The sequence below is a fragment of the Cynocephalus volans genome, chromosome 3 (assembly GCF_027409185.1).
Source record: "Cynocephalus volans isolate mCynVol1 chromosome 3, mCynVol1.pri, whole genome shotgun sequence".
In the NCBI taxonomy this organism is placed as follows: domain Eukaryota; kingdom Metazoa; phylum Chordata; class Mammalia; order Dermoptera; family Cynocephalidae; genus Cynocephalus; species Cynocephalus volans.
The window spans coordinates 16,750,054-17,766,749 of record NC_084462.1 but is presented as its reverse complement, the minus strand read 5'-3'; the positions used below and the strand labels follow the sequence as shown (position 1 = coordinate 17,766,749).

Below are 1,016,696 nucleotides of genomic sequence, written 5' to 3'. Positions count from 1 at the left end.
GCACCAAAGGCTCTTCTGCTGCATGCTCAGTGTCCCTCTATCTTCCAAAGCACTTATGACTCCTCATCCTAAACTCTAGCTCCTGACTTGAGGCAGCCACACAGATCATCACGATCCAGAGCAAGCCGCATCTTCCCTTGGGCTTCTAATTTCTCACCTGGAACATTCTTCCCCATCGTATACCCTTGAGCTCGCTCCCTTGCCCTGTTCACCTCCTGGGAGGCCACCCCTGACCCCAGCCCACCCCACCCCCTGAAGCCGAATTCTGTTTCTGTGGGTTTGTGCTCATCACTGCCCCTCCCACTGGACCAAACATCCACGCAGCCACTTGGTGTGTCTTCACAGCGACGTCTGTTCCTGGCACCCAAAACAGTGCCTGGAAAATAGTAGATGTCCAATAAATATACGCTGAGTGGAAAACACATGAAACCATCAAATAAATGTACATAACCTCTTACAGCTCTTTCACTAATGTCCAGCTGAGGTCATTCATTCCCTTAAACATTCACCAGCAGGATGGGGAGAGGGATGAAGAAGGCTCAGTGCCATCCTCCCAGATGCCATCGGGACCTTCAAGGCCAGCGTCACTGATTCAGCTCCGTCACCCTGGGGAGGAGGGGGTGTAGAGCAGCCACAGCCTGTGTTTTGGGGCCACATTGATCCCCAGTTTCACCCAACCCTCAGCTTCTCTAAGGCCACCTGCCCTGGACACGTTCGTCTGGGGAGGCCCAAGGGAGCCCCAGAGCAGCCAGGCAAGTGCCACCCCAAAGGGGGGTTGGCCAGGTCTCTGGCAGTAAGTCACCTGTCCCCTCCTGGGGCTCCAGCCCAGCCCCTCAACAGGGAGGGCCTGGACCCCTGGCACCGAAACCTCAGCACTCGCATGGGCAGGACCAAGAGCTCACCACCCCAGTCTGGAGTCCTGGGAGTCTCACCATGCTTGTTTACAGGGTTGGGCTCCAAGCTCAGATTAATAAAATGGGGGATTGTTGCCACTTAGCAAATGTGCTGTCCAGTACCGGATCTCAGAGGCAGAACCGCCAAAGCAAGAAAATAAATCAGAAGCCCACGCGGTGCAAAGTCTGAGACCCGTCATGGTTCCACTGTCACCAGTGAGGGGAGGCAGGAGGGCACCTGCGGTGGACACGTGCCCCTTCCCCACAGCCCCACCAGGTGGGCCCTGCGTGCCCTGCCCAGCCTTCGCCTAATCAGCCAGGCTTGCGGGAAGGACCAAGTAGCTGTGGAACAAGTAGCCATGGAGGGGCAGGCCGGCACCATGGCGACCTAGAGAGAAGGCGCGTCAAGGGCCAGCATCGTGAAGCCCCAGGCAGGATGGGGACTTGGCACTTGGAGGGTTTCGGACTTCCTAGGGTAAAGCGGTCCTATAGAGCAGGGCCAAGTCCCAAGAGGAAGGGGTGAGGGGCGCTGGCTGGTAGGAGGGTGCAGGCCCCAGACAGCCGCGGCTCTGGCAGTGGGAGGCAGGGTGTATAGCACAGGCAATGGAGAGCATGGGGTGGGGGGAGGCAGACGTGAAGACCACGCTGGGGTGGGGGCGCAGGGCTGGAGTCTGAGCTGGGGCGAGGGTTCATCCAACCTACACAGCAAACCCACAGCCCCAAGTGCAGGAGAATGCGCACCCCACTTTCCAGAGTGGCCCCTGGCACAGGAGCGCTTCTGCACTTGGGCCTTCAGACCCCCACTCCCACCCTGGACTCGCAAGGACCTTGCTGCAGGTGGGGCCAAGGAAGGGAGTGTAAGTCCTGGAACAGACTCTCTTCCACGTGGTCACTGTGGGGCCTCCGCACAGCTGGGGAAGGACCCCAGGGACAACACTGGCATGGTTCCCACAGGGCAAGGCCAGAAGTACCCGAGGGTACCCTCCTAGGGTCAGATTTCCCAGGGACCTGAGGGCCTCCAGAGGGTCCAGGCTTACCCGAAGCCCAGGCCACAGCAAGCCTGGTGCCCTGGGTCCTTTCCTGCCCTTTCAGCTGCAAATACCATAAGCCCAATTCCAGCATCAGTAAGCAAAAGAGAGCTACTGACAGGAAAGGCCAGTGGTCAGCCGGCCCCAGAGCTATCAGGCCATGTGCAAGACGGCATGCCCACTCGTGCACAGTGACCCTGGATGACCAGCAGGTGGGCCAGGCCCCTGGGAGCCCCCCAGCTCCACCGTCACTGAATGATAAGCCTGATGCAGTCTCGCCCTTGGTTTCCTCCCCTCCTGGTTGGGTGACACAGATGGCCATTAATTCAGGCAGCAACTAGTCCACACTCTGGGCCAGGCCCCACATTAGGAGCAAGAAGATGTCATGAACAGGTGGGGGTGGGGGGTGGGAACAAGCACCCACTCCATTCCCAAGGTCATCTGGGTGGTCAGGAAGAACCTGTGGGGACCTGTCTAGCCCACTCTTGACCCTCTCCAGTTGGGTCAGGGGTCCATCTCCCAGGGGAAGCTTCCCCCATGTGCTCCCTGTCCTGGCTGGGAGCTGGATTTGGGGAGGTGGAGTCCCTCTCTGATGGATGCTGCCAGCTAACAGGAGGTCTCTCTGTCATCCCCCTCCGCGCCCCCATCTAAGGTCAGGCAGGCTGGAGGCGCTGAGTTCTCAGGACTCACACTTAAGTGAGGACCACTTCCCCGTAATCACGGCTGGTCAGCAGCTTCCCGTTGGTCCCCACAGCCAGAGCCCATGAAGACGGGCATCCTGCTCTGCTCAGGGCCAGCTGCCAGCTGCCCCTGAGGTGGAAAGGACTCCAAGTGCAGGGAGGACGCCTATGCCCAGCCCTCACCATGAAGGCTGGCATTATCGCTCCGGTTAGAATCCAAGGACCTTTTCCCCAGCTGCCCTTTTTCTCTTTGAAACCTTTAGGATGAGAGCTTCCTTCAGGCTGTGGACTAACAGCCTCCCAGGGCCTCTGCAGGCCACCCAGCCCCTCTGCCTCATTCTGCAGAAATGCCCCCATGTCCTCGGCAGCACCCCCACAGATGGCTGAGGGATTTGTCACCCCCAACATTGCAAAGGGATTTTTCTAAAGCCTTAAGAAACGATGACACAACAATAGATATCCATTGTGGAAAATTCTGAAAGATAAAGAAAAACAGAAAGAAGATCTTATAACCGCTGTCAAGGGGTAACCTCTCTTAACTTCTTGTCAAACATCCTTCTGACGTTTTTTCTTCACGTCAGAATACATTTTCTAGGGATTCCATCCACGTATTCTGTTCTGCTTGAGGCTTTTGACTCTTAACACCCTTCCCTGTCGATAGACAAAGTCAGCGTCCTCACTGTGATGGTCTGCACTGTGTTTGTTTAATGGAATGGATTACCTGGTTTGGGATATTTTGGTTTTTCCCAATTTCTCATTATTACGTATATCACTGTGACAAACAATCTCATTTCCACAAATTTTTGCACGGGTATCTGATTTCCCCCCCCCCCCAGGGATAAATTCCTACAAGTAGATTCTGGGTCAAAATGCTACACTTTTGACATGTGAGGCTGTGAGAATTTACCAGTTTATTTCTGTTGGGGACAGAAAACGCAGAACCTGAGAAAAAAGCTCTGACCTAAAACTGATTATTGCAAAGAAGTTGTGGAATATCTGCCTCCCCCCGCCCCTTCCCTGTTGCAGCTGGGGAGAGACAGGAGCAGCCGGAATAGTAATTATGTGTCAGGCCTGGGGTGACATCTCCTCCTTTGGCTGCCTTGTTAGCAGGTGAAATTGGAACTCTAAATGAGCAAGTCCCCTCCTAGTGCCCTGGTTAACTGAAACGTTCCTCGCCCCAAAGTGGGTGGTGCCCAGTGCCGGGGCCCGCAGAACACAGAGGCAGCTGCTGGTGGCCTGGCCCAGCCCTGCACACAGGGCACAGCAGACTCCTCACCAGCTGGACTCCAGACATCTCTGGTTGAAGCTACCTTGTGAGAGTCTATTCTAGAAATGGACAGTGATATGGGGAACCTTGTCCTTTCAGCCAGATGGACAAAGAGTGCAGCTCCTCATCCTCATCACCATCGTCTGACCTGGGCAGACCTGGGGTTAAAAGAGAGCTGTGTGGCCCACAGAAGCTACTTCACCTTGATGTGCCTCAGTTTCCCCATAGTGGGTCGAATAGTGACCCCCAAAATATGTGCCCACTTGCACCCTCAGAAGGGGACCTTATTTGGAATAAGGGTCTTTGCAGATATAATTAAAGTAAGCATCTCAAGATGAGATCATCTTGGGTTAGGGTGGGCCCTAAATCCAATGAGACACAGGGGAGGAGGCCACATGAAGATGGAGGCAGAGGTTGGAGCGATGCAGCCACAAACCAAGAAATGCCCAGAGCCACCAGAAGCTGGAAGAGACAAGGAGGGATCCTCCCCTAGATCCCTGGAGGGCACGTGGCCCTGCTGACACCTGCCAGAGACGCTGGAGGGGAGACGGGGCAACGTGAGTGCTGAGAGCTGGGGGCAGTCAAGGGGGCTTGGAATAAAGGCAGGGGGTCCAAGCAGGGACTTCCACAGCCTCGTATGGAGGTCACCTGGGAGCAACAGGAGCAGGTAGAAGGGGGAAGCCGGGGTATGGCTGGGATGTTCAGGTGGGAGGCGCTGGGGGCTGAGCCACAGTCCAGGCAGGAGGATGCGGAGCAGGATACCAGCACTGGTCTTCAGGACTTGGGGTCTGCTTGAATGCCTCCCTGCGCTTACCTCAGTTTCCCCAGGCCTCCCTGCCCCACCAGCCTGAATAGCTGCCCCTGGAGCTGTTGTTGGGCTGTGGGGATGCAGAGTGAGGCTGAGGACCCTCCCATCTGCCTGATACGTCCCAGGCAGCCATTTTTCAAGGGACCATTTTCTGAGGGCCCTCCCAGTGTCAACCCATGTGGGGCACCAGGTACCCCAATCCCTGGAGCTCCAGCCCCACACTCCCTGTCCTGGAGTAGTTGAGGGCCCTCTCTGGCCTGAGGGGAGAACAGAAGCCCCAGGGCATGAGGAGCACCTTGCTGAGGGCGAGGGATCTCAGCTGGCGCTGGCCCTGCACAGCCTCCTGCACCCAGCCTGTGCGGCTGCCCTTTGAGCCATGGGATTAGTATTCACTCCAGGTCCCCCAGCTCTGAAAGCTCTTGTTCCCTCCAATGGAGAACAGCCAAGATGCTGGGGCTGGGGGTGGTGCTCAGTGCAAAGTTACCCTCCCAATCTACACACACTGAGGACCCTCACGCTGCTGTCCCTCCTGGCAGCGCCCCAGTCCCTCCCACCCCCACTGCCCAGGCTCCCTACAGGCTCAGCCAAAGCTGGGGGAGGAGTGTGGAGGGGTCTAGGCCTCCAGGAGGGGTTGTCTGTCCATCTCTCTTTGTCTGCCTGTCTCTTTGTGCCTATGTCTCTGTATCTCTCTGTCTCCCTTTCTGAGGGTGTGTCTCTCTGTCTATCTGTCTCTCTGTTGAGGTCTCTCTCTCTCTGTCACTGTCTCCCTCCCCAATTCCCACAGGTTGCCTCTCAAACAGAAAAAGGAAAATCATGCCAGGCATGTGGGAGATATTTGCTAGAACAAATGCGCTGTCCCTGGGCAGAGGCCCCATGCCCGGCCCCCGCACCCTGCAACATCTGTCCCTGTCAGGTCCATCTTGACTCTGAGCTGCCTGTAGACGTTCCCACAGCCCCTGAATTTGGACCCCAACAACAACAACAGAGCTCTGTCATTGGTGCTCAGAGCAGGGCACTCACTGGCCGGTGGGGCAGGTGGTGATGGGCAGACTTGGGGTCTTCAGGCCTGAGCTGCACCTGCGCAGCCACTGACTCCAGATAGACGGGCTGCCTCCCCTCTCGAGCCCGCATCTCCTCCACTCTAAAACACGGTTATAAGATTGATGGTACTAGCCATGAGGAGGGCACCCAGGGGCAGGAATGCAAACAGTCAGTGCTCGGCGCCCTTGAAGATATCTGACTGCGCAGCAGTCCTGCCCAGCACATGCCAATCAGCTCATCTTCGGTGGACATGGGGCTCGAAGGCCAGAGACACACTACCCTTCCTCCATCCTGGTCCCAGGCTCCAATGAGGGAGACCCAGGGAGGCCTGGAGTCCATCAGGAATGTGCACTGGGGGCAGACCCTCTGCTGGCCTGTGAGGAGGGGAGCCCCTGCCCACGCGGAGCCCTGCCTGAGGGTCCCAGTTTCGTGGTCAGCAATGAGGCATCAGAACCCCCTGGGGTGGTCTTGCCCTCGGGACTGGGAGTGCAGGAGAGGTCTATAGTGGCTGTGGTCTTCCAGAAGAGCCGGCTGCGTGGGCCGCCACCCTGCCTGGCCTGGAAGGGCTGGGGGAGCCCGTGGGAGCTGCAGAAGCCTGTGGGGGCTGGAGATTCAGGCAGCTCCCCAGAGAGCACCGTGGCTGGTGTCGGAGCTCCGGAACTGGCTGCCCTCGGGGCCACGAGCACCCCGCTTTCAGTGAACTCCAACCTCAGCATTTCCCATCTCAGGAAACCGCATCATCCTGGCCCCTCCCTCTTCCTCCTCCATGTGCCCACTGTCACCAAGGAGCATTTAGTCAGCCTCCAAAATATCTCTTGTCTGTCCCCAGCCCCAGCCAGCTGCCTGGCCTCACCTGGTGACCATTCCAGCCTTCCTATAGCCCCTTCCAAGACATGTACCCCAACAGTGAGCCTTTCAAAGACTCCCCTTGCTTTTAGGGTAAAGTCCAAACTTCTCACTGGTGCCCACAATGCCCACTTTCACCAGCCATTAGTCACGTCCCCTTTGCTCTATCAGTCCCTTTCCCACTTCTGGGATCCCTCTGCCTACAAGGCACTCCTCCTCTCCTGGCACCCCAGGGTTTTCTAAATTGGGATGAAGTCCCGACCTCGTCCAGGGCCACGGGAGCTCTGGCCGCCATCCCCCGCTGCCCTCCCGCCTGCCGGGCCTTTCCTTTCCTCTCCGGACTCCAGGCCTTCGCCCGGGCTGTGCCTTCCTCCTGGAGCACCCGTCCTCCTCCTTTTGCCTGGATGACTCCTGTTCTACATTTAGGCTTTGGGCCAACAGTTGCCTCTTCCCAGAAGCCCTCCTATCATGCACCTTCATTGACACTTACAATTACCTGGTCAGTGGCTGTCCTCAGCTGGGAACCACACACTGGGTGGTGGGGGCATCGGCACCTCTGTCCGTCCCCATCGGCTCCCAGTGCAATGCCCAGCCCGTAGTGAGCACTCACCCGAGGCGACTGTGTTGCCACCCGTCACAGCATCACTAGCGTGTTCCCGTCTCTGCACACACCCAGCACCGTGCCTGCGCAGCCATCACACTCTGAGCACACGCATGCAGACACAGCTCCCTCTGGTCACACTCACACACGCACATGCACCCACACGTAGGGGCACACACGCAGAGGCACTCACACTTGGACTGGCTCCCACCTACACTGCACGCCTGTGCCCATGCGCCCGCCCGTGCACACCACCCTGAGCCCTCACTCCGCACACACGTGTCACACACAGAGCCAGGCAGACTTGCTCACGCCGTCCCAGAGACGTCACTCCAACAGGCGCCGGGAGCACGATAACGTGAGCTGCTGTTGGCCGCCTCTGCCTGCCAGTGTTTGCCAAGCAGTTTCCATAGCAACACATCTTGGCTCTGACAGGAACCGAGGAGTGTGGGGAAGAGGGTCCCCACAGAGGGGTGAGACAGGAGGTCTCTGCGTCCTCAGGCTCCCAGCAGGCACAGAGGACTTCCACAGTGGAAACAGCCCCCAAACTAGGCTTACACCCTGAAGGAGAGGCTCTGGGACTGTCTCTCTGGGCTGCCTGGCATAGAAGCTAACTTAGATCATTCAGTCATTCAACAAACCTTCTGGGAGAGCCACTCCATGCTGGCGGCTGGGGCTACAACACTATCTAAGATGTGGGTTCACAAAGTCCCGAGGCTGAACTATTGTCTCCACCACCCCACTGATGGCCCCATCCTAGGAAGGTCAGTGAGTGGCTCACTGAGCACCAAGGTCCAACCACCCACCTTCTCAGAGGTTGAACCTATGAAGCGAGGAAACTGGGCTCCCCCTCTGTTGTAGACCAATTGCAAAAGTGACCCCAATTCTCCACCCCTCCCTGAATTGTCATGCCCTTTTCCATGTGACTCTGTCCCATCTTCTATCAAGAGGTGGAGTCTATTTCCTCATCCTTCAGTCTGAGCCTGTCTTATGACTTGCTTATGCCAATAAAAAGTGAGGGATTGTGTGAATCCTAAGCTTAGGCCTCAAGGGACATGCATGTTTCTGCCTGCTCTCTCTTGGACTCCTGCTCTAGCATGAGAGCAACCTGGGCTGGTCTGCTGGAAAGTGAGAGAGCATACGGAGCCTGGGCTGTCCTACCTTAGACCATCCGAGACCAGCCAGCTCCTAGCCAATCCACCAGCTGACTACAGATGCGTGAGTGAACACAGTCAAGATTAGTTCAGCCTAGCCCAGAGCAGCCATACTGCCTGGCTGGCCCATAGACCCTTTAGAAATAATAAAATGTTGTTGTTTTAAGCCATCTGTTTAGGGTTATTTGTTACAAAGCACTAGCTAACTGATACATCCTCTTTCTAGGGCCCTGGTCAGCAATCACCCAATTTCATACAGTAGGCACATGCTGAATGCCATAAAAGCTCCCTAAGGATGTAGAGAACCAGGCCAGAGTGAGGGCTGGAGTTTGCCACCAGTGCCATGACCTAGACCAGAGAGGCCTGAGGGGTAGAGTGTATGGGAGGGGGTTTCACGTCCATAGCAGGAGCTACTAAAGTGAAAACTCAAATCTCCACTGGCTTGCTATGCCTCAGTTTCTCCACCTGTAAAATGGGCCCATAGGTCTGTCCTGCCTCCCAGGGCCAACTAGTAAGATAATGTCTATGTTAGCTGTACACAGATCTACTATGTGCCAGCCTATGCTGGAACCCAGACATGGAGATGCAACATATAAGGGCCATCGCTGCCTTCTAGGAGCCCACAACACCGAGAGGGTGACATTACATGTCCCAGCTTAGAGACAGGAAATTGGCACAAGAGGATCAGTGACTTGCCTAAGGCCCAGGACACACAGGAGCAGGTGGGTGTGGCCACCAGTACCAGGCTGGATCTGAGCTTTTCATTCTTTTAATGTGTTTCTCACCATGGACACCCATTTGGAAATATTTTACTTCCTGAGCTAACTACACTTGCTGGGTAATAACTGGTGTGAGTGTTCAGTCTATTCACGGAGGACCATGGTTCGTGTTCCTGCCTAGCGGGGCATCTGATAAGCAGAGCCCCCTCCCTCTGAGCTCCCAGGCCCTCTGCAAGAGCCTTGTATCTGAACCATTCAATCTTCTCCCAGAACTTGGCCTAATAGTTACCCACTGTCTTGTCAGCTCTTTGGTGTTCCTAAGGTGCTGTTTTTAAATGCTTTATTCAGCATTTGTCATTGCTTGCGGTGAGATGGCTGGTCCAGACAGGCCAGCCTGCTTTCACTGGAGAGGAAAGACTGCATGGCAACAGTGCTGACATTCAGCTGCTGCACTTTGGTTGGGAGCACCAGCCAATGTCCATTCTGACTGGCTGGTGCTCTTTTTCCCAATACCAGCAAACTTGGGCTTTTGTTTGATGGCGTTGTGTGGAAAGGGGGACAGGACTCAGAGCCAGTCCCACCAAAAGTGGGGAGCATTAGAGAAGAACCCTCCCTACCGCAAGCTGAAAACCTAAAGGGTTATACACTCTTAGGGTGAGAAGGAATCAGAATTAACCCTGCTCCCTCCGTTCTATTCTGAACCTCAGGGAACTATGAGGAAGGTGGACTTGGTGCTGAGAGAAGCAAATTCAAAATAAAGGGAAAAAAGTTCCTGAGAAGTTTGACCTACAGATCTGCTCTTGCACAGATCTGAGATCCAGGGATCTAAGGTGGCCTCCAACTGGCAATGCCCCAACTTAACTCCCCCCAAATAGAGTTCACTGTCACCTGAGGCCTCATAGAATCCCCACATAGAGCTTTTCAAAGCCAACAAGCAGCACACAGTTAAAGATAACCAGAGCAAAAGGAAGCCATGCACCATGAATGAACCTGCATTGGCTTCAGATACTGGAATTATTGTATGTTGTGACACTGGCCAGTTAGTCCTGTGGACACATTCCCAGGCACTCAGACTAACTACAGTTTCCAGAATCTTTTGTAGTTAGGCAGGGCCACACAACTGAAGTCTGGACAATGGAATGTAGATAATAATGACATGTGCAACCTCTGGGCCTAGCCTGTAATGACCTCTCACATATGATCCTCCATGTTCTTTCATTTCTGCATGGCTGGCATGGACCCAAGCCCTCGGGAAATCTTAAGAACCATAGGTTGACAGTGATAAGGCACAAGAATGAAGGGGCTGTGTCCCCATTTCACCACTTGGAGGAAAGCTGCTCAACAAAGAAACACCTGTTGTGTAACTACTCATGGGTAATAAATAAACTTGTACTAGTTTAAGCCATGAAATGTTAGGGTTCATTTGATAAGGAGCTAGTATTTTATAATGAATACAGACTAAAACAACCAAGCTTACTATGTTTAAAGAAGTAAAAGACAAGCTTGAAAATACTGACATAGAGCAGGAAGCTATATAAAGTGACATTGCATATTTTTTAAAATTTCAAATAGAATGTAGCATAGAGAGACCAAAAGATGGAAAACACTGAAGAGAGATGAAAAGAGGTGGGGGAAAATGTGAGATCTCACATATTTATTGGAGTTCTAGGAGAGAAGAGAGAAAAGAGAGAGAGAGAGAATTTGAAAGGATAGTGGCTGAGAATTTTCCAGAGCTGATGAAAACAACTAATCCACAGATTCAAGAATCTCAGTGAATTTTGAGCAGAATGAATAAAAAGAAACTCTCACCAACACATGATAGTATAATTGCAGAAAACCAAAGACGATGAGGGAAAAAAATGTGAAAAGCAGTTAGAGGAAAAAAGGTTACCTTCAAAGATTAGAAGTTATACTGACAGCTGATCTCTTCAGTGAGTGATGGAAGTCAGCCGACAATGGGACATGCTGAATGGACCTCATTGCACTGAAAGAAACTAACTGCCAAAGCAGAATTTATACTTGGTATAAATATATTCCAAGGATGACAGTGAAATAAAGACATTTTAAACAAACCAAAACAGATATGTTTATTGCCAGGCTCTCCTGTGGCACTTGTTAAAAATGAAGGCTCACAGGCCCCAGTGCAGACCTCCTGCTTCCAAAGTCAGGTAAAGGGCCCAGAAATCTAACCATGGCCAAGTGACTCTGACATAGCCTCATGTTTGTGATTTTCCAGGATATAAAATAACTGAGGGCTTTTCAAGAGATCTCTCAAGAGAGGTTGGCAGGGGCCTGTTCTGAAGAGCAGTGTGCACCAGCCTGCCAGTGATGGGGAGCCATGGAAGGTTCTAGGCAGGGAAGTGACCATGACCAGATTTAGACCGATCCCTTCAGCAGCTAAAGAGGGGAACAGATTGGAGGGAAGGAGACTGGTGGAAGTAGGCCAGTGAAGAGGTGGTTGCAAGAATCCAGGGGAGAGAGGAAGTGGATGCAGCTGGGTTTGGGGTCAACAGGACTTGCAAATAATGTCACATGGGGAGTGTCCTTCTGCTGTCCCAGTGTAGCTGACCAGGTGACAGTGAACATGCAGGTCCAGGGCCCAGAAGGGAAACTGGCCAAGACATTGAGATCTGGGAGTGCTGAGCAGGGCAGCGTGAGGGTGGTGTTTGAAGGCAGGGGAATAGATTCAATCACACAGAAGAAGCAGGCAGAGTGGGAAGAGAACATAGTCGTGCAACACAACCTTGGGGATACAGTCAAGGAAGAGGAAGGGGCAAAGAAGGACACTGGCCACCTTCTGTGTGAAGGACACAGTGCCAGCAGCCTGCTCACCACATCTCAGTCCCTGCCCTCAGTGGCTTGCTGAGGTCTGCCACCTTTTACAGACAAGGAAACCAAGGCTTGGCAGAGTTAGATGAGCTGCCCAAGGCCACAACAGGCTATATGTGGTAGAGCTGGTGTTTGACCACGGGTCCCTCTGATGCATCAGTCGGCCTCAGTGAAGGAGTGGCCGAGGCCGTCCCTGAGCCCAGTCAGAGGCCCAGCTGCTCTCCCTCTATGCCAGGTTGGGCCCACAAGTTCCCGGGCATCAGAGTCCACCTCTCCAGGTCCCTTTCAACTGTTCATACGCATTTCTCTCCCTCCAGGAAGTTTCTCTGATGTATAGAAAGGGTTTTCCAGAGGCTGTGGGGCTTCACCTCTCTAAGCCTCATCTGAAAACTGCAGATAATGATCCATTTTGGGTACTACTTTCCTTCCTCCCCTGAACTGTAACTGTCATCTAGATTCAATTTGACACTTTCTTTAGTATTATCTCCTGTGCTTCTCATGGTGTTTCACATTTGTATATTTTTTTCTACAGTCCTAAGAACGCAAGTTCCCCAAGACCTCTCCATTTGTTTATTTGGTGTTCAAGTCACTGCTGTGCTTGACATCTGCTGTGGATTGAATTATATACCCCAAAGTCCATGTATTAGAAACTTAAGTCCCACTGTGACAGTGTTAAGAGGGCAGGAAATCCTATTGTGGTAATTGAAAGGTGGGGCCTTGGAAAGGTGATTTAGATTGTGAGGACCATTCACTAGTAAATGGATTAATAGGTTGGTGGTTTAATGGTGGTCATGGGCATGGTTCTGAGGGCTTTAAAAGGAGAGTTCATGAGGAGTTTGCTCTCTCTCTCTGCTTCTGCCATCTGTCGTGTGACACTCTGCTTTGCTGAAGGATCACTACCCACCAAGGCTGTCACCAGATGTGTTCCCTGGACTTTGAACTTCCCAGCCTCCAAAACTGTAAGCAATAAATATTCTATCTTTTAATAAATTGCCCAGTTCCGGGTATTTTGTGATAAACAACAGAGACAGGCTAATACAACACCTAACAGTCAAGTAATAGAGAATGAGGAAACTCGAATGAGTTAAAGGGTCTAGGCCACATTAACTCTGTCCCCCAAGTGGCTGAGGGCCCGCAGCACCAGCCCTGGCCCCTCTCCCACTTCCTCGGGGGCCTCTTGCCCACTGCTCCTGCCATGGCCACGCTCACCTCCAGTGTCTGCCTCACACACGGCTCCTCCCTCAGCAAGGCCGCTGCACACACCACATCCTTCCACCTGGAAGGCGCTCACTTCTCATAGCTGGTGACTTACCTTTCTGGGTTCAGCCTGAAAGTCCCCTCAGTCTTCTGTGACCCCTGTCCCCTACCCAGTTGTTCTCTCTCCCAGACTCTATTCCACGGCTCCACCACCACCTGTAATAACACGTGTTCTTGGCTGTTCACCATCCATCTCCCACCCTGCTGCCTGGTGAGTACCGTGATGACACGCAAGAGCCACTGGGCCACAGCTGTCCTCCCAGAATCCAGCAGGGCCTGTCAGAGAGGGTCTCTCCAGCACTGGCTGCTGTCTGACTGGCTGACTAGAATGGGTAAACTGGTCAGGGGCTGTAGCTGCTGAAGAAGGGGTGCTGTCTGCCCTCCATGTGCCAGGCCCAGGACGGCCCCACTCCATGTGGAGCAGAACCTGTGCGGGCAGGGCCTCTTGCCAGCTCAGGGCATCTGCCTGCCTGGCCCCTCATGAATCCTGGTCTCTGCACCCTGATAATGCACCACATTTGACAGGAGGGCACCTCCACAGGGCCATGCATGAGGTCTGGGTACAGGTTGGGCTGCACACCCGCAGGCTTGGTGCTCAAGTGAGGCGGAGGAAGCTGGTGGCCCCTTGGGCAGCAGGCACTGAACGGCAGACAGGTGAACTGCAGCACTCTGACCCCAGCGCTAGCCCCACCCGCCATCTGGAGGTCTCCGCTAAAACACAGCTGAAGCTACCCTGTTTCCGTGAATGGGATCTCACAGATCCCTCCACCCCCAACACTTCCCTTCACCCACAGCATGATCAGAGCCTACAGAACAGGCACAGAGCTTGTGCCTAACACCACAGTTCCTTAGCAGATGGAGGGGCAGGAAATGACACTTGAACACTTTCTTTTGGAAGGCAAATGGCCAACTCCGCATTTACAGATGAGGAAACAGGTTCTGAGAGGAGGTGTAGTGGATTGTAGTGGATTATGTCCCCCCAAAACTCACTGAAGCTTGAATTGTGTCCCCCAAGTTTTATGTATTAGAAACAGCCCCCAGTGTGACTGTTAAGAGGGTGGGAAATCCTATGATGGTAATCGAAAGGTGGAGCCTTGAAGAGGTGATTGGGTTGTAGGACCCTGCACAGTAGTGAATGGATTAAAATGGTGGTCAGGGGTGTGGTTCTGAGGGCTTTAAAAGAGGAGAGTCTGTCTTTCTCTCATCTTGCAATGTGAGACCCCTGAATCACCCTCACCACCACCAGACGGACTTTGGACTTCCCAGCCTCAGAAACTGTAAGCAATAAACATCATTTTTCTTTATAAATCACTCAGTTCCAGGTATTTTGTTCTAAGCAACGTAAACAGACTAATACAGGAGGTGACTCATGCAAGGTCACGTAGCCTGGAAACCACAGAGCTGGGCTTGCACCTGTTTGCTCCACTGCAGACCTGTCCGGGTCTTGACCTCTCCTGATGGTACCTCCAGTCGGCTCCACCTGCCTGGTCCAGAGACAGCAGACTTTGAACCACTGCAAGTTCAAGGTAATCCTGGAGGTCAAAAGTTGGAAGTCTGGACTCAGATGGGCTGACACCTGGGGGTCACTGTTGTGAGGGCCAGTCTCGGTCAGACATTCTCCAGCCAGTGCCATCTGCTCTCTGACCCTGGGCAACACAGGGCACCTGAGGGTCCCTGCAGAGACCCCCCACATGCCCAGGAAGCACATGGCACTGTCCTGCAGAGGGATCCCTCCCCAGACATGTCTCCAAACCCGCCTCAGGCCTGGGGTCTGCCCCTGCTCAGTCTTAGAACAAAGTGCTGACTCAGTGGCACTGTCAAGCGCCATCTCTTTTTTTTTTTTAAATTTTAGAATATTTAACTGACAAATGAAGATTGAATATATTTAAGATGTATAATGTGGTGATTTGATATATGAGTACATTGTACAATGATTACCATAATCAAATTAACACATCTATCACCACCCATGCTATACATTAGATCCCCAGAACTTTTTCATCTTATAACTGAAAGTTTGTACCTTTGACCAATATCTCCCCACTCCCCCCACTCCACCCTAGCCCCTGGCAACCACTGTTTTACTCTTTGCTTCTATGAGTTCCACTTTTTCAGATTCCACATGTAAGTGAGATCATGCAGTATTCTTTCTGTGCCCGGCTTATTTCACATAGCACAATGTCTTCCAGGTTCATTCACGTTATTGCAAATGGCAAGATCTCTTTATGGCTGAGTAACATCCCATTATTATATATGCACAATTTCTTTATCCATTCATCTATGGGTGGACATTTAGGTTGTTTCCATATCCTGACTGTTGTGAATAATGCTGCAATAAACATGGAAGTACAGGTATCTCTACAACATACTGATTTCATTTCCTTTGGATGTATACCCAGAAGCAGGATTGCTGGGTCATATGGTAGTTCTATTTTTAATTTGTTGGGGAACTTCCATACTGTTTTCTGTAATGGCTTTACTAATTTACATTCCCACCAACAGTGTGCATGGGTCCCTTTTTCTCCACATCCTTGCCAACACTTGTCATCTTCTGTCATTTTATTAATAGCCATCCTAACAGTTGTGAGGTGATACCTCATTGTGGTTTTGATTTGCATCTCCCTGATGATTAGTGATGTGAAGCATCTTTTCATATACCTGTTACCCATTTGCATGTCTTCTTAAAAATGTCTATTCAGGTCCTTCATCCATTTTTAAATCAAGTTATTTGCTTTTATTTTGCTATTGAGTTGTGTGAGTTCCTTATTATTTTGAATATTAACCCATATATATGTGTGTGTGTGTGTGTGTATATTTTTTGCAAATATTCTCACTCCATAGGTTGCCTTTTCATTTTGATCATTTCCTTAGTTGTGCAGAAACTTTTTAGTTGGATGTAGTCCCACTTGTTTTTGTTTGCCTTTACTGCCTCTGTTTTTGGTGTGATATCCAGAAAATCAATGCCAAGACCAATGTCAAGGAGATTTTCCCCTGTTTTCTTCTAGGAGTTTCATGGTTCCAAACCCATTTTATGCCAGCATTGCCTTCATCCCAAAGTCAGATAAGAATGCTAAAAAAAGAAAATTATAGGCCATCATCCCTGGTGAACATAGAGGCAAAACTCTTCAACAAAATACTAGCAAACTGAAAATAAATAAATAAATAAAATACGAGCAAACCAAATTCAAGAGCACATTAAGAGGATCATACACCATGATCAAGTGGGATTTATCCCCTGGGAGGCAACGACGGCTCAATGTAGGCAAATCAATAAATGTGATATGCCACATTAATAGAATGAAGGATTAAAGTCATATGATCATCTCAATAGATGCAGAAAAAGCACTTGACAAAATTCAATATCCCTTCATGATAAAAACACCCAACAAACAAGTATAGAAGGAATGTACTTCAACATAATAAAGGCCATATAGGACAAACCCACAGCTAACATCATACTCAACAGTGAAAAGCTGAAAGATTTTCCTCTAAGATCAGGAACAGACAAGGATGCTCATTTATCACTTCTATTCAACACAGTACTGCAAGTCCTAGCCACAGCAATTAGGCAAGAAAAAGAAATAAAAGGCATCCAAATCAGAAAGGAAGAAATGAAATTGTCTCTGATTACAGATGACATCTTATACAGAGAAAACCCTAAAGAGTCCACCAAAAAACTGTTATAATAAATGACTTCTGTAAAGTTACAGGATGCAAAATCAACATACAAAAATCAGTTGCATTTCTATATGCTATCAATGAATCACCAGAAAAAGAAATTAAGAAAGTGAGTCCACTTACAATAGCATCAAAAAGAATAAAATACTTGGAATAAATTTAACCAAGGAGATTAAAGACTTGTACACAGAAAACTATAACACGCTGATGAAAGAAACAGAAGAAAACACAAAGAAATGAAAAGATATCTTGCATTCATGAATCAGAAAAATTAATATTGTTAAAATGCCCATACTACCCAAAGTGATCTACCGATTCAATGCAATCCCTATCAAAATTCCAAAGGCATTTTTCACAGAAAAAAAAAAAATCCTAAAATTCATATGAATCACAAAAGACCTCAAATAGCCAAAGTAGTTTTGAGAAAAAAGGACAAAGCTGGAGGCAACATACTACCTGATTTCAAATTATACTACAAAGCTATAGTAACCAAAACAGTATGGTACTGGCATAAAAACAGACACACAAATGGAACAGAAGAGAGAGACCAGAAATAAATCCTCACATATACGGTTAACTAGTCTTTAACAAGGATGCCAAGAACACACAATAGGTAAAGGACAGTCTCCTCAATAAATGGTGCTGGGAAAACTGGACATCCACATACAAATGAATGAAATTGAACCCTTGTCTTATACCATAAATTAACTCAAAATGGATTAAAGACTTCAATGCCATTTATTTTGAGTGGAAAATAAGCAACTTCTTTAATAATACATCAAAATGTGGGATTTCTTTTATCTTGCTGCTCTTCCCTTGGGTGCTGCCAGGCATGGCTCCTTCAGTAACAGTCGGCCTCATTCTCCTCCAGGACATGCACTGTGGCCAGCATGTCCTGCAGGAGGGACTGGGGGCTCCTCTCCATGTGGTCACTGCTTTCGGCCAACATGCCCTGAAGGCCTTCCAGGTCTATTGACCCCAGGATGGCCAGCACTGCTTCGGGCTCCAGGTCCCCCAGGGGCTGGCCCTGCTCACCTGCCCGCCACCTCTGCAGGGTGGCCTCCATGGAGGCCGAGTCAGGGCTGCCCCCAGCTTCCTGTGGGTGACTACATGGAGCAGTTTTGTCCCTCAGGAAGAGGAGGAGGTCACAGGACTTTTGGGCCACGGGTCGGTCACAGTCAAACAAGGCACGGAAGGCAAACTCAAAGAGCCGCACCCGGCAGAGAGTCCACAGCACCTCGGTGAGCAGGCCAGGCGGGGCTGCCTTGGGTAGGGCCACAGCGTAGGGACAATGGGGGTCTGGCTGGCCCAGGATCTGGGCCAAGAATACCAGTGCCAGCTCCAGGCCCTGGGCCCGGACCTCCCAGTCCAGGTCCTGGCTCACCACCTGGAGCACTGTGGCCACAAACTGCTCAGTGTCATGGGCCACATCAGCATGACTGTCCCTCAGCCACTCGGTGAAGACCTGCATGACAGCCCTCCGAGGGAAGCCCTCTGAGTCTTCAGAGAGGATGTGCAGGAACTTGGAGAGCAGGCCCTGGAGGACATAGAGTGTGAGGAAGGTTGGTGGGGACTGGGGAAGGGGGTGCTCACCTGACAGGGACACAGGCACAACAGAGGGACTGGGCCACCCAATCAGTATCAGGCTAAATACTGTGCTGGCTCCTTCCAGCGACATGCCCTTGAGCACACTGCCCTTCAGACCTCCACTGATCATCTGTCAAGTGGAGGTAACCACATCTAAGTGGCAGGAGTGCCAGAAGATTGAAGCTGCAGGATGCAAGTCCCACGCCCAACAGAGTCACGGGCTCTTCATCAGTCACTCCTGCCAACACTGCCCACAGCTGCCCACAGCGGCAGCTGCTCATAGCCTGCACGGCCAGCCATTCACCCATTGGGTGTCCAGACAGCTACAAACGGCTGCCTGCTGTGGGCTGCTGGCTGAGAACACACCGCCCCTACCTGCTGGGCCTCTGGGTGCTCAGGGCTGGTGGGGGAGGCATGCAGGCCCCGGCTAGAGAGCTGCCCCATGGCGGTCACTGCACTTGCTCGGACGTAACCCTCAGGATCTTGGAGGAGCTGCCAGGCCAGTTTGGGCACCTCTGAACCGAGGAGGGCATGTCTGAAGTCGGCCTGCCCTGGGGGTCAAAGCAGCCACATGCAGTTGTGACCTGGGGCTGAACCCCACAGCCTCGACCCCTCGCTCCCCAGGGCAGCCCAGGTGGTCTGGTCTGGGTTCCTGGCAAGAGGTTACAACGCACCAAGGCTAGGTGGGCACTCCCACAGGCGGAACCCCCCTCCCTGCCAAGCACTCACCTCCCCAGTTTCTGCTCAGATGAGTCAGGAACTCGAGGGCGGAGTCCCTCACCTCCCAGCAGGGGCTGCACAAGCGTTTCTGCAGCACAGGAAACAGCTCTGGAGCCAGGGAGGGACAGATCAGAGTGGCCTGGGGTCACAGTCACCCCACCCACAAGGCCACTCAAGCCTCACCACCTGAGCCTTCCCGCCCAGCCCCCAGCTGCCTCCACCGCTGCAAGGAGCTGGGGTTACCTCTGAGGACCAGAACAGTGTGGGGGCTGAGGTCAGAGCAGCCAGCGGTCTTGGCTGAGCTCAGGAGCCACCGGAGCGTGGCCTGGAAGGCCTTCTTCAGAACCTGGAGTGAGCAAGGCGGGGCAGCAGGGCTACAAGGGGTGAACAGCAGGACATCTGCCTGCCTGCCCCCCCATCCACCTTCACCTGTGCTGCCCCTGCCCCAGGGACAGGATGGGGATGTAGGGGGAAGGGAGCACTGAGCTTCTTTTTTATAAAGCAGAAGCATCTGTAAATGGTAGATCTAGCTTCTCAGACTTGAGAGAGAAAGGAGGAGGAGACAGCCCTTGTCAGGAGCCTCCACTTTTGGGGTAACGGGATTTCTGTGTCAAGACATTATCCAGGGCACCTTTTCCTTAAAACCCCAAGAATCCTCCAGACCTTCCTCCAAATCTTCCTGCTGCCTGCTCAGCGGCACGTGGCCTTAAGTCTGTATCGACCAGAGTCTGACTCAGCCATGGGGCTACGGAATGGGCACATTTATTAGCAACGTTTATAAGAATTTGGACCCAAGCATAGCCCATCCTGGCTCCAATTCACTTCCTCATCAAGAACTCCCTGTAGGAAGACTGGACCCTGTCCCCGCTCTCCATGTGCCAGCACGCTGCCTGCACTTAAACTTCACCAACACCAGGTCCTGGGCCCGGACCCTGCACACTGTAAGCAGCAACTCTGTGGTCCCATTTAAAGGCCCCATTCTGCAAGGCCTACATGGGGGTGGGGGTCCCACCGCCTCTGCCTCCCTCCCCTCCTCACACCCCATCCCTATACCGTTGGGCTGGAGTCAGGGCTCTTGAGGTACTCCATGAGGACAGCAAACACCTGAGTCACCAACTCTTGGGGGCCTGAGACAGATGTAAATGGAAGAATCATGTCCACGTCCCCACACTCTCCTGGGACACTCCCCCGCAGGACCTCCCCATTGCAGAAGGAAGGTGTAAATCCAAGCCCCAGGAAAGCAGAGGCAGGTTCTGACTCACAGACCTCATCAGCTGGTGGCGTCCCCCCCTCCCCCAGGAGGAAAGCGAGGGTTCAGGGCTCACCCAACACCAAAGTTACACAAGAGGAAACATTCTCACTCACTTGTCCCCTGAGACAGCATCCCCAGGAAGTCGAGGGCTGCTCGCTGGACCCGGACACAGCCTGCCAGGGTCCCACAGAGGTGGTTCCCCATGCTGGATGCAGGGACTGCCGAGCCATCACAGAATCGCAATATTGTCACTGCAGCTCCAAGCAGGGGTGCCTGGGGCCAGGGCAAGGGGCGCTGGGGCTGAGGGACAGGAGGGGAGGATCAGTGGAGGCTGCAAGTTCCACTGCCAGTCTGGACACCACCACTGGTCTGGACACGGGCCGGGCCACACCTACCAGCGGCTGCAGCTCCTCCAGGTGAGCCAGGGTCCGGCATAGGAGGCCCACGCAGGCTGACTTGGAGGACAGGAGTGTGTCCTCCATCATGGAGTCACCTGCAGCCCCATCCAGCAAGCCTGGAGGCCAAACCAGGAACAACTCCCTTACAGTGGGCACCTCAGCCTCGCTGGTGGTCACCAGCTCCCCACAGTCACTGCCCTACGGCAGAGGCCAGGACCCGGGTTCAGAGAGGTGGCTCGTCCAGGGATAGCCCATGGCCTGGCCATCTTCACTCTTACTGGGAAGCCTGGATAAGATCAAAGTGGGGGCAGCAAGCCAGATTCCCCCTGCCCACCCTCCTCCCCCACCTCAGGAACCCAGCCAGAGTCCTAGGCCCCACCCTCCCTATGCCTGCCTCCCCTTTCCGAGCAGTGTACCTGGAAGTCCAGGGGCCTGAGCCATGGCTTTCAGGACACAGTCCAGGGGCTGGAGGAGGACCCCAAAGGCCTGGGCCCTCAATTCCTGTGGGCTGGGGACACAGGGCACACGGTGAGCATCACTCCCCCAGCCCTGGGGCAAGCTGGCTATATTCCAAACATCTCCAACAAGTCAGCAGCAAATCAGCCAGGACTGGGGATAGGGACATCCCCTGGAGAAAGGGCTTCTCTTCAAGCCACTGGCTGGGGTACTCCATGGGACAGAGAGCAGGAGGGGAGAGAGGATAAGCCTGACCAAGGCCTGCAGAAGTCAGCCCTCACATCCTCAGGAGTAGCCACTGGAGGGGTTCCAGGGGCCTGGGAAGGCCTGGTCACACCCACCCAGAGGGGAAGTGCTTGCCCAGGGCAGTGGGGACGATAGCTGTGCCCAAGTGTGTCTCATCCTCTTCTCAGTCGGGAGGTCCCTTCTTACATTCTGTAAGATGGAGCTGCCCTCACGTTTGGGCCCTGAGGTGGAGGAGGCTGTGCTAGCGCAGGGTGTTGCTTCCAGGGCCAAGTGCCTGGTCCTTCATTCCCGCTGTGGTCCACTCTCTCCTGAACATCTGGAGACCCTGGCACCCGGAGCCGGGCTCTCAGTGCACTCCCAGCCCCTCTGGCAAGTCTGGAGGCCACCTCCACCCTCCATGTAGGCTGAAAGGACCAGCTCTCGCTCACCCGGGACCCTGGCAGGCCTTCCTCATCCTTCCCGCCTCTCCAGCCCCTGCTCTGCAGTTCCACAGCCTCTAGATGCATCCTGTGGTGTGGACACCACGGAGCTCCAGGACCCTCGAGCTTAGGCCACCAGAGATAGGGTCCGAGGGCAGCAGAGAGTGTGGGTCCTGGGTACGGACTCATCCCACTCTAGGCTGAGTAGCTCCGCGAATCTGTTTTATCTATGGGGATCCCACAAAGCTTGTGTTTGAAACAACTACTGTCACTAAAGAAAGAGCAGAAACTGTCTGAAGCACCACCTCACCATAATCGTGCCGTGTCCGGTGACACCCCTGCGTGGCGCCTCTGCTTGCTCTCCGGTGTTGGGAGCTGCTGTCTGAGGTTCCCTGACCCTGTGCACACAATCTCTCTGCCTGCCCCTGCTCCCAGCACCCCTCCTAGGCACCAAATGATCCCCAATCCATACCAGTGCTGGAGTTTCAGGATCCCTACAGCCAGAGGTCCTGCTTGTGTGGGGCTCAGGCAGCTCAGAGTCCGTGCCACTGTCTCCCACAGGCCGCAGTCTGAAGAACTGAACACAGGGGCACTGCAGAGGAGGACCCCAGAAAGAGAATTATTCCTCTGCTCCCCTAAAAGCCCATTCAATGCCAGGCTGGGACTGTCACGGCCCGTGGGCTGTAGGTGCCCAGCCTGAGACAGAAGGGCTTTGCCAGGGGTGAGGGATTCAGAGCCTATTCAGTTTTCTTTCACAATGGGCAGCTTTCTTGGGGGAGCTGTCTTTGTCTCTGGCTGCCAATGAGATATACCCAGGAAAATAATTGCCCCACCCTGGTCCCCCACCAGCTGCGTCTGGGGACCTGACCGGACCACGCTGAGCAGGAAATCCACAAGCGAGTGTGCAGCTGGGATGGGGTCTCTCTCAAGCAGACAGGCCACAAGAGGATTGAGCCGTGTCCAGAGGGCTTCTGTCCAAGGGTTATGGCAGCGCCCAAATGTGGTGGTCAGGACGTTCAGGGCCTGAGTGACCTGTGGGGTGGTTGCGGAGTGCAAGGACTCCTCAATGTGACCCACGATCTTCTGGGCACATGCGGGCCAGTCACCACCCACTGGACCAGAATGCCCCTTGGCTCTACTGCACATTGACAAGGCCAGAATGTGCACCAGGAGCTGACTGGCAGCCGAGGCCACAAACAGGCTGGAATCTCCCTGCAGGGAGAAGATGGTGTCAACAGCACCTGAGGAGGGGACAAGGAAAGGACAGGGAAAAGGGGGTCAGCTGAAATAGGGTTTGGGGGAAGGCAGAGAACAGCTTTAATCTCAGGACTTCAGAGCCTCAGGGAAAGAGATTGAATGCTGCACACAACAGAGAGTACCACTGAGCCCCAAACTCCCCTCTGCTCAAAAGCAAAAGTGGGGAACTGGGCCTGAAGATGCCAGGCAGAGGGGCCACCACCTCCTGCCAGGGCTTCAAACCCATGGAAGCTTTTGATTCTGAGTAGCTTCAAAGACTGCCTCCTCACAGCTGACCTGTAAGTGACCTGTTGAGCCACCCCAGCTCCCAGGGTCTGACCTACAAGTCAAAAACACCAAGACCCCTACCAGTTCCACGTGTTCATTGCAACAACCCTGTGACATTACGACTTTTTAGAGATGAGAAGACCAGGCTCAGCAAGGTGCAGTGACTCCCCTGGGGTCAAACAGCATGGGGCATGCCAAGGCCCTGCGGATGGGACGGGGCAGGGGCGTGCTCACCATGGTCAGCCAGGAAGTGCAGGGCGCTGGGGTGCTGTGCCAAGGAACACAGGCCCTGGATCCAGCCGCTGCGTACAGTGGGGACAGCCCAGGCTGCTCGGCTGAGGGGTCCTGCCTCTCCAAACAGTCCTGGCAGCAACTCCCCCTGCTGGGAAGCAAAGAAAGAGGTAGGGACCTGGGCAGGTTTCTGGGGATACGGGCAGATCAGAGAGGGGTTTTCTGTTTCAGGTCTGGTCAAGGCATTTTGGGGAGGCACTTTCACACCAACTACCAATACAGAAGAAAGAGCCCCTGGTAGCTATTTCTGGAAGGTGGCAGATGGCTTCCAAATGCCGGTGAGTGGGGCCAAAGCTATTTGTTCTGCCTTCTAGGAGTGAGAACTTCAGGGGAAGGAAGATCTGGATTTTAAATAAAGTCTATCACTCCTGTTACAGTCCACTTGAGGAATCCTACCCCAAAACGGCACCACCAGCTTCATCTTCAAAGGTCCACCCCTGACCATGGTCTTCTGGGCTCAAGAACCCCCAGCACTTCTATAGTGGATTAAATGTCCCCCCTAAATTCAATGAAGCTTGAATTGTGTCCCCCAAGTTTTATGTATTAGAAACTTGACACACTGTTGACTGTTAAGAGGGTGGGGAAATCCTATTACAGTAATTGAAAGGTGGAGCCTTGAAGAGGCGATTGGATTGTAGGACCATGCAGTAGTGAATGGATTAAAAACAGTGGTCAGGGACATGGTTCTGAGGGCTTTAAAAGAAGAGGAAAGTCTCTCTGTCTCTCTCTGCTTCCACCATCTTGCAATGTGAGACCCCTGAGTCACTGTCACCACCACCAGATGGACTTTGGACTTCCCAGCCTCAGAAACTGTAAGCAATAAATTTCATTTTCTTTATAAATTACCCAGTTCTAAGTATTGTTATAAGCAATGGAAACGGACTAATACAGCTTCTCTGCAGCCTCCGGAACTTCTGAGCTGCATTTGCCATCTGCCAGGGCACCCGTCCTCCTTTTCCAGGTGTCACCCATTCCACTTTTAGACCTCCCAGACGCCCCTCGGCCCTCAGCATCAGCCACCTCTGCACCTGCTCATACCCTGTACCACCTAGCTCCTGACCCACCGCTCCCAGGAAGCTGAGCCTGAGTGGCAGTGACTGCAGCCAGCAGAATCCCCACCCCACCCCACACCCCAGCCCTGTTTAGGGATCTCCACAATCACAGGCCCTGTCATATCTCCTGCCCACGTGCATAAGATTCATGTTCACCTCTAGATTTCACAGGGCATGTGGAAAACCCCGATTCTGGCTCTTACTACTGGAGACCCCCCCGGCATGATTACTCCGAGCCTTGCTTGCCTCAACTATAGGAATGGTGGTCAGCTGCTGCCTACCCCCAAGGGAAATAACCCTTCACTCATCACAGTCTCCTGGAGAAGGGACCACAGGGGCCTCAGAGACTCTGCTTCTAAATCTACAGCAGCACGGGGCCTGCCTGACTTTCCCTCTTGGTACTTTTCTCTATATTAGACTCAGGCATGTTGCCTGGCTCCCCTCCATGCAGCCACATCCATGCCTGGACCCCACTTCAGGACAGAGGTGCCCACTCCCAGCTGAGGCTCACAACCTCAAAGTTACACCCCCTTCCTGGACACAGCTCATGGCCAATGCAGGATGCAAAGGCTCAGCTCCCTTCCTCAAGCAGATTGTCTCATGTCCCTTTCCCAGATGCTGTCCACTGAAGACAGGGCCAGTGATGAGCAGCAGGCTAATGAGACTACGAGAAGTGTGTGAAAGGGGCATGTGAAAAGGGAACTGGAGGCCAGCCCAGTGCTGCAGGCCTGTGTCCCTCATCCCTGCATGCAGGGACCAACTACCAGGGACAGGAGGGCAGTCAGCAGCCTTTCAAGCCTCAAAGCCACAGTCGGCCTTGGGAAGGAGAAAGAATAAGGAGGAGATGGAGAAGTACCCAGGAAGTATCCCAGGAAATTAATGAGCTTGGGAAAAGCCATTTACTTGTGACTGAAAATTCACTTTTGGAAAAAAAGGTGGTGTAACAGATCACTGGAATACTCAGACTACATAAGATCTAGTGTGGATTCTGGGAATTCAGTTCTGGGGATTCTTTCCTTACCTAGAAAATAGAGATGGAGACTCCTGACCTGCTTATTGGCCAGGGCTCCTAAGATAACAGGAGAGTGATTTTACAAACTCACGTGCTTGATGAGCTGCAAAGTCCCATACAAGTGGAGGCATGATTATGTGTGAGGACAGCAAGCACAGGTCATGCCCTCAAATACATTTCACAGTAGCAAAGGTGCCCAGGAACATCTTGGAAAGACTCAGCAAGATGGCACTTGGCTGGGCTCCTAGAGTCTGCAGTTGCTGAATTAGGGGGCACCCATGAATGGCAGCATAGTGGTACTGGGGGGAACATGTCCCTCCCCACTGCTGTCCAAGGGACTCTGGCACAAGGGATCAGAGGATACGGCTGTGTCTTCATGCAACCTGGAGGTCTGTGAGGTACCAAGAGAAGCCATTGCCCTGGACTGGCAAGGGCCAGGCAAGCTCTCATCAAGCATCCCCTAACAAACCCAGCTGTGCCCATTTGGGGGTGGTCAAAGCTGTAAGACACACAGCTCTGGGGAGCTCTCCGAGTTGTCATGCCTTATTGCTATGTAGAAATTCTTGCCAGTTATTCATTCATTTACAGGACCGAGTGCCTGCAGACACAGGACTTGTGGTCTCACATAATACTCATGACAACCCTATGAGACAGTTACAGTTCTTATCTCTGTTATAGGAAGAAACTGAGGCTCAGGAACTTAGGCAAGATCACACAGTGGGTCAGAGCTGAGTCAGGGCTGAGTCAGGGCCAGTTAGCTCAGTTGGTTAGAGCGTGCTGTTGCAACACCGAGGGCCAGGGGTTTGGATCCCTGTACCAGCCAGCCACCAAAAAGAAAAAAGTAGAGTCAATCCCAGTTCTGTCTTACTCCAAAAAAATTCACTCCTTAGCCTCAACATCATTCCTTTTCAAAGGGGGATTACACTTGGGAGTAACTGGCAATACTAGTCAAGACACCGGGACAAGTCAAGTTTCTGAGACTTGGGGATCTCAATGGCTACAAATGCTTTACATATCTGAGGGATGAGAAAACTGCCCACCTCTCAGTGGGAAACACAGGTGGGAGAACCCAGGCTTACCTGTAGATACTGGAAGCAGTTTTCCTGGGCTGCAAATATCCCTGCAAGGCGGAGTGAAAAGGAGAGGACCCTGGAACTCACGTCCTGGAGTTTCAGCACATGGGAAAGCAGCTCAACCAGGCAGGGATTCTCCTGTAGCAGCAAGAGACTGGACTCTGCAGAGACAGGCCCAGCCAAGGACAGTTGGAACCAGGGATACTAAGTGTGTCCCTAGAGAACCGTTCTTCTTCCAGCAATTCCCAGACCCCTCTCTGTCAAGGTGCTAGATTTAGTGGTCCAACTGGGAAAAAATATTTGCCACAAATACAACAAATGACTCCTAACTTTAATTCCATAAGTGGAGACAAACTAGAAAGCCAACACCTCAACAACAAGTAAAGACATGGACAAGAAATACACATGGCCAACAACCCTAAAAAAATGTTCTATCTTGCTGATTATGAAAAAGAAATGCAAATTAAAGCAAAAGACTGTTTTTAACGTCTCAAATGGATACAGTACTTTTTTCTTTTCTTTTTTTTTTTTTTTTTTGTCTTTTTCGTGACCGGCACTCAGCCAGTGAGTGCACCGGCCACTCCTATATAGGATCCGAACCCGCAGCGGGAGCGTTGCCGCGCTCCCAGCGCCGCACTCTCCCGAGTGCGCCACGGGCCTGGCCCAGTACTTTTTTCTTAAATGGAAAGTGCTCCATGTAAGGAAGTACATGGAATAGGCACTCTTTTCCAGACTCGGCAGCCTGGATTTCTATACCCAGCTAGACTACTGATGGGAGGAAAAGCCATCTGGAGGCAAGGGCTGGAGAGTTCCCCAGTGAGAAGCCCTTGTGGAAGAACTCCCAAAGAACATGTAAGAAGCTTTCAGTGAGCGGAGAGAGGAGGAAGGAGAAAGAAGAAATGAACCAATAATCATGTGGGCAAATCTAAAAAGCACTGGGTTCAAAGATTAAAAATAAATCATTGTTGAAGGGTTCTGAAACAAGACAGAATTAAAATACTAGAAAACAACAACACAGGAGGTCGTGGTAGCGTGAGGTTAAAGTGCTCTGAGATCCTTAAGTTGTTTGGAGAGAGGACAGAGATTCTAATTAACTTCAGACTTTAAAAAAAATCCAGTTTGTTAAAAATGTTAAAAATGTGGGGCCGGCTCGTGGCTCACTCGGGAGAATGTGGTGCTGATAACTCCAAGGCCGTGGGTTCGGATCCCACATAGGGATGGCCGGTTAGCTCATTGGATGAGCATGGTGCTGACAACACCAAGTCAAGGGTTAAGATCCCCTTACGGGTCATCTTTTAAAAAAAAAAAAAATGTTAAAAATGTAAGAGTAACCACTAAAGAACATAATCGGAAATGTGTGATTTCAAAACCAGAAGAAAAAGATTAAAAATTTTTTAAAAAGTTTTATCAATCTGATGGAGGGCAGAAAAAGAGGAGCAAAGACCAAAGACGGGAAATTAAAAAAATACAAAAGAATGTTTGAAAGTTCACATCTAATACTAACTTCAACAAATGAAGCAGATTAAATCTGTTAAAAGAAAGAGTTGCTTAGAATGAATTAAACAGTAAAAACTAGTGATGTATTGTTTATATAAGAAGCAAGAAGCATGACGACCAGAACGGCTGGAAGTAAGGGGAGAAAAAGATGCAGTAAGCAAATTCTAATTTTAAAAAAGTTAGTGTAGGAACAGTAATATTAGACAAAAATGGTCTGTAAAGCAAAAAGCACTATTAGTGCAAAAGAAAGTTTCTATTCACTGATTAGAAACAAATTTTAGGAAGTCCTAAGTTTGGGAGGACCTGACCTAACTTCAAAATATGAAAAGCAAAAAAAAAAAAGACAGCATTTTAAAGAAAAATTGTTGAATCCACAATCTTAGTGTGAGATTTTTACACACCTCTCAGAAACAATTAAGCAAACAAATTAGCAAGACCATAGCAGGTTTGAACAATGCAATGTTCTTTCATACTGAGAAAGTATGAAAACTATGTTCTTTCCATCACTTACATGCAAGCAGAACACTTAGAGAAATTGAGTAGAGGCTGGGAAGGAGGAGGGAATAGGGATTGATAGCTAATGGGTACCCAGTTTCTTTTGAGGGGAGGAAAACACTCTAAAATTAGATTGTGCTGATGGTTGCACACCCCTGTAAATTTACTAAAAACCACTGCACTTATACACTTGTGTGGGTAAATTACACAGCATGTAAATTATATCTCAATAAAGTAGCTTAAAAATACTTTTAAAAATTTGATTACAAGCTAGGCCACAACTGAAGACTTACAAACACCAAAAAACTCAATATCATATAGTGAAATCTAGAAAACATTTACAAAAAATTGTCTGTGGATGTTCTTGGAGGACATTATGTTAAATGAAATAAGCCATGCACAGAAAGACAAATACCACATGATCTCACTCATATGTGGAATCTGGGGGGAAAAAAAGTTGGTATTACAGAGGCAGAAAGTAGAACAGTAGCTACAATGTGTCAATTAAAATAAATAAATTTTTTAAATAACAAAATAAAATAAATTGCCTGTGAGCTGTGCCTCAATAAGCTGAACAGCTATCAAAGAATCAAAATACAGATTATATTTTCTAATTTCAATTAAATAAATTAGAAATCAATAATAATAAATAATAAAAAGTGGGAAAAACCATATTTTAAAACTAAAGGATATTCTTTTAAATATATTTGTGGGTGAAGAAAAAATTATAATGAAAAGCATGAAGTGTTTGGAACTAAATTACAACAAAAGTACCGCATAGTAAAACTTGGAGGATGCAGCTAAAAGGATACTTTTGGATAAATGTGTAGCTTAAATACATATATTTAAAAAAAAAAATCTAGATATTCAACTCAAAAGAGAATAAAGAACAGGGTAAACCAAAAGAAGGAAGTACTGTAATGAAGAGCAGAAATTAATGACAAGGAATCTATCTGAAGGCAATTATCAGCCATGAGAGCAGACATTCACATGCAAGAATATTTATGTACAAGGAAAACCATTATTGCTCTATCTATAATAATGAAACATTAGAAACATGAACATCTAACAACAGTGAAGTGATTAAATAAATTATGGTCCATTCATAGATCAAATAACATGTAGTCAATAAAATTAATGTGTTCCATGTGAAAAGCACTCACTCTAATGGAAAGAGAGAAAAAGCAAGACACTACATTGTATTTATGGTATGACCTCATTTTTATGAAAAAAAAAAATACAGCCCATGATATGTTATTTAAAAAAAGGCTAAATGTTAAAAAAAAAAAAGCGAAAATGTTGATGGTGGTTTAACTTTCCTCTTTTCTCCTTTGTGTTTTCAAGTTTTCAAGAATATGTACTACTTTCATAATCAGAAAGAAAACTGATTTCTTAAACAAACAAGGTGCAATGAAAACAACAACAAAATAAGTTTGTCCATGCCCTCTGCAACCACCTGGCATGAACTGAACAACGGGATGCCTGAATCCTGGCAGGAATTGGCTAAGAATTTCAAGCTGAAACTCTCCCGATTATTCCCTCAGGCTTCAGCTTTACTTGTCCGCAGTCAGCCACAGAGAATCTTTAGGAAGTGAAGGAAATATATCAGATGGACAGTCCCTGCCCTTCCTCCAGGGCGAGGCCTGGACGTCTTGTCCCATGCTCTACAAGCATCCTCTGGCCCCTGGCAAACAGTAAACAGCAGCACTGGCACCCTTACCTGCTTCAGTTACCGTTTTAAACCAGTCCAGCAGCTTCTCCAGACAGGTGTCATCCACCACAGGTTGCCTGGGATCTGCCAGAACGGCACAGAGAGCCGGGAGTAGCCGAGAGCACTCGGGGTCCATGATGAGGCCCCGGGTTCCTGCAAAGGAAATGTAAGGGCCAGACCTCAGTGCCCGGCTCCAGACCCCACTTGCCCTAGTCACAGGCGGTCTGTGATGCCCTCTCAGGCCTGGGAAGAGGCTCTGGAACTTTCACCTCAGACCAGAGCTCTGAGATGCCGGGGAAAGATGCAAAACCTCAGTTGGGGTAGGGCCCAGGTGGTCAAAAGCAGGCAGGACCCTGAGTCCTGGTGGCCAGCCTGGAAAGAAGAGATGAAAGTCTGGCCTAAACCACAAGGGCCTTCGGAGCTCAGAGCCCGTTAACCTTGGACTTTGGTGGGGTGTGGGGAATTGCACAGTGCTGACCTAAACTGCAGGTAGGCCAGAGTCAGGGGCGTCTGTGGGTTCTGGGGTCAGCCATGTGTGCGGGGGAATGTCTATCCATGCACCCTGTCCCAGGGTCGGTCCCAGCTGGAAAGCGTCTGTCTGTCCCTCCTAGAGCCTTTGACAATCCAGCAGCCAGCAGTAGGGTGCGGAGAAAGTGCGGCTGTCCGTGGGTCCGTCCCTCCCAGTACCGGGATGTACATCTATGTGCCCGGCCTGGCAGACGACCAGGGGTGTCTGTCGGACAGGTGTCAGTACTTCCGTCTCGGCTGGGGCATCCGCCTATTAATCTCCAGGGAATCTACGTCCAGGTGAGGGAAGCCCTCCTCGCAATTCGTTGTCACTTTTGGTTCCGAGGCCAGCCCCCGCGCGCCTGCCGGCACTCCACCGCGGGCGCCAGGCCCGAGGGTCCAGAGGGGGCAAGCCCCATCCAGGGCTGCTCCCCGGTCCGCCCACCCCCTTGGCTCGAGCTCTGAACCCTACCGGGACCCCCGACCACCGCCCGTAACACGCGCCTCACCAGCTCGCCTCCGTCGGTCTGCCTCAAGCCCCGCCCCACCGCCGCAGGCTCCGCCCCCGGACTGTGCCACCTGCCCGGGTCCAAAGGGGAACAGCGGACGGGACGGCCGAAATGGGGAACCGTGATGGCTACCCTGAAGGCCGCTCTGGGAGCCTAGAGGACCCAGACTTGGGGGAAGGAGCTCAAGCTGAGAGATATTGGGGACAGACCAGCGCCAAACCCATCTCTCCGACATATCACCCCCACCAGGAGGCTTAGTGGTATGTGCCCAAGCATCAGGCGGGCAGAGCGTCGCGGGGGCGGGGATCTTGGAGGAAGGGGCGGGGCTGTGTTCTGAAGGGGCGGGGCCTCGTGTATGGGCCGAAGGGAGAGAGGGAAGCACTTGTCAAAAGGGTGTGTCTGAGTCAATGAGACAAAGTCTGTAGTCATTTGGCCTCAGAGTCTCAAAACTGGCTTCTCTTCTGTGTGTCAGAGGATCTCAAAGCCAAGGGATGTTTATCGTGTTCCAGAGCGTTGGTTTTATAGCAAGATGTTGGGGCAAACACCAGACATATATTAGGAAATAGAATGCAGAATTCCTATGGATATTAAAATAAAAATGAAACTTTAAAAACATTGACTTTGATGGAGGAGCCACTTTGGACAACTGCCTTCCCGGACCCTTGCGCCTTTCCCCTCTCTTGGAACTATTTGAGTGAAAAGGTTTGAAATGCACTTATCTTCTCTGAACTTGAATTCCTCATTGTGAAGTGGGATACTAATAGTGTACTAATAGTCACCTGATTGAGTAGTTGTGGGAAAAATAAAACTTCTTACAATAGCACTGTGCTAAGTGCTTTGATTAATATAAACTCGTGATGCTACAGCAACTCTAAGAGGGTGAGTACTAGTAACATCCTCTCAGATGAGGAAACTAAGGCACAGAGAGGCTAACTCCTAAGGTCTCACAGCTAGTAGGTCGGCACAGCTTGAATTTGAACCCAGGCATTCTGGTCCAGATATGAATATTACACAGGTCTGCAATTCCTTATCTGAAATTTGGGGGATAAGCATTTTTCAGAATTCAAAATTTTTCAGATTGTAGAAATGTTACATGGTACATATTATGGATTGAATTGTGTCCCCCCCAAAGTTTAATGTGTTGGAGGCTTGGTCGCCACTGTGACAGTGTGAAGAGGATGAGAAGTCCTACTATGGTAATTGAAAGGTGGGGCCTTGAAGAGGTGATTAGATTGTAGGACCATGACATAATGAATGTATTAATAATGGTGGTCAGGGGTGTGGTCCTGAGGGTTTTAAAAGGAAAGCACATGAGAGTCTCTCTCTGCTCCGTGTTTTCTGCCATGTAAGACCCCTGCATTGCTGTAAAGCCACCACCAAAGAAAACCCTCACCAGATGTGTTCCCTGGACTTTGGACTTCCCAGCCTCTGAAACTGTAAGCAATAAATTTAATTTTCTTATAAATTATCCAGTTCCAGGTATTTTGTTATAAGCAACAGAAACAGTACATAAACAATGAGTATGAGATTACAATCCCAGCTGGGCCTGATGCAGCTCCCCATAATCAAATACATTGATAATTCTGCAGTGAAAATCATTAACATAAACTCCAGGTGGAATAAACACTATGAATTGCCTCAGCTCAGAGTTTGCCTGCAAAAGAGTTGAGGTTAGGACCAGTTCATCAGATGAAAGGTTTTCAGAAGTTTTTGGAATTCAGAATCACAGATTAAAGGTTGTAGATATGCACTCTTTATAATTAAATAAGAGAAGGGAGGGAGTTTGCAAAGCCCCAAGGTGCACTTAGGGTAGCAGAGATAGTAAAAGCCCTGGTATATCATATGGGCAATACCCTGGAAGCAAATGCAAGTTTTTTTTTTTTTTTTTTTTCCTTTCACTATTTGTTTTTTTTTTTTTTTTTTAATTTTATTTTGTCGATATACATTGTAGGCAAATGCAAGTTTTTAAGCAGGTGAGTGGCCTAATAAGATTTGTCTTTTGTATACATACAACTCTGGAGGCAACTCTGAGTGCGGGGTTTCTTTCCTCCTCGGATGCATCAGAAACGATCCAGATAGGGAACCAGAATTTGGGGTGCAACCTCTATCTGACACCACTCAGCAAACAGGACTTCCCCAGCAGAAGAGGAGCACCAGTGAGTGAGATGGACAGTTTCACAACAAATACAATTTTATTATTTTAAATGCCATTCAAGTAATCAAACTAGCTGCAAAGTGTTGCCTGCTAGCTTCCATTGTTTGAGGCACTTACTATGTGTCAGGCACTGTGCTGAATTTTATTTGTTTTCTCCTTTGATGCCAAAAAAAGCCCTAAACTATCTCCATTTTGCAGACAAGGAGACAACAATGAGACTACAAAGCCTGAGCTCTTAACCACTAACCAGTTCGGTCTTCCCTGCTCCTAGGGAGACAGCCTTGAAACCACAGGGCAGCTCATCACCTTTGTTGCACGGAGGAAACAGAAAAAAAAGGGCCATGAACTCACAGTAGGTGGTTGTAGTCAAAACTATAACACTAATGACCTGCCAGTCATTCTTTCCACTACACCACATTCCTTTGATGTGAAGATCCCTCCATCCATTCATCACATAATAATACCAAATTGTCACACTGCACTCACTCTGGAACAGGCATCGCACTTTACAGATATTGATTCATTCGAGCTTCACAACAACTCTTTTCTCCACTTTACTTTTTTCCCCCAACTCTCATTTATGAGATCCACTTTTACATTTGAGGAGACAGAGGCACAGAGAAGTTACAGGGCTCTCTGGACGTCAAATACTTATTTATTGAGCGCCTGCTATGTGCAGACACTGTTCCAGGCAATGAAGATGCAACCGTGAACAAAACAAAGCCTCTGTCCTCAGAAAGCTTCCACTCTAGACGTAGAATGTTCTTATTGTCCATAGGTGACAATGCAGCTGTTTTAGACAAGACAGATCGTCTCGGAGGCCTGTGCGGTGAGAGCAAATCATACTTGCTAATAATAATTTAAATAAACATTGGAGCCAAATGCGCCTAAAGACCTTCATATTGAGTGCAGTACAAACTCTTCATTTTTTTTTTTTTTATCGTCTTGTGGCTAGCTCCGAACCCAAGAGCCTAAGATACAAGATTAAGGACGATAATTTTCTAAATGGCAGGCGTTCAGAAATAATTGCCTGTGCTGTTGGACAACCATTTCTCTCTTCCAGCATCAACTAATAAATATTTATTTTGCCTGCTGTTTATTAATCCCATAGGGTGACAGCTCACAGGCTTATCGAGAAGCTTATATGAGATAAGGGCGGTAGATGCACTTTACAAACTGTTAAGGGGAGCCCTTTTTACAGTGTTTGCCCTTTTTTTCCGTTCAGCCTCGCGCTCTGCCTGGACAACTTCTGGAGCGCTTCCGGTCGGTCCCGAAGCGTCCACGGCCTCCGCGCAGGCGCATGGTCGCCCCGAGCTCGCGAGGCGCAGGCCACATCCGGGGCTCGGCGGGTCGGGCGGCGCGGTTGCCATGGAAGCGGGGTCGCGCGCCGTCGCGCGGGCAGGCCCAGAGGCTGCTGGCAGCCTGGGAGGCCCGCGGAGCCCAGGACTCAGACGGCTGTTCCCGAGGCACTGAGGGGCGGCCGGGCAGAGCCGCCACTATGTCCCTGGGCACCGGGGAGCAGGCCTCAGAGACGGTAAGGACCGGCCGGCGGGCTCCCTCGCTGCCCCCTGCACTCGCCGGTGCACGCTCGACGGGCCGGCCGCGGGGCTAGGGGCGCAGAGCTGGCGGGCGGGCGGCCGAGGGGGCGGCCCCGGGATTGTGGGTCCGGGCGGCCGCGAGACCTCCTCACGTCCCCGCCGCCCCCCGAGCTCCGGGGCCTCGCGCGATGGCCTGGCCCGGGGTGGGAGGACGGAGGGCGCAAGCCGGCGGCCGCCGAGTAACAGCTGCCATTATTGTTACCGCATAAGAGCGGATTTCAGGCCCCCGCCCCGCGTGGGGCCCGGCCGGACGGCTGCCGCTGCCTCCCCCGCGCCCCCAGCCGCTTCCAGATCCCGCCCGTCCTTGCAGAGGCCGCCGCTTCCAGGAAGCCCTCCTGGACGCTGCGCCCTCGCTGCACAGCGCCTTTGAGTGTGCGGCCGTGGCCCACCGGGTGTCGGGAGTTCACTGTGTAAGTGCCTCGGGGCGGCTCCGCTGGAGACACCCCGGAGCCCGGGCCGAATCGAGGCCGGGGGCCACGCACCGGCCAGCTGGCCCCAAACAATTGGGGTGTGAAAGAGGAAGCCCCAGGCTCTGGGAACCCAGCCTGCTCAGAGGTTTTCTGGAGGAGTGATGCCCAAGTTGAGCCCCTAGGGTAAGAGTAAATGGGTTGTCGGTTTGTTCGTCCTTCGTCCTTCGGTTTGTTTCTTGGCCAAGTACACGCCTGCTTTGTGATGGATATAAATGTGAATAAGCAGCATTCCAGTGGGGGAAGAACAAGGCAATAAACAGATAATTAAGATCATTTAAAAATGTGAAAGTGAAAAGTACCATGCATAAATAAAACAGGCCCATGTAACGGAAGTGGGGTTTGGAGAGGGCTGCTTTAGATCGGATGCTGGGAACAGTCTCTCTGAGATGTTGACAATTGCCCTGGATCTCAAGACAAGGAGGCAACCTGGTAAAGATCGAGAGCAGAGGGAGCAGCACGTGCAAAGGTCCTGAGGTGGGAAAGTGTGGTGTTTTCAAGGGACTGAAAGAAAGCCGTTGGGATCACGTTGGGGGAAAGGAGAGTGGATGGAAGGAGAGCATGGGCCTCGTGATGGAGAGCCTTGCAGGCCATGCAAGGAATTTGGATTTTACTGAGGGTGTAGGGAAGCCTTTGGAAGGTTTCACACCAAGAGAACTGTGCTCACTGCTTTTTTCTCACTGAAACTGCAGAGCTCAGCAGGGCTGCACCAAGCTTACCCAGAGTAGGGGCTCGGTGCTGCTGGCCAACTTGGAGCAGCTGAAGTTTCCTACTTGTCCGTCAAGGCACCGAGTCCTGCCCCATCTGGAGGACTTGCCTGTCTACACTGGCCCTAGGTTACTCCTCCCTCATCTTTGAGAAAAATACTGCTTGTGTTGTGATTATAAAAATAATTCATGCCCATTATAGAAAATTTGGGAAATTACAATAATCTGGCCACCTACAGAAAACCACAGTTAACATTTGGTGTATTCCTTTTTAATATTTTTCCAATGCATCTTTTTTTCCATACACTTTTTAAAATTGAGATCATGTTATATTGTTTTGCAACCTTTGCCATTTACTTTGTTGTTAGCATTTCCCATACCCGCACATTTTCAAGAACATAATTTTTAAAATTCTAACCCTGTTTTATTCATTTTCCTGCTTTTACTCTTTTAGGCTTTCACTTTTTTGCTATTAGAAACAATGTTACTATGAACATTCTTGCATATAATAAAGATTTATTAAGCACCTTACACATGTCAAGCCCTGTACTAGACTCTGAGGACACGAAAACAAGTAAAGATCTGGTACCTTGGTCTCAAGGAATTCAGTCTTGTGGGAGAGACTCGTGCAAAGCTCTCTTGGCATTTAGGAAACTCTCAGCCCGTAGCCCAAGCCACCTAACTTGTGGTTTTTCTGCTGAGCTTCTATTTATGCTCCTAAATCAGACAAGAACCTCTTGAGGGCAGGGACTCTGTCCAGTTCATCCATTTCACCAAGTCCCTAAGAATAGAATTCCTCTGGGCTTGTTCAGTAACCTTTAAGAGCACCTACTATGTGCCAGGGAGCTCACCAGCCATGGCTATAAGCAGGCCCAGCTGACCACAGTGAAGACCCACAGGGGTGAAGTGAAAACTAGGCATGGTCACCAATGAGTTAGGAGCCAACTTTTGTAAAGGGGTTCTCAGTTGCTAGAAAAGATAAGAAGAGCATTAAGAGCTTACTGTCTGTAAGGTTGTGTGTCATGTGCTTTACTACTCAAGACCTCTTGCTCACAACCACTGTGCTATCCTCCTCTCATCTCTTCTCCAATCTCACAACAACGCTGCAAGGGAGGCCTTGTTCCAATTGCAGTTTGCAAAACGAGATGCAAGCCCCAGAGAAGGGAGACTGGAGAAACTCATGTAACCATTTAGAGTTGAGGTCAGATCTTTGGACTCCAAATTCAGGCCTACCCACCCGCCTTTATTTTAAACATCATCAGATGTCTGTATTTTCTCTTCCATAAAACTCCAACAAATAGAATTCTCAGAACTCGAGGAATGAAACTGAGGAGATGTACTAAGGGACTAAGTAGGCAGACATGCTGGGTTTTGCCCTCCTATGAAACCCTGTAGCTGCTTTAAGGAATTCCTTCTGAAAACTAAAAAGTATATGAGGCATTTATCCCTCTTCCATCTAAATAAAATCAAGATTTTCAAATTCACGCACATTTTTGTCAGTCTTCTGTTTCATCCACAAGTTTGTCTGATTGGATCTGGTTGCTAGGAATGTCCAGAGTCAGAGAAAGAATAGGTTATGTCAGTGCTGGCTCATTCTAGGTAGCTAGACACCTGTATCTTGTTTAACTTTTCAGGGTTTCTTTTAACATATAAACCTTTAATCCATTTAAAGTTATTTTGGTATAAAGTAAAAAGGAAGCGTTCAACATTTTTTTTCCCAAATGGCCAGCCAGTTGTCCTAACTCCAAGTGGATTAACTCATTCTTTTTTCAAAAAAATCTTTATTAAAATATAATTCATATACCATAAAATTCGCTCATTTAAAGTGTACAATTTAGTAGTTTTGGTGTATTCATACAGCATCTTTTCATGTGCTAATTGCCCATTTGTTTATCTTTGAAGAAATATATATTTAGATCCTTTGCCCGTTTAAAAATGCGGTTGTGTAAGATGGCGGAATAGACGGTCCCCAGTGTCACTCTCTCCCACAAATCAACCAATTTACAACTATAAAAAAGCAACGACAGCCAAGCTGGGGCCGCTAGAGCTCAGGGGAAGAGGAGGAGAGATCTGCAGAGTGCACGAATGCGGGGGAAGCCACGATGAGAGAAAGAAAAAACTGCTCCGACCATTTGTTGCCACATCCACTTTTTTTTTTTTTTTTTTTTAAAAAGATGACCCGTAAGGGGATCTCAACCCTTGGCTTGGTGTTGTCAGCACCACGCTCAGCCAGTGAGCAAAACGGCCATCCCTATATAGGATCCGAACCCGTGGCCTTGGTGTTATCAGCACCGCACTCTACCCAGTGAGCCACGCGCCGGCCCTGCCACATCCACTTTAAGGCTGGAGCTGATGTGCACACGGAGCAAGAGCCGACAAAAGCTGCAGCTTTTTCGAATGGAGTTGCTTGGAGGCAGCAGGGAAAAAGAGGGCCTTGGTGGCCCCCAGGCCAGCAAGACCACTAATAGGGATCCTGTGGACCTACATAGGAGCAAGCAGCCACAACAACTAAAAAGAGGGAGCCACTCAGAGGCCAGTGAGTCATCACAAGGGACCAGCGCACGGCCCATCCCATGGGAAGTGTTTGCAGCACAGGTGGTGGGGGAAACCAGCCCACCAGAGGAACACTGGGACACAGCAAGGACAGCTGATCAGCCTCCCAATCAGCATAGGACCACTGAGAGGAGACTGGTCAGGAATATAGAATTGCATGGGGTGCAGTTTGATGAAAAGATTCAGTCCCAGATCAGAGTTTCTACACAACCCAGGTGCACTAGGTCTCTGGAAAGCCAGAAGTACCTATAAAGTCAACCATTATAACCTGAGCTGCACAAAAAACCTTCCCTAGGGAAACAGCAGCAAAGCAATAATTTAGCTCAACCACAGAGCTCAAGTACTGTTCCCAACAGGAAGTTCCCCCACTTTAGAAGTAAGCAGAGGACAGAAAGTTAGTTTCTGCCCAGGCACACTGCCAGCACCTCAGGGCCTGCCTGGGGACCTGAGGCTGGAGCCAGGCACTGGAACCCCTTCCCACAACCAGGCACACTGTCAGCGCCTTGGGGCCTGCCCAGGAGCCCGAGGCATGCAGACAGGGACTGGACCCCCCCCCCCCCCACAACCAGGCACACTACCAGCACCAAGGAGCATGCCAAAAACATCACCTCCATGTGGATGGCCCACCACAGCCACCATAACAACCATGGCTGCTGCAAAGGCAGCTAGATGCCAAAACCACCACATAGATGGTCCGCCAGCCACTGGAGTGCGTTGACACAAGGAGAGTCACCAGCAGAGACCAAAGAAAAGAAGAGGGTGTCTCTCTTCACAAAGCCCATTCCAGAGTGACCGAAGAAGCATCTGCTCTATGATAATATTGGGGGACCTGAACACACCTCTCAGCATTGGACAGATATCTAGGCAACAGATCAACAGAGTAACCATTACTCTTTCAGAAGGAGAGAAGAAATCTAGGGTAATTAGAGGGGGTAGCGGGGAGGGAGAGAGGGATAGGGAGAGATTGGGCAAGGGTCGTAAGGAATAGGTATGATTTGTAACAATATATATACTAGTAATATTGATTTGATCAACATATCTCAACATTGAACCCCCAAAATATGTATAATCAATTATGATTCAATAAAAATTTTTTAAAAAGAAAGAGAATTCCTCAAACCAAAAAAAAGAAATAAATTTTTAAAATAAAAATGGGGTTGTGTTTTTATTATTATAAGAGTTATTTATGTATATGATTTGCAAATAATTTCTCCCATTCTGTGGGTTGTCTTTATTTTCTTGCTTTTTATTTCCTCATTTGTTAGTTCTTTTTGGGGGGGGAGGGGATAATAAATTTTAGCTAGATTTTATTGACAGTGTAAGCCTCTGAGCCTGAAGCTTGCTCTCTCTGTTAAGAAGGGAGTTTACTTGGTGTCTTCACAGGGTCCATAGAGCCATCTCTCATGCAGTTCTTGTGCTTTACCACAGCCTTTAAGGGAGCATTTGCAGGGTTTACTGTGCCAGGGACTGTTGTGTACTCACAGTTCTGGTGGCTGGGAAGTCAAAAGTCCAGGGAACACATTTGGTGAAGGCTTTGGTGGTGGCGACGGTGACCCAGGGGTCTCACAAGGCAGAAAATGGCAGAGCAGAGAGAGCTATTTTCCCCTTTTTTTCTTTCATCACTTGTACTTTTAGAGTCACATCTGAGAAGCTATTGCGTGATCCAAAGTCACAGAGATTTATATGTTTTCTTCTAAGAGTTTTATAGTTTTATCTCTTACATTTAGGTCTATGGTCCATTTTGAGTTATTTGAGTTATTTTTTATGTATGCTGTAAGGGAGGAGTCCAACTTCATTCTTTTGCATGTGGATATCTAGTTGTCCCAGCACTATTTATTGAAAAAACTGTTCTTTCCCTGTTAGTCTTTGTACCCTTTTCAAAAATTGTTTGACCATAAATGTAAGAGTTTTGTTTCTAGACTCTCAGTTTTATTCCATTGATCTGTATGTCTGTCCTTATGCCAGTACCCACACTGTCTTGATTATTATAACGTTGTAATAAGCTTGAAATTAGGAAGTGTGAGTCCTGCAACTTTTCTTTTTTGAGATTCTTTTGGCTGTTCTGGGTCGCTTGAGTTGCCATGTGAATTTTATGAGCTGCTTGTCAATTTCTGGGGGGGGAACCCTGGAATTTGATAGGGATAATGATGAATCTGTAGATCAATTTAGGGAGTATTGCAGGCCGAGCCCGTGGCACACTCGGGAGAGTGCGGTGCTGGGAGCGCAGCCACGCTCCCGCCGCGGGTTCGGATCCTATATAGGAATGGCCGGTGCACTCACTGGCTGAGTGCCGGTCACGAAAAAGACAAAAAAAAAAAAAAAAATTTAGGGAGTATTGCCATCTTTACAAAATATTAAGTCTTCTAGTCCATGAACATTGGATATCTTTCCATTTGTGTAGATCTTTAATTTCTTTCAACAATGTTTTGTATTTTTCATTGTACAAAGCCTGCACTTCTTTTATTAAATTTATTCCTAAGTATTTAATTCTTTTTTATGTTATCGTAAATGGAATTTTCTTTATTTCATTTAAGATTGTTTATTGCTAGTATATACAACTACAATTGATATTTTATACAAATCTCATATCCCACAAACTTGCTGAACTGGTTTATTAATTTTAACAGTTTTTAAGTAGATTAATTAGGGTTTCCTGTATAGAAGATCATGTTGTCTGTGAACAGAGACAGTTAAATTCTTCCTTTCCAATCTGGATGTCTTTTGTTTATTTTTCTTGTGTTAATGTCCTAGCTAGAACCTCCAGTATAATTTTAATTGAAGTGATGAGAAAGGATATCCTTGTCTTGTTTCTCATATTAGGAAGAAAATATTCAATCTTTGTCCAGTAAGTATGTGTTGCTCTGGATTTTTGTAGATGCCATTTATTAGGTTGAGGAAATTCTTTTTATAGTTTGTTGAGTATTTTATCATGAATGGGTATTGGATTTTGTCAAGTGCTTTTCTACATCTTTTGAGATAATCATATGATTTTTGCCATTTATTCTATTAACATGGTGTGTTACGTTGACTTATTTTTATATGTTAAACCAACTTTTGATTTTTTTTTTAATAACCATGTTTATTTATTTATTTATTTATTTATTTTGTCGTTTTTTTCGTGACCAGCACTCAGCCAGTGAGTGCACCAGTCAGTCCTATATAGGATCCGAACCCGCGGCGGAAGCGTCACCGCGCTGCCAGCGCAGCACTCTACCAAGTGCGCCACGGGCTCGGCCCCAACTTTTGATTTTTGATATAGATCCTACTTGGTTGTGCTGTGATTTTTTTTTTTTTTTTTGGTATAATCCTTTCTGTATGATGCCAGATTTAGTTTGCTAGTATTTTGTTGAGGATTTTTACATATGTATTAACAAGGAATATTGGCGTATAGTTTTCTTTTCTTGTGATATCTCTTTGGTTTTGGTATCAGGATAATACTGGCCTCATAGAATGAATTGGGAGGTATTACCTCCTTTTCTATTTTTTGGAAGAATTTATGAAGGATTGGTGTTATCTTTAAATGTTTGGTAGAATTCACCGGTGAGACCATGTGATCCTGGGCTTTTCTCTGTTTCTATAAGGTCAGTAGTGGTGTTCCTTTTAATTTCTTATTTTGGTAATTTAGTGTCTTCAGGTTTTTTTTTTCTTGGTCAGTCTGGCTAAAGTTTGTCAATTCTGTTGATCTTTTCAAAGAACCAACTTTTGGTTTCATTGATTTTCCTATTGTTTTTCTATTTTCTATTTCATTTCTTTACACTCTAATCTTTATTGTTTTCCTCTTTCTACTTGTTTTGGGTTTAGTTTTCTTAGAAGGGGGAATTTAGATTATTGACTTGAGATCTTTTTTATTATAGGAATTCAGAGCTACAAATTGTCCTCTAAACATTGCTTTTGTTTCTTAAGGTGCATGTTTAGGTTATTGATTTGACATGACCTTTTTCAACATAGACATAGCTGTGTGTTTCCCTTTCAGCCTTGCTTTAGACATATCTCATAAACTTTGATTTTTTTTAAATACTCATTCATCTGAGATATTGTCTAATTTCCCTTGTGATTTCTTCTTTGACCCATTGGTTGTTTAGGAATGTGCTGTGTAATTTCCACACATTTGGGAATTTACGAACTTTTTCTTTTGTTGATTTCTAATTTCCATTGTGTTTAGAGAACATACTTTGTATGATTTCTGTCTCTTAATTTATTGAGCCTTGTTTCAACAGCCTATCATATGGTTTATGTTTAATGTGCACTTCTGTTATTGGGCGGAGTGTTCTATAAATGTCTGTTGGGTTTATAATATTGTTCAAGTCTTAATTCTTTGTTTATCCTTTTCCTTTCTTTCTTTTTTTTTTTTTTTACCATACCCTGTCCAGTCCAAACCTTGCTACTTTGCCAATTCTGCCTAGTTGTTCTATCCATTAGGAGCCTGGTCCTCCCAACATCTTGATTTTGGACTTCTAGCCTCCAGAACTGTGAGACAATTAATTTCAGTTTTAAGCCACCCAGTTTGTGGTACTTTGTTATGGCAACTCTAGAAAACTAACACATGCCGCTTTCTCTCTCTTCTCTCCTTCTGGTACCTGGTACATGTATGTTTGTGCATGTGATAGTGTCCCACATTTCTCTGAGACTCCATTTTTCTTCATTCTTCTTTCTGTTCTTCAGATTGCACAATCTCTAGTGCTCTGTCTTCATGTTTGCTTATTTTACCTTTTGTCAACTCAAATCTGCTGGTAAGCTGACCTCTCATGAATTTTTCATTGTAGTTATTATACTTTTCAACTCCAGAATTTCCATTTGGTTCTCTTTATAATTTCTATCTCTGTTAATAGTCTATATATGCAGACACCTTGTCATCAGACCTTCCTTTAAATCCTTGGACATGGTCTTCTTTAGTTGTTTGAACATCTTTATAATGGCTGCTTTGAATGTCTTTGTTGGCTAAGTCCAACATCTTGGGCCCCTTGTTCTTATTGCCCACTTTTTTCCCCCCTCAGTAACACTTTCCTGTTTCTTTGTATGTCTCATAATTTTCCTGTTGAAAACTAGACATTTAGATACTGTATTGCAGCAACTTTGGATATTGTTCTCTCCTCCAGGAGCTTGATGTTGTTTGCTTGGTTGTTCATTTATTTGATTAGTGAGTTGGCTGAACTAACTGTGAAGTCTGTTTCCCCCACATTGTATAGCCTCTGATTCCTTGCCCATTTTTTTCCATGTCTTTATCTCTTAGCTTCGCTACCTACGGGTTACCCTTGGCTCACATAAGCCACTAGTTGGTCAAAGGTTGTGTTCAAGCCCCTTGGCCAGTTAGATTTTTTACCCTTTACCATTGGACATGTGTGTGGCTTAGAGGCTACTATCACAATTCAGAAGTTTATGTTTTTGCCCTTTGTTCAGCCAGGGACTAGGAGCTTGGGTTTTACCTGTCTGGTCTCTCCTGAAAGGGCATCACTGGACATTCACACAGTTTCTCAAGCTTCCAGGGATGTGTGTAATTATATTTTTAAGTCTAGCTTTCTAGGAGTTGCTCTTGGGTCAGAGTAGTTGATTGTCCAGCCAGTTTTTGGTCAGAGATTGTGCTGAAGCTCCTCGTACCAGAGGGGGTTTCTACCTTTTGTTGATCTCTGTGTGGCATGGGGAATGTTTCCAAGTCCACCCCATGTTCTGTTCTTAAGTGGCTTCCTACAGGCAGCCTCCCTGCTCCTTGAGGTTGGCTTTGACCCGAGGAAGGCTCTTTTGGGCTTTGTTAAATATTGATTGCTCTGCCTGCTGCTTTCTGCTACTATGGAGCAGTCATGGCTCATATGCTGCTTATTCTCACAGTTCTTACCCAGATTTTGTAGATTTTCTTGAATTAATCTTTCTTCATCACTCTACGCCTTTAGGTCAATTTCCAGAAACTTCAAATTAATTATTGGTTATAATTTTCTCTGTTAAATAGTTGTTTGTTGAGGATACGGTCCTCCAAGCTCCTCACCCCACCATTCTGGAAAACACCCTCCTAGATTAATTCATTCCTTCACACTTTTATCATATATGAATTCCCATGTTTCTGGATCTCTTTTTGGATACTCTATGTCTTTTTTTCTCAGTGTTTTAATTAGTGTGTGTATATATGTATATATGTATGCACACACACACGTGCATATATACACACACTTTTTTTTTTTAATGCTTTTAAAAGTGAGGAAGGAGAATGTGTTTTCCTTGGATAGATGCAGAAGCTGAGACTCAGAGGGTGTGACCAACATCACACAGCTGGTGTGGAGCCAAGTTGCTAATCCAGGTCTTCTTGGATTCTCCCACAGCTGACTGCTGGTCAGCCAATGCCCCACAGATTCCTGACACAGGATAAATGAATTTAATTTAGCGTAGAAATATGTGGCCGCCTTGGATAGTACTTGAAGAAGGTAGAATGAATTGGCCATTAATGTGGTTTTTTGCTTGTTTGTTTGAAAATTGTGCATGGTCGCATGCTGCTGACTAAAGGGGTGGATCCTTGGGCTGTTCTGTGATTTCAGATATTTACTGTATTTTACTTCTTCTGTCCCTTATAACTGGCAGGCTGGAGAGTAGCAAAGTTTGAAGGGGACTGATTGGGGGAGAAAACAGTAGTGAGGATAAGATCACTTTATTTTGTTCACTACACATAAAATCTCATTCCTTAGTTGAAATATCAAGTCATTGAGAAAGTTTTCAAGACTTTATTCAGAGCATGTAATAATGAAAAGTATTTACAAAAAACGTTGCTACTTTTCTCAGCAGTTTTCAGCAGGTTCTCATTGGTTATTGGTAGTTACATCCTTTATGATGCCTAAAACGCAGGCTATCGACTTGGCTTTTCTGATATTCCACTTAATATGTATATCTAATTTCTCGTCTTCCTTCTTAAATTTTGTATGTCATTTTAATATACTTCGTTAAATGAAAACTTCTCTCTATAATTCTCATATGCTGTTTATACCTTAAAATATCACCTGTTTAATGGCATCAAAAATCTAATAAGTCAGTGGCTGATTTTTTAAACAATTCTGTTTATTTGTGGGGTTTTTTTTGTTTGTTTGTTTGTTTGTTTGTCTTTTTTGTGACCAGCCGCACCATGCTCAGCCAGTGAGCGCACCGGCCATCCCTATATAGGATCCAAACCCGCGGCGGGAGCGCTGCTGCGCTCCCAGCGCTGCACTCTCCCGAGTGTGCCATGGGGTCGGCCCATCAATTCTGTTTATTTGGAATGCAGTATCTTCCCTTTGCCCCCCAAATCAAGTCACACTGCACTTTTAATCTAGGCTCTCCATGTTTAAGAGGAATGCAGTTTAAGAGTACCAAATAATTACAGTTGCACCATATCCATGTTATAGGGGGGCCATATATTTCTAATAAAATTTCAAACTGCTAGCAAAATTGTTGCTTAATGTACTGTTAACCTTGTAGAAAATATGTCTGCTTTTCAGAATGCAGGGAAGTCTCATTATGATACTATGTGGATTCAACTATACCAGGGACAGATTGCTGAAATGTAATTACTTTCACCACTCAGGTATAGCATTATTGGTTCATAATAGGGACATTCTGTCCTAACTTCCAGTATCAACATTAAAAATCACCTGTACAATATTCTGAAAAGAGTTTTAAACATTTTCTGCTTTCTCTCTTTTTTAGGATTCAAACCTGAGTGAGTTAACACAGAAAGTTCTCTTTTCTCCTTGGCATCCTAGTACTGAGATTAGATGGTGCAACTTTTATTTCACTTCCTAGGCCAGGGCAAAGTAACTGGAATAAGAAGGCAGGAACCTTAATAAGCCCAAATGTCTTTTCAACTCATGAAGCATGTATTAATAAGTATGTTTTTTAAAAAATGACTTTGACTTGTTCTTACCAGGAAACAGTTGCAGATTCATTGTGCTTTGATGCAAAGATGAGTAAGAGGTAGAACATTTAAACAATGTGAAAAATGAAATATTTTTATCAAGAACTGTTTCTCTATCAAAAGTACATGGCAATTCTGTGGAAAATAGTGTTGCCAGATTTGCAGACATGGAGTGTCCCTGGCAGGTGGGGTTTTTGTTTTGTTTCCTTACACCCTCTCCTTCCAGTGAGACTGAGCAAACTGGCTGCTGCCCGACTGAAATGTCCCAAGTTTACTTTGAATTGGATTCATTGGGTTTCTGTTTCAGCAGCTTTGGATGGGCTACTTTCACGTGGTATATCTGACTATTGGAAACCAAGCAGGTGCCTTAAAGTTACAATGTTTGCATCTCTTCTTCCAGGGAGATGACAGTCTATCTGCAGTTACCTTTGACTCTGACTTTGAGACGGTGAGTGTAATTAGGAGGCAGCAGTTTATTCTGGTGCTGGTTATTTTGCCCTTACAGATGTTACTTATACATGTAAAATAGGTCATTCTCCACAAGTGTGTTTAGAGATGGAAGACAAATTCTAAATGCTGCTTGGTGTTTGAAAAGTTTCAATCCCTAAGTTGGAGTTAAATAATTGTGATTACCATTTTAAAACTTACATCCATAAATTAAACCTGAGCAGGGTTCACTTGAAGCAGATTGCTAGTTTCTGTCCTGCATGTGGTTTTGGCTTGCACCCTCCAGCCCCCCAATCCTACACACGAGGGAGGAAGAGGAGCTCTGGGTGATGCAGTCCTGTGGCAGCTGCACTGCAGAGCTGAGTGATAGCCTGGCCTGACAGCCAGTCTCTGGAGCATGGGGAGCCAGCCTGGAAGGGAGTGCGGGCAGCAACAGTGGTTAGGTCCAGTGGCACACTGTGGCCCCCAACCTGGTCTCTCTGGGTTTGTTTGACAAGCTGTGCTGGGTAGAAAATGAAGCCTGCTAATTGCTCTTATAGTGGATAAGCAAAAGAAGTATGTCTTACCACACACAATTCTAGCAAAACCACAGCACACCAGCAAATCTCTATTCTACTTTAGCTCTATGGATGCAAGGGGGAGCTTCATGGGTCCATTGTCAAATTAAAGATTTTCCCTCCACATCACTGAGGACATTGGCCCAAGATACTCCCTGGAGGAGTAGGAATCTAAAATCAAACCCCCAGATAAAATTCAGCCTGCACAGAATGTAGAATTCATTGTTTCAGCTAGAGAGGAAGTAAGAGAATTGGCCATAATACGATTACCTTCTTGGTCTAGTGCAAAGCAGATGAGGAATATAAGGTTTGGAAGGGTTGTGTCATTTTCCCAGGCCACAGAACTAGTAAGTAGTAGAACCAAGTTTGTACCCAGCTCTGCATTTGGCATCTTGCTTGTCGTGGGACATAGTCTTTCAGACAGGGTCGTTCCCTCACTGGACTTTAATTCCTTAATGGGATTTGCAGTTGACTTACTTACAAGGGTTTCATCTTGCTAACTCTACCTGAGTGGAGCACCCGTGCTCCAGAGATGGCTATGACAGTTTGGGTGGGAGAAGGTATGCCATTTGCCATGGGATCTTCAATCTGAATGTTAACACCCGGCCCTTTGGTTTTCTGTGATTAGAACTCGTGCCGGGAGGGCTCCATGGTGTCCGAGCTCAGCCTCGAGCACTAAACGGATTGCAGTGTCCTGGGGTCAGCCACCTGGGCCCTGCATTTCTTCCTCTGCTCCAACTCTGCTTATGTCTCAGCTGTGTTCATTTCCTGTCTCGCTCTTACACTATTGCTGACGCATTCTGAACCTGTCTGTGTTTCACGATTGGGACCACTTTGCTAGCTCAAGAAAGCCCATCATTCTTTACATTGTTTCTTCTTTCTTTCAGAAAGCAAAAAGGAAAAGTTTCCACAAACCCCCACCCACATCACCAAGTAAGTATGACCAGGCCTCTCTTTCCCTCTCATTTCCACATTTTAACTCTGAACTGTTTTTTAAAAGCTGCCCTTCCCTGGTGTCCTGGGAGAAAGATGAAGGATGTTTTCTTCTTTGTATTGTTAAGATAGTTGAGACACAGCACTTCAGCCGGTTTGGCCCTGTTTATATTGGGCTCTCAGGAGCATGCAGTCCTGCAATCCCGCCTGTCCTAGAGCTACAAGCCCGTCTTTGGGGCTGAGGCTCCCGAGAAGGCCCCAGCCACCGTCCCACAGAGCCTTCTACAAGACACAGTGCTTTCTGGCCTTTTGTTTTCTCTTTCTGTTGCTTTCTCCCAAATTGCTTAACTATTCAGAACGCTGCCAGAGTCAGAGGATTTTTTTAACCTCGGATTTGTTCCTTAAGAGTCAAAGCTGCTCATGTGGGTCCTGTACTGAGAAAGTATAAACGTTTCAAGACAGATGGAAAGTTTGCTTTTTTTTCCTTTTGGAATTACCCAGGCTTATTTTGCTGCCAGGATTATTCCCTTCCTCATCCTCAGCAGGAAGAGGGCAGCTTTGTCCACCTTCCTTGGCAGTGGCCGAGGAGGCAGCTGCCTGTCCGGGAGGACATTGTAGAGATGGGGTTAGTACAGATGGCTGTGAGGCCTCTCATTTTGTCTCTGTCGTTCTAACATCGCTCTAGTGCACAGTGATCCATATGCCTATCTTACGTTTACAAATGTGTTTATGACAAACTGTAAATCCTAGACTGACTGCTTTTTGCTACCCAAAAACCTGTGGCCTTCCTTGACTTATCATCTGTATATGTGTGTGTATATTTTTATATACATTTATCATATATTTCAAATATATTGAGTTATATATATGACACACTCAAAGAATACAAATGAACTTTCCTATTAGCCTAAGGAAAATGTAATTAGAAAGGTAAATTCCTGTAATGAAAAGAATGCATGTTATATATTACAAATAAATATGAACATTAGAAATACATCGTCTACTAGTTTGGATTTTTGATGTCCTCACTCTCCTTCTATGGAGAAATTGAGAATTGATATAAAGCAAAAGTGTGGATGGTTGTGCTTTAAACCTTTTCATTTTAGAACCATTTTGTCCATATCCTTTTTAGTTTGAAGGCAACTAAGGTAAATATTTACTCATCTTTCATTTACTGAAAGTCATGAATTTCAAGTGCTGAAAATAGTAATCCAACACTTGAAAATAGTAATCCAGTTATGTTTATCTTGATTTCTGTAGATGTCAGAATTGTTTTCCTGGCACGTAGAGTGGCCAGAGCCTGAGCCTGGCAGATCGGCTGCCTGCCTTCACCCTGCAGCCATGCCGCCTTCTGGGGCCCTCCAGATCCAGTGCTCTCATGCTGTTCCTCAGAGCCTTGCTCTCAGCCTGGCCATATTCCTTCCTCTCCCTTTGCATGAAGCTCACTTAGCCCTCTCACGCTGTTCCCCAGATCTCAGCTCCAGTCTTGCTTCCTCAGGGACACAGGCCTGGCTCCTAGACCAGGGCTAGCCCTGTCACCTGCTTCCCACGTCCTCATAACACTCACTCAGGACCTCTTTTTTTGTCTGCATTTCAAATGCTATGAGAGTAGGGACCGTGTCCATCCTGTTCACTTAATAAATGTTTTTCTTGGGTGCCTAGTCAATTTGCATATAGGTTTGTAGTTTCCAAAGTGTTCTGAGGTTTGTCATCCTCCTAGCCGCTCAGCGAGGAAGAGGAGGCAGGCGATGAGGTTTCCAGTCTTTCAGAGCTGGTGATTTTCCAGGCAGTTTCAAACACCACCATATTTCCACCATCCTATTCTCATTTTTTTTCTTCTTCCTTCGCAGCTTTTGCCCATCTGCACACACGTTTTCCTGAGGAATCCTTACTGTTCGTGATAAATCCACATATATTCAGGAGGGAAATGTAGTTTGTGGTGCTTTTTTTTTAAATCATGAATTTATAAATGACAGCGTAAATGAATATTTAAAGTTTGGAAGGCCTTCAGAGTATCTCGGAGGTGGGATGAGTGAAAATGCAAGGTCTTGTGTGTCTTTGTTCCCTTGTTCTCAATTATAATGGGAGATTTTCCATAAATGTGAAGCCATGGAAAAAACTTAGAAATTTAAACAATTTAAATATATTAGACTTAAGTGTTCAGGACCTTCTACAGATATAAATTTTGTTAAGATATATAAGAATGTTTTATGAGTGCCTTAGTTTTTGCATAAATTTGTCATATTTTACATAATTAAAGAGGCGAAATCCCAGATAAAAACGAATTTTAAAATGTTTCTTTGGTTTCTATAACAAAATAAAAAGTGCCCTGGAAATTTATAATTTTTATTTCTTCTAGATATTTTATATATTAAATTCTAAACATTGCTATGTCATTATGTACCAACATGAAAAAACATTTACAATGTTAAATATATAAGATACAAAATTATATGTTCACTGTGATTGGGACTATGTAAAAATATATACCTATCTGAAAAAATTGGATGGGAAATGAAATATTATAACATTGGCAGAATTATTCATATTTTGATTTAAAATTTCCCATTATGTTATTTCTTTATAATAAAAATTTACAAAGAAACGTATGTGTGTGTGCCTGTGTATAAAATAACTGTATTTTTTAAAATTTTTGCCAGAATGTTTTTATCCAGAGTCATCATACCCTTGTGAATATTTTAGTTTACTATTTTTGTCTTTCCAAAGCACATATGTTGAGGGGCATTGATATTTTGGGACTCTGAAACCATGTGTTGGCTTTTTAGAGTCACCTTATCACTCCAAGCCGAGAAAAGTAGCATCCTGGAGATCTCTCAGGACAGCAGGGGGCATGCCTCTGGGTAGCAGAACGTCCTTAACCCCACAGAAGCTGTGGCTGGGAACTTCTAAACAAGGTATGTGGTTGCTCCAATGAGGCCTTGCTTGCTTGAGAGGAGTTTTAGAAATTGCAAAGGATGATTTGAGACTAGAGTTTTTAATATTACTTGTTTGAATTACATTATTTTTAATCTTCTCAAAGACGTTGAGTATGCGCATCATGGTTTTTGCATCAGGTATAATTGTGTTTTCCGTGGTTTCACAAAAGTGATGCTTTAGCTTCTTTTGCTCTCATGATGCCAGCAGTGGTGTGTTAGACCCAGCTCCTACTGGCTTGCAAGAGCCAACTCTTACATTTTGGGGAGTTTTGTGAGCTGGTCAGTGTCATACTGGCAGCTTGAAATTGGATGTGGTGGGAATATTTTTATGGTGGAAATGGGCAAATGCTACAAATCAGGGCTTTATCAATTTGTTTTTTGAGAGCTGGTTGTTAAATATTTATCAGCACAGCAGTGACTGCTGGGTATCTGCTGGGTGACTTTAGCTTTCTTCAACCCAGGAAGGATGATTATTAGAAACACAACCCTCGACTGTGTTTACTTGTACCTTTTTAAATCAATAAATCATATTAAATCCATGCACATTCAAACCAGGAAGTCTGACCCAACCCCTGAAATCAAACTTCACCCTGGAGCATGCATGGACCAACCCCCCAAGCAGCACTCCCGACTACCTGACAGAAGCTTTAAGAATGAAGAGGTCAAATCTCAGGCGTTCTGCCAGCAATGGTGAGCATGTTGATGCTGACAAGGTCATGACTGAGGAAACACAGAAAGGAAAATCTTTTGGATTTGAGGTGTCCTTTGTCACAGTGAGATTTTTGGCTTCATGTACAAGCTCCATCAGTAGGACATTTTGGAATATCGTGAGGACAGTGACTTGTGAAAGTCCATTCTGCCCTCTTAGAAAGTAGCTTTTATAGTGTATATAGTAACATCTTGCCAGGCTTCAATTGTGCCTACCTCCTTAAATTTAGGGTCTTATTTAAATTTATTATATAAACAATATTAGAAACAGAAAATAAATTGCAAATAATAATAAAAAGTCTGAATCTCAACAAAAACAATCTGTTTGTTTTAATTTTTCTGTATTCCTCTCTAGCCTTTATCCGTGTGTTTTTTATGTAGCCTCTTCTTGCAGACCTCCATAAGGAAAAACAGCTTCCACCTTCTCACTGTACCCCAAGAGTTGATTACCTTCCTGCTTTTACTGGTTAGAGTTTATATTTAGTCTTAAATATTTTAGATTCCTAATATATTATGTATCATATTAAAACCAAAGTAAAACTTTACTGCTTTTCATTGGAATAGGTATTGAGATGCTGTGTGCATTTTTTGTCTCTGGTTTGGGTTCTGTTTGCTATTTAAAATCTAAACGTATCACTTCTCCTTTTGCAACTTCCTTCTTTAATTCTTTTACTATGCAGTCATGCATTGTTTAACAATGGATACGTTCTGAGAAATGCATCATCAGGCAATTTTGTCATTGTGTGAACATCATAGAGTATACTTACACACACCTAGATGGTATAGCCTATGTACACACCTCGGCTATATGGTATAGCCATTACAGTCTTATGGGACCACTGCTGTACATGTGGTTTATCGTTGACCAAAAGGTCCTTATATGGTGCATGACTGTACTTAAACTCTGTGTTTACATCTTTATTTTTCTTTTGCTTCATCTTTCTATATCACTACCATTTTTGGTTTCCTTGCTTTTTGGGAAAGTGTTATTACGATCAAGCTGAAAACATTGAAATTCTTTGCTCTTTTTTTTATTTTCTCTCATTTTTTAAAAGATAATTTTATTAACTTCCAGGTTTTCCTTAAGGTGTAGCCAAGAATCCATTCTACTGTTCAGATAACCTTTTAAGAGATTTCTGTATCGTTCTCTAGGTCATGTCCCTGGGATTCTTGTCTACAGAGAGAAAGAAGATATGTATGACGAGATTATTGAGTTGAAGAAGGTAGTGTTTCTATCTGTTCTTTATTGGTTTTAAATAGTAAAAGCCTTCTATAACAATGGATTAAAAAATGAGCATCTGTGCTGGGATGTATCCATATAGAAAGAACATGAGCTTTAGGGCCACACCTGAGTTTGAACCCTGGCCTGGTGCCTTAGGAGCTGGGTAACCCTGGTTACATAAAGGCCTGTAGCACCAGCTACATAAAAGGCAACGTGGTTTTATGTAACATCAGTATATAAAATAAGAAAAGTTTATATTCTGTCTTGCACTACTCCTCTAGCATATTGGAGAAGACTGAGTAAGGACTGGATTAACTTCAGAGTCCCTTTGCATCCTGAAATTTGATATTATGATAAGGTCATTTAGCATTGTCAGTAACCTTCCATTCTTGAAATACTTTAGTGTTATCAAGACATTTCACATGCCTTTCTCAGTTGATCTCTACAGAAGCTCTGTGAGATAGGCAGGGCCAGTTGTTACAGCTATTATCTAGTGATGCATTTCAGGCTCAGAGAGATTGGTCATCTCTCCAGTATTAACCAGTAGCAGAATCAGGATTCAGTCACCTGCCTCCCAAAGTCATGACTCTTCTTATTACCCCATTCTCTCTTCCATTCACTAAGGTGTAAATTGCACTGAAATATATCATCATGCTGACCACCACCACTATTATCACACTGGTTTTTAATATCCATAAATATTTTTGTGCCCCTGGAGAAATTATCTGGGTTCATTTTCTTCTGTAATTTTAGTCTGTTTATAGACCTAGTATCCCTGCCAGTTGAGCTGCATCTGAAGGACTGTGTTCAGTCAGGCCACCAGAGGTTAAGCAGGACATTTGGCAGCTGTCATGCCCAGAACATGGTGAGGAGTCTGGAAGCTGTCTCACTGGAGGAGCACAGGAAGACACTAGGACAAACTGGTGTAGGCCATTATGTAAAAGGCAGAGTCCTCTTTTGGTCCGGAGGGAACATTCGGATTTTAAGTCACATGAGAAGAATGCTCTAACCACAAGAGCTTTCTAACAGTGAAAGTGCTGCCTGAGGAATAAGTATACTCCCTGTCCTTAGAGATTTTAAGCAAAGGTCAGACAACTACCTGTCAGGGATATTATAGAGAGAATTCTCATTTTGGTTGGAAGACTGTACTAAATGAACTCTGGGAGTCCCTGAAACTCTGAATAATTGTCACAGTAGTGCTCTTGGAAGGAATCTTCTTGGGGCTAGAAATGGGTCTCTGGGTAAAATGATGCTGACTCTTTTCAACTTACCATTATGGATTTCTGGATAAAGTCAGCCCAGACTTCCAAATTCAGAAAGAAGAGAATTTTGTTTTTAGTACTCTGTTGCTGTGGGATCTTGAGCATCAGTGTAGGGTTTTTTGTTTGTTTGTTTAATTTATTTTTTTATGGTAGGCAATGCCTCAGTTTCCTATTAAAAAATGGGGATAATAACAGTACCAATTTTATTATATGGATTTAATAAAATAATCCATAAAAGTTCTTCAGTGCAGTGCCTGATATATAGTAAGGAATCAATAAGCATAGACCATTTTTTAAAAAACTTATTTGAAATAATTAGATTACCAGGAAGATGCAAAGATAGTATAGAAATGTCCCTTGTACCCTTCACCCAGTCTTCCCCCAATGGTTATGTCTTACATTACTGTAGCACAGTATCAAAGCCAGAAAATTGTCATTGGTACAGTGTGTGTGTGGTTCTATGTCATGTCACAGGTATAGATTCATATACACACCACTGCTATCGAGATGCAGAACTGTCCCATCACCACAGAGATGTCCCTTGTGCTGCCCTTTCTAGTCACGTGCACTCCCCTCTCTTCTCACCATCCTAACGCCTCACAACCATTAATCTTTTCTCCATCTCTATAATTTTGGTATTTTGGTAATGTTGTATAAATGGAATCACATGTGTAACCTTCTGAGGTTGGCTTTTTCACTCAAGGTAGCCCTTGAGATCCTTCCAAGTTGTTGCGTGCGTCAGTAGTTCTTTCTACTCAGCACTGCTTTAGCTAAGTCCTATAAATTTCAACATGCTGTGAATTTTTTTCATGTTGTATTTTCACTTTCATTTAGTTCAATATATTTTTTGTTTGTTTAAAACTCTTTGAGACATGATTACTTGGAATTGTATTGTTTTGCCTCCAAATGTTTGGAAAATTTTCCTGTTGTTTTTCTGTTACAACTTCTAGTCTGATTGCATTGTGGCTATAGAACACTCTCTGTATCATTTCAATTCTTTTAAATTTATAGAGATTTGCTCTGTGGCCCAGAGTGTGGTCCATCTTGGAATATGTTCTGTAGGCATTTGAAAAGAATGTGTACCCTGTTGTTGTTGAGGAGAGCATTCTGTGAATGTCAGTTAGATACTGTTCAATGGTGTTGTTAGCTCTTATATATTCTTGCTGATTTTCTGTCTAGCTGTTTTATCAGTTGTTGAGAAGGTATTGAACTATCCCACTATAAGTGTGGATTTGTCTTTTTCTCCTTTCAGTTCTATCAGTTTTTGCCTCACATATTTTATAGCTCTGTTGTTTAGTGCATACATGTTTAGGACTGTTATGTCTTCTTGGTGGATTGACCTTTTAAATCATTATATAATGTCCCTCTCTGTTCTGGTAATTTTCTTTTTTCTGAAGTACACTTTATGTGATATTAATATAGCCATTCCTGCTTTCTTTTCATTAATGTTTACATGGTATCTCTGTTTACTTTCAACATACCTGTATCATTATGTTTGAAATGAGTTTTTTGTAAACAGCATATGGTTGGATCATGTTTTTTAAACCACTTTGCCAGTCTCTGTCTTTCAATTGGTTTGTGTAGGTTGTTTACATTTAATGTAATTAGTGATAGGTTAGGGTTGTGTCTCCCATTTTATTTTTTGTTTTCTGTTCTCTTGCTTTACATTTCTCTGTTTTCTTTTTCCTGTGTTACTGTAGCTTACTTGAACATTTTTAGAATTCCATTTTGATTTATCTATAGTGTTTTTGAGTATATCTATTTGTGTAGCTTATTTAGTAGTTGAACTAGGTATTGTATTACATATACATAACTTATCACAGTCTACTGATACTGACATTTTATCGGTTTGAGTAAAGAATAGAAACCTTACCTCCCTTTATGTCCCTTTACCCTCCTGTATTTATGTAAAATTGTCTTAAATTTTTCCTTTATATACCTTGAGAACCACAGTTTTATAATTTTTGCTGCAACCGTCAAATGTAATTTAGAAAACTCAAGAAGAGAAGGAAAATATGTTTACTTTTTCTGTTGTTCTTTCTTTCTTCCTGACATTCCAACCTTCCTTCTTTTATCATTTCCATTCTGTTTAGAGAACTTTTTAGCCGTTCTTTCAGAGTAGATCTGCTGGTGAAAAATTCTTTTCATTTTTCTACATCTGATAATATCTTCTCAGAAGACATTTCCCCTTCATTGTTGAAGGATATTCTCACTGACTGACAGTTCTTTTCTTTCATCCCTTGAAAAATTTTTTACTTTCTTCTGGCCTGCATGGTTTTGGGTGAGAAATTTGCTGTCATTTGAATTGTTTTTCCCTATAGGTGAGGTGTTGTTTTTCTCTCACTGCTTTCAATATTTTTTCTTTGTCTTTAGTTTTAGAAGTTTAGGGCCAGCCCGTGGCTCACTTGGGAGAGTGTGGTGCTGACAACACCAAGTCAACGGTCATCTTTAAAAAAAAAAAAGAGAGAGAGAGAGAAGTTTGACTACAGTGTGTCTTGATGTGGATTTCTTTGGGTTTATCTTATATGGGGTTTTCTCAGCTTCTTGAATATGTAAGTTCATTTTTTTTGTCAAATTTGGGAAATTTTCAGTCATTATTTCTTCAAATACTTCTTCAGCCCCACCAATTTTTATTACAGTTGCCCAAGTCTCTGAAGCTTTGTTCATTTTTTTCCTATCTATTTTCTCTCATTCATACTGGGTAACTTCCTTCGCTCTACAAGTTTACTTATTCTTTCTTTTGTCCTCTCTACTCTGCTATTGAGCCCATCACTGAGTTTTTAATTTTAGTTATTATATTTTTCAGTTCTATAATTTCCATTTGGCTCTTTATATCTTCTCTTTCTTTGCTGAGACTATTTTTTCATTAGTTTCAAGTGTCTTCCATAATTGGTTATTGAAGCATTTTTATAATGGCTGCTTTACGTCTTTGTCAGATTATTCTAACATCTGTGCCATCTTGGTGTTTAACATCTCTTAATTGTTTTTTCTCATGCAGATTAAGATTTTTCTGGCTTTTGATATAAAAAGTGATTTTGGTTGAAAGCTGGAAATTATGGGTGTTATGTCATCAGTCTCCAGCTCTTACTTATATCTTATGATTTAGCAGGCCTCTTCTGACAGTGCTCTGGTGGGTGAAGTGGGGACACCACCTCTTTACTGTCAAGTGGGGGCAGAAGTCCAGTTTCCCACTCAGCCATTATTGACACTCACATGGGGAGGGCTTCTCATTACTACTGGATAGGGTAGAAGTTCAGGCTCCTCAGTAGGTCTTTACCGATACCACCCTGGTTGGGTGGGGAGGACCACCTTATGCTGCTCTGCACATGGCCTGCACTGATGCAGGGGTGGCCTCCTTACCTCTGGGTGATGAAAGTCCTAACTCCCCACTAGGTCTGCTCTGGAGCCACCCCAGCAAGGAAGGGGAGGGGCACCTTGATGTAGCCTGGCAAGGGTAGACTCAGCCTTTGCTGGTAGGATGGGCCACTGTGTTTTCTGTTGGTTTCATTGGGGGTAGAGCAGTTATTCTATAAGTTTTCTGCCTTGTTAGGCTGCCCCTTTCCTGACTTTTTGGCTAGAGAGAAGAGGCTTTACTTGGGGCTCTTATTGTTTGTGCCCACTGGCTTTTGCAGGCTGTTGGCTTCTCCAGCACCCAGTCAGGATAAGGCAAAAAGAAAACTGAAAGAACTCCCTGCTGTGTCAGTCCTTGGGTTCGCTGCTCCCCAGCCTGTCGACCTTCTTCTCTCCACCTTTCACAATGTTCTTATGTTTGTTTTACATACATGGCCAGTTTTTAGTTAACAGGAGGAATAGGGAAAGTGAGTCTATTCCATATTTCTGGGAGTAGAACTTCCATTTTTAGGTTTCTTATCTTTTTTTCATGTTAACTCATTTATTCAGTAAACACTCATTGAGAGCCAATTATCTATCATGCTTCTTTAGTCTGTGGGTTTGTCTCTAGTGATAATGGCAGTCTGGCCAACTGTGGACGTGTGGCTGATGTGCCAAGCTGTCCCTCAGTGGAATGTATGCTTTGAATTGTCTTTCTGGGGGTGGCAGTGGTTTTTTGCTCAGACATTCGGTCTTTCTTCAGAGCCACCAGTCCGTTGGAAGGAGAAGCCCATTTGCACAAGATAACAGGCTAGTTCAGAGAAAGGCTGATGCTGGAAGCCAGTTAACTGGGGCATAACCCAACCTAGGCTTTTAACCTCCTGTTTTTTAGGCTTTTGAGTTTCACAGACTAGTAAAAAGTGAATGAGAACATTAAAAACAAAAATTAAGACTACCTTACTATCATCATTTCATAAAAGGACTATATAAGTCCAAAATAGTAAGAAGGGTATAATTTTAATATACAGGATAGTCATAGAAATTGAATAAACTTAGTTTAGTGAAAAATTGACTACATGGTCTTTTTTTCCCCTTCAATTCACCACAGATTGGTGAATAATCCATCCACAAATAAACATTGAGAACCACTGCTCTCCAACTGAGACTTAGTTAAGAATAACCATTTAAAATTAATATTAGTCTTTGATGAGCTTTAGTAATATGTAGTGTAAGAAAGATGGGCTTTCTCTTACGGACATGGAAGAAAACATGTGACATTAGTACCTCCCAGGACCAGTGTTTACAGTGTTGATGGTGCATTCCGTAGAACAGTGTTCCTCAGTGGGGGTGTCATTGGCATTTTGGGTAGGAGAGTTCTTAGTTGCATGTGATTTTCCTGCACATACAGAGTATTTAGCCTCCCCTGGCCCCCACCCACTAAATGCCACAAGTGCCCTTCAGTGCCCTTTGCTGTGACATCCAGATCTCCCTTACTCCTCTCCCCACAACACACAGTGCCCTGAGTGGGAACCAGGCAGCTTTTAAAATTCTTCTCCAACTCAGTTTTTCACCTGGGTGTTTGTGTATGCGTTATGTGTGTATGCACGGGTGTGTGTGTGCATGGTCCTTTTTTTCTTCAGTCATTACACACACAGAAAAGTGATGTGGATCTGATGAGAACAAAGCTTCGGCGATTAGAAGAGGAAAATAACAGAAAGGATCGGCAGATAGAACAGCTTTTGGATCCAAGTCAAGTAAGTTCCTGGCCCTTCATGGTGGGCTCCTGCCTATAGGCATCGACAGACAAGGAAGGGAGAGCCTAAACTGGTTGCATGTTGTCTTCATGTCTCAATCTGCTTACCACAGGGCCCAGATTTTGTTCGGACTCTGGCAGAGAAAAGATCTGATACTGGTTGGGTGAGTATAGTTTCCAGCACGACAGAGAGCCTTCCACCAAGATCTAAGTTAGGGACATCCACACAGTTGAGAGATGACTTTTCCCTAAAGCACTCATACAAGAAGAGTGACATGTAGAGGGCAGGGCAAGGGCTCAGAGCTTTCTAAAACCGTTCTCCACAGAGCTATTGGAATAACAAGAAGGTGCTTCAGGAGTTGTCAGGGGGAGTGAGAGGGAAGCTCACAGGCCTACCACAGAGGCCAAAAAATACAGAAAAAAAATAGTCACAGTCGGCGACTTCCCACTGCATACCCCCCCAAAATATATTATGCTTAACAGGTGACACTGATTTAAAACAGAAAAACAAAGCAGAAATAGAATAAAGTCCTTGATATAGATACAATACCTCTCATATACCATGCAATCATACATAACAAACTGAATGAAACAAAATGGTGGTAAATGGAGCGCTGCATGGTGAATGCTATGGCAATAAACTGTAGCAGTTGGAGAAAATGTATCACAGAAAACTTCATAGGAATCAAGGAAGTACATGTTTTAAAAAGTGAAATGCTAAAAGAAAACTGAAAGGGATACAATTTTGAAACTATTGAATACAAAAAATAAAATAACACTAATGATGGGATTAATGGATTTGATAACATAAAATTAAAATTTATGTGTGGGACATCCACACAATTGAGAGCACACATGCACACCCGTGCATACACACATAATGCCTAAATTTATGTCCCTAAGATGGAAACAGAATCACTATAATGGGAGAGAGGGAAGAATATCACTGATCAACACAAGGTTTTCTGTCCAGAATATACAAAAAATCTGTATAAATCTCTAAAAAAAAAAAAAACAGCCTGCTCTTAAACATATATATATAGAGAGAGAGAGAGAGAGATGGTACACATATATAGTATACAGGGGTACTTAAAAAAGTTCATGGAAAAATGGAATTAAAAGATAATACAAATCTTTCCATGAACTTTTTGAAGACCTCTCATATAAATATCATATATTTAATATAAATGATTAAAGCCTAGTTCTGTGCTTAGTACAGCACAAAGTAAGTACTTAAAACGTTTGTGAATGCATCAGTGGGTTTCCACAAGAAGATATTGTTTAGACAATAACAAATCGTAAACGTTGAATAGTTGTTCAGTTTGCACATGTACATGATCTTATTTGATTTTTTGTGATAAGGATTTCAATCCCCATTTTTAAAATCAGGAAACTGAGGTTAAGAGATTTACCCAAATTGGGTTCATAGTTAATGACTATAAACTCTGTGAAGGCAGAGGTGGTATCTATCTGAGTCCCCAGCATTTCACCAGCAGTACATACTTGAATGAAGAAATTATTTCAAATTAGTGTATGTAAAACTTCACACCTTAAAATAGCAAAATTACCACAAATGATCAAAACCAATATTGGCAGGGCTGAGAAAAAAACAAAACAAAACAGGTATACTGAGAACTTAGGCATTGCATTTTAAAGTTGGTCTGACCATGCAAAAACAATAATCTGTAAAACTGTACCTACCTTTTAATACTTCTCTTTTCAGACTGTGTCTTGAGAAAATAATCCAATACAAAAAGCACAGGTTATTTGTAGCTGCCCAATTTGGGAGGAAAATTGAGGAGAAGCAATTCAAGCTATCTCAAAACATTTTTGCAAAAAAAAAATTTTTAAGAGTATAAAACAGTATAGCTATTTACAGAAATATCTACCCAATTTAAATGAAGATGTAGACTTCTGTAAATAATGGATACTTTTATAGAGAAAAGGTTCTGTATTTTTGTCATTCTGATGCTGTGTGTGTGTGTATACTAAAGATAATTAAAAGTAGAATTCCTAGATCATAAGATATGTACAGTAGTCATTTTAATACCTGTGGCCAAATTGTCTTTCAAAACAGCTGTGCCCTGTGATTGAACATTTCTATTTTACATTATCTACTCTCAAAAAGCATTGGCAGGTGTTCACAAGGAGGCCTGGCCAAGGATTTCTATTGAAGAATTGATTATAAATAGCAAAAAAATGGTTACAGCTAAAATATCTATCAAAGGAGAATGAATAAGTATATGTGGTATGTTCACACTATGGAAGAATAATGTAGATATTTAGTAACTAGTAGGGATAGATCACCAAGAGGGTTTGTTGAGTGAAAAAAACAAGTTGCGGAATGATATGTATGGCAGCATCCCGTTCCTGTAAAAACAGCAAAGTGCCATAATTCCAGTGGGGTATAGACATGCATCTAGTAAGTTGTAGAAGGGTGCACAGCACGTTGCTGATAGGATTTAGTTGAGTGAGGAGGAGAATGGCAAGGTCCAAGAGATTTTAGCTCATATATAATGTCTTAATTCTTTTTACAAAAAAATGTATTCATATAATACAAGTGTAATTTAAAGTTACTTTATATTTCAGTTAAAAGGTTATTTGTCTATTCTAAAGGAAAGGATGTTCTTTAAGGAATATATAATATAACATCCCAAAATGAGATATTAACAGAAAAAGAAGTAATGAGACCAGTGGAGCAGTTCTTCCTTCCCCAGACGGAAGCACAGTGTCTCTTCGAGACCTTTCCAGGGCTCTGTCTCCATCAGCCCTGCTCACTCGCACGTGAAGACCATGAACTGACTTGTCATGGGGTGGGTTAGGATTAGTGGTTTTGACATCTAGTGGTGGTGGTGGCTTCGTTTACTTAAAGTAACCAAGGTGCATCCTGCCCATTATCCCAAGTGTGCAGTGTGTTGGAGAGGAGACTCTGCCTTGCAGTGTGCAGTGGCCACCTGCTGCCAATGAGCTCCAACAGGGTGTCTTTCTCCACTTGTTCACTCACTCAGCTTTACACAGTGAGTGAGCAAGCCAGAGGGTCCCCTTCTCTCTTCCTTGAGCCTATAGTCTCCAGGAGAAGACACGATGAAGTAAGGAGGACAGTTATATGTGAAAGTGCTCTGGGAGGGAGCAAGTGCAGAGTGCTGTGGCATCAGCCAGCGGAGGACAGCCACCCCCGCCCAGGGACCAGTACAGCTGAGTCTTCAGAGGGAGAGTGGGAGGCTGCGGACCGTGGAAGTGGTCAAACTTGATGTGGTGGCGTTCTATTGGCAGGTCATTAATGGGCTGAAACAGAGGATTCTCAAGCTGGAACAGCAGTGCAAGGAGAAGGACAATACTATCAAGTACGGAGCTGTCGTTGGGCTGGGACTGCTGGCTGGAGGGGGCTACAGGGGTACTTGGGCCTGGCCCACCCCAAGCCAGCTGGAACTGGCACCCTCACTCCTGTCTTTCACTTCCATGTTAGCACTTGCTGTGCTTTCTCAGACCACAGCTTTAGTTCCCACACACCAACCCCTGTCCTGTGTTCCTATTCCCACCCCAAAAAAGAAGGTAAATATTAGCTGCCTCTTTTTCTTTTTTTTTGTATTATTTGCTTTGCCTCCAAATTTCATTAAGAAACAATGTTTTCCTTCCACTTATTATATTTAAGAAATGCTTTCTCCTCTTAGTGTTCTGTGAATCACTTTGTATTTCCAATATGAATTTTTTAGGTCTTGATACAAGCTCTTCCTACTTGGACGTCTCCCATAGCTACTTCTCAGTTGTGCACTGTCCTTGTGCTATATTGTTGCTTTAGCTACACACATTTCTCTACTTGTTTTTCTTCTCTACCTGTCTTTTTAGTGTGAAGGTATAGTCTTTCTTGGCTGTTTATTTAAGGAAAACTGAGGTTCTACTGTCTATCGCCTCGTGTCTCCTATTCCTACAACAGTTCTCCCCCTTGTTTCTTGCTGAGTCTTGTCAACTTGAAATAAATTTGATTATTTACTGATTTCTTCTGTGTTTCAGAGTGCTGAATTCTGTGACTTTACTTTCATTTCTCTGTTAGTGCCTTTTATCTCAAGTCCATTATATGTTGAGAACAAGGTGACAGCATGACAATATAAGGGGATAAAATGATTCTCTTTTCTTTACAAAACTAGTATTCTCCCACCTACCCGCAAAGATTGTTTGTCCTCTAAACTCTGAGGTCTTTCTTCACCATTAATCCTATTTTTTAAAGACAACAACTTGTTTAGAGAAGATTGTCTTGAGAGAGTCTGTGTACTCACCTTGGGAAGTGGCTGGTCTAACAAGGGACACTTTCTTGTGTAAGGAATTCTCCTGTCAATCCTGGAACAAGTCATTTGTTTCAAGACCACAGGCCATCTGAGGGCCAACTAGGTTTTTTCTTTCCCATCCCACTTCCCTTCCAAAGCCATTCCTTATCTGGATGATCTGGGAAACCCTCTTCCTCTTGCCATGTCCCCTGGGAATGCTGGCATTGCCATATTAACTCTGAGCTTGGGTTTTCAGCAAACTCCAGACTGATATAAAGACCACCAACTTGGAAGAGATGAGGATTGCCATGGAGATGTACTACGAGGAGGTGCGTGCCATCCTGAGCCATGTCGAAGGGGAAGGGTGGTCATCGGGTGTGAAGGGAGAGTTCACTGCTGACCTGGGTGAGGACTGAGCCCAGGCAGTGACCCGGGGCTCTACTCCTGGGAGCCTGCTCTCCTGTTTCAGCTTGACTTTAAATGAATCCCAGCAGCTTAGTTTTTACTTCCTGCCACTAGGCGGTGATCAGGAATCTGATTAGGGTTTTTTCAGGTCGACTTCGTGCTTATTTTGTATTTTTAATGCATTTTAATTTGGCATTTACAGATTCATCGTCTCCAGTCTCTCTTGCCAAGTTCTGAAGCTACAGGAAAGAAGTATGATAATCTGTTTGAGAGCCATGTTTCATGTTGCCTTCATGTTACTGAAAATACCCTGAAAGCAGTGTAGTCGTTACATGGAAAAGGCATATACATCCCTTAACTTGTAGCAGTGCCAGCACCTATACCTGTTTTGCTAATGGTTAGATTTGATATGTATCCCTTTGGGCTCTATACAGATGTGCCCTTATAATTACTGCTTGTCGACAGCTGATACATGCTCAGAGCTCCATGTATTAATATATATATATATATTACATAGCAGCTTCTAGCTTAGAATTAGAAAATGCTATTTTTCAAAGCATATCTATCTTATTAGGAAGACATTTAATGCATGTATGAGTTAATTTTGCCACTTAAAAAAGTTTTTCAAATAAGTTTATTAGGAGAGACACCATGGTTCTCCTCATCTTGTATATTTCTCCTATCCCTTTATCAAATGATGTGATATCAAGTCTTTAATGGATTAAGGAGGGATGATCCCTTATCATAGATTTGGTCATATCACTGCCCTCTGCAGTAAACTACCACCATCTAGGGAGTGCTTACACTGTGCCGGGCATGGTCTTCCCTTCTTTCTTTTACCCCTAGTGGCTTAAAACAGTGGTTGGAAAGCTTTTTCTGTAAAGGGCTAGATAATAAATGCAGTCAGTTCTCGTTATTTGCTGTAGTTATATCTGTAAAGTCTCCGTGAACACTAAATTAACAAATACTAAGCTGTTGCCATTGCTCCCAGGGGGAGTACAGGGTTAGGTTCCCTCAAGCCTCGGCTCATAACATTTTTTCAACCAGTCAATATATAACCTCGTTCATTTGTGGTCTGTGTAAGGACACCCTATTTAATATATACTGTTGATTCTTTAACGTTGAACTCACAGCCAACAGCTGTATAATTTATGCCTGGACAAAGATTATGTAACACACATTTTCTCCATAAGGCACATCATAACCTTCCTGGTCTTAAAAACACCAGAGAGCACTTCAGCACTGTACTCGGGGGCCATTCTAAACAGCAAAATCACCAACAAAGAGCATAAAAATGTGGAAATTGTGGCACTCAGTAGACTGCAAAAAGGTTTACAATATGAGAACTAAAACAGGGAGGCAGAGTATAACCTGATATTAATCACTGGTTACAATTAAATACAACATTTTATTATACAGGTTTACTAACGATAAGAATGGAATACTGTTTCAGGGGTTAACATTTTGCTTATTTGAGGTTCAAAATTAGTATTCCCTATTCGACTGCAAATACTCACCTGCAAAAACAACTCTGAGCTAACAGACCAGACAGAAACAGACTGTGATGTGCCTACCCCTCGTTTAAAACATTTATTAAGCTAGTTTAGAAGTCCAAACCTCAGCCTCTTGGTTTGGTTGTTCCTAGGACTCCGGGGGAGAAGAAGATGGGCGTTAAAAGGCAGAAAAAAATGAGCAGTACTCTCCTGAACTTGTCTCAGAGTGTTCAGGAGCTTACAGAAGAGAACCAGAGCTTGAAAGAAGACCTGGACCGTGTGCTAAGCAACTCCCCTACCATCTCCAAAATAAAGGGTATCTTCCTGAAAACCATTCAAAGAGGGAAACACAAGGACAGAGGTCATGTCTCTTGTTCTATAAGGGAAGATGCAGGGCAGCTTCCAGGGGGAGCCCTAGCCTGATAAAAGATGTCAATGGCCCTTCCTCCATTCAACCATGAAGACCCTACTTCAGGAGCCACAGATGCAAATGTGTACTGTTAGGCAGTCTATTCCAGAATGTAATGAGCACCTACTGCATACCGAGCAGCATTCTAGGCCCTAGAGATATAGTGAACCAAAGCAGAGAGGGGTCAACAGTCACACACATGGCAGGTGGTGATGAGTGCTATGGAGAGAAATAAAGGAGGGAAGACAGCAAGCCCTGGGGTGGGACGGGCAGTGGTGTGCAGCCTCACCTAGGGTCATCAGAAGGCTTCATTGAGACAGAGACAGCTGAGCATGACCTGAAAGGTGAGGGCCAGCTGTGCAGAGAGCTTGGGGAGCAGTAAGTGCAGAGGACCTGAAAGAAGGCCGGCATGGCAGCCTGGGGAAGCAGTGGGAGAAGAGTTGGTGGTGAAGACATAGAGCTTAGCCCCGAGTGCAGTGCACACATGGCAGGGTTGAGCAGAGCACTGAGGAGTCTGCGTTGTTTCCCGAGGACCCCTGGCTTTTGTGTGGAGAATGGACTGTGTGTAGAAAAGGAAGGTTTCAGCACTTGTCTTAGTAAGGATGCGGTGGCTGGGGTGGGGTAGCATCAGAAGTGGTGAGAGGTGGTCAGGTTCTGGTGCATTTTGAAAGTGGAGCTTACAGGAAGTGCAGAGAGTAGGTAAAGCCTACAAGAGAGGGAGTCAGGTTGTGAGGTTTTTGGCAGGCAAATAAAAGAACAGAGATGCCATTTCCTGAAATGGGGAAGACAGAGTGGGGCAGGTTTGCGGGGAAAGGGACATGTGAGGTCTGAGGTTCGTGGAGTGGAGGCTGGGCAGTGGGACGTGTCAGTGGAGCTCAGGGCAGAGCCAGGGCTGGAGCACTGACATGCTGGCCATCAGCACACAGATGAAACTGAGAGAGCTAACCTGGCCGGTGAGTGTTAGTGGAGGAGAGGAGCAGGGACTGAGACCTGAACTCGGGTGGCATTTAGAAGGTGGGGAGGTGAGGGTGGGCCAGCAAAGCTTGTGAGACGAGTGGCTGGGGAGGGAGCTGGGAAAGCCTGGCGTATGGGGCAGCCTGAAAGCAAGTGAAGGAAGGAGGGCAGGCAGATGTGCAGGGGGACCTGGGAAGGTGAGGACTGAGCTTCGGATTTGGCAAAGTGAAAATCATTGGTGACCTTGATAAGAACCATCTTAATGGACTGGTAAGGTCAAACAAAGCCTGATTGGGGTAGAATCAGGAAAGAATGTCCTACTAAGACACTTGGAGACTGTTAGTATTGATAACTCTTTACAGTCAAGGGAACAGAAAAATCTTCCAGTGATGAGGAAAGCCCTTGGATGGCATGACTGTGCCCGATGTGGGCCTTGTGGCTTTGCTGGTAGCTCCACAAGCTCCTCCGTCCTGAAAGGGAAAGCTATCAGGCTGTACCTGAGAAGGGTGGTCTGGGCTAAAGGGTGCCATTGGGATGGTCTTTCTGAAAACCCATTGCTTCCATTAGGTTACACAGAGTGGAGCAAGCCCAGGCTGCTGAGACGCATTGCAGAGCTGGAGAAGGTGAGTGGGTGGCACAGCATCAGCCCGTTATTCAGAACCTCCCTGTGCCCAAAGAGCAGCTGGGGCTCTTACACCTTGGGGGACGCAGACTTAGGGAGTGAGAGGCCACACTGAACATGTAAAGAGAGCTCTCCAGCAGACAGCACAAGTTCAAACCGGAGAGCATAGACACGACCTGAGGGTGTGCCCTTCCTGGCCTCGTTTGGCAGATGCAAAGCCGTGGTCACGCAGCACACATCTTTGGATCCGTGATCCTAGAGCCTTCAGCATTGCAGCCTGAACAGACGTTATGGGCTCTTCGTGGCCAATCGTGTATCAGACTGCTTTTTTCACCACTTGTGTAATATTTGAATTTGCTGAAAATCTATGTTCATTCGCATGTTGCCAGCCAGAAAATTTGGGAAATTATCATTTTCTCATATCCCCCATGTGAATTTGCAAACTAGGAATCGATCTGATTCTACTGGAATTGGTCATAAGTATCAATACCGTTATATTTTAAATATCAAGTTAGAGTTGTCTCTGTTGTTTGGCTAAGCAGAGTAAACCTAGAGGGGAAAGCATATTAAAAAAATAATTTCACGTATTTACAAAGTAGAAAATTTACGAAGTCTTTATAAATTGTGGATTTTTTAAAATAAAGCTTGTTAGGAAATAAGGAGCCCAGAGATGGTTCAGAGTACGGAGGGGAAGCACTTCTATAGGCTAAGGGAGATGGTGCCAGGCGTGGAAAGCCTAGAAGTGCTCAGCATCAGTTTGCTGCAGAACTGGGATATAATTTACAATTGAAAGCATAATGGTTGAAAATTTCAGAAATTCTAGGGAAATAATAGGGCAAATGAGCACAGTGGAAAGTAGTTTCTGAATTTGCCTCCCCCTTGTGCCCTCTTTCTCTATCGATGGCTTTTTTGCCCCTGCCCCAGCTGGGGCCCGCGCTCTCCCCACTTCTGATTAAAGGGAATTTTAAGTAGATTAATTTAATTCTTTTCCAGTAGAATTGTGCCCAATCAGCGTCTCCCAGATAACTCAGGTCACCCAGTAGAGCTTCTCCCCCACCCCTGCTGGAGACCAGTTTCCCTTTGGTTCATTGTCTCTTTTCTGGGTTTCATAAATGGAAAGTAAAAATAAGAAATAACCTCTAACAAATGCCTGTGTTACTTCCAGAAAATAAGTTCAATGGAGAGCTCAAAATCACAGGCTTCAGAACTGGTCGAACCAATTCCCCTGGCTCATTCTGCATCCGACTCCACAGTGCACAAACAGCCACAATCGGAGGACCACGAGCGTCTCCAGGGGGCGGTGAGAAACCTGAAGGGAGAGCGGAAGGCCCTGCAGACTCAGCTGCTGGAGAAAGAGTAGGTGCTCTTTTTTTTTTTTTTTTTAAAGATGACCGGTAAGGGGATCTTAACCCTTGACTTGGTGTTGTCAGCACCACGCTCAGCCAGTGAGCGAACCGGCCATCCGTATATGAGATCCGAACCCGGGGCCTTGGTGTTCTCAGCACCACACTCTCCCGAGTGAGCCACGGGCCGGCCCGAGAGTAGGTGCTCCTGATACCCATCAGCCTCCTCCAGTGAGGGAGTTCTCTCTTGCCATGGAAATACATCGTTTCTAGGGTTAAGCTGCTGTAAACTTGGGAAAATGCTCAGCACATAGCAGTTACTGCATAAATATTTTTATGTAATTCTAAAACTTCTTATATTTTGGTTGTGAAATAAAGGCATCTGTAGTCGTAAAAAGAAGACACTACCGGACCATATTGTATCATGAAAAGAATGGGGGAGGATTGAAGAGTGCCATTTAAATCCCTTTACACTGAGTCCAGAGGGATTTCCAAATTTTTTACTAGAGAAAAGTTTACTTTCATTGCTTTGTGTGAAATCAATTAGATCTTATACAGAGTGGTTTTAAAATCCAATAATATGTTTATGGCATCTGATCTATATATCATAAGACATAAATGCTGTAAAATATTCAGTGTAACCCTAAGAGTTGGAAAGGCAATGCCTCACAGTCTCTTCTGTGGTTTCATGACCTGTAGGCCATTTAAAAGGCAGCCAGGCTCCTATCTCCCTGCTGGTTGCTTGTGGCATCCCTAAGCCCAGCTCTGTCATGAGTGCACTAACTCCATGCATCATCTGAGATGATGTTTATCTCTCTAGTTTGCAAGAACTGTAGTATCTTTGCTATTCAGAGTGGTCTGTGGAGCCAGTAGCGCCAGCATCGTGGGGGCTGGTTAGAAATGCAGGATCTCAGCCCCTGGTTCACCTGGGAGCTGGTCAGAAATGCAGGACCTCAGGACCTGGTTCAACTGGGACCTGATTAGAAATGCAGGATCTCAAGCCCTAGCATACCTGGGAGCTGATTAGAAACACAAGATCTCAGTCCTGCCCTACACCCTCTGAATTGTACTCTGTATCTAATGAGATCTCCAAGTGATCTGTGTGTTCATTAGGGTCTAAGAAGAACTCTACTAGATGTCTTCCAGCCTAATAAGTTCTCTGTCACCTTCCTTCATACTCCACTGTCCTTTCACCTCCAATGAAAGTCTCATAGTGCATTTTTATGAATGATAGGCTCATTGTAAAAAAATTAGTATTTCCTTAAAAGCTTTTAAATTAAGCTAGTCATTTTAAAAGGTAAATAATCTCTGGGATTAGATTTTAAGCTATCTGACATGATAATAGCTACCATTTATTGACCCCTCAGTATGTTACAGGCACTCTGCTACACACTCAAGCAGTTTTATCTTATTTAATGTGGAGATTAATAGGGACTTTGAAAAGTTAGGTAACACAGACAGTAAGCAGTCCATCTGTGGTTCATACAGAGGTCTTGTTCTAAAGCCAAGGTCTTGTTTGTGGCCACTTTGCCACACATGGGACACAAGAAAACCCATCTGGGAGCAGTTCAGCTGTGTATGCCTGGGTCACCCTCCTTGTCCTCAGTCCCAGCACAGTCAGCGCCACAGTCCAGAGCAGGCTCCTTCCCTGTGCCAGACCCTACATCTGCCTTCAGCACACTCATGGCAGGTACAGGAACATGCTGAAATGTGTGACCATTGGATTGATGCCTCTGCCATTAGACTGTGAGGCCAGACATGACAGGACCTTGTCTGGTGTTATGTTGATCCCCAGCACGTGACAGTCCCTTGCACACTGTAGGTGCTCAATACATGTCTGAGTGACTGAGGGACTGGCTGATGGGGAGTCAGGACCCCAGGTCTGTTCTTTGTCTGTGTGATTAGAAATAAGGGTCTTTCTTGACCCTTCTTCCCTGTGGTCCATTGTCCTAAGGTAGGAAGTGGAACCACAATTTTTCTGAAACGTTTTCCTGCTCTGTAACAATCTTTCATCTTAACGAATACTGAAATGTCTCTGATTCTGTGTATTCAGTTTGGAAGTACAGCAGCTACTGCAGACAAAAGCTGATTTGGAGAAGGAGCTGGAGAATGTGAGGGAAGGTGAGAAGGAGAGAAGACAGCGAGAGGAGGCTTTGAAGTAAGTGAACTGAGAGTTAGAGCTTTTAAAGAGAATCTACCCAATTCCAACTCTTCTTGCTTCTACATGCTACCCCCCACCCCCATCAGTTCTCAACACAGCTCCTCTTCCTAAAATCTGTCAGTTACCCTCAGAGTAAAAACTCCCACTCTGGAGAAGGCTCTTCGTGATCCGGCCAGTGTTTGCCTCTTTGGCATTATGGCCAACTCCCCTACGTGCATCCTCCGCTCCGGTTATGCCCCCCGTGTGCAGCTTCAGAGTGCACCGTGATTTCATGCCCTGTGCTTGTCTCTGGTCAGGACGACCAAGGTGTCAGTTACCTCCTCAGGAAGGTGCCTCTATGCTCCTTCCTAACAGCACTACTCACAAGAGCCAGGTAGTGGAAATGACCCAAGTGTCCCTCAGCTGATGAGTGGATGAACAAACTGAGGTCTCTGCAGACAAAGGAATGAAAAGGAAGGGAGCACTGACACATGTGACAACGTGGATGGACCTCAAAGACATGCCCAGTGACAGAAGCCAGTCACAAAGGACCCCATATTGTAGGATTCTGTTTATATGAAATGTCTGGAATAGGCAAAATCCGTAGAGACAGAAAGTAGATGAGAGGTTACCAAGGGCTGGCGGAGTGGGGTAGACAGTGACTGCCAAAGGTGTGGGGTTTCCTTTTGAGGTGGTGGAAATGTTCTGGGATTAGATAGTGGTGATCATTGCACAACAGTGTGAATATACTAAAAAACACTTGATTGTACACTTTAAAATAGTGAGCTTTATGTTATGAATTTTATCTCAATTTTTTAAAATGCAGGAAAAAACTAGAAATATGAGCAGAAATATTTAGCACTCAGAATAATTAGTAAGACAAAGATTACTGGAATAAATTAAACATTTTATTTTCAGGAAAAATGTGACTAAATTTTGACAAGCCTAAAATGAAACTAAATCAGAAAGTGCAAGTATGGGGAAATGAATTACTTTTACTTTGCCTTTCGTGTCTGTAGTAAGGACATAAGTTGTCATTTCTTCCATTCATTGTTTATTAAAAGCCCAAATGATACCTACCTGTTACACTTTCCTCTGTGTAACCGAGATGGAAAAAAGAGAAAGAAAGAATTCATTCAAAGTACCATCAATGAGGCCTGGAGGGACTGCCGCCCATCAGGGAAGCAGCAGCCTCTGGAGGGACTGATGCCCATCAGGGGAGCAGCCCTGATTCAAAATCACCCTTTCTTTTTATTGACAAGACAAGGAAGTCTCACAAGAAAAATCAGTTGATTCAATCATTAAAGAAGGACATAAAAACAGGCAGTTTAAAACTTGTAACAGGGTCGACCCCGTGGCGCACTTGGGAGAGTGCGGCGTTGGGAGCGCGGCGACGCTCCCGCCGTGGGTTCGGATCCTATATAGAGATGGCCGGTTTGCTCGCTGGCTGAGCGTGGTGTGGCCGGTCACAAAAAGACAAAAAATAAAATAAAATAAAATAAAACTTGTAACAGCAGTAAATTAACAATGTGACATTCCAGAATGTAATTTGTAAAAAGTTACATCAATTCACCAACAAACTGCTTGTCCTTAGGAAACATTTTCTTTTCTACATACTTCCTATAGCAATTTCCTTAGCATATTTAAACAGCATTCACGCAGTTTCCTTAACATATCTTAAGAACAATCAGTAGGTTAAATAGTCAATAGTCATTCAAGCCAGAATCAAACCAGCAACCTAAAACAGTCAAAGTACACAACAATCCCATCCCTAAACAGTGATTAGAATTGATTAGATGGCTTTTGCCAAACTTATCTGTGGACTCTTGTCCCCTACTCAAGACCTTTGGCTCATTCATGCATTACCTAAAAATCCTATTCTAAGATCAAAGGAGAATCAAGATTTCTAACCCACTTCACCCACCTATTCATCATGCATACGACGAATATTTTTTGGAGTTCTTACAATGTTTCAGGAGTGGTGCTGGGCCCTGGCGCCCCTCAGCCCCACTGTGGTGGAGCTTCCAGATCAGAGCAGGAGACACAGTAGAAAGCACCATCCTGCAGAGAGGTCTCTGGTGCAGCTGGGTTGTAGCTCAGCGAGAGGTAGCTTTGCATGCTCTCTGCAGGCTGTCCAGCATATTTCTCTCTAAACATGGACTGCCTATCCTACCGCACAATGGCCATTCATCCATGGTGAAAAGTAAGGTGTCTTTTTCCTTTCCACTTTAGAGAGGAAATTCAAATACTTACCAGCAAGTGTCAAGAACTGGAAGAAATTAAGAAAGAAGAGAAGGATGATCCCATGGAAATTACTCGTGAGGTACAGCATGGTTGTTGTATTTTTTTTAATCTCCTGTTTAGGCGTGGTGGGACTTTCAGCTAATACAGGATTATTTTCATACTCAGAGTTTTCCCTGACTATAACATTGACAATCCAGTTTTCTTTTATAACTTAAATCATATATATACAAGTCTAGACTTCTGGATTCCTTGATTGTCAGTGGGTTGGCTTCTCACATTAGTATTCAAGTCTTAGATAGTTGAGCTGGTGAATGAAGATCTTCCCCAATCCTAAAATATGCAGAAAGTTTAGTCATGCAACAGTGCTTGTCTACTGAGAAGGGGAGGAGTTTGCAAAGGCCCTGGAGGGGAAGAAATGCATACTTAATGAGGCTCTCCTGCACCCAGCCCGGCGGCGGTACATTTTCTCCAGAATATGAAACTGATGATGAACGGTTTGAAGGGCACTGCTCTCTGGGCAGGGGCAGGTCCTCTCCTGCAGCCTGCCTGCCTGTCACTGAACTTCGCAGTGTTTAGTGTTCAGTGACTGGTGAGGACCTCAAAGGCAGGGCAGAGGTAACACTCAGCAGACACACCTTCCTTGTCCCCTCCACTCCCTCCATTTGTGTGGATGCCACAAAGAGGCAGCTGCAGCAGAGGCAGGGTCTTTTTGGCTGTGAGGGTCCCCTGGCTCTTCCCTGTGTCCCTGGAGGGGTGAAGGAAGCAGCCCCCTGGTTCCCATTTGCCCAGTGCTACCTGCACTTGCACTGCTATTGGCTAGAAAGCACCTCCTCACTAGTTCTTTTTTTTCTAATAAATAGATTCTTCAGATGGTAGGTGTAATCTGATATCCATTCAAACAAAGAATAAGTAACTTAGGTGTTAAAACCCTGTGGCTGCAGTTTGCTCCAAGAGGAGACTGTCATGTCAATGTATAATAGATGAAACCTATTTAGTCTGGGAAAGTCCAAAACAGAGCACATGTTAGAGATGGGTAGAGAGCTTATCACAGTAGCCTCTTTGCAATCCCTTTATGACCTGAGTTGTACCTTGGGAATCTATTACAGTGCTAGATCTTTACCTTGGCAACAGTTTAGCCATGAAGCTCGGTTGTTTCAGAAACGACTTACTGTTTCAGTAACAGGTTATCTAATGGGGATTATCATTGGCCTCAAAGAAAATGGGGCTTAGCAAGGCTGCAGGACTGAGTTATCTGCTAATAATTGAAAATAAAAGTTTTTGTTTGTTTGTTTGCTTGTTTTGTTTTAAATATGGACTGGACTTCCTCTTCTAAGGCTAGTTTCGTTTCCTTAGCTGGCTTCTTAATTTTAAGGCCTCTTCTTTTAGCACATGAGGCTATGTGTACTTCAACTCTAGCACAAGAAAAAGAAGAAAACTAAAAGGGAATTTGGAAAAGCTGATTAGCACATTTTTAGTTGCAAATTGAGACAAACCACAGCACTGCCAGTTAAGCAAAAAAAAAAAAAAAAACTATGGGTTTTCACAGTGCATGCTAACTGGGTCCCGCACAGGTCGCACAGGGACCTTGATCCTGACACACCCTGCTGACCAGCGTGCGGGTTGAACAGTGTGAGTCCATCTCAATCCCTTTTTGCTCAGTAAAGTATATTTTTTGTGCTATCTCTGTGGGCATGTTTCTGTGGTAGTTTTTCCAGCGCTATGGATAATGTTCTAAGTGACACAGAATCACTGTTCCAACGTCCAGGGAATTAGCCACTCTCCATGTGACCATCACTTTTCACAAGGCCACATGCATGCCTACCTGAATGTCCACACTGTCTGCCCAGATAGATACAACCCCAGGCTGAGTGTCTTCCAGCTGTGGCATTTTGTGTGACAGAGTTGGGCTTGAGTGTCTTCTCTGGGCTCCACATCATTTTCAGGGCCTTTATTAAAGTTTTTTTTTTTCCAATTTGGGTGCTCATTGAATCCACAGGGCTTACTGATGTGTGACTTGTCTACTTCTGGTAACCCTGACTCCTGCGAGGCACTCAAAACAGTAAATAAATATAGATGTTGCTGTGTATTTTTAGAACTTTCCACGCAAAGTCATATATCCATTAGGGAAAAAAATATTTTCCCATACAGCAGAATTGGAAAGAATGACTTTGTTCATGGAGTTTATCTGGTTGTTGAAGACCCTTCTCTCTTTGGCCTGCTCAGGTTTTGTACAGGTCCTCAAAATGATAGAAAAACAAGTTTGTCCTATTGTCTTATTAACAGGTTGATTTGAAGACAGAAAAGATCATCTTCACACCGATTTCCCCCTGTGCACTAATTGTACACAAATCAAGTCAGGAAAAATGACTGTTGGTGTAGATTCCTCGTCCCTCTGGACTGTCACGTGCTGACCGCCTGGGAAGGGCCTAGCTCAGATGCTGCTGGGCCGCTCCTTTCCTGGGAGGATCTTTACTGTGGGGTTTGCTGCATTCTCTTTGTTAACTTCAGTAATTTGGGATATAAATCCTCCACTAACGCAATTCAAGGCAGAGTTGCCATGTCAGTGGGGACTCCTGATAACAGTTCCTTAAGGAAAACCTCAAGGAATTAGACCCTTAATCAGTTATTCCCCTTCTCCTGACAGAGGCTTTAGGAGATTTTGCTTAGTGTCAAAATTACACTCGCTGTTTTTTATTTTGGTATCTTATAATATGACCTTGAGATTTTGTGTTCCTATAAAAATCAGGAACAAACTGAGGGTCCCAGTTTTCCTTCCCATTATTCTCTCAAAGAATGGGGCCAAAGACAGTAACCCGCACCCTCTGAAAGATATCAGTACTCGGATGCTCACCGCAGTCGTGTTCACAATGGCGAAAACATACAGCAAACTGAAGAGCCATAAATGTGAAATTTATTATTAAATAGTGATGCACTTAGTCAGTGGAATAGACTTATACATCCATTATAAAGGATAAGATGGCTCTTTACTGACATGGAGAGATGCCTGTGACCTATTGTTTGATAGAAATTATTCTCCTCCCACCAAAAAAAAGTACATAGCATTGATCCCTTTTCATTAAAAAAAAATTATACTTAGAAAAACGTCTGGAAAGACTGACAAAATATAGCTTTTTCTGCTTGGTGGGACTATAAGCACTTTTTTACTTTCTTTTAGTATTGTCTGAATTTTTTATAATAAACATGTATTAGCTTTGCTTTTTTTCTGCTTAAAAAAAATTTCCATTTTAAAGAAAAAGAAGAATGGGATTAATAGGGAGTAGTCAATGTTCTAAATTATAAACAGGGGAATCTCTTTCAGCATTTGTATGTGAATGATTAATTATAGGTTTAAATGGAGAGATGGGAGTCAGTATTTTAACGCTTGCCTCAAGGAATTTGTATGCATACAAAATTTAGATTTTTTTTAGCTATCTGCCCAGACTTAATTAAGTAAATGTTCTTTATCTTCTGTGTAACCGGTTTTAACTTTTTGTTCACATTGGCACAGTCCACACGTTGACAGATTCTTATCTCACTTTAGTGGAACGAAGGTCTGAAAATGTGTTAGAATTGAGGGAAGGAGATGAGGCTCTTCTTAGGGTAACAAAATCAGAATATTGAAGCTGAGTGTCGGGGATGTTGGCACAGAGTGACTTGGTGAGCACACCTAAAGAGATCCGGTAACAGCTGACTGGGTTAAAATGTGCCTGGATTTGTCTTAATCTGGGATGGTAGGAAACACAAAGAAATGACTGGCATGAAGGAAGAAGTTTATACTCACAGGTCCTTCCAAACAGGAGGCAGGGCCGCCATGCAGGGCCACACAGGGCAGCACCGGCTCAGTCAGGAGGCAGGGGAATGGAGGGCAAGCGTGGCCCAGAGGCTTTATTGTGAGAAGGAACAGGTGAGGCAGGTGAGCAGCTGAGCAGGCTTGGGATTGGCTGGTTTGAATAACTCTGGTGGGCTCTGGGCCGTAGGGGTGGTCTGTAGTTGTCTAGTGTCTGACCCTGGGTGATTTAGGGCAGGAAGCATATTGGCGCGGTGTGTGAGAGTTAGAGAAAGGAGGTGGTTGGAGTGTGGGTAATTGATTGGCTGCATATGAAAGTCGTGCTTGAAAGCAAGTCATTTACTCTCTCAGAATCATTGGGCCCTGGGAGGGGCAGTCTCCAGGGTCACCATGGCCCCAAGATGTTAAAGCATCATAAAATACAGAAAATAAAAAAACTTGGTTAATACACTAATCCATTGAGTGCGTTTTGTCCAAGTCATTTGGCAGGCCATCTGCACCAGGCATTTTACCTGGGTGTGGACTCTAGCAGTTTCGTGTCTCTCTCATGGTGAGGGCCTTCTGCAAAAACGTGCGTCTCCACTGAGCTTGCATTTTTGATGTGAGAACAACAATCCAATATTTTTATTTTTATTGAGAAGTGTCCTTTTGGATAATAAATTTGGACCCATAAGTGGTGGAAATTAGTGTTATTTCAGTGGTCAAAATAGCGATTCCTGCATTTTCAATCTTAAAAAATCAAGCTAGAAATATATTGCTTTTAATCCCAGAAATCCCATTTTTGTGATGCAGTATTAAACTTAAATGAAAGGATCAAAGAAAGGACCCCAGAAAAACAGATAATTTTTGCAATAATGGAATGCGACTGAGATTAGAAAGTGTATTACCATGAATAAGCTGTCTTTTAGATTCTACAGGTGATATCATCCTGTCTTCCTCCCAGGAGATTGCTACCAGACAGAGTTTAGGGAGTTTAATGAAAAACAAGTCTAAATCCATTTACTAGCTAGCATGTACATTGTTTCTCCAGAGATGTTTGTCATATGGCATGGTGAATGATGTAGGGACAGATTTTTCCTCTAAATTAATGTCTCATCTGATAAGCATGGCTTGCCATCATGCAGAGTAATATCCTGTCCCTTCACCTGATACTGATCTTCCCTGCCCAGCTTTATCATCCTTTTACACCTTCAATTTCCACAGACCCAAGAACTCCCAGCTTCCTCTGCCAGCAGCAGGCACTCTCAGCAAGACTCTGAACCAGATTTAAGTGAGGAGAGGTTCTCTCAGTCCTCCTCCCCCTGCTCTGATGGGAGAAGAGACGCTGCTGCCAGGATCCTACAGGCCCGGTGGAAGGTATACAAACACAAGGTGAGGTTTCCTGGGAAGACCCAGGGCACATGCTGAGTCGGTTTGTCAAACTGTGGAAACCATTTTGTTGTTCATGTATGCATTCAACCAACATGTACCTTTGATGTGCTGGGCTGCATGCTAGGTGCTGTTGACATGGAGGACAATGTAGGGAAGACATTATGAAAATAATGCAATGTGATCAATGCTGGGGTAGGGGAACGGAATCCCAGTGGTGGGAATACTGCATCCTGCTGGCAAGGAAAGGGCAAAGGGGGGCTATCCAGGAAGGGTTACCTTTCAGCTAGTCCTTGAAGGATGAGCAGGGTTCCACTTGCCAGATGGAAACAAGCTAGTGGCTTGTCCCAGAAATCCTCTGTTAGTTCACCTACTCTGTCACACACAGTGGCAGGTGGCTCAAGAGGCCGGGTAAGTCACAAGAGAGACTGGCACAGGAACAACCGCCAACTATATTCTGGAACCACTCCCATCAGCCCTGAGCACAGAACTGGAGACCTTAGGAACACCTAGTCAGGTTGACTGCTAACAACTGTGGAAAATTTAACTCCCCACTGCCAGCCCCTTTTCTGAGGCTCCCTGAGAGGAAGCAGCTCAGAGGAGTTGCCCGTTTTATTAGGAATATGAAAACTCTGCCTTAATAGGCTGCTCCTTAGCAGACACCAGCAGGACAGGAAGCCTCCCCCTCTAAGCTAAGCACATATTCCTCAGACTCTGGGGGAATCTGAGGAGCTGTGAATCTGCACTGGGGTAAACTGGGGTGACATATGAGGAGCCCAGGACACCAGGTAAAGTGGGGGAGATGGAGGAGTGGGGTTCCCTTCCTGAGTTCCTGGGGTGGCTCTGTAGGCATGTATGCCACTGAGATTTTAGTCCTTAGAGGACTCCTTGGATGAGCTAAATGCTCTGAAAGATCTACCCAGTGTTACAAAAACTTCACTGCCTTTTTTCTTCCAGTTGGACAAACAAAAACTGTGAAGTTCTCTACTTGCCTGAATAGTATAAGATCCTAGCTCCAGCAGGTTGCCATTGGAGTTTTTTTTATCATTGTTTCTTCTCAGCTTTTATTATGAAAAATTTTAAAACTTACAGAGGAGTTGAAAGACTTCAGTGTATTCAACTGCATACTAATTCTTGCTACCACCTCGATTCAACAGTAGTAACATTTAGCCATAATTTTTTCTATGTATATTTTTTTTCCCAGAACCATTTGAAAGTAAGTTTTTGACATGAAACATGAGCACATATATCTTCTAAAAAAAAGGGACATTCTCCTACTTAACCACAATATCATTATTGTACCTAGGAATTTAACAATAATTTTATGATATCATCTAATAGCCTCTTCATATTCACATTTCTCTAAATATCCCAAGATGCTGTTTATAGCTGTTTCAAGTCAGTATTCAGTCAAGGATTGTGATCCATGGATTGGATTGTGATCCACATTCAGTCAAAGGCTTATATTTGGTTGTTTAAATCTCCTTACTGTGATTTATAACAGTCACCTGCCTTTTTTTCTTTTTTTTTAAATGTCTAATTATACATTTTATATAGCCTAACTCAGAAGTCTTTGAGTTCGAAAATGCTTTCTTCTGCTTGCTCCAGCCTGTTGCTTAAGCTCTCAGTTGTATTTTTTTTTTTTTTTCATTGAATGAATTCTTCAGTTCCAACAGCTCTGCTTGGTTCTTTTCTAAGATATCTCTTTGTCAAATTTCCCCTTCAGATCCTGAATTGTTTTTCTCCTTTCATTGTGTTATCTATCTGAATTTTCTTGCATCTCATTGAATTTCCCTAAGATTATTATTTAGAATTCCTTTTCAAGCATTTCATAGGTTTCCTATTGTTTGGGTTCTGGTGCAAGGGAATTATTATATACCTTTGGGGGTGTCATATTTTCTTGTTTTTTCATATTTCTAGTATCCCTACATTTATGCCTAGGCATCTGGTGGAGCAGTTGCTTCTCCTAATGCTTGAACAGCTTTTGAGGAGAAAGATTCACTCCCTCTTGAACATGCAGGGCTCTAACCACGAACCCAGCAACCTCACCCAGAGTGGCCCACCTCAACATTGAAACTGCAGAGTACCCCAGCATCTCTCTTGGAGGCATAGGGTTCTACCCACAGCTGCAATGACCTTGCCTAGTGTTGCCCACTTCAGCTGCACAGCTCCCCAGTGCCTCCTTTGGGGGTACAGGGCCCAGCCCAAAGCCCCAGTAACTACACTGAGTCACTCACTCTAGCTGAGGAGCTGCTGAGCACCTCACTATCTCCTTCAAAGTCCAAGGTCCTAATCTCAACCCCCAGAAATCCCACCCAGGGTTACCTGTTTAAGCTGAGGAGCTTCAGAGCACCCCAGTGCATCTAACAGAGTCACAGGATCCTGGCTTGGGTGCCAGCGAGCCTGCCTAGGGTCACCCACTTCAGCCAAAGATCAACAGGGCACCCAGCATTTCTCTCAAGAGCTCAAAACCCTGATGGCCTAGCCCAGTATCACTCACTTCAGCAAGGAACTGCTGAGCACTCCAGTGCCTAGGCCACAGAGGCACTCACAGACAGCCCTGACATTGAATACAGTCAAAGTACCACACAGACTACACTACTGCATCTACCCATAACCAAACCTAAAACATCCCACCCAACTGTCACTATAGAGGACATTCTCTTTTTGAAGAGAGCAGGTTAGTGTCTTATAGAATGTTCCACATCCTGGATGTGATTGTTTCCTCGTGGTGTCATTTAACTTGTTCCCCTGTCCCCTTTATTTCCTATAAATGAGGAATTAGGTCTACAGGCTTGATTTGATTCAGGTTAAACATCTTTGGCAAAAATATCTCGTGGGTAAAGCTGTGTATATCACATCACCTCAAGATACAGATGAGACCAGCTAGTCCCTTGTTTGTGTTTCTAACTTTGATCGTTTGCTTAAGGTCATGGCTGCTAGTTTTTGCCATTTTAAAGAAGCATTTTGACCTTGGTAATTAACCACTAATCTGCAGAGTGAAGATTTGGCCCCCAGTAAGTGTCCTGTCCCTCCCACCTGTCACCTAATGGCTTTAGCATCTGTTATAAATCCTTACCTCAATCAGTTGTTTCAGGTGGTTGCAGAAGGGTGGCTTTTTTCCAGTTCCATCCTTCTACTTAATGCTCGTTAGCTGGTTCTCTTCTGTAAAGCAGAATTTTCCTTATTGTTGGGCATAAACTCCAAGTCCTCCTAAGCAGGCAGGGTTAATGCTTAGTTATTTCCCTTCAGGTACTAAGTGAGCACTGGTTTCAGAGTAAGGTATTGTTCTAATAGTCATCTCTTGTGGAGGCAAGTAAGTCTCTCTCTTTCTCTGAGGGGTGGAGGAGTATTACTATGGACTCAAATTCTTTTGTTTATTCAGTCTTTTTAAATTAATTGCAGTCACTATTCTTGTTTTAATGTTCATTTGGTTCTGGGAGCCCCTTTGATCTGGCTCCTGTGGCTTTCATCCTGCCGAGCACATCCTTGCTTTCACATAAGAAGATGCCCAAGCAGCCTGTGTGTTCCTCTCTGCAGACCTGGAATTGGCCATTGCTGAGGCACTGGGTTCTTGAAAGCAACTTACCTGTATGTGCGTTTCTTTTTCCTCTCACCTTTCTCTGGTCAGTTGACTCTTTGCTTAATTAAAGCTCAGATGTAAGACAGGTGCTGTGAGAGCACTGCCCTTGCTCGCTGCTCACCAGGCCGTCCTGCTCCTCGCCTCAGACCCTCAGCACATCCGTGTAGACCTCGCTGGTCTCCATTCTCTCCCCCCTGTGCAGGAGCTCAAGCAGGGCTGACTTCTTGACTCAGGCGAAGTGAGTCTTTTCTATTTTCATTTCAAGATGCTGCTCTAAAAGGACTCAAAAAATTCAAATATGTATACATCTAGGAAGATGTCTGAGAGTAAAGCATTTGATAGGCCGCTTGATTAGAACTCAGGATGCTTGGACTTAAGTCCTAGTCCCCACTCCCCTCCTCTCACCTCTCGGATTCACAGCGGGCTGAGCTCCTCCCAGGAAGACTGTGAACTCCACTTGGGTTTTCAGTCTGTTGGTATGGTCCACACCACAGCTGAAACAAGGTGAACTGCAAGCCACTTTTGACATCACCTGCCTCAGTAAGCTCGGGTCCAGCACACATTGATTCAGGAAGTCAGTTTCTGGAAGGGGCACAATGGCTGCTTCTCCATCTTTCTCAAGGCATGCTACCTTTCTGTTCTTCAACTTTGATGCTCTTCATGCTCAATATTTAGATTTTCTCATTCTCCAGTCCACCCCAGATCCTGGCCATTATCTGTCCTTTTCTGGTGTTTGACACTATCTTTGCCAGAGTCTTTATGTTACTTTTATTAAACATATATTTCTTTGCTTCTTTTTTACATCTTGCTATTATTTGTAATCAGTTTTTTCTTAATCTCTCAAGGGACAGATCCTTTTACTGCAACAAATGTGGGCCATATACTCTGATTAATATTGAAAATCAGCTGGCTAATGTATGTGTCATGTAGTTGTGGTCATTAAATGCACATTTATAATCTGAGCAGTTGCACATTGGAAAGACATCAGCTTCATTTACATTTATAAAAATACTTACTGTTAGGGCCCATCTCTGATGATTGTGATTCAGCATATCCCAGCTGCATCCTGAGGAACTTTTTTCTTAAATCCCTGGGTGATTTTGATAACTGGTCAAATTGGGGGCCAGTGATCCAGACCTCCGAATGGGAGTCCCCTGTGCAACGTCACCAGCAGGCAGCGTCCAGCCTTTGAATTCTGGGACGCACTCAGAGAGGACATCTCACATCAGGATAGCTCTTGCAGTGGGAAAGGACTTTCTCATGCCAAGCCCTAGTTACCTCTTAGCTGCACAGTCTGGGCCTGGTCTAGTCACTGTGACTGGAGCCTGCAGCACGGAGCAGCAGCCGACACTGGCGTCCCTTCCTGTGTAACTTGGAGTACCTGTGTGATTCTCCTGACAAATTCTGCCATCCTTTACTTATGTTTTCTTGCATTCATCATCATTACCAGTGAGTTTGGTTCCTCAGCACAACCAGCTAGGACAGAGGGAGGTGGTCAGTGTGTGTGCAGCCTCACAGAGCACGGCCGGGGACTGGCTGCCATCGGCTCTGTGCATCCTGATTGCTTTTCCATCCCTTGTTGACTTGCAGCCAGGGCAAGATCAGCAATGAAAACTGTACTGTGAAAAATTCATCCTTCTCACGTTAATTCATAATTTATTTCTTTATTTCAGAAAAAAAAGGCTGTTCTGGATGAGGTAAGCAAGGTTTATTTTACCAATTTCAAAATACATATTTTTACTTTGCAGTACAATAACTGAGGGGATATTTAAAGATGAATCATTAGTCCTTAATTTCGTGAAATCAAGGCAGAACCCAACATTAAGATTAAAATACATAAGTAATAGAAACATCAAATAAATATTTGGATAATTTCACACTTTCACAATTCATTTATTCATTCTTTCAACACCCTTTCATTGATCATTAGTTCTGTGTCGAGCAGTCTGATAGGCCTTAGGGACACAGAGACATTCAGACACACAGGCAAACAAGTCAGCACAACTCTTGGGCACGTGGTATAGGGCTGCATTTGTGGTGCTGTGGGGGGTGCCGTTCCTGCATGTGAAGGCCAGGAGGTCCCTGCAAGGGGTGACATGAAAGCTGGGCCTCACAGGATAGGGAAGAAGTCACTGGACTGAGGGGTGAGAGAAAGGGCATCCCAGGCAGGAGAGCAGCATGAAAAAGGAGGAGTAGGTCTGTGTGGCCAGAACACAGAGTGCTGGGAGACTGGATGGAAGTTAGAGCAGACAGCAGATTTGGATGTTTTATGAACAGCTGCGAATGAATGGAATTTTGAAAGTAGAGCCACGACCCCTTTTTTAGTGAGGAGCTAAACAATAAAATCTTAATTTTGTTAGAGCCTTGGAGGCTCTTGGCCTTTCCCCTCTTCCGTCGGGCTGCTACTGGGGGCAGCAGTGTATTTCCATTTGGACCACAAGGGAAAGGCCACAGTCACAAGTGAACCGTGGGTTGCAGGGCTTCTCACTCTGATTTCTTCCTCCCCTGGGACCCCCTCTTAGTCTCAGGGCAGACCAATTCATTTAGAATCTCTGGGGTCAGGGCCTCAGCATCCGTGTATTTCCAAGCTCCCCGAGTGCTTCTGATGTGCAGCCGGGGTTGAGAGCACTGCCCAGCGGCCAAGCTTGCGTTTCTCCTGCGCCATTCACTGGCCCTTTAACCTTGGGCACGTTTTCATTCATCCACAAGTATTTGCTGGGTTCCTGCGATGTGCCAGGCCTGCTTGTGACACAGTCCCAGACTTCATGGAATTCATACTCTGCAATAAACAGACAGTGAACAAGTATGGTCAACTTGCTGCAGGCCTCAGAAGCCTGTGGTTTCATGAAGGGATATTAACATTTCATGTCCCAGTTATAATGGCAAGAGCTCCCTGCATTAGCAGGTGGCTGGACTGTCAGACTGGCCCACCATGCCACCCTTAGGAAAGGTCCCTGCTTGCCACTGCCTCATCCTCAGCCTCGGGTCCCTCAGCACCACCTCAGTACCTCAACACCTAGCCTGCCGGCCCCTGGCTTGCTTTCTTCAGATGGTCTCGCCCTCGCCCCACCAATGGCAATTTCAGATCTCTCTCTCTCTGCCCTTCCCTCCCATCTTCCAGTTTCTTCCATTGTGCCTGCACACTAACAGTTCTAAGCCCCCTCCCTTGACCCAAGATTGCTAAGGCACTGGCCCTCCCTCCTTTCCCATCCCCCATTCCCTGCTCATGTCCCTTACCTCCCTCTTTACCACCTGCATCCCATGGTCCAGGGTCATCATTCCTGCCCCTCACCCCATCATGCTTCTCTGGCAAAACTCCTTCTCCAGTGAAATCCTCCTCCTGCTTTCTGTGCACCTGCCCCACCAAATGTGACTGGAGAAAGGGTGGGTGACCACGGGCGACAGGGCCTTCAGCACTGCCTGTGGCCCTCTTGTCAGTTCTCCCCCAACTCCCTGAAACAACCATGTTATTCTTGACTTCCTCAAATCTCTAACTCCCCACGCCCCCAACTCTCAGCTGATCACCCTGCTGCTTATTTCACTGAGAAACGGAAGCAGTCAAAAGAGACCTTCCAACTGCAGTGAGACACCACTTCATACCCGCTAGGACAGCCATGATCAAAACACTGGACAATAACCATTGGTGAGGATGTGGAGAAACTGGAACCTCTGTGTGTTGCTGGTAGGAACATGAAATGGTGCAGCCACTGTGAAAACAGTTGTCAGTGTCTCAAAAAGTTACACGTAGAGTTACCATATGATCAGAAATTTCACTACTAGACATATACCCAGAGGAATCAAAAACAGTTGTTCAAAAAAAATTTTTTTAAGTGTACACGAATGTTTACAGCAGCACTATTCGTAACAGCCAAAAGGTGGAAACAACCCAAATGTCCATGAACTAATAAGCAAAGTGTGGTATGTTCATACAATAGGATATTCATCCATAAAAAGGAATGAATGTGCATGAGCCCTGAAGACATCATGCTGAGTGAAAGAAGCCAGACACAAAAGGCCACACATTGTGTGATTCCATTGACATGAAATATCCAGAACAGGCAAATTTATAGAGACAGAAAGTGGATTAGTGGTCGCCAGGGTCCAGGGGTAGGGGAATGAGGGTTGATGGCTGATGGGGACAGGGCATCTGGGATGATTCAAAAGATCTGGAACTCTAGATAGTAGTGATGACCACAGAACATCTTGGGTGTACTTATTGCTGCCAAATTGTACACTTTAAAATAGTTAGAATGATAAATTTGATGTGTATTTTACCACAAATTTTAAAACTTCAAAAAAAAGGGAGAGAGAGGCCTTCCTCATTCTCTTTCTGCTCATTCTCATTCTCCTCTTCTCACCTTCTCCACTACCAAATCCACTATTCCTCTCGTACAACGAGCCCTCCACGCTCTTACCTAAAACCAGCATCTCCCCAGGGTGCTGGAGCCCACTCTGGCTTACTTGGGGGCTTTGTTCCTCTGGTGATCCCTACCCTCATGTGCCATCAGCTTGCTTTTCTGCAAGATGTGCTACGGCAACCCCCATTTTAGGGAAATGAAGAGCTCCCTTGCCCCACACTCCCTCCAGCTGTTGCCCCATTTCTCTGCCTCTCCAGACTCCTGCTCTGCAATTCCTCACATTCCTTCTCTGAGCCTGCCTGTCGAGCCCAAGTCATCCCTGACAGTGTCATCTGCTGCCATACCCAGTAGCCATTTTCTGGTCCTCACCTCTCTAGACCTCTCAGCAGCCTGAGATACCTGACCCCCCTCCCTGAAACACCTTCTGTCCTTGGGTTTCTTTTTGGCTGTGCTTCTCATCTCAGTGTCTGTGATGTCTCTGCCTTCCTTGCGAAGTGTCATGCTGCTGCAGGATGAGTCCCAGGACCCTCTTTCCAGTGGCACCACAAGAGGAGCACATGGTGCAAGCAGTCCCCCCAACCCCTGTGCCGGCAGTAAGAGTGTGCGTTGCCTCTGGAAGATGAAAACAGTGATGAAATGGACTACAAGTCCAGCTCCTTTCCACGTACAGCAGCTCCACTTGTGTCCATGATGGAATCCTCCCGCCCACTGGGCAGACGTCCCCCCCCCACCCCCATCTCAGTCCACTGCAGCCTCTCCTTGTCTCTACTCACTCCCTAAGTGACCTCAGCTAGTCCTCTGTGGTAATGACTCCAGCCTCCTGCCCTTAACTCTCTCCAGACTTATATGTCCAACTACCTGAGCACCATCATATTTAGTTATGTAAAATCATCTTGGACTGAACCTGTCCAGAGTGGAAATCTTACTTTTTACCCCCATACCTACTCTTCTGGTGTTCCTCATAAGAAGTGATGCCACCATTTATCCGCTCACCCAGGACAAAAGCACTGAAATCCTTGTCTCCTCTCTCTGACACTCCAGCAAAGCCTGTGAGCTCTGCCTTTCAAACATACGTGGAATCCAGCCCCTCTTCCAGTATCTCTTGTCCCCACCACAGCCTGAGCACCTCACTTCCTGTCTACACATTGCAGTCATCTCTCTGGTCCCTCACCTCTGCTTTTGCCCTCCTACAGCTGGTTCCCCATGCAGCTAGCAGGATAACATTCTAAAGTGTTAAGTAATATGACTCCATGATGACTTCCCATCACACTTAGAACAAATCCAGAATTGTTGCCTGAGACCCTGTGTGCTGTGCTCTCCAGGTACCCTGCAGCCCTGCTCATTCTTCCCCAGCCAACATGGAGGCTTCTCAGCATTCCTTGAAAATACCAAGCATATTCCTGCCATGGGGCCTTTGCACTTGTTGCTCCCTCTGCCTAGAAAGCTATCTCTCTGGATGTCTTGCTCCCTCACTCTATTCAGGTCTCTACTGAAATGTTACCTCCTCAGAGAGCCCTTTCCTGAATACCCTATATTACCCCCATCACTCTCCAGCCCCATGCCCTGATTTATTTTTCTTCATAGCATTTATCCCTATCCGATATTTTACTTTATTATTATTATTGCTTATGTCTCCTATTAGAATGCAAATTCTGTGGAGGCAGTGACCATCTCTGTCTTTTTGACACTCTATGCCTACTTCCTAGAATAGAGCCTGGCATTCAATAAATATTTTTTAATGAATGAGTGAATGAATGAATTTGGGACTACTCAGTGAACTGTATAACATGTATAAACCAGATAGCGTGAGCTAGCTATCATAATTTGCTTTTTCTCTTGGAATATCCCCTCCCTAAGCCTCAGTTTCCTCATCTCTAAAGTAAGGTGATAATAAGACTTACTTTATAGGGCTGTTGTGAGAATTAAATTTGGAGGTGTGTGGCATGAAGGGTATTTACTCCCCTTTCTGTCATGTTTTAGTTGGTATAATTTCAGCAACCATTACCTCTTCAGCTGGTGCCAAAATTCACCCTGTAACTAGCAGTAGCTTTAGTAAACCTGGATTAGTCTAAATAATCATTGTACTTTTAGTGGGTTATTTGTCCTTAACAATTGATGTTTTCTCAACTTCCTGTATTGTACTTGTTTCTTAAGCCTGTGTTTATGATATTTTCTTTACCTTGCCTTCAAGGAAAAACAAAGGTGCTTTCTTTTTTTGACAGCTATTATGGAAGCATCTAGACCTCTAAACTCTTGTTGTATCAGGGCTTAGTGTACTTGCTTGTCATTCTCCTACAGTGTTTCGAGAGCAACGAGAGTCTTCTGTCAAGCTGTGATAGTTTCAACCAGGTCTAGAGGCAGGATCGTTTGATGGAGTGTTTCCTCTAAAATAGAGCATTGATTTTAGAACTTATGGAGCATCCATGCACTTTTTTTTTTTTTTTTTTTTTTTTTTGTCCTTTTTTATGACTGCGCTCAGCCAGTGAGTGAACCGGCCATCCCTATATAGGATCCGAACCCGCGGCGGGAGCGCTGCTGCGCTCCCAGCGCCGCACTCTCCCGAGTGAGCCACTGGGTCGGCCCCATCCATGCACATTTAAGGAAGTTATTTGAGATTAAGGTCAGAGGATAAAAAATTCCCTTATGAACATTGTAGAGATCTTGCTCTGCCCTGCTTGATTTTAGAAGATGTGTATGGAAAGTAGATGAAACAGAATAAACTATCCCAATGTGAAAACTCTGTAAAAGATGGACTAATATTAGCAGTTAAATATAATTGTATTTAACAGCTGATTCATTTATATTCCATGATTCAGTTTACTGTGGAATTAGGCATCTGTGCCTTTTTCTCCCTGCAGGATTGGTATATTTCTCACTGTAGGAGATTTGGGGTGAGTGAGAGAGAGAAGGTTCTTTTAGATTCTCCTGTGATTATGCAGTGGTAAGAGAAGTAATTGTCTCTGCTCTTACAGCTTTTCCTCTTGGAATCTCCCTTAGTCTGTACCCACCATCTAGGGAATCCACATCCATTTTTCTCTCTCTCCTCCTTTCCCTGCCAGGCGGCCATTGTGCTTCAGGCAGCTTTCAAGGGACATCTAGCGCGGGCGAAGCTGTTATCAAGCAAAGAATGTGGCTCAGAATCTCCCAGCATGCCAGGCTTTCCAAATCAGGTAACCATCAAGGCGGCTGGACGCAGACCCAGTAGTTCTCTCTGCATTGCTTCTCCTCTTATACCCCATCAAACAAGAACAGCACAGGGCTCGTTTCAACCTTCAAGTCTTCTCTTGCTCAGTAGGTGTGCCTTGCGCTCCATCACAGGCCCATGCAAGCCAAGCGGTGACTCCTCAGGTGCAGGCCCCGGGTGGATTTAGCTATAGAGGCCAGGTTGATTTTGAAGAATCAAGTGGCATGTCTCTCACAGTGAAGACATAAGCTTTTCTTTTTTTGGTGGCTGGTCAGTATGGGGATTTGAACCCATGACCTTGGTGTTATAAGGTACTCCAACCAACTGAGCTAAGCTGCCAGCCTAAGAAACTATTTTTGGTTGGGAGGGGGGCAGCTATGGCTGGCAGTACAGGGATCTGAACCTTTGACCTTGGTGTTACATGGCTGTGTTCTAACCAACTGAGCTAACCAGCCAGCCCTAACATAAGCTTAAAAACTAATAAAGATGTACACTTTATATGTCAGCCCCCTCCTCTGCAAAAAAATGCAAGATGTTTATTTTAAGAATCTCTAGAGTTTAAAAATAAAGAACCTGCAATCAGGAGGTTGCTAATTAAACAGCAATATTGGGGCAGGGGTGGGGGAGGTGGAGCACCTGAAAAGGAAACTTCTTGGTTCCCTGATGCCCAGGGTGCCACACTCAAAGCTGGCAGAGGGTTGCCAAATGGTTCTCTTCCCTGTTGTCTGCTGCAGAGCTCTTCCCTGCCCTGGGTCCCAAGCTCCATCGCCCAGGCCGAGGGCAGCCCAAGGCAAGAGGAAGCCATCATCTTTGTCCAGTCTGTCCTCCGGGCACACATGGCCCGGGCCAGGTACAGGTGAGTCAGGGTCACAGGCACACCTCTGTTTTGTGCCACAGGGGAGTGCTGGCCACAGACACTTCTTCGAGCCAGGACCTTGGCTATAGCCATAGCCAAAGTTACACCTTTTGAAAAACTTCTACTGCACTGTGCATGCAGAGTGGGCCACAAGCTCCGGTCCTTAGGACCAGGCCTTTCTAGAGTTGTTTTCATACTGGGAGGAAACAAATAGAATGGGTTTAGATACCGTAGAGTTCAGGTAACCATCAGTTTGTGGACTGGCTGTTGGCTTGTGCTAATTGTCCCTTTTTAAAGAAAAATGTGACATGATCCTGGTGTTCAGCAAGACGTAGGTGTCATCAGAAGCCTTCTTAGAGCAACACATGCTAGTTCTAAATTGCACCATTCCTGCAGACCTCCCAGTGTATTAGTTAGGACTCTCTTGATTGCAAAAATCAGAACCCCACTTAAGTCAACCCAGGCAAAGGGTGGAATTTATAGTCGGGACAAGCCTGTCTTGCAGGTACCAGGCAGCAATGCTGCTGAGCTTGGGTGGGCCAGGCAGGATTGGGAAGTGCAGGCTCACTCTCTCGGCATCTCCCTGCTCTGCTTCACTCCACGTGTCAGACACTTTCTCCCTCCTGCACAACTGCTCTGTTTTCAGTTGCATGGCAAAAAATGGCAGCCACCCATTGCTTTTGAGTCAGCAATTTCTCTCTGCAAAAGGAGGGCCAGGCCATGTCTGAATCTCATGCCCTTGATACCATATGACCTGGGACATGCCAGGGACCCAGGTTAGGTTGGGGACCCACCCCTGGTGCAATCAGCCATGACCAAGAGGTGGAAAGCTGCGTGGCTGTCACCACATCCACAGGGAATGGGCACTGGCCCTACCCAGAGACAAGAGGGGCAAAGGAAGACATCTAAGGCCAGCTTACAAAATTCCCACTGGCCTGGTCTCAGCATGTGCCACAAAGAGATGAACAGAGGACACATCAGAGGCTCTTCATGGCCAGCCTGTTTCAGGACCAGGGCCCGTCGTGGACAGGGCTGGCTTTGGTGTATGGGGCAGGCTGTGGAGTTCGCTTTTACTGGGATAGTTGCCTTCAGGCAATTAGAGAGCCCTACTGTAGGCTTTAGAGCGGTTTACATTCTTTAAAGTCAGAATCAGCTAGAGTTTTTCTCTTTTTTCCAGTGCTGCCAATAAAAGAACAACCATCGCAGCGTCTACAAAAAGGAGATCTGCTTCAGCCACACGCAAAGAAACCTCCTCTTCAGTCTTCCTTGCAGCTTCTGGTAATTTCATTCATTTTGGTTTCTGATGCTAGGGGCAGCTACAGCGGCCACCTTCCAGGAAGCTTGGGGCCCTATAAAGGACAAACCTCCCTGTAGCCACCTCCAAACTAAGCAACACCTTAAGCTGGGAAGACCCTCAACCAAGCTCCCTTTTCTCAGCTTCGTTCCTTGTCCCTGGGATTGTAGAGAAGAGAGAAGAGCCCCAAGGGACTCCTTGAGCTCAACAGCTGGAGACAGTTCCTGTGTCAGTGATGAGGGCTGGGTTCCCCACAGTCTCAGCATCACAGCTTTTGTGTCTATTTTTGTTCTCAGCTCCAACTGGAGCTAGGTGATTCCCTCCCTTGGGCCAGTGTTTTCCCTCTTTGTCTGTCTGTTTCTTAGGTAAAACTTTGCTCATATTTCCTTTATGGCTTTATTAAAACCCCAAAACACGCAGTGAAAAAATCCCTGGAACTGGCAGGATGTCACACCCTAGGTGGGAGGCCTCGTCCCTGCTCACCCCGCTACTGATATGTCATTCCCCAGCAGGTTCCTGCCTGTCTCTGGGCTTCAGTCTCCTTGTGTGCAAGCTGGAAAATGGGGCTAGACAGCCTGAAAGTTGCTTTCGGCCCCCAAATATCTATGATTCTACGAATGTACTTCAGATCCTTTCTACCTTACTCTGCAATTAGAAAACCCTCATCAACTGCTGCTTGTTTTGACTATTATTGTAAAACTAAATACAAGTTAAAAAGCACTGTTTTGAGATTTGGGACTGTTATTAAACAGAGAAATTTAGTCTTGAGATTTTATTTACACATACGGCATGCAGGGGTGCTGTGGTATCAAACTGACCTTGCATGGGAAAGTTTTGAGCAAAGGACTTTTCTGTACTGAGTCCTTAGGTCTCAAAGATGGGATCAGGGAAAGAAGATGAGGGGAGAGAATAGCACTTCCTGTCGAGGAAGAACTACACCAGGAAGCTGTTTTTCTGAACCAAAAAGTGCGAGGGTGAGACAGACAGATGGGAGAAGGGTGACAGGCCCTGTCCATTATGGAGGCCACCTTTGTGCAGAACAGATACTTCACTGCATGTCCCTGCAGGGAAGGAGGACAGTGACGCCAGCAGCAGGGAGGCTGTGGAGGAGGAGGACAAGGACGAGCCAGGGGAGGAGCCCACAGCCCCACAGCCCCGCTTCGGTAAGTGGGGGCCAATGGTGGGCAGAGGGTGCGCTTTCCCAAGGGGTCACTCTCAATCTCTGATGACAGGAGGGCCACAGAGTAAGGAGCAGAGCCACAAATCTGAGCCTGCGTGAGACCTGGCAACTGGGCCCTCAGCCTGGCGATCTCTGTCTATGTTGGGTGCTATCCTTCCTTTCCCAAGAGATCCAGTTAGGGGCTGTCTTTTGGAGAATCTCCTACGTGAGCTGAGAATGTTGCACCATGATTGACCTGGAAATCATCACATATGAAATCACATTTTATCTATTTTGGTCATTTTTTTCTAGCTTTGTCAGAGCTAGAAAACTTTGAACTTTGATATTTTCTCCAAAACCTTGAGTAAAGCTCAATGAACGAAGATTAGCAGCCCTGGAATTTAAAGGAAGGATGTGCAGACTGACGAAGGCTGAAAAGCCATTGGGCCGTCCTGTAACTCTCAGGCTCCCCAGAAGGCTTTAAATTAGTTTCCGAAAACCCGATTCATGCTGATTTCACCAGACCCTGCATTTGGTGACCTTTAAGATCCTTTGATAAGGACTAAAGTGTTTATTTATGCTGCCCTTTTATCCTCTTGTTAAATGTAAGTAACTTTAAAGTGGCAGATTCATCCTCCTCTCTAAAAGTATTATCGCAGAATGCATCAAGGTATTCAGCTTTTATTGACTGAAGGAAATGTGTCTGTGTGGAAAGCGTGAATCAAGCCCTCATTTGAGCTGATTGTGTTTTTAAAGGAAAAAATGAAGATAATCTTGAAAAATGATGTTTTTGATTTTATAAGGTTCCACTTTAATATTAATTTTCTTGAAAAATTGCAGAAAACTGACACAGTTACAGTATCTGCAGTATGGTTAAATCTTAATTTCCTTCCCTTTTTTCAAACCTCAAATCAGTGATTGATTACTTTTTACTGTCATTTTTTTAAGCAGAGTAAGGCTCTTTTCCGAGGAACCATGGGGCTCCTGGTGTGGTGGAAACTGGCCTCTTCCTCAATATGTTGCCCCCAGTGCAAGGTGGCCAGTTGGGGTCACCCATTCCCTTCCCATCTGTAGGTGGCGTCTTATTCTAGTGGAGATTAAAGATTGTGAAAAGTTTAGATGTGTGTGAAAAAAGTAGTGTAAATAGGGGAATAGCCAAACAGTTTGAAAGCTACCAGCGAGCACGGGGTATTGCCTCTCCTGTCCTGCATGCGGTCGGAAGCCAGCATGTCTAACCAGGAAGCTGGCTCTTTGGCACACAGGTGGTTGCCAGCCTCATCTGCACACAAGTGCCAGCCACCCACCCAAGGCTCAGACTCCCGGGATGATGCTGTGAGAATGGCTTTCAGGGAGTTCCTCCAGCCCAGACCGAGCTGCTTCGGGGCTGGCAGATCTTCACCTCTTGCAGGTGTTTTGATTTGGGGAAATGCCAAAATATTCAGAGCCAAGTGTGAAGGCTAGGAAGTCATAGAGGGCTTTCTGGCATAATGTGCAAATTGACTCTGAAGGTCTGTCCTGTGGCTTGCTACTTCTGCATGTGTCCTCAGTCTTGCCACCACGGAAGAGCTGATAATGCAGATGTGTCCATGACAGGCAGCCCTGGGAGTGCTCCCACCCCGTGCAGCCGGTGCGGCTGACCTCCCTCTCTCTGGTTCATTTCAGCAGAGTCCTCTCCCTCGGGGCTGCAGCCCATGGTGCCTCGTCCTGTGGATGACATCAACTCTGACGACTCCGATGATATTGTCATTCCTCCATATCTGCCCACGAAGAAAATCTCCTCCCCGTTCTAGGTCCCTCATCATTGTCTACAACTGGTGGTGGCTGTCAGGGATAGGTTAGGGTTAAAAGGAGAGGACATAATAGCTAAAATTGGAGAGATAATTTATCTTGTTAGGAAAAGAACAATAGCTACTTAACACCTCAACATCTTCATCGGTTTTCTTTGCTTGTTTGTTTGTTTAAGGAATCTCAGATACCTTTATTTTATATTCTCTGGGGAAGGCCAAGTGGGTAGCATCACTCCATCTCAGGCTGCAGTTCAGATGGTGGCTTTTTATTGCCAACGGACACATCTACCCTAAATTGGGGGGGGGGGAGGGTGGGGCAGCCAGGGAGCCCTGCAAAGACACACTGTCTCATAGCAACTTATAGCCTGCCTTTGACCCTGACCTGGGAGAAGCTGCCATCTCAGGAGCCAGTGCTGCTAGTGACAACCAGAATTTGCTCCTGCCTTGGTCCAGGAAGCTAAGCAGAGAGGCCCTGCTGTACCTCTGGGAAGAGTAAGAGATGAGACAGGCTTCTCCCCATCCCCACAATAAAATGCAGCCGTTTCAAAAGCTAATGAGAAGCTGAAGATACCAGAGTCCCAAAATCAGTTCTTACTCCATGAGCTTCTCCCCCCTCCCCCACCTCACTGCACAGTCCTTTCTTCCTTAATCCTCCCTATCCCCTGGTGTGCTGCCCCCAAGGGCTGCCCTTCCTAGGAAGGAGTCTGGGTGGGATTTTGTCACTGGGTAGACTAAGAGTTAAAGAAAATACCAAATGGTATTCACAGAAGCAGCATCACACTTGGTTTTGAACAAAGCATCAGAGAAAAGTCTAGCCCAGTGGCAGGTACATTAGCCTCTGTGGGGTCACTCCAAGGGGGAGAAGGGCGAGGAGGCAGTCCTCTCATTCCAGGAGAGGACAAAGTCTCATGGGGGTGGCAAGTTTCATTTTGTGTCTGGGACTTGCCCATCACCCTTGATGTGTGGAGGCTCTGAGCAGGCCACAAGCTCCACAGCTGGGCATGCTGATCCCTTCAGAGGCCCAGCAGCTTGACAGTTCCTTTTAGAAGCTCCCAGTTCTAGTCTCTTGGTTGTTTGTGAGATTAGCCCTCGTTGAAGGGTAAAAATGGAGAGCCTCGGCCTTGGGCAGGCTCTCAAGGGCATCTAGATCCCTGCATAGCCCAGGTCTGGTGTCTGAGTCTCCTCTGCAGAATCCCTATCTCCTAGGACAGGTCTTCCATCTTGGGAGAGATCCATGTTACAAAACTCTTTCTTAGACTGAACTGATGGGTCCTCCCAGGGGTTTATCCCACTAGAGATAATTTAATACCTTGTGTGCCCCACTTCCCCAACAGATCACCTGATCCTCTTTGCACGGTAGCCTTCTGATATTACCCTCAGAGGCGGAAGTCAGGCTGAGCTAGGGATCTCCTCCATGGTGGTCAGGAAGCTGCTGGCTCCAACATGGTGAGGGGTCTCCCCAGTTCAGCCCTGTCCTCCAGAGTCACTCTGGGATGGGGCCAAGCAAAGTGAAAGGACCTGCATTGCCGTACAGTCCACTGCCCGGCCCCTTTCTCCACTAGGCCCTGTTTGTATAGTGGGTAGGGGAAAAATCCAGCCAAGGGCCTGGCTTATTTAATTTTTTTCTTTATTTGGTCCGTGGACTGCCAAATCAATTTTCTTCTTTTTTTTTTTTTTTTAAACTCACTGAACTGGTTGGTAACTTGATGGAATTTATAGCTGACATGAGCCTTCTGTAGACCTTTGCCTCCACTTCATCCACTTGGGACTGTTGCCTGGGGCTCTGTCCCATCCTTCCCTGGTTGCTGGGTTCAAAACTATAGCTGTGTAGGAGCCAGTATACCCACTAAAGCACGCAGAGTGCCAAAGATAGCCCCTGCCGTACCTGCACATTCGCTAGCAGGGAGGGATCCCAATTCTGTTTTGTGGCTGCTTCTCCCTCTCCCTCAATTAAAAAAAGGCATTTCTGCATTAGGTATTTACTCTCAGGAACTCATGACATAGAGTTCTAGGTTGGGGGTGTTGAGGGAAGATTGATTCACCACTGGGGACATCTCTGCTTCAGGAGACGGGGCAGGAGGGGACTCAGGCACCCGGGCAGGCTCTGCGTGGTGTCCAAGGGCCATCCTGTGCACACAACCTGTAGGGGCCTTGTCAGGGAGCAGAACTGAGGAGACGGTCAAGATCAGCCCGTGGATTTGAGTTTCCCAAGAAGATGCTCCTAAGAATTGTAAATATGTAAATTTTCCTGTCGGCCCTCCTTTGATGCAGCATTGTGATCTATTAAAAGCAACATTTCACTTTGAAGCTACCTCAGTAAATGACAATACCTCAAATCTGTGTCTTCAGTTGATCTTGAGTGTCCAGTGCTGGCCACCCCATCCCCTTTGCTGGGGAGAGCCTGCCCGGCTGTTCTGTGGTCCCTCGGGCACTACGTGAGCAGTTTTGTTCCATGGCGAAAGCATCAGGTACGAGCTTGCAGGGTGCCCCAGGGCCTGGGGCCAGGGGTTCTAGCACTGTAGGGACTGGGAGCCACTGCTGGCTTCGACTGGAGGGGAAGAGGAGCCAGAGAGCTGGGGCCCATTGCAGAAGCTGGCCTTGAACTTTGCCCTCCAGTGATGGTGCTGCCCTGCAAGACAGGCACCTCGTCCCTGAGGTTGCTCACAGTGGTCCACGTCCCACACTTGACCAGCCTGCTGGGGCCATGGGCAGGGCTGATCACAGGTGGGGCCAACCTGTGGGCGGGGCTGAGCCATGAGCTGGGGGCCCTGGAAGGTAACAAGACAAACTTCCCTGGCAGAGACTGAAAGAGGAGAGTGAGTCCAGGAGAAAGGGACTTCGACTTCAGCGGTAGATGCCAAAGACCCAGGTGTGTGCCCCTCTGGGTGAAGGTTGAGCAGCACGTGTTGCTCATTCTGCCCTGATTTTCACTGCAACACCTCCACATCACCTTGAACTTAACTTGACCTGCTGGGAGAGGCTAGGTAGGTAGTCCAACTAAAAGAATATATCCTTTCTCCATTCCCTCCCACTTCAACAAGCGGTAACAGACAATGTGAAAATCTCCTAGACCTGGCTCCACTGCGTTGGCAGCAGGCACACCTCTTGACTGGACATTGCTGAGTTGGCCTCTGTGAAGCAGAGCTGGGGAGCTGAGGGTGCCTCACCAGATGTGCGCCCTTCCCCTAGAGGTGTCTTCCCCACCGCCCCGCTCAACTAGAGGCACTGTCCCTGCCGCTCGCTCCTCCAGCAGTGGCACTGTCCCCACCGCTCACTGTTCCTCCATGGAGCCACTATGTGGAGGTCTTCAGGGGTATCTCCAGAGATGCAGGGGAGGCTGGTCTGGCCTGGGGCCCAGCCCTCGCAGGGCTTTTGTAGGACGCTGCTCCTCTCACCCAGGATGGGAGAGAGAGGATGCCCCAGACACAGAAGCCAGGTGCAGACTGTCCTGTTGCTTCTCTGAAGATACCAGGTGATTATAAATATGTACCCAGGCAGTGCCGTGGCCCTCTACGTTTCTTGTTTCACATCACCCACCAGACACAGCTGAGGAGAAAGTGCGGGGAAGGGCTTAGGACCAGCCAGTCCACCCAGAAACTGGCAGAAATGAGGCAGAAGTGAGGTGCTTGTGCATGGGGCACAAATAGAGCAGCAGGTGGATTTCGGTGGTGTTCTGCAGCCAGTTTCTATGTGGAGTGTGATTCCAGAGAGAGGCCTGCAGCATCAGGCTTGGGTGGTCCCCACCAAGGAGGGGGGTGGAGGGGCCAGGGAAGACCGCCAGGACAACAGCTCCCCCAGGTCCCCTGAGGGGTGAACTGACTGTGAGACTGGTGGGCAGAGCCAACCAAAGCTAAATTCTGGTCCAGGGCCCAGTATTTGGACAAAGTAGCTTCACGTATTAGGGGCTTCTTTTTGTTTCCTGTTTGTCTATGTACTAAGGAGGGACTCATTAAAGTAGTCACATGACCCTGAGTGCACATGCTGGCCGTATTCTGTTTTTGTCTCCTGACAACGGAAGTGAGGACTTATGCACTTGATCCCTCAGATGGACGAGCAACCTTCTTCCCTGCAAAAAGACGAACTGAATTAGGAAAAGATAGGCCAACCTAGCTCAGATCTACCAAGATAAGTACAGCAGAGCTTTGCTTTGTTTTTGAGAAATAAATATCTTTTGCAGAAAGCACTAAAAACTTTCAAGATCTGAATAAAAATTCCATTATAACCTGTCTAAACTAATTACAAAATGGTTCCTTTGGTTTTGGAAGAAGTTTTTGCTCTCATGTGGCTCAGAGATTCTCTGAGGACCGCAGAGTTGACACAGAAACCCTGCCATGGGTCCAAGCCAGCATTTCTCAAGGCTCCCACTTTGCTGAGTCCCCAAGGGCCTGCCGGCAGCAACGACACTAGGCCAGCTACCTGCTCTGGTGCAGACCACGGCTGGGTTAGCATCCTTAAAAGCGAGAGAAATTACGTCTGGAAGCTGAAATGTGAAACTATCATGATGGCTCAGGAGAGGAAGGAGTGTATCCTCTCATCTTGGCATTTTTTATTTAGAATGATAATAATCTTAGACATAATTTGTATGTGACTCTTTTGGAAGGGATATGGTTTTCATTCTCATGCTACTCACTATCAGCCTTTGTAAATAAAAGTTGCTTTGCAGGGTATTCGTCTTGATTGCCCTGTAAATCCTTCATTTTTAATTTCCTCCAGGTGTGCTCTTGCCATGGCTCATGCCGCACAAAAGCTGCACTCCACCTGCTTCAGAAACCCCATTTCTCTGGCCTTCTGGCATTTTGCTTTGGCTGTAGCACAGGCTTGGAACTGAGAGCCAGCTGGAGAGAAGGAGTCCCACTGCCAGCTCCCTGCCATGCATGAATCTGAGGCATCTGTTGACACCCGGTCCCTCTTTGAATTTCTCTTCCTTGGACATGAGGACTTGAGCATCGAGAAACAAAAATGTGTGTGAATGAAGGAGTATTTCTCCAAATTCTATTTAGTTTTTGTTTAGGAACAGTGAAGGAATAATTTACTTTACTTAGGAATCAAACACAGATGGCAGTGACCAAAAAAAAAAAAAAAAAGAATTGATATCTGGGTTTTGTTTTCCAATATTTTGTTGCACAGAACAAGGTGCATCCTGTGGCTTTGTTTCCAGGGGCTGCCTGCCCAGGACCTTAAATCCTGGGTTGAGTTTTCGTAATGCTGCTACAGTTACTTGTACGTTGGCTCTGGCATTTGTCTGAGCCCATCTTTGTACCCCAATCACCTGTGTGCCTTGCTGGCAAATTGTTATTCATTTGGAAATTTCTGCTTTGCAGAGGAGCTGGTAGGGCTTTAAGGAGCCTCTGACAATGGAGAGCATGGGGCATCAGACACTTCACCCTGCTGCCACTGTGGCCACCAGCTGTGATCTCCCCGTGAGGCTCAGGTCTAGGAGCAGAGAGGAGGCAGCTATGGGGGCTTCTCACTAGAGCTGGCTAGAGGAGCAGAGAGAAGTAAGGTCCAACCTCAGGCCTGCACGCCGCCTTGGGTGGGGGTATAAAGTAACATGTAAATATGTAAATATACATATCCATACATATATGCACGGACACAGATAGAATCCCCCGTCCCCATTCCTGCCGCTGGTTTTCAGTGCTCTCAGAAATTCTCTCAGTTTTGGGCCGACCCCATGGCTCGCTTGCAAGAGTGCGGCCCTGGGAGCGCAGCGGCGCTGGGAGCACTGAGGCCATGGGTTCGGATCCTATAGAGGGATGGCCGGTGCGGACGACACCACTGGCTGGGCACGGTGCGGACGACACCAAGCCAAGGGTTACAATCCCCTTTCCGGTCACGAAAAAAAAAAAAAGAAAGAAATTCTCTCGGTTTAAAAGTAGACCCAGCTCAGTCTGAAAAGGAGCACATGGGCCTCCTCAAAGACTGGGTGAGACTTACCCCCGACTTTAGGTATGCGATTCCTCCAAGGTCCCTAGGGGACATAGAAGAAAAAAAGAAGAATCTGAATCCCTAGCTCCTTTCAGCACTGCCGTGGGGTTCAGAACATAAGCCGTGCGCATGAGGAATGAGTTGGTCTGTCTGTGTGGGCGCCAGCTAATGGCCTCTGGCCAGCACCTTCCCATTGGCTCCTGGGAGCCCAGGCCTCAGCCCTGAGGGATGGCCCCTACCTACAAAAATCTGGGGGAAGTTTCCATGGTGCTGTGTCCTTTTCTGAATAAGAGTAGGGAGTGCTTCTGAGCTATTGGTTAATTAGGCCCCAGCATGGTCTGGGTTTCAAAGGAGCAGGTCCAGAGTGTGCCAGGCTCCTGCGGCTGCCATTCATGGCAGCCCAGTCTGGTGGCTTGCTTCCTCCCAGCCCTTCCCTTCCCAGGCCCAGCTTCCAAAGGAATGAAAGCGAACAAGGGCGGGAGTGGGTGGGGTGGAGGCACAGCTCATATTATATATCAAAAGGGCTGGTCCCTGCTAGTAGCACCCTCGCCCACCCTCGCCCACCCGTTCCCTTCTCAGACTGGCTTCCGCCCCCAACACACGTGCTGACTGCTCTTGGGCTCTCTGCAGCACCTACGCAGTGAATCCACCCTCCCCACCTTGTCACTCACCTGCCCACATTTAGGGTTTTTCTCCTACCCCTCTGGCATTCAGCCCCTTCCTCTGCCTGTCTGTTAAATGTGGGTGTCTCCTCGGGTCCGTCCCCAATGCCCTGACCTGCCTCCCTCTAAATACCTACGGGGACATCAAAACATACATATCTCAGATGCCTCCGATTCAGCTTGTCCCAGCTTTACTTTATTTTTACCCCTGCCCCTGCTCCCACCCAGTGAATGACATCACAAACCACACGGCTGTCCCTGCCAGAAACCTGAAGATCATCCCCGTCTCCCTCCACCTCTTCAGACCTCCAACAGCCACCAGGTCCCAGGGTGCTACCTCCTCAGCAGCCCTCAGCTGCTGGCACATCTGCAAGACTGGGTGACCCAACTTCTGCACATGATGTACTGCCACACGTACACACACACACGCACACAAAAACACAACATGCCAAGATACAAACACCATGCACAAACGTGTACATGTACACAAATGCACACGCATTTGCTTGGCTACAAACACATGCACACATACACATAAAGCACATGCAAACATACATACAAACACATGCACAAATGTGCACACATACACACAAACATGCAAATGTGTGGATAAACACATGTACACACACAAAACGCATGCAAAGACACACATGCACAAATGTACACACATGCACAAATGTACACACATACACACATGCACACACATTTTAAACTCAAGCCAGTTTGAGGTTCTTCCATTTTTCCAAAGACAAGATTGCAAAAAATAAAATGGCCAACTTGGAAATACGAACTTTTTATAGATGTGAATGAAATTGTCAAAGGCCAACTTGTTAATAATTAATCTGTTAATTTGGTCATACATCATACATATTTAAAATCACATCTAAAATAAGACATTCTTCTAGAAATACTCCACTCATGGAGTCTCTGGCAGCTGTATCAGCACTTTCACTGCCACATTTTGAATCAGCTGATCCAGTTTCAACACATTATCTTGACTTCCACCTAAATTGTTTGAGATTCATACAGCAATTTAAAAATCTGTATAGTATATGCTGTCATCGGAACATCCCTTCCCCAGTCACGAGTGCCAGTGTGCACAACTTTAGGGTTGTTTGTTGAGGTGTTAGTGGTTTTATGTTCATATTTCCACAGTGTAACCACTGGCTGTGTTTTTCGAAGGCTGATTCCCAGTGACACACAATACTTGCAAATGTGAAATAATTTTACAACAGTGTGAATAGAGACAGATACTTGAAGGAATTTCTGAACTGCTGAGCTCACACTGGTTTTAAATCTCTGAGGAGTCCTGCATTATTGTATTCATGTTCTATAACATGAATTTATTAAGTTCTGTAGAATTACAGCTAAACTTGTGCCGAGATTTCTCCCATCCTTTTGATAATGTTTTCTGACACTCTGAGTTATCTTGTCTGTCCTTCCTAAGCTGTGTATCTGTCTCATTTATAGTGTTTTCACATTGCTTATGCTCCATACGGGCTGCTCTTTCTCTTATTTACTCTGCTGCAAGGTGAGTTCGACTCCACCCCTTATCCAACCCCTGCCTGGGCTTCAATCTAGCTGCAGTTTAGGGCCGAAGGCTGCCTGTGGACACTGTTTCCGTAGCCTAAAGAATGGGGGTTAGGTAGGGATTTCGTGGGAAGAGGGACAGCTCGGTGGGCTACTGGGTGCATCCCAAGCTCTTTCTCTGCTGAGAGTCACTCTGAGGGCTTCAGATTGTCCCCCAACAGGGCACATAGCTGCCTTGATTCTGGGTCACCCCCTTTTGTCTGTCCTCTGCACTGTTGCTGTGGGACTTTGGTTAAGAATCAGTATGAGCACACGTCTTATCCTTGTTCAGCAGACTTCCTTAAGTTCCATGTGGCATGCTGTATTCCATCAGCACCCCAGCTTAGCATGTCCCACCTGCCCTGCTCTGGCCTCCCCTCCATCCCTGCACAGCCTGACCACAGGTCTTTCCAGAAAACACTAGGCCCTTCCCCACCTCCAGTTTGCCCCCTCCCATATACTGTTTCTGCCACCAGGAATGACCTTGCCATCGAGCCACCACAAATGACTCTCTGCTGAGAAGCTTTTTGGGATAAGCCCCACCTCTCTCTGTGTTCTCACAAAATCTAGTTCATTTTGTCTGTTTTAATATTTATTGCACGTTTGCAGTGTACCAGGCACTGTGTGAGGAAGGCACTTCATACACACTATCGAGGTTTATTTTATCTGTTTGCAACTAGACTGAGCTCTGTGAGGACTGCATCTTCAGGGCCAGGGAAGGCATTTATTTACTCATCAAATATCCACTGGTCTCAGTGTCAGGGACCTAGGGGGGCAGTGGGAACCCAGGCAGGAAAGACTCAAGAGCTCAAAGTGAAGATAGGGAGCAGCCATGGGGGTTAAGGACAGGCTGTCCCCTCTCAGAAAAGGGAGTCAGGGGCTAGCGGTAAGCGGCTGGGGAGGGGAAGGTCTTCCAGGCCCAGGGAACCAACAGCCTTGGTCCAGAAGGAAGAGGGAGTGAGGCCCCCACCCTTGGAGGTGGAATGGGCCCCAAGGTGGCTGGACACAATGGGCCAGATGCAGTGGGGGCAGCAGGGCTTGGGGAGAAGCAGAGGCTGAGTGTGGGGGGGACCTGGCACCTTCTGATGAGGAGGTTGGACTAGTCCTGAGAGCCGTGAGAACAGGCGAGGGCTGTTGGCAGGAGAATGACAGGGTCGGATTTGCATTTTAGAAGGTGGAAGCTGGGAGCAGGAGGGGAACAATGGCTCATGGGTTGATGCGGAGGCTGTGAATGCTGATCACCCCCCCAAGTGCCCACTCGAGCCCCCGAGGGTGGGGACAGACTGGGCTACTGTCCAAGAGAGGCGGAAGGGGGAGGAAGCCTGACCAGGCGGGAAGCAGCCTCAGAGAGGGAGTACATCCCAGCTAGAGCTGCTCAGGCTTCTCCTGCCACCAGCCTCTCTGCACTCACAGGGGCCCTGGAGGAGCAGAAAGGGTGTGGTGGGATCTGCATAGGCTGGAGTGGGCCCCAGAGCTGGGCCTCCACCCTGGGCAGACTGAAAGTGAGCCCACTGGGGCCTCCTGCACCTCAGCCTATGCTGCAGAGCCAGATGGAAAGTCTGGGGAAGAGAAGGGTCCTTGGGCCTGCAGGCAGGAGAATCCAGGCCGGTGTCCCAGCCAGCTCATTCTGAGGCAAGCCTCAGTTTCCCCGTCTATACACAACGGTGTGCTGCCCATGTCTCTGGGTGGCTGTGAGCCAGTGGCAGTGGAGGGCCGGTTCCAGCCAACAGAGCAAGATGACATCGTCCCAGAAACACACACTTATCACCTATCCCGGGCCCGGCCCTTACAACATCATCATCATGGCTTTGCTTCTAGAAGCTTCCTCTCCTGACCCCTGCCTTCCCTGCACCCTCCCAGGGGGGATGCTCTGGAAGGGGCAAGCAGGGGAACAGCATGGCCAGATGCTCAGCCCTTCCTGCCCAGCGCTCCTGGGGGACTTTGACCCTGAGTTCCCTGGGGGACTTTGAACGAGGCACTTCCTCTTTGAGACCATGTTGGGATACTTCCCTCCAGAGCTGAGGTCAGCCTTAAACAAGATAAGCCAAGTGAGTACCCAGGCTGGATCTTGGCTCAGAGGGAGCTGGGGAGCTCTTTCCTCCCCAGGCTGGTGTTGGGGGCCCCAGAAGAGAGGTTCTTGCCTCGGTGGTGGATGGTGGTGCCTCTGAGGGTTTTCCCCAGGTGGGCTCCAGAGGTTTCTGTGGAGGAAGGGCCCTTACCTCCTGTGTCTGGAGCTTTCCCTGGGTGAGATGAGCCCCCTCCCAGCAAGAATGCCACCCCTAGAGTAGCTTCCAGAACCTTCCCTACTTGTCTAGGAGGTAGGCTGGGCAGGGAGGAGATGGGTTCGGTGAGGGGTGGGGCTTGCAGAGAGGCTGGCCTGCTCACCACCTCCAAGCCCCTTCTCCCAAGCTGAGCCGGAGTCTCCAAGGTGTCAGCATTCTGGAGAAGGCCCTTTAGGGTGCTGGGGAGGCCTGCACTCCTTCCTGGGTCCCCTGCATTGGAAACAGCAGAGCAGGCAACAGAACACAGCCTGGTGGGAGCCAAGAGGGAACAGGAGGTCTAGAGGATTCCCAGACAAGGCAGCCCAGTCTGGAGAGGGAGATCCCGGGTTACCCTGGCTCTCTGGACCCCACCCTGACCAGGAAAACAATCAGGGAAGTTGAGTCAGGCTTCCCTCCATGTGCATGGGAAAATGAGGTTGGTTCGATCCAGGCTTTCAACCTAGAGAATGCAGCCCCTCCTCCAACCCCCTACCCTCCACCCAGGCAAGACAGACACACAGTGGCTGCAGGGTCGGGGACAGGGCCCCCCTGAGGGGACTTGGGGCGAGCATGCAGAGGACAAGTGGTGGTGGGGCATGGCTTTGAACACCCCTTTTCCAGCATAATCACAGCACCCATCCATGCAGGGAAATGTGACTGTCCTTTTACAGCTGGGGAAACCAAGACTTGAAGAATCGCCTCGTGGTCTTCACTCTACGGAGGAGAACAGTGTCACCAGGGCAGTGCAAGCCTGTGAAGGCCTGCAGGGCCTGTGAAAGCAGCTGGCAGGGCTTGGTGGAAGGAAGTGAAAATCTGTCCCCACCAACCCCATGCCCCAAGTGCTAGGCAGGGGCTCTGGCTTCCCTCCCCACCCACTGCTGGCACCTTCTTTCACCAATCTCAGGGGCAATGGGGCCGGAAGTCCATCCTTCCAACAGCCACTCAGTCAGCCTTTCTCACCAATACCAATTCCGGCCCATGGAATGGCCAGATAACCCCTCCTGCTGCTCCTGCAGGTGGGCTCTTGAGGCTGCCCAGAAGAGACGATATGCACTGCGGCCTTCATGAACATCCTCTCCTGCTGCTCAGACCCAGCCCCTTCCTCCACCCACCAGAGAGGAAGGAAATTCACCGGCTGACAAAGAACATCCCTTGAAAGCACCAGAATATTAAGAAATCTTTTGCCATTTTGGAAGTCCTCTGAATTAAGATCATCACAGCCATGGCCCCCAACGAGCCTCACAGCCCTGTGTCCATGTCTTGTGTGGTCCCTTCCCATTGTCTCTGGGCTTGGCCGTGTGGCTGGCTTTGACCAATGGAGCATGAGGAAATGTGCCACAAACAAAAGTATTCCTGCTTCAGTTCTTGTGCTCTCCTGCTGCCCTGAGACCCCAGGTGACAAAGCCCAAGCTAGGCTGCTGCAGCCACATGGCCCAGCTGACAGTACCAGCCACCAGCTGTGAATGAGGCCACCCTAGACCATCCAGCCTCAGCTGCCACATGACTGCCGGTACATGAGTGACTCTGGGAGATTGTAGCAGAAGAACCACCCAGCAGAGCCCAAACTGCTGACATCCAAAGGCATGAACAAACACAGTGGTCATTGTTTAAAAACACGAAGTTCTGGGGTGGTTCACTATGCAGCAATAGATAGCTGATACACAAACCTTTTAAAAAATACATCACTCAGGGGGTTGCACTGGAGAGAGAACTGGACCAGGAATGAAAAAACAAAAGAGTTTTCATTTTGTCTCTGTACCTAATTCCCTGAGCCTTTGTTTCCTTCTCTGTAAAATGGGATAGTGGCCATCAGTCCTGCGTGAGAATTAAGTGAAACTCTGAGCATGAAAGTGCACTGTGTCCTGGCCTTCATGGCTACCTACAGTTAATCAAAAGTCTGAGGACACAGTCCCCAAGACTGCCTCACTTCTGACACCAAGTGCAAGTTACAAGGGGTCCCCAAGATCACTCTCAGGTTCGATAATTCTCTAGAACAGACCAAAGAACTCCTTGAAAATTTGTACTCATTGTTATGGTTTATTACAGGGAAAGGAAACAGATTAAAATCAGCCAAGGGAACAGACACAGGGAAGAGGCTGTGAGGGAGGGTTCCAGATGAGGAGCTTTGACATCCTCAGGATGTGTTACCCTGCTGGCATTGATGTGTGACAACAGAAAGGAGTACTGCCAACCAGGGAAGCTCCCCTGAGCTTCAGTGTCTGGAGTCTTTACTGGGGCTTCATTCCACAGGCAGATTAATTGGCCATATGATTACCAGGTTGGTGGATGCTGCGTGATCCAAAGCCCCCATCCTAAATCATGTGGCTGGTCTTTCTAGTGCAGTCAGCCCCTGCCCTAAACAAAGACACACCTATCAGGTGACATAGATGTGACATAGATGACCTCCCTGAAGCCGATGGCACGGGTCAGACCTTGATTTGGGCCAGGCCAACTTCTTTGCTACACAGTGGCCATGGTGCCTGCTGTGGAGGGTAACACTGTCTCCACCTTCCTGGCTTTGGGGCACTGGGCAAGCTGCTTCACCCTCTGGACTTTGGTTTCCTCATCTACAAAATGAGGATAGTAATGTTTTTCTCCTGGGACTTCAAGGATCAAGCATCTGATCCAGAATCTAGTGTGTGGAAGCAAACGTTTGTGCTAATGCACAGTCACTCTGTCTCCTTTAGTAAGAAAAGCTATGAATGTGTTTTCCTGTTTTCTTAATGAATCAGGGTTGTGGTTTGGGGGTAAGCCTCTTCCCTTCTTGGAGACTGTTTTCCCATCAGTAAAACAGGAAAACTAGACTCAGTGCACACTAAATCCCTTGCAGGTGACATGGGTTCCCAAAGAGGTCATAGTGGGTAGGCAAAGTCTGACATAAATCTCAGGTCTCGTGGCTCTTGGCACAACACTCATCACAGCAAAACCCCTAGCTGCTAGGCTGGGTGGGGTGGACAGGCAGGCAGGGATGAGGGGCCGTGGAGTAATCGCCTTGCCCAGAGAGAGGGGAGGGTATCACTGTGATTCCTTTTTGTGGTGGTGCCAGTCTCCTTTCTGGCTGTCACTTTTCATACCAACCCTGTGTCAACCTCCCTCAGGGTGCTAATTTTGATTTGCATTGGGCTTGGGACCCAGAGACCCTGCCTTATTAGCAGTAGTGTCTAGGAAGAGTACAGAGGCTCAGACCAAGCCACTCACTTGACTGCTGGGACTTGGGACGGTATTCCTGGCAGCTCTGAGGCTATCCCTGTGGATTTCCTGATCCCCAGGGGTTTTCTGGAGTAGGTGAGGCTGCTGGCTAGGTGACCCCAGTAAGTGAGAGGTGCTCACAGTGTACCCTGGCTGAGGCTGTGTTTGGTGACCTCTGTGGCCCTCTCGGGGACCGTGCTGGCTGGCACCTCTCCCAGCCTCCAGAGCTACATGGCTGATTTCCTCATGTCTGGATTGGAAAGAGCGATCCTGTGGCCAAGATCCATCAGCCAAGTGTCTGTGGTGAGCCAGGCACTGGGCTGGCTGTGCGGCCAGAGTGTCACTCAGCCACATCACAGCAGGCGCCAAGGAAACCCAGGCCTCCAGTTTTCTCTTCTCCCTGCCAGTTCTCGTGCGCTCCATCTCCACAGAAAATGTGAACCTCTTTGGATGGGATCCAAACACAGGGAATTCCATTGTTCTGGCTCCTGCCTCAGCATCTGGAGACCTGGCCCAGGGCTGGCCATGCTCAGCTTGGGCCTGGCCTTTCTCCCAGAGCCTACAGGTCTTGGGACAACCATTCAGGAGCCTCAACCCAGCCACCTTCCTGGCCTGGGACACAGAGCCTGGAAAACTCCTGGCCTGGCTTGTCCCCTCGCTCTGCTCCAGATGCGCCCAAACAGCTCAGCCCTCAGTGTCTCTCCTAGCAGACTTTCTCACCCCTGGTTCCCTGACTGGGTGGTGATTCTCATGGGCTCCCGAGCAATGGCAGAACCTGGGCCTCAGTTGTTCCATCCATAGAGTGGGGCTAAAGTCCAGCCTCCAGCCACAGCTGTCCCAGGATGTGCAGGAAGAACCATCACAGGTCTGGCTAGTGAGTGCCAGGGAAAGCAGGGCAGGTTGGGGGAGGCCTTCTTTCATGCCCTGTCCCCTGCTGGGGACTCTACCTGGCATTCTCTTTTAACCTTCGTCCTCCTGAGAGCTGGGCTATTCAGTTCCACTGGGACTTTCTCTCCAACACCCAGACCCCAAGCAGCATTAGGTTCGGAGGGCTCAGCCTCTACCAGTAGAGACTGGCTGTGGTTTTCCAGAACCGTATATTGTGGGTCCCTTTTTCTCTGCCCTGGACTCCCTTTATCACTCTCCCTCCAAAGACTTCCATAGGGAAAAGTTTCACCAACCAAACACATAGCAAGTATTAATCAACAATTAACTCCTTTTCATTTCGTACCAATCAGAGGCACAGAATGCCTGCCAGCCGGAAGCTCTGAGCAAACTGATGTATTAGTTGCCTAGAGCTGCCATGACAAAGTACTACAAACCGGGTGGCTTTTGATAATAGAAATTTATTGTCTCTCAGTTCCGGAGGCTGAAAGTTCGAGATCAGGGTTGGTTCCCTTAGGAGGCTCTGAGGGAGGAGCTGTCCCATGCTTCTCTCCCAGCTTCTGGTGGCTCCAGCAATCCTTGGCATTCCTTGGCTTGTAGACACACTGCTCCATCTCTGCCATGTATTCACTTGGCCTTCTTGCCTCTGTGCCTCTGTATCTCTGAGTCTGAGTCTATGTCCAAATTTCTCTTTTCTTATAAGGACACTACCCTAACCCAGTATGACATCTTAACTTGATTACATTTTGACCCCATGCCTCCATGTGTGGATCCTGATAGGGCTCCCAGACTGATGCTGTGGGCATTGGAGTCCAACAAAGCAGGGGGCCTGTGGTCATGGGAACTTCCCCAACAGGGAAGAGAAACTATCCGCATCCATGAAGGCAGTTTCTGCTGCTGACAAAACAGTCCTATTCATCCTTGGAGTCCTGTACTGGCGAACCTCGAGGTCAGAGTGAGCCAGGGGAGGGGGCAGTGCAGGGCTGACACCCTCATTGTGCAGATGAGGAGACAGGCTAGCTGTGGAAGCAGTGTCAGGCTAGGAGTGGGCGTCCTGCTTTCCCCACCTGTTCACAGCAAGCAGTCACCTTGTGCCAGGGAAGAGGATTTACCTAACCAGATACCAACCCACCCCTGGAGGTGGCCTTGGTCTTAGGGGTGTTGGGGGGCCCTTCATTCTGCGCAGAGCTCCCAGCATCCTTGGCTCCACTGGAGAAAGAGGAACCTGAACCAGAATTCCCCCTGAGTTCCTGGCTTTGTGAACTTTAGGGATGGAGAATGTGACCGCCCTCCTCTTGAGCCACCGTTATTTCCTAATTGGGCAATGTCTCTTAAGTTATCCAGAGTGGAAACCACAGCTCTGCCCCAGGCCTTATCAAAGGAAAATAAGCGAGTCAGGGCAGTCAGATGAGCCGAAGGACAGGCCTTCTGGGAAGCCACCACCCAGAGCTGTCCTGCCTGCAAAGAACCCAGCCCAGCCTGCCAGGAACCCAGCCCTGTCTGCCCACAGAGCTAGCCAAGCAGGGCACAGCAGATGATACAGCCCAGGTGTGGAAACCTGTTTCTCCGAATACAGGAGGTCCAGAAATAAGGCCCCAAGGTGGTGATGAGACTCAGCCAGGAGGATGCACTCATTGACCCTGGACTGAGGAGGGAGGGACGAGCCCTGGCCCAAGTACTTACTATGTGTCCTTCCTCCTCCATTCGGGCAGCTCCCACCTCCACTTTAACAGAGGAGGAGACATAGGCACAAGCACCCTCCCCACAAGCATGGCTGTGTGGCTCCGAAGTCCACGATTAGCCCTCCTTGGCAGTTGCCTGAATTTTCAGGCTTCGAAACACCAGGACACAGCACCGTCTTTGTCTTAGCTCTTGACAAAAGATGCAAAGGCCTGATGGGGATTGAATCTCCCCAGCAAACTCTTTACACACACGCCTTTGTGGCTTATGTGCCGGGACCTGCTCTGAGCACTTTACACTATTGTACCTCTATTATCCTCTTCTACAGATGAGAACGTTGATGCACGGAGAGGTTAAGTAACTTGCCCAAGATCACACAGCTCCAGGTGACGGAGTCAGGCTCTGAATACAGATCATGCCCATCTTACAGACAGGCCAATCGGTCCCTTGCAGGGCGCTGCGGACTGCGGGCTGCGTTCGGCGGGGAGACCAGCCCAGCCCCTCCTGGCCGGACTCCCACAGCAAACGTGCAATATAAACGTGCAATGGTCGAACCAGAGTGAACGCTTGGAATGAAGCACGGCTACATATGCAGCCAGGATTCCAGACTCCATCTCCACACGGAGAGACTGACACAATAGCCCTCAGCCCAGGGTCCTCCCCGGCCTTCCGGGTCAGGAGCCCCTCGACTAGCGTGAGGGGGTGGGCAGAGCCTCAGCCGGGGGCCAATAACAGCACAGGGGCGGGGCCTTCAGGCGGAGGGGCCGAGGGTCAGGAGGGCGCGGGGAGCGGGGCCCTGGGCAATGGGCTGGCGGGCGAACAGAGGGGAGGGACCAGCGGAAGAAAAGACCAATGGAGGCGCAGGGGCGGGCTGGCGGGCGGTTGCACGCGGGGGGCGGGGCCATGTGGCAAAGGACCAATAGAGGCTCGGGAACGGGGTCTGTGGGCGGGGCGTACGGGGGGCCGAGCCGGCAGGCTGTGGGCCAATGGCGGCGCGGCGGGGGCCTGGCAGGCGGGCGGGGGCGCGGAGGGGGCGGTGGCGGCGGCGAACAAAGAGGCGGCGGGCGCGGGCGGCCGAGCGGAGCCGAGCGCAGCCGAGCCGGGCCGAGCCGGGCCGGGCCAGGCCCAGGAGCGCGGCGGCGATGCGGACGGCCGGGCTGAGGTCGGCGGGTCCCTGAACCGCGCGCGCCGGGCCAGCGAGGGAGCCCCGCGCAGCGGCAGCGCAGCCGCGGGCGGCGAGGCACCGCCATGGCCGGGGTCAGCTACGCGGCGCCCTGGTGGGTGAGCCTTCTGCACCGGCTGCCCCACTTCGACCTGCGGTGGGAGACCACCAGCAGCCAGTTCCGGCCCGAGGACACCGACTATCAGCAGGTGACACAGGGCCCCTCTGGGTCGCGGGGTCAGGGTCACGGGCCCCCTCCTCTGCCAGGGTCACGGCCCCCCTCCTCGAGGTTTTCAAGACTCCCCTCTCCTCCATCCTGGGGTCACGACCTCCCTCCTACTCGTGAATCTCAGCTCCCTTATTCTCGAGGGTCTCATCTGTATCATGGGCCCCCTCCTCGAGGGTCTTGGCGCCCTCGTCAAGGATCTAAATACTCTCCAACCCCCGTCGAGGGTCCACAGCCCCCCCTCCAGATTCTAGCCTTCTCCTCCAGTGTCACTAAGGCCCCCCTTTTCTGGGGTTAAGTGGAGCCGCCTCCCTTCCTCCATGGACCCCCCCTTGGCCAGCTGTCCTTTCCTGCCCCAGCTCCTCTCCATCACTGTGGTCTGGTGCTGTTTCCCAGCAGAGTCCCCTACCCAGAGGACCTCAGGGCTCTGAGATCAGAGATGATGTCTGAACATGTTGGGTACAAACAGGGGGATTCCTCACCCCCTCATCCCTGGTTGGGGAATCCCACTGCCAGGCTTTGGGTGGGTGAGTGGCCTGGGCAGAAGCCAGCCCTCCGTGGCTGGTAATGACCCCCTGCTCGCTGGTCAGGCTGTGGGATGTACACCCAGTGCTGTGGGTGGCTGTGAGACCAGGTTGCTAGTAGCCCCCCTGGGGGAAGGAGGAAGGCCTGGCTGAAGGGACACAAGATGGGCCTCAATCTGGGAGGCTGGAAGGGGCTAAGCCTGGGCAGAATGGGGGCGGCAGGGGCCCCATCAGACCTCTCCCTGTGGAGCCCTAGGCCTGGCATCATACCAAGCTTAGCGCCACCCCCACTGCTGAGCCACTGTCATTTGAGTGCAGAGCAGGGGACCAGGCTGTAGGCAGTCTCTTCCTGCCCAGTGATCCAGATTCCAGAAGCCTGTGACCAGGTGCCTGGTCACCCAGAGCACCTCTGGGTTTCTCTCTGGGAGATCCTGGCAGAGCCCCATGATGGGGTGGGAATGGCTTTATCAAGATGGCTTGGGGGCTGACCCCGTGGCGCACTCGGGAGAGTGCGGTGCTGGGAGCACAGCAGTGCTCCCGCCGCGGGTTTGGATCCTATATAAGGATGGCCGGTGCGCTCACTGGCTGAGCGCGGTGCGGCCGGTCACGAAAAAGACAAAAAAAAAAAAAGAAAGAAAGAAAGATGGCTTGGGAATCTGGTATTTCTTGGACCACGTAACACCTCACTTATTCGGAACTCTGTTCTCTGTGCCCTCCCTTATCCAGGGGAGAGAACCGGAAGTAGAGGATGAGGGCGCCATGGGGCCGCCAGCTCTGGCTCTGCCGGGAGGGTGGCCTTAGTGCTTACCTGAGGCTCAGGTCCACCAGCCCTGCTGATCGCATTTCTAAGCAGATTGGAAAGGGGGCCAGGGATTGGCCCAGGCATGCCCAGAGACAGCAGGGAGGAGAGAGGCAGGAGGGTTCGCATATAAAGACACCCATGTTCTAAAAGCCCAGCCCTGGGGACCATGCAGTGTGGGGGCAACACGCACTTCTCTGTGCTCCCCGGGAACTTCGATGTGTGGTGGCTTTGTAACTCTGGTCCTTGGAGGAATCTGTTTAAGCAGCAAGGAGGGTGTGCTTTACTTTGGAAAGTTCTCTTCCCTGAGGGTTTGGTGCACTGTCAGTTCTGAAGCTCCAGGGCAGCCATTGGGGCACCCGGGATGGCTGTTTCCTGCTGGCCTGTGGGCTGCCACTTGCCCATGTTGCCAGCCACAGGGGGACTTGCTGCCATCCCTCCAGCCCTCCGGGGTACCTGAATTCCAGGAAGTATTGTGGGGAGTGAGTGAGGGGTGGATGCCTGCAGCCCATGGGGGCCTCAGGGCGAGGGTCAGGCCCCTCAGCTCAGCCTGGCCTACAGCAGGGCCCCTTGGCCCTGGAAGGCTTCTGGTCTCTGCCCCTTCCCTGCCCTGTTCCCTGCCCTGCCGTGGGAGGGGTCTGACTCATTCTCTCTCCTGCCTCCTCTCTAAGGAGCAGAATTAGCCACTGAATAATTCACGGTGTGGAAACCAGACTGTCTCAATCCCCCGCTGCCTCCATTCCTGGCAAGGGGCTGTGGAGCAAGCCAGACCTGGACGTGCGTCCCACCCCTGCTGTCTATGCGCTGGTGCTTTGGGGCAAACGCTCGACCTCTCTGGGCCTTCATCACCTGGGATAGTCTTCTTTGCAGGGTTGCCCAGGTGCGAGGGCCAGGAACTCCCTTCCTGGGTGGGTTGGCATGGGCTGTGGCGTGGGGGTCCCTTCCTGCCTCCCATGGTGCAGCATTGCTATCTGTGGTGAGGTGGCTCCCCCCATCCTTGGTTACCCATTCAGACCTAGGGCACCCTTGTAGCCATCTGTGTCCTGCCCCCACCCCTCCCCCACCCTGGTCTGTGCCCTGCTGGGGAGGAAGGCTTCTGCCTACAGGCCTGTCTAGGGGAAAAATGGGGCCTGGTGCCAGGATTTGGGGGTGTGGTTTGGGGAGATCAGCCTTCATCCTTCTTTTCTATTTCCTGCCCCCACAGCTCACTGTTGGAAACCCTGGTGAGACCCACTGGAAGACCCCCCCCTCCCAGGCCAGGCCCTATTTCAGGGCCCTTGGGCGGGGTTGTCTATCACCAGCCCCTTTTCACATAGCCTTAGGAGGTGGGGATAATTGTTTCGTTGTTCAGATCAGTAAACTGAGGCTCAGGGAAGGAAATAGCCCAGAATGACTTAGTGAATAAGTGGTAGAGCCAGAATCCTGCTATAACCTCTTGCGCCGCTCCTCTAGGAGCCAAAGTCAGCCCTGGGGACAGGGCTTCCCAGGCCCCCATGGCCACCCTGCTGCAGGGGGTGTGACTGTGGAATTAGGAGCTAATGGGGGCTGTTCTGAGGGCCCCCAGTGCCCCAGCCAGTCCCTCAATAAGGGCTTCAGAGTGAGGATTGGATTCCACATCTGCCAGGTTTAAGATTTCTCTTGGAACTTAGGGTCTCAGGCTACCATATTCCCAAGGCTTCCATCCTGGGTTCCCTGGTTCTCCAGTTCTCTGGTTCTCTGGTTCTCCGGCCACTGCACCTGTCTTTTGGAGGCCCATGGCATTTGCTGAGAGAATGGACCACAGGAGTCTGCTCGTGTGGGTTCTGTGGGGGCTGATATTATCTGTGGGAGGATGGGGCGTGGAAGGGCCTTCTGGGGTCTGCTCTGTGCTGCTCCCCAACCTGTGCCTGCCACAAAGGGCTGCTGGGCTGGGTTCCCTGAGGCTGGGCCATCTCCAGCACACCCACAGCTCCCACGCTGCCTCTGTTGGCACTGCCCAGAGTCTCCCCCACAGAACATCTGAGTGGGTGGAGGCTCTCTTTTTATAGGGGAGTAATTGGATGCCCAGAGGAGGCATGAGACCCCCTGGTGGCCCCACAGCTGAGCTGGCAGGGCTAGGCCAGGATGCCTGGGGACCTGACATGGCCTGGGGCCAGTCTGTCCTTTCCATTGATTTTACAGTTGGTTGGGCCTGTTGTATCTGCAGGCAGGGGTCCCTGAGAGTTGGGCAGCAGTTCCTTCTCTTGGCTGGAGTTTGGGTGCCTAGGGTGGAGAGTGCAGGGCCTGGGTCCTAGCTCTGTTACTTCCTACTGCATGACCTTGGGTGGTCCATCCACCTCTCTGGGCTTCATTTGGGTGAAGAGTCTGCCCACTCAACTCCTACCAGCCTTTCACAACCTGGCAGGAGTCTGTGTCCTCAGGCAGGGATCAAGTTTACACTTTCTGCCCTCAGTCTCTTTCTCTCTGGTTCACTGTCCCCACCAGTTCAGGACAGGCCAGAAGCTGCCAGTTGATGGAGAACAGTTATGGTCTGTGATGAAGTCAGTATTATAACTGTGGGAGCCCAGCAGTCAAGGAAGGCTTCCTGGAGGAGGCGTTACCTGGCCTGCCATGGAGGCTATGAGCCAGGCCACTACTGCCCAGAGGGCTGGGACTTGCCTGCTTCCTTTCTGATCCTCCCATGTGCCAGCCTGGACTCTAACTCGCAGTGGGTTCACTGGCATACCTGCCTTCCAGATTAGATGGTAGCACTTGCCTCCAGTTTGCCCAGTGTGTGGGTCCTGTTTTCTGTTAGATCCCTGACTGCGAGTGTTTCCATCGAGACCCTAATGATAAGACTGAGGTGGCCATGTAGAGACCTTGAGGAAGAGGGTTCCAAGAAGCAGGAACAGCATGTGCAAAGGCCCTGAGGCAGAGAGAATCCCAAGCCTCAAGGAGGCAGCCTTAGTCCCAAGTAAGCAGAGTCCATCTGGTCTGAACATGCACAGGGGAGTGTACTGTCTCAGGAGGTGGTGACCTCTTGGTGCCCAGAGGTGTGCCAGCCCAGACTCACTGGCCACTCAGAGGGATTTGAACTCTGGGTTGTATGACCCTCAGGGCCAGTGGTGTCCTAGCAGAGCTTGGGGCCCAGCTCATAAGAGCACAGCACCTTGGTTTAATGCTGTGACTCATGCAAGTTCAGCTGCATCAGGCTGGTGGCAGAGTGTCATCCTCTGGGCAGGGCTGGCCCTCTTGTCATACTCCCCACTGATCAGAAGGAAATTATCTCTGGTTAAAAAGACATTGTCACCTGTCTTCTAGTTTATAAAAACAATACATGTTCAGGGAACATTTAGGGAAGAGGGAAGAGCATGAAGTCAGAAAAGTCACTCTGGCTGCATTTTGTCCATGCATATATATATTTGTAGGTGGATGTCCCTTAAAACTAGAATGGTACTGTGTAGCCTTCTTTGCCTTCTTTTTGAACATTGTGTATTTTGTACTGTGTCCATGGTCCTTGCTCCCAGCTGCTGCCCAGTATCCCACAGTGCTGGTCAGGATTCTGAAGTTGCTAGTGACAGCAGTGTACAACACAAAGCGCCCCCTGGGAGCTGGGTGGAAGCTTCTAGAGCAAGCCCTGTGTGGACAGGGGCTGAGGAGCTAGACCCTAGTTTAGAGGGTGAGCAGGGAAACCCCTGCTGGGCCCAGCTGGCTCTGGATGTTTTCATCTTGGCTAATATCTGAGTCCCAGGGGACTCAGATTGGCTGAGCTCGTCGTGTGCCTGCCTTTTGGCCAGGCGAGGGTGAGGCTTTTGGACCCCAGGCCCACAAGTCCACACCCACTGGGGGTAGCCCAGCCAGCCACCTAGCATCTTGGTGGTGCTGTGTCTGTTTCACTAGACCCCGTTGTTGGGCATTTTGGTGGCTCCTGGTTTGCATGATTCCCAGGGTCCAGCCCTGTGCCCAGGAGTCTTTGCAGGTCTCTGATCATTTCCTTTAGGTGCAGTCCTGGACCCTCGAGAAGTCATGGAGAAAGGAGGTCTTCAAGGCTTTTGCCGAGTGAGTGTGGGTGTGTGTGAGGGTAGTTCTTCTCGGGTGCTCGTTACCTCATCTCCCTGACTCCAGCCAGTGCCAGGGGCCTGTCCAGGCTGGATCTGCAGGAGCCCCCGTCTGCCCCTGCAGTACACCTTGGACTTCTGGGCTCAGCCCTAGGGCCCTCTTCTGGGAATCCTCCATGGAGACCTTCCCTCCTCCCCTGACTCCCAGCCCAGTGTTGTCCTGTGCTGCCTAGGGGACAGGTGTGGAAGGGAGGTCAGCTGTTCAGGCCAGAGGCTCTTGGTCAGGTTCTGGGGAGTGGGGGTGCTCTGTGGCTCTGACCCCAGGCCACAGCCCCTCTGCCAAGAGGCTTGTGCTGATTGTTGCTAAAGCACTTCTCTGGGGCAGCCACGCAGTGGCCCTGGGAGTGGACACTTGCCCATATACAAGTAGAAGCTGAGGCCAGCCAGCAGCTGTGGGCTCCTGCTCCAGCCTGGCCACTTCTCTCCCAGGAACACAGCTTCAGCGCAGCTTCTGAGCCCAAGGGTGGGGGGTCCCTAGGTTTCTCCTCCCAGCAGGTGGTGGTTCACAAAAGCTTGGGGGGTCCGGACTGCCCCTTTTCCCCACAGTCTGTTCTGCTGACACCTTGGCTAGAGAAAAGCCAGGGGACAGGGGTTGAGGATGTGGGAAGTGCCTTACACGGCCTCTGAGGAATGGGGGATGTGTCCATGGCCGGTGGTGCTTGTGGCAGGACCATGGCAGGGCCTGGCCATACCTGTGCCTACCTCCTGGGATCTGCAGGGAGCCCTGCCCTGGTCCTGTGCCTGGCCCTCGGGGAACTGCTGCTCAGCACAGTGAAGCTCTGATGGGGGCACACTGGGCACTATGTCATGCAGGCCAGGGAACCACTCACACTGCTAGAGGCAGGGGACAGGAGTCACTTTCCAGAGAATATCCCTGAGCGAAGGTCCCAAGGAGGTCTTGAGTCTGCCATCTGCCCTGGCACTCTTAGGCTTCCGAGGGGTCCGTGGCACAGTGGCCACCTGCTAAGGCCATGGATAGGGATGTGAGGTCTATGGTGGGCCTTGGTCAAGGCCAGGGGCAGGACAGGGCCACATTTGGTGTGAGCTGACCACAGATTGCTTTTTTTTTCAAAGCCTACAGCACCTAGTATTCCCAGGCAGTCTTGTATCCAAATACTAACCAAGCCAGACCCGGCTTAGCTTCTGAGATCACACAAGATCGTGTGCTTCAGGATGGTATGGCCATAGATTGCTTTTGTTCTTGTCCAGAGCCAGAAGGCGTGGGGTGCTGGGGTGTACTGTCAGAAAACAGGCCAAGGTCTGCAGAAGGGCTGCTGGGAGAGGGGCTGTGTAGGGCCCCTCTACCCAAGGCCTGGGCTTTGTATGTCCCCAGATGTGCACAAGTGCACACCGTGTATCTGCACACACACCTGGAATCAAAGTTCTTGCATCACACGCAGACCTGCACACATTGGCCACCCTCAGCCCCCAGTTAGCATGTCCCTCTCTCCCCTAGAGGAGACCGGCTGAGGCCTGGGTCCCCATGAGGTGTTGATGTGCCATGGGGCAGAGCCACTGTGGCTGGGCCAGGCCTGTGCAGGCTGAGGGTGTGGGAGGAGGCCGGGCTGCCAGGAACCCGAGCGGTCATTCCATTTGCTGCTGAGGAGGGGGCCAGCCACAGTGCCCCCCGCCCAGCCCTGCCTGCTCTGGCCCCAAGCACTCTGGGCTGGGTTCCTGGCCATCATGGAGGGGTACTCCAGAATTCTCAGGGTGCATTCCAGCTCTGACCCCCAAGTTGGGTTGGGTTGTATCCTCCTGGCCACCTCTCCCCAGTAGGGGGGCCAAACCTGGGGACTAGGCTCCAGTCTGGCCCGATAGGCAGCCAGACCCGTCTGGTGGTCACTCCTGGCTGGGACCCCAGGGTGGCCAGTGGAGAGGCACTTGCAGATAGGCTTGGGGAAGGGCAGAGGAATCTTCTGGGTGTTCACACCAGGAGACGTGTTTGAGCGCAGGGACCAAAATAGACATGCTTGCTGTTCCCTCTGTGAGGCGGAGGGCGCAGCGTGGGCAGCAGGAGGTCTGGGGCTGTGGGCTTCTTCCACACCTCCCCTCCTCCCTAGGCTGCAGGGCGTAGGGCAGGGACTCGGCCTGTGTTTAGGGAAACTGGTGGGTGCTTCTCTCTGAAGGCCTCAGCCCAAGTCCTGCCTTGCTGGGCCTCCTTCCAGGAGATTCCTAGAGGGCAAGGGCCGGCATGGCATGTGTAGCCTAGGCACATGTTCATGTGATCGCATAGACCTTGGACCTTGGGGGTGGGGTAGACGGGGACACAAAGTCAGGCCCCCTCTCCCTGGCTCCTGCATGGCCTCCACTGGATGTGCTTTCTTCAGGCACGGCCACGAGCTCACCGTCATGGAATTCATGAAACCCAATCCTGGCCTGGTGGAAAATCTGTTTTTAATTTCTGGGCAGCATCACTGGGAGCCTCTGCACAGTGTGTGTGTTGAGGGGGGAGGCAGGGGGCTGTAGCCGTGCAGCCGGCTCGGCGCCCAGTCAGCCCGGCCCAGGGAGAGCTGAGGCCTTTCCAGAGGCCTGGGGACCCCAGGCTCCCCACTTGTCCGTGTGTGACACCCGCTTGCCCCTAGCCCCGGGCTCCTAGTCTGTATAGTGGGTGCCAGCCCCACCCCAGGTTGTCTAGGGACCCACAAGACATCATGTGACACCAAGTAAGCACACAGTGGGTGCACAGGCCAAGGGCTGACCCTAGAGGAGCCCCTTCCCAGTGGGTGACCCCAGACATGGGAGAGCTGTGGCAGTGGCTTGCACATGCTGAGCCAATCTGTGGACTCCCCATGCGTGGGCCCGGCCCTGATGTGCCCTCCCCTTTCCTCACCCTGGCCTAGGACACTATTGGTTTCTAGATGGTTTTGTGGGACCAGAGTCCCTCAGCCGGCCTTGGGATGTGGGACTCTGGCCAGCCTCTCAGATACCCCCAAACCTGTCTCTTCCTCTGGAGAAGGGACTTGGCAGATCCAGGGCTGGGATGAGAGCCCCCCCCATAGAGGCAAGTGGGAGGCCCACCCCTCTTCCCTCGCCTACACCTCCTGTCTGTCCCCCACCCTATCCTCCCTGGCACTACAGATCAGGCCTAACCCCCACCCCTACCCCCAGTCCCAGCTGCCGGTGGACCTTCACACACAGAGACATTTGTGGCCTGGACCTGTGCCAGGCCTCTTCTCATGCTGTCCTTCCAAGGATGCTTTCTACACCTGTCACGGTGCCTGGCTGGCACCCACCAACCCCACCATGGCAGTTTAGGTGACATGCCTTATTCTTCAACCTGGTTCCCTTAGCCTTAAAGCTTCCCAGGCTTGTACTGTTGGGGTCTTGGGAGCGTCCTTCCCCTCAGCACCCCAGCCCCCACAGTCAGCCAGACAATCTCTGTCTGTTGTGTCAATCTGGGCCCCACAGCTACAGCTCCAGAACTGGTGCTGAGAAAGGACACCACCACGAAGGCTGACGTTCCTCAGTTTCCCCAGAGCCTGACCCAGGAATGAAGGCCCTTTGTGTGGTGACTCATTCCCCAACTCCAGTGAGGCGGGCTGGACTGTGTGTGACGACTCAGCCCCCGCTCCAGTGAGGCGGATGGGACCATCACCCTGTTTGTACCTGAGCGTGTGGAGGCACAGACTGATGATGTTCCAGGTCCGCAGTGGGATTTGTACTTGGCCTCCTCTGGAGCTTTGCCCTTCACCACCTGCCCGGGCTGCCTTTTGGGGCAGGGATGGCCTGAGGAGGGGCATGGCCTAGCCGAGGTAGGACAGGCCTGCATCTGGCCACTTTTTCTCGGGCACTGCTCCTGCCACCAGCCCCCACTGTGTTGCACGTTCCGTCTCCCACCTTTGGGGGCTCACTGGCCCTCACTGGTCCCTCTCAGTACCATGGACAATGGTGGGTCCTCCAGCTGTGGTCATATCACCTGGAATGCTGCTTCCACCCCAGCAGCCACATGACGTTGGGTAGGTCCCCTGACCACTCTGAGCCTAGCGGAGTTGCTCCAAGACTGCTGAATGCCTGCACCTGGCTGACCCTCCCAGAGGGCCGGCCAACAGGGAAGCAGCTGTGGGCTGGGACAGCAGGGTGGCCACTAGGGCTTGGGTTAGGGGACAGCTGTAAGCCCATGTTTTCCATCAGTGTCCCTGTGAGGGCCCTCAGTGGAGGAGGGGGCTCCACAGTCTGGCCATGGGCCACAGTGGCCTGCAGAGGAGTTGAGTGGGTTGAGCAGCTCTCAGGGTTAGGTGCTAAGGGCACAGGGGAGCAGTGCTCTAGCCCGGGTGTGTGTGTGTTTGAGCAGCAGCCTGGGGGGTGGGAGCACGTGTGCAGCAGGCAATTGTCTGTGGTTTGGTATGTGCTCCGCGTGTGGCTTGCTCTCTTGCAGGCTGCCATGCCCAGCTGGGGCTCCCCGTGCGGGTGGCAGATGGTGACCCTGCTCTATGGTCATGTGTGGCCCTCCCGCCATCTGACCATTTCGCTGTGGCTTGTGCTGGCACAGAGTGCATGGTGTGTGGAGGTGCACATGTGTGGCTGAGGGGCACCTCGCAGGTTGGGCCGGAGGTGGAGCAGGCGTGAGCAGGAGGCAGGTGGTGGGCCTGGAGGCTACAGGCTCCACAGCCACTGACTCACAGCCCCCTCTATGCCATGGTCTCCGACTGTGGAATGAAGGCCCCTGCTGCCCAGGCTTCGCACAGGATTCACTGGCATGCTGTGGGCCCTACCCTCATAGAGCTGGGCTGGCTTGGGGCCACCCACCTGTGTAGGGAGCCAGGTTGGGGGTCAGGAAGCCTCACCTTACAGATGAGGAGCCGAGGCTCACACAGGACAGGCCACAGAGTGGGATTTGGGCTCAGGTCTCTGACATCCTGGGGACACCCTGGAGGAGGTGGCTTGTGCCAAGTGCTGGGGGACAGTGGGGGTTCTCTAAAGAGGAGAAGCATATGCTCAGGTCTAGAGGCCAGAGAGCCCCCACACCCCAGCCCAGTCCTACCCCCTCCTTGTCTGCCACTGCTCTGGGGCTCCCCCACCAAGGGACTGGTAGGACTTGGGTCCCCTGACAGGCCTGACAGCCTCAGAACAAGGCCTGGGTCTGACCTGGGATGGGGTGGGGCTTCTGACCTTGAGCTCTGTGGCTCACTGGGTGTTTCCAGAGTAGGTGGGGGGTTGGGGGGCCACAGGGCACTGGGGGAGAGTCTGGGTACAGGCCAGGGAGGCGGGCATCTTCAGTGGATACAGTCCATGGCTTTTGGGCTTTGAAAAGTATGGGGTGGTCCAGGGCTTAGAAACAAGATCTCTAGATTAGGGGGCAGTGACTGAGACCTCAGGAAGGGGTCAGCCTATGGCCCCTGGGTACATGTGTGGCCAGTTGAGCCCTCACTGTGTGCACTCTGCAGAGCCAACGTGGTTCCCGGCAGCCACACTGCGGCCAGTGGCTCAGGATACAGCTGAGCATCTCGCCTTGCCTAACCAAGCCCTTACATCACTTCCACTACAGACGGAAAATTCCATTTGGTCAGAGCCCAGATGCTGATCAGACATTTCCCATTCTCTTTCTGAATGGGCCCAGGGAGAAGCAGAGGAGACGCCAGCCCTGTGGAAAGAGGTGGCTGGGCCACGACGGGAATGCTGCTGGCCTGCTGCCCCCTCGGAAGGCTGTCCTCTGGGAATCTAGTCTCGGGAGATGGGGACAGAGGTCCTGCTGTCCACAATACTTTCCTCCCAAACAGCCTGACTCAGGCTGGAGCACTGGGTGCCTGGACCCCCAGGCAGGAGGAAGCAGCTGCCCACTTTGCTGGGTACCTCAGTGCCTGGCCTCATGCACCCCAGACAGGGACAGGCTCTGCTTGTTCACAGTGGTGGACTGTGACCCTGGGTGTCTCGTGCCAACTTCTCTCAGTGTAAAAGGGACAGTGCCATCATCTTGCTCGCTTCATGGGCACTGAGGGAGGCTGTCCCAATACAGACCCCGCAGCTGCCCTCTGGCCCCAGGAGCTGACCAGTGAGGCTCAGTTAGCAGCTGGCCCTGTTCAGGGAGGAACACACCCTGACAGAGAGAAAGCTGCCCCATTCTTTCAGAGTTTGGGGATGGGGTAGGGCCATCATGTTTCTTGAGTGCCTACTGTGTACAGGCTCAGCACAGCAGTCCTGGGAGGTAAACAAGAAGAAGGCAGAGACTCAGAGGGTGTCCCTCTCCCCAGACTTCATTGCCAGATGTGGCAGTGCCCCTGCTCCATTGATAAGCTTGGCAGAGCCTATCAAGCACCCCCTCGGGAGAGGTGCAGGCAGACCCCAGGGCACAGAGGGTGGAAATAGGGTCCCTGTCCTTGCAGTCAGGGGGCACTTCCTGGAGCTGGGCCAGGCAGACTAGGAGGGGTGGGGTGGAAGGACACTGTGCCTAGACACCTGGCTGCCTTGAGTGCAGGAGGTGGGAGTGATGGGCACCAGGACCTCCACCTGTTGCTACCTCCAGGGCTTAAGTGACTCTTGAATCCTTGGGTGACACCCCCCACACCCAACAGCCCCAGAACATGTTCTCACCTTCAAGGACTTGGCCCTGGGGTTACTTGGTGCTGGTCCTACCCTTGCCTCGCCCCCTCGACTTAAATAGGAGTAGCACTCTCTTGGGTTGTGGTCAAACCTGTGTGCCAGGCTGTCCTGACTGGCCCATCACCTCTGGCAAGTGTCCCAATGCCCGGGGTCTTGGGGAGCCCTCTGGGAGCATTAGATCCTGGGAGCTCATGGGGCCAAACCTTCACGTTCCTGTGTGTGTGGGCGTGACATGCATGTGTGTGGGTGTGAACATGTGCTTGCACTTTGTCCCTGAGTAGCACTGGGCCCTTCCCCTTCCCCAGCTCACATGGCTGCACAGCTGGACCTGGAAGGGTCCTCTCACTTCTGCATCATTACACCATTGGCTCATTTCATCCCCTCAGTACCTTGCTAGAAAATGATGTCACTGTCTCCATTTTATACATGGGGGAAACTGAGGCACTGATCCAAGCTCATGTTTGAGAACCAAGTGGAGCAGCATTTGGACCTTGCCCTCTGGTTCCCCAGCGAGCCAGGCTGCTCCTCTAGGGCCTGAGTTTTAGGGATGGCTGGGGGTCCTGCCTCCTTCCGTGGCTCCCTCTTCTGCCCTGTGCCTCTGCCCAGCAGCAGGTAGTGTCAGCCTCTGGGAATGAGACCAGGGCGTTCCTACCCTCCATCTCAGCTCCTGGTGGACCAGGGCACCAGCAGGGACTGTCCACAAGCACTGTAAACCGAGCGGCACTCAAATTCTAGTTTCCCATCGCCTCCTCCCGGTGGCCCTCATGGCTTCCTGGGCCCTTCTGTCATGGGACAGCCCTGGAGGTGGGTTGGAAAAGTGGTCACAGCCATTTTACAGATAAGGAACAAGGTGCAGAGAGTAGCAGGGCCTGACTGGAGGCGTGAAACCCAGAAACCCAGAATTGGCAAAGCCGGGGCAAAGACCCCAGGCAAACCAGCTTCTGGGGCCTCCCACACCCGGGCTGAGAGAAGCTCTAACAAGTTCCTGTTTTGTGTTTTAGTTATAAAGGAAGTACACGTTCACGGTTTTTTAAAAAAATGAAAGCTACAGAAGACGGATGGAAGTTCAGTGCGCCCTCCACTCCCCCCTGCCCAGGCGACTGCAGCACCTTCAAGAAGCACGTGGCCCGAGGCTCAGTGCGGCCAGCCCCTTGGCCTCCCTGCGCATGTGCTGACTGCTTGCTAAATACCCTTCCTTCCACCCAGAATGTTCTTTTCTTCCCTGACCTCTCCTGGACTCAGATGTGTTCCCCTCAAGGAGGCGGTCCTGGCCGCTGTTTAAACTTGCAGATTTGCCTGGCACTCCCACCCCATTCTACTTTCTCTGTGTTCTCACGGCCCCCTCCCCTTCCAGCGGCCCCAGGGCTTAGGAAGATGTGATGATGTTTAGTTGCCCCACCACCCTGGGTGGTTCTGAGGGTGCGCAGTGCTGCCTGTGGGCCCCTGAGTGTGCCTGGCACTAGCAGTGATGAGTCTGGCTGTGTCCCCACCCCCCACTGGCTGCAGGCACCTCCACTGGCTGCCACCCGAGGGATGGGCTGGCCTCCAGATCCACATCCTGTTTGGCCAGGGATGCTTATCTTGCCCTGCCTCAGTTTTCTCATCTGGCAAGTGGGAATGGGTTGTCCTGGCGCCACGGAGGAGATGATCTGGGCCTGTGAGCTTTTTGATGTGTCCTGATGTGTCTTTGATGTGTCTTTGATGTATCTGAGTGCTGGCTGAACTGGCCAGGTTGGGCTCCCTGCCTGTGGGCAGGTGCGGGGGCGGGCCCAAGAGGCTGGGTGGCCACCTGAGCCAAAGCTTAGGTGCCTGTTTAGGTTCTGCCTGCTGTGTGCCTGGGATCGACACCTTTGTCTCACTCCAGGGAGGATCTCCCTGAGAGGACATGCGTTGTGGATGTAGGATGGAGCCCAAACAGGCCTTCCCAGAGTTGTGCCCTACAGTGAGCAGGGATAGGGCGGGCGGGGTACAGGGGAGTGAAAGTGACTCCAGCCAGGGCCTGGAGAGCTCTCTGAGTGAGAGCAGGGGGAGGGCTCCCCAGAGGGGCTGGCCTGTGTAGGGCCGAGATGGGGCTGGCTGATGTGGCCCCCAGAACTGTAGGGATGTCCAGGGTGGCCCTGTTTGTGGGAGTGCAGTTGTCCATGAGCACAGGTGCCTTGGAGCTGTGTCAGCTGCCCTCATAGGTCTGCTCTGCCCTTTGCCCCTGACCTATGAGGATGGGATGGGCAGGGCCTGCAGTAACCAGCTGGTGGGTTGGCACCTTTGCTCTGTGCCCAGCCCCACACAAGTGAGGGCAGATCCAGGGAGCCTGAGAGAGGTGGCCATGCTGCTTAATATTTACCGAAGACCGACTGTGAAGTCGGGGCCTGGGCTCAGTGGGGGTGGTGCTGAGCTGCAGGGTCCGTTAAGGTGACACCTCCCCATGTGACTGGCCCCTGGCCCTCAAGTAGGTGCTTGATTCCCTCCTGGAGACTCTTGCTGTGGCCTGGCCTGTCTCCACCTCCCTGTGTGAACTTGGGCAAGCCCTCCTGGGCCTTGGAGGCCCCTCTCTGACATGAGCACCCTGGGACCTCAAGGGAGACCTGGGCTGATGAAGTGGTTCTGGTGCCAACCCCTGCTAGACTGTTCCCCTCCCCCACCCAGCCAGCCAGCAGGGCACTCAGGGCCTTCCCTGCAAGGGTCCTCCCCACTGTGCCTTGGACAGGGGCAGAGGCCCAATCTCCAAACAGCACATCAGCCCCCAGAGCGCCAGCATGGATTTGGACCATGGTGGTTTGGTTCCGGCCCACGTTGGCTGGATGTGCAGGCCCAGATCATCACCTCCCTGGCCAGGTGGAACGGGGAGAGAGAGACCCACCTCCAGGTATGGGGATCACCAGGCTTCCAGGAGAGCAGGGAGCACCATCCTCCTACTGCCTAGCAATCATCTCCTGGGAGACAGCCCACTGGGCACCAGGGCCACCAATCCAGTGGCCCCTGCCAATCCGTGGCTGATTCTTTCACCCCGAGGGGGGCTAGGCAGGGTACATTCTGCCCAACAGCTCCCCAGGCTCAGGCCCCAGGGAGGGCCTCAATTCCTGAAGAGTTCAGACCTGGGAAGGAGAATGTTTTTCTGCAGCAGTTCAAGCACGGGCAGCTGAGAGTACCCAGTGGTCACTCCACAACACTGATGGCCCCGTTGTTGACATCCACCCCTCTGTGGGCACCTCCGACTTGGGTACTTCAGCCCCCACAATGAAGTGCTGCCCATGTCAGCTACCACCCCCCACCCTGGTACAGGAAGTGTGCTGAGGTTCTGGAGGGGCTGTGCCGTGGGCAAGGCCTCGTGGCCAGTAAGTGGCTGCATTTGAACCTGGGATTACAGGGTCATGGAGCCTGAGTCCTTTTTTTGTACATTTTCTGAAGCTTCTCTGAAGCCTGGTTTCTTTATCAGGAAAGTGGGTGTGAAAGCACATGTCCAGGGAGGAAGGGCTGGCGCCTCTCCCAACAATGGACAGCTCTGGGCTGTGTCCCTATCACCCCCTTCCCACAGCGAGTGCTCAGGAAATGTCATTGCTGAGTCAAGTAAACCGCTTCCTTTAGGAGATGCCCAGCCTCAGGACAGAAGGGCTCTGCTGTCCCTTCTCTGTTCAGTCTTTTGTCCTGAGCCCAAGGAACGCAGCACCAGAAGGTTGTTCTAGGAGCAAGGCCCCCTGCCCGGCAGAGCTGTTATATGGGAGCAGCCCATGCAGCCTGTAGGGGTGATGTCCCTGGGACAGTCCCCATCTCATCCAACACAGTGGGACTCCACCAGGCAGTGCACACGCCAGTCCTAAATGCAGCTCCTCAGAGAGCACAAGGCAGGGGAATGGCCCCTCCCTCTCACGGCCCCCAAGATGGGCATGAGCGCCTGATGGTACTTCAACATTGCTCACCCCCCCAAACTCTTTCATTTCAACACGGGGGAGTTCAGCCCCCAGGGAGCTCCCCATTTTCCTAACAGCTCCTAAAACCTCACCACTAAAATTGGGAGAGAATCCCTCCTAGGACTGAGGTGGGAGAGTTCTGGGCCTGGGAGGGGCACAGACCCTCGGACTCTAGGACCCTCGTGTCCCAGGAGCAGTCTTGGGCTGGTGATGGGATAGGGAGGCCATGCGCACAGCACCTGGCCCTACAGCAGCTGGCTGAAACTTCACCTCTTCAGGAGAGGCGGCATCACCCCTTTCCACAGAAGAACGAACAGGCTCAGGGAGGTCAAGGCACTTCTCAGCCACGTGATCAGTCAGCAGTGAGCTCCCTCTTTGTCACCCCTGTTCTTTGGAGCCTGGTTGGGTACCCTTGTTCAAGCATGTCCTGGGTACCCACCCTAGACTGTGGGACCCAGGAGGTGACAGGCCGCTGTGGGGAGGAGGCACGGCCTGAGAGGGGCACGGAGGCCTTAAGCCAGCCCACCTGGCCCCCAAGTGGGGCTTGGGATCAAGTCCTGATGTCATAGTGCAGAGTTGAGGATGGGGACTCTGGAGTCCCAGGTGTGCAATCCAAGCCTGGTGACCACAGCATGTCACTTGGGTGTTGGGAGCCTCCATCCCTCACCTGTAAGTTGGGGACAGGGCCCACCTCCCAGGGCTGTGGAGAGGAATGAATGAGAAGTATATGAGCCAGGGCCCTTGGTCCAGGACAGGGTGGAGTTTGCTGTTACTGGTGCCAGGGCAGAGGGTCCCCCCCCCCCCCCCCCCCCCGCCCTCTAGCACTGCTTCCTCACGTCCCGCAGGCGCTGCTGCTGCTGGGGGCCACCGCTCTGGCCTGCCTCGCCCTGGACCTTCTCTTCCTGCTCTTCTATTCCTTCTGGCTGTGTTGCCGGCGGCACAAGACCGAGGAGCACCTGGACGCCGACTGCTGCTGCACAGCCTGGTGCGTCATCATCGCCACGCTGGTGTGCAGGTGAGCACGCAGGAGGGAGGCAGGGGCGGCCCACGTGTGGGGCGGGGCCGGAGGGGAGGGGCCTAGGCGAGAGGGACAGGGGCCATGCCCTCATCAGCCTGGCCCTCCCCAGCGCTGGCATCGCCGTGGGATTCTACGGCAACGGGGAGACCAGTGATGGCATCCATCGGGCCACCTACTCGCTCCGCCACGCCAACCGCACGGTGGCCGGTGTCCAGGACCGTGTGAGTGTCCGCAGAGTTGGGGGGCTGGAGAGCGCCCCTCCTGCACCCGAACCCTGTGCCTGAGCGTGTGGGAGGAGGCGATGGGTGGGGGCAGTTGCGTGCAGGAAGGGCCCCAGCGTGTGGGGAGTGGGGGGGCATGTTCCTGGCCTCACGCTCCCGGTGGGTCTCCGCCGCAGGTGTGGGACACGGCAGTGGCCCTGAACCGCACGGCGGACCCCAACCTGCAAAGTCTGGAGCGGCAGCTGGCCGGGCGGCCGGAGTCCCTGCGGGCCGTCCAGAGGTTGCAGGGCCTGCTCAATATGCTGCTGGGCTACACAGCTGCCATCCCCTTTTGGAGGAACCCCACCGTGTCAATGGAGGTGCTGGCCGAGCAGGTCGATGTCTACGACTGGTACAGGTGCAGTGAGCCCTCTTTCCTGCCTGCCCTGCCTGAGCCTACTGCACCTGGGTTAGCATCACCCTTCCTGGGCCAGTTTTGCTCTCAGCACCTAGTACCTGTGGTCTTATGGGTGGGTAGCAGGGTCAATGGAGGTCTCTGGCAGTGGCGGGAATCCCTCAAGTGGAAGTGTTTCTCAGAATCAACACCAGTCCCCATGTCCCAGAACTGCCTGTGGATGCCCCTCCAGGGTACCAGGCTGTTTGCCCCAGCTCTGCCTACACTGGCGCAGCTGCCCCCACACACCACCTCCTCTCACACGCCCAGCACTCCCTCGTCCCTTCACACTCCCTCTCACTGGCCCCACACGCCCCTCACCCTGGCCCACACCCACCATGTGCCTGCAGGTGGCTGGGCTACTTGGGCCTGCTGCTGCTCGACGTTATCATCTGCCTCCTGGTGCTGGTCGGCCTCATCCGAAGCTCCAAGGGCATCCTGGTCGGGTGAGTCTGGGTGGGAGCATGGGGCGGAGGGACAGGGTGAAGCATCTGTAGCTTCATCCCCCCACCATCAGTGGATCCCAACCACAGGGTATGCAGTGAGACCCCAGCAAGACCCTCGCTGGCTGGTCTGCCTGAGCGCGGGCTCCTTGTGGAGAAGGTCTGCTCTGAGCCGCACTCTCAGCACTCAAGGCCTGTGCCCCTGTGGCCAGCGTCTCCCAACCCAGTCTTGGTTTCCTGCTGTGCCCCTCCCCGCTCCTCCTGTGAGAGGCTGCATGTGGGGCACTTGTAGCCTAGAGATCTGAAGGGACCTGCACAGGTCCCCAAGTGCTTGGGGACACCAGGTGAGCAAGCTGGGGCCCCTTCCTCTATCTGCTCCTTCCTTGGCTCTGGAAGCCATCTGGGTTCTAGCCCTGTCTCTGCCACTAACGAGGCTGGTAACCTTGGCAGGTGGCTCATTAGTGCTGAGCCTAAAGACAGAGTGACAGCTGTCCATAAGGTAGCTGTGAGGTATTATTACTGTCCTTCGCTGCACAATCACATAGCTGTGCCCTGGCTCCTACCTGGGCTGGGCGATGGGAAAGACCAGAGAACATTCCAGCCCTGCCCACGCAGCACTCACAGGCTGTGGAGGGATGAAGGAGTAAAACTGTGTGCCAGAGGTGACAGCGCCCTAGAGAGATATAAAGCTGGTGGGGGGGGGGGGTGCAGGTGGGCAGGGCAGTGTGCTGTGTGCAGGCTCCACCTAAGGAGACTGAGGGAGGGACAGTGGAGCAGAGGCTCAAGGGGGCAAGGGACGCACCAGGAAGGACGTTTAACCTCCAGCGCGCAGGCCTGCAGTGGGGTACACGCAGAGCCTCAGGGAGCCTGGGGAGGTAGGTGAAGTCAGGCCTCAGGTGGCAAAGGGGTTTGAGCACAGGAAGGCTTGGTCTGGCCAAGGTTAGGTGGCTATGTGGATAGCCCGTGAGGGCTGCAGTGAAAATGGAGATTGTTATCTGCTGAGAAGAGGGGCCTGGGGAGGGGCTGGGGAACAAGAGTGGTGGGACCCACCTGGCCTTCTAGCCGAGCTGAGGCCCGCCCTCCCTGCTCCCAGCTCTGAGCTCTCTGAGCCCCACCCCAGCTGGGAGGGGGAGCCATCTGGGCCCTGGGCCTTGGGCAGCTCTGGCTGAGGCCAGGCCATGGGAGGAGCCACAGCCCCTGGGTGGGCTGGACCCCCAGGTATGCCCTGGGACCTGGCCCTCCAGCCTGCAGCCCAGCAGGTGGCACACCCCCCACCCCCAGCCGGGGGGCTGCTGACTGGCTTTCTTTTCCCCAAGGGTCTGCCTGCTGGGGGTCCTAGCCCTGGTCATCAGCTGGGGTGCACTGGGCTTGGAGCTGGCTGTGTCTGTGGTGAGTGGCAGAGGGATCAGTGATCCTGTCTGCTGGGTCTAGGTGTGGGAGAGAGGTGGGGAGAGCCATACTCTTCCCCGCCCACTGGCCATCTTCCCCTGGGACACTGGGTCTCAAGAGGAGTGGGTCCTGCCCATGGGCACACAGCATGTCTGCGCCCCCCATGATTCACAGTCCACCCTCCTGAGCTGAAAGCAGATCCTGGAGTCAGTTCTACCCCTGAGGGTAGAGGACAGCTTCACTTTGAGGCCCAGCTTAGTCACCCCCTCTTCTATGCCCATGCCCACCTCAGGGCTCCAGCGACTTCTGTGTGGACCCCGACACCTACGTGACCAAGATGGTGGAGGAGCACTCGGTGCTGAGTGGGGGTGAGTCTGAGGCCTCATCGGAGCTGGTGCCCCAGGGCTGGATGGGCCTGGGAGAGCGAGGTGCCCGTGCCCTTGTGGGCCCCGGTCTCGGGGAGGCAGATCCCGGGCCAGGTAGCCAGTGAGAACAGGATCACCTTCCCCAGTTGGAAGTCTCTGCAGAGGACGGGGACAAGTGCCATGTGAGGCCAGTGACACAGCTGCTGCAGAGCGGGCGGGCAGGGGAAGCCTGCCAGGCAGGCTGTGGAAGTGGAGCCGGAGGAGGCTGCATCTCATGCAAAGGCCCCGAGGCAGAGACGCTTGAGGTGTTTCAGGGCTGCGCCACAGTCAGGAGTTTGGGTTTTATTCTAGGGGGTAAGCCATTGAAGGGTGGAAGCCAGGGAGAGACGTGGTCCATGATTGAGTGCTTTTTCTAAAAGCTCCTTTGGGCCACTGGAATGACAAGAAGGTGGGGGGTCGGACGGGGGGGTGAAATGTTGAATTCCCTCAGGCAGAAGACAGTGGAGACAGCCTTGGCTTGAACAAATTGGGCAGAAAATGGGAGGGGATGTGCTTTGAAGGCGGAGCCAACAGGACTTTCCAATAAGTTGGATGTAGGTGGAAAGGGGTTAAGAAGTCCACATCCCTGGTCCTTGTGGGAGTGTGAACTGAGCTGGGGGCTAGGGAATCGGAAGTTTTGGCCGGCTTTACAGTGCATGTTGGACACTGCAGGGCAGGTGGACGTAGGAGTCTTGGCATCGGGTGCAGTCAGGGCTGGAGGCTGCTACCCGGTTATGAAAGTATTGCAGGTTCCTAAATAGAAAATAGAGGAAGTGTCCTTTTGGGGGTGGGGGGTGGGGGAGGTGGAATGGCCTTAAAATGCTTGTCCCTGTCAGGGACCATCCTGCCACCCTTTGTCCACCAAAGCCACAGTATTAGCATGTGAGCTAGATTTTTACACTTGATCTTAGCCAAAAGGCCGAGAAGCGATGTGAACTAGATTTTTAGATCATCTTTTTGAGGGGAACCAGTTCTGTTGAAGCCTGAGGAGTTCCCAGGAGGTGATGGGGGTGGGGGGCAGGCATGCTTTTCTGGGGGCTGGCAGGACTGGTGACTGCTGTCCCTACCACTGTCCTTGGCCTCGGTGTCATCAGCCTGGCCTCTCCAGGCCCCCACTGCTCAGGACTCTTGGGACCTCAGCAAGCACGAGCTGCCCCAGCCACATGCAAGTGTGGGCTCCAGCCTGCAGGCCACAGACAGCTCTCACAGGAGGCCCGTGAGGCTAACTATTGGCTCCCTTTTACAGGTGGCTAAACTGAAGCCTGGAGCTTTCCTATGTTTTTAAATACTTTTATTATTCTTCCAACTTGTAAAACAACTTTTTTTCAACACGCTTTTTTGATTGGAAGAACTAAACTGGTAGAGAGTTTAGAAGGAGGGACCCAAGCAATGGGCAGGTGTGCAGGGCCCCCGGGCTCACTGAGGCTTGATGGGAGCCCAGACTCCGGCACCCACACCCATGGACAAACCTTGCTGCCCCAGGCCGCGGGCCAGCCTGCGCCCAAACCCTTGCTGCCCCTTCGCCTTCTGCTCTGTTGCCCCTGACAAGGGAGCTTTCTAGAGCTCCAGTGCCAGCGTCACTGTAAAGGAAAGGGCCCTAACCCCTCCCATGGGCCCACTGAGCGGGCAGGCAACCGGGAGCAGGCAGATGGGGCCCAGGGCCGCCTCCCTTGACTCTGGCCAGGCTTGGATCTTCTAGGTTTTTCAAGACGCTGGAACATCAGAATTATAAGTAAATCCCCCATATTGAAACTTTGGATGCTGAATTAATAAATATTTTAGGGTGGATTAGACAGACAGGCCACCTGTGTCCTGGGCTCTCCAGGCTGCAACCTGTAGGCTATGTCCTCTCTTCTTTGGGGTGACACTCTAGCCTGAGTACTGTTGTTCTGCCCAAGTGACCTGTGAAGGAATGGGCCCAGAGGGGTTTGATGCTTGCCCAGCGTGGAGTTTTCTGCCTCCTTCCTCACCCCACTGCTCTGTCCACTGTTTTAGAATGAGGAGGGGTCCAAGGCTTGCTCCCCAAAGATGGTGCACACTGCAGGGAAACAACTCAGAATAGAAGAGTATGGGCCCTGGCCCTGGTCTCCCTGAAGGCCACAGCTCACTCATAAACGTGCACGTGTACTCACACTCATACACAAGTGAACACACACGTAGCTACACACATGCACACACGTTTGCAGCACATACATACACAGACATGCTCGTATGCACACACACTGACACATAAGCGCACACATGCAGACATACACAGGCACACACATGCAGTCACACACATGTGGAGGGCTGTTATGCTCAGCCCATTCTGACCTCTCTCTGCAGACATCCTGCAGTACTACCTGACCTGTTCACCCTACACCGCCAACCCCTTCCAGCAGGTGAGAGTCTGGCCTGGTCCTGAGAGGCCAGGGTCAGGGGCTGGGGTGGGGGGAAGGAAGGAGGGAGGGAAGGACCTTGCGTCTGTGTGGGGAAAGCCAAATAGGCCCTGTGCCTGGCCTTCACAGCCCAGACGTCTGCAGCATACTGGGATCACAGGAGCAGTTGGTACAGCTGGGCAGAGACTCTATTGATATCACTAACTGCCCCTTGGGTTACCACCCGGCCACTGTGGTGCAAGCCTTTTGGGGTGACCTGCTTAATGCCCCACATCCCTGGTCCTCCTTTCACTCCTTGTGTTGCCCCTGGAAACCCCTGGGGGCAAAGCTCATCTGGGGCAGGTGTGGGAGGAGCCCCCTCTGTAGAAGAACATCTAGGCCTCCTGGTGGTAGAATTTGAAGGGGCCAGCAGCATCAACAGGTCAAACCCTTTACCCACTGCCTGGTATTCCACCAGGACTGAGGGCCCTCTGGGTTAAAAATGCCATGCTTTGCTTTCTGGGGAGGGTGCGTGGCTCACTGCTGCCACCCCAGTGGTGTATTGTCTCTGGGTGTGTGGGTGGCCTGGGAGGAGCACGGGAGGGGCACCCTGTGTGGGGTGGCGAGGCCTGGTACATCCAGCCCACCTGGGAACCTTGATGGCCTCTCGGGCTGGGTGCCTCTTGGGCTGCTCTGCAGTGCAGGGGGAGGGGGGGAGGTGATCCTGGGGGGAGGAAGAGGTGGACTGGCTTCCGCCCCACCACCCCACCGGAATCAGCTGCCTCTCTGTGGAGCAGAAGCTGTCGGGCAGCCACAAGGCACTGGTGGAGATGCAGGACGTCGTGGCTGAGCTCCTGAGGAGTGTTCCCCGGGAGCACCCAGCCAGCAAGGTAAGTGGGATCCCCTTTTCTCAGCTTGAAAGGAATTCATGGTGCAAACACGGCTCAGGGCACATTTGGAAAAGGCACCAGAATGGCCTGATGGGAACCTAGTGGGGGTCGTTCCTGTCCCCACCCCCCCATATAGAGCCACTTTCTTTTTTCTCCCCTCCCTCTCCCTTCATTTCTTTTCCCTGGGGATTTTTGGTAAGTTTCTAAAAATAATTTTGTTCTTTATTTAAAAAGTAATACAAACTCTTTGTATTTTTAAAAAATGAGGAAAGGGGAAACAGAGGAAGGAATAAAATAAATCTGTTCTCAGGGTGAGGCGCACCCCCTCGGGGGCGTTCTGGAAATTTGAGAGGATTATTGTTTTTCCCTGTAGTGTTCTGGGCCCTGGAAATTTACACATTAAAACAGATGTTACTATCTCCTGACAAAAACCCACATCTCCTTGGAGGTGTTTGGTTTACCTGTGGGGATGCCTGCGTCTTTGTGCACCGCCCCAGATTTGGGGACAGAGAAGAGAGTGTCTTGTGGACACAGCTGTGGCTCTCAAATTCCATTTGGGGTAGCGAGTCCTTTTCTAAGAAACACAGAATTTAAAAAAAAACATATACACACACATTACTTTAAAGTTACTTTCTTTTATTTCTGCTACAGTTAGAACACCCTTTTGATTTTTTTGCAATCGAGAGAGTAGGTAGGTGTATTAATTTGCTCGGGCCGCCGTAACAAAGCACCCCAGACAAGGCGGCTTAAACGACAGACATTTATGTCCTCACAGTGCTGGAGGCTGGACATCTGAGATCAAGGTGCAGCAGGGCCGGTTTCTCCTGAGGCCAGTCTCCTTGGCTTGGAGATGGCTCTCTTCTCCCTGTGTCTGCACATGGTCATCCTTCTGTGCATGTCTGTGTCCTGATCTCTTCTTATAAGGACACCAGTCATGTTAGATTAAGGCCTCCCTAGTGACCTCATTTAACTTACTCACCTCTTTACAGGCCCTGTCTCCAAATACATTCTGAGGGACTTGGGCTAGGGCTTCAACATAGAATATTGGGGGATACAATTGAGCCCGTAACAGTAGGTTCTATTCTCCTGAAGTCCATTTCAAGATTGTAGAAAGTACTTAGAAAATGACCTGGATCCCCCCTCCCAAATGAGCCATTGACCTTGAGTGATACATACCCCCCAGGACCCCCTGCTCCGAGTCCAGGAGGTGCTGAATGGTACAGAAGTGAACCTGCAGCACCTCACTGCCCTGGTGGACTGCCGCAGCCTGCATCTGGTGAGAGGCAGCGCCCATTGCGGAGTTGTCACAGCTCGGGGGGCGGGGGACAGACTGGCAGAGGGGAGCTGCTGGAGAGGAACAAGGGGAACAGCTCGGTGGGTGGGAGACAGTGGGGAGCTGCTTGGGGGGCACTGGTGGTGAATGGGGACTCATGAATAGCTGGTGGGTTCTCAGTCCAACCTCCTGGTGGTGGGTGGTCCAGGCTGCTGTGGCTGGGCCAAGGGCCCACGTGTCCCATCTCACACTGCCTGTCTTGCCTCTCCCCTGTCTCTGTGGGTCTGCCGTCTCACCCTGTGCCGGCTCAGGACTACGTGCAGGCGCTGACAGGCTTCTGCTACGATGGCGTCGAGGGCCTTATCTACCTGGCCCTCTTCTCCTTCATCACAGCCCTCATGTTCAGTTCTATCGTCTGCAGCGTCCCACACACCTGGCAGCAGAAGAGGTGAGGGGCTCACAGAGGGCCTTGGGTTTGTCCCAGGCCACACAGCATATGTAGGACATTTTAGGGACATGCCCTTCTGGACACCCATGTCCCAGTCCCCAGAGGTGGGGGACAAATGCTACCTCACCTCGTAACACCCTCTAGGCCTGTGCAGCACCTTTGAGGCCACTGGCTCCCAGGTGAGCATCCCCATTTCACAGAAGCAAAATGCTCATTCTAGAATCACATGAGTCCAGAGCAGGCAGGGAGGAGAACTGGGGTCTTCTGCCCCCTAGGGCTGGCTGTGTACCCCATACCCCGACGGTTGGACTAAGAATGTCTCATCCGTGTCCCCTCGCAGGCAGTCAGTCCCCACCTCAGGGTGCAGGTGTGCAGAGCTGTGGGTGGAGAGGCTAGCTGTCCAGCTGTGTGGATAGTCCAGTCTGCAGGGGACAGTTCAGGTGGCCATGGACTCCAGTGGGTTGACCAAGATGGAAGTCAGCTCCCATGGAGCTGCTGTGTCCTTCCTTATCTTTGAATGGGGGGGTCTGGTGGCCCCTGACTCAATCTCCCATCAGCACTGGTTGAGTGGTGTATAGCGGTGCCAGACTCCTTCCCTTGCTGGGGCCCCCATGGCCCATCTCCCAGACCCTTCACCTCCCCCCCTATTTGGGCTATGACTGCTTAATGGCCCATCTTGGGTGAAAAGTAGCTCAGCTCCGATTTCTCCCCTTTGCCTGGATTTCTATTCTATTATTCTCTCTTGTAATGCCAATGGTGGAGATGATGGTGATGGTGTTGGATGTCATGTTTGTGATGGTGCTGATAGTGATGATGGTGGTGGTGGTGATGGTGAAGGTGATGATGGTGGGGGGGTGATGGTGGTGATAGTGAATGGCAATGTTAATAAAGATGGCAGCTGTTGGGGAATGGCTAAGAACACAGCCCTGGAGCCATGTGGCTAGATTAAGATCTTGACGCTACCCTTATATTGTGTGACTGGACAGGTAACTTAACCACCCCAGGCTTCAATTTCCCTGAGTGCAAACTGGGGGTTATAAGAGGACACAGGTCAGGTGAGCGCTAAATGAGCCACTATGTGTGAAGGCCCCTCCCTGGGCTTGGCTGGTGGTCACCGCCCTGCTGACAGCTACCACTGTCCTGCTTCTGCAGTGCTCACTACCAGGAGCAAGGCGAGGAGGCCCTCTGTGCAAGGCCACCAGGTTGATGGTAACTCCCCACCAGGCCGTCCACCACTCCCTTGCCTCAACCTGCAGCAGTTAGCGCAGAGTGGAGGACAGAAAGCCAGAGGGCAGCAGGGCCGGGAAAACCTGGCTCAGGCCACCCAAGGATACAGACAGGCCCTGTAGAGCCAAAAGAGCTCAGACTCCAGGCACCCAGCCTTCTGTGCTCCCCTAGGAGGGGCCCTGTGCTCTTCTGATAACCACAGTCTGTGCTGCCATGTGCAGGCCGTGGTGCAGAGCCTGGCACTCTTAGCATCCCCTCCCCTGCAAGGGGAGAGAGCTGAGGTGTGGAGCCAGGTGACTTGTCCACAGTCCTGGCATGCCAGAACTGCAGCCAGGTGTCTCAGCACCAGAGCTGGCCCTCCGCAGGTCTTGTAGCTACATCCCTCCTGCCAGGGCCTGAGCCTGTGCTGGGTGTCCCTCCCTGCAGAGGCCCTGATGAGGATGGAGAGGAGGAGACTGCCCCAGGGCCGCGGCAGGCGCATGATAGCCTCTACCGTGTCCACATGCCCAGCTTGTACAGCTGCGGCAGCAGCTATGGCAGTGAGACCAGCATCCCAGCCGCGGCACACACCGTCAGCAATGCCCCGGTCACCGAGTACATGTGAGTCATGGGGAGCCCCTGGGGTCACAGGCACATCAGCTGCGGCTTAGAGTGGAGTCCAGCCAGGGGCTAGCTACCCAAAGGACAGGAGGAGTATCCTCTTCTGTGACAGCAGAGAGGGGGGTAGCCAGGAGGAGAAGGGGCTGCAGGTGGGGTCGGCCTGGCATTCAGTGATCCCTGCTCCCAGATAAAGCCAGTCAAGGGGCCGTAGGGAGGCCACATGGTCAGACGGAGGCTCTGTGTCTAGGGCCCAAGGACGCTGTGGCCAAGGGCCCCGCAGCCCAGCTATGTGGTGGACATGAAGCCAGACAGGAGGTGGGCTCTGGCCAGGCCAAGGTGGGCAGGCGGGCAACCTGTGGGCCCACTCTGAATCCTTTGTTCCTGTGCTGGGTTCATGGGACTGCCAGTGAGAAAGGATGTGCCCACCCCTGTGGAAGTCAGGATCAAAGACTGGGGTGCTGGGCAGAGCTGGGTGGGCACAGGATTTGCCTGGCTCTAAGATGGATTCTCTCAAACAAAAGCTGGGACTGCCGTCTCAGGTCACTCACAGCCTGTCTCTCCCCTCACACCTCAGGAGCCAGAATGCCAATTTCCAGAATCCCCGCTGTGAGAACACCCCACTCATTGGGCGCGAGTCCCCACCACCCTCAGTAAGTATTGGGACAGGAGGGTGGGTGGGGAGACCCTTGGCCTCAGAGGAGGGCCACCACTCTGCCGCCTTGGTGGTCTGGTGCAGCTCTCGTGGGCAGTATGGGCTCCGGGGGCATCTGTGAGCCTCCCGTGGTGGGGGCCCAGTGTGGCTCTCCATAGCCTGGCCTCTCCACAGGGCACCTGGCCTCAATAGATGGGGCTGAGTGGGTTGGCCTTGAGGCGCCCGGAGCCAGAGTGGGGAGCCTGGAGGGCCAGTTGCCTGATGGGTCAGCTCTGGGGCCCTTTCTTGGGGAAGGCAGGCAGGTGGACCCGAATGTGCTCTTCCAGCTCAACTGGGTGGGGCCCTGGGGCAGGGCTGACACCTCTCTCTTCCCACCCTCCCCTTGGGCCTCCTGGACCTGTGGTGGGGGCCACCCCCCCCAGTTCCCAGGAACCCCAGCCTTGCTTCCTTTTTTCCTTTCTTGATTATTTTCCTGAGTGTTCACCTGGGTCTCAGCCTATGGCTGTTCCAGCCTGGACCTGGTGTTCCCTCTGACCTTGGGAGGAGACACAGATGGGAGGGGACAGGGTGGTTTTGGTGCACCAGGAAGGAGCTTGTGGAGAGACCAAGGGCCTGTTGGGCTTCCTGGAGGGCTGGGCCACCAGGATAGGGCCAGAGAGGCTGAAGGCCATCTCGCTTTAGAAATACCCAACCACGTGGCACAGAGCTGGGCCTGGGGTGCCTGGGACCTATGCCCAGTCCAGGGGCTGAGAGGCTCGGAGGCTGTCCCATGCTGTGGCTCCTCAGTCACACACTGCTGTCTCATCATCATCCCCACACAGCCCCGCGGCCTGCTCGGGCCGGTCCCGCACCCTGGGGTTGAGGCCGCCCTCTCTCTCTCTCTCTCTCCTGCACCCCTCCCACTCTGGGCCCTCCTAGCGCTATCTGGCTGCCCTGGACTCTGGCAGCCACGCGGGCTGGCAGTTTAAGCCCATGGACAGTGCCCGAACGCTGTGGTAGCTGCCCTCAGAGTGACAGGTACTGACCCACCCGAGTCCCCGCCCCGCACGGCCACAGCCTGTACCTCCATGCCTCGCCCCCACTCCTGCTCTCTGCCCCTTTCCACCAGTGCTGACCTCAGGCCCCAACCATCCTGGCCTGCTCAGCACCTGTCCGGCCAGCTCTGGGCAGCACAGCACAGCTACAGAGACCTCTAATGCCGGCCCTGGGCCCACCAGCCTCACTGTGGGGGTAGCAAGCCCCCTTCTGGGCTTAACCTGCCCCCCAGTCCAGCCACCTGGCCTCTGGGGACTCTGCTAGCAGCTGCAAATGGCCCCAGCCCCTCTTATCACCTCTCAGCAAGGAAACCACCCACGCAGACCCTGTGTGGCCTGTGCCTCGGGGTGTGTGGCTATCAGGTCCAGCTGTCAAGGCATAGCCCCGCATGCCAGGCAGTGCACACAGGTGTGTGCGATGAGCGTGCACGCTTCTCCTGCTGTCCCCACCCAGTCATGTGGGTGCTTGCTTGGGCTCCTTCAGGGGCCCAGGCTGCTGCCCACCACCCCATCCCATCATGTGCCCCCCCACCCCCACCCTGCTGCATGTCCATGGAATGATGTGCCTCCCTGGTGCCGCTACTCCTCCCCCCTGCCCCCTTTCCACAGCCACCTGACAGGCTGCTCACAACTTTCTAGTGTTCTAGGAGGGCTCCCAGAGACCCAGGAAGCATTGTTCCTCTGGATCTGGGGACTGTGAGGGCCAGCCTGGGGTCCCTGGGGCTGCTGGGGCCCACCTAGGCATGGGTGCAGCCAGCCTGCCAGGCCTCTTAACCACTGACGACCCATGGCATGAGCCATGCCCCCCATGGGCAGGTGAGCCTGCGCATAGCCTGGCCTCAGACATGCCTTGTCTGTGTGTTCCTCTGCAAGCACACACATGCACTCACACATGCATGTGCACTATTGAGGCCTTCACACTTCCAGTTGGATGAGGGTGGCCAAGATGCACAGGCCGTGTGCAGAGGCGGGCAGGCTGGGGGCTCCCCCTCCAGCCTCCTCTGTTCCTGAATCTCAGACCTGGGAGCCACAGTGGGCAGCAGCATCACTCCATCCTGGAGGGTCTGGGGGGCTTTTGGGGTCCTCCTTCCCCAGGGGTGAGGGGGTAGAGCGGCTGTGTGGCTGAGTGACCCAGGGGATGCCCTCAGGCTGGGGCCTCCTTACTCCTGTAGGCTCCTGGCTGTGGCCTGGCTTCAGAAGCCCCTGCCCAGAGGAGGCCTCGTCCTGGCCCCAGGGTTCTGGACAGGGCCCTGAGGCAGAGGCCCAGGGTCTCAGCCCAGCAGTGGCAGGCAGCCTGCATGTGGCCTTCAGGTCCTGGGTGTACAGGGCATACTTAGAGCCTTTAAGCTCTGGCTCTTGGGCGGTGGCACAGCTCTTCCTGGCCGAGGCCCAAATGCCAGTGATGTGGGTATGGGGGTGACATGCTCATGTAACTGGGAGAGGAGACTCATCCCCTGGCCCTGAGCCTGGGAGTCAGGGCAGACCTGTGCTCCCTGGGGGCCATGACCTCCCTCAGCCCCAGCCAGCCCCTCCCTGAGCCCCTTGCCCATGGGGCTCTGTCAGCCACACCACTGTGCTGTCGCATTCTGCCCCCCAGGGGTTGGCTTCTGGCCCACCAACCAAGGATTGTGCTGGGGAGGCTGCCGGCTGCCCCCAGCTATGTCTCCAGGGCCCTGCTGACCACCTTCCCCCCTTGTCTTCCTCCAGTACACCTCCAGCATGAGAGCCAAATACCTCGCCACGAGCCAGCCTCGCCCTGACTCCAGCGGCAGCGGCCACTAGACCGCACACCGGCCAGCCACCCGCCCCACGTGCCAACTGCCCCCACCCCTCCCTGTGCCAGCACTGCCACTTACACCCCATGGCTGCCCGCCGGACCCTCTGCATGCCATGCCAGACCAGCCTTGGGTGCATCTGCAGGCCACTAGCTCCCTCCTCTCCCCTCCCCGCAGGGGGCACAGATGCCCAGCACAAGCTCCAAGCAGGGTTGAGAAGCAGAGGCTCTGGGCCTGCACCCTAACTTGGTCACACACCTGGACCGACATGTGGGAACACTGCCACCAACACCCTGGCCCTGCTCAGGCCCTGCTCCCCACATCCCTCTACCCTCTGGGATTCACTGGGCCCTGCTCGGTCTGGGCCAGGTGCTCTGCCCCCAACATGCTTCCTCTGCAGATGGCTGTTGACCTGCTGGTCCTCTGACCAGCTCACTGCACGCTCCTCTCCAGCCCTGCTTCCCACCTGCTGTCTCCTGCTTCCCTCAGAGCCTCTCTCTGCCCATCCTCGCCTTCAATGCTCCTGTGGATCGCTCCTCAGTTCATAGGCATGGCAGGAGTCCCCTGTGCCAGGCATCTGCTGGCCACTGAGCGAGGGGTACACACTCAAATGCTCAGCTCTGCACACCTGGACCCTCCCGCGGCCCCTGCACACCATCTCTCTGCAGTGTCTGTAGCGCTGTCTCTCACCCATGCTGCCTACTTGACCACAGGCTTGCTCCTCCTGCCAGCTGCCAGAAGCCTCCAGGGAGGCCCCCTTTCTCTTCCTCCTGCCCGGCATCGCTCTCTCCCTCAGTGCCTGCCCTGCCTGAGGCACCCAGCCCTCCACGACAGCAGGCGCCATGTGGAGCCCAGGCTGCACACCCGGCCCCCCAGTGCTGGCCGCCTTCTTGGTGCCAAACCCCCTCCCCACCCCACCCCCAGAGACTTGGCAGCTTCGTCTGGTTCGTTTTTTTGCACTAACCACATTTGTCATCTCTAGGGCAGGCTGGGGCTGTGGGTCAAGCCCCTTCCTCCCCTCTTGGTTCCATTTCCATGCAGGACAGGCGCAGTGTCCCCAGAGCCTAGCCTCGGAGGCTGGACTCAAGCTGGCTGTGAATGTGCCCTTAGCCCCTGCTGCGCCTCTTGGGACTAACCACTAACCTCACTCTCAGCCTCCATGGGTGCTCCTGGCTGACCCAGAGCCAGTGAGTGGACCCGCAGTCCAGGCTGGAGCCAAGGCCCAGGACAGCTGGCTGGGAGCTGGGGCTGGAGTCACCGTTTCTTTGTGGGGTGCTGCTGGGGAGGGGCCAAGACCAACAGGCAGCCCAAAGGGCCTGGAGACCCCTCCCTGGGCAGGTGCTGCCCCAGGAGGACCATGTCCTCAAGAACAAATATCACATGGGCTTTGGGCTGAGGTCCTTTGTGGCTTCAGTCTCCCTACCTGTGAAGTGGGAACAGGCTTCCCTAAGGTGCTTTTGGCTTTAGTGTACAATGTTTGCTGTGCTTCCTGTCACGGAGGGTGGAGCCACCCCCCCAAATCAGGACCGGGAAGTTCTGCCCATTCTAGCCCCAGCCCTGGCCCAGCCAGCCAAGACAACGAGGCTCAATACATGCTCTGGCCTGTGTGCCAAAGTCAGGGGCAGCCAGAGGGCCTCTGGACAGCCACAAATAGGGGCCATGGCTGGGCCCCTCAGGGGAGGTGGCCCCAGCAGTTTACAGACATATGGTTCTTCCTCCTAGAGCAGCAGGGCAGCTACCTGTACCAGAAATGTCCTCAGCCCTTCCCTGGGGCAAGGCTCCACCCTGCCCTTTTCCATGACCACCCTTTCTTTGTGCTGGTGTCTGGGACCAAAGGAGGGTGGGGTAGGGAGTCTGATGGGGAGGGGAGTCAATGGGCCTGGGGTCTGAGCCCCCCGGGCACAACCAAACCTTCGTGGAGGGAAGTCTGCTCCAGACCCCACGTGGCCATCAGTCTGAGCCCCCACAGGGCCACGGAGTCCCAGCCACAGCCGACCTGCCCAGTCTTCCCACTGGGATTGACCCCACCGTGGGAGCTTTCCTGGCTGCAGCTCAGGAGGGAAGCACTGGCACCTCTGCCCAGGTGCCTGCCGTGCGCTCTGCAACTGCTCAGAAGCACAAACGCAGCCTGTGGCCCGCAAGGCTGCCGCAAGGTGAATGTACATAGCATGAGAGGTGGGCGCTGCCCGGACGTGGCTGTGAACCCTGTGCTGTCTTGGGAATCCTGACCGTCGTGTGCGTGCGTGCGTGCCCCGTCTGTGACTTTTTACTCACCGAGGTTGAAGAAAGGAAAAGGGTGGAAAACCAAAAGGGGTCCAAACCCTAACCTCAGTAGACGGAGGGAGCGGCTCCTGCAATTGGTTCTTTTTATTTTGAGTTTTCAGTGCCGCTTTCCTGAGTACCCCCATCCCAGCGACCTCTTCACACCTACTGGGGGTGGCAGGCCAGGGCCAGCTGCCTGTGTCCCGCCCCCACTCCCACCCTGCACCTTTGGGCCCTGCAGCATCCCAAGGGAGTGTAGTCTTGACCATGTTTGGGGCAGGGAGGCCATGGTGATGGGAGGGAGGAGCCCTTGGGGCTGCAACGCCCCACAGGGCTGGGCCACCAGCCAGCCCCCACCCATCCCTGACAGGCCACACCAGCAGGAGGGGGGTCTACCTGGGACTGAGAGCTGATGGGCTCCTCTGCAGGTGGCACTCACCATGGGCTCCCCTCGTGTGGTGTGGCAAGGTTTGGGGAGTGGAAGGGCCTGGTTGGGAGCAGCCCGACCTTTTCCCTGCTGTGCCCACCCTCCCCATCTCACTATGCAATTCCAGCCCCAAGCACCATCTCTCTCCACACCTAGGTCCCAGCTCTGCCCAGCCCTGGGGTGGGGGGTTAGTTGGCAGCCCCTGGGCCCCAGTCAGGGGTAGGCAGGGGACCAGGACCTTTTGTGTGGGATCTTTTTTTGTGTTGAACTATGATGGTTGTGTACCATACCACTTTATATTTGTTATATATAGTATATATATAAAATTTTGTCAAGACTTGACTTCCTGGTTCATTTCCCCTCCTGGCCCTTGAATCTTACCTTCTCCCCCTGGCCCCTGTGTGATTTCACATCTGAGCAGGGAACTGAGGTCTGAACCATTTTTGCATTTTCCCCTCCAACCTCTGTAGGGCCATGCTGTATGTACCGTCGCTGTGTTTTTGGTTTTGTTTTTTAAAACTGGGTTTGGGGTTTGATTTTTATTTCTTTGGGGGCTTTATTTTTCTTGGCAAATATTAAAAATTTTTTCCATGTAATTTCTGTGGTTTCTATTCAGCTTGGGTTTCATGTTTTAAAATAAACAAATTTTAAAAAGCAGCCCCCTCTTTTCCTGAGTTGTTTTGGCTCCCTCCTGAGTCGGGCAATTCTGAGGTCCATGGCTCTAGGTAGGCCCTGGGCACACGGGGAACACTGGGGTGAGGGGGATGGGAGCAGACCAGTAGGAGTCCAGGGTGGAGGGTGTGGGCAGGGAACAACATCAGATGGAGGATGGGATCCCTCCCGGAGGCTGGGGAAGAGTCCGCTCCTGCCCAGCTTCTAGAGTCCACCCACATCCCTTGCCCAGGGCCTCCTTCCTCCATCTTCAAAGCCAGCAGCGCAGCACCTACAGATCCCTCGCTCTGACCCTCCTTCCTCTCTCCTATAAGGACCCTTATGATTACATTGGGCTCATCTAGAGAATCCATTTGAGGAATTTAAATAGTAAAAGCAGAAAATAGTGAGATAGGGCTTGTCAGTTAGCTCAGTTTGTTAGAGCATGGTGTTTTAACAGCAGGGTTCAGATCCCTGTACCAGCCAACACACACACACACAAAAAAAAAAATAGCAAGAGAGGGATGTGGACCAGAGAAGTGGTGCTCATGTGCATGTGCTCATGTGTTTTTAGATGCAGAAATACAGCATCCAGGTAAGGCTAGCGGGACTGATGTGGTAGAGAGAAGAAAATGGGGCGAAGGGAGGAGATTTAATTGGTGGAGCAAGGCTCTTGAGTCGGGCGGCTGGTTGTAGGCAGGAGTGTGGCCCAGCCTGCCAGCCTTAACTAGAGCAGATGAGCAGGTGAGCATGTGCAGGTGCATGGGCGATGGCAAAAGGGCTCATGAGATAGGAAGCCCTCAGCAGAGCGTGAGGCTGGGCAGGAGGGGGTGGGGGTTGGGGAAGGAGAAGACGGATGAGCAGGGACGGTGGATTGTCTAAAGGCCCCTGAGGACCAGGATCTGGAATTCAAAGTGGACTAGCCACGGGGTGAAATGGTTTTTCTCCACCTGGCTTCAGTGCCTGGTGTAAGTGCAGTGTAGGCAGAAGGCTGGGTGGAACCAGGTCCCGGTTACAGGCTTGGCCCAGAGATGTTGAAGCAGGAGAGGCCACAGGAGTTGAAGGTGAGATCAAGCTCAGGATGCTTGACCCTGAGATTTCAGCAAGGTGAGGGCAAGCTCCAGGAAGGGGGAAGTCTGCCAGGGTGGAACAATGTCAGGGGGGGTGAGCTGCACAGACCTGCGGGGGAAGCAGAGCAGATGCGAGTCAGGGATGGCAGGGCCACGCCGTGGTCCAGGGAGGGCCTGAAGCCTGGAGAGTGACCAAGTGGGGCCCAAGGGCGGGTGTTTGGAGGACTGGAAGCGTGTGGGAAGGATCATGGACACCAAGGTCACCAAGAATGGACGCAGGAGCCATGGAGGAGAGTGGCCATGAGCCGGAGCTGAATTCTCTCTGGAATGAGGGGCCCTGTGGATACCCAGTGTGTGCGGGGGCGGCGGGAGGGCAGCAGCAGGTGATGCGCCCCTGGGACTGGAGACAACACAGACTGCGCGTGAGGCGTGTGGGCGGCCAGTGCCCAGCAGGGGGTGCTGAGTCCTCAGAGGAGGCGAGATGGGCAGATGGCACTCTGTAGTTCCTGCCTGGCTGGTGCCCAAGAATCTGCATTTCCTGTGAGTGTCCAGAGGCCACTGGTGTGGGGCTCAGCTGTGACGTGACCATGTCAGTGCAGCAGGGGAGCGGCCACTCAGCTGAGGTCGCTGGCACCCTGCAGCGGAGGAGCCACGTGCCAGAACTGGGGCGCCGATGGCCAAAGGAGGGGTTCCTGGGGCTTCCCGTGGCCTCCTGTGGCCATTGATTCAAGCTTGACTCTTGCCACGACCCATATTGCATGGGTCAGATATTGGTAATGATGTCAAATTTCATGCCGTGAACTTTGAAGAGGAAGCACACGGCTGCTCCCCTCCCCTGCCACTACATCCTGGTAAGTGTTCAGGAAAGGTAGGATTTGGACTGGGAGAGAAACCACCAACTGTCGCCGCCAGCCGGCGCCCAAGGACTGTGGTGGGCTGTATGAAGAGGTGAGTCCCAGAGGCCTGGGCAGGGGCGGTAGGGGGCGCATGGGGGAGCAGCCACAGCTCTGAGCCCCCAAACTCCATGGTGACATCATTTCGGCAACCTTCAGGGGCCAAGACAAGGCAGGTCCCTGGGTCCCTCCTAGGATGTACCAAGTGCCTTCTTATGTGTCCAGACCTAGGCTCAGAAAGTGCGGCTGGGGTGGGCAGATGGGCCTGGGAGCAGCAGGGCTGCCCAACTGGTCTGACAGACAAAAAGGCAGGTCTGGCCCTGGTGCCCCCCACCCCCCTCCACCTCCCCTCCAACCCCAGGACTGGAGAAAGCAGGACTGGCTGAAACCACCCAGCAGGGTCTGGCCTCTGGCACCTCAGAGCCTTGTGGAAACCCTGTTTGCCTGCTTGTGGTTGGGTGGGGGGTGGGGGGTCCATCTCCCAACCCACCTCCCAGCTTTACAGGCCTCCTGACTGGTCCCACCTCTGAACCTTTGCCTTGGCTGTGTGTCAAGACCTGGAATGCCCCTTCTCTCCCCACTCCATCTCTTGCCAACCAAATCCCTAGGGGCTGGGTGTAACCCCCCCCCACCTCCACCTCCACTCAGGTGGGTCAGGGGCCCCACTCCTATTTTAGTCTGGAGGGTCCCGTCAACCATCCAGATGCCCCACTTCATCTTTACAAAGCCTTCCAGTTCCAGCTCAGAGGTGCCTCTTCCAGGAAGTCAGCCCTGATGACCCCCAGTCAAGGGGAAGTTTGTCTAAACCGAGCAGGGAGGGGCCCCGCCCTGGCAGCACTCAGCCTGGCTGGCTACCCAGGCACCCGCCTGGCAGAACGGAAGCCAGGGCGGGAGCTAAGTTCTGCCCCCCTCGCAGAGCACCCAGCAGCCCTGGTGGTTGTGGTTTTACTTTTGACTTCTGAAAGCCCCACGAATGACGAGCAGTTTGGTCAGGGGGGTGCCTGGCTGGGCCAGGCTGGGAAATGTGAAGCCCCTGGGGCCAGCCAGGACCCTTTCTGAGTAGCCCCTCGCCCTGTCTGTGGGCTGGGGGAGATGATGCCACCAGTGGGCAGGGCACAGCCATCCCCAGAATGTACCTGGGGGAGAAATGAGTTCACCTCTCCTGCCTGGGGGACTCACATTCCTCACACCTCTGAAGGTGGCAGGTGAAAGAAATCAGGCTGCCCACCCATTCCACTGAGACTCCTGCTGGACTTACTTCCCCTTTTGAGGAGGCAGAAACTTCCCTCCCTCGCCTTCCTTGGAAAAGGAGGGGGCCACGATGCTGCTGGCCTGTGCTTCCCACATGACCCCTCCCATGCCCAGGGCATCAGAGACTGGGCTGCATTTATGTTTATCTCCATTTCTCAGATGGAGAGGCTGAGGCTCTAGAAGGGGCAGAGCTTCTCCCCACCCCGCTCCTTGCTCCTCTGCTCTGGCCTCCCTGCACAGCAACCCCCACCACCCCCTGGCCCCCGACTGGAAATTTCGGACCAGCTATGATCTCTGATGGTTCCGACACTGACGGGGACTCCACCTGCCCCAGGTGGGGCAGCACAGTTGTGCATCTACATCCACGGGGCTGCCCAAGCACTGGCACCAGCCACACCTCTGTCCCCTATCCCTGCCAGCTCTGTGGAGGCCAGCTGCAGGAGGTGGTGATGAGGGCCAGGACAGAAGGCACCGAGCCTCTGACTCACCCGGGCAGGAAGGAGGCCCATGGTCCCCACCTGCAGCCTGGTCCGCTGTGACTGGCCCCCCCACCCCCTCCCCCCACCACCAAGTTTCAGCTTCCTTGTCCAGAGGATGGTGGGTCCTGCACCACCCCATGAGAAAGTGGCCACCACCTCCATCCGGCCCGGCACACGGTGGGTGCCAAGTGTGGGGCTGTCCCCCAGACAGGGATCAGGCCATGTGACAGAGAGGGGTCCTCTTTGCCTCCCATGGTCCCAGTCACTGCCCACACCCCCTGGGGCAGCTGTTCCCAGGCCCCTGGAAATCACGCTCTGACTCAGGATCGTCCAAAGCCAAAATGGGGTCAGGGCCTGCCAGTCGCCCCCCAGGCCAGGGCAGCCACCAGCAAGGGCTGTGAGGAAGGGGGCCCTCCCCAGGCTCCTGTTTGCGGGCACTGAGCACGTGAGTGTGTGCCTGGCAGGGTAGAGGCTACATGGAGCAGAGTGAGGGGTGCAAAGGCAGTGGGAAGGGGAAACCTGGAGCCCCAGGTGGGGGAAGGGGCAGGCCAGAGCAGGTACCTGCAGGGGGCAGAGACAGCCCTGCCTTGCAAGCCCCGAGGAGGTGCTGGGGGCTGGGTATGAAGAAGAGGAAGCGAGGGCTGCCCCAAGCCCGCCAGGATGGGTGATGGGGAGGGAATTCCCCGGCTGGAGGCTGGAGTGGCCCCTCCCCTACTCAGTCTACCCTCAAAGGCTTGATTTGAGGAAGAAAAAACACGGCAGAGCTGCTCTCTTTAGAAAACAAGAAGTGTCTGAATCCTCACCCAGGCTCCTGGGACCTGTTGGGGGGGGGGTGGCAGTTGTCACAGACCTTGCTGGGGCAGCAGTCACCTAGGGTATGCTTGTTCTCTTGCAGACTCCTCCCACCTCCCCACGAGGTCAAGCAGAACGTGGAGCCATTCCACAGATGAGAGGTTACCAGCAAATGGGGAGGCTGGGACCCAGCTGCCCAACCTTGGGCACCACCCACTCTGAGCCTCAGTTTCCCCATCTGCAATATGAGACAGGGATGTTGACTCTGTGGGCTGTGAAGCTGGGTCCCAGACCCAGGCATAGTAGTCACTGTCCCTCCTATAGGGAGGATGGGCACCCTGGCTGGGGCTCCAGAGCCTTAGTCTGGAGCCCAGGCTGGGACCTGTAGCCCCCAACAGCCCTGACATTTCTTCCAGGAAGCACAGTGCCCACCCACCAGGGACCACCCTGACCCTGGGTTGCCCATGCCCCTCAGGCACCAGCAAGTAACTATTTTGATCCCAAGTTTCTTTCTGAAATAGTTGGCTTGGAAGGTTTGCTACCCATCTACCCCACATGGCGCAAGCTAAGCCAAGCCTCTCCCTCCCCTGCATGCCCCCAGCCCCACCCTGGAGCCACCTCACATGGACCTGGGGCTCAGGCCCAGCTCCAGCCAGGACCAGGACACTCCAGGTTGCCGCAAAGAGCACCTTTATTCACAGCAAAAGGATGTCACCATAGCAACAACACTTCAATTCCCTGAGAATTTCTCCCTTATCATTTGCTTTCCTAGCTATGTCTTTGCAAAGAGAAAAACAGAACACAAAACACACCCCCACGGGAGAGGTGAGCCAGGCTGGGACCTGACTGCCAGGTAGGGGGAGGGCAGGGATGGGAGATTCCAGATACTGGAATGCATAAATACATGGAGTGTCAGACATTCCCGTTTGAGCTTTTACAACAGAGATGATCCCAAGTTTGGCTTCTGCTTTTTCTGGTCCACAGAAAAGATAAAATAAGAACTCCCCCCTCCCCCCCAAAACAAAAAACAAAAACACCCTTACTTTTACCCACCCTCTTTCAAAAAACAGCACAGTAAAAAAATACTGTCACAATATTTACAGGCACGCCCACTGTGGGCGACTTTCTCTCTACTTTGGAGAGGAGATAAAACGCTCAGCTCTGACTCACCCGATCATGGAGAGACAAAGGGAAGATCTCTGAGGGGGCCCAGAAGACCCCTCACCCAGGAGGGCTGGGAGGGAAGCCACTGTTCCACCAGCTGATGGCCACTGGGGGGTTCCATGGGGCCCCTGGAACTGGGCAGTGGCTGCGTTACTCTAAGCCACGGCACCCACCCAGGCTAGAGCTCAGGAGGATGAGGGGGCTTGGGCCACTCCCCCACAAACCAGCTTCCGCCTGCACTGAGCATGGCTCCCTTGTACGGGGGACTCCAAGGCAGAGACCCCCAGCACAGAGCCTGTACTCAGCAGGAAGAGAAAGGCACCTACACATCCCTGCAGAGCAGCCCTGAGTCCCGTGCTGCAAAGAGATCCAAAAGTGATAACAGAACTGCCCTCAGAGTGACTTCTGACATACAAATCCCTCTGTGGCAAGGGCCCTGAAGCCCAGTGACCCCCCAGAGCATGGAAAAGCAGACCAGGGGCACTTTTGCCCACTTTGCACAGCAGAACTGCCCAGCAGTCTGCTACATGGGTGAGCACACAGTACACACACACGCACAGCCCTGGGAGCCTCGAATGCCGAGGCCAGGGCAGCATAACAGGTGTCCCTGGGCCCTTTGGATACCAGGGACGCCCAGGGACGGGGTCTCAGCCTTGGCTGCTAGAAGATGGCAGTGCGGGGACACCAGGGTGTGTCCGGGTACAGGTGGCAGTGGATGGAGCGGAACCTGTAGGGACAGAGGGGACGGGCTGGTCTATGTGGGGTGGGGTTGCTAAACACCCACTTGCAGACCCGCAGCACCAGTGGGGGGCCTACCTCACCCCAAGAAAGTGGGACTCTGGGGGCCATCTCTGGATGATAATGCTGGTTAGAGATACCCACCCAGCTCCAGTTCTTCCAAACCCCCTGTGCAAGCCCCTGTCCGGGCCTCAGTTTCCTCACCTAGATGGGTCAGCCTCCACTGAGAAGGGCCCCTTCACGTGGACGGCATTCCGCTTGTTTTCAAACATGCCATAGCTCAGGGTCACCTGTGAGGAGAGGGACAGAGTGATGCAAGCACCTCCTTATTTAAAACAGTGACTCCCCGCCCCCACCCCACCACACTTCACCCCTCTCTTCGATCTGTCCCTTCCCTCCTCTCTGCTAGTCTGAGTCTTGGCCGGGCCCCTGGGGATGGTGCACCTGCTCGTGGAGCTCGGAAGTGGGCACCTGCTGGAGGTTCTCCAGGTGGGAGTGGAAGAGGCCGCTGCGAATGAGGGGCACACCCAGCAGGGCCTCCACAATGTAGCCAATGGTGCAGTCATCTGGCAGCCGGATCCGCTCGGCTGTGCTCATGAAGTGGCCCCCGCTGTGAGAAGGAAGGGCCCAGACAGGGTGAGCAGAGGCGAGAGCCACCTGCTGGGAGCTGGCAGGAGCCCCCCAACCCCAGGCAGCATGTCCTATAGAGCAAAGCAGCTGGGCTCAGAGACGAGGGGGGACATGTCCCTGAGGAGCAGGTTGCAGACCATGCCTGCAGCTCCCTCCCTCGCTCTTCTACACCAGCTCCCATGCTTGATGGTTCTCTGTGAGTGGGGGGTTTCTGGGTACAGGAAGGGGTCCTGTCCAATGGTGCCTGGGGTACTAACCAAGCTGATGCTTGCTCTTAGCAGGTCAGACTTGGGAGGAGTTGCTACAAACACAGCTGCCTTCTGAAACCCAGAGGGAAGGGAAAAGAAAGGCAAGCAGGAGGTGGGCAGTGCTGGCAGACACCAGAGGCAGGCACCAGAGGCCGGGGACACCCCGCTGCTGAGAAGATGAACCAAGCCAGCCCCGTCGGGGAGGGAAGGCACCTGGGGTGACCTGGCTGGTTGGGCCTCAGAAGCACTCACCTGGCCCATGGGCTCATCTTCAGGGCCAGTCCACGGCTGATGCAGAAGCCAGCCCCACCAGTGGCAAACCAGAAGTGGACAGGACGCTGGGGGAGATGAGAATGACGTGAGACCCGAACCCTCCATGTCCCCGCTGCAGGGACGCCTTCAGCCCCTCCCCCCCTCTGGGCATGTGTAACACGGGCGAGCACTCACCACCTTGTTCTCGCTGACCCGCTCGGTGGCCTGGATGGGCCGGTCCAGGCTGGGCTTGCCTATGTAAACGTCCCGTGTGTGCGGGTAGCTGGCCAGCAGCCGCAGCAAAGCCCGCAGGTTCACGTAGTTATCATCGTCCACATGGCAGAACCACCTGAGGGCAAGGCAGGGCCATCAGGGAGGGACTGCTGGGGAGGGGACTGCTGGGGCATGAGCATGGATGGTGGTAGTTCCCTGGGGACCCCAGCCCAAGGCCAACACTCACTTCCTCCCAGATTCGATGAAGTGGTCGTACTCCACAGCCATCTTGCAGGACAGAGCCTGGCGGCTGTGGGCGGCCGAGCAGTTAGTGTTGACCACATTGCCTGCGGGCAGGGGAGGTGCTGTAAGGGAGTCTGAGCTGGCTCAGAGAGAGGCCTGGCCTGGGGGACACAGCGTGCCCTGCAGCGGCCGCCCCCACCCCTCACGCAGGGCCGGAGCCTGCAGACCCTCCCCCCCAGCCCGCCCCTTGCGCAGGGCGGCCCCGCCCCTGCTCATTCAGGCAGCTTTTTCCCAGCACCCGCCACCTGTTGCCGCTTGCTTGGCTCAAAGGGACCCAGGGGCTGAAAGGGCCTCATTTGCATAAGAATTGGGGAGCCCCCGAGTGGTGGGGCGGACATTGAGCAAACCCGTTGAGTAAACTGCCCTCCCAGCCCTGCCAGCCCGTGACCTCTCTGCCCCAAGCAGGGTGGAGGGGGGAGAGGGGAGGGGAGGGCTTTGCTCCAGATCAAGGCCTGTGTCTCCCTCTCTCCCCAAGTCTGGGGCTCACCCGTGTGCCAGGCCAGGGCTTCGTCCTCCCCATCGGTGAAGATAAATGTCTGGAAAGAGAAACACAGCCTTGAGCAGCCAGCTTTGTGCCCCCCACCCCAGGCCATCTGGAGGGGGGCACTGTGCACCCTGGAGTTGCCGCAGCTATAGCGCAGTCATCTACTCCCCACCCTTCTCCAGGTCTCAGTTTCCCTATGTGCTAAGGGCTCAAGTGCCCAGTCTGAGAGGCAGTTGAGCTGTGGGATCATGCAGAGACACGCCCTCAGGAGGGGGGGGCCTCATTCCCCAACCTCAACAGCTGGGCCCAAGGTCACTCAGGCAGCTGTGAGGCACGAGCCAGATGGGATGCCCCACCCTCCCGCCAGGTAACTGGCTTGCCCGCCCACCCGCCCTGTGCACCTGGTGGGGCGCACACCTTTGTTGACACAGCGCCCAGTCTGCTTCGAGGCTGCAGGAGGGGGTAGGGGACAGGTTGGGGGACAGGCAGAGGAGGTCGGCTTTGGGAAGCCAAGTCTCAGTCACTCGGGTCGGGGACAAAGGCTTATGCTGGGAGGCTGCCAAGCCCTGGCGGACAAAGGGCCCGGAGGGAGGATGAATCACTAGGCATTGTCCGCCAGCTTTGTCCTGGGCCATGCAGCGAGGGGCGCCAGGCCCGGCCTTAACTCGGCCGAGTTAAGCAGGAGTGGCCGAGCTACCCATTACCATACAGCTGGCCTGGTTAACTGGGCCAGGCTGGGCAAGAGGTCCCGCAGGCAGGGGTGTGGCCACCAGCACTGCAGCCCTCCAGACTGTGACCAGCCGGGTAGGTTACCCTGAGCCAACGCAGCCACCATGGTTCTGTGAAGTCGCTGATGGTCAGCAGAGGTGTGGTCCCCAGCCCCATGGATCAGGACCCCCGGCACCCATGCAGCCCAGCACCCCTCCTGCTGCTCAGGCAAGGAAACCCAGGCTCACAGACGGCTTCGCCCAAGGCCACAGCAAGGCTCCACCTGTGCCAGCAGAGGGCCACCCCCCGCCAGGATCGCTCTGCGGAAGAAGAGGGGGCCAACAGGGCGGGGCCAGGAGCTGCCGGCGCCCGCCTGGGCCCGTCGGCACACGGGGAGGAATGTTCCTTCCTCTGCTCAGCCCGCCCAGCGCGTGCCGCCCGGCACACCCTGGCATGGCTGAGCGCAAAGCCTGGGGCAGGTGGGGGATGCTCTAAGCAAAGCAGTAGGACCCCCCTACACACACCACATGCCCACCAGGCGTCAGTTTCCTTCCGTGAACAAATAGGTCCGAAGGAGGCTACAGCGTGTGTAGTCCTGGAGCACAGGACATACCCCGGGACCTGGGAAACCCAATCCCACACCAGGAAAGGTGCCCACCCTCACCTGGGCAGCCCCAGCTCCTTGCCCAGCCTGACCCCAGACCTGGCCACATGGGCTCGGATCACAGGCCCAGAGCTAAGGTATGTGGCAAGCTTAATTGACACCTCCACACATGCACTCCTCCTTCTTGAGTCCAGGAGACACCCCAGGGCGCCCGCACGCACAGACTCGCACCCAGCCCCCCAGCATCTCAGCCCAGGAATGCTGTGGGAGGCTGAGGGCTGGCCTGTGCAGACACTCTGCTGCAGCCATTGGATTAAACAGAAAATGCTTTCTTAATGAGATCAAGGGAGACCTGTTCTCCCGCGCTTTGGTGGTGCCCTAAAAACCCAGCCCAAGGCTACAGAGATTAAAGTCACCTTTGTTCAGCTCAGGAGCAGGGAGGCTTCCAGGAGAAGAGCACTTGAGAAGGCGGGGCCGTGGGGTGTGGGGGTGCCAGGCCTCCTGTCTCCCCACAACAGAGCAACCAGGAGAAGAGGGGAAAGTGGCTGCCTGGCCATGGGCCTCACCCACTGCTCAGAGCCTCAGTTTGCTCCTCTGTAAAATGGGCATTAACAAGAGTTCACTTGTGTGGAGAACAAAGTTTCAGAAACTGATTCTCTTCTTTCATCTCTCCAACGGCCCTGGGAGGTGGGCACCATTACCACCCAAGTGTACAAGTGGGGAAACTGAGGCCCAGAGAGGTACAGGCAGCAGCAGGTCATACCCTGGGGCAGAGATGGTGCTAGATCAACCGAGCCCATCTCCCAGGGACCCAGGCTCCCTAGCACCCCCCAACTTCCCCAACAGTGGGGCTGGAGGAAAAAGAGAAGAGTGGCAGGACAGTGGGGCTGGACCAGGCAGGCAGGGGACACCCACAGGAAGCGGCATTGTTCCTGGAGCCGTGATTCAAAGAAACACAGGATGCCAAGTTCTCCCCCAACAATTGTGGCCGCTGTGGTGGCAGCCACTGCAGCCTGGCCCACTCCTGAGAGGGGTGGGGGAGGAGCATGTGGGCCGAAAGCCAGGCTCTTCATCCTGGACTTCAAGGCCCGTCACGGTGTGGCCCCTGCTGACCAGCCCTCCCCCCAGCTGCTACTCCAATTGCTGGAAGTTTCTTGCACAACCCCCATGCTTGTGCTCACGATGCCCAGATTGCCCTTTCTGGGCATTTTCTTACCTCTCAGTCTAGCTCAAATGGCACCTCTTCCAGGAAGTCTTCCCTCCCACCCATATGTGGGTCAGATGCCCACTCTTGGCTCACATAGCCTCTCTGGGTTTCTCCCAACACAGCCCTGACCTCCCCATGTCTCCCCCATCAGACTGGGTCTGAGTCACCCTGCACAGGGCTGGGAAAGCAGGCCTTCTGCTGTGAGTTTCAAGGACCCCTGCCCACAACACACCACAAGAGGGGGTCTTGCTCGCTTTATATACTTGAACTGATGCTGGGGGCAGCCAGCCTCTCCTGGGTGGGGTGAGCTGGAAAATAAAACAATTCATGATCCTTCAACAGGGGCCTCAGGGCCCAGTGGAGTAATGGCCTCCTCTCCAACTCTGAGCGCCTGCTGGGTTCACCCCTATGCCTCTAGGTTTTGCCAGTCCTCTTTCACAACACACTACTGGAAGGGCGATGATTCTCCATTTCAGAGATGAGAAGACTGAGAGTCAGAGAGACCCTAAGTCTTGCCCAAGAACACCCATCTCAGCTGGGACTGGTACCTGAGACCCTCTGACTACATCCCCTGTGCTAGAAAAAGTCCCAAAATTGCAAAATGAGAGGGGCTCGGAGCTGGTGGCAGCCCAGATGGGGCTGAGCACTGCCCTAGGTCACACAGCAGGAAGGCCGAGTACTGGAAGGGGGGTGCCTGGCTCAGGGATGGTGTCCCACAAGAGCTGTCAGTCAGGGACGGGGGGGCATAGGTCCCCTCATCACCAGGCAACCTGAGTGGCCAGCGCGCCAGTGGCGGTTCCCATGGAGCGCATAGCTGCACACAAGAGACCCGACGCCTTTCTCGGCTGGAGAAAGGGGCTTTGTTACCTTGCCCAAGGGGCTGGCGTGAGAGCCGCCCAGTGCTGGGAATCCTAACGGCCCAGCCGCCAAACAAAACCCATGGCCCCCGCAGCCCCCTCCTACTGGCCCGCTGAGCCCCTGGGAAAGGGACGCCGCGTTCCCAGGAGGCTGCCATGGGGCTCCCAGGGCCCCCTACCCACGCCAGGACCAGATAGGACCCTGCCACCCTGGCCCCCACCATGACCTCACTAGGACCCTGTCCCTCAACCCCCGCACTGCCCCTGAACAGGGCTCAATGAAACCAGAAGGCCCTGGGTCTCCAGAATTTGCACAAGGTGGAAGGGGTGTGGGATCTACCCTAAGCCCCACCCTCACACCAAGTACCCCCGAACCTCCCAGCCTGGGAATGTCCCCCCACTCCCCTTTCAGAGCCTACAGTCTGCCCTCGTCTGCCCTCGTCTCACCCCAACCCAACTGCCCAGATGTAGCTTCGAGGAAGATTTTTGAAATGGGGTGGGTCTTTATTATGTGTGCATAAGAAGTTGATGCTTAACTGGGGTTGACTAAGAACAAGGTTCCAGGCCTTAGAGGCTCCTGTGCTGTGGGGAGAGGGTCTCTGCACAGACCTCAAAATCCAGCGCTCTCTTTCTTTTGAGAAGTACTTTCCCAAGGCTCACCAACCAGCAGTGACTTGTCCCCAATACCTTAGCAAACTGGGAAGAGGAAGGGGACCAGCCCTGTGCCCAGGGGTCCTAACCCCTCACCTCACCTCTTAGGGGAAGAGCTTCCTCCCCAGGGAGGGGTCTGAGCCCAGGGTGGATGCCCCACAATGGGCCCACGCAGAATCTTCTTGGGGAAGTTTGGGGACAACGACGCCCTACTAACGCACTCCAATGTTTGGGGGGCAAGAAGCATCGCGCGGCACCAACCCCAAGCATTGGATATTGTTGTAGGGTCAGTGGAGCCATCCAGGGCTCTGGACCTTGGCAGGGGATGAGGTCCCCCTCAGGGACTTACACATCTGTATGGGGAGAGTTGTCCCCAGCAGGCAAACTGGGCTTGAAGGGGATGGACTGGTGTCACCGCCCCCCCAGATAGTCCCAGTGGCTGGACAGGGATGCAGCCTGACCCCCATTAGATACTGTCACCAGCTGGACAAGACGGTGCGTCCCTACCCCATCAGCCCGCCCAGGACGCGGGGGCTCACCATCTCCTTGTGGCGCGAGATCCAGGTCTCGAGCAGCAGGTCAAGGCGCGCACGGTGAAACTTTTTGGTGGTCTTGACTGCGATGAAGACGTCTCGGGGCGCAAGCGGCTCGGCCGGAGGCCGCGGGTGGCCGTCGGCGGGGCGGGAGGCGCCCCCAGGCGGCGGGTCCGCGTCTCTACGCGCGCGGGTCAGCAGGCTGAAGTACTCGGACAGACTGTGCACCTCACGGGCCAGCGCTCCGGGAGCCGCCGGCGCCGCCCCCAGCCCGGGCGCCGGGGCCGCCCCCGAGGGACCAGCCAGGCTGCGCAGCGCGCGCCGGCCGCGCTCGGCGGGTACCTGGGGCGGCGGCGGGTCGGAGGTGAGCACCAGCAGGCAGGCGAGCAGCGCGCCCGCCAGCGCCAGCAGCAGGCGCCGGCCGCAGCGTTTCAGCATGGTGGGGTGGCGGCCGCGCGCTGCGCCCTGCCCGGTGCGCCCTGCCCCGTCCACCCGCGCAGAGGATCCCGAGGTCGGGCAGCACAGTCCAGCAGCGCATCGCCCGCGCCCGGCGCTCTTAAACCTCCCCGCCCCGGCCCCGCCCCCGCGCGCTCACTGGCTCCGGGCCCTGGGGCGGGGCCTCGAGCGGGTCGCCCCTTAAGGCCCGCAGCGCCCACGTGGGGCCGCAGCGGGGGGCTGGGAACGGCCTGCCCGGCGCCGACGCCCTCCGCCCCCGTCCCCAGTCCGCACGTGCACGCCCCGCAACCCCCCTCGGTCGCCCTTCGCGGGCCGGCGGGGGGCATGGGGCTTTGGGTCTGGCCGGCGGCCGTCGCCCTTTAGGGGAAACCCATGCTGGCCAGCGCTGGCCAGAGCTACAACCGGTCGTCCGCACGCGGAGGGGCGCGCCCTCTGCGCCGTGGCCCAGTTGCTGGGACCCGCGCTCAGGACTCCGACGCGCCACAGGGGGCGTCCTCACTTCCTTGCTGTGCCCTTCCCCTCCCCGAGGCCGGCTTCCTCCCCTCGGGATGGTGAAGGCCCAGCAAACTAGGGCGGCGCCTGGGTCGGCCCGAGCGCTTAGTTCAGCTCGGACGTTATAAATATCGAGTAGTTTAGCCACCTGTGCCACAGGTGCGGACAGGAGGTTCCAACGAGAAAGCACCTGTACCAACTTCCACCCCTCTCCTCCGAGTTAATTTACTCGAGTCCCGGTCCTACGTCGGGTGGGGGGGTTGGTTCCCTGAGATCCCCCAGCGCCCCGTGGCGAGGAGAAACTAAGGCCGCCCCTTCTCTCCTGGGATGAAAGCCTGCCTTCTGTCCCATTTGGTCCCTCCGCGCTCCGGGGCCAGATGTGGCCCAGCTGTGCACCCTCCGCGCCCCGCCTCTCCGGCACACGGCCCCCAGCCCCAGCCCCAGCCCTTCCCACGGGCCGGGCCAGTCCCCCGCACGAGCGGGGGCGGCAGGAATGCGCCCAAGGTCCGAGACCCCTGCCCGCAGCATCTTCCGGAAGCGCAGCAGGGGGCGGCTCTCCACTTCGCTGCGCCTCCTCCCCCTCCCGTCTCGTCTCCCACGGCCCCTCCCAAGGAGGCCCTCTGCGGCCACTACGACCACCGTAGCTAAGCTGGTTCCCCCTTGGCGCTCATTCTGCCCACTGGCCAGTTATCATCACAGCGCTAGCATTCTGCCTGAAATGGCATTTTTAGTTACTTACGTATCACTTTATGGCCCCTCTCCCTCTACCTGAGTGTCAACCGCAGGGCAAGGCAGAAGCGACCTCATGTAATTCTGACCTGGAACAGGTCCTAGAACATAGTAGATACTCTATAAAAATTCATTGAGCAAATGTCCGGCCCCTTTGCCAGACCCCCGTCAAGGGGGCTGTGGCCCATTTGTTCTTAGGGCCCTAGGGGCCCTTAGTCCCTCTGTGATGGGGCCGGTGGGGGTTGGGGGTTCCCAGGACTCTTCCTTACCCCAGGTAATTAGCAGGCACCACCTCGGGCAGGCAGATGCCTGAGCAGATGGTGCTGGCTGTGCCCAAGTGACAAATCTCCCATGGCGTCACCTCCTGCCATAAACCCCTCCCCCATCAGCCAGAACCCAGCCCCAGACCCTCCAGACAGCTGGAGAGGGTTGGGGGTGGGCCCCAGACAAAAAGACCCGATGTCTGGGACGCCTGCCCCCAAACAGGCAACTGAGCCACGGCCTCAGGTCTAAAGCGTCTCTGTGCCCCCGTGTCCTTCACTCCCCCCACTAACTCCTGTCTACCCCATTTCTGAACTACTTGGAAACCGAGCCTCCTCCACCCCCATCATCTTTCCCCTGGACCACTTGGGCAGCCTCCACCCTGGTTTCCCTGTCTGCAGCCTACCTGCTCTAATTATTCTCCATGCAGCAAGCAGACAACTCTGATCATACCCCCCACTCCCATTCAAAGATCAAAATCCTCCATGGCTCCCCATTGCCTATGAGTTCAAGTTCTAGCCTAGTGTCCTCACACCTAGTGACTTAGTCTTGCCGCTTTCTGCAATCCCTCTTCAGTCCAACAGCTGCCAACTTTTTGCATGGGCTGTGCCCTGTACCTGGAATTCATTAGTTAGTGGGTACTAAGTGCTGAGGATGTGCAAAAGGCAGGGAGAAGGCAGTGGATAGCCATGCTATCCATACCCCACCTGACAAGGTCCTGTGAGTCAGTCTTTCTGTAGCCCCCAGCGCAGGGCATGGGACTCCCTACCGCAAGCCCCCGAAGCCCTTGAGCTCCCCTGCTTTCCTGACTCAGCCTTCATGCTACCCGCCTCACCCTGGCTGCTGTGCCTTTGCCACTCCAGGCAGTGAGAGCAGTGTGCCCATTGCACAGAAAGCAAGCTGAGGCACAGAGAGGGACTGCTGTATGGTATCAAGGGAGCGACTGTACAGAGGAGCTGCCCAGCCTGCAAGGGGCAAGCGTGTAGAACTGGGCAAGGGCTTCTTGTGCTCCTCTGCAGCCAGGCTTGCTGAGAGTACGGGGAACCCGATTGTGGCTGCCTGTCTGGGAACAGCAGGACGAAGCCTTACAGCATTCTTGTGGGGGCCGCAGGCTTTGGCAAGAATGAATCAATTTCTTTGCTGTCAGGAGAATGGAATTTCGTGGTGACTCCTTGAGGTCTGAAAACTGTAGGGGGGTGGCCAGCATAGCTGCCCCTGCTCCCTTCCCCTTCCCCAGGCTCAGCTCCAGCCTGAGGCACTACCCCCTGCATGACCCCCACCACCACCCCAAAGGCTGTCTCCAGGGACTCACTGGGCCAAACAGCTCCCGTGGAGGGTGGGGTGGGCAGAAGCACTCAGCCCAGGACAGGAAATGTGGAGCTAGGGAGGGGGCTAGAGCGGGCAGACCAGGTTGCCCAGGAAGCCCCTTGGGGCCTTAGGGTCCTCTGGAAGGGGGTTGGGGAGTGGAGGCTGTACCAGGGCCCAGCCTCAGGCAGGAGCACATGGACCCAGACAGACTGCTGCCTTCTCAGGCAGGAGCACATGGACCCAGACAGACTGCTGCCTTCCAGTCCCAGAGGGGCAACTTCTCAGCTTTAAGAACTTGGGCCTGTGATGTTACTCCTGTGAGCCTCAGTTTCTCCACCCATAACAGGATGACATTATGCTCCATTTTATAAGGTGATCATGGATAGTAGGGCAGACAGAACCGGCAGCCTGGGCCCCTGGCCCCAGGATATAGATTTATGTGCTTCCAGAGCCACTTCCTCTCAGCATGGCCCCTCCGCCAGCCCTGCTTTGGGGCTCCTGGGCAGCTGATGCCTGAATCGGCTTGAAGGACCTGCTTTCAAGGCTGCGTGGAAGGCCAAGGGGCAGGGGACTCACATGACTGGGGAGGCCACGCTGGGCCAGTGGCTGCCCTTAGGGCCCAGCCTGCCTCCCCGACCCTGCATCAGGCTTAGAGGCAGCGTGGGGTCCCCATGTGAGTTTAGGTCTCCTTTCTCTCTGCTCAGCCCAGGGGACTCCTGCTGAGTCAGTCCCACCAGGTCCTGGAAGCTAGTGGTAGGGTCTGCCCTTGCCCCACCAGGCCTTCAGGGGGCCTTGGAGCTGGCTTTAAAGCCATCTCCTGCCTGCTTTCTCTGGGTTGTTTCTCAGGGCTACTGCAGGGCTGCCCTCCTGCAGGTCCTGGGAAGACCTGTGGAGACATAATGGGTGACCCATTAATTCATCAGGAAGTCATCCGGGGCAGACCCGGCCCATCGCTCTGTGTCCAGCGGCCCTGCTCGATGTCCCAGGAACCAGCCTCCTCCATCCGGTCCCAGAGCCCAGAGAGGGAAGGCAGTGTCCCCTGACTTCACAGCAAGGTGGTGGCAGGAAGGTGGGGCCAGGTGGTGAGGCCAACTTGGGCCTGTCTGTCCTTCTCTGACACACAGAGAGTCTGTCCCCAGGCTGCTGCGAGGCATTGGGAAAGGACCAGCAGTGCCAGAGCCCCAGATGCCAGGGTAAGGGGCAGTGAAATGGCCAAGGTGGTCCAGTGAGGGTCCTGGCCCAGAAGCTCAGTGAGCAGTCACTGGTGGCAGGAGGGGAGGCCACAGAGGGGGTTGGCTGAGAAGATCGCACAGCTGGCTCCCAAGGTAGGAGGGAGGGGTACAGCAGGGCAGCAGCTGATTCCCATTACTGCAGCTGTGGCGGGCGCTGCCCCTTGAGAGGACTAGGCAACCTCCAGCTGTGCGTAGGGCCCCCACCACCCTAGCCCCGCCCACCTGCCTGCTCTGCCCACACACTGTGTGGTCTTGGGCCAGTTCCCTTCTCTCTGTTGGCCCTGAGATTTTACTCGATCCTGTAACAGAGATATGGCTGGTGCCTTACCCTCCCTGCCCACCCTGGCTGGCATGGGGTTGGTGCTCCGCAGCCATAAAGCAACAACATTTCCACTGACAGCCTGGTCCTTTTGCTTGAACTCTGGGGCCCAGCATGGACAGAGTAGCTAGGCCTGTTAGAGCTCAGCCAACTTGGCCTAGGTGATTGAGCACTCAGGGGGCACTGTGGCCTGGGACACCCTGCAAGGCCAGCCAAGTGCTACCCCTCCCAGGAAGTCCTCTCCCAACCCCCGTGTTACCCATCACCATCCTGGTACTGACCATATGAGGCTGTCACTGCCCGTTTACCTGCCTGCCTCCCTGAGGGCAAGGGGTGCTTCTCATTTCTTGTCAGTATCTGGCACAACGTAGCTGCTCAGTAAACACTGGTTGGACAGATGAGTAGGGGCGATGAACAGGCAGATGGACAGATGGACGGACAAATGGATGAATGGACAGACAGACAGAGAGAGGCAGGTGGCTGAGAAGGTGCCAGACGTCAGCTACATAAGAGCAGAAACACTGTGCTGTTCTTAGCTGTGCCCCAGTGCCTAGAACAGTGCCTGGCATATATTAGGTGCTTGATAAACATGTTGGATGGAAGGATGGATGGATGGATGGATGAGATGGATGGATATGCAGACATACAGGTGGCTCAAGGGAGCACTCCCCTGCCTCCGTAGCCCACACACCCAGCCCTGGGGAATGTGGGTCTCAGGATAGGAAGACCTGGCAGGGCTGCCCACTAACCTCTGAGCTGGCACAAGGCTGGGCCTGAGGGAGGCTTGTGATGGGTGGAAGTTCTCCATGATCATGTGCTATGTGCCCACCCACACGGGGATCATTTCCAAACACCCCCTCGAGAAGGCCTCATAGGGTCTCACTCAAGCTGTTGGTCTTAGAGATGTGTACAGGAGCTCAGAGAGGAGAAGACGCACACCCTTGACCCCACAGCCAAAAGCGGGGGAGTCTCTTGCCCTTGAGTTCGGGGTTTGTCCACACCAGAAGGACAGTGGCCTGCAGCTGCGCTTCTTCCTGGAGACTCTGCCCCGGGGCTAGATGGGCCCTGGGGCTGACCTGGGCTAATCTGATTTGCAGCTCCCAGAAGCAGAGCCCAGTCACCAGGATCCACTTATGGACGTCCTGCAGAGGCCAGACACCCACCAGGGAAACACCAGAGCCACCCTGCTCCAGCCGGCCTTTGTCTTGCCAAGAATGGCTAGCTTGTGTGGCAGTCATGGGCGGGCAGGGGGTGGGCTGTGGCCGTGCTGGTGGACCCAGGCATGGCCCCCCGCCCCAGTCATGACCTCGTGCTACGTCAATGGGACCCCATCCCAGGAGCAGTGGAAGGAGGCTCTCCGGGCTGGATGGAGGTAGCAGGTCTCAGTCTTGGCTCAAAGGGGGCCCTGCTTACTCTGTGATCCTGGGCTTGTCTCTGTATCTCCATTACCTCAAGCTCTTCCTCTGTAACATGGGCTGATGTTGTTTCCTTCCCCTTCACAAGGGTGCGGGTAGATATGGCATCCATGGATATTCCAGGCTGCTCTGGAGGTGTGGGGTGGGAGGTTTCATGCCCAGGAACAGCAATCACACCTACAGAGAGACGAGCCACCACCATAGGACCTGAGAGTTAGTGTGGGGCTCAGACCTCCGCCCACCTTCACCCATCCAACAGCATCCCTGAGCATTTTCTCCACGCCCAGCGGTGCTTGGCACTGGGGGAATTTAGGAGATGACTCAGTGCTGAATTAGCTAATACAATTCCTGTGAAGCCTTTGATTGGAAATAGAAAGATGAAGCCTAAAAGCCCAGCCTCTGGCCCCAAGGAGCTCATAGTCTCATGTGGAGGATTCAACAGGCACCCAGATGTCTCCAAGACAGGCAGAGGGAGGTAGGGGATGGAAGATGGGTAAAGGCCAAAGGTGCCCAGGGCCTGGACAAAGGAAAATCCATTGCATGACAGGGTTGGGGGAGGGGACTTCTGCAAAGGCTTCTAGAAAAAAAAATGGTGATGTTTGCCCTGGGGCTTGAAGGTTTGGGCAGGTCGATGGGAGGCAGTGGGAACCACAGAAGGTTTGTGAGCGAGAGGGAAGTGGTCGGAGTTGAAGCAGCTCTGAGGTCTGCTTTAGACAATGCGCGTGCACCCTGAGCTTCCCTGTCTGTCTGTCCCTCTGGGCCTTGTGCCCTTGCGTCCAGGGAGGGAGGAAGCAGAGAGATATCTGGGAGCCACCTCGGCCTTTGTTCTCTCTCCCCCCTTCCTTGGGAGGCTCTGCCAATATTGAAGCTCAGTCTGAGAAGGGCCACGTTGCTCAGAGGTCAGGCCCTGGTGGGAGAGGATGGAGGGGATAAGGGGTGTAGGACAGGGTCTCAGAGCTGCAGAGACTGGGCTGAGGCCAGCATCAGAGAGAGGCCCAGGCCTCTCCCCTCTCTCTGTAGCCCCAGTTTCTTTGTACATCTGCTGTCTGCGGGGACTACCCCAGCGGGTCTCAACCAGGAGTGATTTTGGACCCCAGAGGACATTTGGCAATAAATTCCTGGAGATATCTTCGGTTGTCACAATGGGGGTGGTGCCGAGCAATGCAGTTAGTGGCATCTAATCATTAGAAGCCAAGGATACTGCTAAACAAGCCCACAGAGCACAGGACACATGACAAAGAATGTTCCAACCCGCAGTGTCAGGGAGCCAAGGTGGAGAAGCCACGCGTGAGATGTGGGGCTCCCCCAGGCACAAGCTTCGGCAGGGCTCTTGGGGATGGCTCTCCTGCCATGCCTGGTGTCTGCACAAGATGGGCATATGCCTGGCAGTGAGGCCTGAGGAGCAGCTTGCTCCCTGCCTTCCTGCAGGAGGTCACACAAAGGCAGAGGACGCAGTAGGCAGGGCCCTCCAGGACAGCAGGGCCATCCGGGACAGCACGGCCGCCCTGGAGCGGAAGGATGGCATGGGGAGCTTCCGGTGGTGGCTGCAGCAGGGGTCAGGAGGGCGCTGGGGCAGGGGCCGGGCTGTCTGGGCTGCGGTCCAAGACTTGGCTAGTTTGGGGGCGGCAGAGCTGGGCCCACCCCCACCCCCGCCACCTCCTACAGCCCCCAGGTGGTCCCAGCCTCAGGACAGAGCCAGGGATGGGGGGGTGGAGGGAGGGGCCTCCTTGAAAGCTGTTTGCTCAGGCAAGGTTTAATCTCCAAAACAGGAAGGCGCATATTGACAGAAGCAACAGACGGAACTGCCTGCGCCTGCCAGGTTAAGCTCCCCAGGCCCCCCCCTCCTGCCCCTCGCTGGGAGCTCCCTACAGACCCTGCCCTCAAATACGGGAGCTCCTGTCCCCTCCCACAGCCCCCTAGGCTGTGCCTCAGAGAGGTGGTACCCCAGCCTGCTCTGCCAACTGCAGGGAGGGCTGGAGCCAGAGGGCATGGGGGGCAGGAAGGTGGAGGGAGGGGTTCCAGGGTCATGGGCCCAGCAAGGCGTGTCTCCCGGCATCATTTTGCAAATGAGGAAGCTGAGGCTCAGAGAGGGAAGTGAGCCGGCCTGGGGCACGCAGGGTGGGTGGGGATGGTCTGCCCCCTGCTGCCCTCACCCTAGTTCTAAACACGCTTGGAGGTGGTTGCTTACCACCACCGTGTGACAAGCAGAGTCAGCTTCCAGAGTGCCCGCCTGTCAGGGTGCTGTATGTCGCCATCATAAATCCACCCACTGCCAGGGGAAGCCGTGGAAATGGGCAAGGTGGCATGCCAGGTTGGCCTAGGCAACCTCTGGGGTCATTCTGGGTGGCCACATTGCCTGACAGTGATGTCAGGCCCAGCAAGAGCCCAGGGGTCCCTCATCTCCCCCCACAGAGGCTGACTCAGTGGCACCAAGGCTCACCAGGCAGGCTGAAGCCCGCCCACCCTTCTGGGCCACCGTGGGCAGTACATGTGCCTCTCCGGGCCACAGTTTCCCTAGATCACAAGCCCATGCCAAGCCCATGCCATGGGAGCTGGCAGTGTAGATTTGGCTGAACACTAGGCCTGACCCCTGAATCCTAGAGATGGAGTTCTGGTCTGACATGGCTCTCTACTGCCCACTCAAGGGCTGCTCTGCCCCTGGCAATCGCTGGCCACCACAATTGGGCCCCTGCCAACCTGCCAACCTCCTTTGCCTGCTAAACTTCCCGGGCTCAGTCAGACCAGCACGCCTCATGCCTTCCCGGCCCACATCTTTGCTCTGCCTGAAGGCTCAGCATCTCCATCCTGCCCTCCCTGCTTGGTTGCCACCTCCTTTGGGAAGTCTTCCAGGCTCATTCCCTCTTCCTGTCCACATCCCCTTTGTCCCTGGGTCCCCCTCTAGCCCACAGCACACAGCCCGGCACCCAGAAAGTCTTCAACAATGGTGGCCACCCAAATGAAGTGAAGAGCTTGATGGACTTGGCCCTTGCTAGAAAAGCTAGAAAAGCTAGAAAAGCTAGAAGAAGGGGCCTTAATGAACTGCTGGGTCAAAGTCTCGTTTCACAGATGGGAAGACTGAGGCCCGAGAGTGCAGACCCCTGAGTAGGACACACAGTAATGTGTGCATCTCCAGCACCCTTGGGAGTGACCATTGTCAGCCCACACCCACACCCCACACCCCAGGAAATCCCGCAGTTCCGAGGGGCCAAGGCTCCAGGACTCCTCCCGTGCAGGGTCTGCAGGGGCAGGGTGCAGCACTTGATCCAGAGGCAGGGTGCTGATGGAGGACCCTGAAGGAGCTCCTGACCAGGGCTGCTTCTCCCTGCTTCCGTTTGGAAAGTTCTCGGCCAGGAGACTGAGCAAGAGAAGGACATGCCCAGTCTGAGGAGTGGGCGGCTGGTTGGACTGCTCCGGGAGGGCTGGGGGCAAGGAGCCCTGAGTGGTCCCCAGGCCTGTCCCTGCTGCCCCAGCCTGCAGCAGGGCCTGTGTCATCTCTCTGGGTGGGGGAGGGAGGGTCCCAGTCTTGGTTGTGTCTCCAGCCTCAGGTGGGCTCTTAGACAGGCTGTTTTTCTCTGGTCTCAGCCAGCAGATCCCACTCCAAACCAGCAGTCACCTGAGCTCTCCTCATGGGCTCTAAGGCCACCCCTGGGGCAGATCTTCTTCGAGCCTGGTGCATCCTCAGAGGCTAGGCTGTGCCAGGGTCAGGGGTGCTCCCTCCTGTCTCGTCCCTGCCTGCTGTTGCTGTCACTCTATCCCAGCGACCCAGTTTCCCTCCTTGTCTGTGCCAGTGGGGGAGGGACTTCAGGGGGACAGTGTCCCCTTTGAGGTGGGGCCGTGGTGGATCAGGTGTCCCGGGTGGGGCAGGCAGGCGCGTCTGCTGGCTTGGGGCAGGGGCCATGGCTTTCAGGTCTTCAATAGCCGACGATTAGGTTCCGTCCCTGGGGGCTCCTATTGTGTGGCCATTGTGATAGCCTGGGAACCAGACAGAGATGCGCCTCCCTGCCCACGACTGCCTGGCCTGGGCGCTAGGGTCCCAGCACCCTCCAGGCTATTTGGGCACCCTTCAGGGTAGGAGCACACAAAGACACATGTATGTGTGCTCACATAGCCACAGTCGGCACAGGGGTTTGGGGAAGTATGGACCCCATCACAGCTCGACAAGCAGCGTGTGGGCTGGATTTCAGAAGTGTGCCCTTGGTCAGTGCACGACTTGCATAGTGGCCCTGACATTGCCCCCCAGGACTTCCCCGACCCCCGAGGCTTTCTTCAACCTCTTCTGCTCCTCTTGGCAATGTCGTCCCCCAGCTCTCTGCTCAGCTTGCAAGGCTCACTCCAAAACCACAGCCCTGTCCCCCCTGGTAGTGATAGGGAAGCAGCCGAGGATGGGTTGACAATTTCATGTTCTAACCACGAGGCCTTGTGTTTCCTCCCCTGAAGAATCAAGTGTGGGAATGAGTAAGATCCCTCTTGATCACCCTGGGCCTGAGCACCCTCTTCTCACTGTCACCCTCCCCCAGCTGCAGTCCTGAAGATGTGTTCTTTGGGGCCCTTTTGTCCAGCTAGGCTTCTGCCTCCTGATGCCCTGGACAAAGGTGACCACATATTTTTATGTCTAGACTGGGACACTTTTGAGAGTGTGAGGGAGTGCGGGAAAGTGGGTATGTCACGGACAGAGACAAAGACTCTCTGGTAGGATGCATACCTGCAGGCACACAACTTAGTGCGCAAGAGAGGGCGTGTGGTCATGGGGCAGCACTTGTGTGCATGTGTGTGTCCACACACGCGTGAGGATGTACAGGCGAGCCTGGTGGGGAGCGGGGCATGGCACACTGCCAGTCTGCATGTGTGGACTGGCTTTGGGGGGGGGGGGACATGTGTGTCCTGTCCTCGTGTGCACACACCCAGAGCCAATCTTGGCAGCCCTGATACAGCTCCTTCCCCTGGCTCAGCTGGAGACTCCGGAAGGAGGAGGTGGGACAGCCTGGCCTCATCCTTGGTCCCCGGAGAGGTGGCCAGGCCAAGGTGGGAGGCTGAGGCCAGGCCTTGCTCTGGGTCAGGGCTGGGGCTGGGGCGTAGCCCTGACACATGCTTCCTGCCCAGCACAGTGGCGGCAACTTGGATGGAAGGCTGGCCTCTATCAGGAAGGCACTGCCCGAAGAAGTGGGGCTTCTGGGGCTGAGTCAGCTTCCCCAGAGATTGTCCTAACTCTACCACCTCTTCCTCCAGGAAGCCTTCCATGACCTCTGCTGTCGCCCCAGCTGCCTCCATCCACAGAGCAAGTGGGCTAAGGAACCTCCTTCTGTCTGCTCCCTGGGCCTGAGTATGGTACTTCAGGGGCAGAATGAGGCTTGGCCCCCCTGCCTCCCCCCTGGGCTGAATGACTGCATCCCTGAGAACCCTGGGTCTTCAGTGGACATATTCTCCAAGTTCGCATTGCAATAAGGAATGATCAGGGACCCTGAGATGAACAGGGTTTACTTAGGGGTATACTGCCAGCTCTGGCAGGAGAGGGCTGGACCCCACGGAGCCCACCTCCCAAGTCAGGGCACTTGTGACTGTGGCAGCCACGGAGCCCTCCTTCGGACTGGGTGGCTGCTCTCAGCCCCACTGGGCTTGGCCTTGGGAGGGAAGCACCTTTGGGACTAGGTATGTCCTCTGAGGCCCAGGCCTGGTGACCCCTCTGGGTATAGGGGGATAGGTTGAGGGCTGAGGGGCAGCCCATGCTGAGGCCTTCAGCAGGTGCCTTCAGGTTGGTATTGGGCAGACCACTGGGCGGCTCATGCAAGAGAGTCCCCAATGTCACCTTGGCCAGTCCTGAATAGTCACCAAACCCTTTTCTTCCTGGAGCTGGAAATATCATTGAGATGTCAGGCCACATGTTGGACACTAGAGATGGAACATGAGCAAAACAGACCCAGCCCTGCCCTCTAGAGCTCACAGTGTCCTGGGGGCCAGCAGAGAGTGTGCAGACAGAGCACTCTGTGGGGAGCAGCATGATAAAATAAAAGATGGGGCAGAGATGAGTCAACAAGCCTGGGAAACCAAGGAGGGAATGGATGAGCTGATGTGGAGGCTGAGACATGGAGGGGACATCCCTGCAGTGTAGGAAAGGGCAGATGCAAAGGCCCTGGGGTCCACTGAGCCTCCCCAGCCACCCGCTCACTCCCTCGGGAGTATTTGTGCGGCACCTGCTGTAAGCCAGAGCTGCTGGTGAGCACAGGCCAGACTTTGGAGGGAAGTCAGGGGCTCCTAGGTCTGAGGTGGATGGGGGCAAGGGCCTGGCCAGGCTGGGATGGGGATGTCCTTCCTCGAGGAGCTGAAACTTGAGGAGAGAGAAGAGAAGAAAAGCCTCCCCTGGCAGGGAGACCAGATTGTGGGAAGGTGGGTGACGGGAAGGATCCCGTGGCCAGGCTGCAGGATTGCCAGACCTGAGTCTGTTCTGGTCCTTTGGAAAGGAGAGGGGTCCCCATTAGCCCTGGGCCCAGGAGACCTGGCTACTGTGAGCCCACCCCACAGCCCACGTAGGCCAATGAGCTGAAACCCACGTTGGGGCTCAGGGAGTCTATGGAGTAGCCCCTCATGTCTGTGGAAGGTGCCAGGGGGAGGACTTGTCCACGTGGTCCCCCGGCCAGCTGCTCTCCCAGACCCTTGCTCCTCCCAGGTTCAGACCCTCCCCTCACTGCCCTGAATTAGTTTCCTAGGGCTGCTGTAACAAACTACCACCAACTTGGCTTAAAACAACAGATGTTGTCTCATAGTTCTGGAGGCCGGAAGTCTGAGATCAAGGTGTCAGCAAGAGGGGTTCCCTCTGGGGGCTGGGAGAGAGAATCTGTTCCGTCCCCTCCCTTGGCTTCTGGTGGTTACTGGCAACCCCTGGTGTTCCTTGGCTTGTAGAAGCTTCACTCCTGTCTCTGCCTCAGGCTTCGCATGGTCTCCTCTCATGGTCTCTGTGTCCTCTCTTCATATGACACCAGTTATTGCATTAGGGCCCACCCTAAATCCAGGATGCTCTCATCTCAAGATTCTTATCTTATTACATCTGCAAAGACACTTTCTCTAAATAAGGCCCCCTTCATGGGTTCTGGGGCTTAGGACTTGGACATACCTTTTTGAGGGGGCCACTGTTCAACCCACTACACCCCCGAATGCCAGGGATCTGGGAGGCTGGATCTTCCCTCGTTGTTAACGCAGCTCCCCTGCACTTCATCAAGGTAGGCTTGGGGGCCATAGGGCCACCCCTTGGCATGTGTGAGTCGGGGGGACAGAGAGCCCAGCCTGATGGTGCAGGTGGGGGTGGTGCCCTGGAGAGCAGGCAGCGCCAGGCCCACCCACCAGGAATGCGGTCTGTGGTCCTCGCCCCTGTGCAGGATGGATGGACAGACAGGCGCCCTGCTCCTGTGCTCCCCCGGAGCTGGTTTTGGGGGCCTCAGGCACCTGCCTGGCACAAGAGATAGAGGGGCCCACACAGACGGCCAACAACCCCTAAACTCCCAAGCCCACCACAGAGCCTGGGCGGGGCTCTCTCACTGGCAGGATGTTTCTCTCTTGGGCCTCAGGTCTGGGCATGAGCAGTGGGCAAGTGGCCACCAGGCTCTGGGCCAGTGAGGCCAGGATTCCAGTGCTTGCCCACTGTGATTGCCCCATCAGCCGGAAGGCGCCTTCAGCCCCATAATCACCCATGCAAGGCATAGGCTCAGTTGATCTTCTGAAGCACCTTTTACAAGATGTGGAAACTAAGGCTCAGAGGTCACCCAGCCAGGAGGCGGAGCCAGGATTTGGGGCTGGGTCTGCTGGTCCTGAGCAGTGGCCCAGCAGCCGCAGAGCTGGGAGATCCATGGTGTCACTCATGAGCCCTGGTTGGGGCCTCAGCTCCCCCACCTGTGAAACAGGGTAATGGTGCTGATGCCTGCCTTGCTCCCAAGGCCGGGGAGGGAGGAACAGTGTCTCTAGTCACAGATAAAGAAACTAAGGACAGGAGGTACCTGGCCAAGTCTCCCCTGCCCAGCAGATGCAGGTCAGGGCAGGCCCAGGCCCAGCTGGCTTACCACCTGCTGACCTCTTCCTCCTGGGCCTTCTGGGGGAAGCGGTGGGAACAAGTCTAGTCTCTGCCTCTCAGCCCCCAGGTGGCTGCCCCCTGGGAGGCCTGGTCAGCAGGCTCAAGTGTCCCGCACAGCCGGTTCCTCTGCCTCTTCCCATCCTCTTCTCTGTGGAGCCAGAGGGAAGTCACTCCCCAGGGGCCGTGGGGAGCTCTGGCCCCTCTGATGAGGACCGTGGGCAGGTGGGGTGGCCGTCTGGACGTGGGCGGGCTGGGCAGGCTCTGATGCCATCTCCCGCATCCCCTGGGAGGTTGGGCTCCCCAGCTTTGTCCATAGGGATGTCCCCTGTGGCCCCTTCCCACGACCCCTATGACCCTGTGCCCACCCACCATGGCATCCATGCCTGCGGCTGTCTCTGCAGCCCGCAGCCCACTCTGGTCAGGGGTGCAGGTCCATCCAAGGCCCCTGGGCTCAGGCAAAGCTGGAATGGGCTGCAGCTGGCCAGATTTTCCAGGCAAGTGCCAGATGAGAGGGCTGCCTCTTCAGCAGCCCAGTCCTTCTTGGATGTGGGGGTGTCAGATACTGAAAGGGAGGCTCATTGTGGTGGGGGCCCCACAGCCCCCAAGCTGTCCAAGCTGACTCCCTACCTACCACTTCCTATTGACTGCACCAGTGGTGCCTCAGCGGGAAACCAAGGCTGAGAGGGGTAGATGCTTTGCTCCAGGACATTCCTCTGGCTTATCAGCCTCTGGGAGCCACATTACCAAGGTTTAAATCTTGGCTCTCCTGGTTATTAGCTGGGTGACCTCAGGTGAGTCACACGACCTCTCTGTGCCTCCATTTCTTCAACTGTAAAATGGAAATAATTAGAAGGCCTGCTTCAAAGGATGTTGTCAGGATGACATGAGCTAATCCACAGAAGGCCTGGTACACGGTAAGGGTGCAATAATAGGCCATCTTATTATTATTGCCATTATCTTCATTATCACTGTCTGGCCTTCTCTGCTGCACTACGAACTTCAAAGTGCCAGGACCTCATCTGTCTTGTTCGCTGCTGAATCCCGGGTCCAAGGGCATGGCTCTGCACAGGGACTACTTTTAAAATAGGAGCAGGAGCTTGAGCCGAACTCTGTCTCACTCCACTCTCTGTTGTTCCCCACTGAGACCCCCTATGCCAAGCCTCTGCTCTTCATGGGGTTTCTGAGTCCCCACAGTCACTCCCTAAGGGGGTTGCTTTTATCTGCATTGCTGCAGGTTGGGAAACTGGGGCTCAGAGAGGGCTAACCCTCTGAACAAAGGCCAAGGAGTTGGTGGGTGGGTTGGGCAGAGGGGCTGATGCTGGGAGCTGGGGGTGGATGGAGGAAGGCAGAGCTGGGGACCTCCAGCCCCTGCAGGCGCCAAGCTGGGTCCCTTCCCAGATGGGTGGGCCTGCTCCAACATGCCGTCTGGCACTGCTCCAGGCTGGGGGCGCCCACACAACGGCAGATCCATGTGCCCCCAGCCTCCATGAGCAGCTGCCCAGCTCCACCACTGCAAGAGAGGTGGCTGTGGGCAGGGGCTTGGGGAGAGAAGGGCCATTGAAACTAGTGTTTGCTGCTCCAGTGCAGCCGCCTGGGAAGCAGAGAGGCCTGCCGAGGCCCCTGCCTCTCCCCAGGGCTCTCCTTCTCCAAGGAGTCAGCCCATGGCACTCACACAGCACCGCACTGGAACGTTCATTCATTCACTCACTTATTCATTCTGCAGTCTCCGGTTCTTGCTGTGTGGCCGTGGGTAAGTCTCTGGTCCTCTGTGGGCTGTGATGTCTCCCATTTGACAGGGGATCCCAACCCTTACAACTCGTCAGCAGAGGGTCTGATGGGGGGTGTGGACAGGAAGTATAGGATTGGGGTAGTTGCTGGCAGCTGCGAGGTTGGATCTTCCGTGGTCTCCCCAGAGAGTTCTGGAATCTCGCTCTCATCCACACACTGCAGGGAGAAGCTCCCCTGCCTGTCCTGCCCCTTCCTCCTCTCTTCATTCTCTCTAGGGCCCCTGACAATCCCTTCCTGCACTGGGGTGCATGAGGGGCTCTTGCTGCTCTATATGCTGAGAAGCCCTACGAGGGGGGCCCTGTGAGGAAACTGAGGCTGGCAGGGGCTTCCCCCACCCTGCCCAGAGGCTTTTGAGGCCTCCACAGCCTTCCCTGCCCCAGCTGGCCTCTCTCTCTGCAGCCTCTCGCCCCAACTGACCATGTCCCCCTTCCTAGGCACCTCCCCAGCCAGCACCCTCTCCCCATCTTGGCACTTGCGGTCCCCTCACCCCAGCACAGTTCAGGCCCCCTCCACATGGCTCTCACCTTTGGGGCTGCCCACCCCCCAGCCCCCACCAGGTGGGCCTCAGGACAGGAATCTGGATGGCGCCAGGACCCACAGGAGTCCACTCCCACATGGTCCACTGGGGCCCAGAAAGCTGTCATGAGGTGGGAGGCCACCCAGGAGAAGCAGTGGATCTTGGGGCTATCTCCCCTTTGCCAGATAGCCTGGGGGAAGGCCTCAGGGGCAGAAGTCAGGCTCTGCCTCCCACCAGGAGGCTCCAGTTCTTTCCTCCTAGGATTCTTGTTTTCTCAGCTGTAAAATGGGGCCATTTCCTGTCCTTCCTGCCTCCAAAATAGCCCCAAGACGTCCAAGAGTGATGACGGCTGTGGAGAGCATCAGTAGGTTCCTGGCTATAGGGAGGAGAGACAGACCAGGTCTCTCCACGCTCCACTTTCTAGGGACGCTCCGGGTACAGTGGGCCTGGGCCCTTGCTGACAGCCAGGGGGCCGAGAGCTGAGAGGGAGCAGTTGCCCACTGCCCACAAGGCCAGGAGCCACTGACAGGGGCAAAGTCCATTTGAGTGGCACGTGCTTGCCATCTGAGCCTGAGCCCAGAAAAGCAAGGAGACACTTTCTCCCTGTCTGAGCTGCCCAGGTGGTAAGCTCCCCACCCCCCACCCTCCAACCAAGAGCTCCCCATTGTTTCATGCAGAACTCCTACCATCCGCCACGGGCCAGCCACCTCCTTGGTGCTGGAGTCCCTGCCTTTGCAGGGGTGGCATTCTAAGGGGGCAGGCAGACAGCAGACAACACCTATGGTGTGTGAGAAGGGACAATGCCACGGGGAGTCGAGAGTGGCAGGGCCTGTGCCTCTTGGGGAAGGTGGTATTCAGGTGCAGACTTGCAGGAGGGGTAAGTGGGGACATCTGGGGGAGATAGACCAGCTGGAGCAAAGGTCCTGAGGCAGGAGCTCTTGGCACATTCTGGGAACAGCAGGGAGGCCACAGCTGGAGTGGAGGGGGACAACGTGGGAGAATGACGGAAGATGAGGTCACAGAGGCGAATGCGGATGGACGAGCAGAGGAGAGGGCGGGGCCAGGCCTGGGGATCCTCCGCTCCACAAGGAAAGGAGCTGACCACCTGGCAAAGGCCTCTTCCCGCCACTGGAGTTCCCAGAAAAGAAGGGTTGGGGATGTGGGGACAATGCCGGGGACATGGGGACAATACCAGGGACAAAGGGCTGGGGCCAGGGGGCTGGGGGCCTCGGGAGCTGGATTTACGGCCTCCCCTGACCCGGGCAGAGAAATCTGCCTTGTTGAGCACGGCCAAGTCAACAGCGACCAGCCTGGGGGTGGGACAGCCAGGATGAAAGGCCCAGAGAAAGGATTAGCTGCGGCCCAAAAGGCCACGCAGGGCACCATGGCAACCGTGAGACCAGGGAGCTCAGGGAGAATGGGGTCTGTGTTAACACCCCCCCACCAGGCCTCCCCAATGAGGCTGGGGGCTTGTTAACCAGCTTACCAGGCAGCCAGGCCAGGCCCATTGACATGGAAATCCAAACCCTAAAAGGGCCCATCGGACCCTGTAAGAAGGCAGCCGGGAGGAGGGGCCTGCTGGGTGCAGGGTGGGCAGTGGGCAGGTGCCAGGCCAGGGCAAGAATGAGCCCACCTTCCTCCCCACATTCCCCTGCAGCAGCACCGAACTGAGACTCCAGCTCCCCACTCCCACTGCCTGTATCTGTGTCCTTGAGGCCCACATGTCTGAGGTCCTGGCAGGGACACCCAGACTTGAGAGGGGCTGAGCGTTACTCAGCTTGGCACCCACTAAACAGGGCTCTGATGCAGCCACTGGGGTAAGGGTCAGACGTGCAGATGGGCGTGTTCTGACTACGGGCCACAGTGGGGCTGGGGGAGGTCACCTGGACAAAGCAGTAGGGGTCAGGCATGGGCAGTGCCAGCATCTGAGGCCTGAGGCCAACCCCTCATTCCCAGCTGCTTCCAGCTCAGACTTCAAATCCAAGCTCCCGGCCCTCTAAGCCCCTGGCTCCAGAAGTGACCTATGTCCGCGACAGGAGACTGTCCCAGAACTGGCCTCTGCCACTCCAGGCACTGTGCCGTCTGCCACCCTGGTCATGGTCCTGGTCCATTCCACAGGGCTCTGGCCTCCAGGCTCTGCCCCCTCTGTTCTCCAGCTCCCCAACCTCCACCCGGCCCGGCCACCATGGAGGTTGGCCCTGGGACCCTCTGCCTCAGCAGAGACCCCTTCCCCAGCCCCTCTGCCATCCCTCCTCTGTAGCTCAGGCACTAGGTGGGGGCCTCTAGCTTCCCTTAGCCTCCCCCACCCTGCCCCATCGTGGCTGCTACAAACACTGTGAGGTCTCCAGCACCAGCATGTCCCGAAAATGTACTCTTGTGACTTGTGATGGCGCCCCACCCATTCCGAGGACAGGGGCGGGGACAGCAACAGGTCTGGCCTTTGAGAACTGTGTGTTAAATCAGACTGTGCTTGGGATGGGGTGGGGGTGGGAAGACAGCACCCCACCCCAAAGTAGGAGGCCCACACTCTGCCCAATGGAGAAAGTCCCTCGCAAGCCGAGATGTGTCGGAATGCTGGGGCAGGCCTGAGGGGGTGATGAGGAACTGAGCAGGTGTCTAAGCCCCTGTTGACACAGGATTACAGCCATCTGGCAGCCCCCTCCCTGCATGGCCCCTTCCCTCCAGACTCTGGGCAGGAGCCAGGGAGCTAAGGCAGGGGCGGCTCTGGGCAGCTCTGGGCAGGGCTTCCATCTCCCCATCTAGAGAGTGGGGAGCATTCAAGGATGTGCAGAGCTCCAGAGCAGGGACTGGGGGCTGGGGTGGCAGGCTCTGCAGTGACCTCCAGGTGGGCTTGGCCCTGTCCCCCTGGAGAGGTGGTGAGGCTCCTACAGGAGAAAGAGCTTGGCCAGCTGGGAGGTGTGATCACAGTCCTCTACTGGAGGCCGGGGCCCTTCTGGGGAAACTGAGGCTCTTGGTGTTGCTGGAGCCTGGGCAACTTTTTGCTCCTGCCCTCACCCAGGTACGCTACATTCCAACCTGGCCTCTACCTCCCCAGCCCCAGGAACCTGTCCTTCTTCAGGAGCTCGCACACGTGCACATGCACACACGTGTGAGGAGCCATGTGCAGCTTGGAACTCATGAGGGGCTGCAGGGCTCATAGCATGGGCCGGGCCATCCCTACAGGAAGCCATGTCTACACTGTGCCCTCCAGTCTTTTCTGGGGTGATGTCACCTGCTGGGGCCTGAGCCCCTGGGACAAGTGTCATGGCAGGGTGCAAACGCCCCTGAGGCCCTGGCAAGGGAAGTCGTGTGGAAACAAAGGGTCAGGGAGCCAGTGGGGACCTGGGGGGAGGGCCCATCCCAGTGTTGGGTTTTCTCAGTGAGTCCCCAGCTGCACACAGCTGGCAGAGGTTGGGGGAACTTGAGAAGGCTCTGTCCCCCGCAGCTTCCGACGAGGGGCTCCAGGTGCCCATCAGAGCCTGGAACAGGAGCTGGCTGGCCTCCCCCTCTGTCCTCAGCCCCCCAGCCTACCATCTGCTTTTGTCTATCTATGGAAAGGAGGAGGAGCCAGCCCACATTCCTCTACATACAGCCCCTCCCTACATCTGGCCTTGGGGCTCCCTCCCCACCCTGTACCTGCTTGGGAGGTCACACAGGCAACCACACCTCCCCAGGCAGTATCTGAGGGTCCCTGTTGAAGTGCAGAGAGAGGCAGCCACCTCCCTGTGCCCACCCTGCCTCCTAATGGGTCGGTGAGCACATCATCCCTTTGTCCCACAGTGCGTGACCCCTCAGGTCTTTGACAAACTTCCCCAAGGCTTCATGTGTGCCTGGTGGCCCCAGGCCCCACCTGGGCACACAGAGCAGAGTCTCACTTGCTCTGGCTACAGCTCCTCTGTGCCCTGACACCCACCTTGTGTCTGACTCAGCAGGGTGACCGTCCCCTCCCCACACCCTGGACCTGGGGAGACCCGAAGGAAGAAGGCACATTCGGGCGGTGGGGCAGGGGTACCAGGACAAGGGCTGGGCCAGGTAGGCAGCCCTGCCCCCGTCCTGCACTCTGGTTGGCATGGAGACCTTCCAAGTGGAGGCAGGACTGACAGGGTCTTCTCCCTGTGTGTGGTCACAGTAGAACAAGAGGGTTGGCCTGGGTGAGAGGTGGAGACCATGGGCCAGAGACAAGGGCAGAGTAGGTCCCAGAGGAAAGTGCAGACACCTCAGGTGAGGGCCAGGCTGCAGTGCTCGTACTCAGTGGTCTTCAGAGCCACTCTGGGCATCCTGCAGAAGCAGGTACTGGAAACCAGGCCACAGCAGGATGCATAGGAGTCCACCGGGCAGAGAAGGGCATGTCTGCTGCAAGTCTTATTGTCATTTTCTAAACTGTGTGGGCCTGACACTTGGGCTCAGCTCCCCTTGGCAGGCACTTCATCAACTCAGCCAGCATTTACTGAGCACCTGCTATGTACTAGGCCCCATGCTGGGCGCGGGGACAGAGGGTGATCTACACAGGACTGCCCCACCCTCACCCAGAGAGAGCCTTCTGGCTGCTTGCTGTGAAGCCCAGGGATAACAGGAGAGTGAGATGAAAGCCTGACCTTGCCAGGGCAAGGCTCTTGAAGAAGAAACTTGCCAGGCATGGGGGGGGGGGGCGTGGCATGTGCAAAGGCCCTGTGGCAAGAGGACTTGTGTCTGAGAACTGGACAAGTGGCCAGCATGGAACCAAGGGTAGCACACCAGTCTGGGGAGGCCTAGGGGCCACATCACACCCCTGTGTTAACACCCCCCCAGGGAGCTCTTACCCTTCTGTGTGCACCTCCCCCCACAACCACGATCCAGCCATGAGAACACAGAGCTGGGAGTTGACTTAGGGTGGGCTGGCTTGTGATTATGACTAAGGAGGGTGGGGGGGCAGACATGGAAGGTCTGAGGGTCATGTTTGAGCACGAAACAGAGGTGGGCATGCAGGGACCCGGGGATACACAATTACATACAAAGACCCACGTTTAGAGACACACAGAGACAGGGAACTTGGCAGAAACACAGACATAAGCAGGCTGTTTCCCCACGTTCCCCCCTCCCCTGTTCCCCTCCCTCCCCCCACCACATATAACAGCCGCCAGGCGGGTCCCCTTACTCTCGGGTCCCCTTTCTCTGGCTCTTCAGCAAAGCAGTTGCTCGAGACTAATTGAATTTTCCGCCTGGGAAGGGCTTGGGGAGTTAAGGGCGGGGCGCGGCTGGGAAGAGCTTGTTAACAGGTCTGGCCCTCCCTCCCCACCCTGCTCTAGTGCCCCTGCCTCCGCCCCAGCCCGCCTCCTCTCTGCAGTGGGGGTGGGGTGGTCAGGGGCCCTGGTGGCTGTAGGAACAATGGACTGACAGACAGGACGCAGCCCCCACCCCAACAGGGCTTGGGTGGTTGAGAGGGAGGCCTAGGCTGCACTCCAGTCCTGCTGGCCCTAGGACCTCAATTTGACCCTCTGGCCTCAATTTCCCCTCCTGCCCCAAAGAGGACTGGGATTGGGGTGGGAGGCCTGACAAGCCGGTGTGGGGGGCCACCCTTTGAGATTTGGGAGCCCAACCCACTGCCCAGACTCCAAGACTGAGGGCCAGGCAGGCACAAGGACTGGTGCTTATGGGGGTGGGGGGGCTGGGTGAGGGGCACCACCGCCCCAGTGTGCTGCTCCCAGCCCACTGCTGGTATTTACATTGGATGCCAAATAGCTTCTGTGTGAGGCCAGCACCGCTGGGGCACACACATGTGTACGCTTGGGCATGTGTGTGCATGATGGGGGGCACCGATCAAGGAGCAGCTGGGGACAGAGGAGGGGGCCTGCACCCACTTGTCAGAATCCTGTCTCCACCCACCAGCCTCTCTCATTTTCTCATTTTCTGGATCCCAGCCCCCCCACCCCCACCCGTCCCCACTTGGACAATAGCTTAAATGCTAAGACATGACCCAGCCCCACCCGGTTCACAGCCCTGTGGTCCACCAGCCCCATAGGTGCAGTGGCAGGGGCAGCTTTAGGATCCAAAGCGAGATCAGGGAGGCCCAGTCTGCTTCCCTGGGCGCTGCGGGGACGCTGGGGCAGGGGCCCAGACCTGGGTCAGCTAAGTCACTCCCCTTTCTTGTGGAAGTGGCCTCTCCAGGGCTCCTGGCCCCACTAGAGGGGTCTCAGGAGACTGCCTCAGTAATGCATCTGAACTAAAGCCAGGGCTGAGGTGACAATGAAGGGACACCTGAGACCATGGTGGGGGGGTAGGAAGTGGGGGGCTGGGATGGTCAGTCTTCCCAGAGCCAGTGACACATCCACGCGTGTGCAGGGAGGGCTCAGTCTGGCCCGGAGCCATGCTAATCACGGGGTGGGAGGGACGGAGAGGCCTGAGTTGTCCTGAAGGCAGTGCAGCTGCTGTACCCATGCTGCAGATGAGGACGACAAAGCCCACGGCCATGCAGACAGGGGCTCACAGTTAGGGTCAGGTCCTGACTCTATGTGTGTCCCAAGGCCTGGCTCCATCCCCTGTTGGGTGTGAGGAGAGTCATCTATAGAGTAGTGGGTAAGGGTCCCCGAAGCAAACACATGGGGGTTTTGACCAGTGTAGACCCGGCTGAGTCCCAGATGCAGGGACTGGGGTTCCAGGGGTCTGGGAGTCCAGTGGGATGATGAGGAGCTCTGGAGCTGTTGTCCATCCTACCCGTCCCCGCCTCCTGGTTGACCCCTGGGGTACCCACTGGCACAGCCCACCTCCCTTCCTGCCCCCACCTCTTCCTCGGCTGGCCCACGAGGCGGGCACACCCGTTCCTGCCTGCCGCTCTGGAGGGCGCGTGCCAGGAGCCTGCACAGCCCCTCTGGCCTGTGCTGGAGGTCATGTGGAGAATGCGGCAGGGGGTGGGGCAGGCACAGAGTCGGCCAGTGGGTTTGGGGAGCGCTTTAGGCATGGATGACAGCCACTGCCCTGCAGGGACTGGGGTGGGACTGAAACTGTCTTCTTCCATCTCTGTTGTCTCAGTCCATCCGCCTTCCCACCCACCCGGTGTTCTTTCCTGAGCGCCTGCCACAGATCCTGGCAACACTGGGTCACAGGCCCTGAATACACCTGTGTCCTGTTCCAGGACCCCAGACTGGCCACGTTTCAAAGTCCCAGGTCCTAAGGGTGAGGGTGGGGTGGCTGCAGGGACAATGATCACTCCTAGTAGTGACTAAGAAGCCTTCCCGGGGAGGAGGTCCCTTGGTGGGCCCTGAGGCTGGGGGTGCTGGGAGCTGGTCCTGGGTTGTCAGACCACAGGCCCCTGTGCAGAGGGAGGCCCAGAGAGAGCACTGGAGGGAGGAAAGAGGGTGGTGGAGAGAGGGAAGGAGAGACAATTGAAGAGAAAGCGTGCAGAGATGGAATAGTGACAGACAGAGCCAGGGTCAGAGAGACAGGGACACAGGCACAGTGGGACACAGAGACACTGGGAGACAGAGACATGAAGGGTTAGAGACACAGTGATGCATAGAGACAGGGAGGGACAGAGAGAGACACAGAGACAGTGAGACAGAGAAAGTGGGACACAGGCAATGGGAGACAGAGACAGAGACAGCAAGAGACAGAGACAGTGAGACGTAGAGGCAACAAGACACAGACACAGTGAGACACAGAGACAGTGAGAGACAGAGACAATGGGAGACAGACAGTGGGAGACAGAGACAGTGAGAGACAGAGGCAGTGGCAAACAGACAATGAGACAGAGACAGTGGGAGACAAAGACAGTGGGAGACAGAACAGGGAGTGGGAGGTGGACCTCCCCTCTGGTTCAGGGCCAACAAGGGGCCAGAGGAACACAGCCCCGTGGCTCGTCCCAGCGGGGATAAAGAGGACGAGGCTGTGATAAGCTTGGGTTGACTTGGCATTCCAGACATGATACTCCTCTTGGGGGCATTTTTTCCCCATCGAATCATCCTGGGCTCAGTCCAGGGCCCTCTCCTCAAGCCCTCAGTGACAAACACTCCCCCACAAGACACCCTGTGGCCCGAGAGGGGTCTGCAAGGAGCCTTTCCCACAGCCTCTCCCGGAACGCAGGGCCAGAGCCTGCGCTGAGCTCAGAAGGGGGACAGGGCGCTGGCGGAGTCGGTGTGGCCCACTCAGCCATGCCTCGCTCCTTCCATCCAGGCGCGAGTCCCCTCTGTGGCCTCCTGCCCCGTGCTGTCCTGGGGCTGTGCCTGAAACAGGCAGGCACCCCGAGGTTCTGGGTCCACTCCACAAACACCCGCCAGCTCCTCAGGGGCCTTCCCAGAGAAGGGAAGGGCCAGCTATGGCCTCTGTCCTCCAGAGCGCCCTCTCCAGGCAGCGTGGGTACTGCAGAGGAAGCCGTTCATCTGTGGGGCTGTGGCAATGATGGATGTTTCCAGGAAGAAGCTGTGGGGCAGGGGAAGACTAAACTAGAGGGATTGGGGCTCCGCCCTACCCTGTCTCCCCACCACATCCTCCGTGATTCTCTGATCCTCCTCCCCAGCATCCAGCCCCATATGGACAGACAGACAGACAGATGTGAGTAGATGGATAGACGGACAGAGGGGTAAGTGGATGGGTGAAGGGACAGATGGACGAATAGAGGACGGAGAGGAAAGATGGAAGTTAGGACTGATGGATGGAGAGATGGGTCGTGGGTGGGTGGATAGAACAAATGGACCAATAGACGGATGGAAAGGTGGATAGAAAGACAGATGGATAAATGCCTGGCTGGATGGACAGATGGATAATAATGTAGAGGTGAATAGATGGTCATCAGGATGGATGGATGAGCAGATGAACGGATCATGGAGGAGGGAAGATGGTGTGGTAGACGGAGCAGTGCGCTTACCCCCAAAGAGGTTCACTCCCCATCCCTGGAACCTGTGAGTATGTTACCTTATGTGGCAAAAGAGACTTTGCAGGTGTGATTAAGTTAGGAATCTTGGGATGAGGAGATTATCCTGTACTATCAAAGTGGGCCCAATATGATCACACAGGTGAGAAGTGAAAAAGGGAGACAGGAGAGTCCGAGAAAAATATGTGATGATGGAAGCTGAGGTCCGAGTGATGCTGTTGCTGGCTTTGAAGACGCAGGAAGGGGCCACAAACCAAGACACGCAAGAGGCCTCTAGAAGTTCAAAAAAGCAAGAGAACAGGTTCTCGTCTAGAGCTTCCAGAAGGAACCAGCCCTGCTGACACCTTGATTGTAGCCTGTAAGGCCCATTCCTGACCCACAGAAGTGTAAGATAATACATTTGTGTTGTTTTAAGCCACGACATTTGTGGTAGTTTGTTACAACAGCAGCAGGAAACTAATACAGATGAATAAAACATATGGATAAATACATAGATGGGTAGTAGGTTGGATGGTTGAATAGGTGGATGGGTGGACGGTCAGAGGACAGATGGGTGGATGGATGAATGGGTGGATGAATGGATAATCAGGAGGATAAATGCACAGAAGGATAAAGGATGAGTGGATAACTGGAAGGATAGGTGGATGGATGAGTGGATGGATGGGTGGGTGGATGAATGGTCAGAAAGATAGATGCGTGGAAGGATGACCCCTAGGCTCATTCTTTGTATTTACACTCAGACGAGCACTGGTGCTGTAGGCTGGGTGGTAAGACCCCTGGCAATGGCTAAGCAAAGGTCAGGGTTTAGACACTCCAAACTTCCATGTATACACAATATCTAGTACCAGTCAGATTACATGACCCAGAACATGAGCATCAGAGCTTACTGAGATGGACATAGAAATGGAAACACCAGAAAACAGTCTATGGTGGGATCTCAACCAGGCCCAAGGAGACCCATGGCCCTTGTTTGGAGAGTGGCTGGGGTTTAAAAGCACGAGCAGAAAGGGAGATCCTCAGCCCCCATCTCCTTTCTCCTTGTGGTGGCCCGAGTCCAGCCGGCACCTCTGCACCTGGGGGAGGTGGCCTGGTGGGGAAGTCAGGCCTGGCGACCTCCAGCTGAGAAGAAGTGCAAACCCTGTGAGCTTCCTCTCCCCGCACCTACCCCAGCATTTGCTCGCTCGCCTTGCCTCTTGCACACACAGGCACACATGCGCGTGAGCTCACGCCTCGGCACGCTCTCGCACAGACACCATGTGCCAGCAGAGGGAGGGGGCTCTACCCTGCCTCTGACCTGTGACCTTGGCCACGTCGCTGCCCACTTCCTGGGTCTCCATCTCCCTATGGTGGGATGAGGGGCTCGGGCCCTTCAAGAGCCAAGGATGAAGGGACCAGGCTCCGCAGGGCAGTGGGGCAGGGCGGCCGAGGCTGAGCGTGGGCGGTGGCCTCGGAGCAGCCGTCCTGGCCCTCACTCATGTTTCTGACCACCAGGCTTCCTCCCCCGCACCCCTCTGGGGAGGGACCATAATTAACGTCTTCCTGTTCAGATCAGGAGTCCGTTTCCAAAAACATTTTCGAAGGATTATTTTGCAAAGGAAATGTTTTTGAAAGAATCTCATGTCCCGTCCCAGCCCAGGGAAGTGAGAGCAGCAGTCGGATCGGGGACAGCAGGGTGGGGTGGAGGTGGCCCCTGGTGGCCCTGGTGGCCAGAGTGAGCAGGTACACTGGACTCCAAGCCCTGGGCACCCTCTCTGGGGCTGCTGTGTCCCCCAGAATGCAGGGTCCTAGGGCAGTGAGTGGGGAGGCGAGGCCAAGTGAACAGGAGGAAGGAGGAGGTGAGGACGGAGGGGAGAAGGGTCTCCACTTGCTCGCCGCCCACTCATGCCGTTGTCCTCCAAGGGCCTCTCTTTGCCACACCCAGGAGTCCCCTCTCAGGCCTTTCGCCTGGAGCTCTTATGCCATTTTGCTGGGGAGATCAGCCCCCCTGGAACTCTTCTGTCTGCTGCCCGCTTGGCACACACACCCACCTTCCTCCCACCTCTCCACTGGGACCTCTCCTGTCCCCTGAAAGTGCCCCTGGGCCCTGTCCTGGGCCTAGTATCCTGCCCACCCTGGCCGTCCTCTCACTCACCGGGATGGGTGTCCTCAAGCACCATGGGTGCCCGCCCCATGTCCACCTGCCCCTGTCCCCTGTGCAGCTGCCCCCTAGGACACCTCACGCCTACTCTCTTTTCTCCTTGAACTTGGCCTTCCTGGTCCCATAGAAGTCTCCCCATCCTCTACTTGGCTTATACTCACATGTGGTTTTCTTTGCTTTTATTTTCTAACCTGGGAAACGCTGCAAAATTTCCAGTGTCACAAAGCAAAAAGCCCTGATGTGTGGGGAGCAGCCAACTAGGGTCATTTAACAGATATTCCTGGTTTGGGGAAGGAAGAACCGCTCTTCTCTCTGAGAGGCATGGGCTGGGGGCACGTAAAACTCCGCGGACACAGCCACGACACCGACCCACGCAGAGTACAGGCCTCAGCCCCTGCAGCAGGTGCAGCCCTCTGCCCACCCGAAGCCCTCAGACTGCCCACCTCCCCCGCTGCCCAGATGGGCCCCTCCACAGCCAGGCGGCCTCAGCCTGGCCCCATCCCTCTGGGCTTTAGACTTTCATCTGGATTTTCCACCTTGTCCACTGTGGCCCCCCAGCTCCCTGTGCACAGTGAGTGTTTAACGAATGTTTGTTGAATGATAAATGAATGACTGGGTCATGTGGACCTGGACAGAGGGTCTCGCAGCAAAGACCCTTTAATCTCAAAAGACCACCCCTCAGTTCCTGCTTCCCAGATTCCCTGGCTCCTCTGGGCCAGGCCCTGTAGGCAGGGGAGCCAGGGTCCCCAGGTGCCTTTTTTCTGCCTCGGTTTCCCCACCCTCCCCCAACTTTGTAATTGCCAGCCCACCACGGCTCTCCCCTGCCCTCTGGCCACTTTGGGCTCAGGACATTCCACAAGTTCTGCCTCGTGTTGGCCATGCTGCTCAGAGGACATTTCTCAACTCCCTAGGGACCTGAGAAGTTGCTGTTTAGCTGGGTAAGTGGTGGCCAAGTGTGAAGGTCGCAGGGGAAAAGTGCCCAGGCAGGTCATGTGCTGTGGTTCCTCAGGCAAGTTCTACGACCTCTCTGAGCTTCAGTTTCCCCCTCTAGGAAAACAGGAGGGTTAGGATATAGGTCCCCCACGAGGCCCAATCTGGTCATATGGGATTCCTGGGATCCCGGTCACTGTGGGGGCCCTGGGGGCCCAGTCACTATGGGGGCCCATCCCTGCCACTGATCATCCATTTAACCCCCACCCAGCCAGACCCCAACTCAAGGGTGCTTCCTCCCCTCCCTCTGGAGGATGACCTGGCCTGGGGGTGTCTGGAGGGAGGCTCCCTTCTAAGGGGGGCTGGGGGCTGCCCAGCCTGGGACATGCACTTGTTTGGGGTCTCTCCCCCACCTTCTCTCTCTGCCTCTGCTCCTTTCCCTGACTCCGTTTTTCCAGAATGTCTTTACCTGTCTCCAAGCATCTCTCATTCTTTCTAGCCATCACCTCTTCTGTGTGTCCCTCTGTCTCCGTCCCTGCCCCTCCCCTCCGTGTCCCCATTTCCAGTCCCATACTGCATGGGGCTCAGTGGTGCTCCTGGCTCTGGGTTTCAGCTCCTCCGCCCCTCCGCAGATGTCCTGGAACTGGTGCGAGGTTATTTTGGGAGCTGGCAGCTCCCCTGGGTCTTTCCCAACAGCCTTGGCGGGAGAGTTCGAAGCCAGCCAGGGTTGGCCTGAGCAGGCGGGAAGCATGTGGTGGCTGGCCCAGGCAGGGCTGCAGGGAGCGTGGTGTGGGGACCCAGCAATGACTTCCCGGTGTCAGAGGTGGGGGCAGGGGCCAGAGCCTGCCCCGTGAGGATTCTAGGGTGGGGGCAGACCCAGACCAGCTCCGTCCCCACACTGTTCCCCCCAAGCCTGGGCACATGGGCACACGTGTGTGTGCTTTTGGGGGACACTGGGGGCTCTTCACATGCCCAGCCCATCACGGCCTCTGACCCACCTCCATGACCTCACCTCGCACTGTCCACCCCTCACTCCCACGCTCTGGCCACACTGATCCCCTTCCTGTTCATTAAATACCCCAAACTTGCTCCCACCTCGATGCCTTTGTATCTGCCATCCCCCGTGCCTGGGGGACTCCTCCCAGTCTCCTGTGCTGGGCCCTCTCGCTCAACAGCCCCCCATCCTGCTGTGGCTGAAATAGCTCCCTCCCCTGCCCCCCACATCTTCATCCTGCACCGTCTAATAGGAACATAACACAGGGCATAAATGCAACTTTAAATTTCTAGTGGCCACATTAAAAATTTTTTTCAAGCAAGGGGAATAAATCTTAACAATTTATTTTATTTAACCCCATATGTCAAAGCCATTATCGTTTTAACATGTGACCAATATAAAAATTATTAATGAGATATTTTACTTTTTTTTGTACTAAGTCTTCAAAATCCAGGGTGTTTCTTACACTCATCTCTCAAGTCAGCCATTCCAGGTGCCTGACATTGCGTGCTCAGCAGCTGTGGGACAGGACTGCACAGCTCTACATGGCTGTCCTAGCTGACTTTCTACCTAACACGTATCACTACCTAGAAGAGTCTACGTATTTGTTGGGCTATTTATTATCTGTCTCTCCCACCACAATATCAGGTGTGTGAGTGCAGAGAGCCTGTCTTACTCACTGCTACACGCCAGGACCCCCAACTACCACGCAATGGGAGCTCTGTAAATGTTTGTGGAGGGATTGAAGGCTGCAGGGTCTGGTTCCCCTCCCCCCATCCCACCCCAAGGGGGGTCACGGCCCCGTGTCACAGTGCAGCACACCAAGGTTCGGACTGGGGAGGTCTATAGAGAGTGGGGGATTGAACCTATGCCTGGTTGGCCTGTGTGACCCCTGACCCTCCCTGGCTCTGGGACTGGTGCTGAAGGAGGGGACTCCTAATGTCTTCCAGGCTTCAGCACTCCGTCTTCAGATCAGCTCCAGGATCCCCTAGCCACTTTCTCATCTAATTGTATTCCCAGCTCTTCCTTCCTCAAATCCGGTCTGCTGCTATGTCTGTTTATAACCTGGCGCAGCCTGCCTCTCTGGAGCCTACAGCCCATCTGCAGAAATCATCACAGTCCCCCTCCAGGCCAGATGTCAGCCAGGCTGCTCTGCCCCACCCTATCCCACACTGCTCAGCTGGCGCCCAGCCCCTGCCCTGCCACGGAGGCCTCCCATTGGCTGCTGTGCCTGGCCAACAGCCACAAGGCCCAGATGGCCTTTCTGATTGGCCTGTCTGGTATAGTTGAGCTTCCTCAAAGATGGCTGCCATCTTGGGTTCATTTTTTTTGCTGGAATTGGGTCAAGGGCCAAGGGGTTCTCACGGCCCAGCCAGGTCCCCAACTCTCATGCATACTAGACCCCAATCCCACCACTCTACTCCCATTCAGGACCATTAGGGAGCCTTCCACCTCAGCCCCAGCCTCAACCACCCCCTACCCAAGCAGCGCAACAATCAAGAGCTTTTGGAGGCTCTCAGGCACAGCTTTTTGATCAAGTTCTCTACGGACCCCTCCAGGTTGTTCACATCGATAACTCCCCAGGCAAACACACACTGCCCGACAGTGGCCTCAGTGTCTTCATCAGTCACATGGGAACAACAACTCTCTGGCCCAGCAGGGATGTGAACAGATGTGAACTTGCTTTGGAGACTGCAAAGTGCGGGGCCATTGTGAACAAACCCTGAACCAAGGAGCGTAGCTGTGGGACCCGGAAAAATGTGGGAGGCAGATAGGGAGGCTCTGTCCTGCCCTCCCCCCAAATCCCGGCCCCACCTCTGCAGGGTAGCAGTTAAGAACGCCAGCCCTGCCAGCGACTGGCTGTGTGAACCTGTGCAGCTCTGTCTTCCCCGTGAGCCTCTGTTACCACATCTATAAAATGGGAGGTAAAATAAAATGAAGGCAAAGGGCTTGGTGTGGCGTGGGCACTTGCAGACATGGGTTCTGCCTCCCCCTGGAGAACCCGTCTGGGAGGAGCCTCCATCTGCTGCACCAGGCTGCAGGCCGTCCACAGAGGAGGTGCCTGACCCCTCACCTGGCAGCGGGGCAGCTCAGTGGCCTCAATGGCCTAAGTCCCACCCTTCGTGCCCCTCCTTGGAGCCAAGGTCAGCCTTGCTTCCATTCCCAGCCTCAGCAGAGCACATGGGCAGTGTTCATTATCCTGCTTGGCTCCCTCAGGTGGGGAAACTGAGGCTCAGAGAGGAGCAAGGACTCTCTCAAGGCCCCTCACCTGTCAGAGGCAGATGGGCCTGCTTTGATTTTGGGGATATGTGGGGGGGAAGGTGTGGAGCAAGAGGGGTGGCAATTTTAAATTTGGAAGTGGGCCTGGTGGGGCTCTCCATCTGCAGGATGATGGCTCTCCAAGACGGAGGTCAGGCTGGTGTCAAATGTCCCCAATGCCAGGGAGAGGGGATGCGTCAGAACTGACAGCCCCAGCTTGGCGTTCACTCCAGTAAAACCTAATCAGCCTACAAAATGCCCCTAAGTGAACAGATTTTCAGAGCAGTGAGAGACTCAAGGGCAGGAAGCATGAGACATGGACAACGGCTGGGCACTGGGTGGGCAGCTTGTCCAGGAGCAATGCTGGGGCACTGAGGGTTAACCAGGAGGGGGAGGTGCCTGGCAGAGAAGGCCAGGAAGGGCTAGACCCCAGCCAAGCAGAAGTGGCAGGAGTGGGGACATGTCTTCCCCATCCCCATCCTGGCCCCTCATTGTCCCTGCCTCTCCCCTCCCCAGGGCCTTTGCATATGCTGTTCCCTTTGCCAGGAACACTCCTCCCCCTCTTCATGTGGCTAGACACTCTCTCCTCCGGGTTCAGCACGATGTTACCTCCTCCAGGAGTAACTGGAGTCTTCCCTGACTGCCCGTATCAAGGCCAGGTCCCCCCAGCATACACGATTGTCATTCCCCATATTTTCCCTTCAGAGCTTTTATTATAATAGTAATTAAATAATGTGAGGCTGGATTTTGCCATTTAGCATCTGTCCCCCTCTGCCAGACACCGGAAACTCCATGAGGGCAAGAACTGTGTCCATCTGTCTATCTGTCGTGTTCACCACAACGCAGGGCTTGTCATCTAGTAGGGGCTCAAAAAATATTTGCTGAATAAATGAAGAGACAGCTGGTTGCTTTTCCCCATCAGTGACGTGGGGACAGTAGCCTACCTCACAGAGGAGTGACGGATGTACTCCCAGCACAGCCCCAAGGACACAGGAGAGGCTCAACTGGTGAGTGACAGCTGCTACGGCCAAGATGAGCAGGGTTCCCTGGGTTCATTCTAGCATCGCTCCTCCCTGTGCCTGGGGGCCTCCATCTGCCCTGAATTGGGGGTGGCAGGATCATTGCATCCCCTGAGCACCTACTGTGTGCCAGGATCTGCTCGGATGCTGGTGGGAAGAGGGGGTAGCGGAGGGTCCACCGTGTATCGGGCACAGCCCTTCTCCTGTCCTACAGGTCTCTGAGGGTCCCAGGCAGCTCCTGGCACACAGTAGGGCCTCAATTAATGGCTTGGGTTGAAAATGCCTTCTGTCCTGTGCAAAGGATGAGATTCAGAAGAGGGAGAGACCCAGGAAGGTTCTGAGGGATTGAGCTTGGAAAGAATGGGACTTGGGACAAGTAAGTGTTGATGGGATAGGCAGTGGCTAGGGACAGATTTGCAAGGGACAGGTGAGGGAACACTAGGGAGCCAAGAACCCTGCTGTCGCCTCCTTGGAGCCCTGGGGAGCCTGGGGTCTTGGTCAGCCCGGGATCAGCTCTCCCCAGCCACAGTCAATTCCAGCCTTTAACAGGACTCATGGCCAAAGTCCTACAGGGGCCTCAAAGCAGGGGCAGAGGCTGGACCTCTGATGCCTGTCCTGCTACTATGGGTACTGGTTCCTGCCAAGCCCTTTGCCTCCTGGGTAGGCCTCGGTTTCCCCGTCTGTGTAAGGGTGGCATGGTACTTTCCAACTGCCCTCTTTCTCCATGCTGGGCTCACTTCTTGTCATGGCCCGACAGAGAGAAGAGGGGGCCACTGTGTGCCTTGGCCCCCTAGCACCCAGCCAGGGCAGAGATCGGTGTACTTGGGTCAGTGCTTGCCTCTGCCCGGCGCAAGTTACCCAGTACCTCCTTGCCAAGCGGGTGCTGAGAATTTCCACGCTGACCTCACCATCCGGATGAGCAGTTCCAGATGTGGGTTGGGGGCGGGGAGGGGGGTCCTGGGAGGGTTTTGGAACCAGAGGAGGACTCTAAGGCTGAGAAGGCAGCCCAGCCTGGCCTGAGACCACTGAGAGCCAGGGCCCAGCGCCTAGAATCGCCCACTGTTGGGCCAGGCTGGGTGCTCAGCCCTGGAGTGGGGTGTAGGGCACAAGAGGGTGGCAGGACAGCAGGGCTGGGCTGGCAGAAGCCCTGCACTGGGAGTCCAGAGGCTGCATTCACATCCCACCTCTGCCATTCCCTTATTGTGTGGCCATGGGGCCGTTCTTCTATTTGAGCCTCAGTTTCCTCATCACTCAAATGGGCACAATGATGCCTTGACACCAGGAATTCCACAGAAGCTCTGCCAAGCTCCCAGAAAGATGCCTCGTCTTGTGGATCCTTGTCAAGTTGTCCCTGGGAGACTCATACCAGGTGCCTCTGGGGACACAAGTGAGTTAGACCCCGCCTGATGTCGATGCCTGCCCAGCGTGGCCAGTGACACATTCCTGGGCCGGGTCACCTGCTCTCACTCCAGCTGTTCCCTCTCTGGAGCACCCGTCCCCACTACCTTCTAACTCCTACTCATTCTTCAAGACCCACCTTAGGTGCCTTCTTCTCCAGGAAGCCAGGCCTGATCGTCCTCCCCGCCCCAGCCTGGTGAGGAGGTCTGTCTCCGGGGCGAAGCCTGGCATAGTGTTTAGAAACTTGGGCTCTGGGCCAGACTGCTGGGTGCAAATCTTGGCTTTGTTACTCTCTAGCTGCGGGACGATGGGCAAGTCGCTTAACTTCTCTGGGCCTTTATCCTTCTCTAAAACTGGGATAGCAGAGCCACCTGCATGTGTTGTCGGGTGCAGTAAGTGTGGTAATGCGTGTAAAGATCTCAGCCTGGCGCCTGATACGGAGTAATCACACAACAGACAATTGTATTATGTTCTGGGGCAGGATTTATCCACCAGCAGTCCTGAGTTCAGCCCCATGTAGGGCATCGCCTGGCCATGGAGGCCCCAGAGCTTGCTGCTGAGCCCAGGCTCCCACCCTGGTGAAGATCCCCAGCCGAGCTGGGTGGGGATGCTGCTCCTTCCTCGGAAGCCTGTGAAAGTCAACAGCCCAGGGCAAAACCGCATCCGGGTGGGTGTGCAGCGGACAGGAGGGCTGGTGCCCAGACGGCAGGTCTGTTTGCTCCCGGGCCCCAAGCCATAGCACCCGGCAGCCAGCACCCGGGGCCACCGGTCAGCCACTAAGGGCAGAGCACTGCCTGCTGCCCAGTCGTGACCTGGGAGGCTGGGCTGGGGAGGAGGTGGCCGGGTCGGATCTGACTCCATGGCATCCAGGCAGAGGACAGGGCTGGACCACCACATGGGGCTTTTGCGTCTCTCCCTCTCTGTCCCCCAGGAGGTTCTGGCTTCTGGGCCCTTGGCGAGAGCTTTGGCGACTCCTGGCTTCCACTCCTCGTGGGAGAGGCTCCGAAGCCACAGTCAGACAGGGTGAGATCACAGGTCTACTCATGCCAGGTATATGTGTAACCATGGGGTGGAGGCTCAGATGAGGGTCCACAGGCTGCTTCGTCCTGGGGTGGGGGAGCACCCAGCTTTCTGAGAGCTGTATAGACCCAGGCTGGGTGTGAGCAGGCCGGGCTCACACCCCTGCTGGCCTCGGGGCCCATGGGGCTTCCTGTCACACAGGCCCCATTGCCCAGATGGGGAGACTGAGGCTGAGAGAGATGGGCTTGCCCAAAGCAGGGCTCACAGGCCTCCTCAGCCTCCTGCCCAGCAAGTCTGGGGGCCATGCTACAGACCCCCTGATGCCCAGCAGGGACCCTAGGCAGAGGCTCCTGAGCCCTGAGACCTTCTACCAGCACGTCTGCTTGGCCCCAAAGAGGGGAGACAGAGACCAAGTAGACAATGAGCCGAGTTCCTGAGTCCAGGGCTGCAGCTGCCCCAGGCCACCCTCCCCTGCCCAAGGACAGGCATGGAGGGCAGAGGTCAGCATTGTGAGCCCAGAGTGCAGCTGGGAAGGCGGAGGCCCAGAGGACACCAGCTCAACGTTGCCAGACGGTTGGAAGTCTGTTCTGGACCCCTGGCTCTGTGCTCTGTCCCTGCCCTGGGCCCTGGGACTGGCCAGCACTGTGCTCGAGCCCAGGCTCCACGTCTTCACCAGGGACCTGAAGCCAGTACTGCCCGGTCCCAGCCCCCCAGGACAAGGGACAGGACAAGAAGGTGGGGAGGCAGGACAGTGCTTCACCACCCTGCCGGGCTGCTGTGGCCAGGGCTCCCTCTCTGTGCTCCTCTGGTAGGAGGCAGGTATGAGGGTTCTGCAGCCTGTGGGCCCAGGGCTGCCAGACAGGATGGAGTGGTGGATGAGGCAGGGACAGGCTGGGCGGGCTCGTCCTGGGCACCTCAGCTGCTCAGGGCTGCCCCCTTCAGGACTGCAGCTAGCCTTGCCCAGTGCTGGGCAAAAGAAATGAGCCCCAAGGGGCTGAGGCTCCGCACTGCCCTGCACGGCCCAATGGGCAGGGGGACAGTCAGGGCCACATCTATGTCCCCTCCTGGCCTCAGCATCCCCACCACTGCCAAAACTGACCAGCACATGCCTGGGCAGCAGCACGGGGAGAGAGGCAGGACAGGATCAGCCCTGCCAGGTGCCTGGAGTAAAGAGTGGGCGAGAGTGGACACATGGGGATGGGAGAGGGGACCAGAGGGGATAAGATGGAATGGGCCAGGGGATCACATGGGGGACCAGGAGGGGATACATGGGGATGGGGGACACATGGGACCAGGGACAGGTGGGGGGGGTGCTGGAGGATACACACAGGAACTGGGTGGAAGTGGATACATGGGGATGGGGAAGCTTGGAGGGAGTGTTCCTGGCAGTCTCCTGAAGACACACTGGGCACAGAAACAGCAAGCGGGCACCTCCCTGTCACCCAGAGCCACGCTTGCACTCACGTTCCACACTGGGCACGTTCATGAGCTTATGTGTATATGTCATGGTGAACACAGGCACACTCTCACACACTCACCACACACTCACACACTCACCTGCCCACTCACACTCACTGAACACTCACATTCACTGCACACTCACACACTCACTGCACACTCACACTCACTGCACACTCACACACTCACCTGCCCACTCACACTCACTGCACACTCACGCACTCACCTGCCCACTCACACTCACTGCACACTCACGCACTCACCTGCCCACTCACACTCACTGAACACTCACATTCACTGCACACTCACACACTCACTGCACACTCACACTCACTGCACACTCACACACTCACCTGCCCACTCACACTCACTGCACACTCACACACTCACCTGCCCACTCACACTCACTGCACACTCACGCACTCACCTGCCCACTCACACTCACTGAACACTCACATTCACTGCACACTCACACACTCACTGCACACTCACACTCACTGCACACTCACACACTCACCTGCCCACTCACACTCACTGCACACTCACACACTCACCTGCCCACTCACACTCACTGCATACTCACGCACTCACCTGCCCACTCACACTCACTGCACACTCACGCACTCACCTGCCCACTCACACTCACTGCACACTCACACACTACTGCACACTCACACACTGACTGCACACTCACACACTCACCTGCCCACTCACACTGCACACTCACACACTCGCTGCACACTCACTGTACACTCACACACTCACTGCCCACTCACACTCACTGCACACTCACACACTCACTGCACACTCACATTCACTGCACACTCACACACTCACTGCACACTCACACTCACTGCACACTCACACACTCACGTACTCACCTGCCCACTCACACTCACTGCACACTCACACACTCACTGCACACTCACACACTCACCTACCCACTCACACACTCACTGCACAATCACACTCTCACCCACATGCTCACTGCACACTCACTGTCCATTCACACTCACACACTCACTGCACACTCACACACTCACCTACCCACTCACACACTCACTGCACACTCACACTCTCACCCACATGCTCACTGCACACTCACTGTCCATTCACATTCACACACTCACTGCACACAGCTGCACACAGCACATGCTCACCTGCCGTGCACAGCAGCCCCAGGGCTCCGTGCCACTCTGGGTCCACTGTGGGCAGCTCCCCTCCTTGGAGAGTCCAGCAGGGAGGCCCCCCCCAGCTGCCTGTGGCTTTCTCTGCCCGTCTCCCCTCCATGCTGCCTTGAGGGCCCGGGCCCTGGCCCAGCCCCCTCTCCTCGCTCAGCCTGAGCAGGGCCAAGGCACCAGGCCAGGAGGGACATCGGGGTGTGGGAAAAGCCCTCCCCCAGCTCATCCGCCAGAGCCCTGGAATGCGCTGACCAGCAGCCCAGCCTAATCCCACTCTGTGCCCCATGGGGCCGCTGAGCCGACTGGAGTGGGGCAGTAGGGGGCTGGGGTGGGAAGCCGGCATGGGCTGGGGGAGACAGGCTGTGGTACCAGGCTGTCAGACCACACCCCAGAAGGCCAGGGCAGGGGACGGAGGGCATTCCTCACTGCCCCTCCCAGCCCTCAATTGGCCAGATGGGAGGGTTTGGGTCACTGCAGTGGCTTGTGACCCTGGAGGAAGAGCCTGGGCTGAGGGGCCCCAGGGGAGGGGCTCCTGTGCACCCCGCCCCCAGCCCACCCTGCCTATATCCCAGGCCCGCTCCACCCTCCTACAGTGGCTGGGAGCAGATGGCACTGCAGGTGGGTGAGACCCAGGGTCCAGGGCCGGCAGCCAACCCTGGACTGGTCAGAGAAGGGAGCGGGGCCCGGGGGGGCCCCCACACCTCCAGTATTCCTTCCACACAGAGCTGGGGGTGCTGGTTCTGCCCTGTCATGAGACCCCAAGGCTGGGGGGCATGGGGCTGAGAGTCCCCCCACAGTCGGCCTGCTGGACAGCTGTGTTTCCCCCTCCCCAACGTGAAGGAAACAGGGACCTGGCGAAGATCACACATTGGAGGTGGGAGGCAGGCTAGCGGGGGGGCCCTCCTGGACAAGCAGGGTGCACAGAGGGGAGAGAGCAGCCACAGCCCTGTGGACCTCTGTCTCCAGACCCCCCCACCCCATCTTTTACACTCAGTTTGAAGCCTTCTGTGCAGGGGGCCTGGCCCCAGGCTGGAGCCTGCTGGTCCAGGGACAGTCTGATTCTGGAGAAGACAAGTAAGGGACACTGCCCTCCCCGTGCATCCCCTCCCTGGGCCTTGGGTGGGGCTGCTACCCAGCTATTTGCTGCTCTCATGACCCACACAATGGCGCCCCCCAGGTTTGAGATCAACTTTTTGTCGGAGGCAGGGGACATCGCCTTCCACGTCAAGCCCCGATTCTCCAGTGCCACCATGGTGGGCAACACCTTCCAAGGTGGCCGCTGGGGCGAGGAGGAGGTGTCGAGTGTCTTCCCTTTGGCTCTGGGGGAGCCCTTTGAGGTGACAAGGGGCTGGGGACCTGGGTGGGGCCCGCGAGGAGGGGGCTTGTCGTGGGTGGTTACAGGTCTTGCTGCAGGGTCTGGGAGGGCCTCCCTCTTCCTCAGGCTGCCCATCTGTGCAATGGGGTGCCCACCGCCCGGCTGCCAGAGAAAACAGGACGGCTCCCAGCTGGGGGCCGGCTTGCGAGGGGCAGGGGGGCTGTGTGGAAGGACCCTGCTCTGCTTCCCCGACTCGGCCGGCACATCCCGATAAGACACAGGACCAGACCCTGGCTCCGTGGGCTGGGGCTGAGGGTCACTGGCTCCCGCCTGCCAGATGGAGATCAGCTCGGACGCGGATCACTTCCACGTCTACGCCCAGGAGCACAAGGTGCTGCAGTTCTCACACCGCCAGAGGCCGCTGGCCGACATCACCAGGGTGCGGGTGCTGAGTGACCACCGCCTGGCCCAGGTGGAGCTGGCCAAGAGGGGCCTGAGCTGGGGGTAAGATTCCTGTGCCCCTGACCCCCATAGTCCCGCCCAGCCCTGCCCCATACTGCCCATCTCGGGACCCCCGGGACCCTCTTTGGCTTGATTGTCCTGCCCTGCTCCTCTCTGAGCCGGCTTGCACATCCGGCCACAGGAGCCAGGCAACAGGCCACGTCCCACCCCCTGAGTCTGCATGGATGGGGCAGAAGCTAAGACACGTGTCTTGGATGCTTGCAGGGACAGGGGCTACTGAGCCGCACCTGTAGCCCCAGGAGTGAGTCTCGGCCCATCCTGTGTCCAGGGTGCCTGAAGCCCCACCCTGGGGAAGTTGGGGGTGGGGGTGGCGTCTGTGGGTTCTATGTGTCCCCCAGCTCTACATTCAATAAAATCTGAGCAGGCTGCAGGTGCTTGGCTGCTGTGGTGGGGGGCAGTTTGGGGTCGGGGTAATGCTGTGAGACTCTAGATGGCCCCACCAGGGCTGGGGGCTGGGGATCCCTGAGACCTATGCCCCAGCATGGTCTGACTCTCTCATCTTGTCCCCAGGACATTGAGAGTCTGGGGTAGGTCCAGGATGGACACGGGAGAGGAGTGTCAGATGACATTGATGTGGGGAGGGCTCCTGGCCATGGGCTAGAAGGTCCTGGCAGGACCCGGGGGTCAGAAAAGCAGGGTCCTGGCTTGGGCCCAGGCCAGTCCTCACCCAGGCCATGGGGCTCATGACCCTCTGGGCTCCGCCCTCATGGGGGGTTCAGCCCTAAGGGCTGTGTCCTGTCCAGTCCAAGATGTCTTGGAGGCTGCAAAGCTTCCTCTTCCTCCTACTTCCTGTTGGGGCCCTTCCTGTTTCTCCTCATCCCACCTGGAAGTGAGACGTGCTCCTGCACCAGCCGCCTGCCTCCTGCGTGTGTGGTGGGGGGAGAGCCGAGGTGGGGCTGGAGGGAGGGAGGGAGGGAACACTCTGGAGGGCAATGTGGGAGATGCGTGCAGTGGGGACATCACCAGGTCTGTCCCTCACTGGCTGTGTGACCTTTAACAAACCTCTCCCTCTCTGAGCCTCAGTTTCTCATCTAGACAATGAGAGTAATAGCCCTGCCTTGGGTCTGTGAAGGGATCAGCCTTTAGATGACAAAGCCCAAAAACCTCAAAGCGGGGAGGCAAGGTGACTTCAGTGGTCACATAGTGACAGATTTCCTGGTAGTTTTCATAATTGCGTGTTTATTTTATTTTATTTGATCTTTTTGGCAGCTGGCTGGTAAGGGATCTAAATCCTCGACCTTGGTATTATCAACACCACGCTCTAACCAACTGAGCAACCAGCCAGCCTGTGTGTTAATTTTAATATGACTTACCATCCCTGGTCATCTACTCGAACCTGTGTATCTGCATTTATCTATCATCCATGCACGTATGTGCGTATGGATCTGTCTACCGTCTCTCTATTATCATCATCAACTGTGCATCTATCAATCATCCGTTATGTACCTAGCATCTGTCTACACCGGTGATGTCATAGCTTAGGATGAGAGTCAGCAGGTATTTAACCTTTACAAGTGAACTATTTAAAGAAAAGTATTGGTCAGTGATCACACAGACAGAAGAGCAGAGGGGTCAAGGCCCTGGACTTTGGAACTGCCTGGGTTTGGGTCCCAGCTCCGCCACTCTCTGTGTGTGTCCCTGGGCAGGTCCTCTGAACTGCTGGCTCCTCTGTGAAACGGGTGACACGTAGAGCCCGCAGCTCATAGGGTGTTATGCCGCTCAGATGATTTCATGCAGGTGAAACACTTGGCGCACTGGCTGCCACTAGTCATGATGTCACTACTGTGTAAATCCCAAACGTTTTGCCCTCTGAGGTTTTAAAGATGGAGAAACTGAGGCTGGGGTGGGTGCAGGAAGTCAGCAGCAGGGTGGGGCCTGGAGAGGGGAGGGCCCAGCAACTCTATATGCCTCCCCAGCAGGGCAGAGGGGGTCGTCGGGCCCTCTCCGCTCCAGCCCCCCCGCAGGTGAGACAGTGTGGCCCAGACTCCAGCTGTGTAGCTTCCTTCCTGTCTCCACTCACTTCCTCGTCTGCATCCACAGCCCAGCTGGCCAGGAGCCCCTTCCTGCCACCCCTGCAGGAGGCCTGGCCTTGTGTCAACTAGGAGGGGCTGAGGGCAGGCGGGCAGATGTGCACTGACCAAATCTTGGCCATGGGAGGGACTTGGGCGGTGGGAAAATGTTTAACCCACACCGGCAGCCTATGAGGCCTGGATCTGTGATGGTCTTGGCTTCTCCTGCTCCTGCAGACTCCAAGCCCCATGGTGGTGGTGGTGGGGGGGGTGTCTCTGCTCAATGTTCTGGGTCCTTGCCTCATGACCTGAGCTGGCCGCGCACCCTCCCTGGGCCTCGGTCTTCCCACCCATGAAGCTCTGCCTCCCCAAAAGCAACATAAGGTGAGAATGTAGTAAAGTGTGAGAATATGCTAGGCTCTTTTCTTGTTGGGGGATGGCTGAGCCCAGGGACAACTTGGGGACGGGCCCACACCATCTCCCAAGAACTCAACAAGGTAAGAACTGTAACGCTTATTTTATGGATGTGGAAACAGGCTCAGAGAGATTAAGTGACTTGCCCAGTGTTGCTCAGCAAGTGAGAGATGGAGTTGGCCAAAAAATCCAGGTCTGACATATTTTCACACACATGTGCACACATGCCCACATGTCCAGTCCATCCCTCAACCCCTGGCCCTGAGCTGAGTCACCTGGGAATCAGCCCTTCTATTCACTTCAGGTTGCAAGCTGCCCTCGGGCAAATCAGATTGGAGGGGCCCATAACCCTAAGATATCCTTGGTTCTCAGTGTTCCCACCTAGAAAATGGGTGCAGGGAGCTGTGATCTCAAAGCATCCTCCTGTAGGAACTGCCCGTGCTTGCTATCACCCTCTCCACGGCTCCCATTGCCCTCAGCCCACAGCATGGGTTCCTGTCTGATCTGGCCCCAGCCAACCTCATCCATCAAGCCTGTAGCCATGCCCCAGGCCAGCACCATGGACCCAATGGACAGATTCACTGGCTCTTCTCTAAGCAGCTCATTCCTCTACATGCCACCTCAGCTCAGATGACACCTCCTCCTCCAGGAAGCCTTCTCTGACCCCCAGCTGGGCTCTTGCTGCTCTCCTTCCCTCTAGGCCCCGCCGCCACATCATGCTGCCTCTTCTGGAGGTCGGGAACCAGGTCTTACCTCCACCCTCAGCCCAGGCTGGCCCAAAGCTCATCCCAATTGAACCTTTTTAGTGACAGGCAGTACATCTGGCAGTCCATCTGCCTGCTGACTGAGGGCAGATTCCAGAGTTGACTTAAATTTGCTCCTCCCCTCATGCATTCCCTATTCCTCTCTTGTGCCATAACAGAAGCCCCTTAGAAGGAGCCCACACAGTCCTTGACATCCTTCAGAGACCAAAGGCATCAGCAGGGTGTTGTGCTCCAGCTTATGATGCTGCAAGAAGTCAACTAGGGCAGCCCCCTGCTCCTGGCAAGCTGAGCTATATCTCTCAGAAGACTTATCTTCCTCTCATTTCTCTTTCTGGTGTTGTGTGGGGGAAAGCCATTGGGATGGGCCCATCTGGGGAAACACAGCCGCCTTTGCAAGGAGGCTGCAGTCCTTGGAGGGTTAGGTCCACAGGATTTCCAGTACCATCAACTGGACAAAGGTGCCAGACTCTCTGGGTGGTCAGGGAGGGGGTTCAAATGCCCACAAGGCCCGGAGGGCAAATGTGACTAAATGAGGCAGATGAGTGCAGGGCAATAGGGATTGGTGGGGCCTGTGGCTAACAGAAATGCACATACTCCATCCTCTTCAGTTTCTTCCAACTATGCACAGGGAAATGTGGGCCCAGAGTGGGTATATATTTTTATTTTTAGGAATCTGAAGTTCAATTGTTGTCTGATATCTCTGTTTTTAAACACTCACCAGTGTGACAAGACCTAAAGAAGATATCGATCTGTAGTCAAGTTTGAGATCTCTGCTTTAAAATCAACTTCTGCCCTGATTTGTCCTCCACTCTGTCCTCCCTTCTCCACCAGGCCTCTGCTCTGTCCACCCCTCTCCACTAGGACAGAGGTATTGGTGGTCCCAGGGTGGGGGATGCCCTGCTGTGTCCCCTTCCCATATACCAGCCCTTTCCTGAGGCCTCTCAAGCCCCATGAGACACAGACCGACCAGCAGAGGGCGCTCCAGACACTGCCTTGCTCAACCCCAACTCTATGTTGCAAAGACCCACTTCCAATACTGGGGCAGGGTGGGATCTGCATTCCTGCGCCCAAGGTTTTTGTTCCCACAAAATGATAGCCTGGGCCCAAGGCCAGAGGCTGACGGGGAACCAGGGAGGGGAGCCAAAGGCTGACAATTTGTAAGTATTGCCTGGTCCAACTGGTTTCATTTGCTGCAGAACCCAGGGCCTGACACCAAGTTGAAGATGGAATGAATAATTGCCACATGGACTTGAGTAAATCACAGCTTCCCTGAGCCTCGGTTTCCTCTACAGTAAAATGGGGTGGTTGTGAGGAGGGGAGCTACAGTGTCCAGCAAGTGCAGCAGGATACAGACCACATGCTCCCCCTGCCTCCCTCCCCACCAAGACGGTGAGAGGTCAGGCCAGAGCCACTCCATGCCAGGCCCGGGGGGTGTCTCCAGCCTGGCCTGGCACAGCTGAGAGCTCTCCACACACCCCCACCCCTGGCCACAGCCAGGATTTCTGTGCCTCGGCTTACCTGTCTCCTGCTGTTCAGTAACAGCTGCCCTGGTTTACTTTACGACCATCCTTCATGAAGAGGCAGTGAGAATTTTCCTGCAGCATAGCCAGCCTGGACTCCCGAGGGGTCTCAGCGTGACCCAGGCAATATGCTTGGGGGGACTACCATGCAGTCCACAGTGTGATTCCTCTCTGCTTAGAGCAGAGAGTAGGCTTGTGTGGCAAACACCAACCACCACCCTGGACCTCCAGGACAGCTCCTATGGGGAAGAAAGTGACTTCTAAGTCCCAATTGGGTGGGTGCCACCTGTCATCAGGGGGCCTTGTGGATGTCTGTGGTCAGAGGTCCCATGAGGGGAATTGCCTACAGAGTGGAGGTCCCACAGGATCACTCACTCACTGTAGCAGGGCAGGCAGCAGCCAAGGCCTGAAACAACCTGGGTGTCCATCAATAGGGGATCTGCTAAATGACAGATCCTACAGACATTTGGAAACAAGACTGATCACCAAAGAGATGCTGCCAAGTGAAAAGGCCAGGACAGAACACTACCTAACCTACCTGGCAGCATGGCCTGCTACATTGGTGGAATAAAAAGAAAAGATATGTAGACACTTGACTGTCGACTGATCATCTCTGGAAGGATTTGGAAAACCTGGCTGCAGGGGCTATGGTAGGCCATAGTGTCCTTTTTAAATCTTCGTTTTAAATTTTCCCCCAACATTTTATTACAAAAAATTTCAAATGTACATACAAGTTGAAATAATTTTCAGCCAACACTCACATACTCACTACCTGGATTCAACAAGAGCATTTTCTCTGTCCACTTAATCCCGTATTTATCCACCTTGGCTTTGGATGCATTTCAAAGTGGCTAATATTCATATACATCAATCTGGATATGACAGCATGCACATTGTTAACTAAAGTCCAATAATTGTTTATAGCTCTTCTTTCTTGAAAGTACAATGAAATGTACACATCTTAAACATACCATTTGATGAGTTCTGACATATTTGCCCACCTGGGTAACTTCAACCTGTCTCAAGGTACAGAACATCACCAGCACGCCATAAAGCTCTGTTGGGCCCTGCTATGGACTGAATTGCGTCCCTTCCAAGTTCATATGCTGAAGCTCTAAGCCCTCAATGTGACTGTATATGGAAATGGGGTCTTTAGGAGTTAATTAAGGTTAAGTGAGTTTATAAGGGTGGGACCCTAAATCCAATAGAATTGTGGCCTTATAAGAAGAGGGGGAGAGAAAGATCCCTCTCTCTCATTGTAAGAAGGTGGCTGTTTGCAAGCGAGGAAAAGAGCCTTCACCTCTTGGACCTCCCAGCCTCCAGATCTACAATAAAATAAATGTTGCTTAGGCACAGTCTATGGTATTCTGTTTGACAGCCCGAGCTGACTAAGACAGACCCCTTCCCAGTCGACCCCCCTCTACTCAACCCTGGAACTGCTATTCTTATTTTTTTACACTATCTATTAGGTTTGTCTATTTTAGAACTTCCTATAAATGCAATCCTCCCTGTATCTTTTTTTTCTTTTACTAATTGAATTAGCAGAAAATATACTCTTTACATTTTCCATATGTACATATAACATTTTTGAAACTTTGTTACATTCTTATTACTTAAGAAATTATTAGAGTTTCTGTTTGGAATGATAAAAAAATTTTTAGAAATAGTCCTCGTGGTGGCCCAACACGGTGAATGCAGTTAATGCCACCGCTGAACTATACACTTAAAATGGTGACAATAGCAAATTGTGCGTTATGCGTATTTTACCACAATTTTTAAAATTAGTAATGCAACATACCAAAACACTATTCAATTGTACTTTAAATGGCTGAATTGTATGGTATGTGAATTATATCTCCAAAAAAGCCATTTTTTAAAAAAGATCCTCATGGATAGAGTTGCCAGAGGCTGGGGAAAGAGGAGAGGTTGATTACAAGGGGTTGTGCAGAGAGTGGCCAGGAAGACAAAACCACTCTGTGCGGGGCCCTGGTGGATGCGTGACCCCCTGCATTTGCCAAAACCCATTGAACTACACACCACGAAGAGCAAACTTCACTGTATGCAAAAATTTAAAAAGTTAGCCCCGATGCCAGGGGAACCCAGGATGGAATGCAGTCTGTAAGAACTGGTTCTAATTGAATTACAAATGTGTGACATCCCTCAGTGCAAGAGGAAGGGGGAAAGAGGATGATCTGAGTCATGTTGAACAACACTGTCCTGTCTGGATTCTATAAGGCTAAAGACAAAAACGACTGTCTATAAACACTCAACACTGGTTGGTAGATTGGTTTTTCACGAGGGTATGGCTTAGCAATCCTGAAACTACACATATTAGAACTGAACAAGTAAATAAGTGGTAGAGGACGGGGCCGGGCTCCTCACTGCCAGAGCAAGAAGTGAAAATCAGTGCAGGTGAGCAGTGATGTTGGAAGACTGCATCTCCCCACACAGAAGAATAAAGTCAGAATCCTACACTATAAGTGAAAATTAACTCAACATGGATCAGAGAGCCAAATGTGAGAGCTAGAACTGTACAACTCAGAAGAAACAGAGGGGAAAATCTTCATGGCATTAGATTTGGGAATGACGTCTTGGATATGACACCAACAGCACAGGCAACAAAAGAAAAAAATAGAGAAATTGGACTGCATCAAAGTTAAAAACTTTTGTGTATTAAAGGGCACGGTCAGTGGAGTGAAAAGGCAACCCACTGAATGGGAGAAAATATTTGAAAGTCATATCTCCGATATGAGACTAATATACAGAATCTATGAAGAACACTCACAACTCAACAACAACAAAAAACAAACAACCTGCCCTACCGGCCAGCCACCAAAAACAAAACCAACAACCTGATTTTTAAATGGGCAAAAGGCTTTGAATCAATGTTTTTACATTTTTTATATTTTATGGTCCTTTGTTATCTTGGGGCCTTGTGGACTGGGGAGGGACTGTGCCTTCCAGGGTTAGCTAATCCCTAGAGGCCCCAAATGACTTACCTGTGAGCACACCTTTGCTATGCAAATCAACCAGTCCCAAGTTCATACCCCCATCCTTCTCCAATTTGGGGTACCATCCTCCTACCCCAAATCACCCCAGGGCCAGGAGCCAGACAACTAGAAACCACTCCAGGAGCCCAGAGCCCACTGAAATGATTCAAACTTCCAACCTAGTCCTGCTGGGCTGCTCACTCAGCCTCACCCATTCTCTCCTGCAAAAACCACAGAAAAGGATTTTGCCCACAGACCTGGTGATTGCACATGTGGCCCTGCATGTCATGCCCTACCCTGTCCTCTTGGGAACTGTAAGTGACAACCTATCTTTTCAATGGTGGACATTTCCTGATCTGTCGGCCTCACCATACCCGAATAAAAACAAAATCCCAGGTACATTTTAAAACAGTGTCGAATATCCATATGCCTCACCATACCCGAATAAAAACAAAATCCCAGGTACATTTTAAAACAGTGTCGAATATCCATTTATCCAAAGAAGATACACAAATGGCAAATAAGCACATGAAAATCTGCTCAACATCACTGATCATTAGGGAAATTCAAATCAAAACCACAAACCCATTAGGACAGCTACTATTAAAAAAAAACAGAAAATAGCAAGTGTTGGTGAGGATGTGGGGAAATTGGAATCCTTGTGCTGTGCTGGTGGAAATTTAACATGGTGCAGCCTGCGGAAAACAGTGTGGCAGATCCTAAAAAAATTAAACATAGAATTACCATATGGTCCAGCAATACCACTTCTGGAGATATGCCCCAAAGAATTGAAAGCAGGGACTCAAAAGAGATATTTGTGCACCCATGTTCACAGCAGCACTATTCACAGGAGCCAAAAGGTAGAAGGAACCCAAGGGATGAATAAATAAAGCGTGGTCCATCCATACAACGGAGTATTACTCCACCTTAAAAAGGAAGGAAATTCTGACACGCTGCAACAGGACATTATGCTAAGTGCAATAGGCTAGTCACAAAAGGTCAACATTGTATGATTCCAAGGGTGGTTGTCAGGGGCTGAGGGGAGGGGAAACGGGAACTATTTAAACTATGTTTTAAAAAATCATTGAGAAATCAGATTGTCACAGAGAGGCAGAGGCCACCTGCTTGGCCCCATGTCCAGGCCCATCCATTTTTGACTACAGATGAAGCCCCCCTGGGAGCCAAGGGGGCAGGCACTCCTTCTACACAGGGAATGTGGCCCCTTTGGAGCCTCAGTTTCCTCATCTGCGAAATGGAGTAACAACTGTGGGAGGCGGAGGGCTGCTGCGGGGGAGGACTTTCTGCACTGGACACCTGGGCTCGGGCGAGGTGTGACCAGTGGTCAGGGGCAAGGCCGGCGCCACCCCTGCGCACCGTACTCTGACCCCTGCTCCCGCTCCCTGCCTGGCCCGCGGCGCCCCTCACCCACTTGGTCATTTCTGGTCATTTCCGCGTCGTCTTCTTCCTCCCTTCTGGGACACCCGCCGGCCGGAGCTGTCTTTTCAGCACCAAGTGGCGCCTCCTCTCAAGCCGCTCGGCGAAGGGACCTCAGCCCCCGTTCGCGGAGGCCGCGGAGACTCCGGGTCACGAGGAGAGGAGGGATCCTCCGGGTTGGGGCCCCAGGGGACAGGAGACGGCACACTGGGGACCATGGGTACCTGTGGGCAGGAAGGACCCGCTGGAACCAGGGTTTGGGCGGGGTTGTGGCCTCCACACTGAGCCTGGGGCAGGGACCAGAGTGGGACAAGCTGGCGCCCATGGGGATGGGGAAGCGCTCCTGGAGGTTCATTCTCGTCTTGGGGGTACTCGCAGAGGGTCATGAGGTCTCTGGGATTGGAAAGTGGGGATCCTTTTCCCTTGGCATCACCCCACTTGGGTGAGACCTGACAGCCTCCCCTCTTTATCTGCCGTCCCCCCAGTCCCATGACGCCAGGAAGGGGTGGGGGTAAGAAGGAGGCTCTGCAACTCCTGCTTGCACCCCTTCCCTGCCAGGCGCCCCAGGTTCCCGCAGCAGCCTCGGCAAGCTATGGTCATTGCTGGAGGGAGCCCAGCGCTCGTTTCTCAGCAAGCTGGGTGGGGGTGCAGCCCCCATCGTGCCCCCCTTGCAGGTCCTCTTCTCCCAGGACGTCGTCCTGCTGGTTCAGACGTATGATCCTGGGCTGGTCCACTCAGCCTGGTGCGTCCTGGGGGCATGGCTGGCCCGGTGAGAAGGTTCTCCTCCTCCTGTGAAGGGCAGGGACCCCTAGGGAGGTGAGCTGGGCATGGCCTTCTCTCTGGGCTGTGGTCTTGGTTTTGTATTGGGGGAGGGGGCGGTGCCTCTGCCTTGCTGATGGGGGTAGGATGGGGTCCAGCTGGCCTCCCTGTGTTTCAGCCCCCCTCCATATTTTAGGTCTCCATGAGTGGGGAGGAAAAGTCCCCTCCCCAGACCCTCCTGGCCCCTCCAGCAGGGCCCGAGTCTCAGTCTCCTCTCCCCCAACAAGGGCAGAGCAGCCCAGAGCACCTGGGGCACCTGGGGTGGGGGGCACTAAATAGGCTCCAAGTAGGAGGGGATGGCTGAGAGGGGATAAAATGGGAAAGGGAAAAGGCACCACCCTCCCCCTCTCGCCACCTGAGGCCCTTGCCCACTTCTAAACTCCCTCTTGAGGCCCGTCCAGTGGGGACATTCCCAACTTGGGGGTGGTGGCAATTCCGACAGTTGTGTCCTGTACCCTGGGGAGTGGCAGCCCTCCTGCAGTCTGAGCCACCCCTCAACATCCCCTTCCTGCTCTGCTCACACTCACTCCCCACTTGCGGCCTTAGTGAGGATGTCAGAGGCTAAAGGAAGCCCAGGTCTGGGAGCAGCCCTGGCCAAGAAGAGGCCAGTCAGGGTAACTCATGGAATATGAAAGAACTGCGAAGGCTGGGGCTTGGGGCCGGGCCCTTGGAGCCTCAGCAAGCAGATGGCTTATTGCAAACCCTCGGGGATCTTCACAAAAGCCCCCTGAGGTTTGCTGTCCCATTGCTGATTTTTATAGATGAGGGTATTCAGACACTGAGAAGCGAAGACATCCTCCCAAGGTCACACAGCATGGCTGTGGCAGGGCTATGACTTGAACCGAGGCAATCTGATTCCAGGGTCTTCTAGATATTTGAGTGCCTTTGGTTGGAAATATACATATATATATTCAGCGCTATTTTTATTGCTTTTTTTCTTGCTTTTTTTAAAAATGAGGTCATGAATTTGCAAACATGGGTTTTGCAAACATGATGTTTGGGGGACTCTGATCCCCACTGCTGGGGAGGGGTCGGTGACTCTGGGCTCTGGCAGAGGCCCCACACTCATGCCAGGTTCCTGCCAGTCTGGGGTGGGGAATTGGGACAGGCAGGGGTGGGAAGCGGGTACAGCCAGCAGCCGGATGGAGCCGAAATCAGGCTGTGAGAGAGCCCAGGGGGAGCCTGCAGGGACCTGCCGTGCTCTGGCCAATTGCCTGGAACATCCCGGAACTTGGAGGTGGGAGACGCCTCCTTCTGGGAGCACTCCAGACCCTGTCCTTCTACAGGGGGCAGCATGGAGGCTGGGGGCATCAGGGGATAGAGATGCTCCTTACGCCGCTGCTGGGAAGGTACTTCCAACAGGCATGGTGACTCAAGCCAAACATGGCTGTGATTTCAGGACCCTGGAAACAGTTCCACTGCCCCCACCTCAACCCCAAACCCTCTCTTCATCCAGGAGCCCCCTTCCTTTGCGGTAAGCACTGCCCTCCCTAACAGTCAGCTATTCAGAGCCTGTTAGCATGGGCCCAGTTCCAGCCATGGGACAAAGCCGTAACCAGGGCCACGGGCCCAGCTGACCCCGGATGGGCAGTTGGCTCTGCTGCATGGAGCCCTCACCATGGCTACTGCCCACCCACGGCTCTGCTCAGAGGTGGGCATTGTTTGGCCACCAGAGTGTGGCGAGCGCCCAAGAGCCCGGGCTGGCACAATCGCTTCGGCTGCCTTTGGCCCTGGATGTGGAGCTGAGCCCTTTCCCACACTCCAGCTTTTCAGCTGCCCTGGGAAGGTGAGCGGGCCATGACTGTGGCCTTGGGGAAACTGAGACCTGGAGAAGGAGTGTGTCAGGAAGTCAGGTCAGTGGAAATCAGACAAAGGGTGGGAATGCCCAGCCCTTGTCGTTCTCCATAAGGAATCATTGGCCAAAGGATGATGAGTGATGCTATGAGTTGGGTCATTAATTGGTCCAAGCCACTGAGCCCAACATGGGGCATTTCACCAACCCCCTCCTCACCCTCATGCTGCTCGGACATCTTCTGGGCACCAAGCCATTCCTCCCAATGACTGCTCCACCCAAATGTCCTTCCCTCACTTCAATTCTTGTGCACAAATTTCCCCATAAATTGTCACCTCTTCCCAGATGCCGTCCTTAGCTCCTTCCCATTCAGCGGGAAGGGCCATAGGTCCTGTTTCACTTGCCCCTTTCCCAACACACCCCAACTTCTCTTTGGAGATTTGCTCCCCTCCTGTGTAATATGCTATCAGGGTGCAGAATGTCCTGGGATCTGTCCTTCCATTGCAGAGACCAAAGGGTACATGGGTAGTGTCTGGCTGGATCCTTCTTTTCATTGCCCAAATCAGCCGAGCACAGGCTGTTTGGCATTGTTGGCTGGGACTTGAGTCTTGAATGAAGGATGCAAGTACAGGTCTATTGCTTGCACCTGCTGACCCATGGCCACCATCAGGACTGGACGGGGTGTGGGTGGCTCCTCCTTGGAGCCCCCCAGGCCAAGCAGGGCCAGGTCCAAGGCTCAGATGGACTAATGGGTAATTTTTCAGAGGAGTAGGCTTGGGTTCCATCTTGCCTCTACTTCCTTCTGGCTATACAATCTTAATCTGTACCTTAAACTGAACCTCGGTTTACTCATCTATAAAATGGGGGTATAAATGAATTAGTCAGGACCTGTGTGCTGTAAGCAATAAAAACTCAGTAGGAATTGGCTTGGGTGACAAGGGCTTATCCACTGGCTGGTATAACAGGTGCACAAGTGGGGAGTCTGTGACAGGCAGGCTCAGCTCATCCCTGGTAGCAGGGGAGAAAGCAGAGCACAGGGCTCAAGACAAGTGGAGGGAGGATGTGGTGAGGGCTTGTGGCAGGTCTCTCCTGGTTGCTGCAGTGTTTCCAGTGAAATTAGAAGTGAGGTAATCAGGTGGGAATGAGGACGGGAAGGAAAAAGTCACACAGAAGTACACCTAGCTCACTGCTGACTTGTGCACCAATTACTAGAGAAGATTCCTTCAGGTGGGGCTGCCATATATAGGAAAACAAAAGCAAAAACAGGATGCAAAGTTAAATTTGAATTTCAGATAGTAATGATTAGCTTATTTAGTATAAGTATATCCCATGGAATATTTGGAATATGCTTATACTAACAATTATTTGTTGTTTATCTGAAATTCAAACTTAACTGGTGTCCTGTATTTTATCTGGCAACCCTTCCTCCAGGAAAGTGGACTGAAAAAAGCTGCCTGTCTTGAGCAGATGGATCACAAACAGATGCCCCCACCTCCCCAGGCTGATGCAGACCCTCACGGCACAAAGCTTGGACACTGGGGCATTCGTCAGATTCCAGCCCTCTGTTAATTATGTATTACTGCAGAAGAAATCATCCCCCAGGACTTAGCAGTTTGAAAAGGGAAATATTGAGGTGAGATTTCAAACTACTGCTGAGTGAAGAGATTGGCAAATCCTTTCTGCAAAGCAACTCTAAAGCTGGAAAAAAATGTCACAGACCAACCATCTGGGCACTCTAGAAAGTGACCAAAGGCAAATAGTAATCTGAGAAGAATTTATGCTTGAACCATGGGAGACCTTTGCATATGAACAGTGGGAATCTGTAGTGTTCTTGTGTGGGCTGCTCCCAACCATCCATTCCCCTCCAGCTCAGTTGCTGTGAAACATCCACCAGGGCAGGATAGGCTGTGAGAACCACGGGTTCACTGATCTGGTCAAGGGGGGATCACTGATTTGGAAGGGGTGATGTTCTCACCCAGTGGCATTGTCAGTAAAAGTGATGGTGTTGGCCGTGGGTGAGTGGAAAGGGCCAGTGGCTCTACCTGCCTGGGGCTGCAGTCAGGGTGGGTGAGCACATTCCTGGTGGAGGTGATAGGACCCAAACTCTCTCTCTACACACTGTTGGCCAACCTGCGGCTGCATGTGTGCACAGAGCAGACACAGTAAGTCCCGGTGGAGTGTAAAAGCTGGAAAAGGATGTTAAATGGCCTGAACTTTGAAGGTGTCCCCCTTCCCACACACAGATCCATCAGAAGAGGACAGAGCCTTACTGGATTGAAGTGTTTGAGCACAACTTCCAATCAACTATTGGGTGGTAACCAACCTATGCAGACACAGGGCTGATCTCTAGGGAGCCAGGCTTAAAAATAACACAGAAATTTGAAAAACATGAGCAGAGACACCAGCAGCTGCACACCGTAGAGGAGACAGAGTTCACAAATTGAGCAGAGACAAGTTACAAACCATCAGAAAAATAGCAACAACAAGCATCAAGGGAGAAAAATTTAAGTTCAAAGTTGCTATCAAGTATTATCTAAAATGTCTGGATTTTTACAAAAAAAATTATAAGACATATAAAGAAACTGGAAAGTGTGACCCATATTCAGAAAAAAAGCAGTCAATAGAAGCTGTCTCTGTGTGTCCTCAGATGTTACATTTTCAGACAAAGACTTCAAAGCAACTAATATAAATATGTTTCAATATGTTCAAAGAATTAAAGAAAACTATGGCTAAAGAATTAAAAGAAAGTATATCAACAATGAGTTAGGAAATAGAGATTCTCAATAAAGACAGAAAATTATAATGAAGAACCAAATGGACATTCTGGAGTTGAAAAGTACAATAACTGAAATGGAAAGAAAAATCACTAGAGTGGCTCAACAGAAGATTTGACATGACAGAAGAAGGAACCAATGAACTTGACCATAGATCAATAGAAATTATCCAATCTGAAGAACAGACAAAACATTACTGAAAAATAAGTAGAACCTCAGAGACCTGTGAGTAAAATCAATTGTACCAACATACATATATTGGCAGTCTCAGAAAGAGAGAGAAAGTGGCAAAAAAGTATCTGAAGATATAAATAACCAAATGTTTCCCAAATTTGATTAAAACAACCTCAATGTACAAATTCAAAAAGCACAATGAACCCAAGTAGGATAACTACAAAGAGATCAAAGAGATCTAAAACTAGACACATTATAATCAAAGACAAAGAGAAAATTATGAAAGCAGCAAGAGAAAGACAACTCTCACATTTAGCAAAACAACGATATGATTAATAGCTGACTTCTTATCAGAAACTAGGAAAGGCAGTGGAATGAGGAATTTAAAGCACAAAAAGAAGAAAAAAAGTCTGCACATAATCCTATACCCAGCAAAAGTATCACTCAAAAATGAAGGCATAAAAATATTCCCGGATTTTAAAACTCTAAGAGAATTTGTTGATAGCAAGCTTACAATAAATACTAAAATACTTCAGGCTGAAAAGAAATGACATCAGGTGATAACTCAAAACCACAGAAAGAAGTGTAAAGAAGAGGGAGTGGAAAATATGCGCATTAACATAAAATACCACAAAAATACTTTTTTTTATTATTTGAAAAGAATTTGATTGCTTCTTTTCTTAACTTATTTAAAAGCTGTAAGATTATATAAATAAATGTAACACTGTATACATATTTATTTATACAATAAATAATTTTAACACTGTATGTATGACACATATAATGTAATATAGGTGACAATAATAGAGCAAAGGAGCAGGGAGGTGCAGAGTCATAAGGAGAACATTTTCTATATTTTATTGGAATTAGGCCAGTATTAATTAGAAGGAGACTGTGATAAGATGCATATTGTAATCTGTAGAGCAACCACTAAGAAAATAACTCAAAAATATAATTTACAAAAATCAACAGAGAAATTAAAATGGTACACTAAGAAATATTTATTTAACATGAAAGAAACCAGTAAAGCAGGAAGAGAGGAAGAAAAAAAGACAGGAGACATATAGAAATAAATACAAGATGGAAAATATAAAGCTAATTGTGGTTTAATAAAAGCTAAATATTTGGTCTCTGTGCCAGTTCCAGAGGAGCCAACGACACAAATAGAGGGTGGGAACTTTCAGACAAAGACTTCAAAGCAGCTAATATAAATATATACAAGGAACTAAAGAAAACTATGTCTAAAGAATTAAAGGAAAGTATATCAACAATGAATCAGCAAATAGAGACTCTTGACAAAGAGAGAGGTGAGCTGGAGATTGAGATCAATCACCAATGACCAGTGATTTAACCAGCCATGCCTACATAAAGAAAAGCTACATAAAAACCCTGAATGATAGGGGTCGGGGTCAGAGTAGCTTCCAGGTTGGTGAACACATCAATGTGCTAGGAGCGCTGGAGAGGACATAATTCTGTGCCCCTCCCACCCACATCCCAACCCTGCCCTATGCATCTCTTCCATTTGGCTGCTCCTGAGTTGTATTCTTTATAATAAAATTGTAATCATAAGAATAGCACTTCCTGAGTCTGTGAGTTGTTCTATTATAGCAAGTTATCAAACCTGATTTGGAGCGTCACGGGAATCCCTGTATGTGTAGCCAAGTCAGACAGAAATGCAGGTAGCCTGAGGACCTGAGACTTGAGACTGGCATCTGAAGTAGGAACTGAGCTCTTAACCTGTCGGGTCTGTGCTAACTCTGGGTAGTTAGTGTCAGAATTGAATCAAACTGTAGGACACCTAGCTGGTGTCGCAGAATCAGAAAATTAGCTTGATAGACACTAACTATGTCAGTATTTTCATTAAATGTGACTTGGGGTCTAAACATCTCACTCAAAAGGCAGAGGTTTTCAGACTATTTCAAAATATTTAAAAAATCAATATCCAACTCTATGCTGTCTGAAGATACATGCCTTAGACTCAAAGACAGAGATTGAAAGTAATGCAATGGAAAAATGCAGTCACCGTAAGAGAGCTGGGGTGGCTACGTTATTACCAAACAAAATAGATCTCAAGACAAGAAATCCTACTAGAGACAAATAGGGACATTTCATAATGATATAATAATTACAAGTGCATGTACCTTTAACATCAGAGGCTCAGAATACATGAAGCAAAAATGGACAGAATTGAAAGAAAAAAGTTAAACAATATTAGTTGGAGATTTTAATGCTCTATTCTCAATAACTGATAAAACAGCTAGTCAAAAAATCAGCACAAATGTAGAAGACTTGATCAACTCCACCTGATTACACTTCCGACCCACTAGAGCTAACAGACTCCACCCGACACCAGCAGATCATACATTCTTCTCAAGTTCACAGGGAACATTCTCAGGGTAGTCTATAAAACAAGCCTCAATAGATTTAAAAGGACTGAAATTATGCAAAGTATGTTTCATGACCACAATGGAATTAAGTAGAAATCAACAACTGAAAATAATCTAGGAAATTCTCAAATATTTGGAAAATAAACCATAAATTTCTAAAAAAAACACACAAGTCAAAGAAGGAGCCACAAGGGGAAATAGAAAATATTTTGAAGTGAATGAAAATGCAAGCACGACGTGAACATCGAAACTAAAACAGTGCTTAGAAAGAAATTATAGCTTTAAACACCCAAATCAGAAAAGAAGCAGTCTCAGATTGGTAAGTTTCTATTATAAAAACTAGAAAAAGAAGAGTAAATTAAGCTCAAAGCAAGCATAAGAAAGGCAATAATACAAACTAGAGAAGAAATCAACTATAGCAAACAGCAAAACAAGAGAAAAAAAAATCAATGAAATCAAAATTTGGTTCTCTGAAAACATCAACAAAAACAATAAACTTTCAGCTAGACTGACCAAGAAAAAGAGAGAGAATGTACAAATTATCAAATTCAGGAATTAAAGAGGAGATATCACTAGCCCTACCGAAACTAAAAGGCTTATATGAAAATGTTATGAACAACTTAATGCTGACAAAGTAAAAAACTTAGGTGAAATAGACAAATGTCTGTAAACACACAATTTTTAAAAGGCGAATTAAAAAGAAATTGAAAATTGGAAAAGATCTGTAACAAGTAAAGAAATTTAATTAGTAATTTAAAAATTTCCCACAAATTAAAGTCTAGCCAAGATAGTTTTACTGGCAAATTCTATCAAATATTTAAAGAAGAAAGAATACCAAATGAGAGCATTTCCCAACTCATTCTATCAGCCAGTGTTACCCATATACGAAAGCCAGACAAAGACATCACAAGAAAAGTACAGACCACTATCCTCATGAACACAGAGGCAAAATCTTTAACAAAATATTACAGACTGAACCAGCAACATACAGAAACGATCACATACCATGGCCAAGTGGAATTAATTCCAGGAATGCAAAGTTGGTTTTACATTCAAAAGTCAATGTAATACATCACATTGATAAAATAAAAGACGAAAACCACATGACTATCTCAAAACATACAGAAAAAGCATTTGACAAAATCTAATATCCATTTATGATAAAAAATGCACAACAGACTAGAAATAGAAGGGAATTTTCTCAAACTGATAAAGGCATCTATGGAAAACAACTAGTACATGTAATGATGAATGACTGAATCTTTTCCCTCTAACAGTGGGAACGAAGTCAGGATTTCTCCTTTTGCCGCTGTTATTGAGCATTATACTGTAGACTCTACCAGTGCAATAAGGCAAAACCAAAATAAAATAAAACAACAGAAGGATAGCAAAGGCATCCAGATTGGAAAGGAAGAAGTAATACTATCTTTATTCACAGATGACATCGTCCTGTATGTTGAAAATCCTAAGAAATCCTCTCAAAAGCTATTAGAACTAATAAACGTAGTAGTCGAACATAAGATCAATATATAGGCTGTGACAGTGGGGGCTGTAGGGAGGACACAGGGACACTTGGAAGCCAGGAAATGGACTTGATAGCCTTTGAGGAGGTGGCTGTCAACTTCCCCTTGGAGGAGGGGGCTATGTCCCAGAAAAAACTCTACAGAGATGTCATGGGGGAAATCTTTACAAACTTGGCTTCTGTAAGAGAGAAGAGAGATCATAACATTGAGCATCAGGGCAAAACCCCCAGCAGAAATCTAAGCAATCACATTATAGAGAAAGTTAGTGAAATTAAAAGAAGTCCTCACGGTGGAGAAGCCTTCAGCCAGATTCCAGATCTTAATCTGAACAAGAACATTTCTCCTGGAATAAAACCATGTGAATGTAGCTTGTATGAAAAAGTTTTCAGGTGTCAATCATCCCTTCGTAGGCAAATCCCGTCTCACACTAGACACAAACCACAGGAAAGCCAGGAATATGGAGGGTAGCCGTATAAACACAAGCACCGTGTGAAAGCCTTCGGCTGTCTCCTCTCCTTTCGAATTCACACTGACGAGAAACCCTATGAAGGTAAGGAGTGTGGGAAAGCCTTCATTTCTTCTGGGAGCACTCAAAGACATGACACTCCATACTGGAGATAGACTTTCCAAATGTGTGGGATGTGAGAAAGCCTTTGACTGTCCCAGTTTGTTTTGAATACATGAAAGAAGTCACACTGGAGAGAGATTCTATGAATGTAAGCAAAGTGGTAAAGCTTTTGCTTGTTCTACTTCCTCTCAAAAGCATAAAAAAACTCATACTGGACAAAAATGATAAATGTAAGGTTATGGAAAAGCCTTCAGTTGGACCCATAGACGGACAGAAACATGTACAAATGACACTGGATTGAAACCTCATTAGTTTTCAAAATACAGGAAAGTTTAAAATTTTAACAAGGACTTTAAATGTCATGCAAAAACTCACCATACAGTGAAATCCCATAAATGTCTGTGATATGGAATGACCATTAATTCATGTATAATGAGCTACAAGATTTACAACATGAAGGAAATGTAGTAAAAGTAATAAATACGTTATGTTTATCAGAAAAAAAGATCAATGTGTAAAAATAAATTGTATTTCTGTATACTAGCAACAAACGTTCTGAAAATAAAATTAAGAAAATGCCTCTCATGATATCATAAGGATTAACAAAATGCTTAGGGACAGATGTAACAGAAGCAGCACACAGTTCATGCACAGAAAATGACCAAACATCATCAAGACAAATTAAAGGATGTGTAAGGAAATGGAGAGACATTCCATGTTCAAGGATTGATGGGCAATTATCCCCAAATTGATCTATACGTTCAGTACAATCCCTACAAAATCCCTACAAAATGCCAGTCGGCTGTTTTGGGGAGGAATTGATGAGCTGATCACAAAAATTTATATTTTAGTGAAGTATAAATTTTAGTGAAAATTTATATTTTAGTGAAATTTTAGTAAAATTTATAGATTTGCAAAGGACCGAAAATAGTCAAAACAATTTTGAAAGAGAAGAACGAAGTTGGAAGACTTATACTATCCAATTTCAAAATTTACTGTAAGGCCACAGGAGTCAAGACAGTATTGTCACGACACAAGGATAGGCATGTAGATCAATGGAACAGAATTGGGAATCCAGAAATTCACCCTTGTGTATAAGTCAATTGATTCTCAATGAAAGAGCCAAGACAACTGAATGGAGAAAGGACAGTCTTTTCAACAAAAGGGGCTGGGATAATGGACACTGCAAAAACAAGCAAACAATAAAACCTCGCACTATACACTAAAATTAACTCAAAATGCATCAAAGAACATGTAAGAGCTAAAAGAATAAAACTTCTGTAAGAAAACGTAGCAGCAAATCTCTGTAATTTGGGGTTAGACTTGATACCAAAAGCATAACCCATAAGAGAAAAATGGATAAATTGGACCTTATCATAAATAAAAACTTCTCTTCAAAAGACACCATTAAGAAAATGACAAGACAAATCCTAGGCTAGGAAAAAATATTTATAGAGCATACATTTGATAAAGAATATGTAACACAATTCAAGAAGACAACCTAATTTTTAAAAGGGGCAAAAGACCTGAATAGACAGCTCATCAAATAAGACAAATGAATTGAAAATAAACACATAAAAAGATATTCAATGTCATTAGTCATTAGGGTAATACAAATTAAAACCATAATGAGATCCCATTGCACACCTACTAGGACAGCTATCATCAAAAAAGTCAAGTGTAGATGAGGGTGTGGGGAAATTGGAATCCTCATACACTGCTGATAGGGAAATAAAATGATAAGACACTTTGTAAGACACTCTGGCAATTTTAAAAGTTAAACATAAAGTTACCCTACGACCCAGATATTCTACAGTCAGGAATCTACCTAAGAGAAAGAAAACACACATCCATGCACGGAGACATGTACAATACTCATAAGCAGTATCTACATAATAGCCCCAAAGTGGAAACAATCTAAAATGCCCATCAACTGATGAATGGATAAACAAAATGTGGTCTGGCCACACGATGGAACATTATTCAGCAATAAAAAGGATGAACGATTGATACATGCGATCACATGGGTAAACCTCAAAAACATTAAGCTAAGTAAAGCTTAAATGAGTGTTCAGAAAAGGCAGGTTAATAGGGACAAAGCGAATCCGTGGTTGCCTGGGGCTAGGGGTGGAAATCGCAAATGGCTGGAGGGCACTTTTGGCATAATGGAAATGCTCTAAAACTGGATTGTGGTGATGGCTGCACAACTCTGTAAATTTACTAAAAATCACTTACAAAGGGCAATTTTTATATTATGTTATGTTTACCTGGATAAAGCCATTTTAAAGAAACAAACATTCATCATTTTTTGGGTCTTTATTTGTTGCATTTTATTACTGTATTAAAAATGTAATACCATTGACAATAGCTAAAAAAAAAAATGAAACAGATGTAAGTTCAACAAAAACATCTACAAGACTTGTATGCTGAAAACTACAAAAAGTTGAAGAAATCAAATAAGATCTAAATAAAGGGAGAGACATTCCATGTTCATTGACTGAAGGCTCAACATAGCAAAGATGTCAGTTCTGCCCACACTGATATACGGGTTTATACAACTCCTACAAAATCCCAGCAAGACTTTTTTGTAGATATAGACAAGACTGTGCTAAATCTTATGTGGGAAGGCAAAGGAACTAGAATAGTGAAAACAATTCTGAAGAATAAAGTGGGAGGAATTGCTCTTTCCAATTTCAAGCCTTGTTGGATAGCTGCAGTCGTCACTGCTGTGTGGTACTGGCAGAGGGACAAACACACAGATCAGTGGAACAGAACAGAGAACTCCAAAAAAGCCCACACAAGCATGGCCAGCTGACTTTGACAAGAAGTGCAGTACAATTTGATGGAGGAATGATAGCTTTCCAACAAACAATGCCGGAGCAATTACCATCCCTAGGCAAAAAAGTAAACTCAATCCAAACATCACCCTTCATAAAAAATCAACTTAAAATGGATCATGCACTTCAATATAAAATATAAAACCTTTAGAAGATAACATAGGAGAACATCTTTGGGAACGAGGGCTTGGTGAAGGGTTCTTAGAATTAACACCAAAAGTATGATCTATAAAAGAAAAACCAATACTTCAAAATTAAATTTTAATCAGAAAAATTGTAATTAAACTTTTGTAAACCATGTATCTGACAAAGGACTTATATTTAGAATATGTAAAGAACTCTCAAAAGTCAACATTAAAAAAATCCAGTTAGAAAATGGGCAAAAGACATGAAGAGATATTTCATTGAAGTGGATATATGAATGGCAAATAAATGTGGAATAAAGGATTCAACATCACTAGCTATTAAGACAAATTAGGACCAGTACAGTATATTATTACACACCTGTTAGAACAACCAAAGTTAAAATACTGGCAATTCCAAATGCTGGTGAGGATGTGCAGAAACTGGATCTCTCACATATTCCTTGTGAAATGCAAAATGGTACAGCCACTCTGGAAAATAGTTTAGTTTCTTGACAAACTAAACACAGTTAACCATACAACCCAGAGATTGTACCCCTGGCCGTTCATCCCAGAAAAAGGAAAATTATGTCCTTTCAAACCTGTATACAAATGTTTATATTAGTTTTACTTGTAATAGCCCCAAACTGGAAATAACCAAAAATGTCCCTAGGTAGGTCATTTAAGCAAACTGTGGTGCATCCATATGGTGGAATACTAACTACTAAGCAATAAAAAAGGCATCAACTATAGATACTCACAACAACTTAGATGGATCTCATGAGCGTTACATCGAGTGAAAAAAATGAATCTCAAAAGACCCCAAACTGTATAATTCCATTTACATCACATTCTTGAAATGACAAAATTATAAAGATGGAGAACAAATTAGTGGTTGCTAGGGATTAGGGATGGTGGGAGCTGGGGTGTGACTATAAAGTGGCAGCAGGAGGAAGATCCTTGCGGTGATGGATCAGTTCTGTGTCCTGATTACGGTGGACACAAATCTACACGTGTGATAAAATGACATAGAACTATACACACACATTGTACCAATGTGATTTTCTGGTTTTGTTATACTTTAATTATATAAGAGGTAACCACTGGGGGAAACACGGGACCTCTCTCTGTGTACAATCTTTGCAAGTTCCTGTGAATTTGTAATTATTCCAAAATAAAAAATTAACAACAACAACAAACATTTATTTTATTATGGTTCCTGTGGGTCAGGAACTGGAGAGTGGCAAGATGCCAGCTGAAGCTGCATGATCTGAAGGTTCGACTGCAGCTGGAGGACCCGCCTCCAGGGTGGCTCCCTTCATGTGCCTGGCAAGCTGGTGGGAGGGGGTGTCTCAGCTCCTCACCAAGTGGCCTCTCCTTAGGCTCCTTGAGCACCTTCATGACGTGGCAGCTGGCTTCCCCTTGGAAAGAGTGATCCAAGAGAGAGCAAGGAGGCAGCTTTAATGCCTTTTACAACAGTCTCAGAGAGACATGCTGTCATTTCCAGAATGTTCCATCATTGGATGCCAGTCGCTAAGACTGGCCTGCACTTAAGGAGAGGGGAATTAGGCTCACCCACTTGAGGGAAGGGCTGTTAAAGAATGTGAGGACATATTTAAAAACCACCACAAGGCCTAGCTCTTCCCCTGGCTGGAGCTCCTGTGTCAGCAGTGGCCGTGATGGCTACAGGAGTGGAAGCCTAGGGGGTGGCCCTGCAGCACCAAACGCCCCCCCAGGCTCAGGGGCTTGTGTGAGGAATGAGGCAGTCTGTGTGGGGGGAGTGACTGTTGGGGAGGCAGAGAGGTGATCTAGCCACATGGTTGCAGTCAAGGGAGTTGAGGGTGACCATAGGGAGTGAAGGTCATGGCTAAGGTGGAATTTAACCCAGGCGGGGTGAGAAGAGAAGAGATGGCGGGGATAGTTGGGGTCTGGATACTGGAGGGAGTGGCCTGGAAGGTGGGGGTCCCCTGGAGGGGCTGCTGTTGCTGGCGATGACACCGGGCAGCTCAGGGCGCTGGAGGCCTCGTGCCTTCTCCCCGTACCCTCTCTGTTGCTGCCGTCCTTCCCAGCTCCGGTTCCACGTCCTGCAGCTTCTCCTCCATGCTGGGTCCTGTCCAGAGAGGAGCCTGGAGGGTCAGTTTCCAGGGCCCGGCACAGCGCGTCCCCAGCCCTTCCGTTCTTCTCTGGAGGGCCGCATACCTCACATGGTGTGATGTGATCTTTGATCTCTGTGGAAATTGATGACAGGTCTGGGAGGTCTGCCTTTCCTGAACAACCTCCATTTCCTCCTTATCTTCCTACCGGAGGCTGTCCTCAGGGGTCTGGAAATTCTCCCTTGCCTGGGGCTGGGAGGCCGCCCGGACGCTCTGACACGTGAAGGGGCTTGAGCACTGAGCCGGGCAGGACCCCTGCCTGGGACTAGGACCCAGCATTCCACCCTCCCAGAGCCGGGCTGGGGGCAGGCCTAGAGCGGGCTGGGGGCAGTTAGGATCCGATTGTCTCTTGAATCCTACCCCTCCTCCTGCTTTCAGCCCCACCCCACGCCCTGGTACCACCGTCTCAGGCCCTCAGAAGATTCTGGAGCACAGGTCAGGCTGGTCCCAGCTCCCCCTCAGCCATTAGGATTCAGTTTTCTCAGCAGGACTGTGTCAATTCCCCGGCAGTATCTACTTCCAGCTTGTAACATTTGGTTGCTGTCACATTCTCCTGTTCTCTTTGTACCTATAGATTTATGTACACCCAAGGACGTTCCTTGAGAGGAACCAGTGCATCCACACTGGAACTGTGGTTCCGAAATGTGGGGGGCCCTGTCCCAAGAATGCTGGGGGAGGCCTTTGTTCCCCAACGAAAGGACCCTTTCCCTTACCAAAGGGCTTCCCTGAAAGGGTCTTCTAGCAGCCAGCCCCATGGGACATGAAAATGGGATTTTGGGGTCAGAGGCCCAGGCAGAGCTGGTGACTCGTGGGAAGAGACACCAGTGTCCCTCCCCTTGGGGCCACCATGGTCACAGTGGACAAGTGTGTGCTGTGGGGTGGGCAGGGGCTGGGACTGCCACACCCTGCAGCATCATACACATGTACCTCCAGGATGACCTGGGCCATGTGCACAGAAGAGGTTCAAAGGACAGCCACATGGTCCTGGAGCATGTTTGTGGGGCTTCAGGGCCTGGGGGAGCCTGAGACACCCTTCTTCTGGAGTTTCCCAAGAGGGGCCCAGAGCAGTGACCCCAGCAGCAGGTAAGTGATGGAGCTGGGTGTGAACACAGGCCTGGGTGAGTGAGCTGGGGCAGCCCCCTCAAGGACAACATTTGGCCGGGGAGGACAGCTCTGGGAGCTGTGGGACCCAGGGGGGTGGGGTACGGCTGTGAAGATGAGGAATCTGAGGGCATCAGAGGCCTGAGTGATCAGGCCCCAGCTCTGCCATGAGGCCCCCAGAACACTGAGTGCCGTCCTGGCCGAGCTGTCCAGAGGTGTGAATAGCCACTTCCTGTGCCCACTGGGCCATGTCCAGGACCTGTAGGTTTGAGGTGTGGCACCCATTTCACACCCCAACAGAGACAACTAGGAAGGTGCTTTTAGGACTAGATGCTTGCCCCGGGTGGTATCAGAGTTCTCAGACCCATCAAATGACCCAGTGCACATGCACTTTGACCGATCACCTGTGCAGGCTGGTGTGAGGGGTGGGTTCCTGTGTGCCAACGTTCTTAGAGGAGGGCACACCATCAGGCCGTGTTCCTGAGCCAAGGCTGCCCCCTGGTGGAAGGTGCCGGGACCCTGCATGGCTCCTCCGAGGAACCCGGCTGCCTGGGCTGTGGCTGAGATTCAGAGAGCTTGGACCCACCCCAGAGGGAGCCAAAATCTCTTTAGTGGCCCTGTTCACACCCTCCTCGTGCACACAGTAGCTGAGGCTACAGGGCCCCACTGGTCATTGGGAAAGGGGACATCAGCCTCTGTGCCCCGCCCCTAGGGTGGGGAAAGTGCTGGGGGCCACTCCCGGGGCTGCAGGGCCCTGAATCAAAACCCCCTGCCCAGGATAGAGAGCCGGGCCCCTGGAGCGGGTGCTGGGTGGTAGCCACATGAGGCATGTGGCCTTTGGCAAACCACAATCTCTCTGAGCCTCAGTTTCTTCATCTATTAAACTGGAATAGCGATGGAACCCAGTCCTCAGAGTTATGCCGCCCAATCTGGTGGCCACAGGCCACACGTACTTTCGAGCTCTTGAAACGTGTCTGAATTAGAAGGTGCTATAAGTGTAAACAAAATACACACAAGATTTCAAAGTCCTTAGTACAGAAAAACAAAAAGCCAGAATGTAGAATTTCTCACTAATAATTTTCAGAGTTCTGTTGCTCAGACTCTTGGGAGCTGATGCCAGCGGGGAGGGGAATTTGGCCACACAGTGGGCAGAGCCGATCGGCCCGACAAGATGTGGCACTGGGAGTTTCCTCTCCCAGGCAGAGTTAGAGCCACAGTCCCTCCAATTTTAGTATATGTGCTGCCGAAGCGAGCACCACAGTCCCTCCACGCACGCCCATGCCCTCCTCCATACTGCTAGGTGTTTGGGCCGCGGGATTGTCACCAACTCATGTGTGAAGAACTGAGGCTTGCAGGCCTCCTCCTTGAGAGCTCCAAACCTGTTAGCAGCTACGCCAGGGCTAGTGAAGGAGCCTCGGACTCTGGCTCCAGTGCTCGTTGCCCAAACCTGCCGGGCAGATGCATCATCACACAAAGGAAGTGTGAGCAGCCAGGCCTGGTGGCAACCTGCTGGAGAATGTGACAGCGGGGACCTGCCAGGCTGCAGTGCCAGCAGAAAGACAGCTCCAGTTACCAGGGCACAGGCCTGCACGGACAAAGCCCCCCGCCATGGCACCCAATCCACTTCTCGCCAGCAGCGCTCACTCCATGGTGGCAGAGATGTGGCCCAACAACATGTCAAAGGGGAGCTTGGTGCTGTCACCTCAAGAGACCAAGAGTGAACCTCCTGTCTGAACTCCTGAGGGGCTGAGCTGCCGGCCCTATGGAGGGCCAAGGGGGGCCAGGCCAGGTGGGCGCTGGACTCAGGAGTGTGGATCCCATGATTCTGGGACAGGGCAGGGTGGGCTGGGACACAGCCAGCTTGGACGCAAGCCACAGGCATGCATGCAGCCAAGGCAGAGACTGGCTGTGGGACCTCGGCCTGTCCTTTGTCAGGTGGAGCAGGCTGGACTGGAAGCTCTGTGCCAAATTCTGGCCCTCACCTGGTCCTGCATCTGGAGACTGTTGTCGAGGGGATAGGGGTCCAGTGAGGGGGCTGTCAGGGTAGGAGGTCTCTAGAAGGATCCATGTTGAGTGAGAGAAGCAAGACACCAGGTGGTTAGGGTGGTAGAGAATCAAAGAGCAGGTGGGGCCAGCTGTGCCAACACAACGGGGCTGCGTCAGGCTCAGGGTCCAGAAAGCCCCCCTCGCTGGGCCCCTCTGCTCCTGTGTAGTAGGTCATCTCAGAGTGGAGTTTTGAGAGGGCAGCGCCTGGACACAAGGCAGGTAGGGCCATAAATTAGCTGGGTGAGGGACACTGTGGCTAGGTGGAAGTCACCCTGCTAGGAGCCCTGACCGCTGCAGCCAGCGTCTTCTGGTTCCTTCCAGGAAGAGCTGGGAATCTGGATTTCTGTGTAAAATTTCCTGACATTTAAAACATTGTAAAAGCCAAGCAAAATCCATCTGTGGCCCAGATCTGACCTGGATCCCTGCCTTGGGATGCCCACACGGAGGACCCCAGGGAAAGCCAAAGGGGCCATCCATGCTCGGCACAGAAGCCTTGTAAGTGTGCAGAGGGGACCAAGAGCCAAACCCACTCCCCCAGCAGCTTCATGGAGAGCCAGGCCGGAGGTCCCTGCATAGGCCGAGCCTGCAGAGTTTGTCCCCAGGAAGAGGCCTTCCAGAGAAGAAGAGAAAGGGCAAGCCCAGCCCAGCCTTTCCAGATCTGAGGAAGTGGGAGGAGAGAGAGCAGGGGTCTGAGTCCATGTCCCACTATAGGCAGGGGTCTAAGGTCCTCGTCCCACTACAGGCAGGGATGTGAGGTCCCTGTCCTGCTTTCTCTCTCGTGGGGTGGGGAGAGGGCAAACATCTAGTCTCATGGGGGAGCCCCAGAACTTCAGTGGAAGGCCAGGGGGACACTGTCCCAACAGGACTTCTTGTGTGTGGGGGTCTCCTGCCACATCCTGCCTGGCACAGAAGAAGGCACACTTCTGGACTGGGGCAGAGGCAGTGACCAGACTGATGAGACAGAATCCAGAGTTCCCTGAGGCCTCGTAGGAGCCAAGGAGGTGCTTGGGGACCAGAACATTGGCCAATGCTGGACAGAGAGACCATCGTGTGCGGGGACTTCGTACCAGAGGAGGTAGCTGCTGGGTGCCAGCACGTGGCGGCCAAGGCCAGATGGGACCAGCACCTGCCCACACCAGGCTGGACATACTGCGTGCACCCAAGAGCCCTCCTCCCATCATTGTGCTGTCAGCAGCTCTCCTGCCCATGTGGACACCCTTTGGAGAGGCACAGGAGGAGGGCAAAGCCCTGAGCAGTCACTGGACAAGACGAGATCAGTCCGTGAAGAAATGGTCGTCCACTGGCGAGGGTAAAACTATTTTTTAATTCCTGTTTTCCAGAGGGGCGGGGGCTGGTGAGGAAATTGGGGTCAATTACTGGACATGAAGAAGCTATGCTTTCCCTGCATGTCCACATGGGCATGTGTCTGTCTGTGCCCGCACAGCACAGTATCTCCCACCAGCAGGAGCCAGAGCCTCCCTCGGCAAGGATACCACAGCACAGGGGCCAGAGCTCTTCCCAACCTGCCTTGAAGTCACCCCAACCAAAACGCATCTAGTGGCTGTTCAGAGACATCTCCCTCCCTCGAGACCTCCTGACCTCTGCCATTGCCTCTCCCCAAGTAGTTCTATGAGTGGGGCTCATGTTAAACAGAAAATCAGAAAAGCAGGCAGCTCAGCTTTAGGAAGAGAATGCTTTAGGCTTCTATAGGGCAATGATCCCAGAGGTGTCCTCTGCACCCTGATTGGGGTGAGGGTGGGCAGGACAGGGGACTTGGGTGTCCACTTGCATGGACTGCACCCCATCCGCTTGCTCGTTTCCTGCTTCCCAGGTCACAGCCAGGAGCCAGCAGGAGGCAGCAGCTGCCATCTGGGGGCACCTTTACCTGCACCAGTGGTTGGTCCCCTGACGCCCCCTCCTGTAAGGAAATGACACACACGTACATGCTCACACCTGAGTTCCATGGCCAGTCTGCACACTCAGAGACCCAGTCGCTGTGTCTCTCACCCTGCTGGGCACAGCGCTCAGGGAAAAGCTGGGAAGTGTGAATGCTGCCAGCAGCCAATTCCGTATGACACATGCGCTGTTTGGACAAGACAGAACACATTTCCGTGAAAGACGTGACCTGTCTGCTAAGCGGAGCAGATTTTGTTATCTTCCCTTGGTGAGACTCGGAATTGCTGGAAACCCCTATGGAAAGGCTACAGCACCTTTTATCTGCCAAGCTCAACATGACATCTCACAAGCCACCATCCCAACACTGAGGGTGTGGCAGCTGATGTCCCCCATGTCCGACTCCTTTACCATACAAGTTGAAAATGTGTTTATTAATTCTATAAGAGGATTCAGATGGGGCGGGGGGACTATACCAAGAAGTGACCCCTGAAGATAGTACTGCCAAATAACCCCTGGGCTTCCCCACATTGACCCCCCATCCTCCATATGGGGAAACACAGAGGGTCCCGTGGGAGCACTGAACAGGACGTGGGTTGGTGTAAGAAGGAGGAGTTTTGGAGGAAGTCCATGCTGGACTCGTGTGCTTTTGTGGTCTGAAGGGGTTTATCCTTGGGAGAAGGATGGATTAAGTGAACAAGGGAGAGACCCACGAGGACACTGCCATCCTGGTCCGGTGTGAGAGCTGTGGCTGGGTGGTCAGCCTTGGCTGTAGGTAGGGGTTGGACTGTCGGGCGTAGTACGGAGGGAGGGATGGGGTGGCCAGGGTCGGGGAGCTGTCCACCTTCTCCTACCTTGGCTCCAAGCCCTCTGCACCTGGAAGAAAACTGGTAGATGGGCCAGCCAAGCAGGAAGCGGGTCCTGCCAGGAGAGCAGGGGCTGGGGCACGAGAGCTGGTGCAGTGGCTGCGGGCACTTGGTTAGCTCCAATTTCCCACCAGGATATAAGGATGAGAGGGACGTGGCTATGACACCCACCACCTCACTGGGCTGATCTTGTACCAGCATTTCCTTTTTGATTATATCATTGAGCTCTGTCTCTTGGGGGGATTACTGGGTCAAGATGCTAGAAATGACATCTGTAAGGTGCTCAGGACACTAGGAGAGGCTCATAGGTTGTAGCTAGAGCAGGGAGGGCCTTGGACATCATCATCATCTTGGCAGATAAGGAACTGGAAGCCCAGACACAGGCACACCCAGGTCTCCCTGGACACCGCCCAATAGGCATGAGCCCCGCTGGACAGGAAGTGGCTCGTAATTCATGGACACGTTTCAGGCAAAGCCCTCTTGCTGTCCAGGGTGGGGCTGCTTCCCCTGGGCTGTGATGGGGTTAATGCCCGGCCACTTCCCGGGCTGGAGATGTTTTTCCTAAGAGCCTGGGTTTTTCCTCTCTCCTCCCCTCTGCTGTGGCCTCGCTGCCAATCTGGCCAACACATCGAGTCGCCCACATCGCTCCCGCTCCCCAGGACACGCGGTTGGCTCTCAGCTATTTGCCCGCTCTGTCAGCTCCTCGCTTTTCCATCATCAGGAGCCCGAGGTCCAAGGCAGCCCCAAGCCAGCCCTGCTCTCTTCCTCCCAGCCATGGTCTAGTCGCCATGGGTGGGTCAGCACACCAAAGACATGGCTGTGCAGACATGGACAGGGAGCACATTGCCGGGTCAGTTGCCTCCATGGTGGGCAGCACTCCTACGCAGTGCCCTTAAAAGGTTTGGGGAAGGTGGGGGTTAGGATTGGAACGCCTGGGTTCTTAGCAACAGTGTGGCCTCAGTTGGTCATCACAGCTGGGTCTCAATTTCCCCATCCTGAAAGTGGGACCAATAATCTGTACCATTCCTTCTGGTTCAGCCCATGACTGCAACAGAACCTTCCATAAAACCCCAGAGTTTCCTCAATATGCCTTTTCCCAAAGGAGGTGTCCTTTCTTGAGAAGTCCTGGATCTCATACCAAGTCCGCTTTCTCTTTGAAGGCCGATGCCAGTGGACAGGGACCCAGTGGCCCCAGGCATGCAGGCTGAGGCCAAGATGAAAGGGGGCCATAGGAAAGGAGGGACAGGAGCCTCCTCACCAAGAGACAAGCACCCTTTTTCAGAACGCCCTGCGTGGGGATGGCTAGAGGAGAAATGCCCCACAGGAACTGGCCTCTGAAGACACAGGCATGTCCACCCAGAGCCAGACATAAGCAGGTCTTGCCCAGCCCGTTCAGCAGCCTCCACTGAGGACTAAGCAAACACACCCTTCCAGGCGAGGACAGCCCTGCTCACCCTGGGTCCACCCACCAGGGGCCCTGCCCCAGCCTCCTTCCCAAAGCACCGCCAAGCTCTGGGCTCTGGGAGACGTTTCTGGAACGTTTTAGAACCAAAACCGTTTTCAACCAAACCTTTCAGAAATCCAGACCACTTTCAAAGCCAACCTACTTTGAAATCCAACACTTTAAAAATCACTTTGCACATCTGTGTCCCAAAGTTTTGAAACCAAAATATTCTGGAAACCTACTGGAAGCAAGATGCTTTGGAAGAAAACCAATCAAAATGGCAAAACGGTTTCATCCAGATTGTATTTTAAGCTCTCAGTTTTTGTAAACTGCTTTGAAATAAAAGCAGTTTTATCAAGGCCAGAGTTTCCACTAGAATTTTCCTGGGAAGAAACTCAGATGATTGAAATGGGCCCACAGAAGTCCCTGCCTGGGCACATGTCGAACTGGAGAAGAGTCTGGGAGGAGTTGGGTTTTTCACTTATATGCTTCTCTTACAAACTCTCCACCCAGCAATCTTTTCCCAGTACTGTTGTCCTTTAAAGACTGCAAGAAGAGGGCCGGCACACGGCTCACTTGGGAGTGTGCGGTGCTGATAACACCAGGGCCACAGGTTCGGATCCCTATACGGGGATGGCCGGTTAGCTCACTTGGGAGAGCGTGGTGCTGACAACACCAAGTCAAGGGTTAAGATCCCCTTACCGGTCATCTTTTAAGGAAAAAAAAGAAAGAAAAGACTGCAAGAAGAAAAGCCCATGAAGAAACCATGCATCAGAATCTTGACTAGATCCACAGTTTTCTGAGCCTAATAGTTTTTCTCTGGGTTCGGAGTGGGCCGTAATTAGCCTCAGTGCCGGCTGAAGGGGCAACAGAGAAAGACCCTGGTGGGCCCAGGAACAAGGTGAATAAGGAGAGGACAGGTCAGAGATTAGTACTTTAAGATCCCATCTCCCCACGCTTGGATTTGCCCCGTTTTGATTTCTCATCTTTCACATTTTCATTCCTCCAACAAGGCCCACTGAGCACCACTGTATACTGGGTCTGGGGGACTGTGTTGACCATTCTCTCCCACTACCTGCCCTGGCCCTGGTGCAGAGGCAGACGAAGTGCGAAGATGCTTGAGGAACAAAGAAATCGCTGGGGCCACGTGGAAGCTCCGGGCTGGGGAAGTTAGCGGGTGTGGATCAAGGTTCGTCACCACGCTGGGTTCTGCAGGACATTGCTTTTCTGACAGATTTTACATGGCAAGGACAGAGATGCTTGCTCCTCTTTGCCCAGTGCCTTGTTTACTCTGAGAGCAGAGTGACTGCCCCTTTTGTCGGGGGACCACCGAGGTGCCGGTTGCCCCCAGCCAGGTTTCCAGGTGCCAGCCATCACACAGGATAGGTCTCCCAAGCCCACATCTGCTCAGGAGTGGCTCTTCCCCAACTAGGGAGCAAAGGTGCCTTGTCCTTTAGGGGAGACACACAAGCCATGATTTGATGGGTAAGAGATGAGACTGCCCTGGTCTGGGATTTGAGAATGGTGTTTCTCTCACCACACCTGGCCTACCTGCCTGCCAAGGACAGGGACAACACGGGGGCCACCAGTCACAACCAACAGAAGGGCGGCAGCAGCAGCAGCAGCTCTGCTCAATAATAAGAATTAAAATTCAGTTCCTCAAAAAGTTAAACATACAACTACCATATGATCTAGCAATCCTATTTCTGGGTATATACCCCCCAAAATTGAAAGCAAAGTCTTAAAGAGATATTTGCACACCTATGTTCATAGCAGCACTATACACAAGAGCCAAAAGATTTCAGCAACCAAGTGTCCATTGACAGATGAGTGGATAAACAGCATGTGGTCCATCCATACACTGGAATATTACTCAGCCTTAAAAAGGAAGGGAATTCTGACACACGCTACCACATGGATAAACTTCAAGGACATTACACTAAGCAAAATAAGCCAGTCACAAAGGTATCAATAATGTGTGATTGAACTAATATGAGGTCCCCAGAGGAGTCAGATTCACAGAGACAGAAAGTAGAATGGTGGGTGCCAGGGGCTGGGGGGAGGGGACTATGGGGAGTTGTTTAATGGGGACAGAGTTTCAGTTTTGTAAAATGAAAAAGTTGTGGGGCCGGCCCATGGCTCACTTGGGAGAGCGTGGTGCTGACAACACCGAGTCAAGGATTAAGATCCCCTTACCAGTCATCTTTAAAAAGAAAAGAAAAGAAAAAGTTGTGGAAATGGATGCTCATGATAGATGCACAACAGTGTGAATGTACTTAATGCCACTGTACCCTGAAACATTGTTAAGATGGTAAGTTGTATTTTATGTATATCTTACCACCATCTTTAAAAGAATTGAAATTAACACCAATTGAAAACCATCACCACTGCCCCAACTCATCCAAAGAAACATACTTACAAGCTCAACTGTTTTTTCTTGTGAGAAACCCATTCTCCTGAACAGGATGGCAAGCCATCTACTAATAAAATACAACAGCTTTATTCTTATTATTATTTTACTGGGTGAAAAAAAGCATTTTCAAGATTCCAACTCCAAATTTGCTTAAAGGATGAGCTCCAGGCTGGAGGCAGGAGACCTGGGTCTGGAAGTCCGTGCTGGTCCCAGCCCACTCCCTAGACGTTGGCTCACTGGGTCCCGCGGGAATAGGAGCCAAGCTGGAGCTGCACGCCGGGGTGAGCTGCTGAAAAGTGGCGCTGCTCCTGCCTGCACATCGGGGAGCCTGGACGCCACCCCGGCATTGCACACTAAATAAGGCTCTGTACGCTCTTTCCCTCGAGGCCTGCAGGAATTCTTGAGACAAGCCGGACTGGCCTCTGCTGACCCAGTTCAGGGTACTCACTGAGCGTGGGGTCTCCGTGCTTGGGACCTCTGGAAACATTATATGCAGAACATTGCCCCAGAACCCAGAGAGGCACAACCGTGTCCCTGCTAAGCAATGCCAATTTCTTGGATGGTGCCTAGAAAAGAACAAAAGATCATGCCTAACGCTTTTTATCCAAGGATTTCAAAGTGCATTTGACATACTGACTTATTACTCCTCATGAGGAGGTAATTTCACACAGCTGCAGAAATGATGGCACAAAAAATACTGTCAGCTCCCCCACACCAAGAAAAGTCCAGAACAAGATGCGGAATTGTGTCACAATTTCCAGGCCTTTGTTCAGATGGCTTATGCTATCAGGTGCACCTGGGCAGTAATGTACTTCTTTTGAGTTTTGAGTGTACAAAAACCTTTCTCTCAGTGTGAAGTTGTACTCCCATCAAGGGGGTCGGTTAGCTCAGCTGGTTAGAGTGTGGTGCTGATGATATCAGGGTTCAATCCCTGCACTGGCCAGCCACCAAAAAAAAAAAAGAGAAGGTAACTACAAGTATGAAAAGTCAACTCACAACCAGCTCACAGTTCCCTTCACTCTGGACACCTCTGACTGACTGTCCTGGGCCGGCACCATCTGAGGACATTTCTTCTCTTCAAAGTCCGACACAGTTCCCCTTCAAGCCTGAGCTTAGCCTGAGTGTGCCCTGTCCCCAAAGAACCAGGAACATTTTGGATTCTCAGGCTCTGAGTTCAGGTCAAACGCTGTCCCAAAGACCTGAGCTATAATTTGCAAACCCTCCTCTCCAAACACACATACTTACAGACCTGCCAGCTTCCACCCAGTGCTTCAAACCCCAAAACTAAAAATAAGTAACATGCAAAAGGCAACAAGCTGGGCTGTGTTCATTTATCACTGTCAGAGTCAACAACAGATCTTCGACAGACAAGCTTGTCGGTGCCATTGTGGTGAACAAATGCTCTCCAGATGGCAACCAGGAGCCAAGCTGGATCACGCCAGGCAGGCCTGAGTTACGGCACTCATCACCCAGGGACAGGTGTGGAGATGAGCTCAAGCCAGGTGGCATTTCCCCATCAGCTTCCCTCCCAGTGATGCGCTAAGAACTAATTCCCAAGGGAGAAAAGAAATCCCACACGCTCCAATTAATCTATCTGCTGGCTTGAACTGACATCCTAGTAGGGGATCTTTGCCCCTATCACTGGTCTTGGCAGCATAAGAAAATGTTTTTAAAACTTCACAAATCCTAATAAATTACTGGTGCCTACACGAACAATAACCTTCCCCTTAGCATCTCTCTTCATTAATGGAACTTCTTCAACCCGAGTTTGTCCAAGGCCAGTGTATTAAATCCATAGTGTATGCATCAGGACCCTGTGTGTTAAATGCCAGAAATTCGGGCCGAGCCCGTGGCGCACTCGGGAGAGTGCAGCGCTGGGAGCACAGCAGTGCTCCCACCGCGAGTTCGGATCCTATATAAGGACGGCCGGTGCACTCACTGGCTGGGTGCGGTACGGCCGGTCACAAAAAGACAAAAAAAAAAAAAAAAAAAGCCAGAAATTCAATTTAAACTAGCTGAAGCAAGAGGAACTGTCTCAGTCCCCACACCTGAAAAGTGCAGGAGGATCCAGCTTCAGGTACTCTCATTGTCCTGTGCCCCTCCATCTCGTGGTCCTGCCTCTCCCGCCAGTCAATCTTGGCCTCAGGTCAGCTCTGCTAGGTGGGGCGGACCTAGTTGTAGCACTCTGGACTTCCATCCCATCAGCTTGGCATCAGCAAGGGGCACTGGGTCTGATGGGTCCGGATTGGGTCATGAGCCCAGCCCTGTATCAGCCATAGTGAGCTGCTGCTCAGGTACACCTTCCTGGGGGTCTGGGGGTGGGGGTGGCCCTGCTCAGCTCTCCCAGGCTAAGAGGGAGGGAGGGAGAGATGGGCATTTTGACCAGAAGGAGGAATGTGTGTAGACAAAAAAAAAAACAGACTACTCAGAGTAGTCATTCCAAATATCCCCTTTAACATTTAAGCATTTTTAGATCAATTATGTCCATGCTAGCCAAGTTTTACCTTTTTATATTTTTAGGTTTTGGAGTGTGGAATAGGCAGGAAGGGCTGCACAGTCTATAAATAAGTGAGCAATCAGTATTCCTGGATCATTTGCTGGGGAGCAGCCCTGGCCTGGTGATGATGTCCTCACCAGTGGGATCGGCCCCACGGTCTCTGTAATATTTGGGAGCCTGTTATTTATTCTTCAGGGTGGGGCCGCTGATGAGAACAGACTGTCTCAAGCTCTCTGCCGACAGTGTCACGCCACTCCTCTAAGCTGCCCTCCCATCCAAATGCAGTGAGGACACGGAGGTGAGACAGCCCCACCAGGAAACCCAGTCTCCTTCCAGAGAAACTGAAGGAGAAAGTTTGGGCATGTCAGTGTGTCCCCAAACAGGGAAACCACTCAGAGCCACCTTGAATCCAGAGGGCTGGCACCATGGGTCCAGAGCAAGGTCCCCCTCAAAGGTGTAACCAAGGCAACCCTGTTCCCAAAGTACCAGGAAATTTTGGATCCTCAGGCTCTGAGTTCAGGGCCCTTTGGGAAGACAGAGTCTGCACCAGGAAGTGGACCAGCACATTCACAAAATGCAATTTTGCTTGGATCCACTTAAGAAGAATGTCCACAAGCTTCCAGGTCAGATGCTGTTCCATCCATGTAGTGGACTGAATTATGTCCCCCCAAACCTCAGTGAAGCTTGAATTGTATCTCCCAATTTCATGTATTAGAAACTTAGCCCCCACTATGACAGTTAAGAGGGTGGGAAGTCCTATTATGGTAATTGGAAGGTGGAGTCTTCAGGATTGTAGGACCCTGCAGTAGTGAATGGATTAATAATGGTGGTCATGGGCGTGGTTCTGAGGGCTTTAAAAGAAGAGGAGTCTCTCCCTCTCCCTCTCCTTCTCCCTCCTCCTCCCCTCCCCCTCCCCCTCTCCCCCTCTCTCTCTCCTTCCACAATCTTGCAATGTGAGACCTGTGGGTCACTGTCACCAGTCACCACCACCAGATGGACTTTGGACTTCCCAGCCTCAGAAACTGTAAGCAATAAATTTTGTTTTCTTTATAAATTTCCCAGTTCCGGGTATTTTGTTATAAGCAATGGAAAACAGACTAATACAATCCACGTCGTCCATCTTCCCACGGGGACCAGGGCTTGGTGACACAGCCAGGGCCAGACCACCCCACGTTCACCCCTCTCCTGCCTCCAGCCCCTCGCAGCCTCTTGACTGGCTGCAGGAGACAGGACAGGGGAGAGAGAGGTGTGGCTCGCCCAGCTCTGGATGAATGCAGGCTTCCCTCCTTAGAGGGTTTGCAAGAGGCATATGTGGAATACAATTCCCACTCCCTCTGGGAGAAGGAAAGGAGGAAATGTATCCTTTGAAGAAGGAGAGAGAATACAGGAAAGAAAATAAAAGCCACACTATTATCACCTCTCTGAAACAGAGGCAACAATTTCCCCAGGAATAATGGAGGTTGCCATCAGAAGCACCACAGCTTGGTGCTTAGAAAGTGCTGGACATCAGAGCCCCAGGACCTCAGGGCCAGTCACTGCACCTCCCCGATCCCTGGCCACCTTAGTAAACATCTGGGAGAACGACGGCAGCCCTCCCAGCTCACAGGGCTGGAACGAGGCTCAGATGGCATCGTTTATTCATTCATTCATTTGTAAACAGTTACCAAATGCCCACTGTGAGCCAGGTACAGCTCTAGGCACTAGACGAATGGAAAGAGACTCATAACATGCCTGCGAAACAGGAGGTCTCGTCTACATTTGAGAGGATCGAGATGCTGCTATAAAAAACCCATGGGAACTGCAGTCTTCATAGCCTAGGATGGGCCACATGCTTCACAGGGTCAGGCAGGTTAGACAGCCACAGTTCTCGCCGCTCTGCCTTCCCCTGTTTTTAAGATGCCCTCCTTCCCCACCTTCTTATCCTTAAAGAGTGGAGCTGGATTAAAGCCCCGCTCTCACCAAACCATCGAGCTCAACGCACACATGCACACTAACCTCACTGGGAAGAGAAAATGAAATCCTAGCCCTTGTCCTCTATCAAGACACAGGGCCCAAAACAAACTTCAAATAGTTGAAATACCTTCCAAATAAATGGTGAAAGCAATGCAGCAGAATGTCATAGTGGGTGCACTGTGTCAGTGCACAACGATGTACGAGACAACTAAAGAGGAAAGGGGAACGAAGATGTCACACATGCACACACACACACACACACATACACCCCTGTGTTAAATTCCTGGGCAAGGTGGGAAATACACAGCACCCACAGCCGGGAGGTGAAGCCCAACAGCAGGCTCAGGCCCTCCCGGCACACGGTCCCTTTCCCCCCCTGTAAATGGGCACAGCACCCTCGTGGCAAAGCTGGAGCTCGATGACAGCACACAAGAGAGGATTCTGTGTTGATATGGGTTGAATGTTTGTCCCCCCAAAGCTCATGTGGAGGACTGATCCCCAAGGCAGCTGTGTTGAAAGGTGGAACCTTTAGAAGGTGGTTGGACTGTGAGGCCCCCAACGGGTTGATGAACTAATGGGTTATCAGGGGCGTGGAGTGATGGCTTTATAAGGTGAGCAAGTGAGCACATTAAAGCACTCTTGCCCCTCTTGCCATGTGCTTTCCCGCATCACCATGGGACTCTGTAGAGAGCTCCCACCAAGAGGGTCCTCACCAGATGTGCTCCCTGGACCTTGGACGTCCCAGCCTCCAAAACTATAAGAAACAAACCTGTTTTCTTTATGCATTACCCCGTCTCAAGTATTCTGTTACAAGCAACAGAAAACAGACTAATACATGTACCACGACACAACACAGAAACCAAGGTGTATCATGACTGTGGGTAAACGCATTGACATGGGTTAGACAGAGGCAGACAGAGTTGAGAATTCTAAGTCTGTGGGGTTGTATGGCAAACATCTAATTGTGTGATACCAATTCTTAAAAGTTTACAGTCTGCTTTGTCTTAGCAGGAAAAAAAAGCAAGCCAAATTTCTCTACAAGATATGTACTGTGGGTCAGGGAAATGGCAAAGAATTAGAGGAAGTTAGTTCTCCTCTTGGGCACACACCCCACAGTGGGGCTGAGACTGTCCCCTGGCCCAGGAGGGCCTTGTTCACCATCACATCCTGAGTCATCCCTCGGCCCTGGCAGCAGCCCCGACCCTGGCATGGGGATCTGGGTGGTGTGTGGACGTGGCTGGTGTCTGCTCCAACAACCCCTCTGCATCCTTGCAAACACCCCAGACACTCAGAAAAACTACGCTACAGTGGAACTACGCCAGTAACTAGGAATGCAGAAATGAAGGAGATGTGGGCCCTCCCTTAATAAGCAAACAACCCAGTGAGTTCTGACATTTGTCTAAACGCCCTCTAAATGACCACGTTTCAGTGAGATAACTCCAGCAGAAGCAGATGCCAAAGGCCATGCTGATCAAGGTGGCTGAAGTGGTACTCCAGAATCATCACATTCTAGACTTTAAACGTCATAGTTTGCTTTGAATAATATTGGTTATTCAAAATTTTAGCCCATGATTAAAATTCGCAATGTATTTAATACATGGTAAAGGAGATTTGAAACTAATATCTCATTTTCCCAAGACATTCTCTCAACTGACCCTAACTCTGTGACATTAGTTGCAATACAAAGGTTGAGTAGGTTGGGCCTACTGAACACATTCTGTGTGTTTCCCCATACTGACTCAGTTTATAAAAAGTCACCAGGTCAGATACGACCGAGCAATTCCACTTCTGGGTAGAAACCCAAAAGAATTGAAAGCAGGGACTCAAAGAGATATTTGTACACCCATGTTCATAGCAGCATTACTTACAATAGCTGAAAGGTAGAAGCAGCCCAAATGTCCATTGACTGATACAGATAAACAAATTCTGGTATGTCTATGCAATGGAATATTATTCAGCCCTAAAAAGAAAGGAAGTTGTGGCACGTGCTACAGCATGGGTGAACCTGAGGACATTATGCTAAGAGAAATAGGCCAGTCACAAAAGGACAAATACTGTATGACTCCGCTCATCGGAAGCACCTACCGTTGTCAGATTCATAGAGACAGAATATAGAACAGCGGGTGCCGAGGCTGGGAGGAGGGGAAGTGGGAGGTAGCGTGTACTGGACAGAGTTTCAGTCTGGGAAGATGAAGAAGTTCTGGAGGTGGGTGGTGCTGATGGCTGCACACAGTGGGAATGTGCTCAATGCCAATGAAATATACACTAAATACGGTTAAGACGGTAAATTTTATGGGGTGTGTATTTTATCACAATAAAAAAATTGGTGGAAAAGTTACTAGGTGAGAAGAAAGATCTTTGTTCTACTCTCTTGATTTCTTCCTACTTCTGCTTTTCTCACACGGGAGCAATAGGTATAAACCTACCCTGCAGGGGCATCTGAAGAACCTCTAATGTGACCACCTGATTGACTTCACCCCCCAGGAAAATGTAATGCAATGAATGACTGGAACGTCTCCAGCTCTGTTCCTCATATCAAAATAAGACCAAAAGTAAAAGGCAGCTTTCTTTAACAGACTCTCCTTTCATCCAGTCAGTGGGGCTTGAGTTCCAGTGTGACCTTGGGCTTCACCTCCCACCTCTCCTTCACCCTGTCCAGCCAACGGCCACTCGTGGGTGTGGCCCCTCTTCTTTGGGCAGCTGCAATCGCCTCCTGGCTGGCCTCCCCGGTCCCTTCACTCCATAAGCAGATACCAGATTGACCTTCCCAATGTACCCAAATTCCTCAGTCCAAAACGTCGACAGGACACTGCTGCCTGCCAAATAAAATCTCAACTCCTGGGCCTGATGGTCAAAGCTGCCAGACCCCACACCTGACTCCCCAACCCTCTTAGAACCTAGACCCCGTCTGTATCCACGTGGAGTGGTGGTTGAGCACACAGGCTCTGGAGTCGGACCTGAATTCCAATCTTAGCTCCACCTAATCTCTCTACTCAGTTTCCTCACTGGAGAAAGGGTACTAATAACATGCAGGTTCCAGCGTGGAGATGAAAGGACACACCAAACACACAGGGCAATAATGCCAGCAGTTATTCTCTGCTGCTCTCCAGACAGTCCCCATGTTTTGCACTCTACCCCCAGCGTCAAAAGCTCCCCCTCTGTCAGGTCGAGCTCAAAGTCCACCCTCCCTGGGAAGCCTCCTCTGAACTCAGTCCTTGAAGGCGTTGGCCCCCAGTGGCTTGGGATCGGAGGTTTCCTGCCCTGTCTCACAACCTGACACCACAAAGCTCCTCAGAGTCACACAGCCACTTTGTCAACTTGGTGACCAGCAGACCAGGTACCAGAGACAACTTCTGAATGAAAACGGGACCAGCAGATGTCAAAGTGATGATGGCTCTGTGGAAAATTGTTTTAACACTGGATCTCTCGTGTGCATCTTTGCTGCTGACTATTTAAAAAGAAAGGCAGCTTCAAAGAGGAAGGTGGGTGGTCTCTAACACGGTGGAGGCCCAAGGTGGACAAGCACCCAGAGGCCACAGAGCCACACAAGCCTCAGCCCCGTCTGGAGCCTGGGAAAAGCAAGGACACCGCACAGAAGGAGATGCCTCGTAAGTGAGCACTGCCTGCTCTTCGGGAACTGGGCAGTGGTGACCAAATACTACAGGCATGAAGACAAGGCCACGCGTGACGCTGGACACAGCAGAACAATCGCACGCACCCCGTCAGTTATGGGTTAAAAGCTGAAACTGCAAAGGATTTTAAACCAGATGTTCAAAGAGCCTCTTTGGCGCCTCTCGGACTAGCACAGACATTTTCCCCAAGAGGGCCTCAAACCCAAGGATTCAAGGTTAGCCGTGTCCATGAGGATGAATGACACGAGCTAAACCAAACAAGCAGTCCGCAAGGACAGTCGCACCTGAGCCTCTCCTTGCTGGTGTTGGACATCATTGTCCAACGTATCCTTGTGATGAACTCCAATCCACGTCAGTCCTGCTAACTGCAAATCTTAACAGCTAGAATTTAAACTAGAAATTAAAGAGAACAGCTGGAGTTAGAAATCCCGCTTCTGTAACTCTGACTTCGAAGTATGGTTTATCTTTGATTTGATCTCAAATAGAAAGATTTAACTTAAGATTTAACTTCACCTTTCAAACACAACACTTAAAAAAAAGCTTTCACTTTTGAAGGATTTGTCTGCTACCGTTTTAAGAATACCGTCATGCACCGCCTAACCACGTTTCAGTCAACCACGGACCGCGTATGTGATGGTGGTCCCATAAGACTGCGATGGCTATGCCACACAGCCTAGGTGTGTAAATAGGATACACCATCTAGGTGTGTGTAAGTGCCCTCTATGATGTTCCCACAACAACAAAATCACCTAATGATGCATTTCTCAGAACAGAACCCCGTCGTTAAGTGCCGCACAGCTGCACAGGTAGGGCCTGATGTCTAACTTAGTTTCCTCCTTCCCACCAAAGAAAACTTTGAAACTCCTTCCTTTAATGGGGTTTCTGAGGCCTAGAGTCTGCCATAAACCACTTGGCATCTCCCTGTGTGCATCTGTGCTTGACCAGAATAACCACGAGGGCAGGCAGAAAGCGCAGATGAGACACTTTACTCCAGCACGTCCTTCCACTTTTCATATTAAATATCTGAAATATATTAATCTTAAAAAAACAATATTAACACAGTGCTCAATGGATATAGGCAGCGGAGTCAACAGTAAGTCCAGATTGCAAAATCGTAGGGTACTTAAAAAACAGGAGCACGTGGACTGCCACGATGTGGCAAAGGGGGAAGGAAAGGAAACCTGAGGCTTTCAGTCTCTGAGGAGGTTCTCGGGCTTGGGGTAGCCAAAGAGAACAAAGTCCGCTTCGTAGAGTTTGTAGAGCTGCTGCCTCCAGGCCAGGGGGATTTTGGCGAACCAGCCCTCCTCCCAGCTGCTGGCAGTTCTGTTGCGGTAGCTCGGGGGGAAGTGCAGACGCCGGTCCACCTGGAGAAGCCTCAGCAGCTGGGCGGCGTCCTCGTCCAGCGTCTCCAGCTTGCCCACGAAGTCGTAGTCTATCTGGCACGGGTGGCAGAGGCGGTACACCTGGCGCCAGTGCTCGTTGAAGGGCGCCAGCTTCTCGGTGCGCGGGTCCAGCAGGTACTGGATGAAGTTGGCGAAGGACAGCTTGAGGCCGGCGCGGAAGGCCTCGGCCACCGAGGCGGGCGGGCTGCTGTGGTTGGCGTACAGCTTCAGCATGGGGACGGCGAACTTGCGGTAGAACTCGTCGTTCTCCAGCTCGAACTTGCTGCGGAAGGCGGAGATGAGCCGCACGAAGGGGTCGCGCACGAAGAGGAACTTGGTGTACTTCTTCAGCTTGACCTTCATGAGGTGGCGGGAGAACTTCCCGTAGCGGCGCCAGAACTTGTTGAAGGTCAGGTGGGTGCTGGAGTTGTGCACGCGCTCGCGGGGGATGTCCAGGGGGTCGCGGAAGGGCGCGCCGCGGTCCAGGAGGCTCTCGCTCAGCACGATCATCACGCGCTTCCAGTTGGTGCAGGCCACCTTGGGCACGTAGCAGTACACGACCCCGTGGCGGTCGTCCACGATGAGGTGGTTCAGCTCGTAGTTGGGGATGTCGTCAAACGAGCGCTCCTTGGTGGGGAAGGCCAGGCTGGCGTTGGCACAGAAGGCCCGCAGCACGCGCAGCCGCTCGGCCTGCTGCCGGCCCTGGTCCGGGCTCCGCCGGGCGCCGTGCGGGGACCAGTCGTAGCCCCTGACGCTCTCCTCCAGGGTGCCCTGCGCCGGCTGGCTCGAGGCGGGCGCGGGCGGCTGCTCGGTCTTCTTTCTGGAAAGGTCACCCTGCTTCGCGCCGGAACCGAGGAGCTTATCCAGAAACTCGTCGACGTCTGACGCGAATTCCTTCTCCTGGCGCTGCCCGGGGCTGGGGAGCGGCTGCAGGGGGCGCGGCCGGGGCAAGGAGGTGTGCAGGTAGAAGTGGGCGGTGCCCACGCTGTCCCAGTACACGATGATGAGCAGGACCATGAACGCGGAGCCCAGCACCAGCCACAGCCGCAGGAGCCGGGTCTTGGTCATCCTGCCCCGGGGCCGCGCGGGCCCTCCACCTGGACCCTGTCACTTCAGCTTCACGTGGAGCCGGACATCGTGTTTGGAGCAACCTGGAAAGGCAGAAACACACACATTAAAGACCGACACCTGGCTCGTGTTGTCTCTCCCCGCGTCTATTTGCTGACCTGGCGGGACGCCGAGGGCCCCAGGAGTGCCATAAACCACTTGGCATCTGCGGCTGGCCCGAGTCGCAGACCTCTCCACTTCGCTGGCCATCAGCCCACTGCCCGCCCTCCCACCTCCGCTCTCCGCATGTTGGGGTCTGTTAGGGGCCTGACTGGCAGCTCCCACTTCTTTGCGTAACATGACCAATGCCGCTGAGAAGGGCCTGGAAGCACAAGCGTGGCCGATGAGGTGTATGGAGATCCTGGCACCACTGTGCTGGAAAACAGGGGAGGGTCTAACAGAAACCAGTGGCTGCGGGGTTGCAGACCCTGGTGCAGAGGAGGCGTTGAGGAGGAAAGGAGAGAGGATCGATGGGTAAATAAAAAAGTGGTACCAAGGAGGTTAATGCTGAAATCTTTAAAAATGCTAGAGATGCCCCTCTAAAAATGCCTTTTGCTGTGCACATTTAAACCAAACAAACACGAAGAGACAGACCCCTGCAATCAGCTGACAATGCAGCATGGAGTGTTACCCAAGAAGGCGGAACAAGCTGCCCCCCACTTTGTCTGCTCTGCTATGTGGAAAGGGCAGAACACACACAGTAGTGGAGGTGCACCTGCCTGACAGTGGGCCCGGTGGATGCATTCCAGGTTCCAAGAACCCCGTCAGGGGTCCCTGAGGAGGAACCAGACAACAGTAGCCGTCCCACGACTGGAGATGGACAAAGGCCGCCTGATCACCAACAGAAAGGGGGGTGGGAGAACAAAGGGAGGAAAGTTCCAAGCCATGGCTCCTAACAGCAGGTGTGTAGTCTCCACCTTACGCAGGGTTAGGCGGCAGACCTGGTCAGTTCATGGGGCCAGGGAAGGTGATTCCTGTGCCTGGAGAAATGTAGGCCAGAACAACAGATTTGCAGCTCAATTACAACTTCCAATACTGACCAACAATCAGTGTCGATACTAAAAGTGCCAGAAAACTCCAGCCTTGTCCTGGCCCTGTTCAACACATATTCTGAGCATTAGTTCTATGCCAGGTACTTTGCTAAATGCTAGGAACATCATGGGGAACAAGATATAGTCTTTGATCAATAATATAGATAGCAATTGCTAATTAAGTAGTAGATAACCCCAGGCTGGGAATGCCAGCTCAGAGATGAGATGACAGTTTGGTACCCATAGTGCCTTACCTGGTTATACTTCTGGTCTCACCAAGAGGGAACAGCCCTACTCCTCCCTCTTACATCTCAAAAACTCTGGATGTAACACAACAAAGAAGCACAGAAAAGCACTGAAAGATAGAAAAAAGAAGGTGGGCAGTCTGGAACCTGGGCATTTGAGTAATAACAAGAAGGTGAGTTTCCTGGGTGCCTTATTTTCTCCTACATACAGGCCAGGGTGCTGCAGAAGCCTCCAACCCCAAACCTGCAACAGGCATGGACAAATAAAACTCCAAGGAGAGCCTGCTTCCCCCAGCCAAAGGACAGAGGAAGAGTAAGTGTGTAGTAAAGATGCTGACTTGCCCAAAGAGAGGTCTGGCTTGGCCCTAGGTTCCTGAGGGGCAATCTCTAATCTAAGCCCTTGAATGCTCTGCCTCACAGGAGTGTCTTTATTTACCTGGGGGCTCTGGGCCACACCAAAAAGTATAACAATGTGATTTAGGGGGACTTTGGGCCATGCAGTATCAGCTCAACCTCTGGAGGGGATAGAGACTGAGGTCAGCTGCACAGACAGTCAACATATCTACATGATGAGTTCCAATAGAGACTCTGGAAACCAAGGCTCAGGGAGCTTCCCTGGCTGACAATGCTGCATAAACATTGTCACACACTGTTGCTGGGAAAGTAACACTGTCCATGACTGGATTGGAAGAGGACAACTGGAAAGTGCACATTTGAAGCCCTCCTGGACTCTGCCACTACATCTCTTCCCTTGGCTCACTTTAATCATTTAATCTGTCTCCTTTCTCTATAATAAACCATAACCATGAGTGCAATAGCTTTCAGTGACTTCTGTGATCTTTCTAGCAAATCACCAAACCTGAAGGTGGTCTTGGGGATGCCTGCACTTGATATTGGTGTCAGAAGTGAGGGGGATCTTGGGACCTGTTTCTTAAACTTCACAGTTTCCCCCTTCTCTTCCCTGGGGATGAAAAACATTAGTCATGCAAACATCAATTTTTTAAAAGTGGGAGTGGCTATATTGATATCAGAGGAAGTACACTTCAGAAGGAAAAAAAAATACTAGAGACAAAGAGGGACATCACATAATGTTTAAAAAGTTTAATCTACCAGGACTACATAATAATCCTCAATGTGTATGTACCAAACAATAAAGCCTCAAAATACATAAAGCAAAAATTGATAGAGTTAAAGGATAAATAGACAAATCCACAATTATAGTTGTAGACTTCAACACTTCACTCTTGATAATTGACAGAACTACTAGACAGAAAATCAGCAAGGATACAGAAGAACTCAACACCAGCAACCGACAAGATCTAACTGACATGCAGAACACTCCACCTAACAACAACACAACACACATTTTTTCCAAAGCATCCACAAAATATTCACCATGGTAGACCAAATCTCAACAAATTAAAAATAATTGAAATCATACAGTTTTCTGGCCATTATGGAATACAACTAGAAATCAACAAACGAAAAGGCAATAAGAAAATCTCCAAACACTTTGAAATTAAATGACATACTTCTAGATAATCCATGGATTGAATATGTCTCAAAGAAAATTTTAAAAATACATAGAACTGAGTGAAAATGAAAATACAACATATCAAAAATATATGGGATGCAGTTAAAGTAGTGCTGAGAGTATTAGAAAACAGGAGAGATCTCAAATCAACAAGTTGTTCCTACCTCAAGAGACTGGAAAAAGAAGAGCAAGATAAACCAAGAGCGAACAGAAGGAAGAAAGTAATAAAGAAGAAATCAATGAAATTAAAAACAGGTAAACAATAGAAAAATCAATGAAACAAAAAGTTAGTACTTCAGAAAAAATCAATAAAATTGATAAACCTCTAATAAGACTGACAAAGATAAAAAGAGAGAAGACACAAATCACCTTTATCAGGAATAAAACAGGAAATAACATAGATCCTCTAGCCACTAAAAGAATAATAAGAGACTCCAATGAACAACTTTATGCTCACAAATTTAGCAACTTCGAGGAAAAGGACCAATTTCTTGAAAACCACAAACTACCAAAATGAATAATACTATACTATTAAAGAAACTGAATTTGTAATTTAAAAGCTCTGAAAAAGAGAGCTAGTCTGTTAGCTCACTTGGCTGGAGCGTGGTGCTACAACACCAAGGTCAAAGGTTCAGATTTCCTTACCTGCCAGCCACACACACACACACACAAAGAAGAAGAAGAAAGAAATTTCCAGGCCCAGATGGTTTCACTGAAGAATTCTATCAAATATTTAAAGAATAAAAGTATCAATTTTATGTAATCTCTTACAGAAAAGAAAAGAGGGAACATTTCCCATTCATCGCCCTGATACCCAAACCGGACAAAAACAGTTACAAAACAGAGAAAACTACAGGCCAATATTGCTTATGAACTTAGATGCAAAAACCCTCAAACTATTAGCAAGTCAAATCCAGCAATGTATAAAAAGAATTATACCATGACCAAGTGGGATTTATTCTAGGCATGCAAGGATGGTTCAACACTCAAAAGTCAGTCATATAATCTATCATATCAACGGGCTAAAGAATCAACTCATACAGAAAAAGCATTTGACAAAACCCAACATCCATTTATTATAAAAACTCTCAGTAAACTAGGAAAATAGAACTTCCTCAACTAGATATAAAAGCATCTAAAAAAAAACCCTACAGATAACATCACACTCAATAGTGAAAGACTGAATGCTTTACCATTAAGATTATGAATAAGGCAAGGAAGTCCCTGCAACCCTCGCCAACCCCACCTCCTGCCATCATTAATAGACAACTACTCACCCTACCACTGTCAACTGAGTGATGACTCCCTCAGCAAAGCCTTTCCCAAGTGGGTCAAATCCCCAGATTATGCACTCTTCATTCATCACATCTGTAGTTGTGTACGTGTGTGTGTGTGTGTGTGTGTGTGTGTGTGGTTTTAAATCACTCCGTCTCTCCTTCACATAGCCCCAGAAAGATGGGCTCCACCTGGTTCTGCTCACCATGTACTGGGCACATGGTAGGGGTACAGTAAACACTGGTTTAATGGAAGGCTCAGAAGCTCTGCATCACATCAGCCTTGCTCTGGCAGGTACCTTCGTGATCAAGTCCCTTACGCTCATGACAAGTTCTTTACTGGTCCATCCCTGGGCTGTGTCCTGCTTTGGCTTCTAGCTAAGGACACTGGTTCTTTTACAGAAATGAGTTCCTGCCCCTGACACTCATTCACATGGTTAGCTGCCCTCTTCCTGCTGCCAGCCTCTTCTGGTGATGCCCACCTGCTTGCACAGGCTGTCATGCCCGTCCTGGACTAGACAATCCTGAGGTCCCCTGCCAGACCACCCAGCCACTCTCTCCCTCAGCTTACCTACTGTCTTCTGTGGGACCCTTTCCCCCAAGCCACTGGCACATCTGGCCCACCCCACCATCAACTGAGTCCAGGTTCTTCCAGAATCTGGATTCAGAAAGATGAACAGCTTGGAAAGATAAAAAATAAAGCTGAAAAAGACAGAAATTTAAATTGGGATAAATGTTAAGTACTCCACCTAGATTTTTTAAATGATCACCTATACAGGATGGAGAGGACATCTCCAAGTCGATATAAGGCAAAATGGAAAAAAGTTGACCAAAAAAAAAAGTGAATATGATGCTATTTTGTGTTAACACACAAAAAGCTGCAGGTGTGGACTCACTGCACCTGCCGCATGTGGGGACCCGTACAGGAGACTCGCCACCTGTGCTCCTGACAGTCCTAAGGACACGGCCACACCCAGAAACAGTGGTGGCCATGGCACATGGGTGCCCAGAGGCACTCATCTCTTCCAGTGGTCAGGTTTATCTCTCTTTCCAAGATTTTTGACAGGGTCTATCTTATAGCCTCTTTCAGGGGTGGAGGGTAAAAGATTAACATGCCCGTGCTTAGCAGGTATGATCTGATAGCTGGGATTTCTGGAAAAGCCTGACAATCCGCACTCCTATCTCTGACACTCGCCCCTCTGTCTGTCCTGCAGTTCTGTGGTGTGTCTTCACCCACCTGTGGAAGCTAAGTGGGGTGCTCAACGGGCTGGGTCCCGGCATCTCCTCAGCTTCCCTGACCATGGCACCTTGATTACATAAGCTCCTGACGGGTCTTGGTCTCTTTTGCCCCCACACCCCCCTGTGAAAGAGGAGAAACTGCAGGCACTGGGGCTGTTCAGGCCAGAGGAGAGATTTCTGTGGGGGCTTCAAATATCTGAAGGCTGTCACAGAGAAGGGGAGCAGGCTTATCCTGCACAACTTCAGAAGACAATACTCAGAAACCAAATTCAGCCCAGTGAAAGAATAAATACACTGATGGTTGTTAGCAGCCAAAACCCAGAACGAGAGCTCTGTGACTGAGGGTATCCCAACCCAAACAGATCACCCTTGGGGGTAATCTCAGGGAGAGTCTCGCACTGGGCACCCTCTGGCATGCCCTCTGGCACCTCTCCCCATATGAGCTTCTCTCAGTCTATATTTCTCTTATGCATTTGACTATACTTTAAAAGCTACTGTACTTGGCACTTCACAGATTTTCATGAAATGAGCCTAAAGGTTCATTAGACTGAAATTTGGATGCAGTGTTTATCCACCTTTGCAGCTTGTGTGTCTCCTAATTCACTTGTTCAATGGAGAAAGTAATGCATCCTCTTAGTAAAAAGGTCAGCATACAAAGGGCAATGGCTTTTACATGAAAAGCACTGAAGCAATCATCTGATAGAAAAGAACACTCTCTGGCCATTGTCACCTTCGCTTAGTGTTTCTGGCCCCCAGAGCTCTCAACACACTACCAAGAGAAAGGAAACCCAACCGAGGTGCAGGGAAACACAACCAAGGTGCCGAGAAACCTGGCACCTGGACCCCTCACCTGGAGGGTGGCAGATTGACATCTGCTGCCTATCGTGTGCCGGTGTTATACACAGTTAATATATGTATTAAATATGATAATACGGGTAATAACCTCACTACAGAAGTCATGAAAAACTGTAAGGATTAAAGGTGAAATATTCTGCAGTCTCTCATACAGATGCTGCTAGCATTTCAGCTTCTTGCATTTGAGTGTTCGTGGGTGTGAATGGAATAAGAACAAGCAACACTGTATCAGCTTTTAATACACTTTTAATGGTTATGATCATACCATTTTACAGCCTATTTTTATAATCAGATCATAAGTACCCATGTTATTTAAGTTTTCAAGACCATCCCTTTCAAGGATGTATAATGATGAACAGTTGCTTGAGATGAAGGTGAAACCACATCAAAAAAAAAAAAAAAAAAAACAGGGGGTGCTGAAGGCTGAGAAAGTAGCAAAGGGGAAAAGTAACTTAAAAAGTCAAATGACTTGAGAGGCAGTTTCTAATTTAAGATCAAGACTGACAAGTAGAGTGCAGATTAAGTAGCTTCACAGTCACATCCTGGACACAGGCCTATGCCATAAATCAAGGATCCTGCCATCAGCCCCACATTCAGTGTGCTCAAAACTAGGTAAGAAAATTACTGAGCCTAACAACCTAAGTACTTTTGCTTATTTTTCAGCCAAGAAGCATTATATGCACACTAACAAATGACAGTGACTACAACATTTTATTAAAAAACTATGACTCTTTTTATTGATCATTTAGTTAAGACTTCAGTTTTATTACAAGGAAAACACATAGTGAAAATATATTCAGGATAATAACAATGTACATATCAGTAATGTCTTTTCAATAGCAGCTACCATTTAGTGAGCTCCTACTATGAATCACGCACTGAGATGAGCATTTCACATAGGTATATTACTTTATGTCCTCTACATGGTGACCTTAAGGGGGGCAACATTATCCCCTCTTACAGCTGAGGAAACTGAGGCTCGGAGAGGCAAAATCAGTGCCTAACTCCAATAGCTCAAGCTTGATGCACTCCCTCCACTTTCTTACTGTTGGAAGCATTCTTTCTGTTAAACAGCTTTATTGAGGTCCAACTGCCCATATGTACAGTGTACAATTCAGAACATGTTGACATATGTATGCACCCACAAGCTGTCAAGATGGGGAAGGTCTCCATCACCCCCAAAAGTTCACTCCCACCTCTTCTAATCTTTCTCCTCCCCTCCAGCAAGCACTGATCTTTCTTCTTCTTTATTTATTATTTATTTATTTACTTATTTATGGCCACAAAACAAGTCTTAATACATTTTAAAAGACTGAGATCACAGGGCCGAGCCCATGGCGCACTCGGGAGAGTGCGGCGCTGGGAGCGCGGCAACGCTCCCGCCCGCGGGTTCGGATCCTATATAGGAATGGCCGGTGCACTCACAATGGCTGAGTGCCGGTCACGAAAAAGACAAAAAAAAAAAAAAAAAGAAAAAAGACTGAGATAACAGAAAATGTTCTCTGGCCACAATAACAGAAGGAAATTTAGAAAGTTCATAAATTTGTGGAAATTAAACAACGCTCTCCTAAATAAACAATGGGTAAAAAGAAAAATCACGAGGAAATTAGACAGTACTTTGAGATAAAAATCAAAGCACACCATATCAAAATGTATAGGACACAGGGCTCATGCAGTGCTCAGAGGAAAATTTATACTTGTCAACACCTATATTAAAAACAAGAAAAACCTCAAATCAGTAATCTAAACTTCTACTTTAAGAAAACAGAAAAAGAAAAGCAAATTAAACCAAAAGCAAATATACGTAGGAAATAACAAAGATTATAACAGAAATATATGAAATAGGGAATTTAAAAAAATAGAGAAAATCAACAAAACCAAAGTTGATTCTTTAAAAAAATCAACAAGATTTGCAAACCTTTATCTAGACTGACCAAGAAAAAAAGAGAGAAGACTGAAATTACTAAAATCAGAAATAAAGCAGGGGCATTATTACATCAACATTATGGTTTTTGTGGTGGTAAGATTTAGTTTTTTTCTTACTCTCATTTGCATTTTTTTCTACCTATGGATTTCGTTCTTTCTTGTGTATTCGTGGTAGCAATTATTGTTTTTCAGACTCCAGATGCAGAACTCCCTTGAGGATTTCTGATAGGGCTCGTCATGTCATGGTGAACTCCCGCAGTTTTTGTTTGTCTGGAAAATACACTATTTTCCCCTCATTTCTGAAGGATAGCCTTGCTGGGTATAGTATTCTTGGCTAGCAGCTTTTTTCTTTTAGTATTTTGAATATATTATCCTATTTTCTTCTGGCCTGCAGAGTTTCTGTTGAGAAGTCTGCTGGTAGTCTGATAGGGGCTCCCTTATAGGTGACTTGATGCTTTTCTCTTGCTTCTTTTAAGATTCTTTCTTTGAGGGGCTGGCCTTGGCTCACTTGGGAGAGTGTGATGCTGACAACACCAAGTCAAGGGTTAAGATTCGCTCACTGGTCATCTTTTTAAAAAAATTTTAAAAGATTCTCTCTTTGTCTTTGAGCTTTGCCAGTTTGACTATAATGTACCTTGGAGAGGATCTTTTCCAGTTGAATCTGCTTGGGGATCTTTGAGCTTCCTGGATCTGAAGGTCCATGTCTCTCCCTATATACGGGAAGTTTTTCATTATTATTTCATTGAGTAGGTTTTCCGTGCCTTTTCCTTTCTCCTCCCCTTCTGGAACACCCATGATTCAAATGTTTGTGTGCTTAAGGTTGTCTGCTAGCTCTCTTAGATTTTCTTCATTTTTAAAAATTCCTTTTTCCAGGCCGGCCTGTGGCTCACTCGGTAGAGTGTGGTGCTGATAACACCAAGGCCACGGGTTCGGATCCTATATAGGGATGGCCGGTTTGCTCACTGGCTGAGTGTGGTGCTGACAACACCAAGCCAAGGGTTGAGATCCCCTTACCGGTCATCTTTAAAAAAAAAAAAAAAGAAAGAAAAATTCCTTTTTCCAGTTGGGTTTTTTATTTTATTGAGTGAATCTTTCAGTTCCATGAGTTCTGCTACATTCTTTTTTTTTTTTTTTTTTAAAGATGAACAGTAAGAGGATCTTAACCCTTGACCTGGTGTCTCAGCACCACACTCAGCCAGTGAGCAAACCACCAACCCGTGGCCTTGGTGTTATCAGCACCGCACTCTCCCGAGTGATGGCCGGCCCTGCTACATTCTTTTCTAAGGTATTGATCTCTTTGTAAATTTCCTCCTTCATATCCTGGATTTTTTTCTCACTTCATTATGTTGTCTGAGTCTTCTCATATCTCAGTGAGTTTCCTTAAGATTGTTGCTCAGGATTCCTTTTCAATCATTTCAAGGGCTTCCTGCTCTATAGGGTCTGGTATGTGAGAATTACTGTATTCTTCTGGTGGTGTCATATTTTCTTGGAATTTCATATTTCTAGTATCTCTACATTGATGTCTGGTCATCTGGTAGAGCAGGTGCTTCTTCTATTACTTTGGAGTGGTCTTTGAGGACAGAGACTTCCTCTTTTTCTGGTCTCCTCTAGTGGCTCTCCTTGTATCATTGCAGTCAAGTGTCTAGCAGGCCATCTGCATGGCAGTTTTGGCTACTGCTGTGGCATCGAGCCATTTTTGCGGCAGCCATGGCAATGGCAGTAGCCCTGGTGGGCCACCCAGGTGGAAGTGGTGTTTTCAGCATGCTCCTTGCCTGCTTGCAGGGAGGGTATGCTGCCCTTGGCTCCTGCCCAGGACCCTGGGTGTGCTCTGCTTCTTGCCTGGTTCTGGGCAGAGGGGGGTGGCCCTTGGCTCCTGCCTAGGACCCCAGGCGTACTCTGTTTCCTGCCTGCTTCCAGGTGGAAGGGTAGGCTCTTGGCTTCTTGATTTGTTTTCTTTCACTCTAAATTAGTTTACATTTTCTAGAGTTTTACATAAATAGAATCATACAATACCTACTTTTTTCTGTCTTCTCTCACTCAGCATAATTACTTTAAGATCTATCATATGGTTGTACATATCAATAGTTCCTTCTTTTCTGTTGCTAGTGGTATTTCATTGTAAAAAGTATTTAGGCATTAATCATAGTAGTTGCTGTGGATTGATTGAATTGGGTCCCCAAAGTTCATATATTAGAAGCTTAATTCCCACTATAACTGTTGAGCGTGGGAAATCCTGTTATGGTAATTGAAAGGTGGGGCCTTGAAGGGGTGATTAGAGTGTAAGACCATGCGGTAGTGAATGGATTAAAAATAGTGGTCATAGGCATGGTTCTGAGGACTTTAAAAAAAGAGCACATGAGAGGTTAGTCTCTCTCTGCTCCGCCATTTCTTCCATGTGAGACTCCTGGGTCACTGACATCACCACCAAAGTCTTCATGAAATGTGTTCCCTGGACTTTGGATTTCCCAGCCTCAGAAACTGTAAGCTACAAATTTCATTTTCTTTATAAATTACCCAGTTCCAGGTATTTTGTTATAAGCAACAGAAACTGACTGATACTGTAGCATATTTACTACTTACACAAAGTGCATACTCACACAAATGCATATACACACATTTATACACACACGTTTCCCAGCTCTCCCCAGGGACTAAAGTCAAGTGCAAGTTTCTTCTTTTTTTTTTTTTTTTTTTTTTTTTTTTTTTCAAAGATGACCGGTAAGGTGATCTCAACCCTTGACTTGGTGTTGTCAGCACCACGCTCAGCCAGTGAGCAAACCGGCCATCCCTATATAGGATCCGAACCCGTGGCCTTGGTGTTATCAGCACCGCACTCTACCGAGTGAGCCACGGGCCGGCCCTAAGTGCAAGTTTCTTCTAATTGTAAGTTAAATCTGGTCAAAGATCACGTTTCCTTGAAGTTCAGACCCTGACTTTTGTGTGTCTGCCCCAAATGGGCAAGAAAACGACATTGTTGGGTTTCCTTGCTTTTTACAGATACAAAAGGACTGGCCTGTGACCGAAGAACAACTAACACAGCAACAGTCACAACTGAAAGGAGTGTGTACTCAGCATTTAAATCAGACTGAAACTTCCGTCATCAGCTCTCCTGCAGCAATCCAATCAGCTCGTGCTGTGCGCTGGCAGTGGTGGAACTGACCCATTTCACATTTGTTTGTTAAAGGTCCTGAGCAGGATTCTCAAGTTTAAAGAAAACACGTCTTCTTTTAACAAAAGACACTTAGTTAAAATTACCCTAATTTCTTCCTCATTTGGTATATTAGCACTAAAATGCGATAATTAATCTGTATCTCTACCTATCTATATCTAACTATCTAGATATACATTTACATATATCTAGATAGATGGATTTGTTTGTTTTTGTGGCTGACCACAGGGATCAAACACTGGGCCTTGGTGTTATCAGCACCACACTCTGACCAAGTGAGCTAACTGACCAGCTAATTTTTTAGTCTATAATACATTCCATGTTACAGTTTGACTCTTGGTCTACAACATACTGTTAGGAGGACTGGGCACTGCCAAGCACCCCAGATGAAGTCTCAGTATCCACTTCTAGTCCCACGTTCACCACCCACACTGGTACAGACAGGCTGGCCAGTGTCCTCTCAGGTTCTTTCCTCATCAGTGCAGTGGATCCGCAGCGTATTTATTTTTTAAATTGCTAGCCGATTAATTAATTTATAAGGAGACATAATATATCATGCAGACTAGCTATTCAGCATGAAGTGGGAGCAAGTGTATCAAAAATGTAGAACAGAAAGGAGGCCAGGGTGGGATGTAGCAAGCAAAGTGGAGAGTGCAGGAGATGGGACAGGAGGGCCCAGATCCTATAGGGTCTTGTAAGCAGTCTTGTAAGCAGTTAATAAAAAAAGCATGAAGGGAGCTTAGCTGAATTTAATTGAACACATTCAGCCACTAAATGGGGATGAAGGAGAGAGAAAGAATCTCACTGGGGCAGGCTGTCACTGCAGACCATGAGCCCAAGTCCAGTGACCAGGGCAGATGACTCTGCCATTCCCAACGCCTCACAGAGCACCAGGCATCAGCTGAAAAGGCTCTCCCTTTGCCCACTGGAAGAAAGGCTGGCTAGGTCCTAACTTCCAGGAATAGAGCTGCACAGTAGTAATGATGGGAGAATTAAGAGATTTTCAAAGGAAGTTTACCCATTGCCAATTTCAATTTTATACACCAAAAGATTCATTCAGCTTACTACAAAGTGAAGGGTTTCATGTAGATTTCCCTGAGGTTGCATTTAGCAGTGGTCATCAAAATTTACTTAGGGAGCACTGAATCAATTTCCATTGTTAAGTACTTATCAACCATGGTGTTGCTGTTCTTCATAATGGTTACATAAAATTAAGGCCTTACCTGGGGTCCCATCCTCCCACGACACTTATAAGAGTTAGGGAACCCCGAGTATATAGGGAATGGAAAGAAACTTGGAGAAGGACAGTATACGGCACATTAGACTTTCTGCCAAAACCAGCACATGAGGGCATTTTGAGGACCAACTGGAATACACCAGTTGCCCCCCAAACTGTGTTAAGGACACCCCAGCAACAGATGCATAAGACTGTATGTGACTGCATGTCTATTTGTGAAAATGTATAGTTAGATGTCTGGGAGAATATTCACCAAGATAGCAGCAGTAAATACCCACTGGGTGGTGGGTATTCAGGTGATTCTCATTTACGTCTTTATGGTTTTCTGTATTTAAATTTTTCACTTATATTAAACATTTATTGTTTTTTACTATCAAAAAACAATTTTTGTTTTTACAAAGAAATACAACAAAAAAACTTAAACATGATAACAAAAGAAAAACAAACAAATTGGACTTCATGAAAAGTTTAAAATTTTTGTATAGCAGAAGATACTATCAACAGAGTTAAAAGGCACAATGGGAGAAAATAGCTGCAAATCATACAAGTATATCTGATAAGGGATTAATATCCAGAATATATGGAGAACTCCTAAAACTCAATTTAAAAAACCCTGTTCAAAAATGGGCAAAGGACTTGCATAGACATTTCTCCAAAGAAGATATATAAATGGCCAATAGCACGTGGAATGGTGCTCAGCATCACTAATCATTAGGGAAATTCATATCAAAACCCACAGGATACCACCTACACCCATTAGTATGGCAACTATCAAAAAATAAATAAAAAAACAACAACAGAATACAAGTATTGGACAGGATGTAGAGAAGTGGGAACCCTTGTACACTGTTGGTGGGAATGTAAAATGGTACACCCACTATGGAATTACCATATAAAATTACCATATGACCCAGCAATTCCACTTCTGGGTACACACCCAAAAAACCTGAAAACAGGGTCTCAGAGAGATACTTGCACACCCATGTTCATGGCAGTATTATTCACAAGTACCAAAAGGTAAAAGCAACCCAAGTGTCCATTGAAGGATGAATGAATAAACAAAATGTGGTATATCTGTACAATGGGATATTATTCAGTCTTAAAAAGTAAGTTCTGACTGCTACAACACGGATGAATCTTGAAGACACTACACAAGTGAAATAAGCCAGACACAAAAGGCCACGTATTGCAAGATTCCATTTATATGAGGTTCCTAGAGTAGACAAATTCATAGAGACAGAAAGTAGAATGGTGGCTGCCAAGGGTTGGGGGAGAGTCCTTGTTTAATGGGTACAGAACTCTTGTTTTGCAAGATGAAGACAGTTCTGGAGAAGCACGGTAGTGATGGTTACATAACAATGTGAACGGACTTAATACCACTGAACCGCACAATTAATGGCAAATGTTATATGTATTTTGTCACAATAAAAAACAATTGGAAAGAAAAAAACTGGATTAATTACAGCTATAACAGTGAACCTGGAGGTACAGTTGAATGAATAATGCAAAATGCAGGGCAATCTGTTAAAAAAAGAAAAATGAAGGAGTTACACTATAGAATTACGTGACGAAGCTAAACTTAGAGCCTCTGTTGATGCCACAGCTTACCCTCACTCTTTTACCTGAAATTTATTTATTAAACAAACATTAAATTTAAAAGAACTTATAATGGGGAGGGCATGAAAACAAGATAGAAAACAAGCTCTCAAGATTCCCTTTAGATTTTTGGCTTTTGTTTTTGGTAGCTGGCGGATACAGGGATCTGAACCCTTGACTTTGGTATTATAGCACCGCACTGTAACCAACTGAGCTAACTGGCCAGCCCATAAGATTCCCTTTAGGACAGCCAAAATCCTGTGTGTCTGCTCATTCAACTCTGCAACTGGTCCCAAGAGCCTTGTCATGCTCCAGAGTCTATTCACAGCCACATCTGCGTGGGTTGCAGCCCCTCCCAGGCCTTTTCAAGTCAAGGTGATGATAGGCAGCATTTAGTTATGAGTCTGAGAGGCCATGGTTCATTGTTAGCATCAAGGGCAATCCTTTATGTTGTCATTTCTAACCTGAAACAAGCAACATAAACAGCAGTTACAAAAACAAGAAGGGATGAGTCCATCAAACACCTTTGTGAGAGCAGTCCTCTGAAAGGAAAGAACCATGGCTAATTTAAAACACACATGAAGTTCACAGTTCTCAGAAGTGCAAAGAGCAAGAGAAAAGAAGAAAAAGACTATCAGACAGCACTGCCAACAACAAGTTTTACTTTTTAAAATGCAGTTTGAACACGTAGGAGTTTTTAAACCAGTGACCGAGGCAACTCCAGCCTGAATTCCTGAGTAACACTACGCTGTCTTCAGGGGACAGGAGAAGTGCAGGGGAAAGTCACTGAGAAAAGCCAGGCTGAGATCAGGTCATCATCCCAACTGCTTCAAAAATATGTCAGGGGACAACACTGACCTAATAAAGTGATTTTTCATTTTAAAAATAAGGGCATTATTTCCAAACATGAATCTCCCAATATTTCAGAAAACAGTCCACAGAAAGCCCTCCGTGTTTTGAACAAGAGGCGCATGCAGCAGCTTCACAGATTAAACGACTTACAGCCTGCTGCATGTCATTCTGGGGCTGCCACTTCCAGCAAAAGCATCAACAGAGAAAGTATCACCCAGAAGCTCCACCCACCAGGAAACTTTGGGAGAGGGGAGTCCTTTTCTACAAGGGCTATGTCAAATGCCCTCCTAAACACCACTGATAATTAGGTTAGGTTTAAACCCAAACACTGGGGTAGGCAGGCATTTGTTTCTTTGCTTGGAGAGGGGTTGTTAAAAGTTTCTTTTCTCACACACAACATGCAGGGCATGATATCAAGGGCAGACTCAGCAGCCCCAGGAAACAAGTGCCCCAAGCTGGCTGCCCACTTGAGGCCACTGGTCCAAATGAGCCTTCACACCAACAGCAGGCAAAAAGCTGGGGGAAGAAAGGGTGGTCAGTGGCAGACATCTGTGGCCTTAGCTACCTCACAACCAATTGTATGTCACCCTGATGTGTTCAGCAGCCATCCTGATCTGGAAGAGAGGACCACACGGCCAGATTCTTAAGACCATGCAAAAGCATTTTCCACATTTTTATAGCAGAACTGACATCTATCCTACAAAAAGATCAAGTAATATGTGATGGTTAATTTTATGTGTCAACGTGACTGGGCCACAGGGTGCCCAGATATTTGGTTAAACATTATTCTATGTGTGTCTGTGAGGGTGTTTCTGGATGAGATAAACATTTGAATCAATTTACTGAGAGAGTAGATTGTCCTCCTAATGTGGGTGGGCCTCATCCAATCCACTGAAGGCCTGAATAGAACAAAAAGTCAAGTAAGAGAGAATTCCTTCTTTCTGCCTGACTCAAGCTGGGATATTGGTTTTCTCCTACCTTCAGATTCACACTCAGGCTGGAACTACATTATTGGCTCTCCTGGGTCAGGACTTCTCGGCCCCCATAATCATGTGAACCAATTCCTTATAATCAATCTCTACACACATACACACACACACACACACACACACACACACACACACACACACACACACACACACACACACACACACACCCATCGGGTTTGTTTCTCTGGAGAACCCTGAGTAATACAAATACTTTCTTTGTCATTTGAACTGGAGGTTGCGTGTGTTTGTGTGTGTGTGTGTGTTTGTACTGCATATTAAAGAAAGAACTGATCAAACCCGTGAGAACTGGGCAGTAAGTGTTAAGAAGTGGAAACCAATGTACTTGGCACCAGGGAAAGGGATATCAAATGCAGAGAATCTCAGCCACTATCTGATACAGGTAGTCCTGTAGATTCATTTTTTCCCATATAGATATCCCATCGTTCCAGCACCATTTGTGGGGGAAAAGCCATTCCTTCCTGATTGAGTCATTTTGGCACCTCTGCTTTTTCTTTTCTTTTTTTCTTTTTTTAAAATCAGGTTTATTGAGATATAATTTACACACAATAAAGCTCATTCTGTTTAAGTGTACAGTTTGATGAGTTGGCAAATGTACACTACAATTAAGATGCAGAACATTTCCATCCTTCCCAAAAGTTCCCTCATCCCCTCCCCCAATAGCCAGCTCCAGGCAACCACCAATCTGTTTTCTGTCCTACAGTTTTCCCTTTTCTAGAATGTCATATAAATGGAATTGCACAGTATGTTGGCTTTCCTGTATGGCTTTTATCACTTAGCATAGTGCTTGTGAGATTCATCCAGGTAGCTGCTTGTCTCAGTAGTAAGTTCCTTTTCTTATTGCTGAGTAGTATTTCACTGATTAATAAACTATTTGTTTATCCATTTCCCAGTTGACAGACTTTGGGGTTATTTCCTTTTTGTGTCTATTATGAATAAAGCTGCTATAAACGTTTTTGCATACAGGCCAAACTTTTTTTTTAATGCTGTGACTTTCAAAAAGTCATAAAAATGGTATAAAAAATATCAAATAGATTTTTTCAGCTCCTGGAATGTTCTACAAGATCCATAAAAGTAGATATTCTATAACAATGCTTAGAGACTCTAAAGACAAATCAAACTGACCATCAGTATATGACATATGAACCTTATATTATTCCATTATAAAATATTAGAGGCTCTACATTGAAAGCTACAAAACACTGCAGAGATAAATTGAAGTTCTAAATAAATGAAGAGTTGTATCAAGTTCATGAATTAGTAGCCTCAATATTAAGATGTCCATTTTTCCAGATTCATCTCTAGAAGCATTGCAATCTCAATCAAAATCCCAGCAGGACTTTTTATAAAAATGACAAACTAATTTTTAAATTTATTAGGAAACACAAAGGATATAGAATAGCCAAAACAACCCTGAAAAAGAAAAAGAAAATTGGAGAACTTACACTAGCTCATTTCAAGACTAACTATAGAGCTGTAAAGACTTTATAGTTTAAGACTAATCATAAAGTTGTAAAAATCAAGACAGTAAGGATAGACATATATGTGGATAAATGGAACAGAACAGAGTCCAGATCCACACATATGTGGCTAATTTATTTTCAACAGGGGTTCCAAAGTAATTCAATAGGGAAAGAGCAATCTTTTCAACAAGTGGTGCTGAAATGACTAGATATCTATATGGGAAAGAATGAACGTCAACCCCTACACCTCACACCACACACAAAAATTAATACACAATGGATCACTACCCTAAATACAAAAGCTAAAACTATAAAACTTTCAGAAAACAGGAAAAAATCTCCATGACTTTGGGGGAGGCAAAGACTTGTTAGGATACCAAAAGCATGACCTGTGAGAGAGAAAAAAATGATAAATTGGACTTTATCAAAATTTAAAACTTAGGCTCTTCAAATTTCACCATTAGGAAAATTAAAAGGCAGTCCATAGGCTGGGAGAAAATATTCTCAGTACATGTATCTAACAAAGGACTTATAGTGAGAATATATAAAGAACTCTTACAGCTAAAAATAAGAAAACAATGCAGTTTTTTAAATGAGCAAAGAATTAGAACAGTCATTTTACAAAAGATATACAGAGACTGGCTGCTAGTTGACTCACTTGGAAGAACATGGTGCTGATAACACCAAGATCAAGGGTTCAGATCCCCGTACTGGCCAGCCGCCCAAATATATATAGATAAATATTAGTGTGTATATATTATATATTATCATATATACACACACACACACAATAATCAAAAAGCACATAGAAAAGTGCCCATCATCATTAGTCATCAGAGAAATGCAAATTGAAATGAGATAACCACCTTACACCACTAGAATGGCTAAAATGAAAAAAGCTGACAAGTACTGGTGAGGTTGCAGGGCGGCTGGAAGCAGTGAAAGTATAAAGTGGTATAATCACTATAGAAAACATCCTGGCAGTTTCTAATAAAGTTAAACATATTTACAATGTGGCCTGAAATTTCACTTCTAAATAACTGTTGAAGAGAAATGAAAACATGTCCATGCAAAGATCTGTACAAGAATGTTCACTGTAGCTCTATTCAAAATAGCTAAAAACTGAAAACAACCCCAATGTTCATCAACAGGTGAGTGAATAAACAAACTGTGGTGTACTCATTCAATAGAAAACTACCCAGCAGTAAAAAAGAATGAACTACTGATTCATGCAACAATACACACAACAACATGGATTAATCTCACAGATACTATGCTGAACAAAAGAAACCAGACACAAGAGTGCATATTGTATGATTCCATTTATAAGACTTTTAAAAGAGGCAAAAATAGTAACATATTACAGACTGCCAAGGAGCACAGAGGAAACTCTGGGTGATGGATATGTCCCATCGTGTTCATTATAGTGATAGCTGCACAGGTGAGGACATTTGTCCACATTCACCAAACTTTGCACTTAAAATGGGTGCATTTTATCGTGTGTACATTATACCTTAATACATTTGATTTCACACACAAAAAAATGTTAGTGGTCTTATGAAGCTGATCTCCAGAAGCTAAAGTTTTTCTCTTCAACATGAATATGATGACCTAGCTCTCACCAATTTACATAGGATAAAAACCCTGGTAGAGAAGTTCTACACTAACATTTAGGGATTGGGAGGAAGGGGGAAGGAATTCTGAGACCAAGTCCAGCCGCTGGTGCATGGCATGGGCCAAGTCACTTTATGTCTGAGTTTCAATTCTTCATCCACAAAATGAGAACAATATAGGCCTCTCTGATAACCAGAGCTACTGGGAGTGAAAAAATAGAAAAACATCAGCCAAGTGCTTTATAAAATAGTAAAGTACTTTCATCTTATTTATTTTTCTGTCTTCATCAGGCCCTCAAATATTTGTGTTACACAAATGTGTGATTTTTATTATTACTCATGCTTTCTACCAATAGTCACATTATCAGTAGTCAAAAAAGACTATATTTGCAATTGATTTAGTAATAATAACAGCAATAGATAACATGTTTCTAAAAGTCCTGTTCTAAGGGCTTTGCACATATCAGGTTAATTCTCACACTAATTGTGATGAAACTGGGGTGGAATAGTTTTACAACTTGCCCACATCTACATAGCTAGCAACTGTTTTAGAGCTGGCTTCATCTGAATTCAGGCCATTGGTTTGAGAGCCTACCTTCCAAGCCACTGTGAGCTACTGGCCTCTACAAGATATGTCTATGCAGAATTGGTAATTTTTACCAGACATTCAGATTTTTATTACTGCTATTCCTGAGAGAATTAGCTTCTTCATGTCCAAATAACCAAGCTCTTGAGCATTAATCAAGTGACATGACCTTTATTAAGAAGTCCAAGAATGTTTCAAGTTATATTTATTTATGCTACTGGCAAAAAGACCTCAAACTGCCTACTTGTTTTCCAGCTTTACAAACACTATATAAGGTAAATAATTCACTGCGGTTCCCATCACTATAGTCAACAAAAATTTGGAAAGTTTCTGTTACTGGTGTCAACGTTTACTCTCTGCACACCCTGGGCTGCTGAGCCCTACAATTTACACTGTGGTTCTACATTAAAACCCCCATTGTAAGACAGGTTCCACTTGGTACCACCAGGTCTATGGTTTGTTTGCTTATAAAATTACTTCATTTGTGTTCAGTTAATCCTGTGAACTAAAGCTGACAGTATATCCAAGTAAAAATAAGAATAAATGGTCACACTGATGAGAACAGAATGTTGATTTATGTCCCAGAAGATCTGAGTGAAAATTGAGCTCAAATTTGGCTTTTGAAGTGAAGTGACTTCCCACAGAGTGGAGCCTGGGACAGAGGCTGTCAGCCCACACTGTCCTCCTTCCCTGGTCTCTGAGCTCTCGGTCAGTACTTCACAAGAAGACAGGGTATTAGTGCATGCATACAGTCCAATATTCCCAAACCAGATTTCAGGTGCTTAGAAGACAGGGATTATGTCTAATATATCTTCCATATTCCTCACAATCCTTAAATATTTGTTGCATGAGATTTGACTCTGGAATCCAAAAAATAAGTCATTTATAAAGAGTCAGTCAATTTAAAGAAATTATTTCAAAGGAAAACAATAATAAATTTCTACTATGACAGTTTAAGAAACAGCTTCAGGATTTACCTGAAAAATACATCCAGACTCTAAACTCTCTGGACCCCTCTACCCCCTCCATACCCCACCCTGGTCCAAGCCACCATCTGCTCTCGTTTGTGTTATTGCAACGGCCTCCAGACTCGTCTCTCTGCTCTGATCTCATGCCCATACAATCCATTTTCAACCCAGTAGCCATGATTACTCTGTTAAAAATCTGATCATGTCACATTTCTGCTGAAAACCCTCCAGTCATGGGAGTCCAGTGGCTTCTCATTTCCAGTCCTTCCAATGGCCCATGTCCAGGACTCCATTAATCTCATCTCTTACCACTGTCTTCCTCTCTGACTCCACCCTAGCCACAATGGTCTCCCTGCCGTCTGTCAACTACACCAGGTGGTCTCCGCATTTGCCATCCCTCTGCTGGGCTTCCCGTGCCCTAGAAGTCAATCCCATACTCCTTCAGATCTCTGCTCAAAGCCTGCCTTCTCAGCAAGGCCTTCCCTGACCACCACAGAAAGTAGCTCCTGGCCCCGCCCTCCATACCCTGCTTTTTCTCCACAGCACTTGTCCTCACCTCAAATACTAAAGTCACTCGTTTATGTGCCCATTGCCTGTCTACCAGCACTAAAACAGAAACTTTACAAGGGAGATACTCATCCTGTTTGTCACAGCTGTATCCTCAAGGCTTAGAGTAGTGCCTGGCATACAGCAAGTGCTCAAGAAACAGGTGTTACACAAACAAAACAAAAAAATAGATATACATGACTGACCCTGATTTCCTAATTTCTGAAACTGAATGACTGGTAAAGAAAGGTTCATTCTCTCCACTTGCGGGTGTGTTTTAAAATCCCTATACAAAAAGTTAAAAGAAAAGACAAAATGGATAAAGAAAAAGCACCAAATCTCTGATAAGTGACCACAGCCAGGAGACAGGATACAGAGAACAATAACAATAACCAAGAGGAAACCAGAATAAGCAAACTCCCTGCTAAAAAGGGCCTGTGCACAAAACAGGCAAAACTAGGGTGTCATTCCATCAGAACAGAAAGCCTTGAGACAATTTGTATCTGAGACTGTTTTTATTTGTATCGATTTGAGTCTGAGACTATTTATTTGTATCAAATGTTATGTATGCACATCCATTAAAGGATTAAATTATTCTGAAGTTATTAGGAAACAGCAGTCTCTGTCCCTCCTCCTCCATACTCACTTCTCCCTTTCTCCCTAATTCTTTTTAGCTGATTCTTTTGGTGTTTGCTTCCCACATCTAAATAATGGGGCCATAACCTGGCTGTTCAGTTTGGGACATTATAGACTGACTTCCCCTAGCAGCTAGCTTGCTCTCTTTCCCTTGACCCTTTACACAAATGCCCATCCCCTCCCCACGCCTTCTTCATACAGGCATATCATAATTTCAATTACAGCAGCAGTCAGTGTTTACTTAAATTATTATCATTGCGGAAAGGCTATTCACAGCTGAGCTTTGCAGTACATCATAATTATTTTTCTTCTGCACAATGGTTTATTTTCCCTGGAACTAATAACAGTCTTTTGTTTTCATTTGTTTTGTTTTCTATGTACTTATCACTAATCCAGCCCCAACTCTTCCAACTGTCTAAAAATCCTCTCCAGATGTTTCAGTACATCAGGTGTCCTGTTAATTTCATCTTCTCCCCAAAACACTCTTCAAGAATCCTTCAGACCAGCTCAGGCCAGGAAATGTTTGCTCTCCACACCGGTACCTGGCTGTCATCCACACCTCTCTATCTTCATCCGGCAGGATCTTTTTGCCTCTCTCCTGGGGAAAATCCTGTTTCCTCTTCCCTTTCTCTTTCTAGACTTTCCACCTCTTTGGGGGAGAGCACATCTGCCAGTCACTTCCTTAAAGTATACGAGAGGCAAATTTGGGGAGCATGTACAAAGATGTCTTTATTCTACCCTCCCTTGCCTGAATGTAGGGTTCAAGGCTGAAAATATTTTCCCTTGGAATTTTGAAAGCAAGGCTGTCTTGTCTTCTAGCATCCAGTGTTGCTGTGGAGGAGTCCAAAGCCCTCCTGATTCTTGACCTATTGACCTGTAACTTTTTTTTTCTCTAGAAAGTATTACAATCTTCTTTGTCCCAGAGTTCTTTTTTTTTGGCTGGTGGTACAGTGTTCTAATTTCTGAGAGAGTTCCTCAACTTTATCTTTCACACACCAACTGAGTTTCTTATTTCTGCTAGTGTGGTTTTTTTTTTTATATCTAAGAGTTCTCTTTTTAGATCTTTGAATGCTCTTTTTTTTTGTAAGAGCTTCCTGTTCGTGCCTCATGTATGCAATATTTTCTCTTATCTCCACATGTATATTAATAACAGTTTGCTTTCTAAGTCTTCTTCCTGCATACGCTCTGCTGCCTCCAGGTGTGTATTCTGGTCTTAATCTTCCATATCAGAGGTTTTCTTCAGATGTTCTTGGTTATCTGTTTATATTTAAGGGATGAGGAAGTTTTATGTTAAAACTTGGATGCTTTGAACACTAGGGCAGGGGGGGGGATTAATTTTGAGCTTTGCTAGCAAGTGACCCAGCTAGGCCTTCTTACTGGGCACCCCTGATATAATTATTTTTAGGTCTTTTCTCTCGAGCTACTCAGACTTCTCAAAGACTCGTCCATCCTCCTGCTTAGAGAGAAAAACCCCAGCTTGTTGTTTTCTGGCACTTTATCCTCTTGTATTCTATATAGCAAGGTATCCCCTCACCCTTCAACTGTGCCAGTCTTCTCTGAAATATTTTTAAAGTTTCTAAACAGTTACAGAAACCACCACCTTGGTTAACTGCAGGATGTACTAAGTTAGAGTGTTATTTATCTTCAGGCACATCTATGAGCCAGTGACTGGAGAATCACCAGCCCTGACTGCAGCCACTGACCCACTAAGTAGGTCTGAAACTTACAGCTACTTTCAGAAGAGAAAAGGAAAGAAAGAATTTTAAAATTGAAACTAAAGATGTGAGTTTTTAAAAATGATAATCTAGCTGCATTTGCTTCAGTATTATCAATAACCATTTGCTCGCGTATTATCAATAATCAATAAGTATTATTTTCCACCAATGGCACCTTCAGCCCTGGTACCTCTCTGGGAGAGATTCACCCACTGGTCACAATAATTGCACAGTTAACGACAGTGAACTGAATGTCCAAGATCAGCCAACAACAGGCTTCTCTTCTGCCCTCTATCCCTGCACGCTGGTGTTCCCCAGGATTCCATCCTTGAATACATGCTTTCTCTCCCATACAAGATCACACCTCATTCAGGATGGCCCACGAATACCACAAATCCAACTGCCTCTTGGCCTTTTGGCTAAGATCAAGTGTAGTACCGCAAATTCTACAGATCTAAAAATCACGTGTGTTTTCATCCTTCCCCTTTCCAGCCCCACCACAGCATTCCCCAGTCACAGGTACCAGCACTACCTTCGGTACCCAAGTGAGAAGTCTCAGTTACCTTTGCCTTTTCCTCTTCCCCCCACCACATCCCACAAAGCACCACCACCCAGTGGATTCTCCAGCATCTTTCTTTTTTTTTTTTAAAAAAAGATGACCGGTAAGGGGATCTTAACCCTTGACTTGGTGTTGTCAGCACCATGCTCACCCAGTGAGCAACCGGCCATCCCTATATGGGATCCGAACCCGTGGCCTTGGTGTTATCAGCACCACACTCTCCCGAGTGAGCCACGGGCCGGCCCCAGCATCTTTCAACTCCACACCCCTCCCCACTCTCTCAGCCACTGTCCTAACCCCATGGTCCTACAATGTTACCCAACCCAGTCTCCATCTCCCCAGACCCTAAAACCATCTTCCTTATTCTCACTGGTATTACTTTCTGAAACACATACGTAATCACATCCCACCCCCAAACCTTGTCTGCTCACCACAAAGGGATTAAAAGTTCAAACTCCCTAGCACACCATTCAAGGCCCCTCACAATCAAAAACCTATCTTTCTAGCCTCAGCTTCCACCCCAATCTCACAATGAACATAGGGACTCATCGTCCCCCAAACACCCCATTCATTTCCCCATCGCTGCATGCCCTGTTGCCTCCACCTGGAATGTTCTCCCCAAACTTCATTCATCCTTCAACGCCCAATTCAAATGTCCTCTCCACTGTGGAAAACTTCTCCAACTCCAAGAAATAAGCTTAACTGCTCGCTCTTTCTTCACACTTTTTAAATGCCAAGATTATAACACCAGTGACACCATATTACAGTCAGGCTGACCATAATACCCCAGGGAATTATGATGAAGTGAGCACACATTGGGAGACAATAAATAGTCATCACTGGCCTGAAAATATCAGCCTAAAGTCCTATAAAGTCATTTGCAAGGAAATTAAACATCTATGCCATTCCACACAGGCACTCTTTAAGTTGATGGTAGTGCTACCTTCACGTAGCAATTTTCTAATTATCCCTGTTTTCTTTCCTGTTTCACCCAGACACCAGCTTTGACTCACATTCCTGACACCAGATGTTCACAGAAGGGCTAAGTTGTGTCCCAGTGTGGGGGTAAGTAAGGGACCAGCTGAGCTGTCCCCCAGACACCCACAGCCTGGAACCACACTGCAGCGCACTGTGCTGTCAAATATGTGTTGCATCCACCCTGATTGCAATTCACATTCTTATTCATCCCGGGTCTTCTGTGTCTCTAAGGCGTGGAGATATAAAATAAATAATTTAATAATTATGAAAACACTACAGCTTGTTGTGCTCCATGCCAGACAGAACCTGTGCCGGAGCCAACGGTTTGCCAGTGATGTCTTGGTGGCTAAGAGCCCAGAGAAGATATAAGTCCTACTGTTAGGGGACTAATACATGGCTTCCTTTTGCTGAAGAGTCAGAACTGCTGTCTCTGGAGCAAAAGGTCATTTAAGTGATACTCTTTCACGCCTGTCTGTGTCCGCTGGAGTCTGTACTGTTAGTGGTCTGTGGTCAACGAGATGGGGAAGTTCGGGCAACAGGAAAATGCCTGGCACGCTCAGGTGAGTGTGGAACTGGAGGGCTGGGTGGCACCCCCACCGAGACGCTGGGTGGAAGAAATAAGTCTATGCCTGGGGAGGCGGTTCCACCCCTGCCGGGCAGCAAAAATTGATCTGCAAACAGGGAGCCTCCTGGAAGGGCTCGCTGGAGCACTGCAGCATCTCTGTTGTCTCTGAATAATTATTGATTTCTCTTGCAGACTCCCAAGCAGCCAAAGAACAAAACTGATAAACGTGCAGAGACCGGCCGGTTCCCGTCTCTCCAGCAGAGCCAATGCGCCTGGTCTCCAATGCAGAGGGAAAATCAGACCCCGGGCGAGGTGGTAAAAGAAATGATGACGATAAAAGCTCGCCAACTACCGCGTCCACGGACACTTCCACGCATCTTTTCAGGGTCTCCCCCAGCGCCCTGTAAGGGCACCCCCGTCATTCCCGCAAAAAGTGGGCTTCAGAGACGGTGAGAGCCAGGCCAAGGTCACACAGCGCGCCGGCCTGGGGACTCGAACCCGGGTCCCTGCTGGACCTGTCTAGGCCGGGCTGGGGAGGACCGACCTGCGCCCCTCAGCCCAGCCCGGGACCCCCGCCCCGGCGCCAGCCCCGGGAGTCGAGCGTGCGCTGGAGGGGGAGGCCGCGCCCAAGTCCGCCGCCCGCCGCCTTCCGCGCCCCTCACCTCGCGCCCGCGTCCGCACCCCTCGCCGCGCGCCGCCGCCTCCGCCGCCGCCCCGAGCCTGGCGGACCCTCCCGCGGCCGCCTGGTCGGCCCGCCCCCACGCCGAAGCCCCGCCTCCCGCCCCTCCTCTCGCGAGAAGTCGCGGCCGCCGGAGGGGCCACGGAGGCCGAGGGCGCACGCCCTCAACGCGCCTGCGCCCTTCGCACCCCGCCCCGGCCCTCACGATCCTCTAGCCAGTGCCATGTGGCGCCGTATTTACGGCCAGCGGTCGGCCCCGCCCACAGGCCGCCGGGAGCCCCGCCCCCTTGCTCAGCAGCCAATCCTTGGTGTTGACTCCGCCTCCGACGGGTCGAGCGCGCGGCGGCTCGGGGACTCGCTCAGGGGCCGCGGCTGTCCAGCTGCCCCAGCCCCGAGCGAGAAGTTGCACCGAAAGACGATGCCGTTAACCAGCCTTTTAGTATGGAGCCTGCTGTCTTCCGGACCCGTTCGCGAGCATCAACTCCTTGGCAGAGGATCGTGATGCTCACCAGGTGGCACTTCAGACCCACGGTGTGACCTGAGGCAAGTGACTTAACCTCTATTAGGCTGCCTCAAAATACATGAACTAGGATAGTGACACTAGCTGGCTGGAAGTTTGTGAGACTCAAATGGGCCGATGCATGTAAAGCGCTTAACAAGATGCCCTAATGCGTAGTAAGCACGCAATAATTGCTGGTTTTAGTATCAATGATTTTTTTAAATTGTGGTAATATATACATAACATAACGTTTACCATTTAAACCATTTTTAAGTGTACAATCCAGTGGCATTAAGTACATTCACTTTGTTGTGCAGCTATCACCAGAACTTCTTGCGTGGCTCCTGCTGATACAAGGCTGTCTGTTCATTCATTCCCTCCCAGCAGTCAGTCACTGAGTAGTTCCCCCCTGCCTGCCCTAGAAATATATTTATGCAGTTATGCATCACTTAACAATGGGGATATGTTCTGAGAAATGCATGGTTAGGCAATTTTATTGTGCAAACATCATAGTGTATTTACACAAACTAGATGGTGTGGCCTACTACAACTAGGCTATATGGTAGAACCATATGATCTTAGGGGACCACCGTCATATATGTGATCTGTTAACGGAACCGTCATTATGCAGCACATGACTGTATATATAACTTGATGGTTACTGGAAATAAATCACCGTGTGCTACCTATCTCACCTTGGGAACCTCTCACAATTGATTTTTCTTCTCTTGCATGTCTAACTGTCCTCTCCGTTATATCCTTCCCTTTAGTTTTAAACAGGCCTCTCCCACTTTAAAAACAAAAATCAAACCCATATCCTTTTTACACCTTCCAGGTATCCTCTTCTCAGCAAACTTTCTCAAAACAGTAGTCTCTTTCCATGGCCTCCATTTTTCTAATCCCACTCACTCAGCTCCCTGGGAAGAGGTTTCCTCTAGCAAGCGGACATTGGATGACAAAGGGCAGGACCACTCAGGGAAATGCGAAGATACTGGTTATGTTCTAATTCCAAAGTGGGTGGTGAGTGACAGTTATGCCTTTTTATAAATAAGATTCAAAATTTACAGATATATCATCTATGTTGTTTTGAATATGTTTTAGTTTGCTAGCATTGCTGTAACAAAGTACTACAGACTGGGTGTCTTAAACAATACAAATTTACTGTCTACCAGTTCTGAAGGTCAGAAGTCCAAAATTAAGGTGTGGGCAGCATTGGTGCCTTCTGAAGCTGCAAGGGAGAACGTGATGGATTGAATTATGCTCCCCCAACACTCGTTGAAGCTTGAATTATGTCACCCAAGTTTTATATATTAAAAACTTAGCCCCCGCTGTGACTGTGAAGAGGGTGGGAAATCTTATTATGGTAATTGAAAGGTGGAGCCTTGAGGAGGATTGGATTGTAGGACCATGCAGTAGTGAATGGATTAAAATTGTGGTCAGGGGCGTGGTTCTGAGGGCTTTAAAAGAGGAAAGAGGAGAGTCTGTCTCTCTCTCTGCTTTCTCTGCTTCCACCATCTTGCAATGTGAGACCTATGTGTCGCTGTCACCACCACCAGATGAACTATGGACTTCCCAGCCTCAGTACTGTAAGCAATAAATTTTTTCTTAATAAAGCACCCAGTTTTAAGTATTTTGTTATAAGCAACAGAAATGTACTAATACAGGGAATCTCTTCCAGGCTTCTCTCCTTGGCTTATAGATGGCCATTGTCTCCCTGTTTCTTTACATCAGCTTCTCTCTATGCATGTCTCTCCCTGTGTCCAAATTTCCTCTTTTTATAAGGACATGAGTCATATTGGATTAGGGACCCACCCTGATGACCTCATTTTAATTTAATTACCATTGTAAAGGCCCTATGTGATATTAAGATGTACACATTGGTTTTTGTAAACGGTTCCTGGCTCATCACACCCATAGCCCTTGTTCTTTTGTTATAATGTTGGGGTGCGACAGGCCTCAGAAAACAGTCTTTCTCTCCAACCTTCTCCTGCCCTACTTTCACCTGCTCCTTTTTCTGCCTGAGGGAGGCCACAGAAACGAGCATCCCTCTTCCCCAAGACACGTCATAGAACCCAGAACCCCTTTTCCCCAAAGCCAGGCATAAAGACTATAACTTTTCCCCACCTTTCTGTCTTAGAGCTGGCCATAAAGAAATCCTCTGACATACCTTGTTTGATTGTAAGTCATAAGACCCCCATTCCAGAAGGGGTCCTGCCCTATACCTGGGAGAAAGGAATGCTACACAGAGAGCCCAAGAAGAATCTGAACAAGCAGGCCTTGCTGGGTTTCCCCATCCCGTCTAGACCATGGTATTATGATTAGTACTAGATCTTAGCCTTTTTTGTCCAATAACTTTTCTACATAGTTGTCCATGCTTCACTCATGCCTGTCCAACAAAGTCCATAAAAGACCCACGAGCACAGGGTTCGGGGAGCTCCTGGATAGCTGAACTCATCTACATGCTGGGAGGGTGGCATATCCCAACTCCATGGGAACAGAAGCTCCAGCACTTGAGAACCTTCCAGACCTTGCCCTGTGTATTTTTCCTCCGGCTGTTTATTTGTATCCTTTAAAATATCCTTTATAATAAACCGGCAAACGTAAGTAAGTGTTTCCATGAACTGCTCTGGCAAATTAATTAAACCCAAAGAGGGGGTTTTGCAGTATGGTACTGGCATAAAAACAGACACACTGACCAATGGAATAGAATAGAGAATCCAGAAATCAACCCACACACTTACTTCCATCTGATATTTGACAAAGGCACCAAGCCTATTCACTGGGGAAGGGACTGTCTCTTCAGCAAATGGTGCTGGGATAACTGGATATCCATATGCAGGAGAATGAAACTAGATCCATACCTCTCACCGTATACTAAAATCAACTCAAAATGGATTAAGGATTTAAATATACACCCTGAAACAATAAAACTTCTTAAAGAAAACATAGGAGAAACACTTCAGGAAATAGGACTGGGCACAGACTTCATGAATACGACCCCAAAAGCATGGGCAACCAAAGGAAAAATAAACAAATGGGATTATATCAAACTAAAAAGCTTCTGCACAGCAAAAGAAACAACAGAGTTAAAAGACAACCAACAGAGTGGGAGAAAATATTTGCAAAATATACATCTGACAAAGGATTAATATCCAGAATATATAAGGAACTCAAACAACTTTACAAGAAGAAAACAAGCAACCCAATTAAAAAATGGGCAAAAGAGCTAAGTAGGCATTTCTCTAAGGAAGATATCCAAATGGCCAACAGACATATGAAAAAATGCTCAACATCACTCAGCATCCGGGAAATGCAAATCAAAACCACACTGAGATACCATCTAACCCCAGTTAGGATGGCTAAAATCCAAAAGACTCTGAACGATAAATGCTGGCGAGGTTGCGGAGAAAAAGGAACTCTCATACATTGTTGGTGGGACTTCAAAATGGTGCAGCCTCTATGGAAAATAGTATGGAGGTTCCTCAAACAATTGCAGATAGATCTACCATACGACCCAGCTGTCCCACTGTTGGGAATATACCCAGAGGAATGGAAATCATCAAGTCAAAGGTATACCTGTTCCCCAATGTTCATCGCAGCACTCTTTACAATAGCCAAGAGTTGGAACCAGCCCAAATGTCCATCATCAGATGAGTGGATACGGAAAATGTGGTACATCTACACAATGGAATACTACTCAGCTATAAAAACGAATGAAATACTGCCATTTGCAACAACATGGATGGACCTTGAGAGAATTATATTAAGTGAAACAAGTCAGGCACAGAAAGAGAAATACCACATGTTCTCACTTATTGGTGGGAGCTAAAAATTAATATATAAATTCACACACACACACACACACACACACACACACACACACACACACACAAACCGGGGGGGGGGAAGAAGATATAACAACCACAACTACTTGAAGTCGATACGACAAGCAAACAGAAAGGACATTGTTGGGGGGGGGAGAAGGGAGGGAGGTTTTGGTGATGGGGAGCAATAATCAGCCACAATGTATATCGACAAAATAAAACTTAAAAAAAAAAACAAAGAGGGGGTTTTGGGAACCCCCATTTATAGCTGGTCAGTTGAAGCTGTGGTGGGGGCAGTCTTGGGGACTGAGCCCTTAATTTGTGGGATCTGACATTGTCTCCAGGTAGATAGTGTTGGAATTGAATTAGAGGACCAGCTGGTGTCCGCTGCAGAATTGCAGGCTGGCTTGCTGGTGGGGAGGAATCCCCACACATCTGGTGTTAGAAGCGTGTTGTAAGAGTACAGTAGGAGAAACTGGTGTGTGTTTTACACTCACCCCATCTCCAAATAAGGTCACATTCTGAAATGCTGGTCACAAATGAGAGTTTAGGAGTTCACCGTATCTTTGGGTGGCGGGGAGAGACACAATTCAACCCATAAGAGTATGTATCCAAAATTACATAATAAACCATTTTTAAGTACTTCCTATTACATATTTACTAGAATGGTTGAAATAAATTTTAAAAACTGATGATACCAAATGCTGGTAAGGATGCAGAGCAACTGTAGCTCTCCTACATTGCCGGTAGGAATGCAAAATGGTACAGCCTCCTTGGAGAACAGTTGGACAGTTTCTTATAAAGCTAAAAATACACCTACCAGACAACCCAGCAAGTCACTCCTAGGTATTTACCTAAGATAAAGGAAACTCGTATTCCCACAAAGACCTGTATGTAAATGTTTTGATGGCTTCATCTATAATTGCCCCAAACTGGAAACAACGCTGAAATCCTGCAACTGCTAAATGAATTAGTGGCGATACATCCACACGATAGAATACTATTCAACGATAAAAAGAAACAAATGATTGATACTTGCAACAACATAAATGAGTTGTGAATGCATTATGCTGAGTAAAAGAAGCCAATTTCAAAATGTTATATATTGTGTGAGTTCATTTAGAAGATGTTCTGGAAAGGGCAAAACTATAGGAGCAGGTGCTTTCCTGGGACTTGGGGTTGGGGAGGGGTTGACTACTAATAAGTCTCTTTCTTTTGCTTGTAACAGAATAGCTGGAACTGGGTAATTTATAAAGAAATAAATTTCTTTCTTTCTTTTTTTTTTTTTTAAGTTTTATTTTGTCGATATACATTGTGGCTGATTATTGCTCCCCATCACCAAAACCTCCCTCCCTTCTCCCTCCCCCCCTTCCCCCCAACAATGTCCTTTCTGTTTGCTTGTCGTATTAACTTCAAGTAGTTGTGGTTGTGAAATAAATTTATTTCTTACAATTTTGGAGACTGAGAAGTCCAAGTTAAGGAACACATCTGGTAAGGGCCTTCTTGGTGGTGACAGAGTCCTATGACAAAGCAGGGTATCACATGGCAAGAATGGGCTGAGCGAGAGAGCTGACCTTCTCACTTGCTCTCCTTTTAAAGCCATCAGAACCACGCCCATTACTCCATGAGTGGACCAATCCATTCAGGAGGACACAGTTCTCATAATCTAATCACCTCTTAAAGGCCCCATCTTTCAGAAACCATAACTGGATTTTTCACTGTCTTAACACTGTTACAGTGGGGGTCAAGTTTCCAGTACATGAACATTTAAAGGACACATGTAATTCATAGCATTCTGCCCCTGGCTCCCAAAGTTCATGTCTTTCTCAAAGGCAAATACATTCATTCCATCGCCCAAAGTCTTAACTTGTTTCAGCTCAGAAGTCCAAAGTCCCATCTGTGAATCAACAAATTATCTACTTCCAAGATACAGTGGTGGGACAAGCATAGACTACATATTCCCATTCCAAAAGGGATAAATAGGCCAAAAGAAAGGGATGACAGGTCTTAAACAAGTCCTAAACCCAGAAGGGCAGGTGTTAAATCTTAAAGGTGGGGACTGATCTCCCTTTACTCCATGTCCAGCATCCTGTACATATTGGTGTGAGGAGCAGTTGGGCCTACAAGTTCTTGGGCAGCCCCACTCCTGTGGCTTTCCTGGTATGAAGGTTAATTCTAGGTGTCAATTTGATTAGATGAAAGACTGCTGAGAAACCTGGTAAAGCTATCTTTTTAGATGTGTCCATGAGGGTGTTTCCAGAAGAGATTAGTATGAGATCCTGAGTGGACTGGGTGGGGAAGACCCACCTTCAATGTGGGCAGGAACCATCCAATCTCCTGGGGGCCAGGAGAGAACAAAAGACAGAGGAAAAAGGTGAATCTCTCTCTCTATCCACTGGAGCTGGGATACACTCTTCTCTCCTATCCGTGGACATCTGAGCTTGAAACTCATCAACTTTTGGGTTCCAGGACTTACACCAAGGACACCGTCAGCTTCCCTGGTTTTGAAGCATTCGGACTTGGACTGAGCCACGCTACCAGCATCCAGTTTGCAGACGGCCTATCGTGGGACTTTTCTTCACAATCACATGAGCAATTCTCTCTGGAGAACCCTGACTAATACACCTGGTCTCAGCCCAAACTTCAGCTCTCCTAGGCTGGTGTTCCACTCTGGCAGCTCTACAATTCTGGGGTCTCCATGGTGGTCCCACTCCCATGGCTCCACTAGGCATGGCTCTGGTAGGGGTTCTCTGCTACAACTCCAACCCCACATTTCTGCTTGGCATTGCTCTAGTGAAGGCTCTCTGCAGTGACTCTGCCCTGTGACAGATCTCTTCCTGGGCTCCCAGGCTTTTCCATACATTTTGGTGGCTGGCCAGTAAAGGTATCCAGACCCTTGACCTTGGTGTTATCAGCATCGCACTTTAACCAACTGAGCTAACCAGACAGCCCAAACATCTTTTGAAATCGGGGTAGATGTGTTGGAGTGAGCAGGACTGAAGCCATGTTGGAACTTAAAACTTCCTGGGCTGGAGGCAAATTTTAAAAGACAGAGTTTTGTTTTGTTTTGTTTTGTTTTTTCTTAGCATGCTTTCTCTGAGTTCCCTCTTTTCCTGTAGCCATTTGATATTTTGAACCTTGGTTATGGTGCAATATGACATTATTTACATCAATGTAAAGTTGTTTTCCAGTCAGCCTGGAGTTGCAAACTTGCAGTGAGACATGTGCTATCTATACCCTGAGAAACCAAAGATACAAATGAAGCTATGCTGATTCCATCCTGAAGCAAATCAAAATCTAGCAGGACCCTAAGATGACGTCAAGGAAAACAAGACAGAGCCTTGGCAAGGACTTCCACCTGGCTCTTGCACGGAGCCCCCACAGCTCACGTCCCCTTCTGTCTTGCTTTTCATTTCCCATGTTCCATTCCCTCAACCCCCTCTTTAAAAGAACCCTTCAGTAAATCTGAGTTTTGGAGATGGCTTTAGTCTAGCATTCTCCTTCAGGTTTACCAGAGAAATGGGTTAGCCTAATATCTCTCCTCAGGTCACCGGTACTCCTGAATAAAAGCTGACCTCCTGTTCCACCAGTACTTGACTTTTGAGTTGTTTTTTGTTTATTTGTATGTTTGGAGCTGGCAGCCAGACTTGGATTCAGTAACTGATGCTGCCAAGCCTCCACAGCCCTGGCATTGTTTGAGCCTGCAGACAACACCACGTGGACACCACCAAGGATTCCAGCTTGTATTTTCTGAAGCTGTGGGTCCAGCAGCACCTGGGGCCAATTTAGCCATGGCAGGAGTAGCTGGGGTCTGATGCAGGGAGCAGAGTCCTGGAGTGGCCCTGGGCAGTGAACCCGTGGAGGGTGCCCCAAGCCTGTTCCCAAAACCATTCTATCTCCCTGGGCTTCAGGTCCTGTGATGGGAGGGGCAGCCTCGAAGATCTCTGAAATGCCTTCAAGGTCTTTCTTCCATTCTCTTGATAATCCCTTCTTTCTGTCCTGATCTCTTTAGCAAATGGTCACTGGACTACACCCTTGGTTTCCTCTACCAAAGATACCTTTTCACTCTTTATGTGGTCAGGCTGAGAGTTTTCCAATTTCTTACCCTCTACTTCCTTTTTAATTATAAATTCTGTCTTTACATCATGTCTTTGCTGCCATAACTCAGCATAGGCTGTTACAAGTAGCCACACAGCTGCCTGGATGCTTTGCTGCTTAGAAATATCTTCCACCAAATACCCTGGCTCATCACTTGTAAGGTCCACATTCCATAAAACTTTGGGGCATGAACAGAATGGAACCAAGTTCTTTGCAACTCTATTGCTCTAGTTTCCAATAAGCTCTTGCTCATTTTCATCTGAGACCTTCTCAGAATGGTCTTTACTGTCCATATTTCTATCAGCATTTTGATCACCACCAATTAACCAGTCTCAAAGAAGCTTCAAACTTTCCCTATTCTTCTTGTCTTCTAAGCCCTCACCAGCGTCTAGGCTTTTTCTAGCCTGTTCCTCCAAATTCTTCCAGCCTCTGCCAATCACCCAGTTCCAAAGCTGCTTCTACATTTTCAGGTATTTGTTATTAACGACACCCCACTTCTAGGTACCAGTTTTCTGTATTAGTCCATTTCTGTTGCTTATAACAAAATACCTGGAAAGGAGCACTTTATAAAGAATTAAAATTTATTTCTTACAGGTTTGGAGGCTGGGGAGTTCAAGGTCCGAGGAACACATCTGGTGAGGGCCTTCTTGGTGGAGTGAGAGTCCCATGGCTACGCAGGGTGTCACATGGTGAGAAAGCACTGAGCAGGAGAGAGCTGACCCTCTCACTTGCTCTCCTAAAGCCATCAGAACCACACCCATTACTGCATGAATGGACCAGTCCATTCAGGAGGAAACAGTCCTCACAATTTAATCACCTCTTAAAGGCTCCACCTTTCAAATATCATAATTGGATTTCTCACCCTCTTAACACTGTTACAATGGGGGTCAAGTTTCCAATACATGAACTTTTGCAGGACACATTTAACCCATAGCAACTATGAAGGGGCATGAGGAAATTTTAGGGGTGATAGCACTGTTCTATGTCTTGATGGCGATGTGGTAATACTCCCATGACTATGGGTTTTTCAAAATACAAATTTTATATGTAGATTATACCTCCATTTAAAAAATGTTTTAAAATGTCATCTTCCCCCAGCTGAGATTTTGTTAATTGCTAAGAAGTGGTGCATAATGATAATTAAATGAAATCATGTACCCAGAGGGCTTGCCTTCAGAGGTGCTCAGCTACCATTTCCACTAGTCCAGCGATTCCCAAACTATCCCCTGAAATGGTGGTCTCCAGAGAGAGTTATGGTTGTCCCCTTGATAAGATAAAAAGATTCCCTTCTCAATTCAGAGTGAGACACAGAAAGAAAAATTTTAAATGTTTAGTTACAGCAAGACTTCTTGGACTCCGCAAGGATAGAGCATGTTGTGAATTTTTAAGTTACTCCATGAGTTACTAAGACCCAGCACCTGGCAGGGTTGGTAAAGGTTTATCTGAATTAAATAGAGATTCTAATGCCTCAGAGCCAGAATCTCACACTAGCAAAAACCATCCTGGGAATTTAAACAAAGCTCCAAAAGCCATTTGGTGAGCGCCACAACAGAGGGACTCAGTGGACAGGGCCTTATAGCTATAATAAAGACCACTCCCTACTGGGGGTGGGGGAGGAAATAGGGAGCAACTTTGTAATGGGTGGCAGGTCCCCTTTTGGGGTGACAAAAATGTTCTGGAACTAGATAGAGATGATTGCACAATGATGTGTATGTACTAAATGCCACCAGATTGTTCCTTTTAAAGTGGTCACTCTTATGTCAAAGTTTCACTTCCCTTTAAAACACACACACACTTCTTACATTAGCAACCTACAGGTACATTTTTACTTACTCTCTCTGAAGTAGCTACATATTATCTCATTTATAGATAAGGAAGCAGGGGCTCAGAGAAGTTAACCAACTAGCCAAAGACAGACAGCTGTGTAAGTGACAGAGTCGGGACCAGAATCCAAACTTTGGGCTCCAAAGCCAGAGCGACACTACAGTCCAGTGACTTTCTTGGCCTAGAGAGCACCTGCTGCAGGTCAGCTCTGCCCTGGAGTTGCCCCACCATGGTGACTTTAGCCTCCTCATTGTCTAGGCTCTGAGCTCCTCCAAGATGGGAGGCCCCAGTGGCTGCCCTTCCCAAAACAGCTTCGTTGGCTGCAACCTCCCCAGGGCCAATCATCGCCTGGCTCAGTCTCTGTGTTTCAGCTTGAGGTATTTTGATGTCCCTTACCAACTACTGCTATTTCAGGTTTCATAACCAGGGTTGCAACAGAGGAAAGATAGAAGGAACTGTGGCTTGGGCAGGATATCAGCCAGGAAATGTCAGCTGCCACTGATAGAGGCTGCTGGGACGTTCAAATGACTTGTGGGCCCCAAATCGGCATGAGCATCAGTAAGATAAGAAAAGAAAAAAGAAAGAAGAGTGTGTAAATTGAAAATACAACTGAACTTCTTTGGGGATAATATGAAAATCCATGAGAATGGACAGAGGAATCCTCCTGATTAATCATGAGCTTGTCCCTCCCCACCCCATCCCTAGCCTCAGCTTGCTGCAGTATTTCCAATTCCTATGTCCTGCAGGGCGATATGGGTAATAAAGTAGTGTCAGAACCCAGACCTGGACACTGAGGCTGTTGCCCACCAGCCGTGTGACTTTGGGCAGGTCATCCCACCTCTGTAAGCTTCAGGTTCCTTATCTGTATAATGCCTGAAATAATAACCTCTGCCTCTACAGCGGCTGTGCACATGGAGAGAGGCACAAAGTGCTGGCACCTCCCAGGGTTTCTGCTGAGAGACAGGATAGGAGGCACTGCAGCAGCCCAATGGGCATGATGGGGTCTTAGACTCGGGCAGTGGGAGAAGAGATGGAGGGAAGACGATCCAAGAGAGATTTGGGGGAGGGCAGATAGAATACATAGGGCAGGTTTGGGGATCACCTGAGGGAGGGAGGAAGGAGAAGAGGCAAGAATGATGCCCAGGTTTCTGGATGGTGGATGGTGGGGCCATCATGACAGACAGGAAACCCTGGAGGAGCACATTTTGGGGAAGCAAACTCAATGACCTTGGAATTGTATGTGCTGAGCTGGAGATGCCCATAAGACATCACACTTGCAAGAGACAGTTGGAAGTTTGCATCTTGAACCCAAGGGAAAGGAGTCCAGGCTGCAGATGTGAGCACCAGAGTCATCATTATGGTAGCTGAAGTGACATGCAAGTGACCCCCATAGGGGTCATCATCCTAGGGGGCCATGCAGCCAAACCTGTGCACCTCACCCTCACCCCAGTCCTGCCAAACCCTCGCTACCTCTTCCTGCTTTACTCTCCTGGTCGCTGGAATAGCCAGTAGAGGCCCAGATGCTGTGGAGGCTACATTTCATTCTGGAGGCAACAGTAGCCCCCAAAGGGAGGGACAGGACAGACTCTGAGCCAGGCCCGTGCGGGTCTCAGAGGGACCAAGGTAGGGTGGACCTGGGCCCTGGCTTTAGGAGCTTTCAGAGCACTGATTGAAACCCAGTTTCCCCCACCCCCTGACCCCTGATTAATTCCATGTGCCAAGGGCTACCGTAGAGTTATGGACAGGAAGCCTTGGGGATCCCCAGGGAGGAGGCCACTGGTTGAGTTATACCTAAGAACTGTTGATCCACTCACAGACTAACTGCAGTGTCCCCCACCAAAGTCGTGTGTTGAAGTCATACCCACCAAGGTGATGGTCTTAGGAGGTGGAGCCTTTGAGAGATAGTTAGGTCATGGGGGCAGAGGCCTCACAAATGGGATTAGTGCCTTTATACAAGGGACCCCAGGGATCCCTTTCACCCTCTTTCCACCATGTGAAGAAACAAGACAAGTCTGCAGTCTGCGGCCTGGAAGAGAGCCTGACCATGCTGGCACCTTGATCTTGTGATCTTATGAGAAATAAATGCCTGCTGTTTATAAGCCACCCAGTCTATGGTACTCTGTTATAGAGCCTGAACAGACTAAGACCTGATCTGTGCAAAAACATCAGAAAGGACAAGCCAGAACAGGGGATGAGAGTCCCTGCACCCTTGGTGGAATTAGAGTGCCCCATTCTCAGGACAAGGAGCCTGAGTGATGTTAAAACTCCTGCCATCTGATACTCCTGTCACCAATATGCCACTCTTAACCCAGGGGTCTCACCCCTTCTTGTATATCTCTGAATTGGGGAACTTATTCCCTTCCAAGTATCCCATTGGGCCACCCTGACTTTATGCCTCTCCTCTCTGGGAAAACCCCATGAGTTCTCCATTTTCCACAGGATATTTCCTCCTCACCCATCTCTCTGGGTCAGACTCTTGAATCTGCCTGCACACCCTCCTCCTCTTGCAACGAAGCCTCAAAACAACTAAATAACAAAAACCCAGGACGTTTCTAGTGGAGTGACCTCATTAGCACATTGAATGCATGCAGGGCTGAATTTAGCCTCTATCTTATATAAGATGCTGGAATCCCAGGTAAGGTCACAGTACAGGGTTGATGCTACAGGTGGCAGAGCAGAGCAGAGGTCTTCATACATCCTCTGTTACAGCACCAGTCCCCAGTGTGGTTCTCTTAAAGTTGCTGGAACACCCACACCTCTGCCTGGAGTCCTTCTTTGGTGCCTTCCTGAGTCTAGCTCAGGGGTTCTCACATTTACTGCATTATCGTAAAGGGCAGATGTTTTAAACAGCATGAAATCTGCACTGTATAGACGACTTGAGATGTTCAAGGGTAATATTGATCTTACCTGATTTTTGCCTTACATGTAACACAAGCTCTTGAGTCTCAACACTCATTCCATCTCACATTCACATTCAAGGTAACTCTCTGAGGGAGGCAGGTGGGCATTACTGTCCCCATTGTACAGATGGGAAAACTGAGGCTCGGAAAGTAACCCAAGTCAACCCTAACTAAGAATGTGACTGTACTTGGAAACGGGGTCGTTTCGGGGCTCTTACGCTCCAGCTGGGGTCACAGCCCCGATGGGCAGAACAAAGCAGCCAGTCTGAGAAATTTCCCCGTCCAGGAATGACTCATGCTGGCTAAGGGAGGAGGAGGCTCTGGGTGGGACAATTAAAAGCATTTTGATGTCACAAATGTGGTCAAAAGAACAAATGGATTCAGACTGCGTACTGTCCCAGCCCAGGTTTTTCATGTATTGGTAACTTGGGTGTAAGGAACACAAGTTTTCAACTTTTAATTCAACTTTAACCCTCAGTATACCAGAAAAAATTATAATCTTCATTTACCACTTGGATCCAGTGGACCCACTTTTAAAAATATATATTTGAAATCATTTAAAAAATAGTTTATAAAAGGCTGAATAAAGGGATAGTAGAAAACAACATTTTTAGACATTTTAACAAGTTAAACGTAACAAATCTCTTTGTATATATTTAGACAAATGAAAAACAAATAATGCATTTATGCAACTAATTACTTGTCACCTCTGCAATGAATCCAGTTCACATCTGAGTGCTCTTGACAAACATACTTATACACCTGTGACCCCAGGCTGCCTTTTTCTATCTTTCTTGTCTCCACATGTTATAGGTTGAATTGTGTTATCCCATCCCCACTCCAAAATTCATATGTTGAAGTCCTAACCCTAAGTAGGAATGTGACCATATTTGGAAATGGGGCATTGCAGATGTAATTAGTTAAGATGAAGTCATGCTGGAGTAGGGTGGACCCCTAATCCTCTATGACTGGTGTCCTTATAAAAAGAACACCATGTGAAGAGCCAGACATGCACACAAGGAGGACACTGTGGGAGGATCAGAGATGCTGTCACAAGCCAAGGAACCACCAGAAGTGGGAGAGAGGCTGGGACAGATCTTTCCCCAGCACCTTCAGAGGGAGCGTGGCCCTGCTGACACCTTGATCTGGGACTCCTGGACTGCAAAACTATGAGAGAATACATCTCTGTTGTTCTTAGCCACCTAGTCTGTGGTCATTTGTTAGGGCAGCTCTAGGGCACTGATAAACACACAAAGAACATCCTCCTTTCTTCCCACTGTCTGAAACCAGTGGTAAAAGAACACTGTGGCAGAGAAGATAGGGAGGGAATCTCTTCCTAGTCCGGTATCTATTCCTGCAGATTCTTTTTCTAGTTGTATGAGGAATTGCGTTCCTGTCGGAGGAGCTTCTCCCACACAGGGAAACATCTGCTGCGCTGACACCCACCGCGTGGCAGGATGCAGCCATGTTCTGGGGCAAGCGGAGGCTCTGGCCTCTCACAGGCACGGAGGGTTTTTTAATCTATTGGCAGCTGGGAATACAGTGAGCTGAGAAAAGTGACTGTGTAGTTGTTCTTAGGAAAGTAAGAAATCAGCTGCATTTTTATGAGTCTTAATGACTCAATTTCCTTTTCCATTTGGGAAAATCCAGGAACATTCCACCTGATTCTCTCTCATGCCAGGTTTCCTTCTGAGTAGTACCCTCGGCCCAATTCTAAGCACGCGGAGGAAAAAAAGTCACAAATTCTATTTCTGCCCAAAGTGTCATGTGCTTGTGTCAATTCCTGCACTGCTTGACCTCTCAGAATGTATGTGTAGGTCTTAGCAAAAAGGCTCTCTTGACCCAGAGTCCCCAGAAACCACTGCGCTGCCTCCCCCCAGAGCAGGAGTCCTATGCAAAGACTTCCTGCCTCAGCGTGGGCTCCCTAAAAGCAGACCCTGAGATGTGGGTGCAGGTGGCATATTTGGGAAGCACAGGGAGGGAGTGGGGGAATGAAGCAGGTGAGAGTGGAATGCCAGTACAGGTTGAAGTGAGTGAGCAGGGTACCACCGAGGCAGCCCCAGCAGGACGCATAGGAGAGAGACTCCCCACTTGGAACTGTCCCACCAGGGCTCCAAATATTCCAAGCTGGGGTATGTATCCACTGGCTCTTGTCCCTCAGAGGGAAGAGTTGCCCTTGGGGGTATAAAATCCCTGGCTCTTCGGGGTTCCCCTGTGGTGCAGGAGAAAGCCAGCCAACCAGAGCCTAGGGCTCCTGCCTTGGGCCACTGCCAACTGGTACAAGAGCTGTACCTGTGACTGCTGGTGTGCACAGAGAGGAGCCGCGATGGGTGGGGCTTTGGCAGCACCTACCAGACCTCCACACGCCTGGCCCCGTGCTCCCAGCCCACCTGCTGAGCAGGCCTGTCCTTCCTGGTCTCTGCCCCCATTTGTCTTCCTCCTGGGACACAGATAGTTCATCCAGACTGGATCCATTTTCTATTGCTGCTGTAACAAATTACCACAAACCGGGTGACTTAAAACAACAGAAATGTGTTACATCACAGTTCTGGAGGCCAGAAGTCCAAAATTAAGGTGTCACAGGGTTGAGTTCCCACCCAAGGCTCTAAGGGAGGATCCTTCCTGCCTCTTCCAGCTTCTGGTACTCCCAGATGTTCCTTGGCTTGTGGACACACCTGCCTTCATCCTCACCTGGACTTCTGTGTGTCTCTACACCCTCTCCTCTCCTTGTTAGGACATTTGTCATAACAAATTGGATTTGGGGTCCACCCTAAATCCAAAATCATTTCATCTTCAGATCTTTAGTTGTATCTGCAAAGACCCTATTTCCAAATAAGTTCTTGTTCTGAGGCTCCGATGGACTGGGATTGGGGCGGGAGGCAGTTCACCCACTGCACAGATGCAGAACCACCAGACGGAGACAGTGAGGGAGAGCCCCCCGGGTCCAGCCACCCCGCGTTTCTGCTCTCGCTTCCTCCTGCTCTCATGGTGAGCTAGGGCGACTTGCATCTAGCACCAAGACAGACAGCAACCGCTCCCTTGTCTCCTTTATCTCAGGCCACTCTCAGGCCACAGCCTAATTGCTTGTGCTTTGGCTGAGCATAAACTTGCTATTAATTTTCAGGAAGCCCTGATGAATACACTCAGCCAGACACTGGTCCTGAACTTGGCCCTAGTGACACACGGGAGGCACATATTTATTTTCAGAGAGTTACCCTTCAGAATCAAGCCCAGGTTGGTGGGATGCTCACCCCCTGTGGGGCTCTGAGAGATGGGTGGGCACAGCAACTCCCACCTGTGATGACTACATGTGGCCACAGATTCTTTGCGGCTCCTCCCATCAGGAGGTGGAGTCCACTCCCTACCCCTTGAATCTGGGCTGGCCTGTGACTTGCTCTGGCCAAAGAAGGGGTGGGGAGGAGGAGTATCTTCTGCTCCCCAGTTCTTGGAATCCCAGCCTGGGCCAGACAGCTGGAGGGTGAGAGGTAATGTGGGGCAGAGATTAGCATTTCCACCTGAGGCATCATATTAGCCGGCTCAGGCTACCATAACAAAAATACCATAGACTGTGGGGCTCAAACAACACAAATGTATTTTCTCACAGCTCTGAAGGCTGGAAGTCCAAGATCAAGGTCCTGGTCAATTTGGTCCCTAGTGAGGGGTCTCTTTCCTGGTTAGCAGGCAGCCGCCTTCTCTCTGCATCCTCATATGGCATGGTGGCAGGGAGGGGGTTATTTGCAGGGGAGAGGGAGTACACAAGCTCTCTGGCATCTCTTCTTATAAGGACACTAGTCATTTCAGATCAAGGCTCCACCCTATGGCCTCATTTAACCTTAATTACTTCATTACTCCAAATATAGTCACAATGAGGGTTAGGGTTTCAACATATGAATTTGGGGGGGACACAATTTGGTCCTCAGCAGACCCCCAACAAATTAGCCTGCCAGGTGCCAAGAGGGGCATGAAGTCATCCTGGACCACCTGGCCCAGCCAAGCCCCTCCAACTGCAGAGATCAACCAAGCTGGCCCAGACCAGAACCACCCAGCTGACCTGTAGGATCATGAAAAATGGCCAATGTCTCTGGTTTTAAGCCATAAATTCTGGGATGGTTTGATACATATCAGAAGCGAAGTGCCACACTCCCTGCCCCACCTCTCTGTACCAGTTATGGGTGGCTCTCTCCCCACTAGACTGTGAGCTCTGAGAATAGCGACCCGCTGTCATACATCTCACCCAGCACAGAGCCTGGAACATAGCAAGGGCTCGAAACACATTGGCTGAATGAATGAATGAATGAGTGAGTGAACAGGGACCTCAGACACCAATAACAGCCACACTGGCTCTTCGTCGTGTTGCAAATGAGCCAAGCACACTCTGCCCCAGGGCCTTTGCCATTGCTCTGCCCCTGCCTGGGCCGCTCTTGCTGCAGTCTCGACTTCCACCTCCTCCAAGAGGCCTTCCCTGACCACCCCATCTCAAGTAGCCCACCCCAGCACTCTCTGCCCCACAGCTTGCTGTATTTTCATCAGAGGGCTGTTCACTCTCTGCCTCCACCTTCTGTAGAACGTGACCTTTGTGAGCGTAGAGACATGTCTGCCTGGTCACAGCCATGTCTTCAGCACCTAGCACTTTCCACATAGTTGCTCAATAAACCTGTGTGAGTATCTGAAGAGTGAATGGGGCAGGGAGAGGGTTGTGTGGAGGAGAGGTCAGGTGATGGGGCCACAGAGAGAGATGAGGGACACAGATACTGGGACCAGGAGCTGTGCTTTGTCCTAGGAGTGAGCAGACATCACTGAAATATTTTAAGCAGGGGAAAGACACTTTTTGAATTAATGTAATTTGTTAATCCATTCAATAATCTGTAGACACACATGCAGCTCAGAGAGTCTGTCACCACTGGAGGTTCATAATGTCCCAGTGTGCCTGCCTGGGCTCCCATTCTGTCCCCTCCCCACTGGGCCCAATCAGATTACATTCTCCCCCTTGACTGGCCTATTACTTCCATGTCATCAGGACCCCTCGAGCACAGCAGAGGAGAAAACTGACTCTCAGGGCCTCAAAGCACATCATCTGGGAAGGGGCCCTGCTGAAGGCAAGTGCAGCAGAAGACTCACGCCCTTCCTGGGAGGGCCCCAGGCTGGGCTGCTCCTCACCCAGCACACACACACATTCACACACTGGCATGCCCATGCACACACACATTCATATACTAGTACATCCATGCACACATGCATTCACACACTGGCACACCCACGCACACACACATTCACACACTGGCACACCCACACACACATGCACACAGATACACGCATTCACACAGCCTGTGCCTGGTACAGTGGGGACATGTGTTTATCCCTTCTGGCTCCTTCTGGTCCCATGCTGGCCTCTGTCTGGCCCTTGCTGTACCTCCCTAGGATGGATAATTTTATGTGTCAACTAGACTGGGTTAAAAAAAAAAACAAGGGCCGAGCCCGTGGCGCACTTGGTAGAGTGCTGCGCTGGCAGCGCGGCGACGCTCCCGCCGCGGGTTCGGATCCTATATAGGACTGACCGGTGCACTCACTGGCTGAGTGCCGGTCACGAAAAAAACGACAAAAAAAAAAAAAAAAAAAAACTTGTTAAAAAAAAAACAAACTTGACTGGGTTAAGGGATGCCCAGGTAGCTAGGAAAACATTTTCTCTGGGAAGAGATTGGTGTTTGAATCAGTACCTGAGTAAATAAGATCACCCTCACCAATGTGGGCAGGCATCATCCAACCTGTGGAGGGCAGAATAGTACAAATGGGCAGAGGAAGGGCAATTTCTCTTTCCCTCTTCCTGAGCTATGACAACCATCTTCTCCTGCCCTCGGACATCAGACCTTGGATCTCCTGGTTCTTGGGCCTTTGGACATTGGGACTTACACCAATGGCCTCCCCTGCTCCCTGCTCTCAGGCCTTTGGAGTCAGACTGAATTACCATGGCTTTCCCGGTGCTCCAGCTAGCAGACAGCAGTTCATGGGACTTCTTGGCCTCTACAATCGAGTGATCCAATTCCCGTAATAAATCTGCTCTTATATAGCTATACGTAGCATATTGGTTCTGTTTCTCTAGAGAACCCTGATGAATACAGAGGTCAGGCAAAGAAATGTAGAGGAGCATGGGTCCCTGACAACCTCATGGAGCAGCCTTACACAATGCCACCTCCAGACTTGTCCCTACATGAGAGAAAAGCCCTATCTTGTTTAAGCCACTGTTTTGGGGGATTTTCTGTTACTGGCAGCCAAACTCAGCCCCTAAGAGATACAGGGGAGGCATGTGTTCCTCACTCCAGACACCTCCAAGCCACATTCACAATTGTTACTTTATCCCAGTATCACCTGGACTGTTGTGGTTTTTTTTTTTTTTGATTTAAAGAATCTCACTTTTTAAGTTTAGCCTCATTTTAGATGGAGAAGTCCAGTGTGAGGAAGTAACTGCTTGAACTAGAGCTGACCCATCATTTTAAACACATAATGGATGAACTCAAGTGTTTGACAGGTGAGTTATGTATTTTTTCTAAAACACACTAAAGTAAGCATATAGTCCTTAAAATGAAAAAGGTTTGTCCATGAACTTCATGAAGTCATCTCACACCCCATCTAAGGGGGATCTTAGCATCAGGGTCGGGGCCCACCAGGCCTAAGGGTCCTGAGACCCAGGCTGGCTTCAGCTCAGAAAGCTAAGGCCATGTAGGAAAGCCAAAGTCCTCCCACACCAGGCTTTGCTTCAAGCACAGGAGATGGGCATTGACGGTGCCCACAGCAGGTCTATAGCAAAGCAGGGAGCAGAGCTCCCAAAGAGAAATGGGACCCACCTCCTCCCCTCCACCACATTCCCCCAAGAAGACCCAGAAAGGACAACATAGCTTCAAGGAAGACCCTAGCCCACCTTCCTTGACAGCAGGCATTACAATAGGGGGAGGGCGGGCCATGGCATCCGCTGGGCAGTTTGCACAGCATTTATGGAGTGGCCATCATGTGCCAGGTACCACATGCCACATCCAAAGACTCACATCCCACTCAGGCCAAGAGACCACGACACCACCTCTACCTCCTGGCCCTCAAGTACTCATTTCCAAAGTCCACAGAGTTTATCTCTGTTCTCCACCTTGGTCCGCCAGGTCCCAGGCCAGGGTGGCTGTCCCAGCACAGAAGAGGTGGCTCTGATGCCCATGGCCTCTGTTTTAGTCCATTTTGTGTTGCTATGACAGAAATACCTGAGACTGGGTAATTTATAAAGGAAAGAGGTTTATTTGGCTTATGATTCTGGGACAGCTGCGTCTGGCATGGGCCTCAGGCTGCTTCTACTCATGGCAGAAAGTGGGAGGCAGCCGGCAGATACAAGCAGATCACATGGGGACAGGAAGCGAGAGAGAGAGAGAGAGAGAGAGAGAGAGAGAGAGAGAGAGAGAAAGGAGGTGCCAGGGTCCTTTAAACAATCAGGTCTCTCGGGAACTAACAGAAGGAGAACTCACTCACTACCCCTCCTCCCCCAGGGAGAGCATTAATCCATTCATGAGGGATCCGCCCCCATGACTCAATCAGTTTCCAACACTGCCACATCGGAGATCAAATTTCCACATGAGTTTTGGAGGGGATAACACATCCAAACTTCATCAGCCTCCAATCAAGGGGGTTCCTGAGAGCAAGGAATGAGGGCCCTGATTTGAAAACTACAGCAATTGGCCAAAAACAAAACCAGACAAGGCAATGATCTGTCTCCCCACAGGATGGCGCTCAGAGTTTTTCTACGGTTTTTTTCTGTCGACAAAATTACTGAAATCTGTGCAACCCTAACATACTTAGAACCTTGACTTACAGGTTCCCCGTGTACATGGCTTTTGTATACAGTTTTCAAATACCTTGACAACTCTATCTTGTTTCCAACAGTTAGCAACTTTTCCTCTCTGCATTTTTGGGATGTTGGGAGTGACATTAGATCACAGTGGGGGATGGGAATGGGGGAATGTTCTGGTCTTTCCCTGATGCATGTGTGCCCATGGGGAGGGGAACAGTGCCACTCTGCAGGCTGGCCCAGGCTTGTGGGGATAGGAGACAAGTTCTTCCCCTTCAGCCCCTGCAGCCACTCCACTGTCCCCAGAGGTTTCTGCAGCCTGAGCCTGACCAGTGGGTGATGGCTCGTGTCCCATGGTGTCCCACCGCACAGAAAGTGCTCTCCCATACTAGAAAGTAGGATGTAGAATGATCCCGGGAAGAGTATTCGCAATTGGTAGCCACCCGAGGTCTCCCCGTGAGGGTCCTTGGGAAGGGCCCTGACCCTCCACAGACTGCCCTTTTGAAGGCCCCAAAGTGTCCCTGCCAGGGCCCCCGTCTCCCAAATCCAACTTCAGGCCAAAGAGATCACTGTGCCCAGGATCGGGTCTCTGGCCTTCCCCTGGCGTGCCTGCTGTGCCTGCTGCTGTCTTATTTCGGTCTTCTTGGCCTCTTGGCGCTGCCTCCCTGGAGCTTGCGGGGGTTGCTGAGGGGCAGAGGGCTGTGGTGTCGGCCTCCGCTGTCCATAGACCCTGGAGGGGATGGGGAGACTTCAGTCTGTGGTCAAGGCAGACTCAAGTAAAAGCCAGCACCCAGCTGGGGTCCTCTGGCTAGGTCCCCGCCCAGTGTGGACGCCCTCTCTCTGGCCTGAGTCACCCACAAGGGCACCTTCCCCTGGGACTTTATCTCGCCAACCTGGGGCCACACTTTCGAGTTTGACGTGGCCTCTGCTGCTCTAGTAACACCAGGCCTGTCCCCAGGACCCTCCTGAAGCCACTTTCCCCATGCGGTGGTCACACCCAGCAGCTCCAGCCAGACATCCTTGTGAAACCTTTCCCAGAACCCACATTTAAAGACATATTGTTGAAATTGGCTATTCACTGTTGACTGTTATTTAGCATGCTCTGGTTTGGGAACTTCCGGACCCAAGATTGTGGCTGGTCAACACTTTTGAGATCCTTTCCCCAAGAATCCTTAAAAGAATGGCATAATAATGACAAGTTGTCAACCTTTTCTGAAAAAGTAACATCAGGGAATGGGTTAAAGGTGCAGCAGCAGCAACTGAGGTTAGACAGCAGAAAGAACCTCCTGCATGGGCCCGGCCCTCCCTGCTGTTCTTTAAGCCTATCGCTGATTTATACCCGTCCTTCCCAGATGGCTTGGTTGTGAGTTGGTTCAGGGAGTGAAAAACGATGCTGATAATTCCAGAGGAAGTTTCCTGTCTCCAGAAAGGGACCCAGGCAACATCTGCCTCATGGACTGGGGTGAGGATGACATGCACATGGATGTGAAAGTGACTTAAACTGTAACTGAGATTTAGCAGGGACAAAGGACACTTCAGTGGCCTTCTTGCTTCGAGATATAGAAATAGAAGAAGAAAAGAAGAGGGAAGAGAGAGAAAGGGAGGGGGAATAGGCCACCAAACTGACAACATTGTGTTTTCTTTTTTAAGGTTAATAATACCCAGGACTATTTGCAATGTTACTGCAATGGGTACAACTGTTCTGGGACGTAGTTTGGCCAGAAGTTCTTTTAAATTAAATGAAACAAGACAAACTTGTTTTTGAATGAAAGACGTGGGGTGACATGGTAATGTTCTAGAGCTGTGCCATCCAATATAGTAGCCACTGGCCACGTGTGGTTATTTGAGCCCTCGAGATGCAACTGGCCCAGATTGAGGTGTGCTGTACATGCAAAATGCATCACAAATTCAGAGGACTTAGTACCAAAATAAAGAATGTAAAATTTCTCATTAATAATTTTCACATTGATTGCATGTTGAGTTAAATAAAATATATTATTAAATGAATTTCATCTCTTTCTGTTTACCGAAAATGTAGCTATTAGAACATTTGAAATTGTATGTGTGGCTCACATTATATTTCTACTGGAAAGCACGTCCTAGATCATAAATTGAATATATTATTTATATATGTTGAAAGTTACATAAGAAGATAATAATAATTTTCTTAAAGAACCAGATGGATATAGAACTGGATGGATATATATGGCACATAGGAAATGGGCTTACTTGGGGCACCCACCTGCCCACCAAGGGCCTACATCCTGGCCCAGGTATCTCCTCAACCTCCAGACGTCTGGCTCCATTTCACAAGGACTAAGCCCTGAGACTCCCCTTCTCCTTCCCAGCCTGAGTCTACACCTGCCTCATCCCCACCTTCTGACCCTCTGTGCTGATCAGGGCCACCTGCTCCCACCACCATCTGACTGGGCTCTCCAAGCCCATACCCAGCATCCCATCGTGGATCCTGCCTGGCCCTCCCTGCTGTAGGCCAGCAGTGGGCTCTTCTCCGCCTTACCCCTGACCTTCTGCAGGTCCTCAGCCTTCTCCAGGCCTGGTCTGGGGCTCTGAGACCTGACCGTTCATGTGAAGGCTGGGAAAAACGTTTGACAGTGAGTGCAGTTCTATGTCAGGGCTGCTGAGAGAGCTTTGCTGGGAGCTGAACAGCTTAGGAAGTAACCAGACCCCAGCTGCCTCTTCTCCCATCAGCAGCACAGGCTGGGTGTTGGAGACAAATGAGCCCAAGTTCAAGTCCTGGCTCTCCTCTCACTGCTGAGTGGCCTTGGGCAAGTCCCTCTCTTCTGAGAGTGTCAGAGTCCTGCAAAATGGGGATAATTATCATGCCTACAATGATGGGGGGGTGCATGGTGAGTGGTAGAGGACTGTGAGGAATGCGTGCACTATCACCCCTGACAGATGAGGGCGCCCAGTGTGTGGTGCAGCCTGAGGTGTGCGTGCACTGCTGTCACCCCTGACTTCTCCCCATGAAGGTTGGCAGCGGCTGGGGGCTACAGGACTGTGCAGGGAGAGGAAGAGACAGGTACTGACCTTGGATGTCCCGGGGCAAGAGGGGCACCCTGCTTGGGCCTGGACTGCTCTGCCACATGGCGCTTGGGAAAGTGAAGCTGACTTCAGGCACATGGAGCGTATTCTCATCTAAACAGTGAGACCAGAGACAAGAGAACGTTATTATTTTTAGGGACCACCCAGTAAATCCTGAGAATACAACTAAATAATGCGTAATGTGTACATATATTGAGTACCTGCTATGTGCCAGGCTCTTTACATAAGTTACTTCATTTGTAGTCCCCGCAGCCTGCTAGAGGATTGTTCTGTGTGTGGACTCCTGCACTCTGTTCTTTCTGGAATTTACATCCCCCACTCCCAGCCCCCCACCCCAGCTTTTGATTTCTTCCCCTTCTCCAGCAGCAACTATGCTCTTTATCTCCCTCTTCCTTCTCCCTCCTTGCTCTCAGTTGGCCCTGACATGGCAATGGAGAGGATTTTCTGGGTTTATTGAACAAAGTTTAATCAGACATCACCTTCAAATAGAAATGGAAGAAAGGGGATTGTGTGGTGGGGAGAGAAATGGGTCTCCCCCCAGATCTGAGTTGGGTGCCCACTTCCTCAGGTCTCTGCTCACAGTCGCCCCACAGAGATACCCCCCGACTGTCCAAGCTAAAATCACATTGTCCCTACACTTTATCCTCTTTGCCTGCTTCATTCTCTTCCAAGCACTCGTCACCACCTGACATGTCTTATTTTTATCAGTTTTTTTTCTGACCCTCCCCTACTCCCAATGAACAGCTCCATGAGAAGAAGAATGCTGTTTTGTGCACTGCTGTCTCCCCAGGGCCTAGAAGAGTGCTTGAAGCTTAGGAGGTGCTCAATAAATTCTTGCTGAATGAGTCAGTGAATAAACGGGGAGTTGAGAAGTCTGGGCTCTAGTGCTGTGTCTGCACTGACTCGTTACCTGGCCTTGGGCAGGTCATTTCCTCTCTCTGAGCCTCAGTTTCCTCTTTCAAATGAGAATGGTACAGAAATTAACAAGTGCTGGCAAGGTCGTGGAGACTTGAACACTGCTAGTGGGAGTGTGAAATGGTGCAGCCATTGTGGAAGACAGTTTAGTGATTTTTCAAAAAACTTAGATATAGAATTACCATATGACCCAGTGATTTCACTCTTAGACATATATCCCAAAGAACTGAAAGCAGATATTTGAACAAATCCTTGTACATGGATGTTCACAGCAGCATTATTCACAATAGCCAAAAGGTGGACTCAAGTGTCCATCAACTGACGAATGGATACACAAAATGTAGCATATCCATGCAATGGAATATTATTCAGCCCTAAAAAGGAGCGAAATGCTGATACATCCTACAGCCTGGATGAACCTTGAAAACATCATATGCAGTGAAAGAAGCCAGTTACAAAAGGCCACATATTGTGTTATTCCATTTATAAGAAATATCTAGAATAGATAAATCCATAGAGAACAAAAGTCGATTAGTGGCTGCCAGGAGCTGGGGGATGGAGGCAGTGGGGAATGACTGCTTAATGGGTTTGGGGGTTCCTTCTGGGATGATGAAAATGCTCTGGAACTAGACGGTGGTGGTGGATGCACAGCATTGTGAATGTACTTAACACCACCATGTTGAACACTTTAAAATGGTGAATTTTGCTATGTGAATTTTACCTCGATCTTTTAAAATGGAGAAAGTTGGACTTGAAGAACTTCAGGGCCTTCATTCACTCAATCACCCATCCGACTGTCATTTATTGAGCATCTACTAAGTGTCAGGCACTGCTATGAGCACTGAGAACATTGGGGTGAGCAAAACTAACCAATCATCCTTGTACCAGTGGAGCCTATGCACTGGTGGATGGAAAAAGACGAACAAGAATCTAAGTTCAATATGCAGCACCTTCAACGGGACATGTGCTGTGGTCATGGTTTGAAAGAGCACAGTCGAGGAAGATCTCACAGAGGAAAGTTGATATACAAGTCAGCATCTGAAGGAGGTAAGGGAGGGAGCCACTGTCGCCAGATTTTCCTCTTTGTAAGAGAAGCTGGACTTTTGCATTCTATGTGCAGTCTGATATTTCATATTATTTTCAAACATAGTGCCAGTCAATCAGACTCCCCCAAGGTTGGGGCTGGGTTTGGTCTGCGAATCACTGATTTGCAACCTCTACATCTGTTACAAAAATTCTAAACTGCTCTGGTTAAGTAGCTCTTAATCAGGGGGAAGAATTCTTCATTCAGAGGAACTCAAGCACTTTTTGGAAAGGTTTTAGAAAGTGTTTCATTCTCTCCGAATGAGCTAGGTAGATAGTACTGGGCAAAATCGATCTCCCCCTTGGCTCAGGATGGGAATGAGAACACAGGTGTAAGGAACACCTGTGGGGACTCTGGAGTCTGCATGCCTGGGCTGCCACCTGCACCTGTGTGTGTGTGTCCCTGGATAAGTTCCTTTCACCTTTCTGCTCCTCGTTGATCATTCTGTGAAACAGGCACCTATTTGCTAGAGTGGTCGTGGATGATAAATGAGGCAACACATTGACTCCTTCCTGGTGCACTCTGGCCTGGGAAGTGTTGCCTTGCCTCCCTTCCCCCCAGATGTACCCAGGGCAGTGGCTACTGCACACTCAGATGTGATACACATCAGGACATGAACGTAGGACCAGCGATGCCATGGCCCTAAACTATGAACAAGCAACCCAGTTGGAACTCCTAGGCTCTTGGCCCAGGGAGCCATCCCCAGGGAGCTCAGGCCTCTCCAAACACTGTAAGTGCATGATCCTCTGGCTCCCTGGGAAGGTCTGTTTTCAGCACAGCCCTGCATGGCTCCAGGACAGAGAAAGGGGATACCTGGTCTACCCCAGCCACCTGTAGCCCTTCAGTGTACACCTGCCAAGTACAAATGTGTTCTTTCTCCAAGCACAAGCAGCCAGACACAGTGGGAGGGACACTGGGTTGCCAATCCTAGCCATGCCATTGATGCATGATGGGACCCTGGAGATGTCACTTCTACTCTGTGGGCCTCAGTTTACCCATCTGAACCAATTGGGCTACACATCTCGAAGGACCGTATGGCTCTAATATGCTTTGACTTTTAGATTACAGACACCTACAGTTGTAGACTTGAGAACCCCCTCCCCTCCCAGGGACCCTCTGTAGACACTGTTGAGAGAGGAGGTCTAGCCTCTTCTTGCAGAGCTTGCAAAGGAGATCTCAGCACCTCCCCATGGACCAGGAGCTCAGCCTGGTCCCAACAAAGAAATGTTTCCCTTTCTTACCAACTGAGAGAGCCAGTTACAACCACTCATTTTTATTTGAAAAAGGCTGACATCTTTAGTAAATGGACTGGGCATTAGACGATATTAGAAAATTGTTCTTCATTCTTACAGCTATGACATATAAAACTCTGCTATCAGTTAGAGATAGCTCTTGAAGTATTTATGGATGAAATGACATGATCTGGGGTTTTCTTGAAGTATCACCAGGAAATAAACAAACAAAAATGTGTAGAGACAGATGCAACAAGATTGGCAGAGTATTGATCATTGTTGAAGCTGGGCAATGGGTACATTGGAGATTATTATACTATTTTCTCAAACTTCTGTATATGTTTAGACAGTTCATAATAAAACTTGGGAAAAGAAAATTTCATTTTAAATCATATATACAAACACATTCCAACAGGCTAATTTCTAGAGGAAATATAAACAGCAACCCATCTTCAGTGATTGGGGTTGGGGTGAGGGTAGTCACAGGAGACTATAACCTTCCAGGTTAAGCAATTATAACAAGTGTGTCTACTTAGTACTTGCTGTAGTCACACTGTGCCAAGCCCACCACACATAATTTATTGTCATCTCTCCTCGATTCCCCTGCACAAGGGATGGTGCTATCATTAACATCTCCTCCAAGTGAGGGACTGGAGCCTGACATTTTTATACAACCCACCTGCCAACCAGGAAGAGAGGTACTGAGAGCCACCCTAGTCCCCCTGCACTTTAAAGTTCCCACTCCTGATCATTCTGTAGTCTCGTGACTTTTTATTGTTTTATGCCAGGAAAAATAATAATAAAAGCTTCTGAAAGCAGAAAATCTCATAAGGATAAAGAATACTTTAATTTTTTTTTAAAGTGCTTCAAGTTTTTAAAAAATGTTATTACAGGCCTACTCTGTTCCCATCAATCACAGTAACCAAGAGGTGAGAAATCACAGATCAATCTAAATTTTGTCATCAAAATCAAAGATTTCTGAAAAGCCTTTAAAACTATTCATATGAATCAGGTTGTGCCAGGGTACACATCCACCAGCAAGGCAGAATGTGGGTATGTATACTGCTTCTACTGTCCTTAAAGTATATGTCAACAATGCCCCAAATGTGCTCACCCTTTGACCCACTGAGAACATACCCTAATAAAACAAAAAATGAGAGGTTGGGTGAAACTATGGTTAAGAGCTAGGGATTCAGAGCCAGCCCATGTGGCTTCAAATCCCAAGTCTGCCATTCCCGGCTGTGTGACCTTGAGCAACTTCCTTAACCTTTCTGTGCCTCCATTTACTCATCTGTAAAATGGAGATAATAGTTATTCCTTACCTCATAGCACTATTGTGAGGACAAACGGATTGACCTAGCATGGTGCCTGGCACATAGTAAGTGCTCAATAAATGTGAGCTATTAGTATGTAACCATCAATACAGGCCGGTGGTTTCAACCATCCGTGGTGAGGACTAATTTGCTTGTCTATTTTTTTCCAGTCTGTATTGGACTCACACTTTTGTATATAACAAAAGTGAATTACTAAAAAAATTAAATGAAAAAAAATTTTAAAAACACTATCTAAGCCATTGATCGCATGTCACGGGACTGTCAAATTGCCATAAGATGTTTCTAAATGTTGGGTCTCAACTTCTGTACTCTTTTTGCAGGTCAGTAACAGTTTGTGGACTCCCTTTAAAGAGCACTGACATCCCTCAATCTGCTTTCACAACAGTGATAAATTGGAAGCAACCCTAAGATCCTAAAAGGGGGCAGGGGGTATGAATATTCAGGTCACTTTCCATCCATAGTGAGGAAATCATCTTACGTGACTATTTCTGGATGGTAGGGTATATAAGAGGTTTTTTTCTTATTTATAATTTTTAACTATGTTGCAAAATTTTCACAATAAATAAACGTTATTTTTGTAATAACAGCAGCCACAGGAGTCATGACTCAAACCTACACTGAAATAAGCCATAGGGGCCAGGGGTACAGACCACACAAAGCAGCCTACTGTGTGAGCACAAATTTAAACATTATTTTAACCTCTGCTGGGATGTCAAGCAGGTCAGAAGCAAAGCTGAGCACTCCTGCAAACACTTCTTTTCATAAAGCCAGTGGCCTTGGCTTATTCAATGCCCTAAGAAAACCTGTAATTCACTCACACCACGGAGCAGGCAACTGTTAACAGCCCAAACTGTTATGCTGCTCAAAGATTGATGCTCAGAAGGAGGGACAGAGGCTTAAGATACAGAAAAAACTAACATGCTATTTTCTTTCTTTGATTCTTTACCTGCATGGAAACTGAGGCTGGGTTTTATCTTGGAGGCCGTAGGCACAGCAGGGAAAAAGCTCTTTCCTGACGACTTTGATGGCTGAAGGAGCGCTGGGTGCGGCAGGCTCTCAGCCAAATGCTCCATAGAGGGGGCCTGAAGTTTCTCTGTCGCCTGCAGGGAACAATCACACAGCAGGGCAGAGTGTGAGGAATAAGTGATGACATGTCAAGGTCATTTAGAGCCAAAGCCGGGCATTGATTAAACACCTACTGTGTGCCAAACTGCTGTAGGCACATGGGATGCCTTAGTGAACATGACTGCAGAATCGCTGCTAACCTTCTTCTTCAGAGCCCAATGGATGAATGAATGAACAAACGAATGAATGAATGATAGATACTCCCTTGGCTGTGTGTCCTCCCCACTTCTCCCTTACCAAACTCACCCCCAATGGAGGGAGTTCTCCAAACCCAATGCGATGGTTAATTGTATGTATCAACCTGACGACCACAGGGTCCCCAGATATTTGGTTACACATTTTTCTGGGTGTGTCCATGAGGGTGTTTTTGGATGAGTTTAACATTTAAACCAGTGGACTGAGTAATGCAGATTGCCCTCCCTAATGTGGGTGGGCCATCTCCAGTTAGTTGAAGGCCTGAATAGAAGGCCTTCCCTAGATAAAAGAGAATTTCTCCTGCTTGGCAGCCCTCCAGCTGAGACATTGGCTTTTTCCTGCCTTCAGACTCCAAATGAAACATCAGCTCTCCTGGGTCTTCAGCTTGCAGACTCACCCTGCAGATCTTGGGATCAGCCTCCATAATTGTGTGAATCAATTCCTTGTAGTAAATCTCTTTCTATATACATACATACAAATATATACACACATATATAAATACAATCAGCCCTCTATATCTGTGGGTTCTACATCCACAGATTCAACCAACCACGGATCAAAAATATTAGGGAAAAATAATTGCATCTTTATTGACATGGACAGACCTTTTTTGGGTCATTACTCCCTGAACAATAAAGTATAACAACTATTTACATAGTGTTTACATTGCATGAGGTATTATAAGTAATCTAGAGTTGATTTAAAGTATATGGGAGGACATGCATAGGTTATATGCAAATACTATGCCATTTTATATCAGAAACTTGGGCACTCAAGGATTTTGATATCTGAGGGAGGTCCTGGAACCAATTTCCCATGGACACTGAGGGACAACTGTATGTGAACACATCCTACTGGTTCTGTTTCTCTGGAGAACCCTGACTAATACACCCACCCTTTGACTCCTGCTACCATCCTACCTTTAGTTCTACCAAACAAATCACCAGATTAGTTTCAATCTTGAGCCGGTAAACACCCAGTGTGTGTCCTGCAGGGTTTGGGGTTCTGGCCAGAGAGTCAGAATGTAGACCTCCCAGACCCCCGACCACGAGCCAACTCTCCCAGGGAGCAGCTCACTCGCTCACTCTCACTGCAGTTTATTTAACCAAGTGTACCTTGGGAAAGAAACCCCATAAAGTAAAGGCCATTTCCATACGATCCCATGTAAAACCCACCCCCTTCCCCTGTGCAAACATTATTCCACACCATGGGATCAATTCCACACTCTGCTGTGTGCTCTCTGATTTTTGTTTAATCCTATCTTGTCGAGACTTTTCTATGGGTCTCGAACGTTGTTCAGTCCCCCAAGAAAGTCATTCAGAATGAAAATGCTGTTTATATAGGGATACTGAAGTACTGTTTGTAATAGTCAAAAACCAAAGACAGCCTAAATGGCCATTTAAAGGGGAACAGAACTTCACAAAGTGGCCACAAAATGGAATTGTATCTGGCCAGCCATCCCTGCGCAGGTGTTGGTGGCGGGCCTATGTGTGCCAGGCCCAGTGCTGGGCACTGGAAGAAAAGAAACATATCCTAGGGTTATCACCCAGCAACTCAGCTCCCACACACATTATTTATCTGGCATGCTTTGGAATCAAGTAATGTACCCTTTTTTTTTTAAGTTAAAACACAAATACTATGTAGGTCATTGAAAAATCTATGAAATAATGTTAAGAAAAAAACATGGCGCTGATAAGACCAAGGTCAAGGGTTCAGATCCCCTTACCAGCCAAATGCCAAAACAAAACAAAAAACAGATCACAAAACTCTATTTCCACTGGGATTATAACTACATAAAATATGTACGCACATAACTAGACGGGAGCTTGAGAAATGGCGAGAGGGAAGGTGCGGTGTGGATCAATGTGTTCTTACAGCTCCTTTGAGTCTGGGGCCCTCCCATGTCTACCATGACTTTGTGTAAATCCCTGACTTCCCTGACTCCCCGTCCTCTTCCTCTAGCTGCCCTGGCTGCACCTCTGGGACCGGGCAAGGAGTGCCCAGGCCAACGTCCACTCACCAGCTGCACACTCCGGGTGAGGGAGGGTGACCGCTTCTTCCTGGCCTTCTTCTCAACAGATTGGTACCTGCAAGGGCTGGCATGGGGCCACCTCCTATCTGCCAGATTGGAGTCTGAGGTGGCTCTGGGCTTCGGGTCCCTGGAGTCCAGGGCTGCCTCCTCCAGCAGGTGGCGGGAGGAGCGGCTGCTACAGCCGTCCTGGTCCTGCACCTTGGAGCGCCGGCTGGCCGCGATGAGGGCGATGCTCTTGGTGCCCACAGCCATCTCCTGGAGGACCTCAGTGCTCAGGGCTGGGCCATCCAGGCCAGTTGTGGGGTACAGCTTGGAGACCAAGCTCTTCATGCTCAGGGAGCTCGGCTTCTGCAGGAAATCAGCACCGGCGGCAGGATGGTCAGATGCCACCAGGCTGCTGCTGTAGTTCCAGGTTGGGTCCCCAGAAGCAAGCCCAGAGACGATGACCCAAGGCAAGTAATTTATTAGGGAGAAAGACTGTGGGGAGGGGGCGTGGAACAAGGGCCAAGGAAGAGTGTGACTAAGCCCATTCCTGCCCTGGTAATGGTGTTTAATCTCAGGTGGATACCCCAGGAGAGAGTGCGGCACTCAGGCCGCAGGGCCATCCCCTACCCAGGAGGGAGGTGGGGGCACAAATTCCTCAGCACAGTGCCCCTCACCCCCCACCCCACCCCACTCCCTGGAGGGGTCAGGGAACCATCCGGAGCCCACTCACTTATACTATTATTATAATAAAAATTACTAATAGTTTCTTAATAATAGTTCATACAAGAAGACCAAAATTACTAACTTGTGAATCCTCACAGCTCCCTCCTTTTCCCCAAGCCCACCCATCTGCCAAAGAGATTCTTGCATTTGCCACTCAGTTTCCCACAGCCTATCCTTCCCCACCTCCAAAAAGGGGAGACTTCTTGCTTGCTGGGAGTGAGGCTAGACCAATCTACACGATAAAGAGAGGGAAAGAAAGCAGGGGAAAGGAGCCGGCTGTGGCTCACTTGGGAGAGCGTGGCGCTGACAACACCAAGTCAAGGGTTAAGATCCCCTTCCCAGTCATCTTTAAAAAATAAGAAAGTGGGGGAAAGACAGAAAATTCAGGTACTCAGAGTGGAGAAGCAGCTGGGGCCCCAGGACGTGAGTAAGAGGGCACATGAGAGGGCCAGACACTGAGTCACTGACAGGGACACCGAGGACCCTGTTGGGGAAGGGGGAGGGCCCTGGCTAGTGCTGAACACACCAACCTCGTGACCTGGAGGAGTCAGCAGGATGGGGAGGGATGGAGGAGGGAGAAGAGTATCCTGCTTTCCCAGTTGTTTCAGTGGTGTGGCTTTTGATGCTTTGTAACCATCACTGTGGATGAAACACAAGTGTCAGCAGAGCCGCTGTCAGGACCCGCACATCCTTCACCACAGCCTGAGCCTCTGGCTGCTACTCCAGCCACGTGGGCTGTGGCCTACTCGTGGGATCAGGGTGAGTGGCCTCTGCCAAGCTTCTGTGGTTTGAGGCCATGCTGGGCTCATTCATCCAATGTATACACACTGGTCACCTACCGTGGGCCACACTACACCTAAGGGGAGATACAGATATCAAATAAGCAAAAGGACGTGTGGACAAGTGCACTTGTGATACTTGCTATGAAGAAAATAGGACAGAGATGCATAGGAAGGGAATTCCTTAGGTAGTCAGAACAGACATCTTGGAGAAGTGTGATACAACAAAGATTACAGCTGGTTCCTGGCATAGCCTTCAAAACCGCTGGAATGTCCCGAGTGATAGGAATGTCTCTGTTATGCTAATGAGGTGACTCCTAGTGGACCCTAGAGAGCTTCAGCATAGGGGCTGGTCACCAGAAAGATCAACCACACAATTAAAGGGTTCCCACCAGGAAGGGAAGGGTGTGCAGATTGAGTTCAATCACCTGGCTAATGATATAATCAGTCGTGCCCACATAACGAAACCCCACTAAAAAGTCTGGACATAAAGGCTTGGAGTAACCTCCTGGTTGGCAAACACAGTGATGCTCTGGGAGGCTGATGGGCCCTAACCCCTTGGAGGTAGGTCACGGCTGGCACCTCAGCTGGAGACACATCTCCTCTTCTGCTGCCTTGGACACGGAGCCAGAGCTCTAGCTCATGGATGGGAGGGGGCTCAGCCTGCTGTCTCGCCAAAGTCCAGGAAGCTGCTGCAGGTACATTCTAAAAGAGGTGAGGGGGAGGCCTGATTCCTCTCTAGACTGGGGGTTGGGGAGGCCTAGGCTCACTCACAATGGACCTACAAGCAGCCCCATATCTGAGCATCTATTTCTGTTGACACTCTCTTCTCTAATCAACAGGTGGAGCAGCAAGTTCACAGGTGGGAGAGGCATCCGGTTTTGATAAGGGGGGGGTAGGCAGTTTTTACATAAACACACGTACATGTATGCACATACAAACACACATGCACACAACTGCACATGCACACACTGCATACTAACACATATCACACACGTGCACTCACACAGACATGCACACTAACACATGTGCACGTGCACACATATACAAACACATGCATCCACTCACACAAACATAAGTGCACATGTATGCATAACATACTAATACATATAACACACATCCATGTACACTCACGCCGACATGCTCACGAATACACATGTGCACATGCACACACATATACAACACACATGCACACAAACGTGGTACATATGTGTGCATGCACAGATATGTGCACACAAATGTGTGTATGCATGCATGCACAAACATATACACAAAACACACATACAGACACTAGCATGCATGCATACACACACACTAAGGGAATCACCCATCCTCTGCCCGGAGCCTGGTGTTTTCATTACCCCAAAGGTGATGGATTAGACCTGGACATTGCAGCTAAACACAGTGCTGGGCCTTCAATGCATCCTGGTCTGAACAAACCAGCTGAAAAAGGCATCTGGGGGTAAAACTGGAGAAATTTGACTATAGGTAGGATATGAGATAATATCAAAGAAGTATCGCTAATTTTGTTGGCAATGATACCTGCATTGTGGTTCTGGAGAGAAATGTCCCTGTTTAGAACTGCATACTAATGTATATAGGGGTGAAATGCCTACATACGAAATGATATTTGCATTTTACTTTAAACACGTAAACAAGAAATAGATTATTGCTATGGGCTGAATTGGTACCTTCTCCCCAATTCTTATGCTGAAGCCCTAACCCCCAATGTGACTGTATCTGGAGATAGAGTCTTTAGGAGGTAATTAAGGTTAAATGAGGTCATAAGTGTGGGACCTTAATTGGATAAAATTGGTTGCCTTATAAGAAGAGGAAGAGCTCTCTCCCCATGCCCCTAATGTGAGGACAGAGTGAGAATGTGGCTGTCTGCAAGCCAGGAAAAAAGCCCTCACTAGGAACCAACCCTGCTGGCACCCTGATCTCCAACTTCCAGCCTCCAGAACTGTGAGAAATAAATGTCTGTTGTTTAAGCCACCCAGTGTATGGTATTCTGTCATGGCAACCCAAGCCAACTAAACAGTGACACAAATTGGGAAAAATGCTAACTATTAAATCTAGGTTATGAGTCTATGGGTGTTCACTTTACTAGGGTAAGTTTCAGTGCTGGAAAATACCAAATACAAAGTAAAAAAGGAGAGAGAAGGGGAGGAAAGCATTGAGGGTAGAAGTAAGGCTATTGCCAAGTGAAAAATTTTTGCACAAAAGATACACACAAAATTGAAAAGGGCATTTCTAGCATCAAACTCCCTATCCTCCTGGTGGATCCAGGCAGGGAGTATCTCCTAGGATGTGTTTATTATTCTTAAAACAACCTAGCAAGGGAGGGGATATTAGATGCCCTTCTCAAAAGAGGAAATAGGCTCTGAGATGTGCCCAGGGTCACGTGTAAGCTGAGCTGGCCCGGGATTTGGGACTCTTGGCATCCTGCCTCCAATCCCCCAGGCAGGTCACCTAGCTCTGAGGAGCAGGGCCGCAGAAAGGAGGCTTGGACAGGAGCCCTCTCACCTGTCTCTCTCCAGGAGCATTGGAGGCAGCTCGAACTGTGCACCCCACGGGAGGTCCTTCCTGTCGGCCAGCTGGTCGTGGCTGGACTCCTCCGGCAGGGGAGATATATTCAGAACAGAGCCATCCTGGGACCAGACAGAGGAGCTGTGTGAGGCCGGCAAGGACCTGGGCAAGCTGTGTCATCAAGCAGAGGGTCTCTGAGGAGTCAAGGGAAGGTCTGCTTCCTCCCTCCCTTCCCCCGCTGAAAGGAAACCACCCAGCAGGGGAGGCCAGTGAGTCAGCTTCTTAATTTGTGTCCCCATCACAGAGACAGAAAGGAGGCTCTGCTGCAGTGAACACCCCCAAGGACCATCGGCACAGCCTTGATCTTGAGGAAAAAGGATGCACAGGGGAGACCCTGCTGTCAGATCACTCTCAAAAACCTGCAGGTCCTCCAAAAGTGAAATATAGAATTGCCATATGACCCAGGGTTGGCCAGTTAGCTCAGCTGGTTAGAGCATGGTGCTGATGACCTCAAGACCCAGGGTTGTAACCCCAGCCACCAAAAAAAAAAAAAAAAAAGAATTACCATATGACCCAGCAATCCCATTTCTGGGTATACACCCAAAAGAATTGAAAACAGGGTCTCAAAGAGGTATTTGTACACCCGTGCTCATAGCAGCGTTATTCACAAGAGCCAAAAGGTGGAAGCAACCCACGTGCCCATTGATGGATGAGCAGATAAACAAAATGTGGTCTCTCCACACAATGGAGGATTATTCAGCCTTAAAAAGAAGGGAAATTTGAGACATGCTACAGCATTCGTGAACCTTGAGGACATTACGTTGAGTGAAATAAGTCAAACAAAAAACACATATTGTACAAGGGCCCTTCAAAGTGTTCATGAAAAGATTCGCATTATCTTTCAATTCCATTTCCCATGGACTTTTTGCAGTACCCTCATATGACCTCAGTTATATGAGGTACTTAGAGTAGTACAATTTGTAGAGACAGAAAGCAGAATGGTGGGTGCCAGGGGCTGAGGGACGGGGACAGGGAGTTGGTGATTAACATGCGTAGAGCTTCAGCGTTGCGGGAGGAGAGTTCTGGAGATGGATGGCAGTGACGGTGACAGCAAGCATCTCAATGTGAATGCCCTTAATACCACTGAACCGTTCACTTAAAAGTGGTTAAAATGGCAGATTTCATGTTTTTGCATATTTTACTACACACAAAAAATAGATAAATGGAGAAAAAAAATCCTGCTTAGCAAGCGGGTCACAGGAAGGCTAGACCAGACCATGGACCTCAGATTTCCTTAGACAGAGGTTCCACAATTACCAGTTTTCACTCAAGTTTGTGTTTAGGGCCTTCCTACCAACTTTAGGTGGTTTATCCAGGTGTGATTCCAGCCACCCAGTGACCCTGAGAAGGGTGCTGGCAATTGCAGTTTTCTCTGCCCCTTCACAACATTGGCCAGGTCTTCTTGCCCATCAAGCCTGACCCCCCAGGAAGCCGTCCAGGGGAAGCAGGTGAAGGCTCCGGGTGACCTGTCTGTGGGCTCTGACTGCATCAGGCACTTGTTCCTCACAACGGCCCTGTGAGGTCAGCAGTGTTTTCATCCCCGTTTCTCGTGGGAGGAGATGGAGACTCGGGAAGAGCAGGTGGAGGCTTGGCTCCTCAGAGGCTGACTCTGACACAGGAAGGCAAGTAGCTCACTTGGGAGGTGGTCCCAGGAACACGGTGGGGGTGGGGAAGGGAGGAGGCCAACAAAGAGTGTGTTAGTGTGAGCTGTGGGCAGTCACCATGCAGTCACTGTGCAGCCCACCCCTCCCAGTCATCCCACGGAGAGGCTGAGAGGCAAGGGCGTCTGGGCGTTTCCCACCCATGTCTGTCAGTCATTGGTTCAGGGCCGAACTCCCCAGCACCTCCATCCGTTCCACGGGAGCCAAGAGAAAAACTCTAGCTGGACACCAGTGCAGCATTTACAGGGATGGCGCAGATGGGGAGGAGGCGCCTGGTAAGAGGATGCACAGAATGAGAGCTCAGAGCTGCAGGAAGAGGGCCAGTGCCAGGGACAGGGACCGGGGAGAGTTCAAGGAAGCTGGCTCCAGCATCCCACAGGGCACAGGGCCAGGACAGCACCATGGCTTGGGGGAGTGCTGGTGACTTCCTATAGTGAGAGCTTAGGGTTTCTGCACAGAGTGATTGAGGCCTTCAAGAAGCAAGTGCATGTGTGTGTAAGCACATTGGGAGGAGACCAGGGTGGTCCTCAGTGTAGAAACCTGAGACATAGTTTCCACCCAAGGCCCCCAAAATGCAGTATTCACAATGAAAAATATGTTTGAATTCAATCGAATTAGAAGTCAGTCATGGAGACACAAATGCTAACACTTGGGCATCTAGACACCAAGAAGTTCTCAGTAACCTATTGCATTGACAAAGATCAAAAAGCTTTATAACACGGGAGAGAGTGAAGGGGTGGGGACACGGGCACATTGCGATAGGTGTATCAAGTGGTACAGACCCTGTGGAGAGCCATTTGGTGACACTGGTGAAAATTTTGAAGACACTCCTGCTCCCAGCATGTCTACTTGTGGGAGTTTACACTAAAGATGCACACGGCATGTGCGAGATGGCATCTGCTAAGGTGACCACTGCATGCTGCAAGCAACACCCATTGGCTCTAAAATGAGTTCACCAGAGAATGATGAGAAGCAGGATATTTGCAAAGTCTCAACATAACCCTCCCCCACAAGGTACTCATTAATTACAAAAGAAAAATAGTGAAGCAGAGAAGCCTGGCAGACACCACCTCCACCAGGTGATCAAGACTAATACCACCAGCAATGAGACACATCTCCATGTACCTCCAATATGATGCACTGAGAAGGACACAATGTCACTTCTGTGGTTTTCTTGCCAAAAATGCATACCCTCAGCCTCACCATGAGAAAACATCAGACAAACCCAAAATCCAACAAAACAACTGACCAGTACTCTTCAAGTGTTAAAGTTATGAAAGTAAAGAAAGACTGAGAAAGCTTCCCAGATTAGGGGAGATTAAGGAGACATGACAACTAAATGAAATGTGGATCCTGAATTGGATTGTGGACCAGAAAAGGACATTAATGGGGGGGTGGAGATTATAACAAAAGATACTCCTGTCACTCAGGAAATTACAAGGGTTTTAGGCAAGAGTGTGGGGCAACAGGAACTCTCATTTGTTGCTGGTGCGAAATGGTGCAGCCACTTTAGAAAGCAGTTTGATGTTTCTTACAAAACTAGACATACTCTTGCTGCATGATCCAGAAATTTTTCCTTGGTATTTACCCAAAAGAGTTGAAAAGTTATGTCCACACAAAAGCCTACACATAGATGTTTGTAGCAGTTTATTCATAATTGCCAAAAACTTGAAGTGACCAAGTTGTCCTCCAGTAGGTGAACAGGTAAATAAACTGTGGTACATCCAGACAATGGAATACTATTCCATGCTAAAAAGAAATGAGCTATCAAGCCATGAAAAGGCATGGAGAAAACTTAACTGCATATTACTAAGAAAAAGAAGCTAGTCTGAAAAGACTACATAGTGTATGATTCCAACTATAGGACATTCTGGAAAAGGCACACTATGGAGACAGTAAAAGGATCAGTGGTTGTCAAGGCTTCCAGGGGAAAGGAAGGATGACTAGGAAGAGTACAGAGGATGTTTAGGGCAGTGAAACTACTCTATATGATAATATAATGGTGGATTCATGACATCATAACTTTGTTTAAACACACAGCATGTCCAGCACCAAGAGTGAACCCTAATGCAAACTGTGGACTTTGGATGATAATGATGTATTCACATAGGTTCATTGATTGTAACAAATGTTCCACTCTGCTGGGGATGAATAATGGGGAGGCAAAGGTTTATGGGAACTCTCTGTATTTTCCATTCAATTTTTCTGTGAATCTAAAACTTTTCTAAAAAAGAAGTCTATTAAAAAAAAAGAGAGAGAGAGACATATATATGGGAAGAATGGGAAAGCAGAGCACAGCAGTGACATTTTGCAAGTGGGAACCCAATGTACAAGTGGGAACTGAGCCAGCAGATCCAAAAAAGCCAGCCCAGAACTATCCAGACCTACAACGCCTAGCCTTCAAAGGCACCGACTGTTTCAGTATCTGCTGCCTCTGCAACCACAGGTGGAAGAAGTGGCTTTATATGCAGACAGATCCCTGAATCCCCTCCCTCACACCATACTTCTGGCCAACTGCCCTAGCCTGCCCTGGCTGAAGTCTGGAGGTTTTTTCTTCCTTCTCTCAAAAGGGGAAACACAAGGTCTATGGGCTGTAGGGACACCAGGCCTTGTCCAGGGCATGGTAGAGTTAGGTGACAACAGCCTTCAGACCCAGTCATGAATGCAGAGGCCCACCTCGCGGCCCTTACCCCAGTGAATTCCCAACCCAGTGCCAGAGCCCACTCCTCCAAGCAGGAGCCTGGAACACACCCCCTGCGGAGAGACCTAAAACTTCGAGTTATCTCACTGAGGTTTCCCAGAAGATGCATCTCGGATCACCAAGGCAACAAGGTCCTCCACTCAAAGAAGCTCAGGCTTCCTCCCATCAGCTTTTTATCTCCCATGTGGAATCTCTGGCAACAGCCAAGCATTACAGGTGTCAAGGAGCAAAGAGAAAAACAGAGCTGCCGCATGTGGACAGCACCCAGGCCCACCCTGGGCTCACCAGGCACGCTTCCCTCTGCCACACCTTCCGGCCAAGCCTTGGAGACCTGCCTGACTCCCCTGCTGTGGCACAGCCCCTATCTTCACTCTGGTTTTCTGGCTCCAGGCATGTGGTTTGTGAGTACCACAGGGCCTAGTGCAGAGCAGAGCCCAGCACAGGCTGGGCACAGGGCTGAGCAGAATGGTATGGTGCTGGCCACTGCCTGGACCCAAGGCGGGTGTGAGCTGGTGTTGGTGGTTAGACTCACCTGGAGAGAGCTGGACATCATCGAGTGCAGCAGCAGCAGGTGGTCCAGTGTGCCCTCACCCCGCTCCCGGCAGTACAGGCCATACCACTGGTCCAGGGGCTCCGGCACCGGGATGCCACCTTCTGTGGGAACCAGAGAAAGCAGACATTAGAATGGGCAAATCATCCATCACTTGTTAACATGACAGTATCATTCTAATAATTCTATTTAAAAATGGGAAAAGGATCTGAATACACATTTCTCCAAAGAAGACATACAAATGGCCAACAGGCATAAGAAAAAATGCTCAGCATCACTAATCATCACGGAAATGCAAATCAAAACCACAATGAGGTATTATCTCACCCCAGTTAGAATGGCTATCATCAGAAATGTAAAAAAAAGGGCCGGCCCGTGGCTCACTTGGGAGAGCGTGGTGCTGACAACACCAAGTCAAGGGTTAAGGTCCCCTTATCAGTCATCTTTTTTTTAAAAAAAAAAAAAGAAAGAAAGAAAGAAAAAAAGTAAAAAAATAACAAATGCTGGTAAGGATGAGGAGAAAAGGACACTGTTGGTGGGAATGTAAACTGGCACAGCCCTTATGGAAAACAGTATGGAGGTCCCTCAAAAAGCTAAAAATAGAACTACCATATGGTCCAGGAATCCCACGACTGGGTATATACCCAAAGGGATCAGTGTATCAAAGAGATGTCTGTACACCCATCTTTACTGCAGCATCATTCACAATAGCCAAGATATGGAATCAATGTATGTGCCTGCCAACAGATGAATGCATGAAGAAAACATGGTAAATATACACAATGGAGTACTATTCAGCCATAAAAAAGAATGAAATCCAGTCATTTGCAGCAACATGGATGAGCCTGGAGGATATCATGTTAAGTTAGGCACAGAAAGACAAATACCACATGTTCTCTCTCAAATGTGGAAGCTAAAAAAGCTGATCTCACAGAAGTGCAGAGTAGAATTTCGGTTATTAGAGTCTGGGCAGGGGAAGTGGGGAGGGGAGATAAAGAGAGGTTGGTTAATGGCTACAAAATTATAGCTACATAAGGCGCCCATCATGGTGGTTCCCCCGCCCCACACCCAGTCCTACACAGAGCCCAATGGAGCATGTGCCCCACAGAAGTGTCCTTTTCTTCTGCTGGCCGTAACCTAGCACAAGGCAGCCCTCCTGTTGTCATGGGAAGCAGTTGTTGGATCACCAGTGAATTAAGAAATCACAGGACATGACGATTGAATACAATGGAGGACCCAGGATTTTCCTTTGCTGTAGACTACGTGAATGGGACAATAGGCAAGACTAGCATGAGGTGTGCAGATCAGTGATATGTATCAGTGTTGCTATTCTGTGGTCATGTAAGAAAATGTCTTCATTTTTAGAAAATATACCCTAAAGTATTTAAGGGAATCTGAAAAGTATTTTCAGAGACAAAGCAAGAGAGAATGTAAACTTAAAGTAAAAAATACTATTTGGGAATCTGGAGCAGTTTTTTGTACCATTCTTGCACCTTTTCTGTAAGTCTCCAATTACGTCACAATAAAAAGCTAGAAAAGAAAAATGAAAACGTGGGGCAGAAGCTAGACAACAACGAGAGAAAGGAAGAGGTGTAGCCGTGCTGCCCGGGTGCTAACCCAGAGTAGGGTTGCCCACCACATACAGGCATAAAGACTGAAGAGGAGGCAACGAAGGGGCAGGTCATGGGAACACAAGACCCCCCAAAACTCGATGTTCATCCATAGGGACAGTTAAGAAATTATAGGCATTTCTACAGACAAGGCAGATTTCACTATACTCTTATAAAAAAATTTCTAGGATACACTGGCAGTGCAGAACAAAGCAAAGCCCTGGTCAGTGTGGATGGCATGCTTCTGTCAGTGTAAAAAACCTGTTCATATTTCATAGCCTGAATAGGGAAGGATGTACAGGGAGCTGGCAACAGTGGGCTGAGGGCGAGATCTGGATAGAAAGGAGACTAGTGTCTATGCTATGCCAATTTGGACTATCCGATTTTTTAAATCATGTGCACAGCCTACTTGTTACAGAAAATAGCAATGATAAACACCAGTGTCCCCGGCAGGGCCAGCGGGGCTGGCCTCACCCTGTATCAGCTGCCGCTGCTCCTGGATGACCTGCTCACAGAGCAGCCGGTGCTGGTGGTAGCGCTGGATCACAAAGTCCTTCTGGCAGAGCAGGTTCTTCTGGCACAGGTTGTTGGCCTGCAGCTCCGTGTTCTCCACCTCCAGCTTGTGGGCTCTGCACAGCAGCCGCAGAACCTCCCGCTGGTCCTCGCTGGTGACCTGCTTGGGCAGCAGTTTCTCCATCTGTGAGGCCTTCTGCTTGGCATTGGCCAGGCGCTGCTCCAGCCCAGCCTGGCAGAGAAACCGAGAGTCCAGGGAAGACATGAGGGGGCTCTGCTGGCCCACACCTGATCGTTCTTACGGGCCTACGCTTGCAAATTGTACTTGGGGAAAACACGCAGGTGATGGGCTCTGAGGGTGTGCTGCCATCACCCTGTACTAACCACATCTTCTCTTTTCTGTATCTGATGCTTTGCCATCGGGGACTTGCTAACCCTGGAAAGACTGCTCCTCCCAGGGTTAGCCAGTTCCTAGAGACAGCAAACAACTCACCTGTGAGTATGCTTTTCAAGTGGAAACCAACCAATCCAGAGCCAATACCCTACCACCTCCTCTATGGGGCTGTTGCACTCTAGGACACTATCTACCTGCCCTAATCACCCCAGGGCCAGGTACCAAACACCCAGGCCTCAGAGCCTGCTGAAATTATTCTACCATCTGTTCCTAGGCCTAGTTACCCTGCCTCACCTGCTCCTTCCTGCAGAGAAACCACAATAAAGGCTCTTGCATGCTTTCTCTTCACTCCTCCTGCCTCCTGACCAACCCAGTGCTTCCCATGTGAACCTGCATGGCGTGGTGTGGTGTGGCAGGCTCCTCCTCTTGGGAACTGTGAGTAACAAACTATCTTCTCAATGTCAATTGTCTCCTGAACTGTTGGCCTCACCGAACCTCAAGTTTTCTATAAACAGACTACAGTTTGGAGCACAGACTGAGAGCTCACCCTTCAGCACGCTCCTACATGTCTGCTATGGGAAACCAGCACTGCCCATTTTCACACTATGAATCCTTCATAAGCCATTTCCAGGTCCTTACAGAGTATTCTGTGAAGGAGCATCTTCTACATCCACCATATTACAAACCTCTTGCTGCAACTGAGGTCCTGAGTCTCTCAAGCCAAGCAGCACATGAGCATCAGAAGAAGCAGGGAGAGTTGAGGCCCAGCACATCCATCACACACCACTGGGGACTGCTCACCACCTTGTGGAAAGCAGGTGGGAGCCCTGTGAGATCTGCCTAGGACCCTGTAACCTTACTCTATGTGCCTACCAGTTCTCCAGAGAAACAGAACCAACAGGAGATAGACATGTAGGTATAGATATATGTTTTTATATGTGTTTGTATATGTATATGTACATATTTACTTAAAGTCAACTGATTGTAGATGTTAACCACACCTGCAAAAGACCTTCACAGCAACACCTAGATTAGTGTTTGATTGAATCTCTGGGTCCTATAGCCTGGTCAAGTTGACACATCAAAGTAACTATCATACCATTACATGGCCCCCAGATTGTAATGCCCCAGCCAAACCTGCCTCGCAAGGCCATCTCCAGAATCACAACCCCCAGGAATGGGTTGGACAACGATTTCCAGTGTGGCTGAGGAGGATGCACTCTGGCTACCTTCTCCTTCTTCATCTGGGGTTCACAGGGGACCACCTGGAAGGAGTTGGCTCAGCTCCACTAGCAAGATCCTATTCTCCTCTTCAAGGCATGGTTCCCATGTGGTCTTCTCTCTAGAGTCCTCCCCAAGTTCCTGGCTGAATTAATATCCCCCTCATCCAGCTCCCTAGCATCCTGTCCCTATGACTATTACTAAGCTACCATATTGAATTACATGTAATTGTGTTTGTGTCTCTTCCAATTAGATTGTGAGCTCAAGTCATAGAGGGTGTCTTGTTCATCTTTTTGTCCTTTGGACACTTAAAACATTGATTTGTTTTTGATTAATTGCTAACTAATTAACAGGCTCCTCATTTTTATGCTGCGTTGCATATCAATACCTACATTTGGCTCTTGAAGGTCATGCTCTCTTGTTGATGTACTTTATTAATTCAAGCAAGAGGTATTTTTCATATTTTTAAAGGTCTGAGGACTTTGGAAGTGAAATCACATAATCTCCAAATTGCTGCAGGCAGATGCAGTAATATTAAGAGGCTTTTGGTTTGGCTACATAGCTTTTAAGTGAAATAAATGCTTCCCCCTCTTTTAACAACATGACATCATCAGACACTTTTTGCAATTGCCTGAAATTACACCTGCAAACATTTAACTAATGGACTGAAATAGTATCCAGCTTCCCCGGCATTTTCCCCAAAGTCTCTATCAAGCACCAGCTCTGTAATTTTTCTGAAGTGAGACTATTAGATAACTAGCTATTACAAAAATAGCTCATATAAATAGCTAGCTCCTCTCAGAAAACAAAAATTGTGTAAAGACTTACTTCTCCAGAGAGGAGCCATGAGTGTGGGCTTCCTCTGGCATGTTCCTTTGCTTGACATGCCCGAGACCAGAATTGGGGACAGGACTGAGCAAGATGCCAATGGAAATCCCCTTGCTCCACATGGGGGATCTCACAGGAGCTGGAGGTTTTGCCATTCCAGGTGCCATCCAGAAGGTGTGGAAGGCTGGGCTCTCAGTGAACACCTCCCTGCTGCTCACACCCCTTTTCCACATCACTGGCCTCCTGCCCTGCACACTGGCCCCTGCAACCTGGGTAGCTGTAACTCCAACACAAAGGGCCACAGGCTTTGGAGTCAGACCCAGGTCAGGCCTCAGCTCTGCTCCACCAGCCCTCTGGGGATTTGGGACAACTTACCTAACCTCTTAACCTCTCTGAGCTTCCATTTCCTCTTCTATAAAATTGTCATGATTGGCCCTACTCCGTGAGATGAGCTAGTGCGCACCAAGGGACCACACTGTCAGCGATCAGTAAGTGTTAGTGACTCGTCACTACTGTTGCAACTGTAAACGCGCTGAGTCCCCCACCTTGAGGGCCGCAGTTTTCCGCTGCTCGGCTAACAGCAGGTTGACCTCCTCTCTGGCTAGGGCCACCTCGTGTGGTTCCACGGACCCGCCCTCGTCCCCATTGGCGTCGACCAGCTCTTCGTCCTTCTCCGGCTTACCCGTACCCCTGTGCACGTGGTGGTGGGTCTTCTCTCGCTCCCAGCTGTAGCCACAACAGAGAGGTCAGAGTGCAAGCCACGCCTGGGACTGGGAGTCCTGGCGCCTCCAGTCCCAGAGTCCCTTTTGGCCCCGGTTTGTCTACTCACAGGCATGGCATAAAAATAGACAGAATTAGATATGTGATATGATCTCTTCTATATATGTACACAGAAGGGTACTTCAAAAAGTTCATGGAAATATAGAATTAAAAAATAATATGAATCTTTCCAAGAACTTTTTGAAGTACCGTGTGCGCGCGCGCGCGCGTGTGTGTGTGCGTGTGTGCGTGTGTGTGTGTGTGTGTGTGCGCGTGTGTGTATTTTTTCCAGCCCACCCAGTGTCCGACCCAGAACTGCCCCCTTGGCCAGCTGGGTGACCTTGAACCACCTCCTATGCAAATGTATCCATTCTGAGCCTTGGTTTTCCCAGCTGTAAAGCTGGGAGACAGCAGCCCGCATGCCCTGAGGCTCTGCAGATTAACTGAATAACCCACGGCTCTGCGATGAGGGTGCCAGATCGAATCTAAATGACCACAGGGGGCCGAGCCCGTGGCGCACTTGGTAGAGTGCGGCGCTGGGAGCGCTGCGACGCTCCCGCCGCGGGTTCGGATCCTATATAGGACTGGCCCGTGCACTCACTGGCTGAGTGCCGGTCACGAAAAGGACAAAAATAAATAAATAAATAAATAAATAAATAAATAAATGACCACAGGGATCCCATGGAACGTGCATGAAAGGAGGATGGAGGGAGCAAGGGCAAACAGATTGGCTGGAAATGGATGAGACTGTGAGCATATTTTGTTTTATTTAGAATTCCTCTAATGTAAGTCTCATGCTGTTTGTGTAATTAAAAAAAAAAAGAAAGAAACAGAAAGGAAGGAGGAAGAGAAGAAATGTGGGGAGACGTGGGAGCAGAGGGCGAAGGAGAAAAAATGGGCTTAAATCGCAGCACTAAGTTTTAAGTTATCTGTAAGTGGGTGGCCATGTGTCCTAGCTCGTCCAGGGCAGTCCCAGGGAACACCTGATGTTCCAGTGTAATTGTTAATGGTACCCCCTTTCACCCCAAATGCATGCTGGTGTGAATTATAAATTGCATGGTCAGTCTCTCTACGTGGTCACTCTATCCTCAGGCGGTATGAATAGGGAGGAAGTGTGCGTTGGGAGAGAGACCTGGCCTAGGAGATATGTAGCCTTGGCCAAACCCACATCTCCTCTGAGCTTCAATATCCTTTTTCATAAATGAGGTTGATCCTAGCTGACCCACCAGGGTTGGCTCTGGACTCCAGCCTGAGATCAAAGAGATGTGAAAGCTTCTCCCACATGGCCCAGCTTAGCTACAGGAGCAAAAGAGCAGGGGAGGACTGGGGTCAGGAGTCCTGCCTGGGAAGAGAGGATACCCTTGGCTAAAGTCCCTTGCAGGCAGTAGATGGTAGCTGCATAGTTGCAAAAAAGGAGCTCCCACCAGTGGTACCCTCTGCTCCTTGTGGGCTTACCCTGCCCTGTTGGGATGGCCCTGGGTGGTACCCAGAGGGCAGGCACACTCACTCTGCAATGGTCAGCAGGTGGCGGGACATGTCGATGTGCAGCTCGATGCTGGTATTCTCAAGCTCTACCAGGCTGTGCCGCATCTCCATCTGCTCCTTGAAGGCTCCGATGAGCTGGGCCCGGATCTTGTTCATCTGCAGGTGGCTATCCTCTTCTGCGTCATGGGTGGGGTTTGTGACTGTGGGCGAGAAGGGAGCCAGCTGCACTAGGAGCAGTGCCACCTAAGCCAGAGTTGAACTCCATGCTCGCTCACCAACATGGGGTATGGTCCATAGAGGAGCTCAATACACATGTGTTGGTGGATGGGTAGATAAAGAATGGATGGATAGATGTGTAGATGAATGAATGGATGGATGGTTGAATAGATGAATGGATGGATGAATGTGTAGATGGATGGAGGGAAGGATGGCTAGAAGAATGAATAAATGAATAGGTACATGGGTAGACAGGTAGATGAATGTGTAGATGAGACGAGGGAAGGATGGATGGATGGATGGATTAGTAGATGGGTAAGTAGATGGCTGTGTCGACGGACATAGGATGGGTGGATGGATGAATGAATGGATGGATGATAAATGGAGGCATGTGTGGGTGGGTGGGAGGATAAGTGGATGGAAACCACCAACTGGGCTGGTGAATAAATGGATGGAAAATTCAGAGGGCTTTAAATCCTCTCTTTGCCTGGTTTGGGGTCAGGATACCTGGATTCCAGTATCAGGGATTCAAAGAAGGGTGAGGCCAGGCTAGCCACTTCAGCTCAGACCTCACCTTCTTAGTGAAACCCTGCCAGACCCTCAGTCTGGATCCATCTGTCACCGGCTCTGATAACATCCTGGCTTCTTCACGATTATTTGCATATCTATAATTAGGTAACATTTGGAGATGAATGTTTCATATCTGCCTTTTCTGCTAGGATGTGGTTCCACAGAACAAAACCATTCTTGTCCCTTTGTTTCCCATGGTAAATTCCTACCTAACAGTTGCCCAGGAATTAATTGATGGTTTTCACTGCCTGCTCTAACAGATAACTCCACTCTGGATGGATGCAGTTTGTCCAGTCTGTTCCGCTGACCTTGAGGGCAGTGGTCAAGAACTACCTTTTCTCTAAATGTCAAGCAATCTGGGCTTGGTGAAATAAATTATTGTGTATCCAGATGACTGAATCATTGCAGTCATTAACATGAGGTTTTGGGGGAGTACTTGGTACCCTGGGAAACGCTCATGAAGTAATGCCCCACAGTCATACCCTCCAGAGTCTCACCGCCACATTGCCACACAGGACAGACCTAAGGGAAGCCTACCACACCCTCAGAGCTCACCCTGAGACCACCATCCCCTCCGTGACACTGCCCACCTCCCTACGACAGGTCTCCTAAGACCAGTCCCAATAACTAAGAGGCCAGCAGAGGGAAAGCCATCATGGCATGCATCCCTATTGACCACTGACCCCATAGAAGCCCAAACTTCCTGGTCATCAACTAGCTTTATAAATTCTCTATGACTACCCATACCCCTCCCACACTGGGGCCCCAGTGGGACCCAGTCTGTCATCAACCACAGTCCTTCTTCTTTGAAAATTTTCCTCATCCTCTCACTCCACCAGAACCCTAAGCCCTTCAAGTCTACCAAAGAGAAACCGGCATCCATATGTTCAAGAAATCTGTACCACTACGAAGCCCTAAAGTGCTCATCGAAGGGATGGGATTAGCAAATCGTGGTGTGTCTTCCTACGGAAGATTCCGCAGCTGTTACAAAGAATGAGGCAGGTCCATCTGTGCAGACGGATGGCCTCCAAGACACATTGCTGGGTGAGAATAGCAAGTGAAGGAATAATAGCTACAGTCTGATGCCACTTACATCTGTCCAGATATGTATATGTGTACAAAACTGCACAGAAACGATCCAGAACGGTCCACATCAAAATGATAGCAGCGGTTATGTGGGGGCGGCCCTCCACAGGGTTTCTCTCCTACCCCCTTGCACCTCTGGGCCTGAAGGTGAGGTAGCTGTCCTCCTGCTCTTCATCACTCCTTCCAGACAACATTTCTCTCCCAACCCCTCTGAAGGGCCTCAGACCCTATTGCCAGCTCCTCCATGCAGTGGCCGCTGTCACTTATGCACAGATTTTAACACCTGGCTCTCTGAATTTCTCCTTATCAATGCTCCCATCATCATTCTTGGTGACTCCAAAATCAGCATAGACAATCCAGCCACCACCCAAGGAACCTTGACACCTTGACCTCCCATCCTACAGAGATCCAGCCCTCTGCTGATAGCACCTCTCACACGGACACCCTGAGACAGCCACAGCCTCCCATACTACTATCACTCCTTCGAAATACAATATGCTCTCTATTTTTTAAAAAAAGTTGTAAAACTCCTTCCTTCAAATCTTTAGATACAACTACCGATTTATAGGAAGTACAGAGTGCAAAGGAACACACAGTCAGCAAAACCAGACAATAAGAAGCTCTGCAGGACAAGCGACCCAACTTCCTCAACAACGAGCAAAAGGAAAACCAAGGAAGAAGGAGGGGAAACCCACAGAATAAAAGAGACTTAAAAGATTTATTAACCAAATTCAGTGTGTGAACTTTACAGGGCTCCTAGTTCAACAACAAAAACAAACTGTGAACAAAGATTTGTGGCACCACGAGATTGTTGAAAATGTGAACATCGACTGGATGATGATATGAAGAAAATATTGCTAACATTTTTTAGCTGTGGGAATGATATTGTACTTGTGTTTTTGTAAAGAATCCTTAATTTTTGGAGATTATCTGCTGACATGTTTATGGGAAAAATGATATGATGTCTGGAGTTTGCTTCAGGATAATATGAAGGGGAAGTGGGTGGGAGACAGAGGAAAAAAACCTGGCAACCAATGGTGGGTCTGTCCTACAAGGGTTTGACCACAAGAGTCTGTCCCACTATTCTTTCTCCTTCCGTGAGTGTTTGCAATTCTCCATAACAAGAGTTCAAACACATTTTAATTCCCTCCTTCACGTGGAGTTCGCAGTTGATCCCTGCCCCAACCTCTTGCCTCCCCACTCAGCTCCTCTGTTCCCTCAATCCCTGTCACGTTCGCCAGGCAAAACCCCAACAACAGAAAGTCCTCCACCTACCCCATCAACAGCCTGAAGAAAAACACACCTCTGTTGAGTGCTCTCGCTTCCAGTTCACAGCCACAATCTCAGGGGCTCTCAACAAGTCGCTGTCCTGCTCAAACCATCTGGTCTCTCATTACATTTAGGGTAAATCAGGCGCCTGTTCACCGTCTGGCCCTGCCCGTCCCTCCAGCCATCTCTCACCACACTCCCTCTCTCCTCTGTGCCAGCCGCGTGGACCTGCCTTCTGTTCTGTGCACTCACCAAATCCACCCAGCCCCGGGGCCTTTGCACATGTAGTTCCCTCTACCACAAGTCTCTGAACCCAGATCTTAGCATGAAGCATTTCTCCCACATTCCAGTATTGCCTCCTCAGAGAGACCTTTCCACATCATTCAGCCACAGAACACCCCTTCCCCTCCTGCCTCCATCTCTGTTCCAGCCCAGCTTTCTTCCTCAGATCCCTGCCTTCCCTATTTGATGTCTCTCTCCCAGATAGCCCCTGCCCTATCTTCCCAACACCGAGAACTGCACATGTTACATGGCAGTGACTCAATAAATACGTGTCAGATGAACAAAGGAGAGCGCATGATCCCAATTCCCAGTTTTATGTGTGTGTATGTATATGTGTGTGTGTGTGTATATGTGTGTGTGTGTGTGTATTTATGTCTGTGTGTGTATGTATTTGAAAGACTGGAAGGACATAACTAAATCCTAACAGTGGTTTTCTCTAAGTTGTGGGATTATAAGTGACCTCTGTTTTCTTCTCCTTATTCTTTGCCGAATTCTCCAAGTTTTGAATGATGAACACATTACTATTATAATCAGGAAACGTTTTAAAAGATGATGTGTTTACACAAGTAATATGTGAACACATTTTTGTTATGAAAATTTGAATAACACATCAAGAGTTAAAAGACCCTCTTGATCATCTGATCACTCCCTCACCCAAATCCAGTTCCCTCCGATTGATAACCACCATTATCATTTTGATGGGTGTCCTTCCAGATCTTTATCTGTCTGGTTTTATGTGCATATGTACATATACACAGATATGCGGGGGCTTTTGTGGGTTTGGCTTTGGGTTTTTACATAAATGACATCAGACTATAGCTATTACTCTCTCACATGTGTCTTGGAGGCTGTCTGTCTGCACATGTAGACTCATCTGATTCCCTGCAACAGCTGCAGAGCATTCCATAGGAGGGATGTGCCATAGTTTGCTTATTCCACCTCTTAGATGGGCACTTTGGGGCTTTCTAGTCATATAGCCCCCCTGAGCACATGGGCACGTGCTCCTCTGTGGTACATCTGGAAGGTGAATTGTTTGGGTACATGTGCTCTAAGTTTTCACAGATGCTGCTCAATTGGCCTCCAAAAGGGACACATGAATTTATACTCTCAGGAATAGTGTTTAAGGCTACCATTTCCACTCTTAATTTTATATCACTTTATATTATCCGCTAATATTTCATATTACCTGACATTTCAATTTTGGCTAGTTCAATAAGGAAAAATTATTTCCATTTTCATCTCTCTGTTTCCTAAGGTGTTTGCGAAACTTTTCGTATGTTTATTGGCCATGAGGAATTCTGTGAATTGCCTATTCATTGCCTCACCCATTTTTAAAAATTGGGCTGTTTACTCTTTCCTATTGATTTTGGAAATTCTGTATAAATTACAGTAAAGCTTATTTTAATAAAACCAAAAGAAGGTGTATGTATGTGTGTGTATACATATGTCTACTCGACTTGACTTTGTTACAGATATTGTTAAGGGTACTTTTTTTTTTTTTTAAGTCTTTGTGCACATTCTTTTTTTTTTTTTTAATTCTTTTTTCTATTTTATTTTGTCAATATACAATGTGGTTGATTATTGTGGCCCATTACCGAAACCTCCCTCCCTCCTCCCTCTCGCCCCTCCCACCCAACAATGTCCTTTCTGTTCGCTTGTCACATCAACTTCAAGGAATACATATGTCTACTCGATTTGACTTTGTTACAGATATTCTTAAGGGTACTTTTTTAACTTACTGATGAATTTTATAATTTTATGGCAAAACTATGGTATGGTTTGAGACCTGAAAAGGAGGCCCAAATAAAACTGACTTGTGGGGAAAGGAGGGGTGGGAGAAACTGTTTAATGGGTGAGGGGTTTTACCTTAGAGAGATGGAAATGTTTTGGAGCTAGGTAGATGTGGTTATGCAACCTAGTGAATGTGCTAAATGCCACTGAATTGTTCACTTTAAAATGGTTAATTTTATATTACATGAAGTTCATCTCAATAAAAATTTTTAAAAGGCACTAGATGCTAATGTTAAGGGAAGCTGGAAACTCTATACTATCTTTGCAAGTTTTTCATAAATCTAAGATTATTAGAAAACAAAAAGACTATTATTTTTTTTAAAGCTGGCTTGGGAGGAAGAATAAACAAAAAGGTAGGAGGGTAAAAAGAAAGAGAGAAGAAAGATTTTTTTCTTTAATGAAAAATTAGAAAAAAGAAGAAAAAAGAATCTTCCTCACATTTTACAGGTGAGGAATTAAAGTCAGGTTCTGGGACACACAGGAAGATAGTGGTCTAGTTGGAACTAAAGCCCATGACAGGGCCACTGAGTCACTCTCTGGATGTCAATGTTTGGAGCAAGCCAAGCCCTCAGACAGGAGGAGCAGCCAGCCCATGGGACATGGACAATGGCCACAGAGCCCTGGGGAGGGACGACAAGGTCGTTGGGACCTGTTTGAGGCACCAGATAGGTGCCCAGCTCTACCTTGTGCATCCTGGTTGCTGGGTTCACTTTTCTTCTCCTTTTCTTGCTTCTCAATTTTTGATTTGAGGTGCTCAATCTCCCTGCGCAGGTCAGAGATGACATCCGTGTACTGCGCGATGCGGTAGGAGACGTTCAGCAGGTTGCGCTTGACCTAGCAGAGTGGGACACATGGCCAATGTCAGACCTAGCAGGAACTGCCCCACAAAGGAAATGTTTGAAAGACGATGTATTTACACCAGTAGTATGCAAACACCTTCTGTTATAAAAATGCAAATCAATGCTATTCTGCCTTTAAGAGGAAGTAAATTCTGACAAATGCTACAACATAGGTGAACCATGACATTATGCTAAGTGAATAAACCAGACACAAAAAGACAAATACTGTATGATTCCACCTATATGAGGTCCCTAGAGTAGTCAAATTCACAGAGACAGAAAGCAGAATGGAGCGTGGGGCTTGCTGGTAACACCAAAGTCAAGGGTTTGGATCTTACTGACCTACTGCCAAAAAAAAAGAAAGAAAGAAAATAGAATGGTGGCTGCCAGGGTCTGGGGTGGGGGGAATGGGGCGTTCTTGTTTGACAGGTATAGTGTTTCAATTTGGGAAGATGAAAAAGTTCAGAAGATCAATGATAGTGACGGTTGCACAACAATGTAAATGTGCTTAATACCACTGAACTGTGTGTTTAAAAATGCTTAAAGTGGTAAATTTTACGTTGCACATATGAAGTGTCTTCAAAAAGCTCATGGAAAAATTCAAATTATATTTTCATTCCATTTTTCCATGAACTTCATGAAGTACCCTTATATTTTCAAAATTTTTTCAATTATTCATCAAGAGTTTTTAAAAAAAACCCTCCCACATGTAACCATTGGTATCATTTTAATGTGTACCCTTGTAGATATTTTTCTATGCAGTTTTGTATTTAGAGAGATACGTGAGTGGTTTTTGTGCATTTGGAGAGGAGCTTGGGTTTGGGTGTTTCTGTAAATGGCATCATAGTTCTGTAAATAGCTATTATTCTTTTGCTTGCTTTCTCACCCAACCACGTATCTCAGAGGCCATCTGTCTGCACAAATGGACCCACCACCCTCTCTGTAACAATGCGGAATGTTCCATGGGAGGGATGTACCACAGTTTGCTGATCCCATCCCTTCGACAGGCACTTTGGGGCTTTCTAATGATACCATCTCCTTGAGCACATGGGTGCCTGTTTCTCTTTGGTAAATGTGGAGGAGTGAAATTTCTGGGTCTCAGGGCATATGCACTGTAAGTTTCCCACCCCATTGCTAAGCTCTGAGCTTGTGTGAGAACAGAAACCCAATCATTTTCTGAATCTCTGGTGCTTAGCTCAGAACCAGTTTGTTGACAAATGATAATAATAAAATAATGCTTGGGCTGGCCGATTAGCTCAGGTGGTTAGAGTGCAGCCTTGTAACACCACAGTCAAGGGTTTAGATCCCATACTGGCCAGCTGCAAAAAAACAAAAACAAAAATCAAACAAAAAAAATTCCCATCATATGTTGACCGCTTACTACATGCACTTGCACTGTACATAGCAGCTAATGTGCATTATCTCACTAAATTCTCATACAGCCTTAAGGGACAAATCCTTTGGACTATGCCCAGCAGTGTAGTCAGAGCAACACAGCAGTTTCGTGCATGGGCCTTGGAGCAGGCCCTCTAGGCTCCAACACCACCTCTACCATCTCCAGCTGTTGCTTTATCTCTTGCTATACTTCAGCTGTCCAATCTGTTAATTGGGGATAATAATAGGACCCACCTCCACACAGAGAGCTTACAGTGATACCTAGAGATATGTCCATGTCCTAAACCTCAGAATCTGTAAGTGGGACCTTATTTGGAAAAAGGGTCTTTGAAAATGTAATTAAATCAGGGATCTTGAATTGAGATCATCCTGGATTAGGGTGGGCCCTAAATCCAATGCCGTGGGTTCTTAGAAGAGAAGGGAAGAAACCAAGAGAAGAGGGGAAGGCCTTATAAAGACTGAGGCAGAGATCGGAGCGATGCAGCTGCAAGCCAAGGAAGGCCTGGAGCCGGCTGAGGCTGGAAGAGGCAGGAAGATACTACCCTAGTCCCTCCACAGGGAGCGTGGCCCTGCTGATTCCTGGATCTCAGACTTCTGGCCTATGAGAGAATAGTTTTCTGCTGTTTTAAGTCCCTCAATTGTAGTAACTTGTTACCACAGCCACAGAAAACTAATGCAGATGTTGGTACATAGATAGTGCTTTATGGTTTGCTATTATTTTCATCCTCCCCACTTCAGAGAGGATGAAAGTGGGGCACAGAGGGGTTAATAAACTTATCCAAGGTCACCCAGCTAGGAACAGCAGTAAAGGAGGCAAACAGATGCCGACAAGCTTCAGGGTCTGTATTTGGCAACCACCCCCATACGGCCACCCAGGAGTGGGCAAGTGAGCAAGAGAGTGAGTGAGCAAATGAATGAGTGAATGAGTGAGTGAATGAGTGAATGAATGAGTGAATGAGTGGATGAGCAAATGAATGAGTGGGCGAGTGAATGAGTGAGAGAGTCATCAAGCGAGCAAGTGGCTTACCCTGGTCTTGATGTTCTTCGCCCTGTAGGCGTAGAGCAGGGTGGTCCGTGACTCCTCAAAGCAGGTGCTGGCTGGGCTAATGTGGGCGATCATCACTGTCCGGCTGTTCCCTCCCAGGGCATCCTGCTTGGTGGAAGCCATGGAGTTGGGGTGATGGAGCCTCATGGGCCCCTCTTGCCAAGTGGCACTGGCCCTCCCCCACCCATCACCAGGCCCTCCTGAGGTTCCTGCTCCAAACCCTGAAAAGGATAACTGATACTGGGGACCAGGGGGTCAGTCCTCAAAGAGGTGACTCTTGGGATGAAGTGGGACCTGTTTTAGGCCCCCTATCTGACTTCCCCTCTGATAAGAGCAGATTAGACCAAGAGGTGCAATTTACAGGCACATTTATTTACTGCTTTGCCTATTTGTTTGTGCTGCACCTTGCTGTAGAATGGCAGTTACAGCATTCAGCTCAGTATAAAGGGGGATTTTCTCACCATCAGAGCCGTCCATGATGGGACAGACAGCCTCAGGAAAGTAGTAAGCTCCCTGTCACCAGGGGTATGCAAGCATGGGCTGGACCATAATCAGAGGGATGGATAGAGGGAGTCAGGCAGTGGCTAGAGATGGAGTTTTCCTGCCTTCAGGGTTTCTGGAAGGGCCCTAAGACTCAGGTCTGAGCCTCTCTCAAGGCCAGTATCTCCTGAAAGATGTAGAGTCAACTGCTGCGGCCGGCCCCCTACTGTCCCAGGCTACCTACCTTCAGCAGGCGCGTGAGCTTGCTATCTCGGAAGTTCACATACTGCGACCGGCTGCTGCCTTTCTCGCTGAGTGCATTGATGCAGTTGCCCAGTGCCAGCAGGGAGCGGTTGATGTGTGCACCCTCCTTCATCCTTTTGCCTCGGTTCTGTGTCTACACAGGTAGAAGCCAGGCAAGTGGGGAGATCTTAGTCTTTGCTGCCTGCCATCCCTCCATCCCAATTCCCAGGGGATAGAATAACCCATTCCACACTGGTCCTAAAAGCTTGGGCTCTGCATGCACTGATCACACTCATGAACCTCTGGAACAGAGACACAATGACATAGGATTCTGCAGTGGAGTACTACACAGCTGTGAAAAGGGATGCTATAGAACTATTGACAATCGTTGAAAAGAGGCTCATGGTTAACTGAGGTAAAAACAGGTTAGAGGGGATTCTGTGCAGAGCAACCGCGGTTTTATGAAGTGCTTCTCCCCAACCCTGAAACTTTCTCATCCTTCAGGTCCCCTTCTCAGAGAGCACACCCTGAACTCACTCTCTAAAGGGGAGACTGCAGCACCAGTCACTGCTCTTTCCCATATCTTTCTGTTTATTTTCTTCAAGTCACTTAACTCTGGTGACAATTATCTCACTCTTTTATACACTCAGTGTTTTTCCACCTGCTCCCCCACTACAACGTAAGCTCCATGAGGGCAGAACCCATCAGTCCTGCTGGCCGTGTGTCCCACAGCCCAGGACACTAGCAGGAGCCTGGCCCACTGCAGGTGCTTGATCACTGTGTGCCAAATGAACATCTGTTCATCTGGCTGCCAAATGAAGATGCATGCAGGAGCCTGGGAGAACACACCCCAGACCCCAAACTGCCTTTAGGAAAATGACCTCAAAGGGCAGTCATTATAGGGATTTTTATTTTCTTCCTTTTGCTCATCCATATTTTCCAAATTTTCTGAACTCTCCCTTTCTATTACATTTGGAATCAGAAAAATAATTTTCTTTTCAAGGTCTCGGGTTTTAGAGTCGACTAGGAGCACGATTTGAGAGTGGTTTAAACTGCTTATCTCGGGCAGGGAAGAAGACAGAATAACCACAAAAATACCTTGAACTATTTAAGCCAAGTGAACAGATATGACGTGGGGGAGGCGGGGGGACAGGTAAAGGGGCATGAAAATCAACTACAATGTATACTGAGAAATTAAATTTAAAAAATAAGAAAAAATAAAAAAAGAGAGAAAGCATGAATTAAAAAATAAAAAATAAACTTCTTATCTTGGACAAATCTCCCAGTCTGTCTCAGTTTCCTTACTTGCCCAAAGGAGTAATAATCCCAACTTCAGAGAGTTATGGTGAGGATTTCATGGGATAAAGTGTGTTAACGGCCAGCACAGAGCTGGGCCACCTGAGCAAACAGTAAACATTAGCTGTGTCTTTTATTAAGTGGTGCCCAGTGCTGGGCAGGACATGAGCTGCTGGCATGGCCCAGGCCAGGCTGCTCATGTGTCATGTGTCTGTACTGCAGGGCTAGGGAGGAGGCTTTTTCAGAGACCTTGTGCCCCAGAACAAACTCTTTTGCAAGTGATTTTCTATGTTGAAATGACAGTCTGTGAGAGCCAAGCAGACCCTAGAGACGGTCCACCTCGTTCTGAGTATTACAGCTAAAACACCAAGGCCCAGAGAGGGGCAGTGGCCTGCTCAAAGGCACACAGCAAGTTGGAGCAGAAAGAGAGCAAGGACCCAGGGCCTGGATCCCCTACTGGTACCCTCTCCTTGAGCCAAGCCCTCCTGAGGGCATGGCCAAGACCAGCTGGCTGGACAGCCATGTCCTAGCTCCTGCTCAGGGCCCAGTGCTGTTTCCTATGTCACACTGGGCTGCATCTCCATGAAACTGTCTGCACCCTCATCTGTCTGTATACTAACACCATGTCTTTTATTTTCTGTATCTAGTGCACTGACATTTGGGTCCTTGCTGACCCTGGAGGGACTCTCTCTCCTGGGGTTAGCCAATTCCTAGAGATAGTAAATGGCTCACCTGTGAGCACACATTTCATCTACAAACCAACCAATCAGATTTCACACCCCACCACCTCCTCTAAGGGGCTCCACACTCTGGCCACCATTGACCTGCTCTAATCACCCTAGTGACAGGAACCAGACACCTAGGAACAGCCCTAGGCCCCAAAGTTCACTAAAATTATTCAACTCTCCATTCTTAAGCCTAATTACTTACCCTGCCTCACCTGCTCCTTCCTGCAGAAACCAGAATAAAGGCTCTCGGCCACGTTTTCCCCTTGATCCTCCTGCCTTCTGACCAACCCTGGTGCATCCCGTGTGGCTCTGCATGGCTGTGAGTAACAAACTATCTTCTCAATGGCAGTCGATCCCTGATCTGTTGGCCTCACTGTACCTCAAGTTTTCTATTAATGCACTATATTTTAGGACAGTGTGATGCTGAGCCAGGTGACCAGGCCCTGCTTGTGTCAGCAGCCCAAGCACCAAGGGCAGGGCTAGGCACAGAGCAGCGAGGGAGCAAACAAGTGAAGCTACTCAATGATCACTCAAACCCCAAAGATACAGAGCACACGGTGCAAACTGGACAGCAAATATCACGGCAGTGGAAAGCACGGTCTGGGGTCAGGTTTCCCCAGATTCAGAGTTCGGCTCCACCGTGGGATACCTTTGTGCACAGCAAGCCACATCATCCCCCAAGTCATAGCCTCCACACTGTAAAATAGGCATGACGCTGCCCACCTTGATCTGTCTCAGGGATGGTTACCTGGACTATGAATGATTAGCGCCTGGTGCCTTAAAGGGGTGTGGAAAATGTCACTTGTTGATAGTATGATTGTTATTCTGCCACCACCTCCATCAAGCTCCTTCTCTGTCCCTGGTCCTGGGCTGGGTTCCTGCCCTCAGGGAATGCTCAGGCCACTGGGGTAACAGGCAGGGAGCACAGTGCCTACTCCCAGTGACAGGTACAGTGAAGGAAAGATGAGCCAGGAGTTTGGGGGAGGAGCACCGGGGCTGGTTTCCTCAGCAGCGACTGTGAGCGGGGCTGCAACCGTGTCATGCCATAGTGAATTGTGTACCACCCTCCCAACACCCACGCTCTGCACATGCTGTTCCCTCCACCTGAAATGCTCTTCCTTGTGCTCCACCAAACTCCTACACTTGACCTTAACCAAAAGACCAAGAAGCAATACCCACTAAACTCCTAATGACCCTCTCAGACTCAGCCCTCAGAAACCACAACCACCACCCCACCCTCCTCTGTGCTCCCACAGCCTCTGTGCAGACCCTGAATCCCAAAGCACATGCCTCCCTGTGCTGCAATTATCTGCTCACATGCCCGTCTCCCCGGGAGACTCTGAGCTCCCCGAGGGCAAGTCTGGGTGTCGTTCACCTTTGTGTCTCTAGTGCCCAGGAAGAGCCCTGCCATGCAGTGAGCCCTTCATAAACACTGGCTCAATGGCTCCCTCATGCAACTCTTGTTGAGAATTCATTCACTTGACAAACATTTAGTGAGCCCCTCTTCTAAGCCAGGTGTTGTTCTAGGTGCTGAAGACAGGGTTGGACAAGGGCAGACAAGGTCCTGCCCACAGATTTGTGGGGTGACAGACACACAGTGAGTAATTATAGTGAAGTTTGAAAAGGGGTGGTGGGAATGCCAGAGGGACCAGAACCTGGGACGCCCGCTCAGAGCCTGCCAGGTCCACCATGAAGAGCCTCCCAACGTGCACTTCCTCCACCAGGTCTGTGCTGCGGCTCTGCTGATGCACGGTGACCTGCAGCACAGCGTGGGAGCGGGACGACGTCTTGTTGGTGGCCGTGGGCTCCTGTGTGCGCTGCCGGTTGCCCTTGGTGAGGAGCTGCATGATCTGAGGACAGAGTGCAAGCAGACAGGTGGTCGAGGGCTGCTGGAGTGGTCACATGCACCCTCCAGAAACACCTGGCCAAGAGAAGAGGGGGTGGGATGCTTATGGCAGAACCTCATCAGGTGGAAGCCATTTCTGGTTTGTGGTATGAAGTGATTAATTAATTGAGTCAAGTAATTGAGCAGGAAGGCAGATTCCTGACACTTGTACTGTCCCCTCTCCTTCCTCCACCCATGGCAGACATCACCAATGGAGAACCCACCTCTTCTCCCCAGAGCTGAGAGCAGTCCCAGAACCCTTTTTACTATAGAACTCCAGGCAGTTATATCAATTCGCTGGAGTTAGCAGGTGGGCTGAAACCCATTTGCCATGCAAACAGCAAAATCAAGATGACAAGCCTCTTCTGAGCCCCTACCATGTGCCATACTCATGCTAGGACTGCAGAGTATGTATGGAGAGAAGACCAACACAGTCATTGTGATTACACAGTACACAAGAAAGCTGCCCCTCACCCCAAGCTCAGAAGAAACAATGGTAAGGGCAGGTAGATTCTGGTGCCTGGGCCAGCCTGTCTGGAGCACATGGTCAATAAGGGCTGAAGTTGAGAGATCTGTACTGGTTCCAGAGGAAATAAGAAACCACTGAAGGTTTTGCCAGAAGGTAGGAGGCCCAACCATATCTGTTTTAGGAAGCCCAGCCTGGGGGCACTGTGGAGTGTGGGCTGCCATAGAGAGAGATTGGAGGTAGACAGAAAAGACAGAGGGCTGTAGAAATGTTTACAATTTGCCTTCATTAAGGAAACAATTATTAGGATCAGGGATGACCAATAGATTTCAGACCTGAGCCAACTCTGATTGGTTGCGACTGCCTGGAGAGCTGTGTTGAAAAGGATCTGAACCTGTGACTGGAGAAAGGGAACAATATGTGATCAATTGGTGATGTCTGCCCTGAGTGCTGGCTAGGAGGGAGAGACATGGTGCAGATGTTTGCCATTCCCTTACATCAAGTCCAGATGCTTGGAAACAACTTTGGAGCTGCGTGTCAGTCTCTGCACAGTGAGCTCAAGTGAGAAGGACTTTGTGAGCTCTGGTGTATGTGGCTGCCATAGCTGAGCCATGTTTCCTCCATGAGTCCCTGTGACCCTTACCTCTTGGGCATTTGAGGTGGAGACCTCCATGATGCCTGCAATCTGGATGCTGCCCCTAGAATCTTCCCTTAGTTCCAGAAACTCTGAGGATGGATTCAAGAGATCTCGGATCACTTCATTATAAATCTGAGGTGCAACAGAAAGGTTGGCAACACAGTGTGAAAGAAGTACAAGGACTTACATACCACTGGGGCTTTGAGACTGCAGAGAAATTTTGACCCTGAAGGCTGGGGCTTTCCACGAGGCCAAACAGAATTTTGGGGTAACACGCAGTGCTGAGGACTTCACAGGCACAGTTACATTTGGTCTGGTGTGACCACGCCCATTTTGAAGCCAAAGCAACTGAGGCAGGTGGGCAGGCTCACCTCAAAGTAAGACATGGACACGCTGTAGTCCATGTTGTCACGGGTCTGTTCAATGACCTGGAAGAGGTCCGTGAGGGTCTGCAGGTAGACACCAGGCTCCGCATCCTTGCCTAGCATGGTGTGGGTCTTCCCTGTGCCTGTGAGAAGGTGGGGGGTGGGGGACTCCTGAGTTGAGCTGAGACACTTTGCCCAGATGCACTGGCCATTAAGAAACAGGTAAACCCGCGTGGCATCTGTTCACACCAGCTGCCTTTATTGTGCAAATGGAATGTGTACACTCTAACATGTTCATTTTCCATTTTGGAAACAAACCAACCAACTGTGTGAACAATCTGATGACTACTCTGTGGAAGAAAACCTGAATTCAGGGAGGAAAACTGGAAAGATAATAAGCAGAAGTGTAGATAGTACTAGAGTGGAAAAACCATGAGAAATTCTGTCCTTTTTTCCAAACTCTCTTTCTGGATATTTGTGTTCTCATAACAAGGGAATTAACACATTACACTTTTTAGAAGGTGCCTCTCTGCAGGGGATGCGTGACTTCCTCCTTACCTGTTTGCCCCACATAGGCAAGGACCAGATTGCTATTTTCTTCACTAAAGCCTGGCACATAGTAGGTGCTTGTTAACATTTGTTGAATGAATAAATGAGAGATAAATGAGCTGTGGCTTTGGGCAAGGCACTTCTCAGGGCCTCCATTTCCCCATCTGCACAACTCCCTATCTGCACAGAGATAGGGTTAGGGCTGAGCCCAACTGGCTCTGACCCTCTGTAATTCTAGTTTTCAGGGGTGAGAGAAGTAGCTTAGCTTTGCAAACACTTGTCAAGCCCAACTTGTAATTGCAGAAAAGAAATCCGTGGGTTCTCTTGGGCAGCCAATTGTGGGCTTGGGCTGAATTCCAGAATCACTCCCAACAGCTGCATGACCTTGGGGAAGTCACTTTATCTCCGAGGCTCAGTTTTCTCATCTCACTGTACCTGCCTTTCAGGGCTGCTGAAAGGATGGAAGGAGCAGATGAATGCAGAGAGCTCAGCATGTAGTAGGTGCTTTGTGCTGTTTAGAAGAGCTCTGCTGCCACCAACCCCATTCACTCCAAGAGACACTGCCCTCGACAGTACCTGAGGGGCCGTAGGCAAACACTGTTGCATTGTATCCAGAAATGATGCCTTCCACTAGATGCTGGATGGTGGCACAGTACACATCTTCCTGAGGAGAAACAGAAGGACAGTCAAATGACAGCCCAACCAGAGTCAGAGCTGTTTGGAAGGAATAGGTGTATGGTGTCTGTAAATGTTCTATCTCTCTGGACATATACTGGGACATATATCAGGAGAGGAAAGTCTAGAAAGAGCTTGGGCATTACATGTGCCTGGGTTCCAGTCCCAGTCCTGTAGCTGTGCAGCTTGGGCACACTGTCTCAGCTGTGACGAGCATCATGATGGGAGACGATGCTGATCTAACTTGGTGGTTTCAAAGGAGGATTAAGTGAGAAGGTATGTGAGAGCTCCCACCATGAGTTAGGTACTAAACACATGTAAGTCTTTTTCAGGGCTTCTTTAAAAATTGAGAGAAATCGAAAAGATGCAAGGGACTGGAAGACAGCCATGGCATTTGGAAGTCTGTGAATAGCATCATGACCCCTCTTAATGGGACAAAACTGGCGCCAGGGAGTAAAAATTTCAAGCAGGCAGAAGTTGATATAAGGTATCAATACCTAGCAATAGGTGTGTGGGGATAGTGAGCTCCCCATCCATAGGGGTATTCAAGAAAGGACCCCCTACAGGGCTGGTGTATAAGGGTGTGTAGGTTTGGCTGGACTTGACAGAAACAGTGGTCACCACTTCCTGTGCACTTCTTGAGTGCCTACCCTGCTCATCACTTCATCTAACTGTCCCCACAGCCCTGACTGGTCACCCAACTTGCAGAAGGTAGAGGCAGCCTCCAGGCGCAAGTTGGACAGACTCCAAAGCTGAAACTGCTTTCCTCTGGCTTTGGACTTATATAGTCTGAGACTGAATCCTGGTTCAGCAACTCTCTAGCTGTGTGACCTCAGGCAGGTCGTTGGCCTCCTTAAGCCTCAGTTTCCTCATCTGTAAAATAAGGATAATATTACGTGTATTTTATAGGGTTGCTATAAGTGTTGCAAAATGATGTATGTCAAGCCCTTGAGCAAAGCTCTTGGCATGTAGTAGCTGCTCAATGAATGTTAATGATAAAATCCCCTCTACTTTCAATTCTACGAAGATCTTGAGAGTAAAACAAGCCTGGCTGCCCAGATAGTAGTTGGAGCTGCCATTGCTGAGGACATCCATTCTGCTTTATAATCATGACTGTGTCCTGAATCAAGGGGGAGATTCCTAATGGCAACACGTGGCTGATGTGTTCTGAGCAGGCTCTTTTAGTGTGCTCAGCATCCTTCCTGAGATGCTGTCCATGTTAATTCGGCTGCCAGGGTCCAGTGGGCAGATAAGAGGGGACTAGGGTGTAATGAAGGAAAAGAAAGTGTGGTAGGTTAAGGCTAGCCACAAATTCTTTGCCATTTCTCCACTGAGATGTTGAGTTTAATTCCGCACCCCTTGAATCGAGCCAGACTTAATGACTGGCTTGACCAGTAAAGTGTGGCAGAAGCAAGGCCATGCCAGTTGTGGGCCAGACCTTTAAGAGATCTGGCAGCTTCTGCTGGGTCCTCTTGTAGCTCTGAGGCCACCATGCTGTGAGGAAGCCCAAGCCACATGAAGATACACACAGGTGCTCCAGTTGGCAGCACGGCAGAATCCCAAGCCAATGACAGAATCCACTTAGAGCCAAGTGAGTGACATAACGGACACTTGTCCCAGTAGAGCTTTCGGATGACTATATCCCTGTCTGCCTGACACCCTGCATGTCTGACTGCAGCCATGTGAGAGTGCGCCCAGCAGTTCCTGGTCAACCCACAGGACCATGAAAGATGACAATAAATGGTAGTTTTAGGCCACCCAGCTTTGGAGTGATTTGTTCTACAGCAACAGATAACTGGGAGAGAACTTTGCACACCTGGGCCTGGGGCTTCTTAGAAATTGAAGGTTTGATGCAGGATGCAAGGGGAACCCCCAATCTGTCACTTCAATGTGCGAAGGGAAATCACTTGGGTGCAGGGGTTAGTGTGAGCATAGAAACCTGCGTCCTTCACTGGCCAAACAGTCCCCAGTCTCCACCACCCTGTGGATATGATATTCCCTCTGTGAGAGGCCTGGGTTCAAGTCCCACCTGCCCAGCTCAGGAGTGAGTGTCCTTCACTCTGTCACTCCTCCCTGAGTCCTGGCTCCCCTCTGTGACATGGGGTAACAAGGTCCCTCTCCCAAGTAAGGTCAGGTGATAACATTGGTCAGCATTTTGCCCTTAGCAGGGGGGTGGTGACGTGAAGGACTAGGAGGGAGTGTGACCAAACACTGTGTCCAAATGCCCAGCTCTGGGCCTCACTGTGTGACCTGTGGGAGCCTCAGTCCCTTCCCCTGTGAAATGGGTACGATAAAGCCTCTGCCTGGATCCCTTTCCTTCCCATGTGAAAAGACAGGGCCAAGAGGGCCTGGCCACCAAGTCCTCCCAGGGAGGGCTCCAGCCTAACAGGGGACCAAGGGAGTAGGAGGGGTGGGTGGGCACCTGGGATGCGTGCTGGTCGAAAACAGTGTCAAAGATGAAGGTTCGTTTGCGGGGCCGGTGTGTGCGCAGCGTGTCCTCAGGGTCCTCACCAGGGTCCACAAGCACCACCGTCTTGGAGCAGTGAGAGGGAGGGGTGGGGGAGGGGCCAGTCAGAACCAGCTAGGATCTGCACCTCAGGAAGATGCCAGGCCTGGCCCCTGCCCTTGACCACATCCAAGGCCTTGGTCCAGGTCCAAGAAGGGCTGCAGGCCTCTGTGCACGCACCTCAATCCCTGGCACCCTCTCCACTTGTATTCTGAGGCCTGCGGGGCTCTGCCGCCCAGCTCCTACACACTCACCACTCAGTCCAGCAGCCCAGCACTCCCATCCAGCAGCCATGCCTGGGTGCTACCAGCTCGGTGACCACAACCCCAGCATAACACAACCCCCCTGGTCCCAGTGCCCCACAGTGACAAGCCCTTTGATGGATTAATGGGACCAGGGATGGGAAGGGGCTCTGTAAACTGTAGGGTGCTGCACTGGCCACTATGCTGCAGTGCTCTTTCCATGAGATCCTGAGTCTTTCCATGCCTTGACCTCACCTGGGTCTTGCTCAGGGGGATAAGCCACCCACAGGAAAGGGGAGAACAAAAGGACCCAACCAAGCTCTGCAACCTGCTCTTTGTTTCTCTGAGAGCCTAGGCTGCCCCAGGGCCATCTCTGATCTCATATAAATACATAATTATGAAGCAAAGTGCATTAGAGTCTCTGGGGACAGAGAGGTTCAGAGGATCCTTTCCCAGGGAATTGAGGGGGTGGGGACAGGGGCAATTAGAAACCAAGTTACTCTGGTGGTTATTCTGGTTCCCTGGCTGGTGGGGGATTTAGGAGCTGAGGCACCTGAGAGGAACCACAGACTTAGCAGGGCACAACTGGACAGGATCAAGAGCCCCGCCATCTGACCACCCCACCCGACCCTCCCTCAGTTCTCTTCTTTGGAAACTGAGATCCCAGGAGACCAGGGCCTGCCAGAGGTTCTTGGGGAGTCAGTGGCGGGGCTGGACCAGGTCCCTGGGCTGCTCCTGGCTTCTGGCCAGCACTTTTTCCATAACATAAGCTAACTTTCTTTTCCTTTATGCTTTTCTTCTCCTTCCAAGGAAGGAGATGATCAAAGGATAGGATGACACGGTGGGCAGCTCCCTTCCCCCACACCCCGACTGCATGTAATCGGATATGTCCCCAGCCAAGGGGCTCCCAGCCCAGCACAGGGAGGGTTGGGTGGGATGCTAGTGTTTAAGAAAGCAAGCTCTGGAACCCTGAAGCCTAGTGTCCCATCCTGGCTCCACCACTCACTAGCTAGGAGGCCATGGGCAAGCTACCTCAACTCTCTGGGCCTCAGTTTTCTCATCTGTAAAATGGAGGTGATAACCCACCGCTAAGGTGAGGAGTAAATGAGATCATGCACAGGGCTAAGCCTGGGTGTTCAAAATACAACAACCACATTGGGTCTCGGACCAGAAAAATGTTTTCCTTTTGTTATAAAGAACATTATTAAGAAAAATCAGCAAAATTTGAATGCATCTGTAGATTAGATAACATGAAATCAGCATGAACTTCCTGATTTCGATCACGGTACTGAGGTCATATACAAGAATGTTCTTGTTTTTAAGAAACACACTGAAATGTTTGGGTGTGGAGAGGCATTGTGCCCCAACTTACTCCAAATGGTCCAGAAAAAAGGAGTTTGTACACATGGGGAGAGAGAGCAAATGTGGTAAAAAGTTAACATTTGGGAAATCTGGATGCAGGGAATGCTGGAGCTCTTTGTAAGATTCTTGCCACCTTACCATTAGTCTGAACTTACTTCAAAATAAAAAGTTAAAAGAAAACATGAATATACTACAACATGGATGAACCTCAAAAACATGCTAGGTGAAAGAAGCCAGATGCAAAAGGCTGCATATTGTATGATTCCATTCATATGATATGACCTGAATCTATAAATGGAAAGCAGACTGGTGGTTGCAGGGGTTGGAGAAGGGGAGATGGGGAGTGACTGCTAATGGGTGTGGCGTCTCCTTTAGGGGTGATTAAAATGTTTTGCAGATAGAGGTGGTGGTTGCACAACATTGTGGATGGACTAAATGCCACTGAATTGTTTGTTCACTTTGGTGAATTTTACATTATGCAAATTTCACCTAAATTTTTTTAAAAAGTGAGCTGTGTCTTTGGTACAGAGCGAAGCAAGACTTCCACAAAGCCCACAATCCCTGCCCACCCCGACTTGCCCCAATTCTTATAGCTGATTCTCTGGGTTTTTTGGTCTCTGAGTAACATGGCGCCTTAATCAGTCTTCTGCAACTGACTTCACCAGCTCTTTGTCAGTTCCTGACTCGCCTCTGTGCACCATGAGGATTTAGCTCACCCGGCCCCACCTCCCAGTGCAGTTATATCGTGAATTTAGTTAGATCAACATTCATGTTTGCATATTAAGTCGACATAAACTCTCCTTTCCTGAAAAACTTTTTGTTCCCCTCAGTTTAACAACTGTCTTCTTTTATTTGCTTAGATTTTTTCTGAACTCAACACTAATTCACCCCCCCCTTTTGACAACTGTCCACTCCCCCAGGGGTGCTCACATACCTGAGACACTCATTTCACCTTCCTGCAGGCATCACTCCCCCAACCTCCTGACTTGCTGCTCAGGACTGGGTGCCCCACTGGGGTGGGCAGCTATTGACCAGCATCTGGGGCCTTTTGCCTCGATGCAAACATACTCCACGAGCCGCGTTTCATTTCTCACAGAAGCTGCCTTTCTAACGGTGAATGGGAAAATCTGATCCACTTGACAAAATTTTGTTTTGCCCCAAATTTGGCATTTATTCTCGCAAGTTACAACCAAGGGCACAAACATTTCTAAACTGTGTCAATAGCTCAGCTTCTGAGCCTGTTTCTAAGAAGCAGAAATCCTGGGCCATGTGGCAGGTGCCAGTTCCCTACCCCCACAGAATCACAAGGGGCCCTTTTCAACAACACAGATGTAGCCCCAGAACTGTTAGAACTGCCCTCTCCTCTCACACGGACCAGCCCAAGCCCACTCCTGCTTCGGGGTGCCAGCTCTCCCCTCAGCCTGACACCTCCACCTCCTCAAGGTCATCAGAGAGGCTTTGCCTGATCCCCTTGACACTTTCTTTTTCTTCGTGGCACTGGACTCCCCCTGACATTATACATTTATTTGCTAATTGTCTGCCCCCCACCCCAGAAAGTTAGCTTGGAGGGGGTGGGCCCCTAAACTGGAACCTGGCCACTGTGAGCACTCCACGTTAACATTTGTTGAGTGATGAATGGAAGAGTAATATAGATAAAGCGTGCACAGTAGGGTGAGCTTTGTGACCACCTTGCACATGTCCTCTGTGTTCCCCAGCCTTACCTGGTCCCCCACTTTGTGGGCGATGACGGTGCCTCCCTCCTCCAGTTCTGCATCATTGAGTGGGCGGATTCGAAGCGCCACCTGTGGGCAGGACACCTGAGCAGCTGTGTTCTGAGGGACCCATCAGAGATTGCTCCCTCTTCTTCCTCGAACACCAAGACCTCCAGCCTATAACTCTCCCTCTTGCCCTCCTCTCCCTCCTTCTTGTTCTTCCTTCCTCCTCCTGTGATCTTCAGGCTCTTATGGAAGAAGTGAAGGCAACAGCTAAGCCGAAGCACTCCCTCAAGCTCTGTTCTAACCTCTTCTTAATACTTACAGGAGGTTGTTCACGCCTTGCAATAACCCTTGGAGAGGAGAACATGGTTACAGTAACCCTCACTGGACAAATGGGGAGACCGAGACACAGAGAGGTGAAGTAACTTGGCCAAGGTCACACAGCTGCTGAGGGAACTGACTACCTTGCCTGTTTTACCCTCGACCAGAAGAGATGCAAACCAAGCACGGCCCTTCATACCAGTGAGCACTTTCAGAAGCACTGAAAGCCCTGGTGAGCACTGTTTCCCGAGTGGAGAGCCATGGCCTTTGCCTGCCCCCTCCCCTTTTCTAAGGGAGGCCCACCAGAAGCCTCTGGGATAAGACTGACCCTAGGCCTCAAATCCACCTTGACCACATATGAGCTGTGGCCCCCTCTGGACCTGTTTCCTCCTCTGTAAAATGGGGCAAGTTCCTCTGGTAGAAACAGTAGCTATGGTTCTCCCTGAGAGGCAATCATGACTGGGTTTCTCTATAACCAGCCTACAGGTCTGAAGCAAGTCCCTGGCCTTGGCTCACTCAACCGTCAGATGGGCTGTTTCAAGTTGCCCAACAGGGGGTCCTGGGTCAGGCCCAGGGTAGGGGCTGACGAGCACAGTGCCCATCCACCCCATCTGGGGGTCCCAGTCCAGGCCCTGAGCTCCTGAGGGCAGGGGTGAAATGGATGTCTAGAGGCTCGGGGTGAAAAGGGGGTGGTATAGAGGGGGTCAGCTAGGCCCAGAAGGGAGAGTAGACAGCAGAAGCAGGGCCCTAGGCTCTGGGACCTGGGCTGATTACCAGAGACCTGACCCAAGCCCAGGAGGTGCTGGGGAGGAGGGTCAGGGGAGGTGAGGACAGGAGGAGGCAGCTTCACTTGGCATGCGCAGCTGAGACCAGCAGGGGACTTGCAGGGGTAGCTCACCACTAGCTGCTGGTCCTTGGGCTCCATCTCTCTCAAGGCAGGGCTACCCAGGGCTGGGGAGGGGCCGGTGGCCTGGTGGGAGGACACGCGGCCAGCGGGGGGACGCTTTCCCTGCTGTTCTGGTGGAGGCAGACCTCTCTGCACTCAGCCCTGCCCTGCCCAGGTGACATCAGCTGGGTCCCAGGGGACTGGGACTAGCACCACAGTTTACAAAGCTGGCCTCGCCCCTAACACTCTCTGCTCTCCTCGGACAGGACAGCTCACGTGGTTTGGGTGGGCCCCTGGCAGCAGGGCAGCCCTCCTGATGGCATCTGCACATAAAGACAGTGCCACGCACCTGTGGAGCCTCTCTGTCCCGGCACTCATATAATGCCATGGCAACCCCAGGGCTTCAATATGCCTCATCTGATCTACAGGTGAGCCTGCCTGAGACCCATCCAGGATGGCAGACAAGGGTTACAACTGTTCTTTGCAGGGTGGGATCCCCCTCTCCCACCTTGAGCCCAGGACAGGGGGCTGCCACAGGAATGGCCTGAAAACCACCTCAGGGGCCCCCTCACACAGAGGGCTTTGTGCCTTTCGATCTTTTCCACCATAGGGGACAAACACCAACAGCTAACTAAAGCTTAATGACATAATCTCAGCTACAAATGCTTTTTCCAAAGATGACTTTCTAAAACAACCTTGAAACGACCTTCATTTCTGATGTTAAGATATGACTTCCAACTCCTTTTCCCACACTGTCAGTCTGCACTGCACCCAAGGCCTGATTCTGACAGTGATCAGGCATATTTACTGCTTAAATGCTGTGTTCAACTTTTCCACTGTAGTCCCTGGGGAAGTCACTGCACTGTGAACTCACACAACCAAGGCAGACTGCACCTGCAGCTAGCCAGAGTGCAAGATGACAGCACCATCCCTGCTAAGAGCCAGGGCTGGTGTCAAAAACCAGAAATTGCTCCTGCATTTTGATAGAACTCAAACAAAGACTGGATCCATGAAGTACAAATATGAAAAGTCCAGCTTAATAAATTTACCTACAGAGCCTAAAGGACTGCAGAGGCCCATTCATATCAGGGCAGAGACTGTGCCGGAGGTTATGTCTGCTGTCCAAGACTGGTCCTGATTGCAACTTTTTCTTCCACCTTTGCTTTATTATTGTTTTTTGGTGGCTGGCCAGTACAGGGAACCAAACCCTCAACCTTAGGCTGTGCTCAGCTGAGCTCACCAGCCAGCCACCAGAACTTTTTCTTAAGCCAACCACTCAGTTTAACTGTGTTGAGCATGTGTTTGGCCACATTCACCTTCTCTTCCTCAGTGTCCAGGTCAATGCTGAGCCCCAGGAAACCTTTACCGTGTGAATGAGGGGGAGAACAACCCTCTAACATCTATGCCCCTCTTCAATAAAAGGAGAACAAGGCTCCAACCTCTGACCCACAAGAAACTTGGAGAGCCCTCGTGTACAGGCTCCAGCAGTCATCTGGCGACCAGACCAAGACAAGGCCAGAACCGAGGGCCCCAGGCCCACCTCAGCGCCCCCTGGGCCTGTAACCACTGGCGACACCAGTACTTGGGAACTTCCTCTACAAAAGGCTGGCCCTGGGAAATCCACTTCTCCAGCAGAAGAGAGTTAAAGCAAGCACAAGTGTTTCAGAAATGCTTTTATTTACAAATTATGTAAAACAATTACAATTAGTATGTTTAAAACAGTGAAAAGTTAATTTTTTGAAAGCTGTTAAAAAATCTGTTAATGTGATAGAACTGTGTGCCTTTTCCTTTTTACTGCCATAAAATTAGAAAAACTGTGTCTTAGTATACTAGTTTCAACAACATGAGAGCAAACAATTACCATAAAAATGTACACTAAAGGGGCACAGGATGAGCTGAACGGTAGGACTGCAACAAATTATATAATTTTAGAGAAACCACGGATGGATAAGAGAAATTTAAGGCTCATGAGAAAGGAAAAGCACGAAGTGCCTTCCTTATACCTGGGGAAGCTCAGTCAACCCGGAGGCCTTCTCCTGGCCGAGCCTGTGGCAGGCAGCCACAAAACTCCAGGGAGGGTCGACGTGGAATTGCAAAGATCAACAATTACTCCCAGCAGTAGCTGACCTAGCTTCTCAAGGGCAGGTATTTTGCCTTTGTCCTCTGCCCTAAAATTACACTTTATTCTCCAATCTCAAAACACTGTTTCAGGTTTGTAAATGCCCCTTGGCTGTGAACTCTGAGTGTGCCAGTTCTGTGCTTCACTGCTTTTAAAGTCAGCTTCAGGTTCCATGAGATAAAAAGAGGTGGGAGAAACTGCAATTTCACAAGGCACTGATGGGTAGCAAGACACTGCAAATAAAAATGGACTGAAATTACATGGATTTGTTCACTTCCTTCTCAAGAGGAAAAATAAAAGTTAAATACTCAAAGGGACCACATAATAGTGGCTATACTGACAACTCTCAATACAAATTTTCCTATTGGTCTAACTCCAAGGAAAAGTCTAAAGCATTCTCATTATGTAAAATGACATTGTTCCACAGAAAACAAAAAAATGTTAGAAACTGTATTTAGACTGACAGCTGGGAATACAGCAGAGCAGGAGGCTGGTCTCCCTGTCCCCCTCTGAGCCAAGCGTGCACAGAATGCACGTGAGGGCACGGTGGAGGACTGGCTTCGCAAGCAGACCCTTACCACTGCGGAGGGAGCAGGGGCACCAAATTCAAGGCCACTATTCACATTCAAAGAGAAGAGAAAGACAGCTTTTTCGTACAGGTTTGCTTTTATTTCCGTGTTCAACCTGTTGAGAGAACCTGCCACAACCTGAATGGCGGGGGTATGAGGTGCTGCTGTGCCTTCTGAGCACGCTGGTACGCAAGCGCTGTGCTGCTTCCCTGCTGGTCTCCAGCACACACCCGATACTGGCTCATGCTCGGGACAGTGACAGTCCTTAAAGGGAAACATGGCTCAGCTCTGGATGGACACCTTGGAAATGCCAGTGACAGCAGTGACAGCAGGAGTACAAAGGGGCCTGCCAGCAGCACTGCAGGAAAGAGTCTGATAGCAAACACTGGTGGTAGTGATTAAAAAAACCCCAAACAAGAGATTGAAAGCAGTGCCTTAAAACCTCCCCACTGTGGACACCAGGGGCTTAAAGGCACAAAAATGTGTCGAGATGGAAGAATTCCAGGTGCATTCACAGTCGACCAAGAGAAAGCACAGGTAAAAATTCAGGAGTTGTGTAGGCTTTCTGCAAAAGGATGACCTCAGCTCCAGCACAAGATGCGGTGATGCTGCAACACAGGAAATACCATTTACTCCTGTCCTGCCTCTTGGTGAGTGAACCACAGTAGGAACAATTACCACCGGCTGCATCCCCTGAATGAGGAGGCATGGCAACCCCAAACAATAATATCTCAAAGGCTGGAAGGGCCCTGAAGATCTGCTTTAGGCTGACGTCGGAGCACTTTAACATGCAGTCAGCGAGCTGAGCAGAGGCCTGGACCACAGGGAACAAGCCCGCGAATTACCACAACTCACCCAAGTGGGCTGTGAGCAACTCCCTGCCACGGGGACAGCAATCAAGTGACATTCAAGCACCCAAAGTCACACATCTCCTGTCCCCACACATCAGCTCTGTGAGGTGTGGGATCTTGGAACCCTGCCTCTGTTACTGAAGAAGCCCCTGAATACTCACAAGCTCTTGTGCTATCTGAAGGCTCTTGTCAGTGACTGACCACCACTGGGATTCACAGCTGCTCGTGCCCAACCTTCCTTTCTGGTGGACACACCAAGGCTGTCCACTAGGTAAGACATCTGGAGACAATCAGTGCTGGTCTCCCCACAACTCCTGACTGCACATCAAGCACCAGGGTCTGCCCTGGCCGAGGCCCATTTGTGACCCAACATCCTAAAGGTCCAGAGGATGAGCTCTGCTCATGCCCCTAAGGCTGGGTCTGCACTAACTCCTCACACCTCACACCTAAGATTTTACTAACCTTAGGTACCTAACATAGGATTTTCACTCACATTTAAGCAAGGTATTTTCTAATTTACAGGGATAATAGCAGAAGCACACAAAAAAAATACCCAACGGGACATTAATCAGAAGTTCTCTGTCTGGAGGGGAGTCTTACCACAGTGCTCTCAGATCACTCCTGATTTCCAAGAGGAATAATTTCTTCAGTGACAAAGAACTCAATGGTCTCCTCCTCCCAGTCATCTACGTTGCTGTCCAGCTCGTCAGTGTCCACCCCTGAGATGAGGGAGAGCAAGAGTAACTGATGGGGTGTAGATGCTTTCATGATGACTGTGCTGACTCCTTTAGGTTCAGCCTCCAGAGCTGAGACCATGGGAGCCAGCCAAGGGTCCGGTGAGAAACAGCAGGACCTGTGCTCTGCTCATGGGTAGCTGGAACAACTATGTGCTCTGCCCGGGGAATCCTCTCAATTTTTAGATAATTTAAGAGTCTTTAAGTTACCTCCTCTCAATTCTAGACGTTCATTTTTCTGCTCCATGTAGAGTTCTTGGGCCATTTTTCGGTATTTTCGGAAATCTTCCATCATGGTTCGCCTCCTTTCCACCAATTCCTAAGTATAAAGTTAGGGCGGAAAGGTGCAGAACTAATACTTAACTCACCATTATCATGTTTTTTGCTTAAGCAAAGTGAAAATAGTTTGCCACAAGTAACGTTCACCTAATAAAATGATGTCAAAACTACTCTATTTAAAGAGACTCCCAGGCCAGGAATGGCGAGATATGTTAGATCTCATTTTTCTTCCTCTGACGCTGCCACCCTCCCACCTCTGTATCTAAAACCCCAGCCACCAATAGGGCTACAGTCAGGCCATGAGTTCTAAGTGCCTGCACCGGCCCACAGCTCCTGGCTGCTGATCCACCCCAGGGTTCAGCAGAACAAGGCAGTGTCTCTAGGAGAGAAGCTGCTCTTTCTATCTTTTCTCTAAGCAGACACACAACATCCTCTCCCTCCCACAACTCTGATGCTGGCCCTTCTTTCCCACAACAGGGGACTGTGGCTATCTTTAGCATATCCCTCAGTTCTGGGAACAAGGCTAACCTTTGAGGCTTTGGATTGGCTTAAACGATCCTTCTGTTCAAAGATCTTAGAATATTTCTTCAGATCCTTTTTAATTTGCTGAAACAAAAGATAAGTCACTCAGGATTTACCATTCAAAGCAAGAACCACAAACGCAATCTTCAAAGTTGTTAATATGAAATGACATTCTCGATGATTAACAGAATATAGTTCCCCAGGAGCACACAAACATGCTATCTCTTCCCTAAGTTTCACCTTGTCAAGACTGACTTTCTTTCCTGGGATTTACACTCTCCTCTTAGCCTTGACCTAAAACCATCAGCCTATTTCACCATAATTATGTAAATCCTGGACGTCTCTCCTAATCCCTCCAAGACTTTAAATAGCCCCTGCATCTTCTCATCTGCCTGCCCCTTCAGTTTATGCAAAATTTCCTCAAACCACATGAAATTTTACATTCACTATGCTAAAACTATTCTCTATTTAGTTCTCACTGTTCTTGCATCTCTTCCAAGAGTCACCTGTAAATGTTATGTTTCTATTACTTATTATTAATTCTATTAATTATTCGTCACCACCCTAACAATAACAGAAAAAAAAGCCCTATTTTTCTTTTAGTGCCACAACTGCTTTGACATCCCCTGAACCTGGTGGGGATGTCACACCTTTATTTGCTCCTGGCTCAGGAGTGTTGGGGGCCGAGGTCTCCACAGCAGCTGGCAAAAACGGTCCTTGTTATTCTTCTGCAGAAGGCGTCCTTGGAAAGTCCACAGCCAGTAAGCATTGTCCACCTAGAAGAGAGCAGTGGTCACGTGAAGCTGCTCCACTCCCGCAAGTTACACAAGACAGACAGAGACTGGAATCTTTACTGTCAAAAGAGCCAACAACATCAACTACTCCATTTACCAAACAATGTTCTAGACTTTGGGATACATTAGAGAACAAAACAAAGATCTCTGCCTTCATTGAGCTTATATTTCAATAGAAGGAAGTCATTAAAGAAAAGACATTACAAAAGTTATGTAATAAATTATAGAGTGCAGCATATGCAGTAGTTAAAAACTGTGCTAATCAAAGCATACACCTGCTTATTACTGATCTGCAACAAGAAACTTGCATCAGAATATAAATTAACTACATCACTAAATACACTGTCGTTTCAGCTGACGTTTTGTTTTCATATCAAAACTTCCTCAGTGAAGGAAGTAGTGCCTTGATTTACACTCTGGCATAATCCCCTGGTTGCAGACCAACAGTTTGAGAGTTAAGTGTTTGTATCTAAAACAAAGTGGTCAACAGTTTAAAAACATTTTTTTAAAAAGTACCAAGGCAGGCTCACTGTGGTGACATCTGGACATAGCCGTGGGCAAAATATGATCTGAATGTAAAGATATCTACTCAAGACACTGTTCTCAGTTATATTTCGGAAGCTGATATTCTGAAAGTTCATTATCTCATTAAACAGAATTACCCTAATTTGATCTCATATCCTCTATATGCATGAACTCGTTCAACTGTCAATACCTCAATCAATTAAAATAAGGCATTTTTTGGGCCGGCCCATGGCTCACTTGGGAGAGTGTGGTGCTGATAACACCAAGGCCACGGGTTTGGATCCCTATATAGGGATGGCCGGTTCGCTCACTTGGGAGAGCGTGGTGCTGACAACACCGAGTCAAGGGTTAAGATCCCCTTAACCATCATCGTTTTTTTTTTTTTTAAAGGCATTTTTTAAAAAAGTCCCTAAATACAAAACTTTTTAGGTTATGGGTCTTTTTTGAGACTCTAAAGGAAATGGCTCCTTGACCCCACAAAAATGCTTGTGTACAACACATTCTCACCACCTTTCAGCATCCCTGGGCCCCAGGATAAGACCCATTCCACCAGCAGATGCTGCCCCTACACATGGCTCTGCCTGTTCTGCAATCCCAGAATCCTCCTTCTCCTTTCACTGACACCAGTCTAAATGTTTTGCTAAAGACAGAGGTGAAGATTTCAAGAAGTTAAAAACAGAATGGCTTTTTCTGATGAGATGTGGGTGAGAACTGATGCCAGGCTTGGTGCTCTTTCTGAGATTCCAGGATGGCACAGGGTGTTGGCACAAGCCCAGCACTGCCTAATTTCATTCTACTGCTGAGGCTACAAAGGTCTCCATACCTTATGGCTCCACCAGGACACAGAGGTGACAACGTAACGCCCAGTAGGATCCCACTCAACATCGGAGGCCATATAATGCTCTGCAATGTTCATGACTGTACAGTCCGAAGTGTCGACAAATGCTAAGGCACCATTCATACTGTGGAGATAAACACAACAGGCAGTCTGCACAAAGATGCATATTTTCCCCTAACAGCTCCACTTGACAGGAATTATGCTGTGGGGGTTCCCTCAGTTATCATCCATCCTCTGCCTCAGCTGCCTCCTCACTGACACAGAAATAATCACAGTAACAATCTCACAGAGCTGTTGTTAAGATTTACTGAATTATGACACACACAGTGGATGTGATAAGTACTATGTGTCTGCTATGACTATTATTTCTAGAGAATATGCTATGTGAGGCTAACTAAGCCTCCAAAAATACAATAAGTATCTACAATGAAACAGGGGAAATAAACAACAAAAGAATTATCTTTCAACTCGGAGGCAGAATGCTGGGTATTCTTCACTATGTCCATATACTCTGTTGGAATGGCAACGAAGCAGGGCAGCGAGGGAAGAGTACATTTTAAAATTCTTGTAGTTATACCAGCCACACAGGTGAAGACAGTCTCACAGCTGTCTAATTAGATATTTTTCCTGCTAGAAGACATGGGATTTTACATGAGGGTATAACTGGATTGCCAGGAAGGTGCCTTTTTAACCACAAAGGAATTACAACATGCAGATAAGTGTGCTCATTCACTTAAAGAAACCATGTGCGAGTGATTACTCTAAGCTGCCTGGTCTTGGCCTGAGTCTCGGGAGTATGATGGACACACTATGGTATGATAATGTCCCATCTACTTGACTCTGGGATAATCCCATTAATGTAAGAATATTCTCTCTACCAAGAATCTCAGGAAGAGCACTACGGTGACTACTCATAGCCCAGAGTGAAACACAGGGCTCCTATGTCAGGTCTTGGCTGCAGCAGGCAGAGTTACTCACAATGATGGGCTCAGATCGTAGAAACCCACCTCCTCAGACCAGCCAACACAACAAACTGTCCTTGGGGACTCCAGAAGATGGTGTTTGCCTGCTGTTTATCAAACATTTCTGAAAGAAAACAAAGTATCTATTTTAAGTCTATAAATGGTTCTACAACCAAAGTGGAGCCAAGACTGAAGGACCTGGCAATGGGTTCACGCTGCCCCCTATGGGTAGATCTGGTAAAAACAGACTTTTAGCAATTCACTCTCTATACCCCAAACCTGTTTGGTATCTCTGAAAACGATTTTAGAAAATCCATCATTAAGGATACCTTAAGTTATGATACACACACACACACACAAAAAAAAAAAAAAAAAAAGGAAAAGGAAAAAAAAAACATTTTGAAGCTACAACACTATTTTTTTTTTATTTCACATGGTAATTGGACAAAGAATTCCCTTTACGGCAAATATTCATTATTGCAGTGACTCTAAACCAGAGAGAGGAGGTCCAGAGTTTCCATCGGATTGTCAAGAGATGACCCCAATAGACCAAGAGCCACTCTCCCACTGACGCAAACCCCTTTTAAATTGTTGCTCATAAAAACTGATTCATTTTCCAAATACTTTAACTCTTTACTTCCTGAAGGGGCCTCAGGCACAATGAATGAAGAGGTGAGAATTAAAGGTCAGTCTGCGCTAGACTCAAGTCTACTCTCGGAGTTTGCACTTCAAACACAGAGTTAACAATCTGGGGTATCTTTTTTCTTAGCCTGCAGTAGATTCACAGAAGACACACAGAACAGAATGGGGAGGGGAAAGAAGTGGGAAGGCAGACATCGCCCTGACCAACACCAATGACAAACAGAAAAACTACATAAGCATACAACCCCCAACAGACACCAATGCGTAACAGAGTACAAGTGATGATCCTAACACTAATACTGAACCTCAAAAAAGGCACAGTATGCAAAAGATTCAGAAGGTAGAAGGTACTTCTACTTGCTGTGTTTTATAACCTGTTTTGCAACAAGGTACAACAGAAGTCGTCTGATAGCTATTCCTAAGGTACACAAATCCCTTTCAGGTACTGGGATAAACCCACAATCGTAGTTCCATGGCACCAGGCAGCCAGAGTCCTGAGTGAGGTACTGGGAATGTGTGGAACATAGCCTGAGACTACCTCACAGTCACCAAGAAAAAAGCAACAAAAGCAACTGCTCATTCAATCCCATAGTATTTACTGAGTCTCTACAGTGTGCTGAGCTCTGTGCTGAGCACTAAGGATAGAAGGATGAAAGAGTAAGAGAGACAGATGTCCTCAGGGAACCCAGCCCAGGCCAGGAGCAACAGCAAGCAGTCACCGTGAGAAAGGTGAGGGCCACTGCAGAGGGACCTCGCATAGAGGGTCCTGATCCAGACCAAGGGGCTAGGGGCATGTCCACATGGAAGTGACCCCCAAACTCAGAGACAGCAGCCACAGCCATAAGAGGAAAAAGAGAGCCTTCACTCAAAACAACGGCAGAGAATGAAAGACTCAGAAATGCTGACTTAAATTTAAGGGCCCAATGGGGAGCTCCCAGAAGCCTGAGCTCTTTGTGATATGAAGTGCTCCCTCAAGTGAATCATTGCCATCCTTATCACCAATCTTTTGTATCATTTAAACGCACAGTGGATTTATTTACATGTGAATTCAGGCATGGTCAGAAATGTTCCTAGGCCAGTGTTCATTGTTGAGCAGTGACCAAGAACTCTTATCTATGTTAACTTGTTACGGAAGGAGGCTCATCCACTTCTTCCTTAGAGATGGGGCCAGACTACTTACTGATGAGCTCGATCTTCCCGTTGTTTTTCACGTGGTAGAAGGAGACTGAGATCCGCGGAGCCTCTCCATGCAGCACAGCAAACTTACTCCCATTTGGTTCCCAGGCAAAGGCTATGATGGTTTCTACAATCAACAACAACAAAAAAGAGTTAGCCCCCTTTTTGGTCAGTTACAGGAACATTCCTAATCAGTTAAAATGTTCACTATTCAACTAGAGAAATACCTCCAAAATTTTAAAATTCATTAAAAGGACCACAGAGCAAGCAACAGCAAAAAAAGGCACACATCAGCAGTTTCAAAAGCAACTTATTCAATTTGTGTGAGATGACTTATGTGAAACCCTCTCCTCAGCAGACAAGGAATCTACATTTCCTAAGAGTCACCTCACAGTGGGACTGTGATGAGCTGATGGATGTCCTGTGTAGCTTGAGGACATCCCCTGTCTTACACTCAATGTTGTACCTACAGTAGAATTCTAAGACCTCCTGAGAGATTGATCATGTCTGTCTGCCCTGACAGGGTGGCCAGGTTTCACATTTTCTCATGTGTGTACTTTCCCCTTCCCTTTCTCCATGGCAAAACAAAAACAAAGGAGCCAAACAAACTGAAAACACTGGCCAAGTTTTCCACCTAAAGGCAGAAACACAGCATTGAACAGTTTTCATGAGTCAAAACAATTAGTCTTGAACACGTGAAAGTAAAATTAGCTTTGTAAAATACAATTAATGAATATTTCCGTTAAAAAGAAAAATCAGTATTGCAAATAGCAAGTAACTCATTCAAGGAACAACCAAGAAAAATAAGCATACACCTTTAGAAATTTGAAAAAAAAAAAGGTTCCTTAGACTGACAGCATTTGTTTTGTGAGATGAATGCCTCTTTTGCTGCAAGTCCCTAAATTTGGAATAAAAACCTGGTCTTTGCACACTCTTTTAAGTGTGAAAAATGACTAGAGCCCTTGCTTCTCTGCTATGTGTCACAGTGGTATGGGGGAGAAAAGATGGGTCATCTTCAATTAGCAACTGTTAAGAGACTGAGATTGGAAAGGATAAAAGAAAACCCAAAACTTATATGCTTTGTAATTTATAGACAGCTGTTCATGGTGAGAATTGAGAGTCTTGACCACACTACTTAGGCAATTCACATTAAAGTATTAAAAGTCAAGGGCCGGCCCGTGGCTCACTTGGGAGACTGTAGTGCTAACACCAAGGCCACGGGTTCAGATCCCATATAGGGATGGCCGGTTAGCTCACTGGGTGAGCGTGGTGCTGACAACACCAAGTCAAGGGTTAAGATCCCCTTACCAGTCATCTCTTTAAAAAAATAACAATAAATAAAGTATTAAAAGTCATGTGTAAATTGGCACATAAGGCTCATTCCTTCAACTACAAAATGACTAAAATGAAACTTGCCTTTCATTTCAACCACATCGACAGGTACCTGCTTTTCCCTCATTCGGAAAATTTCAAAATTTGTGACAACACCCTGTTTAAAAAAAAAATTGGAAGGGGTGACATTCTGGAAATTGAAAGCATGAGAAAAAAAATTTATAGAGATTAAATTTATATAGCTGATAAACACATATGAATATACAAAGTGATTAACATTACACCCCTCCTGATGAACAAGCACTCTCAAATGCTGATGGAGGCATAAATTGGTACAACCACTACAGAGAATAATTTGGAGATATGTGCATCTATTTTACTCCGACCCAGATTCTGCTTCAAGGAAGCTACCCTAACAGGTACAGCCATGAATACATAGGTCCAAGGATCCTCACTGCAGTTTATTTGCCAAAGTTCTGAAGGGCCCTAAAGATCCATCAATGGGGACTTATTAAACTATTTTGATATGGTAGCATATCCTGCAGCCATGATCTTCAAGAAGTACTTGTGTCAAAAAGCAGGGTGCTGTACTACTCACGATAGCCCAAAGGTGTCAATAACACATTCAATGAATGAATGAATAAATGAATAAATAAAATGTGGTATATCCATACAATAGAATATTATTCAGCCTTAACAAGGAATGAAGTTCTGACACATGCTAGGTACAACATGGATGAACCATGAAGACATTATGCTAACTGAAAGAAACCAGACAGAAAAGGCCACATACTGTATTATTCCACCTATATGAAATGTCCAGAACAGGAAAATCCAGAGACAGAAAGTAGATCAGTAAATGTCAGGAGCCAGTGGGGTACAGGGAGTGTGGGAGAGTGGTGAGTGACTGCTAACAGGTACGGAGTTTCTTTTTGGAGTGATAAAAATATTCCAGAATTAGTGGTGGTAGCTGCACAACTGTGAATATACTAAAAGCCATTGAATTGGCTCATCACTTTAAAAGCGTGAGTTTTATAGTATGTGAATTATATGTCAACAAAAAAAATTTAATGTAAAAAGAGGAATACTTCCATTAAAAGGAAAACTCAGGTAATTTTTTTGATAAATACATTATACAAACAAAAAAATATGGGTGCAAAACTGTGTAGAGCATACTATTCTGTGCTTAAAAAGAATATACACATTTTAACTACCAATAAAGAAGAAAACTGAGTGTCTGGAGATTTTACTGTATTGCCTTCTGAACTCTAACTATGTGAATGTATTATCTATTCAAAAGTTTTATTTAAAAAAATTATACAATTTGGCTAGCATATGACAAGAGCCCTAGCTATGACATGTCAGCTAACTACTTTTAATACGATCTGGGTCTAAAAATAACCCACAAATTTGATTTAACAACCAAAAAAAAACTATTAATATCCTCCAAACAATATGGTAGCTAGTTCAGAGCTAAGTATAAGAAATAATCTACGTCCATTGGCATCCACTTACCTGGGTACCTTTTGGTGTCCTATCTACTTTAACACACAAGTAATCACCATTTTTTTGCCAATGTAGCTTGCAATCCACAACATTAAACAGATTCCTAACTCGGATCTCTTGTCTAGAAGGAAGCTGCATCAGGGTTACCCTGGCTGGAATATCTTTGTCTTCAGGGACCCAAAAGGCTATTATGTTACCTCCAGGAGACCAAGAAAAGTCTCTGCAGAACAAAGAAAATAAAATGTTATGCAAAGACTAAGTGATTATAAAATCGAAAAGCAGAAGAGAACAGAAGAACTCATTTGCTGTGTAAAAACTCAATATTGGTATACTGACCCCCATTAACACAGCAACAACTAACACTGAACTGACAGCTTACTCCACAGGGGCACTGTTCTAGGTGCTTTATGTGCAGCAAGATGTTAATAATCCTACTCATTGTTATACGGCAGATTAATAAGGATTCCAGCCCAGGCTCTGTAACCCCCATACCCTTAACTGCCACATACTGCTGCTACAAGGCAACTGAAGTAAATTTAAGACTGAGGGATCAGACTATATGACATCCAAAGAAAAATTAAAGCACAAAAAGGGGAAACCCCCAAATCAAAAAGTGTAAGAGAGGGCCAGCCCGTGGCTCACTTGGGAGAGTGTGGTGCTGATAACACCAAGGCCACGGGTTCGGATCCCTATATAAGGATGGCCGGTTCGCTCACTTGGGAGAGCATGATGCTGACAACACCAAGTCAAGGGTTAAGATATCCTTACCGGTCATCTTTTAAAAAAAAAAAAAAAGTGTAAGAGGAATGAGGAAGACTTAGAGCAATTCTCTCTATTGTATAAATCACTCTATAGGACAGCTGTTGCAATTGACAATTCATGAGTTCATGCATGTGGAAAACATATTTATTTGTGCTACATTCTCTTTGTTTCGCATTTAATGAGAAGCAACGTCCTAGTTTTACTTTTAATTATAAGCCATAATTCTGCCCAAGATTGTAAAAATAAAAGGAATAAGAACGTGAATGTCCTCAGACTGCTGGTAGTTCACTGCCGCAATATCAACTAGCTCCAAGAGTTTTCAGATAAATAAAAATGTGCCCACTCTTCTGACTGAAGATGAGCTGTAATAAACTAAAGGCTACCCAAACCCCACCTCACAGATCACGAGAGTAATAAGGAAGACCTTTCTACTAAGCAGTCTCCCCCTCTTCCTTAAAAGGCTGAAAACTCCCTCCAAGAGTTTCTAGTTCATAGACAAGGTACCTGAAATGAAGCAGACCTAAGACTCTTTGGCCTCAAAGATTTATTGACGTGCACAGGAAAGAAGAAATGCTGAGAGTTAGAGTGTGAAAGTTGAGGAGTCCACTAACAAGCAGCCTAGTCAGTAGTCCGCATGTGCCATCCTTTGTGTTTAGAACAAGTATGCAATGTTTCTTTTACCCAACTGTTTAGAAACTGAGTGCTAAAGTAAGAACAAATAAAGAAAACCAATCTCAATAAATTGAATATTTATGCCCCCCCCCAAATTCTTATATGGAAATTCTAATCCCCAAGGTGATGGCATTAGGTGGGGCCTCTTGGGGTTATCAGGCCATGAGGGTGGCCCTCATAAATGAGACAAATACTCTTATAGAAGGGGTCCTGGAAAGATCTTTCATCCCTTCCACCATGTGAGGTTGGAGTGAGGTGGCGGCTGTCTATGAGGAAGCAGGCCCTCCCCAGACACCAAATCCACGGGTGACTTGATCTTGGACTTCCAGACTCCAGAACTGAGAAATAAATTTCTGCTGTTATAAGCCACTCAGTGTATGGTATTTTGTTACAGCAACCCGAACACACTAAGATATTGACTTGGTAAGAACACTCACTTACTTTATTCCAGAGATTTTCAAACTCTTCTTGTCCAAAAGACCCATAGACTGCCCAAAAAAACAAGGGTTACTGTTGAGTCAAATCATGCCAATGTCTCAAAAACACATACAATTTTTTAAAAAAGGAAATGAGATTCCAGTGTGAGTTTGTCTAAGGAAGCAGTTTCAGCACAGAGGGTGACAGATGAACAATTCACCCGCAGAAGCAAAATATACATTATTGAAGACAATTTCATTAACTCCTATCCTTAATTTCCCATAGCAGCAAAAGTGGGGGCAGGCATGGTAAAAGAGCACAATACAGAATATGAGAAATTGAAAAGTCAGAGGAAATATGCCTTTATTGTGCATATATTAAAGCTCCTCCTCCTTTTCATTCTACCACAAATTAAGGAAAAGTACTATACATCCTCAAGCAAAATTATTGAAGACTACAAGTAACTGATAGAAAAGTTTGGTTTTTAGATACTTAACATTACTTACAGGAGTTTCATAGATGCTAAGGGTATCAAGTGTCATTCTGGCAAAGAATTTACCATCATGGCTCCACCTAAGAAGAAGAAAAAAAGAAGTGTCAGGCTATTTCTATGAAAAAAGAAAAGGCTACAAAGAGGTTATTGCTCTGGTTTACTTACTTAAAAATAGGCCAATGGGCTGAGCTTTCACAGTGAAAACCTCTCTTCTTGTGCCCAGTAAGGATGTCCCAGATGATTATTGCCTGAGGGTCATCCTGAGTGTCCATCAGGGGGCTAAAAGTCACCAGGTATCTATAAGAGAGGGGGAATACATTGTATATCTCCTGTCATGTGAGAATCACAGCTCCATGACTGCCCATGGCGAGCATCTGTCCCCACTACACGGTGGAAGAGGCTGAGCTTCTGTATAGACAACTAAGGAGATTACAGGCACAGGGCCCTGGCAGAACAGCAGTTGAGACTCATGGAACTGCACTTCCCCAAACACACTCCAAGAATGCTCTCCAACCAGATGTTTTCCATCAGGAGATTCCATTCAAACAACAGAGCGAAACAAGCACTTTCACGGCACAAGGCACCCATCCATTCTTGGCATCAGGGCGCTACATGGGTCACCATAAATGGCTTCTCCACCAAGATCAGCACAAGGAAAGATCAAACAGATCCCAAGTAGAAGTCTGCTCAAGCAGTCTAGAGAACGAAGGTATATGGAATTTTCACACTACATCTATGTTTAAGACTAACAAGGTAAATAGAACAGACGGTCACAATTTGGTTCAAAAGCAAGTATAAGTCTGATGGGAAACTTCTGTGCCTGGAGGCTTCTCCAAGCAATTATCTCCCAGCAATTACTTACGTGACTGCTGGCTTGTCTATAGCTGTAGCACCTGTTCACTTAGTATACACAAAGTATAAATATCTTAAACCAAACTGCCCCCTTATAACGATGACAGGTAGGAAGGGCAGAAACAAACACAATGAGAAAGAAAACAGCCCCCTAGCAAGTTTCTTCATAGTGCTTTCACTGACTGCATCTTTTCTTCTGGTAAGGCTCTTTGACATTCTGATTAGCTAGATTAAAAATGATGGCATCAGTCACCTCCACCCACAAGATAATACTCAGAAACTGATGAAGCATTTAACTGAAAAACAGGTTTTTCCACACTGCATTTACATAACCAAAGCATTCATACATACACCCTTTCAGGCATTTCATGTGTTAGGAACTTTGTAAAGCACAATATGAGTAAGAGATAATCCAGTCTCTGTTCTTGAGTGGAGAAACATGTGTAAACAGAAAAAATATAACATAATGTGGCAAGTGTAGTGACCCTAAACAATGTCTACAGGAATACAGGTGGAACTAAATGCCTGAAGGAACTGAGAATGGCTTCACAGGATATGAAGAAATAGAGAAAGCATCATACATCTGTATGTTTCCTTGGTACAGAGATCATGCTAAGAATCTCTACGTGAATCCAATTTTACAATGTTGCTGCCAGAATGAGAAATTTTATGCACCAAAAACATATGCGAAATGGTTGGAAATGAATGGGTACTGTAAGAATACACTATTTAAACACTCTTTATCAAAATCAAGAAATATTGGGCTGGCCCATGGCTCACTCAGGAGAGTGTGGTGCTGATAACACCAAGGCCATGGGTTCGGATCCCATATAGGGATGGCCAGTTGGCTCACTTGGGAGAGCGTGGTGCTGACAACGCCAAGTCAAGGGTTAAGATCACCTTACCGGTCATCTTTAAAAAAAAAAAAAAAAATTAAGAAATATCCATCAGATAAAACCTAAGGTTTACAGGAAATAAAACGAGATTAAAGAAACAAGTTAGATGATGCCTCGGGTAATCAGATAAATCCAGAAGGTGAAACAGTTTAAGGACATCTGGTCCTGTTGTCTTAACAAGTCAGTATGATAAAAAACAGAGAATGATGTGCTGTCCAAAACAAAAGAGGTTTAGCAGACCCAACTGCTAAATGCAATGTGTACACCATGACTGGATTCAGGTTCTAACAAACCAGCTATGAAATCTGAATATGTGCCAATATATTAGATGTTACTAAGGAAGTTACTCATGTTGTTAGGTGCGCTAGAACTGTGATTATGTTGGAAGACACTTTTATTTTGTAGTGACACATACTTTTATAGAGAAATCTATTACTCCAAAATATTAAAAAATGTTTTGAAGCAAATGTGGCAAAATAAAGAAATCACTAAATTTAGGTAATTAGCATACAGATATTACTAGTTTAGTTTTCTGTACATTAGAACATTTTTATAATAAAAAGTTCAGAAGAAAAACAGGCATAACACTTAGTATGAGTAGCATTCAGACATAAGGGAGCCACCAATAAGCCCCACAATAAAATAAGACTACATATAAAATACTGGACTGTTATTGAGGCGATAACACCACAAGGTTGAGACTGGAGTGCACCAGAAACACAGGGAAGGACCTGGAGACAAGCCCTAGTCAGGGCCTCAGAAAACCGGAAGGGAGAGGGCATTCCAAGCCCAGAGCACACACAGGGCAAGGACACTGTGGGCCTCGGGTACAGCTCCTCACGCTTTCCTCACGCTCCACCTTCTCACACAAACCTCCACTACGTAGACATAAGAAAAAATCCTTCCTAAGAAAAATTATCTGCAAAATACATGACCTTGGACCAAATCCTCAACTAAAGGGAAATAAATATTACAAGCGTACTTCAAAAAGTTCGTGGAAAAGATTCGTCTTATCTTTTAGTTCTATTTTTCCATGAACTTTTTAAAGTACCCTCATATTCAAGACATTATTGGGTTAAAGAACAAAACCAGAAAATGGCAGTACCTTAAATAAAAGTGTTAAATCAATGTTAGATTTTCTCAAGTCAGTAAATGCACTGTATGTACTGAGAGAATTTCCCATTCCTAGGAAGACAGACTTACTGGTAAAGGGACATGATACTCCCAACTTACTCCCAAATGGCTCAGGAAAAAAATATATGTACAAATATTTGAAGAGAGGAAAAAATAAGGCAAATGTAACAAAATGTTAACTAGATAATCTCAGTAAAAACTTTATATAAGTTCTTTATACTCCTCCTGCAGCTTTTCTATTAAGTTTGAAATTACTGAGAAATAAAAAGTTTTGCAAAGCTGTTTGTACCAGGTTGGCACGAGGGGAATAAAGACTCCGTGTGCATTTTTGTAGAGCTTACCTCTCACAGGGTGAGAAGTCAATGAGTTGAACCCCTTGGTGGCTGAATCTCTGAATTTGCTTGAATTTCTCTCCTCCCCAAAGAGCAATGCCCCTTTGATGAAAGGTAGCTAGGTAGGTGCCCTTAGGGGACCAACGCACATACGTCTCTGTCCATCTCTGTGGAAAAAGGTAGTGCCAATGTTAATACAACAAAAAGCCAAACACGAAGACTCCTCCTTCTATAATGAGTCTACTCTTCAAACTCTTCACTGAAATATATAAGATCCCTATTCACTTCTCATGACTTATTCCACAGCTGAAAGAGGAATAAAAGTTGTTCTCAGAGAGTAATCTCAAAGAAAATGAAACTTCACCTGTTCTTCCACTAGTTTCTAATAGAAACAAAGTTCCACTTAGGGAAACACAAGAGAGGTAAGTCTCCCTCATGGCAGCAAATACTCACCGCTCTTTCTTCAATTGAGACAGGATCCTTCACGTCATTCCAGAATATGGAAGTGCGGTCTCCACTCTCAAAAATCACACTATACTGATCTCGGCATTCTGCCTCTTCAAGCCAGTAGCGTAAATTTCCCTAAAAAAAGAACCAAACGCAAGGGATATAGTAACATTTCATTAATTTTAATCGGAGAAAACTTATCCCAACTATTGTTCTGATGACAAATTCAGTTAACATCTTTAACTACCCAAGGAATTTACAACCTCAAAAGTCAAGATATCCAGCATTTCTTCTGACCACATACATACAGATTTTATACAACTTACCAGGTCTTTGAAAGGTTGTTTCTCAGGAATATCCCATTCATCACTGATTGTCATATACCTGGAAGAGAAAAAGAAACTGCTGAATAACACACATTAATGCCTGGAGCAAGAGGTTAAGTGGACTGAAGAGTAACTCTAGCAGTCGTTCGATCTTGGGCAGTCCTGTGCTCTCCTCTGCCCACTCCCAGAGGTGGGGAATAGACAAGTTTTTGATTGGTATAATAACTGGTGATTGGTATAATAATTGGTATAATAAACTGATATAATTTTGTATCCCTATGCTGCTGGCCGGGAGCGTAGGGATACGTGTGGTCCTGCAGTGGCCTGACCAGCAAAGATGTGAACGACCTGAAAGGCCACCAGCACCCACTGAGGAGCACCAAGCCACCCATGCGCTTGTTAATGTCCACTTTCTTTTTTTTTTTTTTAAAAGATGACCGGTAAGGGAATCTTAACCCTTGACTTGGTGTAGTCAGCACCACACTCAGCCAGTGAGCGAACCGGCCATCCCTATTTGGGATCCGAACCCAGGGCCTTGGTGTTATCAGCACCGCACTCTCCCGAGTGAGCCACGGGCCAGCCCATAATGTCCACTTTCTCATGGCCAAGTCTGAACTCACTTGTCAAAATCAGTAAAGAGGTTGACCCGAAATGTGTGCTGCTTGTCGAGCTTATAGCCGTCAGCGTTTTTCACAGCATCCACAGCATGGGCAGGAGACGCATATTCCAGAAAAATATATCTGAAGTGAGAAAAAGGGCAAGTTGCACAGGTGCATGCAGACTTTAAGATCAGGTAGGTCACGCTATGGACATACACCCAAGAGCTCTCCACAGATAAGCCCTCCACATCAGTATCCGTGACTCATCTCACTGCCATGTCGCCAAGGCAGTCAAACCGAATACAAATCACAGCCAAGTAGTTCCCTAAATAAGAACAAAGTCCTAACTGGAAGATCCAAAGTCTCTAACTTCATAATCATAAATTATAAAAAAAAGTTAATTAATCAAAATATTCATTGTCTTGACTGGTGATGGCTTCATAATGAATAACATATGTCAAAACTTATCAAATTGTATGCTTTAAAACTATGCAGGTTTACTGCATATCAATTATCATAATAAAGTTGTTAAAAAATCAGAAAATATAGTCTATTATTGTGTATTACAGGCAAAATCACAAAGGTATAACTAAACATGTAATACAAGCAACTGCCAGTCAAAAGGAGGTTATCTTTCACCCTAGTTCCCAAAATATAAAATGTTTATCCTCTTCTCATTCCTATAAAAGACTATTTTGTTTGTACTTTCAAAAGTTGATATTTACATAAAATTTTAATGGAGAAAGTGTAACAAGACTGTGGAACAACAAACTTTCATATACCACTCACAGCAGTATAAATTGGTAACGACTACTCTAGAGCACAATATTTAACATTACCTAGTGGCACTGAAGATGGACATTTTATTCAACTCAATAGTTTCACTCCTAGGTATAACAAAGAAAATCTCATACTTGTACAAAAGGAGACAGGTACAAGACTGTTTATAATTTCAAAGCACTAAATGTCAATCAATAGGAAACAGACAAATTGTCATATGAGAACAGAATATCACAGCATTTAAAATGAAGAAATTACAATCACGTATTATCATGGAAGACCTAATATTGAACCAAAAAAGCAAACTAGAAAACACATACCTCATGCTAACATTATTTTTAAAAGCCATACCCTTATTTTAGGTAATGCTAAGAAAAAAAAGTTGCTAATTAAGCAGTGACACAATGCTTTCATCTAGATTGTAAGAAGCATCCCCATTTCAGAGATGTTAAGATGTGAAAAAAGCAAATCAGAATCAATAAAATTCCATATGCAAAATATTCCTGAAATTCGGCCAATTCCAGATCTATCAATGCCTTTACCTAGGATGTATCTTATGTCAATTACTGTTCTGATAGCAGAAGATTTAAATATCAAGCTCTGATTTCTTAACAACTTAGCAGCCAACTTATAACAATTCAAGAACAATACTGTAATTTCCTCCTCCCACCACCTCCTATCTGATGACCCTAGGACCAAATCTTGGCTCCTTAGAGCTTCCAGCTGAGGGTGGTGGCCTGAATAAATGAAGGGGGCAGAACTGCCATGAAAAGACATGCACTGCATTTGCAGTGAGTTCCTTCAACACAAGGTCATGAGGATTTGTCAGACACCAAGGCAAACAGACTTTGGAGATGGGAGAACATACCCTTTCGTCTTTCCATCCTCTTCTGGGTAAAAATCATTTGTGATTTTCCCAAACTTGGAAAAGATCTTGTGGATGACATTCTTGAGTTTCTCAAGTCGGTCTGGTCCCACCTGAGGAACGTTGTCCACTACAATCACTGAATCGATTCCATCTGCTTCCTGTGGCCGATCTTTGAGTACATCTCCCAGTAATTCTGCACGACAGAAAGATTTGTCAAATAACAAAACCAAGAAAAACATTAATACATTAACTTAGCACTTGGAACAAATCTCCAAGAAGCAATGATCCTAGCTTGCTTCAAAATTTAAAGCTGAAAGAATTGGGAAGATTTTAACTCTTCACATTCCCTTTGACTGTGATAGTAAACAGTCAAGTCCTGGCAAGGATAGTAAACAAGTCCTGGCAATGACAGAATATTTGAAAAGAATAATTTAAAGACACTTCAGTAATGCAAAATGCAAACAATGAGGAAAATCTGAAGAATATCCAATACTAGATCTTTCAAAGATCACTAGATTTCAAAAAGTTTCTAGCAACATCTAAGCAAAATCCCATCACAACATTAGATTCTATAACTGACTTTTTACAGAAGATTTTAGCAAATAAGTAAATATAAAGTGCTCAACACATTCACAGCACTTTTGTTTTAGTGAATACAAGTGCCTAGAAATTATTCAGGGAGGAAAAATTTCTCTTCAGTGAGTTGGGACAGAAAACAATTAAAAAGAAATGTGTCAAGGAGACACACTCTTCTATCTTCCTGTTCCCAGATATTTTCATACTTTTCTATGCAGGGGAACTAGACGGCCTTTCACAAGAGAATCAGAAAAAAACCAAAGAGGGTGAAGGGACTACTCCATGGAGTAAGCCTTCCCTGACCTCTCTCCCATGCAAACAGCCACCACAAGGCACTTTCTTTCAAGTAAGTTTTAAAACAAGCAACTCCTTGTCTGATAGTCTTCTATGTTAAAACAAACAAACAAACAAACAAACAAACAAAAACCTCTTAAGGATAAAACAAACCGTAAAAGGGAAAAAACAAAGTGTGTTCCCTTCTCTCACACCACTCAACACAAAACTTTGGACACCAGATATGGGTTTTTTCCCCCTACATACCAAGCAAGTCTCCAGAGGACACCAATTAGGTGTCCTATAAGTTAATTCAGACACTATCTACCTGGAGTTATTGTCAGATCCCACAGGTTGAGGGCTCAGTACCCCAAGACTGGCATCCACTTCAGATGCCAAGTGCAAGTAGTAGGTTCACCTATACTTCAAATAGGCTATAAAGTAGGGCTTCCGCGACTCCCACCTTGGGTTCTGTTAATTTGCTGCAGTGGCTGACAGAACCAGTTTATTATATTGTACTTTTTTCTTTCTTTCTTTTTTTTTTTTTGATGGCTGGCCTGTACAGGGATCCGAACGCTTGACCTTGGTGTTATCAACACTGTGCTCTAACCAACCGAGCTAACCGGCTAGCCTATTATAAAGGATATTGTAAAGGATACAGAAGAACAGCCAGATGAAGAGGTACATAGGGCAAGGCATGGGGAAAGGGGTGCAGACGTTTCCAGTCCTCTCCAGGCACACCACACTCCTGGCACCTTCACATGTTCAGCTATCCAGAAACTATCCAGAAGCTCTCCGAACTCTGTCCTTTTAAGTTTTTATTAAGTCTTCATTACATAGGCATGATTGATTACATCACTGGCAATTAGTGATCAATTCAACCTTCAGCCCCACTCCCCTCCCCGGAGGTTGGGGAGGAGGGACTGAAAGTTCCAAACCTCTAATCCAAGGTAGATTTCCCTGGCAACCAAGCCTCCACATCCTGAGTCTATCCAGGGACCCCCAGCCATCAACCACCACGCACATAAAGATACTTATCACTTTGGAGATTCCAACGTTTTTAGGAGCTGCTGTCAGGAATCAGGAGCAGAGACCAAATACATATTTCTTATTGTATCACAGTATCACAACAGCCTTGTTGGAAGACAACAACAGGGCAGAAACAGGCATTAAAAATAGGAAACTAGAGAATATACAAGCGCCTAAGAGTTTAATAGCAGATTTTCTTTTTTAGTGATACATAAAATAATGATGAACTTGCAACTGATGGTGTCTTTTATTTGATGAAATGCCTCACAGGGCTGTTGGGAGGAATCACAGACATTTACATTCTGTAAATGCTTAGGACAGTGGCTGGAACACAGAAAGTATTATGTGTTGACTATTTTTTCCATAACTACACACCAAAACTCAAAATGTATGCCACCTACTTTTAAAACCCAAAACTTAAGTACTCAAACTTCTTAAAGTCGCTTCATTTACATAAAATGGTCAGCTAGAATAAGAGAAACAGCAGGAAAGATCAGTGTAAAAAGGACTGGAAAAATGAAACATAAGAGGAACAAACACAAACAGACCTGGGAAAGCAGACTCCAGGCTTGTGGTTCTGTCAGGCAATTGAATGAATGCTATCTGGGTACTGCTCACTACAATTTTATGTGTGGCTCGTCGCAGGCCTTAAGCCCTTTTGACCATAAAGCTCCAGCACTAATAAAACTGACTACCTGCTAGAGATGGGTATTCAGAAAGTAAAATTGAGTATCAAATGAAATTAAGCAAATTCCATATATTTAATATAAATTCTGTACAAATCCTAAACTCAATACTTAGCTTGCCTAACAGCTTGTAAAGTTGCAAGGCACTGGGTTAGGAGCTGGAACAGAGACACCTTTTACAGTTGCCATCAAAGCACACTCATGAGATGAAACTGCATCAGTAAATACAGCCAAAATGAAATTACAAGGTGATTTTTAAACAATAGCTGAAGAATGGCTTGTTATACTTATATCTATTTTTTCTGGAACCTAATTATCACTCTAATGTTTTATTATATACCATTCATGAATTTCAACAGGCTAAATATGACAGATACCTGAAAGGTGAAGTCTCTCCACTTCTGTATGCATTTAACATTTTCCAAAATAAAAAGTTAAAAAGGGCTTTCAAAAAGGAAAAACTGTCCTTTAATTTCAAGAGGCAAGCCTTGTCATAAACCACTTCTAACCAATTTCAACACTTTTATGAATGATATTGAAAATGTTACCCTAAAAAAACTTCCACTTGAATTTCAAAGATGCTAAAATTGAGACCACACAAAAAGGAAAGAGTAGTTGAGAATTGTAACAATGACAGACATCCTCCTCACTATAGAAACTAGTCAAATCCTGGGTTACTTTTAAAGCACACCTAACATACAATTAAATGGCTTGGTAAACCTGATCTGAATTTACAAGGCTTATAATAAAAGTTCGGCTTTTATACAAACTGTAGACTCCTTCCCATAAGCTCATAGGGTCTAGTCTATGAGACTCTGCCCATACCTAGGACAGAAATAAATGAAGTAACTACACAATTAAGAGACAAGTCTCCTTGATCACTATTAGCCCAACCTTCAGTCACTTTTCACTGATTCCCAATCTGGCTCCAGGAAAAATAGAAGCAATTCTCTAAACTAAATAGCAAAAAAGAAGACGTTTAGAATGAAAATCTTGATCACAGATTTGGTCAAACATCAAAGGCAGTTAAAACATTAAACTTGAAAAATTAATTAAAGATTAAGATTCAATTGTAAAATAGCACTAATCTGTATCAAAAAAAAATAAGGAGGGAAGACAAGGACTCCAGCCAGTCTCTGTACTGCTCCTCCTAACACCCAGTCTTACACTCTTAGTTTTCCTATTACTCTCTGACCCACAGAAGTGGGCAGCTCTTCTGCTGAGATTTTTTGCAGGGAGCGGGGATGGCTGGCTGGTACAGGGATCCAAATGCTTGGTATTGCCAGCAGGCAGCTCTTCTCATAAAACACAAAACATATCTGAGCTACTGACCACAATCGGATGGGTGTTTTATCAGCACCAAGCTCTAACCAACTGAGTTAACTTAAACTGAGTTTAAGAAAACTGACAGTTGGGGCCAGCCCGTGGCTCACTTGGGAGAGTGTGATGCTGATAACACCAAGGCCATGGGTTGGGATCCCTATATAGGGATGGCCAGTAACTGCTCATTTTGGAGAGCGTGGTGCTGACAACACTAAGTCAAGGGTTAAGATCCCCTTACCGGTCATCTTTAAAAAAAAAAGAAAAAGAAAAAACTGACAGCTTACTGAGTTTTAGTTACTCAGTATCAGGTGTCTCACCTATCACTCTGGCTAATATAGCACTAACATAGCACACATCAGAGCCACACAGGCTTCCCAAATACCTACTGCAGTCCCCCAGCCTGGCCAGCCTTGTGCTCATGTTAGCATCCTCTGACTGTCACATACCCTGACTCTGAAAATAATCCATGTTAGAAATCTTTGGATTACACGGGGTCAAAAAAATGCTTTTCTAAAACTCAACTCCAGAGTAAATATCCAAGGGCTCAAAATAAGCTTTAAAACCAAAACTTAGATTTTAAAATATAAGAAAAACTGGTGTGTGTGTTAAAAAGAACACTGGTCTGGGCAGGAGAGTCTGGTGGGAATGCCAGCAACACTGACCCACTGTGAATTCTCAGCAACCTACTCCACCTTAAGGGACACATTTCCTCAGGGGTGTGTGGTGCTTAGACTAGATGTTCCCAAAGTCATCACTAGTTTGTGTTGTCTTTCCCGCTTTTCATGATAAAATGTCTTTTATCTTATGAAATAAAAAACAATAAAATAATGACAATAATTGGTAGCTCTTTAAAAATATATTTAAGTTAGATTTTATTGGTGTATCATTGGCTACTTCTCCAGTACTGTTGTTTTCCGCACTTTAGTACTAACTTAGTCGATATTGTGGAGGAATTGGTTGATGTGCTACCAGCCTGAACAATTAAAATGGCTAAAAACAAAAACAAATGAGATCAGATCAGCTACCATCAGAAGTCACTTCAGGAGACAGGCTCTCTCAACCAGGAAGCAGAAATAATGCCTGTAAGACCAATCAAGGTAGAAACGAAGGCAAAACGAGCTATAATCGACAATTAAAATCTAAAAGAATAATTTGCCAACTGGATGGTGGCCTGCCGTACAAGCTTAGGAAAAAAGAGAACGACACAGGAATTTGACAGGGTGGCACTGTCCTAAGGAAGTCTATAGCGGTAGACATCTCCGCAGGGCAAGGGGGCAAACTCGCCCGGCTCTGCCACAAGCTGCTCCTCTGATTCGGCCCTCTGAGAGGTCTGGCTAGACATCTCTGGGGACACGCAGACCCGCAAACCTGAGGGTTAGTCCTTGGACAGGAACTGCAGCGTCCAGCTTTCGCTCTTCCCCCACCTGCTACGCTCACTGCACACCCAGGCACAGCTCGTGTATGCCTCTGCCCCTATCACTCTCCCAAATTTTTGGCTGCAATAAAAAAGACTGGCTTCCGAAGTGACCTCCATCCTGCCTCCGCAACCCCCCCGCCCCCGTTTTTGGAAAGATTTGCCTGCCAGGCCATCACAGAACTTCCCCACTACACACGGAAACAAGTAGAAAGTGGTGACCCACCCACCCACTCAGTCGCCCTCGGTGACTTCCTAGGAGCACATGGACACCTCCGCTGGAACTTATGCACGAACCGGTGACGCAGCTTGACAACTTTTCCCAACAAGGTAACCTCAGCCCAGTTCACGCGCCACTCGCTGCCCCCACCCGGCCTCAGCCGCCACTCACCTTCCTCGCTCACGTCGTCCACGAAGTCCTCGGGGTCGCTGAAAGAGGGCTCATCGGCGTCGCCGTTCTCCACCGCCCGGGGGTCGGCCTCGGCCGCGCTGCCCTCGGGCCCGCCTACCTCCTCAAACGGCGCCTGGGCCCGGCTGTCTGCGGGATCGTCCCCGGCCTGCTCCCCAAGACCATCGCTCTGCGCCGGGGAGAGAGGCTCGTCCTGTGACTCGGGCGGCTCCTCGGAGGGCGGCGGCGAGGGCGATTCGGCCGGGCCGGCGACCGCTTCCGCAGTAGCCTCAGCAGCTGACTGGGCCCTCACCTCGGGCTCTGGCCCGGCCTCTGCGGCCACAGCTTCTTCTTCGGCGTCCTCGGTCCCTGCTGCCCCCGAAGCGCCGGGTCCCGCAGGCCGCGGCAGCTCCTCTTCCGGCGGCGGCTCGGCGGCCGGCTGCTGCTGCCCGGGCTCGGCCTGCTCCTCGGCCGCTTCGGGCACCGCCACGTTCTCCGCGTCCTGCATGGGCGCGACGCTGCCGCCTTGCCGAACTCAGCTGCTGCCACGCTTCCGACTCTACCAGGCCACACCGCGCGTCGCGCCGGCTACCGCCGAGCCATGTGCGTGCGACGGAGGAGGCCACACCAAGGTTGCGGGGCGGGGGGGCACCCACCGCCCTGATCCCTCACCACGAACCCGGAAGGACTGAGATCCGCACAAGTGTGTCTGCCAATAATCACAGTGATGTTTCCGTGATAATGAAGTGCTCAATTCCAATCACCAAAGTTGTTTTCTTCAATCAATAAACTCATTAGGAGGCATAACGACCTCATTTATGGTACCGGATGGTTCCGTCCAATATGGCAGCCACCCCATCTTCCTCCCGTCGGGCGCTGCGGGGAAGGACTGAACTATTTGTGGCACCGAAAGGAGGTACCAGAAATCATCTTGGTATGCGACTGCAAGAAAATATAACCTAATTCAAATATTAACACCACAGAAAACTGTAAGTTCAAAAAATGGCCCTGCTTTTAAGCAGGCAAACCGTTTAGCTAACATTACTAAACTTCCCCTTTAGACGTCCGTGTTTTAGAGTCGTCGGTTTTTTAGATTCGTCTACTGACTGGGCAAAAGAACGGACGATTCTAAAATACAAAAGGAATTCTCGGCGAGCCAGAGATGGCTCACATTACTGCCAAGACGACTGCCTGGCACAGTACAAAAATGTAGGAGAGTTTCTTAAGTCACTTACGCCCACCCCCACCAGAACGGCCGTAACCCTCCGTTTCCCCATCTGAGGGCCCCTGTGGTTCGGTCCTCCCGACGCGGCCGCCCTCCGACGCTGGAGAGCGCGGGTCACGTGGGCTGGGGGCGGGGCCGAGGCGCCTGTGCCGGGTGGGGCGCGGGGCCGGCGCCACAGTGAGCCGGCTCCGACGCGACCGTGTTTGGGTCGGCCTTGCCGGAAGGGTATTTGGTATTTGTATCTCGTTTTCTGGTGGGCTGGAGGGCAACCGCTCATTGTGGGATGTTTTAGTCATCCTACGAAAGAACCAGGTGGAGCTGGCCGGTTAGCTCGGTTGGAGGGTGGTGCTCTTAACACCAAGGTCCAGGGTTCGATCCTTGCACCGGCCAGGAAAAAAGAACCAGGGGGTTGCCAGGAGCTGGGGAAGGGCATAGGGAGTTAGTATTTAGTGGGGCAGAGTTTCAGTATGAAAAGATGAAGTAGTTGTGGAGATGGATGGAGGTGGTGGTTGCACAAGAGTGTGAATGTACTTAATGGCACTGAGTTGTGCACTTAAAATGATAAGTTTTATGTTATGTATGTTTTATCATATAGATTGAAAAAGGGAGAAAAGAACTAAAGTTCTTCTGATGCCTGATACTAGGTTTGAATCCTCCCCACCCTACTGTCAACTGTGTAACTTTGGGCAGGCCACTTAGTGCCTCTGCCTCAGTTTCCCCATCTGTAAAATGAGGGGTGACACATTTTATGTGTGTGGCGGGTGGAAAGGTTCCACAAAGGCAAACTAGTTTCACTTAGAGGCCAAAATTATCCTCCCAATTTCTAGTTTCATCTGTAGCTCTCTTCAGATTGCTGGGCTCTGCTAACCGTTTTCTTCTACAAAGTGCTAAAAGGTGGCCTATCAATGAACAAGAAGCAAATATTAACAGAACAGCTTGAAAACAGCTGACCTTAGTTTGGTCAGGAAGAGTCTTCTGTGACATGCATGTGTTGCACAAAGTGGCCACTCATTACTGTTTGCTAGGGAATGGACTTGTAGCCTTTCTGCAGGTAAAGTTATGCACGTGCTTATGAAGCAAAAAGATGTATCTGAGAAGTGCTGCAACTGATACTCAAATTGTACAAGCGCCTACTATTAGGCAGGCACTCTGTGTTGGGGGCACAGTGAGTGAACCATGTATGTTTACGTGGTTTTAGCGAACCTATCTGATCGCTCATAAATTTTCTGACACTGTATTGGTCCGTATCCGTGTTGCTATAACAATACCTGTGGCTGGGTAATTTGTAAAGAACAAAGGTTTATTTGGTTTATGATTTTGGGACAGCTGCATCTGGCGTGGTCCTCAGGCTGCTTCTACTTTTCAAAAAGGTGATAGGCAGCCAGTGGGTACAAGAAGATCACATGGCGAGAGGAAGCAAGGTGGGGGGATGTTCCAGGGTCTTAAACAATCAGCTGTGAAGGAACTAATAGAGCAAGAACTCACTCATTACTCCTCCCATCTAGGGAGAGCATTAATCCATTCATGAGGGATCCGTCCCTGTGACTCAAACAGCTTCCAGCACTGCCACATTGGGGATCAGATTTCCACATGAGTTCTGGGAGGAGGACAATACATCCAAACTCCATCATACTCCTTTTAAAAGGTGAAGCCAAATTCTGCTCCCTTTAAGTGTGGGTGAACTTAGTCACTCTCTTCTCATGAATATGATGTGACAGACATGACTCTGTGACAAGTATAATCCTATGTTGAGACTTTCAAATCTAAGTCCTAAAATTGATAAGCTTCCTCCTGGGTCTCTCTGTCTTGCATCACTGGCTTTAAAAGAAGCTAGCCACCAAGCCTTGAGGACACACTCAAGAAGTCTATGGGGCCCCAAGCATGGCAGAACTAAACTGTCAGCCAACATCAGTACCAAATTGCCAGACATGTGAGTGAGCCATCTTGGAAACAGGTCCTCCAATCCTGGTCAAGCCTTCAGAGGGCTGCAGCCCCAGCCAAGATCTTGACCTCAGGAGAAGTCAAACCTGCCAACACCTTGACCTTGGACTTCGGCCTTCAGAACTGGGAGAAATAAATTTCTGGATGTTTAAGCCACCAAGTCTGATTTTGTTATGACAGCCCTGCGAGACTAATATGTTAGATTAAATATATCATGAGCCAGGTAAATGTGTGAAATACATGGAAGAGGGTCTGGAAGGACACACATTGAATGGAAAACACTGGTTGATAAAGGTAAGTAGGATTGGTGGCATTGGTCAAAGAAATATGTTAATTACAGAATCAGGTGGTGGGTTTGTAACTGTTCACTGTAAAATTTGTTCAAATTTTCTGTATGTTTGAAAAATTTTATGATAAGTTTTTGAAGGGGAAAAAGCCTGAGGAACCAGCTTCAAGAGACCCCAGCTAGAACAATTTGAGCCTCAAAAGGAATTTTTTTTAAAAAATTGCAGTTGATTGGGATACATAATACATGTTTAAATTCATTGTTCAGAATGCTATTAAAAAAAAAATCTTGTTTGATAATGGCTTAATGTTCCTGGGGCATTATTTCATTATTCTGAAAGTAAATATAAAACTCAAGCAAAAATATTCTTGCTTTCTTATTTAACCTTTATATTTCAGAGTAACCAAATTGTTGATGATGGAAAGTTATTTTTTAGAGAAAATTCCAGTTAATAAACACAAAAGGATTAATAAAATTAGGAAGACAACATTTTGCAACCTTTAGTGGATTGAATTATGTCCCCCCAAAACTCACTGAAGCTTGAATTGTGTCCCCCAAGTTTTATGTATTAGAAACTTATTCCCCACTGTGACTGTTAAGAGGGTAGGAAATCCTATTATGGTAATTGAGAGGTGGAGCCTTGAAGAGGTGATTGGATTGTAGGACCATGCTGGTGGTCATGGGCGTGGTTCTGAGGGCTTAGGAGAGTCTGTCTCTGCTCTCTCTGCTTGCAATTTTCACAATGTGATGCCCTGCCATCACTGTCACCACCACTGTAGTGGACTGAATTATGTCCTTCCCAAACTGTTGAAGCATGAATTGTCTGCAAGTCTTATGTATTAGAAACTTAGCCCCCACTGTGACTGTTAAGAGGGTAGGAAATCCTATTATGGTAATTGAAAGGTGGAGCCTTGAACAGGTGATTGGATTGTAGGACCATGCAGTAGTGAATGGATTAAAAACGGTGGTCAGGGGCATGGTTCTGAGGGCATTAAAAGAAGAGGAGAGTCTGTCTTTCTCTCTCTCTGCTCTCTCTGCTTCCACCATCTTGCAATATGAGACCCCTGGGTCGCTGTCGCCACCACCAGAGGGACTTTGGACTTCTTAGCTTCAGAAACTGTAAGCAATAAATTTCAGTTTTCTTTATAGATCACCCAGTTTCAGGTATTTTGTTATAAGCAGCATAAATGGACTAATACAACCACCAAGACCTTCACCATCTGTGTTCCCTGGACTTTGGACTTCCTAGCCTCTGAAACTGTAAGCAATAAATTTTGTTTTCTTATAAATCACACAGTCCCAAGTATTTTGTTATAAGCAACCGAAACAGAGTAATACACAACCCTTATGAAATAGCAATCTAAGCAATGATCCAGAAATGCTGCTGAAACCATTAGGTGAGAGACTGATGGGGAACTGTATAATGGGTGGATGAGGAAGGCACCATCTGAATTTAAGGCTGTAAATTTCCCTCTAAGCACTATTTTAGATACATCCCACAAATTATATGTTGTTTTCTGTTGAAAATGTTTTGTAATTTCCATAATGATTTCTCCTTGTACCTATGACGTAGTTAGAAATGTGTTTAATACTTGTAGTGGATTGAATTATGTCCGCCCAAAACTCATTGAAGCTTGAATTGTATCCCCCACGTTTTATGTATTAGAAATGTAGACCCCACTGTGATTGTTAACAGGGTGGGAAATCCTATTATGGTAATTGAGAGGTGGAGCCTTGAAGAGTTGATTGGATTGTAGGATCATGCCATAGTCAATGGATTAAAAGTGGTTGTCATGGGCATGGTTCTGAAGGCTTTAAAGGAAGAGGAGAGTCTGTCTCTCTGCTCTCTCTGCTTCCACCATCTTGCAATGTGAAACCCCTGGCTCACTGTCACCACCCCCAGATGGACTTTGGACTTCCTAGCCTCAGAACTGTAAGCAATAAATTTTGTTTTCTTTATAAATCACCCAGTTCCATGTATTCTGTTACAAGCAACACAAATGGACTAATACAATACTGAAATATTTGGGGGATTTTCCAGATATGTTTCCAAAATTTGTTTCTAGTTTAATTATTTTGTGGTCAGAGGATGTGCTTTGTATGATTTCAATCAATTTTTTAGTTTATCGAGATTTGTTATATGGCCTGGAATGTGGCATAACTTGGTGAATGTTCCCTGTACACTTGAAAAATGCACTGCTGTTGTTGGGTGGTACATTCAATAAAGGTCAATTGGGTCAGGTTGGTTGATAGCATTATTCAAGTCTTCTAAAACCTTTCTGATTTTCTGTCCACTTGTTCTATCATTTGCTGAGAGAGAAATGAAATCTCCAACTCCAATGATGGATTTGTCTGTTTCTTCTTTAGGTTTATCACTTCTTTTATGTACTTTGAATTCTGTAGCAGTTGCATACCATTTACGGCTGCTTTGTCTTTTTGGTGAATTGGCCCCCATACCATCTTACATATTCTTTTTCTTTCTGGTGATATTCCCTGTTCTGGAGTCTACTTTGTTTGATACAAATACAGCTGAACTCTAGCTTTCTTTTGATTAGTGTTTGCATGGTGCTGTGGATTAAATTGTGTTCCCTAAAAAGATAAGTGCATGTCCTAACCACGTGTACCTATGAATGTGACCTTATTTAGAAATAGTCTTTGGGCCGAGCCCGTGGCGCACTCGGTAGCGTGCTGCGCTAGCAGCGTGGCGATGCTCCCGCCGTGGGTTCGGATCCTATATAGGAATGGCCGGTGCACTCACTGGCTGAGTGCCGGTCACGAAAAAGACAAAAAAAAAAAAAAAAGAAAAGAAATAGTCTTTGAAGGTGTCATCAAGTTGAGATGAAGCCATGCTGGATTAGGGCAGACCCTAATCTGATGACTTATGTCTTTAATAGAACAGGAAAATTTGGACATAGGGACAGACACACAAGAGTGGAGAATGCCATGTGAAGAAGAGAACAGAGATGGGGGAGATATGTCTACAAGCCAGGATAGGTGAAAGCTGCTGGCAACCACCGGAAACTAGGAAAGAGACATGGGATAGATTCTTCCTCAGATCTTCAACAAGAAACCAACCTGCTGACACCTTGATTTCAAATGTTTACTCTCCAGAACTGTGAGAGAATAAATTTCTGTTGTTTTAATCCACCCAGTTCCAAGCTTCCGATCAAGATGGCAGAATAGACGGTCCCCAGTGTCACTCTCTCCCACAAATCAACCAACTTACAACTATAAAAAAGCAACAGCAGCCAAGCTGGGGCTGCTAGAGCTCAGGGGAAGAGGAGGGGAGACCTACGGAGTGCATGAAGGTGGGAGAAGCCATGAAAAAACTACTCTGACCATTTTGTGCCATTGCCACTTTAAGACTGGAGCCAGCAAAAGCCGCAGCTGTGCCCTTCAGATGAAGTTGCATGGAAGTGGCAGGAGAGAAGAGAGCCTTGGTGGTCTCCAGGCCAGCAAGGCCGTTAATAGGATTCTCATGGATCCATATAGGAGTGAGGAGCACAACTGAGAAAAAGGAGCCACTCAGAGGCCGGTGAGTCATCGCAAAGGACCAGCACATGGCCCGTCCCACGGGAAGTGTTTGCAGCACGGGGGGTGGCGGAGATGGGCCCACCGGGGGAACACTGGGGCACAGCAAGGACAGCTGACTGGCACCCCAATCAGCGAAGAACCACTCAGAGGAGACTGGTCAGGAATATAAAATTGCATGAGGTGCAGTTTGCTGAAAAGACTCAGGCCCAGGTCAGAGTTACTATACAACCCGGGTGCACCGAGTCTCTGGAGAGCCAGCAGTACCTATAAGGTCAACCATTAAAATCTTTGCTGCACAAAAACCCTTCCCCAGGGAATCAGCAACAAGGCAGCAATTTAGCTCAACCACACAGCTCAAGTACTGGTCCCCACAGGAAGTTACCATTTTAGAAATAAGCAAAGGATAAAAAATTAGTTCCAGCCCAGGCACACCACCAGCTCTAAGGAGCATGCCAAAAACATCACTTCCATGTGGGTGGTCCACAACAGCCACCACAATAACCACAGCTGTTGCAAAAGCAGCTAGATGCCACAACCACCACACAGATGGTCCTCCAGCCACTGGAGTGCATTGACACCAGGAGAGTGACACCAGCAGAGACCAAAGAAAAAAAGAGGATGTCTCTCTCCACAAGGCCCATTCCAGAGTGACAGAAGAAGCATCTGCTCTATGATAATATTGGGGGACCTGAACACACCTCCCCGCATTGGACAGACCATTTAGACAGCAAATCAACAGAGTAACCATTACTCTTTCAGAAGGAGAGAAGAAATCTAGGGTTATCAGAGGTGGGAGTGGGGAGGCAGAAGGGGATAGGGAGAGATTGAACAAGGGACATAAAAAGTAAGTACAATTTGTAACAATATATATGCTAGTAATATTGATTTGATCAACATATGTCAGTGTTGAACCCCCAAAATATACATGATCAATTATGATTCAATAAAAATTTTTTAAAAGAAATAAATAAAAATAAGCCACCCTATTTGTTGTGCTTTGTTACAGCTGCCTGGAAAACTAATATATATGATATAACTTTTTTAATCCTTTTATTTTTAGCCTATAAGCATCTTGATATTTAAAGAGGATTTTATAGACAGTATGTAGTAGTACCTTACTTTGTTAATTCATCTTATGATTTGCCTTTTAATGGGAGTGTTTACACCATTTCCATTTTTTTTTTTTTTTTTTTTTTTTAAAAGATGACCGGTAAGGGGATCTTAACCCTTGACTTGGTGTTGTCAGCACCACGCTCACCCAGTGAGCAAACCGGCCATCCCTATATGGGATCCGAACCTGCGGCCTTGGCGCTCCCAGCGCCACACTCTCCCGAGTGAGCCACGGGCTCAGCCCTACACCATTTCCATTTAAGGTAATTTTAGCTACTAATAGGATTAAATTTTTACTATTTTACTGTTAGTTTTCTTTTTGTCCTATCTGTTTTTTCTTACCTTTTTCTTTTCCTGGCCTTTTCTATTAATTGACAATTTTTTATTCCATTTTATTTTAACTACTGGTTTATTACTTGTTTTGGTTTTTGTTTTTGCTTGTTACTCTAGGGATTACAATATTTTATCTGTAATTTATCACAGTCTACCTTTAGATATGATTTCCCTTTATAATACCACTTTACCTATTTTCATCTACTCTCTCTCATCCTTTGTACTATAGGTGCCATACATTGTAATTCTACTAGTATATACACAACAACATATTATTAGTTTTGCATTATTTATTTATTTATTTTTAAGGCGAGTCAAGTGAAGCAGTGGGAGTGGAGTAGTTTTGTTTTAAACAATTTTTTTAGGGGGATTACAAATGACACCTTTTCTACATTTACCCATATATTTGCCAATTTGGGGTGTTCTTTATTCCTTTGTGCATATCCAAATTTCTATCTGTTGCCATTTTCCTTTAGTCTGGCAAGCTTCCTTTAACATTTCTGTAGTGGAGATCTTCAAACAGTAAACACAGCCTAACTCCTAGCCAGATAAACATAAAACCTTACACTAAAGGCCTATCCACCACAGTTTCTATAACCTGAAACATCATGTATGCGCTCAACAAGAAATGACAAAGCATTCTACATGACAAGAAAAAACAATCTGAAGAGACAGAGCAAGAGTTAGAACTAGACTCACATATGGCAGAGATCTTTTAATTATCAGACCAGAAATTTAAAGCAACTGTGATTTGGCAAGCAATGGAGCATACCTAGGGTCCTGAGATGGGGGCCGTGGGCTGCCACCCCTGCCTGCAAGAACATCTTAGAATGTAGTTGTTAGCCACGTATTTCTTTGGGGTGTGTGGCTTGTCTGCTCACGTCCTTCATCAAATTTCTGTTTAGAATTTTCTAATTCATTTTTAAGAGTTCTTTATGCATTAAGGGAAAAAAATAAAGCTTTCTTCTATTCTTAGCATCATATACATTCTTTATCCTGAATCTAAGTACTACAGATAAATTGATTTTAGGGATTATGTACTTTAATAATCTAGCTACCTAATTTTTCCTTTTGTCACATTATTTTTACTATTGCTATTATAAACATACTTTTTTTGTAGTAGAAGTAGGTATGCCCAAAATTCTTCTTTTATTCTTTAACATTATCCTGTATTCTTCACTTAAATTTATATTTTATCTCCAAAAATAAATAAACAACTGTGATTGGTATGCTAAGGCTCTAATGGAAAAAGTGGACAACATGCAAGAACAGGTGGGCAAAGTAAGCAGAGAGATAAACACTCTGAGAAAGAATCAGAATAAAATGCTAAAAATAAAAAATGCTGTAAGAAAAATGAAGAATGGGCTAGTTAGCTCAGTTGGTTAGAGTATGGTACTGGACCAAGATCCCTGTACTGGCTAGCTGCCAAAAAAAAAAAAAATGCCTTTAATGGGATGGGCTCATCAGAAAGCTGGACAAAAGAATCAGTGAGCTTAAAGATATGTTAACAGAAACTTCCCAAACTGAAATACAAAAAGAAAAAAGAATGAGGAAAAACAGAACAGAATATCCAAGAAATGTGGGGAAATAACAAAAGGTGCGACATACATGTAAATACCAGAAGGAGAAATACTCGAAGTAATATTGGAATTTTCCAAAATTAATAACAAACCAAATGACAAATCTAGGAGGCTCAGAGTACACCAAGCGGGATAAATTTTAAAATCCTACACTTAGGCATAGTGTTATTTAAAAGTGTTTTTCCCCCATACCAACCAGCTGCAAAAAACATATAAATTTTTTTAAATGTTATTTTCAAGTGTATATTTATGTATTTATTTATTTATTATTATTATTATTTTTTTTTTAAAGATGACCGGTAAGGGGATCTTAACCCTTGACTTGGTGTTGTCAGCACCACGCTCACCCAGTGAGCTAACCGGCCATCCCTATATGGGATCTGAACCTGTGGCCTTGGTGTTATCAGCACCACACTCTCCCGAGTGAGCCACGGGTCGGCCCCTCAAGTGTATATTTAAATTCTAAGGCAACCACTAAAATGATTTTTAAAGAAGTATAATATACTAAGAGAGGAGAGAAAATGGAATCATAAAATAATTCACCAGAGAAGGTAGAAAAAAAGAGGAAGATTTTTTTAAAATAAAGAATGGGGACTGGCAGGTTAGTGCAGTTGGTTAAAGCAACACCTTGTAACACAAGTGTTGAGGGTTCCACTCCCTATGCAGGCCAGCTGCCAGAAAAAAAAAAAATGCAGTGAACAGAAAACCGTTAAAAGCATGGTAGATATTAATCCAAGTATGTCAATAATCATTATAAATGTGAATGGTCTAAATACACCAATCAGAGGACGAGAGATTGGCTAGCTGGCTAGCTCAGTTTAGAGCTAGGTACTGATAACATCAAGGTCCAGGGTTCGATCCCTGTACCAGCCAGCCACCAAAAAAAAAAAAAGGAAATAGAACAGAGATTATCATATGACCCAGCAATTCCTCTTCTGGGTATATACCCAAAAGAATGGGAAGAAGAGACTCAATCAGATATTTGTTCACAGCATTATTCACAATTGCCCAAAGGTGGAAGCAGCCCAAGTGTTCATCAGCGAACAAATGGATAAACAAAACGTGGTACATCTATACAATGGAATACTATTCAGCCTTAAAAAGGAAGAAATTCTGACACATGCTACAACATGGATGAACCTTGAAGACACTGTGCTAAGAGAAATAAGCCAGTCATGAAAGGACACATTGTATGGTTCCACTTACATGAGGAACCTAGAATAGCCAAATTCAGAAAGACAGAAAGTAGAAGAGTGGTTACTAAGAGCAGGGAGAGGAGAGAATGGGAGGTTGTGGTTTAATGGGTATGGAGTTTCAGTTTGAGAAGATGGAAACATTCTGGAGATGGGTGGTGGTGGTGGTTGCACAACAGTGAGAATTTACTTGATGCCACTAAAGTGAACATGTAAAAAGGATTAAAATGGTAATTTTTTTTAAAAACAATACAGATAGGGGCCGGCCTGTGGATCAATTGGGAGAGCGTGGTGCTGACAACATCAAGTCAAGGGTTAAGATCCCCTTACCAGTCATCTTTTTGAAGATAAATAAAAATAAAAAGATACAGATAGATTAAAAGTAAAGGGATGTAGAAAGATATACCATACTAACACTAATAAATAGAAAGTTGAGGGTGTGGGGTATAGGGGAAATCTCTGTGCTTTCTGCTCAAACTTGCTGTGAACCTGAAAATAAAATCTAATTTATATTTTAAAAAATTAGGGCTTGCTGGTTAGCCCACTTGGTTAGAGTATGGTGCTGATAACACCAAGGTCAAGGATTCAGATGCCTGTACCAGCCAGCCACCAAAAAAATAAACAAAAATGCTAGAAAAAAATTTTTGAAACCTGGTGTAAGGCTGGTCGGTTTGCTCAGTTGGTTAGAGTGCAGTGTATAATACCAAGGTCATAGGTTCAGATCCCTGTACCAGCCAACCCCCACCCCACCCCACCCCCCAAAAAGGGGGGAAAAATCCTGGTGTAACTATGTTAACTCAGACAAATGAAGCTTCAGAACAAGGAAAATTGGGTCAATTCTCCAAAAAGACATCATAATCCTTAATGCATATGCACCTCATAATGCATCAAAATACATGAGAAGAACTGATAGAACTGCAAGGGGGCTGGCTGATTAGCTCAGTTGGTTAGAGTGTGGAACTAATAACATCAAGGTCCAGGGTTCAATCCCTGTACCAGCCAGCCACCAAAAATAAAAAAACAAAAAGTATAGGAAGAAATAGGCAAATTAATATACATGGAGACTTTGACATCCATCTATCAACAATTGACAGATCTGGGAGGCAGAAAATCAGTAAGAATATAGTTGAACTGAATAACATCATCAATCAACTGAATCTAATTGATAAAGAACAACAGCAAAATACAAATTGTCAGAGTCACAGGGAACATTCGTCAAGATAGAACACATACTGGGCCATAAAAACACTTCTTAACACTTCTTAACAAATCTAGAAGAAAAAAAACCATAAAAAAAATAAAAGAAAAATGTATTAGTCCATTTATGTTGCTTATAGCAAAATACCTGAAACTGGGTGATTTATAAAGAAGAACATTTATTGCTGACAGTTTCTGAGGCTGGGAAGTCCAAAGTCCATCCGGTGGTGGCGACAGTGACCCAGGGGTCTCACATTGCAAGATGGTGGAAGCAGAGAGAGCAGAGAGAAAGACAGACTCTCCTCTTCTTTTAAAGCCCTCAGAACCACACCCCTGACCACCATTTTTAATCCATTCACAATCCAATCACCTCTTCAAGGCCCTTTCAATGACCATAATAGGATTTCCCACCCTCTTCACAGTCACAGTGAAGGCTAAGTTCCTAATACATAAAACTTGGGGGACACAATTCAAGCTTCAATTTCAATGACTTTTGGAGGACATAATTCAATCCGCTACAAAAACTTAAGAAAATAAAAATTTCTGTTAGAGTACGGTGTTGTAATTCCAAGGTCAAGGATTCAGGTCTCCAGACTGGCCAGCCACCCAAAAAGAAAGAAGAAGAATAGAAATTATATAAAGTACACTCTCAAACCACAAAGAATTTAAACTAAAAGTAAATAACAGAAAGATAGTTGGAAAATCCAAAATATTTGGAGAGTAAGCAACATACTTCTAAATCATTCATGGGTCAAAGAAGTCTGAAAAGACATTTTGAAATATTTTGAACTAAATAAAAATTCAGGCTGGTGGATTAGCTCAGTTGGTTAGAGCACAGCCTAAAATACCAAGGTCACAGGTTCAGATCCCCTTACCAGCCAAAACAAAAAGTTGCCAAAAAAAAAAAAGTTGTAGTCTAAATGAAAATGCATCTTACCAAAGTTTGCAGGATTTGGCAAAGCAGTACTTAGAGGGAAATTTATAGCATTGAATGCATGTGTTACAAAGAAGAATAACTTAAAGTCAATAACCTAAGCTTCTGTTTTATGAAACAAGAGAAGAGCAATATAAGCCTAAAGCAAGCAGAAGAAAAGCAATTTTAAAAATTAGAGCAGAAGGCCAGCCCGTGGCTCACTCGGTAGAGTGAGGTGCTGATAACACCAAGGCCATGGGTTCGGATCCTAAAAAAAAAAAAAAAATTAGAGCAGAAATCAAAGTTAAAAACAGGAAACCAACAGAGAAAATCAATGAAAATAAAATGTTTCTTTTAAAAGATCAATAAAATTGATAAACCTCTAGCCATGCTAGCTGAGAAAAAAACAGAGAAGACTAGATCTCCATACCAGTCAGCCACCAAAAATATTTTTTTTAAATTAATTTTTAAAAAAAGATGCAAAATACTAGTATCAGAAATGAAAAAAAGGTCATCAGTACTGACCCCATGGATATTAAAGAATAATAAAGGACTATTGTGAACAACTCTGTGCCCACAAATTTGATAATTTAGATTAATTAGACCAATTTATTAAAAAACAAGCTACCAAAAATTGGTGTATATAGGCCTGGTTTTCTTTGGTTTTTGTACTATTTGGTGTTCACTGAGCTTCTTGGGAAGTTTTCAGCCAATGTTTCTTCAAGCTTTTTTTTCGCATCAATCTTTTTCTCATCTTCTTCAAGGACTCCTATGACAAGATGTTAGAATACTTCATGTTTTTTCACAAAATCCACAAATCTGTAAGAGTAGGCTTCCTTTTTTTTTTTTTTTTTTTTGGGCAGCTTAGCCAGTTGGAGGATCCGAACCCTTGACCTTGGTGTTATAGCACCACTCTTTAACCAACTGGGCTAACTGACCAGCTCAGCTCATTTTCTTTTCAATCCTTTTTTTTTTCCACCAACACATTTTCATTTACTCAGTCTTTTTTCTCTGTGTTCATTATTTCTGTTGATCTATCTGCAAGTTCACTGACTCTTTCCTCTGTTATTTCCATTCTGGTATTAGTCCCCTCCGGGGAACTTTTTAACTCAGGGTATGTATTTTTGTTTTTCAATTCTAAAATTTCCATTTGGTCCTTTAAAATTATTTCTCTTTCTCTGCTGAGAACTTTTACCTTTCCATTCATTTCAAGTACATTTACTTTTGCACCCTGGAGCTTCGTTTAAATAACTCCTTTAAAATTTTGGTCTGATAATTCCAACATCAGGGTTACCCCAGGGTTAGCATCTATTGATTATCTTTTCTCTTGAGAATTGGTCAATTTTCCTAAATCTTTGTATGTTAAGTAACTTTAGATCATATTCTGGACATTTTGAATACTATGTTGCTTAATGTCTGAAACCTCTGGACATATTGAATATTTTTATTTGTTTTAGTGGGCCACCGATCTGCAAAGGTTCAGACTGCAAGTTCTGTCTTGCCTCTGGGGGTGTTGTTTCCAGTGTCAGTTCAGTTTTCAGCCTTTGCTGGGTTGTTTCGAGTCTATGCTGTATGTGCACAGATGAGATGTGAGCCCCAGCCTTGTGTGGATTTATTTACAGAATTAGATAATCCTCTTCTCTTTCTCTGTCCTTTCTAGGAGTCTCTCCACACTCTGACTCACAGGAGCCCCTTTTTCTGATCCTCTTTCCAGAAAGCTGGGGTTTCTCTCAGAGTTTTAGCTGGCCAGACTGCCACTGCACCGTTCTGTGACTGGGGCTGTCCTTGGGGCAAAGCCAGTAGAAAAGAAAAAATGAAAAAATGGGGATTCTCCGCTCCCTCAATCTTCAGACCTCAAGGAAATCTTTTCCCAGGTCATCTGCCCAGAAAGATGGAGTTTCTATTAATGATTTAGACTCCATTGTCCACTGTGAAGTTCTGCCTGGGCCCTGCCCCCAAGTCAAAGCTGCAAGAAAAAGGAGGGGGAAAAAAACAACCAAGAAACTCATCCTTTTATGGGTAGCTTCTCTCAGTTTTGATGCCCCTTCCTACTCTTTCTCCTTTTGTTTACTTTTTTTTTTTTTTTTTAAAGATGACCAGTAAGGGGATCTTAACCCTTGACTTGGTGTTGTCAGCACCACGCTCAGCCAGTGAGCAAACCGGCCATCCCTATATGAGATCCGAACCCGTGGCCCTGGTGTTATCAGCACCGCACTCTCCCGAGTGAGCCACAGGACGGCCCCTTTTTTTTTTTTTGCAGCTGGTCAGTATAGGGATCCTAACCCTTGACCTTGACATTGCAAGGCTGCACTCCAACCAACTGAACTAACCAGCAAGCCCTTTTTCTTTACTTTTCAGAGTCATTGAGGAATTGCTTTTTATATTATGTCCAGAGATTTTAATTATAATCAGTGGATGAAATAGTCTGCCTTGGACTTACTCCATCTTGGCCAGCACCAAAACCCCCACTAGTAAGTGAGCTTCTTAAGAATGGAGATTTATTTTTATCTGTTTTTTCACTGCTGTATCCCCAGAGCCTAAAACAGGGTCTGGCACATAATAGGTGTTAAGCAAATAATGAATGAATGAATGAATGAATGAATGAATGAAGCAACAGGGGTTCTGAGAGGTTAAATGACTCACCCAACAGTCACTTAGTTTATAAGAGGAAGATCCAGGATTAGAATCTGTCTAACTCCAAAATCAGATTCTTTCCTTTATACCAAGCTCCATTCTACATGTACAAAAAAGTCCACAACCTTATGAATCAAGTTTAATCCCATGGTTAAATTATTTTACAGTGATGTCAGAAGGGCTCTGTTGACCTATGGCAGAAAATTTCAAGTTCTCAAGTCAGCATGAGACCCCATTTCTGCTAGCTTCTCTGATTACTCTATTTTGGGGGGGAGGGTATTTTTATTTTAAAATTTAATTGTACATATTTGTGGGGTACAATGTATTGTTTCAATACATGCATATATTGTACAATGTTTCACTTAGCATAGATAGCATATCCATCCCCTGAACATTTATCTTTTCTTTGTGAATTACAATCAAAACCTTCTTTTCTAGCTATTTAGAAATATACAATATAGTAATATTAGTTCTAGTCACCAAGACTTATTCTTCATATCTACCTGTAGCTTTGTATCCATTAATTCGCTCCTCCTCCTCCCTTCCACCCCGCTTCCCTTCCTGTCCTCTGGTAACCATTATTCTACTCTCTTCTTCTATGATGTATTAGTATTGTATCTGTATTTCTGTTGCTTATAACAAAATACTTGGAACTGAGTAATTTATAAAGGAAATCAAATTTATTATTTACAGTTTCTGAGGCTGGGAAGTCCAAAGTCCAAGGAACACTCTGGTGGTGGGGACAGTGACCCAGGGGTCTAACATTGCAAGATTGTGGAAGCAGAGAGAGAGAGGGACTAACCTCATTCACTCTCTTTTTAAAGCCCTCCAAACCACCGTTTTTAATCCATTCACTAGAGCATGGTCTACAATCTAATCACCTCTTCAAGGCCCCACTTCTCAATTACCTTAATAGGATTTCTCACCCTCAATATTTACAGTGGGTGCCAAGTTTCTAATACATAAAACCTGAGGGACACAATTCAAGCTTCAGTGAGTTTGGATGGGGGACATAATTCAATCTACTACATATGACAACCACTTTTTTTTTTTTTGGAGGCTGACCAGGGCAGGGATCAAACTCTGGACCTTGGTGTCATCAGCACCATGCTCTATCCAGGTGAGCTAACCAGCCATCCCAAGAACCACTTTTTGAGAAGAGAAGGAAATGAAGGGCATCCAGGTTGGAAAAGATGAAGTCAAACTGTTCCTGTTTGCAGATGACATGATCTGATATATCGAACAGCCTAAAGCATCTACATAAAAACTCTTGGAGTTGATAAATGATTTCAGCACAGTAGCAGGATACAAAATCAACACACAAAAATCAGTAGCATTTGGATGCCCACTCTCACCACTCCTATTCAACATAGTGTTGGAAGTACTAGCCAGAGCAATCAGAGAAGAGAAGGAAATAAAGGGCATCCAGATTGGAAAAGATGAAGTCAAACTGTCCCTGTTTGCAGATGACATGATCCTATATATCGAACAGCCTAAAACCTCTACAAAAAAACTGTTGGAATTGATAAATGATTTCAGCACAGTAGCAGGATACAAAATCAACACACAAAAATCAGTAGCATTTCTTTTCTCCAATAGTGAACATGCAGAAGGAGAAATCAAGAAAGCCTGCCCATTTACAATAGCCACCAAAAAAATAAAATACTTAGGAATTGAGTTAACCAAGGATGTGAAAAATCTCTATAATGAGAACTACAAACCACTGCTGAGAGAAATTAGAGAGGATACAAGAAGATGGAAAGATATCCCATGCTCTTGGATTGGAAGAATCAACATAGTGAAAATGTCCATACTACCCAAAGTGATCTACAAATTCAATGCAATCCCCATCAAAATTCCAATGACATTTTTCTCAGAAATGGAAAGAACTATCCAGACATTTATATGGAATAACAAAAGACCATGCATAGCCAAAGCAACGCTGAGCAAAAAAAATAAAGCTGGAGGCATAACACTACCTGACTTTAAACTATACTACAAAGCTATAATAACCAAAACAATATGGTACTGGCATAAAAACAGACACACTGATCAATGGAATAGAATAGAGAATCCAGAAATCAACCCACACACCTACAGCCATCTGGTCTTTGACAAAGACACCAAGCCTACACACTGGGGAAGAGACTGCCTCTTTAGTAAATGGTGCTGGGAGAACTGGATATCAATATGCAGAAGAATGAAACTAGACCCATACCTTTCACCATACACTAAACTCAACTCAAAATGGATTAAAGAATTAAATATACACCCTGAGACAAAACTCTTAAAGAAAACATAGGAGAGACACTTCAGGAAATAGGACTGGACACAGACTTCATGAATACGACCCCAAAAGCACGGGCAACCAAAGGAAAAATAAACAAATGGGATTATATCAAACTAAAGAGCTTCTGCACAGCAAAAGAAACAATTAACAGAGTTAAAAGACAACCAACAGAGTGGGAGAAAATATTTGCAAAATATACATCTGACAAAGGATTAATATCCAGGATATACAAGGAACTCAAACAGCTTTACAAGAAAAAAACAAGCAACCCAATTAAAAAATGGGCAAAAGAGCTAAGTAGGCATTTCTCTAAGGAAGATATACAAATGGCCAACAGACATATGAAAAAATGCTCAACATCACTCAGCATCCGGGAAATGCAAATCAAAAATCAAAACTACACCGAGATACCATCTCACCCCAGTTAGGATGGCTAAAATCCAAAAGACTCTGAATGATAAATGCTGGCCAGGTTGCGGAGAAAAAGGAACTCTCATACATTGTTGGTGGGACTGCAAAATGATGCACCCTCTATGGAAAATGGTATGGAGGTTCCTCAAACAATTGCAGGTAGATCTGCCATATGACCCAGCTATCCCACTGTTGGGAATATACACAGAGGAATGGAAATCATCAAGTCGAAGGTATACCTGTTCCCCAATGTTCATCGCAGCACTCTTTACAATAGCCAAGAGTTGGAACCAGCCCAAATGTCCATCATCAGATGAGTGGATACGGAAAATGTGGTATATTTACACAATGGAATACTACTCAGCTATAAAAACGAATGAAATACTGCCATTTGCAACAACATGGATGGACGTTGAGAGAATTATATTAAGCGAAACAAGTCAGGCACAGAAAGAGAAATACCACATGTTCTCACTTATTGGTGGGAGCTAAAAATAAATAAATAAATTCACACACACACACACACACACACACACACACACACACACACACACACAAAACTGGGGGGTGGGGGAAGAAGACATAACAACTACAGTTCTTTGAAGTTGATATGACAAGCAAACAGAAAGGACATTGTTGGGTGGGAGGGGGGAGAGGGAGGAGGGAGGGGGGTTTCTGTAATGGGCCACAATAATCAACCACATCGTGTATCAACAAAATAAAAATAAAAAAAAAAAGTGAGGTTCATAGACATGTGATACATTGTTTGGTGACATATATACCAGTATGTAGAAAAATTATAAATCCACAAAGAAAGACAAGGGCATGATAAACAGGATAATTTATTGCCATTTCTAGACAGCTTAAAACATTTTAGATTCACACGTGTGTGGAATCCTTCAAAGTCGGCTGCCTGTGGAATGCTAACACTCTGAGGACCACAGTTTGAAACGGAATTGGCAGCTGTGTAAGACCCTGCTCACTGATGTTCTGTTTCTTCTAACACAACAGAAAAACCACAAAGAAAATGCAAATGTGTTCTAAAATCCAAGCCTCTCTTCAAAATGTATGCACAAAGCAACTTGATTTGGATGGCACCTCGCTGTTTCTCAATTTTTTCCCCCCTCATAGATCCTTTTTTAAAAAATTTCTTTTCTTTTCCCATCATTTAGATTCCTCATCCCCAAAATCAGTGGAGCCTGGGTTTGGGGGCAGAGGACGTATGAACTGCAAAGGGCCAAGAGGAACCTGTTGGGAGTGATGGAAATGTTCTGTATCTTAATTGGGGCCATAGCTTTATGGAGATTTGTGTGTATGTCAAAACTCATCAAATTGTACATTCTAAAGTTAAGTTGGAAAATGTGATATTCATAGCCTGGCATGTAATATGTCCTCAGTAAATCTGGGAGTCCCAGACTTTACATCACTTTGAACAAAACAATGGAGTGACCCATACACAAAGGAAAAAACACAAGGTCAGGACTAGGATCTGTCCCGTTTTTGCTTTTTTTTTTTTTCAGCTGGCCGTGCAGGATCCGAACCCTTGACCTTGGTGTTAGCATCACTCCCTAACCAAGTAAGCTAACCAGCCAACTGTGCTTTTGTTTTTCATTCTCTCTGGGGCCATGGTGGTAAGCAGGGGTGCTTCTTACCTAAACTCCATGACTACATGGAAGCCAGGTTGAGATGGACAAGTATATTAAAAAATGATAATTGAGCACTTCCTATGTTCCAGGCAGTGTACTTTACATGTATGACTATGAATTAGATATGAAATGTCTCATTTCTTCATTTTTCTAAATCATAATAAATCTGAATAATAAATATATTAAATATAAATAAATACATAATAAATAGCCACTCATCTGGCTAAGAAGGAACTCAATTTCATGTATTTTTTTGGAGGGCGGTGGAGGGGCTGTCTTTTGAAGATTTATTAATCTGGAACATTTAGGGATAGTCCTTCAGGCCATGATGCTGACAGACCAGCCCCAGCTGGCTCATGGCTAGGAGGTAAGGTGGGGGGTTGGGGTCTCAGTTCCCTCCAGGCCAGTGTGGTTCCAGAGACTTTGCTGAGGTTCCAAGACTACACCATGAGCCATCATACTAGAGATCCAACTACCCTAGGACCCTCAAAGGCCATCCTGAGTCTCTACCACCCCCTCTCTTGCTCCCCAGTCTCGGGAACTGGGCATTTCCCAGCTTTTAGCCTCTTCAAAGACTATGAACTATCCTTACCTTTCAGAACCTTGGTGATCCTCTAGAAAATACTTCTCATCCTGTTAAGATAAGAAGATAGGAAAATAAAGTCAGGGATTTTCCACATTATCTTCTTGGAACCTCCCCCAAGCCTGTGAGATAAGTACTACCATTATTCCCATTTTTGAGATAAGGAAACTGAGATGTTAAATAACTTGCCTAAGGTTATCTTTCTAGCAAGGGAGGGAGCTTAGCCTCAGCTCAGACTCTCACCCACAGCATCAGGCTTCCCAAAGGGTTCTGTAGCAGAACATTTTGCATGTTAATAGTTATATATTTATGTTAATGTAATCGAAATACAACTAACCCATAAAACTCACTATTCTTTGGAAACATAAATTTGAACTTAAAATGAATTCCAGTTTTTAAAAAAAGAGTTTTGATGGAAATTAAAATCTATTTCTAGAAGCACAGCAATGGGCCATGCGGTCTCTCAGCCCTGAAGATGGAGCCTCGTCCCACTGCCTCTGCTGCCAGGGCTTAGTGAAGTAGGTCTGGCCCCTAGGTACAATGGTGGTGGCCTGCCTCTGCCCTTCTTTCCCTCATAGCGGATCAGAAATAGACTTTTGTGGGTAAAATGAGCTGGCTGAGTTGCTGCTTATCCTTTAATCAAGCCCAGTTCCTTGATTAGACCATTGCCAAGGTCTGGACACTGCAGCCAGCTTACAGAGCCCCTCAGACACCTGGGCATCACCTACTAGTATAAGGCTGGGTGGGGTGGAGGCATTCAGCCCACGTGATGCCCCAAGGGAGGCCTCCTTTCAAAGGGCAGGAAGCCTCCCCTGAATGTTGCTGATGGAACATACGTGAAGGATGGCTATAAAACATCTGGTGTGCTGGAATAAGTTGGGCTACTTATTACAAACAGAGGCAAAACCCAAATAAAGTGTATTTACACGAGTGTGAATCGACATATATACAAGGAGATTCTATTTTGGTAAAAGATGGCCAATAAGGGCCGAGCCTGTGGCGCACTCGGGAGAGTGCGGCGCTGGGGGCGCAGCGACGCTCCCGCCGCGGGTTTGGATCCTATATAGGAATGGCCGGTGCACTCACTGGCTGAGTGCCGGTCACGAAAAAGACAAAAAAAAAAAAAAAAAAAAAAAAAGATTGCCAATAATCCAAACATCCACCATGGGGGCTAAATAGTTATGATTCATCCTGAGACATTCTGATGAGGGACACGCTTGCAACCTAAGGTGGGAGTGCTCAAGGATTCAGCAGACATTACATAGAGAAGCCTGTCACCTGTGCTCTGTGGTTAGCCTGGAGGTTTCTGTAGAATCCATAAACCAGTGATGATGGTCTTTGGTGGTCCTGGTCTGCTCAGGGAAAGACTACCCAGACAGCTAATCAATTTATTCAAAGATTGTAAACTAAAATTCACCCTTCCTAGACTACCTTTTGTTCTTTCCCCTCTCAAGTAAATATTGTTTTTGCCCTTGTTTATTGACAACAGCCTATCAATTGTCTCCCTGAAAAGAATGCATTTAATTTGTGTGTGGATAACACCTACATGTCTCTGAGTCAGTCTTTGACTGTCCACACTGTGGTGAAAAAGAATAAGGTGGATCTATATGGATTGATGTGGAATGATCTTGTGATAAATTAATTGAAAAAAGCAAGGTACCACACAGTGCATATAACACGCTGCCACTTGTGTAAGACATATTGACATGTACATATGTGTGTGTGTGTGTGTGTGTGTGCCTTACTATGTACAGAATACCTCTAGAAACATACACAAGAAACTAGTAACTGTGATTGCTTGCAGGATGGTGAAATGGGAGCTGGTGTAAAGAGAAAGTTTGTGCTATAATTCCTTTCCTTCTTTTTGGCAGCTATCCTGTACAGGGATCTGAACCTGTGATCTCGGTGTTATAAGACTGTGCTCTAACCAACTGAACTAACCGGCCAGCCTCTTTTTTTACCTTTTGTATTTTGTACCCTGTGCATGTATTACCTATTCAAAATATTAAACTTATTTTTTACAAATAAAATTGTGCTCAGTTTTAAAGGAAGCAGTTTTTCAGTTTTAGGATCCTTCATGTTTAGATGAGGAATCAAAGAGTGGTTCTTTTTTTTTTTTTTTTTCTTACTTTTTTTTGTCGATATACAATGTGGTTGATTATTGTGGCCCTTTACTGAAATCCCCCTCCCTCCTCCCTCTCCCCTCTCCCACCCAACAATGTCCTTTCTGTTTGCTTGTCGTATCAACTTCAAGGAATTGTAGTTGTTATGTCTCCTTCCCCCACCCCCCGGTTTTTTTGTGTGTGTGTGTGTGTGAATTTATTTATTTATTTTTAGCTCCCACCAATAAGTGAGAACATGTGGTATTTCTCTTCCTGTGCCTGACTTGTTTCGCTTAATATAATTCTCTCAAGGTCCATCCATGTTGTTGCAAATGGCAGTATTTCATTTGTTTTTATAGCAGAGTAGCATTCCATTGTGGAGATGTACCACATTTTCCATATCCACTCATCTGATGATGGACATTTGGGCTGGTTCCAACTCTTGGCTATTGTAAAGAGTGCTGCGATGAACATTGGGGAACAGGTATACCTTCGACTTGATGATTTCCATTCCTCTGTGTATATTCCCAGCAGTGGGATAACTGGGTCATATGGCAGATCTACCTGCAATTGTTTGAGGAACCTCCATACCATTTTCCATAGAGGCTGCACCATTTTGCAGTCCCACCAACAATGTATGAGAGTTCCTTTTTCTCCGCAACCTGGCCAGCATTTATCATTCAGAGTCTTTTGGATTTTAGCCATCCTAACTGGGGTGAGATGGTATCTCAGTGTAGTTTTGATTTGCATTTCCCGGATGCTGAGTGATGTTGAGCATTTTTTCATATGTCTGTTGGCCATTTGTATATCTTCCTTAGAGAAATGCCTACTTAGCTCTTTTGCCCATTTTTTAATTGGGTTGCTTGTTTTTTTCTTGTAAAGCTGTTGATCCAGAATATCCTGGATATTAATCCTTTGTCAGATGTATATTTTGCAAATATTTTCTCCCACTCTGTTGGTTGTCTTTTAACTCTGTTAATTGTTTCTTTTGCTGTGCAGAAGCTCTTTAGTTTGATATAATCCCATTTGTTTATTTTTCCTTTGGTTGCCCGTGCTTTTGGGGTCGTATTCATGAAGTCTGTGTCCAGTCCTATTTCCTGAAGTGTCTCTCCTATGTTTTCTTTAAGAGTTTTGTCTCAGGGTGTATATTTAATTCTTTAATCCATTTTGAGTTGAGTTTAGTGTATGGTGAAAGGTATGGGTCTAGTTTCATTCTTCTGCATATTGATATCCAGTTCTCCCAGCACCATTTACTAAAGAGGCAGTCTCTTCCCCAGTGTGTAGGCTTGGTGTCTTTGTCAAAGACCAGATGGCTGTAGGTGTGTGGGTTGATTTCTGGATTCTCTATTCTATTCCATTGATCAGTGTGTCTGTTTTTATGCCAGTACCATATTGTTTTGGTTATTATAGCTTTGTAGTATAGTTTAAAGTCAGGTAGTGTTATGCCTCCAGCTTTATTTTTTTTGCTCAGCGTTGCTTTGGCTATGCATGGTCTTTTGTTATTCCATATAAATGTCTGGATAGTTCTTTCCATTTCTGAGAAAAATGTCATTGGAATTTTGATGGGGATTGCATTGAATTTGTAGATCACTTTGGGTAGTATGGACATTTTCACTATGTTGATTCTTCCAATCCAAGAGCATGGGATATCTTTCCATCTTCTTGTATCCTCTCTAATTTCTCTCAGCAGTGGTTTGTAGTTCTCATTATAGAGATTTTTCACATCCTTGGTTAACTCAATTCCTAAGTATTTTATTTTTTTGGTAGCTATTGTAAATGGGCAGGCTTTCTTGATTTCTCTTTCTGCATGTTCACTATTGGAGAATAGAAATGCTACTGATTTTTGTGTGTTGATTTTGTATCCTGCTACTGTGCTGAAATCATTTATCAACTCCAAGAGTTTTTTTGTAGAGGCTTTAGGCTGTTCGATATATCGGATCATGTCATCTGCAAACAGGAACAGTTTGACTTCATCTTTTCCAACCTGGATGCCCTTTATTTCCTTCCCTTCTCTGATTGTTCTGGCCAGTACTTCCAACACTATGTTGAATAGGAGTGGTGAGAGTGGGTATCCTTGTCTAGTTCCTATTCTTAAAGGAAAAGCTTTCAGCTTTTCCCCATTCAGGATGATATTGGCAGTGGGTTTATCATATATGGCTTTAATAATGTTGAGATACATTCCATCTATACCTATCTTATAGAGGGTCTTTGTCATGAGTGAGTGTTGAATTTTATCAAATGCTTTTTCAGCATCTATAGAGATGATCATATGGTCCTTGTGTTTGATTTTATTAATATGGTGTATCACATTTATTGATTTGCATATGTTGAACCAACCTTGCATCTGTGGGATGAATCCCACTTGATCGTGGTGAATTATTTTATGTATGTGTTGCTGTATTTTGTTTGCTAGTGTTTTAGTGAGGATTTTTGCATCTATATTCATCAAGGATATTGGCCTGTAGTTTTCTTTTTTGGTTATATCTTTACCTGGTTTTGGTATCAGGATGATGTTTGCTTCATAAAATGAGTTTGGGAGATTAGCATCTGTTTCAATCTTTTGGAATAGTTTGTAAAGAATCAGTGTCAATTCCTCTTTGAATGTTTGGTAAAATTCTGCTGTGAATCCATCTGGTCCTGGGCTTTTCTTTGTTGGGAGCCTTCTGATAACCGCTTCAATCTGTTCAGATTTTCTACATCTTCATGGCTCAGTTTTGGGAGCTTGTGTCTGTCCAGAAATTTATCCATTTCCTCCAGATTTTCAAGTTTGTGGGCATATAGTTGTTTATAGTAGTCTCAAATGATTCCTTGTATTTCAGATGAATCAGTTGTAATATCGCCTTTTTCATTTCTAATTTTTGTTATTTGAGTCTTCTCTCTTCTTTTTTTTTTTGTTAGCTATGCTAATGGTTTGTCAATTTTATTTATGTTTTCAAAAAACCAACTTTTTGATTCATTGATCTTTTGTATTGTTTTTTGGGGTTTCAATTTCATTAAGTTCATCTCTGATCTTAATGATTTCTTTCCGTCTGCTAACTTTAGGTTTGGATTGTTCTTGTTTTTCTAGTTCTTTAAGGTGAAGTGTTAGGTTGTTCACTTGCCATCTTTCCATTCTTCTGAGGTGAGCATTTAATGCAATAAATTTCCCCCTTACTACTGCTTTTGCTGTATCCCATAGGTTTTGGTATGATGTATCATTATTTTCATTCGTTTCAATAAATTTTTTGATTTCCTGCTTGATTTCTTCTTGGACCCATATGTCATTAAGTAGAATGCTGTTTAATTTCCATGTGTTTTTATAGTTTCTAGAAGTTGGTTTGTTATTGATTTCTAATTTTAATCCATTGTGGTCTGAGAAAATACATGGGATACTTCCAATTTTTTTGAATTTGTCGAGACTTGATTTGTGACCTAATATGTGATCTATCCTGGAGAATGATCCATGTGCTGATGAGAAAAATGAATATTCTGAGGTTGTTGGATGGAATGTTCTGTAGACATCTGCCAAGTCCAATTGGTCTAGAGTATTGTTTAGATCTTGTGTTTCTCTACTGATTCTTTGCCTAGATGATCTGTCCAATATTGACAGTGGGGTATTCAGGTCCCCTGCTATTATGGTATTAGTGTCTATTTCCTTCTTTAGGTCTAATAGAGTTTATTTTATAAATCTGGCTGCTCCAACATTGGGTGTGTATATATATTTATGATTGTTATGTCTTCTTGATGGATCAGTCCTTTTATCATTACGTAGTGTCCCTCATTGTCTCTTTTTATGGTTTTTAGTTTAAAGTCTATTTTGTCAGATATAAGAATAGCTACTTCAGCTCGTTTTTCTTTTCTGTTTGCATGGTAAATCTTTTTCCATCCTTTCACTCTTAGTCTATGTGAGTCTTTATGGGTGAGGTGGGTCTCTTGAAGGCAGCATATAGTTTGGGTCCTCCATTTTAATCCAGTCAGCCAGTCTGTGTCTTTTGATTGGGGAATTGAAGCCTTTTACATTAAGAGTTGTTATTGAAAAGTGTTGATTTATTCCTAGGATTTTATTGATTATTGTTTGGTTGTCTTAGGTGTCTTTGTTCCTTGCTTTCTGATTTACTGTTTGTTTTCTATGTTTGTTGGTTCCTTAGGTTGTAGATAGCATTTTTGTTTGTTTGTTTTCTCTTCATGGATGCCATTTTTATTATACTAGTGGGTTTAGATTTTTCTTGGGTTTTTATGGCAGTGGTAGTTATTTTTCAGGAACCAAACCCAGTACTCCCTTGAGAATTTCTTGTAAGGGTGGTCGTGTGGTGGTGAACTCCCACAGTTTTTGTTTGTCTGAGAAATATACTATTTGCCCTTCATTTCAGAAGGATAGCCTTGCAGGGTAGAGTATTCTTGGCTGACAATCTCTGTCTTTTAGTATTTGGAATATATCATCCCATTCCTTTCTGGATTTTAGGGTTTGTGATGAAAAGTCTGATGTTAGCCTGATTGGGGCTCCCTTATAGGTGATTTGATGCTTCTCTCTTGCAGCTTTTAAGATTCTCTCTTTGTCTTTGAGTTTTGCCAATTTGACTATAACATGTCTTGGAGAAGACCTTTTTGGGTTGAATACATTTGGAGATCGTTGAGCTTCCTGGATCTGAAGATCTGTGATTTTTCCTGTACCCAGGAAGTTTTCTGCCACTATTTTGTTGAATATGTTTTCAATGCAATCTCCTCTTTCCTCCCCTTCTGGAATACCCATGACTCGGATATTTGAGCGCTTAAGGTTGTCTGATATCTCTCAGATTTTCTTCAATGCCTTTGATTCTTTTTCTTTCTTTCTTTCTTTTTTTTTTTTTTGTCTGCTTGCGTTATTTCAAACAGCCTATCTTCAAGTTCAGAGGTTCTCTCTTCAACTTCCACAAGCCTGCTGGTTAAACTCTCTGTTGTGTTTTTTATTTAGCTGAATAACTTCTTCAGTTCGGCAAGTTCTGCTCCTTTTTTTTTCAGGACATTGATTTCCTCTTTCAGGTCCTGTATACTTTTCCTCATCGCATCATGATGTCTAGCTGAGTTTTCTTGTATCTCATTCAGTTTCCTTAGATTTATCACTCAACATTCCTTGTCAGTCATTTCAAGGGCTTCTTGTTCTATAGGATCTAGAGCTTGAGAGTTATCATCCTTTGGTGGTGTACTTTCTTGATTTTTCGTATTTCTGGTATCTTTTTTTTGATGTTTATTCATTGTGGCAGGGGGTTTCACAGTCCACAGGTTTGACACTATTGACTGACTAAGATGTTGCTGTGGTTGCCAATTTGGTACGGCTACCTCAGTGACTGCTCAGTTGGCCACTAGTGCCTTGAGTGTGTGGTTGCCTTGGGTCTTGGGCCTCTCCGGGGAGCCATCTGTCTGGTCAGCTTGGACTCTGCCGGGCTGCTGGATCACGGGGCTGTACTGCAGGGTGTGGTCTCTGCTGAGCTTCCACCTCCCGTGCTGGACTTCTCCCTGTTCTGTGCGCTCTGGCCCAGGCTGCTGGGATGTGCCGAGGCACCGCAGAGTGTGTGGTCTCTGCAGAGCTTCGCCTTCCCCTGCAGGATGTCTCCCTGCTCTGTGCGCACTAGGCAGGCTTGGGATGGAGCCAGGTAGCGGCGGTGAAGCCTACCTGCTGCTGGATCGTGCAGTGGTGGCCCCCCAACAGGGTGTGTGTACTCTATGGAGCTTCTAGCTCCCTTGCTGGACGTCTCTGTGCTCCGTACACATTGGGCCAGGCTGCTGGATTGTGCGGCTGCAGTGTGGTCCCCGTGGAGTTCCCACTTCCCCTGCTGGACGTCTCCCTTCTCCGAGCACACTAGGCCAGGCTGGGAATGGAGCCAGGTGCCTGTGGTGAAGCCAACCTGCTGGATCATGCGACAGTGGCCCCACAGGGCATGTGGTCTCCATGGAGCTTCTGCCTCCCCCACTGGATGTCTCCCCGTTCCATATGCACTTGATGTTATGTTTTTATAGTTTAAATTGGTTGATTTGTGAGAGAGAGTGATGCTAGGGACCGTCTATTCTGCCATCTTGACCGGAAGTCCAGCATACAGTTTAGTGAGAGGGATATGTTAATTTCTAAGGCTGGGAAGTCCAAAGTCCACCTGATGGCAGCAACAGTGAACCAGGGGTCTCACATTGCAAGATGGTGGAAACAGGGAGAGCAAGAGAGCTATGAACCTCACTTGTATGCATTGTTCTGGAACTTGTTCTTTCTTGTCCATTGTTTATGAGATTAATTCATTTTCATGTGCAAAGCTACAGGTCATATTTTCACTGCCTCATAGCACCCTATTGTAGACTATATCCCAGTTTCTTTGTGCATTATCTGGTTGATGGAAATTTGGATTGTTACAATTTTTTTGATTTTGCAAACCATGTTGCTAAGAATGTTCTTCTTATACATGTGCAAGAGTTTATCTTAACTTGTATACCTAAGACTGAAATTGCTTGTTTCCAGGGTAGAGACATCTTCAATTTTGTAAGATGATTCTAAATTATTTTCCAAAGTAGTTGTGCAGCCAGGTCAGCTTATTTCTTTGGAGACCTTAGAAGAAAGCTGCTACCATCACTGTGCATAAATTTGAAATTCTTAGAATGATACCATCATTAAAAGGCTATAGCTCAGTGCTGGACAGTTTAGAGTTTAGAGCCCTATGGTAGTCCAGGACGAGTTACAGTAGCTGTGCTACTAACCCGGTGAGTGACCTTGGATGGATCTTCATGCTTCTGTACACCATAGTTTGCTAACCTGTAAAATGGGAAAGAAATCTCTGCTTCAAAGGGACTCAGTATATTAGTCCACTTCTGTTACTTATAACAAAATACCTGCTACTGGGTGATTTATAAAGAAAAACGACATTTATTGCTTACAGTTTCTGAGGCTGGGAAGTCCAAAGTCCATCTGGTGGTGGTGACAGTGACCCACGAGTCTCATATTGCAAGACGGTAGAAGCAGAGAGAGCAGAGAGAGGCAGACTCTCCTCTTCTTTTTTTTTTTTAAAGATGACCGGTAAGGGGATCTTAACCCTTGGCTTGGTGTTGTCAGCACCACACTCTCCCAGTGAGCCAACCAGCCATTCCTATATAGGGATCCGAACCCGTGGCCTCGGTGTTATCAGCACTACACTCTCCCAAGTGAGCCACGGGCCAGCCCCTAGACTCTCCTCTTCTTTTAAAGCCCTCAGAACCACACCCCTGACCACCGTTATTAATCCATTCACTACTGCACGGTCCTACAATCCAATCACCTCTTCAAGTCTCCACCTTTCAATTACCATAATAGGATTTTTCACCCTCTTAACAGTCACAGTGGGCACCAAGTTTCTAAAACATAAAACTCGGAGAACACAGTTCAAGCTTCAGTGAGTTTGGGGGGACATCAATCCACTACGCTTGGGAACTAAAGAGACATAACAATGAATCTAATACCTGATCTTGGGCTGGATCCTGTCTTGGAAGAAAAAATGCTCTAAAGCATATTATTGAGTCAGTTGATGAAACTGACAAAATTGGAATACGAGCAGTAGATGAGATGAAAACATTCTATCAAGCTCACGTTTACTGAAGTTGATAGCTGTACTAAGGTGATGTAAGAGAAAATCCCTGTTTTTAGGAAACACACACTGAACTATTTAGGGGTAAAAGGCCATGATGAGCGCAACTTATTCTCAAACCCATAAATGAGGACAGCAAGTGATAAAGTAAATATAGTAAAATGTTAGCATCAGTGATCAAAACGGTTGGGAAAACCTCTCAAACTCAGGTAAGTCTGAAAGCAAGAACCATCACTTCTTTTTCTAGGGAGCTCTAGAGCTTGACAAAGTACTCTGTAGGTATTTTGCTTTTTGCAGATGTTTGCAGATTTTGTTGAAGGAATGAATGATTGGGTAAATGAATGAAAGAATAAATTAATAAATGAAGGATGTGATTCCTTGGCTGGATCACAGTTGTAGGAAACTTATTCTGTTAATATTGATCTTTTTTATGAAGTTTGGTATGAAGTGATGCCTCACTCAGGCCTGGCACAGAGTAGTTCAGCGCTGTTCAAGAAAAATGCAATGTGAACTATAGGTGTCCTTGAAAATTGTTCAGTAAATACATTGAGTGTAAAAAGAACAGGCAAAATCAATTCTAATAATATATTTTATTTAACCCAACAATCCAAATATCATTTTAACATGTAACTAATATATAAATTATTAATGAGATATTTTACATTCTTTTTTTTCATATGAAGTCCTGGCAATCCAAAATATATTTTACTTGTAGCATTTCTTAATTCAGACACTAAATTTTCACCAGAAATACTTGAACCGTATTTGGATTTTATAAAATTTATGTTTGAACAAGTAGATTCATATGCCCAAATTATTCCACACATACTGGAAAGTTTTTCAGTAACTGAATTGAGCATCAGTTTTTAAATGTAAATTAATTAAAATTATATAAAAGTAAAAATTCAATTCCTCAGTCACATTAACTACATATCAAGCGTTCAGTAGGCCCATGTGGCTGGTGTCTGCAGTATTGGACAGAGAGGGAGAAGATGCTCAGTAAATACTGAGTGGATGAGAACATGAATGAATGAGTGGAGGTAGACCAGTTAGACAGACTGCCCTTTCATAGGTATTTCAGTTTCAGTCAAGGGCATGGACAGAATTCAAGATAAGTTTTTAAAGGAGAACAAGTAACAGAATTACATGTGCCATATGATCACATTTTTATTTTTTGAAATATTAAACAAATATTACTATATGCAGAGGAAAAATATCATCAAATACACACCAAATTTTATTCATCAATTCAGTATTTATTGAGATTCAGGGCTGCCTGTGTTGCTGATACAGGAAAGACTTTCCCAGTACCCTCCAACAACAGGCAGATTAACAGGAGAAAAGGTAGGCACATTCATTATGCCCATGGGATGTCACAGGAAAGAAAAGTGAGTATCCAAAAAACCAGTGAGATTTAGGAGCTTGTTGACTCTCTTGAGAGAGGAGGGGGAGAGGTAGGCAACTTAGGAGAGAGTAAATGATATGGGGGAAGATGATTGGGTCCTTAGGAGAACAGGTGATAGCTTGTGACAAAGTTTGTCTTTTTTTTTTTTTTAATGATGACCGGTAAGGGGATCTTATCCCTTGACTTGGCGTTGTCAGCACCACGCTTTCCCAAGTGAGCTAACTGGCCATCCCTATATAGGGATCCGAACCCGTGGCCTTGGTGTTATCAGCACTGCACTCTCCCAAGTGAACCAGGGCCGGCCCTCAAAGTTTGTCTTTGTGTGGTGTCCACTTCTATCTAGCCTCCTCTCCTGTGATATGAGTTAATCTTCCTGGGTTAGGGATTCATGGCAACCCAGTTCCTTTTGGAAGATCTGTGATTAGGCAGACAAAGGAATTTCAGAGAGTCTCTCCCCACATTTGCATTTCTTTCAAGTTCCTTGAGCTCAAAGTAATCAATATACCAAAACAGCATATTTTGGGGTGGCATTTCCTGAACCCCTTCACTGAGTGAAAATCTCGGCACTCATGGAGCTGCCACTCTGGTTGGGGAGACAGACAATAAACAAACAAGTGAAATAACTTTGTACAGGATAGTGATAAATGACGATGAAGATAAAGACTATTATTATAATAACTGAGGGGGGCAGTATTGGATGGGGGGATCAGAGAGGCTTCTCTGAGGAGGACATATCTGAGCTGAGACCAAAATTATGATAAGGAGCCAGAAATGGGGATGCTGGGTTGAGGGGAGAGGGAGAATAGCACAAAGGCTGGAGAGGGCTTTCTGGAAGAGGGAGGGAAAGTGCAAAGGCCCTGAGGCAGTAGCAGGGAGAAACATGGCAGTCAGTTATAGGGAAAGAAAAAAGTCCTCTTGGTTGGAGCACTGAGAGTGAGAAGAGAGTAGCAGAAACTGATGTCAGAGGTGGGCAGGAGCCAAAGCTTTGTGGCCTTGCAGACCATGGTGAGATTTGCCCTCAGCTGAAAAATTAGGGAGGAGTCATGTTTTTCTACAGCATTGTTTTTTTATACCATGCATGGTTTCCTTTCAAAATCAACAAAAGGAAATTTAAAAAAGGAAAACAAATACAGTCAAGAGCAATTTTTTTTTCACACCTTTTGAGTTACTATTGTATTTTCTGGCCTTTGTCATGGGGCTTCAGAACTTTCTAGAAAAGTCTGGTGGATAGGCCATAGGATTGCCAGTCCCTTGCCATCTGGAGTGGCTTCGCCCCGTATCTGTTTTCTAGAGCAAGGTTCTCCCTAAGATTGTGTTTGAAGAGATGGATCTGGAGCAGAAGTTAGAAAATTGCTGCTCTGTACTTGGTCTGTCATTCTGAGGTTGTCTTACCTTTGAGTAAAGCCGGGCCTTGGTCCAGGCCCCTGTCATTGAAAGCCTGCAATGTTCAGCAGTACTGGCAGAATTGGGGTGATTGTTTAATGTTAGGGGACCCATGTTCTATGGTCAATTCTCCTATTCATGTCCCCGACTCCTTGTAATCAGTTTGTCATGTGAGGAACAGTAGCAGAAAATGTCTGAGAGTGCAGCTTTTGAAGTTACACTGCCTGGAGACAAAGCTTGTTTCTCACCTACCGGCTGTGTGACAGTGAGTCACTACCTTTACAAAATTTTTGTAAATCTGAAACGACTCCAAAATGAAAAGCTCATTGAAAAATTATTGAGACTGGAAGAGATACTTGTACACCTGTGTTCACAGCAGCGTGTTCACAATAGCCAAAAGGTGGAAGTGTCCATAGTGTCCATAGCCAAGTGTCTGTAGATGGATGCACGGATAAGTGACATGTGGTCCATCCACACAATGGAATATGATTCAGCCTTTATTTATTTATTTATTTATTTTTAAAAGATGACCGGTAAGGGGATCTTAACCCTTGGCTTGGTGTTCTCAGCACCACACTCAACCATTAAGCTAACCAGTCATCCCTATATAGGATCCGAACCCGTGACCTTGGTGTTATCAGCACCGCACTCTCCCATGTGAGCCACAGGCCAGCCCTTGATTCAGCCTTTAAAAGGAAGGAAATTCTGACATGTGCTATAACACGGATGAACCTTGAGAACATTATGTTAAGTGAAATAAGCCAGTCACAAAAGGACAAATACTGCATGGTTCCACTTCCATGAGGTCCCTAGAGTACTCAGATTCATCGCGACAGGAAGTAGAGTGGCAGGTGCCAGGGGCTGGGAGGAGGGGAAGTGGGGAGTTAGTGTTTATGGGTGCAGAGTTCAGTTTGAGATGAAAAAGTTCTGAAGATGGATGACAGTGATGGCTACATAAAAATGTAAATGTACTTAATCCCACTGAGCTGCACCCTTAAAAATGATCCAGATGGTAAATTTTATGTTGTGTATACTCTGAAAAATTATTGAAAGCCATCCTTTCTGGTGGTAGTTATCTTGCTAACTCACTGGGTAACCTGAGCAGAGACTGAACTTGACAGGGCCCTGGTCTTTGCATGGGTGACATGTGCAGGCTGGACGAGGTGATGTGTAGCTGGTCTCCTTTGGGTGTCAGGGACTGCAGAAAGAATCAGAGCAGGCAGAAGAAAGAACTCACCCACAGATGGCATCCTCGGCCAGCCTTTTTCAGTTTATGAACTAGGCTTGCCTTTTCAGTCCTTTTCTTTTTAAATTCCTAATGTAGTAGGAAATCCAGAAAGCAGTTTTCTCTTAGATGAGCTTCTCAGTAATTTCTCCAGGATATGTTACATGAACAGGATTGTCTCTAAGCTCTCAGAGCAGGTGGAGGACTGAAGAGGGATCAATGGATTCAACGGGTTAAATATGGCCCCAAATCATCCACACTTCTCCCCCTTCTTTCTTGACCAATCTGCCTTCCTCTTAGTTTTGCCTTCCCCCTCCTGCCTTCAGCCAAAAGCTCGTGTGACTCTCTCCCCTCTGACGTTCACTTCTTCAAATGCAATAGGAATAGGGCATGATCTTTGTTCAAATCCCAGCTGCACTCCTCAACATCCAAGGACCTTCCTTGGGCAAGTTATTTATCTTATGCCTTGGTTTCCTCAGCTGTAAAATAGGTTAATAATAGGTTGAAACTAGATTGTGGGGTCCACAAGATGGAGGCCTTTCCTGCCTTGGTCCTAACTCTAGCTATATCCACCTGCAGTAACTACACCACAGCTGCCAGGCACTGAGGATCCAAACCATCAACCTTGGTGTTATAACACCATGCTCTAACCTAATGAGCTAACCAGCCAGCCACTGCCAGGCACTTCTGAATGCTTGACATGCTTTAGCTCACTTTATCTTCAGGCCGACCCCAAGACGTAGAGACTGCTATTCTCTGTCTGTGTGGTGGAGGACATTCAAGCCAGGAGCGTGGCTGCAGAAACATCTCTGCCCCCCTCGCTGACAGTCTGCTGCCTCTCTTTTTTAGAGACTATTGACTTCAGCATTGTCTTTTGTGAAGTGGGGTGATAAGAATTGGGAAGTGGAGTCTATGATGATGTATACCCCTCAGCAAGAGGGAAAAATCTGGGGGATGAGTTGAAGAAAAACATACTTCTATGGAGCTATGCCAAACACTGGCAAACCTTACCCTCATTGGCCAATAGTATCAGTAATTATCAAGATAGCTAAGATTTATTGAGCACCTACTATGAGCCAGGCACTGCCTTAAGTACTTTATAAACATTACCTCATTTAATATTTTTAGCATCTATATTAGCACAAAGAACACTACAGATTGTATACAAACCCATTCACCTACATCTGGATTTTAAAATGTCAACATTTTGCCATATTTGCTTCAGATTTTCTAAGGAAAAAAAAAAAAAAAAGCCGTGAAATCCCCTTTATATCTCTCCTAAAATCCAATTTCTCCTCCCCTCCTCAGAGGAAGCCACCGTGAGTTTATAAATACTGTCTTCATTGTTTGGTATTTTTAATTGAAATTTTATTGATTTATAGTAGATTCACAGGCAGTTGTAAGAAATAATATGCTTTGCCCACTTTCCCCCAATGATGCAAAACTATAGTATAATATCACAACCAGGATGTTGACATCGACACAATCCATCAATCTTATCAAATTTCCTCTTTTTCTTTTTTCTTGGCAGCTGGCTGGTCTAGGGATCCAAACCCTTAACCTTGGTGTTATGACACAGTGCTCTGACCAACCAAGCTAACCCACCAACCCAAATTTCTTCAGTTTTACTTGTCCTCATTTGTGTTGTGTGTTATGTCTTTAAATGTCCACAGTGTACTACACATATCCTTCTGCAGTTTTCTTTTTCACCCAAAATGATGTTGTCAAGATCCATCCATCTTGGTACATACTGTTCTAGTTCATACATTGTATTAATATACCACAATTTGTTATTCATTTCACATTGACATAAAAGTAGGTTGTTTTATTTTTATTTTTTATTTTTGGTGTTATAAATAGTACTACAGTGAAGGGTCTTCTATTTGTCTCCATGAGCTATAGCGTAGAGAATATGACTAGAAGTGGAATTTCCAGGTCATTAGATATCTGCATTCCAATTTATTAGACATTAACAAATTATCCCCCAAAGTATCTGTACCAATTTATACTCCCTCCAGCAGTGTAGGAATATTCCTGTTTCTCCTTATCTTGTGTGCACGAAAGGCTATCTCACTGTTTGAATTTGCATTATCTGATTTAAGCAGAAAATGTAATTATTAAAAATATGTAAAACCTCCAGGAGATCTGGAAAACCAGGCTCAAAGCTATGCAGACAGAAATATGCCAATCATGCTACACAGCTGGTGGGTGAACATAGTTCCACTGTGAGCATCACAGCTCATACCCCTGAAGCCACTGGAGGCAGAGCCTGGGGGCTGTGTAGGGTAAGCCCAACCTCTACTCCCCTTAGACCTGGGATGTGGGTGCTGCAGTTGCCATGAGCTAGTGCTGTAAGGGAGGCCCCTCTACTTCTTCACCCCAGCTTCTGATTTAAGCCTGGGTGGGGACATCTGGTGAAGGAGTCTCTAGCTTTTCCATCTTCGATAGTGGAAGAGACTCTTCCTCAAAGGAGGGGAATTCCTCAAGCATACAAAGATTCATCTGCTGATATATTAGAAGCCATATATCCTTTGCTTCTTTTGGTTAATTTGTCTTTTTCTTATCTAAATGTATGAGTTCTTTATGAATTTTGGCTTCTAATCTTCAAACCTATTATATATGTTAAAGATATATTCTCTCAGTGTATGGCTTATCTTTTCACTTTGTTCATGGTGTCTTTCATCATACAGTTTTGTCATATTGTATTATTGAAATTTAAAATTATCAATATTTTTCTTTATTACTCATGTTCTGTGTATCTCCCTGGTTTGAGAATATGGCTAGATGGATCATTTGGACCAACTCTTCTGCTGAAAACAACTAAAATGCTGGATAAAATATAAAAACCATCTTATTAAAATTAATGAAGAGCTGTCAAGATAATTAATAATTACCAGTCTAAAATATAGGGAGAAATAAGAAGAGTGCTGAGGGCATTTGCTGACCTGAGCAAAACTGAGCTTTAGCTAATGGCTTCATACTAGATGGAGGAAGTTAAAGACTAAGGCTGTACAATGTGAGGAGTCTAATAGAAAGCCATTGACCCTTAAAACTGAGACCTCAAAGGCTATATACTCATATATCCTCAGGGTAAGAAGAAAGCAAAATTAAATCTGCTCTTCCTCACCACAGCAGGGAGTTAAAGGAAAGTTCACTCAAAACAGAATAGCCTGGTTAGTGGGGTTGGGAGAAGGACTTATCTCTGAGAAGATGTTACCATAAACCTACCCTCACATGAATCTGTATCTCAAACTGGGGATTCGAAAAACCTTAACCTTCAAAAGGAAAGTGTTTTCAGACTGGTAGTTTGCCTAGGCATCTAGTAGAAACAAAGGTCAATATTGTAGACATGTGCCTTTATCCTAGGCCTCAAAAAAATCTACAAGTTGGCCGACCCCGTGGCGCACTCGGGAGATTGCGGTGATGGGAGTGCAGCGACGCTCCTGCCGCGGGTTCGGATCCTATATAGGAATGGCCGGTGTGCTCACTGGCTGAGTGCCTGTCACGAAAAAGACAAAAAAAAAAAAAAAAAAAAAATCTACAAGTTATTTCTTAAGGAAAGTGAGCAGCTCATAGTCAAAAATTAACAAATACACATTGCAAATGGTACAATGAGCAAGAATCAGCAATAAGCAGAAAGTTTTAAAAAGCCATAAACATTTCATCTGTTGAAATGATCAGACACATTATAAATCAACTAAAGACATAAAGAAATAAAAGACAATATTGCAAATATATGTTGGGAAGAGGAAACTATAAAAAATTACCTTGGAGATTTGGAAAATAGCCAAATAAAACTTCTAGAAATGAAAAGTATAGTAATTGAAATTTTCAAATTTAGTGGATTAGAGACAGCTGAACATAGGATCAGTCAATTGGAAGACAGGCCAGAAGGAATTACCCAGAATATAGCACGGATTGATAAAGAGAAAAAAACATGACAAAACAATGTTAAGAATTATTATTAAATGTAAGAAATAAAACTTTACTGGAAATGCACCACTTAATGAGACAAACTGGGCTGTTCCTGTCTCCGTGGATGTATATTACTCATTACTAGAATGAAACAGGATTGGGCTGAGCCCGTGGCGCACTCGGTAGCGTGCTGCGCTAGCAGCGCGGCGACGCTCCCGCCGCGGGTTCGGATCCTATATAGGAATGACCGGTGCACTCCCTGCCTGAGCGCCGGTCACAAAAAAAAAAAAAAAAAAAAAAAAAAAAAAACGTGAATAAAAGAATGAAACAGGATTGAGCATCAATTCCATTCTTATGTTTCATTTTTATAAATGAAAGCATTAAGAAATACTGTTCACATAAATAAGCTGGTAGGAATGGAAGGAGTTGTTAGAGCAATATCAAAAATTATTTGAACAATTTCTGAGTTACAAGCCGAAAATTGCTTAGTGATCTATAATTGAAACTTGTTTTTATTGATCTACCATCTGACAACTCAGTTAGGTCCTCCTTAAGTTTCAAAACAAAGAACTAGAAATCAAGCTGCTGATAGTGGCTGGTATTGATGACTGCTACACCTCAGCCAGGGGCTGCATGGCCACCCTGGGCAACTTCACCAAGGCCACTTTGATGCCATTTCTAAGACCTACGGCTACCTGACCCCTGACCTCTGGAAGGAGACCGTATTCACCAAGTCTCCCTATCAGGAATTCACTGACCATCTTGTAAAGACCCACACTAGAGTCTCTGTGCAGAGGATCCAGGCTCGAGCCGTGGCTACAACATAGCGTTTTTATATAAGAAAAATTAAGTTAATTAAGCCCGTTAAAAAAAAAAAAAAAAACTGGAAATCACCTGACTTGTAAAAGTATTTGTTATATAAATATTAGAGTCATCCATTTTCTCAATAGTTACACCAATATTTCTAATTGTCCCTATATTTGGTGCCAGAGCTATTTGTACCCAGGATATTTAACTAGGATAAAGGCAGTCACCACGGCAAGGTTTTAGAGGAATGAAATCTGTACCTTTCTTTCACAAAGTGGAGGAAGGATGATTGTGAAAGAGAAGGTAGAAAAGGAGAATCTGCTTTTTCATCATAGGGACTTTCTCAGGCCAATCATTTTTAGAAAAATCTTCACCTGTTAACCTTTCACCAGTTTGAAGACTGCTACCAAAGCTTGCACATTTGCACTGGGAGATGTGATCAGTAATGTTCACAGCAGCATTATTTGTAACAGCAGAAAACTGAAAAATACCCACATCTCTATTGACAGGAGATTGGATAAATTAAACCGTGATATACTGATAAAATATAACAAGATGATATGGGTAATAAAGTAAGAATATGTAACATATGTCTACTGTAACATAGGTCAAGAAAAAGGAGAGAAAGGGCCGAGCCCGTGGCGCACTCAGTAGCGTGCTGCGCTGGGAGCGCGGCGACGCTCCCGCGGCGGGTTCGGATCCTACATAGGAATGACCAGTGCACTCACTGGCTGAGTGCCGGTCACGAAAAAACGACAAAAACAAAAAAAAAAGAAAAAGGAGAGAAAGAATGAAGCAGAGGCAATATTTGAAGAAATACTGGCTGAGAATTTTTCAGAACTGATGAAAGACAACAACCCAAAGTTTCAATAAGATTAGTAAATCCTAAGCAGGATAAATAAATATAAATTCATATTTAGACAAAACAGTGAAACTGAAGAACACAAAGTCAAAGAGGAAATCTTAAAAGCTGCCAGAGGAAGAAAGGCAATTATTTCAAAGAAGTAACATGTTAGAGTAACAGCTGGCACCAACTTCTCAAAAGCCAACAGTGGAATCCAGAAGACACAAAAAAGAAAGATGCTAACTTAGAGCTCTACCTAACAAAAGAATCTTTCAAGAATGGGGGGAAATAAACATATTTTCAGATAATCAAAAAAGATGGTAAGAGAGAGTTAACTTCAGCAAAACCTAAATAAAGGAAATTCTAGGCTGGCTGGTTAGCTCAGTTAGTTAGAGTACAGTGTTACAACACCAAGGTCAGAGGTTTGGATTCTCTGTACCAGCCAGCCATCAAAAAAAAAAAAAAAAAAAGGAAATTCTAGAAGATGGATGTACCTGAGGTAGAAAGAAAACAATCCCAGGTAGAAGATCTGAAATGAAAAAAGGAATTTTGAACACAGAAAGTAGTAAATATGTGAATAAATCTGAAAACCGCTGACTACATAAATTAATAAGAGTAATCTATTGTGGAAGTTTTTTGTTTGTCTTTTTTGTGGCTAGCTTGCACAGGGAACTGAACCCCTGACCTTGGTATAATAAAGGCACACTTTAACCAACTGGGCTAACCAGCCAGCCATTTGTAGGTTTTTTTAAAAGATAGAATTAAAATATATGACAAAAATATCATGTAAGTAGAGATGAAAGAAGATACAGTATTTTTGTTTTTGTGGTCCAAGACAAAAGTTGACAAGCTATAGCCATGGGCCAAATAGGGCGCCCTCCTTGTTTTTGTATATGAAGTTTTATTGTAACACAGCCACATCCATTCACTTATATATTGTTTATGGCTGCTTTCCCACTACAAGGGAATAGCTGAGTAGTTGTGACAGAGACCTTATTGCCTACAAAACCAAAAATATTTACTATTTGGCTCCTTGCAGAGAAAGCTTTTGGGTTCCAGTTTAGAGGAAGGCAAGATTGTTGATTAATTTTAGACTTTGACAAGTAAAGTATGCATGTAGCAGTTCCTGGAGTAATCTATAATAGAATAAAATGAGTGTTTCTAGAGTAACCACTAAAAGAATAGAAACAGAGGGGCAAATAGAAAAAAAAAATCCAAAAGAAGGCAGGAAAGAAAAAAATCCTTTCTTACTCTGTTGTTATAAAGCTATTTTCCTCTAGAAGTTCTTTAGTTAAATTTTTCATATTTAGATATATAGTCCAACTGGAATTTTTTTGTTTGTGTTTGGTGGGCATATGGGTCTAATTTTTATTTTTCATTATGATGGCCAATTGTAGAGCACCATTTATTCAATAAATGGTGTTTCCCAATGAAATTGAAATGCCATCTCTGTTACATACCAAGTTACTTAAATTATATGGGACCATTTCTGGGCTCTCTATTCCATTCTTTTAAAAAATAAATTGAAAAGAAACAGAAAAAAATAAATAAATCAATGTGTTCTTATTTACCTGCTCTTATATATCTAATTCTGCCTGTTTTAAACATTATGTCTTAATAATTCCTGATATCTGATAAAGAAAATTCCCCTTATCTTTTTTCTCCAAAATTGCTTTGGCTAATCTTGATTCTTTACTCTTCCATATGAATTCAGATTTAGCTCAGCAATTTCCTAAGTTTTTTTTTTTTTTTAACTGAAATTGCATTAATTTTATACATCAATTTGGAGACAATTGGCACTATTTTTCTCTCCTTCTCCCCCTCCCCTCCCCCCTCCCCTCCCCTTCCCCTCCCCCTCCCCTCCCCCCTCCTCCCTTCCCCCCCCTTCTCCTTCTCCTTTTTTTTGGTGGTTGGCCAGTAAGGGGATCCAGACCCTTGGCCTTGGTGTTATCAGCACCACCTCTAACCAAGTGACCTAACAGCCAGCCTGACATTTTTAATACACTGAATCTTCCTATCTTTTTTTGAAGACGGTACAAATAGGTCTTCATTTCTTTAGATCTTCTTTTATGTCTTTAATAAAGTTTTATAATTTTCTCCATCAAGATATATATTGCATTTTAAATTTATTCCTAGATATTCGATAATTCATTGTTATCGTTAATGAAATTTTTTTACTGATGATAACTGTGGGTATACACAAACACTATTGATTTTTATATGTTGCTCTTGAATCCAGAAATCCTGCTGAATTCTCTACAAGTTAGTTTATGTATTTTATAAAGTCAAGCCTGTCATCTGAGATGTGCAATCATTGTAATTCTTCCTTCCCAGTCTTTATACCACAATGATACAGGAGGTGCTCAGTTTCCCTGGGCTCAGGTTTCAGGACATTCCCCTCCTCTGAGCTCTCCCCTGGAGGAAAGTTACTATTGCCAGTTAGACCTATTTTCAGCACCAGCAAGGGAAAATGAGAACACACCGGTCTGGTTTATGCAAATCCAGTGGCTGGGCATGCTCAATAGAGAGCACAGAACATTCTGATGCATATAACTGAGAATCACCCCCTTAACTGAATATTCATCAGATAGAGAAACTGTAAAAGCCAAATCCCAGGGGAAGACTGGGTTGTTGCTCACCTTCCTGGAGGCAATTCACACTTTGCTGGATGAGGTGTGTATATTTTACTTCGTATCTAACTTAACTTTCAGCAAGCAGCTGCTCATTCTCTTGAGAGAGTCTGCACTTTGTGCTGAACTTTTAAGTATGTTTTTCTTGCTTTTGCGTTAGACTTTGATTTCTGTGCTGAACTTACTTTTGTGTTAAAGTTGTTGTGGGCCCTGCTCAGTCTCTGGAGCATGCCACACTCTCTGTGGAACCTGTATTTATTATCTGTTATATAAAACTTGTTCTCACTGTCTACTGTGACTCTGCCCTTGAATTCTCTCCTGTGGCGGAGTCAAGAACATGGTAAGAGGATTGGGTAGGTTGAGGTCGACTATCGGGCCACCTGGACCTTACCTCTGACATCAACTATGTTGTACTTGTCTTCTTGCGTTAGCTAGATCCTTAATGCTGAGTTTAATAGTATTCATTTTAACAGTTATCCTTTTCTTCTCCACTTCAAAAAGAATAATTTTGAAGTTTAAGCATTCAATATATTGTTTGCTCTAGGTTTGTTGGGCTGGATCACAGACCCCTCTGCCCTGTCCTGTGCAGGTTGTGAGTCAGGTAAGTGAAAGAGAAACTGAATAGCTGCCGGCAAAGTGGACATGTTTTATTTCAGACGTGAGTTCCGCAGCCCGCGGTTCGAAGCCACTGTCTTATATACTGAAAGTACACAACAGTGGCAATGAGCCAAGGGGTACTTGGGCGCACGTGTGCACTAACACTACTCTTATGTAACTTGTTTACAATGGATGTGCTAAATCATATTCATCCGGATAGGAGGCAAGAGGGCCTGACTAAACTAACTCCATTTTCCTTACACCCCACCCCTTCAGGGTCTCTCACCGTACAATCTACATGTTTGGAATCTTCTGCAGTGTTCCCTTAGCAAGGACGGCTGACCCTTGCATCCATATAACCTCCGTACTTATTGTACATTCAATACACCTTTAGGCTTGTCCCGATAGCTCTGTGCTTTCAACTGTTAGCCACGAAAACCCCACCCGTACACATGTCCAGTTAGTAGTCGTCACTGGGGTGATTTTCCACAGGAATCCTGCTGCCACACTGGTAGGAAATTCAGTGCATATTCAGCAAGCCAATACATTGGCCACATGAATGTAGGTATGTGTCCAATGGACTCTGGTACCTGCAGCCATAATAATATGGGTGAAAAGACAAAAAGGTATTGGCACCAATAGAGGGAGTCTTGTCCCTCTGGCAGAATACATGACAGCTTACCATCCTGGAAGGAATGGTTGCAGGAACAGGTAATGCAGCTCTATGCAATGGAGCCTCCACTGGAGAGGGCCTGCCCTTGTGGGGTCTCTCATTTAAGATCCTGACTGTTGGCCATAATCCCTGTGTCCACTCCTTCAGGGATGGGGGTTGGGCAGTTGGGCGGATAGCCTTAGTCTCTTTTTCAGAAGACTATTGTACCGTTCAATCATTCCTGCTGCCTGGGGGTGATATGGCACATGTAACTTCCACTGAGTGGACAACTGAGAAACCCACTTCTGTACTTCATGTTCAGTAAAGTGGGCTCCATTATCACTCTCTTTGACCAGGGGCCAACTGTACATGGCTGTAAGGCTACTCAATGCCTTTAATAGTGCTTACCTGGTCTGGGGCCTTGCAGGGCCATACAAACAGAAGCTGTATCAATGGCTGTAAAGATATACCTGAAATTCTCTGACCTTGGTAGTGGTCCCACAAAATCCACTTGCCATCAAGTCAGGGGCACCCTTCTATGGGTGATTTGTCTATTGGTATGCAACACCCACCAGGGGTGTGGACTCTCTTGAGTGCATACCAGACAAATGCAACACACATTTATTATATCTTCCCATTTTATGGGCAGGTTCTACTTTTGAACCATCGATCACCCAGTCTTGCAGCCAGCATGCTGCATTCATTAATGTAACCATTGGGCTACATCAGCAGCTGGGGCTCTCTCCAGCCATTTTACCTTACATGGGCTTCATCATTACCTGGACTGGCTAAGGGGAAGTGTCCTGTGACATGGAAAAGAGTTACTTTCATGTCCCAATTCCCATAACTCTTGCCACATGGCTTGTCCCCACAAGGGTTGGTGGCCTACCATCCACTGCTGATATTTTCAGGTAGATATCCAAAGGGTAAGATCCTTATATATGGCCCACCCACATTGTTCCAAATAACCTAGCAGCAATGGAGCCATCTTGGTTAAATCTGCAAGAGAATCAGAGTTAGTAACACGTCATCTATATAATGAAACATTGTAACCGTGCTAGGCCTAGTCTACTTGGCTAGGTCCCCAGCCACTAAACCATGACAGATGGTTGGGCTATGCAGGTAGTCTTGGGGCAACACTTGAAAAGTCCTTCTTTTCCAGGTGAAGGCAAATTGATCTTGGCTATCAGCCAAGATTGGGAGAGAGTAAAAAGCATTTGTAAGGTCCAATACATAATGATAAGATCCTAGCTGAGTCATCAGCTGATCCATCAAGTCATGAGCCAAAGGCACAGCTGCGTGTAAAGGAGGCACTACTTTGCTCAGTTCTTGATAATCCACAGTCATCCTCCATATCCCATCAGGCTTTTTCACTGGCCATGCTGGGGTGTTAAAAGGGCTATGTGCAGGACGAATGATGCCAACATTTTCTAATTGGAATATAGTGGCACCAATCTCCGTATGTCCTCCCACCAGGTGATACTCTTTCACATTGACTACACGTCTTGGCTTGTCATGTTTAGCATGTCCCTGTAAAACAGGCTTCACTGTCTAGATCCACAGCCAGAATTCTCCAACCGTCATTTGCAGGTATAACCCATAAAGTACATCTAAACCCGAGATGTATTCAGCTACTGGGGATACATACACTGTACCTACACGAAGGGGCAATCGTCCAGTACCCAGTGGCAAAGACACAGCTTTGACTGTAATAGAATGTCCTCCATAGCCATTAACATTCACTGTGGCCCCCGGAAACTTATCTGGGTTGCCATGTATCAGGCTACATTCTGCACTGGTGTCCACCAATGCCAATACACGCTGCACATTTACTCCTGACCAATGTATTGCCAGTTCAATGTGAGGCCTCTGGTCCTCATTGCTCCCAAAAGACGAGCACCTTGGCCTGCTCCCTTGCCAAAAGAAAACAGTCCATCTGCCTCTGCAGAAGTAGCCATAAAATCCTTCAAATACACTGGGTGTACCTTGCTATGTGCCTCTTGGGGAAGTTTGGTATTATGCTATTCAGGGTGCAATTGTTGCCACAAGGCAAACAAGACTGCATTTGGTTGCCAGTCAGTTTTTTCCCTATCAAGTCCTGCCATAGCAAGTCAAACCACATCTGCATACGGCTGGTCTTGCTTGGTCCCTTCAGTTTAACATCCTGAACATTTCTTGGGGCTTAGTCTTCACTACTTTTCATATTCCTTTTGTTTGTCTCCTTCCTTCTGCTTCACCCAGACTGCCATCATGGTTATTACTTCATGTATAGGACGATCAATGTATGGGGCCAGTATGGCCATCAGTGACCCAAAGAATGTCCATGGAGCATTTTGCAGCACTATATCTCTCATGCTGCTGGTAAAATGTTCATTGTCCGAAGCCACGAGTGTTCACATTAAACACAGACTGTCGCATCCCCAGATCCTGAACTACGTGAACCAGCTCGGCATACGTTTGCCATCTACTCACGGTTTTGGGCAGTTCTCTGGAGTTTGTCCACATGGTCCAGATGGCTGCATTCACCCATTCCATCAAGGAGTGGTTATCCTGTCCCAGTGTGTGTCTGTGGCTGTTCTGTAACAGCTGTTGCAGGGACAAATGTGTGGTGATGGAGGCTAAACTTTCCACCTCATCACCAGAGCACATTATGCCATCCACCCCTAGGTCCCACAGCTGCAAAAGCCAAGCAGCTAGTGGTTCACCCTGTTTCTGGTAAAACTTTCCCCAAGTCCACCAACTCAGCTTGAGTGTAGGGGACATAAGTAGTGAATTGGGTCACTTGTGGATTGTCTACCAGTTGCCCGCCTTGTCCTATGGGCTGTTCATGCTTTAGTTTCTGATGGATAACAGGTCATGCCAGGGAATGCACAGTCTCCCCCAACTCACCATCGGGTTTGTCATCGTCCCCAGTGTCAAAAGCAGGAGGGACCAATTGCTATGCTTCAGCCTCCAGCACAAGTACCCATGCTTCCAACAAGTCTGCTTTCTGCTGCAAATCTTGAAGCCATTGTCTTATATACCAAAGTACACGATAGTGGCAATGAGCCAAGGGGTACATGGGCGCACATGCACGTTAACACTACTCTTACGTTACTTGCTTACAACTGATGTGCTGAATCATACCCAGCCAGATATGAGGTGACAGAGCCTGAGTAAACTAACTCCATTTTCCTCACGGTTTTTTTTTCTTTTTAAGATGACCGGTAAGGGGATCTTAACCCTTGACTTGGTGTTGTCAGCACCACGCTCTCCCAAGTGAGCTAACCGGCCATCCCTACATAGGGGTCCGAACCCGTGGCCTTGGTGTTATCAGCACCACACTCTCCCAAGTGAGCCATGGGTCGGCCCTCTCACAAGGTTTTTTAAATCTGTTTTTCTTTTTTACAAGATATCCTTTATTTGGCTAAGGAAGTTCCCGTATATTCCTAATTAGCTGAGAGATTTTTGGCATGCTTTTGGTTGTTTTTGTTTTGTTTTTAAGTAATAAAGGGGTTTACCATGTTGTTCTTTTTTCTGAGCTAATTAATGTCAATCTTTCATGTTTTCTCATATGTGCATTTAAGATTACACATTTCCCTTTAAGCATTGTTTTGCTGCTTCTCTTGAGTTCTTATAAGGAGTACTTTCACTGTGAATTCCAAATTCTCTATAATTTCATTATGAATTATTTTACATTTCCACATATATAGAAGTTTTTGGCTAACAGTTTATTACTGATTTTTATTGATATAATTTACATAAAGGAAATGCATACATCTTATGTGCTAGAGATCAAAGAATTTAGACAAGTACGTATACACCAGTGTAATTCATACACTAATCAAGAGAAACAGCATTTCCATCGATCCTCAAAATATCCCCATGTTCTCTTCCACAGCAGGCAACCACCATGCAGATTTCTTTCACCACAAATTAGCTTTCCCTTTTCTGGCACATCATACAGTTTTGCCTATTCTAGAGACGTGTCCTGAAACTGCAGCCCAGGGAAACTGAGCACCTCCTACATCGGTATAGGTAAGAGTTGAAGTTGATTTACTTTTTTTAAATGGGCATTCAGTTGCTCAATGAAATTAGGTGAAAAAAGTATCCTTTCACCTAGTGAATTACTTTGGCACCTGTGTTGAAAATCAATTGCCCACATATAAGTGGGTTAATTTCTGGGCTCTCTGTTCTGTTCTACTGATCAGTTTGTGTTTCTTTATGACAATAACACATTATCTTGATAACTGTAGATTTATAGAAATCAGGTATCAGGTAGTAGTGTGTTCTTCTTTTTTCAAGATTGTGTTGGTTCTCCTAGATGCTGTTTTTCCATATAAATTTTATGAACAGCATATACATTTCTATGAAAAAAGGATGACAGGATTAGGATTGGAACTGCATTGAGGTTACAGACCAATTTGGTAAGCACTGACACCCAAACAATATGTCAATATAAATATTTAGATCCTTTTAAATTTCTCTCAGCAATGTCTGGTAATTTTCACTGTAGAAAATTTTCTCATATTTAAAAAAATACCCCTAAGTATTCCCTGTTTTTTAATGCTATTGGTATTTTTTAAGAGTTGGAACCATCATTGGATGAGTGGATACGGAAAATGTGGTACATCTACACAGTGGAATACTACTCAGCTATAAAAACTAATGAAATACTGCTATTTGCAACAACATGGATGGACCTTGAGAGAATTATATTAAGTGAAACAAGTCACTTATTGGTGGGAGCTAAAAATAAATAAATTCACACACACACACACACACACACACACACACACACACACACACAAAACCAGGGCGGAGGGAGAAGACATAACAACTACAATTCCTTGAAGTTGATAGGAGGGAGGAGCGGGAGGAGGGAGGTTTCAGTAATGGGCCACAATAATCAACCACATTGTATATCGACAAGAAAAGAGAGAGAAAGAAAACACTGCTGGCCAAACCAAAAATCCACTCTGGCAGAAAAACACTCATCTTCCAAGGGCAGCAGGGTTAGAGTTGCTGGTGGTCATGTTCAGTGTCCAGTATCAGTGGTGAGAATGAAGGTCCGCTTGTGCCCAGGTGTGGCACCAGTAGGGTCTTCATTAGAGTAACAGAACAGCATAATTTTGGCATTAGTCATATACAGCTGCCAAGCCTCATTTTCTGCCCACTCAGAGATTCTTGGAGTCATCTGTATCCTTTAATAAATTTCTTTTCTGTTTAAACTAGAAAAAAAAAAAGAAGTTTATTTTCCAATTGTACATTGCTAGTATATAGAAATATAATAGATTCTTACATTTGATGTTGTATCTTGCAATCTTGTTAAATTCAGTTATTAGTTCTAGTAGTCTTCCTGGATTCTATAGAATTTTCTATGTTTGTTAGCATAGTTTATTAATAGATTTTCTTTTCTATCTGTATGCATTTTTTCCTTTTTCTTGCTTCATTGTGCACTGATTAGACCTCTAGTACAACTCTGAATGTAAGTGATGAGAGTGTGTATGCTCACGTTGTTTCCGGTAATTCAGTATTTCAATTCAAATATTGAAAGCATTCAATATTTTATCATCCTGGCCCAGATGGCTAGCTCTTGGTTTTTCAAAGATACCTTTTGTTTGTTTGTTTGTTTGTTTTGGTTTTCTTTTCTTTTCTTTTTTGTTTTTTGTTTTTGGCAGCTGGTTGGTATGGGGATCCAAACCCTTGACCTTGGGGTTATCAACATGGTGCTGTAACCAACTGAGCTAACTGGCCAGCCTGGAAGATAACTTTGTTAGGCTGAGAAGTTTGCTAGTTTGCTATTGCTAGTTTGCCTATTGCTAGTTTGCTGAGAGGTTTTTTGAAAATCAGGAATGGGTGTTAAAGTTTGTCAAATGCTTTTTATGCAGCTATTGAAATGATCATATGCATTTCTCCTTTATTCTAATAATATGATGTTATAGGTTGAATTGTATCCCCTCAAAAAATACATCGAAGTCCTAACCCCCAGTACCTAGCAATGTGACCTTCTTTTGGAAATAAAGTCTTTGCAGATGTAATCAAGTTAAGATGAGGTCATAAGGTCACTAGGTGTGCCCTAATCCAGTATGACTATTGTCCTTATAAAAAATGTCTTGTGAAGACAGACATACATGGAGAAGACAACCATGTGGTTACAGAGGCAGAGATTAGAGTGATGTGTTTACAAACCAAGGAATACCACAGATTGCTGAAGAATACCCAAAGCTAGGAAAGGCAAGGAAGGATTCTCCCCTACGAGTTTCAGAGGGAGTTTGGCCCTGCTGCCAACTTGGCTGCCAGCTTATAGGCTCCAGAACTACAGGACAATAAATTTCTGTTGTTTTAAGCCGCCCAGTTTATGGTTCTTTGTTATGGCACCCCTAGGAAATTAATGCATATGGTGAATTACCTTGATTGATTGTGAAATGTGAAACCAAACTTGTATTCTACTTAGTCACAATATTTTATCCATTTAATATATATTGCTGAACTGAATTTGCTTATTATTATTATTATTTTTATTTTTATTTTTTGGAGGCTGGCTCATATGGAGAAACCAGCCCTCAACGTTGGTGTTACAAGGTTGTGCTCTAACCAACTGAGCTAACTGGCCAGTCCTGCTTATATTTTTAAAGGATTTTTGTGTCTATGTTATAAGAGATATTATCTGTACTTTTCTTTTTTTGTAATGTCTTCAATTTTGGTATCAAGGTAATTTTACTTTAATAACTGTCTTCTTCAGTATCAGATTTTATGGTGTTTGGGGAAATAATTTTGTTTTTTAATTTCACTTTCCATTTGTTGCTACCGTATAGAAAACAATTGATTTTTGTATATTAGTCTTGTATCCTGTGACCTTGGTAAATTCATTTATTAGGTCTGGTTCTACTTTGTGCATGTGTGTTTAGAAGATTCCTTAGAATTTCCTATATACTTCCATGTATGCCTTCCTTTCCAATCTTTTTGTCTTTTTTTCTTTGCCTATTCCATAGGCTAAGACCTCCAGTCAATGTTGAGTAGAAGCGAGAGCGAACGTCTTGCTTTATTGCTAATCATAAAGGGAAAATGTTTAGTCTTTTATCACTATCTATAATGTTAGCCTTATGTTTTCATAGATGCTCTTTATTAGGTTGAAGAAATTTCTTTATAGTCTTGGCTTGCTGAGAGTTATAACCATGAATAAGTGTTGAATTTTGTCAAATTTTTTCTGCATCTTTTTTGCATTTTTTTCTGCATGTGAGATGATCATATGATTCGTCTGTTGATAGAATGAGTTACATTAATTTCTCAAATAATTAAATTAATTTTACATTCCTGGCATAAGCCCCGCTTGCATAAGATTGCTATTATTTTTTCTTTAAAAGTTCAATAGAATTCACTAGTGAAGCCATCTACGTCAGGAGTTTTATTTGTGAGAAAGCTTTTTTTGTTGTTGTTTCTCTTTTTGTTGTTAATTGTGGTAAAATACATATAACATAAATAACATGAAATTTACCATCTTAACCATTTTTTAAGTATACAGTTCAATGTACCACACATTTAGTGACTTAATACAATAGAAATGTGTTCAGTCTTGCAGTTCTGGAGGCCAGAAGTCTGAAATGAGTCTTACAGGGTTAAAACTGAGGCATTGGTAGGACTCTTCCTTTCTTTTTGGAGGCTCCAGTGGAGAATCCATCCCTTGCCTTTTCCAGCTTATAGAAGTTTCTGGCATTCCTTGGCTCATAACTGTATTACCCTGATCTCTGCTTCAGCCTTCTCCCTAACTTTGACACTGTTGCATCCCACTTACATGTATCCTTTTGTATTAGTCCGTTTATGTTGCTTATAACAAAATGCCTGAAACTGGGTGATTTATAAAGAAAATGAAATTTACTGCTTACAGTTTCTGAGGCTGGGAAGTCCAAAGTCCATCTGGTGGTGGCGACAGTGACCCAAGGGTTTCACATTGCAAGATGGTGGAAGCAGAGAGAGCAGAGAGAGAAAGACAGACTCTCCTCTTCTTTTAAAGCCCTCAGAACCATGGCCTGACTACCATTATTAATCCATTCACTACTGCATGGTCCTACAATCCAATCACCTCTTCAAGGCTCCACTGTTCAATGACCATAATAGGATTTTCCACCCTCTTAACAGTCTCAGTTTCTCATCCATAAAAGTTTCTAATATATAAAACTTGGGGGACACAATTCAAGCTTCAGGGAGTTTTGGGGGACATAATTCAATCCTCTACACCTTGTAACTACATGGGCCACTCAGATAATTCAGGACACTTTTCCCATATCAAGATCCTTAACTTGGCCCAGCCTGTGGCTCACTTGGAAGAGTGCGGTGCTGATAACACCAAGGCCACGGGTTTGGATCCCTATATAGGGATGGCTGGTTCGCTCACTGGTTGAGCGTGGTGCTGACAACACCAAGTCAAGGGTTAAGATCCCCTTACCCATCATCTTTAAGAAAAAAAAAAAAGATCCCCGACTTTATATATCTGCAAAGTCTCTTTTTTCATGTAAGATAATATTTTCACAGGTTCTGGGGATTAATACATGAAAATTTTTTGTGGGGTTGGGGGGGCATTACTCTGTCTACCACAGTCCACCCTCCAGCCCCCAAAGATTTACATTCATCCGATATGCAAAATATATTCACCCCATTCCAACATAACAGCATCAACTCGAAGTCCAAAATTGCATCTATATCTCATTAGCCCATAAGTCCCAAATCTCATCATCTAAATGATATACATCAGGTATGGCTGAGACTATGAATACAACTTATCCTGAGACAAAGTTTTTCTCTATCCGTGGACCTAGAAAACAAATTGCTCCCAAAATACAACCATATGACAGGCATTGGATAACAGTTTAGACATTCCCATTCAAAAAGGGAGAAAATAGAAAGAGAAAAGGAACCATGGTCCTAAGCAGCTTTGAAATGCAACCTGGCAAACTCAATGAGGTTTCAAAGCCTAGGGATTATCCTCTGCAGCTCAATGTTCTGCCCTCTGGGCCCATGGATCCACTCTAAGAGCCATTCTTCCTTTTACATGAAGGGTAGCACGTTTGCAGCTGAGTAGTATTATCAGCCTGTTTCCTGCCTATGGAATTTCGAGAGTCAGACAGCCTTCTTTCGTTTCATTTTTCTCTGTCCATTTCGGTCCAAGCTGGCAGTGTTTTTACTGATATAATATGCTCAAAAAACTTGTGGGTCTCCTGTGTACGTCACAAGGATTCATTCTATTAGAAAAGATGCTCATCTTTCCTGAATAATTTTCTGGTTTTTGCTTCTACTGAGATGGCACACACCTAATTTCTCCAAAGAACTCTTTGTGCTACTGAACACTGTTACCTTTTGTTCCTTTCCAGGCACTAGAAAAAGATTTTCTAGCCACACCCTTGGCTCTCTCTGAAGCACGCTTTACCTACGGTGAGTTGCATAATTTTATCATCTTTTGCAATCTGGATAAGGAGAGAATTTCCTGGATCATCAAGTCCTTGTTCCTTTTTACATAACAGTTCCTCCCTCAATTTATCTCTTCCCTCTTGCATTTTACTATAAGCAGCAAGAAGAAACAGGGTCTCACTTTTAGTACCTTGCTTAGAAATCCCCTTAGCTAAATATCCAAGTTTATCATTTATTAGTTTTGTTTCCCATATAACTGTAAGACACAACACCTAAGCTTTCTGTCACTATATAATAAGATCCTCTTTCCTCCAGTGTCCAAGAACATGTTTCTCATTTCCTTCTGAGTCCTCACTAGCAGAGTTGTTAACATCCATATTTCTAGTAACAATCAGTTCAAGGCAATCTAGGCTTTTTCTGTTATGCACCTCAAAACTTTTCTATTGTCTGCTCATGACCTAATTCCAAAGCCAGTTCCACATTTTTAGGTATTTGTTACAGCAATACCCCACTTCCAGGTTCAGTCTATTGTTAAGGGACATTTGGGTTGTTTCCAATTTTTAGCTATTTGAATGAGGACTTCTAGGAGTGAGCCGTTTTTGTAGACATATGTTTTTATTTTTCTTGGTTAAAAATCTAAGAGTGGAATTGCCTCAAGGTTATTCTTTTGCCACTGTTGGTCCAGTGTGGATGTCCAGCTTCCATGATGCATCCAAAGCCTGGTAGGTCATCCCTTTATTAGTTCTGACTTTATTTAGGAAGTTCAGGTCCATTTCCCATCCTTGCTGAGACCTAAGGCCTCCTTTCCTATTGCCTTAACCCGGTTTCCTAAGATCCTATATCTGAAAGCTCTGTGATTTGTTTGGCTTCAGCTTTTGTTCATCCCTGTAGCTTGATTTCCTCCTATATCTGGCACCTTTTCTTGCTTTTGACTCCAGCTATGTATTAAAAACATATTGTGTGTGTGAGAGGGGTAATATTTTAGCTAGCATTTCAATGTTTTTGGAGGAAGATGGCGAATATACTTCTGCATCAGCTCAGACCATCAGAAGTCTGTCATTGAAACCTTAACCTTAAGGAACAATCTTTTGGAATAAGTAATATTGATATATTCATTTTACTAGGGGTCATCAAAAAGTTCATAGAAAATGCATATTATGAAAAAAACTATGCATGGATGCAAAGTTTTTCTGCACCAAAATAAACTCGTACTAACTTGTTATAACATGTCTGAACAGGATCTAGTTGTGGGCACTAACACCCTAAACCTTGCAGTTTAGGGTGTTAAACTAAGAAGGGTAAGACTTCAGTTTGAAAGGAAGCCCTATCAAAGCAACACTGATGCTGCTAAAATTGAAGCAAGAACAAACATCAAATTTATGGTGAAGCAAGGAAAGTATTAATCTTGTTTGTGCTCTAATGGAAGAGGACTGGCGATTGATAGCAGAAACAATAGCCAACACCACAGACATCAATTGGTTCAGCTTACACAATTTTGACTGAAAAATTAAAGTTGAGCAAACTTTCCATTCAATCAGTTCAAAACTCTTGCATCCACATCAGCTGCAGACAAGAGCAGAGCTTTCAATGGAAATTTTAAACAAGTAGGATAAAGATTCTGAAGCATTTCTTCAAAGAATTGTCACAGGAGATGAAACATGGCTTTACCAGTATGACCCTGAAGATAAAGTACAGTCAGAGCAATGGCTACCAAGAGGTGGAAGTGGTCCAGTCAGGGCAAAAGTAGACCAGTCAAGAGCAAAGGTCCTGGCAACAGTTTTTTAAAGGTGCTCAAGGCATTTTGCTTGTTGACTTTCTGGAGGGTGAAAGAACAATAATATTTGCTTATTAGGAGAGTGTTTGAGAAAGTTAGCCAAAGCTTCAGCAGAAAAAGCCTGAGAAAGTTTCACCAGAGAGTCCTTCCCACCACAACAATGCTCAGGCTCATTCCTCTCACCAAACAAGGGAAATTTTATAAGGGTATTGATGGGAAATCATTAGGCATCCACCTTACAGTCCTGATTTGGCTCCTTCTGACTTCTTTTGGATTCCTAATCTTAAAAAATCTTTAAAGGGCACCTACTTTTCTTCAGTTAATAATGTTAAAAAGACCACATTGGCATGGTTAAATTCCAAAGACCCCAGTTCTTTAGAGGTGGACTAAATGGCTGGTACCATCACTTACAACACTGTCTTGAACTTGATGGAGATTATGTTGAGAAATAAAGTTTATAATTTTTTTTTTTTTTTTATAAAGATGACCGATAAGGGGATCTTAACCCTTGGCTTGGTGTTATCAGCACCATGCTCAACCATTGAGCTAACCGGTCATCCCTATATAGGATCTGAACCCGTGGCCTTGGTGTTATCATCACCGCACTCTCCCGAGTGAGCCACAGGCTGGCCCTAAAGTTTATAATTTTTATTTTCGTCTTTTAACTCCATTTTCCATGAACTTTTTGAAGTCCCCTCATGTACATGAACTAACTGGCTGAAGGAAGTTAGGTAGATTGTTTAAAGTCTAGTTTTTGAAATATTTAAACCTTCCTGGGGCTCATAGAGGATGTGAGCAAATCTGCAGGCAGGAATTTTAGAATGGATACTTGAGAGGCACTTGCCTGAGAAGGTATCTCATAGTGTCACAAGAGGATTCTTTTTTCCTTTTGTTTTCTGGTGGCTGGCTGGCATAGGGATCTGAACCTGTAACCTTGGTGTTATAAGGTTGTGCTCTAACCATTAGACAAAGAATTGATTCCATGACCTTCACAGTACTAAATGACATGATGCTGGTTCAGCACTTGGCATAGTGCCTATCACATACCAAGTGTTTAATAAATCTTCTGAGCTGTTGATGTTATTAATGATATTATTATAATTTTCTCTGCTTTTAGAGTTCCCCTTCTCTCTCCCCCCGATATGATTTACAGAGCCACAAGCAGCTTTCATACCAAGCCTCCTAAAACATGAGGTCATGAGTAGACCAGAATTTCCTGATTGAGTGTTGAGAAATTGCTAGCTTTATAGCACAGGAGTAATGCCACAGGGGTGATGAAGATGCTCTCTAGTACTAGGCAGTCTGGATTTGAATCCCAGCTGTATGATTATAGGGTGTTAAACTATTCTGGCCTTGGTTGTCTGAAAAATGGAGATAATCATGCTACTACTTCATAGGTTTTTTTTACAAGGATTAGATGAGTTTCTAAATGAAAAGCACTTAGAAGAGTGCTCAGCATATGGCAGATGTTCAATAAATGTTAGTTTGGTTAGTGTGGTTAGTATTCAGGGCTGTTTACCAAATATTTCTGGCTTTCTGTTTTACAGGTATGTGGTAATTTTGCACTTCTGGTCCTCTTGAGGTTGGGTGCGGCCGTGTCACTACCTCTGGCCAATGAGTTGTGAATAGAAATGTTGTATGTCACTTCTGGGCCAGAGCACTCATTGCTCATGTTTCCCATTGTCAAAATGGCAGAAACTCAAGAAGATGGCTGTTCACTTATCCTGGGTCTTTGAGTGACTGTGATGAGCATAAACCTCTATGTTATTTCAAGCCTCTGAGATTTGAGATTGTTACTGCAGCATTATATAGCCTATCCTAACCAATATATTAACTATTATTAACATTTCTAGGATATGCTCCTCAAAGGATGTTGGTAACTCTTTTCTAGAGTTTCTTAGCAGGACTTGGAAATCCTTGCATTTTAGGAGGATGACTGATAAAAGCCCCTTTCTACATGGCCACCCATGTAGTTAATTCCTGACTTCAGTGTTCTGCATTCCAAGTTCTGTCAGTTTGCCTATATAGTCCTCATTTTCCTAAATGAAAGGCAATAAATGGGACTCAAAAAACAGATGAACAGTCATAATATAACTGTATTCTTGCTACTAAGCAAAATGTTATAAAAATTAGAAATACTGTTTTCTTTTTACTGTTCCCTGAATGATACAGGAATAGTCTTCTTAGGTGAGGGTCTAAAGAAAGCAGACATATCAGTGTACAGTTTTGAAGAACTTTCTAACCATTAGAGATATCTGGCAATGGAGCCCACAACTTGTAAGGACTGAATTCCCTTTCCTGGAGGCATTCATAATTAGATCCTGTTGCTCCTTCCCTTTTCCTTCCACAGCCCCCATGTTTCCACCTGGAACACTCGCTTCACTCCGTGTGGTGTGAGAATTCTGTTGTGTTCTGTTTCTCTGTTCACTGCCATTAGGAGCTTTCAGAGGGTAGAAACCCTGTCTGGTTATCCTTGTATTGTCTCCCTCATCTTCCACTCCCACCAGGCACACAAAACTTGGTACCTAGTGAATGCTCAGGAGATGTCTGCAGGAATAGAACAAACTTTTCAGTTTAGAGCAGTGGTCTTCTACCTGGGCTGTCCATTAGAATCATCTGGGGAGATTTTTAAAAAATCCCAAGTCCTGGTCACACTCCACCAATTAAATCAGAACCTCTAGGTGTGGGATCCAGGCAGAGTATATTTGAAAGTTCCCCAGGTAATTAGAAAATGCGGCCCACATCCAGAACCACTTAAGTAGAGGCTATGTGACCATACGTCAGGGGTGTTAAAATAATAAATGTAATATTTATATAAATAATATGCGATAAATAATAAATGTGATATTCTTGAATAATGTATAACTTTACACTTGTATAATGCTTTATAGTTTTCAGAGTGTGATGAACTTTTAAAAATTTAATGAATATCTTTTAATCCAGTGGGAGACAAAGATACGTACCAAATAATACCAGGAAGTTAGTAGAGTATGTACGTGTGTGTGGATGTTTGTGGGGGCGGTGTGCGTGGAGTCAGGGAAAGTGCTGAGTACTTCATTTAATGGCAGCAACAGCTGAAAGGAAAGGAAGCCCAGGGTGGTGGAAGGAAGCAGCCACCAGAAGGGGTTGGGGGAGGGGAGGTGGTTACAGGATCCTTCAGTGTTGCACTGTGACTTGGGAAAGCTGTTCTATGCCCATCTGCAGAAGGAGGACAGTGCTTATTAGGTTATGGTGGGGGAGAGCATCGCTGATTGTGCCTGCTTGCATGGATGTCCTGGTGTGCTGGGACGATACTGTATCCTAAGTGTGGTCATCTGTTACTGAGGCAGGGTCCAGCAGCAAGAGGAACTAACTACTGGGGGTGACTGGGACCCTTCCAAGGACGCTGACCAGGGGATCTGCGCTCACGATTACTGTAACCAATTCCCTGGACATGGCTAGGCATCAGTGTTAGGAGGTCCAACATTTTTACTTTGTAAACAAAGCCCTCCCTGATGGACCGCAGACATTTCTCCCCCCACACTTTTAGCTCTGGGAAGACCACAGCGTTTGCAGCTGTTTTATGTCTTAGAGCCTTCGTGCCTGCTGGAACCCACTCCCTCCTCCCCCTTCTTCATTCCTCCAGCACCAGTTCAGACACTACCCCATCCAGAGATCCCTTCACCCAAGCAGGGCCGGCCGACCCTCTTCTGCGGTGTTCTGATAGCCTGGCTCCCACTTCGGAATAGTCAGGACACTTTCTCTGCTCTGGCCACCTGTCCCTCCTCTAGATAGGGGAAGGTACCTAAAGCATCTTTGTATCCTCAGCATCCAGCACAGGGCCTTCTTGACCTCTTGGCGGCAGCCAGCCGACCTGAGTGAGTGGGTGGGTGGTGAATGAATGAGGGGCAAATGAGCAAGCTAATGCAGGGCAGAGTGAGTGGGTGGGTGGGTGAGAGAATGAGTGTGTGAGTGAATGAATGCAGGATGCAGCGAGTGGGTGGGTGAGCGAATGAATGAATGAGTGAACGAACGAGTGAGTGGGGGGTTGGGCGAATAAGAGTGCGTGAGAGGGTGGGTGAGTGAGCGAATGAGTGGGTGGGTAGATGAATGAGGAAGTGAGTGAGCAAGCGAACCACTGAGTGAGTGGGTGAATGAATGAATGAGGGCGTTACTGAGCGAGTGGCGGTTGGGGGTGAACGAGTGGCAGTGGGTGACGGCTTGCGGCGGAGGCAGTGCACCACAGAGCGAGGATAGGCGGACGCAGGACCGAGGAGCGCGCGCAGTCCGCCAGCTCGGTGGCCACGTGGCTGGGGCGGGGCCGGCAGAGGCGTGGTTAGGCCGGGTGTGGGCAGGGCGAAGCCGGGCAAAAAGCGAGGCGCCAGTCAGGGGCGGGTTGTGGGCGGGGCGCGGCCGGGAGCGGGCGGGGAGCGGGCGGGGAGATGCCAGGAGTGGGTGGAGTGAGGCCGGGTCTGGGCTGGGAGTGGGCGGGGCGACCCGGCGCGGGTGGGGCGGGGCGCGGCCAGGCGGGCGCGGGAGGAAGTCACGTGGGCGTGCGGGCTCACATGACTGGTCGCGAGATGGACCCGCTGCCCGGCGCGGCAGTCGCGGCGGCATCTGAGGCGGAGGCTGACGAGGAGGCGGATCCCCCAGCGGCAGGTACGGTGTGCGGGGTGGCGGCCGGGCCCCCACCTGCCCTCGGCGCGTGGCCGGGGGCCGTCGGCGGGCTGGGGCTCAGCTGCGGCGTCCGGCACCCTGGGTCACTTCCTGCCTTTACGCGCCTCGCGACCCCCGCGTCCCTGCACGGCCCCGCCGCGGCGTGCGCCCCTCTCCCTCGGGGGTCCTGCCTGCCTCTCCCCGCGCCAGGAGAGCCTCCGGGCTGCGCGGGCTCCAGTGCTGTAGCCACTGTTTAGGGTCACAGCTAGCCGCGTTCTCGTGCCGGGGCGTCTTACCGGGACTGTTCAGAGACTTCCTCAGGGACAGGCGTTCTTCCCTACTCGCCCCCCACCTCCTGTGGTGTCCCCGGCTCTTCGGAGGCGTCCTGTAGCCACCTGCCCAGCCACGCTGAGCCATATCCCTCGGGGGGACCATTTCCCAAGGACTTGGTGACTTTCCCCAACTACCTCCCCTTTTCCAGTCTGTAGACCCCTTGTTAACCTTTGGGCCAGTAATTTGACCCCTCAAGAACTCTGTTTTCTCATCTGTAAACCGAATTTTGGGTTAATGTAGAAGCATACAAATTACAGGGAATGCTCTAGGATGCCCTTTATTTTAAATGTTCCTTCCTGTAGTCCTCCTAACTGTACCAGAATAGATGTCGGTGGATGTTGGTGTGAGTTACAGTTTTTTCTTGGTGGAGTGCACAAGGTTGGGGGACTCCGCCTGGCGGGGTCTGGCAAGGTGTCATTGAGGAAGTGATGGTTAAGTGAGTCCTGGAAGGTTTGTAAACAGTTTCTTCATTAGGGAGAAAAGGGAGGGGGGAAGTGGCAGTGACACTCCAGGGCAGGGGAGACATTATTGCATTTTATTGATATAAAGATCCTTTGTCTAGGCAGACCATCTCCCCAGATTTGGTCTCTAGTTGTTTTTTCTTTTCACTTATATCTGCTGGAGGCTCTAGGGCAGAATCCGTTCCCTGGCCTCTCCAGCTTCTAGATACATCCCGCATTCCTTGACTGATGGTCCCCTCTCTCTGGCAACGCTGGGCCAAATCTTTCTCATGTTGCCTTCTCTCTGAGTTTCCCTCTCTTGTCTAATTCTTCCATTTAAACGACACCTATGATTAAATTGGGCCCACACAGATAATCCAGAATAATCTCCCAATTTTCAGGTGAACCTATTAGCACCCTCAATTTCATCTGCAAACTTAATTCCCCTTTGCCGTGTAACATACCATATTCACAAGTTCCAGGGATTAGGATGTGGACATCTTTGTGGGGAGGGAGCATTATTCTGCCTACCATAGGTAGATACCCTAGGAGTGGAATTGCTGGGTCATAAGATTTGCACTTTTTTTTTGAAGATGACTGCTAAGGGGATCTTAACCCTTGACTTGGTGTTGTCAGCACCACGCTCTCCCAAGTGAGCCAACCAGCCGTCCCTATATATAGGGATCCAAATCCGTGGCCTTGGTGTTATCAGCACCACACTCTCCCAAGTGAGCCATGGGCCGGCCCTCACGTTTTTTGTTTTAACAGATACTGACAAATTGTCCTCTGTGGTGGCTCTTACCAATTTGTACCTGTTACAGCAATGTATTAAAAGGTCTTTTCTTTATAACCTCATCAACATTAAATACCATTTCTTAAAAACTCCCTTCAGGGGCCGAGCCCATGGCGCACTCGGGAGAGTGCGGCACTGGGAGCGCAGCAGCACTCCCACCGCGGGTTCGGATCCTGTATAGGACTGGCTGGTGCGCTCACTGGCTGAGTACCGGTCACAAAAGAGACCAAAAAAAAAAAAAAAAAACTCCCTTCAGACTTAGAAAAATTGAGAGTATTTCATTTTTGTTTTAGTTAGCATTTCCTTGATTATTAGTGAGATTTACTTCTTTTCTTACAATATTTCCTCCATGTATAGTCTCTCTGACTTGACTGTTCATGTCTTTTGCCCATTTTCTTATGGGAGTGTCTTTTTTTCTTATTGATTTGTAGCAGTTCTTTTTGTATTTTGGATACTAACCCTTTGTGGATTTTATATGGAAATTATGACTGTCAAAATACCTTTTTTTTTTTTTTTTAAAAGATGACCGGTAAGGGGATCTCAACCCTTGACTTGGTGTTGTCAGCACCACGCTCTCCCGAGTGAGCCATGGGCCGGCCCATGACTGTCAAAATAGATGACTGACTGGAACATTCTGTTCCCTGACTGTGCAGGATAAGAGTTTATTTTGGGCCTATTCTGAGGTTATAAAGCTAAATGATTGTGATGTAAAAGAAGAATGGTGAAAAGTGAGTGTAGTATGTGTGTTTGATCATCTAATCTGATTTTTTGGGATTGTGTAATAATATATACAAGTTAAATAAAATAAAAATATACACAAATTACCACTGCATATTATAGCTCTGCTTCATATGATCCTATAGACCTCAATTTAGTCTTTAGAACAAGGGAGAATCGCATTTCACTTGTGTGAGTGTGGCTCATTTGATGGCATTCCATATATTCCATTCATTTCAGAAGCTCCAAGCCATTTGTATATAACTTCAGGATGACGGCTTGAGTCATATACAGTTAGGGCTGAAAAGACTGCTCGCCATCCGAGCTCTTTACCGCCCCTGGCCTTCTCTTCTTGCCTGGGTGATTTCCATGCAGCCTGGGCTCCCACCACCTGCTGTTCCTTGCCCATGCCATTTCCTTCTCTGGCTGGTGTACATTTGTCAGAATTCATTGAGCTGTCACTTAAGACTTATAAATTTTATGGGATTAAACCATACCTTAAAGTGCTGTTTGTATAAGGAAAAAAATTTCTGGTCCATCATCCCTCTCCCCTCATGAAGCTCATTTTGATTGTAAACTCCTGATGGGCAGAAACTTATTTTTCTTTACAACCCAGTATTTAGAATGATATCTGCTGTGTAGAAGGGGCTCAAATGTTTGAATAGAATTACATTTTGGGGCTGGCTCGTGGCTCACTCGGGAGAGTGTGGTGCTGATAACACCAAGGCTGTGGGTTCAGATCCCCTTACCGGTCATCGTTAAAAAAAAAAAAAAAAGAATTATATTTTTATCATCCTTTTTTTTTTTAAAGATAATATGACATTTTAGTTTGATACTGCGAATATTTTTAAAATTTGAGTTATTGGTCTTCAAACTGTCTCTCACACACTCTCACAGAATTTGCAAGTTAAAATGTGTCAATTTGAAGAAAGAGGAACTGACTGAATCACTTTTACGTAGAACAGATTTTGCCATTGTGGTTAGCAAGAAAGTGATGTGTTCCGAGTGGGGGAATTCTGTTTTGGTATTATTTTTTCTTTCCTAAGAAAAATGCAGCACACAGAAAGGTGTTTTGCTCATCCTGTTTGCTGGGGTGGTAGGGAGAGACTGGAGGGGCGATTGAGTTGCCAGATAGATATGTTTAGCTTTGCAGGACCTGCTGTGTCTATTAAGAGGAGCCAAACGCAGTGGTTAAAACCTGGGAAGCTGCAGGTAGGAGGTCCAGACCTGCAGAGCATGTGGAGAGCATGACTTTTGATTGCCTTGCAAAATGAAGGAACTTTCTTGGCCTCTGAAGTCATGCTTCGCATATTTTTATTGTGGAATCACTAAAAAATCATAACCAGACTTAAGGGGTAAAAGTTCTTTGTGAAAAGTGTTTTTGGGAAAGTATTGTATTTTTCTTTTTTATTATTTTATTAAGCACTGGTATTAAAATATGATGTAGGACCTGTTTTGGTTTGAGCTCTAGGAGAATCTGGTTCATATTGTGTTTTCTGTTGACTGGGTTGTGGGAGTGTGCATTTTGCTGTTTCTGTTGTGTGTATAGTAGGTGTTTGGTGGGGTCTGGTAGCTCTCTTAAGCATTTTGGGGATTGTGTGCTAAGAAAGTTTAAAGTAATATCACATGAAGTTTGATCACCACCGAGGAAGCTCCATATGGACTGGAGAAAGTTGGAGTTAATTGATATCTCTGAAGAAGTACACTTATGTTATTTTTCAAGAATTTTCTGGAACCTGATTTATGCTGGAAAAGTGTTGTCTACTAGGAGCCTTATGAATGAGTTGTAATCAGACCCATAAAGTTTTATTGTTGAATGTGAAATGGCACTTTGATAAAATTTTGTTAGACAAGTAATATAACCAAAAGTAAAATCATTTTATAAATAGACAAATCACCCATAATTCCACCACTTTAACACAGCTACTACATTTTAGAGTATTTCCTTTTTTCTTATGCACGTGCTTTTTACAAAGTTATCATCATGGTGTATGTACATTTATATAGTCTGTTCTTCTCACTTGACATTTTTCTACATTGCTTAAATAGTTTTCATAATTTTCTATTTAATGTCTGCATAATAATGCATCAAGGAGTGTAATATTTGTGCTTCTAAAGTGCTGATTTATAAAATTTAAGTTAAAGATATTCTTGCTACATGTTTTCCAGAAAATGATTCTTTAAATAGAATCAGTATTAAAAATTGTCCTTATGCTTCCACTTGGTAAAAAGACAAAGTCTCTTTCTCTTACCTCCCCTTTTACCTTCACCGTCTGCCCTAAGTCTCCCACCAAACTAGTTCCAATACCCTAGAGGTATCCACTGTTATCAGTTGTGTGTGTTGATCCAGAGTTTTAGTAAACAAAATTATTAGACTTGTAGAGCTAGAGAGATGTCTTTACATGGCCTTAGAGATGTTCTGTTCAGTAACCTTCTTATATAAATCCAAGAACTTAGTTCCTTCACCCCATAAAGAAGATGTTGAAAGAAGCCAGCCAGAGAAAATATGTACTTTGTGACTCCAATTTACATAAAGTTCAAAAACATGCAGAAATAGACTGTGTTGTGTAGGGATGCTTACACGGATGATAATACTATAAATGAAAAGCAAAGAAAATACCGTAAAAATCAGGCCAGTGGTCACATTTGGTAGGAGCAAGAAGTCTGATCTGTAAGGGAGGCAATACAAGGGGGCTCTGGGTGCTGGTGTCTTCCAATTTTTGACTTGGATGGTGGTTACACGTGTTCACCACATAATTTTGTTCAACTGTTCATAGAAATTTTATACCCTTTTCTGTATGTGTGTAGTATATTTTGCAGTACAAAATGTTGGGGAATAACCCGAGATCTTGAGGTATTAAGTGGACCTCCCAAAGTACACGAGTTTGGCAAGCAAAGGTGGGTTCAAAGGATCTTGTCTTAAAATAATTTTGTAAGAATATTTGGACTCCTTTAGTGTTCACTGTCTAATTTATATTGGATTTACTTAGAAGGAGGTGTTTTTGTAGTGAACTGTGTTTTATTGTATCAGCATCCACTCCTAACAGAGAACCCTACCGTTGGTCAGTGGGAGATCCCCTCTGGCTTCAGCTGTTTTCTGAGCGTCGGAATTTTGTTGATGCTGGCTGAGACTCTGTTGAGTCCAACTGTTTCAGTGGCTCCCGGGAAGCACAGCAGGAAGAGGGACCCAGAACCTTGGGCCTCTGGCATCTTTGAGAAGCAGAAGGGATGGCTGGGCATCTCACCTGCTATTAAAAGCATCTCTTTGGTAAAGGCAGTCTGCTGTCAAGGAGAGTCATGTGATATTCATGATTTAGCACAGGTAATTATTTTTAGAACTGAAACTTCACCTTCCAACTCCTGAGAAATCCAGTCCAGCTTGGGGGTGGATCTGTCTTTCAAGAATGACCACTTACTGTTGGTGTTTTGCACCAAAGGGAGATTTAAAATTGCATTTTCAGCTCTTCAGAATCTGAGGAAGGTCTCTGTGTGTAGTTCTTTATCTTAGGGTGAGTCGTACACTGCTGATCATCCTTGTTAGGGCAGATAGGAAACGAGGGATTTTCATGGAAGTTTCTGCAAAAGTTTAAAGTTTAACTGTATTGAGGCCGGCCGGTGGCTCACTCGGGAGAGTGCGGTGCTGATAACACCAAGGCCACGGGTTCGGATCCTATATAGGGATGGCTGGTTTGCTCACTGGCTGAGCGTGGTGCTGACAACACCAAGCCAAGGGTTGAGATCCCCTTACCGGTCATCTTTAAAAAAAAAAAAAAAAAGTTTAACTGTATTGTAAGTGGGCTGCGTAGTGGGTAGAAAGTATTCCCATCTGTTCCCCTCCTTGGTGAGACAGTTTTATTTTTAGGTCATTCTTTGCAGAGTAGTGGTAGGAGAACGGATTATACTGATACCTAACTCTTTCAGAGCACTGACTGTGTGCCCTGTGCTCCCCTTAGTGCCTTAGGTATGAAATAATTCAATCTTCACCACAATCCTGTGATGTAAGTAGTCTGATCCCTACTTTACATGTGAGGAAACTGAGGTACACAGAGGTCTGGTAACTTGCCCAAGACCACTCATAGTAAGTGGTGACGCTGGACTCACACCCACACATCTGGTTCCAGTTAGGAAGTAGGCAGACATTACATCGTTGCTATAGCTGATGCAAGCTGGCAGCCTGTACCCAGCCTTTGATGACCTCCCTTTAAGGTTTGCTTGTGACCCCTTTAACCAGCCCTTCTTACACTTAGATCTTTTCTTCTTTAGTTTTTCTTATAGTGAGATAGTAGCATATGACTGTTCTCATGAATACTAAAGACCATTGTGAGATGCCTTCTTTCTCTTTTCAGAACCAGAAGGCACTTTAAAATAGCGCAATGGGATATAATGGAAGAGCATGTAAGTTCAGAATGTGTGTTGCAGCTGCTGAAGTAGTTTTGTGGGAGAATGGTTACATGTCTAGTTCATAAGCTCTCCAACAGGTCTGCTGAAAACATTTGGTTCTGTCTGGGCAACTGGGTGTAGAACAGTTTGTTGCCAGTTGAATAGAGTGTAATATCTCCGTGATATTACACTCAATCACTTCATGAATTTTGTGAAGTACAGGCTGTGTTCCCTTCGACTAATTAAGATATTCAGAGTATCCTAGTTAACCGATCTTGGAGTTTGGGGGCATGTAGATACCAAATTAGAGTCCAGCCTTTGCATGGAAAACTAGGTCTTCAAAATTTCAGTGCAAATTTAGTTGTGGGGGAAAGACTGACTAAATATTTCTCTTCCTGTGCCATTTTTCACAGTTCCTAATTTGTTCGTGCTGACTTCCCAGGCGTTCCGTTTTCTGGTTGATTAATTGCATTCCTGGTTTTCTACCCCTCAGGCAGCTGTAAGGCAGGGACCTTGTCTTACTCCTTGTGATTCCTACAAGGAATCAACAAATGTTTGTTTAAATGGATTTAGTTGTGTCTCACTTCGCTTGTAATGTCAGGTGAGTGCTTGGGATTTTATCAGAGGGACCTAAATTTGTTGGTCATCCAGGTTCTCCACTCAGCCTTTACTAGAATCAAGACAGACTTAGCCCTGTCACATATTTCGGAATATGTTCACTTTTATGTCAGGAGATCCTAGGAAACCTGAGTCACTTTTATACTGAAACAACCAGAGCCAGGAGGAGGGTTAAAAAACAGCAAGAACAAACCAAAATAGATTGAGTATAGTTAAATAGAGATGAGAATTCTTTTTGGAACTTTGAATTCCTACTTTGTAAGTTATTCCAACATTCCCTAAATTTGCTAGAGTAGTATTTCTTTTAGACTCTGGAAAAAGTCATTGGGCCTCCTGGCATATAAACATTCCAAAAACAAGAGACCCGAGAGGTGTTTTGAGGAATGAACTGAAGTTGAATGGGTCCTTTGAGAAGCAGCTTTGGTGGAATTCAAGTAGAAGCAGGGGTCTCATAGCTCTTTACTGGTTCCTCTTGTCTCTTGCTTCTTATTTGAGTCAGAGGAAATCATTTGAGAGGTGACTGTTTTCAGCACTGTACTTCAGTTTTGTGACGTCTTAAGCAAACCAGTGATTTTTTTCTTGCTTATGGCCTGGTCTCTTGCGTCTCCCCTAGTTGCCTCCTAGCTTGAGAATATCTTGTGTGTGTGTGTGTGCGCGCATGTGTGTGTACGCACGTGCATGCATGTGCACATGTGGTTCACATGCGGTTCCCTGAGGCTCAGGGACAGTCTGTGGTCTAGTTAGGGTTATATGCGGAATCCTGGGTGTGGCTCAGTTCTTGATGAGAACAAGATGCCATGGTCACATCTAGGACTGACCCTGGTCAGCAGCTCACCCGATCTGTGGTTTGCTGTGGGAATTTAGTATCTGGTGTACAGGTCCATTAATAAAGAAAAGCTCAGGCACCAGGCACTGTGCTAGGTGCTTTCACGTTTTCTTTTTTGAATTCTTGCAACCAAACAGTAAAGTAGGTGGTCTTGTCCTCACTTTAAAGAGGGGAAAGCCGAGTGCAGAGGAGTGAACTACTTGGTGACAGTCACAGACCAGTTAGAGATTCATGTTAATCACCTGACCTCCGGCCCCTGCTCCTTCTCACGGTGTTTTTGGGTGTTGTATGAGGCAGTGAGTAAGAGAGAGAGCCCAGGGTTTGGTGTCATTGGATAACCTGGTGCAAGTTCTGGCCCCACAAGTCACCTCTCTGGCTTTGTGACCTTGGGCAGGTCGCTCTGCCAGCTGGGCCTCCAGTTTTCACATGTGTAAAGTGGGATCACAATGCTTATTTACAGTGTTTTGGGGATTCAGGAGATGTTGTACTCATATATAGCATCCAGTAAACTTCCAGACACAGAGTTCCACTGGTAGTGGCTCTCGCTTTAATGGTGATTGGTATTGCACCCAGCTGTCCAGATGACTGTCTTCGTCCCTGCCTGATGAAGATGATTGAGCTCATGGGATGAGTAAGAGTGGGAAAAGTACTATATCAGTGGGGACTTAATTTGTTTCTTAGCATTCAGTGGCTGCTTCCAGTCCTATCGACTTGCTGCTGCATGGCCATGTGAACCCCAGAGAGATCCCTAGGACATTGAGATGGCTACTTGAAGTTTTTGTGGCAACATCACCACCTAGATTTTTCTACCCATGCCTGAAACAAATCAGGTTACTAGTGTTTTAGTCCGTTCTGTGTTGCTATTACAGAAATACCTGAGACTGGGTAATTTGTAAAGAACAGAGGTTTATTTGACTTATGATTCTGGGACAGCTGCATCTGGCATGGGCCTCAGGCTGCTTCTACTCATGGCGGAAAAGCGGCAGGCAGCTGGTGAGTACAAGCAGATCACATGGCAAGAGAGGAAGCAAGAGAGAAAGAGAGAGAGAGGAGGTGCCAGGGTCCTATAAACAACGAGCTCTCGCGGGAACTAATAGAGCGAGAACTCACTCACTACCCCTCCTCCCCCAGGGACAGCATTAATCCATTCATGAGGGATCTGCCCCCATGACTCAATCAGTTTCCAACACTGCCACATTGGAGATCAAATTTCCACATGAGTTTTTGAGGGGACAACACATCCAAACTCCATCACATAGATAGATGTTTTCCCTTCTTAGTAGACACCTTCATTCAAAATTTTGAGCCATCTGTGTTCCAGATGTGCTGGGATAGAAAAATTTTTAAAAATTACTTTGTTTTCACAAGAACTGTAGAAGATAGGGAATTTATCTGACATTTTTCAGCAGCTTTATTGAGATATAATTCACATATCATGTAATTTATCCTTTTAAAGTGTGAAATTAAATGGTTTCTAGTATATTCACAGATATCAGCACAGTAAACTTAGAACATTTTCTTCAGCCAAGAAAGAAACCCCCTACCCATTAGCAGTCACTCCCATTCCTCCCAACTCCCACAAGCCTCACCACTAGGCAACCACTACTCTTGTTTCTCTCTCTATAGATTTGCCTATTCTGGGAATTTCATATAAATAGAACCATATAATATGTGGTCTTTTGTGACTAGCTTCTTTCATTTAGCATGTTTTCAAGGTTCATCCATGTTGTAACGTGTATCAGTACCTCATTTCTTTTTTATTGCCAAATAATATTCCATTGTATGGATGTACCACATTTTACTTATCTATTCCTCAATTGACGGACATGTGGGTTGTTTCTACTCTTTGGCTATTAATGAATAATGCTACAGTGAACATGCATGTGTGGACATATGTTTTGTGTAAACAAGTGTTTTTATTTCTCTTAAGTATAAATCTAGGAGTGGAATTGCTGGGTTGTATGGTAACCTATAACTTTTTGAGTAACTGCTAGACTTTTTCAAAGCAGCTGCACCATTTTATATTCCCACCAGCAATGTCTGAGGGTTCTAAGTTCTCCACATCCTCACCACCTTTTTTTTTTTTTAACCGCACCATCTCTGCCTGTCTTTTTGAATATAGACATCTTAGTGGGTATGAAGTGGTATCTTATTGTGGTTGGACATTTTTTCATGTGCCTATTGCCCATTTGTACATCTTCTTTGGAAGATCTCTATTCAAATCCTTTGCACTTTTTTAAAATTAGGGAATTTGTCTTTTTTAAAAAATTGAGTTGTAAGAATTCTTTATATTCTAGATACAAGTCCCTTTTCATTATATGATTTCAAGTATTTTCTCCCATTCTGTGGGTTGTTTTTTCATTTTCTTTTGCAGCAGTTTTTAAATTAGATGAAATTCAATTTACCTGTTTTATTCTTTTGTTGCTTGTGCTTTTGGTGTCATATCTAAGAAGGTTTTGCCTAACCCAAGGTCATGAAGATTTACTCCTATATTTCCCACTAAGAGTTTTGTAGTTTTAGCTCTTACATTTAGGCCTATGATCCATTTTGAATTACAGATGCTCCTTGACTTTGCTCCTTGACTTATGATGGAAATACATCTGGATTAAATCATCTTAAGTTGAAAATAGTGTAAATCGAAAGTTTGTTTTCTAATTACAGTATTTTCAATTTACGATGGGTTTATTCGGATTTTTTAAGATATTCAGAGTAATCCTGTTGTAAGTTGAGGACCATACTGAATGCATATTGCTTTTTTACCATCATAAAGTTGAAAAATTGTAAAATTGTGAGTTGAACCGTCATAAATTGGGAACTGTAGTTATTGTGGATGTTGTGAGGAACAGGTCTGGCTTTATTCTTTTGAATGCAGGTACGTAGTTATCCATCATAAAGCACTTTATGGGTGTGTATGCTATATGCTACACCCATGTTAGGCAGTATTGAGAAATTAAAGCTCCCTAAGGGAATATGTTCTAGTTTAGGAGAAATCCGTGAACGAGACAGCTTGAGGAAGACTCAAGCCAATTATGAGAGTGCAAAGGAAGGACTGATAGGCTCTAACTGGGCTCAGAAAATACTTCACTGTTGAAGTGGTATTTGAACTGAACTTGGATGCTGGAGAGGATTCAGTTTGGAAATTATTAGCTAATAAGTACCAGAGGGCTTGGAGGGACCTTATGAGATTGTTTATTTATACTTTGCTTCAAGGTAGAAACATTTAAACCATTACAGGAAGATGAACAACTTTCTTCTCTTATTTGTGTCATTTGTCCAGATGGCACACTACAGCTTTATGTCATCTGAGTTCTTATATTCTTTTGGGGGAAAATGGATATAGCCGAAAATTGGCAGAGAGGCCGTGGTGGAGGAGGTAAGATACTGCCAACATGAGATGTTACCCTCATGGCCTCTACGGCAACGTCTGTTGACAGCCTTCCTCTTTGTGTCAGCAGCTTTTGTCTCTTGCTATAGCTCATTGAGGCATGGTTCCTGTCATTGGCGAGACTTTAAATGAGATTTGTTGGTGCTGGGGGGGCTGGAGGTTTTACCGTGCCTAGGTAATCATGGTTAAGTTATATGGCTTTCTTGTTCATGTGAATTACATTCCACTCACTCATTCAAGTAGATGTTATTGAGCATCTGCTTTGTGCTGGGCACTGTTCTTGGTCATTGTGAATAAAATAAACATAAAGACCTGCTCTTGTGGAGTTTATATTCTTGTGGCGGGAGGTGGACAATATTCAGTAGATGTAATAAGGAAATGATATATGATAGAGCACTGTGGAAAAAAATTAGAGCTGGGGGAGGACCTAGGGTGGGAGTGGAGGTGATCACGAAAGATGAGGTTTTCACTGAGAAAACATCATTGAGAAAGTTATGTTTGAGCCAGGATTTGAAGGAAACACAGGAGTTGGTCTGGCTGATATCTGGGCAAAGAGAGTCCCAGGCAGAAGAGGCAACTGTTGCCAAGGCTTTACGGCCAGAAGATACCTGTTGTGTGTATAGGACAGTGAGAAGGCCAGTGTGGCCAGAGAGAAGTGGACGAGGGGAGCAGCAGGGAAGGAATGTTCACTGGCTGAAGAGAGTGAAGAGTATTTTGGGGGGTGGCAGTGGATTTGGAGAAAACTTGCATTATGATCTATTCTTAGTGGTTGTCCTTCTGCTCATCAGTGAGGAAGCTAAAATTTGTTTCTTTTTTTTAATGCCATAAGAACATATTCAGTAGATTACCAAGTAGCACTGTAATAACTCTGAAGAGGGTTTCTGAAGAAAGTCTTTGACATTTTTCTGTTAGTGATGTAGTGTTGTTCATATGGGTATATAAAAGCCATTCAGGAAAGTCTCCATTAGCAGGAAACAAAAATGTGCAATTCTTTAGGAATTGATCCTAAGGATAGAATAAAAAATGCAGCAAAATATTTTGTGCATGAGGGTATTCTTCATGCCGTTTATAATAGCAGAAAACAGTTAATGGGAGAATGGCTAAGTGATTTTTTAGTTTCATACCTAAGATATTATGCCATTACTACAGGTAATTAGTCTTAATAACTTCCTAGGAATATGGAACAGTGGTTGTAACGTGAAAGAAAAAAAATCAAGATAAAGTGGTGATTTGAGTGCAGCTCTGTTAAAAGAGGCGTAGGGCTACCAGAAAGAGGGAAAGAAAGGACAGAAAATACTGAGTGTTGGCTCATATGTGAGGCAGCTGAAACTCTTGCTGGTGGGAGTGTAAATTGGCTCAGTCACTTTGGAAAACTGGAAATATTTACTACGCTGAACATATGCAAATCCCGTGGTCCAGCAATTTCATTTTTAGGTGTGTACTCAACAGAAATGCGTACATATGTCCACCAAAAGACACGTGCTAGAATGTTCATAGCAGTACTTTATGTAATAGGAAAACACTGGAAACTACCCAAAGGCCTAGCAGAAGTAGAACGAATAAGTAAATGGTGGCATTTTCATGCCGTGGAATCCATAGCAGTGAGAACGAACAGCCTCCAGCTACATGCGATGACAGGGGTGGATCGCCTAGCATAGTGCAGAGGGAAGGAAGTCAGCAACAAAGGAACTTACCGTCAGATTCCACTTAATCTATAAACAGGCAACCCCCACCCCCCGACAAAACACCTGTGGTGTTAGAAGTCAGCGGTTACCCTTGAGGGGTAGTGACTGAAAGGGAACAAGAGTGGGTGTTGGGTGCTCGGTATGTTCTCTTTCTTTATCTGGATGCTGTTACACTGGAGTGCTCATTTGGAAAATTCACTGAGCTGAACAGTTTTGATATGTGTGCTTTTCTGTATGCATGTTTTATTTCAATGTAAAAAGTTAAATAAGCCAGTGGGAAAAATAAAATTATATATGTTTAATATATATAACTGAGTATGATATTTGTATACATTTTATGGATACCTATGTAGAGAAGTACAAGGACCTGCCTGGAAGTGATACCTGTGAACTCTAGAATAGTGGTTACTTTGAGAAGGGGAGGGGAGAAGGTGGGGATTATGTGCATAGTAACATTTTATTTATGCAAAAATTTTCTTCAGAAAAAAATACGGCAAAATGTTATTTTCAGTTAAATCTTGGTGGTTGATACATGGATTATACTTTCTGTACTTTTATGTATGTTTGAAATATTTCACAATTAAAACATGTAAATGTATTTAAAAGGAAAAAAGATGGAATGGAAAAATGTTAATAGTGATTATTTGAGTGGCTAGGAATGTAGGCATTTTTTGTTTTTTACAGAAAATTTGAAAGAGAAATGTTCTATAGAAACATGGAAGCATGCTTGATATTTAACCTATATGGTATGTTACAGCCTTTTGTATGTGGAAGGTAATATGCAAAAATAAGATGGGTATATACCGATTGTAGGGTTGGAATGATTTTCTTTATTTGAAAATATATAACACCAAGGTCAAGGGGTTTGGATACTGGAAAGTAAGGCAAATTATAACTAAAGCCAAAATTTTTCATTATTTGGGTTATACTGAGTTTCCATTTATATTGTCAGAGCTAGGGCTCAGACCCTCCAAACCCATTGTACATACAGACTGGGTCCCCAGACCCCTCACACGCAGGTTCATGCTAGGTAATTGGGAAAGATTCCAGGAGCTGTTGGCAGATGACATGAGTTCAGCCCTCAACTTCCTCAGCGGCAGCAGCTTACAGGTCCGGTAGCAGCAGTGGCCTTGCAGAGGGTCCTGGGGGCACTAGCAGCAGCAGCCTCCAGCAGCAGTAGGGGCATCCCGGGGATGGGAGGAGCTGTGGATCAGAGCCACTCATCCTTATACTTAAGTCCATAACCCAGGACACCTGGGTGCACATGCGCAATTACACTAGACGATAATCAAGGAACACCTGAGCACATATGCCTATTTACATCAAATGCTCCGCAGGATTCTGACCATTTTTCCTACATTTTCCCAACAGATACCGATCGCAGTCCCCCCCCCAAATTGTAATGTTATGTTACGTAAAATAAGTTATTAAACGAAAAATAAACCTTCAGGTTAATGAAATTGAGGTTATGAAAAGTTTCTGTTTAAAGTGTGCTACCTGTAGGTAGTCAAACAGCACAGTGGTTATGGAACTGTCTTTGGCATGAGAGGATCTGGGGTGAAGTGTGGTACCTGTGGAAAGAAGTACTTGTTTTTCCACATCTGGGGTGTTCCTGTGTTCCCTGGCCACAGAGCTGCTGAATTCTCATTTTTGAGGCCATGGCCAAGATAAGAATGAGGAAACTTCTGCTTCCATTTCCTGAGAACAATTTGTTAATTTCAGAATAACAGTTGCTTAGAGAAGTTTTTAATCAAAGGTAGAAATAGTTTCATGTACTTGAGAAGGAATATTCATGTTGAAAATTGAGGCCATCTATTGACTCCATTTCATTTTATTTCAGTGGAAAAGTTGTAGTGTGGAATGTCATTGTTCATTTTCCCTATCTTTTTCCTGTCTGGATGAATAAATAAAAGCAAGGCTGCAGCACTTAGGAACACCTGATTCTGTTTTGGGTCAAGGTTAGGCAAGGTACTGAATGCCTTCTCTCTGCTCACCATACCACAGTGGTTCTCAAACTGTGGCCCCTGGACCAGCAGCAGCACCTGAGAACTTGTTAGAAATTTCAATTCTCAGGCCCCACCCAAGACCCAGTTAATGAGAATGTGTGGGATGGAACCCTGCAACCTGTTTTTTAACAAGCTCACCAGGTGATTGAGAACCACTGCCCTAAGCCCAATGGCTCTTTTTTTAAAAAAGATGACCGGTAAGGGGATCTTAACCCTTGACTTGGTGTTGTCAGCACCATACCGGCCATCCCTATATGGGATCCGAACCTGTGGCCTTGGTGTTATCAGCACCACACTCTCCCGAGTGAGCCACGGGCCGGCCCTAAGCCAATGGCTCTTAACCCTGATGCTCCTTAAAATCACCTGGAGAGGATTTGCAACCTTCCAATTCAGGTCCCCTACTTCGAAGTTCTAATTTAATTGGTCTGTGCTGGTTCAGGCATCTACAGTTTTAAAAGCACCCCGGGTAATTCTAATGTGCAGCTAGGTTGAGAACCCCTAGGCTAAACCCACTCACCTGGATTTTCTGCCCTTCTTGCACTCAGAAAACTAAGGTGGAAGGACACATAAGAGGGCCTGTGACTGAGGACATTCCCAGTCAAAGCCAACTCCTTGTCTCTTCATTGCCTTACTTACTGGCTCTCTGGCCACCTAGGCAAACCTGTCCTCTGCATCCTTGGAGATGCTCAGCCTCAAGACCTGTGTGGTGCTCTTGATGGGGCCACTGAAATGCAAACCTTCTCCCCAACACTTCTCTAAGCCTCGGTTTCTTCATCTGCAATAAGCTGGGGGTGGGGTCCAGCCATCTGTGTTTGAATAAGCCCACCAGGTGATTCTGATGAATGCTCAATTTGGAGAATTAGCCCCGTGCCTCCGTGCCATCTCTCGCTGGTCGTCTTCATCCCCACATTCTGGGGAACTGGTAGTAGGGACAGCAGCCTTCTGTAGTGGTAGATCACTGAGCTTGTAGTCCATTGGAAGATGCATTCAAATCTTCTGGGATGATAAGAATCTTACTCACCCCCTGCTTATAAAATTCAAATGTCCTTTAATGGTTCCAAAAGCACTTTACATGTGAAGGGCACTCTACCAGTTTGGGGAGAATCCTAAGGAGTGTCTTGGCTTCACGGACTTGGGGACATTTCCAAGTGCTTAGTGCAGCCCCTTCGCTGGGTCAGCATGAAGTAGTGTGGGGGCCAGGCTGGGGTGGGCTTGACATTCACAACAACAGATGCAGGGAACTGCAGCTGTGCTGATTGAGAATCTGTGAGTGTCAGTCCCTCTGTGCACTGTGCACAGGGTCTCTCAGCCTGTGTCTTCTGCATAGGTCAGCATTTACAAAGGGTTTGCTTAGATAAAGAGGGCATGTGCTACAGCATGGTTTATTGGGTGAATCCTGTTTCTTTCCCAAAGCTTTGGACTCTGGGGAATAAGGACCCCAAGATGTTAGCTGCTAACAGAATTCATGGAGCTAGATTGCTTGGGACACGCATTTTAGTGGTGATTACTGTCCAAAGGTTCTGATGGAAGGAGGTTGGGAAGGAGAGAGGTGTGTGTGTGTGTGTGTGTGTGTGTGTGTGTGTGTGTGTGTGTGTGTGTGTGTGTGTGTGTGTGTGTGTGTGTGGTGTGTGTGTGTGTGTGTGTGAGAGAGAGAGAGAGAGAGAGAGAGAGAGAGAATTACTTTCTGATTTGTGGATAGCTGACTTGGAAAATCACAAAATTTTGAAGCTGAAATGATCTCTAATACTTTAATTGCTGGTTGGCTGTTTCTTCCAGTGGTATCTCTGCTCTTGGGGGAGTGAGGTATCCAAACGGGAGTGGTGTGTGAGCTCCACATGCATCCCATGCAAGGCATTAATACTTGGGCCTGCCTAAGGAGCTGATGGCCGCCAAGAACCTGTCATGGGGAATACATTCTAAGTTTTAGTTAGCAGATTTACAAAATCTTTTTTGATTGGAGAATAATAAATCTGGAAGGAAGTAGGGGACATTTATGGTGTGTTTCCTATTTGTTAGTTATTTTCAGCTCTACTGTTTCATTTAATTCTAAGGCTCTCAGTCTGTGATCTGACAGGCTACTTCCTTCTCAGGGTTTCAGAGGTAGTGAGTGGCATTTCAGGGCCAGCGCTTCCAACTCCATGTTCTGCGTTGAGTCTGGACCCCACTATAAAGAAGTTTGTGCCAGATGGGCTAGAGCAGGAAGAGAATGATGTCAGAGGGGCCTGTAAGGGGTTGTTGTTATAATCAAGGCATAAAGGGTGATGTCTGGGCCCAGGTAAGGATATCCTTATGTCTATTTTATGGATTAGAAATGGTAAGCTGAGAGGTGGTTGCTCGCCGATCTACACAGCTAGGATCTCGACCCCAGATCTCTCTGAGTCAGATCCCATCCTTTGTCCACAGCCTTTCAGGGTGGGGCCTGGCTCATCTAATCCTTTGTCCACAGCCTTTCAGGGTGGGGCCTCTCTCATCTAATCTGTTTTATCTCTTGGGGTCAGGTTGATGGGTAGTGCAGTTCCAGGCACTGTGTCTTACTTACCTTTAAGAGGGTGTCAATTTGATAAGAGTAATAAGGTCCTGTCAGTAAACATAGCATTGATTCCCATAGAAAACTAGAATCTTCCTTCATATATTTCTGCCGTTTCTGCGGCTTGTGGTCCATCACATGACAGAGTAACCTGTCTGAAATGATCTTTCTTCCTTCTTTTTCTTAATTAAAATTTGTTTTGAATATATGAGCATCCTAGTTTAGTAGATTGATATTTAAAATCATAGCTTATGATTGAAACTTCTACAGAGGGGTTATTAAGATATTTAAGAACAATCAAGTGTTAAGGGTAGTGTCTTTGATTTAAAATGTTTTTTTGAGCTCTGTCTTCTAGATTGTCATATGATCAAAGTCCAGATTTTTCAGCAGCATTTGGTCATTTGGTAATCACTACTGAGTTTACATTCTGTCTCAGAAGACTACCTTATTTTAATAATCAGGAAAATAATAAATATTAATATGTGCTTAATAGAAAAAATGTTATCTAATTTAAAAATTTCAGTAGTGACCTCTGTGTGCTCCCTGTGCCCCCAGTATCTTTCCTCTATTATCTTTTTTTTTTTAAAAAAAATGATGATTGGTAAGGGGATCTTAACCCTTGACTTGGTGTTGTCAGCACCACACTCTCTGAAATGACCTAACCGGTCATCTCTAATAGGGATCTGAACCCGTGGCCTTGGTGTTATCAGCACCACACTCTCCCAAGTGAGCCACGGGTCGGCCCTTCTTTCCTCTGCTACCTTTTATTTTCCTCTTTTCTTCCATTAGTACCTTCTTTTATGTTAAATAGGGATTTTCTAGTGTACTATTTTAATTCTGTAACTAAACTTTTTTATTTTCTTAGCGATTGCCTTGGGGATTACAATTATCATCTTAATTTATAACAGTCTAATTAGGATTAATGTCTATTTAATTTCAATAGTGTATAAAAATTTTGCTCCTGTATAGCTCCATCCCTTCTCCCCTTGTTTGTGTTGTTATTGTCATACAAATTAAATCTGTACACATTGTATGCCCATCAAAACAGACTTATAATTATTGCTTTATGCAGTTGTCTTTTGCATTAATTAGAAAAAAAGTTACAAATAAAAAATGTTTGTACTGTCTTTTGTATTTCCTGATGTAGTTACTTTTATTGATGCTCTTTATATTTTCATGTGGATTTATTTCTTGTAGGGCAGGTCTGCTAGCGACAGATTCTCTGTTTTTGGTTATCTGGGAATGTCTTAATTTTTTCTTCATATTCTAAGATAGTTTTGTTGGATATCGAATTCTTTGTTGCACATCTTTGTCTTTCAGCACTTTGAATATACCATCCCTTAAGGACTGAGTGGTTTCTTTTTTTTGGCTGGTATGGGGATCTGAACCTTTGACCTTGATGTTATATGGCTGTGCTCTAACTGAGCTAATTGGCCAGCCCTACTCCATGGTTTCTGATGAGAAGTCAGCTTTTAATCTTTTTGAGGGTCCCTTGTGCTTGATGAGTCACTTCTCCTATTGCTTTCAGATTCTCTTTGTCTTTTGCAGTTTGATCATTTTGATTGTGATGTGTGTAGGTGTGAGTCTCCTTTGAACTGATCCTAGTTAGAGATTTTTTATTGAATGCTTTTCACCAATTTGGGAAATTTTTGGCTATTTACTCAAATATTCATTCTAACTTTTTCTTTCTCGTCTCCTTTTGTGATTCGCATTATGAGTATGTTGGTATGCTCGATCGTGCCCCACAGGTCTCTGAGAATCTGTTCATTTTTCGTCATTCTTTTTTTTTCTGCCCCTTAAACTAGATAATCTCAGTTGACCCATCTTCAGGTTTGGTGATTCTTCCTTCAGCCCACTCAGATCTGCTGTGGAGCCTTGCTAGTGAATTTTTCATCTCAGTTATTGAACTTTTCAACTCCAGAATTTTCATGATTCCTTTTTATAATTTCTATCTGTTTATTGATATTCTCTATTAATAAGACATTGTTCTTACACTTTCCCTTATTTCTTTAGACATGGTTTCCTTTAATTCTTTGAACATATTTAAAATAGCTGGTTTAAAGTTTTTGGTAAGTTCAATGTCTGGGCTTTCCTTAAGGACAGTTTCTATTGTTTGCTTTCTTCCCCCTGTGTTTGGCCATACTTTTTGTTTCTTTGCACGTCTTATAAATTTTTGGTGAAACTGGACATTTTGAATAAATGAAACTGGAAATAAGATTCCCCGCCCCCCCCCCCTGCAAAGTAGTGCTGCTATTTGTTTGTTTAATGACTTTTCTAAACTAATTTTGTAAAGTCCCTTGTGTTAGTCTTGTAGGACTGCCAGAACAAATACACAAACTGGGTGGCTTAAAACAACGGAAATTTATTGTCTTACAGTTGGGAAGGCTAGAAGTCTGAAATCAAGGTGTTGGTAGGGCCACACTCCCTCTGAAACCTGTAGGAGGAGAATCCTTCCTGCCGCTTCCAGCTTCTGGGGGTTTGCTGGCAGTCTTTGGTCTTCCTTGGCTTGTAGGTACAGGAGTTGAATATCCGCCTTTGTTGTCAAATGATATTCTCTCTTGTGAATACGTTTGTGTGTCTCTGTGTCTTTATGTGGTGTCCTCCTCTTGTGACTGGAGTCATAAGAGGATGAAGGTACATCCTATTCCAATATGACCTCATTTTAACTTAATTACATCAATAAGGGTACCCTGGGTTGCTACAAACCTTTCGTTAATTTCCAGAATTCTGAACAGGTTGATTCTGACTATTTTTGTTATTGTTTTCATTGCTTTTGTGGAGGAGAGGATTTTTGAAGGTCCTTACTCTGCCATTCCTACTGATGTGTGACCAGCCTTTTATTTTTAAAAGCTTTATGGAGATATCATTTACATATCATACAATTCACCCATTTAAAGTATCCAATACAGTGGATGTAGTATAGTCATTTTATTTTTAGTATATTTAGTATATTCAGAGTTGTGCAACCATCACCATAATTATTGTTAGAGCATTTTGTCATCCCCCCAAACAACGCTTTACTGTTTATCCATTACCCCCAGTCCCTCCCAGCTCTAGGAATGCACTAATCTACTTCCTGTCTCCGTGGATTTACCTATTCTTGACATTTCATATAAATTAAATCATATGATCATGGCCTTTTGTGTCTGGCTTTTTCCACTAAGTCTGTTTTCAGGGTTCATTCATGTTGTAGCATGAATTTGTACTTCATTCCTTTTTGGGACTGAAAATATTCCATTGTATGGCTAGACCACATTTTATTTATCCTTTCATTGGTTGATGGATATTTGTGTTTTCCACTTCTTGGTTATTGTGAATAATGCTCCTATGAAGATTTGTGTACACGTTTTTGAGTGGATATACATTTTCATTTCTCTTAGGTATACAGATGTTCCTCAACTTACTATGGGGTTACATCCTTATATCATAAGTTGAAAATAAAATATCCTAAGTAGAAAATGCATTTAATACACCTAACCTACTGAACATAGTAGCTTAGCCTAGCATACCTTAAATGCGGTCAGAACACTTAACATTAGCCTACTGTTGGCGAAATAATCTAACACAAAGCCTGTTTTATAAGTACTGAATATCTCATGTAATCTATTGAATACTCTTTTGCACCATTGTAAGTAAAAAAATTGTTGTCAAATCATTATAAGTTGGGGTAGTACCTAGAACTGGAATTGCTGGATCATATGGTAGCTCTAATACCTAACATTCTAAGAATGTCAAAAGACACTTGTCTTTTAAAAACTTAAAAAAAAAAAAAAAGAAAGAAAAAATTGTTAGACCAATAGTGGATGGTAGCTTTCTGTGGTTGTGATTTGCATTTCCCTGATGTCTAATTATGTTGAGCATCTTTTCATTTGTTTATTAGCCATTTTTGGAGAAATGTCTATGTAAATCTTTTGCCTGTTTAAAAATTGTGTTGACTCTTTTTTTTACTGAGTTGTAAGAGTTCTTTATATTCCAGATACAAGTCCCTTATTAGATGTATAATTTGTAAATATTTTCTCAGATAAAACTGTTCTTTCCATATTACCTTTTCAGCTTTTTTATTTCCTGTTTTTCTACATATTCTATGCTCTAGATAAACAGGCCTTTACTTTCCACCAGAAAAAAGTAAAATTTTCATTCCTGTAAGTAGAATATCAACAGGTAGTCATTTAGCAAATGTCCCTTAAGTCCTTACTGTGTGCCAGGCACTAGCAGTTGGGCTGCATCGGAGAATAAAGCCGACTAAGCCCCCGCCCTACTGGGATTTGCATTCTAGTGCTGTGTCTTGGCTTCCTTTCTGTAATTCTCAGGGTGCTGTTAATGTTGTTATGGCATGATTCATGGTCTTCCTTGAGTGCAGATATTTATAGACTTTGCCTGGCAATGGTGGACACTTACAGCTGTTTGCTGGATGAATAGATATATTAATGAGCTCAGTGACCCTGTCTTATTCATCACTGTATTCCCTGGAGTAGGTACTTAAGTGCTTGGTGGTTTATTGACTGAGTATACTTGTAGTCCCTAAGGAGTCTGTGTAAACAAAGTTTTAAGGTCGTCAAAACATTTTACATGGAAAGGAGCTGGGTTCCTGAGATGACCTGGGAGAAAGATGCCCTAGAGAGCTGTGATCTCCATACATTTGTGGCTGTTAAAATGTTGGGGACTCCTAACATACACACATGTGCACACTCAAATATACACACACGCATGCATACACATATGTGCACTCATATGCACATACATGTGCACATGCATGCTTGCCCGCATCTATGCATATACATATTTGAATAAGTTGTGTGCATGTGCTACTTTACTACGGTATTATGTGTATTATAATATTACCATGAGAACATAACTTAAAAAGGAAGAGATAAAAAATATGAAAAAAATTGCTAATATTTTTTTCCTGAATCCTTGGGGATTATTTTGACCCAGGGATAGATACCCTCACTTGAGAGATCCCTGCTTCAGAGCATGTAATATTGAGTTTTTGTGAGGAGTTTTTATGAGATCTTTGGGGATTCCTAAATAGCAGTAAGGCGTTGATTTTCTTTCTTAAGCCTTAAGGTCAATTAAAGGCAGCTACATTTTAAATCCTAAAATGCAGAGTAATTTCACAGATGAAAATAATCTAGTCATTAATTTTGTTTTGGAATGTTAACAGCATCTTGCACTGGAGTGACTTTAAGAAGTAAATCATCGTGTGATACAACAATAGTGAGGAAAATTTGGAAAATAGAGGAAAGAAGCCTACACTTTGCTGTACTTATTTATAGCAATGCTAATTGGAATAAGGCCTTTCTCCCCACCCCATGGAATACTTTTACAAATATCATTTTTTTTAAATGTAAAGAATGTCTTTTTTTCTATTTAGAACTCTCCCTGTATTAAAAACCAAACTGGCTTTTTAACATAATTTCCTTTTTTTTTGCAAGTTGTTAGGCATAAAATCTCTGAATGTTGTGTCTTTCTTTCTTTCTGTTTTGGGAATGATATGTGGGTGACTTCTTGTCCATAAGGAAGCTGGGGTTTTAGGGCTTAATTCTTGGTTTGTATGATCAAGAATCCTAGCTATAAGGCATGTAGAATTTTTTTTTTTTTTTTTTTTAACAAGTTAGAATGGTTGTTTGGCAGATGAAAGTAATATATATTAATCGTAGAAACACTGGGACATATAGAAAATTACATGGCCAGTTTCTTTTGTTTGAACGCCTTCTCTTGGCTCTAGAGAAAAAGAGGACTCTTTTTTTTGCACATAATTTGTAAATATTTCACTTCGTTTTCTTTCCCTAAGTTGAAAACTAGGTTTGGCTTGTCACAGAAATGTGGGCGTATTTGCTGATTCACAAGCAGGTGCAAGTTTCCTGGAGTAGTGGAGTAGAAGGATGTGCCCCTCAGTATCGACTACCTAGTGTGAATGAATGCATGTGGCCTGGCCCGGGATGGGATTTGGCTGCATGATGTGGCCAGAGTCCACATGCCATGCTTGCACGCAGTAGAGGGAGGCTCCATTTTTTCAGCAGTTGTTTTTATTGAGCCTTCACCTTCTCTCCTGCAGACTTGCCAACACCCCAGGTCATCGAACGTAGGGACCCAGACCCCAATCGGATGCAGATGCCGCAGGGGAACCCATTGCTGCTGTCCCTCACCCTGCAGGAGCTGCTGGCCAGGGACACTGTGCAGGTGGAGCTCATCCCGGAGAAGAAGGGCCTCTTCCTGAAGCATGTGGAATATGAGGTTTCCAGCCAGGTAGCTGGCAAATTTTGGGTGCGGGTTGTGGGGGGTTTAAAGGGGAGTAAGGGACAAGTCTCAGGGCAGGAGTGGTATGATGGGAGAAGGGCTGAAGAGAGTCTGTATGCCTGACTTAAATGTAAGGTCCAAAACTTGATAGCACAATCAAGCTGCAGAGCAGACTTTTCCATATATGTTGTTCCCTACATCTCTTTCTGGCTCAGCCATGTCCCCACCTGGTCCTGTCACCTCCTGGTCCTGTCCATCCTCTGCATCACTGCACTCTGGAATCCTGTTTCTTAAGAATCTCATACGAATGGTCTGCAGAACTCAAACCCTGAGCACAAGCTAGCCTGGTGGTAGTTTTGCAATATTGGGAAGCCCCTGAGTATTAGAATGTTGACCCCCTAGAATATGGACTCTAAATAGCAAATCAAATTTGCGGGGCCAGATTGTTATGTGCCAATCTAATCCCCTTTAATAACACTGTCTTCCTGTTTTCAGGGCATCCCAATATCTGAGTTAACCAGATTCAGAACATGGCAGCAGGTTTGGCCCTTGAGCAGGTAGAGCCCATGTGGTATTAACAGTGTTGGTCTTTCTGTCCCTTCATTATCTTTCAGTGTCTTGGTTCAGTTAGGGTAGATTTCAATAGGGGTTTTTATCCCTTATCCTGGGGATTAAATAATTGAACTAATACTATCCTTGTGAGCTGTGGAGTCTGTGGTGTTCAGGGGGATTTGCAGAGACAGAGCAGGGTCTGCACCCATGTGGGAGAGGGCAGCCCTGGCAACAGCACTGGTCCGGGCAGCTCTGCCAGGGTGTGCTTGAAAAGTCTCAGGAACAGATGGTCCCAGATAAAAAGGTGTGTCTTAAGGATCGAGTGAGCAGGTCTCTTGTCACTTCTGACTGCTATGTTCTGTCCAAGCCAGGAATCACAATAGTGTTTTAGATTTAGAGTCTGTGACTACACTCTGTTCTAATACTTGTTGCTGTTGCTACCCAGGGATGAAGGCAGCAGGCAGAGAGGGAAGGGTTCCCTCCCAGGACTATTTCAAGGCCAGCATTGCTGTCTGGTAGAACTTTGGTTCTCAGGCTTCTCAACCATGGTTGGGAATGTGAGAACCAGCTGGCATGATGCCATGTGGTAGGACAAAGCAGCCCTCCTTCCAGGGCCCAACAGCCTGCAAGGTGAGGCAGCTCTGTGTGTGTGGGAAGCTGCTGTTTGCTTCCAGTGAGGCAGCCGCTGGCCTTTTTTCCAGTATCAGTAAACTGCCTGTTCTTTAAGTAAATGGGTTGCCTCACTGCGAACATTTGTAGAAGTAGGTAATTTTGCCCAGGCCACCTCCTGAAGTGAGTGAGGATGGGTCAGCCCATTCACTGTTGGGCAAGTCGGGAAGAACCTTCTGGGCCACGTGTTTCCTCCAGGTACATGCCCAGCTCAGCATCCATGCTGGAGTCGGGTTAGTAGAGATGTGCATGATGTATGTGTGTCCTGGGTAGAGATGGGGACACTTGAGTTTATATATTTCTTCATATCACATATTTAATTTTGAAGACATCTGCACATGCACGTTTCTCATGTAAGCTCTTACATTAGGTACAGATTAGGTTACACAGGTGTGTGGGACGCTGGTCTTGTGGAGCCTGGAGATTTATCAGTGGTGGTGTTCACAATGGAGTTTGTAGGCACATATGTTTGCGTCAGGTGTCTGCTCTGTTTCAGTTCATATTCAGTGCTTGATCTGTCCTTAGACAGTTGGATCTATTTCAGGAGGCAGTTCTGAGCTGTGTGTTAGCATTCATGAAGTAAGGAATGCGTTATCCTCATGTGCTACCTTTTAAGGGAAGGATGGGTGCCCACCTTAGTAGTTAAAAACTTCTATAAATAGTCCTGTCTTTTTCTGATGATCCATGATAAAGGATAGTTAAAAATGAAATTAACAGCTATACAAAGTTTAAAGGTCGTATTACCATACATTAGGGAATTATAGGACTTCTCCTTTTAGCAAAGGCCTGGTGACAGAAGGTGAGGAGTTTAGTAGCATAGGTTGAACATTCCTAATCCGAAAATTTGAAATCTGAAATGCTCCAAAATTTAAAACTTTTTGAGCACCATGACATGACACTCAAAGGAGCATTTCAGATTTCGGATTTTCTGGTTAGGGATGCTCAATCAGTTAAGTCTCTGCAGATATTCTAAAATCAAAAAAAAAAAAAAATGAAATCTGGAACACTTGTGGTTGCAAGCATTTTGGGTAAGGCTATTCAGTCTGTATTATTTCTCTGGGTTCTGTTGAGTGGCTGAAGGAGACCGTAGGGGGAATGATAAAATGTCATGGTTTCTGATGTCAGATCTGAGCACTGAACCCTTTTTCTTGTAGCGCTTCAAGTCCTCTGTGTATAGACGGTACAATGACTTTGTGGTCTTCCACGAAGCGCTGCTGCACAAGTTCCCGTATCGCATGGTGCCGGCCCTTCCACCCAAGAGAATGCTGGGAGGTAAAGCTGGGTTTGCCAGAGACCCGGGGATGGGTGGGAGTGAGCCCACCCACCAGGATTCTGAGCTGCTGGCTTGGTGATGGATCCCATTGTAGACCAGGAGCCACTGTTGCCTCAGAGCCCAGGAGGGGGCTACAGTAAAGTACGAGCCCCTTGGCAATTCTGGAGTCATAGCCGTGGCTTGAGTCCAGGTCTGATACAGGGAGGGTGATTGGTGCCTGGCAGTGTTGGACCACCTGAGCCTTCTGGCTGGATGACTGACACATAGGGAGGTTCCTATTATACAAATGTGAAAGGAGGAACCCCACTTCTCTCCAGAGCACAGGGCCAGGACTTCTTAGTGCTTCTGTGTGGGAGGCCAGGAGCACTATTTGCTCATGTGGCTGGCAGTTTGTTTTGCTTGCTTTTGCAAAGCCATGTGAACCTGAGTAATGGGTACCAACAGAAGTAAATGTAAGGTAGGAAATCTACTCTGCATCTTAAAGGGGACAAGGAATGCCAAATGGCTGCCACTTCTTCACTGCTGCACCTGAAGATTGCCTTGGGCTAGGTGGGAGATCACAGATAACCTGCAAGCTCCTTTTAGACTGGCCTGTTTCTCCCAGGGTTCCAGAGCACAGGGAGATGGTGGTTGCCATCTCTGGATCTCAGGGTCCTCTCTCCCATATCCCTTTTCTCAAAAGTTGAATAAAACTTGGTGGGTAGGAGAGTTAATGCCAAAGCTAATCAGTTGCCTTCCTGCCATTTCCCAGCCATCCCAAAATAACTGTATACTTGACCAGGGAAATAGCTCGAGATTTAATACCATGGGCCGGTTTCCAGCTATCTGATATCTCTGAAAATGGTACATAAATACCTTTGCCTCTCCCTGGCCACTGAGTAGCTCAGAGTCTGATAATGTGATTTTCTTCAAGTCGCTTGTGAGCACTGCAGAACAGATTATTTTGTCACATTAAGAGGTCCAAGGAATACTGAGGGCAGCAGAGATCAGAAAATGTGTTGAGGATAGGTGATGCTTACTAAAATTCAAGCATCAAAGTTGGTGAAGTGTAGTTAGTGTTCAGCAGCTGGAAACTGTGCATGCCAACACTGAGTTACTGATTTAGCATTTATGAAAGCCGGGCCTTCTACAGAAGGATATCTGGTGGTCCTGAGGGGGGAGGTGGGCATCATCCAACTGTATTTTTTTTAATAACTTAAAAGTAATATCTTACATACCATTTCTATTTGTGTTCAGATTTAAATATCCTTGATGTGTCAGTGTATACTTTTTCTCACGAAAATCAACTACACTGTATATTGATAAATTAAAAAATATATATATATACATATATGTATACTTTTCCTTTCCCCACCCCCCTAGAAGTGAAACTAACCAGAATGAAAGCAGTTAATAATTGGATCCATTACAGAGTGAGTTATAAGTGATGTAAATAGGAAAACTGAGTTGCGTTAATGTACGAGCGTAGCACAACTCATTTGTTCCTGGAGAAAAGTGCCAAAAAGGGATTATAGAAGATGTCTTTAATGTAGACAATCATAGTGAGGAATCAGGCTTGGTTCCCAGTCCTCTTGATTGAAACATACATCTGTGCTTTTCTTTGGCAGTCACTGAACCCAAGTTTGTTTGTGTCTGTGTGGGGTCGGGGGACATGGAGGAGGGGTCTCGCTCTTCTGCAGCCTTGCTGGGTTTGTGTCTGTGGCCCTGGGAATGATGGGGCCCATCCAATGCCCTCAGCTAGCTGTGTGGCATGCTCTGAACTCCTCTACTGAAATGCTTTGGGAACTAGCTAAGAGTGGAAGATTTGGGGGAAGTGCACTAGACTGTTTGGTGACTTAGGCTCTTCCTCAGCTGACAGGGAATTCATCGAAGCCAGAAGGAGAGCCCTGAAGCGCTTCATTAACCTGGTGGCCCGGCACCCCCCGTTCTCTGAGGATGTCATCCTCAAGCTGTTCCTCTCGTTTAGTGGTTCAGTAAGTATATTAAAAAACATCTGTGTTCTCATCCTGTCCGTGTGGTAGATTCTGAGGTTCCTTAAGCTCTTACTTACATTCTTAAATTTGTTTTTGTTTTCTTGCTCTTCTCCCTGTCTCATTTCCCTTATTTGGATGCTTGGAAGGAATTTATTTTATAAGTGATTAACATAAATAAGACTTCTTTACTTTCCAGATAACAGGTTGAATATGATTTTAAGAGGCATCCTTGATTTTGACTGTGCAGGATTTTCTATATCCATGTGGAAATCGTGGGTTCGTAGTGTAGACACTTTGGGGATTTAGAGCTAATATACTGAAGGCTAGATGGTTTGTAGGGCTTATGGAAGTGCTAGGGACTCCAGATGTAAGTGTTTACTTAAAAAAAACAAAAGCCCCATGTGACTAAGGACCATTGGAAAACAGGCCGTGTCTCCGTAGGTTTCCTTAGCAGAGCCACAGTATAGATCTGTGTCCTGGAAAACAGCGCCTTCACGTATACAGGAATACTAATTTCTTTCTGTAAGCTGCCATTGCACAGCCTCAGTGAGAGTCAAGAAGCTAAAGCAAAGCTCTTGTTTCCAGTTGAGAAGGGAATGGCTGCCAGCTCTTCCAGAGGAAAGATGTAATCCTTTTTCATGTGTGTCTGCAGGACTCTCTCACTGTGGGGTGAGGGGAGGCTCCAATGTGGACTAGACATATTCAAATTCTCCCCTATTACAGGGAAGCCTCTTGAATGGGGAATTAAGGGGGCCAACCTCGCCTCCTGTCCCTTATCCCTGCTGTGGGAAGATACAGGCCACAGAGCTCGCAAAGGCAGGGTCAGCACAAGTCTTCCTTCCTTTTGCTTTTGTTTCCCTCAGAGGCAGAAGGGGCCTTTGACCTCTTTTAGAAGGCTGTGGGCTTTCCTTGGTGATACCCACAGTGGGTACCTGTACACCCATACCAGACATTCAGTACACAATGTGACCTTCTCCCTTGAGCAGGGAGTGTGGTCTTTTGAGCCCTGGGGTGGAAAAGTTCCTTTGGAACAGAGACCTGATTGCTAGGAGTATAGAAGGACCTGGGAACTGCTTAGGCCCTAGGCCAGGGAGAGGGAGGTGGAGAGGGATGTGGGAGGGATGTAGAGTGGGCGACACCCCCATACAGCTGCTGTTAATCCCTGTTCTCCCCTTGCCTTTCCATGGATGGGGTGTTCCCTGTAACCTACCTGGACGTCAGCTTTCATTTTTGGTAAAATGTGTTTCTGGGGTGCCTCCTTATTTTAAGGTTTGGCTTTGCCAGGAAGGCCTCTGTTCACAAGACAGGGCTCGGGTGCCAGGGGTTAGGACCAGAGCACCTGCCCTTTCTCTGCTCGTCACTCTCTCTGCGCTCTGGGCCTCTCTTGCTCCATGGATCTGTTCACACGAGGAAGAAAGAAAACTTAGCTTCTATTCTGTTGCTCCATTTGGAATCTAACAGGGTCTAATGAATCTGATGTCTGTCTCTAGTTTGCTGGTAGGGGATCCAAACCCTTGACCTTGGTGTTACAAGGCTGTGCTCTAAGGAACTGAGCTAACTGGCTAGCCCCCCTAGTTTGTAGATGGAGTTACCGTATTTCTGGAGAGCAATCTCTCTGTACTCCAGAGTTGGGAGTTTGGTAATGCTACTGTCATTAAGTCAGGCTTTCCTGTCTACAGAAGACCACTGTAAAGTGTAAATCAATGAAAAAAAAATCTAAGAAGAGACAGTAAAGAGATTGTGGAATACTTATGTGAAAGCAAACACATGGAAGCACATTTCTCTTAAGGAAGGTCTATATCCTGCTTTTTATTGATTTAATAATTCATCTCACATTAACTTTTTTGCTGATGGTAGAGGGTGTAGTTATCTCTTTTTTTCCTTTTGCAGGATGTGCAGAGCAAGTTAAAGGAATCGGCTCAGTGTGTTGGAGATGAATTCATGAATTGTAAACTGGCTACGAGGGCCAAGGTATTTTTCTAATTTTTTTTATTACTTTTTCTCTTAACCAGAGAAGCAATCATTTTAACACTTAATATTTATTTTGCCTCTACTAGTGCCAGGGATTATGCTAAGATCCATTGTGTGTACTTCTAAGTTAACCCTCATTTCAGCTGTTCTGAAACATAGGGGTGGTAGGCCTGTTTTACAAGACAATAAACAGGCTCAGAGAGGCTGTCATTTGCCAAACTTTTTTTTTTTGGGTGGCTGGCCGGTATGGGGATCTGAACCTTTACCTTTGGTGTTATCGGCACCACCCACTCCCAAGTGAGCCACCAGCCAGCTCCCAAGGTCCCAAACATCTAAACAGCAGGGCCTGGATGTGAACTGAGCTCTGTTTGACTGTGGGGCTCATCAAGCTCCTCATACCGTCTGCTGCCTTTCTGTGACTCAGATGGACATATGCTTGCCCTCCCAGCTTTTGGGATTTCAGGGGATTGATTGTTGCATTTGTTTATTTTAAAATTTAATTAATCTGGTCTTGTTACAAAAAAGGAGTAAGGTGGCTATTTGGTAGCTTTTTGTTTTTGATTTTTCCTTTTTTTTTTTTCTTTTTTCTTTTTTTTTAAAGATGACCAGTAAGGGAATATTAACCCTTGACTTGGTGTTGTCAGCACCACACTCTCCTAAGTGAGCCACGGGCTGGCCCTGATTTTTCCTTCTTAAAACTGCTTCTCCATATAAAAATAAAGAATTTTTTATTTTTTATTTATTTATTTATTTTTAAAAGATGACCGGTAACGGGATTTTAACCCTTGGCTTGGTGTTGTCAGCACCACACTCAGCCAGTGAGCAAACCGGCCATCCCTATATAGGATCCGCACCTGTGGCCTTGGTGTTATCAGCACCGCACTCTCCCGAGTGAGCCATGGGCCGGCCCTTCCATATAAAAATAAAGAATTTTTTATCTTCATTTTATTCCCTGAGCTTTCTGTTTTCTAAGCATTGATAGTTAATGTTAAGAGTCTCATGCTCTACCGACTGAGCTAGCCGGGCATCTGATAGTTAATGTTAAAGCTTGTAAAAAGTCTTTGGGACTAGATGAAGAATACAGGAGGCGTTCCCTTCGTGTGAAGAGTCTTTCAGGAATTTACATTCGCCGTGTCAAGCTTGGAGATTATTGTTTGAATGTTTTTTTGATAGGATCCGCAGTTTGATCAAATTCTAGTGGATCCTGTAATCATAATCTCATGGCATCATTTGTCTTAACATTTGCAGTGTACAAATGATATTAGTTTCTCTTTTTTGGACAAGAAGAGAGATCCAGTGCAGGCATTGGAGAAGGGGCAGTGCGTTCATGGTGGTCTCTAACAGGATCTGGCTTTGGAGTTTGGTCTCATTTACCTGTTCACGTGGATGGAGTTGTTCAGTCTCCTGTTGGTCACCTTTTGGGTGATCAGCTGCTGTTTTCTGAAAGGTGTTTCAGGTCTGGTTATCCACAGTTTCTCTCTTACTCTGGCAGGACTTCCTCCCAGCTGACATCCAGACTCAATTTGCTGTTAGCCGGGAGCTGATTCGAAATATCTACAATAGCTTTTATAAGCTTCGCGATAGAGCTGAGCGGATTGCGTCGAGGGCCATCGACAATGCTGCAGATCTTCTTATATTTGGGAAGGAGTTAAGGCAGGTGACCCTTTCAAATTCTGTAGGGGTGAGTTGGGTGGGGAGGAAATCTTTAGACCGGTGGCGGGCTTGGAGCAGAAAGTGTGTTTACTGTAATAACCGTCATCTTGACCTGTTTCACTCCAAAAGGGGAAGAAAATGGGTCAGGCAAATGGGTATAATATTTAGAAGAAAAAAGGTGGAGAATTTAGGCAGAGAAATGTGGATTCCTGAATACAAGTAAATTTGTCAATTTCCAAGTTTTCCCATTGTCAGGATTAGATTTTCATTCGACTTGGGAAAGAACAGACCGTGGACTAGTAATGCTTCCTTTATGCTAGAGGAGAGACCAGACCTGGTGCCAGCACTCTGCTCTCCTCGGCAGCCTAAACTTACATGTGCACACATCACTGGGGTCTTGTTGGGAAGAATTGATTCGGTAGGTCTGGGGTGGGTCCTGAGATCCTACTTTTCTCACCGACTCCCAGGTTTTGCCATGGACCACTCTTTGAGTAGAGGGGTCTAGGGTAGGAGCCACGCAGGTGCTGTGGGATGACTTGGTATTTAGGGCCATGAATCTGTGGCAAAAGGGGATATTAGCCTCGACTGCGTGGTGAGCTCGAGGCCTTGAGTGTTTCCTCTCCTGTGTGTGTTTTGCTTCCCTTAGTGCTTTAGGTTCTGACACAACCCCCCTGCCCTCCTGGGCCACTCTGAACAGCAGCACGTGGGGGTCCCTTAAGCAGGCTCTGAAAGGCCTGTCTGTGGAGTTTGCACTGCTCGCCGACAAGGCTGCACAACAGGTGAGTGGATTTGTTCTCTGCAGGCACCTGTTCCAGAAAACATTCTATACCTTGGCATGAGGGAGCACCTCTGTCTTAGATCGACTTCAAAGTTCTGAGCCTTGAGTGAGTGAGCACCTGTTCCCTGGGTGGGAACTGCCAGTCCCCATCTGTTCTGGGTGGCTCCCCTGAGCCATTTACACTTTTGAGATGGTTGCCAGTAACAAAAACAAATCGGGTTCTGGTCTTTTCAGTGTTGACTTTGCTGAGATAAGAAGAGAGAATCTGTCCTTGAAAATGTAATCTTGGACTTCTAAGGATACTTCCGGGTGGACCAGATAGTTCCCATTTTGCTCTCTGAATCAACTAGTATTTGCCACACGGTAACTAACTCATCAGAATAATAACTAAGTTCTCAGCACCCCAGGACACTCCCTGCCCTTTTTACGCTTGACACCCAGTTATCCTCAGGAAGTGCTTCTGCTGTATAGGTTGGAGCTGATTTTAGAAATCCGTAAAGAATTTTGTAGTCATTTGAAATTAATTTGAAGATGCAGTGTTTACCATTAAATTTAAAGGTTTAGGTGGGTGCTATTTATAAGAATGTTACATAATTTTGAGGGTGAAAGCTTGCTGCCTATTTCTTGGGAAAATGGTCTTTAAGCTGCTAGTAGATATTCTTAAATGAATTAAAATACTGTATTTGCTAAGGCTGTGCTTCCTTCCTGAAACGTGAAGCTCTTTAGTTACTTGGTAGGTGGTAGATCCACCTGTCGTGGAGTTGGAGCTTTTCATGCTGGAGGTTGGGCGCTCTCAGATGCCCATGTTTTCATGTTAAAGATGGAATTTGATCTCTTTGCTGGAATGGAAAGCCCTGGGTTTTCTTCCTCTTCTGCACCCTGTGCCTGTGTGTTCCCTTTAGAAACTGAGCTTAGGGCAGTGATGGTGCCTCTCCACTGGCACTGGGTCCCTTCCAATTCCGTGTCTGACTGCCCACCTTTCCAACGTGGAGAGGACCAAGGAAGTGGTGCTGAGGCTTGATGGGATAGAAAGGCAGTAGGGCCTGGGGCAGCCTGCTCTGCACTTTGCACTCTGTGCCGTGACCTTGCTCAAGTTACTTTGGTCTCTGGGCCTTACTTTCTGCATCAATTAAATACAGGAGGCTTAGACTAGATCATTAAAAGAATTTTTTTTTTTTTTTTTTTTTTTAGCCCATTGAACCTTTTCCCCAAGCTTGGTGTGTAAAATGTAAAAGCAAAGCTGTTCTGGTTGTAGTTGTGGGGACACAGACCCCTGCCACACTCAGCTCCCTCTTCAGTAGGTAGCCCCCAGCAGGGACTCCAAGAATCCCTGGGGATCCTGCAGAGCACAGGATGAAAATCACTAGTTAGATGATTTCCAAGGTCTTTTCTGATTCAGATTTGGATGCTGTGTTTCCACCTTGAAGAGTGAGAAAAGGTTCAGGCTTCTGATTTGGTAGAAGTTTGCAGTTTGAGGTTCTTCCCAGCTTTGTGATTCTTTGATACTTCATGAACTCTGTTTTGAAATTTATTGTCTAGAGAAGTACGTTTCCTGAATATTCCTCACTGTCCTTGGTTGTAGTGAAATTAATAGAGTTTTAATATGAAACTAGATCAAACAACCCATCAGGACTTTCAACTGATATAGCTAAAATTCCATTTTACCCTTGTTGTACAAGTAAAGACATTCTAGGATTGTTTTTCCTAACTCTGTTTTTACTTATACTAGTTTTATTCTCTCTAGAGCTATAAGGAGCTGTAAATAACTATATCCCAGAAAGACAAGTGAGGATCAAAATAGAGGGTCTGTTTTCTCTATGGTGATGGATCATGTGCCTTTGTTGAAGGTGCACACATTAATGGTTTGGGGTTTTGTGTGGCATTGAACCATAAATGGGGCTTGGTGGCTGGTAGCATGTGCAGGAAGGACCCTTGAATTCCCCCATCTACTGGACCAGGGAAGAAGCCTCCATTTTCTTATGCCTTTCTACCTGGTCAGGTGGGAATGATGGTGCACCTGTGAACAGCTGGCATTTTTCTTTCTGAGTTTTAAAAACCATGAACATATTTGTTGTTTTCCTGGAACCTCATTAGCTGGAATCTTGGTTGGCTGTGGGTGTGGGACTTAGTAGTGGCTGGGGACTTTCTTGCTCAGCAGGCCTGAGGCCTGGAGGGTGGAAGGGGCATTCCAGGATACCCTGAGGTGGTGGCAGCCCCTGCTCCCAGTCCAGTACTTGTGTTCCTACAAAACTTCCCTGTCTCTTCATGTTTTCTCAGTCTTCTCCTTCCTGCCAGCACATCCCTTGCACTGAGTTCACTGTGCAGTTTATGGGATGAGCTTTCTCACTCTCTGCAACAGGTGGGGGATTAGATTATAGAAGGACTGTTGTGTCCATGAGGTCCTCCTCAAACCATGGTGACTTAGGATCACAAGCTGTTCTGTGGCCATGACCAAGGTACCAGCATTTGGGGAGGGTGTCCCCAGGGCACCTACTTTGGTTGTCTACTTGGTCCCTACTTTGTTGCCGTGACAACCCTGGGAGGGTCTGTAGTGAGCCTCACAGGTCTGTGTCTGTTGCTCCTGGAGCAGGGCCTGGAGATAATGTGATGCCTGTTCTGCTGTCTTCCCTCAATGACTCGCCATCTCCAGGGCTTTGGTGCCAGCTCTTAATACCGAAGAGTGCCTCTGAGATCCGTACTGGTCGGTCTGTGCGCACAGTGGTCTGTCCTTGTGTCCTGCTGAGTGCTGCTACTGGATCTACGCTGGGCAGGCCAGGGGCAGTCTCTAGGTGGTGTTTGGCTGGTGGTGCTTACTCGTGTCCCCAGGGTGCTGTGGATGGCTGCAAAAGCAGGGCTTTTAACCCTGTTATCACCAGGGTGTCCATTCCACTACCAGGGCTGCCCTCATGCTGCAGACTCACTGTGTGCTTGTCGGCTTGTCTCTGTCACTGTGCTGCCCATGCACAAAGCTGTGAGCAGCGGCTAGAGAGGAGCCCGTGTCTGCCTGCTCCTCCCTGCCTGCTCTGGTGTGGCCCTTTCTCATCTCCTTGTGTCAGCCGAACCACCAGAATGTCTTTGTTCACTTAACTCCACACATGTCTTTAATGTAATGTATCCTTCTTGTAGCTGCAGTCTCTGCCCTCCCTTCTGTCCCCAACTTCCTGGGCCTGTGTTTCTTTCCCCTTTTATTAAAGTAGAAGTGACGCCCCTTGTTGCCAGCAAGATCGCTCCCATTTGTTTCCCCTTTTGGACACAGCTCACAGCTTCACATGGAAACTCAGGTTTTCTGCAGTTCTGGGCAGAGCTGCTGGGGAGGGGCTTGAGGGGCCTGGCTCTCCCAGTGTGTGTGTTGGGCATGAGACGTTGGCTTTGGAAAGCCAAAAGGAAGACACAACAGTGTTGAACAACTAGACCAGGGGTGGGCATCTGTCCTTGCTGGACCTAAGGCCCTTGTTTCCATCAAAATTGCTGGGTTTGTGGGCATCTCTGCCTGTTATTGGGTGGACTGGTGGGTGGAAGGGAGGGCTCTTGTGCAGGATTGGCTGGGTAGTTCTGGGGGAGTGCCTTTTCTCTGGGAGGAAGCCAGCCCATCCTGTGGTTGGGTGTGAGTTCCCTGGCAGAGTTTTGGGTCTTGTGTGTGTTCTGTGTTGGTTAACTCACCCCTTATTTTCTAGGGAAAACAGGAAGAGAATGATGTGGTGGAGAAATTGAACCTTTTCTTGGATTTGCTCCAGTCCTATAAAGTGAGTCTTAGCTGCTCCTTGGTCAAGGATAGAACTTTTAAAAATGATCTTATGATCTTTCAAGGGTGTAACTCTGGAGGAATGGAAGAAGAGTCGAAAAACCAGGGTTGTGGAGAGATGATGGGCCTTCCATAGTCTCACTCATATCATTTCCTCTTGGCTGGCTCTGGGGCGCTTTGGCCTGTGGCCCCACAGACTTCCCTGATCTGAAAGTTGGGGATGGGGGTGGGGGCGTTGGTTGAGCTGGGTAGGAGAGACTCTGTGTGTGTGTGAGTGTGGTGTGAGTGAGTGAGTGAGTGTGTGAGATAGCTCTCTTTAGGTGTGTGAAGGCCTGGTCAGTAGAGGTTCCGGGAAGTCAGAGCTCAGCTTAGAGTAGGGGAAGCTTTCTAACTGTTGTGGTATCCATGGTGGAGTGGATCACGTTGTGAGGCCAGAGAAATTCTTTGTACTTAGGAGCTCAAAGAAGGCTGGCCCAGTGCTTGTGGGAATGTTCTAGAAGGGACTTCTGCTGAGTGAGATGATAGCCAAGTGGCCTCTAAGTTCCCAGCACTATGATTCTGTGGCTAGTATTTCCCGCAGTATTTCTGACTGGGGTTATTTTCAGGTAAATGCCAGCGTATCTTCCTTTTGGAGGCTGACTGGTTCTTTTTCTACTAGAGGAACATTGGTTTTCTGGAAATTGGACAGCATTCAGAGTCTGACGTCCAGAACCGTCCCAGTGCTCTGGGCTGTACATTTCTCCCAATTCTAAATTAAGTTTATTTACGTGAGTTTTTGGTTTGGAGCCTGGTGGTGGTCTGTGCTGTGAGCCCCTGTGTAAATCAGTGCATTTCAGATTGGGCTTGATGGACTTCTTTGTGGTTTGAGTTGTGGTTTGAGTCTGGGCCTGACACCTGAACTACTCTGTTTCATGAGCATTTTCCTGAGTGTGAAGTGGGGGTGTGTGTGGGGTGGCTGTTTCTGAAGAGGAAAAGCTGTTTCTCTGAAAAGGCCTCTCACACTGGAGCATGAACAGCATTTAGTTTTAGCCGTTTGCCATGAGTCTGCACCTCCCCTTGCCACTCTGGGTTTCCAGCCCCCTCTGCTCTCTCCTCTTCAGTGCTTTCTCCTGCCAGGAGGTGGAGGGGAATCTAAAGCTGGCCCAGTAGGAGGGGTCCCTTTCAGTCAGTTGCTGAGGGTGTGGGGGAATGGTGGGTGAGTGCCATCTTGCTCCCCTGCAGGACCTGTGCGAACGGCATGAGAAGGGCGTGCTGCACAAGCACCAGCGGGCCCTGCACAAGTACAGCCTGATGAAGAGGCAGATGATGAGTGCTGCCGTGCAGAACCGCGAGCCTGAGTCCGTGGAGCAGCTGGAGTCCCGCATCGTGGAGGTAGGGGATGCAGGAAGGCGGCTGTAGGTGAGTGGGGTGGGAAGGGGTCTTTCCCACACCTGGCCCTGGCTGGAACCCAGAGCTGTCCTCGTGGGCTCTCCTTGGCTGGCTCCAGGAGCATGTGGAATGTCCATGCCCGTGTGCCCAGGAATAGAACTGGGGTGCAGTGGAGGCAGTAGAGCTGCCTCCCATTGCCCAAAGTGACACGCCTCCCCGTTCACGGTGCTCTCTGTCCTGGCCCTCTCTTCCCTTGGTACTTTGTGAATGCTCGGTTACTACACAGAAGAGGCTGAGTGAGGACGTCAGGGAGGACGTCATAGTGGGCCTTGGTGCTCTTCCCTCCCATCGTCTGCTGGGCCAGGTTCACAGGGAGGCTCTTTACCTTGCAGCAAGAGAATGCAATTCAGACGATGGAGCTTCGTAACTACTTCTCCCTATACTGCCTGCACCAGGAGACACAGCTCATCCACGTCTACCTGCCCCTCACCTCCCATATCCTTGGGGCCTTCGTGAACTCTCAGATCCAAGGGCACAAGGAGGTGAGCCCCTCCCTGCTCCTACCACTGTAGGAAAGGGCCAGCGCCTTTCTTTTCCAGCTGCCCTTCCTACAAGCTGGCTGACCTTGAGAAATTATTTAGGAGTTGGTGGAGTTAGGGTCTGCATGTTCTTGTTTGGATCTGCTAGTCTCATATGTAGCCAAAATTATAATTGTGAAGTTGTTCTAATGATTCCTGGGGGGGAAGGGAGGTGGGAGGAGTAGAGAGACTATAAAGGAGCAATTTCTTATCTTCTGGAGGAATTCTAGAAGTCAGAGGTAAAGCATGTAGAATTCCTGAACCCTAAGTTTCAGAGAAGAAATGGTGGGAATCAAGTCTGAGCAATTAGGGAATACCATAGATTGGATATTTTTCTTAGAACCCCTGGTCAGCTTCCTCCAGATGGTGGCTCCTTAAGCCTTGGAGATCAAATGCTGTGACTTGTCCTGAGACATCACAAGCAGCAGCGACACTCGCCTGGCCTAAGTAGTCTAGAGCTGCAGAAGCCTGCACACGTTTTTGGCTCTTTGTTCACCCTTCTCAGCCAGCTGTGTTTGTCTGTCTCCAAGCAGTCTGAGATGCTTACGTGTCTGGCCAGGGCTGAAGAAATAATTCAGAAATGGTCACTGTCTAGTTCTTCTTTTTCTGGCATCTGTGTAGTCTCCACACCCTTCTGCTTTCTAATATTCTCTATCCTTCCTTTTCAAGTGACCATTGGTGCCTCTTGTTAGCACTGGGACCATAATCCCCTTATAAGAGGGGGAGCATCTGCCTGTGGCGACCTCCAGCTGCTTGTCACAGTGGGAGGAGCTCAGGCTCGGAATTTGTAAACCCCTACCTCACATCCCAGCTCCACGGCTCTTATCACCTCTTATGACCTCGGTGGCTCAGTCTCCCTATCTGAGAAATGCTATAAAATATGACCCTGTCAGCTTTCCAACATCGGCCTGGGGACTCAGTGGGCAGGGATTGCTGCTTGGTAGCCACTGACCAGGGTCTATTGCTGGTGCTGGGCATGCAGCTGGATTATATCTGCCCTGTCACCAATGAACATATGGACTCAGGAAATCCAGAGAGGGAGGCCAGTTGGAGGGGGGGGAGCAGGCTTCTCATGTTCTGATAGAGACTTGTACAGAGTCCAGGGGATGGGGTGGGGTCCAGTCTAGGGAGCTGGCCAGGAATGCTTTTCGTAAGAAGCATGTAACATGAACTCAGACCTGAAGTTTAGAAAGGTCACTGGCAACAGTTTGAGGGGACAGGTTAAAGGGGTAGAAGATGGAGATTGTCAAACCATTCAAGAAGTAATTGGAACTGACCAGGTCAGCGGCCAGTCTGCACCCTGGTCTAGAACCAGTCATTCCAGAACCACCTGTTTGTTTACAATGCAGACGCTGCTGTGCAGAGCCTGCCTCAGACCTACTAAGTTGGAATCTCCGGGGCAGAGACTCAGGAATCTGTGCATTAGTGGTACACCCTGGCAACTGGGATGGGAGGACTACAGTGGGACACCCGGGCAGCTCTGGAATGGGAGGGCCATTAGATTAGGTGAGAAATCATGATGGCTTGAGAGAAGTTCCCATATTTTCTTGAGTTTCTGGTGTTCTCAGTGCCTTGGTAATTTTTTCACAGCAGCCCTAGGCCAAAATAAACTTTTAATAGTCCGTTTATTAAGTAGTTCCAAACAACTTCAGAGCAGTAGTTCATGTAGTGTATGGCAAATACTGCTGAGCTTCCCTGGAACATTTGAAATACTCCATTGTACTCCTGTGAGTTTGCTCTGCATCTGCAGTGCCTTTGGGCACAGTTTGGGAACTGCAGGCATGAGTGAGCTGCCCTGAGAGCTACTGTTAATGGGGCTGGGGAGGAAGGAACAGATGTAAATGTAAGTGATTGCACACATGGTTCACTATTACAGGTCACGGAGACATGTTAGGAGAGCAGGTTTGGGCTTGGACACCTGGGTGGCCAGTGGGGACATCAATGAGGGAGTATATGACAAGTGGGGTAGGGGGTTGTGTTCCACTTGAGGTTGTGATCACAACCCTAGACCTAGGAGATTCCTGTATTGTACGTGACTCGCTAATCCCTCAGTCTTGTAATGCTGAGACTGGACATATTTTGATCCAGTGACTTGACTTCGTCTGCATATTCCCAGGGCCACACTGTGTTTTCTCTCATCACATGAGCCCCTGAACTGCCGATGTTGGTCTCTGACAGCACCCCACCTCCTCATGCCCATCGTATCTGTTCCTCATCCTGGCTACAAACGTGCTTGGCTAGTGGTGGCCATTTATTCCTGTCCACATTTTATTCAGTGGATGGCTGTTGTCTTGGAATTTGACCTGCTGAGCCATCCAGAAGACCAGTGCCTGCAAAACTGTTAGTGAGAGTGCTGGAAATGAGTCAACAATAATGTTTCTTAACATTCTACGTCCAGCACGTTTGTGGCCTTTTGGTCCTGCATGCAGGAGACAGAGGGAGGGGCCATCTGTGGCCTCTGGTCTCTGGTCCACTCCTTATTTAGCTTCTTCTGTGAAGGCCACCACTGATGTAATGGGAAGGGGCTGATCTGCCCTTACTTCTAGGACTTGCAGACCAGGAGCCTGGGGGAGGTGACATACCCCAGACATCCCTCCTGTCTCTGCCACTAGATGGGATGTCTAGAGGGACAAAGAATTGGAATTGGTGCATCAGAAAATGGAGCAAAGGTCCAAACAGGTGCTTACCCTGTTTTCTTCCTCTTCTCCCTCAGATGAGCAAGGTGTGGAATGAGTTGAAGCCCAAGCTAAGCTGCCTCTTCGCTGGACCACACAGTGTGCTGACCCCGCCTCGGTCCCCGCAGGAGGATGGCGTGTATCCTCACTAGTGCATGAGGCCCGAGGCGAGAGCTCCCTGCGGCCTCACTAAAACTTCTTTCCAAACGATGTGTCCCTGGTGAATTCCCTTCAGATGGCGGCTGCCTCACCTCGTGGTGCTCCCAGGTCAGGGCTGATGCAGCTCAAGCAGCGGAGCTCACTCCCGGCTGGGGCTGGGTGGGCTGGACTGGAGGGGTGGTCATCGCTCCTTCCTGCCTCTGTTACTCCCAAGGTGTCTAAGCAGTGGGGTGTCCGTGAAGCGATGGACTGCACAGGGTCTGCTGTACCACGCTGTTCTCTGCCTGGCCCCCACCCTCTCTCCTTCCCCACAGTCCTGCCCTGTGGCCTGTAGCCTGTAGCCTGGCAGTGAGAAGTGTTAGGATTTTCTGGAAGGGTTTTCTCCTGTTCCCCAGAGACAGGGGGCAGAGGCAAGGATCGTTTTCACACAGCAGATGATGACTGGGGGAGTATGGCGGGGGAGCCTGCAGGTGCTGGAACAGTCGGGAAGGATGGGGGTGTGGGGTGGCTGAGGCGGCTGAGCCAGGGGGAGGGGAAGGCTGTTAACCCATGCCAGCGACTCTCCTGGGTGGGTGGTGTCACTGTGCTGGGTGTGTGTGTGACAGCAGGATGGAGCAGGTGAGGCAGGGACAGCTGCTGAGGCAGAAGGACACTTGTCTTGTGAACAGTTGGTTTTCTAGGGGACACACGCTAGTGAATACCCTGAGATCCCTGGCTTGGGCTGACCTCTGGGATCAAATGTCCTATGCTCCTCCCTCCATGCACACACACACACATACACACACACACACATACACACACACACATACACACACACACACACACACACTGTGACCCTGTCTGTACCCCGTGGTGTGAGATATGGAAGACAAAGATGGGACCAAGATACCTGGAGGTGATGTGAACGGAGTCTTGCCCTGTCTGAGGGCTAGAAGCTGCTCTGTTCTATTTGTTGCATGGACTCCCTGCTCCTTGTGTTTGGGCGGCCGGTGTTGTACTCCACACCGTGTGGCAATGAGGATGGAAGGGCGGGGCACAGGGCAGGTGAGGGGCCCAGGGGAATGTGTTCTGTTTTAGCTGGGGCTTTAGAGGGAGGGGTCTGTGTTGCTTTGGTTATCCCCCTCTTAAACGGATTTTCTTCTTTTGGGCAACCAGAAACCTCCTCCCTGGCTTCCTCCACACACTTGCCAGCTCAGTCTTTTAGGCCGCTTCTGTTTTCAGGAGAAAACAGGAGCTGTTCTCCTGAGCACTGTGGGGTCTTGGGCCCGGGTGTGTTACTGGTCTGAGTTCCTTTTGTGGTAAACACACAGAATTCCTCCAAGCCTCCTTGGCCTCTCAGGCTTCCTTTGAGCCCACTGTTCTCATTGGCCAGGGAGAGATGTTAGAGGAGTTTCCAACTGGACTACAGGATTTCTGAAATTCCTCCCTTCCAGGGCACTTGTCTGACTCCAGAGGGGTTTTCCCTCAATCTGATACAGGATTATATCTCTGCCATTGTATCCACATGCAGCTTGCAGGTTCAGGATAGAGGGGCTGCAGGCTCTGTGTGTACCCGGCAGTTAGGCGATCCTCCCTGATAGGCCGATTCACATTCACAGGCCACAGGGAAAGCCAGGGTCTTTTGGTCTAGCAATAGCCACGTTGGTGCCATTGGGAGAACAGGGTGCTGTGATGTGGTGGCTGTGGGGACTTGGATCCACCCCTGCCATGTGGATTCTGCCTGTGTTTTGCTGTGGGGCTGGTCAGTTCCCTCCTGGCCAGACAAGAGGACAGAGTCCTCTTCACAGCCTGCCAGGATGGCGGGACTGATTGTGGGCTCACTGGCCCGTATTCCTGGGTCTTGGGCTGCGTTTTCCTTGGGATATCCCTCTGTAGAGGTTCTCAGCCGCTGAGTGTGTATCTGTGCTGCCTGCAGGACTCTTCCCTCTTGACACTGTGATGCACTTGAGCCATAAGGTGTGACCCCTGTTTGGGTGGAAGGCTGCAAGGCCTTTTCTGTCTCATCCCTATTGTGGCACTGTTGAGCTTGGAAGCCCTTGGGGCTGCTCATCTGCCTGGGACCTGTCTGGCCGTAGGACTGTGGAGGTTGTGGGGAGAATTGTGGGCAGGTCGCTGGGGGCCTGCATGTACAGGGTGGGCAAGACACACGCTTCTTACACTGGCCATGAAGGAGAATCCTAGCACCGAAGAATTCAAGATGAACTTTCTGAAAAGAACTTTACTGGCAGGCACTTCTGGGTGGGTGAGTGGAAGTGATAAGATCACATTCCTGGTGGCATTCTCCTGTAGTGGAGACTCTTCTGGAGCAAGGTCTCAAGGTCCTTGTAATGTGTGAGAGGCTGAGGGCAGGGGGGTTGGGGAGGAAGAGGGGAAAGAAGAGGGCAGGGGTAAGGAGAGAGGGTGGGGGGAGGGTGGCCACCTGTGCCTCTGGAGCCTGGATGGGGGTATGGGGCCCTTTCCCTGTGGCTAGCAGACACGGGGGTTGTTGAGATGGGAGCTTCCTTTATGGTTCATCTTCTCTCACCCCCAGGTGCTTTGTGAAGGTCAGTAGGGACCACTGGGGAGGGAGGGGAGCTGAGGACAGCAGAGGCCACCTTCCTTTTTCTGCACATTTCTTGGCCTAGCCCTAGGCTGCTGGTAGTTTCCCAAGCTGGGGGGTGAGGGGAGGATCAGATGGGGTGGGCGGATAAGAGGCTGCTCCCAGCAGGGGGGTCCCCACACACCTCTCCAGCTGTGCCACAGCAGCCTTGCCTTGCCTGGTGGGAAGGACACCACGCTTGGTACTAACGGGAGACAGTGCCTGCCATTCAGAGTCCATTCTACAGATGTGGGAAGGCCTGAGTGGGAGCTCAGCTGCCACCTTAGCTTGGCCTACCAGTGCAGCCAGCAGGAGGGTGACTTTGTAGGTCACGGGTGTAGGGGAATATCTTCCTCACATCCTCCTGGCCTGTGTATAGCTTACTCTGTGGTAATGCACAGATGCCTCCCAGTGGTTGGGCTAAGAGGCAGTGTGGGAAGGGAAGACTGTTAATTCAGAAGGTCTGATGTGGGCACATGTGGGACTCAACAGCTGACTAAGGTCAGGACTGTTCTTTGTACCTGAGGCCTTTCTCTTGCTTTGCATCAGTCAGTTTTATGTATGAAGCACTTTATAAGGCTGCAGGAATCAATTACTACTACACCCAATAAACTGGAATTGTTTACAAATGGTTTATATTCTGAAGTTTTTATCAATAAATTTACATGAACAATTGTTATTAAACGTGTGTGAAAGTTGGGTCAAGTTGTAAGTTCTTTGTAATGGGTGGTTTGAATCTCCCCCTTCTCGGTGGTCCCCACAGTGAAGAGAACGGCCCCATCCTCTTGGGGAAGGGGAAGGGTACTAGCCTTTAATGCACTGAACCTGGGTTTTAACCCTGGGCCCTTGACTGTGCCTCATTTTCTCCCCACTGTAATAAACACTGTCAGAGCCTGCAGTGCTGGGCAAATAAACACCCAGTTCTCCTTTACCAGCTGCCCACCACAGGGACGGTTAGAAATGCTGACCCTTTTCCCCCACAGCCCTGCACCTTCTCCTCTCTCACCTCTGTCCATCAGTGCAGGTCATAGCCCAGTGCCTGTGGCAGCTTCTTGTGGGCAAGATGGGGCTGGTTATGCTGGTGCCCGGTGAAGAGTGTTTAAAAGGTAAAAGACTTGGGCTGACCCCGTGGCTCACTTGGGAGAGTGCGGTGCTGGGAGTGCAGCGGCGCTGGGGGCGCTGAGGCCACGGGTTCGGATCCTATATAGGGATGGCTGGTGCACTCACTGGCTGAGCGTGGTGCAGGCAACACCAAGCCAAGGGTTATGATCCCCTTACCGGTCACCAAAAAAAAAAAAAAAAAAGAAAAGAAAAGGTAAAAGACTTTTTCTTTCCATCCAATCACATTCTAAATAAGAAATAATCCCTGATTTGTGGCTCAGTGAGCCAGATGAATCGACAGTTTGAGCGGTTTAACAGCCAGTTCTCTAGCCTGGGGGCCCACCCGGCCTTCCAGCTAGACTCTGTCCACCTCACGCAGTGTGTAGTCCAGGATGGTATCCTGACCCTGGAACCTGAAGTACCCGTGGAATTTCTTCTTCTGAAGCAGGAGTGGGAACCAGTAGCTGTCATCAGGCCACATGTCACTGAAGGGGATTTGGTCCAGTTGGAACCACTGAGGGCGCATTTCTGTACCAAGGGGTGAAAAAGAAGCGCACTGACGTTCAACCCAAATTTCAACTGGCCTTTTGTGAGGAATTAACTGAATGACGGTGTGAGGAACGCTGCCATGCTTTTGTATGTAATCCTCATGACTGGGTTTATTTTAGAGTAGGAATTTGGGCTCAGACTTATGGGCTGGTGAGTGGCTGCGCTGCCTGGGCCTCAGCTGCTCACCCTGACTGCACGCCTGCCGCCGTGAGGTGGGGAAGGGGGCCTGGTGCCTGGCGCTTACACGTGGTGTGTGTGGACGGCCTTTCTCCTAGCCAGGCAAGGACACCAGGCTTTCCTTCTCTCCAGGGTGGTAGGCAGCAGGGCCCCTGAGACTCACCATCGCTCTCCATAGGTGTCCCCCGGACACTGTCGGTACAAAAGATGTGCACATCCATCAACTCTGGGTCACCCACGAATTCAAACACAATCTGGCCCACCTTGTGCAACGTGTCCACGGTCAGACCACTCTCCTCCTGCAGCTCCCTGTGGGCAGAGGGAGACGGACAGATGGAAGGAAGGAGGCCTTCAGTTAAAGCACGGCACCCACACCCACACACACCCTGAGAAAGGCGCTGGGAGGAAGGCGAGAAGAGTATTTGCATGTGGGCCTAAGTGCCAAGGGAGCCACAGAAGTGGCATGCATGGCTGGAAAACCCAGGACAGCAGCTAGACTGAACTTTGGAATTATTTTGAACTGTCAAGAAATTCGATTTTGGTTCAGAGGTTCTGGGGAGGGGTCGGGAGGTGGGGAGGAGCTGCCAGTTTGGGGAGCACAGTCTAGTTCAACACCCTCTATGTACCAGGTGACAACCCAGGCCTAGCGGAGTCCACCCACTTGTCCGTGGTCTCATGACACATGGGTGGCAGGGCTAGGACTGACTCTTCAGACAGTTCCATGTGCTTTTCTGTGGCTGAACTTCGTAGCCAACAGTGGCAGTGGTATGAATGCCTGAGCCCTAGGACGCTTACTCTGGGAACCTGGGCCCTGTACTTTGGGCCTGTTTGCCCAAAGAAATGTCTTTCTAGCCTCGTGCCCTTTCTCTCAGAACATGTCACAGGGTTCAATGGTCTCTTTCCTGAAGGAGGAGCTCTTGTTTTACCCTTGGTTCCACCACTGAGCCAACTCCTTGGGTTGATCACACAGGACAAATGCTTTGGGCTATTTGCTTGGAGGAGGGCGTAAGGGGCTGAGTTCACCACCTGGGCACACAAGGGCTGTTGCGGCTCAGCCCTCTGATCCACCACAGACAGAACCAGAATGCTTCCCCTAATAGCCTAATGCTGTTGCTAATTTAAAAATATTTTTCAATTTACATATTCCTTGTAGGCAATCTAGGAAACAAAGCACCCATGAGCTCATCACTCAGAAAGAACCCTTGGTAGGGCTGGCCTGTGGCTCACGTGGGAGAGTGTGGTGCTGATAACACCAAGGCCACGGGTTTGGATCCCTATATAGGGATGGTTGGTTAGCTTACTTGGAGAGTGTGGTGCTGACAACACCAAGTCAAGGGTTAAGATCCCCTTACCTGTTATCTTTATATAGGGATTAAAATAATAATAATAAAAAGAACCCTTGGTACCATTTCAGTGTTTTTCCTTTGGATCTTTCTCCTTTGTACATCCCCTTAAAAAGTACAACCATATTATACATATTTTATACTGTGTGCCTTTTACTCAACAAGAGAGGAATGCATGATGGTCTACACCTCAAGGAATCCAGCCAGTTTCTCAACTGCTGTGTATTATGGAAGAATTTAAAAAATTCAACTTCTGGTTATGGTGGAAAACCCCAGGATGCGTACGCCTTGTTCCACCAGCTTCTCAACCTGAGCAAATTGCTTCTCATGTGTTCACTTCATTCTCGCTCAGTCCCTCAGCTCAGCAAATGCTTCCCAGAAGACCTACTCTGTGCTCGAGACTCTGGGGACTCACAAGGCTGCAACAGCAGAGACACTCTGCCTTTTCCTCCCTTTAGAGAGGCTTCTCACTTCCTCATTGCCCTATATTTACTTTTGTTTCTATAAGAAATATCTCTGACCATTTATAGTTGTATGTAAAAAAAACTTTTTTTTGCTTTGATCTCTAGTTATGTTAGGAACAAAATGCATGATTGTTCTCTGCCTGTAATAACTAGTCAGGGAAACCACTTTGTTAATCTAAGAAACATATGCATGTTAGGTTATATGGTCTTATTCAGATGGATGCCTCCTCAGCGTGAGCTCTGTAAAAGCTGGAGAGGAAACACATCTGCTGCCATTTCAGAAACACAGGCCTGGCATGGGCAATTATTCATTGAGATGGTTAATTAAAATTGGAGTTGACCTAAAAAAAATTGTGTTTTCACTGGTGGGGGTGCAAATGGCTCCCCAATTAAACATAATAGAAGCACTCAGCAGGGCTTCACCTAACACTGGCAGCAGGCTGGTGGATTTCATTTTTAAAAATATCACCTACTGATTTAATGTTTTGACTAATTTTAGTTAATCTTCCCTGAGTACATGGTAGTGTATGAAATATCAGTAATCTCCTCGGTGACTAAGCTAAACTCCATTTCACAGGCTGGCATAATTAGACTAAGATGACACTGTTACAGTTTTGCTGAAATGTCTGCTTGTATCTGTGATGCTCAGTTCCCCAGACGGCAGATGGAGAACAGGATGAGTAATAAACTAAACAAAAACGGAGCTGTAAGCGACTCCTCCATGGTGTGGGGTGGTGGGAGCGAGAGGCCCCATGGTGGCCCCGCTTCCAGTTGTTCCCATTCTCGCATCACCTTCCAGGGGCTCCAGGACTTGGTTATTAGCAGTTCTCTTTGGGGGCTGTCAGGGACACTGGCTGGAAAGGTTGGCTCACACCTTATACCCAGAGCCCAAACCTGACGCTCTGATGCACTGGGCCCCACAAACCCCAGGTCCTTAAGTGCCTGCACCTCCCCCCGCACCCCATGGAGGAGGCAGAGGAGGAGCTGCCCTAAGATATACTCAAAGGCTTCCCCCATCCATCCACTGTGGAGGAGTGGATGAGCACTCACTCGCATTGCCCCCTGCAGGTGAGTGTGGAGGGCATGTGCACTGGCTCTGCACTGGGAGTCAAGGCCTGCTCTGGTGCCCTCCTGATGGAACAGGGCAGGACAAAGCATGTACCAGGCTCCCCAGGAGAGGGGCCTGCTGAAACTCATCTCTGCTGCCTTTTCCTGAGCAGCCAGGTCCTGGGGCTGTTGTACCTGGAGGAGCAGCTCAGAAGGAAGCTGGAGACAGCCCTAGTGTCTGGGGCTGATGTCCCCTGCTTAAGCGAGGCTGTCTGCTGCTGGAGTCCCTGGGACTCCTGAGTCTCGGCCGTCTGTTCGTGTCCTATTACTTGTGTGTGTGTGAGTGTGTGTGTGTTCAGGGAACAGGGGCCGGGGGCACAACAGTAATTTGTCAGAGGGTGCCCCTACCCTTGACTGCATCCTACACTCCAGGCTGGTAGGTGCTCAGAGAGAAGCTCCCCAGAGCTCAACAGCCAGTGTGGCACCACACAGTCCACAAGGCTGATGGTCTAAATCAGGTAGGCAGCACATAGCCCTGGTGCTGAACTTCGACCTCAATCCAAGGGTGAGGTCTGTCCCTGTCACATGTCTGTGAAGCGTGGAAACAACTCATGCACTGTGGCCATGCAGAGGATTTTTTCTGGGGGAGCACCTGCCTCCAGGAGCAGGGTATGCCCTTGTAAATGCTGAGGTATCAAAAGGGAGCTTGGGGCAGTCGGGCCTGCTGACCTGTCCAGCCCCAGCCCAGTCCTGCAGTGAGGCCCAGGGAGCTCTGGCAGGAGGCCTCCAAAGTGCAAAGCAGAGTCTTTAAGAGGATCATCGAGATCATTATAATAGAGCTGTGAGCAAGTGATCTAATTAAGTGAATAAGTCTGAACAACAAAAAGTCATCACTTTTATGACTGTTCTGTGATCTGCAGTGAGATCAGGACAAAGAATGAGGTTGGGGGGGATGGGGATGGTCATGTCTCCCCATCCGAGACTCCCAGAGCCTGTCACAACATCGCCAGCTTTGCTGAGTTTATTCACTCATCCATCCACCCACCTAATGCCTACTGAGGCCTTCCCTGTGCAGGTACTGGATAAACAGTGGAAAAGGCAGCAGATGTGGTTTCATGCCACATATGTCATTTATCCATGACAAAGGCGACACTGCAGTGCAGGGGAAAACCTGGTCTTTCAGTAAACAATGTGCCAAACATATATCTAAGTGGAAAAAAAAAAATCTTGAACCCCATTCCTTACATTATGAACAAAAACTCAATTCCAGATGGGTTTTAGATCTAACATTTTATAAAAGTTTTAGAAGAAAACTTAGGAGAATATTTTCTTAAGTTTGAGATAGGCAGATTTCTTTAAAAGGATGTTTAAAAAAATGCTAATCATAAAGAAAAAAAAATTGGGGGTTACATTAAAATAACAAACTTCTGTTAATTAAAATATCAAGAGTAAAAAGGCAAGCCACAGAGTCCCAGGGGTAACCCAGGGGCTGGCTGGTTAGCTCAGTTGGTTAGTGCATGGCCTTGTAACACCAAGGTCAAGGGTTTGGTTCCCTGTACCCGCCAGCCACCAAAAAAAAAAAAAAAAAAGCAACCAAATAAAAAAATGGCAACCAAATAAAAAAAAAAAAGCAACCAAATAAAAAGACTTGAGCAGACACTTCACAAGAAATTATATTCAAGTGGCCCATTGACATTGAAAAGGTGTTCAACTTCATTAGTCACTAGGACAAAAACCACTACAATGAGATATCACCACACCTACCAGAGTGGCCAAAATGAAAAAGACAGAAAATACCAAGCGTTGAGGATTCAGAGGAACCAAAGCTCATACACCCCAGTGGGAGTTTCAATTAGTTCAATTCCTCTGGAAAACTGTTTGGCAATATCTTCTAAAGCTGAACATCTCCAGTTTTCCTCCTAGGCAACTATCTACCAGGGAAGAGCACACATGGGCCCCAAAAGACACATACAGGACTGTTCACAGTAGCTCTGGTAGCAATAGCTGCAAACTGCAAACACCCTAGGTGTCCATCCACAGCACAACAGGTAAGCTGCTGTATACCCACATGCTGGAATACTACATGGCAACGAGGAGGTGACTACGGCTACATGCAAACGGAATGTGGGAAAGAAGCCAACAAAAGGGTACAACCTTATATTAGTCCATTTGAGTTGCTATAACAGAAATACCTAAGACTGGGTAATTTATAAAGAACAGAGGTTTATTTGGCTTATGATTTTGGGACAGCTGCATCTGGCATGGGTCTCAGGCTGCTTCTACTCATGGTGGAAAGTGGCAGGAAGCCGGTGAGTACAAGCAGATCACATGGCGAGAAGAAGCAAGAGAGAGAGAGAGGAGGTGCCAAGGTCTTTTTAAACAACCTGCTCTCGCGGGAACTAATAGAGTGAAAACTCACTACCCCTCTTCCCCCAGGGAGAGCATCAATCCATTCACAAGGGACCCGCTCCCATGACTCAAACAGCTTCCAACACTGTCACATTGGGGATCAGGTTTCTGCATGAGTTTTGGGGGGACAACACATCCAAACTTTATTAACCTTGTATTATTCTATGTTGGTGATATTTTAGAACAGGCCAGAACCATTCACTGTGACAGAAGTCAGGGTGGAGGCTGCTCTGTGGAGGGCAGGGTCCATCCTCCATTTCTATGAGATATACACGTTGGTTAAATAGATGAACCCACTTCTTAAAAATTCGTTGATGAAATTCGTGCAATTTTCTATATGTGCATTATACTTCAAAAAAAAAAACCCAACTTGATTTATAAAGCGTTTTCAGTCCTGGCCTCACAGAGTGCTTCTGGGGAAAGGCAGATGGGAAGCAAACAATTAAGTATGATTAAAAAGGGTGAGAGTGCTGTGAAGGAAATAGACAGAATGGGATTTACTGAGAACAGTGTGGGTAGGGTAAGGCACCTTCTTAGACATGAAGGCTGAGGAGAGGTTGGCCAGGAGCTGGGAAGAGAGAGGTGGGCAACAGCTTGGGGGATCTGAATGGGAGTCGTGAGTGAGGGGCGGGCAGTGGAGGAGAGAGAGGTGAGGCCAGACCATGTGGCTCAGTGGATGAAAAAGGAGGGTGGGTTTATTTTAAGTGGATTGGGAGCTGTTAAAGGGTTTTAACGTGAGTGTGAGTGTGTGTGGGTTGGAGGTTGGGGAGACCCAGAAGCAGTTTGGGAGAGGCCCCCTGGTGGCTGTGTGGAGAGTGGTCTGAAGAAGGAAAGGGTGGCAGCTGGGAGACCAGATAGGAGGCTGCTGCACCTGTCCAGGTGCGGGGTCATCTGGATGCTGGATGGGTTCAAGTTCCATCTGAGGATAGAAACTGCACACTTCCCACTCTCTGCTTTCATTTCCCTCCCGAACTCAGACCCTGGTCTGAGAGAAAACCACCCTTATAATAGCACTGAGGGCCTGGAGTGATGGTTTCTTATGTTTATGTCTCATTCAAGAAATGAATAATATCTATAGTGAGCAGGAGGAAAAATCTTAGATCCTGAGGAAATTTGTAAGAAACCAGCACTGCCGACGGGCCTGCACGTTTGCTTGTCACCTGTAGGATGAGGAGCTAAAATCAAGCCACCTGCAGCTCCTCCCATCCAGCCTCAGCCCTCCCTGCCTGCCCCTCACCCTCCACCACATTTCTCTACATGGCCCATGCTCCTTCGGCCTTCTGGGCTTCTGTGAAAGTCACGTTGCCACCTCCCCCCCCGGTCCATCGTATCAAATGTCACATCCTTAGGGAGTTCTCCCTGTGCCCAGTTATTCTTCTCCCCTTGTTCTGGATGCCCCAGACAACTGGGTGTGGACCAGAGCTCCTTTCTGTACATGTCTCCTGACCCTGGCAGCCAGACTAGGTGGGAGCCTGCAGGGGCAGGGGTCGTGTCCTGTCCCTGTGTCCCTGAGCCTGGCACAGAGCAGCACTATGTAACTCTAATAATTACCTAATGGATGGTCTCAGCAGAACAAAGACAGTCGAACAGTTAGGGCCTGCTCCTTTCTGTCCATTTTCCACACTGTTGCTTCTGCACTTGCCCCCGCAACACCCCGCCCCGCCACATGGTCACAGGCTAGATGCCTAACTCTCAACAAATGGTCTTTCCTCCAGTGGTGGCCTCCCAGCACAGTACTAGGTGTACTGCCTGGCCAAAATGTGTCAGCTTGGTAGCAGTCCTGGTATCCACACCTACAAGGGGATGCACATGCCAGGAATGTCACATATAGGGCTCTTCAAACCTAGGGCTATGACCCACTCGTGCACTGTGAATCAACTTAGTGGATTGTGACCAGCAAGTAAATAAATAAATTAGAGTATCCTTTCATGAAGTAAGGGTATCAATACATGCAACTTATTTTAGCTATACACATATGCCTGAGTGTGTATACTTCATTAGAGTATAAAACATTTCTTACTGCGGGTTGTAATAAAAAAAAGTGAAACCACTGGGCTGCAGCATCCCAGCTTTCCTCCTCCCCAGGAGCTTCTTTAGTATGTATCTGTGGTTTTGTTCTCCTCTCCAGGGAAAGTGGCCATGAGTTTGCCATCATTTCTCAGGATAAGAATAACATTAACAGGAGCTAATGTTTGTGCTTCGAGATGTTTGCACAGACAAGCTCATTTATCCTTGCAAGCCTGTGAGGAGCAAGAAGGGCAGAGGCTGGTGTCTGGAGGACTGTGATCTTGATCTTGGGCAAGCTGCTCAACCTCTGGGCTTCAGTTCCTTCCCTTGTGAAGCTGGTTGTGTTAAGGATTAAGTGAGAGTGTGTTTGTAAAAGGTGTTGGATAAAAATGATGATCAGCTCTCCTGAACAAAGGAACAAACCAAGTGACTAATGAGCCCGTCAGCCACAAAGTGAGGAAGCCAGGACTGTTCAACTCAAGCCATAATGCACAGCAGCTTCCCAAATACGTTAAAAACAACCACTACCACACCACATAGTAACAGTTAAAATATTCAGCACTTACCACATGCCAGGCACTATACTAAGCTCTTTATATGCATTTTCTCATTTAAACTTCATGATAATCCTAAGAGGTAGATACTGTTATTATTCCCATTTTTCAGATGAATAAACTGAGGCTCAAGGCTTACATACATGCTCCAGATCACATGAAATCAGGGGTATGGCTCTACAGCCCGAATCCTTATCCCATGCAGATACTGATTCCATGGTCAGATCTACCCCTTCCTTACCTCTTGGCCCCATCCTCGATGGTCTCTCCTTCTTCTACTTTGCCCCCAAAGCCATTCCACCGGCCAGCCCCAAAGCCTCGTTTCTTCATGCCTAGCAGAACTCGCTGAGGTTGCAGTATCAGTACCAAGGTATAGAGCCTGGAGGCGCGCATGGTCTCCTTGGGCTCTGTGAGGAAGGCAAGGCAGTAGGTCAGCCTTGACAAGGGCATGGATGGGTGCAGATGAAGCATGTGAGCTATGGTGGCCAGTGGCCAGGTGGAAGGGAATTGTGCTCTGGGAGTCAGGGAAGGGAAGCCCGGCCTTACCACCTGTGGCTTGCCTTGTGGCAGGTAGAAGCTTGCAGCTGAACAAATTTTCTGGTGTAGAAACAGGCCTGATCCTCAGAACCCTGTGGCATCAGTGCCAAGCCCTTCGCTTGCCAGGGCTGATCCAGCAAGTCAGAAGATGGCCCCATCTTCCTTTCCCCACTCCTTAGCACTCTTAGATACAGAGGATAATAGAAGCTTATCCAATGGCTCTCATGTCAGGCTTTGGCCTTGGCCTTTTCATTAACAGGGGCTTCTTTTGCACTACTGAGATCTGGCCTCTATTTGCAGTAGTAGGCCTCCAGATTTCCAGGAAATGCATGATTCCAGAAAGGGGTAGGTCTGCCCAGTCAGACCTGGCTGGTCCTCCCTCCTGTGACAGGAGTTCACATTTCACTTCTCTGCTCTTTCTGTTGCTGCTTTGGGACCTGGCACCCAGAGAGGACACTGGAAGCTATAAGGTCTCTTTCTAATCCAATAGGTGTGCACAGTCCAGAGACAGACTCTAAGGGTGATGCCTTTGCTAGGGTCCCTGCTTGAGAAAGGACCCTGGAGAAATACTGGAGGACTAGGACCAAGTTTCCTATTGCTCTGTCCCTATCCCACCTGGAACCACACTTGGCTACGATGCAGGATTCAGGACATCCTCCTCAGAAGTTATGAAGTCTGAGAAAAGGGACCTGAGGCTGGATCCTGGTGGTGGGGGTAGGTCAGGTAGAGTAAGTGGGTATGTGGTTGAGCTTCCCATGAGGCCTGTGTACTTTGCTCTGACACTGATCTGTTCATGCCCAAAGCCCTGGCTTCCTGAGTAAACTTTGATGATAATCATACCAGCAATGTCAGCTGTCATTTACTAACCACTGACTATATACTTCTCTTCTAAAAAATTGTACCATTTTTCAGTTCCCTGTACCGGCCAACCGCCAAAAAAAAAAAAAAAAAAGTTATTTCATAGATCCAACAACTACATGATTGTTAAGACTTGCTTTCCCCATTTTCAGAGGAGAGAATTGAAGCTCAAAAAGGCTGTTTGACTGGCGGCGGCCTGTGGCTCACTCGGGAGAGTGCGGTGCTGATATCACCAAGGCCACGGGTTCGGATTCTTAAAAAAAAAAAAAAAAAATGCTGTTTGACCTAAGTTCAAATAGCAGAGCCAGTAATCAAACCTGGGTCTACTGGATGCCAAAGTCTAGTTGCGCCCACAGCTCCTGAAGCTGTGAATAGGTGGTACAATTGAAGGGGTCTTCACAGAGCTACCTAATGTTAGGGGCTAGGGTGCTGGCAACAGGGCTGGGCAGCCCCCCTTGTTAGCCAGGTGGCCTGAGTTCGGTCATCTGTAAATTGAGGTCCCTTACTAGGGCTGAATGAGACAATATACATACATAAAGCACAGGGCTCAGACCCACATACATTGGGCGCTTGGCAAATGCTGGTTCCCCGGCCGCCCCCTCCAGGGGACCATGCCTGATACTGGATCCCGAACACCCGGTCCCCACTCCCGCCCACCAGGCCCTGTTCCCCGCTCCTCCCTCCCGCGCTCATCAGGTCCCCTGGCCCAGCTCACCAGGCCCACGGCTCATCCTCCCCTGATCCCCTCCGCTCCGGTCCCAATTCTCTGGTCTCTCCCGGCGCGGGCCGCACCCCGGTCCCCTCTGCTCCGATCTCCTGGTCTCTCCCGGGCCCGTCTCCCGTGGCCACCCTCTTCTGGTTCCCCCAGCAGACCCCGCTCGCCTGCTCCCTAGTCGGCCCCGATCTACGGTCCCACGGGCTTCTACCTCGAGCGCGCGTCTTCCTTACCTGAGGCTCCACTTCCGGAGGCGGGGCTTAGGGTGGGAAGTGAGGCCGGGCACTTCCGGCAGCGCGGACGGGAGGCGCGGCGGGCAACTATGGCTGGGTGAGCGGAGCTGTGCGCTCAGCAAGCACTTATGGGGCACCTGCAGCATGCATGTGGGGAAGCGGGGGTAGTTGAGGCCCCAGTGTCCTCATCCGAAAAGGGCGTGCTGGTCCCACCTCCGTCTTGGCATTCGGGACGTGATGCTGAGCGCCCAGACACAGTGAGGGCAATTAGAAAAGCACCTTAAACCACCACGCACGGTCACCGGAGGCTCCCCGAGGAGGCAGGGAACTGTAAGACCTTTAGAGAGAGGCAGGTGGGCGGATGAAGAGGCTGCAGGTAGAGACCTTTGGAGAGAGGCAGGTGGGTGGGCGAGAGGGCTGCAGGTAGAGACATTTAGCAAGATGCAGGTGGGCGGGTGAGGAAGCATTGAAGGTGCAGGATCGCAGGCCTGAAGGATGTGTCACAGGGCTTCTGAGAAACAAGAGGCCCATGTAGCTAGAATCCAGGGTGTGGGATAGGGCTGGAGTGGTCAGTGGCCCAATCAGGCAGATTCAGGGGATTGTCGGCCTGTGCCATTCCACTGTCCATCCCCTCCCCAACCGCTGGAATTGGTTCTGGTGCCTAGGACCAGTCTGTGCCATTTTCCCGTGAGCCCCTTTAAGCTATTTGAAGATAGCGATTTATAATTCACCAGTCATTGTCTTCAAATCTTGTCAGCACACTTTGGTATTGAAGGATCTTTGGCTTTGTAGCCTTGAGGTTAATAAATTTTTTTAAATTAGGAAAATGGACATAGAACTTACTTTGTAAGGTTGTTCTGAGAGTTAAATGGGGGGAGGTATGTACAGCTCCTGGCCTGCCCAGCTCTTGTGGGTGGCCGATAAACTGTTAAAAGCCTAAATTGTTAAAAGAATCTTGGAAATTGGCCTTTAACCATTCATACAGGTTGAGTTCAATTTTATTAAGAAATGTGACAGGCCAGGCCTTGTTCTAGCCACTGAAGCCATTGTCCTAGGTAACAAAGGCAAGAGTCTGTCCTCATGGCGTTTTCTTGCAGTCTCTCAGAGCCCAATAAAAATTTTTGCCAGGTGAGAAAAGAATATTACTTTCATTAATTTTATCAGTACTGTTAACCAGTACTGGGAAAATTTTGGTTGATATAAACAAGGTGACTGTCACTGATGTTTGAGTTTTCCTTCTGAAGAAGCCTTCAAGGGAGAAAAAAACACTTCTTGATTACAGGATAGAAATGTCTACTGTATTAATTTGCTTGGCTTTCCATAACAAAAGTACCACAGGCCAGGTGGCTTAAACACCAGATTTATTCCGTTATGTTTTGGAGGCTGGAAGTCTAAGATCAAGGTTTTGGCAGGATTGGTTTGTCCTGAGGCCTGTGTCCTTGGCTTGTAGATGACCGTCTTCTCGCTGTGTCTTCACACGGTCTTCCCTCTATGTGTGTCTGTGTCCTAATCTCCTTTCCTTATATGGGCAGCAGTCACACTGGATTAGTGCCCAAACTAATGACTTTGTTTTAACTTGATTATCTCTATAAAGACCCTATCTCTAATTATGGTTACATTCTGAGATACTGGGGATTAGGACTTCAACACATGAATTTTGGGGGACACAGCCTGTGACATCTGCTTTCTGGCTGTATAGCCTTGTCAGGTCACCTCCCGTCTTGGGTATCAGTGCTCCATCTCTATAAATGAGTGGGTTGAACCAAGGGCCCCTCCATGCTCATGACCTGCTGATCTATGTGATGCCAACCTACTTGTTCCCTTTTTCTCTCACCAGGTACTTGAAGTGGGTGTGTGCTTCCTTTCAGCGTCAAAGGTTCCACACTATTGGGGGCCACCACAAAGGTCGGACAGGTGCTGAGCACCTGTGGCTAATGCGGCATTTAAAGGACCCCTTTGTGAAGGCTGCAAAGGTGGAGAGTTATCGGTGTCGAAGCGCCTTCAAGCTTCTGGAGATGAATAAGAAGCATCAGATTCTGCAGCCTGGCCTTCGGGTATTGGACTGTGGGGCAGCTCCTGGGGCATGGAGTCAGGTGGCAGTGCAGAGGGTCAATGCTGCAGGCACAGGTGGGGCCTCCATGCTTTTTTCACTAGATGTTATATTGACATCTTTCCGTGACTGTACAACTGAATCAAGCCCAGAAGTTTCCGAGTCCTGGTCCTTGAAGTGCTATGGTTTCATGGGAGTCCACCAGGGGCTGCCACCTCTAGGGCCTCAGGAAAGGTTTCATGGCCGGGAATCTGAATTTTCCACTCTGGGTCAACCCAAGGCAGTCAGCTTTTATCTGTTTTATATTTTTGGGTTTTGACTAAGCTTTTCTGTATAAAAAGGTTTCCTGAATAATAAAGAGGCAAATCAACCACTCATACAACTTAGAAAAGCTATGTCATCATTTTAAACAGCGGCATAGTATTCCATATAATGGTTGTACTGTGGGTTGTTTAACTAGTTCCGTAATTCTGGGCATCAAGGTTGTTTGGGTTTTATTGTTAGTATATACAATGTGTGAATATCTGTGGTGAATATCCTTGCCATTTATATTTCCTGCCATAAATTCAGGGTACCTGTTTGCATTGGCTTTTTGTAAAAAGCTCTCCCAAATACCTTAAAGTAGGGATATTTGTGTCCATTTTCCTGGTGAGAAAGTTGAGGCATAGAGGAGTTTAATGACTTTCTGAAAGTTTAGACATGGGTGTGCTGGTCCCCTGGATTCAGACATCGCCTCACTACTGGTTTGTTGGGTGGCCACTGCCTATACCTATGGCTGGGATCCCTCATGAGCTTTAGAACAGCACTTTTTTTATTTTTATTTTTTAGCTCAAAAAAATATGTATGTACTCAGATTAGCTCACTTGGTTAGAGCACAGTGTTATAACTTTAAGGTCATGGGTTTGGATCCCTATGCCATCCAGCTGCAAAAAAAAAAAAAAAGAAAAAGAAAAAAATTTACAGACTAAATGAATGAATTTGTGTCAGAAACTTCCATTCTTTTTCCCACCATTGGTTCTATCACCACTGAGACCTCTTAATAACTGATTTTAGTGGTTCATGTTCCCCTAATTGCTCTTTAGGAGGCAGGAAAATGGCCCATTGGACTTATTGGAAGACGTGACAGAAGCAGAGAGCGTGTGTGTCATCTGAGTGTGCTTTTCTTCCCAGAAGCTGCAAAAATGCAGCCAAAGCCATTTGGCTTCAGTGGAAACTTCTAAAGTTGTAATACATGGAGATGTTAAAGAAACCTCGAGTGTAAAATGACATGTGAGGTGTCCCACTGTGCTGGGCTGAAATTTGAGAGTTTTCACCTTTGAAAAATGAGATACTTCTCAAAATACCTGGACTTCCAATTTTTAGCTAGAAGTAAAACACACATTCCCCGCCTATATTCCCCCGTGCCCCCGCCAGTGGAACAGCCCTTTTATTAAGCAGACTGAACTAGAAAATCTGTGACTGTACCCTTAACTTATCAACCCTTATCAACCCTCAGTGTAGGGGACTGACAGAGATGGGGCACCAGACTTAAAAAGGGAGGGCTTCGAATGTAGGTCCAGTGTGAGGAGAGGGGGACCGAGATCAGTTGTAGGCAGGAATTCTTGTTTTAGGTAAGGTGAAACAGTGGCATCTTTTTAATTTTATAACTAGTATTACTCAAATATGGGCAAGATAATCAATCTTTATACCTCATGTTGTATGTCCATTTCCCCCATCTCTTGGCTTGTTTCCAATAGTTTCTACGGTGAAAGGAATTGGATTGAGCTGGAAGATGGACTTATTGATTCAATCCAGAGGCACTTTATGTACTAGAATGTCATTTTCTATTTTAGTTTATCAAAAAGACATACAGAGATAAGAACCCTTTCACAGAGCAGGAAACTTGGGTAGTGAAATTATATCAGAGTTGGAATCAGAAGTTCTGGGGTATGCCCCAGGTCTGCCTGTCACTCTGTGGCTTTAGGACAGTAACTTCCTGCCTGGGCCACAGTTTCCTCAGATGTAGAGTGAAGGACCACCAGTCCCCCACCACGTGTCTCTATAGGATGTATAGACAGTGGGAAAAAGCCTGTGTCCCACATATTTGCACATTACCTCTTTACCTTGGTCCTGATGGTTTACTTTTATCATTTTGTTGCATATATTTTTGTGGAAAGAATTCAGAGTGTAAATAAAGAACGCATTCACTATTTTTTCCTCAGATCCCAACTCTCCTGTTGGCTTTGTGCTTGGGGTAGATCTTCTTCACATATTCCCCCTGGAAGGAGCAACTTTTCTGTGCCCTGCTGATGTGACTGACCCAAGAACCTTTCAGAGAATCCTAGAACTGCTTCCCGGCGGGAGAGCAGATGTGATTCTAAGTGACATGGCACCCAATGCCACAGGGATCCGGGACCTTGACCATGACAAGCTCATCAGCCTGTGCTTGACCCTTCTGGACATGGCCCCAGATATCCTGCACCTGGGGGGAACGTTCCTTTGTAAAACCTGGGCTGGAAGTCAAAGCCATCGGTTACAGAAGAGACTGACAGAGGAATTCCAGAGCATGAGGACTGTAAAACCTGAAGCCAGCAGGAAAGAATCATCAGAGGTGTACCTCTTGGCCACAAAATACCACAGAAGGAATTGTGCTGTGAAGCAGTGAGCATTTCTTCTGCCATTTTCATAGGGGTTCTTAGGTTGTTTTTAACTACCCGTGTAGCCTGAGCTCTTTCCTGAAGAGTAGCTGGGGAGAGCCAAGCTCTAATCTGGGAGATGCAGCAGGATAAGTGGAGAAACTCTTTAAAAAAAAAAAAAAAAAAAAAACACCAAGAGGACATGACAAAACTATATTCAAAGACCATGAAAAATGATAAAAAAAAATAGTCGTCTATATCATAATTTGTGAAAAGAAAGTTATCAGGAGAGGGAGATAAGTAAAGATTGAAGGATGAAGAGTCAGACTGAGGAAGGAAAAAAAGAAATTTGCTGAGGCAGAAATGGATATACCCACATGGGCCTTTCTGTAACTTCCCTGTCTTAGACTGTTAGGATATTACAGAGAAACAGGTTTTCCACTGTTGCTTTAACAACATAATACCCAGGTTTCCAGTTGTTATTTTGGCTGGATATAAAGTAGAAAAATCAGAAATTCCCATCTGGGGGTTAATTTCCATTTCTCTGGTGTATAATCTGGAAATGTATCCATTCTTCAGGCAGCAAGAGTTCCCAGAGCAGTTAGGGAAGACATTTGGTATGAATTTATGCACAGGGTGGGTGTGCTTTGCTTTTGTCGGAAATAGATATTGCTGTAATACTCCAGGCTCCCAAGACCATAAAGGTAATTGTGAAAGCAAGCAGTGATGTGGTGTGTTCATTTATTTTCTTTTACTCTTCCAGGAACCCAATGCAGCTTTATAAAAGAATATAGATTGCATTATTTTAAGGGATTTTCATACTTTCAAAGTGTGTTTTGTTAAAAAAAAGTCAAGTGGTTTCTTCAAAGCCATTTCCTGGAGGCATACTTATCCCTCGAGAAGAGAGATTATTGACTGTAAATATGTTTAAATTCCAAGGTCCAGTGGGAGAAAGACTAGAAGCCCGGGAATGTCCATGATGGCCCTAGGGCTTGGTCCAGCTCCACAAAGTATGCTGCTGATCAGATATTTTTTACTTTTCATTTTATTTTTGGTTGCAATCAAGTAGTTAAGTCCAGAGAATCTCCTGCCCTACCTCAACCACATTCCTGTCCCATCCCATTTGATTCCCCAGGCACACAAATTTGGAAGTCTTTTGTCCTCTGGAAGAGGAAAGGTCAGCGCAGAACCTTGGGAACAGCATCTTCTTAGCGAAAAGCCAGGGGCTGGAGCAATGGGGGGAGGAGAGGAGGAGAATTTGAAAATGAGTAAGACACACTCTTGGGAAGGCTCCGTGTTAAATGATAGACAGGTTACTATAATTCAGGGGTTTTCTGATGGCACATACTTTGTTCTTGGGAAAGGATCCACGTTAAAGCATAGACAAAGTTTACCATAATTCAGGACTGACCTGATCTTCACCCTACAGGATGCAGCACCGTAGAGAACAGGGCACCCAGTCAAGGGCACCACGCTCCGAGGTCGTGCAGACATTGGGAGGACTGCCTAGTAGCATAAATACTTTGCACTTCCGGTGGGCCCAGAGAAAAGCCGAAAACGTATTAATTCAAGCAAATAGTATTAAAGTTGAGAGAAGAATCAAGAGTGAAAAAGTTTGTCGGGAAGAGGCGACCTTTGGGCGGTGCTATTCCACACATTACGGCGCGAGGCAATAGCCTTAGTGGAAGAGCGTTCTGCGCGGGGCAGGGGCACTATGACTGTGCCAGGGTCCGGCCTTTGGCTCCTCGTACTTTCCGTGGGGTGGTCTCCCGCGGGTGGGTGGCTCTGAGTACGGACGCGGAGCACCGAAGACCGATCGGTGCGCCTACTCGATTCTTTACGGACGGTTTCCACCCAGGTCTCGCGAGAGCGCAGGCGCGAGTCTCGCGATAGGTGGGCGCGGACGGCGCGGAGGGAGATCTGAGCGGCGTCTGCTGGCGGCTGCGAATGAAGTGAGCGGCTGGTGGCTGAGGTGAGGGCCTGGCAGCCGGGGTCTACCCCCCGAGGATGGGCAGGGGCGCTACTCTCTTCTCCTGACCCCACGATCCCCGCGTACTCTGTTGGCGCCCCCTTGGGCGCCGGCGCGGAGGTCTGGGCGCGGCCGCTACCCCCAGCCCACTCCGGAGGTCCAGCCGCGCCCCCAGCCGCCCTCGCCTGGCTCTGCCGGCGCTTCGGTCTGGAGACCTCTTTCTCTCCGCCCTCCATCTCCCTCCAGGCGAGGTCTCTGTCCCTTCCTCCCTTGTCTGCCCCTCACTGACCTGGGGTCTGCCCGGCGGCGTCTCGTCCTGGAGACCCCCCGGATCTCCGGTCCGTCGGCTCTTCGCTGGCCTGGGGTGGGCGCGGCGCCCCTGCTTCCTGAGCATCCAGTGGAAGGAGGCAGTCCCTCCGGGAGGAGCAGCTGGAGCTGACCAGCTTGCAGCAAAGCAGAGGTGGCCGGTGGCCGCGAGGCCAGGCGCTGTCCTGACCACAGGACAGGGCTTCCTACCCCTCTGTCTCCCTGACCCGGCTCTCGGGAAGCGGCTCCTTTGGGCCATCTGCTCCTTCCTGGAGCACCGCCCTTCAGAGTTGACCGAGCTCTGCCGCCCGCATTTCTTCACTGGAGCTAAGCGTGGTAGTTGTCGCTACAGTTGACCCTTGAACAAGGCGGGAATTAGGGGCGCTGCCCCCCGCGCAGTCGAAAATCCGCGAGTAAGTTTTGACTCCTCAAAATTTCGACTACTAATAGCCTACTGTTGACGGGAAGACTTATCGGTCATATAGTGAATTAATACATATTTTGTATGTTATGTGTATGAGAGTGTTTCGAAAAGCTCGTGGAAAAATAGAATTAAAAGATAATACGAATCTTTCCATGGACTTTTTGAAGTGCCCTCATGTTGTATACTGTAGTCTTACAATAAGGTAAGCTAGAAAAGAGAAAATATTAAGAAAGTCAGAAGGAAGAGGAAATGCATGTACAGTACCATACATATATTTATTGAAAAAAATCTACATGTGAGTGGACCCCCACAATTCAAGGGTCAACCGCACTTCCATTTTATTATGGAGGAAAGCAGCTGTCAGAGATAGAATGCTGTCTGCCCAAAGTCACACTGCTTGTAGCTAGTGAAGTGGGAGCTTGCCTTTCCTGGCTAGTTTGAGTTTGGAGAAAGCAGAAAAGGTGTGTGGCGAACTTACCAGGCCACATGATGGTGACCAGGGTGGTGTGAAGTGGCATTGCAAGTTGGTGAGCATCTTGGTCATTTCTTTAGGTTTCCGAAGCCATCCCTTTTGCTGAGAAGCAGTGTCAACTCAGAGATTGTGACTGACAGTTCCAGCTCAGGGATTCTGTTAAGAGCAGTTGGAGTTCAGTGGCTGGAAGGTTTGAGTCCCTTGGGTAAAGAGGATGGAGTTTGAGCTGGCGCCTTATCACATGCTTTATGGAGCAGCCTAGTGCCAGGTGGTTGAAAATGTAGGTGTTTTTTTTTCATTCTAGTTTATTGAATGCATCAGTTCTTACAGGGAATGGCATCTTAAGAAGAGGATGTATTGGCTAAATTTTCCATCATGTTATGGGAAGTGTGGCCCTGGTCTGATCTTGGCAAATGGAAGGGTTTGGGCTTCTAGAGACTCCCGCCCTGCAGGCCTGTATCCTCCACTGTCCTCTCTTTCAATCCGTTGTTCCGTTGTGGTTTGAATGAGAGGGGTGGAAACCATGGCCAGAGAGGACAAGGACTCTGCTTGCACCAGGCCAAGGTTCTTGTTAAATGGGAGATTCAGAGGCGACCTAAGATTCCTCACTTTCTTTTTTGGGGATGTGTAGGAGAGTGTATTTTCAATATAATACTTAGGGGAAATCAGTGAGAGCCAACTCTTCCTAATGGGAGCAGCAGTATGCACCTGTAGGAGTGTACACGTTTACACATTTTGGCTGTTAAATGTGCCAGAGATGTTCCACACCTTTTGGCTGGTGGGCTGGCCTGGTGTGAGACCGTAATAAGGACAGGTTTTGGGGATGCAAGGTTCTTTGCTGCTATTTGTCTTCAGCCCTTTCATATGTTGGCTTGTGGATTGCATGCTGCCTTTAGAGTCAGACAGACCCAGGTTCCAATCTCAGTTCTGTAACTTTTTGAAGCCTCCAGTTTCATCATCTTTAAAATCTGTGTAAAAGGACCTAATTCACCAACCCGTTGTGAAGATTGAGCTGTTGTATATAAAATTACAAGCTGAGTACAAGTCAAAGTATGTGGCTACAGTTGTACCGTCTACTATTTGAAGTCTTTTTATGGGCATTGAAGGTAATCCTCAACAGCTTTGCAAAGTGGGCTTTACTATCATTAGTTTACAGATGAAGAAACTGAGGCTCAAGAAGTCTAGGTGCTTGGTAAATTTCAAAAACCTTTCTTTTTGACCTGGTTGAAAACAGTAGTAATACTAATGTCAATATTGATATACAGTGATAATTAGTATTTCTGTGGTCATTATCATCTTTATTGCCACTTTGTTTCTGATTCCCAGAGGCCACACTTTTTGTGAGTGCTTGTAATGGTTAATTTTAGGTGTCAACTGGACTGGATTAAGGAATGCCTAGAAAAAACCATTATTTTTGCGTGTGTCTGTGAGGGTGTTTCCAGAGAAGATTAGCCTGTGAATTCGAGTGGACTAGGGGAGTGGGAGCCTGTCCAGAGGCATCTCTTACTGTGACAGGTGATAGTGTGTGGAAAGGCTGGCTGTAACCCTTCTTCTGTCTTCTCTCAGAAGGAAAGTGGCCATGGAAGACCTGGGGGAAAACACCACTGTCTTATCCACTCTGAGGTCTTTGAACAACTTCATTTCTCAGCGAGTGGAGGGAGGATCTGGACCGGATATTTCCACCTCTGCCCCAGGTTCTCTGCAGATGCAGTACCAGCAGAGCATGCAGGTAAGTGGCATATGCCGGGATGGGGGTTTCTGGGTAAAGACACTTGAGCTCAGGTAGGGCCTATTCAAATTCCATATAGTTGAGGCAAATCAGTAGTAGCTCAGCCTAGAGGCCAGTTGGCTGTCTTCCAGATGTCATTGTAGGCATTCATCATTCTGGGACAACAGCTAGAGGCCAGGGTCTGGCCTTGTACTGTCTTGGCTTAGAGGTCTGCTTTGTTAACACCCCAAGAGTAGGTCTGGTGCTCAGCAGTGCACTCACTAATGAACTCACGAACAGTTTGTTCATTTAATTGAGGATAAAACTCAAACTGTCTGGGAGCATGAGCACTGGAATTGTCCAGCCAGCATGCCGTCCCCTTCAGGGTGTAACACAGGAAGGCTTTGTTGTAAACACAGTGCCCCCTCAGCCTGGAGAGAAAGCCAGGGCAGCTAGTGGATGGACTGGGTATTCCATGGTGTCAGACTGTCGAGGGTCATTTGCAGATCTTGTGGTGATTTTTACAGTTTTACTTTGATTATAGTCATATTTCACTTCATTCCAAGTTCTTGGGAATGCTCACTATAGACCCAGTGGCAAAGGGGTCAGGCTTGCTGAAGGACTTCAGGCTCTGAAGAGTTGTGGGCTCAGTCCCAGTTGGGGCTGGGATAACTGGGTCCCCCAGGTAGGGAGGTGGTCTCTCCGGCTGTGCCTAGACCCTGTCACTGCGGCGATGGCTACACCAGGCTCCTCCCTGGTCTCTGCTTGCATCTTCCTTTTCTTTCCACACTGTGTGTGTTCTGTAGCCCTGATGAGGCCCATGCACCATTTGGTAAAACAAACGATGTTTCGTATGTGTTCATTTGTTGAATAACTGAATTACTGTGCTTGTTAGAGTGCTAAATTGCTAACTGCCCTTTCTTGGCAAGGACTTTTCTTTATTGTGAGAGTAGGTCTTGTATCCGTGTGTGTGTGTGTGTGTGTGTGTGTGTGTGTGTGTGTGTGTGTGTGTGTGTGTGTGTGTGTAAACAATTGTTTATGAAGTGATGGTGGTAATAGATGGCAGTTGTTTTTGATCACTAGTGAAATAAGAAGTTGGCAATTCTGGTCCTAAAAAATGCTATAATTTTATTGATGCAAATCTCTGGGAACTTTTGGCCTATCTGTCAAAACCACAGGAATCTAGAATACCGGTTGGACCTTGGAGGTCCCCAGTGCTCACTTGTAAGAGCTTCCTCTGTTGGGGGATTGGTAATTGAGTGCTGAAGTCTGCCTGAGATGGTTAGTAGAGTAATGACTGTGAGAGTTGCCTTGGGTCCTGACCTTGCTTATGTCCTGTTGCAGGACTTCAATCACCGTTCTTTCTCTTCCTATCCTGGCCCCCCAAAATGGCAGGAGAGGGACCTTAGAATGCAGCAGGTCTGGGGAATCTGGAGGGAGAGGTCAGGATGTCTTGCCTGCCAGTCCCCTCTCCCTCGTCTGATTAAGGATCCTGTTTTAGTTGGAAGTGTATACAGTCTGCTCTGTCACACATTAGTGTTTGTTTAAATATAAACGTTATCTTTAAAGTATTCTCTTTCCAATACAAAGGTACTTCAAAAAGTTCATGGAAAGATTTGTATTGTCTTTTAATTGAATTTTTCCACAAACTTTTTAAAGTACTCTCATATAGTTAGTGTTCCAAGAAGGTGTGGGATACAGATCAGGTCTGCACCTCCTGGAGGTAGAGTGCCACCCTTCTCTGGAGAAGTGCAGATGTGGCTGCAGACATACAAGTGAGACTGGGGAGGTTGGTGAGTTTGAAGGGTAGAGGTAGACTTAGGAACCCCCAAATATCAACAGGTGGGAATTGAAATGAGGAAAATTTAATAGGAATAAAGGAAGCGTGGACTTGGGCCACCAAAGAAAGTAGGTGGGAGGGATGGAGATACCTTTTCTCTAGCCCAGGTTTTGTCAGCCTCAGCACTGTTGACATTCGAGCTGCATAATTCTTTGTTTTGCTGGACTTTCCTGTGCATTGTAGGATGTTTATCAACATCCCTGGCCTCTACCCACTAGATGCCAGTAACAAACACATACCACTACTACCACTTCTGTGACAATCAGAAGTGTATCCAGACACATCTGTTGGGAACTGCCACTCTACTTTAGTGCTAGTCAGACTTTAATGTGCATGTGAATCCCCTGAGAATGTGCTTAAAAATAAGATTCTAATTCATTAAGTCTGGGGTGCAGCCTGAGATTCTACGTTTGTTAAATGCACAGGAGATGCTGTGCTGCTGGACTGCAAGGCTTTACCCACATGAAGAGTCTGACTCTGTGAAGCTGTTTGGCATGTCTTCTGGCACCCATCAAGGCTCGAATCACCTGAATTTACCTACCCCTCTGTGGTAGTCACACTTCTAAGATGGCCCCTGGTTCACACTTACCTTCTCTACCTTTTCCCAGTTATTCAACCCAACACTGACTAGGTATTGTGGCAGTGGGAATATAATTAAGGTCCCAAATCAGTTGATCTTAAGATAGGGAGACTACCTGGGTGGGCCTGACATGAGCCCTTTAAATCTGGATTCAGAGATAAAGAAGTTGGACTTAGAGCAGGAGAGGGATTCAACAAGAGAGAGATTCACCATGGTTGGCTTTGAAAATGGAGAGGGCCACGTGACAAGGGATGTAGGCAGCCTCTAGGAGCTGACAACAGCCCTGGGCTAACAGCCAGCAGTGTCCTCCAAACCTGTGAGCTTGCGAGAAGATCTTCAGCTCCACATGAGAACATATCCCAGCCAACTGCATTGAGTTTAGCCTTGGGAGACCCTGATCCGAGAACCCAGACACATGTGTCTGGACTTCTGACCTATATAACTGTAATCTAATAAATGGGTGGTGTTTAAGCTATTAAGTTTGTGGTGATTTGTTATATAGCAATAGAAAACTAATATATCCTTTTTCCTAAAATAAGCTTACACACTGTCATCTTAAAATATATCTTCCTCTTACTCTTTTTTTTTTTTTTAATCTCCTTTGCTTGCTGCTCCCACTCACTTCCCAAAGAGGGATCCAGTGGTGGTCTACTTTCTACTCCCAAGGCTTACTTAGCACTTGCAGGGAATGGGCACTTGGTGACTGTGTCTGTTGAACTGAGCCACGTGCCTTGTTTGGCACAGCTACTGAGGTTTCTGTTTTTCTTTGGCTTTGGCACACTCAGTTGGAAGAAAGAGCAGAGCAGATCCGTTCCAAGTCTCACCTCATCCAGGTGGAGCGGGAGAAGATGCAGATGGAGCTGAGTCACAAGAGGGCTCGAGTGGAGCTGGAGAGGGCGGCAAGCACCAGCGCCAGGAACTACGAGGTGGGTTCAGGTGGGTGAGGGTGTGTCCAGCCAGCCTGGTGAGGCAGCCCTAGGAGGCCTGGGGGCTGTGTACCAAACCTACCAGGCTGGAAGAAGCTGGAAGCCTGAGGTGCTCCATGTCGGGATTGCCAGGGCGTTCCTCCTGAGGCAACCAGATGACATGGGCCAGGTGTCAGCTGTGTTTGATGTGTCTGAGGAGGGTGGCATGCAGTGAGGATAACTGCAGAAGGAGGCCCCTCACTGTGTCTGCTGCTCGGTGCAGCTGTGGTCCTAACTGATGTCCTTCTGCTGGCCCTCTTGGTTTCCTTTTTCCTATGGAAGAATTGGAATGCAGATCTGGCAGAAATACCAGGTGATGATGGGTAACTGGCTCAGAAAGTCATTAGGTTACATAAGGGCCCCAGTGTCCATGCTGGTCTTGCTGAGATGGTTGTAGGGCCTCTGAGCAAAGAGCCCCAGTATCTGTGGCTGCTTTATTTTGCTCCTGGTTTACCCAGGGCAACTGGGAGAGCACTACCCCTGCCACTCAGGGAAGGTAGGAGGTTTCACTTAGTGCCTGAATCCTCTGTTTCTTTCAGTTTGACTAATAGCTCTTTGCTGGGCTTTTCAATAAGTGCTCATCAGTTGTGGAAATCTGCCAAGATTCAAGCAGAGCATTGGACCACAACGTCTCTGGCTTCCCTGCCCATTCCCTGAGGATGGATGTCTGACCCCATTCTTGCCTTACGTGACATATTCACATACTTTCCTAGTCCCCCCCAAAATAGTTGATGTCTTCCAGGGTGTGATGCCTGTTAGATTTCTTTGAACCTGGTGTGCATATTCCTGGCTTTGGTGTGTTGTGTGAGCTCTGTAAGCCCAGAGACTTGACCTGAAGCTGAGATGTTGCTGCCTCGGGATTGGCCCTGTTGCTGCTCAGAGTGGTCTTTCTCTGTGAGCTGGGGCTTTTGCTCACTACCTGGGTTGGTGCTAGAGGGACAGACCTGGAGGAATTAGTGGGAAGGGAAGAGAGAGGCCACAGGAATCTTCCCAACTATTAAAGTGCCCTTTGTTAGGGTTGGGTGGTGGCACCAGGGCCATCAGAATGTAGGAAGTGTCATACTGATGGCATAGCTCTCTCTCTCAGGCCAGAGGAACAGGGTGTGGAGTTGGAGTTTCTCTGGGTCAGGAGTTCCTCAAGGGCAGGGCCGTTCTGACTCCGCCCTGGAGCTCCATGTCATTGCTGGGTCTCTGAAGGTCCTGTCTTGGGGAAATCCATTGATGCAGGGGTGACTGAGCTTAGATCTGGGGCCCTTGCTGAGCTTGAGCCACCTCTCAAGAGGCCTGTCCTTGCCCATAGACACAGCTGAATGGGACTCCAGGAACCATCAGAACCAGTACTTTTCCAGTTGTTCCTTGGAGTTGTGGGCTCCAAGACTACACTGGTTTTTTGGGACTACCAGTTTGGCAGTGGGTGGGTGAGAATCTTGGCCCTCCCACCTGGAAATACCTATGAGATGGTGAGACCTAGAGGTCTGAGGACCTGTCTGAATTGCCCCATCTGCACTTGGAATGACAGTGCCAGTAGAGGTGCTACATTCTGACCCTGACGGTGCACTAACCAAAGCTCTCATTTGGTATCGCAGGGGGGTCCCTTGGCTGTTTTGAGGCTGTGCTTGCAGCTTGCTGTCCCCTTGAGTCCCTTCGAGGTGTAGATCAGCCTTCCCTCAGGGAGGCACAATCCTGTTTGCACTTTCATTAAAACTTTCCTCTGTTTTGGCCTGGGATGTCCTGGATAAAGGTGGTATAAGCACTTACTCTGGAAAAGACAGTCTCCGGAAATACCTGGTGGTTCTTGAAGGGAGCTAGTGCAGGCAGCTTCCTGATGAATGCAAGGTGAGAGGTCACCAGAGTGCCTGGCTCCACTTGGCTAGGACTCACTGCCTTGACCTCCAGAGATTCTGGCTCCTACTCTGTAGTCCCTTCTCAGTGATTATACTGAGAAGAGTCCCCATGGATCATTACAGTCAGGAGGTCTGAGTGTAGTTCTTAGTTCTGTCCCTTCCTTATCAGCCCAGAGGTCACACAGCCTCCCTGAGGTTAATAATATGGGTGGCTGTGAAGGTTTCTGCGAGACGATGTGCACTCATGGCAGACTTGGGCACAGCGTAAACTGTTTGTGTCTGCAGCCTCATGTCTATGCCACCTGTCTTTGCTCCAGTCATCTGTTCGTTGGCGGAATGCCGACTCGTTTTAATGATGGCCTGAGTGCAGTTAGACAAAATCTGCTGCTGCTGCAAAAGCTCAGCTGCTTTCCAAGGTTAATTCTAAATTTTCAATTTTCCGTGCTCCATCTCCTCCCTGCAAAGATGATCACTGAGCATGATCAGGTGTGATCCATGCCAGGTTGGGTGTGATCCATGCCAAGTGCCCTCTGAGGAGTCCTGGCTTCTTACGGTGAAAGACGTTGTGCTGCCTTGATAGGAGCACTGGTGCTAGAATTGGGGTCCCAGGCCTTGTCCTGGTTCTGCTGCTGAACTGGCTGATGGGTCCCAGCTGGCTCTTCTCTGGGCCTTGGTGGCTGTCCTGAGAGAGGAGTTCTCCCTGCTCTGACTCTCCCTTGGGGCTGCATCTCACTCTTGCCCTCACAGCGCGAGGTTGACCGCAACCAGGAGCTCCTGTCACGCATTCGGCAGCTACAGGAGCGGGAGGCTGGGGCGGAGGAAAAGATGAAGGAGCAGCTGGAGCGTAACAGGTTGTGTAAGCAGAGCCTGGACGCTGCCAACAAGAAGCTGCGGGAGAAGGAGGACAGCCTGGCCGAAGCCGGTGAGGTGAGCATAGGGCCCTCTCCTGGGGACCAAGGCAGCCTGGGCCTCAAAGGGGTTACCCTCTCTCCTTTAGAATTTTTCCGAGGAAAAATAATGAAAGTACTCCAAACTCCACCACTATGGCACCATGATATTTTGACTTTTTAATTGTACTTCCCATATGTGCACTTACATTTTTTACATAGTTGTAATCATAGTAAAAATATTAATTTTGCATTTTATGGTTTTCAGTTAATAAGTTGGGCACTTTTTTTTGGTCTTTGCAATTAGGAATTTTGATGGTTGAGTAATCCAGTTTTTGTCATTTTCAAATGTTTTGTTCTTTGGCATACATCCCCCTGGTGTTTCTATGGCAGGTAGCATCATGCATAGAGCCTTTTGGCTTCTGGTGAATTATTTTGTTTGGGCAGACACCTAGGAGTAGGGTTATAAGGTCCCCAGTTATGGTGATCTCAGTGGCTGTTGCTACCAGTTATTATATTGTACTAATAGCCACTGTCGAGTATTCTAGTTTCACTATATCCTTCCCTGTCATGGATGGTGGTATTTTCTGGAAATGCTTTTTTTTTTTCTTTCACAGAACATGTAAGTAGGTGCCTCTAGATTTGCATTTCTTTGATTATCAGCAAGGTCTTTTAGTGTCTGATGGCATCTGAGAATGTCTTTGAACCAGAGCATATGTGAACTGTAGTCCAAATGAAGGTTGTATACATTTTAAAAACAGAGCCTGGACATTGGCACTGGTGGAAATTGGACTCTTCTGACCTTTCCTGTCCCTTTTCTGTGGCGTTCAAGATCATAGATGCTGAGAGGAAACAGATGAAAACCTGCTAGGGGAGGGAGAGGGTGCATTGGATCATTGGTATTCCATCTCTGCGCAGTTTTCTCTACTTGATAGACCCTTGAAAGCAGGCTGCAGGTTATTTTTGCCTTGGCAGCGCTGGGGAGCACGTTAAGGTTGTTGTCGCATCTGTCTTCTGAAGTGAATGTTGGCAGGAGAGGAGGCGTGATCAGTGTCCAGAGACGCCCACTCCTGCCCTGCCTGTGCTCTCCTGTGCTCTGGGTCCTGGGTCCTGTGTTCTGGGCTATGCCAGAGGCGGTGGTGGTGGTATTGGGGGCGGTGTCTTCCTGCCTATGGGGGCCCTCAGTTCCATGGGGGAGGGTGAGTCATGCACAGCACTCAGTGAAGCTCAGAAAAGGGTGAGACCCTCACTACTGGAGTAGCAAAGAGAGTGTTGATGGGGCTCAGCATGGGCAAGGTCCTGGATAGTTGGGACAGAGCACGGCGAATGATGCTGCTCTTATTTTTCACATCTAAGCTTAAATGGCACCTCCCCAGAGAAGCTGTCCCTGGTTAGTTGGTATAAAGTTGTAACTCCCTCACCTCTGCTGCATTCTCTCACCACAGTGCCCGCCCCAATGTATAGTACTTGTTGCTCTATGAAACTATCTTATTAAGTAAAGTCTCTTTACTTCCCTACAGTATTTGTCCTCTATAAGGCTAGGATGTCTTGTCCCCTGGATCCAGCATAGTGCCTGGTGTCCAGGGTGTATTTATTGAACTCAGTACAACCTCTCGAAGGATATGTTCATTGCTAGGTATATTTTTAGTACCTTTCTTCCTTTTTGATGCCCAGATAGATACCTCACTGTTGTGATAAAGTAAACGTACAGATCAATAGAGTGTGGGGAGTGAGCCTTCTCCCCACGTCAGCCTCCCTGGAGTGGTGTGGGGTGAATAGTGGTGATGCATTTCAGTGGGTCCTGGATTGGACATGGGTTCTCAGGGACAGCGAAATGAGTGCTCTGGCCTCTCTGTTTATAGAGAGGGCCAACCAGCCCCCCAGATGGGGGATACTGGTGTTGCTTACTGGGGTGTTTGCCAGGTCCACTGTCTTGCTCTCAATGTGTAGGTTCCCTGAGGTAGACATCAGGCTCACGCATTTCTGTGTGTTAATTTATAGCGACACTTTTAAGTGGTCTGGCTTTTCATGTTGGTTTGACTGATGTGCTCTGTCCTCTAGGAAATGGTGGGGGGTGGGGAGCAAAGTCAGCAGAAGGTTGCCTGGTGAGATGCAGTCAGAACCAAGGGTGGCAGTGGTGTCAGGTAGGCCTGCTGTCATGGAGGCTTTGCTCTGAGACTCCCTCCCCAGGATTGCTTTCCTGTCTGAGTGCTTTTCTTCCAAGCAGCACGGCCCTCCTGGCGGGTTATAGCCCAGCTTGCTGGCCTGGGAGTTTGCAGTCTTCAGGCATTCTTTCAGCTCCTCCACTCAGTGTGGCTTTTGTAGCCTAGTTCCAAGGACAGCCTCCATCTCCCATGTTCTGCTTCTTGGCGAGTACCTTGCTGTTGTCTGTAGGTTACATCTTTAGCAAACAGCTGGAGTAGTGGTGTGGGAGTGCTTCAGGGAAGGATTCCAGGCAGAGCGCGACGATGAGAGCCAGGGTGTGGAGGGAAGACTGGCATGATGACGTGGGGGATATATGGATGCCTGGTGGGCAGGGACATTGTGAGTAGGGGGTGACGGTCACAGAGGCTGCTGGGCAGCAGGCCTGAGAGGCCAGGCCCATCCTGGCTGGCAGCAGATTTTGCTCTTGAAGCCCCCTCACTGGGACCAGCTTTCCTGGAGGCCTCGGCTGTGACCCAGATCTCTTCTGTCCGCTTGTGGGAAGCAAGAGGCAGGTTCTGGGCTGGGATGCTCTTGAGTGTAGGGTTGAGGGGTGGGACCCTTGTGAAGAAGTCTCTCTCGTCTGCCCGAGTGCATGTTCCCAAGAAGGAGGTGGCTCTGTTCCCTGCCCCAGTTGTAGGTGCCAGCCTCTTCCTTTCGCCTCCATTTCCATGTGGAAGGCTCACCTCCGTTCATGCGTGGCCTTGGGCTTAGTGAGTGGCTCTCATGTCCGCACTCTGCTTTCAGACCATCAGCATGTTAAAGGGGAGGATCTCAGAACTGCAGTGGAGTGTGATGGACCAGGATATGCAGGTGAAGCGCCTGGAGGCTGAGAAGCAGGAGCTGAAGGAGCAGCTTGACATGCAGCATGAGTGAGTGGGGGAGGGGGGGCATCGCCTCAGCCCGGTGAGCCCGGTGGCTGGTCACTGTCCTCATCCAGACTGTCAGGAGGGACACTGAGGCCTCTGAAGCCAGGATGCAAGTGTCAGAATAGAGCACGTCTTAAATGTCCTGGACCAAAAACAGGGGAAGCAGCTTCTTCCCTCTCCAGGGAGAGTCAAGCCTTCTTGGAGAGGGCTTTGGAGAACTGTCACTAGATTTTAAAGGACACGTGGGACCTGCCGTGGGGACAGTTGGCTGTGGCTGGGAAGGGACAGTCCAGGCAAAGAGAACATGCTAAGGGAGGCGTGGAAGAGTGAGTGTGCTTGACTGGAGGTGCGGGCAGGAGACTTTGGATGTTCTCCTGAAGAGTTTGATCTTTCCCTTAGCAGATGTTGTCTTAGGAGGGTCTAGCTCCTTGGTGGAGAGGAGAGGTCAGTCCTGTGTGGGCCCCTTGCTGAAGCTGCACCAGGGCTGGGGGATGCTGCAGGTGTGAGCAGCTGTGGGGAGTGGGGAGGATTGTAGAGTGCTGCAGCTGGAGAGGACCTGTCCAGATGAGACTGAGGCCTCAGAGCCAGCCAGCTGGGGATGGAGTCCAGGATCTTGGGGGTACCCTGTGTGGGAGTGTGTGTTTCTGTGGGTCTGTGCTGGGGAGGTCTTGGGCTGAGGAGAACTGTTGGCCTCACCACATTCCTGTTTTTGCACATGATATATTCTTCTTTTTAATAGAAAATGGCAGGAAGCAAATAAAAAAATTCAGGAACTTCAGGCCAGCCAAGACATGAGAGCAGACCATGAGCAGAAGATCAAGGTGAGTCACTCTGCTTCAGTCCCTGGGTGTGTCTAACAGACATTGCAGTGGTGGTTTTGGCCCTCCCGCCACATGCAGGTCTTTCTGAGCTGGGGTGTGCTTGGTGGCATTTACAGACAGTGAGCTGCCTGTGACGTTGGCAGATTGTCTCCTCTGGGTGCCAGACACTGTGTTGGGTGCCGGGAATGCCACAGGGAATGGGATAGACTTTTCTGCTCCTGGGGGGCTCACATTCTAGTGTAGGAAGCCTAACTACAAACATGTGAAGAAAAAAGTAAATGTAATAACTTCAGGTACTGACAGGTACTTTGAAGATGATATCAAATAGATCTAGAGTTGAAAACTCTGCCTAAAGTCACACAGCCCATGTGTGACTGAGGTGGGTCTCAAAGCCAGGTTCGTCTGACTCAAGGTCAGGCTGTGCCATGTCACTGCAGAGGACACTGTCAGAGATGGTGACTTGAGTTCCCTTTGATGGCTTCCCACTGCCTTCAGAGTGACTGCTAAATCTTTGTCAGGCCTGTACAGTCTGGCTCCTCACTGTCCCTGCTGTGCTCCCCTGGGTGGGCTCTCAGACCTCTCTTATGCTCTTGCCTCTGGGCTTTGCTCCTGCTCTTCTTCTTGCTGCAGAGCTACCTGGCACCCCCACCCAACCACTCCTCTGCACCTTCCTGATCATGTTTTCTTTGGCCCCCCTTTTTCCCTCTTCAGCCCTTGGCCCACCTCTCAGTATTTGATTGCCTGCGTGGCTTGCATCATTCTGTCCCCACTGCTTGACTTGGCATGTGGCACAGAGATGAGCTCCATTCTTGTTTGAATGACTGACTTATTTGGTCCTGGTTTCTTACTCTTAGTCTGTTTGGTGATTTGTCACTAGTGGGTGCTGGCTATTTCTCATCTAGTCCCAGAAGGACTAGATACTCTAAGAGGAAGTCTGTTCTCGCTACTGGAAAGACTCAGTTGTTAAATGTATGCTGCTAAAGCAGCAGAACAGATTACACAGGAAGAGTGGGTTGTGTTACTGCTGAATGTCTTTGGGCCAGACGGCGATAGGTTTCTGTCCCCAGAGAACTCTCCAAGGGCAGGACAGCGAAGTGAATACCCCTGCCCCCACACAGGCACAGCCTCCCCCACTATCAACATCCCCCACCAACATGGTACATTTGTTACAATCAGTGAACCTATACTGACACATCATAATCACCCAAAGTCCGTAGTTTACATTAGTGTTCATTCTTAATGTTGGACGTTCTATGGGTTTGGACAAATGTATAAGGACATATATCCACCATTAAAGTATCCTACAGAATGGTTCCACTGCCCTAAAAATCCTCTGTGCTCTGCCTTTTCATCCCTCCCTCCTTCCCCCCTGAATCCCTGACAATCACTGATCTTTTTTTTTTTTTTTTTTTAAATTTTATTTTGAACCACTGATCTTTTTACTGTCTCCATAGTTGTGCCTTTTCCAGGATGTCCTATAGTTGGAATCATACAGTATGTAGACTTTTCAGGCTCCCTTCTTCCACTTAGTAATATGCATTTAATTACCTCCTTGTCACTTCAGGTCTTGATAATCCTTCCCTTGATTTCCTCTCTGTCCCTGTCCTCCATTAGGATTTGGAGCAGAAGCTGTCCCTGCAAGAGCAGGATGCTGCGATTGTGAAGAACATGAAGTCTGAGCTGGTGCAGCTCCCCAAAATGGAGCGGGAGCTGAAGCAGCTGCGGGAAGAGAATGCTCACCTGCGGTGAGGAGGGGGTAAGGGGGAGGGTCGAGTCTCCTTGAGCTAGAGTTGGGGTTCATGGGTGTGGAACCTGCTGCATAGCCTATGAGGGCAGGTATAACTGGGTGGCTGGATTCATCCTCAGAGTGTGTGGCTATTAGAGTGACTATTTCTGGCCCTGCCAGGGAGATGAGAGAGACCAACGGGCTGCTCAGAGAGGAACTGGAAGGGCTTCAGAGGAGGCTGGGGCGCCAGGAGAAGATGCAGGAAACTCTGGTTGGCTTGGAACTGGAGAAGGAGGTGAGGACCTGTCTTAGTCCATTTTCTGTTGCTTATAGCAGAATATCTGAAACTGTGTAATTCGTAAGAAAAATGGTTTATTTCCTACAATTTTGGAGGCTGGGAAGTCCCAGGTTGAGGGACTATCTGGTGAGGGCCTTCTTCCTGGTAGGGACTCTGTAGAGTCCTGAGGAGGTGCAGGTTATCACATAGTGAGAGAGCAGGTATGTGCTCATGTGCTAGCTCAGGTCTCCCTTCCTCTTCTTATTTATTTATTTATTTATTTAAAAGATGACCGGTAAGGGGATCTCAACCCTTGCCTTGGTGTTGTCAGCACCATGCTCAGCAAGTGAGCCAACCGGCCATCCCTATACAGGATCCGAACCCGTGGCCTTGGTATTATCAGCACTGCACTCTCCTGAGTGAGCCACGGGCTGGCCCTACCCTTCCTCTTCTTTTTTTTTTTTTTTCTTTTTTTCGTGACCGGCCGCACCGCGCAGCGCCGCACTCTCCTGAGTGCGCCACGGGGTCGGCCCCCCTTCCTCTTCTTATAAAGGCATCAGTTCCATCCCATGATAGCTCATTAATCCATGAATGGATGAATCCATTCATGAGGACATAGCCCTAATGATCCAGTCACCTCTTCAAGGCCCCACCTCTCAATACTGCCACATTGGGGTAATCAGTGTTTTAACATGAGTTTTGGAGGGGACATTCAAGCCGTGGCAGGGCCTAAGATGGTGAGCTGTTGCCTGTAGGGTTATCCTCTGGCCTGTCTGGAGGATCCTGGATGTTACAGTCGTACATAACAGCTGGTTGCCTAAAATATGGAAAATGCTGTGAGGGTGTGGTAGGCAGAATAATGGCTCCTCAAAGAGGTCCACATCCTAATCCCAAGAACCTGTGAATATGTGACCTTACTGTGGCAAAGGCAATTGAATTTGCTAATCAGCTGCTCTATGATGGGGAGAGGATCCTGGGTTATCCAGGTGGGCTGTGTAGTTGCAGAGAGGTAGGGGGGAGGTCACAGTGATATGATGTGAGGACTCTACCAGCAGCAGCTGGCTTTGAAGATGGGGAGGGGACCCACAAGTCAAGGAATGCAGGTGGCCTCTAGAAGCTGAGAGGAGCAAGGTAATGGATTCTCCCCAGAGCCTCAGGATGGAACACAGCCCTGCTGACACCTTAACTGTAGTCCAGTGAGACCCATTTTGGATTTCTGGACTAAAGTACTATAAGATATTACATTTGTGGTCTTTTAAGCCACTGAGTGTGTGGTAGTTTGGTTCAGTACCAATAGGGGAGCTGGTACAGATGATGAGTTAGAGAGTAGGCAGCATACAGTAAGGGACAGGAGTGAATGGAGACCTGGGTGAGGTTTCTTCCCCCTGTGTTTGCTATTGGGACACAAGTGGCACTTGGTGGTGCTGAAAAGCATCCTAGAGTAATCGTGTAGGCAGAGGAGGAAACTAATTCAGAGAAGCTCCCTCTCTTGCCCAGTGCACAGCAAATTTGGACAAGAATTTGGGCCTCCTGGTTCCTGCCCCAGGCCTTTGTGTCCTGCATGTCGCTTCTCTGTGGTTGCTGTTGCCTCACTTCTCTGGCGTGCCTGCCACATGCCTGTCACTATTCCCCTGTTGTCTCGCAGTCTGGTGGAATGTAAAAGCTAATTCACCTTCTCAGTGCTGCGCTTCACTTCCTGCATTTCACCCCTTTGGATGGCATGCTCTGTCCTTTTCAGAGGTTCGGTACAGCTGAGGTCTCATCAGGGCCTCAGAGCCCCTCTGTGAGCAGCGCTGGAAGCAGCTCACTGCCAGCTGGGTGTCATGGGCAGGGTCTCCTCTCAGATGCTGGCTTTTGTAGGAACTTAGCCTGAAAAGACAATTCCCAAGCTAAGTACTTTTTCTTTGGACTTTTTAAAAAAAAATTGCTTAAGATTTGGGGCTCTAGAATCACACTGCCTGGTTTGCAGTCCTGCTGTGGGCCAATTCCTTAATCTCCCTGTCCATCTCTTCATCTGCCTCACAGGGTTATGAGGAGTCAGTTTATGTGAAGTGCTTACAGTAGTGACTGACACACAGTGAATGTTCACCAAGCATTGGCTGTAGTGAAATTATTGACCAAGCACACGCCTGGCACATAACAGGGGCTCTGGAAGTATATGACTGACTAGTGAAAGTGTTGGTAACAGCGCTGTGCTTGGCCCCAGTGGAGGTGAAAAGGGGAGAACAAAGGAATGTAGTCCCTGCCCTCACATTGCTTCAATTCTAAAAGGGCTGAGAGACAACTTTTTGGGACACAGGGCAGCAAGGAGCAGGCATGAGAAGTAGAAGGGCCAGCAAGCCTGTGGGCAGAGTTTCCACCTTCCCTGTCCTTTAGGGCAGGCTGCCCTCCTCTCATGGGGCCCTCTGGTCCTAGTCCATCATGTAGTTGGGGGAAAATTTGTCTCTAGGACTGACTCCATCTTCCCTAGGGCTTGGCATCCTGAAGAGTCTTTGTGGTTCAGGTGCAGGGTCTGCTCCCTGGGGCACAGACTACTGCAGGACCATCCTGAGGCTGTTTGTTTTCTCACCCTACACCCACATGTTCCTCTTAGCTTGCTGGGATTCATACTTGAATTTATGGGACCAGGAAGGAATGAGGCGTGAAGTATGTGGTGTAACTCTAGCAGTTGGGAAATAACCTGACTGCTTCAAAGCAGACGTGGAACATTTGTGCATCCTAGCTCAGAAATAAGGGCAGATGCTTCTAAAAGGTCAGGAGACTGAGTGTCATTATCAATATTGTCAGTTTTATGTGATAATCATTTGGCAGGTGATGGGGGGACATTGCGTTAATTGTCTTTCCAGAGGTTGCTGGCGAAGCTGCAAAGCTGGGAGAGACTGGACCAGAGCACGGGCTTGAACATCAGGTAAGTGGAGGGGCTGCTGCCTCCCATTGTCCCCACCTTCTCTGAGCAGTAGCTTTGCCTTCGGCAGAATGGTCCCTGCCTTCTTACTCAGATGGAGGCTTCTCTGTTGGCTGGTGGTAGGGAAGCTTTGTCCCACACTGCTCAGGTTTAATGAGGTAATTTCCCAGTGGGAGGGAAATGGAACTAGTGATTCTTCCTGCTGAAGTCTTAATAACGTCTTCATTGAAAATCAGAATATTCACAGCAAAGTGGTGGCAGGTATCCGATTGCCTTGCATTGTTGGGTTTTGTTAAAGGACTCTTATTTTGTATATACTGAGGAAGTAATTCCTTTTGGGGGAAATTGTTCCTTTTTAGGTGATTGTAACCAGTGGAAATACACTGAGTTTTCAGGGTTAAAAAAATCACTGCAGTGGGGCATTATTGTCCCAACCAGGCCTCTATAGCAATCTCTTCAGCTAGTCTGTGCCACTCTCATGGCCATCAAGTGGGTGGGGGATGCAGAGGGGGCAGCAGGTCGGGGCTGCTCGGTGGCCACCCCTGGCTGCTAGGCATTTTGTTCCGACACACAGGAAGGGCAGGATTGTTCCTTTCACCAGTCCCATCTGTGCTACTGCCCCGTTCTTTTAGGGTGTCACTGCTCATCTTTCTCCATCAGTTCAGTTGCTGCTTGACCTTCAGACGATCCCCCCTTCACTGACACCCCCTGCAGACTGACTGCCCCCTGGCAGGTTTGGTCTGGCTGCCCCTCCCTTCCTGGTTACCCTGTGTGCTCCAGGTCTCAGGGAGGTGTAGGATTGATCCTTTTGGATGAGTCATTGGAGCCTGGGGGCACAGGGCCTGTGGTGTTTCAAGAGCCTTTTGTTTATTTGCTTGTGGGATTTTAAGACTCTAGCTTCTTGGTTGTCTTTCCTGTTGCTCTTGGAAACTAGGCCACAATTGAGACTCTTTCTTAAAGAGCTGTCCTGTAATTACACTGTCCGACTGCTGGTTCTAGAATCCACTACCTTCCGATTGGCATTATTGGCTTCAGTTCTCTGTTACTTGAAAATGCCACTTCATTTTCTTCTTCCCTTGCTAAGTCACAGAGAACAGACCAGGCTATTTCCTCTTGAACTCCACCTGCAGAACCCAGACTCAAGTAGGGCTGCCCCCAGCAGGGCCTGAATGCTTTGTGCTTCCCCCTGTTCTCAGGGCTTGTTAATTACCCAGAGGTGTCCCCTCCTACTCCCGGGGACACTCTGGTCAGATGAAAAACCTCCGTGACTTCTTTCTTATGAGGGACATCAGCCCACTCAGGCTTAATCAGACCAGCCCTGTTGGAGTGTTCAAGTGCCCCGTGTCTGCCACAAAGCATTTGGCATCAGTTAGGCATGCAGAGGTGGCACAAGCTGACTGCTGCCTCTGGCCAGATAGCACAAGGGTTCCATGACCATGTTGGAAGGTACAGCTGCTGCTTGAGCCTCTTGATCCCATTTGTACATCTGAGGGCCTTGTCATGAGTGTGGCTGGCATGAGGGAGGCTGGTCCTTGGGATGCCATGTGCTCATGTGTGGTATTCACTCGGCCTTCCCTAGTGGTCAGGCCCTGGAGGAGGGAGAAGAAGGGGTTGATCTGGGGGCTGGCAGAGATGTGGGCTGCCTGTGCCCACCACCTGCTTAGGGTTGGGCAGAGCAGGAGGGGAGGAGCAAGCATTTGTGGAGCTCTGTGTGTCTTTGTTGAGGAAAATGGATGCTATAGCAAAGGCTAGATTCTAGTACCCCTTGCACACCAACTAGTGAGACCCCATACAAGTTACTGTACTGCTCTGGGCCAGTTTTCTCATCATTGAAGAGGGGAGCCCAAAGCTTTTCTCACCGTGCTTGTGAAGACTAAGCAAAATCATGTACTTGTGAAGTGCCTTATGAATTAGAGTGCCGGTGTTTTTGTCCTTTCTGAACAGCCAGAAGGCTGATTTCTAGAAGGGCAGATGGAGCCATCCTCACTGTCTGGGTTGGACCCCTTAGTCTCCTGAGATTTCCTCCATAGGAAATGCTTCTGTATAGGGCAGGTTTTCCTTCACATGCTGTATCATCTGTCGTGCCTGGTCTCTTCAGGGAGCTGTTTTCATCTCAGAAACCTTGACGCTGCCCCTTACATTTCCTGTACACCACTAGGGTAGGTGTTTGAGTACCATTTTGGGTCAGGCCTTCACCTCGGGTGACTTGTGTGCTCAACCTAAATGGTTACATTTGTGATATAATAGTCTGTGGGAACACAGACTTGTGGTATCAAACATGGCCCATCATCAGAATTACCTGGAGAATTTGGTGGACATGCACATCCCTGGGCTAAACCCCAGGCCCATTGGGTCAGCATCCCTAAGGGCTGGACTTGAGTATTGGGATGACCTTGAATCCTATAATAGTATGATGAAGATTTTGGCTTGCTTCCTTTTTTGTGTGTGGTTAGGTTTTGGGCAGTTATCAGAAATTTTTGAGCAGGGAGCGTGACTTGGCAAAGCCCATCTATGCTTAGTAAAACTGAATGTGGTGTTGGGAAATGGACAGAAGAGACATAGAAAGCAGTGAAAAGGTGGGGGCTCACTGCCATAGTTTGGGGTCTCTGCAGGGGAAATACACATAGACATAATTGACTTCATATAGACATAGTTGACTTTGCATCCTGGTTCAGGGACCCACTCCCCTAAAGCCATCAGCGGACCTGGGGCCATCAGCCAGCTCTTGCTGATGTCAGACATCCTGGAAGCAGACGGTCGAGTGGCTGGGAGTGTGTTTTGGCCTGTACCTGCTGGGTATGAGTCTGGCCTTTATGCTGAGGTATTGCCGTAGTTTTGGGGCATGTGATGACCTCAGGCTCTGTCAGTTCTGAGCTGCCACCACTAGGTGGCACACACCTCCTTGCCGATGGTGCTTCGTCTGCCGATGGTGCAGACTCTTGCAGGCTGCTCTCTTCAGAGTCTGTCTTTGGCTGCTGCCTGCCGCTTTTCCTGGTCCACTGCCCTCCCACCATGGGACTTCCTTACTAACACCAGGGTTTTGGTTGACGGGCATGAGGGGTCTGTGGTCACAGTTACTGCCTGCCTTTGGGTGGGCTCACAGCCTCTTTTGACTGTCCCATGACTGCCCTGTCCTTGACCAGGCTCTTTGAAGATCCTCAAACCCCTGGGGCCTCTGAATTTCTGGGGCTTAGACCAGATATTCTCTGTGCAGGCTCTCGTCTGAGGACAGGGGCTCTGGCTTCTCTCAGATTCTCAGAGGGCTCTGTGACCTTGCCCCCGGGGTTAGGAACAGCTCTGGCTTACCACCTGAAGAGACTGGGCAAGGCCCACACAGTATGAGAGTGGTCACTCTCTTCTGAATTTGGGATTTCTTATGTCTGAGAAGCCCAGAGATATTAGGAGAAGTGGATGGGTGAGTTGCCTGGGGTAAGTCAGTCAGCTTAAATGTGGGGAAGATCCTTGGGGTTGAGGTTCCTTATGTGTCAGACAGGCTTGTCTACCTGTGATGTGTCTGGTGCACAGGGTTGTATGGGCCTGAGGCAGGTTAGGCTTTCATGACTTTTAAGAGTCCTGGGGAGCAAGGGAATGCAGCATGTGTGCACAATGCTGCACGAGCATGGGCATGGGGAAGGCTAAGGGCCCTGCCTGTGGGGCATGACCCTGGTGCTGGGGAGGATGGTGTGGACATCCTTATCCTCAGGGGCTTTGAGAGCTGGACTGAGGGATTTAGCAGCAGTGTGGGAGAATGAGTCCATGGAGGGTAGTGATGTGATGGCCTTTGTCTCACAGGAGTGTGGTCTGTCTGGGGGAATGACTTAGAGGTATGGAAAGTGGACTCCAGGGGACACACTTTGAGGTATCTCTGTTAACCTAGGCAAGGCTGCCTGGGGCACTGCAGGAGGAGGAATAGCTGAGGGAGGCCAGTAGGAGAGGTGGAGTGAGAGTGGATTTCATTCCAGGAATACAAGGATGCTTCTTTTAAAAATCAACTGTTTAATAAAATAAAGAGAGGGAAAATATATGACTGTCTCAGTAGACAAGCTTCTGCATTTTACAGCATTTGTCAAAATGTAACATGCATTTATGATTGAAGACTCTCAGTGAGCTAGGAGTAGAAGGGAAATTCCTTAGCCAGGTAAAAAAAACTACAGCTAATGTACTACTGGCAGTGAGACCCTCTGCCTCCCCTAACGTGGGGGGCCAGGTGAGGCCATCTGTTCCCACCGTTCATCACACTGTGCTGGAGGTCCTCACCAGTGCAGTGCAGGCAGGTAAGCAAAAAGAAAAGGTAAGCAGACTGGAGCGGAAGAAATAAAACTGTCTGTGTTTGGAGATGACAGGATTATTTATGTAGACATTCCCAAGGAATCAATAAAAGCTACAAGGACTAATAAGCAAGTTTTTAATGGGTCACCAGATCTGAGGACAATACACAAAAAGGTTATATTTCCGTGTGCTAGCAAACCATCAGAAGTGCATACCATTTACAGTAGGATCAAAAACATCAAATACTTAGGGATAAACTTAAAAAATACTCATATTGTAAGATCTGTACACTGAACACTGTAAGATGCAGTGAGAGAAATTAATGATGATCTAATAATATAAAAAAATGGAGAGTGATTGTAAGAGGCACAAAGGAACTCTTTTTTCTCCCTCTATTCTCACATGGTGACTTAGTCAGCACAACTCTTCTGACACAGATGTGAGGGGTTCCCATCCAAAAAAGTAGTTCTTTGGCAGACACCAGTTGGGTGTCTTATGTTTCAGTTCAGTCCAGACCCTGTCTACCTGGAGCAGCATCAGATCCCACAGGTTGAGGGCTTAGTCCCACAAGACTGGCCCCCACTTCAGACAACAGTCATTAGTAGGTTGTTACCTCTCCTCCTGACTGACAGGCTGTGAAGCAGGGCTGCCACACTCTTCCCCCCTCTTTAATTTGCTAGAGCAGCTCATAGAACTTCAGGAAACACTTTATTATGTTCACCACTTATTATAAAGGATATTACAAAGAATACAGATGAACACCAGATGAAGAGATACACAGGGCAAGATGTGTGGTAAGGGGCATGGAGCTTCCATGACCTCTTAGGAAAGACCAAATATACATTTCACAATATCATAGAAACAGCATGTTTATGTATTGGAAGATTCAATATTGTTAAGATAGCAGTTTGCTCAAATTGATCCATTTATTCAACACAGTCCCAATTAAAGTCCCAGCATGGTTTTTTGGTAGAAATCAACAAACTGATTTCTAAATTTCTGTTGAAATATAAAGGACCTAGAATAGCCATAACAATTTTGAAAAAGAATAAGTCAGAGGGCCTACATTGGCCGATTTCAAGACATACTATAAACTGCAGTAATTAATACAGTGTGGTATTGGCGTAAGTATGTAAATCAATGGAACAGGACAGGAGGTGCAGGAATAATTCAAGAATATAGTGTCAACTGGTTTTTGTCAAAAATGTGAAGGTAACTTAAAGGGGGAGAGAGAGTCTTTTCAACAAATGGTGGCTAAAATACCAGGATATGTGTATGCAGAATATATGAACCTTAACACTCACCTCATACTGTACACAAAATTTAACTCAGAATTTGATGTAGACTTATGTGTAAAAGCTGAAACTTCAGGCCGGCCCGTGGCTCACTCGGAAGAGTGTGGTGCTGATAACACCAAGGCCCCAGGTTCAGATCCCGTATAGGGATGGCCAGTTCGCTCACTGGGTGAGCGTGGTGCTGACAACACCAAGTCAAGGGATAAGATCCCCTTACTGGTCATCTTTTTTAAAAAAAAAAAACTGAAATTTCTGGAAGCTTGGGTTTGGCCAAGAATTCTTAGGACACACACAGTATGAACAGTAAATTTAAAAAAATGGTAAATTAGACTTTATCAAAATCAACAACTTTTGCTCTCAAAAAGATAAAAAAAATTGAAAAGGCAAACCATAGACTAGGAGAAGATATTTGCAGTACATATATCTGACTGAAGGTGTGTATCCAGAGTATATGAAGAATTCTTACAAATCAATAAGATGACCAAATTTAAAAAAATAGACAAAAGATTTTGAACAGATACTTGATGAAAGAAGATATAGGAATGGTAAATAAGAACATGAAAAGATGCTTAACAATATTAGTCATTAGGGGAATACAAATTAATTATTATTTTTTTTGGCAGCTTGTTGGTACAGGTGTTGAAACCTTGACCTTGGTGTTACCAGCAGCACTATCTAACTGACTCAGCAAACTGGCCAGCCCTGTGACCAGTTAAGATCACAGTGAAATGCCGCTACATACCCAATGGAATGGCTAAAATTAAAAAGACTGACCATTCCAGCTGTTGGCAGAGATGAGGAGCATCCAGATCTCTCATACATCACTGTTGGGAGTAGAAAATGGTACAGCCACTTTGGAAATAGTTTGGCAGCTTTTTGTATGCTTGACAATGTGACCTCGTGAAGACTTGTACAAGAATGTTCATAGGAGTTTTATTCATACAGTCCCCAAAGTAGAAGCAACCCAGATGTCCTTTGGTAGGTAAAGGAGTAAATGGACCGTGGCATATCATGCAGTGGAATACTACTCAGAAATAAGAATAGACAACTACTGTGTGCAAAAATGTGAATGAATTTCTTGTGGAGTGAAAGAAGCCAAACTTAATGGTTCTTACTATATGATTCCATTTATTTGAAATTTTTGAAAAGGCAAAACTGGCCTGTAGTGATAGAAAACAGGTTACAGATTCCTTACGTCTAGGGTTGGGGTATGATTGGGGGCATGAGGGAATCTTATGGGGTGCTGGGAATATTTTGTGGCTCAGTGGAGTGGTGGTTGCACAGGTGTATGCATGTCAGAATTAATAAGGCTGCACCTTTAAAATGGGTATATTTTATTGTATGTAAATTATACCTCTGTTTACAGCTGGTCTGTAAACAATGAATAGTCAGCTCTTGTGATTAGCTGTTTAGAGGTGACTTGAATGGAATTGGGGAGCAGATAGGGGGTGCTGTTTAAAGGCAGCCTTCATTTTGGGAAGGAACCTATTCCCTGAGCTTATGGGAAGCCGTGGGCAACCTGCACCTCCTGGTCAGACCTTTGATGCCCCAGTCCAGGCACTCTGTCAGTTTGCTTGGCTCTTTGGGACTTGGGGCACTAGTGCTGTGGGGAATGGCATGTGAGACCAGGTGTGGGTCGGGAAGGTCAGGGAATTTCATATGTTTAATTCAAAACAAAAGAGCACATGGTAAACTCAAGCATATAAAATGAAAAGTGCAATGTGGTCTTCATCCCTCATCTTGCCCAGGTAGCTTCACCCTATGCTGGTTGTCCTGTGTCGTGGCTTCCTGGCTATTGTCACATTGTGTTCTGGTTATGCCTGGGGTGCTGTTTACAGAGGATAGGACTAATGGCTACCCCAGGAGTGGGGGTGGACTGCTCTCAGCCACAGTTCATCTTTCTAGGCAATGCCTGATACATTTCTGTGTATCTTTCTAAAAATGTATATACACTCAAGCTCTTTATGTATTACTCCCCTCTATGTAACTTTGTTCTGCAACTACTTTTCTCACTTGATTTTTGACAGTATTTCTGCACCATCACAGAGATCTCTACTGAATTATCTTATAGAGTTACACAATATTTTGTAGTAGGGATGGATTCTGGTTTACTTATGCAGTCCCCTGTTGATGGACAGTTAGATTGTTTCCAGTTTTTTTCCCCCAATAAGTAGTGCTGTGTTGGTTATGTAAATTCCTAAAAGCAGAATTTTTAGTTCAAAAGATATGTGCATTTGAAATTGATAGCTAGTACCAAATTGCTCTCCAAAAAAGCTTTCCTTCTGTACGTTTCAGTCCCGGTACATGAGTGTCATCACTTAATTGGGGTACCGTGAAGGTTCCAGCATAGATTGAGTGAAGTTACAACAGAGTGAGGAGGATGGGTGGGCATCTTCAGTGGCTGGCTTTTTGAAAATTTTTATTTAGCAATTCATATTGAGGGGGAACCATATTAAGTAGGAATGGAATGAGTGTCGAGTCCCTCTATAGTCAAGCCTCTCTTTTACAGAGAAAATAACTTGCTTGTGGCCAAGATGCCTCTGTTATTTGGCTCCTTGCCCTGTCCCTTTTGTGCCCGAATCTGGCCTAGTTTCAAATCCGGCTGGGTGGGCATTATACCTGTCAGCATGAGTGCAGGCTTGATGGGAATTGAGAAGAGGCTATGGAGGATGCTGGTGCTGGGGAGGCTGAAAGGCAGGCGGTGTTTCTGGCTCTGAAGCCAGGCAACTGTGTCCATCTGAAACTGCTGACCCGTCACCTAGAGTCAAAGTTGGTAACTTGCAAGTGCTGACTTGGACATTTTCCCAAAAACATTTGTAGTCTGGCCAAATGACACGTCTTGGGGACTAGCTTCCCTGGTGAGTGAGGCCAATTAGGAGGACAGTGAGGGGGAGTGCATAATCTTCTCTAAGTCAGGATCTAATTGACCAGGCTGGACACTTTTATTATCCTAGTTACTGTGTTTGTGATTTGTAATTGCTTGGGTATTGTGTTGATCAATACTAGAAACTCTGTTGGTGCTTAGGAAGGTGGGTGAACTGTCAAGTGTCTTGGTCTGTTTTAATTGGTCTTGGTTTGGTTTTCTTTGGGGGAATATGTGCAGAGGAGGAAGGAGAAATGTTTGACCTTCTGGGTAATTGTGGCCCCCTCTCTCTCTCTGGTCTTGTGTACTAAGGCCTCCATGGTCTTGGCTGTGCTCCCTCTTTTGGTTTGTTTTTTGATCACTCAATCATGAGTTACCCTCATGGCACCTATCGTCGGGAGTGGGAGAGGCCCTTCAGGCTGGTCTCAAGGTCCCTGGGGCCCTGGAATGGTAGGCTTCCTCCCCCCGGAGGTGTGCAGGCAGAGGCTGAGGGCCTCTCAAACTGACATACAGCTCTTCAGTCTCATGTGCCATGCATTTACTTTTGTCCTTTAAATATCATCTCATTCTCCTTGTGGCTGAGTCCCCACCTTCTTTCTTCTTTCTTTTCTTTATTCTGATGACACATACCGGGAAACCCAACTTCTTTCTGCTGTGGAGCTGTGGAGATTGTGTTGGTTTTCTTTTCTTTTTTTTTTTTTTGTCGTTTTTTCGTGACCGGCACTCAGCCAGTGAGTGCACTGGTCATTCCTATATAGGATCCGAACCCGCGGCGGAAGCGTCGCCGCGCTCCCAGCGCCGCACTCTACCGAGTGCGCCACGGGCTTGGCCCTGTGTTGGTTTTCTTTAAGCACCATCCTTTCAGTTCTAAGATTTGTGAATTAAGAGCAAATTTTAGAGCCTCTGTGCCTGGCACACAGTAGGCATTTACTAGATGTTTGAGGAGTGAAAGAATGAGTGAGGGAGTTTTGTGCATTTTTATTTTATGGTTCATTGTGATGTATGGGGTGGAGCCCCTTTTGGCTTGCTCAGGGGCTGGGAAGAGTTACTCAAGCTCTTGGGTCCCAGTGGGGAGCAGAGAGCTCCCTGACAACTGCCCTTCTTGTAGCTACAGCCTTGGCTGGGGCTCAGGGGAGGTTTCAGATGTGCGTTCTCAGCAGCGTTGACATCCGTGGCTGTGGTCGTGGCTTTGTGTAGCTTCCCTGACAGGCTCGCCCTTTTCTGCCAGTCAGTGGCAGCCCGAGAAGGAAAGGAAGTGGCTGCTTTGTTCTTGGTTGGGTCAGGCACGCTGGGGGGCTCTGATGGAGACCCCAGTCTGGGGATAGTGCCATCCACTCTGACTATACTGTGCTCAGAGTAGGCCATGTGGCTGTGGGTGTCAGAACATTGTAGGGAGATGAAAAAATGCTTTCCAGAAGAGACCACCAGACTCTCGCAGGACCATATCACCTGTGTGTGCTTGCCCTGGGCTGCACAGACAGCTGAGCCCTCAGTAAGGCCTGTCCTGGGATGGAAATGCTTCTTTAGTTCTTGCTTCTACTTGGCTCTTGAAACACTTTTGGGGCTTTTTGCCAAGATATGGCTCTTCTACTTCTGTGCCTCCTTTTAAATTGACTAAATAAAATCTAAAGCCACATAGTGAGAAGGTTTAAACAAATTAGGCTATGATGAATTCCCAGGGGATTATTTTAGAGGAGGAGGTGGCACCTCTGGTGTCAGGTTGATTTTGACTCAACAGGTGCTTACTCAGGTCCTATTATGTGCTGGGCTCTCTCCTTGTTGGTCTGGAGCTCCCAGAAGGCCCAGGTCTCTCTGCCCCCAGGCAGAAAGGGGAATGTCTTGGAACCGAAAGTGAGGGGGAGGAGCTGGAGTGGCTTCACACAGAGGAATTGTGTGAGGGGGATTTTGACAGGAGAGGTGAAGCCAGCATGAGCAAAGGGCCAGAGGTAGGAAGCTGAAGGCCCCTCTGGAGCAGCCCACCACTGCCTGCCCTGACTCTGATGATTTTCCAGCAACCGGCATGGCCTTCAGAGGGCCAATGTCTCAGGCAGGATCCAGGGAACAATTTGGGGGTTTTTGGGTTTGGGCTTCTCACTGGACAACCTTGAACGTGAGCTTTGAGGCATCATCTGTACAGGCCACGAGGCATCACCTGTACCATGGCTATGAGCGGTGTTGTCCTTCCTCACAGTCCTGCTGTCACTTGCGTCTGAAGGTATAGGTCTTGCCAGCACTGACCTCCCTGCGCCAGCCTCCCTGACCTCAGTTCTCAGGCAGAGAAGATGCTTCCCAGCTGTTGAATTTCCCAGAACCCAGGGCCAGTTGGTGCCCATGTCCCACTCCTCTCAATCCCTCGTACCGTTTCTCACTGATGCTGGCCCCCTGGGAAAATGTGATCTGATTCTGCTGAGACAGGTGGGAAGCAAGGGGGCCTTGAGGGTGGGCTGGCTTTTCTACACACTTAGTGCCTCCAGATAGGGTGCTCTCGGGCCGTGAAGCAGGCAGTCTTTCCAGCAGAGCCCTTTGTGCAGAGCTACATCAAGGAGAACAGGTTTGTATTAATAGAAGTGAAATGATCATTTAAATGATGGGCCAATCAGCACGGGGCTGTTGGGTGGCTGCGGTGGACTCAGGTGACCTTGTTTTTCTCTACCTTTTCTTTTTGTGATGTTTCCACCATTATCTGGGTGCATGGCCCTGACCCCCTGTAATCAGAAGTACTATGTACATGTGAGCATCTCAGGAGCAAAATGCTGAGGCTTCATTGATGCCTCACTCGTCCCAGACTCTGCAGCTCTGGAGTCTCATCTGGTGTCATGGGGAGGGTGTCCAGGCCAGGCCAGCAAACCTTCCTCAGACCTCTTGTGTTCAGGCATTGGGGATCCAGCCATGAACAGGGTTAGGTTGTCGCCCTGGGGGCTCTGTCTAATGGGAAGTCATGAGGATGAGAAGGAAGTAGATGAAGTGGAGAGAGAGGTGTTCCAAGTATAGGGGGAGGTGGGAATCAGCACAGGGCAGTTGTTGGGAGGGATGGGGGTGGGCCTAGAGAATGGTAGCTCTACATAGGGTGTGGCCCAGATGAAGCCAGAGGTGTTGCTTTTCAGCCTTGGTTTTCCTTCCCCTCCAGATATCTTGGGGTGGTCCTTGGGAGGGTGGGTGGTGGGCATGAGTGGGAATAGCTTTCATTAGAGGCCCTATGGCTCAGGAAGTGTTTCAGTGGCTCCTCTCCTATGTCTTTGTGAGTGTTTGGTTTTTTTTTTTTTTTTTGTCGTTTTTTCGTGACCGGCACTCAGCCAGTGAGTGCACGGGTCATTCCTATATAGGATCCGAACCCGCGGCGGGAGCGGTGCCGCGCTCCCAGCGCAGCACTCTACCGAGTGCGCCACGGGCTCGGCCCGTGAGTGTTTGGTTTAATGGAGGCTTTGGGGGATTTGTCGCCAGTGACTGTAGAACTCTGTCCCTTTCATCGTGGTGCTATTGTCTGCCCTAAAGCTGGGGGTCTGTTGGAACTGTTTTAAAGTACTTTGCATTCTTGAGCATTTTAAGCATGTCCTGCATCGTGTCCCTCTTGTGGCCTGGGTGTGTCCTTGTGCAGACTGCTCATAATTATGCTTTCCATCATAGAGGATTGGGAGCATTGATTTGGGGGTGATGCTCTCTGGTCGCCACTTGTTCTATAGAGGGCAGATGGAGGCTTGTTTTTTAAGGCACCAAGACAGGTACCCAGGATAAACGTTTGTATCCTTCCTTTCTTTTCTGGCCTCTTGAGATGTTCCACAGGTACCATTTTGCTGGTAGCTCATGTAACATCCAGGTAGAATTAACTAGAATTGGCAGCTCAGTTACACAGGAGAGGTCTGGCAAAGATGGCAGGGCTGGTAAAGGGCCAAGTCCAGTTGTGGGACTCAGGATGTGGCATTGAGGAGTAGGCTGGCCTGACTGGTCCCAGCGGACCTGAAAATCTGGGGAGTCTGCAGTGACCTTCTCCTGTCTTTTCCTGTGCTGTCTCTACCTTTTTCTGTGATGCCTATGGGACATGAGCTGGTCAGTGGTTCTATAGAGCAATCTCTAGTCAAAGGGGAACTGTGGGTGCCCCCAAAATCACCTCTTTCAATCCGCTGAGGTTCATGGTGCACATGGATCACTGTGTTTAATGCCAGCTTGTGATGTGACAAGGAATCAGCACCCTAAGTTTCAGCCACTGTGGGGACATGCCTGGGAAGGCACAGCAGTCTACTGATCTGGACAGTGGCAGAGCATAGGCCCCACTGTGCAGCACTGCGTTGTGGTGTGCTCATTTGGGTGGTAGATTAGGTAGTTTTCTTACTGCTGAGAGCCTGGGCTGCAGCTGAGAAGGCCATCTTCTTACAAGACCAGTGCTCCAGGATTTGGAGGTCTTGGCCAAGCAGTTCAGCTGCTGCAGCCGTGTATCTGCTTGACCTAGCCCTTATCTGTGTTCCCCACTGTCTGGGGTTTATTTCTGCATTCGATCAGCTGTGGCATTGCTTGTGCAGTGAATGAGAAGTGAAAATTGTTAATTCAGAAAACTAAACTACAGAAGCATCCATGCAGCAGAATGATTCTAAAATGATTAGAAAATCATCAGTGTAAAAAAAAGTTCCCATTGTAGTCATTTCTTAGTGGTTGGTTTGCTATGTGCAGGGCATAGAGAGTGATGGGAGCACTGGGCGGCAAATGTCCTTCAGTGTCTGCGAATGTGCACCATGTGGCGTGGGTTGTGATGGCAGTTGTAGGAACGTTACAGGAGTCTTGTCTGTGAAAAATGAAGTGTGATGTTCATAAATATCATGGCAGGTAACAATTGTTAAAGCATGGAATTTATGACACGGAAGCAACTAACTGCTTTCTTGGAAAACACTTACACATCCCATTCCTAAGTCCATATGTAATAGTTAAAGAAAACCAAAACTCTAGAGAAAGTATCTAGAAGATGCATCGAGACCTTTTTTGATCATTGTGGGTGTTTTTGGAGTTAAATCTCCAAACTTTGCGAATACCATTTTGACATAGATCTGTTCTTAGGTGTTCCTGGTTGTGTTTCCTCCTCAGGCTCAAACAGGAAAGGGGCAGTCCTTTCTCAACAAGCCTGCCTCCCAACTGCATGGAGGGCCGTGAAGGGGGGACTTGTTACCTGTCCTCGGCTTGTGTATCTGTCTGCAGACTGTGGTCTCGCTTCCTGTGGCTTAGGGTCCTCTGGGTGGCTGGAGCTTTGGAACACTTGTTCTGTAGCTTGGGGTCAGTGAGCCCCTGGAAGACAACTGATTTTCTTGCCTAGCCAGATGTCCTGTGTTTGTTGATTGTATGTGCAGCACGTGCTCCCAGGGCCCAGAGGCACAGAGGACCACTGAAAGCCTATGGTTCTGGGCCTCACCGTGAGAGTCATGTGGTGGCAGGAAGAGATGCCTCCGTGGCAGAGTGAGTCATTGTTGTCTCATGGACAGCTGTTGGCTTGCAGCTTAGATACAGGCACAGACGAAGGGAATTGTGGAGTGGGAAGAGTGGACAACCTGGAACTGAGTCTTGAGTAATTTTGCATTGACGGGTAGCTTCGGGGCCTGAGGACCAGTGCTCTATCCTGGATCATTTGCGGGCTACTGGATCTTGCCTTGCCTGTGTCTGAGCTTGGATTCCTCATCTGTAGGAAGAGGATGGCACTGTGCAGTGCAGCACATGTCACATGTACCCAGGCGTTGGCAAGGTGACTGGTGTGTGGGCTTTGATTGCTTGTCTATAGGAAAAAGATGGTGCTGTACAGTGCATGTCATGTGCATCAGGCGTTGGCATGATTGGCAGGTGGTAGCTGGCAGTGCTTGTCAGTCCATGTCCCCTAGTGGAGTGATGATACCCCTTGGGAGCAAGGAGCCCTGGGGACACACCCAGACACAGCACCTCTAGGTGGTCCAGAGTCTTCTCTAATGGGCTTTCTTTGTGTCTGCCTTTGTTCAATCTGGAAACCTTCTTGCCTGTTCTGCCACTTACCAATATCTTTGAAGGGTAGAGGTGCTCAAAGGTCAGGGTGGGCCAGGTAGAGAGAGTGAGCCTTGCCCCAGGAGTAGGACACTGAGCCGAAGCACAGGGTGTCGGGGCTATGGTTGTGATGTTTGTGAAGATTGAGAGGGAATGGATGAGAACCTTATGATGTCTGTGTATCTAGCAAACACTTGAAATCAATTAGCCTCCCATGGTAATTTTGAAAGTGCTGACTTCCACTCGTACAGCGCAGCTCTGGGGCTATTATTTGGGTGGGGAGGATTCAGGAGGACTGTCATGCATGCATTTGTACATGAACCTATGAGGCCTGGTGAATGCCAGGCCAGGCTTATGGTTGTTTTTGTTTAATCAGAAAGGACGTCTTGAAATAGATGGTAGAGATTTGATTTTGCTGCTAGTCTCTTAAGGGGAGAGGGAGTTAGGTAGTGAATATTTACTTACTAAATATTCACTACCTTATGTGGCAGACAGCAAGACGTGCACTTCACATGCTTTATCTAAGACTGGAGCCTTCCTGTGGAAGAGGGAGAGAAGAATTGACGAGGGAGGCCAGTGTCCCTTCACGGTAGCAATGGGGTTTAACTCGTGTCTGGCAACGAGGGTTGTGTCATGCTGCTTCGTGCTACTTCTCCTTTCTTACTTTGTTCACATGGAACGTTTCTTGAGCACTTAGGATGTGTCAGGCCTGTGCTGGGTGCTGGGGACATAGTGACAAGTCAGGGGTTGTTTTGAGTAATCTGAAGTCTAGTTGAGCAAACATAAATGGGTCAGGCGTGGCTCCTGGAAGAGGCAAGCCTTGAAAGGCTAGGAGGCTGTTCCAGGCAGGGTCAGCAGCTTTTGGCACATGAGCCAGAGAGACTTGGTTTGTGTAGGAAATGTCATGTGATTCTAGATGGTTCTAGCTAGAGTGCACATGGGGTACAGCAGAAGCTGGAGAAATAGGTGGGGTCAGATCCTGAAGGTGGTGTGGGTCATGCTGGGGATTTGCCTCTCCAAGGGCCTCTTCTCTTGGATTCACTGGATGAAGCCCTTGTTCCTTGGCTGGATCCTGTTGGTAGAAGTCCCTGGTGTTGTCTGACTCTGAAGGTTTCAGCAGCCCTGTGGCATGGGGGGAGGGCAGGTTGTATTCCCCACTGTCAGATGAGAACCTCATAAGGTAGAAGCAGTATTGTTGGTCGAGTTGTAGTTAAGGTACGTTTTCCTGTGAACAAGCAGCTCTGGCTAAAGGCCCTTGGGCTCCTGAAGACATTTTGTGTTCAGTGCCAGATTCTTTCCCTCACTGTCCTTCTGTTTCCTCTGCATGTGAATGCCTGTTCCCTTCTGATCACAGCCTCTGTTGGTTGAACTGTGATTGTGGAAAAATTATTTGAAGACCCAGGCACTGGGCTGGCTCTGGGGAAACAGTGATGAGCACAACACAGCCTCTGCTCACATAGTGCACATGGACAGACAGACAGTCTTAAACAATGAAAACGAAAGGGGTGTCTCTTTGGACTTGGGAAGTTGAAAGATGCCACAGGAGCATTTTGCAGGAATATCTAACTTAGCTGGGAACAAACTTCTGTTGTGTCTCTGCTGAATTTGAATGATTTTGATGGGAATGAAGTCCAGACATTTCTCTGGTCTGGAAATGGGTAGCTTATAAGAGGCTCCAGAGTTTGTTTAAAGACAGTCCATATCCTGAAGAAAGTCTTCACTTTGCTGGCAGGGTGGCCTCATTCAAGGTTGTTGCTCTGGAGTGCTGCTGTGTAGCTTACAAAGCCCTTTGGTAATGAGCTTCTCATTTGCTCTTCTACAAAATTCTGTGGACTAGGCTAGACTGGCTCTGTTACCCCCACATAACAGGAGGGACCAGAGGTTCTGAGAGGGGCTGACTGGCCCAGGGTCATCCAGTGAGTTTGTGGTGCCCTGACTGATTCCTTGGCAGGTTCTGGAGCATGGTGGGCTCTGCCCTCAGTAACCTCTATCCATCTGGCTTGCCACACAGTGCCATGCAGCTGGATCCTGTGTCCCTGTGAGCTGATCTGCCTGATGTTGGCACTGAAAGGCTCTTGTTGGGGAGCTGCTCCCTGTAGCCTGAGCAGAACGCAGCACTACAAGGGCACGATGCCCATCAGTTGATAGCATCTCTTTTAGACCTGATGGCTCCCAGCTGAACTTTGGCAAGAAGGGCCTACCAGCCTGCTGGAGGGCTGAACTGCCTGCCTTTGCTCTGAGCTGAGCACCTCCTGGCAGGTTCTGGGATTTGCTCTTCAGTGGGAGGAGGCTCTCTGCAAGGTAGAGTAAGAGGAGTAATTACTTGAGAGAGGAAGCATTTAACTTCTGAGGTGGCAACACAATACTATCTTGTTCGCAGAGGCGGCTGAGTTAGAGATTAGCAATTAATTTTTTATTACGTGCAAACTACTCTTCAGTTTCACGGAACCAAACATTCCTCCCACAGCAAGGGAGGGGCACGCTTCTGCCTCATTTAATTTTTCAGAGCACTGCTATTTGTCTGCTTTTGAACTGATAGGAATTGTTTACGCGTCTGTATGGAAGACATTTAGACACAGAATTTTCTGTATTTCCATTTGTTCTTCTGTATTTTTACTTCTGTATTGCTAGAATTTAATGTAGTTAGGTCTTAGGAGTATTTTGCCTTTTATTAGGATTGCAATTACAAAACGTGGGTTATCAACCCTCTTAGAATAGACAGGTTGTAAAATGTTGGTTTTAGAGTAGGTTCCTTTAAACCAAAGCACATTTTAAAATTGACTTTTATAAGAAAATTAGATTTGGTTTTCTAGTAGACTGAGCTGAGGAGAGAGTCACTGGTAGTTATTATTCGCATTTCTTTTGGTTTGGCATTTTTATTGTTTACTAGAGCTTAGCTTCAGTGTCGGAGTTATCCCAGTAGAGGTAGCTACTAAATTATCAGAAAGGTATGTAAGCTTGATTCTTTGGATATGAAGACTTTCAATAATGTGTACCAAATGTACTTTCTCTTTTTTCATTTATTTAGTAGGCTAGATTATCTTTTTGAGTTTTTGTAACTAAATAGTGGGTGCCTGTGATGGGATGAGATGGATTTAGGGCAGAGACTGGCAAGTTTTTTCCATAAAGGGCTGGGTTGTAAACATTTAAGGTTTTGTGGGCTGTGAAGTCTCTATCACAATTACTCAACTCTGCCTTTGTAGCACAGAATAGGGTGACCAGCCCTCCCAATTTGCCTGGTACTGAGGAGTTTTGTCTGGGAGGTGAGACTTTTCATGCTAAAACTGGGACAACCCAGGACAAAACAGGATGATTGGTTATCCCAGTGTGAAAGCTGCCATTGACAGTGTGTCAGTGAATGGATGTGGCTGAGTTCCAGCACAACTTTATTTCCAAAACAGATGGTGGGATAGGTTTGGACTGAAGACCATGGCCTGCTAACTGCTATTTGAGGATATAGGGCTGGCCATTTGGTTTAAACACAGAGACTTGCTCTCCGTTCTCCTCAGCTTCTGTTCTCCACGCAGCTTTCTGCTCACATAGGATCATGGTGATTTCTTTCTTTGCTCTTTCCTGGTTTGGAAGAGACCACTGGCATTGTGTGGTCATCAGAAGTGAACCTACTGTGGGGTCAGTGCCTTCTGAGTCATGGCTCAGCACCTGCTCTGGCAGGAATCTTGACACTGTACAGTGAGGTCTTAGGGAGGGACCTGGAGTTATATGAAGAATACGTTACCCTTCAGTTAAGAATTCTGAAAGATAAAGTTCACATAAATTCGTTCCCAGGGTTGAGAAATGCTCATTTCTGTCTTGCCTTTTTTCTGGTGGCTGACAGTTGCCAGGAATGGGTATTGTGATCATCATATCTGTTCCATTCAACAAACCTTTGTTAAGAGCTTACAACATGATGTGGCAGACATATAGTTGGAGATGCAACAGGGAGCAGGACAGATGTGGTCCCCATACTGACAGTGTGGTGTGGGGTGCTGAGGAGGCGTGGAGGCTTTGGGAACTGAAAGCGGGAGGCCCTTGCTTTTTCTAGGGCAAGTAACATCTTTTGGGAAGGAACCTTTCTCTTCAGGAGGTGGTGGGCTCTCGGAGCACCTTGTCTGACCCCCTTGTTGGTTGCGCACTGAGTGCACTAGGGTGTGACCTGGGCTGGTGGTTTGCTGAGTCTGGCTGGCTGGTGGAGGAGCTGACGGCAGACACCTGCGCAGCCCCTCTTCTTCCCCCCAGTTCCCCTGCACACCTGACCGCTCCAGTCTCAGACCGGGGTCCCTGGTTGTTTCTAGGGCTCTCCTGGAGAGGGTGTGAGCCTCCTCTCTTATCTATTTTCCCCGGTTACTGACTCTGAAGGCTGGGATTAGGATTTCCAGTCTTCTGCTACTGGGAAATGGCTGCATTCCCTCTTCAGTGAATGGCAAGCTTCATGTCTATTTGTACAGTAAGGAGTTGCTTTTGTTTCCATCAAAAACATGTACCACTATTTGGAGCGTTTCCATTTACTGACAACCCTTGCCAAATTAATTTTATTTAATTATCTCCCAGGGCTAAGCCTGAATACATTTTGTGTTAAATTCACAGTTTTTCCCTTTTCTAAACGAAATGGACCTAATATCCTTGTTAAAATCTGATTAAAACTAAAATTGAGTTTTTTGAAGTCTGATTATCCCATGAAATGGAATTTTTAAACCTAATTACAGATGGATTTGCATATACTTTTCAGCACCATTGAAAAGAAAGTTGAAATAAATTTATTAATGACATCCTTTTCTCTTGTTTCTTTGGGGCATGACGTTGGTTTAGGAGCACGAGGGAGGTGGGGAAGAAAAGCCATGCTTTCCTCCATCCTTCCTTACAAAGATTTTTTTGTTTTTTAAACTTTTATTCTTTGGAAAATCAGTTCCCAGTGAGTCTGAGCTTAGTCTCATTTCGCTCTCTTCTTTGCTGCTCTACCAATTTAGGTAGTTGATAGTTTTTCTGGACTGTTTCCTAAACTGTTTTTCTACATTCAAAGCTCTTGTCTTTAAGGAGGAGGATGAGTGAAGGAGATACGTGATTGCAGCCTCTGGTGGTCTCCCCTTTCAACTCAAAATATGGATTTATAATGAACAAGCCAACTGCACCCTGATTTTGGATTACATCTGTATTATTAAAAAAGTAAAAGCAAATTTGCTCTCTGTAACCATTGTGTGAAATAAACACAAGGGATTTCCAGAGGGTCATGTCCTTTCAGAAATACCACTATTCCAGGGAGGGTTGTTTCCTGTGTTACATTTGGGTTCATACTGTCTATTCTGATTTCCTAATGGTAGATGTAGGTAACAGATTGTCCAGCTTTATTTACCCTTGGTCGGTGTGTCCATCACTGTAGTTTTGTCTTGACTAGAATTTCTTAGAAATGGAAACATGTGGTATGTAGTGTTTTGTGACTGGCTATTTTAACTCGTATAATGTTTTCTCAAAAATATTTATCCATGTTGCTGCCTGTATCAGTGGTTTGTCCTTTTTACGTTGAATGGATATACCGTGACTTTTAAAATCCAGTTTTGGCTCTTATGAATAAAGCTTCTGTGAACATTTGTGTACAGGTCTTTGTACATATATTTTCCTATTTCTTGTAAAAATACCTAGGAGTGGGATTTCTGTGTAATATGGTAAGTATATTTTAACTGTATAAAAAGCTGTCTGACCCTTTCCCAAAGTGGTGCACTGTTTTGTTCTCTCTCCGCTGATGCATGAGAATTCTGGTTGTTCACACCCTGGCAATGTTTTATTGGTCTTGTTACTTTTTAGCACTTCTAGTGGGTGTATAGTAGTATTTCATTGTGGTGTTCATTCCTATTTCCCTGGTGACTAATAATGTTGAACATCTTCTTATGTCCTTATTTGATATCCATATATCTTCTTTTGTGAAGTGTCTTTTCAAAGTCTTTTGCCCATTTTAAAATTGGATTGTTTGTTGTCTTATTCAGTTGGAAGAGTTCTATATATATTCTTGACAAAAGTCTCTTGTCAGATGTATGGTGAATATTTTTTCCTAGTACATGGCTTGCCTTTTCATTTTGTTAGTGTCTTTTGAAGAGTAAAAGGTTTTAATTTTGTTAAGTTTCATTTATCAATTAGTTTCTTTCATGGTTTGTATTTTTTGGGTCGGCCTAACTCAAACTTCTTAAAGCTTTCAGTTTTTCTTTTTCTTCCATATGCTTTTTATTTCATTTCTTTTCTCTTGCTTTGTTGTGCTCACTAGGACCTCTGGTGAAGTTCTAACTGGAAGAGGTGAGAATGGCCATCCTTGCCTTGTGGTTAGTCTTTGAGAGAGAGTGTTCAAGTTTTAATAATTAAGTATGATACTGGTTTTAGGGTCTTGGTAGATGCTATTTATTAGGTTGAGGACAATGCCTTTTTTCTCCCAATTTTTTTTTTTTATTGCTGTCAAATACACGTAGCATAAAATTTACTACCTTAACCATTTTTAAGTGTACAGTTCAACGGCATTAGGGGGCTGACTGGTTAGCTCAGTGGACTGGAGTGTGATGCTGTCAATGACAAGGTCTGGGATTCGATCTGTGCACCTGTCAGCTGCCAAAAAAGAAAAAAAAGAGCATTCATATTTGTTGTGCGACTGCCACCACCATCCTTCTCTACAACTCTTCTCATGTTGTAGGATGGAAACGCTACAGTCATTAAAGAGTAATTTCTCATTCTCTCTACCCCCTTGGCCTTAGCAACCACCATTCTCCTTTCTGTCTCTGTGATTTTTTTTTTCTTGATTATTTTTGTTGGTAAAATACACATAACATAAAATATACCATCTTAACCATTTCAAGTGTCAGTTCAGTGATATTAAATACATTCATGTTGTGCAGCCGTCACCACCATTCATCTCTAGAACTCTTTTTATCTTGCAAAATTGAAACTCTATACACATTAAATGCTAACTCCCCATCCTCCTCTCTAGCCCCTGACAACCACCCTTCTACTTTCTGTCTCTAATTTTTATTACTCTAGGTTCCTCATGTAAGTGAAATCATATAGTACATGTCCGTTTGTGACTGGCTTATTTCACGTAGCATAATGTCTTTATGCTTTATGCTTTCATCTGTGTTGTAGGTGTTAGAGTTTCTCTTTCTGTTCCATTGGTCTGTCATTATGCCAGTACCACACTGGTTTGATTACCATGGCTTTGTAGTCAGTTTTGAATTCAGAAAGTATGGGTCTTCCAACGTTGTTATTTTTCAAGATTGTTCTGGCTCTTTGGGGTACCTTGAGATTCCATATGAATTTTAGGATGGATTTTTCTATTTTTGCAAAAAGTTTGGTTGGATCTTTATAGGGATTGCATTGAATGTGTGGACTGCTTTGGGTACTATTGGACTTAACAATATTAAGTCTTCTGCAAGTAGTAGTTCATTAAAGGTTAGTTGTAGTGTGGAATCTGAACCCCACCAATAATCTTTTCACAGTGTTGCATTGAAATTTGTTGGTCTGTCTTACACTTTGAATGGGCCTCTTCTCCATGTATGGTTATGTAACATCATACATTTATTTGAAAATATTGATTCCCTGAATTATGTAAATTTTTTATTATACATTATTTTTAAAAGTCACATGAGCTAACACCCACAAGTTATTGGAAAGTCTTTAAATATTAGGAATCTGTCAAGCTTGTGGTAGCATATAGAAATTTTTAAAAATTTGAACTTGTGTTTAAAACTTTGAGTTTTATCATTGACAACAAATATTCTCAGCTATATTCTTTCTTTCAAGAGATAAATTTATTTAATTAATTTTTGAGAAAATGTCTGCCAAATACCCAAGTCTGATTAACTATTATTCGTCAGTCATTCTTTCAAGTAAAACATTTTCTATAAATAGTGCCAGGACCCCGGAGGATCCTAAGATGGCAGTGGCTGCGGCGGTTGGCACGGAGTAGCTGAGGTAGAAAAGGCGGCCACTGGGCCTTAGGCAGCCGGGAAACTTGTGGGCCTTCCTCTTGCTGTCTCTTAAGGGAGGACCGCTGCTGGTGGCCGGTCGTGGGGGCTGACCGCCACTTTGCCCTTGGCAGGAGAGGCTGCCTCGTTTACAGGCAACAGCTTTGAAGTACAGAGCAGGAAAAGAACTGTTTCTTAGCTGCAAAAGCGAGCCTCTAAACAGGGAACACGGCGCCGGGGCTGCTGTTGATGCAGCCAGGATCCCGGAGGTCGGGGCCGCGCTGAAGGCGGCCAGCTGCCCTATTCAGGATTCGAGGTTTCAGGCCGGCATAAAAGAAGATTCCTGGGAGCGCCCGAGCTGCACCGGGGTACCGACTGAGCAGCCCGAGGCAGCAGCGGCCGAGAACGGGGATGGCAACAAAGCAGAGGCAGAGAGGGAGCCGCCCGACCTGGCACAGCCCTGTGAGTGACCCCCGGCCTGGCCCTTCTTCAGGGGGCAGATGCCCGCCCGGCTTCCACCTGCCCCACCGGGCCACTCACCGCCCCCGGGGCTGCCTCCATTTTCTCAGGTGGTGGCAGCTCTGGCCTGGCTCGGCCAAGCCTGTCCTCCTCGTCCGGCTCGGCTCCTCACTGAGCCTTCCCACTTGCTTGCCCCGGCGCGGGGCTTCCTGGGACCTGCGGGCCGGCCTCCCCTCCCATTCCCTCTGCGGTTCTCTGGCGGGGCTGGTGGTGTTGGGCGTCCCTGGCCAGCGTCGGGAGGGCAAGGAAGTACGGGCTGGGCCGACTGTCACTCCACCGCACCCTGGGCTCCGGCCCCCGGTAAACTTCCTGTTACTGGGAGGCAGATACCATCTCTGCGGCCACCAGTTCAGAAAAACGCCTAACCGATTTCTGGTTAGGAATAGTGTGGTTGGAGAGTTCCCAAGTTCGCTTGAACCTGCTGAAGAGCTGACTGCGGGCGGGCACCGGATTTGGTCTGCGCCGGGGGGATTCAAAGGTGAACTGTGTGCTGTGGGCTCCTCCTCCGAGGAGCTCATGCTCTGGTGTGGGAGATAAGACAAGTACACAAATAACTGCGATACCAGGAGGAAGGTGATAAATCCCGAGAAAGATCTACACAGTGCTACAATGGTACCCAGAGCGACTGGTCGTCTGCGCCTAGCAGAAACCTGGTAGACTTCCTGTGCGTGGTGGTGCCGAGCAGGGTCTTGAAGGCCCAGCTGATAGACGAGGGTTGCAGAAGACACGTCCCAGCCCAGGCCAGTGCGCACAGAGCGGGGAGATGTCCGCTAGGGAGGCGGAGAAACGACAGAAACCACACACCCTGTGGAGTAGCCACTGCACGATCCAACAGCCCGGGCCAGAGCGCACGGAACAGGGAGAAGTCCTGCATGGGAAGTGGAAGCTCAGCAGAGACCACACACCCTGTGGCACTGCCCCGTGATCCAGCAGCCCAGCAGAGTCCAAGCTGACCAGAGAGGTGGCTCCCCGGAGAGGCCCAAGACCCGAGGCAACCATACACACAAGGCACTAGAGGCCAACTGAGCAGTCACGGAGGTAGCCATACCAAATTGGCAACCACAGCAACATCTTAGTTAGTCAATAGTCTCAAACCGGTGGACTGTGAAACCCCCTGCCACAATGAATAAACATCAAAAAAAAAGATAGCAGAAATACAAAAAATCAAGAAAGTACACCACCAAAAGTTAATAAATCTCAAACTCTAGATCCTATAGAACAAGAAGCCCTTGAAATGACAGACAAGCAATTTCGAGTGATAATTCTAAGGAAACAATGAGATACAAGAAAACTCAGCTAGACATCATGACAAAATGAGGAAAAGTATACAGGAGCTGAAAGAGGAAATGTACAAGGAAATCAATGTCCTGAAAAAAAATGTAGCAGAACTTGCTGAACTGAAGAAGTTATTCAGCGAAATAAAAACCACAATGGAGAGTTTAACCAGCAGGCTTGTTGAAGTTGAAGAGAGAACCTCTGAACTTGAAGATGGGCTGTTTGAAATAACACAAGCAGACAAAAAGAAAGAAAAAAGAATCAAAGACATTGAAGAAAATCTGAGAGAGATATCAGACAACCTTAAGCGCTCAAATATCCGAGTCATGGGTATTCCAGAAGGGGAGGAAAACGGAGATTGCACTGAAAACATATTCAACAAAATAGTGGCAGAAAACTTCCCAGGTATAGGAAAAATCACAGATCTTCAGATCCAGGAAGCTCAATGATCTCCAAGCGTATTCAACCCAAAAAGGCCTTCTCCAAGACATGTCATAGTCAAATTGGCAAAACTCAGAGACAAAGAGAGAATCTTAAAAGCCGCAAGAGAGAAGCGTCAAATCACCTATAAGGGAGCCCCAATCAGGCTAACATCAGACTTTTCATCACAAACCCTAAAAGCTAGAAAGGAATGGGATGATATATTCAAAATACTAAAAGACAAAGATGGCCAGCCAAGAATACTCTACCCTGCAAGGCTGTCCTTCTGAAATGAAGGGCAAATAGTATATTTCTCAGACAAACAAAAACTGCGGGAGTTCACAACCACACAACCACCCTTACAAGAAATCCTCAAGGGAGTACTGGGTTTGGTTCCTGAAAAATAGCTACCACTGCCATAAAAACCCAAGAAAAATCAAAACCCACTAGTATATTAAAAATGGCATTCATGAAGAGAAAACAAACAAAAATGCTATCTACAACTTAAGGAACCAACAAACACAGAAACCAAACAGTAAATCAGAAAGCAAGGAACAAAAGACACCTAAGACAGCCAAACAACCAATAAAATGCTAGGAATAAATCAACACCTTTCAATAACAACTCTTAATGTAAAAGGCTTCTATTCCCCAATCAAAAGACACAGACTGGCTGACTGGATCCAGAAGGAGGACCCAACTATATGCTGTCTACAAGAGACCCACCTCACCCATAAAGACTCACACAGACTAAGAGTGAAAGGATGGAAAAAGATTTACCATGCAAACAGAAAAGAAAAACGAGCTGGAGTAGCTATTCTTATATCTGACAAAATAGACTTTAAACTAAAAACCATAAAAAGAGACAATGAGGGACACTACTTAATGATAAAAGGACTGATCCGTCAAGGAGACATAACAATCATAAATATGTACGCACCCAATGTTGGAGCAGCCAGATTTATAAAACAAACTCTATTAGACCTAAAGAAGGAAATAGACACTAATACCATAATAGCAGGGGACCTGAACACCCCACTGTCAATATTAGACAGATCATCTAGGCAAAGAATCAGTAGAAAAACACAAGATCTAAACAATACTCTAGACCAATTGGAATTAGCAGATATCTACAGAACATTACATCCAATAACCTCAGAATATTCATTCTTCTCATCAGCACATGGATCATTCACCAGGATAGATCGCATATTAGGTCACAAATCAAGTCTCAATAAATTCAAAAAAACTGGAATTATCCCATGTATTTTCTCAGACCACAATGGATTAAAACTAGAAATTAATAACAAACGAAACTCTGGAAACTATACAAACACATGGAAATTAAACAGCATTCTACTTAATGACATATGGGTCCAAGAAGAAATCAAGCAGGAAATCAAAAAATTTATTGAAACTAATGAAAATGATACATCATACCAAAACCTGTGGGATACTGCAAAAAGAGTATTAAGGGGGAAATTCATTGCATTAAATGCTCACCTCAGAAGAATGGAAAGATGGCAAGTGAACAACCTAACACTTCACCTTAAAGAACTAGAAAAACAAGAACAATCCAAACCTAAAGTTAGCACACGGAAAGAAATCATTAAGATCAGAGCAGAACTTAATGAAATTGAAACCCATAAAACAATATAAAAGATCAGTGAATCAAAAAGTTGGTTTTTTGAAAAGATAAATAAAATTGACAAACCATTAGCACGGCTAACAAAAAAAAGAAGAGAGAAGACTCAAATAACAAAAATTAGAAATGAAAACGGCGATATTACAACTGATTCATCTGAAATACAAGGAATCATTCGAGACTACCATAGACAACTATGTGTCAACAAATTTGAAAATCTGGAGGAAATGGATAAGTTTCTGGACACAGAGAAGCTCCCAAAACTGAACCATGAAGACATAGAAAATTTGAACAGACCAATAACAATAAAGGAGATTGAAGCTGTTATCAGAAGGCTCCCAACAAAGAAAAGCCCAGGACCAGATGGATTCACAGCAGAATTTTACCAAACATTCAAAGAGGAATTGACACCGATTCTTTACAAACTATTCCAAAAGATTGAAACAGATGCAAATCTCCCAAACTCCTTCTATGAAGGAAACATCATCCTGATACCAAAACCAGGTAAAGATATAACCAAAAAAGATAGCTACAGGCCAATATCCTTGATGAATATAGATGCAAAAATCCTCACTAAAATACTAGCAAACAGAATACAGCAACACATACGTAAAATTATTCACCACGATCAAGTGGGATTCATCCCAGGGATGCATGGTTGGTTCAACATACGCAAATCAATAAATGTGATACACCATATTAATAAAGTCAAACACAAGGACCATATGATCATCTCTATAGATGCTGAAAAAGCATTTGATAAAGTTCAGCACTCATTCATGATAAAGACCCTCTATAAGTTAGGTATAGAGGGAAAGTATCTCAACATAATTAAAGCCATGTATGATAAACCCACTGCCAATATCATCCTGAATGGGGAAAAGCTGAAAGCTTTTCCTTTAAGAACAGGAACTAGACAAGGATGCCCACTCTCATCACTCCTATTCAACATAGTGTTGGAAGTACTAGCCAGAGCAATCAGAGAAGAGAAGGAAATAAAGGGCATCCAGATTGGAAAAGATGAAGTCAAACTGTCCCTGTTTGCAGATGACATGATCCTATATATCGAACAGCCTAAAACCTCTACAAAAAAACTCTTGGAATTGATAAATGATTTCAGCACAGTAGCAGGATACAAAATCAACACACAAAAATCAGTAGCATTTCTTTTCTCCAATAGTGAACATGCAGAAGGAGAAATCAAGAAAGCCTGCCCATTTACAATAGCCACCAAAAAAATAAAATACTTAGGAATTGAGTTAACCAAGGAGGTGAAAAATCTCTATAATGAGAACTACAAACCACTGCTGAGAGAAATTAGAGAGGATACAGAAGATGGAAAGATATCCCATGCTCTTGGATTGGAAGAATCAACATAGTGAAAATGTCCATACTACCCAAAGTGATATACAAATTCAATGCAATCCCCATCAAAATTCCAAAGACATTTTTCTCAGAAATGGAAAGAACTATCCAGACATTTATATGGAATAATAAAAGACCACACATAGCGAAAGCAATGCTGAGCAAAAAAAATAAAGCTGGAGGCATAACACTACCTGACTTTAAGCTATACTACAACGCTATAATAACCAAAACAGTATGGTACTGGCATAAAAACAGACACACTGATCAATGGAATAGAATAGAGAATCCAGAAATCAACCCACACACTTACTGTCAGCGGATCTTTGACAAAGGCACCAAGCCTATTCACTGGGGAAGGGACTGCCTCTTCAGCAAATGGTGCTGGGAGAACTGGATATCCATATGCAGGAGAGTGAAACTAGACCCCTACCTCTCACCATATAATAAAATCAACTCAAAATGGATTAAGGATTTAAATATACACCCTGAAACAATAAAACTTCTTAAAGAAAACATAGGAGAGACACTTCAGGAAATAGGACTGGACACAGACTTCATGAATATGACCCCAAAAGCACGGGCAACCAAAGGAAAAGCAAACAAATGGGATTATTTCAAACTAAAAAGTTTCTACACAGCACAAGAAACAATTAACAGAGTTAAAAGACAACCAACAGAGTGGGAGAAAATATTTGCAAAATATACATCTGACAAAGGATTAATATCCAGAATATATAAGGAACTCAAACAACTTTACAAGAAAAAAACAAGCAACCCAGTCAAAAAATGGGCAAAAGAGCTAAGTAGGCATTTCTCTAAGGAAGATATACGAATGGCAAACAGACATATGAAAAATGCTCCACATCACTCAGCATCTGGGAAATGCAAATCAAAACCACACTGAGATACCATCTAACCCCAGCTAGGATGGCTAAAATCCAAAAGACTCTGAACAATAAATGCTGGCGAGGTTGCGGAGAAAAAGGAACTCTCATACATTGTTGGTGGGACTGCAAAATGGTGCACCCTCTATGGAAAATGGTATGGAGGTTCCTTAAACAATTGCAGATAGATCTACCATATGACCCAGCTATCCCACTGTTGGGAATATACCCAGAGGAATGGAAATCATCAAGTCGAAGGTATACCTGTTCCCCAATGTTTATTGCAGCACTCTTTACAATAGCCAAGAGTTGGAACCAGCCCAAATGCCCATCATCAGATGAGTGGATACGGAAAATGTGGTACATCTACACAGTGGAATACTACTCAGCTATAAAAACGAATGAAATACTGCCATTTGCAACAACATGGATGGACCTTGAGAGAATTATATTAAGTGAAACAAGTCAGGCACAGAAAGAGAAATACCACATGTTCTCACTTATTGGTGGGAGCTAAAAATTAATATATAAATTCACACACACACACAGAGACAAAAAAAAAACTGGGGGGGTGGGAAGAAGATACAACAACCACAATTACTTGAAGTTGATGCGACAAGCAAACAGAGGGGACATTGGTGACGGGGAGGGGGGGAGGGAGGAGGGAGGGAGGTTTTGGTGATGGGCAACAATAATCAACCACAATGTATATGGACAAAATAAATAAATAAATAAATAAATAAATAAATAAGTAAGTAAGTAAGTAAGTAAGTAAGTAAGTAAGTAAGTAAGTAAGTAAGTAAGTAAGTAAGTAAGTAAATAAGTAAATAAATAAGTAAATAAATAAATAAAAAATTCCTGACCCCCCCCCCCAAAAAAAAACACAGAAGTGCTTTTTCTCCAAGACCAACCTTTGCGTGTTAGTATGTGCATGCCAGAAATGTGTTATGTGTGCTTTGTTTCTTCACATAGAATATTGAGATGACATTACCAAGAGGTCAAGATTTAATAAAGTGAGTCTTTTTTTACTGCTTCATCAAGGACATTCTTAAGTGAAGTTGTCTTTCTTTGTTTTTAATTTTGATTGTGTGGCCATGAAGAATAAAATGATTAGTATAGTTAGTGCCACTGGTTTGGTTCACTAACACATTTTTCCCATCATTGCTTTCGTATCTCCAGTGTAAATGTCAGCACAGTTAAAAGAAATAAAAAGCCAAATAATAGCTTAGTATTACTATGAAAATAGTTTTTATCTCATAAGACTGCCTGGAAGGGTATCTGCAGACCACACTTTGAGAACTGTTGTCCTGGTACTTAGTCCTCCGTGGCCAGGAGAAATGTCACAACTGGCATTTGAACTCAGATGTGAACCTACAGTTCTGTGACATGCTCTTCAGAAATATTGTGCAAGTATAACATGAAAAGTTGCTCACTGTAAAAACTCAAACAGTAGAGAATTAAAGCAAAAGTTTCTTGTGTATCCCTGCATTTTCAAATTCTATTCAATCCCAGGTTAATTAATATTACCAGTTTGGTATAAGTCCTTTTATTTTATTTATTTATTTTTTTAAAAGATGACCAGTAAGGGGATCTTAACCCTTGACTTGGTGTTGTGAGCACCACGCTCAACCAGTGAGCGAACCGGCCATCCGTATATGGGATCCGAACCCGGGGCCTTGGTGTTATCAGCACCGCACTCTCCCGAGTGAGCCACGGGCCGGCCCTGGTATAAGTCCTTTCAGATAATTTTTATGTGTATGGACATTTCACATGCACAACAAATGGCATTATACAGTCTGTATTGTTGTGATTTATTTTCCCTTGGATTGACCTATATCAAATTTCTGGTGTTTACTTTTTAATAGCTGTCTGTTATTGCATCATAGGAGTGCACATATTTTAACCATTTTCTTAGAGTACTCGCTAATTGTTTCCCATTTTTTTTGCTGTTATACACAGAGATTTAGTGAACATCGTTCTTCATTAACCATATATTTTTGTGAGCATATCTGAAACTTGCTTTTTATTGGTGGGAATACTGGGATATAGGGTATGAACATTTAACATTTTCATAATTTTTGCCAAATTACTCTCCAAAATTTTATATATATTTTGGGGGTAGGGGTGGCAACTGGCTGGTAAGGGGATCTGAACCCTTGACATTGGTGTTATCAGCACGGCACTTTAACCAAGTGAGCTAACCAGCCAGTCCAAAATTACACTTTTAGCAGTAGTACTTAAGATTGCTCATGTTTCTTGCCCATCTATTGATGTTATCAGTATTTTTAATTTTTGCCCTGGTCACTCAAAAAGAGTAAGGTGCTATATTCTTAAATCATGATGCTTTTTAGGACAGACTGTTTTAGATGACAGTGCTTCTTGCTCTCAGATGCATCAAGCTGCCCTGGTAGCTTTCAGTCTCTCAGGCATCCCTCCCTGATGGACCAGCTGGGATCTGGGACTCCAAACATGCTGCTCACCCTGGGTCACCTGAACTGTGAGTGGGAAGGTTCAGGGAGTGGGGGCAAATCTTGTGGCTGAAATGACAATTGAAATCCCCTGCAAGTGGAGGTAGAGGACACATTCTTACCTTTATCATGTTTAAGGCATGGATCCTCAGTCCCACTAGCTTCCTGGGATTAAAGGTGTTCTTTGCTGTAAAGAGACTTGTTTCAGAAATCTAGAAGCATGCAGATGATATCAAAGAATACCTTTGTGTTGCCAGATGCAGTTCCCTTGCTTTGACAATGGCATTAATGTGGTCTTTAAAAAAAAGGAAAGAAACTCTTTTGATCCCTTCAAAACATGTTTAATTGAGATAATAATTACATACAGTGAAATGGACAGATCTTAAGTATATAATTCAGTGAGCACTGAAAATCTGCCACCTGCGTAATCGCAGCCTCAATCAAGTTACAGAAAGTTTCCATTACCTCAGAAAGTTTCTTCTTGTACTTTCCAATCAGTTCCTCCTCCCAGGAGACAACCAGTGTTCTGAATTCTGTTACCATAGATTAGTTTTGTCTGTTCTTGAATTGTAAATAATTGGAATCGTACAGTGTTTATTCTTTAATTGCTGTCTTTTTTTGCCCAGGGCTGGGACTAGGCTAAGGCAAGAGAGGCTGAGATCTGTGCTTGTATAACCCTGAGAGTGGGATTCTCAGTGATCACCTCCTTAAAGTTTGTACCCCGGCATCTCTCTTGCTTCATCCTAGTCCTGGCCCTGCTTTTGCCCAACATAATAATTTTGAAATTTATCCAGGTTTTGGGGTATGTCCGTAATTCATTCTTTTTTATAGCTGAGTAGTATTCCATTGTGTGAGTATACTTATTTGTTTATTCATCTCCTATTTGTGGACATTTGGATTGTTTTCAGTGGTTGGCTATTATGAATATAGCGGCCATTAATTCATGTCCAAATCTTGTGTGTACTTGTGTTTTCATTTCTCTTGAGCCAGCACCTAGGAATAAAATTGCTGGACTGTTTAGTGAGTGTGTGTTTAACTTTATAGGAAACTGCCTAACTAATTTACAGTGTAGTTATGAGTTCATGTTCTTACTTGCAGCGTGTGAGATTCCATTTGCACCCTTTCATGTGCTTAGTGGCTTTGTATATATTCTTTGGGAAGTGTCTGTGCTAAGTCTTTTGCAAAGTTTTATTGGGTTGTTTTCTTTTTGTTACTGATTTTTACGAGTTTTCCTTTCTGGATACAAGTACTTTATCAAGTATACTCATTTGCCTTGCCACCATTTCCACCCAGTCTATGGCTTGCCTTTTCATTTTCTTAATTTTTTTATTGAAATATAACTTACATACCATAAATTGACTGTTTTAAAGTGTATAATTTAGTGTTCTTTAGTATATTCATGAGGTTGTACACCCTTAATCACTGTCTGATTCTAGAACATTTTCATGATCCCGAAAAGAATCTCCACACCTGTTAGCAGACATTCCCTGTTCTGCTTTCCCCCAGCCCCTGGCAACCGCTAATCTTCTTTCTGTCTCTGTGGATTTGCCTATTCTAGATATTTTGTATCAGTGGAATCATACAATATGTGGCATTCTGTGTTTAGTTTCTTTCACTCAGCATGTTTTCAAGATTCATGCATGCTGTGGCATGTGCAGTATTCCATTCCTTTTTAATGCTGAGTAATATGACATTGCATGGATAGACTGCATTTTGTTCATCCATTCATCAACTGATATTATTAATAATGCTGCTATGAATATTCATGTATAAATTTTCATATGAACATATGTTTTCAGTTCTCTTGGGTATGTACCTAGGAGTATAATTGCTGAGTTATATGGTAACTCTGTATTTAACTTTTGAGGAATTGTCTAACTGTTTTCCACAGTGGCTACACCATTTTACATCCCTACCAGCAAGCAGTGTGGGAGGGTGGCAGTGTCTTTTTTTTTTTTTTTTTTGGCAGCTTGGCTGGTACAGGGAATGGGTTCCAATTTCTTGACATTTTTTATCATCACTTGTTATTATCTGTCTTTTTGATTATAGTCATCTTAGTGGGTGTGAAGTAGTATCTAACTGTGGTTTTAAATTTGTGTTTCTTATGGCTAAACTAACTGAGCAGAGACTTCAGTGGCTACACATGACAAAGATACAAACATTACAGAATTAGTTCAGAAAAATCACAAAATAAACACTAACTACAACTAGCAGCAATAGCAACAAACCCTGGGGAAGGTAGAGAATATGATTTTGAGTTGCCACAAACATTACAAGACATGCAAAGAAATAAGAAAGCATAATTCATACAAAGGGAGAAAAAAAGCAATCAGTAGAGACAGAATATCAATAAAAAGTAATTATAAAAAGAAACCAAGTAGAAATTCTACAGTTTAAAAGTACAATAACTGAAATGAAAACTCACTAGATATGGTCAATAGCAGATTTGAGCAGGCAGAGGAAACTTGAAGATAGGTTATCAGTAAGAGGAACAGGAAGAAAAAAATGAAGAAAATTGGAGAGGATAGACACCTTCACCAGTTCTGTTTAACGTTGTACTGGAGGCTCTACCCATGGCATTTATGCAAGTAAATAGAAGACATCCAGATCAGAAAGGAAGAAGTAAAACTTTCTACTTGCAGATGATGTGATTTATAGGAGGGTACTTCAAAAAGTTCGTGGAAAGATTCATGTTATCTTTTAATAATATTTTTCCACAAACTTTTAAAAGTACTCTTGTATATAGAAACATCTAAAGAGTATACATACACAAAATTATTAGTAGGACTAGCTGGTTAGCTCCGTTGGTTAGAGTGTGGTGTTGATAATATCAGGGTCAATGGTTTAGATCCTCATACTGGCCAGCTGCCAAGAAGCAAAACAAAATTATTAGAACTGACAAACAAGTTTGACAAAGTTGCAGAATACAAGATCAGTATTTTAAAAGTGGTTGTATTTCTATACACTAGGAATGAACACTCCAATAACAATCACTATCCTTAGAGAAATTTTGTTGAAGTTTTTAATTGCCTTTTTATTGCTATTTTAGATGCCACAGAAACAACCCAGTTTTCTTGACAGTTGCATTATCATTTGGAACCCCAAACATTTGAAAATCATCAGTAATAAATTAACTGTAGCCAGTAAGTCTCTGTCATCTATGCACAGTTTTTGTTTGACTGTGGTGCTTGCCTGGAAGCTTGATATGAACTATAGGCCAGAGTTTGTGTCTTCAACAAAGGACAGTCTCAGAATGAATATTAGACAGAGATTTCCTTAAATGTTTGGAACCAGTGAACCTCCCAGTCTTTGAGGAGGGGCTCTGGGTGCATGTTGGGCCACATTCTGAGTGCTCAGCCGGGTGGCTGACAACTCTTCCTTCCTTAGCTTTCACTTCCCACTTGCTTGCTCAGAGCTTCAAGACGAACAGAAGGTTAGAGCTTAGGGCCTTCACAGGACGTTGTTGAGCATGTGCACAGCCTTATGCATCTGTATGGCCCCCTGGAATCCCAGGAATATGTTGGAGCTTTTCAAAGGCCCTATGGACATCTCATTTCTCAACTTTTCCTTTTAAGCTTTTTGGTTAGTCTTTTGTTTGCCACTGCTGTTATCCATCACCTCAGGCATCTGAAATGTTAAAGCTTTGACAGAACACCTTCCATGTCCCCCACCCTCCAAGCTTTTAGCCCTGGGTGAGGTGCAGTGAGGTGGGATAAGGACAAGCCATTTTCCACTGGGGTCTTACAGGTAGTAGGTGACCCAGACAGGTCAATAGTCAATAGTAACTCTTTGTTGGGAATGATGTTCTGAAGGATGCCAGCCCCATTCTGCTCCCTCTGTACTGGGAATGTGGTCTGTTGTTTCTCAAGGCCACTCCAGAGACATGGAATGGGGCTGGGGCCTGGGGAAGTTAAAAGGCCACTGAGCTCACTGTGCTCGAGGTTCAGCTGATTTCCTTGACTAAACATTCCCTGGGTTGCTGCAAGCCTTTGGTTAGTTTTCAGAGTTCAAAAAGTTGATTCTGACAATTTTAATCAGTTTTTCTTGCTTTTATGGAGGGGTGAACTTTCATAGGCTCTTACTCTGACATTTTTGCTGAGGTGTTTTTGATGAGTAGAACTTTTTTATTTTTTATTTATTTATTTTTATTTATTTATTTTTTTTGTCATTTTTTGTGACCGGCACTCAGCCAGTGAGTGCACTGGTCATTCCTATATAGGATCCGAACCCGCGGCGGGAGCGTCGCCGTGCTCCCAGCGCAGCACTCTACCGAGTGCGCCACGGGCTCGGCCCAGAACTTTTTTATTTTGATAAAATCCAATTTATCAGTTTTTTTCTTTTATGATAGTGATTTCTGTGCTTTAAGAAATCTCTGATTTCATGGTTGCAAATTTATTTTCTTTTCTTCCTGAAGCTTTATATTTTAATCTTTTATGTACGAGGTCATGATCCATCTTATGTGTGGTCTGAGGCTAGAGTTAAGGTTCATTCCCTCCCACTCCACAATCAAGTTTTAGCAGTATTTTTGAAAAACTTTCTTGTTTTTAATAGGTTTTGCTTATTTTTGTCACTTTTGTCAAATAGGTTTATTGTATATGTGGTGGTCTCTTTCTGGACTCTGTTTTATTCTATTGATTTATATCTGTCCTTATGCCAGTACCATACTTTCTTGATTGCTGTAGTTACACAGTATGTCTTAGAATCTGGTAGTGCAAGTCTTCTAAATTTGTTTTCCTTTTTTAAAGATTATTTAGCTGTTAGAGATTTTTTTCCTTTTCTGTAAACATTTTAGAGATAGGTCATCTATGTACAAAAAATCTTATGGTTTTTCCTGGTTTTGTGTTGAATTTATAGGTCAGTTTGGATAGAATTGACGTCTTGATATTGATCCTTCTAACTCACGAACATGGTATATCTTCATTTATTTACGTTTTCTCAGTAATCTTTTGTAATTTTAAATATAGTGGTTGTAGGTTCTGTTTATTTTCTGTTTGTTTACAGGTGTCAAGTATTTTACTTAACTCGCTAATTAATGAGGAAACTAATATGGTCTTACAACTAGTTCAAATGATAATTACAATACCATGTATTTATGAGGGTACTTCAAAAAGTTCGTGGAAAGGTGAAATTAAAAGATAATACAAATCTTTCCATGAACTTTTTGAAGTACCCTCCTATCATCAAATAGGATTACTCAAAATTAATTTACAAATATGTAGATGCCAAACCGGTGGACCTGGTCATATCCTCAGGTCTATTAGCAATTGCATTTTACAGGATAAAATTTGTATTTCTATGGACATGAATCATTTACATTATATCAGTTTTCTTCAACTTATCAAGTTGTAAAATAGCTTAAAGGTAATGGAAGTTAGAAATAACCTTAATGGGTAAATGAGACAAGACACCAAATTATCTCCCCCCACCCGTATTAATCCATTTTTGTTGCTTATAACAAAATACATGGAATTGAGTAATTCATAAGAAAATGAAATTTATTGCTTACAGTTTCAGAGCCTCAGAAGTCCAAAGTCCAGGGAACACATCTTATGAGGGCCTTGGTGGTGACTTCAGTGACACAGGGTATCGCATTGTGAAATGGCAGAGTGGAGAGAGAGACAGACTCTTCCCTCTCTTCTTTTAAAGCCCTCAGAACCCTGACCACCATTTTTAATCCATTCACTACAGCTTGGCCCTACAATCTAATCACCTCTTCAAGGCTCCACCTTTCAATTACCATAATAGGATTTCCCACCCTCTTAACTGTCACAGTGGGGGCCAAGTTTCTAATACATAAAACTTGGGGGACACAATTCAAGCCTCAGTGAGTTTTGGGGGGACATAATTCAGTCCACTATATTCCACCCCTGTCTCCCCCAAACTCATGTCCTTTTCACATGTGAATACATTATTTCATCCCCACGGTCTTAACTTGTTTTAACTCCAAAGTCCAAAGTCCTGTCTGTGAAGTCAGTACAAGTTATCTACTTCCAAGATACATTGGTAGGACAAACTACATATTCGCATTCCAAAAGGGAGAAATAGGCCAAAAGAAAGGGGTAACTGTTCCTAAGCAAGTCCAAAACCCAGCAGGGCAGCCATTAAATCTCAAAGCTGGCGAATCATGTACCTTGACTCCATGCTCAATGTCGTCTGCATGCTGGTACGGGGGTTGGATCCCCAAGTTCTTGGGCAGCTCTGCTCCTCTGGCTTTCCTGGTCTCTGGTGATACTTCAGCTATCACAGACTGAGATTGCACGCTGGTAGCTCCACATTTTTGGGGTCTCCATGGTGGTCCTCCTTTCATGGCTCCACTAGGCATGGCACTGTTGGGGTTTTTCTGCTGCAGCTCTGACCCTACTTCTGATACCAATTTTCTGTATCATATAAGTTTTTTATTTTGTCTCCCTCTTTGTGATTATAGGAATCTCATGGAAAGGTTATTCTTGATCACAAAATAAGGCTGGTCTTAATAGGCTTGACCCTATTATTTAGGTAGGTGTACTAAGAGTATTAGTAATATATTAGTATACCATATAGGCCTCCTGTTAGGCTTTGCAAAATCCTAGAGCAATACAGTTATGATAAGTTACAAAGTTGATCTGTTCAAATTTTCGTAAGGAATTTCAGATTGGACTTTTAAAAGACTATATTATTTGTACTCTCAAGGCTTGGAACTCAAGACCAATAAGCTCTCTCTACCAGAATTCACCTGTCATACCTATACATTTGGGTGAATTCCACTCTTCTTGAGGTCCTCCATATACCTTATGATTCCTTGCCTTCTAGGAAGTGGTTTTATCACCTGAAAAGGTGGGACCTGGGGAGCCAGGTACCTGGCCATTTTTCCTGGGAAGATTTCGTTGATGTTGGCTGCATAAGTGCAGCCATCTTTGACCCTTAAAAGCTTTATTGAGCAAGCACTGTTCTTAAATGGCACTCCAGTTAAGGCATTGGTTGTACAATTTGTCCAATTATATCCTGTTAAAAAGGTGGAAAGATTCTTATTGAATCTATGCAAATAACTATATGGAGGCTCAGTAAGAGTTTCTGAATTCTCGTATGTCACTGAGGGTCAGATAACGTTTGAAAATGTTTCCTTTAATTTTAATTTATTTCTTTTTTCTTTTTTTTCTTTTCCTTTCATTTTTATCAAAGTCAAGTTTGTTAAATTGTTGTAAGTTAGATAGCTTAAGAAGAAAGGATTATCCCTTCCTTATGTGTCCAGACAATAGAATATAAAATCAACATCCACAGATAACTTCAATGAAATTTCCCTCTTTAATTCATTCCTTTCTGTGTAATTAATTCTTTTCTGTTAGGTCTTCTGTTAATAGTCTCATGAAACCATTTGCTTCTTGACTAAAAAGAATTTGGAAATCCTGACTCAATTTACTAGTATGTTTAAAAATTGTCTAAATAATGTCACCTCAGAAGGCTTTGAAGTGTCAGTAGTTTGTGGTGCCTGTTGCAGTCCTTTTCCACAAGCCTCTGAGACTGTCCTTTGAGGAAGTTATAAACTCTGGGCTGTAGTTTACACCAATCTTCCAGGCAAGCTTTATCAGAGTCCATAGATGACAGAGACTTCATGGCAATGGGTAACTTATTACTGATAATTTCAAATGTGAAATGTCTGATGATGCAACTGATGAGGAAATTGAGTTGTTCCTTTGGCATCCAAAACAAAGATAAAAAGGCAGTTAAAAAATTGGACAAAATATTGCTAAGGATAATGAATAAGCCTATTTCAAAGAAGTCAGTGGATGTTAACATCTAATTCATCAAAATGGATGAACATAATTTTTATAGAGAAAACAGTCTTGAGTGAAAATGTATAAGAACTTCATGGGTAAGTCTGATATGCATTCCCACTTGAGAACCGATGGCCTAAGAAGATGCTAGATTCAAATTAAAGAAGTAATATTGTGTCTAATTGACATTTTACATAACTGAAACTATAACTTTAGTGCTATGTTGTTATTACCTGATATCACCAGGCAAAGCACTGGTAGCACTCTGATATAGAAAAACTTGACCAAGCTATTTTATAAGAATTTTGATCTGGGTTTCTCCTGAGATTAGAACATGTTATGCAGTGCGAAGGCATTGACAAATCTCCAAGGACTTCCACTGAAGCATCCAATTTCTGAAATACTTCTTTTGATAAATTAAATCACAAGTATTTTGCATTATTGATGTTATTTTGAATAAAAGTTTTAAAATGTCACTTTGTGCTTTGCTGCTAGTATATTAGAAACAATATATTTTTAGTATATTGACAGAGTCCTGTAACTCTGCTAAATTTACTTTCATTGCAGGTAAATTATTTTTTAGATTCCTTAGGAATTTCTATGTAAAAAAGTAAAGACAGTTTTACTTCTTTCTTTCAAATATGCCTTTTATTTCTTCTTTTCTTGTGTTATTACACTGGCTAGGACATCCAGTACACTGTTGAATAGTAGTGGTGATAGTAGACAACTTGTTCTTACTAGTGATCTAGAAGGAAAATGTTTAGTATTTCAAATGTTTAGTTAAGTTTGATTTTAGTTATAGGTTTTTTTATAGATGCTTTTTTTCTTTTTTAAATGTAGAAAGTTTAAAGAAGAGAATCGGTTTCTTAGGATAAAGGAGATAAGGGTGGCCAATAATTCCAGTATTCAGGGAATCTTCTTTAACATTTAAAATTCAGTACATGCAGGTGGTTAATTCCCCCCCCCAATATTATAGGACGGCATAACATGGAAAGTAAAAATTTGTTTTCTTAACCCAATTTCCACTTCTAGACAAACGTAACAAGTCTTAACAGTTCCTTTTACATCCTTAGACTTCATGTTTAATGTTTAAAACTTAGAATGTATGCAGTATTTGTAATGATAGTCCTCCTTTTTCTTTCTTGACATTGGTTATTTGTATCTTCTCTCTTTTATCTTAATCAGTATCTCCAGATGTTTATCAACTTTATTAGACTTTTCAAATAATTAATTTTCGATCTTGTTGATTCTCTGTATTGTATTATTTTGTTTCATTTGTTTTTAACCATTAATTTTTATTTCCTTTCTTTAAGTTTATTTTGTATGCTCAATAAGCTTTCTAGGTGATTGTGGGGTGCAGCCAGGACTGAAGGAACCAAGACTTCAGAAGGATATAACCTAGCCACTTTTAGGTGGGAATTCCTAAGCTTTTTGTCAGGTTCAATGTGGACTTTTACTTGGGTAGTCATTAAACAAGCCTGGGAATATGGCTTATTGGTGGAATGTAAACTTCTGTTGCCAGATTTTTTTCTAGGACCAATTTGGGTTGTGGAGAATGGTTAAAGGTGAAACTAAAGCTTTCCAGGTAAAGATGGTGGATCAAATGTATACATCTACTTTTTTCTTCTTGAAACCTAATACAACAGTAAAGAGAGTTGTTTAAAAGTTAAAAGCTCAAGTGAATAGGGAGAATGTAAAGAAAGTAATATCTGTATTTTGGAAGTTGGAATGTATATTGAAGAGTTGGTGTTGGACTTACTAGCTGACTTGAGAAATCTGATTGCTAATTTGGGAGAGGTGAAAGCCAAGAGTTAACTAGATCTATGCCACAGGGTTTTCACAGGGCTTAGGAGCTATGGTGTCGTATATGTCCAGAGTGGCAATGAATGAGGCAGATAAGAATCAGTTATGTGTTCTGCTTGCAAGATCGGCAGTGCCCCAGGTTCCTTCTCAGCGCGGTCTAGCTGGGTGGGGCTGCTCTGCCCTCAGCCCAGCAGACACTGGAAGCATACTCAGCAGAGAGTAAGGCCGAGGGCCGTATGCCTGGTGCTTTTGAGGATGGGGGTATATCTTCCTGGAAGTAAAGTGATTAAGTAAGCTTATGCATGACTCATTCTGAGATTACCAGCCTTCATCCCCACTTAGTATGGAGACCTGGCAGGCAGACCATTGTCCACTAAACCAGGGGATTAGAAGGGCCTCCTCTAAGGACTCTTGCTGTTATCAGGAGGAGATAAATGTACCAAAATCTGATGTGTTGCAACTCTTTTTTCCAGTGAAACTTATAATTGATCAGCCCCAGTCATCCATTCATAGCTTATTAGATATATGAGGAGGTCTCTAATGTAAAAGATACAGACCTAAACAGAGAGAGAAAAGCAACTTAGAGGAAATGGAAATTACACAAGGATGAAACTTTAAGGAAAAATTTTCTCATAAACATCCTCAGAGAGATAAAAATAGATATTTTAACAAGAAAAGATATTGAAACAAGAAAAGAATTCTGTGAGAGAACATTCAGTGAACACAAAGAGCTTGGGGAAACTAAACTATGTGAACAGATAGGGGGAAAAATTAATGTAAAGGTTGGAAAAATTGAGGAAATCTCCCAGAAAGAGGAGCAAAAAGATGACCAAACAAGAAAAACATAAAAAATCCAAGGATCAGTCTATGTGGACCATATTCAAAAAGTATAGCAAATAAATGGGGGAGAAAAACAATGAAACAATTCAAAACCTTTTTCTAGAATGAAGGATATTTTATACTGAAGGGATGCACAAGCATCAAGTCTGATGGATGAAAGTCTATCTCTAAGGCACGTGATTGTAAATTTTGGAATATTAGGGCAAAGACATGATCCTGTAAGCTTTTAGAAGGGTGAGAATAGATGACATACAAATCATGAGGAGAATGGCTTTGCACTTAGCACAGCAAGCAGCATTGGAGTCTAGAGGAGAGTAGGGCGGGCAGTGTGTTCCAGAGTTTGCAGGAAATAATTTTCTTTTTTTTTTTAAATTTTATTTTATTGATTATGCATATTCATTGGGTACATAGCTGACCTTCACCACCTCCACCCAGGATGTGATAGTCAGATCAACAGTATCAGGATGCCCATTACCACAAATTGCGATTATTCCCCATGTCTCCCACCCACTTAATCCCTGACCTCCCTCCCTCTCCTCCAGGAAATAATTTTCAACCTACAATTCTATGCCAGTCAAACCTACGGTCAAGTGGGAGAGCAAAATAAAGGGATATTGAGATTTGCAAAGTCACTCATATCTCTTTTTCAGAAAGCTACTGGAGGACGCATTCTACTAAAAAAAAAGTGTAACCAATGAAAGAGGAAGAATTTGGGTACAGGGAGCAGGATATTCATAACAAGGAGGAATAGGAGCCTGAGATGACACTTGTGCACCAGGGCAGAGGGTCTTCAGTCCTTCTTGGGGCAAGAGGAAGGCTCTGGGGAAGAATCTTCCTGAAGATGAAGTTGATAGCCTGATCTGTCTGGACATCTTGAGAGGAGATTTGGACAGTTAAAGAGCTCAGGGTGGAATTAGTGGTAAATGCATAGACACCTAAGCAAATGAACAATCTATTCCATCATTAGCTCTAGAGAAAACACAGAAGAGTGCAGGAAATGAAAGTAATCATGGTTTCCTGCATGGCCTTGGTGTGAGTGGAGCTGACATAGTCACATTTATGTGACTAGCTGTACTTGGGGTTTAGGTGGATGGGCACTGGAGTGCTGGTGGTAGTACACGCAGAGGTTGGAGAGCATTGCTGAGGAGCAAAGAACTAAATTCTCATGCCTGTCCTGGGAAGTCATAGATAATGCCCCAAATGGAAGAAATCAAGAAAGAGCAATAAAGCATGTTAACTGGAGAAATGGAGGTCAATTTCAACATAACTGGCTCAAATAATTTATAGAGTGTTTGTTTCTAGGCAAAGGAACTGGTGCAGGAGATACAGAGTGGAGCGGACAGGGGGCTGCTGTTTCCATAACAAACCTTGTAATTTAACTGTTTTACTCTTTGTTTATATAACATTGATAGAGGTAATTTTATAAATGGGAGAAAAGGAGATTTTACTGAGAATGTCAGTGGCACACTATCAGGTGCCGTAGTTTCAGCCGTGTGTGTGTGTACAGGGTGCTGCATTGCCCAGCTCGTGTGGGTGCCTGGCACCCTCTAGGGTATTCCACACATGCAGACCATGGTGTGTACATGTCCCAGGAGTTATATGACAGGACAACCTTGTGCGTGTCTTCTGACCTTGCCCAATGGGAGCCTTTACAGGGCTCTAGCATCGTTTGTACAGCAGGCAGGGCTGAGATGGGATCATGGCAAACCCATCTCACTTATTGGGTCTCAGCCCTACTCATTCCTTAATACCACCCCACAGAGACCTGTGGCAAAAACTCATCGAGAACTGGAGCTGAGTCTTGCCTGATCCCAGCAGGTGGCCTGATGAAGGCTGCTGACTGCTTTGCTGGATATCACTGGAAGTTGAGCTGGCTGCAGTGGCGAGCAGCTGTGCCAGGGCTGATGCCCACAGCTGCAGCTCTCCTGCCAGTCATGGTAACTATGTCCTCTCATTTTCTCTTTTTTAAAGAACGTGGTGCAGGCAATGTTTGTGGCTTTTTCCCAGAGAAATCCTTTTCCTCAAGGAGGCATGGGTGTCCCCTGGAGACTGGGGGCCTTTAGTACCAAGACCATAACTTTAGATAGGCCTGAGGGCCCTTTGCAGAATCGGAGGTCATGCAGGGGGATGAGAATTAGGCTGAGAGTGGAAGGCTGGAGTTGAGACGTGATTCTGTCGCTCCCTAGTGGTGTGATCTTGGGCAAATCACAAGGCCCTTCTGAGCCTCAGTGTGTTCATCTGTCAAATGGGAACAATCATGATGTCTCATGGAATTGTGAGGGTGAAAGGCAGCATAGTCAGTAACAACAGCTAGCACTTACCCAGCCCCTTCTAGTGCTAGTCACTGCTCCAAGCATGTCATGGGCATTCACTCATTTACTTCTCCATGCCACTCTTTGGGGTGATAGGAACTATTGTCAAATTCATTTTATGAATGAAGAAATGAAGGCAGGGAGAGGTTAACAGCTGCCTTAAAGACACAGCTAGTGGAGTGGCCACACCAGGATTTGAATCCACTTATACAGTGCCTGCTACAGGGCAAAAAGGAGCTATGATTTATAGTTATGGTTTTTCATTCTCACAGAGTACAGTTGCCACATTCGTTCTTTTTTTTTAGTGGCTGGCCGGTATGGGGATCTGAACCCATGACCTTGGTGTTATAAGGCTCCACTCTAACCAACTAAGCTAATCAGCCAGCCCGTCACATTCCTGATAACTTATAATATCTAAAAAGATAATGAATTAAAAAAGATAATGTTTGCAAGGTACCTAGTACCTGGTGCTGAGTGGGTGTTCAGTAAGTAGAGCCGTATAAAATGCCTCATATGGCTATTTTTCTTCTTCTCTATCTTGAGGAGACAGCGAACATACTGGGGAACATCTGGCCCCAGAATTTGGCCAAGCCATGTAGTGCAGGAAGAAGATAATATTGATTCAGTGTTTTCTGGAAAAGTCATCCAGATTCTGCCATTCGGAGCCTTCTGAAGGCCTGATTTGTTTATTTGCAGACTGTTAGGTGTGTGGAGATAATAGCATAAAGCCAGGCCCAAAACCAAGGTGCTGGAGCCTCAAGATTAAACACGATTCAGCCTCCAGGGTGAGCGGGCTGATGTCGTTGGACCTGCTCCAGTCTTGTTGGGTTCAGGTGTGGAGCAAGAGCCACGTCCTAACTCACCACTTCACCCAGGGCAACATTGAGCAGCGGCTTCTCTCTGTGCCAGCCTTGCTTCTGAACCTGAGCAATGTGATGGTCTGTGAATTGCACCCTGTCGAGGATAGATTGTCTTGTCACCCCTGGGGCCTCCAGGTGTTTGGAGAGAAGTAGACCAGGGCCTAAGATACATCCTCCTCCTGGTCTCTTCCATCTGTTCATCCTTCCTCATCCCATGAAGCTGGGTGACCTGACTGGTGCTGTGAGGTTGTTGGGCAAGATATGGCACCTCAGTGTCTGTTTTCTGCTTCAGAGGACAGCTGGGGTGGGGCTGGGGGAGTGGTAAGAGGAGTTGTCACAATTAGGAATTAGGACCCTACTTTAGAAGCTATTAGGAACTCAGTTGTCTCATCTGTAAAACAGCTACAACATTACCCGCCTTTCCTGCTTAGACTTCTCATGAGATGCCCATGTGATTGGTGGTACTTTGTTAACATACCTTTAGATGCAAGTTATAACGATGTTATTTGGCATTTTGTGATTTAATTTTGGACCCTAAAGTTTCCTTGGACCCTGCACCCTGCAAGTATCCACTGTGGAGGAGATGAGTGGCATTCCATGTTCTCCTGAAAAAAGAATCACTTCTGCTTTCATCTCCCCTGAAATGACTGGAGTCCCACTTGGATTTGAAGGAAGAGATCCTATGCAGAAAGAATGCATTTTTGTTTTGAAAAAGAGTGGTTTGGTTTATAAGGGGCACTACTGCAGGAATCTGCCTGCAAGAAGGTTTCATTTTTCCAAATGCTCTTCGTAACAGACTTAAGTCTCTAAATAGTGATTAACTTGTGAGCAGCATCTCAGAGAACTGTTGCTCATTATATCTCTTATGGGCCTGGCTGGGGGTTGCGTGGTCTCACTTGCCCTTTCCAGCAGCTGGTAGAGTAGGCGGCACTCTCTTATGAGAGGCTCTGAGAAGTGACACAGCAGCTGAGACTGGATTAGGAATCCAACACTCTATCTGTACAGCTTCCCTGCCATTGTTTATATGGCAATGAGATGATCACAGTGTTTCCCTTCTGGAAGCCACCAGGCACTCTTTGCAGGGTGTATATGCGTCTGTGTACATACTTTGGTTCTGACACCATGAAACGTAGATTATCTTTTTAGCTTACTGGTTAAGAACCTGAGTTTTAGGTCCTGATGCTGCCTCTTTTAGCTGTGAGACTGCAGGCAGATTGTTGAATCTATCAGTCACTGGTGTTTTTATCTGTGAAATGAGGAGAATGACAGCATTGACCTCACAGCTCGGTTAGCACGACACTCAATAAATGCTGGTGTTGTTTTTCTTCACTGAATATTGGGACTCTCAGAATTTTCTCCCCAACTCCCTATTCTACCCCATTCTTTAACTGGATCCACCAAAAGTGTGGCAGCAAGGAAAATTGGGCCCATTTGAGGCACTGTTAAAGTCCACCTGTCGTGCCAAATTATGCGTGTTCCAACTGTGATCTTTGGATTGTTGAAAGAAGGGAGTTATTTGCTTTTGATCCCCTGTAACAACTGACTTCACCTGTGTTTCTGCTCATCGCCAGCTATGCGCAGCTTGGTTCTCCTCCGATTCCCCATCTTTGGGACTGCCACCCATCTGTTCAGTGCTGTAACCCAGCCCCTGGTTGTCCTTTCTGACTCCCCTCCTTTCCCCTCCTAAGCCCATGTATCATCCAGTCCTGCTGATTCCGTCTCCTCAGCTTTCCTCAGATCCCACTAGTTCCAGCCCATCCCCACTGATATTACACTATCTGAAATTCCTTTCTTGTGCAGTGGCCACCTCACTGTTCCTATCTCCGCTTTTGTGTCTCCCACCCATTCTTCACGCCAGCATTCAGAGGGATCTCTGTAAGATTAAGCGATGAATATGTAACTTTGCTCAAAACTGCTTGTTGGTCTCCTGTTTCTCATAATGAAGTCCTCATCTCTTAATGCAAATGATGAGAAGCCTCCTGCCCTGGCCCTCACCTGTCTGTTCAGCCTTCCCTCTCATCTTCCCCCCAGCCCTCCACGCTAGCCATACTAAGCATGAGTTCTGTGCCTTCTCCCACTTCCATGGCTCTTACCCACTCCCCTCAGCAGTGCTGGTGATCTTTCTGCATTATAGACTGCTCCAACACTGAACACTCAGTGATATCTAATGGTGCTTGATAATTTTTCAGGATTCTGCAGGTTGCCTGGGCTAACCTGGTGGCTGCAGCAGTGGAGGCTGGGAATGGGATGTCCAGGATGGCTTTATTCATGTAGGTGAAGCCTTGTAAGGGCAGGTGGGAGACCGTGAGCTCTCCTTCCTCATGGTCTCTCCATGTGGCTGGGATGAACTGCTTCACGTGGTGAGTGGATCCCCTGAGAACAAGACCTGGTGTGTAAGTGCCTATCAAGGCTGGTCATGGTTGCAGTGGCCACAGCCAGAGCTTGGCCTGGAGTCAGTGTGGAAGGGACTTCCCAAGGGCGTCAATACTGGAGGCAGGGCTTGTAACAGACTGACACTCCCCCCCCCCCTTCCCTTAGACTCATTCATCATTTGGATTTTATCTGAATCCTCTCTTTTTTCAGGAAGGTGTCCATGAATTTTTCCTCTCTAAACAATGCTATGTGCCTCTGCCCTAAATACCTCCATGGCCCTTTGTGCCTCCCTGATTTTGGCATTTTTACCAATTGTTTACCATCATCTTGTAAGCTTGATGCAGGTGGGGATCACCTTTGCCTTTCTTGTTAATTGTACACAGGGCACAGCACTGGCACCTGCTGTGTAGACAGACCAATAACTCCCTAAGTACAAGGTGATCCCTTTGCTTATGTGCACATCTCTTTAGGCCTTTTTTCTCTTTGCCTTGTTAGACTGGGGAAGAGATTTTTTTCCCCATGTTAATAACAATTTATGTTCCTAAATATTTGTTTTTCTTGACAAAACAAAATTGAATAAGGTGGCTATAGAACTTTTAATTTTATTCCAGAAGTAATGCTCTTTATGAAGTAGTGAAATAAATGCAGTTAAATAAAAAGGAGATCACCAATCCTTCATAATCTCACCGCTGACAGATAACCACTCTTAAAGAGGGTCTTATTTATCTTTTTAGATATTCAGTATCTACATACGGACTTGGGGCAGTGGAATCCTGCATGTGGATTTGTAGCTGCCTTTTTTTGCATCATAGATCTTGAATGTACTTTTCTAAGTGTACTTGCATGACATCCTTCGTAAGGGTCACATGGGAGGCCATCCTATGGATGACCAGTCATTTATGATTTCCTTACTGCTGTATATTTAGGTTGTTTCTAATTCTTCCTGTTATAAACAATGTTAGGATGAACACTGGGTACACATTTCATTTTAAAACACATTTTAAAATATGTCAACAAATCTGAGCATGTTTTTCTCCTACTTAAAGTGTCCATCCAGTAGCTTGTTATCATACTTAAAGAAAACCTGAAGTCCTCACTGTAGACTGTGGGCCCACATGCCCTGTGCTGCCTCTCCCCACTTGAGGCTTAGGGTCTTTCTGTATCTTCCTAGAACTCCCCTCAGATATTTCTGCCTCAGGGACTTTGCCCTTGCTGTGCCCTTTGCCTGGAAATCTTGTGTCATGTCTTCCCATAGCTTGTTCTCTCATATCATTCTATAATCAGAGGGAACAGATTCTTAGGGGGATTTTTGTTTTCAGAAAGAGAAAGATCAGGATGAGGTCTCCTAGTCCCTTCCTCTCATTTAAGGTTAGATAAACCAAAGTTCAGGAAGGCAAAGTAACTTGCCCAGGGCCACACAGCAGGCTAGGAACCAGCCTAGGACCACAGCCCAGGTCTGCACGTACATGGCTATTGCTTTTCCAAAGTTTGGAGACATTTTCTCTTTTATTGTTCAGCAAGCTCAAAGAGAGCATCTCAGTAATGATGGCTCTTTTCTGAGTTTCTGTATCTGTTAAAGTCCTTTGTTCATACATTGCCTTTGATTGTTTCCCTAGAAGCCAAATTTACTTGATTTTTAACTCACTGTTCTTTTCTCTACAGTCTACTGCCTCTCTGCTGTAGGTAGGATAGATGGGTCAGGAAAGCGGGTGGGGGGAGTGCTAAATCTATTATAGGAGAGCTTTTCTAATTCTTAATCATTAAAAGTCATGGCCACGGGAAGAACAGCCAGGAATGATAATGTAACTCTCTGAAGTCACAGTGTCAGCTGGTTTTCCCTGGTCAGTTTCCATGCCCACTTTCAATAACACATCTGTTGTTCAGGTGCGTTGAATTGGCCTTCTTGTTTTACCTTCCTCCTTATTGTCCTTGGACACTACCTGTCCACAGTGGGGTTGTCTTCATGTTCCGAGCTCATGTGGGGGCTTTCCTGGGTCACTGTAGCTGAGTGAACATCATTCGCTTCTGGTGTGAAATGAGGGTTCTGCCTATTTCTCTTACTTCAGTTCAGTCTCCCAGCAACCCTGGGCCTGTTTTTGGAAAAGTACTTCATAAAGGGGAGTGTGGTGTTTACATATGTGAAGTAATTGTTGTTCTCGTGCCCTTGGGGTGCTCTTCCCTGGGGCCTCTTCATCACTGGGGCACTCAGGGCTTGATGGTGGAGGCGAGAATGTGGCAGAAGCCCACAGTTCCCTTCCCAGTGTGATTCTGCCCAAACCGTTCTCCAGCCCAGCTGCCTTGGCCTCACTTGGAGTGTGGACATGCACCGTAGTAGACGCAGGCCACCCAGTGCCCCCCACCTCCTGGAAGCCCAACCTGCTTGTGTCCATTTGCATCCCAGACCTTCTGTTCACCGTCCCTGTTCTGAGCTCCTCGCTAAAGTGTGTTTGGGGCCATTATCTAGCTTTCTTTTCGAATGTTTAAAGCATTCAAAAGATCAACTTTTCCAAAGAGCAAGGGAACAGGGAGAGAAAATTATGGCATTTGTTTGAAAGGTTCTGGAAGCTGTTTTTAGCTCGAACAGTTCAAAGAGCGCCTCTTGTTAATCAGAGAAATATTCTAGCATCCCTGGGGTGGTCACACTGGCTTAATTGGAACCCAGGCTGCTTTGAAGTCCTTTTAATCCTTCCTGTGCTGAGAGAAAGAATTTGAAGGCAGCAACTGTAAATTTGAAATTTCTTCATTTTATTTACATGTATCTGGGGACTCATGTAATTCATTTCCCTGAAGCAGTTAAGCCAAGTTGCTGGCTTATGGACAGCTGGGTGAGATCTGGACTTTATTAGGCCAGAGGTGGGAGGCCAGTCCCTGACAAAAGAGTTGCGGAACAAGGGCCTGAATCAAGACCGCAACAGGATTCTGATACTTGGGTGGGGTGACTTCTGGATGGCCTGTGTCATGATCGTGGCACGGACCTTGCGTGCAGCCTGTTATCATGGAAAGTCTACACATAAGAAATCATGCAGTTTTGCTGAAGTCACTTAAGGAGTGACCTCATGACGCCAGTGCTTATGTTCCAACAGTCCTGACTAAGGTGTTCATTAGTGTGGACTCCAGGATTTCCCCTTCTACAGAGAAATATGGAGCCACAATCACAATGCTAGAATTGCAGGTACATGTGTACCCTGGGCTCCAGTGACACCAGGTAGACAGACTTGTATTTGTCAGTGGGACCTCAGGGAATGTGGTAGCCACACTATCCTTACTGTAGACCTCAAAGACACTTTGTCCAGCCCCCTCGCCCATAAATCTGTCATTTCACTTTTCAGGAATGGGGAATTCGTTACATAACAAAGCACCTTGTTCTCCCGCCCAATTCCATTTCTGCTGAGCTGAAATCCACATTTTTGTCATCTTGTGCCATGGGTACCACATTGGTTTATTGCGAAATGACACAGGTGCAGAATTAGCTCTTCCCCAGATCGCCTGTTAAGCCCTCTTTGCTTCCTGCTGTGCCTGGTCTTCTTCCTCCAGCTTTGCAGAGGTGGGATCCAGGTGTGCTGGGTGCCACAGTGGACAGCAGCATTGGGAAGAGCTCGTGCCTGGCATTTCCAGGCAGTGTATTCCCTGAGTCTGGGCTTGTTAGCTTTTGGACCAGCACATTACTATGGGTTCATAATGATGGCTCAGATGTTCCCTGAACCTGGACAATGTGCGTGTGCATATCCAATTTACATACAGTGAAATGCACAGATTTAGGTATATAGTTTGATGAGTTTTGACAAATGTAACACATGCCCCTATCAAGATGATACGTTTTTGTCACTCCAGAAAGTTTCCTTGTGCTCCTCCCAGTTAATGCCTCCATCTCCCTGCAACTACAGCTTAGTTTTTTTAAAACTTTCTATAATTTTTCCCCTTTTGTATGTTTTGCTCACTGCTTTACCTCATTTAGTCTGTGCTCTAGATATCACCTCTTCAGCGAGCCCTTTGCTAGCCAGCCTTCTAAGGGGACCACCCTCTCTCTCCTCCCAGCCTCACACATGTCGTTGTCTGTCTCCTTGTCCTGCTCTGTTTGTCTTTAGTCCACTCATCTTGGTCTGGATATGTGTTACATGTTAGGTTTTGTCGTAATAACTGTCTTCCCCGACAAGTAGTTAAGCTCTAGGAACTCAGGGTCTCGATCTGTTTTGTCATTGCGGTATCCTCAGGGACTAGAACCTTACTGAGGGTGCGTGGTATGTATTCAGTTAGATTCATTGAATGAATGAAAGTTTCCTCAGAGACAAAGATTCCTTGAGTCTCTTCACAGGTACTGTTAGTGAATCATGTGTTTTCTTCCTCTGTAGGTTTGCACAGTTGATTTTTTTGGGTTCAACTGCAGGGGTTTACATATTTCCTATGATCCACCCATTCTACCTGCTTCTTAATGTGGTTTTAGACTCTGATTCTGTCATTTAACAAATTTGCTTTTTCATTTTGTATTATCTAGAAATTGATAGGCATACTGTCTCTCACTGCCCAAATGATTGATAAAGTTTCTGGGTAAGATCATGGTGTTGGGGATCTCCATCAGCCACAACAAGAATCATCACAAAATTCCAAGGAATTTTTCCACATGATTGGTGGATGCCCTTAATATAGTAGTTCATGTTAGGTGTTAGTATCCCTATTTTGTAGACCAGGTAGCTGAGGCTGAGCTGGGATTTGAACTTGTACTTGGCTGGCCCCAGAGCATGTTGTTTTTCTGTGGTGCCTTGTCCTCTTACCTCTGTGATTGCTTTCCACTCCGTTGGCACTTTTTGGTACAGCACCCAGAGATGTTCACAATCACCTTATGTCTCCTCTGGAACAAGGCCAAGGGATAGATAATGTTTATTTCTTTTTTTTTTTTTTTTTCTGTCATAAGGAGCATGTTTTATTTTATTTTATTATTTTTTTTTGTTTTATTTTTATTTATTTATTTATTTTTTTAAAAAAATTTTATTTTGTCGATATACATTGTAGCTGATTAATGCTCCCCATCACCAAAACCTCCCTCCCGATAATGTTTATTTCTAATGATATACTGCACAAGTATACACCAGTTCATTGTACAAGTAACCTAATCAAAAGTGGAAATATTAGTTTACGTAAATCTCGTTCTTAGTGAATTCATGTGGGTAACCAGTAATTGCCACTTTGCTTTCTAACTGGACACAAATATCATTTTGGCAATATGTTTTATCAATTGCCTGTAACTCATAATAATGTAATAATATTCCAATAAAATCTTTCATTTATTGACCACTTGTTTGCTTAGTCCTTTATATGCAGTGTTCTCATGACAACCCTGTGGGGTGGGTACTATTATTACTTCCATTTTCCTGATGAAGGAATTGAGGTTTGAAGAAATTGACTGATTTGTCCAAGGTCACGTGTTAGTAATGACTGGAGTTAGAACTGGAGCACTCACTCATCTGACACCAGAATCTGAGATGTTAATTCTGCTGCCTTTCTTTATGCTTCTGATGGTATGCAGAATCTGCTTTTTGAAAATGAGATTATCCGTGTATGTTTTTCTGTTCTCTGTAATTCTTGTTGTGTGAACTAATGTAATGCACTGTATCAGATTCATATGGCAGTAGGGTAGCAGCTCATGACTAGTAGGCTAGTCTTAATTTTTTTAAAGTTTGAAATGTATTGTAAATCGAAAAGAGTGTCTTTAAAGAACGTATATAGTTGTCTATGAATCTCATCCTCAAGTTAAGAAAAAGAATAGTTCTTTTGAAAACTTGTAGACCTTCCCTAATTCTCTCTTATTATGTTTTGTGTTAGTTATGCCAGAGTTTTGTAACAATTATTGATGCTTGCTCAGTCGGCTCTGCTCCCAGGAGGTAATGGTGGTCCATCTTCCACATGCCAGTTGCACATGTTATTGTAATTACATAATTTAATTGAATATTATGAAAGCTGATGAAAAATAAATGTGTAAAGAAAGCAATGTTTCTCTGAAAACAAAGTCGAATGCTTTAGAAAGTCTCAAAGGAAAATTGCCAAAAAATTGCTGTTGAGTAAAGCAAATTGACTGTAAAAGATTAAGAGGAAAAGTTGTAAAATCTAGGAAGTTTGCAGGTGTTCACTTTAAAGAAACAAAGCTAAAAATTATGAATTATGTGTTGTGGATGTGGTTTATGCAAAAAAAAAAAAAAGGTGAAATTCCAATTAGTAGACCTATATTTGAAGAAAAAGTTTGCAGTGTGGGGAACAATTGTGTATTTTTATGTTTTAAGTTAAAATGTTCAGGATACATATATCATTTGATTCCCCAGTTAACCAACTTTTGGAATCAATTACCAGTCTTGAGTATTTTAGATAGGAAGCCTCTCACTAATGTGTTCGTTGCCCCATTTATAATGCAGATTAGTTGTTATATATAGTTGAATAAACATCATTTAGGAATGATATGATTGTTTTGTTATAAATGTTATTTTGTTATAATTAGATTTCTGTGCATTAATCTGTCTTGGGAATAATTTACTTTCTTTTTTACAAAATTTTTAGAAAGTACTCATTCTGCAGCATAAGGTTATAATCCTAAACTTTGAAAAATTATTTATTGAATAGTTATTATATTTCCGTGGTATAAAATATTTAAAAATTTAAAAAGTGATATCTCCTTCCTAGTTCTTGTCCTGTCCAACAGGAAGCCATTGTTATTTTGTTTATCCTTTAGGTATTTTTATGCATATACAAGGCAATACAGCTATGCATATATTTTATTTTATACACATGATGGCATGGTATACTCACATTTTGTTTCTTGTATTTTTATTCAGCAGTACATTTTGGAGATCTATCATATTATGATATACAAAGATTCTGCATTCTTTTCTCTTGATTTTAAACAGATTCCATTGTATAGATGGCCTGTGATTCATTTAACCAGTAATACTAAATTTTTAATCCAGCGGTCTGAATTCGGACTTTGGTAGAATTTAGTTAGACAGTTATTGTTCTGGAAAGGTATGATTTTTCATTCATTCAACTAATATTTATTGAAAGGCTACTATGTGCCAATGAAAAAAATTAGAACAAAATAAAAAAACAGTATCTTGCCATTATGGCATTTACATCTAGTTGAGGGAGAAAGGTAATAAATAAATGGGTAGGATATATAGCATCTAAGATGATACATTCTGTGAAGGATGGTAATGCAGGGAAGAGAGATAGGGAGTGAGGGTTTGGTTATGGGGAAGGGGATTATAGTTTTAAATAGGATGGGTTGAGTCAGGCCCAGCTGAAAACTTAGGTGATATTTGAACAAAGACCCAAAAAAATTGATGGTGAAGCAAGCCACATGGATATCTAGGGAAAGAGTGTTCTAGAAGAGAGATATGCAAAGGCCCTGAGGTGGATGATTGGCTCCAGTTGAGGGAGTTTTTGAGGCAGTGAATTTGAGAAACATATGCCTTTTTGTACCTCTCTTCTAATCAGGCAAACTATGTGACTAGTGGGGAGACAGACCTTTGTTTCTGTGTGAAAACAGTTATTGGCTGTGTGAGAGGGTTGCAACATGACAACATGTCTGCCGGATCATTTGCTGCCGTGTGGCCTTTGGACATGTGAGTGGGGCTGGGGAGAAGTTGGTAGGGCATCTGTGCCTGACACAGCATCTATGGGGAAAGAGTCCATGCTTTGGAAGATCTGTGAATGGCATTGTCTACTATGTGGCCAGGATGTCACAGAGCACCTGGGTATGGATGGCGAGATGACTTCCTAAGTCCCGTGAAGCTTGGGTGCCTGTAGCCTCAGGGCTGGGTGCAGCAGGTAGAGCCACCGCAGGCGGTCCCTGTCAGAATCTGGCCCAGGGCTAGGTAGGTAACTTCACAACATGGGATTAGTCAATCTTCTTTAGGAAAACAATAGCTACTTCTCCCATGTTCTAGGAACTCTATACCAGACTTTGTCTTAAGTCAGCCCTGGGTGACATGCATTCGTCCCAACTTCGCGACCGCACGTTCTCACATGATTGTGTTATGTTATCAAGAAAAACCTGGGCTGCCATGATATCCTGTTGCCCGTGTAACTTTGCAGACATGAATGTCTATTTGTTTTTGGTTTTTAGCATCAAGTTTTTTGCTGTCTAATGTTTTTTATTCCTGTTTCTGCATGCTTTTTTCACAAACATGCCCTGAAGAGAGAGTCCATCTCATTTGAGTTGTGTCCCTCCCTTCCAGTTGGGCTCTCTTGGATGAAGCCCCAGCCTCAGTAGTTTTGGGCTATAGTCATAGGCCCTGTGGGTTGCTATTCTTTGGAAAAAGTAGTACCTTGGAAGAAAGCTTGAGGTTTCTTATTTGTTAATTGTTTTTATGGCTGTTGCTATTTCATTCATTTTAAACATTGGAGTCCTCTGGATTCCATTTCTTTCAGACTCAATGAAACTGGCACTTTGGGCTTCAACAAGAGCCATGGCATCTGCTATTAGAAACCTCAAAATAGCTGCTGCTGGGGCTGGAACTGCTCTTACCTCAAAAATAAATCAGTGGGCTTGACTCCCCGCAAGCCCTCTGCTATTCTGTATGCAGCTGAGTTTGAGTCAAAATTCAGCTGCAGATTGAACATAAAGACTTTTTTCCCCTTGAAAACCCACCAGTTAGAATTAAAAAGGCTTCGCAGCTGAAGCCAGAGTTTTCAACAGCAGATGTCACAGCTTGGGCTGCAGTTGGAACTGTCACTTTCCTGTCATCTCCAAGTTGGAGGCTCCTGAGGCCCTCGGTTGCCTTCCACTTTGTAGCTTGTGAAGTGCAAGTTTTAGAATGGACTATCGGGTGTTATTTTTAGGCCGTAATAATACTTGGCATGACTCCTTCTAGTTGCAAGCACTTAGCTAATCCCCAGAGCACCCTTGGTAAACATCTCTGAGTAGCTTTAACCACACAGGTCAGGAGGTTTCAGGAAAATAAACACTCTTCCTGGCAGTTGGAGGTATTTGGGCCTCTGGTCTTTGATTTGATATGTGGTGAAGGCTGCAATTGTTTAATAATACTTCATGATTCAACAGCTCTTCAAGAACTTTCCTCTTTTCTTATGTGGAGCTCATGACAGGCGGGTGGTGGCAGATCTCTGGCTTTTTCTTTCCACAGATCAAGATCAAACCTGATTCTTGAATTCTAGGGCTTCTCATGATTCATCCCCCGCCTCCTTTTCCAGATGTCCTTTGCCTGGTGTCCTGAGCAGTGCACTGCAGGTGCCTTGTCCCTGCCCAAGCAGGCACTGTGCTCCTCCCAGCTGGGTGCTTCTAGTGGCATTTCCTGCACATCCTTAGCATGCTATGTTTTTGTTTTTGTTTTCCTTAATATTTCTTAGTTTTTATTTATACATGTAATATATAAATTCTCATAATAAGAAATTTAAATAATTCACATGAAGTTAAAGATCCCTTTGATTGCCACCACTCATTCCAGCTCTTAACATGGAGGTAACCATTGGTATAAATTTGGGGTAAATCTTTCTAAATTATATTCTATAAATATAAGTACACATATTTTATTTATCTTCTTCGTACCTAGAAATATGAGGTTGTATGTGCAGTTTGGTAGATAAATGGAATCGAACTGTCTGTACCTGAGCTGTTTCCTGAGCTTGACTGGCTGGCTCATTTGGCCATCCTGCTGGAAGGAGTGTCTTAGTTGGCTCTGGCTGCTGTAACAAAATTCCACAGACTGGGGCTTTGAGAACAGTAATTTCTCGTGGGTCCAGAAACAGGAGGTCCAAGGTCAAGGGGCTAGCATGGTCACTTCCAGTGAGGACCCTCTTCCTGCCTTGCAGATGGCTGCCTTATACTGTGTGTTCACGTGGCCAGGAGAGACTCAAAGCAAGCTCCCTGGGTATCTCTTCTTATAAAGGAATTAATACCATCATGAGAATCTCACCTCATGACCCCACCTAACCCAGAAGCTCCATCTCCAGATACCCCTGGGTGTTAAGGCTTCAGCATAGGAATTTTGGGAAGACACAGTTCAGTTCATGGCAGAGTGCTCTGGACAGTAGGATGTGAGTGGCTTGTCCCTGTGCCTGGTGCTGGCCAGGGCACTGCTCGTGGGTCTTATGTTACCAAGAAGCTTTTGAATGAATGAGTGACCCTCTCTGTGGCCCAGAGTCAGCATACCCTCTTGGATTTGCCCCTTCCTCACTCCTGTGCAGTCATCTGCACACTCCACAGCATCTCCTGTGCTGACCTTTAGTCTGAGAAGTGGCAGCACGAGAGCATTCAAGATGTGGAGGGTGTCCTTACCTCTGTGTCTTTGTGGTTAGTCTTCAGACCCCTGTGTCTTGGGGAGTGTGTGTGGAAAAGACATGTGTACATGAGTGTATTATGTACCTATGCATGCATGTGTTGGCCTCTCACTCTGCCTCCCAGGTCAGAGTATTGGGCTTGGAAATGGCTTTGTGTAGTCCCTCGAGTGCCATCCACTGTGCCCTTTTAATGGCATTGTGTGTGTGCCATAATTTATGAGTGGTCTGAAGATGTTGGACATATGGCATGAGAGTTAAGAGTAGCCTCCGAACCAGGAGGCCTAAGTTTGCATTCCGACTCTTCAAGTTATTGACTGTGCAACTTGGGCATGCTGCCTGTCTCCTCTGTACCTCAGCTTCCCCATCTATATAAAATGGGAGTAACACTATCTCTTACCTCACAGGGCTGTTGAAAAGATTAAAGGGCCTTATGTATATAGTGTGCTTTCAGTGACATCTGCCCCATTGTATGCAGTGTTTTGCAATTATTATGATTTTTGTCTATCATAAATACTTCCACGAACAATGTAATTTGTACCCCCTAGAGTTGTATATTGGAACATCCCTGTTTATAGCAGTTTTGCCATCGTGTTTTTATGTATTTGTATTTTTTGGTATTGTATTACTTATTGTTTTGAAGGAGATGTTCTAGTATCTATCAAATTGGCACAAAGTCTAGTAATCTTAAATAGTAGCCAAAGCCATGAAACGATTTCAAGTGTTCAGAGTTTTTATAGGTAAATCTCTCTGCCATGTCTTCTGGGATTCTTCTTTAGATTTGGACCAAGTTCTGGAACCTGATATTTGCCCATTCCATTGATAGACAACCTTAGAGAATGTTCTTTGTCAAATGTATAGTAGATGGTTTTCTTGATGGCATAAAGAATTATTTTTAGTAACTTGCCATGCAGATTATATGATCATTTTACCGCTTAGGTTTTTTCCCTCTCTTTTTTGCAAATGATCAGTCATTCTAAAAGTAGTTGTGTGTAAGAATCACCAAAGAACTTGTTTGCAGATCTTGAGTCCCACCTTGAGGGATTTTGATTCAGTGGATTGGGGTGGGGCAGACTGGAGTTATCCCAGATGATTCAAATGGTCCATGGTCACTAGACCTCCCCCACCCCCTTGTATGATACCACACACCATGAAACCACATGCATCCCACTGCCCTGACCAGAACCTGAATATGCCCTTGTATGTTCCCCTGTGCTTTTTGGTGTCTGTGGCAACTACCTGGCCAATTCTCTTTGCCTAGCATCAGATTTAATGGGCGTATAGGATCCCATCTTATGGCTGTGAGGACTTATTCATTTATTTTCTATTGTTAAGCATTTTTTTTTTTAATGTTGTAAACAATGCTGTGGAGAATGTAAAATGATGCAGCCACTATAGTATGGCAGTTCCTAAAAGATCTAGCAATTCCACTTCTGGGTGTATACCCAAAATAATTGAAAACAGGGTCTCAAAGAGATATTCCTATATCTGTGTTTGTAGTCCTGTTATTCACAGTAGTCAAAGGTATAAACAACTTAACTGCGCACCTGCGGGTGAATGGATGAATTGAAAGTAGCCTCTCTGTGCAGTGAAGCATTATTCAGTCTTCAGAAGGAAGGTCTGATGTGTTACAGCATGGGTGAGCCTTGAGGACATTATGCTAAGTGAGATACACTAGTTATAAAAGGACAAATACTATATGAGTCCACTTGTGTGTAGGACCTAGAGTAGTCAAATTCACAGATACAGAAAGTAGAGTGGTGGTTGCCAGGGGTGGGAGAGTGACTTGGGGCTTGATTAGAGAAATCTTAAAGGAAATGATACTTTTCTGTAGTTTGAGAAGGAGCTGGCTATGGGAAAATCTAAGGAGGAACTTTCCAAGCAAAGGATTAACTAATGCAAAGTTTCGGGGATCAAATGGGGTTGATGCGTTCAAGTGACAGAGAAAAGGCCAGCATGTGGCTTGCATGAGGGAGGGGTCCTAGAGGCCCAAAGTCTAGGATTCGCAGTATGTCAATTTTAGGTTTGGTTTTAAGCAGGATGTGACAAGACGTATCTTCTGTTAGAGGTCCTGGTTAAAATGTGACTGTTAAGTGGCAATCTCTGACTTCAGCAGAGGCCTTGGGGATGGGGGTTCACATGATCGACCTGGGGCTGGACAACCCCTCTTGGATTCAGCTGCCTAATGACCAGTGGCTGCTCACTCTCTGTGCAGGACTCTCCTTCCATGGAGTGCCTCCCTTATTGGTATAGCTGGAGTCACAGCCTCCTCGACCAGTGTAGGGGTCACTGTCCCTCATTCATTGATGCAGTGGTCATTTCCTAAATGGAGCTCACACAACATAGACCCCACTTCCTGCTCTCTGTGTGGCCCTGTGTTTGGTGTGGTGGTAGGTGATGAGAAAAACAGGGATGGGTCCTCAGGCCTCAGGGTCACATGCCACTTGCACTCCAAGCCAGAGAGAGAGCCTTCAGCTGCATGCTCTGTGTTGTGCATCTGGGAATGTTCACATGGCCACTGGGCATTACTTTTCAACTCTCAAAGAAATTCTTGATGCATGTTCTGCTGAGTTAGAAGATACAGTTCAAAGTGAGGCTCCGTGCTGCTCACTAGTGGAGTGGACTTTGCACCTGCCATTTAACATCTTTATATCTGTTTCTTCATTTAAGAAACGGAAACAATAAAAAACAGGGCTGTTCTGAGTGTTAACTAAGACAGTTAATTTGGAGTCGTTTTGAAAATTATAAAGCATTATATGTATGGGGATCCATTATTATAACTCTTGTTGTTATATGTGGGTATATTGAAGGAGAAGTGAGGAAAGGAAAATACAACTTTCTGGGCTCCTCATTTATGCCAGGCTCTTGGTAGGTGTTTTTAAACATTATTTCATTTCTTCTGCATAATGACATTATTGGTTACATATTATCCCTATTTTTACAGGTGAAATAAAATCAAGCCTTGTAAAAGTAATTTGCCCAGTGTTGCAGAGCTGGTGGGCGGGCTAGGGTTGAATCCAGATTGTGATGAGTGCATGCTGCCCTGAAAAAGGGGCCACAGGAATGAACTCATCCTGGGTCTCTCAGTCAGCAGCTACTGACATTGTTTGGGCCTTCTATTTTGTATGCAGAATTAGGTCCACTTCCAGGCAACAGCTGGAACTGAGTGTGTCTTCTTTATCCCTCAGGACTCCGGAAGATCTTTCCAGGTTCGTTGTTGAGCTGCAGCAGAGAGAGCTTGCCCTGAAGGACAAGAACAGTGCCATCAACAGCAGGTAGGCCCTGGAGAGTTGGGGCCAGTAAGAGAGTGTGCCTACCTGGCTCGCTCAGAAGTAGATGTGCTTCACCGTCTGGTCTGCCTTAGTCTGAGATGGTGGGGCAGCAGGGGTTTGAGAGTGGAAGCTGTGGTGCTGAGACTCAGCTGAGGGACCATCTTGCAGTAATTCTGACAACCTGCTGAATGCCATTGGGTCCCTGGTGCGTTGGCTTCCTGATGCATGGGGCCTCTTCTGGATCAGGAGCATTCTCATCTTTCTGGCCATGTGTGAGTTCTGTGTGATCTTGTCATGGTTTAGAAACTTGGTCCCTGGCGGGTAGACTCGTGCCCTCAAGGGAGGACTGCAGAGAGTATCCCAACAGTCCAGATGCCGTAGACAGCAAACAGCAAAAATCTCACTTAGCAGGGAGCAAATCTGTTCCATAGCCAGCAGAGGTAGGCAACTGCATGGCTTGATCTAGGTTTTCTACCTCCTGACACAAAATGTGTGGTGTCTTTTCCAACACCTCTCCAGCTTTGACACCACTGGGGATGTCCTGTGATTCAATTCAGTTCTGACCCTAACTGCTCAGAGTTAGCACAGCTCCACAGGCTAAGGGCTTGGTGCCACAAGACTGCCCCCACTTCAGATGCCAGTCACAAGTATTGGGTCCCCAGGTTGCCCACTTTTGTTGAGCTGCAAATTCAGGGGACCCCATAACCCCCCTCCTCAGGTTCTGTAATTTGCTGGAATGACTCAGAGAACTCCGGAGAATTCTGTACTTACTATTAATGGTTTGTTATGAAAGATGCAGCTCAGGAAGAGCCAAATGGAAGTGAAGCATAGGGCAAGTCATGGAGAGGGACACTGGGTTTCCATGCCTTCTCCAGGTGCACCACCCTCCCAACACCTCCTTGTGTTCACTGACCTGGAAGCTCCCTGAATCTTGTTCAAGAGTTATTACAACTCAGTCTCCAGCACCCCCTGCCTGCTCCCTGGATGTGGGTAGGTGGGTCTGAAAGTTCCCACCCTCTAATTGCTGGTTTTTCTGTTGACCAGCCCCATCATGAGGCTATCTAGGGGGTCCACCCAAAGTTACCTCATTAGCCTAAACTCAGGTGTGATCAAGAGGTGCTCTTTGTGAATAATAAGAGACTCCTATCACTAAGGAAATTTCAAGGATTTTACGGAACCAGGGACAAAGACCAAATATCTACAGTCATTCCTCAGTATCTTCAGGGGATTGATTCCAGGACACTCTCCCCCTCCCACAAGGACACCAACCTGAGGATGCTCAAGTCTCTGATATAAAGAGATGTAGTATTTGCATATAACCTGTATACATCCTTCTGTATACTTTAAATCATCTCAAGATTACTTATAATACCTAGTAAAATGTAAATGCATTACACTGTATTTTTTATTTGTATTTTTTTTTTTTATTGTTATTTTTTATTTTTTCAAGTATCTTCGATCTGTGTTTGGTTGAATCTGTGGTTGCAGATCCTGCGGATAATTGGCTGGGTGCTCAGGCTGGTTTCTCTCATGGCTGTGAGGGTGCTGCCCAGGTTTAGGTGTCACATGAGAGGCAGAAGGAGAGGCCTCTTTCTTGGATCTCTTTTCTGGAAGAGACATTTTCCAGGACCCACACTGCCAGCATATTCCCCTCATGCCTCATCGGCCAAACCTGGGTTGCCTGCCTGCCCCAGACTGGGTACTGACAGAGAAGATGGAATTACTGTGATAAGCTTAAACTAGTCTGATTCATTGTTGCATCACCCGAGGCAGGTGGGCACCAGGAAAGGCCCTGTGGTTGTGACCACAGTGGGCTCTGCACCCTGCATGGGCTGACCCACGGATAGGTGGGGTGGGGTGGGGAGAACCAGCCTGTTTGCTGTAGATTATCAAGCTATAGCCTCATCCTCCTGTCGAGGTAGCATTTTAATAATTTATTAGTAGCCAGAGGAAGAATTTCTTATTTTGGGGGCTGATGTCACTTTGAAAATTGGCTTTTAGAAGCATCTGGTTATGTTGGACATAATCACGTCAATTTACCTTAAAACCCTCAAATGATAAAGATTGCCTTTGGCTTTCAAAGCCATTGTCAGATGAAACAGGCATTAAAAGTGATTTGAAATTAAAGCTTTAACATTTTGCCAGGCAATCCTTTTCATTTTACTTTGAATATGAAACGGAATGAACTATTAAGGGAAAGGAAACTTGTCTGTATTTTTCTCCCACCCAGTGATGAGGTACTTTGTAAAATTATTTGCTTTGACCAGTAGCAAGGAGCAAGACCAGTCTGAGTATCCAGAGAGCCACAAGGAAGGAGAAGTTCCTGTCTGCACATTCCCCTAATGCCACCTTCACTGTGGTCATAAATGCAGATTGCACCAGCGCATCTTCTTTGGAGGACATTGGTTTGGGAATGGAGTCCCTGCCTCAGGGAGCAGCCAGCCCAGTGGGCAGGTGGCCTTCCTGACTCCTGGATTGTTGCCTGCTTCTCAGGCCTTTGGGTTCCCCCTGAGAGTCAATGTAGTTTCCCTGGAGCAACGGTGAGCCTTGGGGCATCCTGTGGAAGTGTTCAGTGCTTTTCCCTCTTCTATGAAATGGCTACTGTAGTCCCTAGTTAACAGGGTCTCAGGTAGCTGAGGTGAGGTCCCAGTACTGCCCTTACCTCACTTGGAAGGTGCCTGGGAGGTCAAAGGGAGAGGCTGCACTGAAATGCCAAGGTGGCCTTTTGTGCTGTGGCTTCATGTGGGACGTGGGATTTGTTGCTCTGTGTTGGTTTCTTCAGCGAAGGTGCAAGTTCTAGATGAGGCTGGCAGACGTTACTGCTGCCCAGCTTGTGAGTCATGCTGGAAACAGTGCCATTGGGATGGGTGAGTGGTGAGACACAGGCAACCTTCAGGCACTGAATTTGGGGACTCAGTTCTGTCTCATCAGCAGGGTCTGGGGAGCAGGCTGGGCCTCCACCATGTGATGTGGGCACTTTTCTGACCCTCTCGTCATCTTTGCTGTAAAGTGCTTTAAGTAACCGGTAGGCTGCTTGAGGTCTAAACCCGCTTTAGTGTCGTGCCTAGGAACTAAGAAGTCCTTGGATGGTGGTGCTGCTGCTTGGTGGGGTGTGGACACTTCCCGACAAAGGCCACCTGGGACCCCTTGTGAAGTGTGGGAGTCTCAGCACACTCAGGGAGATGAGGGAAGACTCCTCTCATCCATGTGCTGATCACAGACTTTGTGCTTAGGGCTGAGACTCCCAAGGGAACGACGTGCCCTGCCCTTTCATTCACTCCCAGGAGACAGACCCCAGGATGGCGGTGGCACTGGTGGCACTGGCTGTGGCAGTTGGGATGTGAATTTTTGCCACTTTTGCCCCAGCATGGTGTCCTGGGCTGGCTGCACTGGCCTTGTCCCCTCGATTGTTTCTCTCAGGTGGTGAGACTCCACCACTGTTCGCTGTGTCGTTGTGTGGTGAGGGCCAGGGAACCTCGTAAGATGGAACAATTGGTTGCATTGTCACAAATCTTTTAAAGGCAGTTGAACAGAAATTCAGATGAAATGAGAAGGAGGTGATGTGGGAAAAGGGTCAGAACAAGATGTCAGGCCAGTCCCGGCAGGCTGTGGTATAGATCCAGGGAGGGCATCGCAAGGTGGGGCTCATTAAAAAAAAAGTTACAAAGGGTCAGTTTTGTTTTTTTCTCTTTAAAAGTAATTCCTCGTCACATCACAGAAGAACAGATCTGTTCCCACCTGAGATCACCGTGTCACAGGGCCTCTTCTAGATGTTTTCCCAGGTCTGTGTGGACCAGTGGGCTTATGCTCCTGTGCACACACAAGTTGTTGTCTGCTGCTTGTTCTGAGCGTTTGATGTGTTCATCTTTCTCTGCTAGTAAATGTTTGTTACTTCATTTTAGTAGCTTTTTAATATGGTATTGCGTGGCTGCCCTGTACTTTAAAAGCCCAAAGCTGGATGTTTTTTTTTCTCTTCTTCAATATTGGTCTGTTATATACAATGCTGTAGTAGACTTTCTGTAGCATAATCTTTGAACATGTTTCCTTAGGGTGAATTCCTGAAATGGGCTGGCTGGGTCAGTAGTGTGCATATTTTCAGGAATATGGCCTGTAAAAAACAAATAGTGCATATTAACCTATTTATTGTACCACTGTGAGAAGTATAAAGACAGTGCCAGTCTTGAGACAGACTCACCTGGGTGTTGTATAATTTTCCTCCTTTGCTGATTCCATGTGTAGAACACAGTACTTCTTCCTGCAGTTGCTTTCTCAGTGACTTGGTTTCTGTCACTAGAATGTGTCCAGCACTCGTGAAGCTGGAAGCCAGAGTATGTCAGCCAGTTCTATAGGTCTCTCTCCTTCTCTGAATTTTTACTGTTGGTACCTTAGTTTAAGTTTTCATCAGTCTCTCTCCATAAATATTGCAATAACATTCCAGGCTATCTTAGGGAAGAACCTGGAACTCTTCTAGCAGGAAGAGTTTTGAGTAAGGGATGGCAGCTAAGTCAGGATCTGATCCGAACTTTGTATGAAACAGTGCGGGAAAAACCGAAGCATCCTGCACTGCACAGATGCTGAATTGACAAGCCATCACCTGCCTCTTTTTGGGAAGATAAAATGCCATCATACCTCAGTGTCACCTGCTGGGCCACCAATCAGCCTGGAGTGAAGAAAATATTTTCGTACCATTGAGTTACAGCTTTTGAGCCCTTGTTACTGGTAAATCATGGCTCTAAACTCTTGTAAGTTGTACTGAAGTTTTTTATCTCTCTTAATGTTTTTGGTTCCTTAGGACTGGAGGCTGGAAGCCCAGTGGTGGGACTTGTGCCTCATCTTTATCTTGGGGCTGGTGTTTTTAGAGGTAAGAAACTTCCAGAGCCCTTCCAGGTGGCAGGAGGTGGGGGACTTACTGCTCTCAGTAGGTGGTGAGGAATTCATTTGTTAGCTTTATGCAGGCTTACTCAAGCACTGCCCTGGAATCTCCTTATCTCCAAGTGGAGAGAGTGTCTACCTGTAGGGGTGTTTTGAGGATTACTTGAGATGACATTGATAATGCACTTGGCATACAGCAGCTGTCTAATCCTCATGACATGGCGGTGTGATAAGAAGAGTCCTTGGGCTGGTTGTCTAGCCAGGGGTTGGGGGAGAGTTGCTGGTGGGCAAAGGGGCAGCTTGTGGAGCATACGTAGAAAGTCCTTCGAGGAGAGCTGAGTGTTCGCTTGCATTTCAGTTAAGGGGGTGTCATAAACCATCAAGCCAGGCTTTCTCTGTGTTTTTCCATTTCTTCTTCACCCTTGGATGACTCACAGGGCATCACTGATCACTGATACGAATATCGTCTGTCAGTGTCTGTCTTCTTTTACCTTTGGACAGGAATTTAATTATAGTACAGGGGAACCTTGCCTTTCTTTTTTGCTGCTCTAGCCTTGTTTTTGGTTCCTTGAGTCTGATGATTTACCTCCTGGTTATGGGGCTGAGGACAAGGCAAGTTATTCAGAATTGGTGGACAGATCCAGGCATGCCCTCTGCTCACTCTTTTCCACACAGGGCTCAGCAGGGGCTTGCCCTGTAGTCTCCTTTGCCATCGCTGGGCACTTGTTAGTGTCCCTGGGGTCCCAAGGACCCAGGCACCCCACTGTGTGCCACTTCCCCAGCTCTGCTATTGGGAGAGCTGGGAGCTGCTGTGGCTGAGTCATTACAGGAGGCTGTCTGCATTCCTTCATGGCTTAGACCGTGGCCTCATTGTTACCTTTCAGACTCTGAAGGGTAATGGGCTGACGTGCTCTGGGTGATGTTGAAGATCCCCCTTTGACATCTGTTTCTCTACCTCAGTGAACACCCCAGTCATGAATCCTGCATGGCTCAGGCTGCCCTGCCTGTGTACAGCCTCAAGTCCCCTTCCTTGATGCTGATTTAAGGTAGAACTGGCTATAGAACTAAGCAGACAAAAGCCTCTGATTGTCAGGGGCACAGACGGAGCTCTTTGCATCTCGGTCTGACTTGGCCACTCCAACTGGCTGGGCCAGGACTCTTCTGGGCTGATGGTTCTCTTTGTACAATTAGCCTTCAAGTGCTACCTGTTCAAATGCAGAACTGCACTCTAGCTCTGAGCTTCTCTAATCACTGCAATTTGTTTTGAAGATCACATTTTGCTGCCTCTGGTCTCTAGATATTCCAGAAGAGCCCTTGGCCTAAAGCCAGCAGATTGACAAGTCCTGAACACATGGAGTTGTGGTCTTCCTTAGACGTCCTGCTTCCTGGTGCTTTGGCTGGGTTGCTCCCTGGGAGCTGGGCCTGGCCTGCTCCATCTGATGCTGCCATCCTCAGGTGTCTGGCAACATTTGGAGGAGATGAGTTCTCATTTAGTGAAAGGGACTCAAGAATAAGTGGACGAGATGAGTAGTCATCACCCATGTCATCTGTCACAGAGGTGGTGCACTTGGTGGGTATGTTTTCCTGGCCTCTGTCTGACTTAGACTTCTCTGTTGCCTCCCAATGGTGAGCTGAGGTCAGCATAATAGTCATGATTCTTAATATGGTTCTTTTCCTGCTGTTTGTACCAAGCATTTAGACCATCCTTTCAGACCATCTTGGAGTAGTATAATGAGGCCTTGTCACCTTGTCATTTGGTGTCTGCATTGAGTTATAATGCTCTTGAGCAGTCCAGAGGCCGGCCAGCAGGGCCCATGAAAGGTGCACAAGATTCATGATGGCCAGGACGTACTCTCTGAATTTGAGTGGATCTCATGCCGTGCCTATAGTGCTGGTGGGTGGTGGTTGAGAAGTTGTCACTGGCTCTAAGCATAGGCTGCCTGTGTTCAAGTCTTGGCTCTACCACCAAGTAGTTCTTTGTCCTTAATTAAGTAAAACTACCTCTGTAAAGCATGTAGAGTGTAACACAAGGTCAGCAAGTTGTTAGCTAGTTGTAATCACCATGGTTGTTGTCATGTTCATCTTTTGAGGTCACTGGGAGGTATGACTTCTGAGAGAGTTTAGAACAGGCAGTGTTGGGCCGAGCCCGTGGCGCACTTGGGAGAGTGCGGCGCTGGGAGCACAGCGACACGCCCGCCGCGGGTTCGGATCCTATATAGGAATGGCCGGTGCACTCACTGGCTGAGTGCCGGTCACGAAAAAGACAAAAAAACAAAACAAACAACAAACAAAAAAAACCCCAGCAGATTCAATAAAAAAATACTTGTTAAAAAAAAAAAAAAAGAACAGGCAGTGCTGATTTTTCAGTGGGCTCCATAAAGGGGTGAGAAGATATGTCTCTTGTTTTTGACCAGTGACGATGATCAGAAGGGGTTGGGCTGCAGATAATCTGAAAGGTAGATATGATGGGATTTACTGTGGATAGATAAAGTGGGGAGAGTAGAGCCAGAGATGACCACAGCCTGGCCCTGCTCTTGAGCTGGGCTGCCTCCCATAGCTGCATGTGCCCCAGCAGGGCAGGAGCAGGCCTTTGGGGTTGTCAGTGACGTAGACAGGGGCCTCGTCATATTCGTTCGACTTTTGGTGCCAATAGATGTAAAATGGACTTTGGCAGAATGTGTCAAACCAGCCTGTGTCTAATGGGTTGTCTTTATGCGTTCCTCAGTGGGTGATCACCACAGTGCATCTGTCCCAAAGATGTGGCGGGGCTCAATCTCTGTGAGCTCTGGGCTGGTCCTTGGTGGCACTAGGCCAAGCTGAGCTCCCACAGTGGGTACTGGTTGTGTATCCCAGTGTGTTGGACCTCAGCAGTCTTGGTGTGAATGGCCCTGTTTAGGACCATGGAGGAGGACCCCAAGAATACATGTGCTGTCTCTGTCCAGATGTGGGAATGAAATGACCCCTAGCAGACTAAGTGGAAGAGGGTCAAGGTCTCACATTTGTAGCTTGATCACCATAGCTTCTATTTACTGGCGGTGGGATCTTGAAGGAACCCCAACCTTTCCTGAGCCTCAGTTTTCTCACCTATGTATTCACCACGATGACATTTATTCCTGCACTGTCTCCCAGGGTTCTCATGGAGTACACGTGAGATTGAGCCCATCTGGCTGTGTTCCTTTGCTTCTTGCTTCCATACAGAATCAGGAGTGCAGGCTTTTAGTAGACAGTGCTGTCCAGCAGGACTTCCTGCCATGTTGGTAATGTTCTGTATCTGTGCTATTCAGTGCAGTAGCCACTGGTCACATGTCACTGTTGAGCACTTGATATGTAGTTAGTGTGAGTGAGGAACTGCAGCTCTAACTTAAATTTGCATAGTCACACGTGGTTAGTGGTTTCCATTACTGGACAGTGCAGCCTTAGGGTAGTGTTCAAAGTTCAGCTCTGCCATGTACTATCTTGAACATATTCTTGAGCATCTCCCCCCACTTTCTCTCTTACTCTGTCTCTCCTTCTCTTGTCTGTAAAATGGAAATTATAGTAGCACCTATTTGGAGTTAATATGAGAGGTAAGTGAGATGATATCTATGAGTCAAATATTACAGTGCCTGGCCAACAGCATGCTCTTAATACATGGCCGCTGCTATTATGTATTAGCATAACAGCATTGTCTTTTTGTTTTCCCAGTGAAGATCTTGGAACGTAGGAGCCCCACAGCCTTCTAAATGACTGACTAGTTCTTGTTCCTTTAGTGCTGCTCCTCTTGCTGTGTCCGTCCACTTGGTCTCTGCTGTGGGTGGCAGCTCTGGTTGTTGTGCATGGATCTTTATGTGTTTTGCGCTGTTTGTGGAGGGCTATTCCTCCGTGACCATGAGCTCCTTGAGATGTGGGTCTCTGAACATTTACTTTTGTATTTCTGGTAACCAGCACAGGCTTGGCCCTTGCTCAGTACGTGTTTAATGATCCAGACGAGTATGGGCATGGCCGCCTCCTTGTTTCTGTGCTGCTTTCTTTGTCTGTAATGACCCAGCTCCACAGGTGCCCAGCACCCCGTCCTTCAAGGCCCAGGTCTGATGGTCCCCTCTGTCCATACTGATGGCCCAGTCCTCATGGGTTCCTGGCACACTGTAGTGGATTGAATTATGTCCCCCCAAAACTCACTGAAGCTTGATTGTGTCCCCCAAGTTTTATGTATTAGAAATTTGGTCCCCACTGTGACTGTTAGGAGGGTGGGAAATCCTATTATGGTAATTGAAAGGTGGAGCTTTAAAGAGGTTAAATTGTAGGACCGTGCCATAATGAATGGATTAAAAATGGTGGTCAGGTGCGTGGTTCTGAGGGCATTAAAAGAAGAGGAGAGTCTGTCTTCTCTCTCTCTGCTCTCTCTGCTTCCACCATCTTGCAAGAACCCTTGGTTACTGTCGCCACCACCAGATGGACTTTGGACTTCCCAGCCTCAGAAACTGTAAGCAATCAATTTCATTTTTCTCTATAAATCATCCAGTTCTGTGTATTCTGTTATAAGCAACACAAACAGACTAATACACACCCCACCCTTCAAGGCCCACGTCTGGGGTCCCCTCTGTCTTAAGTCTTCACCTGGACATAATGTGCTCCTTCTGACTTGTGGAGCTCTTTCTCCTTGTTAGTGCATTCACACTGCTCTTGCACCACCTCCTGTTCCTTCAGCTGACAAGAATTTGTGTCACTATTTTCTACTCTTTCCCTTGCTACCATTCACTTTCCACACAATTGTCTGAGGGAATCTTTTTAAAATGTAAATCAGATCGTGTTGCTTCCTTACTTAAAACCCTTTTATGATTTCCATTTCTCTTAGGATGAAATGCAGATTCCTTGCCAGGGTGTGGCCCCTGCAGAGTTCTCCAGTGCATTTAATTTCACAAGTCTCTTGTTGCTCTGCTCCTGCCGTGTTGCCCTCCTCCAGTTTTTGGACACCCCATGTCCCAGCCCGACGTTACCTTCCTGGACTGTCTCGCCCCGATGAACATCTCTATCCTATTCAGTTCCGGGCTCAATTCTTATTTCCTCAGGTGGCCCTTGCTGATCCCATCTAAGTTAGGATTTCCATTAGAATATATGTTATGTAATCAAGTTTACCTTCATTATATATTTGTTGAAATTGTTCCCATTAGAGTGAGAACTCTATCTGGGTTTTTTTATTCACCACTGTGATTCTGGCAAGAGCATAGTTCATGCACACAGTGGATATTCAGTAAATATTGAAGGAATGAATGAGTTGAGAGAGAGAGAGTGAGGTGCCAGAGTAGATGATACCACTATTCTCCTGGTTGCACAGGCCTTAACCTTTGGAGCTTTCTTGACTTTTCTTATTTTCTCACATCACCATCCAGACCATAAGGAAGTTACCTTGGCTCTACTTGCAGGTGCACCAGAATCCCACCCAGTCTCACCACCTCCCCTGCCTGCCAGTGTCATGTTCTTCCTGGGTTATGAGACCCTGTGCCTGCTTCCCTGCTTTGCCTGGGTCCCCTTGTGGTCTGCTCTGTCTTAGCATTGTCTGTTTGTGGCATGGTCCCACAGCAGCGAGAGAGACCTTGAAACATGTCGTCTGGTCATGTCACTTGGTGCTCCAAACCTACCAGGGGCTTCCTTCCACTTGTGAGTCCACCCCTCTGACCTCTGACCTCTCCTGCTTGTTCCTCCTGCCTTCCTGACCTATAAGAGTTCTCACTGTTCTAGAACATTCCAAGCCTGCTCCTTTAACTCAGGGTTTTTGCTCTTGTGCCCCTTTGCGAGTCTGTTTGGATATCAGCTTATTAGAGCAGCCTTCTCTCCCCACCTGTAGAAACAGTCGTCTTCTACCAGATACTCTTTTTCTCCTGACCTTGCTCTCATTGCTCTTCATAGCACTTGTCTGACACACTGTTTGTTTACTTATTTGTATATTTATTCTGTATTTCTCCTAATTAGAACATGAACTCCACGAGAGTGCAGGGACTGTGGTCACTGTGTGCTTGGCACCAAATCCATGCCTAGTAGGTTTTTGTTGAGTGAATAAACAAACATCTTTCCTCCCCCAGATGTCTTGTTAGCTCCCTGAGAGTGGGGGCAGTGTGATGTCCCTGTGGGGTCCTGTTTCTCACTGCATCCTGGCTAGGATTTGGGGGCTGGGTGGGGGGCATCGTTAAACAGTGACTGTGGAGTATGGACTGGTGTTTCCATCTCTTCTCATTCTGATTCATCTGCCATTCCCTCTCTTTCTTCCTTCGCGTTGTTTGATCACCAACTTTGGCCGGGTGTAGCAGCAGCTGAGGGAGATGAGTTGGTGCCTTGGCTGCCTGCCAGCTGGCTAGCACTGACCACCCTGGCTTAGTGTCAGCTCTCAGAGCCACCCACTGTCTACCTTGCTTCAGACTGAGGCAAATTAATGGCTTAAAACTGTTAGCTCAATGTTCCATTGGAGGATAAACTTTTCTGTTTTGCTTTATGCCTAAGTGATGAGTTATCTAATTTCCCTTCACATGGCACCTGGGAAAGCAGCTCTTGCTCCAGGTCTGACTGTGCCAAAGTGGAAGGAACCCCAGTATTCTGCTCAGTTAGGGCTGTGATACCCAGTGGTCCTCAGCAGGCAGTGTGGGTGTTGAGATGATGGCTCTGCAGAGCACTCGTTGATTATTATGTAAACTTCTGTTACCACTGAGTGCTGGCCATGTGCTGGGCAATGTGGGGAGCAAGGAACCAGGCACAGATAAACTGTAGGGAGGAATTAAAATAGGAGTGTGTGTGTACAAACAGACACGTGCACACATGTACACCTATACACATGTACACACACACTGATACAGAAGCATTGAAAAATGTAAAGGATATCTGTTCAGTGCAGAGATGTATTTATTTTCTGGCTACAGAGTATATCAGGGAACATTTCTTAGAGGAGGTGACTTTGGAGTTAAATCTTATAGTACCAAGGCCAGAATTTTTTGAGAAAAAAAGGAAATAAAGCATAGAAAATAGCATAAGAGGTGGAATATCTGCAGAGAGAGTGGATATTTGAATCTGAGTCCTTGTCTTGCCTTCCGCAGCATTTATGTATGCATCGTGAGTTGGGCTGGCTCACGTCTGTCCTGGGAGGAAGCACTTTTTAGTGCTGTCAGACCTCAGCTGTGGTCTCCTCAGAACTGTCAGTCCACAAACTACAGTCAGGCTGGCAAGCCCTGGTTGTGTGCAGATGGAAGGGCTTTGCTTGGGAGTGAGACTGTGAGCTGTGCTGGGCTCTGTGGTCCCCTGTGGAAGGCTTTGAGGCCCACCCTCTCAAGGAAGCTGGGGGTGTTCCGCTGGCAGTAGAGAACCTGCTGTGTTCTATCTCTGTGTACTGCTGCTGTCACCAATTGTCTCTTGTATGTCATACCTAGGGATGATCCCAAGCCTATCTCCTCAGTAGCCCACCTGGACAGTGGCTGAGGGGTGTCTTCTGGGATGCAGGGGGTCTCCTGGGCTGTCAAATGCCAGGTTAATCTGGGGCCCAGTGATGGCCTGGGGTTCAGAATGCACCTGCACCACAGTAGCTTCTTATGCACTAAACTAGCCCAGGCGTGGGGCTGGGTTTCCCCACCGGTTAACAGCCTTCAAAGCACATTGTCTTTATCTCTAAAGTAGGGACAATAATAGTATCATTCCCAGGATGGTGATAATAGTGCAGACAGTCAGCACAGCAGCTGACCTTATTTCAGAGCTCAGCATCATCAGTCTTGTTACAGCGTGTGCCCTTAGGAAAGTTATCTTTCTTCTGAGTCAGTTTCCTCTTCTGTAGAACAGGCCTAGTGAGCTGCCCTTCAGGAAGGTGCTGGGGTCCAAATGGGCCCACCGTACCTGCACCTGGTGTCTGGTGCTACAAATGTTAAGGTGGACCACTTGTAAGTCAGGTGCCCCAAAGCTGCATCCCTCAAGGGAACATGAGGATCAAGCCCTCTGTGTGAGTGGTCACACCTGTGTGGTCCACCTGGAGGCTGATGGCATAACTGCTGTCCTCCTGACGTTCAGGACAGTTCTGTTGGCATAGCCACTGTGGTCTGTCCTGGTGATTCCTGGCCTCTTTCTTCAAGTCTGCTTGTCCTTTTGGTTGTTCTCAACCCCCCCTCTTCTTGTTTGGGACTTTTGGCAGGAAAACAACGCCTGTCACAGTAGCCATGTGCATAGAGGAGGCTGGTCTTCCTCAGGCCGTAGGTGCAAGGCAGCCTCCGAGGGTGCCGGCACCTGCCTGCAGTGCCCAGATTTGGACATGAGATGGTGCCTGCAGCATTGCAAGCCACTGGCTTCTGCTCTCTCCTCTCAGAACCGCCTCCTGTGGCCTCCCCAGCAGGGGTGCTGGGACCAAGCCTATACATTTTGTGGCCAATTTGAGAGAGAAGGAGAGAGAGGGAGGGAGTTAGGGTATGTAATTGAAAGACCTTGAAGTGGGTGGGTATTTGTCACAGGATCCTGCCTGGGGCTGTTTCTACCTCTCTCTCCTAACACGGGGCATTCTTGGTCCTCTACTCATGTTCTCATCAGTGTTAGTGAAGTCCAGGGGTGCCCCTACTGCCAGCTTTTAGGGTGGGTTGCAGCCCTTCATGGTGATGAGCCTCTCCAGCTTGGCCCTGGGATCTGTCTGAATCTGCACTGCATGGCTTCTCTGCCTGGGGTCAATCCCTTGTTTCCCCTGAGAGAGAGAGAGAGAGAGAGAGAGTCCAGTCCAGTCCATCCTGGGCTCCAGAGGAAATTCTGGGCATCAGCTGACATTGCCAGATTTCCTGGTGGCCTGGTACGTGATCACCCCCTGGCAGGGCTGTGCAGTGGTGACAAAGGGGCCTGGTTTGGATGAGCCTCTCCAGGTGGGGCACTGGTCTGGCCTCTGTGGGGTGAAGGCCCAGGTGGGCCCTGTGTGCAGGACTGACCACATTCCTCCTCAGGCAGGGTCCAACTTCAGCTGCTGCTAGGATCCAAGATTGCTGGCCAGGGTTCTTCAAGCTGCCACTCCAGCCAGCTTGTGTTGTCCCTTTTCAGCAAGATGAGATGCCATTAATATTTCACACCCAGACTGTTTTCTTGCGTGTTTTGCATTTCCATATTTAAAATGGTATTTACATATTCATGGATTTTTAAATAAGTTTTTATTGTTATGGGATGTGGAAGTGGATAAAATGTAAAACTCCCCTTTTTATTCAAGCACTGGGAAAAAATTCATCCCCAAATGCAATCACTTTCTGAGTGGTTAGTTCTGTAGCAGTTGCCATAGGAGATGGCAGCATGTCCCAGGGTCATTTAGCTACCCTGCTAAATGTGCAGAGGCTGGCTGGGGCCAGTGCCCTTGTTTTCCCACCTGCAGCCAGGCTCCCAGGCCTTGCCGCTCTTCTGGGTCTCTCCTGGCACGGACCTGATCTGCTGGGACCTGGGATGGCTGTCACCCACCTCACCTGTTGCCCTTCTTTTGGAGGAAAGTCTAAGGCAGATGAGGCTCTTCATTTTGGAAGCTGAGCCTGACCTGGGGTCTCCCTGTGGCTTCTTGTGGGGCAAGTCCAGGCTGTTTCCAGTGATGCCTGAGACCCTCCTTCCCTCCTTTCCCCTCCCACTGACTAGTACCAGAGCTGTCTCTGTCACTAAGTGTCCCTCCACTGGCTGAGGGTGCTCCTGGTTCTGCTGTTGCCAGCTAGGACTTTGATATACTGGTCAGCCTCCAGGCCGTGGTCCCCTTTCTGTAGGGAGGGGAGAGGTGCCTGCCCTTTTCTCCCTGCAGGGTTATTATGAGGGTCCCCTGTAGGTATGTGTAAGGGGCTGATCTGAGGCTGCTGAAGAGGTGCTGGTATTACTATTTACTTACATTTGGGCACCAATGAATTTGGCTGACCCTTTGCTTCTGGTATGCTTGCCTGGTAAGGAGCCCAGCAGAAGACACTGGGAGTGAAACAGAGTGGGAAGCCTTGGAAGGGGCATCTGTAGTTGCCTCCAGGCTTCAGGGTCTTGTGTGGTCTGGTCTTAAACTAAGCCTAGGTCATGGAAGCAACTAGGTACTTCAGGGGAGGAGTTGGGGGCTGCGGAACCCACAGGAACATAGCCGTGATCACATGGCCTGTGATCTGGTGCAGGTCACAGGCTCTTTAGGGTCCAAATAATAGACCCTAAAACTGGAAGCATCCTTTGAGAACTCAGGGAAACTGAGCCCAGAGGAGGGAGTAGACTCTACCCTAGGTTGTTGATGGAGTCAGACCTAGAACACAGATGTTTCTGATCTCTTGTCTATTATTTTTTATTTTTATGGTTTTTAAACATGAAATTATTTTTTATTATCTTGGAGACGCCTTTCTAAGTAGCCCACAAAATCTTAGAAGCCATAGAAGACATACTGATAAATTTGACTATGCAAAATTTTTTAAAGTTTACATGGCATAAAACATTATGAATAAAATCAAAAATCAAATGGTATAGTCTATTTTAAAAATAGTCTTTAGATATTTCTGATGGTGTAATTATAGCCATGAGAGAGATCCAAGCACGTGAGGTCACCTACCATTGTCTTCAGCTCCCAGATTTGCCTGTCCTGCTTTTCTTTCTTGGAGACAGCTGGAATGAGTGGTGCATTGGTGAGGCTCAGGAGTGGTTGCTGCTTCTGGTCACAAGAAGGTGGTAAACACCATCAGTGTTATTATTTGTGGCACTTAGGGTATTGAGTGGAGAGTTGGCAATCTCCAGATGCTGTGGTGTCTTGGTCAGAAGTGTTGGTTTGAATGAGCAGCAGTGTGATATCTCCACCCAGAGACCCTCACACTGGCCCATTCTGGAACCCTCTTGGGCTGGAGCCTCCCAGAGTACAACCCGCCTCTTCCCATCACAGCCTTGAAGGACAGCATCTGCTTCCTTCTGTGGCTTGTGGGAATTCTCAGGAGTGTATCCTTGGCCCCAGCCCAGCCACTGGCAGTCTTGGAATGGTAGCTTCTCCGAATATGTTTGTTGTTTTCACACTCTCAGGGCTATGATCAATTGTCAGCGGCTGGTTCCTCTAGAGACCAGACTCAGGGACACAGACCTCTCAGGGTCATGACCACTGTGGGCCAAGCCAAGGGGAGTCAGCCACATTGGCTGAGGGGAGAGGGGCACCTCAGTGTCGGGCCAGGGCAGGGCAGCTCACTGTCCTTGGCAAGCCTTGGACTGCAGACCTGTGGACTTGGGGGAGGGGGAAGCAATCCCATGGGCTGGCCATGAGTGCACTTTGGCCCAGGAAGTCAGGTGCTGTGGCTGGAGCAGAGCAATGTGTTCCCCATGGCCAGAGCTGGCAGCCATGATGTGGGGCCGCGGCCTGGGGGATGGGAGCATCCAGTTGCCCTTAGGCCTTCCTTAACTCCAGAGGAACTGCGATGCTCCAGGGCCTCTTGGAAGCCATCTTTCCAAGACTGTTTGTGTGTGACCCTTCTTCACAGTCCTCACCCTGTCCACATAGGGCTGACCATGCCCACGGGAAGATGAGGCTGAGACTGTATTCCATACTGGAGTGTCAACTTTGGGAGAGGAGAGACTGTGCCTGTCCTGGCCAGGGCTTCAGGGCCTCTTATTGAATGTTGATTCCAAGGTAAGAGTTATTTCCATTTCCTTAGTTTCTTGGAACTTGTGCCTCTTTTTCATCTGGAAAATCAGACTAATGATTCCTGCTTTGCAAAATGATTGGAGAATTGAATATCATGGGAGTTCCTGACACTAAGTAGGTGCTCAGTGACTGGCTGCTGTTGTGACCAGAGGAGTGGGGTTTGTGGGTACCTTCTGGCTCTGCCGTTCACTTGTCTCTTTGAGCCTTAGTTTCCTCATCTTTAACATAGGTTTAATTCCAACCTTTGGAGTTGAAGGTTAAGTGCAACCTCGTGTGTAGTAGGTGCTGAATAAGTAGTAGTATACTGTAGTTGTCATTGTTTCAGTCCTAGCTCAGCTCTGGTGATTGGGCGTTTTCAGGGAATGGAGACAAAGCTAGGTGACAACGTTGTGGCCTTGTAAATGATGCCCTGCTAGCAAGTCCTCATTTGCTTCCCTGCCACGAACTTGACTTTATCTTAATAATCGGGAAATGTGAGTTTGACATTCATGCCCTAAATCCCCACCTCTCAATGTGGTTTTCCTTCAAGTTTGTCAATAAAACTTTTTTTCTTTTAACCTCTCCATGCTATGTACTTATCTCCCCTGACCACTTGGCCACAGCACCTGCCCTGCAGTGGTTCTGAGGATCCTCACTCCATCAGGCCAAGCAGGTTCTGGAATAAGTATGTGCCTGTGGAGCCTCATCTACTGAAGACGTGGCCACAGAGGAGGAGCTGGGAAGGGCAGGTGAGGACAGAGTGTGCGCAGGACTGAAGTATTAAAAGTGCACGTGGAAGGAAAGAGTCTTCACCCTGGGGTAGGAAATGTGTTCTGTTCCCTTTTTCCTTCCCTTTCAGAACCTGTGTCAAATTCTCTTACATTCTCTCAACCCTCTGTGGCAAGTTTTGGAACTTGTTTTTAAAAAATTAAGCTGTGGCTTATTTTCCTCTCACCTCCCATAAAATCTCACATAACATGGGTTGCAGCGAGTGGCTTCAGGGGGTAGTAATGGTTAGAAAGCAGTGTGGAGGCGCAACCCAGGGCTCATCAGCTGTGTGAAAGTGGGCCTGTTGCTCAGCTGCTCTGAGCTCTGTAATCATGGACTAGGAGCATGGGGCATGGCACAGAGCAGCTCTCTGTAAATGATAGTTGCCCTCACAACCATTATTATTTGGACCTTGGGCGGTTGTCCTGCATGCTGCCTGCTTGGCCTACGTCTGTGGAAACTCCAGGGCTGGAGGAGCACAGTTCAGACACTGCTGGCCCAGGTGAACTTTACTGTTCTTATTTCAGATCATGGGCTCCCTTGCCTGTTGGAACCCTAGGTGGCACATCAGAGGTGACATAGAGACTGCTGGAAAAGCTCTTCTTTTCCTGGCTGAGGTTTTCAGGCGTTTTCATGGCCCAAGTTCTTCGCCTGGGGCAGATGTGGTGTAGATAAGCTGTTGCTGTGTTTTCCAGGCCTGGGTATGGCAAAAGAATGGTGTGTGCATGATGCAAAAGGGAAGGAAGAGGTGTGTGGAGTTACGGACAGCCTTTCGTCATGTTGGCTGGGTGGGACACCAGCATACGCTTGCTGCTTTGTGATGTTTCTGTTAGAGAATAAAGAATGCTGATCTCAGCACCCCAAATAAGAAAATAGCATCTGGAGAGCCATTTACACTTGAGAAGAGGGTGTCTGGGTCACTTCCATCCTTTGGAAGCAAACTTCTTTAAGGATCTTCCAAAAGGTGGTGTTAGGATTTAGATTTTCTCAACTATTTGGGATAAAACTGAAATGAATAATATTTGAATGTGAGGCCGGCCCGTGGCTCACTCAGTAGAGTGCGGTGCTGATAACACCAAGGCCACGGGTTCGGATCCTTTTTTTAAAAAAAAAAAAAAAAAAATAATAATAATAATAATAATATTTGAATGTGGTTTATTGAAGAAGAGAATAATGAGGTTGGTTGGTCTCTCAATCTTTTGATTCCTGGAACTTCTTCGTTCTTGTTTATTTGGAAGGGGTTCACATGAGGCCTGGCCCCGGGAAAGCAGCCCACACCTTGCAGCACGTGCCCAGAGCAGGGGCCAGGGCTGCTGGGAGCAGCTGTCTGGAAGTCTGAGGGTAGGCTGCCAAGTCCACAAGGGCTCGGATGTGGGTCTTCCTGAGCCTCCTTGCTCATGTTTGGTGCTGCTGAGCCCAGGAAGTCACTGGCGGACCAGTCTCTAATGACTGTATCTCTCAAGTTTCCTGGTAACTTTGTGTGAAGTTTATAAGCCCTGAGCTAAAGAACTTCTTCCTCAGCCCAGCCTCTGCTGGCTCTTTTTCATGAACGAGCACATGTATTGATTGTCGATGTATTGATTGTTGAAGTACAGTGTAGAGAGCAATTCTGTGATGCCATCAGGCAATCTAAGTATGCTTTCATTCCTTGTTTGGCAAAGCATAAAACCAGTCTTGTGCTCCCTCTCTTAGTGGCCTCCGCCACTCAGTGCAGAGGAGAGGTTGGAGATGGGGATAACAATGAGGTGCCAGAGCTGGAGATGTGCCCCCTCCTGCTGAGGGGCTTTCGTTTCTGTCTAGTACACCTAGTTCTTTAGGGTCTGCTTGTTTGAGAACAGGGACCTCTAGAAGGTGGATGCTTCTGGCAGGTGAGCACACTTGGTCTGAGGAAGGGTGTTAGTAACAACATTGAGGACTCCTGTTGGTGCCATGTACCTTGGGAGGGTCTCTCTAGATCCATTTATGAAACTGGGTAAGAAGGAGTAGGAACAAAGAAACACATTTGTTAAGTACTTATCGGTACCAGCAACTTTTATATACGACTCTAATTGATCCTCACACTAACCCTGCATGCTAGATAGTGTTTTTCTCATTATACAGCGGCTTCCCCAAGGTTGTGGAGCTGGCTCATGTTGGAGTCTGGATATGAAATCAGGGCTGGCTGTCTTGAGCCTGTGCTCTCTCTCACCACTTTGCTTCTCTTTGGGCAATGCTTTATCATGCTTGGTTAGCAATGGATTGCTTCTTTGGGTCATGAGGCCTCTATTCCTGACCCTTTTAAAATACTGTGGCCAAGAAACAGAGACTAGCAGAGTCAGAAGAAAGAACAGCACTGATTTAGCCATGATTGGGTGATATTGGTCAGTGCATTAGCAATGCCTGTTTTTGCCTTATTGTGCTTGTCGTGGAACACAGAGAGGTTCCGGATGTGGTAAGGGGTGTGACCCCTGCTCAGGAGGAGCTTCCTTCTGCCTGGGTAGGTAAGCTAATGATGAATCAATTAGAGGACTGGAAAGGTTGAATTGTGTGGTCCTGATCTTGGTCAGCCTTCTCAAATGCCAGAATTTCACAGGTTACCATCTGGCTGCTTAAGAATTATATGGGGGAAAATATCCTGAAAATGTTGATTTTGGGGACTCACCTTCAGAGATTCGGATTCAGGACTCTTTGCTAAGTACATTTTCCTCTTTATGAGTGCACTTTTCACTCATGTTCATGATAAACACACACATTGAGTCATAAGAGTTGATGGGTCAGGATTCAACACATTGTTTACCAGTGACTGGACTCCTGACCACCTGAACGTGTCAGACATTCTCATTCACCTTCACCAGCATTGCTCTAACGTTTTGCTCTCAGGACTCCTTTACACTAAACAATTATTGAAAAGAAAGAGCTTTTATTTGTGGGAGTTGTATCTATTAATTTTTATCATTTTTGGAAATTAAAATTAAAAATTAAAAAATATTTACAATTACTTATATTTATTTATAACTTAATCAAAAAACTAATTACCTGTTAATATAAGATATGTTTATAAAAATATGTTTTCTAAAACAAGATTTAAGGAGAAGAATGACATTTTATATTTTTGCAAATCGCTTCAACATCTGGTTAAATAGAGGATAGTGAGATTCTCATGTCACTGCTATATTTAGTCTGCTGTGGTGGTCTGTTTTGTTGAAGTCTGTGAAGAACGTCTGGCCTCACACAGATGTGTAGTTGGAAGAACAAGGACCTGGCAGACCCTGAGGTCATCTTGGAAGCAACCAAGATGTTCATTAATAGGTGAATGGATAAATAAACTGTGGTATGTCTATAGCATGGAATATTATTCTGTGCTAAAAAGAAATGAACTATCAAACTATGAAAAGACACAGAAATCTTAAATGCATATTGCTGAGTGGATGACGACACTCTGAAAATGCTACAAATCATATGATTCCAACTATAGGATGTTCTGGAAAAGGCAAAACTGTGGAGACAGTAAAAAGACTAGTGGTTTTCAGGGTTTCGGGGAAGAAGGGATGACTAAGTGGAGCACAGGGGATTTTTAGGGCAGTGAAACTACTCAGTATCATACTGTAATTGTGGATACTTGTCATTATACATTTGCCCAAACCCATATACTGTAGTGTATAACACAGAAAGGGAACCATCATTTCAACTGTGCACTTTAGTTAATGATAATGTGTTTGTGTTGGTTCATCAGTTGTAACAAATGTACTGTACTCATGCAAGGTGTTAGTAAGAGGGGAAACTGGCTGGGGATTGACAGGTATATGAGAACTCTCTGTAATTTCTGCTTAGTTTCTCTGTAACCCTAAAATTGCTCTAAAAAATAATGTCTATTAATTTAAAAGAAAACAAATTACCAAGTAAGAGAGCTATCCCAGGGGTCATAGTCTTGAGACAAATGCACGTGGGCATGTCCTCGTTCCTGAATCTGCGGAACTTTGCTGGCCACACAGAGAAGTGTGAGGACTGCACTGAGAATCAGAAGTGCTGATGCTGAGATTCACTGGCTGAATTTGTGTAGGCAAGTCCTTTCATCAGTCTTTCTGTTAAAAACACCTGCCCAGCCCCTGACATGGGAACTCATTCCTAGGTGGAGTGTAAGCTGTGCGTAGGAAGGCCCCTCAGTGGGTGGACATCACAGGACATTCTTGACCCCAGTTGCTATTTGGAAGGAAGCAGATCCACTTAATGGCCAGAGAGACCCGGGTGAGGATGGCTGTCATGTTTTGTTGCACTTCCCAGCCCCAACATTGACGCCAGCTCTGGGAGCCAGGGGGAGAGGCTAGTGCTGAAGCTGAGGAATAGGGAGTAAAGGGTGCCACCTAGAGAAGGGAGTGGGCATGGGAGGGGACACACCCGAGTTGCTCTCCAGCCACCAGATGAAAACCTGGGGACCAGCAGTGCAGGCACAAATATTCCAGACCTCTGTTTTGTTAGCACATTTATGAGACTGAGCTCCGAAGACTTCAGCAAGGATGCCATCAGTCCCTGTGCGAATGTCCCTTGGGACACGGCTCAGCAGGGAAGGAGAAATGGTGCTTTGAATTTTAAATTGGTTTAAATTCCTTTCCATTTAACAATCTCGAGGTGTTCCTTGTCTGTTTCTGTTGGAGAGCCAAGGATGTTTAGTACCCTCTCATTTCTATGCTCTGCTAATTTTACTGCCTTTCCATATTTTCTTGCCATAAATGTAACAGATTTTATTATGTTTAAAACATTTTTAATATAGCCTCTCATAAAAAGCTAGAGAAATGAGGGGGGTTATGCCTTGTCAGACCTTAGACTACTTGTCCCTTCCATTTTTCTGCATTTAGGCCAGGACTGTTGCTGAAGCATTTCCTAAATGCCCCTTGCTTGCTGGCCCCAAATGAGCATCTACCATGTTGGTTGGCTGCAGGGACACAAAGGAAGTTCATCTGCTTGTTCCTTTCAGAAGCTCATAGTGCAGTGGGAGCAAAAAGACACGCCTGTATGAGTTTATGTTTGGAAGCACAGTGGAGTCCCAGAAAGAGAAAATGACCCAAGGTCATGTGATGTCTGGTCTCCTTTCTCAGTTTAGGGAAAGTGAAGGAAAATGGTCAGAGCCCCTCAGATGTTCGGAATCTTGCCGAGCATTTGATGTAAATATGCATGTGCACCCAGGTGTCCTCGGTTATGGACTTAAGTATAAAGGATGAGTGGCTCTGATTCATCGGGACCCCCACCCCTGGGGGGCCTCAGGAGGCCCGACTGCTGTAGAGGCTGTTGCTGCCGATGCCCCGAGAGGCCCCCACCGCTGCTGCTGAGGACTGAGCTCCTGTCGTCTGCCAAGGGCTCCCGGGATCTTTCCCAATTAGCCTGGACCTGCATGTGAAGGGTCTGGTGACCCCGTCTGTACAATGGATTTGAAGGGTCTGAACCGTAGCCCTTATAATACAAACAGAAAATTTAGTGTAACTAAGTAATGAAACATTTTGGCGTTAGTTATGAATTGCCTAGCCATACGATTGGCATAGTCACTCAGACATCCTGTTTATACTACAAAGAATTAGGCTCTGGCCTCTTGAGTTGAGTTGCTTTTTAGTTCCAGACTCCTCATGTCTCATTCAGTAGCCCTCTGATAAGCTAATTCTTGGGCTGTCATGGAGTGGAGAGAGCGCTGGGCTGGGAGACTCTGCCCTGATTCACTGTGTATCTAGGGAAGTTCCTCTCTGCCCCTGAATGTGGTGACTTAAGTGCAGAAGCAACTGGGTGCTGGCTGCTCAGCACAGCGCAGGGCTTCTTGGACCTCACAGGTGAGCTCATTGGCTGTACCCGGCCAGTCATGTGTGTGTGTGTGTGTGTATCTGTGCATGTGCTTGCGGGGCTGGGGTATGTACTCCAGGTTAGCTGCCCAAGAGGGACATTTCATGGCAGTTTTTTGATTTATCTTAAATATCCATGACTTTTTTTATTATCTCCATGATCCATGTTTTTTTGTCTTCCTTGTCCTGAAGCTCAGTTCTTATTGCTCTGTGTCCCGGCTCTTTGGTGCTTTTCTATAAAAGTTCTGGGCTTTGCTGGCTGTAGGGAAAATATAGGAATATGGTCAGTGCCCCTCAGATGTTCAGAATCTTGACAAGCATTAGATGTAAATATGCACGTGTACGCAGGTGTTCCTTGGTTATTGTCTAATGTAATTGTGCATGTGTGCCCAGGTGTCCTGGGTTATCAGACTTGAGTATAAGGGATGAATGGCTCTGAGGCACAGTGGCCTCCTGCCCCTGGGATTCCCATAGGGAGGCCACTACTGCCGTTTACCCTCCGGATGTTGCGGGAGGATGCTGCCTCTGGAGACTATTGCTGTAAGCTGCTGCTGCTGAGGATCTTTCTCAATTACCTAGCTCGTGGACCTGCATGTGAGGGGTCTGGTGACCCAGTCTGTACAATGGGTTTGAAGGGTGTAACCCCTAGCCTTAACCCTAGCCCGATAAGACATTTGGCCACTTCAGTAGGATTCTGACAACTGCTCTGACCCTAATAGCTTTAGCCCCAGACAAGACAATTGCCCTAGCCAGGTAATTAGCCATACACTGGCAGAAGTAGGAGTTAGCATCTTCTGGGCACTTAGAGGAAGGATAGGATGCAGGGCCAGTGACTCCAGATGTTTACTGAGGGCTTACTATGCTCACCACACCCTGAGACCCATTTTGGACTCCGCCTCCAGTAGCTCATGAATGTGGTCAGCTTTTTGGAGCTTACAGTCGACTCTGATATTACCTAGATGCCTGCTACCAGAAGAGATGAGAGCTGCCAGTAGCAGTGGGGAATCAGGATAGGGAGAGGCTGTCTGCTTGGGTGGGCCGGGAGTAACACAGTCCTCCTGGGGTCTTGGATGGGGAGCCTCTGTCCTTTAGCTTTCCTCCAGGCTCAGCCCCTGCCATGGTGACATGGCGAGGACACTGCCAAGTGACATTTCCTTTGCTCACGTGATGCCTGCTTATCTGTCAGATAGCCCTGGTGCTCACCCCTTCCCTCACCCTTTCCATGGTGAAGTGTTTTCTTCACCCCTGCACTGGGCTCCAGAAGGACAGCTTTCCAGACTGGCTGGGCCTGTCCTGGCATCAGGTCCCTGTGGGAGCAGGGAGTCCCTCTGTGCCCATCAACTCGGCCATCCTCCTGTCTGCCCCTCTGATGTTGGCAGCTGTGTGGAGCACCGTCCTGTGTCCAGACAGGACCCTAGGGGAGGCTATCAGTCTGAGCCTGGGCTGCAGATCAAGCTCCTCAGACTGCCTTAGCTGTATGTGCAAAAATAGCTACATTTGTTTTTCTGATCCGTGGGCAGAAGTGAGAGGCCGACAGGTCCAGCTGTGTATCTGTTTTGCTCGTCTTCCTCTCGTCAGGGAGATGACTTTGCCCAGCCACCTTTGTTCAACAGGTGGCCCCTGGAGGGATGGGATTACTATGTATGTTCTCCTCCACTCACGAGGAGACATATGTACCTAAGATTTTGTGGTCTGAGGTTTTGTGTATGCTGGTAGGCAGTGGATTCAAATGCACAATGGAAAGGATGTTGCCAGGCAGGAGTGTTGGCTGGGCACCCCATGGAGCCTGTTGGAAGCAGATCAGCTTGACCTGCTTGTGCCTGTCCACATTTCATGGCCCTGCAGAGATAAACCTTTTATTCTTCCATACCTGTTAAAACACATCCCTGTGGTGAGTGAATGCCTCTTCCGGGTATTTTAGGTGTTTTCCCTCCCTCCCTGCCTCCCTGGCCAGCCACAGCCTGGTGTCTGTCCACCTCTGGCCTTGTGTGAGTGGCCTGCTCTGGTAGTGAGTGGGTTTTCAGCAGCGACAGCTTTTCTGAGGGGTCCTGCAGGCCTGTCACCATGATGCTGCTGCTGGAGTCCCTGCTCTGTCCAGCTAGCTGCAGGCCTGGAAAGAAGATCAAGGAGCTGTCTGCCCACAAATCCAATTCTACCCTCTGCAGGGGCTGATCACATGTGCTCCATCGCTGGCCTCCCCTGAAACCTGGCAGGTGGAGTTAACGTGCTGCATCTGCCCTGGCCAGTTGATCTGTGCCAGGCAGTGCTTTCTTTCTCCCTTGTGGTCCAGACACTATGAACAGCGCCACCCTTTGTAGGTGAAGTTGATGAGAGTGCTTGTCTCCCCCTCGGTCTGACTGCCTCTCTGGCTTTCCTCCCCACTGTTATAGTAAATTTTTCCCTGATTGGCTCATGGGAAGATTGCTGGCGGCGGGGGTGGGGGGTGGCAAGGGGTGGGGGCGGGGAGGAGCAGTGTGATGTCAGCGTGCATCCTCCTGCTCCTGGGCTCCGGGAAGTGAGGTGTGGCCAGACAGTGCCCAAGGACAGACCCTTCTGTGGGGAGTCCATTTGGATCTGGCTCAGGGCAGATCCCAGCAGCTGTCTGATCTGCTTTCCAGAGTGAGAAGGACAGGGAAGGGCTTCAGAGGTGGGAGGCCTGGCTTGTGGCAAAGCAAGTTGATTTCAGCAAATAACACACTGGGCCACTGTTGGCTACACCTGACTTGGTGTTCATGCCAGGAACTCTGTGCTGGCTGTGGCTGCAGGCCAAACCTTCAGCCCTCTCTTTGACAGAAATTAATTGTGTTTTATTGTTTCCCACTATCCCTCTATCAGACAGGCCTAAGGAAGGCCTGCTGTGGAATGCCCTCAGTTGGGGCCCTCTGGATGAGCTGATTCCCAGCAGAGGTTCCATCATGTAGAAGCAGGTCATCTGGGGCTCTGCAGAACAGTCATTTTCTTGAAACCGCTCACATTTTGTGCTTTTTGTGACCCCTTTGCTGATGAGTGGACTGTTTTCTGAGCACTGAACTGCCTGGGTCCTTAGTGATGGGTTGGCCTCCTCCTCATCCCTCCAGCCACCTGGCCTGGCCTGAGTAGCCATGCTGTGTTTTAGGGACTCAGACTGAGGGTGGCTCTGCCAAGTTTTAAGCAGAGTCATTTGGTGAGATGAGAGGTGATTGAGCTTGCTGATGGCAAATGCAGTTCACTGACAGAAATGTACAATAATTAGTCTGGGGCAAGAGAACTATGAAGAATACATGCAGAATGGAATAATCATCTTGCTTAACGAAATCCAAATTCATTTGGAAATAATTTGGGGGAATGGCTTCAGCATCTACTGAATTACTCAATGGTTGATGAGCCCAAACCAGATATTGAATTTATTATGAATTGAAGTAGCCTCTATACATCCTTGTAACTGATGAATATGATTTAAAAAAGCATTTTATTTACTGAGGGCCTGTTGTGTGTCAGGGACTTCACAAGCACTCATTCTAATGATCATACTAGCACTGAGAGGTGGACACTGTCCTCATCTGTCAGGGGTGAGTCAGGGAGTGAAAGTCTCTTGCCCAAGGTCATATAGCCAGTGGTTAAGAACCAGTTCATACCAGCTCCAGGCTATTTTCCCTCTGTTCTGCTATCTTGGCCACCTGTCCCATGCCAGCTTTGTGCCCACGTGGGCAGTGCGGTTCTTGAGGACTCAGCTACTCCAGACTTCATTGTCTCCAGTGGGCCTTGTGCTCAACCCCAGCTCTGGGAATTTGGCACTGAGACCCACAGTGCCCAGCCTGGTCTTACCCCACATGGAGTGGTTTTGGTGGGTGTGGAGTTGTAAACCAAGGTGTATTCCTGTGGACCGCAGACCTCTGGCAGCATAAGGCTGCAAGAGCTCCTTCTCCAGACCATAACCTGTTCCTCTCCAGTAGTGCTGCCCTCTTCTCCCCACCTAAGCCAGACCCCTAAGGGTCTCTGCCCCTCCCTTATCACGCTCCAGCGCTGAGTGGGACTCATTTTCTGGACGTCTGGTCCTTGGCTCTCCCTCCCCAGCCTCTGCATCTGCCCTGGGCTTGCTCTCCTCCTTGTGGAGCTACTTGCCTCCAGGACGTAGTCAGGGGCAGCTTCGTGAAAGGCTGTCTCTCCATCACTCTCAGGAGAAAATCCTAAATCCTTGATAGGCGTTCCAGGATTGCCTCCTGCTGACCTCTCTAGCCTCAGCTATGGCTTTTCTGCTTTTTCCTGCCCTTTAGGCCTCCCCTCAGGTTCCTGTGTCTTCCTGTATCTACACCAGGTGATACTCCTCCATGCTCCCATGACAGCTTCAGAAACTGGCTGTTGGTCTGTGTCTGTCTCCCATTACATTGTAAGCATGGGCGGATATCTTCTCCTTGGTGTTTCCATGACCCACAAAGGGCCTGGGGCCCCATTCCCATCAGCTCGGAGGAGATCGCTGCTGGAACAAATGTGTCAGGTCTGTGGCTAGCACTGTGCAGGGGTTGATGAGAGATCAGTTAAGGAGGGCATGCAGATGTCCTCATCCCATTTGTGTTTATTCTTCCCTGGGGATGAGGACCTTTGGCGTGCCTTTTAACTCCACCTCCTTAGTCAGATCGACTCCTCTATTACAGATTCTCAGTTTTAATTCACTATTGCTTGAAATACCCTGTTAGATGCACAGTAACATCATTTATCAGCCAGTTTGCCTGGAAGTGTGAAGTTGGGGTTATTTATTCTGAGGTCTGTGGTTTCTAATGAAGCTCGACCCAAAGGGGGACAGTGGACTTGTTGAACACCTTCCTCGCCAAGGCGCATAGTTCAATAGAGTGCTGGTGACAGGCCTAAAAACTGCCTGACTGATTATTTCATTACTTCCTTGCAGAAAGAACTTACTAATCCTGCATGTTTAAAAACTCCATGAGTGACAAAAGCTGCCAGTCGTCAGAAGCTTCCTGGGCTTTCTCACAATTTGGGTTTTCAGAACAGAGCTGTACCTGGGTTATGCTTGCCACAATAGAGCCTTGAAGCGCCCACACATGGGAGGTGACCAGTAGTGGTTTTGTGTCTTTGTTTTTAATGGCCACCAGTGCACACTCACTGCATATCCTGGGGCCTTGTTGGTTGGGTCAGGGTGCTGCCTCTTACCCTTTTCCCCCAGCCTGAGAGGGGAGCAGGCACCTCTGCTGTGACATGCACCATGCACCTCCAGGGTCTTGGTGTGTGTGCTCAGTGAGGTGTGGGGTGGTATCCTGCCCTCCAGAAGCTGGCGCCCCAGGGATGGGGAATTCATGTGTGCCGACCCTGTGTCTCTGCTCTCTTTGTGTATGTGTCTGTGAGTGCCCGTGTCTTTATATTTGAAAAAGGAGTTTGAGGCTGCTCATTTCATGATCCTCTTTTAGGGTGAAATTTAGTTTTTGAATTAGTGACCTGGGAACCTCTGTGGGTTGCTTTTTGTAGGCGTTTCTGTTCAGTGAACCACACTTTGAGCCCTTGCATATGACTACACTCTTAGTTTCCAAGGCTCTCTATGTCGTCATCTCACTGGATCTGCAGGAATACTGGGCCATAGCAGTGGGGGTGCTGTCCCCCACTTCACAGGTGATGAGCCTGCAGTGTCCCAACTCAACCATAGTCACATGGTAGGAAGGGTAGAAAGTGGTGTGAGGACTAAGGCCCAGGTCTCTGTCCGAGTCCAGGGAGCAGCTCCGCTTGTATAAAGTAGCACAGGAACATCATCCCTTGTTAAGAGACTCACTGACTGCCACTTGCTTTTCTCATCTACACCACCACAAATGTCAGGAGGCAAAGGGACAGCAGGCTGGGCACTAATTGGCTACTTCCTGAGAAGCTGAGTGCTGGTTCACTTTTAAATAGATGTTCTGAGCTGACTTTTCAGGTCGTCTGTTTTCCTGAGATTTTAAAGCTGGACAGAATGTCGGAAGTCTTTCTTGATACTGTCTCCTTAGTTTATTTTTAAGAGCTGCCAGTAAAAAACCCCAGGAAACCATTAGAAACAAATCTTAAAACAGTTTCTAGAGAACTTGCGCTGCTCAGCATCTTGGCTTCTGAATGGTTTTTCTTGCATCTGGGCAAGAGGGCTAGTAGTTCATCATCGTCTCCTGTTTGGAAACATTCAGAAATCTGAAACCAGTCTCCTAGCCAATTAGGGGCTTCTTACCATGATAAGCCAAACCTGTCCCTTGTCTCACCTGGATGGATGAGAACTCATAAATATCCAGAGGATATTTTAAACTCCATGTCAAAAATCTTGTCCCGAAAATACAGGTAGAATCTCATTTAACAGGCTGGTGGAAGGCATAATTGCCTGGTTTTCTGAAATGTCACTGAGTGGATACTTGGTGCCAGTGGACAGAACGTAGGACTTTTACAGGGTAGCTTAGGGCTGTCATTGGTGTCTTCTGTCCTTCCCCACCCACGTCTCTGTTCTATTCTCTGTGGGTTGCTGGAAAGCACATTGAAGCCCATTCGTGCTAGGTTGGTATCTGCCTTGTCACCTGTCACTCCTTCCCTCCCTCAAACTCTTCGAGGCCAGGATTTGCTCAGAGCACAGATGGGCATGTAGATGACTGTGCTGTGACCTGTGCTGCCTTGTGACCTTTTCTGAGCTGCAGCTCCTGTCCAGTCCGTGGAGCCTTGCCATCTTTCCTTCTCTCCATAGCCCTACCCCTCGAGCTCAGCCTCAGCATGTCCCACCTGGCTGCCCAGTCCCTTCAGTTTGCTCTCCATATGGCTGCCAGGGTGGATGACCCCTGCCTTTCGTGGGCTGAAAACTGCAGTGGTTAGAGGGACTGCACAGCTCGAAGGCACTGGGGCTCGACCATGCCATTTACAAATCATGTGACCTTCAGGGTTTCACTGAGCCTTTCTGTGGCAGGCTCATTGTCTGTGAAATGTGGACCTTATGAGTGCTTACTTGTCAGGGTTGTGTGAGGACTGGGCATATTGTCAATTCACAGAGGACACTCAGCAGGGTGCCAGGCACATGGGGAGCACCCAGGCTGAGGAGCTGGGACCGACTTCCTCATCATCATGATCCTCTGTTGCCTGGGGCTTCCATGGCTGTGGTCTGCTTGTCCCTAGCCTTTCCCCTGCGTGTCTGTCCTGTCCTCCAGGGTGGGCAGCCTTCTTGCTCCTTCCCCAGGGTGCTGGGTCCTCTGTCTGGGCCTTTGCTCCCCTTCCACTTCTCTTTTCTGTCTCTGGCAAACTCCAGCTCCTCCACCCTCCTTGAGTCCCACGGGAGGCCTCACTGGCTTCCTCAGGCGGAGTTCTGGGTCCCTCCTCACTGGGATACCTCTCTGTGTAGTGCCACTGCGCATTGTGCTAAAGAAGACTCTGAACTCAGAGACGCCGTCCCTCATTCTTTCATGTATGTTCAGGTGCCAAGTGGCTGGCAGGTGTGGACCACTGCAGGCCTGGGCTCTGTGCCCACAGGCCCTCGGTGCAGCTCTTTCCTTGTCTGTCCTCCTGGCAGGCACACCTTCCTGCTGGCTCTCCTGAGTCTTCTCACATTCCCTCTGCCTCACCTGCCTGTTAGTGCTGTCAGCCCTGAGGGAGCCTGCTCTTCCTTGGAGCCCTCTTATTTGGCAAATTGAGCTCTTATTGAATCAGATCCCTGTGCCCACATTGTAGCTCCATTTCTTGTTTTTGTTTGTACATTTTTGTTTTCTGATGTCTTTTGGGGGGAGATGAACTGACACAGGCCCTCCTGCCCCCCGAGTGACTACCCTGGCAGGGTTGGGTATGAGCAGCTGGTGGGTGCATGCTGCCTTTTTGCCTGGGAGCTGGCTCCCTGCTTTGACAAAGGATAGATTGGAGGAGGCTGCAGGGGTAGGGAGCTGAACATGGAGTCAGGGACAGGGACTGGTTCCTGCAGGCAGTGAGGGGAGCCAGTGATAGGAACCGGCATGCACTGGACAGACACTTAGCACTTAGTAGCAAGAAGCCTGGTCCCGACTGGTGGTAAATTCATCCAAGGGTTTGACCTGTTGAGAGCTGGAGGCTTCTGCCAGCATGTGTGTTCTGGGGCTGCTTGGAGCTTTCGCATTGGCTCCTGGTAGTGTGTATCTAGGTCTCACAGCTCAGAGAAGGTGGGACCCCGCCTGGCTGCAGGCTGCATCCCAGGGCCTCTTGGCTTCCGAGGCCCCGAGTTTTCCACCTTGGTGCCTGAGTCACACACCTGCTTCTCCCCTCCTGAGTTATGAGCATGCCATTCCAGTTGGCTGTCTGGGTCTGCCTTTATGCCTTAATGGAGGGCCTTGTAGGGGCACTGGCTTTTTTGAAGTAACTAAAAAGCTCTTACCAGAGAAACAAAGGGTGCTGACTAATTGGTGCCTTTATTTATTTATTTCTGAGCTTGAATGGTAAACAGCTTTGATTCTTTGCTCAGCAGGAACAGATTGGGAGGTATTTGCCTGATTGATTCCTTACCTGTAGGGACGCACAACTGGAGGGAATATATCGATTGGGCACCACCCGTCAAACCTACTCTGAAATAGGCTTAATTGCCCCAAGACTAACTTCCCAGTGCCAAATATCCCCATAAGTCTTTGCTTGGAGGTTGCTGTCCTTCCCCAGGGCTGAAATTTCTCCCCTGCAAGCTCCTCCTGGATGCTGTCTATCCCCTGTCCCTGAAAATTCCAGGACCCACAGGCGGACTAGGCAGTATTCCTCATTGTAAGAGAAAGAAGCTCAGCTATAACCAACTTAAGCAAACAGAGTACATTGAGGGCTGGCCTCAGTCACAGGCAGAAGCAGGGACTGCCCAGCTCCCTCTCCGTTCTGTGCCCTGCCAGTGTGTCACTCACCACCAGCCGTATTCTGCAGTGGCCATTTGGCCCTCCCTTGGAGCTTGTGTTTATTGAACTTCATTTTGGTCCCAAGCTGGCTGAGCTGTCATGCTGCCCCTTGGGGATGGGGCATCATGTTTGTCCATCTTGTGGCCAGGGGTTGGGATGGGCAGACAGTTCCCCAAGAACTGTAGGGGATGGCGAATGGGCAGCTTCCCCTGAGAAGGAGTGCTGAATGGGCTGAGCAGTCTCTGTCCACATGCAGCATCTTGGTGGATGGATGTCTGAGTATAAGTTCTGCTGCCGTCACTTCCTGACTGTGACTGATGAGTGAGCTTCAGTTTCTCCGTCTGTGCAGGTGGGAGTCACGATGCCCACCCTGAATAGGTGGGCCTCCTGCCCTCCCTGCAGCCAGTGGATGCTGCTTCTCAATGCCGTGGGCCTGTGACTTTAAGAGGGTGGCTGAGGCTCTGAGGCTGGCTTGTATCTACCTCTCACCTGAATGGAGCAGGCTGGGGTCAGTTCCCTTGTTTGTGGTTCTAGGGCCGAGTGACTAGATATTTTAAGTGACAGTTATCAAAGAGCTAGAAAATATTATTTAAACTGCTTTGAGGTATAAAACACAAGGAGATATACGAAGTGGACAGGATTTGAACAGATAGCTCTGAACCTTTATTTATGTATGTACTGATGTAACCTGTATCCCTGGTCTGATGTGGAGCGTGGCTAGCCCCTGAATGTTCCTTTGTGTGTTAGCCCATCTCCCATGTGCAGAGATAACCTCTGCGCTGACTTCTCTTGGCGATTACTCTCATGGATGAAGCAGGGTGAGGAAACCAGCACATTTGGAGCTAGAGTTTTTAGCTCATAATAAAGGCTCAGGGCTGGGAGAGACATGAGTATCTTTTTTATCAGCCCTCTTCTGTCGATGGAGAAACAACCAAGACTATTCAGTTGTAATGAAATTTTGTCTGTTTCTCATTTAATTGAATAATAGGACAGTAGCAATCAATCCCTATCCCCCCACTTATTTGAAGTGTAACATAAGCCAGTGGCAGTTCTGTCCCTGACCCTCCAGCCCCACCAAGCAGGACAGTCACTTTAACAACTGTGGACTTTCCCCAAGTGCTCATCTGTGTGTCTGTGACTCTCCCTGCCCCTCTCGGAGGGTCTCTGCCCATCCCTCAGGTATCCATGGACTGTGCACACCTGTGGCACCAGCCCGTGCCAGGCAGTGCACCAGGTACTGGGAGAGGCAGAGAACACAGGGGCCCTTCCCGTTCTGGAGCCCACAGTCCACTAAGGGAGGCATGATGGAGACAACCATCGTACTTTTAGAAAATGCGACTCTGTGATGTTGTCTCCCTTGCTGGACTCCTGCTCAGGACTCCTGGCCTCTGAGGCTGTTGGTCCTGCTGCTCGGCCTGCAGTGACTCCCCACTGGTGACAGTTCTAGGATGGCCATAATCTGCAGCATAATCCTGTGCCTGCTCAGAGATGCTTACCCTGAAAAGCAAGAAGATAAATGAATCTGCTCATGAGCCTCCCTCATGGGGATGTGAAACTGCGCCAGCCACCATCAGGGTAGCTCTGGGCAGGTGGAGCACTCTTGCTGTGACCAGACTAAGTGGCAGGTGGTGTGTCTACAGCCTCCTTGGTCCCTGCCACTGTCTGTCAGGACCACTGGGAGCCCCGTACAGGCAGCCTTGTGCCGACGCTGAACAGTGGGTTGGAGAGTGGCTCTAGGTAGAGGAGTAGATGCTCTGTCTGGGGGCTCTTTTTCTTAGCAGTACCCAGCACCTCATCTAATGTAGAAACAGAGGGAGCTAATCAGTTAGCAGGGGACCAATTTATCATGTGATCTCAGCGCTGGAAGGGTCTTCAGCGCTGTTTGATCCAGTTCTGTCCTGTGAATGCTGCAACGTGGCCCCTGCCCTCGGCGTCAGGGCATGGACACCATTGCAGGAGTCCTGTTGCCACCAGGTGCCCATCTCCCCTTGAAAGCCCCCGGAGATGGCACATTCATGCCTGTCTGAGGCCTGTTTTCTGTGGCTGCACAGTTCTGTGTTGGCAACTCTGCTCCATCACTCACAAGACTGCACACACCACACTGGGAGCAGTCCTGTCTCTCTCGTTGTGCCTCCTCATGGCTGGCTTCTGTATTTGGCACGTGGCAGGTATGCTGCAGGGTGAAGACCCTTCCTGGCTCTGCCTCAGAGGCCCCACAAACCCCACATGATCCTTTCCCACACTCCAGCCCTGCAGACATCAGGAGGCCCCTTGCTGAGACCCTGGTCTTCTGTCTAGTCCTTGCACGTGATGCAGTTTTGAGGCTGCTTCCTGTTGCCCTTCAGTCCTTGCCTTTCCTAGCATATGCTCTTGTTTATAAATCTCTCTTGAAATGATGCTCTGAGATAATTATTACATTTTATGTTTTAGGAAGGTCTTGGTTTTGTGTTGTTGGGGAAACAAAGCAACAAAAGATGCAGTTCTTGGTGTTGAGGGCTCATAAAGGGCACTGGAAACAAAACAGAAAATGGGGGGTGCAGAGGTGTCGAGAGCCTTGGCTTGGTGCCTGCATGGCAAGCACCTCCTCCTATCTCAGTGGCACGAGGGTCTCAGCTGGTGGTCGAGCTCCTGAGCCTGTCCAGGTCTCAGGGATGATAAAATCCTGTGGCAGCACTGCTCCCAGGCTGTCCTGGATGCTAGTGGTCCGCAGTTCCTTTATCTCTTAGAGGACATTATTTGTGGAGATAGTTTGTAGCTAGAATGAGAAGAGCTGGCTGCTGGGAGCTCTACCATTATTGTCAGCCTGGGAGAAAGTTATGGAGAGTGTGATGTGATCAGACTGTACTTTATTTGGTAGAATAGACAGGGTGGGTTGTTGGAGTGAACACAGCCAGTGGGGAAGTCAGTGGGGGAGAGACTGTTTGGTGCAGCCACCTGGAGAGAGGGTTAGAGAGGAGGGGCAGGATTGCAGAAGATTGGGATATGTGGGAATGCTAGGAGAGAGACCTGGAGAGAGTGGACAGATGTGGGCTGGCCTCAGACCTTAGGATGGAGAGAGTAATTCAGGGCTCCTCACCCAGGGCATTGCCAGGATGCCTCGGGTTTGTCTCAAGAGGGGGTGGGCAGCACTTGGGGAAAGAGGGAATCTTGGTCAGGGCTCTTGGAAGGAAGATGAGACCAGAGATCATGGATGCCAGTGATGAGAACAAGAGTTGGCCTGGGACAGTGAGAGGCTGAGTGTCCATCTGGGCCATGTGGAGCTGGGGCCAGGAGTATGCTCAGGGGCTCCCTGCTGGAGTGGCACACTCTCTTCCCCAGGAAGCACCCTGGGTTTCAGGGTCCATGTTGCTCAGCACAGTTCCTTCCCAAATCTCCAACCCCTTGTCCTGCAGCTGTAGCCCACCTGCAGCTGAGTTGGAGCCAGGATAGCTTTGACTTCTGTGTATGGGCCAGAGCTTTGTTTGTGCTGTTCTCACAAGCTAGGGAGCCTGAGAGAACTATTGGCTGGGGCCAACTTCACTAAGGCATATGGAGAAGGAAATAGTCACTTCTAGTGACCTCTTCCAGCTTTGCCCAGTCAAAATGATTGCATGCTCTATGGTGACTCCTGCCCCTGGCACCCAGATGGGAAGCTGGAGGCTCTTACCTCATGCCCCTCACTGCATGCACTGTTGTCAAAAAGGGAGTGAGACAGAGACCAGCAGAATAAGGGAGCCACAGCCTGGGAGTGTAGTCTCTGGCCCTGGGAGCGTAGTCTCTGGCCCTGGGAGCCTCTCCCATCAAAGAACTAGGGCAGGAGGCCCTTCTTTGGCCACCTGTTTTGATTTTTCAAATAGAGGGAGAATGGAGCGGGAAAGGAGGAGGCTTGGATAGGAGAAATGTCAGAGAACATTAAATGCAGCAGAAGGAGGCTTGGGCTGCCCTGTGTGAAGTTCCTTGCTTTGGGAGAACACCATTTATCTAAGAGTAATGGGCAGTGCTTACCTCAAAGCCTGAGAAATATATGGCTTAACTTGTCATCCTCTTAGTTGTCAGTGTGGGAGTCTGTAAAGCAAGCCATTGTATGGATGCTGTTTCTGTATGGTCAGCTGCTGAAGTGAAGGCAGGTAGCTGGACTACAGGGAGTCTGGGTTCTTGACTAAGGACTTCTCAGCTCCAGGTCTGCACAGAGGGTAGAGGAGAGAGACAGAGTGTACCCTAAAGGGAAGCTTTCTCCTCTAAAAATAGGCAGTGATCCACATGGCCATGGAATGCTAGAGTCACTGCTACATACACATCACTTAACCTGTGAAATTTGACGTGGATTTTGGAAGGAAGTGCTCAGCCTTGGCAATACCTCATTCAGAAGGAAGATTGTGGGCAGAGTCGGCTTCCTAGAGGGTGACAGGTGATGCAGGAGAGAGGGAGCGGCACGGTCCTGCACTGAGGGACACACCTTCCCCAACCAACCTGCACAAACCTTTGAGGGAAGGAGAGTCCAGGCAGGGCTGGGAGGGGAACGTCTCCTGTTTCTTTGCTCCATGTCACTTGTTCCAGGAATCTTGGACATTGAGTACCTGTCATTAACAACAACTTCAGTAGTGCTTGCTTGGGAGAAAATAAAATAATAGAGCATTGAGAATGTGCTTCCAGTCTCTGATCCCCAATTAACCCAGCAGTGTTCATGCCCATGTGCCCGAGGATGTTCATCAAACATTTACATGCCAGATATACATGTGCATGTGCCTGGACCCTGTGACTGTTCCACACACCATCATTAGGAGTGGATGGGAGTGCAATGAGAGAGTGAGTGGTGAGGGAGGCCGCCTGCACAGTGTGCAGTTCACATCAGGGACCACCAAACGTACCCTGCATTTTGGGTGCAGCCTGGATTCTGCAAATTGCCACGGAGAGAAACAGGCTGGTGCTGTGCCCTCGGACACTGCCCAGTTCATGCTGGGGGAGGGACAGGTGGGTTGCAGCCCAGTGTCACTCGCTATTGTACAGCATTTTGAGTTGTGGTCAGGAATGGCTGGCCATCGGATTTGGATGTGTGTTGGGGAGGGCTGGGTAGAGGCTGGTACAAGAGGCACTGTACTGTCCCTGAAGAGTTGGAACCATCTTAGGGCAGTTGGGCAATGTGATATTCTCGCGGCTCCTTGTACTGACCACCACCAAGCGGTACTGGGCACTTGAGAGGCTGTTGCTATGCATGGGACTAGGGCCAGGGATGTTGAGTGTCCTGCAGTTCTTTGGATATTTGTGCATGAAAATGAACTACTTTGACCTAGAAGCCGGCGAGGCTGCGTTGACACACAAATCCTGTCATGCTCAGGCAATCTTCTCACATGCTGTCTCTCTCTAGTAGGGATTTTCCCTTCCCTCGCCCTGTTCATTCTGAATTGGTGGCTACCTGAGGTGGCTGAATTGGTGGTTCCCTTAAGGGCAGGGCCACACCTGTTTGTGTTTTTCTCCCAGCCCTGTGCACAGCAGGCATCAGCAGATATTTGTAGAGCTGAACTGCCTGTTAGTTTGGGCAAGGGTTGACCTGGCTTGGGGAAGACACCCTTGGGGATAGGGTAGGGCCCTTGGGGGAGATGAAGGAGATGGCAACAGTAACAGCTTCCCCAGAGACCCTCACTCCTCGTCCAGGCTAGTCAGGAAGGAGGGCCAGCTTTTACCGACTGGTGGAAAAGCCTTAGAGAATGTTGACTGTCACAGGAGACTCTTAGCTGTCTTGCTGCTCTGGTCTCTCCTCCAACCTTTAGACTGCCTGGTTCAAGCTGCCAGACTGATCTCTTAAAAAGGATGGGTTGTCATATCAGAGCCCAAACACCCTCTCCTGCTGGAATGGGAGCTCCAGGGTCAGGTGTCCTTGCTTTTAGGTGGTGACCAGTGCTGCGCTGGGCTGGGGGTATTTGCTGTGTACCTTCCCTTATTCTCCACACAGAAACCCCTTTTTATTGCAAATGTTTCTTCTTTGCCTACTGTAGCCGTCTCTACCAGAAGCATACTTCAGAGTCACCTGGAACTTTGTGGGACATTACCCTGCCCTGTGGAGTCAGGGTCCTTACCTCCTGGGTGGGGCCCTGGGAGGTGGTTAGTTTGTTCTGGACAGCTCCTTGTACAAAGGAGATGTTCCTGGCTCCTGGATTAAGGCCTTCCTCCCCACTGAGTCTGGTGTGATGACTTATCCTGCCTTTTCCTCAGGTTTCTTTTCTAGCTTTTCTGCTCCAGCCCAGTGTATTCACTGACCTCCACAGCAGTGTACATGTGGCCTGTTACTGCTCCTCCACTGACTGCTGCCTCCCCCATGGCCCTTATGTGCATGCATAAACCCATCCCCTGCCTGCTGTGCATGTGTGCTCTGGCTTATCCAAGCTCTGCCCTTCCCTCTTCTTTCTGTGAGCCCCTCCTGGGGTCTCACTAGGGGTGCCTTCTCCCTCATTTGTTATCTGTGCTGTGGTCTCTCCAGGGGCTCACCCACAGTTCTCCTCCTCAACTAGGTTCTCATCTCTTGGAGGACAGGGGCTCCTTTTCTCTCTCATTTAGGAAACGTATGTTAAACATCTGCTCTGTGCAACCCACTTGAGATGCTGTAGGAACATAAAGATCAATCAAGTGGTAGTCTTGTTAATCCTTTGTTATGCAGCTCAATGGAGCCACCTCCTTGCTTGTTGCATTCATGTGCTCCACTCCTCCTCACCCAATTCTGCTCAGTGCAGTGCTGGGCAGGAGGTGAGAGGCAGATTTGTCCAGAGGTCACAGCAAGTTGGGGTAGTTTTTAGCAGCAGCAGCAGCAGCAGCTAATGTTTGAATGTCAATTGTATTATATTCTCTTAATCCTTATTCAGCTCTTTTTGTGGTTGCCTCAGTGTTCATATTTTACATGTGAGGAAATAAAGGAACATTGTGGTTAAGGAACTTGGTTAAGTGGCAGGCGGTAGGGCTGGGACCATGTCTGACTGGGTCTGATTCCCTTGTCCTCTCCAGCAGTACAGCCACTACTTCTGTGTTGAGGTGGTAGGGGATGGCTGAAACAAGAGGGGAGATGGGCCAGGAGCAGGATACGGGGAAGCCCTTTTCCTTCCCTGAGTGCTTCTCCTTCAAGGCCTGATGCCCTCCCTCCTCTTGATGGTGGTTTTCCTAGTCTGGGCCCCACTGCGTTTCCTCTTCTCAAACATCTCACACAGTTCATGTATAATGTATTGTATTCATTGGCCAGGGCTTGTTTCTGTCCTCAGAGGTGGGGTCATGACTTCTCTTAGACATGGCTGGACACATAGTTTGTGTCCAGGAGCCACGCTGACTGACTGCCTAAAGGCCCAGTGATTGAATTTTCCCCATTGACATGACTGGTGGCCATGAGAGCTGTAGGATTACAGCCTCTGTCCATTCATCCCTCTGACCCTGTGGATGATGGAGAGTGTCCCAGGAGCGCTAAGAAGGGTACCAAGCCAGCTCCGTGGTGTTTGAACATATATCTCCAGGTGTGTGTGGATTTCCTTGCTACGCACATGACAACTGCTGGCCTTGACCCTGGGAGATCTCTATCACTGGCAGGGCTGAGATGAGGTACTTGAGCTGATGCCACAACAGATTTTTGGTATTCTTATCCAGATTTCTCAGGTACTGTGCTTTTCTGCTACAGTCACTCTGTCACCATCTGTAAGCTGGGAACAGATTCTTCTGGAAGGCTGCCTGAGGGCAGCAGTGCTCACCCAGAAGGTGGGTCTTTGGGTCTCTTATGTTTGCAAAACAGATCCTTGATGACAGCCCACATCTACCTGTTGGCCTCAGAAGACAGGGGTTGGCAGACCTTTTCTGTGAAGGTCCAGGGAGTAAACACTCTGGGCTTTGTGAGCAGACAGTCTCTGTTGCAAATACTGCACTCAATGCTGTCACTATAGTGCAGAGCGTCAGTGACAGTTTGTATTTGAATCTGCTTGGTTGTGTTCCATAAAACTTTACTTACAAAAACAGGCTGTGGACCAGATTTGCCCTACAGGCCATAGTTTGCTGGTACATGTTAAGAAACCACAGTCTAAATGATAGATGTGCCTATCTTCATGAAGTTTCGTGAAGACTGCTGCACGGGAGGCATCTCTGTCAGATTGATCCCCGATCAAATACTCAGACATACTTTACATTCTCAGAGTCCACTCTTTCCAGAAAGATACTCTTGGTCTTCATATCTTATGCTTTTGGTGAGAATGGTGTCCAGTGATTTTAGAGCCAGGCCAGGCTGTGCTGAAGGGCGGGAGCAGTGTCCTGTATTAGGAAAGTTACTGGGCTTCTCTGCCCAGTTCCCTGCTGGGCTGGGGCTGGCCCAGGTTCTCTCTGGGCCTGAGGGTATGTTGACCTCTAGTGTTCGGGAAGAGTCACTGCGGTTGGGTCATTTACCCTTTTGTCTTTTTTACACGTGTCTTGCATGTTTTTAAAAAACCTTTCTATCTTGAAATAATGTTGCACTAACAAAGAAGTTGTAGTAGTAGTTGAGAGCATTTTTGTACACCCTTCATCCAGATTCCCCTATGTAAACGTCTTACACACCCATGTTCAGTGATCAGAACCTAAAAGACATGGGTACGCTACTAGCAACTACAACTTGTATTCAAATTTTGCCAGTTTTCCCACTAATGTTCTTTTTCTGTTCCAGGATCCGGTCCAGGATCCCACATTGCATTTAGATGTCATGTCCCCTTACTCTCCTCCAGTCTGTGATAGCGTCTCAGTCTCTCCCTGTCTTTCATGACCCAGATGCTTCTGAAGAACCGTGGCAAGTTATTTTGTAGAATGTCCCTCAATTGCAGTATGTCTGATGTTTTTTCAGGATTAGACCGAACTTATGCAGTTTTAGAGAGAAAACAATGAAAATGATGTTATACCGTTCTGAGCGCGTTGTGTGAGGGGCCTGATAACGCTGGTGATGTTAACCTTGGTCACTTGGTGAAGGTGGTGTCCACATTGTTTCTCCACTACAGTGGAGATTTTTTTCCTTATAGTTATTAAGTAACTTGGGGGAAATACTTTGAAACTGTGCAAATATCTTATTTCTCAAAATTTCACCTACTAATTTTAAGCATTGTAGATCTCGTCTGCAATAAGTATGACTGTGGTGTTATAATGGTGATTTTCTGTTTCCCTCATGTCTACATGTATTAATTGGAATTCTTTAATAAGGAAGATTATCCCTTATCCCCACTTATTTATTTAGTCAGTCTTTTATATAATTATTTTATTCTATGGGCCATAATCCAATATTCTGTTGATTTGTTTTACTCAAATTATTTCAGCTTCGGCCATTGGGAACTCTTTTAAGTTTGTGCCCTTTTGATTTACCCTCATCTTTTTTTGAGCATTTTCTTACTTTCTGGCACCACGAGGTGCCCTAAACTTATATGTTCCCTGCCCCTTTCTTGGAATCAACCACTTTTCCAAGGAGCCCTGGTTCCTTTTGCTGAAAAGCGGTATTTACAAGCTGAGATCCAAGTGCTAGGTGCACTCACGCTCCTGGTGCAGTCATTGTTTATTGGCCTCTCAGTGGACAGAGCTGGCAAATGTATGTATGTGTCCTAGTCCATACTGACACACATCTGTGTTCATCTGTGTCTGCTTATCTGTATGTATAGTAACAATCCTGAGTTCATGTCATTACACATTATGTATTTACTTATTTGTTTAATCCTAGTGTATACATAAAATCTTTTCAGAATTGCTAATCCATAACTCTTGTGAGAAACAAATTTACTAACTAGCGTACAGTATTTATGTATAGGTCTTTTTGTCTTTTAGCCTTACAGTATCTAGTCAAAATATTGTTTTGCAGGCAATTTAGGCTCCTTTTTTTCTTCACCCCCTCCAGTGTTATTTATTTGCGACACTGTTAGGTACCACCACTTATAGTCTGTGTTTCATTTAAAGTCCTTTCTGTTCTGATTGATTAAAAAAAAAAACCTTTGACATACAGAAACATTCACTCTTCATGTTGTACAGTGCCGTGGGTTTTTAACATGTATTGGGTTGTGAATCCACCACCACAATCATGGTACAGAGCAGTTCCATCACCCCCACATTCCCTTTTGTAGTTCACCCCTTCCCTCATCCTCTCTCTTGGCAACCACTGGAGTGTTTTGTCTCTATAGTTTTGCCTTTTTCAGAATGTCACACAAATGGAATCATACAGGATGTAGTCTTTTGGATCTGGCTTTTTTCACTTATTAAATGCATTTATCGTTCATCCAGTGGTTACGTGACCAGCAGTGCACTGCCTTTTTACTGCTGAGTAGCACTGCATTGTGTGGATGGGTCATAGTTTATCAGTCAACAGTCGAAGGACATCAGAGTTGCTTCTGGGTTTTAGTGAAATTGAATAAAGCTGGTACAAACATGGCTTTGTGTGAACAAAGCTTTTCCTTTTTGTTGAGTAGATACTTAGGAATAGGATTGCTGGGTCATGGTATTTTTAACTTTATAAGAAATCACCAGACTGGTTTCCAAAGTGGGCATACCCTTTTGCATTTGTCTAGGAAGTATGTGAGAGCGCCAGTCTTTCCACATGCTCACCTGCACTGGGTCTCGTCAGAGTTTCTGGGTTTGGCCATTCTGGCAGTGGCATGTGTGCTGCGTGTTGGGGCTTCCCTCATGGCTCCAGCTGCCTGCTCTAGCCACCTGCTGTCATGCTGCCTGCGGCTCCTCTCCCTGACCTGCTGGTTCATGCCATCTTTCTGGGTTTTCTATCTCTCTGGAACTCGTTGAGTTGTAGCCTGCCTTCTCCATCTGGTTTCCCATGCATCATGGTCAAACCTCAGCTTGTTTGGTTTTGTTTCCTCTCTCTTTTAATATGCTTAAGGAGCCCCAAGGTCACTTATCTTTCTTCCCTCCCTCAGTCTTTTTCACTTATTTCAATTCTTTTATGACTTTAGAGAAATATGATATCTAGTTCATCTGAGACGTTGTTCCTTGAGTAGAGTGAAGAGTAATTGCTAAGTAGTAACGGTCTCAAAAGTTCCTTGTTCCCTGTGAGGTGTTGGCATGTGAGAGGGGGAATTGGGGAGCCAGTGTGTGGAGGAGAAAGGCAGGAAGGGCACCCGCTGGCCTTGAGCCCCAGCTTCTTAACTGTGGGCAAGTGGTTTGATGCTTTGAGCCCCTCTGTCTTCATCTCCAGGATAATCACACCTGCCTCACAGGGTTGCCTTGAGGTCCATGCAGTGGCCACTCAATGCGTGTGGGCCTTCCCTGTTTATGTTTCTTCGCTGTTCCTCTTGTTAAATTTACTTTTCCTCCAAGGAATTTCCTCCGTGTGTCCTATGCACTTCACGCTGAAATTCTCTCCTACTTTTTATGTTTCACCATTTCCTGGTCAGCTTTTCTTTTATTGAGTTGTACAAAGGACTCGCGGGAATGGGGAGAAAGGGAAGAAACTCTAGGGCTTCATGAGCTTTGTCCGGATGAAAAGTAGCTACTTGTTCCAGAATTTCTTGGGCTTTGCTGGAAAGATGTGTCTGAGAGAGGCTGTGGAATCAGAAGGCAGAGTCATCTTGCCTTGTGAAATACAGAAAGCATTTCCTATGGGTGTGTGCACTGTGGACTTCTTTGCCCGGGCTGGTGTGGTGGCAGGTGGTGAGTCTTGGTGCAGAAACAGTATTTATTGATCAGTGAAACTCATAGCAGAATTCTAATGCATCTTGATAGCAGAAATGATGGGTCTTTCAGCAAGGTGAATTTTATTTGAGACAGAAGGGAGACACTTGAGACTAAAAACTACTGCATACATTGAGGATGGAAAAGAGGCGTTTCATCTGCTGCATGCCTGAATAACTCCTGGGGTTTGCTACACAGTCGGTGTAATTCGGAGCGAATCACCACTGTGTTGTGACTTCAGAAAAAGTGAACTCTCTCTTAGACTGTATTAAGAGAAGTAGAGTATTCACTGGAAAGTAGGTGTCAGTGCTGCTGTTCTGAGATTCACAAAACCCTGCTGTGGTCTGATTTACATTTTGCGCATGGGAAGAGGGATATGAGGTGACTAGAGTGGGAAGTCAGGTTGACGATGGGAACAGGAACCGTCTCGCAGTCATTTGTCGTAGTTGTGCCTGCTGTGTACCAAGGCATTGGGGTACAGTGGTGAAAAAGATGGCTTAGTCGTAGTCTGGCAACTGAAGGAGGCTTTCAGAATCTTTGAGGCACTATTGTCTGGAGTGGGTATTAGACTTCTATGTCACTTCGATAAATGGTGCAAGATCAGTAAATGAAAGCCTTAGGAAAATAGGCTTTAATTTAATGTACAGACATTCTTGTCACTGTTAAGCCCAGATTGGACCACCTCTCCTACTGGAAAGGTGTGTGGCCTCATAACCACACTGTTGTTGCCATCCTGGGCTTTGGTCATTTAGTGACTGCCGAGCCTGTGCTCATCCTCTTTATTAGTGGCCCGACCTCCATGCTGTGGAACAGAAGGGTGATTATTGTTGCCAACTGTAGGACTTCTTGTGTGTGTTCAGAAAGTACCCAAATGGATTCAAAGGAATAATTAGCGTATCTTGTAAGATATGAATCTTAATTCCTAAATTACATATTTAGCAGATGGTCCAAAATAGCACTTGTAATGGCAACATTCAATTAGTGAGTTTAAAAATGTATATTATTGCAACACTCTCCGTGGGTTTTATTTAGAGGTTTCTAAATATAGTGCTATAAAAACACAGAAGTGTTTAAAACCATTTAGACCCACACAGCCGCAGTGAGCTCTGTGCTAAACTTCCTATGTTAACCAGGAAGATGATTGTAGAGAGAAGTCTTTTGATTTATTCCTGTAAAGCCGAAACAAGGAAAATATTGTTGAGGCTGTCAGGGGCTGTCCCTAGGATTCATGGCTCCATGTTTCTATGCTTATGAATTCTGACATTTAAAGAGTCCTTGAGACTCTGTCCCATTTCTAAGTGTCCTTGCTGGGGTTGATTGGCATGGGGTTGAGGTGGGACAATTTTACTCCCTCTGTAGTAAGGTTAAATTCACATTTCATCCATATTACATGTTCTTACAATCGTTTTTCTGCACCTGATTCTGTATGTGCCTCCAGTGGTCTCACTGGCAGGTTAAAGCAGGGATTATCCACATTGATGAGGAAGAAACTGAGGTGTGGGGAAGTTTGACATTTGAGGACCTGCTTCATTTCAGACAAAGGAACAGAGGTGGGGTCAGGAGTCCTCAGAATAGATGGGAAATGCAAGATGATGGCGGGGGGAGGGGGGTCCCAAAGGCAGGGCCTGTCTTCTGGTGGGAGTCAGAGAAGTGAGCACAGGGCACTGAGTACAGTGGCCCAGCTGTGCGGGGGCTCAGCTGGAGAGTGGGCTCCAGGAGGGTGTCGTGGGCCCAGGGCACATGAGGAATGGCCATACTCGGTGGTGCCTACCTGGTTGGTCCTGTGCTCTTTCTGCCACCCATTGGCTGGTGGCCCTGCCTCTCCCCAGGAGGTGGCTCAGAGGTACATGTCATTTGAAGGAGGACTGGAATTTGATTGGGCCAGTTTCCCAGAGTGGGATCCACTTCTGGCAACCTCTCCTGCCAGTGTCTCTACCTTGGAAGGAAATGCCGAGGCTGAGCAATTATTGCAGAGGTGGTGTCTTTATTGTTTCCACTCTGAAAGGAGATGAACGTTTTTCTTTGACCAGAGAGAGAAAGCCAGAGCAAAAGCTCCCCCATTCCCCCAAACCCTGGATCCCTGCGAAAAGCAGGCCTTCCTGGTAATCAACTGTTTACAGAGGAAGGCTTTGTTCAGACCCTTTCTGGGCTCTGTATGTTTAAACAAAGAGCTTTTGAGACCTAAACACAGATGTTCATTTGAAAATGAAAAATCAAATTAAGCGGAACCAGCCTTTGAAAGTTAATGCCTTACAGCAAGTAAAACAAAGGGAGAAAAACACTGTGTGGTAAATTTCACTTAAATAACTTCTTATTTTAAATAAAGTTTTAAACTAAAAAAGTGTCATTTGAAATCTGCTCATCTTCCTCTCTATCCTCCAATGGAACATCTGTGCTTATTCTGACGCGGATGAATGACATGAATTAAACTAAAACCGTTGGAGTGCTCTTTTACCATAATTACACCTTGTTCATTTCTGAGACACAATGCAGGGATGAAATGCCAATTATGCCTGGTATGTTAATGAGATGGAGCCTGAATAGTGGATCAGAGCGGACACGAATCCCACCGGAATTGATGTGCTGTAACCCCCAGGTTTGTTCTGTTTTAATAGAAATGTTATCATACATAATGAAAATCTCTAGCACTCACTTGTACTTTAAAATGATCCATTTTGGGGGTACTTTAAAATGCTCTGTTTTGGTCAGCAAGTTTTAAAATAGATATTTGCTGAGCACCTGGATGGGTGCTTTGTCCCCTCTGAGCATCCCCAGGAGGTCACTGGTGTCTCTTGTTCATGGTGGGGCACACTGCAGATCTGGAGGGGGGCAGCTGAGAAATCAGTGTTTTTACCCACCACCGTTTCTGTCCATTTATCACTCCCCAACCCCCACCCTCTAATGAGAGAGAATAAAGTAAAATACAAAACGAAGTTTCAAATTGTGGAAAGTACTATGAAAAAAACACTGGGTGTGGTGGAAAGAATAATGGGGTGGGGAGGGACACCTACCAAAGACCCAGAGAAGGGCCTCTTTGAGGAGGCAGCCTCTGAGCAGAGACTGGAGGGGAATGGTGGGGATGGGCAGGGGCGGGGGAGCAGCCGGCACCGGGTGACTGACATGGGCAGGGACATCTGAGTAGCTGCCCAGAGTGCAGGGTCAGGATTGCAGGCTGACTGCAGTGGTCAGCCATTTGAAGGCTGGAAGTGCAGCAATGACGTGATTTAGTTCCTATTGTACGAAGAGCAACCTGTAAAAATAGACTTTTTCAGGACGTGGAGCAGGAAGCTTGTTGGTGTGTGTGGACATGGGATTACAGTGAGGAGGCTGTTGGTAGTTCAGGGGCAGATGGAGAAGCAAAGAACCCCCTGCAGTGACCCGATAATCCTCAGGTGCCAATCCTCTCTGCCCCCAGGGACTCTGCTGCCATTCAGGCTCTGACTTCTGTCTCTCCTGGGCTTCCTTCCACCAGGCTTTCCCCTATAGCAAGATCTCACTAAGAGTTAGCTCTGTCCCTTTCTGCGATTCACCTTCCTGCAGGGAATGTAAAGTCCCGGGGGCATGGGTCTGGCCTCCTTCCCAGCTTACTGGTGCCCTGCTGTCCCTCAGACATTTCCTGACTGCTTAGGGAAACTGGGTGTCCCAGACAGTCAGGCACTGAGTATGATGGTCTATGCATGGGGTGTCCTTTCTCATCCTGGACCCCCCACAGGTGCTCCTTGTGTGTCTGCTTTGTGAGAACACACACCATCTAGCATTGGCTGACTCTTCTCTCTAGACTGAAAACTGTTCAAGGGTGTGATTGGGCCAGTGTTGTCCTGGTGACCCCAGGGCCCTGCTGTCCCCAGCTGATACTCACTCGGGGCCCAGCAGGGTCTACATCAAGAGCCCTCTCAGGTTCTGCAAGGATGACTTGCTTTCCAGCTGAAAGAGAGCCAGGCCTTCGTGTAGAGAACTCATGATTGATGTATTTTCTAATAGCTTGGGAAGGTCAACCACTGAGACCCTTCCTCTTTTCATGTGGGCTGGGACCCTAAAGGCTGCAAACAAGGACTCCTACAGTCCAAAACAGGGTGCCAGACTTGTGCAGGATGTACAGAGGGTATGACTGAAGACCAGTGTTGCCATCCTTGGTTGTGGGTCTGAGCTGGAGAGGAAGGGGAGGAGGTCTCAGTGTGCTTGCTGAGCCTGGCTTCCCTGCTCCCTCCCTGGCAGAGTGGAGTGGAGCATTTCACTCTCAGTCTTAAACTGGGTTGAAATGGGGGTCTCAGCAGAACCCATGTAGCTTGGCAGGTGTTCCCAGGAGCATGTGTGCAGGAGGGTTAAAGATGGGTGTGAAGCTGTGACTACATGGGCCTGAGGCCTGGGAAGGAGAGGGAGAATATGAGTGAATGCTGCCACCTTGGAACTGCCCCAGTGAATCAGGGATGGATGGGGAGGGGGCAAAGTGACATGTAGATCCCATAGAGGGAGAGGCCTGTGCTTGTCTTACCTTCTGCTGAAAGGTACTGATCCAGTGGAGGGGTGAGCTGCTGGGTGCCCCAGACTGGGGTCCGAGTTCCAAGTGCCAAACCTAGGAGGGGTGGGGCTGTGAGTGTGTGTGCGTGCATGTACATGCGCCTGGACTGTGGGACACAGGGCCGCATGTGTGGCGTGTGTGGGTGTGCCCCTGTGTGGGCCTCCCCAAAAGCCCTGAGTGGCAGGGCTGGCACTGGGAATGGGCTGTCCATATGGAGCATGTTTGTAATAATCAGGGGGACTTTCCTGCCATGCTCTCCTCTCTCCCTGTTGTACTCCAGAGAAGGTGTGCAGGGCAGGGAAGGAGCACTGGCGCCAGGAGGAGATGGAGGGACAGCCACAGCCGTCCTGAGTTGTCCATGACAGAGTAGTAGCTAGCTGGCAATGTGGGGTGTGTAGCTAGGATCCTGGCTGGGTGTCTTAAGGACTGAGACTATGTCTGGAAGATGGTCTGTTACAGGACCCACTGAGACTTCACCCGAGGGTCAGGCGGACAGCCACAGGATGAGCTGGGGTCAGGAGGTGAGAGTCCTCCTCTTCCCTTCTCTTCACTGCTGTTTCTTCTGCTGGTTTGCTGAGTCTTCCCAGGGTGTGGCTGCAGGCTTGGCTCCTACCTTAGGTCTACCTGGGGCTGAGAATTTTACAACAACTTCTTCCTCTGTTACTCCTCTGGCCTCAGGCCAGTTTGGAACCTCTACAACCCCACCTCCACTGCCCCCCATCTTCACCATCACCTTGGTTGAAGGTTTTGCTGTCTTCTCACTTAGGCTGGCCTCCCTGCTGCTTTTCCTCAGCCCTCCTGCAAAGAGCCGCCACAGGATCTCTAAAAGATGTATGTTTGGTTTTGTTACTCCCCAGCTAGGACCCTCAAATGGCTTCCCATAATTTTATGTAAAATCCATGCTCCCTGCTTTGATCCAGCATGGGCTGGGCTAGGGTGGAGGGCTTGCTGGCTCACCTCCTGGCTGAGTCTGGTCTCTCTCCTCTCCCAGTCCCAGAGCTTGCCAAGAAACCCACCCCTGTGTGACCCTGCTGTTTCTTCTGTTGGTCTGCTCTGCAAGGCCTTCCTTCATCATGCACTCAGTTAGACCCTGCTTTCTCTTCCTCCCTGCCCGGTTTAACCATCTCCACGGTGGAGCTATTGGGCATGTTTGTTCACTTTGTTAGTAACTAACTCTCTATCAGCAGAGACCTTCTCTCTCCACTCACCAACAAATCCCCAAGTGAGGCAGTGCTGTGTTTGTGGTCTCAGAGAGTTGGCGAGGCTCTCCAAGGCTGTAGTGGCAGGGCCAGTTTCTTACCACCAGACAGGCTTTCAGAACATTCCCTCCCTTGTTCAGCATCTAGTACCTAGAGAGAGGCAAGGCTCTGTCTTTGGGTGAGTGGCCCTTTGGCTATGGCAGGGATCCCATCTCCAGGCACAATACATGTAATTGTCATCATTTTAATATTTGGGAAGTGAGTGGTCCCTTTCCCTGTGCTCTAGGAAGAGTCCCCAGAGCTTGGAGGGAATATAACCTTGCTGTTTGCATCACATGTTGGAAGGAGAGGCAACCACAGGCCTAGCCATGTGGCCGCACAAGGCCCTGGCGTGGAAGCTGGGATGATTTATGTGACCCACGCTTAGATAATTAAAGTGGGATTTGGCAGTGAGGTCTTTCACAGGAAAGGCATTAAGGATGTCAGAATGAGGCACATAAGTATAAAAGTTATGTTTTCAGGTTAAGAACTTAACGAGGAGTAAATTCATTTAAACCAAAGTGCTGGCTTAAGGGGAACTTCCTCTGTAGAAAATACATTGTGTGACTCTTCTTGCTGCTGACATTTCATTCTTTTTAATTTGAGGCCCAGCCCCTCTCCTGGAGGAGAGTGTGGTTTCTGAGTTGTCGAGTGTTGCCGCTGCCTCCTGTTGGCCCTGGCGTGTTTGACATGTAGATCTGGGATCTTAAGCAACAGGCCTCCTCCACATGCCAGACCGAATCCCTTTTGGTCTGTTATCAAGTCGTCCGTGACGGGTCTCCTTTATACAGCGGGAGAGGCTGCTGAGGCTGCCTTAGTGCGTTTTCTCTCTTAGGGTCTCATCTGCCTTCAGGAGCCTGTGAGGTGTCATTCAGACTGAGCCGGCCTCTGCCATTGCTGAGTGGAGCTCTGAGAGTGTCTCTGGGTGGCAGTTTGCTGTTATCTGCTCTTCCTTTGTCCTGGTTCCCCAAATGGAGACCTGGCCTGCATTGGTTTTGGTGGTCCAAATTTCTGGTAATCAAACCACAATTGCTTTAATAAAAGATATTGCTTATTGTGCAGTTGGCTCGGAGAGCTTAGATCATTACTTATCTGACTGGAGACACTTTTGCTCAAGGCAGCTGAAGAGCACACTTCTGATCTTCATTGGATGATTTCCAGACACTGGCTGCATATTTAATTCTTTGCTCTGTTCCTGGGGGGCTTCTTTCTCCCATGCCTAGGAGGTGTGGAGGAGGGTGTTTTATGGTGTGTGATTAGAACTAGGAGTATGTGGTGGTCTCCCCTCATCCTTTTCCTTTCCCCACGATATTCCCAGAATCTGGGCACCATCTGTGAAACTGTCAGTCTGCCTGGGGACGCAGAGGGACTCCTGGTGGTGGTTCAGGCAGTCCGCTAGTAACACGTCGCTGGGGGCTCTGGTGGGGAGGGAGGCAGTGCCTGCCATCAGAGCAGCAGCCAGTGTGTGTGAAGCAGGGCCACAGTCACCTTCTTCTCCCATGTCTTGCTTCCTTTTTCTCAGTGGTCCCCTTTGGGTCTAGTCTGAACGTTCTGCTGTCTATGGTTTATAGCTCCTAAGAGAATACTGGAGCCACTGAACTTAATCAGGGGCTTCCAGATTGACCTGGTGGTGGGCTTTGCCTGACTACTCGTCGCAACTCTGTGCCTTGATACATTGAGAGCATGGGAGGTCTCAAGCCCCCCCCCCATGCAACATCTACAGAGAAGGCAGTATCTTCAGTATAGCTTAGCTTCCTTTCCTCCCTCCTCTCCTTTACTCATCTGTTTATTCTTCCAAACGAAAACATATTCATTCAGCATTACTGTGTACCATATGCCATCTGCTGAGGTAACAAAACAGACACAGCCCGTGCCCTCAGTGAGTGTGTAATCTAGCAGGGAACTAGACACTGAATACAGATTGGCAAGGATTATCATAGTTGTGAAGGATGAGCCCAGGATACAATGCGAGCTCAAACTCGGGGCCCAGTGTAGTAGGGATAGCCTCCCCAAGGAGGTGCCCTTCAAGTTGAGAGCTGAAGCATGGGTCAGAGCTGCCCATGTGCAGGGTGGGGAAGGCAGGTGGAGAAGGTTATTCCAGACCGAGGGAGTAGCAAGCGCAAGAGCCCTGAGGCAGGAGGGAACATGCACCTCCCAAGGGTCAGGCCAGTGTGATGGGTCACCAGTGACTGTGCAGACAGGATTCAGTGCCTGACCCAGGGTGTTGGCGACTTCACGGAAATGTGAGGCTATCTCCTCTAAGTTGTAGGGCTGATGTTCTGAAAGGGGTCAGTGCCCCCTCTGCAGAGCCCGTTCCATACATTTGCCTTACATTCCTAATAAGGAGGAGAGTCCTGGCCTCACCCTCTTGGCCTGGTAGTGATGATGAAGATGGTGGAAGTGACAGTGGTAGGAGTGATGATGGTGCAGATGGTGGTGACACTGGTGGGGGTGATGATGGTGGGGGTGACAATGTTGGTGGAGGTAATGAAGATCGTGACGCTGGTGGGGGTGATGATGAGGATGGTGGAGGCAGTGGTGAGGATGGCAGGTACAGCAGCAGGCTTTGGTATCTACTGAGAACATACCTCACGTGACCTGGTGCAAGTTTTGACAGTGATGCTCTCTCATTCCACCTTGCCTCAGCCTCTCAGCCCATGTTAGACAGGAGGGGTCAGAGGTCAGTGAGATGGTGTGATCTGCCCACTGCCACACCTGGCAGATTCAGGACTCCAGTTGGGGTCTTCCTGACTACAAAGCCCACACTCTGCACTGTGCACATAGCTCACTCCCTCCTTCCTTCTTCTGTCTAGTATGTATTTATCGAGAATGTGTCAGGCAGTATGCTGGCTCAGTGGCTACAATGGTGACTAAAACAGCTGTGGCCCATTTGCACAGAACTGATAGCCTAGTGGACAAGCAAAATAAAAGCTGTTCATTTTGATGAATTGATAGGAAAGAGTATCTTTGTTCCTTCTTGTCTTTCAATGCCTGGGTGTACAGCCACTCGAGGAAGGCTCTTTCAGGAATGGAGCCATCTCTCTCACACAAGGACACAGTACATGTGGCTGCTTCCTGGGATGGAAGACCCCCATGGTGAAAGTGACAACATTCAAGTTGGTGTAGTTAATATTCCCATGATTGGAAGAATTTTTCCAGTCCCTTATGACAAAGGATTATAAATCTTTTCCCATTAAAGGGAGCGAATTTCTGAGCGTAGAAAGAAAGCAGTTGAAAACAAATTGGCAGCTCTCCCCCCTTCCTTTTGCTGATGGGGAAAGTGGTTAATTAGGTGATTTTTCTCTTCCTCTGACACGTGCAAATGAGACTCCGTTAATAACTGAGCTGTTACATAAATGATAAAATTTTAACACCAATGTCAAGTCATCAGGCGTGTCTCGAGAGTGAAGGTAAGCTTGGGGGAGAGGAACTAGAAGGGCCTCCCATCCTGCCCAGACAGGCAGCTGGGCCTGGAGAGCTGGCCCCTCCACAGTTACTGGGGCTTTGCTATGGGCAGTGAACCATTCCTTTCCAGCCATCCAAACCCCTTCAGGGCCAGATTAATTATTTAAAAATTATAATAAGAACAGAGTGAGTTGCCAAGATGAAGTTATGATATGCAGCCAGAAGAGGCCCAGCAGACTTGGCTTCATTAGTTCCCTACCTGCTTGCTGTATACTGGTCTGGGCTGTGCTGTTTCTAAGGACTTTTCCTGGTTTGCAGTAAGAATCCAGGACCATGGACAGAACCCCTGTGCTCGAGCTCTAGTGAAGCTGCTGATCAGTCTGTGCCCATGGAGGTCTTGGGCTCTGAGCCTAGGCCTGCCCCTTCAAGAAGAGCAGAGAAGAGCGATGTCAGACAGTGAACAGGTGGAAACAAGCAGCAGCAGCCACATCACGCTCTCTGCTGGGTGGGCCAGGTTTGCTACTGACTCCACAGGGCAAGCCCCCTGCCCGCAGACAGCCTCAATATTGTAAAGTCTACGTGATATACATCACCACCCTCCAGGAAATAGAATTTTCGTGCTCAGAAGTGCCCAGCTGTGGCATGCTTTTTGATCTGTCAAAAAGCTTCAATCCAAAAGGCTGCTTCTTTCTCTCACAGGGTTTCAGGAACAAACAAGAACTTGGAGATCTAGTCAGGTAGGATTTGTCAGCTGTGCTCAGAAAAAGGCTGTGCTCCTGAGCCTTATAAACCAGGGTGCGGCTGTCTCTAAAACCTCAACAATTGCATGAGATTTGCTTTACTCCTTCATCCTAATCTATCAACAGGTAATTGTTGATTACCTGTGTCCTCAAGACTTTGTGTGGCTGACAGTGAAGTGTAAGAAGCGACTCCTACCTGCAAGGAGGCCTACAGCCAGTGAGGAAATGCGATGCGTGAGAGTTTAGCTTCAGGTGACCCCAGGAGCGTTGGCATACTTGGTTCTTCTAAGCTCTATTTGATAATTTTAGCGGTGGGGTCATTGGAGGTGATTCCCTATGGTCAGCAGCCAGTTCTGTTGGGGGTAGTGATGTGGCTAGCATGGCCTATCAGAGGCTGTTCCTGCAGGACTGATAACTTACACATGAGGACTGTTCACAGGAAGAGATAGTCCAGCTGCTTTCCATGTTGTGGGTAAGAGAACCTCTTTTGCATTGTGCCCGATGGACTTTTGAAGAGAAGAGAAATGGATCTCCCAATGCAGGCTCCTGGTGTTTTGATGTCTGATGCCTGATGATGCTTACTTCTGTCCACAACCCTTGCCTGGCCTCTGGGTGGCAGATTGTTAGTGCAGTAAAGATTGGTAGCTGTCCCTTCTGCAAATCTAAAATGAGATTTCATTTTTTAAATAAAAGGAAAAAGTGCTTGAACAGTTGCAGCTGGGAGATAGCAGAGATTATAAACGTTACTTATCTCTCTTGCACAAAAGAAGGCAAAAGAGAGAGGAATACATTGCTGTTGAATACTAATGAAGCAAGGGCAGCATGAACCACCATTGGAAGATTACTCTTGCTGAAGAACTCGGTTAGGACTTTGCCAGGATTCTGAGCTGTTGGTCAAGTGCTGAGGAGTGAAGTTTGGAGGGCAGGTGGGGATGGCAGTCTGAGGTGAGAAAGTGACTTTCATTGCTATACATTGGTCTTGCTGAGTTCAAGCCATTTGTTTTAATACTATCCTCTTTACTGCCCATTTCTAGAGCACGGTCGGGCCATATTACCACCATAATCAGAAATGGATGGCTTCTAGGTTCCTTTGAGGTGAAGATCTCATTCTCAGTTTCCCCCTTATCACCATCACTGCCACTACCCATCATGTCAGGAGACCTTCCTCTAGCCATGCTACGCTGCCCACCACTTCCTAAATGTTCCATTTCCTTCCTGCTCTTTCTTCTGCCTGAACTCCTATGTCCACCTTCTTGGTTTAGCAAACTCCAGCTTGGCCTTTCAGGTCCAGCTCAGATGGCATCTTCTCTGACCCCTTTATTTGGCCCTCTGGGAACTTTTCTTCTGTTCCCCCAATTTGTCTTGGGCCTACCTCTGGGGAGATGTCAGACACTGGACCAAGGTGATTGGTGTGTAGGCGAGGAGTGCCTCGAGGGCAGTGCACCATGGCGTGTCTTTTTATTTCCTGTCCCTTCTGCCAGGCAGCCTACCCTTTTCTCTTTCTATTTCCTTCCTCACAGCATGTGTTACTTGATATGGTGTCATGTTTTTGTCGGCCTGTCTCTTCCCTCAGCACTGAAAGGCCCTTGAGGACTGAGCTTGGTCTTACTCATCCTGTGTCTCTCATGACCAGAGCTATGCTGGATACACGTTTACACTGTTGTATAACTTATATGTTTTTTGAGGGGCATCCCCTTTAGTATAACTCACTTTTCTAACTTGTTAGCCAGGCAAGACTAAACTTATGCATGTGTACACGTACATATGCACAAACATGTGTATATGCAAAATGACATGCTGCCACATGCTTGGCCTTATCAATTCTATACTTAGGTGACTGTGCTGCTACATATGGCATGATTCCATCAGACCCCAGGATGCAGAGCAGAATCACCCTGGGGGTTTAGGCCTTCTCTCTTTGCGGCCATGCTCCCACCCCCTGTTACGTTGTCAGCGTTCCTGCGTTTCTCTCAGCAGCCTCATTCTGTGGTCCCTGGCTTAGCCCACAAAGAGCACTTACTGATGCTTGTGTGCATTGCAGGGCAGCGTCATGGGTTACAGGGGTGAGTGAGGCAGAGGTGCTATCCCTGGAGGTTCATTTCCTTTCTCCAGGTTTGCTGTGTCTGCTTTCTCCATGTTCTGTGGCTACATTCTCACACCTGGACAGAAGGAGGAAGGGAAGCGAGAGGGATGTCAGCATTTTATTTGAAAAACCTCTTTTGGGTCTGATTACAAAAGGAATACAGTTTCATTCAGAAAATTTGACAATGTAGAGGAAACAAACAGAAAAGATGGAAATAAAGGTTTCCCATAATCCTTCTGCCCAATGAAAACCACTGTAAATATGTTGGCTTAGTTTCTTCCTGACATTTTATAAAATGTGTTTTTCTGATGTTGTTTTTAGGAAAAATATAATACTATATGCACTATTTGGTGAGTCTTCCTATTTTGTTCAATCTTTTGCGAACATTTTTTATATTAAATCTTTTAAAACATAACTTTTTATCTGTAAAATATTCCTTTAGAAATGCTTTATTTAGCCAAACTCTTATTGTTAGGTATTTAATCATTTTTGTTTTTCACTATTATAAATAATACTCTGGTTAATACATGTTCCCAAATCTTTGCTTGCATCACTGATTATTTCCTTAGGATAAATTCTCACAAGTGGACTTGTGCTTCAAAAAACATTTTTAAAGAAGCCAACAATTTCTGAACATTTAGCCTGGGCCAAATGCTTTTTATATGCATTATCTTGTTAACACTCAGGAAGGTGCTTTGATCTTCTAGAAGGAAGTACAGGAGAAAATTTATGTGACCTTGGGTTTGACGATGAGTTTTTAGACACAACACCAAAGGCAAATTCACAAAACAAAAAAATTGATAAATTTGTTTCATTAAAAACTTTTGCTCTGTGAAAGACTCTGTTAAGAGAATGAAAAGATAAGCCACAGAGTGGGAGAAAATATTTGCAAACCACATATTTGATAAAGAACTTGAATTCAGAATATATGAAAATCTCTTAAAACTCAATAATGAAACAAAGGACCTAATTAAAAATTGGGCAAAAGATCTGAAAAGATATCCAGAGGGCAAATAAGCATAAGAAAGGATGCTCAGTATCATTTGTCATTAGGGAATTACAAATTAAAACAACAGTGAGACACGACTATACTATTAGAACTGATAACAAATATTGGTGAGGACGTGGAGCAACAGGAACTCTCATTCCTTGCTAGTGGGAATGCAGAATGGTACAGCCACTTTGGAAGACAGGTTGGCAGTTTCTTACAATGCTAAACATAGCCTTAACATTTGACCCGGCAGCTGCACTCCTGGGTTTTTGCCCAAGTGAATTGAAAACTTTGTCACAAAGACCTCATGAATGTTTACAACAAGTTTATTTATAGTCACAAAAAGTGGAAGCAACCAATATGCCTTTTAACAGAGGAATGGATAAACTGTGGTACATCCATACAGTGGAATACTATTCAGTGATAAAATGCAGCAGGGTATTGATTCATGTAACAAAATAGATGAATCTTGAATGTACTTTACTGAGTGAAAGAAGCCAGACCCAAAGGCTGTGTGTTGGATGATCCCATTCACATGACTTTCTGGAAAAGGCAAAACCATAGGAATGGAAGATGGTAGTGGTTACCAGGCGTTGGGGGTGGGAGATGTGGCTGACGACAAATGAGATTTATAGTGGAACTTTTGAGCTGAAGGAACTTTTTTATATGGTGCTGATGTGGCGGATGTATGACTGAGTGTGTTTGTTAAAATCCACAGAATGAGACCCTTAATATGTGCAGACAAACGAAGTCAATCAGGATGTCAGGAGATCCCAGGATGGAATGTGGACTGTGACAAATGAATCTAACTATATTATAAACGTATGAAGTAATCACACTGAAATGAGTTGGGTGGGAGGAGCTGACCTAAGTAGCTTTGGAAAACAATGTTGAGTGGGAACAGTAGGGCTAAAGACAAAAGGAGATCTGCCTAAACACTGTGTTTTGGTTGGTGTGTTTGTTTCTCACGGAGATAGGCTGAATGGTTCTCAAACTGCCTCATGTGTGCATGGGGGCTGAACAAATCAGTAAGTGGGTGTTCGATGGTGAGAGCCAGATTTGTAACTGTCAGAGAAGGAAGGAGCAAATGAACAAAAGAGCCTTGTAGTACTGGAGTGGGGCCGGAGACATCAGTATGCACTTTTGTTTGGCTTATTATAACTATGAGTAGGCAGATACAGAAGGAATTACAGAGAGGTGTATTTACATACACAGGGCTAGTCACTCCTGTTTGTTACTGAGGTCTGTCAGCTGAGAGGATCCAGAAAAGGAACAGACCCCTTGCCTAGGTCTTATTTCTAAGTACCATTCTCCAAGAAAAGGAACTAGGGCTCCTTGGAAAAATGTCTGGTTTTAGGGCTGGGGCTGGAAATATGCAGGATGAGCCTGGAGCATCTTCTAGTGCCAGAAAATAAGAAAGTGCTTAAAAAAAGCAACAGGATGGGACATGTCATAGTGACACAAGAGCCAACCTGGAAGAGCTCCCAATGTCTGAAGGTGGAACAATTTGAGCAAGAAGATAAAGTAGCATTGGATTGTTAGCCCAAAGTTTAAATAAATATACGTGAATCCAACCTGATAGAAATAAAGGATTGAATAACTAAATGTGACAGAGACAAAGCTTCTTTGCAGAAGAATTCCAGAAAATATATGTAGTACTCTTCCCTCAGGAGGCAGAACCTAATACCCATCTCCCCACCTAGGGTGGGCTGGACTTCGTGACTTCTTTCCAAAGAATAGAGTTCAGAAAAGGAAAAATAGTCACCTGAGGTGGAGAAGTAAGATTTCTAAACTCATGATGTAAACTTTGCTACAATCTTCTCCCTGTTCTTCTCACATTCATTCTAGAGACTTGAACCCATAGACCTGCCTATGGCTAGGAAACAGGGGACCAGTTAGGTATGAAATGAGAAGAAATAGGTCACTTTGTTGATTTTTTTTAATATGCTAGAACTTAAATGTACGATGTTGAATTCATTTTTCTGCAATTTATTTTTCAACAGCACACTGTTGTTGTTTCCCCCTTAACTTCCAATAAATCTCAGGCTTAAGAAGATGAAAGGAGGGCCGGCCCGTGGCTCACTCGGTAGAGTGCGGTGCTGATAACACCAAGCCCTGGGTTCGGATCCCATATACGGATGGCCGGTTCGCTCACTGGCTGAGCGTGGTGCTGACACCAAGTCAAGGGTTAAGATCCCCTTACCGGTCATCTTTTTAAAAAAAAAAAAAAAAAAAAAGATGAAAGGAGATTTGGTCATATTTGAGAGTCAATTAAACAGTGGTTAAAAGGGCGGGCTTCAGAGCCAGACTGCCTGGGTTTGAACCACTCCTCCTCTGTTTACTATCTATGTGAGTTTGGTGAAATAAGTTAGTATCCTTTTGCTTTAGTTTCCTCATCTATAAATGGCAGTAACAGCAGGACCTACCTATTAAGGATTATGTGAGGAATAAAGGAATGACCATTTGAATTGTGCCTTTTGTGGGCACTATTAGCGGTTATTGACTATTTCACAGCTCTTTGGTAGAATCTAGGTTTCTGACCGGAGACCAACATGTTTGCACCGTACAGTTTTGGATACTGAAGGGTACTTAAATCTTTTTGATCAAACTGTTCTTAGTAGATAGGCAAAATCTCTAAAACGCACATTTAGTTCGAACTTTTTTTTACCTCACTGCTCCCAGCCCTTGGGACATCATTCCTCTTACAGCAAAGCATTGCCTGCTTGTCCTTGAGGCCACTGTTCCTCTCTGTGATCAGGGCACACAGGAGATTCGAGAGCTGCCAGGCCTTTGTGGCAGTGGAACTTCACAGAGTGTATGTATAAAATTTCCAGAAACTGGGCTGGCCCGTGGCTCACTCAGGAGAGTGTGGTGCTGATAACACCAAGGCCACGGGTTTGGATACCATATAGGGATGACCGGTTAGCTCACTGGGTGAGCATGGTGCTGACAACACCAAGTCAAGGGTTAAGATCCCCTTACTGGTCATCTTTTTTTTTTTTTTCCCCCACGCCCAGCTAGTGAGTGCACCGGCCATCCCTATATAGGACCTAAACCCGTGGCCTCGGTGCTAACAGCACCGCACTCACCCGAGTGAGCCATGGGGCCGGCCCTTTACCGGTCATCTTAAAAAAAAAAAAAAAAAAAAAATCCAGAAACAGCTTGTGTTCCATTTGGTTTAACCATATCCTAATTATATTTACTGATAGTAAAATTCACTTTTTGTGGTGTACAGTTCTGTGGGTCTTGACAAACACACCGAGCATCCAGCCCCAGCGCCGTGACACAGAACAGCTCCGTCACCCTAAAAATTCCTTGGCTGCCCCTCTGTAGTCAACCCCTTCCCCTCCCTGCAGCAGCATTTGTGTAAGTTTTAAAGGGAAGAACTTCAGTGAGGTGTCAAGCCAGATTTCTAAAGGCATGGCCACCCCGCTCTCCCCTGCTCTTCTCAAATTCAGTGGTTTTGAAAAGCTCTGTCTTTAACTCAGCTTGTAACTCTCAGAATTACTGACTGCATCTCCCTTGTCTTCTGGGTATTCCATTCCTCTTCCACCTCTCACTTTGTCTGAGAAGATAAGAGCAATTACAGGACGTCCAATCCATCACGCCGTGTGCAGCATTTACAGGGGCCTCCCACATAAAGTGTCGTCAGCAGCGTGAGCAGCTGTATGGATTGGTCTCTGTCTGTCCCTGTTCAGTCTTTGTCATGTTCCTTGTCACTGACTGAGCAATTTGTCTGGCGTCTCTAATTAAAGGACACTGGCAGCTCTCCCCCTTAATCACCATGTTATAAGGACTTTGTTAGTTTTGTGGCTGTGGCTTGAGTGAGGTTGTGTCAATACTTTAATGATTCTTTACCAACTGCTGGGTTCTTTCCCTTAATTTTGCCTTTGATTTGATGCATTTTGGGGAGGAGGAGGGAGAATCGTAACTTCCTCCCTATTGGATATCCTGTCCTCACTCAGCCCTGTGGGGAAGGGCTCATCTTCATGAGTTTATTTGCCAAACTCCAGGCAATGGGGTCTGAGGAGAGGAGGTGGCAGGTCCCACCGTGCTTTCTAGTAGCCTAATGTTCTCCCGGCCAGGGTTTGATTCCCAGGGGAAAGCAGGAGCTGCACACTTCTTGCACAGAATGCCAGGGAAGAAGCTAGTTGCCATTGGTCATGAGAGTGTCTGTTTCCTTACAGCCTAGTCAAAACAATACAACATCTGACTTTTTAATTTTAGTTAGGTGAAAATTTGTTAGGTGAAACTGGTATATCAGATTTTTTTTTAAAAGAAAAATAGTACCTTATTGAAATATAATTGACATAAATAAATGCAAAAAGCTTACTGTGTACTGTATACATTAGTATACATCTGTGTCACCACTGCCTGTATTAAGTTATAGAGCATTACCAGTACCCCAAAAGTTAGTCCCTTGTGCCCCTTCCCAGTCAATACTCACTCTACACAGAGGTGACCAGTATTAGGACCTCTTTTACCATAGATAAGTTTTGCCTGTTCTTGAACTTAATAGAAATGCAATCAGACCAAAACAAAAACAAAAACAAGACAGAAGAGATGAACTGCTGATACCACAACAACATAGATGAGTCTTAAAAATGTTAGCAAAAGAAGCCAAACTCGAGATTTGCCTGTGTTGTGGGATGAATGGTTTGTTCTCTCATTGCTGAATATTCTGTGACATGATTGTGCCACAGTTTGTGTATCTGTTCTCCTATTCATAAATATTTGGATCATTTCCAGTGTTTGACTATTATGAATAAGGGGGTTTGAATATTTTATGAATAGGGGTGGTATGAATATTTTTGTACAAGTCAATTTGAAGACATACCTAGGGTTAGAGTTGCTGTACATTTAGATGTATGTTTAACCTTATGACAAACTGTCAGTTTCCTAAAGAGTACTGTTTTACATTCTCACCAGCGGTGTAGGAGAATTCACATTGCTCCGTATTTTGCCAACATTCGGTGTTGTCAGTCTTTAGCCATCCAGGCAGGTGTGTAGTGGTATCTCGTTGTGGTTTTAATTTGTATTATTGTAGTAACTTATCATATTGAGTACCTTTTCATATGCTCATTCACCATTCAGATATCTTCTTTTCTTTTGTCTTTTTTTGTGACCGCTAAGGGGATCGCAACCCCTGGCTTGGTGTCGCCTGCGCCGCACTCAGCCAGTGAGTGCACTGGCCATCCCTATATAGGATCCGAACCCGCGGTGGGAGCGCCGCTGCACACCCAAGCGCCGCACTCTCCCGAGTGCACCACGGGGCCAGCCCCAGATATCTTCTTTAGTGAAGTGCTCTCAGTGTAGTTTTCCATTGCGTATTTTTAAATCTATTCATAATCTTTATCCAAGTCTCTGTCTTTTTAAAAATTAATTTTTAGAGGAGCATTTAATAGCTTAAGAAAATTAGCCTTTGTCTGAAAATATGATTTCCCAATTTGACATTTTTCCTCTATTTGATTATAAAGTTTTCTTCCAGACATCAATTTTTAATTTTTATGTAGTTGAATACACCAACCTTTTCTTTTGGATCTTCTATGTTGCTTTTGTTTTTGTTTGAATGTAGAAAGGCCTCTCTCTTTCCTAGATCATTAAAAATTTCCCATATTGTTCTCTTTTATGATTTTATGTTTTATGTCTAAAATCTTTGATCCACCAAGGCTGTCTTTTGATATAAGCTATGTGCCTTAGTCCATTTGGCTGCTATAACAGCATACCATAAACGGGTGGCTTATAAACAAAAAAACCTTATTTCTCATAGTTATGGGGGCTGGGAAGTCCAAGATCAAGACACCAGCAAGTTCAGTGTCCAGTGAGGGCCCACTTGCTGGTTGGTAGATGGTACCTTCTGACTGTGTCTTCCTTTGATGGAAGGGGCAAGGCAATTCTCTGGGGCCTCTAAAAAGGTACTAATCTGATTCATGAGGGCTCCATTCTTATGACCTAATTACCTCCCAGCTTCCCCCACCTCCTAAAAATAGCAAATTGGTTATTAGGTTTCATCGTAGGAATTTTAGGGGCACACACATATTCAGACCACAGCACTGTGAGTTAGGGATTTCATTTAATTTTTTTTCCAGATAATTTCCCAGTTGTTCTAATGCCATTTTGTGCCTGTCTTCTCTATTCTGCTTTGATGTGTGCCAATATGCTGATTTTCTATATAAATGAGTCTACATTAGGATTTAAAAATTCTATTCCATTGTTTGGACATGTGATAATACCACATTGCTTTATATGCTTTTAAAAAAATTATTTATTTAATATTATTTTTTTACATTCTAAGATGTTGCAAAACAGTTGTGGGGGAGGGGGAGAGGAGAAGGGAGAGGGAAATAGGTGGGAGGAGGAGGAAGCAGGTGTGTGGTCTAGTCACATGACCCTCCTTTCCCCCTCACCCCCACTGATTCTGGCAGGAGAGACCCGGGGGCCTCCAGCGTTGGCTTAGTCAGTAGGTTGGTCAGTCGGTCGTTGCTAAGATGGATGTAGATGTCAGGGTATATGCTATGTTTTAAATATCTTGGAGGGTCTAGGTCCCTCTCGTTAAATTTGGAAAAACGTCTTCTGACTTCTTGTTTGTTTTTTTATATGAGCTTTAAGTTTAATTTTTTTAATTCTGTAAATGGGATTTTAATTGGCATTGTATTAAATAAATAGAATAATTTAGGGGAGTGTTGGCATCTTTATGATGTTGACTCTTTATTATTCTCTCCCAGGATGTGCTTGTCTATTGATTTGTTTTCTTTTGTGTTCCTTAGTATTTAAAATTATCTTTGTATAGATTGTGCACCATTCTTTTTAAGTTTATTTTCAGCTTTTTTGTTGCTTTTATTGGGGTCTTTTTGTCTATTATATCTTCTAACATATCACATTTGGTACAGCACAATAATAGTCCCATCTAATCCATGAAACAAGGAAGTAATGCCCTGCTCAAAGTCATGGTTGAGAGCATGGGCTCTGGAGTCCGGTTGATCAGGTGTTGGTTCTGATATTTACTGAGTCCATTTTCTGAGGCTTTTTCAGCCTTACTTTCTTTATTTGTGAAATGAGGGAAATAATAGCTACCTAGTGGGGTTGCTCTGAGGATGCTATGAACTAGTGAGTGTTTTCTGCATGGAAGCTGCTGTCATTGTCATCGCCTTCACCACAATGCCATAGAAATATTGTACATTTCAGAACTAAGTAACACATAGTAATGACTGTGGTGTGTATTGGTTTTGAGTACTTACACTTAGGGGAGTTTGCTTTTTCTGGAATGTGCTGGCACTCCTTGCCTCATGTTAGATAACTATTCACACATGTGTTCCCCACTCCTGCACTCCAAGGGTCCTCCTTCTCCATGTCCATTAGCACAGGTCTGGCCCTGGCCAGTGCTTGATCACTATCAGCAAGTGGGCCCTACAGAGCTACTGTCCTTTCTTTGAACCCGAGGGGACGGCACCCAGGGCTTGTCCACAGTGGTGGTTAGGCTGTCTTGGTTGAGCTTCCTTTACTTCTCTTCCTTGGACTCCATCACATGAAAGATTAAGAATTATTCCTCCTCTTTCAGTGATGTGCCTTATTGGAGATCCATAGTGGCCTCACCACGTGGAATTCCTCATCCCACCAGCCCCTCCATCTTATAGTTCTGAGTGAGCAGGAGTGAGGTGCCTGCTGGCAAGGCAGAAAGGGAAGCACTCTGAGTTGAAGGTGTGGACTGCAGGGAATACCCTGTTCCCAGGGGACGTTCTCTTATTTGCATGTGTGTACACTGTTTTGGGTTTTGACAGAATATACTGGGCTGGGCTTAGTAGTGCTCCATAATCACACTGGGTGCAGAGCACGTTGTCCTCGCTTCTCATGGCCTCAAGTAGCACATGCCCTTGCTGTGTCTACTAGCCTTGGGGTGTCTTTACTGTGTCTGCCATTCATCTGTTTATCCATTTGTTCATTCATTCAAAGCATTTCTACCATTCACCTCCTAGGCGTTAAATACTCTGCTAGGACCTTGCAGGGCCTTTGCCCTCATGCAGCATGCAGTCTGATGGGGGAGATAGAAAGTGATGCATTGCAGGGCATGCTATGATAGAAGGTGCCATGGAAACATTGGGAGCTGTATGTAAGCAGGCTAGAGTGGAGGCAGTTGGCCAAGATGCTCTGGGGAGGCAGTCTCCAAAAGGAAACGTGAGGGCAGAGCAGAAGATGCCCACGCAGAAACCAGTCAGCAGGAGAGGGGGATCTAAACAGAGCAAATTGCCTGAGTGAAGGCCTGGGTGAAGGAAGTGATCCTGGAGATGGGGGCTGCAGCAGGTAGTGCCTTTCTGAAGGAGGCATGCCCAAAGCTGAACCTGGCACAGAAATGAGTTGCCGTCCCTTAATGACTGTGGCCTCCCAGCTCACTTTTCTCTTCTCTTTAGTGACTTGGCCTTAGGAGGTCCAGGCTTCCGGCACCCTCTGCCTCTAGCAGCATGCCAGAGGATGACCTGGAAGGAGAGGAGTGGGTCTTGTCCAGTCTGCCTAGACCAGGATATTGGTCATCGCTCTGCTTTGAAGCAGTGAGGTACCATTGGGATCTTCTCTCTGGAAGAACATGATTAACACTTAATATGATTGTCATTTAAATGGAACTTTTTCTATTAATATGAGTGAAGTTTGGGTTCAGCTAGAGCCAGGCTCCTTGCTTGTGTGAGTTGGCTGCTATATGTGTAGCTTTCGGATGCTAGTCTCACAGACAGATGGCTGCTCTGAGATCCATTTCCTTTGAAGAATTTGTGTAAGCAGATGCAGTTTTCTCACCTGCTGGTTTCCTCCTGCTGCTGGATGTGGTGTGCTTCTGGGATTGGTGAGAGGTGGGGCTTGTCCTGTAAAGCCATGGCGAGGCCTACAAAGGAAAGGAGCTCTCAGGGAAAGAAGGTGACCCATTGAGACAAGCCTACAGTGTTCAATGTGGTGATTCCTCTTCAGTGTTTGCTAGGGTCCACAGGGTTTCCCCAGGATAGCATGGAGTGTCATCCAAGAAACACCAGAATCCCTGTGCTTTACTCTTCCCACCAGGCCTGCACCTCTGTCCCTGTGGACTGTGTCTCTGAGGGCACATACATGCACAGAAACCACTGCAAATACTTCGTACTCTTTTGCTTCCTTTCTGGCACTAAGGTGGGTCTCCTTTCTGTGTCAGACTTTTCTGGTAAATAAAAGTCTAACCCTGGCATCAGCATATTGAATATTCTTTTACTGATGAGTCAACATGCGATTGTGATGATTGGGTAGGAGTTGTCATTGGTACTTTTTGAGTTTATCTTGAATGCTGCCCTTGTTGTACCCACAAGTTTGGATTGATTTACCTAATTCGAATACAGGTCTACACTGGATACTTTATGTGTCTCCTTTCTTTGAATTTGTATAAGAACCTCATGAGGTCGGAATTTTTATACCCATTTCTGGGTGAGGAAGTTTAGGCATGGACATCTGTAGAACACTCCAGTATAACAGTGGACTGTACATTCTTCTCCAGTGCACATGGAACATTCTCTAGGCTACACTATATGTTAGACCACAAAATGTGTCAGTAAATTTTAAAAGGTTGAAATTATACAGAGTATGTTCTCCTATTGTAGTGGAATGAAATTAGAGAAAAATAACAGAAGGAAATTTAGAAAATTCACAAGTATATAGAAATTAAACAACATACTCCTAAATAGCCAATGTATCAAAGAAGAAATTATAAGGGAAATTAAAAACTACTTTATGATTAATGAAAATGAAAACACAACATACCAAAACTTACAGGATGCAGCAGAAGCAGTGCTCAGAGGGAAACATATAGCTATATATGCTTACATTAAGAAAGAAGAAAGATCTCAAATCAATGACTTAACTTTCCACCTTACAAAGCTAGAAAAACAAGAGCAAACTAAAACTAAAACAAGCAGAAGGAAGGAAATAATAAAGATACAGAGAAACAAAATGGAGACTAGAAAAACAATACAGAAAAATCAAAACTAAAAGTTAGTTGTTTGAAAAGATCAATAAAATCGACAAACCATGAGCTAGACAGACCAAGGAAACAAGGGTGAAGACTTGTTTTAATAAAATAAAGAATGAAAGTGGGGACATTATTCACCTTACAGAAGTACAAAGGATCATTAGAGAATGCTATGAACTATTTGCCAACAAAAAACCTAAGTGAAATGGACATATTCCTAGAAATGGACAAAGTACCAAAACTGACTCAAAAGAAATAGAAAATTTGAATAGGCTTATAACAAGTAAAGAGATTGAATCAGCAACCAAAATACTTCCAACAGTGAAAAGCCCTGGATCAGATGGCTTCACTGGTGAATTCTACCTTACATTTGAGGAAGGAATTAACACCAATCTTTCTCAAACTCTTCCAAAAAATAGTAGAGGGATCACTTCCTAACTCATTCCATGGTGCTGAGACAACTTCAAAAGAATGAATTTGCACCCCTGCCTTACACCATATGCAAAAATTAATTCAAAATAGGTCAAAAGCCTAAATGCAAAAGCTAAAAGTATAAAATTCTCAGAAGGAAACGTTGGTGTAAAATTTTGTGACCTTGGATCAAGTAATGGTTCGTTATATATGACATTAAAAACATAAGCAACAAAAGAAAACCTGATAGAATAGGCTTCATCAAAATTAAAAACTCTTGTGCATCAAAGGACACTGTCAAGAAAGTAAAAAGTCATTCCACAGAATGGGAGAAAATATTTGCAAGTTATATGTCTGTTAAGGGTCTAGTATCCAGAATATATGAGAGGACTTTAAAAAGTTTGTGGAGGGCTAGCCCGTGGCTCACTTGGCAGAGTGTGGTGCTGATAACACCAAGGCCACAGGTTCGGATCCCTATATAGGGATGGCCGGTTAGCTCACTTGGGAGAGCGTGGTGCTGACAACACCAAATCAAGGGTTAAGATCCCCTTACCGGTCATCTTTAAAAAAAAAAGCTTGTGGAAAAATGGAATTAAAAGATAAAAGTAAAAGTATAACTTTAAACATTATTTCTCAATATAAGCTCCAACAAGTTGAAGACCCTTTTGTAAATGATGATACCAGCCATTTAGTCCATCCCTAAAGAACTGAGGGTTCTGGAAAATTAACCAAGTCAATGGAGTCTTTTTTACATTATTAACTGAAAAAAAAATGAGTGTCCTTTGAAGATTTTTTTTAAGATTAGAAAGCAAAATGAAGTTAGAAGGAGCCAAATCAGGACTCTGTGGTGGATGCCTAATGATTTTCCTTCGAAACGCTTGCAAAGGTTGCTTTTCTTTGATGAGAGGAATGAGTAGAGGCATTGTCATGGTGGAGAAGGACTCTCTGGTGAAGCTTTCCTGGGCCTTTTTCTGCTAAATTTTGGCTAACTTTCTTAAAATACTCTCATAATAAGGAGATGCTATCATTTTTTGGCCCTTCAGAAAGTCAACAAGCAAAGTTCCTTGAGCATCTCAAAAAAACTGCAGCTGTGACCTTTGCTCTAACTGCTCTGCTTTTGCCTGGACCACTTCCACCTCTTGGTAGCTGTGGCTTTGATTTTTCTTTGTCTCCAGGATTATACTGGTAAAGCCATGTTTCATCACCTGTTATAATTCTGCAAAGAAATGCTTCAGGATCTTGATTCCACTTGTTCAAAATTTCCATTGAAATCTCTGTTTTTGTCTACAGTTGATCTGGGCACAACAGTTTTGGCACCCATAGAATGGAAAGTTTGCTGAACTGTAATTTTTCTGTCAGAATTGTGTAAGCTGAACCAGTTGAGATGTCTGTGTTGTTGGCTATTGTTTCTGCTATTAATCATTGGTCCTCTTCAATTAGGGCACAAACAAGATTAATTTTTTCCTCCCAAATTGATGTGGGTGGTCTGCAGCTGTGGGCTTCGTCTTCAACATCATCTCTTCCCTTCTTAAAACGAGTCATCCATTTCTAAGCTGCTGACTTCTTTGGGGTATTATCCCCATAAACTTTTCATAAAGTATTAATGATTTCACTGTTCCACCTACAAACTTCACCATAAATTCAATGTTCGTTCTTGCTTTAATTTTAGCAGAATCCATTTTGCTTTGATAGGACTCTTTTCAAACTGGTGTCTTATCCTTTTTAGTGCCTCAAACTAGATCCTGTTCAGACATGTTATAACAAGTTAGTACATGTTTATTGTGGTGCAAAGAAAAATTGCAATCCATGCATAGTTTTTTATAATACGCATTTTTCATGAACTTTTTAAAGACATATGTAAAGAATTCTCACAGCTCAATATCAGAAAGATAAATAACCTGATTTAAAAATGGACAGAGGACTTGAATAGACATTTTCCAAAGAAGGTGTACAAAAGGTCAGTAAGGATATGAAAAGATGCTCAACATCCAGTCATTAGGGGAATACATATCAAAACACAGTTAGAAACCACCCACATCTATTCAGATGGCGGTTATCAAACAACAACAACTACAGTAGTAACAAAAACAAGTACAAAACCAGGAAACAAGTGTTGGCAAGGATATGGAGAAATTAAAACACTTGTGCATTGCTGGTAGGAATGTAAAATGGCTGCTTTTGTGGAAGATAGTGTGGTGATTTCTTAAAAAATTAAACAGAATTAGCATATGAATTAGCAGTTCTGCTTCTGGGTATATAACCCAAAGAAATGAAAGCAAAAACTCGAGCGGATACTTGTACATCATTATTTGTAGCAGAATTATTCACAACAGCCAAAAAGTGGAAGCAACCCAAATGTCTGTTGATGGATGAATGGATAAACAAAATGTGGTATATACATAATATGAATATTATTCAGAGTTAAAAAGGAAAGATGTTCTGATACATGCTACAATGTGGATGAACCTTGAAAACATCATGCTAAGTTAAATAAGCCAGTCACTAAAAGACAAATACTGTATGATTCTACTTAACATGAGGTATCTAGAGTAGTCAAATTCATAGAGCCAGAAAGTAAGGTGGTGATTGCAGGGGTTGGAAGGGAAGGGGAATGGGGATTTGTTGTTTAATGGGTACAGAGTTTCAGTTTGGCATGATGAAAAAGTTCTAAAGATGGTGATGGTTGCACAACAATGCGAATGCACTTAATGCTGCAGAATTGTATAGCTAGAAATTGTTAAAACAGTAAATTTTATGTTATGTATATTTTACCACAATAAAAATATGGTAAAAGGATTAGAGTAGACATTTCTACAGATGGCCAACAAGCACAGGAAGTGCATTAAAACAACAATGAGATACCACTTCGCACCCACTAGAATAGCTATGTACTAGTAATTATTATTATATATCAAACAATAAAGTCATATGTATAATATAGTTAAAGATCATGTTAATTTTTATAACAAAAAACAAGTTAAGTATTGATGAGGATGTGGAGAATGGGAGCCCCCATACATTACTGGGGGGAAATGTAGAATGGTAGAGCTGCTGTGGGAGCAGTCTGGAGGTTCCTCAGAAGGTTAAACAGTTACCATATGACCCAGAAATTCCCCTTCTAAGTATACACCCAAGAGAATTTAAAACATATGTTTACACAAACACCTGTATTTCTCAGTGTTCATAGCAGCATTGTTCATACTAGTCAAAAGATGGGAACAACCCAAATATCCATCAACTATGAATGGGTCAACATGATATATCCATCCAATGGGATGTATTGAGACATAAAAGAAATGAAGTACTGACACATGCTACAGCATGGATGAACCTCGAAAACATTATGCTAAGTAATTGAAGCCAGTCATAAAAGGCTACAAACTGTATGATTCCATTAATATGAAATGTCCAGAATAGGCAAATCCAGAGGGACAAAAAGTAGATTAGTAGTTGCCAGAGAATGGGGGTAAAGGAAAATGTGGAATGACTGGTTAATAGGTACTGAGTTCCTTTTTTTGTTTGTTTTTTGACTGGTAAGGGGATCGCAACCCTCTGCACGGTGTGGTCTGCAACACACTCAGCCAGTGAGTGTACCGGCTATCCCTATATAGGATCCGAACCTGCGGCCTCAGCGCTACCAGTGCTGCACTCTCCCAAGTGAGCCATGGGGCCGGCCCCTGGGTTCCTTTTTGAGGTGATGAAAATTTTCTTGAATTAGGTAGTGTTGATGTTTGGGCAGCATTATGAATATACTAAATATTGCTGAATTGTACATGTTAAAATGGTGGATTTTATTTTATGTGAATCTTATCTCAATAAAAGAAGAGTAAATTATTTAACAAATGATTTTGTAACATCAGTTAATGCCTGAGAATTATGCTCATTGAACAGATGCTCTCCCAAACTAACCTCCTTTCCTTGTCTGTAAATCAGGTAGACTGGGGGTGCCTCAGCATATGGCAGGTCATCTGACCACCTGACTGTTTGGGGGATGGGGTGGAGGTTTGTTCATAGCGCGTGCTTGGTTGCTGTAAGTGGATAGAAGATGGTCGGGAGTGTGTGCTGGAGCACTGATGAATGGGGTCTGACCTCAGGGCGCCAAGAGCTCCTCACAGGAGGAATGTGGGTCCAACACTAAGGTTTGAGGACTCTTATTTTCTTTAGTGTAAGTTGAGGGATGGTAGAAGTTCCTCTCAAATGTCCTTTCTACCTGGAACTTCCCAGTTGTTTCTTTTGCCTTGAAGGAGTCATTTCTGAGAAAAAAGTCTTTCAGTCACACGCTCTTAGTGATCTGATATGTGGGTCATGGCAGGATGAAAACAGCCAAACCCACGAAACAAACAGGAGGTCTTCCTTGTGGTGGTTTGCTTTCTGTGCGTTGGTAACAGGTCCCTGTTTGGGTTGTTGCTTGAATCTGAATGTCTGATGGGTAACTCAAGGCTGGACCTTTGAGCATTTTCAGGGAATTTAAATTCTTTGCCTGTCTCTTGCCTCTGCTGGTAAGGCACCTTCCTTCAGATACCACACTTAGTAGTTTTCCTTCCCTGCTGTGGATACCAGTTGGTGTATTTCCTCCAGCAGCTTCGTAATAGCTAAGCAGGGAATTCCTGAGACACCCCTGTGGCCTTATGCTCTCAGAACTGAGCACTGTGGGTAAGAATATCAAGGATGCACATTCCCTGGGAGAACCCATCGTGGTTAGAAGGGGACACGTAACTTCTGGGAGGAAAAGCTGCACACTGCCCTCTGTGGGGACCGACTCAGTGTTGGGTTATGTGATTGGAGAGGCAGATCACACGACGAGATGGGAGGTTTGGGGATAACTGATGTAGGCAAGGAGGAGGTCCTAGCAGCTCATGCACTCTGCACTTGTTCCATTACATTTATCTTTTCTACCTTTGAGCCTCTTTGAAGGCATGCACCATTGTGTCTCTTTTGCCTGGAATGGTGCCTGATGTAGAGCAGGCACTCAATTTGTGCATTGACTTATTTGTTCTGTAAAAGTGACTCCATGGCCACGTACATGTGCTAACAGAAATTAATAGTGTAGGTCATTGTGAGGACTGAGGTAGACCTAAGTTGGAATTGTTGCCACATCACTGACTAGCCTGTGCTCTTCAGCAAGATCCTTAATCTCTTCTAAGCCTGGTGTCCTCATCTGTAAAGGGGATGATAATAGTACTTAACTTGGGATAGTAGGCAATATTAACTGAGGGGATATGTGTGCAAGAAATGACGATTTGATGTTTACTTTTAAATGTTCCGTAAACGACAGTGATGTGAAAGATCTCTTTTGTACAGTAACTTGGCATGTTTCTTTCAGGGATCCTAAGTAGCAGGCCCTTTGTCTGATGATAGGTGAATGCTCTCTTGTCTTTTCTCCTTGGCTCTGTACTTGTGATGACTCCTCTTCTTTCTCTTCCCTATCCGAGGATGGCTCCAGTGGCCTCCAGAGTTATCTGGGGCCTGACAACAGAAGTTTGAGGAGCAGATATTAAAAGGTGTAAGGTAAATTTTGAGTGTCTTTTTCTAAGAAAGTTATTAAACTGGTGGTGAATTACCCATTGAGTGGTGAGGGTGAGCAGCAATAGAATCCACTACAATGGCTCAGGAAATGTGTTTTCTCGGTGTTCCACTCGCTGAGCTGCATTTCCTGTTTCTAATCTGCTCCCAGCAGATGGGCCTGTCAGGGCATCAGCACAGCAGCAGTCGCGCCACGCAGTGAGCGAGCACAGGGTGGGCGGGTGTGGGAGAGATGTGGCAAAAACCAGTGTCGACCCTCCTGTGCAGCCCCTGCTTCCCTGCTCCTCCTCACTCTCCCTCCCGCCTCCCCATCCCCTCTCAGTGAGTGAAGGTCACCTGGTCCTCTTCTTTGCCCTATGATGATGGCTCTGAGGCCACGGGAGAGACCTTGCACTGCCTCTGGTTGTCTCTACGGCTAGTCAGGGCCATACCTTGTGGATGGCTCCTTCTGTCCTCCATGGACTTGCAGAAAATGAAATCAGTGTTCATAATCACAGCAGACCTTTATTTTTCTACACTCTATTCAGAAAAGTCTAATATTGTTTTTTGAAATTTGTTGACCAGAATATTTGGAAGCAAATATTGTTGAATATCCACAGCCACTCCTTACTCTTGCCCAACCTTTTGAATGTGCCGATGAGATGCCACTTGCTGATTTACAGTGAGAACTAAAATTGCTACATGGAAGTCAGTGCTTCTGAAATGTTTTTTCCCTCCGTTGGGTATGTGTGGAAAACCAGATCTTAACTAGAAGAGGGTCCATATCAAGTCTCTAAAGCTGGTGCTAAGTTGGCCCTGCCCACCCCCATCTGAGGTGACTTCCTGCTCTTTTACCCCTGCATGGGGCTTGGTCCTTTGGCCTGTAGTCCACACCAGTGAAGAAGTTGACTGGCTGGTGTGACTCATGATAGGTTCATATCACCAGCTCCAGGTTAATCTTGATGGCTGTTGCTGTGGGTGGGTTTTGCTCTATGCAGAAATCTTCCTTGTTTTCCCATTGCCTTTTCCTGAACTCTGGGTAGCTTTTGCTTTGTATCTTACACAAACTCACTGTGTGTGTGCTGTTTCCTGCACTTCAGATGTGATGCCTACTCCTGGCACCTGACCAGGGCCCACTTTTATGACCTTTGAGTGACGCCTCTTCCAGGGAGCCTTCCTCTACCCAACTCTCCTTCCCGAGACTCACTGCTTGTCTTGTCTGACCTTTTCTTTCCCGTTTCTTGGGGCCACAGCCTTCCCTTGTCATTAAGAAAACTGTAGAGTTCCTCAGGGCACAGATTCCTTTTTTTTCCTCTATAGTCTCTGGAACACCCAGTGGCCAGTCCATAAGAAGGTACCCACTAGATAACTGAAAATTGATCAACAAAAATTACTTGAAGATTGGAAAAGGAGTGCCTGCAAAATATCAGGGAACGTATTAATGTCATTACAAAATGCTTTTCTCTGAAGAATCTTGAGAAACAACAAATGTTAGTCTTTTTGATTTACAGTCCTACTGCTAGTAAGTGGCAGAGGCCAGGTTTGAGCCCAGGTCTGTCCTGGATTTGCCACTGTCAGTGCTACCGCCTCTTTCATCTTAGCCACAAGAAACGTGATGCAGCTGGTTGTTCCATTTGGAGTCTTCTTACAGCTTGCCCCCCACTGGCCTCCACCCCCTAGACTCACCTTGGAATCATCTCTACTGATCCACCTGCCCAGGTGCTGTCAGAACCTGGGCTGCTTCCACTGTGAGTGAGAGTCGGCTTGGCCCCTGAAGCTTGGTGGAGTTCTCCCAGCACCTCTTCATGTTGTGTAAGCAGAGAAGTGCTCCAACAATTCCGACAAGCACTAACCCTGCCTTTTAAAGGTCATTTCTGTCTTAGTCAGTTCTTAAAGTTCAAGAGGAAATAAACTGCTTAGAGCTGGCATTTCTCAAGTCAAGTGTCAACTCTCCAAGCCCCCGAGCCTGGGGTGAGCAGGAAGTGAGATTAATAAATGAGTTGCTGTGTTGACTTAGTGATCAGTGAGCAGATTTCTCCCTCTACTCGCAGCTCTCACGAAAAAATAATGCAGAATACATTTTTTTTTTTTCTGACTGGTAAGGGGATTGCAACCCTCGGCATGGTGTGGTCTGCACCACGCTCAGCCAGTGAATGCACCGGCCATCCCTATATAGTATCCGAACCCGTGGCCTCGGTGCTGCCAGCGCCACACTCTCCCGAGTGAACCACGGGGCTGGCCCGAAAGGAATACTTTTTAAAATCTCATTTTCTCCTTTTATTTTTGTTATTCAGCATTGGAACTGCTTTGGAGATGTTTCTTTGTTAGTGGAGTGGCAGTGTTTAGCGTTTGTCAGCCCTGGGCACCCAGGATGTCACATGCAGGGAGAGATGACTCTTCTCCCCAGGGGATCGATCCCCCATGCTCTGTATGCCCGATTGACAGGGTGGGGGGAAACTCGTTCCCCAGTGGATATACAGCAGAGTCCCCATGAAGGTGCCACACCTAACTGGGTATTGACTTCTTATGCTGTGAGTTGAGGACAGCAAAATCAATGGGGAAATAAACAGGCAGGATGGGCTTTATTAATCAGGTACCACCAAGGCAGCTGGAAGGATTATAATGGAGCACAGGTGTCGATCGAAGGCGGAGTGGAGTGCAGGCGATCGGGCTCTGCCTGCCAATGTGCTGCTATTGATTGTCATGGTGCTGGGAACCTCAGCATCAGAGCTGCTAATTGGGCTGTTGTGTGATTCCAAAGAGAGATGTTGGTGAGATTATTCTGTCTCATCTCTTAACTGCTTGTCCAATTTTTCTCACAATCTCAATTAAACACCATGTCTGAGCTCCTCACTCCTTAGAGCTCTGCTCTCCTTGGCCTGGTCCTTCTGTTTGACCTGCTGCCCTTTTGGGAGACATTGGCTAGAACTTAGCTCTGTGCTGGTGTGCTCTGATGTGCCTTTTGGATAGTCTCCAGTCACTGCCTTGATAGCACCTCTGGCTGAGCTCACTAGGGCTGTCTCCCTTCTCTCCTCTTTTACACATGCTCACACACATTCACTGTGTCTTTCATATCCTCATACTTCCTCCTCACTCACCGCCCCCACCCCACAAACGTGGTCCCATGGCCTCTGTCCTGCCTCTTCTCCTCCGCCTCTTTCCCTTGCCTTTCTTGTCCCTTACATGTAGGTGTTTACCAGGAGCTTATTCTCCACTGTTATCCCTCAGTCCTTTTTTTTTTTTTCTTTCTCTTCTTCCTTCTTTTCTAAGTTCTTGTGTTTCTACATCTTTTCATATCACTTCAATTCAGCCAAAATTTGGAGTCTCTGGCTCTGGCTCTAGTCTCTCTCCTGATCTCCATTGTCAAACTTTCTTCTCCTTCTGGAAGTTCTCACCTGGCTGTTATTGCCCCTGACCCTTGGGGCCATCTCTAACTTGTCCTGGTCTCTCGCCACGGGTCCCCAGGGACCTCCTTTGGACTGTTGTGTGAAGGCCAGCCTCCTTGTCCTGACCCCAGGTGTCTTTCCAGCCTTCCTGCCAGTCCTCCCAGGTGGCCTTCCCTTCCTGTAAGTGTGCTTGGTGCATCTCCATGCTCACCTCATAAGTCTCCCAGTTCTGGGACTGTTGTATGGTCTCCCCGGGGCTCTGATGGCTCCTGAGGGCAGGAGCAGTGATGAGGATCTCTTTGCCCCCCGGAGTCATGTGCAGTAGATGGAATGGCACCCAGACAGGTTCAGGGCCTGCTGGCTGAGTGAGTGAGTGAAGGAGGTACCCTGGGCCGCACTGGCACAGTGGGGGGTGGCATCCTGGCCTCCCCAGCCTCAGAGGCAGCTCCACCCACGTAATGATGTTTTTAAAATTTGAGAAACATTGATAGAGTGAGAATGATAGCCACGTGCTCTGATATTTGTTTTTTCACAGGTGTGTTTGGGGGATGATGGACTTTTGCCAGAACTCCTGGTCCAGATGAGGAAGGGGCAGGGAACCCCATCCAGTGATCCCTGGCACCACATGGCCACCCTGTCCATGTGCCCCTTATCCACCGACAACCTGGTCCCTTCCCACCAGCCCTGCTGTTCCACATCCCTCGCCATTGTCCCCAGCCCTCTCCTCAGGCCCTGGTCTCTCCTGGATGTCACAGCAACTTTCTTCTCTCCATCCCTGGACTCAGTTTTCTCCCCACCCTCCTGTGTCCAATCTCCAGGAGTTTGTGTCCAGGGAGAGAGACACAGCATCAGGACCTTGGAAGACTAGGAGGTGGGAAGGTTGGGAGACAGCTGACCATTGATGAGTCCAAGATGTGATGTCACCAGGCGCCGTCATGTCCTGACTGTGCCACTGTGGGCACTGTCCCCTTGGGAGGGCCACTCCCTCTCTGAGCATCTGTGTCCTTAAATGAAAAACAGGTGAACACTTTTCCTTGCTTGGTCACATCCTCATTGAGGAAATAGGAAGAGAACCTAGGTATGCTTCCACAAGCTCCCTCTCCGTGCACTGGTGTCCGCATAGCCTGACTGCAGAGCTGACCTGGAGAAGCTGCAGTAGTTTCAGGCCACATGGTGAGTGGAGTCAAGAATCCAGAGCTGCTCTCCAGGTCCTATTCACATTTAGAAATGAGGGAGCCCTTGGAGTCTTGTTGGGTTTCTCACAAGAAGGCATGAGATGTGTGAGTGAGCTTCCTCAGGGGTAAGGGGACAGTGGATTTACTAGGAGGGTTATTTATTTATTTATCAGTATGGAATTCATTCCATAGCTGCCAGCTGTTCACGTTGGAGCAGCAAAGCAGGGGTTGGGATGGGCTGTCAGTTGGGTGAGAGCTCATGTTTTTATTTTAGTCACTCTGCTGCCATTTCTAAACATTAAATATGTGGTATAGAGCAGCGGCTCGTAACCTTTCTCTGTAAAGGACCAGATAGTAAATGTTTTGGCTTTTGGGCACATAGTCTCTGTTACAGGAAAGAACCCATAGACAATATGACAGTGAATGGATGTGGCTGTGTTCTGATAAAACTTTCTTCACAAAAACAGGTGGTGGGCTGTTTGCTGACCACTGGCACAGGAGGAAGAACCAGCACCTCAGCTGGGTCTCCCACCTGGCTCTGCCACCTGCTGGCTGGATGCCTCTCCCTGGGTCTTCCTTTTCTGCACTGTCAGATGGGGCACTGTGCACAGACCCTCATGTACAGGCCCATTCTGGGGCTGGGATGATACACGTGAAAGCTCTCCTCCCCACCTCCGAGAAGTCAGTCTGGGTGTCTCCAGGACACTTGCTGTGCATTTCTGCGTCACCTGTACCATCCGATTGTCTTCCTTATCTGCGTCACCTGTACCATCCGATTGTCATCCTTGTTCCCTGGGAAAGTCAGCTGGTGGTGCATGGCAGTTGCTCAGTAAAGACTGGAGGGGTCACTTGCCCCCTGTTCTCCACCATCCTCAGCTCCGGAGACCCAGTGGCCCAGGGGGGTGAACTTATTGTCCTGCTGCTGCTGGCGCCCCAGCTTGGGTTCCACCCTATCATTTGGTGGCAGCCCCACCCTTGCTATTACAGGTTGGTAACTGATCAGCTAAATTGGATTATTCATTATGGCTGGGATTGAATTGAAATTGCAAAGGGCAATTTTCCTTCTCACGTTTCAAGGTCAGATGAGAGTATTTACTGTGTGGCCTCTGTTTATCTGGGAATGCAAATTGAATTTGGTGATTTGAATTGATGAGATGTTAGGAAAAGAGAACTCATCAGAGGCAACATCAGGAGAAATGACCGGGAGGCCAGACTGTAGTTTCAGAGCCTGCTCCCTCGCCATTCTTTTGATTGGTAATTATTTCAGCCTTTGCTTTTCTCATTCTCTGGTTTTGTTTCCGTTGTTTGGATTTTTATTTTTTTCAGAGAAATGTGTAATGACACTTGGAGGCATTTAAGATTGGAATTAGATGGCATAAATAAAGACAGCTGTGTGCCACACTGAGCCCAGGGGGAATGCTCACTGCTCCCTCTCTGAGACCCAGCCCCTCTTTTGATTCTGAACCTGGGCATGCAGTGGGCAGGAGCCAGAGAGGAGGGGCTGCCCATCTCTCTTACCTCGGAATACCCACCTGCCTCCCTCCTCTCTCTTTGGTGGCTATCCCCCCTTCCACTTCTCCCCACCGCCAAGTCATGTTCCAAAGCCTGCTTACCACTGGGTGAGAGCTGACGGAACCTACCACCCCATCACACTGAGCTGGCTGAGGCTAGCCAAATGTGAAGTGCTCACGTTGTGGATGGGGCTCCAGGTTGGCATGTGAGACCTGGCTCACCGCTTCGTACTGTATGACCTTGGCTAGGCTTATTACCTGTCTGAACTGTTCCTGCATCAGGAACAAAGGAATGTGGTGGTGGTGCCGCTTTCCTCTCAGATTCTTGTGGAGATTAAATAGATCACGCATGTAGGAACATCCTTTAAACTAGAAAGCTTGGCTCACATGTGAGGGGTAGTGAAACTACTCAGGATGTTAATCTTTGAGTTCAAACTTTTAAGGAGACCCTGGCCAGTGACCTCATTTGCTCTCTCTTTAGTTCCGTGTAAAGATTCAGAAAAATAAATTGTGATGTGAATCTCAACCAGCTCCGTATCAAGAAGGTCTCTTCAGGTGCAACTGTGGCTTTTCTACCCGTGTTGAATGCAGATGGTGGGTTGCCCCCACTGCCCCCATTAAGGCAGGGGCACAGGAAAGGAATTAATACTTGTTGAAGACTTACTCACTTTACATATATGTCTTACTAAATTCTCTGTAGCCCCGTTAAGAATGGTAGATATCAGTGGCTTCATTTTTGTCGGAGAGGTCAATCAGTGCTCAGAGCCACTAGTTAGGTGCTGTGGGGGGTTCATATCTGGGTTCGTTGGATCCCCTCAACCCAGTGGAATCCCAGGGCCATGTTTTCTTGCTTCTTTCCAGAAGCAGCTATTAATTTCCTACTCTGAAGTATCCTGAGATTTGCAGTGGGGCTACATCTGCCATCCTGGTTTGAAGGGTACAACTGATGGCTTCAATGCAGATATGACCCTGCTAGCTGGCAAGAATGGTCCACTCCCCTGTCATTCTCTCTTGGCAGGGAAGTGGATATAGAAGTCTGAAAATAGTACAGTGTTGCTTCACCCTCTTCTGGAAACCGGAAGAGTGTTTCTGAAACCAGTTCATGTTCCATCTAAAACTTTACCACCCATGTTGCTGAGCTGCCATGTGGCTCCCTGCTAGGCTTCTGTAAACACGTGGCTCTGCATGCATTTCCTGTGGCTGGAGAGTGTGTACATGTGGCTTGGGAGGTGTCCTGGCAGATAGTATTCTCTTTCAAAATCAGCAGATTCTGGGCCTGCCCGTGGCTGACTCGGGAGAGTGTGGTGCTGATAACACCAAGGCCACTCAGGAGAGTGCGGTGCTGATAAAACCAAGGCCACGGGTTTGGATCCCATATAGGGATGGCCGGTTAGCTCACTGGGTGAGCGTGGTGCTGACAACACCAACTCAAGGGTTAAGATCCCCTTACCAGTCATCTTTAAAAAAAAAAAAAAAAATCAGCAGATTCTTCCAGAGCAGGGCAGGGCAGGGCAGGCCCTCCTCAGATGAGTTCTGAGTGCATCTGCTGGGGACGGAGTCTTCCCGGTCAGCCTCCTAGGCCTGCTCAGTGTCCCTTTGTGTTCTGCTCCCAAGGGAGGGCCTTTTATAGGATGTTGCCTGCTTTTCTCACTGTATATGTGCCCCGAACCTCCAGATGTACTTTTGCCATTCCCCAAAGGGGTCATAAAGTTCCCCGACACCTGGCTGGGCTCCTGCTGTCATTCTTACCCTTACCTGTCTCCCTTGGCTTGTCTGGGATCAGCCTAGCATTCTGTGAGCTGCTACAGGGGTCATACTCTGGAACCATACTTCTTATGTTTGCTTGTAACCCTTATGAACTGTAATAGCAAGTGATCTGTGCAAGACCCACTCCATGCCAGCACTTGGGTAGAGAGCAGGGAATAAATCAGACACACTCCCTGCCCTCATGGAATACAGTAGGGGAGGAAGGCATTGAACAAAATAAATGCATGTTAACATAACAATCCTGAGGTGAAGGAAAAGAACAAGGGTCTCTGACAAAGAATGATAAAGGTGACTTAAACTAACGTGGTGGGAGGGAAGGTGGTGTCTGATGATGGCATCTATGCTGAGGCTGCTCCATGCACAGTGTAGGTGAGAGAGCTCTCCAGGTCGAATGCTCAGCATGGCTGAAGATGGAGGGAGAAGAGCCTGGGATGTCTGTGGAGTGGTAAGGAGAACAGTAAGGCAGGGAGGGCAGGTGAGGTGAGGCTGAGCTGGGCTTGGCCTTGAGATTGCTGTGTGAACACAGCAGGAAGCCATGGAATGGCTAAAGGGAACATGGGTGTGATGAGCTTACATTTTAAGATTTAAGGATTTGGTGGGTGGGAGGAAGTGGGATTGTGTTTGTTTCAGGAGGGGGTGAAAGGGGCCATGGAGGACAGAGGTGGCAGCAAGGAGTCATTCATGAGAGAGAACGTGGCCTTGGCCTTGGACTAGGTTGAGTGGTGCAGATGCGGGGAAGCCTGGGCTCTAAAAATAGGCTGGAGGATTTGCTGAGGGACTGGGTGTGGTGGGAAGGGAAGGGAGGGATCAAGATGGACTCCTTGCTTCTGGCTCGAGAGGCTGGGTATGTGGTAATGCCCTTCACGGAAGTGGGGAGATTCAAGGATGAGCAGACCCCTGCTGGCTTGGGGGCAGAATTCAAGCCTCTCCTGCTGGCACATAGGCTGGGTGGTGGTTCCCATCCTGGGAGCCTCAGGTCTGTGATTTGACCCCTTCTCTCCGTTTTAGAGCCTGTTTCTGGCTCCCTCTGGCTCCTGCCTGTTCTGTGTGCTGACTTGGGTTGGTTTTCATTGTCTCAAGATTACCATTCAGGTGTTGAGCCTTCACTATCTATATCCCTAGCACCTCCGTCAAAAGGCGTTTACTCCAGAAATGCTTTTCCACAAATGATAGGGCTTGGCCTTCCTTGATCTTTGGCCCACGGAAACATCTGGCCTCCTTCTTGTCTGATTCCTGCAGAAACACTCTTGCCAAGTGTCAAAACTGAGGGCACAAGGAGCAAAAAGGTCTTGGATTTGAGTTGGCTTCGCTGCCATCTAGGACAGCTTCTTTGTGTGCCTGTAGGACCACAGCGTGGCAGAACCCCCAGAGGGCCTGCAAGGTGGGCAGAGAGTTTGCATAAAACTTTATTAATATTTTCTTAATTTCATGCAGAAGTGTAATTACTGAAAAACACTGTACACATGTAATTGTGTTTATATCTTAGCCCATTAGAGACCACCAGCGGACTAATGCATGCTGTCAGGTTAATACTTTTGGGTAGTCGTCAGAAATAAAGCTTCTGTATAATTCCATGCTTATGTGTGAACATCTTGTTCAAATGTTATTGATTAGAAGTTTGTCTTAGTTCAGGCTTCTGTAACAAAAAATACTATAGACAGGGGAATCTTAAACAACAGACTTTTATTTCTCATAGTCTGGAGTTGAGAAATCAAAGATCACAGCACCAGCAGATCTGGTGTCTGGTGAAGGACTCTCTTCCTGGTTTGCAGAAGGCTGTCTTCTCTGTTTCCCCACAGGGTGGAGAGAGAGAAAGCAAGCTCTCTTGTGCCTCTTATAAGGACATGCATCCCATCTTAAGAGATCCACGCTCACGACCTTATCACCTCCCAGAGCCTCCACCTCCAAACACCACTGCATTGGGTATTAGGGTTTCAACATATGAATTTGGGGGGCACATTCAGCCCATAGCAAAGGTTGTACTTAGCTCAGAGTTGTTTTTTTGAATTTGGGTCTGGGTGTGGCCATTGGCATATTTATACCCTGTGTATTTACATGCCAGGCAAGACTTGGGCATTGTGACTTGAGCGTGAAGCCTCTCGTACCATCCCAACCTTCGAGTAAGGCTCCAGAGAGGGTGGCTATTCTTCCTAAGATGCACAGCACTACTGTCTCCTGGTCTTTCTCAGAGTTGGTGGCCAGCATGCTGAATGTCAGGGCCAGTGTCCAGTGTTGGCCAAGCCATGGGCTTCTGTACTATAGGCTTCCATCATTTCTGGGGAGAGTCTTGTGATATGTGTTTGTACAGATGCTCTCTCTTTGCCTTGGTGAGTGCTCAGGGTGGTGGGTTGGGAGTCAGGAGAGGACAGACAAAGAGCTTGTGGGATGCATGGGTTGTGTGAGGGGAGAGTCAGAATCAGCAGTGTCTTGAGGAAGGTCGTTAAAATGTCTCCTGCCGCTTCGGAATGTATTACGGCCTTTCACTGTTCCTTGAAAGTAGATATTCTTAGGCTGGGAGTTTTCTGATGAAGATTACATTAAAGTGTGCTGCAGTGGCCCATCACAGTACAAAGGTAGATTCTCAAAAGCTTAGGCTTTGTTTCCTTCAGTAGGTGCTAGCTCAAAAAGGCATTGATCGATAAACATGCCCGACTTCTCCTTTAAGAACTAAGAACTTCATTTTGAACTCCCAAAGGTTCGTGCAAATGCCAGTGACCTCAGAGTTCAGCTTAAGCATGGAGCTAGAGGCTTAATTTTTTATGAGTTTTCTCTTCTTTACTTCAGAAGAAAGACTGAGATTGAACGGAGAGAACATCTCCAACAGAGAAAAATCAGCAGTCTGGGGTGCTGATGTTGTGGATCAGTGCTCTGCGACTTGGCTACCCAAATGCTCTGAACTGTAAAGAGAGCCCTTGTAGGGTCTGTGGAGTAGAGCAGCAGAAGTTTCTTTCTGACCTGAGGTCGTGTACTCTAACCCCTGCATACAAGGGTGGAGAGGGCCATTTGTGGGCAATGGTTTGAGAAACTAGTTTGGGAGACTCTGGACTGGATTCCTGGAGCCTTCAGAAGGCAACCCTGCTGTGGGAGGTCTTCATTAGGGCAGTGTATTCCAGCTCTTCTCAAATTGCCCCTTCTCTCCTGCACTCTCAGGACCTTGTCCCTCTACTGGACCATCCGCTTCAGTATACCAACACACTTGTAGTCTGTTTCCCATCTTATAAACAAAAACTGGACACCTTGACTTCCTATCCCCTTCAGCTGTCAACCCAGTTTTGCACTTTCCTTTGTAGCTGAACAAATGTCTTGAAAAGGCTGTCTTTGCTTTTTGTCTTTAGTTCTTCTCTTCTCATCTTCCTGAGCCCTTCACATAGGCCCTTTCCAGCTGTCTCTTCCTCTCCTCTTCTGACTTCACTCCTTGCCCCCCAGTGTCCCCAGCCTCAATGCTTCCTGGATAACTATGTGCACATCAGGTCAATGTCCACTTCCACACCTGCTGCTGTCTGTGCTGGAATGCTCCTCCCATATCTAAATACAGATGATTTCCGACCTGCAATGGTTCAACTTTATGTTGGTGCAAACACGATACACATTCAGTAGAAACCATACTTTGAGTACCCATATAACCATTCAGTTTTTCACGTTCAATACAGTAGTCAATAAATTACATGAGATAGTCAACACTTTATTATGAAACAGGTTTTATGTTAGAGGATTTTGCCCAATTGTAGGCTAACATAAGTGTTCTGAGCATGTTTAATGTAGGCCAGACTAAGCTATATTTGGTAGGTTAGGTGTATTAAATGCATTTTCAATTTACGGTATTTTCAAGTTAGGATGGGTTTATTGGTATATAGTCCCATCACAAGTGGAGGAATGTCAGCACTTTTATCTCTGCCTATCCTTCTTCTGGTGGCCTTTCTGAGGAGCACCTCCCTAACTGTCATACACACATCAACACTCGTCTTCACTCTGTGTCCTCCTCTGCTTTCTGTTCCCTTCTAGCAGGTCTCACAATGTAATAAAACATTTGTTTGTTTGTTTGTTTGCTTATTTTCTCTCTTCTGCCCTCTGCTAGTTTTTAAGTTATTGTCTCTCAACTCCAAACTCCTTTTTAGGTGCTCAGCTTTGCAATGCTGAGAACTGCGGCCCACGTTTTTGCTTTGCCAGCTGGTGCCTTTGTCAGGCCCTTCAACAGGGTCCACTAGAGAGACAGATGGTGAAGCTAGAGGAGCAGGCAGGGCCCGTCTCTTCGCTTGCCGTACCTGTGGACCTCCTGCCTACTTTTTTTTTCTGTGGGTGGCGCTTTAGTGACATTCTATAACAGCAGCTGATTCCAGTTTACAGTTTTTCCAGCACTCAGAGGCACCAGCTCCAGCAGTCTGGTGCCTCTCTTCAGAGGGCTGGGTCCAGGCCCTCTGGGGGTTCCCTCCCAGTTCAGACACGGCAGTGTCTCCCCCTCCAAGGACTAAGTTCCCATTCTATGGGGCCCTCTGCTAAGTTTTAAAATTTCAATTATTTCAGTCTCTTCCTTTGTTCCCACAGCCCTAGGAATCTTAGCTGCTTCATGAACTTGTTGCTCCCTTATTATCTTAGGGTTCTCCCTTTTCTCCTTTCAGTTACCTAGTTTACCATTTTGTACCTTCTTAACCATACTTTATATTAAATTCTCTCTGTCCACTTTATAAGTGTGGTTTCTTTGCCTGAGATACATATAGGCTCGTTGTGGTGTTTGACCTCTGCTGTTTCTCCAGTGCCTAGAAAAATTGGCAGCTGGAACTCAATAAATGTTCCAACTGCTGAATGGATCGAATGAATTCATAAGTCAGATCCGAGTTGCTGATGGTCCTGGGCAAGGCTCTGTGGAGTACTCAGCAGTGTTGTCTCCCTGTAATATGCTGAAGTTGAATTTTTAAGTCCAGTTCTATCCTTTAGGGACATTGGGTGCCAGTTAAACATCGAGCCTTGGGGACATGGCCCCAATGGATGTGGGGTCCTGACTATGCTCAGCCTGGCAGTCCTCAGATGGGCTCCTCTTGGCCACCGTGGGCAGGGCTGTGGTCTACAGTCTGGGCTGCCCATCCAGTGCTGTCCTCCCTGGTGTCCAGGGTCTCCTTCAGGACCATGTATTCCTCTGGCTTTATTTCTTCCCACCCTTACTTTATGAAGTGCAATTGGGAGAGTAAAAGTTTTCTTTATTACCTGGCAATTGAGCTTTTCCAATTTGGGCCCAGTACCAAACCACTCAGGGCTCTATTTTCTCCTTGTAGGTGCCACTCAACACACATCTCAGGTTACATCCTTCAGTTGCTCCATTTTTCCCAACATCTTAGATATGGGCTGAGGACTCAGGTTGGGACACCTTGTGCTGGCTCTCTGCCTCCTGGAGGTAGCCCAGGCTCAGCTGCAGTGAGTGAGTTGGCAGCCAGCTCAGATGAAGATCGAGGGTTCATGGTGCCCAGTCTTGCTGCCTGGCACTGTTGCACTCAGCCCAAGTCCTCAAGCATCAAAAATTTGGGCTCTCTAAAAAAAGGATAGCATTTACCGTGTGGCTGGTGGGGAGGGCTCCAATCCCAAATATCACTCCCACACAGATAAGAGGGCATCATGACCCAAAATGCAGAGCTTGGGATTGTCAGTCTCCCTTCAAGGCTTCCCCAACCATCTTGTGCTGAGGACAGCTCAAAGCAGCCCCTTATTCCTCAGCCCGGTCAGGTATCCGTGCTGTGCCTTACCACCTGAAAGATGGCCTTTGCCATGTTCTTGCCTTTGCATGCTTGGCTATAAAAGCAGAGCAAAGGAACAATGGCATCTTTCTAATTAAATTACCCATATCTCAGCAGTGATTTAAAGCACTTGTGAACTTCCCCACCTGAATTCAGTGATTCAAGAGTCGATTTCACAGTCCTTGATTATTAAATTGGCCTATGAATAGTTTTAAATTTAACAGGAACTCAAAATAACCTCTTCATATGTCTATTCCAATGAATATTTGTACTTGTTTTTTATTTTATTTTGGTTTTGGTTATGGAACACCTAGTGGTCGCAGATGGCAGTCAGCTAGTTCTGTATTTGGATTCAGTATTAGTGTGAGACTTTCTGAGATGGCTAAATTGGAATGAAGTGCCAGCATCCTCATTGTTAGAACGTTGGTTCTGCTTCTGTGGACTTGCAAGGCCTCTGCACTGGGCCAGACCAGGGGTTCCCCCACCATGCTTGGCTAGACCAGGACCATCGCCAAATCCCTTCTAAAGTTCTATAAATGTTTGACTCACAGAATTATACTAAATTATAATAAAAAACACCTTGTACTCAGATGTGAAATAGAAAAAATTAGCACAGTGGAGACTACCTCCAAAGAAAGTGTTATCTGCCATCCCCATGAATCAAGATTTTCTTGAAATCATGTAATCAAAGCAAAGTAGAAATAATTGGATACCAAGGATGATCTAAGACTGCAGGTGTCATTTATAGCCCCATCACAAATTTTTATATTTTCAAAGCAGCCTAATTGTTCCCATTGATTGTCACCTCACATAAATGTTATGTCACTTTATAACATAATCCCAATATTCTGTTTATGTGGGTTTTTTAAAAAAAATTTATTTAAGAATTCTTTTGTAAAGAGATTTCCACTACTTAGAAAACATAGTATTTGTGCTATTCTTTTACTATCATTTTATAATGCATCTCTGCTCCGTGCCCATCTTGGTAGGGTTGGTCCCCCCACTCACTCCCTCCCTTTATCTGAGATATTCTTCCTCTCTGTCCCTCACTGGATCCCTTCCTAGGAGCTGTCTTGTGGAGTGCCACCGCATGGGGGCTCTTGCAATCATGGGAAGCCGTGAAGTCACAGATTGATTCTTGGGGTTAGTGTTACTGGGTCCTGACTGTGCTGATCCCCATGGCTCCTGAGACAGCTTCTAAAGCATGTGTAGACAAGCAGGTGCAGAAGACAGCACTGGAAACAGGACTGATGGGTGGCATTTTGAGCGAGAGAGAGAGAGAGAGGGGCAATGACCAAATTCTTAAGGCATTTTACTGCTAGGAAGTTTGGAGGTTAGTCTGTGAGTCTGGAAGCCACTAGAGTCTTCTAAATCGAGTCTGACGTCTTTTGTAGTTTAAAGAGACAACTTGTGCCCATTGGAGGATGGACCGGGTGAATGCTATTGAGAGGTTGTTGTGGTAATTTCGGTGAACCGAGGCAGAGGCAGTGGGGAACATAGAGGGGAAAGGTGTAATTGACGGGAAATGTTAGCCAGCCGAAGGGGTGAAGGTGGGGAGAGGCTCATAAGGCCTGGCCTGTCGGGGGAGTGCGGCACATACCCCCTGGTACCTGCCCCCATGGGAGGCATCCCAGGTCCTGAGTGTGCAGCACTTGGCTAGGTTTTTGACTTTGCAAACTGTTTTTAGAACAGGCCCCCACCACAGTGCACGTATTCAGTTCCCTCTTGCCACACTGCACATCTGTGGCTGACTGTGATTCAGATGGGAAGTGCTTGCTGTGGCAATTTAGCTCATTCAGAAGCCTCGTCTCCCTGAAGTGCTGTACCGCTGACAATTTTTCCCATTGTGTGTGGAGTTGAGATTCCCCTCCCCCTCCCTGCCGTGTTCTGGGATCACCCTGGGTGTCTATTTGAAATCCAGAAACTCCTGAAAGGCATTAAGTAGCTATTCAGGAGTGAGGAAATGACAGCAAGGTAGTTGCACGTGCAGCTCTATTTCAGGACGTCCTGGTGGGGCTCACTGCTGGGTGCTCCTCCTGGGGGCTGGGATGGGGGGCTGAACACACCAGGCCTCATTGCTCTGCCCTTTGCCTTTCCTGTGCAGTGCCCGGGGGCTGGAGAAGGTCAGGCAGCAGCTTCAGGAGGAGGTGCGCCAGGTCAGTGGTCAGCTGCTGGAGGAGAGGAAGAAGCGTGAGACCCACGAGGCACTGGCCCGAAGGCTCCAGAAGCGAGTGCTACTGCTAACGAAGGTACGGGTTTGCCAAAGGGTGGCAGGACCAGCCATGCCACATCCATCCTTGTCCTTTTCTCTCTGGGCACCCTACCTTCATTGTATGTCTGCCAAGTTAAATGCACTTTTCAGCCACCGGTGATTTATGCCCTCACTTCTTGATCAGAGTCTCATGGGGTTGCCTGTGAGCCTCATGCTTGTATTAGCATGAGATCTCCTCCCCACAGAAGGAAAGATTCTTGGCAGTGTGGTTTTATCTTGGATTGCAAGGAGGGTCCTTGGAATGCCAGAAAGAGGTTATCCAACCTTGGTATTCCCTGTGAGACCCTCAGGGCCTGGTGTGGGTCCCACTTTGCTGGATACCTCTCCAGCATCCCAGTGTCCACTCCTGGCCTGGAGCTGCACTCTGGGGAGCTTTAACTGTAATTACTGACCCTCTGCCGGGTCCCATATCTCTTGCAGTGGGGTCAGCTCTCTCTAGACCCAGTGGACAGGACAGCTTTTCTGTCCCTACCATCCAGTAAGAGCAAACTAAGCTGGAGTGGATTTTTGGCTCAGGGTTTGGAATGAAGACTGTCACCTGTTTCCAGGTGTGCTGGCCAGAATCTGCTTTTGTTCCAGCCCCAGCTGCAGGGGCTGGCTTCACTGCCTGGTTCTCTTTAATTGTTCTGTGCCTAGAGGGGTTGTGATGTCTGGCGTGATAAGCAGAGGTTGCTGGAGTGTGAATGAAGGTTTTTGTCTGAGTGTTATTTAAAATGTTGCTTCTGATGCTGAAATTTCAAAAGGAAGAAGAAGTCAAATCTGTCCCCAAATGCTCTCTAGGCAAGGGTGGGGGTGTCCAGCCTGCTGGGCAGAGACTCCTTGCCTGTCCTCAAGCTAATACTGAGTGGGCAGAGGGGGCCATGTTGCCTGCCCCTCTGGCCCTGGGGAAGGATGGTGCACCTGGGAAATATCAGGAGTTGTGTCTGACAAATGTTTGGCTGTTCTTGATTGTTTTTGATGAAAACCTAGGCTCTTTGCCATGGGGACCTCCTGGTTATGAAGCTTTCAGAAAATGAGTCATATTTCAGCTACTCAAAGCTGCTGTTTTATGGCTTCTATAGCATGTTCCTTGGCAGCACCATGCTGTCTCTTCAAAGAACACCTCCCGTTTGTCTCAGCAGCATGTAGGGCTTCCTGGGACATGGGCTGGGTTGACCTCTCTATACAGGCTTCATATGGTGACTCTGAAGCCCTGGCTTTGCAGATGGACTCCAAAGGGAAGAAATTCCAAAAACTTCCTCATATGGCTGCTCAGCCAGAGTTCCCCACTGCCTCTGGCAAAGAAGGCTCAGTCCTTCTTCGTAGTCAGTTATGGTGGGTTCATGTGCACCAGGACTCTCAGGACCTCCCTTCATCTTCCCTTCTTTCTTTTCTTTTTTTAAAAGATGACCAGTAAGGGGATCCTAACCCCTGACTTGGTGTTGTCAGCACCGCACTCTCCCAAATGAGCTAACTGGCCATCCCTATATAGGGATCCAAACCTGTGGCCTTGGTGTTATCAGCACCACACTCTCCCAAGTGAGCCATGGGCTGGCCTTCATCTTCCCTTCTTTTCCCAAATGTCTATTGTGTGTCTACTAGTGTCGGCTTCTAAGCAAGAAGCATGGAGTGCACACGACGCAAATATGTGGTCACAGTCCTTAAAGAATGTAAAATCTAGTGGGAAAGACAGGCTGTAGCAGCAAATAAGCACATACTCACCAACCATGACAGAAACAAACACAGGGCAGTGATAACACGAAAGGAGTTTTCTAAGGGGGTGATATTTAAGCAAAGACCTGAGAAGTTACTGTTTACAAAAGCGTACAGGGAGGATTCGGCCTTTTTTTTTTTTTTTTTAAAGAAAGCCAAGACTTGGGGAAAGGAAGAAGGTTGTCATAACGGCTCCACTGGTGTCAGCATCCAGACATGTGGAAATAGGAAAAGACAGACGACTTGGGTACAGCAGACTGTCAGTGTGGGCTCACTGCTGTGGGCAGTTCAGGAACACGCAGCATGATCCTGCCCCGAGGAGATGTAGGCAGGTGTGAGAAGATGTAGACGACTGAGAGAGGAGCTGGGGACCTGGGAATCAGATGGGGAAGTGGGGCTGTGTTTGGTGGGGTGGTGGGACACCTTGATTTGATGCTTTTTGGGTGTGAGGTGGAGGATGTGCTGTGGTCCCATGATGTGGGAAGCTCAGAGCTTCCCATAGGATGAGGAGTGGGAAGATTGGGCTGGGAGCCTGACTTTTTCTGTGATCTCAAAATATTGCTCAGTCTCTCTGAGTCTCAGTTTTCCCATCTGTAAAACAAACAGCTTAAGCCAGATGAGCCTGGGGTCCCTTCGAAGATGTCTGTGGTGTTTCATGCTGCAGTAACTTAGTGCATGAGCCTTAGTGGTTCTTATTTGGACAGTGCTTGCGAGGCATTGTACAAAACCCACAGAAGATGTGGTCTCCACCTCCTCCAGGGAGGCACTGGGGAAACTTGCTCCAAGGAGACAAAGCTTCCCATGTTCCAGACCAAGTTGTGCCCACTGACCTGTGAGGAAATGGAGTACACTCCAAGAGTCTGCTCTGAAGTGGTGGCTGATGAACTCCTGAGCCATCTCTCTGTCGGCAGTGGGTGAGCAGCCCTCTTAGGAGGAGAGGTGGCCTTGGGCCACTTGTCTCAGTCTGTTCTGCCACCATAACAAAATCCCATCAACTGGGTGGCTTATAAACAGCAAAAATGTATTGCCCACAGTTCTGGAGGCTGAGAAGACCAACATCAAGGCACTGGCAGATTCAGTGTCTGGTGAGGGCTGCTATCTGGTTCACAGACAGCACCTTCTCGCTGTGTCCTAACTTGGCAGAAGGCAGTCTCTCTGGGACCTCTTTTAGAAGGGCATTAACCCCATTTGTGAGGGCTCCACCCCCTGTGACCTGATCACCTCCCAAAGGCCCTTCCTCCTAATGTCATCACCTTGGGGGTTAGGATCTCAACACAGGAATTTGGGGGGGGACACAGGCAATCAGACTGTAGCACAGTCTATCAAGTGAGTCAAGGAGGAGGCTGATTAGAGTGGTTTGGAAGTCACTCTGGTGGAAGGCTTTGTGGGCTTGTAGGATTTGATTTTGTCCTCTATCCAGGTCTTATTAGTTAATGATGAGCCACCAGTGGCCTCACCTACAGGATAGAATGGTGGTCCCTTAGCATGGCCCAGAGCCCCTGAAAATTTCATGTCCTGGAAACTCAAGATATGAACTTCAAGGACAGAAACTCTCTAAGCATCCTAAACTCTCTCTAAACTGTCAAAGCATTCCCACCCCCTAGTCAAATTCTGTTGCTACCTCTTTGAAGCTGTGCAACTCTGTCTCTATTATATATAGTCTATACGGAGAGAGCTTAAAGTGGCACTTGGGGCACACTGTGTGCATCTCTTACCTAGGCTGTGTATGTGTGTGCGTCTGCTTGCTTGGGCTGTATGTGTCTATGTGCATGCCTGCTTATGTGGGCTGTGTGTGTATGTGTATGTCTGCTTACCTGGGCTGTATGTGCACACCTTCCTTACCTGAGTTGTGTGTATGTGCATGCTTGCTTACCTGGGCTGTGTATGTGTGTACATCTGCTTACCTGGGCTGTATGTGTCTGTGTGCATGCCTGCTTACCTGGGCCGTGTGTGTATGTGCCTGCTTACCTGGGCCATGTGTGTGTGTGCACCTGCTTACCTGGACTGTGTGTGTGTTTGCACCTCTTTATCTGTGCTGTGTATGTGTGTGCATGCCTAATTACCTGGGCTTTGTGTGTGTATGTGCACGCCTACTTACCTCGGCTGTGTGTGTGTACGTGCCTGCTCTCCTGGGCTGTGTGTATGTATGTGCACTCCTGCTTACCTGGGCCGTGTGTGTGTATGTGCATGTCTGCTTATGTGGGCCATATGCATGTATGTGTACACCTCCTTACCTGGGCCATGTGCATGTGGGTGCCTGCTTACCTGGGCCATGTGCGTGTATGTGTACGCATCCTTACCTGGGCTGTGTGAGTGTGCACGCCTGCTTACCTGGGTTGTGTGCATGTGTGCACACCTGTTTACCTGGGCTGCATGCTTATGCGCTCCTGCTTACCTGGGCTGTGTGCATGTATGTGCACGCCTCCTTACCTGGGCTGTGTGAGTGTGCACACCTGCTTACCTGGGCTGTGTGCATGTATGCACACCTGCTTACCTGGGCTGCATACTTATGCAGTCCTGCTTACCTGGGTTCTGTACATGTGGGCATCTTCTTACCTGGGGTTTGTGCATGTGTACACTTGCTTACCCAGGCTACACTTTGTTCCAGCTCCCTCACCTCCTGTCTTTCTGGAAGACACCTCCCTGATCCCCAGATGAGGTAGCCTCATCTTTCTTTAGGCTCCCATAGCACTTTATGTATCTCTTTGGCGCTTAGCTTATAGGGTATTGTGTCTGATCCCAGGGCCTGTGGACAGTCTGGCTTTGCTGGTTTCCATTTGTGCCTGTCTTCCTTAGAGAGTTTCTGTCCTTGAAGTTCATATTTTGAGCTCCCAGGGCAGGAAATTTCCATTTCTTTCTCCGCTTAGCAGGTTAAAAGCTGATGGCGCTTTCTGGTCCAAATTGGCCTCACCCCAACCCAGGCTGTGCTCATGGGTGTTGCTCTGAGTTAGTGAAAGGGTGGGTATTGATTGCCTGGTGCTGACTGATTATTTATACTGACTGTCCCTCCGAGGTGTGTTTGCATTGGATCAATACCAATCGCCTGTGCAGCCCCCAGGCCTGGGATGCAGGGATCCGTCTTGCCAGCCAGAGTGATGAAGCTGTTCATTAGTCTGGTCTGTGAAGAGGGCACGGCGTGCTTTACCACCTGATGGTTTGTGCAAGTTTAGTGTCTGTGCTGCTACCGACCTCCTGAAGCACGTCAGAGCCCCAGCAGCTCTGCAGCACGTCAGAGCCCCAGCCTGGCTGGCTTGTGGTTGAGGAGCTCTTCCTTTTCCAGGTACCCCTGAGGAGGCTGCTGTTGGGCCTTGAGGATTCTTTGGTGATCTTGCCCTATCCTTGCTGGGGAGAGATTCTTGCCCCTCCGTGAGGCTCCAGCTTGTCTGCCTGAGGGGAGCATGCTGCATGCCTGTGGTGGAGCCCTGCTGAGTGGGCTCTCAGTTCTGTATCCCGTTTGAGGGTCCCATTTGTGTGCTTGACATTTAAGTATACAGTGCTTGGAATATGCAATTTTATTTTGAGACCTTTATTAAGTGGCTCCAGTCTAAGGATTTAATTGTTACTGATAGCTAAGAGTATAATTACCTTGGTAAAATATCATGACTATTTTAAGCAATTGAAAATTGGCTTCTAGAACTGGGTGAACACAAACCATTTTCCTATTTGAAATGAACTATTTCCAGTGTGCCCCTAATATTCCACAATATGGTTGCAAGAATCTTGTTATTTATAGAATGTAAGTGGTAAAAGCTTTTAGCAAGAGGTTTTTAAATGAAATAAAAGCTTCCTTTCCCCCTCTTTTCTATACCCAAACAACCCCCGCCTCCCCCTCATTCCAGAGTAGAATGGTCATTGGAGAACACAAGTTATAGGTGAACAGGTTGTCAATTGTGTAGCTCCCTGTGCACTTGGCGCTGAGTGGTATCGTACTTGTATAGTGGCTGCAGAGCACAAAATTGGTTGTCATGGTGACATCCTACCCTGTGAAACTCTCACATGGAGAAGTACAGAGATTCATATATTCTGAAGTTTTAGAAGGTCTGGATTTTGAATTCTGGGCTAGTGTCTTGGATCTGTACTAGCTGGATGTGTTACTATAAGTAAGTTAATCTAAGTTACTTTCTCTGAAGATGTGGGTGATAATTATTATTCCCTCTCCCATGTCTTTCTCACTTACTAGGAGGATCAGATACACTCACTTCTATATAATGTCCTGTGTACATTAGAAAACTGTTCACAAACATGAGTTATTATTCTACAGTTTCAAGACCACTGCTTTGGGATGCTCCCAGGTGGTAAACGCTGCTGGGCCCTGTAACTTGATCTGGAGCAGATGAACCCCGATGTGTCTCCCACAGTCGGAGACAGTGGAAGGATGTGGGGAGATTGGTAACTTTGTCTGCAGCACACAGTTCAGGTAATATCGATCTCAGAGGAGAGCTGAAGAGCAGATAATGATAGGTCAGCAGAAGTGGCTGGTAGCTGCTGCCTCTTAAGAAACAACCAAGCAGAGGGTCAGAATGCAGCGTGCTTTTAGAAGATCAAGGCAGGAAGTACAAGGGGGGGATCTCTCAGAAGAATCCAAGCTTACATCCAGAAGAGGATATGAATCGGAAGAATTCCTGCCTCGTATCCAGAAGAGGAAGTCCTGGAAAAAGGAGGTTCTCCTGGTTTGCTCATGATGCAGAGGTAGCCCCATGAGCCAAGCCTCTGAGCCCTCCCAGCTGCCAGAGTGGCCCGAGCAGCCTCGTTAGACTCCCTCTTGCAAGTTCTAGAGCCTTGCCCAGGGAACCTGGAGCAGGGGAGGTGCGGTTTAGCTCAGGGATCCCTGAGCATATTCTCCGTTGACTCTGACAGGACTTCTCCCTTCTTAGGAGCCATCTTTATGCCCAGGATGCTCCCTGAAGCCTTTCATCTCTTTTCTGGCTAAGGGGCTCTGGTTGGATTTTGGTATTTAAATTATTTATTTTAATAAGTATTGCTCTTTATATTTCTTGTATTCACTTGGCTGCTTTCTAAAATTGCCCATAATTATTTAGAAACCACCTAAGGGTGGGGCTCTCCTACGGTTGTTTCCTCCACTGGTGGTCTGTCCAGCTGCTCACCCAACACTGGGCTGGCCGCGGGGAGGTCTAGGCCTCCATGGCTGAGAATAAGACATGTCTGTGTTCGTTGCTGAATCTCAGTGCCTTTCACAGAGGCTGCCAGCATGCACGAGATATTCTAGGCTTCCTTTTTGTCCATAATGAGGATGGTACATTGTCAGCCCTCTGAAATTCTTCCAGGTCTGGTTTTATGAGATCCCTCCACTCCTTCATCTCCACTTAACCCCTGCAGGACGGGTCCTTCCTTGCATGTGGAGAAGTTGGGATGTGGTTGGGGCAAGAGAAGTGAGGAGGCAGGGTGCCCCCCATGAAAGCTGGACACCACAGGTTATTCAGGTCAGGGTGACCCTGCATACCCTTGAAGTGCTGTCCTTGAAGGAATGTGGGCAAGAAAATAGGCATGTGTCCTGTTGGCTTTGCCCTGGCAAAGGCAGGTGTTGTGGCTCACATGGGGAGAGGGGCAGAGCCTTGCTGGCACCAGTTTGTACTTTGCACAGCAGGGATTTAGAGATGAGCTTACATTGCTGGGATATCAAGTTATTTTGATCTCTCCTCTGAAATAATGCAATGGAGTCACCTCTTATGCATGTTTGAGCTCCTGTAAGATATGAGTAAAGGGGAAATGGAGTAGCATCAATTATATCATTTATTTTGTATCTACACAACTTAGGCAATTTACACTTTAGAGACCACCATAATCAGGCCCATTGTGGGCTATCCTTTTTCCAGAACTAGATGAGATCGCTGTTTTTCCAGGTAAGCACCATATCAAGTTAGTTGGCTGGTTTTTATTTCAAAGCCCTGATCTACCCAAACTCTCTAAGTCCCAGAATCATGCACAGCCTGGAGCAGTGGGAATGGAATCAGATGGGTCCAGGAGCTCCCAGTTCCGTGACTCAGCTCAGGGTCAGTCCAGACAGTAAGACTGCTGTGTGGCAGGTGGGCTCCGTCCACCTGCCCTCCCTCATGTCCTTTCTTTCTTAACACATGCTCTTGTGAAAAACTTTGTATGTGCAAAAATAGTATAAAACATATGCATGTGGTTTAAAGAATAGAATGAACTCCTGTATCACCAGACCCCAGTGTAAGAAATAGAAAATGACTTTGACTGAGAAGCATCTCATTCTGCTCCTGCCCCTGCAGAAGTAGCCACTCCCCTAAATGTGGGGCAAATTATTTCGTTTTTCTTTTTAGTTTTTATCATGTATACATCTTTAAACATTGTTTAGCTTTTTCCATTTTTATTTTTGTTTTTAACATTATACTTTTGACATTCGTCCATGTTGTGGCAGTTTGTTCATTTTCACTGCTTTTGAAATATTATGTGGAATGAATGCACCATCATTTATTTATCCATTCTCCTCTGGATGGACATTCAGTTTTCTCCAGTTTTACCATCTCAAGCAGTTCTGTGGAATGTTCTGGAACATGGCTCCATGTACTTGTCCAGTTTTTGACAGCCCTACCATGTGAGTTTCTTTCTCAGTAACCTTTGTATTGAAGTTCAGTGTACCAAAATTACAAACATAGGACAGATCAAAAAGCAGATACTCAGCAGCCCCCAGAGGATCCTCCTGCCCATTTCTAGGCATTAGCCTCAGCTCCCAAGGTAAGCCTCTTCCTGACTTTTAATTTCACCTATTTTTGAACTTAATGCAAATGACATCACACAGCCTGTACTCTTTTGTATCTGGCTTCTGTTATACAACATTGTCTCTGTGAGATCCACGCATGTTGTGTATAAGCTGACATTTGTTCATTAGTTTAAGTTTTCCATTGTAGAAATACATCACTTTTTTTCCTCATACATTCAATTGTACGTGACATCTGGTTTGTTTTCAGTTTGGGGATATTGTGAATAGTGCTGCCATGAACGTTTTTGGGTGTGCCTAGGTAGGGCATGTGCTTACCTGCCACCCCGTTGGCCAGAGCAACTGTGCAGTTTGCACTCATACCAGGAGTGCAGGAGGGTTCTGTCTCCTCTAGGTTGCATCAACAATTGGGCCTTCTGCCTGTGGTTTTCCTCAATCTGGTGGGGTATAGTGGTGTCACACTATTGTTTAAATTTTCCTGATGCTCTGTGAGGTTGAGCACCTTTTCATATGATTCTTGGCCATTTACATATCTTCTTGTGTGAAGTGCCTGGTGGAGTTTTTAGCCCCACTCCCTTTTAAAATGGTTGTTTGCCTTTTTCTCATTGAGTTGTAGGATTGTTTTATTCTGTATACAAATCTTTTGGAGACAAAAAGATTCACCTGTTCCAGCATGAACCTAAACTCGGTAGCACGCTTCTCCCCTTCTTACAGCCTGAGCCACAGGCAGTTTGCACACAGCTTTTTGGAGACATTCATTGCAGTTATCTTCTCCTAGTCTGTGGCTTGCTTTTTCACTCTTTTAGTTGTGTCTATTCATGAACAGGTTTCAATTTTAATGCAGTCCAGCTTATTGATTTTTACCTTTATGTTGGCACTTTTTGAGTCTTGGTTAAGTAATTGCCTACTAAAGTCATGAATATATTTAACTGTTTTCTTCTAAACATTTTGATATAATATGTACCTGGAATTGATTTTTTAAATTTCTTAAATTTTTAAATTTAATTTTATTATTATTTTTTACATTCTATGATGTTGTTGCAGAGAAGTTGGGAGGGACAGGGAGAGGGGAAAGGGGAAGGAAATGTGATGGAAGGAGCAGGGGCAGGATTGAGGCCTGTGGCACCCCCCACATTCCCACAGGGGAGACGGGGGGGGGGGGCTTCCAGTGGTGGCTTGCTCATTGCCAGGCTGGGTGCATATGTCAGGGGGGTGTGGCAAAAGACCTCACCCCCTACTACCCCAGTTTGGAAACTCAGGGCCCTTCTTGCTGTGGCTCGGTGGTTGTTGCTGGGATGGTTGTGTGTGTCAGGGGGGCGTGGCTGAGATCCTTGGCTCCCCACTGCCCTGGCTCAGGAGAACCAGGGCGCTTCCTGTGGCAGCTTGGTGGTCATTGCTGGGCTGGCTGAGGGTGTTGGGGGGGGCATGGCTGAGGCCCTTGGCACCCTACCACCCCAGCTCAGGAGAGCCCTGGACGCTTCCTGTGGCAGCTCATTGATTGTCGCTGGGGTGGTTGTGCTTGTGGGGGGTGTGTGGCCAAGGCCCTCAGCCCCCACCCTTGGGACTGGTTGCAGGTGTTGGGGGTCATGGCTGAGGCCCCAGCTCCTCCCCACTGTCTGGCTTGGTAGCCCAGGGGACTTCTGGTCCTTCTAGGTGTTATAGGTGTTCTTTGGTGAAATGAGACCTTTACTGGTTAATATCAAACTTTGTCTCTGGTTGTGGGCACTTTGTTTTTTCTTCCAGTTCTGTGTTGGATTATTTGCTGTTACCATCACTTAAACTCTGTGCTGGAACTAATTTGTTGTCCTTTGCTTACTTGTAAAATGGGAGAGCTTTCTGTGGGGACTAGTACTTGAGTACTGTGGTTGAGCTATATTGCTGCTTTGCTGCTGATTCCCTAGGGAAGCCTTTATGTGCACCTTAGGTTTTAGTGGTTGACTTTATAGGTAGTTCCTGGTCTAGTGAGATCTAGGTTGTATAGAAACACTAGTCTGGACCTCAGTCTTTTCATCAAACTGTACCCTATACAATTCTATAGTCCTGACCAGTCTCCTCTGAGTGGTCCTACACTGATTGGGAGCAGATCAGCTGTCCTTGCTGTGCTCCAGTGTGTTCCCCTGGAGGGCCCATCTCCCCCACCGTTTGTGCTCCAAACACTTCCCATGAGACAGGCTGAGCTCCAGTCCCTTGCAATGACTCACCGGCCTCTGGCTCCTTTTTTTCAGTTGTTGTGACTCCTCAGTCCTGTGTGGGTCCACAGGAACCCTATTAGTGGTCTTGCTGGCCCAGGGGCCACCAAGGCCCTCTTCTCCCCTGCTGTCTCCAAGCAGCTTCATCTAAAGGGCACAGCTGCGGCTTTTGCCAGCTCCAGCTCTGTGTGCTCAGCAGCTCCAGCCTGGAAGTGGCTGGGATTCAAAACGGTCTGAGCAGTTATTTCTTTTTCTAATCTGGAATTGATTTTTGAGTGTGATATGAAATAGGTATAAAGATTTGTTTTTTCTCTAATAAATATGCTGTTGATCCAGCACCATTTTTTGAAAGAGCACCCTTTCCCCATGTATTGTAGTGTTGCCTTAACCATAAACCAGGTGAGTCAGATAAGGGGGGATGGAAATTCAGAGTATTCTTTTTCCCATGCTTCCTGCAGATATCATCTCTACCATTAGGCTTCCCTCATAGCAACATTCCATCAGCCACTGCAGGCATGTTAAACTTCTTGTGTGTGTGTGTTTGGTTCTTATTATACCTGTGATCATAATTGGGCTACCATAGAACCTCTGGTCTTGGTTCTGGTGTTGATTGGGACTTGTCCTCCTCTCTCCTGGTGATCCTGAATGTCAGGTGGGGCCTACAGAGGGGCCTGTGGTGGGCATGAATCCTGGAAGCACCACCCTCACACAGTGGGTGTGTGTGGTGGGGTGGAGGGGGGGTCACTTTGCAGTTTGGTCTTGGATCCAGCCTTCATGCTTCCTTTTGGAGGCGGCCTTTCTGTTGCTCCTTTATCCATCCCAGCATGAACCTAAATCTGGCAGCATGCTCCTCCCACTCCTTAGGGCCTGAGGCACAGGCACTTTGCTGATGGCTGTGACATCCGGTCCTCTTATCTTAGAGAAAAGTAGATTATGTTTGTTTCTCTTGCAAAAGAACATAAAAATGCTTTTAGCTGCTTCTGATCACCCATCTTCATCCTCATCCACACAGCCTTCTGAAGAGTCTATGACTTTATAATCTCATTGAAAGAATTTCTCTTGTATACCTTCTTTTTTCATGCTGGAAATCTTTGGTTTCACTTAGCACTGAAGGACATATTTAAAATACTCAATACATGCTCTGTCTTCTGAAAAACAGCATCCTCTGTAATTCTCTGGCTTCTCTGTTTCAGAGCACTTTTGTGCTCATGCATTTCCTTTGGCATCCTCTCGAGCATGTAGGATTGGCACCGTGGCCCCCGTTTTTAGCTCAGCAAATTGAGGCTTAAGAGTGGCTTAGGGACTTAGCCAAGGCCACATGGCAGGAACTGATGCTGGGTTTTTAATTTTACTTCTCATGCTCTGCATCCCCCACCCCCAGGCCAGGACCAACCCCCCCACATAGTTTGCTCTGCACACTGATGTTTGTTTCCATATGTAGATGGTAAAAGGATATTTTTCTAGACCATCTGTTTAAATTTGGAAATCTTCCTGCTGGGTCCCTGGAGGTGTGGGCAGGGATGGGCCCGGCTGGTGCAGGTATGGAGTGCATTGGGTGGGTTGATTCCAGCCTCCCTGTCGTTGGGGTCCCAGACATCCTGTTGAGATCAAACTGCTGTTGAAATCATAGCCCTTCACAGCACGGTTGCTGTTCTCCTCCTTGTCTAGGAGTCTCTGTGTCAGGGTATCTCATACCAAACCAATGCCCTGTGTGGTGTCCTGGGGCCCACTGACCTGGCACAGGTTCTTGGGGGCTTGCAAAGGTGTGCTGTGCTGAATTTGACCACAGCTCTGGGTCCCTGTGACTTGAGCTGGGCCGAGGTGCTCTCTCCCTCCAGGTCCCAGTCACAGCTCGCTGGTTGGCGTTTGCTGTACTGAGCCTAGGTTGAGCTTTCCTGGGGCCTTGGCTTTCACTGGCTTCTCCTCTCTCTCTCTGTGATGCCCAGCCTGTCTTCTCACTCCTACTTTGTGTGAAGGCCTGTGAGAGGGTGGCTGGTGATAAGACTCCCAGGTCACCTCCCTCCAGGTCCCCTGCAGCTCTGGGCCTTTGAAACTTGATCCCAAGTGTGCTTATGGAGCAGCCTGAGACGTGCACATTTCTAAAGCTGAGTGATGATGAAATGAGAGCTAGTGTTTGCGACATACCGTGTGGCCCTGGCAATGTGCTACCCATGTGTGTCATTATCTCAGTACCTTCTCCATTTGAGAAAAGAGAAAACTGAAGTTCAGAGGGTAAGTAACCTGTAGGGGTCTGTCATCCAGGGTTCTGGTCCTGTCCTGCTCTAAAGCTGGTGCCTGGCCCCTGGGAGGAGACATCATAGATCATCAATGTGCATGTGAGTCATGTGGGGATCTTGTTAAAATGCAGAGTTTAATTAAGTAGTTCTAGGGTGGAGCCTGTGATCCTGCCTCTTTAACCAGCTCCCAGGTGATGTCTGGTGCTGCTTAGTGGACCAGTGTCGAATAGCAGAGGTTCTGGCCATTTCAGAGGTAGGGTAGTGGAGACCCTGGTATTAAGTGATCCTGGAATTGTGCTCTGGCTAACACGTAGGCCAGTGTGTCTGAAACATGTTTGATGCTTGTAGTACCTAGTGCAGGTGTGGATGGCTAACTGGGCATGGTTCTGACCAAGTGTACAGGGATGTCTGTCACCTACCCCTCCCTATTTGTTCACATCTGGCTTTGGCACCTGCTCACACTGGCTTCCCTTTGATGACCACAGCCACTCCAAGTCCTACCTCTCCACCTCCATGGGACATGCATTCTGGTATGGTCATTTTCCCATTTGTTTCTTGTTTTTATAAATGATGTATAGAGTGCCCACCAAGTGCAGATGCTGTCAGTGCATGCCCCGCGTTGCTGTCCTGTCTGGTTGTTGGCACCTGAAGAATGGGGCTTGGCTGTGCTTTCTTCTCTTCCCTCTGTCCACTCCTCACCTTACGACTGAGCTATGTGCTGTGTACCCAGTAGATGGGGGCATGGCACAAGTTAGGGTTCTGCTATCGTCCTTGGCTCTCTGAACACTGCTCTGCTGCTTCTACAGTTGATGAATGAGGTGTTGTGTTCTCCTTTGGGCTTCCTTCCTCTGTGCATTTGGATCTCTGAGCCCCTCCACTGCAGAGCATCCAAGGAGCAGCCCTGAGCACTGGACTGGCCTGGGCAGCCTGGCTGAGGCCCCGCAGGCTTCCCTTGTGGTCTGTCCTCCTGTCCAGGGATCCTGTGGGATCCCTGCTCTGCCCTCATAGTGAGGGCACCAGATTCAGACCCTGCTTTTTTCTTATTTAAAATATATCCCTCCACTTTTGCCTGATATTGGTAAAAAGCCTACAGGAGGGGTAGTGAGATGTTACCCGGCTCCAGGTTTCTAATTTAACATTTGTTCTGCTTAGTAAGATGGCCTTCTTCCTTCCACAGATAAGCAGGATCCTCTCAGCTTTGAAATTTAATTTTCAAGTGTTAATATATTGCCCTTCCAGGTTACCTTTCTAGGCTGACATTTCTATTATATCCATTTAAGAAAAAAAGTCCACCTGTTTTGTTGTGGGAAAATGCCATTTGCAAAGTTATTAGAAAGCCAGCTTTGTCACAAATATTATTACATTATCCAACCAAGAGGGCAGCTGTAATTGGGTCACGGCAGAAAAAAATTCCAGGGAGAAAAGCAATTTTAGGAAATATAATGAAATCAAAACAAAATGCCTTTTATCCCTCTCCAATTTGAAGATGATTATTAAGATAGGGTTTGTGCGAGTGTGGGTGAGAGGTGCTCGTGGGCCACCTCTGGCAGCCTTGAAGATTGATGGGATGGAGCGGGCAGATGTGAGTGACTGGTGCCCTGTGAGGGCCCCCTCCCTGCATGGGCCTTCTCTCTCTTGGCTTCAGGGTAGGCAGCGTTTGGAGGCTTCATTCTGCTAGATTCAGATAATTCCGTCTTTGCTAACTTTTATTCCCTTTCAGGAAAGACCACAGCCCCTGGTCCTCACCCCGTCCACTGGCAGAGCTTCCTGGGCTATTCTGGATAAGACTTTGAAACTATTTTCAGAGAGATTTGGGGGGTCCAGACAAACTGTGACTTTGGGGGAGGAGGAGTGGGAGGAGCAGTGGGAGGAGCAGTGCCCCCTGCCAACCCCGGCCCTTGGTGGGAGGGTGCCCTGGCTGCTGGGCCTCTGTGCTCCTGCTGGGAGCTGTCAGCCCTCTTACCTTGCACCCTGCCCGTTTGTAAAAAGTTTGGAATATGCAGACTGATATGTGCATATTTGTTTTAAAGGTATATGCATGACCTGTGGTCAGTAATTAAATTAGTACATTTATGTTAAAATTTCTTATTTTTAAGAATATAATTACTTATAAAAATAAATATAAGTAGGATTTCCAGTACTTTCCCCTTCACCCCAGTGAGTTGTCCTGCATACTCCCTGGTGGCACACCCCCTTTGTGTATAGCGTGGGGTGATCTCTTCTCTTGTCTGCGTGGTCTTTCTGAGGGTGGTGCCAGCTGTGGTGGAGGGAGCTTGAACTTGGCTGGAGTCTGCAGCCGCTTTGCTGCCTCTGCTTACATTGCTTATATGATGGGGAAGGGGATGGTGGACCTGTGAGAATCCCCTCAGTGGCTGGAGTGATGCTGTAGTCCTGTCATTGGCAACAGTGTTGATTTACTGCTCCTGTCCTTGGCCGTCTCTGCTTTTGCCCTTCCTTCTGAGGTCAGCCCTTTCTTAATTGACATTTTTGGGGTGTAGGGCACAGCCTGCTGGGTACCTGCTGTGGCTCATGTGTGGCAGGTAGAAGGTGCTCAGAAGGGTTGATCCTGCATGAATGGTGTTTTTCCTGCCCTTGAGTCTATTTCTTTGGTGCCTGCATGCCTCTGTGTAGAACATCCACTCCCCAAGTGTATTTCCCAGAGGACACTAGCCCTTTGAGTCCTCCTAAAAAAGCTTTCTTTAGTGAAATCGGTTTGAGACACTCTCTGTACTATGGCATGCCATGTCACCCTGCTGGTTAGCTTGTCCATGGCTCTGGTAAATCCTCAGGGGGTCGCATGGACGGGCTGGGGTGGCGCTGGCAAGATGAGTCTTGCAAGTGCAGGGCAGACCCTGTCTTTATGTATAATTTTAACATTTTGTTCTTGGGCCTTTTTGCATTAATTTTGAGTTTCTAAAATACTGTATTAAAACATCATCAATCTTGTTTACTGAGCTGTGTGGCAGTTCTTAAAGCTTGAATCGAAGGTGAGCGCCACCCTGGCCTCAACTCTGCCAGACTATTGGGTTCCCCTTCTGTCTCTGGAACGTTCACAGACCCAGGCACCCACAGCACAGCTCGGTTTGTTGTTGAGAAACCTGGAGTGTTGTAACTAGGAAAGAGGCTGTAGATTTCCTAAGCTGAGGACTTTCATTTACAAAAAAGTGGCTGAAGCTTAGAGAAGAGCCACGGCATCCAGGGAGGGGTCTCCAGTGGCTGCCCAGGCCTTTTCCACTCAGCACAGGTTGAGTGGCCGAGGGTGGATATGAAGGGCCTCCTGTATCCAGGGTAGTCTGCAAGGCATCTGAGAGATGCTGGGAGGACTGGGCCTGGAATGCTTGTCCCAGACACCTCAGGCTTTCTGTAGCCTGGCATTGTCCTTGTTTGTGCTTTAAAATCCCTCTCATCTTTGGTAGAGACCTAGTCTCTTTTTTAACTCAATTTCGAAGGAATCCAAATCTTTGGATAACCTTGATCCTGAAAGGAAAGGAAGCTGGCCGCAGGTGAAAATTGATGGTCATGCTCACAGGCGTGGCTCCCTGCCAGGGCAGACTCTTGAGTGTTGCTGCTAAAAATAGCTGCAGCATCTTGTGTTGTTTGAATTGTCTCTAGGTTCCTCCTGGAGATTATTTCAAAGATATTAAAGATGCCACCCAGTCTCCCTGGCTGTTCCTGGCTCAGGTGTGTCTGCCCTTGGCCTGTTTAGTGTGGACTGGTAGGCCTGCTGATGGCCATATGAGTGTTTTTGGTGTTATTGGGCAGCTCTGTTTCAGTGGCCTCCGTCCCCATTGAGTTGCCCTTGGTGTCATTGAACACTCAAGAATCCCAAAAGTTCCCCATGCCCACAGTGTGGGGGGTAGTCCCTGTGCCCACCTTCTGGGGGTGTTTCCTGTGCCTACAACATGGGGGATGTCCTAACCTCAGAGTCAGAAAGCATGGAAGAATGTTCTGGACTGTCTCTGAGATTCCATCTGCCATTCCATCTGCCATTCCTGCAGGAACAGGAGGATGAGGGTGCTGTTCTAGGATATTTGGCCTGGTGACTGACCCATCATTGACTTTTAGTCATTGTGGCTTCTGTTGGAGTGGCCTTATGGTTCTAGGGAGGAGGCCTATGCCAGGAGGTGAAACCACATTCTGGGGGCCCCAACCAAAGTGAAGGCAGCACAGGGACCACTCAGGCCTTTGCTATCCTCAGCTTGACTGTTTCCTTTTCTGCCCTTCCAGGTTTGGAAATGTGTCTGGGGTGCTGGGCAGTGAGAATGCTCTGCCTCCTGCAGGCCCGGGAAACCAGGCCCTTCAGCAGGCCCCTGACATTCTGCCCATACGTCCCTCTTTTCTGATGTGGGCCTCATACCTGCTTCCTGAGCTCACTAAAGAGCTATAGCAAATCGAAGGAGGTGGTAATGCATTGAAGATATTTGGTCAAGAGCCATGTGAACTTGGGTTGTTGATTTTTCCTCCAGGATGCTGATGCTCATGAGGTGGGTCCTGCCAGCCAGATTTTCTCTAGCAGGGACTGTGGAATGCCACCATGCCCAGGTGTCTGCTAGGCCCAGGTGCACGCCTGCTTCCAGGCCAGTTCTTACTCCTGCTTTCTCTTTGCGGTTGTTTGTTTGTTTGTTTGTCTTGCTGCCATTACAGGGATTGAACCCTGGACCATGGTGTTACCAGCACCACACCCTAACCAACAAAGTGAACCAGCCAGCTGCCTCTTTGTGTTTTTTAAACTTCATTTCCTGAGTGACTTAAGTAGGCCCTCTGGGTTTGTGAGCTACTCTGGGCCTTTTGTTGCCCTTGGTGGGCATGAGCCATCTGCTGGATCAGTATAGAAAGGTCAGCAGAAGTCATGGGGTGGAGGGTGCCCTCATTGTGCAAGGAAAGGGGTCTGGGCCCCAGGCTGGGGCATATAGGAAGGGGAGGTGGTATTCCTGAGACAAGTTCTGCTAAAATTTTTTTTTTTTTTTGGTATTAAATTTTACTTATATTTACTTTTGTGGGGTACAGTGTGCTGTTTCAGTACTTGCATATCTTGCACAATGATTCACTTAGGGTAGAGAGCATAGTTTTTTTCCTATTAGTTTACCTCTTGTCTTCCCCTTCCCCCACCCCTCTCAGCCTCTGGTAACCATTATTCTCTTTACTTTTTTTTTTTTTTTTTTTTAAACACACAAAGATTAATATCTTTATATTGCAAAAAGAACTCATAAAAATGAATTAGAAAAATCTAAGCTGAAATTTGGTGAAGGACGTAAGCAGATAAGTCACACCCAAAGAAATACATGTGGTTAATATGTACGTTCTAGGATCTGGTTGTGGGTGGGGGTGCAACTGTCTCTCAGGATCCTGGGCATCGGGCTGGCTCTGTTGCTGGCCTGGATGTGCTGCTGCAGTGGCAGGGGCAGGGCTAGGCCCATGGCCCCTGTCCCAGATTTCTCTGTTCTGGGGGAAAAGAGCTTGGGACTGGGAGTCAGAAAACCTGAGTTAGGACCTGGGCTCTGTTACTTTCTAGTCCTATGCCTCACATCAACTCCCTTTGCCTTTTTTAACCTTTGTTTCCTCTTTCCAAGAATGTAATGTATATGCCTCACCCTACGAGTGAATACTCTGATTTAAATTGTAAAGTAGTATTTAAGTATATGAGGTAGTTCATCATCAACTCACTTAACAAAATATGGTCAATTCTGGTCTAATGTGACATATGTTCTGAAAAGTCACCCTGCTATGCAAAATCACATTAAAAATAAGATAGGAATCTAATAAAAATGGCAGCATGGTTTACAGTGTTTGATTGTTAGAAATATACAAATGCTATGATAAGCATGGCTTTTTAAGTTGAAAAGACCTGACCTTTGCGTGTGGAAGTGGGTGTTGTGGCTTGTGGGTCATTGCGGGAGGAGGGAGGAGGCTTACCTGAGGGTAAGGGTGGAGGCCAGGTGTGTATGGGTCCAGCTCCCAGAACATGCTGTGTGCTGAGGGAGCTGGTGATGTGGTGTAAGACTGGCCCGAAAGCACGAATCTTACTTGTTGGGAAGGCTCATCTCGCAAAGACAAGGAGACAGAGATCGCTGCAATCAAGCAAGAGGTTTTTTTTATTCCAGCATGCTGGGCTCGCTCCATCTTCAGGACAGAAGCGGCCCCGAGCTCTTAACACAAGCACTTTTTATACAGTTTGGTAGGCAGACTTTGGCAACAGGATGAGTTGCATACAGCTTATTGGTCACCTGAGGTGACTTTTAAATTCATTGGTGGCTTTTAGTAGGGTGGTATACAGACGAGGAACTGGGGAATTGCCCAACAGCCCACCCCTTGTGTGGTTAAGCCCTTCCCGGAACTGGGTGAACTTTGGGCGGTTTGGGAAGTCCTTTATCTGCCCTTACCAGAAAGTCCCACCCGCAGGGGCTTGTAAAACCTTGCGCAAGCTAATTACAGAAGCAGAAAAGCTAGTCAGTTAATATTTAAGGATGGTGGGAAGGGGTTCAGGTCCACAGTGGGAGGTGCGCATCTGCTGTTCCGTTGCAGCTCCTTCTGGCTGAGCGCAGTTTTCTGCCATTATCTAGTGCAGTGGTTCTGGGCTTGGAGATGGGGGATAATTTTGCCATCACTCAGCATCCTATGGCACAGTCCTTGCCAATTGGTTGGTAGTGTTGGGACAAGTCTGCATTTTCAAAACAAGAGATAACAGCAGAGCTGAGTGGCTGACTGACCCATCTGTTTGCTGTATGGTAGGCAGTGTAATGTGTCTGATACCTATCATTGTTAATAAAATTGATTTCCTAGTAAGTGTATGTTAAATACCTTGTATGGAACCAGGAACAAGTAGGCATTTGATAAATAGTCGTTATTGCTAGTATTCATCAGGTTAACTTTGTATTTTTATTAACATTTTTATAATAATCTCATTTGAAAATCATTTTGAAAATTCTATGAGTTAGGATTTGCAAAACCCTGTTTTTATGGAAGAGTAATCTGTAGCTGGATAAGGTTAAGGTTAACAAACTTGCCCAGGTGGTTTGAGTCCAGACGTGAGCTCCTTTCTCTCCACCACACTCCTCTCCACCCACATCACATCCCCTCTCGTGTTCTGGAGTGGGGTGTCTGAGAGTGTGTGTGCATGTGTGAGAAACTGTGCACATATATGCGTCAGTGTGTTGTGTGAGTGCTATGCATGTGAGTATGTGCTTGCGTGTGAGAATGTGGGCACGTGCATGTGTATTTTCATTCTGGAAAGCCAGTTGTTTTATGCAGTTTGGCTACTTTTCCCATGAGACCCTCATGGAACATTAAGCCCAGTAGACGAAGACCAGCCCTAGCCATTGTAATAGTTATTAAATAGCAATAAAACAGGATCTGTATTTACAGACCCAGAGTGTGTTCAGACTGGAAAGTATTAAATATCATCTATCATCAAATAGAAAACAGTCAAATAAAGGGAGTGCAGTTTGGAGTTAATATTCTTTTAGTTAAGTTTGCCCATAAAGATCCAGACTGCCCCCAATAAAACTTCAAGGAGGAGGAGAGGAAATTCGACCAGACCAAAGCAGTCACCAGCATGATCTCCAGAATTAGGGGTTTATAGCATTGTCACAAGGAGCTGGTTGTCAGCTCTGCACTTAATTATGCAGTTGTGGGTCAGAGCAAGAGGCATCTTTGCGTCCTTTTCCAGAATTCTTGTTGCTTGCTTTTGCCTTAGGTTAGCTTATCACTGTGTCTGGAGAACTGAGGAGAACTTAGAAATGTTTGCTTGCAGGGCCTGAGGACTTGAGAAGGGAGGGAGATGGCTGAGGTTGTTGCTTGTGGTGGGGGAGCAGTGAAATAGCCTAGAGGTTCAACTTGGGAGGCCTGCACTGGAGTGTGGACCCTCTCACTAACTCGCTGATTCTTAAGTCTGTGAAATGGGTGCGTTTCAGCCTGGGGGTGTTGTGCGGACAGTGTGAAGAGTGCCTGCGAGCAGGCAGCGTGTGGGGGACCCCAGGCTTCCTGGTAGTTCAGGGTGGAGCTGGGCCCTGCTCCTTTCTCCTTTAAGTCAAGGCGTCTTTTATCTGGGCATGGTCCAGATAAAGATGGGAGAAGCCCTTTCCTGCCCTCCTGTATAGGTGCTTATAGAATCTGTGAGGTATGACAGTGGGTTTTGGAAAGGGGCTCTACCTCTTCTTTGGCCCGTGGTTGAATGGTGGCTCCTTGGTCACAGGGCAGCGGCATTTTCTCCTTGCCTGCCCAAGAGAGTATAACATGACTTTTTGTGAAGTCAGAGTTTAGCATAAGGCCGGTGTGTAAGGCAGGGACTCGCATCATTTCTGATGTGCCAGTGGTCTTTGCAGTGGTCATTGATTCTAGAAAGCATTCAAACAGCTTGTATAGATGCTGTCCATGTACTAAGCTCAGTTTCTGGAAAAATATGAGAGAATCTGGACAATTTCTGAATTTTCTCCTTCCAACAGTCTTTAACTATTGGAAGTTTCAAGTAAGCTTTAATGTGTTTAAAGCATCTCTGTCCTCAGTGCCCTTGAGGAGGTGGGCGGTGCCCCAGCCAGAGTGGATGTGGAGAGGTATGGGTGGGTGGGTGTGGGCTTGGGGCCTCTGAGGAGGAAAAGAATATGGGTTTCCTAGCCAGCCAGGCATCCTTGAATTTGCAGAGGTGGGGGTCATCCACAGGTGAGCGAGGTGGTCCAGCATTTTTATGCGCATTGAAAGACAAGCTTCGTGGCCTGAGTACCCTTTCATTTGAGAGCGACAGGTTAATACAGGTGAGAAGTCTGGGGCACTGCAGAGTGCAGGTCTGGAAATGGAGGCGTCTCCACTCTGCGGGAATGAGCAGGCAGGGGACTTAGGCCCAACTAGGAAACAGTGTTTGCCAGTGGACCACCGTATCTAAGGTTAGACACTCATTCTAGGGCTGGAGGCTGGGTGTTCTCATGGAACACCCCCCCCTTTTCGCCAGCTACCCATGTGCAGCTGCTGAGGGTGCTTCGGCACTCAGCTGGCCTTCTCAGAGGATGTCCTTGCCTTGCAGGGCCTCAGCCTCCTCTTCTGTAATACAGGAGGAACCAGCCCAGTGTGGCCAAAGAGCTCATGAAACATGGCTGTGGGTGGGCTACATAACCTAGGGGCCATTGTACCATCCTTTCTAGGAGTGATGGCTTGGCCTCCTTTTGGGGTCCCGTGGGAGAACGTTTAGAGTTAATCACATCAAGAGCTTCCAAAGCTGAACACAGGGCTGGGGGCACCTTTTGTTTGAAGATCTTCTGGAGCTGTTTCTAGATGTTTCCCTGGGACTGGTCCTGCTCTGGTTAAGGCTGGGCTCTTCAGGTGACAAACTGGTTCCCACTTTGCTCTCCCCTCACCTTCCTTCAAGGGATCCTGTTATACCTTTCACTTTGCTCTGTGGTCTACAAATCCCACTAAGTGACTGTCACTTTTCTGGGGCTTCCTCAGGCACTGTGATAACCTTTTATAAAGGGCTTTATTCACGGCTTTATGAAAGTCTCTAAATAAATTAGATCCTTTGGTTAACCTTCGTGGGTGGTTTTTATTAATCTCTGGTTAAAGAAATATTGCTGGTGACAGAAGCATGATTTATTCCTGTATAAGCCAGCCTTGTTTAGCCACCTGTAGGCTCCCAAGAGGGACGGCACTATATAAATGCAAAGTGCTGGGCTAATGATGAGAAGCTTATATAGGAGCATACTTCTTGGCAGGAGGGTTGAGGGAAGCCAATCTCTCTCTTGTAGGGGCTTTTCTCTTTTGCATGTAGTGACCTTTGTGGGGGTGGGAGGTTGTGGTGGGGGGTAGATCTTATTACTTAGCTCAAAGCCTGCTGGAGGCTGCCTGCAGCCCAGTACCTTGGCCTGCGTTGGGCCTGCTGTCTGTCCCTTGCAAATGCAGAGATACTCCAGAGGCTTGGGTCAAGAGGTCGGTGGCCTTTCATGTCATTGCTGGATCCTGGTGGTGGCAGCTCCTTTGCTAAAGTGCTTTCGCTGTGGGAGATGATAGAACAGTGGACTCTGCAGTCAGGGAGCCTGGATTTAAATTCTGACTGTGTGTGTGACTCCCCCTTGGAGCTTCTGCTTCTTCTGTGTAATGCAGAGAGTAGTGGTGGTGTGAGGGTTAAACTAGATGGTTGGAAACAGGCCCAGCTCTGTGCCCTGTCCATAGCAATGATGCGTGATTTTTGTGAACACCTGTTCCTTCCCCTTGGCTTCCCTCCTGTATGCTGCAAGTTCAGGGACTTCTGTAATAGTGTCTGTGTGTTGGTGGCCAGACCAGTGATGGTGGCCTGTGGCTCCTGGTGTCTTTCTCTTTCACTGAAGCAGGGGACCTCCATTCCCAGTTTGCCTCTTTTCATTCTAACTGAAGCCAATAAAGTTGAGCAGGAAAATAAGTAGGCACCGTTTAGTCCTAGTGCCTCACTTTATGGGAAGAAAAATTGAGGCCAGAGCAAAGGAAGAAATTCTTTAATTCTCCTGGTGGCTTACTGTGTACTGCATACTCCAGCCCCCGTGACCAGTGCTGTTTTTGTAACCTGCTAAACCAAATTTATAAATCTTTTTGAGTTATACTTTAATATGTACTTCAGTCTCCTTTGGGATCTCGTGCTTGTGTTTTTAAAATGCCATTTCCAGTGTGTTTTTGGGCATTTCTACCTCCTTCCAGTATATACCAGAAGGCTTCTTTTTGGCATCTCAAGCCCCGTATGGCCAGACCAGAAATACTTTTGTGATTAAGAGCGTCCCCCCAGGAGCCATGGTGCCTGTGTTCAAGTCCCATTTCCACAATTAATTGCTGTGTGAAACCTGGCCAATATCCCAGTTTCATCATCGGAGGAAATAGGGATTGTAATAGCACCTCTTCATCGGGTTGCTGGTAGGACTGAATAAGTTAAAATGAGTTAGTAGGGGTATACCCTTAGAATAGGGCCGGCAATAGCACTGTGTGTTGCGTGAGCGTTTGCTACAATTTTTTGGTTCCAGACAGTTCCCACTCCTCTTTCCTGTGGCTGTGGCGTCCTGCTGGCTTTGGGCAGTTCCTCCTCCCATGCTGCTCTGTCTCCCCTTTGCTACTGTTGCTGGTCTGTTATTGTCTCCGTGGCCCTGCCACCAGCTTGGGTCTGTGATTGTTTCCGTTGCCCTGCCATCAGCTCAGGTCTGTGATTGTCTCCGTGGCCTGCAACCAGCTCACTGCCCTTTGTGCTCTAGATTGAAGTTCTGGATACCTCTCCATGCTCAAGCCATTTCTGGGCCCATAGCCACCACCAGCACCCTGTTGCCTGCAGGATGAGTGTGCAGCACTCTTCCAGGGATGGACTCGGTGGCCTGGTCCTCCCTGGCCTTGTTCAACAACCATGGACTCGGTCAGCCCTGTTTCTGTACGTGGGCAGTGTCAGGTGTTGCAGAGCAGGAACAGGAGAAGCACCTACCTCAGAGCTGCCTGAGCCTGGCAAGAGGCCTGGGCAGTGCTGCCCCCACCTTTCAGAAAAAGTTCAGAAGCCCACAAGGCTGTTAGTGAAGCTCAGTTGTGACTAGGAACCAGGTGCTCAGCAAATGTGAACCCTGCCCCCAACCCCCTGCCAGGACCTCCCTGGACATCCACTTTGCAGAGCATTCCTAAACTCCAGAGGACAGTCATGACGCAGCATTTTGTAGGCCAGATACCCAAATGTCATGTTCCCAATCTGGTCCCTTTCAGTCACCTCCAGTTTTGGCCTGGTAGTACTCACCAGGCTGTGATAAGGGCCCCCGAGGAGAAGGGGAATTGTCAGAACAGATTGCTGCATGGATTTTCAGAGGATTAAAGTTAATTAAAGAACTCTTCCTTGCTTTCATTTCCTTGTATCTGCCAACTATTTACATGCTAATGCAGTCCTGCCACTGAGAATGGGAAAGGTGTCAGCTCCAGGCATATTATCATGCAGGAAAACAGTGGGAAAACGAGATGAGCACTATTTTATGTATTTATATTGTGTCCCTATGGATAGTGAGAGGTGTGTGGATCCAAACACATTTGAAAGTCAGTAGCAGACACCCTCCCCCCCCCCCCACATATTTCTTGAAGTGTCTATGTGGCTGACTTGAATTTTCTCCATTAAGGCTACATCTTGCACTGCATAATTGAATGCATTACGCATGGTAATATCTTCACACAAGCAATCTTTGCATAAGAGACTGTGGAGAGTAGGAACCAAACTTTGTAAGTACAGGGCATTCTCTCCCGTAAGCCTGTCTTCATTGGTGAAGGTAACTTTCAGCTTCACGGGGTCAGCGGTGGCTCTTAGTACCACTGGTCTAGAAGAAGGATGGGCTTTGGTTTGCATGTTGTCCTGAGTGGACAGAGTGCATCTACTGGGGCTCACCAAGGACTTACTGAGTGAATAAATGAATGTTGATATCATCCTGGGATGTACTTCAGCTGCAGGGTCTAGAAGCAAGGTTTGGGGGTGCTTGGAACATGAAAATGTGGGCAGTGGCTGTCAGGTGTGTTATGTGTGTGTCTTTTCTTTCTCAGAGAGACAGTCCCCTGCTGCTTCTCCAGGGAGATTGTTCTCCCTGACTTTCGTGGGGTGGGAATGCAGGCTTAGCTTTGCCGCACTGGAGTAGAGCTTGTACAGTGGGGGGAGCTTGCTGGCAGGTTGGTGGGGGGAAGGCAGGCACTGGAGTGCATTTTGTGTTCAGCATTCCCCCTCCCACTGTGGTCCATCATGGTGACAGGTGACACTTTTACAACTTGTAAGTAATACTGTTTTGATGGAGTCCCCTACTCTCCTCAAGCAAAGAGAGGGTTTAGTGACCTGTCACTTAATTATATGCCTTCAAAGCCCTTCCTCATCTGGTTTAATTCTCCTTATGTTGAGTTTTGCTTGTGAACCATGTCAAAGGAGTATACAGCTGAACATTAGTTAAAACAGCGAAAACAGATTTTGTTCAGTCACAACTATCAGTAGGGGAAGAGCTGAGCCCCATTCTGATTTATACAGAGGTGACTGGCCCTTTTAAAGGGAGATTGAGGGAGTAGGTGCAATATAGAGTCTGGCAAGTGAAAAATTACAAAAAGCGGGTGAGAGGATTAGTCAGTGTAAATGTGGTTAAGCCAGCTGTGCCTGCTAGCTGGCACTTACAGAAGTTAGTCTCCTACTCTCCCACAGAGATGGGGAGATAGAGGCCTTGTCCTTACTGAGGATGACATTTCAAAAGAATGGCTCTGAGGTCCTTGAGAAAGACACTGCTGCATTGTAGGAGACACATACGTATATATCTCAAGGGGACAGAGAAAGGATTCACAATGGTAAGCTTTTTTTAAAGTAAATGATCCAAGAAACAGGGTTGGGTCAGGAGCTTATCTTCAAGTGTCTGCTAGAACAAAGGGTAACTTCTTTTAACAACCCTGAGGTTTTTCAGACAGGAACTCAAAGGAGGCAGGATTATACTTTAGGCTTCAGGAAGCCACACTAGTGTAGGCCAGGTATCTTAGTGCAGGCATTTAGACAGAGTCTTTATGTGCTGAGAGTTCTTTTGTAGTTCTCAGCCACAAACAGTGCTAGACACGGGTCGTTGTTAAACCAAGCTTCTTAAGGTAACATCTATGTCAGTGCATAGTGCCTAGAAGGTGCTAAATTAATACTTGCTGAATTAACTATTTTAAAGAAAAACTAACACTTCTGTTTCCAGGAAGATGGAGTAGATATTTTTTGTTGTTGTTGTTCCTTCTGTTAAGTAAAAATAAAAACTCTGGCCATTATATATAAAACGAACATAAAAAGACTGAAAGGTAGAGTCTTGGGATTTGCAGACCTAAGGAACAACATGGTGGTTGAGTTCCCTGGGTTTTCCTTCTGCCTCTTACACCTCAGAATTGGAGATGAAGAAGAAGCGCAACCCAGAATGCTAAAGGGTGCGGTCAAAAAACCCCACCAATGCTGACTCTGTTGCCAAAGGATTAGGAAAGCAGTAGCCTGGTAAGACAGGAAAGTTTAGTCAATAACTGAAATAAAAATTTAATGGGTGAGGTCAGTAGTAGAATGGAGGGAACAAAGGAAGGAATCAGTGAACGTGGAGACAGAGCAACACAGTTGCCCAAGCTGAGCCACAGAGACAGAGCACACCTCACAGAAATGAACAGAGCCTCGGTCCGGTGCTTGTGGGGCTGTATCAGAAGAGCAACATTTCAATCGTGGGGGTCCCAGAAAAGGAGGAGGAGGGTGTGGTTGAAGACATGCTCAAAGGGTGCTTGCTTCTTGGGAAGTGTTTTCATTACTAATTCAGTCTACCTGTTATATGGATCTATTCAGATTGTCTGTTTTTTTCGCAAGTCAGTTTTGGTAGTTTGTGTCTTTTTAAGGATTTGTTCATTTCACCTCGGTTATCTAATTTTTGGCATGCAGTTTTTCATATTATTACTTTATAACCCTTTTTATTATTTTTTATTTCTCTAAGGTTATAGTAGTATCTACTCTTTCATTCCTGACTTCAGTAATTGAATCTTCTCTTTTTTTGTCTTGGTCAGTCTAGCTAAAAGCTTTTGTCAATTTTATTGGTCTTTTCACAGGGCCGACTTTTGGCTTGGCTGTTTTTGTTTTTTTAAATTGGTTTTCTGTTCTTTATTTTACTTATTTCTTCTCTAATCCTTATTATTTCCTTCCTTTTCCTTTTGGGTCAACTGATTTTTGAGGAAGATGCAAAAGCAATTCAATGGAGAAAAGGTAGCTTTTTCAATAAATGGTGCTTGGAGCAGCTGGACATCTTTAGCAAAAAGACGAACCTGGATCTACAACAATAACATGAACCCTCCCACCTTATACAAAAATTTACTCAAAATTAATCACAGACTTAAAAGCAAAATATAAAAGTATAAAACTTTTATTACGAAATAGGAGAAAGTCTTCACTATCTGGGCAAAGACAACACCAAAAGCATGATCCATAATGGAAAAATTGATAAGTTGGACCTCATCAAAATTAAAATCTTTGGCTTTGCAGAAGACCCTGTTAAGAGGTGAAAGAAAATATTTGCAAGCCACATATCTGATAAAAGACTGTTATCTTAATATAGAAAGTGCAAAACTCAATAGCAAAAAAACAAAAAAAACCCTAATTAGAAAATGAGCAAAAGGCATATACAGATATTTTTAGCAAAGATCATATACAGATAACAAAGCACATGAGAAGATGTTCAACATCATTAACCATCATGGAAATGCAAATACCACAGTGAGACTAATTACTACACATTTACCAAAATGTCTAAAGTAAAAAACATCTAAATAAAAATAGTGATAACACCAGATGCTGGTGATGATATAGACATAACTGGTGGGAATGTAAAATGGTACAACCACTCTGGAAAATAGTTTGACAGTTTCTTAAAAGCTAAACTGCAACCACCATATGACTCAGCAGTTGCATTCCTGGGCATTTATTCCAAAGAAATAAAACTTATGTTCACACACAGAAAACTACAGGACTGTTGCTAGCAGCTTTATACTTAATAGCCAAAAACCAGAAAAAACTCTTGTCCTTCCGTGGTGAATGGTTAAGCATTCACCACTGAATGCTTAATTTGGTACCTCCAAGTTATCAAATATCACTCAGGAATGAAAAAGAACAAACTGTTGATACCCACAACAACTTGAATGACTGTCCAGATAATTAAACTGAGTGAAACCCAACGCCAAAAGGCCACATGCTGCATGCTCCATTATTGAAACGATGAAGTTATAGAAAGCATGTGAATGGTTGCTGTGAATTAAGGAAGGCTGTGGGACAAATTGGGTGTGGCTTTTGAAGGACTACATAGGGATTATTGTGGTGATAAAAATGTTTTGTATCTTAACTGTATCATTGTCAATGTGCCGTAGTTTTGCAGTTTGTTAGCATGGTGTGTATGTGTGTTGGGGGAACTAGGTAAAGGGTACATGTGATCTCTATTGTTTTTATAGCTGCATGTGAATCTATAATTCTGTCAAAATAAAAACTTTAGTGTCATAAACAACAACCACCACCACAAAAAGAAACTAACACAGTGTAGTGGTTGCCAGAATTAGAGGAGAGTGTCCTTCCACCCAGATCAGAAATTTTTATTTTTCTATAACTTACAAGAGTGTCAGCTCTGCCCCCAGCCCCAGTGTCATCTGAGAGAGGCTCTCACTTCCCACAGGCACTTTAACTGACTGTTACCAAGCATTTGTCAGGGAATGCCACCTCAAATTGCCATTTAGCATTTATCAAAATGTCCAGCAGTATTCAGGAGGAATGATAAAGAGGATCCAATTCAGCTGCTCTTGGAATTTCTAAACCCTATCCCTGGTCAAAAGTGTGTCCTCAGAGAACTGGATCACTACAGCATGGTACTGCCCAACCACCCTACCCGCTATCCTTGCAATACTCCCTCAACCTCCTTTAAAATTTTACAACAACAGAATTGCTCTTGGTGGATAACATTAAGATTCTTTAAGAAACAGCCTATAACTTGTTTCATCTACTCTAAAGATATTATTAAAACTGAAATTTACCCCATTACAGTAACCCTTCAAGACCTAGAATTTGGTGTCCTGAAGAATTGTACTTTTCTTGATCAACTGGTCTGTGTTTATGTTCACTGAACTTGACCACATTTCTCTTTCATCCTGCCTGCTAGGAAGCTTAAATCCAAATCCATATTCTACCTATAGCTGGTATATATCATATATGTATTTCTGACTTTGTTGTTACTATCTTGGGGAGTAGTACAAGGTGGTAGTTAAAGAGCATTAGTCCTGAAGCCAAGTTGCCCTGAATCTACCATTACTGCCTGTGACCTTTTATACTTGAGTATCCTTTTGTACCTCAGTTTCCCTATTGTTACTATATGAAATTAGAATAGTACTTTTCTATAACATCTTTATGAAGATTAAATTAGTTAGTACTTGTAAACACCCAAATGTTAGCTATTACTACTTTTTCTTTTATCCCACTGCAAACTCATACTACTTTATCATCTTTGTACTTTAAAAAATTATCTGAAATCTATTCTTAAACAAGTTGAATGATAGAAGTATAGATAGATAAATAAAATACTGTATGCTGTAATAAAGGCATGGATAAAGTGCTTTGGGCTTCCAGACAAAACAGCAATACTGTGTCATAGAAATCAGGGTGATGGAGGAAAAGTGCTGACATAAGTATTTTAGGAAATGATTGTAGTCTCTAAGACTAATGAGGAAAAGCACTGCACATGAGCACTGTGCTCTAGTTGATAATGTTATTTCCCTTGGGAGTACAGGATTACAAATCTGATACTACTACACATTTATACTAGCGCTGAACAATTAAGTGGATGGATGGCAAAGGTAGAAGCCATGTTTCCTATTGTTGGAGTGGGAGTTTACAGATCAGCAGGGGAAGGAGGCTAGAATGACCCCTGAGGAAGTGGATCAGAGTTGGAGACATTAGTATGAATGCACGTTTAGCTTACTGTAGACACAGATGGATACATATACAGGTATTTGTAAGTACACGTATATATGCAGGTTAATAGGCATGCACACATTTCATGCTCTGTCAGCTGAGGGGGCCTAGAAGTAATAACACCACAGTAACATCAAGCTCACCCAGCACCCAGCTCTTGGTCTCTAATACCAGTCTCCAACAAAGGGAACCAGGAGTCCTTGGAGAAAGGGTAATGAGCCTTGAGCATCTTGTAGAGCCAGAAATGACAAAAACAAAAATCTAGCAACAACAAAAAGAAGTTGATTGGGGCATGTCCAAGGAGTACAGGAGCCAACTGAAAGAGCTCCTGGTGGCCAAAGCTGGAACTGTTGAGGAAAGAGATAAAGTAGTACTAAGTTATAACCCAAAGTATAAAATAAGTATCCATAAGACCATACTGATAAAAATAAATGAGTGAATAAATTAATAAATTGAGAAGAGACAGATCTCCCGTTCTGAAGAATTCCAAATAATTTATGTAGATATTCCTCCTTCAAGAGGGCACTGACTCCCCATTCCTTAAGTGTGGCCTGCACGTGGTGACTTGTGTTTGAATTGTCCAGAATGGAAAGCAGGGGAGAAAAGTAACTTTATAAGTAGAGAAACCTGACAGTACCTCAGCCAGGTGATCAGGGCCAACATCGGGTCATTAGTCACATTAATAGTGTGGAGCCTTGATGTGACATCATGAAGCATTGTTTCCCTTTTGTCATCTTCCTTCTAATAACGACAGCCCCAGTCTTCGTATGTAAAAAACATCAGACAAATTCCAATAGTGGGGCATCCTACAAAATACCTGACTGGCACTCAAAAATATAGGAATATGGGGCTGGCCCCGTGGCGCCCTCAGGAGAGTGCGGCGCTTGGGAGTACAGCGGCGCTCCCGCCGCGGGTTCGGATCCTATATAGGAATGGCCGGTGCGCTCACTGGCTGAGCGCGGTGCGGGCGACACCAAGCCAAGGGTTGCGATCCCCTTACTGGTCACATAAAGACAAATATATATATATATAGGAATATGTGAGAAATTGCCATAGCCAAAAGGAGTCAAAAGAGACATGACATCTAAATGTAATGGGGTGTTCTGGATAGGATCCTAGAACAGAAAGAGGACATGATGTGAAATCTAAGGAATCTGAATAGATAATAATAATGTATCATTATTGGCTTATTATTGTAACAAATGTATCACACTAGCTATGTATCAAATGTAACAAATGTATCACACTGGCTATGGGATATATGGGAAGTCTCTACTATCTTCTCAATTCTTTGGTAAATCTAAAACTATTCAAAAAAAAAATAATAAAGGCTTAAAAATAAAAATAACTGCCTAGCAGAAGGCACTGGAGGAGGTGGTGTTTGGTATATACCAGGGCCTGATCTTTGTTTGCTAGGTGACAGAAGCCCTGAATGGGTGTGGGGAGGCTGTCCTGGGTGCCAGGGGAGGGGGACTCATTAGGTGGAGTGTGGCACATGGGAGCATGAGTGAGTGATGAGTGGGAATTAGTTGGATCCAGTTGACCTCCCACCAGGTTGGTCCCGATCCTTAAACAACCTAGTTCTGGAGTTTCTAGGTAGCCGACATCACTTCCGACATCTGCTTGGGTTCTGTGTACTGCCGGGGTGGGGGATGGGGGTGTGTGTGTGCGTGTGCACTTCTGCCTGAACATCTGCAAAGACAGCTGCTCTGTCTTTACAGCGTCAACCTTGGGGACGGGGGCAAAACACATTGCTGGGTTGTTGAGTTTCCTTTAGGAGTAAGCTCTTTCTCCTGCCTTCTGTTTAAGAGGCTTGTGGTTGTTGCTCTGAGGACCAGCGGTGGATTCAGGCCTTGAATTGACCAATGCATGAAGCTGTGGGAAATACTCTCCAGTTATAGCTGGTCTTTTGTGGGATTTAATTGTGCCCAATAAATGGGCATTTGTGTGTAAGGAGAAGAGCCCAAACTTTTTCACAGCCAGATGTGTTGTCCTCCTCATACTAGACACTTCATCTAGAGAGGAGGAATCTAAGGCCAACTCTGAGTATTAGGTTTTGAGCTATAGTTCCAAGGGTGGGGGTCAGATGGGTCATCCCACTCCCATCCTGACTAGTCAGTGCTCCCATGCCCACACTTGGGAGCCTGAGCATCCCCACCGAGTTCACATTCCTCAACTTGTCGTTGGACTATGTATGTATGGTCTGTGTGTCCCTGTGCTTGTCTGTGGGGTCACCTGGCTCCTCTGAGGTGTCTTGTTTCTTGTTTTCACTGATACTGTTCCTGGGTATTTCTTCCCTCAGGGATGGGGCACCTGTTGTGGTTTACCTGTGGAATTTCTGTCCCTCTATTAGCTAGCTCTTGTGGAGCCAACCACAGTGTTGAATTGGGAGTTGGGGAAGGCACTTCACTTTGGTGGGCTGTGGGTTTTGGGTCTGCGGAGTGGATAGGGCAGGATTTGACTGGTGTGTATTAAGTTGCTTTTTAATCAGAATAATTCTCCTGAGACCCCTTGGACTCTTTTAAAATGTGCAGCCTTTCTTTCTTTCCTTGATTATAATATTGTACACGTGGAAAGTTTGGAAACTGCTAAAAAGTATAAAGAAGATATTTAAAAACCTTGACCCCTCCATCAGAGATAGCACTGTCAGGGTGGAAAGGTGTGATCCCTCTCCTCACCCATCATAAGGGTCATGGCCGACACTCCTATAATAAAAGATAGGTTAACAAGAGAAAGGCATGATAAATTTATTTAATCAAAGTTTTAGGTGACATGGGAGCTTTCAGAAATGAAGACCCAAAGGCCCAGAGAAAACTGTCTATTTTTATGCTTACTTTCAATGAAGAATGGACAGCTGTGTAAAAATGTGATTGGACAGAAGGGATGTGATCTCTAGTGGTAATGGACTGATGGGGAAACCTAGCAAGCCTGCCTATTCAGATTCTTCTTGACCTTTCTATGTAGCATTTCTTCTTCCTAGGTATGAGGCAGAACTCCTCTGGAATGAGGGACTTATGATCTTCTATCTGATAAGAAAATATGGCCAGATCCTACACAGAAAGGCAGAGGAAGTTTAGAGTAATATTTCTAGTTCCTGTGACCTGCTTTGGGGAAGAGGAATTCTACTTTCAGTGGCCTTCCTTGGGGGAGAGAGGGGAGCTAGAGACATCAGGGCAGGCGAAGGCCAGAGAAACTGTGCCTCTGAGGCTGCTTCTGAGGACTTCCAGTCTCTTTTAGGTCAAAGTACTCAGAATGCCAAAGTGCCATACTTTGGGTATTGTTTTCTGAGTCCCAAAGGTGCTAAAAACATGTTTGTGTATTTCCTTTATTTCTCCCTTTTCCTCTCCTTCCCCTCATTCATTCGTTCATTCATTCAATCAGTCAGTCATTGTTATTCACTGTCAGCCACTTGTGTAGGTACTGTGGGAGCAGCTGTGTGTGGGGAACAGCTTTGAAAAGGACAGACAGGACCTGTTTGTGTCCTGTGTTTGTCACTTAACATTTATATTGTGACAGATGCCTTTGTCATTAAGCATTCTTTGAAAGCAAAATCTTCAGTGGCTATAACGATATTTCTTTGTACAGATGTACTAAAATTAAACTCTTCTCTTTATTGGAAATTTACATTGTTTGTAATTTTTCATTATTATTGCCAATGTGAGCAGTGTCCTTGGACTCAGCTCTTTGACCTTATCTCTGAGTCACTTCTTAGGATAGAATTATTATTGGATTAAAGGGTATGGACATTTTTAGGATACTTGGCCAGTATTGCTGATTTACTTTCCAGAAAAGGGTCAGTGTATGGTCCCTCCAGCAGGTATGGTGTGTGCCCTCTCACTTTTATACAGTATTCCCATTTTATTCCTTGCTGCTGTGGGTGAGGAATGGGTCTTACTGAATTTTTCCTGTTTATCAATTGTGTTTTTTCTTTTGATTATTTATTTTGCCCAGTTTTCTATTAAGGTGTTAGTGATTTTCTTATTGGTTTGTAAAAGATTTTTTGTATATTTGTGGCATATATTTTCCCCAGTTTGTCTTTTACCTTCTTTTTTTTTTTTTTTTTTTAATGATGTTTTGGGACATGTAGACCTGTTATATGTTGCAGAGTATGCTGATCTTTCTCTTTATTCTTCCTTCTACTGCTGCTGTGCTCAGTCTTTCCTGGCGTGAGGTCCATTGAGTATTCATACATGTTTTCTTTTAGTTCTAGTATAGTGAAGCGGGCAGGGGCTATGGAGCCATCTAGCATGGGCTCAATCTGAGCTTTGCACTTACGAACTCTATGCCCTTGGGTGTGTTATTTAATTGTCCAGAATCTCAGTTGTCGTCTTTGTAAAATGAGATGGTATCAGTACTTACCTCTTGGGGTTGTTGTGAGTGTTAAGTGAGTCAATTCATGTGAAGTGCTTGGCACAGAGTGAGCACATGGGGTCTTCATGTCATTGTTGGCTCTCAGCGATGTCGTTTTACACATGCAGCCCTTCCCAGCCGTCTACATCTCTTCCAAGGGAAGGTGTTCAGGGAAGAATTACACTAGGTGTCCTATCCCATGAGGACCTTTTCTTTCTTTTGCTCATCCATGATGCACATTTATTACATACCAGGGCTTTTTCTGAGGTGGATGATCTGTTGTGCTATGGCTGATCCTCATGCTACTGCAAGAGTCGTTTTTTGCTGTCTGCTGGTCACTGGTATGGCTGGCAAGGTTCTGTCTGAGACAGTGAGCTGGGTATAGGATTAGTTTTAAGGAAAGCGAAGGAGTCTTGATGGTGGGTCTGATTCTGGCTGTGCTCTTCCGTCCTGACTCTTCCATCGTGGTACACAGAAGACAGTCCACATCACTCCCTGTGAACATTGCAGCTGCCTCTCACAATCACAGTGACAGCAGTAGCACTGGGCACATGCTGTGGGCCCGAAACATCTAGAAATCTCTCTACATGCATCCCATTGTCATCTCAGACAGCACTGTTTACAGAGAAAGAAGTGAAGTTTGCCAGGATTTGGGAACTTGCCTAAGGATGCAAGTGGGTAGGCTGGAGTCACATCTCCAGAGTCAATTCTCCCTGCAAAAGGAGGAAAATCTAAAGATAGGGAAGGTGAAGGTTACCACAGGTTAAGCAAACCAAGCATTTGCAAAGCCAGGTTTGCACGGTAGTTACCTTAGGGGCTGATTCTCTGTCTTTATGATTTGGTATGTAAGTTTAAGTAACAACAGGTCAACCTAAAATGAACAACAGGGAGACTTGCTCTCAAAAACTAAGAGTTTATTTGGGAATAGCAAGCGATTGCAACCTGGGATATGAGTGCCCTGGTGGACCATAGGCGCATCCCAGGGGGTTGGGGCACGGGGACACTTTTAAAGGCACAAAGAAGTCCAGGTAAGCTGTTTGAAACTAAGACCATTGGTTACAGGGGCTCTTCCCAGGCTGTGGCTTTTGCTTATTAGTGGTACTGGTGGTTGCTAGGAGAGGGTCTTCATAGAAGTGGCTTAACCAGAAAGTCCCATCTGGAAAAGTTCTTTGTGGCACTTCCTGTTACAGGCATATGTGTGTGAAGACCCTTTCTTTATGACCTTCCAGCCCCATTTTGTTACAGTTTGGCATAAGTGACTCCACTGTGGTACTGACCGCTTTCACAAATGCCATATCATGCATTTATTGCGTTTAAATTAAAGGCAATTCAGCATTTGCAGCATTTGCCAGCTGAAGGAGGCCCCATACTTAGATTTGCAGTGCTGCTTTCTTGACTTGTAGCAGGAAAATGTCATAGGAATGTCCCATCAGATTCCTTCTGAGGTCCTGGAAACAGTCCATCCATGATCCACGTGAGCTTTCTTGCCCCCAGTGGTGTGTGACGCAGCTAGGTCGCCTCGTGCTGGTTTCAGGCTGTCTCACATTTGTGCTAGTTTGAGGCTGTCTCACATCCGTCCTGCTGCCTCCCTGCCTCTCTCCAGCAAGAGGGGAGCATTGAGGTGGGAGGAGAGTCCTCTAGAATATTTGCCAGCCTGGTTTGCAGAAACAGTGGGGTGGGAGGGGGGGATCTTGTCCCACCCCCTCTTTATTTCAGCATCTTTACAAATACCAGGTGACCAGGACTGGTTTGAGCAGGACTTCTGCCTGCATGTGAAGCAGGCAGCCTACTCCTTTCTTTCTGTCAATGACTTGGAGATTCTGATGCATGCCTTCATAACCGAGTTGGTAGAGACCCACTCGTTTCCTCATGAATGAAAGCAAGAATCAGTTTTCTTTCTTTTACCTGTACTTCACTTTTTTGTAGTAGGCTTCTTTAAATAAAGTCTCCATTTTGTTAGGGGTTAGAATTGGGGGTTCTGTCCCCAGCATCTAGCTCTGTTGCCCCATGTTGTGTAGGACAGGGCTTGAGGATAAAAGATGGCCCCATGCTGTGTGTGTGTTCAGTCTCATAGGGTCTTCGGCCCTAATCATCACCTTAGAAGTGAGAGCTGCTTTGAGCCGGGGAAGGGAATGCTCTGTGACAAATGTGAGATAGCAGTGGCTATCTCATCACGGACCACCTCTGCTCCTGCTACACAGATAGATCTGAAGCTGGGAGTGGGCATCGGGTTTGTGAGCTGTGCCTCCTCATGGGGGCCTGGACTTCTGATACTGCTCGTGACTGATGACGCTGTGGCATATTCTTGAGTGTGGCCGGGAGCACTTCAGAGTATGGGATATTGTGTGGAGATGGTGCCTTTCATGAAGTTTGTAATAAGCTGGTATCAAAGAAGCAATCACGTGTGATTTATAGTTAAAGATAACCTCTTCTGTGGACCCAGTGGGGTCTAAGTGCCTCCCAAGGCTGAGCAGTAGCAGAAGTAGAGAGCCCATCAGTCCACAGTGGGAGCCTGGCACGGGCAGAGGGAGCACAGCTGCAGGTCCTCCTCTCTCTGAGGGGAAAGCCTGGAGAGGCAAGGGCAGAAGGAAGGGCTTCTGTGGCCCTTCATGGTCTGTCTGCTGCACTCAGAGCTATTGAGTGTGTGTAGAGGCCAAGGACTCAGACAGAGAAGCCATCCTGCGTTCTGTTGACCCTGAGGGGTTGTCAAGTATGGGATGAGGCAAGGAGAATGTCTTTCTACCAAATACTTTCATCCGTTTAGCAAGTGTATTTTTAACATCTTTTCTTTGCCAGGTACTGTCTTGGGACTCAGAATACAGCAGTGAGAGAGAAAGACATTTCATGTGCCCTGCGGGGGCTGGCCTTTAGATCTGGGAGGCAGAGAGATAATCTTAGAATAGAGTAAACACAGAGTTGTCAAAATGGCTGGAAAGTGGAGCGTGGTGTGGCAAGAGACTCCAGGGAGCAGGATCCCATCCTGGGGGACCCCGTGTAGTGAGCCCTCATTCCAGGGACACAACAAAGCAGGATGCCCTCCTGGGAATCCCACCGAGTGGGCTCCATCCAGTTGGAAGCTTGAGAAAGGCATCCTTGAGGCAGTTGTGGTTAATCTTGACACAGGAGGTTAAGTTGGAGTAATCAGGTGTTTGTTTTGTGTTTTTAATAGGGGACTAATTCCAAGATGTGGGTCTAATAATAAGAAACAATAGCTGACATTTTAAAAAAGATATTATGGGTTTACCTAAATTATCTTATTTGGCTGAAAAAAATACCCTGTGATGAGGGATTTGTTCTCTTTAATAGTTGAGAAAACTGAGGCTCAAAGAAGCTCAGTCATTTTCTCAAACTCCACCCCGGTGCCCAAGCTGGAGTGTGGTCTCTAGGCAGTCTGACACAGAGGTTACAAACGTGAGGAGCCAGTAGTGTGCTGGTACACTGACCTGTGTCTTGTCTGTTGCTGTCTCCCCAGGGCCCAGCAGGGGGCTGGCACATGGGTGGTTTTCAGTAAAGTTTGTTGAATGAGTGAATGGAATTGGTTGAGCAGGGGTGTGTGCTCTTTGGTGTTCTGTATCTTTTCATCTCGTTCAGTCAGTGGTAGCATCGGAAGGTGTGTACTCAGACCACTTGTGGGGCTTGGAAAGCCCTGTCAATCTGGTTCCCATTCCGTGTTCTTCTGAAGAGGTCTTCACACACCCCTCCCCTATCTTCACTGCACCCTCTGCCCGAAGTGGTTCTGCTTTTCTGGTGGGCAGCTTTCTGAGGTACCCTGCCATGTTCTTGTCTATATTATCTTTGTTCTTTCTTTTATGCTCATGTCTAACTCCCTGACCAGGTTGAGTTCTTGGAGAGCAGGGCAGTGTCTCTCCTCTTGACACTTCTTACAAAATTGGCCTGACCTGGACGGGTGCTCACAGCACTGGACATGAGTTGAAAGTGAGATTGAGCTTGACTTTTAAATCTGTTACATTGAAGCAGCACCTGAATTTCTTTTAGCCTCAATGAAAATACTTCCTAGTTAGTCATCTGTTTTGAATCTTTCTCATGCTGATTTCTGGCTCTCGTCAGCCAAGCAAAGCTCTGAAGGAAAATATGGCAAAGCGAGCCCCATCCCTGAGCTCTCTGATTGCTCCTAGGGTCGGGAAACAAAGCCCCAGCTGGGTGCTTGGCCTTCTCAGTTGAGGAGGGACCTTTGCAATTAGTCAGAGCTCTTTGGGTAATGCCATGTGTCCCCTGAGACCCAGGAGTATGAGTAGCTTTAGTGAGTGTTCCACTGTTGCCTGTGGTCTTTTTTCTATTCATAGTCAGTAGGTATTTGAGCCCAGAGCTGTTTTGTGGCTTTGATTTATTAGGCACTTTTCCATCTGAGTGTCCATCCCACCTGTCAGTGTGTTGACTAAGAATTAAGAGCCCGGGCTCCAGCTTCATGCAGCCCAGCTTTCAGAACCTATCCCTGTCTCTAGTCAGATGACCTTGGACAGGTTCCTCCACCTCAAAAAACCTAGTTCTCATCTGAAAGGGAGAGTGAGTGACTCGTACCTGCTTCAGAAGATTGTTCTGAAGACTGGTTGATTGACTTTCATTCACTCATTCATTTTTTGATTGAATAAATGTTTACTGAACACCTCTTCTGCTCCAGGCACCATGCTGGGGGCTGGTATACAGTAGTGAATGAATGTCGGGAGAGCCGATGCATGGAAACCTTTTCGTTCGGTGCGTAGTGCTTGGTAAGCACACCATGAACATTAGCTGACTTTGTTACTAGAACTCAGTGAAGAAAGCTGCTTAGACTTTGCAGTAATATAATATTCTAAACTCTAGTAGACTAAAGTCCATCTAATTAAATCTTTTGTTTTGCAGATAGGGAAACTGAGGCTTAGAGAGGGTAGGGGACTTGACTATGGTAGAGATGGGTTGTGAACCCAGGGCTTTGACTCTGTTCAACAGACTGTCCCCTGCTTTGCCCAGCTCTTCTTCTTCTGTGTGTTCTACCAAATAAACTGTGCTTATAGTAGAGCTGCGCTGCTCAAGCGGTCGTTGTCCTAGTGTATTAGTCTGGTTTTTGTTGCTTATAACAAAATACCTGGAATCGGGTGATTTATAAAGAAAAACGACATTTATTGCTTACAGTTCCTGAGGCTGAGGAGTCCAGAGTCCATCTGGTGGTGGCAACAGTGACCCAGGGATCTCACATTGGAAGATGGTGGAAGCAGAGAGAGCAGAGACATAGAGACAGTCTCCTCTCTCTTCTCTTAAAGCCCCCAGAACCATGCCCCTGTAAAGCTAGGGCTAATGTCAGAATCCTGCCGACATAGCCTATTGTAAAGCTACAGCAATAGAAACACGACTATACTGGTTGTCAAGTAAGGCAAATCATAACTAAAGCCAAAATGTTTTGTTATTTTAGTTATACTAAGTTCCCATTTGTGTTGCCAGGGCTAGGGCTCAGACCTTTCAAACCCATTATACAGACTGGGTCACCAGACCCCTCACATGCCAGGCTGGGTCACCAGATCCCTGACACGCAGGTCCATGCTAGGTAATCGGGAAAGATTCCAGGAGCCGTTGGCAGATGACACGAGCTCAGTCAGCAGCAGCAGCTTACAGGTCCAGCAGCTTACAGGTCCGGCAGTAGCGGTGGCCTCTCAGAGAGTCCCAGGGGCCCTGGCAACAACAGCCTTCAGCAGCAGTAACAGCCACCCCATGGCCCTGCTGGGGGCATCCCGGGGGTGGGGGGTGACGTGGATCAGAGCCACTCATCCTTTATTCTTAAGTCTTAACCCAGGACACCTGGGTGCACATACACAATTACATTAGACAATAACCAAGGAACACATGGGCGCATGTGCCTATTTACATCAAATGCTTGGCAAGATTCTGAACATCTGAGGGGCCCTGACCATTTTCCTATATTTTCCTAACAGCCCCTGACCACCATTTTTAATCCATTCACTACTGCATGGTCCTGCAATCCAATCTCCTCAAGACTCGACTTTCAATTACCATAATAGGATTTCCCATCCTCTTCACAGTCACAGTGGGGGCTAAGTTTCTAATATATAAAACTTGGGGAATACAATTCAAGTTTCAGGGAGTTTGGGGGGGACATAATTCAATCCACTACACCTAGTCCTGTGCTCCCTCCACATTTGTGTGGTACAGACACACTGTGTGGGCCTTGTGTGTATGGGTCAGGACTTCCTCCCTGTGAGGACCTCGAAGGAGGGGCCAGCTATGGCACCATGGCCTGTTGGCATGGCTGCTTGCAGGGTGGTCCCAGCACCCTCTTCGCTTGTGTGTCACCCCAGGCTCTCTGACTCAACACACACCCACGCTGTCACCCATGCAGGTATGAGGAATTGCTGTTAAGAAGCTTAATGCTGGGGAATGCATTATACAACTAACATAAATGAAATGGAATTTGTAATAGAGCAGTGTGAAGTCTGAGTAAAATTGCTTTGGGAAATCTCGATTGATTCCTACTCCTTTCTACAATAGGTGTTGTAGAGCTTTTTATCAGGAGGTTGAAATTGCAAGAACATGGCTTGCTGGTAAGAAATACAGAGCAGTGCTCATCCCTTCTAACCCTCCAGCTACGTGTAGGAGGTGGGAGGAGGTGACAGTGAGAAGTCAGGCAGAGCTGGGCCTGAGTAGTGACTCAGACAGCTGTGCCTGCGTGGGGGCAGGGGAAGGAAGTACATTCCTTGCACCTGGTTGCCCAGTGCAGGTAGAGGGCAGGTGAGAGAAATAGGGTATCAGGAGGACCAGCTCCTGCTTTGTGAGTAGGCTGGCATTGAGCTGTCTGCTGCCTGAGGGCAGAACCTAGGCAGATGCAGTTAAAGGAGAATGTATAGCATTTCCTCTCTTATGGGGCTCCTCTGAATCTGATAACCTGTCATCAGTAAACAATAAACTTGATTTATCGGTCAGATAAGATTATCTTGTAATGAGACTTATGGAAATTAAGGGAGTAAAAAATAAAAACAGAAGAAGGTGGCATTAGAATACAGAGAGAGTGGTACAGTATCATCAAGTATTTGGCAAGGTTAGCTGGGAGGAGGAACAGGTGTAGGTTGGTGATTATGGATGGCAGAAAGACCATCCCTAATAGCAGAGCATTTAACATGGGGACCCAGAGGCCTGATCATTCCTCACTAACCTGTGGGGATAGCCTTTTCAAAACATGGTAATTGATGCTTATTACAATGAACCAGTTCATTAGGAAAGGTTAAAAATTTCTCATTGTTCTCAATTTACTCTGACCAAGGCGATGTCTCATTTGTTTTGGAAGCATTTTCATCAAGCACAGATTAATATTTTCTACCACTTTTTAAACGGTTATGCTGCCTTTTTTTGAAGCTCTATCTCATCCAGAAAACACTGCACGCCAAGACTGTACTAGAGACCCATGTTTAATAGACTCTAATTGGTATAAGCAAGTGGTATGTTAATTTTAAATTAGCCTTATCCACTTATGAAAGAAGCGAAGCAAGAAATGCATTTGGTAACACTTTGTTAGCACTTTCTTCAAGTTACTGTACAGAAATTAGTAGAATTGCATTCTTTTAAAATTATCCTCTAATTCAGTCATCATCAATTGAACTGGCCTTTTTACCCACTTAATTGGAGTTAATGAATTTTGGCTGCTCAGAAAACTGTCACAAGAGACTTTTTCTCTCTATCCTAGGTTTACACCACATTGTCAAGGAGCCTCCCCAGTGCCCCACATGTAGCTGTGGCTGAGTGTGGCGGGTAGGGTAGGGGATATATAGATGAGCTGTGTCTCTGTGCTGTATTCACCATTTCTGGATCGCTCTCTCCTAGCCAGGGGTGCCCTGGAGAAACAAGATTAGGATTATATGATGTCTTCAATGAGCAATTTGGGCCAATTGCCTGAGTTCCATTTACTCCTCGTGTTTCCTTAGGAGAATTCCAGCATATCCACTGTCTGGAAGATCTCAGACCTAAAGAGCTGGATGTTCTCCAGACTTTGGGCAAGAGATGGCAGCCTGTGTCAAGTTCTGGAAGACCTTTTCCCAGTGCTTGCATCGGGTCTGTGGGGATGATCTTGTTTCTATTCTTTTGATTTTTTTATTCTTTTCTCCACCTTTCCTCTTTTCTCCTGTCTCATTTCATTATAATCACAACTTCCAGATTAATCTTCTCAAATTAAACTCCATGCATACCACTCCCTTGCTCAAAACTTCCTGGGCTCCCCATCTTCCTATATTCAGAACTCCTAGGGCCCTGGGCCCACCCACTGTCCCCCACCTTCCCTTGCCCTATCACTGAATGATCTCACTCAGTTGAAACTGTGTGGGAGAGTTAGTCCTTTCAGGCTGATGGATCTGGGTTCAGTGGTTGAACAGGAAGTTGGTCTTAAGTCTGAATGTGTTTTCCATAAGCTATTTGTAATTGTGACTGTACAGCCGTAGCTATGCTTGTAAAACTGCAGAATATCTTTTTGTAAAAAATCATTTATTGTTTTTTGTAACTTTTTATGACATACATACAGAATGTGTTGTGTCCTAAAAGTACAACTCAGTGAATTATAATAAAGTCAGCCCTTCTGTGTAGTTATCTTCATGATCGAGAAGTAGAACATTACCAGCACCCCAGAAGTTCACCTCGTGGCTCCTCCACTTCCCTCAAAGCAACCACCTTGCTGATTCCAACACCACACATTAGTTTTCCCTATTTTTGAACTTTGTATAGATGGAATCATGTAGTATATAATCTTTTGTGTTTGATTTCTTATGCTCAAAATTTTGTTGCTCTGTGAAATTATTTCATTTATATTTTATGAGCATACCCCACTATTTTTCATTCTTCTATCGATGGGCATTTGAGTTTCTTTGTTTCTTGGCAATTTTGACTAATGCTGCTGTGAGTGTTCTTTTACTTGTCTTTTGGTGCACATGTGTATGAATTTCTGTCTGCATACCCAGAAGTGTGACTGCTTGATCAGAGGGTATGTAATGTGTTCACTTTTGTAGTTGGTGTCAAACAGTTTGCCAAGGTGGTTGTGGCAATTTCTAGCCTATGGCAGTGAGTGAGCATTCCCATCGTTGCAAAGCCTTGCTCACACTTAGTACTGCCAGTCATTTTAATTCTTGTCATTTCAGAATGGGTAGTGGTATCTCACTATATTTTCAACTTGTGTTTCCCAGAGTATTAATGACGCTGAACACCTCTTTATATGTTTATTGATAACTGTCCTTTCAAATCCATTGCCCATTTTTATTTCTTCTTTTTTTGTGACTTATAAGAGTATTGTCTTTTTTAAAAAATTTATTTTGGATACTAGTCTTTTGTTAGGCATTTTTTTTGCAGGTATCTTCCCCCAATTGGTAGCAGTTTTTGACTCTCTTTAACAGAAGTTCTTAGTTTTAATGAAATATAATTTAATCAGTTTTTAAGTTTCTTTTTTTGTGTGTGTATTTGTATGTGTATGTCCTGTTTTGGTGAACTTTGCCTACCCCAACGTCATTAGTTTATGTTTTAATATTCTCTTCTTTGTTTTGCTTCTTCACACTTAACTTTAGAATGTGAAGCATTATTATACTATGTCAAGATTCATTTCCCTCCGCCCTCTGCCGCCATTTGGATATCCAGTTGACTCAACACTAGTTATTGAAAAGGTACTCCATTCACACTGGGCCACAGTGCTGCCTGCTTCATAAAATTATTCTTTCCTGTATGTATCGGTCTGTTTCTGGACTTTATATTGTTTTACTGGTCTTTTTATCTCTCTTTTTGTGACAACTACAGTCTTAATTGCTGTGAGTGTCATAAGTCTTGCTATCTGATGGAGTGAGCCCTCTCTGCTTGTCATCTTCTGATGGCCTTGGTGTTTCATGACCATTGTCTTTTCATGTAAAGTTTACAGCTCAGCCTGTCAGTTTTCACTAGTAAACCTGGTAGGATTTTTATTGGAAATTTACTGATTGAATGGCCTCTGTACAATATTGAATCTTTTAATCTGTGCTTTCATATGTTTATTTTCTCTCATTAATATTTTATAAAGTTTTCTGGGTAGACAGAAAACATCATAGTTCTTTTTTAATATTATAAACAGTAAATTATACAATTTTTCCAAAATTTTATTATTTAACTATTTGTGCTGATATGTAGAAATATAATTGAACTTTGATTATTGACTTTTATCCAACAACATTGCTAAACTTATTTTAATTATTTGTAGATTATATTTGATTTTCTATGTTCACAATTGTGTTATCTACTAATTTTTTCTCGATCTTTATACCTTTTATGTCTTTTCTTGCCTTGTTCTACTTCTTAGGATCTCCAATACTGTTTTTAACAGAAGTGGTCATAGTAGGTATTTATTTCCTTTTAAGTCCTAGATCTCAATCTCAAATATTTTACTGTTAAAAATCATTCTGGGTCAGCCCTCTCTGCCCAGAAGCAGGTGACAGAGCACACCTGGGGTCCTAGGCAAGGGAGCCTAGGGCAGCGCCCTCTGCCTGGAAGCAGGCAACAGAGCATGCCCGAGGGCCACAGCCCCCTCTGCTCAGAAGCAGGCAAGACAGCACGCTGAAAACACCACTTCTGCGCGGGTGACCCACTGCAGCCACAGCTGCTGCAAAAGCAGCTTGACGTGACAGCAGTAGCCACAGCCATCATGCAGATGGCCTGCCAGACACTAGACTGCATTGACACAAGGAGGATCACCAGCAGAGACTGCAAAAGAAGGGGATGTCTCTCTCAAAGCCCGCTCCAGATTAATAGAAGCAACTGCTCTATAGACATCAATGTAGAGACACTAGAAATATGAAAATCCAAGAAAATATGACACCACCAAAAGAATACAGTAATTCTCAAATACCAGACCCTATAGAGTAGGAAACACTTGAAATGACTGAGAAGGAATTTTGAGCAAGAATCTTAAGGAAACTCACTGATATATGAGAAGACTCAGTTAGACAACATAAGGAAACAAGAAAAAAAATCCAGGATATGAAGGAGGAAATTTACAAAGAGATTAATACCTTGAAAAAGAATGTAGCAGAACTCATGGAGCTGAAAGATTTACTCAGTGAAATAAAAAACACAGCTGATAGCTTAAGCAGCAGGCTAGAACAAGCAGAATTTCTGATCTTGAAGATAGTCTTTTTGAAATAACCTAGGCGAACAAAAAAATGGTAAAAAGAATTTTAAAAAATGAAGAAAATCTAAGAGAGCTAGCAGAAAACCTTAAGTGCACAAACATTCAAATCATGAGTGTTCCAGAAAGGGAGGAGAAATGAAGAGGCATGGAAAACCTATTCAATGAAATAATAATGAAAAACTTCCTAGGTATAGGGAGAGACACAGCCCCTTCAGATACAGGAGATGCAAAGATCCCCAAAAAGATTCAACCCAAAAAGATCCTCTCTAAGACACATTGTAGTCAAACTGGCAAAGCTCAAAGACAAAGAGAGGATATTAAAAGAAGCAAAAGCGTTAAGTCACCTATAAGGGAGCCCCTATCAGAGTAAAAGCAGACTTCTCAACAGAAACTCTGCAGGCCAGAAGAAAATTGCATGATATATTCAAAATAATAAAAGAAAAAACCCATCAACTGAAAATACTATACCCAGCAAGACTATCCTTCAGAAATGAGGGAGAAGTAGTGTATTTTCCAAACAAAAACTGTGGGAGTTCACCACCACATGACCAGCCCTACAAGAAGTCCTCAAGGAAGTCCTGCATTTGGAATCTGAAAAACAATAATCACTACTACAAACACACAAGAAAGAACAAAACCCATTGGTAGAAGAATGCCAACAATTAGGAAACTAAATCTTACCACCACAAAAAATCATAATGACAATGTAATAATGCCTCTGCTTTATTTTTGATTTTAATAATTTCAGTCTTCTCTCTCTCTCTTTTTTTTTTTTTCTTGGTCAGTCTAGATAAGGGTTTGAAAATTTTGTTGATCTTTTTAAAGAATCAGCTTGGTTTTGTTGATTTTCTCTATTGTTTTTTAATTCTCTAGTTCGTATATTTCTGTTGTACCCTTGTTATTTCCTATTTATATTTGCTTTTGGTTTAGTTTTCTCTTCTTTTCCTATTTTCTTAAGGTAGTTTAGACTATGGATTATGCATTGTATATAATGCTTTATCTGTTTTGCCAGTAAGTTAATTAAGGATTTTTGCATCTGTGTTTATTGGAGAGTTGGCCGTTAATTTTCATTTCTCATAATGCCCTTATCAGGTTTTGGTGTCATTTTCTGGCCTTTTAAAATGGTTTGGGTAGTTCTCATTTACTCTTTTCTGTAATAGTTCGTATAAAATTGGTGGTATATCTTCTTTAAAGCTTTGATAGAATGTACCAGTGAAGGCAACTGGGGTTTTCTTGTTGGGAAGATTTTAAATATGGGGTTTGACTTCTTTTAATAGCTTTGAACATTCAGATTTTCTTTTACATCTCGATTCAGTTATGATAAGTTTAGTCTTTTTGAGATTGTCCATTTAATCTAAGCTTTCAAATTTATTTGTGTAAAGTTCATTATATCCTCATATTTTAATATTTTTATAAGTTATATAGTTATGTCTTTTTCAGTCTTCTTATTTGGTTATTCTTTTTCTTGATCTGTATCATCAAGAGTTTATCAATTTTATTAGTCATTTGAATGAACCCAACTTTTGGCTGTATTGATTCTCTGCCATACATATTCTGCTTCATTAATTTCTGTTTTATATTATTACTATTTTTTGCCTTTGGGTTTAATTTGTTGTTATTCTAACTTTATAGTTGTGTACGTACGTAACTGGTTTTTATCCTTTCTTCTCTTCTAATATATGCATTTAAGGTTGTAAATTTAGTTGTATAGTGTAAGTTTTAATATGTTCTATTTTCCTTATCATTCATTCTGTTCAGAATATTTATCAATTTACATTGTGATTTTTATTTTGACCAATGGGTTATTCAGAAATAAATTTCTTAATTTCCAGACATTTGGTGATTTTCCAGCTATCTTGTTAATGATTTTTAGCTCAATTTTTTTGTGCTTGGAGATTATACTCTAAATGACCAAGACATGCTTGCTTTATGATCTTATGTAAAGTCAGTTTTTGAAAATGGCCCATGCACATGTGAAAATAATGTATTCTGCAGTTGTTGAGTGGTGTCTTCTCTGAACACATTTGCAAGGGTACCTCAAAAAGTTTGTGGAAAAATAGAATCAAAAAGAATAATAATGTATCTTTTCATGAACTTTTTGAAGACCACTCTTATATCAGTTGTTAAGGATACTGTTCAAATATTCTATATCTTTAGTGAAGTTTTCTCTCAGGAACTAAGTTGTATTGAGATTTTCCATTATGATTATGGGTCTGTATTTCTTTTTTTTTTTTTTTTTTTTTTTTAAAAGATGACCGGTAAGGGGATCTTAACCCTTGACTTGGTGTGGTCAGCACCACGCTCACCCAGTGAGCGAACCGGCCATCCGTATATGGGATCCGAACCCGGGGCCTTGGTGTTATTAGCACCGCACTCTCCCGAGTGAGCCACGGGCCGGCCCATGGGTCTGTATTTCTCCATTTAATTTTTCAGTTATTGCACTATATCTTTGAATGCTGTTTTATTAGGCACATATAAATTAAAATTAAATACTTCCTGGTGAATTTATTATTATGAAACATTCTTTACTTCTGTGGATTCCTTTAATTTTTAAATCTCCTTTTGTGATATTAATATATATAAATATATATGTATCTATATATTTATATATCAGCTTTTGTTTTTTTATATTGTTTGCACCTCTGGTTTTTTTACCTTTCATTTTGAAACTTCATTATTTTATTATAAATGTTTCTCATATACAGAGTAATGATAGATTTTATGTTTTTATTCATTTGGAAATCTTTGTTTCTTTTAGTTGAAATATTTAATTTAGTTGCATTAAATGTGACTAATGATACATTTGTGTTTAAATTAACTCTTAATAGGTGCCTTTTGTTTGTGTTCTTTTTCCTTTCTTTTTATACCTTGCTGTGGACTAAAGATTTTTTTTTTTTTTTCTTTTCATTTCTCACCTCCTCATTATCTTGGTTGTTATGTATGCTTTTATGTAATTTTTTTAGTAGTTATATTGGTTATTATAAGGTAGACGCTTTACTTACTGAAGTCTAGTAAAAATTAGTATTTCTGTCTCTTCCACACAATCCAAGCGCCTTAAAACACTTGCATTTGTTTACCTTTTGCTTCATTTACAGGCTATTGTTGTATAGTACTTTATGCACACACACTTACATGTTTGAAAAAATGTTATTGTTTTTATATATTCATTTGTTCGTACACATTTTTTATCTTTTTTATTGCACTTTATTACTACTTGCTTCTCCAAGTGTCCATCTGGAACCGTTTTTCCTCTGCCTGCATAATACCCTTTAGTATTTTCCTTTGCAGATTTCATGCTGAGGAATTATCTCAGTTTTTCTTGGTATGAAAATGTAGTTACTTCAGTTTTATTTTTGGAGAATATTTTTGCTAGGCATAAAATTCTGGGTTTGGTCAGCCTACCACCCCAGCACTTTGAATTTGTCATTCCACTGTCTTTTGACTTCCAATGGTTCTGTTCTGAAATGAGCTGTCAGTATTACTGTCACTCCTTTGAAGTTAATCTGTTTTTCTTCCTCTTATTTTCCCTAGCTCTTTTGATTATTGTCTTTTTTAGGGGTGGGAGGATGGTTGTATAAATGTTCTTTTAAATCTTTAATTTTTTAATTAATAAACTTTGTTTTTGGAACAGTTTTAGTATAGAGTTCACGTATTATTTCTCCCTGCCCCATGATTTTTCCTGTTATTGACATCTTGCATTACTGTGGTACGTTTGTTACAATTAATGAACCAACATTGATACATTGTCATTAACTAAAGTTCATAGTTCAGGTTACTCTTTGTGTTTTAGAGTTCTGTGGGTTTTGACAAATGTGTAATGTTATATATCCACTATTACAGCATCATGCAGAACAGTTTGACTGCTTCAGTTTTTTGAAAGAAATCATAGAGTATTGGTATCATTTCTTGCTTAAATATTTGGTAGAAGTCACCAGTGAAACCATCTGGGTCTGGTGCTTTCTTTTATGGAAGGTTGCTAATTATTAATTCATGTTCTTTAATAGATATAGGCTGTTCTTTCCATCTGAATCAGCAGTTGGAATTGCCCTGAAAGCGGTGGGAGTTTCCAGGATGGACTGTCCCAAATCATTCTGAGATGTGGCTAGTTGGGATTCCAAAGAAAAAAGCACTGCATGTCAGGGTGATCAGTGCAAAGCATTTATTAGGGGAATTTATATACACAGAGGGATGCAGCTTCCTTGTGACATACAGTGAGATCCAGGTAATTCTGCAGGGAGGGGTTGGGTTACGGAGTCTGTATGTGAGTTTAAGGAATTTGGCTCAGGGCCAGTTTCTATATGTTTAGCAATATGTTTTTTCTTTCTGTGTTTTGGGCGACAACCTACACAAGTTTATCAGTGCCTGGGAACGTACAAGTCCCCAGCTTGGGTTCAAGCCTGCAGAGAAAACATGCAGCTGGCTGGGTCATGGAACAGTGAAGGTACTCTGTGTTTCTGGATCAGGAGAGAGAAAGGGGAGGGGTGGGGAGACAAGGGAGACCTACAGAGGCCTATTCCGATGATCTCTTCTTCCTCTTGTGAGTTTCAGTACTTTGCGCCTTTCAAGGAATCAGTCCATTTTATCTAAGTTATATATTTATATATTTTCTGGACATAGAGTTGTGTAGTACATTCTTTTATTATCCTTTTAGTGTCTGTGGGATTTGTAGTGATGGCATATCTTTCATTTCTGATATTAGTAATTTGTGTCTTTTCTCTTTTTATCTTGTTATCCTGGCTAGAGGTTTATCAATTTTATTGATCTTTTTGAAGAACCAGCTTTTGGTTTTCGTTGATTTTTCTCTATGGATTTCCTGTTTTCAATTTCACTGATTTCTGTTTTATTTTTATTATTTCTTCTGCTTACTTTAGGCTCATGTTGTTCTTCTTTCCACAGTCTCCTAACTGGAAACTTAGATGATTAATTTGAGATCTTTCTTCTTTTCTGTGCTATAAATTTCCCTCTAAGCCTTGCTTTTACTGCATTCCACAAATTTTGATAAGTTGTGTTTTCATTTTGTTTAAAATATTAAATTTCTCTAAGATTTTTTGGCCCATTCATTATTTAGAGGTATGATTTAATCTTCAAATATTTTAGTATTTTCTACCTATCTTCCTGTTACTGATTTCCAGTTTAATTCCAGTGTGGTCTGAGGGCTTACTTTGCATGGTTTCTATTCTTTTAAATTTGTTCAGGTGTGTTTTATGGACCAGAATGTGCTCTATCTTGGTTGAATGTTCCATGTGAGCTTGAGAAGAATATGTATTCTGCTTTCGTTTCATGAAGTATTCTAGCATTGTCAATTAGACCCAGTTGATTGATTGCGCTGTTTGGTTCAGCTATGTTACTGAGAGAGGGTGTTGAAGCCTCCAACTGTACTAGTGAATTTATGTTTCTCTTTGCAGTTCTATCATTTTTTGCCCCACGTATTTTGACAGTGTTGTTTAGTGAATACGTGTTAAGGGTGGTTATGTCTTCTTGGAGAAACAGCTCCTTTGTCATTATGTAATGCCTTTTGTTTTCTTCTGATAATTTTCCTTGTTCTGCCTAAGATTAATAAAGCTACCCCTGCCTTTTCTTTTTTGGGTTAGCATGCTGTATCTTTCTCCGTCCCTTTACTTTTAATATATATGTGTCTTTGTATTTGAAGTGGGTTTCTTCTAGACTGCATATAATTGTGTCTTGTTTTTTCAGTCCATTTCAACCATCTTTTTTAATACTTTTGTTTAGGATTATTCAAATTTAAAATGAGCATTGATATAGTTTGTTTAATATCTACTGTGTTTGTTACTATTTTATTTGTGGGCACCTGTTCTTTGTTACTTTTTCTTAATCTTCTCAATCTTCCCCTCTTTATCATCCTTGTTTGGTTTTATTTCATATGATTACATTTTTTCTGTCTTAACACATGGATTATACTTCTTTAAATGTTTTTTTTTTTTTTTAAATGATTGCCCTAGAGTTTGCAATATACATTTAAAACTGATCTAAGTCTGTGGTCAAATGACACTGTATCACTTCACAGGTAGTGCAGGTACCTTATAACAGAGTATTTATTTCTAATTCTTCTCCTGCATCCCTTACCACATTGCTCCCACTCATTTAACTTTCGTGTGTGCTGTAATCACCCAGTACATTGTTGCTGTTGTTTCTCTGCACATTTCTCTATTAGATGAATAAAGACTAAGAAAAATAAAAGATTCGTCACAATAATTTGTTGAACTTTCAAAAGGAGAGACTAGAGCTGAGGCCAACAGCAATAGAGGTGGGAAAGGGATGGGGGGGTTAGGGAGAAATTGATAAAGGGCCACAAAAAAATTGATTACATTGTGTAATGTTGAATATACTAATTATCCTGATTTGAGCATCACATATTGCACATAGGTATTGACATTCAGTGCTGTACTCCACAGATATGTACAATCAATTCTGTTTCAATTGAAAAAAAAATTTTTAAAAAACAAAGTAAAAGATTTAATTTTCCTTACTCTATGTGGATCTGAGTTTCTGACCTCTATCATTTGCTTCTCTCTGGAGAACCCCTTTTAACTTTCTTGTAGGGTAGGTCTTGTAGGGAAGGTCTGTTGGCAATAAATTGTCTTTGTTTGTGTTTGTTTGAGAAAGTCTCTATGGCTCCTTTACTTTTGAAAGATAATTTTGCTGGATACAGAATTCTAGGTTGGTGTTTTCTTCTTTCAATATGTAAATATTTCCCACCACTCTCTTCTTGCTTTCATGGTTTCTGTCAAGAAGTTATGTATTTCTTATTCTTGTTTCTTGATTTGTAAGTCTTTCCCTTGCCCCCAGCTTCTTTTAGGAGTTCTTTTTCTTTGATTTTCTACAGTTTGAATATGGTATGTTTAGGTGTAGAATTTTTGGTATTTATCCTGCTTGATGTTCTCTGAGCTTCTTGGATCTGGGGTTTGGTATTTGTCATGAATTTGGGAAAATCTTAGCCAAATATTACTTCAAATATTTCTAATGCTCTTTTCTTACTTTCTTTTCCCTCCAGTATTCTTGTTATGCATATTTCCACCTTTTATAATTGTCCCACTGTTCTTAGATATTCTGTTCTCTTGCTCTCTCTCTTTTTTTTTCATTATTTTTTCTCTTTGCATTTTAGTTTGGGAAGTTTCTATTGATGTATCTTTACGTCTTTGGTCTTTTATTCATTTATGCTCTTATATTTCTTAGTTTCACTCTTACACTCTTTGCATTTTTTGTTTTTATTCTTTTTTTAAGTTGGTTGGTTAGCTTGCTATTTTCAACTTTTAAAGGTTTTCTAATATAAGCATTAAATTAATAAATTTCCTTCTCAGTTCTTTATTCTTGCATCCCAATAGTTGTATGTAAGTGTGTGTTTGTGTGTGCAAGGGACAACATGTCTGTAGGGGGGCACATTTGTGTAGGGAGGCATGGCTGCATTTGTGTAGAGGTGCCACAGGCATGCGTATAGCATGCAGATAGCAGGTGGATAACGTGCATAACATGTATATGACATGTATGTGGTGCAGGGCATAGACCTTTGCCACTTTTTATTTTTAAAAAAACCTTTGTTGAGTATAAAATGTAGAAAAGGTCAAGGAATTTCACAAGGATCACATTAATTTTAATATGTATTTTCATTATCATTCAATTCTATATGAGTATATTATTATCAAATTTCCTTTATGATGTTTTATTTAACTTATTTTTATTTGGAGTGTGTTTTTAAATTCACATATATATAGGGTTTTCTTAATCTTTTTAGAACTGATTTCTAACCTAATTTTTTTTTAATTTTAAGAATTAGTTCTGAATGTTATTTTCTTTGAAATTTGTTATATGTTTTATGACACAAAATTTGCTAAACTTTTTATAACATTTTTTTGTGTTTAAAAACAATGTGCCACCCTAAATTGTTTGGGACAGTGTTCTATTAACATCTTTTAGATAAAAAATTTTACAGTGCTGTTCAGAGTTTTCATTTCTTACTCTAATTTATCTGCTCAATCTATCATTTACTGTCAAAGATCTTTTAAAATCTTGCCATTTTATCAGTGCTTACTTTATAGCCAGTGTTGCATTCTTGCAAGTTTAAAACTCATACATAGGGGCTGGCTGGGTAGCTCAGTTGGTTAGAGTACAGTATTATAACACCAAGGTCAAGGGTTTCAGCCATAAACTGGCCAGCTGCCAAAAAACAAAAACAAAAACAAAAACAAAACGTATGTGGTCCTGATGAATTGAGCCTTTTATTATTATATAAGTCTCTATCTCTGGTAAAACTTTTTGCCTTAAATTATATTTTATCTGATTTTGACATAGCTACAGCTTTCTTTGGTTATTGTTTTTGTGTGTATTTTGCTTTGAATTTCTCTCGTTTCCCATAAATAGTCTGTAGCTGATATTTTTCTTTGTATAGCGTAATCATCCTTGTCTTTTAATTGGAATGTTTAGATTATTTACATTGTTTATTCTTCTAATTTATTTGAATTTCTATCATCTTTTTTTTAATACTTTTTGTTCTTTTTGTTGTTGTTGTTACTTTTCCCCTCTTTTCTTGCCTTCCTTTAAGTTTATTGGAGTTTCCTCTTGTGTGTATGTGTTTTTTCTCTTCTGTTCCTCTTCTTTTAGTGATTTCCATGTGTATTTAATGTAGTGTATAGTTAATGATATCTTTATCCCACTTTGGAACAGTTTAAGGCTCTATGCCTCCCTTAAATGCTTTTATTATATGAGGGATCTTTAAAAAGTTATGAAAGGATTTGTATTATCTTTTAATACCATTTTTCCACAAACTTTTTGAACCCTCATATTTTAGTTCTTTATTTCTGAATTCTATTAGATTTTTATTTTTCCAATGGGCAATGTAGTCAATGGATAATATAATATATATTACAAATTTGGTAACTTATAAAAAAAAAGTACGCAGTGAGAAGTACCGATTCCTCCCCTGCCACCCACCTGGTTCACCTGCCTCAAGGTAGCCATGTGCAGCCATGTTTCTTGTTCTTCCAGAGATTGTATGTGCCTGTGTGTGTGTCTTTCTAAAAATGAGCTACCGGTGTCATTTTCTTCACATATTCTGTAACTTTCTTATATATATCTTGTTGGTATTTAGACATTTCAGTATTTCTTGTAGCTCATTTCATGTCAGTACATGAGAAACTTCTTTAGCTCTGTCTTGTTTTAAACCCCACGAGTTAGGCGTGCTGTGATCTTATAAAGTGGGTAACTGTTTGGATTTGTGCACATATATTAGTTGAATTGCTCTTTATTCTTTCTTGTTTCTCAGCCTTCCCTCTGTGATCATTTTCCTTCTTCTGAAGTATATCCTCTGTCCTTTTATGTAGTGAAGTTGTGTTGGCAGCACACAATTAACTTTTATTTCCTGTCAGCATTTTGAGGATTTTCATCCCACCACCCTCTGACCTCCTTGTTTATGCTGACATGCTAGCTCTCCTTCTGATTGTCTCTCCTGGGAAGCAGCATGTCTGCTTGCTCTTCAGGTCTCCTGTGTTGCCCTGCTGTGCTGTTGCTTCACTGTGGTCTGTCTATATGTGTCGTCCCTCCCCTGACCCCCACACTCTTTGAAATATGTAGTGTTTTCTAAATCTGGGGTTGGGTATTTTTAATCACTTCTGGAAGATTCTCAACCATTATTTCTTTGATTATTATGTCTCTTCTATCTTTTCTACTCTTTTTCTATAATTTTGATTAGAAACCTATCAGATTTTCTCATTCTGCCCTGTTCTCTTGACCTCTTGTTCATATTTTCCATCTCTTTGTCTTTTGTTCTTCTTTCTTATTCTTTTGATTTATCTTTTGGTTTACTAAATCTCTCTTTAACCATATCTAAACTGCTATTTTACTTATTATATAACAATTTTTAATTATTCTATTTTTCCTTTGTTTAGATTTATTTAGGTCATGTTTTGTTTTTGTTTTTAATTTGCTTGCTATTATGGTATATTGTGACTTATTGATAAATCCTTTTTTAATTGCTCTAAACATATTATGCATATGTATTTTCTATTCTGCTTCTGATTATTCTATTACCTGAGCACTGTTGGTTTAATTCTCCTAATTCTTGTGTTTGCTAGTCCATTTTCATTTGTATTTTGTGAATTTTGACTACGAGCTTACACTCTCTAGAAGTTTACCTTTGGGATTTATTTGACACGTGGAGCAAAGTTCTGCTCTTCCAGAAAGGATCTGCATTTGCTCCTGCTGCCTGCTTGTGTGCATGTTTGGTTTTCTGCCTAAGGTTTCCAGCTCCCAGGTTTTATGAGTGTAGGTCTGTGGTTACAAATTCTTAGGTCTAGACTTTTGTGGTTTTTTCCACCTACCTGAATTCAAGGCTGCTGTATTTATGTATACCATTGTATGTGGGGTGGTCTCTTTTGTTTTAATGTTTGCCCACTGTGCATATCTGCTGTTTTGGTCCTAGTTCTCTGATGTGATCTTCCACCCTGTTTTGAGCACCACATTTTATTGCTTTTTCCACTTGCATGAGGGACCCATCACACACCATATCTGGGCCACCCCAGGGATTTATAGATGCTACGTGGGGGTGTTTTTGCTCCGGGCTCCAGGGCTCACCCCTCCCTCAGCCTTAGAGGGTGTAAGTGAGTTCATGTGATGTGGAGTGCTTGCTGCTGAGTTGGGACAGAGTCTGCCTGGAGTCTCTGAACAGTGAAGCCATAGAGTACAAAAAAAAAGACTTGGAGTGGGCTGCCTGTCCTCACAGAGATCGGTGGTGGCGGCCAGCATCTGGTTGATGTCATCAGGTTCAGTTGCTTCCTCTGATAGCTTGGCAGCACCTTAGAAAGGAGGCTCTTCTGAGCTTGCAAGCAGACTTTTCTTGTGCCCGAAGAGTCATTGGCTGGAGATTGCCTCTAGTTCCCAGTAAATGCCAAAAGGAAAGGGCCCAAATGTAGATTACCCAGAAAATCCTCACAGAGATGAACCTAGCCCAGCGTTTACCAGTCCTATTTAGGTTCTTGTGTGTTTTTGTCTGTGGGTCAGGCACAGCTGCCTGTCATCAGAGCACTAAGGGGCAGGCTAGAGGCAGATAAAGGACAAAAGCCCCCGAGTGCCACCCACAATGCTGCCACCTCCCCAGTTCTGCAGAGTAGGCATCTTTTCCCTTGTGCTTCCTCCTTTCTGAAACCTCTTCCTTTTGATATTAGATGCTCAGAGCACCTGTCAGAGCAGTGTTCAGTGTTGGGGGCAGACCTGCTTGTGTCCCGTGTTCTTGGCCCGTGGAGACTGGCCTTGGGCTTGGATGCAGAGTGGAGGGGACTTGGTCCCCAGGAGCAGACTTGGGATGAAGAGGTGGCCTTGGATGGAACCTTTACAGGTCTCCTTGCAGAGTAGGCCTGTGAGCAGAGCTGTCTGTGAGATGATGGCAGGACTGGAGGGCATGACCAGGGCTAAAGAGGGCAGGAGGTAAACGCTGTGGGGCCCTCAGGGCCTGGAGAGCAGAGAGCTGCTGAGCCTCATCTTATCAGCCCATACTTGGCAGCCCTGGGAGTCTGGGAGACACAATTAGAGCTTTAGGAGGAAGTCAGGCTCCTGGTGGAGGTGGGCTTTGGGGGTGGGGGGACTGAGGTGGAGACTGCCTGTGGCTTCCCTGGGTTCCAGATGGAAAACCTGCTTCCACAGCCTGCCTGGGCTTCAGTTTTGTTGTCGAGCTGCCCTCAGAGGAGCTGTTCCCTCTCGCCAGCACAGATCACTTCACCGTGGTCTTTTCTTCTGTGGTCACCCCCATATCAGTGCAGGAAAGTGAGATCAGTTTTCTAAAATGCTGTTAGTTTTCAGAGCATGTTAGGTAATTAAATTATTCTTTTTACTTAGGCCGTTGTAATCTCAGATTATGGATGTTTCTCCTGTCTTTTGCTTATTTTTAGGTGTAGCTTGAAGTCCCCCTGTTTTCCTTCCTTTATCTCTATGCCCACAGTGCCAGGGTCAGCCTCCTTCCCAGGGAGGCCCTAGACCCTTGGTGTCTGGGCGGCTACAGAGGTGGAAGAACCTCAGGGTGCCAGGCTTATATAGCTGCTCTCCTTTGATTTCAGAGGCCGACTTTGTCAGTCCCTGGGTATGTCTCATGTGTCACTCTGCATCCAGCCATGTGCTGGCCTCTGAGTGCAGCCTGGTTAACAGAAAGACAAAGGAGGTGGCCACTCTGATCCTCAGGCCAGATAGGGGGTGGTTTGCTGTGAGGAAGAGGACAAGGCTCGTGTTATGGATAGTAGATGCGTGACCAGTGGCCTTGGCTCACTGCCTCATTGTTCTGATTATTTCATCTTTCCACCCAGGTAGGTTTTAGGGTCCCCACTTGATTAGCAGGAACAATTCTGAACTTATTTAACCAGCCAAGGTCATCTGCAGCTGTTGAGTGCCTGAGCTGGTCGTGACACCACAAATGCTAGGGCCGTGGCCTGGGCCCCACCTCACATTTTCAGCTGCTGGCTGAGAGCTCTGCCCTCTGTGCTGTGCGCCAGGTGTGGGGCAGACCCTTCCTGAGAGCTTTGTGATGGCATTCAAGGGGGCTGGCCACTCTGAGTCCTTTTCCCCCAGCTCTGTGTCTGCCTGACAGAGTTTTGAAGATCAAATGAGGTAACATATGTGTAAGTAATTCGTGACATTAAAATGCTGTGCTGATGTGAATAACCAATTAAAATTTGCCATAGTGAATGATAATTGAAACAGTCAGTTGCCAGAAAGGGGGAAAAAATATTGTTTAGGGCCAGCAAGCCTAGGAAAGAAGGAGGGGGAGGGATGCAGGAGGAGAAAATCAAACATCTGGAGGTGCGAGTGAGGGCCCAAGGTGCCGGCCAGGGAGCAGGTGCTGGGAAGGCCTGTGTGCCACAGTCCCCTTGATGGTACCTGAGGGGGCTGGATCCTCAAGCACATCTTGGCACTCTCCCCATTTATTTGGGAAATGACTAACCAAGTTTGAGTACCTGACCAGGTTCAGATGGAGGCTTTCTTCCCTCCAGAGCAGTCTCCTGGTTTTGGCTGGCCATGCTGCTGAGACTCCACCAATCCAGCCTGTGGGCTGGCGTGTGGGGGTCAAAGGAAGAAATGGGTGGAGGTCTTTGAGGAAGCTCAGCCAACAAGAAGAAGGTGCCAAGCTCAGAGAGCAGAGCATATAGTCTGCAGTCTCAGATTTCAGCTTGATTCCATTAAATTTCTTTTGATGAGTCCATGTAATGGGAGAGGTAATTGGAAAGGGCTTTGCAGCTATTTATGATCGTAAATGTCCTTTTCTTAAAAAAAGATTCGTGGAATGACTAAGAGTTGAGTGGAGGTAGCCGAGATTAGGTGAGAGGGACTGCAGGGAGACGGAAGGGCTGGGAAGAGGTGCCTACCAACAATGTTCCCCTCATGCTGAGAGGCCCCCAGGAGTCCATTCAGAGTGAGCATTGGGTGTGAGTGGGCGGAGGGAGAGAGTGAACCAGGCCCAGCTGCTGCAGCAGTAGAGGCCTGGGTGGGAGTGAATGAAAAGGAAAATGGGTGAGGGGTTGCTGTGTGCTGTGGAGGGTACATGCAAATTCAGTTCTCCTTTGAGCTCTTTTTTTAGGTCTGAAGGGGTGAGATTGTCAGGAGGGGGGACCCTCGCCTGCAGGTGCTACCCAGCCCAGGTCTGCCTCTCCAGGGAGGGGGTGTGGGGCGGGCTGGGGCCTCTCCCTAGCTCTGTCACCTTGGGTAGGGTCCTTGTCCCTGTGAGGTGGGCTTATGAGTCCTTGCTGTGTGCCTGCCCCAGCAGGGGCGGGGGCCATCACAGGAGGCTGCCACAGTGACTCAGGGTGCTGCATGGCCACGCCCTGTTCTGCCTGCCTGCTGCGCTCTCGTCGTCTTTCCCAAGCAAGTGTGGTTGTAGAAACAACAGTAAGAATGGTCATGAGGAAGACAGTGGCCCATGTTTAAACACCCAGTGAGTGCTGGGCTCTGTGTTCTGAGCTTCACGTGCAGTACTGTGTTTGAACTTCATAACGACCCGAGGGGTTCTTTGCCCTCTCCACTTTACAGTTGAGCATCCTGAGGCTCAGAGAGGCTAATTATTTTTCTCCAGGGTCGCACAGCTAGTTAGTGTTTGGCAGGATTTGGGCCCCGTTAGGTCTCTGTGATGTGGGAGCTGGCCCTGGCATGCACGCCTCACATGGCTGCTGCTTGGTGTATGTGTGGGGCGGGGGGGTGGCAGGCTGCAGCAGGGCTGGTCTTCCTTGACATCTCTGAGTTCCTGAATGGGGTGCTCTCCTGTGGGCTTCTCTCCCTCCCAGGCTGGGGGGCTCTGGCTTCCATTTTCGACTTCATGGCCTCTCTGCTGTCCTCTCTGCCCTTTCCGAGCCAAGGCCTGAGGCCTGCACTCTGGGTGTTCCCCGCAGGGACAGGCTGTTCCTCAGAGGGTACCAGCCTGTACCTCCAGCTGCCTCAGTGGGGGTTGCAGAGGCTCCACCTTTACCCAGGTGGTCCCTAACCCCCACCGTGGTGTTCCTCAGCCTCTGTTGGGGTCCATGTTGCTCTTTATCCCCCTGGGGTTCATCAGCATATTTTGGGGCTTTTACTTAAAAGCTCAGTAGTAATTAGCTCACCTTGGAGGACTGGCTGATTAGGAGATGATCATCATTATCTTTATTGCTCTCTTGCAAGGGTCCTCTGGGTGTTTGCTCCTGCTGTTCCCTCTGATTGGAGTGCCCTTCCCCAGCTCTGCCTGCCCAGGATACCCAGATCTTCCCTGAAGACTCTGGGACCTTGTTGTCAGAGCCCTCCCTGGGGCCCATGGCCTCTGCTCCTTCCCTTTGTGGACCCCTCTGAGGCCTGCCATTCTGCTGTCACTTGTGCTGCCTGGCATGTCTCCAGTGCTCGGGGCTGCAGCTTGGGTCCTCTGCCTGAGGCCTGCGTTTCCCTCTCGTCATCTTCCTCTGCCTCCCCCAGAACCTAGCCTGGATCTTCTCCATGCTTGTACCCAGGTTTAGTGAATATATGAATGATGAATGAAAGATAAACAAATGAAACAGGGCCCCAGGATTGCTGAAAGTTCTGGCACCCCTTGTTGAGTGCACCGAGATCTCTTGGGAGGGCCGTCACCCCAGCCAGGACTCACTACAGGGGCTTTGCAGGTGACAGTAAGGCCAGGTCTGTCGCTGCCAGACACATTGACGTGACTCCTGCTCTTTGTCTGCCACCTTTGGGAGAGCAGGAATGTTTAGGACTTGGCCTGGTGAAGATTTACCAGATGCATGCACACTCATGTGCGCACACATATACTCTCAGACATGCACACCCACACTCTTAGTGGAGAAGTCTCCACCTTCTCTGTTCTGCCTCTGACTCAGTTCTGTCACATGCCTGGGATTTTCTCACCCTCCTGGTAGTTTCTCAGTGTTGCCTGTTCACCCAGAGCCATGGGTTCTAGAGTTCTGTGAGCCTTTTCTTCTGCCAGCAGAAAGAGCTGAAGTGTGCAGAACAGTAGTGCCTTCCTGCTGATAGGTCACAGCCCTGCCTTTACAGAGCTGTAACCTGAGAGGAGGACATTCCCCCTTCCCACCCTCCCTCCTGTTCTTTATTGAATCCCTTCATAAACTTAGAAGTATTGGATGAGACAGACAAGTCCCTCCCCTCATGGGTCTTAAGTTTTAGAAGGTAGGATGGTGACAGCCAACTGAGCAGAGGTATGTGATGGAATGATGGTGGTGGGGGGGGGGGGGGTCAGCAGTGTGATCAGCAAAGTCTATGACCTGAGGGAGCACAGGCCAGCTGTGTTCCTGGGGGAAGACCTCAGGCGAGGAGGAGCTCAGCATTTGTGGGCACAGAGGGAGGAGGTTGGGGGGTTTGCTATCTGGGATAGTTTGTCATGAATCACCTTGGGAGCCTCTTAAAGTACAGGTTCTGATTCTGTAGGTCTGGGGAAGTCCTGAAATTCTGTGCCTCTGCCCATCTCTGCCTGGCATTGCTGATGCTGCAGGCCCCCAGCACATGGCACTGAGAAGCCATACAGAAAGCTGGGGCTGACGGTGGGTTTGTGTGGACATAGCATCAGCTGATGGATCTGGGTGGTGGTGGGGGGACGACTGGTGGGTGCTGTGCTCAGTTTGTGAGCTTCTCCTTTGACATCCCACTCTGCTCCCTGAGCCCCAGGTTCTCTCTCTGCCAGGACTCGAAGTGCCCACTGCACTTTTGCTTCTGGTGCAGCATCAACCCAAGAGCTGGGGCTGGTCAGTTCCTTCACCTCCTGTTTGTTGCTGTATGTCTAGTGATGGTCATCTACTGGCTCCTGCTGGCCTTGCTGTCCCCTGACTCCATGCTTTGGCTGTCTGGGCTGTGGTGTCAGGCCACTTCCCTGTCATAGTGGAAGAATACTGTCGTGTGGCTAATTCACCAGTGAGCAGTGGGTTGGCAATACCTGGATTACCTTCCTCCATGCAGCTTTGGACAAGTGACTTTGTACCTTCATGTCTCACTTTCCTTTCTAAAAATTTACGGCCTGGACTTGATCTTGGAACTCTTTCCCAGCTTTATGACTTTCTCTTCACTACTTCTCAACACCACTGAGGCATTTTGCTCCCTTAATTTCCTAAATTTAAAAGGAGAAATAATTTCTTTACTAAAATACTTGTTATCTTGGCCATTCTCAGTTACTGAGCTCTTATTGGGCATATTCCAGAGCTTCTAGAAGACCCTGTCCTGTCTCTGGTGCCAACCCTGTTGCACTTACAAGTCTGCAGCACTTTGAGCCATTTGGGGAGGTGGGACAGGATGAGGCTGTTCTGAGCGGTGTTTTTGTGCTGGGTAGAGAGGGTCCTGCCACCATTGGTCCTGGCATCCTCATCAGCCAACTCTGAGGTGCCCAGGCTGGATACTCAGCTGCTTGTTCCAGCGAGACCCCTACCTCATCCCTGAGCCAGTCATTGACTTGAACCTCATGTCTACAGGCTGGCAGCCTGGGGACTGGAGCGATGGCCCACTGAGCAGTGGTCACAGGATTTGTTCAGACCCCCTCCTCCACCTCAGTAAGGCTCCTGCTCAGCTCCAGCCAGAAGCCTCCACCACAGGGCACAGCTGCCCCCGAGAAGGCATGTGTTCTCTGTCCCAGCTGAGCATGTTTAAGAGCCATTTCTCATGCTCTCTGGTGGTGACATTGCACCCTATATGCTTCCGCTGTTGGGGCCAACCCTCCCACTTCACAGGTTGGAACTCTGAGGCTGGGGTTTGGTGAGGGTGGTACAGGGACTTGGTCACTGACTTGTGCTCGGTGGCTGACATGGGGCTAGGTCTGGTCCTCTGCCCCATATGGCCTGATTACTGCAGGCCAGGGATGGTGGCTCCCTCCTCCGCTGCTTCACTACCCCACTAATCAGCCCAGTTTGATATAGAAGTGCTGAGTCCCCCCAAGTCCGCAGTTGATTTCTTCATAGGTGATGCTGTCTATTAACATTTTCTTTGAGTTGCCATTAATTATGTGACAAGCAACTTTTATTGCTTATAAACAGGACTGTTCTGTACCCAACGAGAAGCATTCAGTGGTAAATACCATTTCGTTTTGTACTTCTCGAGCAAGTCTTTAAGGCTTCTGTCAGCATAGCCTGGGTGCCTGTTTGTTCAGCGGTTAACTGCCAGCATTTGCTTGAGTGGAAATGAAGCGAACCTTACCATAAGCGGAATCAGTCATTAAAAAGTCATTATCGAATCAGATCAAACTAGTACAGTTCTTGCTCTTTTACTACTAATGACAAAACAATTTCTTGAAAAGGTACAAACAACAAAGTTTTTATTTCATATTTTTCTTTGCCAGCCATTGCTAGCCTGGAGATGTAATAGGAGAGAACTGTAGTGGAAGGCAGCATTTTGAAGATTTATTGATCAATAAGGGAGACAATTACAGTTTGTTTATGAAAGGAAATCCCCCTCCCCAGCCTTGTGCGGCATCAACACCCTGGTAATGATAACTCTGCTAACCAGCTTGAAATGATAAAAGTCAATGGGAAGATATAGGATTTCAATAAAATTATGACACTCGATAAACCTTCCTGTGGAAACAAATTTTCCATAGATATGTGACCAGTTCTAGTTGGGTTTATAACTTTAATTTCTCACTTATTTAATTTTTTGTCATCAACTAATTACAAAGTCCATGCCAGGGTGACAGTTGGGTGCCTGGCTCGTGAGAGAACCAGAGAGCTTCAGACATAGCAGCCTGAAACTCCGGGGTTCAGTTAGCTCAGGAGAGAGAAGGTGGGGAGTTTCCTAAGCCCCTTATATTCTCATCCATGCTCGCTTGTGAAGGAAGGGGCTAGTCAGGGAAGGGTGGACAGCTTGGTGCTGGAGGAATCTGAGCTATCGAGTTGGTCTTTCCCTGTGGAGCGTGGTTGTGCCTCAGCTCATGGAAGCACAAACTGAGAAAATGTATGTGGAAAGGGACCTGGTGACTGAGTGGACCCCACTTCTGAATGTGGGTCTTGCTCCCCAGGTGGACTGAGTGAACAGGTCTCTATCAGGGTTGTGAACCTGCCCTTTCCACCAGTGCTGGTGCAGGCAGTCCCTGCAGCTCTTGTGGGAAGGAGTCAAGGACTCAGAATGAGGTCGTGCCATGGCTGGACTGACCTTTTTCCCAGTTCCTTTCCCAGAATTTGTGTTGGGAAAGGGGATGAACCAGTGACTATGTAGAAACTGTTTTCTGGACTTTATAACTGGCTAATGTTTTCCAGCATTAATAAAATTTTAGCTGTGTCTTATAAACACTGGTTGTTTACAGGGCAGCTTATTGGATGCTTTATCCATGATGGTGTTGATCTTTACAGCTGTCCTTATTACCCCCAACTTATTAACCAAGAAGCTGAGGCTTAGGAGATTACATAGTTGACCTCAGAGCAGAGCTGGGATTTGAACCTGGGTCTCAGAAACCCATCTTCTTCCTGGGCTCTGCTGCCCCCAGCATCTTCACCCCCTACCCCCCCCAACCCCCTGGGCAGAACCCCAGACAGAGGCTGCTGAGCATATCAGCAGGGATGTCTCTGAGGCACCTAGTAGAAACGCGACCTGCTGAACCCAAGTCTGCATTGTATAAGACCCTAGGATATTCACGTGCATGTGAGAGCAGACCGGGCTTCTGAAGGAGGACTTAACCTTCTCTGATTGTGCAGCCCGCTGTGAGCTTTGTAGGTGACTGAGCAGGTAGGAGAAGGTCCTTAGCCTGCACCTGGAATCTGTTGGGGACAAGGTCTCATCCATCCATACTTGGTCTGGGTCCAGATGAATCCAGCACCCCTGTGGTTTCAGGCCCACATCTAGGAACCTCAGTCAAAGGAAGGGAGAGCTGGCAGCCATCAACCCAGAGGGAAGACTGTGCTTCCCCACGGCCACAGTGCCCTTTATGTGGGCCATCAGAGCAGCTTATTTCCTGACCCCAAGGGCCTCCTCACTGTCCACGGGCCTTCCCTGCTGGCTGAGCAGAGGACTTTCTCCCCTCAGGACTATGTGATCCATCACTCGAGCATCACAGAACAGAATCTGTTCCAATCCTGGCTCCGGAGTTAGCCATCTGTCTCTCCCAGGGCCCTGGACTTCCTGGCTCACACTGTCAGCCTTAATCAGCATTCTAGCAGGGCACAACTGAGCAGTAATTTCTGTTATGGTTCTAAGAATTAGTTCTGATGCTGTGTGATCGGTCTGTCATCCCAGGAAACCTGAGCAGCTGCTTTACGTGACTCCCATCTTTTGTCTGAGAAAGGAGGAAACCATGCTGGGCATGGCTGGTAGCATGGTTGACAAGCTGTGGCCTCAAGCATCCATGAGCTCTGTGGGAAGTCAAGGCGCTTGCTGAGACCAGAGCAGTTTTAGCAGGGATCCCAGCCCTTCAGAGAGCTCTGGGCAGTTGGACAGAGGTGTGGGTTTCTCCATCCCATTGGGGTGTTGCAGCTCCTCTGCTCAGATGGGTCTCTCCTCACTCATCAAATCTGCTGGCTCTGATCCTTGTTGTACATGTTACTGACCAGAGGCCAGGTCAGAAATCACGAGAAGAAGGGTGTTCAAATCTACCTCCTGGCCTGACCCCTCTGTGGTTTTCCTCGGCTGAGTTTGATTGGGACTCAGAGGAGTCACAGGGGCCCGCTGTGAGCCCACCCTGTGGGTGCTATGTCCTCAGTGGGCAGGCGGCCTCCATTCCCCACCCCAGTCTGGATTCACACAGCTGGCCCAGGGCAGGATGCCCACCCCCACCTCCTGCAACTCAAGGCCTGGCCTCATCAAAGTGAGCACCGAGACCAAAGATGGGGCTTTTGGGTTCATTGGCCCCAGGCTGTGCTCGGCCTGGGAGCTCCAAGTGCCTGGAGTCCTCTCTTCCCATTCACTGGGCTCTTGAGGTGGGCTCTGGGCATGGAGCTAAATCCTTGAGCTCCTCGAGGCAACACGAGAGGGAGCCCCTGTGTGATCCTGCTCCCACCTCCGTGTTTCTCCGAGCCTGTCCCCAGTGTCATCTCACCACCCCCTGCCCCACTCCAGGCCCTGACCTGCTGCCCTCTGTGCCCACAGGAGCGAGACGGTATGCGTGCCATCCTGGGGTCCTATGACAGCGAGCTGACCCCTGCTGAGTACTCGCCCCAGCTGACCCGCCGCATGCGGGAGGCCGAGGACATGGTGCAGAAAGTGCATGCCCACAGCACGGAGATGGAGGTGAGTCTGCGTGGTGGGCAGGGCTCGTGCCACCCAAGGGGTCCTCGGCCCCAGGTGCCCCAGGCTATACTGTGGGTCACCTGTGATGTCCTCTGTGAGATGACCCTTCACTCTCCAGCCAGCCCTGCTGAATGCACAGCGTGAGCCAGGCCCCTGCCCCTTGGAGCTTAGCTTCTAGGTGAGAGAGACATTTAATACATAAACATAAATTGCATATTATGTTAGAAATGCTGAGTTTAATGGAGAAAGAGAGTTGTATAAAGGAGGGCTCCCGGGGAGCTGCCTGTTCGGGGAAGGTGGAAGGAGTTTCTCTGAGACATGTCTGGGAAGGTGGTTGGTGATAACCCAGTAGGTAGGAGGGGAGCATGGAGGGACAGAGGCTCAGGTGCTAGGGAGGGCATGGGCGGGGGCAGCCAGGTCCATGGCAGGGAAAGCTGGAGCCTGGGTGTCTGCCATTCTTTCTATCTGCTACTTGCACTGAGGCCACACTGAAGAGTCAGGTGGGGACAGCCCTCACTGCCGCGCTTGGCAAGAACAAGTCCCTGAGTGAGTGAGACCACCCCTCAGGCCCTGTACCCTGGTGTGGTCTTCTGACACCCAGCCCCCACTGTCTGGGCCTCGGTCCAGGTGCTGGTCCACAGCCTGGTTTCCCTTTCTGTATCCAGTGGCCCTGGAGTGCAGGGCCTGCAAGGGCCTGATGCTAACTGCTATGCACAGACCTTCAGTTCTGATTTGAAAGGTTAACTCCAGCTGTACCAAATTAAATTGCCATAAATATAAGCATATTAATAGCCATTTTATTACAACACATTTGGCTCCATATGAAACATTAATGAAGAGAGATTTTCAGGGAGGGCTCTCTGATACCTTCTGCTGTCCCCAGCATTTTTAATGTCAAGAGATTTCTCCTGTCTGTGCTTGCCATGTGCACTCTGATTGGTTCATTATAAGCCCAATAGTCGGGGCACATCCAGCACCATGTGTTCTGATGTTTCATGTGTTGAGGTGATCGGGGGCTATCAGGGGCTCAGACTCAGTGACCAGACATGGTCATCGTGTTGGCACCTTGCCGGGACAGCTCAGTGGGCCTCAGCCATCACCCACTAATGGGGTGTGAGTTGGGGGACCCCTCTCTTCCTCCCTCTCCATGGTGGGACATGTAGTGGGCAGGTCGCTCCCCTTCTCATCCCTCTTCTGGAGTTATGGGAAAAGTGGGTTGATGAAAGAGTCAGAGGTCTATCACGTGCTGGAGTGCAGTCAGCCATCACCAGCCCTGACTGTTCCTCTCTGTCATCGTCATCATCACTGTGGGTGTTCACACAGCCAGTCCTGGTGCAGCGTGGGGCTAAAGATGTTAGAAATCAGCAGCGCCACCCCTTTGGGAAGTGGAGATAGTGATTGGATTCAGCGTGGTCTGCGATTGGCTTGGGTGCCCCTGTGGAGTCCTGGCCAGAGCCTCCGTCCACTCGGGCTGGGAAGCTATGAGTGTCCTGCCTCCACCAAGTGGCAGCAAACAAGCCTGTGGTCCTGAGAGCCCCACAACTGGGGTGGGCTGCTGTAGAGTGCACACTGAAGAGGCGGGCTTCTCCTTGGCTTTGGCTGTTTCTACTGTTCATCTCCAAGAACCCCTCCTTGTCTCCCTCCAGGCCTATCTTGGAACCTGTGCTGGGGAGGACAACCCTCCTTCCCCTCCAGCCAGCTTTTCCTTTTTTCCCTGCTCCCCGCTCTCCTCCTCTTCCTTCCTCTCTCCCCATCCCTCTAGTCAGTTCCTCCCACACTGACCTGATCTGTACCAGGACTAACTAGGGTGGTATACCTTAAAGGGATTTTTCCTAAATGCTTGATAACATCACAGAAGTTATGTATATAGAGAAACGCATACATAGAAAAAGTGTTTCTTCTGTAGTTTGTGGAGGATGTTACCTTTTTAAATGGAAATATGAAAATGTATGAAATACCCACCTTGTTCCTGTGCGTTCTAGCCAGCAGCTTCCTTGACAGCATGAAGCCCAAACCCCCTGGGTATTCTGAGCAGCTAGTTAGGTGCCACCCTCATTTAGCATCATGGCCTTTCTTACAGTTGGTTGGGGTTGGCCCCATAAGCAACTTTGAAAGCATGAAGCCCTCAAAGGAGATGGCCTCTTTTATGATGACTCCTATTGCCCAGCACCATGTTCAAGCCTTTAATGCCAGTCCTCTCCTCCTCACCAAGTGCTTGGCAAGGTGTTCTTGCCCTTCTGCAGCAGGATGGGGCTCAGGTGGCCTGGCCGGAACTTCTCTGCCTGGTACTTCTCTGCCTGGCGGGATGCTGGCTGGGGGCCTCTGGCTGGGTGCAGGCAGCTCCTCAGAAGGGCCTTAGGCCAGAGCGTCTGCCTATGGGGAGCCTCTGTTGGGGGCTCTGCTGCACTTAGTTCTCCCCGTGGAGGTAGCCCAAGTTAGTGAGAATGTGACCATGACTTTAGGAACTAAGCATGTTAGTGCAGGGAAAAGGACGGGACTAGGTCAGGTGGAAGGTTTACAGTCCAGGGGAGGGTTGGGGCGAGGCTCCACATGAAGTGGGGGTGAAGGACGGCTGTGCCAACCATGCACCAAGTAGCAGGTGGGCCAGGTAAGCCATCCCCACGATGGCAAATGCCCAGTGGAGGGTAGCACGGGCTCTGGTCAGAAGACACAGGGCTGTGGGCTTCAGTCTCCTCCTTTCTACAGGTCTGGTGGTCCCATGTTGCCTTGCAAGAATGCTGTCAGCCTCCCTGGAGGAGAGAACCTGGAAGGCATTTGGTGAGCCCAGTTCAGGCCATGCTAAGGGCTGGGCCCACCCTGGATGTGGAAATCCCACAGACAAGTCCATGTGTCACGTGCTCCTGGGTGGAGTGGCACTGCCCCCAGCAGCCCCAATTTCCCCCAGGTTGGGCCGCGGGAGCTTGGACCTGTGCTTGTCTCCTTGCAGGGTCTGGTCTCTGGGCTCAACAGCCTGTTGTTCTTGGCTCCTATGTGCTGTGTCCTCTGGGGCCTCCTGATCACTCATAGGTAGGGTGCTGAGTGCGTAGAACCCTGCTCTGGGCTAGAAAGCCAACTGGAGTCCCAGAAGCAGCCAGAGAAAATGCACTGGCTGCAGCCAGGTGGATGTTGACAGTTTTTCTCACTACCTGCTGCTTGCCCAGCCACATCCTTGCCCACAGGAACCAATGCCAGTCCCAGCCTGGGCTTCCCATGGCCTGGACCCTCTTCCCATCTCCAGCCTGACTGTTCTTGGGGGACCAGGCCTGTGTGTCAAGACTGCCTGTTGTGTGGCAGCCCAGCCATTGGGTACTTGGGGTCTTTGAACCCTGTTCCAATCAGGCCCTTCCAGGTTGGTGCCTTTATGCTAATCCTGTTAATCACTATGATAAACATCATCTGCCACTTACCGATCACGTCTGACTTGCAGGTGCTGTGCTGGGCACCACACATGCCTCATTCATCTTCTTGCCAGTTGCTTGAGGGTTGGGATCAGTCTTGGTTTTTAGTTGAGGAAGTTGAGGCCAAGGAGGGGGGAGTCAAGAACTGATCTTCCTGACTCTTCACTGCAACACTGTCCTGCTCCTTGCAGCATCCTCCCCATGCCCTCTCCAAAGGTTGAGGGTGCTGAACCTCAGCTCTGGGGGCCCTGTTCCACAGACCCCGCTCTTGCCCAGGGTCCAGGGGCTCCAGCCCCCCCTTACCAAGCCTGGGACTCCGCAGCTGCTGCTGTTGGCACTGGGGGACCCTGAGCATTGAGAGGCAGGGGGAGGGTGTGTGCTCTGCTGCCCACTGGGGCTTGCTCAAAGGGATTTGCTGGGCAGTCTCACAACTCTCTGTGTTGGTAGCTTGTGGGCCCAGTCCTTCAGCTCCAGGAGGTTCTCCACATTGGGAGGAGGCCCTTCCTTTGACCGCAGCCTCCAGTTCGGAGCAGCCAGACTCTGGGCTTTGTGTGTGGCAGGGCTGGTGACCTTGAGGCATTAGCAGGGTGGGTTTTTCTATTCCGTTTTATTAAACAGTAATATTTTATATATCAGAAACTCTGTAAACTGCCCACAGTTGGTGAACTCTAAAAGCTACTTCAAGCTGTCTGTCAGAAGTTTATTAGTTGAGCATCATATATTGACACACAGTAAAAAGTTATGTAACTTTATAGAACTCATTCCTTAAAGGTTCCTTAGTGCCTCCCAGACAAGTCATTAGTCACTGGCGGCTGGTGCTGTTGGGGGGCGCACGGCAGCTCTTGGTGCGAAGCAGAGGAGGATCCTTGCTGATGAGCCCCAGAGGTGCTCATGACGTCCAGTCGTCTCAGCGAGCCAGAGGGTGGCTGAGGTGCATGCAGGGAAAACACCCCCCAGCCTGCCAGGGTCTGATTGTGCAGACTAGGAATGAGTTCCTCCCCCTCCCGCCCAGTGTTTCCTGGTCTGTGAGGAAGGGCCCAGGGGAAGCAGATGGCAAGTGTGCCATATTGGAATTCAGGGTGTGCCTCCTGGGTGTGGGAACGTTGCCCCAGTCACCTCTCTCTCTCTCTCTCTCTCTCTCTCCCCACACGCATTTCATTTTTTCTTTCAGTTTCTTCTTCCCTTCCCTTCTTATTTCCGCTCTTTGAACATCTGCCTGCTTGTTTCTTTCTTGTCCCTCTCTCTCTCCCTTGTTTCTCTCCACCCCATCCTTCACCTCCAAGCTCGTGTTTCCTCTCATTGTGGGGCCAGCAGGCTTTTGTAGTAAGATGTGCGGCACTGGGTATGCCTGTGGGGCAGACCCACACACTGCTGGCCAGCAGGAGCCTCACGTGGGTGCCGGGGAGTGTCTGTTCACCTGACGGACAGGTGCAGGCTCCAGCTTGGGGCGGCAGCCACAGGTGGGGAAGATGTGGCCCAGGGAGTTTGAAAACTCACCCACCTCTTTCAGAGTCATTTCATTCCACCCATTTAACTTAATCAGTCAATCCTAATGTAGAGCGTGTTTTGATTCTGGCAGAAACATTTCAGTAAAACAACCTGGATGTGTTGAGTTGGGAGAATCCCAGCAGCCCCTCTCTGGTAAAGTTTGTGCCATTTTGCACGGATTTTATTTATTCCATTTAATAAAGCAGCTGCAGAAGTTGGTAGCATATGTCATGAATACTCTGTCAGCGGAGCTATAAATATGCAGTGCATGCCACCTTGATTCAACATATCAGCCTGATTTGTGTTTCCAATTTATTTAATTAAAACCAATTATGGCGCTGCTGGCTGCATGAAGGTATGTGGAAAATCCCAATTTCATATTTCAGTCGATCTGAAATAGTTTCTGACTTCCAGCTTAGGAAAAAATGGACCTCATAACATTTCCCTCTCCTCCCTCCTCCATTACGTCTGTGAGGCTCTGATGGTGCTGTTTGTACTGGCATCTCCTTGCTGTGGATGGTTTGGCTTCAGAAAGAGCGTTGTCTTCAGAGCTCCAGGTTGTTGGCCAGGCCCAAAGTATTACTTCTTTCTTACTTGTGAATGTATTTGTTTACCTTTGCTGTCCTTATATGAAGAACTTGAGATGACTATACTGTACAAAGCACAGATAAAACAAAATGAAAAAATTTGAAAGAGTTAAAAGGTAAGTAGTATATTAAAGTGGATAAAAAGGATAAATGGGAAGAAAATGATGCCAGAAATCTGGGCTGTGGGAACCTTCTGTGTTTGACCACAGTATGTGAACTTTCAAGCATAGCATCGCAAAGGAGATGTGGGACACACAGACCCTGTCCTCAGTATGAAGTGAAAAGCTCTGCTCCCCACTTGGGCCAGAGGCATCTGCCCAGGAGGTCAGAGTTGTGCTGCCACAGAGAGAGTATTCATGTGAGGTGCCAGTTCTACCCTCGATGAAAGACCGAGATTCCGCACACTGCCTTTCAGCAACAAAACAATGGGTAGTGTTTATCATTGTGCTAAGTTTTTTTTTTTTTTCAGTGCTGGCCAGTATGGGGATCTGAACCCTCGACCTTGACCTCATGCCAATTTCTTGACATTCTTTTTAATAAACAGCCCCTTGAGGTGGGGATTATATGCCCATTTTATAGATGGAGCAAATAATGCTCTAAGAGGTGAGGTAATTAAAACTTGTGGAGATGTCATTTGTTGAGGTCATACTGCTGGTTAGCAGAGATATTGGGGTTTGAACTCTGGCTGTGTGGCTTCAAGTTAAATCCCTGTAAGCAGCATTTCTCAAACTTGAGCATACGTCAGGGTCACCTGGAGAGCTTGTTAGAACACACTTGCTGGGTCCCCCCAATCCCACTCAGCATCTCTGATTCAGGGGCTGTAGACTGGGGCCTGAGAACCTGCACTTCTGGCATGTTTCTGATGGTGCCAAGGCTCACATTTTGAGAACCACTGTTCTACGGAATAATTTACTGTGTGCTGCTTGTGGCAGAATAAACTCAGGGCAGGGTTCCATCTTCTTCACCTCAGGAGGGCCCCACTATTGCCCTGGGAGCATCTAGCATGGGCCTGAGCTTCATCCTGGTGGCCTGTAGCTGGAGCCAGGGTCTGCAGCCCAAGCTCCTAGCCTGCGAGCTGCCTGCTTTGCATAGCGACCTGCTCTGCAGCCAGGAGAATCTGGCCTTGTGGTTGTCCCCTGGCCTTAGTCCACATGAGAGGATGCTTCTGTATCCACGGACTGCAGCCTCCACTGCCCGGCAGAGGAGGTGCTTGGCCCTTGAGTGTATCTCCATGCTGTTGCTTGGGAAAACCTCTCAGGATAGCTGGCCGGTGTTGTCTCCTTTTTCTTCACACTTTGTCACTTGTAAACCAGACCGGGAAGGTGGGAGGCCCAGGGCTTCAGTCTCATTTCCTTTTGTGTTAATTGTGACCTTGGTGGAGGAGGGCCCTGCCTTCCCTGTGTTTGCGGGCTGTGCTCCATGCTCTGAGGGTCCTTCCCAGCCTGGCCAACCTGTAGTTCAGCAGAAGCTGCCACCAGCTTCCAGGCTGTCAGGGTTTGCTGTGTCCTGTCCTAGCCTGCACTCACCTGCAGGTTTTCCTGTCTCCTCCTGGGCTTGCTGCGTGCTGGCAGGGGTGCAAGATCATCAGGCAGCAACTTCTCACTTCAGGATAAAAATAGCCCACTGAGGTCTCAGGGCAGCATCTATGTGTCGCCAGCAGTGCGTGCCGTAGGGCTCGTGTCTCAGCACACACAGCCACCAGGACCAGCTGAAGAACAAATTGTCCTGGACCAGGAAGAGCCATGGTGGCCCACAGGCCATTCTTGGGCTGAGGCAGTTCTGCGGTCACTCGCTGCCAAGGGACATGGGGCTGGGGTGTGGCTGGACTGTGGGCTCTGGTTACCTTGGTTTTTCTAGGCTGCGTAGTGGAGCCCTCTTTCCACAGCCCATCTGCCTGTTGATGCTGCTGGGTGTGTCCCCTGAAACCCTGCTCTGAGTGGGCTTAGCCTCTTCAGGGGAGCCTGAGCCCTGCATCTGAGGCCATCTGGGACAGATCCCGGTGTCCTTCCTACCAGCCAGACTTGCACCCAGCCTCTGCTTCTCCTTTGGGGCCTGGCTCCCAGTAGGGTGGAACTGAGGGGTGGGATCCCTTTTAGGAGGCACTGGCCATGGAGGAGGGGCTGAGGATAGATGTTGTCTCAACTTGCCCAGGAGCAACCTGCTAGCTTGCTGGGCTCTGCTCTTTCTGCTGTCAGTCCAGGCCCCCTCCACCAGCTACCTGTCCCTCAGGAAGCCCATCTCTCAATCCCACCCTCTCTCCATCAGCTCAGGGCCTCTCCTGCCATGCAGAGCCAGCAGAGCTCTGGGAGCTCTTGGCACAGTGTCCTCACCTCAGAGGTGAGGACACTGGATGGGGGCCCAGGTGGAGGCCTCAACCAGGGTCACCCAGGAAGTAAGAGACACCTAAGTCCTCCCAAAGGTGGTTCTGCAGGCCCAAGTCAGGCCATATGGTCGGTGCCAAAGTACTTGGGCCCAAGTGTGTTTCTGCAGGGATGTTCTGTCTACCTGCCCTCTGCCTTCATCACAGGATGCTTTGAAAAAAGAGCCCGAAGTTGCTTTGTCTGCAAGACCCTGCTTGAACTCCTCTCCAAACAGTATACAGGGACCACTGCTCCTGGGCTCCCCAGACCTTGTGACCCAACTTTGATGGCTCTTGCATGTGGTTTCTTGATATGCAAGCTCCTCATTGTCAGGCTTTGCTTCCTCATGGCATCAACATTTTGGGCAGAGCCATGAGCTTGAGAAGCATGAATGGAATGAATACAATGAATGGCCACCTCACACCAGGCCACTTGTTCAGGTGCACAGGCCAGGGGCTGAGTGGGACGTGGGGCATGGGGCTCAAGGAATGAAGCATTTGGGAGAAATTGATTTGACCCTTTCAACTTAATAACATTCCATCATGTGCATGTGTGTGAGTATGTGCGCACATATGCATAGTTTTGCTTTGCTTTGAGTTCTGTGTGAACCCGTTTTGCCTCCCCAGCCAGAGAATAGGAGCCCTATGAGCAGGGATGGGGACTCTGCCCATTAGCACACACTGGCTTTATGCTAGAGAATTAGGTCGCTGGGCAGTAACCTCTGGGATTTGTCATTTGTACAATAACAGTATTTCAGTGAGTTACTGTTCCAGGCTTAGGAAAGGTCTCTTACTCTTGAGAGCTAGGGGTTGGGGGGCTGACCAGATAAAGCAGCTCCTGTGCGGCCTCTGGGTGCCATGGGGAGGTGGGCACCTGGCACTGAAGTAGCACTGGACAAGGCCACACAGTTGAGGTCTGGGTGCTTGGCCATGGGGGAGGAATGAAGAGTGTTCTGTGCCCTTCTAGGACACCGTGTTCTGGGTGGGTCTGGGGCATTTTCACAGAATGCTTTGTGAGCTCAGAGGCCCATGAGGGGAGGGCATGGAGGGGATGTAAACCAGAGTCTTCTGGAAGTGGAATCCACCAGACTTAGTGATGATTTGGAGGGGTGCTGGGGGAAGGGGCTGTGGATCTGTGGGGGCTGTTGAGTGTCCAGTGCTGAATGCCACTGGATCTTCACCAGCTGTTCCACACCAAAGAGTTGTGGAGAGCAGACAGCCCCAAGCAGCTACCCTACGGGCCTCAGTGCAACATTGGTTATTTATTAGGGCGGGAGTGGGGTCTGTCTCCTCTCTGGGTGAGGTGGAGGTGGGTCTGACAGCCCTGCCGTTCTCGGCCCACTACATGGGCCCTCATATCTTCCTGCCTGTGCGCTGGAGGGCCTGCACATTGCGTTCTTCCTGTTCACTGAAGCCATCCACATGCAGATTTCTTGTCCCAGGGGAAGAGCCTGGGCACAGGGTCGGACATTCTGGGCCAAAAGCTTGCTGGAGTTCACTGGGCTTCCATGTAGTGCCTCTGCCTTGCCAGAGCCCTGTGAGTCTGAAACCACCATAATCACCTGACCCTCAATACCTGTTCTACTACGATTTCCCAGCTACATTCTGTAGGTCTGAAACTTGTGTCACTTCAAAATAAAGTTGTTTTAAAAAATAAATTCAGAGCTGATAGCAGCAGAGGGTGACTTCACAGTAGTGACCTGGTCTGCTATTTCTTCTCCGTTGTGGTGGCCTTTACTGACTGAGAGAGCAGCAATCACCTGTGGGTCACTGCTGTTCTCACCTTCTTGAAGCCCCTGCAGAGCCACATCTGTGTGGCTGGAGTGCTGATTCAGGGGACACAAAAGGGGACGGTTAGTCCTCAGAGCACTGCTCTTTCTAATTGCTGGGAATTTTAATTTTTAAAAGTCAGCTTTATTGAAATAATTTATACTCAGTAAAATTCTCCAACTTTATACATACAGTTTGATGAATTTTGACGAATGTATAAAGCCATGTACAAATGTATAAAACCACCCCTACAATCATGATACAGAAACTTACCTCGTGCCCCTTTGCAGTTTCCCCCTGACCCTGGATCTTGGAGACACTAGTCTGTGTGCTGCTGTTATAGTTTTGCCTTTTCTAGAACTTTGTGTAAAGGGAGTGATACAGTGTCTCTGCATCTGTAGTCTTAGATTTAGCATAGTGCTTCTGAGATTCATCCACTTTGTTGTATCAGCAGTTCATTTTTCTTATAAAACAGTATTCTGTTGTAAGGCTCTACCAAAATGTGTTTATATATTCACCAGTTGATAGATTAGGGTGGTTTCCAGTCCTTACCTGTTTTGGATAAAACTTCTAGGAATATTTGAGTACCAGTCTTTGTGTGAACATATGTTTTCATTTCTCTGGGGTAGATATATAGGAGTGAGAGGGATTGTTGGGTATAACTTTTATAATAAGTTGTAAAACTGATTTTCAAAGTGACCGTACCGTTATATCAATGAACAACATGTGAGAATTCTGGTTTTTGTTGGTCTTTTTAATTGTATCCACTGGGGCAACAGTGTTTCTTTATGGCTTACATTTGCCTTTCCCTGATGAGTAACAAGGTGTATAGCTTTTCGTGTGCTTCTTTGCCACTTCTCTTCTCTGTGGAGTGTCTGTTCAGGTATTTTCTTCTCCTCTCTGGTACTGTGCCTGTGAGTTCCAGCTGCCTGGGCCGCCTCCATCCCTGGTCTTCACTCCTCAGCTCAGCAAGCCTGTTGGGTCTGTCTGTGGTGCTCCTCCCTGCCTGGGTCCTGCAAGGCCATGGGGCAGTGAGTTGGGGTGATCGTGGGAATTGTCCTGCGTCCCTTCTCTCGAAGGGTCTGAGCTCTGAGCTGCCTGTCCTCTAGGGTCAGAAGACCATTGTTCTGTGTGTTTTGTCTGATTTTCTGGTTAATTGAGGTGGGAGGGTAAATCTGGTGTTGGTTCCTCCAGCTTATCCAGAAATAGACATTCCAGAGCATTTTGGGACCCACAAGAATCCCTCCGCTCTGAATGTTCCCTGACACCCTGCCTGGGAGCTTCCTTTGCCTCTTCTGAGCTCACAGAGAACACTGTCTGGGCTCTCTTGGGACACTGTAGTCTACAGCCTTGTGGTTACTTTTTGTGTCCTCACCTCACCTCTCCTGGTAGCAGGCTGTGGATGTTTTAGTGTTTCCTTGGTTTTTCTTTCCCCTGCCAGTTTTTATTGAATGATAAGGTGAGGGAAGAATGAATATTTACAGAACACCTTTTCTGTGCTGGGCTTTGCTAGGTGCTGCTTTTGTTTGCTGTCTGCTAATCTTGCCAAATAATGTCACACCAGTACAGGTTCACTGAACTTCCAAGGCCACTGCCATGGCCGTTCCACTCCACCTGGCTTGCTCTGTCCACACCACCATCATTTTCAAAAATACATTCTTGTTATTATTTGGAAACTTCATACATGACCACTTATCCTGGTCGATTCACAAATAGTAATGCATTTCCTTGAATGATAACAGAGCCATTTATCTGTTTCTTTAAATGTACTGTGGTCCTGTTCTTAGGAACTCTCACTTTCTGTCCTTTCAAGTCCTGAGCCAAAGGTGGTGATGTTCATGCTGCACCCCGAGCTTTGTCCTTAGGAATGTCTATGCACCGGTTAAGAAGCTTCCTCCTAGGAATTGATAAGGGGCCACAAAAAATGATTACGTTGTATAATATTGAATATACTAATTATCCTGATTCAAGCATCACATATTGCATATAGGTATTGATATGCAACTCTGTACCCCACAGACAAGTACAATCAATTATGTTTCAATAAAAAAAAAATTCAAAGATTAAAATCATGGGGGATGTTAATACATTTAATACACTTAATTGCATTAATACATTTCCAAATTTAGTACACAATAAATATTATGTATCTCGTTATGATAAAAATAAGTTTTGATGAAAATGATCCTATATATAGAAAATCCTATATATTGAAAAACCTAAAGACTCTACCAAAAAACTCTTAGAGCTGATAAACAACTTCAGTAATGTTGCAGGATACAAAATCATCACCCCAAAATCAGTAGTGTTTTTATTTTCCAATAATGAACTAGCATAAAAAGAAATAAAGAAAGCTAACCCATTTACAGTAGTCACCAAAAAAATAAAATGCCTAGGAATCAATTTAACCAAGGAAGCAAAAGATCTCTACAAAAACTGCAGATCACTATTGAAAGAAATTAAAGAGGACACAAAAAGGGGGAAATATATTCCATGCTCTTGGATTGAAAGAGTTAACATTGTGAAAATGTTCTTACTACTCAAAGCTATCTATAGATTCAGTGCAATCCCCATCAAAATACCAATGATATTCTTCACAGAAACAGAACAGTCCTAGCACTCATATAAAACAATGAAAGACCCCAAATAATCAAAGCAATCCTGAGCAAAAAATAAAACTGGAGGTATAACACTACCTGACTTCAAATTATACTGCAAAGCTATAGTAACCAAAACAGCATGGTACTGGCATAAAAATAGACATCAGAACCAATGGAACAGAATAGAGAACCCAGAAATCAACCCACATACTTAACAGCCAACTGATCTTTGACAAAGGAAACAAGAACATACATTGGGGAAAAGTCCACCTCTTCAATAAACGATGCTGGGAAAATTGGACATTCATATGCAGGAGAATGAAACTAGACCTGTACCTCTCACCATATACTAAAATCAACTCAAAATGGATTAAAGACTTAAGTAAAAGACCTAAAACTATACGAAACTCCTAAAAGAAGACATAGGAGGAACACTTCAGGGAGGTAGGACTGGGCAAAGACTTTGTGAATAAGACCCAAAAGCACAAGCAACAAAAGAAAAAATAAACAAATGCCACTATATAAAACTAAAAAGCTTCTGCACAGCAAAAGAAACAATCAACAGAGTGGAAAGACAGCCTATGGAATGGGAGAAAATATTTGCAAACTGTACATATGACAAGGGATTAATATCCAGATTATACAAGCAACTCAACTTCACAGTAAAAAAAAAGGGGGGTGGGGCAAGGGAGCTAAATAGACATTTTTCAAAGGGGGACATACGAATGGTCAACAGATACATGAAAAAATGCTCAACCTCACTAATCAGGGAAATGCAAATCAAAACCACATTGAAGATACCATCTCACCCTAGTTAGACTGGCTATCATCAAAAAGACTGCAAGTAACAAATGCTGACAAGGATGTGGAAAAAAAGGGAACTCTTCTACACTGTTGGTGGGACTGTAAATTAGTACAGCCATTATGGAATACAGTATGGAAGTTTCTCAAACAACTACAGATAGATCTACATATGATCCAGCAATCCCACTTCTGGGTACATACCCAAAGGAATGGAAATCATCATGTTGAAGGGATACCTGCACTCCCATGTTCATTGCAGCTCTATTTGCAATAGCCAAGATATGGAACCAACCTAAATGTTTGACAGATGACTAGGTAAGGAAAATGAGGTATAAATGCACAATAGAATGCTACTGAGCCATAAAAAAGAATGAAAATCTGCCATTTGCAGCAACATGGACAAGCTTGGAGAAAATTATGTTAGGTGAAATAGGCCAGGCGCAGAAAGAGAAATACCATATATCCTCACTCATAAGTGGGAGCAAAAAAAGAAAGACCACAATAATTCGTTGAACTTTCAGAGAGAGAGAACAGACCTATGGTTACTAGAGGTGGGAAAGGGGGAAGGAAGGGGTTAAGGAGAAACTAGGTAAGGGAAACAAAGAATAATTATGATTTATAATAATGAACATGCTAATAATGTTGATTTGATCATCACATATTGTACACAAATACTGGTAGTCAATTCTTACCCCATAAATATGTATATTCAATTATATTTCAATTAAAAAATAAAAATAAAATTTTGCTAAAAAATGAAAAAACCTCCTTCCTGCCTGCCTGCCTGCCTGCCCTTTCCCATGTCTGTACCTTTGATTGTGTTGTTCCATGCTCCTGGAATTCCATCCCCTTTGCCTGTTGAGCTTCTGTCTGGGGCCCACTCTGCTGAGAATCCCCAGCCTATAGTCATCTTGGATCAAGGTTGTGTGATGTCCCATTCAGCCTTTCTGTCAGGGGAGATGCAGTGGGTTGTCTGATTATTTTCAGGGATGGTGAGTTGAAAACTTCTTCCTTTTATAGTAGCTGACCCTTTCTTTTTTCCTAATTTGTCCTCCAGAGTGTTTGAGTATATATTTTAAAAATATACCTTTTTTATGGAAGTATAAAATACATATGCAGATATGTAGTTTATAAGTGTGTAGCTTGATTAATCATCATAAAGTGAACACATCTTTGTAACTTCCACCGAGTTGGAGAAATAGGACATGATTGGTACCCTGGTGGGTTCCTCACTATAGTGTGAATGTGATGTCTTTGTACATTCAAAATAGCTCTTGCAGTCTCTGGAAGTCTTCTCTCTTCATGGCTAAGTGGCTCAGTGCCGTGCCCTCTGTCATCCTGGTCACCTCTTTAGGAATACTTTAGCTTGTCAGCGTCTGCCTTTTTGACCTAAGGCTCCATCTCTCCGGGAGACAGTGGCCTTGCCAGGGCACCTTGGCCTGTGTGTGGCAAGCGGTTCAGAACCCACCACTGCTCTTACTGAGATAACAGTCATCGTCATGGCCCCATTCCCAGGGCTGCATTTTTCACAGGAGCTGCTCTGTGGTGGACCTCCCTTAGGTAAATGCAGGCACATGCTTGATTCAAAATGCAGTGCTTTTTGGGATCTCACTAAAATCTCGTATTTGCTATATTTCCAAGCCCCAGATCATGTGAGGATTTGAGAAGGTTTTCTGTATGTATTTCTTTCAAGTCATTGGTTAGAAGTGTTGAACAGAACAGGGCTAGAGACAGAGACAAACTCCTTAGATTGACATCTACCTATTAATCAAAAGTTTTGCTTTAAGTTGATCACCCAGATATAAACAAACTTGTATTTGGGCCCAAATTTCTTAGTCAGAAGCGTTGTTAAAATGTTCTACAAATGTCTGCAGTGTTGTCTTGGCCTAATCACCTGGGCACGGCTGTGAAGGCTGAGTCCTTGTGGCCTGACTTGTTCCCACCATAGACCTCGATGGGCTCCCATTGGTCACTGCTCCATTTCCATGCTTGCGCATCGCTTATTCACTCGCTCACTGGCTCTGCATGGGGAGGTACAGGAGAGCCAAGGGGTGGCCTGGGCATTGGACAGACCCGCTGTCAGCACTGCTGCTTCCTGACAGCTCCTGTGCCATAGGACCACCGACCTCAGGGCTGCCACATGGCTCACTTAAATCGGGGTGATGATGTGTCACATTATGCTGTGGATTGATTGTGTTGTGTCCCCCAAAGTCCATATGTTAGAAGCTTAATCCTCATTCTAACTATAGAGGATAGGAAATCCTATTATGGTAATTGAAAAGTGGGGCCTTGAAGAAGTGATTAATGAATGGATTAATAATGGTGGTCAGGGGCATGGTTCTGAGGGCTTTAAAAGGATAGTGAGAGTCTCTCTCTCTGCTCCTCCATTTTCTGCCATGTGAGACCCCTGCATCCCTATAAAGCCACCACCAGTGAAGACCTTCACCAAATGTGTTCCCTGGACTTTGGACTTCCCAGCTTCTGAACTGTAAGCAATAAATTTTGTTTTCTTATAAATTACCCAGTTCCAGGTATTTTGCTATAAGCAACAGAAATGGACTAATACATACCCGATGCACAGTAGTTGTCGCCTGAGGCCTGATGACCACAATGGCCATCTCTGTGCCCAGGGCAGCGTGCCAGGTGTGGCATGCATCATGCCTACAGTCACAGGGGGCTCGTAAGTGGCTCTAATGCAGAAGCCTGCTCTGTGGTTGCCTCATAGCCACCTGGTTCAGCTCAGTACCTTATTATTGCCATCCCCTACACTTGGGGTGGTCTCTGTGGCCCAGTGACATGTGGGCCTGGGATGATTTGGGAGAGGTGCTGAGTCGTGGGGCTTCTAGACTTTACTCCGCAGCGCTGCCCAGAGACAGAGCGTGTGAGTGAGTGTGGATTGGGGATGCGTCCCAGGTACCACGACTCTGCCCTTCAGCACAGTACACAGTCAGGCCCCCATGACCCTGCTCCCTGGGTCACAGGAGCACACAGGTGTGCTTGGCAAAGTGTGTGGCATCTGGGCTCCTCCGGGGAGTATTTCATTTCTGTTTGCTATTCCCAGCCGCTGGTGTGGAGCCTAACTGCATGCCTACTTTGTGACCCCAGCTGCAAGTCAGATTATCCAGGGTTCAGCTGGGACATGCTTGGTTCTGCTGACTGTGAAGAGAGAGGGTGGTGTGTTTGCAAAGATAGTTCACAGAGCCTGAGGCATGTGGTGTTCCTAGTGAGCAGTGCTCTCCCTCAAGCAGATCCTGCACTGCATAGTCTGTCGTGCCTGTGGTCACCTGCCTCCTGACAAAATTGTTGGCTGGGCAGGGTCCAGAGCCTCCCCCTTGGGTGGCAAGGGCACCAGGTGGGGCTGGTTGTCAGCATCTTCAAAGTCAATGAGTTCAAGGCTGCTTGCTCACCTGTTGGTGTTGTGTGGGGACCAGGGGTGCACAGGTGTCACCACTGAGTTAGATGCCACAGGGGAGGCTCTGGGAGGTCACAGGTGCTTATGCCTGTGGCTTCTGGTTGGGCCTCAAGACTGGGTTTGAGTCTGCTCTGATGTCCAGAACTGGGCAGGTGCCCCAGGATGACCCCACAGAACATCCTGCACTGACTGTCTTGGCCTCCCTCTGGACCTATAGAGGAGCTCTGGGCACCTGCCCTGTGCACATCAGGGTGGGCCAAGCAGGCTCCTACAGATCTGAGTGGTTGAGGGATTGTGTGCTGTTGTCTCGGTCCACCTTCTGCTGGCTGTGATCCTAGAGACTGTGCCTACTGCCCCCCATTTCCCATGACCAGCGGGCCTCTTCCTCTGTGTCCCCAAACTCATCACATTCCCCTAACCCTGCCCCCCACGTGTACATATGCCCTACCCATGAACACACACATTCTCCTTCTTCAGTCTCTTCCATCTTAGTGGCTTGCCCTGTGATTTTTTTTAGCCACCCAGGCCAGGACTCTGGCTTCACTCCTGACTTCTCCCTCACCCCCACATCTGCTCAGCCCCCACGCTGCAGATCCCATCCTTAATAGGCTTATCCTCCCCCTTCCCATGATGATGTAGTGCTGGCTCTTGGTGTCACACCTGGGCTGGCCCCATAGCCTTCCTCTTGGCCTTCCCTCCGTGCTGCCACTTAGGAGGCACACCTGCCTGACCTCCCTAGGCCTGACTGTCAGGACACAGGCACCTGTGTTTAGGCAGTTAGGAGGGCAGTGAAGGCAAAAACAGGGTCGTGGGATGGAGCTTAGCTCCTGTCTGAGAGGAGACCCAAGGGATGTGGGGACAAATCAGGGAAGGAATTGGGAGAAGGAAGGAGAAGCAGGTGCAAGGCCCTGAGGAGGGGCCTGTTCAAGGAGCAGCACACAGACTGTCGAGCAAAGCAGAGGCAGCGAGGAGGAGGCAGTGCGAGGTTTGGGCAACCTGGGCCTTGTGTGGATAGAGGGGAGTGATCGAGGGCTCTCGGCACAGGACTGACACACTGGCCTTGTTTTTCTCTTGTGCCAAAAGTGCACAGAATGAGGTAAAGTACCTGGATTCATAACACATGCTGTCACTGGTCCATATATGGTCTTCTTTTATGTTTTTAAGTTTTGTTTAAAGAACATGGGAGAACCCTCCCCCCAACTCAAAGGTTCAAACCTTGCCACAGAAAGAGTAACACACTCTTTTGTCATCTGAGATTTGCTCTCTTTGTCACGTGCAGGTGTTGCACGTGGCTGTAGCATATCCAGCTTTTCATTCATTCTCTTGCTGAGGGGCCTCTAAGTTGTTTCAGATTTTTACTGTTGCAATGCAAGTGGGGACAGTTTTGTCCATAGCTGCTGTGGACATGTTTAATAGTTTCTTTGAATATATACCTAGGAGTGGAATGACTGAGTTATAGGGGATACAAATGTTAAACTTTAATGAAATACCAAATTATTTTCAAAAGTAATTTAGTAGTTTTCATTCCCATCATCAACTTATGTAAGATCCGATTGATTTGTGTCCTTTCCAACTCTCAATATTGTCTAAATTCTTAATTTTTGGCAGTCAAATGGATGCAAAGTGCTATTTCTTGATTTACATTTTCCTATTAACTAATGATGTTGATTACTTTTTCCTATGTTTACTAGCCATATGTATTTCCTTTTCTAGGAAATATTTTGCCCATTTTTAAAATCATGTTTTTTTTTTTTCCTTACTGCTTTGTGGGTGTTCTGTGTGTATTCCTGATCCTAACCAGGTAGCGAGGTTGTTGTATCAGTTCTACATTCCCCTTGATCATAAGACAGTGGGGAGGGAGGCAGCATCTTTTGTGGGGCAATGTGAAGGGATCATGTGTTCAGAGGGCAGAGGCAGGCTCTGGGGTTTCTGTTCCTGGTGGGCATGTAGCAGGAAGAGCAGGGCCCCGCAGTCATGTGGGCCTGGCTTCTAGTCCTGCCCTCGTCCCTGACTGCTGTGCAGGTTTGGGGTGTGACTTCACTTCTGAGCCCCTAGTCCTCCCTGTGCCCCCTCCCCTTGTCGTGCCCACCTGGTGGCTGTGCTGGTGTCTTGGTGCTCAGGCTGAGGGAGTCCGAGGCAGCCATCTGTTTCTCTCTGGTTCACAGACCAGGCACCAAGCTCAGCACATGCGTTTAACTGGTGGTGGTGGTGGGGAGTCATTTTTGTTTATGTTTTGTTTCTGTAGATATTATTTCTGGAAGATTCGTTGTTGCAGTAATGATTTTCATTTTACTCCTGTGTTGCCAGCACTTCTCTTCTGTTTTAGCTTCAGTCCTGGGAGTATTGTTTCACTCAGGCCTGCAAAGTACCAATGAGCTTTTAACAGACAGCCTGGCCTAGTAGAAAGAGGTAGCACATAGAAAACAAATGCCCTCAGTTGTCTGGGGTTTGGCAGGACTTGAGCAATACAGTATTACAGTGGAGATGCCATTTTCCCCACTGCCCTCAGGTACCACTGCATTGGAGTCTCCCCTTCCTGCAGGTCTTCAGAAGCGGGATGCTTGAGTCCTTACAAGGGGTCCCACGTTAGTGTCCTCCCACTCAGGGGATGGTGTGGAATGGCGGTGAAAGGAGGCAGGGCTGGCCTTGTTTTAGCTCTTCTTCCCTGGTAGACATGGTCCTTTCTTGGGAGGAATCACCACCTGTGCTCTGTGCAGTGAAGGGCACCGTCACCTCCTCATGTGTCTGCTCAGGGCCTGGTGGATCACTAACTGAATAAAGAATGAAAAATACTTCTACATAGTAGCTGGGAGAGGCACATGCCATGCAGTTTTTTCAACAGTGGTCATGTAGCTCACTTGATACGTTTATTTTGTGTTCTCTTCTGCAAGAAGTGCACGATCTGTTCTCATTTTCTGAGCGTGACCTGGTCTAAGATGCGGCCAGTGAGGAATCTGCATGGGACTCTGGAGGCCAACTATTCTCATGGGCTTCGAGGCCCCTCGGAGAGTTGGGGGACAGGGGATGATGTGACCGATTAGGGCTTAGATCAGGTGACCTCTACTTTTGGGCACCCATATTCCTGCTCTGAAGTGTGGTTTGTGCCTGTTCTGTGGTGGCTTTCCATGCCAGCCAGACTGCTGAGGCATGGCAGCCTCTTGGGTTTCTGCTTGGGGTCCCTGAGATAAGGAGCTCCCTGGAACTGGATTGCTCCAGCAAAGGCTTCTCTCCCCAACCCCTGAAGTCGTGGCTCAAAGTTGGTGCTTGGTGAGGGCCCTTTGTCAGGAGAAGGCTGCTGGGTTCTCAGGCCCTAGCATGGCCATCGCTGGCTTGGATAGTCAGGAACCTCCCTGCTTTTCTACCCTTGTGGGGAGGGGATGGGCCAGACACCTTTGGGGAGGGGTTGAGGGAGGGGACACTGTCTGTATTCTGGCATTCTATTCAGTGGTAGCCATGGTTCAGGAGCTTCAGAGATTTTCTGAGATGTGGCCTCTGTCAATAAAGTCACCTTAATCAGTTCTTCCAGAACACGGTGTGCTGAGAAGTTGAGGGTGAATTGTTTTCCTCCTCTATCACTAGGGGCATTGAAACTCCCATCCTGCCTGTCTCCCCTCTATTTCTACCCATAATCCCATAGTCCCTCTTAGGATCTCTCCTCTGTGTCACTTATAATTCATAGTTAGTTTCAAGTGGCAGGTTTGGGGATGGACTTTGTGTTCTGTCATGTTACCTGGCTCCCCACTCAGGTACCTTCTCCAAACAGTAGGATCCTGGGCCTCACTGGGGCAGCAGTTCTGGCCCTGGTCAATAGTGCCAGCTGCCTACTGCCTGGTTCCAGGGGCCCTGTGTACTAAGCAGGAGTAGAGGCCGCAGGGGTGGTGGGAGGTACATTCACTGCAACCCCACGGAGAAGGCCTGTTCACCTATAGCCTCTGACCCACTCACTCTCATGTCTTGCAGGCTCAGCTGTCACAGGCCCTGGAGGAGCTGGGAGGCCAGAAACAAAGAGCGGACATGGTAAGCCCCGAGATGGGTGCTTGTGTGTTGCCTCTGTGGTAAAGGGAACTCTAGGGTTTAGGGCACTTTGAGTCCTGGCCCTGGGCAGGAACTCCTGCCCCCATCAGCGTCCTGCAGGTGCAAGCGAGTAGCTTCCACCATGGCCATGGTCCTTCTCTGTCATTGGAAATGGTGTTAAAAATGGATGTGGAAAGTACTCCCAGTGAAGACTGCATAGGTAGCAGTGAAGTCAGGGCACTCCAGCATCTAGATTTCTGGTCTGGGGGAGTGGCCATGAATTGGGGACCCAGGGAAGGGCAGTTTCTTTCCCAGAGCCCTGGAGAGGGAATTGTTTCTAGTGTAGAGTGACTGGCTTGGTCAGACTCTGCCAAGAGGATCTATAAGAGGAGCAGAGAATTGCCTTTGGCTTTGGCAACAGGCTTTTTGTTAATGATCCTAGTGACAGCTGTTTCCGAAGAGAGGCAGGGAAAGCTTGACTGGACTCGCAGAGGCTGGGGAAACTGAGTAGAGGCAATCTTCTGAGGTGTTTGCTCTGAAGGGCTGAGGAGAGTGGCTTGAGCTGCACAGTGAGACTGGATCCGGAGAGAGTTTATGTTACCCGATGGGCAACTCCCATACTGATGGGAGCATCCCAGTGGGGTTGAGAGAGGCTGGAGGCGGCAGGGCCCTCTGCCAGGTGCCAGAGGGAGGTGCAGGTGGCTGGCGGGACCCCTACTGCTTCCTTCTTCTCTTTCTTTTTCCAAAGTGAGTTGTAAGGCCCAGTAGAGAAAGTAGATCTGTTAGGGAGGAGGCGATGGGGTGCTGCCAGTGCCCAGTGAGACTCATGGTGTGAACTTGAAGCAAGGCTGGTGAGCAGTTTCTGCCCTGCTTAGGGGCTTCCCAGTATGCACAGACGTTGTCTAATGGGGTTTAACCAGGGCCAAGGTGTGCCAGAGAAGAATATTGCAGGTCATGCTGGGATATGTAGGTAAACGGAGGGAAGAGCGGGCTGTAAGACTATTACAGTGCAGTCCTTCTATTTACGTATGTTTCTAAAATTTAAGTGTTCACCATAGTTATTTTCAGGCCGTACAAATAACATGGGTTTTTTGTTTGTTTTTTCTCTCTGTTTTCTGCAGTGGGCATTCATTACTGCTGTACTTTAAGGGGCACCCATTATAACTTTGTTGTTCAGTAGGAGGCCCTACTCCAAGCTCACTACCTTCCTCCAGGATGGTTCAGGATGAGAGCTGGCAAATGCTCCTACTCTGAGTAAGAGGCGGGCAAGGCAGGGTTCTGTAGACTGTGGGGTCTGGTGCATGAGCATGTGGGTGATTAACAGGAATGCCTTGGCCTTTTTCCACCTGTGGCAGTGTTGGTAGTTGTGGGACAAGCCCCTAGTGTGCAGCTCAGTCTTCATCTTTTCCAGACCCGTGAACTGTCAGTGCTTCCTTCTCATTAACTGAGCTTTCCAGGCTCCTTAAATAAGGGCCCTATTTTGTGTTGACTTTGGAGAATCTGGGGCTGGGGTGAGGAGTGTTCTTTGAAGACGATGACTCCATTTGAAGAAGCCCCTGGAGCCCCCGATGTTCTGTGTGTTAACATGCGTGGCTTCCTCGGTGTTGACCTGAATTGAAACATGCCCAAGGGCCTCGTTTCCAAAATGTACATGAGGCTGAGAGGAATTAGGACTGGAGCTGTGCTGAGTTTATGACAGGCCCGTGGCTTTAGGACTGAGGACTTGCCAGTCACCCACAGCTGTACTTGAGTTTGGACTCCCCAATTTTCCACATGAGCATGAATGCCTCGGAGCTGGTGACTCGACCCCCCACCCTTCTCCCATATAATTTCTGTTCCTTGTTTGAAGCACCCAGGAGCTTTGAGGTACTGATGCCTGGGCTTATAGCATCGACTCAGAATTTGTAGGGGGGTGCCAGGCAGGGTCATGATTTTTCTTCTCCCCAGGTGATTCTGATTTTGGCCAGGGTGGAAGACCCTGTACCCCTAATCTTAGTGCAGAGCCTCCCACCCCCAGGCTACTGGGGTACCTTAGGGAAGTGCTCAGCATGAAGCTTTTGATGAAATGTGGGTTGTCCCATGTGCTGACCCAGCAGAGATGGGCAGGGTCCCCCCAGCCTCATTCTCTGAGTGCATTTTCAGCCTGTACCCCTGAAGGCAGGCACAGGTTCCTGTGATGTAGACTGACAGGGTGCTGCGCCGCTTCTGTTGGTTTTCTTCAGGCTTGTTTTTGAGTCTGGGCTGGAGCTGTCTCCTCAGACAGGTTTGTAATCTCTGCCTTTGATGGTCTCATCTTTAGCTTATTTCACTTCTCTCTTCTCCTTCTCAGTTAAAAGGAGAATAAGAAATAGCAGGCAGGTTGCACTCATGTGGGGAGACCGAGGACCTCTGTGCTTCTGTCCTCAGTAAAGCTCCCTGAGGCCCAGTTCCTGACCACAGTGAAGGTTGTGTGGGGGGCCTGGAATCTGACAGATCTGTGTTCGCATTCTGATTCTGCCACCAGTTACTTGTGTGAGCTTGGCCAGCCCCAGACTTCTCACCTGTCAAGGAGACCTCCTGACACCATTGCAGCTTGTTAACGAAGTTTATCCAGAGTAGAGAGCCTGAGTCTAGGAGTGCTTCCAGCAGAACCTTCTGCACCTGTGTGAGTGTGCTCTGTCTGCACCAGCTTCTGCAGTGGGCACTGGTTTTGTGTGCCATTGTGGCTGGTGCAGCTGAAAAGCTAAAAAAAATTTCATCAGCTCACAGAGCATCCATGTTCTTCCTCCTCCAGGCCTCTGCTTGTGGCAAGGCCTCTTCCTGGAAAGTTCTCTCCTCCCTCCCTTTTCCTGGGCTCGCAGGCCCATTTGCTGCCGGCTAACTTGACTCCTTGTTTGGATTTCAGCTTGTGTTCTTGACCATGTCCTTCCATTCTGAGTTGTAGTCCCCTCTAGGCAGGCTCCTGAGGGGACAGGAGGCTGCATTTCTTGGCTCCATGTCCTTCTTGCTGCATGCAGTGCCCTTCATAGGAGGCGCTGGGTAGAGGGGTGCCAAGCGCAGAGCTGGCCGGCCTCATGGGCCTCCACGTCCCAGCTTGCCTTGGCCCTGGTGGCTGCCAGCCCTCCCCTCCTCTGTGTAAACCGGAGCCCCTCTTAGTCCCACTGGTTTTCTGTCTTGGGATTACAAGTAAAATGCATGTGGTTCTGTTTGAAGAAAGTTTTTGCTTCTGAGGTGCCCCACTGACCTGACTAGCTTTTTGTTTTTTTGGTGGAGGAAAGAGAGATTGGAAAGGAGAAACAAGCTGCCGCAGCTCCTGTGAGACTAGGAGGGCTGGAGTCTGCCTTGGGTCTGGCTCTTGGCCACTCCCCTCCCATTCCCAGCCTTGGCAGTGGGTGCTATCTGGGGCAGGGACACCTCTGGCTCCTGGGAAAGCTGGGGCTCAGGTGGCTTTCAAACCCAGGCCTTTATGTGGAGACGCCTTCACATGCAGGTGTCACTGTCCATATCCCGCAGACCCTACGTCCACTATGGTTTGGGATGCGGCCCTGGTACCTGTGTCATCTCCCAGTTCATAACTCCCTTGCCTGCTATTTTCTGTCCCAAAGTCAGATCACTGCTTAGGAAAGGAGAAAAAGGAATGATTTAAACATCTTTAGCTATTTGCAGATGACAAGACAAAGGCAGTTTGACTTTCTGTTGTTAATTAGTAAACCCATACTAATTAGTAAGCATAATTACAATTCATGCTTTTTTCTTTAAATGCAATTAATATCAGAAGAAAGATGTCCTGGGCCATAGTTGTATCATTAATGTACCTCTCCCTAATTAGATATGACCAGCAGTGGCTGGAGGAATGAGTTTTTTGATTACAACTATAAAAAAAATCCTCTAATTTTTTTAATACTTCAGGGAGTGAGAATTGAAGATTTGTTTTCTGATGTAGAGGAATTACACCCCTCACAGCTCTGTGTAATTAAGCAGTCGTCTTCCTTGATTCCCACTTTCCCTTAACGATTCCTCATTGTCTCCCTCCTTGCTCCCAGGGTAGCCTGCAGTGGGGCTGCCCCAGGAAAGGGCTGTGGCTGTGGCAGAACCAAGGCCTGGCCAGACTACTTCATGTCACTTGCCCTGCTTTCTTTTACCTCTCAAGCAGTCAGTGTGACAGAGGCTACTGCGTGTGGAGGCCTGCTCTGCACGGGGACCAGTGATGGGTGCCTTACAGATAGATTCTAGGATCTGACAATGCTCCAGCAGGTCAGGGCCAGTGGTCCTGTGTGGAGAAGGACCTGGGCTCTCTGTGGCCCTCTCTCGAGCAGGAGCGTGGCTTCTCATCAGGAGGCGAAGCACTGGCAGGGCAGTTGATAAGTGTCCTCAGTATAGAGATGAGCATATCATGGTAGCCAGTATTTGCTGGGTGCTCTCCTGGTACCAGGTACATGCTTATTGCTTCACCTGGATTATCTCACTGTAATTCTCACAGCAAACCGACGAGCTGGTCAGTTTGATGGTCCCAGTTATTCAGGAGAGGGAAGAGGCACAGAGAGGATTAGTAACATGACCATGTTCACACAGCCTGCTGGTGGAGAGCATGTGGGGTTCAGACCCAGGCAGTCAGACTCCAGATCCTGTGACCAGCACTGTGGACAGGGTAGGAGCCTCCTTATCCCAGTTGGTCTATGAACCCTGTAAAGATATTGGATTCTGTGGACCTCCACAGAACACCAGCCCAGGGCCAGCCAGTCAGCTGGTGATTTTAAAGTATTTTCTGAATGTCTGGATGTGGACATTCAGGAGGAAAGCAATTCATTCTCCCTCCATCCCCTTTCCCAGTCTGGGTACCAGTCTTTGTGGGTTTGCCCAGTTTGTAAAGATCTAAGAAGAAAATGCTGGTGACTTAATATTGTTGATCATCTGCATTTTAGAAACAGTAGACTGAAAAGATGTTTTCTTAGCCCAGAAAATAAATTTTTATTGGTTGTGGAAGGTACTCAGATCCCTGCTCCTCTTCCAAAAACTGGAAGAAAAATCTCAGTGCAGAGGGAGTACTTGAACTTGTTTTTATCTGGACTAGTACAATGCAGTGTTGAAGTTAGCAGAGCCTCACGGTGTATTTGATTTCTGATATGTCATGACTTTTTTTTTTTTCTTTTTCAGAATTATCTTAGATATTTTCATATTTTCTTTTCCAGGTAAACTTTAGAGTCACCTTGCGAAGTTTCATAGAAATCCTATCGGAATTGCCTTAGTTTGTAGACTGATGTGGGAAAAGCAAACTCTCTGCAACATTGATCCCCCCACTCAGAAACACTGTGTCTCTCCCCATGTTTAGGTCATCTCTTCAGTCCTTCACTTGAGTTTGATCATTTTCTTCTAGTGAGTGTTGCCTACTTCTTGTTAGGTTTATTTCTGGGTATTTGATCATTCCAGCTACTTGCCTGCTGTGTTTTTACCTGACTGCTGGTTCCACGTTCACCATGTGATGTGGGGGCCTCTTTCAGCTGTCTGGGGAGGGAAATGAAGAGGTGGGCACTTAGACTTGGAGCAGTGAAAAGTCCTATGGATGCCACCCCACAAAACTTAAGATTTAGTCTAGAATAGCCACAAAAAAGGAAATTGGTTAATTTATCTTTTAAAAACCATGGGAATAATTCCATATAGAAGAAAAAATCTGACGCTCATCCTAGTTTTTCTAAGTACAAGATATTTTTCTGTGATGTAAACTTGTCATGTCTCTACAGTGCTCCTCTGGCTAGGCTTTTCCTCAGCTTTCAGTTCCTTATTGTTTCAGCTTCCAGGGATTCTGCCCCTCACTGTTATCCACACCATCTTCACCGTGGAGTCTGTCCCATGCATTGCTGTGCGCCCGTGGGCATGCTCCAGTGGAGACGGTAGTGAGTCCTCTGACGGCAGCATCTGCCCTGCCATTCCTTTCCTCTGGAGCAGACTCCCTTCCTGCCCTGGCCGCCCTGTCTGCCTCCCTGGTGGTGGATGCTCATGCCGTCATCTTGTGTGCCCTGTTCTTTGGACACTTGGACTTTCCCTTTAACTAGGAAACATGGGGACTTGTGTTTGTGTGTGATCCAGTAAACAGTCGCGGGAGAGCTTCCCAACAAAGTTAGCTTCCACATAAGAGTCTTCACAGGAACACGAGGAAGCCTCAGGTGTACTAAAAAGGTAGATGCAGGATTGGGGCTGACATGTAGAGGGGAAGACCTTTTCTGTAGAGAGACCTTCAAATTCAGTTGTTTCTCCTAAGGAAGGTTTATATCTATCTATTTAATTGTACATATTCATGGGGTACAGGTACAGAGTAATATTTTGATACATGTGTACAGTGTATGATGTTCAAAACATAAGCAGGGATTCTTTATTTAGCATCCACTGGTAGGCATAAAGCCCTTGCAGTTGTACGCAAACATGTTATGTGTATGTTTTTCTGGAGAGAGGGATTGCAGCTTTCACTGGGTTTTTAGAGGATTCCTGGATCCCCTCCCCCAGCCCCCGTGTTAAGAACGACTCTTCTAGAGGAGGCAGCCTTACTGATTCAGTGAAGGTTCAGGAGCCTATTGGAAGCACATGCTCACAGATGCACCCACCAGGCCCCGACACACCTCCTAATGTGTAAATGGGGCCAGGCTTCCAAATCAGAAGAGCTGGGTCTTGGGTGGCAGAAACCGCCATTAGGTCGGTTGGTGCCCTCCACATGCCCAGGTGGGGGTGAGTTACCTGTACCACCGCTAGACTTGCACAGCTTTCAGCTTTGTTTCTGTTTGTTTTTATTTTTTTTTTAGCTGAAACACTAGATTTCTCCAAATCTGCCCCTTGGGGCCTTCCTGTCCTCTGCTGCCTTAGAGCTAAGGCACAGTTTGCTTACCATGTACCTGTCACCTGTCTCTCTGGGGCTGTTCTCTGGCTCTTCAGTGACCTGTTCCCCTGGGTGGGCACCTGAGGACTCTGTTAAGAGTTCTCTTTCTTGGCAAATATGACGAACTGGTCTTTTTTCTGAGGAGAAGTTATTTCCGAGCTCAGGTGACCAGCAGTGCTCAGCAGGAAATACCTGGGTGAGCCTTTGGTGGCTGCCTATGACCTGTTGCACCTGATTTCTCCCTCCAGGCTGGAATGGAAATGGGGGAGAGGAATCAATTTAAGATCCCGCTAGCCCCTCACCAAGAAGCAACAGCCACTCCAGAAATGGGTCCAGAGCTGAGCAGAAAGGTGACTTCTGACCTGGATTCCCAGTTCTAATCTCAGCATCATCTCTTCTCTTGGAGACCAGATCGGGTTCTTGAGTCCCTGGGATGTGGGCCCTTGCCTTGCATCGAGAGCTCCCAAAAGCCCTGGCCTCCATCACCACCTCTGTGTTACTGGGCACAGATTGACTCACGTGTTGGGTGAATGAAAGGTGAGACAGCTTGAGCATGTGCGCATGTGTGAAGAGAGCACACTCTAGTGCTTAGCAGTGGCCATGTTAATTAGAATTGCTGTTGGGGGAGGGGGAGAGCAAGTTACCCAGCTCCTCCTCTTGTTATTACTTTTTGGAATTAGGTAAGGCCCATGAGATCAAATCATGTATCCTCTGAAATTAAACTGAAATACACAGTATCTATTTAAAGGTCATGCTGTACTAGTGAGTTAGCCATAAGTGCCATTAGCATTAAAGATTCATGAAGCTTTGGAGCTGTGAGTGAATCTGGCAGGCCAGGCCTGTGCTCAAAGAGGGAGGGACCTTGTCCACAGGGCGACACAGGGCAGTTTTAGGAAGGCTGGTCCGGTGAACCTGTAGCTGCTGCAGGGAGGTCTGGGCCCAGCACTTGGGCAGCTCTCCAAGGGAGCCCCATCTTCTGTGTTCTGCTCCATTCTGGATTTGTGTGCAATCCATGCGCTGCTTTGAGAGCTCCATCTTTCAGTGTTAGGCCGCTCTCACCCTCTGGCGGTCTCTAGACGATCTTGGCCTGTGCCCTGCATTTTGCACCTTTCTTGGGAAAACTGCCTGCTGCCGCTACCTGAACTTAAGAAGTTGTTTCATCTCTGTCACACTTGTAGTTGAGTTCCAGAAATGAAACCAAAATCTGGTTCTGTGAGATTAATAAAACTATTAAACCTCCAGCCGGACTAATCAGAAAAAAAGAGAGAGAAGACACAAATTACCAATATTAGGAATGAGAGAAGTGACAATAACACTTGTTATTTTCTTTTTGTTTGTTTTTTTCCTTTTTAATTAGAGCCATCCTAGTGGATGTAAAGTGATATTTCATTATGGTTTTATCTTGCATTTCCCTGATGGCTAATGATGTTGAGCTTCTCTTTATGTGCTTATTGGCCATTGGTATGTCTTCTTTGGATAAATGGCTGTTCAAATCCTTTGCCCATTTTTAAATTGGGTTGTCTTTTTGTTGTTGAGTTGTAAGAGTTCTTTATATATTCTGGATAGTAGACCTTTATCTGATGTATGACTTGCAAATATTTTGTCCCATTCTGTGGATTGTGTTTTCACTCTCTTGGTAATGTCCTTTGGTGCAACGATTTTTTTTTTTTTTTTTTTTTTTTAAATGAAGTCCATTTTATCTGTTTTTTCTTTTGTTGCATGTGCTTTTCGTGCTACATCTAAGAAACCATTGCCAGATCGAGGATCATGAAGATTCACTCCTGTGTTTCCTTCTAAGAGTTTTTTTAGTTTTAGCTCTTACATTTATGTTTTGATCTGTTCTGAGTTAATTTTTGAAGATGGCATGAGGTAAGAGTTTTCTATATGTAAAATAATGTCTTCTACAAATAGGGGTAGTTTAACTTCTTCCTTTCCAGTTTCAGTGCCTTTTATTTCTTGTTCTTATAGTTTCCCTGGCTAGAACTTCATTCTTTTGTACATGGATGTCCAGTTGTCTCATCACCGTTTGTTAAAGAGACTATTCTTTCCTCATTCAATGGTCTTGGTGCACGCTTGTTGAAAACCAGTTAATGATAAATGTATGGGTCTATTTCTGGACTCTCAATTCTAACTTATTGATCTATATGTCTATCCTTATGACAATACCACACTGTTTTGATTACTGTAGCTTTATAGTAAGTTTTGAAATTGGTGTGATTCAGTTTCTTTTTGTTTTTCAACATTATCTTGGCTATTCAGGGTCTCTTGCAATTCTGTCTGAATTTTAGGATCAAGCTTTCCCATTTCTGCAAAAAAGATACTTGGGATTTTGACAGAGAACACATTAAATCTGTAGATTGCTTTGGGGAGTATTGCTGTCTTAACAATATTTAGTGTTCCAATCCATGAACACAGAAAGTCTTTTCATTTATTTACGTTTTCTTTAAATTTTTTCAGCAATGTTTTATAGTTTTCATCACACAAGTCTTTTGCCACCTTGGTTTAAACTTAAAAGTGTTTTATTCTCTTTGGTGCAATTGTAAATGGAACTGCTTTCTTAATTTTCTTTTTGAATTGTTCATTGCTGGTGTACAGAAATGCCAATGATTTTTTTATGTTTATCTTGTATCCTACAGCTTTGATGAATTCATTTGTTAGCTCTAATAGTTTTTTTTTTTTTTCTTTAGGATTTTCTATATGTAAAATAATGTCTTCTACAAATAGGGGTAGTTTTACTTTTTCCTTTCCAGTTTCAGTGCTTTTTATTTCTTGTTCTTATAGTTTCCCTGGCTAGAAATTCCAGAACACTGTTGAATAGCAGTGATGAAAGTAGACATCCTTGTCTTGGTTCTGATTTCAAGGGAAAGGTTTCAGTCTTTCACCTTTAAATATGATGCTAACTGTGGGTTTTTTTAATATATGCCCTTTATCATGTTGTGGAAATCCCTTTCTACTCCTATTTTATTGAGTGTTTTAATCATGAAAGAGCATTGGATTTTGTCAAATGCACTTTCTGCCTCAATTGTGATTAGTATGTAGATTTTTCCTTCACTCTGTTAATGTGGTATATTACATTAATTGATTTTTGTGTGTTGAACCACCCTTGCATTCCTGATATAAATCCCACTTAGTCATGGTGTATAATTCTTTTAATATACTGCTGGGTTCAGTTTGCTAGTATCTTATTGAGAATTGTTACATCTCTATTCACTGGGGTTATTGGTCTTAGTTTTCTTTTTATGTGATGCCTTATCTGGCTTTGGTGCCAGGATAATGCTGGCCTTATAGAATTAGGAAGTGTTCCCTCCTTTGTTAAGAGTTTGAGAAGAACTGGTGTTAATTCTTCTTTAAATGTTTGTTAGAGTTCACCAGTGAAGCCTTATGCTCCTGGTTTTTTTTGGGGGGGGGGCGTGAGGGGGTTTAGGTTACTGATTTAGTCTATTTACTTGTTGTAGGTCTGTAGGGATTTTCTGTTTCTTCTTGAAGTGATCTTATAATTTCTTATAATTATAGAAATATTTCTGTAAGATTGATAGTGATGTCCCCACTCTCATTTCCCATTTTAGTAACTTGATTCTCGTCTCTTTTTTCTTAGTCAGTGTGGCTAAAGGTTTGTCAGTTTTGTTAATGTTCACTTCTTGGCTGACTTTTTTTTTTTTCCTTTCAGGACTTCAAAGATGTTGTTTTGCTGACTTCTCACTTGCCCTGTTCCCAACAACAAACCTGCTGTCCTCTGATTGCTATATGTCTCTGTGTAACATCTGCTTTTCTCTGTCTGCCTTTATGATTGTTTCTTTATCACTGGTTTTGAGCAATTTGACTATGATGTACCTTGTGTTTTTCTTCACGTTTCTTGTGCTTGGGGCTTTTTGAGTTTCTTAGGTCTGTGCATATTGTCCTCATTCTGGAAAGGCCTCCTTCAGAGGCTCTCCAATTACCATATTTAGGATACTTGAACTTGTCTTACAGCTCACTTATACTCTTCTCATTTAAAAAAATTATTCTATTGCTCTGTTTTTTGTTTTGAATAGTTTCTGTTGCTGTGTCTTCAAATTCCCTGTTTTTTTTTTTTCCCCCTTTAATATCTAATCTGCCATTAAGATCATCCATGTATTTTTAAAATTTCAGACATTGTAGTTTCATCTCTGTAAATTTGGTTTTGGCCCTTTTTTTAAAATCCATGTTTCTTTTGAAAGTTTGAAATGATGGGATTCAGTTATATTAGCCATTTTAAAGTCCTCTCCTAACTCTAATACCTGTGTTGGTTCTAAGTTGGTTTTGATTGATTTTTTTCTCTTTACATCTTTTTCTCCTCCCTTTACATTTTAATTTTATCCCAAACATTGTGAATATTTTTGTACTCTTGTAAATAATCTTGAGCTTTGTTCACATATACAGTTAAGTTACTTGGAAATGACTGATCCTCAGGTGATGTTTTTGTGATATCCTGGGCTAGCCTGAAGCAGCACTTATCCCAGGGCTGATAACTCCCCCATTCCTGAGTACCCTGCCTAATCTCTATGAATGATGATGTTTCCCAGTCTGGCCATTGGGAACGGGCCCAGTCCTCGGCCCTTTGTGTTCCCTATAATCCTTCTGCACAGTGCAGTCCTTGGCCCTGGGGAGTTTCCTCATCACATGTGCTAACCTGTGTTCTGAGTATACAGGTGCCCTCACACCCTTCTTTGGGTATGTCCTCAGTGGGGCTCTGCACCCTGCATACTGGTAGCCTCAGCCTACCTGCAAGCCTGTCACTGGCACCTTGATGCAAGCTTTCTGCATCCTGAGAACTCACTCAAGGCAGGGAGTTGCACGTTGGGGGCTCACTTTGTCACTTTCCCATCTTTCAGGGATCGCTGTTGTTTGTGGCCTGCTGTCCACTATTTTGTATTTGGTCTGTTTCTGTGTATTTAAGGTGGGAGGTTCAGTCCCATCCTGGTTCAGAGAGGGCACAGAGAGGGCCACCTGCCAGGCCATGGGCAGGGGTGGTTGGAAGTCATGATGGAGTGTCCCCCTAATGCCATCATCGGAGGGCTTTTGCTCCTGCTGAATGTCAGGGTGGTGCCAGGGAGGAGATGGCCATCTCTGGGCCACATGAAGAGGCACGGGGGGCCAGGACACACTCAGTCTGCACACACCATGGCCCTACCTCCTGGAACCTGGTGTGGGGAATGGAGTTTGGGCAGGGAGAATGGCTTTACAGAGGGAGACTTGGTGCCAGGAATGCCCAAAGCATGCACCAGGCCACCAGCAGGCAGCCCTGGCCAGTTGGGGATCATTTCTCTTCTCCAGGGCTCTTGCCAAGGGACAGAGCCCTTCTAGAAAGGTCTGTTCATAGCCCTGTTTTCCTACCAGGCATGCCGTGCCCTGGGCCACGCTGGGGCCACCAGAGGATGCTTCCATAAGGTGTCAGGGAGTATATTCTTGCTTTAGAGTCACCCATGCCATACATATTTGCAGGAATAAATGAAGGAAACCAAATTTCATGTACTGAGTATTTGCTTGGTGCCTGGTCCTCAGGGAGGCCTCTGATTGGCAAGGGCTGGGTCCAGATTAGTGTCTTGTCCCCTAGGCCTGGCCATGGAGGCTATTTCCTGCCCCTGTCATTGCATCAATGGGATCCTCATCTCCTGTGTGGCTTGAGGGCTTATCGGTCTGGCTGCTCCATGGGCTGACCATACCATGGGTCCCTGCCGGGTGAGGATCGGGGAGGGCTGGTGTATACATTGCCTGGTGCAGCCTAGGCAGATTCACCCTGGGAAGGTTTGAGAAGTGAGTCTTGGTCGGTGACCTTTGGTTACATAGTACATAGATTTTCACCTACCTGTTGGGGGAAGCACTTAATCAAAGATGGCAGAGCTTTACTGTATGATGGTCTCTGGTTTGCTGAGGGAACCTGCACTTCTTTATAAATATTTCATTATGCTCTGAAGACTGTTGGTAAGAAGAAAAGTAGTTTTCAGACGTGGTGCTGCCTCCTAGGCTGGGATCACTGGAGAGACTCCCTTGTCGGGCTCTCTGCCCTTCCTCTCATCCCATGTCCACACTCTGAACCAGCTGTGCTTCTTGAGTTCTTTCCACACCTGTTTCTGTGGTATTTGCAGCAGTTGGTGGCTGGGGCTGACTGTGGAGGGTCCCAGCAGAGCCCTCTGGGATGGCTCCAGTGCTCTGCCCCTGCATTCTCAATCCATTTGCTCTTAGCTAGAGGGAGGGACTCTCCGAGATTAGAATCTTAGTGACTGATTGTAGCACTGGGATCCCCAAATATTCTGCATCTTGGAGGTACTTGGTACCTCCCTGCCTTACCCACTCTGTGCTATCTGCATGTCCTCCTGTTATTCCTCTGTAAAACCTCCTCCTTGCCTGCTCGCTGGCTTCTTGCCCTGCCCCTGGTGCACAAGGGAGACTGCATCCCTCCCTGAGGCTGCATCCCAGGTGGTTGCCTGGCTCCTGAGCAGCACTCCTTTCTAGGCTGTAGGCTTTCCTAAAGGTCGAGCTTCTCTGGCTGTTTGTTTGTCCCCAGACATTGTCCTGTGACCCAGCCCTACCAGAGACTAGCGGGCTGGGCCCCAGTGAGAACCTGTTCCCGGGACCCTTTGCTTTTCAGTGGCCCTCTGGAGATCTCTGTGGGGGGGGGAGGCACAGGGCTTTGGGCAGGGGTCCTCTGAGTGGCTGGAGGTTTGTAGCTAGGACCCCCAGAAGATGGGAAACTACTGTTCATTGCTCAGCCCAGGGGGACTTTGTAGGTTTTGTTCCTGAGGTTTTTTTTCCTCTGAGGAATAGAATGTAGTTGAAGAGGGAATTTGGGTACATGTATTTTGTTTGTTTGCCTTCTTGATGATTTTGCTTTCTCTGCATGGTGTGGCCCACCAGGGCGACTCTCAGCCCTGTCAGCCACAGCACCTCTTTGATAACAAATAATTTGTAATGTCTCCTTTCTCACCTATCTGCACACACAGTTAGAAATATCAATATACATTAATGTCTTAAGTGTAAGAAAAAGGGGAGCAAAAGGAAAATAATTTATTAATATACTACATCTTTCAGTATGTTAATCTGTAGGCATGAGCGCACTGAAACTTATGGTAACTAGATCCTTGTCTCTCTCTGTGGAGTCAATGCAGTGTGGCACAGGTGGTTTGTGTTGGAGATGCTGACACCTTGAGCATGCCACCAGCGAGGCAGGTTTCTTAAATAACAAACAAGTTTTGGTTGAGTTCTGAACAAAAGAAAGTATGATCTTCCCTCAGTAAATATGTAGTTGCCTTCCTAAAGAATTTGTTAATACTAAAAGTGTACAAAAAATAGTTTGTGTCCTTGTCAAGGGCATGGTTTCTTGGGCTAGGCTCAGATAATTATGAATAGCTTTTGCACTGTGTAAATGTTGGTGAGACATTTGGAAGTTGTGTGGAATGTGAGATAGTCCTTCATTCTGTGGGCATGTCCTTCATGTTGTGGGATGTTACAGCCCTGTTCAGGAAGGGTGACAAGAGTTCTCCTTATTGTTGACAATCAAAAAATGCCCACAAGAGTGAGGTACTGCCACCTTCTTCAGAACCACTGTCCTGGCTATTTTTAGCACCATTCTTCAATAAAAAGCTTGCCTTAGAAGATCATATAATATACTAGCAACTGGGGACTGGGTAGCAGGATGAGCTGCATTCAGGGGTGGGAGTTCAGCTGAGCTGAGCTCATTCTCTGGGCCCAGTGGAGAGTAGTTCAGTGAGTCAGTAATCCTCCAAATTCCGAGGGCCTTGCCAGGCGATCTCTACCAGGGGCCAGAGAGCCAGTGCAGGAGGCTGGATGGGTCCCCTGCTTCCAGGACCTTTTTGATGCCCTTTCCTCCCAGGCAGTTGGAGGACAAAGGAGAACCTCTATCTCCCCAGGGAGAGGAAGGGAGGAACTTGCCTTAGGGGTAAAATTTTTCTGCCATTTCTTGGTGGAAGACTGTCTTAAGGTTGGGCAAGGATCAGAGACCTCTGGTCCCCAAAGGCAGGGCAGGGTAGGGATCAGCATGCATGTAGCACCCTGGCCTGGGCTTCTGGTCCACCGCCACTTGCCTTCTCTGGTCAGGGGAAGCATAGTTCTGTTTGGCAACTGGCTCCTCATCTCTGGTGGTCAGAACAGAGGGATTCAGGGTCAGGATGGCTCTGGCTACAAAGAGCAGACTGAGTAAGTGTTGCTGAGCTGTTATTTCGGAATTACTTTTAACACTTTGTGCTCTTCAGCGTTTTGGCCTTTGTACTGACTGATGGTTTTTCTCATCAACACGGTAAGGTTTGGTCTAAGTCAGGGGTGTGTAAACTTTGGCCCACACCAGGTCTAGCTCGTGGCAATTTCTTGTAAGTAAAACGTTATTGGAGCATGGCTTCGCCAGTTGTTTCCGTATTTGCCTGTGGCTGCTTGTATGCTGCACCAGCAGAGCTCACGTGCCTGTGGAGTGTGACATATGGACCCTTTCTAGTAGAAGTTGTGTGGCCCTTGGTGTGGATGATATTTAAAGGCAGTGTCAGTCATTCCTCAATTCCTGGGCTTGACCCAAACCTGGGGAGACCTGGCTTTGGGTGTCTGGAACTGGAACCCAGAGCTCCGCTGCTCTTTGCTGAGTCTCCCTGAATTGTAGCCCCCAGGCCCTGGTGAGGCACTGCCTGCTGGGACCCACAAAACCCTGACCCTAGGTAAACCAGTGGGGATCCCGAGAGGTTGCTCTCTGCTGAAGCCAGGCCAGCCCTGGCCCGAGCAGAGACTTAGAGGGACACCCTTGCTTCACCCCACTGTCGGAGCAGATGCCCAGGTGACACAGGGCCCTACTGGCAGCCCCTCCCTGCAGTGTGGGGTCAGGGCCCATAGCTAGTAAAGAGACCAAGATCATGAGGATGCCCAAGGTAAGAACTTTACCTTCCAGAAGACACAAGCCAGGGTCCCTAAGTAGAACAGCAGGAACCACCCGAATTCATTCCACGACACGGCATCCATCTTTCACATGCCAACCAGAGCCTGGAAGTGGAGTGGACAGTGGGGAATTAGTCCACTTGTTTGTTGTTAATAGCACAAAGAAGGATGTCCCTGATATGTGTTGGGGGATGTGACTCAGCGTGGGGCATGAGGGTGCTTTGCTGTGGAAGGAAGGGCTTGGCTAGTAGACTACCGTTTGTTGGACACTAACCTGGGCTCTTCCTACAAATGAATTTTTTTTTAACTGTTTCCTTACTATTTGAGTAAACAGTGCATGTACATGGTACAGAGTGAATAAAGTAGGGAAAAAAAGAGGTAAAACAGTGAAAATAAGTCATCTATCTGCCCAGGTTCCCCAGTTCCTGGAAACAGTCAGTATTACCAGTTTCTTGAGTGTTTTAGCAGTTAGATTCTATTTGCTGGTTTTATTAATATGTCATCTAATTTCTTCCTTAGGCAGTTCTGTGATATAGATATTACTACCTCTGTTTGGAAGTAGGGAAAACAGAGGCTCAGAGTTTTATAGAATTTGCTTCAGAATAAGTGGTGGGATTGGGGCGGATTTGATCCAGAGCTCTGTGACTCTGTAACTGGAACTCTTCCCACCGTTTCTGTAGCCATCAGAGTATAGCTGGGCTGGGCTCATCAGGCCACCTCCCTAGGGATGAGCAGGTTCCTTCTTACACTCTCCTCCCCACAACACTGGGGGTGGGCGGGACCTTCCTCCAGGGCCTGTGATGCCCACATCCACCCTGCCATTCAGTGGGACTTGCTCCTAGTCCCTGCAGCTTGTGTGGCTTGAGGCAGGGGATGGAAATAGCAATGGATAAGGAGCTTGCGGAGGTGCCCGTATTGGCTTTTCCTCTGCTTTCTCACCTGCAGAACAGACAGACTGCAGGGGCATTCACCTGCCTCTGAATCAGAGCCCTCAGGAACTGCAGGATCTCCTCGTGGGAGGCCTCATGCACACCCAACTCACATGTGGCATGTGAGCGCAGCCTGCCAGTGGACACGGGCTTCTGCATGGCAGCAGCAGCCAGCCCCTTCTCCCTGGGCACTTGGTTCGTTTGGAGGAGCCGCTGCCAGTAATTATGCCTCTCAGTTTAGGAGAGTGAGCCAGAGAAAGGAATATAAATTTGTATATTAACTTCACAGACTGGAAATGGACAGAGCAAGCCCTCTCTCTAGGAGATTAAATTTGAACGAAACAGAGACATTCACAGTAACTCTGAAAATTGCTTTTTAACATTAGCAGGCAGAGACCCCAACCAGCCTGCGTGGCCCCCAGTGGGCTTCATCCATGTCCACCTGACACACATGCATGGGACCCACCATGCTGCAGCTGCAGCAAGCCCTAAGAAGATAGTTTTCTTTGGAATCCTTTTTTGTGGGGAGTTAAATGTGTTTTAGAATGGGGACTTCATGGTTGTAAGGCATTTAGCAGGGTCTCTCAGAAGATGCAATCCAATTATTTCTTGTGTTCTTTGTTTTCCTTTAAACCAAGTCTAAGTACAGATTTTTCTCAGTGAAGTATGAAAGAGGTAGTTGCAGGTTGCAATATTAATGCATTTCCAATTTTCTCTTCACTTCTTCCTGTGCCGGCTAATAGCAACGCAGATTAGCTTACACCGGCTAGAAGGGAGCTGGCAATGGGTACTTCTCCTCTGGCACAGAGCCCAGGGCCTGGCTGGCCTGTGGGAAATGAGGGCAGGTCCCATGGAGGCCTGTCTAACCCTTCTTGATGTGTGCAGGAGAGATGGCTGGCTACCACAATCAGCAGGTGTGTGCGAGTGTGTGGGTGTGTGTGTGAAGGTGTGTGTTGGGGGTGGGGAAGAAGAGTCTGGGTGCTGGTGTGAGTCTATCATTTGTTGAGCCCCTGCTCTGGCCCTGCCCTGGGCGCTTTAATATAGGTTTTCCCACTCGGTGTTGAAACCTCAAGGACAGGTGGTCTCATCCCCACTTACAGGTGAGGAATGGAGAAGCAGTCTGTGTGAGTGATTACAGAGAACACATTTTTACCCCATACCTGCATGCCCAGCCAGTGCAGTCACGGCTTTTCATGCATTGGAAGTCCCCTCCCCCCCCCGCCCCATTCCCTCCCCTTGGGAAGCCCCACTCCTTCCTGCTTATTGTTGCTGAATCTCAGTGAGAAAAGGGACAGAGAGAAGTGGTCCTTATGTAAGTCCAGAGTTTCCTTGGGGGAACCCTGGGCACGGCTTTGTTGGGCCAGGGATGAAGGCGGTGCGGTTGGTGCTCGCTGAGTTATCCGAGAGAAACTGGCTCAGTTTTCATTATCCCGCAGCCTGTCTCTCTCTCAGTCCAACTGAGTTTTTATCCTTTTAAATATTGATATGTTTAAATAGTTTCTTAAACTGGGTGACTAGCAGGTAAACAATTCTGGATCTTTTTTCTTTCAGCATTGCCTTAACTCCCTACATATTTATTCTGGCCTTTTAGAAACCACTTCAGTGCCTTGCCCTGTCTCCTGCCCTTGTGTTGTCGTTTCTGGTCTTTCTTGCTGTTCCGAGCTCTGCAGCTCACTGGGCTGCACACACTAGGGAAACATGATGTGTTATGTCCATGTTCACAGCCACACGCTTATGCACCTCTGCCTATATGCGTGTGTGGAGCACCTACAGTGTGCCAGATTCTGTGCTGGAAATGGGCCTAAAATGTTGCTGTACTAACTTCCAGGGAGCTCCTAGTGCAGTGAGGAAGAAAGTCACACACATAAATTATTGTATTACATGGTAGAGTACAGCATGTGCAGTGACAGAGGGACAGGTGCAGTGCTAGAAGAGACCAGAGGAGGGAGAGGAGGGGAGGGAGCAGGGGGGAAAATATTGGGGAATAGTCAATGGAGAAGGTGGCCTTTCAGGTGGATATAAAAGAGGGACAGGAGTTGGGATACAGATGGAAAATTGACCCACAGACCTGTGTTGTGCGTCTCCTCTTTTGCCATCCACTGTCCTATGCTGTGGGACTAGAGGTCACCCACTGTCAAGGCAGTCAAGGTGTGAGCCAGCACTGTGTGGAGAAGTGCTGGACAGGGCTGAGAACAGATGGGTGGGGACAGCCCTCTACAGGTGGACCTATTGGTGCCTCTGGACAGAAGCTGGGTGGGGGCTGGGAGGGGTGTCAGGCACAGGATCAAAGGGAAAAGGAAATTTATGAGTCTAAGGTTACAAATTAAAATAGAAGGGCTTGACTTTTGCTTTAAATATTGTGGCATAAGCCAGCATTTCCTTCTTCTTTTCTGGAAATCATCCAAAAATAAGGAGAGTGAAAACCAAAACAACAAACTTAAATTTTAGCAAAACAGAAATACAGCTAAAACCCAACCCCCAAATGGGAGGCAGATGGGCCACAGCAGAGGAGATAAGTATGGTAAGTGGACGTGTACACAGAGAGAAGCCGAGAAGCAGCGCCGTGGGAAAAAGACTCTGAGAAGGAGCCAACTAAATAAAACCCTCCTCCCTAGAGGAGCTCTCCTTGAGAGGCAAATCCTGAACCTCCGAGTTTGCAGTGGTGGGGCCAGGTCTAGGCCTCAGCTGGAGCTTGTTCACAGGAGCAGCAGAGGTGGAGCTAGATGAGGAGCCATACATGTAAGTCATGTATGCCCGAAGCAGCGTGTCTGACAGAAGAAGAAAGAATTGTTGCTTTTACAGAGCTCACGGCTTCCCATCTCTCTTGCTGGAGGGAAGTAATGAAGGCTGATTGAACTTGCAACAAAACCATCTGATTGGATTTCAGGTTACAGAAAATAGCCCTGTCTTTTCCCCAGTACAACCCATGTGCACAAAGCTGGATTTAATAAAACTCATCTTCAGAGATGAGTAATAGAGGTAACATCACACAATTTTATAAGACTAAAGAAGAGAAATAGGAAAAACAAATGATAGGAAAAACTCACAGAAAAAAAATTGACATTGACCCGACAAAAACTGTATCCACACATTTTGCTGAGAAATAAGAATCTCAGAGAAGAGATGGCGAGACCAGAGGAGTAGATGGAACAGGAGTGGGAAGATTGTAGGACAGTAAAGACAGACAGAAAATCAGGAAGGAAGGTGAATTGGAAGGAGCACAAAGAGTTGAAATGACTGAAAAAAAAACTACTGAAAAAGACTAGTGGCAAGAGTTTCGTCTATTTAATTGGAAGATTAAACTAATATGGAAGTTAGGAAAACAGTAACAATGTAAATGGTATATGTTCTAGTAATGTAGAATTTATATATTTAATAAAAGATGTTGGAAAGAAGGGAGAAAACATAAGAATGGTTTTCTCATTATTAATAGCTGAAAGTGAAAACGTGCCATTTAAAGATAACTTTAAGTAGCAAAAATATACTTAACAGTGTATTAGTGTTCTCCAGAGAAGCAGAACCAATAGGATCTGCCTGTTCTCCTATCTTTCTAGAGATATTCATTGATTATAAGGAATTGGCTTCTGTGATTGTGGAGACTGAGAAATCTCAGTCTGCCATAGGCAAACTGGAGACTCAGGGAAGCCGGTGGTATAAATCCCAGTCCAAGTCTGAAGGCCTGAGAACCAGTGGAGCCAATGGTGTAAATCCCAGTTCAAGGGCGGGAAAAGATGAGATGTTCCAGCTCAAGTAAGGCAGGAAGGGAAGGAATACTTGCCTCCTCCACTTTTTATTCTATTGAAGCCCTCAAGAGATTGGATGATGCCTGCCTGCATTGTGGAGGGCAATCTACTGAGTCCACTGATTCAAATGCTGATCCTGTCTAGAAACACCCTTATGGACACACCAAGAAACAGTGTTTAATCTGGGTACTCCCTGGCCCAGTCAAGCAGACACATAAAATTAACCATCACAACTGTGTAAAGGTAAACAATAAGAAGGATAATATATTTGACTAGTCAGTCGTTCAGTGTAGGAAATATAATAGGTATGTCTAAAGCGGTAAAGTATAGGTATGATATAAAGCCAAGAGTTATAAAAGCAACCAGAACAAAAATACAAACTTTTCTAAATATCAGGAGAATTACACACAAAAAAGTAAACAAGATAAAAAGGTCACAGAATGATATAGTTTTAAAAGCTATAAAACAGAAAGGATAACAGCATCATATAACATAAATACAAACATATATCAAAATATAAATGGGCTAAGCTCTTCCAACAAAAAGGAAAAAAAAACTTTCTGATTGGATTCCAAAGCAAAACCAGAAAAGTTAGAAAATATAGAACACAAAGGCAACCTGGCAATTTTAAACCTAGAAAGGAGGAATTGTCATCGTGGTTGCAGTTAAGTTTGTTTTCTACCACACTTTACTGCTTGAATTCAAAGATGGGTTATTCTCAGTACTAAGGAGTAGACGAGTACTTGTGTGCCAAATAATATATCATCGGTATTTGGAGAAAACAGAAATGAGGAGAGACTGAAGGGGAAATTATCGAAGACACCAGTAGTGAGAGAATTTACTTTACTTCCTAATACATGATATATCAAGTGGGCAAAGAATAATTGGAAAAGTAGATCCACTATAGAAACTCTTATTCCCAAAACTAGAGAATACACTCTTTAAAAAGTGCTCACGGAAAATGTTCACAAAAATTCATCATGTATCAGGTAATAAAGAAATCATTTATAAATTTAAATGAGTGGAACTGATACAACTTCCTCTGATTGTGATGTGATGAAATTTGAAATCAAGAACAAAACCAGAAAACGAAAAAGCTCCTAATGCTTGGAAATTAAAAACAAAACAAAACAGAAAAACAAACAGCAAAACATTCCAAAACCATTCTTGGTTGAAAGAAGAAATGCCATTCAAAAGCACTTAAAATCTAGAAAATAATTTAATGAAAATACTTCTTATCAGAGCCTGTGGGAAACATCTAAATTCACAGGTTTAAATATTTATATCATTGAACAAGAAAGCATGAATATATATGTGTTAAACCTCTAGCTCAAGAATTCAGAGACTGAAAAAAAAAAAAAACTTTAGTAAAACAAGAGGTAGGAATTTGTAAAGATCAAAGCAGAAGTTAATAGGTAAGTGAAAAATGGTAGAAATAATAATTCCAAATGCCTGTAGTTTGAAATAAAGCTTATAAAACATATGAATTATTTACAAATCTAGTAAAAAAAAATTAATAGAAAGCATCACCACCCAAAATAAGAAATAAGACTAAATCACCTTGGAGTTACTGATGGGGAAGTTTCATGAGGGAGCTTTCAGGGGTGCAGAGAATTCTGGATCTGGATCAGGAAGGTGGTCACACAGGTGTAGACATTTATAAAAAGTCACCAAACAGCATGCATATGATTGAACACTTTATAAGTTATACCTCAATAATAAAGAAAATAAAACAAAAATCTAAAAGGAATTATGAGTCCTATATGAATTCTATGAAAGAATTATGAAGTATATTACAACCCCATTTAAATAAATTTAAAAATGTGAATGAAGTGAATAATTTTCTAGGAAAATATAATCTGTTAATACTGATTCCAGAAGAGATGGAAATTTTAAACACACATATTTTTACTGAATAAAGTTGCCACAAAATTGCCATTTCTGCTCTGCCCCATCAAAAAGAAACAGAAAATGCATCAAGTTGAGCCAGTTTCGCAGGGATCTTCAAAATACAGATACTTTCAACAATGTGTAAAGTATTTCACGGTGGGGAGGATGGAGGAAAGCTCTTTTGGAAGTGAGCTTCTGTTGATACCAGTGACCACAGATACCTACATAAACATGCACAGACTCTAGACAAGTCACATGAATTAATGTCAGTGTTAACGTATTAGGAATGAAATCCAACAGCACATTAAATATACCATATGCAAGTAGGGTTTATTCCAGGAGAGGCCTGTTGGTTTGATTTTAGGATATCAATTTATAGAGTATCCTCTCTATATTTGCTGAAAAGGCATTTGACAATCCAATATTCAGTCTTGATTAAAAACTTAACAAAATATGAATATATTTTAGATTCAGTTCCAGTGAAGCCACAAACAATTTAAAAATTTTCAGTATTACAATGTAATTTAATATTATTCTGGAGATGCTAGTCATCAAAATGAGACAAGCAAAAGAAATCAAAAGTAGAAATATTGGGAAGGAGTGGGGAAAATATCACTCTTTGCTGCTGATATAATTGTATGCCAAGAGAAACAACTGAAAATTACTGTAGTCAATCAGAGAATTTGGTGAAGGAGTGAGCAACAAAATTTTAAAAATTATATATACAAAAACAGCAACGACAACCAAAAAAAAAAAAAAGAGAGAAAATACTCAGAACTAAAGCCTGTAGGCAATGTGCAAAATCTGTATAAAGAAAACTTTTATAAGCTCTTGAAGGTTGTAAAGGATCACCTATACAAATGAAATGACATACTATTTGTATTAGATCGTTTCTATTGCTCATAACAGAGTACTTGAAACTGGATAATTGATAAAAGATAGAATTTATTTCTTACAGTTTTGGAGGCTGGGAAGTCCACAGTCCAGGGAACACATCTGGTGAGAGCCTTCTTCAATGGTGGTGACTCTCCACAGGGACGCAGGGTGTCATATGGTGAATGACTTGACCACGAGAACTAACCTGCTCAGCTCACTGTCTTTAGAAAGCCGTCAGAACCACGCCCATTATTCCATGAATGGATCAGTCTGTTCGCAAGGGTACAGTCCTCACAATCTACACCTCTTAAAGGCCCCACCTTTCAATTACTATAATAGGATTTCTCACTCTCAGTACTGTTACAGTGGGGATTAATTCATGAACCTTTTGGGGGACATACTTCAACCCATTGCACTGTTCCTGAACAGGAGGGTTAATTATGCTACAGATGTTAATTCTCCTAATGTTGGTCTATAAATTTAACACTGTCCCAAGTTTTGAAAAATGGTCTTTCTGTTTTTGCTTTTTTTGATGGTTGAGGGGTGGGATGAGGAAAGGGTGGGGAGAGAAAGGATCCTAAAATTGTTGTGGACAGAAGAGTGGAGCAGAACAGGAAGTCAGAAGTTGACCTGGTTGCAAACAGGAATTTAGTGAATGATGAAGTGGAGTCTTGAATCAATAGGGGAAGAGCCAGCCTTGTGGTGCAGGCTGCTGGGACATCTGAATTGCTGTCCTGAGGGCAGTCTGGCAATATCTGACAAAACTATAAACGGATACTCCCTTTGACTCAGTGATATGATGTGTGAGAGGTTATCCTTCAGATGCCTTTGCCCAGGTGAGAACCAGTGTGTCCCTGAGATACATCAGTGTTGTTTATAACAGTGTAAGGCTGGAAACAACTAAGGTGCTCATTGGTAGCGGACTGGCTAAATAAGTAGAATATCCATGCCGTGGAGTACTAGGAAGCCACAAAAATGAACTAGGAAGCACTCTTCGTACTGGTACTGGTTTGGAAGTAACTCCAAAATATATTAAGTGAAAAAAGCAAGGAACAAAACAATGTGTAGAATATGCTTACTATTTTTGCAAAAAAATCAAAATAAAAAAGGGGGAAAGAACATAGCCGTATTGCTGGTATGTGCATAAAGCATTTCTGAAGGGTCTGCACGCACACACCTCAACACCAGTTGACCAGGGGTTAGGGAAGTGGGTGGCTGGGTCCGAAGATGGAGAAACAGTGTCCAGCATATGTCCTTTTATGTTCATTATCTGAACCATGGATCCCAAGGCCACAGAATGTGTTATATAGAATCTAGGATGAGATGCAACAGGGCCTAGAACTAAGACCCGAGCAGTCTGCAGAATCTTCTGTCATGCAGCTCGGCTTATCTCCACAGGCCATTTACCTCTGCTGCTGGGGGCATTTGGTAGCTGAGAAGGAGCTGTCACTCTGTTCTTGGACATGCATCTCCTCTGCTCGAGAGATCAGCAACCCCTCTTCCTACCAAAACAACAAACAAACAAGGGGGTGTGCTCAGACTGGAATCTCAGGCCTGGTTCTGTGTCTGTGTCCTTCCAGGAAACAGCATTCTTGGTCTGGTGAGGTTCAAGTGGGTGTACTCCTGGCATGCCTGCCTGTGTCCATGAGTAAGGCAACATTTAGGACAAACACGTTTCTGGGAGCTCACCCCAGCAAAGATGATGGGAGCTGATCTCACTGCGGAAGGCCTGGACCACCCGCTGCTGGACAGGAGGTCTGGGCAGCATTGACAAGGGAGCGAAAGGAGGTGTTCATGCCTTGGAGGAAACTCCATCTGAGCTCCTCCAAGTTTGTGAGGTAGAGCTTTTCAGTTTGGGAGGGTGGGAATGTTGGAGGGGGTGACTGTCATGCAAATGTTGCTTCTCCTTGAATATGAACAGGCTTTGTTTCACATTGTGGTGCTACCTTGCCACATGGTCACTTAGTGCCTGTCCTGTAATGAGGGGCATCATCCCATGACCCTGGACACTGTGAGAGCCACCTGTTGTCTGCCAAGGCAAGCAACTAGCTCTGTGGGTGCTGTAGGGTCCCAGTGCGCATTTAAGTTCTGGCTGTGTCTAAGGAAATTGGGTGTGGAGCAGCCACGTACAGCTAGATTCACAGCCCTCCCCTTACTCTGTGGCCCTCTGCTAGGACAGTCTCAGGAACACAGCCTAGAGAGTGCTGTGCTGGCCTCTGCACAGCCTAACCAGCATGGTTGAAGTTACCCTGCTGTGCACTGGTCCCATTTGTGGGGGCAGGGTTTCCTCCAGGAGCCTCAATGATCAATACTGTGGCTTTGTAGAGACTGATGCTTTAGGTTTAGGAAATTCCTAAGTCAGGTTGCCCAGGAGAGCCTTTCTAGGAGTGGACTGTAGTGACTGTTTTCCAGAAAGAAGAAGCTGGAGTTGTGAGCACAGCAGGTACCAGTGTTCATGGAGGCCACAAGGCAGCCCTGTGGCAGATGTGCCCCTCTCTTCTGCCCTCTGCCATGGAGTCATCACTCTTCCATCTCTGTTGACCTGCAGCAGCATTGTTCATGTGTGGGCATACAATTGGGACCCACCTGCCGTCCTCAGTTCAGGGGCACACAAGGAGGCTAGCACGGTGGGTCCACAGCCCGCCTTGGGAGCCAGCCAGGTTATTCAGACCTAGTATCTATAGGTGGGGCAGGTGACCATGAGGAATGTTCCTGAGCCTCTTGTGCCCTGATGGGTTTTATAGAGAACTGGATAGGGGTCACAGGGCATCCCTTTAGGGCAGGACAAAGATGAACCTCAGGCAGTCCTGAGAACCTGCAGCCCAGGCTCAGGCTGGTACAGTGGAGGGAGGCAGGAGGTGACCATGACCTGCACTGGTCACTTCCTCTCTTGACCTCAGCATCCTCCCTGACGGAGTGGCGAGATGCATGGCAGCTCTGTGTCCGTCCCCAGCCAGCCCTCCCTTGCAACTGTCAGCAGACTGTTGTGGTTTTTGGCCTGTGCAGAGGCCTCTGTTAGACTTCTATCAATTCATACCTCCTGTTCTTTCTTAGATCTGGAAGCAGTGATTGAGATGATTTTTAATGATTAGTGACTTTTGTTAGAAAAGAACCATTCAAGAGTGTTTGTGCTCAGGACTTCGTTTCGTCTCCTAAATGTCCCTATGGCAAGTGCTTTCTCTGAAAGTTGAAAGCTGGGTGATTCTGTGTTCTTCGTGGTGTGCTGCCCCCGAGGAGGCTGCACCTTCCCAGAAGCCCCACTTTCAGGGAGGGCTGAACTGCTGTCCTTCTTCTCACCCTCTGGAGAAATCCAGGACCACTCAGAGTGCCCCACCATCTGTGAGACAGCCAGAAAACAACCACCAGAATTTGAAATTCATTAGTATGAGCCTCAAAACCTGTGTCTGTGCAGGAGCAGGGAGATCAACCCTGGGCAAGCATCCCTGAGCCTGGGCCACGGGGCCAGTGGAGGTATGGGTCTGCGTGCCTACAAGTCCAGCCCGCATGCCTGCCCCTCACACGTTGATCCTGCTCACTAAGTAGGTACTGCGTGCCTGTTCTGGCCGAGGCACTGGGCACATGGTGGTCAGGGAGCTTATGCACTCCCTTGGGCTTGTAGCCCAGTGCAGAGACAGACTGTCATCCAATCAGCAGGCACAAAACCACACCTGCAATTGTACCTGGGGCAGTTCCCTTTTGACACAGGGCTGGGTGCCATCAGAGCTCACAGCAGGGAGTCAGTGAAGGGAGGGCATTATCCTGGGACCATTAGGAAGAGCAGGAGTTACCCGGGTAGAGAAAAGGAAAGAGTAGTCACGGCAGGACAGCAGCACCCTCAGAGGCCCGAGGTGGGCAGGAGCCTGGCCTTCTCTAGAATCTGAAAGCGGCCACATGGGACAGGGTGGTGAGAGATGAAGTGGGGGAAGGCCAGCCGTGTGGGCCATGGCCAGGTTGGGGACATCACCCATCAGTGATGAGAAGCCTCATGTGGGCCAGAGAGCAGGGAGCCATCTGGCGGCAGTGAGGGGCTGGGGGAGAATTGTGACTAACAAGTGACCCCAGAAGGACATCAAGGTCATGTGATTCTCTACAGGTCACCTCTTAGATTCTCCCCATTTTGGCAAAAGAAAACTAGATCTCTTCAGAGGACCTGGCCTTGTAGAAACCCATGCAGTGGCCCCTCTTGCACCATCTTCAACCCTAGCATTTTCTAGCCTGAGGGTCTCACCATTAACAAACTCCTCAGGCCAGCCTCAGAGCCCAGTGATGGCAGAACTACATCCTCTGTGCCCAGCACGTCTGAGTGACTGCGTTGCATGTAGTGGAATAAATGATGCTGAGCTGAGAGCATCTCCTGGAGCTGCTGGCACCTGTTCATTGCCCGTTGCTGACGTCTCTGACCTGGTCACTTGGCAGGGGCAGCTGGCCTAGGTTCAGGGGCTCCTGGCCCCTCTCAGCTCCCCGGCCACTGTGCAGACCCCTGTGCTGTCTGCATGGATGGGCTCTTGATCATACCTGGTCAGCAATTCTCAGGCAGCCTTCCCCGGGATACACAGCTCCCTGAAGTCTCCTGTCAGAGCCTGGCTGTCTCCAGCCCTGGGTTGTCTAGGGACTATTCCACTATTCCATGTCTCTGCCCCAGCTGTCTGGACAGGACGGGCTGCAGGCACCTGTGGAGCTAGGTCTTCTGCCTGTGTGTCAGTGCTTTTTGCAGGACTGGCCTGCTGTGGTGAAGGGCTAGCTTCTTTCCTGGAGACTCGACACAGCCCGGTCAAGCTCTGTTCCCATGCACACACCATCACATGCACCATTTCTCTACGGTGCGCACTCCTCCCAGGCTCCTGTCAACCTCCAGCTTTTGGGGATGTTGTTCTCCCAAGCAGTCCTACTCTGGGCTGCTTGGAGGCTTTGCACCCACCTCACTGGCCGTGGCCTCTGGCTGCCCTGGTGCTTGTTGGCACCTCACCTCGATGGGTGCTCTGTGGTTCATTTGGGCATCCTCTCCTGCCCCTTGTGACGGGTGCTCTGCAGAGTGAGAGGGTGACATGGTTCCATCATGGTTCATGGTGGGATGTACAAAGTGTCCAAAGGGAGGAACCATCTTCATACTTGGAGAATTCAAGAAGGTTTTGTGGAGGAGGTGGCTTGGGTCAGGAAGATTTGGGAGGTTCTGGATAATTCTAGGCTGGAAGCTTCTGGAAGCCATCTCCAAGATGCTCTTCTTGGCCCCACATCTCTGATGGGAGAAGCAATCTCAGGTTCCTCCACTCAGTGCTGATGACAGGTCTCTCTGCACCCTGTCTGGCTTCCCTGGTTGTCCCAGGACAGGAACTAAAGGAAGATGATTGTTTTGTGCCCTGAAGGGATCACATGAGAACAGGGTGGGAGCAAAGAGGGACAGTGGGCTCTTAAGGCTACTCAGATGGTCAAGAGGAGAGAGCCCATGAGGCTCGACCAGGCCAGCCAAGGAAACGGGAGCTGAGCCCTCCCATGGACTGAGAAGTCTGCAGAACCCCCTTCCCTCCCCCCACTCTCCCTCTAGGATTTTTTCTAAATCATCTCACCACAGTTTCAGAAGTGGAACCTGAGGTTCAGAGAAGTGAAGTCACTTCCCTGAGGTTGCAAAGCTAGGAAGTAGCAGAGGGCAGATGACAAGTGGGGTCCTTCCTTCCCTCCCCTCCCTCATTAATGAATAGCCTGGAGGACTCAGTTGGCATGGAGGTAGGGGGGACCTGAGGGCTGGACTGAGCAATGGCTAGAGCCGCATCCTGGGGACTGTGGCCCCAAGCCTGCAGCATCTGGCAGGCTCTAGTATGTTCCATCCAGGCTTCAGCTGTGGGAATCACCTTAGAGAGTCTGTGTCTTGGCTAGCGGCTGGCCTGCCTAGACCCAGCTCTGTGCCTTGCTCTTTCTTAGACCTGCAGTCTGTTCTGGCTCCTGGTCTCTCTCCCCATCTGCTGACCTTGATTCCTTCCACACCGAGTGTGTTAGGGAGTATTTAAATCCACATTCTCTTCTGAGCTATGTAGGCATCTCATGCAATTCTGTGGAAGAATTTGAAGTAGCAAAATAAATAAAATATTGTGACTCTTAAATCAAAGTAATGGAAACTTTAGAATATATTCTTTTCAGTTATTTGTGTCCCCTCCTTTCCCCAGAGACTTTGATATCTCCCCTCAACATTCCCCAAAATGACTGTGTCTCTGTTGCTGTTTTGGAGACAGAAGTGCTATAAAAAGAGAAAGAACATGTGTTTGCACCAAGTTAGAATGCTTTATGGCCTGGCAGCTTCAGGCTTCTAAGATTCCTGGCAAAATGGTCTCTTCTCCCCAGGTTCCCAGGAGAAGGTGGGGATCCCGCCTGGGGGACATATTCATGCCGCCTTTGGGATTTCTGGGGCCAGGCAGGGGCCTGGGGGGTTCTGTGAAGGCCTATGGAGCATCTGTGTCTGGCTGACCCTTCGCCCTGTGTTTTCTCATAGCTGGAGATGGAGCTGAAGATGCTGAAATCCCAGTCAAGCTCTGCTGAGCAGAGCTTTCTGTTCTCCAGAGAGGAGGTGAACACACTCAGGTGCGTCCCCCAGCAGCCTCTGTCCCCTTACTCCAGGCCCTCTGGCTCCTCTTTGAGCTTCATTCCCCATCAGCAGCTGGAGTCTGTTTGAGTCTTTTTCCTCTGTTGCCTTCCTGGAAGGTATTCTCTGTTCCAACCACATTTCGTCCACTTAAGTTCCTCTAAGTGAGAAACTTGTCTCCACTGGTTTGGCCTTTTTTCAACATCATTTACTACTGGGGCCTCTTCACATCCCCAGTGCTTAGGCTGGAGCAGGTAGTCCTGTCCCTGGACCATCTGGTGGGACCTGCTTTTATTGTTAGCAAAAGAGAAGCAACAGGGATTTCTGGAGGCAGCAGAGGGATCTGAGAGGGGAGCAGGTAAGTATTTCAGAAGAGAATTGCTCATAAAAGCAACAGCCAGACCAGACATGCTGCCAAGTGTCACCCAGGGCATCTGCAGTCCACATCTCAAGAGGAGCTTACAAGCTCTATGCCAGTGTGCTTTCCCTGGAGCATGCCCATTATCCCTCATCCCTCTCCTGCATGTATGCTGGCCCGTCTCAGCTGCAGGGGCTGTGGGCTGGATGCTTCCCAGAGATGCTTTTGTTTCCCTTTGCCTTGGAGATGTATCAGGATCCTTAAGTAAGGGGTTTCCAGGGAGACATAGATGGAACTTTGAGAAGCTCCGCTCCTGGCCCTCCTTTGATCCCTCACGTTGGCCTTGCCATTTCAATTTGTGATTGTAAGTGGCTGCTGGGCAGGTTGACAATGTCCTACCAGACTCTTGTGGACACAGGGTGAGTGTGGCTGGGCAGCCTGCAGCTCTGAACACCTCGGAGCATTCGCCACCTCTCTGCTCTTAATGTCTGCTATAGGCCAGACACTGGGCATCTAGGGTTTCCTGCCCCAGGAGCTGCTTCTAGTGGGTCAGAGGAGATGGGATGTGGGAACCCAGACAGCTCCAGTGGACACTGGATGGCCCCTCAGTGAGATGCATGAAGCTAGAGTGAGAGCAACCCTCCTCCAGGGGTTTACAGCGGTGAAGAGCGTAGGCATTGGTCCCAGCAGACCTGGAGCGAGTCCTGGCCATCTGTTGCTAGAATGGCCTTGCCTGTGTCTCCCTGATTCCATTTTTTAATCGGTAAAGGCTGGATAACCCCTACTCTGCAGGGTTGTTAAGAGTAAAACAAGAAAAGACTTCTGATGCCTTTAGTCCAGCCTGGCCAAGCATATATTTGGCAAATGGCAGTTTGGATCATTTCTATGTTTGAGGTTTTTTCCATCATTTATTTCCTAAGCGTTTCACACATATGGACTGTAACCTTATAAGTAGCTCTCTTTGGGGCAGATTTTGAGTTTGCTATGCATTCATTCAGTCATTCATTTGTTCAGATATTGAGTGTTTGCTGTGTGAGGCTTGGGCTGAGCATGGAGGCTGATGGAGGGTGAGCAGACACACATCTTTGTCCCCATCAGTTTCACAGTGTAACAAGGGCTTGGGGGGGCGGTATTATACACACAGACTGAGAGGGGTGCCACAGTGCCATGAGGACAGGTGTGGGGAGACAGAAAGGTCTCCCCTAGAAAGTACATCTGCATGCAATCAGGTTGATGCAGGTGGAGGGCCGTGAGGGTTAGTGAGTTGGGGAGGAAGGGCTGCTGCCATCAGAGGAGAAAGAACAGCAGGGAAGCTGGAGACCAGGCAAGGGCCATGGTGGGAGTTTTGGTCTTTATCCCGTGAGTACTAGGAAGTCATTAGAGGCTTTAAAGTAGAAGAGTGACATGATCAGCTGTGTAGCTTAAAAGCATCCCTGGATGCCAGGGCTGGGGAGAGGGAAGAAGAACTTGGCAAGGGTAGGCCAGCTGTCACACAGCCAAGTGCTAGCCAAGCATTTGCTGTGGGAACACCCCTTCCAAGCTGACATTGGCTGTTCACTGCAGAGATGAGTAAAACATGCCTCCCACACATATACCCCAACTTGCAGGAGCAGCCCGAATCTAGTGATGAAGTACTTACAGTATAGAGGAGTGGGCTGTGGGGCCTCAGAGGGCAGGTAGCATTTGAGTAAGACTTGGGGGAGCAGCATAGAAGTACATTCCAGGCTGGTTGGGAGCTTGTGCAAGGCCAAGGATGGGATGGCAGACAAGCTTCAGCATGTGTCTACTGCAAGAGGGTTAGCAGGACCCAGGAACATGTAGTGCCATCCATGGAGAAAGGCATCTAAATGCATGCCGGGTGCCAGGATGGAGGCTGTGGGGTCAGCCTTCATGGAGGAGGTGTGTGGTGCAGCATTATCAAGTGCTGGGGGGCTGGCGTGGTTGGTACCTAACCCTACAGGGTCCTGAATGCCATATCAGGCAGATGGACCATGCATCCTCCAGTTCCTGGGAGCCCTGTTGTTAGGTGGTGGAGTAGAGGAGGACAGCCTGCCCCCAGACACCTACCTGCACTGGGGTCACTACACCAGGGTCCAGCACCACGCTTCTCAGTTCTCCTCTCTAGGGGACAGGCATTCTGTTTTTTGCCAGGCCCTTCAGTACCTAAAGTCTTTCATTCCACTGTTGATGGGAGCGTGGCCATGCATGTGTCAGATTTATGTGGTCTGGGTCGCTGTGAATTTGTTTTTAAAAAGGGCTTTATCATTGGTAGCTTTAACATCAAGATGGAAGCTTCTTGTCCCTACTGTCTCATTTGGAGAATGCAGCTGTGGAAAGACGTGGCTTGGTGGCTAATTAATAGAAATCGGGTCAGCGTCTGTTTAAAACACGTTGCAGGGAGTTGCTGGCAGGTCACCCTATGCACTCCGAGCACTTCTGTCTTCCATCTAATTGCAGGAGAGGGCAGGAGGAGCTGGAGCTGGGTCTGATGGCAGGCACTGGCCGTCCAGGTGGCTGCCCACCCTTCCTGGCCCCAGTGGGCCTTGTGGCTCCATTGGGGATTCCCCCTTCAGCCCGAGCAGGCCACTGTCAGGATTTGGGAGCCAGTGGATCTATTGGGAGGACCTGGGAGAGGGCCTTGGAGTATGCAGTTACAGGGAGCCTCTTTGCTGGCTCCCTCAGCTGCTGGGGGCACAGAGGGCTGAGGCTGGACCCAAGCATGCAAGTAAGGTCCCCACCTGGCCACATTGTGGATCCAGCCGTTCCACTCTATGCCCCCAGCGCATGTCTCTGCAGGCTTGTCTCTTCTACGAAACAGCCAGTGTCTCGACCTCCTTCATGGTCCTCCAGCTTCCTCCTTCACAGCTTCCCTGCCCCTCCTGGTGGGAGGTGGCCTTCTGCCCTGCCCCGCCCTTACTTGCTGGCCCTCCCCTGCTTGGTCCCACTTGGGCCCCATCCCCAGCCTGTGGCAGGCTCACAGCAGACACCAACTAAGTGTTGGTAGGATTGTGTCACTGTGCCTCGCTTTCCCATTGTGTCACACGGGGGGTTTACTGGGTCTTGAGGAGGCATCCATGTTTGTAGCTCTGTGTTGTCTTGAGTGAAGGGCAGGTGTTGCGGTGTTGTGTTTTGTTAGCCTCAGAACTGCACTGGGACCACAATGGGCAGCTCGAGGGGTGGGTCAGAAAGGGGCACTGGCAAGCTGCAGACTCCCACCCCTGAGAGAGGTACCTGCGGACACCGGTCAGACCTAGCTGCTCCTGCTCCCCTAGAGGAGGCACCAGTGAGGTTGGGGCCAGAGGTCTCACCATCACCTTCTTCTCTGGATGAAAACCCATTTCTCCCTTTAATCTTCTCCTCTTCCTGCTGAGCATGAAGTACTTCTCCTGGAGGTCTTTTCTGAGACTCACAGAGAGCATTTGCTGAAGTGTTTAGTTCAGACGAAGACAGAGTGGACACTGATGGCCCTGTCCTTCATCCCCCACAACTCCTGCCAGGCCAGCCTGCCCCTCACCAGTGACCACAAGTAGCCCAGCCAGCAGAGGAGCCTGGTGGGCGCAGGGGGCAGCACCACCCACCCCAGGTACCTGGGAGGATGGGGGGTGGTCCACACACACACATTTTTACCTAGACGTGTTTTTTACATGTAAAAAGGTAGACAAGTATATATCTGTTACTTATAAATCATATATATCACTTTTTTTTTCAATGCAGAAAAATAGGGGAAAGCATCAGTGAAGATTTAAGTGGCAACAGCTGAAGGGCTCTTTCAACTGGAACAAATCTGAGTTCGTTCTTTTCTGCTGTTAAATAGCAGCTCTAGCAAATACTAAATGTCTGTGGATTTAGCAAGTGGGTAGTCTTGCAGTAATTCTGAATACTCACAGTCTATGCCAGAACCTGTTAGTCACACTCCGGAGAGCCCCTCATTTCCTGGCCAAACTCATGGCCTTCTGGGTTCTGCGGATGGGCTGGGAAGAGGTCGGGTTCTGGGGGCCAAGGGAGACCTTGGTTGCCGTGGGCACTGGAGACGCTGACCCCCCTCAGGGGACAGCATGGTGCTCTGTGAACCCCACTTCTCGGCCTGTCTCCTTTCCAGACAGCCAGGTCCTAGGCTCTTACTATTCTTTTTTTTAAATGTTGAATAAATCCTTATTAAACACACCTGCTGTAAGTCTACCTGTGAACCTGTGTACATGTGTAATCAGGAAGACAGTCCCTGCTCACTGAGTGAGCTTCCAGGGCAGTTGATTGATCTCTGAGATGTGGGACCAGCTGGAGAGGGGGGCATGGGCAAAATCACCATCCCTAACCCAGACCACCATGGAGCTTTAACCCCTGAAAAGAAGAACCAGCTTTCATTTCTTTTGTCCCATTTTAAACCTGCTAACTTCCCGTCCGCTGTGCACAACCTTCTACCTTGGCCTGGCTCTGTATGCCTGAGTGATTGATCCCATCTGAAAGGTGGCTGCAGCCAGGATAAGGCACCCTCAAATGGTACTCCCAGGTGGGACGGCTTGATGACCTACCCAGCCAGGTCTTGGGAGTCCAGGAATTTTGACAGGGCTGAAGGGGGAGGCCTGTGGTCAGCAAGGCACCTTTACCCAGGCTTGGGCACCCCATCAGCAATCCTGGGCACCAAAACTGGGCCCCCTGCCAACCCACTGCTATGCCCGGGCTCAGCAGGTGGAGCTGGTGACTGTGGCCGATGGAAGCAGGCATGGTTTCCGTACCTGGCACTGCAGACTAAATCACCATGGCTCTTCGTGCCCCTGCCTTACCTTGCAGTGGGGGAGCAGAGGTGGGCCTGCTATAGAGCAGAGCCTTTCCAAGCTGGATCCTTTGCGTCGACCTGCTCTTTTTTCTCTCTGGAATCCTTGTCCCCAGTATCCTGAGCTTTCACCCGCACACACCTCAGGCTGGGTCTGTGTTTATGCACCATGCTGGGCCCTCGGAGGCCTTTCCTTCTGGTGTTTTATGTCCTCCAGTTCCTGAGAGCTTTTCTGAGCTGTTCACCAATTATTTCTTCTCTGTTTTCTGTATTTCTTCTTTCTGAAACTATTATTTGGATGTTGGAATTTCTGAATAGTTCTCTCTCTCTTTATGTTTTCGATCCTATTTTCAATCTTTTTGTTCTACCTTCTAAAATATTTTCTTAGCTTTATCGACTTGTCCTTTTATTATTTCTGTCACCATACCTTTAGTTTTCTGAGAATTTTTTGTGGTTTTTTTTTGTTGTTCTCTGGATATTCTTTCATGTATAGAATGTCCCACAATGTTTTATCAATACAGTATGTTCACTGTCTCTTTGATGTTAATAATGACGCTTTTGGAAGTTTTCTTCTCCCTGTATAGTCTGTTTTCTCTAAGTTGCTTTTCTTTCTGTCAGCTTGGTGGTTTGGACCTTGATCTTTTATTCTGGAAGGTATCCTTAGGTGTTTGGTGATCCTGGGCTGTCTGTGCCTATTAAGAGTGAGGCACCAAGCAGCTGGTTGGACATCCTGTGGCCTGGTGGAGTTTGTTACTGTGGCTTCACTAGCTGAACTTGGCTGGGCCCCTTAACTGGGGAGCTCTCAAGATTAGTGTCTTTTCTCTCAGCCTGCGCATCTTTGGAGAAGATGTGGGTCTGGAAGGTATAGGCCTGCACTGCCAGCTTCTGGGAGCCAAATAGGGGACAGTGCTGCAAAGCTCAGGGTCACTGTAGGAACTTTCCCTGAATCCCCCATTGACAGTGGGGTAACCTTGCCCTTACCTGATCTGAGGGCTTGTCTCTCAGCCCAGAGACCTTCTGTTTTCTCTCTCAAGAAAATAAACCTCTAGTATTCTGCAAAGATATTGGGATCAACAGTGTAAAATGTAGATACGATGCAAAGATGCTAATTTTTAAAAAGATTTTCAACTTCCAGTTCTGGTCAAATGGAGCAGCTCCATTCCTCCTCATGCTTGAAAAACCCTGGCCATACACAACAAACAAGCATAGCAGGCACTAGCAATGGAGAAAGGCCCTGCCTACGGACCCCAGGGCTTGAGGAACAACGTGGTGGTAGGTTCCCTAAATTTTCTTGTTGCAACCTACATATCCTGGACAAGAAACTCTAGAAATCTCCAATCCAGCACCTGCAACAGACACAGACAAAAATCTCCAAGAAAAGCCTGTTCCCCACTAGCAAAAGAGGAAAAGGCAGCCTAGCAGAATGGAGAACAGAGAACCTTTTTTACCATACCTGCTCAGCTTCAGCCAAAAGCCGAGGAAGAACTGTCCCCTTCCCACCCTCCGCCCACAGAAGCGAAAGCAAGCAGCAGTGCTTCACTTCTCTGCCCAGTGGTGTCAGCTGGGCTGAGTAAGGAGCTCATCTCCTACCCCAACCTGCAAAAGCAGGTAGTGCCCCAGTGCCCATGCCAGGTGGTGTCAGCAGGGCTGAATGGCAGCTGACCTTTCTCTCACTCAGTGGAAGTAACACTGCTCTGATTCTCCTGCTGCATTGGCACCAGGGGTGCCAAGCAGGGAGCTGAGCCTTCACCCCCCACCCACCATCAAGGAGGCAGAGCAAGATGGGGGGCTCCTCACCGCACCTCTCCCATGACCCAGTGTCAGAGGCTCGGCAGAATGCTCCTGTCCCTTCCCTGTAATGCTCGGGCAATGTGAGGCAGCCCCATTTCTCCCATCCCTGATGCAGCGGGACCCAGTGGGAAGCTCAGCTTTCTTACACCCACCAGCCTGCAGTGAGGTGTGGTGTATGTCTGCACTCCACTTTTGCCAGAATGGTGTCAGTAGGGCTGCAGGGTAGCTGTTGGCCCTGCCTCTGGATCTGCCAAATAACAGAACTTCAAAACATGTGAAGCAAAAACTGGTGGAATTGAATGGGGGAATAGACAAAATCCACATTTGTAGTGAGGATTCTCAGCAATGGATAGAATGACTAGACCAAGAAGCAGCAAAGATATAGAACAACTGAATGTCACCATCAAGCAGCAGGATCTAATCCATGTCTATGGAATACTCTATCCAACAAGCACCAGAGTACACCTAGAACATTCACCAAGATGGGCCATATCCTGGGTCATAAACCTCAACACAGTTGTAAAACTCAAATTTATACAGAGTATGTTCTCTGACCATAATGAACCCAAACTAGAAGTCGGTAACAGAAATGCAACAGGAAAATTTCTAAACATTCGGAAATTAACAACACAGTTCTAAATTGCCCATGTGGCTAAGACAAAGTCTCAAAGGAAAGACATACAACTGAGAAGTAATGAAAATACACATACCACAATTTGTGAGACACAGCTAAATCAGTGCTGAGAGAAATTTATAGCATTAAGGTCTCTAGTTTATGTTCTAACCTCAAGAACCTGGGAAAAGGAGAGCAAAATAAGCCCGGAACAAGCAGAAGGAAGGAAATAAAGAGCAAAAAGTAATGACATTGAGAAAATTATTGAAACAAAAAGCTGGATTTTTAGAAAAATGCAATGAAATTGATAAACCTCTACTAAAACTGACAAATATGAAAAGACACAAGACACAAATCATCAATATCAGGAGTGAAACGGGATGTCATTCCAGAGCCTATAGCCATTAAAAGGGTATTATGGGAATATTACACATAATTTTACACTTACAAATTGATTAACTTAGAAGCAGTGAACCAATTCTTCAAAAACCACAAGCTACCAAAACTCAACTAAGATGAAATAGATTTGAATAATTTTATAAACATTAAAAAATTGAAGTCATGATTAAAATGCTTCCAAGAAAAATATCTCCAGGCCCATATAGTTTCCTTAGAGAATTCTAGTAAACAGCTAAAGAATGATTAATATCAATTTGACACAATCTCTTCCAGAAAATAGAAGAAGAGGTTGCCAGGTTTCAGGGGTGGGGTGCATGTGTCTGTTTACAAAAGGATATCTAGAGTGAACCTTCCAGTGTTGGGACAGGTCAGTATCTTGATGGTGGTGGGCACACAAATCTCCACGCACGGTGGAATTGCACAGAAGTGGACACATAGGTAAGTACACATGAGCTGGCGAGATTCGAACAGTCTCTGTGGATTTCACCAAAATTAGTTTTCCTGGTTTTGGTACTGTTGTTTAAGTTGTTACCTTTGGGGGTGACTGAGAGATGAATACTGTACACGGGACCTCCTTGTACGTTTTCTGCAAATTCCTGTAATTCTGTAATTATTTCCTAAAAAGGCTAGGGATTTTTTTGTTTGTTTTTAAAAAAAGGCCTTCAACCAGTTTTCTAGCTGTAGCCGTACCTTCTCCCTGCATCCAAAAATAACTGCTGAGGTACTTATTCCTGAGACTTTGGAGATTTTGTAGTGTAAAAGCTTCTTGGCTTTTCCTTTGCTAGTAAAAGATTCAGCATTTTGGGGTCATTTGCCACTCATCCATCACTTAACTTTTAAAGATTTTTTGATGTTGTCCCTTTTATTTTCTTTGTCTTCAGGTATTTGGCTTTAAAAAAAGTAAGAAAAACCTTTACTCTTGTTTCAGTGGGATTTTGAGAGAGGTTGCACTTAAAGTTAAGCACATGGTCATGCCACGATCTTTAACTGAAGTCTTTGTTGTTTACTTCATTTACATATTTTTTAAAAAGTGAAACACATAATTTGAATCTTATTTCTCCACTTTATATTATCACATGAACACTTTTCCATGTTTTTATAAACTTTTCATAAATATTAATGTATATTAATGTACAGGTCGCTCTGTGACATAGTTGACTTAACTCTTTTGGAGCTTGAGTGGCTTCAAGTTTTCAGCTATCACAAAGGAACGGTGATGAAGATCTTTGTGGGTAAACTGTTGGCTGTGTTTTAACTGATGTGCAAAAGGATTTTGTGTCCCTCAAAAGACTGACTTTACTTAGCCTTTGGAAGTCTGGTTGCATTTAGGATTCTGATCCATTCTGTTTTTGAGAGCAATGACTACTGCTCCCTCTAGTAGTAATGATTGTGATCAGAGGAAGCCATCATTCATTTAATGCATACTGTGGGCAGATACTGCACTACCTGCACCCTCTGCGTTCTCATGCTGCATTCTAATAGCAGTCCTGGGAAGGTTTTTAAAGATATGTACTTTATTGGGGCATAATGTATGTACAATAGAATGCATCCATTTTAAATGTATGATTTAATGAGCAGTGGAGTTCCAAGGTGGGGCAGTCATAGTTGTCCATCCAGGGAGCCAGTCCTAAGAGGATATATCACTTTTAGAGTTTTAAAGCAATAATTAAAGCAAATAAAGGCCATTCTACATTTTATTATCACTATATACCTGCAGTTCTAAAGAACATCAGTAATAAGATACACCTCCCACCACCATCCTCTACCAGATGCCACGGTCATGTTTTGACAAATAGATACACAGGCACGTGATTATCACCACAGTAGGGTATAGGACGTTAAAGTTATTATGTAGTAAAATTGACTTTTTTCTTATGGCGTACAGGTCTATGAATTTTAATCACCCCATAATTGGTGCAAAATAATGTTATCACCTTAAACCCCCCCCCCCCACCAATGCTCTCCTTTACATTCACCACACCCTACTCCCGTACCTCTCAGTATAGCTGGGGTCAGGGGATGCAGGGATGCGGGGCATTCCTCTGCTCTGCCAGCGGCTGTTGACTTCAGAGTCCATGAACTCTGTCCAGGCTTTATGGCCGTGTTCTGTGAGGAAAGAACGGTGCAGGGTTTTTGTTCCGTCTCATGGATCCCTGCAAGGCTTTGCATGTACATTTTCTTTATGAGGAAAGAGAAGCTGGACAGGCAGAGTGATTAGTCTGAGGACCTGCAGCATGTGTCTAGCTGAGCTGGGCCCCCATCCCTCTTCATATGAACCCCTCCCGAGCAGGGTCCTCTCCTCTGCTCACCAGCCTTTACTGTGAGGTTCAAGGAAATGGTCATCAATGCCTGCCATGGGCCAGACACTGCTTGGCACTGGAAACATAGAGCGAGCCATTTGATGCAGGGAATAGAGAAGCAAGCAGGGACAACATGCAACAGAGCCCCATGCGGGCAGTCAGTGCGTGATAGGTAGGAGCCCAGCAGGGCATTGCAAGAAGGAGACCAGCCTGGGCAAGGGGCTTTATGGCCCAGGTGCTCTTTGTCCAGCTGGGCCTCTAGTTCCACTGGCTGTCCTCTGTTCAGGGCACTGGGAGCCTTAATGGTGCCCCACCTCCATTGCTCAGTCTTTTACTTCAGCAAGAACAGTTAATCATGCTTACAGAAGTTTTCCAGTGTATGTGATATATTCATTATAGATGTTTATGCAAGGAACAATGACCCCTTTTTAGCTAGTTTCCACACACGCACACACAAACACTTAAATCCATATGCGTACCTGCTTTGATTGGCTTTATCTTCTCAAGAAATGATCTGGGATATCTAATTTCTATAGTTGCCTCAATGTTTAGAAAAGTTGGAGTAAGTCAGTTTCAAGGAAATTATGCCAGAACTTATTGCTTTGAACCATTTGAAGGCAAATCAGAATTCTGAGCTTTTGAACAGATACGCATACACATACTTGTTCATTCATTCTCTGTCTTTCCTCCCTCTCTCTCAATAAGTTTGCCTGAAAAGGAGGAGAGCCAAAGAAAGTGTACTATTATAAAAATGTACAAGTGAGTACTATTTATGTGGGTTTGTTCTGACAGCTAGGTTGGATTATAACAAACCATTTTTATTAATATGTCTGCATATTATGCTTATTTGAATTTAGCTTTCAAGAACATTTTGCTCTCAAGCCTTCAGAATCCATAATATCCTATTTTAAGAGGAGCCTTGGAGGGTTTCTCATTCAGCCTCTCCCGAAGATGAGAATTCTCTCCCTGCAGAAGGCATGCTTCTCAAGGTGGCCTTAGAGGCCAACCCTAGCACACACAAGTCACCTGGGCAAGTTAATTTACACTTTCAAGAAACACTGTGATTTAGTGATCATGAGCATCAACCTGGGCTCGTCTGCCAGGCTCGTATCCTGCACAGGCTGCTTACTAGCTATATGATCCTGGGCCTGTCACTTAACCTCTGTGAGCTACAGTTTCACCTTTTAAAATAGGGATAACAGTACTTACCTGCTGGATTGGATGTGAGGACTGAATGAACTGTTTGTAGAGCCCTTAGCATTTACAAGGTTCCAGAAACTCTTCTCCAGTTGATATTAACTGTTGCCTATGATACACAGTAGATCTCACAGTGCATAGCATCTCCCAGGAAAGACAGGGCAACACTGGACTGTGGTCAGATATCTCTGGTGCCAGGGAGCTCCTTGCCTCAAGAGGAGTGAGTATTGTTATTGCAGAAATAACCTCTTAGGCCTGTTCTCGGGACGCTGGTATGAGCAAGAATGGCCTATAGACACCCAGGAAGGGCAGTTTGCAGTGTCTATATCAGGATCACAAAGGTATGTACCCTCTAACAAGTAATTCCACTTCTGGAAATATGTTCTGCAGGAGTGCTCTACAGGTATTGTTACCATGTAAAAGGCTTGCTGCCTGATGCACATAGAAGCTGATGCTATGGCACTGGATTTTTGAGAAAAGAAAGGCTTTATTGCAGGTCGATCAGCAAGGAGACAGGAGCAAAGCTCAAATCTGTTTCCCTGATCCAGGGGCTGAGCAAGTTTGAAGGAATGAGGACATTTGAGGGATTGACTAGCTCTGAATCAGTATATAGCAGTGAAGATGCTGAATGCCAGATTTTCCTTGCTGAAGGACTCTCACTTCATGGAAGACACGTAGAGATAGAACAAGTTTCAGCTGGTATTAGGTGGTCTCATATGAAGCAATAGATGTCAATGGTCGTTTGCAGCATGTTTTTTACAGCTTCATTTCAAGTGGACAGTGCGATAAGTTTTCACTTACAGACACATATATACACACTCTCCCTGTGGAGCCATTACCACGTTCAAGATTACCTCACCTCATCCGCAAATGATCAGCTTTCAGTTACTATAGATTGATTGGCATTTTATGTTTTATTTTAATAGAATTATACCGTACGTATTCTTATTTTGTCTGGCCTCTTTGACTCAGCATAATTGTTTTGAGATATCACTGTGTACACACAGTGCTGAGTAGTACTCTGTTGTATGGATATACCACAATTTGTTTATATGTTCACTTGTTGATGGACATTTGGGATTTTCCAGTTTTGGGCTATTGCAAATGAAACTGCTTTATATTATCAGTAAAGTCCTTGTGTAGAAATACATGTTCTTTTCTCTAGGGTAAATATATTCTGGATGCAAATCCGTTATCAGATATTTGTTTCACAAATATGTTTTTTCAATCTGTGGCTTGTTTTTTTATGCTCTTCACCAAGGCTTTTGAAGAGAAAATTTTATTTATGATGAAATCCAATTTTTCAATTAAAACATGTATGGTGTGTGTATGATTTCCTTAATGTATGATGTATGATGCTTTGAGTACCATAGTTAAGAAATTTTGGCTACCCCAAGTTCACAAAGATTTTCTCCTATATTTTCTTTTAGCAATTTTATAATTTTTGGTTTTACATGTAGGTTTATTTCCACTTGGGTGTTAATTTTTTGTATCATACATGATATGGATTTTAGTTGTGTTTTTTTTCTTCCTGTGAATACCCAATTGTTCCAGAGCCTTTTGTTGAAAACATTATTCTTTTTACATTGAATTGCCTTAGTATATTTATCAAAAATAGATTGTGTGTATGTGTGTGTGTTTCTGTACTCTGTTCAGATTCATTGGTCTGTCTATTTTGATTACTGTAGCTTCAACATAATTTGTGAAATTAGGTAGTCCTCCTTTTTCTTTTTTAATGTTTTGACTATTCAAGGTCCATTACATTTTCATACGAATTTTAGAATCAGCTTGTCAATTTGTATAAAGTAACCTGTGGGATTTTGATTGGGATTGCTTTGATTCTATAGATTGATTTGGGACAAGTGCATTCCTAACAATTTTGAGTCGTCCAACCTATGAACAAAGTATATCGCTCCATGTATGTAAGTTGTCTTTAATATCTCAGCAATGCTCTGTAGTAGTCAGTGCTCAGGCCTTTCATGGCCTGTTCAGTTTTATCTCTGTGTATTTCGTGGTTTTGGATGCTTTTGTAAATGATATTTTCCATTTATCTTTCTGGTATTGATTTCTAGTTTAATTTCATTGTGGTCACAGAACATATTTAGAATTACTAAATTTCTTCTATACTTTTTATGGTTCAGGATCTTATAAATATTTTGAGCACATATGAAGGGAATGTGTATTCTTCTGCATAAGTTTGAGTGTTTATAAATGTCAGTTAAGTCGAGTTGGTTGGTAATGTCGTTCAAGTCTCTTTATCCTCCTGATTTTTTGCTAATTGTTCTATCAGTTATTGAGAGTGGTATTGAAATCTGTGACTATAATTATGGACTTTTGTGTTCCTCTTTGCAGTTCTATCAGTTTTTGGTTCATTTCATTTGAAGCACTTTTGTTAATATATACATGTTAAGGGTTATGTTCTCTTGATTAATTGATTTCTTTATTATTATAAAGCTACCTTCTTGGCAATAGTGTGTGCTTTGAAATTTACTTTGTCTGGTGTTAGTAGCCACTGAAGTGGCTTTCTCTTGTTGGTTTTCTTAGTGAAAGCGTGTTAATGTCTTTCCGCATCTTCATATTTTAAGTGAATTTTTGTCAGCAGCATCTAATTGAGTGTTGCTTTTTAATCCAATTTGATAGTCTGCATTTTAATTGGGATTGGTAGACCATTTATAATTAATGTGATTATTGATATGATTACGTTTGATTTTGTCATCTTACTATTTTCTTTTCCACTTGTCCCATCTCTTCTTCATTCCTTTTTTCCTGTTTTTCTGCCTTTTTGAATTAACCGTGTATTTTTTATGATTCTATTCTATTTCCTTTTCTGTTTTTTTAGCTATATATAACTCTTTGTTTTCTTATTTTAGGATGCTATAGGGTTTATAATATATGTATGTTAACTTATCACAGTCTACCTTCAAGTGATGTTATACCTTTTCGCATACAGTGAAATAACCTTACAACTGTGGTGTTTTTTTCCACCTTGAACATTAATGGTATTGTTGTCATATATTTTATTTATACTGTGTCCTAAATCCCCAGTATATTTTTATTAGTTTTGTTTAAATGATCAATTGCTTTAAAAAAATAGTTAATAATTTAAATATTTTTAAAAGATTTAAATAATATAAAAAAATATATATTTACCATGCAATTATTATTTCCACTGCCCCTTGATTCTTCGTGCAGATACATATTTCCATCTGCCTTCTGCCTGAAGCATTTCCCTTAACATTTCTTGTAGAGTAGGTTTGCTGGTAATGAATTCTTTCGGTTTTTGTATGTCTGAAAACATCTGTATTTTGCTTTTGTTTTTTAAAGACATTTTCACTGGGCGTAGGATTATAGGTTCGTGTTTTATATTTCTTTCAGTATCTTAAAGATTTCTCTGCATGCTCTCATTTGCTTTGTTCCTCCATTTGTGACATCTCTTTTTCTAGCTGCCTTAAAGATTCTCTTTTTTTATAATTGTTTTTGAGCAATTTGATTATTATGTACTTGGAGTTTTTGTCTTTATGTTTCTTGTGCTTGGGGTTTGTTGAGCTTCTTGGATCTGTGGCTTTATACTTTTCATCAAATTTGGAACTTCCTTGTATTTTTCTGTCCCTTACTCTTTCTCCTTTCCTTTCCAGTTACATGTGTTTCATGCCTCATGAAGTTGTCCCATGGCTCACTTCTTCTCTTTTCATTTTTAAAGATTATTTTTCTTCTTTGTGTTTTATTTTGAATAGTTTCTGTTGCTATGCCTTCAAGTACACTAAAGTTTTCTCTTGCACAGTCTAATCTGTCATTAATCCCATCCAGTGTGTTTTTCATCTGAGACATTGTAGCTTTTTCCTCTAGAAATTTGACTGGGTCTTTTTTTATATCTTTCATGTCTGTGCTTAACTGTTCTATTATTCTCACAGGTTTAATAATTGTTTTAATGTCTTTGTTTGACATTTTAATATCTGTGCAGTTCTTAGTATGTTCCAATTGACTGATTATTCTCTTTGTCATAGGCCATGTTTTCTTGCTTCTTTTGATGCCTGGTAATCTTTGACTGGATGACGGACATTATGAACTTTAGCTTATTGGGTTCTAGACATTTTTGTATTCATATAAATCTTCTTGATCTTTTTTCAGAGGCGTACTTAGGTTTCTTAGAAAGAGTTTGCCTTTCAGGTCTTGTTTTTGTGATTTGCTGGAATGTCCTGGAGCAGTTCTCAGTCTAGAATAAATGACGACCCTCACTACTGAGCCAAGATCTTCTTGAATTACAAGTTTTCCATCTAGCTGGTGGGCATGGCCACTGTTCCTGACCCTGTGTGTATAGTGTCAAGTACTGTTTCCATTTGTCAATAGGTCTGGACAAACTTTGGCTTTTAAAACATATGAATATATTTCCTATTCAAAAAATTAAATTAAAACATGAAGACAAAAATAGACAGTTTCTTATGGTAAGCTAAAACCTGCCCCCATTCCTGTCTTACCCACTGGTTTTGCCCTCTGGACCTATAGAAGATAAGGGAATTTGCCACAGACCACCCCAAAGCCTGCTTTTGTTCCTTATCTTGGTTTTTCCCCTCTGGCCCCCATCCTCAGCTCCTTTCACATCCCATATTAGAAATCTTTTCCTGTCTTTTCATCATTTTGAAGACTTTCCTGAGGTCATTTTCATGTTTTTCAGTGTCCTCTAGAATCTGTTGTCACACTCTAAGGCGTGAACTCATGGATTCCTGCATACCCTCCCTCTTGTTTTTCTTATGTGCTGTCAATCAAGTTGTGGTCAACTAAGATGCCCCACCAGCAATATCTCTCCATCTGAATAGATCCCATCCTGTACTTGTATGATTTTGCACTTTTTTCTTAATGTCACCCCAGGACTTCTTATAGCTTCACATATATTTGGAAACAAAACTTTATAGCCAAGTCTCCTATCTTTCACCCTTTTATTAACCAGAGGGCAGGACTTTTCCATCATGGGCTGCAGTGGATGTCTTGTCATGTTCTTACTCTTCTTGCAGGTTAAAGATTGAGGAGCTGGAGGGGGAGAGGAGTCGACTGGAAGAAGAAAAGAAGATGCTTGAAACGCAGCTTGAGAGGCGCATTCTGCGGGTGAGTGCTGGTGGACAGCCACGTGGCAGGGGTGTGCCCTTCTCCCCGGCTTTCTTCCCAGATTTGAATGTCATGGTGCCTGCACCTATGGGGACTTCATTCTACACACCCCCTTGCCTGGCCAGGAGCACATGTCCCAGAGTCCAGCAGAGTGGAGCAGGTCCCCAACAGGCCTGTGCTGGTCACTAGCCTCCTTATCCTGGTGCCCTCTTCACTCTGCTGACTTCCTTCTCTCCTGTCTGTGTGGACTGCAGAACCTGGAGTCTGTCCAGATTGTGGGGTGATAGGAACAGGCTTGAGGGTCGAGAAGCCAAAGAGAGGCCTTCTGTGTGGTTTTGGGTTTGCACCCAAGCCCATCCCTGTCAACTGCCATTGTGACGTTGGATTGCTATTTGCATTGTTTTAATTTTACTTTTTTTAAATCTTTTATTCTGTCTAAAATTGTTTCATTACAAGAGAACTGCAGGTTTGAGGTTACCCACTTTTCAGGCAGGCCATTGATTTTATCTTGGCACCTATTAGAAGGCAAATCAAATCTCTTTTTTATTACCAATTCCTGGTGATGGTAGAAGTGACATCTTTGATAAAGTGAGGTGCTTCGAGCCATGGCTGGACTGTGTGCTAGGCCTGAGGACCTGTCATCTTGTACCATTTTAATTGGACCTCAGTATTCAGGTGAGGCTTGCCCATCGGCTGTTCCACGTCAGAACGGAGTGCCAGTGTCTTGCTGGGTATTTAGTTGCACTGAGCCTGAGCTCATGACTCGATGTCTCCCCAAGCCTCTTGCTGATTGGGGTCCAGTGTATCCCCACAGGAACTGCTTGTTGCCACTTTGCTGCTTCTGGGCTTGTGCACCTTTTCACAAGGCGTCCTCCAGTAGCTCTTGGAGAGGTCGTTGAGGAGCAAATGAGAAGAGAGGTGCAGGTGAGCACTTTCCCTGGCACACAGTCAACCCCTGACGGATGTTGGCCAGCACTACCATGATGTGCAGGTGGAATGTCCACTAGGTATTCACATATCGAGTGTATCTGTGTAGGATTTACAGGGGGGCAGGACACCTGGTGGGAAATGCCAAGTGCTGCCTGCACTGTGTGTGGGTTGGCACAAGTGGTAGGATTAGCTGTGTCTCCTGCAACCCTCCCACTGAGCTCTGCATGGGCCCTTGGAGAGGCAAGGGCCCCTTGCTGCATGCCCAAGTGTGTGTCCTGGGGCTGCCCAGAGCTGAGGGGCTGGGCTCTTGCCTGGGGAAGTGGGATGCTGTCAGCGCTGGTGTCTGCCCTGCTTTTGATACCCAGCTTTTGGCAGCAGAATAGAGCGGGGACCTAGTGTGTGGATGGGTGATGGCAGCCGCACAGAATACTGAGTGTGTGTGTGAACAAGTCCTCACAGCATGGCTGTGACTGGGCCTGGTGGTCCTGGGGGAACAAATGTTGGTACTATGATGTGGTGACCTAGAGTCAAGCTCAGGATTCACTGAACCAAACAGAGCCCTAGACTGGGACGGCCGGGAAGACTGTGCCTGGTTAGTGTGAGAGAAACTAGCTCAGAGGTGAAGTGGGCGATAGCAGCAATGAGGTTAGCCCTTGGAGTGGTGAGGCTTCTAGACAGCCCTGCAGCCATTGCTGTCTCTGCACCCTCCCACCCCCCACTGCAATTACACTTCTGGAAGTGGATATTCCAGAGCCAAGCCCAGGGAAGGTGAGGCTGTACAGTCCCGCCAGTGGGTGGCTCAAGGTTGCCCCAGCACTGGACACTCATAGCTGCTTGGACTTCCTCTCACCTGCTTCCAGGCCATGGTTGCTTGTGGTCCTGCAGCTGGACTCTTCCCCCAGACCTTGCCTGACCTCCTCTCTCCCCATGTCCCCAGCCACCTCCTCCACTCTGCCAGCACTTCAAGTTCAGCATGAATCCTGACGGCACTTTGGACCATCCCTGACCTGAAAATGGGGCTTGTTTCAGGAAGGTCATAGTGATGGAGCAGCTTGAGTCAGGCTGAGTCCCCACTTCCCTGCTGAGTCTCTCCATGATGGGAGTGACCCCGCACCTCTGCCCTTTGCTGTCTCCATCCTCCTGGGCCCACCTGGTTCTCTCCTGAGCTAGGTGGTGCAATCTCATCTCATTGGTGAGAAGGCTGCCTCACAGGTTAAGAAATTTTTTTTTCTTAAGAAATTCAGAGCAGCAGAGCTGGATCTGAGCCCAGGTGTGTCACCTTGGAGCCTATTTCTGCCTCTGTGCTGTTATCCAGTTCTTCCCCATGCTGCCCCTGCTGCAGCCCCAGTTCTTACAACTCTGTGGGCTCACCTCACAGGAGGACAGGCTGGCAGCTAGCCTGCATCCCTCACTGCCCACCTCTGTCATTTTCAGCTCACCAGTCTCAGCTCTGAGGACCCCCAAGCCAGGCATGCCCTGTGGTCACTGGTCTGTTCCCTCTGCCCCCTCAAGCCAGCTCACCTCACATGCTGGCTGCAGGTGGTAATGCGGGACCTGCTCCGGGGCAGTGAGAGGTTTATACCCTAAAAGCTGAGCCAATCATTCCAGGTGGTGTTGGTCCCCCCACTGTAAGGGACATTTCCTGTCTGACTCTGATGCCAGGGAGGCAGACATTGCCCCCTGGTTGTCTGTTAATATACGTGAGGATGCGCATCTGTTCAGGGCCAGAGGCTGAGCACTGATGAAGGTGGGTGGGTCCCATCAAGTAGACAGTGACAAAGGAACGACACAGCTATGGTCCTGGCAGAATGAGGAAGCTGGTCCAGGCAGTGCTTGAGATGGGTCTGAAGGTGATTTAGACATGTGGAAACAAAGGAGGGCTGCCAGCCATCCCAGGGCTTGGGTGGGACCAGAGTCAGAGTCTGCAGCCCTTGGTGGGAATCCTGACTCTTTCCCTTGGCTGGGTAGTCTTGGGCATGTAGGTTTTTCCATGTGAGCCCCCAATATTTACTTTGTAAAATTGTGGATAATGATGCATTCATAGGGAGCTGTGGGGAAGTAACATGCCATAGCTTTACCTCCACACCCGGCACAAAGTAGGTGCTCAATAAATGCATGTGTCCATCTGTTGGCTCTTCCTGTCTTTTCCATCATTGAGGTCAAAGACCTCACCCATTGAATCTGAACACCTCTGGACACTGCAGGCCTCAGGAAGCCGCAGTTTGTGGGCCCGTCCTGGGGGCACATACTTTGTGCAGACCCCAGATCTGAAACCCCAGACAGGATGGACGGGCTGCCCAGCTGGGCTGCCTGGCATGGCAGGCTGGGTTCTGAAGAGCGCTCAGTTAGCATTCAGTCCTGTGGGGCTGTGTTCACAGGCAGCGGCTGCTGGAGTGCTCCTTATGCTAATACCCTCTCTTGCTCTTCCTGCCTCCTCTTTCTTCCCTCTGGAGGAGGAGAGAGTCTTCAAGTTAGGCCACTTTAAGGAAAATTGATTAAAATCAGCTGCAGTTTGACTTAATTGGGAACATATGCTTGGAGAGGGGCTTGACTAGTCAGAACTTTTGGTAATTAGTCCACAGCTGGTTGGCGAAGACATGATGGAGTCCTGGTTACCACTTGGAGCTGGGTGTGGCTTACTCTCTGGATACCTGGTGGGGTGGGCGACAGGGCTTGTGTGGGAGGCTCACTGGGCAGCCCTCACTGTGATGCCGTCCTTTCTGGGTCTCCCTGAGGGTCCTTGGCTGTTCCCACACTCATCTAGGGTGACCTGTGTGCATTCCTAATGTTACTAATGGGGGTGGGAAGAGGGGGTGGGAACAGGGCCTGCCTGGGTAGCAGGACTTCCATCCAGCCAGCCAGGGACCCATAGATGGCTGCCATTAAAGCTGCAGGAGGCCCCATTTAGAGATGGGTAAACAGACCCACAGTTAGCCAGCACATGACGGATGACCTGAGACACCATTTGTTAGAGGCAGAGTGGGGTTTGAACATGTTGCAGTGTTCTCAAAGACAGAAATGAGGACCAGCCACAGGGGCCTGACATATCTCTGAGGACACCTCCTCATAGCAGGTGGGCACTGGGCCTAGTGGGCTTAGATGCAAAGTCTGGGGGTGGGCCATGGCTCTGTCCCCCATCGGCTACATCCCTGGTCTCCATGTGTTCCCCTGGGATGTGGAAAACGTGGCCTCCCCTGCAGGCCGTCTTTGGAGAATGCAGGTAATGGTTCCTGGAGAGCCCAGCACATACCTGATGAGCCAAATTGCTTCCATCATCCTCACTGCCTTACCTTGGTGACAGGGTCCATGCTTTCCCACACATATGTTCTGGTGGGCCAAGTCCCAGGACTTTGAAGGCACTGAGGAGAAGCCAGACACAGTGAGGCTGGTCAGGCACGCAGGCAGCCCTGGGGGTGGCTGGGCACTAAACTCCCTACAGGGCAGGCTACACGCCCATGTGTGGAGTATGCAGTGTGGGCCGAGCACTGGAGTTCTACTGGTGTCCTCTTGGGTCTCTGTGTTTCCCACTAGTGATGGCAGAGCCAGCATTCAAACTCAATCCCATTGGATTTGTCCCAATGTTTTATTATGAGCATTTTCAAACATAACAGCGAAGTGGAAAGAATTTTCCAATGAATACCCATTTATTTATCCACCACCCCAGACTCTGCCATGAATGTTTTCCTGCAGCTGCTTTGTGACTTGTCTGTCTATCTTTCTATCCATCAGTCCATTTTATTTTTTGATGCATTTTAAAGTAAATTGCAAACATCTGTACACTCTTCTCTAAATACTTCAGCATGCATGTAATTAAGTAGAATTCATCTCTGGGATTTTGAAGCCTGGCTTCAGCCATCCCTCAATACTGCCTAATCATGGTGCTTATTTGGTATGTATCCGGGCAGGTTGGTGGTCAAGGGCAGGTGGAGCCCCTCCTCCTACCTTGGAGTGCTCCCTCCCCGCTGTGAGCTCTTCCTCCCTGCCCTCCAGAGCCAGGCCCCTGAGTAGTCTTCCACTTCTGCGGGGCACCTCCTGACCCTCTTCTCTCCCCCCACTCAGCTGGGGGAAGCTGGGCTGGGGAGTTTGTGGTTGGGGCTGTCTTGAAGCTGCCTGAAGTGCTACTCAGGAAAGAGACCAGACAAGCAGCCCAGTGACATTTAAAATAAGTGTATCTTTTTTGGAAATGGAGTGGGTAGAAAATTGCTGGATTCCCTGTGAGCAGAAAGCTCAGTGCCTGGAGACTGTCCCACTCCAGTCTGCGTCACCAGGCAGGCAACGCTTTCTCATTACAGAAGAGAATCTCTGGCCTCCGCCTCCTCCCCTGTCCCCGGTACAGGGAGGGAAGGGCCCTTTCCTATTCTTTACACCTCCTCCCTCTTAGATGCCCCTGACCCCAGAACCCACCTTCCCCACAGCAGCCCCAGGAGCTGCCCAGAGCCACAGACCCTTCTGGAGCCTCGCTGCTCCCTTCCACCACAGGCTGCTGCCCGCCTGCAAACCCAGGGGCAAACTCATCTGCTCTCCACCTGTGCTGCCCCTCCTATACCCCTTCCCTGCCCCACCTGCCGAAACTTTTCTCATACATTGAAACCGGTTTCAAATCACTTGGGCCAGGGAGCCTTGAGCCTAAAGTAGACCAGACTCTTCTCAGAAGCCCTCACACCTCTGGTGGTTCTGTTGTGGATCCCGCACCTGCTGACCAGGCCCTTGCATCCTTGCCCTCACTAGACAGCTGGTTTCTTGACTGCCCACTTCTGGAATGTTCTGTGGATGTTTCTCCCCACAGGCCACTGTGCTGGGGGATGCCTGGGTGTGGGGTGAGTCTCTTACTTTTCCATGGCTCCCAGGATCCACTTCATAGAAAAGCCTGCCTGGGCTTCTCCTCAGGATCAGCCAAGCAGCTGAGGCAGCCAGGAGCACTAGCTCACAATGCTGAGCACTGGGTATCCTCTGCACTGTGCATACTCACCTGCTGGTGCCCTCTGCCAGGACACACCCACCCCCACCTGCCACCTGACTACTGGGCTTCCCACTTACCTCGCACAGGGGCACTGTGAGGAAATGGTATTGTCACTCCCCGTTGTGCTGGCAAAGGAGTTGAGGGTCCCAGAAGCTGGTTACCTGCCACACAGCCAGGAGGTGGCACAGACATGGTCAGGCTCAGGTCCCTAACTTTATTGTCGTTTTTTTTCGTGACCGGCACTCAGCCAGTGAGTGCACCGGTCAGTCCTATATAGGATCCGAACCCGCGGCGGGAGCGTCGCCGCGCTCCCAGCGCCGCACTCTACCAAGTGCACCACGGGCTCGGCCCGGTCCCTAACTTTAAAGACCCCGACTTGCTGCCACCGAACTGTGCCTCTGGGTCTCCTCAGATAGTGTACCAGGCTACCCCCTGCCCTGCTTCAGCTCCTGTCTCTGCCCTGAATGCTTGGAATGTTTACGAGAACCACAGAGCTGGCCGCCACCCACCCACTGTGTGGCAGAGCTGGAACTGTAGGAAACCAAGTGTCTCTGGGCGGCAGACTCACCATGCTCCTCCTCCTCCAGCTGCTCTCCTGCCAGCGCCCCTTCTGCTCCCTACATCGCCAGCATTTACCCCCCCAATGCACATCTGGGCTCTGTCTAGAGTGGCCCCCCAAGTCTACCAGGCCCCGCCCATGCATCACCTCTCCTCTGAGCCTTTGCTGGCTTCTGTGTAAGGCCCCCACCCCAGTACCTGCCATGCCCCTGTCTGGGACCTCTGCTTGCGGATCAGTGTGAGGCAGTGACCATGCCAGGACTACTCTGACCACAGAGCCTAAATGGAGGGGGACAACCCTGGGTGTGGATATGAGGGAAGGCAAGGGAGCCTGCAGGGTGTGCTGTACAGGAAGCAGAGTACTTAGCCCTTCTCCTCCCGAGCCCCAGCTCGGGCCTCATTTGAAAACGAGGGTGATATGCCCTGCTCCCTAAGATGACTAAGAGAATTGAGCAAATCATGCATGTAAAACATGTAGTGTAACTCCTCTCACATAGTGACTTCTAACAGGTGGTCTTATTCCCCTGCCCTTTTAACTCAAAAGATAGCATATTGTCAAACTATTTTGCACCTTTTTTTCGTGAAGACATTTTGGGGGGATCTTTGCATGTGAGCACATAGTGCTGTTTGCTTCTGCGTAGCTGCACGATGCTTTGTTGTGCACATGTACCACTCTGTTTAACCTCTTAATAGGTCATAAACAAGTCTGTGTGTGTGCGTGCAAGTCTGTTTGTAGGATAAATTTCCAGATGCGAGAGAAAAGGATAAAAGGTATCTGCGTTTATTTTGGTAGACCCCGTCAAATGGTTCTTCACAGAAGTTTGTACCAGTTTATACCACAAGCAGAGAGGATGTTGTACCAACAATTCTGAAGAGCACGGTTCCCCACGGTCTCTCCAAAAAGTGAAAGGGATATCCCAGTGCAGTTTTAACCTCCATTCCTTTTATCAGATATGAGAGAGTTATATGTGTTCATGTCCTTGTTCCATATTTTAAATGGATTGTTGGTCCTTTTCTTGCTGATTTCTAGGAGCTCTTTGTATATTAAGGAGTTTATCTCTGTTATAGGTTGTCAATACTTTTTCTCAGTTTGTCATTTGTTTTTTGACTTTACTTGTGGTATTTTTTAATCAAGAAGAAGTTTTTGATTTTTAAATTTTATGAAGCTACATTTATCTACCTTTTCATTTCTGGCTTCCGGGTTTTTGGGTCCTGTATTGACCTTTTCCATGTTAAGATTATGGAAAAAGTTTCCTGTGGTTTCTTCTGACTTCATTTTTTACATATAAAACTTTGATTGATTTTGAATTGTGTTTGGTTGTGTTTTTTTTTTTTTATAAGGTATAAAGCATGGATTCATCCTTTTTTTTTTTTAAACTGAAAGCCTGTCTTTCCTCACGGTTTTGAGATGTTGCCTCCCTCACATATTCTGCTCCCATCTGTCGTTAGGTCTGTGTTTGTGCTCTGTCTTCTCCTTCAATTAGTCCATGCGTCAGAACAAGGACCAGTTCCAGATTGTTCTTGTTATTGATGTTTTCAGCATTCCAGTATCTGAGGTCTTGTCCCTCCCTCCACAACTCTTATTTGTCAGAATTTTCCTACCAGCTCTCATTTATTTTTTATAGGAACCTAACTTTTCTAGCTCTTCCCCCACCTCCAATCAGCTTAGAATTTTTACTAGGGTTACATGAAATATGAAGATGAACTTTTGGAGGTTTAGCATCTTTGGGACATTTACTGTTCTTACACGAGAACACTGTTTTGTTGAAGACCCCTTTTGTATTCCATTGGAACATTTATGGATATATTTTTAATCTTTCACATTTCTTTTTGAATTTACTTCTGGGTTTGTATCTTCTTGTTTGTTTTTATTGCAGTGGATCTTTCCTTGAGTTATGTTTCCTTACTGAGTGTTGTCCATGTGTGAGAAGTGAATTCTGCATGGTCAGTCCGTAGCCTCCCTTATGGCAGCTCCTCATGCATTCGTATGTTTATGAATGAGCAGGGGTGTGCCTGGCATCCCACCTTGCCCTTTCTGGCACTCCAACCACGGCTCTGGGCTCAGGGCTGGGCATCTAAGGCTCTGCACGGCCGTGGGCAGAGCTGGGCTCAGCGTCTACTACTGGGGCCTCTTTGTCCCAGGCCTGCGTTCCTGAATGTTACGCAGAAAATAAGACACTTAACGAAAGGGAAAAAAAGCCCAAACCCCCACTGAGGTGGCACATAGGCTGCTCATGTTTATTAACGCTGAAGACTAAAAAAAGCCAGCTTGCTGATGTGCATATGTGTGGTAAAATTTCCACAAGCGCTGATTTCTTTTGATTTTTTTATGAGAAGAATGACGTGCCCTGAATATTAAGCCCCTTCCGCCTCCCCGGGTGTCGCTTCCTGGGGAGCTTGGTCCCTAAGGCTGCCAGCCCTCAAGGGCACCAACTTCCCATCTCCTTGCTAGAGGTACTGAGCACCCCCGTGCCTCCCAGCCTGGAGCCTGTGCTGTCGGCGTCACTGTAACCCCACCTGACCCAGGCTGTGGGACTCTCAGACCCCTGGCTGCTGACCCAGCCCCCTCATTTACAGATTGTCAGATCATTTGGAAGCAGGAGGTCCTTTGACAAGGTGACATGGCTCCCCAAGGGTCCCATCATGCAGTAGCTTGGTGTCTTCACCTTGGGACCGTCAGGAGACCCAGTTCCCACCTCTTCTGCCACCAGTGCACACAAGACCCAGCAAGCAAGTGGCACAGTGAATGGAATGGTCAGCAGCCACATGCCACTTACCACATGGCCTTGGCCTCCACGCTCTCACTCAGCACCATCTGAGGTCTCTAGCCTTGGCATTCTTGGACTCATGCTGTGGTACCTTTCTTTATCTCTATGTGGTTCTTACACAGTTTTTGTGAAAAAGCTAGGAACCCAATACTTTTAAAACCTACAAATTAGGCATGATAAAAAATCATGTGTAATTATCATTTTTTGGCAAGTTGAGCCATGATGTGATGAGGTGCAGGCAGAGTGGGGACAGACCTATGCTCTGGTCCCAGCATCCTCACTAACTAGGGACTGGGGCAAATGCTTCAGCCTCTGAGCCTTGCCATCTTCCATGGGAATGTGAAGGTAGCCCCTTCTCCCAAGTAGCCTCCAAGGAAGACAGATGGGATGGGGCAGGGGAGAGGGATGGCAGTGAACAGAGCGGTGCCCAGAGGACAGGCCCTGCACCAGTGAACACTGGAACTCTAACAGACATTTGTACACCCGTGTTCACAACAGCATTATTCAAAGTAGCCAAAAGGTGAAAACCCAAGTGTCCCTTGGTGGAAAAATGGATAAAGAGCATGTGGTTTGTCCATACAATGGAATATTATTCAGCCTTAAAAAGGGCAGAGATTCTAACACATGCTTTAACATGGATGAACCTTGAGGACATTATGCTAAATGAAATACACCAGTCACAAAAGGACAGATAGTGTATGATTCCACTTAGATGAGGGACCTAGAGGAGTCAAACTCATGGAGACAGAAAGTAGAATGGTGAGTGCTGGGGGCTGGGAAGGGGAGCTGTTCTTTGGTAGGGACAGTTTCATTTCGGGAAGATGACGTTCTGGAGATGGATGGTGGTGATGGTTGCACAGCAGTGTGAGTGTGCTTAACGCCACGGAAGTGCACACTTAAAAGGATTAAGAGGCGAATTTCACGTTATGTGTATTTTGTCTCAATTAAAAAAACAAGCAGCTTTGTTTAGCAACTCCTAGAATGACTCAGAGACCCCGGACAGCAGGAACGAAACTTCTGGCGTCCACAGTGAGGCACAGCACTTGGGGCAGCTGCTGTCTGCCTCAGGCGTCCCACTTTACCCAGTTCATTGTCCAACAGCTGATCCTGCCACTGCCATCCTGAGCCCCTGCAGGCTCCTGCCAGCTCCTACCAAGAATCCAGCAGGGTGGCTTAGGCAGCCAGCTATTGTTTGCTCTCTGTATTAGGGGTATAATGATAGCTGAGGCCACCTGATTTCCAGAGCTGCTGCTCATCTGCCCAGTCAAGCAGGAACCTTGGTCATTTGCTGAGCAACGCTGGTGATGTTGTGGATAGCAGGGTGGAGGGATGCCAGAAAGAACTGCTGCAACTGTGGATAGACAATGCAAACACATGGGCACACACCTTCCTCTTTCTCTGCCTTCCAGGGAATGTGGACTGAGGTGCCCAGGGGGTAGCTAGCAGGTGCTCTGTGCACTTTGCTGTGTGCACTGACTGCGCTGACAGAAAGCTGAGGAAGTGGCCTAGTTTGTAGCTGGGCAGCTGAACCAGGATGCATCACAGTTGTCAGCTTGTCAATGGCCTCTGGCCATTCACTTCACCCCACTTGCTCGTATTTGCCGCCCCACACCCAGAGTTTTGCCAAAGCTCCCACCAGAACAACCTCACCTTGTGGAACCTGCAGGCAGCCCCATGGGGGCAGCAGGTGGGCAGCGTGGATCCTGGGTCCAGAGGAGGTGGTGTGGGCTGAGGCTGGGGGTGTTTAGGGGGTGCTGAACAGGGAGCAGGGTGTGGGACATCAAAATTGGTCCTCAGCCATTTAGCCCTTCCTAACAATTAGATGTTTTCCCACACCTTCCCTCCAAATTGTTTATAAGCTGCTCTCAGCAATAGATCACCTTCTGAAGGACTCTGGGTGGAAGTCAGAGGGTGATTACCAGTGTCGGGTAATTGGCTGTGCTAATAGTCCTTCATCTGCTGATGAGAGCCCAGGGTCAGGGAAGCTTTAATGAGAGCACACGGGTCCACGAGGTGGCGCAGGATGTGTGAGAGGATGGCAGACATGGACAGACAGTGGGAGTAGGTTTGAGCTCTCACTTCTCTCCTCCCGCCCTTTCCCCCAGCCTGTGGGTTGCCCCCTCCTAGGTAGAATGGGGACTGAGGTGGCTGCTGTCATCAGTGGCCAGGCCTGCTGTCCAGTGGGACAGTTGTACTTACCTCTGAGTGACACAGACTGAGGTCAGGGGTCCCGGGGACTGGCCCCTAGTTATGCAGTGTGGAGCTAGCCGAGCTGAGACCCAACCCAGACTCTGCCAGGTCCTGTGTCTGCCGCCTGGCTCCAAAGAGGGGCCCACGCATCTGCCTGGCAGGAACCTTGTCATGTCCATGAAGAAATCACCCAACGGTCTCTGCCATCCCCTCCCAAGGCAGAGATGTGCCCCGGGACCAGCTGCTGAACATCTCGATCTTCCATCCACTTGCTCCTTCCTCTGCCTTTTGGAAGCTTTCTACTTGGCATAGGAAACTAAATTCAGACAGAGGTGAAGGAAGGCATTTCATTTTTTGAGTGTTTACTTTCAGGCGCGCAGCTGTAGTGGAGAAGAGGGCAGGGTTGGGCCAGGAACACCAAGACCCACCCTGGCAGCTCCTCCTGGTCCTGCTGCAGCTGACTGGCTCCTCCCCTCAAAGATGAGGATGGTGTGCTGTCCCTGCCCTGTAGGCAGTCTGCTGGACTGTCCCTTGCAGCTCTTGGCCTGGCACACAGCATGGTGTGAGTGTCCCCCTGCGGTCACTGCCTCTGTTGCTGTCATTGAGCCTAAGGGACTTGAGAGTGGCTTCCTTGGCTTTGCCAGCTCTGATATTCTTCTGGTCTCTGAGCCTGTTTAGTGGGGGGAAAGGATGAGACCCTGCTTTGTGTTTAATGAGTAAGGATGGAAGGGAAAGCCAGGTGACTTGCTGGTACCCACAGGGTTTGAGGGAGACAAAAAAAATTGAAATAAGAGAGGCCTTGAAACATGCAGGGTACCTGGGCCTGTGGGGATGAGTGCTTTGACTAGGACAGGCTCTTGCTGGGGGTCCCCTCCCCGCTGCCAACCATCTCTCTGTTCCCCTGGACCCCGCTGTGATTCAGAGAAGGGTGGGTGTTTTTTGCCTGTCTTTCTCTCAAGGGATTAGGTTTGCACCTGGCACTTTTCTGCGGCCCCTTGCTGGACACCCCTCGGTTCTCAGAGTTGTCTTGGAAAAGGCTTGGGTTCTCAGACAGATGTGGGTCCAAGATGGACCAAGGGCTTTCTGAGAGACGTAGCCACCTGGGCATATCTGGCAGAGGGAAAAGGTCTGCATCAGGGTTCGCTGTTTGGTTTTTACTCCAACAGTCACCATGGGCTATAATTATATACCTAGCAAATCTTCTTATAGTGTAAGACTATTTTCATATCTACTGACTCATTTGATTTTCCCCAGGACTTGGTAAAGGAAACAGTAGTATCCCCATTTTACAGATGAGCAAACTGAGGCTCAGAGAGAAAGTGACTTGGTCAAGTCTCAAAACTGTCACATGGTAGTACATGTTTAGACAGCAGAGTGCCAACTGGACCATGCCCTGTCCCCCTTCCCCAGGACAGCTGCCCCAGGAACCTTAAGGAGCAGAGCCCAGGCAGTATGCCTGGGGGCAAGCTGGCCAGGCCTTTGCTGTCAGAGCCAAGGAAGCTCCACATGGCTCCCTGGAATAGCCAGTGTCTTTCCTTCCTCCTGTGTCTTGTCTGTGTGTGTGTCTGGCCCAAGCCATTCTGGTGTCGTGAGCTATGTTCTCCACCTCTGTGCACAGGACGTTGCAGCAGGCAGTGGAGATGCTAGCTAGTGATGTTCTGCTGATGCTGTTGGGATTGTTATCCTTCCTCCCCACTGGAGTTTAGCCGGAGGGCAATCTAGTCTCATTTTCAGCCAAAATCACAAAGGGCACACCCCTACCCCATTAACTAGTGGAGAATCACATAAGCTGTCCTACCCCAGCTGCCAAAGGCCAGCCACTCTTTCCCTGTCCATCCTTATTGTCCCTCTTCTTTGGGAACTCTCAGACCAGGACCAGATGATGGCATAAGATCCCAAGCCTGAGGCTGCGATTCAGCAGTGGGTGGCCTCCCCCTGGGCTGTTCCCTTGGAGGAGGCTATGGCTGTGGAAGGGCCAGGAGTTGGCCCTGTGCTGGCTGGCCAAGGGCCCTCCTCTGGCTCCCTGTCTTGATGGTCTTCCTCTGCCTGTCATGGTGATGTTTTACCTGCTTTACCTTTTCCTCCACCTGGTCATTGGGAACCAGTAGATACTGTCTTTGGGAACATTATAGAAAGAGCCCTCCCAACCTGAGCTGGGCACACAGTCAGACAGTTCCCACTCCCAGCTCCACCCTCCCTTGGCCTCTCTCTGGAGCTGATGTACAGGATCTGGAGCATCCACTTGGCCCACAGTTGCTGCCTCCTAGGTGCCAGTGACCAGGCTCTGCTGGTTTGGTGAATGTGCCCGACACACAGGGAGTGTCCCATGGTGGGAGGCTGCATCCCCAGAGCCTTGTGGCCCTCCCTTCTCAAACCCTGGCCTGTGGGGCCCTGAGGAGAACCCTGGGCTCAGCCTCTGCTGCTGCTGACGTGGGCAGGGCACTGAGTACATGGGGCACAGCACAAAGGGGCATAGTAAGGCCTTGATAAGAGTCCAAGAGCTCGCAGTGGGTGGTGGGCCACACACGCAGCAGGTTTGCTTTGCCAAACTGACTGTCACTGCCCAGCTCCCCATGAAGCTTCAGTCGTGAGAGGTGAGCAGGAGTGGCCAGTGGGGCCAGGATGAGTGATTGTCAGCTTCTTCCTCTCCTGCCTGTGGATGAGACAGGGCCTGGGGCCATCTAGTGACAAAAGGAAGGTCTCGTCCTTCCCCCACCCAGTGACCAGTCACGCGCAGCTGCATGGGCCTCAGTTTTTCCGTCTGTGAGTGAGGAGGTAGGCCAGCCCCAAGGGTGTCCCAGACCCCTTCATGTCCGGCCTGTGCTGCTCCATGTGATTCTCCCCCTCATCCCCATGTGCTCTGCCTGCTGTGAGCACACCCTCCCTGGGAGAGGCAGGAAATGTGTCTGCGTGTCCGTTTAGTGGAGAGTGTCCAGACATGCTTAGCCCACCCCCTGGTCATCCTCATGCCAGACCTGTGGGGAATATAGGAAACTGAAGTTCAGAGTGCCTGAGGGATAGGTTTTTCCAAGGTCATGTAGCTTCATGGGGGCAGGTTCTACAGGCATGAGAGTGTGCAGCAGGGCAAGGCTACACAGCGGGGCTGTCAGGAGACCTGGGAGAGCTGGGCGTCAGCCTTTTAGTGGGTTCCAGTTCTCCCCCTGTGCCCAGATCCAGCAGGCACACCGAAAGCTGCATTGCTCTTCTTCCCAAGCTCTGTTTCTTTCAGCTAGGAGAGGTATTGATTTAGTTTTGAGGCCGGGTGATTTATAAATATGCATGAGGATTGACAGTTATTTAACTGTGCTTTTTAATTCTCCTCGCGTTGCTGCTTCTCTCCAGCAGGGTCTCTTAGCATGCAAGTCAGGCACGGGGTGGCAGGAAGCCCTCCCTCCCCCATTTGCTGCCTGGGACCTTCCCAGAGGCAGCTGGGCCTGGGGTACAGCCACCTCCCTGGCAGGGATCTAGTGGAAAGAGCCCCTCGGGAGGCCATGATGGGGCAGCAAGTCTGTGCATAGACAGAGCAGAGCTCATGGAGGTTTTCTTCTCTAGTCTAGGTCTTGTGAGCATTAGGGCCAAGAGGAAGGTCCTTGAAGATCACATTCACCATTTTCACTCTTTCACAGATGGGAAGCTGAGGCCTGGAGAGGACAAGAGGCCTGATCAAGTTCTGAAACAAGTCAGGGGCAGAACTTACTGAGAGCAGAGGTGGGGCCAGTGCTGACCACCACCAGCCACTTCTCTGCAGGACTTGGCATGCAAACAGTTCTCTAAACAAAGGGAAATGGCCAGTCGTCCTAGCTTACTCAGAATCTGAACAAAATATAGAAGTCCATGGAATGGACAGGAGGCAGGGAAAGCCTTGGGACCCTCCTGAGGAAGCAGTGGGGCAGAGGCCACTGGCTGTCAGTAAGTGAGCGTTTGCACAGGTACCCTGGAAGAGCCCTCAATCTCTCTGGGCTTCATGTCTCCTGATGCGTGTGGCCTGTGCTCCTAGACCCCACCCCCCCGCTAAGCCCTGTGCCCTCTCACCCTCTCGCCCTGCCACAGAGCCCTTTCTCAACCCCACTCCCACCCCTGCACTCTGCTTGTGCCCTTGTGGACCCCCTTAGTGACCACTCTGTTGCAGATGGGACTGTCATCTCCATAGCTCCAGGCCCGGCCCAGAGGAGAGTTGAATGGACAGTGACTGCCCCTGCCCCATCCACCCCAGTGTTTTTCCAGCCCGTCCCCCCATACCCGTTGTCATCTACTCTGTTTAACTGCGGTCATTAACAAAAAACATCACATAGCCGCTCGCTCGGCAAGTGAAATATTTTTGTTTAGTCAATAATTGCACCATCGCATCAAAGGAAGGTTCGAAACTTTTCCTTTTGAGATTCTTGTCAGTGTCTCAACAGTTTTCTCAGCTGTGAATCAAACAAGGCGACAAATTTTAGCAGAAGATTATAGCCATTTTTCCCTTTCTTCCTCAAAGCTGTCATCTAGCAACAGATTTCAGCAAAGTTGTTCGATCTCTCCCATCTGCTTTTCTTGAGCGGTGCCAGCCCCCCTGGACGTCGCTCCTTCATGTTGGCATAAACAGCACCCTGCGCCCCACGGTGGTGGTGGGTGGCTGTGTGTTTGGGAAGACGTGGAGGGCTGAGATCTCTCTCCCCTGTGACTAGAGTGGGCGAGCTGGGGCAGGGACCTTGAGCCCATGCTTCCTCCAAGTGGTCCCTGTTGCCTCCACTATAAGGTGAGGAGCACATGGCTGCCTGGACCCCCTCTGAGAGTGCTGACCTACTGAACCAATAGCTAGAAGCAGATTTTATAAGTGGGAGGCACCCCCTGCCAGAGCACACAGAGGGGACAGAGGTGGGCCCATGCACAGGGCAGTGCCTCCTGAGCAGAGGGATGGCTGAGGTTTGGAAGGATGACGACCCAGCACCCTAGGCTGTAGAGGCCACCACCACCCCCTCCACCCCCGGTGAAGCTCTCGGCTGGCTCTGCCTCTGAGCTGGGGGATTGGTGTGTCCAGTGGTGGGTAGCACTTGGATCTTTCCATAAGATACTCTTGAAGCTGCACTGGCCTTTGACCCACCTGTGATGCTCCCACAGCTCACCTGTGGCACCTCTATCCAGGCCCCCCGCCACAGCCCCTCTGCAGAGTGAGAAATATGCCTCCACTGGGGCTACCTGCTTGATTCTGAGCCACCATGGAGGGGCTGGGGCACACGGCCCCGCACCACTATCTTCTGCCGCACCTCATGGGCAGCTCACTCGCACTCTGTGCAACTCAGTTTTCTCATCTAGAAAATAGAAGAAGAATGTGTCCCTTGCAGTTTTATGAGGACTGAGTGAAACGGCGTGGGAAGCACCTAGTGCAGCCCCTAGCACGCCAGGCACAAATCTCCTTTTGTGCCATATAACGGGAGCAGCAGAGGAGCAAGGGTGGTCTTTGGGCTCCGAGATACCGCCATAACCTGGCAGGGCCAGGTGGGCACACCCTGAGATCACCTTGTTCTGGAGCCTGTGCCATTGCAGCCCCAGGGGTGGCAGCCTGTAGTCAGTGCACTTGGGGTCCAGGTCCAGGTGGAGGAGGGTGGGCAGGCTCATGCTCCTCACCCCGGCAGGCAAGATGTGGTTTCTCGCTGAGCCCTCCCCACTGTTGTTTCTCTTTCCTCTGGGAGCTTCCTCCAGGCCCCCTCGGCCAGCCCTTGTCCTCTCTCTTGCAAAGTTGCTTGAAGTTGAAATAGTGGTGCTTTAAAAGGAAGAGGCTTTGTTTCAGTGCAGCATGGCACCAGGCTCTGGGCAGCAGCTGGAGCATCCGCGCACCTCCTTCTGTTTTTCACCCTGCCCCACCCCCATTCTTAACAGCTTTATTGAGCTGTGACTTATATCCCCTGTAACTTATCCATTTGAAGTGTACAGTTCAGTGGTTTTTAGTTATGTTAACAGATGCATGTGAACATCACCACACTCAATTCTAGAACATTCTTATCACCTCAAAAAGAAGTCCCTACCCTTTAGCTATCCCCCATCTCTGCCCCAAGCCCTTAGCAACCACTAGTCTACATTCTGTCTCTAGAATTACCTATTCTGAACGTTTCTTATGAATGGAATCATATGATTTTCTGTGATGAGCTTTTCTCACATAGCATAGCATGTTCAAAGTTCATCCATGCTATACCATGTATCAGCAGTTTATCCCTTCTTATGGCTGAATAATCTATTTATAGATTTACCACATTTTATTTATCCATTTGTCGGTTGATGGACATTTGGATTGTTTCTTCTTTTTGTATATTATGTGTAAAGCTGCTGTGAACGTTCGTGTACAAGTCTTAGTGTGGATGTATATTTTCGGTTCTCTTGGGTATATACCTGTATTAGTCTGTTTTGTGTTGCTTATAGAATACATGGAACTGGGTAATTTATAAAGAAAATGAAATTTATTGCTTACAGTTTCTGAGGCTAGGAAGTCCAAAGTCCTTCTGGTGGTGGCTACAGTGACTCAGGGGTCTCACATTGCAAGATGGTGGAAGCAGGGAGAGCAGAGAGCAAAAGGCAGACTCTCTTCTTTTAAAGCCCTCAGAACCATGCCCCTGACCACCATTTTTAATCCATTTGCTACTGCATGGTCCTACAATCCAATCACCTCTTCAAGGCTCTACTTTTCAATTACCATAGTAGGATTTCCCACCCTCTTAACAGTCACCATGGAGGCTAAGTTTCTAATACATAAAACTTGGGGGACACAATTCAAGCTTCAGGGAGTTTTGGGGAGACATAATTCAATCCACTACATTCTGCCCCTGGCCCCACTAAACTCATGTACTTTTCACATGCAAGTGCATTCATTTCATCTCCAAAGTCTTAATTCGTTTCAGCTCAAGCGTCCGAAGTTCAAAGTCTCATCTGTGAAATCATTGCAAGTTATCTACTTGCAAGATACAATGGTGGGACAAACATAGGGTACATATTCCCATTCCAAAAGGGAGAAATAGGCCAAAAGAAAGGGGTAACAGGTCCCAAACAAGCCCAAAACCCAGCAGGGCAGGCATTAAATCTCAAAGCTGGTGAATCTTGTAACTTGATTCCACGTTCAGTGTCCTCTGCACGCTGGTGTGGGGGTTGGGTCCGCAAGTCCTTGGGCAGCTCTGCTCCTTTGGCTTTCCTGGTCTCAGGTGATCCTTTAGATCTCGCAGGCTGGCGTTGCATGCTGGTAGCTCCTCAGGTCTGGGGTTTCCATGATGGTCCTGCTCTCACGGCTCCACTAGGCATGGTGCTGATGGGATTTCTCTGCTGCAACTCCGACCCCACATTTCCACTCTACATTGCTCTAGCAAAGGCTGTCTGCAGTGACTCCACCCCTGCAACAGATCTCTTCCTGGGCCCCCAGACTTTTCCATACATCCTCTGAAATTGGGGTGCAGGCTCCCAAGCCTCCACAGCTCTGTCATTCTGCAAGCCCGCAGACCTAACATCACATGGATGGTGCCAAGGCTTCCAGCTTGTATTTTCCAAAGCTGCATGTCCAACCACACCTGGGACCAATTTAGCCATGGCTGGAACAGCCAAAGCGGTTGGGGTGCTGGTGCTGGAAGTAGCTTCCTGAGGTGGCCCTGGGCAGTGAGAGCATGGAGGGCACCTCAGGCCTGTTCCCCAATACCTTTCTGTCTCCCTAGGCGTTTGGGCCTGAAATGGAAGGGTTGGTCCCAGAGGCTTCTGCAATGCCTTCAGGGCCTTTCCTTCTCTTGATAATCCCATTCTTTTGTGTTAATCTTAGTACCATCGCATTTTCCTTCTGAAAATATTCCCTGCTTCTCTACCACATGGCAAGGCTGCAAATTTTCCAAATCTTTACTCTGCTTCCCTTTTAAATTCTGGCTTTACATCGTGCCTTTGCCACCATGACTCAGAGTAGGCTGTGGCAATTAGCTATGCAGCCTCCCTAATGCTTTGCTGCTTAGAAATTTCTTCCGCCAAGTACTCTGGTTCACTATTCCTAAATTCCAACTTCCACAAAGTCCTAGGGCATGGATACAATGAAGCCAAATTCCTTGCCAGTTCACAGCAGAGGTGATCTTTGCCCCAGTTTCCAATAACCTCCTTCTGATTTCTATCTGAGACCTCCTTAGTATGGTCTTTACAGTCCATATTTCTATCAGCATTCTGCTCACCACCACATAACCAGTCTCTAAGACAGTCCAAACTTTCTCTTGTCTTTTTGTCTTCTTCTGAGTCCTCCAAACTCTTCCAACCTTTGCCTAACACCCAGTTCCAAAGCCTCTTCCAGATTTTCAAGTATTTGTTATAAACAACACCCCACTTCTCTGGTACCTATTTTCTGTATTAGTCTGTTTTGTGTTGCTTATAACAGAATAAATGGAACTGGGTGATTTATAAAGAGAACGAAATTTATTGCTTACAGTTTCTGAGGCTAGGAAGTCCAAAGTCCCTCTGGTGGTGGTGACAGTGACTCAGGGGTCTCACATTGCAAGATGGTGGAAGCAGAGAGAGCAGAGAGCAAAAGGCAGACTCTCTTCTTTTAAAGCCCTCAGAACCATGCCCCTGACCACCATTTTTAATCCATTTGCTACTGCATGGTCCTACAATCCAATCACCTCTTCAAGGCTCTACCTTTCAATTACCATAATAGAATTTCCCACCCTATTAATAGTCACCCTGGGGGCTAAGTTTCCAATACGTAAAACTTGGGGGACACAATTCAAGCTTCAGGGAGTTTTGGAGGGACATAATTCAATCCACTATAATACCTAAGAGCAGAATTGCTGGACCATATGTGATGGAGTTTGGATGTGTTGTCCCCTCCAAAACTCATGTGGAATTTTGATCCCCAACGTGGCAGTATTGGAAACTGATTGAGTCTGGGGGTGGATCCCTCATAAATGGATTAATGCTGTCCCTGGGGGAGGGGGAATAAATGAGTGAGTTTTCACTCTGTTAGTTCCCACGAGAGCTTGTTGTTTAAAAGACCCTGGCACCTTCTCTCTCTCTCTCTCTCTTGTTTACCTCACCATGTGATCTGCTTGCACCTGCCTGCTGCCTGCCACTTTCCACCATGACTAGAAGCAGCCTGAGGCCTGTGCCAGATGCAGCTGTCCCATAATCATAAGCCAAAGAAACCTCTGTTCTTTATAAATTACCCAGTTCCGTGTATTTCTGTTATAGCAACACAAAACGGACTAATACAATATGTAACTGTGTTTAATCATTTGAGAATATCCAGACTGTTGTCCAAAGCAGCTGCACCATTTTGATTCCCACCAGTGGTGTATGAGTTCCAGTTTTTTCCCATCATCACTAACACTTACTTGCTATTATATGACTTTTTCATATAGTTGGTGCAAAGTGGTATTTCATTGTGATTTTGATTTCTGTCTATCTCCCTAATGACAAATGACATTGAGCATCTTTTCATGTACTTGGTGACCTTGGAAAAATCTCTTCATATCCTTTGCCCACTTCTTAAATTGGGTTATTTGGTGTTTTATTATTGAATTGTAAGTGTTCTTTATATATTCCGGATGCAAGTACATTAGATGTATGAGTTGCTAAAAATTTCTCCCATTCTGTGGGTTATCTTCTTACTTTCTTGATGATATCCTTTGAAGCACAGAAGTTCTTAATTTTGGTGATGTCCATTGTTTCTTTTTTTATTTTTTCTTTTGTTCCTTGTGTTTTTGGTGTCATATCTAAGAATCCTTTGTAGATCCAAAGTCATGAAGGTTTACCCCTACGTTTTCTTCTACAAGTTTTATAGTTTTAGTTCTGTTTGGGTCTTTGATACATTTTCAGTGAATTGTTGTGTATGGTGTGAGATAGGGGTCCAGCTTCATTCTTTTGCATGTGGCTATCTAGCTGTCCCAGCACCATTTGGTAGAAAGTCTATTTTTCCCTATAGAATGGTCTTAGCACCCTTATCAAAATCAGTTAACTGTAGATGTAAGGGTTTATTTCTGGACACTCAATTCAGTTCCATTGATCCATATGTCAGTCCTTATGCCAGTACCACACTGTCTTAATCACCATTGCTTTGTAGTAAGTTTTGAAATCAGGAAGCATGAATCCTCCTCCTTGTTCTCCCTTTTCAAGATTATTTTGGCTATCCTGAGGCCCTTGCAGTTCCATGTGAATTTTAGAATCAGCTTGTCAATTTCTACAAGGAAGTCAGCTGGGATCCTGGTGGGGATTGTGTTGAATGTATAGATTGGCTTTGGGAGGATTGCCATCTTAATAGTGTTAAGTCTTCTAATTCATGAACATGGGATATTTTCTCAATTGTTTAGTTATGTTTAAATTTTTTCAGTGATGTTTTGTTGCCTGTATTTTTGAAGGGTGCTTTTAGCTCTGCTCAGTGAGGCTAAGCACAGGAATAGGTGCCGTTTGCTGTAGGACACAAGGCCATTTCTCCTGTCTCCTTGGCATTCAAGCTATCCTGGAAACTGGCCTCTGGACACCAGCTTGGGGTCATGCTCTGCCATGTATCCCCTCAGCACATTCCTTTGGGAGGACCTTTACTTTCCTCCCAGTTTTTTCCTCTGATTCCCACAGGCCAAATCGGCCTACTACTTGTTTTGTAAATAAAGTTTTATTTGAGCATAGCAATGCTCATTTATTTATGTATTATCTGTGGCTGCTTTCACACTGCAATGGCAGACATGAGTATCACCACACAGACCATGTGACCCTAAAGCCAGTGGGCAACACGAGCATGTCCATTTCCTACAAAGAGCTGCCATAAACAGAAAGAGAGTGCTAATGTTCACCAGTGCAGTTGTCTCTTACTGTTATGATCCCCCCAGCCCTTTCTCTTTGAGAATGCCCTAAGGTATATGTCAAGTGGCCGCCCAAGGAGCCTGCCCGTCCTATGCCCTGGGTAGCTTCAGAGTTGGTCCTTCACCTCCCTTCTTGGGTGACTTTCTCCATGGTCTGTAACTGTTATCTACTGCTTTGTTGCAGACTGCCCCAAAGCCTGTGGCTTGAAACAGCCATTCTATTTCTCATAGTTGAGTGGGTTGTCTTATCTTGCCTGGGCTCTTCCATGTATTGCTCGGCTAGAGGATCTGCAGGGTGGCCTCAGCTGGCGTGGCTGGAAGACTAGGCCTCTCTCCCTGTGGCCTTTTATCCTGAGGAGGCTCCATCAGGTGTCTTCCAGTGCCATCTGGAGGCATGTTGTGAGGGCCAGCCTAAAGCAAGGTGAACGGAGGCTTTCTAGGGTGTGGGTTCTGGGAGTGGCAGGGCCTGGAGACGCAGAGAAGGAGCTTTTCCACTGCAGCTACGTGTTTGGGAAAGTGGGTTCAGCGTCCATGGGGCAGGGCTGCCTTTGTTCTCTGCTATTCAGTCAAGAATGTCTCCACAGGAACAGCCCACCACCCAACAAAGAGGTTCAGGGAGCAGGTCTTGTCCATGGGAGCATTTTTCATCATCTTTGGGGTTTGGTCCTAGAAATAGGGCACTGGCATAGGACACTGATTGCTCAGGCAGCAGCAGAGAAGTCAGAGGATGGGATTGGTGGACTCCTCCTTTAAGTTCACTCTTCAATTTGAACAAGAATTGGCAGGAAGCAAGGTGGGCTCAAATTCCCAGAACTGACTTGCCAACGGCTATACACAGGATAGGTGGCATCCTCACAGCCTGATTCTGCAGGACTGGCTTAGCTGGTAGCTTTCCTCACCCTGAGACCTACAGCTGGTAGACTAGGTGGCCTTTTACCATCTAGAAGCTCCTCCCACCAGGTGAACTGCCTGAAGATTGGCTGGTGGCTGTTAGACCTTGCCATACCCCGAACTGAGGTTCCTGTTCATCGTACGGTATAGGAGAGCAAGCCAGTGGAGTGGATCCCAGCCCCACCCGATTGCTTACCTGCTCTGCCATCTCAGCAAGGCCTCCCAGTCTCTGGGGACTTTATTTGTTCATCTCTACAGTGGGAGTAGGATTCTGGTCCTGCCTGCCCCACTGGGTCCTTTCAAAGTCATATAAGACAGCGTGAGCAGAGGGTGGTCCTGTGACCAAGAATCCACTGTGGCTCCAGCACCACCTGATGGGACGATTCCCTACTGAGAAGCTTTGAGACCTTCTCTCTTCATACCTCTTTTTTATTGAGAGTTTTGTTGTGTCTCAGACAGTGTGCTTAAAGTACTAAGGAAGGGATAGGCAGATGTCCCCATGTCCCCATGGGGGTAAGACATCATCTCTGTATCTCCGTGAAGCTTACAGCCTTGTATGGGAGATGGATTTATAAACAAGCAATACCAGAATCATGTCATAAGTGCTCTGAGGGAGGTGCCCAGGACACCCAGAGAACATCGTGGGGCAGCAACTGGAGGGATCCGTGATGAATTTGGAGGAGAGGGGCGGGAGTGGAAGATTGGGGACATGGGGTTAGCTGGGCAGTGGCACAGGCTGGGGAGTGGAGTGATTTATTTATTTATTTATTTATTTATTTATTTATTTATTTATTTATTTTTTAAATTTTATTTTGTCGATATACATTGTAGCTGATTAATGCTCCCCATCACCAAAACCTCCCTCCCTTCTCCCTCCCCCCCTCCCCCCCAACAATGTCCTTTCTGTTTGTTTGTTGTATCAACTTCAAATAATTGTGGTTGTTATATCTTCTTCCTCCCCGCCCCCCGGTTTGTGTGTGTATGTGTGTATGTGTGTGTGTGAATTTATATATTAATTTTTAGCTCCCTCCAATAAGTGAGAACATGTGGTATTTCTCTTTCTGTGCCTGACTTGTTTCACTTAATATAATTCTCTCAAGGTCCATCCATGTTGTTGCAAATGGCAGTATTTCATTCGTTTTTTATAGCTGAGTAGTATTCCATTGTGTAGATGTACCACATTTTCCGTAGGGAGTGGAGTGATTTAAACAGTGGAACAGGACCCCAGAGGCAGGAAACCTTGTGCTGTGTGTCTGCCTGCAGTCCACTGGGGTAGAGCAAGTTGCTGACTGCTCCGGGTCAGACGCTCAGCTGGAGCATTTGAAATTTGTCTTGAGAGTTACAGAGAGCCATGAGTGAGTCCAGGGAGCAAAGAAGACACCTCCCTGTACTGTACACTGTGTGAGGATAGACTTTGTGCTCCATTCACTGTTGCATTGCTAGCGCTCAACAGAATGCTTGGTGTGCAGGTGCTCCTGACAAGTAGAACATGGCGTGACCAATGCCCCCAAGCTTGTGGCTATAGCAGCAGCCTGGGAATTTAACTGTTGCCACTGGGTATGATTCAGCCCTCCATTGGGGCACAGTTCCATCTCATCAGGAGCAGAGGGCCTGGTACCACCTGGGGGCACAGTTGTACCTTCCTCCACTCTCTGAGCTCGGCCCAGTAGGCCCCTCTGGCAGATATGTTGGGCTGCTTCTGCCATGAATGGTAGGCTCCACCTTCCTGTGCACACCTGTGCTTATGGAGGGCAGTCCAGGATCAGTATGTGTCAGATGGATGGGTGGTTGGAGGGGTGGATGATGGACAGATGGAATCAAGGAAGGATGGGAGGAATGAACCCCAAAAGGTCAAGAACTTAGCCCAAATTCACAGTGAGTGAGAGTGTAAGTGAATGAGTGGAGACAAAAAAGTCTGGTGCCCAGTCTGTCCCATCGAGTGTCCCAGTCCCCCTCTCATGTTGTCTCTAGAGGGCTCTGCCTTCTCTGGGCATCAGGTAAAGAAAATCCATTTAATTTATAGGAATAGGTAACATCTGTACAGAACTTTACAGTCCTCAGAGTACTTTGATATCCATCGCTCCATCAGTCCTCAGCGTTCCTGAGAGCTAGGCTGTTCACGTTGCCCAGATGCAGGCACTGAGGTTTGCTCATGGCCATGGTCACTGGAGCAGTCTACAGGCTTGCTCTGGCCCTACTGCAGATACCTGGACTGCTGTTCTCTTCATGAAACTGGCATCTCCCCACTCGAGTTGAAGCCAAGCTGCAGAAACTGTGTTCTTGCCTAGTATTGGCTCTGGGCAGAGCAGGACCTGGTGAGAGCTTGGTGCTAATGAGGGCAAGGTCAGGGGTTTGCTCTCAGTCTGGCCATGATGGCTTTGCAGAGGCCAAACCACTGCCTCAGCCAGGCCAGCAATGCAGTCAGCCAAACCGTTCAGGACAGGGGTGGTGACCCTGCTCCCCAGTGGCCGGAAGCCAGAGCACCAGGAGGAAGAGCTTTTGTGGTTTCATCCCCAAACCATGTCAGTCTGGTCACCAATCCCTTGTGAACATCCTGTCAACCCTGGGCCATGCCTTCCAGTGCTTTGCCTCTCATTTTAACACCTACAGATTTTACTGCATTGTCATTTCTGCCCAGCTCATCAGATTTTTAAGGATTTCTCAGTTTTGCCTTCTGTTTTGATTTAGTTTGGTTAAGCCCAACTGGTTCTCACTTTTGATCCTTAAATCCTCTACTACCCAGGAGTGTTTCCTGTACCTTAAGTCTCTTTTTGAGGGGAAAACATCATCCCAGAGTGATGGGCCAGTAGTCAGGAATCTTGGTCGTTGGTGGGAGCCGATGGCTCTTGTTCCTGCCCAGAGTGTTAGGTTTTTCCAAGGCAACATTCTGCCCTGGAACTTGACCTCCGCAGGCACCTGCTGCAGACAAGGCTGGCTCCAGGTGTGGCACTGCCAACTTTCCCACCCCTCACCTGAGTCTCCCACACCTGCTAGTGGGAGGACACTGAGGCCTGGTCAGGTATAGTGCCTGGGGCTAGCCCGCGCTTGGTGGTCTCTGGGTAGGTCACCATGCTTCCTGTGTCCTGTTCCCCTCTCAGAGCCTCACTCCCAGAAGGTCAGCAGTTTTGAGTCCTAGGGGAGGAAGAGGCCAGCATCTGCAGCTCTCAGACCCCCTTAAATGTGTGCTGCTGGCCTGAGGGGCAGGAGGCTCTCTACTCTCTGAGTCAGAAGAGGGACATGTGGACCACGGCACTGCCGTGTCCTTGGCCAGGAGTCAGCAAACTCTATAGCCCCAAGACCAGATCTGGCTGCTGACTTGTTTTTGTACAGCCCATAAACTAAGAATTGTTTTTACATTTTAAAGAGTTGAAGAAAAATCAAAAGAAGGGGAATATTTCAGGACACATGAAAATTATATGAAATTCAGATTTGTGTTTCTGTGAGTGTGGCTTCATTCGTTCCCTTTCCTATTGTCTGGGGCAGCTCTCTCCACTGACTCAGGATTGAGTAGTTAGGACAGAGACAGGGTGACCTGCAAAGCCCAACTTTTATTATCGGGCTTCTTCCAAAGGCGTTGGTCCTTGCTACTGCCCTGCATTCTCCCTGGCTCCTCGAGATGCAGTGGGGTTGGGGAGGTCGAGGTGCATATCCAGCTGCAGAGGCCCCAGAGAGCACGTGGCAGCTGTCTGCTGTCGGGCTCTCCCAAGCGTGCATAGGTGGATGGATTTTGCACACTTGGTTATCTTTCCGAGACTGTTGAAATTGGATGAAATAACAGTCCCTTTGAACCCTGAAAGTCTATGATTCAGCTAGAGTTACAGAATTTCTCTTCATCCTTTGGGGTTTTTTACAAGGTTCTCAGAAAACCCATGAAGAGCCGTGTGAATCCTCTCTACTCAGTGCCTCCTCTTCTGCCCAGGCTGGGCACGGGGCTCCCACCTTACTCTCTCGCCCGCTGAGCCTGAGTGGGTGGATTTCCTCTCCTCCCCTCCCTTTCTCTGAGGGGAAGCACAGAGGGAATGGAGCTGAGTGAGCCATGTTTGCAAACCTAGCTGCTCCCTGCGGTCGCTTCTGTGATCCTGTGTTCTTGTTGCAGTGCCCAGTGCCCCTGGGTCTCTGGCCTAAGCCAGTGTTCATATGCCCTTGCCTCTTTTGCAAGGAGACTTAAGGGCCAGCAGTTTGCTGTATGAAGTGATATCAGGAGGATGTTTTAGTGTCCGGGGGTGGTCCCAGGAGAGATGGGGTCTTGCCACTCCTCCCATCCCCTCCTCCCTCCCTGTGTGGAGGTACATCCTGGGGTTAAAGGGTGGTGGCTGGCCAAGGGCTGGCAGGCTCTGGCCCCCAAGGAGGCACCCACAGTGGGCACAGTCCAGTCTAGGCCACATTGTCCTATAGGGATTCAGAGGGACAGGGGCCCACAGCATCTTGAGCTCCCGGGAGCTCCCGGGAGGCCATCTATGCTCAGGCTGCTTCACTTAATTGATTGTCTACACTCAGCCTCTTTCCCAGGAGAATTTGAGGATATGAAAACAGGATGTCATTTCCTTTGTTCTCCCTGAAGAGATTGGAGAAATACATGGGCAGAGTCATGAAGGCAGTGGGAGACTGATTGTCAAAGGGGAGAAGGAAAATTGTTGTGTGTCACTGCCAGGGGGGAAGACACACACCTGTCTGGGTTGCCGGCCGGCCTCCCTCCCTCATACAGAGACAGAGACAAGTGGCATCTGGGCCCTGATGGTGTCGTCCCAGGCCCAGTAGCATGATGCTGGTCAGCTCAGAGCCACGAGACACCAGGTCTCTCAGAGCACACAGTGGGGGCCACATACCTGGGCCTGCATGTGTACACATTGCCAATTTTGTCCCTGGCTGGGAGGCCTTTCCCTAGACCATGCTGTAGGGCCTTACTCAGTCTGGGCAGCAGTTCTCTGTAGAAGCCCAGGCAGATGCCACTAGGGATCCCAAAAGAGGCTTTGAGGGCTTTGATGTCAGCCTTTCTCCCTCCCTTGTCCTCCTGTGACCCCTTTTCTTGTCAGGGAGGGCGTGGAGCCCAGGGCTCCTGGCCAAGGATGTAGGGCTTCAAGAGGAGACAACAAGGAGGCCTGCCCGTCTTTCCCAGGTGTGAAGGTGGGTCATAGATGTTCATTTGCTCACCTTCAGGAGGTGTTCCAGTATTGTTTCAGTGTGGTTTGCCAATGTTTACACACTCACCAGTATGTGATCCGGGCTCTTTCCCTTGCCAATATTTGGTATTTTCTATCTGTTCAATGTCTACTAGACATTCCAGAATGAATGTAGGATGTGTCATTGTGGTTTTAATTTGCATTTTTCTGATGATCAATTTGAGCACCTTTTCATATGTTTATTAGCTCTTTGGATATCTTCTTTTGTGAAGTGTCTATTCCCATTTTTAAATTGAGTTGTCTGGCATTTTCTTATTTATATTTGAGTTCTTTATATATTCTGGCTGAGATCCTTTGTCAGATATGTGATTTTCAAATATCTCCCATTTGGTTGGTTGCCTTTTCACTCTTGATAAATAGAAGTTGCTAGTTTTTATAAGTCCAGTTTTACTCTTTTTTTTTTCCTCTTAGGTTAGCACTTTTTGAACTTTAAGAAATCTTTGTTTACTCCAAGGTCACGAAGATGTTCTCTTGTTTTCTTTAAAACTTTATTGTTCTACCTTTTATATTTAGATTTGCAACGCCTCTGGAATTGAAGTTTGTGTGTGGTATGAGGTCACATGGGCATCCACTTGGCCCTGCCCCATTCTCTCCCCATGGTTCACTCTGGTTCCAGTGCCACACTGTCTTAATTACTCCCCTTCAAGGTTACCATGGCTAGTCTTGGTCCTGTGTTTTTCTGTGAATTTTGGGTCATTTTGCACACATTTATGAAATGCCCCCACAGATGGGAGGGCTCTTTCACTCTCTGTATAGTTGCTTTCCAAAGTGATTAGAGGAAGCCACGAACAGCTTCAGGGTCTTGTCTCAGCTAGCAACCACAGAGGAAAGAGAAAATTTCTCTTTTTCTCAGGTAGGGTTACATAGCCACCTTTTAAACTATTCCTGTGGTCAGGCAGAAGGGATCTAACAAGTGGCCAGGCTTGGTAATATGCCTTTCATATGGCACGAGGAAGGGGCTATTCCTTCCAGGAGCTATTGCTGCCTGCTTCCAGGCAGACTCAAAACAACAACGAAACTAATTAATCCAGAGGGGTCTTGGAATTGGATGTGGGTGGCTGAGCAAGAGTTCCTCAGCCAGACATTACAGGATCAGGGGACCTGAGCAGAGGTGCAGGTGCATGAAAGCACATCCTGTGTTTGTGTTATGGGAGGAAACAGCTAAACACGATGATTTGAAGATGTGTGTCCACAGGAAAACCTGTGCATGACTGTTTATCGCAACTTTATGTATAATTTCCGAAAACTGGGAGCAACCAAAATGCCCTTCAAGAGGTAAATGGATAAATTGTGGGATATCCGTACAGTGGAATATTATTCAGCAATGAAAAGAAATGAGCTATCAAGCCACAAAAAGACATGGAGGAACCTTAAATGCATATTACTAAGTGAAAGAAGCCAGTCTGAAGAGGCTACACACTGTAGGATTCTGACTGTAAAAAATCAGTAGTTGCCAGGGGTTCAGGGCCAGGGTTAAACAGGCCTAGAACAGGGGCCCTCTCAGGGCTGTGAATCTTCTGTATGACACAGTAATAGTGGATGCTAATGTGTCAAAACTCATTGAACTTCACAGCACAAAGCGTGAACCTTAATGTACACAGATTTTAAAAAATCATTAGGGGGTTGGGGGAATCCCCAATGGAAATCAGAATGTGACGAAACAGTCTAACTGAGATTGTGTGGAGCAATCTCAGTGATGGGAGGTAAGGGGACGGGTAATAATCTAAGAAACTTTGAAAAAAAAAAAAAAAAAAAAAAAGAAACTTTGGAAATGAGTGGAGTCCGAAAAACTAAAAGGAGAGGAGCTGTGTGTAAGCACCATGCTCTAGTTGATAAAGTGTTCCCATGGAGGTAGGGTTAACAGTTCTGATACTGCTATACATTTATGCTGGAATTGAATAATTAAAAAATGAGTCGTGGATGTTGGGAGCCAGGTTTCTCACTGCTGAAGTTGTGTGTGTGGCAGGGGGGCAGGGGGAGGGGAAGTTTACAGTTGAGCAAGGGGAAGGGGCTAGAATGATTTCTATGGTAATGGATCAGAGTTGGAGACATCACTATGAACTCATGCTTAGCTTAGTACAGACACAGGTGGCCATGTGTGGAAATGTTCACAGGTGTATGCATATTCACAGGTCCCTTTCCATCATGTGTCGGATTGCACTCAGCACCCAGATGTTGGATTCTAAGTATTGTATCATTCTCCAGTGCTCCTTGGAGAAAGGGCTGATTCTAGGGTGGAACAAGAGATACCCAGGATGAGCCTAGAGCATCTTCTAGTGCCAGAAAGTAAGGAAGTGCTCAGAACAAACACACACCAGACCACATTGATTGGGGCATGTCAGAGGGACACAGGAGCCAACTGAAAGAGCTCCCCGTGGCCAAGGCTGGAACAATTTATGTAACAAATAAAGTAGTACTGGATTATAAGCCAAACTATAAAATAAATATGCATAAGTTAATACTGATACAAATAAATGATTGAATAAATAACGGGAGGAAAAGAGACAGGTTTCCAGTACAGAAGAATTCCAAATAATAAATGTAGATACTCTGCCCTCAAGAAGGTGGAGCATAACCCCACCCCTTATGTATGGATGGCACAGAGTGACTTCCTTCCAAAGAGTACAGTATGAAAAGAGAGGAAAAAGAATAACTTTACAGTGGGAAAACCTGGCAAACGCGACCTCAGCCAGGTGCCCAAGGTCAGCATCACCAGTGACAGGTCGTGTTGATAGTGTGGACCCCTGATATGCCATGATGAGAACGGCTCTTTACCTCCGTGCTTTTCCTCAAACCCACACCCCAGCTCAATCACGAGAAAACATCAGATAGGTCCCAATAGAGGGACATTCTGTAAAACCCTGACCAGTCCTACTGAAAACTGTCAAGGTCATCAAAAATGAGCAAAGTCTAAGAAACTGTCACAGCCAAGAGGAGCCCGAGGAGATGCGACAACTGAATGTCACATGGGATCCGGGATGGGGTCTTGGGACAAGAAAGGCCATTAGGTAAAAACTAAGAAAATGTGAAGAAAATATGGACTTTGATTAATAATAATGTGTCAACGTTGGTTCACTGATTGTGACAAATGTACCACACTGATGTAAGATGTTAACAGTAGGGAAATTGGATGTGAGGTCTATAAGAACTCTCTTCACTGTCTTCACAATTTTTCTGTATATCTAAAACTGTTCTAAATAATAAAGTCTTTTGTTTTGTTTTTTTCTAACTTTTTTAAATCTGTGGGCCCTAGTCTTACAGACCTTTAATACAGAGGGTTGGATGAGAGGCCTCTCAGGGCCACAGGGCAGGGTGGTAAGAGCCCAGTCATTCGGATATTTGCCAACAGAGTATGGAAAAAATGTGGCACACTGCATCACAATTTTTTTGTTTGTTTGTTTGGGTGGCTAGTTGGTACAGGGAACAGACACAATTTGTTTTTAAGATTGGTATTTAAGAAGAACAAGAGAAGGGGATTCATGTGTATCACATACTCACGATGTCCCAATGGGTATGCTAGTTGGGTTGGTTTGTTTGTTTTCTCTTCATTTATTTCTCACAATAACTCTTCGAGGTAAGTAACAGTGTGATCCCCTATACTGGTAAGTGAACAGAACCTGGAGAGGCAGAGGGACTTGCCTACAACACCACCTACGCAGTGCAGGAGGGGCTGAGCTGGGACCGGACTGTGCGCCTCTCTGGACCGTGCTTAATTGGTTCATGTGTCCCGCTACCGAGACTTTTGTGATTCTGACTCCCCATGCTCAGGTGTCAGATGTATCATTAGTTTGTGAGCATCTCATTTCTTTTGTCTTGATGATGGAAGCCTTGCAGGTTTGGTCCCAGACTGTGGTGATCCTGTGCTGTGTATGCTCCTGCAGGGTGACTATGACCAAGGCAGAACCAAAGTGCTGCACATGAGCCTGAACCCCACCAGTGTGGCCAAGCAGCGCCTGCGTGAGGACCGCGACCGGTTGCAGGAGGAGTGCGAGCAGCTGCGGGAGCTTGTGCGTGCCCTGGAGAGAGGAGGCCCCATCCCAGCTAACCTGGAGGCCGCTGCGTGTCTGCCGTCATCCAAGGAGGTGGCAGGTAGGCCCCCTCCCTGGTCCTCTAGCATCCAGGGGGCAGGTCAACCCATGCAGCCTGCTGGGGTGGACTTGGGAGTCGGCCTGTCTCTCATTCACATGGAACAAGCATAGTCACAATACCTGAGAGGCTCTGTCCTCCCCTGTGGGTAGTCAGGCATACGGATTGCTGAGATGGAGCATCCTGGCCTCAGCCCACGGAGATGCACCATCTTCCCACAGGGCTGTGCAAACAGGTTTAGTCATTGAATCTGCAGGCAGCAGGAAATAACTCAGACAGCAGTGAGAAACAAGTGGCTGAAATCTTCTCAGACCCCCTAAAACAAATTAATATCACTTATCAGTTTATATGTGCCCCATTAATCATGAGTAAATCCAATACCCCATGAATATACGGGCCATCTTTCACTGGTCTAAGTACATTTCACAGAGCCTGGGGAGCCCTCTGCAGCAAAGGCCTGCAATGTCTGAGGGAGGAGCAAGGTCATTCCAAGAAGTCAGTGCTTCTTGCCCATACGCTCCAGGTCTGTAAATCAGGGTAACAACCTTTAGAACAAGTGGCTTGTCACCTCCAGTGTAGTAAAGTGACAGCTGGAGTCTGTTCACTCCTAGTGTGGGAGAGCATTACAGTTGCCAAGTCATGCCCTAGCCGTGTCCACTCTAGCTGCAGAGAAATACAGATCTGGGCCTCTGGTGGCCTGAGAGGAGGGCTCCCAGTCAGTCCTTCCAAAGCAGCCTGGGGCACAGCCCAATGTCCCTCAGCTCTTGCATATGGTCCATTCTTGTAGCCTCATCCTTGGAGATATTTGCAGGATCATCCGTACTGGGGTGAGGGGCTATGGGATGCAGTTTTCGTGACATTTGCATCTTGAATTAGTTTCTGAGTTGCTTTTCATCCTTTGAAGCTCTTTCCTATTTCCTTTTCATGTGTTTGACATCTTTTCCTGTGAAGGCGGCATGGGGTTTCTCATGAGTGTCTTTGAGTTGGAAAGGGTATGTGGCAGTCACCTTGCCTCCCTGCCTGCAGTGCGGGGCCCATTCTGATGTGTCCACCCAGATTGTTCTCCATGCCACATCTTAGATGGAGTTCTCAGCTCCCTTCCACTTCCTTATAAAGAATACCTGGAGACAGTGTCTCAGAGCACCTGAGGACCATGTTCAGCAGCCCCTTTAGACAAGATAGCGGGGAGGCCCACAGCACAGAGCCTGGCACACAGAAGGCCTCGGTGTCTGTGTGGTTATGAGAATGAGGGCTCTGGGCTCAGCCAGACCTGAGTTGGAAGGGCCACCCCGCCCTTACCTGTGTTCTGACTCTTGCAGAGCTGCAGAGTCTCAGCTGTCAATTGAGGCAATGATAGTACTACAGGAGGTAACACCTCAAGACCCCTAGCACAGGCCCTGATCTGTAGAAGGCACTCAGTAATTGTTCATCGTTGGCATTTTTATTGTCCCCAGTCTTGTTCTCTAGTTCCTGTGACGGTCTCCAGGCCCCCTTCCAGCCTCAGTGTCCCTCTCCAGCTGGTCCTTAGTTTGTCAGTATCCTTTGTGAGACTGCAGGTTCATGCACCATTGTGGGGTTCAGCTGTGACCCAGGCAATACAGGATTTAGTGGGACTCTGCACCTCAGAGAGCTTGTGTGGATGCTCTCTCATGATCTCGTACTTGGCTTATGGACAGTGACTGCAGGGTGTGTGCGTGTAGTGCACACCTCTCCTGGTCACTACTATCTTAGGTTTTCATAATTAATTCTCTGTAGGAACTTACATTGATCCTTACTAAAGCACACCCCATTTTCTGTAGATCAGAAATGTGACAGAACCAAGCCTGGGAGAAAGTACTCTGAATTTCTAGACCACTCCCTCTTTCCTGAGGTGGAGCAGAGAAAATTACTGGCACAGCGTGAGAACCCCAACACCCTAGTCTCTGAGGGACTGCTGCGTTCTCCTCACAGGTGGTCCGTATACTTCTCAATTCCCTCCACCTCTCACTTTTCAGTTCTGATCAGCATCAGTTGCTTGAGGCCACTGGGCAGCAGCCAGCTGGAGTCGGGAGCCTGGAATGCTGGCAGGTTTATACAGACAGGCCCTCCCAGATCGTCTGTTCCTGAGGCAGCAAGTCGAGTTCCTCTGTCAAGCCTGGCTGAGCAGATTGGCCATCCGTGTGCTGGCCTGGGAATGCCCAGGGCAGGTCCAGGCTCAAGAGCAAATCCTGCTGGCCTGGGAGTGGACTTTGTGACTGGCTAGCCTGGTGTTCCACTCTCTCCCACGGTAGCCCAGGTGGGAAATAAAAGCCAAGAGAAGGGCAGGGGGGCTCTCTTGCAAGATCATTGGGCAAGCTGGTGGCAGTTCTGGGCTTCTTTCTGGCTCTTCTACCTCCACGAGAAGCTTCTTCCTGGTCTTCACTATGGTTGCAAAGGTCTGAATCCTTATCCTCCTTTTAGCCAGGACTGGGTCTCTTGCCTCCTGCTATATTGTTCTTGGCTAATTTAAGAGCTGAAAATGCAAACTTGGAGCATGTTTAGGTGGATCTTTACTTTGTAAAAGGATTCCTGGAAGGGGTCCCTTACTATATCTGATGTAATAGATCTGTCCCTCAATTATTTGCTTGTGTATTTGTTGATTCATTTATTTAGTAGCATTTGTGGTGCTCTTCCTGTTAGTGGGTTCTGTGCTCAGGCCTGAGCACACAGGTACTCCAAGTCAGACTGTGGCAGGGCTCAGAGCCACAGCAGAAGGGGCTCAGAAGAGGTGCTTCTTTGTCACACTGGGGAAGTTCTACAGAGAGGCTTTCCCAGGCCAACCTTGGAGAACATGTCAGGTCCAGGCTTGCCTGGAAGACGGGGAAGGTGAGAGAGAGCAGAGGCCCAGACCAGACAGGGGCAGCGCTGCGACAAAGCCTGGGTGGAGGGGATGGGAAGGAAGCAGGTGTGGGAGCAAGGGCAGGATGTGGCTGGACCTGCGCATCTGCTGCGCCTCCCTCCCTGAGGCCCCCAAATCACAGTAAGAGGTGGTTTTTGTTTTGTTGTTTAAAAGGTTTAAACCCACAGAGAGAGAAAATACAACAGCAAACTTTTGGAATGTGGAAAGTAGGTAAAGGAGTGGTTAAATGACTGAGCAGACACAGAAAAACGGAATTCTTAAGCTAGCAGTGGGTAGAGCCAAGAACCAGTCTGATTTATGCCACAAAACTCCCCAAAGGCCAGAAACTGGCAGCAAGTGACATTGGGGGAGGGGCATAACTGGCTAAAATAAGGGGGATTAAGGGTGCTTGGTGGAGAGTTTAATTAAGAGACAGATCCTCAGCTCTTTCAATCAACTGTATGCAATGGGCAATTTCCTCTCCCCCAGGAAAGATAAAAATCAAAAAACAAAAAACCAGTGTTGTATTCTCTTGGACCAGTGATTCTTGAAGTGTGGTCCCCAGGCTGACAGCAGTCTCCCTTTTTAGGAATGTAGATTCTCAGCTCCATCTTAGACTTACTGACTGAGAAATCCTGGGGTTGGGCCCTGGGACCTGTGCTAACAAGCCCTGCAGGCCACTCAGGTGCTCACGTGTGTTTGTGAGCTGCTCCTCTGAAGAGGGTATGCAGAGTTCCCCAGACAGGCCCAAGTCAGGACAAGAGATTGGACTGAGCACAGAGGAAGGAGACAGATGGATGCAAGTGGATGCAGAGGGATGCTGATGTGCCCCCACACTGGAGGCCTTCTCCATGTTCCCCCAGAACACTCCATGTTCCTCCCAGAACACTCCCTGCTCCCCCCTAGAACTCTCCATGTTCCCTCCAGAATGCTGGCAGCAGATGTGATCTCCAGGCTAGACATGGGAAGACTCTTTCTAGAATAATCTGATGAGCAGAAGGAAGGCATCAACATTGGAGGTTCCCTAGCTAAACCACTCAGCAAATCACTCCTTGGTGAAACTTAGAGCTGACAAGCTTTATTCTCCTGCTCAGAGATTCCTGTGTACCTTGCAGCACCACCCTAATTGTGAGTAGGATTACTAGACATCTGAAAGAAAGAAAAGTTCTCTAATGTGAAGAATATGGAGGAAAGTAAACAAATAGAAAAATGCAGCGTGAAGGGAACAGACCAGTAGAGCAAGGAAAACCTCCAAAAAGTAGTATCATGAATATCCTCAGATAAGAAAGGACTTTTCTTTTCTTTTTTTAAAGATGACTGGTAAGGGGATCTTAACTCTTGACTTGGCGTTGTCAGGACCACGCTCTCCCAAGTGAGCTAACTGGCCATCTCTATATAGGAATCTGAACCCATGGCCTTGGTGTTATCAGCACCATACTCTCCCAAGTGAGCCATGGGCCAGCCCCAGAAAGGACTTTACAAAAGCAAAACAAGAACAAAATACCTTTAAAAAATTCAAAGAGGAAAAAAAATGAGCTGTGGCAAGTTAAAAATATCAAGAATTAAATCTAAATAGAAGGTTTATGAGATAAAATTGAGAAAGTATCTGAGAGTAGAGCAAAAAGACAATGATATGGAAGAAAGGAGAAAAAAGGTAAGAAAGTTAGAGGAACAATCCAGGGGTCAGATATCTGAATAATAGGAGTGCCAGAAGGAGAAAACAGGACACCACAAACGAGATGTTTCAAGAACATCTCCCAGAATGAAAGGTGCTCATTTTCTGCATGTGGAAGATACTCAGAAGGCCCTTCCCAGGGCAAAAATGGATCCATACAAATGGATGTCATCATGAAAATTCAGAATGTTGGGGACAAAGAGAAGATCCTGTAAACTTCTAGAGAGGGGAAAAATAGGTCTCTTGTCAAAGGGTCAGGGATCTGACTTGCTTAATACTTCTCAATAGCAGAACTGGAAGCTGGGAAGCCAGAGAGCAATGCCTTCAAATTTCTAGTGGAAAGTGATTTGCAACTTAGAATCCTGTGTCCCCTAAACTCTTAGTCAAGTCTGAAGGAAGAGTTGTGTGCATTTTCCGATGTTCAAGGTCTTAATAAATTTACCTCTCACGTACCCTTTCTTGGGAAGCTAGTAGAGGATGTGCTCCAGTAAAATGAGGAAGTAAACCAAGAAAGAAGATGTGGAATACAGGAAACAGGAGCTCCAGCCTTGGAGGGAAGTGAAGGCAGATCCCAGGGCAGGATGTGTTGAGAGTAGCTGGAGTGGTTGGAACTGGTCAGAGGCTTCTGGGACTTCTTCAGACAGAGGAAATTGACAGAACATGGTGCATGTGGCTTAAGAGGAGGTGCGGACCAGAGCTTTCCACAGCTCTGTGCCAGGCATGGGTTGCTGTAGTCGTTGGTCCCACTGGTCCCTGAGCTGCTGCCCCTGGCTGTACGTAGCCTCCTCCTTTCCTGCGTGCTGAATGCACATCTCATGTTTTATGTTTGCTGTCTCACCAAAAAGGTCAGGAAGCTCTTACGTCAACCTAACAAAGAGGTATGGCTGAGTTAGTAATGAGTATATAAAACTAACCAAATGGAAAAATAAGCCAATTATTAGCTCCAGAGAAAACAAAAAGTTGTGCAAGAAGCAAAACGTAGTCATGGCTCACTATGTGGCTCAGCTTTGAATACATTTACATACTCACAAGAGAACTGAGTCCTGATCTGAGCAAAATTACGAGCCTGATATAAGGGAAGGATGGTGACAAAGAGGAAAAGTATATGTTTATGGGGAGGGGGAGGGGCGAAGAAGAGAGCTAAATTCTCATCTTCCACACCAGGAAGTCAGCAGGTAATTCCCAAGCTGTCAGATCCAGAAGAGGCAATGGAAATGGGTGTTCTAGAGAAATGGAATACCAACATGGTTAGCTGAAAGAGATGAAAGCAGTGGTCTCTGGGCAGAGGGAAAGGAGATAAGAGTTGTGGGAGACTCCTTGTTCCCCTGACAAATCTCGTGGAATTACTAGACTCTCCAAAACATGTGCCTCTGAATTTTGCATAAAAATAGTCTAAAGTTAAAAAAAAAAAAAAGCCCAAGTCAAGCTTATGGAAGCCTGATGAGTGGATACCCCAGTGAGTATCCTGTGCAGCCTCCTTGAGAATGCCGTGAGGACCCCTCAGAGAGCCCTAGGGCGAGGGTGGCAGAGCCGTCACTGTGGCAGGGCAGGCATATGGGAGGAGGTGTGGGGCAGTGGTCGGTTGTCTGGGCCAGGTCAGCTGTGTCAGCCCTCCTGGCAACTCTGTGCACCAGGTGCTATTTCTGTTTGCAAGTGAAGCAGCTGAGGCTCAAAGTCATAGGCTGAGGCCCAGTCGTTGACCCCACCCTGGGGCGTACTCCACCCCAGGGAGCTTGGGGGAACATCCAGGCATCTCGTTGATCGGCTTTTGGCACTGAGATGGACAGATGGCTGTGCCATTGCCACTGCTGAATGAATCGCTGGCTTGTAGACTGAACATGGTGATTAGAAGCTGGCCTCTGTGGAGGCGTTTGTTTATTTCAGCCTTTTGAGGCTCAAGAGTTGTCAGCATAGTCGTGACTCAGCAAACCCTCCCAGGTCCCCTGGGCCTCCCACTTTCTGTCTTCAGTGCACAGGCCTTCAGCAGCTCTGGGAACCTCCCATGGTTGCAGGAGACTAGGCCCTTGACCAGAGTATCTGGACACCCTAAAGACATGCCCTGGAGAGGAAGGCTTCAGGGGCCTCTAGCCACCAGCAGCTTTCCTCTAAAGTCCCCACAGTCACTGTCCACCCAGATTGGGCAGCTCTCCTGCCCAGGCCCTGTTACTTGTGAGGGTGGTTGTTGCTGGGAGAGGCCAGCACTGCCCCGTGGCTATGACATCCCTGCTGTGTGCTGGCTGTCCTGCTGTGGGCCCACTAAGGCCGAGGCTACTGAAGCTCATTAAGTGCGACTCCATTTAAGTGCTAAGGTTAAGCTGGACTTTAACTTTCCCTGGATAGAGCTGGCAGGGCCTGTTAGCCCCTGGCCATCCCATGCAGCAGCCCCTTCCCTGTTAGAATCAGAGGCCATTAGTCTCCATACTGGCAGACGCCGTAGCTGAGTCGAGAGTGCACGGGGGCTGTGACCTTTCAGGCCCATGGGCAGTGCAGGCCTGTAGGCAGGGGGCTGGATTTCCAGTTTCTGCCTCCTAGAACCTGTTAGCATCGCCCAGAGAGCAAGGCCAGTCCCCTTCCCCCACGTCTTCCCCAGGAACATGGGAAAGAGTCTGGTCTGTGAACTGCACGGCCCAGGAGCTCCCATGTTGTCGGATAGAGGACATTTGGTCTGTGGGAACAGGCCTCCTTCCTCTTTGGCACCCTAATTCTGGCATTTTCCCATCTTCTGAGGGGGATCTCAGTTTTTGTCTTCTTCACCCCCACCCCACTCCTGTGGCCTTTCTCTCTCTCCCTCTCCTCTCCCAGTTCATCCCAGAAAGAGCTCTGTCCTGACTCCAATTTCTCTGTTTCCTGTTCCTCCCTTGGGGTCCTGACCACCGTGCTATGGGGCCTGATTTGTAGGCCCCTGCCCAGGGTGCCCCATCCTGCCCCCTCCCACTTTGGTGGTAAACCTGCCCCCTCCCTTGAGGTCCCATCCCCGCCACTGCCCCATTAACTACTCTGCCAGGTGCTTCACCCCTGGCCGTGCCCCAACTCACAGAGTAAACGAGCTCTGAAGGGTTAAGTGTCTTGTCTGAGGTCCTAGCTAACAAATGTAGAGAGAGGGGCACGGGGAGGGTGGGTGCAGGCAGTTCCTGCGCAGTAGGCTGCTCTGTCCACAGCCAGGCCCGGGTGCACAGACTGTTTGCTATTTCCCACTGCCCCGACCTCTGCGCCTCGGAGCCCACATGGGGCTTGTCTGGAGCCAGAAAAGTAAAGATCACCCTCTTACCCCGCAACCAGTTCCTGTACACACAGGAAGGAGAAACAGTGGTAGACGTCCTGGAGGTAGTAGCATGTACGCCTGTCCTTGGGAGAAGGAGGGTGGCTCATGGAATATTTGGAGGTTAGTGGTTAACCAGCTTGGCCAACATTTCTGTTGATTTACTTTCTTTTCTGTTATTTATTGGGCACCTACTGTTTACTGTTAGGTGCAGTCGTGGCTTTAGAATAGGTGTAAGGAGGACTCAGACTCTAATTCTGCTTTAGTGGGAGATGTAGGGACAGTGTTGGGGTATCTTCCCCATGGTGGGCAGTAAAGACTTTCTGCAGCTGCTCCTGGAGGGGACGGTAAACTGGGGAGAAACATACAGGGTTCTGGGTACAGCAGAGTTGTGGGGTACCATGGACCCCACTTTCCCACACAGGTCCCCAGAACCAGGGCCTAAACCACTTGCCCAGGTTTTTGTGTCCCCACCTCCTGGGGCCACATCCCTTGCTGCCAGGAAGGGCCGTCCACTTGTCTCTTTTCCACGTAAGAAACCATGGCATCCCCGCCAGCATCAGCAGAGCCTCAACACAGACACCACAGCATCCACCCCTCATGCATGGACATTGGGTAGATCTGCCCCATGTGGTCCCTGCAGAGGGTGATCCTTCTGTCTCCGAGCAAGGAATAGATGCAAATACTGTTCCTCAGCTGGGTTGTCCTAGGTCACCCTGAACATGGGTGAGTGTGAATCCTGGTCAGAAGAGGCAGATGGGTTGTGGGGGCTTTGGGCCAGGAGGTCTGTGGGCAGATGATCTGAGACTGAATCCCCAGGGTCTCTCTGTGATGGCCTCAGCCCCCTCCCACCCTAACCACCCGGCATCCTTGGGGTCAGAACAGCCTCTTTCTATTCTAGAGAATGAGGTACCAGAAGGAACAGGAGGAGGATAAAAGGCAAGGCAGAGAGCAGACTGTCTTCCCTCTGCTGTGGGCATGTCACCACCCTCAAGTTCTCTATTTTATGTTTGCCACAAATTTCCCAAGGGCTTCTCTAATCTGTGCTCTGGGCCTGGCCTGCCTTTGGGATCCCAGGGAGAACGTGCTCTGAAGTTCAGGCAGGAAAACCATTGTGTGATTTTTCTGATTTCTTTGACCAAAGAAATGCTAAACGATCCATACCAAGTGCATAGGCCTCCTTGGTTGGCAGTACCCTAAAACCCCAGCTTCCCCACACTGGCTCTTGGCTCCTTGCTCCTTGCATGGTCCTTCTGCTGTAACCATACTGGGCTAGGGCGATTATTAATTGCAGTTTAACTAGGTAATGCATTCATATTTAAAAAATAAAATCTTGGGCCGAGCCCGTGGCGCACTTGGTAGAGTGCTGCGCTGGCAGCGCGGCGACGCTCCCGCCGCGGGTTCGGATCCTATATAGGACTGACGGGTGCACTCACTGGCTGAGTGCCGGTCACGAAAAAATGACCAAAAAAAAAAATAAAATAAAATCTTGTCAGAGCAACACATTGAAGGTGATCAAATTTGTCACTGCCTGACTGTGGGCACAGCTGATCCTAGAGGTGTCTCTGGGGAGGATGCAGGGAGAGGAGGATCAAGTGGGGTGAGAAGGAGGAGAAAGAGGAGGAAAAAAGAGGTGGGGGGAGAGGGAGGGGAAGATGGCTGGGAGCTGAGGTTCCCCTCTGGAGCCCCACCTGCTCTGCCCTGGTGGCGTGGGGAGAACACTGTCCTGGGAAGGCTTAGTTTTGGTCCACTCGTGTGTACTTGTTCCGCCGGGAACTGAGATGAAGAGAGCCATGATTCTGCTTTTTCTGTTTCATTCCTGGGCTGCTGCTTCTATTTGTTTGTGTGCCGCCTCTCCAGACTTATGACTCACCCTCTTCCCGCTTCAGGCAACACTGGCGCTGGAGACAGCCTCAGCCAGGGCGAGAGGGAAGGGCCAGCGAAGTGCCCTGACCTCCACTCCCCTGACAACCAGGCCAGTGCTGTGGGGAACTGCCCGCCTGCCTGGCAGCACTCTTGGTGCCAGCAATGAGTACAGGGGCCTCTCTTTAAGTCATGGTCCCCCTGCACCACCTGGGGCAGGGCTCCACCTCCCCAGGCCTCAGTTTCCTCATATATAAATGCAGTTGTGATGATGATAGTTGAGCTACTCAAATGAGAAGGGAGTGTACAGGTGGCCTCTGCTCCCCAGTGTTGCAGGAGCCTGTGGTAATGCTGGCAGAGCAGGCAGGTGCCTGGGCGGTCCCAGACAGAGAAGTGCAAGACACTCGTCTAGATGGCTGGGAAATGCCTCCCAAGCCAGATGGAACTTCTGCATCCCTCTGCTGGACCCCCATCCCCTCCCTCTGGCTCCTAGAGTCAGGCCAATCCCCACAGACTCCAGGGTTCCAGGAGGGGGCTTGTTGGAGGCTCCCAGACCAGTGACACCTACTGTGTGCTAGACTTACAATGTCAGCAGGACCTTGTTCCCTGCTCCCAGGAAGCCATTCAGAGAAGAGCCACAGGAATCAGGTGGCCCCAGGGCACCGCTCAGGGCAGGGCCACATACATGGAAGAGTGGACAGTGGCGCCCTCATTAGTGTGGGCAGGGGATTTCAGCTGAGCTTTGCAGTCAGTTGGAGTCCGAGAAAGAGAAAGCCCCCCAGGCTTCCCCACAGGTGAGAAGGGAGGCACAGGTTGAGTCTTTGAAGCTGTTTGGTGTACGGCCAGCTTGGCTCCCAGAGCTCTGCAGATGCCTGGACCAGGCAGTAAGGCTTCCTGCACTGTCTCTGCCCTCCTTACTGAGCAGCCCCATCTTACAGTGTAGACTTTGAAACAATGTACCCAGGCCACTGCTGTACAGAATTGGAAATGCTCTTTCATTCATCAGCAGCAAAGAGATAAAACATTCGCACCAAGCCCTCCAATTTAGGGAGCAGAAATTTACTGATGCTGGACATGCTAGCCTGCCAGTGCTCTGACAGGGGAGCTGTAGATCTCTTCACCCTGTGTGGTCACAGGGTGGGTCTGTCTGAAGTCCAGAGCTGTGGGGTCCCGGAACCCTTCACACCCTGCCAGGATGACCACCACTTATTCCTCAGTAGGCCAAACAGCTGAAGGACCCATCCTGATGGCGAAGCAGAGATTTCTAGACCTTGAGTTTAGGTGTCCTGGGCACAACTGTCTCTTCCCTAAGAGGAAGAGGAAAGGAAGGCAGCTTTCTGGAAAGATCCAAGGTGGTGGCAGCCAGAGGAGGCATGGAGGTTCGGTGACCAGAACCTAACAAGCAGGGTCCCAGCTAGGCACCTGAGTGGCACACAGAGGGTGAAGACCTAGAAAGCAATGCAGAGGCTGGAACTCAAGCCACAGAAGGAGGGTCAGACACTCCAGACACATCACCAAGCTGCTGAAAAACTAAAGACAATTGCAATTATGTAATCTGTGAATAAGAATGTTTTATTTATTCATTAAAATCTGTATGTCTTGTATTTCATTTTCTTGCCTTATTCCTGTAATTAGGACTTTAGTACGATATTGATTAGGAGTGGGGAGAGTGGGCATCCTTGCCTTATTCCTCATCTTAAGGGGAAAGCAGTCAGTCTTTCCCGATTGGGTATGATATTAGCTATAGATTATTTGTAGTTGCCCTTTATTGAGTTGAGGCAGTTCCCTTCTGTTCTTTTGCTGAGAGCATTTATCATGTTGGATGTTGACTTCTGTCAAACGCTTTTTCTGCATCAATTGATATGATCGTGTGGGTTTTTTTTTTCTTCTTTAGACTGTCGATGTTGACAATGTGTCAGTGTTATTATTTGTGAAATTTTACAGTATTGAACCAGCCCTGCATTCCTGGAATAAATCTCCCTTGGTCATGGTATAGTCTTCTTTTTATATGTTGCTTTATTCAGTTTGCTAATATTGCCAGTAATTTTTGTGTCTTTGTTCATGTTGGTCTGCAGTTTTCTTGTACTGACTTTGGTTTTGATATCAACATAATGAGTGAAATGGGATGAAAAATGTTTCTTCCTCTTCTGTTTCCTAGAGGAGATTGTCTAGAATTGTTATTACTTGTTATTTAAATGTTTTGTAGAATTTACCGGTGAAACCATCTAGGCCTGGATATTGTGGTTGTGACAGGTTCTAATAGTAGAAGTAGTGAGTTATTTCTTTCATCTCAGGAGAGTTTTGATAGGTTGTAGGTTTTTTTTTTTGGAGGAACTGGTCCATTATATCTAAGTTTAAGTTTTCAAATTTATGAGCATGGAATTGTTTGTACTATTCCCTCATTAATTTTATAATCCCTATTAAAAAATAAAATTAAAGGGCCGAGCCTGTGGCGCACTCGGGAGAGTGTGGCGCTGGGAGCGCGGCGACGCTCCCGCCGCGGGTTTGGATCCTATATAGGAATGGCCGGTGCACTCACTGGCTGCGTACCGGTCACGAAAAAGACAAAAAAAATAAAAATTAAAAAAAAATTAAAAAAAAAAATTTTATAATCCCTGTACCAGCCAGCCAACAACCAAAATAATAATAATAATAATAATAATAATAATTTTATAATGTCTGCTGGGTCCATAGTGATGCTCCCTCTTTCCTTCCTGATATTCATAGTTTGTATCTTTGCACTTTTATTTCTTTATTAGTTTTGCTGGAGATTTATCAATTTTACTGATCTCTTCAAAAACCTAACTTTTAGGTTTTATTGATTTTTTGCTGTTGTTCTGTTTTCAGTTTTGTTTATTTCTGTTCCTTTATTTCCTTCCTTCTGCCTGCTCTAGTTTTATTCTGCTTTTCTTTTTCTGGTTTCTGAGGGTGGAAGGTTAGATTGCAGACTTCATATCTTTTTTGTTTTCTAATATAAGCATTTAGTGCTGTAAATTTCCATCTGAGCACTGCTTTAGCTACATCCCACAAATTTTGATATGTTGTATTTTCAATCATGTTCAGTTCAAAATATTTTCCAATTTCCTTTAAGATGTGCTGTGATGTGATGTGAATATGGCTCTCAAAAATTCATGTGTTGGAAACTTAATCCCAAATGCAATAACAGTGTTGGGAGGTGGGGCTTAATGGAAGGTATTTGGTCATAAGAGATTTATCCTCATGCTAGATCAATGCCATTATTTTTATATGGCTTTCAGGAGTGGGCTTTCTCTCTCCACAGCAAGAAGGCCCTCAGAAGATTCCGGTGCCTTGATCTTGTAATTCCCTGCCTCCATAAGTGAAATTTATTGCTTCAGCCAATAAATTTCTGCTTATTATAAATTACGCAGTCTCAGGCATTCTGTTATAGCAGCATAAATGAACTAAGACAAGATGTCTGCTGTGATCCATACATATTTAGAAGCATGTTTTTAATTTCAAAGTGCCTTTGCTGGATTTTCCACGTAACTTTCTGCTATTGATTTCTTGTTTAATTCCATTATGTTGAGGTAACAAATTTTGTATGATTTCAGTTTCTTTTAAATTTAAGGTTTGTTTGATGGTCAAGAGCTTGAGCTATCTTAGTAAATGTTTCATGTGCACCTGATAAGAAAGTGTATTCTTGCCTTTTAATAGAGGTGTTTAGACCATTTATATTTAATGTAATTTTTTATACATTTAGGACCACAATTTTATGATTAGTTTTCTGTTTATCCTCTTTGTTTTTTATTCCCGCATTTGTTCTTTTCTTCCTATTTTCAGATTTGAACATTTTTTAGTATTCCATTTTAATCTATTTTTTAAAAATTATATCTCTTTGTATACTTTTTAACATGGTTTTTCTAGGGATTACAATATAAATATTTAACTTTTCACAGTGTACTTATAATTAATATTTTACCACTTAAGGTAGCATGTCAGGATCTTATCATGATCTGGTTTTCTCACCTCCCCCCTTTATGTTGTAGTAGTCATAAGTATTCACACTCTACACATTGAAAATCCCACCAAAAAATGTTATACTTCTTGCTTCTAACTGTCATACCTATGTTAAAGAACATAAGAGGAGAAAAATAATTCATGTATTTTTTTTTTTTTTTTTTTAATCTAGACACTTTGGCTCCCTGTTACTTTTCCTTCATTCCTGAAATTTTGTTTCCCTCTGGGATCATTTCCCTTTTGCTGTAAAAACTTCCTTTAGCATTTCTATTAGAATAAGTCTGCTGCAGTGAATTATCTTAGTTTTTATTCATCTGACGTGTCTTTATTTTACCCTCATTACTGAAGGATATCTTTGCTGGATATGGAATTCTGGGTCAGCAGTTCTTTTCTTTTAGCACTTTAAAAATCAGCATTGTTTCCCCATCTTCTGGCCTCCGTGGTTTCTGATGAGTAATCTGCAGTCATTCAGATAATTTCCCCTCCATGTAAAAGATAGAGATTTTCAAACACTTCAAGTATAATGACATTTGTAAGTTAAAAGTAAAAGGATCGAAAGACATATGCAAGCACACTGCCTTACGGGTTTCAGTGTATGTAGGTGTAATGGATACTGCAGCTGCAGCATAAAGGGTCCCATATGTTGACATGATTTCTACATTCCAATGTAAGTGTTAAAATATTATTTCTAAGTAGACCGTGAAAAGTTAAGTCTATATTTTCTAGTCACTTACTCTTGGAGCATCTTTAAAGTCTTGCTTGGTAATTCTAACATCTCTGTCATCTTGGGTTTGGCTTCTGTTGGTTGTGTTTTTCCTAGCAAGTTTCTGTTTTACTGGTTCTTCATATGCTGCTTAATTTTGGATCGTATTCTGAACATTTTGAATATCATTTTATGAGATTCTTGGTCTTTTTTAAGTTCTGTGGAGCATGTTAATATCTGTTGATTTTAGCAGGCAGTCTGCCAGAGTGGGTTCAATCCACCAGTTCCCGACGGCAGTTCATTTTCAAGGTCTTTGCTGTGCTTTTCAGGTCATCTAAAGTTGTGCTCTCTGTAAGCCGGTTTGAGTTGCAAGCAGTAGTAGTCTAGCCCATAGCCCAGTTCTCAGAGCTCTTGGTAAACTGTTCAGGGTCAGATCCCCACATACCCAGCTCAGAGAATGTCCTCCAGAATTCCCTCTCTGGGTGCTCTCTGGCACTTTCTGGTTTCCTGAGGGCTCCCTTCACAGATCTCTGGCCACACATACAGGCTTGGCTTTCCCTGCTGTGCTGCACAGTTCCTGCAGCTGCAGCAGTGTTCACAGCCAATGCTGGCCACAGTGTAGAGAGGAAAGGCAGCAGATTCACCCCACACTCTAGTGAGAGAAGGGTCCACTCTCTGGTGTCTTAGGCATCTGTCCAGGTGCAGCTGCACCTCCACAAGATTGCCTGGATGCTAGGATATAACACGATGGAAAAAAGAAGAAAAATGGGATTTCTCCCACTTGCTTTTCTTGATACTCTGCCTTCCATGCTCACTTCCTGGTTTCAGGTGCCTTCAAGTCCAGGCTGGGTAGTACCAGAGTCAAACAGACAAACCAACAACAAAAGGCTCCAGGAAGCTCAAACCACAACGGCGGAACTCACACAGTATGAGAGAGAGTTCTTCAGTGGTCCTGTAACTATTAAATAAATTGAATCTGGTTCTGGTCAAGATGGCGGAATAGACGGTTCCCAGCGTCACTCTCTCCCACAAATCAACCAATTTACAACTATAAAAATGTAACATCAGCCAAGCTGGGGCTGCTGGAGCTCAGGGGGAGGAGAAGGAGAGACCTACAGAGCTCATGAAGGCAGGAGAAACTATGATGAAAGAAAGAAGAAGCTGCTCTGAGCATTTTGGGCCACGGCTGCTTTAAGGCTCCTGCTGGTGAGCGCATGGAGCAGCAGCCACAGCTGTGCCCTTCAGATGGAGTTACTTGGAGGCAGCATGAGAGAAGAGGGCCTTGGTAGCCGCCAGGACAGCAAGACCACTAATAGGGTTCCCATGGACCCATGTAGGAGCGAGGAGCCAGAACAACTGAATAAAGGGAGCCATTCACAGGCTGGTGAGTCATCGCAAGGGACCGGCGCAGGGCCTGTTCCATAGGAAGTGTTTGGAGCATGGGCAGTGGGCGAGATGGGAACGCCAGGAGAACACTGGGACACAGTAAGGACAACCAACCTGCTCCCTAATCAGCACAGGACCACTCACAGGAGAATGGTCAGGAATGCAGAATTGCATGGGGTGCAGTTTGATGAAAAAACTCAGGCCCACATCAGAGATTCTACAGAACACAGATCCACTGGGTCTCTGGAGAGCCAGAAGTACCTATAAGATCAACCATTAAACCCTGAGCTGCACAAAAAGCCTTCCCTAGGGAAACAGCAGCAAAGCAGCAATTTAAACAACCACACAGCTCAAGTACTGGTTACCATAGGAAGATCCCTCATGTTAGAAGCAAAGCCCAGGCACACCACCAGCACCTCGGGGTCTGCCTGGGAACTGGAGGCTTGGATCCAGGGACCGGACCCCACTCCCACTTCCAGGCAAACTGCACTAGTTCCTCGGGGTGAGCCTGGGGACCTGAAGTATGGATAAGGGGACTGGAACCCCCCCACAACCAGGCACACCGCGCCACTGCCTTGGGTCCCGCCCAGTGACCTGAGGTATGGAGCTGAGGACCGGACCCTCCTCCCACAACCAGGCACACCATACCAGCACCTTGAGGCCTGCCCGGGGACCTGAGGCATGGAGAAGGGGACCGGACCTCTTTCCCACAACCAGGCACACCATGCCAGCACCTCGGGGCCTGCCTGGGGACCCAAGGCATGGAGAAGGGGACTGGACCTCTCTCCCACAACCAGGCACACCAAGCCAGCACCTTGGGTCTCACCCGGTGACGCAAGGTATGGAGCCGGGGACCGGACTCTCCTCCCACAACCAGGCACATAAAGCCAGCTCCTGGGGTCCTGCCCGGTGACCCGAGGCATGGAGAAGGGGACCGGACACCCTTCCCACAACCAGGCACATGGCGCCAGCGCCTTGGGGCCTGCCCAGGGACCAAAGGCATGGAGAAGGGGACCAGACACACCCCACAACCAGGCAGGCATACCACCAGTGCCAAGGAGCATACCAGAAACAGTACCTCCATGTGGGTGGCCCACCACAGCCTCCACAATAACCATGCCTGCTGTGAAAGCAGCTAGACGCCACAATCACCACGCAGATGGTCCACCAATCACTGGAGTGCATTCACACAAGGAGAGTCACCAGCAGAGACAAAGAAAAGAAGATGTCTCTTTGCACAAAGCCCATTTCAGAGTGACAGAAGAAGCATCTGCTCTGTGATAATATTGGGGGACCTGACCATACCTGTCAGCATTGGACAGATCATCTAGGCAACAAATTAACAGAGTAACCATTATTCTTTCAGAAGGAGAGAAAAAAATCTAGGGTAATTAGAGGGGGGAGGGGGCGGGAATGGAGGAAGGGGAGAGATTGGACAAGGGGCATAAAGAATAATTATGATTTCTAAAAATATATATGCTATAATATTGATTTGATCAACATATCTCAATGTTCAACCTCCAAAATATGTGTAATCGATTTTGATTCAATAAATAAAATAAATTAAAAATAAATAAATAAATAAATAAATAATTTCTGGGAATTAAAAAAAAAAAAAAACCCAATAGCTGGACTCAGGATTTTTAACAAACAAATAAATAAATAAATAAATTGAATCCATAATCAAAAAGCTTCCAAAACAATCTCCAGGCTCAAATGGTTCACTGGGGAATTCTACCAAACACTTAAAGAAAAAAATCAAAACCAATTCTATACAACTCTTCGAGAAAATAGAAGAGGGAGCCCTGTCCAACACATTTTATAAAGCAAGTTTTTACTGTAATTTCAGAACCAAGGACAAGACTAATTAAGAAAACTACAGGAATTTATTCATTTATTTCAGGAATGCAATGCTGGTTTGGTGTTAAGTGGTTTTATGTTAAGTGGTTTAGGGTTTATGGTTGATGTAATCCACTATATTAGTAGGTTATAAAAGAAAAATTCTGTGATCAAATCAATTGATGCAGTAAAAGCATTTGACAAAATTCAACCCCTTTCATAATAAAAAAAAAAAAGAACCCCTCATCTAACTAGGAACCTGATAAAGAACAACTCAACTTAATAAAGAACATCTACAAAAACCCACATCTAACATCATACTCAATGATGAAAGACTGGGAAATGCTTCCCCCTACAAGATCAGAAATAAGGCAAAGAAGTTCACTCTCACCACCCTTATTACACATACCAGAAGTTCTAGACAACAGAAGGCATACAGGTTGGAAAGGAAGGAGCAAAACTTTTCCTCTTCGCAGATGGCATGATTGGCTATGTAGAAAATCATGAGAAATAAAAAAAAAAACCTAATAAAGTGAGTTCCTGTTATTTTTGTTTGTTGATCTTATATCCTGCAACCTTACAGAACTCACTTTATAAGATACATATGTGTGTGTGAGTATATATATAAATATTTGTGTATTATATACTAGCAATGAACATGCAGAAACTGAAATTAAAAACATAATACTATTTCTATTCACTCCCCCCAAAGTGACTTCATAGGTATAAACTAACAAACTGTATGCTGACAATTGCGAAATGACGAGGAAAGAAATCAAAGATCTAAATAAATGGAGACATATTGCGTTCATGGATTAGAAGATTCAACATAATGAAGATGTCAGTTCTACCCAAGCTGAGCTATAGATTTAATGCAATTGGAGGCAGGACACTTACCCCTGGGTTGGTGGTACTTGTAATTCTGGTTTTCTTCTTCAGTTTGCCTACAGCTCTTTGCTCCGCAGGGCCTGAGCTGGCTGTTGCCTGTGCTCTCTCCAGGGTCCATAGCCTACAGTGAAAATCAGAGTTGAATTTGCTTTCTTCATCTTTCCCAGACTGGACCCCTCATCTCATCTCTTATCTACTATTCCATTACTTTTAGGCTTAGAAAGTTGTTTAGTGATCTGATAAATAATTCTGTTTTCTTCTGGGCTTTTTTTGGCTTTTTTTGTGTTTAAAGATTTAATCTACTTGGAACTTATTTTGGTATATGGTATAAGGTCAAGATCTAAATTGATCTTTTTCCAGATCACTGAGCAATTGCCCTAGTGCCGTTTATCAGATAGCGCTTTCTTCCCCATAGATGCATAATATTTCTTTATCTTTATTAAATTCTTATACATAACAGGACCTGTAGATTTTTTGTTTCTTTTTGTTTCATTTATCTGTTCCATATTTTCAGTAATTATAACTTTAAAATATGTTTTAATATTTTATGTAGAATAAGCATTACTTTTTCTTAATCTTAAAGATTTTCTTACCTGTTTATTATTCTAAATGAATTGTAGAATTACTTTGAGTTCAAGAAAAAGCCATTGAGGTTTTATTTTTAATTGAAATTGCACTAAAGTTATCAAGTAATTTGATAAAAGAATTTCCAGCTTTACAGCATCTGTTTCTGAGCATGGGACTCTTAGGCCTACGGGGACAGGACGCTTCCCTGACACAGGCTTGAGTGGCAGGATTCCCCCCACTCCCTTCCTGGGTACGGGACAGAGAGCACTCCTGATACAGACAGAGCTCTGGATCAGTCCCCTTTGCAGGCTTTGATCCAGGCAGGAATGCACTTACCTGGCCACCTGCTGCTGCTGGGCTGCTGTCCCTCCAAGTACTGGATCTCAAACCATGTTAGCTTCTTCTCTCTACTTTTTAGATTTCTCCTTTGACTACCTCTTGCATTATCTACCGGGTTTAGAGTTGAATTTAGCAGGAGGACTAGAGTAAAAAGAGTTTGCACCATCTGATCTGGACATGAATCTGCTTTTAACAAGTTCCCTCAGTGACTGTGGTGTGAAGCCAGGGCTTGGGATCCTTGGGTCTGCACCATAGTGAGGCCATTAGTCAATGTCCAGTTCCTCCTAACTACGTCTTCTGCACCCTGAGGATGCTCTACCTCCTGCTCCCCCTTCTCACAGTATCACTCTTCTACCTGCTGGACAGCACTGGGTGGATTTATTGTTTAGGTTCTCCAGAGAAACAAAAGGAGCAGGATATGTGTATGTACACACACACGCACGCACGCACTCACGCACGCACACAAGGAGATACTTACTATGAGGATTTGGCTCACTGGATAATGGAGGCTGGTGCGTCCCAAGATCTGCCGGGTGAGTTGGCAAGCTGGAGACCCAGGAGAGCCAATATCCACACTCAAAGGCCACCAAGCAGGAGGAATTCCCTCTTACTCAGACCCTTCATCTCATCTCTTAAAAGCCTTTTTGGTAGGATCAGCCCTTTTGTTCTATTCAGGCCTTCAACTGATTGGACGAGGCCCACATTAGAGAGGGCCATCTGCTTTACTCAGTCTACTGATTTAAATGTTACTCTCATCTAGAAGCACCCTCATGGACACATCCAGAATAATGTTTAACCAAATATCTGGGCGACCCATGGCCCAGTCAAAGTGACACACAAAGCATCACAATAGGCATCCCTGTAGGTTGGCAGCAGAAGGGCCTTGGAGCACCCTGCCAAGGAGGAGCCAGGGTGAGGAAAGGGAGGTGCAGGGGAAGCTGTGCCCACATGCTCCACAGACCTCTGACTCTGTGAGCTGCCATCTCCCAGCGCTGCTGTTGCCCCACTGTATGCCAGCCTCCTGGGGTCTGCTGTGACCCTGGAGCCCAGCACAGTGCTGGTTCTTGATAAGTGTTTGGTGGGTTGGTGGGATGCAAGCCTGACTCACTACTCCCTCCAGCCCCTGAGGTACTTTGAAACTTTAGCTGCCTCCCCAGATTCATCTTCATAAATTTTCTTTTGTCTGTTTCAGTTAATCTTTTGTTTCAAAGGAAAGGGCCCTTGAGCTGGTAGAAGAAGGGCTGTTGTACTCTTTGGTCAGCTGCCCTGGTTTCAGAAGCTTGGAGAGCCTGTGAGTTTGTGGGTTTTGGAATTGGGCAGCATGCTTCTGGGAGTCCTGGCTCCATACCGGCCAGCTGTATGACCTTGTGCCTGGTTCCCTCAGCTCTAAGATGAGGCTAATCTCCTGATCCCGGGCCATTGTGAAGGTTGTCTCTTGAGCCCGGGCACTGTGCTGGCCTGTGATGTGTGCTGAGTGTGATGGCACAAAGGTGACTGTTGTCACATCAGCCCCATCACCTGCACCTTCCCAGGAGCCTGTGTGGTAGAAGCCAGCCTGGCTTATGGGCAGAAAAACAGAAATTGCTTCACAGTGACCCCATGCCCTGGTGGTTCCACCCTATATTCAGTAGTTCCACAAATGATGACCTGCAGGCTTGGGCTTAAGGATCTGCCTTCAACTTCAGGAGCCCAGACCATATGCCCAGAGAAGGGAGAGAAGGCAGAGAAGACCTGCAAACTAAGGGCACTCTGGCCTGGGAGCCCCTGAGTCTGGGACAGAGACATTGGGCATCACCGGGCCGTCCAAGGTCAGAGGGCCTGGGTAGGAGTCCTGCTCCACCACTTAACAGCTGGGTATCTGGGCAGGGTACTTCCTCTCTGAGCCTCAGCTTCCCCATCCGTGAAGTAGGACAGAGAGCCCAGGCCCCTGTGGTACTTGTGAGGGTCTAGTCAGTCACCGGGGTAAGAGTAGTGGGCAGGCAGTCTCTGCACAGACTCCTGAGAATGGACAATGGGAGGAGGTCAGTGTCCTTGCTGGGGAGAGTCCAGGTCATAGGCACCCTGGTGTGAGGGAGATGCCTGCCGGCAAGGTGTGCACGTTTGTTGACTCTGCATCTTCTCTAGAGCCTGAGGAGACTCAGAGACAGCACAGGCATTTGAAGGTTCAAATTCGGTACTGCCCACACCAAACATCCCCTTTTCTTACTCCGTGAGGTCAGTGATATACCTATAGGTCAGGGGAGAGGAAGAGGCTCCTCAGGGTCAGCCAGTGCTGGAGCCAGGAGTAGCCACAGCTTCAGTAGCCCTTGGCTGGGAGCTTGAGAGCTGGTCTCCTGAGGCCAGCCCAGCTTGTGGCCAGGCTGGGTATAGCCCCACGGGGCGCAGACTGTGCCCCCTGCACCCTTTGCACACAGTGTGCTTTGTTGAAAACTGGCTGGCACTTTAATTACCGTGTGTCTCAGGTTGTTGTCTCCCTGTGCTGTTTGTTTGTTCTTGGTGTCAGATAATAAAGGGCAACACCATCAATTAGGTGTGTAATTGGAGTTGTAAAGAAATCATGTGATTTAATCACAGGGTTTGCAGACAGAGCTGGGGCAGAGGAAGGGGCACTTCCCCCTTTGCTGTCTCCTGCTGCTGCAGCCCAGCTTGGCCACCTATGAGCAGATTCCACCTCTGACTCGGCGCCCACTGTGTTCTGGGCCTGGCCTGGTCCTCGGAGCTCCGGGACCAGTGAGGGAGACAGACCCTGAATTGCCATCCACTGAGAGTTGTGTTTGTCAGTACTGAAAAACGCTCAGGAAGCACAAGGGTGAGAATAGAAAGAATGATTTAAAGGAGATGATCCTAGAACTGGTTTCTAAACACTAACAGGGGGGCGGCCCGTGGCTCACTCGGGAGAGTGCGGTGCTGATAACACCAAGGCCCCGGGTTCGGATCCCATATACGGATGGCCGGTTCGCTCACTGGCTGAGCGTGGTGCTGACAACACCAAATCAAGGGTTAAGATCCCCTTACCGGTCATCTTTTTTAAAAAAAATAAAAATAAAAAAAATAAACACTAACAGGAAGTCAGTAAATGCATGGGAAAGAGACCTGCTGCTGGAGCTGGAGTCCCACGGCTGGGAGTTAGGTAGGCATAACATCAGATGGGGCAGTGAGGCTGGCATGGTCCCCTCAGCAGACATCTGGACTCCATCCCGAGGGTCACGTTGGTTACATAGAGCCATGGAAGCGTTCTGTCTGTTAGGAAGGTGACCCTGGCTGCAAGTGGAGGATGGCTCGCAGGTGGGGTTGGACCAGGCAGAGGTGGAGGGGCCTGGGAGGTGAGGCAAAGTGTGACGTGAGGGCCCAGAACTCAGTTGCAGGGGTGCAGCGCTGGCTGGGAACCTCCTTAGGCACTCCCCCCACCCCACAAGTCTGTTGGGCTCCTGCCCCAAAGGCTGTAGCACAGTGTAGGGCCTGATGTGGTTCAGTTCCCTGACCTCCAATAGATGTGGTCTCCCTTGAGCCTCAGCACCAGTCCATGTGCCAACCCCTTCTGTGTGCCTGTCATCATGGTGCTGTCCCATCTATGGCCACCTTTGTGCGTCTTGCCGCCTCACTTTCAGCCAACCCACCTGAGGCTTCTCTCCCTGCCCTTCCTTCCCTGGGTGCTTTCAAGATTGAACTCTGTACCTTGTGTTTTACTTGGAATTCCCCTCAGCTGGGGTCAGAACCTGGCTTCCATCTAGCCATGTACCTGCACACCGAATCTGCATCCCAGAAGTGTCTGCTGGCTGCAGAGACTATTGAGTAACCATCTCATGGATACAAGTTAAAGAGAGCAGACCATCCAATTGTGGCTCATTTTTCCTTTTCTTTTTCTTTCTGGCATGTCTGTAAACTTTTCTGGGTAACTCAAGCCAAGTACCCAATTAGGGATTTTTGTACCATTTCATTTAAACCACTAATTGAAGTGGGAGCTCTTTAGTGCCTGACACATCAAACAAGTGTTTCCCCTGGAACCCCAGCCTAGAAAGAGCACTGTAGCCTCTGTCCTTCCCACTGTCAGACAGCGGCAGGTGGTAGTGTGCACGTGTCTGAGCAGGGTGGGGAGGTGGAAGCACAGCTGTATCGGGGGAGATGAGCCCTTCAGCCTGGGTCCCTGTAGGTTCCCATGGGGAAAAGACAGGGGAGTCATTGAGGCCGAACTCAGCCCCGATGGCATGGACACCTTTGACCATCACTAACTGTCCTTATCTCTAGAGAGGGAGTGGTGGCCTGTCCCCACCTGCCCCCCTGGGGCTGTCATGAGGCTCCTGTGAGTGACATGGATGGGAAGGTGCCATTTACCCTGTAGAGCCCTTAGCCTATGTCACAGGCAGTCTGTACTCCACATTGTAGGGCAGCTGAAGCTGGGGAAGGGGTGGGACAGGAGTGGCTCCATGTTGCAGTCTTGCTGGGCCTCGTCTGGAAGCCTATGATGGTGCATCCGGCTGCATCTGCCAAGCACCCATTCCTGAGCGCTCCCTGGGTGCCAGGGGCTCATGGATGGGACAGAGCAGGTTTCTGGCCATGCCTGGATCGTTGGCCAGGGAGGGCACATCAGTGCCTGATGAAGCAGCCAGCCCTGACTCTGCCCTAAGGAAGGCTGTGGACATCCTTGTCATGGTAAAGTGGGAGAAGACTGCAGAGGGGGTGAAACGCGTTTGTCATTGGAAAGATGGCATAACAGCAGTGGAGAATAGTCTGTGAATTTCACAGTCCTCGGGTGACCACAGTGCTGTTGCACTCATTCTTGTCCAGCTCACGAGGTTCAGTGTGTCATCTTGCCATGGTCAACAAATAGGTAGTCACTTACTGAGTGGAGCTTCTGGTGAGCACTTAATGCATTATCTGATCAAACCCCCTCCCCACATCCTATAAGGGCTATTATGTTCCTCTTTTACCTATAAGGGAAGGGAACCTCAGAGAGGTTAAATAATGTACTCAAAGTGGAGGGTCAGGATTTGAATTGCAGTCTCCCCACCAGCACCTGTCCCCATCACCTGGCACTGGGCAGCTCCCCTCCAGGGCCATCACTGTGGTCAGAGGGGCCGTCTTAGTAGAATTCCTCCTCCCTTCCCACTAATGCAGGGCCCCTCTTGAGGGCTTGGTTGTGTGGATCATTCCCACTGGGGTTGTGTGGATCATTCTCACTGGGGCAGTTCTTTCTTCTTTTGAACTGAAATCTGCTCCCTGCAGCTTCCCCTGAGTGATTTTGGCGCTGCCTACTATGTGCAAGTCTGCCCCCTCCCCTGTACATTCTTTTCTGAAACTAGAGTTGGTCGGCTAGGGTGCTCTCCCACCTAGGCCCAGGCCTGCACTGGGGGCATATGTGGAAACCATCCACAGCTCAGTGTGTTGTGTCCCTCCCGGCTACATACAGTTTTAGCCTGACTGGCTGTGGTGAAATTTTGAACTTTTTGTTTAAGGCTGAGTCACTGAGAGAGCAGGTGGATAGAAAGGCAGGGTCAAGACCTGACTAGAGGGTTGTTATGGGGTCCTGAGGTAATGGGGTCTAGTCCTGACTTCAGAAGGTTGTTATGGGTTCCTGAGGTAATGGGGTCTAGACCTGACTCACAGAGTTATTGTGGTCCTGAGGTAAGGTTGTCCAGCTTTCCACCTGATACCTCCAGTTGGATGACTCTGGCGTCATAGAATTACTATGTTCAAAAACTGAACTTCCAGTCTTTACCCGTTCTAAGTGTATAATTCAGTGATTTTTAGTAAATATGTAGCATTGTGTACCTATTCCTGCAATCTTAATTTAGAACATTTCCATCGTCCTAGAAGCATCCCTCATGCCCATTTGCAGTCAGTCTCTGTTTCCGCTCACAGCCCCAGGCAATCACTAATCTTTAGTCTCTGTTGATTTGCCTTTTCTGGGCATTTCATGTAAGTGGAATCTTACAGTATAGGGCCTTTGTGTCTGGCTTCTTTCACTGAGCATAATGTTTTCAAGTTTCTTCCATGTTGTTGCATGTACCAGTGCTCACTTCTTTGCATTGCCAAATAATATTCTATTTAATGGATGGACCACATTTTATTGTTCCATCCATCAGTTGATGGACATTTGGGTTGTTTCCACTTTTTGCCTATTATGAATAATGCTGCTATAAACATTCAAATACAAGTCTTTGCATGGACTTGTGTTTTCTTTTTTCTTGGGGCAGAGTGGAATTTCTGAGTTATGGTAAATTTATGTTTAACTTTTTAAATTTATGTTTAATTAGAAACTGCCTAATTGTTTTCCAAAGAGGCTGCACCATTTTACATTTCCCACATTAGGGTTCGATGCTGCATATCCCTCCTAATATCTGTCATCTGTCTTTTTGGTTATAGCCCTTCTAATGGGTGTAAAGAGGTATCTTCTTATGGTTGCGTTTCCCTAATGATTAATGATGTTGAGCACATTTTGGTTGCTTATTAGCCATTCATATATCTTCTCCAGTGAGATATCTACTTAAATCTTTGCCCATTTTTTAATTGGATTGTTTGTCTTCTAATCATTTTCTTAATGCCTTCTTTTGATGAGCAAAGTTTTTAATTTTGATGAAGTCTAATTTATCAGTTTTTCCTTTTATGGTTAGTACTTTGTCCCAAGAAATCTTTGCTTACCCAGTGTTGCAGAAGCTTCTCCGTCTTGACTGTGATCCTTATCCAGTTGATTTTTGTACATTTAACAAGGAGCCAAGTCTCATTTGTCTCCATTTAGATACATAGTTGCTTCAGCACCATTTGTTGAAGAAACTTGCCTTTCCCCTACTGATTTGCTTTTACTTCAGTTTTGAAAATCAGTTGATGGTATAAGTTTTGGTCTTGGTTGTCTGTTCTGTTCCTTGGTTCTCTATTCTGTTCCTCCATTGATCTATTTTCTTGTCTTTACACCAATACCATGCAGTATGGATAATTAATACCTTTCTTATTGTAAGACTTGGAGCCAGACAACATGAGTCCTCCAGCCTTCTTCTTTTTAGGTTGTTTGCATTTCATATATGAATTGGCTTGCCAAGGTCTTCCTTGCTTTTTCTTAAACAGTCCAAGCACTATCCTGCCCTGGGATCTTTGCATGTGTGTCGTTTTCTCTCTCTGCAGCATTCTGTCCTAGGCAGCATGTGGCTCATTCTGTCACTTCTCCCAGTTCTGCTCAGATGTCACCTTCTCAGTGAGGTCTGTTTGAACTGCAGCCCTTCTCCCTGCCCTGACATCCTGTCCCTTCCTCTGCTTTTTCCTCTGTAGCACTTCCATGTTCGGAAGTACTACCTGGTTTACTTATTTTTATCAGTTTGCTTTCATTGGAATGTAGCTTCCATTAGGGCAGGGGTTTATATCTGTCTACGCTGTATCCTCAGAGCCTGGAGCAAAGCCAGGCACATAGTACACTCTCAGCACGTATTCATTGAGTGAATAAATATCTGAGTGGTGGTTCTGAAGCCCCTGGCACTAGGGCTGCTCACAGGAGGCCTCAGTAAATGTTGCTGTTGGGACCTGATAGGAACAGCTCAGCTCTAAGAATCCAGAGGCCTGGGTTTCACCCCAGGTCTGTTATCCTTAGACAACATGTCAGACATACTAGTTTCCTGTAGCTGCTGTAACAAATCGCCACAAACGTAGTGGCTTGAGACAACCTTTATTTATATTTCACAGTGCTTGAGGTCAGAAGTGTCACTGGGCTAAAGTCAAGGTGTTAGCAGGGCTGGTTCCTCCTAGAGACTGCAGGAAGAGTCTGTTTCCTGCCTTCTCCAGCTTCCAAAGGCCACTGCATGCCTGGGCTTAGGGCCCCATCCTCTGTCCTCAGAGAGCCCACACAGCAGCATCTTCGTCTCATCAACTTGCCTGCCTCCCTTTTCACTCACAAGACCCTTGTGATTGCATTGGACCCACCGGATCCTTCAGGAAAATCTCCTGTCTCAGGCCCCTTCACTTAGGCACCACCTGTTCGTCTGTCTGGGTTTCTTGTCTGTCCATCAGTTGGAATGATCATCTCCTCTCTCTGACTTTCATAGGTCTTAGGCCTCAAGGGAGAACAAGCAGCGGCTGCTGTCCTACTGCTCCAAGCCAGCCAGGCAAGGTGCCCGGTGAGGGCTGGGAAGAGGCAGGCAAAGCCACGGTCATAGAACTGAGAGCAGCTAGACCACCCAGTGACGGGGTATAGGCTGCAGGCCCTGAAGCGGGGCAGAGGAGGGCCTGCTGTGGGGAGGAGGAGGAGACCCACACAGGCAGCACCGGGTGGTCTACCAGCCCTGGGCAGGACACCCCAGGAGTGCTTGTCTCCTCCCTTTCCTCACTCTGCTGTAATGTCCAAGAGGGCATGATGCATGGTCGCTTTGGAGTGGGCTGGTGGCCTCCTTGAAGAGGTGAGACCTAGGGCTGGCCCGTGGCTCACTCGGGAGAGTGCAGTGCTGATAACACCAATGCCACAGGTTCGGATCCTATATAGGGATGGCCGGTTCGCTCACTGGCTGGGCGTGGTGCTGACAACACCAAGCCAAGGGTTGAGATCCCCTTACTGGTCATCTTTTTTTTAAAAAAAAAAAAAAAAAGGTGAGATCTAAGCAGAGACTGGAAGTGGGAGGAGTGGGCACAGCCACATTGGTGGCATTTTCATCAGAAGTCTCTGATGGGACAGTCCCATGGGTCTGTGTGGCAGTAGCCATCAGGGGAGCCTCCTTCCTGCTCCCTGTAGCAGAATCCAGATGACCTAGACTCCAGCCCTGGCCCTGCCATGCTCTGGCTGTGTGTACTGCAATGAGTCATTTCCTCTCTCTGAGCCTCACCTTCATCCTCAGTAAAGGCTGTCATGGGGCCTGCTCTGCCTGCCTCACTGAGCAGCTGTCAATAATGAAACAGGCTCATTTGTGTTATAATTAGCCAAGGGTCTCCCCACCTCCCACTGGCCCCAGAGCCAGAGTGCCCTGTGAGGGTCTAGGCTGCTGACCCCGTGTAGACCCCTGTGACACCAGGGCTGTGTCTGCAGGCCAGCGGGGAGCCAGGAGGGCCTTCTTGCTGTTTTTCCTTGGAGGTGAAGCGTTTGGCACCTCAGAGAGCCTCCATATGGACAGCTGCCTTCTTCTGTTCTCCAGTCTGGACGTGTACACAGCTGCAAGTTCCTCAGCCAACTGATCACTCCTCACCCCTGGGGACTCCTCTGTCCCCTCATGCTCTCCTGGGGCCTGACTCTGTATCCTCTCTATCTTGCTCTGCTTGGAGCAAGCCAGAAGAGTCTTCTCTGTCCCTCCAGGGTTCACTCTTGCTGCCCCTCCCCCACCCTGCTCCTCAGCTTCTCCTTTCTTCCAGAGTCTTCTTTCCGGGCTGTTCCAGTTGCTGAAGCAATTCGTCCTCTTTCTTAATCTTCTGCTATCTGAAGAATTCATTACATTTTGAATCCAAAGCCTTGCTGCATACATTTAGCAGATTTTAATAGACTGCCACATCTCAAAAAGGAGCAAAAGAGAGAGAAGATTTAAAACTCTTGTCTTGCCAAAAGCAGACAGATTGACTCGAAAACGACTCAGTCAATAAAAGATGAGCTCTGAAAGGCTTCCCTCTTCTCAAAGAGAGCTCCCCTTCCAGGGAATTAGGTTTCTGTAAGCCCACTGTCAGAAATTAATAATACATACAACATACAGAATGGATTGAGAGATCTCCAGCCTTACACAAACACATCTCTGAGCTGGCAAATGTGACGTGACTCCCAGGACCTCACTGCCTCTGCCCGGAGGTTCCATCATAGCTTCCGTCCTGCCCAGGGGGCTGCAGACCACTGCCTCAGCCCTCATCAGCTCTGATAGGCCACCTGCTGGGCGTGTTTGTGGAAGGAATCTTCCCGACACTTGGGTTAAGTAGCTGTGCTCTCTGGTTTACTTCCCGGGTGCTCTGTGATAGGATATAGCTGCTGTGTACTTCCCTCCTCTGGAGTGTTTCTGGTGGGGTGTGTGCATGCATGTGCGCTCTACTGTGTGTGTGCTCATGTGTGTCCAGGGAAGTTTCTGGGTATCAATATGTGTCCTGGGTCTACACGGAACCTGTGGGATTTAGAGGGATTGGGCTTTGTGGATACTGAGAACACTCCCTGGCTCTACCCCACTCCTCCCAGAAGTTCTAATACGTGTTTCTAGAAGCAGGTTTCCAGTCTTCTGCCCAGCCCAATGGTAGCAGGAATGGATGAGAGGACTCCTTGTGGACTTCCCTGTGGCTGGGGCAGCCTTGGGTAAACCACACACCCTCTCTGAGCCTGCACTACAGGCCGTAGCCTCTGGGTGGGGATGGTGACAACACACACCTCACCTGACTGAGTGTGGATGCATGGGCATCTGCTGCTGTTTGGGATTTGCCGGGACCCTGACGTGACCTCCTTGAGCCTTGCCTTTGCTTCAGCTTTACAGAGACCCCTGGGGTTTGAGGACAACACTGAAGTCAGTTCTGGGGCTCCTGCCACTTGGGGGTGGTGAGTGCTGGGTAGCGTGAGAACTGTTCTCCCCATGGCTGGTGAATGCATCCTTGGCCCCAAGCCTGGGCTGTGTCGTCTCTCTAGGTCCTGAGACTCCTTTGCTCATCCTAGATGAGGGATGGCCTTCCCCAGAGCTACTGTCCCCTCAGAGCTGCTCTGAAAAAGCAGTCCTACAGTTGTTTCCTTTCAGTCCCTGAACTCCTGGAGAGCTGCTTGGCAGAAAGGTCTCAGAGCATCTCGGGGGAGTCCTAGAGAGGAGTTGGTCCAGCCTTCCCTCTGGGATTCAACTGCACAGGACTTATGAGCTTAGAGTCTCTGGTAGTTCTGATGCATTGATTGCAGGGAGTGCCTACTTGACCTATGCCACTGAGGAGCACGTGTAGCATGGTGACCGAGGGCCTCAGACATCCAGGGAAGGAGCTGCCGGAGAATATGGTGCCTCTTGCCTTTCGTGAGCAGGAAACACCTGGCACCTGGCAGGTGTTTTCAGATGGCCCCTCACCTGGTATTACCGAGGTGGCATTTGTTATGTCCAACAGTCACTATGACCCAGCTCACCCTGTAGACCTGGCTTGAATGTGGACACTTCTACTCCCGGGATAGGGGTTGTGAGCCAGTTCCTGATGTCTGTGGGCCTGTCTTCATACACATCTAGTGATGCAACATCCCTCCTGCACAGGGTCGTCCAAAGGATCTGCAGACCCTGGGGCTGCTGTCCCTCCTTTTGCCAAGGCTCAGCTGGGGCTGTGGGGCCTGGCACTATGGGGCTGTCCTCTGAAGCTCCGCCTCCTCTCTGCTCTCGGTGGTGGGGATGGGCATCTTCCTGAAAATATGATATCAGCACTGCTTGTCACCCCAGGACTCTCCCACCCCGTAATCTGGTGGGCTGTAATTGCTGGTGTCTTTTCAAATCATTTTTGTGCAAGGTGACAAGCTGCTTGCTGGAGTGAGTCGTTAATCACACAGAGATGCCCCTGTTTGAAAGCCGCACAGAGCTTACCAAGAGCGGGTGTCTGCCAGGCAGCCGGGCGGTGGGCACGTGAGCTGCTCATCTGCATATAATTCCAGGGTGAGTGTCTCCTCTCTGGTGTAAAACGTGCAATTTCCGGCCCAGCAGGGTAACACAGGCTTGTGATAGAGACTGAGTCTCAGGCCCTCTGGCACCAGTAGCGTTGAAGCGACCCCATCCCCTCACAGCAGCAGAAGGCCCGGGATGGTTCATGGTGGTGTCCCATCCACCTGTTGCTGAAGCCAGCACTTGGGACCATGGTACTTGCCCATGTCTGGGAAAGCCTCCTTACCTAGCACTGTGCGGGGAGGGGGAGGCTGGAAGAGAGAGGATCAGAGTTGTCCTAGCTGGCACAGGCATATGCGGATCTCACACCTGCCAACTAACTGCTCAGGCTTGTCTCCTGGATTTGGATGTGCCTCTAAGAGGAGCCAGGCAGGATGCTCTGTGCCACATCAGGACAGCAGCTCTGCCTCACTGCATGGTGTCCCAGAGGGTTGCACCTGCAGAAGGCCAGTCCAGGGGCATCAGCCCAGCCCGTAGGTGTGTCCCCTCCCTCCCACTCTATTTCCAGGTAGCCAGCCAGAACCAGTGTGCAAACCTCACAGTCACAGCCACTGCAGCGCCTGGCTCCCACAGTTACTAATAAAATTGCATAAATATTTGATGCTAATTATTAAATATTTAAAAATGTAAAAACTGAAATAGTTTAGAAGTTAGCAAGACATGAATAATTCAGCCCTGGAAGCTTGGCTTAGCTTTGGACCTGAGCAGGACCAGCACCTCCCAGGGCCACTAGAGGTCCAGGAGCATTTGCTGTAGGGGACACTTCAGGCCCAGCCCATCTCCAGCTCCTGCTCCCCAGATCTCAAGGAAGCACCTCAGACCGGCTTCCTGTCTCTACAGCAGGGGGGTAAGGTGCGGATTCTCAACCCTCTCTCATCTGGGATCAGGCTTTGGCTTGATGTGGAAGCGTCTGCATCAGCCTGAACATTACCACCCCCAAGCCTACCAGCTTGCACCAGGCACTTGCAGAGGCAGGTCCTACTGACCCAAGTGTGGGACATTTTCCTTCCTGGTCTGTGTTCCTGCTTCCACAAAGACCCTGCAAATTGTTTGTGACCAGTCAGACCAGCCCCAAAAGAAAAATCTCATGATGCCGTCGTTGGCAGTTTCCCAAGAAATGGCCCAGCGAGACCACCCCACAGAGCATTGTATAGGTGATAGCACTACTGTGTGCTCAGAGCTTCTGCTCAGCTTTGAGTGCCCCACCCTCCACATGAGCAGATGCTCAATCAGCTGACATCAGGGGACCTCTGATGAGAGAGACAGACAGATAGAATGTAGACACTTGGGGGAATCAGACTGTATAAGGAGAACATAGGAGAAGAGATGAATGAAAATAGACCCATAGCCAGGAACATTTTGGTGAAGTTTTATAATATTGAGAACAAGGAGACTATTCTACATACTTCCAGGGAGTGAAAACCAGTCACTCAGATAATCAAAAATCAGAATGGTTTTGGATTTCTCTGCAGCAACACTGAAAACTCGAGACAGGAGAGCAATGCCTTCAAAATAGAAGGAAACATATTTACAGCCTGTATTTTTGTATCTAGCCAGACTATCAACAGCCATGAAGGTGGAGTAAAGATGTTTTCAGATGCAGCATTTAAGATCACATCCCCTCTTGCACATTGCTTCTCAGGAAGCTGCTGGAGGACACGTTCCTGGGGTTCTGGGAGGTCAGCAGCTGGCCCCTGCCAGGTGGCTCCGGTTTCAACTGGAGCAGTGCTGAGACAGAGTTGGGGAGGCCTGTCACCCCAGAACCCTGTCCTTCTAACTTATCGTGCCCAGGAGAGCCAGCCTGGGCCCATAGCTGCTGAGATTTTCATGACCACGTGTAGATGAACTTCCTGTCTTGTAGCCCAGGTCAGCTGAGAATGTTCATCTCACCCCTGCAGAGGTGACTCTGCTGTGCCTCATCCTGAGAGCTGGTGGGCCACACTGGGCCCCGCAGTAGCATACACAGTACACCCACCACCATCCACACCCCAGCTCTGCCGGAGCCTGGGGCAGCAAGCACCCTGTGTCTCCGGAAGTCTGAATCCAGGACACACTTGGTTTATCATGTTGCCTGGACAGCACTGCCCCTTCCTTACACACCTGGGCTCAGGCATGCTGCTCAGATTTCACATTAATCACTTTCACATCCATGTGTGGCTAAGCAGTTGTTGATAATATGAGATGTTTTATTGAGAATAGAATATTATTTCTAAGAGGGTTTCGACCTACATTGTCTTACTGATCCAGTTAGGCAGGTGCTGTTGCCCCCACCGTACAGATGAGAAAAAGGAGGTTGGAAAGACGAGATAATGTGTCCAAAAACCCACAGCCAAGACGCACACCCTTCTTTTTGGCCACTTGGCATCATCAGTGAGGCCGGGCAGATGCCAAGTTTAGAAACAGCTGCCTGGGCCGGCCTGTGGCTCACTCGGGAGAGTGCGGTGATGATAACACCAAGGCCACGGGTTCGGATCCTGTATACGGATGGCCGGTTCGCTCACTGGCTGAGCGTGGTGCTGACAACACCAAGTCAAGGGTTAAGATCCCCTTACCGGTCATCTTTTTAAAAAAAAAAAAAGAAAGAAAGAAAGAAACAGCTGCCTGACTCAGCCTGGGCTTACAGGGCTGCTTTTTTTAATGGTGAAATATTAGGCCTTTTTTGTGGGCTTTTTAAAGCCTAAAAACCCTGGAATTGGTTAAGTGTATTTTGTTCACTTTTCAGAAAGAAAAATGGCTCTGTCCTGAGTCCCCAAAGGAAAATCTCAGGGCTGCTTCCAGTTCCTAAGCAGAGTTGCTGCAGGAGCTGGGACTGCCAGCTTTGGACAGGTCAGCCATGGCGGGCCTTGGTCCTCGGCCAGCTCCAAGCTGCTTTTCCCTCTGTGCTGCTGTGACTTGGGCTGGTCCTTACACCCCTCCAGTTTCTCTCACTGTGGCATCTGCCCAAGGTTGGGGGCAGGGGGTAGGAAGAATGGGGTATGAGGAGGATGGAGGGGCTGTGAACTGCTTCTGGAACCATTGGACCTTCCTTGGCCACAGCAAGAATGGGCCTGAGTGAGCAGTAGCAGGGCCTGCTTCCTGCCTGCCTTGATTCCAAGGTTTTTTCTTCCTTAGGCCATAAGGAAGCTCCTCTTGCTGGTTTTTCCTCCCTAGCTCCACTGGGATGTGGGTTGCTCCCAATTACGTTTAGATTTTTTTTCTCATAAGTATATACATAGTAAAAAATCAAGTGCTGCCACAGACTTACCAGAAAGCACGTGGTGTCCCCTTCTCTGCTCCCCCACACCCCTTTCTTCTGTATTCCCCTTCCTGTGTCTAAGTGAATGTGCCGTACTGCCATTCTCTTGGCTCTTCAACAGAAGCAAAGCTTTAGTTTTCTTATACCAACATGGACAGGCATGCACACTCACACTTCCTGTCCCCTCACTCTCTATATGACTGTCACAACTTTGGTTGAATCAATGTGGAATATTTGCAGTACTGTGACTTTGTAGGTATATTTTACAACTGACACACCTGGTGTCCTATAGTCACATTGGTTCTCTTTCCTATCTGATATTTGGGGGTGGGGGTCCCAGACTTACTGTGTACCTCACTCTTCCATTTGCTCAGTTTTCCATGCCAACATGTCTGATTCCTTCTGAAACTCTCTGGTGGAGCCGTCAGGCTCCTCTCAGTACTGCAAGACAAAGCAGACATCCATCAGCTCTGCCCTTGATTTCTTTTTCTTGGCCATGTCTTCTTGGGGCCCCATCTCCAGGCTCAGAGTTGATCCTGCTCTGATTGGGGTTACGTAGGCTATTGGCACCTCACACTGAGGTGAGATTGTCTGCCCCAGACTTGACTGGCACCTGGAGGGAGTGTCCCATTCTAGACAGGGGCTCTGTTCCTGCAGAATTATGCAGGCATTCTTCATTGATCTGTCTCTGAGTGTTGTTACTGAGAATCACAACCCCACTTGGATTCCCCAGGCTTTGGGGATTTTTTGTTTTCCCTCTGGAGGCGTTAGCTTTTTCTCCTTGTGCATCGTGTTCTGAGTGTCCTAGTGCTCTGCTGGGCGTTCAGTGAAACCTGTTCAACCTGGAAATACTCATCCTTTAGTTCTGGATATCTTCCTTGTATGATCTCACTGATAAGTTCCTCTTTCCTATGTTCTACAATGTCCTTTTGTGAAATTCCTGTTAGTTGGATGTTGGGGCTTCCAGAATCTCTTGTTTTATTTTTTTATTTTTTTACTATTTTCTATCTTTGATTTTTTTTTTGGAGGGGCACCTCTGGGAGGTTTCTTCCACTTTATCTTTTAGTCTTATTGAGTTGTTTCATGTCTGTGATAGTATTTTTAAGTTTTCAATAGTTATTGTTCTTTTTAATAGCATCCTGTTCTATGTCGTGTATAGAATTTTTTCTCTCCTTCCAATGGTCTAGAAGTTGGTTGCTGCTGCTGTTGTTTTTAATGCTTTCTCTTCCTCCTTTTTTTTTTTTTTCTATTTGTTTCTTTTTTTCATGTTAGAAGTTTTCCTCCATGGTCTGGTGATCCCTTATTATTTGTTTCTTTTTTGGAGGAAGGCACATAACATCTGACTGGGCATCCTCGAGAGGAGGGTGCCCTGCCCGGATCCCCCTTCAAGGGAGGACTTGCTGCCAGCTACCCGGAGTGTGGTCAGAGAAGCCTCCAGCTGTTGGCCCTCCTGTCACTGGTGTCACACCCTCTCTGGTGACCGAGCAGGAGGGTGTGAGACCTAGCCAGCCTGTAGCTCCTGGTAACTCCCACCAAGTCCATGGGGCGTGTGGGCTGCACTGCAGTTAGCAATATTCCTGCAGAGACCCTGCTCCCACCCCCTCCTGTTGCAGGCATTGATTCCTAGTGAACACCTTGTAGGTCAGCCTCTCAGGAAGCAAGCTACTGAGCCGGAGATGGGGGCAGTAGCTGGATGGATCACACAGGGCTCTCTAGCCGCTTCTTTGTGAGTGTGAGCCTGGTGCCGCCTTCTGGAGCCAACAGTGGTGGTGTGGGTGCTTAGCCTTCCCAGGTACACCTGCTCTTATTCATCCCGTTTTCTGTTTGGCACATCACTCCTTCCTTCAGCTCAACCTGATGTCTGAACCTGTCTGACTCAACATCCCTGAGATGAACTCATATCTCCTTTCGGGGAGGTCCGTGCTGTCACCTGGGAGAACACCGAGGAGGAACAGTGGACGCCTCTTGTGCAGACCCTCAGACCCCGATGATGCCTTGCTGGGTCTCAGGGTGCTTGGTCCCTGCCTGGGACTTGGCCATGTTAATTTTCTGTGTTGGAATTTGCCCCCCTCCACGTCAGAGAGAGTGAGGTCCCTGCCCTCCCAGGTCAGTGTCCACTCATCCATCTGCTTTTCACCTTCTGCAAAGGTGTCTGTGCCTCCTGTCTGCTGCTGCCTCCTTTCCCTCTCACTGTCATGTGTGTGCCTTCCTTCCTCCTTTACTGTCGTTTCAGAGCATTTCAGGAGGGAACGAGCATATGCACGGATGTTCAGGGATAAGCACATGTGTTCCAGGATCAATATGTACATTTAAAATATATGTATGTTCAAGGGTAAGCACAGAGTTTCAGGATAAAAACACAGAGGTCCATTCACAATGTCTAAAGGGAAGCCCCCCATATGTGTGCTTACTCTTGGTTAAACTGACTTGAAAGCTTTTCTAGGAGTTGTAATTCAGTGTTTTAGGCAGAAATGGCAGTTTCACTTATTTATTCATCCTGTACCCCTCACTGAGCCTTGTCCTGCGTTGCAGGCACACTAGTGACACAAAGACCTGGTCCTGGCCTCCACTGAGCTTATCGTCTACTAGAGGAAACAAGCATTCAGCAAAGGTTTTTTAAGAAAGCCACTCTAGGGCCGGCCTGTGGCTTACTTGGTAGAATGTGGTGCTGATAACACCAAGGCCACAGGTTTGGGTCCCTATATAGGGATGGCCGGTTAGCTCACTTGGGAGAGCGTGGTGCGGACAATGCCAAATCAAGGGTTAAGATCCCCTTACTGGTCATCTTTAAAAAAAAAAAAAGAAAGCCACTCTATTAGCAGGTCAATCCATACTGTGAAGGTGAATGAAGTACACACTGAGAACACATAACAAGAGGCTGAAGTGGTTTTAAAGCTGGGTTATACAGGAGTTAGCTAAGAAAAGGGCAGCATAGTACAGGCATGTGTAAAGGCCCTGGGGGTGGTGGTGCCCACAGGGCCCTCCAGCCTTCAAGGAAGGAAGTAAATGTAGTGTCAGGTGAAACTGGAGAGGTGGCAGGGCCGGCTCCTGGGCTAAGGCCTTGATGGCCAGAGGATAGGGTTTTACTTCAGACAGTCTTTCCTTAGGAGCTTAGAATTCTGTCCAAATGACTGGGGGCCCTCAGGAAGGACTGGACCTGGACATGGGTGAGACAGAGGAGTGAGCCCAGAGAACAGATCACCTGACCTGACCACCAGGGACCACCCTGCACCAGGGCTGCCCAGAGCTCAGTGACCAAAGTAAGGAGACCTCAGGCCCTACGGAAGCAGTATGGTTTGGGGTCTTCACTCTGTGGGGCTCTTTCCACACTAGCTACCTGGACTGTGAAAGGGGCAGAGTTCCCCACAGGGTAGCAGAACCACCACCATGCCTGTGGACGGCAGATAGGTGCTTGGTAAATGGTAGTGAGGTGCTTTGGTTCTTATTAAAATCATTCTGGAATGGAGACGTGGGTCAGACTGACCCTACTAATGGAGGCCCGTTCCTTGAGCAGTCTCGGGATGGAAATTGTGGAGCCAAGGCATACAAGCTGTGTGTTGCTGGAGGCCTCTTTCCCCTGCCGAAGATGGGCTCAGGACCAGGGGCCTGGCCAGCTCACAGGCGGGTGCTATTGCAGAATAGGCAGCAAGACTGGAACCCAGATCCAGGGACAGGGGCCTACCTCCACCCAGTGCTCCATCCAGCCCATCTGGAGTGGATCTCCAGTCAGCCTGGCTTGGCTCAGGTGCAGCTCAGGCCCCAGGGAAGGAGGGAAGTGGACAACCATCCCCAGGCTGCTTCCCTGAGAGCCAATTTGCATCTTTGAAAGCATTCTGCCACCTGTCTTGTCTGCATGTGCCTCTTAACACTCCGGGGAATAAAAAGGGTTTAGAGAAAAGTGCTAGGTGTTTCCTTTTTTCTCCTTCTGAAAGGCCTGAACCCCAGAATCTCCACCTCAGAGTGGGGGCAGCAGGCCTGTGGGTGTGACCGAAAGTGGAGATGCTGCTTTCCCTGTGAGCAGCCTGTTCGGGGAGTGAGTGTGGGGATGAGGAGTGAAGAGACCTTTCCATCACTGCCACCCCCATCTCCTGCCCTTTCGCCTGAAAACTGATAAGAAGGAAATGGAATCGCCATAGTGCATGGACTTGGAGTGAAACAGAGGCCCGGCCGGGTGCTGCTGACCAGTGAGGCTGCACGCTGCAGGCGGCTGCGGGGTGCAGCTTCTTCCTTCTGGTCGATTCTCCCTGTCTGCATCTCTGTGTCTGCCTGCCTCTCACTTGCTCTACCTGCCCCTCCAGTGTAAAGCATTCTCCACATTTCAGGCTGTGAACTTGCTCTCTAGAGACTTGTGCCCATAAATGCTCCTTCATCCTGACATCTCTGCTCTCAGGAGTAAAACCACTCTACTCTGTTCCCTGCTAGCCTTTATATAATAGAGTGCAATTTTATTTTTATTCTGTGTCCTTCCCACAGAACCTTTCACAGCTGCCTTCTGTGATTCCAGGAGGAGCCAGGTGTTGGGTTGAGATGCTGGAGGGAGTGTCAGGTCAGAGCCAGCATATGGCCACCTGGACAAGTCTGAAGACGCCAGTGGCCTGGGCTGAGCTCACATATGAGGGCTGAGAGCGGATGACACTTCTTGGAAGTCCAGGCCTGGCATGACCCTCTGACATGCCATCCCCAGCCTCACAGCCGCCACCCACCCCATACCTGGCGCTGGGTTCTGGGCAAGTGATCACGCCCCCCTCTTCAGACCCTTGCTTCCCTGATGCCACCTGCCTGCCTGCCACCCTCCTCCCTCTCTACATACTTGCTGGGAGCCCACTAGTGCCAGGTTTCTATGAAAGGCAGCAGCAGGAGCCTTGGAGAAGGTGCAGTGCTTGTGGCTGTCTGAGGAGTGGCCACAGTGTCGGGCAGGGAGGTGGCTGTGCAGGAAGAGGGAGGAATCCAGGGCAGGCCATTTCCCCTGGTCAGCATGACTGCAGTTCAGGATTCAAGGGGCAGGGAAGGCCAGAGATGGGTCGAGGGTGAGTCAGGGGCCAGGGTTTGAAGGGTCTCAGCTCCCTCCTTACAGAGTGTGCACCTGAGCCTAGGGCTGGCCCTGGTGGGTGGCAGGGGGAAGAATGGAGAGCCCTTGGCTGGGACACCCCAGAGAACGGGGCTGCCGGTGCCCCGGGACCTTTGTCCCAGAGCATCAGTGGCACCACCCGCAGCACAGCGGAGTGGCCATGGATATGCACATAGCAGGCAAGGTCTGGAGTTAGAGGGGGCCCAGGAGCTCTCTGTAGCTTTCAGCAGACCCTGACAAGCAACCTGGGCCACTCTGTTGACTCTGCCCACATGTTGTCACCAGCATGTCAGGCCTGAGAATGGCCTAAGGAACACCTTCTCAGTTGCAGAAATGGGGTAGGGTGGGCTGCAGAGCTGATCACCACAGACCCAAAGTCTATGGCCTCTTGGCTTCCAGGGCCCCTGAAAGGGGCTTGTCCCAGAGGCCTGCATCCAGGGCCACAAAACCCAGCCCAGCAAAAGCCTCAGCTCCCAGCTCACTTGGAAAAAAGATACATGAAAGCAATTGGCAAAAAGCAATGGCATTTCTAAGGCAGAAAACCCATCTTTTATTTATTTAATCCAAGCCATTGTGTAAATTATTCATTCACGTTTGTGTAAGCAATTGAACTACATGAATAATGGGGGAAGTTAAAACATTGACTCTGTGTGCCCCAAATCAAGTGGTCAGTCACAGGTTTCCTTTCCTGAACTCATTCTGTTAAGCAGGGCTTACCTGAAAGCTGGACCCCCAGCCCTGGACGAGGCAGATTGGGGTCAGGTCCACTCCAAGCCTCCATGTTTTTACCCGTCAAAGGGCGGTAGACCCACCTGGCAGCAGTGGCTTGTGTGTGCCTGGCTAGTGGCAGGTGCCCAGAGTGTGCCCCCAAGAGTAAGGGCAGTGGCACCTACTCGTCCAAGACAATGGCAGGTGGCAGCCTTGCCCCTGAGAGAGGAGACACCCCTCGTTCACCTTCCTTGCCCTGGGACTCCATACTGGCCCACTGTGCAAACCTGAGCCCTGTCTGCTTCCAGAGGTCTGTGAAGTACACAGAAGGCAGCTTTGATGTCTATGGGGAAAGGGGGCTATTTCCATCTCCAAGGTCAGGCAGCATTTATTACCAAAATTTAATTTTTCCCATTGGACACCTGAGATATATTAAAGGCAATGTGGTGTCTGATGGGATAAAATATCACCTCTGAAGTGTGGTCAGTGAATTTTTCCTTCTGCTGACGGCTCCATCTTAGGGAGGATTGGTTGAGAGACACCAGGAAGAATATTGAGGTCAGAGCTGCCAATTAACCTTTTGATTCCATAGTCTGATTACTCCATTAATCAAGAGCCTGAGCCTGCGTCCTGATGGAGAGGCTCTCCGCTGTGGAATAACAGTGTCCACCAGGGCCATCTGCACCTGTGATGAATGGAGGAACAGGCCAGGCCAGGGCAAGTGGCCAGGCAGGGCAGATGTTGACATCCCACAGGTAGACGGATGTCGCATGTGGCCTTTCTGCTGGATTTTGTATGGGCCTGGCCGGGCCACATGTCCAGAACTCGTAGAGGCAGTAAGGTTGTCAACAGCCCCACTCTTGCCCTCCCTTGTGGCTAAGTGGTTGATCTCTTTGAGCCTTGGCTTCCCTGTTTGTGAGATGGGGAACGTGTTCATACCTGCATCACAGTGATATGACGGTGACAGGAGCTTGTGCTGGGACATGGCATGATGCCCACAGCCTCACGCTGTAAATGGATGGCCTGCCTCCAACGCATGATCCAGCCGAATCCTTGTGACAGCATCTGAAGGCAGCTACATTCCAGTGTCCCTATTTCAGACAAAGACCCCAGGAGACAGGGTGTGGGGCTGGGTTCAGGGCTGTAGGTGGGGAGGTGGCAGAGCCAGGATGGGGGTCTCCATTTTGTTTGCCACTCTCCCAGGCTCTGTTTTCCACTTGGGTCTCTCTTCCCATCCCTGCTCACCTCCTCCAGGAAGCGAGCCTGACTGCTTCAGCCCACCTTAAACTGCCCCGAGTCTCAGAGGGCCGTGGTGCATGAGCTCATTCCACTCTCTCGGCGGTCCCCTCCTCTCTCTGCTTCCGTGAACTAGCCAACAGGTGCTTGGACTGGCACCTTTTCTCTCCCACTTCTCCCATAGTGGGCTCTGGAGGGACCCCACGCTGGTCCCAGTCTGATGGAACCCCGTAGTCTTCAGGGCCAGCCTTTCCCATTTCAGGGACTGGATCCTCAGAAGAGAATCCTCTGTCCATCCCTGACCACCTGGCCATGGCCGACTGTAACCTGCCCTCTCTCGGCCCAGCCAGGGAGCTGGCTGTCCCTGTGCCTGGATATGGATGCCCACAGTGGCCCTTGGTTCAGCCTGAGGAAAAGGGACTCTTGTCTCTGTTACAGTGGAAGGAGGCTGGTGGCTGGCCCCAGCCCACACAGCTGGCACAGTAGGGCAGGACTCAAACCTTTTCTGACAAACTCCAGGGCCTGGAGTTTTTCCATAGTCCTCTTGGTCAACTGGGCTCCCATCCTCACCTGGGGCGATCCCATCATTAACTGCTGACAGGACCACCCACAAGCATCCAGCTTAGCGGAGGGCTACAAGCACACTTAAGTGGAGCCAGTCTCAATAATTAATGGGGGGATAAATCGAGGTTTAATTACTAGAAGGCACCTTGAGTGAAAGATTTATGATAATTGTGTATCCTCCTGATGTCTTTGCGCAGATGGCTTTTCCCCAAGCAGCAGTAACCATAGCATGTGGGAGCGGCTGGGACAGTGGGGGGGAGTTGCCTCTCATGGTCCACTTAGAGCCCCATGGGGGTTGGAGGTAGCCCAGGCAAGCCTGACTGTCTTCTTTCAGCTCAGCCGGGGAACCCACCCAAACACCCCTGCCGAGGGAGCCCTCTTCACCTCTTCACTTCACTTGTAGTGGCCAGCAGGTGGAAATCCCCCCAGGGTAATATGAACCCAAATCTCCAGATGGCTTCCTCCTCACATCCCTGTTTCTTGGTACTTGCCCCGTGCCAAGTGCTGTGCTGGACTTGTATGGGGCAGGTGTTTGACTCCCAGCAGGGACTCGGGCTGCAGCCTGGGAATTCCCATGCTTCTTCCTCCAGAACATTCTTCCCTGGAATCTGCTGGCGAGTTCAACCCCCAACTCATAACCAACCCCTATTGCTTGCTAACAGTGACTTGAGGTGGTTTTAGATATTGCCCATTTCCATTCTACCAGCCAAGAGCTGGTCCTTTCGAAAGAAACCCACCTAGACATAGAATCTGGAGCTGAGAGCCGGGTAGGTATCTGGTTTCAACATCTGGCTTGCTGAATTACTATTTGCTTTCAGAGTTACAATTTTTAATATAATAACTTTATAATTATTACCTCCAGAAGGTCAGACTGTTTATCAGCTTTTCCTTTTCATTCAGATTTCTTTAAGCACACACATCAAGGCTTGCTACTGTGGCACGCTGGCCCTCATCTGTCCCCAGGGCAGTGACAACCAGCAATTGGACTCTGTCTTGTTCTTACCACCTGCTGCCTTCTGTGTCCTGCTCCTTCTGTGGTCTTATAGACCTGGAGCTGTCCCTGGGTCTCCAGGCTGGTGGAGAGCTCACCCGTCTCCCTGCTTCCCTCCCTCACAGAGCTGAGGAAGCAGGTGGAAAGCGCTGAGCTGAAGAACCAGAGGCTGAAGGAGGTCTTCCAGACCAAAATCCAGGAGTTCCGCAAAGTGTGCTACACGCTGACAGGCTACCAGATAGACATCACCACGGAGAACCAGTACCGGCTGACCTCCCTGTATGCTGAGCACAAGACCGACTGTCTCATCTTCAAGGTAGGCCTTTGCTGACTTGGCCATGGCCCTGCTCTCCTAATTGGAAGGAAATCAAACAATTAGCCCTTGGTCAATGAACACATTTCGGCTGGAGGAGGCTCATGTCACGAAGGTGTGACAGCCAGGACGGGAGGGAGAAGTGCTGGTCCACAAGGTTTCCTGACCCTGGGCCACCTTCATGTGACTCTTCCGCCCTGGACCTCCTGGGTAAGGAAGGTGCTGGGCTGCTCCCTGTTGACTCCTTTCTTCACATGTGCCCTCTGCACATCACTATGTGGGCTCCATCCCTGTGAGGGCTGAGGGCATCAGTGCATGAGTTAGTTTGTCCACAGTCAGCACCTGTGGAGGGCCAAAGTGATTGTGTGAAAGTCTGTGTGGAGCCAGGGTGGACAGGGCACCCTCCAAGCTGCCAGACTGTGCAGTCATTGTGAAGTGTGATAGACAGGAGGAAAGGAGAGCAAGCAGTACCTCTGTGCTAGTCAGTGAGCAGACTGAGTGTGCACTTTTAAAAGTTTGCTAGAGAAGCCAGGGCTGGTGTCCCCAGGCAGCCAGGGCCTGTGTCTGCAAGCAAAGGGGATTATGCCGAGGTATGAACTGCTTTGCCTGTGTGTGCTCCATGCACAGTGCTGGCCTGTGATGGGGTAGGGATTGGGGCTCCCCAAGGAGGGGCTCCTGTCGCTGACCCAGGAGCTGCATAACTGGGTGGAACTGTGCATGCGATGTGACCATGGAGGCCTCCAGGTTTCTGGGCAAGGACAGTCATGGGGATGAAGAGTCTTGGGGGTGAGTAGGTTCTAGTAGCAGAAGTAGGGGTGTTACCATGTTGACTGTAACAGTAGAGGTGGCCCCACATGGACATCAAGCATGGAAATCTGGGATGACGAAGGCCCTGGCGATCCAATCTCCTTTTCATGAAGATGGTATCATGGTCCCAGTATGGCATATGGTCCCAGTGTGGTGCCCAGCTGCCTCAGGAGGGGTTGACAGGGCAGTGACTGTGGAGTTAGTTCAGGAGAAACTGGCCCCAGTTAGGACAGCCAGGGTGTGGAACGAGCCATCTCACCACGTGCAGCCTGCCTGTCATGGCACATCTTTATAGAAACAAAGAACCAACTTTCGTTTGTATAAAAAGCCATACCCAGTGTGGCTTACCCATTTCGAGCAGAATTTAATAGTAAACGAATCATTACCTCTCTTGTTCAATCTTACTCAGCCTGGCAGCTCACTCTCCACGCTTCCCGTGTGTCCCCTCACGCACGACCTCAGGGGCATCTTGGGCGTGGTGCTGTGTCCTCTGCAGCTTCACCGCATCCCTTCTAGACTCTCTCAGGCTTCTCAGATCACGTTCACCCATTTTTACACTTCCTGAAACTCTCAATCCTTTGAATAAGTAAATAAAATATTCAAACTCTCAAAGTCTTTAAGTAAATAAGCTATCAGAAATGTACTTCACTTTTGTATAATTCTGTATACTTTTGAATAATTCAGGATCTTTGATAGATGTTTAATTTAATACATTGTAGAAATTCCATGTTTTTAAAAAAAGATTAGGTAAATAAAGGTGTACTTAGGAACAGTCACTATTTAACATCACCTGTCATATCAACATTTATAAATTAAGAGGCATAGTTTTCACTGGATTCTTGCATATTCTTTAGCTGAAGTGATTGATCTTATGAAAACTACCTCCAGTGAAACCATGGGAAAACATTTCAAAGTATTTTGTATTTATAGATTGTTGAAAATACAGAAAATGCAAAAGAAGAAAACCATTCACTTATAAATCAGGTGTCACCATGGCGAGAGGTAGCTGATAAGGGGCTGTGTCACCCTGATGAGAGGTCACTTGTGGCGAGGTGGCCCCTGATGAGAGAGGCTGTGTCACCATGGTGGGAGGTGACCTGGTGATGGGCTGTGTCACCCTGATTAGAGGTGGCCAGTGAGAGGCTGTGTGGCCGTGATGGGTAGTGGTCTGGTGAGGGCCACGTGTTGCCCTGACAGGAAATGGCCTGGTGAGGGGCTTGTCACCATGACATGTGGTGGCCTGGTGAGGGGCTGTGTCGACGTGACCTCAGGCAGGAGGCTGGGTTTGGGGACTGGTCTCAGTGGAGCAGGGGCACCAGTAGTCCCGTGTCCCCTCAGCCAGCCCACTGATTTGGAAACTGCTCCTTGTAGACGTTTTGATTCAGGGGCAGCTGTCTCCCTGCAGTGAGGCTGAGGTAGCCTCGAGGGACAGTGGTGGGACCTCCGCCTCACTGCCCTGCAGACAACAGTGAGATTTATGAATAGCTCAGTGAGGGAACCAAGAGGCCACTGCTTCCCCACTGCTCAGCTCCTGGTTCTTGAAATGCTTTTTGCTCCATTTTTCTCCAGAGCTTCCTTTCACGGCCTGCTCATCTGGCCTCAGCCTGCCCCTCTGCCACCTCCTTCTCCTAGTACCTGGGCTCTGTCCTGCCCAGCCCACCTCTGTTTAGTGCCCTAGCTGCATGCCGCACCTCCCCGCTTATGCCATTCTTCCTCCCTGGATGGCCCCAAGCCCTCTTCACCTTACTGCATCCTGTGCAGTTGACAAGGCTATGTGTACAATCCCACGCTGACTGGAGAGCACTTTAACAAGGGGCTGACGCTGAGCAGCATGTCACCTAACTTCTCTGAGTCTCAGTTTCCTCATCTGTCAAGTGGAAATAATTATAGGCTCCTCCTCAGGGGGTAGTAGAAGATGATACTCATGAGGTGGAACCTGGGGAGGTTCGTGTCTGCTGGTCCAGCCCCAGCCCACATACATGCCCCTACCTCTTCCTGAGCTGTGATGGTGCAGCCTCTGCTGACACCAGGGTCTACCTGCTGCTCCTGCAAAGCCGCACAATAGCTCTCCCCATGTTCACTCCTGCTCTCATGCCTCTGGGATACTCTCCAGTTGCCTGAACCTCTCCTTCAGGGAGCCAACTGGGTTGGGCTGTCCCTCAGTGTGGAGCCCAGCAGGACACATGGTGAGGAGACCCGTGTCTGTGCCTTGCTGAGCTCCTGGCCTTCCCCACCTGTGGCCTCTTCTTTGTGCCTCCACAGACAGAAAGCACGAGGCCTCCAGGAGTGGCCTAAAGTGTCGCGGTCGCTGCAGACCTCCTGGACAGCCGCATTTGTGCATTCCTTCAAGGCCTCTGTTGTGCCTGTCTCCCCTCTGTGGGCTGATTCTTTTTTGATCCTCCTTGGAGCTTCACCCCTTTGGTGGGGCCATCAGCTTCCTGGAGAAACCTCCCACTTGGGTACTGGGAAGATAGTTTTGGGGTTGTCAAGCCTTCTGACAAGAAATCTCTAACCAGGAGATCAGAACTGCCACCTATCCCATCTATTTTCTTTGTCCACATCACATCCCCCCATACACTAAGCTCAGGGATAGGAGGAACTGTCCAGTGCCTTTCATGGTGGCCCCTCATCTGCCAGCTCAAGGCCTGGCCCATGGAGAGGGCACTTTGAAGATCTGCTGGACAGATGGATGGGCAGACTGATTCGGGGGGAGAGCAGAAGAGAAAAATAAGTGATGAACAGACAGGTGGCAGACCCATCTTTGGGACCTTTGGGGCCAGGGCCTCATGCTGACACCTTCACTTGTAGACAGTCTCTGGCTTCTAGGTGGCAGTGGCCCTGGCCTTAGCATTGTCCAGAAGAGCCTGGGGCAGTACCAAGAACTGAGAGAGAAGTGAGAACCCTGAAGTTGTCTCATCCCTGGCAGCCCCTGACCCCGGTGTACAGCCTTAGCCAGGTCTCTGTGCTCCTGTGGGACTCAGTTTCCCCATCTGTAATGAGTGTGGTCTAGATGCCCTCTGGGGGTACATTTGACTTCTGAGGCCAGAGTGCTTCTCCAGGGAGCGTTCGTGGGGCTGTATGGAAGGGTCTCGATGTGAGCTGGCCGTCTACCGGGAGGAACGGCAGGAACACAGAGACCAGCAGAAGTCAGGGAGACGTCTGCCTGGGGGCTGGCACACAGAGATTCATGTGGATTGGGAATGATTGCACCAAGCCACAGCTCCTGGCCGTTTCTGTTTATTTTATTTTCCCAAAAATGATTTTTCAGGCAGAAAGGAGGCTGAAGGCAGAGTTAGAAATAGCTGAGCCCTGTTTCCAGTTGAGCAGGTTCTGCAGATGTGTGCTGGGATAATTGAGGGTTTGTAGCTCAGTCCTACATTGCTCTGCTCAAGGAGAAAACATGGGCTTCCCAGCCCAGCCTGGGCCAAGCCTTTTGTTACTTCGTGGGTGGAGAGAACTGCCTGCCCCAGGGGCTGCCATGTGGGGGAAAGGCAAGAAATCTCAGCTCCAGCTTATCCCAGCAGGAGCCTGGCTGCCTTCCTGCTCCACTCCCTCCCAAGAGGAGAAATAGATCCCAAAATCTTTAGAGTTTCCTTGGAAAGGCTTTGCCCTGCCCTGGCCCTGGAGGGAGGGAAGCCTGTTGAGTTGCTCAGGTGGGCTCCATCCACACAAGGGCTCACTTCAAGCTCCTCATCTCTGTCCGTGCTGCACTCCCTCCCTGTGCTTCTCAAGGACTTTTCCCTCCCATGTCCTCCCCTTCTGAAGACACAGGGAAGGAAAGCTTCCTATTGTAAGAATGAGAAGTAGAATAACTAGGCCAAGGTCACACAGCAAATACAATTTGGAACAAAACTAAACTGGTGCCTGTGAGAAGTAGTTGATTCTGCTGGGCTCCTCTTCTCTCCCTGCCTGGGACCTTCCCCGTGGCCCAGTGTAACTAGGAGCCTGCAGGATGGATTCAGGATCAGAGGCACAAAGACAAAGACAGATTCTGGAGTCAGACAAACCAGGCACGAATCCAGGTAGCCACTAACAATATGTGACTTCACTGAGGATCCTGAGTTTCCAAATCTGTACAACAGAACTGTAGTAATATCTACTTAAGGAGTTTGTTGTGTGGAAGAGGGGAAAAGATATATATATATGTAAATCTGTAAATATGTATGGCATGGCTGGGCCAGCACGTGGCTTGGGGTGAGTCCTCAGTAAGTGGTGACAGCCACAGATTTGTTCCTGTGGAGTAGCACAGCCTCCCACCTTCCCAGCTGTCTGAACCCAGCTGAGGGTCTCTCCCCATGGTTTCCGGGGCAGCAGAGTGAGCAGGGCACAGTGGCTAAGGGGCTCCACCACCTACCAGCGGGAGGCTTTGGGCAGGTTGTGGAACCTCTCCATGTTCCTTCTCAGTAGCAGGGGCAATGAAGCTTTAATACCGCCAAGTGTTTTCTAGACGCAGTGCCCCGCGTGAAAGGTCTGACTGGCATGAGGGCAGCTTGCAGTATGGCCGCAGTCATCCGTTTCTGTGGCTCTGCTGCTGTGAGAGCACATTAGTGGGACTTGAGCAGAAATTACCAAAGCTGACCCCCTCCTTGAGCCTTTTTGAGGGCTCAGGTCTGCTCCCTGCCCCATCCCACACTGAGGGCTAGTGTCCATGGGCAGGCACTTCTTCAGTACCATGCCCAACTTTGATACAGTTGTGGCACTGTCTGTATTAGTTAGAACTCCAGCTGTCTTGCTTTTCCGGAAAGCTGATGGAGCCCCATAGCTCACACACGGAGCCAGAAGTGTGAGTGAGGAGGTTACTGGCTTCTCCTAACACACCTGCACACATAGTTCCAGAGCTGCTGAGAGCAGGGAGGTGTGCACACAGGAAGAGGAGCTAGGTGGTGTGGCTGAAACCCTGTACCAGGGCCCTAGCAGCACAGCCCATGCTTGGCACTCATGGTGGGCACTACTGGGTGGGCATGTCCTGTGTATCCCCAGCCCTGGAGATCCTGGTTCTTCTGAATGTCTGTATCTGTAGAACAGGTTATGGAAAGGCTGTCTGCATTGAGTTCTGTTGCCTTTCTTTCCCTAAGCCCACCTCTTGGAGAAAGCGATGGTCTGTCTGCTGAAGCCCAGTGTGCATGGGATTATCTGGAGGCTCTACTTGGAGCTCTGCTCCCAGACTTCCAGACCCCAATACCTCAGAGCAGCAGCCAGACCCACCGACCTGGCACCCAAGACCCTGCGTTGGTGGACCTATCTTTCTGTCTTCCCCTGCATGTGCCTCAAGCCCAGTCAGACACAGTGGCCACAGTCAGCTCCTTCCATGTTGTTTACACCAAGGGCCTGCAGATGTCCTCTGCAAAGGGCCAGACAGGAAATCTCAGGTCTTGTGGGCCATAGTTTCTGTCAGAACTCAGCACCACTGCCATGGACAGTACATAACAGCAGAGTGACCGTGTTTCAGTAAAACTTTATAGCACTGAAGTTTAAATTTCATGTAATTTCAACATATCACAAACTATTATTTTTCTTTTCCTTTTTGAAATTAATAACTATTTTTAGAACAGTTTTAGGTTTAAACAATAATTGAGCAGAAGTATAGAGAGTTTCCATGTACTGCTCCCCTTACACACACACATATACAGTTTCTTGTCTGGGGGTGGCACACTTGTTAAAATTAATGAACCAGTGCTGTGTTATTATTAACCATGAAGCCCATAATCTGCATTAGGGTTTCCTCTTGGTGTTGTATGGATTTGGACAAATGTATAATGTCACGTATCCACCATTATAGTTATAGAGTATTTTCACTGCCCTAAAAATCCCCTGTGCTCCACCTCTTCATCCCTCATCAGCCCCGGCGTGACCCTGGCAACCACTGACCTTCTATTGTCTCCATTGATCTGCCTCTTCCAGAACATCATGTGGATGGAATCATACCATATGTAGCCTTTTCAGACTGTCTTCTTTCACTTATCAAAGTGCATTTAAGGTTCCTCCATGTCTTTTCATGGCTTGATAGCTCATTTCTTCTTAGCAGTGAGTAATATTCCATTATGTGGGTATACCACAGTTTATCCATTCACCTAAGGAGGTCATTTTGGTTTCCATTGGCAATTATGAATAAAACTGCTGTAAACAGTTTTAAATTTTTTTCAACAGTTTAAAAATGTAAAATCATTCTTAGTTCATAGGCCACACAAAAACAGGCTTCTTACAGAATTTGGCCCACAGTCCATGGCTTGCCTGCCCACCTCTGACCCATGCTGCTCCTTCACCTAGAATGCCCTGTCTTCCATTTTGCGCCTCTAGATCCAACTAAGACACGGCCTCCGCAGGAAGCAGGAAAACCCCGACATGCTTCATCCTTGCCCCAGTGTGGTGTAGCACCTCCGTACACCCTGCCTTCCCTCCTCCTTGGACTCGCTGTACCCACTGAGCCTGGGCCACCTGGCCTGGCAATGCAATGATCCCAGGTAGGGGGTTGTGGCTCAGATGGGAAGGGGTATACAGAGCCTATGGCTTGCGCCTATCCAAGTCCTGCCAGATATACGGCCATGGACATCCATTCTCATGATGCATTGGCTGTGAAACACCTGGACAGGGAAGGCTGTGCGTGTCTGTGAGGGAAAAGGAGAATGTGGGCATCAGGTAGTCTCACATATGGTTGCATGTTGGCCTGGGGCAGATTACCTTGGGCCTCAGTTTCCTCAAGAAAAATGGGGCTTGTGATCCCACTTCTCAGGTTGTCCAAGAGACAATGAGCTGATAAACAGCACAGGAGCCTCGATTTCTGGTGCTTCCCTCCTCGCGTCTCCCTCCTCCTCCCTGCGGTGGCTAGCATGGGGCCTGGCCCTCTAATAGAAGTTGGCAGAATCAGATTGAGTGGTTCAAGCCCAGGGATACAAGCTCCTCTCCTAGGAGATGAGTCAGGTGGTCCATGCCATGAAGAGGGGGTCAAGGAAGGCCCTGGTGCTGTGTGTCTTGAGAGGAAAACAGCACCCCCTTTTCAGCCCCAACTCCCTGCCTCCCGCAGCCCTGGCAGGTTGGCCTGCGCAGGTGGGAGGCCTGCAGGGCACAGCCGGACTGGAGGCCAGAGTTCAGCTGTGGGTTACGCCCATGAAGAGTTCCCAGGAGGAGCAGGCCCACCACCAGCTCCAGGCTCTGGGGTCTCCTCAGGGTCTAGACCTCTGCCCAGTGGGGAGAAAGGAGACGAAGAAGCAGGGCGGGAGAGTCAGTGAGGGAGGACTCGACCTGCACGGTTGGATCTGAAGATGGAGGAATGCAGAGGCTTGCACCAGTTCCCGCAGGAATTTGGCCAGCAGCTGTAAGAGCAGGCAGCAGGTCCTCCCCAGACCTGCAGGGGGCACACAGCCTGGCCCGCACCGTAACTTTAGCCCAGAGAGACTGTGCTGGACTTCTGGCCTGTAGAACTGTGAGGCAACACACTGTGCTGCTTAAGCCACTAAGTCTCTGCTAACTGTCACAGTAGCAATAGAAAACAAAGGCAGCTCGAATTGACCAGCTTTGTGAACTTGGGTCACTGTGTCTGCTGAGCCCATTTTCTTTCTTTCTTTTTATTTTTAAAAAAGATGACCGGTAAGGGGATCTTAACCCTTGACTTGGTGTTGTCAGCACCATGCTCTCATAAGTGAGCTAACTGGTCATCCCTATATAGGGATCTGGACCCGTTGCTTTGGTGTTATCAGCACTATACTCTCCCAAGTGAGCCACAGGGCAGCCCTTGAGCCCATTTTCTTCATGGGGCACCCCTCACAGGGCCTTCACAGGGAATAGACAAGACAACACAGTGGCTTTTCCACTTGTGGGGAAAGTTCGCAGGACCACCCCACCTCCTCTGAGCCAAACCTTCCCAGACCTGGCCCTGACGAGATTCCCTGCTTATGGTTGGGCCACTCTGGAGCACCTGGGCAGAAGCGGGTCTTGTTTGGGCCTTGCCTGGGGTCTGGGGCAGACAGTGAGGGCTGCTAGCTAGCTCCCTGGGAGGGTGAGGGAAAGGCCCAGAGACCAGCCCAGAGTGGCCTCAAGCCCATGTTTTGCTTTGGATGGTTCTGGGCAGTGCGCATTCCTGCAGAGGGCTCATCCCTCCTGGGCTCATTGGCCTGCGGCCTGTCCCCTTGGCTTTCTCAGTGTCCAACACAGGGCCCAGAGCCGATGGCCTTGGGCAGGTGTTTGCTAAATGGAGGTGACATTCAGAGGCCTTGTTGCAAGATCGACCCTATTGGGCGGGGGGCTAGATGCTGGGCTTGTGGCCAGAGCCACTTTGGTGTGAAGGTCACCCTGCCTCTACCAGCCACAGGACCTGGACACGTGGCTTCACCTCTGTGAGCCTGGGGACAGTGTCATCTGCCTGTGGGTCATTGTGACGATGCATTTGGCCAGTGTGTATGAAAGTACCTGGCACAACCTGGACATGTTGGATGTTGTCTGTGTGCCACTTGGCCTTGAGTAGACCGTGATCACTATGTGATGGCTGCAGTCAGCACCTAGGAGGCTTGAGGTCCATGTTTGGTGAGAGTGAGGGAGCCACAAGGACTGCAGGTCAGTGCCTGCTTCACAGAAGCTTTCATGGCTCATCAACAAGAAGTGTGGGGCCAGCCCCGTGGCTCACTCGGGAGAGTGCAGCACTGGGAGCGCAGCGGTGCTGGTAGCGCCGAGGCCACGGGTTAGGATCCTATATAAGGATGGCCGGTGCACTCACTGGCTGAGTGCTGTGCGGGCGACACCAAGCCAAGGGTTATGATCCCCTTACCGGTCACAAAAAAAAAAAACAACAAGAAGTGTGGAGTGGCTTAGCCTCTCCCTGCCCTGGGCCTCATGCTGGCCTCACATGTTCACACTCCCATACAGATGCACAGGCACACACACATGTGGACACTCTTATGCTCATGTGTGCACATATATGCATGCTCACACTCGCGCATTCTCTCACACTTGTACACTCACACACACACATGCTGCATACACACACTGACACAGGCACATGCGTACACACACACTCGCACAGTTGGCCTCTGGTCTCACCGGGGCTTTCCATGTGGTGCTTGCTTCTGAGAAATCAGAATCCAGAGGAGCAGGGAGGGTAAGTGAGATGGGACAGCGTGGGGTCAAAAAGGAGCCCCCACAGCGTGCGTGGGCATTTCAACAGCTGTGAAGACCCTGTGGTGTGTGCAAAGCAACTACATGGATTCTCCCTACATCCTCCCACTGTGCACAGGAGCTGGGCATTGCCCACATGGCCACTGACAGCCCCAAAGTCTTCTCACTAGGGCAGATGGGGCAGAATCATGTGAGAGAAACATTTCCTGGTACCATCTTCTGGATTCTTTGCCTGCCTGGGTGGGGCTCTTTGCTGGGCTCCATACCTCAGATGACGTCAGGGAGATGCTGGCCTGGGGACAGGAAGGGCCTAAGACTGGGGAAGCTCACCCCAGTGTCCCTTCAGACCTCAGGTCCTACTCCCTCTACTGCCTCTTCAGCCCTCAGCAAATCCCTGTTGTTGGCAAACACTTACCCAGCACCGCATGTGGGGCAGTGGCTGGGATGGGTGGAGCAGGCTCCAGCTAGGGTCGTCCACCTTGGAGGGACAGAAACTCAGGCCCATGCCCTCTTTCACATCAGGCTCACCCATGGTTGTACTGGCCAAGTGCCCAAGATACAGGCGTGATGTGCGAGCCCTTGGTGTACCCCTTCCCGCCTTGTGCTGCCCTTCTCTCTGGCTCAGCCTTCGGCTCTTCTCACTGAGCCCCTACTCTGCCACTGCCCCCATCTTGGGCTGGGCTGGGCTGGGTTCATGTGGCTGTAGCCTTTGCTGGGGAGGTGTAGATTCCTGAACCAAGGACCTGCCGTCCAGCTGGAGACATGTTGACACAGGCTGAGATTTGCATAGGATTCATTTCTCCCCAATGAAGTGTTCCTTTTGCTTCCTGTGGGTGTAGATGTGACCTTCGTAGCTGCCTTGTTCTTTCCTTTTAAAGCAGCCTTGTAAGTAAGCAGAGCAAGTTTGCTGGCCTGACCCCTCCATGCATTTATCTTGCACAGGTCAGGACTCGGCGACTCCAGGTTGGTGGGGAGGGGCAGTCACTCATGGAGTAAAAGCTCCTTCAGTTGCTGCTCAGCCGGTTACAGGCTCCTGCCCTATCCTAAGCCCTGAGCTAGCCACTGGGTGCTCAGAGATAAACCTCAGCCCTTGAGGTGCTCCAGGTCTAACGGGGAGATAAACAGGCCAACAGATTTCTGTACTTCATTGGGACAAAGCAGCCCAGGGCGGTGCATAAATACTAGTGGGGACCAGGTTGGGGGCAGCCTCATGGAGGGCAGGGGCAGAAGGACCTCGAGGAGGAACAGCTGCCACTGGAGCCAGTAGAACAGGCAGGTTGGGACATGTGGCTTCCAGGTCTAGGGGCAGAGGACACCCCTGCAGGGGCCCCTCCCCACCTGGGTATCTCTGGCCCACTCCCACTTAGTCTGTACCCCTCCATCCTACTCATTCCTCTGGTGCATGGAGCATCTGCTGAGGAAGAGAGCCTGCCCTCCCAGGGGTGGGGCTGGAGCAAGAGAGAGGGAACTTGAATGGGGCTGAGGCAGGGAGAGGGGCTCTGGCCTGTCAGGAGAGATGCCACAAGCTCAGCTCTGGAGCCCCTGTGACCTTGTCTCTGCTGGTGCAGAACTGGAGCTGGGGCTCCTGAGCCAGGCAAGTGGGCACTTGGGGTTGTCATGGCAACAGCTCTTTACTAGAGGTGGAGAGAATTGCAGGGAGGGGGGTTGAAGGTCAGGCAGTCACAGGTGTGCACCCTGCAGGGCCACTCAGGAAGCAGGAGCTGCCACAACCCTCCCTGAGATGGCTCCTGTAGTCAGACTTCCACCTGGGATCCACCCTGTGTCCCACCCCCATGTTGCCCCCCAGACACCTGCAGCCCAGCTGGCTTTCACACCCAGCCTTCACGTGGTGCTCACTGCTGTGCTTTCTTCATCTGCCTCCATAGCAGAGATTTGGGACAGAGGCTATTTGGGGACAGGCTGAGAACAAAAGATTTGGGGAAGAGATACCCTGGTCTCCCCCTGACTTCCTGGTATGGGCAGAGGGACCCTCCCCTGCCAGGGTGGGCATATAAGAGACAGCCCCTCATGGAGCTCTGAGGAGGGAGTGATCCCTGAAGCCAATTTCTCAAAAGCTGTGAGGGCATTGGTTTTGGGAGGGGGCCAGACCCTGGCCTGGACCACTATCTCTGAGGCTGAGGCAGAGGGGTCCTTTCTCCTCCTCTGCATCCTGCTGAGACCCTTTCCCCTCCCCCCAGTCATCTCTGTTCTTGGGCCCTTGTGTTGGTTTCAGTGGTGTTGACTAAGTGTGAGGTTGTCGAGGAAATGCACTTACCATGCATGTGTATGTGTTTTTTGACTAATATAGGTAATTTCCTACTTTGTTGTTCTCATGTATAGTGGTCCTGATCCTAAAGGTGGAATGACCCCAAAGTGACATGAGAGGGTGGTGTGAGAGGTGGACTCCAGCACAGGGAGCATCCCCAGAGCAGTTTCATCCACACTACAGAGCTTTTCTTGCCTCCTTGTCCCGCCTCCTGCTCTGCATTCTGTCTGAGGTATGCAGTGCCCTCCTCGGTTGCTCAGGTGCCCTCGCTGTTCTAACCTGTGGGACTAGGAGAGAGGAGAGGGCCTTGGTGTGGAGCCCCCGGGCCTGGGTTTGGTCCACTTGGCCTCAGGTGTTTCTGCCAGTGCCCAGGCTCTGTCTTCCTGTGTCAGACCCAAAACTTGTGGCTCTCCTTGGCTTCTTACCAGGGCACTCTCTAGATGGTCTTTTAGGTCTGGTAGCATTTTGGGATTGAAATAAAGTTCTGCAGTAACTGGGCTGAGAAGCAGAAAGATGAGATGAGAGTACTGACCAGGGAATGTCCAATGGGACAGCTTCGGGCCTCCCCCTCCACTGCGTCTGGGCCACTGGTTGGACCTCACCCTCATCAGTGCCAAAGCCTGGGATTCAGCTGGACAGCACAGCTGCTGAGGTCTAGCAGTAGGCTCTTGGAGTCTTCCCATGCCAAGGGTCAGAGCACGAGCAGGTAGATTGACGTGCCTACTCTGCCATGGCAGCAGGGAGCAGAGCTGGGTAGATACAGAAGGCCATGTGTCCCTTGGCTCTTCCCCTCCAGCCCACTGGCCCTGCCCAGAGTGGAGATTGGCCAAGGGGTCAGGCCAACCCAGGGTTTAAATCTCAGCGCTGCCTCTTGTGGGCCACATACTCTTGATGAGCCACTTAGCGCCCCCTGGCCCTAGTCTGCCCCCAGGAAGTGGTTGTGAGGATCAAACGATGGAATGCAGGGAAGTACCTGGCTGTGCCTCCTTGTAACTCTCTGTGCAGGTAAAAGGAATGCAGCCCACCCATCTGGCTCCACTGACCAGCTTTCACTCCAGTGGGTGTTGTCTTGCCTGCCCAAGTATCCGGAAAACTCCCCAGCCTGACCCCACATGTCAGGACCTTGAGATCAGATTGAACCGTGGGCTTTCCACCTTCCCTGCCTGCCACAGTCTCTTCTCTATTTTCATAGTCACTGAGACTTCAGGGGTCCTCAGAGACCTCATCTGGCCTCACCTCTTCATGGTTCAGGTGAGGAGGCAGGGGTCCAAGAGGGGGGAGTGCCTGTCCAGTTACTTCACACAGAGGTTCCCGACCTTCGAGTTGAGGCCCAGAACTCAGAGTTGGAGTTAGTATAGGTTTTTAAGTTGTCTGAATATGAGACCAGGGTTTTGTTTTTAAAGTAGAAGAAATACTGGCCATAGGGCCACACGCTTTTCCATGTGAGCCTGGACCCTCAGTCTCAGCCACCTCTATAAAGTCAGGACTTGGGCCGTGTCAAGTACACCCTTTTCTGCCATGGTCTGGAAAGAAATTTCCTATGCCCAGACTGTGCTTGACACAGTTGGAGAGATGAGCGGTCAGGGAGCTGTCCCTCCTCCTGATGCTGAAGCTGAAGTCAGAGTGGGGTTTTTCAGCAGCCAGTGAGGAGCTGGGCTGATTCCCATGGGTGTTGGGTCTGTGCTGACGTGGACAGCTCTCTGCCTAACTCACACCTCTGGCATTTAGGAAACACTGCTGCTTCTGGACCAAGGCCAATAACCAGAGACATTTGTGATACAGAGTTAGGTGTTTCTCAAGACTTCTAGTTCTCCACATGACATCTGTGGATGGAAACAACCAGTGGTTTCTCCCCTGTGACCAAGGATCAGAGTCACAGGCTGCCAAGAGCCAGAATGGAGCCTTGGAGGTGGGGGCTGCAACCTGCGCATTCGATGGGCCTGGATGTGGACCCCAGAGATGGGAGGGTGCCCGGGGCCTCTAGCAGCTAGAGCCCAGGTTGTGGCCCTCACCCAGCTCTCTCACGGCTCTCACAGCTATTTGCTGTCCTCAGGGATGATCTTACACTCAGGGCCTGAACAAGGAAGGATGGTGTACAGAACATGTGTCCGTGGGATGTTTCTGCAGGAAGTGGTTAACTGACAGGGCTGCCTCAGCAGTTCCTAGGAGGGGCCAGAGAGGGTGAGACTTATCATAAGGCAGACACGCTGTCCTTTTCTTTCTCCTCTGACAGGCAATCAGGGCCATTCACAGGCTCCTGTTGGAGAAGCTGGCTTCTGGAGCATTCCAATCTCTTTGTAACAATGAGGTCTAGATAGACACTTTAATTTGAATTTGCCTTTTTTGGTCCCCTGAATTTCAAATGGAGTTGCTTTGAATGCATGCTGACTTCAAAACTGAAGAAATGCCTCATTTCTTCAGCTGAGTTGGCCAGGCTTAGCAGGCACAGGAATTTGAATGATTCAGAATGTTCAAGGAGTTATATCAGAATGTGTGTGTCCCTCCTCTCAACCCGCCCCCCCCCCCAACAGACTTGCCTCCTGAAATGAAGGAGGGGCAGGAGGCCAGAGCTTGTATTTATCGGGACAAGCTCCCCAGCCAGAGCTGCCCTTTTCTGATGTCTGCTGGGCCCTTCTATGGAGGAGTTGGCCTCTTTGGGGAACCTGGAGGTAAGATTGGACCTGACAGTTCTCAGGTCAGGATGAGAAAAGGCTTGCCAATCTCAGGGTTGACATTTGCAAAGATGAGTGGAAAACTGGCTGACTTGGCGTATGCCAAGCATCAATTTCCCTGTCGCTAGAGGTGTTCAAGAAGAGGCCTGGTGAATTCTTCAGCAATGAAGAATGAAGCTAGGGTTCGACCAGATGACAGCTTCCACCCAAAAAAATGAACCATCTCCTTCCAGTGGTCAGTGGGCTCCTGACTGTGAGAGGCAACACAATGCAATGGAAAGAGCTGGCTTCAGTCCCAGCAGTTTGTTCAAAGGCTCTGTGGTTAAGGAGGCCCAGGCATCCTCAGAACTGAAGCCAGGCTGTAGGCTGAGCTCCAGCGGCTTTAGGAGGAGCATGGTCTAAGGAAAGGCTTGTAAGTGGGCAAGAGCTGGACTCCTAGGGTCTTGTAGGCTAGGGTGGGTGTTGTCGCTTCATCCTGAGAGCAGTGGGAACCCATCAGAGAAGTTTTAAGAAAGAGAGTCAAGTGATCAAGGTGATGTTTGGAAATGCCCAGTGAAGAATGGATTTGGTGGGGAGAGGTGGTGAGTGGAGCATCCAGCTCAGGGTGAGGGTGCTGACAGTAAGGTGAGCTCTTCCCTCCCCTGAGGCTGTCCCATGTTGCGTCTTGCTCCTACAGCAGCTGCAGACCAGCTTCCAGACCTTCCTGGTGTGGGCGAGGACGGGGTGCTCATGGGGAAGTGTGTGTGTCTACTGAGCCAGGTACAGGCAGGCAGAGGCTCTGGAGCAATTCCCAGCCCCCCAAGGAAGGAGGGAGGGAAGGCCAGCTGGCTGTGGGTGCCCAAGGACGTTGGGCAAACCCATGGCTCAAGTCATCCTACTTCCTTGGAGTTGGCCACACTGGACTGTCAATGAAAAATACAAAGTTACTAATATCTGTGGCTTCCTAGTTATAAAACTGAGTACAGAAAATTCATCAAAGAATAATAAAGTATAGAGAATAAGGTTTAAATGACTTATAGTTCCATCACCTGGAGATAACATCAGCACTACTAATGTGCTGTGTTTATTTCCTTTCACTCTTCTCTGTACGTCTCCGTGTTTATGTATTTATTTCCTGGTAAAATATGGGCCATAGTACATAATTTTGTTTCCTGCTTCATTCATTTGACAGTATATCATGAACATTTTATACTCAATTAAATATTCCTCACAATGATGATGTTTAATGGTTTCAATAATGTGCTATTTTGTGGTTGTGTCATAATTTACTTAATGTGTTTCCTTGTTGTGAGACATTAACTAGTTTCTCTATTTTTATTTATTTATTTATTTATTGCTATTGTAAATAGCGTCTCAGTAATCATCCATTTACACAGTTCTTTCTCTACATCTCTGATCATTTCTTTAGACTAGGTCCCTAGTAGATTGATTATTAGTTTAATCCAATTACATTATTAGTTCAAGGGTACAATGACTTTTAAGACCATATTTGAGTTGTTTTGAGTCTGTTTCAATAATGTAGGACTTCAGGGAGTGAGACTTGGCTCATCCAGTATAAATACTACTACCTTAGATGTGAGAGAGCTTTAGAGTATACTAATAACTTCATGGTTAATCATCTTAATTAAACCACGTGCAATGCATGGGACAGTTCCTGTTATCTACATCTTTATCAATCAGCAAACCATTCAGGGGCCCTGGTTTACTCAAGTCCCCACAGTTAGATGCAGCTGAGAGACTTGGGTCTGAGCAAGCTGTGGCCCGAGAGCCAGGCAGCTCCACCTGGAGAGCCCTCTGTCAGCTCTGAGGCCACCCCAAACTCCCCCTCAGACACTACAGGGATGGAGCAGGGTAGGGGGGACTGTTCTTGGGCAAGTCTCCCATCTCATCTCTGAATCTCGGTTCCTGGATCTGCAGTGAGACTAGAGGCCTGACCCAGTGAGGCTAGGGCCATCACTCCACTGAGTCCTGTGAGTGGTTGGGACATCCTGCAGCACACTTGCTCTCAAGGGGCCTCGTGCTTTTTGCTGCCACACCATACTTCCTCTAGCTTAGGAAATTACATTGTATGAATGCCCTTCTGGGATTTGATGTGGGGCCCTGGAGAGGGGAAGCAGACAGGTTCAGGAACCATACCACTTGCCAAAATGAGGGTCAGCTGTGACTGTGACAGTTTGTGATGATCAAGGAAAGGCCAGGGTAACTTGAAGGGGAGGACTTCGAGGTAATCTAGGGACCACCCATTGGCATCTCTGAAGAAAGTGGCTTTGCTTTTCTTCCCAGCTTCCAGGCTTTCCTTGAGCATGGGCTCCCCAATACACCTGAGTGGGACAACTTGGGCTCAGGGAGCCTGGTGGGAGATGCCATGTCCTGGTGGAGGGCTTCCCAAATCTTCCTGCAGCTCAGTCCACTTAGCCTGGATTGCCCCAGGGGTGATCCAGGGACCTGGGTGTTGACAAGCTCCAGATAACATGGATGTGGTCACTCCAGGTTTGAGACTGGCGATTAGAAATCACTGCTGGGATGGAAGAGGACCAGGCTCTCACCACTGTCACACTCATGTGACTCACGGAGAGTCCTAGTTGTCTTATCTGGGAAATGGGCACTGGTAATCACAATCGACAGCAAGGATGGCTACCATGCATCTTCTGTCTGCTGGGCACTGCAGCAACCTCATGTGCGCACAACAGCCCTGTCCCTATTGCACAGCTGAGGTGACAGTAACTGTCTTGTGGGGTCCTTGTGAGATGCAGTCCAAGAATATGTTTACCTGGCATGTGGTAGGACTCAACAAATGCTGGTTTCTGTCTCCCTGATGGAGAACTTGTCCTAGAAGCTGATATTTGTTTGCCTCGTCCTCTGCACCAGTTCTCAACTCTGAGCTGTTCCCATAAAATCCTTCATGAGTTCCATTCACTATTGCCTGCCCTTTCCTTCTCCTCAGGCCAGACAGCCTTCCCTTGCTGTAATCCCTCAGTGTGGGAGCCCCAGCAAGGTGCCAGCACTGCTGGAAGCAGGGGTCGGGACTCACTTTCCTTGGTAGGGCTCTAAGACAAGGAAAGGCACTGGAGCCCCAGAAGCCAAGTAGGAGGCTTAGCCCTGATGGAGACCAAGCAAGATGATGAGGACAGAGGACCCTCTCTAAGCTCTCAAAACCCAAATCAAGGCTGTGGTCAGAGTGTGTAAGCAGTGCATTCAGAGAGGGTGCAGGGTGGCCTCTCAGCTGCCTTCTCGGAAATCCTGTCACTTCCTAGAAGCCAGATTTCATGGGTAGTTGGCTGCCCTCTGCTGTGGGTTAACCAAAGAGAGGGAGGCCAGAGGATACTTTCAAAAACTTGAGAGACTAAGCAGAAAGGGAAGAGAGTCCTGGAGGTGAGGGATCAGCAGATGCAAAGGCTTAGAGGCCTGACGGCTGGTGGTGGGTGTGGAGACTCAGTTGGCAGCATATGTAAAGAGAGACCAGAGAAGGGCTCGGTCCGGGTGGTGAGGAGATGCGGCTCAGGTTCTCTGAGCTTGGACCACCCTATCCCCTGACACACGCACATTTAGGAAGCCACAGGAGCTTTAAGTGGGGCAGTAAGGTCAGATTCACTTTTCCAAAAAATTAATATACAATAGAATACACCCATTTGAAGTGAGCAATTCAATAAGTTTACAATCAGTTCCTCCCCACTTCTAGCCCTAGGTAGCCTCTGATCTCCTCAGTCTGCTTAGCCTGGATCACCCCATGGGGGTCACTATAGATTTGCCTTTTCTAGAATTTCCCATGAATGGATTGTTCCCTTTTATTGCTGCATAGTATTCCATTGTATGGATTTACTGCAATTTTTTTTATCCATTCACCTGTCGATGGACATTTGGGCTGTTTTTAATTTTGGACTATATGAATAGAACTGCTATGAAGTCTTTGGTTGGACATATATTTTCATTCTCTAGGAGTGAAATTACTGGGTTATATGGTAAGTGGATATTTAACTTTCTAAAAAACTGCCAAACTGTTACATATGGATTTATCATAGATGTAATTTATCAGGTTGAGAAACTTTCTATTTCTAGTTTGCTCAGAGTTGAATTTTGTCAGATATTTTTTCCTGTATCTGTTAAGATGAAAATACAGGCTTTTTTTCTTATTCTGCTGATATTGTTAGAAACACTGGTTGATTTTTTGAATGTTAAACCAACCTTGCATTACTAGGATAAACTCAGCCTGGTCACTTTTTATGGATTGTTGGGTTCAATCTGCTAATCTTTGGTAAGAATTTTTACATCCATGTTCTTAAGGAATATTGGTCTGGTGTTTTGTTTTTTTGTTTTGTTTTGTGTGTGTGTGTTTTTCTTGTAATCTTTGTTTGGCTTTGGTATCAGGATAATGCTAGCCTCAAAAATTAATTGAGAAATATTCCCTCCTCCTCTCTTTTCTGAAAGAATTTGTATAAGTATTTCTTCCTTAAATATCTGATAGAACTAGAATTTACTAGTGAGGTCATCTGGGTCTTGGCCTTGCATTTTCTTTATGGGAAGCTTTTTAAATTAGGGATTTTGTTTCTTTAATAGATATAGGACCACTCAGATATTCTGTTTCTTCTTGAGTCAGTTTTAGTAATTTGTGTCTTCCAGTGTTTTTGTTCATTTCATCTACATTGTCAAAGTTATTGGCATAAGATTGTTCATAATAATCTATTATTATCCTTTTATTATCATTAGGAAATGTAGGTATGTCCCTTTTTTCATTCCTGATATTGGAAATACATGTTTTCTTTTTTCTGATCACTCTAAGTTTTATCAATTTTTTATCTTTTAGAAAACCATTTGGGTTTGTTGATTTTTTTTGAATATTTTGTTCGTTTTCTACTTCCCATTTTTATTTTTTCTTCTTACTTTGGACTTGTTCTTTTTCTAGCTTCCTACAGTGGGACCTTAGGTCATTGATTTGAGACCTTTCTCCATTTTTATTATAAGCATTTAGTGCTGTAAATTTTCCTCTCAGCACTGCTTTATATGCATCCTGCTGATTTTTGTATGTTGTTTTTATTTTTTTTCAATTTAAAATGTTTTCTCATTTCTTGTGATTTTTTCTTTGATTCGTGTTGAGCAATCGGGTCAAGTTGTTTGATAGTGTTGTTTAAATTCTCCATATCCTTACAGTTCTTCTACTTTTTCTGTCAATTACTGAGAGATGAATATTGAAATTCCATAGTTTTATATTCATCTACTTATCCTTTCAGGCCTTTCAGTTTTTGCAACATATATTTTTAAGCCGTAGTTTTAGGTACATACATAAAGTCCACCTGCTTCATACCTGCCTCAATTTGAGTGCCCATCTTCTTTCCCTGTCCCCCAAAACTCTGAATTGTAAGTTCTTAGTGGTGTTTTTGGTCCAGAGGTGGGGCAGACTGTCAGCCAGCAGAGGAGTATTTTTTTTCTGGTCTCTCAGCTATGCTTTCCCATGAGTGGGTGGTTCCAGCCCTATTCTTGATTAAGGGCTCAGCTGGCCTCGATGAGCACACCATGGGCTCTGAGTGCAAATGTTTGGTGGGCAGGAAGGGCAAGACAGAAGGAAGACCCCCAAACCAGCTGGGGCTGGAGGGCAGACACCATGGCTCCTCTGCAGGGACTCCAGGGTGGTGAGGGGGGCAGTTTCTGGGGCAGAAGGAAGGACCTTCACCTGGGTAGGAGTCAGGCCTGAGTCACTGGACACTTGGGAAGCTTGTGCTGGTTATGCTTGCCCTGCAGAGGAGAAAGAAGCCCAGATCCTCCTTGGATGTGGTCCCGGGTTCTGAGTACCTCCTACCCCGGAGCTCCCAGGCCCAGCTGACCCACTGGTATCCTGGAACCCAGTGGCAGTCCCTGGCAGGGTGCAAGTCATGGGGGGCTGGAGTTTAGTTCTCAATGGCTGCAGAACCAGAGGCATCAGTGGGCTCTGTCCCCGACCTCTTCCTAGCCTGCCCCTTCACCCTGCACAAGCCTTTCTCTCTTGCTGCCTGGATTACCTCCACCCCATTTCCCTCGTGTGATCAGCCCCCCCACCCCACCCTGTGTGCTTTGAGTGCCCAGCCAGGCAGGAGGCCAGTGGGCCATGCTGGTGCACACAAGACCCCATCGAACAGGTAGCAGGTGGTGTGTTGCAAGATGTTTTTCCCTTCCCAGGTCAATTCCTGAGCCCACCAGGCAATCGATGAAGAGCCGCCTGTCACTGAGTAATGCTGCTATGTGAGAGCAACTCAATACCCCTTTCATTTTTTTAAGGAAACCATACTCAGCCCCATGCTGTGCAGAAAGCTGTAGGATTATCAGGATCAAAGGGCCAGGACTACTACCTCCTCCCTCCTCTCTCCCTAAGCCCAGCATCTACCCCTGGCCACGGGGTGGGGTGCCCAACCATGGTTATCTCCTCCTGCAACACCTCTCTGGCCTTCCCAGGCCAAGTTCATCCCCCTCTGGACTTTGCTCAGTGGCGTGGGCCTTGTCCCATGATGCGGTTGTCTGCTGGTGTGTACCCTGCCCAGGCTGAGAGCACCTGTGGGGGCCACCAGATCTCACAGCTTTGAACTGTAACAGCTGCACTTCATGCACCTCCAGGGCCAGCCACTGTCTCCTGAACAGCCTAGGCTTCCTTTTCTGGGCACCGTTCTCCCTCTGTGTGGAGAGACTCATGGTCCAGACCAGAGAGCTTGGAATGCTGGGTTCTGAGATCCCGGCTACCCCACATCCTCTGCCTCTCCCTCTCAATGGCAGGATCCTCCCAGGTCCTAACTCTTCCTGCCTCCACCTTCCCAGCCCCATGACCCTCCCCAGAGGCCCCTGGGAACAGAGCAGGGTACTTTACCTTCTTTCATTTGTCATGTCAAAGCACTGACCACCAGGCATAGCCCTGGTGTGGGGTGTTCAAAGAGGCTAACCTGGACTGGCCCCACATGCCTGCCAAACCTCCTCCCCAGCTCTGAATTGACAGGCTACATATCTCTTCTCATTAAGATCCCTGAGCTCCATGTCTTTGCACAGAGTGTGCCCCACCTGTTCCCCAAAGTGTGACTTCTCCCCTGCTGAGTTTCAGGAGCCACCTCTCGGGGTTATTTGGATGTGCCTCTCAAGGGGATGAGGTTCATAGCATTCGCTAATTCTTAAAGGACTAAAGAGATCTCTGAATCACTGCTCTGGTGGGGGAGTACAGTGTCCCAGTCTCCAAGCAGGGGACAGGTGTGGTAAGGGAGGTGGCAGAGGTCAGCTGGCGCCTTCCTGGGCCTCCCACCAACTTGGGGGCCCACCCAACAACCTCCACTGCCTGGCCTTCTTATCCCAGCCACAGAGGAACCACTTGGCTCCTTGTCCTTGAAAGAGAACCCAAGTGGCTTTACCCACATCCCTTAACAATGCCCAGCCCTTGGCCATTCTCCCTGTATCGCACAAGCTCCCACACCGTGCCCATACGTACTCAGCTCCCCACTGGCCCCCACTCCTCCATCTCCCCACCTGAGGATGTTTTCGCCCATCCTGCAAGACCTAGCCCAAATGTCCCCTTCTCCATGATGCCCTCCTGACTCCCCTCCCAGAGCCAGAAGCCCCTTGCTCTGGGCTCTTGCAACACCCCTCACTCATATTTTAATCATGTTTGTGGCTGGCTTTGTCTGGTCAGATTACGAGGTCCTGAGGACAGAAGCTAGACTGGATTCCCAGCCTGTGAAAGTCTGGAGAGGCTTCCTGGCCAGGCATGTGTGGGCAAGGCCCCCTGCACATGTGTGAGGCAGGTCATAACCCCACACTTACAAAAGGGGAAATGTAGGTACTGGGGAAGGGTTAGCCAGGCACCAACCCCATGGTTGAGTCTTCCTGGCTCCTGACCCTATGGTCTCTGGCCCCTCCCTATTGTAACTCAGCTGCGTCATCTCTGTAGTGGGGCCTTTCTTCTCTTGGATTCTTATCTGAGGATAAAGTCCCCAGAGTGGGATTTCTGGATCAAAGGATGTGACCATTTTCCTATCCATGACAGATATTTGTTTTCTTTCCTTGTGACATGATCCTTGCCTCTGGTTGTTTGAATTTACTGTAAGCTTTGACATTTTATTGATATTCGTCACAACATCCTCTCTAAATAGAATGATTCTTATTGTGGGGTCAAATCTAGGCTGGAAGAAGTTTTAGAACCTGTTTTTTCTTTCTGTTGTTTACTTGTTCAAGAAGGATTTGTTGATGACATGTGTGCCTGGCCCTGTAAGAAAGCCAGCATCCCGGCCCCCCAAGAGCCCACAGCCCAGGCAGACAGACACGGGGACAGGCTTACATTAGTATTGAGCTGGAGGGAGCAAAGAAAAGGCCCTTCCCTAGCTGGGTCCTAGAGGTAATTTTCAGCCTAGATTCTGTTATCCAAATAGTCCTTTTAATTTAGTTAAATTCAGTTGCATAAATAACTGTCAGGTGCCAGTCCTGTGTTGGAGGCTGGGGCGGAGCATGACGATATTGAGCCAGCCCTGCCCTCATGGAGCTTGGGTCCAGGAGGAGAGACAGATCAGGAAGCCCTGAGAGGACAGGGTGAAGGTCCTCTGCGGAGGAACAGACCAGGTATTGTGGAGGGATCTGGCGGGGACCCCAGAACCATTGAGGTAGCAGACCTGAAGATGGGGAGGCCCTGCTTACTCAAGCCCAGCAGCACTCACTGATTCCCTTGGAGGGCACGTGTCCCCAACTCTGCAGTCATCTCATGTCAGGGGGAGCACAGTGTGTGTTTCAGACCTTCTAGGGGTGCTGCTTCGATCCCTAACACTTTGGCACCTCCCTAAGTGTGCCTCATCCCCGCTGCTGCAGAGGTACGGCCGGCTGCTTGTGGGAAGCATTGCTCAGCAGTTGTGTGCATCAGAGACAAAACACTGCCTCCTTATTGTGACTTTGGAATTATGGCCACCCCTGAGTTCTCTCTGAAAGAAACAAATGCCATGCCGTGAGTCAGTTGGGAGGACAGCCTCCTCCCTCACTCAGAAGCTGCACCTGGTCCTTCTGGGCCATAAGGTCAGCAGCTTTGTGTCCCACTCATGGGGTATCCTGGTCCCAGGCTTTGCCCAAGTGGGAACACATCTGTGAATACCCAGGACCAGTGGAACTTTGGAGCCCATGCTGGGTGTATTTCTTCCCTGCAAAAGCTGGAGCTCATCCCCAGGTTAATGGCCTCTTGTTCTGTGGCCAGAGCAAGAAAGAATGTAGTCTGTACTGTCAGCTTCATAATGGCTAGGAAGAATGAGCCCAGAAAAGCATTCTGCCCCACCTTTGAGAAAATGCTGAAAACAAGCCATGACTCTGATTAGAGATGGTGGGGGGTAGGGAATAAGATTCACCTTGGTCCTGACCTAGCCAGGGGTCTGCACCTGCAGGTGGGATTCATGAAACTGCAAGCACAGGATCCCATCTCATTCAACATTCTGCTTGCGATGGCGTTATGCCTAATGCTGCTGAAGGAGCTATAAAATGTACCGATCATGCACTTAATAATGGCAAGACATTTCACCCTGACCCCAGCTGGCAATCAGTCCGAGCCGTGGAATTTGGGAATTGGTAGCTGCTCACCTCCTTCTTGCAGCTGGTGCAAGGTGTGAAACTCTGCAGAGACTGTGCTGCTCACAAAGCCCCTTGGAACCCACTGCATTATCTCTGTGCTGGGCTACACCAGGGGGCTTCCCAGGCACGGATCCACAGTGGGGACAGATACAGGGGCAGTGGTTAAGGTGTATGGAATCTCTAGGCCCAAGAAAGTCAGGAAGCACTCTTGATGCTTTTGAAGAATGGCTCATGCTGAAGGCACAGTTCTGTCATAATGCCTGTTAAGGTCGTTTTTTTCTGAATGTAGCAAATCAACACAATTTCTTTTACTCGTGGCAGTTTGCAAAGAGCTTTCTCACCCTGTGTTCTCATGTGATCCACTCCACCACCTATAGTGAGCTGCTAGCCAGGAATTGTCATCCTGGTATTACAGATGAAGATGGGGAGGGGGCATCCTGGAGCAGCTGGCCCCAGCTCTCACAGGGGAGGAAGTGCCCAGCCTGGGTCTGTGTCCATATCAAGATTCTGGAGCTTACCCCCAGTTTGATGCTTCCTGGCACTTTGGAGAGCTGGTCTGGAATGATGGACTCAGTGCAGGGTGGGCCCAGGACAAGGACCAGCTCAAGGAGCAGCACTTCCTCCTGAGTCTCTTCCTGAAGACCTCACACAGATGCCCGCTATGCCCACTTGGGCTCCTCTTCTGACTCCTCAGATGTCTTTACTAGTTAAGTCCCTCTGCTTTGGGGAAAGGGCATCCTGGCTTAAGAGGAGAGGCCAGGGAGGCTGGATGCTGGCTCCAGCTCTGTCCCTGACTTCCTGGGGCCTGCCTGGGGCACAGCTCTGTGTGCACATCGGTATCCCCTTCTGTCCTGGGAATAATGAGGCAAGAGCTCTGGGAATGTCACTCCCACTGTCTGTTTACCCACCCACCTCTCCACCTGCCCACTGGGGTGGATCGCTGTTCACATACCAGCTTCATTCAGGGAGGCTGTATGGCATAAGGGTTAAGAGCTCTGGCTCTACATGACAACACTCACAGTGTGGTCTGCAAGTGCCGTTTCCCTGAATACCAGAACAAACCAGGACTCCTCAGATGTGGGATGAGAAATGCACAAGACGGGCCCAGCCATACTTGTCATACCAGCCAGCAAGAAAACTGTCAGAGACTATTGGAGTCCTAGCAGGGGGATTCAGGCAGCAACTTGAAAAGGCTCCCAACTGACTAAAGAGGAGGACATTTGAACCACAGCCAAACTAATAACTTTTAGTGGGAACAAAAATGTTCAAGTCCTTAAGTTCATAAAGATACTGAAACAAGCTTGGTCACCTGTGGAGGATGCTAGGAAACCACCTCATTATTTTGATAAACAGTAAATGAATGCAAAGAATTGAATATTTATCCTGCCTGTCCTATATAAACTCTATGTCTCAGTAACCAAATACATAGTTAGAAGAAGTTTCTCTTAAAAGAAGAATTCTAGCTAGTAAGTAAGTAAAGATTGATAGAAGGAGAACATCTGCATTTGTCAACCCCTAGTGACTTTGAATTTGCACAGTGATCATTGACCACTGCTAACGTCACAAAAAAGAGCAAGCCTGGCATTCCATGCCTTTTGGTGGAGGTCTAGAGCCACACCTATAAGGGATTCTTGCCAGAAAAATCAACTTTGATTCCAGCCACTGGCTCTAACTGCCAATGCATGGGCAATACCAGGGACAGGGGAACGTGTTAACTCTGTGGGGAGGCAGAATTCAGAATGGAAAACCACACAGGACAAATGACCCAGATCCTCCGAGAAATAAACAAAGAAGGACTTATCGATTATAGGAGTGTAATGGTGGTCCATATTTAGACCCTGATTTGAATAAACCATTCGTTAAAATTGAAAGACATTGGGGAAATTTGAGCATTGACTGGGTATTGGATGACATTAAAGAATTAACGTTTATCATGGTATTGCAGTTTTTTAAAGTCATTATGAGCAGCAAACTAAAATATTTGCAGATGATAGGCTAAGATATTAGGGACTTGAAACAAATATTCAGCAAGGAGGAAGGGTAATGGGATGGCTATATAGTGAAACAAGATGGGACTTGTGTTGATAAGTGTTGATGCTGGTTAATGGGTAAATTGTGGGCTCTACTTTTGTATACACTTTTTTCATCTATCATAATAAAAGGCTAATGCTAATTTTTCGAGTAATATAAAGGACTCTGGCTCCAGAGTTGGTGGCTGTGTTCAAACCCTGTTTCCTTCACTTCCTGCTTGTGTGACCCTGAGCCTCAGTTCCCATGAGCTCCTGTCTCAGGCCATTGTGAGGGAGAAAGAAAGCATGTATATGAAGGGCTCCGCATGTCAAATGCAGAGAATGCCGCACTGGTCACCTTAGGGTGGAGCCTTGCATGGGCGTCAGGAAGGTCTCTTCCTTCCTGGGGCTCAGCTCGCCCATATGGAGAAAATCTGTCTTGTGCTGGTTGATCCTGAATTAGTCTGGTGTGACTGTGGGCCTGTAGGCTCAGAGGGTTGTCAGTCCCTAGCCCTGGCCAGGTACACACTGAGAACTGGGAAAACAGGTGGAGGATTGTCGGTGTGCCCCAGCCTTCTGGGGACACGCCGCTCACCACCTGCCTCTCTGCCCCACCCAGAAAGCAGGTGCTGAGCGTCTGTTGTTGTGCATGAGATCCCCTCATGTCTAATGGTGCCCCCTGTGGACACTTGCCATCATATACGCCATCACCCACCTCCTGCAGGGACAGATGTGCTCACCTTACAGATTCTGAGAGGTCTGGTAGCCTGCCTAGGGTCACGCAGCTGCTGGATGGTGGAGGTGAAGCTCAGACTCAGGGCCAGGGGACATTCCACTTCTGAGCCAGCCCTCACAGGACAAGGGCAGGGCAGATGCGTTGCTCTAGCTGGTCTGGCACTCTGCACCTGTGTAAGTGGTTGAATGTGCATTTGCACTCACAGGTGTCCATCTGTTTCCAGAAATGTCAGTCATTCTGCCCTCAAAAGCACCAGCCAGTAAATTAGCCTGAGGGCCTTTGCCTGTACTCTCCCTGGGACGCATCCTGCTGAGCCAGGCTGGCCCTGTCTACCCAGGATCGATCTCTCTCTACCCTTTGTCAGAGAAAACCAGAGCTGGACAGTAGTTAAGTTTATTCAGGAATTATTGCAATAGGGGAAAGGAGACCTCAATATAGAACTGGGCTCAACCCTGAATACAGGATGGACAGATGGGGATTTGTAGCCAAGGAGCAGGGTGGGGGTCAGTGGATGGGAAATGATTAAGAAGAAACATCAGGGGCAGGGACCCTGGTTAAACCAACCCGACAGGATTCCTGCTGAAGGCAGGCCAGGGTGGTCATATGTCACCCAGGGGATGGTGGAGGCAGAGGAACCCAAGCAGATACTCAGGGTGACCAAGGGAGGAGGGTGCTTCCTACAGATGGACAGTGCGGGGTCACCTAGTTGGAAGAGTTCAGGAGCCCGAGTAGAATTTGGTCAGGGAGAGTGAATCTATTCATTCTCTGCCATCTTGAGAGGCCCATGCATGTGCTCTGAAGCTCCAGTTGCCTCTACAAGTGCAGGAGACCACCTCTTCTCCAGGACCTTCATCTGGGCGGCTACCACTGGGAAATTCACTTAACACCTCCCTCTCTCCGTAATGTTGGAAATCCTATTGTAAGCCTTTCGCAGCCAACACATGGTAACCAGATTTCCTTAACAAGTTCTCAAGGAGTGTTTTTCAAAGAACATTTGAAAATACAAAATTAACTCTCTCTGCTGGGTTTCATATTACCTCTCCTTTTAAAAACTCCCTGGACGTGGCTCATCCCCACCACAGAGATTTGATTTCCTTTCACCGGAGTCTGGCTGATCTGCCCTCTTCCTGACTCTTCTGGTGCTTAGCGCTTCCTTTGAAGGCTGTTGTGGATGCTGAGTGGGGGCATCCAGTGGGGGATAACAGCTCCCCGTTTCCCCACCAGAATAGAGTTACCTTGCAGGAGCAGGAACAGCCTCAGCCCTCCTCCCCAGGTGCCTCAGCTCACTGATGAAAGCCTGGATGGAGTCCCCAGTTTCCAACCCATAGCCCCCTCTTGATATCTGTTTTGAATAACTGGCTGGAAACTTCAGGCAGGCAGGAGGGCCCTGCAGGTGTGATATCAGCCTCACTGTCAAGGGACACAGGGAACAGAGGGAACTCAGATGGGCCTGACTGAGCCTGAACTGCGTGCTGTTTGGGTTTGGATCTGTAAAAAGGAGCTGCTAGCAGGGAATCCCACCGGCATCTGGTGGGGCTGAGAAATGAGAGATCTTTCTCTTTTCCATTCCTCAGCCCCCCCCCCCCCCCCATGGTCTTTTCCATCCCTGGTCTCTGAGCGGCTGCATTCCCACCCCCTCTTTCTCTTTTGTCTCCTTCACCCCCAAGTATGAGGAACCTCTAAGCCCCCTCCAGGCTGTTTTCCCTCCAGCAGCCGCTGCCAACTGTGGATACCAGGAACATTTGCCGAGTGGCTGGGTGAACCCCAGGCCAACCCCTGTGGGAACCAAGAGCCCGTGTCTGGGTGAGCCCCTCAGCTCTGATAACCTGAACTCCAGCTCCTGGCCAACAGGAAAAGGCTGCGCCATCATCACCAGTGCAGGAATTCAGTGTGGTGGGTGGGTGCTGAGCACCACCTGGGCCAAGTGTTTGCGACACATTCACAAACTGCCTGCTGTACAGCCTTCCCCTGACAGTTCTGCCAGATGGTTTGGCTTGTGGGCTCAGTCCCTCTCCCCTGGCTCAAGGTCAGGCCAGTTTGCCAGAGCACTTCACCAACCAAGTGTGGGCGCTGCCAGGTGGAGGAGGAGACAAGAAGGGGTGATGGTGCCTTCTGGTTTATTAACTGTTGCCCCAACCCAGCCACCTGTTGGTTGCCCGGCTCCTTCCCCGGCTGGCTCTGGAGCACTAGATGGCACACCTGCCTCAGCCGGGGGGAGCCCAGCCCTTTCTGGGCTGGCCACACTGACTCCTTTGTCAGCTTGTCCTGAACTTCCCTATCCCATTGGGGACAACTCGCTCAAGCCCGGAGTGGATCTGGCGTGCATCACATCCCACAGTCTCAGACCCCACTGCCAGCCCCAGCATAGCGAGGTCAGGAGCTGGGGCCTGAAGATTCATGGAGCCGGCACGTGTAATTACCAAGATGGACCGTGGTCCTCCTGCCCCCTCAGCTCCCATTAACTGCAATGGTGCTAATTGATCGTTGTAACTCATTACAAACTCGTTCTAATTAAATTACCCACCAGTGGCTGGGAGATTAATAGCACAACCAGGTTAGAGCATGATTACATTTAGTCTTGTCACGTTTTCTGGTGTTCTTTTTTTTTAAGTCGCTGTGATGATGAAGGCCAGAGAGAAGGGGAGGGTGTTTAGAGCAATGAAGGGAGAGGCCTTCTGCTGGCCACCTGCACTCGGTTGCATGTGGACTGTGGGCTGAGCTCTTTCGGGCACTTCCATGTGTCCAGTCCTGGGCTGGGCATTCCCCAGGAGTTAAGGGCCCCAGGGTATGGTTCCTGCCCTTGAGAACCTGAGTGGAGAGTTGGCAGGAGGAGCTGGAGCACAGCCAAGGCAAGTGCTGTGGGTGCTGAGGGCTGCCGGGAGGAGCATGCAGACCACTCTGCGGCAACCAGCCTCAAGAAGGGACTGCATGGGACTCACACACACTGGACAGTAGCTAGTTCCCTTAAGTCTCTTCTGGGCACCTGTCACCCACAACCAACTTGATGTACCTTTTCCCCTGTGGCCCTCAGCAGCCGTTTGAGGTAGACGTGAGTGCCATGCCATTGGTCGCTGTTTTAGGGATATTTCCATCCTGGCGCCTTGCTCTTCTACGCGTGGTCTGTGGACCAGCAGCATCAGCATCACTGGGAATTTGTTACAAATGCAAGAACTCAGGCCCCACCTGGGCTTGCTGAGTGGAGCCTGCACTTAACAGGGTCTTGGGGCAGTCGCCCATGCAAGTTTGGGAAGCACCACGCCAGCCCATTGCCTGGTGTGGTAGGCAGCTTGCCTGTGCTACTCAGCTTCCTCACATGGTGGGGAGCAGGCCCTGTGTTCTCTGTGCAAAGTGTTGGGTGTGCTGTGGGGGTCACCATGCTGGGCCCATGTGCCGGGGGTCACTGCTCTAGACCTGGGGCCAAGGCCCATTGAGCTGCAATGACCCCTGCTGGGCAGGCTGGGAGGCCATTCTGCTCTGCAGGAAAGGACATCCCAGAGCAAGGTGACCACACTAAGCAGCCATGTCACCTGCTCACTTCGGAGGCTGTCAGGGATGCTGGATGGCTCCCAAATCGCAGATATTATGAGAATTCTGCTAAACAAGCCCTAACTTCTTTCTTCTGTTTATGTTCCTGTGTGAAGTGCTAGTTAAGCGCTGTGCTGGCGTCAGCCTCGCAGTCAGCACTTCTGGGAATTATTTCTGAAAGCATGGGCGTGGGATGAAGCCCATGATGAAGCTCTGGCCTCACTTGCCGAGGAAGCACCTCTGACAAGGTTCCTATGTCTCCCAGAATGACGATGGCACCGATTATTGAATTTGGTGATTTGTCAGTGGGACTGATGAGTCCCCCTGTGTGCAGTGATGGCCTCATGGGGATAGAATGTGACCCTGCCCTCGGGCCACAGTGACCACAGGCAGAGGCCTGGAACACGCCCTAAAAGTTCGTAACACAGATGCTTTTTTTCACCTCTCTCATTTGAAGGGCCGTGCAGGCCTCACAAGTCTTATACACAAAGATGGGATCCGTCTTTTGAGAGAACTACCTGGGTTTAATGGAGTCTGTCAAGGTGACTGTGTGACTTAGCAGTTGGTCATTGAAAAGGCTAAAATGGACAGAAAGTGGATTCTCTTGATTCTTGAAGGCATGCTTGGGTCAGATGGCATGAGACATGCAGGGTGAGAAATGGTCCTGCACCCAGCATGGTGTGTGCGGGCCCAGCACACGGATGTAGGGCTCTCCACGCATGCTGCCTGGTGCTTCCAGACCCTTCTCAACTGGGGCTCTGGTCTGCTTGGGGCTGTGGTGTTTGCTGCCCCTTCCTTGAGGGCTCGCCTTGGCGCCATCACTGCACCCCAGCTCCTCCTCATGGCCTGTGTAACCCCTCAGTGCTCAGCCATGTTCCTAAGTGTGAAAACCGTGAACTTTTGGTTAAGGATGTAAGCACCAAGAAACACACATCATTCCTATGCTTGCGTACATCATACTGACGTCTAGGTGGTGTGGATGTCTCATGTAACATGTTGGAGAAAGTCTGAGCCTAGTTTCAGGGTGATGCATAGATGCTCAGAGGTGCCTACAGTTCTCCTTACTGGTCTCTCCCTGGCTGCCATGTGGGCGCTTCCAGGTCACATGTGTGCTTGTCACTGTTCCAAGGCTGGAGGGATCTCCAGGAGCCCCCACCCCCAGTGGAGCCTGGGGGAGGGCCCTGAGCATATGGTATGTATAGGCCATAAATGGGGACGCCGGAGCAGAACCGGAGGCCTCACTGAAGAGTCGCCTTCAGTACTGGCTGCTGAAGGACAAATGTCGGGAAGGTCACAGCCTGTGTGGGGAGCACAGCTAATGGCAGAGTGTTAGACAGCAGTCAGAGGCCAGGGAAGCCCACGCTGCCGTCAGAGTAACCAGGAGGTGGGGAGGGAGTGACTTGAAATCTGAGAGATGATTCCACACAAATCCAGAAGGTTCTGATGAATTCAGGCTGTTACAAGATAGGGCTTTGGTCCCAGTTCTGTCACTGTGTGATCTCAGGCAAATCAACCACCCTCTCAGGGCCACTGTGGGGTCAGGTACAGCAGGGTGCAGGTGGCCCTCAGTGCACACCTTGGGTTGGCTGCACAGAGGGTCACATTGAGGTCCTGTCCTGGGCCCCAGGAACAGCAGTGATCATACTTTCAAGGATTAGGCAATGGAATTTATAGCCTGCCTCCTGCCACATTCGGGGCAGCGTGCAGTGGAACAGAGCACCAGCCACATGAAGGATGGGGACACAGAGGGTCTCTCAGAGCCAAGTGTCGCTCCTTATTACAAGAGGTGAGAGGAGAAGCAGGCAAAGACAATATTTTAATTACGTGATTCTTATCTGGACAGAGACTGTCTTCAATGCACTGTAATCTATTTTTAATAAGTCACTCGAACAAGCTCAGCTCCAGTTAATGTCCAGAGCTGATAGCTGGGCCCACCATGCCTGGCCCCACATGCTCCCCTTGATGAGGTCCTTCTCACTACGGCTATCCTTTACTTCCCCTTCCCAGCAGTCCTGCAGGAGACTCGTTTCAGAGGATGGGAAACAATGGCCTTGCCAGCCCTTCTGTTCTCTGCCTCGGGAAGCCTCAGCTGGCTGAGGTGCCCAGAATGAGAATTGGTCAGAGCAGCAGGTAGAATAACAATCGGAGGCCTTCTGAGAGGCACTGGGTGCAGCGGAGACAGAGAATGTGGTCCACACCCCATGGTTGGTCCCACATCAGTCCTGCTGGCTGAGCTCTTACGGTGGGACAGACCTCCCGTTTTGCTGTCTGCTGAAGGGCTGGGTGGACAGAGGCTCCTGGGGTCCATCTAGGATGCTGCAGCTGACTGGAGGCCTTAAGGAGGAAGGTGCTTGTCCCCTCGTGCTTGGCTTTGTGCCCAGGCCCCACCTCCCTTGTTCTGTGCTGGGACCTCTTCTCTTTCTTCTGCACCTCCTGTGACTATCTTCCCCACTGCATGGTCAGCCAGCACCTGGCATCCATGTTTCCATGCTCCCCCACTCATTGGCCATTAGCCCCAAGGCCATTAACTTCTGCATACCTCATGCTGAGAGAGAGCTGCATTTGTGTGTCCCTGGTGCAGCAACCCATGATGCCAGCCAGCCAGACTGCAGGCTCTGCCTGCCTTGGTCTCCCCCTTCCCACCATAGCTTGGTGGAGGCCCCCAGTCTGTCAAGCTTCAACTATTGTGGTCAGCCTCAGCATCCCCCCCAACACATACATATCCCCCAAACTGCTGGGCCATGAAGGGCTGCTGCATTGACCCCCTTTGTGGACAGGTCCAGGCCATGCAGGAAATCAGAACTATAGTGCACGCTGCCCTGCTCCCCTACCCCTGGGACCTCGTTTCCTCATCTGGGTGACTGGGAGCATTGAGTCCAGCGCCCAGTAGGGGTGCAGTGCCCAGTATAGCACTGGCCACAGTGAGTGCCCAACAGCTGGCACTCCCTGCATCTACCCAGCTGTGGCCTCTCTTCCTAGCTCTTGCCTGGACTCAGGCCTGTCGTCTCCTTTCCTGCCAAGTGGACTTTTCACTGGGGTCTGGTCAGGGTGCCCTCTAACTAAAGGCCCTCAGGGGCTTCCCATTAACCTGTGGAATAAATTCAGTTGGTTTTTGCAGCATGGTATTCACTGCCCTTCACCCCTTCTTGCCTACGTTTCTCCAGCCAAGCTGACTGCTCTGGGACTAGCCAGCCAGGGCTGCCTGTGTACAGACTAGCTCAGGGGACGGCTTCTCTCTGCAGCCCTCTCTGGCCCCCAACTCATTTGAGCCTCTTCTTCCCCACTTCAAACCTCTCCTCTAGCACGGTGTGCCTCTTGTGTTTCTCCCCCAACCAAACTGGAAGCACCTGGATGGTGAAGCCTGCTGTCCTCTCTGATCCAGCTCTCTATTCATTGTTGAAGCAGCGGGTGCTTCGAAAAGCTTTAGAGAATCAAGATTCCAAGTGCAGGCTTTGAAGGAACCTACCCTCTGGTCCACCTTGTCTTGGAGGATAGGAACCCTGTACCTGGGCCTAAGCATCTGCACTCCCACCCTGGATGCCTGGCTCCCAGCATTCACCTGGGCCTGGGCATCAGCACTCCCAGCCTCAGCACTAGCTGCCCAGGCCTAGTCACAGTCTGTGTCTGAGGGGTACCCATGGTCCCTGGCATTGGCCCCCCTGACCTCAACCAAGAGTGTGGCTGAAAAGACCCTCATAACCAGCTTGGTTCTCCAGGACCAGGGCAGCCCCATCTTCCCCTATCACGAGAGCACCCTATTTGTATATCAGACGCCGTCTGCCTGGACCAGTCACACTGGTGGGCTGGACCACGGGTCCCCTGAGGATTTAATGGGTTACTGGAGTCACCAAGCTCCCAGGTACAGGGCCACTGGGAGGGGCCAGGGTGTGGGCCCCAGCTGGGGGATGGCAGAGCCCAGTGGGTGCAGGGTGCCTGCAGGCAGGAGGGCTGACGTGAGATAAAGAGAGCAATTGCTTCATATCTCATGGCAGCCTGTCTCTGGGTTTGTGCATTCTTAGTCTCCAAGGCAGCCAGTCCTGATTAACTGTGCAAACTTAATTAGTTCACATCAAAGTTTGTGGAAGGCATTCCTCAAGGGAACTTGTGAGAACAGCCTCTGGTTACCAAGAGGACCAAATTTCACACTGAGGTGATGATATTAATATTGAATATCCCCTCCTCAGGTTTTCAGTTCCTTTCTGTATTGTAAAAAGACTCATCTTCCTGTCTGGCTTCTCTGATATGCCGTTCTTGTAAATAATATTAAAGCAATTTCTTCTGAGGAGACTGAAAGGAAGGTGGGGATGAGGGCGAGGCCCTGCCGCTGGCGCTTGGGGCTATAGCGCAAGAATGTTGGGGCTGGGGTGCCCAGGGCCCGGGGCAGGCACGAGGCTAGAGGCTGGTGCTCTGGTCTCTGCCCTGAGAGATCGGGTCCTATTTGAAGGACAGGCAGAGGCTTCGCAGAGTCCTGTGTCCCAGAACCCCCGAGAGCTCCTGTCTGTCCCTGCTGACCTCCCCTTTCCCCCAGTCAGAACCACCGTGGAGAGCTGGTGTCTAGGTGGGACCCACTAAGCCTATGATGTCCCACTAGTGCTGAGGACAGCACGAGGGATCGTTGAGAGCTGAGCTGCCCCTGCTGCAGGGACCACGTGGACTCATTCTTTCCCTTGGTGGTGATCTGGACCTTCTAGACCTCCACAGAAAGAAGGAGTCTCCCCTTTGTATTGTCACAGAACCTCACTGGCAAGCGGTGGTCGGAGAGCATGTGTTGCAGGGGTCCTGTGGGGCGGGAGGGCCTGGCAGCCCCTTCAGGCCTGTGCCTCAGCACACCCCTTCCCTCCAGCTCTCTAAAACACACAAGGGTTCTGTGTTGCCGATCACATGGCTGCCAGACAGGTGCCTGTCCCTCCCTCCATGTCATCCAGGCAGCTTTCCTTCTGGAGCCTGCCTGGGTAAAGGCCCCATGGGAGCCCAGAGCCAGTATCCTGAGACAGCCCACCCCCATGTGCTGTGGGTGACTGGGTGTGTTGAGGCAGGAGTCAGGGCTGAGCTAGCCTCCCATTGTGTTCTGTGTCCACCTCCCTGTATTGGTGTCTCAAGTGGGACATTTTATACTCCTCAACCCCTCACCAGACTATCTTTGAGATCAAACCCAGCCCCAGCTCAGGTTCTCCCACGCCCATGGCATTGACTTTGCTTCTGCTTCAGCTTCCTCTCTGCAGCTGGCACAGATCCCACCCACCCACCCCCACAGACACAGCCAGCGCCTCCTGTCGCCAGGTATGTGGTGCTCTCAAGGCTTCCCTGCCAGCCAGCAGCAGCCTGCACTGGGGCTCTGGGCCACCTCCTCACCCCCATGCACTGAGCACTTATATGTGCCTGGCGCAGCACCCAGTGCTCTCTGCACATCATCTCTTCTGGCCACCACCCCCGCCACCAGCGAGCTTGGGCCACTGTGACTCCCATGTCACACTGTAGAACCAAGGCCTGGAGAGAGGGGTGTGTGTATTAACAGGTGGCACAGGTAGGTGGTGGAGCCAGCAGTTGCACCTGCTGTGTATGGCCCAAAGCCCAGTCCCTCCACAGCCTCTGCCCAACCTGTAGAGGCACAGTCTTGGCATACCTGGGCTAGTCAAAGGAAAGCAGAAAGCAACAGTTCTGGAGGTGCCCTGATTTGAGTTTCTGGTAGCTTTTTCTCTTCCGTAAAGTTCATCTGTGTCCCCGGTGTCCTTGTCCTTCATCATCCTGCATCCCCTTTCACATAGGATGTGTGGATGTTTATAGACCACCTGGCAGCATGCCATGGAGCAGCCCTTAGCCCTTAAAGAGTCCCCCTTCATGCTCACAGCCACCTGGGGTGTCCCAGTGGCTCACAAAAAGATGTGGCTGGCACAAGAGTACATGGCCAGCTTAAATGACAGGCTGGTACTCCACCTTCGAACCAGAGGCCTGGATTGGGGGAGGCTGATGAGGCAGCTGTGGGGAAGTAGTTGGTCACATAGAAGATCCCGACTGCATCTGGACCCTCAGTGCTGGTCCCAGCTCAGTCAGTCACCACCTCTGGGCCAGTCCCATGGCTGGGACAGTGGTGCTGCCCTCATGCACACGCTGCACGTGCTTGGTCACCTGCACCAAACAGGCCTCCCTCCATGGGGGCCCTCCCAGAAGCTGGTGGGGTGTAGCCACCCCCCACTCTTCACCCCCCCCCACAGTCATTTGGGCAGGTGAGAGCTGATTTGGTGAACAGAGCATAGGGTAGGGACTCAGAGCTGTGGGCTTGGTGAGCAAGGGTATGTCATCTAAGGCCCTGTTCAGCCTAAATGCTCAGGGAGTCACTGCAGTTGTTCATGTGTATTGTCAGAAATACTTCCTCTTCTTGCAAATTGCGAGCTACTGATGCATCTTGGGGACTTTTCAAATTCACCCTTTAAAGACTCTGCCATCAGCGGGGGTGTTCAGATGCCAGAAGCAATTTGGATAATGACACATCGTGTTCTGAGCTTGGCCCAATCAAAGGGAATGGCCAGGACTTTGATCTTCAGGCTCCCCGGAGCTCTGGCCGAAGATAGGTCCCCTGAGGGCCCCCCCCAGAAAGGGGCCCAAGACCTGCCCTACTGAAGGAGCCAGTGCTAGCTTTGACCAAGCTGTGGCCCTGCAGCCTCCTGCCCTCTTCCCTTCAGTGTTGTTCCCTACACAAGTAGCCTGAAAAATGGCTCCCTCCTTTTTCCAATACTCCCAAAGATTCTTGCCCTGGGGTCCTCTGTTCAATCGGCACATCCAGCCTCTGCTGCCTCTGGCCCAGGTGAGACACATGCCTCTTGTGAGCATCCTTCTAGGCTGCCGCAGCTACTCAGCAAGATTTCTCCCTTGGTTTCCTCTTGGGCTTTCTTTCTCCCCAGGTGCCTGAAGCAGCCAATGCAAATGTGCAGTCCGGGGGGCTCCTGAGGAGTTCAGAGCACAGTGTTTGCCATCCCCTGCCCAGCATGCCCCAGAGAGCAGCAAGGTGGGGTGGCCGAGAAGACAGGCTAGGCTGGCACCTAGGAAGTAGGACCTAGTATGTGGGATGTGGGACTTGAGCCCCCGGGAAGCCTGGTCTCCTCGCTGTAAATTGGGGTGAATGACACTAGTCTGTGTCTCTGGATGGGTTGTAGTGAGGTGGCATGGTTGAACCCTGCTTAAGTGACAGCTGCAGTACTAGCTCTGGGGCCTCCAGGTTTCCTGCGTGGCAGGGGCTGCCCAGCCAGGCCCTCCACAGGTCTGAAACTGCTGCCTCATCTTCCTCCTCAGAGAGGCCTGCCTTGGACAGGGCTGAGGTCTCTCTCACAGTGACAGTGCCTAGGCCTAGCCACAGCCACGCAGCTGGCCCCAGGCCCTCCAGCGGCTGCTGGGAGGCCAGGACTGGGGCTCGCACTGCTGCCGGCTGCCAACTGCCAACTGCCTTTGCCTCTGCTGGTCTGTAATGGGCTCTCTGTGGACTCTTGACCAGCTTTAACTAGATCCCCAGTTCCCATTCTTCCCTCTCTCCCTTCTCTGGCCTGATTAGCATGCCAGGCATTCATCTGTCCCTGGGCTCTGCTAAACCCCTCTGTGGTGGCCACAGGAAAGAAACCTGTCAGACCATATTGGGGCAGGCTACTCGTGCGGCCCTCAGGCTGGGTGCCTGCCAGGCTGGCTAGTCTTGAGGGTGCGCTCTTCTCGTGGATGGGGTATAGGGAGGGAGTGGAGTGGGACATCCCCAGCCCGGCTGCTAGGAGCTGTGCAAGACAATCCTGCAGTCAGTGTCTAGGCATGGGGGAGATGGTGTTGAGTGCCCCTTAACATAGTGTGTTGGCTTATCTGATCCCCTGAGAGGACACAGGCTCAGCCTGATTCCCATATGGTTGTGGCATCTGACCCCCCTTTTTACAACCAGAGAGCAGCCTTGGGCTCAGAGCCCACTTCAGGCCAGTCATGAGGGTTTTTTTAAAATCATTTTATTTCTATTAAATTTATTTTCATAGTTCCTCTCTATAATGAGCAATGTTTATTTTCATTTTACAGTAGTGATATTATACTAGGTTTAAGTTAATAAGGATAGTTGACTTAAGAAAAACATCAAGTGATAACAGGCCTGCAGACAAAGTGTTATCCACATGACAGCAGCTTGGTAAACTGACCCAGGCCGCTCCTTTATTCCTTAGCAAAGCCTTGCAAAGTAGATCTGATTAGTTTTTTTTACAGATAAGGATTCTGACATTCAGAAAGGTTGAGAAACTCACACAGCTAGGGAGGGGCAAAGCCAGGATGTGTCCAAGTTTGGTCTTACTACATGCCAGTGATCCTGGCAGCAGATCCTCAGGCTCCGGACCCTGGGGGTCCCTGCCAGACTCCCTTGGACAGAACAGGGGGATGACTGCATCCAGAGCTTTACTTTCCAATAGGGCAGCAGTTCTCAGCTGGGGTTCCTTCTGCCTCCCAAGGGACACTTGGCAATGTCTGGAGACATTTCATTTGTCACAATTGGGGCAGTGCTGCTGGCACTAGTGGGTAGAGGCCAGGAATGCTGCTAAACACCCTACAATACACCAAAGAGCCCCCACAGTGAAGAATGACCCAGCCCCAAATGTCAAGAGTGCCAAGGCTGAGGAGGCCCCAAGCAGCTTCCTGAGTTCCTCTGTGTAGGAAACAGGTTGGGGTGGTCCTGGGGGAGGAGCAGCGCAGACCAGATACAGGGGCCATCAGGGCAGCTACAGGTGGAGATGTCTGCAGACAAACCCCCAGCTAGACAGGACCCAGAGCTGAGCGGGAGATCTAATGGCTAGCCCAGGTCTGCTGCGGGCTGGAGCTACAGGGAATCCTGGAAGGCACTGGGGACCACAGAGGCAGCTTTAGCTGTCATATGTATCTTTTAAAACAGTGCAACAGTCTGTGCCTAGGTCACAGGGCTGTACCAGGGATGACCCTACAGACCAGCTCATACCCAGGGTCCAAGGCTTGTGCGCTAGCATTTTGTGGGGGGCACTATTCTGGCCACCAAGGTCAAGCCAAACTGAATCAAGGCAGACCTCCTCAGTCTAACAGGAGGGTCTCCAGCAGGGTGCTCTTAAACCCATGTTGATCCTTTCTCCAGTCGTAGCAGCTCTCGCACTTCCACCTTGCTCACTCCACTCTGGGCTCCCACTGGACTCACCAAGCATGTGCTGCCTCAGGACCTTTGCACCTGCTGGGCCCACTTCCCAGGCCCCCTGAGGTCCACATGGCTTGTTTCCTCCTCTTCTCCCGGGCTCTGCTTAAATGTCACCTTGTGGAGAAGCCATTCACATCTTCCCTGTCTGAAAGAGCAGCCACTGCCTCTTCCCAGGCCTTTCCTGCTCATTCCTGGCATCGTATTCTGTATGTGTTTATTTTTTGTCTATTCCACTAGAACATGTAAGAGGGTATAACATTGTCTGAAAGAGCAATAACTTTGTCTAGTTTGTTTCCAGCTGTATCTATAGCATATAGAACAGTGCCTGATGTGTAATAGACACTCAATAAATATTGGATGCATGGTGGTTGAAAGAACGAATGATAGATAATGTGGTAAATTCTGTCTGAAGGCACAAGGAGGTTTCACAGAGGGGCAGGCTTTAAAGTGGGCCTTGGAGGAAGACAAGATCTTGATGGGAGGCAGAGGGCCCAGCATGTACCAGGGCATGAGGCGGGAATGTACAGAATGTGTCTTGGGAACAATGAGATTTGCATGCAGGGTGTGTGCCAAGGGCACGAGTGACATGTGTCTGTCCTGGCTGAGGCCCCGGCCAGCCTGTGCACAGCCCTATAGGGGATGGCATGAGAGAACAGAGAAATTACTAGGCTAGTGCTGCTTTGGAGTAGGAACCCATGGTCATCTCTGCGGTCTCCTTTCCCGCCCCCAGTGCCTGTTGCAGTGTCTGGGCAGGAGCTGGCTCTTAGTGTGATAAGGCCAGTGCAGCCCTCTGTCACCATGGACCCTTCCAGGAAGCAGACCAGACTCACTGCCTACTTCAAACCCTCACACTTGGCTCACCCACCTAGTCAGGAAATGGTTTTCTGAGCCCCTCCCCCCATCTCACATGCTACATGCTCCCCACCAGCTTCTGTGTCACCTGCCATCCGACTTCTGTCTGCTGCCTGTGGAGTCATTCCGACCCATCTGATTCTTCCCTGATGGGTGGTCCTCATCTGGGATCAGTAGTGGTCCACAAGCCATTTTCAGTATTTCTAATGTCCCTCCAAAGTCCTGCACCCCTTCTGTGGTGCTGCCACTGACCATGAGAAGGTCTGGCACATGGTTTTGCACAGCCCGAGATGATAAATCAGGAACTTCATTGGATATTATATTTTCAATTAGGAGCAAAACAGGAACATAAATCAGTCATCACTTAATATGGCTTGGGTAGAGCGTCAAATCTTTCAAAATGATCTGGGGAGGACCCCCAGTGGGAAGGCCTCCTGATGGTGCCAGGGTTGGGCTTGTGCCTACACAGCAGTGCTCCGCTTGAGACTATCTCTCAGTACAAAGGGTTGTGGCCCCACTTCTTGCCTTCCATATCATCTGCTCTCACCGGCTTCTTCTGTGGAAAGCCCTCCCCGTTGCCACTGCATTGCACAGCCAGAAATGTGCTCAGTAACCCAGCGTGCCGTCTCCTCAGCACTTTGCGCCTTGCCAGGCTCTCCGCCAAAGCATCTGTGGCAGGTGCTGTTGTCCCATTTTACAGCTGAGGAGACTGAGGCACGTAGGGGCTGTGACTTGGCTGACATGTGAGCCAGGCAGGGTATACCAGGCCCCAGGCTTATCTATCTCTGAGGCAGGACTGCCAGAAGAGTGTGGTTTCGTGCTGTCCCCTAGACCAGATGTGTTTTCTGCCTCGCCCATGGGACCTCACACTGTGCAGTGTCTGTAGATAACACAGGAGCCTGAGCTGTGTCTGGTACCCTCTCAAGAGGCCTGCCCTCTGGGAGGAGGTACCCAACCAGGTCCACGGCTCCTGCCCACAGCCCTACCCTGTTAACACTTGGCAGTTCCTTCACACACCTCTACATGTTCTCTTCTGTGCACAAGGGAAACTGAGTCCCAGTTTACCCACTGGCACCTACAGAGTCTGGTCCTATGTCACACCTCAAATGTGGAGTTCCCACCCCATAGGCTGCCTCTTTTACCAACTTTCCATAGTCATGCAGATCCCGAGTGGGCAACAGATGACTGCTCCTTGTCCTCTGTGTTTCTGCCAGCCTCAGAGAGTGTTCACCAGGCTCTGTCCCTCATCCAACTGTTGTTGCTGACACCACAGGCTATATAAGCAGGGGCTCTGGGGAGTAGCCCACTGGGCCACATTGCTGTGGCTTCCTCTGCAGCCATAGCTCAGGCTTGTGATTGTCACTCAACAACTCCTTCTAGCCACTGTCCTCTGAGCATGCTCTGGCCAGGAAGCCTGCACCACCAGTGTGCACCGTGGCAGTGCAAAGCAGTGACAGACCAGTCAGTGCTCTTCATGATGGGCACCAAGTAAGGCAGCTCTAGGTGGAGAGAACATGCCTGGGAACAAGCCCACAGTGTCATTTGTTTCATCAGGGAACCAGCACAAACCCAGACAGATGTGGAGCCAGTGCTGCCGTGCCTCCCAGACAGAATCAGTCCAGAGAGACATACTGTGGTTTAGGTTTGTCTGGGTTGCCCAGCCTAGGATTCCTCAACAGTGAGGGGGAGGCTGGCTCCCCTTTCATGATAGAGTACATGTGAGAATGAAAAGAGACAGCCAGGTGTCCATGTTGGAATGTAGGGCCTGGCCACCCTGACTTGGGGCTAGATATCACAGTGAGAGGAGGCATGATGGGGATATTGCCTACCATGTCACAGATTGTCAGAGCAGAGAGGCCTTAGTAACCACTCTTGTTTATGCAGTGTTTTAAATTTTTTTTACTTCAATTAAAATTTTAGAATAGTGCATGTTTGCACATACTAAAAACTGCAAAATTTTATCCTTTGAAAATCCCCAGGCTCTACAGGCAGCTATTGTTACCAATTTCCTAAACATCTTTTGAGAAAGCCAAGGGGACAGGCCGCAGGCCAATGAGCCCAGGAGGGATGAGCCCTCTGCAGGAATGCGCACTGCCCAGAACCATCCAAAGCAAAACATGGGCTTGAGGCCACTCTGGGCTGGTCTCTGGGCCTTTCCCTCACCCTCCCAGGGAGCTAGCTAGCAGCCCTCACTGTCTGCCCCAGACCCCAGGCAAGGCCCAAACAAGACCCGCTTCTGCCCAGGTGCTCCAGAGTGGCCCAACCATAAGCAGGGAATCTCGTCAGGGCCAGGTCTGGGAAGGTTTGGCTCAGAGGAGGTGGGGTGGTCCTGCGAACTTTCCCCACAAGTGGAAAAGCCACTGTGTTGTCTTGTCTATTCCCTGTGAAGGCCCTGTGAGGGGTGCCCCATGAAGAAAATGGGCTCAAGGGCTGCCCTGTGGCTCACTTGGGAGAGTATAGTGCTGATAACACCAAAGCAACGGGTCCAGATCCCTATATAGGGATGACCAGTTAGCTCACTTATGAGAGCATGGTGCTGACAACACCAAGTCAAGGGTTAAGATCCCCTTACCGGTCATCTTTTTTAAAAATAAAAAGAAAGAAAGAAAATGGGCTCAGCAGACACAGTGACCCAAGTTCACAAAGCTGGTCAATTCGAGCTGCCTTTGTTTTCTATTGCTACTGTGACAGTTAGCAGAGACTTAGTGGCTTAAGCAGCACAGTGTGTTGCCTCACAGTTCTACAGGCCAGAAGTCCAGCACAGTCTCTCTGGGCTAAAGTTATGGTGCGGGCCAGGCTGTGTGCCCCCTGCAGGTCTGGGGAGGACCTGCTGCCTGCTCTTACAGCTGCTGGCCAAATTCCTGCGGGAACTGGTGCAAGCCTCTGCATTCCTCCATCTTCAGATCCAACCGTGCAGGTCGAGTCCTCCCTCACTGACTCTCCCGCCCTGCTTCTTCGTCTCCTTTCTCCCCACTGGGCAGAGGTCTAGACCCTGAGGAGACCCCAGAGCCTGGAGCTGGTGGTGGGCCTGCTCCTCCTGGGAACTCTTCATGGGCGTAACCCACAGCTGAACTCTGGCCTCCAGTCCGGCTGTGCCCTGCAGGCCCTAAACATCTTTTCAAAGATGTTCTGCACCTCTGTGCCACTGCAAGCATATGCACGTCACACACACACACACAACACACAACACACACACACACACACGTTTTAAAATAAATGCAAACAGCGTACTATACCCACTTGTCTATACTATAATTTCTCATTTTTTTCCTGTCAGCACACACCAAGCTGCCTCTTTCTTTCTGACGGCTGCATAGTGATCATGGAAGTTGCAATTTGTTTACTCTAAATTTCTCTATTGGATATTTTAGGAGATCTTACCCTGGGTTTTGTGAGGGGGGGTCTGTGGACCCCTTAGCTACAAATTGTTTTGTGAATGTGTTTTACTGCATCTTCCCTGGCTTTCCTCAGACTTGCAGCAGGACCAGAGACCCAGCGAATGGGCATTCCACACCTGCAGGTTATAGATGGGGAGGCTGAAGCACAGTGCGACGAAGGGATGTGCTAGTGCTTTGTGCCTGGGAGGGTCAGCCAGCTCTCATCAAGCGCCCTTTGGTTTGGGATGGTTCACAGGATCTCTTCCTGCAGCTGGGAGGCAGCATTTAAGGGAGTCCTGTGGCTACAAAGAAGAATTTAGCAGTGTTATTTCCTGGGCCACCCAGCCTTCAGCTGGCGCGCTGGGAGAGATTAGACTCCATGTCCTGTGGGACCTAGCCAACCACGCAGTTACAATCACCGAGTAGGAAGGTGAGCAGCCACGGGTGGGGCTGCTCTGGCCTGGCCCCTCCAGGCAGAGCTGGACATCTTTGTTTTCCATGCAACTAAGGAAGAAGAAAAATGGTGAAAGGGACAGGAAAACAAAGGTCTGTTTACAGGGTGTCACTTCTGAAGAAAGTTCTCTGTGCCAAGGGTTTGGGGAAGCTGCATGCAGGGAGCAGCCCTGGGAGGCCCGAGCCCTGTGATCTTGCCTGCTCCTCCCTCATTTGGAGAGGGCTGGAGGCAGTGTCCCATGCCTCCTTGCCAGCAAAGTCCTGGAAATGGGTGCCTCAGGGTCCCCACAGAAGAACATTGAGTCCTTGAGCCTCTGAGCCACAGGGTCCTGCATGATGCGGGGCTCTCCCCACCTGGAGGGAGCCCTATTGCCCAATCTTGTAGGCTCTCAGGTGGAAGGCTCTCTGCTGACTTTTAAAAGTCCTTCTATAACAGTCACCTGAAATGTGTCTCCCTCCCTGTAGCATCTGTTCTCATACCAATCCCTTGAGGCTAGGCAGAATAAGATGTAATCAATAGGAAGGCACAGACTGGAGGTAGCCTGAATTTAAATGCCTAGTTAATTCTGCAGCCTGTGTTGCCAGCCCCATGGGGGCCATAGTCTCCTCAGCGGCTGATGGTTAGGATCCTCATCATCACAGCTCATGGGCACAGTGCTCCGAGAGCTTCCACAGGAAGCAGCCGCCAGCGGGCACAGCCTCTCCTTCACACCAGAGGAAGAGGCTGAGGCTGGGGTCTCACATCTCAGCACGTACCTCTCTCCTGGTGATTGTGTCCTCTCACTGCTGGTATTTTATGGGAACATCGGCTCCAAGGGCAGGTGCTCAGCGTGTGCCAGTCAAAGGAGGGAGGGAGCTCTGGGAAAGGCTCCCGTGGCCTCTCTCCTGCCCAGATCTGAGCTGTGTCTGAGGAATCACCCCTTCGGGAACCTCACTGGGAGGAGGTTTCAGGGTCATTGGGCCCAAGTCCAGCCTCTCTGGCCTCCTGGTGTGCGGGGCTCTGCATGCAGCAGGTCTCATCAGTGTGTGTTGAAGTGCGTGAGCCAGGCCAGGGCCACAGACATGTTCTGCTCTGTGAGCTCATAGCATGAAGAGCAGAGGCCACACCTGCTTTGTATGTATTGCCGTGTTGCCCTGAGACCCTGTTTTCTGTGTGAGGTCCTTCACCCACGTGGGGTTCTGGGCTGGCCCCACATCTTTTAGGCAGTGTGTGTCTATACCCCGTGTGCTCTGGGCAGCGTCCTCACTGGCCCAGCCTCACACTCATAGCATCAGGCATTCAGACGTGATTGCAGTGTCAGCCAGGACCCTCACATCTGGTCTGCCCTTACAGCTCCACCACAGGATGAGATGGCACAGGAGTCCTGGTGACCGAGGGGGGCACAGGATCATTTGGGGAAGGAGAGTTGGCAGGGCCCAATTGCAGCCTCAGGGCTGACCTGAGGACGCCTACCCCTTAGGTTTGCAGAGGTGGGGAGGGGGCACCATACACTGGCTACAGCCCTCAGGCCTGGGCCCATCCTTCTAGGAGCCTGGTCTGAGGCAGGGCCAAGAGCCAAGACTTAGGGAGACCTGTCACCCCTGCCCAGCATCTCCCTGCCGGCTGTGGCATGTGAAGGAGTAAACTGAGGAACAGAGAGCCTTGGCATCAGCCACGAAGCTAAGACTGAAGGTCCACCTGCCATAGGTAGACTACACAAGTCCTCCCAGTGAGCCCAGCACCTGAAGGTGAGGCAGGCCCCAGGCAGTTAGAGCTATTGCTTCAGGTGAAAGACATGGCAGTTTCTGGAAGCACAAGCATAACAGGATGCGTCGGGGCTGAGCTTTGTGCATTGCAGCATCCGATCCTCCCGATAACCCTCTGGTGAGCACTCGGCCCTGTTCTGGCACGAGGGACTGAGGCTCAGGGAGGGTTTGAGGCCAGCCAGCATTGTCACCTTCATCCCCTGTTAGAACATCACAGCTGCCTGTAACATCGTGCCTCACCTCACGGAGGCACCCTCGGGAGGCCACTGTCATGCACTGAGGGTCTTCCCTGGGGCAGGAGGTGATTCCCTAGAAACGGAGGACATCAGAGTTCTCCAGGCCAATTGGTGGCTGAGCCGAGGTAAAAACACAAGTCATTTGTCCCCCGAGGCCAGCGTCTCTTGGCAGGTCCAGGGTAAGTTGGGAAGGGCATTGGGGTCTAGCCATGGGGTGCACCTGGCCCCCACATCTCCAGGAGCCTGGAACTCAGAGAGATAAGGGTAAACAGGGCTCAGATCCCAACGGCCACTGCTCTCCCTACTGCGGCACCCAGGGGACCATACGCATGCTCCAGGATACCTGTCCAGCATTAATGACGGGTGCTTCAGTATTGATTTCACTGCTGTCAGCCCGACCCCATGCTGAGGAAAAGCAAGTTGAAATTAAACCAAATTTCAAATGTTAAACCAACCAATTAAAAAAGCAATCACATAGAAACATGCATTTTTCAAAACACTGTTGTTCACTCTGTCCTGATTAATGTGTGCAGGGGAGAAAGTTTGAGCTCTGCAGGCAGCCACCTCCAGCATGGGCCCCAGGGCCAGTGGCAGGGTTGCCACTGCAGGTCCGTACTGGGGATGAGAACCTGGACTCAGCCTTCCTGTGCCCCCAGGACCAGAGGTGTGGACTCTGCCTGCCTTCCTGGACAGAGTGGAAGGTACTACAAGGACTAGCTGGGACATCAGAGGGCCTTTGGGAGAGGGAGCCGTGCTGGCACCGCCGGCCAGGCCTGCAAGTGTCCTGGGACCAGGACGCCTCCGGGCCCCTAGCGTCACCCCCGTGTGTCTTCTCCCAGTGACCCCACCTCCACCTTCCTCCTAGCCAGCTTGCCCTTCTCCCTCGCCTTATTTTCTGGGGATAGGTCCCTAGGCCAGGAGCTCAAAGCCTTGGTCTCAGGCCCCACATGCCCCTTCCCAGCTCAAGGAATGTCCTGTTCCTCTGCCTGAAACACTGAGCTGCACAAGTGGGGTGGCCAGCCCTGTGAAGAGCCCGTGTTTGTGATGAGAGGCATGTCCACTCGTTTGCCTCCTATGGTGTCATGAGGACCCTCCCACCCTGGGTTGTTGCCTGCCTGTCCTAAGTTGTCGTCAAGAGGGGTGCCCTTTGAGACCCTCCCTTGAAGAGAGCAACAACAAGAGGATATTGGGAGGGGCTAGAGCACTTGGTTAACTTGGAAAGTTGTCTACTTCAATCTCATCTGAGAGATAGAGACCACTGTGCCTCCCGGCGTGGGGTTGTTGAAATAGCTCAGGAAAGTGCTGGGCACAGGTCCTGGCTCACAGGGGCCGCTTACAAAATGACACAGCTGGACTATTGTTGGTGAGAAGGGAGCCCTTGGGGGTTCCAGAGTCCAGGGCACCAGGAAGGAAACATGACTGTCTCCATCTCCTGCCCCCTCGCCCAGGAGGGCACTGGTATGGAAACATGACTGTCCCCATCTCCTGCCGCCTCGTCCAGGAGGCCACCACAGTGTGCATGTCGGAGGATGTGTGTACACTGTGGAGGGATGACTGGGTGACTGGGCAATGTGATCCAGAGGGCCTCGGAGACAGAGTCAGGGCATCTGCAGGTGACCAGAAGGAGGTGAAGAATGAGCTGCTGTGCAGACATTCATCGTCTGCTCGTCCTAGAGGCCTCCATGTGCCAGTCCTGGGGGCGCAGAGGCGGCAAGGCAGCGAGGACCCTCACTCCCTGTCCCACTTCAGGGTGAAGGGAGCTGTGGGAGGCTCTCAGAGTTCCCTCCAGCCCTTGTGTCTGAGACCGTGTTAACACCAGAACATTCCAGGATCACATTATATATCAAACCTAAAGGAACTTGAGGGTCTGTCTGTGGGCACCACAATGTGGGCAGGAATTAGAGTTTGTCTGAAGCATGACAGGCCTGTAAACTTTCTTCCATTTGGTCTTTGTTGAGAAAATTTTAGGGACTTGGGCAGGAGCCACCGAGAGCCTCCTCCTGAACTTTTCTTTATTAATGAACTTTATCTCTATTCACACGGTGCTCAGTTGACACAGACAGTGGGTAATAAACAGAGACCAAGCAGACTGAGATGATAAATTATCTGCTCAATAATTAACAAATTAGCCAACAGATGGCCAGGCATGTGCTGTGCATGGGGGTGATGCTGTGTGTGCAGGGGTGGCGCCGCTTCCTCCTCTTCCCTGTGGCAGGGAGGCTGCCTCTAGGGTGGGCCCTGATGGAAGGTGCTGTCTCCTCCACACTCTGCGACCCTCCCACCCTGGAATGGGGCTGAGACATCCTCCTGAGGCTGGTTTGTGGGGACTGAGCACCCAGTGACACGCTGAGCCCAGAACTTGGCTGCACAGATGTTAAATGGGGCCCAGCACCTGCATTGCTCTCCATAGCTCTAAGAGGACATGAGCTCAGTCTGCTTTCACGACAGCCCCCAGCACAAGGCAAGAGGCTCAGAGAAATCAAGGGTCATGCCAGACGTCACACTGCAGGACAGGAGACCTGTTCAGGGGACCAACCTCGGGCCAGGGAGTGGGACCCAACATGCCTTCAGCTGGAACTGAAGTGAGATGCCCTTCCCCTTCAATTCTGTCTCTATCACCCCCAGTCTGACCCACCATCTTCCCACTGTCCTCGCACCCCTAGGCCTGCCATCCTCTTTTCAGAAGTTGCATTTTGATGGCAGCCACAATTCCTCCATGACACCCACAGAGGCCCCTGGATTTTCTGAGCATTAGAGTGTGGTAGGCCCCATGGGTGGGAGACACAGTGGCCCTGGAGTAGGCCCACATCCCTCAGCCCACTGTGAGCAGCGGAGCATCCACTGAGAAAGAGCTCACAGAAGGGACTCATCCCTTCTAGCGCCTGCTAGCCTACCACACATGCACACTTCTGTGGCTAGTGCCTTTTCCAGGTTTGGAGGAGCCTGTGGGCAGATGTGGGAAGCAACAGGGTGTGGGGCCTTACCATGGATTGAATGGCAAAATTTGTCCTCCCAAAATTTGTATGCTGAAAGTCTAACCCCCAAGATTAGATGGTATTAGGCAGTGGGGCCTCTGGAATGGGATTAGTGCCCTTACAAAAGAGGCCTGAGTGAGTTCCTCCATCCTTCTTCCAAGGCAGGAGAGAGCGAAAGATGTCTGTCTATGAACCAGAAAGTACGCCCTCACCAGACATCAAATCTGCAGGCACCTTGTTCTTGGACTTCCCAGCCTCTGGAGCTGTGAGAAATACATTTCTGTTGTTTGTAAGCCACCCAGCCTATGGTGTTTTATTATAACAGTCTGAACAGACTAAGACAGAAAATTGGTACTGAGAAATGGCGGTGCTTCTATAACAAATACCTAAAGATGTGGAAGAAACTTTGGAACTGGGTAATGTGTAGCAGCTGGAACAGTTTTGAGGTGCATGCTCGAAAAAGTGTACATTACCATGAACGGACCCTTAAAGGTGATTCTGGTTCAGAAAGAGGGGAACTGTAGAGAAAGCCTCAGTCTTCTTAGAGAATGCTCAGTGGTAATCCTGAACAGAATGTTGGTAGTAATTTGTATGGTGAAGGCCATTCTGATGATGAGGTCTCAGACAGAAGTGAGGAACATGTTATTGGACAATGGCGGAAAGGCCTTTCTTATTATAACGAACTTGGTTGAATTGTGTCTGTGTCCCAGTGTTTTTTAGAAAGTGGAACTTGTGAGCAATAAAATTGGATATTTAGCTGAAGCTCTTTCTAAGCAAATTGTTGAAAGTACAGCCTGGCTTCTCCTGACTGTTGCAAATAAAATGCAAGCAGAGAGAAATGACCTACAGATGGAATTGTTAAGCAAAAAAGAGAAGCAGAACTTAAAGATTTGGAAAATTCTTGGCCTATCAATATTGTAAAAAATGAGAAAATGTGTTTAAAAGAGACCAGAGTGTGGCCAAGTGACTATCTGATAAGGAGATTAGTGTGGGTGTGAACCACGAATTTAATTAGCCATCCCAGCAGGAAAACTGCCAGTTTGAACAGAAGAGGAAGATGGGAAGGAATGAAAGAAGACTGTAAGACCTCTTCTGTTTGACATGAGGGGACCACAGAGCTACTCTGCTGTAAACGTGCTCTTCTTCAACACAAGGGAAGAGTGACCCCAAAGGCAATTCAGGGATTGGCAGGGCTGCCCCCTTGGTTTGAAAAGGGAGACCATTGCCTTCATGCTTTCAACAGGCCAGCTGGCATCTCCCAGATCCACTGGGGCAGGACCTCCCCAGTGGGTGTGGAAGGTGGGACCCTACCCCACTGGGCCTGGGAGGCAGAGCATCGAGCCAGAGAGGAGCATTCTCAAGCCCGAAGGTCTAATGGAATTTGCCTTGTTGGGTTTTGGACTTGCTTGGGACCTGTCACTCTTTTCTTCTTTCCTTTTCCTCCTTTTGGAATGGGAATCTCTGTCCTATGCCTGTCCTGTCATTGTTTTTGGAAAGTATAACTTGTTTGATGTCACAGGTCATACCTTGAGTTTTACCCATATCTGATTTAGATGATGTTTAGATGAGTCTTTGGACTTTAAACTTTAGAGTTGATGCTAGAACAAGTTAAGAATTTTGGGGCCATTGAGATAGAATGAATGCATTTTGCATATGAGATGGATATGGATTTGGGGGTGACCAGGAGTAGAATGCTATGGACTGAATATGTCCTTCCAAAATTTATGTGTTGAAACCTAATCCCCAAAGTGATGGTATTCAGGAGGTGAGGTCTTTGGAAGGGGATTAGGTCATGGGGGTGGAGCCCTCATGTAAGGGATTTGTGTCCTTATAAAAGAGGCCCCAGAGACTCCTTCACCCCTCCCACCACATGAGATTACAGTGAGATGTCTGTGAGGAAGCAGGCCCTCACCAGACTCTTCATCTGCTGTTGCCTTGATCTTGGACTTTCAACCTCCAGACCTGTGAGAAACACGTTTCTGTTGTTTATAAGCCACCCGGTCTGTGGTATTTTGTTATAGCAGCTGAACAGACTAAGACATTCCTCCCCAGTGGCAGATGCCACTATGGGCAGGGGTGGTGGGGAACAAGCTGTTAGAGCCCAGGACCGTCACGCACTGTCAGAGCCTGGGCAGTCATGGTCCTCCCAGCCTCAGAGGGTTGGTACCTAACAGGGAGGGGCCATGGCCATGGCGTGCCACTGCCCATCCTTAAGAAGAGCACAAAGGTGTCAGGGCTTGGTCCCCCCAGCCCAGAGCATGGAGGACTGTGGTGGGGATGGAGACGCCTGAGCCAGGCAGCCCACTGGTGACTGATGCAGCCTTAGCCAGCAAGTGGATCGAGTGGATAAATGTGTCTGGCACCCCGTGATAGAGCTGGTAATTACACTTCACAATGAGTGATATTAATCGTGAAAGGCACCTCAGCACACTGCACGAGAATTGGGGCGCAGAGCCACCGCAGGCAGGAAAAGCCATTTATTAACCTGATAAATTACCAGAAGATGAACTTTTTAGCCAGCTCCTGGCAGAGCTTCTGGGGGCTCTTATAACAGGGCTGAGCTGAGCCTACCTGTCAAGTGGCAGAGTGGGGCCTACTCCCTCTCCTTATCTGCTCAGCCACTCTAGGCTGCTGGGAGCCAAGTCATGGGAAGAGATTCTGGGGATCCTTGGCCATCTGCTCACAGGTGTGTCCCAGCCACCTCCTGTTGCTGGGCCCAGATGGAAAGGCAACCAGGTGACTCCTGAAAAGAGAGGAGACCCACCTGTGCCCAGCAGACCTGGAGGGAGGCAGGCTTCCCCTTGAGCTCAGCCTGGGAGGAGCAGAAAGGGCCTCCTTGGCAGAGGGGCTCTGCGGCACCTAGTAAGAAGAGTGCAGGTATGCAGGATAATGGTAAACAGTCTGTTTCCAGATTGGGAGTTCATCTGCTATGCTCAAGGCATGAGGGGTGAGGGTAGGGGCAGGGGTAAGTCCACAATGTGGCCCAGAAGCATGTTATTAAGACCATGTGTGCCAGGGAGGGACTGTGGTACGCGAACATCCATGATTGTCTGCTGCTGTCTCCTCCAGTGTTGTCCCCAGTGCCCGACCAGAACCAGGCATGTTTGTTGAGTGAATACAGGGATGCCATTGTGCATTCTGCCTACCAGACCTCTCTGCGCTCCTTCGCTTCCAGGAGGCAAATGCCTGCCTGCTATTGCTGTGCCATCCTTGGGAAGGCAGGTGGCAGCTCCGGGCGAGGCACGTTCTCACTGGGCTGTCCTGACACAGAGGGCTGCCCTGACACAGAGGGCTGCCCGTGCAGTGAAGTGTTCCCTATCAAGGCAGTGATTAAGCTGGTCCACCACTGTTAGAGGAAGTAGAAGTCTGGATGAGATGACATCTAAGGTCCTTACTGCCCCAGGGCCCAAACCCATCTGCTCCTCCAAATCCTACATGTCCTTGGGGTCTCCGCCCAAATGCTGCTTCCTTGCGGGCTCTCCCTGGCCATCCCTCACTCTGGTCACCTGGTACATTGTTCACTGACCATTCTCATGCCACACCACTGAGGTAGGGGCCCTGTGTGTTTTGTTCTCCTCAGTGCTTCCACTGTTCGTGCTCGGTGTGTGTGCTAAATGAATGAATGAGTGAGTGAGTGAATGAATGCATGCATGGGCCTGTGAGGAACAGCCTGCTCCCTCCAGAGGGGCCCACCACTTGTGGTGCTCAGAGCTTCCAGGGGCCCGGCCAAGGGCAGCCTGCAGGTCCCAGCGAGGGTATCTTGGCTTCGTGGGTGAAGGGCCAGTGAGCAGAGATGCCAGAGTCATTAGGAGGCCTGCTGCAGACACGGGGTGATTTAGCGACATGATTACTTCCTAATGCAATACCTCACAAGGCTTTTTATTAGATTTTTCCCCCTTTTCTTTCCAAATGCTCTTTGGAAATAAACACCTGGGGCTGTTATACTTCATACCACTCAGTTTAATTAACTTTTAAATCACATAATGTCACCTGGACCTCTCTCAAATGCCGGCTCTCTGGGACGAGGGTTGGGGAGGCCTGCTGTGCTACCCTCCATGTCTCTGCCTAGGGAGCATAGAATTGCCAAATATCAGCATTAGGAGTGAGGCATGAGAGTGGATGCCGCCCAGTACAAGGTCCAGTGAGGTATGTACCCCAAGGAGTCACAGCTCCTCCCCTGCACCATCTAGCCAAGGTCCTTTGTGCACCAAGTATGGTGGTGGCAGAGAGACAAGGCCCCTCCCAGTCCAGCAGACACAATGATTTCCTTGGCCCAGCACGAGCCCCAGGGTGCTTTCTTGCTGCAAGTGTGGGTGACCCAACCCAAGCTGCTGCCACCCCTGAGAAAGCAGATCAAAAGGTACCCCTCACAGGGTCAGTGCTGGCCAGCATCAGGGCTGGGTCACATCCATCCCCAACCACGTCCTGCATGAATGGCCTCCTTCTTCCACAGCCTTCTCCTCTGCTTGTCAAAATTTTGAATAATATACCTGTGCATCTCTGAATTTCCCCCAGGCCCCAGCTTAGGCCTGACCCATGGCCAGGACACCATGAGAACCAGGCAGATGAATGGTAGAGTCTGGCCCCAGGCACTCAGGCTCTTAAGGTTCTCTCCACACAGCTGACAGATTTTCCAAAACACAAGGCTGGTGGCACTCACACTCTGCCCAGATACCGTTGAAAGCTACCAGCCCCTTCAGGTAGTAACTGGCCATGTCTTCCTGTCCCTACTAGCCAATCCCCACCCCACCCCCGCCCCCAGAGAGGCTCTTTCTTCCAGGTCTGGCCTCCCATCCTCGCCTTCCCGCCTGGCTCCCAAGTCATAGGCAGCATGCGGGCTTCACACAGTCAGCTGAGCTCTCTCCATGTTTTTCTGGGATATAGAATAGGTTTGGTAACACTAAAAATACTGTTCTTGAAAAGATAGACACCACTCGGCATGAAAGTATGTTGTCCTCGTGCCTTTTCTAGTGTGTTTTTCTCTTCATCTTTCTCCTCGTGTTTCTACTAAATGGTCTGTTCAAGTTTTCTTCTTGATGCAGTTTTGACTGGTCATTTGTGACTTACCAGGAAATTGTCCATTTCCTCCAAGTTTTCAAATTAGCTGTGTTATCCTGGAGTACTTTGAGCAGATTCCTCCTGCACTGGCTGTTTGGTGTGGTGGTGGTGGTGGTGGTGGTGGCAGTAGCTGACATTTGCTGGTGCTCGCTGTACTCTGGGCACTGCTGTGAGTACCTTATATCTACAAAGGAGGTACGTATTGGAGGAACTGGGAACCCAGCCCATGCTCTCCCCGCCAGTAAGGGTGGGGTTGGGGTACGCTCCCCCTTGGGTACCAAGCCCTGTGCACCTGAGCTGCCTCCAGACCAGCATTTCTGATGGCTGACGTGTGCAGGCACCTCTCCCACCTTCTCTCTGGGCTCAGGGCCATAAGCCAGACCATGAGGCACTGAAAAGATACAGACCCTCCCACACACATACTACTTTTCTGCACTGGCCAAGGTGGGGCTTTGCCGCCCGTGGATTTCTCTGCCTTTCCCTCTGGAGTCTGTCCACCCATGCTCCTGCCAGCCCTTCCCACCTCCATACCCGCTGGTCTAGGCTGCAGTTCCCCTGAAGGGTGAGCAGGGCATTATTTTGCTGTCACCATCAACCATTTGGCTGGGGAAGCCCCGTGAGCTTGTACAGGTGTAGGCACAAAAATGTGCTGTGTGTGGCCGCAGCTCACTTTCCATCCTCCTGTCACAACATTGGCTGCAGCCAGGCTGCTGAGAGGTGGAGACTGAGTCTAGGAAGTACAGAGCTGGGCACCTTCACAGTTTCCTACCTGAATAGGTGGGATACCCAGGCCCCTCTTGGATCTGTCTCTTCCTGCTTTCTGATGCTCACGTGGGGGTAGGTGCGTTTGGGCTGTGCCTCGACTGCTCCCTTGTCACAGGAGTGAACAAGTGAATACGTAGAACCCTCAGTACAGGGCCCAGAGGAAGCTCCTGGAGGGCACAGTTGATACCTTATAAAATAGAACCGTCTGTGGTCAGGGCTGCCTGGAAGCTGTCCAGAGGGATGGGTCCAAAGAGACCCCTCAGTAGTGAGCCTGCAAAGATTTGTCTAGGAGTGATATTCCAGCTGACCCCGTCCTGCCCCACCTCCCAGAAGGGGAGGCCTGCCCAGTGCACTTGGAACTGAACACGAGGCCCAGGGGAAGCTGCTGCTCCTGGCCACTGCTTTTCCGCAACTGCTCAGATTAAGGCAAATGGGAGTCATAAGAGAACAAAAACCGTGTAGAGTTGTTCCGGAAATTAGATTTTCCCCTTAAGGTCACACACGCCACTAGAAAATTAACCAATATTTTCCTAATCAAAATGGGGCTGTTCTTCCTTGCAGGAGAGATGGCGGGCCTGTCCAGCCTTCACCATTTGTCTTGGAAGGCACCAGCTCCCGCGTTGGCTCCTGTTTTATTAAATAAGTTCTCTTCTTCACGGCTGCCTCTCAGTGCCTCCTGCCCCATGGCCAAGCCACTGCATTTCCCGGGAACATCAGGCTCAGGGTAGCAGTCAGCGGGGTCACTCTCAGTGAAGCCTTCATTTTCTCCACCAGCAGGCACCCCCTCTCTCCCGCCACAAGATGCCACAGTTTCCCAGTCCTCAGTGTGGGGTCAAACAGAGCAGGGACTGCTCACAGCCCCATCCACGCAGCACAGGCCAAAGAGGGGTGTGGACCCCGCTGGCAGACGTCTGTGAGGTCCAGGTTGCCCACTGGACAGCCCTGAGCTCCCCTGAGCTTGCCATCTACCATTTCCATCGGGGCCAGACAGCACTTTGTAAAGCAGAGCATCGCCTGAATGAGGCATCCATTCTTCTTAGGGGTTCTCTAAGTCGGTCTGAAAAAATCGGTCTGTAATCATACAAGAATAAAGAACTGGAAAAGGCATAAGTGATCAACAATGGAGGGATGGATGAGTAAATGTGGAACATCCTCATTTGGACAATCATGCTGCCAATAAAAAGGACATTTCTGAATAATTTTACACAGAACAGTACTTCTTAAGTGCCAAGTTAAAAAAAAGCGAGATGCAAACTTGCATAGAATTAGCTCCATATGTAATATATATGCACGTGTGTCTGTGAGTGTGCATGTGTGAGTGTGCGTGTGTCTCACACATAGGCTGGAAGGAAGTGAGCCCCGTCACTGCTGTTTTGCCATGCTATGGAATTCTGAGTGATTGAGTGATGGATAACAGTTGTTTTCATGTATGTTTTTCTAGGGTAACAATGAGTCAGTATTATTTTTATGTTACAAAAAAACTAAGCAGTTGGCTGTCCCATTGAGACATAGGCCAATGTGTCAAGGATCTTAGGTGGTATTCCCCTGCCTGTTTGCCCCTGGCAGGTGGACAGCCCAGTGGCTGTCTCAGGCTCCCCCTGTGGGGACATGGCATCCCCTGGGATGCTGTGGACAGCAAGGTCACTTCCAGGGTCCCTGGGCTTGACGCTGGTTACCCAGAAGTAAGTAACATCTTCCTCCTTCCCTGGACCCAACTGTTTTCCAGAGTAGGCCAGGCAGACCTCAGCCCCAGGCATTTCACCAGGATTCGGCCCTAGGCTCTCTCTCCTCCTGTTCCCAGAGTGCAAAGCCGGTTTCAAGGCCAGAAGCACAAATGTCTGCAGGGCAGGCCAGTGGTGCAGGTGCGCAGCTAGGCCACTACACGGCAGCTCACAAAAGCTTCTCCATCTGCCTGAAAGGGCCTTGAGTACCAGGAAATCAATGCACAGCAACGAATGATAATTTGCCTCAGAGGAGGCAGTAGGGAGTGTTGGGGACTGCAGCAAACTCAGAGCAGTATATCCTACTGAGCTCTGGTTCAGTGTAGCCGTGGGGGCATGTGAGCCCAGCATTTCCAGTGTTCAAAAGTAGCTGGACACTCCCCATTTCTGTGTTAAATCTCCTGACATTAAAGCATTGGATCAAATTTTTAAACAACACTCCTAATCAGACAGGACACATGGAATGAGGCTCACAGGTTACTGCCTGAAACCCGTGGGCCGTCTGTTTACCCCTTCTGTGTGTGCAGACCACCCACCTCTTTCTAGCCCACACTGACTGACAAGGCTCCTATGTTAGCTGAGGCAAGTGCCATTCTCTTTGGGGCTGGCAGTGGTACTGATGGGTCCAGCATGGACGACTCGCCATTCGTATCTGTGAGCTATTAATTGCTCTGACCCCCGACCCCTGCTTGGGCCATAGCAGGCATGAGCAATGTTGAGGGAGGGAAGGAGTAATAACATCAACCTGCCAACCTGGTCATGAGATGACACTAGGTTTGAGTGTAGAGTGTCTGGCATGCAGATGGCCCATAGGGGCCCCTCTATCATTGGTCTCTGCAGAGAGCTCAACCCCAGTCCACCCTACCACCTCCCAGACTGGGACTCCCAGTCTCTTCTTTGTTCATAAGGAGCAGCTCCCAAGAAGGGCCCCCACAGTTGATTTAAAGCCAGTATGGTCAGGGGCCAGGACTATTTAGTATCTGGCTGAACTGTTAGTCCTGGTGAAGCTGATTAGCCCTGGCAGTGGGAGACAAACAGCTGTGTGACTGAGAGGGTGATCACAACAAGTCACAGGGACCCTGCCATTCCCGGCCTGGGGCAGGAGTCATACTCAGATGTGGAGCCTTCCTTGACACAGTGAGGAGGTAGGTGGAGCCCGCCGAGGAGAGAAGGTGTACTGGCTCAGTCATCAGACTCAGGCGCTGGCAGAGTTAATTCCTTCATTCATTTAAACATGTATCAAGCACTGACTAAATTCTGAGCACCAGCGACACAGAAGTGATGCAGCACAGTCACTGCTACCCATCTTTTCCTAGGCGGGGCAACCGAGGTTCTCGCCTGTGGCTTGCCCAGGGTCCATAGTGCCACCATCTCCTCAGGGAAATGGGCTGACAACAGCTGCTGGGAATGCTGAGAGCAGTTCATGGTTCAAGGTATCCAGAAGACTCTCCTAGAAATTTTTCCAGCTGAACTTTGCCTGTAGCAGCCACACAGTGGTGTCGGACAGATGACCGTTAAAGAGTTCCCCATCCTCTGTCATAGACATGCTGGGCTCTCCACACCTTCCTAAACCACCAGTGCTGCAGGATTATCCTAAGATGCCGCACTCCCTTCTGGTCTGGTCTGGGGTCTCTGGTCGCTGTTCTGCCATTCAGATGGCTCCTGCAGTTCCAGCACAGATGTCCTCAAAAGAAAATTGATGCTAACTGAATAGAAAAGGACAAACTTAAGTTGGAAAAGATATGTGGTCTTCAAATACCCTGAATGAGGGCAGTAATTTCCCTTTCCCAGGACAGATAGGAACGTCAGAGTCCTTTAAAAAATTATTTCCGAAATTAAATCACAGAAAGATACCCGCCGGATGTGAGGAGATTATTTGTATTGTGTTCTTGGGGCTGAGGAGCAAATCAACTCCAGAATGTGTTTTGAAATTTCTTTTTTAAATGAATGTGGTCAATGAAAATGCAGAGCTATCAGCAGGACACGAAATCTTCTATTGCAAGATGAAGAAAATCCCATAATATAATTCAAGCCCCATGAAACAGGTCTGAAAGCAAATAGCAGCTTCATACAGGCTGAGGGTGCTGATGAAATGGAAAATGCACTTCACACATCTTGCACACGCAAATTGCATCAGTTGGAGTATTTTTTGCAAAGAATGAAGCACTTCCTCCCCTTTGGCTCCTATTGTGTGAGGGGGGAGTCTGGGGGTGGGGAAGTGCCGCGCTGCACCTGCCCGTACAGCTCATCCTGGGTTCAGACTTTCAGACTCTGCTCCGGAGAATAACACAAGTGCACGTGCAGCATGTCTTTCTGAGGCCTGAGTGTGGGACCTGGGTAGAGCGGGGTCACCTTTTCCTTCAGCTGATTCCTTGTGTGGGTGGAGAACCACTGATTCAGATTACGTCTCAGATCTGGGCAGTAACCTTCATGGCTGTACACACTCTTGACTCCAGACCACCCCTCAGTTCTGAACAGCCCCTTGGATCGACACAACTCTTTGGTTCCAGAAGGTGCCTTGGGTACAAATGACTCTGGATTTTTTGGGGTCCCTGGGGTATGGCACTCCTTCCTGGGTGGCTTTGGTGTTATCCATCCTGATACTCCATTTTATGGCCTCTCAAGTCCCCTACTGAAATGCTGACACCCCTCATACCCTCTGTCCTAGCTGGTACGTTGAGTGTCTTTGTAGCTGGAGGGAGGGGCAGTCATGGGAAGCACAGGGGGCTGTTATGTGTGATGTCCAGGCCTGCAGCATTCAGGGTGGTTTATGCTGCCAGCAAGAGGATACAAGCCCCAAGGAAAGGGCAGCAGAAGATGAGCCTTGGGAAGGTGTCCAGAGTGCAGGCACCTCCAGTCTGCAGAGGAAATGGGGCCACACCTCCGCCCGCAGTACTGGACTGTGATGCTTTAGGAAAAAGCCCTGGACTTCAGCCACAGCCCGAGGCTACCTCTGTGGCTGTCTTTTCTGCAGCCACGTGGAGCGTGTTTGCACATCTTGGTTCTGGGTCACTATCCTGGCACCAACCTAAGTTTTTCCAAGCATCTCCAAACCTGTGCAGAGAGCTAAGGTGAATGGCCCAGCACAGATCTGTACCCTCAGGCAGTGAAAATCTTCTCCTTGAACTTGGAGGGCACTTAAGTTCCCCAGAATAATTTTCTGGCTCTTGAATGCCCAAGAACTTGAGAACGGAGAGCTAGAGGAGGCATGGAACTCGTCCATCTCCTTTCCAAGCACCAGAGGGTTACACGTATCTGTCTGGTTTCCAGCCATTGTTTTTGGTCTGACTCCCAACCATCAGGGCTGCAGAGAGAGGTGATGAGGGCTGTGGAACTGACCAAGGTCAGAGCTGTTGGCCTCTTCTGCGTTAATATTCTGTGCACTGCCTGTGCGTGATCAAGTCTCACTTTAGAGTGTGAGTCCCTGTTCTGGCATCAGAATAGCCACAGACAGGCTGGGAATCATGGGGCCTCCTGACCTCCAAGACAAGCATGCTGTGCCAGGCATTAGGCAGCTATGAGGAATCGCCCACAAGGGAAGAGGAGGCCCCTTTGCTTTCCTTTCTCCACTGCGGTCAGTTCGGCTGCCACAGACCCTATGCCCTGTGTGAGTTGAGGAGTCCTGGGTACCCTGTCTTCCTGTCCTCCCCCCCCATCCTGCCCACATGCTCTTGATGGGGGCACAAAGACCATTAGCTGGCCGTACCACAGTCCTGATGGCAGGCATGCAGGACAGGAGGACAGCTCAGGAGGTGGAGCAGCCTGTACACAGCCACACTGTGAGGACGTGGTCCCACTCTGTGAGCTCAGCCCACACTCTCAACCTCCCCCCTTCAGAAGCATTGAAAGAATCAGATGGGGTCAGCTGTGGGCACCCTCTCTGCACAGAGCCCAGTGCGTGCTGAGTCACACCAGGTCATTTTTCAGGGTGAGGGCTGGGCCCTATTAGGGAAGGTATTGGCATGCGGCAGCCTCAGGAGCGCCTCCCTCTGCCAACCCCACATGCTAGCCCCTGCCTGCCCCTGCCCTCCGCCCTCTAGCCCCCCAGCCCCTCTCCCTGGGCCCACCCTTACTTGCATAATGTGCTGTGGAGAGTGGGATCTCTAATGCCAGCCAAATCCCAGGCCTCGCATCTCAGGGTCTCCGCTGGGCACCATCTCTCCCTGGTTCTCCCGCTGTCCTGACACAGGGCCCATCATGCAGCTGGGCTCCCTCCTGATGACGCTGCACTGCTCTCAGCAGCCGGAGCTCCGTGTCCAGCAGGAACGCTTACCAGAGCATGAGGTTTGGGTGGAGAGCCTGTCGCATTAGAAGGCTACTAGACTCTTCATCAACTGCCAGCTTCTCCTCACGGGTCTCAGAGTGGGAATGGCAGAGGAGCCTGTGGAAAAGTATTTGCACTTGCTGCATCCTTGGGGAGTTCCAACAGCCCCCGGCCTGGCCACTGTGGCGCACGCGGCCCTGCCACAGGATGCGGCTTGAGCAGGGTTAGCCTGTGCAAGGCTCAGCCACACCCGCCAGGACGCATCTGTGGTTGCTGTTTTTTGGTGTTCTTTAAATTACTTTTTAATCATAGCGAAATCACGCTAATTTGCAGGAACATTCCAGCAGCAGGCTCTGCTTGCTGCCTCCCAGCGCCCCACTCCTGTGAAGGGCGTGTGCTAATACCCTTGTGGAAAACCAAACTTGCCAAGTGTCCCTCTCCACTGAAGTTGGCAGAAATTTGGAGGCTGAAGACTGAAGCGAGGTTTTAACTTCACTGAAACCTGCTGGAGTCGATGCTTATTTCATCATTGCCAAGGCCACTCTCTCTGGTGGGAAATGACTTAGCATCTCAGGTGGTCCACCCATGGGCTTCTTCCTAAAGCAGGGTCTCCTTGGCATTCTCTCTCCAGGAGGACTGAGCCAGGGACAAAGCCTGCCATTTCAGAAATGAGTCTTGAGCCCAGTCTCCTCCCTGGTCTTTGTTTTTGACTCCTTCATATTAGGAAGAAAAAAAACTCCCAGTAGGAACCATGCACTTTGGCAGTGAGATGTTTTAATTGCGTCTTAAAATAGCATTGCAGTAAAGAACATTAAACTGTGACTAACTAATTGTATTTAAGGAAGCCCTCAGCACAACCAGAGATGGGCAAGCTAATAAAACCTGTCCCTTCACTGGGACACATCAGGTGCCCTTGATGAGGTGCTGGATGACAGGGCAGGAGACTCAGACCCCTACCTGAGCCCCTTCCCCAAGTTTAGCCTTTGTGTTAGACCTCTGCCCTGCAGGAGGTCCCCTGGGTCAGCTTTGCCTGAGTCTTGAAAACAGGAAGGGAGAACCTCACTCACTTTAGTTGATTTGTCACCAATTAAAGAACCTATAAGGTCCAGGAAGATAGAAGACCAAAAAAAGCATCACCCTACAAAGTTCCAGATGAAAGCAGCTAGCTTTAAGAGGAAAGTGGACATCTAGAAGCATCCAGACCCCGATTGCAAAGGATCTTGAAGTTTTGTGATTAATGATTCAAGTGTGGTCTTGATAGAGAATCACCAAATCCTACTCTTCTTGTTTTCGCCCTCTAGGAGGCTCTCAGAGGGTCTCTGTATATGCTGAAGGAACACATGATGGGAAACTCCAAGTGCTACCCCAATGCAGACTGCTAGAAGCCTGTGCTGGAGCCTAGCTTTGGACCAGTGGTTCAAAGACTTTCTTCCCTTGGCATCTCAGATTCACTACCAGCCATCTCCCATATGTGCACACTCAGAGACCCTGTCCTGCCCTCCAGGACACAGCCCAAACAATGTCCTGAGTCCCAATGACTGAAGGCTTCACTTGGGAAAGGGAACCTAAAGAAGTGCGGCAGATCTGCCCTGTGCAGAGGATGTAGGCTTCTCTGTGCTCCAGAAGGTACTCAGCTAGTGATGGAACAGGCCTGGGATGGGAGGCATTGAGCTCTCCAGGATGGTGGAGTCTCAGGCAGGAACACACAGGAAGGAGTGCTTGGTGGAACATAAAGTTTGAGTCGAGGGTCTGGTTCAGATCCTGAGTGGAGAGCAGAGCCTGGCCGTGATAGCTGTGGGCTGGAATCCAGGGGTGGGCCCACCTCAGGCCTCCAGGCTGCAGCCTCAGGAGCTGCTGGGTTTCCACATGGCCACAGGGTCTCCAGCCAAGCGGAAGCTAAGACTACAGGTGGGAAGGACTGTATGTGAAATGTGAAATCTGTTGCTGCTTCCTCTCTTGCGTAATTACTGTCATGGCAGTTGCAGAGTTGAAATGCAGCTTAAAAAGCCTTTGTGAGTAATTAGTGTCAAAAACACAAGATCTACAAAGCCATAAACTCACAGCTTGGTGATATTACCAAGTACTAATTAAAAAAGAAAAAAGAAAATTCTCTTTCATGATCAGATTTTTAGCTCTGCCAAAGATGAAAAACAAGGCAATTTGCAGATGATACCGACTCCAGAGGTATGAGTGGGGTGGTCTGCACAAAGATAGTGGCAGAAATGTGAGCAAACAGGAAGGACCTAGGGACAGCTGGGAAGAATCATGAGGACATGATTGTGCCTGGCTCTTCATGTCCTTAGCTGGGAGAACCTGTGATTCTCAGCAGGAATGGTAATCCCAACTCAGAATGAGGAATCTCACACAAGGGCAGAGTCACTTGTCCAAAACAATGGGTGAGATCCCTCCATTTCACAGGTGAGGACACTGAAGCACAGAGCTCACAGCAGGATGGGTGCTGCTGGTGTCACAGCCAGAGTTCTGCTCCTGAGACAGAAGCCTTGTCTGCTCTTCTTGAATGTCAGAGAAGGTTGGACTGGCCCCTTAAGAATCCTCAATAGGTTTCTCAGTAGTACTCTGATTTCGTGTACACTTGAGGAGTCGACAAAGCAGAGTAAATGTGGCTTCTGGTAGTCAAGTCACCTTTGGACTCAAAGCCCTCTTGACATCCTCACCCCTTCCAGATCCCATCCTCGGGAAGATGCCGCCAAGGGCCACGTGAGCACAGCCTAAGCTCAGCCACTTATCTGCCTCGTCTGACACCAGCCAGCTTGTCCGAGCTGAGAACCAGACAGAAATCCAGTAGTCATCAAAGCACTTGGCCTGGAAGGCTCCCGAGAAAAGTCGATTCTGTGTAGCGAATGATGCAGATGCTCTGCTCTCATCCTAAGGTGCTCCCAACCTGTCAGGCAAGGCCAGGCTACAGAAGGGTGGCGGGTACTGCTCATAGCTGCACTCACTTCCTTCATCTATGCTTGAAAAGTCAGGACAGAAGCTTCTAGATGTGTCTGAACTTGGTATAAAACAACAAATTCCTGTTCCCAGCACCAGCCGGGCTGTGAATAACTTCTAGTCTGTTTTTGTGAGAAGTGCTGCGTTGGCTTCAGCCCCATCGGGCCTGCCTCTGCTGTTCATCAGATGCAGCCGTTTCAGAGGGATGAGAAGCGAAGCCAAGGAAAGTTCGTCCTCACCCCTTCACATCACAGTGACTGGAGAGATTTAACTTTCTGAAAGTTGTGTCATTCATAGGGATATTTTTACCCCAGGACCAGTGATGTGCCTCTTGGCAGCAGCAGCAGCATGCTCTGGCAGCTACAGCAGCCGGCGGGCACCTAGGCTGTCAGCCAGGCCCTCCTGGCCCACCAGGACCCCCAGAGCCACACCTGCCACCCTTGAAGTGCAGCTGCTCCAGGGCAAGGCTTGCGGGAGCGGCCTTGGCGACATCCATCCCCCACCAACCAGAGATGTTAATTTCCTTCATCCAGACTATTCTGCAAACACATAGTGATTGCCTGGCTCCCCTGCCCTGTATGGCCTTCAGAGTCCCTTGTTCATACCTCTAGATTGTCTACTCACTGAGGTGAGGACTGGGTCTCAGCTGTCTTTGCACCCCATATTGAGAAGGGGACATTGCTCTATCAATGCAGTAAGACCTATAGCACCACAGGACCCCTTAGCTGCTATGGTTATTTTACTTTATATTTATGACACTGCTGCTGCTGAGAGGAACAGATACTTGTACAGCTCAATGTGAACACTGTGTAGAAATATCTCCCAGACATAACAGGAGCACAGAGCAGTCTAGGAATGCTCTGTGAAGGAGACGACTTGGAGCTGGGGCTCACAGGTGGACACAGGTTTGTCCAGCTGGGTGAGGGAGGATATTTCCAGCAGCAGGACCATGTGTGCCGATATTCAGTAGCACAAGTGTGCCCGGTGCACAGAGAAGTGTGAGCTGCTGAGAGCAGAAAACAGGTTTCAGGGAGGAGCAGGTGAGGGCAGGCTGGAGGGGGCAGGCCTCTGGTACTGGACAAGAAGTCAGGTGAAAAAAGTGTCAGACCCAGGTTTGGGGAAGGGTTCTGACATTGCAGTGGGAATGGGGGACCGATGAGAAAAAGATCTGTGTGCTCACCACCCACCTGCCTGTAAGGAGTGCCTGCTGCATGCTGGGCCCTGTTGCAGGTACTGGACATGCAGCAGTATAAAGGGGAGTGGTCTTTCACCACTTGAGCTCCTTTTCCAGTGGGTATTTGAGGATTGATTCCCAGGCAGGGTCCATAGTCCATGCCTGATTGGGGGGTAGGGGGGAGCTGGAGGTATGTGGGCCGGAGCTGATGGCTGTGCCCTGGCCCTGGGTATACCTGAGTAGGCCAGTCCTGAGGCTTTGAGGTGTGGGAGAAAGTGACCTGTGCCAACCTTTCCCCCCACCTCCTGAGCTATAAGAAGCCGAGAACTGACCCTTGTTTCCATCTGAATTGTCTCTGATGGTTACCTTCAGAGCGTAAGGGGAGACAGTGCATGTGCTCCCTTTGCTGACAGGTTCAGAGAGTGGGGACAGAAGGCTGAAGCCCTTTTATATTTTCTGGCTATAGTGAAAGGCTGGTCAGTGGTTTTATCTTGTCTGTCAATGCTAGTTGGTTGGTGGTGGCTTTCTAGAGCACTGTGTTGAGAAGGATTCAGAGGCTGCATCAATATTATGATAAAGAATTTCTAAGTATCTACTGCAGGCAGCAGTGGGGAGTGTGGACCCCAGCACTGTCCTAAATAAACATGCATGTGTGCACGTGCATGCACACATGTGCACACACATACACATACATATGTGCTCACAGGGCAGTAGTGTAGGTGCAAGGCAAAGCCTGCAACTGGGCCATACTTGAAGACCTGATGCTCTGGCGTGCCATCAGACCATGAGTCCCCAGGCAGGGTCAGCTCATGCCCTCTGGAAGGAGGCCTTATATGCCACTGGGACAGACTGGGGTTGTGAGCCTTTCTTCTGGCCTCCAAACCTGCACTACAGTCCTGTTAACATGACCACCCCACCATCTCTCCTCTTAGGATTTAGGAGAATACTGCCCTGGGACAAGGCTTCAGAAGTTCAGGGATAGGAAAGGACATGAAGACTATTTAGACCAAATCTGAGATAGAGCTCCTCCCAAACCTGTACATCCATCATCCACCTGTTTAAACAGTTAGAAATTTACTCTTTGCCTTAGGTAAAAACATCTCTGTGGGCCTGTGGAGCTGCCTCAAATTCCCCAAGATGTTCAGGTTTTGGAGCCTTTGGAAAGACTGCAAAAGCATGGTGGTTTGTCAGCCAGCAGGCTGGTTCCCCACCTGGATTCCAGCCTCTCCTGTGGGCAGCTGGCCCAAGAGCCAAGCCTACTCCCCAGGCCATGGCAATGGGCAGGCAAGGCAGTTTGCTCTGGAGTGATGTGCCAAGCAAGAGGCAGAGCCTCCCACAGGGCCCAGAACATCTGACCTGGTAGGAGACTAGAAAGTGACCACTGACCCAAACCCAAGCCACATGGCCAGCCCCCTTTTCCTCCAGCCTACTGTGGAGAAGACCCTCCCTGTCACCCCCAGAGAGCAAGAACTGTACATCCCTGCTGCAGGGCACAGAGGTGGCTGATTGTATGCAAATGGGACCTGCTGTGGCCAGTGGAGCTCAGGCCAGGCAAGCTGGGCTTGGCTTTGTGGGGAAGGGCACAGGGTACAGGGTACCTCCCAATAAGCATTAGGTGTTGGCAGCTGGTGTCACAGACTGCTCAGTGTCACAGACTCCACAGCACCTCCTCTTACAGTTCCATTCATGTGTGAGTTTGGAATTCTAACCCTGATTCCACTCCCTCAGTACTCCTGAAAACCACCTCCACCCTCAGGTGGTGGTGGGCTGGGGAAACAAATTCTTGTTAGTGTGGATCACTTAATTGGGAAAAATCAGTCCTAACTGAAAAAGTACTGCTGTTTACTGCATGCTTACTCTGCACAACATAGAGCTGAGTGTGCTGTCTTCATGATCTTTATTCTTACATCAGCCAGTGAGCTAGGGGCCCTAAACCTGTTTCCCAGATGAGGAAGCTGAGGCTCTATCTTCCTGTCCTATCAGTTATTGAGAGAGGAATATTGACATCTCTTACTGTAATTGTGGATTCCTTCTTTCATTTCTATCAGTTTTTGCTTCTTGTATAAGTTGATTCCTTTATCATTATGACATGACCTTTATCCCTAGTAATATTCTTTGCTCTGAAATTTGCTTTGTCTGATATAAACATAGCCAGTTCAGCTTTTAGCTTCTGTTAGTATGGCATATATTTTTCATCCTTTTATTTTTAATCTACTTGTATCTTCACATTTCAAATGTGTTTTTTATAAGCAGCATGTACTTGAGTCTTGCATTTGTATTCAATCTGACAATCTCTGCCTCTTTAGTGGGGTGTTTAAGCTGTTTACATTTAAATTGATTACTACTTTGATTATGTTTAAGTCTATCGTCTTGTTATTAGTTTTCTGTTTGTCCTGTCCTTTGTTCCTTTCCCCTTTTCCTGCCTTTCTTTGATTAATTGAATATTTTTTATAAATTTATATGTCTTCTTTTTTGACTTAACTATGTTTCTTTTTCTTGTTATTTTACACGTTGTTTTAGGATTTATAGTGTATGTCTTAAAGTTATCAAAGTCAACCTTCAAATGTTGTAACATCACCTTATGTATAGTATAAAAACTTTATAGTCTGTTCTTCCAGATTTCTCCTTCCTTAGTCATCATCTTGTTATACATTTTATTCACACATATATCAAGTTCCACAAAATATTTTTATTACTTCTGTTTAAATGGTCAATTGTCTTTTTAAAAGATCTAAATAATTTTTAAAATTGTATGTATCTACATATGCAGCTACCACTTTCTCATTCATTGGAGAAGTGAAGGTGTTCCTCACTCTTTTTCTGTAGGCCTGTATTTCCATATTTATTTTCCTCCTGTCTAAAGGGCTTCCTTTAACATTTCTTGTAGCATGAGTCACGCTAATGATGAATTCTTTCAGCTCTTGCATGTCTGAAGAAGTCTTTACTTTTGAAAGATTATTTTCACTGAGTATAGAATTCTAGGTTGACTGGATTTTTTCTTTCTATACTTTATAGCTGTCATTCGAGTGTCTTCTTACTTTCATTCTTTCCATTGAGAAATCTGCTGTCATCCTTATCTTTCTTCTTCTGTAGGTAAGATGTCTTTTTCCTCTGACTGCTTTTAATATTTTATATTTGTTACTTCTTTTGAGCGATTTGATTACAATGTACTTTAATGTAGTTTTTATTATTTTTTTCCATTTGTTTTTTGAGTTTGTGGTTCATTGAACTCAGATCTCTCTGTTTATACTTTTCCTCAGATTTCAAAAGTTTGGGGCCATTACTTTTTCAAGTATTTTTTTCTGTCTCCCTCTCCCCTCTTGCCATATTGGTCATCCATCACTGAATAACAAGATTACCCCAAAACTTAGTGGCTTATAGTTTTTGAGGGTCAGGAGTCTGAGTGTATCTTAACTAGGTTCTCCACTCAGGGTCTCTCACAGGCTGCAGTCAAGGGTCAGCTGGGCTACAGTCATCCAAGTCTCTATTGGGGAAGGATCAGCTCATGCACATTTTGTCAGCAGCATTCCGTTCTTCAGTGGCTGTTAGCTGGAGGCACCTTTTGTTCTTTGCCATGTGCACAGCTCACAGCATGTCAGCTGGCTTCATCAGAGCTCTGAGAACCAGAGAGTGAGAACAAGACAGAAATCACAGTATAGTGCAGTGTAATCTCAGAAGTGACATCCCATCACCTGTACTGTATTTTGTTCTCAGAAATAAGTCACACTGAAGGGTGGGGGCTGACACAGGTATGATCCCTGGAGACAAGGTCATTGGGAGCTGTCTCAGATGTGCTGCCACACCCCCAGCTCTGCCCTTTCCTTCAGGGAGTCCAGTTGCACATGTGATAGGCCACATGAAGTGGCCCCACAACCCACTGATGTACTTGTCTTTCTTTTTTATTATTCTTTTGTCTCTCTCTATTTCATTTTGAATGATTTCTGTTGCTATGCCTTCAGGTTCACTAATTTTTTTTCTGTAGTGTCTGATCCGCCATTTATCCCACCCACTATACTTTTTACCTCATATTTTTAGAAGATTAATTTGGCTCTTTTTTATGCATTTTATGTATATCCTTAACTTTTTGGACATCTGGAATAAAGTTATAATGATTTGATGTCATCTGCTAATCCTAACAACAGTGTCAGTTCTGGGTCAATTTCAATTGATTGATTTTTCTCTTCCCTGTGAATTGTATTTCCCTGATTTTTTGCATGCCTAATAATCTTTGATGGACGCCAGACAATGTGAGCTCCACCTTGTTGGGTACTGGATATTTCTGTATTCTTATAAGTGTACTTGAGCTTTGTTTAGGGATGCAGTTATTTGGAAATATTGTGATCTTTTCAGGTCTTAGTTTCAGATTTGGGAGGTGGCACCAGAGCCATGTTTAGTGTAGGGCCCATTTTGCCCTGTCACTGAGGTGAGACCCTTCTTGGTCTTCCACCCCAGTGCCCCACAAGTTATCAGGTTTTCCCATGTGGCTGGTGGAAGCAGTGCTGTTTTTAGCCCTGTGTGAGCATTTTTTAAATTTATTTTTTATTAGCATATTCATTGTTACAAATCATACTTATTCTGTATGCCCCTTATGCAATCTCCCCCCTCCCCTCCCCCCTCTAATAACCATAGAATTTTTCTCTCCATCTGATAGATTAACTGTTCCTCTGTTGGTTTGTTGCCTAAATGATCTGTTCAGTGCTGAGACAGGTGTGATCAAGTCCTCCCCTATTATCATAAAGCAGATGCTTCTTCTATTACTTTGGAGTGTGCTTTATGGAGAGAGAGGACATCTTTTTTTTCTTTTCTTTTCTTTTTTTTTTAGTCTCTGCTGGTGCCTCTATTTGTGTCAGTGCAGTTGAGAGGCTGGCATGCCATCTGCATGGTGGCTGTGACTGCTGCATAGAGACTAGCCGCTTTTGTGGCAGTCATAGCAATTGTGATGCCTATGGTGGGCTACCTATGTGGAAATGGTGTTTTTGTTGTGCTTTATCTGGTTGCAGCTGGGTTCAGCTTCCCCTGGCTCCATACCTCAGGACCCTGGTGGGGCCCCAGGGCAGTGGCAGTAGCTTGCCTGTGTGAGCTTTAAATACTGCTTTTTGGTGGAGTTTTTTCCTCTCTAATCTTTTTTTCCCATAGTCTCAGGTAGCTTTTTTACACTCACGTGCTGATCAGTTCTCTACCAAATACTCAAGGCTGCACCCTGCATAATCCTTTCTCTACTCTTGTCTCTCCTCTCAGGTACTCTGTCCTGTAACATCTGGCCACTGTGGTCACCCAGACTCTAAGCTATGTCCCCTCAGCTCAGGGAGTCCTCCAGGTTCTGCCTGGGTCCCTCCCTGCACTGCTGCCTGGAGAGTCTCTCAAGGGAGTAAACTGGGGCCACTGCAGGGCTCACCCCATTTGCTTCCCATCTCTCAAGGACCGCCGCACTTCATTTTCTCACATCCGGTGACTTGAAACTGTTGTTTTGTATGTTACGTCTCATTTTTTTGGCTGTTCCAGATGGTAGGCAAATCTGACCCTGTGACTTTGTCTTGACCAGACACAGCCAAGCATTTAGACACATGTTGTATCATCTGAGCCTGCCAAAAACCCTCTGAAGTAGGAAAACAGCACTCTGTCCCCATTTTACATTGCGGAAACTCCAGCTCAGGGAAGTAAAGTGATATGCCAAGGATCACACAGCAAATAAGAGGGGCCACCAGCGTTCTCGACCAGGTCTTCTGCGTCCCAGTCACTGCCTTTTCCCTGCACCAACCACCTCACACCTCAGACAATCCTGTTGCCTCAGGTGTGATGACTCCTCAAAAAGTCGCTCCTAGAGAGGGTGTGCCTTGTCTTAGAGGCTTATTCAGGTTTCCTCCTGTTCTCCTCTTCAATAAGCTGGAAAGCGAACATTGTCTAGCCCATCCTACTGAAGAGACAGCCAATGCCTGAAGAGAAGAGTGCCTCACTCGCTTGCCCAGCCAGCACGCTGGTGCCTGGGTCAGGGAGTAGCTCTCCCCACGCCACCCCCCTGAAGAGGTGGCCTGAGCAGAGTGCCAGGTCCTCCCTGCCCACTGCCTTTCTTCCTCCTTTTCCCTTGCCTCCTCTGTGCCCCTGAACTCCTGGTGCACCAGCCGGCCCTCTTGGCCCTCCCTGTCCTCCAGCCTCTCACTTCACTCCATCACCCGCCTTCTCTCACATGTCCTCAGTCCCTGGGGCTCCCCCCAGCCCCTGCAGGGGATCTAGAGGCCTGGTCCTCCATGTCCACCCATAATGGCTGAGACATGCAGGAAATGACCACTCAGGCTCTGGCCACCCACCACAATCCCTCTCCTCTCCCTGCGCCCATTGCTTTCCCCTCCTGAGGCTGCAGGAGCAGCTGCACAGGGCTCTGAAGTGGAGCACCCATGTGAAAGATGGGGAGCTGTATAAATAGAATAGTAATAATAATAATTGTTGGTTTGAGATTTATCTACAACTGCTGGGGGTGCCTGGCCTTGCCCTCCCCACAAATCATTCTTGAGGGAAAAGGTCACCCCTAGCCGAGGATGATAAATTCCAATAACGCTGGTATAATTAGAACACGCAGTATTTAGATGTTTTTTCCCTCAGTACAATTAAGCAGGGATAATTGGGTGAGCTATTTTCCCCATGCTGGACATGCTCTTCTGCCAGCTTCCGCTCTTTGCAACTTCGTGCCGGGACACTCGCTCTCAGCATTCTCTCCAAGTTGTCCTGACCCAGTTGCCACCATGTCCCTCTGCGCATTCAAGCATGTGGCAGCATCTGCCAAGGGACACCAGTGAGATGAGGGTACAGAGAGGTGTGGGCAAAGGTCCCTGCACAGAGCAGTGGGTCGGTGACTGTGGCAGTGTGCGAGGTGTCCTGGGAATTCACCTGGGTGGGGCAACTGCTGTGCCGCAGTGACCTGGGGCTCGGGGAGGGAGAGGGAGGTGACCAAGCTCTGACTGGCTGGGATGAGCTGGGCAGACCCAGCAGAGGGCCTAGGGTGTCCTGTATGGGTCAGGGGCTCAGTCACAGGCATTAGGGAGCCACCGGAGCCTGAGGCGAGAGGCCAGTGTGAAAGAGGAATTGCTCAACCAAGGCTCCTGGAGAGCCAGAGGTGGGAAGTTTGCTGTCTCCTCCGCTGAGTGCAGGCGGGCCAAGTGGGGGCATCAGGACACCTGCACACAGCTAGGTTTGGGATATAATCATCGAGCATTTGAATTGTGAAGCTGCAAGGTGTCTTCAGAGCATTGTGGTCTAACTAGTTGCGTGGACCATAGCGGTACCAACAGCCGTCATTCCACCTGATAAATGGGATGAAGATTGTTGCTGACAACGTCATGAAGCCAGGCAACAGCCAAGCTGAAACCAGGTACTGACCTCTAACCCCGGGGCTAAGATTGGTGCTGACCTCTAACCCCAGGGCTGAGAGTGGTGCTGACCTCTAAACCCAGGTGGTACCCATTAGGATGAAGGCACATGTTACCCTCATTTATCTCACCACAAGACCCTGACAAAGTGGCCCAAGGAGTGCTCTCTCTAAGATCCACCCCTTGAGATTTGTTTAGGGCCAAGAAGGCAGCCCCAAGGGCAGAGTAGCACAAGGGTGTCCCTGTGATGGGACCAGTCTGCATCTTGGTTGTGAGATGGTTACATAGATCTGTTACACGGGGTAAAACCATGTGGGACTGTTCACACCCACATGCTCACACACACTCAAATGGGTGCCCATAAAAACCAGTGAGATCTAGGTGAGGCCCGTGGTCTCTCTTTGTGTTGGGATCACACACTAATTACCTGAGATTCTGTAGGTGGAGGAAGCTGGGTGGACGGCGCATAGGACTCTAGACTGTTTTTAAAATTTCCTGTGACTTTATCATTACTTCAAAATGAAACAATACAGAGAGAAAAGAACAGTCAGTGCCTGATCTGACGAGACCCAGAGCTCAGCGCCTGCCATCGCTGGTCAGCAGTGAGGCTGTGCTTCCCCTTCAGGGGCTTTGTAGATGCTGCTGGAGACAACCTAACCACAGGGCCCCGGGCCATGCTCACTCACCAGATGGCTTACCTGAGCTGGGGTGGGCAGCAAAGCCAAGGTGGCCAGAGTGTTGCCCAGGCACATGGGGGGAATGGGGAAGGCTCAGGTCCCAGTGGCTGAAGGCTGGGGAAGGGGACAGGAATTTCTAGAAGGCCCCAAAGGCTGTACATCTGGCAGGGAGGGCAGGACCAGTGCCTGGAACAGCATGAAGGAAAGGATTCCCTCTCCCCACCCATAACAGCAGCTCATCCTGCCCAGCCTGAGTGCCAGCTACACCTTTGGCATTTTGTTTCTAGAGATGACAACACTGTTGAAAATACCCAAATACAGGGCTCCCAGCCCACAATCAGGCCCTCCCCATCGGTCTCTAAGCCTTACCTGTGGCCTTGCACCTTGCTGCCCTGACGTCTCACCAAGATTTCCATGGCCTCCTAGGGCAGCCAGGGAGACTTCCCTCCCCAGTCTAGAACCTTCTCCCCAGGGAAGCTGACACCAGCCACCCACCACAGCTTTTCCGTTTCATTTTCTGTGTGTGGCTTATCCTATCAAACTACACGCCTGCTCTGCCAGGGGAAGAGGGGATCCCATAGGATGGGGCAGTACATGGGTGGCACCCTGCCTCAGCGTGGCCTCAGCCGCACACCCTCCCTTGTCTGACCTCTGCCACAGTAAGGCCATGTCTTTGCGAAGTTGCCCACAGTCCTAAGTCTTTCTTCCCTGAGAAGGTACAGCTGCTCTGGAGCCATCACAAGGAAGGAGGCCCCCTTGCTCCTGTCTGCCCAGTCCCCTCAAGAGTCACCACTCAGCTACTCCTCCCAGAGCCCACATCCCCCGTGCCCACCACCTCAGCCATCTCCCAGTCTCTCCTCTCACAGCCACAATGGGGACGTGCTACACCCTGACCCCTCCCTGCATGCGGGATTGGTCACTAGAGTCCCCCTGCTGCCACTTCCTGTGGATCTGGATGTTTTTAAGCTGGGCATAGCCTTTCACCCAGGACTGCAGAGCCCCTGGTGACTTTGGCTTTGGCCTCCAATTTGTTGCCCCCAGAGGGGCTCAGCACCGTTACTCTGACCTCTGAGAAGCCGGCCCGAGGGGCATCCCCACACCTGTCTGCAGACTACTCAGTGCCTGCCCTCCTGCATGTTCCCAGTTTGCCACAGGCAGATGGGTAGCTTCCTTGGCTAATATATTTAACTGTGCTGCAAACTGACAGAGGATATGAAAGCCCCATGCAAGAGCCGTGTGCAGCACTGTGGTCTGCCATGGGCCTTAGCTACCGGCCGAGGGAGGAGGAGATGTTGCTTGTCGCCTTCTTCCCTCTGCCTCCCACAGGGCTCATCTGAGGGTCCAGAGCACCAACCAGAGCAGGGCTGGTGGGTGGGGGTTTCCCGTGTGGTCGTGTGAACAACGTGACAGGAAGCCAGTGGCCACTCTTATGCTGCCCCCACTCACCAGGCAGCGTCTGCACTGGCCTGGCATGGGTGCCGTGGGTGGGAGGAGGCAGACCCTGACGTGCTACTTCTGCTGACACCAGCCTGTCCCACCCTGTCCCTGTGACTGGACCCCAGCTCCTGTGCCCCTTGACCTCTGGATGTTGAGGGGTGTGGGCCTGTGTCTGACACCCCCAGCAGCAGCCCCATCATAGACAGCCAAGTATGGGCCTCAGGCCCAGGGCACCTGGGGGCAGGTGGACAGGGAGAAACTAGCTTCAGCATGCCCACAGATGTGGCCTCCCACAGACAGAATGGTCCTGGCCTGACTGGTGGTCACAGGGCACTATGGCAGGATGCCTAGAGCATCTTGTGAGCCCCAAGCCTCCTCCAGCCAGTGAGGACCAGACACTTGCACGTGCCGATGGAAAAGTTTAGGTATATATTCACGTGTCTCAAAGCTATTCAATTCTTGTACATATAATTTAGGTATAACCTTTTTCTAATTACACATAGAATATGCAGCACAGTAAAAAAATCTGGAAAATGCAGAGAATCATGATGAATCACTTTTAATCTTAGCACTCTGGGCTAACCACTGTTAACATTTTGATGTGTTTCCTCACGGCCTTTTTCCCTCTGTATGTCAGGGTGTGTGAGTGAGTGAAAGTATGTTTTCAGCCATAATGGGAACTTGTAGGGTTTTCTCCAGCATGAAAGTTCAAGGCTCGTTGTTGATGGATGTGGCTGTTCTGTCTTCCTTAGATCAGCCCATGAGTGCTTGGAATGCACCAGATTCTTGACTTGAGAAACCCAGATACTCTTTTGAAGATGGAAACTTTGATTTCCTTACAGCCTAATCAAGACAGCAAGCATCCTCTTCCCTCAGCGTTGAGAGCAGGCACCTGCATACAACCCAACTTCAGATCGGAGTGGGTGGGCTGCCCCTTGGCAGAGCAACCTGGTTCTTGTGAGGAGGAGGTCCATCTCCTCTTGCATAGGTCATGGTGGGAGAGCCTCTGGGCAGCCTAGGGGGTCCAGGGTCGGACAGAAGACCCATGCCCCTGCAGTGGGATGGGGACAAGGCTGGGAGCACCTTGCTTCACAGTAGAAGACGTCTGACGGGGATGGGGCCATGGCCACAGGGCAGCCGCGTACCTTGCTGACTGAGCATTATAACGTTTGTGCAAGATTCCCTCAACCATGGTTACTGTAAGCTACTGTGTGCTCAGCGTTTCCTAGAGCCAGTGCGTTTACATACCTGACTTCTTTAGTCTTCTTGGCCACGCCATTTGCATACAGGACTCAGGTTTGTCACTGTGTCCAGAGCCACACAGCTTCTAGGTGGCCAAGCCAAGGTTGGAAGCAAGATCTGATAGAGTTCAAGGCCCTAACACCTGGCAGCTAGGTCCCCCATCCGGCATGGGGGATGGAGTAAGAGAAGAGCTGGGCGGCAGTGTTCCAGTCTGAGGTGCCGTTTACCCCAGGGTTTGTCGGCATGAATGGTGGCAGGGAGCATGCAGGGGGCCTGGCACGTAGCAGGCATAGGCATGTACTTGCTGACTGGCCCCTGAGTTTTCCCCACAGAGCCCCACTGCCAGCCCCACAGTGTCTGGGTGAGGAGGCCGAGCAGCCTCAGCTGAGGAAGTGGCTGCAAGACATGGCCCCATCTTCTCTGGCCCTTGCTTTGCTCTCCTTTCCAACCCAACGTGGGCACCAGGCGTGACCTCTCCCAGGCTTCTGTCCTCCCAGCCCCGCCCCCCCGCCCTCACAGTAGCCTCTCCATTTCTCATATTCGAGAGCAGCAGCTTGTGGAACACCAAAGACAGGATGACTGGACTTCAGGGAAGCAGGGACTCCTGGAAACTGTGTCGTTAGGTGCGTGGTGTCATAGATCTGAATGTGGAATTTTCATGCTGCTGTGGAAACGGCCACCTGTCAGCCCACCTCCCCTGGGCCTGCAGCTGCAGCTGCTCATCTGGAACAAGGGGGAGCTTCTCAGAAAAGCCGGTGGGGAGCAGCGAGCAGGTGTGTGTCTGGGAACACCTGGGCAAGGTGGGCCCCAGCTGGGGGCAGCTGTCAGGGTGCCCACGGGCTGTCCCGTTTCACAGCGGCCTCTGCACCAGGTCACTCTCCAAACTCAGCAAGGTCTGTCCTGATCATAGAGCAGAGATGAGACAGATGAGGGCCCTGCCGCATGGAGCAGGTAGGGGAGATAGACAGCAATCAGAGAATTCCACCTACAAACAGACACGGCAACTGTGATGAGTCCTCTGGAGGTGCAGTCATGGCTCAGCTCCATTCAACGCAGAATCTCTCTTCACGTGTCCTGTGTGCCAGGCCCTGGTCTGGGTGCTGGCGATACTGCAGTGGCCCTGATGTTCTAGGAAAGGTGGACGAGTAGATACTAGTCCTTTGTCAGATATGCGACTGGCAAATATTTTCTCCCAGTCTGTAGCTTGTCTTTTCATCCTCTTAATGGTGTCCTTCACAGCACAAGCTTTTTAATGTTGGTGAGGTCCAGTTTATCCATTTTTATTTCATTTTATAGAGTGTGCTTTTGGTACCAAGTCTGAGATCTCTTTGCCCAGTCCTAGATCCTGAAGATTTTTTCCTATGTTTTTTTTTTTTTTTTTAAGTTTTATATTTTACGTTTAAGTTCATGGTATATTTCAAGTTAAATTTTATATGAGGTGTGAGGTTTAGGTCAAAATTCTTTTTTTTTTTTTTTTACTATGGATGTCCAACTGCTCCAGCACCTATTGTTAAAAAAAAAAAGCCATTCCTCCTCCGTCAAATTGCTTTCGAACCTTTGTTTAAAAACTGGGCATGTTTGTGTTGGTCTCTTTCAAGTTCCTGTGTTCTAATCCATCGATCTGAGTATCTTCTGCCACCAACACCCACATCTGTACCATGTAGTAGCTGTGCAGTCTCCCATAACATTGGGAAGAGTGATTCCTCTACTTTCTTCTTTTTCAACATTGATTTAGCTTTTTAGGACCCTTCCCTTTCCATATAAATTTTAGAATAATTTTGCCTATATCTACAAAAAATCTTGCTGAGATTTTGATAGGAATTACATTAAACCTACATGTCAGTTTAGGGGAAATTGACATACTTACTACATTGTCTTCCAATACGAGAACATTGTTTCTCTCTATTTAAATATTCTTTTGATTTATTTCATCATTAACATTTTGTAACTTTCAGCATACAGACACTGCTCAAGTTTTGTTAGATTTACACCCAAGTAATTAAGATTCTTTGTAAATAGTATTGCCTTTTTTATTTTGCTTTTTACTTGTTTGCTATTGCTTTATAGAAATACAATTGATTTTTGTGTGTTAATCTCATTTCCTACAAACTTATTGAACTCACTTATTGGTTCTGTAGATTCCTTGGGATTTTCTACATGGACAATCATGTAATTTGAAAGTAGGGGCTGTTTTATTTCTTCCTTTCCAATCTGTGTGCTTTTTATATCCTTTTCTTGCCTTCATGACCTGGCCAGAATTTGCAGTGTTGTGCTGAGTACGAGTGGTGGTAACAAGCCCCCTTACCTCATTCCTAGTCTTAGAGGGAAAGCAGTCAGTCTGTTACCATGAAGTATGATGTCAGCTGTAGGTTATTTGTGGATGCTTTTTATCCAGATGAAGTTCCCCTTGATTCCTACTTTGCTGAGAGTTTTTATCATGAATGGATGTTCATGAACTAGCCTTGCATACCTAAAATAAATCCCTCTTGATCATGGTATTGTATCTAATATTTGTTGAGGATTTTTGCATCTAAGTTCATGAGTGATATTGGTCTGTATTTCTGTGTGTGTGTGTGTGTGTGTGTGTGTGTGTGTGTGTATGTGTGTGTGTGTGCATGTGTGCCTGTGTGCACATGGGGTCTTTATCAGTTTGGATACTAGGCTAATAGTGAGTAGGAAAGTATTTCCTCTCTTTCATTTTCTGGAAGAGATTATGTAAAATTGGTACTAATTCTTATTTAAATGTTCAGTAAAATTCTCTAGTGAAATGATCTGGAACTGGAGATATCTTTTGGAGGAGGTTTTTAATTACAATTTAATTTCTTTAATGGTTATAGGACTGTTTAGGTTATCTATTTGACCTTGGCTAAATTTTGGTACTTTGTGGTTTTCAAGGCATTGGTTCAGCTCTTCTAAATTGTCAAATTTATGAGCATAAAGTTTTTTGTATAATTTTATAACTCTTTTAATGGCTTCAGGATCTGTGTTAATATTCCCTGTTTCATTTCTGATATTGGTCATTTCTCTCTTTTCTTTTTCTTTCTGTCAGTTTAGCTAGAGGTTTATCAATTTTATTGCTAATTTTCAAAGAACCAGCTTTTGGTTTCAATAATTCTCTTTTGTTTTTCTGTTTTCAATTTTGTTTATTCCTGCTTTTGTCTTTATCGTTTCCTTCCTTCTACAATGCTTTGAGTTTATTTCACTCTTCTTTTTCTAGTTTCTTGAGAGTGGGATCTTACATAACTGATTTGAGATCCTTCCTCTTTTCTAATAGAAGCATTTAGTACTATCAGTTGCCCTCTAACCACTGCCCTGGGTGTGTCTCACAAATTTTATTATGTTGTGTTTTCATTTTCATTCAGTTCTATGTACTTTTTATTTCCCTTGAGACTTCCTTTTTGACCTGTGGCTTATTTAGAAGTATGCTTTCTAATTTCCATGCATTTAAAGACTTTCTTGCTGTATTTTTCTTATTGGCTTCTGGTTCCTATGTCCTTTTCATGTGTCCTCCTTTTTCAAGCACTTCTTTACTTTCTGACACAATGAGGTGCTCTAGCTCAGCTTGTATTCACTGCTCCAGCCCTGGAACCAGCCACTTCTTCAAGGAGCAGTAGGGACGGTTTTGTTTACATAACCACAATACTACCATCACATAAAAACAATATTAAAATAACTCCCCAATATCTTGAAGTAGTATCTTTTACATTTCCTGAATGTAAAATTTCAATTTTACAATTTCATTGTGTTATTTCAGTTTTGCTTTTTTGAATCAGGATTCGGGATTCCATCTATTGCAGTGAGTCTGATCTCTAGGTTCCTCCTCCATCATGTTTCTTCATTGATAGAATTTTCTTTAATGCCCTCAGCAAGGGTGACCTCAGAAAGGATTGCTTAACAGGAATCCTTTCACATGTTGCACCTTGCCTATGAGCCTCGACAACCCTGCAGTTAGTGGGGGCAGAGGGCACAGGGCAGGGGGAGTCACCCAGAGGAGAAGGATGTCTTGTCTGCTTTCTGAGGGTCTCTGTTAGCCCCTGACTGTTTTGTTACTGAGGACCTCTTTGCTGAAGAAGCATTATGAAGCACCTGTTGAACAGCTGAGACACCGCAGGGCTCGGGTGTGGTGAGGCTGGCACTTGTAAACCTCTTTGGCACCAGGCATTGTGGGAGTACTGCCTCATGCATTTCATGTTAGAGAGAGCTGCAGCAGCAGAGCTGGGGAGCAACAGGGCACTTGCCCTCACCCGCAATGCCGCCAGTGCCCCTGCACCATCTGCTCTCTTCCATCTCTGCTTCATGACGTGCATAGTGGTAGCTGGACCATGGACTTCCAGAGTCTGGGCTGGAAACCTCAGGGGCAGACCCCACTCTGCTTTCAGAGGTGGGAGCAGAGGCCCAGAGCAAGGACAGGCTGGGTCTAGGCTGGAGTCAGGGGCCTGCAGAGCGTCTTCATTAAGGTTGAGAATCTCAGGTGCCCCTGGGCCGCCCACGGGCCACACCACTGCTGATCCTTCCAAACACTGGGAGGAGAGGAAGCCAGAGACGGTGCAGGCAGCCCCATAAATATTTCTAGCCACAGCCAACATGTCTTATTGGGCAATTTGCTTTTTAAAAAATTGCGCACTAATTTTAAGTGAACAGCCTCTAATTATAGTGATTTACAAGGTACCTGGGGACTGGGTGATATTTGAATGTGGCAGAGGGCTGAGCAGAGATTGATCGGCTCAGCATAATTCATTTGGCACATTCTGATAATACCATAGCTGCTGCTGAGGCAAATCTGAGTGAGAAGGTGGCCCCCACCAGTGTGAAGGGGGATGGGATACACTGGGGGAAACTGACTCCAGAGAGAGGAGGCCAAGAGCCCTTGGACAGCTGCAGAGGGTGGGCTCGTCGGGATCCTGCAGGGCGGGCACAGCTTAGTCAGTCGGGGATGGCATTTTGCAAACAGTTACATCTGCCTTTATTTGGGGCTTTGAGATGAGAGACTAGCACTGGTCACTCCTGCCTGCCTGCCTGCTCCCTCGACCCAACTTGCAGGCCGTCACAGAGGCATAGTGTGAGCCTTGGGTGAGTGGGCTGATAGAACAGAGGTGGGCTTCGTGTTGGTTGCTAATTTTTGCCTGTTAATAGAGCAGCAGTTGCTGGACTGACCACCAAAGACGTGTTTGTCTCAAATAAACAATGATTAGGACTGCAGGCTGCAGAAGTGGGGTGGATGCTGGGCAGCCAGGGGTCTCCCAGTGAGCCCAGAGAGCCACATCCAGGTTAGTGTGGAGGAAGGCGTCTCCCTCCTCCAAAGCCTATTAAGATCTGGGGAGGGGTCAGGAAAGGTGTGTGCCCAGAGAACAGCTGCTTTTAAGTGCCATCTGGCTGAAGTCTGACACCAGGGTGGCCCAGGAGACCTAGCTGGGGGTGGTACGGACCTAGCTTAGGAGGCTGGGAGCTTGCCTCTCAGAGATTTTTCTTCCCTGTACTGATCCCTGCTCCCAACCGAGCACCTCTGCCCAGCGTCCCCCTTCTTCCCCTGACAGCTGCAAGAGAATCAGCCCTTCTGACATTTAGGGGAAGAAAATTCAGAATCAAGATCAGAAGGCAGAAATGAAAGGATTTTCTTGGTAAAAGGTCAGAGTGGTTTCTCTTATTTTTGTTTAAAAATGGTTTGTGTTGAACTATGACAAGGCTAAATGTATGAACAGGCGGTAGGAACAGGAGGCAGGCTGGGGGTCGGCCTGAATGAGAAAACAAGAAAAGTTACGGAACAAACAAGAAAGGTGGCAGCTCAGGGAGTCATTTAGGCACCTAGCATGGTGCAAGCTCTTCAGGTCATGGAAGGGGGTGCACAGCTTGGGGGGCAGGGGGGCTGAAACTGGGCAGCTGGAGGTCTCCTGGAGAGCCACATCCAGGTTAGTGTGGAAGAGGGCAGCTGCGTACACAGGGCCACCAGGTCAGCCGGCAGGTGCTGGTCCCACACCATCAGGGGCTGGGCCAAGCAGCAGGTGCACTCAGGTGGAGAGGTGAGTTGTGCACACGGCAGGGGGAACTTCCAGGACCCATGCCAGGGGCAGCCAGCCACCCCCTGCGGCTCCTGGGTGAGGGGACATCCATAGGGCTACTGGGCTTAAGGGATCTTTTTTTAAAAAATAAAAAACACTTTTTTGAAATACAGTTTACATACCAAGCAATTCACCCATTAGAGTGTACAATTTGATTCTTCTTAGCTTATTCCAAGTTGGTAACCATCACCACTATCGAATTTTAGAACATTCCCATCACCCCACAAAGAAACCCCAAAGCCAGAGCAGTCACTCCCCATTTCCCCCTAACCCCAGGCCCAGCCCCTGGCAAGTACTCATCTACTTTCTGTCTCTGTGGATTTACCTCTTCTGCACATTTCATGGAAATGGAGTCTCACACTGTGTGGCCTTTTGTGCCTGGCTTTGCATATTTTCCAGGTCCATCACGTGGTAGCGTGTATCAGCACTTCATTCTTTTTATTGCTGAATACTATTCCATTGACAGATAAACTACATTTTGCTTATCTAGTCATTAGCTGATAGTCATTTGCGGTTTTGGGCTATTTTGAATAATGTTGTTGTGGACATTCGTGTGTAAGTTTCTGTGTGGATGGATGTGTTCAGTTTTCTTGGGTATACACTAGGAGTGGAATTGTTAGGTCACATGATAACTCTGTGTTTAACGCTTTGAGGATCTGCCAGACTGTCATCCACAGGAACCGCACCCTTTACATTCCCACCAGCAGCACACACAGGTTCCAGTTTTGCCCCAATCCCACCAGCACTTGTCTGTCTTTTTTAGTATGGCCATCCTAATGGGTGTGAGGTGGTATCTCACTGTGGTTTTGATTGGCAGTTCCCTAATGATTAGTGATGTTGAGCAGCTTTTCATGTGCTTGTTGGCCATTTGCATATCTTCTTTGGAGAAATGTCCATTCAAACCCTTTGCCCATTGTTTAATTGGGCCATTTGTCATTTCATGCTTCAGTTGGGAGAGTTCTGCGTATATTCTGGATACAAGTTCTTTATTCAACACATGGTTTGTGAGGGAGCTTTTTGATAGTTTGGGTGTCTGTGTCCACCTGCCTGACCCTGGGGCTGCACTGTTGAGCCCCACGGATGGCATCACCTGGGCCTGGGCCTCAGCCTTGCTGGGCCACGTAGGTCTAACAGATCCTCTCTCCAACATGTCTGGGGCTTCTGCTTTTCAATTATGGGGATCTTGGTGTGGCAGGTGCCCCATTGAGGCAAAACCAGCAAGCAGGCACTTTGTGGATCAGTGAGGACAAGGCTTTGCTGGCCAGAGCTGGCTGGAGATGGGATGCCTTGCCTTGGGAAGCAGAGGTCTCCCGGTCGTTGGGAGTGTGCGCATGTCACTGGTATATCCCCCGTGGGTATGTTTCCTTCCAGCCTTGGGAGACTCCCATGGGGTCAGCTGTGGTCCCCAGAGTGGGAAGTGGTCCCTGCATGGACTGCGCTGTTCCTGGTCAGATGTGGAGAGAGCAGAGGGCAGGGGTTGGCTGTCGGTGGCCTCCACCCCATTCAGCTCCTGACAATGCTGAAACAACCCCGCTAGTGCTGCTCGTCTGGCTGAATGGGGTGCAGGGGCCATAGGCCCAGTCTGGAGATACAGCTCCATTTTTCCAGGCACCCCCCACCCCCCGACCCAACCTCCCAGCTCACCTGGTTCCTCCAGCAGGTAAGAGCATGGATCACTTTTCCTAGCCCAGGCAGTGATAGAGATGGTCATCACAGGTGGCCCTAATTCAGCCTGGGCCACTGTGGGCTCCAGGTATTCTTACTCACCTGGGTTGGGCTGGTTGGCAGGTGAGGCCCCAAATCAGGGTGGCAGCTGGGGAGGGAGGGAGCTGGCTCTGTGAGTTTCTGCTCACAAGTGCCCAAGCACCTTCAAGCTTCTTGCTGGCTCAGGGCCAGTTCCCCCTTTGTACACAAAGGGTCCTGACTATATTCCTACTGCAGCTTGGGTTTTGGATCTGCTGTCCGGTCTGGACACTCCCCCGGTCACCAAGTGATGACCCATCTTGCCTTTCCTCCCTGCTCTTTCCCCAATTATATGTGACATTTACATAAGGAAGTAATAAAAGGGATTAGTCTGGGCTCCAGAATCAACGGAGCCAGGACCAAACCAACTGGCACCCCACCCTCCACAGCCCCCAGCCAGCCTGGGATTCCAGTACCCTCACTGCACAAATGGGGAAATTGAAGCCAAGAGGGGCTCTGTGAAGTCTGGAAGATTTTGCAGGGCTTGCCCTGGGCTGAGAGGCATGGGTCCTCAAGTCCTCAGCCAGATGGAGCACTGGGGTCAACCTCAGCAGGTCAGGAGGGGCAAGTAACTGGAGCTGGAGAACTGGGAGTGGGTGCCCCAGCCCCAGAGACATCCAGCCCCCAGGAGACCCCGAGCCTGCTGGGCCAGTTTTTCTTTTCTTCTGAATTGGCATGGGATCCTGGGCCTTTCCAGCATCCTGTGAGTGCATGCAGTCCCCTCCCCACCACTCAGGCCGCCTCCCAGGCAGAGGAAGAAGGGAGTGGCAGCAGCAGCCCCCTGAGTCAGTCGGGTCTCCACTCCATGCTGTGGATGAGGCCACCTAGCCAGGGAGAGGTGGGATTTGAATTTGGGTTTTTGGCTCCAAGGGCAGCCCCCTCCCCATCCCTAGCTCCCTGTCCAGATGACACAGACCCTGCCCTTGATGTCTACAGCAAAACTGCACAGTGTGCATCTCAGCCCCCTATGCTGGGTGGCCGTGAGCAAGACACTGCCCTGTCTCTGCAAGAGGGACAGTAACAGACTCTGCCTCCCAATGCCCTGTAGCACTGTTAGGGAAGCACAGGATCTAATCCCCGTGAGTGCCAGATGGCACCTGGCTGTAGTGCATTCTAGATGGCCGTATTATGGTCGCCACCATTGTCCTCATCACTATGGCTGAGGTCTGAAGATGGGAGGAGTTGGGGCAAGCTGACCTGGAGGAAGTGATGAGCTGGAGTTCAGACTCCATGTCCCGTTTCCTTGGATTCCAGAACATAGGTGAACCCCCAGTAGATCAGGCCTTGTCAGAAGTGGGGATAGATCCATCCCTCTTTGGGCCCAGCTCTACAGGCTAATAGAAGCCTCCTGGGACAACAGGGCTGTTGGCCTCCACACTCTGCTGAACTGGGTTCCACTTCTGGCCCCACAGGCAGCACTAGCCCCTCCAGAGGCTATTTACCCCCTCCAGGCCAGGCCCTCCCACCAAGCCTGCCCTCTGGCCCCCAGCTCTACCCCTGGGGAGGGGTCCTTGTGGGAAGGGAGGAAAAAGATCTGCCTAGGCTGACCAACAGTGACCACAGTTCTCTCATGTCTCTCGCCCACCCCACAGGCTACAGGACCCTCAGGCTCCAAGATGCAGCTGCTGGAGACAGAGTTCTCACGGACGGTGGGCGAGCTCATCGAACTGCACCTTCTGCGCCAGGACAGCATCCCGGCCTTCCTCAGCTCTCTCACCCTTGAGCTCTTCAGCCGCCAGACCATGGCCTAGCCTGCAGCCTGTGGGCCATGCTTGGACCTGTCCTTGCAGGTCCCAGCCCTACCTGGTCGCCAGGCTGTGTGCTGTATCCCCTGGGGGCAGGATCATGAGATGATCAGGACCCATAAGCCTGGACCCAGCCACAGCCCACCCAGACAGCCAGCACCTATCTCAACATGCCCAGGTGGCAGGGCTTAGGCTGCTCAGGATGTCCTGGCCAACCATAACCCACCTCTGCTTTGCTGCACTCCAGGGAAGCACAGTGTCTATCCTGGGCCTCCAGGGCCTTGTCCTCCCACTTCTTCCTAGAAGGGTGGGCATGAGGCTGCTCTCCGAGGCAGGCCTGGGCAGCCTGGTGGAGCACTAACTACTCTGTGGGGCCACTTCTCTGCCCTCTCCTGAGGTGTCCCTATACCAGCTGTCCCTACCCACAAAAACCTGTCCATCCAGGAGCCTGACGGGGGGGCCTGTGTCACACCCCAGGCTCCTCGCCCATATGAAATAAAGTTTTCCTCCCCAGCCACCCTCCACCTGGCTTACTGTATGTGTCCAGTCTCCCTGCTGCTGCTGCGTACCTCCGCCCAGGATCACCCCCCACCATCACCCACTGCCCAAGTTTCCCTTGGCTCCAGGCACAGGGGCGTCTGGAGACAATGGGGATGGCAGCCCAGGAGCGGTCAGCCCTCATCTCATCCACCCATAACAGTAGGACATGCTTGAGGAGGCAGAAGCCCTGTCAGCAGTAAGCTACCTGCCATGCACAGCCGGGGCCCCAGCCCCTGGGAGACTCAGTGTTCAGAGTGTGGGTGGGATGAGAAGCCCTGGGTCAGGCCTGGCTGTGCTGTATGATGGGTGAGGATATGGTTAGGGTGGGCCAAGAGCACAGGCTCTGGACAGCATCCCGAGACCTAGTTCTGCAGGTGCTCACCTTCTTTCTTCCCTCTTCACCTGCAGAGCTAAGACAGTCTCTTTACCAGGAAGGTTAAAGGCATCGTCTACATACCAAGAGCAGTCATGCCTGCACACAGCAAGTGCTCGAGTGCTAGCTAGGACCAAGAGTGACAGAGGCCCCTGCCTAGTCTCAGGCTCCCCACCTGTCAGTGGGCTGAGGACCCCTCCTGCTCTGGCTGAGGCCTGGCCCATCCCTTTGGTTGGGAGGGCAACTCTGCCCTCAGCCCCACGCCTTCCCTTTGGTGATGGAACCTGGGTAGAGGTTGCTGTGGAGCCAGGGCCCTGGTGGCCACTGGGATTGGGGTGTGGGCTGCCTTCATGGACTGAGGATGAGACTTTGCCCTCCATGCCTATTGCTCCAAGGCTGAGGGAGGGGCAAGACCTAACTGACAGGGCCTAAGCCAGCCCCATAGGGGCTTGGGCTCTGAGGGAGCCCACGCACGGGAGGCAGATGGAGGTTCTGCCACCGAGTGCAGACAGGGCAGAAGATGGATTGCCCAGCCTTCCAAGCAGGAGAACACCTCGTTCACATGCACGGCCGGCCTCCAGCCCTTCACCAGTCATGGGAAAAATGAGTCGGGCAGCAGCCGCCCTCTGCACCTCCATCTGCCAGCGCCACTGCCAGCCAGCCACCTCCCCAAAAGGCGCCTGTAATTTACATGTGCACAGCGAGCCGCTATCTGGACTCAGCAGAGTGGAGCTGGGTGCAGCCACAGGAACAGGCCTCCTCCCTGAGGGGGACTTGAGAGGAAGGGACCCTGCTTCCTGTCTGCGCCCTCAGAGCTCCTGAGCCTGGAAGAGCATGCGCCAGAGGCGTGGCTGGTGCTGCTGCGTCCGGCCCAGACTTCTCACCAGGGGCTGGGCTGGGAGGATCCGGCTGCACTGCCTCTTACCTCCTGCCTCCCACTCCCCACCCCATGCAACTAAAACTGTCAGGCCCTGCAAACCTACCTGGAAGCCCTTCTCCTCCACATCTCAGGGAAGTTGGGCTTCCCATCCTCCCAGCAAGCAGCTCACCAGGAGAGGGTGAGTGTGCTCCTGGTCTCACAGCAGGAAGTGCAGGCTCCCTGGTTGGTCTTGCATGCCTCCACCCCCACGCTACTCTTCAGCACTGTCTTCTGTTCCTGCACTCAAAGGCTTTGGGAGGGAGAGCCTGCAAAGACCTAAGGGATTTAGTCCAGGGCCTGCTGGGTTTCGCAGTCAGACTTGCCATGCGTCAGTCTTAGGCCTGCTCCAGTCCAGAGCTCAGACCCTGAATGTGTGCCTCAGACAGACACATGGCCTGGGCGGCCACCAGGAAAACCAACCACTCATCCATGGGCTCTCTTGTTCAAACCCCAGAGCCCCAGCTCATCCAGTCCTACCATACCTGGAGGGTGTTGCTGTTCCCACTTCTCAGGTGAGAACACCAAGGCTTGACGTGGCAAAGTGTCTTCCCACAGCCACATGCTAATCACACTGGGATGCTGGTCCAGCTTCACGGCTTTCCTCACTCAACACACCCCTTTGGATGAATTTCAGGTTCCCGTGCCCCTCTGCCTAGAGCCCCTGACCCGTCATTCCTTTTTCGTTAATATTTCTACCAGTGCATGGTGTGGGGATGGAGGCTCCCCGTCCCATGCCATCGGTAACAGTGATAGCAGCAACACTCGTTTCAAAGCCTTCCCGACCCTGAATTGGAGGCTGCTTTGCCCACACCACCGGCCAGCATGGGCTTCACCACGTGGGGCAGCTCCATACAATGACTCTAGAGGCAGTTCTCAGGGGTCCTGGCATTTACAAAAAAACTAGTTCAGAGATTTCAGGCAGATGTCAAAGTGGGTTCATTCATTTGGTCAATTCAAACAATTATTTAGCACCTCTTGTATACTAGGTTCTGTTCCAGGTGCTGGGGAACAATGCAAAGTCCCCTTCTCTTGTTCCACACCACCCGAAACCTTCACAGTAGAGTGGGTGAGGGGTGTTTGGGGTTTGGAGTCCTGTGGACCTCATCTCTGTGCTTGGCCCTGTCCTCCCTCGACTCAGGAACTCCAAATCCACCGTGTAAGGGAGGAGAGGCCTCCACAGATGTTCCTGGGCTATAGGCTGGGAGAGTGGGAGAGAGGAAACTGGCCTTACTCTCCTACCCTACCTGCCATGCCCTCGGAGCAGCTGGAGGCCAGGCCAGCCACAGGCCCTGCTGTGGGTGAGGGTGTGACCAAGTGACACCATCGCCAGACATGCAACCTCATGGCCAGGGGCCCTATGGTCACCACTTGAACCCATGCTGGACATATACCATGTCTGCATGGCCACAGACCCACGTGGCTACAGGACTCCGCAACTGGCCCCAAACCTGTGTCACCTTCTTAAGATTTATGGTCCCTGGCCAGATCTGATTGGCTGGGCCACCTGTCCACACCTGCCACCCACCCCCAGCTTCTGTAGCTTTGGGTGAATGTTCAGCAGCTAAAAGGAGACAAAGTCCCCCATCCCCAAGTAAGCCTCACATCAGCATCCAGAACTGGGTCTCATTCCTGCCTCAGTCTCCCCACTCTCCTCCCTCCACAGCCAGGGGGTTTCTGAAGCCCATCCTGTTGGAGAGCTCAGGGACCAGCCCCCTCCTCTGCCAAGCACCTCTTGGAGAGTGACACCAGGCTCTGCCCACCCACCCAGTGAGCACAGACAGATGGGCAGCTCTGATGCTGGGCTGTACTCCTTTGATGGGATTTTCCTCTCCCAAGAAGAGGCAGGGAGGGGCAGAAGCAGCCATCTCACTCTCCTGGCGGACATGTCTGGGCAGGCCCGGGGTGGGGGGAGCAGCAAAGGTCCCCCATAACATGTCTCTCTCAGTCTGATTTAATAAACCCACCACTTGAGACTTTGTCAAATCCTCTTCACATACCTGCCAGGTGGAGTTGAAATGAAGTAGCGCATGGGAGCTGGGGAGGCAGATGACTCTGGTCCCCACCTGGCCCCTGGTGGCTCAGGCCAGGGCAAGTTCTGGTTCTGGCAGATCCCCCACTTCCCCCAACTCCTTAGTGGGAGCCTGATGCTAAATGGTTCTTAATCTGCTAATGACTAGTTTTAAGGGATTAATACCACAGCGATAAACTATAATTGCCAGGATGTAACAGGATTTGGCATGCCCCAAGGCTCCTTCCAGCTTCCCACAGGCCTGGAGAGGACAGCGCCGCCTGCTGGCACCTCCAAGAGACCCCAGCTTCCTGTTCAGAGCAGCCTCAGGCCCTGCTCTGTCCAGTGTTGGACAGCCAGCAAGGCATTTGCAGTGTATATTATTGTTTCTTCCCTTTCTGCACGTGCCTAGTGTGAGTTCTGGAAACGAATAAATCCCTGGGTTTCTCTAGCTCCTCCTCAGAGTGTGGTCTGTGGACCAGAAGCAGCAACAGCAACCAGGAACTGCCCAGAAACACAGGTTTGCAGGTCCATACCCAACAGACCAAGTCAGAATCTGCATTGACAAGATCTTGGGCAGCTGGTATACCTCGTTCAAGTTTGCAAAGCTCTCAGCTGATTGAAACTTCTCTCCCAATTTACAAAGCTCTTTCCCATCTGTGGGCACACCCCCACCCCATAATGATCCTGCAAGTTGTATCTTGTCAGGGGAGAAAGCCGAAGTTCAGAAAGGCAGAGACTTGCCTATAGCCACTGCAAGTTTGTGTCAGGCCCGGCCCCAAACCCAGCTCTCCCAACTGCAAGCTCAATGGTCCTTCCCAGCTTCAGAGTCAAGGTTGGCCCATTTTCCTCCTGCTTAACTGTCGCCAGGATACCAGGGCCGAGCAGGGCCAGCCTTGGAGGCATGACTCAGCGGGCTAGGGGCTTAGAACCTAGAACTGTACATGCAGGCCTGTACATGCATGTGGACATATGGCTATATGTGCATGTGAGCATGCATGTATGGCTTGTGTGTGTATTGTGACTGTGTGCACATGTGTGTGCATTAGTGTACGGCCTTGTCTATGCGTGTATATGAGTGTGTACTGTGTGCATGCATGCATGTGCATGGCTGTGAGCACGTGTGTACATGCACTCTTGCACCACGAGGACAGGTGGCTTCACTAGACTGCTTAAATTTCTGCTTCAGGCCCAGAGAGGGGAAAGGCCCTGCTCAAAGTCACACAGCAAGAGAGGGCTAGCGATGGGGAGCTGGGAGCTTAGTCCAGACATAGCCAGCCAACTTGCCCATCTCTTGATCTGTGTTTTCTTTTGTTTCTTTATATTTAACTGCACAATCATAATGCATTTTTAACACTAAAACAAACAACCCTCCAACAATACAGAAGAAGTGTACAGTAAAAAGAAAATGTTGCCTTTTGTGCCCCAACCCAGCCTCTCGTGAGTGGATTTACACACCTAACGTGGACATACGGAAATGCATAGTTTTGTTTCATTTGGTTGTTGTGTGTGTTTTTTAAATAACTGTATTGTTCCGCAGCTTGGTTTTTCTCACTTATCGACATGTCTTGGAAATTTTCCATGAAAGCATCTACTGATCTATTTCATTGGGTTTTTGTTGTTGTTGTCATTGCTATTTCGAAAACACTTAAGAAATTTTATTGAAAGATGACATACAGAAACTCCAGATTCTCATTTTAAATTAAAATTGACAGCATCCTTCAGAACTCCCATAATGCTGAACTGTTTTTATAATTATTTTTAAAAGCAAACAAACAAATAAAAACTAAGTTTCAGATTCAAATTAACAGATAAGTCTTGCTTGTAAACCCTTTCCTTGTGGATCTGCCCCCATCCTACTCATTGTTCAAAATTTTACAATTGTACCTTTCAAGAATGAGCAGCAGGTGTTTTTGATTGTTGGTAATGGTTACAGTTTCCAAGGACTGGACTCCTTGGCGTGTCTGGAACATGCAAGTCCTGTTCCCACCTCGGGTCCTGGTATGTGCCATTCCCCCATGGGAATGTCCTTTCCTGCATCCTTGCCTGGCTGGTCCTTGGTGATGGGCTCAGTTGTGTCCCCCCAAATTCATGTGTTGAAGTCCTAACCACCCCACACTTCAGAATGTGACTGTATTTGAAGATAAGGCCTTGATAAGGTAAGAGATGATCAAAGTAAAATGAGGTCACTAGGGTGGGCCTAATCCAACATGACTGGTGTCCTTATAAGAAGAGATTAGGACACAGACATGCACAGAGGGACGACTGTGTGAAGACAGACAGAGGAAGACAGCCATCTGCAAGCCAAGGAGAGAGGCCTCGGGAGAAACCAACCCTGCTGCACCTTGACCCCAGACCTCCAGCTTCCTGATCTGTGAGAAAATAAATTTCTGTTGTCTAAACCACCCCGCATAGTGGGTTTTGTTGTGACAGCCCGAACCGACTCACATCCTTACGTGTGGATCCTGCCTCACATCCCCATCTCCTGAAGCACCTTCATTCTTCATTATGGCAGTTTTCACTACGTGGCAGTTTATTTAATGTGTAATTTATTTATAGTATACATGTACTGCATATATATTATATATAGTAATATCTTTTAATCAGTTTAGTGTCTTCTAACCCATAGAACGGTGTGTTCAATAGAAATATCATGTGAACCACATATGTGATTTGCAATTTTTTATTATCCACATTAAAAAGAAGAAACCACTGAAATTAATTTTAATAAATATGTCTTACTTAACCCAATATATCCAAAATGTTATCATTTCAACAGGTAATCTATATAAAAAATGAATGAAACACTTAAAATCTTCTTTTGGTACTGAGTCTTGGAAATCCGATGTGTGTTTTCCACTTTTGCCCATCTCCATTGAGACCAGCCACATTTTGAGTGCTCGGTGGCCCTAGGTTGTAAGCCCCCTGAAGGGAGGAGGGGCCCTACCTTGTTCACCCAGGATCCCGGGCACCCGACAGTCCTGGCGCATCAAGATGTGCAACATTTGCTGGGTGAATTCAGGCTGTATGTTAACAGGTAATGTCAAATTGTCTCCCTCTTTCACTTATTAAAACTCCAGAGAGAAGTGGTTGTCCCAGCAAGTCACCTAGGAGTTAGTGGAGGCAGTGGCAGAGCCAGGCTCCTTCCTGGTTGCAGGGCCAGAGGTCAGCAGTGAGCGATGCCCACCATGGACAAGAGACCCTTGGGCCTGGAGAGCCAAGCCTGGGTGCTCAAGGCCTCTCTACTTATTCCAAGGCACCCCTTCCCCCCAGATGGAGCCCAGGGTCCAGGCCATAGGCACCCCCTGGCCTGCACATCAGGAGGTCTTGGTCTTGATTAGAAGCCAGCTTGGCCGTGAACACATCTCCTCCCTTCCCTGGGCCTCAGTTTCCACATCCAGAAAATGGACTGACGTCAGGACCTGCAAGGACGGTGTCAAGAGCAGGCTCCGTGAGGGCACCTCCACCTGGCCCAGCTCCCTGCGAAGGTGGTGGATAGCCCAGGGCACACTGTGTGGCCTCTCTAGTGTAACACTATAATTAGCTCAATTACCAACAGCCTTCATGCCTTTTTTCTTTCTTTCTTTTTTTTAACTTAAAATGGAAATTAAATTTTTCACCAGGTTTGTGGGCTGTTAACAGAATTCACTAATCAACACCAACTCCTTGAAAATTAGAATTAAAAAAGGTCTGCATTTGCATATTCATGTTTTTAATAGGGTTCAGAAGGTATATTTGCAGTTGATGAGAAGATTAATTAAATCTAATTTGCATTGGTGGAGCATCTTAACCCTTTCTGAGCTGCCTGGAGACTGGGAATAGCCCGAAGCTGAGAGTGGCTAAATGGAATCCAAGGCAGGTGGCCAGAGACACCACTCCTGTCACCCCTTCCAGACGGCTGCATCCCTGAAAGCCTCCCTCTGTGAGTCCAGAGTGGCCCGCGGCCGCTGCAGCATGGGGACCGAGAGCTGGCACCAGACCCCGTAGCCTTCACATTTGCTCAGCAGCAGCCCTGAGACAGGAGGTGGCCGTCGTGGTTATTACTTAAAAAACAAACATTTTTTCTAAAAAATGTATATACCATTGTGAAATATTTAGAAAAGGTAAGAAAGTCTTGAGAAGAAAATAAAAATCATTTATGAACCCACCACTCAGAGATAATCACTGTACAATTTAGATGTCTTCCAGACCCTTCCCCATGAGTGTGTGTGGGTGTGTGTGCACACTGTGTCCTGTGTGCACGTGTTGCATGTACACATACATGCATTGTGCACACGTGTTGGGTGCATGAGTGTGTGTGCACGTGCATGTGTGTGCACGTGCATGTGTGTACACGTGTGCTGTGTGTGCACGTGTGCACGTGTGCGTTTGTGCACGTGTTGTGTGTTCATGAGTGTGTGTGCATGTGCACATGCAGAATTGCTCCGCCCAAAGCCTGTAGCTCTCAGAGCTCCAGCATGGTCAGGGGGCCCTGGTCACCTTACACACGGACTAATGTACACAGGACTAATGTGGGATCTCTCCCCATCATCCCAGAATCTCCAGGAAGGCAGGAGCATCATCAGAGATGTCACCACCAGGTGGACTCTCAGAATATACATGTATATAGTTGTACATACAACATGTATAGAGTTATAGGTACAACATATATAAACACATGTAGTTACAGACACAGGAAAATACATGTAAAGTTGTACATATGTGCATACATAGAGTTATAGACACAACATATATACACGTAGTGTAATATATACAATATATACACAGAATTGTACACAAAATATATACACATAATTATATGCACCATATATACACAGTCGAATATATGACACAGTCACATATGGTTATAGATACTATATCTATCTATATATATATAGATATATGCACTTCTACATACAACATATATAGAGTTAAACAAAATTCATGGGAGGACATTGTTTTGGATGGACCTCCTGCACTAACCCCAACAGACCAGACCAAACCAGAGTAGAGTTACTCATGCTGGGTGCCATGTAATCCCACTGAACTTAGAAATGGGTCAGTTTTCCAAAAAATGGGAGATTCACAGCAACCAATCATTAGGGTCCCAGTCAACCTGAGCTGGCATGATAAGGAAGTCCCTCTGCTTTAACCCTATAAGGAAAGTAAACTTGAAATGACCAATCCAATTTATGTTTCTTGTTTCTGCTTTCTTCAGCCCTTTTCTGCCTGTAAAGTCCCCTCCTCTGCTCAGCTTGTTGGAACACTTTTCTATTTTCTAGATGGGATGCTGCCTCCCCATTCATGAACTGCAAATAAAAGCTAATTCAATCATTAAACTCAGTTTGTTAAAATTTTGTTTTTTTGACAATGCACATAGTACAGATACAATATATATACACATGAGGGTACTTCAAAAAATTCATGGAAAAATCTGTATTACCTTTTAATTCCATTTTCCTGTGAATTTTTTGAAATACCTCTCTATATTTATACACGTATATAGAGAAATCTATACAGTATATACATATATATTTCAATATATACATAGAGAAATGTATAAATATATACACATATTTATACATACATAGATAAACATCAATATATACACGTATTTATATAGATAATATACACATTTATAAGGATACAAATTTTTTTTTCTAGGAATTTGGATAATACTGCATATGCTGTTTTGTATTATTTCTGTTTTCACTACAAATTATAAAACAAGTATCTTTCCATTTCATTACATCTCTTCAGAAGTGTGGTTTCAATGCCTACAGAGTTCTCCACTGAGTGCCTTGTTTATCTGATCCCCTTTTGCTGGGAAATTACAGTTTTCCTCTTTAATTATGATTATTTTTCAGCAATCACTGTGATGCTGCGGTGAGCTCCCTGAGTCACCCCACTCACACCTGTGTGCGAACCCTCCCAGGGAAATCACTGGGCTAAATTGCTTCCCCCCATTTTACACTCCCCAGGGTGTCTTCCCACGGTTCAGACAAGGAACTGAAGCTCGTGACTATGGTCAGTGAGAGAGGTAGGAACTGTAAACAGGAAGAAAATTGAATTTGCAGTTGGAAGAATAAGATAGGTGGGTATTCTGTATGTTCTTATATTGTTAGAATCAAGTTGGGGGAATCTCAGTGTGCTCCTAACCATGGCCCGAGGCCAGCAACCTCAATTGACCTCCAGAGCTCGTGTCCCGCCCCCATGCCAGCCCTCCTGATTCTCCACTGCAGGGGCTGGACTCCCTGGAGAACTCCTGTTTCCACGTTGTCCCAGGCAAGGAGCATCCGGGGCCTCCAGCAAACACATGCTTTCAGGGGAGTCAGGGAATGTGCCAACAGGACCAACGAGCCAACTTAAAAGCGCTTGCATTGCCCAGGTTGTGACCATTTTGGCACCCCAAATAAATGGATGACAAACAAAATTAATTGGAAGAACTTCAGCCTGTGAAAAGCCACAGATCCGTAATGACCCTGAGAAGGAAGAGGTTAGCATAAAGTTTATCAAAACAAAGTTGTGATACAAAGAGAGGTGAAGAGAATAGGTTAGGCGTGTGTTTTAAACTATTTTTGGATTTGGTAACGCACTAACCCAGCAGGCGCTCGGGTGCCCCTGTGAAGCTGCGTGTCTCTGAAGCATGGGGGTGTGCAGTGCTCTGTGTACATTGGGGAGGGGCTGCACTGCCAAGGAGCTGGATGATTCTAGAAAAAAATAGGAAGCAGGCCAGAAACCGGAAGGACTAAACACCTGAGAACCAGTGAGAAAGGGGCCCTCCGGGTGGGCGGCCGGGCTTCACCCACGGTAACCAGCGGCCGAGAGCAAACACCATCGGCATGACCAGAGTACTGGTAAGCAAAGTCCCAGAGAGGAGTGCCAAACTACAGACGACATATCTCCTCTCCTGGGGACGATGCTTGCTGCTGACTCTGACCCTGTCAGCCGGTCATGATCGTTTCCAAAGGGGTGCACAGTCATAGGTTGATTGATTCTGTGCTGCAGATGGAGCCAAATCCCCAGCAGTGCTTCACTGGGAGGCCAGAGGAGGAAGGGGGGATGACACCAAGTTCCCAAATAACATTGCCCACGTGGAAGGAGTGGGCTTGAAAAACCCCCATCGGTGTGGTGAGCGACTCACGATCCTAAAAAAGCTCCCATGACATGCAGTCACCTGGGTGGGATCCATGGAGATCCAGGTCCCACAGCCGAGACCGGCAGGAGGGAGATCCTTTCTCTTCTGTTTCTTGGAGATTGCAGAAACTGTAGAGGGTAACTCAGGACAAAATAAGAGTAACAGATAATGAAGAAGCACATGCAGATTCATGGAACTGACGTTTTCATAACTGGTTCCAATGCAAGCAAACTACGGGCTTTTCTTTCTTTTTTACTGAGCTACAATTCATCCTTTCAGTGTAGTTCTGCATGTTTTGACAGAAGCACACAACCGTGTGCACTACCTTGTCCCCCCCAATTCCCCCATCCATCCTCTGACATTATGTTTTTAAGTCCCTGTGATAACTTGTGTGGTGTGTTAGTCTGCTGGAGCTGCCATAAGAAGATTTCATAGACTAGGCAGCTTATAAACAACAGACATTTATTTCTCACAGTGCTGGAGGCTGGAAGTCCAAGATCAAGGTGCCAGCTGGGTGAGTTCCTGGTTGCAGAGGGCTGCCTTCTCTCTGTGCTCGCTCTTCTAAGCCCACAGTCCTATCCGATCAGGGCCCCACCCTGTGACCTCACTTACCTTAATTATCTCCCTAAAGGTCTTATCTCCAAATGCAGCCACATTGAGGGGTTGGGACTTCAACATATGAATTTTGGAGGGACAAATCTGTCAACAGCATGTAGGTTTTACCTAGTTATAAAGGTGTTTGAGCAACTTAAGCAAATCTCATGTTTAGCTTGTGATCTTAATTAAATAGAATTAGAAGCATTTGATTAAGTTCATAATCAATATCTAAATATCTGAGAAACATTATTGGATTTTTTTTTTCTAGTTAGGATTTATTAATTGTGCGAGTGTGTTTAAATATTTCAGGAAATATGCTTAATAGATTTGTAAGATTAGTAAATTGACCATTAGACTAAGCACAAATAGCAGCAAGAGCTCCTCTCCATGAGTAAGAGCCCCTTAAAGATGAAAGATCTAGAGACAGAGACAGAAGGAATGGTTCATCCAAGGTGAGCGTCTGGGAGCTGTGGGACTGGCTTACTCCGCAGGACACTGTCCTGCTGTGCCTCGGGCTTTAAGGAGAAGCTGTTTCTTGGCTGCTCTGTTGTCTGCTATTGTGAACACCATCTTCATCCCCAGCCCAAGGACTCAGAGAGGAAACGTGAATGTCACAAAACAAGTCGCTCTGACTGGCTGTCCTCCCAAGGGCCCACGCGGGCCCCTGGCCATCATGTCTCGGTTCAGCTCAGCAGGGGGCTCCCAAAGGCTCATCTCTAGTTTAGTGAGCTGGGGAAAACGTTGTCACTGAGAAAACCACTATTCAAAGTCGCTGTCTTTACTTAGGGAAAACATGATGGGATAGGAAATGAAAGACAAGGCAAGGATTTTAGGAAATCAGAAGGGAGAGCAGAACGGAAGCGCCCACTGGAGGCTATCGGTGGGGAAAGAAGCTGTGGAACGACGGGTTCGTGATTGGAGAAGGGACTTTGAAGGTGCTGTCCACACAGAGGATAAAGGAGGTGGAAATCATGAGAGGCCAGGAAGATGGAGATCCCGGGTAATGTGCCCAAAGGCAGAGAAGGCCCAGAGAAGAGAGGGCCAGTTCCAGCTCACGGACATGCACCTTCTCAACTGAAGACACCAAGGGCTCCCGCATCCCAGGAAGAACCCAGACCAAAAGGCTTCTTGAGCATCTATCTAGGCTGAAAAGGACAGATTCCCCACAGAGGAAGCAAGAACGAGCCTGGTTTCACTCTTACCCTTCAAAACCTGGTGCCAAACGGCGGCAGAGAAGAATACTCAGAGTTTAGATGGGAGGAAGGTTATGAGGTAGTGATTTCACACTTGGATGAGTTATACCTCAGGTGTTAAAGCAAAGGAAAGGTTTTCCCAGTGTGCAGGAGCTCAGAAAATACACCCCCCATTCAGAAAGCACACCCGCCCTTGAGATCGTCCTTAAAGATAAGTTCCAGCTGACTGACAAGTGAAATAAGGTGAGAACTCAGGGATGAAGTAGCTACAGCGACCAGCACTGAAGTCAGTTTAAACAGAACTAAGTCTATATGTTTTTGTAAGCCTGTTTATTAAGCTGAATGAAACAATCGTTATTCTTGAAAGAGGAAGTGCCTGGATCAGGTATAAATTTTCCATGGTGCTTGGAACTGTGAAATGCTACATCTCTGTTTTTATTTAATTTTGTCATGTAATATGTGATGCACACTGTTTTAGTCCATTTTCTGTCACTTATAACAGAATACCTGAAACTGGGGGATTTACAAAGAAAATGAAATTTATTTCTTATAGTCTTTGGAGGCTGGGAAGTCCAAAGTCCAGGGAACACATCTGGTGAGGGTCTTCTTGGTGGTGACTCTCTACAACCATACAGGGCATCACATGGAGAGAGAACGGCATAAGCAAGAGAGCTAAACTGCTCACTTGCTCGCCTTATAAAGCCATCAGAACCACTCCCTGATAACCCAGTAAACCATTAACCCATTAATGGGTTAGGCCATTCATGAGGGCAGGGCCCTCACAATCCAATCACCTCTTAAAGGCCTCACCTTTTAAATACCGTAATTGGATTTCCCACCTTTTGACCACGGTTACAGTGGGGATCAAGTTTCCAACACGTGAACTTTTGGGGGACACGTTCAACCCATAGCACATACCAGGAATATATAACCTGGAGTGTGTTATGGGGCATGACTCCTTGGGCCTGCTCCTTCTCTGCGCCCAGAGCTAACCATTATCCTGCATTCTGTGCTTTTTATTTCTTTCTTTTTTTCATAGTTGTCATACACATATAATGCTGAGCAATTATATACAGTTTAGTTTTGCTTGCTTTTGTGTTTACTGTAGGTAATCCCATGCAACTTAACTTTTCCTCACTCAGGGTTATTTTTCTAATATTTATCCATACTGTTTGTGGATTGTAGTTTATTCGTTTTCACCAGTGTGTAAAGTTCCACTGTATGAATGTACTAGAAGTATAGTTACCCCATTCATGCATCAAATGGGCATTTGGGCGTTTCCAGTTTTTTTGCTACTAAAAACAGTTTGCTGTGAACATTCCAATACATCTCTCCTTGGGCTCACGTACAAAAAAATTTCTTTAGGATTTAAGTAGGAGTAGAATTGCTGAGTCATAGAACCTACAGGCGTTCAAATTTATTGTCCAAAGTGCTTAGACCAATTGACATCGCCACCAACAAGGCATGAGATCTTGATGCACGTCATCACCAGCACTTTGTGATGTCTGACTTTCCACGTTTTGCCCATCTAGTGGGTACAAAGTAGCAACTTGAACACTGAGGAATCTGAATATCTTTTCATATGTTTATTTGCCCTTCATGTTTCCTCTGTTGTAAAGTGCCTGTCCCTATCATTATCCATTGTTCTATGAGTTGTGAGTCTTTTTCTTTTTTGGGAGTTCTTTATATGCTCTGATACTTATCCTTTGCTGGTTTATGTGTGAAAAATATCTCCTCTGCTTTGTGACTTAATTTTTTTTACCCTATTTATGTTACTTTTGGATAAACAAAGTTCTCAGTGTTAACATAATTAGATTTATCAATCTTTTCTCTTACAGTTGTTGCTCTTTGCGTCTTGTTTAAGCAAGCCTTCCCAACACAGCAAGGACATAAAGATAATCTCCTACATTGTCTTCTACAAGTGACTTTTATTTATGATGTGAGATAGAAATTCAATTTCATTTTTTCCACTTGAGTAACAAATTGTCTCAGCAGCATTTATTAAATAGTCTCCTCTTTCCCAAGTGGTCTTCCATTGCTTGCCCTGTCATAAATCAGGTTTCCAAGTATGAGTGGCTCCGCTTCTGGGATTTGGTTTTTTTTTTCCCTTGGTCACTGTGTCTATCCCAGTCTCAATGCCAAACTATCTTAATTAATGAACTCCACATACAAAAGATAGTGCTTATCCTTGGGTCGTGGGCAGTGACAGTAGGGGCTGCGAGGGGGCAGCTAGGTTCTTGCAATGGTGTTGTTGGTTGCTGTTTTTTTAAGAATACATCTAATGTCCTATTATTTATATTAGTCCCTCTGTAGCTTCTAATAAAATACCTGGAACTAGGTAATTTGTAAGAAACAAAATTTATTGCTTACAGTTTCTGAGGCTGGGAAGTACAAAGTCCAGAGAACACAGCTAATGAGAGCCTTGGTGGTGGTGACAGTGCTAGCAGAGTATCACAATGTGAAAAATGGCAGAGCAGAGAGATACTAACTTCCTCATTCACTCTCCTTTCATAAAGCCCTCCAAACCACATCTATGACCACCATTTTTAATCCATTCACTACTGCAGGGTCCTACAATCCAATCACCTCTTCAAGGCCCCAGCTTTCAATTACCATAATAGGATTTCCCACCCTCTTTAACAGTCACAGTGTGGGCGAAGTTTCTAATACATAAAACTTGGGGGACACAATTCAAGCTTCAGTGAGTTTAGTGGGGACATTTAATCCACTACACTATTACAGATTATAAGTGGATCTTTTCTTCACAATAAGAAGGTTCCAATCTATTTCTATTTTCATAACAGCTTTTATTATGTAAACTTTTACTGGAATATAAGAAACATGAGTAAAGGGGCACAAATCATGAGTGCAGCTAGTTTTTCAGCACCCAAGCGAAACATTCTCAGAACCTGAGAAACCATCTTGTGCCTCCTTCTGGTCACAACACCCACTAAGGTGTGACCTCCCATGCCAGAGAAGTTTCTCCTGTTGTGAACTTTATGGAAATAAAACAATACAGTGTGTCCTCATTTGTGTCTGGCTTCTTCTTCCCAGCATTGTGTTTGTGACAATTCAACCACGTTGCTGCTGGTGGTTATTTTCAGTCATTGTCATCACTATATAGGATTGCACTGTATATTCCATAGTTTATCATTCTATTGCTGATAGGCATTTGGGTATTCCAGTTTTAGACTTCAAGAATAGAATACTGTGAACACTGCGGGACATATGCCTAGAAATGAACTACTGGGTCACGGGTAGCCATATATTTGGCTTTAGTAGGTACTGCCGGGCAGTTTGCTGGAGGGTTGCACTAATACCACCCCACGAGCGGTGTCTGAGAGTTCCAGTCGCTCCACATCCTCATTAACGCTTGGTACTTTCCTCCTTTTCCTTTCAGCCATTCTGATGAGTACGTAGTGGTGTCTTATTTTGTGATTGTAATTTGTGTCTCGTTGATAAATAAAGATGTTGAACACCTCTTCATATGTGTGTCAGCCATTTGGATGTCCTCTTTTATGGACTGTTAACATCTTTTGTCCATTTCCTCTCACCTGGGCTCTCATAAAACCCCAACAGGTTAGGCTCTGGAAAAATGGTTTCTCCCAAGGGCAGGCCTTGTTAAGAAAAACAAAATGCTCTGGCATATTTCGTTGTTTTTTTTTTTTTTTTTTTTTTTTATAAAAGATGACGGGTAAGGGGATCTTAACCCTTGACTTGGTGTTGTCAGCACCACGCTCAGCCAGTGAGCAAACCGGCCATCCCTATATGGGATCCGAACCCGTGGCCTTGGTGTTATCAGCACCGCACTCTCCCGAGTGAGCCACGGGCCGGCCTTCTGGCATATTTCAAGATGCTTCCTTTTCCCTTCCGTCTGACAGAAGCAGAAGGGAATTTTTCTCCAACACTCACTACAAGAACCTGGTAGGGCTCTGGGAGGGAAAATTTACAAAAGTGCCCCACCCCTGTGTTCTACACCTGGGCCCTCCCCCACATGGGTTCCCACAGAGGTTTCTGCGCATGGATTTCTGTGCAGGTGAGCTGTCATTCTCCGTATCTGCCTGTCTCTCTAATTTTGGGGGCAGCGGTTTGCCCAGTGACCTCACTTCTCTGACAATTCTAAGAAGAGTCGTTGATTTTCAGTTTGTTGAGCTTTTTACCTGTTAGGATGGAATGACGACTTCCAAGCTCCTTACATTCCAGACTGGAAACTGGAATTAGTCTTTTTGTCTGTTTTAAAATTGGATTGTTTCCCTTTTTCTTATAGATTTTTAGGAGTTCACTGTATATTCTGAATATGAATTCTTGTTAGATATATGTATTTACAAATAACTTCTCACAGATTGTGGGCTTGCCTATTTATTTTCTTAGTAATGTTTCTTGAAGAACAAGTTTCTAATTTTAATTAAGTTCAGTTTGTCATTTCTTACTGGTTAATGCCTTTTTCATATTGTTCAAGACATCTTTTTTAAGCCCAAGATCATGAGGATATTCTTCTATATTTTATCTTAGAAGCTTTATAGTTAAACTTTTGTTTAAATATATGGTTCATCTCAAATTATTTTTAATATATGATATGAGGGTTTTTTCCCCTTATGAATATCCAATGACTCTAAAACCTTTGATTGAAAAAACTATTTTTTTCCCTCTGAATCTAAGTTATGCCTTTGTCATAAATCAGGGAGCTATATATGTGGTGGCTATTTCTAGGCTCAATATCTGTTCCATTGATCACCAATTTCACACACTCTTAATTACTGCAGTTTTATACTGAGTCTTGAAATATGGTAAATGGTAAATCCACCAATCTTGGCTCATCTAGGTTCTTTAATTCTAAGTCCTCACAATAAAACGCGTGAGGATTTTGACTGGGATTGAATTGAATCAATAGATGAATTTGTAGGGGATTGACATTTCAATAATATTGTCTTCTAATCCATAAACATGGTATATCTCTCCTTTTATTTCACACATTCTTTTTTATTTCTCAGCAATGTTTTACAGTTTTTAGTCTAGAGACCTTACACATTTTTTCATCAGATTTATTCCCAGGTATTTGATTCTTCTTCCATGGTATTATAAAATTCTCTTAATTTCATTTTCTAATTTTTTGCAACTATATATGAATACAGTTAATGTTTGTATATTAGTATATTGTATCCAGTGAATTTTGCTAAATTCACCGTTAATTATTATTAATTATTATAGTTTGTAGATTCTTTTGGATTTACTGTGCTCACAATCATGTTGCCTGCAAATAAAGATGGTTTACTTCCTCAAATCCAGTTTTTTATCACTTTTCATTCCTTGCCTTACTTATTGCACTGGGGAGTATCTGCTGCATCATGTAACATAGAAGTGTTGATTGTGGGTGTTCTTATTTCATTTACTCACAAGTGGGAAAGGATTTAATATTTCACCATTGAGGTAATTTGACCCAAAAGGCATTTTGATACCCTTGATTGACATAAGAAAGTTCTGTTTCTTTTATAATTTTCAGAGAGTTTTAATTATGAACAGTTGTGGTGTTTTAGTATATGCATTTTCTGCATCTGTTGAGGTAATCACATTATTTTTCTACTTTATTCTGTTGATAAGGTGAATTACATTGATTGTTTTTTAAATGTGGACCAACTTCATTCCTGGGATGAAACCCCACTTGGTTGTGATGTACTATCCTTTTTAGACATTGCTGAATTCAATTTTCTAGTTTTTTCAAAAGAATTTTGGGGTCTATGTTAATAAGGTGTATTATTCTGAAGCTTTCTTTTCTGTCTTTGTCCGGTTTGGGTATCAGGGTAATGCTGACATTATAAAGAGTATGAAGTGTTTCCTCCTCTTCTACTTCTGAAACAGTTTGTGTAGAATTAGTGTTACTTTTTCCTTAATTGTGTGGTAAAATTTGATGGTGAAACCATCTGGACATGGAGTTTTATTTTTGCAATGTTTTTTAAGTGTGAATTTAATTTCTTTAATTGATATAGGACCATCTAGTTCATCTATTTTTTCTTGAGTGAGCTTTGGTAGTTTGTATCTCTCAAGAAACATGTTCTATGTTATATGGAATTTATGAGCACAAAGTTGTTTGTAATATTCCTTTAGAAATCTGTAGGGATCGTAATGATGTCCCCTCTTCTGTTAATGATGTTGGTAACTTATTTCTTTTTCCTCTTCCTCCTCTTTTTCTTTTTCTTCTTCTTCTTCCAACTGGGTAAAGATTAATTAATTTTATTGATCTTTTCAAAGAACAGGGTTTTGGTTTTATTGATTTTTCTCTATTATTCTTCCCTTCCATTTCACTTACTTCTGCTCCTTCTTTATAATTTCCTTTCTATTGCTTGTTTTAGGTTTAATTTGCTCTTATGTTTTAAGTTCTGATCTGGGTCCAATCATCAGGCAGAAACCACGTAGTAATTTAAGCAGGGGAGATTTAATATAAAAAATTATCAAGCTAGGATAGGAGAGTATTCATAAAGATGGAAAGAGAATTCTAAAGAATATTCTAGAGCTGAGTAGAGCAAGGACAGACTTGGAAGGGGTTCACACCTCATTGAAGAAGATGTGGTTGCATCCACGGGGAAGTGGAGAGGTTTTCTGGGTTGATTGAGGTCCGTGATCACTGGGAAAGCAGGAATAACTCTCTGTGGTGTAGGTAAGCTGAAGTCACCAGGTAGGCACACAGAGGGAGTCAGGCATACAGAAGTACTCAGATGGCGGCTGGAGGGTTAGCTCAGTTGGTCAGAGAACAGTGCTGATAACACCAGGGTCAAAGGTTTGGATCCTCACACTGGCCAGCCTCTAAAAAAAAAAAAAAAAAAAAAAATCAGAGACACTGTGGGAACATGGTGTGTGCTTTTGGAGGGCTGCAGGAAACACAGGTGATCTGTGGATGATGGGGGCATGCAGAGGGGGTCAGGTATTTGGGGGATGCAGCAAGTCCCCACACAGGCTCTGCTGGAACTGGGGGCTGGAGAGGCTTCCCTGTGCAGTCACCTACAATATGACTTGGATGTGACACTCTGGGCCATTGTAGAGGGCTCCTGACATGAGTGTGTTTGGGGCAGAGAAGAGGGTGTGGGAAGCAGCGACTCAAGCTGAGGCAACTCTGGGTGGCTGCGTGGGATAAAATGTGGGTGACCAATTCAATACACGGCCTCCCCCATGGGATCCCCAGTGTGCATGCTTGTGGATATGAGGAGTCAGCAGAGAGCCATGACCAGGCTGTCTCCAGCTCCCACCTACACCATCACTGCTCAGGTTAAGACCTGGAAAAAAACATATGACAGCCAAACACTGGAGGAAGCTGAATCCTGTAGAACCCAGCACCAGAGAAAACTGTGAGCAGTTGAGAAAAAAAGTGCTTTTCGGGATATTAGTGAATGAGACACCAGAATCAAGAAGATTCCTCTTCCTGCAGTGTCTCTCCAACGCCCTCTACTGACTAAAATTTTGCCAGCTGCAACAGAAAAATAAAGAGCCAAGTTCACAGAGCAGGCACTGAAGGTGAATTTGGAGCTGAGAGGTTATACATTGATTACTAGGACACGTGTATATATTTTATCATCCTTTTGATTTTACTAGGTTGCTGTCTTTATATTTAACCTGGTCTGTTGTAGAGAACATATAATTGGTTCTTACTATTTCATCCAGTCTATTTCTGTTTTTTTAATTGGCATGTTTAGACCATTTACATGTAATGTAATTATTGATGTGAATGATTAAAATCTACCATCTTGTTAGTTCTTCTTGATTTGTTCTATCTGTACTTTTTTTCCACTTTTTTTTTTTTTTGCCTACTTTTGGATTAATTTAGTATTTCCTATTTTATTTTGTCTTCACTGTTGGCACTTTTTTTTTTTTTTTTTTTTAAAGATGACTGGTAAGGGGATCTTAATCCTTGGCTTGGTGTTGTCAGCACCACGCTCAGCCAGTGAGTGAACTGGCCATCCCTATATAGGATCCGAACCCGTGGCCTTGGTGTTATCAGCACCGCACTCTCCCAAGTGAGCCACGGGCCAGCCCCTCACTGTTGGCACTTTTAAAAATGTTTCATGGTTGCTCAAGAGTATACTTTCAATTCTTCCATTCCATCTTTTGTGCTATTGCTTTAATAATTTTACTTTTACATATGCTATAAGCCCACAATACATTGCTGCTACATTTTCTTCAGAAAGTCAGTTTTCTTTTAGCGTGATTAAAATAGAGAAAAGTCTTATTTATCTTCATTTTAATCATTTCCAGAGATTATTTATTTGTGTAGATCCACACTTATGTCTGGTACCATGTTCCTTTTCCCCAAATAATTTTCTTTAACCTTTCTTGTAATAGAGGTCTCCTGCTAATTAATTCTCTCAGCTTTTGTTTGTCAGAAAAAAGTTATTATTTTGTCTTAATTTTAAAAGATATTTTTGCTGGGTATAGAATTCTGGCTGGATTTTTTTTCCTTCCAGCTTATTTAAAGAAATCATTTCATTATCTTTTTGTTTACGTAATTTCTAACAATAAATCTGCTGTAATGCTCATCTTTGATCCTATTTATGTAATGTGTCTTTTTATTCTGGATGACTTTAAGATTTCCTCTTTACTTTTGGCTTTCAACAGTTTTCAGTTTTCATATGACTTATCTAGGTGTGCTGCGTGTGTGTGTGTGTGTGTGTGTGCTTATCCTTCTTGGAGTTTCTCAGACATTTTAAGTCTATTGTTTGATATCTCTTCTTATTAGTTTTGAAAAATTCCTAGCCTTCATTTCTTCAAATATTTCTTCTGCCCTGTTCTCTCTCATTCTAGGACTCCAATTGCATATAGTAGATTGTTTTATATTGTCCCATAGCTCTTCCATATTCTGTTCTGCTTTTTTTTTTACCTCCACTCTTTTTTCTTTGGGTGCTTCAGTTTGGGTACCTGCTATTGATCTAATTTCAATTTCACTGATTCTTTCCTTGGCAATGTCAAAAATGCTCAGGAGCCCTTCAAAGACATTCCTCATCTCTGTTTTTGGTTGTTGCTTTACCTCTAGCATTTGCATTTGACTCATATTTTCCATCATTCTGCTGATGTTCCTTATTTGTTCATGAATGTTGTCCATCTTTTCCATTAGAGGTAATAATATCTTAATCATAGGAATGGTTTTTCTAGCTTTAATTTTCCTGTCCGATAGTTTAATTATCTGTGTCATCTATACATCTGGTTTCAATAATTGTTCTGTGTCTTGACAGTAGATTGTTTTCCCTTGCTTTCTTGTGTATCTTGTAATTTGGGGTTGAATGCTGAATATTTTGTGTGGGACAGTAGAGATTTAGATAAGTAATACTTATGCTTGAAATCTGTATACCTCTTCTGCTGCCAGGTCATTAGTGTGGAGGGTTGTGTTATGATAGCTAAGAGTTGAGCTGGGTATAAACTTTGTTATTGTTATGGTCAACATTGGCTTTAAATTCCTCTAGCATTACCATCTGCTCTAATGTGAGGATTGTGTTTTTGGAGGGTTTTTCTACATGTTCCTGCCCTACCATTAGCTTTCAGATTTCCATGTCACTGTACCTACAACTGGTCTCTTTGCTCTTGTCCTTCTCCCGGTGATAGACTGTACTGTTGTTTGTTACTTGTTACTTGATAGCTCAGGGTAGGAAGCAGGTCCTATATCTCAGGGGTGAGACTTTCTCAGAGATCCTGCTTCTCCACCAACTATAGGAAATTTCTAAAGGTCTTAGCTCATGTTTTCCTGCCCCTGCCACAGAAGTAGAGAATGTTTATCTTTTTCTTTCCCCCATCTATTGGTGCCCTGGGGGGCACTATGCTTCTCCAAGTGGCTTAATAAGGTTTTTATTCTTGTGGAATAAGTTCTGGATGAGATTTCTTGTCTTTCCTGAAGCAGCAGCCTCCTCATTCCTCCAGGTCTACACAAACCAGGGAGGCTTTTGCTGGTCTACTGCCCTGTTCTCAGCTTTTCTAGTGTGCTCCTTTTGGAAGTCTATGGAAAAGAATCTGTGAGTGTGTGCAAATTACTTATATGTCTGTGGCTCCCAGTGGTTTTACACTTTCATGATAGCCCCTGTTTGGCCTTTAGAAACTTGTTAAAATTTTTAGCTGAATTATTCTTAAGTGCTTGTATAGGACTCATTGGGATCTGCCACAGGTAAAGCAGTACTCATGTCCCATTTCTCCTTGGAATAGCCTTCCCTTTCTTGGATTTCTTGGTTGCTCTGTGCCCTCGGTGCTCTAATGTGTTCAACAGAAGTTGTGATTTTATATTATTTACTATTTCTTGTTAGGATGGGAGCAATGCTCTTTCCCATATTCTACAACCTTAAAAAACCTGACCTTATTCTTGTTTGGTTTGTGAATGTTAAATAATCTTGTACTCCTGCAATCAATCCTTCTTGGTCACATATTTTGTATTTTTTATATATTACTGGCTTCAATTTGTTAATTTTTTAATGTTTTATTTAGAAATGACTATAGAGTCATAAGAAGTTGTGAAAATGTACATGGAGGTCCCATGTGCCCTTCCCTGAGTTTCTCTCAATGCTAACATCTTGCGTAACTAGAGTACAATATCAAAACCAGAAGTTGGCATTGGTACAATCCACAGAGCTTATTCAGATTTCACTAGTTTTACATGCACTCCTTTGTGTGCGTGAGTGTATGTGGTTCTATGAAATTTTATTACATATTTAGATTTGTGTGATGACCACCACAACCAAGATACAGAATTGTTCCATCGCCACAAGGATCTCTTGTTCTACCTATTTGTTAGTTTTTAAATACTTTTTTCACCTGTAGTCTATATATTACAGAGGGATATTGGTCTGTAAATTTCTTTTCTTATAATGCCCTTGCCATGCTTTAGTTTCAAGTTTATGCTGGCTCATAAAATGACTTAAGAAGTGTTCTTACATTATCTATTCCCTAGAAGAGTTTGCATGAGATTTGTGTCATTTGTTTCTAAAGTATTTAGAAAAATTCATCAGTGAGGCCATCTGGAATTGATTTATTTTGGGGGAGGTTTTTAATTATAGATTCAATTTCTCTAATGAATATGTCTATTCAGCTTTTCTCTTTCTTCTTGTGTCAGTTTCAGTAAATAGTGTTTTTCAGGTAAATTGTTAATTTTCTCTAAATTGTCAAATGCAATGGCATGTTGTTCATGATAGTTTCTTGTTATCCTTTTACTGACTGTGTTATCTATATTGATGTCCCTTGTTTTCATTTCTGATGTTGATATGTTGTTTTTTTGTCTTTTTGTTTGTCTTTTGTGCTTTTTTTGGCAGCTAGCCTGTATGGGGATCCAATTGGTGCATTGTATTTTAGTTTTCTTTTTTCCTTGATTAGTTTTTCTAAAGATTTATCAATTTTATTAATATTTTTAATGAAACATCTTTTGGTTTTATTAAATTTCTCTATAGTGTATTTGGTTTCTATTTCATTGATTTTTGCAATCATCATTTTTCTTCTTTCTACTTTCACTGGGTTTAATTTGCTGTTCCTTTTCTGGTTTCTTGAGTTCAACCCCTTCTACCTTTTTAATACATGCATTTAAAACTCTAAATGTTTAAACCTATGCTATTATGTGCATATAAATTTTATATCTTTATATCAAATTGGTCTTTTGCCACTATAAACTGTCCCCTTCTATCTCTCATAGAAACTTCTTTCCTTACTACCCATTGTGATAGTAATACAATAGTAAGATAGCTTATACAGCTGTCTTTTGCAAGCTGTATCTTTTTAATTTTCAAGTTATCTGTGTTTTTATACTTAAATGTGTTTTTATGAATAGCTTATAGTTGGGTCTTCTTTTTTTTGTCCAATCAGATAATTTTTATATTTTATTTGAAATGTTCAGTCAGCTTATATTTGATGTAATTATTTGATATAGGTAAGTTTAAATATATCATCTTATATATTTTATATTTGTCTGATATGTTCTATGTTCCATTTTTACTTCTTTCTTGCCTTTTTAAAATATTAATCACTATTTATTTATATTTATTTATTTATTCTATCTCATTAACTTTTTTTTAAAACATTTTTATTTCTATTGTCTTTTTCGTCATTAACGTTTTTATTGTATGTTTTATTATCTCATAGAATGAGGTGGGAAGCATTCCCGCTTTTTCAATTTTTTGGCAGAGTTCTTTTAGAATTGGTATTATTTATTCTTTAAATGTTTGGTAGAATCTACCAGTGAACCTTTCCAGGCATGGGATTTCCTTTTGGGGAAGGATTTAACTACAAACTCAATTTTAAAAATAGACATAGGTTATTCAGGTTATCCATTCCCTCTTGAGTGAGCTTTAGTAGTTTGTGTCTTTCAAGGAAATTTTCCATCTCATCTAAGTTGTTGAATTTATGAGCATAAAGTTGTTCATAATATTCCCTTGTATTGAATTTGTTTAATTGGCTTTTGGGCTGCTGCTCACTCTCTCTGGAGCCAGCCTGCACTTCGCCTGTGAGATGTTTATTTCTAACTTTTTGTGCTAAACTTGCCTTTAGCAGGCTGCTGCTGCTCACACACTGGAGCAAGCCTGCACTTTCCCTGGGAAGCGTGTATTTTTCTATTCTTTTCATTAAACCTGTTTTTGCTTTCTACTCTGACTCTGCTCTTGAATTCTTTCCTGTGGTGGAGTCACGAATCTGGTAGAGGTCAGGTTAGGTTGAGGTTGGCTTTCTGACCTCCCCAGACCCTCTAGTCTGGTAACACCTTTTGCAAGCCAGCCAGGACAGCATCCCCTACTGGCCAGGGTTTTTCCCTGAACACAACCATGTATTCAGGGTCTGCTTTGAGCCACTAGGGATCCAGCTGCCCTGACTAATCCCAGGCCCTTGGACGCAGTAAGTGGATTTCTCCTTTCATCCACTTTTGGGTAACCACCCCCAGTTTCAGTGGGATGCTGCTGCTGCTGGAAGGTAGGGCTCCACCACCCTAAGCTCAGTCCTAGGATGCTGGGACCCAAGAAAGCCACCTAAGCCATGGCAGAAATGACCAATCTGTCAGTGGATCTCAAACTGTGCCACTTCACATTAGGTCATCATGATAGATAATGATTTAGTACTGCAGATTAGGCTGCATGCCTTGGGGAAGCCAGGATTTTATTTCAGTACCCCCCAGCTTTCGATTTCATGCATCTTCTCTCTTCTGGTAACACTCTTTCTGTGCTGTTTGTTTGTTAAAAAGTATGATTTGGGTGTGAGAAATGACTGAAGGATATAAAAGACAGCATTTCATTTGTTTGGGAGAGCTCTGCCTGCTTGGGGTTTGAGTAACTAAGTTTGTGCCTCTTGGTCATTAAAGACCTGATGATCAAAAAGAAAATGCTTTTCTTTTCTTTTTTTTCTGAGTTTCCCTAGGCAAGCTTGAGAAACAGAACTGACCCAAAAAGCTACACTTGGCTAAGTCTCTGGATGAAATTTGTCTATCTGTGCACAGAGTTTTGCAAATGTTAAAACAGAGGCCTGTTAGGGAAAGAATCAAGGTCACTTGGGGATTTTGTTTTGCTTATACAATTCGGTCTAAGTGTAAATATTTGAAAGTTTAACCCAAAATTCATTTGAAATTGGAACTGGGAAAAAAGGGGAGAAAAAAGGTAAAACGTTTAAAATTAGACCAATATGAGAAATGTCTTCAGAATTATCAGCACATATTTTTGCCTGGGTTTACTGGCCAAACAGGATTATATTTGTCTCTGCTAGAGGTTTTTTTTAAGGTTAAAGTTATGAACTCAGCCTAAAATAGAATGATCTCTAATTGTGCAATTTTTGGATAAACGATGATAATTTAATGTTGATAAAAAGAAACAAGTATGGAGATGTGAAGAAAGTTGTGGATATGAAGATGTAGTTGTGGATAGGAAGGTTAGAGAGAAAAGAAAATACTTTTATGTGAGAAAACATCTTGTGCAGTGAATTTTTGCCCTAGAGTAAAATGACTGTGTATCTGGGTAAGAGGAAGTATAGGACAAAAAAGAAGGTCTAAGCAAATCATAATAATTTTTTGTGAAGGGTAAATTTATGGAAGGAATTTTGTGTGTAATTAAGTTAGCTGTCACTAAAAGAAAATTGTTTTGGGTCTTTCTAAGGACTGAGCTTTGGTAATGAGGGAACGCTGGTACAGAACTAAATTTACCACATATTAGAACAAGATTTTCTTGAGGTGTTGGTCTATTCTTAGGGAAAATACAGGAGGTTTTGATTTTTCTCTAAGGGCATCTACAGTCAGATTCGTGGAAAAGACTGTAACAAGTACTCTTCAACACAGGTTTCAAATAAGTCTAAGATCAATGGACAGAGTAAAAGTTTTTCAGAACTCTAATAAGAAATCCAATGGGATGATTAAACTCCTAATCAAGATCCTGCAAACTGAAAATTGATTCTGTGAAGTTAGGTAACTGATAAACATAATGTTTAGTAACCTTCATTTTTGGCTCTTTACTTACATGTTCTGTTTTGCAGTTTTAAGGAAACCTTCCCTCTTAAGCTATCTATAACTTGTAGCAATTTGGCAAAATGTAATTTATGAACGGAGATGGAAGTGTTTGCTTTTTTCCCCAATTTGATTCCTCTAAAAATTCAAAACCTTTTTGTGAGTATTTTTATGCTTTTTATGGCAATATGGTTATTTGCATAAGATCGATAAGAATCGGCTCTCTCTTTATAACAAGATACAATTGAAAACATTGGTTATAAAACAGCATGTCTGTTCTAAGTTCCTGACCCCACTGCACGTTACTTTAATCCGGCCTGGCTGCTGTTTCATCCTCGCACCCCCATGTACCTGGGAATGAGCCTTCCCAGCACTGAGAAATCAGTACAAAGAAAAGTAAGACTTTTTAAATCAGAAAATTGATCATCAGTACTTTTATGAGGAATGTTTTGATCGAAAAGGGGGAAGTAATGTCTTGCTGCTGACTCGGCATGAAGCAGGAAGATGAATCATCTGTCCTGTTCCACAGAAATGGAAGGAACTATTGACAGTAGGGGAATTGTTGGAGTGAGCACGACTGAAGCCATGTTGGGACCCAAAACCACATGGGCTGTAGGCAAATTTTAAAAGGGCATGTATTCTTCCTTGGCATGCATTTCTCTGAGTTCCCTCTTTTCCTATATTTATTTGACATTTTAAACCATTGAGGTATTGGTCTACTCAGTGAAAATGCAGGAGGCTTTGGTTATGGGGCAAGATGACATTATTTACCTGAATGTGAAGTTGTTTTCCAGCCATCCTGAAGCTGCAGACCTGCAGACCCTGGGAAACCAAGGAAGACATCAATAAAGCTATGCTGACTCTACCCTTCCAGGAGGACCTTGACATAGCAGCAAGGATGGGAACAGGGACCAGACGGAGCCTTGGCGAGACTTTGCACTTGAGATCTTGCATGAAACCCTCACGGCTCGTGTCCCCGTCCCTCCTCCTTTTCATTTCCCACACTCCATTCCCCCAGCCCCCGGTGCCTCGGCTAGCTCCTACTCGGCCTACTTCCCCACCATCTGTACCACCGATTCCAACTTATCCAAGTGGTTCAGGCTCGGTCTCTGAGGGCGGGTATTAGCTCTCCTGCTCCAAGTTCTCCCTCAAACACAATAGATAATTCTCCACCTTACCCCACTCTCCCTATAGGCTTGGAGGAGGGAGTCATATACCCTGTGTCTTCCTCACTTTCACCGTCTCCCCAGGTGGCAATCCTGCCACAGGAATAGGTCTGGCAGCCAGAGAATAAATGGCATTGGCAGGTGAGGAAAGTTTGATTTTGGGGTGCTCACACTCTGAACTTGCTAATAGGCTGCTATTCATATTCGTGGAGGTATCTAGACTGAATGTGCTTCTGAGCCTGGGCACATCTGCCCTGGGCTCCATTTGTGAGGGCAATGGAAACGGAAGTGAGTGCCAGTTGCTTAATTCTCTTCCTGTCCAGGGTTACTAGGGCTTGGGGCAGCCATGAGTCAGTCCCTAAGCAGCTGGAGGGGACAAGGGGCAGTTTGTCCCTGGATGGGCAATCACCTGGTATTCAAGGTAGGGGGCATCTCTGAGGCTGGGTTTCTGCTCCAACAGAATATGTCCAGTCTAGAGGGGGTGGCGGTGGAATATCTTGAAGTGTGGGAGGTATGGGCAGTGGTTTGTCCTGATAAAGGGAGCCAGAAGCAGTTCCAAGACTAGAAGCACTTGAAGGAATAGATACTCACCGTGCAGAAGGTCATGTCGAGGTGGCGCTGGAGAAGGGAAGCTCACGGGGCCATGGCGGATGGGAATCGAAAGGCAGGATGTGCAGTGGTGAGCCAAGCAGAGGTCATGGAGGCAAAGGCCCTGCCTCCAAACACCTTAGCCCAGAAGGCAGAGCTGATTGCCTTAGCCCGAGCCCTTCATCTAGACAAGAGCCTCAGACTAAATATACTTCACCTTTCTCGAGTAAAGCCTGTTTCTTCTGAGCCCTTACAGGAACCCCAGGAGGCCAGAGACCACTCTACCTACTCTGTTCAACCTGCAGAAGACCTGAAGCTCCTTTTCCACCACATAGAAAGAAATAAGTAGCACAATGAGTATCTGTTTTTTCTTAACCATGGCCCTTGTGTTAGCTGCCTTGGGCACAGGAATGACAATTGCTGTCTTATGCAGAGTAGGCCAGTTGTCTTGCTCACTGTAGCCTCTTCTTGTTGTCACCTGCTCTGAGGCACTAGAGGCTAAAGCCAAGATGAATACCATCTGCCGCCTTTCCATGAGCAATGTGTTTGCAGAATGGGAAAACAATGCTCTAGTCCACATGACTTCTATTATAGCTAAAGAGAAAAGTTTTTCTGATCACTGGATATGTCACTACAACTCTCATGTTCCATTGAACCCAATAAGGGCATTCCCTCATGAGGGGGACCTCAGCAGTACACTTCCAGCTTGAGAACCAGGCCCACCAGTCATTGAAGTCCCTCTAGACAGCACAAAACCTATGACATGTCTGAACTTGATACCCTTCACAATACCACATCTAGAAAAGAAATAAAAAAGTTAAACTGCACCACTCTTACAGGGTGTCTGCCACCCCTGTACAAGACAAGTGGCCTGGACTGCCCCAACAATATGCCCTGTGGTTTTCTCGGGTCATTGGACCCCAGATGACATCCATTGGTGCCCTGTTACAAACACCCCTAGCAAGAGAACTCCTGGTTCCAAAGATAAGCGTAGCATGTGGGAAGGATATGACCTACCCATAGGTGTCTGGAATATAGGTTTTGACATCCCCAAGGCAGCATTTAACACAACTTCATGGAGTAAGGGCTTTATTCTCCAATCAGGAGGGCTGCTTTCCCCAAATTGTAATACTTCCAATTCCCCTGGTTAGGTATTACTAATAATTAAGGAATTCAACACAAGTTCTCCCAAAAGGGCTTACACTCTATCAGGATACGTCTTCTTGTGCACAGACCCCTCAACTGGCCACGAGTAAATTGGCTCCCAAATTTTGTATACCCAAAAGGAAGATTTTCATCACCCCTTAAAACAAGAGCCTACGTGTGTATAGACAATGTGATATTTGCAGGAGAGTGTACATTAAGAAACTTGGCTCCTAATGATATACTCATTTATAATAGGACGCATAGGGAAAAATGAACCATTGACCTAATATTAGCAGGTATTGGAGCAGCTATTAGATTAGCTGCTGCCTGGGGAGAATTTGCATATCATGAAGTCACCCTGCAGAATTTGACTAATACTGTAGCTGAATTAGCCCAGATGACTGGAGATGCCACACAAAAACTGCAAGCATCCCTTGACTCTCTAGCCAGCATTGTTCTAGACAATCTCCTTGCCCTAGATTATCTTCTAGCTGAACAGGGAGGAGTCTGTGCTGTCATTAACAAAACTTGCTGTACCTACATTAATGTCACTGGACAAGTAGAACAGGACATAAAAAAAGATATATGCCCAAGCTACATGGCTGTATATATTTGAGCAGAGCAACTCTGCCAATAACATAGGGACTGCTATAAAGGATGCACTACCCAGTGTGACCTGGTTCCTACCTCTGTTGGGACCTTTAGCTAGAGTTTTGCTTATACTTTTATTTGGCCCTTGCATGGTCAACTTACTTGTTAAGTTTGACTCTTCCAGACTCACAGTTTCACGTGAAGATGAGGCCTTTATGTGGCTTCTATCCTGTTCTGACCCAGCCACCCAGGACTGAGCTGGGGCCCCTAAATCAGGTATTCAGAGATTTCTATTACCAGATAGGCAAGGCCTACAGCCCTGATCAGCCTGAAGCAGCTACAGAAGACAGACCTTTGTCCCTCATCAACCTTTAAGATTAAGGGAATGGAATCTCTGAGCGGGGAGTGAGATAGGAGGTGCTCAGTTTCCCTGGGGTCAGGTTTGAGGCCACTACCCTGGTCTCAAACTACTCCCCTAGGACTCTAGCCCCTCCTCTGAGTCCTGAGCTACTGTTGCTTGTTGCATCTATTTTGAGCACCAGCAGGTGGAGATTGAGACTGCAGGAGGCAGATCTATGTAATTCCAGTGGCTGAGCATGCTCAGTAGAAAGGAGTTTATCCTTGAATGACCTTCCACTGGAGGCGCTAGAGAGCACTGAATATATTCTAAGTAATTTTGGGTGTATATATTGGAATTTGACAAATGAGCATGCTCCAAAGAGACCAACTGAGCATGTGCAAGGCTATGTTACATAACCTGTTACTTAACTGCAAACCACCCCCCTTAGATGAATATTCATTAGATAGAATGAATATGTATAGAATAGCCAACTATAAAGGTTGAATCCAGGCGGAAGGTGAGGCTGCTGCTCACTCTCTCTGGTGCCAGTCCACATTTCACCTGTGAGGTGTGTATTTCTTACTTTTTGTGTTAAACCTGCCTTTAGCAGGCTGCTGCTGCTCACTCTCTCAAGCCAGCCTGCACTATGTGTGCAAAGTGTGTATTTCTTACATATGCATATATATAGTATTTCTTACTTTTGTATTAAACTTGTTGCACCTGTTGGTCACACTCTGGAGCCAGCCTGCACTTTCCCTGTGAAGTGTGTGTATTTTTCTATTTTAAGAGTGTGTTTTTCTTTACATTAAACTTGTTTTCATTTTCGAAAAAACATTTTTAAAAAACTGGTTTTTGCATTGATCTTTATTATTTCCTGTCTTTTGCTTACTTTGGATCTAATTTGCTCTTTTTTCCTAGTTTCTTAAGGAGGAATCTGAGGTCATTTATGTGATATCTTTTTCTTTTATCTAATGCAGGCATTTAGTGCTATAAATTGCCTGAGTATTGCTTTAACAGAATCTCAAAAAAATCTGATATGTTGTGTTTCCATCTTCATTCAGTTCAAATTACTTACTAATTTTCCTTTAGATTTCTTCTTGGCCTATGCGTTATTTAGAAGTATTTATTTAGTCCTTAAATATTTGGGGATTTCTGTTACTCATTTTTAATTTAATTCAATTGAGGTTAGAGAACACACTTTGTATGATTTGAATCCTTTAAAATTTATTAGTACTTGTTTATGGCCCTAAATATGGTCTACCTTGCTGAATGTTCCTTGTGCACTTGAAAAGAATGTGTTTTCCTATTGTTGGGTTGAGTGATCTATAAGCATCACTTCCATCAGGTTGGTTGACCGTATTGTTCAAATCTTCCATGTTCTTAATGATTTTCTGTTTCCCTGTTCTATCATTTATTGAGAGAGAAGTGTTAAACTCACCAACTGTAGTCATGGATTTCTCTATTTGTCATTTATTTTGAAGATCTGTTATGAGGCACATAAGTGTTTACGAATTGCTTTCAAGAGTTGTTAAAGGGACCCTCTGCAAATCTCCAGAGTTCTCTGTCTGTGCAGCTTTGTCCTCTCCTGCACTCCATTTTGCATACTCTGGATTTCTTCATTTCCCTGGACTCTTAGCTCCACTTTCTCAACTCTGCAAGTCCTTTAGGCTCAGCCTGGGTTCCAGCTCCTTGCATTAAGGTCTAGAAATTCCCTCCAGACAGCAAGCTGGGGAAATCATACAACTCACTCAAGGAGGAAAAAAATAAAAAGTAGAGAAAATATGAGTGCTGTAATAAGATTTATTTATTAAGTACATATACGTTCAAATTGTTTTTTATTCAAGCAGAGAATTTACCTTTTGAGTGTCTAGGTAACATTTAGAAAGACTGGCCATATATTGAGACACAAAGAAAAAAAATTTAATAGACCGTGTTCTTAAACTGCAATGCACTATAAACTTGAAATTAATATGCATTTTATGATTCCATTGGATTTTTAAAATAGTCCCCTAAACAAATCTTGTCAAAGGGGAAATAAACTGTCCATAAACTCTATGATGATGAAGAGAATGTTTGATATTTATTTATTTTTTTTGCCTTTATTTTCGTGACCGGGACTCAGCCAGTGAGTGCACCAGCCATTCCTATATAGGATCCGAACCTGCGGCGAGAGAGTCGCCGCGTTCCCGGCGCCGCACTTTCCTGAGTGCGCCATGGGCTTGGCCCCGAATGTTTGATATTTAAACTTAATGCATTCAGCTAAGATTATGAATTGAAAAAATGTATAGGATTAAATATGTTTTTCACTATTTAACGAGAAACAATAAAATCCAATGCTGTGGATTGATTGAATTGTGTCCCCCACAGTTCATATATTACAAGTTTGATCTCCACTGCAACTGTTGAGGGTGGGAATTGGTAATTGAAAGCTGGCGTCTTGAAGAGGTGATTAGATTGTAGGAACATGCTGTAGTGAGTGGATTAAAAATGGTGGTCAGGGGCGTGGTTCTGAGGGCTTTAAAAAGGAGAGTGCATGAGGAACTCTCTCTTTTCTGCTCCACCATTTCTGCCATATGAGACCCTGGATCACTGTTGCCACCACCAAGACCCTCACCACATGTGTTTCCTCCACTGTGGACTTCCCAGCCTCTAAAACTGCAAGCAATAAATTGCATTTTCTTACAAATTACCCAGGTATTTTTGTTATAAGCAACAGAAATGGACCAATACAGACAGCCAAGATATTAGAAAGACATCAGTCACATCTAAAGTAAGTGAATCACATCACATGAAAAACAGAATTTATATTAAAAAACAGATTGTTAGTGATGTGTATTATAAATTCTAAAGCTGGTCCTTTGTAAACAACATTAACACATTGAGGGCAAGTATAATATGTGTTTTAATGTCATCTAGGTGACTCTGAGACATGCTAAAGTCTGAAAATTACTGTGATAGTGCCTTTGAAAGCAAGTACATCAGATTAATTGAGAACCACTGATGTAGTGATCCCACATTCCTGATGAGTCTCCTATATCCATCAGGTGTTGTAGAGGAGTCAAAGGTAAATGCTCTCCAGGTATGGCCCATGCACCAGCAGCATTGGCACCACCTGAGAGTGTGCTGGAAATGCACATTCTTGGGCCCCACACCAGCCCCTCTGAACCCGGAACTCTGGAGGTGTGGCCCGCAATCCCTGTTAACAAGCCCTCCAGGTGATGCCGATGCGAGCGCGGGTTGAGGAGCACTGAACTGGAGATCCCGAGGTCACTCCTTGCAGTGCACCTACATTAAGTTGCCAGAATTAACCTGCAAGTAGAGGAAATTTGGAAGTCTACACATGAAACAGGAGCATGTGTTCAAGAGGTAGGTGAGGTGCTGAAACCAGCAAATATGCTGGGGGTAAATGTGGCTCTGACATAGCTATTCTGTCCTCAGAGGGAGTGAGCACAAGCCTGGGGACAAAGGTGGGAGTAGGTCAGAGACCACCCAGCCTGAGGCCAGGATTCAGGGAGGGCTACACCCTTCATGGAAGAGTAAACTAGAACCCTTAACCAGAAGGAAACTGTCCCAATCTTAGTACTGGGAAAGTTTACTTTTCAAATCCCTAGAGAATTTATGGTGCTGGCAAAGCCTGACGGGTTTGGGACCTGAATTTTATGTTCTTTGCATGATCTCTAAAGTGACAAGGCAAGAATTGTAATTTAAAGTGGATCTGTAGTGTCCCACATAACTGCCCAAAGCAAACAGATTTTCCCTGGAGAAATACACTTCAACCCAGGCTTCAGAGAATTTGTATGGTCAAGTTCAAGTACATACATACATACATACATACATACATACATACATACATACATACATACATAAAAACATACACATATATATATTTATAAAATATGGTTTTTTAAATCACAAAGTATACAAGAAAGCAAGGCAACATGCAAAAGATCTGCCCAAATAACAAACAGAACTAGGTCCATGAAGACTTTGGATCCTCGACTTAGAAAAAGCAGGATATAAAACAAAAATACTCATAAAGACACAAAATAGGGAAACAAAAACATAGTAAGAGAACATAAAAACTGATTAGGAGAGGAACAAAACAGGACACATATAATCATGGAAAAATTTTAAATCATTGGAAAGATTACACAGCAGATAAGCAAAACTGAATAGAAAATTAGAAAATTAGTGGACTGGAAGATAGAGCTGAAGAAAATCCTCAGATGGCAGGACAGTGGAAGGTTGAATACAAACAGACACATCCAAAGAGAGGATTAGTGGCCCAGAAGTTGACCCAAATAAACTACAAGGTGTGCTCCCTTCAATAGCTTAACTGGTAGAGTAGAGGGCTATAGAAATTACAAGGAATATAACACAGAGGAAAAAAAGAGGTGAAAAGACAGGTTATGATATATGAAAAGTCAAGTGAGAAGGTCCAGTATAGGTGTAATTGGTGTCACAAAGAGAAATACCGGAAATATGGGAGAGAGGCACTATTGGATGGGACAGTAGCTGAGGACTTCGCAGAACTGATGAAAGACACCAATTTTCAGAGTGAGGAAACCTAAATGAATCCAAGTAGGATAAATAGAAATCCACTCACAGATTCATGACAGTGGAACTGCAGAACACCAAACACAGAGATCTTAAAAGCAGCACTGGAGAAAACGCAGATCATCTACACACTACAATACGTAGACTGAAGTCTGACTTCCCAGAAGAAAAAAGAAGGGAAGCAGAAAAGCAATAGGAAACTATCTCTAAAGTTTAGATAGAAAATAACTGTTAAAGAAAAGTTGTATAATTTTATATCCAAAGATAGTTTCCAGTATGAAACTGTCTTTCAGAAATGAGGGGAAAAAATGACTCCAGAAGGACATCTGAGATACTGAAGGGAATAGTCTGTAAAGAAAACAGTAACCCTACAGATAACTCTAAACAAATGCAGACAACGACTGAGTGCACAGATGTGCATATCACAACAATTATGTCCACTGTGTACGGTTAAAAACAAAACAGACAGAGCTGACACATTAGAAGACAATAGCATGTGAGCTGGTAGGGCAATAATTAAAGTTAAAGCATTCTAAGGTTCTCAAATGGTTTTCAGAGAAGGATAAAAATATTGATTAATATTTTGTTAATTAGGGTGTTTTAAAGAGTAACCTCTGAATGAAATTAAATTAAGTTTTTGAGAATAACTCCTAAAAGAATATAAACTTAATGGTGCAAACCAGCATAGTAAAAAATAAAATAAAACAAAACAAAAAAGAATGAGAGGGGGAAAAAAAGCCCCCAAACAATCAATTCAAAGAATGCAAAGAAAAGAGAAGAAAAACTACAGAAGAGGTGTGACGAAGAGAAAACATGAAATAAGATGGAAGAAATAAGTTTAAATATGTCAATGTTCACAATAAATGTAACCTTCCAACAAGAAGACATTGTTAGACAAACATACACACAAAATCTAGTCACAGACTGTTTAAAATAGACACTTCTAAACTTTAGTACAGGGATAGGTTGAAAGTAAAAGGAAGGGCTGGCTGGTTAGCTCAGTTGGTTAGAGCTAGTGTTATAACACCAAGGTCAAGGGTTCGGATCCCTGAAATGGCCAGCCACCAAAAAAAAAAAAAAAAAAAAAGTAAGAGGAAGGAAAAAATTATTCTAATCAAAACAGAAAAAGCATTACTACAGAGAAAGAGGGTCACTATATAACAATAAAGATTCAATTTAATAGAAGTGTACAATAATTCTGAACTTGTATGTACCTAATAGCATAACTTTAAGTGTTATAAGGAAAACAAATTACGGAGGAAATTACCACAAGAAGAAACTGACAAATCCACCAGGCACACTGGGAGATTTTAACACAGTTCCTCTGTAATTGATCAAACAAGCAGATAAAAATCAGTAAGGACTCAGAAGATTTGAACAACAAAATAAACTTGATCTATAGGATATTTATAGAATTCTGCACACAATCATTAGAGAATATGCTTTCTTTTTAAATGCACAGGGAACATTATAAAATCAACTACATGTCAGGTCATAGGTTAAACCTCAACAGACCTGGAAGAATTAGTATCACAGAAACAACATTCTCTGATCACAACACAGTAAATTAGAAATCAATAATAATTAAAGAAACCCTAAAACGTAAAAATCTTTATAAATCTGGAAATTTAAAAAGCGTATTTTTAATTACTTGTGAGTAAAAAAAAGTCTCATAATGAAAAATTTTAAATACTTAAGACTAAGCTTGTAGGAACCCAAATGCCCCAAGGGATCACACCCCGATCACATAAGCCCTTCTCAGCCACACCCCATCATGGCGCTGGTTGCCCTTCTCTTCCGTACTCTCCTTCCCGCCGGCGCGAATCGCACGCCAATCAGCTCCCCCCCAAGCCCCATGTGGTATGCTAAATAGGGATTGTATTTTAAACCAATCAGCTTACCCCTTAAAGCCCTATATATATGTGTGTGTGTGCTGCCTAATAAACGGGCTCTCTCCGGTGGATCGTCAACTGGTGTCGACTCTTCCTTTCATTTGGTGCCGAACCCGGGACGGAGCTTCTCTTGAGCGGCGACACTTTTCAGACCACAGCGGCAACACTTTCTGGGTCACCCTTCAGGGCTCCTTCGAGCGGCAACACTTTTCGGATCGCAGCGGCAACACTTTCCGGGTCGCCCCTTGGGGATCCCTGGAGCGGCAGCACTTTTCGAGTCGCCCCTCGGGAACTCCATCCCACCAGGACCGGCCTCCCTTCCACCGCTCACCACTGACGGTCCACCCTCGTCCATTCTTTTCAGCGCTGGCTCCTTCCGCTCACCACCGGCTCATCATTAGGTAAGCCCCCTTTCCTAAAGGGGACCAGACCTTTTCAGGCTACCACAGGGAGTCTAGATCATCTGGTAGCCCCTAACACCCATACCCACCCCACCACGGTCTTCATAACCACCATAAATTCCCAAACTATAACAGGTTCCAAAGCCCCGGTAAACTTTTACTTTCATTTTTGGAGGTTAAAAGCCCCATTCTGTTCTCTCCTTCACCCTCCTGTCCACCACTCTCTTCTCTCCACTTCCCGGGTCCGGGTCCGGGACCGACCAGAAATTCCTAGCGCTAGGTTCCTTCAGGCACCGGGCTTTTGCCCTCGAGAAGTGAAGGTCTGAGAGACGACCCACACCTCCCTTCTCTCCTCCTGGTTCGTACCTGAACCTGCCGGGACTGACGTGACCTACTGGGGACGCCCTCTAGGATCCCGCCTTTCCCAACCAGCCGAAGGATCTGTCTTATCACTAATCTCTGTCCGATTTCTGTCTAAATTCCCATTAAGAGACCAGAATGGGCGCTTCCTTCTCCTCCCTAGGGGACTCTCCACTTCAATGCCTTCTGAAAAACCTCACCAACCTTTCCCTCAGGCCAGATATTGAGCCCAAATTCCTCACCAAATTACGAGACCTCTTTAACTACTGCCAGCGCCTAAAAAAATGGAAGGAGATCCCCTACATTGAAGCTTTTCGCCTCTTGGCTCAGAACCCCACCCTCTGCTCCTCCTGTGCTCCCTCTCAAGTCCTTTTAGCCTGTAAACCATCTTCACAGTCACCCCTCGATTTCAACCCTGCTGATGAACCCCTACCCTACCGACCTCCTCCTCCCCCAGTGTCTCCGGCGCCGGCTCCTCCTCCCCCATCATCCACGTCACCTTCTGCACCTCCTGCGCCATCCACTCCCCCATCTTTACCCTCCCCTACTCCTGACCCACTAAGTCCCCCTTTCACCCGTTCCTGAGGACCTCCCCCCTCCCCTTTAACAATCGCCCCACTACGCGAGTTAGCTGGGGCTGAAGGAGTAGTTAGGGTCCATGTTCCCTTTTCCCTAGCTGACCTTACAGAATTAGAAAAAAGACTAGGCTCTTTCTCTACCGACCCTACCACCTACATTAAAGAATTCCAATGGATCCTGCAGGCCTACAGCCTCACACATCATGACATCTTCATGCTCCTAACCAATACCCTCCTCCCTGAGGAACGCCGCAGGGTCTGGGAGTCAGCCCAAACCCATGCCACTGACACCCATCGTACCAATCCGGATCACCCGCCAGGCCCCCAAGCAGTCCCAGAACAGGAACCTAATTGGGATTATAACACAGCCCAGGGAATCCAAGCTCGAGACCGTTTTGCCTCTTGCTTAATAACTGGCCTCAAAAAATTGGCTCGCAAGGTCGTCAATTTCCAAAAAATTCAAGAAATTGTCCAAAAAAAGGAGGAAACTCCCTCCGAGTTCCTCAATAGATTAACTCAGGCTTTTCAACAATACACTAACTTAGACCGCAACTCAGAAAATTGCCGGCATGTCCTTATGACCTGTTTCCTGGCCCAATCCTACCCCGACATTAAAACTAAACTTAAAAAATTAGAGCAGGGTCCTGCAACCCCTCAGACCGAAATCCTGTCAGTGGCCTTCAAGGTTTTTCATAATTGGGAGGAGGAAAAGGAACGTCGAAAACAAAAGGCCGACCACGCCAACTTCCAGATGTTGGCCCGGCTTATCAAACCCCCTGGGCGCCCTCCCACAGCCTCCACCTCTAAGCCTCCACCTGGAGCCTGCTTTAAATGTGGAAAGGAAGGGCATTGGGCAAAGGCTTGCCCCACCCCCAGGCCACCCACCACTCCTGTCCAAAATGCAAAAAGAAGGGACATTGGGGATCTGATTGCTCCCTCGCCCAAAGGGGTGAGGGACCAACTGCCCCACAGTCCCCCGAACCGTGGACACCACCTATGGTGGGCCTCGCTGAGGAGGACCGATGGAGCCTTGGGCCCTTCCCGACCATCTCTATAACAAAGCAGGAGCCCAGGGTATCCATGGTTGTGGACGGCCACCCAATATCTTTCTTCCTGGACACTGGAGCCACCTTTTCGGTCTTAAGGGAATATAAAGGCCCCACCACCTCCAGCAGCTCTCCTATAGTCGAGGTAGGAGGTAAACAAATCTTTCCCCAAAAAACCCCTCTTTTAACCTGCTGCCTTCAAGGCACTCAATCCATTTTCTCCCATTCCTTTCTAGTCATGCCACAATGCCCCGTCCCCTTGTTGGGTCGGGACATTCTATCCCGGCTTCAAGTCTCCATTACTTTGCCCCTGTCCTCTTCCTCTTCCCCCGTTTCCTTCCTCCTAGCGCTAGTTCAAGCCCAAGATCCTACTAATTCCACCCCTCCAAAGAAGTCCTTACCCATCTTAATGCACCCTGCTAACCCCACAGTTTGGGACACTGCCAGCCCTGCTCTGGCCCAGTGTTCCCCTGTACACATGAAACTAAAAGACCTCCTTACCTATAAGGCTCTCCAATCCCTCCCACCTTCCAGAATCCTAACCCTCCTATCCTCGTTTCTGGAAAATCCTGCCCTATCCTTCACTACCTGCCCACCCCTAAATCCGGCCACCCTACTGCCTATACCAGATTCCCCCAACATGCCTTTGCACAGCTGCGTAGAAAGCCTTCAGAATTTCATACCTTACCGCTCTTCCATCACTGAGGGGCCCCTGTCTCACGCTGACCTCTCATGGTTCACGGATGGGTCCTCATTCAAGGAAGGAAACACTCATTACGCAGGGTATGCCATAGTCTCCCTTGATTCGGTTATAGAAGCCCAACCTTTACCCAGGGGTACTACCAACCAGCAGGCTGAACTTATCGCCGCCACATGAGCCTGTGTTCTAGCTGAAGGAAAAACTCTTAACTTGTACACTGACTCCAAATATGTCTTTCATATACTTCTCTCTCATGCCGCCATATGGAAAGAACGCGGTCTGCTTAACACCAAGGGTAACACAATCACCAACTCAGCTTTAATCTCCACATTAATTGAAGCATCCATTTACCTTGTAAATTAGGAGTCATTCATTGCAGATCCCACCAGAGGGATGATTCCCCAATCACTCGCGGGAATTGTAAGGCTGACCTCGCCGCACACACTACGGCACGGCACCCACAGACACAAAACCAACTTCCCATTCTTCCATACGGCTCCCAAGGTTCACAGACACCCTCTCAGCCTCAACTGCCTAATGATGATAAGTCCTCTCTCTTTCACTTGCTCCATGACCTGTTTCACTCTAGCCCCCAAGCTTTATCCCAGTTTTTACAAGCCTTCTTCTCAATCACCCCATCTGACAAAGCCCTCTTCCAAAAAATTTCTTCCTCATGCACAATCTGCCAGCGTACCAATCCTAACACCCCTCTCAAACCTGGACCATACCCCTCCCACCAGGCCAGAGGTCTCACACCCGCGGCCGACTGGCAAGTCGATTTTACACACATGCCTTCTGTCCGGCGCCTCAAATCCCTTTTCAGGATGGGTAGAGGCATTCCCATCATCCAATAAAAAGGCCTCCACCGTAGCCCAGACTCTCCTTTCCCAAACCATCCCATGATGTGGGATGCCCACTTCCATTCAATCTGACAATGGACCTGAATTTACCGCCCAGGTAATACAAAAACTCTCCCAGTCACTCTCTCTCCCCTGGCACCTACATTGCCCTTACCGACCTCAGGCATCTGGAAAGGTAGAGAGAACCATACTAACTAAATTGTCTCTGGAATTACACCTTGATTGGGTCCGTCTTCTACCTCTCGCTCTACTCAAGACCAGAGCTCTCCCAAAAAAGCCCTCCAATCTTTCCCCTTTTGAAGTCATGTATGGTAGGCCCCTCCTACCCCCGGGGATCACAGCAACTGAAGGACCCATACCACCCACCATGGCCTTACCCTTGCTCTCCCACCTTCACACCGAATTATGGAAGTACCAGGACTGGCTACTTCCAGATCCATCACTTTCCAAAAATAACCTTTCACTCAGCCCAGGCCAATTAGTATTCTACACTTCCCTGGAACCCAACCCCTCCCAACCCCTAAGTGGGAAGGCCCATGTCCTGTCATCCTTTGCACTCCAACTGCTGCTAAACTTGCCCTGCCAGGTAATCATGTTACTCCATGGATTCATATTTCCAGGCTGAAGCCTTACACTCAGGATCCACCCTCGGCCACCGAGAACTCCAATAACAAGCTGCAAAAGAACTTAACACACCATTCTTTTAAGTGTATCCCTCATCCTACCGACCCTTTCAAACTCCGCCTATCCCGGACCTCAGCCTTACCCCCAATTCTGGAGACATGATCCTTCTCCTTGGCCTTCTCCTGTTCTTTTCATTTCACCCAGGGAGCTTTCAGGCCCCTCTGCTAGCTCCCCAGGGTCACCCATTTACACCTGGCAACAGATCATTTCTGAAACACTCATCTTTCTCTCTCTCTCCTGGAAATTGTTTTCTCTCATGCGACCACTCCTGGCGGCTGTCCCCTTAAACGCTTCCCTTCCTCAACCATTTATAACCACACCGTCGCCCCACCAGGCTCTTTCTTCTGGTGCAATGGAACCCTCTCTACCTCCATCCTGCCTAATCTTACTGCCCCATGCCTTCTTGTCACCATTGTCCCTCAACTCACTCTGTACACCAGTTCAGAACTGTTCCATCTTCTTCATCCCCCCTCAAGGCAAAAAAGGTCCACCTTCCTCCCGATCATGGTTGGTATTTCCCTAACAACATCAGCGGTTGGAGCCGGCCTGTCGGGAGGAGCCTTAGGACACAGTTTATGGGCGGTCAAAGACATAAATGCTAAACTTGAAGGGGCTCTGACCTCCACTGCCGAATCTCTTTCCTCTCTACAGAGACTAATCACCTCTTTAGCTCAGGTCACCCTCCAAAACCGTAGAGCACTAGACCTCACCGCAGAAAAAGGAGGTACTTGCACCTTCCTTGGAGAAGAATGCTGTTATTCCTCATAACCTGCCTTTTCTTGCCCTGCATCATTCTTCAAGCCCAAGTGGGAAAAATTTCTAATCAGGCCTTTAACCAGCTTTTGCTTAGAAACTACCAGCTTCTAGGTACCGTGAACCCCCCGCCTCATCTCGTGAGCGCCTCAGCCGATGCTGAAGAGACACCACCTTACAGAGGAAACGCATCCTACACGCCCTTGCCACCGACGCCTGGCTGCTCCCTCCAGTCTCCAACTACGAAGAATGGAACCAGTGCATGTGCGACTTGTGGCTTCAAGGAACGTTTATGGACTTCTCCCCTTTTGAAATTGTTTCTCCACCCTCCTTTGGGGTTTCATAATGGGTATTTATGTACCTTCCTCCCTTTGCCCCCCCCCCACAATGCCCCAGTTCAGCAGGAAGTAGCTCGATGACTTCAACGTCCCCTTTCCTAAAACAAGAAAAAGGGAGGAATGTAGGGACCCAAATGCCCCAAGGGATCACACCCTGATCACAGAAGTCCTTCTCGGCCACACCCCATCATGGCACTGGTTGCCCTTCTACTCTCCTTCCCGAATCGCATGCCAATCAGCTCCCCCCAAGCCCCATGCGGTATGCTAAGTAGGGATTGTATTTTAAACCAATCAGCTTTCCCTTAAAGCCCTATATATGTGTGTGTGCTGCCTAATAAACGGGCTCTCTCAACTGGTGTCGACTCGTCCTTTTCAAAGCTGATGAAAATACCAAAAACTGGTGATGAATATAATACTCTATATGGTGATTAGAGAGTGCTCTATAATCATAAATGTGTACGTGAGAAGAAAAACTAAAAATTAGTGAGTTAAACACCTAACATAAAGTTAGAAAAGGAACAACAAAATAAATCCAAAGAAAATGGAGCAAAGATAATAAAGATAATTCAGAAATTAATGAAATAGAAAATATACACCAGCGAAGAATGGCAAAGATACAGTTGGTTTTTTTGAAAAGACTAATCTAGTTTACAAACCTCTGCCAAGATTTATTAATTACCCAAGAAAGACAGAAAACCCAAATAAACTGTTCGGATTGAAAAAGGAGATATTACTGCAGATGTCAGTAGATATTAAAAGTTAATAAGGGAACATTATGGACATCTTTTTGCAAATAAATTTGAAAATACAGTTGAAATGGACAAATTCCTAGGAAAATACAAATTCCCAAAACAGATTCAAAAGAGACAAGCTAAATTGTACGATAACAACAACAAAAATGTAATCAGTATTTTGCAAATCTTCCCACAATATACAAACGAGGCTCAGCTTCTCTATGGGCAAGTTCAAGCAAAACGTTCCAGGCACGGGTGAGTCCAATCTTACTCAAAGTCTCCCAGAAAAGAGATCAGAAGGGAGCTGGTACCATGATTAGAAAATCTTGACGCCCAAATAGACAAGGACTGTAAGAGAAAGAAAAATTAACGACCATCTCTCTAATAAACATATGTACAAAGTCCTAAAAACAATTCACACCATGTAGAATGCATGCGTGTGTGTAGTCATAATGTGTTTTATATATATGACTTGGTCATAATGTGATAACATAATATCAGTATATATATATATAAAACACGTTATGACCAAATCAAGTTGATCCCTGGATTAAAAGGATGCTTTAATATTAGGAAATATATTTGTTCATTTCTTCAAAGTAAAAGAATAAAGGAGAAAAATCTTGGTCATCTCAACAGGTGAAGAAAAAGCATTAAGAAAAGTAACACCTATCTCTTCATAATAAAATTGCTTAACACAGTGAAACATAAGAAAATTAACCTCAAACCTCAACTACACCATATAGTAGTGAATCACTGGAGGCACACACAGGATTTTATGAAACTTGACAAACTGATTTTAGAATTTAAAGGGCAACGATCAAGGATATCCAAAACGCTCTTGGAGAGGCACCCAGATAATAAGACATATTGTAAATCAATAGCAATTCAACCTGACATGGCATCGATAGCATGTCAGGTTAGATACCATTTTGGATCAAAGGAATAGGATCGATAGACAGCTGAGCGATGCATGCGTGCCTATGTACACCTGAAACGTGGCAAGGGTGGCACTATACAGCCGAGGGCAGAAATGGGCTGTTCAATGAATGGTAGTGGGACGACTGGTTGTCCCTGTGGGGTGAGGAGCAGGAATGATATTCAGTGATTACCGCATACCGAAAACAGGAATCAAGGCCCAGAAATGAAACACTAAAAAAAGCACAAGACACGAAGAGTACAATGAAACACTGAAGACCCACACCATAAAGAAATAATTGTATTTAACTGTGATAACAGTAAGAATGCCTGCTCATCAAAAACCAATATAAAGAAGAGGAAAACAAAGGCCACACACTTGAAGATATCTGCAACACGTGCAACTGACAAAGGGTTAGTATCCAGAATGAAGACTTTCTAAAATCCAAAAGAAAAAAGTGGCAACCCAATGCAAAATGGAGAGAAGGCAAGCGTAGGCTTTTACAGAAAGACACATGACCAACAATGCTCCATCTCATAAGTATTCAGGGAAACGTAAATAAGAACCACAAATGGTAACCTTGAGGGTACCATTCTGTACACATTAGATTGACAAAATGGTAACGTCGAACAGTACCAAGTGCTAGCAAGGATAAGGGATGGCAGAAACTCTTATGCACTGATAGGAGTATGAACAGGTATGGCTGTTCTGAAAATTAATTTCAAATGATCTATCCAGCAATTCCACTCCTAGGTGCAAACTTGATAGAAGAAACATGTTTCTTCTTGCACGAAAAACATGGACAGGAAGGGTCATAGCATCACTGTTCACAAGGGAAAAACACTAGAAATATCTCAATTTTCATTAACAAATGAATAAAGAAATATATTGATGTATATTCATACAATGGACTAACAGAATTGGAGAGAAATGAATTACAGCCGCACACATCAGTAGATGAATCTTAAAATCATATTGAATACAGAAGCAAGTTGCAAAAGAATACATGCACTGTGACACCATTTTATGTCTAATTAAAATAATTTAAAAATAAACACCGTATTTATGGTTGCACACATAAGTAGTACGACTATAAGGAAAAGCAATGTAATGATAACAAAAATTAATTCAGACCTGTCATCACCTCTGGTGTCCAGGGGACGGGATCAAGAAATGGGCACAAGGAGTGTCATGGGTTCCCAGGTGTTTGTTCTGTGACTAAGCTTCATGATTTATGTATCTGTTTTTATATGTTATTGTGTATGTATCAAATCATTTTAATTAAAAAAGAAAAACGATATTGGAACTCATAAGAGCCCAATAAGGTGGCCAATTTAAACATGTGTATTGTGAATTCTGGTGCCAGCCAAGATAGAATAAATTGACTAGAGCCTTTCTCTCCCACTGATTACAATGAAAAATCCCAGACAGAATGTAGAAATCAACTACCTGGGCCTGTGAAGGGTAAATCATGGCAGGCAGATTGGAGACTGAAGTAAAAAGTTGCATAAAGACCCCAAACCAGGGTGAGTTTTGCACTATTTTTCCCACCTTTGACTACCAGCATTGACTGGAAGGTGGGCCACATCTCCATAGTGTGTGGTAGGCACTAACCGGAAAGCCCGAGGGAAAATATATTTCTCCAGAAGATAGGGAAAAGAGGCCCCTGGGAGACGAAGGGTGTGGAAGAAATCCCAGAGACAAGAGCGCTGGAGAAAGGCATCACTTATTTCCGTGTATGGGCCAACAGAAGTCCCAGGCTCACGTCTGAGTCACTAGTACAACATCTCCAAAGAAGCACATCAAAGGCTCTAACCATGGAACCCCCAAATAAAGCACCACCCAAATCCCAGGCCAATCCTTCGCATATGCCAGGTAGACCCAACCAACACAGGAAAGGCTTTGAAAATGGAACTGATGTTGGAACCACTGCCTGTGGATGGAAAGCCAGAACTTGGGGTCTGGACCTAACCAGCTCATTGCCTACAAAGGCAACAACAACAACAACAACAACAACATTCTCCAGGGTATCAAATAGGACCCTGAGCCTCACAACATAATGTTCAAAATGTCCAGGACACTATACAAAATTACTCGACTCACAAAAGAAACAGTAAAATCTGGCCAATACTCAAGGAAAAAGACAATCAACAGATGCCAATTCCAAGATAACCCAGATGTTATAATTATCAGATAAGGATTGTTTATTCATGAGGATAGGATGAACAATCTTGAAATAAATCGAAGGATAGAATTTCTCTGCAGAGAAATAGAAACTAGAAAATATAACCAAATGAAAAATTTATAATTAAAAAAATACAGTATCTGGAATAAAAAAAATTATGGGATGGGCTCAGAAGCAGAATGGTGAAGAAAGAGGAAGGAATCAGGTAACTTGAAGATAGATTAATAGAAATGACCCACCCTGAAGAAGAGAGGAATAAAAGACTGGGTAATAATGAACACAGTCACGAGAACCTATGGCACAGTACCAAAAGGTCTGACATTCCTGCCGTTGAAGTCCCAAAAGGAGAAGAGAAATGGGTGCAGAAAATATTTGAAGAAATCATGGCCAAAACTTAATTTTTGTTATAAGTAGGCCTGCTTTTAAAAAAATACTAAAGGAAAATTTTCAGACTGTAGGGAAATAATGCCAGAGGGAAACATAGAACTTAGGAATGAACAAAAACCAATAGAAACATAAATATCAGGGTCAATATAACAGATTACTTGTTTCCTCTTAACTTTTTAAAATATATATGACTGGAGTGGGAGTTTCAAGATGGCGGTGGCTGCAGAGGTTGGCGCGGAGTAGCTGAGGTGGAAAAGGCAGCCACTGGGCCTCAGGCAGCCGGGAAACTTGTGGACCTTCCTCTTGCCATCTCTTAAGGGAGGACCGCTGCTGGTGGCCGGTCGTGGGGGGTGACCGACACTTTGCCCTCGGCAGGAGAGGCTGCCTCATTTGCAGGCAACAGCTTTGAAGTGTGGAGCAGGAAAAGAACTGTTTCTTAGCTGCAAAAGCGAGTCTCTAAACAGGGAACACGGCGCCAGGGCTGCTGTGGATGCAGACAGGATCCCGGAGGCCGGGGCCGCGCTGAAGGCGGCCAGCTGCCCTATTCAGGATTCGAGGTTTCAGGCTGGCATTAAAGAAGATTCCTGGGAGCGCCCGAGCTGCGGCGTGACTGAACAGCCCGAGGCGGCAGCGGCCGAGAACAGGGAAGGCGACAAACCAGAGACAGAGAGTGAGCACCCGACCTGGCACAACCCTGTGAGTGACCCCTGGCCCAGCTCTGTTCGGGGGACTGACGCCCACCCGGCTCCCGCCTGCACCACCAGGCCACTCACCGCCCCGGGGCTGCCTCCATTTTCCCAGGCCCGGGCAGCTCCGCCCGGCTCGACCCTCACTGAGCCTTCCCACTTGCTTGGCCCGGCACGGGGCTTTCTGGAGCCTGCAGGCCGGCCTCCCCTCCCACTCCCTCTGTGGTTCTCTGGTGGGGCTGGTGGCGGGGGGCGTTCCCGGCCAGTGTCGGGAGGGCAAGGAAGTATGGGTGGACCGACTGTCACTCCACCACACCCTGGACTCCGGCCCCCAGTAAACTTCCTGTTACTGGGAGGCAGATACCATCTCTGCAGCCACCAGTTCGGAAAAAAGCTTAACCAATTTCTGGTTGGGAATAGTGTGGTAGGAGAGTCCCCAGGTCCACTTGAACCTGCCGGAGAGCAGGCTGCAGGTGGGCGCTAGATTCGATCTATGCCGGGGGGGATACAAAGGTGAACAAGACCCGAGAAAGATCTACACAGTGCTACAAAGGCACCCAGAGAGACCAGTCGTCTGTGCCTAGCAGAAACCTGGTAGACTTCCTGGGCGAGGCGGTGCCGAGCAGGGTCTTGAAGGCCCAGCTGATAGAAGAGGGGCGCAGAAGACACGCCCCAGCCCAGCACAGTGCACACAGAGTGGGGAGACGTGCAACTTGGGAGGCGGAGACTCGACAGAAACCACACACCTGGTGGGGCCGCCACTGCACGATCCAACAGCCTGGGCCAGAGCACACGGAACAGGGAGAAGTCCTGCATAGGAAGTGAAAGCTCAACAGAGATCACCCACCCTGTGGTACGTGATCCACCAGCCCAGCAGAGTCCAAGCTGACCAGAAAGGTGACTCCCCGGAGAAGCCTAAGAACCGAGGCAACCACACACACAAGGCACTAGAGGCCAACTGAGCAGCCATGGAGGGAGCCATACGAAATTGGCAACCACAGCAACATCCTAGTTAGTCATTAGTCTCAAACCGGTGGACTGTGAAACCCCCTGCCACAATGAATAAACACCAAAAAAAAGATACCAGAAATACAAAAAAATCAAGAAAGTACACCACCAAAAGTTAATAAATTTTAAACTCTAGATCCTACAGAACAAGAAGCCACTGAAATAACTGACAAGGAATTTCGAGTGATAATTCTAAGGAAACTGAATGAGATACAAGAAAACTCAGCTAGACATCATGATGAAACGAGAAAAAGTATACAGGATCTGAAAGAGGAAATGTACAAGGAAATCAATGTCCTGAAAAAAAAATGTAGCAGAACTTGCTGAACTGAAGAAGTTATTCAGCAACATAAAAAACACAATGGAGAGTTTAACCAGCAGGCTTGTCGAAGTTGAAGAGAGAACCTCTGAACTTCAAGATGGGCTGTTTGAAATAACACAAGCAGACAAAAAGAAAGAAAAAAGAATCAAGGACATTGAAGAAAATCTGAGAGAGATATCAGACAACCTCAAGCGCTCAAATATCCAAGTCATGGGTATTCCAGAAGGGGAGGAAAATGGAGATTCCATTGAAAACATATTCAACAAAATAGTGGCAGAAAACTTCCCAGGTATAGGAAAAATCACAGATCTTCAGATCCAGGAAGCTCAACAATCTCCAAACGTATTCAACCCAAAAAGGCCTTCTCCAAGACATGTCATAGTCAAATTGGCAAAACTCAGAGACAAAGAGAGAATCTTAAAAGCTGCAAGAGAGAAGCGTCAAATCACCTATAAGGGAGCCCCAATCAGGCTAACATCAGACTTTTCATCACAAACCCTAAAATCCAGAAAGGAATGGGATGATATTTTCAAAATACTAAAAGACAAAGATTGCCAGCCAAGAATACTCTACCCTGCAAGGCTATCCTTCCGAAATGAAGGGCAAATAGTATATTTCTCAGACAAACAAAAACTGCGGGAGTTCACTACCACACGACCACCCTTACAAGAAATCCTCAAGGGAGTACTGGGTTTGGTTCCTGAAAAATAACTACCACTGCCATAAAAACCTAAGAAAAATCAATACCCACTAGTATAATAAAAATGGCATCCATGAAGAGAAAACAAGCAAACAAAAACACTATCTACAACCTAAGGAACCAACAAACACAGAAACCAAACAGTAAATCAGAAAGCAAGGAACAAAAGACACCTAAGACAACCAAACAACCAATAAAATGCTAGGAATAAATCAACACCTTTCAATAACAACTCTTAATGTAAAAGGCTTAAATTCCCCAATCAAAAGACACAGACTGGCTGACTGGATCAAAAAGGAGGACCCAACTATATGCTGCCTACAAGAGACCCACCTCACCCATAAAGATTCACACAGACTAAGAGTGAAAGGATGGAAAAAGATTTACCATGCAAACAGAAAAGAAAAACGAGCTGGAGTAGATATTCTTATATCTGACAAAATATACTTTAAACTAAAAACCATAAAAAGAGACAATGAGGGACACTACTTAATGATAAAAGGACTGATCCATCAAGAAGACATAACAATCATAAATATGTACGCACCCAATGTTGGAGCAGCCAGATTTATAAAACAAACTCTATTAGACCTAAAGAAGGAAATAGACACTAATACCATAATAGCAGGGGACCTGAACACCCCACTGTCAATATTAGACAGATCATCTAGGCAAAGAATCAGTAGGGAAACACAAGATCTAAACAAGACTCTAGACCAATTGGAATTGGCAGATATCTACAGAACATTCCACTCAACAACCTCAGAATATTCATTCTTCTCAGCAGCACATGGATCATTCTCCAGGATAGATCACATATTAGGTCACAAATCAAGTCTCAATAAATTCAAAAAAATTGGAATTATTCCATGTATCTTCTCAGACCACAATGGATTAAAACTAGAAATTAATAACAAACGAAACTCTGGAAACTATACAAACACATGGAAATTAAACAGCATTCTACTTAATGACATATGGGTCCAAGAAGAAATCAAGCAGGAAATCAAAAAATTTCTTGAAACTAATGAAAACAATGATACATCATACCAAAACCTGTGGGATACTGCAAAAGCAGTATTAAGGGGGAAATTTATCGCATTAAACGCTCACTTCAGAAGAATGGAAAGATGGCAAGTGAACAACCTAACACTTCACCTTAAAGATCTAGAAAAACAAGAACAATCCAAACCTAAAGTTAGCAGATGGAAAGAAACCATTAAGATCAGAGCAGAACTGAATGAAATTGAAAACCAAAAAACAATTGAAAAGATCAATGAATCAAAAAGTTGGTTTTTTGAAAAGATAAATAAAATTGACAAACCATTAGCATGGCTAACAAAAAAAAGAAGAGAGAAGACTCAAATAACCAAAATTAGAAATGAAAAAGGCGATATCACAACTGATTCATCTGAAATACAAGGAATCATTCGAGACTACTATAAACAACTATACGCCAACAAATTTGAAAATCTGGAGGAAATGGGTAAATTTCTGGACACACACAAGCTCCCAAAACTGAACCATGAAGACGTAGAAAATTTGAACAGACCAATAACAATAAAGGAGATTGAAGCTGTTATCAGAAGGCTCCCAACAAAGAAAAGCCCAGGACCAGATGGATTCACAGCAGAATTTTACCAAACATTCAAAGAGGAATTGACACCGATTCTTTACAAACTATTCCAAAAGATTGAAATGGACGCAAATCTCCCAAACTCATTCTATGAAGCAAACATCATCCTGATACCAAAACCAGGTAAAGATATAACCAAAAAAGAAAACTACAGGCCGATATCCTTGATGAATATAGATGCAAAAATCCTCACTAAAATACTAGCAAACAGAATACAGCAACACATACGTAAAATTATTCATCACGATCAAGTGGGATTCATCCAAGGGATGCAAGGTTGGTTCAACATACGCAAATCAATAAATGTGATACACCATATTAATAAACTCAAACACAAGGACCATATGATCATCTCTATAGATGCCGAAAAAGCATTTGATAAAGTTCAGCACTCATTCATGACAAAGACCCTCTATAAGTTATGTATACAGGGAAAATATCTCAACATAATTAAAGCCATATATGCCAAACCCACTGCCAATATCATCCTGAATGGGGAAAAGCTGAAAGCTTTTCCTTTAAGAACAGGAACTAGACAAGGATGCCCACTCTCACCACTCCTATTCAACATAGTGTTGGAAGTACTAGCCAGAGCAATCAGAGAAGAGAAGGAAATAAAGGGCATCCAGATTGGAAAAGATGTAGTCAAACTGTCCCTGTTTGCAGATGACATGATCCTATATATCGAACAGCCTAAAACCTCTACAAAAAAACTGTTGGAATTGATAAATGATTTCAGCACAGTAGCAGGATACAAAATCAACACACAAAAATCAGTAGCATTTCTTTTCTCCAATAGTGAACATGCAGAATGAGAAATCAAGAAAGCCACCAAAAAAATAAAATACTTAGGAATTGAGTTAACCAAGGAGGTGAAAAATCTCTATAATGAGAACTACAAACCACTGCTGAGAGAAATTAGAGAGGATACAAGAAGATGGAAGGATATCCCATGCTCTTGGATTGGAAGAATCAACATAGTGAAAATGTCCATACTACCCAAAGTGATATACAAATTCAATGCAATCCCCATCAAAATTCCAAAGACATTTTTCTCAGAAATGGAAAAAACTCTCCAGACATTTATATGGAACAATAAAAGACCACGCATAGCCAAAGCAATGCTGAGCAAAAAAAATAAAGCTGGAGGCATAACACTACCTGACTTTAAGCTATACTACAACGCTATAATAACCAAAACAGTATGGTACTGGCATAAAAACAGACACACTGACCAATGGAAGAGAATAGAGAATCCAGAAATCAACCCACACACTTACTGCCATCTGATCTTTGACAAAAGCACCAAGCCTATTCACTGGGGAAGGGACTGCCTCTTCAGCAAATGGTGCTGGGATAACTGGATATCCATATGCAGGAGAATGAAACTAGATCCATACCTCTCACCATATACTAAAATCAACTCAAAATGGATTAAGGATTTAAATATACACCCTGAAACAATAAAACTTCTTAAAGAAAACATAGGAGAAACACTTCAGGAAATAGTACTGGGCACAGACTTCATGACTATGACCCCAAAAGCACGGGCAACCAAAGGAAAAATAAACAAATGGGATTATATCAAACTAAAAAGCTTCTGCACAGCACAAGAAACAATTAACAGAGTTAAAAGACAACCAACAGAGTGGGAGAAAATATTTGCAAAATATACATCTGACAAAGGATTAATATCCAGAATATATAAGGAACTCAAACAACTTTACAAGAAAAAAACAAGCAACCCAATCAAAAAATGGGCAAAAGAGCTAAGTAGGCATTTCTCTAAGGAAGATATACGAATGGCAAACAGACATATGAAAAATGCTCCACATCACTCAGCATCTGGGAAATGCAAATCAAAACCACACTGAGATACCATCTAACCTCAGCTAGGATGGCTAAAATCCAAAAGACTCTGAACAATAAGTGCTGGCGAGGTTGCGGAGAAAAAGGAACTCTCATACATTGTTGGTGGGACTGCAAAATGGTGCAGCCTCTATGGAAAATGGTATGGAGGTTCCTCAAACAATTGCAGATAGATCTACCATACGACCCAGCTATCCCACTGTTGGGAATATACCCAGAGGCATGGAAATCATCAAGTCGAAGGTATACCTGTTCCCCAATGTTCATCACGCAGCACTCTTTACAATAGCCAAGAGTTGGAACCAGCCCAAATGTCCATCATCAGATGAGTGGATACGGAAAATGTGGTACATCTACACAATGGAATACTACTCAGCTATAAAAACGAATGAAATACTGCCATTTGCAACAACATGGATGGACCTTGAGAGAATTATATTAAATGAACCAAGTCAGGCACAGAAAGAGAAATACCACATGTTCTCACTTATTGGTGGGAGCTAAAAATTAATATATAAATTCACACACACACACACACACACACACACAAAAAAAAAAAAACGGGGGGGGGAAGAAGATATAACAACCACAACTACTTGAAGTTGATACGACAAGCAAAAAGAAAGGACATTGTTGGGGGGGAGGGGGGAGGGAGAAGGGAGGGAGGTTTTGGTGATGGGGAGCAATAATCAGCCACAATGTATATCGACAAAATAAAACTTTAAATAAATAAATAAATAAATAAATAAAATAAAATATATATGACTGTTGATTGCAAAAATTATACCATTAACTGGGTGGGTTTCAATGTATGTAGATGTAATACATATGATAATTATAACATAAAGGTGGGGAGAATTCTACATTTATGAAATGTACTTGAAGTGGTAAAATATTGACTCTGTAGACTGTGAAAAGTTGCACATATATTATAATCTCTACAACAATCACTAAAAAATAATACAAAAGGATATGGCCAAAAAAGCCAATAGACAAAGTGGAATACAAAAAAGCATTCAAATAATCCAACAAAGGAATAAAAAACAGATATGACAAGCAGAAAACAAATAATAAAATGGAGGACCTAAATTTAGCCATATTAATCAACACATTAAATGGTAGAGTTGCAGTTCACAAAATCAACACATAAAAATCAGTATTTCCTACACACTAACAACAAACTATGTGAAAAAGGAAACAATCCCATTTACAATAGCTACAAAAAAAAAAAAAAAACTTAGGAATTAATGTAACCAAGGAGGTGAAAGATCTGTACACTGAAAACGATAAAACATTGATGAAATAAATTGAAAAAGACACCAATAAATGGAAAGATATTTCATGTTCATGAACTGGAAGAACTGATATTGTTAAAATGTCCACACTACCCGAAGCTATCTACAGATTCAATGAAATCCCTTTCAAAATTCCAGGGTCATATTTCACAGCTATGGAAAAAACAATCCTAAAATTTATATGGCACCATAAATGACTGCAAATAGTCAAGGCAATCTTTAGCAAAAACAACAAAGCTGGAGGCATCACACTTCCTGACTTTGAACTATATTACAAAACTATAGTTATTAAACCATCATGGTACTAGCTTAAAAATAGACACACCAACCAATGGAACAGAGTAGAGAGCCTAGAAATGGACCCATGCAATTGGTTTTTGACAAAGGTACTAAAAACACAAAATGAGAAAAGGACAATATCTTTTAATAAAGGATGTTGGGAAAACTGGATATCCACATGCAGAAGAATGAAATTGCATCACACCATATATAAAAATCAAAATCAACTCAGAATGGATTAGACACTTAAATGTAATACCTGAATCTGTAAAATACTAAAAGAAAACATGGGGGGGGGGCGGGAATTATACAACATTTGTCTGGGCAATGATTTTTTGGATTTGATCCCAAAAGCTCAGGCAACAAAAGCAAAAATAGACAAACATGATCATGTCAAACCAAAACAATTCTGCACAGCAAAGGAAACAATTAACAGAGTGAAGAGACATCCTACAGATTGGGGAAAAATATTTGCAAGCCATACATCTGATAAGATGTTAATATCCAAAATATATAAGGAACTCAAAGAACTCAATAGCAAGAAAACAAATAACGCGTTTTAAAAATGGGCAAAGGAACAGAATCAAAAGAAGACATGTAAATGGCCAACAGGTATATGAAACAGGTATAATCACTAGGGAAATGCAAATTAAAACCACGAGATATCACCTCTCATCTGTAAGAATGGCTAAAGATAAGGGTTTGCGAGGTCATGGCGAAAAGGGAATTCTTGTACACTGTTGGTGGGAATGTAAATTAGTACATCTATTATAGAAAACTGTATAAAGTTTCCTCAAAAAACTAAAAATAGGATTACCGTATGACCCAGCAATTCCACTTCTGGGTATATAGCCTAAGGATTTGAAATCAGTATGTTGAAGAAATATCTGCACTCCAATGTTCTTTGCAGTATTATTTACAATAGGCAAGATATGGGATCAACCTAAGTATCCATCAACAGATGAATGGCTTAAAAAAGAAATATGGTATATATACAAAATGGAATACTATTTGGCCTTAAAGAAGGAAATTCTGTCATTTGCAACAACATGGATGAGCCTGGAGAATGTTATGCTAAGTGACATAAGCCAGGCACAATTGAACTCATAGAAGCATAGAGTAAGCATAGGTGCTTACCAGAGACTGAGGAGGGGAGACTGGTGCAATGTTGGTCAAAGAATACAAAGTTTCAGTCTGACGGGAGGAATAAATTAGTATTTGAGGTGATGGATCTGCTAATTAGCTTGATTCAATCACTCCATACTGTATATATATATCATGACATCACTTTTTACCCATAAATACATACAATTATAATTTGTCAATATAAGTTTTTTAAAATTAAAACATTTAAAACTAAAAAAAAGTGTATATATATATATATATTAGTCCATTTTCTATTGCTTATAACGGAATACTTGAAACTGGGGAATTTATGAAGAAATGAAATTTATTTCTTACAGTTTGAAGGCTGGGAAGCCCAAGATCCAGGGAACACATCTGGTGAGGACCTTCTTGTTGGTGGAAACTCTACAGAGTCCTATGGAAATCAGGGTATCACATGGCGAGAATGGACTGAGCAAGACAGAGCTGACTTTCTCACTTGCGCTCCTTATAAAGCCACCGGAACAATGCCCATAACCCCAGGAATGAGTCAGTCCATTCATGAAGGCACAGTCCTCACAAGCTAATCACTTCTTAAAAGCCCCACCTTTCAAATACTGGATTTCAAATATTGGATTTCTCACCCTCTTAATGCTCATACAATGGGGATCAAGTTTCCAATACATGAACTTTTGGGGGACACATTTAACCCATAGCAATATGTAAATGGTTTAAACATACCAATTGAAAGACAGTGATTTCCAAAGTGGATTAAAACAAACAAAATCCCATGGAATCTACACAAAAAATCTCCTACAGCTAATAAGTGAGTTTAGCAAGGTTGTGGGAAACAAGGTCAATATGCAAAAATCAATTATACTTCTATAGACAAGCAAGAAACAACTAGAAATAAAAATCTTAAAAAATACATTTCACAGTAGCACTATAAAATGAAAACACTTAGGTATAAATCTAAAAAAAAAAAATATGTGAAGGATCTGTATGCTGCAACTACAAAGCATTGATGAAAGAAATCAAAGATGCCCTAATTGAGTGGAGGCATATACTATGTTCATGGATTGGAAAGCTCAGTATTGTTGATATAAATTCTTCTCAAATTGAACTATAGATTCCATGCAATCCCAATCAAAATCCCAGCTAGATTCTTTGTAGATATTGACAAGCTTATTCTAAAATTAATATAGAAAGACAAAGGAATTATAATAGTCAAAATAATTTTGATAAAAAACAAAATTTGAGGCCTCACACTACCTGATTTTCAAGACTTACTAAAAATCCCCATTCATTAAGACAGTTTGGTATTGACAAAAGGGTAGATATGTAGATCAGTGAGACAGAATAGAAAGTCCAGAAATAGACCCACACAAATACAGTCAATTGATTCTTATGAAGGTGCAAAATCAATTCAATTTGACAAAGAGTCATCTCTTCAATAAGTGGGGCTGGAATAATTGGGCACCCATATACCAAAAAAAAAAAAAAACCACTTAATTTACTCTGTCATCTTATACAAAAATTAAATCAAAGTGAATCATGATCCAACTATTCAACCTAAAGCTATAAAACTTTTAGAAGAAAACGTAAGAGAAAATCTTTGTGCCTTTGAAATTAGGCAGAGTTCTTTAATATGGCACAAAAGTCACAATCCATATAAGAAAATTTTGGAGACTTGGATTAAATAAAAATTTAAAACTTTTGCTCTATAAAAGAACCTGCTTAAGAGAATAAAAAGATAACTCACAGACAGGAAGAAAACCTTTACAAGTCACATATTAACAAATGACTTGTATCTAGAATATACTTGTATAAAGAACTTTCAAAACTCAACCGCAAGAAAACAATAAACCAAATTTCTACATGGGTAATATCTCATCAGACATGTTACCCAAGAGGATATATGGATACAGCAAATAAGCATCTGAAAAATAAGCACGTCAGCCATCAGGGAAATGAAAATTAAAATGACAGTAAGATTGCACTACACATTTATTAGAATGGCCAAAATAAAGAAAACTGGCAACGTGACATGTTGGTGAGTATTTAAAGCAAATGGAATTCTCCTATGTCTGTCGCTAGAGAGAAAGCCAAATGCTACTGCAGCTTTGGAAAATGGTCTCACAGTTTCTTAGACCTGTGGCAACCTTAAGAACCAGCAATCCCATCATAGATACCACCCTAGAAAACTGGAAAATTACATTCACACAAAAACCTGTACCTGAAAGTTTATAGTGGCTTTGTTCATATTTGCCCCAAACAGAAACCAACCTTCACCTGGTGAATAGGTAAGCAAACCATCAAGGAAATACTACTCAGCCATAAAAAGGACACACGCAACAACATGGATTAATCTCAGAGGCGCTGTGATAACTGAAAGAAGCCAGACTCTAAAGCCTCAGTGCTGGACGACTTTATTGATGAATGATGCCACGCAGTTGGCTGGAAAAGGTGAACAGTAGGACTGGAGGAGAGGGCAGGAGCCAGGGTGAGGGGTGCAGCAAGGTTTGCTTCAGAGGGTGAGCCCCAGAGAGTTATTCTTGTGGTTACATGACTCTGTGCATCTGTCAAATTCTTGGCATTGTATGCCAGAAAAACTGAATTTTACTGTATGTAAATGAAAACAAATTGTACAAATAAAAAATGTATTCCAAAATGGATTTTTTTTTTTTTGTATATTTGTAATAGCCATTAGAATAACGTGAGAGAGAGAGCCATTTTAAATAATAACAGCGTGAAATTAGAAATGCATAAGATCTGGGAAAAAAATGGCACAACTTTAGAGTAAATATTCATGAGTACTTTTTTGTTCCTCTTGTTGGGAGTAACAGACCCACTCTGAAGCAGCAGAAGCAGAAACAGACAGATGGCCTTGCTTATCCACAGATTCAGCTGGTTGCGGGTTCTCAGGCAGGTCACGTGGGAGACACAGTGATGGTCTCTGCCCATCCCGCCTCCGGGTGGCCGTGTCTGCCGATCAGCTCCACCCATGAACCCGTAGGAGAGCATTGTACCCACAGCCCACTTTGTCACGGCTCATGGGCCTAGAAGCAGACAGAACATCCCAGAACATCTAAGAGAAGCTGGTTGGTCCTGCTGGGGACCTTGGCCTGTCCGTGGACCTATCACTATGCTCAGAGTTGGTGGCCTGCTGGGTGCAGCAAAGTGGAAGGGGCGGGGGAGGAGAGGAGGTATTGTCTGTGGAGGATTTAAAATCCATAATAAAGCTACCTCAAAGTAGATCTGCTTTTCTTATCAGTGTGCACTGGCAATTCTAAACACACTTCCCAGAAAACAGTCTTACATCGGTCTAAGCTCTAAACAACTGCTGCCGTTCCTGTTGATTTTTAACAATGCATATGAGTGTGTGTGTGGATGAAGGTGTGGGTAGGTGTGTTATGGATTAAATTGTGTCCCCCCAAAAGATGTCAGAGTCTTAACCCCCAGTGCCTGTGGTTGGGACTTTATTTGGAAATAGAGTCTTTGCAGATGGTCAAATTAAGATGAGATCATTAGGGTGGGCCCTAATCCAATATGACCGGGGTCCTCATAAAAAGAAGAATTTGGACACCAAGACAGACACACCCATGTGCAGATGAAGGCACAGATTGGGATGGATCTTCTACAAGCCAAGGATGGCCAAAGGTTGTCAACAAGCAGAAGCTAAATAAGAGGGACATGGGACAGACTCTCCCTCACTGCCTCCAGGAGGAATGAACCCCACTGACACCTTGATCTTGGACTTCTGGCTTCCTGAACCGAGATGACAAATCTCGGTTGTGTGAGCCACCCCGTGTGTGGTACTTTGTTTCAGCAGTCCCTAGTTCATTAATACAGTATGTATTAGTTTCCAATTAGTTGGAAGCTCACATATTGTACTGTGTACTTATCCTTTAATAAACAATATCTTTTTAAAAATTACTTATCCTATAATAAACAATGTCTTCTATATGAAGTTAATTGGGAGAATTCTCAGTTATACACTTGGCCCCAACAAACACAAACACAGCTACACACATTTATTTTGAGAGTAAGTTCACCAAGTTTTGAAATCATTTCAGCTCATAATTTGTCTTCACCTTGAGGTACTATATTTTCCTCTGTTTTAACAGTAGATTCAAAATAAACAACAGTAGCTCAGCACACTAATTTTCTACTACTGCTGTAACAAATTACCACAAACCGAGTGGCTTAAAATAATTCAAATTTATTCTCTCAGAGTTCTATAGTGTAGGTTGGAAGTCCAAACTGTGTCTCTCCAGGCTAAAACTGAGGTGTCGGCAGGGCTGGTCCTTTCTGGAGGTTCTAGAGGAGAATCTGTTTCCTAGAATTTTCCAGCTTCCAGATTGGGCCCACATAGTTAATCCAGGATAAACGAACCCCCTGCCCCCATCTCACATCAGCAAAGTCCCCCTGTCATGTAAAGTCACATATTAACAGGATTCAGGGATTAGAAAGTGGACCTCTTTGGGGGACCGTTATTCTGCCCACCACACATCATGATTCTAAAAGCAAAGAGAACTTAAGTTACACTAATGCTTCATCTTCTGTGACTCCTTGGAGATTTTATTTGTGTTTAAAATTTAAAAGTGACAGAGTGTGAATGCAAAGTGTAATATTTTGGTTTGGTAAGTGCAATATTTGGATATGAAATATTTTACTGAATTTGACTAATATTCTTTAAATTGAAATTTATTCTTAATTGTCCATTTTTGTTTTAAAACTACACAGTCAACAGAGTCAATAGACAATAGAGAAGTAGCCTAAATCGACACTTTCAAAGACATTTTGATTTTATAAAACTCACTTATTTTTTACTGGTATGATGATATTTATAAAGTTCAACAGAAGAAAGTGTTTGCAGCCGCATTATTTTCTTGCCATTATTATTATTCATGTCATTTCATGATTATAGAGGCGGGTACAACATTGCCAAAGGAATGTCTACTGGAGGACTCTTGGGGGGCTGAGTCATCTCGGGTCCCATTCACCAAGATCAGGTTCCCTGGGTCTGCTGTGATTTCACTCCATTCCTGATAATGCCATGTGCCTTGGACAGAGGTCTTGTTGGGTCATGGGTCTTGACCCAACAAGAAAATCTTTAATTCTTGCACTGCCCTGCCCTTGGCCTGTTTGCACCATGGTCTGTGGAGCAGAGCAGTAGCTGGGAAGGGGGTGGAGGCAGCCTGCAGGGAGGTAGGAGCTTTACCTCGAGAGCAAACATCCGCTCCCTCCCCAGGCAGTACAGCTGGAGAATGGAAGGGCCTGGGTTCCTCTGGGGCCCACTCTTGTCTCCCAGGTGTTGTCTCTTCACCCTCTTGCTGTCTGTGTCTGGAGCACAGACCCAGCCTCTGCAGCCCCACTGAGCCCACCAGGGTCTCATCCACAGGCGCTCATCCCTCTACGTGGGCCAGTTGAAAGGCCGAGGGACCGCGACACTGTAACATTTTCTACCCTAGAACTCCAGGCTCTATGGACAGATGATGTATTGCAATAGCAATAAGGGACAGTTTCACCAACTTACTACCACAGGACAAGGACCGCTGTCCCCCCTGCTGGGAATGGGGTCTCCTCACCTCTCCACACCCTGCCACCTTCCAGATTTAGGAGGGAATCCAGTTTCCACCCTGACCGGCTGTGTGATCTTGGGCAAGTTACTAAACTTCTCAGTGCCTAGTTTCCTTATATTTTATAAAATGGGGTTGATGATGATTCCAACCTTCGGGGCCGACATACAGCTGGTCCACACCAGTCTGGGTGCCCATTTGGATTGGACAGTGCTGGGGTCCTATCAATTATCAATGTTTTGAATATCACCCCTGGCTATCCCAGAGGGTTATTGTGAGGATAACATGAGTCAGTTCCTACAGCACTTGGACAACAGTGCCTGGCATGTAGCGAGTGCTCAAAGAATGTTATTTATTTTTGTGGTTGCCTTTCTCAGGCAGGTGGAATCTCCCCAGACCCAACACCTTCTTATAGACAGTAAGTCTAGAGAAAGGGAAACCCTTTATTTCCCAGCATCCATATATCAAATCTCACGGAGGTACCAACCGATCTTGCTTGGGTTGTGACCAGTCACCACAGCCAGGGTCATGGAGTTCTCTGATCGGCTGGGATTAGCTCACATGCTCACCCCTTTCATGGGGGTGGTACCCCTGGGAATACATCTCTCCCAGGGAAGAGAAGCTCTCAGGCCAGAAGAAAGGGCACGGGAAATGGTTGTTGGGCAGATACCGCGCACGTGCTCCCACCCACCTGCCCCTCTCCCCGCAACACACACAAAAAAAGGAAGAAAAAGAAATGTCTTCTACACCAGGGCATACTTAAAAAGACTGAATAAAAGGAAAGAGTCATGATGTCGCTGCATTGGAAGACTTAATGTTGTAAAGATGTAATTTTCTTCCAAGTTAGTCTATAAATTTAAAGCAATTTCCTACAAAAGCTCAGCAAGACTTCTGGAATGAGATACGGTGATCCTAATGTTCATCTGGAAGAATGCATGTGTGAAAACAGCCAAGAAAAATGTGAAAATATAAGAGAATAATGCAGGGGGCTTATTCTATCAGATATTAAAATGCATCACTAACTAAACTAAAACAGCATGAAGCTGGAGAGGAACAGACAGATAGATCAACAAGCGAGAACTGCAGATCCAGGAACAGAGAGGAGCACAGAGGAGGATTTGGGGTGCACAGGGTGGGGATCTCCAGCCAGCAGGTACAGGATGGATTGCTCAATAACAGTGTTGAACATCTGGTCAACCATTTGGAAGAAAGTTCCAAAGCTCCCTACTTCATATGCCAAACCAAAATAAATTTCAGAGTATTAAATATTTAAGATACAAAGAAATATAAAAACTAAAAGAAAATATAATATTTTTTATTGGGGTGGGCTGGGTTTCTCAGCACATTAAAAATAGAATCCCTGGGAGTCATACATTGTGTGCTCTTTTGTGGCTGGCTTCTTTTGCACGGCATGGTGGTTACGAAGTTCATGTGTGTTGTTCTGTGTTCCAATAATCTGTTCCTCTTTACTGAGGAACAGTATTTAGTTCTATGGTAACATGACAGTTTGTCCCTTTCTCTGTTGATGGACATTTGGACTACTGTGAATAAAGCTGTTTCCAATACTCTGGGAAGAATAGACTCTATAAAGAAAAAAGATTGATGTATCTTGTTAAATAAGCACTCAAAACTTCAAGTCAAAATGGACATATATGCACGGTCATGTAAATTGGTGCAGCTCTTTGGTGGGTGGGTGGGGCCCATGTGGTAGGTGCCCCACCCAGATCCCCTGGGGTCCCTTCCACCTGTCTGGCATCTTGTGTCATGGCTGCTGCAGGTGGGTAATGACATTCAAGGCTCACACCTGCAGCCTTCCTTGGAGACTTGCCCTTAGGCAAACTGGACCTGCCTCACCCAGATGTGGTGTGCCAGGGAGTTCAGACCCACCCTCGGTAGCTTGTGACCAATTCCTGACAGACAGGGGGCTCTAACTCCCCGCTCTTTGCTGCAAGGCAGGACAGATTGTGAGATGCAATTTGTGCTTCTGAGTTTTCCACAGGATCAGGCAGAGGCTGCACTTCGCTGGAACCACGTCCATGTAGCTTAACTGCCACCCCCACTCTCCTCTCCTGCTGCCCACAGGTTTCCCTGAGAAAACCGCCTTAGTTACTTGCCAGGAATCCCTGTGCCAGGTTCTGCTTTGAGGGAACCCAACCTAAAACCGTTAGCACTAGGAGTGGCCCTGCAGACTTGAGGGATGAGGTGCTCAAGGTAGATCACCCACTGGGCAGATGACAAACAGGACCCCGTCCTGGTAACTGGGGAGCATCACTAGTCCCGGGGATGTTGTTAAAATGCAGCCCGAAGACTTTCATCTGTGGAGAAGTGGGATGGCACACAGAGGGGAAGAGACGTCCTTCCTTGGGCATTTGGAAAGTACAGGGGACAGAGTAACCATAGAACTCTAGACAGGAAAAAATGACTGATCAGAGAGCCAATCGTGCTGAGGAACAGAGAGAACACCCAAGACTTCCATGTGAAAATTTGATTTAAAAAAAAAATGTCAAGAAATCTAAAAAAATGTAAACTTCTATTTGCAGCCTTCATAAGTCTTTCTTCGTGAGGAGTGAGCCAGAGCTCTGATAAGGAGGGAGTGGGGCCCCGAGGACTGGGGCAGGGGTATCTGCGTAGATGCACTTGAGAACTTTGAACTTCCAGATCACTTTGAACCCTCGGGGCCTGCACAACTGGTCCCTCCTTGTCAGAGAATAGTGGCTCCCTTGCCTGAAGACTGTACAGAGTCTCAAATGAACCAGATGTCTTTTGGAAGACCGTGTTCCTCCCCAGTACCTCCCCTGCCTCCCTTCCTGACGGGTAACTGGAGTCACATCTCAGCACATCCTATCAAGGGAGATGCTGAATCTGCAAAGGTAAGAGGGAGCACACACACCCCAACAGAGCCTCAGGTCCTGCCTAACAGGTCCTTGCAGGAACTTGGACAGCACACCTGGGAGAGGACCTTGAGGATACTGGACCGAAGGGGTGCAAAATATAAACTAGATAGGGGAGAGTGTTTCAATGTGGGGGCAGGATTTATGCCCAGGCATGGACCTCAAGTGCTGGCCTCAGGAGCAGGCATCACTTTCGAAAGCTTAGGAAAAATCACAATCCACTTAAATAAATGCCAGAATTCATACAAGAGTGCGGAGGAAAGGCTCAAAATTCTTCCAGAAGCAGAGAGCAGAGTTGTGGTTACTACAAGCTCAGAGGGAGGAGGGAGAGGGAATGGGAGAGGTTGGTTTATGAACACAGGAATACAGCTCGATAGGAAAAATAAGCTCTAGTGGTTTACAGGAGTGCCAGGCATCAATACTAACAGTAATTTCTTGTGTGTTCTCAAAGGTTAAAGAGAGGAGTTCAAATGTGCTTGTCACAAAGAAATGGTAAAGTTTGGCAATGATGGATATGCTAATTACCCTGATTCAATCATTACACATTGTATACATGTATTGAAGTATAACTCTGTACCCTATAAATATGTACAACCACTATGTGTTAATTAAAAAATAATTCCTTTAATAAGAAAACAAGTCTTCTAGAAGTAGACATGCTAGGATGCATACATTATACATGATTTGGAAACCCACCAGCTGACTGTGTTACTTGGGAAGCCAGGAGGATGCGCCGTTAACCAACAACAGAAGTGTCCTGCAGAAGGGGCCACTGTCATGGAGAAGCTCAGGAGTGGCTGTCCTTAGCAGGACTTTTGGTAGGAGATGGTGTTGTGGAACTGGCCTCCCTGTATCAATTGGGATGTTGGGATGTTGGAAGAGCAGAAGCCATGTGGAAACACTTAACCATCAGAGCAAGGTGGGTATGATTCTGTAGTGAGCAGCAGAGTCAGAATGGCTAACAGAGCACACTCTCTCCGGGGCAAGACAGGTGGGCAACCAACAAGAGTATTGCTTCATGGAGCTAATAGAAACAGATCGAGAATGGATGGCAGAAGGCTGGTGTTGGCTGTCCTGATGGAAAGTAGTGCTCTCTTGCCCAGATTTCACACCTGGGCCGGTTCTCAGACACAGAATCATCCAGTGTGAGATGATAGGATCCTGTGATGCCAAAAGCAAGTTATATAGTAATTTCCCCAGCCCCTCCCAAAGGCACCTATGGTCATTTACTGCGGTAATTGTTCACTGGGGAATATACGGATCTTTTAAGAACTTTTAGATACAAAGTCCAAGCAGACATTGATCTCTAGGGAACCAAAGGGCCATTATGGTCCCCTGCCAGAGTATGGCAGATGGGGCCAAGAATAAGTGGGGTCCTGACTGCACTAGTTTGCTAGGGTTGCCTAACAAATACCGCAGATGGTGTGGCTTAGACAACAGAAATTATTTTCTCACAGTTCTGGATGCCATAAGCCCAAGATCAAGGTGTTGGCAGGGTTGGTTCTTAATGAGGTCCCTCTCTGTGGCTTCTCCCTGTGTCTTCACACGGTTGCCCTGTGTGTCTGTGTCCTAAT

At 47.3% G+C, this 1,016,696-nt stretch overlaps 12 protein-coding genes across 23 annotated transcripts; 6 read left to right on the top strand and 6 right to left on the bottom strand.

The window, feature by feature from the left end:
* Window positions 1–17,542: 17,542 nt before the first annotated feature.
* On the bottom strand, window positions 17,543–31,583 carry BRAT1 (BRCA1 associated ATM activator 1). Its single transcript, XM_063089793.1, has 14 exons — window positions 31,551–31,583; window positions 30,544–30,687; window positions 26,838–26,992; window positions 23,638–23,785; window positions 22,748–23,120; window positions 22,352–22,471; window positions 21,175–21,266; window positions 20,756–20,874; window positions 20,474–20,660; window positions 20,162–20,235; window positions 19,352–19,454; window positions 19,118–19,216; window positions 18,764–18,939; window positions 17,543–18,338 (listed from the first exon to the last, which is right to left on the bottom strand). The coding sequence occupies exons 2-14, from the start codon at window positions 30,668–30,670 to the stop codon at window positions 17,643–17,645; spliced, it is 2,469 nt and encodes an 822-aa protein (XP_062945863.1). The 5' UTR covers window positions 30,671–30,687; window positions 31,551–31,583; the 3' UTR covers window positions 17,543–17,642.
* A 3,409-nt stretch (window positions 31,584–34,992) lies between these two features.
* Window positions 34,993–95,569, top strand: IQCE (IQ motif containing E). Of its 9 annotated transcripts, none has more exons than XM_063089366.1 (23): window positions 34,993–35,239; window positions 47,298–47,345; window positions 48,789–48,834; window positions 51,621–51,749; window positions 52,326–52,460; window positions 53,631–53,701; window positions 59,948–60,046; window positions 60,159–60,209; window positions 63,319–63,389; window positions 64,564–64,636; window positions 64,915–64,964; window positions 66,358–66,521; window positions 68,136–68,191; window positions 69,356–69,546; window positions 71,587–71,691; window positions 73,906–73,996; window positions 78,908–79,075; window positions 84,329–84,352; window positions 90,073–90,183; window positions 90,932–91,053; window positions 92,231–92,331; window positions 93,415–93,510; window positions 95,169–95,569. In XM_063089366.1, the coding sequence occupies exons 1-23, from the start codon at window positions 35,006–35,008 to the stop codon at window positions 95,294–95,296; spliced, it is 2,364 nt and encodes a 787-aa protein (XP_062945436.1). In that variant the 5' UTR covers window positions 34,993–35,005; the 3' UTR covers window positions 95,297–95,569. The 9 variants fall into 9 exon arrangements, with proteins under 9 accessions (XP_062945436.1, XP_062945435.1, XP_062945434.1 ...); XM_063089365.1 differs by having other exon boundaries at window positions 59,933–60,046; window positions 95,172–95,569; XM_063089364.1 differs by having other exon boundaries at window positions 59,933–60,046.
* A 17,146-nt stretch (window positions 95,570–112,715) lies between these two features.
* On the top strand, window positions 112,716–144,735 carry TTYH3 (tweety family member 3). Its single transcript, XM_063090562.1, has 14 exons — window positions 112,716–112,838; window positions 129,542–129,711; window positions 129,824–129,935; window positions 130,112–130,332; window positions 130,719–130,814; window positions 132,128–132,200; window positions 132,493–132,568; window positions 134,930–134,985; window positions 135,759–135,851; window positions 137,035–137,127; window positions 137,436–137,572; window positions 139,226–139,399; window positions 139,974–140,049; window positions 142,793–144,735. Exons 1-14 carry the CDS (start codon window positions 112,716–112,718, stop codon window positions 142,865–142,867), a joined length of 1,575 nt encoding a protein of 524 aa, XP_062946632.1. The 3' UTR covers window positions 142,868–144,735.
* Window positions 144,736–152,490: 7,755 nt separating this feature from the next.
* LFNG (LFNG O-fucosylpeptide 3-beta-N-acetylglucosaminyltransferase) lies at window positions 152,491–159,715 on the bottom strand. Its single transcript, XM_063091739.1, has 8 exons — window positions 159,284–159,715; window positions 154,721–154,769; window positions 154,178–154,277; window positions 153,913–154,066; window positions 153,718–153,803; window positions 153,032–153,197; window positions 152,792–152,877; window positions 152,491–152,576 (listed from the first exon to the last, which is right to left on the bottom strand). The coding sequence occupies exons 1-8, from the start codon at window positions 159,713–159,715 to the stop codon at window positions 152,510–152,512; spliced, it is 1,140 nt and encodes a 379-aa protein (XP_062947809.1). The 3' UTR covers window positions 152,491–152,509.
* A 37,979-nt stretch (window positions 159,716–197,694) lies between these two features.
* GRIFIN (galectin-related inter-fiber protein) lies at window positions 197,695–199,285 on the top strand. The gene is made up of 5 exons (XM_063088345.1): window positions 197,695–197,706; window positions 198,083–198,162; window positions 198,266–198,425; window positions 198,741–198,907; window positions 199,130–199,285. Exons 1-5 carry the CDS (start codon window positions 197,695–197,697, stop codon window positions 199,143–199,145), a joined length of 435 nt encoding a protein of 144 aa, XP_062944415.1. The 3' UTR covers window positions 199,146–199,285.
* A 42,767-nt stretch (window positions 199,286–242,052) lies between these two features.
* Window positions 242,053–269,870, bottom strand: CHST12 (carbohydrate sulfotransferase 12). Its single transcript, XM_063091481.1, has 2 exons — window positions 269,796–269,870; window positions 242,053–243,583 (listed from the first exon to the last, which is right to left on the bottom strand). The coding sequence occupies exon 2, from the start codon at window positions 243,498–243,500 to the stop codon at window positions 242,241–242,243; it is 1,260 nt and encodes a 419-aa protein (XP_062947551.1). The 5' UTR covers window positions 243,501–243,583; window positions 269,796–269,870; the 3' UTR covers window positions 242,053–242,240.
* A 21,535-nt stretch (window positions 269,871–291,405) lies between these two features.
* LOC134372469 (kinesin-like protein KIF19) lies at window positions 291,406–340,791 on the bottom strand. Its single transcript, XM_063089961.1, has 21 exons — window positions 340,753–340,791; window positions 340,416–340,487; window positions 339,203–339,283; window positions 335,794–335,904; window positions 333,273–333,360; window positions 332,154–332,290; window positions 331,789–331,914; window positions 330,450–330,644; window positions 326,772–326,924; window positions 326,030–326,152; window positions 323,452–323,602; window positions 317,577–317,754; window positions 315,856–316,036; window positions 312,829–313,099; window positions 310,727–310,848; window positions 305,770–305,894; window positions 302,995–303,103; window positions 301,745–302,104; window positions 299,351–299,504; window positions 293,825–293,932; window positions 291,406–291,506 (listed from the first exon to the last, which is right to left on the bottom strand). Exons 1-21 carry the CDS (start codon window positions 340,789–340,791, stop codon window positions 291,406–291,408), a joined length of 2,985 nt encoding a protein of 994 aa, XP_062946031.1.
* A 2,378-nt stretch (window positions 340,792–343,169) lies between these two features.
* On the bottom strand, window positions 343,170–368,485 carry EIF3B (eukaryotic translation initiation factor 3 subunit B). The gene is made up of 19 exons (XM_063089855.1): window positions 367,523–368,485; window positions 361,831–362,023; window positions 360,204–360,323; window positions 359,584–359,641; window positions 359,264–359,392; window positions 358,820–358,977; window positions 355,762–355,893; window positions 355,610–355,676; window positions 355,128–355,174; window positions 353,262–353,472; window positions 351,831–351,903; window positions 350,419–350,541; window positions 348,642–348,720; window positions 347,620–347,758; window positions 346,128–346,253; window positions 345,484–345,561; window positions 344,887–344,995; window positions 344,543–344,661; window positions 343,170–343,699 (listed from the first exon to the last, which is right to left on the bottom strand). The coding sequence occupies exons 1-18, from the start codon at window positions 368,025–368,027 to the stop codon at window positions 344,558–344,560; spliced, it is 2,451 nt and encodes an 816-aa protein (XP_062945925.1). The 5' UTR covers window positions 368,028–368,485; the 3' UTR covers window positions 343,170–343,699; window positions 344,543–344,557.
* A 58,728-nt stretch (window positions 368,486–427,213) lies between these two features.
* On the top strand, window positions 427,214–469,154 carry SNX8 (sorting nexin 8). Of its 2 annotated transcripts, XM_063090120.1 has the most exons (11): window positions 427,214–427,307; window positions 451,073–451,263; window positions 453,630–453,747; window positions 455,600–455,721; window positions 457,612–457,692; window positions 459,185–459,345; window positions 459,992–460,124; window positions 463,798–463,866; window positions 465,087–465,236; window positions 465,626–465,775; window positions 468,525–469,154. In XM_063090120.1, exons 1-11 carry the CDS (start codon window positions 427,214–427,216, stop codon window positions 468,636–468,638), a joined length of 1,383 nt encoding a protein of 460 aa, XP_062946190.1. In that variant the 3' UTR covers window positions 468,639–469,154. The 2 variants fall into 2 exon arrangements, with proteins under 2 accessions (XP_062946190.1, XP_062946191.1); XM_063090121.1 differs by lacking the exon at window positions 463,798–463,866 and having other exon boundaries at window positions 427,219–427,307.
* Window positions 469,155–471,866: 2,712 nt separating this feature from the next.
* NUDT1 (nudix hydrolase 1) lies at window positions 471,867–483,237 on the bottom strand. Of its 2 annotated transcripts, none has more exons than XM_063089510.1 (4): window positions 483,218–483,237; window positions 481,116–481,281; window positions 473,214–473,359; window positions 471,867–472,852 (listed from the first exon to the last, which is right to left on the bottom strand). In XM_063089510.1, exons 2-4 carry the CDS (start codon window positions 481,265–481,267, stop codon window positions 472,680–472,682), a joined length of 471 nt encoding a protein of 156 aa, XP_062945580.1. In that variant the 5' UTR covers window positions 481,268–481,281; window positions 483,218–483,237; the 3' UTR covers window positions 471,867–472,679. The 2 variants fall into 2 exon arrangements, with proteins under 2 accessions (XP_062945580.1, XP_062945579.1); XM_063089509.1 differs by lacking the exon at window positions 483,218–483,237 and adding an exon at window positions 482,985–483,181.
* A 25-nt stretch (window positions 483,238–483,262) lies between these two features.
* Window positions 483,263–488,602, top strand: MRM2 (mitochondrial rRNA methyltransferase 2). The gene is made up of 3 exons (XM_063089508.1): window positions 483,263–483,314; window positions 485,055–485,344; window positions 487,469–488,602. Exons 1-3 carry the CDS (start codon window positions 483,307–483,309, stop codon window positions 487,909–487,911), a joined length of 741 nt encoding a protein of 246 aa, XP_062945578.1. The 5' UTR covers window positions 483,263–483,306; the 3' UTR covers window positions 487,912–488,602.
* A 1,180-nt stretch (window positions 488,603–489,782) lies between these two features.
* On the top strand, window positions 489,783–950,869 carry MAD1L1 (mitotic arrest deficient 1 like 1). Of its 2 annotated transcripts, XM_063089902.1 has the most exons (18): window positions 489,783–489,854; window positions 492,620–492,782; window positions 495,967–496,107; window positions 498,738–498,917; window positions 501,827–501,951; window positions 502,688–502,769; window positions 504,384–504,514; window positions 504,676–504,790; window positions 507,619–507,680; window positions 568,007–568,093; window positions 656,070–656,214; window positions 722,485–722,625; window positions 743,004–743,060; window positions 772,713–772,801; window positions 789,241–789,331; window positions 821,474–821,681; window positions 864,506–864,696; window positions 950,204–950,869. In XM_063089902.1, exons 2-18 carry the CDS (start codon window positions 492,633–492,635, stop codon window positions 950,360–950,362), a joined length of 2,154 nt encoding a protein of 717 aa, XP_062945972.1. In that variant the 5' UTR covers window positions 489,783–489,854; window positions 492,620–492,632; the 3' UTR covers window positions 950,363–950,869. The 2 variants fall into 2 exon arrangements, with proteins under 2 accessions (XP_062945972.1, XP_062945973.1); XM_063089903.1 differs by lacking the exon at window positions 722,485–722,625.
* The last annotated feature ends 65,827 nt before the right edge of the window (window positions 950,870–1,016,696 follow it).

Coding starts and splice junctions, on each gene's coding strand:
- BRAT1 (XM_063089793.1), bottom strand. CDS start 30,670: ATGGACCCCGAGTGCTCTCGGCTACTCCCGGCTCTCTGTGCCGTTCTG. Junction 23,786..26,837: donor ACTGCTTCCAGTATCTACAG/GTAAGCCTGGGT, acceptor TTTGCTTCCCAG/CAGGGGGAGTTGCTGCCAGG. Junction 19,455..20,161: donor GCCCTGACTCCAGCCCAACG/GTATAGGGATGG, acceptor TGCTCACTCCAG/GTTCTGAAGAAGGCCTTCCA.
- IQCE (XM_063089364.1), top strand. CDS start 35,006: ATGGTCGCCCCGAGCTCGCGAGGCGCAGGCCACATCCGGGGCTCGGCG. Junction 52,461..53,630: donor CAGGCGTTCTGCCAGCAATG/GTGAGCATGTTG, acceptor ATCGTTCTCTAG/GTCATGTCCCTGGGATTCTT. Junction 69,547..71,586: donor ACTCAGCTGCTGGAGAAAGA/GTAGGTGCTCTT, acceptor CTGTGTATTCAG/TTTGGAAGTACAGCAGCTAC.
- TTYH3 (XM_063090562.1), top strand. CDS start 112,716: ATGGCCGGGGTCAGCTACGCGGCGCCCTGGTGGGTGAGCCTTCTGCAC. Junction 130,815..132,127: donor TCCAAGGGCATCCTGGTCGG/GTGAGTCTGGGT, acceptor CTTTTCCCCAAG/GGTCTGCCTGCTGGGGGTCC. Junction 134,986..135,758: donor CCGCCAACCCCTTCCAGCAG/GTGAGAGTCTGG, acceptor TCTGTGGAGCAG/AAGCTGTCGGGCAGCCACAA.
- LFNG (XM_063091739.1), bottom strand. CDS start 159,715: ATGCTGAAACGCTGCGGCCGGCGCCTGCTGCTGGCGCTGGCGGGCGCG. Junction 153,804..153,912: donor GGGTCAGCGAGAACAAGGTG/GTGAGTGCTCGC, acceptor CATCTCCCCCAG/CGTCCTGTCCACTTCTGGTT. Junction 152,878..153,031: donor CTTCCGAGCTCCACGAGCAG/GTGCACCATCCC, acceptor CTCTCCTCACAG/GTGACCCTGAGCTATGGCAT.
- GRIFIN (XM_063088345.1), top strand. Junction 198,163..198,265: donor TCTGATTCTGGAGAAGACAA/GTAAGGGACACT, acceptor GGCGCCCCCCAG/GTTTGAGATCAACTTTTTGT. Junction 198,426..198,740: donor CTCTGGGGGAGCCCTTTGAG/GTGACAAGGGGC, acceptor CCCGCCTGCCAG/ATGGAGATCAGCTCGGACGC.
- CHST12 (XM_063091481.1), bottom strand. CDS start 243,500: ATGACCAAGACCCGGCTCCTGCGGCTGTGGCTGGTGCTGGGCTCCGCG.
- LOC134372469 (XM_063089961.1), bottom strand. CDS start 340,791: ATGGCATTATATGAGTGCCGGGACAGAGAGGCTCCACAG. Junction 332,291..333,272: donor GTTTGCCTACGGCCCCTCAG/GTACTGTCGAGG, acceptor ACCTTCTCACAG/GCACAGGGAAGACCCACACC. Junction 326,925..330,449: donor GCTCTGAGCGGGCGTCCCAG/GTTCTGGTCCCT, acceptor CTACCTGTGTAG/ACACAGAACCGAGGCAAAAG.
- EIF3B (XM_063089855.1), bottom strand. CDS start 368,027: ATGCAGGACGCGGAGAACGTGGCGGTGCCCGAAGCGGCCGAGGAGCAG. Junction 355,677..355,761: donor GCCCATTGGCCTATTTTTAA/GTAAGTAAACCA, acceptor TCTTCTTCTTAG/GTGGAGCCATGATGGTAAAT. Junction 345,562..346,127: donor TGAGCCAGGAGCAAATAAAG/GTGTGACATCCC, acceptor CTTTTGTTTCAG/CAAATTAAAAAGGATCTGAA.
- SNX8 (XM_063090120.1), top strand. CDS start 427,214: ATGACTGGTCGCGAGATGGACCCGCTGCCCGGCGCGGCAGTCGCGGCG. Junction 453,748..455,599: donor ACCCAAGAGAATGCTGGGAG/GTAAAGCTGGGT, acceptor GCTCTTCCTCAG/CTGACAGGGAATTCATCGAA. Junction 457,693..459,184: donor AACTGGCTACGAGGGCCAAG/GTATTTTTCTAA, acceptor TTACTCTGGCAG/GACTTCCTCCCAGCTGACAT.
- NUDT1 (XM_063089509.1), bottom strand. Junction 473,360..481,115: donor ATCGAGGATGGGGCCAAGAG/GTAAGGAAGGGG, acceptor CTCTGCCCACAG/GGAGCTGCAGGAGGAGAGTG. Junction 472,853..473,213: donor GACACCTATGGAGAGCGATG/GTGAGTCTCAGG, acceptor CCCTTGGTACAG/AAATGCGCCCTCAGTGGTTC.
- MRM2 (XM_063089508.1), top strand. Junction 485,345..487,468: donor GGTCAATGCTGCAGGCACAG/GTGGGGCCTCCA, acceptor TTTTTTCCTCAG/ATCCCAACTCTCCTGTTGGC.
- MAD1L1 (XM_063089902.1), top strand. CDS start 492,633: ATGGAAGACCTGGGGGAAAACACCACTGTCTTATCCACTCTGAGGTCT. Junction 492,783..495,966: donor AGTACCAGCAGAGCATGCAG/GTAAGTGGCATA, acceptor TGGCACACTCAG/TTGGAAGAAAGAGCAGAGCA. Junction 743,061..772,712: donor AGAAACAAAGAGCGGACATG/GTAAGCCCCGAG, acceptor GTTTTCTCATAG/CTGGAGATGGAGCTGAAGAT.